Source organism: Balaenoptera musculus, chromosome 4 (assembly GCF_009873245.2).
Source record: "Balaenoptera musculus isolate JJ_BM4_2016_0621 chromosome 4, mBalMus1.pri.v3, whole genome shotgun sequence".
Lineage (NCBI taxonomy): Eukaryota > Metazoa > Chordata > Mammalia > Artiodactyla > Balaenopteridae > Balaenoptera > Balaenoptera musculus.
Genome location: NC_045788.1, coordinates 68,603,046 through 69,756,478, shown reverse-complemented (window position 1 = coordinate 69,756,478; position 1,153,433 = coordinate 68,603,046). Strand labels below are relative to the sequence as shown.

At 38.7% G+C, this 1,153,433-nt stretch overlaps 4 protein-coding genes, 1 long non-coding RNA gene and 1 pseudogene across 22 annotated transcripts; 5 read left to right on the top strand and 1 right to left on the bottom strand.

The window, feature by feature from the left end:
- Positions 1–102,407: 102,407 nt before the first annotated feature.
- Positions 102,408–124,459, bottom strand: PLAAT1 (phospholipase A and acyltransferase 1). Of its 14 annotated transcripts, none has more exons than XM_036851629.1 (8): positions 124,339–124,452; positions 123,841–124,047; positions 123,128–123,274; positions 117,577–117,678; positions 116,741–116,874; positions 116,110–116,248; positions 111,926–112,194; positions 102,408–102,655 (listed from the first exon to the last, which is right to left on the bottom strand). In XM_036851629.1, exons 3-8 carry the CDS (start codon positions 123,147–123,149, stop codon positions 102,554–102,556), a joined length of 768 nt encoding a protein of 255 aa, XP_036707524.1. In that variant the 5' UTR covers positions 123,150–123,274; positions 123,841–124,047; positions 124,339–124,452; the 3' UTR covers positions 102,408–102,553. The 14 variants fall into 14 exon arrangements, 13 of the variants coding, with proteins under 13 accessions (XP_036707524.1, XP_036707529.1, XP_036707523.1 ...); XR_005019782.1 differs by lacking the exon at positions 123,841–124,047 and adding an exon at positions 104,272–104,481 and having other exon boundaries at positions 102,569–102,655; positions 124,339–124,459; XM_036851634.1 differs by lacking the exon at positions 123,128–123,274.
- Positions 124,460–155,800: 31,341 nt separating this feature from the next.
- On the top strand, positions 155,801–156,488 carry LOC118893996 (stAR-related lipid transfer protein 6-like). Its single transcript, XM_036849668.1, is given in 2 exon segments — positions 155,801–155,886; positions 156,098–156,488. Coding segments are annotated over 2 exon segments (477 nt in total).
- Positions 156,489–306,582: 150,094 nt separating this feature from the next.
- Positions 306,583–321,930, top strand: LOC118893888. Its single transcript, XR_005019630.1, has 3 exons — positions 306,583–306,670; positions 319,241–319,409; positions 321,894–321,930. It is a non-coding gene; the product is annotated as an uncharacterized LOC118893888 (long non-coding RNA).
- A 33,684-nt stretch (positions 321,931–355,614) lies between these two features.
- Positions 355,615–466,551, top strand: MB21D2 (Mab-21 domain containing 2). 2 transcript variants are annotated; one of them, XM_036851723.1, is made up of 3 exons: positions 356,314–356,334; positions 436,340–436,465; positions 463,427–466,551. In XM_036851723.1, exon 3 carries the CDS (start codon positions 463,429–463,431, stop codon positions 464,689–464,691), a length of 1,263 nt encoding a protein of 420 aa, XP_036707618.1. In that variant the 5' UTR covers positions 356,314–356,334; positions 436,340–436,465; positions 463,427–463,428; the 3' UTR covers positions 464,692–466,551. The 2 variants fall into 2 exon arrangements, with proteins under 2 accessions (XP_036707617.1, XP_036707618.1); XM_036851722.1 differs by lacking the exon at positions 436,340–436,465 and having other exon boundaries at positions 355,615–356,334.
- A 59,902-nt stretch (positions 466,552–526,453) lies between these two features.
- On the top strand, positions 526,454–1,074,243 carry FGF12 (fibroblast growth factor 12). Of its 4 annotated transcripts, XM_036851670.1 has the most exons (7): positions 526,454–526,563; positions 526,714–526,856; positions 539,142–539,286; positions 871,066–871,176; positions 897,522–897,625; positions 1,053,098–1,053,296; positions 1,069,451–1,074,243. In XM_036851670.1, exons 4-7 carry the CDS (start codon positions 871,125–871,127, stop codon positions 1,069,567–1,069,569), a joined length of 474 nt encoding a protein of 157 aa, XP_036707565.1. In that variant the 5' UTR covers positions 526,454–526,563; positions 526,714–526,856; positions 539,142–539,286; positions 871,066–871,124; the 3' UTR covers positions 1,069,570–1,074,243. The 4 variants fall into 4 exon arrangements, with proteins under 4 accessions (XP_036707565.1, XP_036707564.1, XP_036707563.1 ...); XM_036851669.1 differs by lacking the exon at positions 539,142–539,286 and having other exon boundaries at positions 1,069,451–1,071,506; XM_036851668.1 differs by lacking the exons at positions 526,454–526,563; positions 526,714–526,856; positions 539,142–539,286 and adding an exon at positions 715,509–715,675.
- Positions 1,074,244–1,135,747: 61,504 nt separating this feature from the next.
- LOC118894762 lies at positions 1,135,748–1,140,569 on the top strand (annotated as a pseudogene).
- The last annotated feature ends 12,864 nt before the right edge of the window (positions 1,140,570–1,153,433 follow it).

Genomic DNA, 1,153,433 nt, shown 5'->3' with positions numbered 1-1,153,433 from the left:
GCATCACTAAACTTAACGGTCATTGTTTCCCCAGGTAGGTGATTGTGTTGAGGAGTAGTGGAAAGGAACTCTTAGCATTGTAATTACTTTGCAGAACACTTAAGGTGACATTATCTCATTTGAGCACAAGTACCCTGTAAGGCACATATTTCTAATTGTTTTGTAGAAGAGGAAATTGGGATTCCCTAGAGGTGAAATGATTTACCTAAGTTCACATAGTTGAAAACTAGCAGAGTGGTGACTCAAACTTACGTCTTAGCTTCTTAAGCCTGTGACCTTTTCAATATGTCTAAGGGTTACTTTCAACAACTGTTATTGAAATGTTAATCTACCACAGAGTTCTTTATTAGAAAATATTAATGACAATGACCATAGTGAAGATGAAAACTTTTCCAAAGAATTAAGACAAGAGATTTATTATAGCGTGATCTAAACTGGCATAAAATTCAGGAGATTCCATCTCTGAAAGTGCTATAGAAACTCATTAAAATCCTATCTTCTTGACATTATAGCCCTATGATCTGGACCCGGGATTTCAGAGTCTTAGAAAACACACACACACACACACACACGAAATAACAGCAGAAAGTAAAATAATGGTAGAGTAACAATGTCATTCATAATCAGGAGTCCTCTGGGTCTTCACACTAAATATCTAGTTTTTGAAATTTAAAAAACAATGCTGTGAAACTTCATTGTAGGAGGTGGAAACTAGAAATTAGCTTTAATTAAGCAAACCTATTGTTTTTGGCTAGTTATCTTCCCCTAAAACCACATCTCAAGCCTTTACTCAATTCATGACAAATATTAACTAGCCTATTATTAGAAATAGAAATATTTCAGCATGTTACTCTCAGGGTAAATACCTATAAGCTGTCCTTTGAGAGTTTTTCATGTCCACAAATAATCTCATAATTTATATTGCCCTACTGTTTTAGAAATCAGTACACTTGTGCACACTCTCAATCCTTCTTAATCATATTATAATAAAACAAATCTGAATCTGAATAAAGCAAGATATATAAGTATGGATCATATTGGTCATAATTTTATCATCTTCCTCCAGTAAATTCACATTAATAATTTTTTTAAAAAAACCTTATATCTAAAAGAAGTAAATCTGATCCAAAACATGAAGTATTTTATAAATCTGAGGTGACTCTTATGAGTATTTAGAACCAAATAAGTCTGTCCATTCCTTGCTCCTAATGTTTTAGTTCCATATGCCAAGGTAGCAAAATGAGTCCTTCCTTTTTTTTTTTTTAAATTATATCAGCTGACAGCTGTATGCAATCAATCTGATTCAACCAGCCAAAACTAGATTTCTTTCTCAACCAACCCCTGCATCTAAAGTTTGTGTGTCTTGGAACAGAATGCGTTTTTATGTGGGAAAAAAATAGAGTAAATCTTTTATTTACTCTCCAGGAGGTGTTTGGTTACCAGACCCAGAATCTACGCAGAGCTCTCTGCCTCATAACATTCGTGCTGACCTGTGGGGTCCTTCTCCTGTTATTCTACTGGAAGCCCCAGTGGAGGGTATGGGCCAACTGTATCCCATGCTCCTTGCAAGAAGCAGACACTATTTTGCTAAGGACAACGGTGCATGCTCTTCTGTGTTGCATCTATTGCACAGCCTGTGATGGCCAGCATTCCAGAGTGGATCCTCCTCTATTTAAGTTTCCCTGTCCACAAATAGGAGATGGCAAAACTATCTCTGCCGTCTATTTGCTATGTCTTATTTTGACTCAGGAATGAAGGGCATTTCCTCCACATCAGCCTGGAGAAATTTCTACCATGTCAGGCTAATTGTGAGAGCCCTTAGCCATTACATGAGCAGTGGCTGTCAGTGTTATAACTCTTAAAGACATAACATGGGAAGGATTTTTCAGTTTTTCAGAAATATGTATTTTGAGGAAATTATACATTTTAAACATCAAGATGTGATTTTAAGATAGCTGGAAACTATTTTCTAGATATAAAGTTTCTTGCAAAGTATATCTTTCTCTTTATTCCCTAGCACAGTGGTTCTCAAATTTTAGTGCAAATCAGAATTACTTGGAGGGATCTTTAAAACAGAGACTGCTGATTCAGAGTATCGGATCCAGTAGGTTTGGGGTGAGGCTGAGAACCTGCATTTCTAGCAAGTTCCAAGATAATGCTGATGCTCTTATCTGCAGCTCAAACTTTGGGAACCACTGGTCTAGCACTTGGTAGGTATTTGGTTGATTGAGTGCTTTATTGAACAACATTGGAGAATTAGTGGGCTGGATTGTCTTCTCTAGGATGAATTTCAAAGATATATGAGGAAGAAGGTAATTTGCCTCTACCTATCCACACTGAAGTTTCCTGTAAGCAAGAACCCAGAAGAACCCCTGGTGACTGACTACCACTCCTTCATAAACCAAGCCGTACTGAAGCCAGAATTAAAAGTAAGTGAATTTAAGAGTACAATGTTATGGCATGTTTTTGTTACAAGAAAATAATGTATTTATTGGATGAAAGTTCTGAAAATCACACTGCTGGGCTGGGAATTACAGCTACCTATCAAGGAAAGTGAGAGCTGCATGTAATAAACAACCCTCACCTCCCCTGATGGGCTTTACTTTGTGAATGAGAACTGTTCTATTACATTTGTAATTGCATTTTCAATGTATCCAAGTGCAGAAAATCAGGTATGTTTGGAACCACTTGGAGAAGAGGTTTCAGAAAGTTGGGTAAGCCCGAATTTTCCTCAGCATTCATCAGGATCTGAGGGAAGAACACTGATTTGTTAAGTACTGTGAACTGAAGTACAGTTCCTGTCCTGACCACACCATAGGTTGCTGGAAGATAGCAACACCTGCTACGACATCCATCATACGTTTGGACTGGGTCTGACCGGTGGAGAACAAGAGGTCAGGTGGGGTTTGTGGTACTCCTGGAGTAAACTCTGCCAGCAGAAATGGAGATACCACATCGCTTATGATCAGTGAATTGTTGGCATAATGTTTCATCAGCTTCATATAACCCCAGCTCATTTACTGGCATCAGAGAGATGTCCTAAATTATTCTCATCTTAGGCACACTTATTAAAAAGAAAAGACTGAAAGAACAGTACACGCAAATAACATTTGATCTTTTCTCTCAGGATTATAGAACAGTATTCTCTGTGTTGTCTTTTTTCTTTCCTCAAAAAATCTTGAGTCATTTCATAACCATCAGCATCTTAATCCTCCAAATCCTCTGAGAGACAGAAAGACAATATGATGATTGCATTTTACTATGGAGAACCAGCCCTGGAGAGAAGGATTTTGTTTGCTCAGTTAATTGTGTCATTCATCACTGTTATTTACAGAACCTAGAACAGTGCCTGATTCATGGTAGAAGCTCAATAGATATGTGTGGAAGGAATGAATAAGTAAATGTATTCATTGATCTGTGAACTAAACTCTAATATGCCAGGCGTTTTGCAAGGCACGAGGGATCTAAGGATAAATAAGACTTGGTCATCGTCTCAGAGACATTAACTGACTGGAAGGAAAGAGAGACAAAGAATAGTGGTACAATTATGAGAATGAGATCTATAGATGTCAATAGATTAGAAAATCATAGTACAATAGTAGCACAGGAAATTCTTAGGCTCCTCATTAACTCACAGTGACCTAGAGTCCCTGCTTCCCTCATCTGTAATTTGAAATGGCGAATCCTGGTGACTCTGAAAGTGAACCATTGCAAGCCTTCCCAGGAATCTTAATAATCACCTTCATTTCTTGCCCAGTTTTAGGGACAAGAAGAAGGCTCTGCCTGACCGTCTTCACAGTTAGTCAGAAACAAAAATTCTCAAGCTAAGAAGCAATCTGGTACTTAAAATACAGGTTCTTGGGTTCTCCTCCATAATTCTGATTTAGTAGGTAGAAGCTGGGGTAGTGGTAAGAAAAGAAACTGCATTTTTAGCAAGCACCTCCATAATTTGTATTCACACCAAGCCTGCGAGCTACTGATCTGTTATTGTTTTCAAGTTTTCCCTCTGTCTGAGCGCTCTGCAAAATGAACCAGGCATCTAGATTATGACAATATTACAAAGTGCCTTAGAGATGGTATCATTATATAAGATTTCAGATACAATGCTTAAAACACTGAAATACAAAAAGTTTTCAAAGTCATTAAAAACATATTGGTTTAATAGCATTAAGCACAGGACATTTAAAGGACTGATCTATTTAGGAAATCTAGTTGATAAATGTGGATATACTCTGCCTAGGAAACCGTTTCCACAGGAAAGATTTCCCATCTGTGTAGCTACCTCATGTTTGTCCTTATTTATCAAGTGCCAATCTTTAATAAACATCATACATAATTAAATTTAAATCTGGTCCACACAATAAAGAACTTGACAATCTAATAAGCAAGACACAGAATATAGTTTCCCAAATATGAAGACTAGAGGAGACAATCTACTTAGAAACATAGAGTCACATTTTATTTTGTGGGTTTTTCTCTTTGGAGAGTAAAGAAAGCAAGTAGAATATGGAACATTCTCCCCTTCCCCCACCAATTTTCCCTTTTATATTTTAGTGTAAGACTGAATGCTTTTTTCAAAAATTAATTGTGATTGATTGGTTGGTTGAATGATAGCTTATAAATTTCCTAAATGAATTCGAGCTTGCTTGCATGAAAAGCAAGGACCCAATAAAAGAAATAAAGGAAGAGGGATACACAAAAATCTCTGATCATGAAAAGCCACAAAATCTAATACAACATCCTCTTTCAGGCTTCATAGCAGCAAGGCAAAGAGAGAAAATGCACAGATGTTCATAGTTCTCACTTTCCGGTAGCAAAAAGCAAATCAAGACATCAGCTGTGATAATTTTACTCTGGAGAGAAATTGTCAGAGGGCATCAGGAAGAAAGCAGGAAAATTATTCCAGGAGGTTCCCTGCCCCTACCTTCATTCATTCAAGAACTGAACACAACTTGCCATCTTAGTGCCTGTCCCGGACAGGTCCATAGACACTTGGGGTAATTCTCTTACTGCAGGGACACAGGGTCCTATGGAAAATACACACCTACCTCATCCCTCATTCATCCAAGCTGTCTTCCTATTAGGACAGTTTTTAAGTTGAGTGACCCTTCATCTTTCCACTCAGCCCACCTTTATTTAGCTTATATACATTTGCCTCCTTTATTTAGCCTCCTGAAGGAGAACTTTCTGGCAGTAGGGATCCAGGCACGTCCTAATCAGGGGTTAGCTCCAGACCAATTGCCTTGTTGGGAACCCAGAACTCTGGAAGAAAAAAATTTTGATGGCTAAGGTTTGCTAATCTCTCTAATGGGAATACTCCAACCATGGCTGGTTTCAGTGTGACATTGCTGAATGTGCAGCTGTGAAAGTGGTACTCGTAATTGGCTTGGTGATTCTGCAGGACCAAACTTAATTCTCAACACTTGTCACACCACTGAGAAAAAAGGCATGCCTGTTAGTACCAGAGGAAAGAAATCTGAGTGACAGCAGCAAAAGAGGGTGGATTTGCCATCAATGCTTCAGCTCCAAGCTGGTGGAAGCTGTTCCAGGAGAAGAGAGAGAAAAAAGAAGCAAGAGGAAGGCAGGGGAGAGAGAAAGAGATTAGGGCTGCTACAAAACCCTTTTCTCTTACTCCTCAGGTCTTGTGGGAAGCAAAAGTCAGAAAAGAAATTGTGCCTATATACCATGATCTTTTCTCCTTGGAAAGCTCCATCCTTAGAATACAGCCCACATATAGATACTCACCCATCAGATCAGTTCAAGGAAGGTTTGGTTGGAGTAGAAGAGACAGGCTTTACTCATTCTTCTGGAATCCAATGAGATTGTCTCAAATCTTAGCATTCGGTTAGAAGTCAATAATTTATGTAAAAATATAACCCATGGTTCTATGGCTCTGAGTCCACTGAAAGTATAAAATCACTTAACTCTAAGGCCTTGTTTCAGAGCAAAACCTTATGGTAGCAAGAGTAAGCCTAAGTCCTGGGTCTCCCTGGAGATCCTGGGATTTCTCCATCCCCACCTCCCCCCCAGATGCCCTCCTGGTCCTCTACTTTCTGGATCTTCATGCCTGGGAATGCTCCAGGCACTTTCCCCAGAAAGCTGATGAGAAGCACCTCACTTAGCTCACATATAAGGCATGAAACCCTGCAAGAACTTGAGGTTATCTGAAAATGTGCTTTAGGAAATGAAAGAAATAGACAGGTCACAGATAAGAACTAATGTGAAAAAAGAAAATCACTTTTGTCATTTGTAAAACAGATCCTCTCTGTACAAATTATAAAGTATAGAAGCAGGTTCAAGTACTGCTAAAATAGGGATTTTTTCCCCTGAAAGCAGTTTCTCAAAACATGCCTATCTTGTTATTATTATTATTTTTTAATGGGAAGGCTCTAAGACCAACATACCTGTTATACTCTACAACCATACCCAAATCCCAGCAATTGGGTACCGTTTCTATGCATCTGTGAATTTCTTAGGTCTTCCTTCCTTTAGAAAGTGGGTATGTTAGGGGAGTGAGGGATTAGCTAGCAAAATCACCTGGGAACTTTTTTCAAACTCTAATAAACCTGCTCCCCAAAAATTCCACAGTTCATGGAAATGGGCCATGCCAGAATCCTCAGGCTTAGTATTAACTGTTTGGAAAACTACAGGCCTCCCTCCCTGCCAAGGACTCTATTGGTGGCTTATCAGAATGGAAGCCGAGGGGTCACATGCAGTTTGAAGATGCTCACCAGTGATTCTGACATGCTCCTCCTGCCTCTTTGAGGACCCCCAGCCTAGTCTTCACCATCTGGAGCCTAAAGGGCCTAGCAGAAAACATATTCTCAACAATTATTTGGTGAATAAATTGATAAATGGATGAATGAATGAACAAATAATCAAATTGAAAAGAGATAGAGACCATCGCCAAAGAAAATATTCCTAGTCATTCATGCTTGGTTTTTCAGAAATACCTTCCAGCAGGTTTACTAATATCTTATGGTTGCAAGAAACCTCAGTGCTCCTTCAAGCACAGCTCATAGCCAGTGCAGAAGTGCCCTTCGTAACTTCCCCTGTTAAGAAATTCTTCAATCTCTTTGGAGAGGGACCTTCTACGTCCGAAGCAATTATTCCCCTAATGAATGGTTCTGAATATTAGGCAAGTCTACTTAATTTCATTCTGACTATTTAGTTTTGTGAGGCCCCGTGGAATAATTCTAGGGCTTCTTTTTTCCCTGCCAGCTCGTCAGATTTTTAAAGTCAGGGCATGTCATCTCCTTTGTTCCTTGGAACTTTGCTCATGTGACCCAGCTTCAAACCTTATATTCCTTCCGGCTGCTCAGCCATTGGCCACTGTCTCTGAAAATTCTGCTTGGCTTGTGCTGAGATTGAGATGAGTACACAATTCCCTAAACATGCAATATTTTTTGGCAAGAGACAGTGGAATAGATGAAGCAGCAAGGGGCATACCTGTCTGTGGTTCAAACATGGCTGTCAACTGAAAAAAGAATGCACAACCTAAAAGTTGAGAATTATGTTTATTTGCCAGACATTCTGAGGACTTCAAGTCAGTGAGACAGGACTCTCAGATCTCTCTGAGGGAATGCTCCAAAGAGGCAAGAGGGGAGGGGAACCAGGATATATAGGAGTTTTTGCAATAAAGATCAGGTAGTCAGAACTTCAAAAGATTACTGTTAATTAAAGAAAACCAGATATCTCAAGTTAAGGAATATAGTGCTTTTCTATGCATGGGAAGATGCAAGAGTCTGGGCTCCCCAAAATCATTCCTTTGATATGCACCTCAGCTATCTGGGGCTAGTATCCTTTGTTTTCTCATTCTGAGTTTCCTCAGGGTGCACCACCAGGGGTGGGTGCAGCAGTTGACTGCTAGATGGCGGGCATCCTGTTTCTATCCTGAATTCCCTCAGGGCTCACCATCAGGGCTGCTGCTGTAATGTGACGGCTTAATGGCTGCAACATTCTTTGTTTACTGATATGGCAGGCAATAATTTTTATTCACATGGCCCAGATGTGCCCTAAAGAGGATCATCTTCAGGCCAGTATTAATCCACTGGATCTCTGTCCTCACAAGAGCTGAGCCCCTCTCTCTTAATAGTAACATCAGAAACCATCTCACCAGATAAAGAAAGACAAAGATCACTGGGCATTTGGCTTGCTCCTTTCTAAACGGACTTCTACAGCTTGTGTGCTGCTGTAGTTCTGTAAACTGTGTTTTCAGCCTTGTTAGGGGAGACAGTATTCTAGTCATGGGTCACAAAGATCCTCATTAAGTAATTCCAATATTTGGGGAACATTGTCTTAGTCAGACACTGTGCCCCTAGATGCTAGAAAAATAGAGTTGAGAAAGCTCCCTCCCTGCCATTAAATAAGCTCTAGGAAATTTGAGGAGAAAGACACATAACTATATGCTACAATTCAAAGAGGTATATGCTGGTACTAAGAAATGAAGGGTTGCTGGAGGAAAGACAAATATGTAATTGTGTCTACAGGAGGGGGGAGGCTTCAAACACAACTGCCACTTATTAAGAACTCATCATGTTCTAGGCATTTGTGTTAAATGCTTACTTATTTATATCATATGCTACTGATAGCAATTTTATTAGGTAGGTATTATCAAACACATTTTATAGGTAACAGAACCAAGGCTCACTCCTCATTCATCCATTCATTCATTTAACAAATCATTCTCCAGTGCATTCTGTGAATTAGGCCCTGCTTTAGACATTCAGAATATCCCAGTGCCCTCTAGAAGCTTACATTACAGTGGAGGATACAGTCTATTGTTTGCATGTTTATTAACATGTAAAAATTAAGGTGTAACTTCAGATTATCAAACACACTGTAAAGAAAAATGAAACAGGTTAAGGAGATAAGGAAAATCTGAGTTGGGAGATCAGGGTAGCTATTTTAAACAGAAATGTTAGGAAAGCCTCCAATAAGACCATACTATTTAAACAGAGGCCTGAATGAAACAAGGGCATGAGCCATGCAAAGATGAGGGGGAAACAGGTTCCAGGTAGAGGGAGCAACAAGTACAAAGTCTTAGCTGTACCCAGGTCTGCTGGATCTCAAATTTCTCAGCCACTGAAACCACAGAATGCATCTTGGTGGAGCTCAGGTTCTTTATGTCTTGGCCCAGAAAGAATTCAGTGAGAGGCAAAGTGATAGATAGGAGTGGCTTATTAGTATAGGACACATGTGAAGGATACAAGTGGGCAGGCAAGAGGGCTCTGCCCTGAGAACTTAGTGGGCTACATTTTTTATAATCAAAGGAAAAGTGGAGAGGGAGAAGAAGACTACCTTCTTCCTCATTCTTGAGTAGACATCAAGCTTCCATCATCAGCTCCTCCTCCGCGTCAGGTGGGGGGAGTCTTCTTGTCCCTACATCGTCAAACTGGGACTGTCATGGAGCTATTCAAATCAGTAGAAGGGGGGTACCATATGCTAAAATATGGTAAATTATCTCAGGTTTCAGTTTAATGAGGGTCTTCTACTTTAGAATGTCACCTTTCCCGTAAATTTTTTTATTAGTGTGCTCAGAAGAGCATGTCTTAGGGATCATTAACTTACTGACCTCAACCAGCAGGAGGCAGGCGTCATTGACTTGTTGTATAGTTTTGTTGTTAGCTTTTTTGTTAAGTAAGCCTGCTTTGTTTCATGAGTTAAGCAAGCCTTCTTTATTTCACGATGTTCAGATTGCTTTCTCGATTGATATTAACTTACAATGGTCTCCCAAAGTCCCCTAAAGTTCCCTCTCTATCTATAATCCCCTAGTGGGATTTCTAAACTAGCTTTTTGATTATCCTACTCTATTATCCAGACTCTATTATCAGATTTGGCTCTCAAAGGCTAAGTAGGCATTAACAAAGTGAAGGATGTGGGGAGGTTTTCCAAGGAGAGAGAGAGAGAGAGAAAATGAAGTTTAGGATTCCGAGAAGTTCTGACACTTGCCAACAACAGGTTATCTCAATGGATTCTGGAAAAGAACCCTAACCAGGAAAGTAGCTTGAGTTATGATCTCTTTCCAGTGTGAGGCTTAGGGACTTCTGAAGTCCGTAACGGAGTAGCACATGCTATTTGACCTCACTGCTTCCCAACATCTCTGAGCCATGGTGTTTTCACACATGAAGTCAGAAGACCTTGGTTTGAGTCCTTGCTGACCCTTGCAAACAATAATTGTATTTGGAATAGCATGGCTTAGAAGTCAGACAAACTTGGACTAAGCTCTCTGTCATAGACCAAAGGTCCCTCAAGCAGATTTTCACCATTGGTTTTTACTGAGGCAGAGTGTGAAGTGGAGTCATAGAGACCGTGGTAGGAAGCCTGGCTCTGCTTCTTTCTAGTTCTGAGACTCTGGAAAAGTTACTTAGTTTATCTGAACTTCAGCTTTCTTTATAATAAAAATGATAATATAAAATCTCACAGGGATGATGTGATGATTAAAGGGAAAAATGTATATAAAGGGTTAAATGGAGTTTTGACATTGTCATCTCTGCTTAAAAGTTATATTGTCATGATTAATATTAGATATGTGCACCTTTGTCGAAATACCCACACTGAATAGTTCTTCCCATTGGCAAAATGGGGATATCAGTTCTTTCCATTGTTTCTTTTTAATTTTTAATTTAATTTTTATTTTATATTGGAGTATAGTTGATTTACAATGTTGTGTTAGTTTCAGGTGAATAGCAAAGTGATTCAGTTATACATATACATATGTCCATTCTTTTTCAGATTCCTTTCCCATATAGGTTATTACAGGATATTGAGCAAAGTTCCCTGTGCTATAAAGTAAGTCCTTGTTGATTATCTATTTTGTGTATAGTAGTGCATATATGTTAATCCCAAACTCCTAATTTATCTCCCCTCCACCTTTCCCCTTTGGTAACCATAAGTTTGTTTTCAAAGTCTGTGAGTCTGTTTCTGTTTTGTAAATAAGTTCATTCATTACATCTTTTTAGATTCCACATATAAGTGATATCATATGTTATTTGTCTTTCTCTGTCTGACTTACTTCACTTAGTATGATTATCTCGAGGTCCATCCATGTTGCTGCAAATGGCATTATTTCATTCTTTTTTAATGGCTGAGTAATATTCCATTGTATACATGTACCACATCCTATGGACTATTGTGATGATCAAATGAGAGAATCTTTTGTAAGAACTTGGTAAATTATAAATTGCTATGCAAACACGAAGGTTTCTTTTTTTTAATTTTTATTTCATATTGGAGTATAGTTTATGTACAATGTTGTGTAAGTTTCAGGCATACAGCAAAGTGATTTAGTTATACATGTACATATATCTATTCTTTTTCAGATTCTTTTCCCATATAAGTTATTACAGAGTATTGAGTAGAGTTCCCTGTGCTATACAATAGATCCTCGCTGATTTTCTATTTTATATATAATACTGTGCATATGTTAATAGTGTGCATATGTTAATCCCAACCTCTTAATTTATCCCTCCTTGAGGGCTTCTTATTGTAATGTACGTACGTGTGGATTTACAAGGTGTTAGCCGTGAAGACCATATACCACCTTCCACTTCATTGGCTCATTCCTTCATGTATTCATTGAGTTCATATGCTAAGGACCTGTCCTAGGTGTTGGAGATACCAAGGTAAGATAGACATGATCTCCAACATCAAGGGCAGTCTAGAATGCCTGAGAATTCTAGGAATATCTTCATATCTGTGTCTTTTTAGCTGCTCTTAGAATAAAATCAAATTATTTTTTTAAAAAAACTCAAAATGCCTTTTTAATTTCATTTTGATTCTTGAGTTGTACTGTACTTAAGACATATTTTAACCAGAAAAACAACTTTGTCCATCACGTACTTTCATTTAAAAATATATTAGTATTTTGAGATTGGCACATTAATTTTTGATTGAAGACACAAAGTCCCTAAAGGGTAGAGAAGGGACTTCTGCTTAGTGTGGCCTGTACTCACTTATTAATATGAGCATGTAGATGTGACACTAACAGATGATCAATCTCCTACAGAGGATTAGTGTGCGGGCCAAATGCCATTGAGGTTGAAATCCAACCCACATGGAAGCTGCTTGTTAAACAGGTAACTGTTTTCATTTATTTTTGAAAATAAACTCCTGTTTTTTCCTTTCTTCTTTCTAGTACTCAGAGAAATCTTAAACAAATGGATACTTTGATGTAGACAAAAGTCTGTGTTTTGTGCAACTTTTTTTTGTTATTCCCACTGACTTTAGTTTATGCTTTTCCTGTCTATTGAGGTTTTCTTTTTTATTATTATTTCAGTAAATATATATTTTTTATACCAGGAATTCTAACAGGTCCTTTTCAATAACCACTTGTTTTAAATTCAAATCCCTTCCCAGTGTGAGGGACAGATTCCCGTTTCATACTCTCCTGTTTGTTCGTTTTGTTGTTTTCAGTGTTTTATGGTGGTTGTGATGGGTGGGGGGAGTGGGGAGGATTGTTATTATTTCTTGATCTCTTTGAGGATTTAAAAAAGTATTGTTTTGGTCTTTTTTGTACTGTTCTATCACTCTATTGTATCCATTTTCTTGAGAGTGACTTCTTCCTTGGTTGGTGTTTTTGTTTATTTGTTTTAGAATATTTTCTCTGTATGCTTCGAAGTTATTGCTTTCAGTAAGCTCAGCTTGGGTGGGACTTTCCCTTCTTCCATTTCTCTTCCTCTCTGTGCTCACTCTCCCTTTTTGGTGGTTCTTATTAGTCCCCATGTATCCCCAGTTCAGAACTAGGGCCTGTGTTGGAGGTTTGTGCTCTGTCCCTTGGGGATCTGTTAGATGCAGGCCCTGAGCTAGCTTGGGGCTTGGCCAAGTTCACAGCTGCACCACAAACTTGCCTCTCCTATTCCTCCCTCTGCTGGTGAACCCTTGCTGGTTGTGACTTTTCTCAGCCTCTGCTCTGGGGCAAGCCTGGTTTTGTCCCCTGCCACTTGTGGGACACTTATTCCTCGTAGTATTGAGCTCCTAGTCATTAATCTCCAGTTCTTGTATGAAAACCAACAGACGGATCAATCAGTCCCCACTCAGTGCTGTGTGTTTCTAGTCTATTTCTAATCCACAAAGATGGTCATTTTGGTTTTTAGCGTGGCCACTTTTTAAAATAAATTTCTTATTAGACTTTTTTTAGAGCAGTCTTAGGTTCACAGCAAAATTGATTGGAAGGTGCTGAGATTTCCCCCATACCCCATGCCTCCACATATGCACGATCTCTCTTACTATTAAAAAAGCAGGATGCTTTTTAAACTTCTTATTCAAGTACATTTTCAAATTACCAAAGATTCTTTCAAGTGTCAATTTAGTCTATTTTGAAAAGAGTGTTAATATTTTCTGGCACTTATTAATTAGGCCTTTAGTAGAAAAAAAAAGTAAAACTATGTCTTCACATTTGGTTTCAAAAGAATATTGAATAAGGGAACAAAATTAATTAGGATGGTGTTGTTTCTTCTACAAGAAGTATTTAACCAATTTTCTACTGAGTTTATACAAACTCGAAATCGTATTACCTCAAATGTGTAATATACAATTAAAGCATTTTATGCCAAACAGACAGAAGAGCTATAATTTGTAAGAAAACATGTTGCAATGGAAATAATAAAAACATTAAGGAACACAAGCTTCTTTAACGTACAAAATATATCCAAGGGTTTAAGAAACTTTTAAGATATATCTTATTAACTTATTACCCAGATGTCAGTTCATTTTTAGGACTAGGGTAGAAGTTTATTTAATATATTAGAGAATTATAGAAAGTAGAGGTAAGAAAAAGCGGCACTGGTTTTAGGTAATATTTCACCTAATTCATAATAATTATAAAGGGCACTTCACCAAGAAAAGAATCCTTGCTTTGCTCAGACGGACTGGACTCTTTATTCAAGCTGTGTGTAGGTCATGTGACCTTCTCTAGCTCCCTGGGGTTTGCCCTCTCTGCTATTATTATTAATAGTGAAGTCAGCAAGACCAAAATGGGGACAGTTGAGGGAATTTAAAAAGTTGAAGATATTATTAAGAGACCAAAAATACCTGCATGGATGACCATCTTTGGGGCTGGTGATAAATTCTGCCCATGATTTTCACTGCACCTTTGGGTAAGACACTTCCCTTCCCTGGGTAAGACTACCCTCTTTGTTCAAGGGAAGGTCCATGCTGACTTGACTGACTCTCAGAGGATCTTGCTAAGACCTGTGACATGAGAGTATGTTATTTTGTAAATGAATGACCTGGATAAAAGTGGAATCTTTAATTTTCATTGTACAACTTGACTACATCGGCAGCATGTGATTACATGAAAAAGAAACCTGCAATAAAAAGTTCAAGATTGAAGTTTGTTTTTAAAAGAGTCTGAATCATGTTTCTCCTCCATTGTGGGTACGTTTGTTTAAAAAGGTAAATTGTTAGATTTTGTTATTGGTCAAATATTTTTGAAAATTCAAAATAAATAAGAACGATCAATTTGTGGGCATGGCTCTGAGTGCTTAAAATAAATTTGCTTCTACTATATCACATTTTATGTGCTTGACATTGTCTCTACTGAAATTAATGGAGTTCTAAGTGAATTCTATTGTTGTATGCTGTAAAAATGGAAGAAAAACTTCTGTAAAGAAATGACATCATCTTGACTGCCACTATGGTCCATGCAAGTGACCCAGATGCTCTTTTCATACCTTCATAGGTTTTAAATCTATGCTACATGTTTCAAGCCTTTACCCTCACTTTGTGTCTCTCTCAAGGTTACATCGAATACTCAGTGGCCATCATCATCTGTTCTCTCCATTGTCTTAAGTGTGTACGATTTGCGACAGGTAAGAACAGAAATCATAGTTGGATTCCATTTACCTTCTGGCTGCACAAGAAGCCAAACCTATGGCCTTTCCACTGAGAGCAAAGAGTTGCTTTGTTAAACATAAGTCATAACAAAAGAAAAAGCAAGGGCTTACTAAATATGGGACCTCAGGAGGAGGGCTTCAGGAATACCAGGTAGATTTAAACATCTTTGCAAACTCTGATTATCAACTGATGGCTGCACTGAATACAATGTTTAGAAGGACTCTGAGGCTATGTCTGAGCATGGTGGGAAAGAAAACAGTGATGGATTAATGATGACAGCGTAGTACCTATCTGTCTCTCTTACCATCGCTGTTCATCTTATAGCCATTTAAAATCCTCCTTTTAAAGAAAATCAGTCTTATAAATGGTATAGCAACACATTCAGAAGTGGAATCTAGCTGAATATTACTTACCACAGCCCTTCTGAATCTCATTTTCCCACAGCATCTTTCTAGAAAATGTTCTACTACTTTGCTTAAGATGCATCAAGCTAAATTATGAGGCAACATCCAAAGGGTGTCTCACTGTGTTTGTTGTATATTTTTGAAAACTTGACTGTGAAATTGGCTTTTTAGACACAGGGAACAATGGTACTTGTATCCACCTGTCAACTCTATTGAACTGTTGAAATCACCTAGTTTTCTCAAACTTCATCCTTCATCTAGAGAAGAGGAAACTAAGATTTCCAGGGGAAACAAACAAGGGAGTTTGTTCAGGTCATAAGGTGAGTTTGTGACAGAGTCAGGGCTTCTGGCTCCTCATAAATGAAATTCTATTGCATGTGCAATATTTCCTTAGCAGAAAGCACTTTCCAAAGTAGCACGTAGCTGGGGAAGAAAGTCAAACCTACGTGTGAGGGGAGAGGTGAATTCTAGCTATCAGCAGAGTAAAGTCTGGGCCCATGTCAGTAAGGCAGATGTGGAGGCTTTTAAACAAGCCCAACTGAAAGAGAACTTTTATTTTTACTCTATTTCAGTCACTCAGCAAATATTAGATCTAAGATTGACTTTTTGTCTGGTTTTAGATGCTACAAATTTTGAGCTATGAAGTGTTTGATGAGAAATGAAAGAAAGGCAATATATATTTAAAGAGTTAGAAAACAGGACCTAAAAATGAAAAGTTAAATCAATGGAGACACTTTGAGCTAGAGAGTGAGGACTAGAAGGGCTTTGTTTTATTTATTTATTTGTTTTGGTTTTTTGGCTTTTTCTTTTTTTAAAAAAATGAGTGCCTAGTGCGTTTCTTCATGAACAAATTTAAATCACAAAGATATTAACAGTGATCAGTAACCTGCCTCTGATGGTGACAATTCCTTTCTGTCTGGCTGCCAAGTCAGGGGGCAGAGTGACTGTCCTTCTGGTGAATTCTGAGCATTTGAACAAAAGAAGGAAAATAAACACCAAGACAATAAAAGATCTGGCACTTTCTGCTCAGCTATAATAGGAAAGAAATTATAGTGTCCCAAACTTTTACCTTTGTCATTTGATAGAGGTATGTAATGTGAAGCCCCCAAATCAAATTTCTAGTTCCTGGGTTTTGAGAGATCTTTGTTTTAATAGAATAATTTGATACCTACGAGCCACTCGTATGCTTTCTGGCTGATGTCAAACGTCAGTGAATACAGGTCTTCTCCCATGTGCTTCCCTCTATTGGGAATACATAGACACACAATCAATCACCTGAGTATATCATCACAAACCATCTCAGGGTTCTGAGGAAAAATACAGAATGCTCTGAGGACTTTGGCAGGGAGATCTTATCTAGTCAAGTTAAAATCCGCCCCCCCACCACTACTCCTATTTGTGTTACTTGACACTATTTGTTACTTGACACTTTAATGGTCACCTTCCTTATCTGTAAGATATGTGTGTTTGTGTTCAATGTTATAGTCAAGAAAAGTAAATGAAACAATGCATCTGAATTACTTGTGTTCCTGGTACATAGTAGGAACTCATCAAATGTTACTTTTTGTTATTGTTATGGCTGTTGCTGTTTTTATTACTGCTCTTGGAGTGGGGAAAGTAGACTATGGAAAGATGGGAGGAGGCACAGAGATGGAAGGGAGGAGGGATAACCTGAACAAAGAAGTAGCACAGGAACATCCCAGGACAGGGCTTCTAATCACCACTGACTCATTTATTGTGTGGCTCTGGGAACTCTTTTCTCCTCCCTGGACTCACTTTCCTCAGCTGTAAATAGTGGAGGTTAAACTCTGTTTCTTTAGGTCCCACCTTTTTAGGGTTCTATCATTTTGCCAAGGCCACCAGTAAGGCATGAAAAAAGGGCTCTTGGAAACTTTAAAACACTAATAAGAAACTTTCTGGCCACTGGGAATGTGGGAGCACGTTTTGGAGACAGGAGTCAATTCCTACAGGACCCTATTAATTTTGGACTAACTAGCCGCATAGACTACTCAGTCAGGATGTGGACAAATAATAGAAACCTGTTTAAACTCCCTTAATCATAAAAGGGATATGGATTATAAATATGCACCAGTAGCTCACGAAACCCAAGAACATGAAGTACAGATGGGCTTTACTGGGGGGCTGGACCCAGGAACTTGGGTTACTCTTCCCAGCCTCGTATTCTCAGACAAGTATGGAACGAAATACACATATTCTGGGGCCAGCGCTCCACCCATACTCCTCTTCTCTGAAAACTGGGTGTACCCAGAGCCCAGAGCTGACAGCCCACAACTGGTTTGTTCCATGTGGCTTTCTCCTTCCACTGGCACAGCTAGTTGGAACAGGGGGCACCCGACCAGTGGAAGCCAATCCATCAACAGGCGTGACAGCAACGTATCTTTTTGCCTGAGATCCTGGAATAAAGGTTTGAAGCTGCTGGTCATACTCTGTTAGGAAAGTGATCTGAAAAATGACGTATAGCTAGGACCAGGGTGGCCACTCTTGATCCCTGTGTATGGACAAGCAAAGAAAAAAAAAACTTCTGCAGAGAAAGAGAGGAAAAGAGTGAACCAAATACACAGTGAGACACAGAGGTGAGCAATACACAGTATCCATCTGTATCTTTATGACAAATTTCAGTCTGTCTTTTAAAATTCCTTTACAATGCCCATGTCTTCACTTGGAACTCAGGTATACCTTTCTTTAAGGAAACCCCAAATAAATTTAGAAATTCCTGTGTAGGAGTAGGGGAAGTGTTGTAGAAAAAGTTAGGTTTGATTCTATAGGCCAGAGGGCAATGTTCCCGTAAGAAAATTACTTGAGATTCCCGAATTCCTAAACGCTTACCTATTAAATCAAAATATCCAGAGTATAAGAGGATTTGCACTTTTTAACAGTTTCATAACAGGTGATTGTTTTGCATTCTAAAGGCTTAATTAACACCTGTTGTTACAGAGGAACACACCAAAGGCAAATTCAAGCACCAAGATCCCAAATATATCTATTTATTTATTTATTAATGTCATCACCAGCTGAATGTATTTTTCACTCTTTTTACTCTATCAGATGCACAGAAGTACAAGTTTATATGGAGATTTATTTACGTATTTATTAATTTGTTTTATCCAAACAGAATTGTCCTATGTGTGTTAATCTGGAACTTGCATTTTTCACTTTATAATATATATAATGGCCATCTACCATTATAAACAAATAATTCTAAATCATGTTTAAAAATAATGGTGTGATATTCCATGGTATACCATAATTTATTCAAATATTCTCCTCTTTATGGAAAATAAGGGGTTTCTTCTCCAATTTTTGCCACCACAAATATGTTGAATTAAACATAACTACAATATAGGGTAGCCTTACATATTAGTGTTCGCATCTCTTTTTTCAGCAAAACAATCAAAACCAGGTTGCTGAATCAAAAGACATGTATGTTTTGGATATTAATAAATACTGTAATACTATTTTCCCCAAATGAAATAATTCACTCTCTTATCAGCAACATATGAGAATATTCATTTTTCCCAGATCCTTACCAGCATTAGGTGTTATAGCTTGACATTTAAAAATTTCAATCTAATACGTTTTTTTTTAATTGCATCTCATTGATGTTTTAATTTACACTTCCCTGATTACTAGTGAGATTAGACACACACTTTCCTTTGTCTACAAGAGATTTGTATTTTTATTTACTGTCTGTTTATATCCATCATATAGGTGAAAAATTTTATTTTTTAGTCTTTTTTCTCTTGACCTTGACTGTTGCTAGATTTATAAAATATGTCTAGTTAAATATGTTTCCTTTTCTTTATGGCTTCTGGGTTTCTTGTTTTGCTTATAAAGTTTTCCTCTTCCAAAACTGGATATTCTTTTTTTTCTATTTGTAACTTTCTTAATATTTATTTTAAAGTCCTTAATGGAATTTAAACATGCAGATTCTACACCTTAAAGAATCCCTGAATGCCTTTACTCAGAATAGTGACTGGCATGAGAATTTCAGACTTGATGGCAATATTGCAAAAGACTTCTTTGAAATGATGACACTAATTCCATTAGCAGTTAGCATTTGTTAATAAAAGCTTATCTGACCCAACCTGCAAGGCATCTTGTAACTCTATGCAGAATGGGCCAGTTTCCTGAAACTGTATCTTTGCAGTTTAAATCACAAGTCCTCAACAATTAATACCTGTTTAGCACTACAATTTGCAATGGACTCTGACATTTATAATGAATGTGCTTGTATGAGGCTTGGCAAACTGTGAAATGATACACATATGATATACCCTCCCATCACCGGAGAGGGAGGGACAGGGCAATCAGGGATGTAAAGCGACTTGCTCACACTCACCCAGGAACAGCAGCTGCAGACCTTAGTCCCAGGTTTCCTGACTCCAAGTCAAGTCGCTGTCCCATTGAGCAAAATCTCAAAGTAACCTGTGAGCTTCCTGTGGCAGTAAATGAGGTTTCAATAATTTTATAACAAAAAGCAGATTTGCAGAGGAGGGCTGGGAGGAAGGGAAGAAAGAGCATCTACTGCCATCTCCAAATCATGCTAAACAAATACCTGCTTTTGAGAATTGCAAGAGGGGAAGTGTTGGCAGAAGTGGGATAAGGCATCTTCATGCATCTACTCTAGCCTCAAATCATGTCGCACAGCGAGGTTAACCTTGCCTAAGCCAAGAAACACCCCGTTGCGGTGCAGTCCCTTTCTACCACGTTTGGTGCAGGCATGAGCGCAAACCTTGGCACTCAGTTGCATTTCCATTGAACTATACTGGCTCCACGGGCGGCTGCTGGCAGTAGCACGGAGAGTATCTGGCCTCATTCAGGACTGAGCTGGGCTCAAGAGACACCTGAGTTAATGCCCTCATTACTCATCTCTGGAGGAAATCCAGCCAGAGGAAACACAAGGACACACAGCAACAGATGCCAAATAATAACAATATGCAAATTAGCCTTGGAAACGGATCCTGGTCCCACCGAACAGGGACTGGAGAAACCAGAGGGGGCCTAATGAAAATCAGGCAGCAAGCTTCGAAATCATGGCAAGCATCACAGAGCTGGCTTTCTCCTGGCTGGTTGGTTGTCATAGAAACCTGTGTTTGTAGAGTTTCTGAGTACATTAGCTCAAAAGAGGATGCTTATATTATCCTACTGTAGTGTTGCTGGGAGAAGTAGAATAATTCAGTTCAATTAAATAAATATTTGCTGAGGATCTACTACGTGATACACCACAGGGGATACAGATAAATACATAGTCCCATCTTTGAACCTCCTGACTTGGAGGGGAGACCTGACAAGAAAACAGATAGCTCTAATGAAATGGGATCTATACACTAATACAGGTGGAAACACAGTGAACAGGACAATTAATTCTTCCTGGGGGTGTTAAGGACTTATGGAGAGGAGATGACATTTGAGCAGGGCTTTATGTGAAGGATTAGAAAGCGCTGGCTAGTAGAAAACAGGGGTAAACATCCTAGGGAATAGCTCGAGTGAAGGCACAGAAGCATGGCAGTTTATGCAGAATGCTAAGTCTGATAAACAAACCCAGCTTTATGCCATCATGAGTTTTGAGAATTACGGTCAAGCACTATTAACTCATACTTCACCACTTCCAAATGTGTTATCCTCTTAAGCTAAGTTGAAATTGTATGATATTGACTAAGAGAGTTTGCTAAGCAAGAAAATAACTTAAAGAAATTTGTAAGGAAGGATGTTTATCTTCTTAAAGGGCAAAAGCTGCTTTCAAGCACTTTCAGAGAACCTATTCATCAACAGAAAAGGCTTTAGAGTCAGATGAACCTGGTTTTATTTTGACTTTAATACTTAGTAAGTAAATGATTGTGGGCAAGTTACTTTAACATTTTCAAGCCCCTGTTTTTTTTGTTTTATTGTTTTTGTTTTGCTATATGTACTTTGGAGGTAATAGCATTTTCATCATAGAATTATCTTGAGGATTAAAAAAAATCAAGTCATACATTCTAAGTGCCTAAAATAGCACCTGGCACATGGTGACTGAATAAAATTCTAAACTGTTTAAAAATAATAATACTTTGAGTCATTTGTTATACTCTGGGTATCTCTTCTATGAAGCCTTGGGGGTTTTGGGTAAATCTCTGATATGCAAAATAAATCCTGTCATTTTAGAGCTTGAAGGGAAGTTGAGAATAATCCAATTCAATGTTGTCTGTTTACAAAGGAAACAGCTAATTTATAAGGTGAAATGCCTTATGTATGGGTATCTGGCTAGTTAGTGGGTAAGCCTGACCCACCGCACAGGAATCCTGACTGAATCCAGTGCTCTTGCTACCAAACCGCTTTCTCACTGTCACCCACCGTTAAAATGAATGCCCCAACAGGCGAGCCTCAAGAAGTCAAGTTAGGGCAATGAATATGTGCCCAGTATCACTTCTTCCACTCAACTGGTCCAAATGATTGAAGTTTAGCTTTTCATGCAAAACTGAAGTAAATTATAAACAGTTTTATATAAATATTAACACTGAACTCATTGTGTTCTCTCGAGAGGAAAGATGCCTAACTTTGTGGAATGCTTGTCCAAGCCTGATGAGATTTATAACATTAAACATCATCAACAAAACAGATAAAAATAATTTAACATCTAAAAAGAAGTTTTACATTTGAATTATGTTAAGCTGTGTCTAAACACTGTTGACAGTATTCAGACCTCTTCTACTTAGAGTTATATGAGTAACTGACATCCATACAGAGAGGGGAGGTGCCTTCCAGGGATGCCTCGGCTGGTCCAGCATTGTACTCCCTCTGGCTCGTGGCGCCCCTGACAGTCAGTTTAGAGAACTCTGTGGACCACATCCCTTCTCACCTCTGTTTTCCTCTCCCCTAAGTCATCCTAGCAGATGCTTCCTCCACTCCTCCAGGCTGTTTCCATTTCCTCTGCTTTGTCAGGGTCATATCTCAGTGAATTCCACCTCAAGTGAATTTTTCCAGCTGATGTACTCAGACAACTGTTTTGTTTTGTTTTTTAACAACAACTTTCTTATTAATCATCGACACTCACTGAGCTCTTACTATAGTAATGAGTACTATCCAAAGGGTTAAGTAAAATAAGCTAAGCCTTAAGTAACTTAAAACAACCGTATAAAATAGATACTGCTATTATCTCCACCTCTGGATGAGGAAAAGGGAGTTATACAGGCTAAATAACTCATAAGTAGTAGCACCAGGATTCCAAACGGAGCAGCATGACTCCAGCCTACAGAATTATCCAATGTGAAAACCCACCAGTTCATAAAGGAGGCGATGGCTGTTCCACTTACGATCAAAATACGACCTAAATATTCTCAGGCTCTTAAAATGGAAAGCCACTTACAGTTCATACTCAGCTTTGCTTTCTACAGACAGGGCAACAGAGGCACAGAGGACGGGAGTGGTCTCGTTGCTTTTCTTCGGTCTAATCATGCATCCTCAAGAAGGGAAGTCTCGGTTCCTTGGCTTGAGTCCATGTGGCAGCGACTGTACATCACCTTTCTTGGGATTGAAATAGCATTAAACTAATGAGCATATTTGCTGCTGTAAGTAGGGAGTTGAGTGAAGTAGGGGCTGAGGCGGGGGAGCAGGGGCATGGAAAGTAGACTTGAGTCTTTCCCCAGAGTCAGTTTGGCTGTGACAGTAGGTTCAGCATTTACTGTATTCAGATCAGGTGGTGTTCCAGATATGGAAATATTAGATATTTAAACACTGACTTTGAATCTGTAGCAATTAGTTAAGCTGCACAACCCTGTGGAGGATCACAACAAAGTCGAGGTTACAATCATGTAAAGGGCAAAAGTAAGTGATGGGTTCTGCCGTCGTCAGCATCCTGGTATTCAGAGTGGAGTCAGTCTCATTTGTTTTATTGGTCAAGGAGAAAAAGTTTTTTCTGATTAAACTGAGGACTGGGGCTAAGGTGAGGTAAACAAGGCATCATAGATGCAAACTTTAAGGAGGCAAGGTCATGAGAATGCTGGCCTGTACCTGCGGGATCCTGAGACTGAGCCCCTCGTTGAATTCTGTACCCTACGTACCTGGCATGCCTCACCCTGGTCCCAGCCCTGATTGAACCACTTCTGTCCAATATCTGATTTATTTCAAATTCCTTCTGTCCTCCATATTTCACTTACTGGAATGTTACTGGGTAAGCCTTCTTAAGGCTTTGTGATTTCCCCTACTAACAATTCCAAACAGACCTTGCATCATATATTTCAATCTGTTATCTGGAACCCAGGCCTGCATAAGGCTTATAGATGGCTGGCTGGACATTTGGCATTTGCTCTGAGTTAGCCTGGGCTGGGGTGGCCATGACTCTCAGCAAGGAGTAGCTGCACTCCTGGGCAGCAGAAGTTGTCTAGAGTGTTTACGTAGGCCCCAATCCAAGAACAGATTGTGCTACGGGGTGTGGGGGGAACGGGGAGGACAGTCAGAAACCCAACCACAGAGAGTAAGCAGCAGCCAAGGGGCATTCCTTCATTGACCAATGCCCTTGAGTGTCTTCGGTGGGCAGAGCGCTGTCTCAGGCACTAAGAGCAAGATGGGACTCTTGTTGCTGAGCAAATCCTTCGCCATGGCCCAGGTATCAATTCCCTAATCCTGGTTCTCTGGGAATCTGCAATTGAGTGGAAAGGGGCTGGAGCAGGCGAGCATGCAAGGGTAGTTCTTGGCCAACACGTTGATAAGAGTTCTCAGTTGTTTTTATTGTTAAGTATAAACAGGAAAAGTTCAGCTAGTCATGTAAACTTTGCCATTGTATAGGTTTGCAGGAGCTAGAATCCCGTCTCTTGATTCCCGGAGATATTCTTATTCTTCCCAGAAAACTTTCATTGCCATGCGATGCTGTTCTGATTGATGGAAGCTGTGTGGTGAATGAAGGTATGCTCACAGGTAGGCAGTTGTCATGAAGCTTCCTCTTTCCTTCCAGCAGCCAGGCCGGATGAGCAAAGCAGATCAGTGTACACTCACCTGCTTTATACCAATGCTAAGGTATTGAGAGATAGATGAGGAAGACACACCCAGACTATTCATGCAGATGGAAACCATATATGCAAACAGGAAATGTTTAAGAATATAGGAATCAAACCACAAGACACACGAAATTAGAAGAAAAGACTTAATACAACATGGGATCAATGAATTGCCTGATGAGTGGGATGAATAGGGTGCTCTGAGTTCAGAGGATTGTTGGAACATCATACTGTTTGATGCACAGTCTCTTCATAAATATAAGGATAATTTATACTCCTGTACAAACAAAACACAGCCTAAAACCATCACCTCACAAATGGCAGGAAATAGAGATTTTATCCAGCCCTGTACTCTGTAGATGGAAAACCAAGCTCCAGGTTTCAGTGGGAAGGAGATTGAGTTGAACATTACAGAAAGGCAGTAAAATAGTTCTGTTCTCTAGAATCATGTTTCCAGTTGATCTCACTGAGCAGAAAACTGGTTTTCTAGTTATGGTTTGAACTATTCTTGTCCTCATTTATACTTTGTACAGTCCATTTGAATTTGGGTAATTAGTAAGGCACTATTTATAAAATATTCTTTAGGCAAAAAAGAAAATACCCAGAGCATCTTAATGAAAGAAGAACAAACTATATGGCTCTACAAAAATAGAAAGTTTTGGCCTATTGTGCTTGCAGATTGTTGCATTTTTCTGTTTCCAAATGGTGTAAAGACAGGAAAAAAAAAACCCACACACGCACAAAACTTTTTTAACATCACCTAAACATAGAGAGGCATTCTCTATTCCTGAATTGTTCAACACGAGTAGATTTCACATGAAAAATGGGTCTGCTTAATTTAAAATTGAGACAGGAAAATGTAGTAAACATAAATATGTTCAGCATAATTACAAAATACCCCTTTAATGTGTTAAAATCTAACTGTCTTGTAATGGCAGTGATGAGGATTTGCATACCGATCATATCCTTCATCCAGAATGTTGCCACAATACCCTAAGTATAAGCCTCAAACCCGAGAAAACTGTGCTCTTCACTCAGAGGCAGCAACTGTCTCACATTCCCAGCAGGCTGCCAACCAAGAACAGCAGCCCTCACGGTGACACAGAGCATGGCAGTGAGAAAACAGGGGAGGACACACAGCAGGGTTTACTCCCCTGGGTTTACTGACTTGGGTGACCGTTCTTGCCCTGATTCTCATGAAAACTCAGAGTCTCAGAGAAGTAGGAACGGCAAAAATATCGCCTTTTAACAAATGTGCAAAGTTGACCTAAAATGACCTCAAATGGTCAGTGGCTTTTCTGAGGGTCTATTTCAGGAAAAGTAAAGTCACCAGCATTTATATATATGTAACCTAAGTACTGATCAAGTCAATTTTAGAAACAGACACATAAAATGGAAATACATCTATTTCTGTCTCTTTAACTTCTTGAAATAGATCTAAGTACCAGCACGCTCTGAACACTTTCTTACACATCCTGCCTAGATCCTCCCACTCACGTATGTATTTGTGGAAAGGATCCTGATTGAACAATCAAGTTAGGGTTAGATTCCTGAAACTACAACTGTATTTCTGGGCATGTGTCCACAAATGTGACTCAGGTAGTTCCCCATGTGCAAAAATAGTCCTTTGCATATACAGAAGTCTTTATTTATGTAGGAAGAATAGCGAATACTCCTAAAACCTCTATAGCAATTTATATTTTTATAAGCAACTTTTATACCTCACTTCATTGTAGCATAAAACAAATTAGACTAGGAACTATTATAATACCCCATTTACAGATAAGGAAACTGAGGTGAAAAGAGACCAGGGTTGCTCAGCTAGTGAGAAAAAAGTCAGAGTTGGAGGTGGCATTGGCTTTCAGGCATGAGGGACCACAGGCTTGAGGACGATGATTTGAGGGTGGGTTCAGCCACTGCCTTCCTGTTTTGTGCCTCATCACCTTTGCCTCTCTCCTGGTTATTCCCATTCATAGCACATACCCATTGTGGGAATTTTCCTCCTCATCTTCATAACCTCATCCTATTGTCATGAGCTCGGCTGTGCAAGAACCTTAACTTTATTCTACACTTCATTTTTATTTTGGCTCCAAATTTGGCCATCCTTGAAAGTATGCGGCGTGAAGTATCTGGTACAAGCATCCCCATCAATTAGCAGGACCTCCCAACTCTGGTCTGGCTACAGAAGTTGCATAAGGCACTGGGGAGGGGCATCTGGTCTGGGGCCCACTCCTCTTTCTGTTGCCTCACACCACGTGGACCTTGGGAAGCATCCGGGGCCTATCTACCTGGAAAAGGAGGCAGGCCCAGGTGAAGTTGCTGCCAGTTTCTACACACTTCTAGAATGTTTCCATATCCTAATTTCGGTCAGGCCCCTTCTCTCAGAGACACACGATATCTAAGTTTCCTTTAGATTTTCTTCCAACTCCCAGTCCAGGGTTTTGTTTGGTTTGGTTTGGTTTGGTTAGAAAAGTAATAAAGGAAAAGCATGGTGAACAGAAAAGCTTTGTTCTCACTCTCAGGTGGTCGCTAAAATCCATTATCAAATTTATGAATGACTTTTGAAACTCAAAATCTAGTCCTCTGTCTTTTATTTCTGCCTCTGGAGACAGTGATCCCCTTCAAGATTTAGCTCCTCACGGAGGGGTCAAGAGGCATAAGGGAATACCTTATTGCCTTACTGAGGGGCAATTTTCTCTTGGTAGCAGTAGCTAATTTTTCTTAGTTCTCATATGTATATGTACGAGGCACTTTGCTAGCATTTTACATACGCTATTTCATTCAAGCCACAACTCTATAAAGTGGGAGAATCTGAGGTCCAGAGAGGGTAATTTATTTGCCTAAGTTCACACAGCTTAAAAGTGGTGGAGCTGAGATTTGAATTCATTTGTTTATTCATTCATTCAGTCGACAAATGTTTATTAGCCCCTACTATGGAGCAGACGCTCTACTAGGTGTTGGGGATACAACTGTGAACAAGGCAGATTTCTGCCCACATGGAGCTGACACTCTAGTGGGAGAACAGAAAACATGAAAGTAGGTAAATTTCCAACAGCTATAAGTTCTATGAAGAAAATAAAACACCTAAACCCAGGCATATTGTCCCCAGAGCCTATGCTTGAAACTACTGCTCCTCATTCTCTTGGGGATAATTATGGGGGAGAGGGGTGGCATTCACTCTGCCACAATCCCTCCCCTCTCCCTCTACTCATTAGAATTAACGATCTATTTGAATAGTATGTACAGAAGTATGTAGTGATCTGAGTTGGACACACAGGAATTTCCTTAAGTGGTTATTTCACATTTATATCCTGTCAGACAAGCTTATAATCAGTGGATAGATCAGATCTTTCCCTCTCTTCCTTTTTCCCTTTCTTCCTCTCTCTCACTCACTTCTTTCTTTCATTTGTTCACTCATTCATCTGTTTTTTCAATAAAATTTCAGAAATGCCTGCTAGGTGCCAGCATTGGGTTTGTGTGTTGGAATCAACAAGACAAATAAGAAATGGTCCCTGCCCTCAAGTAGTTTACAATCTGGTGGTCCCAGAAGTATAAATTAACAAGGACATGACCTTTCAAAACACTGTCACCATGTAAAGGCATCTGGCTCACTGGGGACGAAGGAGAGAATCTCCATTTCACAGCAACCGGAATCTCTGGGTCTCGAACGCCAACTGAACAGTTGACGATGAGTGTCTTTCTTTCTGAAACACTCTCCAGCCTACTTAGCTCTCCAAACTTTTGTAGGCAAATCCATCCTTTCCTGAGATCCCAAGAAAGGCCAAGCACAAGACTCCTTATTAATATTTGAATAATATAAAAAAGATTTGAAAATCATCTCTGTGTAAAAATTCTTTGAGTGTCATCTCTGGAACATTATCTCCAAATGACTCTCTGATTGATCGAATACCTGCCTGCCCCCAATACCATCAGTTGTATGTGTGAAAGTATTCACTAATATTAGTCTACTCATATATCGTGGGTTAATATTCTGTGATCCAAAGGCAGAAAAACATTTGAAATTATCTATAAGTATCTGCCTTTTACAAAGGCTGATTTCAAAACAATGTGGCACAATGATTTGGAGATTTGTCAAAAAGTTCTATCCCTTTTACAAAGCCATTTAGAATGCAACTGATAAATCCACACAATGGATGGATATCAAAATTGTTCTAAAGAAAATGATTTAGGGCAAATGCTTGGCTAAAAGAATTTCCTGAAGAATGTTCGTGAACACTAATAAAAATATTATAGTTTCCTGTACCTTAGGACATAAAAACTGTATCAGGGTAGAAGACCAGTTTTGAAAAATCAATCACAGAAAAACCTGGATAATTGTTTTTACTAAATTCATCCATGCGTCCAGCAAAAAAAAAAATATGTATTTTGAACGTATTACATACCAGTAGGGAAAATGATGAATGTAAAAAGTTATATATGTCCAAGTCCTTACCCTCAGTTATTACCTAGAAGGAGAGATAAAACCTAAATTTGTACGACTATAATCAACATAACAGTATACTCAAATAGGAAATATGACATATTATCTTGCTAATTGAATATTTAGCAAAAATCTGATGAGAGTTTAAACTCTACTGCTTTTTAAATCTGCAAGCCAGGAAGTGTGATTAACATCTTTATTTTGTCTCTGAAACCTATCCTTTTTGAACTCTGAGGTGATATTCATTGTATCTGAAATATCCTGTTGTATATCCATTAGGGAAAGTAGAGGAATAATCCTGGCAAAGAATGGGAGTCATTAACAGGATATGCCAGTGGCCTAGTTTAGCCGAAGTCTGTGTAGAGTAATAACAGCCATGGATGTTCAGCCTGTCATGGCTCTGACCATCCAGCAGGAGAGTTTGAGCCTTATTAGTAATGGCAATGGGAAAGCTTAAGGATTTTTGAGAAAAGAATGAGATAATTAAAGGGGGCTTTGATAGGAGTCATCTGGAAATGGTTTGGAATGACTAAAGGGGTTGAGGGACTGGAGGGGAGAGAACACTTAGGAGGTGGGACATAATAGAAAATAGATATATTGGCCTCTGCCCCTGGTGCCTGGCACGGGGCTCCTGAAACCCTTGTCAATTCCTAAGTGATAAGAGGACTCGGAGCATCTTTTGTTCTAATGAAGCCACCGTTGGTGGGATCCTGGAGGCTCCTGGATGGGGGATGGTCACTAGAAAGGCCAAGCCGTGCCTAGAAGCTTGGAATTTTCAACCTCAACCTCTATGCTCTAGAGAGGGGAGAAGGGCTGGAAATGGAGTTGATAATTAACCATGGCTACATGAGGAAGCCTTCACAAAATCCCAGTAGTAGCAGGGGGTTCAAAGAGCTTCCAGGTGAGGGAACACATCCACATACCGGGAAGGTGATGCACCCCAACTCCAAGGGAACAGAAGCTCCTGCACTTGGAACTCTCCCAGACTTCGCCCTATGTGTCTCTTCACCTGTCTATTCATCTATGTCCTTTATCATATTCTTCAATAAACAGGTAAACGTAAGTAAGTATTTCCCTGAGTTCTGTGAGCCACTTTAGAAAATTAATTGAATCCCAGGAAGGGGTCATCGGAACCTCAGATTTATAGCTCATGTGTCAGAAGCACAGATGACAATCTGGATTTTGCAATTGACATCTGAATGGGGTGGGAACAGTCTTGTGGGACAGAGCCCTTAACCTGTGGGGTCTGATGCTATCTCCAGGTAAATGATGTCAAAATTGAATTGAATTGAGTTAAATTATAGGACAACCAGCCGATGTCACAGAATCGCTGATTGTAGAGAAACCCCCTCCCCACGCATCTGATGTCAGAAGTGTTGTGAGTGTGGTAGTGATATGAAAGGAAACAAGAAACACAGAAGGAAGGGTTGGAGATTCTTCCTAACTCAGGACGTCAAGGCAGACTGTGGTTGAGATGCTTACTTATAAAAAAGATTTATTAGTTCCATTGTAGCCTCAAATTATCCAGAGAGCTAAACAAATCACAGCTAATCCATTGTTAATGCAACCACCATGAGTCAGACAGTGACTGCCATTGAAGCCACTGGGACCTAGATGCAAGAGTCCAAGAACGACACTCACAGGAAGAAGCAGTAGGACTTGGAGAATCATTCCATGAAAAGGCAGATTATGAGAAGAGGAGGAATCAAAGATGGTTCTGAGATTATAAATCTGTGACTTAGCAAAAGGGTAGGACCATAAGGGAAATAGGGAACTCAGGAGGAAGTTTGGGGATAAAAATATTGATGTGGATTTTAGAAATGTTGAACTGGAGACACTAGTGGGATATCTATGTTGGGATGAACAGCCAACAACTGGGAAGCACAAAACAAGAGCCCAGGAGAGAGGAGAGATGGAGATAGGCATTACTGATATGTCTATTTCAGAGGGCTAATTAATGGAAGTAGAGCTGAGGTCATCCAGAAAGAGAAAAGAGAGGTTCTGTCTTGTTATATTAGTTTGTCTTTCACTGCAAGCTCCAAACAAAAGATCATGAAGAATATTTTTTTCTTCCAGTTTTATTGAGATATAATTAACATATAGCACTGTATAAACTTAAGGTGTACAGCATGATGACTTGACTTTCATACATTGTGAAATGATTACAAGTTCAGGGACCATCCATCATCTCATATGGATACAAAATTAAGGAAATAAAAAAATTTTCCTTGTGATGAGAACTCTTAGGATTTATTCTCATAACGACTTTCATATATAAAATATAGCAGTATTACTCATATTTATCATGTTGTACATTATATCCCTAGTACTTTTTATCTTATAACGAAGTTGGTACCTTTTGACGGTCTTCATCCACTTCTTTCTCCTTCCACCCCTGCGTGAAGAATATTGAGAATATTGTATAGATTTCATGAAGCCATCATTTCTCATCCATCTCTGTACTTCCAGGACTGATTTCCTCTACCTCCAAACTCAATGTCCCAAACATCCTCAACTATCTTTAGTACCCAGAACACACCATGCTCTTTCTTTCAGCTCTTCTAATAACACTTTTCTCTCCTCCTTAAACTGGCTGGGCATATTCACCCTTCAAGTTGTCATTTATCAATTGTAGAGGAAATCTTTCCTGGACCTTCAGATCACTTAGTACTGCTACCAAAATATTTACCGCATTGTACTTTAATTAATTATTTACTGCTATTTACTGGCCGGGCTCCCTGAGCTTTATGAGGGCAGAATTTCTGTCTGTCTTCCATTATTACATTCCCAGCACCTAGAGCAGTGCCTGGGTCAGAATAAGCACTTAAAATTAGTTGCTGAATCAATGGATGAATGCACAGATAAATGAGTGAATAAAAGGCAAATAATATTATTCCAAATAATAATAATAATAATAATGCTTTGTAGCTTCTTCATGGCCTAGAATAGTGCTGGGCTTAAAGAACACTTGGGGGAATTATTAAGTGGCAACACCTTTCTGTAAAATGGGCTGCTTTTTAAATAAAAACAACAAACCATACTGGCCAGGTGTGGAAAAGATAGGCAAATGTTACATAAATATTTGAAATATAATCAAGTATACCACTGCTTGCATCACCAGCATTCCTAAGAACAGTCATCTGACTCATGAGATAGAATTAACAACCAGATTAGCTGCGGTCTGTATCCTTTCTTGAAACTGGCAAGTGCCAGCTCGAAATTACTACCAGAGTTCACACAGAATCAACAAAATACAATCTTCTTTAGGAGAAAGTATACCTGTTACAAAGACACGATTGCCCCACACGGAGAACACCACAGCCTGGAAATCCCACAGTTTGGAACGCTATCGGAAACATGTCCTTTTCTGTGGAACAGAAGTTATCCAGGTCAAACCTTCTGGGCAGGGGCCAGTAAGAGCAGTCATTTTGCAAACAGGTTAGTAGATTCCACTTTTGTAAATTTGGTCCATGATTAGAGGTAGGGGTGCTGGATTAGGGAAATCTTGTTTAGGATTATGGAGTTTGCCACATCCTAGTTTCCAATCAAACCCTTATTAGTCTAAGTTGCTGCCATTTCCAACTGAACAGTTCGTTGTTAATACCCTTGTCTATGATGAAGCATATACAGGAATGAAGTACACTTCCTAAAAGGCAAAACTATGTTCTTGGTTTTATTGTGTGTCCATAGGCTTTTTCTCTTTTCCCTCTATACCTCCTCTAAGTGACTACCAAGAAAACAGTTTCAACCACTATCACTTGAGGACTTTCATTTTTCAGAGTTGCTTGCTGGGATGTTATTTCTAGGTTTTTGCTTGATACCTCCACCTTCATGTCCTCTAGATGCTTCAAAATCAAGGCATCTAAAAGGGAACTCATCCTCCTCTACTGCCTCTTTCTGTTGACATCATAACATCTGTCAAGTCTCTTCATATCATCTTTAACTCTTCATTTTCTCCCATACCAAATAGGGTACCACATCCTATAGATTCTGCAAATACTTCCTGCATCCTGTCTCCCTCTCCTTCATCCCCATGGCTGGTGTTTTATCCAGGCCATCATCATCTCCTGTCTAAACTATTCCTACAGAAATATTCATTTGACTGTTTGCCTTCAACTTTCACCTTAAATATTTTTTCTTTTATTTTGTTCAACCTTTCTCTAACCTATTCCTCAGTCTGTCATCAAGTCATACTTCTAAAACATAGTTTGAAGCAATTCATAAATACCATGCTCAAAACCTTTTCCAGACTACCAATATTAGTCCCACTCTTTCACATGACATTACGTGATCAATGCCTTCCATGATCTGGTCCTAGCTCTCTGTATTCACCACTGACCTGTGTTTCTGCCACCCGACACATTCACAGATCCAAAGCACATTTTGTGTTTAGTTTAGTCTATGATTCAATTGTACTACCTGATTTTTTTAAATTAAAAATATCAAGGTTTGAGTTTATTTTTTTTGCTCAAAGTAGTCAGTGGGCATGAGAACATCCCTCCAGCTGCTGCTTAAGCAGAAGCTAATGGGTGAAGATCACGGGAACCCCTGATCTGAGCTTGTAAAATGCTAAGGCAACAGGTTAGGGGAAACTCTGCTCCTTTCCTTCAAAGCCTGCAAAGCCATGTTTGAGGAGACCAGATGTTCATCAGGCAATGGGATTAAGGCATGTTTTATACTTAGAATACTGACTCATATCTGGAATATATAGTAGTCAATCTTTTTTGCCAATACTTTAGATGTTAATGAGTATCTACTAAGTGCTATGCACAGAGGGCTAAAGAAAAAAATTGTGAGATATTCCTTGCCCTTAAAGAAGATTATGGTCTTGTGCAAGGGACAGATGGATTTATAGCTAACAAAACACAGAGCAGTGAGAGATGTCATATGACCAAGTGTTACAGGGACTCCAAAGAGTGGGAGAAAGTATTTTGGGTGTGAAGTATGGGAGTAGAATTCTGGAAAAACTTATTCAAAGAGGTGGCATTTTGAGCCAAACCTGATAGGATGGGAAGGATTTAGCCAATCATATCAGAGAGCTGGAAAGACAGGCTAATTTGCGTCTATAAAACACAAAGGAAGGAACGCATAGGGGTCTTCTGGGACCAGTGTGCAGTTAAGAGATAAGCCTAGCAAGGCAAGAGTATATCAAATAAAAGGGGAACTTCAAATGCCATGCCTAGAAATTTGAACTTTATTCTAAAAAGTGCGGGGTCTGGAAGGTTTTTGAGCATAAGAATAACATGACCAGAGGCATATAAGGTTACTTGTCTTGTGCTTTACGTTTCTCTTAATTTTTTATTATTTTCAACACGTATTTTTGCTTTAAAGTCTTCTTCTCTCAGCAGCTCATGTTCTCTGGTCATTGCATTCGTCAGCTCCTCGGCCTTCTTTTCCTCAGCCCCATGTGTGAATGGGGGTGGGAGGATTACACTGTGTGAGCCACCGAAGCACTGACTCCCAGACCAAGAGAAATTGAGCAGGGCTAAGTGAACGCAATTTATTGTTCCTGGCAACTTGGAAGCACAATAAATGTAAATACACTGTTAGGTCATAGCAATGCTGTTTTAATTCCATATTCAAATGACACTATTAACCAATCCTTAATTCCATGCAAACCATTTTTTTGGTTTTAGGTGAAACTGTATTAAAGGACCTTACTCCACTTGTGATTATCTTCATGTAGCTTACAATACAGCTAAAGGGGACTTGGTGAGATCCATCCTCTACCCCTGGCATCTGAACTTCGAACTGTACAATGATGCCTTCAAGTTCATAGTGTTCCTGGCCTTCCTTGGAGTCATGGGTTTCTCCTATGCCTTTGGTGTATATATGTACCATGGAGTAAGTACTTGGGGTAAGCCTTTTTAATAGCATAGCTTTCTCAAGGAGCTTAACCTAACTCAAAAGGGTTTCCTCTAAGTCCCATCATTCTGAATCAATATCATCCAATAGAGCTTTTTAGGATGATGAAAATATTCTATATATCTACACTGTCCAACTTGGTAGTCCTTAACTACGTGTTCATTGAGCACTTGAAGTGTGCTTGGTGTAACTGAGGAAATGAATTTTCAGTTTTATTTCTTTTTAATTAATTTAAATTTAAATAGCCACATGTGATTAGTGGAAATTATGTTGAAAGGTGCAGCTATCAAAAGCTGCAAAGTTCACGGCTCCTTTCACCACTTGGATGGGAGAAAGAGGTTACTGCATGTGTGGCATTTGTGATATCCAAGACCAAATAGTTTCAGAGAAAATACATGTTTCTCAAGCCTGATAGGATGGGGAAGATTCAGTCAATCACATCAGAAAGCAGGAAGAACATACTAATTTGAGTGAGCAAAATGCAAAGGAAGAAAAAGCACACAGGGTTTCTGGAACCAGAAAGCAATTTAAAAATAAGTCTAGCAAGTAAGATTAGATCAGATTGCAGGGGATCTTGGATGCCATGCCTAGGAGTTTGGACTGTTTGAGAGTGTTGAAGTATGTGAGTGAGTACATCATCCAGGGAATACCAAACATACCATACAGTCAATGAGTTGCCCTGTGTTCTTGTTAGGTTCTGAGATGAAATTAAATGTCTACTTTTACAGAGCTGTGTACTGAATGGATCTCCACTTCCCTTTTTAAGCTTCACGATGTCTGGTTTCATTTGGATGTCTCTCTGAATAGTTGTAATGGCTGTAGAGGAAAGGGTTGTGATAAATGACCTCTGAGGTCCTTTCTGGTGCTGAGATTCTGATTTTGTTATGAGCCGTGCAGTCTTTTCTGTAAGATATGCTGGGATCTTAGCACTGTGGGCTTATAGGGGAGAATAAAACATTGTGAATAAAAGGATCCAAACACAGGTATGAAACTGGGGTTGGGTGGCCTCCTTACAATGCTCAGTGATGGCATAGAAATGTGTGTGTGTGTTGAGTGGGGGAGAGGCAAAAACAGTCACAAGAATATCTAAGCAATGTTCATGCTCAAACTTGAGCTCTGCACAGTCATTTCAATCTGAAATAAGCTCCCAGGGAGCATTTCTAGGGGAAGGGACGGCAGAGGAGGCCAGGGAACGTTGGCACCGGGAGAATGGAGCTTGGAAAGAGCGAGGCAGAATGTTGAAGCCGGTGGGGCTGGAATTTGAGGCAGTGTGCCAGTTTCATCTGGGGTGCAGGAGCACTGAGCAGGAAAACCAGCAAAAATCCCTCTCCTATGGACCAGGAAACCCCGGCAGTGGATTGGGTATGAAGGTTTCTTGGGCAGGACTCAACATCCAATACACACCAAAGCAGTGTACTCATTGCACACCCCATTTTCTTGTAGGTCAGAACCTGTGGACCTGTTGGCTGCCTCTATCTGCACTTGTTGGCTGCCTCTATCTGCACTGGCTCAGCATTAGGCAGGCATGAGACCTCAGGATTAAAACTCCTCTGTGGCTGGGACTGGGAATATCAGGGAATGATGGATTTTGCAATAAACTAGAATTGGCCCAAAGATGTATCTAGTAGCCATTGCTACTGAACTTGAATCTGTGTTTCCAATACTGAAAAGAGAACTTTATGGCTAAAATTACAGTAATGTCATGAAAACCTAGGCAAGGTTGTAGAGGGAAAGCCCTTAATCAACAGAGCATGGGAACATTAAGCAACCTGTGATTTGATCTTGACCGCGCCCTTCTTAGTCCTGTGAGCCTTGGTAAATTTGCCTGGAATCCTGACTCCACGAGACTTGGCTTGATAATATGACATACCAGTCACACATTTGTGCTCTCGAGTTGAATAGACTAGGGTCTACATCCTCACCATTTAACCAGCATGCGGCCTTGGGAAAGCTGTTTAATTTTTTAAGTCTCCGTTGCCTCTACCATTCAATGGAGGAAATAACAGTATTTACATCACAAGGTGGTTGTGAGGGGTAACTAAATAGTGTATGTACACAGTGCCTGTCCCAGCGTGTGTGTCCAGTGAGAACAAGCTATTTTTATTATTGGCTTCCCCAGAGCAGTTGATATACGCTGAGAAGTTGGCAGAGTCTTGGTCCTAGTTTTTAGCAGGTCGCCATGAATTCAGTGTGTGTGCTGAGCACCTCCTCTGTGTCAGAACTGTGCTAGGCTCTGCATCTGGAGATGAGTAAGATGAATGCCAAGATGACTTCAAAGATGAAGAAGGCACAGCTGCTGCGCCCGAGGAGTTTGTAGGCTAGTGGGGGAGGGAGATTCATAAGCCTACAGTCAAGCCATGTGTGAAATGTTACAACTCAGGACTAAGCCCCGTGCCCAGGAGTCCAGAGGGTGTGAGGACATCTGATGAGCAGAGAAGGGGTGGCACTGTGGTTGGAGGGAAGGCTCAGTGGAGAGAAGCAGGGTCAAGAAGGACAGTAAGACGTGGGGTGGTGATCCGGGGTCTCCTTTGTTTTGCAGTGGAAGACAATTTGTTGATTCCTCAGGCACAGCCAAGAGAACATTCAGTCCCACCAAGACAGCCAGCTCACAATGACTATTCTGAGCTTCTAGAACCCCAGTGGTGCAGCAGGAGATGGTGCCAGGAAGGGTTCTGGCCCTCTCTGCCAGGCCAACCTGTATGCCCTTCCCCTCCCCAGGTGTCTCCAAAAGATCCTGCAGCCATGGCCCTGCTCCTCCTCCCCGTGATGTCCCTCCTGTGTTGCCAGCCGCCCTCCCTGACCACAGGGATCGTGTATGCACAAAGGAGGCTGAAGATAAAGAAAATCTTCTGTATCTCCCCACAGAGAATCAATATGTGCAGGCAAATCAACCTCGTGCGCTTTGACAAAGCATGAGCTAAACTTTCCAGGTTGGAGGTTAAAGATCTCAAGACACAGCCGAGCTGGGAATTCTGTCTAGTCCAGCACCCTCGTGGGACAGATGGGAACACGGAGGCCATGAGGGTCACACGGGGAGCTAGTGTGAGATCACATTCTAGAAGCCCGCTTTCCTGAGTCCTGAGGAAGTGGTTTAGCCATCACATCATGAATCTCTTCCCTGTCAAATTGAATATTTTCATGCCTGTTTTGGGATTCAAAACCGTCTCCTACTGTAATAACTTTTCTGATTGACTATATCTTTTCAGGCAAAACTTATGAGGAACATTTCTGTTCCCTGAAGTTCTTTGTCCAGAGCTTCAGCGAGCATATTCCTTCCTCCTCCGCTGCTTCTTTTTAGGAAAGGGAGGGAGGGGACTGCCACCCGTGTTTACCCACTCCGGCCCCTCTTTTCTCCTTTGCTTCCCAGGGTATCAAGACTCAGGATGGGGGCGGGTTGCCTGTGCTTAGGGCCTGGAAAGGTGGCAGAAGGGGAGTATGTCCAGAGGAGGGGACAGCTGCTATGGGACGGGTCCCAGGACCCCTCTCCATGGCTCTCCCACGGGGGACCTGGCAGGGCTGTAGCGTCAGCTGCCTCAGCTCGGGTAGCCAGTTCACCCACTGGGTGCCTGGCCTGGTCCCTCCGTGTCTTTGGTTCATTTGTATGAGAATAATTGATAAAGGCCTTGCCACTTTTTCGTTAACCCTCATCGGCAGAGAGTGCCATTAATGAGATGAGCTCTTGAGAAGCTCATGTATAGCTGAGGAAGCGGGTAAAAGGGAAGCATGGACGATGAAAATGCAGTGAAATGCGTGCTGAGGAGAGGTGTGAGCCAAGCATTGGTGTGCAGTTACCTGCCACGGGTAGGCGGTCACCTCTGAGCTGTGGCTTTGGTTGTCAGACAGGATGGGCCCCATGGCGAGCAGCCCAGCATCACAGGGATGCCAGAGCTGCAGCAGGCGGGGGGCAGGACCCTGGGTGGCGAGAACGTGGCCGTGTTGTGGGGTTGCAGCTGGCGTCGAGGAGCCCAATCGCTCAGGGCATGATGTGCTAAGCTAAAGAGTGGGGCCTGGTGGTGGAGGAGAATGGGAGCCCTTCTCATTTTTTAGGAAGATGGTGATATCTCTATAGGCATGTTTTATTTATTCCATCTGGGGAATTGGTGAGAAAGGATGAAAGGGAGCTAGGACTGAGTCAGGAGGCTACCGTGGCACAATGGAAGAGATGGCTCCTTGTCCTAGAAAAAGGGTGGGAATAGACAGCAGAAGATAAGCTGGAGAGATGGTCCCCAGGTGGAAGCGGCATAGCTCTTACATTAGTTCAGTTCTGTTCTTTTCTAGTTTCCTTTGACAAAGAAGGTCCTGTAAGGTTAACTTAACAGTAGCTTCCTTTTAGATGCAGGGCCAAAGAACAGCCCCCGATAGGGATTCCTGTTACTCACCCAGCAGCCTCCCCAGTGTCTGAATATAGGAGGGAGATTTAGAAAATGCGTTCATTACATATCTCTTGCTAACACGAATTTTTTCAGAGGTGTTTCCTTCCCGTGGAAAGCTTTTCCCTCCACATCCTCATGTGCTCCTTTGCTAGGCTGTCTTAGGTATGCTGAACGGCAGATGTGGCCAAACTCCGTATGTCATGATGGCATCTTGTTGTGCAAAGGACTCTTTTTTTTTTTAATGATTTTTTTTTTAATTTAATTTATTTATTTATTTATTTTTGGCTGTGTTGGGTCTTCGTTTCTGTGCGAGGGCTTTCTCTAGTTGCAGCGAGCGGGGGCCACTCTTCATCGCGGTGCACGGGCCTCTCACTATCGCAGCCTCTCTTGTTGCGGAGCACAGGCTCCAGACGCGCAGGCTCAGTAGTTGTGGCTCACGGGCCTAGTCGCTCCGCGGCATATGGGATCCTCCCAGACCAGGGCTCGAACCCGTTTCCCCTGCATTGGCAGGCAGATTCTCAACCACTGCGCCACCAGGGAAGCCCACAAAGGACTCTTGATTGGGAATCGGCAAAATGAGAAACTAATCCTGAATTCGATACTAAGTTTCCATGTGACTTTTTAAGATAAGAAGGTTGAACTACAATGATCTCTGTTTCTTTCTTTCATTTCAACATGATGTTGAAATAAAGCCCTCCACAATTAATTGAATTTCCATCTAGTGTTATTTCAATTTAGAAGATATTCACCACTGGGCTTCTGAGTACAATTTGTTCCCGTATATTTCTAGTTTACGTTGGTTTGTTATAAGTTCTTTAAAACAAGCTCTCTCTTCCTTTTCTATTCAATTCAGCCCAAGCCTGGGCTAGTATTTATGCTAAGTTTTCTTTTTCTATCTCATTCCCTTTAGAACAGCAACTATAATTTAGGTTTTTTTTTCCATTTATGGCTAGTTTTATTATATAAGGGTCATTTTCACATAGAGAAATAACATGGTCCCATATCTGTTTTGCTGCAGTATCATCTCTGTTTTCATGTTCAAGATATTGATGTTTAAAACATAATCTAATCATCAGGAAAACATTTCAGTTCGAATTAAATTGCTAACTGTTTTTGAAATGGAGCAACTCAACAGCATTTGGAATCTAAACACACATGTTGGGGTCCTTATAAAATACAGGAGGGAAATGAAGCAGATAGTGTTTTATTTGGTTTTTTGTTTTGTTTTGTTTTGCGGTTTTTGTTCTTGAAGGAATAACTTCCACAAAGGCACGTTAGCTCTCCATGAAGTCCAAATGAATTAATGAAACAAATATTCCTCACCTCTTTAATCCAGAAGCCCAGTATGGACTTTGTCTCTCCACATGCTTTGCAGAATTCATTTAACATTTGTCATCTGGTGGAAGTCTCCAGGTGGGCTGGATTCCGGTTCTTTCTCTCCAACCTATGGGCCCCTAGACCCTGGGGCTGCTCATTTCACCCCTAGGCTGAGAATGTCTCTACCCTATCTACTCAGTTGTAAGAAGTGAAAGCATTGTAAGCACTTCACTATAAAGCATGATGCTAATGAGATATGCTGTAATGATAGAAGATACCATTTGATAGAAAACTAGAAACTTCAGTGTCTTATACTGAGATGACCTTCAAGAAAAATAGTGTAAGAGACCTGGGTGTCAGTGTTGAAGAGGATATTCCCTAGCGCTTAGCAGTGCTCCGCTTGGCCTTGACAGTGCTGAGGCAGCAGTAACCACTTCCTTACTCTGACTGGATGTTGAGCAGGCCTAATGCAATTGGCCTACTGCATAAAGACACCGGGGTTTGTAATTAATAACTGGCTGTGAAGCAATGAGCAAATTAAGAGTGCTGTGATACTAGTCAGTTCCATTTTGCTTTCTCTGTTACATTATCTGTCAAATAATTTCACATAGTACAGCAAATCAACTCTGTCAACCATTTTCTTCTTGATCTAACAGTAAAACCCATTCCTGGGCATTAATTAATATTTATTATTAGCACTTTACTTCTCTCTGTAGCCTTAAAGCCCTTTATCAACATTTCATTATCAATCTGGACAGTCACCATGTCACCCATATTTTTAGGAAGATAGCTGTGAACCAGATGGCAGACTGGGAACTAAATAGTCTTGCAAAGAAAGAAAAAAATTCCAAGCTCTGGTTTAGAAAGACAGCAGGTGCCAACTAAAAAGTCAAACTCAAGCTGGTTCTTGTTGGATTTCTATCCACTGAACCTCTCTCATTCAGCAACAGCGATGGTCACAACAATAAACAAACAAAAACAAACCCTTGCATTTTGTACTAATTAATGACTAGACTCACCTAATCCTCAACACGGTCTTTTGGGAATCATTTGTCACCTGCTGAATCTTTCTTTCAGGCGCTTTTCTCTGACTTAAAATTTGATGTTTAACAATAAGGGCTTGGCCAATATTTTACAATAAGTATAGATGGAGTATAACCTTTAAAAATTGTGAATTACTGTATTATATATATGTAACTTATAGAATATTTTACATCAACTATACTTCAATAAAAATAAAATATAAAAATATAAAATTTAATTTAAAAAGAATCTTTGAACAAATGGAAAATAAAATTTTTTAAATCTGTCTTGGAAGAAAAAAAGAAAGCTAATGGAAAACGGAGTATCACATTTACTATAGATAAACACAATAATGAAAAAAAATTTTTAATAAAATAAACATATTTAATGTTAAATAAAAGGGCTTAGGACAACTAAATATACTGTAATTTCTTAGGAGCTTGGGTTTTGTGTAAATCATGATACAATTAAAAGCTCTAAATCTGCTAAAACCCATTCTAATTATCTTGCAGACTGGCACTCTTACAGAAGATGAACTGGACCTCTGGGGGACTGTTCCTACTGCTGACAACTGGTAGGCCCTTTAGCAAAGACGGAGTGTGTGATTGGTGGGGCTACCCAGGTGACACTTCAATTCATCCTTCTTGTGTTGAGGGATGAATCTCACATAAAATATACATAACAATTGGCTGGTACCAGCTCCCCACTAGTCTAACGTGCTAAATTAAATGAGTTCTAAGTTCAGAATCAGATGGGGAAAGTAGGTCTTCAAACTCCACCTGAAAAATGGAATAGAATAAAGTGGATGATTAGGTAGTTGAATGAATAAAAGAAGAAAGCAAAGAGTGAAATCAGGACTATACTTAATTAAAAACTGCACAGACTTCCTGGGCAGCTTGTGAGGTAGGAAATCCAGAAAGGAAAAGCTCCATCTCCCCCCATCATGGAGTTCACACTCTAGTGGGATAAAAGTTGCAAATGCACCCACCTTCAATGTACTACACAGGCCAGGAAAAGAATTATGATTAAGGTACAGATAACAGGATACAGAAGAAGACATAATAAAGACTGCTTGATTAAAAAAAACAAAAAACAAAAATACACATTTCTGATTTTTATAATAACATAGTGGATAAAAGGTAGAGATTCATTTTGAAAATGAATGGATCAAGGAATACCACCTGGAGGAGACAGCATTTGAGATAGGTTTTGAAGGGGGAATGGCTAGAATTTTTACAGACATGGTTTAAAAACTGGCACTAGGGAGCTGAGAGGGCAATCACATAAACACTACCCTGGAACAGAGCTAGAGACAGGAGAGACTGCCCATCTTCACAGAGTGCCCCCGAGCTCCCTTTCTCGCAGGGCTGGGACCTGCCTTCTCAGTCAGAGTGGAGATGCCTCTGCTCTTAAGCTCTGGGTACCCCACCTGGGCCCCAAACTCTGGCTGAGGCTGTTGTTATTGAAGGAATCATGCAGGGGCTCTCCAGGATGGTGACGGGACTGGGTGCAGCACTGCCACAAGGGAAAAGCAGTCAGGCCGTGTGACGTTGCAGAAGATACCTGGGTTCTAGCCCTATTCATGTGTCTCTGCTTCTGGCTGCTCCGATGCCCAGGCCAGGCCTTTGTCCAGACAGGTAGGGCCTCTACTGGCCAGAGCAGTGAAAGGGGAAAGGGACGTTTGCAGTTTCCACCTCTTCTCTCCCTCCCTTGCCCCTGGTACTCTGAAACTTTGGGGGAAGTAGAAACCACTAGAAACAATTATTATTCAGCTCTAAGATGGGAGGAGAGAAGGTAAGGCAAGCCAGTCTGCTGTCAAATATAGGTGAAGGCCAAAGGGCCAATTAGTGAGAACTATTTGAGCCCATGCCTGCTTTTACTTGAAGAAGGAAGGAGCCAGCAGGCAGGCTTCCTTTCCATCCCTGCTACCGCATTGGCCTGGAGACTTCTTGCCTGTGTTGGGTGGCTTTGCAGTTCGCAGATGTCAGCTCTGAGCCTTCCCACAATGTGCCTTCTTGCAACACTGCCACCTTGTGGGCTGGCGGCAGGCAACCTGAAAAAAGCCCCTGTGATTATACCCAAGTACTCTACTCGGAATTTATCATACAGGGCATGGGGAGCTATTGAAGCTTTTGAGCATAGGGGTTAGGTATTGTTGAAGCTTATGTTAATAAGATTTTAAGGGGCAGGGTGTGCAAAATGATTTTGTTGAAGATCTTAACTTACTAATGATCTTCTCTACCAGTTTCCCAGTAAGTCCACAGCTTTGCTCGGGCAAGGCTCTGCCCTGGGGCCCACTGTGTGTGGCCATGGCAGCTGCCACTCTCTGATCCTTCTTGACAGGACCATCCATGGAGACCCACTGGACCTCAAAAATGTTTGAGGGCACAGCTTGAGTAAGGAGATTATTTCTTGGCTCTACTGAATGAGGAAAACCGAAGAAGAAATGCTTACCGGGAGTGCCAAGGCATTTCTAACTTTGGGTGAAACCCAGAGAAGATTCATAACATATGTGAATGAGGGCTGATCCTACCTGAATTTCCCAGTCCCTGCTCCAAGACTCTGTTAACTAGTACAACATGAAATAGGGTTCCATGATCAAATAAATTTGAGAACTGATGTTTAAACAAAGTTGATTTCTTTAGGATTTCTTTAATATACTGTGGTGCACTGTGAATATTCAAGAGGGAATATATACGCAGCATTTACTAAACCTATTTCACCCACAGAAAACCTTGACAGGCCAAAACATGGTACAAAACCTCTTGGAGAAACAGTCTAAAGCGGTACTGTTAATACAGTAGCCACTAGCCACGTTGGCTACTGAGCACATGAACTGCGGGTATACATCTAAGGAACTGGATTTTAAATTTTATTTATTTTAACTACTTTAAATTTAAATAGCCACAAGTGGCTGGTAGCTACTGTACTAGACAGTATAGGTCTCAAAACCAAAATGGAGGTCCTTCAATCCAATGGGTTCGGTTTCCTGAGGTGAGTGTAGATGACAGCTGAAGGTTATAAGACTCCCCTGGTGACTGTCATGACACAGTGGGACTGTCATGACACAGTGGGAAAACCTCTTGACCCCGCCACTCTCCAGCTGCAAGACCCCAAATCCAGAACAAGATTCTGAGTCCTTACCTCATCTGAGCATTTGGATAATAATGCCTCATTCAGGAGCATGTTGAGACTGTGAGCCTGAAGGGGCTGCATGCATTGTAAAGTGCCCAAACAATGGAGAGTATTCATCCATTCATTAGTTAGTTAATTAACTACATTGTTCTGCCCTCCAAAAAAAATGTTCTAAAGCTACTTACTGTGACACATAAAATACAGGACGGCATTTAAACAGAGTGTAAAGGAATGAAAACAAACGATTGTAGGGACATGGAGAACACCTCACAAAGAGGCTAATTCAAAGATTTATTGTAGGAAAATTGTAGCTTTCTAGAGGCCAAAAGTAATAAAGCGAAACCTGGTAAACAGGGAAATTTCTGATATCAGTAAATTAAAATGAGAGCCTTTGCTGTGGAGAAATGCTTGATATTGTCGACTGAAAAAAAATTCACAACCTAAAAGTTGAGAGTTATGTTTTATTTGGCAGACAAAACTGAGGACTCAAGCCCAGGACACAGCATCTCAGATAATTCTGACGGACTACAAGAGGCAAGTTGGGGGGAAGGGGGAGCCAGGATACATAGGAGTTTTTGCAACAAAGACGAGGTAGTCAAATCAAAAGATTACTGTTAATGAAAGGAAACCAGATATCTCAAGTTAAGGAATTTAGCACTTTTCTATATATGGGAAAATGCAAGAGTCTGGGCTCACTGAAATAATTCCTTTGATATGCACCTCAGCTCTCTGGGGCCAGCATCCTGTGTTTTCTCATCCTGAGTCTCCTCAGGGTGCACTGTCGGGGGTGCCTGCAGTGGCTGACTGCTAGATGGCAGGCATCCTATTTCTATCCCGAGTTCCCTGAGGGCTCACCATCTAGGCAGCTGTAATGTGATGGCTTGACGGCTCCAATGTCCTTTGTTTGCTGATATGGCAGGAAATATTTTTTATTCATAATATAAGGGCAAGACTAAAATCACTTTTCTGGATCTTAATGGAGAGGAATCAGTGTAATTTTTATAAGCAAGGTCCTCACCCTCATCATTGGTGCTGACACAGTGAGGAGTTGCACATGCTCATTATTGCTGTATGTGACTTTGATCCTGGTTCTAACAGTGCCCCCCTTCTCCAATGGAGGAGGCTTGATCTCTTTGTACAAATGACATACAAGTTGGGGTCTTATGTGAGGACATAAATCTATAGTATTAGCTCTGTAAATACTGTCTTTAAGACCACTTATATCCACCCAAAGCAAAGAAAGTGCAAATTGTTCATTGAGTTTAAAACTGGATGAGAAAGAGTCTCCAGTTAAATATCTTTTGGTAGTTCCTTTCACTAAACATAACAGGGAGGGAAAATGTCCTTATAGACTCTAAGAATATTAGCACTAGAAGGGATGTCAGGATATTTTTCAGAAGAAATTGAGATCTGCAGAAATGAAGTGATGTCCCCAAGGTTGAACAAGTAAGTGATGATAGAGCAGAAACCAGATGTTGTCTCCTATTTTCTGACTTGTGCTATTTATATATCTGACTGCCTTTACCATATTTTAGCTTAATATTGGTTTCTCAGATGGTATAACTTATACTGTTGTAACACCCAAAGAACACAAATTATTTTCAAATATGCTTTCTAATTTGCTAGCAGCTAACTTGTAACTCTCTCGCTAACCAATTAAGCTAGTAGCATAGATAAAGCATAAGAAATAGTATCATGTTTATCTCAAGACTCAACCCTCTGTCCTCTGAGAGCTAGTGTGCTCAGGTATATTGGAGAGTAAATCTCCCCTTAAACCCTCATCCATTTACAAGACATACCTTTTAGGAAGAGCCAATGGGCTGTAGTTAGCACTTCCTCCACCAATTACTACTTAATATGTAGTCACAATAATTCTGGCTTTTTGACATTTTACAGTAAGGTCCTTAATATAAATCAACACAACAGAAATTTGACAATGATGGTATTAAGATAATTGGCCTACAAGAGAAAATACATGAAAAAGGCTTTGAAAAGATTAAAGTGCTATGCAAATGAGAGATATTTCTTTCTTATTATTTTTCTCTAAGGAATCTTATGAATGTTTTCATTTTAAAACAGATAATGGAAGATTGCAATGTAGACTGCTGCAAATTTGGGATATCAGATTCCAACATAATAATAAAACCAGGACCAAAAGCCAGTAGGGTATGATTTGCTTTTTTTAAATTATATGAATATTCCCCCTTAAAACTGGTGAAATTCCCCTGACTTTTACATATTTTTATATTCCTATTATTTTGTCTTATCCTAACAGTATCCATGGTCAGTTTGCTCATTACTTCATTCCTGAAGTTATCCATTAATTTATTCAACAAACACTCATGATGTACCTATGTATGCTCCAGCCCTGTGCTAAGTGCTAAGGCATAAAGTGATTTCAAAACTAGACATACTGGGAGGGACCTTCAAGATGGTGGAGAAGTAAGACATGGAGATCACCTTCTTCCCCACAAATACATCAAAAATACATCTACATGTGGAACAACTCCTACAGAACAACTACTGAATGCTGGCAGAAGACCTCGGACTTCCCAAAAGGCAAGAAACTCCCCACATACCTGGGTAGGGCAAAAGAAAAAACAGAGACAAAAGAATAGGGATGGGAGCTGCATCTCTGGGAGGTAGCTGTGAAGGAAGAAAATTTTCCACACACTAGGAAGCCCCTTCACTGTCAGGGACAGGGGATGGCGGTGGGGAAGCTTCCGAGCCATGGAAGAGAGCGCAGTAACAGGGGTGCACAGGGCAAAGTGGAGAGATTCCCGCACAGAGGATTGGTGCCGACTAGCACTCACCAGCCCGAGAGGCTTGTCTGCTCACCCGCCGGGGTGGGTGGGGGCTGTGAGCTGAGTCTCGGGCTTCGGAGGTCAGATCCCAGGGAGAGGACTGGGGGTGGCTGCGTGAACACAGACTGAAAGGGGCTAGTGCACCACAGCTAGCTGGGAGGGAGTCCAGGAGAGTCTGAACCTGCCTAAGAGGCAAGAGACCATGGTTTCAGGGTACGCGAGGAGAGGGGATTCAGAGCACTGCCTAAACCAGCTCCAAAGAAGGGTGCGAGCCATGGCTATCAGCATGGGCACCAGAGACGGGAATGAAATGCTAAGGGTGCTGCTGCAGCCACCAAGAATCCTGTGTGCAAGTGCATGTCATTATCCACACACACCCTCCCCAACCCAGGAGGCTGTGCAGCCCGCCACTGCCAGGGTCCCGTGATCCAGGGACAACTTCCCAGGGAGAACACACGGCGCACCTCAGGCTGTTACAACATCATGCTGGCCTCTGCTGACACAGGCTCACCCCGCATTCCAATTATAACTACCGTACCCTTCCCTCCCCTCTGGCCTGAGTAAGCCAGAGCCCCCTAATCAGCCGCTGCTTTAACCCCATCCTGTCTGGGTGGGAACAGATGCCTGAGGGCAACCTACACACAGAGGCGGGGCCAAAAGCAAACTTGAACTCCAGGAGCTGTGTGGACAAAGAAGAGAAAGGGAAATCTCTCCAAGCAGCCTCAGGAGCAGCGGATTAAAACCCCACAATCAACTTGATGTACCCTGCATCTGTGGAATACCTGAATAGACAACGAATCATCCCAAAATTGAGGTGGTGGATTTTAGGAGCAGCTGTAGACTTGGGGTTTGCTGTCTGCAACTGACCTGTTTCTGATTTTTATGTTTATCTTAGTATAGTTTTTAGCACTTGTTATCATTGGTGGTTTTGTTTATTGGTTTGGTTGCTCTCTTCTTTTTTAAAATTATTATTACTTTTTAATTTTTTTATTTTAATAATTTTATTTTTTTAATTTATTATTATATTTTTCTTTCTTTTTTTCTCCTTTTTCTTCTGAGCCACGTGGCTGATAGGGTCTTGGTGCTCTGGCCTGGTGTCAGGGCTGGGCCTCTGAGGTGGGAGAGCCTAGTTCAGAATCTGGACCACCAGAGACATCCTGGCCCCACGTAATATCAATTGGCGAGAGCTCTCCCAGAGATCTCCATCTCAACACTAAGACCCAGCTCCACCCAACAGACAGCAACCTCCAGTGCTGAACGCCCCAGGCTAAACAACTAGCAAGACAGGAACACAACCCCACCCATTAGCAGAGAGGCTACCTAAAGTATTACTAAGTTCACAGATACCCCAAAACACACCACTGGACACGGTCCTGCCCACGAGAAAGACAAGATCCAGCCTCATCCACCAGAACACAGGCACCAGTCCCCTCCACCAGGAAGCCTACACAAGCCACTGAACCAACCTTACCACTGGGAGCACACACCAAAAACAATGGGAGCTACGAACCTGCAGCCTGTGAAAAGGAGACCCCAAACACAGTAAGCTAAGCAAAATGAGAAGACACAGAAATATGCAGCAAATGAAGGAGCAAGGTAAAAACCCACCAGACCAAACAAATGAAGAGGAAATAGGCAGTCTACCTGAAAAGATTTCAGAGAAATGATAGTAAAGCTGATCCAAAATCTTGGAAATAGAATGGAGAAGACACAAGAAACGTTTAACAAGGACCTAGAAGAAATAAAGAGCACACAAACAATGATGAACAACACAATAAATAAAATTAAAAATTCTCTAGAAGGAATCAATAGCAGAATAAATGAGGCAGAAGAACAGTTAAGTGACCTGGAAGATAAATAGTGGAAATAATTACCACACAGCAGAATAAAGAAAAAAGAATGAAAAGAATTGAGGACAGTCTCAGAGACCTCTGGGACAACATTAAACACACCAACATTCAAATTATAGGGATCCCAGAAGAAGAAGAGAAAAATAAAAGGGTCTGAAAAAATATTTGAAGAGATTATAGTTGAAAAGTTCCCTAACACGGGAAAGGAAATAGTCAGTCAAGTCCAGGAAGCGCAGAGAGTCCCATACAGGATAAATCCAAGGAGAAACACTCCAAGACACATATTAATCAAACTATCAAAAATTAGATACAAAGAAAAAATATTAAAAGCAGCAAGGGAAAAAAAAACAAATAACACACAAGAGAATCCCCATAAGGTTAACAGCTGATCTTTTAGCAGAAACTCTGCAAGCCAGAAGGGAGTGGCAGGACATATTTAGAGTGGTGAAAGGGAAAAGCCTACAACCAAGATTACTCTACCTAGCAAGGATCTCATTCAGATTTGATGGAGAAATTAAAACCATTACAGACAAGCAAAAGTTAAGAGAATTCAGCACCACGAAATGAGTTTTACAACAAATGCTAAAGGAACTTCTCTAGGCAGGAAACACAAGAGAAGGAAAAGACCTACAAAAACAAACTCAAAGCAATTAAGAAAATGGTAATAGGAACATACATATCGATAATTACCTTAAATGTAAATGGATTAAATGCTCCAACCAAAAGACATAGACTGGCTGAATGGATACAAAAACATGACTCCATATATATGCTGTCTACAAGAGACCCACTTCAGACCTAGGGACACATACACACTGAAAGTGAGGGGGTGGAAAAAGATATTCCATGCAAATGGAAATCAAAAGAAAGCTGGAATAGCAATTCTCATATCAGAAAAAAATAGACTTTAAAATAAAGACTATTACAAGAGACAGAGAAGGACACTACATAATGATCAAGGGATCAATCCAAGAAGAAGATATAACAATTGTAAATATTTATGCACCCAACATAGGAGCACCTCAATACATAAGGCAAATGTTAACAGCCATAAAAGGGGAAGTTGACAGTAACACAATAACAGTAGGGGACTTTAACAACCACTTTCAGCAATGGACAGATCATACAAAATGAAAATAAATAACACAAGCTTTAAATGACACATTAAACCAGATGGACTTGATATATACAGGACATTCCATCCAAAAACAACAGAATACACTTTCTTCTCAAGTGCTCATGGAACATTCTCCAGGGTGGATCATATCTTGGGTCACAAATCAAGCCTTGGTAAATTTAAGAAAATTGGAATCATACCAAGTACCTTTTCCAACCACAAAACTATGAGACTATTTATCAATTATAAGAAAAGAAAAACTGTAAAAAGTACAAACACATGGAGGCTAAACAGTATGCTACTAAATAACCAAGACATCTCTGAAGAAATCAAAGAGTAAATAAAAAAATACCTAGAAACAAATGACAATGAAAACACAATGATGCAAAACCTATGGGATGCAGCAAAAGCAGTTCTAAGAGGGAAGTTTACAGCAATACAATCCTATCTCAAGAAACAAGAAGCATCTCAAATAAACAACCTAACCTTGCACCTAAAGAAATTAGAGAAAGAAGAACCAAAAAACCCCAAAGTTAGCAGAAGGAAAGAAATCATAAAGATCAGATCAGAAATAAATGAAAAAGAAATGAAGGAAACAATAGCAAAGATCAATAAAACTAAAAGCTGGGGGCAGACACCAAAAACAATGGGAACTTGTTCTTTGAGAAGATAAACAAAATTGATAAACCATTAGCCAGACTCATCAAGTAAAAAAAGGAGAGGACAAATCAACAGAATTAGAAATGAAAAAGGAGAAGTAACAACTGACACTGCAGATATACAAAGGATCATGAGAGATTACTACAAGCAACTATATGCCAATAAAATGGACAACCTGGAAGAAATGGACAAATTCTTAAAAAACACAACCTTCTGAGGCTGAACCAGGAGGCAGGAAGAAATAGAAAATATAAACAGACCAATCACAAGCACTGAAATTGACACTGATTAAAAATCTTCCAACAAACAAAAGCCCAGGACCAGATGGCTTCACAGGTGAATTCTATCAAACATTTAGAGCAGAGCTAACACCTATCCTTCTCAAACTCTTCCAAAATATAGCAGAGGGAGGAACACTCCCAAACTCATTCTTTGAGGCCACCATCACCCTGATACCAAAACCAGACAAAGATACCACAAAAAAAGAAAACTACAGGCCAATATCACTGATGAACATAGATTCAAAAATCCTGAAGAAACTACTAGCAAACAGAATCCAACAGCACATTAAAAGGATCATACACTATGATCAAGTAGGGTTTATCCCAGGAATGCAAGAGTTCTTCAGTAAACACAAATCAATCAATGTGATAAACCATATTAACAAACTGAAGGAGAAAAACCATATGATAATCTCAATAGATGCAGAAAAATCTTTCAACAAAATTCAACACCCATTTATGACAAAAAACTCTCCAGAAAGTAGGCATACAGGGAAGCTACCTCAACATAATAAAGTCCGTAAATGACAAACACACAGCCAATATCATTCTCAATGGTGAAAAAAACTGAAACAATTTCCTCTAAGATCAGGAACAAGACAAGGTTGCCCACTCTCTCCATTATTATTCCACTTCGTTTTGGAACTGTTAGCCACAGCAATCAGAGAAGAAAAAGAAGTAAAAGGAATCCAAATTGGAAAAGAAGTAGTAAAACTCTCACTGTTTGCAGATGACATGATACTATACATAGAGAATCCAAAAGATGCTACCAGAAAACTACTAGAGCTAACAATGAATCTGGTAAAGTAGAAGGATACAAAATTAATGCACAGAAATCTCTTGCATTCCTATACACTAATGATGAAAAATCTGAAAGAGAAACTAAGGAAACACTCCCATTTACCATTGCAACAAAAAGGATAAAATACCTAAGAATAAACCTACCTAAGGAGACAAAAGACCTGTATGCAGAAAATTATAAGACACTGATGAAAGAAATTAAAGATGATACAAACAGATGGAGAGATATACCATGTTCTTGGATTGGAAGAATCCGCATTGTGAAAATGACTATACTACACAAAGCAATCTACAGATTCAATGCAATTCCTATCAAAATACCAATGGCATTTTTCACAGAACTAGAACAAAAAAATTCACAATTTGTGTGGAAACACAAAAGACCCCTAATAGCCAAAGCAATCTTGAGAAAGAAAAACGGAGCTGGAAGAATCAGGCTCCCGGACTTCAGACTATACTACAAAGCTACAGTAATCAAGACAGTATGGTACTGGCACAAAAACAGAAACATAGATCAATGGAACAGGATAGAAAGCCCAGAGATAAACCCACACACATATGGTCACCTTATCTTTGATATAGGAGGCAAGAATATACAATGGAGAAAAGACAGCCTCTTCAATAAGTGGTGCTGGGAAAACTGGACAGCTACATGTAAAAGAATGAAATTAGAACACTTCCTAATACCATACACAAAAATAAACTCAAAATGGATTAAAGACCTAATTGTAAGACCGGACACTATAAAACTCTTAGGGAAAACATAGGAAGAACACTCTTTGACATAAATCACAGCAAGATCCTTTTTGACCTACCTCCTAGAGAAATGGAAATAAAAACACAAATAAACAGATGAGACCTAATGAAACTTAAAAGCTTTTGTACAGCAAATGAAACCATAAACAAAACAAAAAGCCAACCCTCAGAATGTGAGAAAATATTTGCAAATGAAGCAACTGACAAAGGATTAATCTCCAAAATATACAAGCAGCTCATCCAGCTCAATATCAAAAAAACAAACGACCCAATCCAAAAATGGGCAGAAGACCTAAATAGACATTTCTCCAAAGAAGATATACAGATTGCCAACAAACACATGAAAGGATGCTCAACATCACTAATCATTAGAGAAAGGTAAGTCAAAACTACAAGGAGGTATCATCTCACACTGCTCAGAATGACTATCATCAAAAAATTGACAAACAATAAATGCTGGAGAGGGTTTGGAGAAAAGGGAACCCTCTTGCACTGTTGGTGGGAATGTAAATTGATACAGCCACTGTGGAGAACAGTATGGAGGTTCCTTAAAAAACTAAAACTAGAACTACCATATGACCCAGTAATCCCACTACTGGGCATATATCCTGAGAAAACCGTAATTCAAAAAATGTTCATTGCAGCACTGTTTACAATATCCAGGACATGGAAGCAACCTAAATGTCCATCGACAGATGAATGGATAAAGAAGATGTGGCACATATATACAATGGAATATTACTCAGCCATAAAAAGAAACGAAATTGAATTATTTGTAGTGAAGTGGATGGACACCGAGTCTGTCATACAGAGTGAAGTAAGTCAGAAAAAGAAAAACAAATGCCGTATGCTAACACATATATATGGAATCTAAAAAAAAAAAAGGTTCTGATGAACCTAGGGACAGGACAGGAATAAAGATGCAGCTGTAGAGAATGGACTTGAGGACACGGGGAGGGGGAAAGGGTAAGCTGGGACGAAATGAGAGACTGGCATGTACATATATACACTACCAAATATAAAATAGATAGCTAGTGGGAAGCAGCCGCATAGCACAGTGAGATCAGCTCAGTGCTTTGTGTCCACCTAGAGGGGTGGGATAGGGAGGGTGGGAGGGAGATGCAAGAGGGAGGGGATATGGGGATATATGCATACGTATAGCTGATTCACTTTGTTATACAGCAGAGACTAACACACCATTGTAAAGCAATTATACTCCAATAAAGAGGTTTAAAAAAAAAAAAGAAAGAAAGAAACTAGAAAAAGAGAAATACAACAAAAAGTAGCTAGACATGTTGGGCTCTGTGCTGGAAAAATATGTGGACTGATAGAAAAGTCAATATAGGTGCAAATAAATGCAATATAATATACTAAGTGCTATAATAAAGGCTGAAGAAAGGAGTCCAGAGGTGGGAGTAAATACTGTTTTTAGGAGAGAAGTACCACAGAGGTGGTGCCCTGTAAGCTTGGCCTGGAAGATGATTCAGATTCCTCCAGGCAGCCAAGGGGTAGGGCCTTGCAGACCAGACAACTTGAAGAGGGAATCGCCTTAGACGCAGCTAGAAAAATATCAACGTTGTGACAACGTACGACTTCATGATGTCCCTGGACTCACTGAAGAGTAAACCTTATATGCTGTTGTGCATCTGCTAAATCTCACATAATAGCTTCTTAAGGTCCCCCTCTTGGGGCCCTCAGAGTCCCTTGGAAGCCATCGCCATCTTGCAACAGTTTCCATTTTCCTGTAGCCTGCAGAGGATGTCTGTGGTTGTTCAGCTGGAGGGGAGGATCACTTTTGTGTCTATATGAAAGGTGCCCCGGAGAGGCTGGCTAGGTTCTGCAGATCTGAAACAGGTACTAACTGACACTTATCTCTTTCAGGAGGCAAAAATATTTTAAAACCTCAAACACACAGAGCAAACCAACCTAAATCAATGAATGTGGAGGTGGTTATTTTCTCGGTAGGTGGGAAGTGGGCCCAGTAGATCTGCTAAGGCAGAGGTGATAATTTCAAAGCAGAGAAGCAGAGAGTAAATATCAGCCAGAAAAGCCCAACCACAATGGGGCATCAGAGAGGGAGGTGTGAAGCAAGCCTCAGAAGCCAGAACAGGGAGCTACAGAGGGGTCAGAGGACCAGGGAGGGTGAGAATGAGGAGTGTTCAGAGGGCACCAAAGAGACAGGTCTGAACCCTAGATTAATTCTGCAGACAGGGATACTCTGTCACCTCCTGGGGGCTGGCACCACTTATGGGGTCTTAGACCAATGGGAGGAGAATATAAAAAAGATAAATCATTTAGGAAAAAAAAGTGATTAGAATAAATTAGATGGTATTAGAGCAAGGTAATTGATCATTTTCACAGCAATTTCATCTCTCAGGGCCAGATTTTGAGCTGATTTGTATTGTTTCTTAGTCTTATAAACATATGCACTCTCTAAGCTGCAGCCCAGCTTGGAAGAATATTGTTGCATTCAAATGAGTTCATTTGGATCAAACTGGCCTTTTTTTCTCCTGATTTTCATCTATATTCTCCTTACAATTGCTGATAGCCATCAACTTGTGCACAGAATTCTAAGATTTGGCAAATGATTACTTTAACTTCTCTCTCTACTTCGAGTCTTTTTTTAGAAGTCCCCCTTTTTTCTGACATTGATCTTCCTCATAGCTCCCATGAACTCCATCCTTCACAGACTGATGGTCTGTACTTGGCTGTTAATTTTTTTTTCAGGTGTCATTTGCCACCCCTTATTCATCTGGTAGCCCTTCCAATTCTTCTTATTGTTCTAAATTCTGATCCTTGACATATGCTAATATCATATTCATACAGTTGGCACTTTGAACGACCTCCAGAATCCTTTAGATATGTCTTCTTTCAAGAATCAGTAGTATACCTCCCTCGGGTCTGGATAGGTAGTGAGTGCAAATTGAGTTCCTTATATGAAGTAGAATTCAGTATTCTTAATTACATTCAGGAGATAAATTGTCCTCAGCAGAGGACAATCTGTAGATTTTTTCTTTCAAAGTTTCTCAGTTTTTAAAGTTTGTTTTTGAATTGTTTATGACAAAGGAGTAAAGAAATACCGTGGACAATTGAATAACAAATCATCTGCATCACTTATCTTTGATTTTGTGTTGCTGGTAGAGAGAACCTCAGTTATATACAATTATTAACCCCTCTGCACAAGATGTGGATATCCTCGGTTCCACATTACTATTTACAACCTAAGTCTATCTACTCTAATATAATCAGTAATCACCGTCCCTTCCTTACCCTGTGTCTATTTCCCCCATCTATAAAATGTGAGATTGGGTGATCTCTAAGGAGCCTTTCGCCATGACATTTTAATCTTCTAAATAGAATCACAAATATATGCGGTTCACAAATACATGAACGGCACTCTCAGGTTTAACATTCAAGGTGTTAGCTATTCTTGAGCAAGCATAAAGACCATAACACACAGGATTTTGTAATTTTTCAAGATACAAATTTTAATAATGAAGGTTAATGTCATGTGTGAAGACGAGGTTTATGTTGCTAGAAGTGGAGTGTAGCCACCACCCAGCTGTCACATACAAATTAAACTGTGATGTTCTCATTTAAAAGCCACCAGTGAGAGAGACATTATTATAAATATGACAAAATAAGAAAATGAGGATAAATGTCCTAGATTTCCAACTATCCCAGGTTTTCCCAGAGAGTATCAGGAGCCTATTTATCATGCTTCCTAGAGTATAGTTATTATTTTCAAACAGGGTAAAAGAATAGGGTTTTGATTTTTTTTTTTTAATTTTTATTTATTTTTATTTATGGCTGTGTTGGGTCTTCGTTTCTGTGCGAGGGCTTTCTCTAGTTATGGCAAGTGGGGGCCACTCTTCATCGCGGTGCGCGGGCCTCTCACCACCGCGGCCTCTCTTGTTGCGGAGCACAGGCTCCAGACGCGCAGGCTCAGCAATTGTGGCTCACGGGCCCAGTTGCTCCGCGGCATGTGGGATCTTCCCAGACCAGGGCTCGAACCCATGTCCCCTGCATTGGCAGGCAGACTCTCAACCACTGCACCACCAGGGAAGCCCTTTTTTTTTTTTTTTTAGAGTCAAATTTAGCAGAAATTTCCAATTAGGAAAATCAAAAACATATAAAACACCGACATCATAAAGGGGAAGTAGAAGAGTTTCCTGAGATGACTTAGGGGGGAAAAAAACAGGAGAAATACCTTATCAAGATTCACCCTTTCATGAGTTTAGCCAATTTCTATTGAGCTTGACTATGTATTGGATGCCCTTCAAGGCACTGAGGATTCAGAAGTGAGTAAAATCAAATCCTTGCCCTCACAAAACTTATATCCTCATTGGGGGAAATAATTAATAAAGTTAATCTATAAAATATTGTCAGGCAGTGATAAATGCCCTGAAAGAAGAAATAAAGCTGGTTAAAAGGATTTTAAAAATGACAGAGAGCACCGTATTACATGGGGAGATTAGGGAAGTCCTCTGAGGAGGTAACATTTGAACAGAGACCTGAGTAAAGTCAGGGAGCAGAGCATGCAAGTATCCAGGGGCAGAGCACTGCAGGCAATAGGAATAGTGGATGCAACAGGCCTTGACACAGGATTTTGCTAGAATGTTGTAGAATACCGAGATATCCAAGTGCCTGAAGCAGTGAACAAGGGAAGAGTCATAAAACAGAGACCCAAAGCAGAATACATTGGTGAGAAGATTTTGGAATCTTTCTTTTAGTTCTAGTTAATGAGAAAATATTAAACCAATTTATAATAGAAAGTCATGAAGTTAAATGATGAGAATTTAACAAATTCTGTATTAAGGTGGATTTTCTTTTATAATATTCTCTAAGATCACGAGGCAGGATTCATATCTGATTACCTGAGTATTCACCAACGTGCCTAGTATAGGATCTAAAATAAAGTAGTAATTTAGTAACTGGACTGTGGAATGAAGGATGTAGCTACTTACACTCTACTCCAGAGAGAAGTTTCCTCATTGTATTCTTATCCACGTTTGAATTATTTCTCATCAAGAAATTCAACTCTGATTTTTTTCTTAAAGAAGTTTACTGACCACGTGATCATTTCCCTCCCACGTCCTACTAACATGCTAGAAAAGAAATAGTTTCAAAGAAAACTAGAGAAGCAATAAGTGTAGATGAGAGATTTCTACATATTTCTGTAAGATGTAAAGTAAGTGGAGGAGTGGTATCTGAATCAGCAGGATAGAAGAAGCTACAGCTTATACCAAGCCAGAGAGAGAGAGAGATTGCAAGAGGAAAGTTGGTTCACCCTGTAGAACCCCAGAGAGAACGAGACTCTGATATGTCATGTACTGTGGAAGGTGGAGATGAGACTGAGGACAGTGAACATGGGGGATGAACTGACAGCAGGCACAGAGGTTGGTTCCCTAGGTCTCCCTATCCTTCCTCTTCCTCTCCCTGCAATCTTAACTCCACTCTGGACAGAAAAAGGAAAAAATGAGGGATCAAGAAAGAGCTCTTGGCCCCCAAATTTACTTTTTAAAAAACACCTGAGATTTATTTTATTTTAGAGGAGAGGTCCCACTACCTAATGTAACCCAGTTAGACTCCAAGCCTCCCATTTCAAATTCTGAAAACTCTTCAAATCCTTGGCTGATGTCATGTATTTACTGGATGTTACAGATGGAGGCTGAAATAAATGATTCCATATTCAACTATGACTATAGTATCCTGTATGCAGTACGTACTTAATAAATGTCTACTAAACTAAAATGCTTACAAGCTAAAAAAGTTTTAAAAATACATGACTAACAAAAAATTTTAAAAACCAAAAGAAGAGTTGGAAGATAAACACATTGTTTTAAAAAAATAGAGTTGAAAAACTGGAAGAAGCAGCTAAAAGATATAAAAGTAATTACCTCTGAGAAGGAGAAGGGGTGGGGTGCCGTGAAGACAGGGGCTATTGGTTTTCATTACTATAAACTTTTGGGTTCTTTTTGATTTTTTAAACCCGTGCATGTATTACATTGATAAAACTTAGAAATTTCAAAACGAAGAAATAAATCCTTGTTGAGATTATATGGATACACTTTATTTTTTATTTTTTTAATGCTATTCTTGTCTGCTTACATTCTTTTTATTTATGTATGTATGTATGTATGTATGTATGGCTGTGTTGGGTCTTCGTTTCTGTGCCAGGGCTTTCTCTAGTTGTGGCAAGTGGGGGCCACTCTTCATCGCGGTGCGCGGGCCTCTCACTATGGCGGCTTCTCTTGTTGCGGAGCACAGGCTCCAGACGCGCAGGCTCAGTAATTGTGGCTCACGGGCCCAGTTGCTCCGCGGCATGTGGGATCTTCCCAGACCAGGGCTCGAACCCGCGTCCCCTGCATTGGCAGGCAGATTCTCAACCACTGCGCCACCAGGGAAGCCCTATGGATACACTTTAATAGTGACTTTCTTCCAAATCCAAAGAGAGAAGGTGGAGTCAGAGTGAACACTGCTGGGACTTCTCATAATGGAGAATCACTTGAAAAAGGAAACAAAACCAGTCTTGAAGGAACTGAGCGAGGCCCGCATCAGGACTGCGATGATTACCGGTATGGATTTCAGGAAGCCTGTCAAATTACATGTATCCCAGGCATAAGCAAAAGACCATGTGAGCTGAGTGAGTTCATGTGACTGAGGCGGAGAAAACAAAACTTGGCTGTCAAGTTTGTTACCCTCTGCTCCAGTTACCTGGGAATATGTGTAGCTCCCCCGCCCAGCATGACCCTGAGCTTTGGAGGCAAGGACGGTAGCTCGTTCTCTTTGTCTAATGCCCTCTGTTCCTACTCAGGATCTGTGCAGGGCTAATAGGCTCACAGCAAATGTTGAAAGAAGAGAATCGGATTCTCATCAAGAACCCCAGTGAGACCTCTGTGTAAAGGGGGTGAGACCCTGCTGGACTGTCCTTCAGGGCGGTGGGGTAGGCATGGCCTGTGATGATCAAATCCAACATGGCCGGCCCTAAGTGCTTTTTTCCTTTACTTAATTGGAATCCAGATCCCAAGAATAGTTTTATGTTATCAGACGAGGCCCATATAACTTTCACCACTGACAGCTGTCAGTCTTCTGAGGATTAGTCGTAAAGCACTTAAATATTTATTTATTCACTTGTGCATGTTTTGGAAATATGCGACGTTCTGGGACATGATGCTGTTATGGGAGGGAAATGCAGACGTAGTGTTTGAGCATCCGTGACAGATAGGCCTGATAAACGGTTATGAAAAAAGCAGAAAGCGATAAATGCCCCCAAGAGCACCAACATTGTGGTACAGTCACTCAGAGGAGGGAGAGCTCAGTTCTGGATGCTGAGAGGTTTCTACACAAAGCAAGCCGACTTCCTTTGTCATCTAGGTGACAACCTTCAAACAGCCATTACTGTTGCAAAGAATTCTGAAATGATTCCTCGGGGGAGCCACGTGATCCTTGTTGAAGCCAATGAACCCGAAGAGTTTGTCCCTGCCTCCGTGACCTGGCAGCTGGTAGAGAACCAAGAGAGTGGGCCTGGAAAGAATGTGAGTGAATGTTACAAGGCTCCTGCATGGGCCAGGGCAGATGGAATACAGCCCTGACCCTGAGCAGCTCTCTCTTGGCATTAGAAGTCACCACAGTAATAATCCCTCCCATCTGCCCAGAGTTTTACTGTTTGAAAAGCTTTTAGCATTTCCGCCGGCACTTCTCAGTCTTGGCTTCACGTAGAAACTACCCAGAAGAGTTTTTAAGCTTCCAAAGCCAAGACTACGGATTCAGTCAGAATCTCTGGGCTGGGAACTGACATCAGTCCTTCCCCCGGTGATTCCAATGTGCAGATGTGGCTGAGAACCACTGATTTACATCCATGGTTCCCACTTGATCCTCAGTTACCCTACACAGTTGAGCCAACTATTCATTTTACAAATGGGAAAACTGAAGCCTAGAGAGGTAAGCTTGCCCAAAACACACACCGGTGAGCTGCAGAGGAGGAAATCAAAATTCTGTCTGTTTGATCACCCCCACCCCCAACCCATGGGCATTTAGACTGCACTATACCGGTGACATGATATGAACAGATATTGGGCTTCTCTAGGTAGCCAGCTTCCTGTGCACTTACCCCAGGACAGATCTTTCACGTGAAGAGAATGGGCTGCAACCTGACATTTCCTTACTAAATGTAGCACCTCAGCCTTTGTGTGAATTCAAAGAGATGGCCCTCTAGGTGATAAATTACAAAAAAGCTCCCTTCCTCCAGGCTGACCAGCCCTTCAGATTGTTCAGTGTCAAGTAGACCTTTGTGCAGTACACAAGCTGCACAGCCGTACAGAGTGGCCGTACCCCTACCCTGTGAAGAGGTGTGTTAACTTGGCTCAAATCCATTGTACGGACTGTGAAAGACGACAGCTCTGTCTCTGCTTTCAGCGGATTTCTGGTGCTGATTTCCTTGCGAGCCCACTTGCCTCAGCATCCATGCATGTTGCCTCAGCTGCACCAAGTGATGAAACTGGGATCCTCACTAATTTTTTTTCAAAGTGCTTAACATTATTTATTCAAGAAAAATTAGTTTGCTTGTACCTATATACATTTTTAACAAGAGATGGTATACTTTAAAAAATTTATTTTATTGAAGAATAGCTGATTTACAATGCTGTGTTAATTTCTGCTGTACAGCAAAGTGATTCAGTTATACATCTATATATTCTTTTTCATAGTCTTTTCCGTTATGGTTTATTACAGGATACTGAATATAGATCCTCACTACTTTTTAATAAAGAGTCCACTTATGAGCTTAATGCCTCTCCTGAAGGTTTGTCATTGCAGGGAGAAGTCGCATCATAGCCTCAGGCTTTCCTGCTCCTCTCTGCCTCCCTCCCACCCCACTTTCTCTCCCCGATTTCCAAGAAAAGCACAGGGAATCCAGTCCCTGCCTCAAGTGAACACTTTACAGCAAGTCTTTGGTTGGCGGTTTTACAATGGAGGTTGGAAGGGGAAGGGTGTATCATCTTGCCTCCCAGTCTAGTACATCAAAATGTTTTTTCTTCCAAGTACAATGCTTCCCCCAGTGAATTCCTCTAATGAAGAAAAGGTTCTCATCTTTTATACTATCTGAATTTAGAGTCTGACACAAATGTAAGACCCTCTGAAAAATGTTGCATCAACAGCCGTTACCAGCTATTGACATAATGAATGCATACACGGTCATCAGATGCTTTCTCTTGGAGCTGAGCCAGCTGGGGCTGGAACCTAGTGATAGGGCTACACTGACAGGTGAAAAACAGTACAGAGAGGGTTTCAGAAAAGGAGTAGCGCTGGTGCAGGGGTAACAGGATGTGGAAGAGGATCTGGGCACCGTGAGGGAAGAGGTTACCTGTGGGGTGGGGAGAGGTCAGGTTAGGCTCTGAAGAGTCTACCTATTGTACAGGGAAGAAATTGGGGCATGATTTTTGAATGAATGAATGGTAAGAGATCTTAGGAAACAAAAGGTTGCATGAGGAGGAGAAGGAAGAGAAGGGAGGAATGTTTCCTCTTCTTCCTTGGAATCACTCATTGGTTCCTTGGAATCACTCACTGGTACCTTGGAATGATTTCCTCAGTAGACTGACATCACACGTATTATCTCCCAGAATAGGATACAGAGCATCATGTTGCCAAAGTATTCTCTGCTCATATAATTTGCGGGGGGAGCATTTTGAGTATCTTCTTCATATGAGTCTAAGTTCTATGGGTAAATTCCATATTGTGTATTTGCTGGTCCTCACCCTGTTGTGTAACATGAATACACTTCCTTCCATAAAACGTAGGAAAGCAACAACATTCCTTAAGAACCAATGTAGAAATAATGCCCTTTTGAGTTTAGGAAACCTACATTAACGTTGGAAACAGTTCAGTGCCTGATAGAGAAAGAGGGAGCTGTTACCATTTCGCAGTGAGTGGGAAATCATACCAAGTGATATTTCAGCATTTCAGCAGCTTGCTTCCAAAAGGAAGTACTGGAGAAATGATGTGTTTTGTTTTGCTCCTCAAATTACTGAGATTAAAAAGGGTAAGAGAACAGTGAAGGGGATGATAAGCGAGGTTATCTCAGAGTTGGGAAATAAACACCCCCAGACAGGCACTGCTCCTTCAGGAGTTTCCCGCCCCCCCCTAAGCCTCCTGATCCTGCACATGCGCACGGGCCCCCTTTTCAGCGTTTGAGGCTGGTACTGCCCCCTCGCCCCGCCCCTGGGGCCATTCCAGCCCCTGCCTCCTTCCTCCCTCCTTCCCCAGCAGAGAGAACTTCCCAGCTAGTTCCAAAGACGCTGACTGTTTTTTTGTGTCCTGTTTCTCTCTGAAAGCCACCAAATCATGTCAGGGGCTGAACTCTATTCCCCTTCCTGCCTGGATTCTTAAATTACAGCAGAAGGAAACAAAGACTTCATGGTTTATTCTCAAAATCATTTGTTATCTTGTCGCTGTGTGTGTATTTTCAAATAGTGCCGTGCAGGGTTGTGCTGTCAGTGGGAAGGAGATAAGTGGAGAACGAGCCCAGGGCAGCAACCATCTGTTAGCAGTGTCTTGAAAGTCCTGTCGCCTTACCAGTCAAGGGCCATAGAATCTAGACCCCCAAGGCTTCTAGAAAGCTTTTAGTGCATTTCCTCATTGGAGAGACGGGAAAGCTGAGTCTCAGAGAGGTTGTCTCTTGCCTAAGGTTTGCACAATTTGGGGCAGAGCTAGGAATAGAACCTTGATTCTCAACTCCTGATCTATTGCTCTTTCCTCTGCTTAGTCGTCAGTTACGGAGACAGTGTTTATTAAAAAGAACTGTATTTCCTTAAGTGTTTTAATCTTATATGCTCTTCTGCTTTTTAGTTACTTTTTATTCATTAGAGCTTACCCCATCTTGGAAAAATGGCCTGGAACAAAGTAATAGACTTGTGATGGAAAACTGAAAGTGAAAGTTAAATATTAAAGTGTTAAATCCTCTTTTTTCCCTTTCCTGACATTTGGTCTGATGTCACACCACCCAATGCTATATTAAAACAGTGGCCAAGAGTAATTTTTCAGGACTGTTCTTTTATTTAAAAAGTGTTCATCTCTCTAATCTTATTGCAATCGTTGTTTTTCTCTTTAGATTCTGGTGAATGGAACCATTTTTGCAAGAATGTCCCCTGGGCAGAAATCTAGCCTCGTTGAAGAATTTCAGAAATTAAAGTAGTTGTTATTGCATGAAAAGAGAGTGTATTTGTTATTTATTGCTGTGTAACAAATTACCCCAAAATGTAGTGGCTTAGAATAACACCATTTATTAATTTTTTTTACATTGCTGTGGGTCAGGAATCCAGGTGTGCTTAGCTGAGTCTTCTGGTTCTAGGTCTCTCACAGGTGTAATGAGGTGTTGGCCAAGACTGCAGTCATCTTGGGAGGGAAGGATCTGCCACCAGCCTCACTCATGTGTTGTTGGCAGGATTCAGTTTCTTGTGGGTGGTTGGGCTAAAGAGTCTGTTTTTTACTGGCTGTTGGGCAGAAACCACCCTTGTTTCCTTGCCACGTGGGTCATTTCATAAGGAAGCTCACAGTGTGTCAGCTAGCTTCCATGAGAGTGAGCAAGCAAGAAGAGTCAGAGGGAGAGAGAAAGAGAGGGAGAGAGAGAGGTATGACCATTTTTTATATCTTCATCTTAGAAGTAACCTCTTATCCCGTCACTTTATTCCTTTCATTAGAAGGAAGTTGCTAGGTCCAGTCCACACTCAAGGGAGGGCATTAGACATCATGAATACCAGGAGGTGGGCCATTTTAGGAGCTGTCTACCCCTGAGAGCATTCCTTCTGTGGCCCATAGGGCATATCTTAGAGGAAGATCCCCTGCTTGGATATAGAGTATAGAAACAACAGGGGTTTGTACAGCTCAGAGTGGAAAAAAATGGAGAAATGTGTGAGTTATCACCTGGAATTATTTGAGGTTGGTCCATCAGAAGCTGTGTGAATAATTTCAGGTCCTCCAGGAAGGAGATGAAATGGCATTTTCACTGTTTTGGGTATAGAGGCCAAAGTCAGAAAAAGAAAAAGTCCTTTCTTATCTCCTTCAAAAATACAGATGACCAAGTCACATCAGAGTGAAATGGTTCTTCTTGAGACCAGACCTATGTATTACTTGCTGGGACTGTTACAATTTCTGGACTGCAGATTTCTGGAAAGTGAAAAGGAATGGAGAGTAGTGAAACTTAGATAATTGCTGATAAGTAGTAAGTAAAATCAAGAGACTGCCTTTGACTATTATTTTTTGTTGCCCAAGCATTCTTAGGGAAGTTTCCAAAACTGCTTATTAACTCCCATAATGCCTCGAGGCTGGGTTAGTAACCAGTGTCTAAAATGACTATTTTACTTACATGGTCATTATATGATATTGGCTGAAGAAAGTAATTTTACCCTTCTCAAATACCTGAGAAATGTTGCCAACTTAAATGCTTACTTTTGAAAAGCTGTATTCCCCTAAAGAAAAGTCAATTCAGGAGGATATACGCTGTCTCAGAATAAGCTATCCTCTCAATTTCCAGATCTTGATCTTCATTCAGAATTTATCCTTTATTCAGACAACACTAGAAGATGTAAGATTCCTCGTGTGATATAAAGACTAAATATGTACTTTACGCCTGAGGAAAGGAAGCCATTTTCAGCAAATGTGTATAGTCTTGATATGTACATGAACACAAACAAATGTTTATAGGGTGATTTTCATATATACTAGCCAAATAGTGGGTTATAACCCATATGAATCTGTTTACAGTGTGACCATTTTTGACCATAAAGATGGCCGTTTCTTATGTGTCAACTAATAATAAGGAAATTCTCTGAGAACTTCATTTTTCCCTGTATTGTGTTATTTCATGTGTTTTTGGCAAGTTACCACTGAGCCTTTAATAGTATTGTCATTAATCAATACCTCCGATGTATTATTTACTTATAATAGAAGACAGAGTGTGTCTTGCATCAGAAACTCCTTTTCTTTAGTAACAGCTTTAAAATTGACTCTTTATACTGTTGTGTTTGTACACCAAGCTGGTATAGGTGGGGGGCATGTTATCTCATTTTCACTCCAAGATGCATCAAGAATATGTGTATATATCTCTAGTTATATCTGTTAAACCATTTCCCAAATGTTTCTCTCCCTAGTGTCTACATGTTAAACTTTCAGCGGCAGTCAGCAACCAAAACACAGATGGACTAGGTTGTGATCTGTGCATTAGGGTGTGGAAAGTGCTGTGATTATGACAGCACACACTTCAGCTTGGTCTTGGTGGATATAATCCAACAGGACTTCTTTTGAATTGTGTGATCATCTTTGTGGACATCCTTGGCAGTATCACCATCATTTCCGTGTGATTGATTGATTGAAACAATTTAAATATACAAGGGCATTATCTCTCTGGGAATAGTTATCTCCAAGTCTTTTTCTTTCAGCCTGATTCCACATGTGTTCAGGAGACACACACACACACACACATACACACACATCGCGTGTGAGTTAGTTATGATGGAAATTACTCAAGTGAGGCATTAAACTTAATTAAAATAAAGCATTAATTTTTCTTATCCTTTCCCCTGCAGTTATTATGTAGGCATGTGTGGAGATGGAGCTAGTGACTGTGGGGTGAGTAGAAATTACTTCTTCTAATGCAGGGGGTTCACTGATATCCCTTTTAAGGACCCCACGTCTCCTGGGGTCTGACTCTTCACCCTTCTGCCAACAATCACATCACTTAATCATTCTGATGTTTATATTCACTTCTACCGGAGTGTGGGTTGGATGTGGTTTAGAGTAAAGTGAGATGAGTCACTTCAGCTGTTTTCTAGCAACTCCTAGAATAATAAAGACAAGGAAAGTGTACATAGGCTCCCATATTTCAGACCCAAAAGGGACTTTTCAAGACTAGCTGGTTTAAATCTCTCCTGTTATAAATAAGGAAATGAGACTCAGGGAGGTGAATTCTTTTTTTTTTTCCTGAAGTCACGCAGCTGGTAAAGGCTTAATGAAGGAAGAATTTGAAACTGATGGTAAAGCTTTGAATTATGTGTAAATTGTGTTTATCCCTGCCAGATTTCTACACCAGGGTTACTTTTTACAAGTTGGCTATACCCCAAAATTCTTACACTCAGCAAAATCATAGACCAAATTATTTGGTCATTACATACAATAGCAAACCTAAATTACAAGATTCTCAGCAGATTACTTCTCTAACACAATAGAAGGCAGTGCATATTTTATAATCTGAGTTTCGAAGATATGGTTGAAACAGTAGCTTACCTTGAAGATTGATGTACATAAGAAAATATTTTAGGAGCTAATTTGTGAAACAAGAAGTAAAGAGAATTGCTTTGTATTTCCAAAGTCTATTAGATACTTAGGGTCTAGGTTTTTGTTTTACTTCCTTCTTAAATATTTTCTCCAAAGTTCTGTGAAAAACATAATTAGAGATCTGTTATGAATATTTCTGCCTCATACTTCATGAGAAGAAGCTAGTTGTTAGTCTCCTCTTCCAAATCTAGAGTGAGTACCCATTCTCATTAATTATGTGGAATTTAGAACAAAACAAATAAACTGGATGTTATAAAGGACATAGTCTCTTCCTCCGAAGAGTTCATTATCTGATGGGGGAAAAAATCATGCATAAAACTAACCCTAACGTAAAGTAGATGGTCCTAAATTACTTCAGAGAGATATAAAATATTAAGGAAGAAAGGAGGAAGAAGGAAATATTCTAATATGAATTGAACATGAATTTCATGTATACTGGCCATAGTAACCAGGTACTTTGCACTTTCTACAGAGCTACAGAAATACGAAATCTCATTTTATGTTCATACAATTCTCATAGGATTAGGGGCTCACTGGCCTGCTCATTGGCTGCTCTCTGCTCTGGGCATTTTCTGGACAGTTTCCAGTCTTGATGAGAAATGAATTAACCCTTATATCAGTGAGACAACGTATATTCTGGAACGATTCTCTGATGTGTGCATCTGGTCCTTTCCTCCAGTGAAGATGCTGTATGCCCCAAACTTCGTCCCAGCAGTTAGCTGGTTGGCTGGATCAGGCAGCCGGCAGCCTAGGAAAAGGTAGGAATTAGTTTTTCCTATAGTTCATGAAGGTGGCCTGTTAAGTGTAAGAACTGTGATAGTAAAGGCCCTCACAAAGTTCCATCCAAATTCTGTCATCATTTTAATAGACTTCTTGAATGAGTCCTTCCACTTTTTTATCATGTCTACACCCCCTCAACCAATACACACACACACACACACACACACACACACACACACACACACACACCACTGGGTCATTGTTTACTTGGTGCCTCTTTAATTGGTGACTGCGTGGATCCAGCTGGAGGAGCAGCATAAACAGAGACCCAGGGGTGGAAGAGTGCAATGTTATCAACTCTATGATGTGAAGAGTAGCCTCGCGATGTTTGAAGAGTTAGAGCTTGGCCTGAGGAGTCGTGGGGGTAACATGGCTTTATCATCCCAGGCTTTGAAAATGGCTCATGCAGGCATTTTGCTGTCAGAACAGGAGGCATCTGTGGCCTCCCCTTTCACCTTGGAAACAGCCAACATCGAGTGTGCGTCTCATCTCATCAAGTAAGCCACCTATCCCCCTTCCATCCCCTGACCGACAGGCTCACTGTCTGGCTCTGGACAGAATTCAACTATAATTGAAAGTGATAAATGTCACAGCAGAGGCTTGGGTAAAGTGCTACTGAGTATCAGTTAAGGGGGCCATGAGTGCTGCTTGAGAATGCTGGTAAAAGCAACAAAAAGGTGACTTATGCTGAGCTTTAAAGGATACATGGCTGTGTCATGTGGACAGTTGAAAACTAGTTGCCCCCCCTTGGCAACCACAAGTCTGTTATCTATGTCTGTGAATCTGCTTCTGTTTCATAGATAAGTTCATTTGTGTTGTATTTTAGATTCCACATATAAGTGATATCATATGGCATTTTTCTTTCTGACTTACATCAGGTTTTATACTTTGTGCATCCATTTTTTCCCTCTGATTTTTCCTGTAATACTGTGGGGTAACTTCAGGCCATCGTCACGGCCGATGGTCTGGAGCACATCACAGAATCTTGAGGTTTACACAAAAAAAGACAACCATGAAGTTCTCAGCATGTCCCTTGGTGCATCTGAATGTGCAGCGGCCGTTGGGGTTGGGAATCACCTAAATGTGCTAGCCTCTGTGTGACTGCAAAGCAGCAAGACAGCTTGACCCCTCTCCCTGAGTACTGGGTGCCTGTACCTGTGTCCTTCCTGCCCTCAAACAGCATCACCTCCCCTACCTTCAAAGCAGCTTCCCTTGCTAACTCCCATGCTTCCTGCTTCCGAGGACCATTTGGTCCTTAGAGTCCATCTTTGAGGCTCAGAACCTCAGAGTGCTTTTAACTCTTTCCTCTTTTTCATCCCTGGCGAGCCAGGCATTATGTTATAGTGGTGTGTCTTTTGGAGAGTCTCTCCAAGCCTTACCCTTACTATCTCTATTGCCTGAACCTGGTTTGTGTCATGGTGACTACAAATCCGGAGTGCTCGGGACACTTGCCAGACTTCATGCTTCCCATCATCAACACAACCCATGCAGGTCTTTTAAAATATTGTGCTTGAAAATGTGGTGGATTAGGAATGAGACAGAGCCTTGAGCTGGAGGACTCACATTCCAGTAAAGGGTATAGATATAGGCAGATGTAATTGCATAACACAGAATCTTCTGCCTGATAAGTAAGAGGTGCTCAATAAATTAGCTTTAAATAAATGAACGTCCCAATAATACAGTCGTCGTTCCAGTAGTTCAGGATGATAACTCAAGCCAAAAGGGAAGATTTCAAAGGAAGGTTGCAATTTGAAGGATGGATAGGATGTATGGAAACGCGAAGGAGGTGGGAGGGAATTCCAGGTGGGGGAACGGAGAGCCATGTTCAGAAATGGGGTTTTCATTGGAGAGTACAGGGGCCTGATAGCCAAACTGGGCTGGAAGGCTTTTCAGATGGGATCTGTGGAGGGGAAGCTGGAGTGCCAGGTGTGGAGGCCTCGCATAAGGGGTTCAAACTCCAGGACGGTTGCACCAAGTGCCTACTTGATTCATCCAAAAGACAGTGGCACTTGAACTTTGGATGCCCTTTCTCATGCCCAGTGCATTTCTGGAGGCAATATACTGTTTTAAAATACAAGTCAGGATGTAAAATTTCTCTAGTGGCAGATGGCTTAGTAAGACTTCAGGGTTAGGCTGATTTTACCCTTGATACATGCCTAGTCCTGGGAAAACATCCTCTAGACGAGCAGTGAGGTACAGTTTTAGGTACATGGGTCCAGATCCACAGGTTTCCATTTTTATTCTTTGAAACATGATTGACTTGTTATAGTTCAAGGCCTTTAGGGCAAGGACTATGCCTTATTCATTTCTCTGTTGCTGTGCCTACCACGGTACCTCAGAGCATTTGATGAACGTTTGTGGAATGCATTAAGTAAATGAGTGAGCCACTTAAAATTCACAACCATTAGGAATAGCAGTCATTTTGGAGGCCCGTGCAAGGTGTGGAGGCCTCGCATAGGGGGGGTTCAAACATTCTTTATGCCTTACCATTCTAGATTTTTGCACTTTTTTGTTTTTTTAAATCCAGGTGTCAGTTCTCCTGGAAATGTACAACTGCAGGAAAAAAGGATGAAATCACAAAGTGCACGTCAGAAAATAATCCAGGCTTCACATGCTTGCCATTCTCAGCCGGTCTTCTGCTCCACCCTCTGTGCTGAAAACAAAAAGGCAGTACCTCGCAGCCTGGTAGAAAACATCCACCCAAAGCATCCTGGCTCATCTCCTGCCAGAACCTTCTCACCTTGTCCAAGGCAATGTGGTTGTTAGTTTGGCTCTTTGGGTTTTATTTCTCATGTCCCTGACCTGTTGACAAAGTTTGAGCAGCGGTGTCCATGTCACTGGAGACTGGAAACCAAGAGGATGTGGGCTGCCTCCCACGTGGATTCGCTTCTGCCTTGCTTGACCAGAGGAGGCTGCAGGAGGGCTTGTTTGCCAAGTTCCCCACTCCTCTTACTTTGGCCTGTCATAATCCACCACCAACCAGACCCAGTTAAAGGAATAACAGTTCAAGCAGAAGTTTTTAAAGAGGGTAATATTTACTTTTTTATTCTTATTTATTTATTTATTTATTTTTTGGCTGCGTTGGGTCTTCGTTGCTGCGTGTGGGCTTTCTCTAGTTGCAACGAGCGGGGGCTACTCTTTGTTGAGGTGCATAGGCTTCTCATTGCAGTGGCTTCTCTTGTTGTGGAGCACAGGCTCCAGGCGCCCGGGCTTCAGTAGTTGTGGCACATGGGCTCAGTAGTTGTGGCACATGGGCTCAGTAGTTGTGGCACACAGGCTTAGTTGCTCCGCGGAATGTGAGATCTTCCTGGACCAGGGATCGAACCCATGTTCCCTGCATTGGTAGGTGGATTCTTAACCACTGCGCCACCAGGGGAATCTGGTAATATTTGCTTTTTTCTTTTTTATTGAAGTACAGTTGACATACAATATTATGTTAGTTTCAGATGTACAACATAGTGATTTGACATTTATGTACATTATGAATTGATCACCATGATAAGTCTAGTAACCATCTGTCACCATACAAAGTTATTATAATATTATTGACTAGGGACTATTTACTGGCTAGCTGCAATTTTTACCATTGTCTTTATCTCTTTGGGTTCCCATACCAGCTCACATTATTACCCTGTGTTCTTCCTGGTGTATTGAAGCCAACAAACCCATTTCATCTCAAATATTGGCATCACATCTACTCTCCATATAATGTGAGAGCACCTGGCCCTTAGCTTTATGTCTCTAAGGGACTTTAAAACACACACAGGGAGCAAGTGTTGCTGGGATGGAATGAATCACAGGCGAGTCAGTACTTGACATTTTGCACCTTGTCACAATGTATTGTGTTTATAATGTACACGTTAATCTTCTTAATTCATTGCAAGCTTGTTGAAAATAAGGACTGTGCCTGATTCATTTATATCCGCCATGACTCTGAGCATAATGCTGGCACCTTATAAGCCTTAAATAAATGTGAACTTATGAATCAGTGGGTGAGGTAATGATTGAAGGAAAGAATGAGTGAGTGAATGAGTGGTTAAATGAATAACTGAGAGGATGAATCAGTGATTAAGTGAATGTATATCAGCAGGCTATTAAAATGAGCTCCTTTTAAAATATAAAAGAGACTGGGAGATGTGTGTCATATATAACCAGTTATTTTTATGTTTTCTTAAACAGAGAAGGCCTAGCTGCTCTTGTCTCATCCTTCGGGGTATTTAAATACTTGACCATGTACGGCATAATCCAGTTTATGCGTACATCACTGCTCTACTGGATATGAACTAAAATAATTTCTTCCCAGTTCTAATTGCATTTATATCCCTTGTATATTTGGGGGAGGCGGTGCAGCTCTTACACAGGATTTAATGTTTTATAAATAAATGACATTTCTCAAAATAGATGTCTACAAACTTGAGAACTTGATATAGCTGTGCATGAAACACAGAGCTAGAAATAAGTAGATGTGGCTCAGTTTCTAGGAGTGTTGTTTTTCTCTAGATAACCTGAGACACTTGACCTCCTCCAGCCTCTATTTCTTCACTTAGAGTATGGAGAGAGCCTCAGGGCAGCCTAAATATAACTCAGCAGGAAATGCATCAGTCTCCAACTATGGAATATTTTTGGCAGACTAAGAAGAGATAAAAAGAATGAGAAGTTGTTGAATTTGACTTTGAAGGACTCAAAAACTGGAAAAATTCCCATACCGGAGCTTTAGTTCTGAACTTGCCCAGAACGTACACATGTCATTAGTAAAGGATTAACAATTCTGTAAAAATGTTTTGAAAAGGCTTTTGAAATGAAATGATAAAAATAATCATCTAAGAATTAATTAGCTATATGGAAGAAATATGTGTAGGTTGAAAGTAATCTGCATCGGTTCAGTCATAACTTACTCTACAGTAAAATGATCCACCACGCTCAGGGAACACTGTGAGGAGGGAATTATTTTACTGCTTTCCTGAGACATTTGAGTGGTGAAAGCAGGGACCACAGGACTCCAGCCTCAGTGGGCTATTGATTGCAAGAAGCATACACAGAGGCTAAGGGCCAACCAGGTGGGTAGAAACAAGAAATGGATTGGGAGTCAGGAAACCTGGATTCAAGTTCTGCCTCTATCACTAAGAACAAATTAGATTTTGCCCTTGGCCGAGCCTTTATCTGCCTCCGGGAAGTCAGGCTGACTGATTTCCAAAGCCCTCGATAGTTCTCTGAAAACTGCTCCCAGAATAAAAAGTTAAGCTGTCTTTGAAAAGCCCTGTTCCATCTCACCCTGCTTATATATAATTTTACCATTCTGAGGGCAAAAGAATATGAGAAGGAAATGTAAAAAGACAGAGAAAGAATTGGAGGATGAGAGGGGCACTGAGAAACTATTCGCATTCTCTGAAAATAACGAAAGCAGAATTTCAGTTCCAAAGTCTCCATGGATAGAGTTGGAACCAGTCTACTCTGAAGCCATTCACTCTGATGGTCTAGACCTAAGTAAGAGTGTCCTCCAAGGACCTTCACCTGGAAACATCTTGGCCTTGAGTTCACTCTCCAAAGGGCCAGAAATATTTTCATCTGCATCAATGTGGTCTGTAATATGCATAGAACCAGATTATGATTTAGTGCTCAGTCAATAGCTATGAAGCAGAGAAACAGACTTGGCAGCAAAAGGTATTGCAAGGCAAGTTCCTGGAGAGTATCAAGCTGACTTTCATGTTTAAATACTTCAATTCCATAAATGTGAACTGAAAAGGAGTTCTATGTCTACACAAACCTTAGAAAAGCAGGTGGTATACCAGAATGGAGTCTGCAATGGGCTTACTTGGGGTGGGGAACTTGTTCAGTTTGTGAAAGTAAATGGACTCCAAGAGAACGATGTTGTGAACTCAATCCATGGATGAGGATGGAGAGAAAAACGTGTTGAATGATTTGAGGCCTTGACTTCAAATTTTAAGTATGAAGTTCCCAGAAGAACTTTCAGGCTTTAATATCTTATGTTGAGAGTTCAACTATCCAGGCTGAGTCTACAGCTGCCAGAATTACTATGGCCAATAAGGAGGGTGTTTCCCAACTGACTGACTCTCATTGCTAATATGGAATTAAGTTATACACTGGGAAAATAGTGATTTCGTTTTATTCTATCCAATGAGATGCTAAAGATGTTAGGTAAGTTCCTTTCTTCCTAAAGTGGGGAGAAAAGTAACAGCTGCTTCCTGACCACTTTCAGGAAGAGTGTTGGGAATGATAAAGACTATATGATGGCAGAAGCCTCACTTATGTTTACTTTTCTTTCCTTTTCAGCAAGTACAGCTCTTCGGGATTTACCAGTATCTCATGCCAGATGTTGCTACTACCTTGATGGTCTGTTTAACAAGTAAGCTCTTTAGCAAAGTAAACCATATTAGTTGTATTTATCCATGAAATTCTAGAACTATTCATACAAATAAGAGATTCTGACAATGACACATCTTAACTACCAAGACCTCCTTACCTGTGAATTTTTTGAAAGTGGTGTTGGCACTAAGTTGAGGCTTGAAGTCCTCAGACTTGGCTTTAATATGTCCTGATAGAAAATAGGTCTTAGCCTCACAATATTGTCAATGCATTCTCAGTTCTTTGTAGGTTTGTGTCTTGTACAAAGAAAAATGTACAAGAAATCCGGGAAGGGAAATCTTTGAAACCCAAAGGTCATTTTCCATTATTCAGCTATGCTTCACATTGACGTGAAACCAGACTTTTGCTAGGTCTTTGACGTTTGAGAACAAATGCTAGCGCTTTATTGTAGTGGAATTCTCTCAAAAGCAAGGTGTCGCTCACAGCAGCTATTTCTTATTTCCTTCCTTTGAGATGACACTGATAAAGTATTTCCTACCAAGGAGCTTAGAGCTTGATACTAACTCTTAGTAAGTGAGAAAGGTGACTGCCTCAACAGAGAGCAAAGAAAAAGAATGATATACTCATCTCCTTTTCCTTGTTCAACAAAGGAAGTGTTACGAAAAATAACAGATAAAACATGCAGCAATGCAGGATATTAACAACCTTGAGAATTTCATGTAGCATCTTAAAAACATGAAAGTGATATTGAGGTCATATATTATATTAACCCAATGACAAAATTTACCAGTGTCAGGGATGTAAGTAATATCAATTTTGATTCTTAGGGTTGAAATATCTATTTATAGCCCTCTAAAATATTTTCTATGTGTTATTAATATTCACGTGACTGGATCATTTTGAATCCTTGATATTGCTTCTAGAATGTTCTCTATTTTTTTAAGCAATTTGCATGATTTACTTGTGAAGATGGACAATGATGTTAAAAAGAAGAAAAGAATACCAGGATGTTCCAAGAGCTAAGCTAGCAGGCGGTAGTGTGAAAGTGAAGGCCATGGCCATCCTCTACAACTCCCTATCTCTGCGACCTTTAGGAAATTATTTACTAAATAAATAACTGACTCATATGAAAGGTCCTTATAAGGTTGTGAGGATCAGATAACAAACCGCATGTAAAGTGTATAGTACAGTGCATCACACCCTGTAAGCACTCATTACAAGATGAATGATATTGTGCTACACCCATCCTTTTTGTCTTTTTTTTTTGAGATGACTGACTAATTTGGTGAGCCCTTGAAAAGACTTAGGCTGTGTACAAGTAGACTGATTAGAAATTCAAAAACATGGGTGGTAGCCTTGCCACAGAATTGCCAGATGACCTTGACCAAGTTGTTTTGAGCTTTTGCACACTTAATTCCATGATACTGGTTATGAATTTGACTCCCAAGGTGATGGATATACTTTATGCTTTCCCATGGCAATAGCCTGCTGACTCTCATGCCAGTTGGTCATGCTGTGAAACTTACCCTCTCATCTCAGAGCGAGTTTGGTGGGAGAGTTGGGATGACTCAGGGCAGGACCACTGTTACCAGTGGGAGAGAAAAGTCTCAGAAGGGTGATAGATCAGAAGCATAGTGTTCTATTTGAATGACAGCACTTTATCAATTATTATTCAACAAATGTGTAGCTGGCTAAGTAAATGGTGAAGGTGAAAAAAAGAGGGTGGAAACTGCTATCTTTGTTTGTGTTTACCACCTGCCTTCAAACACTATTGCTTTCCCATCCCTGCAAGTTCAGTCATCCTACAGGCAGATCATTTCCTGGTCAATTCTAGGTATTCAAATGACATCATCTTTAGATATAAAAAGTCCAGGTATTATAAATTAACATTTCATGTTTTCATCCAATACAAAGTTTTCTTCTCCAGATGAAGCCTGACCTATGGCTTGGAGCAGGCAGTGGGAGAGAAGGCCATGGTCTCTATTTTCCTTTGTTTTCTACTTTCACCCCTGCTTCAGCGAATATAAGCGGCAGGAGCCCAGGACTTTTTGCTTAAGTGGGGGTACTCTAGTTCTCTCCTGTCAAGTGCCCTCTAACAGGGTAAGCATCTAAACTCAGGCCCTTTGCATGGGGCTCACTGGCGAGTTCTTGAGTTCTTCAGAGATTCCCGGTCCAGCGGTCTGGACTAGACCACTCCCTGATATGTGTGGTGCTCTCTCCTCTGACCCCTCAGGATTTCTTTCAGGATCTGCCTTCTAGTGGTACATATCACAAAGCCTTTTTCTTCTGCTGGGCCCTCTAGCCTCAGCTGAACAGCCCACTGGGCAGATTCCTTCCAAGACAGCTCTAGCCTGGCTAATTTCCATCCCTTCTACTTGACGTACCAGATAGTAGATGTGTAGCTTGTTCTCACTGCTGCCCCTTCTCTCTTCCCTTTGATATTACAGGAAGGGGAATGAGAGCCATTCTCCACCCTCGCCACTTCAGGTCTCTCCTGGAGTGGTTCTTATGACCTCCCTTCATTTGTGTTGTGATGCTGGGAAGAAAACCACAGTTCTTGCTTCTCCTAACAATTCCCGTTAAAGAATCTCTTGATCATCTCCATGGTTTACTCTTATATAGTCGGTACATAGGTAACTGGGGGAGGGGGGATGGCATGCTTACAGTTGAAGGACCAGTGTGGATCCCTCTTACTAAGTACTGTGGAGATACGGTAGTCATCTTTCTTTACATTAAATTGGCACTTACCTCTCACTGTCCTCAAATATGAGGCTCAGCAAAATTCCCCAGACAAGAGGAAAATCTCCATTCAACCTCCTCTTAGAAGTGTTCATCTCCTACTATGTGTTAGGCACATTAAGTACCTGGGCATTAAAAGGCTGATCACTGATGTATAGAGTTTAGTGGAGGATTCACATACATGAATGGATGAAATACAAGTCAAAAATAGCAAGTACCAGAAAACAGCAGATGCTTTTGGAGTTTGGAAAAAGGGGATATTGTTTCTGAGGATCTGCAGTTAAGAAGGAGATGGCAATGTAGAAAAGAGAGACACTGGGATGGCTTCATGGAAGAAATAGCATTTGCACCAAAATAGGAAGGGTGAAAAGATTTCAAATATCTTTTACCAAAAGAAGGGCATTTCAAGTAGAAGGAAGCAGCATGAGCAAGAGATAGTTGATAAATATAGGGGGTGAGTTTTCCAATTTGACCACACTGTAGGGTATGTGGAAAAAAACAGCAGGAGATAAAATTTGACAAAGTAGGTTGGGTCAGATCACAGAATCTTGACTGACAGGCTGAGAACTGTGGACATTTATCTGCAGACATTAAGAGTCATTGACGATTGGACGATCAATGTAAAATCACTCTCACCAAGGCATCTACATTTCCAGGTTCCCTGGTTAGGACTTTGACCTTAAGCCTGAATTAGTATGGGACAAAGAAAATGCCATAACATTAAGCTAAGTGAAATAAGCCAGAGAAAGACAAATACTGTCACTTATATGTGGAATCTAAAAAATATAACAAATTAGTGAATATAACAAAAAAGAAGCAGACTCAGCTAGAGAGAACAAACTAGTGGTTACCAGTGGGGAGGGTGGGGACGGGCACTAAAGGGGTCAGGGTACAAACTATTGGGTGTAAGATAGACTACAAGGATATATTGTACAGCATGGGGAATATAGCCAATATTTTGTAATGACTGTAAATGGAGTGTAACCTTTAAAAATTGCATTAAAATTTAAAAAAATTAATTTAAAAAACCATAATGAAATGAATCTACCTAGTACATTCCCTTGGAGAATGTTTTAAAAGAAACAATTCTATCACATTATTTATTTATTTACTTGTTTATCTATCCACACCCTGCCTTGTTCCCACAAGATTTTATTTTATTTAATTAATTTATTTTTTTAACATCTTTATTGGAGTATAATTGCTTTACAATGGTGTGCTAGTTTCTGCTTTATAACAAAGTGAATCAGCTATACATATACATATATCCCCATATCTCCTCCCTCTTGCATCTCCCTCCCACCCTCCCTATCCCACCTCTCTAGGTGGTCACAAAGCACCGAGCTGATCTCCCTGTGCTATGTGGCTGCTTCCCATTAGCTGTCTATTTTACATTTGGTAGTATTTATAAGTCCATGCCAGTCTCTCACTTCATCCCAGCTTACCCTTCCCCCTCCCCGTGTCCTCAAGTCCATTCTCTACGTCTGCATCTTTATTCCTGTCCTGCCCCTAGGTTCTTCAGAACCTTTTTTTTCTTTTTCTTTTTTAGATTCCATATATATGTGTTAGCATATGTTATCTGTTTTTCTCTTTCTAACTTACTTCACTCTGTATGGCAGATTCTAGGTCCATCCACCTCACTACAAACAACTCAATTTCATTTCTTTTTATGGCTGAGTACTATTCCATTGTATATATGTGCCAATCTTCTTTATCCATTCATCTGTCGATGGACACTTAGGTTGCTTCCATGTCCTGGCTATTGTAAATAGAGCTGCAATGAGCATTGTAGTACATGACTCTTTTTGAATTATGGTTTTCTCAGGGTATATGCCCAGTAGTGGGATTGCTGGGTGGTATGGTAGTTCTATTTTTAGTTTCTTAAGGAACCTCCATACTGTTCTCCATAGTGGCTGTATCAACTCACATTCCCACCAACAGTGCAAGAGGGTTCCCTTTTCTCCACATCCTCTCCAGCATTTATTGTTTGTAGATGGCCATTCTGACTGGTGTGACGTGATACCTCATTGTACTTTTGATTTGCATTTCTCTAATGATTAGTGATGTTGAGCATTCTTTCATGTGTTTGTTGGCAATCTGTATATCTTCTTTGGAGAAATGTCTATTTAGGTCTTCTGCCCATTTTTGGATTGGGTTGTTTGTTTTTTTGATATTGAGCTGCATGAGCTGCTTGTAAATTTTGGAGGTTAATCCTTTGTCAGTTGTTTCATTTGCAAATATTTTCTCCCATTCTGAGGGTTGTCTTTTCGTCTTGTTTATGGTTTCCTTTGCTGTGCAAAAGCTTTTAAGTTTCATTAGGCCCCATTTGTTTATTTTTGTTTTTATTTCCATTTCTCTAGGAGGTGGGTCAAAAAGGATCTTGCTGTGATTTATGTCATAGAGTGTCCTGTCTATGTTTTCCTCTAAGAGTTTGATAGTGTCTGGCCTTACATTTAGGTCTTTAATCCATTGTGAGTTTATTTTTGTATATAGTGTTAGGAAGTGTTCTAATTTCATTCTTTTACATGTAGCTGTCCAGTTTTCCCAGCACCACTTACTGAAGAGACTGTCTTTTCTCCATTGTATTTTCTTGTCTCCTATATCAAAAATAAGGTGACCATATGTGCGTGGGTTTATCTCTGGGCTTTCTATCCTGTTCCATTGATCTATATTTCTGTTTTTGTGCCAGTATCATACTGTCTTGATTACTGTAGCTTTATAGTATAGTCTGAAGTCAGGGAGCCTGATTCCTCCAGCTCCATTTTTCTTTCTCAAGATTGCTTTGTCTATTCGTGGTCTTTTGTGTTTCCATACAAATTGTGAAGTTTTTTGTTCTAGTTCTATGAAAAATGCCATTGGTAGTTTGATAGGGATTGCATTGAATCTGTAGATTGCTTTGGGTAGTATAGTCATTTTCACAATGTTGATTCTTCCAATCCAAGAACAGGGTATATCTCTCCATCTGTTTGTATCATCTTTAATTTCTTTCATCAGTGTCTTACAATTTTCTGCATACAGGTCTTTTGCCTCCTTAGGTAGGTTTATTCTTAGGTATTTTATTCTTTTTTTTGCAATGGTAACTGGGATTGTTTCCATAATTTCTCTTTCAGATTTTTCATCATTATTGTATAGGAATGCAAGAGATTTCTGTGCATTAATTTTGTATCCTGCTACTTTATCAAATTCATTGATTAGCTCTAGTAGTTTTCTGGTAGCATCTTTTGGATTCTCTGTGCATAGTATCGTGTCATCTGCAACAGTGACAACTTACTTCTTCTTTTCCGATTTGGATTCCTTTTATTTTTTTTTCTTCTCTGATTGCTGTGGCTAAAACTTCCAAAACTATGTTGAATAATAGTGGTGAGAGTGGACAGCCTTGTCTTGCTCCTGATCTTAGTGGAAATGGTTTCAGTTTTTCACCATTGAGAACAATGTTGGCTGTGGGTTTGTCATATATGGCCTTTATTATGTTGAGGTAAGTTCCCTCTATGCCTACTTTCTGGAGGGTTTTTATCGTAAATGGGTATTGAATTTTGTCAAAAGCTTTTTCTGCATCTATTGAGATTATCATATGGTTTTTCTCCTTCAATTTGTTAATATGGATTATCACATTGATTGATTTGTGTATCCACAAGATTTTAATGCAACATACAAAGGCCACTAATAAGACAAGATACAATATATGAAAGGAAAAATCTAGGACAAAAGCAAGATGAAGTCAGAAAAGTCAATTAAGAAAATGCATGTCTTGAAGTCCAATTTGACCTTCATAGGTTTAGAAGCCATTTTGAAAGGAACTTGTTGTATCTGCATCCCTGTTCTTTTCAGTAAGACCCACTCAAATTAGATGAAGAAAATTGAGGAAGGGACATGTTTAAGAATCTAATTCTCAAAAAAAATTCTGAGAACAGAAAGTTGAAAGCATCAAGGCTTGAGGAGGGCTAGAGTCCTCTTTCCTTATTTCCAAGAGACCATCTTCTGTCTTTCTTCTTCTTTCTGTCCTTCCTGTTTTCATCTGACTTCTACTCATTCACTTTGCAAATGACCCCAGATGGTGACTACTGTTGAGTTTCCATAACCTTTCTGCGTGTCTTCCTACAGCCAATTAGCTCAGCCTCTCAGTGTTATTTGCAAATCGTTTGGAAAGAAAATTTATCAACTTCTCTTGGGTAAGATGCCCAGTCGAGGCCAATCATTTCTATGAGTGAAGTCATGTAATTCAGCTCCATTTGGGCTAATCGCTCCAGCATATTGGAGGAGGCACAGTGTACAGAGAAGAAGGCTGTAGGAGGGATTGTATCTGTTATAGAAATAGCTCTCTTAAGTTCCATCAGTGCTTCAATGAGTCCTTTCTGGGTCTTGGTCCCCTTGGAGAATCTGATGGAAGATAGAGATCTTCTCACCTTAAAAATCTCCTGAGGCACAATCAAAATTTTGCATGTAGTTTAGATGAGTTCACAAGACTCCTGAAATTTGACTTACATGACTTGAAATGTCCATAACACAAGTAAGCCAACTATTTAGGAGAAACATACCTACATAATATCCAAATGATGACGAACAGTTAAAAACTATAGTTTGAGAATAGAATTTAAAAGCTGCTAAGTCCTCCCACACAGCAGGCTCTGTGCTAAGTTCAGTAAGGAACAGAAAGTGGAACGAGACAGGATTTCTTCCCTTAGGGAGCTCACAGTCTGCTGAATACATATGTAAACAAGTAGACTTAATGCCAGACATTCTGAACTATAGCAGCAATATGGGTAATGTGCTGAGGAAACTCTGAGGAGGTAATGATTAATTCTGAATAAAATATAACACTTCACAAGTTTTTATTCCTCTGCATGCAATCTGATAGATATCATCATTTTAAAGAAACCTAGACAATTTAGAAAAGTTCTTTTAGTTGCTGATAAACTGTTCTGCTGTCTGAGCTTGTATTCCAGGGCTCCTCATTTTATTCTTTTCAATTCATGAGCTCCAAACCACTGCAATCTGCTGTAGAGCAGAGAACATGGGGCTTTACAGTCAGACAGACTTGAGTTTACATCACCACCATGTCACTCACTAACTATGGGTCTTTAAGCAAGGGATTCTACTTCTCTGAACATCAGTTTCTTTACTGGTAAAGATAAATACCTATTTTGCATTGCTTCTTTAAGAAATAACGATAATGTTTATAAAACACTTAGCACAGCCTCTGGAACCTAGTAGGGACTCTAAAATGGTTGTCATTATTTTTATTTTTATTTATAGTCAAGTAAACAGATTCCCTGTCAGAAAGTATTAAACATCTCTATTAGGGAAAAAGTTAAAATAATCTTTATGTAAGCATTCTGTATCAATTGCCACAGTAATTGCCATAGTAATGCTGCATAACAAACCACTCGCAAAACTCAGTGGCTTACAATAGCCACTCATGGTTCTATAAGTTGACTACCGTTCAGTTGATCTAGGTGGGCTTACCTGAGCCGCTCTGCTTAGGCTGTAGAATAGTTGGTCTTGGTCCAGGCTTTGGGTTTAATTCAGGTTTGTTCTACATTTTTCTTTCTGGGGCTGGACTGAATGGACAAACCTGGGCATGCTATGAGTACAGATCAAAGAGAGCAGAGCCAGAGAGCAAGCCCAGCCATGCAAGTGTGCCTCCAAACTCTGCTAACATCTCTCTGGCCAGAGAAAATTACACAGTAAAAACCACAATTAAGGGGAGATAAAGTATACTTTGCCACAATGAGGCCAATAATTCAAACTTCCACAGTCCCTGTGTAAAAGAAAAGGCAGAAACTACAATGAACATCTGAGAAAGAGAAGACCAAAGAGGTAGAAGCCAGATGCCCAGAGGTGCAATTACACGTCTTTCCACTACCCAGAGCCTCTCTATGACCTCTGTGGCCACATTCTACCCTGGATACTGGACTGCAGAGAGGACTCCAAGCACGGCGGCCTCTGCTTTCTATGGCTGCAGAGGGGTCTCCTTGCACCCCTCCCCCAGCATTGACCACAGTCCGCATTGTGTACCTCTTCTCTGTGCCCATGCAATGACTTCTGACACCAACTACCTGGAGTTGGGCCAAACCTCACAGCTTAAGGGACAGCCTTCACAAGACTGCCTTCACTTTAGGCACCAGCTGTAAGTTTGGGGGTCCCCATGCCACTCACACTTCTGATGTGCTGGTCATAAATGTGGGCGTTCTTACTAGTCCCTCAGGTTCAATCATTCCCAGCAACAACTCACAGAACTCAGGAAAGTGCTCTCCATCTGATTACAGTTTTATTATAGCAAAAAGATATAAATCAGAACCAATCAAAGGGAGAGACATAAGGGCAAGGTCTGGGAGGACCTCAAACATGACTTTTCCATTGTCCTCTCCCTAGGGAGTCAGTCTGCCTTACTCTCCTGGCACGTGGATGTGTGACCATATGCAGAGTATTGCCAAACAGGGAAGCTCACCTGAGCTTTGGTGTCTGGAGTTTTTATTGAGGTTTCATCATAGAAACGTGATTGATTGAATCATTGGCCATGAGGTTGAACTCAATCTCCAGCTCTCTTCTTCTCTGAAGGCCCCAGCTCTCTAATCACACAGTTGGTATTTTTGGCATGGCCAGCTCACATCCTGAGCCATCTCATTAGCACAAACTCTCTTCAGGCCCACTATGAACAGAAGAGATACTCCTATCAATCAGGAAATTCCAAGGGTTTAGAGGATATATCCCAAGAAGTGGGGACAAAGGCCAGTCAAACTTTTCACTCCAAGGATCCACCTGAGACAAAGGCTAGCCACATTCTTTATTCCACACCCCATCTGTGTTTTCCACTGGACTTCAAGCTCTTTAAAAGCAGAGGAGATGTCCTTCTCAACTCTGCATAACTCACAGCCGCTAGCCCAGCACCCTCCTGGGAAACACTGATTAAATTGATAAAGGTAAAGCTTTAGACAGTCAGAGAGATTTAGGATAAATGAGTTGGAAGAGCCTTTGGAGACCATTTAGACATTCCAACACATTTGTTCTATGCATGAGAAAATGAAGAACCAAAGAGTGTTTGTGATGACCCCAGAACACGCATTGAGCAAACTAAAGACCTGTTTTAGAGTTTTATTATGTAAAACTGGACACTCACTCCCCGCCGCCCTGCCTTTACATGCATGAACACAGACCTAAGGATACATACCTCACTTTCTTACATCAAAGAAACCAGTCATAAGCTATGAAAAGGGGAGAAGTAACAGATGTAAAGAACTGAAACATTCCGACTTCCCCATGCTTCCTTCCTGCTCTGCCCTGAGAAGTACATTCCATTTTCATCAGTTTGTTAGCATATAAGGCTTCTGAGATGGATGTAATCATCTTTTTTTTTTTTTTTTTTTTTTTTTTTTTTTTTTTTTGTGGTTCTGTTTAATCCCTGCCCATTGCCAATCCCTTAAATGTTAAAAAATAAATCCTAGGACCAAAATATATTTTAACATCCCCATCTGGAGGGAAGCTATCTTTAAGTTCTTTTTCCTAACTAATTCTAATGTGCTCTAGCAGTCCTCCAATTACACACTTGTCCAGGAGGGAGCAGAACACACTTCTAGCATCTATCCTGGTACACTGAAGTGCTCAGAGAATGTTGGCTAAATGAATAATAGAGTGAGTGTTTTTTTTTTTTTTTTTTTTTTTAAATGATGACCAGACTCAGCTCTGATCTAGATGATCCCACAGGCATACTACAGTATAGAATTATAGGTGAGGAAAGCAATAAAGCCTTGAAACTGCAGTCTTTTTTTTTTTTTTTTTTAAGAAATTCACGTTCTTTTATTTATTTATTTATTTATTTATGACTGTGTTGAGTCTTCGTTTCTGTGTGAGGGCTTTCTCTAGTTGCGGCAAGTGGGGACCACTCTTCATCGCGGTGCGCGGGCCTCTCACCATCGCGGCCTCTCTTGTTGCAGAGCACAGGCTCCAGACGCGCAGGCTCAGTAATTGTGGCTCACGGGCCCAGTTGCTCCGTGGCATGTGGGATCTTCCCAGACCAGGGCTGGAACCCGTGTCCCCTGCATTGGCAGGCAGATTCTCAACCACTGCGCCACCAGGGAAGCCCGAGAGTGAGTGTTTTTAAACAAATTTCCCAGCATACGAAGTTTAGTCCAGTTAGATGCCTCCTTACTCTCTTCATCTTAACTCTCCACTTTTCCATCATCACTGAGAGACAACAGTACTGTTATCCGTGTGGAAAGTCATCTTTCTCTTTTACATACCATTCCTAGCCAGTCTGGTTGTGGAGAAAATATTTGCACTATGCAATATGGTACATGTATTAATTATAGAACTTTTGAACCCATTAATTTTCACTTCTGAAGGTGAAACCAAAGCATGGAAGAGGCAAAGGCTGGTAGCATTGGACGTGCAGCTAGGCAGTGAGCTTACCTAGATGTAAACCCTCAATTGATGTTTGCTGAGTCTGAACCCTAACACAAGACTCAGGGTAACATGCCTCTCAATCTTTTATTCTCAATAATGAAATTGTAACAAGGAAAAATGCATTTGTCTTTTCAGTGAGCTCAACTCATGCCTACCCAAAGCTGGCTCCATACCAACCAGCAGGACAGCTCCTTTCTCCCCCTTTGCTGTGGTCAGTCTTTTTAAACACCTGCTTCACCTGCATTGTGCAGGTCTGTGCATTTCTCTGTGTGAAGCAGCAGCCCTGGCATTGTGAGGTCTACAGATACAGGTCAAGTTTGGTTTCTTAGTTTTCCTTTCTGAAGGTGGTACAATGAATACCCAATGACGCTGTTCAACTTGGTTTGAATATATATTCTAAAATTTTAATTAACCAAAATTGTTTCCAGACTGCAAAACACCAGTGATGGGATAGAACACAGAACACAGTCAATGGGTTGAGTGCTGGAGTGAGCCATGTGGAGTGGGTGGGGAAAGATCTTCACATTGGCTGTTGATGTATAGATGTAACGGCTGGTTGACTGAATGAATGTATTCATTTGCTGGTGGTTTGGACATCATATAGACCAGGAGTCAGCAAACATTTCTTGTAGATGGCCAGGTAGTAAATATTTCGGGCCTTGTGGGCTCTGTGGTCTCTGTTGGAACTACTCAACTCTGCTGTTGTAGTGAAAAAGCAGTCAGAGACAACATGTAAACAAGTTAGTGTGACTGTGTTCCAATAAAACTTTATTGACAAAACCAGGTGGTGAGTCGGATTTGGCCAATGGGCTATAGTCAACCAACCCCTGATATACAAGAGAGATTTGCTTAAATTAGTTTCAGTTTTTCAAAGGAGTGTTAAAACGTTCATTTATGGTATCATTGTTCTGATTGAATCGAACAGTAGACTCAGGGCAAATCTCTTCACCTTCCAGGGCTTTAATTTCCTTAACTATAAATTAAGGGTAAGATGAGGTGAATTTAGATGTTCAAACATTTTTTTGACAAAGCCTGCCCGACTTCCAAAAGGAAAGGCAGAAAGAGCTGCTCTTTTTAAGGTAGGGCTTGTACAAACTGCCCCTCACTCCACTGTCATCCTGAGGGCATCAGAGCCCCAGGGATCGGTGAAGGACAGATTGAAAACTACAAAACGATGTCTAAGACTATCTTTTAGACCCCCAATTCAGCAATTCAAGTATTACTTAGAATATAGAATTCATTTTTGTTTCAAAACCAAATTTTTCCCCAAATTGGAGTGCACGTATTCAGAGAAGTAACCTTTTGATTGAATCTAGGAAACATGGTATAGCCAAAAGGGTGATGGATAGGTAGTCCTATCTCTGTCATTTACTAGCTATGTCATTCTAGCCTTCAACTTTTTTTATATATATAAATTTATTCATTTTATTTATTTATTTTTGGCTGCATTGGGTCTTCGTTGCTGTGCGCGGGCTTTCTCTAGCTGCGGTGAGTGGGGGCTACACTTCGTTGCAGTGCGCGGGCTTCTCATTGCAGTGGCTTCTCTTGTTGCAGAGCACAGGCTGTAGGCATGTGGTCTAAAGTAATTGTGGCTCATGGGCTCAGTAGTTGTGGCTCGAGGGCTCTAGAGCATAGGCTCAGTAGTTGGGGTGCACGGGCTTACTTGCTCCGTGGCATGTGGGATCTTCCCGGACCAGGGCTCGAACCCGTGTCCCCTGCATTGGCAGGGGGCTTCTTAACCACTGTGCCACCAGGGAAGCCCTAGTCTTCAACTTTTTTATCTGCCATGTAAGTATACTGGATTGGATATATTTTGGTGTTAAATTCAGTAATTCAGGCCTTCTAGTCTGTCTGTCCTCTTTGCGCAAGAAAGCTTTGTGACTGCTAATTGTTTCATTAATTTATTTATTCTACAGACATCTGAATATCTACTATATGCAAAGCACATTTTGGGAGCCTAGGGAGTCAAGGATAACATAACTTAAGTCTTGCATTTGAGTTCACAATTGAAAAATGAATTTTATCTATAAACAGTTATAATAGTAGTAAAAAATTTCAAGCTGAACAAGAAAGTTGATGAAAACAAGTTTATTTGTGGGCTTGATTATTGAAAAAAATGAATATTGCAAATGGATCAATCCAAACTGGGAAAGCCCATGTCTTAAAAAAAATATTTTTCTGAGCAAATATCATGTGGCATCACTGTGCTAGGTGCTAAGGATTTGTTATATAGTCGAGTAAAACAAACAAACAAAAGTAAAACCAAAAGAAACATTCCACATTCAAAGAACTCTCATCCCAGGGGTGGAAAATAAAAATATGTGAAGGAATAATTGCAAAACAATGAGCTAAATGCAGCACTAGAGAGAAGAATGGGGAGCACTCGTTATGTTCACCACTGAATGTAAAGATGTTTCAGATACAGTGATCTTAGAGGAAATAGGATGTCTGGACCCAGAGGTGTACAAATTGGGGAACAGGGAATATTCCCCTATGACTGGAATATAAGGGCATGGGAGGTCTAGCAAAAGATGTCTCAAATCGTTCCTTGAGACCAGAGTGTGAAGGTCTTCTGGGCCTGCCTGAGAAGTTTGAACTTAATTTATTAGCAAAATAGAAACACAGACACTCATAAGCAGGAGAATGTTCAGATCCTCAGGAAGAGGCTTTGCTTGTGTGAGGAGAGTGGATTAGAGTGGGCACATTCAAACTCAGGACCCATGTTAGGAGGCTTACATTAGTCCACTAAAGAAAACACACCACACACACACGCACACACACACACACAGAGTTCATATATTCCAAACTGAAAGGGATTCCATAGTAAATTGTCATCTAAGCCCTTTCAAGACAGATCATTTGCTCCAGATGGAATTCTGGACAAAGAACAATCTTGACTTCCTCTGCATTTTATTCATGATTTGTCATTGCAAGAGGTGAACAAAATATGTCCTGGTAGTTACTGGCTGGAAAAACTTGCAAGGTGAGGTCTCCTGGTTGTGATTAACTAATTTCTTCCTACCAGCTGGATAAAAATAGAATAAAAAGTTCCATAAATGCTGGTGATTCTTTTCTAGTAAGTGCTTTCTGGACAACCAGAGTAATTTCTCAACAAATGTGAGTTTGGAAAGAAACTGGACTGGAAATGCAACTCTGATTCCCAGTTCAGTTTTAAGTTTTGAGAGTACCACACTATGGCCCATCACCACCATCAACTGTATCACAACAGCATTTATCTTTTCTAAGGGAAAGCCATTTCGAAAACCCATCTATACAAACTGTAACTATGAAGTTTAATTTTTCTTTTCAAATATTTTTTTCTACTCTCCCACCATCCCTAGAGTTGCAACTCACTGGTGAAGTGATTGGCTGAGAAGGAAACAATTGCATTACTCTAAAATTGAGTACTGAACCATAATTGTCATAGGTGGTCGAGCCCATGGGCAGAAACCTGCTCATGTGCAGATAAGTATGTGCTATATTGAATGGTCACATGAGTCCTGTCCTAATTTGAGTCATCAAGAATTGTTTTAAGCACATACACATATGTCAATATATTTTGTAAAAGACTTTCTAACCAATTCAAATACAATTTGACCTCTTAGTAGTTTTATAACTTTAGGCAAGTCATTTTAATCATTCTGTGCATTTTTTTGATCATCAGTGACAATGAATGTATTTTCGTGTTATTAGTTTTTCTTCTTCTCTGAATGGTCTACATTTTTTATCCATTTTTTTTTCTGTTTGGTGGCTGTTACATTCTTATTTATTTGTGAGTTGTTTATTCCTTTGTGATTTTTTTCCACTGCCTTTATGCATAAAGAGCTTTTTTCTCATTACAAAATCAGATCATCACTCATTTAGTTTTTTAATTTATTGTAATGCTTTTTAAATCTAATGTTAATTTTGGCATATAGTTTGAGGTAGAGATCAAACTAGTTTATCCAACTAGTCACTAGTTCTCCCAGCAGATTTTATTATTTAATATTCCTTTTGGTCATTTATTCAACTGAATATAATGCCACCTTTATCATACTTATATACATGTATATTTATGGTTTGCTGATATATATAATTTATATGTTTTCATATTATATTTATGTTATATATTAATTTATATATAATTAATTTGTTTCTAGACTGTCTTTTATGTTTCATTGATAGGCCAGCCTATTCTTTAATCTACTATTATACTTTAGAAATTATAGTTTTATAATGACTTAATAAGTAATAAGATTGGTATACCATCATTACTCTTCATTTTTCAAAAATTTCTTACTTTTCTTTCTTCTTCATTCTTCCAAATAAACTATAGAATAAATTGGCAGGCTTTTAAAAAATCTCCTTTGGGATTTTAATACTAGGAGAAAAATGTATTTGTTTACACAATTTAGTATTCACATTTAAGAACATCTCATGTCTTTCTTTTATGTCTCTTAGTAAATATTTGTAGTTTCCTCCATTATAGATCCTGCACAGTTATTAAAAAAACTAATCCTATGCTTTTCGTATTTTTGTTTATATTGTGATTGACTTTTTCCCATGATATTTTCTAATCAGTAATCACAAATACATGTGAAAGGTATAGTGTTGTTTATTGTATTTATTTTTCTACTCCGAATCCTTTCTGAACTTTGCTGTAAATCCTTGATTTTTGAGTGTTCTAGAAAGATAATTACTATTATCTGCAATTAATAATGTTCCTTCTTTTCAATAGCTAAAATGCTTATTTATATTTTCTGTTTTGGTGTACAGTCCAGAACTTCCAAAGCAATGTCAAGTAATAGTGGAAATAGCAGATAGTCCTACTCCCTCATAAAAATACTTCTAGTAGTTTTCAATTGTAAATAGGATTTTGAATATTGGTTCAAGGTGAGCCACATCATGTAAAGAAAATAGCCTTCTATTTCCAGTAAATCAAGACTATGTTTTAAAATAAAAAATGGGAGATGTATTTCATCAAATGTCTTCCTATCACCTACTGGGATGATTATACTTGTCTTCTATTTTGACCTATTGCTGGAATGTGTTACATTAATTAACTTATTATTAAATCATCTTCATATTCTTGAGCAAACTCTACTTATTTGTGGTGGATTACATTTTTACTGAATTGAATTTTATTGGTTTTTAATATCTACATCTTATATGGGATTGATCTGAAGTTTTCTGTGTAGTGTCTTGTCAGGTTTGGGTATTAGACTTGAAAACTCTTGGACTTTTTCTTTCTTTTGGAAAATATTTTATAAGTAGGAATAGTCTACTCCTTGACCATTTGCAAGAACCCAGTAAAATCATCTGGTTCCAAATCTTTTCTTTGAAAGAGTTAATTTTTTGAGGATTGATTTAGGTTGTCCTCTTTGTAAACTGTTTTTCAAAATAAATTTATTTTTGCCCAGATAATTCCATTTCATCGAGATTATTTTGTCTTAGCATAGGGTTTGGGATGGTATTTTCTTACAATTTTTAATGACTTCTACAGCTCTTTTAACAGCTTCTCATCTTAATCATGTTTATGTGTTATGTTTATTTATTCTTACCAGAAATGTATTTTTACTGGTTTTCTTTAAATAATTTAAAGAATTATTTAATAATTCTGTATGCTTTCTATTTTCTAATTTGTTCATTTTTGCTTTTCTCATTTTTCCCCTCTTCTTACTTTCTCTGAAAAATTTTTTAACATTTGAATTGATTTTATAATCCATGTATTTTCTTTTATTTTTGCGATATTAGAAAAGCATTCAAGGCCAATAATTGTAGTTTGGGTTACTTCTTTACATTTTCTTATGTCTCTAATTATGACTTAATTTCCTCTTTGACCCACTAGTTTCAAGAATAGTGATTTTTAACTTTCAAGTGAGAAGGGATTTTGTTTTCATTCTTCTACTGCTCTTTTTTTCAACAGCTTCCAAATGGACTTGGTTTCCTTTTTGACCAAACAGATCTTTAGAATTTTGTTTTTAATTTGTATGTGGGGAGATTTTTCATTTAAATTTGGTTACTAATTTCTAGTTTTATTGTCATGATCAGAGAAAATCTAGCCTGTAATATTTCTGCTTTGGAGAATTTACACCAGTTTTGTACATCACGTGTCATAAACTCTAATTTCTAATTTTCGAAAAAAGTCATAGATATTACAGAAGTCAGTCTCATTGCTATTCTTAAATATGAAATGTAATTTACCATACAAAACCAGTTTTAGCAATTATATTATTCACATTCTCTCTGTTTTCATCCTCCCCGATTCTTTTTATATAAGCTGTTTTGTCAAAGATTTTGAGAGCATGCTAAGATCTTCTTTTAATTATAGTTTTTACAAATTTCTTCCTGAATTTCTTATAATTTTTCTTAATTTTGACATAGTATTTGATAATGCCCTTGGCTCTTGTAACAACAAATCAAGGTTCTGTTTTATATTTTCAAGTTAATCTCTTATAGCAATTTTTTTAATCATAGATATATTTTACGAGGATATAGTACATTGTCTAGTACTTTAATTTGAATAGTAGCTGCCAAGTCCTTCTACATAAATTGAGTTAATTGGAGCTGGATTAGTTACATCATAGTGACTTAAAGCTTGTGGGTAAATTCAAATCCCTATGTCAAACATAACTGATAATTTTAAATGAAAAAAGTTTTATAAACATATTTTAACAAACACAGTCTTATAATAAATCATATACTCTCAAGGTTACAAGTCAAAAGTCCTTGGAACTACTATTAAATATACAAGCAATTTTATTCTGATGTAACAGAAAAGTCTTTACCTTTCTTAACATCCTTTGACAGAAGATCAACTTTATGATGATGAGATGTAAGAAACGTATAGGTTTAATTTTTATGGAAACAGGTGTGAATATTCACTAACCTTCTTCTTATCTGAGAATAATCTGTAATGGCTTGCCCAGGGCTTGTCTTCCCAAATCACATGTGCAAACAGAGCCCATTCTTTCAACTTTCCTCATCAATAGCAATTAACCAAGGAGGGCAACATTCACTTCCGTTCTTTATTACATTTTCCAGTCAAAGCTGAATTAAAGAAGAGAGCCTTATCATTTTGTTTCTACACTGTTCATTTGTGCCCTAGCCTGGCCTGCTTTTCAGATCACTAGTCTGAGTACAGTGTGATGCGCACAGCAGTCAGCCCAGTTCCAGTGAGTACCAGGCCTTCATCAGGATGGACATTTGGGGCATCATGTTCTTCCCAGCATCTGGGTCCTTGGGACTTGGAAACAATGAAGTAAATGAAAAATCCACACAGCCATCTCCTGGGGGTATTCTCATCACCAAGCTGCTCAGATTGCTTTTTTTTTTTTTTAAAGAACCATTTTGGTTTTTTTGGTTTTGTATTTATTTATTTATTTATTTATTTTTGACTGTGTTGGGTCTTCGTTTCTGTGCGAGGGCTTTCTCGAGTTGTGGCAAGCAGGGGCCACTCTTCATCGCGGTGTGTGGGCCTCTCACTGTCATGGCCTCTCTTGTTGCAGAGCACAGGCTCCAGATGCACAGGCTCAGTAGTTGTGGCTCACGGGCCTAGTTGCTCTGCGGCATGTGGGATCTTCCCAGACCAGGGCTCGAACCCGTGTCCCCTGCATTGGCAGGCAGATTCTCAACCACTGCGCCACCAGGGAAGCCCTCAGATTGCTTTATTTTAGGAGATGCAGCTCCCTCTTTTCTTCTGTCTCACACCCCTCTCAAGCAAGCCTGGGTATTCTTCCAGGAGGTGCTACCTCTAGTTGTATATATAAAATGAGTCATGGATGAATATGAGGGTGGGTGTAGGTGGTGAGGGGGAAAACCGAACCCTTGTGGTTTCAAAAAGTAGGGTCTGCTGTAGAGGGACAGTTGCCTCTGATTTCTGGTTGGTATGGACCTCTATGGAGTTGGGAGCCAACAGACCACCAACACTGGAATAAATGAGGTAGAGAGAATATAAGAGAAAATCTTATTTGTTTGTTTATAAATTTTGAGTATTGTAAGAATCATTTATATCATATCAACACTGATTAAATGCTATTGTTTCGGCCTGAAGGTGCTCATCCCATCAAAGAGCATTTATAAGGCACCATCTACAAAGCACCTGAAAGTTCTGATGGACACAGGAGAGGATGGGTTTGGGGGATAAGAACAGGGATGTTGGTACAGTGCATCCTGAGAAGTTGAGCGCCCCAAAGTAAAGCAATGTGGGCAGGTTGGAGATAAAGAAGCCAGCAGATGTGCACGCTAGTTTCTCACTTCCTCTTTCAATTAGAGTCCCAGAAAAGCAGATACAAAGTCCCTTTCAGTTGGTTACAGCCTAGTGGATACATAAATGAAGACCATGTAAAGCAGAGTGATAGACACCATATGAAATAAAACTTGGTAAGGGAAGACTGGGGAGTCTTTAAAAGAAAGTGGTGTTGGAACTGGGCTTTTTAAGAAAAATTGGGGGTTTCCCTGGTGGTAGAGTGGTTTAGAATCCGCCTGCCAATGCAGGGGACACGGGTTCGAGCCCTGGTCCTGGAACATCCCACATGCAGCGGAGCAACTAAGCCTGTGCGCCACAACTACTGAGCCTGTGCTCTAGAGCCTGCGAGCCACAACTACTGAAGCCTGCATGCCTAGAGCCTGTGCTCCACAACAAGAGAAGCCACTGCAATGAGAAACCCGAGCATCGCAACGAAGAGTAGCCCCCGCTCGCCGCAGCTAGAGAAAGCCTATGCTCAGCAACGAAGACCCAACGCAGCCAAAAATAAATAAATAAATAAATAAATTTTTTTTTAAAAAAGAAAAATTGGAACTTGCCAAGACTGGAAGAATATCATCTACGCAGGGTATTTTATGAACCAAGGCACAGAAGTGTTGGGCCTCTGTGGAAGCAGCAGGTTTGTGGTTTAACTTTCCTGGCACACAGGGAAGGGCAACCAGAAATCAGTTTAGAAAGGCTGATTGGAACCAGATTGTGGAAGGCCTTGAATGTCAGTCATTCAAGACCCTTGGACTTTATTCTCTAGGCAATGAAGAAGGGTGAGGTGTCACCAAGAAGAATGACTATTTATTTATTCATGAACGACACTAGACCTGAGGTGATAAAGCATCAGGATCTCTCTAGTGACCATTTACATGGGCTGGTCACTGCAGGGTGTCCCAGCCCCAAGGACTCCTCAGTTGAGGTAACTCCTTTATGGAGTTTACTAGAATATGTTTAATTAACAGCTTCTAGGCTCAGCCTTTGAAGGAAAGATTTTTAAGATATCACCTTTGTCTTGCAAGCATTAGAACATATTTTAAAACATATGAGGATATATCAAAACATCTGAAGATGTATCTGGTATTTGCCCAACAGAGATAATTGATTCTGCAACGTGTGTGCCAAATTATAGGAAACATTCCTTTAACATCTAAAAATACTGTTTGCTGTTTCTTCAGATATATTCTCACTTCTGCTGGTATCTGCCTTGGGCCTCACAATTTCCATTCTGTTTTCCGATTTTCAAGATATATACCGTGGGATGGAGGCACGTGACATCCGTGACTCTCATGCACAGTGGGACATTTGCACTGTAATTTGCAAGTCAGTTACTCCGATATCCTCTCTGACCACTGAATGTTGTGAGGCTATTCTCATTTACTAGAAGAGCAAATAACATGTCTCCATCGCACACATGCTAGCCTCTGAGTGTTTTCATGTTATTAGGGTCATCAGTTGGGTTCATTTGTTCTGTTCATACCTGGAACACCATGTTTGGATATTTTATTCTTCCATGTTATACTAATACAATAATTAATCCTTCAAGTTTATTTTTTAAATCATATAGTAGAAATCCTTTATAATGTGATTGTGAAGTGAGAAAAAATAGACTTATAGGACAATCGTGTTCTGTCTGTAATACAGTGACTGTAAGGAATTTTAGTTCAGTGGGCATCATTGGATCCAGGGTGCATGTGTTAAAATTAAATTTATTAAGAAGTTATTGAGCCCATTTTTGGACCCAGCATTGTGAGAGAAATAAAAGAAAGAGAAAGATTGACTCTGGCCCTCTACCTCTTGTTTTGTTTCAAAGATGAGCCATACCCAAGTGAAACGATGGCATGGCCACCTGAGGCCGTCCATGCTTGAAGAGACTGTAAAATAGAAGTGGGAAGGACATAGGACGGAGGAGCTCTCCTTGCGGCAGGATCCTCCTGCCATAGGAGATTTCATGCAGGAGATGAAACTTGATCTGGGTCCAGAAGGATAGGCTAGATTTTGCTAAGTAGGAGGCGGGTATAGTCCCAGCCAGGACAACAGCCTAAGCACAAACAGAGAGGGCTGAATGACTCTCTTTTGTCATGGAAATGCAAAAGAATGGAGGGTGGCAGAGAGAAAAATCAAAAGCAAGCCTTGTTTCACAGAACACCTGGAAAATTAGCTAAGACTGAGGCAGCATGCTGCGGAACAGGCACGGATGGAGGTAGGCGGGCAGTGATGTTTTGACTCTATGCCGAGAACAATGGGAGTCCTTGAAGATATCAGGGCAGGTTTTTCAGCGGGGCACTTAAGACAGATTCGTTAGATGACAGCAGGAAGGCTGTATGTGAGAGCAGAGAGGCTGTGGAGAGAGAAGCACTTAGGACATGAAAACCCAGACCATTCAGTCATTTACAAAACATCAAGCTCCAGGGTGGGCTTGGCACTGGGGTTACAAAGAGTAAGATGTAGTCACCACTCTCAAGTAGCTCAGAAGCTAGGAGCGGAGAGCATCACAGAAGCAAATTCCAAAGCAGTGTGGCCAGTGTCTTCCAGGCTAACAGATGGAAAAGAGACCTCCCAGATCAGGGTGGTGGCAGCAGGAGGGAAAGGGCCAGTCTCTCCACTACCATCTGACCCACTGCTGAATCTTACAGCCTTCTCCAGACCACCCTTTTACCCAGGAAGCCTATTTCACAACCCTAAAAAAAGCTGTCTCCACTTAGGGGAAAAAATAACATAGTGTTACTTTGAAATAACCCCTATCAGAATAGGGATGAGAATCAAAGGGGAGCATTTAGACACTGCGGAAGGTCTGTGGCTTTAGCCCTAAATGCAGCCCACCCTCTTCACAGTCATCCTACGTATTCTATACCCTTTAGGGTCAGAAAGGGAGCTGCATAACTATTCTTTTGCTATGAAGCAGCCATGGAAAGTTGTAGCTCTCACACCTATTAAATAAGTGTATCTGGTGGTCAAGGTGTATCCGGTGGTCAAGGTGTATCCTCTAATCCTTAAAAGGAGGTGGGTTGGGCAGGTTCAACTTTCATCAAGCCATTAGATTTAGGGCCGGGAACATTGTTCAAAATTTTTTCACCTAGTTTCTATCAAAATAAACTGGAACTTCTGTCCCCCTTTTGTTTCTTTAATTCATATGTCAATTTTACTGAAAGAATGAACTCCAGTAGCTTTTGCTTTGGGAGAATCAGAAGTAATAATATTATTAGATGAACAATTTAATCTTCCCTCTATTAGAGAAGATAAAAATGAAGAGAGACACACAGGCTCCAAAGTGTCCAGTCTCATGTCTGCAACCCAGGGCACGTTTACTCCGTGTCTATTGTCAGGCAGTGGAGGGAACACAGGGCAAGAGACAGTGAGATCTGATTTGAATTCTGGCTCTGCCATTTATTTATTGGCGTTGATCCCTTAGGCAAGATACTGACCTTCTCATCTGTAAAGTGGAGAGAGTAATGCCAACCCTCCAAGCCTAGAGAGTTGTTACAAATACATAAATTAAATTAGATAATAGGTGTTCTTTTGAAGTGTAAGGTATGCAAAGTATAAAGGTAGTATTTCTATTTCAACAGTTCATCCTAACCATCACATCATGGAGGATTTCAATTTTCGTGGCAGCCTTCACCCAATTCTGTGTGGCCTTCTTTGTAGAGGTAAAGAAATCTCTGTGTGGTTCTTATTATTTTTCTGGGGAGATAAATAAAGGACTGACTCTCAACAGATGCTCATTTTTTAGAGCAATCACTTTTATCCCCCAAAGTGATACTGCACATGTTCTCTTTGGGGGAAATGAGAAATTCTTTGAAGGCTGCATAGAAATGCTCTCAGTATCTGTAGTGTAGAAAGCAAAACATCAAATTAACTAATTTTGTCTCACATGAAGGCACTGTATTGTACTTTCCTAGTATTTTTAATAATCTGGTAGAGACTAGAGCAGGTGACCTTCTAGCTCTAAAATTCAATGAGACCTTTTAGAGTGAAGAACTGTCTTCAGGAAGGCTTCCTTAATTAAGAGAGAAGGGAAGCCATTGTTCACTCTAGTCAATTCTTACCCTTTGAAGGTCTTCTCCTATAGCATTTCTCTTCTACTCAGTGTCACTAAATGACTTTACCTACTCAGTGAAAGGCTCAGGTACTATTTTTTAAGGGACAGTTAAAAAAAAGATTCATGTACTGAAGTTCCTTGGGAAAAGGCATCGACCAAATTAAGAAAAAATATGTTTATATACAAATATCCCATTGTACACAATGCAAATAAAATTTCTCACAGTCAAAGGAATTCCATTTTTGAGACTTCATTTTAAAAAACAACCTAAAAAGAGAGAAAAAACTTGTATGTATGAAGGTTTTCATCACAGTATTATCTACAGTGGTAAAATATTAAATTCAACGCAAGTGTTCAGAAATAGAGATGCTGTTTAAATAAATAGTAATACAGCAATTTGAAGAGATGTTATACCATCATTAAAAATGATTGTTGAGAAGATGGTAGCTACAAACTGTATATGACAGAGTCTAGTATAAACAAAAGTGGAATGCAAGATTTGACCAATTCTATTATTATAAATGCATAAAAGTTGTGTGTACTTGTAAACATCGAAAAAAGAGGACCCCCCCCAAAATGGAAAGCAAAACCCATTTGCTTTCTAGAGTTCATTCATTCATTCAACAAACCATTATTTGACACCTTCTTTGTGGCATGGGGCAGGTAGCAGTGATTTGTTTTCTTCTCTTGATTTTGAGTACATTATTTTGTTATCATTTCAGTCCGGCAGTAAAATAATTCTAAGTGAATCGCCAGCCAGGATTGAACTAGGAAATCTGTGGAAATGAAAGGCTGTAAGCTTTTGCAGATTTCTGTGAACACAAGCACGCTCTCGATTCTCAAGGGAAAGAACCCGGGGAGCTGCTAGGCTTTGTGGGGCTGCAGAGAGAAGGGGCCACAGAGCATCAGTAATAAGCACCTTTAGAGCAAGGCCTGGGAGAACAGGGGGTGGCAGTGGGCAACCTGGCGGCCAGGGGAAGTGGATGATGGTTTAATTGTTTTTTCCACCTGATTTTCCAGGATGCCATCCTTCAAAATCGAGAGCTCTGGCTATTGATCAAGACAAAATTTGGAATCCATTCTAAAAGTCAATATAAGAACTGGCAAAAAAAAACTGGCAGAAGACCCAACCTGGCCTTCCACAAACAGGACAGATTATTCAGGCGATGGCACAAATGGATTCTACATCAACCAAGGCTATGAAAGCTCTGAACAGATTCCAAAAGAAAAACTCGAATTGGGAGGCCAAACCACAGAACAACATTTTTGGACCAGATTGTAATCAGAATTGTTAACAGCATCCCTCTTTTACCCAGAAACTAGAACACTGTAGAGAGGTGATGATAGTCTACCCTTATCTTTTCTTTCTCCATCTGAAGATTCAAAGTGCACTTCTCAGTGTATTGAGCCTTGCAACAAAGGACCTTAAATATGCTTATTTTGACTGTATCCTCTACCATGGAGAAAAATAATGCATTTCCTAGAGTATCATTTTTTTCCTAACAAACTTTATTCACAATGCATAGCATTATCCTGATTAAAATGCACAACTTTTCACGGTAGTAAAATTAATAGTATGAACATCAATAGAAGAAAGAAAAATTGAAGGACAGTTTGATCTTTGAAAGTTTCACCAACATATTTTTACTTTCATCTATGGAAATAAAGGAATCTGAAAAAAAAAAGCTTCTCTCAATAAATTGTCACATGTTTACTTAACCTTATATACACTTGCAAAAAACATTTATGCATATATCTTTTCCCAAGGTCACAGAATTCCTCTTTTTGCTTCTTTATATGGTTTTAATAGAAAAACAAGAATTGAAATTTACTTCAGAAAATTCAGCTCTAACTGTGCTAAGTGTGGAAGTGGAGAATGATGGAGGTGTCTGATAATTGCCTATAATCTTGGCTTGGGCACAGCTAACATCTAAGCAAACTCCACCGAAGTTGGCATCTCCCAAAGTATATTGTTTTGGGGCCGGTGAGCTAGAAGGTCCAGAGTAGATCACAAAGGTAATGAAATAAACTATTAAAATGTACTTTTCACTCAAAGAAGCATGGCACCTTTATTTGCTTTTTATTACTGACAGAGGAAAATCTCAAGTTCTAACTCCAAAAGTTGGCCCAGACTCAGCATTGCTCATCTTAAAAGAAGCAATCCTAGGGAAGGGACCCATAATGTTTGTATCTACAGCATGACAATTCTCAGGATGCTAAACAACTTAAGTTCCATTTCATCTTTTCATAATCTAAATCAATTATCAGATGCACATTAAGGACCACAAGAACGGGTACATGCTTTACAAATATATTCTTCACTTTATTACCTTTAACATATATCAACCTCACTGTGACCTTGAGAGGATATTTATTCCAAGTGAACATTTTAAATTCCCTACTAGGCTTTCCTTGTAAGCATAAATCTAATTTTGCTAATTAAACAGATCTTTAATGGGTCATAGGCAATTAGTTAACCATTTCCATTCTAAGAGTGCCCATTACGTGCCTAATACTGTGATGCATGGATTCAATCACGTCTTTACAATTCTGAAATCTTTAGGATTGAAAAAATGTTTTCAAATTTCAGTAATTCATTGCTGTAAATAGTATTATATGCTTTTTACACAAACCAGCAGCATAAATGCAAATTCCTATTCAAACAAACATTTTATATTTATATTTTATTTTATTTTTAATCTTTTCTTGGATGCGCAGCTCTTGGAGAGTGACAATTTTTAAATGTGTCTAATTTAGCTTATGATTAAGAAATACATGTCAACCTAAAACACGGCAGCTCAGGTTCCTTGAGCTGAAATATCTGTATTTAGTAATTTGACCTTTAGAATGAGAAGATTCAATTGATACACTATGACATGTAGATAGCATAAAAAGATTTTTTTTAAAATCTTTTTTCAACAAATGTACAGCCTCCCCCCACTCAGTTTTTCAACAACCAATTAGGTATCGATAGGCGATGATCTTTATTTCACACATCTTTTTTGAAGGTGGGGACTGGACATGATAAAGTTGGACTCTACACTAGACCTCGTTAAAAATACACTCAGAGAAAGGTTAAGTAGTCTTGGGGAAAATGTTTGACGAAAGCACAATGAACATGGCCACATATCAAATGATCACCTATAGGAAAAACAAACCAGACAGCCTTAAGCGACCCATCACCAAGAGTGGCCACTTTTTGAGAAGACTGATGGCTAACTTTGTGAGCTTACCTCTAAGGCTGAAAACTGCTAGAGACTTGAACACTACCTGTGAAAAATGAATCCATGAATTTAATTTAAAAGCACACTTGTGACTTTTCAGTATTATTCAGTATTGCTAGGACTGCCTTCTGGAGTGGACATGTCCAGAGTTCTCTAGAAGGGTTTGACTTGAGGATCCTCAGGATGTCCTCTGTGTTGCCAATTCCATTCCCTCACCCATAGGCCAGTGTGGAAATTCCACCACACCCAAGTCTCCTGTTTAGGGCTAAGATTTGTCCTCTGTGCTTATCTTTATTAAAAAGTAAGCACACCCAGGGAAACAGAACACATTAAGCTGCTGCCAATCCCACCCTGATTAGACAATACTAGGAAAGAGCCTTTTTATTTCTTTTATAATTTTACTATTGAGAGTAGAACATAAAAGGAATACGAAACTGAATTTAGAATAAAAATGCAGGGATAATTTTGGATCATACTATCAGGTAGGAGACACACCTCCCAGAAGAACAGGGGAGGAAGAGAGTTTGGGGGTTTATCTGCAAACAGAAATGGTGCCATAAGAAAGGGAAGGGATTAGTCAGGGAACAGGAAGAGAGACAGGGTCTCTACTTGCCCTGATGGTAGCACATGACCCCTTCTGTTATCATTATTCTTAACCCTGCAATTAGACTGTAAAGTATTTCTGGCCTGGGAGTAAAATCTAAATCAGTTTAATAGGTCCAAGACTTTCACTGAGTCATCTGTTTAGTTACTTTATCTATCATATTCCTGGTTCCCTCATTCCACCCCCAACGCCCTAAATTTACTTAAACTTTTCCTTTATTTAATGCCATACTTTTAATGATGGCACAATAAGGATGTCATTAGCTGGCAGTGTTGTTTGTAGGGTAATGTTATAATATCTGATATAATCCTAGGGTATAGAGACCTGCATCCACTTCTCCCCACCTGCTGCCGATAAGAATTCCACTGGAAAGGTATTAAAAAGTAGTGTGTTTCATCCAACACATAATCAATAAAATGCAAGAGTAAAATCATGACACGACTTGACATAGTAAAAGCCTTAAAAAGTAACACAGGATATTGTTTTCTAAATACGGCACCTTAAACCTACATTTAATGATCTCTTGCTAAGGTTAAGAGGGTCAAACTCTTCAAATACTTCAAAATCCAAAGGGAATGATGGAGCTTTGTAGAAGTAACAGTCCACTCCAGCTTCTCACATATTCCTTACAAATAAGTCGCTTCCAGGGAAATCACTGGATCCAAAACACTGGAGCCAAGAGTTCCTGCTCCCATTCACCCCCTGCCCCCATCTACACAGGAGCAAGGAGATGGGTGTCCACCCTCAAATGGTTTATTAATCAAAAGTTCTTCAAGCTGCCTAACCAAATGCTGAATTTCCAAAATTCTTTCCTCACCAGAAAAGGAATATGAATTTTGATGTCAACCCCAAAATTTGGGGCTCTTAACATTTTTTTTTCAAAATCACATATAAAAGGTTCTTTATCCCTCTGGCAAATACAAAATAGTTACCCTCAGGGGAAAGGAAAACAATATTTATAGAAGATAAATGATGATGTGATATTAAGATCCTCTGCTGGCTCACTCAAAAGGCTACTGCTTCTTACTCAAGCTGCCACAGGAAATCTATGCTAGTAGGGAGAAAAATTTCCATGGCTCAATGATGAGATAATACCAGTAAGCAATTTATTAAAGAGCCTGCCATCCATCATTGGAATTTGGAACAATAATGATACATTGCAAATAAGTATTCATCCCAGGTTTTTTATTCCTCCTCACAAATTCCTTCAGCTCCAATCTCTTCAGTAAATTAATAGTATTTTGGTCTTAGTCTTTTTGGAAACAAGCCAAGGAAAGAGAAGGCACCAGCAGCAGCTGTCACAAACCCAATGGTACTTATTGCTCGGTTGGCCTATAAGGAAACAGGAAACAAACAAAAAACACATCTTATTCTAAAAGCATCTCAGTGTCCTAAACCCCAGCTTTAGCTTGTTTCCTAAACTGAAGACCCATTTTAATGTACAATGGATGAATTTAAAACTCAATGCAAAATTAAAATTCTGTATGCAGATGAAATAAATTTATAATTATTATAATTATGACAAAGATAGCGATACACATAGGTAGATATTCCTCATATTTTTATAGCTTCTGAGAGTTTAGAAACTCATTATGCCACAGTTCCTAATAATTGTCATGGTACCCCTGGGAGGTAGCATTACTCCTGTTTTGTAAAACTTGAGAAGTTAAAAGCGATTTGCCCGAGGGAGGTCGTACCACCAGGATGTTTAGATATAGTTCAGTCTTGAACCATGTGTTCTCCCCCTATGAAACCCCTACCCCCTAAACACATACTGATTTGGTTGATTCTATATCAAGGTGAATATTCTGTGTGTGTGTGTGTGTGTGTGTGTGTGTATTGGTTGAGGGGTGTAGACATGATAAGAAAGTGGGAGCACTCATTCAAGAAGTCTATTAAAAAGACGACGGCATTTGGATGGACCCGTGTGTGTGTGTGTGCGTGTTCCCTGACTTAATGTCTGTTAGGAAAATAATTCAGGGATGTGACTTGAGCTAAATACCTATAGGCTCTTATTTGGTAGATACACTTTCTATTTTGATAAACAAACTTCAAGAGAAGTCAATACTGATGTTAACTATCATGTCAAAAATTAATTTCTCATGTAGACAAATGAAAATAAACCACTCTCAAGCTCAACTGTCCATAAAGGAGCTCAGACATTTATATCTTTAAGGGTATTAATCATCGTCATGATGATGGAACTGATGAATATTCATGGTTTCATGGCACTCAACTAATATCGCCTTCCATCTGCAGTGCAATTTTATGACCCGAAGGTCACATTCAGATACTTCAGAGTCATCAGGTATTCTGAAAACAACAGTTATTCTCTGGGAGTTAAGAATCGGGCTTTCAAATAAAGCAAAACATTTTTCCTAAATTACTCTGGAGACCAGCCCCAATGCTGGAAAGCGTGACCCAGCTCACACTGGAGCATGCCCTCTCTCTAACCCACAGCCCTCCACCACGGAGCCTGCCACCCCCATATGCCACATAATGTTCCCTCGCTAACTGTGGGTTCCCTATGGGGAACAGGCAGCATAGGTTCTGGCCAGAACAGAAGCACAATGGCAAGAGTATTCACTTCATTACATCATCCTGTGGTCTGTAGGGACGAGGCCTATAATTATAACTCCCTGCTCTGTTACCATCCCCAGTTGCCAAGGAGAATGACACTGGCAAACAACTGAAAAATCCTATTTTAGTTTACAATTCTAATTTAATGTATTTGGTTGGTTGGTTATTTCTTTTATTTGTAATTTTTAAATAGTTGCTACCTAAGTTGCTTCCCAGGAGAGAGTCAGAATTCACTATAGCATAGAGCTACCCACATAGCCCATGGGGAGAAAAAAGGGGCTGGGAGATACAAGATACCAGACAAAATTCCAAAGAGGGGCAGAATCAATAATCAGACAGGGAGTAAGGATTATAAACCAAGCCCAAACCTCATGCAATTCCAGGCAGATGCTGAGATTCCAAGGAGGGCTGATACAGGAACATATGGCAGGCAATGCAAAAACAGGAAGGTGCAATTGGTGTCTTTAAACAGAGATATCAAATGGCAGCAGAGGACAGCCCTGGGAAAATGGCAGGATCCTGTGGGTGGGGTGGCCCCAGCTAGATGCAGTCCTAACTCACTGGGTATCTTTCAGCCACTAGAAACATAACATGTGAGAGAAATCCCATAAATCTAAGAGACCTGGGGAGGGGACAGACAACTTGATCCAAACTCAAAATCCCCTGAGATTGCACAGGCAAGATACAATTATAATAAAGCCACATCCAGCATGCAGTTTCCCAAATCCCAAACATTTATTTTTTTCAAGTTGCATTCTAAATGGAAAAATCACATGTAATTTGGACAATCCCTTAGAGTTATGTGTAATGGGATCCGACCTGCAAGATTATAAAATCCCAGGATTTTTGTGGTGAAACAGCATGACCAAGAGCTTTTACTTCATGGCTGATTTAGGATTATAAGATCACCAAATCCTATCCTGTACACTTCATCCTTTACAGGGCTTTCGGGGCGGGGGGGGGGGGGCATGGTAAACACCCCATTCTGAGGATCTACATATACATGCCCAGTGAAATGTTAGCTATAACTGAAGCAGCTGGGTCCAGACATCAGTGTAGCTGATGTCACAGATGACTGTAGGGGTTATCAAAATCCCTCTTCCTCCAAGACTCTAAGTCTGCAGTGCTATGCAAAGAAACACAGTCAGGGTGTACTGTCTGTCAGCTTGTCCAGGCCCATTCAAGGGTGCTGCTATCTTCCACAAAGATAGACACATTTTAATAACTTGTTTAGACTCGAACAGTGAGAAATGTTGATTTTAGGAATTTGTAAAAATAAGGAAAAGACAAGCCACAGGCTGGAAGAAAACATTGGTGAAAGGCATATTTGATAAAGGATTGTTTTCCAAAATATGCTAAGAACTCTTAAAACTCAACAATATGAAAACAAGCAAGCAACCCAATTAAAACTGGGCTAAAGATCTCAAGAGACACATCACTAAATGTGATATGCAGGTAGCAAATAATACATGAAAAGATGTCCAACATCATACATATTTAAGGAATTGCAAATTAAAACAATGGAGATACAACCATGTACCTATCAGAATGGCTAACCTCCAAAACGCTGACAGTGCCAAATGCTAAAGATGTGGAGCAACAGGAGCTCTTGTTCATTGCTGGTGGGAATTCAAAATGGTACAGCCACTTCGGAAGACAGCTGGGCAGTTTCTTACAAAACTAAACATACTCTTATCGTATGATCCAACAATCATAATACTTGGTGTTTATCCAAATGAGTCAAAAATTTACATCCACAAAAAACCTACAGGCAAATGTTTCCAGCAGCTTTTTTCATAATTACCAAACCTGGGAAGCAGCCAAGATGTCCTTCAGTAGGTGAGTGGAAAAATAAACTGTGGTGCATCCAGACAAGGGAATATTATTCAGCAATAAAAAGAAATGAGCAACCAAACCATGAAAAGACATGGAAGAATTTTAAGTGCATATTGCTTAGTATGGTTTCAACTATATGACATTCTGGGAAAGATAAACTACAGGGCAGTAAAAAAAAAAAAAAAAAAATCAGTGGTTGCCAGAGATTTAGAGAAACAGGGAATGATTAAGCAGAGTATACAGGATGTCATTACACAGTTGTCAAAACCAACAGAATTTACAACATAAAGAGTGAACCTAATGTTAATTATTTTAGGGGAAGAAAATTTTTTCCTTTACCCATAATAAGTTCTCAGCTGAGGCTCTGTAATAAGAGGAAAGCAAACAGAAGTTTATTAACATGTACATCTCATATACTCATGGGAGAAATTCAGGGAAGAGTAACTCAAAGAGAGAGAACAAACAAAACACAACGTTAGTAAAAGGAAAGGAATCATAAAGATCAGAGCAGAAATAAATGAAATAGAAACAAAGAAAACAAGAGCAAAGATCAATAAAACTAAAAGCTGGTTCTTTGCGAAGATAAACAAAATTGTAAACCTTTAGCCAGACTCATCAAGAAAAAGAGAAAGAGGACTCAAATCAATAAAATTAGAAATGAAAAAGAAGTTACAGTGGACACCACAGAAATAGAAAGCATCGTAAGAGACTACTACAAGCAACACTATGCTAATAAAATGGGCAACCTGGAAGAAATGGACAAACTCTTAGAAAGGTATAACCTTCCAAGACTGAACCAGGAAGAAATAGAAAAAATGAACAGACCAATCACAAGCAATGAAATTGAAACTGTGAGTGAAAATCTTCCAACAAACAAAAGTCCAGGACCAGATGGCTTCACAGGTGAATTCTATCAAACATTACGAGAAGAGCTAACACCCATCCTTCTCAAACTCTTCCAAAAAATTGCAGAGGAAGGAAACTCCCAAACTCATTCTACGAAGCCACCATTACCCTGATACCAAAACCATACAAAGATAATACAAAAAAAGAAAATTATAGACCAATATCACTGATGAATATAGATGCAAAACTCCCCAACAAAATACTAGCAAACAGAATCCAACAACACATTAAAAGGAGCATACACCATGATCAAGTGGGATTTATCCCAGGGATGCAAGGATTCTTCAATATACCCAAATCAATCAGTGTGATACACCATATTAACAAATTGAAGAATAAAAACCATATGATCATCTCAATAGATGAAGAAAAATCTTTCAACAAAATTCAACACCCATTTATGATAAAATCTCTCCAGTAAGTGGGCATAGAGGGAACCTACCTCAACATAATTAAGGCCATATACGACAAACCCACAGCAAACATCATTCTCAATGGTGAAAAACTGAAAGCATTTCCTCTAAGATCAGGAACAAGACAAGGATGTCCACTCTCACCACTATTATTCAACATAGTTTTGGAAGTCCTAGCCATGGCAATCAGAGAAGAAAAAGAAATAAAAAGAATACAAATTGGAAAAGAAGAAGTAAAATCATCACTGTTTGCAGATGACATGATACTATACATAGAGAATCCTAAAGATGCCACCAGAAAACTACTAGAGCTAATCAATGAATTTGGTAAAGTAGCAGGATACAAAATTAATGCACAGAAATCTCTTGCATTCCTATACACTAACAACAAAAGATCAGAAAGAGAAATTAAGGAAACAATCCCATTCACCATTGCAACAAAAAGAATAAAATAACTAGGAATAAACCTATCTAAGAAGGTAAAAGACCTGTACTCAGAAAACTATAAGACACTGATGAAAGAAATCAAAGATGACACAAACAGATGGAGAGATATACCATGTTCTTGGATTGGAAGAATCAGTATTGTGAAAATGACTATACTACCCAAAGCAATCTACAGATTCAATGCAATCCCTATCAAATTACCAATGGCATTTTTTACAGAACTGGAACAAAAAATCTTAAAATTTGTATGGAGACACAAAAGACCCCAAATAGCCAAAGCAATCTTGCAGGAAAAAAATGGAGCTGGAGGAATCAGACTCCCTTAATTCAGCCTACACTACAAAGCTACAGTAATCAAGACAATATGGTACTGGCACAAAAACAGAAATATAGATCAATGGAACAGGACAGAAAGCCCAGAGATAAACCCACGCACCTATGGTCAACTAATCTATGACAAAGAAGGCAAGGATATACAATGGAGAAAAGACAGCCTCTTCAATAAGTGGTGCTGGGAAAACTGGATAGCTACATGTAAAAGAATGAAATTAGAATACTCCCTAACACCATACACAAAAATAAACTCAAAATGGATTAAAGACCTAAATGTAAGACCAGACACTATAAAACTCTTACAGGAAAACCTAGGAAGAACACTCTTTGACATAAATCACAGCAAGATCTTTTTTGATCCACCTCCTAGAGAAATGGAAATAAAAACAAAAATAAACAAATGGGACCTAATGAAACTGCAAAGCTTTTGCACAGCAAAGGAAACCATAAACAGGATGAAAAGACAACCCTCAGAATGGGAGAAAATATTTGCAAACGAATCAACGGACAAAGGATTAATCTCCAAAATATATAAACAGTTCATGCAGCTCAATATTAAAAAAACAAACAACCCAATCAAAAATGGGCAGAAGATCTAAACAGACATCTCTCCAAAGAAGACATACAGATGGCGAAGAGGCACATGAAAAGCTGCTCAACATTACTGGTTATTAGAGACATGCAAATCAAAACTACAATGAGGTATTACCTCACACTGGTTAGAATGGGCATCATCAGAAAATCTACAAACAACAAATGCTGGAGAGGGTGTGGAGAAAAGGGAACCCTCTTGCACTGTTGGTGGGAATATAAATTGATACAGCTACTTTGGAGAACAGTATGCAGGTTCCCTAAAAAACTTAAAATAGAATTACCATATGACCCAGCAATCCCACTACTGGGCATATACCCAGAGGAAACCATAATTCAAAAAGACACATGCACCCCAGTGTTTATTGCAGCACTGTTTACAATAGCCAGGTCATGGAATCAACCTAAATGCCCACTGACAAACAAACGGATAAAGAAGATGTGGTACATATATACAGTGGAATATTACTCAGCCATAAAAAGGAACGAAATTGGGTCATTTGTAGAGACGTGGATGGACCTAGAGACTGTCATACAAAGTAAGTCAGAAAGAGAAAAACAAATATCATATATGAACACATATATGTGGAATCTAGAAAAATGGTACAGATTAACTGGTTTGCAATGCAGAAATAGAGACACAGATGTAGAGAACAAACGTATGGATGCCAAGCGGGGAAAGTAGCAGGGCGTGGTGGTGGTGGGATGAATTGGGAGATTGGGATTGACATATATACACTAATATGTATAAAATACATAACTAAGAACCTGCTGTATAAAAATAAATAAATAAAATAAGAAACAAAGAATTCAGGCTTATATAGCATCTTCAACAAAGAACAATAAATTTGTAGAGAAATGACAGGACAAAGGAAAGTGGTTCGCCTTCCAAGGGCAACAGTCTGTGGGAAGGTAAACATACAGGAAACTAATGGTAAACAGAGGCTTGTGAGTAGTTTGTTATGTAGATACCTCTAGTGCCCTCTCTAGGCTGATAAGGGCCTTACATTAACCACTGGTTGTCCCTGATGATTAACTTCTGTCCTTCCTGGTAGAGTGGGGAGGAGGAACACCTTTGAAAATTTATGTCCTGCTTTTAGGCAAATAGGGGGAGGGCAGAGAGCTTTTCTTGCATCTGCTTCTACTCAGTTGTCTCTCAATTGCTCAAAATAATCCTTATGCCAAAGTGACATATTTGGGGGTGGCATATTCTGGTTTCCTTCACTATGGACTCTGGTTGATAAGGATGTACCAATGTTGGTTCATCTTTTATAACAAATATACCACACTGCTGTAGGATGTTGACAGCAGGGAAGGATACATATATGTGTGTGGGAGGGGGCGTATGTGGGAACTCTCTATACTTTCAGCTCAATTTTGCTGTGAATTTAAAACTACTCTAAAAAGTAAAGTCCATTAATTTTTTTAAAAATACAGAAAAGTACAAAGAAGAAAAAGATGGGGCCACAATCCTTCCACCTTTCTAACCTTTTTATGTATTTATAGTTTTTTAAATTGGGGGAAATACACAGCCATTTCCCAAGGGTACTGTTCTATGCTCAAGACCCCTAAGCCTTAAAGGGACCCTGAAAAACAAATCTAATATTAGTTATTATTAGTACTAACACTATTAATTATTGATAGTAATAAAAATAACAATTCGAGTGCTGTAGTTTGTTAGATCAACAGAATTTTACTGAAGAGTGTCAACAAAGATCTATAAAATTGCTAAAATACTGAAATTAAAAGTAGTCTATGAAAGTACACTTTTTATTGGGATGAATAATATGTAACGGAGTATGCTAAGAGACTTTAAAAATCTCTTACAATCTATAAAACAACCTCGGTTTATAGATTAGGAAACTGATAAACAATGTGTCCAAAGTCATCCATCTATGAAGTGGTGAAGATGGGGCTCTAGCTCAGATCAGCAGAATTCCAAAGCTTAGCTGTGTCCTTAAGGCTGTCACTACACCATCTTCACCAGAACCTGCTAAAGAACAGTTCTATTAGTTGTTAAAAAAATGGTTACTTTTCCATGGGTCTTGATCTGGGTATGAAAGGTGGAAAGATGATAGATTACAAGTGAGAGTCAAAGCAAAAAGATGGCTCTAATTCCTTTTGATTTAGCCACATTAAAAAAAAATACTGATTGAGTGCAGTGGACAACTTTGTCATTAACAAACTTTATTTCTTAGCTATACCACTACTTTTCAATGCAAAGGTGAGCTGAGACTTGTGTGCGTGTCCTCTGTGTTTTGGCTCAGAAGCAATTTATTGCTACATGTGAATAGAACATTCATTATGGTAATGTACTTCCTAATAAAAATGAATTTCCAATTAAATTATTTCTTAATAAAAACAAATGTATCCTTTCATTATGTTCCATCTCCCATTTTCCCAAGCTTTCGTGAGCAGAATTGTAACTTCATTCCTCAGAATAGACATTTATATAACAGATCCACCATTTAAAGATACTGGAAGCCTTTATATATTCATTTTCTCACACCACTTTAATAAATCTTTAGGTTAAAACATCAATGATGGAATTGGATTGGTGGGAAGATAGGTAGGGAAAGGGCATGCTTTTAGTGAGGAATCTGACATACTACCGAATAGTGATGGTAAATAACAAAACTATAAGCTACTTCCTCTGGTGGGGGAAGTCCCCCACCAGGGACTTCCCTGGTGGCACAGTGGATAGGACTCCGAGCTCCCAATGCAGGGGCCCGGGTTCAATCCCTGGTCAGGGAACTAGATCCCACATGCATACCGCAGCTAAGAGTTCGCATGCCACAACTAAGGAGCCCTGGAGCCGCAACTAAGGAGCCTGCCTGCTGCAACTAAGACCCGGCGCAACCAAAAAAATAAATAAATAATTTTTTTTTAAAAAGTCAATTAATCCACTGAAAATCATCCAAAAGCTCAAATGAATCAAAGGATCTCCTTTGATGAATCAAAGGATTCATCAAAGGATCTCCTCAAAAGCACAACATTTCTTTGAAACTAGCATTGCAAGGAAACAGAAGAAATTTACAAAGCCACCAAGCTACGGCATCAGTTAGCCTCTTTCAGCTAATGGAAAAGAATCTCACTATTACCATCTATGTTTTCGGCAAATGAACTCCCTCTCAAAAATGTCAGCATTCTTTTCAGCATATTTTTTTCAGTATATAAAGTTACTGATTTAATTGCTGTATGGTGGGGTAATGGGAAAAAACTGATGGACAGAGGGCAATAAGAATGACAGAAAGCTGTGGTCTTGACTCTGCTTCAAGTCCCTTCTAACCCAAATTCATGATACGAATGTTCTAGTCTCAGTTTGGTCATGAAATTGCTGCATGACCTTGGGCAACTCGATTCCCTCCTTTGTCCTTCAGTGTTCTCATATTTTCTTGTTCTTTTCCATTTGTTTGAGGCCTGAAAATTTGATCATAGTCAGTAGCTATTATTTTCCCAATGTAAGAAACTTCCATTTCTCCTAGAGAAAACTCACCTGCTCTGAAACTCCTTCTCCATAGCGGAGCAAAGTCACAAAATGCTCACAGTTGTTGACAAATAAGTCATACTCCACCTCCTGTCCAGCAACAAACTCTGACCGTTGCATGACTTCTTCCACAGGGAGTGGTGGGTATGTTTCATCGTATTTATTGTTTATTCTGTATGTGTCATTTCCCACAACATCCTTCAAAAGCTGCATCTTCACCAAGGCCTTTCTGCTGAATACAGACTTGGCACTTGTAAACGATGCAGAAATGCCATCATCTATAAGGAGAATTCTGGTTAGCAAGATATAGCGACCCAGCCCAGTGAACTCCACTGCCATCCTAACTTATCCTCAAACCAGAAACCATTTAATCTTACTAACTGTAAACCCTCATTCTCTAATTTATCACTAACACTTATTCAATTACTATATGAATGAGAATATAAGAAAACTTTTTGAAAATCTGTATCTACCTATCTTTTTGAAAATTTATAGAACAAATTGGGTGTGAAAACTCTTATTGAGCAATTAAGTTCTCTATCAATTGGTATTATTATTAGGGATCTTGGCACATGTTTCTAACAAAGTACAGATAAGATCATTGCCCCCTTTTTCTATGACACAGTCTATTTTTCAGCACTTGAACCCTTCCAAACTAATACCATTGGGCTTAGCAGTAGTGCATTATGATTAGTACTCTTGTCCTGCATCTAAGCAGCACTCCTTACCCCCAGCTCTGTTTTTACACTTGCTCTTTTAATTAGGCTTCACTTTGAAATCTGCAGGGGACCCCAGTCTTCTGAGGGGTCAGTTGGGGTCAGGCTGGGGCCCTGCCTTTGTTTTGCTAGTTCCTTTAGCCAAGAAACTAAGTCCTAAAACTAAACCTAATGTAGTAGGCACTGTCCACACTATGTGGCCCCTAGCTGTGCCCTACCCACCTGTCACAATGCCCCATGCCCTACCACTCCATCTTACTGCCTCTATTAGTAAGCATTGGTCTAGACTGCCTGAAACCTCTGTATCCTGGCGTGCCGCGGTCGGCATCCGAGGCATCTGATTCCTTAGTGTTCAGCTTTAACACCAGGCCCTAGGCCCTCTCCATCTACCCAAGACTGCTATGCTTGGCCATTGTTCAAGTAAACCATGAGATGAAGGGTCTCTGTATAACCAGTGTTATGACACTTTTCCTTTCAGTAATGACTAAAAGCAAACTTCTTTTTCCACTCCTCTTTTTTTTCTCTCCTCCAAAATCTTTTTCACTGGAGCAGCATTTCCAGTTAATTATCTTACACGTTGAAAGTTCTTACACATTACAAGTTCATAGGACACATATATCCTAGTTAGAATTATTCAATTTTTTTTTTTTGACTAGTTTGATGCAATCAATTTACCGATGAGAAAATCAAAGCTTGGAGAGATAAACTGGCTTGTGGAACATCCCACAAGTAGTTAACAGAAACAGGAATTTAACTTCAGTCTACAGGATCAATCAAAGCTCAGTGCTTGAACCACATTAAGATGGAGCTTAAGATGGGAAAAAAGAAAACCGCACAAAAACCTCATATTATTTTCAAAATGTGAAAACTGCAGAGATAATGTAAAGAATTGCTTAGCGTTAATTATTAGACTCTACAGAATGAATGGCTCTGTATCGTAAATGTCATTTTATTTGCCATTTCCACTCCCAATATTCTAGAACAAGAAGCAAATAACTCAAAATCTTGCAAAAAATCACTTCATTAACAGTTCTCAGAAGCTCTCAAGATAGTAAGACTTAGGCCTATAAACACTTCTTTATAAAGGTATCTTGAGGAAAAAATATTCTAGGCTATTTGTTATTTGCATACATTTTTTCTTAATAATTTGTGCTCATTTCTAAACCTGTAGAAAATACAGAAAAATACAGCATAAACACATAAATAAATATAAACCACCTATTATCCTGCCACTCAGAAATAACTATTATTATTATTTTGATGTATTTGTACTGTCTTTTATTATCATTTGTATATGTGTGTGTATATGTTTGCATTAACATGTATGTGTGTATATATGATTTCTTTGCACACCAGGTACCATATTACACAATGCACTTTTAATCTGGAATTTTCCAATAGCTATCATACAAGATCATCTTTCATGCAATTAAAGATGTCCAGAAATGATTTTTAGCTGTTAAAGTATTATTGTTTTAGTCTACTGAGCACCCCATCTTACCACTGCTTCTTTCTTTCTGGAAAAGACTCTTTCTAGGCCAGTCATACTATCCTATTCCTGGACACAGTGATGGTTCAGTGATGGACATGGGACCCACACCAGACAATTAGAGTCATTCTCCATGATTTTTCTAACTGCAATGGGCAGGGAGTAACTCTCTCCTGTGGGTCACAAGCCTATAAGGATGAGAGCCTAAGGATGCTTATGGTCATCAGTTCAGCTTCTTAGACATAGCCTGGGATAATGAAGACAATATATAGAAAAAGAATGCAGATGTGGGATGGAGAATTTTGATAGTGTTCAAGCCCCTAGATCCGGGCATCCCTGAGGCCAGCACCATCTCTACTCTTTCTGTAGTTTCCTTCACTGAAGCAATGAATTTGCCTTTTTGTTTAAGTGAATTTGAATTTGATTTATGTTACTTGCAACTAAAAAATTCTGCCAAACACAGACACCTAATATCTTGTGGCTAAATCATAATTCACTTAACCATTCCCTTGCTGGCCATTGATCCATTCTGTTTTTTAAACCATTATAAATGAGATAGAAGTGAACATCCTCATATGCAAATATTAAGTAAGTATTTCTAAAAGTATTCCCCAAGAATAGATTCATAGATGTAAAATTACAGGGTCAGAGCATATGAACTCCTTTAAGACTCTTAGCACATATTGTTAAATTGTTTTTGCGAACAATTTTATCAACTTATATTTCTGTCAACAGTATCCTTGTGTTTATTTCATTATACCTTTATCAACAGATTATCATTTTTTTAAATTTTGCTAATGTGAGAGGCATAAAATCTGTCATTTTATTTTGTAATTCCTAGATGACTGAAAAGCTGAAACCTTTAAAAATGGGTATTGGGGGGCTTCCCTGGTGGCGCAGTGGTTGAGAATCTGCCTGCCAATGCAGGGGACACGGGTTCGAGCCCTGGTCTGGGAAGATCCCACATGCCGCGGAGCAACTGGGCCCATGAGCCACAACTACTGAGCCTGCGTGTCTGGAGCCTATGCTCCGTAACAAGAGAGGCCGCGATAGTGAGAGGCCCGCGCACCACGATGAAGAGTGGCCCCCACTTGCTGCAACTAGAGAAAGCCCTCGCACAGAAACGAAGACCCAACACAGCCAAAAATAAATATATAAATAAATAATAATTTTTTTTAAAAAATGGGTATTGGATTTTTGTCTTCTACAAACTGTTCACAATCTTTTACCCATTTGTTTGTTGGGATTTGGGTGTTCGCTGTTCGCTCAGCTTAAGGAACTCTTTCCCCAAATATCACATGCTGGGTTTCTTCACCTCTTTCAAGTCATGTCTCAAATGTTACTTTCTCATGAGATTTTCCTGACCAGCTAATTTAAAACTGCAGCAGCCACAACTCCCCAGCACTTCCTATCCTGCTTCTATGATTTTCTCCATTATCACTTATCTCTAATCTAACATTACTTTCTGTATTTTGTTCATGCTCCCTCTCTCAGGCTTGCTCTCTCCCTCTCTCACTCTCTCCCTCTCTCCCTCTCTCTCTGTCTCTGTCTCCCTCTCTCTCCACTAGAATGTAAGCTCCACTATGTAGGGACTGGCTTATGTATCCCTAGCATTTAGAATAGCCTTTGGCACATACTGGAAAATCTATAAATAGATGTTGAATGAATTTAAATAATCTATTTGTATTATATATAAAGACATTGTGACTCTTGTCATGTTTGTGGCAAATATTTTCCCCAGCTGAGTATTTACTTTTTAACTGTGTTTTTTTAATCCAGAGGTTTAAAATTTTAATGTTAATTGGCTTTTGTGATTTCTTTAATGCCACTTTATTCTTAGAAGGTCCTTCTGTAAACCTAGATCAGTTGGATTTATCTACTTTCTACATTTTATTTCTAGTCTGTTTTATTTTATGATTTTGTTCACGATTCCTTCTTGTAACAAGAAAACTAAAAAGCTCCCAGGAGCTTCTGGAAACAAACCTTACCTAGAGGTGCTATGTTGATAACATATCCGTCACCCAAGTACAGTGCCCAGTGTTGATAGCCAGGACGAAACACTTCAATCAAGTCACCTGGCTGAGGGTTGCCAGGATAGTTCAAACTAAAGCAATCATTAAACGCCATCTGCAACGACAGACACAAAGAAGATCTAGCTGATATGACTTGGCAAAAGAAAATCAGTTCAAGGCTTCTATAGAAACATGGCAATACAGAATTTCTTGGGATCGCATTCCTTATTAAATACTTAGATTCACACCACTGTCCTTTTCTTTCAATGATTCCTACACGGAATTATGTGTGCACACATGGACAAGTGGAGAAAGAATTTCTCTACTATTGCTTAATTTTCTATAGCAATGCTTCTCATACTGATTAACCCCAGGGCTCCTTTATTATAATAAGCATTTCATGATAATATCTGTTTTACTATATAAATGCTCAGTTCATGACTACACAAAAAATATAATAAAGCACTTAGCATGAAAAAGTCAGGATTCAGAAGCAGAAGATCAGAAGTCTTTCAGCCTTTCATATAGTGACTTAGTAAAATCAAAAAGAGGTTTGGGTGGACACTAACATTCTGTGCAAAAATATACTTTATCTTGCAAAACTTACTCTGTGCTTTAAGCGGACACAAGTTCCAGGCTCAGATGAGTGTCCAGTCAGATATTCAGGCATAGTGTAGGACACAGGACCTTTCTTCCTTGTGCTGAACTGTGCTGTGCAGACCCAGGGACACTGGACTCCACCTGAAACCATATACAAGTCCCTGTGTCCCTGTCCTTTGAAGAAAAAGGCTTTTGCTTTAATCTCCCAGGCTTCCCCTGAGTCTTAAAAGGCTGGCTCAAGAGTTAATGATTAGGAAAGGTGAAGAGGTAGAAAAAAAGAATAGCTGTTGGGTGGGGAAACTGGTAAAAATTTAGACTATAAATCAGCCAGATAGCGGAGTCACCGAACTTCCAGTCCCCTGAAATATATAGATAAATATCTGACACACATTCCTAAGTTGTTTTTACAGGAAGCAGAACCCCATCAGGTGAAAACTACTGACTTTAAGCACATAGACCCAGACTGGTTGAAACCAGAAGATTAACGATGCTTGAAACTTCACCTTGATGCCAACCAAGCCAAGAATTGAGCACAAGCTGATCACACATCCTGTGGCCCCTCCCTCACCTTGCCTTTAAAAACCCTTCCCTGAAAGCCATTGGGGAGTTCAGAACTTTTGAGCATAAGCTGCCCATTCTTCTTGCTTGGCACCCTGCAATAAATACTGTACTTTCCTTCACCACAACCCAGTGTCAGTAGGTTGGCTTTGTTGCATGTCAGGCAAGGGGACCCAAATCCAGGTTCGATAACACACCCTCTAAATATCAGTAAATGCCCTTTGTCATTATGACAACCACAAACACCCCCATAGATTTCCACCACTCCCCAACTGCCCCACTTACTGTCTGATTCCTCATTTCTGATTCCCAAAACAGTGCAAGGTGGTTGATGCAGAAGGGGGACAACTTGGAAGGTTGGGGAGTTCATCATATTGATGGGTATGTCTGAAAATTCAGAGTTTGGTGAATTTTTTTCCTTTTAAGTCAGTAGTTTTCAGAAAGAACATATAAGTCTCTGATGGTTGATTTTTATGGAACATTACATTTTCTATGTACAGCATCCAAGTAGAATGACTCAGCAAGAGGAAGTTATGTACATTCATTGATAATCAAAAGGAGATTTCATGCTACATCCACGTTGAATATCTAATTGACAACAGAGTATTCCTCTGCATCTCTCACTCTAATGTAGATACGCATACTCATTTACAAAATAAACCCAAGTGCCAGAAAGGGAAACTTCCAAATCATCTAAATTATAGTTATAATAGCATAGGCAAAGAGCTTGGGGATACAGACTATCATTTTCCTGGCACACTAAAAGTCTTTTTTACAACAATTAATATTGGGAGGGTGTTTTCCCAAGTATTTGTATGCCATCTGTTGAAAACTTCAATCATCATACTGTCACAGAAATGAGGCCAAATGCAAGCTGCCCATCTGTTGAAAAATAACTATTAAAACAACTTTACGGGGCTTCCCTGGTGGCGCAGTGGTTGAGAAGCTGCCTGCCCAATGCAGGGGACACGGGTTCGAGCCCTGGTCTGGGAAGATCCCACATGCCGTGGAGCAACTGGGCCCGTGAGCCACAACTACTGAGCCTGCGTGTCTGGAGCCTGTGCTCCACAACAAGAGAGGCCGCGATAGTGAGAGGCCCGTGCACCGCGATGAAGAGTGGCCCCCGCTCGCCACAACTAGAGAAAGCCCTCGCACAGAAACGAAGACCCAACACAGCCAAAAATAACTAAATACATAAATAAATAAATACATTTAAAAATAAAACTTTATGGAAACTATTAAGTCTAACCACCCTCTCAAATATGTTTGAGTCATATTAATATGGCAGTTCACAATTTGGTCACATGGTCACTAAAAGGAAAAATGGATACTATACTATGATATAAACAAACACATTTCCCATGAAAAGGAATCAGCAAGCACACACAGCTGCCTATTAGCATTCAGAGACCTAGCCAAGCTTACAATAATAACCACCATTTGAACAGAAAGTACTTTGTAGTGTAACGTTTTTTTCAAGTGCACTATTCAATTAACACTAATTCATTTTTTTAAAAATCTACCATGATTTGAGTTTATTATGTTATTATCCCATTTTACAGCTAAAAAGTGATAGTAGCAAATGCCAACCTTTTTAAAATACTCCCTGAAACACTTGTATTATAAAATACGGAGGGAAAAATAACTAGCCTAGGTGTGAGAGACATGAGCTCTTGTTTCAGGTCTTCTCCATGCTAGTTCTGTCACTTTGGGACTTAAATGTAAAATATAAAATTATAAAACATAGAGCGAAAAATACATAGGAGAAAATCCTCAGGATCTAGGGTAAACAAAGAGTTCTTAGACTTGACACCAAAAGTACTATTTGTAAAAGGAAAAACTGACGAATTGGATGTCCTCAAAATTTAAAACTTTTGCAGCATGAAAGACTCTATTAAAAGGACAAAAAGGCAAGCTACAGAGCAGGAGAAAATTTTTGAAAACTACATATCCGAGAAAGGACCAATATCAGGAACATACAAAGAACTCTCAAAACTTAACAATTAAGAAGCAAAGAATACAATTAGAACTTGAGCAAAAGACACAATGACACCTTTTATCAAAGAAGAGCCGCAGATGTCAAGCCATGTTAAACATCATTGGCCATTAGGGATATTTAAATTAAAACCATGATAGCACTACATACGTATCACAATAGCTAAATTAAAAAACTGTGACCAGAGAAAATGCTGGCAAGAATGTGGAGCCACTGGATCACTCATTCACCGCTGTTGATAATATAAAATGTTGCAGTCACTCAAAGCAGTCTGGAAATTCCTTTAAAAACTTAACTTGTAACTAAAACATGGTCCAGCAATTGCACTCCTAGGCATTTATCCCAGAGACGGAAGACATTAAGACTTATATTCGCACAAAAACCTGTACACGAATGTTTATAGCATAATAGCCCAAAACTGGAAACAACCCAGATGACCTTCCATGGGTGAACAGTAAACAATTTGTGGTACACCCATACCATGGAACACTACTCCTAAGGAATAAAAAAGAACAAACTATTAATAAATGCAACAACACAAGCAAGGATGAATCTCTAGAGAACTGTGCTGAGTGAAAAAAGCCAGTGACATGACATGTTATATATCTGATTCCATCTATACAACATTTTGACATGACCTAATTATAGAAACAGAGAACTAATAATGGTTGCCAGGGGTTAAGGAAGTGGTAAGAAGGAAGTGGGTGTGGCTATAAAAAGGCAACATATGGGGCTTCCCTGGTGGTGCAGTGGTTGAGAATCTGCCTGCCAATGCAGGGGACACGGGTTCGAGCCCTGGTCTGGGAAGATCCCACATGCCGCGGAGCAACTACGCCCGTGAGCCACAACTACTGAGCCTGCGCGTCTGGAGCCTGTGCTCCGCAACAAGAGAGGCTGCGATAGTGAGAGGCCCGCGCACCGCGATGAAGAGTGGCCCCCGCTCGCCGCAACTGGAGAAAGCCCTCGCACAGAAACGAAGACCCAACACAGCCAAAAATAAACATATATTTTTTTAAAAAAGGCCCCCCCCCCAAAAAAGGCAACATATGAAAGATGCTAGAGGTGGTGGAATGCTCTGCCTCTCCATGTGGTCCATGTCAATAACCTGTTTGTGACACTGCAGTGTGGTTTTGCAAGATGTTACCACTGGGGAAAACCCAGCAAAGGTAAAAGGGGTCTCTCTGTATTATTTCTTACAACTGCATGTGAATCTACAATTACCTCAAAATAAAAATCTTTAATAAAAAAAAAAAATCAATGTATATTTTTCCTACAGAGCATAGAAGAGGACCAATATGGGGAAGTTACAATGAGGCAGCTTTTAGCTGTATACATGGAAAATTTCTCTTTTGTTGAAAGTGATCCAACAATGGAATGGAGCACCTTGTACAGATATCAGTCTCTGTCACTGGGAATGTTTACACACAGTCACAGTTGATAAAAATAAGATTTCCATGGTGGGGGGGGGTAGCGCTGGTAAGGTGAGGAGGCCTTCCAAGGTCCCTTCCACCTCTAGTGTTCATCTCATTCTATTTCCCAGTAACTGTGCAATCCTCAAATCAACAGCACAAAGTAGATATAATTATTTCCCCCATTTTAAATATGAGGAACCTGATGTTCACAGCAGTTCAGGGATTCATCCAAAGTTACACAGTGGGAAAGGGCAGAACCCACATGTGGACTCAGATTAGCCTATGTCCAAGGTCAGGCTCCTCATCCGTAACTGCTTGTCCCCATGTGCACTATACCTCCTCCCTTGCTGACCTTTGTGCAGCCCTTCTTGCACGCTGTGAGACTGGGTAACAGTTGTGAGCTGATGATTACCTTTTTTACGGATGAGGAAACTGAGACTCAGATGAATTAAGTATCAGAACTAAAAGTCACACAGGTAGTAACTGACAGAACTAGAATTCAATCCCAGGTCTGTCTTCTTATTCCAGACTGCATGCTCCTTCCTTACTCCACTGATTAACATCACTAGCCAAAGGAATTGCTACTAAACAATATTTCACCTTTTCCGCCTTCTCAAATATTCATTAGATATGCAAAAGAATAATGTATATTTCATAAGACAACACAGGAAGTTTTTAAACATTCATATGTGGAACCAGTGAGTAATAGGAAGTGGAGCCTTGGGGAACCCCTGCTCTTCTGCAGAGGAGGTGTGAAGGTGAGAAGCTTCTAGAAGCATTTAGAAGGTTCCCAGACTCATACCTTAGGGAAATGGCTAAAACCTGTCTGCTTGGGTAATTTGATTTACATGGACATCTACCCATTCCATTCAAGTGCAAGTGTGTTATGTAGTGCTTCATGAACATGATAGTACAGAACCAATTAAAGATACATTTGTAAGTCCTCCACTGAAATCTCTGTGTGTCACCTTTAAGGTAAAAGTACTTTATTTTATTTTATTTTATTTTAAACGTGATAATCCATTTATTTATTTATTTATTTATTTATGGCTGTGTTGGGTCTTCGTTTCTGTGCGAGGGCTTTCTCTAGTTATGGCAAGTGGGGGCCACTCTTTATCGCAGTGCGCCGGCCTCTCACTATGGCGGCCTCTCTTGTTGCGGAGCACAAGCTCCAGATGCGCAGGCTCAGTAATCATGGCTCACGGGCCTAGTTGCTCCGCGGCATGTGGGATCTTCCCAGACCAGGGCTGGAACCCGTGTCCCCTGCATTGGCAGGCAGATTCTCAACCACTGCGCCACCAGGGAAGCCCCCAAAAGTACTTTATTTTAACAGTTCATCTGCACAGAATTGTTTGACTAGTTTTTAATAAAGAGTGTCTGCAATCTTTGTACAAGAAATTTCCTGTTTCATGCCAAAACAAGCTGCCTTGTTTATAGCTCCTTGTTGGTCCCCTGGGATGCATCAAAAGAAATAACGGCCCCCTGCACAGATAGGGACAGGCTGATTAACTGCTGCTTGTGTCCCTGGGGCCACCTGTATAACAAGAATACTAAGAGCACTTTTTCACAAACTACTCCCAAGGATGCTATTGGCAGTCTAAAACATGAGCACGGGCTACCCCCACAGTCCAACAGTCTCCCAATTCAATTTGGACCATTTTCCACTCAAGCTGCATTTTTTATCCATAGTCCTGCCACACTGAGATGGCTCCACGAAGCCCTGTGCTCCCAGAACGGCTAATTCACAGACCCTCAGAGCTGCCAGTATCCTTGTTCCGACATCCTCTCCCTACAGCTGAGGGTTCCAACTCCCAGCCAAATGAACCATCCTCAGCCATTGCCCCCTCATTCCTTGCTTGGAATCCCTCCATGGATCCCCCTGTCGACTCCGAATCTCGCTCCCTCTGTAATCTAATGTAATCCCTACATTCTAGGCAAACCAAACCATTATTCCTCACTCTCACCTGGAGTTATGTTGCTAATACCGAAACTTCTACCTGGAATGCGCTGCCCATTTCCAAATGACCCACTCTTAAGGATCCAGATCAGATGTCACCTCCTCCCCAAGGTCCACCTCCTCTCAGCCACAAGTGACGTCTCCTTCCGAGCTACCACTACTCCTTTATCTCTCTAACGCCCATTGCGTTTCCTACACCTGCGGGAGTTACTGCTGTCTGGGGAATTTTCTCTTCTGCTCCATGTGGAGGGCTGGTTCCTGTTTACCTCTACACCTGCAGTTTGCTGCAGAGTGCCTGTCACAAATAACTGCCCAGGGAATGTTTAATAAATGAAGGAACGAGGATCCCGAGCCCAGGGAGGACAGAGCGGCTGGGCTTTTCCAGCACATAAATTACATTAATAGTCCTGAATGCCAAAGTGATATCACCATTCATAGTTCCAAAACCTAATATATTATAATAATAAATACTTATATCATTATTCACACTCATTTCAGTGAGGACGGTGGATAGAAGGCCTTAGTAAGCAAGACGAGGTCCGGTCCTGGTTCTGCCACTTGATAGCTGTGTCACACGGGAAAGCGAGTCTCTCTTTCCCCATGGACTCTGTTCTCCCACTTGCAAAAAAAGAAAAAGGGGGGCGGGGGGGGGAGAAGGGACATGGGTTAAATGAGACGCTCTCTACCGGTCCTTGGGGCTCTCTCGTCTGAGAGTCGGCTCAGCAAGGCTGTCCGGGGTCCTAGAGGTCCTCCCTCCCCCTCCCCAGCAAACCTCACTCTGAAGCCTGGGCTGTTCCCCCCACCGGTGGCAGCGGTGAGGGTCCTGGGGTCGCGCCGGCCACGCCGCTGCTGCCCCTCCAGCTAGCGGCCGGGGGTCCACTCCGTCTGCGCCCGGGGGAGGGCACGGCGGCAGCAGCGTTACTACCGGTAACCAGGGCCGGCCTCCAGCGCCAACGCCACCCCGCCGCGCGGAGAGGCCCCGGCGCTCCGACGCTGCCGCGCACGCTCGCTGCTCCTGCCGCCCCGGCCGGCCTGCGCCACCGCCTGGGGACCCTCCGCCCGCCCGCCCGCCTCTGTCCCCTCCGCACCCCTGGGAGTACCGACACCACACCTGCTCTCCGCCCGCACAGACACACACACAAACCCAGCCGCCGCCGAAGCGCAGCCCCAGCGCGGTAACTAACCGAGGACACCCTGCCCCGCCACTGGGACGTTCCTGCATCAAACTTTCCCGGTACCAAGGGCTAGTCTAGGCGCGGCGGTTGTACCGTTAACTTGTCTTGTTGAGCCCAGAAATGTTTGCGAGCATGAATACACATTGCGTCCACTAGGAGCGCGCCCCTCCTCACTCTACACAAATTCCTCTGAGGCAGCAGAAAGGATCCTGGTCCCTATGCCCCAAGAAAGTATCTCAGTCTAAGCTAAGGTGGGAGGAGGGAGTGGCCTTAAAAAAACCTCCCTGCTTCCCACCACACATACCTACAAAATGTGTACCCGGGAGCCAGTTCCGGCGCCCAGGACTGTGGGGACACACGTGGACCCCACCCCCTTTGGACTCCTCCCTGTCAGCCCTCTGCAGCCTAAGATCAACTTCAGAAGTGGGAGGAGGGCGGAAAGGAGGAAGGAAGGGTGCCTAGGGCCCTAGACGTCCAGGCACCAGTTTCTCCCAATGGGAAATTTACCTGGCTCCGTCCGATGGGGCCTTCCTTAAAGACACGACTCCCTCGGGCAGCCCATTCCCCTCCCCACTTGCCCTGCCCTGTCCCTGACAAAGGTCTGGTTCTAGATAGAGGAGCAGAGCAAGTCTCTTATTCTGCGCAACTCGCGACTCAGGTGCGCACGTGACAGGGCAGGGCCTAACTGACTCTCTTTCGGGCCATGGGCCAGCAAAGTCCTCCAGGAATATAGCCATAAGAGTTTAAAAATAAAGCTGGGCATGAAGAGTATCCATTTTCTCCTTGCTAAAAAAGGGAGGCCAGGAATAACAAACCAGCTAAGTAAGGAAGGCCCGCAGACTGCTAAGTGAACTATTTGGAGCACAGCACAAGGACTTGCCTTCAAACAAGTCGTAACCTAGATTTTTACTCTGATATAAATGGACTCTCAGCTAAAAGGAAGGATTTTTTCCCTACTGATTCAAAGGCTGAAATAGCTCTCTAATTTTATGTTGTTTTGTCCCAGTGGGATAAGAACTACCTAAAGATGCAGCCGCCTTTATAAAGGAATCAGGTTCTGTGGTGAAGGTTAAGGGTGCATCTGCAGGGTCTGAAATTGGGGTCTGGCTTTGGCATCTTTGGAAACAAAGTACTAGAAAGACATTGAAAACATGTGGGATCTAGATATACTTATTGGTAAAGCAGAAACTCAAACACTTAAGAGGTTGTAGCTTTGTTTTTATGAGTTAATATTTTTCTTACATGTTCCCTCTTTAATGTATTTTTATTTATAAACTGAATCAGATATACCTTTCAATACTCTTTTAATGTCTCAAAGAGAGATCCATAAACATGCATTTGCTTTATGTTCCCCAGCTATTTCAATTGAGTCATCACTGAAGGCAGTGGTTCATGATTTTATACAGGAGAGTTATTGTGAGCATTTATAATGCCATCCTGCTTATGAGCTAAATTTATTATGTTTGCCAGGTTAATCTGTTTTCTCTAATCAGACACTTAATCATCCACTCTCCTCCCTGCATTATGGATTCATGAATCTGAACCGAGGAGGGTTGCTCAGTCAGGGCACAAGGATAAATTATCTTTTCATTTTGGGGGATATTTGTGATTAAATGCATCATGATAGAATCAAAATGAAATAAATCTTGTAATTTTACTTCTAGATCCCTGCCAGGTATAGATAAAATGCATTCAGTTAAGAGTAAATTCAGTTCGATGCCTGAATGGAATTAGTAGGGGAAACAGAGAAAGCTTTGTCGTTCAGGAGAACTCTGAGTTCTCCCTTCATTTCTACAGATTGGAGAGATAGTTAATCATTCCTTGGCAGTACTCTATGGATGACCAGTGCAGAATTAAAATTTCCATCCTGAAAGAATGAGAAATTAGCCTCGGGTAGTAATAGCCAAAGTTTGTCTGAATCTGGAGTTGTAGTCCTGGGATGTCGAGGGCTATACATGGTATGTGATGGGAGCAGATGTTATAAAACAACCAAATAACTAATTCCCATTACTTCGGCTTTTATATTAAGTGAAGCACCACGTGGATGACGCCCTCAGCTGCTGCCTAGTTAGGCTGAAAGGGTTGAATCATATTGAAATAACCGTAATGGAGATACTTTAGTCATGTTTCTTGTAAAATGATTAAAGTCCAGCAAAAGCCCAGTGTTAACAAGAGTCATTATTTGCCTTTTTAACATATGGAGACTAAAATCAATTGGCAATATGTGAAGTTAGTCCTCAAAAGAACTCTGTTTTGTTTCGGGTGGTTTTTTTTTTGTATTATTTTTTTTATTGAAGTGTAGTTGATTTGCAATGCTGTGCCAATCTCTGCTGAATAGCAAAGTGACTCAGTTATACACATAGAGACATTTTTTTTATATTCTTTTCCATTATGGTTTATCACAGGATACTGAATATAGTTCCCTGTGCTATACATTAAGACCTTGTTATTTACGCAAAAGAACTCTGTGGTTTTTTTTTTTCTGAACTCTGTTTTTTAATGCATATTTTACAATTAGCAAAGCACTTTCATATCCTTTGTCTCATTTGAGCCTCACGACAAACCCATGATTACTCAGGTCCTGGCAGCTACTCTGAGGCCTGAGCTGTGAAGCTCCACACTCAGGGTCTCCCAGGGAAGGGCCCAGATCAGGTCTCTTAGTCAAGAGCTCTTCCTCTACCCAGACTCCCTCTTTTATTAGACATTAAAAGCAAAGTCTTCCTTTTAGGTGAAAAAACCGCAAAAACAGAAGACCCTGCACAAATACAAGGTGAATGAGAAAGACTTCATGCAAAAATGGTCTTGTAAAGATCTCATGGCCTTAACTGAGATACTTGCTCAGATGATGCAGAGGTTTTTGGCTCCAGAGCATAAGTGGGAGTAGAGACAGTCAGTCATATAGTTCCAACCCTGCCCCCCAAAGTCAATGCTGTAAAAGTAAAAGCTTTTTTCTCTACTTGACTATCCAGGCAACATGTCTGCTCAGACTGGATTTTGGTACGAATTGCTCAAGCCTCTCTTTCAATGTGCTTTGTACATTCTTGGTCAATATGGTTGGAACTAGAAATCTGTTTCCCTACTGAGTCCTCATGTAGGGCACAACCAGGCTATGTGATATCTTTGTGACTGCTGCTTCCCGATGGTTATGTGCATTTGAAATTACTAAACTTGGTCAGTTAGGCTGAGCCAAGTGTCTGGGGCAGTCAAGGGGACTGAATAATTGGAGAAATGAGTGGAGAAAAGAATGATTTGATGGCGCCCAGGTCAGAGGCACAGAAAACAATCAGCCTGTGGCAAGGAAAGAAGGACAGGGGTATGCCTTCTATAGAAGAAGTTGCCTGTATTCTGCCAGGGAAAAAGGACAATGGAAGAGTCCTGAGAGTGACATAGGAGTCTTGGGTTCTAATCCCAGTTCTGCCACTTGCTAGCTGTGTGACACAGGGCATATTCCTTAAACCAGAGCCTCAGTTATACGTATATGAAATAGGAAAAGTAATGACATAGCCTGCCATGTTCACAGATTTACAAAAAGGTCTTTTAATTATACAAAAAAACTGAATATAAAAAGAGTGCATTCCAACAATGATTTGTTGATAGATGTGACACAAGGGTGTCCTTGAAACTGACACTTACATCTCACCCTGTTCAGGAAGAGAAATGGCTAAATATATACATAATATTCCTGTTCTTGCTTTCCTATTTGCTTCTTTCCATTTTAAATTTAGAGCAAACTGTCTTATTCATTAATTGTAACATTTACACAGTATAAATATCTGTCTCTTAAAAGTGATACTGACAACGTAGTTAAGCCTTTATTGTCTTTTATTAGTCTAATAAATAAAAGTCCATTAGTAAAAAGAGGCCACAAATGTAAATGATTTCAGGGACTTTGCCCTAAGGGGAAATCATACAATGCATTTGGGAAAACGTAATTCTGACTTGGTCCTCTATAAAATTCTAAATTTCTGCACAAAAATCTTAAAGCACAAGTGTTTACAGGACTCTTGGTGACAAGAAAAACGATAGTCAATGTGCTTTAACACTGAAATTCCCGTATCCATGGAAACCTCTGAAGTTCTGTAAGCACAGGCACACGGCCTATGTATCTATTGAAGGTCTGAGGCAGTGATCGGTGGGTTACTATGCTGCGAAAAGCTGACAGATTCCTGGGATCTGCTCTGCACAGTCATGGATGTTTTCTCGCTGCTAAGTGTAATTACAGAGAAATTCAGAAATCTCAGACATTATGGAGAAAAAAGATGTTTATATATTTACATTATGTATTTATGTTTATATTTACTTATATCTCTCAGAATACAGTAAATTAAATCAGATTTTAGTTCAGAAAAGGCTTCAGAAACCATCAGAGTTTCCCATTCCCCCATTTGTTGCTACATTAGAAACTCCCTAGATTTCCCATGTGTGCAGACCCAGATATTTCTTGAATGTTGGGAAAGGTCACAGTTTTTATCAAACTGATTATTCCTAGGACTTTAAATGTGTTCCTGGTTGGTGTTTCCTAATGTATAATTGTTTCAAAAACAAAAAGCACAATAATATTGGAAGGAAAGGATCATCTACAGATTTCTGCAGTGTTTATATAACCAGGGACCAATATACGAATAAAACAAGGAAGTAATACTATTCATATCATAGAGGCATATTTACACCATGCTCTATTTTTTAAAATATATATATCATCTCATTTAGTATATACATCAACTTAATGGATATTATCATCCCCATTTTCCCTTGAATTGCCAAGTCCTGGATTTTTCTCAAATATTGTTCTAGATTTTAATGATTTAGAAATGGTCTGAGTTTTGGTTGGGATACATTAAAACGGTAAAATTATTACTGAGTTTTTAAAAATACTTTGTGTTTTATACTTACAGAAGTTTTCTATTAAAAAAGCTTTTTTTCATATTTGGTTCTCTGAAGATATGTTGTTCAATATGGTAGCCATTAGCCACATGTGGCTCCTGAGCACTTGAAATGAGGCTTGTGTCACATGTTGAAATGATAATATCTGAATATATTCAGTTAAATAAAATATGACCTTAAATTTACTTGTTTTTACTTTTTTAATATGCTTACTAAAATATTTTAAATTATATATGAGGCTAGCATTAAATTTCTATTGGATAGCACTGCTCTAATGAAACTATCCAGAGCCTTCAAAAGGGGTTTATTTTTGATCATTTCCTGTATTATCAGGCTCACTGAGTCTTGGAATTGACTTGTCATACTTTTCACCAGAATAAGAAGATAAGCAGCAATGATTGCTTTCTTGCAAAAGAAGTCCTTTCAACCATACTTTTCTTTCTGGGTCAGGTTTCTTTCTTTTGCACCCTTGTGATTCTCCTTGGCAAAATCTCAGCAAGCAAATGGACCCTCTTCTCCTTTGTTGTTGCTTCCAGAGAGGCAATGAGGCCTTTGCATATACTGTTCCCTCTTCCTGGAGCACTCCTACCCACCCCCTCAAATATCTGCCTGACTTGCTCCCTCACTTTCTTTAGGTCTCTCAATTGTCACTTTATCAGATAGAATTTCCTTTATCCACCTGTATAAAATATCACCCCATCACTCCCCAGATCCCTTATCCTTCTTAATTGCTCACCATAACTCTTAACTCTAGCTGACATATATTTATTATTGGCTGTCTTTCCTCTTACTAAAATGTAAGCTCCCTGTAAGCAAGAACATTGTTTATTTTGTACAATATGAACCCCCAGCACTAGTACAGTGCCTGGTGCATAATAAACATTCAACAAACTGTTGTTGAGTGAATACTTCAGCAACTGAATGATATCAGTCCCTCTGTCAGTGTCTCTGCAATTCTCTTGGCCTTCTCCTTGCTGCAAGATGGCTGCAGCAGCTCCCACCATCATGTCCTCACACAACCACCTGCAGAAGTAGGAAGCAGTGGGGAGAGAGCCTTCTCCACCTGCACTGACTGCTCTTTTAACAGGGAGAAAAATACCTCTCCTAGAATCTTCCAGCAGATTTCCCTTCATATGTTATTGAGTAGAACTGGGTCAGGGCCTACTCCTATTCGCAAGAGAGGCTGAGAAAGTAAGTATTTGGCTTTTCTAGGCTTTAGGGACGGAAAGAGGCAAGGGAGAATAGTATGACTAATAAAACCACCATGCTGATAAAATGCTATGCTTACTATACCCCAGTTATATCACACAGCTGATTAGAGACTTGGTAAACCATGAGACCCAGAAGTACTCAACAGAGGGCTTTCACCCTGTAATGCCCCTGTTTCTTCCACCCTTCACATCTTGAAAATGTAGCCATTTACAGGACAGGAATAAGGATGCAGATGTAAAAATGGACTTGAGGACACAGGGAGGGGGAAGGGTAAACTGGGACGAAGTGAGAGAGTGGCATGGACTAATATATACACTACAAAATGTAAAAGAGATAGCTAGTGGGAAGCAGCCACATAGCACAGGGAGATCAGCTCGGTGCTTTGTGACCACCTAGAGGGGTGGGATAGGGAGGGTGGAAGGGAGATGCAAGAGGGAGGAGATATGGGGATATATGTATATGTATAGCTGATTCACTTTGTTATACAGCAGAAACTAACACACCATTGTAAAGCAATTATACTCCAATAAAGAGGCTAAAAAAAAGAGGGGCTTCCCTGGTGGCGCAGTGGTTGAGAATCTGCCTGCCAGTGCAGGGGACACAGGTTCGAGCCCTGGTCTGGGAAGATCCCACATGCCGCGGAGCAACTGGGCCCGTGAGCCACAATTACTGAGCCTGCGCTCCGCAACAAGAGAGGCCGTGATGGTGAGAGGCCCGCGCACCGCGATGAAGAGTGGCCCCCACTCGCCGCAACTAGAGAAAGCCCTCGCGCAGAAACGAAGACCCAACACAGCCATAAATAAAAATAAATAAATAAATTTTTTAAAAAACACAAAAAAACGTGCTCTTTAAAAAAAAAAAAAAAGAGTAAGGAGAGCTTTTTACGTTTGTTTGTTTTTTTAAAATAAATTTATTTATTTATTCATTTATTTTTGGCTGTGTTGGGTCTTCGTTGCTGCGCGCAGGCTTTCTCTAGTTGCTGCGAGGGGGACTACCCTTTTTTGCTGTGCATGGGCTTCTCATAGCGGTGGCTTCTCTAGTTGCGGAACACGGGCTCTAGAGCGCAGGCTCAGTAGTTGTGGCGCACGGGCTTAGTTGCTCCGCGGCATGTGGGATCTTCCTGGACCAGGGCTCGAGCCCGTGTCCCCTGCATTGGCAGACGGATTCTTAACCACTGCGCCACCAGGAAAGTCCCCTTTTTACGTTTTGTAATGACATTTAGGATGACGTGAGGCAGGCATTTTGAAATAAATGATATTTGAGTGCCTGGCCACTCAGATTTCTTTTTCAACAAAGCATGGATGAAAAACAGGTAAAATGGAATTGATAAAGAATCAGCACCTGCTGTGAAATCTTTTGTCATATGTGACATCTGGGATGAGGACACAGGCTTGTTGCCCCCCAGTTCACATATAGTACATCTTATCAAGTTGGCACGTTCTCCAGTCTATTAGAAAATGGCTTTAAGTTCTTTCTGTGGAATGATTAACAAAGAACAGAAAAAGAGATTGGACGTAAATGGTGAACACTTTGCTCTTGAGATAATTTGATTCTAGTCCTTGCTGGGTATGAACCCTTGACCAGGCTGTGCTCTGAGAGGTAAGAAGGACAGATTGCCTAGTGGTGTGTTCCAGCTCTGCCATGTATAGCAGCGTGATTGTGCAGATTACTTAATCTCTCTATTCCCCAATTATCCCATCTTTTATGAAAAACTCTTTTTTAGGTTAATGTGAGGATTAAACAAATTAATAAATAGTAAACACTTAGAATAATGCCTGGCAAATGCTATGTAAATGTTAGCCATTATTGTCATTGTTGCTACCCAAAGTAGACACGTGGTCAGCGTGTGGACACTTGGAAGAATATGGTAGAAATGGATCATTGACTAAGCAGATTTAAGGACATGGGGAAAACATAACTATTTTATTTCTCAGTAAAAAAGAATCACAAAAGAAATTATAGCATGATATTTATTTCCAAAGATATAAAAGACGTTGCCTTATGTAAAACGGGTCACAGATGCCCACATCTCTCTGGCTTGGACTATTCATAAAACTTGACTGCCTGAAAAATTATACATATACATATGTATATGTAAAATTAGGCATAAAACAGTGACTTCCAGTTACTGAACTGCCTGGATAATTTAGCCTGAAACCAGTCATTCAACCCAGGAAACTGAATCGCTGAAATCAAGTTTTTGGCTCAAGTGACGTTTTTTCTCTCTGTCCACACTTGTCTGATTGATTCCATTAGGACCACAGAACCAGTTGAACAGGTAGGTATCTTCTAGGCTACCTGGAATAGCCTCCTTCCCCCGTTTTTTCTTTCTTTAGCAGATAACTAATCTTAACTTTTCCCAGGGCTTCCTGAAGCTCAACTTCTTAATGTTAAACTTTGAATAGTGGTTCTCTGTGGCTTATGGCTAGAAGAAATGTCAAGAATCCTTGGGCTACTGATTCTCAGTATCTGTCTTATCCAGCTAATGCTGTCATCTTAGAGGCCAGAACCTGGAATTTTGCCCATAAACTACAGCGAGGTTATTTCCACAGCAAATTGACCTGCGATGGGCGGAGGGACACAGACATACTTGAAAGTGCGTTGTGTGAAGAATGGGGCTGCCGTAAAGTAGTCCCCCCATGTTTACCTGTGGGTCTCTGCAGTGCTGCCCCAGGACTCTTTAAACTCCTCTTTAATTACTCATGTTAAATGGTATTATGGTCTCTCATGAATATTCAGGTTGACCATTGGCGGTAACTCCTGAACTAGTTGGAAATAACACTAATATCTCCAGAATGCCTGTAAACTACTGGAAAAAAAAAAAAACATAAAAGAGTAGAAGCAAATTTAAGGGAAAGAAAATATAAAAAGAGCTCTGCTACCGAGGAAGCATCCATTGCTTTGCTGAGTTACTTTTTCCTGCCCCTCCCAGGAGCACTTATCCGTGTTTAACCTTCACGGGGCACCAGAATTGTTTCTAAGGCAGCTCTGATCATGTCACTCCCCTGATTAAACCCTTCTCTACCACCTGCGAGATAAAGTATAAATTCCTCAGCCATACACTTCCGCCTTGATGTCAGATCCCATTACACCTTTCAGACTTCATTTCTCACTTCTACCTTCCTCTCCCACCCTACCACCCCCAGTCCCTACACCATATGTTCTAGCCACAATGAACCACTTAAAATTCCCTGACCATGACAGATGTCATCTTGTCTCCACGTCCATTACGTCTTATGCCTCCTGTTTCAGTGATAAAAGCTCCTCATTTTTCAAGCACCAGTTCAAATGTTACTACTCCAAAAACGAAGCAGCCTTTCCCTCTTCTTTTCTCTCACTGTAATTTATTTATAACTTTCTAAAACAGTATTTGTCAGATGTGCTTTTCTCTCTTTCCTAGTCAATTTTGACCTCCTCAGAATCAAAACTATTGATAGTTTTGTAGTCTGTTATTCATATTTGTGCCCCTAATACCTAAATCAGGACTACAGATGTGTGTATGGTGGTCAATCTTAGCCGAACGAAAATATGAATGAGCTTGTCTTTGTTTTATTTTCTGTCTCCGTACAATCATCTGGCACTTCACCCCAGGGATTCATTTTGCTAATCACAAGTGCCAGTTCTCACTGCTCTGATAGCACATCCCAGCAAAACCTCAGATGTCAGTGAATGTAAGGTGACTCTAACTCCTCCAGGGTAAATGAAGGATGTTCTGTGGAAACTACTAACACAAAATTATAACCTGATAAAAACAGCTGCCCTGTCTCACCTGCTGTCATCTCTACTGTTCCAGAAACTGCTTGCAAATGTGTCTTTCTGACAACTCAGAAGCTGTTCAGCGGCCTCTACGCTGATTTGCTTTCTGGCGGGACTGAAAAGGTACCAGCTTGTAGTCAGAGGGCCTGAATTCTGGTCTTGGTTCTGCAGCTTGAAATCCGTATGACTTCATGTAGGACACTTAGAGCTGTGTCTCTGTTTCCTCATGTGCAAAACAAGGAAAATAATCCTTTCCCCAACCTTACTGACCTTGCTGGATTCTTATGATGTTCAGAGGATGTAAAGAATTAGAAATCACTTTACAAAATAGAAAACTCATTAGGGGGATGGTGGGTACTAATACAGTATTATTTATACTTTAGCCCTGGTGATTTGTTTTTCCACAGGGATTTTCTTCAGGAAGATCAAATTAAGTACAATGTCTAAAATACAGGAATTTCTACAGAAAGGTCAAACTAAATACAATGCTTGAGACATATTCTATCATCCAGGTAAAACACCAACCTCTACCACCAGCAACCCAGGATCTTTGCTAGGTAGTCCCCATTCAAAGTACATTAACCAGTTGTCACCATTGGTACCATTTATATGTGAGACCACATGTCCAGACTCAGTTTAGACACATGAGACTAGAAACCAAATGAAAGCCATGTCCTAGAAATATCTGTGCACCTAACAGAGAGGTGACTATCTAACCTGTACAGGCATTTCTGATTATATCCCTTGAGCAATGAAGTGGTTCTATATCATTAGACATACAACAGGACACAAAGTCTTATTCTGCTTAGAATAGGACTGTAAATCTATTTTGATTAGACTCATTAAAAGTCATGTGGGATAACTGATAAGGAAAGCTGCCGTAGAGAATAATAACAATCCCATCCTCTGGGATTGTCCTACATTCTCTTAACCCACAATCCTCTGAGGCAGATTGACAACTCTATTTCATATTTGAGGAAAATTAAGTCATATACCTAGAGAGTGTAGAGCGAGGGTTCAAACCCATCTCTGCCTGACTCTACAGCCTGGATGCTTTACTCTCAGTCAGGTCCTGGCCTATGTGAGGTCCACTAGCAGCTAGAATTTCCCTGAGGATTATTGAGAGTTATTTGGGTAAAAGTGTCAGGTGTTCATTTACTCTGTATGGTTTCTCTGTACAGTCAACTTCAATAAATTGAGGTGAGAAGAAGCACCTGGATGATTATTTATTTTTTAGATTGCTGTCCAGTGGCTAATTGCCTATCCAAAAACCTTTCTCTACTTCTTGTTCAGTAAGAACCCCACTTTTATTTGAACTGGCAATATGCCCATCTAAAATGTATAAATTCCCAGGCTCCTGTAATGCTGTGTGTGGCTATGCAACTATGTTCTGAGCAGTGAGATGGTGATGGAAGCATTACGATGGATTAATTTTGTGGTATTTCCAGAAAAGTTAGTTAATACAGCTGGGAGGTACACCCTTCTTTCATCCTGCTTCTTCCTTTCTGTTACATGAGCTACAGACATGGCTAGAGCTCCAGTAGTTGTGTTGGACCGTGAATGCCTTGAGGATGAAAGCCAGAGATAGAGAGAAAGAAGGACCTCGAGTATCTAATTATTTTTCGAGCATTCATGTCAATACTGAAGAGCCTATTCTACCTTCTTTTCTATTAGAAGAATAAATCCTGAGTGTTTCATGTTATTTTGGTTTTCGTTTTATATGCAACCAGGACTAATCCTAACTGATAAAGATTACTTGGAAACTTTCTGGATTTGTCTCTGTTCCATCGACATTGCACTCTAGGTTAGCACTCCAACTATAAAGAAATTGTGTAATTAATTCCATTCATTTTGCTTGGTTTTTAATACAACTCAAAAAAGGAACTTTTAAGTAGAAAAAAAAAAGCTGAATTTATTGATTAAAATGAAATCTGGAGGTTCACTTCTTTTTCCTAGCTCTAATTAAAATCAACTAGCCAAGAGCTATTCGATTTGAATCCAACAAAGAGGAACCGTCTTTCCTCTTCAGTGCTCCCCAAGACAGGCACACAGTAAGAGGTCTGTCCTTCCTTAAACTGTACTTCAAATATATTTTCTATACTATTGTGATAAATCTTCTAAGTCACCCACATTGAGCCTAGCTGTGTGAATTGATTACTGCAGGCCAAAAAGTCCAGCTGGAATTTGTCAGGGTCTAGGATAAACCACAAAATTTATAAAACCCAGGGCATTTCAGCACCCTGTGAAACGTACCCACTGAAAGTGCTCTGAGGAGAATGACTTCCGGTGTCACAGAGGTGACCCACTCCCCAGTGAAAACTTGTGAAAATTATATTTTAAAAAAGTAAAGCTCCTGGAAATGGCCCTAAGAGCAAACAGCAAATGAAGAAACATCTATTCAAGAATATCTATGAAAATTCAGTAAGAGAAGTGAGAGTCTGTGGTATTTGAACCACATTTAGGCAGATTGTTTCTTGCCACAAATTCCAATTCTGTTTTTAAATTATTAAATTATATTCACCTTTTGCTATTACATTTCCTCCCTTTGACTTGGATGCAAGAATCTTAGAGCTTAAGGAATGTAGAGTTCAAATGTAGCAAGCACCTCAACAAGTAAAATGTGTAGCGTCGTGAATACTTAAGTAACCAAAAACTAAGAACTCCCATCATCACCAGGACCACCATCATTATCACCTCCACCACTACCCAGGGTGCTTGACTTCTCATCTGTGCCCCTCTTCTGCCTGGTTTCTTTTGTACTTTAATCTGAATTTATTTTTAGTTACTCCTTGGTGTGTGTACGTGTGTGCACATCAATGTGCACGTGTGCCTGCATCTTTATACGTGTTTGTATGTGAATTGAAGATTCCTAAATCTCTTAAAGAAGTAGTTGTGTTAGAATCAATTTCATTGAGGAATACTACAGAAGCCTGTGATTAACTAAAAGTTATAATAGCTTTGCTAACAAACTCAAATGTGTTGTCACCCCTCCTAGCTGTAAAGTGTAATAGCTGTGAATGCCCACCTTTCTGCTCCTTTTATTGCCAGATGATTGTGTGAGGTGTCTCCATTAGGCCTTGGAGTGACATTCAGCTTCCTGTTAGAAGGAGAAAGTGGTCTCTCTCTTCATTAGAGATGTGATATTTAGGTGTTATGATTGTCCATTTTGGAATATAGCACCAATGAGGCTATTCATGGTCTACGTAAAATTTCAAATATACATATTTTTAAAAAGCCACTAGGTAAGGAAGGCCCAGAATTTCTCAGGACAAAGGATAAAGGGTAAAACTGTTTTGCTCTGTCTCACCTGATAATAATTCCCTCTTTCCCTCCTCTGATTCTCCAAAACAAATAAAATGAAACCTTAACTGAAGGTTCCTCTCAGAAAAGTTGAAACACGGTTTTGTTGTACTTGACTATCATTGAACCCCAACTCAGGCATCTGAATAATTATTTTCTATTTTTGTAACTCAATTAAGTGTTGACTAACTTCACATTGAATTAATCATTAAAGCAAAGCTCATTAAAATGCAGATATAAAATGTTTTGATTGCTTTTGAACAGTAGGAAAATTTTAATTTATTCATCTCAATATTCAAAAGGAAAGGTAGCGTGAAAATATGTATGAAGAAAGTCAAATGGCCTTAATGTGCCAAAACAAATACTTCTATTTTATAAATATTGGCATCTTTGACAAGGAGGTGAAGAGGAAAGCATTCCATTGTTAAGAGTGAAGGATGTTGTATTTTACTAAACTTAGTGTTCCAATGAGTAAGGTCTACTTCGGTGGAAATTGGTTATACAGAAGAATATTCCATTTGTTCTTGGGGGGGGGTAAAGGAGATGAGACTATGGTCATATTTGGGGAATGAAGTAAGTCAGCGAGAACTGGAGAATCTGAAAAAAAGACATCAAAGTATAGAGGATTGTACCAGGAACAGGAGTTTGGAGTAATGGATAATACGTGAGCCCCAGGAACCCTTTGCAGGGCTTTTTGAGGTTAATGGAGATTGTGCACAAGTTTTTTTCTTTTTGGAGGGGTGTGGGAGATAATTATAATAAATAATAGCAACAACATGAACTACAGCAACTAACACTGCATATTTAAAATGTAGCATATAATCTTCTAAGTTCTTTTCAAATATAATCAGCTATAATCTCACAGCAACTCTGTGAAGATGTATACCACCCTTTCATACATGAATAAACTGTGTACCTAGAGGTGCTGGGAGACAGTTCTCTATGGGTCTCTCATGTTTCTGTACATCTTGTGAGCAGAGGCGCTGGCTGCTTTTTTTTTTTTTTTCCCAGACTATCTATTCAAGGGTGCTTGTTAGAAAACAGGCTGGGAAAATAGAGATAAGGTCTCCCTCAGGTGCAAAGGGTGGGTTTGTTAATTGTCCAGTGTAATAAAGATAACATCTTTCAAGGCAAAGGTCAGGCAGACTTACTGCTCGTTATAAAATATTCAGGTTCCCTACTCTTGATGCTCCTCTCCTGTGGACACAATCCATGGCACGTGAAGTCATCTTTTGCCCTCTTCCCATCACCCTATAATAATTGGGGCTCGGAGAACCGGCACAAATGCTGGCACTTTGGCTACTGCTGTTGCCATGAGTAATGAAGTTCTTTGTCTCTGATTCACAAGTCTCATGTCTGCTGCCAGTATCCATGAAACTGTGGCAGGCCAACTTGTTAGCTTGCAAGTAGGGTAACATCTCAAACTCCTCAAAGTGCTGATAAGAAGTTGACAACTTGTCCAAGGCCACTCAGCTAAGAAGTTGTGGAGCCAGGAACTGGACCAGCCCGGCTAGTTCCACTCCCTAGAACATGCTTCCCCCCACCCCCCATGCTATATTAAAAGACTCCAAGTGGCCAAAAGACATGGAGATAATACTCAAATATGTGTTACATTATATAAAAGTTAATAAAATATATATGTATCCTTAATAAGTCAGTCCAGCTGTATTTGATATAGGCTGCCTCCACTCAAATTTAGAGTGAAAAAATGTATCCAAAAATCATTGGCATAATTTGACATCAGGCAGAAATGCTCTCCATCCTGTCCTAACCATTACAAACCTCCAATTCTCTACTTTTATCATTCTGCAGAGATGTAATTTAAAATACTGTATCATGCATGAAACCCCCCCTATTCCCTCAGTAAATACTAATGCTACATTTCTGTGAATTCAGGAGCATTTTACATCTCTCTCCAGAGTCAACACAGCAGAGTGATTAAAAGCATGGGCTCTGGAGCCAGACTGCCTCAATTCTAATCTTGGTCCTCCCACTTCTTGGCTATGTAACCATGGGCAATTATTTTAAGCTCATTGGGCCTCATTTTCCTTTCCTATAAAATGGAAATAATAATTTTGACAGCAACTCATCGGTACAGCTATGATAAAGCAAATGAATCTGTGTTACTACATCCCTATAGCTTAAGAAAAAAAACCCCACATATTTTCTATGAGGACACTTTGACTTTTTTTTATTGGCTTTGCAACCCACAACATAAAAGCCTTGTGTTACAAGATTTAATGAGTTTATCCATTTAAAGCATTCTGAATACTACCTGACACATCATTAAGCTCTTGATAAATATCTGCTATCATTATAGATCTCTTATGCCCCTTTTCAATTCTCCCTGACTTCATGGCTACTTATGTGTGTTATCTTGAGTGTCTCAGGCTTCTGCAGTCGGTAAGCGTAGTTCCATCTGTTCTACCAAATATCAATGACTCTGATCCTCTGCTTGATTGTTTTAGAAATGCAACAGGAAATCAGTTTCTTCTCAATTATCCTCAAGGTTGTTTTCATGTTTCCATAATCAAGTCCTGATTAGAAATCATCCCCTCAATCAGCCTGAGCTCCACAGTTCCACTGAGGTGTCACTTGGATTTGAAACTCTGCCCCCACCAATACCACTGCCATCACAGGAGACCCAGTGGAGCTGGGAAGCTGCTGCACCCAATGTTGGTGGATCAGGAACAGTGAGCACAGAGATCCCTGCTGTCACCCCGATAAAGTGAAAATGATAGCACACCTTCTGTGTGATACTTGGGTGGAGAAGAGATCTTTAGCAAGGTGGCTCGCATACTTCAAGTACTGCAGGCTTCGGGGCTAGAACAACTCTGTCCCCTGTGCGTGTGTGGAAGGCCAGCAAACTGGCAGAAGATGAGTTCTGCTCTTGCCACCACACAGACCCCAGGACCGACAGTCTCCTCTGGCTCTATTCCTGAGTCTGGTTCCCTGTGACACACTCCTTTTTCCTTTATGATACATTTTTTTTCCAGTGGTGCATTTTGTCTCGCTCTGCATATATGTCTGAACGTAAATGACAAATGGGGTTCAAGGTTTTTTCCAAAGAGATTACCAGCCTCTCTGTAAATCAGTGGGATATATAAAGATATTTTTGTAATTGTTGAAATTAAAAAGACTGACCATACCAAGTATTGCAAGGATGTGGAGCAACTGGAACTCTCATACATTGCTGGTGAGAATACAAAATGGTGCAGCCATTCAGGAAGACAGTTTGGCAGCTTCTTCAAAAGTTAAACATCCACTGACCATATGACCCAGCCATTCCATTCCCTACTATCTACTCAAGATAAATGAAGTCATATGTCTACATAAGTAAAGACTTGCACATGAATGTTCATATCTTTATTTGTAACAGTCGGAAAAGAGAAGCAACCCAAACTTCCAACAACAGATGAATGGATAAACATATTGTGGTATGTGTGTGTGTGTGTGTGTGTGTGTGTGTATATATATATATATATATATATTCATTGAATAAAATATGTTAATTTATATATAATATTTATTTATATTATAAATATTTAAATATTTATAGATGCTATTTAATTATCCTTAAATAAGTATTTATCAATTATGTATAAATATTTGTAATATATTTATTTTTATATATTTATACATTTATTACATTATACATATACAGTCAGTGGAATATTACTTAGCAATAAAAAGAAGCAAACTGTTGATACACATAACAGTGTAGATGGATCTCAAGATAGTAGATGGAGCTCAAGATAATTATGCTGATTGACAAAAGCCAAACAAAAGAGAGTTTGATGATTCCATTTACATAAATCATAGAGAGTGCACCTAATCTATAATGGCAGAGAGCAGTCCTTGTTTTCCTCGGGTCTGGGGAGTGGGGTCAGGGACGAGTGAGAGGAGGGGATTACGAAAGTCACTAGCAAATTACAGGGTTGTGAATATGTCATCATTTTGACTTAACTGTGGTGGTGTTTTCATGGATGTCTACATTTGTCAAAACGTATTAAATTGTTCCCTTTAAATATATGAGGTTTATTGTATGTCAATCATACCTCAGTAAAAGCTATTTTTAAAAATGGATATCCAGGGAGAATGTGCCAGCTAACATTTTTCTCCAGAAACATCTGAGTTCTCTCCACTCTTACAGAATCAAAATACCCTGTTCGAAATCCACTACTTAGTGTTTCTTAGGTGACCAGAAGCCAGCTCATTCAGGGCAGACATGGACTTACCTTTGGGTTCTCCATGAACCTTAGCACAGTATCTTGCCAACATCACAGGCACTAAATATATACATATGAAATGAGTAAAGAATGAATTAACTAATTAATTGAATAATCAGTTATCAACCTTAACTGTCTTCACACAACTATCATTTATATGCAGCTCTACAATTGCAAACTTCCATCTTTCCAGGATAAATTCGTTTTTTGGACAAGCCAATACTTCTCACTCCAGATTATCAGGCAGCAAATCTTTGTTTGAGGAAGATCTATGAGTATAAAGGATGCAATTCATAAAAGAACCCAAGGAACACTATTTCTTTCTCCTCAAATAGAGCATTGAGCTTGCCTCTTCAATGTCTTTTCAGCAGCGTTAAAATTTAGAATTGTAGTTGAATACTTACTAGATTCAGCTGACAAAGTGTCTATCAACATTCAGGAATCTCACTGTAAATGGAACAATACTTATAAATAAGAGGAAAGCTCTGAACCAGGAGACAAGAGCCTGGAGTTCTAATCCTGAGTCTGATTTTTACTAGCTGTTTGAACCTGGTTAAATTGCTTCACCATTCTTGGGCTTAATTTTTCAGTACTTAAAGCAAGGGGGTGAAGCAAAATCGCTCATGGAATTTTCCTATCCCAGCCTTCTGTGATTTTGTGATTTCCAGGAAGGATCTATTTAGCTTGGACCAGGGTTTAAATGAACTCTTTTGGGGAGGGAACAAAATGAGGTAGGCAGTTGACAGATTAAGTTGAGAAGGAAAGGGTTAAATTTGCAGAGAGTATTTACAAAACTCTTGCACATGGGTGGAGACATTAAGAGCCAGTTCTTTGCCACTGAACTTTCTACTTGGAGTATACCTCTCGTATCGTATCATATTATACCTCCTCCAGGAAAAATATATAGCTCTAGTTTTGTGTCCCACGTGGATAAATTGTGTAATGAAAAAAAAACATGGCGGTTTTGTTCTAAAGGAAGCATGAGCCACTCATTCTGCAACTTTTCCGTGCCTGTTTCATATCCAGGGACAACAGGCAAAGATTTGGCATAGTCTATGTTCAATCACTGTCAGAGACCAGAATTGCATTTTCTGCCCCTGCTTCTGCTTGGCAAGAGTCCTTTTTGTGCTGATGCCTAATGGGATGCAGTCTCCAGAAGAGTGATTGATTGCCAGGTGCAGGAGTGATTAAGCCAGTGCAACTGTGGGTCACCCCATCCCCACAGTGGAAGAAAAAAGCATGCATTTTCTATGAGAACACTGTAGCTTTCTTTGGCTTTGCAGCTCATGACATAAATACCCTGGAGTTGAAAAGAAATAATAATAACCTATGTATATACTGAGCAAACTGGGCTCCTTCATGAAAACAGAAAATGGGGAAAACAAGCTACTATCAGGACTTTGGGGCAATTTTTAATTGTAAGAGATTAAAGCATAATACTTATTTTAAAAGACTGAGTCACTAGTGGTGTCTTTCCTAGGCTGTGCTTATTTAGCCAAATAAATGTGATGCGTGTGTAACCCAGTCATATCTCAACCATTTGCTCTGTCTTAAAACGTATCTCTGTCTGGGGGAAAATATAAAAATAAAAAACAAATCCATCTCTGAAAGTGCTGAAAAATATTCAAGGTGTTTGCTGAAGACTTGAAGAAGAGAAAAAGGAGAATTGAATAAGTCAATATAGAGCATAACTTCCTAGTATCTTCTTTACCCATCTGTTCCCCAAAGTTTCACTTGTCTTCCTCCCAAAGTGAGACAGTCCAAAGTCCCATCTAATCCTCTCTAAGGCCAGAATCTATTGGAGATATGTGGTTCTTTCCACCTCTTCTGTTTATAGCACCTTGAGGTTGGGAATATGGAAAAGACAGGTTCCTGCCACCAGACCCCCTGGCCCACCATACAGGGACAGTCCTGGAGAGGGCACCCAAATGAAAGCTCCTTTTCGGGATAAGGAAGTAAGGCCAACTCAGGAGGCAGTGGGTCATGGCAAGGATGGGATACTGAGAGATGGGTCTTGTGAAGAATCTTATTCTATAGTGGAGAAAATTCTTAATAAACCTTGGACCTGGTTTCTGGGATGAACTCCCCAGTCTATTGTTTTCTACGGCCCCTAGCTCTACCTTCTGGGAAGTTGGAGGCTCAAAGATTTTTACAGTCAAGAGTTTTTAAGACCAAGCTTATAATTTTGTTTGTTTGTTTGTTTGTTTGTTTTAAGCAATGTGTTTTCCTCAAAAGCACTAGGCTTCTGATCTGTGTGTTGCCTGTCAATTCCATGTGCCGATGACCAATGACCATACCCAAAGTTCTTTCCTGGACTTAGTGCTCCAGCTGGCTGTATTTCTTTACTTCTTCACACCTATGTTGAATTCTCTCAACCTAATAGTTCCTTAAGCTGATCTAAAACAATAGGCTTTGGCAGGAACGAACCATCCTTAATCTGATCTGTGCTACAGGACTGAGTTTCTTCATTAAACTGGTAAGTTCTTCTAGACCTTCTCTGCTCAAAGCCCTTATATTTCTTCCAGTTTGGAATCCAGAGGCAGTGGGCTTTTCAGACCTAAATTTTTATATCCTTATCACCTTTTATTTCTACTTTCAAACCAGCCAATCCCTGTACAGGCTTATTTCTTCTTTATAATACCTTGCTAAATGCGCTAACACACGCAATGCACACGCAAATATTCTTGTTTTTCCTAATCTATCCCCCTAGAACTAAAGATTTAGAAGACACTTGTTCTGACTTCCAAGTTACTGAAGGTGACAATATTACCTAATATTTTGCCACTGTGTAACATGATATATCTGCTTCATCCTGAGCAGATGCTTGACCACTAAGCCAAATCTAAATATTTTAGGGTTTTGTTATAGCAAGGTCCCACATCCAGAATCAATTTCTGGTTGGTGTTGAAGAAATAATCCAATCCTGCCAACAAAAAAGAGCCTTCTATACCAATGTAGGAGAGAGCAAGAGAGGAACACAATTTATTATTGAGTGAACATTAGCAGATTTCCATGCACATAAGGTAGAAAAGTGACTACAAAGTCTGAGCAGAGTTTCACTCAAATTTATACAGTAAAATGGTGGAAAAAGCAATTAAAACTTTTTTATCTTCTTGAGAGACAAAGGGGACGAGGCTTGTGACAGTCTTTGTTCATCTCATGAGAGGCCCCTGAGCTAATTCCAAAGGTTATTTGGCTCATGGCCTTGGAGATACCTCTACATTGTAAAAGCTGTAGCCTGGGCTTAATTCCTAGGGAGATTTACATTTATTCCAGAGGTTAGATCAAAACCTCAGATTCATTACATCTCCAAAAAAATACTAAGAAAGGGGATAAAGGGGGAAATGGTCTCTTTGTCCTTTACAAATAGAGAAAATCATTTTCATTTATTCTTACATTAGTTAGGGTCATGATAATAAACAGATGTAATGTAAACAATGGCTCCAAAAGTATGTTTCTTGTTCACATAATAATCCAACGTAGATGTTCCTGGTCTGCAGTTCAGCTCTCCTCCATGCAGTCATTTGGGGACCCATGCTGACAGGGCATCTGCCATCTTCAACTTGTGATTTCTAAGATCACCCTGGGGGGTCGCCATCCCAGTTAGCCATAAAGGGAAAAGAGCACGGAGGAGGCATTCCTATTTCTTAAAAGCCTTAGCTTAGAAACGATGGCCATCACTTGTGCCCACATTCCACTGATTGAGTCATAGCCACACCTACCTGTAAAAGAGTCTGGAAAATGTGGTCAGACGCTGCCCACAAAAATTAATTGCCAGAGGAAATTAATTTTGTAAACAGCTAGTCACCTCTACTACAAGAGATTAGGCCAAGCGATCTGAAAGGCAGATTACAGGGCCTGTAGATAAATTAGCGAAAAGGCAGTGTTTTTTAAAAGTGCCCCCTTTTCTTATTACTAGTGCAGCCTCTCCACCCACCTGGTTCACTCCTCCTCGGGTTACAACCTGGCAACACCACAAGTAGCGCTACTGTAACTATCTCTTCCGCGCCAAGTTCCTCTGGCTCATTTAGAAGTGGGTCTCAGTCTGGATGAACTTGGTGCTGAGGGAGTCACTCACGGTTGCCCTGGCCTCCACCTGTTCTAAATGGTCTGAAGTCTGAGTTCCCAAGAGCTTAGATTCCCCTGGCCAAGCTTCTCTTTTCTTCAGTTACCAGCCTCAGCCCTGTCAAACATGTTATTATTTTGCCAGCCTTTTAGTAGGCTTGGAGATTTGAAAATTCCCGCTGCTTCTCTCCAGGCATTCATTCAATTCTAATGTAAGAGCATTGAGAGCAGGGGACTTGCTGGTCTCTGCACATCATAGACGCTTCTCAGTCACAGCTACTGAAGCATTCTTGTTTGGAGATATGAATGACCCCCAATCTCTTCCATCAGGTTCCCATAGCTTTCCCCTTTCTCACTTGTATTAACCAAGTATCTCTTTATTTTCTTTATTTTGATGCTTTGACATTTGAGGCCTTGCTGACTCTGAAGGGACCGCTGCTCCCAGGCTTAGCCAATTCCTAGAGGTAGTAAACAGCTCTCCTGGGAGGGTGCCTTTTTTTTTTTTTTTTTTAAACATCTTTATTGAAGTATAATTGCCTTACAATGGTGTGTTAGCTTCTGCTTTATAACAAAGTGAATCAGTTATACATATACAATATGTTCCCATTTCTCTTCCCTCTTGCATCTCCCTCCCTCCCACCCTCCCCATCCCACCCCTCTAGGTGGTCACAAAGCACCGAGCTGATCTCCCTGTGCTATGCGGCTGCTTCCCACTAGTTATCTATTTTACATTTGGTAGTGTATATATGTCCATGACACTCTCTTACCCTGTCACATCTCACCCCACCCCCTCCCCATATCCTCAAGTCCATTCTCCAGTAGGTCTGTGTCTTTATTCCCTTGCTAACACATATATACGGAATCTAAGGGAAAAAAAAAAAAAAGGCCATGGAGGGTGCCTTTTGAATGCAAACCAACCAACCCACATCTCCAACCACCTACTTTATCAACACTCACACTCCTGGCTGCTATCCATCTGCCCTGATCACCCCAGGTCCAGTGAATTAGTCAGGGTTTTCCAGAAACAGAACCAATGGTGTGTGTGCATGTGTGTGTGTGTGTGCGTGTGCGCGCGTGTGCATTTATGTATGGAGGGAGAGAGAGAGAGTTTATTTTAAGGAATTGGCTCTTAAAATCTGCAGGGCAGGCTGGCAGGCTGGAAATTCAGGGAAGAGTTGCAGTTTGAGTACAAAGACAGACTTCTAGCAGAATCACTTCTTGCTCAGCGGAGACCAGTCTTTGTTCTAGTCAGGCCTTCAACTGATTTGATGAAGTCCACACACATTATGGAGGGCAATCTGCTTTACTCAAAGTCCACTGATGTAAGTGTTAATCTCATCCAAAAAACACTGTCACAGAAACATTGGAATAATGTTTGACCAAATATCTGGGTACTATGGCTCAGCCAAGTTGATACATAAACCTAACTATCACAGCCAAGTAGCAGATAACTGGCGACAGCCCTTAAACCCTGGGGCCTGCTGAAATTATTCAAAATAGCCATTCTAAGCCTGCTTACCCTGATTCACCCATTCCATCCCACAAAAAAACACAATAAAGGCTCTTCCCCATGTTTTCCCTCTCTCCCTCTGCCTCTGATTGACCCTGGTGCTTCTCCATGTGGTCCCAGAGTGGCATGCTGTGCCTCCTGTTTCTGGGGATCTGTGAATATACCAAACTTCCTCCTCCATCACACTCACTTCCTTGTCTATGTGTCTCAGCATATATGATTAGAACAAACCCTGTGTACCCTTAAAACATCCCTAAATAAGGTACTCTTGGTATTTTTCCTTCAGTAGAAATTTTATTCCTGGAAAACCATCTCAGATTCTGGAATTTAAAACCCTCAGCATTCCTATCATAGGTTGAATGGCTTTCTCCTACAATGTGCTAGCTCTTGCCTCAGATCTTCATATTTTCAGGCTGGCAGCATAGTAGTTTCTGGTACCCCAAGTATAAGAGCAAATCCAACCACTGCGTGCTTCTCCTCGTCCAAGAAGAGTTACACTCTGAGGCCTAACCATACTCCTATTGAATCTTGAAGCTATGCTGAAGTCTCCATCCCCTCCACCTTTCAAATACAATCAAATCATTCTCCAGTGCCCTAGCTTTTCTGTAAGAAAGAGCTCTGTGGAGGTAGTATTCAGACTTTATCCTTATTGCTTCAAATCCAAAACTTATGGTTTTAATTACCAATGGGTTGGCAGGGCAATGTTGGTTGATACACTTGAACTGGCCAGTCTGCTCATAAGCCCTCCTAAGAAGACACATCAAACCTAATTAGATAACAATATCTTTTTCCAGTAAGGATCCTGAACTACTGTCCACTTTTTTTCAAGCTACTGCCTCCAATTCCAAATCTAGATGTTGATTCTGGTTCCCAGGTGGTGATATATTTGGACTTTATCATACTGAACTCAGCCTACTGACTGAAAATTATGCCTCCCTCCATCCTCTCCTTCTCAGGGGAGAGGCTCCCTCAGTCCAAACCCAGGGAGGCTCTGCACCTGTGGTCAACTTTAGGAATGACTCTGGGTACTAAATACTTGAAGAGCTCCTATTAAATAACCTCCACTTGTCTCCCTTCTCCCTTATATTATGGGTATCCATCCATCCTTCCATCCACTAATTCACTCACCCATTCAACATTTTTTTTTTTAATTTTATTTATTTATTTATTTATGGCAGTGTTGGGTCTTCGTTTCTGTGCGAGGGCTTTCTCTAGTTGCGGCAAGTGGGGGCTACTCTTCATCGCGGTGCGCGGGCCTCGCACTATCGCAGCCTCTCTTGTTGCGGAGCACAGGCTCCAGACGCGCAGGCTCAGTAGTTGTGGCTCAAGGGCCTAGATGCTCTGCGGCATGTGGGATCTTCCCAGACCAGGGCTCGAACCCGTGTTCCTTGCATTGGCAGGCAGATTCTCAACCACTGCACCTCCAGGGAAGCCCCCCCATTCAACATTTTTAAGAATTACTATACGCCAGAAGCTATGTTAGACTCTTGGACTAAGACAGGGTCTACATCATCAAGTCTACAATGTAGTGGTAGGGAACAACTTTTAGAAAAAGAAAAATAGCATAAAAGGTGGTACATGCTATAATAAGAAGTATGAACAGCTCGCTGTGGGAGGCCGCTGGTGACTAGCTGCTTTCCTGCCCACCTCCTTCATCCCTCTAACTCCTCTCTGACCCTCTGTGTTATCCTCTACCAATACAGTCGTCAACTCCTGAGCCTGCTGTTTGTATCACCACTGACATGCCTTCTTCTATTCACCCATCTTTTCTCTCTTTTCCTTGCCTGTGAAATGAGATCCCTCAAGAGACATATTAAAACGTGGTAGTCATCCCATGGGCAGGGCTTTAAAGCAGATTTCCAGTGGCTGAGTCTCAGTGTGGAAAATTTGTGTCAGGATAACGAGTTGTCTGTGTACAGATACTGTCTACTGTAGAAGAGCAGATGAAGTGAAATGCCTGCTGTAATTGCTCCCTTTGGGGAAATATATGGGAGACAGGGCAAAGTGATATTACTACTCAATTGGCCCAGCACCATGAATTTTAAAATGGTTATGTGAAAATACCAAAGAGGGATACATGGTACACTCCCACACACATACAAAAAGAGACTTGGACCAAACTGCTGGAAACTGTAATAAAAAGCAAGTACATTTGCCTACATCACTAGAGCCATATAATATGAATGATCAGGCATGTGTCAGAGTCCCTGGCCAAACCAGGCAGGGTCAGAGCCCTTCACCTTGGGATGCGCTAGTGTTTGGTGGCTGCCTGACCCTCCCTCACAGACATGGAGGCAAGTTGTCCAAGAGTGCTGATTAGAAATTCGTTCATTTATTAATGCATTTATTTATTCAGCAGTTATTCATGAAGTACTTACCATATGCCAAGTACTCTACTAGGCTGAAGATACAATCCTGAACCTGAAGGAGGTGATCTGTGCCCTCTTGGAGCTTATATTCTAGAAGCCACTAAGAATAGCTAGAAGCAGTCAAAGCTAGAGGGCAGTAGGACGTGATTGTAGTAGTTCTAATGTTTTAACTTTGATAAGCCAGGTACTAAGCAGTTTACTTGCATTCATTCATTTAATACTCCTCACCATCTTAAGTTTAAGGTTATTATCTTCACCTCTTTTATTTTTATTATATTTATTATCCTCATCTTACAGAAGAGGGAACAGAAGTTCAGAGGAATTCAGCAACTCGCCCCAGTTCGTATCGTTAGTAAGCAGCTGTCTTTGCCACAGTCTGTGCTTAGCCACTATGCCCTATGGGACTCCAAAACGAGAAAGCTGAACCAATGGGCTAGCGAGGGGACAGCACTCTGTTACTCATCCTCCTTGAGTTAGACTTCAAGTCTCCTTTTCCCGTCCTGGACTTTGACCCTCAGGGCTAACCTCCTGCTGCATTTCCACCCGTGAGCCCTGTCTCCTGTCTGCAGCACCCTCAGGTAAGGCGCTCCACCACTCTGGGGAAATGCATTGCCTCGGGGAGTGAAGCCCCAGGAACCACACCTTGCAACTCCAGGTCCATGGACAGGACAAGAACACAGAGCATCCCATGGTGTCCATATATAATACTCCTACAGATAGCTATACTAACAAAGTCTTGATCTTTGATTTTTCTTTTCTGCTATAATCTAAACCAATAAGGCAGTTGAAGATAATATAGAGCTGTATCAGGAAATCCTTTTTCACTTTGTGCTGAGCTTGGCTAATGGAGAAGTAACATAGCAACTGATTTTTTCTTTCTCTGCCTTTGTTAGCAACTAAAACTAGAATGACTTATTTTTTTCCTCCTGGCTTCATTTAGGGATTTAAAAACCTTTTGTTCTGGTTCTCTGCAGAATTCTATTGTATCTTAGGGGAGAACGTCTCCTTCCTGCTTTATAATCTTCTGCTATCTGTAGGAAGGAACACGGAATAAACTTCTAGAAGAAAATCCATCACCTCTGTCACTTGACAAGGACTGAAATGTGAGGTTTTGACAGATGACAAATTGATTGTGATTAGGGGAATTATTTAAGTCATGAAGGACAAACATGAAGGGTAAGGATTTTTCTGTTTACAGGCGTAAAGCTAAAATGAACCCACAAATTGCTCAACAGCCATATTTTCCAGTGTTTTTCAGAACAAATCTCTCCTACTCCAGGCATAGAGGGAATGCTTTCTAGAAGTGACATTCTTACCACTTTTTAGTTAATATAATATAGTATTATTCAACAAGATCCGGAGAATGTAAGAGCTAGAAAGAAACACTGAAATCCCCTAGTCCAAGGAACTCATTGACCTGTTGGGGAAACTGAGGTCTAGAGAGGAACGCTGCTTGGCAGACGTTAATGGAAGAATGAGATTGCACCCTGGGCCTTGAATCTCCCTCAGTCGATCGTGCTCGTGTCTGTTTCCTCTGCTGTTTCCATATAATTCCTAGACTTGTGGTAGGAATTCCTAGAGTTGCTCCCCAACCAGACCAGCTGTGCCCAGATCTTTGTGTGAGCTGTAAAAATACTTAAAATAATTTAATTATTAATGATAAAGAAGAGATCCAACAGCTGCTGCTGCTGCTGCTGAAGGTTCGTCATTCTCACATCTTTAGTGATACCTCGTTTATCAAACAGCACAATAAGACAATAACTTCACCAAATGAAAAATAACTGACATAAAGTATCTAAAAAAAAAGGCCTTTTTCTTTTAGAAAAAAAAATGTCAAAATGAAACCCATGTTTTCATAATGTAAAATTACACTTCTAATTTTAAAACTCTCCTTTTTTCATGATACATAAAATATTGAAAGGGCCCAACTGCAAACTTAACCATTGGGAATCTACGTATATGTACACATGTATCTCCATAGATTTCTTGAGGACTTCCTGGAATAATTTTGGCTGGAAGCGGATTAGAGAGAGGAAGAAGAAGCTAAGCTTATTTTCCATCTAAAAATTAATTTAGAAGATAGTTATAACCATACTTGCCTTTTAATTAGGTGTATAAATTTTTAATAAAATTAATAAATAGCAGCCACAGAGCAGCAGTACCCAAAAAGTGGTCCATTGCCTCGTACTCCCATAAGACAATCTGTTAAAAACAGATACTGTGGTCAAATGAATTTGAAAAATGCAAGTAATATAGTCCCTTGAAAATTTACAATCTATATTAGCTTTTTATGGCTCTGAGGTGTCCTGCTGTCAAGACAAATGCATTTTCCAAGCTATTTTAATACAGAGTCCTTTTAATTTTTCATGGAACACATTTTGGAAAATCATGCCCCAGATAATACTTTTTAAAAGATCAATAAGAAGTATTTTAAAAATTATGACTACATTGAAAACCGAGAAGTAAAAGCAAGCAAACTAGTCTTTGCTTCTGATACTGTCAGGTCTAGACTTGTGCTTTAAACAAACACAAAAGCAGACATAAAACATGAAGTAACTGTTTTCAGACATTGGATAACAGGCAGCTCAAGAATCTGACTCCTAAGAGAAGAAAAAGTCATTAAGTGAGCCCTTGATGGATGGATGGCCTTTAGCCTGGGGCACTGTCTGGGAAGGGGAGGGGAAGCCCAAGCAGTTTCACTGAGCTGACTGAAGAGCAGAGATCTGAGTAGGGATGCTGAGGCAGCTGGGACTTGTGGGCCAGGGTACCAGGAGCAGGGAGTCACACAGAGAAGGAACTCGAGAAATCCACCTATTGGTCCTCTTATCTTCGTCCAAATACAATTCTTACACACAGCGCAGCTCAGTGAGACTGGCAGAAAACAGCTATGGGGGTTCTGTGAGCTCACGGGTGGTTTTGGACTTCCCACAGAGCATGACCATCCCGAGTGAAGAGACTTGGTTGAACACTGCGGGCTTTCGCCCTGGGAGCCAGTGGGACCAGGCTCTCCACTAAGGGCTGCGCTAGACCCCATCTAACAAAGCTTAAAAACAAGCCTCCAAGGTATCCCGCTGATCTGGCGGTCAATTATTCCTGCCGTAAAAAAATTCAACACTCCTTCCTGGAAGAAAAACAACCAGACTCTTAAAAATGCAGCATTTCCAATGTCTAGCATATAATTTAAAAATTACTAGGTAGTTATCTTGAAAAAGCCAAAAAGATGTCGCCCATAACAGGGGGAAGTGAGTAGTAGTCAATAGGAACAGACCCAGAGATGACTTGAGCGGTTGAAATTAGCAAACAAATGCTTAAAACAACTCTTCTATTTAGGTTTATAGATTTCAAGGAAGATAGACATAATAAGTGAACAAATGGAAATAAACTGAAAACTCCCATTAAGTTTGCAAGTACATATGATTCCTTTCAACAGAGACTTTTTAAATCATCTAGTTATTAATTATCAATACTTTCTATAGTAAAGTTTTCAGTCTTATATTGAGATTCTGTACTTGAATTGTGCAGATTTTGAGGGTTTAAAAGAACCCCCAGAGCAGTTTAAAAAAATCCTATAAGCTGTGTCTGAAAAACACATAGAAATCATATCTAGACATATTAGAACTTGGCTGTTAATGGCAAGTTATAAATGATTCATTAGCTGGCTAACTATGGGGAGTCAAGAAGAATAGTTTCTTAGTGAGAAGCAATGAGAGAAAATATTTCAAAACTAAAATATGAAGCAAGAGCAAGTAGTTGATAAAGATGGTCCGCCATAGAAGAGTTTCATAAAATTTCATCTTCAGTCAAAGCCAGTTCTTCACATTCCAGGAGACATTGGCCTCCCCAGATTTGATCTTTCCAATTTGGCTGCTGGTAAGCATGGCAGAGCCCCAACTTTTGTAGACAAGCTTCTGTTGCAAATCTTATAAGATCCTCTAGATCTTGGGTCAGGAAGGTCAAACAGGTACTGCCAAATGAGGGGTGTGTGTGTGTGTGTGTGTGTGTGTGTGTATAAAGAGATGTTGTGTCCTATAGCCTGTAGATTGTCCTTGCAGGAATGAAGTTCTAGCTCTATTCCTGAACACAGTGCTATAACAAGGGCAGGGTGGGGGGACTGGGCAGAGCTGTGGTCCATCCTGAAAGGGGTGGTATATGATCACTGATACGGTTCACAATCACTAGCACATGGTAGTAATAAAAAAGTAGGTTGACTTTTTGTTGGTTTTAGTATTTTTAAAATTCTCTATAGGGATTATTTCCACTGCCCCGTCTCTCAAAACTTATCCCACTGCCTGAATAGTTTGCTTGTTACTTTCACAGGCCATCTTGTATTTAATCAGGCATTAAACAGTCAATTGGGATACTGCTCTTACACTCTTTGCTCTGCAGCAGACTTCATTAAAGGACTGAGTTTATCACCAGGGCTTTAATCTGTATTATATGGACCTATTTTTAATTGTCTTCAACAGATAAAACGTTCCCCTGCATAGATTCTAAGAATGATTTTATAGAGAATCTGGTAAATTTAATACTGTTCTATTTATATAGCAACACGTAAATCATTTAAAAATGTATTTCATTTAAATCTCTTAGTGCTTTTCTATCCTTATAGACACAGATGGATATTATTATTTTCATTTGACACATGTTGAAACTAAGGCCCAGAAAGTGATTGTCTAAAGTACCAAAGTTCCTTAATGACAGTGAGGGGACTAGACTCCAGCCTCCTATTACCCACCTCTTTTCTTTCTACTGAATTATATTACATCACTTATATGTCTATTCAAGTTAATTACCCCTTTTAATAAGAGACTATCAAGAAAAGTATTTTGGGGGATATATGTATAGCTGATTCACTTTGTTATGAAGCAGAAACTAACACACCATTGTAAAGCAATTATACTCCAATGAAGAGATTTTTTTTAAAAAAAAAGGATTTTGTAAATTTAGATTTTTATCTTTAACATTCCCATTTAACCAGTAGGAAAGCCAGAGCTCAGGGATGTTAACCAGCTTACAGGAGATAGATGGTTCATTGACAGGACAGGGAGTAGAATACAGGTCCTCTATTTTGTTCGTTGCACCACAGCCAACCTGGGCTCTGGGCTTTTGCAGGATCACTGGTTTCCATAAGTCCTAGGAAAGAGAATTTTACACCCAGGAATAACAGAGTCATAACAAACATTATATAAGATAATTAGGTCTCCTGGTGTCCTTCCTTTGCTGCTTTAAATATCTTAGATCAATGCCCTTAGTTAAATGCCCTAAGGCAGGGAGTTAAGCTCTATACCAAGACAAAGGTCTAACAACTAAGTCTGGGAGTGTGTCTTGTATGGATGAAAGACTGGCCCACCAAGAATGGCTCGCCTTGTGGCGGGAATGGAAAGGTAGGAGGAAGTGATCTGGAGGAAAGTCTGCTCTCCCTGGGCCAGAAGGATGGTGGGGACAGGAAGGTACACAGGGCACAAAGACAGTTGCGTGTAGTGGGCAGACCCAAGCGTCCTGACTTCTCAGCTGTGGGCTGCAGCCTGCAGAGAGGAGATGTATTAGTTAATCTCCGGTGAAGCCTGAGAGCAGAGCGAATATTGTCCATTCCCATTTCAGACTCTGGAAAGAGATCCCCTGGTGGGCTGAATTCCGCATACCGACCATGTCAAAATAAACTTGGCGATGCGTTGCACTCGGGCGCTGGGGGCTAGCAGGGCGAGGGGCGGGGGGCGAGGGGCGGGGGGCGGGGGGCAGGGGCAGGGGGTGGGGCGGGCCGTTAGGTCGCTCTCCCTGCTGGGAAGTGTAGTTTCTCCCTCCGGGCCTTTCTGGGGTGGGGAGGTTCTGGGCTACCTCCGCCTCGCTACCCCGCACGCCCTCCCCACCTCGGTCACGGCTCTGCGCGGCCGGTCTGCGCATGACAGGCTGAGGTTCCTTCGGCCAGTTTCCCGGGGCTTCGACAGGGGACGGGGCGGGGATGGGGACCTGGGGCACTGGCGGCTGCCGTTTCGGTCGCTGAGAGCCAGTCCTACAGCCCCAGTCCTTCCAACACGCTCGGCCTCCCCGCTTTCAGAGCACCCCCTCCCAGGATAAGACACCGACTCGGCCGGAGGGGCAGATCCCCCGACCACTTTTTTCCCTCCTCTTCAGCGCCTTCCCCTTCCCATCCCTGAGCCCGGCCTTCCTGGGTTTCCAGCCGGCCCCTCACCCTCAAAGCAGACGCGGGACTGGAGGAGGGATTTTGGCCAGGGATGGCACTTAACAAACTCCTTGGGGACCTTGATTCCCAGGGAAGAATGGCAGTGATGCAGTACGGATTGGGGACCCAGTCAGGCAGCCCAGAAAGAGGGAGATTATACAAACAGATGTAAAGACCCACTTAACAACATGTGTGAACCTGTCTACGAGGCTGGGACAGGATATGAGGTGCGAAGAATCCAGTTTCAACTTATCAGAAAAAGATGCCATCTCAATCTTGGTTTGTGTTTATTTTCCGCTGACCCTATGGGTGAAGATATCCTTGACCATTTCTCCATCTGAATATGTTCCAGCTCATCCGATGTTACATCACCAGCTTGAAAGGTATGGAGATCTCCACAAGGATTTGGAGAAGAGTCCTAATAGTTATTAAAATTCTGGACTAGATCTACTAGGAAATGTAGATGGACTATACGGCACTTGCCCAACAAACTGCTCAAGAAATTTTAGGTTACTATCAAGAAACATCAGTCTGGAAAGTGGTTAAGACTTCACTAATTTATTTGTGCATTTTTATTCCCCTTTGAGAAAAAGATAACTGTTTCCAACAAGGCTTCTAAAAAATTCCATGGAAATCTATATCGTGTTGAAGGAATAATTCCGGAATAAACATCTAAACTATCTGATTTCCTCTACAAACCTGAAAACAGAATTACATGGGACAAATCATTGAAAATGTACAACATGGTACAAAAAATTGATTCGGACACATTCATATGTCATACCATTACACAAAGTTTTGCCATGGGCTCAATATCCCTCCGAGACTTTATCGACTTAGTGTATTTGAAACACTATGAAAGGAATATGGACATTATCAGTTCTACTAGTGTGGATTTTCCAGCATATCCTCCATCTTCAAATTATATTCGTGGTTGTAACCATGCTTGTAGCTATATGTGTTCACCTCTGCCAGAGAACCCAGCGTATTCCAAACTAGTGATGTTTGTCCAGAAAGACATGAGAGGAAAATTGGCCCCATCAATAATTTAAGCAACCATGCCTTCCAATTTAGTAAGCTTCATCCTCAATGTAAAAGATGGAATAAAGGCAAACAAAATTCCATCAGGACGTGTATGGATGTCATCATAATGGGCAGTCATCACTCCTAAAGAAGAAATGAGGCCATTTAAAATCATGTGTGGCAGTTACTGCCTTTTACTTCTAAGTCAATATGCATAAATACTGTTACACTATTCTAAACAGTATTCTTTTTTTTTTTTTCTAAACAGTATTCTTGAACAAACTACTGAAGGTACTTTGTGAAAATAAGAGCTCATAGTTGTACAAGGGAAGCATTAAATATAGTTTTTAATCTCAAAAAAATAAATAAATAAATAAATAAATTTGGCAACACAATTAGATAGAGAAAGGCCATGATATTTAGTTTCCCTAAGCAGCTCTAAATCCTCATTTAGAATATACCACATTATTTCTATTTAAATACTAAGCACTTTTAGATGATCTGAAGAAGCCCATGAGGCCAGGGGCTCCTATAGATGTAGACCTGCGTTACGTCCTAGAAGGAAATCTCAAGAATGGCTGATTTTTTGAGGCAGATGACTTGTCCCAGGGCCATATAGCAAGGGGAGGGGAAACTCCACAGTAAAAATTGGACTGAACTGCTTGTTTCAGGGGGCCAGAGAGAGGGCATAGAGACTCAGAAGGGTGTAAAATGTGAGTAAGAGCTAAGATAAGGTAGAGGCAGGCAGGGAGCATCACTAGATTAACTAAGGCCAGAGAGAAATACCAGTTGATGGTAGATATTAGCTGCAATCAGTGACAAAGACATTGCCTCAGAAACCAGAGGAACCAGCAGATGGTACAAGGAAACCATGTGGATCTGCTGATTCTCCTGCCTTCCTCCATATCAAGATGTCACATAATCCCCTTTTCTCCACTCACACAAGCACCTCAAACTCCCAATCTTTTTTTTTTTTTTTAAACTGAGGTATAGCTGATTTGCAATATTATGTAAGATTTAGGTATACAGCATAATGATTCACAAGCAGATAATCTTAGAGAAACAGAAGCAAGGGAAAGGCAGGTAGTGTATTTTGCCTTAAAGTAGAACGTTATCTCTAGGAACTGTTTAAATCATTGCATCCGATTAGAATTTTTTTTTAATTTTGAAATTATCTCAAACTTAACAGAAGAGTTGCAAGTATCATACAAAAACTTTTCCCCCTCTGAACTATCTGAGAATATGTTGCTGACATCATACTTTTTTAACCCCCCCCCCACCAATACTTAATATGCCATATTTCCAAAAAACAAGAAAATTCTTCCCCATGACCACAGCACAACCATTAAAATCAGGAAATTCACATTGATAAATTGCCACCATTTCCTCCTCAAATTTCACCAATTGTCACAATAATGTCCTTTATCCTTTATAACAAAAGGATGCAGTTTGGAATCACACAATGCACGTCTCTTTAATTATTTCTATTTGAAACACTTTTGTGACCTTGAAGTTTTGAAGATTACTGCTTAGTTATTTGGTAGAATATCCCTCAATTTACGTTTCCTGATGTTTCCTCACAACTAGATCTAGGTTATTCATCTCTGGCAGGAATATCACAGGAGTGATGCTGTGTTCTTCTCATCGCGTATGATCTTCAATTTGTTCCATTACTGTTGATGTGCACTTTGATCACTTAGTTAGAGTCTGCCAGACTTATAAAGCTGATCCACTGTAAAGCTGATCTTTTCCCCTTTGTAATTAACAGGCATTTCAAGGTACCTTGAAATAATGTAAATATCCTCTTCTTCCTCACACTTTCAGTTTATTCATTTATTGACTCATAGTCAATGTGTACATAATGTGGCTTATAATCCTTTACTATCATTGCTTATTTCGATGCTCTGTGTCCTTCTGATGTGTCCCCATCATTCTTGGAGCACTTCCTTAGCTTTCTAGCACAACCAGATGCTCTAAGCTCTAACACCTACCCTGCTTGGACCCACCAATTTTTATTCCAGATCGAAATGGTCAGGAGAGGAAGAGAAGGAAAGGACAAGCTGGCAAGTTCCAAGTTCAAGCAGACAAGCTAATTTCTATCCTCATTAGCTCCCTATCCAACGTGTGGGATTTAAAAGGAGACAAAATCAACTGCTTACCCTCTGCTAATGTGAATGGGAGTGTGAAGAAATTTAAAACCTTGCTACCTGTATCTTATAAGGGAGACCTGTGTTCACAGCTCCCTAAGACTGTCAGTTCTTGGTTGGTTACTTATGTTACACCTTTTGTTCCTTCTTCTGTAGTGTTTAGCAACAGATCTTTGAAACAGAGCAGTAACATGAACCTGTTTTATGATCTTCAATAATGGAAGAACTGGTGACATGGTAATACTTTTCTAATGTCAGTTGGAGAGATGGCCACAAAAAGGAAGGTAGAACGGAGGAGTCACCGAAAAGGTAAACAAGCCCCAAACTCTGAAGTTTGTTTAGGGAAGAACAAATGATGGAGAAAACCAAGACTTGTCCAGAACCAAAAGGAGATCTGGGCTTAAGAAGCTTGAGAACCAGGGGACAGTGTAGCCTCCAATAGCAGCTTGTCACCACTTCTCCACTATTTCCTAGAGATTATGAGCCAGGGGGCAACACTTAGTACTTCTGTACTCTCAAAGGAGCTGCTTTTTAAAATGAAAATACACCCTAGGAATAATAAAATTTTAACAATATTTCTTCTCTAGAGAATGGCATTTTGAAAGATATTCATTATCTAAGTTTTTACGTTTCTGATATGTTGGAATTTTTACTATGTATTATTTTGTAATCAGAAAAATTGCAGACATGTAAGAAATAGAAAGAATAAAATAATGGATGAGGAACTAGGTAGTTTCATTAAAATATTGCATTCAGTTTTTTCCTTTTTTCTGAAGTATAATGTTGTACTTAGTAAAATGTGTAAATCTTAGGTGTAGAACTGGGGAATTTTTACATGTGTATACTTTCCAGCAACCACCATCCAGATCAAGATAGAGAACATTTCTATCACCTAAGAGAATTTCTTCCTACCTCTTCCCAGCCAATCCCCCAACCAAGGTCACCACCACTTTGACTTGTATCACATAGATTAGGGTCAGGAAGCAGCCTTCAGCTCTGACTTGACCACTAATGTATAGTGCCAACCTATACAAGTCCCTCTTCCTCTGTGTGTCCCAGGAAATAGACTAAATGACCTTTATGGATCCTTTCAGTTCTACTATTCCAGGAAAGAAATGATAAGTAACGTCTTTTCCCCCAAGGGTCCTTAGTAAATGAACAGTAAAAAGCATCTCCCAACTTCCAGACCTAACTCCATCTACTAAGCCAGAGGGCTTCTGTATAAATTAGTTCCTAAAGTTGAATCAAGTAGAGTTATTTAAAAGAGAAGGTGATATTGAATTCTGAAATATTAGATTAATGCTTCATTCTTTTTTTTTTTTTACTATTTACTATACATCGAACATCACTTTGGCAGGCAATCAGCTTAGCTCGGGAGACAATGATGGTCACAGCAGTTCCTGCTCCTTGGTCTAGTGAAGGAATGAAAGCACAGCCCAATCTCATTTAGTGTGGAATCTAAAAAAACTGAACTCACAGATACAGAGAATAGATTGGTTGCCAGAAGCTGGGGGTGGTGGTGGGCAAAAGGGGTGAAGGTGGTCAAAATTTCCAGTTATAAGATAAATGAATCCTGGGATTGTGTACAGCATTGTGGCTGTAATTAATAATACTGTATTGCATATTGAAAGTTGCTAAGAGAGGAGATTTTAAAAGTTCTTATCACAAGAAAAAAATTTTGTAACTATGGGAGGTGATGGATGTTAACTAGACTTACCATGGCAATCATTTCACAATATATACATATATCAAGTCATTATGTCGTACACCTTAAACAAATACAATATTATATGTCAATTATATCTCAATAAGACTCGAAGAAGGAAAAAAAAGAAACACAAGTCCAACTGACTGTAATGGAAGGAAGAATTTCTCAGGGCCTTAAGAGAGAAACCAAGTTCTAAGAAGGGAGAAAACTCACTTTCAGCTGGGAGATGAGAACAGGCTTTATGGAGGGGGTTGACCAGAAAGCTGGACCTTGAATGAAGAGCAGCAGTTGGATACACAGAAAGTTTGTTCCAAAAATGTCCTAATCTCACAGAATATGATAGGCTCCATTCTCCAGAGCATTCACAACGTATTCTTTTTTCAGCAAGATTAATGGTTTTGTGCTGAGGTCTTCATAGATTTTACCTGATTTATATCTGCAAATAAACAAGTCCTCATTAGGGAAACTATATTTGTGTAACAGATTGACATCAACAGATCCTTCATATGTCATATCAACAAATCAAGATTTATAGAGAAAATCATGTGTCCAGAGAGCCTTCAAATCAGTGATTCGACTCACAACCCTCTAGGCTATGTTCTGTCCACCTGGAGGGCTCTAAGGTTTTCTGGTTGGGCTGGACAGTAGATGGCTTTCACCAATGCCACAGGAGTCCCTCGTCTCCTGGAGGAAAATAGTTCATCATAAATGCTGTCTCTTCCTTGTATTGCTGGTGTGAGATCTTCCTTCATGATTGGACATTTGTGTTATTGACTCTGAAAGCACTGAGTGACCAGAGACCTCACTTCCTCACCAGTTTCCATGTCAAAAGCCATGTCCTGAGATCTTCATATTCAAGCTCACTTGGGGTACTCCTCTGTGTGAAAAAATCCCTTTATGAAGGCAATGAATCAGAAACCACATGGCTGAGCTCTCCAGGGAAGACTGGGAAAGGGCAAATCACAATGATTGATTTTCTTATATCTATTTATTCATTTTAAATAATATGGTTTAAAAATTATTAACTCTAGATTATCCACAATTCAAATTGCATTATCTGAAACTCTTTATTACTAGCAAAAGGAAATCATTTCCTTTTTAATAAACATGTACTGAGCTCTACTTATGTGCTAGGAGTTGATATTCTATGAAAATGCAAAAGACAGATCATAGTTTCTCATTATTACGTATCCGAATTCTTTGAACGGTTATCAAGCATGTTTTATGTCCAAGGCATTCTTCTTTTTTTTTTTTTTAAACTTTTTATTTTATATTGGAGTATAGCCGATTAACAATGTTATGATAGTTTCAGGTGCACAGCAAAGCGACTCAACCATACATATACATGTATCCATTCTCCCCCAGACTCCCCTCCCATCCAGGCTGCCAAATAACATTGAGCAGAGTTCCCTGTGCTATATAGTAGGTCCCCAAGGCACTTTTCTAGGTGCAAGGGAAAGAGATAGGTGAGCCAGAGACCCTCAGGTGTCATCTCTTACAATTCCCCCATTTTTTAGATGAAGAAATCATAGCTCAGAGAGGTTATTTAATTTTACCAAGGTCACATAGCTAGTAAGTTGCAAAGCCCAGAATGTTCTCTCCTAGATTAGTAGGTTTTTCCATTACCCAAAAAAAAAAAAAAAAAAAAAATTGCCTTTTTCATAGGAATAAAAGCAAACCTGACAGATGTTTTTCTGAAATGGGCTTATGGTTTGATAGACTAAGAACTGCTGACTAGGAAATCACATTATCTCTTCTCAAGAAAACAGTATGGATGACATTGGATTCACCCAGAACACAGAGTCAGTTTGCACAGGTTGGATGGGAGAGTCTCACTCACCCAGTTCAGTCCATTAGGAAAGAATACATATTGCTGAGAGCGGGACATTTTGCTATGGGGTTCAATTTGTAAGAATTTATTTATAACAAGTAAAAATGGAAAGAACCAGAATATGATTTGTTCCAAAAAGGGACAATTGCTACCCATTGTGTAGTGGCAATTGACCTAGGTCAGCTGCATAACTGGAACCAGAAATAGTTTGGAGCTAATCAGTACTTTTTTCCCTTCATTTTCTACCCCAGTCTCCATCAGTTGAAATGTGACTGCTGCTATCATCAGGTATATATAAAATACATAAGCAACAAGGATTTACTATATAGCATAGGGAACTATATTTACTATCTTATAATAACCTATAATGGAAAATAATCTGAAAAATATATACATATAATTGAATCACTTTGCTGTACACCTGAAACTAACACAATATTGTAAACCAATTATACTTCAACTGAAAAATTTAAAAAACACTAAAGCTCTCTCAAAGTTCATACTTGGTCTCTAGATATAAAATTCCCTTTTGCACCCAAGAACTTTCCTTAACACATAAGTGAAAGAACTGCTGATATTTATTGAGTGTTTACTACATTCTACGCATGTCCTAAATACTTCACAATATTTTAAATAATCCTCTCAAACAAACCTATGAAATGGGTATTTTTAGTATATCCATTTTACAAAGAGGAAACCAAGGAACAAAACCATGAAAATTTGTCCCAGGCCACACTGCTAGTAAGTGATAGAGCTGGGACTGGGATCCAAGCAGTCTTGCTTTATAGACAAATTCTTTTTTTTTTTTTGGAAGTCCAACTTTCCTCAGTCTTAAGAGGGAACCACAGGGAAAGGTGATCTTATATATTGTTATATCTGGATGTGATGTCATGTTTGGGATTTCTGTCATCTTGCTACTAGCTTTAGGGTGAAGCAATGTTCTCTTTAACATTATGAGCTGCCGAATAAACTATAGACAAATTGTTAATCATCAGTGGTAACTTAATATATGTGAAGAAATAAATGAAGATTTGGCCTTAAGGCTTGCAAGGGATGATCTGGATCAGGAGGTGGTGCACTGAAATATCACGTGGCCGGCAGAGCCAGAGGACAAGTGAAAGCCCTAGGCTAGGGAGTGCTGAGCAGCAAGCCATGGAAACTCACTTCTGCCAGCAAGTCCCACAGGCAAGCATGAATCAGGGTGAGGGTCAAGGCCTCAAGGCCCAAAGCTGTTTGGGCACTAGAAACAAAGCGAAGAAAGGAGTGAAGTTTATGCGTCTGCCCCATCCCGTCTAAGAGATCAGTCATCTCTCAGCATCGTACCTCCCTGCCTTTCCGTTTCTCAAAGGATGGGGTCACATCTGCAGGGGAGGCCTTGGCTGAGATGGGAAAATATTCCCTCTCTCCTTCCCACCCCACCCGATCAAGAGTGATTGAGTGAGCAGGCGGATTCCAGACAAATAATAGGAGGAGGGCTGGAGTGGCCAAGACTCGATTTCATTTACTAAAGGATGCAAGGTTTATAGGTGGACCACCTGGTTTAATGGCATCAGGTTAGGGAAAACACCGACACCAGAGTAAAATTTGTAATAACACACTTTACTTGGTGGATTAAACAATCACATGCTCAGAGTAAGTTTTGCAGTAACACATTTTACTCGGTGTATTAAACAGTTACACATTGTTTGTAGACTTTAGCTTGAAGAGTCTTTAAGCGATACAAAAATTTCTAAATGCACGTTTATTAAAATCAAGTATAAAGATCAGAATCAATAAAAAATAAATAAAATTATATTCTACTGAGCATAAACATCATTTATAATAAAAATTGGAAAAACAGCATTAAAGTTTTTCTGCTTAGTAGAATAAGATACAATTTCCACTTTCTGGATAATGTAATTGCAAGGTGGAAGGGAAATTTTTACATATGAGAACCCAGAGCCTCATCTGCCCCAGGCCACATAACCTCTCTCTCTCTCCCCCCTCCACTAAGATGTGTTCGGCCTCACAGGGTATACATTATGCAAATGAAGTAATGGATGAGAGGACAGGAAACTCAGAAAAGCTTTCTTGATTTATATTGGAAAGAGATAATATAAAATGGACTCCTTCCTTAAAAGATATCTTTGAACACCCCTGTATGCCCTTCCCCATCCCATTCCCATCCTACAAAGATAACCTACAAAGGTAAGGTCCATCTTAATAGTCTTACCGTATATGTATTTATTTCTAAAAATATATTGTTTAATTTGGATGTTTTGAACATTGGGTAAATGAAATCAGATTTTACGTGCTTTTCAGCAACATGCTTTGTACATTCCCTCTCAGTTCCTAAGGTACATCTGTGTAGCTGGAGTTCATTCATATTTGTTTTTCTATTGTGTAGGATTCTACTACAGGCCTCATGCACATTTTCTTTGTTCATTCTCCTTTTGGCTGATATTTGGTCGGTTTCAGTCTTTTGCTTTATATGTGATGCTTTCTGTGAACCACCTTGTACATGAATCTTGGTGCACACATATATGAATAACTTCCAAATATGTATCTGGGTCTAGCATTGCAGAATTGTGAAGGATGCATGTCTTCAGATGCACTCCACAATGTCATTTGCTTAATCAATTACTGAGAGAAATGAGCTAAAATCTCCCACAGTGACGATGAATTTTAAAATTCCTCTTTGAAGTTCTAGCAATTTTGGCTTTATAACCTTAAATCGAGAGAAGATTCCCTTCACATTTACTGTGAATTTGAGAATAATGACATGTTCGAGTTTATTTATATTGCTTTATTGTCTTATTTTTGCTTTTTCTGTGGACTTTCCCCCTCTTTTTTTGTCTTCTTTCTGATTTATTGAAATTATAGAGGATTTTTCATCCAAAATGTGATGCAATTATGCCTTTCCCTATAAGCAAATCCTTTTGTCAATAAGACCTTTTGGCAATTCCTTCCATTAAGAAGTGAAAGAGAATCTAGTGCCAGTTCTAAGTCAAGGCCAGGAGTCAGAAAACTACAACCCACTGGCCAAATCTGGCCTGCAGCCTATTTTTGTAATTAAAGACTTACTGGAACACAGCAAAGCTCATCCACTTACATATTGGCTATGAATGCTTTCTTGACAAAATGGCAGAGTTGAGTGGTCTAGTCCATAAAGCCTGAGATATTCATTGTGTGGATCTTTACAGAAAAAGTTTGCCAACCTCTGGTCTAGGCTTTCACTCATTCTGTTGGAACTTGTCTAGTTGCCAAGCAAAAAGAGCATACTAGTCTGCTGGAGGACAAGAAACCACATAGAGCAGAGATGAGGTGTCCTAGGTAAGATGGATTCAGACTAGGCAGCTCCCAGGGACCAAGCACCTGATGACATCACATAAGTGATTCCATTCAAGAACAGCTAAACTAGCCCAGATTAGCAGAACTGCCCAATTAATTCACAGGCTCATGAGCAATTACAAATGATTGTTGTCTTAAGGCACCAAGTTTTAGGCTAGTTTGTTACACAGCCAATACAGAAGGTTTGGTTTGGTTTTTTTACTCTCGTTTTATTTTTCCCTTTAGCAATTGGAAGTTATATGCTCTATTACCTTTTTTTAATTCTGTTAGTGCTCGCTATAAAAATTTTAATATGCAAAGTTTAATCATTATCTTTTCCTTCCTCGTAAACAATGCAAGAACCTCAGATGACTTTAACCCTGATCAGCTTCCTCCCAACTGATATACTATTATTGTACAGAAATTTGGTTCTACCTTATTTATTTAATTCTATAAGTTAGACATTATTACTATTAATTATTATCTTATACTGTTGATTTTTTGTTTAGATTTACTCATATATTTATCTATGTCTTTGCTGATTATTCCTTCTTATACCTCAAACCTTCCACCTTTTTGAATATCTTCTATTAAGAGTTGGTTATTGTCACATTCTCTTGGTGTTTTTAATCTGAAAATGTTTTATTTTACCCTCATTATTGGAAGATATTTTTATGAAGTGTACAATTTTGGAATGATAGTTATTTTCTCTCAATATCTTCAAGGCATTATTCCACTCTTTCCTGGCTTGCATTTTTATTTTTTCTTGAGAAGCCAACTGCCATTTTAATATTCATTCCTCTTGGAAAATCTGCCTTTTTTCTCCATATCAATAGGTAATCTGTCTTCTCCCTTCTTGTCTTTGTGTTCTGCTATGCTGAGTCTACTTGTGGATTTTTTATTTATAATCTTCAGAATTTGTTCAGTTTTCTGAAATGAGGACTGCTTTTTTAATGCATTTGAAACTCCTCACATGTTAACTCCCTTCTATTGCCTCAGTGCTCTTCTTTTGTACTTTAGTTAGAAGTATGCCAAGCCTTCTCACTGTCTTCCATGTCACTCACTATTGTATTTTCTGTTACTTTTCCTCTCTGAGAAGCATTTTGAATAATTTTTTCTATCTTTCAGTTTACTGATTCTTTCTTGTTTATATTAAACCTGCTTTAACATATATTAAATTTTTTTAATTTTTCATGTCCTCAAGAAGAGATTCCCATACCCATTAGAACTCGCTTCCCTTTCCTCTGTCCCCTAGACCCTTGCAATCATTTATTTACTTTCTTTCTCTACTGATTTGACTGTTCTGGACATTTCATATAAATGGAATCATATAACATATGGTCTTTTTGTCTGACTTCTTTCAGTTAGCATTATGTCTTCAAGATTAATCCCTGCTATAGCATGTATCAGTATTTCATTCCTTTTTATTGCTGAATAATATTCAGTTGTATGGATGGATCACATGTTGTTTATTTATTCGTCAGCTGATAGACCCTTGGATTGTTTCTACTTTGTAGGTATTATGAGTAAAATGGTTTTGATTGCTATGAACATTAATGTACAAGTTTTTGTTTGGATGTATGTTTTCAATTCTCTTGAGTATATACCTAGGAAGGAAGTTGTTGGATCATATGGTAACTCTATGTTTAACTTTTTTAAAACTCCCAGATTGTTTTTCACAGAGGCTAACCATTTTATGTTCCCTCAGCAGTATATGAGGGTTCCAATTTCTCCACATCCTTACCAACACTTGTTATTTTCCACTTTTTTTAAAAATTGTTTTCCTACTGTCATGAAGTGGTACTTCATTGTGGTTTTGCTTTGCATTTCCCTAATAATTAATGATGTTGAGCAACTTTGCATGTGCTTATTGGCTTATCTTCTCTGGAATAATGTCTATTTCAGTGCTTTGCCCATTTTTTAAAACTAGGTTGTTGTCTTTGTTGTTATATGATTTCTTTATATATTCTGGATACTAAACCCTTATCACACATATAATTTTCAAATATTTTCTTTTATTCTGTGGGTTTTTTCACTTTCTTGCTTGTGTGCTTTAATGAACAAAAGTTTTTAATTTTGATGAAATCTAATAATCTATTTTTCCTTTTGTGGCTGTGCTCCATTGAAACCACCAGATTATAATGTGCCTAAAAAACTGCATCCTTCATGTAATTTCTTCTTTTTTCTACCCAAAAGAGATTTATTAAATTATTTGAAAGAACTATTAGTTGCTCAAATAAGGAAGTCTTTAACTTTCAGAATATTCCTATAAATGAATCAAATGTGATAAAAGGTACAAAAGCACTATAAAAAGACAAAAAAGCACTGTAGGAGACCTTCAAGATGGCAGAGGAGTAAGACGTGGAGATCACCTTCCTCCCCACAAATACATCAGAAATACATCTACATGTGGAATAACTCCTACAGAACACCTGCTGAACACTGGCAGAAGACCTCAGACTTCCAAAAGGCAAGAACTCCCCACGTACCTGGCTTTGTGGCTGACAGGGTCTTGGTGCTCTGGCCGAGTGTCAGGCCTGTGCCTCTGAGGTGGGAGAGCTGAGTTTAGGACATTGGTCTACCAGAGACCTCCCAGCTCCATGTAATATCAAATGGCACAGATCCCAGAGATCTCCATCTCAATATTAAGACCCAGCTCCACTCAACAACCAGCAAGCTACAGTGCTGGACACCCTATGCCAAACAACTAGCAAGACAGGAACACAACCCCACCCATTAGCAGAGAGGCTGTCTAAAATCATAATAAGTTCACAGACACCCCAAACCACACCACCGGACGCGGTCCTGCTCACCAGAAAGTCAAGCTCCAGTCTCATCCACCAGAACACAGGCACCAACCCCGTCCACCAGGAAGCCTACACAACCCACTGACCCAACCTTACCCACTGGAGGCAGACACCAAAACCAACAGGAAATATAAACCTGCAGCCTGCGAAAAGGAGACCCCAAATGCAGTAAGTTAAGCAAAATGAGAAGACAGAGAAACACACAGCAGATGAAGAGCAAGGTAAAAACCCACCAGACCAAACAAATGAAGAGGAAATAGGCAGTCTACCTGAAAAAGAATTCAGAGCAATGATAGTAAAGATGATCCAAAATCTTAGAAGTAGATTGGAGAAAATAAAAGAAACTTTTAACAAAGACTTAGAAGAACTGAAGAGCAAACAAACAATGATGAACAAAACAATAAATGAAATTAAAAGTTCTCTAGAAGGAATTGATAGAACAACTGAGGCAGAAGAACGGATAAGTGACCTGGAAGATAAAATAGTGGAAATAACTACCGCAGAGCAGAATAAAGAAAAAATATGAAAAGAATTGAAGATAGTCTCAGAAACTTCTGGGACAACATTAAAGGCACCAACATTTGAATTATAGGGGTCCCAGAAGAAGAAGAGAAAAAAAAGGGATTGAGAAAATATTTGAAGAGATTAGAGTTGAAAACTTCCCTAATATGGGGAAGGAAATAGTCAATCAAGTCCAGGAAGCACAGAGAGTCCCATACAGGATAAATCCAAGGAGAAACGCACAAAGACACATATTAATCAAACTATCAAAAATTAAATACAAAGGAAAAATATTAAAAGCAGCAAAGGAAAAGCAACAAATAACATACAGGGGAATTCCCATAAGGTTAACAGCTGATCTTTCAGCAGAAACTCTGCAAGCCAGAAAGGAGTGGCAGGACATATTTAAAGTGATGAAAGGGAAAAACCTACAACCAAGATTACTCTACCCAGCAAGAATCCATTCAGATTCGATGGACAAATTAAAATCTTTACAGACAAGCAAAAGCTAAGAGAATTCAGGACCATCAAACCAGCTCTACAACAAATGCTAAAGGAACTTCTCTAGGCAACAAATATGAGAGAAGGAAAAGACCTACAATAATAAACACAAAACAATTCAGAAAATAGTAATAGGAACATACATATCGATAATTACCTTAAACATAAATGGATTAAATGCTCCCACCAAAAGATATACACTGCCTGAATGGATACAAAAACAAGACCTGTATATATGCTGTCTACAAGAGACCCACTTCAGACCTAGGGACACATACAGACTGAAAGTGAGGGGATGGAAAAAGATATTCCATGCAAATGGAAATCAAAAGAAAGCTGGAGTAGCAATTCTCACATCAGACAAAACAGACTTTAAAATAAAGACTATTACAAGAGACAAAGAAGGACACTACATAATGATCAAGGGATCAATCCTAGAGAAGATATAACAATTGTAAATATTGATGCACCCAACATAGGAACACCTCAATACATAAGGCAAATGCTAACACCATAAAAGGGGAAATCATCAGTAACACAATCATAGAAGGGGACTTTAACACTCCATTTTCACCAAGAGACAGATCATCCAAAATGAAAATAAATAAGGAAACACAAGCTTTAAATGACATACTAAACAAGGTGGACTTATTTGATAATTATAGGACATTCCATCCAAAAACAAGAGAATACACTTTCTTCTCTAGAGCTCGTGGAACATTCTCCAGGATAGATCATATCTTGTGTCAAATATCAAGCCTTGCTAAATTTTAGAAAATTGAAATTGTATCAAGTAACTTTTCCGACCACAATGCTATGAGACTAGATATCAATTACAGGAAAAAATCTGTAAAAAATACAAACACATGGAGGCTAAACAATACACTACTTAATAACCAAGAGATCACTGCAGAAATCATAGAGGAAATCAAAAAATACCTAGAAACAAATGACAATGAAAACACAATAACCCAAAACCTATGGGATGCAGGAAATGCAGTTCTAAGAGGGAAGTTTATAGCAATACAAGCCTACCTCAAGAAACAAGAAACACCTCAAATAAATAACCTAACCTTACACCTAAAGCAATTAGAGCAAGAAGAACAAAAAAAACCCAAGGTTAGCAGAAGGAAAGAAATCATAAAGATCAGATCAGAATAAATGAAAAAGAAATGAAGGAAATGTTAACAAAGATCAATAAAACTAAAAGCTGGTTCTTTGAGAAGATAAACAAAATTGATAAACCATTAGCCAGATGCATCAATAAAAAAAGGGAGAAGACTCAAATCAATAGAATTAGAAATGAAAAAGGAGAAGTAACAACTGACACTGCAGATATACAAAGGATCATGAGAGATTACTAAAAGCAACTATATGCCAATAAAATGGACAACCTGGATGAAATGGACAAATTCTTAGAAAAGCACAACCTTCTGAGGCTGAACAAGGAAGAAATAGAAAATATAAACAGACGAATCACAAGCACTGAAATTGAGACTGTGATTAAAAATCTTCCAACCAACAAAAGCCCAGGACCAGGTGGCTTCACAGGCGAATTCCATCAGACATCTAGAGAAGAGCTAACACTAACACCTATCCTTCTCAAACTCTTCCAAAATATAGCAGAGGGAAGAACACTTCCAAGCTCATTCTATGAGGCCACCATCACCCTGATACCAAAACCAGATAAAGATGTCACAAAGAAAGGAAACTATAGGCCAATATCACTGATGAACATAGATGCAAAAATCCTCAACAAAATACTAGCAAACAGAATCCAACAGCACATTAAAAGGATCATACACCATGATCAAGTGGGGTTTATCCCAGGAATGCAAGGATTCTTCAATATACGCAAATCAATCAATGTCATAAACCATATTAACAAGTTGAAGGAGAAAACCATATGATCATCTCAATAGATGCAGAAAAAGCTTTCGACAGAATTCAACACCCATTTATGATAAAAACCCTCCAGAAAGTAGGCATAGAGGGAACTTACCTCAACATAATAAAGGCCATATAGGACAAACCCACAGCCAACATCGTTCTCAATGGTGAAAAACTGAAGCCATTTCCTCTAAGATCAGGGACAAGACAAAGCTGTCCACTCTCACCGCTATTATTCAACATAGTTTTGGGAGTTTTAGCCACAGCAATCAGAGAATAAAAAGAAATAAAAGGAATCCAAATCGGAAAAGAAGAAGTAAAGCTGTCACTGTTTGCATATGACATGATATTATACATAGAGAATCCTAAAGATGCTACCAGAAAACTACTAGAGCTAATCAATGAATTTGGTAAAGCAGCAGGATATAAAATTAATGCACAGAAATCTCTTGCATTTCTATACACTAATGATGAAAAATCAGAAAGAGAAATTAAGGAAACACTCCCATTTACCACTGCAACAAAAAGAATAAAATACCTAGGAATAAACCTACCTAAGGAGACAAAAGATCTGTATGCAGAAAACTATAAGACACTGATGAAAGAAATTAAAGATGATACAAACAGGTGGAGAGATATACCATGTTCTTGGATTGGAAGAAACAACGTTGTGAAAATGACTATACTACCCAAAGCAATCTACAGATTCAATGCAATCCCTATCAAACTACCAATGGCATTTTTCACAGAACTAGAACAAAAAAATTCACAATTTGTATGGAAACACAAAAGACCGCGAATAGACAAAGCAATCTTGAGAAAGAAAAACGTAGCTGGAGGAATCAGGCTCCCTGACTTCAGACTATACTATAAAGCTACAGTAATCAAGACAGTATGGTACTGGCACAAAAACAGAAATATAGATCAATGGAACAGGATAGAAAGCCCAGAGATAAACCCATGCACATATGGTCACCTTATTTTTGATAAAGGAGCCAAGAATATACAATGGAGAAAAGCAGCCTCTTCAGTAAGTGGTGCTGGGAAAACTGGACAGCTACATGTAAAAGAATGAAATTAGAACACTTCCTAGCACCATATACAAAAATAAACTCATAATGGATTAAAGACCTAAATGTAAGCCCAGACACTATCAAACTCTTAGAGGAAAACATAGGCAGAACACTCTATGACATAAATCACAGCAAGATCCTTTTTGACCCACCTCCTAGAGAAATGGAAATAAAAACAAAAATAAACAAATGGGGCCTAATGAAACTTAAAAGCTTTTGCACAGCAAAGGAAACCATAAACAAGACGAAAAGACAACACTCAGAATGGGAGAAAATATTTGCAAACAAAGCAATGGACAAAGGATTAATCTTCAAAATATACAAGCAGCTCATGCAGTTTAATATCAAAAAAATCAACAACCCAATCCAAAAATGGGCAGAGGATCTAAAAAGACATTTCTCCAAAGAAGATATACAGATTGCCAACAAACACATGATAGGATGTTCAACATCACTAATCATTAGAGAAATGCAAATCAAAACTACAATGAGGTATCACCTCACAGGTCACAATGGCCATCATCAAAAGTCTACAATCAATGCTGGAGAGGGTGTGGGGAAAAGGGAACCCTCTTGCATTGTTGGTGGGAATGTAAATTGATACAGCCACTATGGAGAACAGTATGGAGGTTCCTTAGAAACCTAAAAATATAACTACCATATGACCCAGCATTCCCACTACTGGGCATATACCCTGAGAAAACCATAATTCAAAAAGAGTCATGTACCACAATGTTCATTGCAGCTCTATTTACAGTAACCAGGACATGGAAGCAACCTAAGTGTCCATCGACAGATGAATGGATAAAGAAGATGTGGCACATATATACAATGGAATATTACTCATCCATAAAAAGAAATGAAATTGAGTTATTTGTAGTGAGGTGGATGGACCTAGAGACTGTCATACAGAGTGAAGTAAGTCAGAAATAGAAAAAGAAATACTGTATGCTAACACATATATATGGAATGTAAAAAAAAAAAAAAGGTTCTGAAGAACCTAAGGGCAGGACAGGAATAAAGATGCAGACATGGAGAGTGGACTTGGGGACACGGCGGGTGAGGGTAAGGGTATGCTGGGACAAAGTGAGAGCGTGGCATGGAGTTATATATACTGCCAAATGCAAAGTGGATGGGTGGTGGGGAGCAGCCGCGTAGCACGGGGAGATTGGCTCAGTACTTTGTGACTGCCTGGAAGGGTGGGATGGGGAGGGTGGGGGGGAGACCCAGGAAGGAGGAGATGTGGGGATGTGTGTGTATGTATAGCTGATTCACTTTGTTGTGGGACAGAAACTAACACACCATTGTGGAGCAATTATACTCCAATAAAGATGTTATTAAAAAAGAAAAAAAGCACTGTAAAAATGAAAGGAATTATTTTCATTATCAAGGTACTAATATCGAAACTGATAACATTTAATAGCAAAATAAGCACTTGGCATTTGCTTTTCTTCTTTGAGGCAATTTTAAAAGCTAGAAAGTAATATTTTGAAGATTTTCTGTAATTATTGCAGCATTTCTAATTAACATCATTTCCTTTATATCTTGAGAGCTAATAAACTACAGTAGCATTCAGAGAAGTAAGAGCGTATTTTGTTTTTAACCCTTAGGAAACTATCAAGTTCACGTGCCATGAAAAGGCAGGGAAGAAGCTTCAGCATGTATTCGCAACTCAGAACTTGTGCTGTGAGAAAAGAAAAATAAAGCTGCCTAGGCCAAATAATTAAGAAATGACTCATGTTTGAAAAACTACCTGCCGCTGCATGTTGGTATGTAAGTTGTGCTCAATATTCTTTGGATGTGACATGGGGAAAATCCCCATTGTCCATATTAGCCTATACAGAAGTTTTGTTGAGAGCTCTCCCCAAGGAGTACTTCTGCACTTTGTCTTTGGCCTCATGCTTAGGGGTGATAAATGGATTAACACAGCAGTTTCTGATGGTATGATGGATGGAGTAGGATGATTGATTTTCTAAACACCCTTTCCTTACTTGATGGATGTTTGCATTGCCATCTCTTCCCTCGGGGGTCTTTGTGTGCACAATCTCTCTTCTGAAAGGAGTTTTCTCACGCTATTAGGACCAAGTGAATTTATGATGTCCTCTCATGCAAATTGTCTGCTATTCTGTAGGTAGAGTCTGCTCTGACAGTCTATGCAAAGTGATGTCAATTCTCTGATCAACAGCTTCCACTGTGTTAACATTTTAAACTATGAGACACAATTGAGCTCCAAAAAACAACACTTATTTTCTCCTAATTAGACCCAAGTGTAGCCAAAACTCATCATCCATCTAGAGAAGCATTTACCTTCTTAGACATTTAGCTGAATCCTATGGCACTCCTTTGTTACGACCAGGATCTCCACCAATAATCTTACTGGGTTCCATCATAAACATCAGCTGGGGCCAGAGTATAAATTTTGATTACACTAATCAGCATTCATTTCTCCTCCATGACCCCTCTTGTTTGAACCCTGAAGCATGTGGATCCCTTTGAAGGTTGAGAAAAAGATGTTAAGACTAATGAACAAAGACATCAAATTTGGGAGGAAGGGTTTTTTGAAAACAGCCAAGGATTTAGGTGTAAGGTGGAGAATTTGAAAATAGCTACCATCCAGCTGAACCAATTTTTTTTCTCACTTTTCCTCACCTTATTTATAAAAAAAAAAATCTCTTGTAGCAGAGAGCTGAGAAGAGGGTTAGGTATTTAAATAATTGAGGATTAAAAATAATGGGTAGGTGACACAGGGGTAAATACTCTTGAAATTTGGGGAATCCCAGAACCAGCTTCCAGCTGAGGGTTTTCAGAACAATTTCCTTCCTGGCAATAGTCCCTGCACACCTCAGCTTTGGGAGAGAAAATTAAGTGACAGAATAATGAAGATAGATAGGAGAGGCCTGAAGATAGCCCCTTCCTGATTTTGTTTTATTTTTTGGTAACTCACAAATTGTGAGAAAGAGATTCAAAATTTTCATGCCCATAAATGGAATATGGAAATTTACTGAAGGCGAGATCCATTACCTGCCCAAATTTTCCTTAAAAGAAGTGAGGAAACTTAGATTGAAAAGGGTGTGAACCTAGGGGCAAGATGGGAATAGAGATGCAGACCTACTAGAGAATGGACTTGAGGACACGGGGAGGGTGAAGGGTAAGCTGGGACGAAGTGAGAGAGTGGCATGGACATATATACACTACCAAATGTAAAATAGATAGCTAGTGGGAAGCAGCCACATAGCACAGGGAGATCAGCTCCGTGCTTTGTGACCACCTAGAGGGGTGGGTTAGGGAGGGTGGGAGGCAGGGAGATGTAAGAGGGAAGAGATATGGGGATATATGTATATGCATAGCTGATTCACTTTGTTATAAAGCAGAAACTAACACACCACTGTAAAGCAATTATACTCCAATAAAGATGTTAAAAAAAAAAAAAAGGGTGTGATGTTTCAGTCCCTGGCTGGAAACTGTGGAGCTGAAACCCTTTAAGTGTCACTCCTGGCACAGAGTCAAGGACGGCAGCCACATTCCCTTCTCGCCACAGCAGTCACCATGCAAGACCCAGACGACCGACAAAATATGTTAGTAGCAGACACCCTGGAGATGTTGCCAGGGACCACGAGCTTACCTTTACTACTCCTGCCCGTCCCCACAATGTGCATCTGCACAAGTCCAACACCATCCCTGAAGGAGGTGGAGAGGAGAGAAAAACTTGAATTGACAATAACTTAACCTAGACTGACTTGGAAATCTACAAGAGGGGTGGGATGGTTTGTCTGCTTTTCAATAGGTTGTACAATGCAAAGGGAGATCAAATTGAGCTGTAGAAGTAAAGTTCACCTTCCAAGGGGGGAAAGGGAGAGTAGGGTGAATTGGGAGATTGGGACTAACATATATATACTAATATTTATAAAATAGATAACTAATGAGAACCTGCTGTATAGCACAGGGAACTCTACTTCACTTTTCTGTACAGTAGAAACTAACACAACATTGTAATACCCCAATAATAAATAAATAAATAAATAAATAAAATAGGAAAAAAACTGTGAAATTTAAGATGCTAAAATTTATGTTCGGGGGCTTCCCTGGTGGCACAGTGGTTGAGAATCTGCCTGCTAATGCAGGGGACACGGGTTCGAGCCCTGGTCTGGGAAGATCCCACGTGCCGCGGAGCAACTAGGCCCGTGAGCCACAACTACTGAGCCTGCGCGTCTGGAGCCTGTGCTCCACAACAAGAGAGGCCGCGATAGTGAGAGGCCCGCGCACCGCGATGAAGAGTGGCCCCCGCTTGCCCCAACTAGAGAAAGCCCTCACACAGAAACGAAGACCCAACACAGCCAAAAATTAATTAATTAATTAATTAAAAATAATAATAATAAAAAAAATTTTTTTTTAAATTTATGTTCCTTTGGTTTCTAAGGAACATAACAAAGTCACCAAAATGAAATAAGTCAGTCAGCCCCTTTTAGAGAAAATGTGAATTTTCAGTATGTGGGATTAGAAGAGATGGCAAGAGAATTATTGAAAAGTTTATTAAAATGTTGGCCATTTTTAGAGAAATAACAGATTTGGAAAAAGGAAAAGACTGGATGAAAACCAAAGGGAACAGGACCTGCAACTGTTCATCACTGAAAAAGTAACATACTGTTAGATTTTTAAGAGCTGATTCTAAGAAAGCCAATTCCCATGAATTCCAGGACAATTTTAATTTTAATTGTAATCCAAATTAAGCCCAGATCTCAGTGGAAGAAAAAAAAAGAATGCTGGCTTTGAAATGAAGAAGAAATAAGGATGAGCTAGCAATGAACTGCGGGATCTTGAAATGCCCAAGTCTACAATTTGCCTAATTTATATTTTAAGTAACACGATTCTGTCACAACATAGTTTGTGTGCTTCAGTTGACTCACTAGCAATTTATGGAAAACGGCAGAAGGATATTCATGAACCCAGGCCAAGGCTATCTGCTGGAGGCACATTATTGGTGTTGAAGCTGAATCCAGCCTCTGTACCCTGACACTAAATTAATTCTCAGAGACAGAGTTTTGGGTGAAGTAGAAAAGAATAACTTTATTGCTTTGCCAGGCAAAGGGGGCCACAGCAGGCTAATGCCCACAGTGTGTCTGGACCTGGAGGGGCTAGTGAGAACTTTTATAGCAATGGTTCAAAGACAGTGTGATCAGCTTGTGGACATTCTTCTGACTGGTTGGTAGTGAGGTAAGTGGGGTCAACATCATCAGGCTTCTGGTTCCAACCAGTCTCGGGTCTAGTGCTTGTAGGCAGCACACAGTTAATTTCTCCCACCTGGTAGGGGTTTCAGTATCTGCAAAACATCTCAAAGATATTGTTATGTGTATCCCTTGATGGGGAACCAGGACCCTGCCCCAAGGCTGCACTATCATTTCTTCTGACTCTTTCTCCCCTTGTCTCCACATCCCCTCCCTTCCCTAATTAGCATCTGTTTGAACCTGCCCATTGGAACTCAGGGAAGATCATGCAGGCTGAATGAAGCCTATTTCCTGTAATCAAGCAATGGGGACACAGAAAGGCTTGTGTGCCCAGGAACCCCACAGGGTCCTGCCCTGTATCAGTGTAAGATAAGGAATTCTCAATTGCAAACAAATCTCTTCTGTTTAGATACTTCTCAAGGTCATGCTTTATTGAATATTATCATTTTACTTTCTGCACTCAGAAAATGTTAGTCTTCAAGCCTGTTTTCAGTGGGCTGTGAAGAGTAGAACAATAATTATTTGAAAATAATTTCAGCTCTGGATTTAATAACCAGAAACTCTATTTCTCAACATATACTAGAAGAGCAACTATAATTTAACAGCTTGTCTTTTTGAAAATCCTAATTCCAAAATTGAATGCAGCTGGTTGGTTTTTATTTTTGTTTTGAATATTCTTCTTTTATTCATATATTCCAATATCTTTTTTCTGAAGACTAAGGAGGGGAATAAAATAAAACAAACCCCAAAATGTTACCTCAAATGAACTTCAGTTTAGACATTTCTAGCAAGTTAACTCCATTTGGTACTAAAAAGTGAAATTTACAAAATATTGCAAGGAAATTTCAGCTTCTATTGCCTCTCTTTCATTAGAAGGTAAGAGCCAGTTCCTCAGCTACTATCTTACATCACAAGTTTGCTTTTCTGAGCGACAGATTAAAAGCCTCTGGCTTGGACACAAGTGGACATGTTTTTCACCACTGTGTGGAAACTATTGCAAAGTACTGAAGAAATGTTTTACACCTCAGTACTCTGAATAACACACTCCAAGTCAAAGTATGCTCAATATCCAAGGGAGCATGCCGGAAAACAATACTACTAAATTATCTCAATCACCCACCCTTTCAGATATATTTCCTGAGTGCTTGAAAAATTAAAATCACAAAGAATTTTTCAAAGAGGAAACATCTTTGTCTTTTACATTTGTTTTCAAGGCCTTAACATATGGTGAGGCTGCTAACTCGTGCTTTATTATTATAATCAGTAATAACAAATGGAAAATGAAGTCCAAAGAAAACTTACAACAGAATGAATCATCGGTAAATGAAAAGGCTTTCAGAGGTAACCGGACACACTGGCAACTGGAGCAGCTTAGCTGCTTCTGATTCTCACTTCCTGTCCCTTCTCCTTCCTTCTACCCCAGTCTCTGCTTTCACCTTCTCTTACTGAAACAAAAGCAGCTGCTCCTAACTGAACTTCCTGCTTCCAAGATCTCTCCTTCTAATCCATTTTATAGCTCATTTGTTTCCTCCAAACATACTTTTACCATTTTAATTTTTTTTAAATGGTTGAATTCGATTTAAAAAAAAAAAAACTTTTAGATTCCTTCATGGGACTGTCTCAAGCTAAACCTCATTTTAAATGAAGGCCCAGAAAGCTACGATTAAAGGGCCATCACCACAGTCAGCTAGTCCTTTCTCGAAGAAGTTACAATGGCCCCGTTAAGTATTCTATCTAGTGCTAAATTCTTCCTCTCATTCAAGTGTCTCTGCAGGCTCTCACCACTCACCCCCCCCCCATCTCTCGAACTTCATTTCTCATAATCTCAACTCCTATACCTGACATTCCTGCTTTCCTCCACTGTAATCCCCATCTAAACTTTCCCAAATACGATAAATAATAAATAATTGGTAGAAATATTTTACTACCACTATAGAATAATTTGATTCAACTTCATGCACTGCAGAATAATCCATTCTTTTTCTAAATTTCTTTTTTGAAATTTCAAGTGACAACAAATGTCTAAAAATCTTTATATTTCCCTTATTTTCAATGGAAACAATATACACTTATAATATCATAATTAAAACCCTCATATACTCTTTTTAGAGTCCAGGCAAATAATTTCTCACCAAAATTAAGACTATTAACTAGAAATACGTTGCACCTATTACCCTTTCTGTTCTAAAACAAAGGAACCGTGTATTTGCAAACTCCATGAGAATGAATCTGATTAATGTAATAAAGTTTATTTCAGTTGAACAAGCATTCAGTGTTTACTATGTGAAAATGGCTGTCCTGGCCAAATTGGAGAATACAAAGATGGCTAATGTACAGCTTCTGTCCTTTAAGAATATAAAATCAAATGGAAGAAAGAGATACAAACATGAATATTAGCTAATACATACACTGGAGGAAAAGAGAGATGAAAGAAAGATTTATTTTGGCTGAAGAGAGCACTTAACTATTCTTGGGGGAAGCAGGATTTGAGTTGGCCTTAAAGGATTTGCAGGATTTTATAAGGCGAGGTGATCCTGACAGAGGCAAATTTTAGTGTATTTCCCAGAATCACATCATATTGTAACTATTTAAGTGTCTTTCTCCTCTACCTCAATAATAGTTCTTCCAAGGATTGTCGACTGGAAAAAAAAATGCACAACCTGAAAGTTGAGAGTTATGTTTTATTCGGCAAACATTCTTAGGACTTCAAGCCCGGGAGACAGCCTCTCAGATAAACGCTGAGAAAAGGGTTCCATAGAGGAAGGGGGGGGGGGGAAGCCAGGAGATAGAGGAGTTTTTGAAACACCAGGTAGTCAGAACAAAAGGCTACTGTTAATAAAAGAAAACCATATATTAAGGAATTTAGTGCTTTTCTATGTGTGGGAAGATGCAAGAGTCTGGGCTCACTGAAATCATTCCTTTGATATGCACCTCAGCTATCTGGGGCTTGTATCCTGTGTTTTCTCATCCTGAGTTTCCTCAGGCTGCACCGGTGGTGGTGGTTGCAGTCTTATGGCTGCTAGATGGTGGGCATTCCTTGTTTCCATCCTGAACTCCCTCAAGTCTCACCACTGGTGTGGCTGCAATCGTTGATGACTGCGACATATTTTGTTTGCTGATACGGCAGGCAATATTTATTTCTCAGCATCATGGTTTACCTATTTTGCAACATTACAGCAATATTTTATATCTTATTAGTTTTTTAGCAAAGGCCATAGTACATTGTAAGTTCTCAGTAAATATTTGTTGAATTACTCAATTGATGGCTATTAAGTGCTTAAAATTTTTCGGTGCCATGAATCTGTACTCAGGAGCTGCTTAATGAAGTTTCAGTAAGGCTGTACCAAAAATCATGTTCAAAATATTAAAAATACAAAAAATTATATCTGCTATATCTGTGAAGGCTGATTCCCACCTTGTTCTCTGTATTTTAGTGGGAGTATGGTCACAGTTCTTATGAAAAATACTATACTGGGCACCAATTGTACAAAGCCAAGACTACCTAGAGTCCTGTAAGAATTAGACAATCTCTTTCCCAGGGCAAACCCATCTGGTTGAGACTTTTCTGCTCAGTGAAGAGTCTCATTCATGCTGCTTTGAGGGGTTGTGTGATGGAATGGAAAGTACTGTGTGAGCTTGTATCTCTTAGGAACCAGTGTGAGGTTAGGGTGGTATTTGTGATGCTCATGACAGCCCCAAATGAAGAACCACCCAAAACCCATTTTGTCATGACCACTTCTACCTATACAGTTTCCCAGAGAGGAAACTAGATTCAAAGAACATTAGCAGATGGGAAAAAAAATATTGCTTTCCTAACAGGTATGTGAGAGCTCCGTAACTCCCAATTCAGGGCCTTCTTGTAAGCTCTGCTAGAGTACTTGGGTCCTACTTTTTTTTTTTAATTTATCTTATTGAAGTATTGTTGATTTACAATGTTGTGTTAGTTTCTGGTATAACATGGGTTCTACTTTGAGATAAGAATGAGGTGTCTGATTCTTTACTTTCCCTTTAAATTCTGAGATCAGTATGTACTTTCAGGGAGAGAGATATGCAAGGCAAGCCCTGCCATAACTTACCACTCAGGTGCAGATTTCAAGAGGATGGAAAAGAAGAAAGAAACCTGGTTAGGTCTGTATCAAAGATGCAGACCCTGTTTATATCAGCAAAAGGAAGAGAGGGCAACAGTCAGAATTGCTAATCTTTAAGGTATATTGATAAATGTAGCCCAATGAATGTTCTAGATTCTGACCAATGGATCCACTCTTTCTCCCTCGAGGGAGCAAAGTTAACAAGGGTATGGGCATGGTAGGAGAAGACTAAGGTACCTATTCCCTCTATAGTACCTATTATGTTCATGTGCTTAAAAGCATTTTCAATTGTACTTGTCTCCCCTGATTTGCATTTTCATTCATTTATTCGGCAAATATTTATCAAGTGTGTTTATGTGCTAGGCACTCTGGCAGACACTGGACATGCAATGGTGAATAAGAATCAAGTTCCCTGACTTAATAGAATTTGTAGCCTAATGAGGAATAAAAAGAAACAAACAGGAGATTACAATCAAATCTAAAAGTGCTGTGATAGAGAAAGTACAGGATGGTATGGAAAAATTTGATGGTATGGGGATGGCCAGGAAAACTTCATAGTGGAAGTAGTACCCAAGCTGACAATTGAGGAACAAGTAGAAGATAGTCAGGTGTAGGGGACATCAGGTGTTTTTTTGTCTGATCAGCATCCCTTCCTCCAACTTTGGGTATAGCACCCTGATTTCCCTTTGGGTGACTACCTCTCCCCCAGATTTATTTCATGTGGTTTGGATAAGGCTGATATCAGCCCCATACTCCAGGAGTCAGAGCATAGTTCAGATCTGGTCCATCAGAGTATTTCATCTCTCTGGTCTTCATGCTTGGTTCAGTTGCTTGCATGTTACCTAAGTGAGGCCAGTGAGATTGACTCCAAGGGCACATGTTGAAAACCATTGGATGAAAGGCCCTCTGGTGCACTGGAATTGCCAAACTAGTAGATGTAAGGCTGGAGCTTTGCAAAGACGGGTACCACATCACATTTTTGTCTGAGGCAGAAAGCAGGAGAGGGAGCGAGACGTACGTAGACCACCTCCATCTGCCTTCTATCAAGAAAGAAAAAGCTTCCTCAGAACCCCCACTGAAGACTTTCTGTTGGTCTCATTGGCCAGAACCTGGTCATGTGGTCAACCCTGCTTGCAAGGGATGCTGGGAAAACAAGGAATAGGATTTTAACAATTGGCTGAGACCAATCATGGGCCAAGTGATGGGCAGATTGCTGTACTCTCCAAAGAACCAAACAAACAAACAAAAACAAACAAAAAACCTGAGTTCTATTAATAAGGATGGAGGGGAAAATGGATATTGAAAGGAAGTACCTGTAGTGACCACAGTGTATGAAGATATTTTTAAAATTCATGATCTATGTATTTATTCTCTAGGGCTGCCATAAATACCACAGACTGGGTGGCTTAAACAATAGAAATTTGTTTTCTCACAGTTCTGGAAACTGGAAGTCCAAAATCAAGGTGTTAGTAGGCTTAGTTTCTTCTGTAGTTTCCTCCTTGTTTGCAGATGGCTACCTTCTCGCTGTGTCCTCACATGATCTTTCCTCTGTGTGTCTCTTTGTGTGTCCAAATTTCTGCTTCTTATAAGGACACCAGTCAGATTGGATTAGGGCCCATCCACATGGCCTCATTTTAGTCTAATTATTTTTTAAAGACCTACCTCCAATTATAGTCACATTAATATAGTCACATTTTGAGGTACCGGGGGTTAGGGCTTCAACACAGGAATTTGGGGAGAACACAATTTAGCCCATAAAAGTCTATAACATTAATTTGGTCCTAGAAAGTTTATAAAATGTATTTCTATTAGCAGTGGGGCAGGCAGGGCAGGGGGGAGTTTCACCTCTTACTAGATCTTTAAAACGTTAAGAATTATTTTAAAAATCACTTTAAGTTTATAAAAGGAAAAGATATTCATTGTTGCAATGATTTGCACTGCTTTGATTAGTAGTGAAGGTGAACACTTTTCAGGTGCATTTTTCTCATATAATTTCATCTTTTATTTGCCAAATGCCTCTCAGTCTCACCCTGATTCCAGACGTGGCATTTCCAAGCAGATGACTCACTTAGTTGGCACTCAATGCCTGCTCTGCTCCTGTCCCTAGGACTTCTCCCAGTGTGGACTGGGGAACTCCACTCTGCAAGCAGGCCTACCTAGCTCAGAAGTGCTGGGGAATTAGCAGCCCTGGGACAACTTTCAACCAATGGGATATGGCAGACAGTGAGTAGATGCCTCTCCCTGACCATCCTTGGGGAGATGATTCTGAACATTCTTTCTACTGCCGAGCACATCCCAGTGGGACTGAACCTCAGTTCCCAATGGTGGTGGCCAACTCAACACACCAATGTATTGGCTTTTTCTCCTCCCGTATTTGAATCTGCTCAATTCCTTACTTCTGTTCCCTAGGTTCATCCCCACTCCCCCAAATAAATTACTTGTTTTCATGAATGTTTCGTATATCAAGGATATTAACCTTTTGGGACAATGTCAACAGAGTTGGTAAGGGAAAATATATCCTGTGAACTCTATGCCACACCAAGTTATATTTGAAATCAAGAGAAAATATTTTTGTATTTGCCTTAATACTTTAGAAATGCAGTGTTTAGCAGTATCCATTTCATATTAGTTTTACAGACAGAGCACCATTTTGACCTGTGTTGAGAACATGAGTGAAACAGTTTTTAAATGTATTTACTTCTTCCAATCCATCTGTTTTAGGTGGAGAGCAATTCTTACTCTTCTGCATGGTCCATTTCCTTTGAATTGCAGCTTTAATTTTGCCCAGATTCTGTGCTTTTACTGATTATTCCTCCATAGAGAAGAAGGTCTATGCTTTTCCAGAATTAGCTTATATCCCAGGAAGAGTAGAGGATGCATTCTGTCAAAATTGCTGGGTTCTTGCCCAAACCTTTAGGGTCCTTCAGCTTCAAATAATTCTGAGATTCCTGGAGGTATCATCTGATGTGACAGTCAGTCTTGAGGTGGGAAGTCCTCAGCCATTTTACACTGAATTCAAACAGAGCAGACCAAGAAGAAGGCCCTGATGAACAGCTTATAAATACAGATACTGAATATGATTCCTGTGGCAACAAGAAGGGCTTAATAACTGGAGATAAGACTGGAATAGAGACAGTGATGAGTACAAAGATGGATTTATTACCCCTACTTATAAGAGTCAAGGGAAGAATCTACATTTATCTTACCCTCCCAGATTATCTTTGTTTAAAACTCAGTCTAGTCAATATCATTTGAAAATAATTAGCAAACATCTGGTGTTCTATAACTATTCCCCTCCCCATGATATAGATTCTTCTCACTTGGCTGAGTGTCAGTGGGATTCCCCTGTAGTGACTGCTCCTTTCCAAGGAGGATTTCTGTAAGCAGAAAACCACGGTTGAACTGGGTGCTGTTTCTTATACAATGGGATGATCTATCTTGTTCACCTATAGCTCCAGTCATACAGTTGTGAGCTCATTACGCCATTTTAACTGATACTGATCATGATAATCACAAGTATGACTTTGCAAATGTGTTAAATTTTAAGGATGTAACAAGGAAGTAATAAATCTATTCATTTCATCATTTCTTTATCATAATTTTAACTCTCTTCCTTGATAAACACCTAGAAATTAGTGTTTTGAGCTGAGGCAGGAGGTATTGAATCATCTATGATATATGATATCAATATATATATATATATTCTTTTTCAGATTCTTTACCTTTATATATTATTACAAAATGTTGAGTATAGTTCCCTGTGCTATACAGTAGGTCATTGTTGGTTATCTATTTTATATACGGTAGCGTGTATTTGTTAATCCCAAACTCCTAATTTATCCCTCACCTCCCTTTCCCCTTTGGTAACCATAAGTTCGTTTTCTATGTCTGTGGGTCTATTTCTGTTTTGAATATAAATTCATTTGTATCATTTATTTTTAGATTCCACATATAGGTGATATTATATGATATTTGTTTTTCTCTGCCTGACTTACTTCACTTATGATAATCTCTAGGTCCATCCATGTTGCTGCAAATGGCATTATTTCATTCTTTTTAATGGCTGAGTAGTATTCCATTGTGTATATATACCACATCTTCTTTAAACATTCATCTGTCGATGGACATTTAAGTGGCTTCCATGTCTTGGTTATTGTAAATAGTGCTGCAGTGAACATTGGGGTGCATGTATCTTTTCGAAGTATGGTTTTCTCCAGATATATGCCTAGGATTGGGATTGCAGGATCATATGGCAACCACTGAACAATTTCTTATATCTGATTTTGCCTCAGGCTTCAGTCCTGAAGCTTGTTTCGGCTTCTTTTGCTCTGAGTTATGAATTCTTTCCTTGACTGCAGTTTGCATTTACTTATTTAGGTAAACACTTCAACCAGTTCAACACAGTCCCAAAGAGGCTCCACACAGGTGCAAGCCCTTAGGTCCATCATTCCTGCTAACTCACCTGCAGAAACAGGGAAGAAACCAGTCCAAGCGAGGCATGGTGGGGCTCCAGTCTTGAAGGGGAAACTTGAGAGAAAGGCAGTTTGAGAAAACTTGGTCTTTGAATGAAGTCTGGTCTTGTGGAAGCAATCAATGCTGAGAGATCATAGAGAAGATGAAAGGAGTTGAACTTGGGGTATGCAAGGACACCCTTAAATTGTTCCTGGGAATGGCAGATTCTGCCATAAAAGAGACAGGGCAAACAAGAAGCCCCCTAGTCCTATCTGTGATCCTACATCCTAGGTTAGAGGAAACTGACACATCCAAATTCATCAAAAGCAAGTCAGACCATATGACCCATCAATTCCACTTCTGGGTATACACCCCAAGAATTGAAAACAGGGACTCAAATAGATATTTCTACACCTATGTTCATAGCAGTATTATTCACAATTGTCAAAAAGTGAAAGCACCCAGTGTCTATCAACAGATGAATGAGTAAACAAAAGGAAGTATACATATAAAATGAAGTATTATTCAGTCTTAAGAAGGAAGGAAATTCTGACACATGCAGCAAGATGGGTGGACTTTGAAGATATTATTCTAAGTGAGATAAGCCTGTCACTAAAAAAAAACAAATGCTATATGATTCTACTTATATGAGGTACCCAGAGAAGTCAAATTCATAGAACAGAAATGTAGAATGGTGGTTGCCAGGAACTGCAGTGGGGTAAGGAGGGAAATAGGAAGCTCTTGTTTAACTGGTACAGAGTTTCAGTTGGGGAAGATTGAAAAAGTCCTGGAAATGGATGGTGGTGATGGTTGCACAGCACTGTGATTGTACTGAATGCCACTGAACCATACACTTAAAAAATGGTTAAAATCAGGCTTCCCTGGTGGCGCAGTGGTTGAGAGTCTGCCTGCCAATGCAGGGGACACGGGTTCGAGCCCTGGTCTGGGAAGATCCCACATATCGCGGAGCAGCTGGGCCCGTGAGCCACAATTACTGAGCCTGCGCGTCTGGAGCCTGTGCTCCGCAACAAGAGAGGCCGCGATAGTGAGAGGCCCGCGCACCGCAATGAAGAGTGGCCCCCGCTTGCCACAACTAGAGAAAGCCCTCGCACAGAAACGAAGACCCAACACAGCCATAAATAAATAAATAAATAAAAATTTAAAAAAAAAAAGAAACTTGCTTTTAAAAAAAATGGTTAAAATGGTAAATTTTATATTATGTAAGTTTTAACACAATTTTTTAAAAAAAGAAAAATAACTGAGTTGGGGCTGGGTGGGTGTGGGAGGAGTTGGTGACAGATGTTAACATCTGCCCTGTCTCCTAAGGGAAAGGGTCATTCCTGAAATGGAGGTCATTTTTTTTTTCTTATTTTCTTTTTTTTTTTTCTTAATTATTTTGTGTCCCTCATGACTTTTAAAGAGGGCTCTTTTTTTTTTAATTTATTTAATTTATTTATCTTTGGCTGCGTTGGGTCTTCATTGCTGTGTGCGGGCTTTCTCTAGTTGTGGTGAGTGGGGGCTACTCTTTGTTGTGGTGCACGGGCTTCTCATTGTGGTGGCTTCTCTTGTTGTGGAGCACAAACTCTAGGCATGCAGGCTTCAGTAGTTGTGGCACGTGGGCTCAGTAGTTGTGGCTCACGAGCTCTAGAGCACAGGCTCAGCAGTTGTGGCGCACGGGCTTAGTTGCTCCGCGGCATGTGGGATCTTCCCGGACCAGGGCTCGAACCCGTGTCCCCTGCCTTGGCAGGCAGATTCTTAACCACTGCGCCACCAGGGAAGCCCTGGAGGTCATTATTGAATCTAGCTGTGAGGGGTAAGAGAAGACAGAGGAAAGTTAGCAGGGTTCAGTTCTTCCTAAATATTGGGTCAAAAGTCCAGAAATAGGTGAATGGGTTCCACAAATATTCTGAAGTTGTTGCATTGATTAGCGAATCCTGTCTGATCTGTTCAAATGTCCACTAACATACTTACCACATACACACAGACAGACGTTACATGTGTGTTGCTCCTGGCATGCTCGTGTAATCCCATAGCTTACTAAACCATGGGAATTTGCACTCACTATGTCCTTGGCTCATTAACCTTGTCGTCAGGGATGCCCTACTGAAGGCCCTCAGGTATCACATGGATGAGTGAGTGGGCAGGTCAATGGGAGAAGCAGCACTAGAAGAAATCAAGAACTGCCAGGGCTGATGGAAGCTCACAGGATTGCACTTCAGAGCCTCCTTAAGCTTGTGTTCAGTGGTCTCCAGATAGGCACACAGCAACATAGAATTTTGGCCTCCAAATTTAGCCAATATCTTCTCTTCAGCTTTGGCTTCAGCCTCAGCCTTTAAGAAGCCAAATAGCTGAACACCCAGTTGTAGTGTCATTCCTGGCATCCCTGAAAGTATGTGTGATCAATGATCGTGAGATTACCTAAGTTACCCTTATGTCTAATCAATGTATCAACATCAGTAACAGAAATACGGCACATCACTTATATATATTATTACGTATTGTTAGAACTTTCACTTTCAAATATGGGTAAGCACGAGCCACAACTAAGGGGCTCACCTGCTGCAACTAAGGAGCCCACATGTTACAACTAAGGAGCTGGCAGGCCACAACTAAGGAGACTGCAAGCCACAACTAAGACCTGGCACAACCAAATAAGTAAATAAATACTTTTTTTAAAAAAATGGATAAGACAGTATGGTACTGGCACAAAAACAGAAACATAGATCAATGGAACAAGATAGAAAGCCCAGAGATTAACCCACGCACCTATGGTCAACTAATCTATGACAAAGGAGGCAAAGATATACAATGGAGAAAAGACAGTCTCTTCAATAAGTGGTGCTGGGAAAACTGGACAGCTACATGTAAAAGAATGAAATTAGAATACTCCCTAACACCATACACAAAAATAAACTCAAAATGGATTAGAGACCTAAATATAAGACTGGACACTATAAAACTCTTAGAGGAAAACATAGGAAGAACACTCTTTGACATAAATCACAGCAAGATCTTTTTTGATCCACCTCCTAGAGTAATGGAAATAAAAACAAAAATAAACAAATGGGACCTAATGAAACTTCAAAGCTTTTGCACAGCAAAGGAAACCATAAACAAGACGAAAAGACAACCCTCAGAATGGGAGAAAATATTTGCAAATGAATCAACGGACAAAGGATTAATCTCCAAAATATATAAACAGCTCATTCAGCTCAATATCAAAGAAACAAACACCCCAATCCAAAAATGGGCAGAAGACCTAAATAGACATTTCTCCAAAGAAGACATACAGATGGCCACGAAGCACATGAAAAGATGCTCAACATCACTAATTATTAGAGAAATGCAAATCAAAACTACAATGAGGTATCACCTCACTCCTGTTAGAATGGGCATCATCAGAAAATCTACAAACAACAAATGCTGGAGAGGGTGTGGAGAAAAGGGAACCCTCTTGCACTGTTGGTGGGAATGTAAATTGATACAGCCACTATGGAGAACAGTATGGAGGTTCCTTAAAAAACTAAAAATAGAATTACCATATGACCCAGCAATCCCACTACTGGGCATATACCCAGAGAAAACCGTAATTCAAAAAGACACATGCACCCGAATGTTCATTGCAGCACTATTTACAATAGCCAGGTCATGGAAGCAACCTAAATGCCCATCAACAGACGAATGGATAAAGAAGATGTGGTACATATATACAATGGAATATTACTCAGCCATAAAAAGGAACGAAATTGAGTCATTTGTTGAGGCATGGATGGATCTAGAGACTGTCATACAGAGTGAAGTAAGTCAGAAAGAGAAAAACAAATATCGTATATTAATGCATGTATGCGGAACCTAGAAAAATGGTACAGATGAGCCAGTTTGCAGGGCAGAAGTTGAGACACAAATGTAGAGAATGGTCATATGGACACCAAGGGGGGAAAACTGCGGTGAGGTGGGGATGGTGGTGTGCTGAATTGGGCAATTGGGATTGACATGTATACACTGATGTGTATAAAACTGATGCCTAATAAGAACCTGCAGTATAAAAAAACAAACAAAACAACTAATACTAAACTTTCATTGGGTTATTTGTATGGAAATATGTTAATATAAATGTTTCAGACATTACATGAAATTTCTAAAAATCTTATATTTGTATTTGTATGGAAATCTGTATGGAAATATGTTAATATAAATGTTTCAGACATTACATGAAATTTCTAAAAATCTTATATTTGTATTTGTATGGAAATATGTATGGAAATATGTTAATATAAATGTTTCAGACATTACATGAAATTTCTAAAAATCTTATATGTTCTGGTATAATGTTATAAGTAATAATCCTAGTTATTACTTTAAAATGTATATCTCAGAAATAACTAATTTTCTTGTCAACTGCATTATTATGAACTTTCATCAAATCTTTAACTGTGGTCATTCTTAAGTCTTTTGTCATTTACAGACAGTTCTGGGTGTACTCTGATGATTTTGCAAATATGTTCCTATAAAAGGGTTTCATCTTCAAGAAATTCATGGAAAAGACTCTGACAAGTACAGGTTTCTGGTAACTGACTGTACTGCTGAACTGAATGAATAAGCATTTTCAGAACTCTAATGAAAAACTGATGAACTCATAAAAGTGCTAACAAAAGATCAAGATGAAAAAAAAAATTAATTACATGGGACTGAGTGAACTGATGAGGATGAGTATAATTTTTGTGACTCTCTGTCTGAATTTAAAAAAAAAAAAAAAAAATCCCACACGGACTCAGAGGCAAAGAATATACAAATCAATTTTCACTGCAAAGTAAAGGAGCTGTTACAGTGGAGGATTACTGGACTGAATGTCAATATTATGACATAGTATGAGTGTGTTTCATGTTTGGTAATTGCAATCAGTGTTGCTTTTGTTGTGGTCATCCATGTACAATGCTTGGTGTCAGTCTATTTATGTCTTGTAAAAATAAAATACAGTGTGTGTGTGTGTGAATAAAAAAAAAAAAAAAAAGAAGAAAAAAAAAAAAAAAAAAAATGGATAACCGACAAGGACCTACAGTATAGCACAGGGAACTCTGCTCAATATTATGTAACAAACTAAATGGGAAAAGAATTTGAAAAAGAATAGATACATGTATATGTATAACTGAATCACTTTGCTGTACACCTGAAACTGTCACAATATTGTTAATCAACTATACTCGGATATAAAATAAAAAGTAAAAAAAAAAAAAACCTAGAAAAATAGAAAAAAAATATGGGTAAGCATTTTAAATGTAAGTAAGGCTACAATTTCCTTGTATGCTTTAGTTTTTGAGATTCTGTCAGTTGAAGTATAAATATATATTTATGAATTCAGAGTAAAATGCTACAATAATTAATGTTGATTGTGAACAGCACATTCATTTTATACTGAAAAATAATGAAAGATTTTTCAAATAGTTAAAAAGATAGAGAAATATTCAGTTTGTCAGCTTGCTTCAGTGAAACTGCATCATTATCAGTGACTAAATTATCAAGCACAGGAGTTGGAAGGAATCTTCACCTCAGTCATCGCTATCAGAAAGTATAGAAAATTGGACATCTTGGTTGCCATGTGGTAGAGCAGTTGCCTGTACTGGCAGATATAGTCCAAAAGATCTTGCTCTTCCACTCATTTCAGTTGGAAGCAAAGATCTGTTCACAGCCCAAAAGTGCGGTTCACTGACCACACATGTGATCCGAAAACTGACAGTGCTGAGAAATTATCGTCCCCATGGTTAGGTCAAACTCCTACATTTTGACAGCTGAAAATTTGAACAATTCAAATTTTTATAACATTTCAGATTTTCTTATTCTGAGATATTCATTCTGTGAAGATAAGTGTAACCAGCATATCCTGATTTGCCTGCAACTGAGGGTGTTCCTGGACACGGGACTTGATCAAATCAGGAGGGTCTGGGGCACACGGGAACGAGCTGGTCACCCCAATGATGGTGTTATATTCATCCTCAGCCTTGGATTTGACTTTACTTTGGCTTTAATATTTAGCCAAAAATCTGTATTTGGTGTATTTCTACCACTAAAATTTTGCAGTGTTTGGTCGACACACACACATACCAACTAATATGATGCTGACCACGTCTCAGCATAGGAGAAGCTAGGAGACCAGGTCTGGAGGGAAAGTAGAGGGCTAAGCAGTGACCCATCAGACTGGACGTGGGGTACCCAACTCCCAGCACCTCATGGACTGACCCCAAATCCCGGGGCCCCATGAATGTGCCCTGATACCATGCACTTCACCCATTTCAATACTCTCTACTCTCCTTATGATTCCTATCGTTGATTTTCCTACAGGACAAGGAATCTGCCTAGGTTTTTACTTCTTAGCCTGCATAGTACTCCAGTTTTTATTTGCCAGGCCCTATTCCTACCCTGAGTCCTTTAAATAAATATTTTTGTTAGTTGAAGACAAGTCAGTGCATTGCTTTGGAGTTTTCAAACATTGCCTAGATTAATGAGCCAGGACCAGTATTCTGCTTCCTTATTGAGCTGGAATACAGTGCAACAGGTCAGTAGGTGTGTTTCTGCCCCTGAAATGGCTTCTTAGATAAAAGATTATTTGGTTGAAACTCAACCTTCAATTTGTGAAGAAAAAAAGCTGGTCAAATGTCCCATAAGATGATAAGTCCGTATCTGCGGGATTTAAAAAGATTTCTTTTTCTAAAAAGGAAGAGGAAGATGTTGATGGGATTATGATAAATAACTAACATTTATTATGATAATGTTCTTAGTGCTTTGCTTGTATTAACCTACTTAATCCTCCCAGCAATTTAGTTAAGTACTGTTATTGTTAGATTGTATTGTATTGTTATTGTTAGATTATAACTAGTACTGTTATTGGTTAGGAAACTGAGACCACAGTCACAAAGCTAGGAATTGGTAGAGTCATGATTTGAACCCAGGTACCCAAGCTCCACTACACTCTGGTCTTTTTCATATTGGATAGAATATGGTCTTTAATTTTTCAATAGCACAATTTTATAGCTAGGTTGTGAAAGAATATTTTTTCAAATTGTAACTTTAAACTTAATTTTTCATTAGAAATGAATTTTACTCACCCAAGATATTCCAAATAAAAATTTCACATGACCATGGAATGATCTTGAAAAGTTTTATGAGATTCAGCAACCAGCTACTTATGATTTGAATCATGGTCAGTGTTCTCTTGGTGGTAAAAAAAACATATAACCCATCCTACATAGCAGGAGGGGAGGGGAGAGGGTTGGGTGTAGGAGAACAGGCAGGGAGGTAAGTGGAAACCAAAGAACCTGAGGCTATTTGCTGAGAACACTGTATCATCTAAGAGAAGAAAAAAAAATCATGATCATATTTTAAAATGACTCTGAACCCATATTATAATAATGACTCAAAACTCATCATCTGAATTTTAGGCACAAATTAGCGTTGTAAGTAGGCACCCTCAAAATCATCTGCCCATCACTCTAAACACAAAGATACTTAGTATAATACAAAAGACACAATGGTCTCTCTCCTTTCTGCTCTAATATTTGATGCTTCTAAATCAGACTACTTCACTGCTTGACTATATTCTCTACTGCCCCAAACAGCAAAAAGAGACAAGTATTCAAGGGGCTGTTTTCTATACTGGTTGGGGTAACATCTAGCCTACAAAATACCTAACCTATAAAATGCTATTATTGGTGATAAATAGATCAAGGTGACTTACCACTGTGAAAGTTAATAGTAATACCTCTGGCCGTATTAGAACTTGTTTGAGATATACAAAGCACTCTCATGGAATCATTCAAGGCTTGTAACAACCCTGAGAGTTAGGAGTTAGTATCTCCAGCTCATAAACAAAGAAAGGGAGAGATAGAAACACCAAGGGTCTCTTTAGAGTCACACAGTATTTTGATTACAACTTTGCACTATACATAGACTGATAATTAGACATGCACATTTAAAAAAAGAACAGATTCTTTCATACTTGTGATATTAGTGGAGGGCATCAAAAGAAATAACCAATGCTGTGGCATACAGCTAATTTCAAAAAAGGCAAAGCAGGATTGAAAAAAATCCTGTCATTAATTCCTGTTGCTAACACTCTTTATCCCTCATAAGCACATGAGTAAAAATCTCAAGGCTTTGGGAATGTATATCAGATGAGGTATGTTTTTATTCTGTCCCTCTCTCTCTCTCCCTCTCTAGCTATCTATATATATATATATATAATTTAATGTTAAGCTAGGCAGAACACCTACATACAGAGTTTTATATAAATGAATGGTGCCCATGTTCGACTCTATTAAAAATTGATGTGCTTTGTGCATGGAGGTGCTTCATGGAAATATTCATGCTAATGGAACTGATTCAACGAAAGCCATGTACTGTCAAGAGTGATATACATACTATTTATTAAAGAAAAAATTCCATTTGCTATAAATATAGAAAACAGCTATCCATTTTTCAATATGCCTAGATAACTATTGCCAGGGATGTCTCATTGTGTTGACTTCCATCTAGCACATATAATGCGTATTAAAATTGAAAATTCACAGAACAAATAAATATTTTCTGTCATGTTTACATTTGGAAGGTAAAGGTCTACCATTGGGTCGAGAAAGGAAGATTGATGTGGAAATAACATCACTAATAGAAACGGAAATTCCCCAACCTAACTCATTTTTCCCCTTTTATTCTGACACCAGACTGGAGTGACTTGTCAATGTTGCCAGACGTTGGAGCTCTGGCTGCACCTGTTATATTCACCGTTGGGTTAATGAGATACTTTAACTTCAATTGAAAATCACCAGAAACCAAATAAAAAGTAATCAAGAACAGAATTCAGCTTGTTTCTTTATATTTATGTGTTTATATTTTTCTTTATATGTGCTTCCTGTTTTTGTTTGCTTATTTATTTCTTTTCAATGTACTTATTCAAATTTCTTTAGTCTCATATATTTGAACAAAATGCTATTCAAAAATACTATTCTCGGGCTTCCCTGGTGGCGCAGTGGTTGAGAATCTGCCTGCCAATCCAGGGGACATGGGTTCGAGCCGTGGTCTGGGAAGATCCCACGTGCCGCGGAGCAGCTGGGCCCGTGAGCCACAATTACTGAGCCTGCGCGTCTGGAGCCTGTGCTCCGCAACAAGAGAGGCTGCGATAGTGAGAGGCCCGCGCACCGCGATGAAGAGTGGCCCCCGCTTGCCACAACTAGAGAAAGCCCTCACACAGAAGCGAAGACCCAACTCAGCCATAAATAAATAAATAAACAAATACTTTAAAAAAAAATACTATTCTCAGGTCCTGAGAAAAAGATAAAGTTATGTCAACATTAGCCACTACAAGATCACTTTGTTTACTATGACTAGAAACCTAAGAAATTCCAAAATATGTTATGGCATGAAAAATGAACCCATTACCTGTATGTCTGGGGTGGATTTCAGTCAGCTGGACATATGATTGTGAACTTCCCAGTAGTTCCCATGATTGATGCTAACTCACTAAATTGTAAAATCAAGGCTTTCATTTTTGTGTGTGTCAGAAATTACTGTAGCTGAGGGAAACATTTTTCCTTTGATTACTCATAACTATGACATGGCTCTTGGAGAAACTCAGACAACATTTTCAAGGGTATAAAAATCCATTACAGTCACAAAACCATGATATCTAAATTTTAACCCTGAAACTGATGCTCATAGTTTTTTTGTCTTTTTACAAAAATGCTTTTTCCTTTTTGGAGAAAAAAGACATCCATGAGTCATGCCACAATCACATCCACTGAGAAATAGATTATAAAGGTGGCATGTAAAAAAATGCATTATACTCATCATAATACTGGATTCTCTCTTCTCAGCCTTGGTGATTCACAGACACGCACAGATTATTCATCTCAGTACTGCCCACAAAACCTAGCATAATGCCTTGCACATAGTAGGTGCTTTATAAATATCTGATTATGTGTTGAATCCATAAGTTAACACTCTCCATCCTGCCAGTGTTCATAATGTTCTCCAGATAGACTTGGGTAAGAGTAACAGCTGCTTGTGAGAGACATTTATTCACATGAAGTTGCTTTTCTACTGTTACCCTTGACAATACAGGGAGTTGGAGTTTGTTGTCATATTTAGAACAATCTATGAGTTTAGAATTATAATGACAAGTAAGGTGTAGCCCAGGAAACATGAATGGTCATGGATCACAAAAAGAATGATAAATATTGACCTTAACTTAATAGATATAGAATTAGCCAGGGTTCTCCAGAGAAACGAAACCAACAGGGTGGAGAGAGAGAGAGAGAGAGAAATAAATTTATTACAGGGAATTGACTCACATGATTATAGATGCTGAGAAGCTCCAAGATCTGCACTCAGCATGCTGGAGACCCAAAAAGTTGATGGTGTAGTCCCAGCCTGCATCTGAAAGCCTGAGAACTAGGAGAGCCAATGGTGTAAGTTCTAGTCCAAAAGCATGCCAGTTTGAGACACAAGAAAAGAAAAAAAAGCTAAAGTTTCGGTTCAAGTTCAAAGTCAAGAAAAAGACCTATGTTCAAACTCAAGCAGTCCAGCAAAAGGAGGTCCTTCTTATGCATGGGAAGGTTGGGCTTTTGGTTCTCTTCATGCCTTCAACTGATTGGGTGGGGCCCACTTACAATACGGAGAGCAATCTGCTTCACTCAGTCTACCATTTCACATCTTAATCTCATCAAGAAATACCCTCATCAACATGCACAGAATGCTTGATCAAATATCTGGGCACGCTGTGGGCTGGTCAGGTGGACACAAAAAATTAACCATCACAGACACAAAGGATTCCATCATTCCATTCACCCATCACTCCATTTCATTGATAATTCTTCAACTTGACAAGCTTATGTCTAACTTTCAGCGAGGTCTTTACCTATATGTTTTCTCAGTATATATATACACACATATATTATATATATTCTATATATAATATATGTTATATATATTTATATTTAATTAATATTACTAAGAGATTAATTATCTCTCTCTTTCTAGAAAGAGAGAGAGAGAACAGCTGTAATTTTCAAGGTGCCATGGATGAGCTGTGAAGGATTGAAAAGTGTCTACGAAAGAATCATTGGCTACAAGGTAACATATCATCACTGGGGAGAAAAAACACATGCAGTAGAAAAAAATAGCTAATACAAAGTAGTCTGTTTTGTACTAGTACCACATCTCATGCTTTTGTTTTAGAGCACATTTTAGCTTGCAAATAATCTTTCTTTTTTCTTTAATTTTTGAATTTTATTTTATTTATTTTTTATACAGCAGATTCTTATTAGTTATCTATTTTATACATATTAGTGTATATATGTCAATCCCAATCTGCCAATTCATCCCACCACCACCACCACCACCCCCACCATTTTCCCCCCTTGGTGTCCATATGTTTGTTCTCTACATCTGTGTCTCTATTTCTGCCCTGCAAACCGGTTCATCTGTACGATTTTTCTAGGTTCTACATATATGTGTTAATATACGATATTTGTTTTTCTCTTTCTGACTTACTTCACTCTGTATGACAGTCTCTAGATCCGACACATCTCTACAAATGACCCAATTTCATTCCTTTTTATGGTTGAGTAATATTCCATTGTATATATGTGCCACATCTTTATCACTTCATCTGTCGATGGGCATTTAGGTTGCTTCCATGTCTTGGCTATTGTAAATAGTGCTGCAATGAATATTGGGGTGCATGTGTCTTTTTGAATTATGGTTTTCTCTGGGTATATGCCCAGTAGTGGCATTGCTGGGTCATATGGTAATTCTATTTTTAGTTTTTAAGGAACCTGCATACTATTCTCCATAGTAGCTGTATCAATTTACATTCCCACCAACAGTGCAAGAGGGTTCCCTTTTCTCCACACCCTCTCCAGCATTTGTTGTTTGTAGATTTTCTGATGATGCCATTCTAACGGGTGTGAGGTGATACCTCATTGTAGTTTTGATTTGCATGTCTCTAATAACCAGTGATGTTGAGCATTCTTTCATGTGCTTCTTGGCCATCTGTATGTCTTTTTTGGGGAAATGTGTATTTAGGTCTTCTGCCCATTTTTTGATTGGGTTGTTTGTTTTTTTTAATATTGAGCTGCAAGAGCTGTTTATATATTTTGGAGATTAATCCTTTGTCCGTTGATTCATTTGCAAATATTTTCTCCCATTCTGAGGGTTGCCTTTTCATCTTGTCTGTAGTTTCCTTTGCTTTGCAAAAGCTTTTATATTTCACTAGGTCCCAGTAGTTTATTTTTGTTTTTACTTCCATTACTCTAAGAGGTGAGTCAAAAAACATCTTGCTGTGATTTATGTCAAAGAGTGTTCTTCCTAGGTTTTCCTGTAGGAGTTCTATAGTGTCCAGTCTTACATTTAGGTCTCTAATCCATTTTGAGTTTATTTTTCTGTATGGTGTTAGGGAGTGTTTTAATTTCATTCTTTTACATGTAGCTGTCCAGTTTTCCCAGCACCACTTACTGAAGAGACTGTCTTTTCTCCATTGTATATCCTTGCTCTTTGTCATAGATTAGTTGACCATAGGTGCGTGGGTTTATCTCTGGGCTTTCTGTCCTGTTCCATTGATCTATATTTCTGTTTTTGTGCCAGTACCATATTGTCTTGATTACTGTAGCTTTGTAGTATAGTCTAAAGTCAGGGAGTCTGATTCCTCCAGCTCCGTTTTTTTCCCCCTCAAGATTGCTTTGGCTAATTGGGGTCTTTTGTGTCTCCATACAAATTTTAAGATTTTTTGTTCCAGTTCTGTAAGAAATGCCGCTGGTAATTTGATGGGAATTGCACTGAATCTGTAGATTGCTTTGGGTAGTATAGTCATTTTCACAATATTGATTCTTCCAATCCAAGAACATTGTATATCTCTCCATCTGTTTGTGTCATCTTTGATTTCTTTCATCAGTGTCTTATAGTTTTCTGAGTACAGGTCTTTTACCTCCTTAAGTAGGTTTATTCCCAGGTATTTTATTATTTTTGTTGCAATGGTGAATGGGATTGTTTCCTTAATTTCACTTTCTGATCTTTCGTTGTTAGTGTATAGGAATGCAAGAGATTTCTGTGCATTAATTTTGTATCCTGCTACTTTACTAAATTCAATGATTAGCTCTAGTAGTTTTCTGGTGGCATCTTGAGGATTCTCTATGTATAGTATCATGTCATCTGCAAACAGTGATGATTTTACTTCTTCTTTTCAAATTTGTATTCCTTTTACTTCTTTTTCTTCTCTGATTGCCATGGCTAGGACTTCCAAAACTATGTTGGATAATAGTGGCGAGAGTGGACATCCTTGTCTTGTTCCTGATCTTAGAGGAAATGCTTTCAGTTTTTCACCATTGAGAATGATGTTTGCTGTGGGTTTGTTGTATATGGACTTTATTATGTTGAACTAGGTTCCCTCTATGCCCACTTTCTGGAGAGTTTTTTATCATAAATGTGTAGAATTTTGTTGAAATCTTTTTCTGCATCTATTGAGATGATCATATGGTTTTTATTCTTCCATTTGTTAATATGGTGTATCACATTGACTGATTTGCATATATTGAAGAATCCTTGCATCTCTGGGATAAATCCCACTTGATCATGGTGTATGCTCCTTTTAATGTGTTGTTGGATTCTGTTTGCTAGTACTTTGTTGGGGATTTTTGCATCTATAATCATCAGTGATATTGGTCTGTAATTTTCTGTTTTTGTAATCTTTGTCTGGTTTTGGTATCAGGGTGATGGTAGCCTCATAGAATGAGTTTGGGAGTGTTCCTTCCTCTGCAATTTTTTGGAAGAGTTTGAGAAGGGTGGGTGTTAGCTCTTCTCTAAATGCTTGATAGAATTCACCTGTGAAGCCATCTGGTCCTGGACTTTTGTTTGTTGGAAGGTTTCATTAATCACAGTTTCAGTTTCATTACTTGTGATTGGTCTGTTCATTTTTTTTATTTCTTCCTGGTTCAGTCTTGTAAGGTTACAGCTTTCTAAGAATTTGTCCATTTCTTCCAGGTTGTCCATTTTATTGGCATAGAGTTGCTTGTAGTAGTCTCTTAGGATGCTTTGTATTTCTGTGGTGTCCATTGTAACTTCTTTTTCATTTCCAATTTTACTGATTTGAGTCCTCTCCCTATTTTTCTTGATGAATCTGGCTAAAGGTTTATCAATTTTGTTTATCTTCTCAAAGAACCAGCTTTTAGTTTTATTGACCTTTGCTATTGTTTTCTTTGTTTCTATTTCAATTATTTCTGCTCTGATCTTTATGATTTCTTTCCTTCTACTAGCTTTGGATTTTGTTTGTTCTTCTTTTTTTAGTTCCTTTAGGTGTAAGGTTAGATTGTTTGAGATTTTTCTTGTTTCTTGAGGTAAGGTTATATTGCTATAAACTTCCCTCTTAGAACTGCTTTTGCTGCATCTGATAGGTTGTTGATCATCATGTTTTCATTGTAATTTGTCTCTAGGTATTTTTTGATATCCTCTTTGATTTCTTCAGTGATCTCTTGGTTATTTAGTAACGTATTGTTTAGCCTCCATGTGTTTGTGTTTTTAACATTTTTTTCCCTGTAACTGATTTCTAATCTCATAGAGTTGTAGTTGGAAAAGTTGCTTGATATGATTTCAATTTTCTTAAATTTACCGAGGATTGATTTGTGACCCAATATGTGATGTATCCTGGAGAATGTTCCGTGTACACTTGAGAAGAAAGTGTAATCTGCTGTTTGGGGATGGAATGTCCTATAAATATCAATTAAGTCTATCTGGTCTATTGTGTCATTTAAATCTCCTGTTTCCTTATTTATTTTCATTTTGGATGATCTGTCCATTGGTGTAAGTGAGGTGTTAATGTCTGCCACTATTATTGTGTTACTGTCGATTTCCTCTTTTATGGCTGTTAGCAGTTGCCTTATGTACTGAGGTGCTCCTATGTTGGGTGCATATATATTTATAATTGTAATATCTTCTTCTTGGATTGATCCCTTGATCCTTATGTAGTGTCCTTCCTTGTCTCTTGTAACATTCTTTATTTTAAAGTCTATTTTATCTGATATGAGTATTGCTACTCCAGCTTTCTTTTGATTTCCATTTGCATGGAATATCTTTTTCCATCCCCTCACTTTCAGTCTGTATGTGTCCCTAGGTCTGAAGTGGGTCTCTTGTAGACAACATATATATGGGTCTTGTTTTTGTGTCCATTCAGCGAGCCTGTGTCTTTTGGTTGGATCATTTAATCCATTCACGTTTAACGTAATTATCGATATGTATGTTCCTATTATCATTTTCTTAATTGTTATGAGTTTGTTTTTGTAGGTCCTTTTCTTCTCTTGTGTTTCTTCCACAGAGAAGTTCCTTTAGCATTTGTTGTAGAGCTGGTTTGGTGGTGCTGAATTCTCTTAGCTTTTGCTTGTCTGTAAAGCTTCTGATTTCTCCATTGAAAATGAATGAGATCCTTGCTGGGTAGAGTAATCTTTGTTGTAGGTTCTTCCCTTTCATCACTTTAAATATGTCATGTCACTCCCTTCTGGCTTGTAGAGTTTCTGCTGAGAAATCAGCTGTTAACCTTATGGGAGTTCCCTTGTATGTTATTTGTTGTTTTTCCCTTGCTGCTTTCAATAATTTTTCTTTGTCTTTAATTTTTGCCAGTTTGATTACTATGTGTCTCAGTGTGTTTCTCCTTGGGTTTATCCTGTATGGGACTCGCTGTGCTTCCTGGACTTGGGTGGCTATTTCCTTTCCCATGTTAGGGAAGTTTTCATCTATAATCTCTTCAAATATTTTCTCAGGTCCTTTCTCTCTCTCTTCTCCTTCTGGGACCCCTATAATGCGACTGTTGTTGCGTTTAATGTTGTCCCAGCAGTCTCTTAGGCTGTCTTCATTTATTTTCATTCTTTTTTCTTTATTCTGTTCCATGGCAGTTAATTCCACCATTCTTTCTTCCAGGTCACTTATCCGTTTTTCTGCCTCAGTTATTCTGCTACTGATTCCTTCTAGTGTTTTTTTCATTTCAGTTATTGTATTATTCATCTCTGTTTGTTTGTTCTTTAATTCTTCCAGGTGTTTATTCTTTAAGTCTTCTAGGTCTTTGTTAAACATTTCTTGCATCTTCTCGATCTTTGCCTCCATTCTTTTACGAGGTCCTGGATCATCTTCACTGTCATTATTCTGAATTCTTTTTCTGGAATGTTGCCTATCTCCACTTCATTTACTTGTTTTTCTGGGGTTTTATCTTATTCCTTCATCTGGTACATAGTCCTCGGCCTTTTCATTTTGTCTATCTTTCTGTGAATGTGGTTTTCCTGCCACAGGCTGCAGAATTGTAGTTCTTCTTGCTTCTGCTGTCTGCCCTCTGGTGAATGAGGCTATTTAAGAGGCTTGTGCGAGCTTCCTGATGGGAGGGACTGGTGGTGGGTAGAGCTGGGTGTTGCTCTGGTGGGCAGAGCTCAGTAAAACTTTAATCCACTTGTCTGCTGATGTCTGGGGTTGGGTTCTTTCCCTGTTGGTTGTTTGGCCTGAGGCGACCCAGCACTGGAGCCTACCTGGCTCTTTGGTGGGGTTAATGGAGGACACTGGGAGGGTTCATGCCAAGGAATACTCCCCAGAACTTCTGCTACCAGTGTCCTTGTCCCCACAGTGAGTCACAGCCACCCTCTGCAGGAGACCCTCCAACACTAGCAGGTAGGTCTGGTTCAGTCTCCTATGGGGTCACTGCTCCTTCCCCTGGATCCCAACGTGCACACTACTTTGTGTGTGCCGTCCAGAAATGGAGTCTCTGTTTCCCCCAGTCCCGTCAAAATCCTGCAATCAAATCCCACTAGCCTTCAAAGTCTGAATCTCTAGGAATTCCTCCTCCCATTGCTGGACCCCCAGGTTGGGAAACCTGACGTGGGGCTCAGAACCTTCACTCCAGTGGGTGGACTTCTGTGGTATGTGTTCTCCAGTTTGTGAGTCCCCCACCTAGCAATTATGGGATTTAATTTTATTGTGATTGTGCCCCTCCTACCATCTCTCATTGCGGCTTCTCCTTTGTCTTTGGATGTGGGGTATCTTTTTTGGTGAGTTCCAGTGTCTTCCTGTCAATGATTGTTCAGCAGTTAGTTGTGATTCCAGTGCTCTCTCAGGAGGGAGTGAGCACACGTCCTTCTACTCCACCATCTTGAACCAACATCTCAATAATCTTAAATATATATTTAATATCTTTGTCAATTTATGAACTGTTGTGAAAACCTGAGCCACCTGAGAAATGTATAAATTTGAAGTAGCTTTATCATTCATTTTATTTATAAATATAATCCAAGTGCTGCTCAAAATATTCAGAATCCTCTAAAGAAAAGAACAAACAGCACTGAAAATTTCATCACTCAGAGTTAGTAACTATTAACATTTTTATATAACCTTCTGGTTTTTTCCATACAAATATAGATATAGATATAATGGAATTTCAATACATGCTATATTCTGACCTGCACTTACATTGTATTGCACTCAAAATACATTGAACAATTACAACATACTGTGAATATTTTTCTTGTGCTTAATTTTTTAACATTCATTGTTTCAAAAGTCAAATAGTATTACAAAGCTTGTAAAGAAAACCATTGCTTTCCTGAATACCTCCCCACACACTGATTCTCACTCTCCAGTAGAACCATTTTTTACATTTTTAGATATTTATTTTAGCACGTATCTCCATTTTTCTAAATCACAAAATTATAATGTCAGTTCTTGATTTTTCTGTTTTAACATGTTCATTTGCTACAAGATGAGAATTTTATTCTTTTGCTTTATAGGTCTTTTTTTTTAATTAATTAATTTATTTGGCCTTGCCACACAACATGTAGAATCTTAGTTCCCTAACCAGGGATCGAACCCACGTCCCCTGCAGTGGAAGCTCAGAGTCCTAACTACTGGACAGCCAGGGAAGTCCGAGAATTTTATTCTTTATACCCTTCTCCCTTTCTCTATCTCAGTCTCTCTCCCCAATATAGTTACAGGATCTTTCTTTTGGTTCAAACAACATCTTAAGCTGCTTCCCCTGAAAACTGTGCCTAAGGCAAAGTTTTCCATGCTAATGTTTTATTAGAGGTACAATCCCAAGATGCAAGAGTGAAGAGGTAGGGTTAAAAAGGAGGGAAGCAAATGTAAGGGGTGGTACACTCCTGAGCATCTCTAGCTTCATAAGAAACATGGCCAGTTGCTTGGTCATATATGAAGACTCCAGAATGAGAGATTAGAACCACTTAACCTCAGAACTGTCTGTCCTGGAGAAAGAAGGGTAAAGAATTTGTTAGCTCCTTCCCTTCTCCTGTTTTTCATGAGTCATCAGAATTTGTCCAATGGGGTGTTAACACTGCCAGGTTGTGTTACCAGCCCTTCCGTGGGGATATGCTGCTCAGCTGTCACCTTGGGAGAGGCTGACCTTAGGTGACAACCTGGTAGCCAGGACTCTCCACTGAGCAAGCAGCCAATGTAGGATGGTGACAGGAGATGAGGAACAAATCTGGAGCCATATAAACTGGGTCCCACAGAGTCAACATTCAGTGTTTATATTTTTAAGTATTCATAGTGGAGTAATACATTATTGTAGATTACATTTTCTTGTATAATTTAAAATTTTTTCCTTCTTTTTAAAATTTACTTACTTTCTTTTGGTTGTTTCTATTTACCTATCATTAACTTATTTCTAAACCCTGACAGAATTGTAAATCTCTGTTCAAGCATATCAGGTATTCTATCAGACATTTATTCTTCCACAGATATGCTACTGTGGAGCCCTTTGACCTCTTCCTCTATTCTCAACATGCTGCCCTCTAGACCTGTTTAGATCTGTTATTCCAGGATGTCCCTTTCCCATCATTTTGAAATTGTCCTTTGATTCTTCCATATGTGGCTCCCTGTTTCCTGAGTTTAGCATCTTCCAGTTTCATAGTTTATGTTCCAATTTTGCTGGAACGAATCTTCCGGTAGCATTGTGGAAAAGGTAATATCTTTGAGGTCTTACATGTCAGAAGACATCTTTATTCTTCTCTTCACACTTGATGAATGGTTTAGGTGTGCACACATTTTAGGTTCCCTCAGAATTTTGAAAGCATTGCTCCATTTTCGTTCACTCCCCAATTTGCTGTTGAGATGTCTAATGCCATTCTGATTCCTAAAGCTTTGATGAGAATCTCCCCCAACCACATATATAGATATAATATTCATTATTCTGGGAATTCAGCAGATCCCTTCAATCTGCAAACTTGTGTCCTTCACTTCTGGGAAATCTCATTGTATCATCTCTTTAATTTCCTCTTCTCCTTTTTACATTCTCTTTTTCTGAAGTTCATATCATTTGGACAATGGTCCCACTGATCTGATTTTCTAGATTTATTTATTTATTTTTCCTGATAGTAGCTTCATATTCTTTTCTTTAATTCAAGTATAGTTGATTTACTGATTTTCTAGATTTCTGATCTTTCCTCTCCCATGTTCTATTTCTTTCTTTTTGTTTTCCTTTCTGACAGATTTCTTCAACTTTATCTACCAATCCTCCATTGAATTGTTTTCCTGCTATCTATCAGTTTTTAGTTTTCTGAAGTCCTTTGTAATAGAACTTGTATGCTCTGTGTATTCTTTTCCTGGAGCCCCTTTTCTTTTCCTGAATGCAGCTCTCCTTCTCCACCTCCTTTGCTCCTCCTTTCAACCTCTGAACTTTTTCACTCTTTAAAACATTTAACTATTTGCTTTGTCTAAATGTTTTAATTGACTGTTTGAAACAGAAACCAGTCCTCTTTTCTTTTTCTATAGCCATATTCTCTCCTTATGTGATCGTACTTACTTCTATAACTTTAAATGCCATTGACATGCAGGTGACTCTAGCCTTTTATGATACATTATATAAAACAGCCCTCCTTGCTGACTGCTATCTGCCCCATCACTCTCTACTACTTTCCCTTTCTGTATTTTCTTCATTGTTCTCATTACTATCTAATATGATACTAGTATATTGTCTAAGCTATAATATAATATAGTATAGTATACATTATATAAACTCCTCAAGAGAATGGTCTTCGTCTGTTTTGTTAAATGTTAAAACTCTGGTACCCAGAAGAGTATTTGTCACCATGCTCCATAAATTTTTATTTTTTTTCATAAATATTTTTTTAATGAATAAATATCTGAGAATATGAAGTCAGCTTTTAAAATGTTTTCTTCTATTCTTTAAGCTATTTCTGTCTCCTCTGAGTTCCCCTTTTCTAAAGATTATTTACAGGTAAACAGAGGCTTTTATCTAGTACCTGGATATCCTTGGTGGTTCATAAAATAAGAAAAATCTAAAACACAGATGGAGAACAATCCGCATAGGAGGAGCTTATTGCATAGGAGGCTTCACTGTAGGGTGATCAGGCAGTTTCTAGCCATTTTTTTCGGGACCCCAAACATCAGTATTGGTGGTCTTTTCTGTTAGGCTAGTTCATTAAGCCACAGAACCAGTTTCCTTTTTCTTCCCTTTGTTGTTGTTGTTTTGGGATATAAACAGGGATGCTATTTAGCATGTATTAGCAATTTTTTAAACAATGACATACATACCAGAAACCCCAGACTCCTCATTTCACCATGACTTAGCAATTGCAGGTATAGCAATTGCAGGTATATCCACTAAGTCCACTAGGACCCTGCTCTAGCTCTACTGCCACCATCAGGGCCTTGATCAGTACTTACTGATTGCTAAATATTTTTCCTATGTAGAAACCACCTAACCACCATCTAAGAGCCAAAGCACAGAAGGGAATAGATGTTCAGAGTCACTGTGCCCACTTTCCCTAAGGCCCTTATTTTCAATGTAGACTCCTCACTCTTGTTCTTTATCGTACCTGGTGTCCCTTAGCACAGATATACAGAGCCCGTATCTTTCATCATCTCCAGAAAGTAAAACTCCAGTCTTCTCCCAAGGAATGATAAGGATCCTTGGAGTTCTAAATGTTCTTTATAAAGACTTGCAACCAATCTTGTTTTGTTAACGCAAATCTGTCCCTCTGTCTTCAAAGAGTCCCTGTACCTCTCATTCTTGAACTTTCTTAGAGTTCTGCAATGCAAAGAGACCAGGTTACTGTTTATTTACCTCACTCCTGCTGATTTAAGTTTCAGCTTTTTTGCCTTTCGAAGTCAAAAACTCATCCATGTGCCTTCTAGTTTCCCCAAATTTATCTATGATCATCTCCTTTCCAATTCTGTCTTTTAAGTTTATACTTTAACTTTTTTCTTTTCTCTTTTTTTTAAGTTGGGTCAGGAAAGAGTGGAGATAGTTGAGTGTGTTCAATTCACTACCTTAACTGTGAGTGATGAGTAAATTTCACCAATCAGATTGTAACTCAGCCATTTGTTGGTCATATGTATGGAAAATACTACATGGGAAACATCAAATCATCCTCTTTCAGGTGAAAAAAATTATTTGTACACCTACACACATGCTTATATTAATTTTAACTCCACAGAAGAAACAGATTTCTATGTCAAAATGCAGGTCGTTTTGCACAAGGAATTAGGGTCTCCCTTAGGGGTTTAATCATCAGTTTGATTCTAAATAGATCTCGTGGATTGAGCAAAGAGTGGCATATACTGAATGATTCTTTTGGGGGTTGTTTAAGAGCATGGAATGTCTGCTATTCTGAGCAAATTCTGGAATTTGTATTGAATTTGTTTATATTTGTACTATTTATTGCAAGACAGCTGCAGTTCAAAACAAAGGGATATCTATGTAATAGATATTTGTTGCGTACTTGGTATCTCATCAATTTTATCTGCTTGCTTGCTTTTTAATTTTTAATTTATTTTTAGCAATCAGAGATTTTTCTGGCTGATTGAGCTAAATATTGGGTTGGCCAAAAAGTTCGTTTGGGTTTTTCTGTACCATCTTTCAACCCAAAAGAAATGACCCAGAAACAAAAATAAATCTTACTGGGTTGGGAATTTGACTTATCTAGTTTTAGGAGCATGCTGATTACCCGGAAAAAGTCTTCCAATAAACTTTAAGAATGATATAAGAATAATTTTGAATATTGGAAATTTTTGAAAGAACTGAAAAAATTAAACAAACAAATAATAGTCTAAAACACAAGGCTGTGTCGCAGCTTGAAGATGATGTCATTTGAAAAATGTAGAGGTAGCATAGACAAAAACTGTCACATTTTTGGCTAGCCAGCATCTTAACACCTCCAACCCCATGATTGAGGGAGTTTCTTACCTTATGAATTTTGAAGGGAAGCAGAGCCAGATTTCTACTTTATAAGCCAACAAGACCATATAGTGATTTTCCCAGCCTCCTTTGCAACTAGAATATGAACACATAATCTAGGCTAGCTGATCATGTCCACCAATGTGGGAATTTGAATCAGGACCCAGTGTTGCAAAGAAGAAGGGCCTAGGGAGAATCCATTTCGTTGGCAGCAGTGGCAGGCTGGCCAGGGGCTGCACCCAGGATCCAGTGACCATAGTGAAGATGAGTTCCAGTGTCATCTGTGGCCGTCATGGCAACAGATTCCTCGATTAGTTCTTCCTTTTGTTCTGGCTTTGCTTCTCCAGGCTTCCTGATAACTACCCAATATACTTTTTATGAATTATTTTTCTGTGGAAATCAAACAGATTCACTTTCTCTTGCTTAAAACCGAAAACACTAATACTAAAACACTGTCTATGCTCTAACAACAACCCTTTAAACCACAAATACATTATTATTGGTGAAGATTGGAGTTCATCAAAAAGAATTGGAGTGGGGACTTCCCTGGTGTTCCAGTGGTAAAGAATCCACCTTACAATGCAGGGGATGCGGGTTCGATCCCTGGTCAGGGAACTAAGATCCCACATGCCACGAGGTAACTAAGTCCGCGTACCACAACTGTTGAGCCCACGTGTCAACTAGAGAGACCCTGTGCTACAAACTACAGAGCCCACATGCTCTGGAACCCGTGCCACAACTAGAGAAAGAAAAAAAAAAAAAAAACCCACACGCCACAACTGGAGAGAAGCCCCGTGCGCCGCACCAAAAGATCCTGCATACCTCAACGAAGATCCCGCGTTCTGCAACTAAGACCCGACACAGCCCAAAATAAATAAAATAAATAAATAATAAATAAATCTTTAAAGAAAAAAAGAATTGGAGTGAGCTATATTAGAAGCTGAACTTAGGGGACATTGGACATGTTGGCCTATGGTCCTCTTCTCTTTGATCTTCAATGTAAAACCCTCCATTTTTTTATGATGTTCAAATTCCCTTTGTTGTAGAGTATACTACTGCCTCCATTTAGGGGAAATAGTTAAAAGTGCCCTAGCAATTTTGTGATCCTGGAGCTTGCTGGACATTAGTGAAGCAATGTATCTTTGGCTCCAGTGTGGAGAAAGAAGGCAGATTCATCTCGAGTTTTTTCAGGGTGTGATACCAAATGTCCACAGAATGACTCACAGATCAAAATGAGACTCCCCAAAATAGCCGTCTTCAAATGGGCTGTCCATTAAGGTTGCATTTGCAGGCTTACGCTTTCTCCTTGCCTGTGTCCTCAGCTGCTTGTCATGTGATGTGGACTGTCGTAGTGGAGGGAGTGAAATGAATCAGAAAGGCTTATAGGGCTTCCCTGGTGGCGCAGTGGTTGAGAATCTGCCTGCCAATGCAGGGGAAACGGGTTCGAGCCCTGGTCTGGGAAGATCCCACATGCCGCGGAGCAGCTGGGCCCGTGAGCCACAATTACTGAGCCTGCGCGTCTGGAGCCTGTGCTCCGCAACAAGAGAGGCCGCGATAATGAGAGGCCCGCGCACCGCGATGAAGAGTGGCCCCCACTTGCCACAACTAGAGAAAGCCCTCGCACAGAAACGAAGACCCAACACAGCCATAAATAAATAAATAAACCCAAAGTTTAAAAAAAAAAAAAAACACGTAAAATCTTTAAAAGAAAAAAAAAAAGGCTTATAAACGATGTTACAATATGGACAGTGGCCTCTATAAATCTTTGTGAATGCTTTCTCCTTAGAGCTGTGCTTGAGATGCTGAACCGCCTGCTCCCATAATGCTCAGTGAGCACTGTGAGGTCAATAAAATTTCCTAAGATTATACAAGCGAGCCAGACACTGGTACCCAGGGAGTTGTCAGCTACTAAATGAGGTCCTTGAAGCTCAGGAAGAAAGGAGAGGAACCTTGGTTGTCAATGGTGCTAAAAACCAATGGAGTGATATATAAACATAAAGAAAACACCTGAATTTACAAGCAGCTCATGCAGCTCAATATCAAAAAGACAAACAACCCAATCCAAAAATGGCCAGAAGACCTAAATAGACATCTGTCCAAAGAAGATATACAGATTGCCAACAAACACATGAAAGGATGCTCAACATCACTAATCATTAGAGAAATGCAAATCAGAACTACAATGAGGTATCACCTCACACCAGTCAGAATGGCCATCATCAAAAATTCTACAAACAATAAATGCTGGAGAGGGTGTGGAGAAAAGAGCCACTATGGAGAACAGTATGGAGGCTCCTTAAAAAACTAAAAATAGAACTACCATACGACCCAGCAATCCACTGCTGGGCATATACCCTGAGAAAACCATAATTCAAAAAGAGTCTTGTACCACAATGTTCATTGCAGCTCTATTTACAATAGCCAGGACATGGAAGCAACCTAAGTGTCCATCGACAGATGAACAGGTAAAGAAGATGTGGCACATATATACAATGGAATATTACTCAGCCATAAAAAGAAACGAAATTGAGTTATTTATAGTGAGGTGGATGGACCTAGAGTCTGTCATACAGAGTGAAGTAAGTCAGAAAGAGAAAAACAGATACTGTATGCTAACACATATATACGGAATCTAAAAACAAAAAAAATGGTTCTGAAGAACCTAGGGGCAGGACAGGAATAAAGACACAGACATAAAGAATGGACTTGAGGACAAGGGGAGGGGGAAGGGTAAGCTGGGACGAAGTGAGAGAGTGGCATGGACATATATACACTACCAAATGTAAAACAGATAGCTAGTGGGAAGCAGCCGCATAGCACAGGGAGATCAGCTTGGTGCTTTGTGACCATCTAGAGGGGTGGGATAGGGAGGCTGGGAGGGAGACGCAAAAGGGAGGAGATATGGGGATATACGTATATGTATAGCTGATTCACTTTGTTCTAAAGCAGAAACTAACACACCATTGTAAAGCAATTATACTCCAATAAAGAGGTTAAAAAAAGAAAAGAAAAGAAAAGAAAACACTTGGCAAAGTCCACTGTAGGTTGTTGACATGACAAAACAATACTTAGAGTAATGTTATTAAATGTGGTTCACCGCCATCAACTTACTGTCCAATCGCTACATGTAATGAGAAGAATGTTGAGAGTCCTGGCTAAGCACACAGGCTTTGGAGTCAGGCTTCTGTCTCAATCCTGGCTTGCCTCCTACTAGCTGTCTGGCCTTGAATAAGTCACTGAATCTCTCTGAACCACAGTTTTCTCATCTACAAAAATTGTCCTTAAAAATAATCAATTCAGAGTATTTTGAAGGTTAATGAAAGAATATTTATAAGTCATCGTGCACATGCCATATACATAGTAAGCATACAATAAATTACAGCAATCACTGTTATGGTGGACAAGCTCAAGCTTGGGCCCTGTTCTGTAGCACCTACTGGGCTGGTCTCTGGCTCTCTCTGTGAGTCACCTACGGGGATGCGTCACTTCCTTCGTTTTGTGTTTTGGCAGTGACTTGCCTTTACTATTTGGCTCTATCCTCCATCACTGGTACACATGCTCCCTTCATTCTTAAACATGTTCAGTCCTGGATAGACAGTTTCCATTCCCACTTCAACTAGAATTTGTGTTGTAACAGTCTGCATTCTCAGAAAAAACAAACTAAAATGTGTTGCCCTGCCACTCTGCCATAGTGGCAGACCTTAACCTGTTTACTTTCTCCCAAATGCCACTCAGCCCACAGCAACTAAGCCAGGGAACCAGTAGAAGTCCATCCTGGATGGGTTTCAGGTACTTTCTCTCCACCAGCATGGAAGGCTACAAATTGCCCTCTTTGCTTCTGACCTATTAAACCAACCACTGGCTCAGGCATTACAAAACTTCTAGTTTCTAAGGTATACTGCAGATCAATTGTCTGGTTTATTCTCAACTGCTTTTGTTTGTTGTCACCTCCACCCACATCCAAACTTGGCATCTCTGGCTCCTTTGGATTTGTTCTCTCTAATCCTTATTTAATTCTGAGACTTCTCAACGTTGACTCCATCTTGGCTCACTCTTCTGGTCCCAGGCGTTTCTAGTAGGTAAAAAAAAAATCCCCTGTTCTAGTTTCACAGAAAACAATCCCTGTCTTAAGTCACTCTTTAGGTGGGCATGTGGCAGTAAAGAAGACCGTTCTAGGAATCAGCTTATGTGGATTCAAGTCGTATTTTTTGCACTTGCAGCTACGTGACCTTGGCCACATGGCTTAACCCACACGAGTCTCCACATTTCCTCTGAAAGCTGGTGTTGATATTGCTAAAACTGTAATGTGAGAATCAAGTGAGATACATAAACTGAAAAAGTGCTTTATAAACTCCAAGGGAATTGTTAACCATTCAACACTAAAATTAAAAAATGGCTTAAAAAAAGGGTCAGCAGGGAATAAGAGGAGTTATAATCTCCCTTTTCCAAATTAAAGATCCATTTTTCTTAATACATATTTCTTGAACTGGACCCTAATGCCAGAGCCTTAAGCAAATAGAAGTAACAATCGCTAGGCTCAGAAAAAGAATTTTTGCCGCTTTTGTTCTTCGCATTATTATGAGCTTTTTAGTTTCTAGGACTTAAAGAAATATTTATTAACATGAAAATTGTAAATTGCCTCTGAAAATTAGACTTTGGTTATTTCTGCATGTAAAACACATTTGTTATTTTAATTAAGAAAACGTGTTTATACATAAGTCTTTCTTTGGTCATATCCCTGATGACACAAAGCAGAGAGCTGTTCCCTTCATCTAGCTTGCGTAATGGGCAAGTGCAGTTTCCCGTGAAATGTGAGGTAGCTTGACCTTGGTAAAAAGTAATAGAGTGGATCACCTCATGCCAGGGAAAGTCACACCAGGACTGAATAAAAGAAAGAGTTTTCCATCTGCAAGCAGGGATGCTTGACAGGCACAGATCAACTTCTGTTCATTCAGGACAGTGTCTGACATCTGGTTTGTCATAGAAGGACCTCTGATCGCTTTCACAAATGCTCGGTTCCTTCCAGAACTAAAATGAGAGCCATTTTAATATTAACATCTGAGTACTCTATAAGACACTCTTCTTCTCAAAGCCTAAGGAAAGAATTGATTCAACTGAGAATCAAAATGTTTTCTAATTATCCTATTTGATAGGAAAACATAGAGCAATTAAGAGACTGATCCAGTTACACGGTACACACACTCCCACAAGTTACATAGCTAACTTGACATTTGCTGCTCAGTCCCAGAGCCTTTGTTCTCTCCAAAACCCTTTTACACATCTCTTCAGGCAATTTGATTTATCATAAATTGTACTGTTGCCAACATTTCCCTGAAGATTTGATTTTTTTCTTCCACTATGAAATTAACTCAGACATAACAAACACACGCTTGAGCCAGCGCTGCTCTGTTTATGTGTGTGTTGACTGAGGGTCTGTCACGCTGGGATGGCATCGTTATATACACTTGTGTGGCATCCCCTGTGTATCCTCAATCTGGACAATAGATGAGAGAGTGTGAGACACTTTGGCCACACATCATAGGGATGGCCAGTCATCTTTATTTCCCATGCCACCTCCATCAGTTGATGGTAGCTGCTGGAAAGTTATAGTGGGGATTTTGAGATTGGGTCCAGACTCAGTAGGAAAAAGTGTTGTGATACATAAGCAATGCCAGCTGAGGGCACAGGAAGGAAAAAAGCTGCACCTGTACCAGGTATGTACCTTTCCTGTGAGCACTCGGGACCTTGAGTGTTGCAAACTTATCTACCAAGAGGAGTACCATTATAATTCCTGTGTCAGAAGGTTCAGAGACAGAGGAGGACAGGATTTAAAATGTGGGATGTTTATATAGCACTTTGCCCTTTACAAAGGGTTTTCTTCACGTAGGGCCTTATTTAATTCCCCCAACAATCCCATGAGGCAGATATCAATTTTTTGTCCATTTTGCAGCAGAGGAATTAAAGCCCAAGAAGATGTAAAATGGTTAGCCTAAGGTCCTACATGAATCATAAATGGCAGACTCACTCCCCAAGCCCAGACTTTCTGATTCCAAGCCTTGGACTGGAAGATTGTGAATCCATCAAGCCCTAAGTTTTCTCTAGAGTCAAACGGTGGACCTGAAGGTTTGGATTGGATGTGTACCATCCCTGAGGAACCTCTGGACCTCAGCAGAGAAGTGCTGGGTAGACTCGGACCAAGTGTTTACACGCTCATCCTCTTCTTTCTTTTCAGACAGTCTTCGCTGTGAAAGCGTTAGAACAGCTGTCATTACACAGAGCTAGAAGAGGCAAGGAACTGTTGCTGATTAAACTATAATGTGCTTTACTTGAAATGGGTTATCCTGCTTCGTTGGTAAATTGATGTTCATCCGACTGCTCAGTCTCATTTTTGTAAGTAACGCTGATGCCTTCACCACCTCTTTTCTGCAGCATCAAAATGGGGTGGCTGTTTTGGAGAGAATTATCTTCTTCCTGAGGGCAAAATCCTACATTCCTTTCCTCGGATTCTTGCCAAAAGTTCTAATTAGGACATGTAAATATACTTATGTAAACAAAGGCATGGATCACAGAATTTTGATGCTTTGGGAAAGAATGTGGATAAAATAAACTCCCTCCATGATTTTGCACTAATGGCCCCCAAAAGTCTTGCTTTTTTGAAATTAAAAAAAAAAAGATTTTTAAGAAATTCCCCATTCCTATGTTGGAGAATGGATCATATGTTGGATCATATGTTGGAGAATGACAAAAACTTGCGTGAGCGACATATGTGTGCACAGTGATTTTGTCAACATTAGATCTAAGTCTCAAAACAATCTACGAGGTAGGTACCATTTTCCTCCTTTTACAGACGAGAAAACCAATGTACAGAGAGGCAAAGGAGTGACTTGCCCTACTCCAGACAACTGAAAAGCAGTCAATACAAAATGAAAATCTAGTATTCCTTATCCTCTGCTCTTTCCCTCTAGTACTCTCTCAACAGAAGTAAATGTTAACTTACATGTACATAGTGCTTCACAGTTTATGAATCCTTTTCATGAAAATATTTCAATTCAAACATTTATTGAATCTACTACTTTAACTCAAATATTTATTTTCATCTACTATGTGCTTGCCGGACATAATTCCAAGTACAAGCAATATGAGGTCCCTGCTCTATTAGTGTTTATATTATTGATTGGAGGGAGACAACAAATGAACAAGTAAGCAAACAAATCAGCAAAATAAATTCAAATGGTGATCATTGTTATCAAGAAAATGGAACAGAATAATGTGGTAGACCATGACCAGTTGATGGTAGGAACGGACTGTATACATGTGAAAATTTTAATAGCGTGGATGGAGGAAATGTCTTTGAAAAAGATGTCATACCAGCTGAGGCCTGGATGGCAAGGAACAAGCAGGGAATATCAAGGAGAAGATTACTGTAGCCCTGATGTGGGAGAGATACTGAGCAATAGAGAGAAGGTCCACATTGCAACTTAAGGAGTAAGGGGAGAGAAATAAAAGATATTGACCAGATACACAGGGGCTAGATCAAAAAGAGTCTTTCAGGCTACTGTGCTAGGATTATATTCTAATTGTTATGATAACTTTGCAGCTTTTAAGATATTTTGTTTCCCACAGTAATGAGTGAGGTGGTTGTTATCCTTGTTTTACAAATCAGAAAACTTGGAGATGTTTGCAGATTTGCCAAAAGATACTCAACTAATAAGCAGCGAGATTCCTGTCTTCAGCGTCCTGGTTTAGGCTTATTTCTTTATCTATTGAAGGTGGGGCTGGAAATAAACACACAAAGGAGGAAAACAGTACAGCAACAGGTGACTGTTACGCTTCCATGAGTATAATAGATGCGTTCCCTAGGACAGAATAGTAACTCCACTTATTCTGGGAAGTCCTACAACAATTTGGGTCCATCTGGAAGGAGATTTTAAATTTCTGGGGATCTTGGTTTAGGCTTAAGACAAATATTCTGCTGAATATTTAGCATTATTGAATTTCTCCTGAAGTCTAATTTGCTTGACAGATTGCTTTGGGAAAGTAGGCAGTGAATACCAATGACTAGGGGATGAGAGACTGTCACAGTCATCAAGCCACAGGCTTTGCTCCACTGCTCTCTCCACCTTAGCTTCCTATCCCATACTGCTGATTGGTGGATGCTAACCCACAAACGTATATGGCTAACGTGGAAATTGTCCTTCCAGCATATTCCAAAATCTAGCTCATTCATATATCACTCATATAATTATAGTCAAATTTTCTCTCTTCCTCACCCTCTCTAGGACGAATTTCATGGGATTAATTACTCATTCATTTGTGGAGTGTCTACTGGCAATGGACTGGGCCCACTGAAGTGTTGGGTATGTCAATATCACGGTCTGGGATTTTAAGGCTCTCACGGCCCAGTGGTCTCGTATTTCTTAGGTCTGCCACCCCTTGTGACTCCTTTAGTCTTTATTGTTCCCTTTAACATGATTCCATCTCTACAAAAGTATAGGAGATGAAACAGAATAGTATGATTTGTGTTCTGCCCCATCCCCCTAAGAATATTACTAGTTGCCATTCAGACTTTAAGATCCTCAGAGGCAACAAAGAGAGAAGATAGATATAGTCCCTTAATTGGCTCATTTCTGTACATTAAGGAATCACTGTGCTGTTTTCCTCCTTTGTGTGTTTATTTTCAGCTAACTGTCCCCACACCTTCACTTTTAAAAGTCTTTCCTCTGAAATTGATTTCCCTCCTCTTTCTCACCTACCTTGCTTCCTAGCACTCCTGTGGCTCTTGTCCAGAAGAGAGAGAGATCACCTTTGCTACTTAGAATTCCTCTCTTTTTTGCAATTAATTATGATTCATTGGTCTTTGATTGCTTAGCTTTGTCTCCTGAATTAGAAAGCCAAAGTCCTTGATCCCGCTCGAACAAAATTTATACTATGGGTATTTTTATTTCATTATGTGGTTTAAGAAAAGACTGGCAAGAAGCTCTTAAGAATGGCTAATATTCTAGCTGAATGGGAAAATCCTGTGAACAGCCAGGAATGATCGTGACTGTAACCTTTTCCATGCTTTTGTTGTTATGTTTTGCTAATATTCAGACTCAGAATGCTCTACGTGAAGGAGCCCTTAGAGATTATCTAAAAATGTCTTCATTTTATGCAGAGGAAACTGAGACATAAAGCAGAAATATCTTAACCACAGGAACTACTATAACTTTAAACTGTGGAGAAAAATAACTACTCCATATACACAAAAAGTTTTAAATAAAGAGATGCTTGTAAAAATATTCCTTGGGTTTGTCTTACCATACCAAGTCCTATCATTCATCTTCTCCAAACCATCCTTCCTCTTCCTAGGTTTGCCCTGTCCATGACAACAGGGAGGCTGCCCCATTTGCTCTCCACTTCCAGGCTGGGATGGCACCATCTCCAAACCCCAGCCTACTTGGCTAGAGCCCTGAGAATCTACTTAGCCCTTGCCATCCAAGGGGCCAGGACAGGACAAGGGAAAACCTCTGCCTCATCTTCTCAATCAATGTCACTCTCCTGCTTCAAAAATATCTTATTCCCTGGAATCATGAATCAATACCTGCCCCTCTGTTCCCATCTTGAGCAAAGCTTATCACCTGCAAATTGGACGTTATGGTTAACAAAACAAGTCCCAATTATACACAAGTTGTTACACTCAGGTTGTTATATTCAAGCTCCTGGCCAGGTCCTCTTTTCCTCAAGGTGCATCCCTAGGGCTATGTTTACCCCTTTCCCAGTCCCAACTCATTCTCCTCTCCCTTGGCCTTACTACTGAAGGCCTAATAAGCCATAGGCAGAGGTCATACAAGTTATAATGGTTAAGAAAGTATGTTTAACTTCTAGGTGGAGACCAGGACCCATCCTTGGCCAACTTTATTCTTGGTGATGCTTTCTATTCTGTTTTCCTCTGCACACTTCCTGCCTTGAGTGAGAAGACACATTAGACACTGGTATTTTAATATCTCTGTCAGGTGTTTGTTCTCTTCAAGAGAGATTGATATTGTAAGCCTTACTCTTATCCTTTAGTGCAGTGGTTCACAGCCCTCACTGTGCATTAGAATCATGTGGAAATCTTTCTACTGTTGCCTGGACCTCATCATGACTCATAAATCTGCATCTCCAGGGTGTGGAGCTGGACATTAGCTTTGATAAAACCTCCCCAGGAGACGCAGAATTTTAGCCAGGGTTGAGAACCACTGTCTGGTTTAATGTTGTTGTTTGAAGCATTGTGAATACTGAGTGGGTGACATTTCTTTGGGCAGGACTCTTCTCCTGGTGCCCTAAAACTATACCACATGAACTGCTACATATTCTGCCCATATTCTAAACAAGTTTTACTGAAAGTCTATAAGATTTAACATGAGTAACTTTTTGACTTCTTTCTCAGGAGTTTCAGAAAGGACAATCACGTCTGCAGTTGGTTTTTAGAAGGGAGCTTAAAGTATTCCACCACTTGGCCCTGGCTGAGGGAAAGGAAGGATTCGTAGGAGCTTGGAACAAACAGAAGTAGCAGAAGAAATCTCAAAGATGGGGCCAGACATCATGTCCAGAGAGAAGCAGGTCACAGATCCTGTTTGGTTCAAAGGCGTGAGGCAAGAACTAAGAGAAATTTAGCCCATGGGAAGAGGATAGGAATAAGGATAGGATAGGAAGAGGATAAGATAACATGGACATGACAGGAATACAGGGCATGATTGGTTCATTCAAGGACTCCATCTAAGTATGAGGAAGGAAACGAAGGGAACTGGGGCTCAGGAGCAAGATGGCAATGGGGGCCCATGACAACTGGTCTGGGTAGAGGATAGACTTTTATTTTAGGCTGCCAAGCTTTGGAGGAAATGAAAACCCAAGTACCCAAGAGACGAACAGGAGGAAGCATGGGAATTTTTCAGCAGTGGAGAGATTTCTACTTCAGAGAGCTACTGAACTGGCATGTTGAGATTAATTCCAAGTCCACCAATTCCTAGGAGAAAGGTAAGTGACACACTGATCTGCTGTTCCCAAGCTGGCCCCAGGAGAGGGGACAGAGTAGCCAGCAGAGAAGCCAAAGTTCATTATCAAGGCTGACATGATGTTAGGCTGAGGCAGAGCCTGACTTCAAGGATACCAGTGGCCAAGGAAGTTACTGAGCTCGCCACAGTATGCCAGGTGGGAGCTGCAGTCTTCCAATTTGGATATTATGTAAGAAATTGACAATGAAGACTAGAAAACTTGAGAATACATGGGGACAAATGTCTGGGTGACAGAGGGTTTAAAAATGCTTTGTTATTATGAATGAATAAAAACATTTTAGCATTTATATGGAATAGCCAGAATGTCACTGTGATGGAGGGTGAGTTGGTTCCCTGTCACTGGAGGTGTTTTTGTTAAAGCTGCAAGACTGAACACATGCTCTCCTTTGTGAGGCTCTATTAAGCAACTGCAGGATGTTCTACAACCAAACAAGGACAGAATACAAAGAAAGAAGAAAAAAAGACATAAGAATCAGGAGAAGAACAGAGGGAAGTCTTAGGATGACAGCGGGAACACACACTGTCCATATTGTAGTGAAAGGATGAAGAGTTCTGGAAAGATGGTCTTCAGGAGGAAGGAAGTAGGGGTGGGGGGCTCAATAGAATATAACAATGTCAGATCTGGTGGAATGTTTGAAAAATTTTAATGCATAGAGTCAGAATTTATATATTCACAATGATTTTTTTTTTGCTATAACCCATGATAAAACTGTTAGGAAGATGGGATTGGGAGGACCTAGAGGGTTTATAAGAGCACTAAATTCTCATCCCAAATTATAAAAAGCCAAGGGTTAATGTTTAAAATGGAGAAATAATAAATATGTAATATTAACATATTTACCAAAATAAAGATGATTACTGGAAGAAACTGCTGAAAGGGATAAGAGGAGTTCCTTTGGGGAGTGTGCAGCTGTGGGATAGGGGATTGTTATTTTTCATGAACTTTATATCAGTATTATTTCATTTTTGTTTTAACTGGGTACATGGATTACTTTGATATATACAAAATTTAATAAGAGTAATTTAAGATTTTTTTAAAAGTAAAAATAAAAGAAAAAAAAACAGAAGATACAGATAGACCTCTTGGTGATGGAGATGTTGAAGAGGAAATTTCAATGGTTAGCTGCACCAGAAAACAAGGGAGCTTTCTGTCCCTGAATGCCTGTGCTTCTAGGCTCTCTCTCCTTTTTCTTAACATAGTGAGTTTAGTTCAGCCCAGCACATGGGCTGGGAGGTTGGAGGTGTAGGTGGTCAACTTAAGTTGTGTGGGGAGCACAGAAGGTTGGAGTAAGAAAAAAATCCCAACCCAGTTCACCCAAATATTCATGCTGAAACCCAAGTCTGGGTGCCCAGGCAGTATGGAAGCCCAATCCCAGAATTGTGCATGTGGCTGGGAAGAGCTATGAGGAAATGCCCACGTGTGCTCAGGTCGTCTGACGATGGTCCAGCTCTAGCACTGTGAAGTTGATTTTGATGGCACATTTATAATTTAAGAGACCAGCCTTTGTTCTCAGAGCAGTGCCTTTGTGGGTTTGGCATCAGTATTTCCACAGAGACTTGAGTCTGATGATCTTAGCCATACACAGGCCAGTGGTCACCATGGCATTGCCAAGGAGTTAGGTACCTGGGCTTTACCTAACTCCTCGGATCAGACAAACCTACATTCAAGTCCCAGCTGTGTGGTGTCAGGCATTTTACCTAATCTCTGTAAACTTTGGTTTCCTCAACCATAAAATGATGATAACAATTATTTTTACCATGGAGATCCAGGCAGGGGGGAAATGAGGTAAGTCATGTCAAGTGTTGGGTACAGTGCTCCATGAAGGTTAGCACTAAGCACTAGCTTTCCTGTCAACCCCGTCCCTTGTTCCTCCCCATATCTCATCCAGTTAGATGGTCCTGATCAGACAGGGCACTCTTCCAGCTTTCTTGAATGGTACAGAGCACACTGCCTTTTTTCAATACATGCTCATTATTATGGTGACCAGTTAGATGATACGGCCTATAGTCTCCTTTCTGGCAATAAGACTCTCATGGAAAGAGCAGCAAAATCTATCTCCCTCCGCAGAAATGTGGTGCTGAGCCCTTCCATAACCCATCCTGAACACTGATACCCACACGGGGAATAGAAATGCTGGTTTCCCTGAGTACATTTAATATCATTTTATTCTCTTTGTAAATTAAGTATCTGCCCCTGTCCCAAGTTCTCCAGCTTTCTGGGGGCACTCTTTCTATTTATACTAAACTAGAGATGCTCAACCCCCATTCCATTTGCTCTGAAAGCCCAGGACATCACACCAATATTCTTGCTGTCAGGAGGGGTTTATGTTTCTCTCCATGTTCTTGGGATGCTTTCTCTTCTTCGTCTCTTCGGATTTCTCCTGCTAAATTCTCAGTTCTCAATTTTATCTCACTCCTGCAATTACCAACCCCTTTTTATACCACTTTGCCCTGGCTAGGTAACACCCTTCTTCTTTCATTCCCTTAAATCATCACAAATTCAAGCTATTGTGTATATCAAATTTGTACTGAAAATTTGAAGTCACCTAAGATTCTTATAGCAAACAAACTAGAGCAACTCAGAAAAGGCTTGACTATACTAAAATTATTTTTTACTCCTTCATTAAAACACTTTCTCTCTAGACAAGATATTCTAAAATGGTTGTTCATGGGCCAAACATGTTTCACAGACATATTTTGTTGGCCAGCACAGTAACTAAATACAGTTTTAATTAGTTTTCAACCTTTTAAAGTGAGGAGCTTTTTCCAGATTTCTGGTTTTTCTTGAAAATCTGGAAGATCTGATGGTGCCAGACCTCCACTTACCTGTGGCATCGACTCCCTGAGGAGAGCAGCAGCTACCCTTGCCCTGGCCTTGCCCTCTGCAGTACTGTGGTCCCTTCCTGCATCAGCTTCCCCAGCTGTATTACCTGCATGGCTTGTAAATTTCCCTCTACAATTTCCTTATCTTTGTTTCCAGGGGGCCAATGTCTTTCTCCAACAAAAACTCTAGCATTCCTGTCTTTTATCTTGCAGAACATTTTATTCTCTTTGAGGCAACCCTAGTCATCTAAACTAGCACTGCCACCCCATCCTCTCACAACTAAAGAGGCCTACTGAGATCCTCAAGATGTTTTCCTCGATAGAATATATCCGTCCTGATGTGAATTGTGCCACTCTTGTGGAGAGCAGAAAGCAGTTGTGGTCATTTGGTTTATGAGTTGCTCCCAAATCATATGGCTCATAAGTGGCAAAGCCAAGATTCAAACCAAGTCCTCCTGATTCCCAGCTCAGTACCTCCCCACCCCCACTAATCCACCTTGATGGAGTCCATAAACTGGGAGGGCTTTGTTATGGGAGGCAGATTTAGAGAAGAAGTGGAGAAGGAAGCAGCTCTGCCAGCTGGTGTTCATGGGCATTTATCAGCCTGTGAATCTTCTCCCCTTAGCAAGGAAGTAGGTGATCTGCTGTTCATTTCTAGAAAGTCTTTGGCTTTCTCTGGTGACTTTTTAAATCCAGAAAATTCAGGGTGCCGAGGAACCCCAGAGACCTCCTAGCACAACAACCCAATTTTAAAAATGAGAAAGTTGAGATCACTCATCCTTTTGAGCTGCTCAAATCTTCTTTTGAAGCAGAACATGCTCATTTTGCCTGTACCCAAACTGCTGGACAAGGTGCAGTAGGTATTTTGTCATAAATCTTTAAATAGACAGTGCTCAAGATGGATTTGAGTAATGGTAGAAAACACAGCAAAACAGCTTGGGTAACAATAACCATAAGATATGCTAGAAACCATTTTATTGTTTAGTGAACTGTAGAGAAAGCATTTATGCATCTCTTAAAGTGCTGTCAGGCATTAATTTATTAATCCTCAAAGTAGTGCAGAAATTTTATTCAGAAACACCTACTCTCTTAAGGCCACTGAAGGCCAAGAAAAAGAAAGAAATAGTATCACTGTGAACATCTAGATTTGAAAAATAACTAAGCAGTTTAGCAAAAGAGAGCATGGATGGTTTAACCTACATTGGTGTTAGAACAAGTGAGTGAAACAAAAGAAGATATCAAAGATCTAATCTCAGCCTGCACCCACCATGAGTTAGAGTAATTCTGAGCCAGAGCTCTTAAGGAGACTGAAGCAGAGCTTCTCACATTACCTGTGTTGGAGGACCAGTTGTCCAGCACCCCGACCTAGGGTTTTCAGATTCAGCAAATAAAAATACAGAGCATCAAATTAAAATTGGATTTTAGATAAACCTAAAATAATTTTAGTAGAAATAGCAGCAAAAATTCTCTACCAAAAAGAGCTTACAAATTTTTTTTGAATACAAAATAAAATTGTTTACCATGAAAGAAAGAATCAGCAGACATAACAAGACTTTAATATAATAGAAAAATGGGAAAGAAACTGTAAAATCATATGATTTAATTATTAAAGAGCTAAATGAAGGAACATAAACTATAATAAAATAATAGACTATTACAGAAAAATAGAGAGATTTGGAAGTAAAATAACTTCTAAAAAGAATAAAGGGTAATTGAATACTTAAAATTCATGAATGGTTGAAATAACAGATTAAACACAGCTGAAGAGATACATAAGTATACTCGAAGATGGATCTGAATAAATAGCCAAGTTGCAGCACAGTAAGATTTTTCAAAAGAGTAAAAATATGATAGCTGTAGAAAATAGAACTCACAAAAATGGAAACTTGAATGGTGGATAAATATAAGAAAAGATTATTGTCTTACTAGCAATCAGGAAGATATAATTAAAATAAAAATAGGGTAGCGTATGACACTTTGGAGAGTTAACATACTTGATAACATGAGATTTTAATGAGAATGTAGAGTAACAGGAACTTTAAACATGGTTGATTAGAATATAAACTGATACAACAACTTTAGAGAATAATTTGTCAACAACTTATATGCTTATACACTTACAGATTTATATTATCATTGGGCCATTCAACATCTAATAAATATTTTAGAGAAACTTTGACACATGAGGACAAGGATATTTGTTGCAATATGTTTGAAATAGTTTTTTAAAAAGTCAGTAACCTAGTTTTGAATCTATGAGAATAGGCTAAATCAATTGCAGCATATTTTACTCCAGTATCCATTTCCACTATTCAACAATTTCTTGTTTTCCATTTTCTAAGCACTTTGTAGGATTGTACTTCCTTATCTACTTGAAGTTTGGTATGGCTATATGACTTGCTTCTACCCAGTGAAAGAGAGTAGAAGTGATATTTGCCACTTCTAGGTAGGACATTTAAGGTCAGTGCAGAATTTCCTACTGTAAAAGACCATGGAAACATGCAACAAAATGAAGCCATACAAGAAACACAAGAGAAGGAAAACACCTACAATAACAAACCCAAAACATTTAAGAAAATGGGAATAGGAACATACATATCGATAATTACCTTGAATGTAAATGGATTAAATGCTCCCACCAAAAGACACAGGCTGGCTGAATGGATACAAAAACAAGACCCATATATATGCTGTCTACAAGAGACCCACTTCAGACCTAGAGACACATACAGACTGAAAGTGAGGGGATGGAAAAAGATATTCCATGCAAATGGAAATCAAAAGAAAGCTGGAGTAGTAATTCTCACATCAGACAAAACAGACTTTAAAATAAAGACTATTACAAGAGACAAAGAAGGACACTGTATAATGATCAAGGGAGCAATCCAAGAAGAAGATATAACAATTGTAAATATTTATGCACCCAACATAGGAGCACCTCAATACATAAGGCAAATACTAACAGCCATAAAAGGGGAAATCGACAGCAACACAATCATAGTAGGGGACTTTAACACCCCACTTTCACCAATGGACAGATCATCCAAAATGAAAATAAATAAGGAAACACAAGCTTTAAATGATACATTAAACAAGATGGACTTAATTGATATTTATAGGACATTCCACCCAAAAACGACAGAATACACATTTTTCTCAAGTGCTCATGGAACATTCTCCAGGATAGATCATATCTTGGGTCACAAATCAAGCCTTGGTAAATTTAAGAAAATTGAAATCGTATCAAGTATCTTTTCCGACCACAACGCTATGAGACTAGATATCAATTACAGGAAAAGATCTGTAAAAAATACAAACACATGGAGGCTACACAATACACTACTTAATAACGAAGTGATCACTGAAGAAATCAAAGGAGGAATCAAAAAATACCTAGAAACAAATGACAATGGAGATACGACGACCCAAAACCTATGGGACGCAGCAAAAGCAGTGCTAAGAGGGAAGTTTATAGCAATACAAGCCTACCTCAAGAAACAGGAAACATCTCGAATAAACAACCTAAACTTGCACCTAAAGCAATTAGAGAAAGAAGAACAAAAAAACCCCAAAGCCAGCAGAAGGAAAGAAATTATAAAGATCAGGTCAGAAATAAATGAAAAAGAAATGAAGGAAACAATAGCAAAAATCAATGAAACTAAAAGCTGGTTCTTTGAGAAGATAAACAAAATTGATAAACCATTAGCCAGACTCATCAAGAGAAAAAGGGAGAAGACTCAGATCAATAGAATTAGAAATGAAAAAGGAGAAGTAACCACTGACACTGCAGAAATACAAAAGATCATGAGAGATTACTACAAGCAACTCTATGCCAATAAAATGGACAACCTGGAAGAAATGGACAGATTCTTAGAAATGCACAAACTGCCGAGACTGAACCAGGAAGAAATAGAAAATATGAATAGACCAGTCACAAGCACTGAAATTGAAACTGTGATTAAAAACCTTCCAACAAACAAAAGCCCAGGACCAGATGGCTTCACAGGCGAATTCTATCAAACATTTAGAGAAGAGCTAACACCTATCCTTCTCAAACTCTTCCAAAATATTACAGAGGGAGGAGCACTCCCAAACTCATTCTACGAGGCCACCATCACCCTGATACCAAAACCAGACAAAGATGTCACAAAGAAAGAAAACTACAGGCCAATATCACTGATGAACATAGATGCAAAAATCCTCAACAAAATACTAGCAAACACAATCCAACAGCACATTAAAAGGATCATACAACATGATCAAGTGGGGTTTATCCCAGAAATGCAAAGATTCTTCAATATACGCAAATCAATCAATGTGATACACCATATTAACAAATTGAAGGAGAAAAACCATATGATCATCTCAATAGATGCAGAGAAAGCTTTTGACAAAATTCAACACCCATTTATGATAAAAGCCCTGCAGAAAGTAGGCATAGAGGGAACTTTCCTCAACATAATAAAGGCCATATATGACAAACCCACAGCCAACATTGTCCTCAATGGTGAAAAACTGAAACCATTTCAACTAAGATCAGGAACAAGACAAGGTTGCCCACTCTCACCACTATTATTCAACATAGTTTTGGAAGTGTTAGCCACAGCAATCAGAGAAGACAAAGAAATAAAAGGAATCCAAATCGGAAAAGAAGAAGTAAAGCTGTCACTATTTGCAGATGACATGATACTATACATAGAGAATCCTAAAGATGCTACCAGAAAACTCCTAGAGCTAATCAATGAATTTGGTAAAGTAGCAGGATACAAAATTAATGCACAGAAATCTCTTGCATTTCTATACACTAATGATGAAAAATCTGAAAGTGAAATTAAGAAAACACTCCCGTTTACCATTGCAACAAAAAGAATAAAATATCTAGGAATAAACCTACCTAAGGAGACAAAAGACCTGTATGCAGAAAATTATAAGACACTGATGAAAGAAATTAAAGATGATACAAATAGATGGAGAGATATACCATGTTCCTGGATTGGAAGAATCAACATTGTGAAAATGACTCTACTACCCAAAGCAATCTACAGATTCAATGCAATCCCTATCAAACTACTACTGGCATTTTTCACAGAACTAGAACAAAAAATTACACAATTTGTATGGAAACACAAAAGACCCCGAATAGCCAAAGCAATCTTGAGAACGAAAAATGGAGCTGAGGGAATCAGGCTCCCTGACTTCAGACTATATTACAAAGCTACAGTAATCAAGACAGTTTGGTACTGGCACAAAAACAGAAATATAGATCAATGGAACAGGATAGAAAGCCCAGAGATAAACCCACGCACATATGGTCACCTTATCTTTGATAAAGGAGGCAAGCATATACAGTGGAGAAAAGACAGCCTCTTCAATAAGTGGTGCTGGGAAAATTGGACAGATACATGTAAAAGTATGAAATTAGAACACTCCCTGACACCATGCACAAAAATAAACTCCAAATGGATTAAAGACCTAAGTGTAAGGCCAGACACTATCAAACTCTTAGAGGAAAACATAGGCAGAACACTCTATGACATACATCACAGCAAGATTCTTTTTGACCCAGCTCCCAGAGAAATGGAAATAAGAACACAAATAAACAAATGGGACCTAATGAAACTTAAAAGCTTTTGCAAAGCAAAGGAAACCATAAACAAGACCAAAAGACAACCCTCAGAATGGGAGAAAATATTTGCAAATGAAGCAACTGACAAAGGATTAATCTCCAAGATTTACAAGCAGCTCATGCAGCTCAATAACAAAAAAATGAACAACCCAATCCAAAAATGGGCAGAAGACCTAAATAGACATTTCTCCAAAGAAGATATACAGATTGCCAACAGACACATGAAAGAATGCTCAACATCATTAATCATTAGAGAAATGCAAATCAAAACTACAATGAGATATCATCTCACACCGATCAGAATGGCCATCATCAAAAAATCTAGAAACAATAAATGCTGGAGAGGGTGTGGAGGAAAGGGAACACTCTTGCACTGTTGGTGGGAATGTAAATTGATACAGCCACTATGGAGAACAGTATGGAGGTTCCTTAAAAAACTACAAATAGAACTACCATACGACCCAGCAATCCCACTACTGGGCATATACCCTGAGAAAACCATAGTTCAAAAAGAGTCATGTACCAAAATGTTCATTGCAGCTCTATTTACAATAGCCAGGACATGGAAGCAACCTAAATGTCCATAGACAGATGAATGCATAAAGAAGATGTGGCACATATATACAATGGAATATTACTCAGCCATAAAAAGAAATGAAATGGAGGTATTTGTAATGAGGTGGATGGAGTTAGAGTCTGTCATACAGAGTGAAGTAAGTCAGAAAGAGAAAAACAAATACAGTATGCTAACACATATATACGGAATCTAAGAAAAAAAGAAAAAAAAAAAGGCCATGAAGAACCTAGTGGCAAGACGGGAATAAAGACACAGACCTACTAGAGAATGGACTTGAGGATATGGGGAGGGGGTGGGGTGAGATGTGACAGGGTAAGAGAGTGTCATGGACATATATACACTACCAAATGTAAAATAGATAGCTAGTGGGAAGCAGCCGCATAGCACAGGGAGATCAGCTCGGTGCTTTGTGACCACCTAGAGGGGTGGGATGGGGAGGGTGGGAGGGAGGGAGATGCAAGAGGGAAGAGATATGGGAACATATTGTAGGTGTATAACTGATTCACTTTGTTATAAAGCAGAAGCTAACACACCATAGTAAGGCAATTATACTTCAATAAAGATGTTTAAAAAAAAAAAAAAGAAGCCATAATTAGCGCAGGTCCTTGAATGACTATGATGATGCACAAAGCCAACCTGTTGCTTGCTGTGGACAGACAGGTAGCATGATTGAGATGTAATATTTGTTGCTTATTTTTTCTCTAGGAGTATCTTTATTTCCCAAAGAGGAATCTGAGAAGCTAGGCAGAGATTCTGAAAGACTCTTAAGGCTGTGGGAACAATAACAGATGTTTAAGGACTACAAAGGATTGGGGCCCTGGATTTAGGTTGTAACCCTCATGGACCATATTCCTGGAAAACTGAAAATAGACCAGCCTTCACAGATGCTGAAGCCCAGTTTTAAAATAACCGAATTTCTGATGCAATTAAAGTGATTACTAGGGATTACCAGCTTTTCCAGCCATCCACAAAGCAATTGTAATACACTCTAAAAGAAGAGAACGTAGGCTTTAAATTATCTCTCCTAGTTTAAGTATGCAACTTCTGGCAGTCAATCAGTGATAAGCAGGCATAAAGGAGATAAGACAGTGTTACTTAAAAGCCAAAAGAGTCAATGGTCAGTAGCAACGGAGCCACAGGGAATCCAGAGACTGGGTTTATCAGACACAAACTTTATCAGAGACTGGGTTTATCTGACACAAACTTTAGAATTATTTGAATAACATGTTCAAGTACATGAGAAAAGACAGAAAAATTCAGCAGAGAATTGGAAACCTTAAAAAATTGAACATTCTGAAATTGAAAAATTGAATAGCAAATTAGAAAGAGCTGAAGATTCAATTAATTGTTATTAGATTAGAATAAAATATTCACACAGAAGCTCCAAGAGTCAAAAAAAAAAAAAAAAAGGAAAATGGAGAAATAAGTATAAGGAATATATGGTGCATCATTTCTTTTTTAAAAATCTAATAATATGTGATTTTAGAATCTCAGAAGAAAAGGAGCAAAAATGAGGCAAAGAAATTATTTGAAGAGACAGTGAATGAGAATTTTTCAAAATTGATAAAAACATCAAGCCATGAATTAAAAATCACTAAGAAACCCAATCAGGGTAAATATAATGTAAATTAAACATATATACATTACAGTAAAGATGAAAATTAAAGGGAAACTCCAAAATACTCAGAGGAAAAAGGAACCATCACCTTCAAGGAGATTATAAAACGACTAGTATTTGACTTCTCAATAGAAATAATGGAAGCCAGAAAACATGGAACTTTAGAGTGAAGACACCAGGTAAACACTGCCTTTACCAATTGATCAAAGCTAACATTATAACAGGGAAGAACAAATCTGACTCCATATTGGATCTGTGTCCTGTACTTTAACCTTTGTATTCTACTGCTTTTACTACAAGTTACTCACTAAAGGAATGTTGCCTTTAGCTTAAAGGATACATAATGGCCCATCTCCGGGAATCCTGCCTCCCATGCCTGAGCTTAAGGTAAAATACCTTCATTTAGCTCAAAGGAAACATCCTGACCAAGCCCACCTGTGAATGGCTGCAGGAAAGAAGAAATTAATGTATCCCCTCTGGAGTCTGGCTGGAACCAAGAAATATTTGCAACAACTTACCACCTTTTTTACTTTACCTCTTCACCTCCCCCTCTTTGCTCTATAAAAGAAATTAGCATCCAAACCCAGGCAAGATGGTTCTTTGGGACCTAGTCCACCATCTACTTGGTCTGCTGGTTTTCTGAATAAAGTCACTATCCCTTGCCCCAACAACTCATCTCTCAATTTATTGGCCCATCATGTGGCCAGCAGTAAGAGCTTGGACTCAGTAACAACATCACCAGTCTTGATATATTGTACTCCATTATTATGATGTAAGGAGAGGCACTTCACATCTTTGATAATCTTCCTAAAAACTCATAACCCTAGTGATCATGAAAAAAACATCAAACAAACCCAAATTAACAGGAATTTTATAAAATATTTACCCAGTACTCTTCAGAACTGCTAGGGTCATGAAAAACAAGGAAAACTGGGAAACTATCACAGACCAGAGGAGATAAACAGAGTACGATAATCAAATGCAATGTTGTATCATAGATTGGATCCTAGAGCAGATGAACTGCATTAGTAAAAAAAAAAAAAAACCTAATAAATCCAAATTTAAGTCTGGAGTTTAGTTCAGAGTAATGTACCAATATTAATTTCTCAATTTTGAATAATGTGTCATCGTAATGAAGATATAATACCAGTGAAGGGAATATAGAACTCTCTATACTATTTTTGAAACTTTCCTATAAATCTAAAGGTTTCCAAAAGAAAAAGAAAAACATAATGGGATACTGCTACCCACCAAGCTGAATGACTAAAATTAATGAGCCCTCAAATAATGTTATTTTAAGAGTAAATTTTTACAACTATCTTAAAAGACCATTTGGCACCATACTTTAACGTAGAAAATAAGCATAAATTTGAAAATACACATGCCATTTGATCCAGAAATTCTACCTCTAGGTGTATATTCAACAGAAAAGTGTGTACATGGACCTCAAAAAACATGTATGCTGACACAAGAGGGAAGAGATATGGGTATATATGTATATGGATAGCTGATTCACTTTGTTATAAAGCAGAAACTAACACACCATTGTAATGCAATTATACTCCAATAAAGATGTTTAAAAAAAAATGTATGCTAATGTTCATAGCACCTTTTTAAAAAACTTTTTAAAAATAATTTATGCTTTTATTTTTGAAAAGTCTTTTTCTTTCAGTTTTTTTGAGGTACAATTGACAAATAGGAATTATATATATCTAAGTTATGTGAATTGATGTTTTGATATATGTATACTTTGCAAAATGATTACCACAATCCAGCTAATTAACGTATCTATCACCTCACGTTACTATTTTCTTTCTTTTTTTTTTTTTTCTTTTCTCTTCAGGTCATATAAATCTTCACCTTTCCTTTTTTAACTTTATACCCATTGAACAACAACTCCCCATAACTCCCCCACCCATCGCCTTGGTAACCACGATTCTACTGTCTACTTCTATACTTTTGACTATTTAAATGCCTCACATAAGGAATCATCCAGTATTTGTCTTTCTGTGACTGACTGCACTTAGCATAAATGTCTTCTAGGTTCATCTCCTTGTTGCCATAGTAGCTTTATTTGTAATAGCTGGAAACAAAAACTGGAAACAAACCAAAGGCCCATTTACAACAGAGTGAATAAATACACTGTGGTAAATTCATTTCATGGAATATTATACTCAATAAATATAAATGAACTACAGTTATATGTAACAACAACATGAATAACTCTCCCACTTGACTTCTGAGTCAGAGAAGCTAGGCACAAATAAATACATACCATGTGATTCTGTTTATAGAAAGTTTAAAATGAGATTAATCTATAGAATTTAAAGTATGGATAGTGTGTCTGTGGGTTCTGTGAACTTGGGCAGGGAAGAAGTGTGATGTAAAAACCAAGGACTGGATTGAATTTATAGCATTCTTAGTTATGCCTCTTGCTCTTCAATGCCAATGAGTCATTGCTTCTTTCTCAAAATAAAGCAAAATCCTTTAGCTCAATCATAGACATATCTTAAGATGAAAACAAAATTAACAAATAAGATCATGGAACAAGCATCTAGTTTATTGGGCAATCAAATTTCAATCATATAGGATTTACCCCAGTTTCAAAAGTTAGAATTTCTTCATACAAGTCCACCTCACACTCATCAAGAATAATAGATATTTATATTCAAGGAAAACACTCTGGATATTTTGTTGTAGTTCCCCAGTAGCTGAGTATTACTAACGAGGCACAGGTGGGTGAGAATCCCTAATTAAGGGGATTAGGGGGTGGATTTAAGTTATACATTGTAATCCTGAGATGAGAAGTCACATTATTCCAAATCCTTCTCCAAAAGCATTGATACTAGCACACATAACACACAGCTGGCATTTCCCTTCATGAATCCCAGGAGCCATCTTCATTTGGCTCTTCATCCTATTGAGGCTTAATAATGAGGGAAATGACTCTTGTTTCTAATATTAAACAGGTAGCATTGAGAAAGAATCCCAGGTTGGTGTGAAGTGTCAACTGCTAGTTCTGAAAATTTTGTAAAATTGATTCATACAAAGTAGTTGCAATTACTTAATAAAAGTGCTATAAATAATGGATGTCCTTTTTTGGCTGTGCTCTGGAGATTAGATACAGAGACCAAGTTGTCCATGTAGAGGAGCTGATCTACGACAGAACACAAAGCCTGGCCTGGGTCCCAAAATCTAAAAAATGATGACCCAGACTTGGTTTGAGATTGTATTTGTGTCAATTAACTATGAACCAACAAGCAGAGCAATGAATAAAGATCAAATGTGAGTTCAAGTGAGTGGATGTGGCTTCCCGTTGCTTCCCTAGCTCTCCTGGAAGTTCAGTGGCCAACGTAACCAGTGCAGAACATGAAATCTGCTGGGAGAGAGGAGCTCAGAGACCTGGCTCTCTCCCTTTGAGTGGAGGGGGAACCACCTTAGCACTCAAGCCTGTCCAACAATGCATGAGGACATTTTTCTTCTGCTCAGGCCGGGGAAGGGCAGCACCAGCATGGAAGTATACCTCTTAACACATAAAGAAATTCTTGTCCTGCTATAGTTACATGTTTCCTATTGCATCGTTGGGGTTACTTACAACAGGACTAGCCATTGTCTCCCAAATACAGCCAAAGAGGGATTGCTTTGGAAGTCCCGTTGAGTCCAAAGGACAGCAGCAAGGACCTATCAGCTTATGCACATGATATTCTTGTTATAACAGGTTTCCTTTGGGTAGGAATTACTACTTGTCTAAGTGACACATGGTTGGGATTGTCACTTTTACCATTAAAGAACCCATTGGGAGAGAAAGTTAATGTTTATGAAAAGAGAAAGATGCAAATACTAAGAATAGGACTAAATCCTTAACTTCCAGGTGGGAATTATAAAAGGAGGCTGTCATCTTTATTAGGGATTCCCATAAGAACATTAAACAAGTGGACAGAAAGACGGACACTAATAGTCACCATAAAATTGCTATTATAAAGGAAGTATATAGAAAATGACTGGTTCTTATCATCACTGAAGGTCAAACTAGAGCAGGATTATTGACATTTGTAACTGGATTATTCTTTGTTGTGGAGGGCTGTCCTGTGCATTACAGGACGCTTAGCAGCATTCCTGGACACTACCATGTGATGCCACTAGTGACATCCTCTCATCATGACCATCAAAATGGTCTCCAACTATTGCCTGAGAATATTCTCAGAGTGGAGAACTCATAAAAACCACCAACCTAGTGGGTAGGTGGATGGAGTTGTTAAAATGGATGCAGGGAAGAGGAAGAAAAGAGAGGCTGGAGCAGAATCCCAGAGATGGCAAAACCCAGGCAAGATCACTTCCTGTTGGGAACCACTGAAGAAAGATCCAAGGGAATTAAGGAAGACTCTCTGAGAGCAATGATTAAATCTTTTTTAGATTTTAACAGATGTAACAGGGAAGAGCAAAATCTGGCTCCATGTTGGATCTGTTTCTTTTACTTTAACCTTTGCTTCCTGTTGCTTTTGTTACTATAATTACTAAAAGGATGTTGTCTATAGCTATAAGCATACATAATGGCCTCCCTCGGGGAACCCTGCCCCTCTGCCTGAATGTTAAACCAGAGTGCCGTTGTTCAGCTTGTAGGGAAACACCCTGACCCTGCCCACGTGTGAATGGTAGCAGGAAAGAAGAAATTAACACATCCCCTCCTCGAGGCTGGCCAAACCAGGAGATACATTGCAAGACTTATGGCTTTTTTACTTTACCCCCTCACCTCCTACCCCTCTCTGTTCTATAAAAGCAACTGGCATCCAGACCCTGATAAGATGGTACCCTAGGACACTAGTCGGCCATCTTCTCGAATGCCCAGCTTTCCGAATAAAGTCACTATTCCTTGCCTCAACACCTTGTCCCCGATTTATTGGCCTGTCATGCGGTGAGCAGAGCCAGCTTGGATTCAGTAACACAGAGAGTGGAAAATAAACATTTCTGACAATGAGTTACTTAGCCTCCAAGAAACCCCAGCCCCACCTAGAAAAAGGATGCTAAAAAATTAAAGTCCAACTTAGCCCTATCTAGGCGAAGGAGTAATGTTGTCAATGAATTAATTTTAATTTAGTTACAAATTGAAGAGCAAATTTGAAGAAGGTAATAACCTTAGAAATAAAGCCTCATTAGGGCTAATTATGATAAGGGTTTCCTTTTCGGAAGTGACCTTTTCAATGACAGGACACTTTGGATTAGCTAATTATATTTACTGTGGAATTTTCAAATGAAATGGAAACTGACTCTAAGATTTTGTGATTTACATAAAGAAAAGTGGCTAACAAACCAAGGTTAATCTGCCAAACTCATACAATATTTCTGTGCTATTATCTGTGAATGCTTCTTATGGAATTTGTTCACACTAGAAGTTGTATCATCAATTCAACTCAGATTAATCAGCATCCGATATAAGCCTGGGGGGATAAAGAGATGCTCAAGACAGTCTTCTTGGCCTCAATGAACTTGTTATCTGGTGATAGAGATAGAAATACTCTGAAATAAATTATATTAATTTCTTTCCCAAGGAAATTAATTTAATAAGTTACAAACAAGGAATAAAAATGACCTTGGAAATCCAAGGAAGGAAGCATTTAATTTCAGCTGACTGAGGTTGGGGGGTGGGACACAGGGAGTTAGAGAGTTGCGTGTTAATTAATATAGATTTGGAACTGAATCTTATAACTGGTAAGAGTTCAACAGTTACTGATGGATGGTGGGCACTAAATAATATTATAGGTGGAAGGAACAGAAGTGGCAAAAACTGAGAGGTCAGGAGGCATAGGCTCTGTTTGTGGAATGAAGAGTTAATCTTTTATGACTGGAGTGTGGAATGTGTGATCACACAGTCAGTGTTGCTAGAAAAATAGATCGGTTAGCTATGGAGAGGTTTGAATGCCAGGGTAAGGTGTATATGATAATGATTTAAAACTTCTGCCTTATTACTTTGGATATTTTAGTTTTATTTATTTTTTTAATATTTATTTATTTATTTTGGCTGTGCCAGGTCTTAGTTGCGGCATGCAGGATCTTTTCAGTTGTGGTATGCGGGTTCTTAGTTGCGGCACGCAAACACTTAGCTGCAGCATGTGGGATCTAGTTCCCTGACCAGGGATCAAACCCAGGCCCTCTGTATTGGGAGCACAGAGTCTTACCCTCTGGACCACCAGGGAAGTCCCTGGATATTTTAGTTTTAAATTATAGACTGCTCTCACTGCTTCCATCTCTAGACATATTGATTATTAATAAAGAGTATATTGTTACTAAATTAATGTTTTAATCTTTTCAAAAGCATAAATGCCCCTGAGATGACTTGACTGGTAGCAGTTCCAGAATTTATATCATAAGAAAATGGCTTGTCAGTCTTAGTCTTGTTGTTGAATTTGTATAGCAAACACACTATTTTCACTAAAATTATAAATCCATTTGGAGTGGCTTTGTGGAAGACAGTGGAGATTATAGAGGTACTAAATTTTCTGAAAATCTGATTTGGATACTACCATTATACTTGATTAATTAAGAGGTTAGTAGGTTAGGGATTAAAGAACAATGTGTTTGTTTATGCCCTATATCCAGGGATGAAGCAATACTTTAGGTAACAAAACTCAAAACATTTATTTTGTGTACACAGAGAATAGCAGAAAAGGGATCTTTGAATATTATAGTCCACCTTCTCCAAAATGTCCATTGGATAATAAGACAGAAAAAGCAAATACTTTATGGTATTAGATACTTTACATTAAATAAGTAAACATCCTTACGTTAGCCTCTAAACATTTTACCTTCCCCAGCAACTTTTGTCCTGTGGAGTTAAGAATCAAGGTTACAACGTAGTGTTGAGTTAATGTCAAAAAGAAACTCACAGTTTTGTCAGGAACTTTCCCACTGAGGAGCTCACCTCTGAAAGCCCTTCTGTCAAGAGAGTTTGATTTATCCCAAAATAGTCTGAATAATCACTCCTCTAAGAAAACAAAAATGCCTTTGTGAAAGGTGTCATAAAAATATAGTTATGTAGATTTCATTATCATTGCCCTTGCTCTATCTATTAATAGCATATTTCTGAGATGCTTCATGTACACAAAATCTAGACAGGAGGTTAGGGTCTACTTGAATAATTGAACCTTCTACTGAAGTGTGATTGAAATAGTGTTCTTTATTGAATGATATTGTGGGTCCCATATACACCAGTCTTTTAATCTAATCATGTGCATGTATTATATGCTGCCTTGTATATATATACATACATATATATATGTATATATATATATACATATATATATATATGTATATATATATATACATATATATATATAAAATGTCAGAATTTGTCACTGGGATCATGCAGTGTATATTCTTTTGTGCCAAGCTTCTTTGTTTCAGTATAATGTTTTTGAGATTTTTCTGTGCTGTGGAGTGTGTCAGTAGTTTATTCTTTATTATTGCTGAATAGTGTTCTATTGTATAACTGTACCACAATTTGTTTATTCATTCACCTGTTGATGAACATTTGGGTTGGTCCATGTTTTGCTTGTTATGAAAAAAGTGCTGTATACCTCTTGCATAGGTATTTTTGTGAACATAAATGGAATTACTGGATCATATGATAGGTATATGTGTAACTTTTAAAGAAATTGGCAAATTGTTTTCCAAGTGGCTGTATAACTTTACACTTTCACCAGTAATGTATGAATCTTCCAGTAGCTCTACATCCTCACCAATACTTGATGTATCAGACGTTTTATTTTAGCCATTCTAGAGAGTATGAAGAGGTATGTAATACTTATTTTAATGTACTTTTCCCATAATAATTAATGATGTTAATAATCTTTTCCATGTGTTTATTGGCCACTTATATATCTTCTTTTATAAGGTGTTTGTTCAAGTCTTTGACCCATTTTTATTGGGTTGCTTGTCTTTTTATGTTGAGTTCTTATATATTTTGCATATAAGTCCTTTGTCAGACATGTGCATTGCAAATAGTTTCTCCCAGACTATGGTTTGCCTTTTCATTTTCTTAATAATCATTTTTCATGATACATTTTTAATTTTGATAAAGTCTAATTTGTTTTCTTCTTTCCTTCCTCTCTGCCTCCCTCCCCCCTCCCCCCCCCATCCTTCTTCCTTTTTTTTTTTTTTTTTCACAACTTACAAAATGAATTGGTAAGCATTTTCTTCTTCTCTAGTTTCTGAAAGAGTTTGTATAAGGACTCTCTTCTTGTGTTATTCTACTTTCAGGGGTCAGATGCCTGAAAACAGTTCTTGCATATACTTTTTTCCAGTTTTATAATTGTTTGCAGCAGAAGGGCAAATGGCAAGGACATGATAGGTATTCAACACATGGCAGGAGTACAGAGGTTAAAAGAATGGATTTGGAGTCAAAAGACTTGACTTTGAAAACTAGTTACAGTTGCAACACTTAACCTACTGGGGTAAAATACTTAGCCTCTCTAAGCTCTAATTTCTCAATTATAAAATAGAAATGATAGTACTAGTCACTACCTCATAAGATTGGTTTGAGAATTCTATGAGAAAATACATACAAAGTACCTCCCGACATACCTAGCACATGGTAGATGCTCAATAAATATCACAAGTTGTATTACTATTCTCTTTCTTGTCCTCTTTCCTCCACCCACCCCCTGCCATCATCAGAGGTGACTTCCCATCACATACATCATTTTTTCCTTAAGATCTTCTGGCCTTGGATGGCCCCATCACTCCACTGATCGCTCACTCTGTTCTTCTCCAGCAGCCCACACACTAGTTCCAACTTGTACCAAATCATTTCCAAAAATGTCATTTTTTCTAAAAGTTTTAATTCCAAGTCTAACCTCTTTAATTACAACCTCATGTCTTTCCACCTCTCCCATTCTTCAATCCCAATTTCCCTGCTCTCCATATAGTTCTGCCAGGACCAGTTATAAAGAGTAGGATTTAGGATAGCAAGACTGTCGTTCAACGGACATAACTGCCACCAGCCTCATCATTTTTTTTTTTTAATTTATTTACTTAATTTAATTTTTTTTTTTTTTTGCTGCGTTTGATCTTTGTTGCTGTGCGCAGGCTTTCTCTAGTTGTGGCAAGTGGGTGCTACTCTTTGTTGGGGTGCGTGGGCTTCTCATTGTGGTGGCTTCTCTTGTTGCGGAGCACGGGCTGTAGGCGTGCGGGCTTCAGTAGTTGCAGCATGCTGACTTAGTAGTTGTGGCTCACAGGCTCTAGAGCACAGGTTCAGCAGTTGTGGCGCTTGGGCTTAGTTGCTCCGCAGAATGTGGGATCTTCCCGGACCAGGGCTCAAACCCGTGTCCCCTGCACTGGCAGGCAAATTCTTAACGACTGCGCAACCAGGGAAGTCCTTTTTTTTCCTTTTTTAAACCACTGTTTCCCTTTAGTCACTCAGCCTTAGCATAAGTCCTGCAGTCTGGTCAAACACATTTGATCAGTCATGGCCTAATCAAGACATCAGCATCTCTCAGTGGGTTTGAAATTCCTGTAGTCCACACAAAATTATCTAGTAGATTGGGGAATCATCATTCACTCCTACAAGTTTTACTCTTTGACGCTGTTAGTGCTCTCTTGGCAGGAGGAAGAATCTGAAATATTGAATGTAATCAGATCGTTTGGCCTCATGGCATTGATGGCAGGAATGTTGATGCTTTTTTTTCTTGGCAGCACATTAAAACCTGAGGGAGTATTTTGCCAGTGCCTCTATCCCAAGAATTTCTGATTTAATTGGATTGGGATGAGGCCTGACCATTAGTGTTTTTAAATGCTGCCCTGATGATTTTAATATTCAGCCAGAGTTGGGAACCACTGCAATAGAGGGGGAAAGCAGATTATTAGAACAGTTTCTCCTATCTAATCCCAATAACTCAATGATAGGAAACTTACTCTTCAGTGGTGTGCTAGAGCTGGCTTGCAGGGGCTCATGAAAGCTGATTGTTAAAATTTCACAAATTTTGCTAGCCAATTACTATCACGTTGATAGATTGAAAGTGGTCATGTAGGAGCATTTACACATTGGCAAATACTACATCACGGTTTTCCCCCTGATTCGGATATAATACCCCAAAGTGGAATTATTGGATGGATTAGAGCATAAACTTTTTTGCACATAAAATAGCCTTGGGATTTTGTTGAGTTAATTTCCCTTTAGTTAATTTCCCTTTCACCTTGAATCAGAAAATTATATGTAACTAAAAGCACTCTCCTTTTAATATTGTGTCTGATGAAAGTTTTTTTTCCTCTGGCTCACCATGAAATTTCTCTGCTTCCTCTTCTTTTAAACAGAAATGGCTGTCCAGGGTGAATAATTAACTTCATAAATAACTTCATAAACATGAATTGACAGTTAAGGAGAACACCCCACTTTCTATGCAAATCTATTTACTCTCATTTTCTCATTGGTCTAATAATTTACATCTATTGATCTGTTAGCTCTATTGATCTAATTTTCATGGCTCTCCAGACCTGCTGGCAATTCTTCCAGTACTACAACACAGGAGCTATTGTTTTCCATGGGTTTTATTGCAGATGTGTAAAAGAAAATAAAACTTATCCAAGGCAGACATGATAGCACAGAATATCAGAGAAGGAAATGGCCTTAGAGGTCATCTAACCCAAGTCCCTCATTTTGTAAATGGCCAGGTGGGCCCAGACAGTTTAGGTGACTTACCCATGGCCATACCTTCAATTCGTGGCAGAGCCAGAACTGTACATAATTCAGGTATCTTCACTTCTAAGCTATTTTACTTTTTTCTCTGCCCCTGAACATCAAAGTGTGGTCAGCCCACCAATAGCATTGACATAACCTGTAAGCTTGTTAAGCCCTACTCCAGACCTACTGAAGAAGAATCTGTATCTCAACAAAATTCTAAGGTTATGTGTATGCACATTAAAGTTTAAGAAGCACTAATCCAACCAATAATTCCATTTCTGGGTTTACACCCAAAAGGATTAAAAACAGGGTCTCAAAGAGAATTTGTGTACCTGTGTTCATAACAGCATTATTCACAATAGCCAAAAGGTGGAATCAAGACAAGTATCCACTGATGGATGAATGGATAAACAAAATGTGGTATAGACACACAATGAATATTATTCAGTCTTAAAAAGGAGGGAAATTCTGACACATGCTATAATATAGATGAAATTCGAGAACATTATGCTAAGTAATATAAGCCACTCACAAAAAGACAAACACTGTATGACTTATAGGAGGTACCTAGAGTCAAATTCATAGAGACAAAAAGTGGAACAGTGGTTTCCAGTGCCAGAGGGAGGGGGGATTGGAGAGTTGTGATTTGAAGGGTTCAGAGTTTCTGTTTTGCAAGATAAAAATGAGTTTTAGAGACTGGTTGTACAACAATGCAAATATACTTAACTCTACTGAACTGTACACTTAAAATGATTAAGAAGATACATTTCATGTTATGTATATTTTATCATAACAAAAAACAATCCTCATTATAAAAAAAAAAGCACTAATCCATACCAATTTGATTCTGGTTTTCTGTGAGGTTTGATTCAACAACTGAAGCTGATGTCAAACAGAGTTAAAACCAAGTCAGGAGACTATTGAAATGAGTTGAATAAAATGTTTTTCATTTATTTAAAATTTATTTTGATTAGGCTTTCTGCTGGCTCGGAATCCTCACAACAATCTTCAGGTGGCTATTTAATCCTTGTGTTGTTATTAGGGTGACCAACTTATCCTGGTTGGCCTGGGACTCCCACTTTCAGCACAAAATCCCCATGTCCTAGGAAACCCCTCTGTCCTGAGCAAATCAGGAGCATTGGCCGCTCTGTTTATTGATGCATCTTAAACGTGATGCAGCAGCTAAGCAGAGCCAAGATTCAAACTCAGATCTGACTGACAAAAGAACCAAAAGAACTCCAATTCAATGAATAAGAAAAAGAGAAGAGTGACCATAAAACCTTTCTGCTGATGTCTATGCATCATGATAAGATAATATCACTGTGATATATCTCACTATAGTTTGGGTTTAAATTTAAAAGAAATTTAATCTGTCATGTCAAACATTCTTAGCTGATTGGCTTCTCTGTCCCTATTAAAGATGTCATTATGACCATTAATATGCAGGATGCTAGTCATGGTAAGCAAAGACGAATTTCCGATTTGTGTGTTGCATTTAGAATGATGGTGAACTACAGCGAAGAAAAAACAGGTAATGACCCCAGGCATGGAGTATCATCAGGGCTGTAATTGGTATTTGTCCAAAGCCTTCTTAACAAAGGACTTTTAATCACTGTAAAAAAAAAAAAAAAATCATTGTAACTGGTAGTAATGTTCAAAATATAGCCTGACAACTGGATGGGCAAAAATATTTGGATTGCAGTCAGAGAATGACCTTATTTGATTTTCCCTACGTTTATTAGAGAGTGAGCAGGGATGGGCAGGGGGAGCAAGGAAGCCAGAGAACTGGGGTTCACCTGAGTCCTAATAATCCATTTAAGCTGAGAAATCTCAGACATTCACAGACTAACAATGCTATAAGATCATGCTATAAGATGATGCTATAAGAAAACTTTGCCACTGCCCCATACTGCTGTGTATATTTTCATTTCGTTTATTCACTGTGGTTAATAATAAAACCCTTAAGTCATGGGTAAAGGAAGGCAAGCTGGTGAGACTGTGTACTGCTCTGGTACCATCTCTGGATTAAGGTAGGTAGAGGATTGAGAGAAATCTCCAGGTAGTACCTGTGAAAAGACGACGATAGAATGCTAGCTCCCGTGAGCCTGTAGAAAGAGAAAATGTAGCTCTTAGAGAGAGCTGGCCTTGAACAAAACAAAGAAGCAGCTCGGAAGTCAATCCAAGGCATTCCCCTTGTAGGTCCACTGAAAAATTCTCTTATCCACTTAGAGATAAACCCTGTGGAAATGAGGGCAGCCAAGTGAATGAATGATAGAATAGAGCTACTCTCAAACTTTTTCTTCCACAGCACCCTTGACAAATGATGTTCACATGCTGGTAAACTCCTGTGACTGTTCCCAAGGCTTTTCCAAATTTTTGGTGTGATTTCTGGAAATTCACTCTTGCAAAATAGGATGCAAGTGAGTGACAGTAATGTTACATGAATATACATTGATGTCCCTCAAATTTATTATACGACAAAAAAGACAGCTAAGCTGCAAACCTTCATGCTTTAATTGTCAAGAATGACTTCTCTCACACAAAGATCTGTACACGTATGTTCATAGCATCATTATTCTCAGTAGCCAACAAGTGGAAACAACTCAAATGTCCATCAACTGATGAATGAATAAACAAAATGTGGAATATCCATGAATACTATTCAACAATTAAAAGGAAGAAAGTACCGTAAATGGATGAATCTCTAAAACATTAGGCTAGATGAAAGAAGCCAGACACAAAAGAATATATTCTATGATTTCATTTATATAAAATGTCAAGCAAAGACAAATTAAACACAGAAAGTAGATTAGTGGTTGCCCTGAGGCTAGGGGTACAAATGGGGAGGAACTGTAAATGGGCATGAGGTTTGTTCTCAGGCTGTTGGAAATGTTCTAAAATTAGATTTTGGTGATGGCTGTGCAACTCTGTAAATATACTAAAATACATTGAAGTGTATACTTAAAAACAGGAGAATTTTATGGTCTATAAATTATATCTCAATAAATTGCTTTTAAAGAGAAAAAAATTATTTGGAAAAAAAATGGCTCCTGACATTTCTCATCACCAGTAGAGACTGGCGTTGCATGTGTCTGCCAAAATCTCCTGCTTCCAAAGCTGCGCTCTGCCATCTCCTGACACTTAGTTCAGGATTTTTAAAAACATGTTCTGCATCTCATCCTTTGTTGATAGAAGTGTGGCACCATCCCCTGTGGCACATTATCACAGTTTTATAAATATAGTCAACCCCATTACATTTGCAGGATTGCTTGAGTCTAAATAATCTAGAGGCAGAGAAACCAGGAAGTATTGTGCTGGGCTTCATCTCAAGGACAAAATACAGGAAACACAATGTAAAATGTGCTGTCATGACTTTTACCTGCTTTGTCTCCTTGGGGCATTTTCCCCACTGGACAAAAAGATAATGATAATGCTTTCTGGACATTAGAGACTGTCTATATTAACAAATATTGCATATGTGTGAAAAGACAGTATAAAGGTGATATTTTCTATTGACACTTGATATAAATAATATTTTATTGCAAATTACTTGAAAACTCAGTTTTCATAAATCCTTATTACCATACATAGCTCTGAAAAAATGTGATAAACAGAGTATAGATTTATAGTTGCTTTTGCAGTGGTGCAATGCTATGAAACAAAGCTTAGCGTGTCTAAATGTGACTTAGGTCACATCTCTGATTACAAATTTTTTAAAAATCTAAAATGTAGAAGTTGAAAGGGCACTAAAATATCATCTAGCCAATCTCCCTAATTGAGGGAATGAAGGAATATGATAAGTAGTTTGTTCTGACTGTCACAGAAGAGTGAAGGCTATTCTGGACGTAGAGACCAGGTCTCCTGACTCACAATCATGAGCTCTTCCCATTATAACCGTAATTCCTAAAGTACGCACAAGAAGGTTGCACACTGGATTCGTAAGAATAACAGAGGGGCTTCCCTTCTGAAGATACCCCCTATTCAATTAGAAAGAATTAGGTAGAAGTGGCCAACTGTCATTCCATGGACTAAATCCAGCCCATAGACAAGTTTGCCTGACCAACATGGATTGTTTAAAATTTTAAATTAATCATCAAATTTTTAAAATTGTCAGATTTTATATATAAATTCAGATTTCCCACTTTTTTGGTTTGTCTTTAGAAAATGGGAACTTTGGCAACACTGGGCCAGCGGTCACTGGGGCTGAGTGGCGGTTGCCCCCTTTAGAAGGTGATTTCCCTTATCAGTGTGGTTTTTTTTTTTTTTCTCTAACACCTGATCTGCTTCTTCCATTTTAATTACCCAGACCCTTATAGACATTCGAGTTTGTGACCCTGAGTTAGGGGATCTGGGAATACTGACTCCTAAATTATATACATCAAGGTAGACCTTCGGAGACAGATGCATGGAGCTTAGAGGCTGGCTCAATTCTGAGTCCCTCTGGTTGGATATAATTTATGCAAAGTACAACTGTTGGGAATACACATCAGCATCAGATTTATTAAGGATATCCTGAAACTGACTTAGGACTTGGTGGGTTTGTTTCAGAGAGAGCCCTGGATGGACATCCTAGGACAGGATTGCTCTCAGCATCGTGGGGTCTGGAGTAAGAATGCAAATACACACCCATGTACCCGATGACTACATTTTTCAGAAGTTCCAAACTTAAGCTAACAGACTATTCAACAAAATGAGAATCTATATTCCACTGACAAATGTACCTATATGACATGAAGGCCAGTTTTAAACTTAAAATTCTCAGACACCTTGGAGTTCCAGACCAGAACAAGATAACACACGAGAGATAAGCTGCAAGACCACACAGCCGACCCCATCTCTTCCTCCATCCTCTATAATAAGGTCTTCTTGTACTTACGTATGAACATCCAGCCTTCATACCAACCTCTGCCCACCCCACTCCCCTCAAACAACATTTCCTGGCCACTCCCTGGGCCTAGGGAATCTTACACAGGTGGCTGGCAAGGATTGGTGAGCTATGGCCTGTGGGCCAAATCCAGCCCATAGCTTGTTTTTGTATGACCTATAAAGTCAGAATAGCTTTACATTTTTTAAAGGGTTGTAAAAAAAAAAAAAAATACAAAGAGGAATATGTGACAGAGACTCTAAATAGCCTGCAAAGCCCAAAATGTTTACTCTCTTGCCCTTTATAGAAAAGCTTTGCCTACCCATATTCTAAGGTCCGGGGAAGAGTTTCCTCTTAACTCTGATCTAAGAGCAGTGCCGCCCTAGGATAACCCAGGTATGTCTAAAACTCTCATAGAACCAATTCAAAGTCTACTTGCTTCCTCCAGGATCCTGCAATGACCCTGGAACCAGTGCTCTAATCCTCCAAATCAAAGAGAATTCGGATGGGGGTGGGGGTGTAGAGGCAATAGGCAAACTAGCATCTGTGGAACACCTATTTTGAGTGAGGCACTGTGCTAAGTTTTTTACATACATTATCTTACTCAACCCCCTCAGGCCATCTCCAGTCAAAAGTAGAAACCTAAGTCATGCAAACAAAACCGGTGAGTATGGAGACATGAAAAAGTCTTCTGTTTGTTTGTTGAAATTGGCATTATCATCAACAGCATTATTTTAGTTAAATTTGATGATGATGATGATGATGATGATGGAGAGGAGAATCAATCATTTCAAAAATAAGTAGAGTTTGAGTTAAGTGCAGAAATGACTCCTTTTTTTTCCTTTCCACAGCAAAAGGATTCGAGAGCTTAGCTGAAGCTCAGCAGTTGATAGTTGAATAGCCTAGAGACCACAGTGATTAAATTCCTCCTTTGCTTCTCCTCTGTGTCTCTCTAAGGAGGGAGACAGATGGTGTGTCAGGAGAAAGAAGATCATGTGGAGATGAATATCTCTGACCCTGGCTCAGAGGCAGCTTTATATGAGGCCTGTGGCCCAGATTGGAATCAAATACTTACATTAAAAGAGAAGGCATCGGGGAGTTGCCACATGATGAAGCCTGGCACCTCACCTCGCAACCTGCCTGAGGTACTGTGATCTGCTATTTCCTTACACACAGAAAGCAGCACTTTCCCAAAGGAAAATGAGTTCTTCCTTCTCACAGAAAGGCATCATTTCAGATCCCTGAACTGAGTTAAGAACAAAGGAACCTCAGAGAAAGTCACTCATAACCTTTGAGGTTTATCTGATTTTCTTATTCACAGCAATACAGATGGCTTTTTTTTTTTAATAAGCAAAGGCAAAAGCCTCACTGTAATTGAATGAATCAAAGGAGTAAGAGGTTGATTTTTACTGGCTTTCTTCAGTAAGAAATAGCTTTATCTATTGCTAATACAGAAATCCTTGGCTGTAATCTAGTAGAGAATTGGGTGAAAAATTCCAAAATCAGAAAAGCACAGAGAACAGTACAATAAATGCACATAAGCTCATCACCCAGACTAAGATTTTGTCATAGTTGTTTCAGATTTTTTTAAAACATAAAATCAGTTAAATACTACTTTTCAAGTTGAATTCCCCTTTCCACATTTCCCCAGAGTCCTGTTAAACCTGTTATCTGATAAATTACATTAGTAGAGTCTTAATGCTGAATTGCTGTTCCTTAGAATAAATCTTATGTGCTCAGATATATTTGTATATACATATATATTTGTGTAATACTGTATTACATTGTTTTATGATATAATTTATGATTTGTGCATTTATGTTCATTAGTAATATTGGAGTATAATTATAGCCTTTAAAAATGAGTTAGGTAACTGACCTCCTTTTTCTACTCTCTGAAACAGTTTGTATTTTAAAGGAATTATTTATTCCATTTAGGTATGGAGAAATTCACCTATATAACTGTCTGATGTTGATAAGATTAATTCAATTTTTAAGGTTTTCAGTCTGTTAGTTTTTAAACATCTTCTTTGCTCAGCTTTTAAATTTGTATCTTCACCACATTTAAATTTTTAAACTTATTGTCAAAGTTGCTCATGGTATTCTTTTGATGAATCTTAAAAATTCAGCTGTGTTTGTAACATTTTCTCTTTCATATTTCTTTTTGTATTTACTTGTGATTTCTAACCCTTTCTCAGTTTTTTCAGATAATGTTTGTTTTATTATTCAAATAATCAGCTTTTTACTTTTGATCATTTCTTTCTTTTTTATTCCTTATTTATGATTTCAACCTTTTCCTATATTCTTTGTTTGTTTTGATTTTTTTTCTTTTTTAGCTCCTTGAAACCTTATCCCATTTATTTTCATTATGCTTTTTAAATAAATGCAGCATCACACAATTTTTATATGTAATTCCTTTGTTTTGTTCAAAACTAAATATTTCACTTTTTAAATCACGATTACCTCTAACTTATGAGTTGTTAAGTGTTGCCTTGCTTTCAAATAACTTTATTGTTTAAAATGTTTCAATACTTCATTGTTTTTGGTAATTGATTGCACTCTGTATGATATCAATTCTTTGGAATCTGTTGGGAGTCCCATAGTGCCATCACAGAAGGTCAGTTTGGGAAAATGTCTTTTGTGTATGCTTGAAAATAATTTACGTCCTTTGTTTGATGCTAAGTTCTATATAGGCGCTAAATTAAGCTAATTAAATTCATTATTCATATTACTACAGTGCTACTATTTTTTGTCCATGAGCTATCAACTTATGAAAATGTATTAAAATCTCCCTCTGTGATTATATTAATGTAGTAAATTGCACTGATAGATTTTCTATTGTTAAACTACCCTTTCATTCCTGAAATAAATCCTGGTAGGCCACGATTTTTTAAAAATTCAATTTGCTAATGATTTAAGATTTTTTAATATGTTTATAAGAAAGATTAGCCTGTATATTTCCTTTATTCTAATATCTATGCAATAAAATGAGTTGGGAAATGTCCCATCTTTTTCAGTTCTCTGGAAGATATTGAGTAGGATTGTTATTATTTTTTTTCATAAATGCTTAGAAGATTTATCAAAGAAACCATTAGGACCAGTTGTTTTCTTTGTGGGAAGGTTTTAAAAAATGGATTCAGTTTCCTTGATAGGCATGAGAATTCAGATGTTCTCTTTCTTCTTGGGTCGTTTTGATAAGTTGTATCTTTCAATGAAATTATCAAATTGGCATAAAGTTCAAAATAATTTTACTATCTTTACTATCCTATTTTACTAATATCCATAGGATATATAGCCACATCCTCAGTTTTATTCCTAAAATAAGTAACCAGAGTTTTCTTTTTCTTGATCAGTCTTGCTAAGAGTTTATCATTTGCATTAGTCTTTTAAAGAAATTTTGGCTTTTTTTTCTATTTCATTGATTATTACCTTTATAATTTTCTTTCTTCTATTTTATTTGGGTATGATTTGCTATTCTTTTTCTAGCTTATTAAGTTAGAAAATTTATTTTCTCTTTAAAACATGAGTTATTTAAAAGTATATGACCTAATTTCCAAGTAATTGGGAAATATTTTTTGTTATTGATATATAGTTTAATTCTACTGTTGTCTAAAAATATGCTCTACTTAATTTTAATTCTTTGAAATTTGTTGAGACTTGCTTTATGGCACAACATATGGTCCTTTTTTGGTAAAAGTTTCATGTGCACCTGGAAAAATACTATGTATTCTTCACTTTATGGGTGTAGTTTCTACAAATGTCAATTTTGTCAAATTAAATAACCATGTTGGTCAAATCTTTTCTATTCTTACTATCATTATTTTTAAAAATCTGCTTGTTCTATTAGTTACTAAGAAAAATATGTTAAAAGCACTAACTATAATTGTATGGTTTTCCATTTCTCCCTCTAGTAATATCAATTTTTCTTTATATATTTTGAAGTTATTTTATTAGGTATATACAAATTTTTACTTTTTTCCTGCATTTCTTTGGGTAAAACTTTCAGTACAATGTTAAATGAAAGTGGTAATAACAGCATCCCTGTCATGTTCCATATCTCAAGGGGAAAGTTTTTAATATTTTACTATTAAATTTGATGTTTGCTATAGGCATTTTATAAAGTACTTTGTCAGTTAAGGAAGTTCACTTCTATTCCCAGTTTGCTAAGGCTTTTTTAAAATCATGAGTAGAAGATAAACTTTATCAAGTAATTTTCTTTATTTCATAAGATCACATAATTTTGTTTTTTTCTATTGATGTGGTAAATTATATTAATTGTTTTTTAATGTCATATCACCCTTAATACCTAGAATAAACTACTTGAGTATGATGTATATCTTTTTATATACTGCTTAATTTCATTTGCTAACATTTTCTTTAGGATTTCTCTCTATATTCTGTATTTTTGTTCTCAGGATTTTTGTCTATGGTCTGTACGTATTTTTTTCTTTCTGGTAATACTCTTGGCAGATTCTTGAATCAACACTATGCTGTCCCATAAAGAATTGAGAAGAATGCACCAGTTTTTAAATTTCTAAAAGAGTTTTGTGAGATTGTTTTTTCTTCTTTAAACATTTGGAAAAATTAAGCAATGAAGTCATTTGGATCTGGGACTTTTCTTTTGGGATAGGGCTTGAAAAAATGATTTAATTTATTTAATAGATATAGGAGTATTTAGGTATATTATTTTTCCCTTGATCAGATTTGACAAGTTGCATTTATCAAGAAATTTGTCTATTTCATCTAAATTGTCAAATATTGGCATAAAATTGTTTATAATAGTCTTTTATCATCTTTTAAAATATCTGTAGTATCTAAAGTGATATCCTTTTTCACATTTCTTCCATTGATAATTTTGTAAATTCTCTCATTTTTTATTGATCAGTTTTCTTAGTGGATTATTAATGGTATTAATCACTGCAAAGAATCAAATTTTGGAACAAATGATTTTCTCTACTATATGTATGTTTTCTCCTTTATTGATTTCTGCTCTTATCTTTATTACTTTTTTCTTCGACTTCCTTTGGGTTAAATTTGCTGTTTTGTTTTCAAGCATCTTAAAATAGAAGCTTAGAACATTGATTTTGAGGCTTTCTTTCAAATATATGCATTTAACCCTATAAGCATCCCTATTCCTATTAGCACTGCTTTAGATGTATTTTATACAATTTCTTACAACATGTCTTTGTTATCTTTCAGTTAAAAATATGTTCTTATTTCATTTTTATTTCCTCTTTATCCCACAAATTATTTTAAAATGTGCTATGTAATTTCCAAGTTGTTGGAGATTTCTTACTGTCTTTTTTGTGGTTGAATTATATTTTAATTCAACTGTGGTCAGAGAAACTATTTTGAATGATTTCAAACCTTTGAAATTTCTTGACGTTTACCTTATGACCTAGAATATAATCAATTTTAGTAAATGCCAAGTATACTTGAAAAGAATGAGTATGCTGTCATTGTTATGTGCAGTGTTCTCTATGTGTTCATTATGTTAGGTTTGTATTTATTTTCAAATCTTCTATACCCTTACTGAGTTTATCTTTGCTTGCTTGTTCCATCGTATGTTGAGAGAAATGTGTTAAAGTTTCCCTTTCTGATTATAAATTTATCTCAGTTTAATTCTGTCCATTATTACTTTGTATATTTTGAGGCTATAATATTAGATACTTGAAATTTTGAATTGCTATAACTTACTGGTGAATTTATCTCTTTATCATTATAAAATGTCTGTCATTGTCTATAGTAATGCTTTTGTCCATAAAACCTTCATCTGACATTAGTATTTTCACACCAGCTTTTTTGGTTAGTGTATACATGGTATATCTTTTTTCATTGTTTTACTTTGAATCTATCCATGTACTTGTATTAAAGTATGCATCATGTGAGTAGTATATTGTTGAGGTTTTCTTTATGAACTCTAACAATATTATCTTTTAATTGGAGTATTCAGTCCACTTACATTTAATGTAACTAATGCTTTTAATTAATGTATTTAATGAAATTAAATTTAATGAAATTAAATACATTAATGTAGTTAGGTTTAATTCCACAGTTACTCTTGGTTTTCTATTTGACTCATTTTATGTTCCTTTCTCTTTTTCTTGTAATTTTTTTTTTTAATTTATTTTATTTATGGCTGTGTTGGGTCTTCGTTTCTGCACGATGGCTCTCTCCAGCTGCGGCAAGCGGGGGCCACTCTTCATCGCGGTGCGCGGGCCTCCCGCCATCGCGGCCTCTCCCGTTGCGGAGCACAGGCTCCAGACGCGCAGGCTCAGCAATTGTGGCTCACGGGCCCAGCCGCTCCGCGGTATGTGGGATCCTCCCAGACCAGGGCTCAAACCCGTGTCCCCTGCATTGGCAGGCGGACTCCCAACCACTGCGCCACCAGGGAAGCCCCTTGTAATTTTTTTGATTAATCAAAATGTTTTATTATTTCATTATTTCTCCCAGTTAGTTGTTAGTTATATATTTCTTTTTTATTCTTTTAGTAGTTACCCTAGAGATTATTGCATACATCCTTAAATTATTATAATCGAATACAATTTATCACTTTTAACTACTTCTCCAGTATTGTTAGAACCTTAGAATATGTTAACTCATTCTTCCTGCTCTTGCCGTTTGCATTATTTTTTCATGAATTTTAATCCTACATATGTATTTTTAACCCTACAGAACATTACTATTTTTTGTAAAGTTAATATTCATTTGCCCACACATTTTCTCTTTTCATTATTCTTTTTTTCGTTCTGTAAATCTTCACTCTCACATTATTTCTTTTAGTGGAGACTGCTGGTGACAAATTATTTCTTTATTTTACTCTTAAATATATTTATCTTCCACTTTTGAAGAAAAAAATGTTGCTTAGTATAGAATTACAGGCTTCCAATTATTTTCTTTGGTTACTTTTAAACTGTCTTACCGTTGTCTTCTAGATGCCACTATTTCTGTTAAAGGGTCAGTTGCCAACATTTTTGTTGTTCCATTAAGGTATGTTTCTCTTTTCTATGCCACCCTTTAAAATCTTTTTTTTTTTAATTTGTTTTCAGCTGTTACACTATGATGTGTGTTGATGGGGATTTTTGCATTTTTGTTTTTGTTTTTTTAATCCTATTTGGAGTCTGTAGACTGTCTTTAGTCTGTGGATTGATGTCTTTCATCAACTTGGGAAAATTCTTGGCATTATCTATTATGTCCTCCAATATTATTTTGCTTCATTCTCTCTCCTTTCTTCCTGGGACAGCAATTACATGTACGTCCTATCTTTTGACTGTGTCTCACATTTTGCTTATGCTCTTTTCACTATTTTCCATTCTTTTTTTCCCCTCTATGTTTCAAACAAAGAAATTATTCATCCCTTCATTTATTTTATCTGTTTTTCCCTCTATTTTATTCTACATAATAGTGAATAATGAGGTCTTTGTCTCAATTCCAACATCTAGATAACCTATGGGTCTGCTGCTTCTCTTCCCACCCCAACCCTGAAACTTGACTTTGAGTTTTGGGTTTTATGGTCTTATGTCCTGGTATGCCTGCTTTATACTTTTTCTTCTAAGTGAGTTCTGGATATTATAAATAAAGAAAATACAAAATCTTTGCATCTTTGTATGATGCTATCTTTCTCCAGATAAGGTGGGCAGATACAATACAAACAAACAGATCATGATGATTCAATTCGGGCTTGAGATGTTTTCAGGTTATTTCAGGATTTTTGATGGTTTGTCTATTCATAGTCTGTATTTGTACCTAAGACATGACCCTTCTGTCTTCCCAACCAAAAGTCTTATATGTATTTCAGTTCCCCTTCTTCTTGGCAGGCCCTTAACTCCCACTTTTCTCTTTCTGTCTTAGTCAGCACAGGCTGCCATAAAAATACCGTAGACCAGGTGGCTTAAACAACAGAAGTTTATTTTCTCACTGTGTGGAGGCTGGACGTCTGAGATTAGTATGCCAGCATGGCTGGGTTGAAGTGAGGGCTTTTTCTTGCCTTACAGATACCTACCTTCCTGCTGCATCCTCACATGGCCTTTCCTTAATGCATAATGCAGAGAGCAAGAAGTCTTTCTCTCTCTTCCTCTTCTTAGGAGACCACTAATTCCATCATGAGGGCCCTGCTTTCCTGACTTAATCTAACCCTAATTACCTCCCAAAGACCTCATCTTCAAATACTATCACACTGGGGGTTAGGACTGTGAATACAAACTTTGGATGAGACACAAACATCAAGTCCATAGTAATCCCCAACCCAGTAAGACTTTCAGATGCTCTGTTAGCAATTTAGCCTCTGAGCAGCCGCTTTGTGTTTGGTTTCTCAGCCTCTTTCCTCACATATGTGCAGCTTAGGAATTATCAAATGCCTCAATGGAAAAGTATGTGCTGGGCTTACTTCTCCAAAGTTTGTTTTTCTTCATTATCATGACCCCTCACATCATGACTGCTTTGGTGGCTCCCTGGTGTTTTCAACATCTGTGTTGTGTATTTTATTCACTTTTACAGTTGTTTTCAGCAGGACTTTATTCTAATACAAGCTACTCCTTTTTACCTATAAGCAGTAGCACACTCTTTGTTTTCTGAATTGCATGGGTGAGAAAGAATAGACAAATGCAAGAAAGACAATTTTTCCATGAATAAGATTATGTAATTAGCAGAACTTGTGTTTTGCTAGGAATTCAGATGCAGATGGTGTTGATTCCTTTCTCATGCACTCTCTTTACTTCCAATATTTAAGTTAATTTCATTTGGGAACTATTTGATCAGTAAAATTTTACTTGCCCAAACTTACTGAACCAAACTTGGCCCCACTTGCTCAATGTGCAGCAAAGCCAATCTTCTGACACCAGGCTGTGGTAAAGCAAAATATAGCATTTATTGCAGGGCCAAGCAAGGAGAATGGGCAGCTCATGCTCAAAAGACCCAAACCCTCCAATGGTTTTCAGGGAAGGATTTTTAAAAGCAACATTACGGTGAGTGTTGTAGGGTGCCTGATCAACTCATGCACATTCTTCTGATTGGTTGGTGGTGATGTAACTGGGTGGTATTTTGGGAATTAAAATCATCAACCTCCTGGTTCCAACAGGTCTTCGGTCTATATGCTTGTGGTCAGTACGCAGTTAACTTCTTCCACCTGGTGGGGGTTTTAGTATCTGCAAAACAGCTCAGAGGATATGGCTCAGGATATTATCTGTAGCCCTTGAGGAAGAACTAAGGTCTTTGACTTCATTTTATGGCTAAACTATTATTATTTTGCCTTGCTTGACTGTTTTCCTTACTTTCTGCATTTTCTCCCTTCTCTGATTAAATTTGCTCTTTGGAACACAGGGAAAGCCTAGGAGGCTAAACTTTTTTACAAACAAGACATGGGGGGGACAGGTGTTTTACAAACAAGAGATATGTCCCTGGGAAGTATGTTTTACAAACAAGAGGAGTATGTCCCACAGGTTCCTGCTCAGTTTCAAAATTGTGTATTTTGAAATAACAAATTCAAATTGTATATTTGAATTTGTGTATTGAAATTGTATATTGTATATTTTGAAATAACAAATTTTGAAGTAACTAATTCTATTTTATTGAATGCCATATAGATTAAAAAGGGAGGTTGAAAAACAAGTTTAGACTAAAATGGCAAAGGATGTCTTTGATACACTCACCTCATTTAGCTATTATGAAGCAAGAGAAAAATTGGAAATAAATCAGCTGTGCATAGAAAAGCACAGATTTCAGAGTCTGGGACCTTATTGTACATTAGTATTACCGTGTTTCTGCAACACCAGGGTACTATGCTAAAAATAGATAGATGATAGATAGATAGATAGAGATATGAACTGAAGAATACAAAGAAGAATATTTCAAATTTCTACTCATTATCCCAAGAATGGAAATTTACTAAACTTTCAAGATACTCTATTAGCCAATTAATTAGCACATTAATTTAGTGTCAAACTACTCTCAGAATAATAGAGAGTTCCAAAATATATATCCAATCTATAAGTAATGGACCATGCTGTTTTATTACTGTTACATGTCAACTTCATGTGTTACTATGCTATTTCTCACTAGGCTTCAACAAATTACTGTCACCTCTACAGCATTAAGATAATTTCTTATTGATGATAAGTAGCAAGAGCAAAACTTCTTAGCACTTGACTAGTGCTTTACATAGATCAATCCTTACTTGGCAAGTATTATCTTGTTCTCCTTTAACAATTAGGAAAATGGAGACAAAGAAAGATTAACTCTGGAGAGGAGAATTAGCAAGACTAGCTTAAAGAAGACATTTGCCTGGATAATCATCCCACTCTTGGAAGTACTTCCTAGGCCAAAATTAAATTAAACCATCAAACCAAACCAACCACTGAAATAAATAAACAAACAAAATAACTCATCTTTAATGAGGCTTTACAGATCTTTTTTTAACACTTGACCAAGAAAGACTGGAAAAAATGTTATTTATGAGATGCAGACTATTTTCATTTTCCAAGGAATGGAGCCTTGAACTTCCAGGGAGATGATCTCCTTAGTTGTGGGGCGGGGGTATATGGAAAATCCACCACTAGACAGGACAAGTATCCATGCATTATTATTGGGAAGACTTTTCATGTGCAGTGTAGTAACCTTAATACTGATGCTTCAGATTGAGAAATTAAGGTTCTGGTTAGTATATAAACAAGATTAATTTTTTAGCAGATTTTTGTCATTCCAGATTATGTTAGTTTCCTTGATGCTCATATATTTTTCATGAATCCTGGCAGATGTGAATGCTGTTATTCAAACTGTTGTTCACAGGAGATTAGGATAAGATCTCTAAAAGATTGTCTTGGCCCGGTCTTACATCATACTGGAGAATAGTCTTGATATGAAATTTTATTATTGCTGAATCTTATTGAAAGGATGCAAGTCTTAGAGATGGTGTCATTCAAGATTGAATAACTTAGACTTTGAGGATTACCCTGATGCTGAATAAGCATGTGTGAGACATAGATTGATGAAAATTATAATAAATCATAGTTTTGTGTTAGAATCTTTCTTATGGCATCTTGACTTACAGTTATTTGTGTGCAGATCTCTTTACTTCCTCCCTCCCTCCCTTTCTTCCTTTCTCCCTCCCTTTTTTTCCCCTGCCTCCCTTCTTTCCTCTCTTCCTCATTTCCTTTCTTTTTCCCTCAAAACATCCCCTAGGAGCTGTACAAACTGTCTCAGGGTCGCCCAGGTTTGCTCCTCAGACCATTAACTCCTGGCACCTTTGGATCCTGCACAGGTGGGCATTATGGGCAGTGAGAGGCACACATGGGGACCTGAAGCAAAGCACTGTCAGCTTGCCCCTGCAGGAAGCTGGTCAAAGCCGGCACAGAACCACTGCAGCAATTGAAATGAGAGACTGGTGAGGCCAAGAGATTTTGAAGTCATGCGCAAGAGATGCTGATACAGATGGTTTTGAAGAGATGAACAGGAGCTACCAGGCAGACAAGTCATGGCAGGTTGGGGGACTCCAAGTAGAGAGACGAACACATGGAAAGAAACCAGCTCGTGAAACAATGGGTTGTATTCAGAGACCTATAAGCAGTTCTCTTTTGACAGAACATAAAATGTAAGAAGGTAATGACAAGAGGGCTATAAGGAAATCCTTATAGCCCTTAACAGTACTGAAAACTAGTCTGTTATTTGTTTAATTTTATGAATACTAGAATTTAATGTTTGTTTAATTTTATGGGGCATTTTATGTCCAGTAAAGGCAAACCAATGGCTGTCTCCTCCATCATAGTCCAGGGTATGATAGACATCTTGAATGAAGAAGGATGCAGGCCATCAAGGGCCTTGTATTCCATTTCAGGAATCTCCCAACACTCTGTGATACTGTAGGACACGTGTCATATCTGCCTCATTCTCCTCAGTGCCTAGTGCAGAGCTCTTCACTAGTAGATACCCAGAGACTGTTTACTGAAAGAATGCTGAATTACTTAATTACTGGATTACATTGATTTAATGGAAAGGTATGGAAAGCATATGTATGCTATGAGAGGCTGCTGCATTGTTAGAGAGATGTCAGGAAGCATGATTTGAATAATTTGAAGAAAAATTGAAGACGATTTTGACATCTAGCTATTTTCCAAACTACCTTGACTAGTCAAATCATTCATAACACTCAAACTAACTCATGCTATCAGATCTAGCCTCAGAGTTTCCTTTCTGGACTCTGGCATATGAACTTCCTAAGATATCAGAAAAAAATACTTGCTAATTTTTTCTTTTGTGTGTTTTTTTCTTTTATTTTATTTTTTCCTGAAGTATAGTTGACTTACGATATTATTTTAGTTTCAGGTATTCAATATAGTGATTCAATATTGAATAGTGATTCAATATTTTTATAGATTATATTCTATATAAAGTTATAAAATACTGGCTCTATTTTCTGTGCCATACATTAGAGGTGAAGGGGATTCAGAGGTACAAATACTTGCTATTATTTTACATATATATTTAAAAATCAACAGTTATCAAAGTGATAAGATGTTATGTAGCTTTTGAATGTAATTGCATTTAAAGACATTAACTGGTCATTGACATCTGCTTTTAGGTATAGTATCGTCAATATAAGCATAGAAGTGAATGTGTCTGAGTTCCAACAGACTAATGATTCTTGCGTCAAAACCACAGGCCTTCTCCAGGTGTGTACCTATAGCTGTGACATCTCTGACAAAGAGTCAAAGAAAATGTGAAGCCTAAATAATGTAAAGGATACCATTTCATGTGTTTTATTTTTTCTTTTCAAAGTGTTAACATTCAGAATGAATGGATCTAGCCCAGAAAAGACACAAAAGCAAAGGAAACCATAAACAAGGCAAAAAGACAACCCTCAGAATGTGAGAAAATATTTGTAAACAAAGCAACTGACAAAGAATTAATCTCCAAAATATACAAGCAGCTCATGCAGCTCAATATCAAAAAAAAACAAACAACCCAATCAAAAAATGGACAGAAGACCTAAATAGACATTTCTCCAAAGAAGATATACAGATTGCCAACAAACACATGAAAGGATGCTCAACCTCACTAATCATTAGAGAAATGCAAATCAAAACTACAATGAGGGGGCTTCCCTGGTGGCGCAGTGGTTGAGAATCTGCCTGCCAATGCAGGGGACACGGGTTCCAACCCTGGTCTGGGAAGATCCCACATGCCGCAGAGCAACTGGGCCCGTGAGTCACAATTACTGAGCCTGCGCGTCTGGAGCCTGTGCTCCACAACAAGAGAGGCCGCAATAGTGAGAGGCCCGTGCACCGTGATGAAGAGTGGCCCCCGCTTGCCACACCTAGAGGAAGCCCTCGCACAGAAACGAAGACCCAACACAGCCATAAATAAATAAATAAATAAAAATTTAAAAAAAAAAAAACTACAATGAGGTATCACCTCACACCAGTCAGAATGGCCATCATCAAAAAATCTACAAACAAAAAATGCTGGAGAGGGTGTGGAGAAAAGGGAACCCTCCTGCACTGTTGGTGAGAATGTAAATTGATACAGCCACTGTGGAGAACAGTATGGAAGTTCCTTAAAAAACTAAAAGTAGAACTTCCATACGACCCAGCAATCCCACTACTGGGCATATACCCTAAGAAAACCATAATTCAAAAAGAGTCATGTTCCACAATGGTCACTGCAGCACTATTTACAAGAGCCAGGACATGGAAGCAACCTAAGTGTCCATCGACAGATGAACAGATAAAGAAGATGTGACACATATATACAATGGAATATTAGCCATAAAAAGAAATGAAATTGAGTTATTTGTAATGAGGTGGATGGACCTAGAGTATGTCATACAGAGTGAAGTAAGTCAGAAAGAGACAAACAAGTACCATATGCTAACACATATATATGGAATCTAAAAAAAAAATGGTTCCAGAGAACCTAGGAGCAGGACAGGAATAAAGACACAGACGTAGAGAATGGACTTGAGGACACGGGGAGGGGGAAGGGTAAGCTGGAACAAAGTGAGAGAGTGTTATTGACATATATACACTACTACATGTAAAATAGATAGCTAGTGGGAAGTAGCCGCATAACACAGGGAGATCAGCTCGGTGCTTTGTGACCACCTAGAGGGGTGGGATAGGGAGGGTGGGAGGGAGATACAAGAGGGAGGGGATATGGGGATATATGTATACATATAGCTGATTCACTTTGTCATACAGCAGACACTAACACAACAATGTAAAGCAATTATACTCCAATAAAGATGTTAAAAAAAATAGTAAAAAAAAAAAAAAAGAGAGACACAAAATGTTGAGATGAAAATCTGTGAATGACTCCATGGAGGTGCTTGAGATTAGGCAGGGTTTTTACATGGTTAATTAAGCCCATCAGTTGTTCTCTGGAATATCTTCTCCTCCTCCTCCTCCTCCTTCTTCTTCTTCATAAAAGCTTAAAATTTATCATTTACACGAAGGCTTAATAATTTGAGTAAGGGTAAGACAGTCAACATCTGGCAGAAAATATGGAAAAATTCTTGCTAACTAAATTATGTACTAGGCAACAGGATCAAAATCTCTCATTTCTCTAGGAACTGAGACCTATAGAATTAAATCTGACTTACAGATAGGTTTTCTTTGATCTACACTTGTTTTTTACCCGCCTCCCACCAAAATAAAATCTGAAGCCATTTAAAACTAAAGATATTTCCCACAAATGTCTAGACTTGACGCCTCTCTTCTTCGATGACAATACAGGCCTTTATCTCCACGTGGCACCATAACCTGGACCTGCCGTGGGCTTGTCCCTTTAGAGGAGGCTCACTCCTCTCCATCATTTTCCACTGACCTACTTAGAAGCTTTTAGGTTTCTGGCCTGGCCTGGGTAGGCGTTTGATCTTCTGATTCCTGTACTAGGTTAATGCTAAGGGGTATTTTTACTCTTGTATCTCGAATCCCTGGAGTTGAATAATATACGTTGTACTTTTATCTGGCTAACATGGGTAGTTTTTCTTCAGTATGGTATTATCTGACAATATAAATATTATAATTTTTTTAACATGTTACAGCTTTAATTAGGGATTTACTCCAATCTAATGAAATTTGCTTGTAGCAGTTTAATGTTATCTTCTTAGTACACATTACAAATACCAAATTCTTTTAAAATATCTTTTCTTTTAACGTCAACTTTAACATGTGAGCAAAGAACCAGGAAAAGCCCCATTCAACAATTATATATATATATATATATATATATATATATATATATATATATATTCTCACATTAGTTTTTATTCTGAGTGGTTTCCAAATTATAATACCAACTCGAATTAGGATTAATTTTTGAAAGGTAAAATAGTTGACAATGAATCCTCTGTTATGTAATTGGAAATCTGATGCTCACTCATGACAAATGATTTGGCCTACTTTACTGAATATTTGTTTAGCAAATGCTGATCATATTTCAAAGTCTCTGCGCAAAGGGCAATTAGGGAATATAAAGGTGAATGAGACATGGTCTCTGCCCTCCAAATAACTTACATTCTGGTCAGGAATACAATAAATAAATAATTCAAGGCAGCTGGGCAAGGGGCATGCTAAAGGGCCCCCAGTGGAATAGCAGACTCAAGGTCGGAACTGGGGTAAAGTTGGGGGGAAGAGGGAAAGAAGCCAAGGTGCTGCTCCAGTCTTGTAACCCAGTGACCTGATGGGTGTTAGAGAGTCTGCCCAGGTTTGGGACAGGATTCCAGATCAAATGGATGCTGAATGCTGCCCCAAAAGGCCCTGGTTTCAGGCTCTGATCTTGTCAGTAAGATTTTTTTCTATCAGCTTAAATAGCTTCATAAAAATGCAACTTGAAAATGTTAAACGTTGGCCTCAAAAAAAATTAAAATACTAGGAAGAGAGATGAACTATAGTCTGCCTTTCCATTTGGAGCTGCTGTGACTTGTTTTTTTCATAAGGATTGGTGTGGGCAATCCAGGCAGGTGTGGGTTTGGTGGTGGCTGCAATATTTGCTAAGACGAAAGACAATAATCCTCTTAAACCAGGTCTTCACAGCACTGAAAAAATTGCCTGTTCTATAATGAGTTTACTCTGGAGGTAAAATCAGCCAGATTTACTGTTTGGTATCATAAATAAAAACAAAAAAACAGTAACTGTTGTGCTAAAAATTTCCCTTTTCAACTTTTGCAGATTCTTCTATCTGTATAATCTGGTGACATTAGGAAATCTCACTTTAAATGATTGAGACTCATTTCGTATCTCAGAGGAAGGAGATAGGAATTCAAAGAAGTAGGGAGTGTCACTGATAAATGTGGTAGAATATAAGCTTTAAATTACAGAGCTACTGTAAAATGTCATTTCTGATTATACATTATTAGTGTGTTCTCAGTAGAACCAGCTGGCCAAACACGGACAGGAAAAAAGTGGACAATATTATCTCACAGTGATAACTTATAATTGTCTTGTACTTTTGTTTAGTACATCTTTTTCCATCTGCTTACGTGCCTCTATTGGGCCTAGGTACTTGATTATTTGTCTTTTGCCCACAGAGCTTAGGTCAACTCTTTCTTTTTTCTTTTTTCTTTTTTTTAAAATTTATTTACTTTATTTATTTATTTTTGGCTGCGTTGGGTTTTCGTTGCTGCCCTCGGGCTTTCTCTAGTTGTGGCGAGCAGGGCTGCTCTTCTTTGCAGTGGGCGGGCTTCTCATTGCTGTGGCTTCTCTTGCTGCAGAGCATGGGCTCTAGGACTGTGGGTTTCAGTAGTTGTGACACATGGGCTCAATAGTTACGGCTTGAGGGCTCTAGAGCGCAGGCTCAAGAGTTGTGGTGCATGGGCTTAGTTGCTCCGCAGCACGTGGGATCTTCCCGGACCAGGGATCAAACCTGTGTCCCCTGCGTTGGCAGGCAGATTCTTAACCACTGTGCCGCCAGAGAAGTCCCTCTATTTTTCTTTCTTCCTTTTTTTCCCTTTTTTTGTCATTTTTGGTCTTTTCCTAACACAATCAGTGAACTATCCCATCCATATTTATTTAGCATAATTAAGGCAAAGCACTAGAATAGATATACAGGACACAGTGACAGCAAGACTCAGTCCCTGCCTGCAATATGTTTCTAGTGTGGGAAGGAAAGGAGAGAGGAGGAAGGAGGAAAAGTAATTCTTGCAGAACCTGTAACTTCCAAGCACTGTTATCTTAAGTAAACCTCACAGAAGTCGTTAAACTTACCTGCATTATTTATAAATGCGTTCACAGAGAGGTCAGGTTAGAAAATGATACGACCCCTCCCAAACAGCCCTTAATCTAGTAGCTTTGTTTATCCCTTTCTTATTGCACTGGTAGATTTCTGCCTTCTAATATATTTGTGTACATCTGTCGCAGTGACTATGAAATACATTTTCATAACTACAGTTCCTGGCCTAGGGTCTGGCTCATGCTTGGTGAAATATTTATTGAATTAGTTGAATTCAGAAGCTCTGATTTAATGTCTGCTCACCAAAGGGTTGGAGCACTTCCACAGAGGACACAAAACACCTTGCCATTAATCACTGAGCAATTTCCCAGGTCATCAGTTTTCCCCAAGAAAATACAAAAAGTGCAGGTTACTCTAGCTTCAGTTGCTGGTGGATGCTCTGAGTGTACGAGTGTACCTCCCTTTAGGAAAAGCTAATGTGGTAATGACTGGATGGAAAAGGCTTTTTAAAAATAGAAATTCTCCGAGTTGGATTTCTAGTGCATTATGAGTGGTCCACTAATTGTCCTGGCCGTATCCATTGTGTTAGGCGTGCGGGACAGCAGGATAAGACAGAGGAGGTTGATGTGTGAACCCATGTGTACTACGGCTACTTTCCTGGACACACAGCCTGGTCCCCGAGTATCAACACCGGCATTCTGACTTCCCCATGTCACCTAAGCTCAGGATTTTGACACACTCTGTTGACTAAGCACATCCTTACCACCATAAACTTAGGTGAAGTTGGCGTTGCCTCTCTGAAATCATGTGAAAAATGTATGCATGCTTACGCTTTGTTTGGGAATCATGTTGAACTCAGCGTCCACATAACCTCCTCCTGCTGTCTTTCCGAAAATCTCCAGGCTCCTCTCTGCTCCTTTTCTTCTTCTGGACCCTTCAGTTCGTGATGTCCCAGCCCACCCCGCAAAAAGGAGAAATGGTGCAGAAATGAAGCGGTTAAGATCGAGGTTATGTATCAGTTTTTGTGCTAACCAAGACATTCTTTCTCTGTATGTACGTGTGTGTGTGTGTTTTCCCTCTTGGTAGTCTCTCTCTTTCTTCATTTTCAAGGCTACCAAAGTAAGGCAGGCCTAGGATTACTCCCATTTCAGTGCTCCCTGTCCTACTGAGACTCTGGAGCTTCTACTAGGTCTGCCTAAGCAGCTTACCAAGGGCGGAGGTGAGAGTGAGCTGCCCCAGGTCCAGACAATAAAGGTGTGAATCATCTGTAGTGATAAAAGTAATAATAAGAACAACTTTAAACCTGTTTATTATCACCACACTCCAGCAATTCTAAACAATGTCTATAATCAAATATTCCTCCTGAGCTGGAAGGGGCAGACTGACTGTTCCCTGAGCGCAGCCCCTGATATACCTCTGGTCAGCCCGGCTCTGGAACTTAGAGAGAAAGTCCCTTCCTTGGCTTGCTTTTCTCACTTTTCCTCCTCATGGAGGAATGGTAAGCAGAGCGGATGTAAGGCAGCACAAAATGTGATCCTTTGACCACTGGTGGTCTCTAGTTATTTAGACCTATCAAGCTGGCAGTTTCAAAGGAAAAAGAGATGAAACAATATACTTTTCATATATTTGAAATAATTAGTTTTCCCAGGAATCATGTTACATCCTTCAAATTCCATTCCTAACCTCTACACAATGTGCTCTAATAGCAAAGTTGGTTGTTCCTCTCAATCAACAGTGTGCAGTGTTTTTAAAAAAACCTATTTCCCCTTGTTTGCATGTTATTGATTTTGATAAAATTAATGGTGTTAATTATTTCTATTTCTTTGAAAACGCTCAAAAGTGAGTCATTAAAGCATTAAAACAGTCATTTAAAAGGGAATGTAAATACACCTGTAGTGAACCTGAAGGTGTGATGATTTTACACGAGTATCCGGAAAAAGGAAAATCCACACAGGAAGTAAAGAGTGAATATTTGAAAATCAAATATAACTGGAGAAGTGGTCCATTTGCTCCCTGTCCCGTTTTGTTGTCTATGAAACTGTCATTTAGTGGCTTGAAGCGATGAGATTTCACATCATTCTAAAACGGAACAACAGCCTCTCTAGTATACCAATCACGGTTTCTTGGAATGAGCACAAAATAATGGTTTGGAATAACAAGCCAATTGACTGATTTTGTTACTAAAATTGGATATGAGATAATATTACTCATGCATCTAAACTACTCAGTCATCAAAATAAGTAATTTTCATTACATATAGCAAAAAATAGGTATAAGTCACTCTATTTCCAAGAAGTATGTAAAACCAGAGGCAAAGTCATCAACAATATTTTATTTGGAGAGAAAACAGAATGAGTTCTTGGCAAGCTGATCAAATAGTACTTTTCAGACATTATACATTGTCAATGGCATATGATGTGATGGAGCAATCAGCATCCCATGGGCGTGCTAGGAGATGCCAGGCTTTACAGTGAGATGAAAACATTTTTTTTTAATTAATTAATTTATTTATTTTATTTATGGCTGTGTTGGGTCTTCGTTTCTGTGCGAGGGCTTTCTCTAGTTGTGGCAAGCGGGGGCCACTCTTCATCGCGGTGCGCGGGCCTCTCACTATCGCGGCCTCTCCCGTTGCGGAGCACAGGCTCCAGACGCGCAGGCTCAGTAATTGTGGCGCACGGGCTTAGTTGCTCCGCGGCATGTGGGATCTTCCCAGACCAGGGCTCGAACCCGTGTGCCCTGCATTGCCAGGCAGATTCTCAACCACTGCGCCACCAGGGAAGCCCGAAAACATTTTTTTTGAGGAGAGTTTAGATCAGCTTTTGGTATATGTACTTTAAATAAGAAAAGTACCCAATAGCTTCTTATTCTGATTATCCCTAAAAACACACTCTGCGGAAGAGAGATTTCTTATTTAGATAACACCTGATTTGTGAGCCATGCGGTAGACTGGAAATGGCACAATGGGATCAGAACTGAAGAGGCACCAGCTGTGTAGCAGAAAAGAAGGGCTTGACCATAAGGATAAAAGAGAGTGCTCCTGGGTGCCCATCCAAACACTAGTTTATTCACAGAGAACAGGTGGCTGTCAGTAACATACCTCCTGATCTTGATTTCATGTTGAAAGAAAAAATGAAATCTATGACTGCAATTCAGCTGTAGACCTTGATTTTATGTCTTCAACCTGCTATTTAAAGAAATAGGCAGCAAGTATGAGACTCTCTCCATATATAAGTTTGCCAGTTGTTGAGGGGAAAGGTGCCTACAATGAGTGGTTGACTAAGGTATAAAACATTTTTTTCATGGCATTGTTAAAATTAGCAAAGACTATCTCTGCAATTTTAAGTGACTTGCCTGAAACATTATATACAATAGCCTAATACCTTGAATCTATTATCCTAGAGATAAAATATAATTTTTAATGTTTAGGAGAATATATCACATTTATTACAAAGACTGAATTATGATGAAGCCAGCTTTGCCGTCAGGGATTTGGGTCTTTCCCAGAATTGACGGTTTTTTCCTCCCAGCAAAAAAAAAATTAATGATATATAATTGAGCATCTTTTAAAAACACATCCAAATGCCATAGCAGAAGACTATAAATACATTAAGAATTAAAGCAAGTAATAATTAACACTGCTGTATATTATATACGTAAATTGTTGAGAGTCAATCCTAAGAGTTCTCATCACCAGGAAAAAATTTTTTCTTTCTTGAATGTCATATTTATATGAGATGATGGATGCTTACTAAATATACTGTGGTAGTTGTTTCATGATGTAAGCTAAATCATTATGCTGTACACTTTAAACTTATACAGCATTGTATGTCAATTACATGTCAATAAAACTGTAAGAAAAAAAAGAATTAAAGCAACTGGAGAATGGATCATTAATTTACTTCCTGCCATCTCCCAAGTTAAAACATCCAACCTTCCAGTCTGGGACATGATATTCCAAGTTAGTACATGACAGAATGTTGAAAGTAGCCTTCAATGAAATATCTCCCCATCTTGCTGGGCTCTTCACTGATTTCAATACCCATAATTATCTGACGGAGTCACCAAACACTTGCTCCCATTTCTAATGACCTATAATTGTAAATTAGGATTTTTTATTTTCATTTTGTAAAAAAATTAAGAATACAAACCAAGTAGATGTGAAACGTGACCAGCAGCTCAAGGTATATTTATCATAGAGCCAGGTGTCCATGTACTGATACTTTGGTGAAGGATAGAAAACTATATTGTCCATTATACTGATATGAAACAATTATTATGAACTTTTAGTTATTATACTTTATGTACTATTTACCTTATTGAAAAGATGCTTATAGAATGTTATGTATGCACCAATATCCATTAAAAGTTTGTTGATGCTAAGATGAAAAAGACACAGCTTCATTCTGCTTCAACTCTGGATAAACAAAATCAAGGAATTACACTGAGGTTTGGAATAAAACAGTCCTGGTAATAAAGCAGATAACTTTGACCTCTGCCTGCAGATCCCTGGGGAACCTCTACAGAGAATGGGAAAGATGGGAGTGGGGCTATAAGAGGTTAGGGTTCAAGGATCCTGGGTTTCTGGCCGTTTCCCCTCCTCCATCATAATTTATTAGGATAATTTTAAATTTTGTTCATAAATATCAGTATTTTTTGAAAAAATTGTTATCTAAGGGAAGCTTTTGTATCATTTATGCTAACTAAAAGTCTTTTCTACTCTCGTGTTTTAATATCTAATGTTATTGCTTATTGCAATTTAAATCATGACAATGCTTCCTACTCTCATTGTCTATTGAAAGTTGGAATTTCATAATCATGCAGTTAAATTCTCGCAATGATAATAATTGTTATGCAACTGTATATTTCTGGGCAGAACATTTTTATTGCATATGTCTTCATTCCAATAATGCAAGGGTAAGCATTTGTTTCCAATAGAGTTGCAAGCTGTTCTTAATGTAAACATCAGTATTCCATCAACCTTACAAATCCACAAGCAATAGCACTTCAGTAAGCATGAGCATTCTTATCTCTATTCCTACAGGGAATACATTTTCTCTCTGGTAATTTTGCATGTATTTTTAGGATTAATCATATGCTTCTCTCACATTGGAGTGACGAGGGGCATGCTCATTTATCATTAAGCATGCAGTCTGTCTTCTAACATTTAAAAAAAGAGAGGAGAAAAGGGAAAAAAAAAAGAAAAAGAAAAAGAAAAGACCCTGCTGTCCAACTTCACTTCTTACAAGAAGTTTTCTAGCATTTTGGACCAACCCATGAGGAACAATTTCATCTCTGTCCATGGTAGCACGTTCCAGGCTGTCCTCTTTTAGGTGACAGAACAAAGAGTAGAGAAGAAAGATATTATTTCTCCTGTCAAGTGACCAATCTAGTCCTTGGTCCTACCACTACTTTAGTATCTATAGTCAGCGTTAAGGTGTTAATTTCTAGAATAGGATGAGAATCAAAGGGATTGGCCAGGGCAGGTAGCAGCAGGTGTTAGAATAGAGCCACTTGCTTTCTTTTATTTTGTCTCTGTTTTAAACATTTGAGCCCAATGCTCTTGGGCTCTTTTGTGTGTGTGTGTGTGTGAGCCCAAGAGCTCAGCAAACCATGTTACTAACACTACCACTCCCTAATAGTAATTAATAATAATAAATATAATTTAATAAGAGCATACCATATGCAAACAGCTGTGCTAATTACTTTCATATATTACTTCATCTAAAACAGTGATAACCCCTATGAAGTAGGTGTTACTTCCTCTAATGTTCTGGTAAGGTCATCAAGGATGGAGTTAAATAGCTTGCCTGAGACATACAGCAACTAAGTGTGGAACTGTCATCCCAATATTGGTCTTTGAGATTTAAAAGCTTTAAGAAATGTAATGTGATAGACCAGTTTCCTAAGCCTTTATATTATTTGTTACACACACACACACACACACAATTTGTGAGTCCTTCAAGAAGAAAAGCTATATAATTTCCTTCAATCAACATTAACTAAATAAGTTATTTTATTAAGCTCTCTAGGGCATGCATATGTTGAGACATGGATCTTTTCCTCAAGCAACTCAGGATCTAGATGTAAAGATTATACAGATGCAAAAGTAATCATAACCCAGCAAAAAGTAGTAAGTATCACAAAAGAAGTGCAGATGAGGCTTGTTTGGTAGAGAATTAACTTGCAGCTAGGGAGATGAGAGAATTTTTATAATACTGACCAGATATAGCCTGATATAGAAATGTAAAAGTGGAGATACATATTGACAGGCAAACATGGATACCCCACACAACTGCACAGTTTAGAAGGTTCCCCCAGCCTCCATCATACACAGGGCTGGCAGATGCTGTGTGTCTTTGAGCAAATTATATTCTCTCTTTGATCTTTGTCCTTACCTATAAATTGAAGGGAATGGTCCATAGGACCAACACAAGGCCACATGCTATGGCTCTATATTCAGATGCTGAGTGGATTGGTTGCCAAAGGGAGAAGCAATCCAGGGGAGGGAGGAGAGATCTGTTATGTATTCTTGAACAACTATTGCAAAGGGAGGGCAAGGTGGACTTTGTAGAGCTGAGAGAATCTGGAAGCTCTCCAACAAGCCCAAAGAAAGGCCTGGTTCTGGGAAGAACCTGCCAATAGTCACAAAAGGATAATGTTTGATGTTCGTCTTGTCCTCACCCTTTGGGGAACTGTATTCTTGCCTTTCCTTTCACTTACATGGTTTACATGATAAAAGAAGTTACAAGGTAGCCTTTGAACTCAGGCTACTTCTTGGAGCTGGTTGGTTGGCTGCTTGGACTCAGATGACCTCCACCATTTCGATTTCTAGGGGGGATTGGGATGATACTAAAATTCAAGGAATATAAATGAAGCACCAAGCACAACACTGGTATGTAGTAGGTATCCAATGAATATCTACTGGAAATCAAGAAAGATGTGCTTGAAACAAGAGAAGGGCATTTTCCAAATGATCTATCACCTCTTTTTCTGGTGATAACAATTCAGAGATTTGAGACTTTCTCTCCCATCAGTCACCATTCTTTTTTTTTTTTTTTTTTTTTTTTCAGTCACCATTCTTTTCACATATTATTGGCAAAATTTACTCTATAATTTCCAAAGGGAACTATGCCATAAAAATAGACATTGAATCAATGGACAATTAAGCATCCATTAATAAAAATATGCAGACAATGTTCTTAGAAAAGTGCAAATGAAATAACATTAAGTGGAAAAGTCAAATAAGAGTTATTCTATACCCTCTATAATTACTATAATGGTTACACGTGGAAAGATTTAAAATAGGCCAAGGAATAATGTAAATGGTTAAGTAAAAAGAATTAAGATAGAATTCCTTATGAAACTGACAATATTAAATTCTTTTTCTAATGAAAATATTATTGTACTTTTTTTCTCATTGCTAAAAACCCAAACCATGCAGAGAATGTAAAAATCCCTGAATAATCTCACCCCCCAAAGGGGTAACCACTTTTAGCAGACAGCTGGAATGTGTTCAGATTTTTAATGCATATATAAGCTACTTAAACATATTTCTCCATGAAGGGAACCATATTCTGCATTCTGTTTTATATATTTTTTATTTTTAATATCAGTAGTTTTTTACGATAGTAAAACAATATAAGCTTATAACGTCTTCAAACAATAAAGGGGAAGTAATCAATTTTGATATAAATAATTCTAGAAGTGCAAACACAGATAAGGAGGTATAGTCTTTTCCTTAATTGGCATCAAGATTCCAATCAGGTGGAGCCCACAGTTCCTAAAGGCAGCAGCCTAGTAATAAGACTGTGTCCTCCAAGGTCGAGAGAGAGGGCAATAGAGGAATTCTGATGGGGTGGGGAAAGGGGAGTGAGACTTTAGCCCCATCTGTCATTTTGTGTCTGACCTGTCAAGACAAGGCTCCACGGACTTCTCCACAATGAGGAAGGAAGGAGAAGTTGCCTCTTTTGTTAATTAAATAGATGTGGAGCCCAGGGAGTTCATAAGTGAACCGCAAAGAGGTAACTGGTGAAAAGCTGCCACATATGTGCCAGTGGAACCCACAGGTTCAGTTTTGATTTTCTGAGTTTACCCCTACTTTCCAAGGAGACCTGCAATCCATATGCTCCGGGTCTCGAGTCTGTGTGCCTTCTCTCCCGAGGGATGTTTCTCAGCTAACAAAGGTTATTATTCATTATCCTCACATCGTTCTCGCTAATAGGACTGAGGTTTTCCTGAGGTCACATGGCAGACCTGCTCCATCTTTGAACCAGCAGGCTGGAAAAATGCCTTCTCCTTCTGTTTTGTAACTACGAGAGTAATGAAGTAACTTGAACTTATGCAGCTCAGCATATGACATTTCCTTGGAGAGCAGAATTGCGGGAACAGAGGCCTAGGAAGTTAGTCTTTAGGTAAGACAACCTCACTGAAGCCTCCATGACACACTAGAACTGCTATTTTTAACACAGGCCTTGTGGGTTTGGGGACCTATGAATGCTCACTAGTGTAAGCATTTGCATTTTTTTTTTTGAGGCAATAGTCTAATGCATGCATCAGACTCTTACAGTGATTTGTGATGCCCTAAAATGTACAACTCCAGCCCTTTTTTTAATAAATCCTAGACCTGCCATGCCAGACACTGTTGGTGCTCTGGCCACATTCCCTTGGATTCCTTCTACTGTTTCAGCACACTCTTCCCCTCAGTTCCATTGTGCTTTTGCTTCTGAAGAGTCCCACCTGTGACTCTTTTCAGACATACCTTGCTTACTCATGCAGAAAGCTGAATATCTATAGTTTACATCCCCCTGGGATGGCCCTTGGCCAATGCCAGGCTGGGGAAGAAGTATGAAAGCCAGCTCCCCTGCCCTCAGTGGGACAATCTGATATGTGTTACCCTCCAGTGTGCCTATGGAATCAGGCTGGGGTTGGACGTGGCCAGAAATTGCTTCGCTTCTTCAGCTTCCACGTCTGAATTCCCTCGCTACCTTGCTAGGTTCTCCTGGGATCACTGTCTTAATAACTCACTTACACACACTCCCGGTCTCAGGGTCTCCTTCTGGGGAACCCACCCTAAGACAGCTGCATACAGAATGCCAGCAGATGGGGGTCAACAGTCTCTTTGCCCCTGAATCTCTTAAAAATCACAGCCTGGAAGTGAGATAAGGTGTCACTGACAAGTTACAGCCATAGTAAGAGGCAAAGAAATACTATGGATAATCATAGCAATCACCTAGGGAACTTGTTTAAACCAGACCAACCTCCTGAATCAGAATCTTTGAGAACTGGGCCCAAGAATCCTAATATTAACAAATGCTCAAGGGATCTTATGAAGCCAGCCTGGACCTGGTGCAGGTAGAAGCATTTGGGAACCAATGGAAGAGATGATCTCTGTGGTCTGTTCCAGCTCTCAAAATTTGATTTACGAATTTAGTTCGGTGATTCTTATGTTAGTAATAATACAAATAGTCATAAATAAAATCTTTATGTCAGAATATGCCAGCCCAGATTTTAAAGGGGGCAGTGGGTCAGAGTATCACTAACAATGTAAAGATTATTTCTCTAACTCTACCCCTTTCTGCTATTGCAGATGCTCCATCCCCCTCTTTCCTGGTATTTTGGGTGTTCGCTGAGGCATACACTCATAAACATCCCATTTCAATTGCAGTGTTTTTCTGCTCTGCTTCTCAGGTTCCAGCTCCCATGTGCGCTCCTCTTCCCTGGAGTGACGCATGTGTCATCTCTGAAACCCAAGGATTCCTCTAAGAACTATCACGGAGCTACTGTTCCCACTACAGCTTGCTGATGGCAATTATACTACGTTGTGCCAGAAGTGCCACGCTGAGTCAAAGCCACTAAGCCTGCTGTGAGTGCTGCTGAAAAGGACCAGAGACATCACTAAATTCCAAGTAGGTCAAATGGCCTTCCTCTCGTCTGCTAATTCAGATCGATTGCGGTTGATAATTCTGAGGCTGCGCCAGAGTTGGGGGAAATGCCATGACCAATCAATGATGTCTGTTACGGGTACAAGAAGGAAAAATGATGGTCTGCCATGGATTTACCATCCAGTCCAAATCCCCTCTTTTATTTTTGACTGTTTGTTTTGTTTTACAGATGAGAACCCTGAAGCCCAGAGAAAGACTTACCCAAATTTCTACAAGTACGACAGAGACTCTGATTCTCCCAGGCAGAATTTTGGTTGGAGGCAGCTGGCCAGTGTCCAAAACTTGAGGCTTGTGGTATCCTTCTGTGTGTGTGTGTATGTGTGTGTGTGTGTGTCCCTTTAGGAACCCAGGTAATAATCCACATTACAATGCAATGCCTCAGTGCATAGTCTGTGTGGACTTTCCAGATATTTATCTGTCCTTTCAAAGTTAAAAAAAAATCTCTATAAGGATTTATCCAGCAGCATAATCCCAGAACAACTACTTACTGCATTTACTAACAGTTGCTATTTCCCCTTTGATAAGGGGACAGCTATAAAATAACACTTCCTTTGCAGAAAGTCTGTGCTGCTAGACAGATTAGGTAACTCAGGGGATTTGCAGCAGACGGTGGAGCCTTTAACCCCTGGGTCACTCTTTCATCTCTCATGCGGATTAGGCCTGACAGCTGTTCAGGAGCCTCTTTGGAAGGGAATGCCCAGCTGCTTGTCTTCAGACAATCAGCCCCAAGTAATGGAACTTTTTTGAAAGTCTTAAAATACATTTTGTCATTTCTTTTACTCCATTAGTCTGTCGTTCCACAAATCAACAGAGATCCACAATGTCTGCATGAAGTTCAGCGGGCACAGAGCAAGGAGGTCCTGACCGCTAAAGCAGGTACTCATGTCTGGCCCCAAAGCTCTGTCCACGGACCACATGCAAAAAGTTCACCACATATAATCCTGGGTCCATAGTAGGTGTTAGAAAAGCATCACTTCTTGAATTGAAGAAGAGGTTCCAAGAGAGCGTCTTTTTCCCCACTTCCCTGAGTGATGCCCCGTGCAGTTAGCTGCTCTACAACTTGTGGGTTCAAGTTGTTCAATGTCTTGATTGAGTTTGACTCACTCAGAAATAAGACAAAGAATTCACTTCAGAAAATATCAGTTTACATGGTGATTACTGTGATTGTTGACTTTATCATAGGAATGGAGACTTAAGTGGAAAAGAATATATCATAAATGGGATTTTTTTAATATTATGGACCTAGAGCAATAATTCACATCTTTTTATGTAAAGGACACTTCATATTCAGAAACCCCTCCACCCAGAGCTGTGGTCATGCTTTAGTATTCATGGAATAGCAAGATCTTTATATACTTACAGATCTCTGGAATCCGTGTCATAACTCTCAGTCTCCCCAGTTCTCCATCCACCTCCTCCAGACTTCTCACAGATCAGGAGGCTCTGAGCGGGAGGATTTGCACATGCGTGCGTTTCTACAGGTTACAGTCTCCGTTCAATAGCTGGTGGAGTCTCTGTTCCTACAATTATGCTTTATTTTCATAAATGTACAACAATCCTAAGAGTAGGGTGTAGAAAAAAAGCAAATCAGTGACAATTTTGCAACCCATAACTGTTCATTTATATTTATTTACAACCCAAATCTTTCCACAGGAGACTTAAGACAGCTCAGATAATCCCCGTGAAATACTTGCTCTCCGATATTGCTGCCGTTGTTATTATTATTATTCCTTCTACTTTTATAAGTATCATTAATAAATTGGGGATAATCATAGACTCTTAGACTCTTCTTTATTGAAGGAAGTATTTTGGAGAATTGTGGTATAATCGAGCAATCATTGGATTAATAGTAGAAGATCCATTCAGATTATTAGGCTGAGTATTTGGCCATGTGACTTAACCTCTCTAAGCCTCAATTCTGTCAACTATAAATTGAAAAATGTAATTCCTGTTGCTACCTCACAGTATAGTGGCAGAGCTCAAATATAATATGTTAATGTACACGAATGAGCCTGCAAGCTATTCAAGTATTTTTGTGTTACTTATAATACATCTTTCGGATTATAAAAATAATGGTAGTTTATTATGGAAAATCTCAAAGCTGTAATAATGTATGAGGTAAATTAATGCAACTCATAGTCTCACAATTCAGAAACATTGCCTGTTAAAATTTTGACATGTAAACATTCACATTATTTTTTCTCTGCATACATGTTTGTGTGTTTTAAAAATTGAAGTCATATTATAAACATGGTTTTATGATGTACTTTTTTCGCTTAAGATATTTTGGGTGTTATGGACTGAAATACGTTCCCTCAAAATTCAGATGTTGAAGCCCTAACCCACAACGTGACTATGCTTAGAGAAAGGCCCTTTAAAGAGGTGATTAAGGTTAAATGAGGTCATAAGGGTGGAGCTCTAATCCATGCATGATGGTATCTTTTATAAAAAGAGGAAGAGACACCAGGGATGCACACACAGAGAAAAGGCCACATGAGGACCCAGGGGGGAAGGCAGTTATATGCAAGCCAAGGCCAGAACTGTGAGAAATAAATATCTGTTGTTTTAGCCACTCAGTCTGTGGCATTCTGTATGGCAGCCCTAGCAAACTAATACACTGGGCATTTCCCGGTAAATATTCTTAAAGAATTTGATTTTTAATGGCTACAGATTCATTATTTTGATAACATTGTGTAATAAGTTTTCTATTTTGTAATATTTAGGTCATTCCCAATTTTTTGTTATCATAAAGAAATCTTCTGATATCTTTGTACTTTGGCAAATCATTTTTTAGATGCAAAATAGCCTCCAAAATGCTGTAGTATAAATTAATGGGAATAAACTATGGGAATTCTTTGTACTATTTTTACAACTTTTCTGAGTTAAAAGTTATTTTTAAATAAAAGTTAAGAAAAGAGAGAGGGGGAGACAGAGAGAGAGAGAGGGAGAGCACATAACAAGACTAGAATAGCTCTAAATATTTATACGAGTATTATCCTGCAGTCAATATTATTTAGGTACAAGACCAGACAAGCTTTCTTGGAGATCAATATTCTGATTGCAAATGCATCAATCAAACAGTGACCCTAACATAAATACTTTCTGTTAGCAGGAATTTGACAATTTGGTACAGAAGTAGGGGTGGGGGAGGGGAGAAGGATGCTCTACAAGAAAAATCTCTCTAAACGGTATCGCTCCTGCACAGAGAAGAGCAAATATAGGAGTGGAGGTAAGGTCCCTGTCTTTGGTGATCTCTTCTTTGATTTTATAAGCAATGACATGGGCACCTGTCTCCCTATGTCCCCCATATTATGAAAAGATTTACCCTGTCTCTGTAATCAGGGTGGTGTTTTCTGGAGTTGTGAAAATTCAATTAAAGTCAAATATTTACTAAGCACCTAACGTATGCAAAGTTTTGTTGGAAGTTACAGAAATTAATAAGGATGAGTTCCTACCCTCTAGGTGGACAAACTAGTGAGACAGAATAACAGAAAGGAAAACAAAGAGCTATCATAAAAACTGAAGGAAATAAGCCCACTGGTGGCTGGGAAAGTACTGAATAAACATTAAAGAGATCAGAGCATCAATTTTTCAACATCACTAATTTTTAGAGAAATGCAAATCGAAACAACATTCACACTGGTTAGGATGGCTATCACCAAAAGTCTACAAAAAACAAATGTTAGAGAGGGTGTGGAGAAAAGGGAACCCTCTTACACTGTGGGTAGGAATGTAGATTGGTGCAGACACTATGGAAAACAGTATGGAGATTCCTCAGAAAACTAAAAATAGACCTACCATATGATCCAGCAATCCCACTCTTGGGTATATATCCAGAAAAATATGAAAACACTATTTCAAAAAGATACATGCACCCCAATGTTCATAGCACCATTATTTACAATAGCCAAGACATTGAAGCAACCAAAGTGCCCATCAACAGATGATTGGATTAAGAAGACGTTGTATATATATACAATGGAATATTACTCAACCACAAAAAGAATGAAATTCTGCCATTTGCAGCAACATGGATGGACTTAGAGAATATTATGCTTAGTGAAATAGGTCAGACACAGAAAGACAAATACTGTATATCACTTACATGTGCAGTCTATAAAATAATGCAAATGAATGTGTATGTGAAACAGAAACAGATTCACAAATATAGAAAACAAACGTGTGGTTACCAAAGGGGAGAGGGAAGGGGAGGAGGGACAAATTAGGAGTATGGGATTAACAGCTACAAACTGCTATGTGTAAAATAGATAAGCAACAATGATATACTGTATAGCATAGGGGACTGTAGCCATTATCTTGTAATAACCTATAATGGAATATAATCTGAAAGAATACTGAATCACTCTACTGTACACCTAAAACTAATAAAATATTTTAAATAAATTATAATTCAATTTTTAAATTTTTAAAAAAGACATCAGAGCGTCATTAATGGAGGAGGTGTCATTGAAGGATACATAGGGTATTTTGCTAAGCTGAGTCAGAGGAAAATTTGCTAAAAATACGTAACATCTGAAAAGGAATGTCCAGGGTCAGATGAGATAGGGTGCATGGGGTGAATTGTGGGAGATGAACCCTGGTGTGGGAATCATATGGATTTGGGATTACTAGGAAGCCACCAAAAGTTTTTTATTCAGTTTGTATTTAAAGATTGCTGAAAAAACTGTAAGGGATAAAAAGAGTAGAAGAAAACATATCTTGCCTTGTTCAAGTGTGATAGAGGAGAAGGATTTGGTCCCTACTTCACTCCACCAAAACCCAGTTCAGGAGGATACTGGTGTACTGGGCAGAGCCAGAAAGTGAGAGTTATGTGCCCATCACATATTATAAGGCTGTGATATGAGATGATTAGACAAAAGAATCCACACGTTTCTGCTGAATGCTTGGCAGCTATGATTAATGTTTGTCAAGGCATGGAATAATAGTTCACTCTTCAATTGTGTTAACGTATAATGCATCTTCACTTGTTAGGTTTAATTCCTGTATCTGCCAAACACTCTGTGACTTTCTGAAAGTTACATACCCTCTCTGAACCTCGATTTTTTTTTCTCTGTCTAATATGGGTAATGGTACCTACCTCATAAAGATCTTGTAAGCATTAAACGAGTTAATGCATGTGAAAGTGTTTAACTGTAAAGCTAATACTATTGTTGTTGTAATAATTCTTCCTTTCTTTGTTCTTTTAGTGGAAACAACAGAAAAAATATTCTGTACTGTTTTACCAGAAGGTGGCAGTATGTTGTTTGCTAGGTATATCTTAACCCTAGGGGGGTATGTTTTTAGACACTTCTTCAGGCGACCGTGAAAAACTCCTGGGGAGGTATATGAGTTTGATTCTTCCTTTTTGTCTTATTTTGGTTTGTTTTAGACTTATAGTCTAAATATATAATATATAGAATATATATAGAACTAATATATAGAAAAATTACAAGAAGCAAATTCTTCTTAGATGCTCAATTAAGGAGAAAGCATTTGTTCCCTGGATCCACCCCTGCAGGGTATGTGACATTCCAGGCCTCACATTTGTTTGTGGCTTTTTTGAATGCCATCGTCACTGCCTGCTATTGGAAGCATGGACTTGTACTTTGGTTTTATGGATCTGATTAACACTTTTATCTGATTGCCTTGTTTCCTAACTGCTAATCCACATCAACATACGCAAACATGCGTCAACTGAACACTTTCTGGCTGCAGAAGTGATCTGCAGAACCTTTCGAAAGTGATCGTATCCTTCAAGATCTTACAGTCAGTCTTGTTGGGAAGACCAAGTATAAAAGGTCTCGAAAACAGTTACAAAATAGCATAGCAACATGAACAAAGGAAGGTGCTACCTGCTGAATATTAGAGGTCTTGCAAATGCAGAAATGGTCAGAGTGAGAAAGGTGATGACGCTTCTGGAAGAAACGTGGTCTACATATAATTTCAAATCAAAATTTCTTTGTGATGGTTCACAACCTATCCCACCCCACACATACCCCAAACAAACCCAACACACCCTGCACACCACCATTCCCCAAAATGCTCTATTTATATACATGATGTATATTCTTAGAATAATGTTTTCTTTTGATGTTGTTAAAATATATTATTTCTCATAATAATATAAGGCAATTGTATGGATATATTGAAAAACTAAGGCTTCAGAGAACAGAGAACATATGTTCAAATATCTCTGTAGTATGTCTAATAAAACAAAATAGCTTTGTGGCAAGTAGTTTTGTCGATAATGTAGAGATTTAATATATGTCAAACCTAGGAACAGCTTTAACCATCTTTTAAAAAAATTGCTTTCCAATTCTCAACTTGGATAACCAGTGTTCCCTAGCCTTAGATCTGCTTTCCATCCTGACAACAATGATAGTACAATATTGCTGGTGCTGTAAAGAAATCCAAATTGACTATGAAGTATAATTTGATTGATGCTTTTTTTATTAATCAAATGTTGGAACAGTGAAAGATTTTTTTAATTGTAGGAATTATTTACCATGTGGCATGCGGCACATAGTCTTGTGCCTATGAGTCTAAAGTTAACAGTACATTAGATTTGGTTTCATCAGGGAAAGACATGGACCTCATTCATAGTTCAATCTAGGAAATATCCAAGTCTATAAAATTTTTCCTGCAGTACATGAAATGTGTCATTACCACTGCCACTATTTTCATTTCCAAATTTGTTTAAAAATGTATCTGCTTTATGCCTAAGATCCAGTTTAAGTGGCCTGATATTGCAAAATAAGGAGCAAAGATTTATTTAGCCAGGCATTTCTCTTGATTGTGAGATTAAACAAATAAGTAAACCATATTGAAAGAGCTAGTTCTAGACCGCCTCAGACATTTGCTAATGCACAAATTGACTTGTAAAAGTAATTTCTCTTTCCTGAATCTCATTTTATCCATCTGTACATAAAGGAGATGGCATAGACTATCTCTGAGGTCCCTGCCAGCTCTGACCTTCTGTGATTTTGGGAGAAGTCAAGTTCTGGTACTTGACCTGGTTTCGGTATCTGGGCCCCTGCAAGGAGCAGTGAGAGCCTTTTCCATGCAATCCTTTTTTCTGTATGTATTTATATCAGCACCTGAATTAAGCTAGTTGACTGTTCATTGCTCAATAATGGGACCAAATATGAAGACTCCTTCCCCCTCCAGTTAGGAAGCACCATTCAGGCAGTGAAAACTCCATTTCCAAGCTGCCCAGATTCCCAACAAATGTGGAAAATAAGAATGCTCCCTCTGATGACGGATGTCACCAAGCTAAGGCAGTTATCACCCATGGGTCAGCAAAAAGAACATTTGCCCTAGAGTGATAGAGCTTCAATTTGAGACCTAGCTCTGGTCCTAACTTGGTGTTAGTTCTTGAACCTGAGCTTAGGTTTACACATATTTAAAATTTAAGAATAACACCTGGGCTTCCCTGGTGGCGCACTGGTTGAGAATCTGCCTGCCAATGCAGGGGACACGGGTTCGAGCCCTGGTCTGGGACGATCCCACATGCCGCGGAGCAACTGGGCCCGTGAGCCACAATTACTGAGTCTGCGCGTCTGGAGCCTGTGCTCTGCAACAAGAGAGGCCTCGATAGTGAGAGGCCCGCGCACCGCGATGAAGAGTGGCCCCCGCTTGCCACAGCTAGAGAAAGCCCTGGCGCAGAAACGAAGACCCAACACGGCCAAAAATAAATAAATAAATAAATAAATTTTTTAGAAAGTTTTTAAAAATAAAAATAAATAAAATAAAATAAATAAATAAAAAATTTAAAAAAGAATAACACCTAACTGCACTGGCTCCAGTGTTCCTCACTTAGGTGGCATAAGAGATGTGATTTTTTTATAAAGATGATTTATTCTGGTATAAAGATGATGATAAAGGTGATATTTATAAAATTCAACATTAATTGAGAATCCACAATGAGAAAGTGATATGGTTTTCAAGGATACTTCAGGTTGTTTGGGGGGAACAGGAATGTGGCAGGCCTGCAAAAGAGTAACATAAAAAATGTTACAACTGATAAGTCTATAGAAGGAGTACAAAATGGCATAAGCAGAGACAACATGCATGTAATTCACTGCATTAACAGAGAAAAGAAGCTAAAGCATAAGAAAATCTCAACAGACAAGAACCTAGTTCAGAGAAAAAAAAATGATAAAATTCAACAGCTATTCCTGATTAAAATCCATCGGAAAATACTTCAAAAAACTTCCAAAAAACTTCCCAAGCTAGAGGAAGACCATATGCCAGGAACCAAAGATAAATGTTATAATAACATTAGAAACATTCCCAGTTAAATACAAAACAAGTTACAGACACACACCACAGTCCACTCTTATTCAGCACCGTGCTAGAGATCTTACCCAATGGCATAAGACAAAATAAAGGGGCAAGCCAATGTATTAACTATGGAAAAGGAAAGTGAAAACAAAGTGTCATTATTTGCAGATAGTATGATCAGCTACCCAGAAAATTCATGAGAATCTACGTTTTAAATTATGAAGATTAAGAGTTCAGCAATGTGGCTATATAATTATCAATAGCTTTCCTAAACATCAGCAAAACCAATTAGAAAATATAAAATAAAAATTGCAATTACAACAACAACCAAAACTATAAATTTGCTAGAAATGCGAGGACTACATGATGTGTTAAAATGCATAAATAAAGACCTGAATAAATGGAGAGAAAATCAGTGTTTGTGGGAGGGAAGACTCATTGTCAATAAGCAGTTACAGGTGACAGTTAAAAGAACGAGGCAGTTAGTTCCACGCATGCTGACATGTAAAGATCTTCAAGACATTTTAAATGAAAAAAATGAAGTTGCAAAGTAATATTAAAGGAGAGTATCCATGTTAAAAAAAAAAAACATGTATTTTTATGTACACAAATACAAGTAAATGCTTAGCAAAAACTGATGTGGTTACCTCAGGGAAAGAGGCATAGGAAGGGATTCAGCTTTTTCTATTCCTAGAATTTTTTTTTAGCAATGTATATTTCTGTGTCACTTGCGAGAGGTATTAATACCAATGAGGAAAATAAGGGAAAAATGAGGGAGAGGAATTTCTTAGAGCAGCTCTTTGAAAGATGAGGAGGAAGTTTTCAACAGGTGGAGACAAGTAGCAAAGCATTCCAGAACGGAGGAAAAGCCACGAGGAAAGGTGTGGGAGCACACACACAAAAGAGCCAGAAGTTTTGCCAATTCCCAATTCATACTGCGCACATTTACAGTTTACAAAGCACATTTCACCCAGCGTCTCTTGTGAGTGGCACTCTAATGTAGAAAAACATCAGTTCTTCTATATTCAGTATCCTATGATAAACCATAATGAAAAAGAATATGAAAAAGAATATATACATGTATAAAGGAGTCACTTTGCTGCACAGCAGAAATTAACACAACGTTGTAAATCAACTATACTTCAATGAAATTTAAAAAAATAAGAAAAACATCAGCTCTGGATTTGGACCCCAACTTTGCCACTAGCTAGCTGTACGACCATGGGCAAGTTACCCAACCCCACTGAGTTTAAGTTTTCTCATCTTTAAAGTTGGGCTAATAAACGTACCTGACTTATAGTGACATCCTAACTAGAAAGCCAAAACAGAGAGGAAAACTTGAAGCATAGCTATGTCTTTTAGGGCATTCTACCTCTTTTAGGGCATTCTAACCTTTTCTAGTCTTCTCTGAAATTTTGGATAATTTCTTCATCCATATGAAAACATCATATTTTCCAATTTTCTATTGTGGAAATCATTATTGTTTTTAATATGAATAATATCTTTATTGGCCTCTTTCCTTTAGATGCCATGTGATGAAATGGCAATGGACTAGCTGTGTTTTAGAATCTGCACTAGACAAACATACACTGCATTGAGCAGGGCTGTTCCTCTAATGAAGAGGAAACTGGTCACAGAAAATACTATACAGAAGATTCCACAGCATTTCTTTTCTCTCTGACTGTTATAGATCGAGACCTTTCTCTCCTCCATGAAAGAAATGGTGAAAAGGATAAATTAGAGAATTTTTAAGGCAAGTCAGCTTCCAAAGAAAAAAAAAATCATTCCCAGATATGAAGGTAGACCTCCCCCAGCACAGCTGCAGGTGAGACAGAAGTCAGTCACCATGTTTAATATTTTAACAAGCATAAATAACATTATGACAAAATGTGATTCCATAAACCAGAGAGGCTGTACCTGTGAGTTTTTGCATGATTAGGCTTTGGGACAATGACGAAGAAAGGAGATAGAAATGCAGTCACAATTTGATTTTTATCATCTCAGAATTACAGGAAAGAAATGGGGAGCCAGTAGAGCATAAGAATTAGTGTTCAATCTCCCAAAGGAATTCTTTATGTTTGGAAAAAACCATACAGATTGTATACAATTAAGAAAGTACCTTCCATGAATTATGCATACTGTAATTGAATCTTCCAAAAGCCAAATGGGAGATTCACTGATCTATAAGAACACAGGTTAAGTTCTGAGTGAGCATCAGTTTACTTTTCCCATTGCTGTTCTTATATATTCTGCAACATCAACTCCTAGGTTCAGGAAAAAATTCAGTGTTCTCTACAGCTCCTTTTTAACTTTAAAATCTCCTCAAGGGCCTATCTAGCCATTATATAGATAAGTCGATTAATTTTCAAAGATGTTAGTTAAGAATATCAAATGAGGAGCTGAACGAGTTTACTTTTCTGCTCAAAATCCCCCAAATACATACATCAGGTTGTTCTCTTTGACACTAAACCTTATTGTTAAAAATTTCATCTCTTATGAAAAAAATAGCATATTATGCACTAGAGTAACAAAAGATCTGTATCTAATACTCTTAGTCAGTCCTTTCACACTCGTCCTGAAACTTTCTCTTTATTCCTCTGCCTCTGCTTTCACAAGCCCGGGAGGTTCTCCAATGGCCTCGAGTTGCTCAGAGGGTACCAGGTTCCAGGAGAGGCTGGAGAACTCTTTCAGCCTGTGTCTCATTAGCATCCCTGACTCCTAGCTTCATCCTGTCACAAGGCCCTCTGTGAGAATGCCAGGGCCAAAGCATGAAAGTCCCCCAGAGGCAACGGTTACATTATACATTACACTTAGTGACAAGCTAGTCATACCATCATCATCAAAAGCATTTTTGAGACGCTTTTGCCAGAGGCAGTATGTGATACAGAGTGCTTGCTGTATTGACCTGTGTTTCAATGGCTGGCTTGGGAAATTTTTCTGGAGCAGTAGAGTCCTTAAAGGAGTTGTAGAGTTAGTAGATTGTCACAGGTCTGGGTATCACCAAGTTGACTGGTGTGATCAGTTCTGAGTCCAGCCATAACGTGGAGTGGCTGGTGTTCGATCTGTCCAAATCCAGAACTAATATGATAGAGGTCAGGTTTGATCTTGTTGGAATCAGAGAAAAGTTCTACATAGACTCAGCCGTGCACAGTAACACTGGGTCCAGCTTGTCATTTACAGATGCCTCTTCTCGCTCACGATGGGGATAGCTGAGAGTGTACGAGTGGCTTCGTGGAGTCTCCCGTCACTCCTGAAGACAGAAGCAAACAAACTCACAGCATGCACTCTACCAATAATAAGAAAGGAATATCGGGCTTGGAGAGAAAAAACATGAGCTTGAGTTTAGGTTTCATACTGACCTGCATATATCATGGGCAAAACTATTAACCACAATGAATTTCAATTGCTTCAACTGTAAGATGAGAATAATGATAACTACCTACTTCGCAAGGTTATCAGAAAGCTCAAGCTAGGTAATCATTGTGAAAATGCTTCTCATCAGATATAAAAAATTATACACAAATATTTGGAATTATTTGTTATATTAACATCTCTATTACTGGTGCTGATCAGCACACTTAATTTGTCTAAGAACCACCTGGAAAGCTTGTTAAAAAGCAGATTCTAATTCAGCAGGTCTGAAATGGGACCCAAGAGTCAGTATTTCTTTTTTTTTTAAATATATATTTATTTATTTATTTTTTGGGTCTTCGTTGCTCCGTGCGGGCTTTCTCCAGTTGCGGCGAGCGGGGGCTACTCTTTGTTGCTGTGTGTGGGCTTCTCATTTTGGTGGCTTCTCTTGTTGTGGATCACGGGCTCTAGGCATGCGGGCTTCAGGAGTTGTGGTTGTGGCTCGTGGGCTCTAGAGCGCAGGCTCAGCAGTTGTGGCACACGGGCTTAGTTGCTCCGCGGCATGTGGGATCTTCCCAGAGCAGGAATCGAACCCGTGTCCCCTGCATTGGCAGGCGGATTCTTAACCACTGCACCACCAGGGAAGTCCTGTATTCTAATAAGCTCCCGGGTGATGCCAATACTGCTGGTCTGGGGACCATACTTGACATTGCAAGGACTCAGGACAACTTAGGACCCTTAAAAATGATGCAAGTCTAAAAAGCTTCCACATACTACTCTAGGAATAAGGATCTGAACATCTTAGGTTATTTATTCTGTTTTTGAACATAAAGGCGGTGTTTACTTGCACGGATTGCGTTGTGCTGAAGGGGCAGGAGTCTGACACATAACCTCAGTTGTGGACTGTTGGCTTGTATTACTATACCCATAATGCAATAAACGGATATTGATGAACAACTTCTATACATTTTTTTCCTGTTAGAGATTTTGCTTGGCCTAAATACTCAGCTACCCTTTAGAGAAAAATTCAATTTGGCAACTCGCTCTTGCAGTCCAAGAAATTATTTCCAGTAGAGAAGAGCTATGACTGGATGGCCTGAGATGGACCTTTCCATTACACGCGTCCACCAGGCCCAGCAGCCTCTCAGCAGCTGTGCTCACTGTGAAATTCATCTTTGTCACAAATAGCAAGTCACATGCCATGGAATATCACAATCTCATTATGGGATGTCATCTCACAGCACAAATACGTTATTTTCACCAGATTTACAGACAGTGCGACCCATGTCACCGCCAGCCTGTGATGCATGGGCTTTCTCTGGACGTATCTGGATGCATGATTTACACACGGCAGGACCCTGACGGACGTGGACTGCAGCCAGTCCCAGAAGTGCTCTGGAGAAGGTTCCTCCTTCACGGTCTCTTAAAAACAAAACCTAGTGGTTGGAAAATGTTGTGGCACTGACGTTAAAGGAAAGAAATAGGGAGCACCTCAAAAGTCGTGCTGTAACACTTTCCTTTGCTTCTCATGTATTAGAATTTAGACCTCACAACAAGGGGACTTGGTGGAATTCACATGAGACCCCACTGGATGGGCCAGCAAAGAAACATCTGGTACTAAATTCCATTCTATAGGAAAACTGTTATTTAACAAGGCATCGCATCTTACACGAGAAGAAGCCTGTGCTATAGCATTTTGGAATTTCTAAAGTGAGCAAGGAATCTTACCAAAGAAAAGACTTAAAGAATTACGTGTAATCTTTTACTTGTGGCTACTTTACCTATTTGGAAAGAGAGGACCAAATCTCGAAGATAAATGGAACAGTGTAAATCTCATGATGGAGAATTTCAGTAATAAATGCGTCTAACACCCCTCATATCTTCTATTCAGAGCTTTAATCTCTTCCCCACGTTATAGTTGGCTGAACTGTGCTTGAATACCTGGGGTCCTGGGCAGATCATCATCTCCAAAAATTTTTCTTTTTATTTCTGAAATACTTGGACTGTTAGAAAGTTCTTACACATTGTGAGTCTGTGTCTCCAATTCCCACCCGCCGGTCCTGGTACCAAGTCTGGGTGGCTCACAGAATAGGTTTACCTCATCATCTTCCCAGCCCTCACCTCTCAAGAGTCTGCCTTCCACCAATGAGAGCTCTAACAACTAATATCTCTAATGCTGTGTTGGTCCCTATGAAAAATTAATTTTATGAAGGAAGTAGCATCATGTTCCATTGAATTTTAATTTTTTTTCAAAGTCAGTTGCATGTGCTTATCAGAAAGAGAGACAGAGACAGTGACAGAGACCGCAACAGAGAGAGCAAAACAGAATACCAAGCAAAAAGGATTTACCATCCTAAATAAAGCTAGTGATTGTCTGCCGTTTGCCCCAGTGAGTGCACACCCCGGGATAATTTGAGAATCAATTTTCTCTGTTGGCTCAGTTCCCAGGTATCTCCTGCAGCAGAGGCAGCTTACCACAGTGAGCATGCTTTAATTATTTAAGATGACTTGTTTTGATATAACATGGCAGCTAAACATGAGCCAACTACTTCATCTGGCAAACTACTAATATTTGGCAGGCAAATAATAACTTTAAACTAAGTGTAATAGTTTTCTATTGCTGCTATAACAAATTACCATAAGCGTAATGACTTAACACAAATCTATTATTTTATAGTTCTAGAGGGTCAGGAGTCTGAATATGGGTCTTATGAGCTAAAATCCATGTGTCAGCAGGACTTCGTTCATTCTGGAGGCTGTAGGGGGGGAATCATTCCTTGCTTTTTCCAGCTTCTAGAGGCCGTCTGCAGTGCTTGGCTCACGGCCTCCTTTCAACAATGGTATCATTTCAGCCTCCACCTCCATGGTCACATCTCCTTCTCTGACTCTGCCTGTCCAGCCTCCCTCTTTTAAGGACTTTTGTGCTCACATTGGGCCTGACTGGAACATTCTAGACTCATCTCCTCATCTCAAAGTCCTTAACTTAATCACATCTGCAAAGTCCCTTCCATGTAAAATAACATATTCACAGGTTTTGAGGATTAGGATGTAGGTTTCTTTTGGGAGGTGAGGGACATTATTCAGCCTACTACACTAAGTTAAAGAAGAGGCAATTCTGCACTTTGTAATGTGTGTGCATTTCCTGACCTATAAAGATGGTGGGGTGAGGAAATCACAGGTGCCCCAGATTCTGATCTTAACATCTCTCCTCCCACTGCCTAACTGTGTGCATGGGGGTAACTCACTTTCAGAGCCAGGAGTAGAGTGAGATGAGGTACCTAGGGAGCACAGCGTTAGGTGGGATTCACACTCAAGTGCCAACCTGTACTTGCACAACCCTGAGAATAAGGGTCTCCTTCAAGCTCTCCGTGCCTTGTTTGACTCATCATAGGCCCTGCAACCCTTTGTCTACCTATGGGGCCTACAACCCTTTATCTATCTATGCCTTGGTTTCCTCACCTGTAAAATTGGAGTATAAAGTTAACAGTCATTACTCTTTTCTATCTCGCTTTCTTTGTTTTGCTTTGTCTCTTAAGAAACAATTGAACTAGTGGGCATGAAAGCACTTTGTCAACAGTAAAATGCTATGCATATACTTGTGACAGCTAAGGTTTTTTGAAAGCACAAGGGTAGAATAAGTGATACTTCTTACTTTTCACCCAATTAATGTAAAAGTTAACTCATGCAAGCAAAAAGAATTAACACATATGTTTACAAAGATAAATCAGGAATGTCCAAAAGGAACTACATCAATTTAGAACAATGGTTCTTCAACCTTGGCTGCACACTGGAATCACCCAGGGAGCTTTACAAAGTGCTGATGCCTGGGTCTCATCCCCAGTGACTCCCATTTAACTTGTGTGGGGTGCAGCCCAGGCACTAGGATTTTTAAAGCTCCGCAGCTGACTCTAATGGGCAGCCAAGGCTGAGAGGCTCTGGTTAATGATTTCTTTAGAAGCCTCAGAAATGTGTTTTGAATTGATTTAAATTTTATGGAGAATAGAGAACATACTTTTTCTGTTTGCAGAATGTATTCCATAGAATCAACGAGACAGGCAAAATTCACAAAATCATATTCTGATTCATACACAAAATTTTTCTGTTAATATATAGGAGGCATCTAAACATCAAAATGTGAGCAAATGCTTATTTTTAACAAGAAAAAGTATTGTGGATAAGTTAAAAAACAAACAAACAAACAAACAAAAAAACCCAGCCTTCCACAGTGTCTCCTTTAGAGATTAAATCCTGTCTAATAATCAGTTCTTGATCTTGGCCCAGGCAGTAGTTCTAGATTTTGGTGGCACTTTAGAACCAACTAAGGAGGTTTTAAAACCTTAATGCCCTAGCTGCTCATTGGATCAGTTAAGTTAGAATCTCTGAGAGTGAGACCCAGGTATCAGATTTCTTCAAAAAATTTCTCCACGTGACTCCCATATGCCAACAAAGCGAGAACTCCTAACCTAATTCACTTAAAATCAGAATCAGTATGACTAGCATTTATTGAGAACAGGCCATTTATTATCAGGAACTGCACAGAGCTTGCTCCCTACCCTCAAGAGGCACCCAGTCTACTGAAGGAGAAAAACATGGCAACACATGGTCATTAAAGGTAAGAACAGATGCAGTGAGAGCACTGAGGAAGGCAAGTATGCCATTGCTTCTTTGACAAGACAGGGGAAAGAGGAATCAAACAGACCACTATGAGGTTCAGCAACGGATTTTGTGAAGGTGAAATCTGAACTGGGGCCAAGGTGAGAAGGGCACTTCTAGGAGATGATGCGGCCTGTGCAGAGGATCAGAAACCCTAAGGAAAGTAATTGACCATATCATATAGGATTCCTAATTTTCTCAGAGTTAGCACAGAATTGTCTAAACAATGCCTTCTTCTTGAATAGAGAGCATTTTAGCACTCATCAAATTATTTAAACACAATTCTTGAAATACTTCTCAGCAATAAAAAGGACTCAACTACTGATAAACACACAGAAGGATAGATCTCAAGGGAATTATGTCAAGTGGAAAAAGTCAGTCTCAAAACACTCTATACCGTATGATACCATTTATATAACATGCTTGAAATGACAGAATTATAGAAATAGAGAACAGATTAGCAGTTTCCAGAGGTTAAAGATGGGCAGGAGGAGGAGGTGGGGTGGAGAGGAGAAAGGGGTGTGAATATAAAGGGGTAGAAAGATGGAGATCATTGTGGTGATGGATTAGTTCTGAATCTTGATTGCAGAAGTTATATATCAATCTCAAATGTGATAAAATGGCATAGAACTACACACTCACACGGTACCAATGTCAATGTTCTGGTTCTGATATTGTGCTCTAGTTATAAGATGGAATCATGGAGGAAACTGATGAAGGATGCACTGAACCTCTTCACACTATCTTTGCAACTTCTGGTGAATCTATAATTATTTCAAAATAAAAAGTTTTTTTTAATGAACTAAGAAACCAAAATAGATTGTTGCAAAAGAAACCCCATAATTCTAATGTTACTATGATTCAGAAAGCAGTGTAGGGCCTTGAAAAGAGAAACAAAACATGTCTTGGTTTTTCTTTTATTCCTTTTCTCTATTTCTCTGTCCCTCCTCTTTGTTTTCCTTTTTTTCTTCCTTCTGTTCTAATACTTTCTTTTCTTTTTTCCTACTGTCTTAATCTCTTTCCCAAAATTACATCTTGAAAACTACATTCTAAGATTATTCCAAACAATAGAAAGAAGAGAAACAATAACAAAGGGCCTAAATGATAGAGAAAAGTTACTGATGTTCCAATAAGTCTCAGTTGTTACTGGGCTACAAGCCCATTCTGAAAATTTAGTTTATAGTTTACACAGCAGGACACTCATATGCTGCTTTATTAATATGCTAACTTTGGGCTAAAGTAAGAACCAAATAACATCTCAATTACAATCACTTTAGCGTCTTTAATCTAATGGTGACCTATTAACAGCAAAGAACAAACTTTGGGGATGAGAATGAAATATGCAGCTTAAATTGTAGAGTTTAGAATATTTATATATTTATAAAGGTAATTATAGATTGATATTTAAAACTATGTTTTGCTTAAAATTTGTTCATATAACAAAAATAAAATGGTTTGTTATGGCAAGAATTCCTATACTAACCCCACTAATATATTGAATAAAGATAGGCACCTCTGTTGCGGGTAAGTTCTCTTGAGAAACTACCTATAAAGCAAAGCACATTTTTCTTTTGATTTCCATGTTAACAACAAAATATGTTTTTCTAGCAGTTCTTGCCAGTGGGAAGTGGGGTGATTAGAAGTTCCCCCGAGGATTGGAAGCGGGCTCAGGCCTCAGTCTGAACCCAAGCTCCAAGGTAAGGGGGCCCTGCTATTGACCTTAGACAGATGGTGAAACTCAGAAGTTTCGGCACCTTCTCCGTGAGATACCAGTGCTATCAGTAAATCATTCCTTGATCTTTAAATGTCATAGTTTATAGTTCTAAGTAAATAAGAAACATACACCTAAAATAATTCAAAGGGATAAGTGGCTTTTGTTCAAATAACAAAAAGGAAACAGAGCTTTTTCTTTTACAAAGGAAATCACATACTCCAGAAAGCCTAAAAATATGTTTTAACTGAAATGCATCTGAATATTCCTTAAGGAAAAAGAAGTAGCTAATTATACTAAGAAATTTAATGAGATTATCACGTACCTTAATGGTTCTGGAGTCACTGTAGACTTTTTTTTTAATTGTTAGAGAAATCCGTAACTTTGCTGACTTAAAGAAAATGGATAATGGCCCACTGGATTATTGGAAACCATTTTATTAAGTTCTTCCAACTCAAAGCGATCAAATGAAGTCAAGTCATGACAAATCTAGAAAAACAAGTTGTGAATTTAAAGAGGTACTGAGCCTCCCTGAAAGTGACATACAAAGCAGATGTGCCAAGAGCTACGTTCAAAAAATGAAACCGTGGACCAAGTTTCAAATGCTAGGATGCGTGGGCAGCCCTTCATGCCTGAGTCTCTTGCTGACAGCAGTTTAATGTGATGTGATGGGGAGCGAACCTCAGAAGACCCAGAGGATCAATTCTATCACTGGAGATCTTCTGTAACCTGGCGGGGACTTTCCTTCCAGCCTTTATCTTGTTATCTCCTGCCCAGCTCTCCTCACTCAATTACCCTGGATTCTCTCTGGTCCAGATCTCACCCAGTGCCCCCTGTTTTTTGTGCCTTTCCCATAGCAGGTAATACCTCTGCTGGAAAGGCTTCCTCACTCCCTCAGCATCCATTTGTTGAGTATCTGCTATGTGCCCAAAGCAGAGAAAAAGATAGATAGGGTCCTTGCCTTGGTAGAGTTTAACTGTAAGTGGGGTATACAGGTAATAAACAAGTAAACAAAAAAACAAGATAATTTTGGATTCTGATAAGAGCTGTGAAGGAAATCAACAGAGCAATGTGATAGAGAGTAGCTGGTGCAGAGAGGCAGGGTTTCAGGGAAGGCATCTCTGAAAAGATGACACTAAACCGAGAATTGAAGAATTAAAAGGAGCTTGCAGTGCAAAGAACACAAATAGAGCTTCCAGGCAGGAGGAGAGAAAATGTGATGGCTCTGTGGTGGGAGTGGAATTGGTAAATTTTGACAATTGAATTGAAACAAAATGGCCAAAATATAATAAGTGATTCCAAGTGAGGTCGAAGAAGTGGGATTGCATAGGGGTCATGTGGGATCTACAAGGCCGTGAGAAGGAGGTTATGTTTTATTTTTAGTAAGATGAAAAGTGGTTAAAGAATTTTAAACATAGGAATAATATGATCAAATTTATATTTTAAAAATATTACTTTGGCTGCAATATAGAGAAAACATTTGAATTGGGGGGGAAAAAATAAAAGCAGGAAGATCTGTTAGGAAATTAGTGCCATAGACCAGGGATCTGTTAGGAAATTAGTGCCATAGACCAGGTAAGAGAGGATGTTGCCTTGCACCAAGGTGGTGATGGTGAAGATTGAAGAAAGTGAATGGATTCTAATAATAGTTTGAAGGCAGAACCAACAACACTTACAGAGTGTTTGGTCATGAAAGACAAGGAAAAATAAGCAATACAGGATGCCCTTTGGTTTAGAGACTTACAAACTGAGATGACGGTGGCACCATCTAATGAAGTGGGGAAGACTGCGAAAGAGAAAGGGTTGCGGAGGAAATGGAATCATATTTTGGGCATTGAAATACCTGTGGAACACCCACATGTAAATGTCAAGGAGCAGTTTGATGACTGAATCATAAAGCAGAGAGTGAGTTCCAATCACCACTGGTGAAATCCCACCCATTCTGTTTTCTATCTACATTTAAATATTTGTACACTTGGAGCAAAAATTCCACTTCTGGGTGTCTCTCCTCCAGGAAATACTTACATAAATGTATAAAGAGGCATGTACTAGGATATTTATTGTAGCATTGTTTGTGATAGCAAAAACCGAGATCAACCTAAATATTCATAAAAAAAGGGAGTGCCTGATAAGCTACAGTATATCCATAACATAAAGTCTCTGACAGTAGTTGATAGAGAGTTCTAGTGTTGTGAAATGAGATCACAGTACTATACTTTTTAGTATAAAAAGAAGTCAAGGGACTTCCCTGGCAGTCCAGTGGTTAAGACTTCACCTTCCAATGTAGGGGGTGCGGGTTTGATCCCTGGTCAGGGAGCTAAGATCCCACATGCCTCGCAGCCAAAAAACCAAAACATACAACAGAAGAAATATTGTAACAAATTCAATAAAGACGTTAAAAATGGTTCACATCCAAAAAAATCTTTAATAAAACAGAAGTCAAGCTATAGAATTACATATAATATAATCTCATTTATGGGAAACAGTGGTATAGTACAAAGATGAATACATATGTAAACAAATCTATAAAAATAAACTTACATCTGGAGTGGAGAAGAGGGTGTGGGTGAGGAACAGGACTTGGGCTCTTTATTCTTCTCAAATATTGTTTGAATTTTTACCAAAAACTGTATAATGCATAATTTTAATATTTTAAATAATACTTAAGCCAGTAAGTCCTACCCACTGACTTCAAAAATAACAGAATCGGGGCTTCCCTGGTGGCGCAGTGGTTGAGAGCCTGCCTGCTAATGCGGGGCACACGGGTTCGAGCCCTGGTCTGGGAGGATCCCGCATGCCGCGGAGCAGCTGGGCCCGTGAGCCACAGCTACTGAGCCTGCGCGTCTGGAGCCTGTGCTCCGCAACAAGAGAGGCCGCGATGGTGAAGAGGCCCGCGCACCGCGATGATGAGTGGCCCCCACTTGCCACAACTAGAGAGAGCCCTCCCACAGAAACGAAGACCCAACACAGCCAAAAATAAATATAAAAATAAATAAAAAAATAAGACCCGGTGCAACCAAATAAATAAATAAATATTAAAAAATAAATAAATAAATAACAGAATCATACTCCCTTATTTTATAGAAGAGAGAAACAAGGACCAGAGAAGCTGAAGTATTTTATCAAAATTGCACAGCTGGTTGAGACTGAACTCAGGTTTCCTGATAGACTAGACTAGACTAGACTGCTTGGCTCTTACAGACATTAACTGTGTCTCAGTCAGCTCAGGCTGTCAGGCTGCTATAACAGAATACCGTAGAACAGGTGCCTTATAAACAACAGACATTTATTTCTCACAGTTCTGGAGTCTGGAAGTCCAATAGCAGGCTGCTAGCAATGTCAGTTTCTGTGGCGGCACATCTTCCCAGATGCAGACTGCCAATTTCTCATTCTATCCTCACACGGAGGAAAGAGGGTTAGGGAGTTCCCTGGGGTCTCTTTTATAAGGGCACTGATCCCATTCATGAAGGCTCTACTCTCATGACCTAATCAGCTCCCAAACACCCCACCTCCTAATACCATCACATTGGGGGTTAGGACTTCAACGTATGAATTTGAGGGGGACAAACGTTCATCCATCACAACATGTTAGTATATTTTGTTAGCACATGTGCAGGTTTCGTTTCATTTATTAAGCATATATCTAGCTGTAAGCTGTGGATTTTGAGGATAAGGTGTATGCAGGTATTCTATATACAAAGAATAGATGTATATTGCTCTCTAGCTATAGGAGTAAGAAAGGAGGGATCCAAGGAATTTAAAGTGAGCCAGAGAGTTCTTGAATAAGTAGGAATTCCACTAAGAACAGGAAGGGCTGATCAGAACCTGGGATGACACATAACACCAGGTAGAAAGAGAATCTAACAGTTTGGGGTAAACTGATGGACTAGCCTCATACCCTAAGGAAATAATTGACTCTAAAGACCCACTTCCCTCTCCATCACGTCCTGAGAGATGATGCCTCGCATGATAACTGCTCATTAAATGAGGACTTGAAGGTATAATGAAGCAAATAGTAAACTGAGGCAGAATTTTCTTGGGACCTTGCTGGGGCATAACCACCTGACACCTGTCTACCAAGAAGTGTTCCAAATCAGAAGAAAATCAGCATATGTTTTAGGGTTTATTGAACAAATGTCACTATAGAAATAAACATTCTGTTATTAGAAATTTGTATGCACTTAATGTAATTAAAATATTTTTATTGCAGTGAAAATAAATCTTACTGCCTGGATGGTTTTAAGTCTCAGAAATATATCAGCTCAACCACTGAGTCTTCCTTGCTGTCACCAGCAAGATATGCTTCCTCCTGCCTCAATTCCTAAAATGCATCCTTTGTATCACTCAAGCCACTTGCCACAAACAGCCGTCTATGGCAGCAGCTGTGAATACGTCCTCTCTCCCATTTCTGGTGTTGTTAGCTTCTGCAGCCCAGGAACCTTATCTTATTCACGGCTGTGTGCTTTGCAGCACCTATTATAGAGACTCGAAATTTATAGATAGCAAGGAAATGCAATTTTAAAATGTTTAAAAGCAAGCAGGTCGTAAACCGAAAGGCTTAGAGCTGATGGCAAATCATACCATATACTTATCCTCTCCATAACCATTTAACTACATATTTAAAAATCAATGGACAGCAAGGACAGTCTTGAAAAGGAGAAATTTCTAAAAAGCAGCCTTGGGCAGTTGAGAAAGGGAGAAAGAGGGAGGGACAGTGCCTCTTCATCCTATGTTATTTCATGTTTTTCACTATTTCTTAACCTTAATAACCCATATTTCTCCATCTCTTACATCTACAAGCGTGATATAGAAACCCACACCCCCTACCTACAAAGCTTATAGAAACCCACACCCCCTACCAAGTCCCTCCCCTCCCCATCACCATTCCCAAACGGGTATCTCACGTGAACCCATAAACATTCCTATCAACGTAGTCCCCTGCCCACAAAGCTCCTTGATTGTCACGTGGTACCTCCCTCTGCCACAGCTGCCTTAGTCCTCGGCCAAGGCTCCTAAGCCCTTTCTCTTAGGACTCCCAAAGCTGCATTTTCAAGCTACCAGATGCATAAAGAGATAACGGGGTCCTCATAGACGCTGATTTCTCCACTACATTACTTGGATTCAAAGAAAGGATGCTTATATTCATTGGTCTCCTGCAGAACTTCAGAAAAGCAGTTCCTTCAGCTTCTACCTGGAGGCCTAACGTTTCTCCTCATCCCTCCATCTGCTAGATGCCTGTGCAAACCTCTTCCTCATTTTCTTTCATAAGAAAGAATAATCCCTTATGAAAATTCATGCTTGGAGGACATGCTCTTACCTCAGCTATGCCCAGAAGCTCTTAAGACCTCTCCCTACATCAGCCATTCAGTGCTTCAGGTCTTGCCTTATCCTACGCTGATTGGCTAAAGAAGAAGCACAGAGTCTCAAAATCCTCCAAGAAGTCGTCCCAAATTAACCATACACTTCCTCCAGCTCTGATCCTAGGGGCTGAGAAACTTGCCCCTTCCAGTCCCTTCTCAGTGCTCACTTAGGCAATTCATCCAGCTCCATCCGCAGTTCAGGCTCAGCCATGTGGAGTGGGGCTTGAGGAGTGTGAGAGTATTGAGAGAACCCTGCGTGGCTGCAAACTCCACGGTCCCTCATTCATGTTTCAATTGTGCTGGGAAAGTAAATAACTCCCTAGTAATGCTCCATGTTCCTTGACAGGCTTTCTGACAGGCCTAGGAGTAATTTTCTCCCCCTAGGCCATATCTTAAACAGCCAACCTCAGCCTTTTCATAGGAGTTCAGGAATTCAAGAAATATCATGGGTTGCCCATGTTCATCTTCTTTCCCCAGCACAATTATTCACACTTTCTTAACGCTTTTCTACGTATCATCCTACTTAGGGGAACACATTTCAGTGGCAGGGAACTCATGACTTCTTCAGTCAATCCCTTTTGTTTTTGGAGAGCTTCAATAGTCGGAAAGTTCTTAAGAAGCATGAGTCCAAGGGACTTCCCTGGTGATCCCCTGGTTAAGACTCCATGCTTCCACTGAAGGGGACACGGTTTCAATCCCTGGTCAGGGAAATAAGACGCCGTGTGCTGCACGGCACAGTCAAAAAATAAAAATGAAAAAAATAAGCATGAGTCCAAAATCTGTCTTCCTACCTAGGTTCCAAAAGTTTACCTTAACTTATAAACTCTTAGCCTACTTTGTCACATAGTGAATACTAGATAAATAGTAAGTCTGACATGGGTATCATTCTGAAGTAGTTCACTAAAGTATATTAAGATCATGGATGTTGAAGGCAGGAAGACCTGAGGTGAAGTGTAACCTGGGGTAGATTATTCCCTATACCTCAATTTCTTCATCCATAAAATGTGGAAAATAATAGCTCTTACTTTACAGTGTTGAGAGGATTAAATGATATCATGCAAGCCATGCACTTAGTACAGCGGCAACAGTAAGCTCTCACAATATTTTCTTATTATTAATATTACCATCAATAATTTTTTTCTGGCAATCCTCTCTTTGATTGAAAAACTATCAGGCATATCCACTAAAATGAGATGGACAGAAATAATCTGTTGTGAGAATTAACAATAGAAAACCTCCAATTGTTGGCAGGGACTCTATCTTAGTCCAGCTCTTGATCTCTTGTGCATAACATAGTGCTTTTCTACATCCTTTGGGATCTTGGGCCTATTTCACTATTGCTTATGTAGATGGATATCACAACCTATCATTTCTACCAGTCAATGGTCATAGAGTTGGAAAGGTCTTGGTGACTAAGTCTCTCCTCTATAATTTACATATATTGAAGCTAAGACTTATAGAGAGGGAATAATATGACCAAGGCCATCTGGGTTTTTATTAGAACTAGAACCAAAAAATAACTTCTGACTCCCAAGTTAGGATTCCTTAAATATCAAGAAATATATAAATATTCAACATCTTTGGATTTCTGAGCTCTGTTCTGTGAGGGTGACTAGATGTGTAGCCTCCCTTTATTTCTGCTAGAGGCATTTAGAGAGATATTGGCTATCCTTTCCTCTCCCTTCCCCACCCCCCCAAGTTATTCCCATAGATTTTTCTACTGATCACCCTCTTAAATCATATTACTTAACTGAATTGGGCCTCTTTAAATGCAGGTGAAAGAAAACCAATGCAAACTAATGAAGGCAAAGGAAAATTATTAGGAAGATTGGTAAAAGACTTCCAGAACTGAAGGAAGTGTTGACTTTGAATTTATTTATTTATGGCTGCATTGGGTCTTCGTTGCTGTGCACGGGCTTTTCTCTAGTTGCGTCGAGCAGGGGCTGCTCTTCGTTGCGGTGCGCGGGCTTCTCACTGCGGTGGCTTCTCTTGTTGCGGAGCATGGGCTCTAGGTACGCGGGCTTCAGTAGTTGTGGCATGTGGGCTCAGTAGTTGTGACTCGTGGGCTCTAGAGCACAGGCTCTGTAGTTGTGGCACACGAGCTTAGCTGCTCCGCGGCATGTGGGATCTTCCTGGACAAGGGCTCAAACCCGTGTCCCCTGCATTGGCAGGCAGATTCTTAACCACTGCGCCACCAGGGAAGTCCCGGGAAGTCCCAGGAATTGTTGACTTTGGAAAGGAAAGAAACTTCTGGGGTTCCGACCTTTTGCCCAGAGTACTGCCATTAATGCAATGTGATTCCAACGACAGCCAGCCTCTGTCTTTTTTGTTCTTAGCTTTAAATGAGACATTGAAAAAGAGACATACAGACAGAGAGGGAATAGATGGGTCCAGCTTGGATCCAGTGTCTACCCATGGACCAGTTTGCTATTGTGAGAGTTGGAAGGTTACCCACATTGTGTAACTCCACTAGAGACCTCCTTCTCCTGGGCATGAGGGGCTCTAAATAAAAAGTATAGAATCATTGTGAGCAAAGCAGCTGCCCCAAGAAGTGTGTACTGCATTCCACTATGTGTTTCCCCAAGCAGATTGTGTGTTTCTATTAGTCAGGGACTCTGTCAGTTTCACCTTTATTCAGTATTTTCAAACACCTTCCTAGCCTGTGTGTAATAAGTATTCAATGAACATTCATGGAATTGAATGTATTAGATCTGCAGTTTTTCTTGATTCGGACATACCAGCCCAAGCTGAGAACACTATGGTCTCCAACTAACAAAAAAGAGGCCTCTGCGTGTTTTTGGTCCCTTGGAAAACATACATCATACCCAAGTACCCAACTAACGCCACCTGGCTCATACATAAGTAATACGTGCATCTTGGCTCTAAGAAAAACTGTCCTGATTGTGCTTCTCTCTCCAGCTTCCTGGAAGGATAGGGCACTTCTTCCTCAGGCTACTTACCTCCTGGAAACGTCTCTTCCTGACAGCCTGGCACTTGCCCACAGTTCTGTCTTCTGTGGTGGAAATGGAGCCCTGCTGTGCTCGGGTCATTAGGATTCTCATCTTCCCTCCTCATATGACAGACGTCGGAGGCCATGTTCTCTTCTCCTGAGAAAAAGTCCCAATTAAATACACTCATTAAAGCCCTGTGATTCTAGGCTTTCTTCAAATGCATAACAAAAATGAATCAATTTCTGCTGACCTGAAGCCTGGCCAGGGAGTGCTTGGCCCTGGCCGAGGTGTGGGCTGACTGCCAGAACCTTGTGGGATGTACCAGGCAGTTTTCACTGTCATATGCCAGACCTTCACTGCTGCCCCTCCAGCTGGTTATTAGATGCTGGCAGGCAACTGCATAAAGAACCCTGAACAGAATATCACAGTTTACCCAGAATCAAAAGATTGATAACAACTTAAGGTGAAATTGAGTGCAAATCTGCCCCTTCTAGCCCCTCACTGGCCACATCTACCATGCCTGGCAGTCTAAGTATAGGCTGTGATGCAGTGTGGTAGGGAGGAGGCATAAGACAGGAGGTCAGGGCCCCCAGCTGGCCCACAAACCCCGTCACTAACAAGTTGTATAATCTTTCAGCTTCAGGTGCCTCGTGTGAAAAGAAGATGTCGCTAAGACCTTGCAGTTCACAGGCTTCAACTTAAGGTATGGTCCCAACTGACTTTACTGCCATTGACACCACCACTAGTAGCTAATATATACAAAATATTTACTCTGTGTCAGACACTCTGTACTTAATTACTATGCATAAATTCATTTAATCCTTATAACAACCCTTTGAAGGAATTTAGTAATATTACTGTTCCTATTTTACAGATGAAGAAACTGAGATTTAAAGAGTGAAAATAACTTGGCCAAAGTTACATCAGCTAGTCAATGACAGAGCTCCAGAACTCATGTTCTTCATACCTAGGGTACCTCAATAACGTCTCAGGTACCAAAACCACCATGGTCATGCTTAGCTTCCTTTTGGCGTCCTCTGCCTCAAACACTTGGTTTCTCGTCCTAAGTACATGATTTCATCTCCTGCAAATTGGTTCACTATTTTTGGACTCACTGACCATTTCTGGGGACTTTATTCCATTTAAAAATCAGCCCATCTTTGCCTTCTAAAAACCACCAAGGTATAGCTAGTCTGTATTTGCTCTGATCTCTATAAATTCACCCATGTATAATTCTCATTGGCAGTGAATGTGTTGCCTCATTAAGTCATTACTTTTATTATTATCATTTATCTCTTGGTCATCTTTTGCTATTTATGTCGTATCTTACCAATCAGATTGAATATCTTGAAGATGAGGACATGGATCATACTTCTTTGATCTACTCTTAGCCCCTGGCACAATGCCTTGTGCCAGTCTTTAAATGTTAATTGGGTTTGCTGCAGCTTCTCTTCCAGCTTCAACTATACTCCTCATTAGGCGGTATCTGTATGGTTGTAGGAGCCCTCTTTGGAAACTATGGTAATAGAATTGTCAGCCAGAATCCTGGTGACTTTCATTGTGCAGGCAAGACTGGGAAAGGGCACCCTGACCTATGCTTATGCCAGCTGAGGTGTGTTACTTGTGCCAGAGCCTCACTATGTCCATATACCTCCGTGTGTCTGACGGGATCAGGGCAAGCATTTCTGGTGATGCCAGCCAAGAAAAAACAGCTGGCAAATGTAGAAAAGCTGGTACCAGGCACCTGGCCCACTTAGATCAGCTTTATGTGCCAGCTTCACATTTTGTATCAAGGCCTAAGTTGAGAGTAGGGAGTGACTATATCTTCTCTCCTCGCCAAAAGCTGGTCTGTGGGTGCCAGGTTCATAATGGTCATCTGTTGGGCTGTCTGTCCACAGCACCTGCAGCTAAAACAACCAAATCCAGAGGTTGCCAAGATCTTGGCACTCCCAGGGTATAATAACAATGCCAAGAGTTGAAGGGGTAATGAATGTCCAAATTATCTTGTCCCCTCCTCTTGGAGTTTCCAACACCCTAGTGCTGAAGGAAAGCTGAAAGTTTTTCCAGGTGCATTGTATTTTACAAACGTCATGTATTTCAGCAAACAGAAGAGATACAAAATGATTTGGCAAATTGTGAAGAGCTCAATAATTATCAGGAGGGATGAAGTCCTTTTACTCCTTCTACAATACTGAGTTATAAACAACTCCCAATGTACTTTGAATAGTCAGCTGTTCCCCAGTTTCATTGACAAGGCAGGATAAGTCAACTCTGGCAACAGCAAGAAGAGAAAATTCTAGCCAAAGTTTTTAAATTCCACTCCTTCTAAGACTGCTTTAAGGAGGTGGTGAGAAGGGAGGGCTCTGAACAGGGGAAATGATAACACAAGGAGTAAATATAAAAACATTTCTATTACTATTTAAGCCTCTGTAAAGATAATTGACATTTTAAAACAAAAATAATAACAATAAACTGTGTGACCTATAACATATGTAGAAATTAAATGTATGACAACAATAGCACAAAGGCCAAGAGGGGAGAAATGGAAGTGTACTCTTAAAAGTTTCTAATACCTGATGTGAAAGAGTATAATATCATTTGAAGATAGACTGGAAGAAGTTTAAGATAAATACCATAAACCCTAAAGAAGCCACTAAAATAAAACAAGAGTTATAGCTAATTTGGCAAAAAAACATAAAATAAAATGGAATCTTAAAAATAAAATACTCGGGCTTCCCTGGTGGCACAGTGGTTGAGAATCTGCCTGCCAATGCAGGGGACATGGGTTCGGGCCCTGGTCTGGGAAGATCCCACATGCCGCGGAGCAACTAGGCCCGTGAGCCACAACTACTGAGCCTGCGCATCTGGAGCCTGTGCTCCGCAACAAGAGAGGCCGCGATAGTGAGAGGCCTGCGCACCGCAATGAAGAGTGGCCCCCGCTTGCCACAACTAGAGAATGCCCTCGCACAGAAACGAAGACCCAACACAGCCAAAAATAAATATAAAAATAAATTAAAAAAATAAAATAAAATAAAATAAAATACTCATGTAACCCAAAAGAAGGCAGAAAAAGAAGAAAAGAGGAATAAAGAACAGATGGGAACAAATAGAAGTGAAATAGCAAGGTAGATTTAAGGTAGCAAGGTAGATTTAAACCCAATCATGTCAATAATCATATTAAATGTAAATGGTCTAAACACCCTAATTAAAAGGCAGAAATTGTCATACTGGATTTAAAAAGCAAGACCCAATCATATGCTGCCTACAAGGAACAAGTGTAAATATAAATACATTAAAAGTAAAATCATGGAAAAGATAAACCATGCTAATATTAAATGCAAAAAAAAAAAAAAAAAGAAGGAGTGGCTTGATTAATAGCAGACCAGGAAGATTTCAAAACAAAGAATATTACCAGGGATAAAGAGGATCATTTCCCAATGATAAAGAGACCAACCTTTAGAAGAGCTAAAAAACTGTAGAACTGGGCTTCCCTGGTGGCGCAGTGGTTGAGAATCTGCCTGCTAATGCAGCGGACGCGGGTTCGGGCCCTGGTCTGGGAGGATCCCACATGCCGCGGAGCAACTGGGTCCGTGAGCCACAGTTACTGAGCCTGTGTGTCTGGAGCCTGTGCTCCGCAACGGGAGAGGCCGCGATAATGAGAGGCCCACGCACCGCGATGAAGAGTGGCCCCCGCTTGCCGCAACTGGAGAAAGCCCTCGCACAGCAACGAGGACCCAACACACCCAAAAATAAATAAATTAATTAAAAAAATAAAAACAAAAAAAAAAACTGTAGAACTGAAAGAAGAAATAGACAAGCCCATAATTATAGTTTAATCATGGAAAGTGTGTTCTTTGCCCACACTGTAATTAAATTAAAAATCAATAACATAAAATTCTGGAAAGTCTCTAAGTATTAGGAAACTAAATAACATGCACCAAGTTCTTTCTTGCCTTAGTGCCCTTGAACGTATAGTTTCCTCTGTCTCAGATAATTTACCTTTCACATAACTGACCTTTTCTTCTGTTTCAGGTCACCTCCTCAGAGAAGGCTTCCTAGACCCTTATAAAAAAGGTCACGTCCCCACTTCATCCTACTGCACCTCCAGTTACTGTCTATTACATACCTTGATTTTTCCTTTCCTAAAAGTTCATCAGAATCTGTAATTATCATTTTTTTATTTGCTTACTTGCCTACTGTCTGTCTTTCTACAGCATATAAACTTTTTAAAAGTATATGAATATTAGATCAAAAATTTTTTTTAATTGTGGTAAAATATACGCAATACAAAAGTTACCACTTAACAGCATATAAACTTTTTGAGGGCAGGAACCTTATCAGATTTTTCTGCACCCCAGTGCCAAGTATAGTATGCGGCAGGTCCTAAGAACTCAAAATCTATTTGTTGAATTAATGAATAGAACATTAAAAGGAGGATAATTCCTACACCGCCTACTTCACAGAACTCTTATAAGAGAGAAAAACGATTCTGAAACACTACCCGCTTAAAAATAGAAAGGCATTGATGTTTTTATTATTTTCAGTGGGTTGCAGCTCAAAGTTCAATGCTGATTAGATAACGAGCACAGTTGAAATTGGGCTGGACGAATCAGGACAGCTTCCTCATAGGGGCAGAGTCTAAATCACTGCAAGGAATTGTACCTTGCCTGCCTGCACATGTCTGGATCTAACTTTGAGCTCTTTCCCCTCGTGGCTTCACAGGTAATAATTTCACTGCTATCTCTTATTAAGGATGTTCTTTCCCTTCCCCTCAGAAGAGCAGGCGGGGCTGGCATTTCTGACAGAGCAGCCAAGGAGCATAACTCTAGGCACACTGAGAGAATTCTAATGACTTTGTGTCTTTCCTCAAAGGGCTGGCAGTTTTCAGATCTTCTGTGCATTTAAGTAATAACAGCATTCAGTTATACATACATACATATTCTTTTTCAGATTCTTTTCCCTTATAGGTTATTACAAAATATTGAGTAGAGTTCTCTGTGCTATACAGTGGGCCCTTGTTGGTTATCTATTTTATATATAGTAGTGTGTATCTGTTAAACCCAAACTCCTAATTTATCCCTCCCCCGCCCCTTTCCCCTTCGGTAAACATAAGTTTGTTTTCTATGTCTGTGGGTCTATTTCTGTACACCTAAAACTAACACAACATTGTAAATTAACTATACTTCAATTAAAAAATTAATTAAATTTTAAATTTAAAAAAATTTTTAAATTAAAAAAAATAAATAATGACAGTATTGAGGACAAACTAGCAATGATCCTGCAGAAGGAGGAGCCCTCAGTGTTGCTGAGAATAAGGGATCTCGCTCACCGCCTTGCGTCCTTGAGGCTTGCCAGAGAAAACTGGCTTTCTCTTGAAACCTGAAGGCAAAACACCTTACCTAGGCAAATGCAACTTACGGAGATAGGAATATTGGGGGTGGGGTAGGAGGCTAAGTAAGAACCCTGGATTCGTAGGTGCAAAAGGCAGACTCAAACTGAAAAAAAAAAAAAAAAAGTAAACAAAATGATGTGCTAACCAAAGCACAGTTTGGATGGTAAGAAAAATCCTGAAAAGGGTGTCAGAGAGACATGGGTCCCACCTCTGGACCTCACTGTGTGATTCTATACAAGTTATTTCCCATTATAACTGGGTTTGGCCTTCTGAAAAAATGAGAACTTTTTTTGGATGAAACTTGGATGAAATCATCTCTCAGTTCCTCTCTGGTTCTGCTATTCTTATGAAACCCATATTCTCCCTGTGAAAATCACAGAGCAAGAGTCATAGAGAGCCTTTGACCACATTTGTTTAATCACCTTAACCACCTTGAGAACTTAAGACTTAGGACTCTTCCTGACCTTGTTTAATCCAGCTTTTCAATCAGGGTTCTTATTTGCAGAATTGGGGGTGGGGCATCACGTGACAGATTAAGTTAAAAAGGAGCTCATTGAAAAGCTAGTGAGCACAGAATCACGGGAAGCCTGAAGAAGCTGGAGGGGACGCCAGGCCTGGGGCCAGCCAGGGCTGCAGCCATCATGTAACCCATCTGGTGCCCTGAGGACCCTACACTCCTGCCATGAGCACTGGATGCCAAGTGGGCACCACCGTACCCTTCATGTTTGACATGGGAGATCACAGTGTCAGCCCTGGAAGCTCCAGCAGCTGCTGCCACCACCTGCTTCTGGATTGGACTCTTGGCCTCACCTGAACCAAGCCAAGTCACAAGCTCCCAACTGGGTCTTGGTGGCTGGGATAAATGGCCTTCGCTTCCATCATGTAACCTAGTTCTAGGCCCAGGAGAAATGGGAAAGTGAATATTTGGATTTTTCAACGTCTGCAGCGGAAGACAAGTTCCATCTCTCACCAAGATTTATGAGGTGGAAAATTCCACCACAGATGCGGGGGTTCAGATATGTTGCAGTCACAAAAAAAGATAAATATTTAAAACATCTGAAGTATTTATCAGTAGGAGAAGAATATGTCTCCATATAGTGCCCCATATCATTTAGAACTCCAACTTCTAAAATCTAGACCTGGAAAATAGACTACAAACCACTTCATCCAGCTCCTTTTGTTTTCCAGATGAGAAAGCAGGGCTTTAGACAGGGATGGTAACCAGCCCAAGTTCGCAGCTGGACCAGAACTCAGGTTTCCTATTTGGGGGCCAATTGTCTTTCCAGTAGATCAGGCTGCCTTCCAAGACAAAAACCAGAATCCCTTCTTTGTCAGATTAGATTCAATGCCAAATGTTCACAAAACATATTTATTTTTGCACCTTAGCTTGATTTGACTTATGGCAAAGATTTTGAGATTAAACAGATGTAGCCATGATTCCTCCCCCTCAAGTTTCAGATTCAAGTCGTATTTATTAACCACCTATCACAAGGGCAGACATTGAGCTGGTGTTTTCCTTAATGTTGCAGGAAGTTCAGGGATCTGTTTGGGCCTGAGGAACACCTGGTGATGGGAACTAGAGCACTGCAGAGCTTCTCTTGCAATCTGTCACCTCTGCTTCTCTCTAATCATCATTTTATTCTTTTCGATAGATACCTCTGCATCTGGTCCTCGTGGCTGAAAACAAGATCTGCAACAGCTGTGAAGAGTTATGTTACAGCCATAAAAAGGAACGAAATTGAGTCATTTGTTGAGACGTGGATGGATCTAGAGACTGTCATAGAGAGTGAAGTAAGTCAGAAAGAGAAAAACAAATACCGTATATTAACGCACGTATGTGGAACCTAGAAAAATGGTACAGATGAACCGGTTTGCAGGGCAGAAGTTGAGACACAGATGTAGAGAACAAACGTATGGACACCAAGGGGGGAAAACCGTGGTGGGGTGGGGATGGTGGTGTGCTGAATTGGGCGATTGGGATTGACATGTATACACTGATGTGTATAAAATTGATGACTGATTAAAAAAAAAAGTTGTATTAGTGTCTAAGGGCTTAGAATGCTCAGGAGACAGGTGAAGGGAAGTTAAATTCTGGATATTTGGTAATTTGAATACAAGATTCCCAGAAAAAAAAAAAGAGTTATGTTAAAGTGTCAGTAAATGGCCTGGCTCCCTTGGTCCCAGTACCATATTACCAAGGAAGAGACAATCGGCCCAGGATGTCCATCCCTACACCATCAACTGTAGCCAGGGGGTCAAAACCACATTGTACAACACAGCTGCTCCCAGAGTAACTAAAGGGACGTGGAGGACACTCCAGGAAAACCTGGGAAATGCTCAGACAAAATATTGACTTTGGGACATACATACAAATTAATTTAACACTCACAGTAGCCCCATTCATTCACTTATTCATTAAATATTTACTGAATCCTGCTGCTTTCTAGGTCTTATTTTAGATAAGAGGGGTACAGCAGTGAGCAAAATAAGCAAAGAAGACAGAAAAAAAGGACAAACAAGGAAATATACTATACATCAGACAGGGGTAAGTGCCACCTAAAAAATAAAACAGGGTAAGGAATAAAGATGGAGGTGGATGTATGTGCACACATACACTATTTTAGGAAGCATGGACAGAAAAGGTCTCATTTAGAAGAAGATATTTGAGTTGAATTTTGAAGGAAGAGAGAGCAAGTCATTAGGCTATGGGGTAAAAGCATTCCTGGCAGAAAAACAAGTGCAAAACCCTCAGGCTGAAACATGCCTTGTGTGGTCGAGAAATAGCCAAGAGGTTGAATTGGCTCTATCAGAGAGTGAGAGAAAGAGTGTCAGGAGGTGACGTCCATGAGGTGAGAGGGACCAGATGATGCATGGTCTTGGCACTTTAAGGACTTTGGCTTTTATTCTGAGTGAAATGGAAAGTCATTCAAAGGTCTGAAGACTAGAAGTAACAGAATCTTGCATATGTCTATTGTGCTGAGAGGGTGCTAGCAAAACAGCATGGTAGTGAGAAGGCAGTCAGATTTTGGATTTATTTTGAAGGTGGAACTGACAAGATGTGCTAATTGACTGGATATGAGAGATGAGAAAAAGAGGAGATTTAACGATAAGCAACTAGAAAGGGAGAGTTGCCATGTACTATGATGGACAAGACTAGAGGAGAAGCAGGTCAGTGAGGTGAAGGAAACTAAGAGTCCAGCTGGGGGCATGTTAAGCCTGAGATGCTGCTTAGACATCCAGGTGGACCTTGAGGGGGCAGTTGGCTGAACGAATATTGAGTTCATGTGGGAGGTTCTGCTAGAGATACAGATTTTGGAATTGTCAGTACAGAGATGGTACTTAAAGCCTTGAAACAGAATGATATCACCTTGAAAGTGAATATCAGTAGAGAAGAAATGAGGGCAGAGGAGTGATCCCCAGAGCAGTCCCCAGAGTAGGTCAAATCAGAGAGTGAAATGTGTATGAGATATTGAAATCAAGAGTTATGATTAGGAATAGGCATAAGTTAAATAATTTACCTCCGATCTGGTGAGTGGAGGAGCCAGTTTCCATTCCAGTCTATCTGATTGCAATGACTTGGCCATCATCCACCGTCTCCTGGTTGATGATGCTCATATCTTCTCTGCCTTCTGGCCTTCATTTTTCCTCCCATCACCGCTTTTCTCCTAACTTCCTCATCATAGAACACTTCCTACATTCATAACAGGAAGCTGAGGCTCAGAGAGGCTAAGAGACATCGTCTAAGATCAAAAAACAGCTAGAAAGCGGAATCGCTTGCTACACAAGAGGTAGGATGAGAAACATGCCAAAGAGCCGAATGCCCGAATCAAGACGAAAATGCCTCCTGTGAAGGAAATAATAGTGGTGAAGGATTCAGACAGGCGAGAGCAAGGTTTTATGGCAGCCCAGATGTCTCCGAGCCCCTTTTGGTTTCCTCTCATTTATTCACTGAATATTGTGTGATGAGGGGTTGGCAAGGGTGGGAAGCTTGAAAGATTTAATAACAGTTTTTTTAAAGGTCATTACAAAGTGCTTTACAATTGTTCATCTTTATCTTTTAATTCCTGATTTTGAGAAACAGGAAGAAAAATAAACAGGAAAAGTACATGAAAATCCCCGACAGGATCCCATGGAATAAAAATAGTGCTGACAGGAAACAAACATCTTAAAACTTTAAAGGGGACAGAGGACGATATGGATTGAGAAATCCTACAGGACTGATTACTTTTCATTGCTATAAAAGTAATCAGTTACTGTTAAATGGAACCGTGACCAACATTTTGGCAACGACTTATCACCTACTTGCACCCCTTTCTACCATGTTAGACATTTCTCCCCAAACTGCTATCTGCCGACACCTGTAAAGGAAAGAGAATCAGACTTGGCAGGGCCTCTGTTCTGGTGGCCAAGTTATACCACCATATCCTGGCCTAGTAAGCAAGTGTCTAAAAATAATAGCTAACATTTATTGAGAGTTGCTGTGTGTGCTAGGCTATGGATTTCACATGTAAGATTTGAAAGGGGTTAGAAAAATTGCCATACCTGAAAAGTTTCTGCTTCATTCAAATTATTTCTACTTTATCGATTCTAAGCCTTGATGAGCTTTTAGTGCCTCAAATGTGAATTAATTAATCAGATTACCCATAATTTATATGAACTTTTATAGGATGCTACTGTATACAGAGTGTCCAGATTATCACTGTGAACGCAGAGATGGGCAAGACAGAGCCCCCCAGGAACTGATAATCTGGTTAAATATTGCAGTTAGGATTTGTCAAACCTGTACTATATTGCTATCATGTGTTTCTTACTAAAAAGGACACTTGAATGGAAATCAGGAGACTGTATTCCTACTCCCTCTGCCATCGACTTAATCAACTGTGAAGACTACAGGTGAATTACTTCCCCTCTTTGGAACACAACTGCATCTCTTAAAAGGAATGCTTTGGCCCCTTGTCCCTATATTCTCCTCCAAAGCTGGCAATTTGTGAGTCTACTGTTATTTTATCTTTATTCATTCAACAAATATGTATTTAGCACCATGTGCCAGGCACTTCACAAGTATTAACCTACTTATTCCTCACAGCAATACTATTATGTACGTACTATTATTATCCCTAATCATATAGTTATATTAACCCTATAATAAAACTAGTATCCCCTTTTACAGATGATGAAACTGAGGCACGGAGTCATTTTAAAATACTTAAGGTATATTTTACTCTTAAGACACTTAGAATTTTTTACTTTTGCTTTGCTGAGGGATTTAAAAGAAATCTTTGAAATTTCATCCCAGGTACAATTAGGTTATCATTTTTGTTTCCTACTTGTAGAACAACTGCAGTTATCCAGCAGAGACCGTGGAGCAATGAGGAGTCTGTTTCACAGTCACAAACACACGGGAACAACCAGTGGGGAGCCCCTTTTTGTCCTTTCTGTCCTCTAGCACCTACACTCTCTCCTTCCCTCTCTGTAATGAAAGAAAGAATGTGGAAGTGCCTAATAGAAACCAGCTCATTTTACACTAAAAAAAAAAAAAAACACCCTTGCCTCTTTCCTTTTCTCTCTCCTTCCCTCCCTCCCTCCATCTTTCCTTCCTCTCTCCTGCTCAGCCTTTCAATCCCACCACTTCTATAGTGATGTTCTTTTCTGCCTTTCTAACCATTTCCTACACAAAAGTGATCGCTAATTTCCACCCTCAAACTATGTACCTGAACCACGTGATTCTAACTTCCTCTCTGCTTCTCCTCCCACCTACTTTCAAAGTCCGTTTATCTACTGTACTACTGCTGTGATCACCCTGCCACTGGATCCTCCACCACAGCCCTGAAATCTGATCCCCAGGGGTCCCCTTTCCTGCTACTATAGGCTCCCTCTCCCCACCTCCCTGTCCCAGCCATTCCATCTCTCTATGTTGCTTGTGTGCTTTGAAATTTTTATGTAAAAGGACCCTGTAAGCACCAGGCTTGATCTGATCTAAACCTTCTCAACCAATTTGACGGCACAGAGTAGAATTTTATCATTGTGGGTTCATTGATATATTACCAAATGATGGTCAAAAGACAGCAGTTTTAGACACAGCAGCATGTGCAAAGCAACAGTTTTTTACAAGTCACTTGATACTAAATAATATTTAAAGTACTGACATTTGCAACTTTTCAAAAATCAAAGAGGAGGCAAGATGATACTTACATGATTGTGACTCTCACTTGCATTATGACACCGTTCTTGAGCGGCAGGGATACATGACGCTGTACTGCTCTCTCCAGCATTGTAGACAACGTGGCTATGCCCAAGGGAGAGCCTCATTCAGGTGAACATCGTCTATCAAACGTGTCACAGTGGGTTTCAAACTACTGAGGAAGGGGAAGGAGCGTGGACTTCAAGTCAGAAGACTTGGGATTAGACCCAAGTCTAATCTTTTCATGTACATATAGTTTAACTTTGGGCAACTCACTGCTTCCATTTAAATCTTGGTTTTTTCATCTGTAAAATGAAGATTATGGTATATTAATCCCTGAGGTCCCTAATGCATTGAAGTTCTAAGATTGCATGATTCTATGCGTATTGTGAAAAATATCCAAGTATCAAATTTTGTCACATTGTGTTTAACAGCAATAATTTCTAAACTCCCTACTAAGGGACCCTCAGTGATGAGCGTCACTGTACTAGGCAGAGTCTGAGGATATGAAGAGAAATATAAAACATGGGTCCTGCCCTCCAGGTCTTTTGATCTATGTGTGGAGAGAAAGATTGATAAGGATAACTAGCATGAATAAGTGGGAAATAAAAGTATTCTAGCAACTGTAGTTAGACCTAATATTCAGAATCATAGTTGAGAACTGGAGTGATCATGATATTGGCTCTAAGCAGAACTTTACAGAGTGGGCAGATTTTCACTGGAGGACAAAAGAAAAGACTTGGGTGGAAGGAAGGCAAATAATGCATGTTTGAAAGGATGCGTGGAAAATATGTTTGGATAGTAAGAGTTGGACTATATTAAGAAGGGTTTAGAGAAAGCTAGGCCAAAAATTTCAGATTTGTTTCCATGAATGATTGGATGCCATTAAAGACTTTTTTGGGGCAGATAAGTAATATAATAAATGTACAAATCAAATAACAAGTAAAAATGACGAAAGATACACCTATCCTGGAAGTCTTAAATTTAGCAGTTTCCAGATGCAAGGGCTTGTTAGAAAATTTTAAATATAATAAAAGAAAGAAAGAAAAAAAGGAGTGAAAACCTCCTGCCTCTCCTTTTCTGGTTCTCTGATCTGAGATCCATAAGCTGGAGCATGGGGAGGGAAGTGATTGCTAAGGTGACCAGGTCCCAAGCCATATGGGGCATTGCATAGTCATTGCAACTCCTTGAGCTACCCTTGGAAATGAACAGGCAGCCCTGTCAGGCTGGTCAATCCACGGCCGAGCATCTGCTCCCAACGTTCACCCAAAAGAAGGCAGGACCTTCATGGGTGCCAGCCGACACTTCTGGGTGGTTTTAAAAGAGAAGTTTGATGCTGAAATCTCGTCAGGAGATGTGAAAAGATAAATGTGTCTCACTGAGCGTCAATCTCTTTGCTAAAACAAAATTAAGTTAAAATTTTAAACTAGGGCATCCGCGAAATTTTTCAGCAGAAATTTGTAGCCACAAGTGTTAGACCTGGAATTGCTCTTAGATGCCAACACTTTCATTTGTCAGATGGGGAAATCAGTCAAGTGGAGAAAGAAATTTTTCAAGGTCAAATTTTAATTAATGACCCACCTGGGATTAGACCCCAGTTTTCCCAGCTCCCAAGCAAAGTGTCTTTCCAGTTCATCAGATGGCCTGTCACATTGTTGCTTGTTGAATTAAAGAAGAAATTCCAGACAATCTTCGAGATCAGTGTGGCAGTTAGTAATAATGAAGGTGGGAGTGGGAGTGGGACCTCTGGTTCCTCGAAGTTCCCGTACCTGTAAGGTACTGTTTGTGAAAAAGACTCTCCAGTTCTGCCAGTTCACTACCTATTACTACGAGGTTGAGAAAGACCTTAGCTTTGCTGATTATTCCTTGACAAATCAACCTCGAGACCTCTGGATATTGTGATAAAACCATCCTATTTAAAATCCAATTTTCAAGTTATCCCTCCTTGCTCCCTATCCTCCTTTTACACTGCTTCTTTTCCCCATAGGACTTAGGACTTTATAACTTACTGTGTGACTTTGTATTAAGGTTTTTGCATATTGCCTGACTCCTCACACTAGAATATAAGGATCCCCCAAGGATCTTTGTCTGCTTGGTTCACAATGTATCCCAAGGACCTGGAGTGCTCAATAAATATTTTGAACGAGTGACTGAATAACAACTGGATCTACCACTTACTTTGAATAATTAGCATACTGTTAAGTAGTGGTTTCTTATCTGTAAAATGGACAGAATAATTCCCACCTAACCAGGGTGTTATGAGGATCAGTAGGAGAAATATCTTGCACAGTACTAGACCCAAGGCCTAACCCTTTGACTGCTGGTTCTCTTCCACGAGATGTTTGAAATCACGGTCACCCATCTCTCAGCCATCTTACTCCCTCACCAATTCAAACCACACCAGGTACTGTACATCTTTCTGCTAGATGCCTTTACATTCTTCCTGTGGCTTTAGACAGCAGGATGGGGCTTGGTGGCGTACTGGGTAGAGGCAGTACTGATACTGTGGGACCAGGGAGGAAGCACTGGCTTTAGAAACAGATCCAGTGTTGAGTCTTGCCTCTGCCACTTTTTAGCTATATGACTTGGAAAGTGATCTCACTTTTCTGAGCCCCAGTTTTCTCCTATGAAGAATGGGGATAATACTTCACAGCGTCAATGAGAATAGCAGAGCATATAATGTTTGTAAATTACCTCTATAATCATAGATGCTTCTGAAAAAAAAATAAATGCACCTATTAGCCCTGGAAAATAGATTGATTTATTAAAAAGTTGTCTTTCAGAAAGATGATATAAATCAGCATATCTGAATTCCTCTGTAATTGTGTGTTGACATATATCTCATCAGGGATTATGTATTAAGGAATTATAGAATTTTACAGCCAGGTTTCCTACTTACATTTCTCATTTTGCAAATAATGAGACATTGCAGAGAATGCTAGTATGAAAACCTCTATTTACTGAGGATTTTTTTTTTAATTGAAGCAATTCATAGATGTGAAAATCCTTATAGTTTTCAAGGCACTTTGTAGTTTACAAAACACTTTCATATCCATTGTCTCAACCAATCATCTTTGCAACCCTGTACATAAGTTAGAACTCTGATTTTATGCCTTCTGCACCATCCTCCCCATTTTACTCACTATATGTGCTTATACTCCAAACATACTGGACTTCTCCCCATTCTCAGATCATGATTTATACTTGGACTCTTTCTTGTTCCATACCTTTGCTCAAGCTGTTCCCTCTGATTGGAATGCCCTCTTTTTCCTAGTTCCCCAAATCTATTCTTTAAAGTACTATCCATTCATCAAGGCCTAACTTGAGCCCTTTCCCTTCCAAAATCCTCCCCAGTTCCTTTTAGCAAATGTCTACAGAGGACAGCTGTAGCTTCTGCCTTTCTTTCTTTCCTTCTTTCTTTCTTTCTTTTCTCCCTTCCTTCCTTCCTTCCTTCCTTCCTTTCTTTCTTTCTTTCTTTCTTTCTTTCTTTCTTTCTTTCTTTCTTTCTTTCTTTCTTTCTTTCTTTCTTTCTTTCTTCCCTTCCTTCCTTTCTTCTTATGGTATCAATAAACCTTTGCCGAATGGTTTTAGTGGGAAAATAAAATGCAATGCCCACTTTTCCCTCTCTATGCCCTCCTAAGCTCTACATCACCACTACACACAAGCACCAAATTTGGACATGTGGTCCAAGCCAAGCAAAAAGGCTCTCTGCTGAGAATGCAAATTTGAATCATAGGACAGAGAGCTGTTCAGTTGTGAGCTCTTGAGTCTTCTGTTAGTCCAGTAGTAGAATCTTAAAGATATTCCATTTCTGTCTTTCCAAGACCTTGTCATTATCAACTCTTCCTTCCATTCTGAGAACCATCCAGTTTCCCTCAAAAAATTTTCCATCTTATTGATTAAAGTTTCTGTTGTAAGTTACCAAGGAAATGGAACTGGTATATTTTCTCAGATATTTCTAGAGTTCTTTCTTGGTCACCCTATTCTAACCCTCCCTTTTCTGCTTTGGATATAAGTTGTTGAGACATGCTCCTGCCTCTCCCATTGAATTATATGCTCCTCACTAGGGTCTGTATCTCCTTCAGTTCTTACTACTGTCACTTACACACTTGAGTCCTCAAAAAGTGTCAATTGAATTGAAGTTGAGAAAACGTATATTTTCTTTAGATTGGAAACTGATTCAAATCCTCCTATATTACTTAGTTCCAAAAGAGAAAATTTCTCAAATGCTTGTGTTAATTGAATCTTAGGACTGGGAGAGACCAGTAAGTTTGATAGTTGTGATTTGATTATTTTAGTTTTTTTATTTTTAATAAAGTTTGCATTTCTTACTTTCTTTGACAAACATTTTATCATCATAGATAAGCAAGATAAGTTTTTGAAAAATTATATAGTACTTTACAGTATACAAAATGCTTTCACATACATTATTATATGTAATACTTACATCTAACTTCTTACCATGTCAGATGATGGAACGTCTTACGGGCATTATTTCACAGGTGTGAAAACTGATTATTCATAAAAGTTCACATACAAGGTCACATAGCCATTATGTTGTTGGGATATGTCCTATAACTTGGGTCTTACAAATCCAAAGCCAGTGCTTTTTCCAGAAGGACCATGTCCTTCTTCCCCTCCAGCTATCATGCATCACAATAATTACCATGCTTATTGTTTTAACAACTAATCACATCTTTTACAGATGTACAGTCTTCTTCGTTTGTTTCACAAGTAGCATAACTGTCTTCTCCCTACTTAAAAAATTAAAAGGAAAAAGACCTATGATTACAGCAGTCAGCAGAAAAGTATTCAGGTAAGAATACTCATTAAATTCAACTGACTCTTTTTTCCAAGTAAGTTGCTCAAGATTTAAGCCTTTGGGGAAGTGTAAAGTTAAGTTTTTCCAAGAACTGTAACGTATATTTCATACCTCACCTATTAGAATATTTTGAATATTACATCTTTCCCATTAATGTAGCAATATTAAAGAACTTAAGAATCCGTACTTTTTAATGTTTCAAAAAACCAGTAATTCAGTATATTATAAACTATACCCACAAATAGTTTTATAGAAATCTTATTATTTTATATTGTTCTGGATGAACTACCTTGGCTTTCACTAAGAAATATTTCCTCAAACACAGTCCTTAATGGAAAACTAACCAAGTTGATTAACTAAGTTTCTCATATATTGCTGGAGTCTAATATACATAGCTACGATTTGATTTTTATGTCCTTATCACCTCATCCATGTGAGGAATGAAGTACAAATAGATACCATTGGAATCATAATGGGCAAAGTGACAGTCATCCCACTCTGGGAGAATTACTCTTTCCCTCCTCCAGTGATCAAGGGCCAGACCAGAGGCAGGATTGGTATAGACAGGAGCAGGGAAGGAATAGAAGTTTTCAGTCCCTGGAAGAAGCGGGATAGACCAGAGAAAGTTGTGGAACTGGTAAAGGCACTACCAAGATTTTAACTTGCTTATAGGGTTTTCACTCTCACATACATTTAAAGATTGTTAAAATACATCTCAGCTGTGTGTGAGGGAAAATAAAGAGCAGGGCTAACAGCTTCAGATGGAGCCAAGAGTCTGGAGAACTGGATTCCCCAGAGATGTCTCTAGTCTTAATGGAGCCTGTCCAGCCTTTGCACCGGGGTAGAAAGCAGGATGCATTTAATGTTTTAATGGGATTTCTCTGTCTTTTCTGCTTTTCTTTTCAACTTTATTTCATTTCAAGCTTCAATTATCATCAGATGGCATTTCTTTGTATTTTTCTTGGATTCTCTGTTCTCTTGATATATAAAACCCCAGATGTAGCCAATATACATTTTTCAAACATTGCATTAAAACTTCATTATAACAGAAATAGATCCACAGACATAGAAAACAAACTTATGGTTACCAAAGGGGAAGGGGGGGGAGGGATAAATTAGGAGTTTGGGGTTAACATATACACACAACTGTATATAAAATAGATAACCAACAAGGACCTACTATATAGCACAGGGAACTATATTCAATATTTTGTGATAACCTATATGGGAAAAGAATCTGAAAAAGAATATATATATACATATATATATATATATATATATATATATATATATATATATATATGTCTGAATCACTTTGCTGTATACCTGAAACTAACACAACATTGTAAATCAACTATACTTCAATAAAAAAAGATAACATTTGACAACTAAAAAAAAAAATTATAAAATTTCATAAACTATGTCTCTCAATCTAATAAGTAAATCAATTTGTTAATTGGACTCGAAAATAATCCTTTATATGTAAAATAGATTAAGATAGAAAGTGCATTTAATATTTTTAAAATACGGGTATGCTGTTTTCTAATATATAAAATAGTAAATTTATCCTAAAGCATATCTGACATATGAAATGTAGGAAGGTAGAAAGGAAAGAAAGACAAGGGAAAAAAATCATATTTATTTAGTCTCTGATGTATGTGGTACATCTTTATTTTACAAATGGGGAACTGACCTGCCTTTTATAGGGTGGTTGAATGAAGCCAGCTAACAGATGCTCTCTTATCCAATCACTTTTTTAAATTTTTGATGTGGACCATTTTTAAAGTCTGTATTGAATTTGTTACAATATTGCTTCTGCTTTATGTTTTGGTTTTTTGGCCCTGAGACATGTGGGATCGTAGCTCCCCGACCAGGGATTGAACCTGTACCCCCTGCATTGGAAGGCGAAGTCTTAACCACTGGACCACTAGGGAAGTCCCCCAGTCACATTTTAATAGTTTGTTTGTTTTTTTATCAGAAAAATGCTCATGATCAGCCATGAAACAAGGGAGGGAAACTAACTCCAGGCCATTAATTCAGGAAATGACAACCAAAGGAAAGAAGCAAGTTTCTGGCACAGAACGGTGCAGCTTCTCACTCTGTCCCATTCCCACAAACCAAAAAAGACTGAGGAAGGATGCCAAGCCACAAATCCCTTCTGATTTGGAAGAAGCAGACTAAGAGGACGAGGATTCAGTCCTGGGAAAATTCATGGAAACATCTTGTAGAGTACTCCATATACCTCCCATCGCCAGGGGCTCAATCTCTGCACGGGATGTGCTACTAAGCCTCGCAGCCAATCAGAAAGCCCAACATGTGCTGAGTTCCGGTTGTGAGGTGCGGGTTCACAGGGTAGGGCATGCCCCTGACTGGGTGGAGGGGACCCCACACCCCAATTAGGAAGAAATGAGGTCAGGAAGGAGAGACTTTCTTCTTTTTGCCACTGCCTGTAGGTATCCAAAACAATGGATAGAACCTCTAATTGTATTAATAAATTAATAGAACCTATGAGTTCATTAATAAATTATCATGTGGAATCATTTACAAAAGAAGGATCCGAATGGGGTTTCTTGTGTGTTTGATCAACAAGAGTTGATCAACAAGGGCAGTTTGTCTCTGCCCCTCCAAGCCAAACTGCCCTTGTGTGAATGGATTGAGAAAGAAATTACCCACGGGTGTAGCTGAAGACCAGATGTAGGCAGAGGGGAGGCTAATCAGGACACCATAAATCTGTCTTGGTGCACTGCCCATACACCCACAGTTAATCTACCAAATGCTAACAATTCAATCAAAAGTATGGGAATGTCTACTGCCCTTCATCACCCAACTAATACAACGTATTATCAAAAGTTTTGATCTTTGCCTTTTTCGTAGGTGAAATTTTATATATCATTGTGCTTTTAAACTGTATATCCTTATATAAGTACTAGGAAAAAACATGGTGAACTTATAGAAAAGATAATTTTGAGATGGGAAAGTTCTTTTGAAGCATGAAATGAAACCCAGAATTATAAAAGAGTGACAAATTTAAGTACGTAAAAATTAAAATTTCTGAGTGTGGAAAAATAGCATTAAAAAGGTCAAAAACAAATGACAAAGGAAAAATATTAGCAAAACACATAAAATACAAAAGACTAATTTTATTAATTTAAAGAAAGACTACATAGAAAAATGGGGAGAAGGGAATAAAAACATCTCTGAGTGCGAACTCTGTTTCTCCTCCTTTAACAGTCAAATAATTTCACACCATTCTTGGAATGAAAGTCAGAATCTTTGTGTGGCTTACCATCCCATGAGTGATCTGGCTCCCCTCCAGCTCTCTAATTTCATTTCTTATCATTCTTCCCCTCACTTCCCTGTTCCAGATAGACTGGCCTTCTTCCAGTTTCTTGATTTCTTCAAGCGTTCTCTCCCCTTGGGACACACCCTCCTCCTTAAAAATTAAAAATAAAATAAAATCTTTACCTTCACAGACATTCAAATCTTACCTTAAATGACACTTCCTTAAAGAAGGCTTTTCTGAACATTGCAACCCCCCCATCTCAAACTGGATGAAGTTCCCTGTTATTTGGTCTCACATTTCCCTACCCTTTCCCTTCATTGTATTTATTGTCCACTATCATATATCTGTGCTGATTCGTGTATATCTCCTCCACTAGATGGTAAGTTCTCCAAGGAGTTGATCACTCTATGCCCAGGACTTAGCATACTGCCTGGCACAAAAAGCAGTTAAACAAATACTTGTTAAATTAATGCTTGTTTTAATGTTCTTACTCCTCAGATCAGATTGTTAAACATTCTCTACACAGTTCCTTTCAGTATTATTGCATTATCTCCCACAGTGATCGTCAAAGTATGGTGAATCAGCAGCATCAGCGTCACCTGGGAACTTGTTAGAAATGCACATTCTTGGACCCCTACTTAGACCTACTGAATCAGAAACTTTGGACTGGGGCGCAACAATCTGTGTCTTAATAAGCCCTCAGGTGATTCCAATATACCCCCAAGTTTGAGAATCACTGCTCTAGGGTGTCACCAGCTTCAGTAACCAACAAACTGAAATACCAAATGGCTTAATCTTTCTAAAAATTTATTTCTCACTTGTGTTACAGTCTAACATGGGTGGTCCACAAAGTCATTCAGGGACCTAGGCCAACAGAGCTCTGCCAGATTCAACATGTGGCTTCCAGGATTGCCCGGGACATTGTCTCCAACGGAGGCAGAAAGAAAGAGAGCATGGAGATGGTGCACCAGCTTCTTAAGCACCATGGCCTGGAGGAGGTGAGGTTACCCTTCCATTTACACTCCACTGGCCACAACCAGTCACGTGGCCCCATTTCAAGGTAAGGGGGGCTGGGAAATGTAGTCCTCTACTGGGCAGCTACTTTCAGCAACAGCTCTATACCATGGAGGAGAATACAAATGTCTGAAGGACAGTTGGCCATCTCCACCACAGTTATAGTATAAAGATGTCACTTTTAAAACTTACTTTTATATGACTAGAATTTTTGAAAGGCATATCAGTAACTCCCTGTCTCAGTGAAATCCTTGGAGGGCAGGCTCTAAGTCTCTCATTCTGGTTCTCATGGTGTGACTCACACATGCTAGTAAGAGCCAGGTCAGCCATTTCACCCACATGGTGGTATTTGCTCCATCTCACACGCGGTCCTGGCTATAGTTTCGGTTCCTGATGCACTTCTTGTCATCTGGCAACCTGGATTTTCCATAGCCACTCCCCCATTACATTATAGCCACCATCATGGCATAAAAGTAGGCTCCTCCAAGCCTCCAAATGTTCCCTTCCCCCAGGCGGAGGAAGAAAATGGCTCATGCTGGTCAAGAAGGAACAACAAGCAGGACACAGATTTCCTTCCTCTTCGCTCTTCTCATCCAACTCTCCAATCATAGGCCACCAAACAGAGATGCATTTGATATTTAGGTTTATTGTTTTGAATTTTTGTTTATTTATTTATTGTTTTGTTAAGTAATTTCCAAAGTTCTGACATACATGCCCAAAACACTAGTTTGAAAGATAATCTCAATGACCCATTCTTCTTACTTTTAACTGTTTTCCTCTTATCAAGCTAGTGTAACTGTCCTCTCAGAACAGACTTGTTCCCTCTCAGGTGTCTTAGCAGCAGCTGGCAGGGATGGGGAGGAGGGCAAGGGAAGGCCTGTTACCTACCTACCAGTGAGAACCAGACTTTGGTTCTGACCTGCTCAGTCTCTGTCTACCCCCATAAAGCTCATTAATCCCTCATTTTAAATTCTCCCATAGCGTATATATGTACACAAAACCAAATCCCTGTGGTGAGATATCCACATGCAAAAGAATAAAGTTGGAACCCCTACCTCACACCAAGTACAAAAATTAACTAAAAATGGATTGACAACCTACATATAAGAGCTAAACCCATAAACCTCTTAGAAGAAAACATAAGAGAAGATCTTCAGGACCTTGGATTTGGCAATGGATTCTTAGATATGACACCAAAAGCATCAAAAGAAAAAAATTTAAAACTGTAGTTCTTAAATTAAAAACTTTTTTGCATCAAAGGACATTGCCAAGACAATGAAGAGACACAGGACAGGATAAGATATTTACAAATCCTATATCTGATAAGGGTCTAGTATCCAGAATACATAAAGAATTCTTACAACTCAACAACAACAGGACAACCCAACAAAAAGATGGGCAAAGGATTTAAAAAGACATTTCTCAAAAGAAGATATACAAACAGTCAATAAGCACATGAAAATGTTTGCAACATTATTAGTCAAATGAATTGCAAATCAAAACCACAATGAGATGCCATTTCATACCCACTAAGATGACTATAATTTACAAAAACAACAACAACAACAACAGAAAATAACAAGTGTTGGTGAAGATGCAAAGAAATTGGAACCCTCATACACTGCAGGTGGGAATGTAAAATGGTGTAGCTGCTATAGCAAACAGTTTGACAGTTCCTCAAAAAGTAAATATAGAATTGCCTTATGATCCAGCAATTCCATTCCTAGGTATATATCCAAAAGAAGTGAAAACAGATGCTCAAACAAATACATGCATATTCATAGCAGTACTATTTACAATAGCTAAAAGGTGTAAACAACCCAAATGTCTAGCAACAGATAAATAGATAAACAGATTGTGGTATATACACCAATGGAATATTATTTAGCCATAAAAAGAAATGAAGCACACTGGAACATGCTACAATGTGAATGAACCTAAAAAACATTATGCTAAGTGGAAGAAGCAAGACACAAATGGTTACGTATTGTATGATTCTATTTATATGAAATATCCAGGGTAGGTAAATCCATAGAGACAAGAAACATATTGGTGGTTGCCAGGAGTTGGGACGAGGAGAGGATGGGGAGTAAGACCTCAGTGTGTACACAGTTTCATTTTGGGGTGATGGTCACACAACAATGTGAATGTACTAAATGCCAACGAATTGTTCCCTTTAAAATGGTTAATTTTATATTATATAAATTTCATCTCAATTAAAAATATATCTGGGGCCCTCATTCTTAAATCTCAACTACATTTTTATGAGGCCCTATTTAATCATTGGTTTATAAAAATTAACATTCAAACAAAAAAGCATGCCTCTTTTTAAACAAAATTGCTTGTTAGCTGGTGCTATGATCTGAGCTGTTGGAAATAAAAATTCTGGCCCTAAAGAGCTGTAAGAAATATTTTCAAACAAAAATAAATAAAAGTATATTAATAAATTTGGATTTTTTAAATCGCAGGTTAAAAAGTTTCCTTTCTTGGGACTTCCCTGGTGGCTTAGTGGTTAAGAATCCGGCTGCCAATGCAGGGGACATGGGTTCGAGCCCTGGTCCAGGAAGATCCCACGTGCTGAGGGGCAACTAAGCCCACGTGCCACAACTACTAAAGCCCGCGCGCCTAGAGCCTGTGCTCTGCAACAAGAGAAGACACCGTGATGAGAAGGCTGTGCAACGCAACGAAGAGTAGCCCCCGCTCGACGCGACTAGAGAAAGCCCATGCGCAGCAACAAAGATCCAACACAGCCAAAAATTTTTTAAAATTAAAGTTTCCTTTCTTCTTAATACATGCTGTAAAAATGTTTTAAAATAAACTTACAACTTATTACAAGATACTGAGATAAGCTGAGACCTTATCTTAACCGTAGACATAAATTATTACAAAACTATGAAAAACCAAGAAAAATCTATGACGACAGTTGATGCAGGGCTGTGTTTGGGTATCAGAGGTCTACTATGAGCACAGTGAGAGATCTGAATTAATAGAGGCCTTTTGGATGTCCTGGAAGTGTGTCTGGAGTATATCAAAGTCAAAGTCTGTGTTACTGGGAGCAGTTCTGCAATGACTGGGCCCCTGAGCAAAATAACTGACAAATCTGATGCTTACATTGTGGTAGGTAACAGCTAGTCCTCAGCTACACCTGGACTTGTGATTGATCAGACATAATGATACCCACTGACTTGAACTTGAAAGGATGAAGTTTACTGAAGATTGATATTTTTCCTCAAATCCTCACTGACTCTGTGGGGACGCAGTGTACTCGGCTTCATCAGAAGTGCTGATATATTATAACATTATCAGCAGCCATTTTGCAGGTCATCCTTGTATCCTCCATTTATTTCTGAGCTTAGACTGACAGAATCTTTTTCACGACCTTCATCCCTTACCACTTTCTTCTTCCCCTTTCTCCTTCTTCTCCCTCTAGTTCAACAGATAGTTTTGTTGCCAAGGGTTGAAGAAGGATGTGTTCTAGTTGGTACCCATTGTTCACAAAATCAGACCCGAGTAGGGAGTCAGGACAGATCTTAAAACAATATGGGAATTTTTTTTTTCCCACCAAGTTTAAGCTAACTTTTATCCGTCTATGATAATTGATGAAGATAATCTATGATAATGGATAAAAGAAAACCCAAAAGTTACCACTAGAATTTATCTTGGGTTCTCATTTTGATGCACTCTTTCCCAAATATTAAAAGGGATGAATTTTAGAGTTTTCCTCCTTGCAGCATCTGAGAAATATAAATGAGGTGTGAAATGAAAAGGGAGAAAGGTGAGAGAAAAAAAAATAGCTTCGGTCTAACCACAGGTAGAATAATCAACTTCTGAAAGATTCAGCATGAATATTTGTGAGCTCCTATCTTAAGCCAAGCAGTGACCTAGACCCCTGGAGTGGGTGGGAGAGGGGATGCTAAAATGAATAAAGATAAAGAAATCATGGTCACTACCTTCTAAGAGAATTTGAGCTGGGACTTAAAGTGCATGATTTTTGACAGTTGGCAAGGTAAAGCGTGGTACAGAAAAACAGTAGTAAGCATACAATACCTGGCATAATAGACTCTTAAAAATTTAAGTTTGACTCTGGCTCATTTAGAGGCTGAGTACCTAGTCTGTTTATAGTCTTTAGTCATCTTAGAATTTAAGCTTTTCTTTCACTGGGACAGATTTTCACCATTCCAGCTTTGCACATATTTTGGAAATTTTGTACGGTCTTAAGTACTTTGCTGATTACAGCTGAAACTGATTCTTCCAGGCAGAGTAATTCATTCCCTCTTCTGAGTTCCCACAGTGCTCTGTTCACACCTTTATGGAGCAGGGATTACACTGTATATTAATTATCTGTCTCCTTCACAAGAGTGAGAGCTCCTCATGGACTGTATTATATCATGTTGAGACAGGGAAACATAGCAGTTAGGCATCTGGGTGCTCAGCTCGTTCTGCCCAAATTCAAATCTCTGCGCCTTTTCCTACCTTGCTGTATAACCTTGGACAAGGTATTAGTTAACCTCTTTAGGTTTCAATTTCTTGCTGCAAATCAAAATGAACCTACCTCATGAGGATGTGTTGTGAGCATTAGATTAGATACATAAGGTACTTTCTACAGTGCTTGGCACACAGGGGGGCAATCAATAAATACAGGCTCTTATCCTGTAACCCACAGTTTCCTGTATGCAGTAAGTACTGAATAAAGTTCGTAGAAATTTGAAATGAATAAATTATTTTCCAAGAGCTGCCTAGATTGGGGAATAGTTTTTAGCCTATTTTTCCTGCCCAATTTCCTTCAGGTGAAAAGAGAAATCCCCTTTCAGACTCCATGTTGCTGGGGTGAATCACTCATTTCCCTTTGGCTTGGTGGGGAAGTGTCAGTCTCTGTTTCTTCCTCATCCTGCCCAGAAACTGCTGGACTCAGCTGAGAACTGAAGAAGAGAGCAATGTCAGAGGTACAGCTGAAATAAAAAACAAAAACAAAAGCGAAAACATCCGTGGCCTTTCAGTTCTCTGAGGGCTCCTTCTGATCATTCTCATGGAAGAACATACTGTGGTCTGGTAAAGAGGTTCCGGATCTCTGCAAGTAGTTTCGCCCACAAGAAAAGTTGTTTCTATACATCTCGATTTTGTGAATAAATGTAGGTCACCACCTGCTTCCGAGATGAGTTAATGCTCCTCTTCTGTGCTCCCTTCATACCTAAAGCACGGCCACTACTAACCTCGATTGAGCCCATACTACATGCTAAGTGCTGTTCTAAACACTTCACATGTATTCACTCATAAATCCACACACAAATCTGTGAGGTTGGCATTACCCCCATTTTACAGGTGAGGAGACTATGATACAGCAAGGTGAAGTAACTTGCTCCAAATGACACAGCAGTAAATGGCAGAGCTGGGACGTGAACTTAGGCTGCCAGAGTTTGATGCGCACGCACAGCATATGCAACTGCCTCCGCACCTGCTCTGTCACTTATTCCCCTGTTGTGTAGAAATCCTTCAATGGCAGGTTTCCTTATCTGCCTCTATAACCCATGTGAGCCTCTTGAGGGCACAGCCCATATCCCCACTGATTCCCCGGCTCCCGTCACAGTGCCTGATGCACAGTAGGTGTTCAGTACACACTGAGTAAATGAATGAACGATTAAGCACATTGAGGCAGCGTTTTAGGCAGAAGATAATTTGTTGGATTTGAGTAAAGGTTGGGAAGCAGAGGAATCATGCCTGCCTCGGGCTCCTGTAATATCCCTTCAGAAGAAGGTTGATATCCCTTCAGAAGAAGCCTTAACTCTTCCAGATCCAATGGCTCTGAGACGGTGAAACTGGAGCCCTCCTTTTCATACCCTCAGCAAAACATTTCATACAAATCAGTAGATAGGAATTATTTAACTGACCTTTCGCCACATTGGTTTCAGATCTCCATACGGAGCCTTCACTACAGGCTCGGAACAGTCCCTTGGCCTGTTCAGTGCCTCCCGGTTGGTTCCATTTCTCCATCTGCCATAGTAACTGAGATGCCAAACATCTGCCAAACTCTTTCAAGGGAAATAGTCCTCAGTGGCTGGAGATACAGTATGTCCAAGAATTTGGCTTCTGACAGTCTCTGAAGAAGGCTTCCTGCACAAGTCTTCCTTCCTTCTTTTTATCCCAAGAATTGAGCTCCTTTTCCTGCCTTTGGTGGCTTCTCTCCACAGATGTCTAAGGGCAGAACTGGGCCCTTCTACTAAGCTACCCAGCTGGCTACAGATTTCATTAAGAATTTGATGAGGATTCAAGATCCCAAGGTATCATGCTGAAGAATAAATCTTGACTTGTTGCCAGGAATCCAAATGTTTACAGCAGGCTTTTCGCGAACTGAAACCACATTTTCTCAACAACCTTCCTCATTTCCCTCTGGGAGATGGTGCCCCGCTCGGGTTGAAGTTTCATTTCTTTCCAAATTCCTATGACCATACAACTGTTAAACAGAACTCCTTTCCTCCAAACAACACGCACACACACACACACACACACACACACACACACACACCCCATCATCTGTTCCAAAAACAGCTGCATCCCGGCCTGACTCAAGTGATTTTGATACACATGTAAGTAAAGTGAAGAAGCCTGGCACAACAAACATCTTTGGGTAGCCATGGGAAACCTTTCTAACATTAACCTTCATAAAATTGAGTTCATTTAATGCAACATTCTCAGAAAGTATCTCAGTGTTATTTAATTTGTAAAGAAAAAAGACAAATTACCGATTCACCTAAAAAAATTTTTTTTACCCTTCTCCTCCATGGTTTACTGACAGTAAAAAATGAAAATGACCCTTTCCGTTCACCTGATATCATCAACCTCCTTTTGCTCATCAAGTATTTATTGACCCTCAATATGCAAAGCACAGGATACTATAGTGGTTCTTACCCATTGTTCTGAATAGCCAACTTAGAGATAAAACTAAAGATGAGTTCATATTAATAATGGATGATAACTAAAGTTCAGTGGAGAGGTGGTACCCTATCAGGAAAATCTAGAGAAACTCATGAGACCATCTATACCAGTGGTTTTTCTAAAAATTTCTTTAGCTTCAAAAACTCCTCACATAAAATTCTGTTTGGCAGTCTGCTACATCAAATAAAAGTCATTTCCTAATTGAGACAGCTGATGTCCAGAGAGGATTCAAGATTGGCCAGCACCTCCAAACCAGTTCATAGCATTCCATTAGGTCTAGTCGTCTTATCTGTAGTCATGAAAGGTTGTGCTTTCCTGTTGAATTGCAGGCTCCATTATTGCAATAGGCTGAGTCTTACAATGCTGTTAATAGACTCTGGAGACTTTAAACTCTGCATCCTGACTCCTGGATCTTGGCCTCCGTTGCCAATAAAATATCTAATTAGGTTGAGCACTATTCTTCTCAGAATTTAGCAAATGTATCTATGGTTCAGGAAATCTTCTGGATTTAGTGGAAAATATTTAGATCCTAAAGCATTTCAAATGAGACTGGAGTGGAATGGAGGTGAAAGAATGGATTGCTTAGATGGCAGTAGGAAAACTGGAATAGTAGTATTATATGAAGAAATATAAAACTGTATCCCTACCTTATACCATATTCAAACACGGGCTTCAGGTAGATTAAGGACCTAAATGCTAAAGATAAAACTATAAAGCTGCCAAAAGAATATGTAGGATATTTTTGTGAAAGGTAAAGAAAGTCTTCCAAAGGGACATCCCAAAGGACAAACCATAAAGCTAAAAGTTGATGAATTTGACTCCATCAAAATTAAGAATTTCAGCTCAGTAAAAGACACAATAGACTGAGGACAGACTGGAAGAATGTATTTGTGACATCTGTTAACAGTCAAGGGATGAATATCTAGACTATGTAAGGAACTCCTACAAATCAACAAAAAAAGAAACAGAAAAACAAATAGAAAAGTACTCAGAGGATATGAAACGGTAATTGGTAAAAACGAAAGACCTTAAGTAGGTCATTTAAGAATGAAAGGAAAAGATGTTAATAATCAGAAGAATGCAAACTATAGCAATGCAATTCCACTTTACACCCACCAAAATGGCAAAATAAGAAGGGAAGATACTAGCAAATGTTGACAAGGATTTGAGGAGATGGGAAAAATCAGGAATTGCTGGTTTTAGTGTAAAATGTATGGCCTTGTGGAAGGGAATCTGGCAATGCTTAGTCAAATTAAGAATGATGTATCCTATGACCCTATAATCCCACTAATGGGTGTACCTAGAGAATTTCTCCCATGAGTTCACTAAGGGATACATAAGAGGAGGTTAATTGTTGCGTTGCTTGCAGTATTGAAAATAGAAGTTACCTACAATCCACAGAGGAGAATAGATAATTAAAATGTAGTTAATACTCTGGAATAGTAGGCTATGGTCAGAGTTATTTAACCAAATAAATATATAACCACATAGCCCAAAAGCATAATGTTGAATGAAGATTTATAGCTCAAAATAATTAAGTAAAATACATACATAATACAGTATTTGCGTAGCTAAGAAAATAACAAATACAGTAGAATGAGCATCTAAGGGAGAGAAAGGACTAGAAATGACAGCTGTGAATGAAGGAGAAAATGTAAAAAATAAGAGAGAGCCTTTGCATGGACTAATGATGATAGATAGTATTCTATGAACCAGTGACTATAAATTAAGTAAATTCTGCAAAACTAGGGTTAAAGAATAGAAAAGAAAACAGGGAGGGCTGTTGTTGGAGAGTTGATGATAGAGCCCACTAGCCCATCCTGTGGGCAGGACACCTGTGTTCCCATCCTGACTCAGCCTGTCACTTGTAGGTCACACGTGCCCACGATGCTCTTCTCTAGAGTTCCGTTTTCCCCATGGATGGAATAAAGATACTAGGCTAGAATTTCTAAGATCTTTTCCAGCTTCGTGCTTCAAGTACTCTGTTCTTCCCTCCCCATCAGTAACCTCCATAATGTCATAAGCAACAATAAAACCATATCACCCATTTCAGAACATTTTTATTAACATTGAAAAATAATCTAACATGAGAAATGTCTTTGGCTGAAGGTGTGTTTTTATACTCCTGGCTGACAGAGTGACTTCATTTCTTTGAATGTGCGGGAGTTATCTCCTTAAAACAACAGTTTCCCTTTTCATGGATCAATGAACAAAGGAAGAAAGTAAAAATAATAATAATTTAAAAAAGACAAATAATATTCAGGAAGATTGGAGGTGTTATAGAACCAAAGAGTGATTTCTTAATAACCTGAGCTTGGCGGATGATGTTGGTGATACGACAGTGATACCAACAGTAATAATGACTATGAGAGCAACCTAGAAAATCATCAGTCCAGAAGAGTTTCGGCTTGTCTCTGGACACCTAGCCCATAGAAGCCACTAGCTGACTCTAGGTTCCTTTGGATCCTACTTTACTTTGAAACACACCCATGAGATGAGATTTGGAAAGTATTATAAAATGAAGGTCACTTTATAGAACTGTGGACTCCATTTGCAAAATAAAATAACAAAATGGAAAAATACAAACTATCAGAAAATCTATTCTGCATTGTGCTAGAAAAATCTTTTTGCCCTTTTAAGAGCTCATTAGAATGCAACAGTGTTCATTTCAACCAATTAATATTTTGGCTATGAATAGGAAAATATGTATGAACGGCCAGTCCAGTACAAACTAGAACATTTGCATAACATCAGCTCTTTCTTTGGTTGCATAATTAATCATTGCAGATTATCCATTTGTAAGCATAATTTTTCACTGTCAGGGGACATTATGTTTTACTTATTGAAACACTCTAAATCATAATTACAGCTATCATTTATTGAGCACCAACTAAGTTCCAGGTATTCTACATATATTAATTGTTATGCTTACCACAATATTATAAAGTGAATATTATTATACTTGTTTTTAGGATTAGGAAGCTGAAGTTCAGAGAGGGTGATTAACTTGTCCAAGATGATAAGTACTTCAGAGCTAAGTCTGACTGTCCACAAAGCTCATGTTCTTTTTACCATGCTGTGCAACATCCTCTAAAGATTTATTTTCTGAAAATTGAGACCCTATATTAACAGCTAATGTTTATTGTGTGCTCACTATAGGGCCACTGCACACACAACTTTATATGCATTGCCTCATTCAGTTCACCAAACACCCCTATGAAACGTGGATACTCATATATGTATTTGAGGTAATGAGAAAACTGGGGTTTAAAGAAAGTACCTGGTCCAATATAGCACACCCAGAAAGCAATGGAATCTGGATTCAAGGTCTCAGTATCAGTTCACATTTTTCTTAATTTAATTTTTTTAACTAACATATAATGAAACTGACCTTCTTGGTGCACAGTTTCATGAATTCCAACACATGCATAGATTCATATAACCACTACCACAGTCAATCAGTATACAGAACAGTTCCATTGCCCTGAAAAACTCCCTCATGTTCGCAGCCGTACCCTCTTTCCACGCAGACCTCTGCACTTACTGATTTGGTCTCTGTCACTATAGGCTTGTCTTTTTGAGATTGTGATATAAATGGAATCATGCATCCTAGAAACTTTCAAATGGGCATCTTTCACTCACTATAATGCTTTTGAGCTTTATCCATGTTGTTGCTTCCCTGTCTGTTTCTTTTTACTGCTGAGTAGTTTTCCATTGTATGTATATATTGCATTTGTTTATCCATTCTTCTGTTGCAAGAAATTTAGATTATGTTCAGTTTGAGGTGGTTATGAATAGAGTTGTTATAAACATTTATGAACAGGTTTTCGTGTGAACATAAGTTTTCATCTCCTTAGGGTAAACACCTAGGAGTGGGGTTGTTGAGTTACATGGTAAGCTTAATCTTATAAGAAACAGCCAAACTATTGTCCAGAATGGCTGCCTCATTTTTGCCTTCTCTCCAACAACGCAAGCGAGTTCCAGTTTTTCTACATCGTCATCAAGACTTGGTAGTGTTAGTTGTTTTTGTAAATTTAAAAAAATTTTTAGCCATTCTAATAGGTGTGCAATGGTAAGCTCATGGAGATTTCATTTTCATTTTCCTATTGCATCCCTTTATATGCTTATTTGTCATCCATATTTCCTCTCTAGCAAAGTGTTTGTTCAAGTTTTTTGCCCATTTTTAAAATTAAGTTGTTTGTTTTCTTACATTTGAGTTTTAAGAGTTCTTTACTAGTCTACATAAAAGTATTTTGTCAGGGATAAGATTTACAAATATTTTCGTTCATTCACTTGTCTTTCATTATCTTAATAGTGTCTTTCACAAAGTATGAGTTTTTTATTTTGATGAAGTCCAATTTATTTATGTATCGATTTTTTTTATGGATCATGCGTTTGGTGTCATGTTGACAAATGAACTCTCTGACTGAAGGGGCAGGGGCAGAGAGAAAGAGAGAGAGAGATTGGAAGATGCTACAGTGCTGGCTTTGAGGATGGAGTAAGGGGGTCACAAGCCAAGGAATCTTCTAGAAGCTGGAAAAGGCATGGAAACAGTTTCTTCCCTAGAGCTTCCAGAAGCACTGCAACCCTGCTGACACCTTGATTTCTGCCCAGTGAAACCCAGATTTCGACCTCCAGAAACGTAAGATAACACATTTGTGTTATTTTTAAGCACAATAAAAAGGACTCTACCTAACTCCAGGTCAAAAAAAATATCCTGACTTCTTCTAATGGTTTTATAGTTACATGTTTTATATTTAGCTCTACGATTCATTTTGAGTTTTCTTTTGTATAAGGTATGAGGTTTAGGTCAAAGTTCATGTTTCTGCTTATGGATGTGCAATTCTTCCATCATCGTTTGTGGAAAAGACCATTCTTTCTTCACTGAATTGCCTTTGGAACTTTGTCAAAATCAATTGGCCATATTTGTATGGGTGTTTCTGGGCTCTCTGTTCTGTTCCATTGATGAATGTGCCTGTCCTATCACCAGTCTATACCACACTGTCTGAATTCCTATAGTTTTATAGTAAGTCTTTCTTTAAATCTGGAGCTGTGTGTGATTCTTCAGCCAGTTCCTATTCTGAGCCAACAAACTGCAAGGCACAGGTGGATCAGCCTTGGTGCCCTCCTTTTCTTTGCCACCTGGAAGGTGTTAATAACATATTTTTTGGTGTACAAAGGGGTAGAAAAGCAATGTACCTGGCCTACTTTCCAGCTCAAGAGAGAGAAGAAAGGCTGTCATTTGCAGCTTTTCCTCTGCCTGAACCACCAGGAAATTCCTGCCAAACACACTTAGTACATATTATACATTCAGGCCATATATTTATCGAGTGCGCTGTGTTGGGCACCACTATAGGCTCTGAGGAAGAACAGGAGAACAGGACACACATGGTTCTCCCTCCTGTGAGGTTTATGCCAAATGGTAAAAGAATAACAACACGAGAACAACACTGGCTGGCTATTCTCCAAAGAACTGCAATTGGGCCATGCGTAAAAGAGTGACTCAGGTATCTTAGACCACATGGCAGGGGAATGCTTCTCTTGAGAGGTCTGAATGACAAGAGGAAATTGAATGGGTGAACATCGAGGGAAAGAGTATTCTGGGCTCTTAGTCTGAAGAGCCTTAGGTGAAGACAAGCTTGATGCATTTAAGAAACAAAAAAATGACTGGTAGAGCTAGGAGGGGGTGAGCCAGGGAGAGAGGTGTAAAATAAGGACGGAGAGGTAACAGGAGCAGGTTGAGGAAAGGCTTTGTAACTGAGACAAGAAGTTGGGTTTAACTCTAAGTGCCTTGGGAAACCATTAGAGAGTTTAAACCAAGATGGGTCATGTGACCAAAGACAGACCTGGGCTCCCAGACAAACAAATGGGGAAAGGGAGTAGAATGAGTGTCCCCAATCCCCATCCCCACAGAAACATGTTCCCTGCTCACATTAACCTGTTCTCTGTGCAAGGGTGATGTGAATGAGATTCTAAAGAAGCCAAGTTCAGGGCTTCAATCCTCATAATTTGCATATCACCATTTCCTAGCCTAGACTGCAAGGGGACTGAGAGGGGAGAAGTCAGTCTGCCGTTGAACTGATGACTTGCCGAGGAACCCACTACCGAGGAGACTGGTCCCTGAGTCGGGGACAGGAGCCTGCTGTGTCACAGCCCTATGAAAAGTAGAAACAGAGACCCCTGTTCGCGGGTAGTTGTTTCATCACAGCAACTGCCTCATGGTTTCCAATCTTCAGAAACAGTGAATTATAGGAAATTGGCTTGAAACTGCAGTATAAAAAAGAAAAGACCTGCATGGAAGGGTTTTCCAACTATGAGGAGTTATAAGCACTGGATTGAATTTCTGAGCAGAGGTGTTTGCAGAGTCTCCAAGAGACTGTGTCCATTCTGTTTATTTAAACTCCACTTTGGATAAATAACCACCTCTGGGGAAACATAAACATAGCACCTCTTCCGCATTATAGAGTCACAATTCCAACTCCATGTCATCCCTTCTACCATCAGGGGGTATATATAATTTTTATAGAGTTATAATCCATGTGATGCTTTCTTCCTAGTGTGGTTTTTTGCTTACCATTGTTTCACATACATTTTTCCATATAGCAGCACCATCTAAATATGTGCCATTTTACAGAGCTACACAGTGATGCAGTAGATAGAAATAGCTCATACTTACAAAGTAATTACTATAATGTCAGGCACGGTTCTAAGCACTTTACCTATTTGTACTCATTTAATGTTTCCTCCTTTTAACCCTCCAAGGTGGGTACCATCTATCTTAGCCTGACTTCAAAAGAAAGTAGAGCCTGAAGCCAAGGGTTCCATAGACTACTTTATTCAGGGTGCAATCCCAAGGAAGCAGGAGTGAGGGAAAAGTGAAATGAGGTAAGGAAGCGGGGAGAGTCCATTTGAAGGTGCGTTATCAAGCTGGTTACCATCGAGTGTGATCAATTGCTCCGTCTAACAAGACGGTCTTCCCATAAGACCATACTGCAAAAAGCTGCACAAATTGCATCTGAGATGGTCATACAGGGGGAGGAAGGAGGAACTGTTTATCCACCAGTTCCCATCTGTCCCATGAGACTTTTTATTGCCACACACTTTGGGGCTGGCACATGTCACACTTGAGTATCAGCAGGGAAGCCTTGGGGTAGGTGACAAGAGCCAGGCTTAATGCCTCTTGAGGCATTAAGGGCTTAAGGCTAGGTACTCTGAGGGCTTAAGGCTAGGTACTCTGTAGTTTGCCTGCACAAAGTCACGGAGTCAGTCAGAGCCTGCATAAACCTGGTGGGGCAGCAATGGTGGAATATATAAGGGATTCTCTTATTGCACTGGTTTGGCTGATGGAACACAGAGATTAAGTACCTGCCCTAAACCACTTAGCCAGTAACTGGTAGAGCCACGATTTGAACCCAGAAAGCCAGGCTCTTAACAATATGTTAAACTAGCTCTTTGATTTGGGGTGATCTGGGTTGTATTTAGCTTTTCGCTGAAATGCCTCAGAGCATAACAGAAGGATTCTTGGACAGAAATCTTAGATTCCAACCCTGGCTCAGAAACTTGGATAATCATTTCTCTATGGGTCTCCATTTGCTCACATGTTTTTGAAAGAGCTCAGACAGCATGATCTTAGAGGTCTCGAATTCTGAATCACACTTCTAAAAATCTTTGAACAAATAATGTTCATCTTTTAAAATTTACAAATCTTTAGGATGTAAGGATTACACTACTGGGTCACAGGTTAGGACCATTTTTATGACTCATGGTTTAAATTAGCAGATTGCCTTTGAAAAGAATCTTATCAATTTAACACATTTACTATATCTTCAGTGGATGAATGTGCCTCTTTCCTTGCCTGATCATCGAGATAAAATAAAATTATATATAAAATATTGAATTTTTGGTGACTCGATAGATGTGAAGTAGTGTCACTAGATTGCTTTGTTTTCTATTTCTTTAGTGACTAATTAAGCCAAACATGTCTCCAAGTGTTTTTCAGGTCATTTCCTCTTGTGTTAATTTACTTTTAGCCAGTCATTTCCCCTCTCTGGGGGATCAGCTTTAACATCTCTCAAATGAAAAGGTCGACTGAGATCTTTAAGGCTGCTTTGAGAATTAAGTGAGACAATAGCTACCAAAGTCCTACTTCAGTTCTCCAAATACATAAGGGAAGGCTTTTCCATCTTCAGTATTTGTACAAGTGTAGAAACCAGTAAGCATGTCCTTTGACCAGACTCTAAGACATGTCTTGGTCAACCAGATCTCTTCTTTCTGGGATGGTTCATATGTTAGTCCTTCCTAAAAGAAGGACAGATGAACTTAAATGACCAGCATGGTGTTTTTTTCCCCCAAATCCGAACAGTTTGTAATATTACTGTATGATGAGAACACATATCATATGCCTTTCCCAAGGTAGTGGTTATCTCCATTGGCTAGGACTTCTAGTTTTTCTCTAAGCCTAAAGCTTCTGAAACACTCGACACATTTGTTATGAACTTGTGGTGACCTACTTATTCTAAGTTTCATTCTTTCAGCAGCTGAGATTAAAATGGTCAAAGCAATGAAGTCATTGTCATTCTTTGGAGATTTAAAAGAAATAGGACAACACTCTCAGACACTAGGGGAGTTTGGGGCCTGGGGATTGGGAATCTGCGAGCAGATGACCATGTTTCTATTTTGGGACAGAATTAAAAGAAAAAAAAAAAAAAGCAGGGGCTGATTCTTGAAGAGCTCCAGCCTCCTTTTTCTAAGCCTCTTCCTCCACTCTGCCATGCTCCTCCTCTTCGCTTTTCTCTCCCGTGAAAATCTGTCTTCAGAACTAAGTTAGGAGGCAGGAGAGATGGATTCAAGCCCATTACTGCCACTTGATAGCACTGTGGATTTTAGTATATCCGTTCTCTCCACTGAGGGTCAGTTTCTTCATCTGTTCCCATGATTACAGTCTCTTTTTATTGATTATTCACGATCTCCCATCAATTAGTATGTAAGATTCTTGAGTTAGATGCAATACCTTGTTTATCTCTGTGCTACTGACAAAGGCCCACTATGGAATTTGTCATAGAAAGGTGCTCTCTCCTTTTTAGTACATTGAGTTTTTATAAATCTCTCCTTGACCCTGAGGGTGATCATCATCATTCGCTCTAAGGTTTACCAGGTGGATTAGTTTCCTAGAGCTGCTGTAACAAATTACCACACAGTTGATGGCTTAAAACAACAGAAATTTATTCTCTCATGGTTCTAGGGGCTAGAAGTCCAAACTCAAGGTGTCCACAGAGCATAGCTCTCTGAAAGCTCTAGGGAAGGATCATTCCTTGCCTCTTCCTAGCTACTGATGGTTGCCAATAATCCTTGGTGTTCCTTGGCATGAAACAACATCACTTTAATCTCTACCTACATTGTTACATGGCCTTCTTCCCTCTGTGTATCTGTCTTTTCATGTCTCCAAATCTCTCTTGTCCTTGTAAGGGCAACAGTCATTGGATTTAGGACCCCACCTAATCCAATATGACCTCATCTTAACTTAATTAGATCTGCAAAGGCCTTATTCCAAATAAGGTCACAATCATGGGTGCCAGGTGGATGTGAATTTTGGAGGAACACTATTCAACCCAGCACCTCAGGACATCTCTGTATCCTTACTCCTCCCATCCCATAGCTTTGGACCTTGTCTCCTGCCCTCATCATGAAGAATCCTTCCCCCAGAATGACCCCTCTTACTGGAGTCATGATGAGCATATTTGTTGTTCTCCTTGACAATCGGCTCTCCCTCCTTCGATCCGTTTCCACCGGAGCCTGCTGTCAGACTAACCTCATGAAAAGGACAGTTTGGTTGTCTTTGATTCCCAGCTCAAAACCTTTTTCATGGCCTCCATTACCTATAGCATAGAAGCTGCACTTCCTCGGAAAGACATTCACAGACTTTACCACCTGATGCCAACTCTCCTGTCCAGTCATAACATCACAACTCTCCCCCATGCACAACTCAGATTATCCTTTCGCTCTACCATCTGCCCTTTTCCTCCTCCATCATCATGTCTTTCTCTCCATCTAAAAGCCATTCTCTTGATCACAGGATGTATTATTCCCTTCACTCTTGACAATCTACCTCTTTTCCAAAGTCTACCAAGATCCCCACCCCCCACACCCAGGCAGAATATCACTTCTGCTCCAAACCCCCATAATATTTTGTACGTCAATTGACACTTTTCATCCTTACATTATCTGTGATCATGCTATTTCTCTTTTGATTAAAACATGAGCTCTTCAGAGCAGAGTTCCTTTCTCATTCCCCAAGTTTCTGGTTCTTAGGAGAAGATTGTACATTTTGAAGAGAAGAAGGAAAGATTCTAAAGTAATAATTTTCAGAAGGTGCTTTAGGGGGTGTGCAAATATTTAGTATTTCATTAATAGTCAAGCTGATAAAAAATGAAAATGCCATCTTTACTCCTAATTTCAAATTTTCATATTTATAAAGACAGCTCATTTCTTTATACCAAGCAAATGCTACACATTTGGATTTACCGTATAAATAGACATTAACACAATGTGCTTCTACTTTATAAGTCGGTTCTGGATAAGATTATTTTTGCATTTAAAAAATTATGGAAACCACTGTAGCCTTGGGGTCCTGTATTTCCCTTGGAAATTAAGCATTTGCATTTCCTCTTAGATGCTCTTAATCCCCAGAGCCATAATGATGCTTGAGATTTTTTAATCCTACGTGTGAGATTAAAGAAGAAGGATGCTCTAAGGCCAGAGAAGAAACGTCATGGACTTTGGAGTCACAAAGACCGTGACAACTTTGCCATTTAGTAACTGTGTGATTTGTGGGAAATTACTTAACATCCCCAAACCTGGTTTTTTTCCTGTTCACATAGAAATGAGCTCTGACTCATAGGGTTGTTGAGAGGATTAAATAATATACCTAAAATGAATAACATATGAGACACTCAATAAATGACATCTACCTTAATGACAAAGATTAGTTTTGGTGAGAGTTGTCTTTTGTTTGCTTGTTTGTTTTTTTGTTTCTTTTTTTTTCTTTGCCTGGCGAAATGCTGCCGTAATTCTAACATCAGCTAAGAGAGTGGATGAGAAGGGCCTCAACCTCTAAATTGCCCTAAGGGAGAGTTAGCTAATGAAAAGCCACAGGAGTGAATTATCTGCTGATTACACCCTTTTGCTGAGGTAAAAAATTACTTTTGTAGAGATATCCAGTTTGCTAATTATCTTTTAAAAATCAAATGAGAGCTCTTTCTAAAGTCCTGGTAGTGACCAAGAAAATGTATTAAAGGAGAAGTATCGAATTTTACCCAAGAATCAAGAAGAACTCATTCTGAAATAAAATAAGGACTTTAATACTTAATGTTTGGACTGGCTCTGGAATAGATAAAATATTTTCTTGATGTGGTCCCCTCCTGTAAGATTTGGGTGGAAAAATTTGACAGATGACTCTGGGAAATAGAAAAACCCACTTCCTGAATTAATTTGGATCTTTAAGAGGAAATCAGTGACTGATTTCTTCTCTTACTAGCTGGGTTTCAGATCATCTTTTTCTCCTTTCATGAGGCTGCCCTTCTCTATTCTTTTGTGGACATTGGTACCTGTGGATGTTGGAGCCAAGAGTCTGTGTAAGCATATGCTCTGCTCTTTCCTGTAAAGGTCTGCCTTCTTAGTCTCAGAGGCTCTTACCCACACAGCCAGCAACATCCATGTGCTTGTGGATGTACTTTCACTTTTATGACCAGAGTATCTGGGAGAAGTATTCATGCCCTTATAGGGTTTTTCAGGAAACCTCCCCCTGCTACATGTTTTTTTCTCATAGTAAGTCCTCAGACCCAGGATCTTTTTCATCTTCAATGCCTTAGACCTCAAAGAACTACTGTCTCTCCCTTTCTAAAGGTTCCCACCACTTCCCACTCTATCCCTTGGACAAGCCACCAGAGCTCTGATTTTAAATGTTTTACTACCAAAAAAGAATAGGGAACAGATATTAGCTAAGAAAAATTATTCAGGAAAGATGGAAAGTCTCTGGCATCTTGCAAAGTACGTGGAGCTAGTGTCCAGAGTTAGTGTTGATTTCTAACCCTTTGCTTTCTATCCTTTGCTTTCATTATTCCAATAAATCATGATCCAATTTCCACCCGCGGAAATTACTCTGCCACACTTACATTCACACACACACACACACACACACACACACACACACACAGAAGCAATCAGACAAAATAGATGTTCCTGGCTGCTATGAGTATACCTTTTGTGTCCAAAAACTCCAGATGGGGTGTCTCTAAATTTTCCTAGGAATGGTTGACACAGGGCACTCAGCGCTATGGAGGTGACAAGACTAAAATAACTAGGGGATCAGATTATTTAGAGGGACTTTATTCTGCTCATTCTTATACCCAGATCTCTTACCATCCTGCAAACCCCACCATCAGGTTTGATTTTGAATCAAGCCAGCCCCTCCCTGGTGGTTCTTAAGTTACCTAGCTTGGTGTCTCTGAGAAGTTTGCTGCTTTTCTCCCACCTTCAAACTGCCAGAGGGTACTCAAATCACCAGCTGAACACGACATACCTTCCTGGTCCACAAATTCTACTCAAAGATAAGGAACTTAAAATTCTATCTTTAGATGAAAATAAACACATGTATGTTGTAAATAGAAAGTAAAATTCTTATATTGGACTTTATGCAATTGCCAATATTCAGCCTTTTTTTTTTAAATTTATTTATTTATTTTTGGCTGTGTTGTGTCTTCGTTTCTGTGCGAGGGCTTTCTCTAGTTGTGGCAAGCGGGGGCAACTCTTCATCGCAGTGCGTGGGCCTCTCACTATCGCGGCCTCTCTTGTTGCAGAGCATGGGCTCCAGAAGCGCAGGCTCAGTAGTTGTGGCTCACGGGCCTAGTTGCTCCGCGGCATGTGGGATCTTCCCAGACCAGGGCTCGAACCCATGTCCCCTGCATTGGCAGGCAGATTCTCAACCACTGCGCCACCAGGGAAGCCCTATTCAACCATTTTTGACCTATAAAAATGGCAACTGCATATGGTTTAACCTAACACATTTTAAAGGTAACAAATGTTTTCTTTGGGCTTTATCCTCAGGTCCAGGGATAAAACTTCTCTTTCCATTGACATTAGGGATATTTCAAATAAAAGTTTGAAAAGCAGCATTTTGCACAGCATAATTTATTCAATGATTTTTGGAATATTTAAGGATGGTTAGAATAATTGGCTCTAACTCAGAAATGGCTAACTGTCAAACTAATCAGCACTGGATTCTGAGAGCACACGGGAAGTGATAGGTTTCACTTTTTGAATTCTCTGAGAAGCATCAGCTTCTTTAGAGTGCTTCCATCTCTCACCCCACACCAACATTTTCCTTTTCTCTTTCACGGGCCTTGTTCGTACAGATCTGTTCAGCTTCTCTCATTTTTTCCCCATTACCCAGAGCCTAAGAATTGATGAAACATAGACAAATCCACATCACATCCGATGTGTCTCCAGGTGAATCTCTCTCTACACTTTCTCCTGGGAGTGAGGCAAACATAGTATTTTCTTAAAGGACTGAGAGGAGAAGCTGTGTTGGAGAAAATAAAATGTCTTCATGAAATGTTGGTGGGGCAGACTGGAGGGTGTGCAGAAAACCTTCACTTATGATTCAAGTCTGCTTCTCATGCATTAAAGTTTTAGTCATGTGATCAGGAATCTCTTTCTCCCCTCTCAATTGCTCTCTTTTTTGTGTGTGTAGAATGTAAGTATTTAACTGAGTGAGATAACCCTTCTAGGTTTGGCATTCCAAGACTCTACAACCTAAGAGCATTCACACCTGTTAGTAAAGCTAAGAACAGTGTAAAAATATATCAGGTGGGCTCACCATCAACAGAGGACATCAGTTGTTGTCTTTAGGGTGGGGTCAACACATTATTTTTCATATTCTACTGCATATTTGCTTTATATGCCTAGGTTTCCAGCTGTTTTGCAAAGATTATTAATCCATAATATTCACTAAATGCAAAGGCAAGGAAGGTATTGAAAATGCTAATAAGAAGAGGCACATGATAATTATGTAAATGAGGTAGAGTATATTTAAAATTTTTAAGTGGCATAATTCACGAGACTGCAGAACATTTTCTGAAGACAAAGAGCTATTCACAAAGCAGGTGCAAGGATCTGTGTCTACCTGGGCAATCAGCAAGCATCATTAAGAGCAACTGAAAGTGACTGATGAACAAAATACCAGTTGAGCGTAGGACTCTAGTTTTAGTGGCAATGTGTTTATTCAGAACAGAGAAGGCCATGAGTTCATAAAAGAATTTAAAGGGGAAGCAGGGTAAACTTGCTGATGAGATCTGTTACAAGCTCTGAATAGTGTGTGGGCTGAAGGATCTCAGTGAAGAGGGAGGGAGTGTAGGCACAATAACTGCTGAAGGATTCCCCATACTTAGAGGGATTATCAAGGAAGGAGGTGGCCTGACTCAACAGATTTCCTGCATATGAGATAAATTGGTTATTTTTGGAAACAACGTTGGAGGAAAGGTAAGAAGAAGTGAATACTTGGCTTTAAATTTTGAAGATCACACTCATGATTGTATGTGGTAGAAATGAGGATGTGGAAGATAAGTTTAAACCTCTTCTGTATTTGTTAAGGTGAGTTGCTAATTCCTGTTGGTTTAACACAATAAAGGTATATTTCTCACTCATGTAAGAATTCAATGTGGGTGATGCTTGTGAGATGACATTTCAGGTGCAGAGAGCCAGAAACTCTGTTTCTCATGACTAAGCTCTCCTTTAGATCCTAGAAGCCTCTCCATTCACTTAACAGGGGCTCTGGAAAAGGCACACCCACCTCTTAACCATCCCACCCAGAAGAGACACACATCACTTCCCCACGCTTCCCATTGGCAAGAACTAACCAGATGCCTTCCACTCCAGACGCACAGGAGAAGGAGCAAGAAATATAATCCCAGGCTGGGCATCACTTCCTAGTGACAAACTTACACTATGAAGGAGTCTTTGGGGGTCAATTATCTAGCTTTGCTACACCTACTGATTCAGTTATGAACAAAAGTATTTACAACTAACTTTCAGAACCCAACCTATCTATGTATAGAGAAATAGGAAACTTCTGTGGTAGGTACTCAAAAATAGGAGCTATGACTCACAGCATTGAATACCTATAAAATGAATGAATAAAAGTAATTTTTAAAGGAACAAACTACAGTTTAAAGAAAAGAGAGGTGCTCTATTTTAGACTGTAAATGTCTTCAAGTCAAGCTTGGGTGATACCCGTGTGTGTGTGCGTGTGTGTGTGTGTGTATGTGGGCACAGTATCTCTTCCTTTGAGAAACTACTCCACCCTCATTCTGTAAATATCTTACTCACTTCTTGCAGTTGAAGGAGGTGGGGGAAGGACTGACCAGAGTCGCTTCCCTACCCCCGGGCTTGCACGTGACCCAGTCCTGGCCAATCAAGCAGCTTCATCCCTCTGGTCACAGTGAGTTTTCGGAGATGAGCATGTGACCTAAGCTGGGCCAATCAGAGCTCACTTTGGTGCCTTTTCTGCAGAGGCTCTTTCTCTAGGGCCATGATCTCTAAAACCCATGTAAGCCTGGCAAACATTTTAATATTACATGGAGATAGACTAAGAATGAAGCCAATCGAGAGAGCTGATGACATTATTTGAATGCCTGGACAACCAAGACCAAAGTCCATTACTTGAACTTCCTGTTATATGAGCCAATAAATTTCTCTACTTATACTTTTTCTTACTTTGCTTAATTTGATTTGAGTTATTTCTGATAGTAAAGCCTTCAAAATTAAAAATGTCCTAACTATGACACTTGGTTGGGATTTTTCATATCTTTTCATCATATTACTATTCTAAACCTTTAATGGCCTCATTAATTGCCCACGAAGCCAAATTAAATCTCCTCTGCTTCATTTTCAGAACCTTCCATAAAAAGTGTTCACCTTCCTAATCCAAGAACATAAACCTTAGAATGCCCAAGCACGTCTTTCTCATATTGATATCTGGTTTTGGTCAGGTGTTTTAACCTGTCTCAACCTCTAAAATTCCACTTGTTAGCACAGCTCCTGTGGAAATTATTACTGCTCTGACGTCAGGGACCAGGTCTCACAGACAATGGTAGTCAACATCGCCATCTACACCCTTACCGCTCGCAACAGTTCAATTCTTAGTGTGGTACAGAACCCATAAAACACTCAGCAAATACTTGTTGAACTACTTTTCTACAGTGATATTTATTTGGGATGCAGACATTAAAAGTTTGAACAGTCTACATTTTTTTTTTCTTTCTGAGAGGGAAATAACTATCTAAGTAGACAATTTGGGGAGTAAATTTACAGCTTGAAAAAGGTGCTGAATTGACTGAAGCCTTCTTGGAGGTTAGCATTAGGGTGACCTTTTTCTTTATTTCATTTTGAACACTGTTATAGGTCAGATAGCAATTCAGAGAGGGTTTCCCAGTAACTTATCTAAGCGGTCTTTTAAACATGAAAAAAGAAATCAAGTTCTTCACAGGTCAGCTATCCTGAAGCTGTTAAATGCCTGTTCTTCATTATTCTTGATGTGCCATATAGTATAGTGTATAGTATTTGTTGAATGAATAAATGATATCCTCCTTCCATTGGGTTTTTCCCCCCAAACCCAGATCTCATTAATTCCTGAAAAATATTAGAAAAGTGTAAAATTAAGCTGTAACAACAGTTCCTTACATCTTTAAGTATTTTTATAGTTTTTATTCACATCCTATCATTTTTACATGCCCTCTATAAAAACTTTGTAGCTAAGAGGGAAGAATAATATGCATTTTGCAGAGGAGGTAACTGAGGCTCAGAGGTCCTAAAGGTCATACAGCTGGCAAACAACAGACCCAAGGTATCAGGCCTCCCGAGGCAGCTGTATCACTTCCCACCCAGTACCCTATCCACTAGGTCATCACATGTTTTGGGAGGCAACCAGGAAGGCAGCCCAGTGTGGTGGTCAAGACCATAGAGCTTTACTGAAGTAGATACAGGTGAAAGTCCAGGTGTGCTGCTTACACAATGTGGCCTTGGATGAGTTACATGATCAATTCAAACCTCAGTTTTCTACCCTGACAAATAGGAATAATCCAATAACCTTTTATGGAGATCGTGAGGCTTGAATGACATGCTGTCTGAGACTCAACAAGAGCTTGGAAATCACTAGCTATTAAGGACAAAGTTGTTGGGGAAATAAAGAGTCACGCAGGTACAGAGAGTGGTTACCACAGGTCTGAAAACTGGACTTCAATCTCCATTTGGATGAAATCAACTAGTTATTGTGTCTATTTAAGGAACTGTAAAGGACTGGACCGCTACTGTGGGAAATGCTCCCTCCTGGAGAACATCAAGAAGAAGTTGCTGGCATTCACCCTCCCCCTTCCATGACTTTATCATTGAATATTTTCCCTCGGTGAATATGCAAGGGAACCCACCTGAACAAACTCAGAGTAAAGTCTCCCAAGGAGGGCAATGGCAGGATTAGAATCCCGGGGTGGAGGGGCTGGATCTCCGCTAACCCCATGCCACCTGAAACTCCTAAAGGAATTGCTTGCTAAAGCACTTGTTGCACTCTCCCCACGTGACAGCACTTCCTCCTTTAATGATCAGCTACACGGGCAGCTTTTCCCACCAAGCTTTCTGGTGTTCTCAAGTCCTGGAAGAAACAGATGCCTCCCCCAGCTGCCACACCCCCGCCCACCCCACAGATGGGAGCCTGACCCACCCAGAAGTGACTTTTGACTTTTCATACTCTTCTAGTTCCAATATCAAGCAAATGAGGCTTCTTATTTTCTACCTACCTCAGCCCTGCCTTTTGTACTTTTCTGAGGCCCTCTACCCTGATGATTGTCTTTGAGAATGTACACTCTTTTCAGGGGATACTCTTCTCTCTATCTGAAGGAATGTGACCTTATCCTGAGACCAGAGTGAAAAACAATAAGCTAAACCTTGTTACAGTAGGTTAATACCCACTCTTGAAGGAGAAATTTTATTTAATGAAGACCGTCAGTTAGTTCGGGTGATTACCATTTATCTTCACCAAGATGCTCCATGTCTATCTCTCCACACCAGCCCTTCTGAAATACACACAGGTACCTTCCTAGACACACAGCTAACCAGGTTATTCACGTGCTGTGGAGGGTTGAACTCTGCCCTCCAAAATGTAATCCAATAGTCTGTGTGGCTATGGTGTGCCTGTCCTACAGGATTGCTGTGGAGATTAGCAATAATATGATATCGTACACAATAAATCTAAAGCATTGTGTAAATTTAAAGTAATGGGATTCTGAATCTTTAGACACTTTCTGATTCTCCCCACCCTTGGAAATAATAGGACCTCGTCACAAGACAAATGTCCAGCTATCCACTGAGGAAGTTGAACTTTGATCCCCCTTGAGCGGTCCGCACATCTGTGAATATCCACTCCTTGGTGATGTCCATTTATCTAATACCTTTGATTAATAACCTCATTTCTCCCCAGCCTCCCTTTTACTAGCCTCTTTGATAGATTTAATTAAAGTAATGCACTTTATGGAGATATGAAACCAGACACTTGATGATGTCACTTCCTGGTTTGGGTCCTCAGCTTCCCTTTCATAAAGAGGAAAGTAGGAGGGGCACAGGGGGAAGATAGGTCTACTTTGCTTCTGTTCAATTCACCGTGATATGAAACTGAGTAAAGACTTGCTTGGCAAATGTCTCGAATCCTCTAATTCCTATAATTCTCTTAATTTTTTTAAATGTTATACTGTCTCAAAACCAGGCACATTGTTTTGAGTGCCATAAAACCATCAGTTTGGGGAACAAACCCATGGCTGGTGAGGTCATTAGTAGAAAACATGAATTCCTAGGTTAACAAAAAGATGACTGACTTTAATGCAGGGATGGGGGAGGCTGGTAGTGGAGTAAGGCACAGGCAATATCTATTTCATAGTGACTTGCTAGACCAACAGCTATTCCTTGAAATAAGGGAGGGGCTTGGGGCATGGAAACATGATGGCTGAAAGGAACTGTAACAAGTGGAATATAAAAAGCACACCACTGTGAAATAACTGGAGTCCTGGGTGTCCCTCTCTGTAGAATATTAGAAAAGAATATTAATTAATTAGTTAATATTAATTAATATTAGAATATTAATTAATTAATATTAGAATATTAATATTCTATTCTACTTGACTTTCTGGTGAACACGGTGGCTCCTATACGTATTTGCTTTCTGCATACCGTTCCCCTGACCATGGCAATTTAATTATAGCACAAACCAAGAAATAACCTCGACTGAGTGCTAAAAGCAGTAAGTTTTAATTTTATGATATATAAATCCCTGACCATCTTGTTCGGGGCATCGATCCCTATATGCTCATTGAAAGCTAGGACCTAATAAATTTCTTCCACTTATCAAAGAATAACATGACTTTTTCAAAGATAAGTAAATTGAAATAACAAAGATAAAGCATAGTCTCCTTTCTTAGGGATGGTAAAAATCATTTTTGAAGAGTCAACTGTAGCTTCTGAAAGAAAATGGCACTGACTTGTATGTGAAAGTTTTCTGTGTGACTTTGGAGGAGCCTCTTGATCTCTCTGTTTCATCTGCAAATGTTTTAATATCTTTGGAATAAGTACTTGAACAAGTACTGGGTAATCACTAGCTAAATAAAAGAGGTTTTGATGAATGCTCTATATTTCCAGCCCAACTGAACCACTCCATGTTTCTATATACATCACATATTTTCCTGACTCTACACTTTTGCTTTTGCCATTTCTTTCACTAGGAAGTCACCCTCCTGTTTTCCTTGTTCTAATTTTACCCATTCTCTAAGGACAAGGTCAACTGTCTTTTGTGTTTTCAGCTTTTCCCAACTTCTTTAACTAAAAGTACTGTTTCTTTTTGCAGACCCTCAAAGTTAGCACTTGTCCTTTACCTCTCTTATAGATGTATAGAGCTTCATATTTTTATGTAAATGGTTTATGCCCTTCCTTCAGAGGGCAGGGACTGTGCATGATGTATGTCAGAGCTTGGAATGTGATCAGCACTTAATAGATTTATAGGGTAGATGTGTGATGGTTAGTGTTATGTGGCAGGTTGGCTGGGCCATAGTACCGAATTCTTTTATCAAACACTAATCTAGCTGTTGCTGAGAAAGTATTTTGTAGAAGTGGTTAATATCTATAATCAGTTGACTTTAAGTAAAGATTACCCTCAATAATGTGGATGGGCCTTATAGAATTAGCTGAAAGGTCTTAAGGACAAAAATGAGGTTTTCTAGAAGAAATTCTGCCTCAAGACTGCAGGATCAACTTTTGCTTGAGCTTCCAGTCTGCCAGGCTGCCCTACAGATTTAGGACTTGCCTGCTGTACAGATTTTGAATTTGTTAGTCCTCACGATCGCATAAGCCAATTCCTTGAAATAAATCTCTTTATGTACATATACACTATTAGCTCCATTTCTCTAGAGAGCCCTGACTGATACAGATAAAGAGGTTACTTGCAGCACAATATATCCAGTTTATCATTTAAATTAAGTGACTTACCAAAATATCTCATCTAGATCCGTATAGACCGTTATTCTTCAAGTAACATTTTCTACTCAACCTGGAAAAAAAATTTAAGTGACTTCCATGAACTGTAAGCTCCAAGGGGACATGAATTTTTGCTTTGTTCAATGCTGTATTCCCAGTGCCTAGAACAGTGCCTGACACATAATAGAAGTTCAAGAAATACTTGCTGAAAGAATGAAGGAATAAAAAAGACAGCTTTATGGAAAATACCACTTTTGGCTATGTAGTAGGTTTCAACTTACCCTTACATACTTGGGCTCTTGTGCTGACATATATGGCAGAAAAAATCTCAGTCCTGCCATTTGGCGTGTTCCCATAGGCAAGTCACATGCATTCTTTGTATCAATGCATCATGTTTTTTATCTGAATGATTAGGATTTTGATCTGGTAGAATTCTCAACTCCCTCCTACCCTTCTTTAATACCTGTGATTTGCATACCTGGCTATAATATCGTTAATTTTGCATCTATTTTTGTTATCATACACATTTGAATATTATTTATTATGTGATGATTGCTATTTCTTTCATGGCTCATCATACTATCATCAATTACTACCTGAGATTTAGAAATTTGCTCTTCTCCAAAGTACCTAAAGAAAACTTCAGCCTACATTTCTGGGACAAGACTTCTTTTATATCTTGGTTATAAAGAAATAAAAAGTCTCCTTAAGGCTTTTTGCCAAAACCACAATTCCTCGTCTTCAAGTGCTTTATAAACCGGCTATAAAGACCCATATATACATTCATCCTGCACCTGAGCTTCAGAACATCAAACCTTTGCTTCTAATTTTAGGGTCAGAAAATTATTTTATAACTGTTTTGCAGCCTCTTGTAAATACTTCCTGGGGTACTTTCTTTGGGTACCTTTATTTCCTCTCATCTTGAAGGGAAAATTTCTAGAGTCTGAACATACCTGCTGAGCCCTGGCTGGTCCCTCAGAGCCCAGAGGCCATCTCTCTGTGCCCCAGAGCCAAGCTGCGGAGTGAGTTTCCACAGCAGGCTTTGCTCTATCCCGCCCCCCAGCAGAGAATAAGAGGCTATTAGCCAAGACATGCCAAGGAGGGGTTCTCCATGCACTTACAAATTCTCCTCTCTTGATTTCAGGTTAATTCTTTTAAAGCTAGGAACCTCAACAAAATTCTTAGGACGTCCAACTATGGAGTGTCCAACTGTGCAGGGAAAGACTGGGGAAACATAAACAAACAAAATGTGCTAGAAATTGTACTGAGCACAAGATTGCTTTGCTTGTCTTTTCCTGTCAGAGTCACAGTCTTAGAACGTCACACCTGGATGACACCTTATTCTATTCATTTGCACTTGAGGAAAAGGAGTTTCAGAGAAGAGGAGAGGATTTTCCTCTGATAATGGAACTAACGGCAAAATCCAGATTCACATCTGTCTCCTGACTTCTGGCGCTTTGCTTTTATCTGAATGTATTTATCCATAATGTGTATCTATATGGCTCCACCACCCCCCGCAAAAATTCCGAGGCACAATAAGGTGCGCATAACTCACATTCACAGGGTAGTTTAAATAGACATGATTCATCAGAAATTAAATAGAGAAAGGGGGCTGTGGGGTTTTTTCTGTTCTTTTTTATATTTCTTTCCTTTTTTTCCCTGTTTTCTTTTGTTTTTCCACTAGATGATGTAGAAGCACTGGATAATCATTTAAGAGGTTTGAGGGGGGTTTTTTTGTTTTTTTTTTTTTTTTTTTTTTTAAACTACTAACAGGGAAAGTAGAATGAGAAGACATGGTCCAGGAAGTGTATTTATGGTTGTGTGTGATAATGTTGTCAGAGCTGAAGGAGTGTCAGCATTTTCCTTAAATGCCCTCTCTCCAGGTTTTGCAACTTGGAATTTAAAATGAGCTTTGGACCACAGCTAAACATGCTGGGTCTCGGACAAGGGGAAACAACTCCTTCTGTTCATGTACTGTGCTGGGCATAGTTGAAGGAAAAAAAAGCCAAGGTTTTCAAATAAACTTGTTACAGTGTAGGGCTTAGAGAATCATTTTCTGACAAGCTTTAGAAAACAAAACAGGCATCATTACCATTCCCTGCTCAATTTTACAGGTCCGCTCAGAGAGCCAGCTTCTATCATTATACGAAGTGTGTAAATAAATGTGTTCAAGGAAATCCCTTTCTTTTCTTTTTTACTGAGAGCTTCTCTGAATGTGAATTTGGGTGTGGAATTTGTGTTTGATGTGTGGGACAGGTGTCTATACCAACAGAATTTCTTTGTAGGCAGTGGAATGAAATTGTCTGCTAGATTGGACAGTAGGAAAGCCAGAAACAACAAAATCCATGGATATTTTAAGCCGAGAAAAAGAAAGACACAATCCTTTATTTGGGAACTTATGTGAAAACTGATATAAAACACCTTGTGTTCAGAGTGCAGAATATAGTTCTGTTTTGAGGTGGATCCTTACAGGAAACTAGTTCTCAGCTATTGCATTAACTGAAAAAGTATCACAGTCTTAGGTTCTCAGAGCTGAAAGGCACCTCAGGGGTCAAAGCCTATGCTCCTTACCAACTCGGTAACCTCTTCTGGTGTAACCCTGACAGATGGGTACAGGGCTCTCTGAACACCACCCATGATGGGGAGTTTACTAATTCAGAAGGCAGCATATTCTGTGCAGAGCGGCTCACGTGGATAGAAAATGCTTCTGTATCCTGAGCTGGAGCCTGCATTTCTGTAACTGCCACCCATCTCTCCTGGTTCCATCCTCTGTAGCCACCCAAAAATAATATAAATTAATTTCCCCTGTGACACGCTTCATTTAATTGCTCACAGCAAGCCAAACTGAACATCTCCAGTCTTCACTGATAAGGTATTGTGCACCCTCCCCCCACCATCAGTACCTGACCCAGCACCCAAGGTACATACAAGACAGGATATGGATTGGCGTAGAGGACCCAGAGCCTGGCCTTTTGGCAAGTTCAAGGGCTAGATGGGGATGGTGCAGTGTCCAGGGATTGCCAAGAGGGGTCCCACAGTTTCCCCAGAGCAGTGGATGAGGTTAAGTCATTTGTAAAGAAATAGGATTTCTAGGGCAATTATTCCATTTGCTTTTTCTTGCCTGATGTGTGGAGGTCAAGGAGGCTTAAGTTTCCCCAAAAGAAGGACATATTGAATATTTAGACTTAATTTTTTGTAAGTTCTTTTGTCATAAAATTTATTCAACAAAGGGCCTTCACTCAGACTTTAAAAGACAGAGAAGAAAAGGTTTTGCTTGCCATGATGGAACTTGAGCTTTGGGAGCCGATTGTGTATGCGAAATGCTAGGTAAAGTGTAAAGCTCTCAAAAGCATAAGAGATGGTTGGTGTTTTTCTGGAGGCTCGGTGGTTGCTGATAACAGAGCCAGGGAGGTTTGATGGAAAGAACCTGGGTGGTAAATCAAAGACCTGAGTTTGGGGCCTGAGCCAGCCACATGGTTCATTCATTTACTTTCTCCTTTATCAAACTTGTATTGAACACTTACTGTGTGCCAGACACATTGGTGATCAAGAGAGACACAGTCTCTGCCCACATAGAACGTACACTTTTGTGAGGGAGACAGACAAGTTTTGAGGCAGCTACAACGAAGTGGTAGAGTCAAAGGCAATGAGTCTATAAGGAGCCTCCAGGACCTACACAGGTGTGGGGAGGGGGCAGAAGAGGTTCAGGAAAAGTCCTTTGCAGGAGATGTCGTCTAAATAGAGAGCTGACAGACAACAATTAGTCAGATGACTCCACAAACATCACCATCTCTCTGAGCCTCAGTTTCTTATCTCTAAAATTGGAATAATAATCACAATCCCGACCAACCTGCTTTATTCAGTAGGAGGTTGTGAGGATAAACAGATTTATGTGATAAGTGCTTTGAACCGGAAAGTGTTCCATCATTGGAAGGAAGACAATTGTTAATAATTGTTATCAGATATTGTTATCTCCCATCCTAGAGTCCATTTTCTTCTTTCCACAGGCACACATTTGGCTTCCTGGGGCACAGCAGGAGCAGAGAATAGAAGGACAGATTTGGGTGATTTATATGCAGTTTCTGCACAGCTAGACCACCCAGGCTCCCGGGGCTATTAGGGCACAGGGTTCAAGGAGAGGGTGAAACGAGCCCCTATGAACCATGTGAGTGTCAGAGGGGTGGGGCTTCACTCTGGGGTCACCTTGTTAGTACTGAATAGACTAAGTCATGACTTATCCACCCTGCTCTGGGGACCTCACTAACAATTCACTGGCCTAATCTCACAAGAGGTAAAATTAGCAACTTGCCCCAGACGGGGTCATGTGCACCTGAACAACTTTGTGAGATACCCAGGAAATTCAGCTCTAGTCCTGATTACTACCTATTAGTGGCAAAAAGCTGTAGCTAAGTAATTCCAAACGTCAGCAATTCCTGATATATCGAAATTTAAACTTTCAAGATCAATGAGTCCATTTTGCCCAAGGGCCACTCTCCTCTTGTTTTTATTACGATTCTGGTCCAATTTCCTAGCATTTTCCACACCCCCTCTGGTGGTCTGGAAACACAAGAAATAGTTACTAAATTTGAAGTTAGTATGAGAAATAGAACAGCACTGCCTCTACCATGTAGGCAAGCCTCCTCTCCTTTTCTGTGTCCCAGTTCTCCTATCTCAGAGTGAAGGCGGTGGATGGAATTTATCCCCCAAGTCCCTTTTGCTGTCAACATTCCATGTGTCTGTGGTGTTTGCCTCTCTTTTTCCTGCCTACATTTTCAAATCATAAGAAGCTCGGGCTACCTCCCCTGGTTAGACTTTTATTGAAAATGGAACTGCCCAAGGAGGCCAGATCTTGTAGCCTGGGCTGCTCTCAGAGCAGAGAATCTTTGTTTAAAATTAAATTTTGTTAATCCATCATGTGGGTGTGGAGCTTACTATTTTTAATGCATGGGCTGCACAGCCCAGTTATTCATGGCTGAGAGTTTGCCACAGAACTTGAGAGCCATATTTAAAAACAAACAACCCCAGAGAAGCAAGCAGTAGGCTTCTCTCACAAGCTCATACAATTTGGGTGCGGGAAAGTAAGGGGCCAAGTTCTGCCTCTAAGTGGGACAGCAGTTTGGAAAGGCAGTGAGTTTCTTTGGTCTGTTTGATGCCACACAAGCAAGTAAAGGAACGACCTACCTTAGTGCTTATTTAGATGGTACGCTCCATTGACCTTTCCTGAGTCATCTGTCAAAACTCTAGAAACCTGCACTTTTATTACAAGTCCGAGACACTCTTTAGTATCTTCTAATAATTTTCTCTTTCTCTTTCTCTTCACCTTCCTCTCCATTTCCCTTCCTTCTCTTAGGCCATATAACATACACAGGGAAAAATAAAAGGCACACAAATAGAAACATTTCATTCAACTTAAGCAGAAATACCTACATTTATAAGAACTCAAGTGATTGTCAGGAAACCATAGATAGCTTGCATTGAGATATTTAATTGTAGCAAAAATCAACTAAATGTTGACTTCCTGGACTTTGAGAGATGGTATTAATTTGTTCATTCATTCATTCATTCAAACACATTAATTAAGGTCATAAGATGAGCCAGGAAATGTATTAAATGTGGTGTTTACACAGGTGAAGAGACAGCACTCCCCCTTGAGGAGTTCACAGTCTACTAGGACTCGGAGGTTAAAAAGTCTCCCAAAAGGGGAGTCTCACTATGAGAACTGTCCTGTGACCGGTCATCGGCCCTGTTACTACATTAATTTGGAAGGATGTTAGATGGAAGCTGGCCATGTAAAGTGGTCCGGACCTTCTGAGAGCTTTCATTCTGCTATACAGCCTAATGAGGGGAGGCTACCCAGTCAGTGATGGGTTTTTCTTACAGCTTAAGTAATTCCAATTTGGTGGATGAACCAGTCTTTGGCAAAACAAGATACTTCAAAAGAGATCTTTTCTTTTGTTTCTGTGGATTGTGAAGGACATCCCAATCTTTTAAAACTAATTATTTTAAATTAGAAGAGTAATACAAACACATGTAAAGAATTGTAGAAAGGGAGTAATACAAAATAACCAGTCACTCATAGGTGATCACTGTTGAAAGTTTCTCTCTAACTCTTATTGTAGTTACCATTACAACTTCTACCTATTGATTTATCAACTTTGGGTAACATCTATTGACTCCTCACTATGGGATATGAAGTATTAAGTGCAATTGCAATATCCTTCATGTCCCATCTTCCACAACATTCTCAGTTTTTGTTAGTTATATTTAATTATTACAAAGAATATCTTTGTAATTTTAATACCTCTACTTCTTGATTTATTGAAATTAGACTTCTATTTATTTCCTGCTATGTTTTGTTTTCCTGTTTCCTGTTTTGTTTTATGATTATGATGTTTTCGGTATTTAGTTTGTAATTTGATTTAAAAAAATTTAAAACCAAAAAAAAAAAAAAAGTCTCCCAAAAGACCAATTCAGGAAATTCCGGTCTGATCCTCTTTCCCTATTTTGCTAATTGGACAAGGGATAGTTATATCATCTTATCAGAGTTGTATAAGAGCATATAAAAGGTATTTAGTTTACTATTTAGGACATTCTCCAAATATATAGACTCACTGAATGTCAATGATTCATAGAATTCGGATCTGGCTGATGGAAAGTAAACAAAATGTAGAAGAACAGAGAGACCATTTGTTGACTCCCTCATTCAAAACATCCAAAACCCAGGGCTGAGGCACAATAAGGCACAATTCCTGCTAACTACTTGCTTTATCTCTATGAATATAAGTATCACAAGGGAGAAGCATTGCCTCATTCACACTTTTGGAAATTAACAAAGAAAAAGTGTCTTGACTTTTTTGCCTGAATTCTTTCAAACTGTATTAGGTTGGAGGTTGTTGCTTGCATGGGTAAACTAGGATCATTCTGATCCATGAAATGACTGTGCCTCAGCCAGCTGTCTCACAGATGCCTACCATTGATCATGAGAGAAGCACTGACAGATGGGAGTGGATGGATTTGTGTTGGAGTTCCGACCACTTGCATAGCTTATCCCACTGCCCAGTTAATGGTAATACCCTCTCAGATGAGAAGTCAGGGCAGCATAGCAGACCTGCAAAAGCCAGAGTTTTAAGTAGCTCCCTCATCAGTGCACCAGCGTTCATGTGGACATGTATCCTCCCTCTTTAATATTGAGTAGGTAAGAAAGCTTGTTTCAAAGAGAAGGAAACCAAAAGCAAAAGAAATTAACTGGTTATGCCAAAGTTCTTCACTCACCACTTGGTTCAATAAACATTGAGTGCCTTCCTGCAGGGACAAATCTGAAGATGAGTAAGATGTAGTTCTTATCCTAGGGAAGCTCATAGTTTGAAACTTGCATTAACAATGATAAAGTAGGGCCAAAATTCATCAGAGGCATATGAAAGTTTCTGAAAGGGTGCAGTGGAGGTTCTAAGGAAGAAAATGTTGCCATCAGCTTGGGGGAGGGTCTTAGGGAAGGCTTTCGAAAAAGGCATGTTATGGAATTGGCTTTGGTATAAAGTTGGGAAGGGAGTAAAGAGGAGAAAAATCCAGGAGGATGTCAATACCCAGATCTGTGTTGTGTAAAAATCACCATGGCAACAATGTGGATAGGTTGGAAAGAGGAAAGAGTTAAGTTTATAACAACAACAATAGTAGCAGCTAACATTTAATTAGATGTTTATTATGTCAGGTATTGCACTTAGTGCTTGACCCACTTTATTTCATGTAATCCTTGAAACAACATATGAGACAGGAATTATCATCTCCATTTTATAGGGAAAGGCACCACAGAGCCTGGACGAACAAAAGAGTTTGTATTATTGGCCATGAGAACCCAGGTAAGAAAAAGCTTTTATCTCATATCAGGGACTGTGGGATACAGATGAGTTGGATTTTGGAGAATTAGGGAGGAAGATAACCTTTTTTTCTAAGAACAAATAGGCCTCCTTAGTGTCTGAGTCAAAAACCTCATAAACACTGAAAACACCTCTGAGATCCTATTCTGTCTAAAGGACCATGACTTAGTAGAATCTGCCTTGTCAAGTGAGTATGACTCCAGCTCAGGAACCATGTCCTTTGGCTTATCCCTGTCCCCTGAGATTCTGGCACTCCGCCTGGCAAACAGTGGGTGCTCAAATTGTATTTGCTGTATGAGAGAATTTTCACCTGTCATTCAACATTCATTGGAACCTGGGGCAATTCATTGTTCTTCCCCCTCCCCCACACCTACCCTTGAGTTTTCCTATTTTTATATTGGAGGGGGCTGAACCGCATTAAGTCATTGTATGTTAAGTTTAATAGGCTGTTATCCATGAAAAATTAATTACCTCGGGCAAAGGTTGGGATACTTTATTGGCTAATGGGCGTGTCTCTACGGGACGGGGTGGGTATTGTCTCTTTCTTTTTTTGATATGCTTAATCATATCATATTTGGCAATCTGTGCAGAAACGGCAGAAGATTGGTTTATATTCCTTAAGGCAGGTTCCTTCACCACCTAAAGGCTTTGGAGTTCTAGAGATGGAAACGCTCCCACAGGGATGCCCTCGCCCAGGACACCGCCCTTAAAATCAGACAGAGGAAGGCTCCCTTCATGAACGCGCTTGGCAAGCCCTGCCCCCAAAAGGGGTGGAGGTAGAGAAAGAATACGTCTACACCTCTCTCGTCTGCCCGAGTACAGATTGGCAAGTGGCATAGGCGCGCAGACCTCTGTCATTTATTTATTTTTCTTTCCTCTGGGTGCGCTGTCCCTTTAAATGGGGGACGCTGGTGCTGGCTCCGTAACACCGGAGCCGGCAGCTTGTTGATTTCAGAGCTGGTGAATTTCACATTGTTTCCACTTCACTTTCCTCGCCCGGGGGAGGCTCGGGTTGGCTCTACAACCGCTACCGCAGTTGCCAGCTAGGTCCAGGGGAGGGCAGAGACCTGCAGCATCTGGGCCGGCGTGGGGCCGCAGAGAAGGGTGTCGGGGCCACACACGCACTCTCGCTGCAGTCCAGATCCTTCTGAAGCCCGGACGCCCGGAGCGCACCGAGCCGGAACCGCCCGCCTAGACGCCCGCCCGCCAGCCCGCCCACGGGCCGGGGTCACAGCCAGGGAGCCGGCGAGGGGAGGAGGCCCAGGGGGGCTGGGTGGGGGGGCGGGGGTGGGTGCTGCCGCCGCCGCGGAGCTGCTACTCGGCGCGTTTTGTATGAAGATGGCGGCTCCCACCGCCAGCAAGGCAGCCTCCCTGGGCTGTAACAACAAGCCTGCGTTCCCGGAGCTGGATTTCAGGTCGGGAGCTCGGGTGGAGGAATTGAACAAACTCATCCAAGAATTCACGAAGCACGACCAGCGGGAATATGACGACCAGAGAGCACTGGAGATTCACACAGCCAAGGATTTCATCTTTTCCATGCTGGGTAAGGAGGAAAAAGAGGGAGGGATGTGTGTGTGTGTGTGTGTGTGTATGTGTGTGTGTGAGATGGGAAGCGGGGTGAAGAACCCATTCCCCCTTCTCGCGCGCTCTTTCCTTCTTGATTTTCTTCCCGGAGCCGGGTGCCTGGGGTATAACCTATCTCTGTTCCGCCTCTTCCCTTCTTTCTCCGCGGCAACCTGAGCTGCCTTCCTTCCCCTCCCTACTATACTTTGTGCCGGGTCCCTTTTCCACCCGAGTTCGCTGGCTCTTTTGTTAATTTCTCACCGACGGGGGGCTGGAGCGCAGGTGAAGTGTTCGTGGTGAAACGTCTCACTGTTTGGGGGAAGCCCCTGGAAGCCGCGCGGTCCAGGTGAGAACCGGCTGCGCCTTTCAATTAAGGGATTTGTCTCCAGAGACACGGACCTGCTCCTTCCCAACGCCGAGTCTCGGGTCATCGCCAGAGCTCGGGGCGCGGAGACAGCCTGGGGCTCTGGCTCGGCGCCCGAGCGACAAGTTGCTCTCTAGTCTCGCTTGCGGCGCGGCGCTGTCAAGCCGGGCCCCCGGTGGCCAAACTTGTTGGGTGTTCCCTGGTAACCCGCTCAAGTAGGCTGGGCGCAGGGAGTTCCTGCAACTTTGATTTGCAAATAGATTTCCCATTGAAGCGGTCGGAAGCATTTCCGGTGCTTCTCCGGGCTTCTCGCTGAGCTCGTAATTCCTAATTCCCAGCTCGAAGACGACCATGCTCAGAGCTCTGACCTCGAGGAGCGCCAGCCCCTTCCTCTTTGTGTGCTGTCTATGCACCGGCCGAGAGAGGTGTCCTGGGTTTCGAAACCCGGCGACGTCCGGGTTTAGAATAATGCCGCTCCTCCCACCCCCCAGCCTGGCACCTACAGGTCCTTAACAGATTGTTGAATGCTGTGTAAAGGAAAATAATTGAGTCAGGCCGGGGAGACCGAACCCCTCCCCAGGTGTCCTGTCGTTCGGATTAGTGCTGTGAGTGTCCGCTGCTGGGAGCCTCCCGCGTAGCTTGCGCTCCACCGGTGCAACTCTGGCTGCATGCAGTACGTGGCCTGGCGGTGAACACTCCGCAGAACTGAGACTCCAGTGTAACGCTGCCCTACCGCGTGTCTCTGTGCGCTCGACAAATACATTCTTAGGCAATTTTCCAGGTAGTGGGAAATTTAATTGAAAAAGGTCTTGGACCACAGAGGAAGACTGAGCTTTTGCCTTCCTCCTGCCGTCTACTTGGATTTCAGCCGGCTGTCTGCTGTCCTTGCTGGTTCTATCATCGGGTATTACCTCTCGGTTGGCTTCCTCCCCACAGCCCAGGTTGGGGGTAATACAAATTGAACGTGTGCCGGCGGTGGGTAGTAACGCTTTGGGAAGTTGGATGAAGCATGTTAAAACTTGGGGCTGGATTTTACTTTTTGCTCCACACTCCTCCCCAAGTGTATCCTAGGTTGTGTATGGGGTTGAAAAGCTCTCCGTTGAGAGATTCGACCATTCAGCTAATATTCAGATGAATTAAATGTGGTGTGTGTGTGTGTGTGTGTGTTTAAATAACTCCCTAACCTTGCGGTGGGAAGCTTACAAAGCTTTCACATCTGAAAACCAGCACAGTGATTGTCAGAAGGGTGGGGCTACACAGAGAAGGCTCAGGGCAGTTATTTAAGTTGCTTAATCATGGCCTTTCTCTTTGACGTATATAATGGAAGTCTGCCATTGTGTTGTTATAGCACCGGCCTCAATTCCGATGTCTCCTGCCCTAGGTCGTTCACTAGGAAAAGGTGCTGGGTCACCATCAGTCGGGATAGTCATGGAACAGAAAATGGGAGGCTGTGGGGAGGGGTAAGTTTAAGTGCCCAGCTCATGAGGAAATCCTGTGCTAACCCCACGGCTGATACACTGATTTCGCAAAGCCTTTACGAAGGGTGAATTATTGCAGGGTGCTTAATTTATTTTGTGTTTAATATCATGAGTGGCATGGTGTTGACAGGTAAACGAAATTCCCTTTTATTCCTTTTTACCCAGTTGATATTGCAAGAGAAGTCTTTCTTGCCCCCTGGGAATTTGATGTTTCCACCTGCGGGAGAGAAAAGTCAGGAGCATGTCGTTTAAGCCTCTTGCCCCTCTGGACACTGGAAGGCAGATGGCGAAATGAGCTTGCCTGTCTGTGTGTGGTGCTGCATTCATTTGTGAGTTGCCTGCTTTCCTTTAATGAGGTGCTGGCGGCTCTAGACAAGTGAAGGTTTGGCGACAGCAAGGGTCCCTGTGTGGATTTACTTTTCCTAAAGCGGATTTTCGCTTGGCTTGAAAAAACAAAATCTCTTTTTGTGCACTTTGTTTCACTTGCCGCAGTCCACAGTCTTTCACGAATATGCGAATGATGTGTCTTAATGACCCTCAGCTTGTTAAGGTGTTCACAGGGGTGGCGCCAGCCCCTTATTTCTGGGAGTTTTTGGGGGGCTGGGTGTGAGTCCTCTTGGCTTTGTTCTGCTTCTGTATGAGCGGCACCTGAGGATTGTCAGCAGCCTAAAAACATTATCCCCTCACGCAGAACGAAATGGCAGAGGAGTTTGGTGCAAACCTCTTTAAGGGAGCTGTGGATAACGCTACCTCTGTTTTTAGGCAGCTGGCAGGGGCCACCACTTTCTGTATGAGATTGTTAGCCTGGACTAAACGCCCCGCCCACCGGCTTCCCAGGTCCTTTTTGTTTTATCGAGATTGGAGGCAACTTTACGCAGAAGAGCAAAGTTGTGGTAGGCTATTGTCATAAACAATGACCTGTCAGCACCGGGAAACTCCACTGTCCTATCAAAGCAGGGGTCTGCATAGGCTGTGTATGAGCCTGCTACCAGTCACCCAGCTGTCCATGGTCTGTCCTGACCTCCTCTGCTTGTCCGGAGATTCTGATTCCTTCAGAGGCAGGTATTTGCGGGAGTCATCTAGACTCACTATTTATTTCTCTACACCTTGGTCTTTTAGGAGAATGATTGCTGTTATTATCTAGTTAATATGTGAGAGCCCAGATTGTGGGAGAGGCTGGCAGTGCATAATAAACACCGTTTATCAAAATTCAGGGAAATTGCCAGAGTTCATTAATATTTTAATAATAATTGGTATTTGCATAATGTCTCTGCCAGCTCTTTTGTTATCTTCATTCCCTGGTGAGGTCGAATGAAGACTGGTTGTGTGCCCATTGAACAGATGCAGAACAGGGGTTATGAAGAAGCTAGAAGAGCCAGGAAGAAATAAGTCGCTTCCCCTTCAGTCCAAATGGTTGGTACCATGGTGTGGCCATTAGAGTAGTTATCACTTACTGACTGCCTTCTCCGTGCCAGGAACTTCACACAACCTTAGGAGTGGTATTGCTTTCCCATTAACCAGATGAGGATATTGAAATTTACTAGGGTTAAGAATCATCCAGGGTCCCATGGCTAATAAATGGAAGAGATGTTGCCAAAACTCTCTTGGCCCGATTCTAAGTCTTTTGCTATCAAGAATTGATGTATTAAGTCCAGAGGAGGGGCTTTGTTTAAAAAAAAAATATTGTCTCTTCTTTCAGAAATTTGTTTCTGATTTCAGCTGTATTAGGGTAATCCAGTCAGCATTTGACATGAGTTCTGGAGCAGTCTGAGTTGGAGTATTTTATTCCGTAGAAAGATCATTTGTTTGAATTTCAGGTTAAGAAACTGATGGTCATTAGGATAAAATGTTAAAATCTATAGTTCCTGTCTCAGTCTGCCTCTTGCTGGCTAGGTGGTCTTAGTTTTTTCATCCAGTAAACACAGATAATAGTATTTTCATCTATTAAACATGGAATAATAGTAATGCACTGTTTCAGAATTATGTGTGTGAATATGAAGTTACTTTGTAAACTGAAAAGGAATGTATACATGATTTTATTATTTATTTAAAGAAATGGGCATTGTTAGAAAATCTAGTGAACTTACACTGGAATTTATTTCTGCAGCTTCCTATCAGAAAGACTATAGAGTATAATTAGAGGTGACCTAGGAGAATATAGGCTCTGGCTGGAGAGGGCATGATTAATTCCAACCCACATTGCCATTTGTTAAGTTCATACTGTATGCTGGCCCTTGTGCTAGCTACTTTGCATAAATATATTCATGTAATTTTCTTCCAGAAACTTTGTAAGGATAAATACCATCATGCCTGTTTTAGAGGTGAAGTAGGTGGTATTAATCCCCCTTTAAAGATGAAACACTGAGGCTCAAAGAGGTCAAGTACTTATGCCAAGATCATACGGAGTTTGAGTTTGAACCCAAGTATTCCTGACTCGAAAGCTCATGTTCCTTCCACTGTATGGGCAATCAGTTTCTATCGCTCTTGGGCCAGACAACCAAAAAGGCCCCACCCCGTGAGGAATGCTATACTCAGTACCCTGCTTAGCCTGCAGGAGCAGAGATGGTCTCTTTTGGCCTGTCTTTCTTACTTTCATGCGTTCAACAAATATTTACTGAATGTTATACTGTTTGCCAAGCAGTATGCAGGGTCCTAAGGATAAAATAATGAGCAAAAACTTTAATTCATATGGGCCTGTGGAGACCCCCTCCCTCTTCTGCTTTGCCCATCAACTTTAAGAGAATAGTTAGCTGACTCTTGTCTCCTTTCAGGCCCATGGTTGTGGTGTTTCTGAGTGCTGTCGGAACTACTGTATTTTTAGGTACTTTCTAGATCTACAGAGTAGGCCATTTTGAAGCCCTGTCTTTCGAGTGTTTGAATGTCACTTTTCCTTAATGAATCCATCCAGCTATCTTTACTGAGGGAATTTATTGTGAATCTTTGCTTTGTGGGTCTCCAAGTCTTGGTAGGTTCCTTAGTGTTGTAGTCACTAATGTGCTGTGGTATCTGTATAATGGATGTCATCTCTGAAGTCTGTTCCAGCTCTGAAAACATTATGCATCTGGGGCAGGGAAGTCCCTCTGAACATTTTTTTTTGCTTCTGGTTTGAGTTGGTTTCAATTCTCCCTCCAGGGTTCTGGGCGTTTGCTGCCCTTCATGACGGAAGAGCCCTGGAACCATTGATGATCCCTGGGCTTCCTATGATGCCTTGTTGGACCACCCATTGGATAATGCATTGCTTGTGATTAGACTGGGTCCCTTTTGTATTCACAGAAATAGTAGAGTCTCTCATGTCAAACTAGGAACTTGTCCTTGATCGTTAGCTCTTTAGATTCTCCTGGAGCTTTTTAACAATTTGGACTCTCTGGTCCCGTTTCAGACCTATTGAATCCGAATCCCTAGAGATCCCCAAACTGGCTGCTCAGCACTCTGACATTCTGTCCCGTGTTAGGCCTGATGTTGTTCACTTCCTGTCCAGTAGAGCTGCTTGTGCATACAATGAGCTGATCCCAGTTGACTTGTGAGACTAGAACCGGGCTGCCGTGTCTAATGAGCAGATGTGTCTGCTGGCTTCTGGTAAAGCTGGAGTCCTTCCCCCTGGGACGGAGACAGGGAGGCATAGTGACTGAGATGATTATTAGAATGTTTCCTCTGTGTCAGAGGTTGTAATAGGGTTTCACATCATTGGATCATTTCCCAAGGACACCATAACCCTTTGAAGTAAAGAAGTATGGAGAACTCTAGGATTAGAAAAATTCGGGAATTTATCCAAGTTTACTAGCGAGTAAGTGGTATAGCTGGGACTTAACCAAGGTCAGGCTGATGCAAAACCCTTGCTTTCAACAGTGATACTATTCTGCCTTCTAGAGGGGCAGGAGAACTGGGTTCTAGCCCCAACTCCTCCAGTTAACTTGCTCTGTGATTTTGGGCAAATCACTTAACAGACTCTGAGTCTCAGAGTCTGAATATGTAAGTTGGGGCAAATAATTATACCTACCTCCTGTGTTCAGATGCATTCAGTTCTGAAGATGAAGGTACAAAAGAAGGACATTTCTGAGTTCCAGTAAAGCTCTGTTTTGTGCTGTGTGGAATGTGTGTTACCCTAAGTCACCTAACCTTTTTTGGGCTTCTTTTTTGCCCACTTTCCAACTGTAGAAAATGCAAAGAAGAAAGTAAAATCACCTCCAAATTCTAATTACTGTTAATATTTGATGTACATTTTTTCTGGACGTCTATGTTTATAAAACACGCTTATACCCACTCATACTTACATGCATACAGTTTTACATACATAATCCTATTGGATATGTGGGGTTTTTTTTAGTAAATTTATCAATGTGCTGTCATCTACTACACTTTTGGAAAGGAGCTATAACCTGTGTTAAGATGTTTTCTTGCTTCTTTCATTCATCTTTTATTTCAAAAGAAGATACTGTTCTGGAACTTAGAGCACATTCTGTGGTTTAATGATTGGGGAATGAAGAACCTTCTTGTTGGTGACTTCTGAGGGTTTGGCCTGCCTTTCAATGCCATCTCCTATTTGTGTCTTTGCATGTTCTACATGGTCTCATAACATTACCCGAATTTCTCACTTTCTTCTTTTGCTTGGGCTGTTTTCTCTATCAGGATTTCTTAACCTGGGTCCATGGAAACAAAAACTTGGAATCTGTGAACTTGATTGGGGAAAAATTACCTCTTTATTTTTATTGACCGCTAACTGCAATATTGCATTTCCTTTCATTATAAAAGTAGGTAACAAACCATAGTAGTATTAGCAGTACCTATGTTTTTTGCTTTTGTTGCCAATAGAAATCACAGATATTTTCACTTCACATTACAGATATTACAGACGTCTCAAAAAGCCATTCACTGCTGCTTTGAAAGTATGGTAGATGTTAGACTTGCTGCTAGATTTTATTGACCGCATTAGTAAAGAATCACATATGGTACTCTATCACAAATTTGATTTTTAACTGCATTTTGTGTTTTAATACCAATTTTCTTTGAAGTCCTGTGTAATTTTATCATTCATTTAAATATACTTGTTTTTTTGCAGAGGTCGCTTGGCTTTTTCAGCCTGTCAAGACATCTGTGTCACAGAAGCAGTTAAGAGTCTCAGCATTCTGACATCTTATCTCTGCTTTGTTTTCTTCTCCCAGCTCAAATGCCGCTTGACTCGTGAAGCTTTCTTATATCTCTCCAAGGAGAAAAGAAGTTTCCCTTTCCTCTGTGTTCTCCTAACACCTGGTCCCCTTTCATAGCCCTTACCCCATCGTTCCCCACGCTGTAGGCTAAATAATCCCTGCTCATTTACCTTTGCAGCGCCCAGTGGGCTTACGTAAACAGTAGGTGCCAACAGAGTATTACGTGACTTGATGCATTTTAAAAGAGCCTTTCCGTGCACAGCTTCTTATTTCAGGCTCTATTTAAGGCATGAGCGCTTTCTGACATTGACTCTTTATGGTTGCTCCCCTCATTAAGCCATATTCCGTCATCTTCTCTGGAGTCAAGAAAATCTTGATCTGATCTCCTCATGTGGTCGGGGAGTTTTTTCCTAGATTCCAATAATAACATCCTTAAGACTTATCATAGGGCAGTTTAAGAAATGTCCCAATTAATTGCTGTAGCTTGTTGACCAAGAGCGGCAAACCATGACTTGTGGGAAATACCCCTTTCTTGTAGACCCTGACTTTTCTTCCCTGGGCATCCGGGGTACTTGGGCGAACCTCCTGCACTCCCACACTTGGGGCTTTAAAGGATGCATAGAAAGCATAAGTCATCTTTCTCATGAAGGTGTTCCTTGTGCTTATCAGTCGACCTCCCGGTGTTTGGACCCCTATTCTGGAATCCTAATTGCAGCAATTATTTATGATTATAAGCTAACTTGCCATCAATACTTGATCTTTGAGCAGTGCTTTATAGATTACAATACATATTAGCATCTGATACGGTGTGGTATTATTCTTTGGACCAGCCTTTGAGAAAGGAACTAGTAACCCCCATTTACAGATGGGAATACTGAGACTCTGGGAGGTGATATGACTTAGTTGGAGGTTATAGAGTAGGTTGTAGAACAGGACTCAACCCAGATCTCCGGTGTCTTCTGCTCCAGCACATAGCCTGCAAAGAGCTTGTGGCTTTTCTACCCCGATATCTTTCATGGTTGCTGGGGTGAGTCTATGTTCCCAGACCAGGCAAGGGTAGCAGCTTTCATACCTCTCTGGCTTTTCTATTCTCCACTGGGCCAAGGGTACACAGTGGGTAAGGCTGGCTGAGGGCGGCATGGCTCAGTACATACCCTGTAGGCATGCACTCTCCATGTCTGTTTGTTAGCCTCTCATATCTGAGGGCCTGTGACAGCATTCACAATGGACTTGGGTGACTACTTGCCAGCTGAGTGATCTCTTTAAGGGCAGTTCATAATTATGCCATTATGTGAGGCCCTGTCTCCAGGAAACAGCTATCTGTTTTTCGTCCACTTAAGTGCCTTTTCATGAATTCCCTCTGCACGAGATAAAGAGACAGATTACTAGGGACAGTGCTGCTATGAATAAAGCTGGAACGGGGAGCTGTTGTTCAGTTTGTTTATTTTTTATATTTTTTTTCCTCAACACAGGAAGACATGATTAATACTTGTGAGTTAAGTCAGTAGTGGGAGTTGGTGTAAGGCTTGTTGAGGTTTTTGTTTCTTCTAATGAGTATTTGAATATCTACAGTGTGCATAGAATTAAGCATTCATTCATTAATTCATAAAATACATTCAACGTATGTTGGAGTGCCTACCATGAACTAGTGTAATTACTATGGTGAAGTTACTGTATTGTAAGAGCACAGAGTGGTGAATTAGAGAAGCAAGGTCACTACCTCCATAGGACTTATGTTCTCTGGGGAATTCAACAAGATTTAAGCACATGAGTAAATAGGGATGTGCGCTTTAAAAAAAAAAAAGCACAGACCCTTATGATGGAAGGTCACTGGGTAGGATGGAGTGAAGAGTGATAGAGAAGGCCTCTCTGAAGCAGAGACATTTGAACTGGAAAGATAAGGACCTGGCCACCTGAAGACTGATGGAAGTGTTTTCAAGTAGGTAGAACAGCATGTGCAAAGGCCCTGGGGTAGGTCCATGTGAAAGCAGCTTTCAAGGCTGCTTAAATTATAGCAAGTCTGATTTGGTCTCTACAAGGAGGAATGGTCTATGTTTGGATTAGGCCCACGGTGGAAGGAATGGGCTGCCTGCCTTGGAATATAGCGAGTTTCCTGCAGGTGGAGGTTTTCCAAGTGGGGCCACCCTTTGGCTAGGCTCTTGTTGATAGCATTCAGGGACTGGAGGAGAGGGGGACAGTGTAGAAAGGTTGGGTTACAGGTCCTCAAAAGGCCCTTTGTAGCCATGTGATTCTCTGATTTCACCTCTGATAGCCCTAAGCTAACAACAGTGAATTCTGTATTAGATGGTTTATGCGTCAAACTGCAGTTTTCATGGGAAAATGATAAACCTGTATTTTTTCATCTGGACTTCCATAGTCTACAAAATACTTTCATAGGCATAATCTAGTTTTGACTTCTCACAACAACCATATAGAGTAGGTATTATTATTGGCTCTATTTTAACATAGGAAGAAACCCATGGTCAAGAGAAGTAACTCACTCAAGGTCACTGAATGGTTGAGGTGGAATCAAATTGAAATCCTTTGAAGTTCACCCCAAATTCTTTGTATTAGGCTGATTCTAGAAACCTCCCTTATCCCACGCCGCCTCAAGGTATGGAAGAAGGAGGATTTCTGGTCCAGAGAGAGGCACTGAGGATCGGTAGGAAGAACCAAGCCAATAGACTGCAGGTCTGCACGTGCCCGTTGTCGGTATGCAACTTGGAAGCACTTTTCTAGGCTGCTTCAAGATCACCCTTTTAGCAGCTGCAGCTGTCCCTAATAGCAGCTGCTTGTACGGATGGTGCTGTGATTAATAAAGAAATCTCAACTGTCTGTTCTCAACTGTGCCCTTGGTGTGCACAGCCTGCTTTAACACAGGCTGTGTTTCTGATCTGGAACAACAGAATCCTGCTGGCATATGGTGCCCCAGGGGCTCATAGCCCAGTTGTGAGAAGGGGCGGTCCCTCTAGATCCGAACCAGGGAGCCAAAGGCCCACCAGGGACTGGGTAGTAAGGAAAGTGCTTGCGGTGTGCCGCGTGGTAAATGCCAGCTGGTTCTTGATGTCAGAGTCAGGGATGCCGGGCAGTAGGGGACTGCACTGGTGAAGGAGATCACCTGTCACCTCCCTTGTAGGTCAAACTGTGGCTGCCAGTTTATCACCTCTGATTTGGAATCTGAGGCCCCAGAGAGGGGCCATAGTTCATCCACTACTGTACAGCTAGTTTGGGGGCAGAATCATGGTTAGAACCCAGGTTTCCCATCTACCTGCTGTGTGTGTTTGTGTGTGTTGGTGTTACTTCTAGCATGCCATTTCCAAATAAATTTTCCCTTTGAATGAAAAACTATCTGTGTAACTGAAAATAATAATAACCACACTCAAATAATGTCTACCATGTTCCAAGAATAGTTCTAAGTGCTTTATACTTTATGTACATTATCTAAATTAATCCTAGCAACAACCCTATGAGGAAGGTATTATTCTTATTTACTGATGAGCAATCCAAAGCACAGAGAGATTAAGCAATTTGCCCAGTCACAAAGCTAGTGGTAGACTGGCAGTTTGAACCCAGGAAACCTAGCTTCAGTCAGAAAATAGCAAATAACTATGGATCTTTTTTTACATCATTAGGAAAAAAAACCTTTCCTCCTGCAAAGTGGAAATCATTGATGGAATACTACAATTTTTTTAAAAATTTTATTTATTTATTTATTTTTGGCTGCATTGGGTCTTTGTTGCTGCACGTGGGCTTTCTCTAGTTGCAGAGAGTGGGGACTACTCTTCGTTGTGGTGTGTGGGCTTCTCATTGCAGTGGCTTCTCTTGTTGTGGAGCACGGGCTCTAGGCGCACGGGCTTCGGTAGTTGTGGCACGTGGGCTCAGTAGTTGTGGCTCGTGGGCTCTAGAGCGCAGGCTCAGTAGTTGTGGCGCACGGGCTTAGTTGCTCCGTGGCATGTGGGATCTTCCTGGACCAGGGATCGAACCCGTGTCCCCTGCATTGGCAGGCAGATTCTTAACCGCTGTGCCACCAGGGAAGTCCTGGAATACTACAATTTTAATGCTGTTAGGAAACTTGGAAGTTAGGTGGCCTGAGTTCCTCCCTCCTCCATTTTACAGAAGTGGAAACTGAGGCCCAGAAGGGAAAGGGGACTTGATCATCCTGAACACTGATTTTACTTTTGGGCAGAGTGGAGGTGAGTTAAATGTCTGGCAAGTGACTGCTTCCTGAGAAAGGTGTTTGCACCTAAGACTGTCCACTCAGTAGCATGTGCTCCCTGGGGAGCATCTGCCTGGGTTTAAAGTGAAGGGGAATCACCTTGAGAGGGCTGTGCTTCTAGATAGGGAACATTTCCCTGCTACAGAGCTGCCTTGTAGTTTGAAGTTTTTTCAAGCTATTAGGTGAAGAATGCGGAATAAATAACCTGGTAGGCACAGTGTATTTCTGGTGTGTCACGTTCGCTTTTTGTCTTTTGATTGTTCCTTGTCTTTCTCTCTGGTTCCCCCTGCCGCCCACCCCGTGACGTGTGTCCTTTTCTCACATCTCTGCTGTCTACACGGCTTTGAGTATCACAATGAATATTTTTGTCTCTGAACAGTCTGTATCTACAGTAAGGAAGGGAGCTGGCTGAGTAGACTGTGGGACGCTGGGTCCAGCCTATGTTTGGGAGGAGTTGAAGCTCCATGGGCTAGTAAGACGCCTGGCAATGGACCTTCCCTCTCTGCTGCTGGTCTGAGAGCTCAGAGCCTTAGGAGGATTTAGAGAGTTGTAATAGGATTCAAAGAATTATAGAGGAGTTAAGCTAGTGGGGATCTTCCTGAGATCAGTTCATCCACCTGGTCATGTCGCTGATGGGGAAATTTAACCCCACGGTGGACGGTCACTTGCTCAAGGTCAAGCTGGTGGTGGCGATGACAATGACTGTATTGGGAAACTCTTCCCTGCTGTTTATCAGGCATTGTTCCAAGTGCTTTGTAATCAGTAACCCATTTAATCCTCACAACAATACTGCGATGGGGGTGCTGCTACCATCCCCCTGCTTTACCTGTAAAGCAATTACAGCAGTTAAGTCACTTGCTCAAGCTGATGAGAGGCTGGATTCAAATCTAGGCAGTTGAGCTCTTAACCCCGTGTACCTTTCCATAACATGAGCGCCGTCACCATGCCAGGCCCTGTGCTCGTTGCTGGCATAAAACATGAGGTGATGCTGAACGTTGAGGGAGACGATGGAAGTGAGGGAATAGTGGGCAGAGTGGAGAAGAGGTTGGTTTGATTGTCCGGCGAGCCAGTTGCTAATATCATTCTTCCGGCTCCTGGTCCAGACTCTTTTCATTCTATCATTTGGCCTTTCTTGGCAGCCCTCAGGACAAACATTCTTTTGATGCTTGTGGTTTATGTTTATTGAAAGTCCTTTGTGTGAAATACCATCTTATCCATGCCGTCTCTTCATTTTGAAAGTAAGAAGGTGTGTCTCAGCTAATTGATTGATTTAAGGCTCTATAAAGGTCAGCTGGGCCCTTGATGCTAAGTAAATTAGGGCAAGTCTTATGAAGGTACAGGCTCTGCCCCCCCTCTTTCCCCCCATGTCATTCCAGATTTAGAACATTTAATTAGGACATAGTTAATGTAGTCTATCATTGTGGGGGGAATGGGAGCTCATCTTTTTTCAGTGAAAGGCAGATGCCAAACGTACTCTTAAGACAGTTACTGTGAAATCAAAATTTATAAATCGAATTGGGTTTTAAGTGAACTAAGGGATCTGACTCTTTAGTGCAGTAAGTGACTACTTTTGAAAAGGGAATAATTCTTTAAGTAAAAACTGGATCTAGTTGCCCTGCTTTGTAAGGGCAGATGTTTGTACGTTGACTTGACTTAAAACACTGAAGCACATTGGCTTCACGCTACAAAATCAGTCGTTGGGATGAAATCACTTCTTGAAAATCTGGTGCTCATGATGCAGAGGATTGGAACTGGAATCCTCAGAGAGGCCTCATCCCCAACCTACTTACTCATTTTTTCCTGGAATAAAATCTCAGGGGAATGGAGCATCCGGGATGGGCGAGCCCATCTGGACAGTGTAGAAACTCATGGGAGAGAATTTTATCATCTCTGGTTCTTGGGGAAGAGGATGGATGGGAAATGATCTTTCTGAGTATCTTTGTGTCATTCAGGACCAACCTACCTCTGTTCCCATCTCCTGGGTCCCATCCTCTCTACCGGCCCAGCCTTCTTCCCTGGGGATTATTTCTGCCCCTTTTATCTGCAGTTTCTCCTTCATTACTGATTCCTTCTTAAACACTCACACGTGCCTTCTCCATATTCCTTCAACAGAGATCTTTGAGAATTTCTGTGCAACAAGCCCTCTGTGAACAGTAGGAGTACAGTGGGGAACAAACCTTCATTTTGTTGGTTACAAGTCTTAGAAGGAGATGGACAGTGAAAAAAAATTGTAGGTTATGATTAATGCCCTGAAGGAAACACCAACCAGAACAGAACATGGTGCTGTGATTTGTCTTTCCTTCTCCAGCTTGACCTTGTTGACCATTCTCTCCTAAACTCTCTTCCCTTGGCTTCCATCCAGCATACTCTTGCTGGTTTTCTCCTTTTCCTCAATCTCCATGTAAGGGACAGATTTGTATTTCTTTGTCCAGCCCTTGGTGATCCTTCTGTCTTTTCTCCCCTCACACTTTCTCTGATCCTCTCGTAGTATCATTTTCCATCTCTCTTGCTGCCTTCCGAGTCTGTGCCCCAGCCCGGACTTGACTGCCTCTTGCACACGTCTACTTGGTTGACCCAAAGGTACCACGAATTGAGTGTCCAAAGTGAATCTGTCTGTGCTTCAAGCCTGGATCAGCCACACCACCTTTCACCAGAGTCATAAGACGGGAATTCGGGAATCATCCTGAGCCCCTCTCTCATCCTCCTACCCCGAAGCTGAAAGGAAACCGAGGCCTGTCCATTCTGCCTCATCCTTTAGGCTCTGTTTTCTTCTCTCCATTCCCACTGTCACCACCTTAGTTAGGGTCACTACTGTCAGTTTCCTGGGTTACTGCGATCATCTCCCTGGGTTTTCTGCTTCCAATCCCTTAAATCCATTCTCCACGCTGAGTCACCTTTTAAATAGGCCTAAGCCCTCAGGGACAACCCATCATTCTTCACAGTAAAGTTAAACTCTTTAGCGTATTTTACAGTCTTTGGAGACCCAGCTCCTGCTCACATCTCTGGCTTCACCTCCTGCCACCCCTTCAGTTTCACTGTATGTTTCTTATACACCTGCTTTGAGATAGGCGCTCTGTGAGGTACTGACACTGCAATCTCTCTTGAAGTAAAAGCCTAAACATTCTGAACAGGATTAGAAGGACTCAGTGCTCTGTTTCCTAAGGCCTTTTCAAGCCCCATCTCAAACCTCAGATGTCCTCACTCTCTTGGTTTCAGCCACACTGGCCTTTCAGTTCTTTGGAAATACCATATCCCCACCACTGAGGCCCTTTGCTGGAATGCCCCATCCCTCCTCCCACACACCCATGCAACCAATGCCTTAACTTCTGCTTCCCTAGATGATCTCAGCTCAATCCAAATGTCACTTCTCGAGGAGGCCTTTCAGGCTAGCCCAGGCCAGGTCACATTCTCCTAAACCTGCCTTCTACCTTCATAGGTGTCTTAGTTGCACTGATCCGTTATGAGTTTGCTGATGTCTGACGTTTCCCATTGTCATGAAGGCTCAATGATAGCTTATCTCAGACCTATTCTTGCTTGTCTTTTTCTACTTGCCTGAACCACAGTTGTTCAATAAACATTGCTAGTGTGGTTGGCTACTTTGCTTTTGTTCTTGAACTTGAACAGTTAGGTAGAACACAGTTCACAACAGGCATTGAGTTAGTCATTGTGTGCCGAGTTTTAAGGACATACCTTGGTGTGTTCAGGGGACTTCTCTTCCTAGACTCCCACCTCTCTGCAGCTTATAGCCATGGAATTATAAAAATGTACACTTTAGAAATTATCTAGTTCAGTCATTTCCAACCTTTTCTAAACATGAGGGTCTTTCTTTTTTCAATTAAAAAATGATGAGGATTGAAATGGTAGTGGTTATATTTTTACTGTCAGTTTATTGGAGAAAAATGAGTAGTTCTAGAAAGCTACTATAAATTTACCTAACCATGTGAATTTGAATTTTTTCATAATAGCATCTATATATACTTGAAAAATAGTAGTATGTAGGCTTGAGAGGTAGTGCTTGGTGGGCACGTGGATTTATAGCACCAATAACTCCATGCCCTTGTGGTCCCTTATTTAGGAACTAGCCACTTGGTCTCGCCCTTTATTATGCAAATTTACATCAGATTTAGAACTGGTTACCTGTGGGTTTGGTTTCCCCTATATGTGTTTGATTTGACCAACATGGTGTTTTTAAATATTTAGAGCAAACATTTAAAAGTTGGGAGATTTTTCACAAAACCAGATTTCCAGCTTGAAAAATGAGAAGGACTACCTTTATTTCCTGTATGGCCATAATCTCCTGGGACTGAATAGCAGCTGTGTCCTTTCGAGGCACCACACTTTCTCCAGTTTGTCACAGTCCTCACTCTATCTCTGTCGCTGTATAACAAGTTCATGGTAGAATGGCGACTAGAAACCCAGTGACTTCACCCGACGTGAGCGAGTGAGGCCATCTCCATCTCCACAGAGGCTTGTGGGCAGAGAGAGCCCTGGGCCCAGAGTCAGGAAACCTGAACCCTTGTCTCCTCGCTGTTACTGACTAGCTTGGTGACCTTGAACAAGCTACGTAACTTCTCTGAACCTCAGTTTTGTCATTTGTCATCTTGTAGTAAATACCTCTTAAGGCTCACAGAGTTGTTGGATCTCTGGACGGAAAGTTGTTTAGTCTAATGGAACATGTTTGTTATTAACTCCCTCATCTTCTCTTTCCTTGTCTTTTTTTTTTCCTCTCACTGTTATAGAGGAATCTACCATTTATTGTTGCACCTCGATGTTCATTTTAGAAATATGAGAAGGGAGCTATTGATTTCTCTCCCCAACCCTTTCTTATCCACATCATGTCTGGAGGCAGCTCTAATCCTTTCATCCCATGCTGTCTGCTCCTTCTGGGGGTCCCATGGCCATAAGCAAGCTCCTGCAGTGACTTCCAAGACACCCCAAAGTTGAACTCCAAATATCAAAGAATTGGAGCCCACTGATTTTGCTTGTGGAGATGCTCAGTAACTGGCCAGCTCTGTCATTGCTCACATCTATGAAATACTAACAGGATACCAGGCTAACATGGAGGATTTCGTTTTTAGTGGCAACATCCTTGTAGCCAGATTTGTGGAACAAACAAATTTCATTGTTTCAGAGGAACCATACTGGTTATTTTTGTCCTTCTGGATCTGGAAGGGAGAGTAGGCATCAGTACCACAAAAGAGGAAATAAATAGGAGTGTCAGCCTCGGAGATTACAAGAAGCAGGGTGGATCCTGGAAAACAAAAATGGGGACTTTGGAGTCAGGCAGACCTGAGTCTGTTACTGCATAGCTGTGTGACCTTGACTAGCTTGTGTGACCTTGAGCCAACTAGCCTTTTTGATGCTTTTCTTCATTCATAAAGCAGGGATAAAAGAATGTATTTCATCTTTTAATTTTATACTCAGTTTTAGTTTTTAAGGATGTTGAAGAGAATGCCAACTTCATTGGGTTGTTTTAAGGATGAAATTAGTGCATGTTTAATATGTTAAATGAGCAACACAGTACACGAAACTGCCCTTCTCTTCCAACTTTTGGCTGAAAATCCTTTTTTACTTCCTTTAAATAGGATTAATAGGTCAGCCTGTGAACAGGGAAGCAGAACATAAAGTTGCCTGAATAAAGGTCTAGTGTAATTCTTCGTGCAAACCTTTTGGTTTAACATTTTACGGAGCAGGTAGAGTGGAGCTCCTACTGATTTTTTTTTTTAAGTTTTGTAAATAAAAAGCTAGGTTTTCCAGGAAACTAAAAGAAATTTCTTCTGCCTTTATTAGTTTCCCAGACATTTCCAAAAGTGAGGATGCTTACTGTAGCCACCCTGTGAACCCAGCCCGAGGGGCCTTTGGAAGGGGAACAGAACACCTCTTGCTTGGCTGGATTAAAGTAATTGAAGTAGAGCTGAGCTTTTCAATCTGATGCTTATACGAATAATTTTCACTTAGAAGAGAGGGAGATAGTTTAGGGGAGACCTGACTTGGAGATGGTTGGGGTGTGTATTCAGCTGCGGGAGAATGTGAAACTCTCACTCAAAAGTCTGCATATGGAGTTTAAGGTTACACTAATCCTTTTGAGAATTTAGGGTGGTGCTGGAGATTGTGCACCTGCTGGTGAAATGAAGAAGGTGGGCACTGGACCGGAAGTAAAGGTATTAAGAAAAGACATCCCCACCTACACGTCCCTTGAGAAGTGAGGGCCATGGCGAGATTCCCTAGCAGGTTCCCCAGTCCCTCACCCACCCCCCCAGTTCTCTTCATTTCCTGCATCTGTAGGAAATCCCTGTGACCAGCTGGCTGTGTGGAGTGGGTTGATGAAATTGGAGTTGATCATGAGTTGGATACCAAGAAGAATCTGTTTTTTTTTTTTACTTGAAGTATACTTGATTTATGATGTTGTGTTAGTTTCAGGTGTACAGCAAAAGTGATTCAGTTATACATACATACATATATTTTTTTTTCAGACTCTTCTCCATTATAGGTTATTACAAGATACTGAATATAGTTCCCTGTGCTATACAGTAGATCCTTGTTGTTTATTTTATGTATATTAGCGTGTATCTGTTAATCCCAAACTCCTAATTTATTCCTCCCCGCCCCTTTCCCCTTTGATAACCATAAATTTGTTTTCTATGTCTGTGAGTCTGTTTTGTAAATAAGTTCATTTATATCGTTTTTTTTTTTTTTAGATTCTACATATAAGTGATATGATATTGCCTTTCTTCGTCTGACTTACTTCACTTAGTATGATAATCTCTAGGTCCATCCATGTTTCTGCAAGAGGCATTATTTTACTCTTTTTTAAGGCTGAGTAGTATTCCATTGTATGTATATACCACATCTTCTTTATCCATTCATCTGTCGATGGACGCTTAGGCTGCTTCCATGTCTTGGCTATTGTTAGTAGTGCTGCTATGGACATTGGGGTGCATGTATCTTTTCAAATTAGGGTTTTCATTTTTTCTGGATATATGCCCAGGAATGGGATTGCTGGGTCACATGGTAAGTCTATTTTTAGTTTTTTAAGGATACCAAGAAGAATCTTGAAGAGACTGAGAAGGGCTTGGGAATGTGCTCCGAGATTTCAGACAAAGAAGAGATTGCTTACCAATCCTTATCTTTCTTATTAGTCTTACCTTTTTGCATTGTGGTTGGATGAGAAGCCTAAGGGAGTCTTCCCCTTGAGGGAGAGCTGCCTCATGAAATGGGGGCATCTCTGGTCAGAATGCTTCCTCCTTTTGCTCAGGTGGGAGGTGGAGGGGTGGGGTGCTGGGGGGGAGGAGAAGAGGGCTTCTTAAAGAACGGAGAGGTGGAGCTTCATCTCCAGTTTGAGGAATAGAAGGGGAAACTCTAACAATGTTCTCAGGAAAAAAATTAGACTGTACATTATGGACCATGGGCAACAAGTTTATAAGATTCTGGCAGCTTTTAAATGTTCTTGGGTTTGGTGTTCTACTTACCTGTTGTCTCTCTGTTGTGATGAGAGGTTGAGATCTTCCAGGATGAAAAAGGTCATGTATTTGTCTTCAGGGAAGCCGGGTAGAGGGTTGGTCAGAAAGCTGGGTGGCACTATGCTGTACTCCACAATCAGCTGGGGAGAGAAGATCCTGGGCTGGGCTCTGAGAGATGGTCAGCGAAGCCTGCCTCAACAAGGCTAAGGATTGTTAAGGACGTTTCCCAAGCATTGCAGGGAATGGAGTATGGTTTTATATGACAGGCGTTGGATATCTCATTCTGTTACTGTATGTCTTCATCTTCAGCAAAGCACTTCCTCTCTCCAACCCTGACTTTCCCCAACTGTCAAATGAAGAAATTGGGTTGCCCTAGTCTGTGATGCTAGGATTCCATAAGTAGAATCATCTCTCTCTTAACTGATACCAAAACTTGCATCAAATAGCTCTACTTTTGAATCCTGGGATAGACATGGAGATTTGCTGCAGTGGTTGGTTTGGGGGCAGTTATTTATTTTTCGAGGGAGTGTCTGGAGGGCAGTTTCTGTTCTCATTTGAGGCAGTCCTGGTGTCATGTCACAGGACACACGGGGAAGCCCAGATCCCCTCCTGTGGCTCTCAGAAGAGTCACTCATAGATTCCAGGGGAGTTTGGCCCCTGTCAGGGTTTGTTCACTTGGCCCCTTCTGCTGTCAGTGGTACGAAAGCTCAGGGCTTTCTCCTGAGCAGCCTGTGTCGTTGCTATGGAAGGCCCCAAGGAGGCAGTTTACACTGAAGGTGACAGCCAAATCTTTTTTTTTTTTTTTTTTTTAATTTATTTATTTATTTATTTTTGGCTGTGTTGGGTCTTCGTTTCTGTGTGAGGGCTTTCTCCAGTTCTGGTGAGCGGGGGCCACTCTTCATCGCAGTGCGCGGGCCTCTCACTATCGCGGCCTCTGTTGTTGGGGAGAACAGGCTCCAGACGCGCAGGCTCAGTAGTTGTGGCTCACGGGCCTAGTCGCTCCGCGGCATGTGGGATCTTCCCAGACCAGGGCTCGAACCCATGTCCCCGGCATTGGCAGGCAGATTCTCAACCACTGCGCCACTAGGGAAGCCCCGACAGCCAAATCTTTTTGTGCAAAGTAAGTAGGACACCAAATGGGAAATTCATCTTAATCTTCTTTAAATACTTCCTGCTCATGTGCCAAGGTTCTAAGTAATACAATTTCAAAGGTTCAGAGGTGTCTAATATAATTTTCCCCCCTCTGTACATAATTCTGTGCCCATTGTGTAGCTCTATTAGAAGCATTAGGGTAATTATAGAGCAACTTTCTGCTTTTCAATTGCTGTAACATTAGCCCCGAGTCTGCCCGGACTGGCCGTATTAATAAGCAATGACTGCAAATTAAAAAGAATTCAACAGAATTTTCTGAGGCTTTCTCCCTCAGAATGTGCTACTACAGGCAGACAGTGTGGTCCATGGGGATGCATTTTGGGAGAGGAGTTCAGAGGCTCAGTTTCTAAATCTTCATCTGTAAAATGGAGACAGAAGTCTCTGAACTCCGAGTCACTGGTGGGTGTGAGGACCAGCGAGCCTGTTGGGTGTGAAGGTAGGTACTTTGGAAGCTCATGATGGATCATACACGTGATAAGCAGTGGGGGTTGTCTGAGCAACAAGGAGCTGCCACTTTCTCATGTGCTTCTTATGTGTGTATTTTGTGGAATAGAAATTTTATATTTCATATTTGGGCTAATAATTGTAATATTTGTTTGGCACGGAATAGTGTACAAAGTGCTTTTACCCCCAAACCCTGTGAGGTAAGTGGTTTTGTTTTTTCCCCTCCTACCAACCCAGCAATTAAGGCGTAGATGGGTTAAATAATATGCCTAAAATCAGATTAAACTATTGGAAAGTAATTTGTTAAAACTTCTGCCTTGTGTTCACAGCTTTTGGAGCTTTTCTTTTCTCATGTAGCGCATTTTTACTTTGGGAAGAGCTTCCCATCACCTCTGTAACAATAACAATAGCTGACATTTTCCCCATTTTACAGATGGGGAAGGTGAGGCACAGAGAGGTTAAGTAGCTTGCCAAAGGTAACACAGCTCATGTGGAAGACCAATTCGAGCTTTTTCTATACTATTACTACAACTACTAAAAACATTAACATTGACATTTCTTGTTAACTCCTGTCTTTGCCCCTCTCTCACAGTCAATTTGATTTTCAAAATCCCTCTTTTGCTTTTCTCTTACTGATTTGGAAACAGGAAAAGTCAGTGCTTTTCTGACTCTCCTATTAGATTTGTTATTCTAATCCAGATGTTATACGTCAGCTGTCTGCAGCCTGAATTTTGCTTGTAGACCTATTGTGTTTGGTCCTGATTGTATTAAAAACAAACACGCAGTTGAGTTAGATGACAGCATCTTCAGGCGACTGTTTAAAACAAATCTAGTAGCTAGTGGGAAGCAGCACAGGGAGGAGATCAGCTCGGTGCTTTGTGACCATGTAGAGGGGTGGGATAGGGAGGGTGGGAGGGAGACCCAAGAGAGGAGATATGGGGAGATATATGTATACATACAGCTGATTCACTTTGCTATAAAGCAGAAACTAACACACCATTGTAAAGCATTTATACTCCAATAAAGATGTTAAAAAAAAAAAAAAACAATATAAGGAGAATCCAGAATTCAAAGGTGTAAATTCAAGCATAGAGGTAAAATAAAGGGAGCGAATTGGATAAATTTATTGCTACTGCCTAAATGACCTGCCTTCTATTACCAAAGTCAAAGATTATGTAATAAATCTTTTGTGTAACTAAAAAAATAAATAAAACAAATCTAGATTTCTGGTTTCTCATGTAAAATTGTGGCAATATGGGATCTGCTTATCCACACACTACAAAGGGAGTAGCATCAAATTACTCTCCTTAGCCTGGAAATGATCTTCATTTTCTTCTCCCTATCTCCTTTCTCCATCCCCCACCTAACTACTAGACTGAGATCCCTAGGAGTATATACTTTATGTAAGAGAAAAAATAAGTAAATTTTGGCATAGAGATGAAATTCAGTAAGTGTATGTTGAGTTGAATTAAAGTGGGTGGCTTAAGAAATAGGCCTAGTTTGGTAACAGAACATTTGCTATTTGTGAGGTGACTTGTTCTTATGGTACTTTTTGCGCAGGTGGGCATATAGGGCTTAATCTGTTATGTAAGGGAATAAGGGCTCTATCCCTCTTCTTGAAGGTCTGTGACTCATCAAAAGGTGATATACTCAGACCTGTTTTTAATAAAAGTACTTGATTATACTGCCCAGTATTTTGGAAATATGAGGAAACTTTTCCTAAAAACAAACGGTAGAATTGATGAGTTAAATGAGATAACATATGTGAAAGCCCTTTCTATATTGTTGGGTATGAAGCCAATAAGGTATTGGAGATGTTTGGAGAGCATTATCCCCTTATTACCATTTCAAGCTCAAGATAGCCTTTGAAGTCTGCTCACTGCCACTTTGTCCCTGGCTCAACAAGCCACTTAACCTCTCTGAGCCATTTCCACAAATGTATGTAAATGTGGCTAATGCTATCTCCCTCCTGCCTTTGCCAGTGCCCGGCAAAGAGAAAGTGTTCAGTATAGATGCTGAATAAGTGAATGAATAAATAAATAAATATGGTGATTTTTGAGACCGTGCTAATGCACATAAAGCATCAAGCAGAGTGTCAGCGTATATTAGACAGCTTGCAGTTTTTAGTTTAGGTTGGTTTTTAAACTCTTCTCCTGCACGCAGGCTTGAAAATGATCTAAATTCTTGGATGAAGGGAGCTGAGGGCTGGCGGGTATGCTGGCAGGCAGGTGACAGGAACCACAGAGCCCCAGCTACGTGAGAGATATTGGATAGAGAGAAGCAAACTCATACCAGTGCCAGAGCTGCCCTTGATGCTCTGATCCGTGTCTTTTCCCATCCAGAGCATGCTGCAGGCAAATAATTAGGCACGGGCAAGATGAGTTCCGACGTATGGAAATCTGGACCTGGAGATGAAGACTGTTGGAAATAAAATGTCAGATCTGGAAGGGCCCTTCACAGTCATCAGGCTGAACACTTTCTTTTTATGAAAGCTGTGTAGAGATGTGGAAAGAACAAAGAGCAAGGACTTTGGAGTTGGACAGTCCTTGGTCTAAATTTCTGTTTTGCCTTTTCCTATCTAAATGTTAGCATGAGTCTTAACTTCCATGATCCTCATGGCAATTCACTGGATGTTTGTGAGGTTGAATTAAGTATAAAACATTCTTAGCCCAACGCCTGATGTGTAGTTGGTACCTAAGAAAAATGGCCACCATCCTTGTTATGGAAAAGAAATGGAAGCCCAGAGAGATAGGACTCATTGGTCAAAGGTACCAGCCATGCGGGGTGGAGCTGGTGCTGACACTTCCTGATGTGGGAGTGTGGTGGGAAAGGACAGGGTGAAGGGGAGGGGGGAGGAGACGTGGACTTACTATGACCAAGATTGAGTTGCCTCTTTTGGGGAGGGAGCTAAGACAGTAAGTTTAGTACCATCAAGGCAGGACCTTACTCGCCTGTTTGAAATAAAATGGCTCAGCCAATTAATTTGAGCAGGAAGCTTCCAGTGGAACTTTCTATGAGTCAGAAGATGATGTGTGTTTTTTAGTCTAAATAAATCTTTTGTTTCATCTTCCCCTGAGTGGTCTTTTTCTTTGAGATAAGCTGTTAAGAAATGATGAGAAAATGACCTCTAAAAGTACAACTTTGAGCATGTCACCATCATTTTTCCTCCACTGAAGACAGTCTTTGAATTTTTATTACTAATATGTTAAAATCTCCATTCTTCCTCTCGCCATTGCTCTGCCTGGATCTGATATTTCTGAGAGGCCTGCACATTCTATAACATAACCACCTGCCATGGGAGATGTGAGGGCGGCCGTTATGACTTCACGCCATGTTCTCATGTCATATATCGTTTTTGCTGAAATGCACTTGTTTCAGAGGTTTTTACAAGATAGCACAATCACTGAGCTTCATGGCTTTCAGAATTTATGATCCTGTGCCGTCAGGAAGAGGCATGGTTTGCCAACTGTTAACTTTATAGGTAAGGTTTTTTCTCTAATCATTTCTTACAAAACAGACTTTTTCAATACCTAGAAAATTATCTTGCAGGAAGCTCAGGTTGTTTTCCTCCTTCATGTATTATAAGTACCCGTATTTCAAGGCCCAGCCTGAAAACCATCTTAATGGAGACCTCCTTAATCCTCTTGTCAGAAGGATTCCCTCTGCCTCCTCTGAACAGAATTATAGGATGTGAGTGTGTGAGGGGGGAGTGAATAAATAATATTTTAATTTTTCTGCTGGTGACTTTCCACTCGTCTGTTTGTTGAAGGCGGGGACGGTGTGGGTTTCTTCCATACCCTTCCTGTGGCTGGTCCCTTCTCTGCCTGTGTGAATGGTGAGGGAGGGGCGTATTCTGAGTCCTTCCGCTAGACTTTGGATCGCTTGGATCTGGAGTTCAAAGGGCAGAGAGCTAGTGCCTTTTGTGCAACATCATTCCCTGCTGAGAAAAGCAAGAATGAACCTTTTAGGAAAAATATTTGCAAAGAGGCGAGGGATTTAGAAGCTTGTAATTAGATTGCAAAAGACAATGAGTGAAGACAAAGCATTTTAAGTGAAATAATTCATATAAACTGCTCAGTGCTTGCCTGGCACTTAGCAAGCTCTCAGGGAGCTGTGAGATCATATGGTAATGGCTTAATCACATATCATACTAGCTAAAGGAGGGAATCCTCCATTATAAATTATAATCCCTGCCCTCTGGGCATGCCTAGTCTAACAGATAATAGAATAGTCTCTGAGGACCAAAGACTTTGTCCTCAAGTTTACCTGATGACCATAAAACATTAGACAAACTAATTGGATTTTGTGGTAGGATTTTTACAGGTAGAAATTCTTTTCTTTTTTTGGTTCTTGAGAGATTGATGGTTGTTTAGGAACACGCAGTCTTAAATGGATTTTTGTTTCTTTTATCAGATGGAATTTACTAGAGTTTCTAAGATATTTTGCTCTTTTAACCTCACGGCTTGTTAATGATTCCCAAGTCTTGCCTGGGCCTCTGAGCTTTGACTTCTAGACACGTTTCTTTGGTTTAGTCATTACTTAATAGATTTAAAAGCAGAAACCTATCAGGGCAGGACTTTTTCATTGTTATTTAATGAGCTTAGGTGTACAGGACTGGCCCTGAAAAAAACAAACTTGATTCCTGGGATTCTTCTGTTTTTGTCCTGTCCGTTTTGGTGGTTACCACTGGATGAGTAGTGGTGCCTGGTGCTGGGGTGCAAAGGAGTGGGGAGACCTTTCTCCAGAACAGGGCAGTAGTGTTGGTGCCCTTCTACTCCCCAGAGAAGCAATCTAAACAAAGCTTTGCTGACTTCTCCCCTTGCAAACGCTTGCTGCCTATAAGCCTTGCTACTCCAGGTGTGACCCTTGGACCGGCAGCATCACCTGGGAACTTGTTAGAAATGCAGAATTTCAGGCCCTACCCTGGTCCTGCTGAACAGAAACCACATTTTAACAAGTTCTCAAGGTGAACCACATGCACATGCATTCAACTTTGAGAAGCACTGTCCATTCTAGAACTACAACAGGTGAAAAAGGTCTCAGAACCATTAACATCTGAAAAATATGCTGCTTTTTATTTCTACTTAAAAGCAAAACTGGTTAAGCAAGTTGTGGGGGGGTTGTGGTTGGGCTAAACCCTTATTTAAATTTTCTTATTTTGGAGAACTTCAAAGATATAAAAGCAGGGAGACTAGTAAAATGAATCCCCATTTACCTATCACCTAGCTTCAGTTGTTATCAACTCGGCTGATTTTGTTTCATCAGTAACCCCCATCCTACCCTGGATTATTTTAAAGCAAATCCCAGACATATAATTCTCCCCTAAGGATTTCTTTTTCCTTTTTCAAAATTGGTGGTAAAATATATAGAAAATAAAATTTACTAACTTAACCATTCACAGTTCAGTGGTGTTCAGTACTGCATTCATATTTCTGTGCAACCAATCTCGAGAACTCTTTCCATCTTGCAAAACTGAAACTTTGTAAACATTAAGCAACATCTTTTGCCTTTTTAACATAGCCACAGTACCATCACACCTCAAAAGATGTTCCATTAATTCCTTAATAACATCAAATACCCCAGCAGTGTTCAAATTTCCCAGAGTGTAGTTTAGCTTAAAGAAATCAAAGGCATTCAGTTTGGCATCTTCTCTGCATGAAGTTGGTGGCCTAGTTTGTTCAGTGAAGAATCTCGAGACAATGGTGAGAGTGGAGGTTTTTCTCCTTTCCCAGCCTGAAGCTAGGTAGGATTTTGTGTGAAGACTTTGTAATTTCTAATCTTATTCTATTTTCAGGTATCAAGAATTTTGCAGTAAAAAGAGCATGGGACTTTTGAATAAGAAGAATTAAGTCAGAGTCAATCACTGCTTCGTAGAACTGGGCAAAATATTTACCCTGTTATCATTTCAGGCACAAGATGACTATGAAAATCGAATTAAATTCTAATACCATATAGCAATAAGAATGTATGAACTAGAGTCATATTTTCAACATAGGACAATGTCAAAATCATAAAGTTTAGAAGAGAAAGTTGCAGAACGGTTTGTACAACAACACTGTTTATTTAATGTTCAACAAAAAACAATACTATGCATTGTTTATGAGTACACATGGAGTAAAAGCACATGAACACATGCTTGAGAATGACACCTGCACATTTCAGGGTAGGAATCAGCACTCTAAATGGAATGGAATAATCGTATCTGTGTTCTCTATTCAAAAATCTGAAGGAAATGTGTCAAAGTATCAAGATTTGCCTGATGGATACATGGGTATTCATGGTATTACCTCTGTTACGTACGTTTGGAAATATTGTAAAAGAAAGACTTTTAAAAAGCTGGTCAATTTATATACACATATTTTGTAAACTCACGTACTCAAAAATGTTCGTGTGATTTATTGATGCACCCAGCTCATCACAAAAAATTGGATGCTGTGGACAAAAATTAGGAAAATGATTTAACTGGTGGGGTTCAAGACAAAAAAAGTGAAAAGGGACCACTGTGAAGTGTGGGAAATTTGTCTTAAATTTCCGCTGGTCTTCTGTGCCCTGCCCACCTTGTCTACGTAGATTCTGGTGACGTTCCAAAGAGTTATAATGGTGGGCCAGGGCCATTTTGATTTTATTGTAATTTATAGCTCTGCTGCTTCTGAGGAAACTTTGAGGTGACAAAGTCCCAGCTCTGCCGTGGCCTTGAAAGCATTTTACACGCCCAGAACCTGCACATTGTTCTCACTTTCATCTGTTGCTGTCCCAGCCCTAGATAGCACTACTTCTGAGTCCTCTGAGACAGATGGTGTTTTTAAAGATCACTGAGAAAGGGGGCTTCTCGGAGGACTGTTTCATGTTTAATCACCTCTCCCTTCGGAATGGCCTTCCTCACATCTGGGTTTTCCTGCTGTGCGAGTGGAGACCACTGATCAGTGGTCTCATTATAATAATCCTTGCCCAGAGGATGTGATAAAGGTCACAAACTTGATATTTATTCATGAGCAGAGTATAGAACTGAAACTGATCATAGTGGATCTTCTTTCTGGCAAAAAGGAGGAGGATTTGGGCTTTTAAACCAAAATACGTTTGCTGGGGGTGGGAGCAGACACGTTAATTGAGCCACATTGACAAAAATGATAGAATATGTCTTCCCAAGAGTGTAAATACTGTGCTATTTCTGAGGTTGTCTAGCGGCAAGATCCCTTCGTTGTGGATGTTTTATTGTTAGTAATTAAATGGAGCTCACAACTGTAGTCACATTGGTATCTGAAGACAGCCCGAAGGTCTGCCTCTGGTCTAATGTAACCCTTGCTACTATGATTTTATTTGCCTCACAGAACCGATTTTTTCCTCTTAATCATATTTATTGCTCTTATCTCAACTCTCAAATATGTCTAATCTTCCAGAAACATATATAATTATCTTTTAAGGGTCTGAATCGTGCCAGACGTAGCAGAAGAATTGCTTCTCGGCTCTCGCGTGTCACTAAATCTTTCTGTACCAGGTTTTACCTCTTTGGAGTAGGAATGATACTCTGTCCTTTCCCATCTCGAAGTGATTCATGGATTTGTCCTCTTATTTAAGTATTCATCAGATGTTTTTTGAGCTCAGAAACGTTCATTTGTTCATTTATTTAATAATTATTGCATGTCAGTTTTGTGCCGAGAAGTAGGGTAGGCGCTAGAGACGTGTAACTGAATGAGGCAGATGATCCTTGCTCTCATGGACCTCAGAGGCTACTCCAATAACATCCTAAAAGGGAGGCAGGGAGTTCTTTTCAGGAATTAGAAGCAATGGGAATGATCTTTGTTGGCTCTCAGTCCCTTGAGGTCTCAGTGCTTACAAGGCTAGGATAAAGGGCAAATATCACAGAGAATGACAACCAGAGCTCAGTACATTTGGGGACAAGAGCAGATAACATTGATGCGACTTCTTTTTGTCCACATCACATTTATACCTTTCTAGTGATAAAATTCTGCAGGATCAAGGTTTTGTCATCTGACTCGGAGGGCTCCCACTGGCCCGTCCTGCCAAGTTTCTCCAGAGGCTTCCCTCTGTTTGCCTCCAGAGGTACAGATATGCTTATTAAGTTAACCAGTTTGTGACATAAACTTCAGCAATTTCTGTAGCAAAGACCTGCTGGAGAGCCTGCTTTTTCCCAGCAGGGTTTTGGTAACTGACAGCTCAGATTTCATGACCGTCAGTACAGTTTTCTTACAGCAAAGATATGCATTTATTTAGGGTATTTGGAGGGTTTGTCAGTTAAATTTAATTTTTCATTTCAAAAAATAGTGGGGTGGGGGAGTGGCTGATGTTTCTCTTAGAACCATAAAACACTGGCCTGAAAGGACCTGTAGAGATCTTCCAGCTTCCCCCTTCCCCAGCTAACAGGTGGGGAAACCAAGGTCCAGAGTGGCTGGAAATTAGCCTTTGTTCTCCTGGTGAGTCACTACCGGATCTAGGACTTTTCTCTAGTCTTGGGTTCCTTCGTCTATTATGGTGGTTCTCACTTGGATTTATGGGTGGGATATAGAAGTCCAGAAAGGATGCTTTTGTTTTGAGTTTGCATCTTTGTATCTGTTTACAAAGACAGATGCTTGTTACAGAAAATTCAATTAATACTGAAAGATATTAAGAAGAAAGCAAAAATCCTCTGAAATCCCAGCACCCAGAGATAATTATACTGAACATTTTGGAGATGTTCATATTGGGGAACATCCTTACAGGCAATCCTCTATATAATTTTATACATTTATATCTGTCTTAGTATACAGTTACAGATGTATATAACTCTATAATTTTCAGTAAATGGGAAGAGCAACATTTTCTTGCAATTATTTTTCCTTTAATCTGAAAAATGATTATCAACTTATTTTAAGTACAGATGGAAATAGTCTCCTATTGATTTGTATTTTACTCATATTAATATATCCCCAGTAATGTAAATTATATTCTTACTATTCTTAAATTTAATCATAAATATCAAGGCAGGTTATGTCTTTGAAGAGGTGGCTGTGAAGAGATGAGCCACTTAGGTCCCCTTTGAGGGAAGGGCTGGCTGACAGTTGCACAGAGCGTGGTCTGCAGACTGCCTTGTGCTAGCTGTCAGCTCTGTGAGGGTCCCCCTGGCTGGGCTGTGCAGAGAGCTGCTCACCCTAGGACATGTCTTCCTGGGGCCACCTGCATTGGGGTAATATCTGGTGACATCAGGTGATAAGGAAAGGAGTATGAAGGCTCCCCAGAAACCAGAACACCCCCTGATAGACTGAGGCTTTGGATGCTTTGCTGCCTCCTCTTCTGCCCAATCCTGCTTCCTCCTCCTCCCCTTACAAGGGTTGACCCCTAATTAACATCTTGAACCCCAAACTCCATCTCAGCTTCTGCTTCTGGAGAATCCAACTTGCAACTGTGGATATTGTCCTCGTAGTAATCATTGATGCAGCAGGAATGCCTACTGCAGCCCCTCCTGGGAGCCAGTGGAATCCTAGGGAGCTCAGGAATCTCCTCATCCTTTCCTCCTCTCCGAGTGAGCTCACCCTCTCACCCCTACTCAGAGGTTTGGCATTTGAAGAATTTGGCCTTGGGCAAGCTCACTGCTCTGTGGGTTTAAGGGAAAGCTTAAAGGCTTTCTTGCCATGAGGTATTCTCTGCAATAAAGATCTATTTTAATTGTTTATGACATTAGTCAGTTAAAGATTCATCTACTTTGGGGACTTCCCTGGCAGCCCAGTAGTTAGCACTCCCCCTTCCAATGCAGGGGGTGCGGGTTTGATCCCTGGTCGGGGAGCTAGGATCCCACATGCCTGGTGGCCAAAAAAAAAAAACACATAAAACAGAAGCAATATTGTAACAAATTCAATAAAGACTTTTTTAAAAAAAAAAAGATTCATCTGCTTTGGGAGAAATTTCTCTAGAACTGTTGAAAGCTCCTGCCTAAGAGTTGATTAAGAAGGGTTTGTTGTTGTTTTGGGGGTTTTTTTGCCTCCAGCAGATACCCCTTTGTTTAGCTCTCCCCCTTCTTCCAACCTGCTGCGCGGTGATCAGCTTCCTGTCTTGAGGTTTCCTATTTGCATAATCTCTCCGATCATTCTTTCATTTCCGGGAGAAATTAATAATCTCACTAAGCAGCTAGAAAGGGATACGGAGATGGAGGAAGCAGTGAATGCCGTTTCGAGGCCCGATGCGGGTCTGTTCCAGTCACTGCCTTTGCTCAAATGCTGTGTCTTCTTGGTTATTGTTGGGAGCATCCGTGGGCCCCGCCTCTCCATCTTCTTGAGGTCCCCTTGGAGACTTTAATTTCCAGGCTGTTTGTGCTGCCAGCCCTTGTGCTGGTGGCATCTGGCTTAAAAAGAGCCACATGTGCTCTGTGGTCCCTTGGAATCTCTCCTTTCTCTTTATTAAATACCCTTGGGGGCAGAGAGAGCCGTTCTTGATCTCTCCCCTCCTAACCCCCAAGATGCAGTTTTTTTGGTGCTTTTAATCTTCAGCCTTAGCCAGCAACTGCTGTGTGTATTTTGGAATCTGTGCATTTTAGGGAGATAAGGAATGCTTGCTGAAGGTTTGGTCATTGCTTCTTTACTACCTGTTCTGTCTCTTTTTTCCCCGGGGGTGGGGGGCTGGGGCGGTGTCCTTTCGTATTTTGCTGACACAGTGATCCTGTTCTTCAGCACAAAGTGCCCACCACGTGATCAGCATGCGTGTAGCTTGGGCTGAAGAGTGGAATTGGGATTCTCACAGTAAGGTCTGCAAGACACAGTTCATATAAATGCAGACATTCAAAAGCCTCACTTGCTTAACGGATGTTTTTTAAGGCTATCAAAAAGTTAGTTTTTCATGAAAGGGCAAACTAGACCAGAAGATGCTGCTGAATAAGTCTTTATTCTATAGAAGGTAATAGGCAAAAATCTGGTTTCAAAGAAGTTGTTAAGCTTTTTATTTCTTGTCCAGTTTTCTCTATAGGGGGAGAAAGGTCTATAAAGGCACTCACCTGTGTCCACCTTTTTAATAACTTAGTCCTGCCCCTGAATTTGCCTGGGGGAAGAGAACTTATAAGTAGATGATGCACCATAGCGTCAAAAAGCCTTTTGAAGTCTTTTAGTTCACATTCACCATTTTGGATGTTGAGAGATGGGAAAAAGGGGATGGTAACATTTGGTTGGGGGATAGACCCTACCTAATTCCAGGTTTTTTTCCTCCACCATCGTGCTGCCTGTCTGCGGTTTTATTCTTTTGCAACAGTTAGGTTTGTGTGAAAAGGACGTTATGATTTACTTGGGAACCCTGAATTCCCAACAACTGGTATCTTTGGTCCTTCCAAGTTCTGACAGCAAAAATGCCCATCAGAATTTTGACATGGAAACCCCTGGAGAGAAAGGTGTGTAAAACCTGTGCATCAGTCTGTAATACTTGCATATGAGTAACTTGGTGTCACTCAGTTTTCACTTACTCTTGTTAATAAAGATGCGTTGGCTAGGAGTTTGAGCAAGTATTTGAATAACTACAGATAAATGTTGTAAACTATGTATGTATAGTATGTAACTACAAATAAACAATGAATATGAGTAATTTCAGATGAACCGTGTGGACCATGGGAAGATCTCTGTATGAAGCCTTGTGGGAGGACGGTGAGGTAAACTCTACCTTTATTCTCACTGACGTGGATGGTCGGGGAAGCCTTTGCGGATGAGTTGATATTTGAGATGGGCAGAGCTTGGAGTAGAGAACTGGGAATGGCACTGAAGAAAGGTTCAGATACTGAAAAAGTACATAACATCACCTGTTTGGTGGAGGGTACCTAGTTTGAAATGGTTCTGAACACTCAGAATAGTTGTCAGACTTCCTTACTTTGAAAGCTTAATTTCAGATTTAAAAAAAAAAAATTATGACCTAGATAGTTATGAGTTACTTTAAAGATGAGCTTGGAATAATCTGGAATGATTTGAGGGTAATACAGCTTGAGCACAAAATAATAGATGTAGTAATCTCTGAGAATTCATTCCATCTCCTAAGTTAGAACTCTGAGAAAATGTTAAGTGTGCAGCCAAGGCTTTTATGGAATCTGTGGGGTCCTGGCTAACATGGTACAGGGTCTTAGACTTGCCTACAAATCAGTTGCTTTTCATCTCCTACTTCTTTCTCCCTCTTTCTCTTTCATGCATTCATCCATAATCATTTTTAATTACTGTGGGCAGACATAGTTCTTGATTCTGGAAATAAGTGATGAGAAAGCCTCTGCCCTCGAGTTTCACTCAGAAAACAGACTATTGTAATTCTGAATAATAAGCATAAGGTGCTACAAGAGCAGCATAGGGAGAACACCTAACCCAGATTTGGAGCCCTAAGGAAGTTTGTGGAGAAAGGTGGAGCCTTAGGGACCAGGAATAGGAAGTAGCCAGACCAACATGTAGGAAAAATGTGGAAAGGAAGACCGTTCTAACCAGAGGGCGTGTTGTGTTCAGAGGCCATGAGCCCAAGGAAAACATGGTCCCTGGGGGAGCCGCAAATAGCTTAGAATGACTGACAATGAAGGGACAGGAGGAAGGGGCCGGAAGTGAGGCTGGGAGTCAACAGGGGCTAGATAATGTAGAGCCTGTGAGCCGACCTCGAAATATAGGGCATTATCTTCAAGATATAGGGCAATTGAAGGGTTTTTTTTAGCAGGGGCGTGAACTGCTCTTTAGGAAGACCACCGTGGCTACCATGTTGATAACAGATTGAATAGACTAACTGAAGAAGACCGGTTAGATGTGTGTTGCAATGGTCCAGGAGAGGGATCACGAGAGCCTGAGCTGGAGTAGGAGCAGCAATTATGGTGAAAACAGGAGAGAGGGTCAAGAGACTGTTAGGGGACTTCCTGGTGGCTCAGTGGTTAAGAATCTGCCTGTCAATGCAGGGGACATGGGTTCGAGCCGTGGTCCAGTAATATCCCACATGCCGCGGAGCAACTAAGCCTGGGCGCCACAACTACTGAGCCCTCACTTTAGAGCCCGCGAGCCACAACTACTGAGCCTGCGTGCCACAACTACTGAAGTCTGCAAGCCTAGAGCCCGTGCTCCGCAACAAGAGAAGCCACCGCAATGAGAAGCCCGCGCACCACATCAACGAAGACCCCACGCAGCCAAAAATAAATAAAATAAGTAAAGAAATTTATAAAAAAAAAAAAAAAGGGAAGGTGAAACTGATCAGTTGAGGGGGTTTGATGTGGGTGGTAAAGGAGAGGCAGAAATCTAAAGTGATGGCCAGGTTGCTCTCTTGGGCACAAGAACACATGGTGGAGGCATTCACAGCAAATAAAGACAGCAAAGGGGAGCAAGGTTTTGTGTGAGATAGAGAGGTTGGCATTGATCCTATTGAGTTGGCAGTGCCTCGGGAATGTCCTAGTTATTGTATTGACATTCCACCTTTGCCATCAGGTGTCCTAACACTCCAGGTAGTGAGCGTAGAATGTCAGAAGTATAGGGACTTCCAAGTTTGGCATGGATCCTCTGATTTTCCACGTGAGGGAAGTGGAGTCCAGAGTGGTAGAACGACTTGCTGAGGGTCGGTCACACAGCTACTTACTGTTTGATCTGGGCCTAGTGTCTAAGTCTCCAGCATCTGTGTAGAAGTATTTCCACTCTGACTGTAGCATCTGAAAAATGTATAGAAGTAAATAAATGCATATAACCATGTAGTCCCTCGCTTGGGAAGAACTGCTGGCAGTAAAAATGTGGGCCATAAATCCATGTGGGGACTATGCCCTGTTTGCATCTCATTTGCTTCCATCTGCCTTGACTTAACATGATTATGGCAACTTTGTTAGGCAAGTGATTGCTTAACACAGTGGAAAGTCTTAGTTCCTCTTTAATGCTATGTGTGGAGGGAAAGTCAACTTTAATGTTTAATCATTTGGCTGTCTCTTGACAAAGTTTATTTTAGTATTCCATTTGTGTACCCATAAAATATATAAATGCATATTTTTTTACATTTCCCTTCTCATTCCAGATTTCAGTGACACAAAAATATTTTCTTTTTAAAGTATTATTGCTATATAAACACTGCGACTTTAATGAAAAATTAAAAATTAAAAATCCACCCACAGTCTTTCCATAATAACAACAACAAAAAATCAAGCTTTATGTTCTTTTACTTCTTTTCTCTCTACATCCATATGGTAATTCTAATTCATATTCAGTCTTCTGACTTTTTTCTTCCATCAGATATTTTACCATATTGTTCGTTTGTCCATCCATCCATTCATTCATTCATTCATTCATTCATCCATCTCTTTGGCAAGCATCTGAGTATCTTCTAAATGCCGGGTCCTCCACATGGTATTAGGGGATACAGCAGCAGCAGTCCTCGCGAAGCTGACATTTGGAGAATAGGGGAATGGTTGGTGGGTAACATATTAATAAGTAACAAAACCTAATAGAAAAAAAACTTACAATTGAGTTACTAAACATGGTGCAGGCTGTTGTTTTCATGTTGTAGATGTAACATAACTACTTTCTTGTTGTTCAACATGGTATCAGTCAGTGTCTCAGGAGGAAACGGGTGGCACACCCAAATTAGGGAAAACAGAGGAGCGGTTCCTAGAGGGAAATTTACAAAGGTGTGGTCAGCATGTAGGAAACCCCCAGGATGGTGCAGTACTCCAGGGCTGGGGACCATAAAGCACATGTTTGCCTGAAGGGGCCATAGGAGGAGACATTTTAAATGTAAACATTTAAAAAGCATCTTCCAGTATTGTGCCCAGTGCTGAAGAGAAGGGAGGGAATGTTCTAGGGGAGTCTTCTGCTTCCAGGGAGTGGAGCTCACAGAGCAGGACAGCAGATCAGAGAGCGGTAAGGAAGGGATAACAGGGGAGAGGCACTAAGAGGCTGCTTGGTTTCTTCAGCTGTGAAATTGGTTGAATGGTGGGCGTGGGGGGATGGGAAGAGAAGGGAGGGAAGACTGGGTTGACCTCAGTGGTTCCTTCAGGCAGAGCTTTTCAGATTGGGGCAATGGACGGGTTATAGATGAGGAGGGGGAATGGGCGTGGAGGCCTCCTGGGACTGGTGACTTCTGGTCCTGAAAGCCTCTTCCCCTTCACCCCGGTATCATACTCACTCTCTTCTGTGTGCTGTGACATGGTGAAGCTGGGAAATGTCCAGGGGCTCTTTGAGTTATTAAGTACTGTCATTCTAGAAATTCTCCCTGTGGTGTCTGAACTTACACCCTTGAGTGCTCGTAACCATTACTCAACTCTAATGGAATCATATCAATAGTTACTTCCTGTACAGTGGCTTTCCATTGTCAAGGTGGGGGGAGGCAGATGGTGCCAGGGAGAAGGGCTTCATTTTGGAGCAAAGCACATAAGCACTGCCCCCCACTCTTGGTGTATAGGACAGGGGTGGGGGGTTGCTTCCTTGGGATTTGTGTCTTCTACACTGGTGAATTTCATGCTTGGTGCTTTGCTGAGCATTGCCCGTTTGGGGATCTGCTGGGCTTGGGGAGCTAATCACTTAGGCTGAGCCTCAAGGAAAAGGCAATAGAGGTCAGGATCCAATGGCATGTTTAATAGCTGTGCCCGTGTGTGTGTGTGTGTGTGTGTGTGTGTGTACGCGCGCACGTACCTTTGTGTTTCTGAGAGGGAAACCTTGGCTGTGGCCTCTGTTTTCAAAGACATAGTGTGGGGTCTTTAATGTTACCAAGTTATTTATTCGTCCATTGTTTTGTTCTCTTTGGCTCTTCTGAAGGAGGGAGAGGGGTTTGTCCAGACATGAGCCTGAAAAGAACCTGGAAACTGATTCTGGGTCTTCATTTCAGCCATCCCTTGACCCACACTATGGGTGGTTCTTCCTTTTCCAAAGAACCTGGATACCTTCAATCTACAAATGGTTGTAACTTTCCGCACTAGGCGACTGTCAGCATGGGTGGCATGGGCAGAAGGTGGATTGTGTATAGAAGTGACTGACCCATGAGCATGCTCGCCTTCCATGTGAATTAAAGCTTTAGAATTGGAAATTCTTATTTGTATAATATCCATTGGTGGCCTCATAATAACCTCTGAAAGTTCTTTATCCACATCTTACAACTAAGAGATGTTCCTGGTAACTGAGTAGTGTCTGGTCGAGAAGTCGCATTGGATATTTGCTCTGGGGATGGAGATGACCAATTAGGCCACGTTGATTAGAAAGAGAGCAGTATGGAGTTATAGAAGGAGACCATTCTGTTCGGAAGTAATATATTTTAACCTAAACAAGGCATGTGATAAGAAGCTATCTCTGGACCTGCCTGTTTCAATGTGGGTTTTGTATTTTTAAATATGAGGGTAGCATGGTCAAAACACCCAACTGATCTAGGGCACTCACTCCTTGCCCTCACTGTGCTGTAAATGTTCTGGTTTATTTACCCATTTTACAGATAAGAAGCTGAGAGTCAGAGGATATCATTTCCCAGGGAGACTCAGTTGGGGGAATGGAGTTGAGGTTCAGATCCAGGTTTCCTGACTCACGTTGGGGAAATCCTCTCTGGGCACTTGAGAGTAAAGGGCAGCCCTGATTGCGTGGTTTGGGGATCATTGTGTGCCTGAGCAGTTCCAGGCCAAGATCATCAGATTTGGTTTTATCGATGTATTTCATGATGGTTGTTAATCGGCCTCCTCCAGAAAGTCATTCTGACAAATCTCAGGCCCTTGTTCCACTCGAGCATCATCCATCCAAGTACTATTGCTGTACAATTTATTTTCCTCTGGGAATTGCTTCGCATGCCTCTAATAGAACGTGCTGCAGCCGCCCTGTTTCTTGCCGTTCAGTTCCCTTTCCTTGCTCAGTTCGGCAGCTGTAGACAGTGCTGGTGGCTGCCCAGAGAGCCGTGGTCTTTTCCATTATTCATGATGTTAGTGGCAGGTCGCTTGCTTTGGCCTGTGCAGGCTGAAAGAGACTCACTGATGGCAGGGGGTGCAGCTACTGCTCTTTCCTGTGGAACTGGCCATCACCCCAAGTGCAAGCCGAGGTCTAGGGCTATTGGGGTGGGGTTTGCAGAGTGAAGCGTCTCATCTGGGTAATTGGCAGCCTTCACTCTCCTTTGGCACAGCCAGGAAACCCAACTGTGATTAGAGTCTGGGCAGTGTGAGCCACGTACTGTGTTGTGCTTGGGGTTTATTCTAGTGATGTGGGAAACAGGATTTGAGCATCAGACCTCCGCTGGAGCCGGCTTTCGGATTCTGGATCTCTTCCTTCACTGTGTCTGTCTCCTTCACCACCCAATCCAGCCACATTATTTTTCCTCCTCTTATCTCATTACTAAATACAGTACACTTATTTTAACAGCTAGTCTGTGGCCTGCTGAATCAGTTAGTGTTTTATTAGATGGACACATTTTCAGTTAGTAACATAGTCCCCAAACTCTCTGTTTCATTGCCTCTGTCATTTCCCACTGTGCTTTCTATGGTAGTTTGCTTAGCGAGCCACTAATACCAGTCTGCTGGGTTACCTTCAGTTTTTCATGATTATATGAGGTAGTGAATAGCATGGAAGAGTTGCCCTCACAGAATCCCAGGGATGTTCTTCCTAAGATTATTCTTTCCTAAGAAAGAAAGAATTCTTCCTTCCCTCAACATAGCTCAGTCCAATCTTTCATTTTAAAGACCAGAAAGCGAGGCCCTGATGTGTTTTAAAATGTTGCCTGTATGTCTCCCCCTACTTCGTCCACCTCCAAGGTGATGTCTTTCTCTGCTGCTGATGCCTGATTGGCTAGGAATGGAAGAAAGCAAGGGCCAGCAATACCCCTTTCTCCATTAACTGGCAGTTAGGAATTTCAGCAGCAGCAAAGTGTCAGAAAACTCAACACAAAGTTGCTTAAGCAAAATGTGAATTTATTGACATGCATCACTGACAAGTCCAGGGGTAGGTTTAGCTCTACCTGCCTCTTCTGTTTCAAGTTCATGGGGGAAACCTCTGCCTTATTTATGTCTCATTGGCTCTGAGTGAATCAGTTACCCACTCCTGAAGCAATCACCATGCTCAGAGGGATGACCAGGCTGATGGGCAGAGATAGGGGGTGGGATTACCCCTGGAGCAATGGAAGGTGAATCCCTTCCTTTTATGTGGACTGAGAGTGGGGAAGGGGTGGTTCCTCAAATGAAAATCTTGTTCTTGGGCTATGGGGAGGATGGACGCAGACAGTGATGGTTCACCATAAACATGCACCCAACCCTTTCACCTTCCGGATTTGGCTGCCCTAGCGAGGATGGAGTAAGAAGTGGAGGACCACCAGTCCTCCAGGATGCATAATGGTCACAGAATCAGAGTTGTTCGAGCTGGAAGGGCTTTTATAGGTCCCTGTTTCAGGTACTGATTGCTGCATGAAAAACTACCCTAAAACCTAGTAGCTTAAAGTAAGGACTTTTGTATGTGATGACCCTGTGAGACAGGAATTCAGACAGTGTACATAGGGGATGGCTCATAATTGCTCTATGATTTCTGTACCTCCGTTGCAAACTGGCCAGACACCTCTCTCCCTTGCTCCTTCCAACCTCTCCCCCACCTCTAGTCTTTCTTTGTGACTAGTTTGGCTTATGTCATAGCATGACAGCCTCCGTGTAAGTCAGACTTCTTGTGCGGAAGATGAAGGTTCCCAGAGAGAATGCTCCAAGAGGCTGAAAGTGGAAGCTGCTAGCTTCCTAAGGCCTGGGCCTGAGAGCCCGCAAAGCATTCTTCCATGGTATTCTGTTGATCAAGTGGTGGCAGAGTCAGCCTAGATTCCAGGGGAGCAGTCCTCTTCCATTCATAGATAAAATAAAAGCACCTGAAGCCCTAAAGGAAGCAGTGATTGACCTCATTTCTCAAGAGCCCTCTTTCCAGAAATAACATGGAAACAAACAACAACCAGGACCAAGTCCACACCCTCTCCAGCCAGAATGCCTGCCCTCACCACCTTTTGCTGCCTCTCCTTGTGCCATCTGTGAGCCATGGGGCCCAGAGCAGCGGAAGCCAGGGCATAGGGTTTCCTCTCTGCAAATAAGATGCTGACAAGATGCCGCTTGTTGGTCTGGGGAGCCACTTTGCATCAGCCTTAGGCCACTTGGCTCTGCTGGGACTCCTTCCTCAGCCAAGAGCCAGGAGCATGAGCCCGTGAGCCCATTTGAATTGTGCTGCAGAGGATTCCTTGTTGCGTTTTTCCTCCCTGCAGGGGTTGTGGGCGTCGGGTGTGAGGGACCGAGGGTTCCACAGCTTGGCTTATCTGAGCTGCCTTTTCCTCCTTTCACCCCAGCACTGCTCCCACTAATTAGTGAGGCACTGACATTCCCGTTTGAAAGTTAGTCACTTCGTAACCTAATATTTCAATAGTTTCTGGGTTTATTGTCTCCGTCCGACCCTGGCTTCACACCATCTTGTGTGTACGCGCTCGGGAGAGGAGATGAGGGGGAAGGGAAATGGGTTTCTCCAGTCCCTCTGTGTTCTCCCTTCTCTTCCGGGTGGAGGGAAAATGTACAACCTTTCCGCCCACAGGGTGAGACATCTATTTCTAGGTATGTGGGGCTGGAGGAGAAAGATGGTCAGAAAACATGGTTGTGCTTAGTATTTCAGCAACTTCCCAGGAAACCAGTGGACTCCTCTAAAGATGAGAACTATCTTCTCTCCTTCTGAATTATCTCATACCTAGTATGAGGACAGATTGTTTTTTTTATATCCTTATGTTTCATGCGATCACCCAAGTGCCTCAAAAGCAGGTGCTGCCTTCATGGAAATGCAAGACAATTAAGTTAGTTCAGAATTCATTTACAACCTGGGGCACCTGGAAAAGAATACATAACAATTCAGAATGATATGAGCATGTGTGTGTGTGTGCGTGTGTATATGTGCATGCGTGCATGTATGCGGAGATGCACTGTGTCTTTAACATTATAGATTAGGCAGAAATAAATCCCTGAAACACACATACTGGGCTACGGGATAGGATGAGGTAAGGAGATTAATTAAATGTAAACTTCATTTATTTCCTTGCATTAATTCCCTTTTTAATCAGAGAGACATCTTAAAACCAGAAGATGAGATCGAATTGATGTTCTTTTTGTTTTTTTAATCCTCATGAAGAGACAGCACCAGTAGTATTCTCAGTTCTTTCAGGAAGAATGTGATTCTGGTTTACACTTGTATGTTGCAGCTTTAGTCTGTATTTAAATTTTGCAGTTACTTTCTTAACTTGAGCATTTGGGAGAAAATCTGAGCCCTGGAAATGAACAATTAGCTTAATAGAGTGATACTTCAGGAAAAGTCCATGGGCACGAGGGTCAATGACTCTGTTCTCAGTTTCTGATGAGTTGATTTCCTCATTACCATTGGTATCAGCAACTTCAAGCAACCTCCCTTGCTTTTTAAAGGAGGCAGATATAGTCATATATTGGACACAGAAGTCACATATTGAACATAGGAGCATGGCAGGGGTGGCAGGTCAGGGAAGGGGTTAGAGGGGTCTGCTGGACCAGATCTGCTCCCTGAGCTCTGTCGCAGCTACATGCATCCCACATCTTCAATTCCTACTTTACCCTCAACTCGTTTCTTAAGACACCCACATTCAGAATGTGGAGATGTAGTTATTTTGATGGTATGCATGAAATCTCTCTCACTTATAAGATGGAGGAAAGCAGGACTTGCTCTTTTTGCCCTTCCAGTAGACTCTTCGTGTAAGTTGAGTAGTTTCCGTTTACTCCTGCTGAACCATTTTCCCAGTATACCATCCTAGGAGTCCTTTTACATGCTTCAAAGGACAAATACACAGAGCTATGAAGGCAGGAGCACCCTGGGGTCAGGAGACCGAGGTCTAACCTTGGGGGAGCCTCCAACCTGCAGTTCACCTAACCCCTGGGCTACCTCTTAACCTCATAGATGCTACTCGGCTCCCATGGTTGTTATAAGAATAAAACCCAGTGACACGTGAGAGTGCTCTGCAGGGGTGGGGAAGCTCTCTACACCAGAGGTTGTATAATTATGTTCTGAGAGGGCTCACAGCTGTCATGTGTGACACACTGACATCTTCTCATGCTCCTCCACTATTGAGAAGCAGCTGTTAGTTTCATTTCTGCTTCTCCCATCTCCATATGCCAGAGTGAGGAGAAATGAATGGATTCAAAATCTGGTGGGGGAAACCATCTGATGCGTCTGGCTTTTCATCCATGAGTATTTTAAGTGTTGACATCCCCATTAGAACTACAAGGTGGACATGTATATGTATGGCTGAGTCGCTTTGCTGTGCACCTGAAACTATCACAACATTGTTAATTGGCTATACTCCAATATAAAAGAAAAAGTTAAAAAAAATAAAACCCTGAAAAAGAGGGGGAAAAAAAAAAAAAAAAGAACTACAAGGTGGTATATAACCAGCCATGGGGGAAGGAATCTAGCACTCCAGTTACTCTAAAATGAAACAATAAACATGACATAGTGTTCTGGGTGTGAGGGGGGTAATTGAATAGGACTCTTAAAAATTGGAGTCAGGGTTGTCCAAGCACTTGTGAGGTTTCCCAGACTATTTCCTGTACAGGTTAAGATGCTTCCCCATAGCTCTTATTTTTTGTCCCTTCTTAGGCCCTAATCTACCCATATCTGGAGGAGTTAGTCCAAGGCCTTTGTACTGGGCTGTCATGTCTAGAAAGCACTTCCTTATCTGGTTCACCTGGAGGACACCTACTTTTTAAAGATCTAGTGCAGATGTAACCTTTGCAAAAAGTCTTCCCTGCCACCCACTGTCGCGGATGACATTCTACTCTTTTGCTTACCTCTGTGTTTATAAATGCCTCTGTTACAGCCCTATCACTGATGTAAAGGCATCTGTCAAGTTATGGTAGAAGGTGGATGGTGAGTTCTCTGAGGGCAGGAATCATGTCTCCTTTATCCTGTGTCCTCAGGGCTTAGCAGAATTTTTGTCCCGTGTTAAGCACTCAGTGAATGAGTTTTAAAAAAACCCAACTAAACCAGTTTCCTGCCATTCCTTCTGATTGAAAAATTAATGTTATTACTCCATCAAAATTCCCACTTGGAAAACAACTTTCAGTTCCTAAGACATAGATAGAATGTCACCAGGTTCAGGGATTGCTACGTTTATCAGTTCTGAAGGGCTTCAGTAACACATTGTCGCAAATTGGGTGGCTTCAAACCAATTTATTCCCTCACAGCTCTGGAGGCTAGAATTCTGACATCAAGGAGCTGGCAGGGCCGTGCTCCCTCTGAAGGCCCTAAGGAAAAATCTTTTCCTTGCCTCTTCCTAGTTTCTGGTGGTTGCTGGCCATCTAGCATTCCTTGTCTTGCAGCTGCATGATTTCAGTGTGTGCCTCCATCTTAACATGCCGTCTTCTCTGTGTGTGTCTGTGTCCAGCTTTCCCTCTGGTCATTGGATTTAGGGCTCATCCTAATTCATAAGGACCTCCTCTTCACTTGATTACATCTGCAATGACCCTATTTCCAAATAAGGGCACGCTCATAGATAAGGGAGTTGGGGGGTTAGGACCTGATCTTTTTTGCAGGACACAATTCATCCCAAATTGCACTTTGACCTCTTATGGAATCATGACTCCTTAACTCCTCAGCCTCTTTTCTCAATGGTTGTCCAGCCCCTGCTTCAGTGCCTCTAGCACTGGGGAGTGACTCTTCCAGAGGCAAATTTTCTGTATTTGGGTGGCAGCTTTTGGGGAATTTCTTTCTCTAATGGGGGCCCACTCTCCCTCCCGCCATCTCCATCATTCAGCAATCAGGGTGAACATGGAGTAATAAGCGTCCTCCTCTCGAGGGAGGAGGGAGGGCTTTCAGGCTTTGAAGATGGTGCTCCTGGCTTCCAAGGCTTCTCCTCTCTAAATCTTCCCAGTTTCTTCAAGTCTTCGTCCAGGTATAGTTTCATCACCAAGCTTCCTCCACACTAATGGAACTTCCTGTTTGTCAGTGCGTTGGGTGAAATGAAATGAGAATCTTCCAGGTGTAGTGTGGGCACAAATCCAAGCAGACACATCTACTTCCAGAGAATCCACTTCTGTTCATGCAGCTTCAGTCACACAGTCTTAGTGGTCAACACACCCCCTTGAAACATTTGAATTATTCTCGGTTGCATGTGTGCTGCTAAGCTCCGTTCTTCTCATTTAGCATTTTGCCCCCTAGAGCAGGGCCTGGCCCTAGTGTGATTATACTTTTCTCTGCTGCACTTGGCCTGTGGCCCCAGCCTATGAAAACAACTGTTATCACAGAGTTGTCTTTGCACGTTGGATGATAATGTCGGATGATAATAGACTGTGATGGGGGAGGGTGATAGGAGGGGCTGTCACTAGAAATGGGTCTCTGTTAGAGGTCATGGTACTGCTTCTCTGTCCCCAGACAGCTAATCAGAACAGAACCCAGATATGATCTGGGGCTTTAAGGAGCTTTTCACTGCTTCTCTGATTTGCTACTGAGGTGGAAAACACCTTTCATACCATTAGGTGGGAGGTCTCCTCCCATACTTGGGTGCTATTTGAATGCAAGTAGACTCTGGTGGCCTCAACCCTTTCTATTTGAATGAATTTACACAGATGAATAAATGAGTGCCTTAGATGGTCAGAACCAGAGGGGCTTGGAGACGATCACCTGAGGGCAGTATAGGGTTTGGATTAAGGACATAAGACTGGGAATCAGGCGGATTCGCAGTCCTGGCTCAGTTAGCAGATATTTGATCCTGTACAAAATGCTCATAAGACATTTGGTCCATAAAACATTTGGTCCATGCCAAAAGGTTTTTGATATTCGGTCATATTTGGTCCTGTCCAAAATGTCCACGGAGATGGAGACAGTTGATCCACACCCAAAGGTTCTTGATATTTGTTCCTGTCCGAAACCTTTTGGCATGGAACAAATATGCTCATGGACATTTTGGATAGGACCAGCTTTTTTTTTTTTTTTTTAATAACTATGTTTATTCTTTTTAAATTAAATTTATTTATTTATTTTATTTATTTATTTTTGGCTGCGTTGGGTCTTCGCTGCTGCGCGCGGGCTCTCTCCAGCTGCGGCGAGCGAGGGCCACTCCCCGTTGCAGTGCGCGGGCCTCTCACTGCTGTGGCCCCTCCTGTTGCAGAGCACGGGCTCTAGGCATGCGGACTTCAGTAGTTGTGGCACGTGGGCTCAGTAGTTGTGGCTCATGGGCTCTAGAGCGCAGGCTCAGTAGTTGTGGCACAGGAGCCCAGCTGCTCTGCGGCACGTGGGATCCTCCCGGACCAGGGCCCGAACCCGCGTCCCCCGCATTGGCAGGCGGACTCCCAACCACTGCGCCACCAAGGAAGCCCAGGACCAGCTTTTAAGGACCTTTTGGCGTGGACCTAATGTCTTATGGATGTTTTGGACAGGGCCAAATGTCCAGCGAGGTCCGGCTCTTCCTCTTGCCTGTGAGTTTTGGAAAAATTATTTTGTTAAATGGGGTTAATAATAGTATTAACTCAGAGGGTTGTTACAATTCAATGAACTAATAGTATCCATTTAATTCTCGGTAAGATGCAGTCAGGAAGGGAAGCTGAGGCCCAAGGAAGCCTAATGATTTGCCCAAGGTCACTTGGTGTGCGCTGCCCCAAAGCAGGAACGAAGTTTAACCTTTTGGTTTTTCGTTCAAGGCACCTTCCTCTAAACCACTCCAGTGCTTCAGAAATCATCAGCTTACGTTATTTATTTACCAATCTGCTTTTGTTTACAGAATAAAGAAAGAGAAATAAAATTGGTATTTAAAACCTTCCTCACTAGAACATCGATTGTATCCCTCTGAGTGTCTATGGATTTATTTCAGATGTGTTTAGATTACTTGTGGGAAATGGCTGCCTTCTGAGTCAGGGACATAAGTGAAAAAGTGGCCGTAGACGTTGGTAATGTCGCCTGCTTGTCCTGGGTGGCTCTGGCGGTGCTGGCCCCTGGGGCGGGCAGGCAGACAGGGCACAGAGGCTGTCTGTGCCCACTCAGCAACTGCCTGCATCCTGAGGCCATGTTCTCTCCATTTAATATGCAATGTGGACTATATTTTCTCTCAATTTCCTGTGAATTGGAGAGGTACATTGTGCCAGCTTTCCTAAATTGCCACAATCAATATTCTACTGCCTTTATTTTTCATGCATGCTAATGACTTTTCTCCTTTTCAGATTTACTTGTTTCCCAAATCAGTCTTTGCAGCGTTAAAAAATATATAAATAAAATAACTAGAAAAGAAAAAAAAAAAAAAGCCCTTTGCATCCCCGTGAGTTTCTGCCCAGTTTTGTGGCATGAACCTGAAATGGGGGTGGAAAACAATGCAGGAGAGACCCTGGCTGGCCTTTCTGGGCTGGCCAAGGCAGAGTGAAGGGCGGGGCAGCGCTTTGGCTCAGGGAAACACTTGGCCTCGTGAACAACAGCTTGAAAGCCTGTGCTACATTCAGTGGCTTCAAGCATCATTCTCTCCCCCTACCCTCCCCGCCTCCCCAGCTGAATTGCTTTTTAACAGGGTCTGTGTGAGACTGGGGCTACCAAAGTGGCCTCCTGAGATTGGGTGGTAGCCCTCCAGCTCTATTTATACAGAATTATGTGTATACACTGTCCCAGACATTTGGGGTTTCCTTGTACGGTATCTCTGCTTTAGTTTTCTTTAATCATCTTGCATTTAGGACAAGGAACCCCTCACTGGTGTGACACTGCTTCCTCCACCTGTAATGTCTACTGTGACACCTACTCATGTCAGCATCTGTTTTTTTGGGTTTTTTTTTTTTTTCCTGAATACCATCCATCATTTCAGGATGAGGGCAAATGATGTTTTCTTCATGAAGCCTCTGATTTCTGCGTTTATTCATTGTTTTCAGTAAACATTTCATTGGGTGTCTAATACACGCTTGGTGCTGTGGATGAAGCTCTGAGGAAAACGGACAGAGATCACTGCCCATGGCCCTTCCATCCTATGCAGGGGAGAGAGAGAAAAAATGTATGCATAGGGTGTCAGATGGTGGAGCAGAGATGGGGTTGTCCTTAGTCAAATGGTCCAGGAGAGAGGGCCTCACTGGGAAGGTGATACTTGAGTTGGGACATGAAGATGGAAATTCTGCCTTCTTCTCTGACTGACCTTCAGGCACTCTCTTAGCTCTGTTGTGGGCAAGGAATCCTTTTGGGGGGTGGAGGGAGGAGGAAGAAAGAAAGAAACACGAGAGAGCACGTGTATGCACACACTTGCCACACTGTCTAGCATTTTGTCTCATGGTGCTTAATAAGTGGCTTTGGAGTAAAGATTGATGGCCAGGCTTGTTTTACTGCTGTTCCCAGTGAGGTGAAGTGAGACCTATTCTGTATTGCTCAGTATTGTTCAGCGAGGGTCCATGGTCTTTGGTGGTGGTGCTGACATTGCTGTGTGAGCCCACTACCCAAGAGCCCCTTTCAAAAGCTTAGTTTTCTCAACCTTAAAATAATGGAGTTGAATAACTGACTTTTTAAGAGCTCTCCCAGATCCATAGTCCATCCATTTTGTGCTATGAAATCCTGGTTCAACTGTCATCCTGTGTAGGATCCTTTGCGGGTGAGTCCAGCTCACAAATTTCTCCCCTGCCTATGCTGTGGTCTGTGTCCTGGAAGTAGCATCTGCAGGTGTATCGTCTTCAGCCCTGTGTGTCCTGAGAGCGTGTCTTCTCCAGCTAGATTGTGAGTACTTACGAGATAGGTCCAGGAACATATCTTGTCCCATTTATAACCTGCAATAGATGATACTAAATTGAGGGTTAGCTGATTCATAACTTTATCCATTGATCTCCATTATTTATTGAGTGCCTGGAAAATCTGTCAGCCTCTGTGTTAGATCCTGGAAATACTCCTCCGTGAGTCCACTGGAAGTTCACAACATATGAGATGAATAATATTACTGTAAAGCACTTGATTGTTTTCACAGTGCTTTCACGTCTCTTTTACCCTCTTGGTCTTCAGACATCGCTCTGATCGAGGCAGGACTTATAATATGATGTTATATTTTGTGCCCTTTAATTACAGAAGTGTAATAATACGACTCGGAAAAAAATAGAAAGAGGGCAAGCAATTTAAAGGGTGCTGATGACTTGGAGTCCCACCAGGAGGCAGTGTCCTCAGGGGCAGGAGATGGCAGATGGAGACAGAAGTGTGCGCTCTCCTTTGGCCTCAGGTCCCATGTGCCCTCATGGTATATGCATTAAAACATGTTGACCCTACCATCTGGGTGAGTGTAGGATATCCAGGGCTGCTTTTTTTTTTCAGTTTTAATATTTTTTTATTATTTTTTTAGTTTTAATATTTTTTAAATTGAAGTATAGTTGATTTAAAATATTGTGTTAGTTTCTGCTATACAGCAAAGTGATTCAGTTATACATAATATATGTATATATTCTTTTTTAAATATTCTTTTCCATTACGGTTTATCATAGGATATTGAATATAGGTCTCTGTACTATACAGTAGGACCTTGTTATTTATCCATTCTGTATATAAAAGTTTGCATCTGCTAACTCCAACCTCCCACTCCATCCCTCCCCCAACCCCCTCTGACTTGGCAACCACCAGTCTGTTCTCTATGTCTGTGATTCTGTTTCTGTTTCATAGATAGGTTCATTTGTGTCATATTTTAGATTCCACATATAAGTGATATCATATGGCAGTTGTCTTTCTCTTTCTGACTTACTTCACATAGTATGATAATCTTTAGTTGCATCCATGTTGCTGGAAATGGTATTATTTCGTTCCTTTTTATGGCTGAGTAGTATTCCATTATATACACCACATCTTCGTTATCCATCTGTCGATGGGCATTTAGGTTGTTTCCACGTCTTGGCTATTGTGAATAGCGCTGCTGTGAACACAGGGGTGTATGTATCTTTTTCAGTTATAGTTTTGTCTGTATACGTGCAGGGCTGCTTTTAACATATTTGATTTTTGCCCATTGACTTAGGAACCGATATCCTGATGTGATGTATTCCTCCCGCCTTCTCCCACATCATAGGTGAGGAAACTGTCTCAGAGGGAGGACTTTCCCTCCTCTCTCTGCATGAGGGGCAGAGTGAGAATTGATCTCATGCCCTCCTAACTGCACCCGGGCTTTTTCCTCTTTAGCCACATTTCTGTAGTTCCTCAGCGATACTGGACATGTAGACTGGCAATGCCTATGGGAGGAAAGGAGCCCAGGAGCTGGGTAAGATGCACAGGCTGGATGGGTTCATCACAGAGTGGTTTTCCTTTGAGTCTTCAGCCAGCTCTGGGCTGCCTCGGGCTCCTCCTGGCCTGGGCTGGAGAGGCCTGTTCAGAAATCTGCGGCTGCTCCTCCTCTGGCGTCTAATGAATTCCAACTCACTTTGAATGCTCCCTCGGCTCAACTGCAGTTCTTTAAAGCCCGTCTTCCACGTGGAATTGGCAGGTTCATTTAATCGTTTGGGAGCCAGATAAAAACGCTTTGTTCTTTGTTCCTAGGTTATGCCATTTCAGAATATTTCTTCTCCCACAAGTTGCTGAGGCTGCTCAGTTTGGGCTTTCAATCGGTTCTCTCTGAGCAGATCTTTCAATTTATATTCCAAGGCCTGTTCTTTTTGATTACACGTTTTAGGATATCCGTTAGATTTCTTTATTTATTCATATTTCTTTTGGCCTTTCTCTTTTCTTCCTTTATATCTCTTCCATTGTGAAAAGTGTGCAGTCATGGTAGCTGTAACGAAATGCAAATACTTCTTTTTCCTGTTTGCCTGCTGTAGGATATTATTTTTTAATTTATTTTTGCTTAATTTTTTTTTCCTTATGTTTTAGGGTGGTGATAATAATAATGATGATGACGAATATGCCGATGATGTCTTCATTATTTTTAGATATCACGTAGGCAGCAGGTTATTAGTGGACAAGAGATTCAGGCTTCAGAAAATGTGCCAAGTGCAGTGCCAGGGGCAGGGGTAGAGCTGTGAAAAAGGTAAACTGGATCTCTTTCCTTGTGATGCTTAGGGCCTGGATTCCCTCATGTTTCCTCATTTCTCCTGTGAGATAGGCATTGCGATTCTCACTGAACCCGTGACGTAACTGAGACGCAGAGTGCTGAAGTGATCTGCACCAGCTCACAGTGTTAAAAAGTCTGGAAGCTGGGGGGAGGTTAAAGCCAAGTACGGAGGCTCCAGGGCTTGTGCTAAAGGAAGGTATCCCACATCTCACCTCCTCAAACCTGCCCTCTGATAAGACGTGGTGGGGGCAGCCCCACCTGAGTACAGTCAGAAGCTCTTCTGATTTCCTTTATTCTGAGCATAGTTCTCTGGCGTTTTTGTCTTGCTTTACAACTTCTCCAAAGCTCCATTTTCTATCCCTTAAATGGTAGGCGGTGGGGAAGGGGGAGGGCAAGAGGGAGAGGAGTTTAATGTTCAAGAGAATGAGTTCTGGAATCAACAGACCTTGCACAGAATCCTGGCACTGCTGCGTTTTGACTCTGATCTTAGAAGCTGGAACCCCAGTTTCCTTATTTGTAAAATGGAAATGATGGTACTTACCTGAGAGATCATTTGAGGATTTAATTAAAGCGTGCGCACACGCACACGCGCACACACACACACACCCAGAAACATAGTTGAAGCATTTAGTATAATGCCTGTCATTTAGCATAGTGCAAAATAAATGTCCGCAGACATCCTATTTCTGTTGGGGTCCCTTATTCATTGACATAGTCAGTGGGTATTTATTGAACGGCGCTCAGGTTGTAACCCCGATACTACTGTTGTAACCCCTGTGTTGGCCCATCATAGGTACTCAGTAAGGAATTGTAAATAAGACATGGTTACATTTGTGGTGAACTGAAACTTGGTGAGCATCAAATGATAAAAGTCACATGGCATTAAATGCTACCTTAGCGTGAAAAACCACTTGGCACAGAAGTGCCCTGCAGAGAAAGGAGTGTTGAGTTCTGACAGGGTCATGATGGAATAGAACGGCTGTGGAATGGTGTGGAGGTGAGGAGTCAAGAGGCCTTAAGTGGGAGAGGAGTGGATGTGGGTGTGATTGGTCTAAAGGTCAGGCTGAGGACTTCAGGCTTCACTCATGTATGCACACATGTGTTCATTCATTTGCTTATTTGTTCATTTATTTATAAATATTGGGGTATGGGAAGATGGATCAAAGAGCTATACAGTAAGATAAACCAGGTCAATGGCGATTCAGATAGTCTCAGGGGGAGGGAGATGTTGAGGGCTGGATTCAGGGTGATAATGGGAAAGAAAAGTAGCTGAGAGAAATCAGAGACGATGAGACGGAAGCACTTTTAAGAATCTGGATTTCTGAGTGCTCTGGAAAATAGAAACAGGCAAACCCAGAGAAATTTGGAAATGGAATAAGATTGCTACAGGCAGAGAAAATGTGCATCTTGATGAAAGTGACCTGGAGAGACTGTCCAGAGAGTCTATGGTGAGGAGTTAATTCTGAAAATTCTAAGGCACAGCTTGAAGATTTGCTGGATGACTGGGCTTCACCTGTTTCTTTATCCATCTTCTAATTATGTCGGCCATATTGACACATTTTCTTTGTTCTAATTGTTTTAAATTTCCTATATGTAGAGCCTTTGGAGTCTGGAAAATGCAAGAAAGAACATTTCTTTTTTCTCTCCATCATAAAATAAAAACACTATTTTCCTTTTCTTATTTGAGACTATAGTGCATTTCCCCTTCCTCTGTTTTTTTCCTCCTTAAAAAATTTCTGTGGGGAAAATGACCTCTAGAACGTGTGTATGGGGAGGGTGGCAAGGATGGTTCAGCTGAGTGCTAGAATATATTTAAGAATTCTTCACTGCCCGCCAGTTCCAGAAAAGAAACTGTTGCTTTGAAATACGTGCCAGTTTGTTTCCTGTGCATTCTGTCCTTACCACCCTCCTTTCCAGTTCATTTATTTTTGTAGTCATTACATTGATTAAAGGGAGGCAGTATAAATAGGTCTGCATATTGAAAATTGAGGCTGGGCATGCTGATGGAGGACTCTGATTATGACCCCAACTGAAAGGATGAGATAGGCTCCCCCTCTGCACCCCCCTTTTTAATCCTGAACTGATGCATCCAAGTTCTGTTGTTTGATCATTTCCCCTGTTGGCACAACCTGCTTTGACCCTCAGCCTCAGTGAATGAGTGTGTGCTGGCCTGACTCCAAATGCCTGGGAGACCAAACTTGGCCCAAGTTGGCCAATCATTCCTTGTAGCTGCTCAGTTGTTCTAGTCTTTGTTGACGTTTCCTAGAAAATTTTGGCTCCGCATTTGTCATTGGTTACTTAGTTTATCTGATGTTTAGTTTGTCTTGCTTTTTGTTGGGGAGTTTGAGGGATACAATGATAAGACTTGGGCATAGTTCTGGAGGCCATAGAGGAGGAAGAGGAGGGATAATGCCCTTTTTCTTTAAAGTGTGCAATTTGGTGGTTTTAGTCTACTTACAGCGTTGTACAGCGATCACCCCTCTCTAATTCGAGCACATTTTCATCACCTTGAAAAGAAAGCCCATATCCATGAGCAGTCATTTTCCTTTCTCTCCTCCATAGCAACCCCTGGCAACCACTAAATCTACTTTCTGAATATAGATTTGCCTATCCTAGACATTGCATATAAATGGTATCATATAACATGTGGCCTTTTGTGTCTGGCTTCTTTCATTTAGCAGGTTTTCAAGGTTCATCCATTTTGTAGCATGTATCAGAACTTCATTTCTTTTTATAGCCAAATAATATTCCATTGTGTAGATATACTCCATTTCGTTTATGGGAGTTTATGGGAGTATCTTGAGTATTTGCTTGGGGTGTTTCTATATTCACTGTTCCATGAGCTTTGCCTTCTTAAGTTCGTCTGTCCTCACACTTAACCTACGGTAGGTGCACTTGCAATCACCATTGTAAACCTACTAATTGGCACAGCTAGTAACTGGCAGAGCAGGCTTGTTTTAACTACAGTCTGTGCTCTTAACCCCCACCCGCATTACAAGTCAGAGGATATGAAGCATTTAAAAGTGATTATAAACATGGAAGAAGGTTGCAAAATTCTTAAACTGCTGTATGGGTCAGTAGTTCAGAGTCCGGGGTGGCTCGTGGTTTGAGGGTGGCTGATACAATGTGTGTTGTACTCTGAATCGTTCTTACATGCGCTTTGGATGATGGTGCACCGTGGATTTAGGTCAGCAAAAGTGATCCAGGCCAGTGGCTGACTCAGGCAATGGGCGGGGCTGAGCCTGAGGTTCCCAGACAGTCTGTGCACGTGGGTGGGGCTGGGGGCAGGCAGGGACAAGCAGCTCTTTCGGTGGCATGTAGAGGAGCACATGCAGGGCTGAGATTGGTGGCTGGCTCACCACACATGTGACGAGTGACGGAGTGAATGAGATACCACGCTGGGTGCCAGATTGGAGAGCCTTGAATTGAAACCTCGAATTGAAGAGTCCATAGAGTAGGGTGCCTTGGAAGGTGCTGAACCCTGCAGGGATGAGATGCTTGCTTTTTGGGCGGTGTACGTCTTGTCCAAGGCTGTCCATCTTTCGGTTACTCTGCTTGAGCTTTTGTCCAGTATCTGCCTGGGGTCCTTTCCAGGAGTCCTGTCCAGGTCCTTTCCTGTGGCACTGTAGAGTGAACGCCCTAGGAGATGGAATCTTCAGGCCTAGTCAGAGCCCCAGGGAGTCGTTCTGTCATAAAGCACTTCCGTCTCTGGCAGTTCAGTTATTCATTCAGCCAATATTTGAGGCCCTACTATGCATCAGGAAGTGTTCTAGGCACTTGAGGCATACATCATTGAACAAACTGGAGAAGGACTCCCACTCTCTTGGAACTTAAACATTCCAGCAGGGGAAAACAGACAATAAACAATTGACATGATAATAAATTATCATTTTTTGTTTGTTTGTTTTTTGTTTTTTGTTTTTTTTTAATTTATTTGTTATTTATTTATTATTTATTATTGGCTGTGTTGGGCCTTCGTTTCTGTGCGAGGGCTTTCTCTAGTTGCGGCAAGCGGGGGCCACTCTTCATCGCGATGCGCGGGCCTCTCACTATCGCGGCCTCTCTTGTTGTGGAGCACAGGCTCCAGACACGCAGGCTCAGTAATTGTGGCTCACGGGCCTAGCCGTTCCGCGGCATGTGGGATCCTCCCAGACCAGGGCTCGAACCCGTGTGCCCTGCATTGGCAGGCAGATTCTCAACCACTGCGCCACCAGGGAAGCCCCCATCATTTTGTTTTTTATTTATTTAAAATTTTTATTAAAAAGTTTTTTGGCTGTGTTGGGTCTTCGTTGCTACATGCAGGCTATCTAGTTGCGGCGAGCGGGGGCTACTCTTCGTTGCGGTGCACGGGCTTCTCATTGCAGTGGCTTCTCTTGTTGTGGAGCATGGGCTCTAGGTGCGCGGCCTTCAGTAGTTGCAGCACGTGGGCTCAGTAGTTGTGGCTCTCAGGCTTAGTTGCTCCGCGGCATGTGGGATCTTCCCAGACCAGGGATCAAACCTGTGTCCCTTGCATTGGCAGGTGGGTTCTTAACCACTGTGCCACCAGGGAAGTCCCATTTTGTTTTTTATTGAATACAGTAAGTGTCATGAAAAAAAAAGGAAAAGTAGAGCAGGGTAAAAGGCAATGGGAAGAGGTTGCAATTTTTTTTTTTTTTTTTTTTTTTGAGGTTGCAATTTTGAATAGAGTAAGATGGTGATATAAAGCAAAAACTTGCAGACGGTTAAAGATGAGCTGTGAGAACATTGGAGAAGAGTCTTCCAGCCAGGGCAGAATTCTAAAGATGGTCAAGGAACAGCAAGGGGGCAAGTGTAGCTGGTGTGAGCACAGCAGAGGAAAGTGGTGGGAAAGCAAGGCTTGTCACCCCTCTGGCCATTGGGAGGACTCCAGCCTTTCCTCTAAGTGGGATGGCATTTCAGCACTGAACAGGGGAGTGACACATTTGCACGTGTGCTTTAAAATGATCTCTCTGGCTGCAGCGTTGAGAATCTTATAATGGTATTGAATCTGTAATACGTTAAGTACACTTCTTTGTGTAGACAGATTAACTACTCAAGAAATAAAAAAATCATAACTGTGGTGGATCCAGAACTTGGGGAATTCTAGAGTTCTCTGTTAGGCTCCCAGGGGCCCTCTGAATACATTTGCTTTTCCTTGTCTGTGGTCAATCAGAGCCTCAAGGGGAAATAACACTTTATATAGCAGAAGCTTATCCAACGCCATGGTCATGGGGATGGGTTTTCCTGCTGCTGGCTGTATGTGACCAGGCTTTGGATTTTATTCTAGGAAGATTTGGCAATTAGTACTGAATCATTTGTATACCTTAAGTGTATACTTTAAGAAATAGAGATGTGTGTATACACACACACACACACACAGAGTACGTAGCTCCTGGATGCTAGTGCATTAAACTGTTGTAGGTTGGTTTATAACATTTTACAAGGTTTTCTTCAGGTTAGAAATATGAACTCAGAAGTATACTTTTAGTGTGCAAAATAGTGGGTCTGTCACAATCTCAACTTACTTTGTTTGGAGTAGGAAGTGGGTCAGGAATTACCTCCTATATGAATGGACAGCCTCTTGTGGCATAAATGTATAATAATATTAAAGTACTGATGTCACTTTTAAAAGTCTGGCTTGATGTTGGGCCTTCTCTGGGCCAGAATATTTTTGAAGACACCTCCAGTGTTTGAAATTCGTGTATAATTGTTGTATTCCCTTCTCCCCTCCCCGTTAGGGATTTGTGGGATAACTCTTTGGCAAAATGTCAATGCAAACGTTTGTAGAGGTGGGTGAATGAATGAGAAAGCAGAGCAGGCATTTAACTGGCAGGTTGAAAGGAAAATGTCAGTTTTTGTGGGTTAAGCAGTATCTTTGCAGCATATTTGCACTTGACTTCTTCCAGATTTGTCTACATGAAATAACCTCTGTGTTTTCATATAGGAAATATTTGCATAACTTTAAAATATGTGTGTAATGCTGGGTATGTGACCAGATGGACGAGCATTTCTTGGCTGAGACATGTAAACAAGCTGCCGCTAATGTTAATGTCACAGCTGTAGACATAAATATATTTTGGTTGCTTATATTTTATTTTTGAGAGTGTACAGTACTTTGAAACTAAGCCCAAATGGAGTTTCTATTTGAATCTGGTTGATGGAATTTTCATTTTTGTTTATCAATTTTGCCTGCTCTGATTCAGCTAGAGTATTTCAACCCCATGTTAAATGGATGCAACTGTTTACATTTTTCAGATAGTGTCCAAATAATCATTTCCATCTCTAGATTCCTGGAAGACAGTGCTCTGCAAACAGCTTTAGGGTGTTGTAGTCAGTGAAAAGTAAGTTGTCGACTAGGTTGATGGGGTACTGAGTTTGTAAAAAGTCTGAGCAGCTGATTTGCTGCTGTGTTGAATTGGGAATTGTTTGTCCTGCAAGAACTCTGATTTGGGGTGTTACGGTGTTCCATTGTTGTATAACCTGGGAATGAAGGAAAATGAAGTACCTACTATGTATCAAGAGACATCCTGTCATGTGCTATCTCATTTAATCCCAACTCTTCATGAAAATTGTTATTCTTTCTATTTCATAATGAGGAAAATTACCCTTTGAGAGACACCATTCCCAAGATGCCTAACTACTAGTTAGTGGCAGAGCCAAGATTTAGAATCAGTTTTAATCTACTCAAAAGCCCCTGTTCTTTTTACGGTCTTTGGTTGACTTCAGGGAGGGAGCAATCTGACATTTGTCAAGCATGTCCCAAAAGATTGGGTCTGACAGGTCTAATGTTTCTTAATCTCTGGATAATTAAATGGAGAACCTGTGCCTTTGCCTGATTGTGAGTTTATTTTCAACCCTTAATCAGCAAAGTAATATTGGGTCTCTGAGACCCCAATCATCTGGATCTTGTTTTGACAAATAATTGTGCGATTGTCTTGGGGACTAATAAAGCCTTAGGTTCCTTCCAACTCTATGACCCTGAGACCGTGAAGACTCAGGAATGGCTTCTCCCAGGGGATTCCCGGAGACTCTGTTTCCATGTGGTTAGTTTTCCCTGCATCTGGGCTCTGGTTGCTACCTCCAAATAAAGGGGTTCAGGGAACCCTGAAATCAGGTCATCTGGGAGAGCTTAAATTAACTGGCATTTAACAAAAATGTTTGCAGGAATCAAGGTCCCATGCACACAGCTGCCCATACCATAGTCTCACAGGCCATTGCCTGAGTTAGGGATGCTGTAATGTTCTTCCTGAGACTAGTAACGAATGAAGTGGTTGGAGTTGCTTTTTCCCTGGCTCTTAATTACATATGGAACAAAAAACCTTACTCAGTAAATTATGTCATTTGAAGAAAGCGCCAGTCACCCTATAATCCTTCTTTTACAATTCTTTAGGCTTCTCATCACTGAAGTCTGCAACTTCTGAGCTTCCCAAGGAAGTAGGACAATGAATACATGTGTTTCTTTTACTTTTGAATCCGATTTACTTAGCAGTCAAATCTTTGGTGAGTAGAAGATCACTCTTGTTAAGAGGCTGTTAATCACCCATTGTAAAAGTTCCAAGTGAGAACTAAAGGACCAGAGCTTTAATCTTGTCGCCCTCCCTCTGGAGGAAATGAGGGAAGACGTTGCCAACTGTCTGGCTGACGGATGGGAGGCTTGGAGGTAGACTTTCTCCTGCAGATCAAAGAGGGGCTCTTTACTTATTCAGGCTTCTCTTTTTTAAGGCAAAACATGGGCCGTGTGTGAATGGTGTCCTTGTGAAGGAAGAGGCTGGAATGGGGCCCTGGGGGTTAACGTGGGGAAGGGGTCATGCGCGGGGAAGGGTGTTGAAGCATTTCATCTCCCTCTGGGGTCCCCAGCCTGTCGGAACATGGGAGCTTTGTCACAGAGGCACTTAAACCTCCACCCTGTCTCCCTCAGGGGGTTTTGCTGGCTCCACTTGCCAGAGGAGAGAAATGACAGGGGAGAGATCTGCTGGGGAACAGAAGTGGGTGCTGCCATTTTGTTTACCTCATCACCTGTGTTTCTGGATTGCATGGGCGCTTTGGCATCATGTTAGCAGTGTGGTGTATCTGCCCATCAGTCTTTGAAAGGGCAGGAAAGGGCAAGGCGAGCAGCACCGCGGTGGGGAGAGGTGAATGGAGATTGCCAAAGGTTTTAGGGAAAAGTTGCTGATGTCTCTGAAGTAACCACATGATTGAGGGCATCCACTCACACCAAGGCAAGGAATATAGAGAGAGTTAATCACATGAGCACTAACTAGCCTTCCAGGGTAACAAAAATTGTCTAAACCCGTTCCTTCCAAGGGTAAAATAAACTTGAATGTCGATGGGCATTGTGTATCCAGGCCCGACCATCGCAGAGACTGGGACGAGGTAAAGTGTCTCCTGAGACTTGGCCGGTGGGGAGGACCCCATTCAGGTGGTTTCAGTGTAGGTTTCTGACCAAGGGAGGCACAATTAGAAGGAACACAACTGAGCAGACATCAAAACCTGGACGACAGCAGCATATTTCATAATCAGCAATGGAAAGTGGTCGCTCCAGAGCTGGGAGGGCAAGAGCTCTGGCCCAAAGCTGGCGGTTTGGGACTCAGTCTGCAAAGGGGGAGTCCATTTCAGGAGGCTGCTTGTCCGACTCTGCTAGGAGGGTAGCTCTGGCTGCCTACATCCTGGGCTGGGCACTGCGTGAGCACCTCTCTCCCTCAGGCTTCTTGACATGTGGACAAAGAAGAGGGCATTTATTTCTGTTTAACGGATGAGGAAACAAATGCTCAGGAAAGTGAAATAACCTGCAGGTTAGGCGGCTGGTAAGTCGCAGAGCCAGGATGGAAATACAGGTGTCCCCTTCCAACGTCTGGAGCTCTTTCTTCCCTGACCCAGCTATAGTTGTTTATATGTACGTACTGTACACGTGCCCTTTGGCAGATTTCACTGTTTCTCAAATAGAGAGATGCTTCTCTTTCTGTGACTTTATCAAGTCCAGTTTTCAGGAGCAAACGTCCCTACCTCCATTGCTTTTGAGCCGAGTAGGATGCTTGGCATCTCTTCCGTCCTGATACGGCATGGTGTTCGCAGAGCTGTCCCGAAGTGGTGATGACAGTCCTGTGCCATCACAGCAGGCGGAGAAGCACGGTTCCTGAAGCTGGGTGCTTAGCACCTTCACTCCCTGGAAGGCTAATCAGCATTCTGCTAGGACATGTCAGACACAGGAAGGAGCTTGCTTTCAGTCCTTGTCTTTTGTAGCTCCCCTGAAAGGACAGCCTTAGTGACAGACGATCTTCGTTTAGCAAGCTACAGATGGGGCTGATGGAGCCCCTTCTTGTCTGGGGTTGAATCGCGTTACTCCCTTTGTAAAAGCGTCCATGTCTCCCCATTGCCTGAGAGATAAAGTGCACATTTCTCTTGGAATTCCAAGCCTCCCTGTGCACCGTGGCCTCCCAGCCATCTCCTTCTCGGGCCTCCCTAGAGCCAGCCTTCCAACGTGCGCCATGGCCTTCCCAGCCATCTCCTTCTCGGGCCTCCCTAGAGCCAGCCTTCCAGCGTGCGCCATGGCCTTCCCAGCCATCTCCTTCTCGGGCCTCCCTAGAGCCAGCCTTCCAACGTGCGCCATGGCCTTCCCAGCCATCTCCTCGGGCCTCCCTAGAGCCAGCCTTCCAAAGTGCGCCATGGCCTCCCAGCCATCTCCTTCTCGGGCCTCCCTAGAGCCAGCCTTCCAGCGTGCGCCATGGCCTTCCCAGCCATCTCCTTCTCGGGCCTCCCTAGAGCCAGCCTTCCAACGTGCGCCGTGGCCTTCCCAGCCATCTCCTTCTCGGGCCTCCCTAGAGCCAGCCTTCCAGCGTGCGCCATGGCCTCCCAGCCATCTCCTTCTCGGGCCTCCCTAGAGCCAGCCTTCCAGCGTGCGCCGTGGCCTCCCAGCCATCTCCTTCTCGGGCCTCCCTAGAGCCAGCCTTCCAGCGTGCGCCGTGGCCTCCCAGCCATCTCCTTCTCGGGCCTCCCTAGAGCCAGCCTTCCAGCGTGCGCCGTGGCCTTCCCAGCCATCTCCTTCTCGGGCCTCCCTAGAGCCAGCCTTCCAGCGTGCGCCGTGGCCTCCCAGCATCTTCCTTCTCGGGCCTCCCTAGAGCCAGCCTTCCAGCGTGCGCCGTGGCCTCCCAGCCATCTCCTTCTCGGGCCTCCCTAGAGCCAGCCTTCCAGCGTGCGCCGTGGCCTTCCCAGCCATCTCCTTCTCGGGCCTCCCTAGAGCCAGCCTTCCAGCGTGCGCCGTGGCCTCCCAGCCATCTCCTTCTCGGGCCTCCCTAGAGCCAGCCTTCCAGCGTGCGCCGTGGCCTCCCAGCCATCTCCTTCTCGGGCCTCCCTAGAGCCAGCCTTCCAGCGTGCGCCGTGGCCTCCCAGCCATCTCCTTCTCGGGCCTCCCTAGAGCCAGCCTTCCAGCGTGCGCCGTGGCCTCCCAGCCATCTCCTTCTCGGGCCTCCCTAGAGCCAGCCTTCCAGCGTGCGCCGTGGCCTCCCAGCCATCTCCTTCTCGGGCCTCCCTAGAGCCAGCCTTCCAGCGTGCGCCGTGGCCTTCCCAGCATCTCCTTCTCGGGCCTCCCTAGAGCCAGCCTTCCAGCGTGCGCCGTGGCCTTCCCAGCCATCTCCTTCTCGGGCCTCCCTAGAGCCAGCCTTCCAGCGTGCGCCGTGGCCTTCCCAGCCATCTCCTTCTCGGGCCTCCCTAGAGCCAGCCTTCCAGCGTGCGCCGTGGCCTCCCAGCCATCTCCTTCTCGGGCCTCCCTAGAGCCAGCCTTCCAGCGTGCGCCGTGGCCTCCCAGCCATCTCCTTCTCGGGCCTCCCTAGAGCCAGCCTTCCAGCGTGCGCCGTGGCCTCCCAGCCATCTCCTTCTCGGGCCTCCCTAGAGCCAGCCTTCCAGCGTGCGCCGTGGCCTTCCCAGCCATCTCCTTCTCGGGCCTCCCTAGAGCCAGCCTTCCAGCGTGCGCCGTGGCCTTCCCAGCCATCTCCTTCTCGGGCCTCCCTAGAGCCAGCCTTCCAGCGTGCGCCGTGGCCTTCCCAGCCATCTCCTTCTCGGGCCTCCCTAGAGCCAGCCTTCCAGCGTGCGCCGTGGCCTCCCAGCCATCTCCTTCTCGGGCCTCCCTAGAGCCAGCCTTCCAGCGTGCGCCGTGGCCTCCCAGCCATCTCCTTCTCGGGCCTCCCTAGAGCCAGCCTTCCAGCGTGCGCCGTGGCCTCCCAGCCATCTCCTTCTCGGGCCTCCCTAGAGCCAGCCTTCCAGCGTGCGCCGTGGCCTTCCCAGCCATCTCCTTCTCGGGCCTCCCTAGAGCCAGCCTTCCAGCGTGCGCCGTGGCCTCCCAGCCATCTCCTTCTCGGGCCTCCCTAGAGCCAGCCTTCCAGCGTGCGCCGTGGCCTCCCAGCCATCTCCTTCTCGGGCCTCCCTAGAGCCAGCCTTCCAGCGTGCGCCGTGGCCTCCCAGCCATCTCCTTCTCGGGCCTCCCTAGAGCCAGCCTTCCAGCGTGCGCCGTGGCCTCCCAGCCATCTCCTTCTCGGGCCTCCCTAGAGCCAGCCTTCCAGCGTGCGCCGTGGCCTCCCAGCCATCTCCTTCTCGGGCCTCCCTAGAGCCAGCCTTCCAGCGTGCGCCGTGGCCTCCCAGCCATCTCCTTCTCGGGCCTCCCTAGAGCCAGCCTTCCAGCGTGCGCCGTGGCCTCCCAGCCATCTCCTTCTCGGGCCTCCCTAGAGCCAGCCTTCCAGCGTGCGCCGTGGCCTCCCAGCCATCTCCTTCTCGGGCCTCCCTAGAGCCAGCCTTCCAGCGTGCGCCGTGGCCTCCCAGCCATCTCCTTCTCGGGCCTCCCTAGAGCCAGCCTTCCACGTGCGCCGTGGCCTCCCAGCCATCTCCTTCTCGGGCCTCCCTAGAGCCAGCCTTCCAGCGTGCGCCGTGGCCTCCCAGCCATCTCCTTCTCGGGCCTCCCTAGAGCCAGCCTTCCAGCGTGCGCCGTGGCCTCCCAGCCATCTCCTTCTCGGGCCTCCCTAGAGCCAGCCTTCCAGCGTGCGCCGTGGCCTCCCAGCCATCTCCTTCTCGGGCCTCCCTAGAGCCAGCCTTCCAGCGTGCGCCGTGGCCTCCCAGCCATCTCCTTCTCGGGCCTCCCTAGAGCCAGCCTTCCAGCGTGCGCCGTGGCCTTCCCAGCCATCTCCTTCTCGGGCCTCCCTAGAGCCAGCCTTCCAGCGTGCGCCGTGGCCTTCCCAGCCATCTCCTTCTCGGGCCTCCCTAGAGCCAGCCTTCCAGCGTGCGCCGTGGCCTTCCCAGCCATCTCCTTCTCGGGCCTCCCTAGAGCCAGCCTTCCAGCGTGCGCCGTGGCCTTCCCAGCCATCTCCTTCTCGGGCCTCCCTAGAGCCAGCCTTCCAGCGTGCGCCGTGGCCTTCCCAGCCATCTCCTTCTCGGGCCTCCCTAGAGCCAGCCTTCCAGCGTGCGCCGTGGCCTCCCAGCCATCTCCTTCTCGGGCCTCCCTAGAGCCAGCCTTCCAGCGTGCGCCGTGGCCTCCCAGCCATCTCCTTCTCGGGCCTCCCTAGAGCCAGCCTTCCAGCGTGCGCCGTGGCCTCCCAGCCATCTCCTTCTCGGGCCTCCCTAGAGCCAGCCTTCCAGCGTGCGCCGTGGCCTCCCAGCCATCTCCTTCTCGGGCCTCCCTAGAGCCAGCCTTCCAGCGTGCGCCGTGGCCTCCCAGCCATCTCCTTCTCGGGCCTCCCTAGAGCCAGCCTTCCAGCGTGCGCCGTGGCCTTCCCAGCCATCTCCTTCTCGGGCCTCCCTAGAGCCAGCCTTCCAGCGTGCGCCGTGGCCTTCCCAGCCATCTCCTTCTCGGGCCTCCCTAGAGCCAGCCTTCCAGCGTGCGCCGTGGCCTCCCAGCCATCTCCTTCTCGGGCCTCCCTAGAGCCAGCCTTCCAGCGTGCGCCGTGGCCTCCCAGCCATCTCCTTCTCGGGCCTCCCTAGAGCCAGCCTTCCAACGTGCGCCGTGGCCTCCCAGCCATCTCCTTCTCGGGCCTCCCTAGAGCCAGCCTCCCAGCGTGCGCCGTGGCCTCCCAGCCATCTCCTTCTCGGGCCTCCCTAGAGCCAGCCTTCCAGCGTGCGCCGTGGCCTCCCAGCCATCTCCTTCTCGGGCCTCCCTAGAGCCAGCCTTCCAGCGTGCGCCGTGGCCTTCCCAGCCATCTCCTTCTCGGGCCTCCCTAGAGCCAGCCTTCCAGCGTGCGCCGTGGCCTCCCAGCCATCTCCTTCTCGGGCCTCCCTAGAGCCAGCCTTCCAGCGTGCGCCGTGCCTTCCCAGCCATCTCCTTCTCGGGCCTCCCTAGAGCCAGCCTTCCAGCGTGCGCCGTGGCCTTCCCAGCCATCTCCTTCTCGGGCCTCCCTAGAGCCAGCCTTCCAGCGTGCGCCGTGGCCTTCCCAGCCATCTCCTTCTCGGGCCTCCTAGAGCCAGCCTTCCAGCGTGCGCCGTGGCCTTCCCAGCCATCTCCTTCTCGGGCCTCCCTAGAGCCAGCCTTCCAGCGTGCGCCGTGGCCTTCCCAGCCATCTCCTTCTCGGGCCTCCCTAGAGCCAGCCTTCCAGCGTGCGCCGTGGCCTTCCCAGCCATCTCCTTCTCGGGCCTCCCTAGAGCCAGCCTTCCAGCGTGCGCCGTGGCCTTCCCAGCCATCTCCTTCTCGGGCCTCCCTAGAGCCAGCCTTCCAACGTGCGCCGTGGCCTCCCAGCCATCTCCTTCTCGGGCCTCCCTAGAGCCAGCCTTCCAACGTGCGCCGTGGCCCTCCCAGACTTTCTGAATGGCCTCTGCCACCATCTCCCCGTTAGGACCCTAGCTGCACTCTGAATGTCACCTTCTCCAGTAAGTCTGCTCTCCCCTCGCCCTTGATAGTCAGCCTTCGGTTAGTCAGCTGTGACCATCTTCTGCCTCCACGAAAGTGCCCCAATCCCTGCTTCCATTTGCTCACAGACTCATCTCTACCTCACAGGACCTGGCAGAGTGCTGGGTGTAGGGTAGATGCTCAAAGTGTGCTGAACTGAAGGATTCCGGTTTTGCTTCCGGGTGGAAGTGAATGTCAGAGCACAGTGCGTTCCCTGGAGGCTCAGAGAATCTGCCTTCATCTTATTCTTGCTGACCACCATGGGGGTGGAAGGAAGCGAGAAGAGTGCTGGGCTGGGGGTTAGAGAAACCAGGATGTAGTCCCAGTCGACTCTCTAGGCTGCACGACCTGGGCCAGTAGCTTTAAGTCTCGCTTAAGTCTCTCTCAGCCTCAGTTTCCCTAGCTGTCAAATGGGTGTGGGCCAGACGACCTCCCGCACATGGGCGCTAGCCTTGTAGGTCTGGGAAGGGATGGCCACGTGTGCTCTTCCCACCATGTGTGGCACGCTGCTGTCTCTCCTCCAGGCCCTTGGAGACTCTGTGAATCAAAGACAGTCAGCCAAAGGGTGGGGCCCCTTTGTCAGCCGTCCTGCTGTAATTTCACCAGAATGGCCCTCACCGCTCTCAACATTAGCAGCAACTTCGGCAGCCTCTGAGTAATTGGATAGTGTCACTTCCCAGAGAACCCCAGGGATCCCACAGTGTAAATGTTGTCTGACTCTCCATTGGCATTTTGGTGATTTTTCTCCTGTTGCATAGATGACTGGGCAAGATTGATAGTACTAATATTGTTTCTTAGGGCTTTCCTCCTCCGACCTATCGCTGGCGTGAAGGATTGTTTTTGAATTTTCTGAGTGTCACTTACACAGTGTCCTCTTTTATTAGTATTTGACATTATTAAGGATAACAGTGTAATTTGGAGTCCATTCTTGCAGTCGAGGTGATTTAAGAGGAAACAAAGCTTACACATTCACTCTAATTTTGTGTCTAAATCATCTCCGATATTTATGGCATTAATTTCGTAGTGCAATGTGTCGTTTGCCAGAACAGCATGTTATATGAATGACTGAAGGATGTGTCCCGTGGTAGTTGTGTCCTCAGGCATGTAACTGACTCTGCACACAGATTAAATGACCAAGTGGAGATTCAGACACCTCAGGCTCTGGCAGACGGCCATGCTCGACATGGTGGACCATGTTCATGATGTATCTCACATTCATTTCTTCTCTCCATTCTTACTTCAGCTGCACTCTAGATCAGCTCCTTATTTCCTCCCCTGGGGCATTACGGAAGACTCCTGCTTGACTTCCTTGCCTCTGGTTTTGTGTGGCTAATGCATCTTCTACTACATGCCCACCAGTGGGAACTCTCAGCCCTAGTTACTGCCTAGGCATCTCCTTACTCAAGGATCTGTACTCACCCTCCACGGTCTGAATTAGAAGTGGCAGATGCCCTGGCTGGCATCCTGTCTCTCTCCGCACCGCCCGTTGAACCTGTGTGATGCTTTCCTGCCTCTCTGCCTTGTTCACTCATGTCTGCAACACAGTGCTGCTCCCTCACCTGTCAAACTCATCCTTCTGTCCAAACTTACTTCTTTGACTAACAGCTCCCAACCTTCGGGGATTTCTTCCTCTTCCAAACCTTGCAACTTTTAGTGTAACCTACTGCGTTAGTGATTTATTGCGGTGTAACAGGTTCCTCCACAACTTAAAACAACAAACATCTGTTATCTCCCACAATTTCAGAGGGTCAAGCATCTGGGAGTGGCTTAGGTAGGTGCGTGGCTCTGGCTCAGGGTTTCTCAACCAGGGCTGTGGTCATTTGAAGGCTTGACTGAGGTTGGAGGATCCATTTCTAAGCTCAGTTATGAGGCTTTTGGCCAGAGACCTGAGTTCTTCTCCACTTGGTCCTCTCCAGAGGGCTGTGCGATGATATGACAGCTGGCTTTCCCAAAGTGAGTGATCAGAGAGAGAGAGAGAGAGAGAGAGGAACACCAACTTAGATGGAAGCTGAAATGCCTTTTTGTTACCTAATCTTGGAAGTGAAAACTATCACTTCTGTTGGTCACATTGACCCGCCTTGGTACATTGTGAGAGGTGACCACTCAAAGATGTGACTACCAGAAGGTGAGATCATCAGGGGCCACCCTGGAGGCTGGTTACTGTACCTGCCTTGTCTTTTGCATTCATATACTCTGTTTTTCCAGCTAGCCTGGGAACTGTGGAAGATCAGAAGCTGGTGTCATTCACTGTTGTGGCGTCATTACTTCATTCAAAGTACTTTTTCGTGGAGATGCTTATTTTGTCTTCACAATAAACTGTTGGCTTTAAAAAAAAAGCGGGGGGCGGGGGGAAGGAAATGCAAGAAACTAAGGCCCAGGGGGTTTAGCTATGTAAATCAAATCAATCAGCTACTATGAGGCAGAGCTTGTGAATTCAGCCCTAGGTCCTTCAGATCTAAAACCTGTTTTCTTTCCATTATACATGTGGTTTGCTGATCCTGATTTCTGTAAAATATTTTCTACAACCTGCTTCCTGTCTGTAAGCTCTGGTGAAAATTAAGAGACAACTCAGCAGCACCCAGTGATTGCAGGAAATATTTGTATGTAACAATCCCAAATTGTATATGAAAGTTTCTAAGAGGTTGTGCTAATCAACTGAAACCTGGTCTTCTAGGCCTTCATTTATTCAGCAATTGCTTCATCAAAGCCTCTGATATCTGGCTGTTCTACTGGACAAGGTCGCTTGACAGGCCCTTACCAGTGCCGTCTTTCAGCAGGATTTTTCTTACTTGGTCATCTGGGGAGATCCAGCCTGTCACCTCCCACCACAAGAAACTTCCTACCGCAAAACCTTGCTCATCTGTTTCAAACAACGAAGGCTTTTGAGAACAAACTCTAGATTTTTTAGGTTTGGTAGGATTGGGCTATAATTTAAATGGGAATAACTCCTGATCAATTGCCCCAGATACTGTGACTTAACTTCACAGGGAGGGTGGAGGGTTTGTGGGGAGGGAAGAAAAGCAAAAAAGCAAAAAGGAAAAGTCCTTGCTGTACCCTCAAGCACAAAGTTATGGTGGTTGAATTAAAAGAGCTTTGATTTTCTTTTTCATTTCGAACAAACTCTGTCCCCCTTAGTTGACTTTGAAACTGTGGGATGAGTATAAGCGTTTCTAATTTCAGCCCTTCTCCCTTTATTCTCTGCAAAAAGGGGAGCGCGGCAGGTGGCTTTCTAAAACTTGAACACCTCCAGTTTTTGTGTTCCCTCTCATGATCGCCTTTTATGTCTGCAGGGGACCTTTACACTTATTCTTGTAATGCTCCTTGAATTTTTGACTTATTAACTAAAGGTACGTTAAAAAAAATACTTTTGATTTAGGTATGTCCTCCAGGCCTCAGTGCTTGGAAGAGTTTTGAGTATTGTTTTTCAAGCTCTTCTTTTATCTCTGCGTGGGTATGCTTTTTGTTTTTTATTTTTTTCAAGGCCACGGGGTGGTTTAATATTACATGCCTTACCACAGTGATTTTCCCCCAAACGGTGGAATTTCTTGGATCTCTTTAAAGAGTCTGAAAACCGTGGGGAGGAAGAGAAAGAGATTTGAAAAAGAATTGGGAATGAGCTTTCTCAGATGCATTCCTACACCTCAGTGGTTATAAGTTTATTTTCTGTGTAGATTGACGTTTCCTTTGGCAGCCGTACTCTGAATCAGATTCTTCAGAGCTCCAAGGAAGTTCCCATTCTGATTACAGTAGAATTCTGTCTCACTATTTTGTTTTATTTTTGCATATAACAGGTTTAGATAAATAACACTTAAATATGTATATGTAGACATACCCACAAGCACAAAATATTTCCAGATGTGTCCATATTTATTTGCAGTTCTTCTCACTCTCGCCTTCAATATGAATGGGCATTTACAAATTCAGGGGCACAGTTGTAAGTCCTTGAGAGGCGTTACCTGATCAGGTAGCGTTAAGCAGTTTAGATACATTTTGCAGGGCCAGTGCAGACATAATTGCTAGGAACAGCACAGGTAGGACGTGTCCGCCAGAAAGAATTGAGAGCAGGGAGATGAGTGTCCCTGTGGGTGGGATTTCCTTAGAGAGTGCCAAGGGGCTGCTTTGCACCTAGAAGGAAGGTATACAGATCCAGAGAGGGCCTTGCAAAAGGAATTAAGGTGACCTGGGTATATTGGCCTCATCACCTTCTGGTGTGCATACCTTTGCTTATAATAAACATGCTAGTAATCATAATTATTAATATGTCTAGCACTTTGCTGTTTGTCCCGCACTGTCATGGATTTTATCTTCTTTGCCTTTGTAGAGTCTCTGCCCCTTCACCACTATTGAGTAATAAATAATTTTCATTTTGTAAAGAAAGAGGGTAGTAGCTCAGTGGCTAAGTGAGGTACAAAGCTAAAGCTGGGCAAGTCGGGTCTCACACCCAAGTCTTTTTGCCTTCTAATTTATTACATTTATGTGCCTCTGCCCCTAACCTAACAGACTGTTCGCTAGCTTGACTTCATAAAAGGAGAATAATGTATTGGGTACCCTGGTCCTTTCTTCTACCCCTGCTCCCAGATTCCATGAGGGCAGTGTCAAGACCAGAGATGCTTCTGTATTTCTAATTTCTATTCCATTCTCAGAGTATGACATATATTGGAAATTGTAGTGGTTTAAAATATGTCCACAAATTCTTTGATACTTCCTTTAAAAGATGAGGCCTCGGGACTTCCCTGGTGGCGCAGTGGTTAAGAATCTGCCTGCCAATGTGGGGGACACGGGTTCGAGCCCTGGCCCGGGAAGATCCCACATGCTGCGGAGCAGCTAAGCCCCTGCGCCACAACTGCTGAGCAACCCCCACTCGCCACAACTAGAGAAAGCCCGCACACAGCAACGAAGACCCAATGCAGCCAAAAATAAAAATAACTAAAAATAAATTTATTAAAAAAAAAAAAAGATGAGGCCTATTCTCCATGAATGTGAGTTGGACTTAGTGACTCATTTCTAATGAATAGAAAAAAGTGAAAGTGATAATGTGTAACTTCAGGGACTGGGTCATGAAAGGTACTGTGGCTTCCTCCTTTCTCTCTCTGTTGGATTACTTGCTCCTAGGGGAGGTATCTGCCATGTCATGAGGACACATAGGATGTCTTATGTAGAAGCCTAGGTGGGGAGGAACTAAGGCCTCTGCCAGCAGTCAGTGAGAAACTGAGGCCTCAGTTTGGAAGTGGATTATTTGGCCTCAGTCAAGCCTTCAGATGACTGCAGCCCCAGCCAGTGACTTAATGGCAACCTCGTGAAAACCGTTGAGCCAGAAATACCCAGCCCCACCACACCTGAATTCCCAACTTACAGAAACTGAAAGATAAGAAATGTTTGTTGTTACAAGTCACTAAGTTTTGGGATGTTCTGTTATCTAACAGTGGATAAGCTAATATAGAAATAGATGGATGGTACCTCAAAGAACTCCAGGATTATGATGTTTGTGATAGTTAATGATAATGACTCAATGATATAAACTATGATTTGTAGACACCAGCTACGTCTCAGTTGTTTTCTCTCAACTCTGAAAAGTGTAGAGCGGTTTTGAGTATTTCCCAAATTTTATACTCACCCAAGGATCACCTAAAAATACACAGTCCAGAGCCCCACCCTAGACCCGTGAAATAGCACAGCCTAAGGATGAGGTTTTGAAGTTTATATTTTTTAAAAAAACCAAACCCTTTTGAGATGATTCAGATGCAGACAGCCCTGAACATGTCCATTTAGGAACCAGTGAACTAGAACCTTTCCCTTTTTCCTTAAGCCAGTTTTGATAATCAAGGTTTGCTATGGATAATTTCATCTGAGTTCTCTTTCAGGGCCTCCGTCTTCTGTGGTGGGGGAACATGCAGCTAGGTCCCCCCTGGAGCCTCATCTCAGGCTTGGCATGGAGCCCATGTCAGCCCAGGGACCCGGGGACTGCCTGGTCAGGTCTTGTGTGTGACCAGGAGTGGAGAATGGAGATGGGTTCCAGTGCAAATGTTGAGTCTCATGCCTGGTATTAGTCTCAAAAACAGTCATGCTTATGTTTGAGTGTCTCTCCCTGTACACAGACTTCAGGAGGCCCCTTTGGGAAAGAATAGAGCACAAAGGAAAGTCAGTAACTAAGGTGAGCACTCCCTGGAGGAAAGTTGTTAGCCTTCTAGAGTAGAAGTCCTAATACCTCCTGGATGCTGACAGAGTTCTGGGTAAAACAGGGCATGTTTTAAACATGCGTTTTCAGTTCATTGAAATACCATAATTTATAATTGGTCACTCAAGCATATTATGACTGTACACTGGGTATGAGTTTTTTTTTTTTTTTTTTTAATATATTTATTTATTTATTTATTTTGGCTGTGTTGGGTCTTCGTTTCTGTGCGAGGGCTTTCTCCAGTTGCGGCGAGCGGGGGCCACTCTTCATCGCGGAGCGCGGGCCTCTCACTGTCGCGGCCTCTCCCATTGCAGAGCACAGGCTCCAGACGCGCAGGCTCAGTAGTTGTGGCTCACGGGCCTAGCCACTCCGCGGCATGTGGGATCTTCCCGGACCGGGACACGAACCCGTGTCCCCTGCACTGGCAGGCGGACTCCCAACCACTGCGCCACCAGGGAAGCCCTGGGTATGAGTTTTTTGATGCATATGTCTATGCCAAGTTTCAGTGTTTTATTGTATGACATGGATTGTTTTTAAGGAAAAAGTCCAGGCTGTTGAATATACCTATTTCCCTCTATAAGCTCTGTTCTAGTGTCTCTTCAGGCACTAAGTACCTGTGTGACCTTGGGAAAGTTACTGCTTTAGAACTGAAGTCTTTTCATTGGAGAAAGGAGAGATATAGACAAGAAGATCCAAGTTCTTATCTAAACAGGTGAATCAGTTCAGCATTGTATTAGTTGACAAGGGCTGCTGTAACAAAATACCACAGACTGGGTGGCTTAAACAACAGACATTTATTTTCTCACAGTTCTGGAGGCTGGAAGTCCAAGATCAAGTGGTCAGCAGATTTGGTTTCTCCTGAGACCCCTCTTCTTGGCTTCTCAATGTGTCCTCACATGGCCTTTCCTCTGGGTCTCTTTGTGTCCAGTCTCCTGTTCCTATAAGGACATCAGTCTGCTGGGATTCGGGTCAAAAAGAGTCACATTTGGAGGTACTGGGGGGTTAGAGCTTCAAAATATGAATTTGAGGGGAGCACACTTCAGCCCATAACAAGCATCCAGATTACCTTTGGGTGTTAGAGGTCCACTGTGAAGCAGTGGCCGGGGTTAGGTGCAGAGCACCCGTGGGCATCTATAGCAGAGGCAGAACAGACAGTAAACCCCCCTCTAGATATCTGGTCCTTTCTCTGCTTTCCCAGAAACAAGCTCTGAGATTTTCTCTCTGTGTTAGTAGGGTCAAAGTTAGAGTCACAGGATGCTAGTGATAACCGGGACCTTTGAGTAATGCCCTTTATTTAATAATAGAAGAAGCTGAGGTCCAGGGAAGAATGGTGCTATGTTTATAATTAGGTCTCTTGATTTATGCCCCAAGTCTATTCACTCAAAGCCAAATCAGAGCATATAACCACACTCTCTGACATCACTGTTGCCTCACTCCAACACCTCTGAGATACCCCAGCTTAGGAGAGGTAGGACATTTTTTTCAAGCTCCAAGGAGGGGAAGATGTAATGGTTTTTCATAGGGAATGTGCTAAGAACATTCCAAAAGTAGTGACATCTGTAATCAAAGCTTTTTGTCCAAGGGAGGGCTTTTCTCACCACTTTGTTCTTGGTCTTCCAAAGGAGGGCAGGTTTTTCACCATGAGTTGTAGGATCAAGGCTAGTAAACCTTCAAACTGACAAGAGTTTTGTTATATTTAAACAGGTGAAGAAGAGAGAGAAACAGAAGTGAGCCATTTACTTCTTTAGTTTAATTCCAGAGTTAGAACTGGAAACGATTTTTGATATCTAATGAAACTGTTTTAGACCCAACAGATTGTCAAAATATTCTAAGCAATTACATCAAATTGTCATATTTCTTTCTGGAATGACTTGGGGATCAGAGATGTGACCTGGCCCTTTCTCTGGGTTAAGTGGAAAAAAATTGCAAATATTGCTATATGCTTTTAATAAAGTTTTTAAAGATGCAGGGGCAAATTGAATTAGAATAATCCTCTCAAATATCCATACCTGTTGTAGAAAGCAGTTGTCTACATAATCCAGATATTTCAGTCTCTCCTGGGAAAGAAATTCTGTGAGCATCACACTGCTGGTCCCAGTTTGTCTTAATCTCATGCTAAAATAACTAGCATTTCATTGTGAACCCACTGAAAGAAGAAGGCTGCCCAGGTTTTTCCCAGATTCTGAAACAGGGACATCCGAGTTTAAGCATCAGTTACATGTTATCTGTAAAGTGAATTATCTGAACGCAAAAATAGAGATATCTTTTAATGTTGTACAGGAAGGGTGAGTTGCTTTGGTTGTATCTCTGCTATTCATGAGACAGAATATTTGTACGACTGACCCACTCCTTATTTTTGGAGAGTTTTTAAATGATTTATTCATTCAACAAATAATTAGTCGAGTGAGGCTTCCTGCACTAGGGATATAGCAGTGAGCGGCAGCAACAAATATATGTTTCTACTCTCAGGGAGTTTAGTGAGAAAGCTGGACCTTCATAAAATAGTTTCACTTTTTTTTTTTTTTTTAAAGTTACTTATTTTATTTATTTTTGGCTGCGTTGGGTCTTCGCTGCGCGCGGGCTTTCTCTAATTGCAGCGAGCAGGGGCTGCTCTTCATCGTGGTGTGCGGGCTTCTCATTGTGGTGGCTTCTCTTGCTGCAGCGCACAGGCTCTAAGCGCCTGGGCTTCAGTAGTTGCAGCACGTGGGCTCAGTAGTTGTGGCACACCGGCTTAGTTGCTCCCCGGCATGTGGGATCTTCCTGGACCAGGGCTCGAACCCGTGTCCCCTGCACCGGCAGGCGGATTCTTAACCACTGCGCCACCAGGGAAGCCCAGTAGTTTCACTTTTGAAAGTATAATTGCAGGCTGGGATACATTCTCACAGGAAAGAAGCATGATTCGAGGAGGTATGGGAGCAGATAATGAAGGAGCCTGCCCCAGGCTGGAAGGTTTCTCCCTGAGGACCTGACTCTGGGTTGAGAGATGATGGATGAGGGAGAGACTAACTAAATTGGAAGGTCCAAGAAGTGGTGGCAGAAGACAGGGGTCTGGCAAATAGGTCAAAGGTCGTGTAATAGGTCAAGTAAAGGAGAATCAGTGGGTTGGGAATGAGAAAATTTGGATTTTTGTCTGTCTTGTTTCCTTTTTTTGGTGTAACTCTGGGAAAGATGGGTTCTTTGGGCCTAATGTCCTTATTTGCATAATGACTGAATTTGAATCAGAGAATCTGAGGGACCTCAGAGTCCCTGAACTAGATTCTTTCATTCATACAAATTGACCAAGCACCTGATGTGTACCAGGTAATCTGATTGGTCCTGCAGTTCAAAGAGGAATTAACTGGGATCACTGACCTCAAGCAACTTGGTCCAGCAGCGGAGACAAATAGATAAGGCAATCCATTGTGTTGTCATGTTGTGAGTGTCATGGGAAGACAGATGAGAATGGGATTAACCCTGATGGGAGGAGAGGGGCAGTTGGGAAGACTTCACAGAGTAGAGGATCTTTGACCGAAAAAACAGGGTGAAGTCAGCTTGGATAGCCAGATGGTATGAGGAAATTCGTGGAGATTGGAAATATTCATTGGAACATCAATGAGTTAACACTACTCCATACTCTATATCGATAACTTAGTCAACGTCCTTTTGAGCCTCTACGTGCACCTCAGACTCCAAGGTTGATTATGAAAATCCTTGCCCTGAGTCTCCTTGCTCCATAAGGCTGGGGAAGAGTAGAAGCAATTTCCATGTTCTGTCTTGGTATCCCATCTGTCAGAAAATGCCCTTTACACAGCAGGGTTATAGTGACTTAATTATTGTTTGGGAGATATTTAGACATTCAGGTCAAGGATGAAATTCTGTTGCAAAACTGAAAGCACATGAGTAAGATGTTGGAAAATGAAGTGGAAGATTTTTTTGTGTGTTTTGTTCTTATAGGGAAAGATTTTAATGGCCTGACTCTGCTGCCATAGTTGGGTCAGATTGTCAGAAAATTATGTTATGCACCAGAGAAAACGAGAAGAGGCTTTTGAGGAGGTGCTCTAAAATTATTTTCTGTTTATTTGCATAAGTATTTGGCTTGAATAGGAAATCGACATTCCTTGCCAAGATGGGTTTAACATTCCTATGATGTTTTAAAAGCTGGCCAAGGGATTGGCACGAGAGGAGACAACCCACGTAACTCAGCGAAGAGTTGCTAGAAATTGCGTTGTGGTCATTTAGTCTAAACGTGATTAGAAACAGAACAAAACAAAACAGTATTCATTTTAAAATCTGTTTCTTGCCTACTTCCAAAAAGACGTGAGTATTAAGAAAAAACACATGACTATAACATGACCATTAAAATACACAACAAACTCAAAACCTCCCAAGAAGCTTTGTGCAGCAGCAACTATGTTTTTGACCAAAAATATTAATTATTTTTAATGTTACTATCATTTGGGGGGCATGGATTTTAGGTGAAAGATTCCTGGCAGTCTAAGCAAAAAAGGAAAATATGGTTGCTTAGCAACTCTTATTGACTGATAAAAAAGGAAACAGGTCACAAACTACTATGTATAAAATAAATAAGTGACAAGGATATATTGTACAGCGCAGGGAATATAGATAATATTTTATAATTATAAATGGAGTTTAACCTTTAAAAATTGTGAATCACTATGTTGTACACCTGAAACTTATATAATATTGTACGTCAGCTATACCTCAATTTTTAAAAAAGGAAACAGATCAGCCTATTAGGAGATACATTCTTTAATATATCTCCCCTAATATTATGCAGATTTTTATACTATAAGCATTGAATAGTATAATTTTCCATGACTTCAGTAAGTTTTCTAGTGATGGCAAATTCCTTTGTAAGACAGTTTTTTTTTTTTTTACATTGACCTTCAGTAAAATCTTATACCAGATCGAGGGCCTTTTTTATATGGGGACATAGCTAAGGCAATCCAGACTTATACTTTCCTATTATGTTTGATGCAAGGAAAAATATTAATAAGGGATGGATATTATATTGTTTTGATCAATGTTTTAAATCTTGTGTGTTCATAAGAACTGCCTGGGGCCCTTGGTAAAATATAGATTCCAACACTCACTCCAGATTTACTGAATCAAAGTCTCTAGCAAGGGGCCTGGGTGTATATTTAACAAATGCACTAAGTCATTTCTTATGCTCCAGCAAGTTTAGGGAGCACTGCCATAGATGGTTTTCCTTAACTATTTTCCCCTCTCAGTTGGGCTTTGTTGCAGTCATTTTGAGCATAAATTGTGATAGGAGCCCAAGGCAAGAGCATTAAAAGTGAAATGATGAAGCCCAGCAGAGCCAGTTTAATTAGCTGGTCTGGAACCATAGTGTCACTTCCCTTTCTCAAGCAGTGGTGCTTCAGAATGCTGCCCATCACTTCCCGCCTTCTCATCTGTTGTGCCATTGATCCTTTTACCATCTCCATGTGGCAGGCAGAACAAACATCATACTGTATTTCATCAATTTTAAGATGCACATCTTCCCACAATTTTACATCTCTAAAATTTGTATGCATTTGAGGACCTAAGATGTACTAATTTGATGACATCTTTTTTTCCTGTCTTAGTGATATATAAAGTAATGGTGCATCTGTATATTCAAAGGGGTTGAAGATTGGATGAACTGTGGTTGTTCCTTTTGTAGATGAGGCATCTGAGGCACTAAGAAGATGACGTGAGAGTGGAAAACCACTCCTAGTAGGGGGAGCCCAGTCTCAGACCCAGCTTTGTGTCCTTGTACTAGTCATTTGTCAATGAATAAGCAATACTGCAAAATTCAGTGGCTTAAAACAGCATTAAACATTGATTCGCTCACACGATCTCTTGGGATCAGGCATTTGGGAGTGGCTTAGTTGGGTGTTCCTGGCTTGGGGTCTCTCATGAAGTAGCAGGTAAGGCGTTGACTGGATCTGCAGTCACCTGAAAGCTTGGCTGGACCTGGAGGTTCCACCGACAAGCTGGCTTGTTCACGTGACTGGCAGTTGGTGCTGGGAGGCCCCAATTTATCCCCATGTGGGCCTCTCCACCAGGTCTTGAAAGAGCCCCCCACATAGTGATGGGCTTTCCACCCCGCTCCCCTCCCCACCCCACCCCACCCCAGCAAGTGATCCAAAGGACCAAGCCAGGAAAATGTTGCAGTGCCTGTTATGACCTTGCCCCGGAAGTCTCGTGCTCTCACTTCTACACATTCGATTTGCCACACAGACCAACCCTGACTCCGTGTTCGCGGGAACTACACAAGGGCATGAATATCAGGAAGTAAGGGTCTTTGGGGCTGGCTGTTTCCTTCGCTCCACATTGCCTTTCCAACATAGTTTTGTCTCGATCTGCTTGGCCATCTTATATGCTTAGGTCAGGCTCTCGGAAAACTCTCTGGGGTTTATATACCATTCTAGCACTCCTGAAACTTTAATGTGCCTACACATACTTGGGGTCCCCTGATTCAGTAGGTCTAGAGTCCGGCCTGAGATTCTGCATTCTAATGAACATTCTAATATAATGCCCTTGCTCCTGGTCCATGAACCACGCTCTTAGTAGGAAAGTGAGCTGAGCCAGGCAGGCCTCCAGTGGCCCTCTGCAGGGCTGCCCTGCAACCGGAACTCCTCTCTCCTCAAGGGGTACTTGCCCCCTCCTCTTATTTTGGCCGAGAGACTAATGGTTTGGGGGAAGGAACTAGGGAGACCAACCCACTTCACTAAGTTGGTTAAGGGAACGAGACGCATGAAGCCGATAAGAACCCAGGCATTACTAGGTAGACAGCTTGCTGCAGCTGTGAGCCTCTTCACAGTGAAGGTCAGGTTTCAGACAGCAACAGCTGGGTGCTCAAAACAGCAAGGCAATTAGCTTGCAGGGGGGTGGGGTGGGTGGGATGGAACACAAACAGTGCTTAAAATGAAACGTGTTGATGCATTATTCAGAGCTCAGATGCCCATCAGTGGAATCCCCATCCTCCTTTCTTGCCTCTCTCCTCTCTCCCTCTTTAACACACACGTGCGCACGCGCACACACATACACACACACACACATTAGCATTCAGGAAACCTTTAGACCTACAGTATATTTCCCTGAATAAAATGGAAGTTAGAGCTGCAGCAATCCCATAAATGCTGCCACACTTTAAGCTGCTTGGCTGAGATCTAGAATGCTGGCCCTGGCACTCTGCCTTTTTCCTTGCCCACGGCAAAACTTCTGTCCTGTGTCTTTCTACACATCAGTTAAAAGGAACACATTAGACTCTAAGCTCAACAAGAGAGGAACTCTTTCTTTTGTTCATTTCTGTCTCTCTCTCGCTGTATGTACATATTTAATACATACACGTATACACACGTGTATACATTATAAATAAGGAGAAGAATAAATACACCAACATAATACGTGGAGAGAGGGAACTCTTGAACCGTTTGAATCTCTCAGGAAAACATGGTGAGGTCTGTGCAGTGGAACACAGGGCACTCCGTTTTCACATTCTAGTTGTTGTTGGAGACTTTTGGAAGGGGGTCAAGTTTATCACCTACCATTTCTTTATCAGCCATGCCAGTCTATAACTGTAGAAGCTAAAAATTGCTATTTACCGGGCACTTACTGTGGGTTGAGCACACATAATTACATCATTTAATCTTCCGACAATCTGCGCGGAAGGTAATGATCACCTCCAGTTTGCAGAAGAGGAAATCAAGCCTGTGAGAGGTGAAAGTACTTACCTTACACAGCTAGTACGTGGTAGTTTTGCAGGCCATCCCAGACCGATTTCAGCCTAAAGCCAGTGTTTACTCTCCACTGTCACAGAACAAGATGTCCAGAGAAGGAAAAAAGAGAATGATAGCGCTATTGGAGCCGAAGGGCCCCCAACACTGAGTCAGTGCACTTACTTTGCATCTGTCGTTGGTGCTGTGAAGGCTACTGAGATGCATTTCAGGGGACCTCTGCTCTGGAAGAGTCGATATATTCATGGGACATTGATAGGAATCGCAGTCATTATCTGAGGCTACCCATTAAATAGCAACCAGTTCATATACATGGCTGGTGGGAACGCACAATGACACAGCCACTTTGGAAAACAGTGAGACACTTTATAAGAAAGTTAAACACACACCCCACACTTAACAAATGGCACAGCTATCATACAGCTAAGTATTTACCTAAGAGAAATGGAATTTATGTTAACACAGAGGCATACAGTTTTATTCATATTAGCAAAAAACTAGACACAATCCAACTGTGCATCACCTGGTGAGTAGATAAACAAAGTGCATCATATCCATACAGGGAAATACTGCTCAACAATAAGAAGAAGCCAGCTATTGATTTGATGAATTCAACAACATGAATGAATATTAAAAGTTCCATGCTAAGTAAAAGAAGCCAGCCATGAAAGGCTATATACTTTGTCACGTATGTGCCCTTCAGGAAATGGTAAAACTACAGGGATAGAAATCAGATCTGAGATTGCCTGGGGCTTGGAAAGGGGATTGACTGCAAAAGGGCATGAGGACATTTTGGGGGGTGATGGAAGTCTTCTGTGTCTCAATTGTGGCTATAGTTATCAAACTGTATACCTGTGTCAGACTCATCAAACTGTATCTGTCAAAGGGGTGAGTTTTATTGTAGATAAGTTATACCTCAATAGACTTGACTTTAAAAAATACATCAGTCGGTCCAAACCCACCATTTTCCAGATGGGGAAACAGGCCCCAGATGAGGGGAATGACTTGCTACAGTTGTGAGTTGGGAATACAGGTTTCTCGGCCCCAGTCCTGAGGCAGAAGCAAGCTGGAACCTTGGCCTCCTGTCTGGGTCCATGGCACATTCCAGGGAGGACTGGAGCACTGACCCTCAGCTCTGAATGCAGCTCCGTGGGTGGCTTTTTAAAAACTCACACTCCACTGTGCCGCTCATCAGGCTGTTGACCTGCAATTTGGCTAGAGGTCTCCTCATTAGAGAATAAAGTAAATTAGCATTCAGCCAGAACGAAAGCACATAAAGCTCCGATGATGAACTTCTGTGTACATATTCCATTGACTCTGTTGGGAAGAAAAGGCCTCAGTGTAGTACCATTAATTTATTCGGAAGAGTGCCTTGCAAGGCTTTGTCATCCAGTCTAGAAAGAAGAAAATATCCCAGAGATTCACACCAACATCTCATTGCAGAAAGCTGGTGAGATTTGGACTGAGCCAGACCTGGTTTTAGTTCCTAAATTTCTTACTTCCTCACTTCATGCCCTTGAGTAACCACTTCTCTTTCTGCAAAATAGTAATCCTAATACCTACCTCTTATAGTTTCTTCAAGGTTTAGGTAGGAGATTGGGAAATTAAGCACCTAGCTCGGCTATGATAGACTTCAGCGTGGCCAGCCGTGGGATTGTGCATGACACACATTAACTATCGTCCCGCCCATTGTGGAAATGATCAAGCCCAGGGTAAGTAATCTGTCAGCCATTGTACCACCTGGCCAGAACCACTGGGCTATGTGTAGACTTCAGTAAATGATTATGGATCTGAGTCAAGTCCTATTTATAAAATAATTGATTACAGTGTTTGGAAAGGAGTGGAATTCTGCTTCTTAATTTGAGAGAAAGCCTTACTTTAACTTTTTTGCTTTTTAAGAAAGAATGGGAAACCATTGAAAACAAAATTAGGGCCCTGAGTGAGTGCCAAACTTCCAGTTGAAGGGAGGGTATTTTTCCCACTCAGACTCCTCTATCTTTGCCCAGAAAAAAAATACCCCAACCACGCAAGAGACCTTGAGCTATTCAGGGCCCAGGGAGACTTCCCTCCCACCCCTCAGCAGGGCAGCTCTCTGGGGACGTTCTCTGTAATCACAAATCATTTTGCCTTCTAAGATTGAGTCTGGTTTAACACTAACGGAAATAGGGTCAACTAGGCTTAGGGTTGACTTTTCTTAAACTTAATTGTTTTTCCTCTTTTGCAATTGTAATAATATACCAAGTAAGTTTTTCATCTTCACTTGAAAATATGTCTCATTCTGTCACACAGCCAGATTTACGAAACACCAACTAGTTTTAATAACCCAAGACAACTGGCAAAATACCAACTGGCAAACTTACCAAAGACAGTAGAATTAGTTTCTTTCTTTTTTTTTTTTTTTAATTTTTATTTGAGTAGAGTTGATTTACACTGTTGTGTTTCAGGTGTGCAGCAAAGTGAATCAGTTATACACATACATGTATCCACTCTTTTTTAGATTCTTTTCCCATAGAGGTCATTACAGAGTATTGAGTAGAGTTCCCTGTGTTATACAGCAGGTTCTTATACGCTATGTCTGTTTAAATCTCTCCATTATATGCTTCATGTGTGTGGACTCAATTTTCCTTTCCTGACTACTGTCTTCCAGTATGAAGTGGTCAGTTACAGATTCTAGTGCATTCTCTGAAGCACAGTAACAACAATGGTTTAGGTGCCAGAGATTTCTCTGCTGCTCAGGGCAGAATTATCCTCTTAGGTAGTTAGGAGCCTGAGGACTAGAAAAACTGAAGTCAAGGCTAGTGGTCAAAGTGGGACGGTCTCCCAACACCAGCTCAGAGCTGTTTCCACTAGCCCACACCACATTCCCTTTGTGTAGGTTATTTAATAAATTCATTTCACAACCCATAGAGCACAGTAGGAAACAATGCAATTACTGAACCATAGGAACACAGCTGCCAACATCTTGTTGATTCAGAATTGTCCAAACACTTCCATGTGTGGGCGGGACTGATGCAATTTGCTGGTTCAACAGTTGACATTGATAAATTGAAGTTTCGTTTCCTCAGCCTTCTGTTGGAGGTGCTAATGAGCATGAAAAGCTGGAGAAACACAGGCGGGAGAGGAAGAGAGGATCTTGCCTGATCTACATACTAAGTAATTGAGCCTGGATGATGTAGACTTGACACTGCCAGGTAATAGATGGACACTTTTGAAGGCACTAATAGAAGCCAGATAAAATTAGCACTGTGAACATTTTAATTAAGTTCTGCTTGCAGATTGTGTGGGCTGGTATCTTCCTTCATTAGAGAGAATGTTTGCTTTTCCTAATATTCTTTCATATGTTTTCTGAAATATTCTTTTATAGTTCATGCAGCACTAAGCCAAGATTACTTGACTTCTGGAAAATGAGGAGGTTGGGCCAGATGATCTCTGAGGTCTTTTCTACGCGCCATGTTTTTACTTGCTTGGCGAGAGAATTTGTCTGAAATGAATTGCATTACCCACACACACATTCGTCCAGGCCTCTGTTCTCCCCATTCATTGTTTCCATTCATTCAATAAGCACTTGGATGCTTTCTCTGTGCCGGTTACTGTGCTAGGCGCTAGAAGTAAAGAAGGGAATAGGCCAGAAGGCCACCAGGCCCCTACACCCAGGAGATGACATTCTAATTGGGAGCTAGGTAAGTAAGTAGAGTGTATCAGGGATATGCCTGGGGCAACACATGGCAGCAACTAGGCAGAATCAACGAAGGCTGCTCAGAGGATGTAATATTTTAAGTTGCTCCTTGAAATAAGGTGGAGACTTGGGCGGGGGGGAAGAGTGTTTGGATGGACTTTCCTCTGTGTACCTCCCAGGACTTTTTGCCCTAAAGATCATTTGGCTCTCTGCGGGATGTCCTTCCAGTAGAAGTATTTCTGTTAATGCTTCGGCATAGGAGTCAATGATTACTTCCATGACTTTTATATTTTCTCAACCTCTTAATCTTAATTTTATTCAGAAAAAAATTGATTGGAATAAAATGGGTTGGCAAAAGTACTGAACTTTTGAAATGAACCTTTTACGTATACATATGTGAAGTCCAAACCAGCCATGAGTAATCTGTTTCCTGTCCTTTCAGCTCTCAGCCAGGAGAGTACACTTATCTTGGAGAGATGCATTTTGTTAAGCCGTGATCACAACCCAGTTAGGAATCCTCCAGCTACAAGTCATTTTAGAGATTATCAGATATTTATTGACTCAATGTTTTTAAAGCAAATTGGATTCATTTTTGTATGGCATTAGTCAAAATTAAATCTGTTCTAAACAGAATTTCTTTGCAGGTAATCCTGATTTTTAAAAAAATGTTAAATGTGTTTGGTTAAAGTTACCTATAAATAGAGAACTCAGGATATTCAGTGTGAAAATAATGTTTTAAAAAATGCCAATTTAACTTTGAACGAATACTATAGTAGCTTCTAAATGTGTCACAAACAACTTCTATCATATTATTATATTCTATCATAGCTGTTTGGTAGAAACCAGAGAAATCAAATGTTAACTGATTATTGGCATTAGTGCGATGGCCGGACTGTCCTGTAAAGGATTTAGGTTTGTATATTTATAGCCCATCTCAGCAACTCTGTGTGGTCATACTTGACTGTTATACCAGAGTGTCAGTGCTGATGCAAGAATTAGGAGACCTTGACCCACTCCAGGCTCTGACACTCACTAGCTTTGTGGGTTTTAAGTACTTGCAGCCCTGCTTTGGCGTTCTTGTCCGTAAGTGTTCTCATCCCTCCAATGAAGTGGTGAGACTAGATTCTCTAAGGACCCTGGCACTTTTGAGATGGATGAATGTGAGTGATGAATGCTTCCCTCCCATTTGCACGCAGAGAAGCAAAGCCATGAAACAGAAAATGATCCACTCGTGGCTGTGGGGAGCGTCACTGGCTCAATAAGAATAGGTCAGGCTCTCACCTTTTTTGGTCCTCTCCGTCCCTTTGGATCTCATGCTCCCTCCTAATCACCCTGATAACACTTACTTGATATTGGATTTTATGGTTCACGAAGCCCAGTGATTTGCATTTGCTCTTATGTTTGTGGGATAACTTCTAGGTGGATATTTAAAGGGCACGAGAGTAATAAAGTTAGTTGGCAAGATCTTGTTTTAATAGTGAATTCTATCCCACCATGCCTATCAAAATGGGTGTCTGAAATGAACTAATATTACTTTTTTTATTGAATCTTATTTCGAGGAGAAATGAATAATTAAAGAGTAAGAGTTACTCTCCAGGGTATCACAGGTTCTCCTCTTCAACCACATTTAGAAACAACTTCCTGTAGGAGTGAAGAATTGAAGCAGATTCCCCCACTCCCCATTGCCTTTGGATTGATTCTGTTAAGCTTGTTTGTGCTCGTGTAATTAGCTTCTGTATGACTTGCTGTGAATAATGTCTCTTGGTAGCCTCACATTTAGAAATATGGTGAATATATATTTGTTTGTTTGGAATCAGATCACATATTTCCATGTAAAAACACCCCAAATAATGCCTGGGTTCATCGGTGCCATTTTAACTCAGTCATCAGCTGAGCCCTAATACTTGTCTTCTTAGTGTGGGTTGGGGGTAGGAGTCCGTGTAGTAGGAAGGAAGAGCAGTTTTGAAACCGACACCTCATTTCCTTGGCCCGGCCTCTGGAGGCCTCCGTGTCTCTGACGTCTGTCCTCAGGGCCTTCCAGCACAAATCACAATCCACTGAATCAAATCTCCCATCCCAGCCAGGCAGGTGGTCTCCACTGTGGTGAGAATGCCTCACTTCGATTGAACACATTTATCCTAAGGAGTAAATGGTAATTAGCACCTTAACTTCCAAGAAGCGATTTCCATTTTCCCTTTTTAATTGTGAAAATGAACCTAATGGGTAGAATTTCAGGCAAGAGGAGAGGGAAAAGACAGAAAATCCAGGCCTGAAAATCTGTCTCCAGGTTCAATTCTCCCTAGATTTCCCAGCTTCTTTCATTTCTGGACCCCTAGTATTTGAAGGCTTTAGTCCCTTTGCCATCTCCATGGAGCTGTGAGAAGGAGCTTAAGAAAAGGGGGAAACGGGATGTGGCTAGTTGTTCCCACTGACCTGTGTGAGTTGTTTGTAAGTCAACTGTCTTCTTCTTTATATATATATATATTGGTGACACTGCTTGGCATGCAGGGATCCCAATTCCCTGACCAGGGATCAGACCCGTGTCCCCTGCCTGCAGTGGAAGAGCAGAGTCCTAACCACTGAGCCGCCAGGGAATTCCCAAGTTAATTGTCTTCTGAATCAGACACCTGGGTTCAAAGGTCAGATCCACAGACTTTGGGTAATTATTTAACCTAAGAATCTCCCTTTCTTCATACCGCTCAGAGGCAGCGTAAAGATGAACAGTAATACATTAAAAAATCCTTGGCTCAAAGTAGATGCTCAATAAACGGGCTATGTTATTAAGAGGCTAGGAGTGGTTGGATGATGGCATTAGCAATACCTGGAAGACAGCAGCATCAAGGAGAATTTTCAAATCAGTGACATGGACATTGTTATTTGAAGGAGGCATAATGTCAGACTCTTCTGTGTGTGTGTTTGAGATAGATTTCTGGGCATGGAAAACAGGTGGTGAGGCTGCAGTGTAGGTACCCCAGGGGTGGTACCTCCAGACGTGTGCAGGTGAGGCCAGCTGAGCTGCTCCCACGGGGAGGGGGAGGGGCCTTTGCAGTGAGAGCCCGGGGAGGGGGTGTGCGGGGGCCAGGATGCTGGGGAAGCTTTCAGACACAGGCTGAGCAGTCACCGAGGCGTGCGTGCTTTCATCTGCAATCACTTGTTGTCTGTCTGAGGCGAGAATCAATACCAGAAGGAGATGGTGACGAATCATTCATTGCCCAGAGACTGGCTGTAGATCCAGCGCCCGTTGTTTTCTTTCTAACCACTTTAAAGAAACTTCCCCGCACGTCCTTTCCCTGAAACGTGGAGCCTCACCGCTGGACGAGGAGAGGTCCTTGGAAGGATCTGAAACGACCTTTTGTGTTGTTAGGCATTATTCTCTTGGGGGGGAATTAAAGATAGATGTATTCTGTCCCATTCTGCTTCAGTTATATCAGCACTCATCATATTTCGCTTTCTTTTTTCACATCTGTTCCTTACTAGTCATGAAGTTTAGAGAAACAACCCATCCGAAAGGTCTGTATTTGCCTCTGCGTGTGTCTGTGGGGCATGTGCTTTACACCCATTGCACCCATTACACCCATTTGCTTGCTATAAACTCACTGTTAAAACATCTCCCCCTCCTTCCCTCAGCTCAGAAACACACTCTTTTCAGTCAGGAAGAATGTTAAAGAGCGTCTTGTCCAACCAGCTCTCTCGGCGGTAAGGAGCCCGCCTTCCTTAGGAAGCACCAGGATTGGCCCTGGGGGTCCTGCTCGGGTTCGGATCCACCTTCTCCCTAGGGCGTTAGCTGGAGGGTCTGCCCTCCAGGCTCCTGCACCTCTGCCAGCCCCCAACCTGCCTTGCAGTGTCTGGAAAGGGGTAGAGAGAGTCTACCCCTCTGAGGGGTAGCGAGTAAAGTGGGCATGAGCGAGTAAAGTGGGCATAAAGTGAAGTCTTTTTAGAGCTTTGGAATGATTAGAGCAGGGAATTTGGGGGACCTACCCCCCCAGTCCCACAACAACATTCTGTATAGAGTAGGTCTTTTGTAAGCAACTGATTTATTTTTCTGCTGAAGGCCAGCCTCAGGCAGAATTGGGAAATAGCCAGCTTGATAGGATGCAGTGATTTTCAACCCTTTTTATTCCTCCCTTTTAAAACTGTAGGACTCTTACTTCAGATAGAAGCATAAGAGGAAGTCCAATATGTAAAAGAGATAAAAGTGGTTCTAGCGGGGGCAGGAGGCCCAGGGGCTGCCCATCTGGCGCAGGCGCAGTCTCCCTGACCCTTCACACGCCCTCACCCTCCACTCGCTACAGGACCTGAGAGGAGCACTCGGCCCTTGGCACTCAGTTTGGAAGCCACCATAGCAGTGAGAAGCCCACTTGTGGGGCTCGGGCAACCCTGTGTGAGTCACCACAGCAAAACCCTTAACCACTGAGTCTGACTCTTTTCTTGTAAATTGAGGGTAGAATGTCAGACTGAAAGATTTTGCATATAAGTAGTGAGATATAACATATAATATACTTGGTTCGTAGCAGACACTCAGAAAACAACAGGGCTTGTGGGGAAAACAGGGTTAGGAGCAGATCACTCCAAACCTATTTGACCTTGTAACCAGGAAATTAACAAAAGCAGTAGCAGTACTGAACAAATAAAGACAGAATACTCTAATACAGGAGTTTACCGTTGAAAAAAGGTTGAAAGTGGCTTTATGAAAAGGGTTTTAGGGGGGACAAAAAGGGGGTAAAGTTGTTGAATTGTGGAGACAAAGATGAAATGCACTAAAGTCATACAAAAGCATTTCCATGACAGATCACATGCCAATTTGAGTCTCGAAGAATTTGAGCGTCATTCGTTCTGTGGATCGATGCATTCTGCTGTGTTTGAGCATGTTTTGTTTGGTGGCTATTCCTTGGTTGTACAAAATATTAACATTCTTGGAAAATTGCGTATGAACTAACACTACTTTTATTGTGCTGACATAATTTCGGTATTTGCAGTCCGAGCTAGTTCATGTTATAAGGACATATTCTGTATCAGGATGGACCGTTGCTAGATCTCAGTAGCCTAACCCCCAGGACTCAGGGGGACACGGGTGAGTCCGCAAAAAACTTATCTTGTGTGAGACTTGGGAATGAATTCAGATAGCTGTAATACAAGTCACCTCATAAATCTCATAAAATATCAGGTTAGTCAAAGAGATTGTACGAAGAAAGAAAGGAAATAACGTGTGAACGTGGGGGGTTAGGAGGCAGAAGCTTTTAGATGGAGTTGGCCGGATTTCAACAGGCAAGGATGGAGGGTCAAAAGGAGAGAATGAGTAAAGGCTTGGGAGCTGGAAAGCAAGGACATAGTTAGGGGACCAGTAGAGTTTGGGGGATCCACTTTGGGGCTGGAGCCACTGAGGAAGATAAGGGAGCAGTAAGACCCATGTTGAAATGGAAGTTGGCCTCAGAATGTGGGAGGCTTGTTTGTTTGTTTGTTTATTATTTATTTATTTATTTATTTATTTATTTATGGCTGTGCTGGGTCTTCGTTTCTGTGTGAGGGCTTTCTCTAGTTGCGGCAAGTGGGGGCCACTCTTCATCACGGTGCGTGGGCCTCTCATTATCGCGGCCTCTCTTGTTGCGTAGCACAGGCTCCAGACGCGCAGGCTCAGTAATTGTGGCTCACGGGCCTAGTTGCTCCGCGGCATGTGGGATCTTCCCAGACCAGGGCTCGAACCCGTGTCCCCTGCATTGGCAGGCAGATTCTCAACCACTGCGCCACCAGGGAAGCCCCCTTTTTTAAAAAAATTAATTATTTTTATCAGTATTTTTTGGCTGTGCCTCATGTCATGTGGTATCTTAGTTCCCTGACCAGGGATCGAACCCGTGCCCCCTGCAGTGAAAGGACCAAGTCTTAAGCACTGGACTGCCAGGGAAGTCCCCTGGGAGGCCTTGGCTACAGGGATGGTGGCCACCCTATAGGATTTGGAGCAGGTGAGTGATGTGATCAGATCCGACCTTGAAGGAGCTCCTTTTGGCAGCTTATGCTGGGTGGTGGTGAAGGGGAGTGGAGTCCAGTTAAGAGGGGTTGCAATTGTCCTTGTGAGAGACATGAGGGCTTAAGCTCAACTGTGACAGTGACATACGGTGGCAATAGGATGTATGGGGAGGGCATGACACAGCAGACATTTTAGAGACAGAATCTCAAGCATTTGTTAACTGAATGGATGGTGTAGGGCTCTGGTGATCTAATGATGACAAATGTACTGTTTCAGTAATGATAGCCAATACGGAGCTTGGTTTTGGAATGTTTGAGAGCTCAGGCTGAGGGCTGGCAGGGCTATGGCACACCTGGGTTCTGGGACTGGTCTACACTGAAGTGTGGGCCAAGGTTGTGGCCCTTAGGTTACTGCTGGGTGATCCATGCAGACAGAATAAAAGAACTTGCCCTCAGCGCTGGGAGGGGAGATGGTGTTCTCTAGATTGAGACCTGCCCGAGCCCCAGTCACTGCTCATGTTCTGATCCTAGGACCATAGCATTTTTACGTTTGAAAGACCTTAGGGATCATCTTTTCTCTAAACCTCTTGCTAGATGGAAAACTATGACCCATAAGGGTCAAGTGTGTGTCCAGGGTAAGTCAGAGGCAGAACCAGACTAGAACCCAGAACTGTCACTTTCCAGTCTTTTAAGGAAATCTTTTAAGTAATGGCTGTGTATTAGAGTTCTCCAAAGAAACAGAACCAGCAGGATATAAAAGGAGATTTATTATGAAGAATCGACTCATGCAATTATGGAGGCTGAGAATTCTCACTATCTGCCGACTGCAAGCTGGAGACCAGGAAAGTTGGTGCTGTAATTCAGTCTGAGTCTGAAGGCCTGGAATGAGGGGAGCCAGTGGTGTAAATCCCAGTCTGAGGATGGGAGGATGCGAGATGAGATGTGCCAGCTGAAGCAGTGAGGAAGGAAAAAGAGGGTGAATCCTTCCTCCCTGCACCTTTTTGTTGTATTCAGGCCCTTGACAGATCAGATGATGCCCACCCACATTGGGGAGGGCCATCTACCTTACTGAGTCTACCAGTTCAAATGCTAACCTCATCTGGAAACACCCTGCAGACACACCCCCAGATTTGCACATCCCCTAATGTAGTCAAGTTGGCATCTCAGATGAACTCTCATAGGCTGTTAGAATTGTTGATCCGTTACTTTGTTCCTCCAGAGTAGTTTCTAATTTATCAAAGTTTTAATTTACCCATTTCTTCTTTTGACCCTCATTTGATCTCATCAGTAGAGAGACATTGTTCCTCTTTCCAGGTAAGCAAATTGGGCATGACAGGTAATGAACCTTCCTCATCACACAGTGAATTCATGGAAGATCAGGATTAGAGCCTAGATTCCTTAAACTGATTCCATTTTCTTTCCTGTAGTTAGATTGTAAATTTTGTGACGGTGCTAAACCAGTTCTAACCAGCATCAGCATCAACCGGGAACTTGTTAGAAATGCACATTCCCAGGTCTTCCACCAGAACCACTGAATCAGCAGCTCTGGTGGCCAAGGCCCAACAATCTGTGTTTTAATAATTTCTCCAGATGATTATTCTGCATGCTCATTAGAGGACCACTGTAGTTACAAGACAGAATCTATTCAGTATCAAGGATTTCACTACATTTTGTTCATATACCAAATTCACAGAGAACAAAAAAGATGGTATTAAGCTAAAACTGACCATAAAAATCAGTACATCTGTCTTTTCCTGTTCGTCCCGTTTCCCTCTCTGCATCACTCCTACCAACCAGGTACTTTGTGCTGACTTTTCATTAAAAATGCTTTTCTGTCCCCTACAAAGATGGCAGAGTTGTCATGAGCTTTGATTCATTCAACCCACATTACTTGACAAACGTGGGGAAACTAAAATCAAAAGAAAAAACAAGAAGGGAGGGACGGAGATGATTGAACAGATAGGCAAATACTGGAACATTTCCTTAAAAAAAAAAAAAAATCACATGCCCAAACAGCAAGGTAAAAGCCAGTAATATTAACTGACCCAGAGAAGTGTGAACAGAATGCTATTTTAAAAAGAAAAGTACAATTTCTCAGCATCTGCAAAGTTCCGGAAATTGTATTGGGAGCTTTATGTAACTGTTTCAGGCAAGTCTCATAATAGCCTTGTGAAAGAGGTAGTATTATCCTTTTTTTTTTTTTTTAAATGGGGAAACTAAAGTTTCAAAAAGTTCAGTACACTTACCCAAACGTCACAAAGGTAATAAATCATGAAGCTAGGGTTCACATTCAAGCTTTTCTATATCCTAAAATTATGATCTCTCCATCACATCATCCACATTATCTCTTAGGGTATCCTCCTTTTCCATATGCCTTCTTTACCTTAAAGCTGTGGAAATTTATCAGTCAATGTATGACATCCATCCCACTATTTCAGAAGAATTGCTGCCAGCAGCACGCGGACACTGGGGGTTCACCGGTAAGAAACACCGTATCTGAAACCCAAATCCATTTCGGACTCACTTAGAAAGCATATCAGTAAAATCAGGTATGAATTTTAAAAATTTATATCCAACCTTCAGGCCTTTCTCCAGTCCTTTGGCTTGGAGCCTGTCCGAAACCTTAAAGAAAAAGGAAGGCACGACCTCTAGTGGAAACATGGAAAATGTCCTATGGTTTTGCTCGAGGGTTTCTCCCCAAACCACCCTTACCTCCTTTTAAAATGAATTTATGGAATTTTTCATCTGAAAGGTACTCTCATGACAAGACTTGGGTCAGTGCACAAATGTCATTTTTGTAACGACCTTAAAATGAGATTTCTACATCTCACAGTCACATCACACTTGGGTTTGAGTCCTTTAATGACCTCTCTCAAGCTGGCACTTTTTAAAAGAATGCTTGTCATTTAGTCTTTTTCCCGCTTCACTATAAAACCTAATCTCACTGGATTTTTGGAAGGGACACAGTATGCATATGGGTGTCTGTATTAAATCCACCGTGTCTAAATTCACCTCCCAGGCAGTTGATAGCTTTGGAGATTGTACACTTCTGTGTAAACGGTGTGATCTTTGATTTCAAGGACTGAGCTGTGAGTGTGCCCATGGCCACAGGTGTATGGCTGGGCTGCCAAGTCAGCCCCACAGTGGATACCCCCCGACCCACATACTGCTCCCGAGCTAGGGTGGTTCTTGGGCAAAGTACCCTTAAGGATTTCGGTTGATTCCACAGTTGCTTTGTCCAAGCTTAAGATTGAACAGAAGACAAAAATCAGCCACTGTCTGATGGGTAGAGGGAGTTAGAGGGGTTGAAAAAATAATTGGCAGGAATCTAACAAAAATATCTTCTTCATTCAAAGCAAACTGAATAACTTGGAGGTTGGAGATGTAAATGAGCTCCCCAGGTGTGAGGCATGAGAGATGTCTCGTCTTTCCTGAATCTCAATTACTGGCATGTTTCCCAAAGTCCCACCAATCTCTCCTGATTTGAAGGGTGGTTAATCTCAGCTCTTGAAGATTTTAGAGAATCACTGGTCCAGTGAACCCCTTCCTCTACCCAGACAGCTCTGCCTTTTCTTGAGTCCATGTAACAAAACTTTCTGCTTTGAAATTGAGGGAGGGAGCAGGCAGTCTCCATTTTTAAAAGCATTTAAAATTTTGCTAGTTTAAAACACATATGTCTCCTTAGAGATTATGCTTCAGTCCTTCTGGGGTGGGATGCGAGGACCCATATTTTCCCACTGTTTGGTTAGTGACCCCGGCATGGAGTGGAGAGAGCCCTTGCCTGAGGGTCAGGACTTTGCGTTTGCTTCTCAGTACCTGTGCCAGGTGCTGTGCTGTGTCACCCTTGCCCTTTGGGCCTTAGCAACATGTTCTGTCCCATGACAGTTGGAGTACAGAACTTTGGAATTCATTTCTGTCCCCAATAATCTATGATTCATTCCCATTCTTTGTGCAGGGTACACACAAGTTCAGTTTTATCCCCTGGAATCCAAGAGTTACCAAATTGGCAACTGATTCAAACAACATCCTTCAACAGTATAAAGCTTAAAAAAAAATAAAAAATCCAAACCCTTTTGTATCTTTCTTAGCCGCCATTGTAGTTTACAGTCTCTGGCTAGAATATTGATTTTCCCTTTTCATCCTCATACCACTGACTCTTGCTCTAGTTTTGGATGGTTGGAGGAAAAGTAGGCGAAAGAAGCCATTTTCAAAGTATCACTTGCAGTTGTCAGCGTGAAGAGACTCCCTTTTTGACTTTCTCTTCGGCTTATTTTTTTTTATTGTGCCAGCCTGGATTTAAAAACACTGCAACAATTTGACCCTCTTTCAAATGATCTACTCATGCTCTTAAACTGCAAATGTCAACCTCCTGCACAGAGCTTTTTGACTAGTTGTTTTTTAAGTCTGACTTCTTTTGATGTGAACATTTTCAAGCTCAAACAATAAAGTATGGTTTTATCCAGTCATTGAAAGTAATTATCAGGTAGACAGTTGTGGCTCAGAAGTAGATTCTGCTCTTTATTAGTGTGTCAGGCTGTCAGTACTTTTTTCCAGGTCTGTTTTCCTTGGAAATATTTATTTGATCCCCTCGTCCCTCCTTAAATTTTAGGTACGGGTGTAATTGTACTAATCTGAACTTTTGTATGGAATGTTCCAGCTTTATACAGTGGAAAAACTTTTAAGACTTGTTAACTGAGATTCTATTTTTTGAAGTAGCAGATTTTTAGGTTGTTACTACTTTCTTGTTTGGAAACTTGATTGAGGGTATTAGTACAATGAAATAACATTATTTTTTCAAATTAAATGAAGATGAAGACAATATAGACAAGGGGGTCATGGCTAATATAGGTGTTACAACAATATGTGGAAAATTAATTACTAATTTTAGGTATCTCATTATTTGAAACTTAAAGACGAATTATTTTCTAGGAATGATGTGTGTTTGTTTAGCAGGTGTAGTTAAGGAAAGAGGGGCATTTTGTCAGTAACCCAGTCAGTCTAGGCGTAACTCAGACCTCTAGGTTTATCATCCATAGATTGCCTCTGGCAGAGCAAGCTTTACATTTTCAGCCCTTTCTTTCTCCTGCTCACTCTGTAAGAAACAAATTGATAACCTGGTAAAGAACCCAGATAACACCCCCTTCCTTCTTTCAAAATAATTGTATGTGATTAGACTAGTTTTTAATCTTGTTCAGGCCAAAGAACTCTGTGGATATTTTGTACACTTATCTTGGCTAGTCACTTAGCTGTCAAGAGCCAGCTTCCATGCCTGTACAATGAGAACTCTAGTGTTCTTCACAGCATTATTGCTGGGAACAAATGAGGAAAGGATCTGGGAACTGCAAAGCATCACACAAAGTAAGGCAGTGTTTATTTGGATTATTTATTGATTGAAGCCAGGTTTAAAAAAATCGATTCCATCTTGGCTCCTGAAATCTTTGAGTGTGTTATTTGTAGTCAGAATGAAACAGCTTTGCAGAAAGAGCGGTGCCTTAAACCTCATACCGTCAAAAACTGTTTACTCTGCCTTCTGTCTCCCTTATTCCTGGCACCTGAAGCTTTATTCGTGGTTTTTTTGTTTTGTTTTCATCTCAGCTGCAACCGATGAGAGCTGAAACTGTACTTTGCAACAAGGTCTTCAATATACTCTTAAGAATCGTTTGCCAACCGTGTTGCCTGCCCAGTCAAAGCATCTTTCAGCCTGGGCTCCACCTAGATGGAGCACGTCAGCTCCCGAATAACCAGATTTCCTCTGGGAGACCAAAAGACAAGGTTTTGAGTCGCTGAGGGCAAATAGGCCCCGAAGTGGTGCTTTAATATAGTCTTATCAAGTCTTAGCCCTTTGCTAAGCCTGTTTCCCTAGAGCTTTCTTTGGAGGATTTTATGACTTCGGTTCCAAAAACTCTTAGTAAATGAATGGAGTGTGGGCGCCACCTCCTGGCAGTTATTGGGAATTGCTTTATAAGACGGAATCCGTTTATTTACCTGGTCTGTTCTTGGGCATCAAAGGAAAAATGCACTGTTATAATCTTTTTTAAAAATCAGGTATTAGACTATGATCTTAGCTCACACTGTAATTATATAGTAGCTTTTTAAAAATCTCTGGCTAAGGTTGTTGGCTGCAAATTGGTGCTTTGGAAAATGTCCTAGAGTTAAGTTATTCTCAGAGGACAAGAGGAGATGCCTTTAGGTAGTTACCATGTAGTTTATAGTCAGCATATTAACAGGCTCCTAGTTTCTCCCTTCCATCTCTTCTGAGTAAGTAATAGGAGTCCCTTGGTTGCAGATATAGTGGCTCTGGGATCTCTCATCATGTCAGGAAATAACAGTGTCAGACTGACATTGTCAATCCAAGTATATCACTGAAAATTTTCACCCTTGAAGATTCCGGTAAACTCTTGATGTGATAGCTCACTTGGGAGGTGATTGTGAGAAGCACGAGGGAGGGAGTAGAGCAGTTGAGACGGAGAAGGGAGAAAAACCGATTAAGGGACTGTTCATGAGCAGATTCATCTTTTGGGACCCTCTGGGAAGTTGCGTAGAACTCAGAATTGTCCCACCAGAGTCTGGGGAAGCGGGGCACTTGTCTGCTGATTCCTGCCCTCCCCTGCTGCTGGATTAAAGTAAGTTCTCCTGCATGAACTCCCCTGCACTTCCCAGTGGTGCCAGAGCAGAGATAACCCTCAGGCCAAGGAGCAGAATCATTGGCCTTAAGGAGGGAAGTTGCCATCTCACAGGAAACCGCCTACCAATGGCTGCAGGTACAGGGCATCAACAGCCTGTCCTACACGTACACACTCATATATTCACGCATATTAGGAAAAAGGTAAAATCAGTGACGTCAATAATAGTAATAATAAGTAATCATTTTAAATCTTCTTTAGATATGAAAATGGTGTTTACAGTTTTTAAAAAATAAATTTATTTATTTATTTATTTATTTATTTTTGGCTGTGTTGGGTCTTCGTTTCTGTGCCAGGGCTTTCTCCAGTTGCGGCGAGCGGGGGCCACTCTTCATCGCTGTGCGCGGGCCTCTCACTGTCGCGGCCTCTCTTGTCGCGGAGCACAGGCTCCAGACGCGCAGGCTCAGTAGTTGTGGTTCACGGGCCCAATTGCTCCGCGGCATGTGGGATCTTCCCGGACCAGGGCTTGAACCCGTGTCCCCTGCATTGGCAGGCAGACTCTCAACCACTGCGCCACCAGGGAAGCCCGTGGTTACAGTTTTAAAAGGTTTTGTCAGACAAATATCTTGATGTGTTTTATGGGTGAAATGGTATAATATCTGGGCTTTGCTTTAAAGAACTACAGCCAAAAATTTGTGAATAAATGAAACAAGAATGGCAAGCATAATTGTTGAAGCTGAGTAGTGGGTACGTGGTGATTCATTATACTATTATCTCTACATTTCTGTATGAACATTTCCAAAGTAAACTAATTTTAAGGCAGGACTTTTGCTAGCCAGTGAAGTTTTAAAATCCTTTAGCTGGGTCTTTATATAAATTGCAACCATTTTTGAGCTAATGTAGCAACTCTGAGTGTGTCGTGTAGACCACAGCTACACTACTCTACACTGTGGAGTCCCTTTTTAATCAACAGTGACATAGTTTCTCAGGCTGCTGAGTCACAAGGGGCATATCTCTTATTGAGACTCAGGATAACAGTTAGGTTGTTTAAGTTTGATTTGGGTTTGGGTTGCTTTTTTTTTTTTTTTTTTTTTTTTTTAGAGAAGGCACAGAATTCGTCATGTTTCGCTCCCCGTGGCTCAGTGTGCCTGAGCTGAGTTTTGCACAGAGGAAAAAAGTGACGGTGGTAGATACTGCTGTGTCCACAAATGAAAAAGATTTAGAACTCAGTAACAGCTTCTGGCTTTGTGGTTAGTATTTCCCTTGGTAATGATGTTCTCGGCCACTCTCTGTCCCCCCCAGTCTAGTAGTAAAAACTTAGGGGATAGGACTTTAAAATTTAGGCTTTGCTGTTGGATTAAAGTAAGCAAATTAAACTACGCATCTGAATATATAGGAACATTTTCAGAGTTTGTCTTGGGGGCCTGAAAGGATTCCAAGGATGCCCTTGGAATTAAAATACTTGTGGAATGCTCTTTCAGAATTGTCTGAGTTAAGTATGCAGCACACACACGTGCATGCACACATGGCCGTGTGTCACAGCACTAGATACTCACTTTTTTTTTTTTTTTTTAAGTCATTTGTAATCTTGTCTTTCCTATAATCCTTGACCCATTTTGCTTGTAATACTTCATTTCCCAGGGATGGCTAAAATGAGCTTTTAATCTGCTTTAAAAATCGTTTTACTCCAAAATAGAATTTGTTTTATTTTTGGACAGAGAAATAAGCTTCCACTAACTGTTTCTTACAGTGTTTCATGTGGCAATTTTAAAGGTCCACAGATATTAAATTATTTATCCTCTCAGGAGAGCCCATTTAATGCTGGAAAGCATCACTGGGATAGTGAAGAGAGTATGGAATGAACCTGAATTTTCATCCCATTTCAGTTTTTATGGCCATGAACAATTTACTCGACTGTTACTTATCTTGATTTCCTCATCCGTAAAATGGGGACAGGATGACCTACTTCGAAGTGCCAAGAGGATAGAAGGAAATGACGTAGGTGAGACATTCCGCCTATGCCTTAATGCATAGTAGAGCCAATCAATGTTTGTGCCCTTCTCAGAGAGCCCTTGACATGAGATGTACATACTTTGAAAGTGTGCTTTGTAAAGTCAGTCCTTCTTTTGTTCTGATGTGTGTTTTTGCTACTACTGTGATCTCTTCTTGTAAAATCGGCGGAGTTGGTTGGAGGATTGTGATAGCAGCTGGATTGCAGATTAGAAATGACAGAGTAAAACAGATGAGAGGGAAGAGCAGCCTCCTCCACTGGAACATAATAAATGCTCCCCTGGATTTCTTCCTGCACCTGTTATGGGGCCCACATTGCACGGCCGTCGGTGGCTACAGCAGTCTACGTGGTACCTTCAGCAGGAGGAGGCTTTGGTGACGGGCAGCCACCTTGAAGGACACCTATACTCAGACTCCATCGCATGTTAGTATTTTTAGTCGTCACCCTGCTGAAAATGCTGATTGGTCATCTCTTGGGACAGGAAATGTACTCCCTCCACAGGCAGCCTTGCTAGAAGATTCTACTAGATAGACGAGCCTTTCATTTACAGATTAGACTGATTTTTTTTTTTCCTCTGTATACACCTTCTACTTATTGGAATCCTAAAGTCCGTTTCTCCTTTATCAGGGTAACTCATCACATATTTGAAGATGGATCTCATGGTCTTCTTGAATTTTTCATTCTCCAGGCGAAACAATTTGCAGTCCTCCTCATCCTCTTCTATGTTTCGGCTAGGACCTTTATTCACTTCCTTCAGAGTTATTATCTCAGCTTATAATTATATGTTCATTAGTGTGTGCTTATTTGATTAGTGTGGGAGTTGTTCATGCTGCTTATCAAATATTTCTGGCTCTCTGCTTTCCCAGCATGAGGTAGAACTGCAGTTTCTTCCCTGGGGTTGGGTGGGACTAGTTTTGGCCAGTGATGTGTGAATGAAAATGACATATGTCCTTCCCAGGCCAAGGCATTTAGCTGCCAAAAAGAGATCCCCCAGGGCTTCCTTTTCCTCCAGTAGAGGGCCTGTGAGCTTCTAGATGAGGGGTACCGTAGCCACCTGGGTCCTGGATGAAGGAAAGAAGAGCCCTAGCCAGCAACCTCGTATGGTCACGTTGCCTGAATGAAAAATAAGACTTTGTTGTTTGAAGTCATTGAGGTTTTAGGTTTGTTACTCAGCATAATCACATCTCTCCTGATTGATACAAATGTAACTGGCTTTCTCACTCCACATAAGGACCATGCAGTGGGGACAGTGTGTTTCTTTTCACTGTTGTGTCTTCAGTATCTGGCATAGTACTGGCTCAGAGGAGGTGCTGATACTTATGGGTCACATGCATGAATAAATCAAACCCAAGTTTTGAATCCTACCACCATCCTTGCAATTTCCCAGACTTGGCCTCCTTCATTATTCCTCTTCTAAAATCTAGAGCCTCCCCCCCACCCATCAAACCCAGCTTTCCAGTTTCAGAGTAATTAAGCAGTTGGCATATACATCCCCAAATGAGAAAGGAATACAAACCAGACTCAGCTGGGTCACAGGCTGAAGGAGGGTACATTTGACTTAATGCTGATCATCTCCATTAGAAGCTTCTTGCTGCTTCTGAAGATCAGGAGAGAGGTAATCTGGTCATCACTGGTATATTTCTGTATCCTTAGGTAGCCTTATGATACTGTATTGGCACCACTCTTACTTTTCACTTGCTACTGTTTTTATCTTTCAGGAATGAGCCTTCTAAAATGATCACTCCTTTTCTTTTTTTTTTTCTTTTTTTTTTTTGAAGGATGGGTGTTAGCTCTTCTCTAAATGTTTGATAGAATTCACCTGTGAAGCCATCTGGTCCTGGACTTTTGTTTGTTGGAAGATTTTTAATCACAGTTTCAATTTCATTACTTGTGATTGGTCTGTTCGTATTTTCTGTTTCTTCCTGGTTCAGTCTTGGAAGGTTATACCTTTCTAAGAATTTGTCCATTTCTTCCAGGTTGTCCATTTTATTGGCATAAAGTTGCTTGTAGTAGTCTCTTAGGATGCTTTGTATTTCTGCGGTGTCTGTTGTAACTTCTCCTTTTTCATTTCTGATTTTATTGATTTGAGTCCTCTCCCTCTTTTTCTTGATGAGTCTGGCTAATGGCTTATCAATTTTGTTTATCTTCTCAAAGAACCAACTTTTAGTTTTATTGATCTTTGCTATTGTTTTCTTTGTTTCTATTTCATTTATTTCTGCTCTGATCTTTATGATTTCTTTCCTTCTGCTAACTTTGGGTTTTGTTTGTTCTTCTTTCTCTAGTTTCTTTAGGTGTAAGGTTAGATTGTTTACTTGAGATTTTTCTTGTTTCTTTAGGTAGGCTTGTATAGCTATAAACTTCCCTCTTAGAACTGCTTTTGCTGCATCCCATAGGTTTTGGGTCGTCGTGTTTTCATTGTCATTTGTCTCTAGGTATTTTTTGATTTCCTCTTTGATTTCTTCAGTGATCTCTTGGTTATTTAGTAACGTATTGTTTAGCCTCCATGTGTTTGTCTTTTTTACGTTTTTTTCCCTGTAATTCATTTCTAATCTCATAGCGTTGTGGTCAGAAAAGATGCTTGATATGATTTCAATTTTCTTAAATTTACTGAGGCTTGATTTGTGACCCAAGATGTGATCTATCCTGGAGAATGTTCCGTGCGCACTTGAGAAGAACGTGTAATCTGCTGTTTTTGGATGGAATGTCCTATATATATCAATTAAATCTATCTGGTCTATTGTGTCATTTAAAGCTTCTGTTTCCTTATTTATTTTCATTTTGGATGATCTGTCCATTGGTGTAAGTGAGGTGTTAAAGTCCCCCACTATTATTGTGTTACTGTCGATTTCCTCTTTTATAGCTGTTAGCAGTTGCCTTATGTATTGAGGTGCTCCTATGTTGGGTGCATATATATTTATAATTGTTATATCTTCTTCTTGGATTGATCCCTGGATCATTATGTAGTGTCCTTCCTTGTCTCTTGTAACATTCTTTATTTTAAACCTTCCTTGTCTCTTGTAACATTCTTTATTTTAAAGTCTATTTTATCTGATATGAGTATAGCTACTCCAGCTTTCTTTTGATTTCCATTTGCATGGAATATCTTTTTCCATCCCCTCACTTTCAGTCTGTATGTGTCCCTAGGTCTAAAGTGGGTCTCTTGTAGACAGCATATATATGGGTCTTGTTTTTGTATCCATTCAGCCAGTCTATGTCTTTTGGTTGGGGCATTTAATCCATTCACGTTTAAGGTAATTATCAATATGTATGTTCCTATGACCATTTTCTTAATTGTTTTGTAGGTCCTTTTCTTCTCTTGTGTTTCCCACTTAGAGAAGTTCCTTTAGCATTTGTTGTAGAGCTGGTTTGGTGGTGCTGAATTCTCTTAGCTTTTGCTTGTCTGTAAAGCTTTTGATTTCTCCATCAAATCTAAATGAAATCCTTGCCGGGTATAGTAATCTTGGTTGTAGGTTCTTCCCTTTCATCACTTTAAGTATATCATGCCACTCCCTTCTGGCTTGCAGAGTTTCTGCTGAGAAATCAGCTGTTAACCTTATGGGAGTTCCCTTGTATGTTATTTGTCGTTTTTCCCTTGCTGCTTTCAATAATTTTTCTTTGTCTTTAATTTTGCCACTTTGATTACTATGTGTCTTGGCGTGTTTCTCCTTGGGTTTATTCTGTATGGGACTCTCTGCGCTTCCTGGACTTGGGTGGCTATTTCCTTTCCCATGTTAGGGAAATTTTCGACTATAATCTCTTCAAATATTTTCTCTGGTCCTTTCTCTCTCTCTTCTCCTTCTGGGACCCCTATAATGCGAATGTTGTTGCGTTTAATGTTGTCCCAGAGGTCTCTTAGGCTGTCTTCATTTCTTTTCATTCTTTTTTCTTTAGTCTGTTCCGCAGCAGTGAATTCCACCATTCTGTCTTCCAGGTCACTTATCCGTTCTTCTGCCTCAGTTATTCTGCTATTGATTCCTTCTAGTGTGGTTTTCATTTCAGTTATTGTATTGGTCATTTCTGTTTGTTTGTTCTTTAATTCTTCTAGGTCTTTGTTAATCATTTCTTGCATCTTCTCAATCTTTGCCTCCATTCTTATTCCGAGGTCCTGGATCATCTTCACTATCATTATTCTGAATTCTTTTTCTGGAAGGTTGCCTATCTCCACTTCATTTAGTTGTTTTTCTGGGGTTTTTTCTTGTTCCTTCATCTGGTACATAGCCCTCTGCCTTTTCATCTTGTCTATCTTTCTGTAACTGTGGTTTTTGGTCCACGGGCTGCAGGATTGTAGTTTTTCTTGCTTCTGCTGTCTGCCCTCTGGTGGTTGAGGCTATCTAAGAGGCTCGATGGGAGGCTCTCGATCACTCCTTTTCTAAACTAACAACCTATCTTTCATGCCCTGTTGTAGCTATAGGTGGCTGCTAGGTGGGGCTAATGAGACACTCCTTTGAGTCTTGCCAATAAGTCTTGATTGGCAGAAACCATGAGTTTTTAAACTATGCTAAGAACTAAAAGGAGGAAAAGGGCAAGACTTATTGGATGGGAAAAATATTTTGCTAATGTGAGCACATGCCCAGAACCCTCTGTTTATTGACTGCCAAGTGAGTACCAGACCACACACTAAGTAATTTGGTGTGCATTTTCTTGTTTTATCCCCATGGCCACCCAGCAAACTTTTAATTGTTATTCCCCAATGTCATTTAAGGAAACCTAGGCCCACAATGTTTAATTAGGTTGGTCCTGGATGAATCGGACTTGAGTCCAGGTCTAACTCATGTTCATTCTGTTCAGAATAGCTTAGTAAACTTTGCCAAAGCCGACCAATTTTTAGAACTTGAGTGTTAATTTTTAAGAAAGAAAATAATGAAAGATTCGAGAGGCTTTTTTTTTTCCAACCTGACTTTTGGATGATTTTATAGAGATATGCTGATAGTATTTTCTATTACATTATATGGCAAATCTCATGATTCCCAGTTTGTGATCGATGATGTAGTCAAGTTGACTGAGCCAAATGATGCACCCAACCCACAGTTGCTGTCTAATCCCAAAGTCTGTATTAGCCCCTGCAGTAGTAAAACCTTGACTGCAGGAGCTCATAGACTATTGACTGTGAGAGCATCTTTCATTTACTGACGCTCTTTGCCAATTACTGTGCCAAATGCTTTATGTTGTTATCTCATTAAGGAGGGACAATAAGCCACGAATACATCCCACTATGATTATAGGTGTAGAAAGTGCTAGGGTAAGAATTCAGATCAAGGTCCTTCACAGGGGTGTATAGGTTGTTCATTTTGCAGGGCACTTGTTCTGAGGGAACACGAAAGGGCTGGAATCCAGCCCGCCTTCTACTGGCCAGGCTGTGCACCATGCTACCCAATGGCAGCCGCCAGAGGAGGCATCCCTGGGCTAGCTTCAGTCTGGGTGCGGCTGGAGGAGAGAATGCTCCATTCATTTCCCTTCATCTAACGTGTTCTGTAGGCCTTACACATGCTTAGAGACTTTAGATAGATTATCAACTCTGTGGAATAGGAGTTGTTTGGCCAAGCCAGTGTTATAGGTGGTGGAGAAAGGGAAGACTATATGGGGAAAATGAACTAAATATCTACAGTGTGCTTAGACATTTCGTATCAACCCTAGAAGTGTAGTTTTATGGTTTTATTTGTTCATTTTGAATAGATGAGGAATTGGAAGCTCAGAGAGGTTAAATAAGTTGTCAGGCTTACTTAAGTAGTAAATGACTAAACCAGGATTCAAACCCAAGCCTGTCTTGCTCTGACTCCAGTGTTCTTGCAGACATTATTAGTGTCAAGATGGGAAAAGATCAAGGAAGACTTCTTTGAGGAGGCATCTTTTGAATCAGTCCTATTACTATATATATTTGGTCAATAGGTTATTACCATACGTGAATTAATCAGGTCTCTAAAAAGTTTAAATAAAATTGCCTGCAGTTGTCTCAGAAGTTATGCCAAATAAAACAGACTCTTTGACTTATAAAACATACTATAAAATTGTTAATATTAATGATCACTCAGCAGATAATTGAAAAGCTAGGAAGCTCCCCTGGTGTCTTATTTCTGTATTTCCTGTGTCTTATAGTGTATTTATTTGGGAATAGGGGTAGCTTCTTGTAAGACAGATCAGGTGCATTCTTCCTTCTGATAAATGTTCATGATGGGGCATGTTCTGCTGACGGTCCAAGGTCACACGAAAGCTTTGACCAACAAAAGTGCAAAGCTGGCACTTTGCCTTGAGACCTCTGCTACTTTCCTTCCCAGCCATTCTACATTCATGTCAAGTCGGGTCATTGTCATAGGGAGAACCGTATGCATTTGCCACTCTGACCTTCACAACAAATGTGGGAATTAAAGGCAATGCTGTTAATCTGTTCCCAGGGCTGTGTGACCTTGAATGAGTTATTTCTCCTCTCTGAACTCAGTTTTTCACCTATAAAGTGAGGGACTTCATATAGATGATTTCTGGCTGTGAATAAAGAAAATGAAAAAACTTTCCCCAATTTGAAGTCATTAAAAATCTCATAGATTGGTGACTTTTTTAGAAGAAGATGGCCATGCCTACTTTTTAGAATGTTGTTCAGAATATCAAATAAGTTTGACAAAAATATTTGAAACATAGATTATAATATTTTTACAGGAAGTTTTTTTTTTTTTTTTTTTTTTTAAATAAATTTATTTATTTATTTATTTTTGGCTGTGTTGGTCTTCGTTTCTGTGTGAGGGCTTTCTCCAGTTGCGGCGAGCGGGGGCCACTCTTCATCGCGGTGCGCGGGCCTATCACTGTCGCGGCCTCTCTTGTTGCGGAGCACAGGCTCCAGACGCGCAAGCTCAGTAGTTGTGGCTCACGGGCTTAGTTGCTCCGCGGCATGTGGGATCTTCCCAGACCAGGGCTCGAACCCGTGTCCCCTGCATTGGCAGGCGGATTCTTAACCACTGCGCCACCAGGGAAGCCCTTACAGGAAGTTTTATATTGTTTATTAACAGCTAAGGAGACTGCTACCCTAAGGGAATGTATCAAAATCACAGAAGGACTTTGCAAAATCATCCCATTCTGTACCCTTCCTACTATTAAGGATCAGTGCCGTAAAGGCACTGTTACTGGTGTTTCACATGAATTGAGGTGAAAAGGGTAATACATTTTTATGAAACAATGAATATTATTGAGCTATTCAGGTCTTTTTTATCTACATAGAAATCTTTTTTATATACATAGTCAAAGATATATAGAGAGAGAAAATGTATTCTGTAGTTTTAATGACAAGATGTAAAAGTTTTATCTCTTTGATAGATCTTTATCTCTTCAACATAGTTAAGAATTCTTTCTTTTAAAGGAATCTATATAAGTACTAATTTCACTTATCTATTTACTAATTGAGTTCTCATAGATGTACTTGAGGGAAGCTGTGAAGATGGGAGAAGACAAATGATAGTTCAAATGATGAACTATCAAGAATGATAGTTCTTGTGCTCTGGTGTCAACCAGCTGGCATTATATGTTTGAGTGATGGGAATTCGTAATCTGAATTCAACAGAATGTGATAAAGTTTTGTTCACTAGAATACAAGGGAGTCCAGGACAGACTTCAGTTTTTCACTTGATATTCTAAAGGCAGTCAGCAAAGAACTAAGTGGATGATAGGGAACTCATTCCTTAAACTTGGGGCCCCAGAACCTAAAACAGTAGTTTTAAGGTCTTCATAAGCAGATACTACGAAATAAACTGAAATCAAGGAATCAATTACAGGAAGGGAGGCTGGGAGGCACTTTTGCTTTGTGTTTTTAAGAGCAAACATATGCCAGTGCTTCCCTGAAAAGAAGAGACCCACCCGGGGAATAAGCTACTTCTCCATCTCTCCTTTTCTCTGCTGCTAACAAGCTCAGTGGTGTGTGTTCAACCTTTCTTTTGTTCCCACTCACGGTTTCCGGTAATTTACTAATAGCTAAACAGCCAGAGGCACCTGATACCACAAAAATCTCCTGTAATTACACAAAAAACCTTGGATCAGTTCAGTGATGGCACTTGTTGGAACCAATGCCTACAGCCAAAGTGTACAGTATAATTTTTTTCCCCTCTCAGACCCTGCCTGTGTTTTAGTTGCCTGGCAACCCATCTGGGATGATAGCTAATGTCAGCTGATTTTTACTTAAACTTAGCCCAGGAAAGTTTTCAAGGAGGGCCTTCGAGTTTGTGTAGTTCTGGGGAAGGCTCCAATTTCTGCTACCTAATAATCTGTAAAACTGCAGACTAATGCGCTCAGGCAGGCTAAATGTAAATGTGGAGGTCTCAGGAGATCAGCTTCCGGAACAGTGTGGCCTTAGGGATTTTGTTTCTAACTCCTAGGAGCTTAGCAAATGAGCTTCAGCTATATTCTCACTACTACTCAAGTTCTGTCTGCCCTTTTTAAAGGAATAAGAAATGTCCAACATTATCCTAACCCCTGAATATTAGAATTTAGCCAAATACTTTATACGGCTCTTTTGAAAGAAGGGCCAACATTTTAGGTGCATAAACAGCAATTGGGAGGAAAGAGGAATATTCTAACAAGTGAAAATATGTTAAAACTTCTTTAATCCAGTAGAGGGCAGAAAGGAATTTTAGCTTTTTTCTCACCCGTAATTATCCGAACAAAACTGTGGCAATCCAAGGCAAAGTTCAGTGACACGTTTGTAAACAAGTTATCCCCAGCCCATTACTACACATGTTATTCTGGTTGTGTAGACAGGTTCTGGCTAGCGTGCTCAGAGCCAGTTGGATCCTGTCTAGGACAAAAAGATGTATATAATTTTGAGTTATTTATGCCTAAGAGGGGACAATAATGTAGTGTCCATATAACAATACTACTAATCAATTCAGATCTTATTTACTACTTACAACCCAGCATGTCATGGTTTTCCCCATGTATGTTTGGGGCGCTCCAGATGGTGGAATGAAACAATATATGAAATAATGAGTAAATTATTTCAAGATCAAATGTTTCCTTTTGAAAGTATCTGTACCTCCATGTGAGCCTGTAAAATAGTAAAAGTGATTTTCACCACCTACTCGGGATTCTGCAAGTTCCACCTTATCCTTTTAGAGCTACAGCCAAAACTTGTGATGGTAGTAGTTATTACTTTGTAAAGATGAGGTTAATACTGAAACATGATGACAACTGAGCAATGAATCTTTTTCTCGGTGTTACAATTTCCACACTGGTTGCTGTCTGGCTTTTAAAAACCACTTTTAAAAGGAAAATAAATTGTTCACTGCTGATTTGTAGTGAAGGCTGCTTGGGTTAGTCGGTAGTGTTTTAGATTGGGTTCCTCAGGAAGCAGCCCCTGAGATGGAGTGAGGATATTTACAAAGGAGCACCCTTGGGATCTGCACCTGTGCAGGGGAGGGGACGGAAGCAGGATCAGGCGGGGGGAGAAGTGTGGTGTCCTTCTCAGCGGGCCCCAGTGGGAACTCTGGATGCCGGGGACTTGTCAGAGTACCCTGAACTGGGGCTCTTCCACACCGATTGGTTACGGGATGTTTACCTCCTACCCTAACCCTAACCACAGCCCACGGTCTTGGTTGAGGTGGCTCTTTGCGGTCAGACCATCCTTAAGGGACAGCACTGACAGCCTCAGCAGCTGAGACAAGAAGTCTTTATTGAAGAGGGATCTGGGTGCCACATCACAGCGCAGGGAGTGTGAGAAACAGCACCACCTCCCCCCCCTCCAAAAAAATCAGGTACACGGAATTCTCTTTCTGATGAATTGTTGACTCTTTAATGCTGGATAACTTATTGATTGCTTTAAAAAGAAAGTGATCGTTCGCTATTTGTTGTTTGGAAAATAGGATTTTAAAGAATGAAAAAGCACATTTTTCTAAAAGAGTGTCAGATTCTGAAATATAGTGGTAGCATAGACATATATACCTGGTTTATTTATTTGCATTGGTATTGCCTTATGAATAAAAACTATGCTGATTAAAAGTAACTACAATGGGCTTCCCTGGTGGCGCAGTGGTTGAGAATCTGCCTGCCGATGCAGGGGACACGGGTTCGAGCCCTGGTCTGGGAAGATCCCACATGCCACGGAGCGACTAGGCCCGTGAGCCACAAGTACTGAGTCTGCGCGTCTGGAGCCTGTGCTCAGCAACAGGAGAGGCCGCGACAGTGAGAGGCCCACGCACCGCGATGAAGAGTGGCCCCCGCTCGCCGCAACTGGAGAAAGCCCTCGCACAGAAACGAAGACCCAACGCAGCCATAAATAAATAAATAAATAAAATTTTAAAAAAATTAAAAAAAAAAAAAGTAACTACAATGACTAATGGAATCATAGTTTGTGTCATTCTTTTCGATCTTTCAGGAAAAGTTGTTAAATAAGTCACGGAGTGATGCTGGTAGTTTGTCAGATAATGAAGCACAGGTAGATCCATAATAAAAAGACAGGAAGCAGGGAAGGTAAATTTGTATGTTGGTCCTGGAACAGTCATTTCCGTCTCGCCTTTATGTATTTCATATTTAAGCCTATTAATTTCATCTATTTTTCCTTTGTCATTCAGTCATAGCTTCAATTGTGTGCCTGCTGGGAGCAGACCCCTGTGGCTGCTTCATACATCTTTGAGACATGGTTCTCACTCTCAAAGAGCTCATAATATCATCCCTAAAAGTCACATTTGTCCTATCACCACTAATCTCATTAGAAAAGTATACAATTTGGGAAGATGTTAAGTTTATGGTACAGGAGATAAGTTTTCTAAAATAATGTTTTTTTCCTGAAAGGTCTGATATTTTCATTGGCAATAAATATTTCAGTTGTTTTTGTGAAGACAGTCTTAATCTGTTCAGTTTTTAAGAAAATGTCTATTACATACTGAAGTCTAAATACCCATAGTTTATATGTAATTCTTTAAATTAAAAATGGTGTTCCATGAAGAAAGCAGCTCATTTAGCCTCCAACTCAAACATGAGTGCTTTTGTTGAAGACAGAGTTTGTATTTCAGTATGCAGCGGAAGTGCTTTATGGTTACTTCCTATTTTGTCACATAAAAAGGAGGTTTGAAAGTTGGGATTCAACAAAATTAATCCAGTTTTCTTTTCGATTAAGGATTTTAAGTGAAACTGGATTATTACAAATTTTTAAATGCTAGTGCATGCCAATAAAAAAGAATCAAATGACTGTTAGTACGGTTGGTGCCACTGTCTTGACTAATGCTAAGGCACCAGCGATTTTGCCCTCCTTTACTTTTGTACCATTAAATGTCAGCTCAAGTGTCAACACAGTGAAAAAGGCAAATAATGTATTAGTATTATGAAAGGAGTCATGACCTCACTGTCCTCTGAAAGTGTCTTACTTTCAGTGTCCACAGCCCACATTGAGAATCATCGGAACAGAGGAAAGTTTAAGCAGGGGGAGGGTGTGGGGGAGGGAGACAGCTTTGGCAAGAGATGGAAGAGCCAGGCGTTATATGATGGCAGCAGGGATGGAGAACAGGGAAGGAACAAGAAATGTTGCAGCGGTTATATAGATAAGATTTGGCAGTAGAAAGGCAAGTAAGACTTGAAACTTACTAAGGTTTTTCAGCCTGGGTGACTGAGTGGATGGCGGTGCCATTAACCGAGGTGATGACTGGGGGAAGAGGAGCCCTGGTTTATGATTGAAAACGATACTGCTTTCACCATGAGAGAAGAATCTGCATAATTCTCCCATTTGGAAAAGGATGGATTCTAGCACTGATGAAAATGAACAATGTACTGTTGGCTGGGTCCGTGCAGCAGCCTAAGATCTGGTTTTGTACTGATAACGAATAGTGGCTCTTGGAAGCTCAGCACATTCTCGATTGATGCATAAGACTCTTGTATCTGTGCTTCCTGTAATAGTGTTTTCTCCTTCTGTTTCTAGGAATGGTGCAAAAGCTGGACCAAAAACTTCCAGTGGCCAATGAGTATCTATTGCTTTCTGGAGGAGTCCGGGAAGGCGTGGTAGACCTGGACTTAGATGAGCTTAATGTCTATGCCCGAGGGACCGACTATGATATGGACTTCACTCTTCTGGTGCCAGCCCTGAAGCTTCATGACCGTAATCAGCCTGTGACACTGGATATGCGCCATTCAGCCTTGTGCCACTCTTGGCTGAGCCTTCGGCTCTTTGACGAGGGGACGATCAGTAAGTGGAAAGACTGTTGCACCATCGTAGATCACATCAGTGGTGCCACCAACTACTTCTTCTCCCCAACCAAAGTGGCTGACTGGTTCTATGACTCCATCAGCATTGTCCTATCAGAGATACAGAAGAAACCCCAGCGAGGGATGCCAAAGGTGGAAAAGGTAGAAAAGAATGGGACCATCATCTCCATCATTCTGGGTGTGGGGAGCAGTCGCATGTTGTACGATATTGTCCCGGTGGTCTCTTTCAAGGGTTGGCCGGCGGTGGCCCAGAGCTGGCTCATGGAGAACCACTTTTGGGATGGGAAGATCACTGAGGAAGAAGTCATCAGTGGGTTTTACCTGGTGCCTGCTTGCTCCTACAAGGGAAAGAAGGACAACGAGTGGCGGCTGTCCTTTGCCAGGAGTGAGGTGCAGTTGAAGAAGTGCATCTCCAGCAGCCTCATGCAGGCCTACCAGGCCTGCAAAGCCATCATCATTAAACTCCTGTCCCGGCCCAAGGCTATCAGCCCCTATCACCTGCGGAGCATGATGCTCTGGGCCTGCGACAGACTTCCTGCCAACTATTTGGCCCAAGAAGACTATGCAGCCCACTTTTTGCTGGGCCTCATCGATGACCTGCAACACTGTCTGGTCAACAAGATGTGTCCCAATTACTTCATCCCGCAGTGCAACATGCTGGAGCACCTGTCCGAGGAGACGGTCATGCTCCACGCGCGGAAGCTCTCCTCCGTCCGCTCAGACCCGGCGGAGCACTTGCGCACCGCCATCGAGCACGTCAAGGCAGCCAACCGGCTGACACTGGAGCTCCAGAGACGAGGGAGCACCACTAGCATCCCCTCCCCGCAGTCCGACGGAGGGGACCCCAACCAGCCCGATGACCGTCTGGCCAAAAAACTGCAGCAACTAGTGACTGAGAACCCGGGGAAGTCGATCTCCGTCTTCATTAACCCTGATGATGTGACAAGGCCCCATTTCAGAATTGATGATAAATTTTTCTGAGCGTTTTTGCTGCCTTTTTTTGCCCTCGGGTTCTAAAACTCTCATAATAGGTAGTGTGGTTTGTGATGCCGTCTTTCCGTTTTTTACATATCCAGCCTAGATTGGATCTGTTAAGAACACATTTTAAGTTTCCTGGTTCTGCAGGATGGTGCAGGCTCTGAAACAGTATATTACTATTTCATATTCTGCCTCTGATTTTGTTGTTTACTTTTTGTAGTTATTACACATTGTTTTGGTGTTTGGTTTTGTTTCTGTTTTTTTAAGGAGAACTTGAGCCATAGATGAAAATACCCATGAATTCTCTCACTTTTTTCTGTTTCATACTTTGTGCTTTCATACTTTTGTTCATGGGAGTGAGGAAACAAATCTCTTTCTCATGCTTCAGGATTCTCTTATTTTTTTGTTTTCCTTTTTTTGTCTTTATTTTTTTTAATGAGCGTTCATCACCACAGGTATTTGAAAATCATCTGAACCTGGGAACTACCTGGTACGTTAGTTGGATTTATTTCTTTCGACCAGTGGCCAGGGTATTTTCTCCCTCTCTGCCAAACAACGTAGACTTTGAAAGTGATAATGCTACAGATTGTGTTTGGAGCAACTTCATTGAATGTAATTGTCCTTAAATCAGAACTTTGGATGGTTTGGAAGGGTGTCTTTGACAACTTTCCAGATAGAATTAAGTTTTCCAAATGGTAGTTTTAGTGTGTGTAATTATTTGAAGCCTTATTTAAATCCTATTAAAGAATATACCATTATAATTGTTATTTGCACTAATGAGATTTTTGCCATTGTCGGAGTTCCAATGCGTGTATTTCAATATAAATTGACATCCACTGTTGAAATGCTATCATTTCTTCATTTAGCCCATTTGTCTTAATCAATAGAATGATTCTTTGTTTAGTTCTTTAATTGTGGGGTCCTGTTTTGCCCTCCTTGATATTCCTGGTTCCTATCTTACTGAGAAATTTTTAAAGCTTTATATCTGCTAAGTGACTTTATCTGAAGCTGGGGAAAGTACATACTTGATAAAGTAGTTGTCTTTGTATGTACAGTTGATCCTTGAACAACACGGGTTTAAACTGCATGGGTTCACTTATACACGGATTTTTTCCACTAAATGTGTTAGTTGAATATATGGATTTGGACCCGTGAATAGAAGGTCAACTGTAAAGTTATATATGTATATTCAACCTCACAGGGGTCGGTGCCGCTGACCCCCGCATTATTCATGGGTCAACTGTATTTCTTTTGACATTATAGAGGTAGGCTTTTTTGTAAAGTCTCTTTGCTTCTACTGAGAGTTTTGAGGACAACTGGAAGGAAAAATTAATATCAGTCCCCAAATAGAAGATACCATGCCTGTTCAAAAGCAGGTTTTTCTATAGAGCAGGAACCAGGAGATAACTGTGGGTGGCAGCCATGGTGTAGAGGTGTCCTGTCTTCATGAATGAAATTACTTGCCAGGTTTAGGTGCTGCAAGGCATCGATCGGCTCCCTGTTTTGGTATGAACTCATGGCAAACTGTAGTGTTTGGGAGGTCAGGGGCCTGCCGATCTCTCAAAGGATGACCGTGATGTCTACTACTGGAAAGGTCAAGCAACATTTTGATTTTGATCTTGAATGTCCAGTCTCACGGGTTAGATTTTGGCCGATTGAAATTAGGCATATACGGTCTTGGTTTTTGCATGGGAATTATTGTAATGCTTATAAATGAAAATGAAATCATTCAACCATCTTAAGTCAAAACAAAAATAATAATAATAAAACAAACATACTGGCCTTGGAATCTTGTTGTTGTTTGTTAGTTTGTAATCTGGAAACTATTTTCTTATTAGTAATCCCAACAGTAATTTTCAGTAGATATAGCCCTGGGCTTGCTGTTGTCTTTCAGGCCAGATGTCTATGTAGCGAGCAACCAGTATTCATTCTTCCCTTTCTCCAGTTTTCCTACTAGTATCTACCTATCCTCCATATAATCTGTGTCCTTCTTGGGAAATGACTTCATCCCCAGCTTCAGACATGCACCCTGATTGGTGTAGGCCAATTAAAATAACCATTTTCCTGGCCACAATCATTAGTTAGGCATTGGGCATACAATGTCAGCTGCTCCATTCAGGGACATGCTCAGGATTCTAGCTTGGGACGCTGGGGCAGCAGCATGCACCCTGGATATGGAAGAGGAAGTACTTGGGTTTGCTATCAGTACCGTAGACCTAGGGCTGGTAAGTCAGACATTGTTGAAGGTGAGTAGAAATGAGATGTAGTCTGATACCTTTTCTTGTCTGAAACATAAGCAAATCATTGACCTGCTAACCCTCTGTCCTTCTGAAGCCCAGAAGATTGGTTAAAATAATGTTTCAAGTACAATATAAAATGCCTCAAGGCAGCAGTCATCATTTTAATGTTACTTACATATACTTCTTTGGGTTGTGGGAATTCATAAGCTATAACTCAACAGGATTCCGGTGCTCTGATGGGACATGTTTTTACATATTTCAAGAGTAGATTATTCTGGACTGTATGGCTTTCTCATCTGGAATGGAAGATCCAAAGATGCAAGTAAAGGTTGGTTTCAGAGTGGATGGAGCCAAACGGGACCAGACATTTTCAAAATAAGAATGTCCCTGAAATTACTGTGCAAAGTTATTTCACAGAAATTAAGAGGCAGGTATATGTGGCTAATTTAACTTCCAGGTGGAGATGTGAGCAAACAGGGAGGAGGCTTTGGGGGCTCGTTGAAGAGCCCCTAGTGACTTCTTCACCAACCCCTTATAAACATACACACACACACACACACACACACACACACACACTTGCTTTCACATCATGAATTGGAGGTTTCGTTAGGGTGTTTTGTTAACACTTCCTGGAAGGATTAAGCCCATTGGCTGGTCACAGCTAAGTGATTATTTTGGATCAGATCATTACCTTGCTGAGAACAATTTCCTGACTTGGAGTTCAGCCTTGGACAGTATGGCCGGGAAGGAAAAGGAAGGCTGTGCTTAGCAGCAGCTGCTGGGTCAGGGAGCTTCCTGCTGCGCCATACCTCAGCGGTGGTCTTTGGGGAAGGTACTGAACTCCATCCTTATAAGCTCTCTCCAGAACCTCTTCCTTTGAGTCACCCAAGGGACTGCTTGTGTGGCTATTCCACTTCCCATCTGGTCATTACTGGGGGTCAAGGAAAGACTCCCCATATTCTTATCTGCAGGTAAACCTTTTTACCATGAAATGGAGCACTAACTACTACCTATACTAAAGGAAGGGGATGGACATTATTTCCTGTTCCTGTTATTTTATTAATATCAGGTAAATATGTATATAGTTTTAAACTGATTGAATCGATGTAGTTAATGCTCCTCTCTGAGAAAAATAGCCGGTTTTGAAAATGTACCTCTTATGCTGTAATTTTCATTAGGTAAACAAAAAATGTATGATCTAAACCTTGTTTAGAATAAATATTCACCAATGGAGAATTATTTGCAATATGTCTGAAGCTCTCTAAAGTTCTACCTTCTGTTAATTAACTGGAAAAATCTTTTTTTCATTTTTTAAGAAAATATACATTATACATGGTAGAAATCAAGCTATAAAAATTTTAACTAATTCTTTTTCTTTCTCTATGCCCATTTTATAATGCTACCCTATTAGCAGTAAGTTCAAAAGCAGCATGTTTAATAAACTGGGGCATTTGCCATATGGCACTGAACTCATACTAATGTAGTGTGACCCTGGCTTTCTAAGTGTGGGCTGGCAGTTTTCAATCCGCACTTGGGTCCTGACATTCATCAAACTTCAGGGAGTCCATATGCCTGGGTCTGTGTGGTTTAGGGTAATGAAGAAATTTCAGAAAACTCAAATATTAATCTCCCATATAAAAGCATTGTTTTTCAAAGATCTTTAAAGACACATTTAGCCTTCATTTGGCATGGCAGCTGAGATGAAAATATTTGCATTTCTAGACCACATTCCCTCTCTTTTCAGGACGAATGGATTCTTAATGTGGCTTGGGAAGGGAAGGCACATTTTTCATCTGCCATCTTCTGTTCCACCAATTTATCACAGATGCTTAAGGGGGGGCTAAGTGTGGGTAGAAGCAAAACCTTGTTTCTTTGACTTTACATTCTTATCTGTAAAATGCAGAATTGAGGCTGTTCCTTGCCTTTCTGGCTTTCACAATCTAAGATTAATTACCTCTGTTTCCAAAATAATCTCAATTTCAGATTTATAAATCTATCTATTTACACACATAGAGTATTCATTTCTGCAGAATGTCATTTTAAAAAATCTTATTTATTGCACTGGCATATGTGGGGGGCCCAGCAAACATTTATTGAATACTTGCTGGTGCAGATCTTCTTGCTAGATGCTTTTACTCACGAACCTGTTTACGCCTCACAATAACTCTAAACATTTAAGGAAACCACAATTCAGACATTAGATAACTTGTTCAAAGTTTCAAAGACAAGTGGTAGGGCAGGGCCAACATTTGAAACCATTTGTCTGTTTCCAAAATTAAGAACTTTTTGCTATGCCACTCTGCCTCTGATATTAGTATCTATTCTTATTATTTAGATTAAATTCTGTGCATTTATACAGGATCTTCATTTAGTTAAAAGGTAAACCATAAATAAGAGAACCTGGGGTAAACTTTTCTTCAGAGATTTTCATCAGCAGAGCGGATGGATCATTTAGAGAAAGTTAATTTTCTGTCACTGACAGATCCTGGGAGAAGAGAGGTGACCATTGTGGGAAAGTTTCCGGTTGGGATAGGAAATGGACCAAATATGAAGTAGCAGTATCACCTATGAAGTATTCTTGCCAGGAGTGAGTTTATTCAAATTTTTGTTACACCTTCTACTTCATACAGAATTCAGAAACTAGACAAACAACTAGCACCACAAGGAAATAAACAAATCTAGGAGGCAGGTCATCTTGTAGACAACTGGTCTGGACTTTTCAACAATTAATACCAAGGTACAAAAAGAGAGTGGGGAGGAGGTGTTTTAGAGTTACATAATGAGCAAATGCTATCCATGATCCTTCAGAGGATACTGATTTGAACAAACCAGCTTTGTTAACCATTCCTAATGAGCATTTTTTTTTAATTTAATTTTTTTAATTTTTGGCTGTGTTGGGTCTTCGTTTCTGTGCGAGGGCTTTCTCCAGTTGCAGCGAGCGGGGGCCACTCTTCATCGCGATGCGCGGGCCTTTCACTATCGCGGCCTCTCTTGTTGCGGAGCACGGGCTCCAGACGCGCAAGCTCAGTGATTGTGGCTCACGGGCCCAGCTGCTCCGCGGCATGTGGGATCTTCCTGGACCAGGGCTCGAACCTGTGTCCCCTGCATTGGCAGGCAGACTCTCAACCACTGCGCCACCAGGGAAGCCCCAATTTGGGATTTTTGAGTATGGTATTGAAGAATTACTAATAAGTTTTGTCAGGTATGATAATGGTATTGTGATTATATAAGAAAATATCCTTATTTAAAGATGCATGCTGAAGTATTAGGGAGTGAAATATGTCTGTAACTTATGTTAAAATATTTCAACAAAAAATTAAAGCAAATACGGCAAAATGCTAAAGAAATTTATTTTAATCCCTGAGCTCAAAGGAATGGGCAGTAGGAGAACTACTACTATTAGCAAAACACTACTCATTTTTCAAGATGTAGGGAGAGAGGTATTGTCTTTGAAAGAAAAAAAATGTGCAGTTGGGAACTTAGTTACATTTAAAAATTAACTACGAATGATAGGTAACCAACAACTGTAATAGATCTTTCAGAGGCATTGATGTAAAAGTGAAATACATGTAAATAGAACAGGTTGTATTTTTAGAACTGTATTTTTTTAATTTAGGTTTTTTTGTAATGTGATGGTATTTTAAAAATTTTCTGGTCATTGGTTAAAACTTTGACTAAACCTCTATAAAATCTTACCATTTACATTTTATAAACCTATACATTTATTAGTTACATTCATAAATCTTTTCATAGAAATCACACTCTTAAACCAAGTTTTGTAAAACCAGCTATCAGTAAATTAAAGACATGATTTTAGTGATGACTTAAGGGCTGGCCCCAAGGGGCAAGATGGCATTTCTTGGTTATGACTGTCAAAGCTATCTTGAAATAAACAGGTTCGTTTGTGATCCTTGCTTCTTCCAGCCTCAACACAGGCTGTGCTTGGAAGACTGAAGCAAATATCTGTCATCATGAGCCAAGCTCTTCCTTATTTATGGGAATGAATAAATGCAAAGAAGCTTTCCATTTCATGTGATAATAAGAATTATTAAAAATAAAATAAAACACTTGGTTCACAACCAGGGCAACTTCCCGAGTGAAATCTGAAATTCGCCCCTGTACACAGAGGGCAAGAGGCTGAAGAAAGGGCCAGATGACTCCAGGTTGGTAGGTGGCAGACTTGATAAGCAAGAGAACTTATATTTGAGGGTAGGCTTGTCTTGGGTGGCTGCAGGAGGAGTAGATCTCCATACCTGCCCCCCAGAATCTTTAAGTTTCCATTGAGGCCTTCACAGGGTTCAGTCAGTATCCAGTCCAGATGGTCTCAGCAACACTTTACTCTCTCAAGGCTGCATCCTTGCTCCTAGTGTGGGAATGGTGGGCGGAGCATACATTACCTGGACGAGAGGAGGGGTGAAGAGCCTCCGACTGCCAGGGTCCAGCTCTTGGGTCAGCTGGAGGTTTCATCCTCTTGATGATCTCCTCCAGAAAACACACCAGATCTTCTGCGGTGATTGGCAGGTACTTTCTATAATGCTTATTGAAATTCACTGAATGACTGTCCTCTTCCCTTTTCTGGGTCTTGTTTGCTCTTGTCATTTATAAATTGAGGAGTGAGATCTGTGACCTCTAAGGACCCCTCCATGAAGAGTTGTTGGCTGTAGAGGGAGAATAAACACAAAGATAGGAGCTGGACCCGAGGGAAGATTAATTGATGACACTTTATGACAGGTAGATGGAATTTGCAGACCCCGGCGGGCACTCCAAATGAACTGAGGTGGATGGACATTTGGGGCAGTGCTCCGATAGGCTAGGTTAATGAGAAGACATCGCTTTTGCTTATCCCATCCTTCCCCTCCTCCCCTTCCCCCTCCCCTCCCCCTTGTTTTAAAAATTTCACTCCAGGGTGGCATCATTGTTCTGAAAGTTCCCCAAGGCCAGTCTCGTGCTCATAGGTACAAATTTCTCTGTGCCCTCCACACAGCTGTGTTTGTGACATTTTATAAAGCTATTGCTTACAAAAGGATTTTACTGGAAAGTTGAAACTGTTTTTGCTCTCAAGTTGCTAAATATAGCATTGACCCTGGCTAACTCACACATCAGTTTTGTTCGGCTTCTTTATACAAGAATTCTAAGAGGAAAAAAGCCGTTTGGGGGTTTGTGTGACATGAAGGTAGATTGTGTGTATAATCCACTTAAATGTGATCTCTGACTACTATGTGTTCACCTCGTGGTAGAAACCTTTGGGGCAATGTCTTCCATCATAATCCTGCGACTCTGACAAGATCACAGCATGACTCCAGCCTCATACTGACCTTCCAGTCATTTTGTGTTTTTCTATGCTGATAGTGTGGGAAAGAATCATAACAGAAGTATAGCAGAGAGCCCAGGAATGGTTTCCTTATCTTCACAGTAAAGGTCCTGGCCTACATCTCTGGCCTTTGGCATTGGCCGCTTCATTTTCCAAACGTTCGATGCCCAGACTCAATCCTCTTTCGATTGTTTTTAACACCAGCTACGTAGAACGTTGAAAGGTCCCAGGTCATTACATGAAATTCCCTGTGTTCTACCTCCCACTTTTAAATATCCTGCAGTCTTCTGATAAACACAGAACCTCATACTGCAACCTCTCCTTGTGAGATTCTCTTAGACATCCCTTTTCTACTTTCCTATTATTTGTTAGAGAATCACTACCTTCTAAGTATTCCCACCCGCCAGCCAAAAATATTTTGACAAGCTTTCTGAGGTATGTATTACAAAAATTATAGGTATTAGGGGGGGTTAAAAATAAATTTACAGGCTATGCTTTTTCAGACTACACATTCTCCTAATTCCAAAATCCCATTATGCAACAACACTCCCCCCCATTAAGAATCATTTCTTTACATAGAAGGGCAAGTGGGTGTTAAAGGACTTTAAAAAAATTTTTTCCTGTCTAAATTGATCTCACAGAAGTACCTGTCTCACTAGAAAGAAGGATTCATAATGAAACGTCTCTATAGCTAGTTGATCCACAGATTTTGTTCGTCTTGAATTTCCATGGTGGCGAGGGGCCTCATGGAGTTTTTAGGAGGTGAATGTGGTAGTGGGGGGAATCAGCCCTAGTTGCTCAGATATAAACACACACACATATATTAGCATAGTATAATATTAGGTTAGTTCAACATAATAGGAACCTTTGTTCTGCACCTGTCTTTCAGGGAGCTTAATGAATGAACACAGCTTCAGTTAGTGACCTACCACTATCTAGCCTTCTGACTTTATTCTAGTTACTTTCACTTTCTACTTCAGTTTTCCTGATTGTTATTTGAGTGTAATTTGAGTGGGTTGGTTCTCAATGTCCACCTTAGGGATGGACTGGCCGTTGGGCTCTGGATCCCTCACCTTGACTCAATGGAGCATCTCTATTTTTATCTGCCTTCCATGTTAGAATTTCCCATAGGAAGTTATTTGAAGAAAAGTTGCCACTGTCTTGAATATTAAAAAGCACATGATGCACTTATCTCTGAAGGTCCTTCTAGATTGTTGAAGGGTCAGTCGTTCTAGAAAGCAAGTGTTAAACAAATGTGTTGGGAAGAATGGATAATATTTCAATACTTCATTATCCATTTAACACTTACTGAGCACCTCAAAGAGGAGGGCCAGTTTCCAGCCTCATGAACGTATTAGTCTAGTGAAGTGGGGGTGAATGGGAGGGGAGAACATCAGCCCTAGATTCCAGATATAAAAAATAAGTCAGATGAAAATGTCATAATTTAGAAGATGAAAACAAATACTGAGAACTATTTTTATATATCTCAGCCCACACTGGCACAGAAAATTACAGTTTCTCAACCTTGGTACTATGGACATTTTGAGCCAGATAATTCTTTGTTGTGGACGGCTGCCCTGTGCATTGCAGGGTGCCTAACAGCATCCTTGGGTTCTATTCACTCTATGCCGATAGCATCCTGCACCTCCTAGTTGCCACAAACAAAAATGTCTTCAGGTAGTGCTAAGTGTCCCCTGGGGAGCAAAACTTCCTCTAGCTGAGAGCCACTGCAGGAAATAAGTCTACCTTACCTTTTATTTTCTGGGAGTAGAGACAATTTCAGGTTTATTTCTATGACTAGCCAAAAGTAAGTAAATACCTAGGAAATGTTAATTCAATTAAATTTGTAAGAGCAAAGTGTGGATGAGTCTTTCCATAGTCCTTCATTTATTACTTTTGTGTTTGCAACTAAAAATACCTGCTCAAGCAGTTATTCAACCAACATTTTCCAGTGTTTCAAGTATGCCAGCAGGGGCTGTGGATTGTACTCTAAGATGTAACTTTTTCCCTCAAGAAATGTACAGCGTATATGGGGAGATATTGATTGTGTAGGTGGATATATACTAAGCAAGAAAACATCAATACACAAAGGGTCAAATGAAAGACCAGATAATAGTTATTACAGGAGTTGAGCTTAGGGAGAAATCTTGGGCTGGGATGTTTAGGGAAGCCTTTGAAGGTTAAGAGGATTTATAAAATTCTGAGGATGGTTGGGAAAGTGTTGTAGAGGGAGAATTACTTGAGTTGTACGAGCTGTTTGTATATTTTGGAAATTACGCCCTTGTCAGTTAAAGCGGGAGGTATGGCGGGGCCACATATGGGAATAAAAGATAAGAAACACAGATAGTTCCATTCTTTCACACACTGAGGTCTGGAAAATACTCCTGGAACTGTAGTTTGAACTTGGGAAATATATCTGCTGCAAATTTGTGTGGAAATGGCATTTCATTTCTTGTTTTATCTTTGGCCAACATGGGAAGTGTATAAAGCAGTTTGAATGTACTTGAGATTCAAATATTAGTTGTCAATGAAATGACTTTAGTATTGAATAAGTTTCACACATTAGCACTGTTTTGCCCTGTTATTTTTGGTTGAATTCATTAAGAAACATTATCAAATTTGTAGTAACAGCTTATTTCCAAAGCCATTAAAAGTTTAACAATAGCCAATGAGGGCAGTTCTTATTCAAAAAAATTTCAATCTCAGCCCTGTGCCCATAAAAGTCACCAAAAAAGTTTACTAGTGTCAGGTTGTTAACGTTCTATATGGTTGGGTAATTAAAGCTATTCAACTATTTCTGAACAAAAATTATCAGAATTGCCAGTGATTAAGTCTATAAGAGCACATAAAGTTCACCGTTGATGCCACTGTGTTCATAACACACGATCGATTCAAATGTCATCCTCAAAGTCCCTGTTGATGAATCGTACAATGAACAATAAAGGGTTTAAACATTACATTTTTCACAAGTTTTGCAAATTTGTCAATCTAAGCTTTTGTTCTGCTCCACATGTATTTATGCCACCATCAGTTGTAATACATGTTGGCAGATTCCACACTTCAGGTTGTACAGAATTAGTGTTTTTCTTAACTTTGAAAATGTTCTCACCTGTAATTCTTCAGTCACATCAAACTCTGCATTGATTCCTCAAACAAACAACAACTCAGCAGTATTGATAAACCTATGAACACATCAAGAGCCAAGGAAAACCACTCAAAATCCTTTTCTTATTTTTGACTGTTGGCTTTGCTCCCAATGTCATTTTCTCTTCTGTTATGATTATCCCTCCCATGTTTTTTTTTAAAATTTTCTCTAACGTTGAAATTCCACATTAGAATAGGTTTTGGTTTGACCACTCTGAGAAATATTTACCAGTTCCCTGGAGTTTTACTTCAGCTTATATATTCAATACTTTTTTTTTTTAATTTTAGAAAACTTTCTTAAGATATAGTTTTAAATATTTATTTTTGTTTTGATTTTTCTTCTTCTGAGATTCATTAGTATCCATATTCCATTTCCCTGTTGGTCTTCCATATCTGTCATTGTCTTAAAATCTTTTTGTTTCTAATTTTTAAAATTTAATTTCTTAACCATTTTTCATTTTCTTTGCTCTGCTTTCTGTGTCTCTCTATTCTTATCTTCCTTCTAATTTACTCTTTTCTTTTTTTTGAAACAATGTCAAATTTACAGAAAATTTGAAAGTACAACACAAAGACATTTTCCCTTGAAACTTTTGAGAGTAAAATGTAGATATGATGCCCCATCACCACCAAATGCTTATGTGCATTTCCTACTAACAAGGAAATTTTTCCACATAACTACAACTGTCAAATTTAGAGAATTGACATTGATATATTGTTACTATTTAATATTCAGCCTCAATTCAAGTTGGACCAATATCTCTAGCAATGTCCTTTACAGCAAAGAGGATCCAGCTCAGATTCTTACATTGCATTTAATTGTCACATTTCTTTAGTCTTCTTAGCTATCTACAACCATTTCTCAGTCTTTTCTTAGTTTTTAGGGCCTTGATGCTTTTGAAGATTACAAGGTAGTTAATTTAGACAAGTCAGTTTAGACTTGTCAGTTTTTCCTACATGTTTATAATTCATTTTTGCATCATTGACTGTAAAAACAAACTCTGTGCTGTTGTGTATATATATATCTATATATCTATATATCTATATCTATATCTATATATATATATATCACGTGTTCTTTATCCATTCATCTGTTGATGGACACATAGGTTGCTTCCATGTCTTGGCTATTGTAAACAGTGTTACTATGAACATTGGGGTACATGTATCTTTTCAAATTAGAGTTTTCATCTTTTCCACATATATGCCCAGGAGTGGGATTGCTGTATCTTTTTTTTAGTTTTTTAAGGAACCTACCTACTGTTTTTCATAGTAGCTGCACAAGTTTACATTCCCACAGTGTAGGAGGGTTCCCTTTTCTCCACACCCTCTCCAGCATTTATTATTTGTAGATTTTTTGATGATAGCCATTCTGACTGGTGTGAGATGATACCTCATTTTGGTTTTGGTTTGCATTTCTCTAATAATTAGCGATGTTGAACATGTTTTCATGTGCCTGTTGGCCATCTGTATGTCTTCTTTGGAGAAAAGGCGTATTTAGGTCTTCTGCCAATTTTTTGATTTTTTTTTTCAATTGAGTTGTACGAGCTATTTGTATATTTTGGAAATTAAGCCCTTGTCAGTCGCATCATTTGCAAATATTTTCTCCCATTCCATATGTTGTCTTTTTGTTTTGTTTATGGTTTCCTTTGCTGTTACACTGAGTTCGCAATGCATCCCATTACATGGTATATTATTTAGATTTTCCTATTACTGGTAATGTTAACTTGGCTACTTGATTACAATGTTGTCTTCCAGGTTCCTCTACTAATTTTTTTCTCAAAAGTATTTTGTAAAGAGTTACTTTCAAACTATGTAAATATTCTATTCCTCAACATGTTATTACTTAGTTCATTTATTTAAATTAGGATGGACTTGTGGATTTTTAAGGTCTTATAATCCATTATTATCATTGTTTATTGTAATGTTCAAATTGTCCCAGATTTGGCTAGTGGGAATTCCTTAAAGATGGCTTCTGTGTCCTCTTGAATTGACCCTATTACTTCTTTATTTTCATGCACAACAAGATATTCCAGACTTATTTTGTACTTTCCCTGCCCTAGGCCTGGAATTATTCATTTTTCCAAGGAACTCTGGTTTCTTTTAGTAGAAAATGGTATTTAAAAACCAAGATCTGGGTTCTGAGTGTGGTAATTGCTACTGGTATGTCACTTCTCCCAGGCCCTCCCAGTGGGGACATGAAGCAAGAACCAAGAGATCTCTGGGAATAATTAAGAAAGAAAAAAAACCCCTCCTTTTAAACAATTTGGTTCAAAACTATTAGATGAAGCCAAACATGGTAGAGATTCACATGACGTATGTGTGTTTGTGTGTGTGTGGTGCATATTAGCTTGAAGAACTAATTTCTGAGATTCTCTATTTCTGATTTGTGCTTTTCTCTCAAAGGTGCAATAATTTTCTTAATGTGTTTTAGTTCATTTTGTAATCTCAGTTTTCATCTGCTTTGTCAGCCATTTTTCTGTGTTCTCATAGTCAGAATATTATGAGGTTCATTTTAATATTTTTTCTTATAATTTGTAATTTATGGGGTTAAATTGTATACTTTGTGTTACCCATGTTTAAATAAGGTGTTTTTCTGGGCTATTAGGAGTTTCCTGCTGAATGGGAAGGATGGAGTAGGATATATTTCCTAGCTGCTCTGTTACTACCATAGAAAACTTAAAATATGGCCTCTCTTTGTAGCCTTGTTGGATTCAGTAACATCGGATTCAAGAGCCAAGTTGGATTCAATAACATTTTCTGCCTCTAGCCCTGTGTGCTCCAGCTTCCACCCTACAGGCCTTGCTGCCAGGTTGGTGCTCTCCGCTTTAGACTGTGTTTTGCTGTTGCACTACTTTCTGGGATCTGCTTCCTCAGTGCCTTTTTTCTTTTAGTCTTTGTTGTCCTTGCTCTGCTCAGTTTGGTATGTTTACAATATTTTCTCTCAAGATAGAGCTTTGTCCTTCTGGAAAATAATTCTTGGTGGTTATTTCTGAGATTCTCAAAGGCCCAGACAGCCTTAGCACTTTTTCATCCATATGACTTTTGCTGCTGCTGCTGCTGTTGTTGTAGTTACCAAAACTTGGACCTCATGAAAGTCTTTCCCTTTTGCTGTTTATCAAGTCCATACTGGTTTTCCATCAGGATGGTGTTTCCCTTCTTGTGGATGAGCACTTATTGGTAATTTTTTAGTTTTGATATCTTTTAGGATACAGTAGTGAACTTCCACCACACAACAGTTATTTCATGCAGATCCTACTGCTATTGATGGTTTGGCCACAGGTGCTTTTGGGGGGATCTTGCTGAAAATGTTGTCCATGTCTTTTCCTCTCCTATACTGGTGGATGTATTTTCTTTCCAGGAAATTTTGGTAAAATTAAAAACTACACATGTGGTGCCAACCCACAGCAAGCGCCTTGGATTTTGAATGAGGTAAATTCTTCCTTGGCTAGTTATCTGCAACAGGAGGATAGTGTGGAAAACCCAGGAATTCTCTCTAACTCAGAATGAAGCTCATGTGAAACAGGGGCTGTGGTTATAAGGGGTTAAGTCCTGTTCATTTTGGCTGAGAAAGATTAGCAACTGCAGAGCTTCTTGCTCATCAAAATTCTTTCCAACCCTGGCACATGGTAGCAGATGTGGCATGTTGGAAGCTTCTTTTCTTCTGTCTCTTTCCTCATTTGTCCTTACTTCCTTTGCCTCTCTGTGATATTAAAGGGGATTCAACGAGGCTCTCAGATGCTGCTTCCTCATCTGCAAACAAAAGTTCGTTGATTTTGCCCTCTTTCATGTCCCTCATATTTTAGAATCAGCTGCTTCCACTTGCGCTCTGTAGTGAGCATGCTCCCTCCACATTCTCCCTTCCCTGGTCCAATTTTCACCATTCCTGGCAGGAATTCTTCAAATATATGTGACTAGGGGCATGGGTGTTTCCTAGTTTTATCTCAGAAAGGATTTTTTTTTCCCACTTCAATTGTTGCTTTCAATTGATTGCTTAAAAAAGTTAGCAAGGGGCTTCCCTGGTGGCGCAGTGGTTGAGAATCTGCCTGCTAATGCAGGGGACACGGGTTCAAGCCCTGGTCTGGGAAGATCCCACATGCCGCGGAGCAACTAGGCCCGTGAGCCACAACTACTGAGCCTGCGTGTCTGGAGCCTGTGCTCCGCAACAAGAGAGGCCGCTATAGTGAGAGGCCCGCGCACCGTGATGAGGAGTGGCCCCCGCTCACTGCAACTAGAGAAAGCCCTCGCACAGAAACGAAGACCCAACACAGCCAAAATAAATAAATAAATTAATTAAAAATAAATAAATAGCACCACAAAATTAAATTTATAAAAAAAAAGCAAAGATATCTTTACTACACCATTTTACAGCTCTTTAGCTGTTATTTATTGTCTTTTCATACACAGAAGTATTGAGTTTTTCTTTACCTAAAACCTACCAATGTTTTCATTTATGATTACTGAAGTTATTTTTAGAAAGGCCTTTAATTATTAAGAATGCTCATGTATATTTTCTTTTCGTGTTTTATTTTGTATATTTTTAGAGATTTAATTCCCTAATCCTACTGGAGTTTATTTTTGTATAAGGTTATTGTAAACGTTTAATTTACTTATTTTTTAAAATAAAATTTTTTATTTTTGGCTGAGTTGCATCTCTGTTGCTGTGCGCGGGCTTTCTCTAGTTGCAGCGAGTGGGGGCTACTCTTCGTTGCAGTGCGCGGGCTCTTCCTTGCAGTGGCTCCTTTTGTTGTAAGGCACGGGCTCTAGGTGCGCAGGCTTCAGTAGTTGTGGAGCATGGGCTTAGTTGCTCCTCTGCATGTGGGTTCTTCCTAGACCAGGGCTCGAACCCGTGTCCCCTGCATTGGCAGGTGGATTCTTAACCACTGTGCCACCAGGGAAGCCCTAAATTACTTATTTTTATGAATGGTTAGTCTGTTTACCTCCTAGCATTTGTTTATATCTGTCCTTTCCCCACTGTTACGTAATGCCACAAAATGTATTAAATTCTGATGTAGACTTTCTGGAGCTCAATGTGCTATTTAACCCAATCATCTGTCATTCTGTTTCTGTTTCAGATCCACAGTGTCTTAATTATTGTATCTTGAATATGTGGTTTATTATATGAAAGAGTAAGTCTATCTCTTTTTTTCCCCCCAAAATTTGTCCTAGCTATTCCAGCTATTTTTGAGGCATTTTGTTAAATTGATTAATTGATACTTTGCACCCTCGAAGTCCCTTTCAGAAATATGGAATTTATTTCCATTATGTCAGTATATCAGTAAAGTTTTCTGATTTTCTTCACAGATCCCATTCCTGCAAATGTGATTTCCACTCTTATTCCATTATGCAGTTTCTTAATAGTGACTACAGTAATAGAGACAAATTTAATATCAAGTTGAGACTGGACCTGTGAAATTCATTGGAAAGATTGCCATTAAAAGTCCATTTATAGTGTTTAAATATTAAGAATGGTCTATTCCTTGAATATTTAAAGAAATTCCATTAAAACCAGCTAGGACTGATGCCATGCTGTGGGAGGGCTACATTTGCATTTTTTTAAGTTTTTAATAGATTTAATGGCATAAGAGAGACAAAACCATCCACTTAATTCAGTCATTTAATAAACATCACATGCCAGGCATTGTGCAGTGTTGGGGATATTAAAGTAAGACATGTTTTTTGCTTCCTAGTTTCTCAAGAATTTATTTTAACTGAATAAAGTGGCAAATATTCAGATATTAAATAATGATTAAACTGGCAAAATAATCTGAGTTAAAGTTCTTTTGACAAGTCCTTCTTTTGAGGTTATCACTTCTTAAAGTAATTCTGGAAGGTTGACTGCTATAATCTTCAAATGAGTCATTGATTAGCTTTCTATCTGAGCTCCCACTATAACTTCTAGAGCAGCAGTTGTCAATCTTATCTCTATCCCAACCGGCACACCCAAGGGATATTATGCAATACTACTGATGCCAGTGATTCATTGGGTTAGTTTGAATTGTTTGAAGAAACCCCATGCTGATTTCCCACCACGCACTCCACACATGTGAAATCACCTTTTTAGAGCTTACAAAACTCACATGTGTTTATCCTTTTGTTACATATAAAATGAATTCACAATTATTTTTTCATTTCCTTCTCAGTACATTCTATGGGGTAGTTAGGGTAAAGATTATTTCCTTCATTTTTCAATTGACAAAACTGAGGCTTAAACAGAATGATTTTTCCTAGGCTACACAGCTAGTGAGAGATGGCTAAAAGGCATGTTGGAAGAGGTCATTAAAAGCAAGTAACCACTAGTTGACCAGCGAGCTTGACCCAGGTATTCGGAGGCTCCTTACTCCCTCCCCTGCCCTTGAAATATATGTCTACCCACCATTCCCACAGTGGGAGTCATTTTCAAGGACGCAGCCCTGAGGGAGTAATGTGGCGTTGAGACCATCTGGACTGAATACATGACAACCCTATTAAGACCTCTGTATAAACTTTTAAGATTCTGGTGGTCGGGGTAGAGATGTACTCATCTTGACAAGCCTCCTAAGTTAAAACTGCCACCCAGTCTGCTGTGGTCTTCCCCTTTCTCCTGTCTCTCCCTGCCTTCTTTGTATGGGGGCCACTCTGTGAACCAACAGGCATAGATCCAGACTCCTCACTGCAAATGTCTGTGAAGAAAGTAGTTTTTAACTTACATAGTTTCCACTACAGACAGTGATGACTGTTTGGATCTAAATTCTGTAGTGACTAAATTTCCTTTTGAATTATCTTGTAACTGGATAACTGGATAGTTCTTCCTCTGTGCCTGGCAACGGCCCCTACCCTTTCTTTTATTTGGCCACACCGCTTGGCATGCAGGATCTTAGTTCCCCGACCAGGGATTGAACCCATACCCGCTGCAGTGGAAGCACGTAGTCTTAACCACTGCACTGCCAAGGAAGTCCCAGCTTCTACCCTTCCTTTTTAACAAGGAGCTGAAAAGCTCCATTGTGTCAGCCTTCTAACTTGGCATGTGGGTCCTGACTATATTATAGGAGTTGCTTCTTCATGAAGACAACTTTTTTTTATCTTGCTAACCTTCCAGCTTTGTCCAATTTTATTGCAATTTGTTATCTGTAATTTTTTTTTCCTGAGAGAAAAACAGGCTGTGTAATGAGACTAGTAGGGAGATATAATTTTATTGAAATATAATTTTCTGTCCTGTTTTGTATTTCATAAAGAAGAACCTTAAAATTATTTCCTACCTTTGGGATTAGAGTCTTTAAGAGAGTGAAATAATATTTCCAAGAGTAAGCATGTAATTATACACAGATAATGAAAAAAGTTTTTTCACACCTTTTTTTGTGAAATGTAATATCGTTCAGAAAAAGGCATAAAATGTAAATACACAACTTAACTTTAACAAATTTTTAGAAAACTGAACACCCATTTAACCACCACCCAGATCAAGAAATAGAACATCGCCAGCCCCCTGGAAATCTACCTGTGCTTCTTCCCAATTACAACCCCCTTTTGCCCTAACAAATGTAACTTTGTTAAACTTTATAATAATCTCTTCTTTGTCTTTCTTTGTAGCCTTTCTGTATGCCGCTGCAGCTTTAGATGATGTAGTTTAGTTTGTGTTTTTGAATTTTGTATAAATGGAATCATTCTTTTGTGTCTGATTTCCTCCACTTACTTTTATGTTTGAGATTTGTCCATGTAATTTTAGGAAGTTGTAGTTTGTTAATTTCCAATGCTATCCGATATTCCATTACAGAAATACACCACTATTTATTTCACTATATATTGTTGGTGAATGTGAAACCATAGGTAATCATTAGTTAAATCATTATACCTGTAACCTGCCCTCGCTAATCAAAGTCGTTTTAATGGTTGCTACAAAAAAACTTGCAGGTCCTCCAAGCGGCAAGAACCCTAAACAAGATGTTCGCCGGAGCTGTTTTCCAGGAACCTGGAGTCAGATGAGTCTAGTTCCAGCTGAGCTGGTTAAGACTAGATAGGACCAACTAACATAACATTGTAAATAAAATATACTCCAATAAAAAAATTAATTAAAAAAAAAAGCTTGGATAGGACCATTGACCCTCCACCTGGGCATGCGCAAATGTCCTCCTGGCTTTTTGAGGCCTATAGCTTAGTTACGTCTGCGCAGAATGACTACTGTCGCACCTTTTCCCTATCACCTTTCCTCACACCCTCCACGCCCCCCACGCCCCTCACGCCCCTCACGCCCCCCACGCCCCCCACGCCCCTCACGCCCCCCACGCCCCTCACGCCCTCCACGCCCCACACGCTCCTCACGCTCCTCACGCCCCCCACGCCCCACACGCTCCTCACGCTCCTCATGCCCCCACGCCCCACACGCCCCTCACGCCCCTCACGCCCCTCACGCCCCCCACGCCCCACACGCCCCTCACGCCCCTCACGCCCCTCACGCCCCTCACGCCCCCCACGCCCCCCACGCCCCCCACGCTCCCCACGCCCCCCACGCTCCCCACGCCCCCCACGCCCCCCACGCTCCTCACGCCCCCCACGCCCCCCACGCCCCCCACGCCCCCCACGCCCGTCACGCCCGTCACGCCTCTGAGCACCCTGCTCCTTTATCCCATAAATCCCCGAGTTGCTCGCCTTCCTTTAAAGGATGTGGGTTTGAGGTTTGTCTAATTGCTTGGCTGCTTGGTGAATAAACCGTCTCTTTGCTGCAGACCTCGGCGTCTTCTTGGCTTGGCTGGCTGCGCATCAGGTAAAATGAACTTGTTTCGGTAACAAATATTTGACTTCCTTCTAACTTTTTAGTTATTATCAATAATACTGTTACAAACATTCTTAGCCATGTCTTTTCGTATTCATATGCACACCTTTTTTTTGCACATAAATCCTGGAATAGAATAGTTTTAAATATTTCAAATATCTTCTCCCACTCTGTGACTTGTGTTTTCATCCACTTAGTGGTATCTTTTGATAAGTAGTTCTTAATTTTATAGTAAAATAAAATTTATCAATCGTTTCATCCTGTTTAGAAATTTCTTTGACCTGATGGTCGAAGCCATTTTCCTATATTCTAAAGGGTTTATAGTTTTTCATTTCAAATTTATGTTTACAATCCACCTGGTAACATTAGGGTTGTTTCCAAATTTTGCCTGTTCTTAACAGCTTTTAATGATTAGGAATAAAACTCCTATGTATATTTTGTACATGTCTTTTTATTGAACATATGTACTTGTTCCTCTTGGATATATATACTGTATAGGAGTAGAATTTCTGAGTTAGATGATAGTAGATAATTCCAAACAGATGTCTAAAGTGTTGGCCAATTTATACCTCCACAGCAGTATATGAGATTTCCAGTTTTTTCACATCTTTGCCAGCACATGATATTGCCAAGGCTTTTTATTTGTGGTCATTTTGGTGGGTGTATACTGGTATCTCATTGCCATTCTAATTTGCATGTTCTAATATTAATGATGTTGAATAATTTGTCTTATGCTGATATCTTCTTTGGTAAACTGCCTGTTTTAAGTTATTTGCCCATTTTTGCCATTGTTTTGTTTTTTGGTTTTTCCTTATTAATATATGAATTCTGTATATATTTCAGAAACAAGTGCTTTACCATGTAAATGTTAACTTTTCTCACTACATATCTTTTTTTTTAATATAAATTTATTTATTTTTATTTTTGGCTGCTTTGGGTCTTCGTTGCTGTGCGTGGGCTTTCTCTGGTTGCGGCGAGCGGGGGCCACTCTTCATTGCGGTGCGCAGACTTCTCACCGCAGTGGCCTCTCTTATTGTGGAGCACAGGCTCCAGGGGTGCGGGCTTCAGTAGTTGTAACACGCGGGCCCAGGAGTTGTGGCTCGCGAGCTCTAGAGCGCAGGCTCAGTAGTTGTGGTGCACAGGCCTAGTTGCTCCGTGGCATGTGGGATCCTCCCAGGCCAGGACTCGAACCCATGTCCCCTGCACTGGCAGGCAGATTCCCAACCACTACGCCACCAGGGAAGCCCCTCACTATGTATCTTTTCACTCTCCTAATAATGTCTTTGATAAATAGAAGCTTAATTGTAACAAACTCCAATTTCTCTAGTTCTTTTCTTTTATGATTATTGTTATTTGTTTTCTGTTAAAAAAAATCTTTGCCTACCCCACATGTCATAGAGATATTCTCAATTGTTTCTTTTAGAAGTTTTGTTTCATCTTTGCCACTTAGATTTATAATGTATCTCAAATTAAAATTTACATGTGAGGTGGGGGTCAAGGTTTATTTTTTCCCTGTGACTATCCAACTGACCCAGTGCCATTCTATTAAAAGCTCATCCTATCTCCTGTGAATTGCAAAGATACCTTTGTTGAAAATCGAGTGACTATACAGACACACACATATTTCTGGATACTTTATTCTGTTTTATGGTTGATTTCTCTATCCTGTGGCCAGTGCTGTTACCTACCCTTTGTTCGGTTCTTTCTCTACCTGGTTATTGTTCTCATCAATAAGGCAAAATTACTTTTTGTAGCAGCAAACAGAAACCTTATTCATTGGCCAAGGAATGGAGAAGAGAGAGCTCATCCTCTGAAAGCACCTTCTCCCTGATTACAAGTGAGAACAAGCTTTTTATAGACAAGGGTTTAGGAGGTTATGGGGGGCAAGGGTGTATTGTCATCCTGATTAGTTGAAATGGGTGGCGATTTCCCAGAGTGCAGTTCTCACTTCTTTTCTGCCCTTGTATGGTCCTCTGGTATCTGGGTCAGAAGCAGGTCCAACAACCTTGGTGCAGGCGGTGGAGATCTTATTATTACAATGAACTGTAAAAATGTAAGGAACTGTAGAGCTGTAAGGAACTGTAGAGCAACCTTTGTCCCAGTTTTGAAGTTCAGCCAACTTATGCCAGTTTCTTGTGGTTAAGGCCTCTTGTTTCCTGTCATGTAAACACAGAAGATACAGTCAGCTTTGGTATTCTGCAGGTCTGCCCGGAGGGAGGTTTTTATTAGAAATGGGGAATGGCGTTTCTCACCTCTTTGCCTCAAGACAGGTGCACTTGTATACTACTATACAGAGAGAGTTTAGGTACGGATTAAGGACTCTGGGGTTCCCCCGGGTGACAGTGCCACACTGTGTGAATTACTGTGGCTTTAAAGTAAGTCCTGAAATCTGGAGATGTAAAACTTTTAAATTTGTTCTTCTTCAAAGCCTATTCTAGGTTTTATGCATTTCCATATAAATTTGAGAATCCTTTGTCAATTTTCACACACACACAAAGCTTGCTGGGATTGATTGGGATGGTGTTGAATCTACAAATTAATTTGTGGAGAAGGACACTTAATAATTTAGGGAGAAGTTACAATTTAAAATATTGCATCTTTCAATCTATAAATATGGTTTAACTCTGCATTTATAAGGTTGTCTTTAATTTCTCTCAATCATATTTGATAGTTTTAATTAGAGATCTTGTACATTTTATTAGATTTATTCCTAGATATTAGACTTTTTTGATGTTATTGTAAAAGGTATTGTTTTTTTAAATGTAATTGTCCAGTTATGATTTTCTTATTATGTTTTCAGTTAAATCTAATCCTTTGGACACCTGTAATATGATGTTACTTTGAGAAGATTGTGTCTTTTCTAATCTTTCCTAGCTTCAGTTCACTTTTGTTTCACAGTTTCACTGTTTCTTTGTTTACTTCCATTCTGGCTTTTTTAATTTCTGAATTGAAATGCCCTTTCATATCTGCAAATTCTTGTTTAATTGTTTTGAACTCAGAGCATTTAGGTACAGTTTTCTTTGTGATTGTTGTTTTGTGGACAGTTATCATTAGCTAATTATTTTCATTCTTAAATTCTGTTTTATTCTTGTAATCGCTTTTGCATGCAAAATTTTATTGGGGAGTACTCTCATTAAAAACACTTGTGGGAACCAACAAGGACTCTCAGTGCTGTACTTGGAGAGAAGTTAAAATGGACAATCACTTAGAATGTTTAGAGAACTCAGAGGAAATAAGCGTTTGAATGAATCATTGACCCAAATAAGAAAAGCTTCTATATTATTTTAAATGCATCAGGAACCCTAAAATGATTAGTAGGAAATACGAGTACAGTGGAACAAGCCTAGATCTTTGCTCCAGGAGCAAAATGGTGAATCATCCTTCTGGGGCCCATCTAAAATTAACATTCTTCAAGAATCCCTTCATAGCATTTACTGTAGGTATGTTTCACTTCATCAGAGAAGAGTATGCATAAACTGGTGTTAAAATACGCAATCTAGCCCGAAAAAAATTATTCCTTACAATTTTCTGTTTTTCTATAAAATGCCGCTTTTTGATATCACTATCCAAACAACTCCACTAAAAAAATAATGAAAATTAAAATGCTAATTGGCTATTGTCTCTAGTCTGTCCATAATAATATATCTGCTTGAAAGATCTATTTTTACACTTCTTCTTGAAATTAGTAATATCTGTGAATACCAAAAAAAAAATTATATTTCCTTATCTGGATAGTGGTTACAGAAGTGTCTTCACTTAAAAAAAAAATCGTGAATTTAAGTATGTTTTGTGTGTATGTTATACTTCAATAAAAAGTTTTTAAAAAACAAAAACAAAAACAAAACACTTGTGGGAACCAACAAGGACCTACTGTGTAGCACAGGGAACTCTACTCAATATTCTGTAATAACCTATATGGGAAAAGAATCTGAAAAAGAATGAATACATGAATATGTATAACTGAATCACTTTGCCGTACACCTGAAACCAACACGACATTGCAAGTCAACCATACTCCAATAAAATCAAAATTAAGAAAAAAAAAAACGAAAAACACTTGTGGGAGGAAAAGAAGGAAGCAGGTTTGGGCAGAAGGAGAAGATGGTGCAGTCGTAACAAGCCCTCAACCTACCCTTTAGGGAGCCCTGAAGTTGGGATGGCCCATTAGCGTTACCCCATTTGGAGTGAAGAGGTTATGCCTTGATTCCCCGTAACAACCAGTCACTGCATGCAGGCTTCCCTGGGAAGGGAGTATTACTCTAAGCTAGGCAGCTCTCTTTAGCCAACAACTTTCCCAGGAGCTGAAGGAATACAGTCCTTTGGTGCTGAAGGGGAATCTGAGTGATACAGCACCCCATCCCGACAGTAGCCTTCACCAAGATTGGCCCGCCAAATTCTGTTCACTTTTAAATGTCTTAGGTTTTCCTCCCCCAGCCTTGGCAAGTGTTTCTGTGAAGGAGGTGTATGAGGGTTTTCGTTCTTGCTGTGTTACTTACGTATGTTTCTTTCAAGTGTACTTTTGTGTCAGTTCAGTGACGTATAGTTTTATTAATAGATGATCTTTGTGGGGGGCAAGAGATGCATTATTATGACTTATGATTTTGTGATATTCTCATTTTAATTAAAAAACCTATAATCTTGGATTTGACCAATGATTTCAGAATGTCTTTACCTATATCTGTTTCTTCAGTGACTGCTACCTATACTAATTCAAAATTTAGATAACATCAAATTTAAGGGTAAAAAATTTTCTCAGTTCTAGACCTTTAAACACCACAAAAATCTATTCAACTTATTCCTTTGCAGGCTTTATTGTGAAGCTCTAGTAAAATGTAAATGTCTCCACTCTATCTATATTCAGTTCCTTGGTTGCTGTTCTTTCTGTGATGGTTATTGGAATGCATTTACTTAAAGCTTCTAGTCCCCTTTATGGTAATATAGAAAACATTTTGCATTTCTGTTCAGTGGTTACTTTCATTAGAGACTTTCAGAGCACTTTATTCACATTGAACGGTGGATAATTTTATTAGAAAGGATACCCAACAATTTAGATTCTTTCTACGTAACTTTATTGTGCTTTTTTCTTTTGGCTAATAGGAATAGAAGAAGAAACTGAAGTCTTAGGAAGGCTGAGAGACTGATCCTAGTGTTTTATCATTTATGCTTCTTCTGGGATCAAACATTTTGAAAGTGTTGAAGATAACCAGAAAGAAAATATCCAGATAGTGAGGAAGCCCAACTGACACCAATTTATCTCAATACCATCTTCAGAGTCTGAGATGCTAAGAGAATAGCTCCATATTATGGAAGACAGTTCCAACCCCGAGGCTTAATTACTATTCTATCTATTGCTTGCAACTGTTCACAGAGATAAACATTTTTTCTCATAGGTCCATCAATAGCTTGGATGCTTCCCTTCATGAAGTTCATTTCATCACCAGTAGAACAAAGCCTCTCTCTGATGGCCAAGGTCCCCTAGGGGCAGCAGAGTAGCAGGTGCCATCTACTTGGCAGTTACTGGAGGAGTCTGGGGGAGTCCTGGGACTGTGGGGAAGCCCCCGTCTGCGAGAAAGACCAGAAGACAAGAGCAGAAAAGTGTCAGGACGTCAGGATCAAGAAAATACATACAAGTGTGCTCTGGGGGCAGAACTGTAACTGAGCTAGAAATGAGAGCTGGGTTTGTGGCAGTTAAATAGAGAAGGTAATGTGTACATTTTCAGCCAGTGTTTCCTGAGTACTTGACCTGGGACAGGCCCTTAAGGAGTGTAATAAGGAGTTCTCTGCTCAGTGTGGTACTAAGACACAAGCAAGTAATTAAAGTACAATGCGTTAAGTGCCTCAAAGAAATGCAAAAGTGCTGTAGGATTTGAAGAAGGTGACTACGGGGGTGGTGGTGTGGCGGTGAGGAGGGGCTTCAAGAGTGGGTGACATTGATACCAAGTCTTAGAGAATAAGTAATAAGAGAACAGGGAGAGGTTAAAGTACGTACTGCACATCTGGGCAGTGGTGAGCCTTTGGTTGAGCTGCAACATAATGTCCTCATGAGGAAGTGGGAAGATGAGACGGTCAACTTTGCCATCTGTGCAACTGCCCTCGAAAGCATATCGTCTCTGTTAATATACTCTGAAGATAAGGTCCAGGAACCCCATTCATCAATATTTCATGGATCTTTGGGGTTCTTAAGAGAATGAAGACTAACTTGGTTTGTGGAAAGTTGGGAGGTTTTATTATTTGGTCAAAGCCTGAAAGCCCCAAGGAAAATAAGCACCTGTGAGCCCTTTCTCAGCTACAATGTTGCGAGCCTAGGACATGGGGGTGGGGAGGAGGGACTTTACCAACAAAGATAAAATAGGTCAACTCATCACACAACCTTTGTTCATTATTCCCCTTGCAGCTTCTCTTTGTGAGATCTAGACATCATGAAATTCTAGGGCTTAAGTATTAAAGAATTCAGGTTTTTAAGATGTCTTGACAGTTGGGTGCTTTCCCTCACTTAGTATTGATATATGACATCCAGAAAAATATAGGTCTTGAAAATCAACTAGTGGAGGGAATTCCCTCGCGGTCCAGTGGTTAGGACTCTGAGTTTTCACTGCCAAGGGCACAGGTTCGATTCCTGGTAGGGGAACTAAGATCCCACAAGCTGAGCAGTGTGGTTAAAAAAAAAAATCAACTAGTGGAGAGGTAACATATATCCTGTGAAAAGTGAGTGTGGGTAATCACTGGTTAGCTTGTTTGATGTTTGATGTGATGTGGGATGTGGTAGTACCATTGATTTGTCTGGAGTTAAGATTCCAGACTCCAAGTGCCTAAGTAAAGGCTCCCAGAATGTCTGCTCAATTCCATTTGCAACAATATTTAGACTAACATTAGTGCCTGGACAGAATAAGCACTTGGTCAGTAGTTGTCAAATAGATGGATGAAGTCATCAATCAATCAGCTGAACTGTATGAAAACAAAGATATTTGTGAGAGTTCCTAGTCCTGAATTTGCTGCTCTCTAGCTCTTGCCTAAGAAAATTCGAGAACATTGAAACCTGTGAAAGAAAGTCGTAGAGACATGCTAATTTTTCTCTGAAGCAGAGCTTCCCAACCAGCATACTGGGGATGGTTTAATGCATGAGCAGTGAGAAACTGATCAACTTACAGCTGATGAGGTTCTCCCACAGCTAAGGCCCTTATGCTAGTTCCTCAGGACATATACAGCCTCATCTGAGGGTCCTCAGAGGGTAGCATGATTGGAGAAGAATTTGAGGGTATGCCCCATGGTGCCCACAAACTCAAAGAATGAAAGTTGGCGTTCTCTGCTTGGTGACAAGAGACCGAGTGTCCAGGAGGTGCTCTTCCACCTAGATTTCTATCTCAGCTGCCAAGTACAGAGTGTGGCTGACCATTTTGGAAAAGAGATGTGCGATGATATAGGAGTTCCTGTTCCAGTTGACCAGAAAGCATTGCCGATGTAGCTCAAGGTGCAGCTGGTAAGGGTTGGCGGAGGGCTGACTGTGGGCTCCTGGTGACGCACTTTTCAAATCTGTCTTTACTAATAGGGGATACTTTTGTCACTTTTGTGGCCGATGTACCCTTTAAGTGGAGTCCGAACTGGCCCCAGGGGGACTGTTCTAACAATGCATGTACCATCTGCAAGTTAAAGCATTATCACTATTTTGAAATATTCGATATTGAAAATTTTTATTGCAGTCAAACCCCACTTAAAAGTCACATGAAAATTCACCATTGAATCTGTTAATAAAAGTTAAGGAAAAGTTGTTAGATTCTTTAAATGTTATTTCAAAAGTTTTAAATATTTAGATGGTTGTAAAAAAAAAAGTGGCTTTAAATTTTTTATCATTTACTTTTGCGAATGGTTTCTCATCACCGATGACTGGAGAATTTGAAAAGTTCACTAAGAAACTTTGTCAGGAATAGCCATTTCAAGTATAAAACCTGAATTAAAACTTACATTGACAAATTCGTTGACAAAATTTCAACTTTCTCTTCAAATTTTGGAAAATATTTTATTCATAAGTTTTATCAAATTTAATATTTCCCATAATATATGATTTTATTTATCTTATATATTAAAAAGAAAATCTAACAATTTTTTTTAACCAAACCCTCTAGAGAATCTCCAGAACAACTCAGTTTTCTTCAGTGTGCCATACAAATACTATCACTTACTGTGAGAACCAAGATGTGCACAGACACCCCTCCACGAACACACAAAAGGGAGAAAACATGATCTAAGTCTCTGAGACTGGTTAGGACACATTTCTTGACTTTTTTTTTTTTTTTTTTTGGTCCCCTTGAGAACTGCCTTTAGGTCTTATGATTTAATTCTTTATGCTTGGCTTATGTCAAAGATCAGAAAATTGCTGCATTTTTAGTGTTTTAGTTATTGCTTATCAAAATACCCAGATTGCATGTGATAGGAATCTTTTTGAATGTCTTTTTCTCCTAATGGACTGGTATGATCTGATGTGGATTTGTTTTATCATCCATTGAGAACTGAGCAACCTATTGGATTTCCTTTTTCCATGGCTTCCAGTACAGTAATTCCCAACTGCAGCAACAATTATTGTTAAGACATAATAGAACTATTGCAGTTTGATATTAAAATAGAATAAATTATGCAGACAAATAGGCAAGAGTTATAATCCCCTTTCATTGCAAAAAACTTGATGTTATCTGAAGATAAAAAGCTTAATCACCCAATTTTTTTTTCTTATAGATTAATCACCCAAATTGATCTACATAACAGATTTTCCTTTTATTTTCCTCTGTTTTTTTCCTCCCAACATTTGAAATAATATCTTTGCTGATGCCTACACATCATTCTTTTTAATTTTTTTAAGGTTGTCTTGCCTCCTCTCTTATTTATTTACTTTTCATTATACAGCAGGTTCTTATTAGTTATTTTATACATATTAGTGTACACATGTCCATCCCCATCTCCCAGTTCATCTCACCACGCCTCTCCCCCCCCCACCCCCTGCCCTGGCTTCCCGCCTTGGTATCCATTACCTTTGTTCTCTGTATCTGTGTCTCTGTTTCTGCCTTGCAAACCAGTTTATCTGTACCATTTTTCTAGATTCCACATATATGTGTTAATATATGATATTTGTTTTTCTCTTTCTGACTTACTTCACTCTGTATGACAGTCTCTAGGTCCATCCTCATCTCTACAAATGACCCAATTTTGTTCCTTTTTATGGCCGAGTAATATTCCATTGTATGTATGTATGTACCACATCTTCTTTATCCATTCATCTGTCGATGGGCATTTAGGTTGCTTCCATGACCTGGCTGTTGTAAATAGTGCTGCAAGGAACATTGGGGTGCATGTGTCTTTTTGAATTATGGTTTTCTCTGGGTATATGCCCAGTAGTGGGATTGCTGGATCCTATGGTAATTCTATTTTTAGTTTTTTAAGGAACCTCCATACTGTTCTCCATAGTGGCTGTATCAATTTACATTCCCACCAACAGTGCAAGAGTGTTCCCTTTTCTCCACACCCTCTCCAGCATTTGTTGTTTGTAGATTTTCTGATGATGCCCATTCTGACTGCTGGGAGGTGATACCTCATCGTAGTTTTGATTTACATTTCTCTAATAATTAGTGATGTTGAGCAGCTTATCATGTGCTTCTTGGCCATTGGTATATCTTCTTTGGAGAAACGTCTATTTAGGTCTTCTGCACATTTTTTGATTGGGTTGTTTGTTTTTTTTGATATTGAGCTGCACGAGCTGTTTATGTATTTTGGAGATTAATCCTTTGTCTATTGATTCGTTCGCAAATATTTTCTCCCATTCTGAGGGTTGTCTTTTTGTCTTGTTTATAGTTTCCTTTGCTGTGCAAAAGCTTTTAAGTTTCATTAGATCCCATTTGTTTGCTTTTGTTTTTATTTCCATTACTCTAGGAGGTGAGTCAAAAAAGATCTTGTTGTGATTTATGTCAGAGAGTGTTCTTCCTAGGTTTTCCTCTAAGAGTTTTATAGTTTCCGGTCTTACATTTAGATCTTTAATCCATTTTGAGTTTATTTTTGTGTATGGTGCTAGGGAGTGTTCTAATTTCATTCTTTTTCATGTAGCTGCCCAGTTTTCCCCTCATCACTTATTGAAGAGACTGTCTTTTCTCCATTGTATAACCTTGCCTCCTTTGTCATAGATTAGTTGACCATAGGTGCGTGGGTTTATCTCTGGGCTTTCTATCCTGTTCCATTGATCTATATTTCTGTTTTTGTGCAAGTACCATATTGCCTTGATTATTGTAGTTTTGTAGTATAGTCTGAAGTCAGGGAGTCTGATTCCTCCAGCTCCGTTTTTTCCCCTCAGGATTGCTTTGGCTCTGATATAATTCTTTTTTTTTTATTTAATTTATTTAAATTTATTTATTTTTGGCTGCATTGGGTTTTCATTGCTGTGCACGGGCTTTCTCTAGTTGCGGCAAGTGGGGGCTACTCTTTGTTGCAGTGCACGGGTTTCTCATTGCAGTGGCTTCTCTTGTTGCAGAGCACGTGCTCTAGGTGTGCGGGCTTCAGTAGTTGTGGCTCACGGGCTCTAGAGCACAGGCTCAGTAGTTGTGGTGCACAGGCTTAGTTGCTCTGTAGCATGTGGGATCCTCATGGACCAGGGCTTGGACCCGTGTCCCCTGCATTGGCAGGTGGATTCTTAACCACTGTGCCTCCAGGGAAGTCCCTGGCCCTGATATAATTCTTGATAACAATACATACCACTCCCTTGCCCTCAATGTATATAAAAGTCAGGCAACTTAGGATCTGTCCAGCCAAGCTGCTGATTATGACCTTTGAGGGCTGAAATATTGTAATCTCCTTTAGCATCATTTCTTCTCTAGGAAGGAATAAGATCAAGCCCTGGGAAGTAAAGACGTCAAAAGTCACGTCTCCTGCTGCACGTCAGAAAGCATTTTTAAATGATTTTATAAATGTGGGTCAAATTACGTATCTGAGATGTGCTAAAGGTATCATATCGTCACGTTGTTTCTTCCACAGTGCCTTTTATTATACGACCATCACAATATTTTCTAATACCTATGAACCAGCTTTGTCTTTTCTAGGTTGTTCTCAGAACCATTGGTTCTTCGTGTCTTTCCCCTTCTTCTAAATTGTGTCCAGTATATCTGTCCTTTTCTCTGTGTGGTATTTAGTAAAAGAGTTCTCAACTTTTGAGGAAGGATAGAAATCAGCAGGGGCTCTTATATAAGTATATTTTTTTTCAGGATTATATTTGTTTTAGATAAGTACACCACTGTTTCCTTCTGTTAATCTAAATTATTAGAAATAAACTGCATTTTATTTTATCTTTCACATGTATCTACCTGAGCTCTTCTGTCAGATTACATTCCCTTTGAGGACAGAACTTATATCTTTTAAAAATCTAGCAACCAATGTATCTAGTATATTTTGACTAAAACAGTAGTTGCCTCTCCCACTCAGCACTGTTTTGCCTAAAGAAACATTACTTTAAAGAAGTCTGGGCAGGTCAAGACTCACTGGTCTGGGAATCAGGAGAGCCCTGAATCCCCAAGTCTAACTCTGGTGCTAATTTGCTCTGATTTTTGGCAGAGTTTTCCATTTTCCAGTATTGTTTTCTTTAACTGTAAAATTCAAGGATTTGGGTTAGATGTTCTCTAAAATTTCTGTCATTTAGCAGTTCTGATGAAATTCTATAGTTCTGTGGAAATACATTATTATAGATCTTAAAATATATTTGAGTTAGCCTGGATTAAAATGAAATTTGAAGTCTGAGGCTGTACGTTATTTTTTTTCAAAGCAGGAAACTTGAGGGTCTGATAAGCTGTTGACACAAGTGCTTTTCAGAAGGGAAGATGGAGTAATTATTAGCTTATGCTTAAATAGACAAAGGAAAAGGTTGGTAAATGTTTACATATCATCATTTATCACAAAATTAAAGTAAATCTGTACTTACCTGTGTCTAGTCGTTAAAGAAAAACAACGGAGTCTATATCTCAATTTACTAAAAGGGAGAGAGAAACTTTCCTACAACATTAAAATTTTTAATGGTTCCAAAGGCAGTTGGCTTATACATTTGAGATTATATTTATTATAATTGTATTTGATAAAATTATTTGTAGAAAATTATGTTTCTTTAAAATCATGAACTGTTTATCAGGGAAGATTGTGCATGCTCAAAAACTCTGATAATTGACCTGCGATGACCTCACCAATTTTCCTTAATTCACTCAACCAGTACCAAAAGCATATTCTTAGAATGAGAACACACCTGAGGTGCTATTCCCAATAAATAGTCATCTTGCAAGTAAAATAAATGTCTCTAACAGATGAATTTTAAAACATAAGATAGAATATAGTTACAGTTGTTACTAAGGAATCTAATAATCATCTCAACTCGTTGTTGAAAATGGAATAAGCTTATGCTCTTCTTTTTATTAAAAGTTTCACATTTGATCTCGTATGATGTGGAGCATCTTTCCATATGCTTATTTGTCATTTGTATATCTTCTTTGGTGGTGTCTGTTAAGGTCTTTAGCCCATTTTTAGTCATTTTATTTGTTTCCTTATTGTTGAGTTTTAAAGTTCTTTGTATAGTTCAGATAACAGTCTTTATCAGATATGACTTTTGCAAATATGTTGTCCCAGTTCGTGGCTTTTCTCTTTATTCTCTTGACTGTCTTTCACAAAGCAGACAATTTTAATTTTAATGAAATCCAGCTCATCAATTCTTTCTTTCATGGATAATGCTTTTGGTGTCATACTTAAAAAGTCATCATCAAACTCAAGTCCATCTAGATTTTCTTCTATGTATTCATCTGGGATTGGTATAGTTTTGCGTTTAACATTTAGGTCTGTGATCCATTTTTTCTTTTAATAAATTTATTTATTTTATTTATTTGTGTTTGGCTGTGTTGGGTCTTTGTTGCTGCGTGCGGGCTTTCTCTAGTTGCGGCGAGTGGGGGCTACTCTTGTTGCAGAGCGCGGTCTCTAGGCACGCGGGCTTCAGTAGTTGTGGCTCGCGGGCTCTAGAGCACAGGCTCAGTAGTTGTGGTGCTTGGGCTTAGTTGCTCCACGGCATGTGGGATCTTCCCGGACCAGGGCTTGAACCCATGTCCCCTGCATTGGCAGGTGGATTCTTAACCGCTGTGCCACCAGGGAAGTCCCTGTCATCCACTTTGAGTTACTTTTTGTGAAGACTGTAATGTCTGTGTCTAGATTCATTTCTTGCATGTGGATGTCCAATTGTTCCAACACCATTTGTTGAAAGACTGTCTTTTCTCCATCGTATTGCTTTTACTCTTTTGTCAAAGATTAGTTGACTATATTTTTGTAGGTCTATTTCTGGACTGTCTATTCTGTGCCATTGATCTTTTTTTCTAATGCAAATTAAAACAACGAGATACCACTATACACCTATTAGAATGCCGAAAATCCAGAACACTGACCACACCAAAAGCTGGCAAAGATATGGAGCAACAGGAATTCTCATTCACTGCTGGGGGGAATGCAAAATGGTACCTCTGTTTTGTAAGATGGTTAGGTGGCTTCTTGAAAGACTAAACATACTCTTACCGTATTATCCAGCAATTACACTCTTGGTATTTACTCAAAGGCGCTTAAAACGTATATTCACACAAAACCTGCACATGGATGTTTGTAGTAGCTTTATTCGTAAATTTTTTATACCAAAATTTGGAAGCAACCAAGATGTCTTTCAGTAGGTGAATAGATAAATAAACTGTGGTACATCCAGATAATGGAATATTATTCAGTGTTAAAAAGAAATGCACTATCAAGCCATAAACAAACATGGAGGAAACTTAAATGCATATTACTAAGTGAAAGAAAGCAATCTGAAAGGGCTACATGCTATATAATTCCAGCTGTAAGACATTCCGGAAAAGGCAAAACTATGGCGATAGTAAAAACTATGGAGACAGTGGTTGCCAGGGTTTGGTGGGGAGGGAGGAATGAATAAGCAGAGCACAGGGGATTTTTATGGTAGTGTGGATACTATAATGGTGGATATGTGTTGTTTATACATTTATTCAAACCTGTAGAAGGTACAGTACTGAGAGTGAACCCTATTGTTAACTCTGGACTTTGGGTGAAAATAGTGTCTCTATGTAGATTCAGTAATTGTAACAAATGTACCACTGTGGTGGGGGAAGTTGATAATGGGGGAGGCTACATGTATGTGTTGAGGGGGGCAGGGAATATACGGATATCTCTGTACCTTTTTCTCAATTTTATTGTGAACTAAAAGCTATCCTAAAATTTTTAGAAAAAGAAATTCCACACCCAGAATATCTTTAATGAATTTATTGCATTTCCCAAAAAGTAAAAGAAATCTCATGTTTAGTTTATGGTAATTCAAAACAACTGTTAAAGATTCATGCAAGGGGGCTTCCCTGGTGGCGCAGTGGTTGAGAATCTGCCTGCCAATGCAGGGGACACGGGTTCAAGCCCTGGTCCGGGAAGATCCCACATGCCGCGGAGCAACTGGGCCCGTGAGCCACAATTACTGAGCCTGCGCGTCTGGAGCCTGTGCTCCGCAACAAGAGAGGCCGTGATAGTGAGAGGCCCGCGCACCGCGATGAAGAGTGGCCCCCGCTTGCCACAACTAGAGAAAGCCCTCGCACAGAAACGAAGACCCAACACAGCCATAAATAAAAATAAATAAATAAATTTAAATAGCACTTGGCAAAACAAAGAGAGGGAAGAAAAATATAGTTTAAAAAAAAAAGATTTCATGCAAACCTCCTTCCTCCTCACTCAGCTCCTGGAGAACAATATAGATATGACTCTTGGCACAAGGGAAGTAGTGCTGGTCTCCTCGTCCCCTCTTCACGCTATCTCGGATGCTGGTTGGTAGCTTCTCCGACCCCCGCAACTCAGGAGAAGGGTTAACTATTACTGGACAGCATGGATGCTCAGGTTCCAGGAACAGCATGTGCCCCCCTGTTGTTGTTGGCTGGTCTTTTAAGTCCAGCTGGGTAGTGGGTAAGAAGTTGAAAAAGTAAGAGAAAGCTTAGGTAAACTGTGAGGGAGTATGTGAAATATATAGTTAGTAATGACATTTTCTAGAATAATCATTTTGAAATACCAACCTTGTACTCTTGGAACCCAGAACTTGATTTTTGGAGTGGAAACCTAGGGATGGTCTCCTAAGGACTCCTTTCTGTAACCTCCCTTTCTCTCATCAACTTGCTTATTAAGAGAATCACTGCATTAATGCCGCATGACCCTAACCACTGACCCCAGTTGTTTGGCTCAGGAGTGGGCATACATAGCGCAAGCCTGGTCAGAGTCACTTCTCTCTGAGATTTTTTGATCTTCGGGCTAAGGGTAGGGTCAGTGTCTTTCTATGGGCTAAAAGGCTAGCATGTAAAATGTCATTGGTGTTGGCAGATGTGTTTCCTAAAGTGTGGGGAAGGGTGATCTATTGCAAGAGAATAATGAAGCCATTTTTAGAGAGAAGCAGTGGAGAGAGGGGGAGGGCATCCTGAGGAGTCTCATGTCCCTGACTCCAGGTGTGCCTGAAGCCAGTTATGGCTTTGCTGTTCAGTTATTTTATAAGATACTTATCTACTCTTCCAATACATTGCCATTTTGCTTCAACCTGCTGACATTTTGTCACTTATGCCAAATAGAATCTAACTAACACAGCTTCTTTTTATTGCCCTGTGTTCTGATTATCAGCAGTATCTAAGGGAACTAGACTGAAATTCCATGTTCCTAGAAAATTATATAAAATCCATGGTCTTTTCAGAATGGGCTTGAGTTTGAAGCTGAAAATTATGAAAACTGGTCTACCAGTAATTCTCTATTAGTAAGTTCATAATTTTGAATATCAAGTGAACTTGGAATAGTGGATATGAATTCTCAAGCATAAGAAGAAATATAGATATGGATGTGAGTATATGTTTCATATAGTTGCATATTCCTTTATGGGTGAGAAAAATGAAGAAAAAATACCTTAGAGGTGGAAGTTCTCTTAGAGGTCATCTAATGCGTTCTTCTCATCTTTTTCAGATGGGTAAACTGAGGTAAGAATGGGGAATTGATTTATAGTACTTAGTAATGTGACTGCATTTTTAAACTTCTAGATCAGTGTTCTCTATAGAATTATCTGTGGATAGAAGAATACAAACTTGCTGTATAACCTTTTCTTTCTTGATCTCAGTTTGTGTTTTATAAACTGAGTGGTTTATACCAGATAATCACTAAGATTCACTCTGGCTCCAATATTCTAGGATTCAATGACTTTATGATGTATAAAATCATTATACAATGTTTATAAAATGTCAGAGGACTTTGATTTTGTTTGAAAATCTGGATTGAAATTCTGCTCTAAAAGAGAAAGAAAAGACTGAGAGAGAAGAGAAGAGCTAGGCCAGAGGACAAAAAAATCCCAGGAGTGACACAAACTAAGATCAAAATTTAATTGATTTATTTGTTGGCAATTTACAAGTTGAATCTATATAGGCTTTTTAGGAATCATCTTGTGTTTTACATCTGGCTTACAAACAGATTTTGCCATTGACTTTTTTGCATTTAGTCTGAGCACAGTGTTTTTCATTTAAAAATACATCAGAATCAGGTTCAGGGAATAATTCAGTAGAGAACACTTACAGTTTCAGCCTTGAGGCTGAAATGTGTTATTTTAAAAGGCTTAGCTAAAATGATACTATTGAATTAGTCATATCTTAAAGCAACTTATAGGGAGGCTACTAACAATAATGTGTTTCTGGGTAATGTAGAAATTTCCATGATATCTTAAGAAAGACATTCGAACATACTCATTTCATTGAGAGACTTTGGTTTGAATCTAGGTTCTATCACTTATTATCTGTGTGTCCTTGGGCAAGTTACCCAACACTTTTCTAAGACTCAACTTCCTTTTGTAAATGGAGATACTACTTATACCTCATTCAAAGGATTGTTGTCTGTATTTATTTATATTTATTTTTTTGGCTGTGTTGGGTCTTTGTTTCTGTGCGAGGGCTTTCTCTAGCTGTGGCAAGCGGGGGCCACTCTTCATCGCGCGGTGCGCGGGCCTCTCACCATCGCGGCCTCTCTTGTTGCGGAGCACAAGCTCCAAACGCGCAGGCTCAGTAATTGTGGCTCACGGGCCTAGTTGCTCTACCGGCATGTGGGATCTTCCCAGACCAGGGCTCGAACCCGTGTCCCCTGCATTGGCAGGCAGATTCTCAACCGCTGCGCCACCAGGGAAGCCCGTTGTCTGTATTAAATGAGATAATGTGGGTAAAGAGCTTAGCATGGTGCTTGGCATGTGGTGGGTTTTTAGAACTGCTCCCAGAAGTAGGCTGTATTGAAGTATGACATTTAAACTGTAGATAACTTGGATAAAAGGGAAAATCGTCAAACAAGGTAGACTCTGTGTTTCTATTTGTATTCCCATAAATAAGTAACCTTATTAAATTAGGCACATGAGTCTTTAACAATTAATGGGAAGGTTTCAGTCCAAACGTATATTTAAGATCATTGAAAAATTGTACTTTATAGAGTTGTTCGTGGTTTCCAGTACTTATAAAAGTGTGTGTGTATAATTTTGAATTTTTTCTGTCCACCAAATAACCGTATAGTTATTTTCACTCTTTAGATGAAGAAGCTGATTTAGAGAGATGATGTTTACGTAGATAGTTGGGGTTGGTACTGGCACTTGGAATCAGATCTTCTGACTACCTCTGGCCCAGGGCTCTAATTAATGAATGTTTTTTAAGCATTTATTAGGAACAGAGCACCATGATGAGCACTAAGAGATATATTGGAGGGTGTGCCCGTTGTTTTGCTTACTCAGCATTGCTCCCTCCATCTGTCCTTTATAGGAACTTCTCGATTTTCTGAGAACTGTGGCTACCCATCAATCTCTAACCATAGGGTGACTGACAGCTTCCGTGTCAACCTCACCCCAGCCCTAGTAACCAGCCAAAGAAACCACCTGATACAAAAATGTGAGATTCAGAAATCCTTTAATAGACTCTGCGTCATAGTTACAGAAGAGAGAGAGAAAGAATGAATATGTGTATTAAGTATGTTGTGTGTGTTTATTTTAGGGAGAGTGGAACCTGATACCTTCCGGGCCAATTCAGATCATCTCCTTGAGAATTTCGACTTCTAGAAGAGAAAGTTATCTGGGTGTATATGGATTAAAAAAATGCGGCACTTTGGAAATGATGGCAGTTACATCCTGCCACTGAGGAGAGGAAGAAGCCTATCTGAGGTGAGATAGGAAAACCAAGTAGATATTCAGAAGCGAGTCAAGATGTGAGACAGAAAGAGTTCTAACTTTCTCGTTGTTCTCGAGCCCAACTGCATACTTTCTTGCTGTTTCATGATCCACTCCAGTGTCCTTACAATAAATCCTCCCTTTTTGGTTAAATTAGTTAGAATTATATTTTCGTTACATGCAGAAAAGGTTTAGAATTAATACCAACATCAGGATTAAAAACATGAGCTCTCTGCTCCTGTGAGTAAGAAACCAACATTAGTATTTCCCAGATGACTAATATTAGGCTAACTGCTTAGGAAGTACTGGAGAACCTTGTTAAAATGCAGATTCTAAGGCACACTTTACAAGTTCCAGTTCAGGATGTCTGCAATTTAGCCTGGAAATCTATATTTTTAACAAGATTTTCAAGTGATTCTGATCACAGCCAGAATGGGAAATCTCTGGAAGAAATACTTTTGTAAATGTTTGAGGGACATGGCAGTATAACTCAAAGATGGTGCAGGTCATGTCAATTATAATACATCAGCTATATTGCAGTTTGAGTACTGATTAGAGGGTAAAATTAAGCTTTTCCTCTTGTAGGGTTACTATCCCTTTAATGTGTTAGGGTAAGGAGAAGAGAAAAGGCAATGCAGTCAGACCTGGGGACAAAGGGTTTGGTAGAAAAGAGGGAAGAACTGAACATCAGAATGGAAGACCTTACTTAGGAAAGGAGGAAGAAGTGATGGGTGGGCAGAGGAAGTGGTCACTTGTCTGCCTGACTCTTAAGGGCAATAATCACAGCATTAGGCATCTCTGGCCAGAAGCAAGGGGAAAAGCAAAGCAGAACAGAAAACTCTTTGGGTGGAAGAAGTCATTTCCATGTCTTTGTGTCTCCTTCCTTGACCTGGCTTCTGCTGGGAACGTAGTTCATAGATGTAGAGGGTATTTCCCTGATGTTTGCTTCCTCACCTCATGGGCTTTTGCCAGGTGGGCATCTTGGGCATCATGGGCTTTTGCCAGATGGGCATCTTGGGTACTTCCTACCCGCAAATTGACCCTACTGTAATTTACATTTATCCTAGCATCTTCCAGAAATGCTGGTCATCAGCAATATATGGAGCAGCTCTAACCACAATCAAACTTACAAGGACACTCATGAGACATTTTTCATTTGAGCAACACAAACAACTCTATCGATCTTACTAACACCCTAGAGGTAAGTGTGAGAACAATCAAAGTGGTCTTGGGGTTGGAGTGAGGAGAAGGGATGCCATAATGATTCTTGAGTTGTTTGCTGACTTTACCAAAAAGCATTGCTGGAAAATGGAAACTGGGTGTGGTTAAATTCTCAGTAGTATCTTAGAATGTCATTGCAGGAAGGGAACTTAGAGATTATCCAGTCCACAACTCTCTGAGCCCCAGAGAAAGGAAGTGACCTGTCTAGATTCACACATCTAGTTGGTGGCAGAGCCAAGTCTAAAATTTTAGATCTTCTAACACCGAGTTCAGTGTTCAATAAATGCCCTACAGATAGTAAAGCCTTGTACTATGTACCCCAAACAAACTTACTATGAGTAAAACTCATGACTGTGTATAAGGCATAAGAAGATAGTCAGTATGAGAAGCAGAATTATAACAATGATTGTATTAGTTAATCTAGGCTGCCATAGCAAAATACCACAGTCTGGGTGGCTTAAACAACAGAAATTTATTCCTCACAGTTCTAGAGGCTGGGAAGTCCAAGATCAAGGTTCTAGTGAATCCAGGTCCTGGTGAGGACTTTCTTCCTGGCTGCTAGGCAGGCAGCCACCTTCCTGCTGTGTCCTAACATGGCTGGGGATGGGGTGGGGGCAGGGTGGAGAGAGGTGAGCACAAGTGAGTGAGCTCTGGTGTCTGTTCTAACAAGGACATTAATCCCATTGGGTTAGGGCCCTACCCCTTATAACCTCATCTCACCTAATTACCTCCTGATTGACCTTATCTCCATACAGTTGCATTGGGGGTTAGGGCTTCAACATACAAATTTTGGAGGGACGTAATTCAGTCTATAGCGGAATCATCTTCAGACTAGCCCTCAGCCTCTGTCTTTCTGTTTATCCCATGGCCACACTGATAATTTAGATGAAGGCAGGTACTTGCTCTCACTGCCACCAACAAAGATGCTGCTTTTGAAAGGAAAGAGGAGGCAAAATAATGACACCTTACCTTATGTCTATTTTATTTTCTGTGGTGTTTCCTTATGAAGAGAGAAAAGGTCCACAGGAAAAATCAACCCAGTACAAGACCACTAACACTGACTCTCTTAGAGAGACAGACAGAAACATCAATGTTGGTTGACTTGAACTGAGTAGTTGTACAAACTGAGAAATTGTGCAGATCCACATCCCTTATCTGCAATTCCAAAATCCAGAAAGCTCTGACATCTGATTGCTTTTCTGTAAATGTGCAGCAAACTCATTTTGTGGCAGACCCTGGCCTGTCATGATGCAAGGCTGTTTATAGTCCTTCCTTTGCCCACTTATTGAGAACATTCAAATATTTTGTCAAAGAAATAGTAAAGCATTTGATTATGGGATCCCTGCTGGGATATTTGTAGTATATAAAGAAAGGTACTGAACTGTCTTTCTAAAATCCAAATAAATATGAATTCTTGAAATACATGTGGCCCCAAAGGTTTTGGATAGGGAAATTAGAGTTTGTACTAAAGTGAATCTTCTTTTCCAAGGGCTGAAATTACATGGGATATCGTGGGGGGAGGGGGGAGGGAGAAGCAAGCTTAAGCAAAGATGATTGTTTGCCCAGAGCTCTCAGGAAATGAGCTTTTGCCAGCGTCATCAGAACAGGCATGGGTGAGAAGGTGACTAAGTTGTGTAGAATTGGCAGTCCTACATCTCCTTGACTCCAGTTACTGTGAGTGGGGTCATGGGATTCTTCAAATGAAATGTTTAGGTCAAAACACATGTTACCTGTATTGTGCAGGCTTCTGGGGAGGAGAGCCATGGTGATTTGAAGCAACAAAAGAATGTAGTCATTTCAGGAATTTTGGTGATGCTGTCTCATCTGGCAGGTTGACCTGCAGGGAGAAGCTGACTTTCTGCTGTTTCCTTCTTATTCATCTCTTCTTGTTGGAACTTTGCCAATCAGTTGATCTCTGTGCCTCCTTTTTAAATTTAAGTGTAGATGGTGTGAATAGCTTCCCTTACCATGTTCTGAATCAACACATAAAGTCTTTTCAAGTGATATTTTAAGTTCCACACAGGCGTTGTTTGGAAGGTTACTTGATAGCACAGCCATTGGTTCTAATACAGTGACCTCTGGGTTGGGGGTTGGGAGTCATGACTTTAGTTTCATCCTTGATATTTCCAGTGTGACCTTGAGCATGTCACTTCCCCTTTCTCTAGACTTGTTTCCTCATCTAGAAAACAAGAGGCTTGGAACTGATGATCTTTGAGGTCTCTTTTATGGTTCATACTGAACCTGTAAATAACAAGATGAGTAATGATAATTATAACAGGACCCCAGTTTGTTTAGCAATTTATAGCTTATAGACAACTTTCATATCCATTAAACCATTGGATACTTAAGACAAACCTGTTATATGCTGGGCAACTAGATATTATTATTCTCTTCTAAAGAAATTCAGAGAGAAGGGAAGTTACTTGACCAAGGTAACAGCAAACTAGTGTCTGTAAAGAAAGGACCAGACCAGGTCTTCTGACTACCTAACTGCCTAGCCTGTGTCCTTTCAACTCTGCCTCACTCCTTCGCTGGTTTCAGAGTTGCCTTGCTCAACAGCATCATGAAAGTGCACGCACACTTGTGTGTTCACAAGAAAGGAGCATTACTTATGGCCAGTTGTAGGCAGACAAATTACTTATACCTTGTTTTGGACTGCAAGAGTTGCTGGCGCCAGGCTCGGAACAGGGGCTTGGGTTGTTACAGGAGATGTGAAGCAGCGAGTGTGACAGGGCCAATGAAGTGCTTAACCCAAGCACACTGGGAGAAGCAGAAGGAGGCGAGAAAGCTCAGCATGGGATGAGGCACCATGGTCAAGTGCAGATAGCTGGAGGGTTCCCGGAGAAAACACACTTGTGACTTGCCTCATGTCCCAAAATTTTCTAAAGTCTAAGGTGTGGGCCTACGTTGAATAGTATTTTCTACCTTTCTTTTTCTTTTTTTAAAATTTTTATTGGAGTATAGTTAATTTACAATGTTGTGTTAGTTTCTGCTGTACAGCAAAGTCAGTCCATTATACACATATATATATCCACTCTTTTTTAGATTCTGTTCCCATATAGGTCATTACAGAGTATTGAGTAGAGTTCCCTGTGCTATACAGTAGGTCCTTATTAGTTATCTATTTTATATATAGTAGTGTGTATAAGTCCATCCCAGTCTCCCAATTTATCCCTCCCCCCCTTACCTCCTGGTAACCATAAGTTTGTTTTCTACATCTGTAACTCTATTTCTGTTTTGTAGATAAGTTCATTTGTACCCTTATTTTATATTCCACATATAAGCAATGTCATATGATATGTGTCTTTCGGGTGTTTGGGGAGAAAATAACCACGAAGTGTTTTAGCTTTTATTAGTCAAGACATTGGTTTTCCTTGTTAGTTGAGAAGGTATTGGCAGATGCAGTTTCAGAGATGTATGAGAGAAAAGGACAAAAAGAGGACAGTCAGATCTCTCTGGGCCTTGGTTTTTTCATCTGTAAATGAATCTGGCATTCAAGGCCCTCTGCCATCTGGCTCCACCCTTCTATAACACCACTTCTCTGTATACAGATGTCCTTTGGTATATTCAGGGGATTGGTTCCAGGACCCCCTGCGATACCAAAATCTGCTTATGCTCAAGTCCCTTATATAAAATGGTGCAATATTTGCATATAACCTGTGAACATCCTCCTGTATACTTTCAGTCATCCCTGGGTTACTTGTAATACCTAATACAATGTAAATACTATGTAAATAGTTGCCAGTGTGGCAAATTCGAATTTTGCTTTTGGAACTTTCTGGAATTTTAAAATCTTTTAGTTCTGTCATTGGTTGGATGTGGAACCTGTGGGTATGGTGGCCAACTGTACTGTACTCCAGGAATCCCAACTTCTCTCCCTTGCCCACGAGGCAACCCGACTCTTCTTTTGCTTCTCTAAGCCACTCTCTCCTTGATTTGTTCTCACTGTTGTAATTCTCCCTGTTTTTAATGCCATGAAGCTTTCCCTGAATGTCCTAACTGGAAGCTGGCACTCCTTCCTAACCTACCAGTCACTTGTTTGGCTTGCAGGTGCTGCTTGTCAATTTCCACCTTGTTTGTTTCATATCCTGTGCTGTTGCTCACCTGGGATCCTTGATGACAAACGTCACTGTGTCCTGTCCCCTCCCCAGCGCTGTGTATTTACTTCATAGTGACATAGGAACTTAATAAATACCTGAATGGATACATGAGATCTGAGGTCTCTTCTAACCCCAATTCTCTTATGATTTAAAAGCAACATAATATGTGTTCTGAAGCAAGGTTAACAAGAATCCATTTTATGAGTAGGACACTTTTTACAGTGTTATTGTTGAGACTTGTCCAGTCAAAAACTAAACTGCTTTGGCTGAATTATTCTTGTTTCTTTAAAAAGAAATCCATTCAAAGGTAGGTTCCATGTGGTAGAGGAAGTACTGCCTGGGGAAAGTTAATGTTGAGATCCTGTTTTGTTTCTTACTAGCGGTTGTGACAAATCATGTCTCCCTTCTGAGCCCAATTTCTTCAACCTGACAATGATGAGATCTGTTCTACAGGGTTGTTGGGAGGGGTTAATGTGATAATCATGTGAAAGTGCTTTGCAAACTGTAAAGAACTCCACATAAAAGGGGTTATTGTTATCATTATTATTATTTTAGAAGTCATTTCCATGGAATGTAAATGCAGTCTCTAGAGCTCCTTTGGGCCTCTGAGTGTGCAGACTGTATTTAGAAGTTTATATCATACCCAATATGGGGTTGAACAACAGCCAACTAATGCTAACAGCCCGGGGTCCTTATTTACAGAGTGCCTTTCCTCTGACCTCAAGAGCTGTTAAAAGCTGGATCCATCGTTCTGCAATCAATTTCCATTCAGTCATTCACTCAACGAATGTTTACTTTATGTGTCAGGAAGTATTTTTGATGGTGGGTGTGTTGCTGATATCGTTAATGTCCTGCTACATTAGGGGAAACTGCAGATCCGTAGAGGAAAGGGGACTTCTACAAGCCACACGCACAGACAGGATGCAGCTCAAGAGTTTAGGGGAGGTAGTGGCCAACACTGTGCTAAGAATAATCGTTTCAGGAACTGAAGCTGGGCACCTTTGGTTGGAGTCATATGTATTCATCTACAGCAAACTGTGCCTTTGCCTTATTTGCCCATAATAAGAAATGATGTCAGTGGCTGAAAGGCACATTGTGTGACCCAAGTCACAGGGGTTAGGATTCTGAATTGCTTTGGTCAGCTCAGTTTCAGACACTTTGTAGAGAAAAGGTTCAAAGTAGCTTATTGATGGAGAGAGTTGTGAGTCTGTCCCAGAGCTGACTCCTGCAGAGTCCCGCACCTGGCTGAGGCACATTGCACACCATTGCAATTTCACTTTTATCCTCCAGAGAGAACAGGCTCTTTCTTCCAAGTGGAGGGTTTTTAAGATGCTGGGATAAAAGCTCCCTTTTCATGTGTGGGTGACTCAGAGAGCAGGGAGTCAGCAAGATGTGGTCTTCCAGCCCAAGGTGCTACAAAGGAGCATGAGGCATGTTTCTCATTTTCAGCCTTGTAGGCTCTCAGAGACACTTCCTACCAAGGGTTCTGAGTGAGCTTCCACAGCTTTAGCCAGAAGAGGGAACTAACAGATCATTTGTACCATTTTCAATGGTATGATTGTTAACCGTGAATTGACACAGTTGCTGAGTGATTACGGACCTAGAGAAAGACACAGAGATGACAAGACCTCCTTCTGAAAGCTCACTATGGGGTGATTAAGAACATACAGAAATAATCAGAAGGGGCCACTTATTCAACAAATAGCTCTTGACAGAATTTGTTTACCTGGATCATAACTCTTCAAAGAGTAAAAAGAATTTGGTGGACCAGGGAAGTTTTTCTGTTTTGTTTTATTTGTAGAACATGGTATTTGGGATAGTTTTGTAGGTAACTGAGAAGAATTTGGGCAAAGAAAGATTGTTCAATTTGATATAAAGTTTCAGTTATGAAAGATGAATAACTTCTAGAGATCTACTGTACAACATAGTGTCTATAGTATATAAGGTGTAGTATAGTAACAATGTTATGTTCTGCGGCTAAACATTTGTTAAGAAGGTAGATCTCATGTTAAGTGTTCTTTCCATGTGTATGTGCACACACACAAAGACAAAACCACCACCACCACCGACAATGAAAATAAAGGGACACAGGGAATTCCCTGGTGGTCCAGTGGTTAGGAGTCCATGATTCAACTGCAGGGGGCCTGGGTTTGATTCCTGGTCGGGAACTAAGATTCTGTAAGCTGTGTGGCACAGCCAAAAAAAAAAAAATCAAGGGACACAAAGAAACTTTTGGCGGTAATGGATATGTTTATTACCTTGATTGTGGTGATGCTTTCAAGGGTGTATGCATAGGTCCAAACTCATCAAATAATATACATTAAATATGTGACTTTCTTTTTTTTGTATATCAATTATACCTCAATAAAGTTGTTAAAAAATTGAATAGGAAGGGTGCATTCCAGAGGTGAACAATGTCCTAGAGACAGGGGAATCAGAAGCCGTTCCTGGGTACCTAGAGTGGTCCTATTAGGACAGAGTGAAGGGTACAATAGGCAAGTGCTGTGGGAGAAGGTTCTTTTGGGTCACCTTGACAGCAAGCTTAACTTCTGCCTAACTGGATGCACAATACTGTGAAAGTGCAATTTGGAAGAATTCAATGATTGCCCATGTACAACCTAAATCTTTGGTCTGTAGTTACTATTTTACGATTCACCCAGCCTCTTGTGTGCTATAGATTGCTCTGCGCAACTGGAAATCTGGCTTCTTCTCAAATAATAAATGATATTGAAATTTCTGATAAATGAGGGCTCATAAAGATCTATCACAATGGCTTTTCTGACCACTACTTTGGTTGGGATTTGGTGTGAATACCACAGATACTTTGCTTGCTTTTGGCAAAATGGCTCTAGAAATTCAATAACCATAATAGGTCATTAGTTTTATTTTGATAAATAATATTTTGGCTTGGATGAGACAAAAAAAAAGAAACTTCTCCTACCTTCATTTTGACTGTATTCATTTGAATTACAGAATCACCTTTCTCCTTGGTTTAAATATAGGTAAATATATAGATATAGATTTTTGGAAGTAGTTTCTTGTTCTTAATTGTTAAGATTACAATAGATTGCAGTGTTGTCAGTGATTTAGCAATCGGTATATTTATCTGGTTTTCTAGTTTTTGTCAAACTAATGTATTCTCTTTAAGTATTTCTGTTTCAAATTCCTTAAGTTTATCAAATGAATACATATGAGTGTGTTGCTATAGCTTCACTCTTTCTGAAGTACCCAGAGGCCCAAACTAGTGATAGAGCGGTGTAGAATAGTGGATTGGACCTGGCCCCAGGATGCAGGTGGAGTGAATTCTACGGGGACTCTGCCACTTACCAGCTCTGTGATGTTGGGCAAATCACATACCTGCTGTGGGCCTTGATTTTTTTCCTTCAGGAAAATCCCCTTTCCTGCCTTCAACTAATATTTATTGGTGTCTGTTAAATGTGATGCACTGTGCTAGATATTGTATGTATGATTCTGTGGTGTTTTCCCTCTTAAAGCTTAAACTCTGAAAGGGGAGACCTAAGGTCACCGTGCAGTTTAAGGCATGGAGGAGGAATGTATGGGGTCCTATGAGAGCCCAGGGTGAGGAGCATTGAATTACACTGGAGGATATGAGGAAGCTTCCTGGAGGGGCTGTCGCTTCTGCTGAATTTTGAGTGAGCTAGAAAGAAAAGGGGGCCTGGAGTGTTCACAGGCAGGGAGGGCAGCACAGATGAATGCACAGAAGCAGGACACAGTATAATGCACTTGGGGGGAACAGCAGGAGGCACATGGTTGGAGAGAAGGATAAGCATGGGGAGAGTTGGAACATGAGCTGGAAGTGTAGTGGTGAAGGCTCTTTTAGGCTAAGCTGAGAATAAATAATAATAGTAATAGTATATAATAATAAAAGAAAAATCTGCTAATAATAACTACCTTTTGTTGGCAGAATTGAAAATAGAAGTTAAGTATATCTGTAGATTTTAAAGATTGGCAAAATTAGTATTGCAGAGTGCCTAGCTTTGTACCAAATAGTCATTTCATATACATGTCACACCATTTCACGAATGTAAACAAGTTCATTTAAATATTCACCAGAGTGCTTTGATAAACTAGTACAAATATTAGCATATTCTTGAGAATAATAAGAGTTCAACTACTCAGTAGTATTTATCCTACTTTAGTTCTGAGCATAGACATTCAGGGTATTTTTCACTTCTCGGCATAATTTTATGAGCATTCAAATTAGAACAATTTCTCATGTTTATTGTAGCAGTAACATTAAACACTAAACAGGAAAAGTGTAAAGTTAGAAGTTGCAGTGGGAGAGAAGTGCTGAAATCCAGTTCACCAGTGATTACTGATTTCAACCACCTGTGAGGTCTAGCCGCTCTAGCCAGCTTTAGTGACTTATCGCCTTGTGAGCCGTAGGAAAAATCATTCACAAACTTGAAGAATTGTAAGCATTGGAAATAATATATACAAAGCTCATAGGACTTGGAGTAAGTGGCTAATAAATTGTGCTGTCCCTTTTCAGGCCCTGTGCCAAGTGTCCTCTTCATCCCCTGGCCCGGGGAAGGGCAGATGGGAGAGGTGAGCCAGTGGGACTTCTGTGGGAGCAGACGCCCTGGGAGATGTAGCTGTGGAAGGGCTGCTGTCCTCAAGGTTGTTCTAGAACTCAGAGTTAAGGAAGAGAGGGAAAGCACAGCTGAAAGTATCATGCTGATTAGGGAGGTAAGGTAAATGCAATTCAGCTGCAAAGCTGGTGGTCAAAGAGAGAGAGAATCCCAGATCAAATTGCTGAGGGGGTGAGGTCAAAGGATGAAGATCTAAATTTGCATGTGGCCTAGATTTCTTTCATGCAGTCTCAACAACTTGGAAAATCAAGGCGGGACCCTCAAAGGAGCCGTGCAGGAAAGGGTAGGTCTGGAGGAAGACTCATGTGCGAGATTCAGTCTTTGCAATCAAAGAGCTAATTTGCTAGGACAAATAAACTTGAAAACAGTCAAGGGAGAGCATGCCCAAGGCTTTAGTAGAGGTAAATAAGTACCCAGGAAGGCACTTCCATGGAGGCAACTCCACTGATCCAACACTGTAACAACTACCTGAAATGGCCAAAGCCGTTAGAGCAGGAACTAAAATTGGCCCCTCAGATATGGTAATGGCCGTTTCCCTAATGGGAATCCTGGGAGTGTTAAGGTCTCTTTCTCAATTCAGCACCTTTTTCCTCTTTATCCCCTCACCACTGCAGGAGCATCAGACTATTTGCTTCACCTCAAATCCACCCTACACTCCCTCTCCACTTAAGAGTGTAATGCTGAAACTTCTGTTAGAAATGGCTTTCGCTTCTTCACTGGAAAGGTGTTTTCATCTTTCAAGGTTCCTTGCCCCTTCTCAGACTGGTAAAGAAATGCACTGTCTTTCTTGGGCTCCTATAGCACTAGTTCATCCAAATACTAGTGGTGGAAGATGTCTTATCTACCAAGTATATGTCTTTGAGTCATGTGCAAAGCCCAAAGATTTAAATTCTGGAAGTGACTGGTTGGATTTCTAACTCTACAGCTCACTTTCTGTGTATTTTGGGCAAATAATATACCTTCTTGGAGTCTCAGTTTCTTATCAGTGTTTTTATGGGGATTTAATAAGATAGTGGATACAAAGCACCCAGAATGATGTCAGACAAAAATTAAGATGTTAAAATTCAATGTATGGAATTCACAATATACATGAATATAAATATAAGCTAGTCAAGTACCTTATCTTGGGTTTTAGGGGCTTGAGAAAGTTGTTTGATTTCGTACATTATCACACTGTCCTTTTGAAAAATCCTCTGATGCTACACAAGAACAAGTCATTCTCTTCTCTTGATTTTACTAGTGATAAACTGGTGATATTTTAATCTTATTAGATATATAACCCACAAAGAAAGATGCTTAAGTTAATTTCATAAACTTAGATTTTTTTATGTTGATTTCTCTTCTGAATTCTGATTTTCAGTATATCAATAAGATGGATGAACTATTCCATTTTTTTTTTTTTTTCTTTTGGCTGCACTGCCTGGCTTGTGAAATCTTAGTTCCCTGACCAGGGATTGAACCTGGGCCCTTGGCAGTGAAAGCGCACAGTCCTAATGACTGGACCACCAGGGAATTCCTCCATTTCCTGTTCTTTTTCATTTCCTTTCAGCTTGATTGCATTCAGACTCCCGTGGTCCTCTGTTTAGAGCCTGGGTGACACCTGTTACGTGATGTCCATTCTTTAAAATAATTAAAAAACAAAACTAAAGTGTAACAAGGCACCATTCCATTAGCGATTCTCCCATCTCCATCTCTGCTGCCCAAAAATGTCTGCTTTCTGTACTTAAAAGACATTAATCTTTTGGCACTATTATCCAGAGCAAATAATGCTGGATGTAATAATAGCAAATGATTTGGCATGTGCATCAATGTGGAAATAGTGTTTACAAATGCACATTAATGTATTCTGCAAGAAAACATCATGTTTTAAAATGGGCTTCTTGAGCATACATATGTCAAATTGAGAAACACCACATCCATTATTAGAAAGGTAAAGTGGCTTTTTGTATTCAGGGAGGATTCTTTTTTTTTTTTTTAATTTTTATTTTATATTGGAGTCTAGTTGATTAACAATGTTGTGTTAGTGTCAGGTGTACAGCGAAGTGATTCAGTTATACATGTATCTATTCTTTTTCAAATTCTTTTCCCATTTAGGTTATTACAGAATATTGAACAGAGTTCCCTGTGCTATACAGTAGGTCCTTGTTGGTTATCCATTTTTTTTTTCTTTTTGGCCACACCATGCGGCCTGTGGAACTTCCCCCACCAGGGATCGAACCTGTACCCTCTGCAGTTGAAGTGCTGAGTCTTAACCACTGGACCACCTGGGAAGTCCTGGTGATCTGTTTTAAATATAGCAGTGTGTACATGTCAGTCCCAGACTCCCAATCTATCCCTCCCCACCACCCGTTCCCGCTGGTAGCCATAAGTTCGTTCTCTGAGAGTCTGTTTCTGTTTTGTAAAAAAGTTGATTTGTATTTTTTTTTTTTAGATTCCACATATAGGCAATATCATATGATATTTGTCTTTCTCTGTCTGACTTACTTCACTTAGTATGATAATCTCCAGGTTGTTGTTTCTTAATCAGAGCAAACTTTGAGAGATGTTCGTACAAGGATTTTTCCACATTTCAAATTATTTCTTACAATTGAAATTATTGAAATTACTGGGTGTGAACATGTTTTAGAGTTCTCGATACATATTTCCAAATTGTTCTCCAGAAAGGTTCTATTAATTTATAACCTCAACAGTATGTAGTAATGCTTACTTCAGCTCAGGTTTGGGCAGCACTGCATAGTAGTGTTTACAGTTTTTTTCTAATTTAATTGGCAGCAAATAGTTTCTCTGATTTTGTACATGCTTAAAGATACTTGTATTTTTTCTTTTTTATTGATATATGGTTGTTTTTTTTTAACATCTTTAGTGGAGTATAATTGCTTTACAATGTTGTTAGTTTCTGCTGTATAACAAAGTGAATCAGCTATATGTATACATATATCCCCATATCTCCTCCCTCTTGCACCTCCCTCCCTCTCCCCTTATCCCACCCCTCTAGGTGGTCACAAAGCACTGAGCTGATCTCCCTGTGCTATTCATCTGTTTCCCACTAGCTATCTGTTTTACATTTGGTAGTGTATATATGTCCATATGTACACTACCACTCTCTCACTTTGTCCCAGCTTACCCTTCCCCCTCCCCGTGTCTTCAAGTCCATTCTCTAGTAGGTCTGCGTCTTTATTCCCGTCTTGCCCCTAGGTTCTTCATGACCTTTTTTTTTTTTTTTTAGATTCCATATATATGTGTTAGCATACAGTATTTGTTTTTCTCTTTCTGACTTACTTCACTCTGTATGACAGACTCTAGGTCCATCCACCTCACTACAAATAACTTAATTTCATCTCTTTTTATGGCTGAGTAATAGTCCATTGTATATATGTGCCACATCTTCTTTATCCATTCATCTGTCGATGGACAGTTAAGTTGCTTCCATGTCCTGGCTATTGTAAATAGAGCTGCAGTGAACATTGTGGTACATGAATCTTTTTGAATTATGGTTTTCTTGGGGTATATGCCCAGTAGTGGGATTGCTGGGTCGTATGGTAGTTCTTTTCTTAGTTTTTTGAGGAACCTTCATACTGTTCTCCATAGTGGCTGTATCAATCTACATTCCCACCAACAGTGAAAGAGGGTTCCCTTTTCTCCACAGCCTCTCCAGCATTTATTGTTTGTAGAATTTTTAATGATGGCCATTGTGACTGGTGTGAGGTGATACCTCATTGTAGTTTTGATTTGCATTTCTCTAATGATTAGTGATGTTGAGCATCCTTTCATGTGTTTGTTGGCAAACTTTATATCTTTGGAGAAATGTCTGTTTAGGTCTAGTGCCCAATTTTTGATTGGGTTGTTTGTTTTTTTGATACTGAGCTGCATGAGCTGCCTGTATATTTTGGAGATTAATCCTTTGTCAGTTGCTTCGTTTGCAAATATTTTCTCCCATTCTGAGGGTTGTCTTTTCATCTTGTTTATGGTTTCCTTTGCTGTGCAAAAGCTTTTAAGTTTCATTAGGTCCCATTTGTTTATTTTTGTTCTTATTTTCATTTCTCTAGGAGGTGGGTCAAAAAGGATCTTCTGTGATTTATGTGATAGAGTGTTCTGCTTATGTTTTCCTCTAAGAGTTTTATAGTGTCTGGCCTTACATTTAGGTCTTTAATCCATTTTGAGTTTATTTTTGTGTATGGTGTTAGGGAGTGTTCTAATTTCATTCTTTTACATGTAGCTGTCCAGTTTTCCCAGCACCACTTATTGAAGAGACTGTCTTTTCTCCATTGTATATTCTTGCCTCCCTTATGAAAGATAAGGTGACCATATGTGCGTGGGTTTATCTCTGGGCTTTCTATCCTGTTCCATTGATCTATATTTCTGTTTTTGTGCCAGTACCATACTATCTTGACTACTGTAGCTTTGTAGTATAGTCTGAAGCCAGGGAACCTGATTCCTCCTGCTCCATTTTTCTTTCTCAAGATAACTTTGGCTCTTCGGGGTCTTTTGTGTTTCCATACAATTTGTGAAATTTTTTCTTCTAATTTTGTGAAAAATGCCATTGGTAGTTTGATAGAGATTGCATTGAATCTGTAGATTGCTTTGGGTGGTATGGTCATTTTCACAATGTTGATTCTTCCAATCCAAGAACATGGTATATCTCTCCATCTGTTTGTATCATCTTTAATTTCTTTCATCAGTGTCTTATAGTTTTCTGCATACAGGTCTTCTGTCTCCTTTGGTAGGTTTATTCCTAGGTATTTTATTCTTTTTGTTGCAGTGGTAAATGGGAGTGTTTCCTTAATTTCTCTTTCAGATTTTTTGTCACTAGTGTAGAGGAATGCAAGAGAATTCTGTGCATTAATTTTGTATCCTGCTACTTTACCAAATTCATTGATTAGTTCTAGTAGTTTTCTGGTAGCATCTTTAGGATTCTCTATGTATACTATCATGTCATTTGAAAACAGTGACCGTTTTACTTCTTTTCCGATTTGGATTCCTTTTATTTCTTTTTCTTCTCTGATTGCTGTGGCTAAAACTTCCAAAACTATGTTGAATAATAGTGGTGAGAGTGGGCAACCTTGTCTTGTTCCTGATCTTAGAGGAAATGGTTTCAGTTTTTCACCATTGAGAACGATGTTGGCTGTGGGTTTGTCATATATGGCCTTTATTATGTTGAGGTAGGTTCCCTCTGTGGCTACTTTCTGCAGAGTTTTTATCATAAATGGGTGTTGAATTTTGTCAAAAGCTTTTTCTGCATCTAGTGAGATGATTATATGGTTTTTATTCTTCAGTTTGTTAATATGGTGTATCACATTGATTGATTTGCGTATATTGAAGAATCCTTGCATTCCTGGGATAAATCCCACTTGATCATGGTGTATGATCCTTTTAATGTGTTGTTGGATTCTGTTTGCTAGTATTTTGTTGAGGATTTTTGCATCTGTGTTCATTAGTGATATTGGCCTTTAGTTTTCTTTTTGTGTGACATCTTTGGTTTTGGTATCAGGGTGATGGTGGCCTCATAGAATGTGTTTGGGAGTTTTCCTCCCTCTGCTATATTTTGGAAGAGTTTGAGAAGGGTAGGTGTTAGCTCTTCTCTAAATGTTGGGTAGAATTCACCTGTGAAGCCATCTGGCCCTGGGCTTTTGTTTGTGGGAAGATTTTTTTATCACAGTTTCAATTTCAGTGCTTGTGATGGTCTGTTCGTATTTTCTATATCTTCCTGGTTCAGTCTTGGAAGGTTGTGCTTTTCTAAGAATTTGTACATTTCTTCCATGTTGTCCATTTTATTGGCATATAGTTGTTTGTAGTAATCTCTCATGAGCCTTTGTATTTCAGCATGGCAGTTGTTACTTCTTTTTCATTTCTTATTCTATTGATTTGAGTCTTCTCCTTTTTTTTCTTGATGAGTCTGGCTAATGGTTTATCAGTTTTTGTTTATCTTCTCAAAGAACCAGCTTTTAGTTTTATTGATCTTTGCTATTGTTTCCTTTATTTCTTTTACGTTTATATCTGATCTGATCTTTATGATTTTTTTCCATCTGCTAACTTTGGGGTTTTTTTGTTCTTCTTTCTCTAATTGCTTTAGGTGTAAGGTTAGGTTGTTAATTTGAGATGTTTCTTGTTTCTTGAGGTAGGATTGTATTGCCATAAACTTCCCTCTTAGAACTGCTTTTGCTGCATCCCATAGGTTTTGGATCGTCATGTTTTCATTGTCATTTGTTTCTAGGTATTTTTTATTTCCTCTTTGATTTCTTCAGTGATCTCTTGGTTATTAAATAGTGTATTGATTAGCCTCTATGATTTGTATTTTTTACAGATTTTTTCCTGGAATTTATACCTAGTCTCACAGTGTTGTGGTCTGAAAAGATACTTGATACGATTTCGCTTTTCTTAAATTTACCATCACCTGATTTGTGACCCAAGATGTGATCTATCCTGGAGAATGTTCCATGCACACTTGAGAAGAAAGTGTAATCTGCTGTTTTTGGATGGAATGTCCTATAGATATCAATTAAATCTATCTGGTCTATTGTGTCATTTAAAGCTTCTGTTTCCTTATTTATTTTCATTTTGGATGATCTGTCCATTGGTGTAGGTGAGGTGTTAAAGTCCCCCACTATTATTGTGTTACTGTTGATTTCCTCTTTTATAGCTGTTAGTAGTTGCTTTATGTATTGAGGTGCTCCTATTTTGGGTACATATATATTTATAATTGTTATATCTTCTTCTTGGATTGATCCCTTGATCATTACGTAGTGTCCTTCCTTGTCTCTTGTAACATTCTTTATTTTAAAGTCTATTTTATCTGATATGAGTATTGCTACTCCAGCTTTCTTTTGATTTCCATTTGCATGGAATATCTTTTTCCATCTTCACACTTTCAGTCTGTATGTGTCGCTAGGTCTGAAGTGGGTGTCTTGTAGACAGCATATATATGGTTCTTGTTTTTGTATCCATTTAGCAAGCCTGTGTCTTTTGGTTGGAGCATTTAATCCATTCACTTTTAAGGTAATTATCGATATGTATGTTTCTATGACCGTTTTCTTAATTGTTTTGGGTTTGTTTTTGTAGGTCCTTTTCTTCTCTTGTGTTTCGCACTTAGAGAAGTTCCTTTAGCATTTGTTGTAGAGCTGGTTTGGTGGTGTTGAATTCTCTTAGCTTTTGCTTGTCTGTAAAGCTTTTGATTTCTCCATGGAATCTGAATGAGATCCTTGACAAGTAGAGTAATCTTGGTTGTAGATTTTTCCCTTTCATCACTTTAAGTACATCGTGCCACTCCCTTCTGGCTTGTAGAGTTTCTGCTGAGAAATCAGCTGTTAACCTTATGGGAGTTCCCTTGTATGTTATTTATCGTTTTCCCCTTGCTGCTTTCGATAATTTTTCTTTGTCTTTAATTTTTGCCAATTTGATTACTGTGTGTCTCGGTGTATTTCTCCTTGGGTTTATCCTGTATGGGACTCGCTGTGCTTCCTGGACTTGGGTGGCTATTTCCTTTCCCATGTTAGGGAAGTTTTCGACTATAATCTCTTCAAATATTTTCTTGGGTCCTTTCTCTCTCTCTTCTCCTTCTGGGACCCTTATAATGCGAATATTGTTGCATTTAATGTTGTCCCAGAGGTCTCTTAGGCTGTCTTCATTTCTTTTCATTCTTTTTTCTTTATTCTGTTCTGCAGCAGTGAATTCCACCATTCTGTCTTCCAGGTCACTTATCCATTCTTCTGCCTCAGTTATTCTGCTATTGATTCCTTCTAGTGTAGTTTTCATTTCAGTTATTGTATTGTTCATCTCTGTTTGTTCTTTAATTCTTCTATGTGTTTGTTAAACATTTCTTGCATCTTCTCGATCTTTGCCTCCGTTCTTTTTCCGAGGTCCTGGATCATCTTCACTATCATTATTCTGAATTCTTTTTCTGGATGATTGCCTATCTCCATTTCATTTAGTTGTTTTTCTGGGGTTTTATCTTGTTCCTTCATGTGGTACATAGCCCTCTGCCTTTTCATCTTGTCTATTTTTCTGTGATGTGGTTTTTGTTCCACAGGCTGCAGGATTGTAGTTCTTCTTGCTTCTGCTGTCTGCCCTCTGGTGGATGAGGCTATCTAAGAGGCTTATGCTAGCTTCCTGATGGGAGGGACTGGTGGTGGGTAGAACTGACTGTTGCTCTGGTGGGCAGAGCTCAGTAAAACTTTAATCTGCTTGACTGCTTATGGGTGGGGCTGGGTTCCCTTCCTGTTGGTTGTTTGGCCTGAGGCAACCCAACATTGGAGCCTACCCTGGCTCTTTGGTGGGGCTAATGGCAGACTCTGGGAGGGCTCATGCCAAGAAGTACTTCCCAGAACTTCTGCTGCCTGTGTCCTTGTCCCCATGGTGAGCCACAGCCACCCTCCCCGCCTCTGCAGGAGACTCTCCAACACTAGTAGGTAGGTCTGGTTCAGTCTCCTATGGGGTCACTGCTCCTTCCCCTGGATTCCAACGTGCACACTACTTTGTGTGTGCCCTCCAAGAGTGGAGTCTCTGTTTCCCCCAGTCCTGTCGAAATCCTGCAATCAAATCCCTGTAGCCTTCAAAGTCTGAATCTCTAGGAATTCCTCCTCCTATTGCTGGACCCCCAGGTTGGGAAGCCTGACGTGGGGCTCAGAACCTTCACTCCAGTGGGTGGACTTCTGTGGTATAAGTGTTCTCCAGTCTGTGAGTCACCCACCCAGCAGTTATGGGATTTGATTTTACTGTGATTGCGTCCTTCCTACCATCTCGCATTGTGGCTTCTCCTTTGTCTTTGGATGTTGGGTATCTTTTTTTGGTGAGTTCCAGTGTCTTCCTGTTGATGACTGTCCAGCAGCTAGTTGTGATTCTGGTGTTCTCACAAGAGGGAGTGAGAGCATGTCCTTCTACTCCGCCATCTTGGTTCAGGGCCTATCACTTGCCATTTTCTTCTTAGGGAGACTGTCGTTTTACCTTCACCCAAGGAAGAGAATGAAAACTTCCACACATAGTAGATAAGCAAGTTATGTTTGCCCTTTGAGGGACAGTTCCCAGTCTCTACAGCATTGTCATTCTTATATGTGGCTTTCTCACATTGACTCATCATCTCTTTGTCCTTCGAAATTTTTTTACTTTATTTATTTTACTTTATTTTTTTACTTTATTTACTTTTACTTTATTTTACTTTATTTACGAAAGTTATTTACTTTATTCTTCCTTCCTGTATAACTAATTTCTTCCAGCCTCCTAGACTCTTTGTGAAGGCATGGCCCTACTCTTAGCCTGCGTAAGAGATTCGTGAAACTGTGCCTTATTATTTATGGTCTTTGTCCAAGAGCAGACAGTGAGCACATTCATTAACTGCTTGTGATCATCTTTCTGCTCTTGCAGGTCACTTATGATCCTGTTTATGCCATTAGGATTGCTGACTGATGCCTCCCATTTGCCAAATGAACTGGCTTTGTGGCTGTGGATAAAGCTTTATTTCATCAAACTCTCATTTACTCATCAGATATTAAATAAAACCTTCTAAGTTCCACACACTGTTCTAGATGCTGGAGATACAATAGTGAACACATGGACATGGTTTTTGTCCTTGTGGAGCTCACACTTGGGTGACAGTTTAGAGTGATCCCCTCAATAGAGACTTTCAGCTGTTCCATCTTACAGTGAATATTCATTTGTAGTCATGAGTTGATCTTATTATCATCACCAAAATGAGTTCTAAATGGTCAACTGTAATTTAAAAAAATTTTTAAGGCAGATCTTCAATTATAAAAGATGAATAGTAGGAAAATAATTGGATGAAAAGAAAAGGTCACATATTCCTCCTAGTTTATATTCAGCACTTCCAGAAGAGCATAGTAAATATGTGGGGAAAAAATCTCTGTGGACTGGTAATTGATCTGACATATTAGCAAGGTTCTTTGAATTGTTAATTATAATTTAATAAGCTGATGTTAATTAATCCCAGTAATATATATTGTTTCTGTACATTCTAGTAGAGAATAGAAAAGCTAGAGATTCTGAATATGCCCACATAACCAATCAGTTACATGGGTTAACCAGAATTAGGCTGGCATGTCAGTGTTGGTGGTGCTAGTCTCATTCAATTTTGTAATATAAATTCTATGCCTGTATGATTTATTGTTCAAACTAGGGCAGTTTTTGATGGTGAAAGGAGGTACCCCGAGTACAAGGGATCTAGGCCCACCTAATTCTTGGCATGTTGAAATAGCAAATTACCAGGCTACTAGACTATTTTCCCTTTTCCAAATTCATCATCAAGCAAGTTCATCATAACCAGGTGAAATGATTTCTTATGAACACTTTTATGAAGAAATTCTGCCCTTAAATCCTCTCCCATTTGTGGGGTGAGTAGACCCTTTCCTTTTTTTAAAAAAATGGGGAAGACCTTGAAGGTTTCCAGCCTCTAATTCCTAAAACCTACAGGCTGGCTAACTGCCCAACTTTTGTGCTCCCACTCTACCTATGACAATCTCTATCTTATACCTTACCATGTATTTTAAAATCATTTATGTTTCTATCACCTTTAATAAGCTTTATGTTTCTCTAGGGCAGAGATTGTATTTTATTCATACTTGAACCTCTCTGTGTCTCTGATTGCTCATCTTTAAAATACAGATAACGGTACTAAAGTCACAAAGTTTTATGAAGATAAAATTAATTAAAACATTTGGAAACCTTATAATAGTGCCTGGCACATAGTAAGTTCTTAGTAGTGTCAGCTCAATATTATTATCCTCACTATTTGTTATCACAGTGCAAGTAGTCAATGTCATGTACACAAAACAGGTATACTAAATATTAATTCATCAAACATTTATTAGTGTTTTCTATATTCAAGTCAGTCTATACGAAGATGAATCAGGAGCCTAGTTTTAAGTAAGGATGGGGAACAGGAATGAGATATGTACATAAAGATAATACAAAATAGAAAGTAACAGGTGATGTAAGAGAGGTAAATATATAGCAACATTGCTCTTACTATTAGAGAATATTTTCAGACTGAAAGGATCAGGGAAGACTATAGGAGTGAGAAAGAATTTTAGCTGAATCTTGAGGAAAATATAAGATTTAGATACGTAGACATCTGTGTTAGTGGTGTAAGGAGTTGAAGATATTCCAAAAATGACTATGTAAGTAAAGGTACACAAAAGGAGAATCTTGAAGTCTGCTTAGGATAATGGCAAGTATTGTCTAGGGATTAAGCTTGGAGAAGACCTGAAAGGTAGTTTGGATCCAGATAATAGAAAGGTCTTGAATGTCACACCACAGATTTTGCATTAAATTTGATTTATTTTTCTATTTAATAAAGCATCTGGGTTTTAAAAATTATGAATAAAAATAATGAAAATTCATGAACTTGGAGGTTCTCCCTGTTCCCCTTCACTGTAGATAATGGGGAGGTGGTAGTATGAGAAATCATCTTGGAGTCCACGCCAGGACCCTTAGGTTGTGAGCCTGGTTCTGCTCCACTGTGTGACTCTTATCAAGTCAAGTGCCCTGCTTGCCTCTCCATTTGTAAAATAATAAATATTAAGGGTTTACATAGAGGACTCTAAAGGTAACTCCTTTTCTAAAACTTTTGAGAGGAAAAGAACATGTAATGGGTGCAGTGTTAGGAGCAGAAGTTATTTATCCCAATGATATAGGCTATTATTCTTCAGGGTCTTCTCTCACTCTTAGCCTACTTCCAGAAACTATCAAAATTTAAAGAAACACTGAGTTTTGTGATTCCCCCCCAATATATATTTTTAATTAATTAATTAATTTTTGGCTGCATTGGGTCTTTGTTGCTGCGTGCGGGCTTTCTCTAGTTGCGGTGAGCGGGGGCTACTCTTTGTTGCAGTGCATGGGCTTCTCATTGCGGTGGCTTCTCTTGTTGCAGAGCACGGGCTCTAGGCGCTCACGGGCTTCTGTAGTTGTGGCATATGGGCTCAGTAGTTGTGGCTCACAGGCTCTAGAGCGCAGGCTCAGTAGTTGTGGCACACGGGCTTAGTTGCTCCGCAGCACGTGGGATCTTCCCAGACCAGGGCTCGAACCCGTGTCCCCTGCATTGGCAGGCAGATTCTTAACCACTGCACCACCAGGGAAATCCTCCTCCAACTATTTACTTGTGCATGTGATAGGGGAGCCGAAAGGTTGGTAGACCCTAGGCTGTGGCCTCTGTAATCCCATTCTCAAGCGTTTTGATTTCCTCAGTGCTGAACGGAGGCAGGATTTGCTGAGCCACAGCAGTTGATCAACAGGAGTCCTCCACCGATAGATGCCCATGTCTGGCTGAGCCATAATGATTAATATTTGTAATCATAGCCCTAAGGCATTGGAGAAATCCCAAGATATCTTCTGACTCACCAGAGGAAGATGGTATTATAGTCTGCCTCAGGTTTCTTGTTGGGAGTACATTTTATTGTATTTCAATATTTTGAAAATTGGGATTAGACGTCTACTGTGGAGGGATCTTTGTGTAACCTGGGGTGTTTGATTAATTGGCACAGCTCTTCCATTAGCCATTCCAGATATTAGTTTTCTAGATTTGTTTTTATGCCTGAGAATAAGACTGTTTTTCTCAAGGAGAGACTGACTGTTCTCTCAGGACAATTTGTTCTATTAAAAAAAAAAGGGGCTTCCCTGGTGGTGCAGTGGTTGGGAGTCTGCCTGCTAGTGCAGGAGACACGGGTTCGAGCCCTGGTCTGGGAAGATCCCACATGCCGCAGGGCAGCTGGGCCCGTGAGCCACAATTACTGAGCCTGTGCGTCTGGAGCCTGTGCTCCGCGGCAGGAGAGGCCGCGATAGTGAGAGGCCCGCGCACCGCGATGAAGAGTGGCCTCCGCTTGCCACAGCTAGGGAGGGCCCTCGCACAGAGGCGAAGATCCAACCCAGCCATAAATAAGTTAATTAATTAAAAAAAAAAAAAAGAGTGCTTTCTTAAAAAAAAAAAAAGGTAGTAAATACACTCTTGCCCTATTAAATATGTTGCAGATAAACTAAGTATAGCGTGGGCTTTTAAAATGTTCTGATATGGGGGCTTCCCTGGTGGCGCAGTGGTTGAGAATCTGCCTGCTAATGCAGGGGACACGGGTTCGAGCCCTGGTCTGGGAAGATCCCACATGCCGCGGAGCAACTAGGCCCCGTGAGCCACAACTACTGAGCCTGCGCGTCTGGAGCCTGTGCCCCGCAACAAGAGAGGCCGCGATAGTGAGAGGTCCACGCACCGTGATGAAGAGTGGCCCCCGATCGCCCCAACTAGAGGAAAGCCCTCGCACAGAAACGAAGGCCCAACACAGCCAAAAATAAATAAATAAACAAATGTGGGGTTTTAAATGTTCTAATATGAAAAGAGTACTTTAAGGGATTTTTGGCTTTGAGACCTTCCCTAGAACCTTATACAAGAAAAACACTCTTCCTCTGCATCTTTATAAAAATGATTATTTATACAGCTTTAAAGCAGTTTTTATCAATAAAGGGCCTCCCCACCTGTGGGGACTCTGCTTCTTGGTAGACTGTTGGAAAGAAGCTAAAGCACCACAGAATGTCCTCGGTGTCTTTGTTCAGAGAACTTTAGAAGCCCTGGAGCCTGTTCATGGAACAGTTTTGAGGTGGAGGCCAAAGGGATCTCGGGGAGGTAAGAAAACTCAGTCGGAGTAGCAACGAAGTGGGAGAGTATTCATCTTTGGTAGCTCCAGGGCTACTCCCACTCTATCCCTGAGGAAAAAAGCAAAACAAATATGGGAATGCAAAGAGAAACGTAAAGTCAGTGGGGGAAGTGGGTAGAAGAGGAGGAAGCGTTCACCTGAAAAGTTACTGCAGCAACTAGGAAGAGAACCCCAAATTGTGACCATTAAATGGGATTTGTAAATACACTCCTCTTTTCTCCTTTCTGCTGAATAAAACCATACCCAGCTCGGAGACCCCAGTTTCCTCCAAGGCTTCAGTAATCCATCCTGGAAAATCGTATTGGATTGATAACACAATCCCAATCCAATCCATTTTCTAGTTTGCAAAGGAAAATCCGGTCCGGCGTTTAGTTTTAGCAGCGCTCCCTGTGACCGAAAGCTACAGCTCTTCAGCGGGGATAACTGAGGACCCTATTGGGGAGAGAAGCGAAGGGCGGGGGAGCGGGAGGCGGCCGAAAGGGACGCCCTGCGCATGCGTGCCAGCGCCCATGCAAATCTGCTGTACATCCAGAGAGCAAAGTGGGATGATCTGTCACTACACCTGCAGCACCACGTTCGGAGGACAGCTCCTGCTTGCAGCTTCCAGACCCAGGTAAAAAAAACAAACAAACTGAGCGGGCACCGTGCATGCATATCAATACCAGGTCTCAACCTATCCCCTGAAGAGGCAATCTGCTGCTGCTGCTAAGGGTCCTTTGGTGGCTGATTGCAGCTTCAAGGTTTAAGAAATCCCATCTTTCAGGAAGCCTGAGGGGAAGAAAGGAAGTACAGGCGAAATCATCACATTGGCTTCCTGGATTTGGTAATCTGAAGCGGGCCCACATCTTCCGGCCAACTTCCATTGAACTTCCCAGCACTCGAAAGGGACCGAAATGGAGAGCAAAGGTATGAGGCTGTCCCCATCGGGGGACTTCCCGCTGCATGTGCCTGTGGCCAGGGCAGCCCTCGGCGAGGGGACTGCAGTGCTTGGGGAGTGAGCATCATACTAGGTCGATAGGAGGAGATGCTATGTCCGTTGCAGCACCAGGGAAGTGTGGCAGGAAGGCGACTTCTTTTTAACTCCCACAGCTTGGAAGACAGTGTTTAATACTCCATCAGTTGCGTAGTGAAGTGTGATTTTTTTTCTTTTTTTCTTTCGTTTTAGGTAGGGGGGTGGGAAGAGTCTTTAGATGGTGGGGGAGGTGAGATGTGTTGATAAAACAGTTTGTTTTCTGTAGAATGGATGGGTTCAAATAAATATATTTCATTTGCTGTAGGATTGCTGACAGGCATGTTTGTATCTGATATCCAATAATGCATTGCTATAGAAAAAATGTTTGGATTTCTCCACCCCCACCCCACGAAGATGGTATTTCTGGGTGTGTATGACCACATCCTACTGCATTTTGAAAATATATCAGCAGAGAAATTGGGTCTATTTGGAACAGTGTGCGTTAGAACTGACCTCTAAGAAGAACAGTGCATCGGAGTACTGCTTGGCTCCAGGCATGATGCATATACTAGTTCTGGATATGTATATATTAATATTCTCCTCATAGCAAATCTGCATAATATACACATACTAACTGGTAAATGAACTGTAAAAATCAACTTCTGATGGCATATTTAACTCATAAACAAAATGACTATTAAAATTGTAAGATTGGATAGCCTTTGGGTTTAACTCCATCTATGCAGGTCTCCTCCTCCTCCTCTTTAAAACGCCCACCAGCTTGCAAGAGTCTTGAGTAATGTGGTCAGATATCCAGTAGGAATACTGGATGTATTTAATTGTGGTGAAATCAGAAGAAATGATGTCAACTTTTATGAAACTATATTCATTACCCAGAACTCGAGAAGCTATATTTGAAACAAGGTTTTATTTTTAAACCAAGAATGTCAGTCATTGTGGTAGTGTGCTCAGGATCAGGGAGTGGTGGTGGGTTACCTATTTCTGGGCTGATTAATAAAACTGAAGCGTCAAATGATAGCAGGTACCTGTTCAATAAAGTATCTAATTAGAGGAGTTAAGTATTTCAACCTAGGTAAGCGTTTTCAGTATGAAAATAACTGAGTCAACATGGATTCAGACAAGCTGGCGAATTTTAATTGAGATAATTTTATTCTGATGGTTCGCTGATGGGCATTTCCTTGATTAACAATGATGTACATATATGAGAGATCCCGTGTCAATAAACATACATGAGGCATATATTTATTAACTGTATTGTAGAATCCATTTTAAAATGAGAAGCCAAGTCTTAACTCATAGAGGTCTGTAATATTCCAGCTGATTAAGTATTTCTGGAACATGAGATTAAACAAAAGACAGAGTATCATTTTACTAAGAAGCATTTTTTTTTGTATTTAGAGGACACCTGCTGTTTGATTAAACTTGGTTATTTGGCAGAGGTTCTTGGTAACATTTTTGCCTCCAATTTATACACTAGTTCCTGGCCCATCATAAAAAGAGGATGTATCTCTTAGTAATAATTTTTTATTTCTCCTCGTTTCCCATAAAATACGCTACATGTTATGCAGAGTTCCAGGTGGTTTATATCTCATGCTGATAACAGTAGCATTCTAGCTGTTCTGCCAGTCTTGGGATTTTGGAAAGGAGAAAGAATCTCAGAAGTTTATCTGGGAAGAATCAGGCCAGAAGTTCTATAGAAATCCAGATAGCAGTGATACAGGCGTGAATCACAGCACTGACCCAAAGGCAATTAATAATTTTGCCCCAAACCAATACTGTGGTCATTTTGCAGAGGTACCATAATTGCTTCAGGCAAGAGACATGGTGAAAGCCCTTATACATGTTAGTTCTCAGACTTCCTTTGCAAAACTGAATTAGCCAGGTACTGATCATATGAAGAATGGCTAATTATTTACACATTGGTCTCACTTTCTGAGTTGATGCGAATGGCACAGCTGAAAATGGTAGCTAACTTGAAATTTTGTTATAGAAGAAAAAAATGTGTATTAAGAAGAATGTATCCGTATCCCATTTGAATTGGTGCATCTTAAGTACTTTATGCTGCCATGTACAAACGTCTTCCCTCAACAGATTCAAATTTAATTCCAGGAAGACATTTTCAAATGTAAGCATATATATTTTTTTCTACTAGAAACTCTTTCAATACTCAGAGTATTATTACATGATTCAGTTGAAAGTTCAAGAGTTCTCCATCCCAGAAAAAAGGCTAATGGCCCAGTTAGTCTTGACTCTTGTTGCCAGCATTTGACAACCTTCACATTACCTCCAGCATTTGAAAATCTTTCTTAGAGCGCTTGTCCAGAGTCTCCAGCAAGTTGAGCATCAGTTATTTACAAATAAGGTCAATTTTTTTTGCTTCCTTACTTATTGCTTTGCATCACTTCCTGTTATCAGGGTAAAGAGGAGAGGAAAATAAATCAATTGACCTAGCAATCAGTTTACGGTGTAATTTCAGTGATCCTTATGTACCATGGTAATTAATATTGCCTCAGAGGTTTGGGTTGGTGCACAGTCTGAACAGCTTTGACGGAATTTGTGCCTTGCAGTGGTTCACAAACTTTGATGCACGTTAGAATCATCTGGCATGCTTTTAGACCTCCTCATGCCTGGTCAAACCCTTTCTTAGTTATGTCAGAATGTTAGGGTAGGAGAGAGGCATAGGTGTTTTTTTTTGAAGATCTCAGGTGTAACTGTGTTCGGGAATAACTCATTTAGACTCTTGATAATCAAAATGTGGTTTGATTTAGAATTGCAGAACCTTGATCTTTACTCCAGGCTTGCTGTATCAGAATCTGATTTTTAACGAAATCCCCAGGTTATTTGTATGCACATTAGTTTGAGAAGCATTGATTTACAGTGAGGAAAGAACTTTCCCTCTCCAAATCTCTCGTTCTCTCTCTCTCTCTCTCCCGATCTTCTCTTTTTTTTTTTTTTTTCCCTCTCCTGTACCACATCTTATCTTTGTCCAGCTAGGTTCTCAGTCTTAGGCTGGTCTATTAGAAATACCTGTGGAGCTTTTGAAGCATAAAGATGCTTAGGCCACACCTCGACATTCTGGTTTAATGGGTTCTGGAGTAGAACCTGGGCATAGGTATTTTTAAAAAGCTCCCCAAGTGATGCAAATTGATAGTCAAAGTTAAACATTGGTCTAGGATCTCGCTACTCCAGGTGTAATCCATAGACAAGCAGTATTAACATCACCTGGAAACTTGTTAGAAATTCAGAATCTCAGGCCCTACTCCAGACATACTGAACCAAATCTGCATTTCAACAGCATCTGCTTGTCATTTGTATGCATACTAAAGTTTAAGAAGCACTGGTTTAGACCTTAGGGGACTGATTGTATCTACGAATGAACCACTCTGGGGACCTCAGTGTACAAGATTTGAAATTAACTAATCAATATGGAAGCTTCTGCATATGTGATCATGTTATAAGTTTTTGGTTGCTTTGGGAAAGAATGGAAATGAAATGCAGAAGAAATTGCTTGCCTCACGGTTATATCAGAAAATGGACTCATTTAAAATACCCTCTCTGTTCTTTCTCCAGCCGTTTAATTTCAACCCCTTGATTATCTTTTTTTAAAAATAAATTTATTTATTTATTTATTTATTTTTAAATTTTTGGCTGTGTTGGGTCATTGTTGCTGTGCGCGGGCTTTCTTTAGTTGCGGAGCACAGGCTCTAGGCGCGCAGGCTTCAGAAGTTGTGGCGCGTGGGCTCAGTAGTTGTGGCTTGCGGGCTCTAGAGCGCAGGCTCAGTAGTTGTGTGCACAGGCTTAGTTGCTCCGTGGCATGTGGGATCTTACCGGGCCAGGGCTCGAACCTGTGTCCCTGCATTGGCAGGCAGATTCTTAACCACTGCGCCACCAGGGAAGCCCCCCCTTGATTATCTTTAAATGCTTATTCTATAGGTTTATTTTGAGTTCCTTAAAATGTCCTGGTATTTACCCATGGTAGTGTGATATTAGACTGCTTAAATTGAGGCCCATCTTAGAGTGAATATAACATTACCTTCTTCTCATTGTCATGTGCCTCTGTTCAGTTCTTTTGAGTTCATTTGCCATCCCCCTTGCTGTGTAAGATCTTCCCTGACCTCCCTTACATCTAATTAATATTTACTAGTATACTTTATATGACCTAAAGTCCTTGTTTGTCCCTCACATACTGCATTTCTTACAATCAACATTATAATTTTTGTGTTCTTTATTTAAACAAACATTTATTGAGCATCTGCTATGTTCCCAATGTGCTTAGTTCTGAGAATGTAAAAGAAAACTGAGATGCAGTCTCTGATCTTAAACATCTCACTCTCAAATCTCCATTCATAGATAACTTTTTTTGTGGGCATAATATGAATCTCTAATATTCATGTAGCTACTCAGGTGCCTGCATCAGATAAAACAGTTTCATTTACATAGTAGGGACTCAGATTATATATGTTGAATTGGATAGCCTTCATTAGTTAATCATGCCATGTTCATGCATCCAGGAGATTGTAAATTGGGAGAGGTGAAAGAAGTTTGGCTACCAGAAACATCAGTTAGATTCCAGAACATAGAAGGCAGTAACATGACCTGCTTTCTTTATAGAGAACTACACATGTGTTCCCAGTGAAGATTCAACTGTGTTCTGAGTTTCACACCAGCATTAGAGGCAAGCCAGGGGCATGAACCAACGTAGGTAAGGTACAGAGTACTCATTTCTCTGAAATCAGAATGGTTCACCCTGCAGGAGGAGACAAAGGAAATGTCTATGCAGTACCTAGTTTATCAGAGCTGGGAAGTGATTTTTAGAAAAGCTACTTTGTGGTTAAAAAACAAACAACCAAATCTCCGAGACCATTGTAGGATAAGTAAAATATAACACGGTACAAAACATAACAGAATACACATTGGGCATAGGAGATCACTGTTCTTATCCCAGCTCTAATGGTGTAACATTGGACAAATCACTTTTCCTGTCTGAGTCTTAAAGATTCTTAAATATCAAAGGGAGTTCATTTCATTTAATTCAAAATATTTAATGAGTTGCCACATTATTCCAGGCACATTGTTAAATGTAGGGGATGGTGATATGAATAGTGCATTGGGTTGCCTTCCAGGAGCTTACAGTCTGGGGCTACATCGACAGGCTCAAGAGCTGCCGATTTCTAACATCATATGTCTCTTCTCCATTCATCTTTCAGACTTCTAGTAGGTTACCCAGGAGGCTAGAATCTAAAGTCATAGTGATTAATGACCTCTGCGGAGGCACTTAACATTCCACAACAATAATGCCTGCCTTTTGTTCCACTTTTGGTTTCTTTAAACAGAATTTTTGTGTGGGAGAACATTTGAACTCTTGCTAAGTACCTACTCTAAAAGCTGTTCCAACTGACTAGCTACCTGGCTAGTAACCTATTGTCTGAGTCAGGTGGTTATTATGAGGCTTGTTAGTATTAGTAATGAGTCTGGAGGTGGCCAGTTAGTTTTCTCCGTCATTCCCTTATCCCTGTTCTTTTATGCCTTTAAGCTTTTGACCCTATTAGGTGTGGTGTTTTGTGCTTACTGAATGACTAATAATTATGTTATACTGGATTTGTTAATATTGGGTTTCCTGATTTGTCACATTCATGAGACACTCTGTATTTTTTTAAAGGGCTTTTAATATATGTCATCGCCCTTAAAACCTTGTGATTAGATATTTTAACTTCATTTTGTAGATAACAAAACAGTGGCTGAGAAAGACGAAGTGACTTAGGCAATCCATCTTCTCTTTATTTCTCTGTAAAACAAGAATTATTGTGCCTACCTTAAGCCCCATACCCCCCTATATCATGATTATGAAATTAAACTCGTACCAATAAACCATTTAGAGTTTAGAATCATAGTCTTTCATTATTATTAGCTGTGTTTGTCTTTTCATTAGGATCTCATCCTAGAGAGGAGAAATTAATCCTTTGCCATTTTTGTAGTTTTAGCAGCAAGCATACTGCATACACACTCAACAAGTTATCTCCTTTGACTTCTGCAAAGGCTTTAATTTACCAAAAGGGATTTCATTTGTTCTTATTCTATGTATTTTTTTTTGCAGTAACTCCTCAAAAACGTGAATTTATCTCTATGTTGCTCAGATGTAGTTTCAAGGCAGTTATATAACACCTTGTGGGTTTGGGGATGGAGATGCATTGGGCCAAGCATTATACCTTGGTTGGGTTTAAAACATAGACTGTGTAAAATCTGGCCGCTAACAGGATTTTCAATCAGGGGTGCACATCTGAATCACGGGGCACCCCATGGTACATGGGACTTGGATCTTTAAGAAGCACCTCACATGATTAGGATGTGCACTCTCAATTAGGAATCAGTAGATAAGCTACAGGGTGATTAATATGAAACGTTAACAGGTACGTGTGTCCTTTGTCAGAAACACTACAGGACTCCTGCTGCCTGGACCTTGATTTTTATTATTGCCTTCTTTAGTGTTAAGAGAGCGAACATGTAGAAGAGATAAACTAATTCTTGTCCTACAGGCTTGGGTTAGAAAATAGACATGTAAATAGATGGTGTGTGTCTGAGACCAAGAAGACCCATGACTTCCCCCAATGTCTTCATCCTCTTTGGCATCCCTGCATGCAGAATATGGTGGATTTTGTTCCAGGATCGATATCTATAGTTCTAATTTTAGTTTGCTGTTCTCTCCAGTTACTTTTTGAAACAGTCTCTGTCTCCCTGTCTTTGGGAATGTGGGACTCCCACCCAGGGAGGCCATGGTATTTTGCTGCTGTGATGCACTGATGGTACGTTGGCAGGTATCCCAGGGGACACCTGTTGCCTCTCCACAGAGCTTTTCTTTTTCATTTTTTTAAGCATATACTCTGCCTGGCTTTTTACCTGAAACAAATCCCACCACCAGTGATTCAGAGAGCACAGATAATTGAAAGTGGGCTGTAAACACTGTAGAAGAAAAAAAAGGAATGGTAAGCTGCTATTCTGAGGTCAGGGTTTTGTTTCTCTACTAATTGTGGACTGGCCATTAGTCTGAGAAGCAGTCCAAAGGGACTAGACTGCAGGAAAAAATCTGGAAGCTTTCAGAGGCCATTCAGAAGGTAACTAAACACATGAAAGATTCCCTTAACTAGTAGGCAGGAGGAAGCAGCAAGCCAGTCTGCCAATAGCAGTCTCTCTCTCTACCCCATTCGTTCCTACAGATATCGCCCATGTGAAACAATCGGGTTTTTCTCAGTTCCTCAAATACTGATACCAAACATGTGGAGCAAACCTCATCCCAAGACAAATTGGAAATTCTTTTTTAACTTTTTGCAAACAAAAAATCTAGATGATTCTGACTTCAAAAAAACAATGTTGAGGTGCTTTTGCCCTTAGACTAGTCTCATTCACCTACTAAATTGGGTTTAGATGTTCTACGAATTAGAGAATTTCACAAGACTTATTACATGATCATTCTAATTGTTAAAAATCTGGAAAGTTTAAAATTAGATTATTTAAGCAGTTTTTCCAAAGGTACTTCTTTCATTTCAAGATATTTTTAACATTTCCAGCACTACTTAAAATTGAATTTGGTTTACTTTTTTTTCTCTTCCAGGATTTAAAAGAGAAATATTTGCTATATGTCAAGAGAAAGGTTGTCATGTAAATCATGCTTTATTTGCAAGCCTACAAATAATTCAAAATGAGATGACATGGACTTTGCATCAGCATAAAAAGCAAACTGATAATGCAAGTATAGCAATACCCTCAATAATACTGAGGTGAGGGAGACAACCAAAGCAATTTTAAAACAAGATGATTGGTTGATTTATTTAATAAGAATTATTTATTGAGTGCCTACTATGTGTTAGATTCTCTAAGGGTAAGGTTTTTAAACTGGAGTCAACATACTGGTGGGATTATGAGATTGTGTACTAGGGTGATTCGCTGAGGCATGGAAAACATGGTGCATGTTCTGATGAAATAAAACTAATATTAGACTAGATGCTAGAAAACCTGGGTTCTGGTTCTACTTCTGCTCGCACTATTCAGTGGAGGAACTTTGGGAAAAATCTTTATTCTCCTCTCTCGAGCTCAGTGTCCTAAGCCTTTTTTAAAAAAGAAATATATATAACTCTATTTGCCTATTGATTTCTACTTTCTTATTACAAAGAAACTGCCTTTTCAGCTTGTTTGCATTCTTCCTTTACTTGATCCTTTTTAGACTTGATGTCTACAGAAAATAAAACAGGGTGGTCCTAATTACCACATTAATTTTTAAGGCGCCCCTGTAGGTTTGAGCTAGCTTTTTCATGCTGTGTGTTGTGTGACTGAATTTGTTCGGTCTATAACTGGTTTGAGCAATTGAACTGGGTTGAGCAATTAACTTGGTTCCATGTGAGAAAGCACTAAGACTGGGGGAAAATGGCTACTTGGCCGGAGTTTGTAGATTGCATGATAGTGACCACATATAGACCCAGGCATGTCTCAACCAGTGGGTGGTTGCAGTGGCCTTGAGGAAAAAATCTTGACTTGAGAGTCTGGAGACTTGGATTTGAATCCTGATTTCTGCCCCAACTCCTTGTGTGAGTTTGAGCTGGTCACTTCCTTTCTCTGTCCATATTTCTTCTTCTATGAAACAAGGGTGGATCAGAGGCAAGTTTCTTTTCATCTTTGGGATTGTAAGAACCAGCATTTGTGAGGTGTTTATGTAGGGACTACAGTGATTATGTTTTGTTTAAGGATTTATGGTTGGTGCCTTGGTCTCTACTATTTCTTTAGTGAACTCAGTGGCATTTTTGCTCATCAGATTGTACATTATGTTTTTGTAATATTTTTTTTCCACTTATGTGTCTTTACAAATAAGATTAGTTTAGTTATACATCAGTCATATGTGAAGTTGATTTGGTGGGTATGGTTTTTTCCTCTCTCCCAACCCTAATCAGCACATATTCCCTAATAAAAATAAAAAAAAAGAATAATGCCAAGGAGTCCAAGTGCTGAGTGTTTTACTCACATTATAGAAAGAGATTTGATTTTCTTTTAGTTCTCAATCATTAGTAACATACTATTCAAAAATAATTGCACTCAGTCCTTCATTGTCTTCAATTTAAAAACCTTTTCTGTCTTCTGATGTTTGATTGGCTACTGATCATTTTGGATAGAAGAAGCCTTTTTTATTTCCAGATAAAAGTTATCTAAAGTCTAAGGGTTTCATGATTAATAAGATGAATTTCTTGATTGTGCAGAGAATAAAATTTAGTGATGGGATGGGTTATTTAACAGCCATTAACATGTTTATAAACATGAGTTATAATCAGAAATACTTGTGATATGATGGTAACTGTAAAAAGCAGTGATGTGGATATATGTACTGATTACAATAATGTGAAAGTTGTATGTCCGTGGACAAAGAATAATAGATGGTAGTGTGTAAAAAGAGGCAATATTTGGGTAATGATGATTGGATTGTGGATTGGACATTGAAAGGACATTTGAGGAGATAACAGTCTTTTGAAATTGTGCTTATATATATTTTTTACTATGTATAGGGCACTGTGCTTTACATATAGTGACTCTAATCCCCATAACAATTCAGTGAGGCAAGCGGTATTGTTATCCCTATTTTAGGGAGTAGAAAACCCCAGCATAGAGACGTTAAGTAATTTGACCAAGTCACATAGCTAGTACATAGCAGACAAGCTTCGGAGTCTGTGAGCTTAACTACAACTGAACATCTGAGGCATTACTTTGCTCTGGTCTGGTACTTCCTTTGCTGTAAACTAGGCCAGCTGTGTACACACACATATGATGTTTACAGTTTATTAGCCTTCAGAATGGTGATCTCTGCAGGCTCAGGCTCACTGAAACCGTGGGCCAATCAGAGCCAGACTTGGGGAAGCATGAGGAGTGTTCCTGCCTGCTGTCAGGTGGCTATGAGAGAGCACCCGCTGCTCATATGCCTGAGGTGGCTTCCAACCCCAGGGGCTTAAGTAAGCGTGGGGTTGCACCTTCCTTCTCTCACATCACCTGCAATAGCTGTCCTGCTCACCTGGGAAGCTCAGTGGTGTTGTAGAAAGATTGCAAGACTTGAAATCAGACACACAGCTAGCAACTTGTTAGTCCCTGTGACTTGGGCAAGATATCTCTCTGTGTCTTCGCTTCCTTATTTGTACAATGGCTCTTTCAAGATGAATGAGACAAATAATATATATTAATGTGTAATAATATATAATAAATATATAATATACAACAAATATAATAAATATATATTTTATATTTATATAATGAACCAAGAGTAAAATCAGTACTCAGTATTAACAGCTGCTGCTGTTGCGATTATCCTCTGACCCTTAGGCTTACTATTAATACTTCCTGTCTTCCTGTATGGGGCTGGATTCCTGCCTTAAACTCCTCACTATCACGTTAGCCTCTTGCATGGAGCCAGACGCAACTTTCAGTATCCTTCAGTCCATCTCATGTGGACATTCCTGACGCAAGGTGAGATTCCTACCTGACGCTGGCCGCTGCCACCATTCTTACTCTCATAGAGCCATTCTCTTTTCTTCCCCTGGTATCGCCCGCCCTCCCTACTTTGATACCAGCTGTGATTGGTCTAGAATCCATTCCTTCATACTTTTCTTTAGACTGCTGACCCTTGCTGCTTCGCTAGTTTTCCCTTCATTCTGTCTAGTTCTAGTTCACTCATTTTTTTCCCCTTAGGTTGGAACAAGCAGAATGCCATGCCACTGTGGTATATGGCTTAAAATGATAGTTTTTAAGACCTACTGGTCTAAGTCGTGCTAAAAAATTAAAGAATAGTGACAAAAATGAAAGAAATCCACTAATCTTTTTGATCAGAATTTTACTTATTCCCATTGTCTGGCCTAAGATGAAGTTGAGTTTCCTCAGAAGAGAGAACTTGGCCGTTGTGATAGGAATGTTGACATTGTTGCTTAGGTCCAGGTACCATTCCATTGTTCAGGGAAGAATAGTGAGAACAGCTTTCTGCCCAGTTGTACGTGGTCAGGGGTTTTCAACTGTAAGTATGGATTATAATAACTTGTAGGCTTGTTAAAACATATTTCTCGGTCTCCTGTAGTCTCTGACTCAGTGGGTCTGGGGTGGACCTGAGAGTTTACAGTTTCTAACAGGTTCCCAGGGGATGCTGATGCTGCTAGTTAGGGGATCACGCTTTGAGAACCCCTGGTGTAAACAATGTAGTCTATGATTCTCTTGTATTTGGGTATTGTATCTAGACATAAATGTACATTTGGCTGATCATTGATGAATATCAGAATAAGGGATCATGGGGTAGCATTCTCATGATAGAACTCCATAGCTTAAAAGAGTAAATAAGATCACATCTACAAAATCACCCCAGTATTAGCCATACCCACACACTGGTTAATTAGTACAAAGATGTTACTAATGGTGTTTACAAATAATACATGTTTTCATTTATAAAATGAATACATGTATTTATTTATCTGTGCCAGGAACATTGCTTATCATCAAGATTAGAAATGAAAAGAGACACAGTTTCTGACTTCACAGATTTGGTTTTGAAGATAGACACAAACAGAAGCCTAGGAAGAGCTGACAGTGGGGTATGCATGTGAAAATTTAGATTAAATTTAAAATTTACTCTTAATATCATATCTTCTATGTGGATTACTCTGCCTAGGTGTTATAGACCAGGAACCAATGAATAATACAAGATTTATACCCTCTGCTGTTACACCAGATACAGAACTATAATCTGTGGGAATACAGAGAAGGGAGTTGGCATTTGAGCTTGGTCTTGCAGAAGGGATGGAATTGAAACATTGGAAAAATATTCCAGGCTGATGCAATAGTATGAGCAAAGGTATAGCATCATTAATATACATGTAGCAACTAGGAAAGATTAAGTGATTGGTTAATTCATTAATCTGGCAAATATTTGATAAGCTGGGCACTGTTCTAGGTGCTGAATATAGTAGTGAGAAGACAAAGTCCCTGCCCCCATGAAGCAGGTAGGGTTAGGGACAGGATACAGTGAATGATGAATCCTGATGATGAAATGAAAGATTAGAAAAAAATTGTGGTGGCCTGTTACAAATTACATAATATAGATAATGATAACTTATACTTCAAAAATATTAATATCAATTGTCTTTTTTAAAAATTAGATTCCAGGGCTTTTAGAGTATAATTCCATTTGCAAAGCTTTAATTATTCCCTAGATTTTCAAGAAAATATCCATCGCACAAAGCAAGGTATACCTGTAAGCACAGTTCCACGGCCAGAGGAAATGCTGTGATCCAGTATTGCACTCTGTGACTTTTGCCAACCTCTGCTGCTGACATACTTCCCTTGCTTAAGGGAACAGTGAGTTTCATTTCTGTTCACTTTTGGCTCTCAATCCCCTGAAATTTTTGCGTTGAAACTTACAGATTGGTATTTTAGGGGGAAAATCCAAAAAATATTTTTGAAATGTGTCAGGCTCAAAAATTGCTCTTCAGTGATCTACAAGTTATTATCAACTCTCAGAATTACAATAACAGGACAAACACTATACAGGTACTAATATGCATGCATTTTGCAACTATGCTATATGAAGTTCTTCAAATTCTCCTTAAGTATATGAAGATTCATGTAAGATATATGTTCTTTTTCAACCTACCATCACTCTTTCAATGGTGTATTTTGATATTTTGGCTGTCTTTCTTTAGAGAAGATGAAGAAATTAGAGCAGTTTTTAACCCAGTTCTGGTTTTGATTTTTGTCTGTCTACTTCCTAGCAGAAGATATTGGGCAAGGTTCCTAATCTTCCTAACTCTAGATTTTCTCACTTATATGATAGAGATAATAATAGTATTTATTCTCAGAGTTGTTTTGAGGATTAAATGAGATAGTATATAGTATATGAAAGTGTTTGCCACACTGCCTGGCAAATAGTAAGCACTCAACAAAATGTAGCTATCATTAAGTATCTCAAAACTGCCTCATTATAACTTGTGGTACAAAATCATAGCCATGGCTTTTGCTGAGTCTGATGGATTCAGTTTGCTTAAAGGTTTAAATGAATTCCAAGCATAATACTTCCAGTCTGAGCCTTTAGTTGTAACTCAACATAGAGCTGTTTTGGATCAAAGTCTTAAAACTGTTTCAGGAAGACACTTCCTGCCAGACTGGACAGCCGTAATCAATGGTTGAAATCTAGAATACCACCTTGTATAGAGAAGGTCTCATCCTGGCTGGTGAAAGATGTATGAACAAGATTTTGAAAATGAAGGTCAGCAGATGATTTTTGTCAAATAACCATAAGGAGCGGTTAGACAGATGGCAAGGACAGCCTTGTCTTTTCTCTACACAACCTCTTTTGATCTCTACTCCCCATTGAATCATGCAGGTCTTAGTAAAGGTGTGAGGGTGCTGGGGAACACACTGCAGCCTCGGATGCTACTCATTCCTTCAGAAATGCTTCTAGAGCAAGAGAGGTGTAATGATGATCCCTCATGAATAACATTTGAGGTGATGTCTTCCTTTTCTTTTTTGTGCACTTGCCATTTTTGTCACATTTATGGAAAGTGTATTATCAAAGAAAGCACTTCCTTGTCCCTCCCTCCCACTTCCTTGTCCCCTCCCTCAAATTTTTTCCTCTCCAGAGACATCAGTCTCAATTCTTTTTGCTATTTACCTCTGTGTTCTAAATGACATTCTCTTCTTACCTCCTTTCAATTTCTCAGCTCTCTTTTTGATGTCCCGTTGTAGAAATGAAGTTTTCATCTCTCTCTCATCATCACACTCTCACAACAGGCATTCGTCCTGTCCTACCATCTTCCCAGGGCTGTTACATTATTGTTTTGGTTAGCTCAGTATTTATTAGTTACACTTTTATGACTATGTAAATGCTTTTCATGACTGTGATTACTCTTCCTTTCTCTTATGATTTTGTTTTTTTCTGTGGTTGATAGTTGTCTTGTTTTTTGTTTGTTCAGCTTTCTATACATACTTTTCACTATTTAACTCCAAGCCTCTGCCAGCTTTCTGAATTTCAGCTCCAGCCATTCTTATGCACAGATATCTTATCAAGTTCATCTTCTTGAAGTAATCTCTCTTGGAACCTTCTGACTTGGTTCTATATGTGCGCTTTTCCTTTTATGCCCTATGCACTGGTTTGATCCTGGAATCTCCCTTTCCATCACCCTGGAAAATCTCTGCAGGTCTCTTTGCTTGGTTCTCTTGTTTTCTTGTATCCTCTGTATTCTTCTTTCTTAATTCACTTCCTTATTTTGGTAGAATCAATTTTCCAGCAGCTTCCTGAAAAAAAGGATACACAGTTAAATTTTCTGGACCTTTGCATATCTGAAAATATATTCCTTCTTTCCTCATATTTGGACAATAACTTGGCTAGGTAGAAGATAATTTTCCTTCAGAATTTAAATAGCACCACTATAATGTCTTCTGCCTTCAGTTTTGTTGTTCTTGTCTGATGACATTCTGATTCATCATTTTTTGAATATGACTTATTTTTTTCTCTTTGAAAAACTTTTTTCCCAGAGTTCTGAAAATTTATGAAGATTTGCCTTCTTATGGTTTTATTTTCACCCATTATACTGGGTACTTAGTTGGCTTCTTTAATGTGGAAACTTATATTCTTTGCATCTAGAAAATTTTCCTTAATTTTTTTCTTGATGATTTCCTATTCTCTGTTTCTTTTTTGTTGTTACTGTTGTTTGGCTCCAGCTTTTTTGAAATCTTGTTACTTAGACACTGATATCCTGAAATTTTTTTTTTAATAGATTTTTTGACATGGACCATTTTTAAAGTCTTCATTGAATTTGTTACAATATTGCTTCTGTTTTATGTTTTGGTTTTTTGGCCCTGCTTCATTGAATTTGTTACAATATTGCTTCTGTTTTATGTTTTGGTTTTTTGGCCCCGAGGCATGTGGGATCTTAGCTCCCCCACCAGGGATCGAACCCAAACTCCCTGCATTGGAAGGTGAAGTTTTAACCACTGGACTGCCAGGGAAGTCCCTGATATCCTGAATTTTAAAACATTTTTATTATTAATATGTTTTATTTCCTGTTTTCACCTCCTTTGCATTTTTTCACCTGTTTTCTAGGTGATAGGCTCATTTTTATCTTCTACTCTTTCTGTTAGGTTTTATTTTTAATTTCTGATATCAGACTTTTAGTTTCCAAGATTCTTACTTGTTGTTTTTCTTTGAATGTTTGATTTTATATTATGCTATCTTTTATCACTGAGGCAATATTTCTAATACCTTGTTAGGAATATTAATAATATAGTTTTTAGAAGTTTTCATCTCCTTCCATAGCCTTTGTTTCCAGTTAGCTTTTATTTAATTACTTGTTTTGATTTCTGTCTTTCATGTTAGAGACTTTGTACAGATGTTTTTATATTTGTTGCCTGTTCATGTTTAAGAGTGGGCTAAAGAGGCGACTGGAAGCTCTGTACATGTGGGTGGGGCTTATTGGTAGTGATCTTAGTTATAGGGTCACCTTCGTGGGCTTTTCACTGTGGAACTCCTGATATCAGTATCTTTAGGTCTTGCTTCTTACTGTTTATAAGTTCCTCAGAGAAGACTCTTTCTCCTGCCTGTATGATAAAGACGTGGCTGCCACGATTCTGTGGGTCTCAGCGATCAGCATGTAAATTCACTTAATCTCTTAGTTTTCAATGTGGTACTTGGCCCACTGCACAGAGAGCCTCTCTTCTGTCCTCTACAAAGAACACATCTGCAGTCTTCTGCTGAGATTGGGGAGGGCAGTTGTCTAGATGTTCAACGTTTAGGAGAGGGTTTGAGGTTATAATACCTTCTTGAGAACAAACTGTCCACCAGTTCTGTGTATTTTCTCCTTTTCCCCTTTACCCTATTTCTAGACAAGCTTGGTGCTACCGCTGTCTAAACTTTTGAAGATTCTGCAGTCCAAGTTAGATTGCTTATTGTCTTTTCCCACTACTGACTTAGAATTCAGTTTTCTCAGGTCTGCTAAATCCTTTATATCTTCACCAGCTGGCTTCCTATTTCTAAAATTTGACAGTTGTCTTCTCTCCCTTTTGCTGCATCTTTATGGATTTAGCACACATACACACACACACCTTTATTGTACTTTTAATGGTGTTTCAGGTAGGAATGAAAGTAAAAGCCTGTGTTCAACTTTCCCATCTTTACTTAGAAGTCTTTACTTTCAAAAGATACTGAATAATCTTGTGGAAAGATAATCTCAGCTCAGAGGTCCTGGAGATAGCATTTTGTGGAATTCTCAGCAGTGTCCTGGCTGGTTTCCTCTGTTTATCCAGCATAGTTAGGGTGTCAGACATCAGGGTTATTAAAGTAGTCTTCCCATGAGGAAACACCATGTAAATACCTTAAAAGAGTTACAGTGTTAAGAGAACTACCAAGATCATGTCCAGACAATTTTTTTAAATTGCCCTGACATACTAATTTATTCATTCTTCCACTACTTGGGCATCCATTGGACGCGTACCCTTCGTCATGCATTGCTGGGCATTGGCAAACATTGAACAAGACACAGTTCTGACCTCGTGAACCTTCCACGCTAGCGTGGAAGACAGACAGCACTGCTCAAGATGCAATATGGTGAATGCCATAATGGAGATGTTAACAAGTGCTAGAGGCTCTATGGGATGGGAGTGATTAAGTCTGCCTTCAAATTCATGATGGGAAATGTGTCTTAGCTCTCACAGTTCAAGCAATAATTTCCCAGAAAAATCGCTTTGCCAATTCATAACTGGCAAAGTTACTAGCTTCCCAGCACTGTGATAGCGTCTTTATGGTCAGAAGAGATTTTAGAAGTCATTTTTATGTTTGTTATTTTACCTGGAAAAACTGAGGCCCAGGGAAAAAGGGGCTCAATCCTGGTAAAGTAAAGAATGAAAACCAGTTTCTTGAATCCCATAGTACTTTCTATCTATTAAATCATATTAAGTCCCCACCCTAAAGCCCACTTATCAATAAATATGATTAAAAATTTTAATCAGTGGCTCTGAGTCTCAGAGATCTGGAAGTACCAGTTTTGAAACCCCTGAGGATTTCTTTAAAAACAGTAATTCGAATGAAAGAGCTTTGCTTTGGACATAGGTACAGGACTTGAAACTTATGCAATGTCAGAAAGAGAAAATGGCTTAGAGTTCTCATTACTTATTTTGAAAGCAGGGCCAGTTCTTAAACTGGAAGAATAGGACTCTCTTTATTGCACAGGTTAATATTGATTGAATTTCAGTTCACCCAGCAAATTCAGGGGAGAGCTTCCCAAATGCAGCTTTGGTTTTACTATTTTACAATATATTTTTCAGATTTTCCCATGTTTGCATTGTCTTGAAAACACACAACAGATGTAAAAACGTAGAATTTAAACATTTTGGAGAGGCAGAGAATGTTGTCTTCAGTGAACATTTAAGAATGTAATGTGTTCTGTTAAATTTATGGTTTCATGACTTAATTAACTATTAGCAAATGGTATATTATGGGGAAGCTAGGAACTATAAATAACATATTATTCAATAGTCAGTTCTTCATCAGTAATAAAATACTAGCAATCATTACGTTATTCATTAAAAGCAAAACACAACTTGAAATCTCATAATATCTTCCCCAAGTACATTAACTTTTTATATCCACAAATAATGAGATTATAATTTTCTTACTAACGATTTTCTTGGTCCTTCTCTGCTGAGAAAAGTCTTTCTGTCCTCTGGCCCTTTGAACCCTCCTGCCATGTTGATTTCTTTCTTCACTATAGTACAAGGGTCCCCAGCCCCCCGGGCTGCGGACCGGTATGGCTCTGCGGCGTGTTAGGACCCGGACCTCACAGCAGGAGGTGAGCAGTAAGCAAGCAAAGTTTCATCTGCTGCTCCCCGTCGCTCCCCATCGCTCCCCATCGCTCGCATTACCGCCTGAACCCTCCTGTCCCCAACCCCCCCACCCCCCGCCCCCGTCCGTGGAAAAATTGTCTTCCATGAAAGTGGTCCCTGCTACCAAAAGGTTGGGGACCGCTGCTATAGTATACATGGTTCCTTGGTTGCATGTCAGGCTTGTCTTCTAGGCTATGAGCATCAAGAAGGCAAAGACTATGTCTTCTTTGTAATCCCAGTAACTTGGCCATATTAAGGGCATTTCAGTTAACAAAAGAAAGTTAATTGAGTGAATAAAATATAAGGTACTTGATGTATAATAATATTTACTTGTTTGGTTTTCGTAGCACTTTTTATTATATCCTTGGGTATAAAGTAGCTGAAGACTCGGGGTTGACACACATGTAGTACACAGCCTCCACTTCCCTTTCCTTCTTGTTTGAACAGCACTCAGATCTCACCCTGAGCTCAGATATAGCTCTCTAAATAATGGATCGTATTCACTGTGACTTAACTTCTTGTTGCCCATGGAAGAGAACTATTGATCTTCCTCCCTATGAAATCTGGCTAGGCGTGAAAACTTCCTCCTCCTCCTTGTTAGAAGCAGTTTCTCTCCTGTTTCTGAAAATGAGAAACAAAACAGTCTCTTCTGTGTTGTTCTCATCCTGTCCCATGGGGAGTGGCATGATCCTTCATCATCCTCTGTGCATGTGCCTTGTCCCCAGTCTCCTGGTCCTCTTCCCTCCCATCAGAGCCTGGATGCTCCACTCCCTGTCCACTCACGGGAAGACTGCTCTGCACGCCTCACATCTTAATTCTTGTCTTTAGATACATCTCTGACCCCAGCGACTCTGGGGAACAGACTGTACTGCTCAGGACCTTTGGTGAGTGCCAACAAAAAGACTGCTGTATCAGTGCAAAGGGGTGGCGTTTCCAGAGTCACGACTATCATAACTTTTGTTCTTCAAGAAACCCTGGGATTTCTACATTTTAGGGTTGGGAGATAGAGGTGTTTTAGTTCCCTCAGCTCAAAAGTGGGGGCTGAAATAAGCAGATAATGAAGACCCTTCTTGTCGTTGATGTCTAAATCAATTTGCTGGACCTGCATTTTGGTGGCTGTCCTGCTCTTTTTCTCAGTTCATCTATTACTTTTGCATAGTTTATGCATCTGGTTAAAGTTCTTTCAAAATCAGCCTTTCTACTTATAAACCCTTCACAAAGTTACTGGGGCAGGCCCCTTAGAATCTTGGCTTAACAGGATGCAAATGAGGGTTATGGTGGAAGAATTTTTTTCTTTGTATCTCTGAAAGAGAGGTTGCTGTGGATTTATGTACACAGGCTTAAATTCATGGTGAGAAAGTCTGGGTTCAAATTTGGCTCTGTGACCTTGGATATATCACTTTACCTTTCTAGGCCTTAGTTTATTGTAAATGGAGGTAAATTGTCTGCTCTCTGGGGTTTTGGGAAGGAATCAAGGAGAGAGTATATGGAAAGTGCTTTGTAAACTATATGGTACTATATAAAAGCAAGTTGTTATTAATAGAGGTCTGACTATTCCCAGTTGTTTCTGCTTGGTCAGTTAGTTCTGGATGAATATATCGGAGAGGACAGGCAGGAAGGAAACAGCACTGGGCTAGGAGTCGGGTGATCTGGAGTCTATCCTGATGCTGCTCAGCACTCACTCACTGACTTGATGTGACCTTGGCAAAGTCACTTTACCTCATGCGCTTCTGTTGCGTCATTGGTAATATGAGGTGGGCTAAAGAAATGATGATATAGAGATTCTCTTCCACTTAAAAAAAACTAATGTTTTTTGAGTCTAGCTGACAAGAGATTATTATTTATTTAAGGGTGTCATTATGTTTAGATTACTGAATCAGAAGTCTTACCAATTATGCGCCCAAATAATATATATATATATTTTTTGATTTTGTTTTTTTTTTTTTTATTTTATGTTTTATTTTTTTTTCTTGATGGAAATTTATGTTCTTCATACGAAAGTTTAAAGTTATAGGGAAAATTGCAGCATACACTTAAAGACAATCACTCCTGATATTGCTTCCGAATTCCTTCACATCCACGTAGCTTTGATTTCTTATAACGTGCATTTTTTCATTAACATTAGTCCAATCATACTCTATATATTTGATTTAAAAAAGTTTTATTTTTATACAATTTTTAAAGGTTACCTTCCATGTACAGTTATTACAAAATATTGGCTATATTCCTCGTGTTATACAGTACATCCTTGAGCCTAGTTTGTACCTCCCACTCCCCCACTCCTGATACTACCCCTCCCCCAAATAAGACATTTTGAATACATGATTTTAAGGAATTATTTTAAAGAAGACGCCAAGGCTTAATCCTTCAAACACTGAAAAGGAACTAATGGACTCTGCTATCCACTGAATTTTTCTATTTTCTCTGGGAGGAATGTGTATATTTAAAAAGGAGGCTAAGTACTAACAACAGATGAAATTCTGTATAAGAAATTATGGCTATGACACCTAAAGCACATTTTGTAATATATTCTCTAGTAACTTTAATTCTTTTTTTCGTCAAAAAATTATTGAGTATTTGTTACAAATCTCACACTATGCTAAGCCCTATAGATGCTCAAGTGAGTAAGATAATTCCTATTAGAAGGGATGGTTGATCTAGTGTAGAAAAGAGCATAGATTAAAAATTTATAAGAGAGGTGAAACAAAGTTCTAATAGTACAGGATAAGGAGAGATTAATTTTGCTGAGGAGATGGAAGGAAGGTAAAAAATATAGCATCTTTAAAATGCTTTATAGATTGTAAATGTTTTCCCATATACTATCCTGTTTAAATATAGCACAGACTCTGACAGGTATAGAGCAAGATACTGTCTTTTGGAAATCAGTTTGAAATCCCTGAAACCCCTGAGGCGCAAGCAATGTAGAGAAAATACCAATAAGACATACTGTTATTTTAAAAACTAAGGTGGGTGCCTATAATCAACTCGCAAATTTCTGAAAGTTTTGCCCAAGGTGACATGGACTATTTTTTATATTTGAGCCTGCATATCATCCTATTAACTATCCCTTTTTTAAATGAGAAGGCTATAAGAAATGCCCCAACTTACATAATGCGTTTAATTCCATGTATATTTTTAAGGTGAATTTATCTACTACTTATAGCACATTGGTTTATGATCACAAAGCTAGAAGAAACCTCAATTCAATTACCTAACTTGTTAGATAATGAATGCAATATGCCCTTTTTCCACACACACAAAAAAAAGTTATCTCACAGAAGAAGCGTCCTGCCCAAGTACAAAATCAAGACTATAATCGTGGTCTCCTGGACCAGGTTTTCACCACCACATCACAGCCCAGAGTCTGTTAAAGATTGCAGCAAGTATACGTTCATTTGATATTAAAGAGTCCTAAAGCGGCCTCCATCTCCTTTTTGCCGTTCACACAGTATTTTTCCATGAACGTCTTTTAAAATAATTAATGCTGTATCCAAAATTGTTAGAACTGTGCAATGCTGATATTTGAAGAAACGTGACTCTTGTGACACTAAATGCTTTTAATAATGTATCTACTTTAATATGGTAAGTGACTTCCACTCATAAAACAAAGAAATACGGTGCTGAGAAGTCATTGCTTCATCGCTGCCTCATTTTCAGTGACAAATCTTTTGAAAGAGGAAATGTATCTTTTTATTATGATGCTGCAGGGCTTTATTTAGTTTTTTTTCATTGCAAAATAAAATTCTAATTTTATCTGAGCACATTAAATATAGCAAATCTTAAATTTCAGTAACTGTGGCTACAATTTATTTAAAGACACATAATTTTCTGGGTATGTGAATGTGATCTTTGGTTATAGTCTATATTATTCAGATGTTTTTAAAGCTTTGTGTCCATTTTCAGACTCTGCAGTTTAGAAGAACCTAGTAAAAATAGAGTATGCCTGTAAAATGAGCACTTTAGTGATAGGCTAAGGAATTAAAGTTGCTTAACCTGAAGAAGGGGGAGAGCTCAGGAAATGAGCTAATTACCACCCTCAGGCTTCTAAGTGATTTTATGAGGAGCACTGTAGTTTCCCCTTCCAGCACAGAGAGGTTTTGGTCTTTGTTAGTGGTGACGGAGCATAGCAGGAATTCAGCAAGGAGGGACTCATGCTTTTAAGACAAGAATAGATGACCATCGGGGTTTTAAGTGATCTCTTCTTGTTTCTGAATAAAATGATCTCACAAGTTATTTTTAAGTTCTGTTGTTACCTTTGGGGCAGAGAGATTCAAACAAGTTTCTTTTGCAATGAAAATGATTAGGTACAATGAAATGACTGACTCAGAAGACCTGGGAATTGTCTCACCAACGCCTCATCCTACAGCCGAGGAACCAGAAGCTCAGAGAGAGCAGTGGAGAGAGACCTTGCAGGAAGGGCTATTGACGCTTTTCCATCCCTCTGCCCTGCTTCTTGAGTACCTGACTTCGTGAACTAATGTGCAGTGGATTTGATTGGTCACTACACAAAATTAAAGTAATGATTGGGGTGGAAGGTCAAGCTCAGTATAAACTGGGAAATGTACCTCTTTCCAAGTATTGCAGGTAATGGCTTATTCTGTTAGATCTGTGGCTTTCTGCCAGTGTGGCCAAGGACAAATAGATTTGTTGATTATAGATGATTAGCAGTTAGAAATTATGAAATTTTTGTGTTCTAGATCATTGTGCTCTTCTCTCAAGAGCTGGAAATAAATGTGTAGGAGTGGGTATCTTGCACCCCACCACAACTGAACAGTTACTACTTGGAATTTTTCATACCCAGCAGTAATGTTAGTGTCCCAGCAGGTGTTGCTTTCTGAGATACATGACTTACCACTGACTTACTCCTTTTCCGTGACTTCAAATTGTGTAGGAAAGGCAAGGGCAGAGAGGTCCAAACAGATTTCCTTGTTGTGGAAAACACTAAGTACAGCAAAATACTAGAGTTGGAAAAGGCATGGATGCTGTTTTGCCCAACCTCTCATCTGACAGATGTAAAACCTGAATCCAGAAAAAAAGATGTGGCTGGTATTTGGTGAGATTTGGAACCAGAAATGAGAAGAAAAAAGCATTTGAAAGCTACCTAGTGTGTTATGTGTCCTCCTTGGAAAATGGTGATGGCAGCTTTTTAAGGACTTAAGACAAAGTTATCATACACATGTTTAGACAGGATGAGGGAAGACATCTCATCACACATAATTCTCTTAACAGCATTAACGTAAAAGAGTTTTTCTGAAGGGGACAAAGGAGTTAATATTTAAAAAGGAGAAGAACAGTCTGATGAGCACTTGGAGAGGCTGAGGGGCCGTTGACAACTAGGTCTTCTCACCAGGGTTGTGTGGTTTCTCTTTGAAAAATAGGAGTGATCATCACCTTTTGGGAGAAGATAAAAAAAATAGTAAGCTCTCTGTTGCTATTTGATCATCTTTGGCAAGTATCTAACCCTTTCAAATCTCCAGAGAGCCAAAGGTCAATTATAGAGCTGGCAGGAATATCAGAATTCATCGTTCCTGCTCACTGTAGGAATCTAATCTATCTTTTGGATTAATATTTAAATTTTCATTAAATTTTTGTCTTTTCTCTTCTTGCTCTTGGTAGTAAGTAAGCTATATTGGACCCAAAATCTATGTTTGGCCACCTTTATAGCCTTCGAGCCTCAAGGATAGTGTCCTATACACAGTTAATACTCAGTAAATCTTTTTGTTGTTATTGCTGTGTATGAAACCCTGCTACTCTTACTTTTAGTATTATATCAGGTTGGTGTTTGGAAGAGACTTAAGAATCTGGTGTAATTCCTACATTTTACGGTAGAGACTGAGACTAGGAGAGGGGCCTATATGAATTTATATAGCTACATAGCCGCAGACCATAAACAGAATTTAGATATACCAGCTTTTTTTTTTTTTTTTGATCTCCCAGTCCGGAACAGTACAATTTTTTTTTTTTTCTGACATGTTTAATTTTATTAGGAAGAGATTTACAGAACTGGAGGAGAGGAGGTAAGGGACTTAATTCATGATCGAGTGCATAGAAAACTAGAAAACCAATCAACTGACCAACCAATAACAAAAAGCTAACACTAGGGAAACAAAAAGTTGTGCAAGAAAAGAAAAATGGAAATAGAAACCACAATATACCACATAACTCTGCTATGAATATTTACGTAGTCATAAAAAAGTGAACATAGAATGTTAATTTAACCAAAATTATGATACAGCTATATTGAGTATCAACTCAATATGGATGGGAAGTGTGCATCTGTGTGTAGTTGGGGTGGAGAAGGGTGCTGTGAAAACTGATTCCTTATATTTTATGGTAGAAAGTTAATAGGTAAAGCTTAAAATTGAAAGAAAAATTGCGGAACACTAAAGTTTTAAGTAAACAGTTTTGTTAGAAAAATTCATATAGTTGTGATGAGCAGCCACGTTGCCTGAAATTCAAGACTTTAGTAACCCCGTTATTAATTAATTAGGTAATTGATTAAAAGATTTATTTATTCATTCATTAATATTTCTTGGGACCTATTGTGTGCTAAGCACTGGTCTACACAAGAAAGTGAAGAAAACCAACAAAATTTTCTGACTTCATGGCGTTTGTCTTCTGTTGTGGAGGAGAAACAACCAAACAAGTAAAACATTTTATGTCAGATAGTATAACGTACCATGAAAAAATGAGCTGGAGAGGCGAGTAGGGAATTCTAGGAGGCAATGCAGGGGTTCATTTAGAATTTTGGGTAGGTGGGTCATGGAAGACCTCACTGAAGAGGTGACATTTGGGCAAGGACCTGGACTAGGTAAGGGATCAGGCAATGAGCAAGCAAGGACCCGCCCATTTGGGGGGAACAGCATTCCAGGTGGAGGGAACAGCCAGTGCAGATGCTCTGCAGTGGGAGTGTACCCGGCAGGTGTGCTGAGAGCAAGAAGGCTGTGAAGTCGGGAGAGAAAGTCGGAGGTGAGGTTTGGTGAGGACACTGTACATCTCTATCCTCCTGCCCCATTTCTCCTGCTGGTGGCTTCCATCACAGACACATCTCAGGTGTGCAAGAGGACACCCCTGGGACTAGCCAGCGCACACTTTCCCTAACGTTGGGTGCTTTCCACCATCACCAGCTTCTTCAGGCAACCAACACCTGAGTCTGCCGGGTTAACAGTGAGTGTTCTGGATTTCTGAGCTGGGGCTGGTAGTTGACCTGCTTGTGAATGCTGTTGTATACCAGAAATTTGGGACGGTATAGATAATTTCCCAGTAGAAAATGTGAACATCTCTTCTGATGTTGGACGAGCCTTGCCTTCCTGGTAGGAGAGACAGAAATGCAAGCCAGTTTGCAAGAGGTGGAATTCTCTCTATCCTGTTTCCGAAAGCAATGCAAGTCCAGTGGAGACCTCTGAAGAACAGCTGGAGAGCCAGACTGAGTTTCATTTTTAAAGGAGCTGTGTGTTTTTCCACAAGGTTCCTCAGAGCCCCCACAAGTAACCTTTGGGGATTCATTGCATTGCTAAATCACTGCATTAGCCTGCTGCCTTCTGGAAAAAGCTAATCCGACTGCTTCTGTCGGCAGGAGAAGTCAGCCCTTGGGCTGGAACCAACCACACTGAGGACAAACTGAGAGGTTGGGGAGATCCGGGAAGCCCTTAAAAACAGGTTCAGATCTTCAGGGTAGTGTGGGGTGCAAGCACCCCTAGGAAATGCTGTACTGAAGTAGACCCAGAGAAAGCATTTCTGTTATTACTGTTTCTGTTATTGTTAATCATAATAGCTTTATTCAATATACTGGTTTATAAAGCATTTTCCTAGCCTTTACCTCACTGTCTCCTCTGTAATTCTCTATAGCTTTGTTATCGAAATGATGTCTGCAAACCAGCAGCTCTGTGTTACCCAGGATCTTGTTAGAAATGCCCTATCCAGACCTTCTAGGCTAGAATTTGCATTTACTAAGACCCTAGTCCTTTAAAGTTTAAGAAGCTTTGCTATATGGTCCATAGAGCAGTCATTTCTCCCTATAACAGTAAGGAAGTGGAGGAGCAGCATGGTTGGGTGACTGAGGCAGGGTCACCCACTTTAGTAATAGTGAAGGGGAGGCCTCATACCCAGGCTTTGTGCCTCCTGGTCCAGCAGTCTCTGTGCTGCACTCGCTTCTTCCCTCTCCATGATCCTTGGTGGCTTACCTGCGATGTACTAGCTTCAAAGGAAAGGCAACCCTTTTTCTCTGAAGCTAGGCTATCGCCTTCTCTCATTCTCCCCATCAGCTGCCCTGGGCCCTCCCTCATCTGCTTGCTGGTTCTAGAAACGCAAACACCCTGAAAAGCTCTGCAGCGTTGCTCACAAGGAGCCAATAACGAGTGAGTCTGATAAGAACTGCTGGCGTTCGTCACTTGCACTAGGCTTCTCTACAAAACCTTTCCAGCTTCTTTGAAAGAGAGGGGTGCAAATTCAGAACAAGGCAACTGAGGGAATGCAGCTGGGACATGCTGATGGGTACGACTGGGTTTTTCCCCTCTTGCTCACGGTTATAGGATAGCAGATGACATCTGGTTCAGTACCACCGAAAAACACGTGTATGAAGCCCTCATGTCTGTAGAGAACTTCCCAGTCCACCATTCACCATAGCTTACTGCAGTCTTGAAAATAGTATTCCCGTTTTAAGGCTGCAAAACTATGCCTAGAAGTCACTTACATTACACGCAGAAAGTGAGTGCTTCATCCTTTGCTGACTAATGGACCCAACAGGTAGGCGAAACTGAGTCTATTAGTAAACAGCGCTTCATCTACAGGAATCATGCTTTGGGTGAGGAAAAGTTCTAACAGAATTTTAAAGATGTGACTCATAGATCCTGAGCTGTAATTCTCACAAAGTAACCGAAGCTCACTAACCACACACTGAATCTTCGTATTTTATTAATTAGTTCAGTGAAAAATTTTATATTTAGTGTGAACCTACTGTGCGCATGACGGTCACCATAGCATGTGGTAGGAAAGGCTCAGTAATGAATGAGATCCTCTCTAAGAGCCTGCAAGTTAATAGAATGTACATATGTGTATAGGACAAACTGTGATGGGTGACAAAGGGACACTCCTCCCTCCACCCTAAAAATGAAGGCTCAACCTAGGAGGTGACATTTGAGTTCTTTCATGACAGATGGGTAGGCTTTGGACCTTCAGAGTCTCCAGAGTACGGAACTTCTTGGGGGGTGGGGCAGTGTGTGCAGAGACACAGATGAAAATGCTAGGTTTGTATCTGGAGCAGCAGATGAACAATGCATTGACTATGACTTGTAACCTGTGAAGTCAGAGGCAAAAGAAATATGCTTTTACTTTCTTTCAATTAAATTGACCTAAATCTGGGTTTCTTTCTCTTTCCATGGTGGTAAATTTATTATTGGGCCCTATTCCCCTCCTAGCAGGTAGAGTCAGGTTGCTGCCTGGATCTTATGAGCCTCAGAGCATTTACAGTTATTGACCACTGTCCTGGAGTGTGTGCCATGCTTGGGACATGAGCGTCTTTGCTGCTACCAAGAACTGTTCTTTGCCTGGGGTTGGGCTCCCCATGCTGCCATCACTCCCCAGAACACTGCTGCTTGCCTCCACCCTGCTTCCCCTCAGCTCTCTGCTGGACAGGGTTTTAGTTCCAAGGGAAATTTTTACCCCCATCTAGATGTTCTTAAGAGATCCCTTTCATGGTCCCCTCAATGACTTCATTCTTTTCCAAGAGCTCTTGTCTTCAGATAGCTTCTATTTTCCTCACTGGAAAAATCCTTGAGTCGAGGAAGCACTACCTTAAGTGACCTACTTCAAGTAGCAAAGGCAAAGGAGAAGAACAAATGGGAGTCAATATTTTAATAAACAGCTGCGCCACCTTCAGAGTTCCTGGGCATGAGGTGGGCAAAGGGGAATGGTGGGTGCTTGCCCTGGGTGCTTTGTTGGGGGAGTGGGGAAGAGGGAGCAAGGGGCTTTCTTCCACTGACTTCTCCACTTTCCTGACTGAGAAGGGCCTACGTCTTGGTCTGAATCTCAACTTTCCAAAGCTTTTCATCATATATGAACTTGCCTCTATCTGTGCATGTTCAGAACAAGAGTTGGCTCTCCCTCCATTCTGAGCTGGTCAGCTTTTACCCTGGATCCCATTACCTTCTGTGACTTGTGCTGCATCAGCACCATACCCCCAAGTCTCTGGTATTTTCGTCCCCGTTCTCTACTGCCTTAGCTTATCAACCTGCTCAAGTCTATCCTACTTAGAAACACAGCAGCAGCAGCATGTGAAAAGTCCTCTTTACCTGCCATCTCTTTCTAGTTCCTTCCTTAACTCTCTCCTTTCTTCACAAAATCCCCGATCGTGTCTGAGAAACAGCCTGGGCAGCTCCAGTCTTGGAGAGACAGATGGGCTCTGCCAGTTACTGTAAATTCTCGGAAAATATACTATAAGCCTTTCGAAGTCTCAAGTTGGTAATTTCAAAAATGATAACAGTGAGGCCAGCCTCGAAGTGCTCTTGTCAGGATTCAGTAAAAATGTGGGTAAATTACTTAACACAGTCCTTGTATGTGATAGACACTAAAGATATGGCACTGTTATTATTATCCACGCATATTGTACCCTTGGCCGGAAAACCTACCCTTTCCCTCTCACATCTCTCCAGTTTACCTGGCTAATTTCTGCTTATCATTTAATGCTCTGTTGTGTGCTGGTATCTGCTCCCATCTTCTTCCTCCTCTCCCCCAGTCCAGTGTACTCCCACGATCCTCTCACGATACCTGAGAAGTCGTCTTAGGTTTGTGGAATCTCTGCCTCCCTCTCAGCACTCCTCTGGGAGCTCCTTGAGGACAGCAGCTGTGATGTAAATCTCTCATGTCTGCGTCCGCATTCAGGAGCTGAAATGTCAACACTCAAATGCTTATTGAATTTAATTTTATTTCACAGACATTTTCGTAGTGCTTATTATGTACCAGGCACTTTAGAGATATTAATTTGTTAATCTTCATAACAACACTATGAGGTGGGCACTGTTATCTTCATTCCATAGATAAGGAAACTGAGGCACAGGGCAGTTAACTTGCCCAAGACCACACAACAAGTAAGTAGGGGAGTTCAGATTGGAACCCGGGCCCAACCCTTCGCCCATGTCTGGGTTTAATACTGTCTGCCCTGGGGTAGTATTATATATGCCTTGTCTCTTTGAAGATTATCATGAAGACTATGCAAGATGTAAGTGAACTTTGTAAGTTGCAAAATGTTGACTAAATAAGGGAAGTGAGTTCTTTGATTCATGTTGAAAGTGCTATAAAAATGTATGTTATGACACTGACTAAAAAGAGATCAACGTGATCATAACACTGAATAGAAATCTGATTATTGTCAAAATGTCAAGATACTTTTTTTTACCCTGATTTTGAATTACTGAAAGACGAAACTACTTTTTATATTTTCTTTTCCATCAAAGGAAAGCAAAAAATGGAAAAGAGTTTAACATACGTCACCTCTGGAGTGTGGTCCCACAGTCTTTTTCCTGCAAGGATCAATTCTACTTGTGAGCAGCTGTTTAGAGCAGATGAACTTCTAAAATGGCCCTGGAGAGAAAAAAGCAAACAGGCAGCTGCTTGACCTTTTTCCGAATGAAAAAACAAACCCTGATCAGTTGGTCTTGATTGGCACGTGCAGAGTCGAGGAGTCTTTGATCAGTTTTTATACCAAATCACCCGTGATGATTACTCATTGCTCACTAACATTATACCACAGATCTTCCGGTGGATCTGATGTGTGTTACCATTTTAGCTTCAGAAACACAGCTGTGGACAGCAGGTGCTGGTGCCAGGCCAGTGGTGACCTATGGGGAGAAGCAAGAGAAAGTGTTTCTTAGTGTACAGATCACCTGGGTTGGGATTACCTGGAAGGGTTGAATCATGCAGGTATGTGGGACCCACCCTGGACCTACTGGTTCAGAATCTCTGGGAGAGGATTCCCAGCTGTTACATTGAGAGCAAGCACCTCCAGTGCAACTTGTAGAGCAATGCAATTTGAGTACGGTCGTCTTAGCTTGGGCTGCCTTAACAAAATTCCATAAGCTGGGTGGCTTCGAAAACAATAGACATTTATTTCTCACAGTTCTGGCGGCTGGGAAGTGTAAGATAAGGATGCCACAAGATCTGGTTCCCATGAAGCCCTGCTTCCTGGCTTGCAGACAGCCGCCACCTTCTCACTGTGTGCTCACGGGGTAAGAGCATGAAGAGAGGGAGAGAAGCAGAGGGAGAGAATGAATCTCTTTTTTTTCTTATAAGAACAGTAATCCCATTGTGAGGGCCCCACCCTCATAACCTCTTCTAAACCCAATTATCTCCCAAAGGTCCTACCTTCAAATACCATCATTTTGAGGGTTAGGGCTTCAACATATGAATTCTGGAAGGGACACAAACATTCAGACCATTCAACCATGGAGGTGGGACCATGGTCTTCTGCTGTGTCATGGAAGGTGGGAATAGATCTAGAATTTAATTTAACGTTTCCCAAAAGAATGACAGATTCTCATTTTTTTTCTGCTGGTTGTGATCAATTCGTTGATGTTTAGACCTTCACAGGAGCTTAGAGACTGAGTTTGCATTAGAACAAAAAGATATTCTTAAATCTGTTTTGGCTCAGTTGTGTCAGTGATTTCAATTCGGTTCCCTGTGCCTGTAGGAAGGAAAAAAAAGGAGTGAATTTTCTGGATGACCAACATTTGAATTGCTTGAGAATGATAAAAATAAGCCCCACAGAGTAGTGGTTAAAGAGATGACATATTAGGCAGGGCTGTAGTCACCACCTGAACGATGGCAGCTGCCCTCCAGAAATTTTTTTTCCAACTTTGTAACAACTGCTTAATATAGCAGGAAGGTGTTTCTTTTTTTAAGCCCTGTTAGGAGGTGCCGGTGCAGACGAGCGTGTCCTCTCTGAAATCTCGGAACGGTTTCTCGTGTCACTCGTCACACCAGCATAAGAACCATGGTTTTAAAGTGATGGCAGCGTCAAGTTTCTTGAAATCACCTAACACTCCAGCTGCCGCCACAGCGCACCACCTACTGTAAGCCAGGGAGCGCTTGTAGGTGTTTGGGGTCCAATCATTTGTCTAAGGACATGTGCAAACTATAACTATTGTCCAGTAGGTATATCATTTGCAATAGAGCAGTTCAATTCTGACACTCACCACCTCAGTTTAGGCCCTCTCTTTTGAGGATATCATCTACTCCCTGTCTTCAACCGCCTCCTATATTCCTATGACTCGTATGTCTCCAGGCCAGAACTTTCTCCTGAACTTCCGGGTCAAAGCACCTCAAGCTCTACTGGCCCAGACCGAGCTCTTTATTTTCTCCCCAGTCACTCCCCTTCCCGTTTTCTCAACTTGCCAAATGGCACCGCAGTCTCCCAGGTACTCACAGCAGAAACTTAAGAGTTATCCTCAGGACCCCCCTTTCCTCACCTAGTCGCACTCCCTGTACCCTTTCATCATCTCTCGTTTAGATGATGATGTCCCTCTAATTCTACTGTCTCAGTTCAGACACTCATCACCTCTTGTCTCCAGTGCTCGATGCCTCACTGGCCTCCCTTCTTCTGGCAGTGCCCCTTCTCCCCTCTACCATTTACAGTAAAGTGCAGATTCTGTGCTCTGTATTGTACTCAGCCACCTGGCTTGTAGTCGGGAACTGTACTGAGTGGACGCGCTGCTTACAAGTCATCCCTGAGCTACGTTGCTGAACATCAGAACAACTTGAGGACTTGGTCAGCTGAGTCCAGCACCAGGCCCTTATCAAATATCTTTATGTAAATAAATTACTTAGCCTAATTTAGGGCAGGTTCCAAATCTCCCCGTTCTGTAATTCTGGCAGCTCCTGAACCGGGGCTTAGTCGTAGTGTCACTTTTGTTTATTATTATGGGTCTGGCACCGAACTACCTGGTAAATAGTAGGTTCTTATGTTTTTTGCGGACTGACTGCAAGAAGGTGCTTTCTCATATACTTGAGAGCCGAGAGACCCTCAGAGCAAATTGAAAAGAATCCATTCATTTATAAATGTACACGCTGTAGTTAAAGGAGAAGAAACAAGTCACACTGTGAACCCGAGCTTGTCTGTCTGGGCTGTTCTGATGCCTCTCACGTCCCCGGCTGGGTTTCCTGCTGTGCAGTTGTCGGTCTTTTCTGTTGCTGAGTTTTCTGTCTGCACCAGAGCTCACCTCACTCTCTAACCTCTTTGGCTTTCACCATGTAATGACCCAAATAACCCCTGCAGTAGCTTCTTCATTTTAATAATTTCTTCATTTCATTTTCCTGCCATTACCTCCCAACCAAAGGCCACCACCTCCTGCTTTACCGCCTGAATGCTTTTGGGTGTAGCCCCTCAGACTCCTTTTATCTCATCAACCTGGGCCCTGGGCAAGAGTCTCCTGTCTCTTTCGCACCATCTCCTTTTTGCAGCAAGCATCACCCTTCCAGTCCTGTTTGGCACATGGCTATGGAGTGAGTCTTTAATTGCTCCCACTACCTCTAATTCTTTGGAAAGGTTTGAAGCAGTGACACTTCCAGATTTTGCTGAGGGTCGCACAGAATCCCTCACGTGCTTCTGCTTCTGCCTTTTAAAAACTGCTTTCTTAGCATTGAGGGAATACGATACGTGGGGTAAGCTATTTTTTCTAATAATAAAAGTAGCCCACAGTCTGGAAATCTTGTGCCAACCCAGGAGCAAAAGAAAAGGTTTGTTTTTGTTATTTCCATCTTTTAAACTGTGAGGTTTTACTAGCACACATTCACCTGGTGGCAGAGAGGATGGGAGAGAGAATTTTACGCTCCTCCATCTCAGGAAACATTACTCTCCCCTCTCCCTGCCACGTGGAACAACCTCCTGGGCTCCAAGTCTGAAGCCCCACTGCCAGTTCAGCTGGACTTCCGATATTGCACAGATATTTGGAGAAGCCACACACAGTAGCTGTAATGGTTTAGAAGCTTTAGAAAAAATAGTTGTTTGTTTTTAGGTCTGATCCTTGGGTGTGGTGGTAGTATTAGGGGTGAGAGCTAGGGCTTCCTCGTTTGAGAAGCTTTATCCAAATCTCTTTGTGATCTGAAGATGGAGCCGGACTGTTTATCTTCCGAGTCAAGCCCACATTCTCTGCTGATCTTCCCCGGCCCCACCGTGCACATCTCACGCCTCACGGCCTTACCCAGCCGCTCATGTTACCCGTACAAGTCTGACCTGCCATGCTTCCTTGATTTCCTCCCTACCCTTACTTTACCAGGATGCTGCTGCTTTATCTACTTCTTTCTGTTGTGTCTTAAATACTTACTGCTCTCCAAAGCTGGGATCTAGAGTAGTGCTGCTCAAAAGTGGTCCACCAGTCCTGCAGCATTAGCCTCACCAGGGAACTTATTCAGAGTACAGATCTCAGACCCCACCCCAGGCCTCCTGAATCAGAAACTCTAGGAAAGGGCCCAGCAGTCTGTGTTTTAGTGAGCCCTCCAGGGGTTTCTGAAGCATACTCGAGTTTGAGAACCACTGCTCTAGAATGAATTCCACGTCCTCCCTTTCCCCCAGTGGGCACTGTCAACGGTCCTATTATAGTAGATGTAAGTCAGGCTGCCTTTCAGGAAGGCCCTGGAATTCTGCATTATGCCATGGAACTGGCCCTGTTTTCATTTATGTCATAAATGGTTACGGAAAAAACCTTACTAAATGCCAGGGAATATGGTGGGCTTTGAGGAAATTTCAGGCATGACTCAGTCATGAATTTTGCACATATATGAACTGTGGGGAAAGGAGGGAGGTTTAAGATCTGCTACCAACTACAGGGCGGAAATTGGCAAATGGTCTAAGAGGAACTGAGAAAGGTAAATGAAAGGAGAGAATGTTTCTAGGTTAGGGCCCAGGGACACAGATGGGTTTGAGTCATTCAAGGATAATCATTAAATTCAGGGGATGAGAGGACAAGGCCGAGAGAGGAACAGTCCCTGACCTCGAAAAGCTCACAGCGGGGGTTGGGGGTAGGGTGGGTGAGGGAGACAGCTGCAGCAACCATCGCGGCTACCAGTATGAGAAGCAGTCTAGGTCAAAGTGGTGGTTAAAGCGTGAGCTCTGCAACCAGCTTGGCCTTACATTCTGCACCTGCCCTTTACTAGCTGTGTAGATTTGTGTAGCAATTTCCTTAACCATTCTGTCTCTGCCTCAGTTCCCTCCTCCATGAAGGGGAACAATAAAAGTATTTCCCTCACAAGCTTGTAAAGATTAGCACACAATAATTGATGAAAAGCTTTTGAAACAGCTAGCCTGACACGTAGTAAGGGCCTCTGTAGATGTTATTTATTTTGTCATTAACTATTGTGATGGCAACTTGTATAACACACCCATAAGTGGGTGTTCTATAGTTTAACTGTTCTGATGATATTTCACTCGTGGTGGAGTAGCTCTAGAAAGCATTTAGACAGTCAGCCCAGCTGGGCTCAGTGGAATTGCTTTGTATTGGTCAAGAATACAATGCCAGGACTTACTTGATCAGGAAATGATTCCAGTGTTTCCTCTTTTGGCTGATGGATTCTCAATCAATCTGTTGCGAACTTATAGGCTAGAATTGCCTAATTCAGAACATCCAATGCCAGGCAGCCCACTCATGGTACCACCTTTGCGTAAGATGGAAAACATGCTAGAAGCTATCTTTTGCATCACCCACAGGTCTCTGAGTGGGGCGGTGGGGCAGCTTGCACTGAAAAATAGAGAGAAGGGTCACATTTCATCCCTACTGGTGCCAAGGCATTCTGCTCAGGCATAGACCAAATGGCTTTTTTTTTCAATTTCCAAATTTAGAGTTTCTTATTCTTTGTAGTCATTGCATCTTCCTGTTAGAAGAAAAAGAAAAAAACAATATACTGAACTAGCTAGTAAAATGATTAGAAAATATTATTCATTGAAGCATTTGGGAATACAGCTTAAAGAGAAGGGAATTCTGTCTTTGTGTAGGTATAAATTGCCCCAGGCCAGTGCTTTGAGTGCATCACTGCATGTGGTAGAGTTTGCCTGCCACAGCCTCCAGAGCTTCTCTCTGGCCTAGCCTTCTGCAGAGGTGAGATGAGGAATGGAGAGGAGGGGCGAAGTCATCTCAGCCCTGAAGTTCACAAGATATAGATGCTGGGCTCAGGTTTGCCTACAGAACTAGGCTCAGTCAATTCCCAGTGTGGGAGCCGAGAGAGTTGTGTGCTGATTGTCTGGAGGGTTATAGTTTAAAAGGTAAGGAGGGAGTAGAGGCCATGTTTGGAATGCCATCTTTTGTATGTGTGTTGGGGTCATGGGCTATTCATCTGCAGAAAATCAAGCCATCTCTGTAATGTGTGTGTGCGCTAGGGAATACAGTCTGTCACTGCGGAACGAGCAAATCCAGGCTGCAGGCCAGGGGCTTATCAGACACTGCAGAAACACTGTGTGTCTACCCAAACATTGTATTAGTTTGCTAGGGCTGCTCTAACAAAACATAATAAACTGAGTGGCTTAATCAACAGAAATGTATTGTTTCACAGTTCTGGAGACCAGAAGTCCAAGATCAAGGTGTCGGCAGGGTTGGTTCCTTCTGAGGGCTGTGAAAGAAAATCTGTTCTATGCCTCCCCCGTAAGGTTCTGGTGGCCTGTTGGCAATCTTTGCTGTTCCTTGGTGGGTAGAGGCCTCATCCTATCTCTGCCTTCATCTTCACATGGTGTTCTCCCTGCACAAATCTGTCTCCAAATTTCCACCAATTATATTGGATTACGGCTCATCCTAATGACCTCATTTAACTTGACTACCTTTGTAAAGACCCTATCTACAAATATGGTTATATTTTAAGGTACTGGGGGTCAGGACTGCAGCATATGCATTTTGGGGAAACACAGTGCAACCCATACACTCACATATAATGAGTCAACTATGATTCAGTTCCATATACTATTACATGGAGAGAGCCATGGACCATGAAACAGGAAGCCTGAGGGGTGATGCCAGCTCTGCCTCCAATTCGCAGTTTACTCAGACACGTAGACTCTGGGCATCTTCCGCTTCTATAAGGAGAGGGTTTGGCGGCGTTCTCTTAGATTTCTTTTATCTCTGGTCTTCGAGGACTAGTTTGCACATCTCTCTCTGAAGTTCTCCCAACCTGTCGAGAAGTCTTATGTTGGTTTATAGCATCATACTTTGCCTTTTGGCTCCTGGTGATGTGAGCTGGGCCAGGGACTGCCCTAACAGAGAATTCCAAGCACTTATCACAACAGGGGAGGAAGAACTGGCTTATGCTTTTATTTGAACTGTCAGCCTTCTGGTTTGGTGAATGTTTGATGTGTTCCCAGCAGTGCCTTCCTCATCCTCTACATTCTCTGTATGAACAGGCTTTGTCAAAAGTGTAACCTCTCCAGTCTGGCATTACCTCAGATATGTCATTCTGAACAAGCCTGATCTCCTGAAATGATGTCCTGGGTTTAGGACCCTTTTGGAGTATGGCCAGCACTAGGTATCACCAAGTCTTCACAACCGATGCAAATAGTGAGCCACACTACACAGGCCTGAGTTGTTTCCACTGATCTGCTTAGCCATTTGTGAGTGTCTGTGAAGCACACCTGGGGAAGGTTGGATTTCAAGCATTTTAGTAACCTATTTTATAGGCACATATGACTTCTAGATTCTTAATTTGTTTCTTAATGTTTTGTATGTGTGTGTATGCTTTATCAGAGCATACATTGGCAAGTAGCATAAACTTCCTATCTGTGTATATTGGGCAAGATACTTCACCTCTCTGAGCATCAGATTCCTCATCTATAAAATCGGCATAAAAATCTCCATTCTTTCCCCTTCTAAGGATTGTGAAAATGGATTGGCTGAAATGATGGATAAACCAAAGATGAAGAGAAAGACCATCTGTCCCTGTTTATATCTGTTGTCTTGGGGTGGTAATTAATAGCATCTCCTTGTACTCTCAAAAATGTCTGTTTGCATAATGAATTATATGATCATCGTGTAAAATAATGAATGTGAAGATTCTTGGTTTTATCATTCATGTCACTAGATGATCTTAAATTCTGGCTCTTAAATAATCTCACTTAAAAAAATTTTTTTAGGGAGTCTGTTGACTTTTGCTCCAGTTTAGTGCTGAATTGTCCTCTGCTCAAGCCCCTCCATGAATATGCATGTACCCTTAGCTTAAAGTTTCTCCAGTTTTACTGTTCAGGGAGATACTGCTTTGGGAAAGATCCCCGGTGTTCTCCTTACTGGCTGCAAGTAATAAATCCTTCCCTCTAAAAAAAAAAAATCTTTTTTTAAAAAGTATTTTTCTCTTACTTACTTTGCAGGTCAGAATAATCTATTTAATATGAGCTCTACAGATCCAGACCCATTCATATTATTGATGTCAGGGGTCCTGGTGCACCCCAGATGGACCCTGCTGTTGCTTTGCCCCAGGACTGTCCCAGGCCCTGCCAGCACTCAGGCTGTCCACAGGCCTCAGTAACTCAACTGATTTCCCCCTACAGCTTACTGTACCCTTAGGATACAGGATGATACTAGTTTTCCTGGTTCACCCTTTTCTTTCTGCTCCGAAAGACACGTACTCAGGCCCTGTCCATTTTGAGGATAAAACCACTGAATACACTGGTAGACAGATGGTGATATAAAGACATGGGGAGGTTGCAGAGCTTAAGAAAGGATACAGTGTTCTTACAAAGTCCTTGGTGTATATTTCCCTACTCTCTTGCTATGACAGTAACTGCAAACCTCAGCGGGCTTCTATCCTCTGCATTTATGCCTAAGGCTGGACACACCACAGTTCTTTTTTCCTTAGACTCCATTTTCTCCTTTAAAAAAAGCATGCCCCCCTCAATGTCCTGTCTCTCAACCAATGCTGAATAACAGGTTATAACCTTAACTTGAAAGAGCATTTGCATCTCGGAGGATTTACAGGCTGGAGAATACTCATTTAATGAGGACTTTTATTCATCTAATTGCATATTTCTTATTACTATTATCATTAAAATTTTTGGCAGTGGAAAGCACAAAATCTACTGCACCTCCTTCCCCTTTGTACAGTTGAAGAAAAGGGAGGCTCAGAGATTAGTAACTATCCTTTAATCAGAGAGTAGCCTTATTCTAGGTCTTCAGGCTCAAGATTTCATCCTAACGTACTATTCACAGTCATTTATTAAATATTTATCATTTTTGTTTTTGTAAGATGTATTAGATATAAGTGTTTGCCAGTGAATAATGAAATTCTAGATGGATTGTATAGTTTCTAAGTGTGTATCACAAATGCTTAGCCTCTTCCTTCTGTGGATTATAGTGGCCAGATTTTGGCATCAACACTTTTGACCTTTATGGGGTTTTGATTACTTACAAAGCAACTGAGCAGAGTCTATGGCATGTGATAATTTGTCATGTAATAATTATGGCATGTAATCATTTGTCATGAGGACAGTAACTGACCCTTTGGTTGTTCTAGGGATTAAATGAGATAGGGCATGAAAAATCCTGAGCATCAATGTGAATTACTTGGGCTGCAAAGCTGGTAGGAGTGATTACTTAGAGAGCCTAGTCATAAAACACCCAGCACTGACATTTGAATGAGTTGGATTTAAGGATTGGGTGATTTGGAAAGGTCTCTGGACATACGTAGTCTTTATGAATGCAGGAGGTCTACTGTAATTCTGTGAACATAATAGCATTCTCTACATTCTTCTTGCTAACACACTAGGCCTCTTTGTGGTTACCCCCTTTCTGGGGCTCTTCTAGGTGACCTGCTGGTGTGACCGTGTTACCTGCAGAAAGTAAATCAGTGATGAGAACACCTCCCCATGCTCAGGAGTTTCAGGGAGGTGAATCACCCAGATTTACCCATTTCATGGACAAAAACTACCCTTCTAATTCTCATTTTCCTACCAAGGCCTGGTTCAAACATCCACTTCTCCTAGCCAGAGCCTTCAACTTGAAGCGGTCATTCCTCTAAACCACAGCAGCTGCACCTCTCATATGCATGCATGCCTCTTACTGCCTTTTGTGTTGTGCTCTAGCCCATGCCTGATTTTTTTCTGCATTTCCCAGCATGCCTTGAGCGGAATCTGACGCATAGTAAGAGCTCTTGAACTGGGCACTGAAATTGAGTTGAGCAAGGGAGGTAGGGTGAAGGAACTCAGGGGATCTGGGTCAGACCTCTACTCCTCGTGGAACATTTCCAACTCTTCTTTTTAGTGCCAAGAGTTCTAAACTTCATCTTTGTACCTGGGCTGCATATTTCTGTGGCCTTGATGGATTCCTTGGCAGCAACCTGGTGGCAGAGAAGCTCAGAAACGTTTGTGGAAATTTAAGCAAATTGATTAATAACGGAGGCAAAAAGAAACCTACACAGTCTTTTCCTCCCATGCTCTATTTCTTTTAAAGAAGCCTGTTTGTATTATCACTTCAACAGTTTGGTCAGTAACTGTGCCTTCTCACTGATCTGTCCTCTTGTGCTTGCAGTGGTAAAAGCTGTATGCATCTTTCCAGACTGCTTTGGCAATATGTATGCAGGAATCTGAGGTAGAGATGAGTGCATGGGTATCCACTTAGAGGTATGATTTTAATATGTGTTCACTGACTTGGAATTTTCAAGTTCGCTCATACCAAACTTGAAGAAAATAAGAGAACATTCTGACACTGTAGTGATTTTATTTTTTATTTTAACTTTTTGGCAACAGGAGAATCTTATTTTTCAAAACTTTTGTAGAAAGTCCAGAATTGTCCTCACAATAGTTGGGCTGGGAGGTGTGTGCTGGAGAGGTTGCCTCTCTTTCTCATAGGCTCCCACCCCATCCTAGGCCCTTCTCACAACTGTAGGGTTCTAGGAAACACAGAAAACTTCCTCATTATTTCCCATCATTATCATACTCATGCAGTTTATTATAAGTGACTGTTGGACTGGAAGTCAGGAATGATCGGTTCTAGTTCAGGCTTGACCATTAACCTGCTATAATATTAAGTCAGACTCTTTCCCTGGGTCTCAGTTTCTTTACTGGTGAGATCAAGGAATTTGTCTATATGAGCTCCTTGGTATCGTAACCTAAAGAGTGATAGTTTTACTTTATTTTATAATTAAAAGTTATTTATTCCTTTAAAACTAACTTAAAATCACATGATTTTAGCACTGGGTATGGGCTTGGTCAGCTTCAGATTTCTTACATGATCTTGGAATTTTATTTCTTTTTGTGGGCCAAGATGCTTTGCTGAATGCCTCCACTTCGCAATAGCCTTCAGCTTCTCACGTGACTAGAGGAGTGTCTCCAGTCCTCTAGTATGTATGTATGTATGTATGTATGTATGGGCTTTCCCATTCATCACCTCCTATGATCTTTATAGGAAGTGTGTGAGGTATCAGGGAGGGCATTTCATGTCCATTTTACAGTAGGGGAAAGGGTTAAAGTCACCCAACTGGCCCAAAGTCACACAGCTGGTGAGTAACGACGGTTATTTCCACCTAATCATTTGATGCTTTTCTACTGTATATTGGGTATTTTGACCTTTTAGGAAACTGATGGTTAGAGAACATAAACTAATCCATGGAATTTTCATCAAAGCCTCATGAACTTTTTGTCTTTAAAAACTGACTTCTATGGATCCTGTTTTCCTAATCCAGAAGAAATAACAGGTGGACCATGTAATCTCTAAAATGTCTCTTAACCGTTCACCAGGTCTCCTGTCACTCCTGCCTCCCCCGATTATCTACTCTACAACCAGGGAGATTTTTTTTCCAAGCACAAAAATAATCACATCACTCTCCTTTTGGGTTTTCCTACTGTCTTTCCCGGAGGCTCTGTAGGGTAATCTAAATTCCTCTACTTGGTGTATAAACCATTCATGGTCTGGCTTTTGCCTTCCTCAGCAGCCCCCCCTCCCCTTCCCATTTCCATGCCCTCCATTCATGTGCTCAGAACTGACCTTCACACCCATGATATTCCAGATTTCATGCTAGGATAAAGAAGAAAGGTGATAAATGAGATAGATCCAGGTGATGCCCTGTCTGAGATAACTATCTAAAATCTAACTGAGCCAAATGTCATGCCTTTGACACCGCTCAGCTCAGAGTACCCTCCCATTTCACCCCTCCTCCCTCTACCTGGCAAACATCTTCTCATCTTCAGAACTCAATCTCCATCGCCTCTATGATGCCTCAAGGAGAATTGAACTAAACTATCCTTTTGGCTCGCATTGTACTTTGTATAGATCTCCATGATAGCACCCATAACACTTTAACCATGTTCTTTGGTGTACTAGACTGGAGACACCTTGAAGGTAGGAGATTCAGTAAACATTTATGTAGTGCTTTAGCTGTTGTGAGTCAAAGTACTGCACAATCAATAAACCTCTGCCCGGAAATACAAGACCATTTACTGTACTTGCATTATTTTTAGAAAAGTTGATCTGCCTGTAGATATATGCCAATGTGTTATCCTTTGTGTTAGATCATATCCTAGATCACTTGCCATTTCAACAAAGTATGCTGAGCCTCTTGACAGATGCTGTTGGTTTGAGTTAACCTTCATAGAACTGCAGAAAGTGGCAGCTAACGGATGGGTGAACCCCAGAGCCTTATGTGTGCTACATCCATTTACACTTACATTAACCTTCCTATAGCAGACATATGAATGAGGAAGTAGCTAGATATGGGCCATGCTTTTTGCCCAATTTAGGTTATTTTAGGTCATCTACTATTATGTTATTTAAAAAATAAATGAACGTTTACATACAATTCCAGCATTTATTAGAAGTTCATGATTTATTTTTAGAATTTTTTAAATTACTGATTTTTTTTTAAATAGCAAACCAAAATACAAGAGAGGATGAAAATGCCAGTATAAAAAACTGAAAATTTAATTCTGACTATGATTCCTTCTAAACTATGGTTGTTAGTGCATATTATTCAATGAATCCATGCAGATCTGTCTACCTTCCATTTTCCAGAGTACAGCAGAAAACTTGATAGCAAATGAAGATATGATTGCTATTCAATGTTGAAACCCATGCTGTGGATTTTTGCATTTCCAATAGGTATTTTACTCTGAATTCAATCCCTACATACACCTTGTGCATTTAGTTGAGATAACCTTTTCTATTACTCTCCAGACACAGGCCCAAAGTCACCTCCTTTAAATGCCTTCCTGGTTAACCCCATCCATCTCTAAGTGCATCCACATCTCCTTAGCGCTTGGGGCACTTTCTGGAATTCTGTTCATTTCTGCTAGTTTGCATGTTTGATGTGTTTGCCTTCTGTCTTGTTTTCATGCTTAGTCAATCAATTTTTTCACGTTCCACCAGCGTGAGATCTATCATGCATCCGTCTGTCTGTCTGCCCTTATTCTCAAACTAAATTATGTCCTCCACTCCTCCCACCCCAGTTATTCTTTAAACTAATCAAGATTTATAACCTGATATTTAAATAGTGTGTATTTGATTTATTCTTAACTCCTCGCTAGACTGTGAGGTCCATGTGAGGAGGGTCCATGTCTCTTCTGTTCACAACTACTAGCCCAGTGCCAAGATAACATTTGTTAAATAATATTTATTAAATAAAGGTAATATAGAAAAGTTAGAAAATTCAAACGCACATAAAGAATAGAGGGAAAAATCATCTAATGGCTAGTAAGTTTCAAATAACCACTGAAACATTTTTATCACGTATACAAACTATATATATATATATATATATATATATATGTATGTATGTATGTATGTATATATACACACACACACACATATAAATGTTTATTTAAAAACCGGGATCATACACTATATACTATTTAAATTTTTATGCATGATATCATGACCTTTTATTATGTATGTCTCCATATGTTATTTACATTATTAAAAATATTGTTTTTAAAGATTATCCATATGTCATCAGTTCTCAAGCTATTTAGACTCAGGAGATCTACACACTTCAGAATTACTGAGGATAACAGTGAGCTTTTGTTTGAGTTGCTATCTATTGATATTTACCTTATTTGAAGTTAAAACTGAGAAATATGAAAACAGCAATTAATTCATGAAAAATAGGTAATAAAAATAAATGATTACATGTTAATTTAAGCCACATGTTTTTCTTAAAATAACTATATTTTTCAAAACAAAAATATTAGTATGAAAAATAGCATTGTTTTATATTTTTGCAAATCTCTTAATGTCTGGCTTAATGTATGACAGCTGGGTTCTCATATCTGCTTCTGCATTCAACCTGTGGCAAATACTCTTGTCAAAGTGTATTTAGAAAATCCAGCCTCATACAGATACATAGTTGGAAATGGAGGAGTATTTCAATAGTTGTTTCAAGTAATTGTGGATATTCTTTTCTAATACTATATCAGAACTCAAAAAGTTATTTTCTTATACTCTTTCACATTGGTTTGTCTTCTACTTTGAATGGATCTTTTACCCCCATGCATTATGTTTTACATTACCTAATGGCTACATTGATCATTTGGAAAATACTGGTTCACTGAGTTATGCAGATCTTCTAAATGTTGACATCGTTCATTATACAGTGTCATCCCATGTCATGAGCCTCTAGAAAACACATTATCATAAGAGATTGATAATGAAAAAGGCAAATAACACCTTAATGTTATTGCAGAAATAGTTTTGATTTTGTGGACCCCCAGAAAGATTCCATGGACGTCTGGCATTCTCTGGACCACATTTTAAGAATTGCAGCAATCTGTCAGTCACTCATGTCAGTGGTCAATTCTGGAGAATTCTCAGCGATTTTAAATTTTTTTTTTTTTAATTTAATTTAATTTTATTTATTTATTTATTTATTTATGGCTGTGTTGGGTCTTCGTTTCTGTGCGAGGGCTCTCTCCAGTCGCGGCAAGTGGGGGCCAATCTTCATCGCAGTGCGCGCGGGCCTCTCATTATCGCGGCCTCTCTTGTTGCGGAGCACAGGCTCCAGACGCGCAGGCTCAGTAATTGTGGCTCACGGGCCTAGTTGCTCCGTGGCATGTGGGATCTTCCCAGACCAGGGCTTGAACCCATGTCCCCTGCATTGGCAGGCAGATTCTCAACCACTGCGCCACCAGGGAAGCCCTCAGCGATTTTAACATTGCTTCTCTTCTATCAATTTGGGCAATACCTATTATACAAACTAGAGCATATTTATCGTTTTGCATTTTCTGTTATACTAATTCTAACTTCCATTTCACCAGTGCTAAATTCTACTCTAACTTGTATACTATTTAAGCTCATCTGCTGAGATTTTTAATTCATTTTAAAGATTTCATCTTTCTTTCTTATTTGCCAATTCTTGTTTCCTAACTGCCTGTTCTTATTTCATAAATGTCAGTTTTATATCATGATTATTAATTTTTTTAATCTCTGAAAGTCTTAATGCTACTTTTTAAAACTCTTAATCAGATTTATCTCTTTTCTCTATTTCATGTGTATGAAATATCCTGTTTGTTGGGTCAGATTATTTTATACCACATTGCTGGGCTTTTTCATGTGTTTTAAAATTCTTACTTGAGATATTTTCTTTCTGGGAATTTCTCTCCGATTTGAGGGAGTTTCTCTTGAGTTCTGTGGGGGAGTTTTGCATTTGGATCTGGTTTCTACAAAATGCACAGTTCCAAATCAGGTCTTATGATAGAAACTCAGTTTGAGTTTCCCCTTTGGGGATAGTACAGTTCTGGTCTTGCATCCTTATGCCACATAGACCCAGATCCCACTTTTACATAGGTATTTCTGCTTCTTCCCACAGAGTGGCCCTAGGAGAATGGGAAGACTTTTGCCATCATCTTTTGCAGGTGGGCAGTACAATCCCAGCTTCTGGATTCTTTGGGGAGCCCATCTCTGTCCCTCCTACCATGCACTAGTCATATTTGTTCCCCATTGCATGTTCCCATTAAGAATCCTGACCCAATGTTTGTATCTGTTCCCAGTGGCCTATAGAATGGTAGCTTTGTCTCTATTTACTACTGTGGGTTGCCTCTCTATTTCTGCCACGCAGAATTTTTCCATTCTTTTTTAAGAGTATTCTGTTTCGATTATACATAATTCATGCTGTCATTTCTTTTTGTTATTTTATCAGTTATTTCTGATTTCAGAGTGGAAGAGGGAATTTTTGGTATGAAATTAATTTGCCATCTTGACCCATTTATTGATTATAAGAATCTACCAACATTTATTAAAACAATTCCCATTCTTGGACATTTAGGTTGTTTCTAGTTTCTTCTTATTACAAGTATCACAACGATAAACACTTCTATAACTAAATATTTGCATGTATCCATTATTATATCCCTAGATTACATTTTCAGAAATAAAACTGATGATTTTTACCTTTTCATTATACATGTCTGATCATGCCCTTCTTCCAGATTTTCATGGGCTTTTTATTGCCTTCAGGATAAAGCCCTAACAACATGGTGTGGGGTTAAAATGCGTCAATATCTTACTCCTACTTACCTTTTTAGCCTCATATTCTACCACTCTCCTCCATTCACCACACTTGCAGTTCTGCAGATATACTATGCTCTTATTCATCTGTCTCTTTACCTGTGCTGTTTCCTCTATCAAGGATACTTTCTTCCCATCCCTTTGCACCGTGAAATTCTACTCATCCTTTAAAACACTGCTCGGGTGAGCCGTCTGTTGTGAAGTTCTCTGTGACCTTTCCAGAAAGCATTTCTCTCTTCTATGCTATTATAGTTCCGTTGTTATAGCATTTACTACAGTTTACGTGCTTGTCTCCACCACTAGGTTGGGAAATCCTCGAAAATTGTTGTTTGAACTCCAGCACTTAGCACGGTGCATGACACATAGACGGTACTCAATGTATAATTGATGAATCAATGTTATGTAACTTGGTGAGTAATATCATTGAATCACATAATTTTTTTGGCTTCTCTAACCACATAGTAAACTTATTTTGGGTCAGAACTCTATCATGATATTCTCTGTCTATCTGGTTTATCATAGTCTTTTCATCTCTCATCTACTAATGCAGTATCAATAATATTCTTAGCATGCTCTAAATATTTATTATTTGATTGACTGTTAGGCTATATTGCAGAATCAGTGAGGTTGAAAAAAATGTACTGAGGGTTTTGCTGCAGGTCATTACATGCCAGGCCATCAGGATGTTTGCACTCAATACCCACCTTGGACGAGCCTTTTTCCCTTTCTTAGTGTTCTCAGGTTAAACAAAGGCTTTGGACTTGAAGACCTCCAAGGCAGCTTCCAGCTCTACTAGTTTATCTTCTTACTCATAGTTACAGTCCTATGTCCAAAACATAGACTATGGCCCCTGTTCTATGAAAAATGAGTGAGCACCATGTTTCATAAAAGCTCTTGTTTGCGGTATATTTTTAGAGTGCCAGAAGGGGAGTCATAACACGTGTATTTGTGTTTCAACTTGCATCTGGAGAAATTACTTATGCAATTTCTGGGAAGAAAGCTTATAAACTCTTCTTGAAACATTCTGACTACAAATGAGCACATGTCTATATTTCTGGTGAATTTAGAAATGATAGCAAAAATGATAAACTCTGCTGCTTTCCAGAGTAAGTTCAGAGGGTGAAAATAAATTCTTAAGTTAAGCAAATCTGAATGAAACTGAGTAGAAAACAGATATAAAACTCAAGATAGTATCCTTAATTGGAATAGGAAGGTATTATAAACTGACAGAGCACCCTTTTCCTTCACATTTATTTTATTATCAAACTGAGAGATATTGCTTTGGGTTCATTTATTTCTAAAAGTCTCTATATCTTTCATTTCGCAGCTAGCTTATATTGGTTTTGTTGAAGATTATTTCTTAGTGGTTTTAAATGATGTATGAACTCAGCCCAAAACAAACAAACGTGCCCTTTGATATTCAGTTCAGTTTCACCATTACTGATTGTGTTTTCTCTGTGAAAGGGCTTCTCCCATAATTAATTGAACTGAGTACCTTGAACCAGAAATTGTGTTTGAGGTGCTGGTCCCACCCACATACTTGAGACTTTAGACAAACCATACACATTTACTGATTTCAGATTTATCATCATGGTCATAGCAACCTGTTCTCTCTTTTTTGGCTTATCTCTGGTTCGGTGTTCATTTCCTTCCCTGTTCCCATGATTGTTCCGTGAACCATGACTTTGATCAATGATTTTTTTCATACTTAGTCACTTTTGAAATCCTATAAAAAGGAATTGTGTTTAATTCATTTTTTTCACTCTTCCCCACCATTTTAGTTCTCACATACAACATGCATTCAGGAAATATTTTGGAACTGCTTGGATTTCATTGAAAAGCTCAAGCTTTCTGATTGGACTTGAAGACCTCCAAGGCAGCTTCCAGCTCTACTAGTTTATCTTCTTACTCACAATTACAATCCTATGTCCAGAACTTAGACTATGGCCGCTGTTCTATGAAATCATGATTATGATTATCCTTAAATCAACTATGGTCCTGATTTTCCTGGGTTTTCAGGACTAATGCATTAAAAATTTCACTGAATTCTGGGTGGGTTTTCTGGATAATTTGTTTTGCTTCTTTATGCTTTTCTTTGTATTCTAGTTCTTCTGTACTAGGTAGGTATTACTTAGCTGTACAATAACTAAATGTTATTAAAAATTTAGAAAGTAGACATCATTTAGATTTGTACTGGATTCTGTATTCCCTGCAGAAGAAATATTAATAATAATAGACAATCAAATTGATGTGAGGTTGGCTTTTTGGTGATTTTAAACATCTTTTTTTGTATAAATTAAGGAAGTAATGCCAGTGGTCGTGTTAATGCTGTGATCTAACTTAAAATCAGAATCTATGTGGTCCTAGGACAACTATGGGGAGTGGTTTTAACCACCTGGCAAGTCTGTTGCTCATTTAAAACAGGAACTGCTCACAGCGCTGCTCAGTTGCTACTACTTGTCTAATTCAAACAGGGATAATTTTATTGGGTTGTAAGATCTCTTCATCTCATTATTAAGATGTCTTTTTTAATATCTCATGATGGGTTTATTTGGTTGGCACAAAGTGAAATGCTGAAGTATGCTACAATGAGGATGAATTGGATTAACTTCAAATTCCATCCACTTCCTTTTCCACGTACCTTGAGAAAAGCTGAGGCAGATAGTGTATTGGAGAGCAGGTTAGTCTCCGGGTCAGTAGACACTGGATCTGCTCGTTCACTCATTAGTGGTAGGAATTAGAGCAACTCACGTGGCTTTTTTTGGCTCTCAGAAGCTTCCTATATAACACGGGAGAATTATTACCTACCAGTTTACCTAATAGGGTTCTATAAAGCAAGCAAAAATGCTAGGTTAATTGCAAAGCACAGAACAGATAGATATTGTTATGGTTATTGTAAGATCTATATGTACAGGCAAGAGTGAAATCCTTGGAAACACGCTGGAAGATTTTATTTTCTTTAGCATCTCTTCTGCCAAAAATGTTTATTGATTGCAGCTGGAAGGAAACCATCTGAGAGGGAAAATGATGCTGAATAGGAGTCAGAACCTGTTTAACATTCTGACAGCTGGAACGTGTTTCTTTATGTATCACAATAATAATTTAGCTTCTAAGTGACTTCTCTGACATGAGAACCCAGTAAATCAGGAAAGCCATAAATTGCTGAAAGGTTACCCTCAGGGAAATGACCAGGAAGGGGCAAGTGGGATCCGACCAGTGTGTTTGGCCAAGGGGACTTTACCGCCTAAGGCTTTATAGACCTTAAAGGAGGCCAGTTTTGTGGCATGTGAAAGATCAGAGAACTAGACGCCTACTAGCCTTGGACCTCATCTGTTGAGAGCCTACTATATGCTACACTCTGTGGTAGGTGCTTTGACCGAAGTATTACATTTGACCTTCAGAACAGCTCTTTTGGAAGAGTACCATTAATACATTTAGGAAAACTGACATTCCCTAAACTGCAATTATGCTCAAGTCTTCTAATTCTAAATCCAGTACTCTTTTCATTTTATAGACCCTACCCCCCCCCCACAAATAACTGTATCAGTAACTATGCATTTACAAAGTATTACCACAGAAATTACCTTACTTGATTGATACTTTCTCTGTCCCCAGCCTTTCCAAGGCATGCTTGTGTGTTGTTTCTTGCTGAGTTCTGGTGGCATGCCTGAAAAGAGTGCTACATGAGAACCAGAACTCTGGCCTGGCCTCCTTCACCAGTTAACTTTGTTACATCAAGCCCTGAAAGAGAAGAGGGTGGCCTCTAGTCTAGTTAGCTAGTAGAAGAGCCTGGAGTAGAAGTCAGGTTTCCTGAGAACCAGCTCTCCCAAGCATCTTCCGAGATAAAACACACTAAACAGACGAGTACAGTATTTGTGCATTTGTTGAGGTCATTATTTAATTAAAAGTTGTAATTATGATTTAATTACAGGGAGCAGATAAGACTTTGACTATAAAATGGGGTAGGGGAAAACGTTGGTAGAAAAAGGTTTACTGTAAAGGTTTGATCCTAATTTATAATGAAAATGATACTCGGTAACAAAGAGGAAGCAGCTGCTTCAAGTTTGCATTATTTGTAGAAGTTCCAGTTTAGGCATTGCATCTGTACAAAGTGGGCAGGATCTGGGCTCTCTTTAAGGGAGTCTGACCACACCTAGCACTCCTCTTTGTGCAGGGTACAGGTCAGCCTACTCCAAAAGGTGAAAGCCTGTAGAATGTCAGCCTGTCTCATAGAAAAGGAGTGTGCTGGAGACTTCCTCTGACCTAGGTTGCTTTCAGGTAGCCTGTGGGAAAGATCGTGTAGAGTGTTAATTAACGTGGTGGCTAATGTACTTAGTAAAATTATTGGAGGCTATTAATTTGGATTTTTCCGTGATTCACATTTATGAAAATGAATTTGTAATGAAAATGAATGACAGAAATAAGCTAATGAGGGTAATGCTTAGCCTACTCAGGCAAACCTGCCTTTCCAGCAAGACAAGGATCTCACCTCTGGAGGATGAAGGGCACATATTTTGGGGGATATTTTATTAAAAGTTAGTCATGATTCTCTTTTGAGATCAGTTGCTGTTACTCCAGGGAGGATGATCTTAGGCTACTTCCTTCTTTCTCTGATCTTTCCTTTCCTTTCCTTTCCTTACACCCTTCCTTCTGGACACACCCTGGTGAATGAAGTCTGTGGGAGATGGAGTGAGGAATGAGGGAAGCCCACTCAGACCCAGGCAGATGCTATAGGAGATCAATGAAAGGAAATTTTCCTTAGGGAGGGGGATGTGTAGAGGTGAGAAAACTTCTTGAAGTAGCATTTTTATGGCAGGCTTGCTGTTACTGCCCACATTTTTACAGCCTGTAAGTGATAAAGCCATGATTGAACTTTACGTGTTTGACCTGAAGGCAGAGAACCCAGGGAATCACCAGGGCTGGCTCTCATTGGTTTTGGGTAGCAGAAAGCTCACTCTCCAAATGCCAGTCATTATTTTCTTTGCCAGATTGGTTACATTTTGTCTGGAGCATGGTACTCTCACCCTCTGGTTGGTCTTCTACTCAGGAACTATTTCCTTTATTTCTTGCTTGTTACTTCTATTCCATTAGGTAAGACTTATTCTTTAAGGATAAAAAATATTTGTATAGATAGATCTATAGTCTTTGTTGTATTTATGATCTCCCCTTTCAAAATTTTTCATAGTTTCTGATTTGGGGGAGAATTTCTTCTTTATATCAATGACTTTTCTTTATAGTACCAATTTTGTTCTTTTCCCTTCCCAAAGTGGAATTAATTTGGCTTTTGCTGCTTTGCTTGGCCAGGTTCCTTAATAATTTCAGACTGAATATAAATTATTTTTTAATCTCATCATTCACCCCTTACCCTAACAAGTCCACTATTTCATGTATTTACTTGAAAGAACAAAGATATTTCCCAATTTTTCTTTTATTTTTCAAATGTTAAATATTTTTTTAAAACTGTGGCTTTCTCCTGCACCTTCAGAGCAGTTTTCCCTCATTCAGATATTGTAGCATGGGTCCCACTTGTGCTGTCCCCTCCTACCTTGCCATTTACTTCTCCTTGAGCATGGAGTTTTCCAAAAGCTAGACTTCTCTGTTTTCCCTTATTCACCAGTGATTTCCATGTGAATGTGATACATTCCATCTCTCAGGCATTAAGCTGGAGGCTTATTTGATGTGCAAAGACGTCCACTAATTTTTAGGAGATCAATTAGTAAGGCTCTGCTTTAATAAGAAAGTATTTTCTGCTTCTAATGCCTGTGTATTAATTAGGGTTCTCCAAAGAAAAGGAACCGGTAGGACATATTTTGGCTCACATGACTGTGGAGGCCCATAGGTCCCATGGTCTGCTGTTCACAAGCTGGAGAACCAAGAAAGCTGGTGGTTCGACTCAGTCGGAGTCCAAAGGCCCGAGAACCAGAAGTGCCGATACCCAACATCTGAGGGAAGGAGAAGAGCTCAAACAAAGAGCAAATTTGCTCTTCTTTTGTCTTTTTGTTCCATTCAGGCCCTCTAGAGGTTGGATGATACCCATCCGAATTGCTTAGTCTACCGATTCCAATGCTAATCTCTTTCAGAAACACTCTCACAGACACATCCAGAAATGATGTTTTACCAGCTATCCGGGTGTCCATTAGCCCCTTAAAGTTGACTCATAAAATTAACCATCACAGCCTGGTCCTTTTTCCCTGAGTGATCTGAAACACTTTTTAGTTTTTAGTTTTTGAGGAATAGAGTATACAACTGTCAAGACTCTTCCTGTCTTCTCTGGTGCCCACTACCAACTTTCCATTCCTTTCTTTCTCGGCCTTTCTGCCCCACTGGGCATTACAGTCTTCAAATTTTCATATCAGAGAACCCACTAATGCTGACAAATGTTAGGGGAGACAGACAATATCTTGGATAGCATAGGAAACTGTTTCCTTGCTGTATGCATGGAGAGGTGGGTGTCATATTTCTGATTTCTGCCTCTCTTGAGGTGGAGGCACACAGTGAGAGGCAGTGATGGCTTCTGCTGCTTGTCTGGCCCTGTGTGGACACCTAAGCTGGGGATGAGGGCCCATGCTCGTCCCATACAGATGAGTATGGATTTCTCCCAGATGCTGAAAAATTGTTGCTAGGTAATAGTTTCAGTTGCTATAGTGATGTCGTCACATTTTTTGGTTTTTATGTATTTTAATGGAACGTAGAGAAAAAAAAAAAGAAGTACCATAAGATGTATCAATACTTCATTTCTTAAGATGTCACACTAATGTTATCACCACAGACTTACCTTCGGTAGCCATTGTAAAAAATTAATAGACAGAAATTTCAGTTAAATAGAGTTAGGAGACCAGAAGGGGGAGATCTCATGCCCTGCAAGGATAGCAGAGCCCAACTGGAAGAAGACTCTTCTTTCCTGGCGAGGACTCAGCCAATGAAAAGCCATAGACTCATTGTTTACTCTAGCCCTCCCAGCTTCCTTTTCCTCTCTATAAAAGCCTCCTCCTTCACTTGCCACTGTGGGGCTCACACATGGCTTGCCATGGTTGCAGGCCCTCAATTGCAATTCTCTGCTGATCCCGAATAAACCCATCTTTGCTGGGGAAATATCTGGCTGGCAGTCTGTTTGTTTAAGGTCAACACAATAATTTCTTGGACTCTTTTTAGAAGAGAAGATATTTGTTCTTCAGCTCTTGTTTTTCTGTAAGTGGAAACCTAGCAACAGCAGCTGAACCTAAAAATCTTGTGATTTTCAAACCTGATTTGTCCTGTTCTGTGTTCTCCTCAAGGCACGTGGGAAAGCTGCTCAGCATGGCTACACCACCAGTGCCTGGAAAGACAGGACCAAATATGACTTGTCTTTGCATGCTAAGTACTTTACAAAGGACCTAGCATCTGACTTTCTATATGATTACTATAAAGCAAGTTACTATATGGTTACTGTAAAGCAAGTGCAGGGCCCTGTAAAGATTTCAAGGGAAAATGCAGCCAGCTTTTCAATGACTGTATCTTCAATCCCTAATTGTATATCTATTTTGATATGTAGCCAGTGAGGTTTTTTTTTATCATCTTAACTGCCATGGTAGTTTTATACAGACTCTTCCAACTGGAGAAATACATTATTTTCATTGAAAAGCTAAGTTATGTAAAACTATGATTTAAGAGAAAAGCAGAATATTTATTTCTTCTCAAGATAACACTTTATTTTCCAAATAAGCCAAATGTCCTGGTTTCTAGGGTAAAGATAATGCACTCTGAAATTTCATTTACTTGTTAGCGTGCTCCAAACTCTGCCTTGCTCTGCTCTCCGTGACGATCTTAGTGCAAAGGCTGCAGTTTGCTCAGCCTCACAAAGTCAGGGCAGAATGTAATAAAACTGCTGGTAGCAGCATTCAGGTACCCAAGGGAACATTCTCACGAAACAGCAGCAGCTGATCTTGAGTTGAAAGGGGCAAGTGACAAGCAGAAGCAATGCTGCGTTCTATGCCAGGTTCTGAATACCCAACCACCAGCAGTTTCAATACCAGCTTTCAGCCTGCCAAAGCATGGACCCAGTGTACCACCTATTGTTGACGTAAAGCTATACAGGAAATCTATTTAAATGTGATAGTTTTAAAACAATGGACTAATGGGTTATTTAGCAAATTTGTCATGGTTTCTTTTTTAAATTTGTATTTTATATTTATAGTTGATTAACAATATCATGTTAGTTTCAGGCATACAGCAAGATTTGTCATGGTTTCTTGCAATCTTCAAGAATCACTGATGGGTCTGACTGTATTTTGTCCTAGTTAAACCTCACAGCATCTCTGTGAGTGCACCATTTTGCATCTGCAATTGCAAAGTGCTGATAATAGTCCTTTCCATTCTCCAAAGGAACAATGGTGGAGTGAAAAAAAACACAAACAAACAAACAAACAAAAGAAATGGTCTTGTGGGCCTCATTGGAGAAACAGTTTCCTCCAGAGTAAAGCAGACTTTGAAACTTCATATTATCTTGTCACGTTTATTAGTTGTGAGAATTTATTAGTATTTTAATCTTGTTTTTTAAATTAAAAAATGGGGAGGTGCATGTTTAAAAACTAAAGACATTGTTTGGATATGTATAGGAAATGTGTTTCTATTGATAAATTTAAGCTTGTGTTAAAAGACGTGCTTAGTGTAGTATAAGCATGGCACAACATCCCATTATAATACAGCCAAATGCAGGGTTTTCTAAATTATGATGATTAAAATGTCCATTATTGTAACACCTCATGAGTCTAAAGCTTACAGATCCAGCAAACTCAGCTAGCTGGAACCCAGCCGCAAACCAGGAAATAAAGCCGAAAGGAATTTGGAAGAGATAAAGTTGATACCTTAAAGCTTACATTTTCTTCATCCCTCTTCCCTCTTCCCCATCTTCCTTCCCTGCCCAGCCCCTCCACCCCGCTCCCCCAGCCCCGCCCAATACACTGTTGGAGATTCTTTTAGGATCTAATTTTACATACAGTTCTAATAGACCTGGTGATCTCTGTTTATTCCATAGAAGACTAGAAGCATCTGAAAGTAGGCACAGCAGCTATAGTTAAAAGAGGCAGAGAAAGCAAAATGATAAAAATCAGACAGAAAAACTCTAAAAGCATTGGGACCATCTAGTGAAGAGACAGGAAGCTCTGTACATGCCAGTAGATCCAGCGGACATTGCAGTTCAGGACAGTGTGGATATCGCTCATAACCATCCTGACATATCAAGATTAAATTATGTCCAATATGGTATGCCTATGCCTAATAAAGAGTAGAAATGTATAGTTCATTTCAGGAAGCATTCTGTACAAGAAAGTTATTGTTTTATGAAATTTAAAGGGGGGAAAACCCCTCTCAAGTCACTAGAGAATGTAGGTATCCAGACAGAATTGCGACCACTTCATGATTGTACATTAAGCTTCCTGTAGTTGGATATTGATAAGTTCTGTGACCTTGGGCATGGGATTTCATCTGTCATAGCCTTCGAGTTCTCTTCTGTAAAATGATTATAATAGCATCTACTCTTCAGGAGCATTCTATGGATTCAACAGGATTTCTTTGTAAAGTTTTCTTCATTGTGCCTGCCAAATAATGTATATTTAATCATTGTGGCTCTTACTCATTTCCAGCCTTCTGTGAACAAGGAAATACATTGGAAACTGAGTAGTACCAAGAATTATCGACCGTATATCACATTTTTATGATCCTACACTGATAGGTGTTTTCTTGTTGAACACTTTGAAAAATATTACATGAACTAAAAGACTGTCAACTCTAGGGCTATTACGCCATACCCTTGAAGTAGCTGGCACTGTTACCGTATTCTGAGCAGGATGCTTTCCTGCTGGGGTGAGGGCTGTCCTGTGCATTGTAGGGTGGGTGGCTAGCAGCATCCGCAGCCTCTACCCACAGATGCCCGTAGTGCCTCCCGCCACCTCACTTGTAACAACTGGAAATGGCTCGAGACATTGCCAGATGTCCCTGCAGGGCGAAATCGCCTCAGTTGAGAACCACTGTGCTAGAGAAACAAATATGTAAATATCAAGTGTAGCGTTTTAAACAGTAGTGACAAGTTAATGCTGAGTATTTTAAAATTCTTGTTCCCTTTGTGCTGTGAGGCTTTGGTGACACGTATCTGCTTTACTGCAACTACCTCTATGTGTATCTTTTCCTCTTATAATTTAGGTGTTCTTTAGTGACAGTTACTTTAGAGAGTGAGAAAGGATTGGGGTGAAACAGTGTGTCCCGTGCAGTCTTTTGAAAATGAGGCTTCTCAGGTGAATTTCAATCACTGACTTCCTGGATGGCTTTAAATTAATCAACATACCTTTATTGAACATGTGCCAATTTTTTAAGTCCTATGCCAGATATTGCAAGAGAAGGAAAATTTTTTTTTCTGAACCACCTGGATAAATGAATTTCTTTTCTACTCCCATGTCTCTGGGGGCTAGTGATGCTAGCTCTTCCACTTCTCAACAACTTGCCTTTCCCTCTTGCTCTATTAGTCTTTCACTCTAAATTCCTCCTGCTTTAATTCACCTCTCCACCCTCCACTCCACCCTCACCTTATTGAATGATTATGCAGGGTTCCAGACACCATCATCTTTCTGGCATGACTCAGACTCCTGATTAAGGAGCCATTTCTGGAGCCTCATTTAGGGAAAAATCATCCGCTTCTTTTAGCCCACAGTAGTAGGGAACACTGGTTCATCTATTAATCAGTTGGTCTTTAATTCTAAAATTCAATCATAATCAAATACTTCTGGCTCTTTAACCTGTCCACATTTGGAGAGATTCATCAGTTATGATTAAATTGGTCAACTAGCAACAAAGAGCTGACGTTACAGTGACTTAAGAGAAATTTAATTCTGTTTAGTTTAACACAGAATTCAAGAGGTAGGCAGCCTAAGGCTGGTATGATGGGGTTATGACTTCATCAGTCTCTCAGTTTTCCTCTGTCCTTCTGCTCTGCCATTCCTATTGTATAGCTTCCATCCTCAAGGTCACCCCATGGTCAAAAGATGTCCATCTATTGCAGTTCCAATCATCACATCTGAGTTCCAGGCAGAAATATGGAGGAAAAGAGAAGGGCAAAGGAGGAACTGATAATGGAATACCTTCTTTTTTCTCTAAGTCCCTCTTAAATTAGGAGTTTGGGGTTAACATATATACATTACTATATATAAAATGGATAACCAACAAGGACCTAGTATATAGCACAGGGAACTATACTCCATATTTTGTAATAACCTATAAGGGAAAAGAATCTGAAAAAGAATATATATACACACACATATATGTATGTATATACATATATATATGTATAACTGATCATTTTACTGTACACCTGAAACTAACACTACTGTAAATCAATAAATAAATTTTTAAAAATTGTTTTGTTCAAATTTTAAATACTGTCTATGAGGAGGTAGCTGGGATATGTAGCTGGATGTATTACTGCTTCCAACAATATAAAGATAGTGTTAAAAAGGAGGAAATGAGAATAGTTATTGGTCAGGCACAGACATCTCTGCCACACGGAGACCTTTGAGATGAATGTGTATCATGGATGTTACATATGCCGTGCCTGAAATAGGACTTCAATAAGATGTTTCATATTCTATACAGCAAAGATTGCTTATTAGTACTGAGTTATTATTCCTAACGTGTTCCTCGTGCTCAAGAACAGAGTTGGAAGGACTCATTCTCATTGCCCCAGGGAGTGAGATGGAAAACTGTAACATTCTACTGAAAAGTGGAAGATGTGGTCAATCAGTCAATCCGGTTAAATATTTTTGTCAGATTTTCAGAAATGGCTGATTAGCTGTGGGTTTTGTTTTTTTCTCATATATGTATTGAATGCCCGCCTATGCATGGCAAGACACTATTATGGGACAGAGCTATTGTGAACCTTAAATGAAAATATCATATATGAAAGCATATAGAAATTTGAAATGCTATTGGGTTGCTGGTACTGATTTTATTATTCAGATCCAGATCAAATTTTAGCTGTTGTTGGCGACAAAAGGCAACAAAATACACTGTTTCTCCAAAAATATTCTAGCAGCAATGAATTATCTCAAAAAGACTTTTCTCTCCTGTGTGATACTGCACCAATGTATCATCCATTAATACTAATTAAGGAGGACCTAGGAAGCACAGCCAGATAACCTGTTGCTTACTCCTGGCCTCCTTACTTGCCTCTCAGACTTCTACAAGACACTAGGTTCCTTCATGCCTACCTCCAAGTCTAAAATTCATAAGTAACACACTCTATTCTTTATCCCTTTAGGCAATGGCAAAATCCTGAGGTCCTTCATATGTTCGTTATGCAACATGCAGTATTTGTGAAGTTTGGGTGGCACTATCACATTAAAAAGTCCAGAATGAGGAATGGTTACCGAAAGGAAAGAGTTATTTATTCTGGTTTAGTGAAAATTTGATCAATTGTCTTTTTCTTAATTAGAAATGAGTTGCATCAAGGTTTTCTTACGGGGCATACAGGAACTAGAATATTTTTCATAATACAGATCCACACTGTGTCCCCAGAAGGCTACAGAGCTCTGTAAGAGAAAAATAATTCTTTGGGAGTTACTGTCTAGGAGGGGATTATATCTGGTCGAGGGAAAAATAGTGGCATTTGAGCCCAGCTTTGACAGGTTTTGATGAGCAGAGAAAGTGAGCTTGGGTGAGCATTCCAGGAAGGAACTCCTAAGGTAGGGACCAGGAGAAGTCCTGGGGGTGATTGGGGAAAGTGAGAGCATTTTTTGTGCATTCCAAAGAAATAGACTAACTCCTTGAAAGCCAGAACTGCGACTTCTGCCCATCACCACATCCTAACCAGTGGTGATGACATAGAACTTGGTGATTAGTTATCAAATTGGATTGCAAACATTTCTAAGCCAAACTATAAGATTACAGAAAAAATGGGTGGGCCCAGCTTCTCCTCTAGAATTGTCATACTTGAATGTGACATGAGTGTTCCATAAAGAGTATTTCACAATTCCCATTTATGAGCCATTTGAAATATGATGTTATAGAATGGCTAACAGTAACTGCTGTTTCACAAAAGAAATTTAGCCCAGGGAGAGCAAAGCCATAGATGGCATCTACTCAAATCAGCAACAGATGTGTAAATCTCCCCTTGAAGAGCTCCGAACACCTCAGCATAAATGCCCAGTTCATTCCCAAATAGTCCATTTTACCTTTGGTCAGCAGACTTAAACACACACACACACACACACACACACACACACACACACACAGAGAATTAGTCTGTGGACTTCGGGGGGAGTCAGGTAATTTGGGGCTAGGATGGATGCCTTACAGTAAAAGGCAGGCATCCTAATAGGCAGAAGAAATCTTTTAAGGCAGTGGTTCTCAAACTTGAGCAGGCAACGGAATCACCTATAGGAGGGGTCCCCAACCCCCGGGCCGTGGCCCAATAGGAAGCAGGCTGCACAGCAGGAGGTGAGCGGCAGATGAGCGAGCGAAGCTTCACCTGCTGCTCCCCATTGCCCCCCAGCATTCACATTACTGCCTGAACCATCCTCCACACCCCCCCACAACCCCCGTGGAAAAGTTGTCTTCCATGAAACTGGTCCCTGGTGCCAAAAAGGCTGGGGACTGCTGACAAGTAGGACTTGTTAAAACACAGCGTGCTGGGCCCCACTCCCAGAGTTTTTGATTTGATAGGTTTGTGACCAGGGCCTGAGAATGTGCATTTCTCAGAGTTGTTGCCCAGTGATACCAATGCTACTATGGTGGACAACACACACTGAGAAGCATTCTTTAAGGATATTCTGAAGCCAAGAGCAAGTGAGCATCCTCTTGGGAAAAGCTTGGAGCATGAAAGCATAGGGAGGATATTTTAGTTTGCAGCGTCAGAGCTGGTCTGGCTTTCTCTGAACAGAGCTGGTGCCCACTCCATCTTCATCTTGCCAAAAGAACTGCCTCCCTAGGTGAGCCTTGCATTCTCGCCCATCTGAGCTGTCACTCATGCTGTTCTTTTCACATTGGCATGCCTTCCCTTCCTGTGTCCACCTGTGGAAATACTCACTCTTCAAGGTCTAGCCAGAGGCTGTCTGTTTCCCATAAAGAGAATGAATTGTTCAAACAATGTGCTCCCATAGCTTCTTGCTTATTTCCATCTTTTAGTGGCACGTATAACTTCTGCCCATGTCGTATAGTTAGTTTTATCCATTTCAATCTCTCCTTAAGTGTAAGGGCAGGGAGTCCTGGAGGTCAGGGTCTGAGAGGGGTTTGGTTTTCCCTGGCATCTCGCAGAGTGACTGGCACAGAGTGGGTGCCTCACAGATATTTCTTGACTGAATAAATAAATCTTTTAATCCCTTTTTCTCTCACTTAGCAGTGTCTTCTTCATGAATAGTGTTGACTGGAGGGAGGGGAGCATTGATATAGAATGAGACTGAAGAATGAGACTGAATTTGAAACCAAGAGACTGACAACAGAATCTTAGCTCCACATTTATTAGTTTCCTGACCTCAGTTCCATTATCTGTCTAATGCCAAGAATCCTAGCTATCAGAGATTTTTTGAGGATTAAATGAGATGCTGTACTTGAGTGCTTTGGCAAACTGTAAGTTCTATATAAATATAAGTATCATGTTAGTTGCGTAAAGTTTCTGTGTATGACAAAAGGATGTACATCTTCCAGAAAGGTCCCCAAAGTAACAGTGGTTTGAACACACTTGGTGCAGTAATAATGCTCTAGACTCAGTGTTTTATTGGTCCGTATTAAATCTGTGGCCTACAGGAAAAGTATCTGGCTGGGGAGGTTGTCTTCAAAGGCGAGGGAAAGGATGGGAGAGTTAAATTGAGAAACAGGTCTGTTGTTTGCCATTTACCAGTAACTATCACTCAACCTCCCTCATCATTTTTTATAATGTGAAGCAGTCCTGGGACTGATAACGACGTGAGAGCTGGAAGGCGCTCGGTGATGTCCTCTAGGCCCCTTATCTTACAGAGGAGAAACTGCAGTTCAGCAAGAAGTTATCTACCCAGGTTCACATGGTTGGTTGGTACCTAGTTCACCCCACCTGAAAATCCTGCCTGAAGGCTGCAACAAATGTCTATTAGTCTAAGAAGCTTAGTGTTCTGTGTTCCTCAGCCGCGGGACTGAGGTTTCTATCAATTTACTGACCTGAGTAATTTGGATGTTTTTTGTGTTGTGGGATTTTACCTGAATTTATACCTCAAGCTCCTGGTAGATGTCTGCTTCTATGACCATAAAGGACAGAGATGTACACATTTCAGGCGAAAATTTTTTAGGTATTTAGGTCGCCACAATCTTCTTGGCAACTTGAGACATTAGGAATAAAATAAGTTTAACTTAATATTGTATTCATTGTTTTAGGATTAAACGTTGACCAATGAGACCTGTTATTTACATTTATATCTATGTTGTTCATATTTTCTCAATAAAAATCAGGATATTACCTAACCAGTCTATGATAGGACAGAATATTTAAAGCCAGGATTGTTCCATTAGATGTATATTAATAAGTCACATATTATTTTATTTTAGATTTTAAAAAATCATTGCTCTTTAACCTATAACATTTCATTCTTTAGGTCATGAATACTTCAGCTTCATTAAGGAGCTTTTATGGAACATTTTCTGTGCTAATTGCTAATGATACAAAGTTGGATATATAGATCTTCTTCGGAAGAAACTTACAGACTGATGAGAAAATGTACTTAAATTATTACAGTGAAGTATAATAAATGCAATAATGGAATAAATAACAGAGGGTTGGCACAAAGGGGATGAGGTAAGTTGTTTAGATGGCTCACGGAAGCACTGCAGCCGGGAGCTGTCTTCCAGAGAGGGTAGGAGTTCATTTGAAGCAGGAACTAGGAGAAGGGATGGCAGATCCAGTACCAGAAATAGCAGGTGTAAAGGCATGAAGATGTGGAACAGCATGGCGTGTTCAGGTGAGTGTAATTCTGTTGATGTCTCCGGAATGAAGAATTTGTACAGGTAACTGGTTGAAACGGAGGATGAAAAGTGAGGTAGGGGTGAGTTCCTGGAAGGCCTTGTAAAGGTCATTAAAGAGTTTGAATTTTCAGGCAAAGAGGAGTTTTGAGTATGTGTAATTTGGGGGTCATGTGACATGGTCAGGTTTTACTTAAAGAAGGTGCTTTTCTCTCTTTGTTGCTTTCTGCATGACTCTCCATGTTCCTCTTTCTTGTGGTCTGTAAAAGGAGTACAAAGTGGTTTCCTACATAAGGTAGGCAAGAGAGGGAGGAAACAGGTTTATATGTTGCCAAGTTATCAAAGAAAAAGCATTTCCTTCAAAACCAATGATTTTCCCCCTAAAACTACTAGTAAGAAGATATAAGGAGTGGAATATACTACAGAATAACCTTAAACTGCATCTATATAAAAGACTATCATCCTATATGAAAAGAATTCACAAGTGAAAACCTTAAGATGAGATTTTAGTATAATTTTTTTAAAATAATTTATTTGGCTGCATTGGGTCTTCATTGCTGCGCACGGGCTTTCTCTAATTGCGGCGAGTGAAGGCTACTCTTCGTTGTGGTGCGTGGGCTTCTCATTGCAGTGGCTTCTCTTGTTCCAGGGCACGGGCTCTAGGCATGCGGGCTTCAGTAGTTGTGGCACGCAGGCTCAGTAGTTGTGGCGCATGGGCTTAGTTGCTCTGCGGCATGTGGGATCTTCCCGGACCAGGGCTCGAACCCGTGTCCCCTGCATTGGCAGGTGGATTCTTAACCACTATGCCAGCAGGGAAGTCCTAGTATAATTTTAATAACGCATAAAGCTCAGAATACTTACCACAACCCAAAATTAAAATAAGAAAACTAGATTGTCAAGGTGATCTATGAAATAAGAATTCAAACTGCTGTTAATTAAGCAGAACTTTTGCAGGGAAGTTAATCAGTCATGAGATCTCTTGCACTTTGGGAGGGCCAGTTCCCCCCTGCCCGTCCAGTACACATTATCATTTGAGTCACCCTGTTTGTTACAGTTGCTACTATTGTGCACAGTGGCTGAGGTTTGGGCTTTAGGATTAATCCTCTGCTAATGGGTGAGGGGTAAATGAGATCACTTGTGGGGTCACAGTAATGAATTTTCCACTGCCTGGGGACTATCAATTAAATCAGATGGTGGCCACTTAGTGTATTGATCTGAGAGCTGAGATAATTGCAAATTGGTAGAGCGACTCAAAGCCTTTTACTTGGACACCCTGGTGGTGCTGATTTTCAGTATGATGCACTGAACACTCAAGATTGAAACTCCCCTTCCTCCGCACTCAACATCTGTTCTATCCCCCAAAGATAATAACTTGAAATAATTTCAAGGGCGAGTTTATTGATCTACTTCAAAATCCATTTTGGAGATTAATCAACCCCACATCTGAGGAAATCCCTAACTGCCTTCTATCCCTGTACTGTAAATTTAGTTCATATTGGATTGTTACTCAATTGAAAGCCTTATCTCAAAGACAAATTATTCTGATTTCTGAAAGCATTATTTCTCCCCAGTGCTTCTTTCCTTTCTATTGCTCCCTTCTGATGGCATTTCTCGTTTTTTTATATTTCTCCTAAATTTTGGAGCAGAAAGCAGCATCACCAGTAAATGGCCTCAATCAAGGCAATTCTCATTTATTCAGGAGATGCTTATCTACTTGGAGAAGAAGAAAAAACCAACAAGGCTGGCAATTTGGTAGGTTTAAAAAAAAAAGTTTGTTTCTGACAAAAGAGAAAGCATCCACTGATGTGAGAATTTGAAATTACGAGAGATTAAAAAATTCTAAATATTCTTTGTCACTATAAGGATGGAGTTGAGACTTGACCATATAGTGGGAGGAGACACTCATCTCATGTATATATAGGTGTCTTAGTGCCTTGATTTTCTTTATAAAATAAAGCAATTACAAAATCAACAAAATCATATATTTTTCAAAATACATTATTTTCTAGGCCACTAGTGAGTTTTTATACCATAGACAATTTTCACTATACCATAAACTACTATTCACTTTCTATCTGATGTTTGTGTATATCTTTTAATCCTGTGATAATAAAACAGTACTAAGCATAACAATAGAATACTGTGTCATATCAGAAATGCACTGGACTTGAGGTTGAAAGACGTGAGTTGGCACACAACTGGATATGCCACTTTGTGCAGAAGTGTGAGTCTGCACAAAGTGACCTTCCCCTGTTAAGCCTTATTTTCCCCTTCTGTGAAGAGGAGCTCTTTCTGTTCTACTTATTTCACAAAGCAGATGTGAAGGTCAAATTTGTTAATAGATATGAAAATACTTTGAGACCTATAAAATACTGTTTTTATTCATAAATATTTTCAAGCTGCTGCTTCTTGAGCAGCTCCTCTACTTAGTTTGCTAGCTTGCTTATCTATTTACTTATTCATTTATGTGCATCTCATTTTCTAAGGAATTTGCTAATTAGATGCAATCTCCACCATATATATTCATGCATCTATTTTTCTCTAAATGAGCGTAATAAAAGTGTCAAGCCAAGTTCCGCATATTGATATGAATTCCAGGTAACCATTCTTTAATTATTGGCTGTCAAGGGAAAACTGAAAAACTGATAAGACTACTTGCTTCTCAATATTTCCTGAGTATTTGACATTAGGGGAACTCAACATGTTGGTAAGTCACTGCGTTTCTCACATTGGAAATATATTAAAATTTTAAATCTTGTCTGTTTTCAAAATGTTGGTTGAATTTAAATCCCTCTCCATTTTCTTGACCGAAATAAACTAGTAGGTTAGTACTGGAAGGATAAATTGTGTGTGAAACACATCTTCTGGTTCATTGATAAATATGTCATGTGGGATAGAATCCAAAGCCTCATTAAAGCCCCAGTGTATTATAGCTCTGCCTCGTTTTTAATCTATCATCCTTATCATTCAGCACAAGGGATAAGATTCCTTGATAGTACCTTTACAGGATAGTAAGTGGCAGTGTTTTATGAGACACATGGACTCTGTCTTTTTCACTTTATTTATGTGATGGATTACTGAAAGCTTTTCCAGCATCTGTCCAGGTAAAAAATTAATCTTATGGAACTGAACTTCCAAAGTCATTATTAAATATAGACATAACTTATTCAGCCACAGCTCATCAAAGATAATATCAGCTTCAAAAAATTAATTCTGGTAAAATCCTGTATAAACAATCTATCTAGATCTATCTATCTATGTGTTTGTCATCTCTTGAGACTGATAGAAGGCAGGAAGGTGTCCCGTATGATTTTTTTTAGTAACAGCTTTATTGGTATATAATTCACATACCATAAAGTTCACCCTTTTAAAGTGTACAATTCAGTGAGTTTTAGTATATTCATAGAGTTGTGCATCCATCACCACTATCAAATTCCAGAACATTTTCATCACTGTGGAAGAAAACCCTGCATCCATTAAGCAGTCACTCTCTGTTTTTCTTGGCAACCATTAATCTATTTTTTGTCTCTAAGGAATTTTCTGTTATGGACATTTCATATTGATGGAATCGTACAATATGTGGTCTTTTTGTGCCTGGCCTGTTTTCACCGATCAAAATGTCTTCAAGTTCACCTGTGTTGCAATACGTATTGGTATTTCTTTTTATGCATTCCATTATATGGATATACCAAATTTTGTTTGTGCATTCCATGAGATCTTTAGTCTCACCAAAGTACCTCATGAATCCCTCCTCCAAACTCCTAGAAGAGAACACTTCTTGTGGAAGAATTAGCTATGAATAATGACTCCTTTATTTATATTAATTGAGTGAGAGGGGCTCATTATTAGATACCATACTGTGTCAGAAGTTATAAAAATCTGTTTGTTTTGTAGGTTTTTCATCCCCTGCCCCCTTCAATTAAATGATGTTTTTCTATATCCCATGATTTGATTGATGATTGATTGATTGATAGTGTCTCAAACTACAGACCTTCCCTGGACGAATGAATAGGTCTGCCTGAACTCACCTCTTCCTATCTCTCTATCCTGGGCTCATGCATTATGTTCTAACCACATCAGCCTTCTTTCAGTATTTTGAATACAACTAACTCTGGCCTCAGGTCTTTACATATACTGTTCCCACTTGGAATGTTTTTCACTTACCTAGCCCTTTATCAGGCTGTAGTTCTCAGTTTAAATGCCTGATAGGTCAGAGAGTCCTTCCCTGACTATCCCCCTCCCTGACCCCAGTATAGATTACATGTCCCCTGTTATTCTTTATTATAGCACTCTCTACTTTTCCTCTATGGCACTTAACAGAATTTGTAATTGTGGATTTATTTGTGTTCTCTAAGATATAATTTCCATTAGAATGTTGGCTCCAAGAGGGCTAGACTTCTTTTTATAATCTGTTTTGTTAACTGCCATATCCCTGCCTTTTAAAATAGTTTCTGGGGCTTTTCTGGTGGCACAGTGGTTAAGGATCCACCTGCCAATGCAGGGGACATGAGTTTGATCCCTGGCCCAGGAAAATCCCACATGCCATGGAGCAGCTAAGCCCGTGGCCACAACTACTGAGCCTGCACTCTAGAGCCTGCGAGTCACAACTACTGAGCCCGTGTGCCACAACTATTGAAGCCCGTGCACCTAGAGCCCATGCTCTGCAACAAGAGAAGCCACCGCAATGAGAAGCCCACACACCGCAACAAAGAGTAGCCCCCACTCGCCTCAACTAGAGAAAGCCCGCACGCAGTAACGAAGATCCAATGCAGCCAAAAATACATAAATACATAAAAACAAATACATAAATCAGTCTAAAAAATAAAATAAAATAGTTTCTGGCAAAATAATAGGTGTTTAATAAACAACTGGCTTTAATTACCACTTGTGCCCTGATGATTGCGCATTTGGCATCTCTCTCCCAAACCAATGTGACACTCCATTCTAGTTTGGGTGGCCATCTTGACATCTCTGTCCAGATGTTCATCACATACACCAAAGTCAGCATTTCTGAAACGGGGCTCATGAGCTTTCCTCTCCAACTTCAGATCTACCTGCCCAGTTTCACAGCTTCTTATTATCTAAGTGGGAAACCTGAGCGTAACCTTAGATTCCTTTCTTTCTTTAGTCCTTCATATCTAATTGGACATAAGGTTCAGTTGATTCAGTCTCCTAAACATCCCTTTGATATGTTTTTTATTTCTACCACCGCTATCTTAGTTCAAGTTCTCATTTTCTCTCAGGTGAGCTGTTGTGATATCTTCCTAACTTTCTCTCTCTTTCTGGTCTTCTTTAATCCATAGTCCACACCACTGTGATCTTTCTCAATCTAAACTTTGGCCATGGTACTGTGCTTCAAAGCCTTCAGTGATGAGCCATTCCCTGCAGATGAGGTCCCAGCTCCACGGCTCAGCCTCTAAGGCCCCGCCTGCCTCTTTAGCTTCAGCAGGAACCGTTTTCTCATTTATTCCAATTATGGCAGACTTCTTCAGTCCCCCAAACATGCTATTTTTAAAAACCATGCATCTTTTCTCATAGGGTTCCCTCTGTCCACAAAGCCCTCTTTCTGTTGTCTGCTTTACGAACTTCTAGTCATTCTTTAAGATTCTGCTCAAATGTCCTATATTCCTCAATGATTTGGCTAACTGCCCTCTGAAGAGTTAGAGTTCCTTCCTCTGTGCTCAGTGACCCCACATACTTGGCTGAATGATAGCTTGCACCACACTGCTTTAATAACTGTGCTAGAATCTCTCCCTGATACTAGACACAAGTCCTTTAAGAGCAAAAACTGCCCTCTTGAAGGCTTGAGCTTTGGAAGTTGACAGACTTGGGTTCAAATCCTGATCCCTACTTGTGGTCCCAGACTTTGGATGAGCCATTTAACATTTTCAGTGAGCCCATGTGTGTAAAGTGCCTCATACATACCGAGGATACAGTAAGCATTTACCATTAACAGTAATTATTGATCATATTATTTTGAACAGTAGCAGAAGTAACTTGTCCTGGGGTAGAGCAGTGACTGACATACGCTAACAACATTTGTTGAATCACTGATTAAATAAAAATTGATTTTTGGTGAATCATGATTAAACTACAATACAATAAAATAGGAGTAAACATAAAATTATAAGGGAGTCCAGAAAGACAACTGTACAAATAGGAATGGAAGAGATATGACAGGAGTTTCATCTACCGTGGTTAGAGAGAGGACTGGGTGAAGACCAGATCCAAAAATCTTAGAGGATTTAAACAACACTCCATGATCTCTGAGGTATGTCCTGACTAAGCTGTGTCATGAAGTTATGGTTTCTTGAGGAATCTTCTAACACTGTACGTACATGGTATTAACAGGAGAAAAGCACCCAAACACATGTTTACTTTTCGACAGTAGATATCACTAACTAAAAAAGGATGTTAGGGGAGGCAGTATAATCAGTGGGGAAAGTATGGGCATAAGGTGCCAGAAAACCCGGGTTTTAGTTCTGATTAAGTCACTTTACCTCTTCAGACCTCTATATTTTATGTGTAAGACTAGAAGTTTGGCCTGGCAGGTCCCTTAGGTTCTTTTAGACTTAAAAGTTCTAGGGTTACTTGAGCTACTCAAGTTACTCTTAAGTAACTCAAGTGTCCCTGAGATCCCTGAACATGAAAACTCCTGAGCAATCACAACCCACTATGTGAGAGCTAATGGATGCTGTTTATTACAGTGTAGGAGCTCAAATATTTTTTCGTCTTCTATTATTTCACCAGAATTGAGACACCAAAACCCTTCTATTGTATAACAGTCTTTTCGGTTTAAAAAAATATGGTGTGGCAACAATGAAAAAATATTAATTATTCATAAGCCTATCATTCATATAAAACAGTGAAAATCGGAAGTATAGATGAATCAAAGTAAGTGCCATTGGAAGTGGCCACCAGTAGAGTGCATTAGGAATTCAGAGGAGCAGAGTCTTGAAGAGTGGGCAGGATATGAATATGAAAAGTAAGAGGAAAGAACTTTCATATTATATAGAAAGAACAAGGAGGCGAAAGCATAACGTGGTTGTATGGGGAGTGGGCCAAAGGATAGTGGGTATAGTTTGCATGAAGCGGAGCTAATGGGTGATAAGATTAAAAATGTAGGTTGAGGCCAGCTTGCAGGCAAATTGAATGTATATATAATTTTTGCTTTCAAACTCACATTGGGCAAAATCATCTTTGGTGGCAGTTTCCTCACTGATTAAGGCGATTGGACTAGATGATCTGTAGTAGTACATTCAGTCGTAATGTTTGTAATTTTATGATTCTCCAGCATTCCAGCATCAATAAATGCATTCCAGCTAGCTAGAGATTGTCTGTCTACCTGTCTATCAGCTATCTATCTATCTATCTACCTACCTATCTATTCTTGAGAATTCCCAACATTTTCAGAAGATTTGAAGAGTAAAGAATTGCCCTAATAATTTTAACTCTATTCTGAATTTTTAAAAAAATCACGATTGCCAACTATGTGCAGAAAACTCTTGTGCAACATTTCTAAAAAGAAACACATAATGATAGTGAATATATTGCAAGGCAATTTGCTGCTAGTAAGACAATGTAACTGATACCTGGTCTTTCTGTAAATCATTAGCATTTAGTAATAAAAAGAACTAAAAGGAAAAAAAAAAGAGTAACAATCAAGATGGATTAATCAGGACATTCCTTCAAGCCCCTCATCAGTTGCCTGCCAGGGCTGGCGTAGTGACAGAGAGCAGTGATGTCCTCCATCATTTTCTTTAAGCTACAAGTAAATGGCCCACTAAAACAGGCTTCATGGAAAGGGCTGCGCTGACCTTAGATTAACATTTAATTGGAAATTCTCTTTTCCTTGGGGACAATTGGAACCATATGAAATCTTTCCTCAGATAGAAAGAGGCAGTTCTTACTGGCAGGACATGCTGCAGCTTGGTTATCCTATATTAATTTGGAAATATAAAAACCTTATTCTCTGAATAAGTAATATATGCCTATGGTACAAATTTCAAACAAAAAGTTATAAGTACCCCTTAACTTTCTCTCCAGCCGAACAGGGCCAATCCTTCCAAGGTAGTCTTTCAGAGACAAGCATGCATAGGAAAGAATTAAAACTTGGGTTTTTATAATCTCACATTTATTATGTCTTTGGCTTTTCCAATCTGAGCTGTGACTATGTTTGCACCTTCAGATGGAGTGGTTCCTTCCCAGGAGCCTCTGGGTTCTGGGTCAGGGCAGGAATCTTTTGCTTAGTGTGCAGTGCTCTTAGGAAAGTCACGTGAATCCTCTGAGCCTCAGTTTCCCCATCTGTAAAGTAAAAATAGTAGTTCTTTCCATGGACACCTCATATGATTTTTGTGAGAGATTAATGGAATGATGGATGTGAAAATGTTTTAAACAGTAAAGAACCGTATAAAATATGGTTTGGGAAGGGGGTGGTGATTGCTGAGAAGTCAGGAAAAATTCTCAGATGTTTGATATCTTCGATGAAGCAGTTTGATAAACTCATGGATGTGTAAATAAAATAAAGATATAAATCAGAATTTGATTATCTCTAGTTTATAAACAAAAGATAATCTATTTGCAGACACAAATGTATAACATAGCTCTAAAATGTGTCATTTTTTTTCTCTGAACAAATCTGGGAATGTTTAATCCATTAAGTTGTAAAACTTTGTTAAGTTTATTGCTGGTACTGTATGTTTTCACATCCCTCAGTAAACTTGTTCTGTAAAGCCCTGGAGAGTGAATATTTGAGGCTCAGTGCATTACATGCTCTCTGCTGCTACTACTTAACTCTGTGATTATAGCGTGAAAACTGCTATAGACAAAGAACAAGCAGATGAGCATAGCTGTGTTTTAATGGAACTTTCTGAGTGCTGAAATTTGAATCTCATGATTTTCACTTATCACAAAATATTCTTTTATTTTTCAACTATTTGAAAAAGTGAAAACTACAAATATGGGCTGCAGGACAAAGTTGGCCTGTTGGCCATAGTTTGCCAACCACTAGTTCAGAACAGATTTGTTATCAAGAAAAATGAACTTTTACTAACCAAAATTTTGATTTACTTACTCAAGTGTTTAACATTTTCTATGCAGGACTGGCCTGACTGTGCCACCATTATACTCTGAGCCTCCTTCCTCCTCCTGTAAAACAAGGCAGATGCATTTACAGTCTCTTAGGAGCTTTCCTTCTCTCACATCTTGTGGATTAATGGTTCTGGATAACCTCCCTCTATTGGGGTCCGTCTATACTTATATGTGATGTATAAAATACACCTGTGAAAGCCCTTCTCCCAGCAAGCTTTTGGCTTCTAATATTTTATTTACTTATTTATTTATGGCTGTGTTGGGCCTTCGTTTCTGTGCAAGGGCTTTCTCTAGTTGTGGCAAGCGGGGACCACTCTTCATCGCGGTGCGCGGACCTCTCACTATCGCGGCCTCTCTTGTTGCGGAGCACAGGCTCCAGACACGCAGGCTCAGTAGTTGTGGCTCACGGGCTCAGTTGCTCCGCGGCATGTGGGATCTTCCCAGACCAGGGCTCGAACCCGCGTCCCCTGCATTGACAGGCAGACTCCCAACCACTGCGCCACCAGGGAAACCCGCTTCTAATATTTTAAACACGTTTATAACTACAGGTTGATTTCTGCATCTTGATGGGCTCAGTTTTTCTTGGTTCTCAAGTTTCTCTGTATTAATTGAGATGTTTTGGGTGTACATTAAATTCTTCAATGTTTCCTAGCTATCACTTGGGGTACTTCCATGTTATCACTGCATTGCCTAGTGAACCTGAAAACATTTTATTTCAGTGGGATTTTTCCTGTCCAATACTCCCATGAACATGGGCTATAATTCATACTAAATGAGCACGTCTATGAAATGGAACTAATACCTACCTTGTGGGCATGTGGTGAAATTTAGTTAGTGAATGCTTCCAAAGAAACTTCAAATCCATGGATAAAATGTATTATTCAACTGCTAAGAGCTGTTATTGTTTATTATTTCCTCTAGGTGTTTCTCAGTAGGTGTTTTGCCATTAGGATATAATGGCAGTAATTTTGAAACAAGTTGACATTTGAGTTTGTTTGCAGAGTGCATGTGTTTGCAGAGTGCATGAAGCTACAGGTCGCGTTTTAATACAGTCTTCCCTCCTCCTTCCCCCCAGAGTCATTAGGTGTACAGTCACTGCCACCCTCTCTTAGATGCTTATACAGTTTATTAGTATTTATTAGTAACACTGGCCATCAGAATGAAAAAGAATTGAGACAGGAGATAGATGGGCTCCAGGCTAGGCATTTACAACTGGCCTCCTGTTTATATTTCTTGGGGCGAGAAAAACAGGGGCTTCAGGCCGGACACTTACAACTGGCCTCCTCTTTGCATTTCCTGAGACAGGAGATAGGTGTGCTCCAGGTTAGATATTTACAACCGGCCTCCTGTTTGCACTTCGAAATAGGAATAACAACAGACACTGGGTAAGTAGCCAGGCTTTGTCTCCTGAGGACACTTGAAGATACAGTCATGGCAGGAACAGAGAGGGGCTAAACCCTGTTGGAGTAAAGGATCAAGAGGTCATATGTTTCTCATCCTTGGGGCAAGGGAGACACTGCACATGTGCAGAAAGGCTCCTTGGGGGTCAAAAAGGAGGGAGCACCACCTCATAATATGTGATGCCAAGGCCCCCTCATAGGCCTCTGGGCTGGAATCCATCTTGGAAAAAAGTTGCACACGCATGGTGAGGAGGGTCCTAGGGCAGGTCAGGTGTGGGAAAAGAAACCAGGTAATTGGCCAAAGGTAAACAAAGACCTGGAGGAAGAACTGCCCTATATAGATGACTTAACGGCCTCTTTCCTGTGCTCCTCCTCATTAGGGAGGACGCCCACACCCTTTCTCTCCAGGTGTGCATCTCTGCCTTGCTTCTGTCTTAACAAACTGTTTCTCTGTGTGCTCTCCCACTTGTTGTTGTGCTGTGTCTCTAATAGTAAACTTTGTGCCTGTTTTTACAGTTTTTGCCTCCTTGAGAAATGCATTTTTCAGTGGGGGCAAGAGCCAAGGGCACTCTGCTTCTAGCCTTTAGTCCCTGGTGGTCTGGTGGCTAGGGTTTTCATCCAGGTTACCTAGGTTCAATTCCTGGGCGGGGAACTAAGATCTTGCTTCACACCACTGCTCACTGCTGCCTCTTTGAGATCAGAATCAGTAGAAAATCTTTTTTCCAATTAGATCAGTGATTTAGTAACATATCTGTTTATGATTTTCTCAGTGCTAAACTAAGGCTGTGTCTAAAGGGAGAAAAAAGTTATATCCAGTAATTTACTAATAGTTGTAATTGATCTTTTATGTTGGTCAACATTATAGTTTGGATAAGAGCCTTTGGAGACAGACCCTATGTCCCTCTTCCATGATATGTAAATGAGCTGGGAAGATAGTGCAATTTTTAGATGTTGTGCCATTTAATGTCCACTTACAAAAATGTGAAAGCCAGTGGGCATGTTAAAATAGAAAGAACACTGGGCTGGAGACAAGCTGCCCCTTTAGAGACTCAGCTCTTCCCCTATTAGCAAGTTTCTTCTCTTTCTGGGTGTCAGGCTCCTTATTAAATTGGAATGTACCATTGGTTCTCAAACTGTGCCCCTTGGAGTTTAAGACTCAGACCAGATGCTTCAGGGTTTCTCCCAACAGTTAGGTATTTTCCAACAAACACTGATGATTTATAAGCCCAAAGACCCCATTTATTGCTTTTTCTTCTTTTGTATATTGATTCCTTTTAAATTTGCATCTGAAGGTTTTCATTGCCCCTTGGAATTTAAGACTCAGACTAGATACTTCAGGGTTTCTCCCAACAGTTAGGTATTTTCCAACAAACACTGGATTTATAAGCCCAAAGACCCCATTTACTGCTTTTTCTTATTATGTATATTAAGGTTCCTTTTAAATTTGCATCTGAAGTTTTTCATTGCTTGGGAGAAAATTTCAAAGACACTCGGAGATACAAAAGATCCCCTCCAGCTCTGGCATCCTATGATCCTGCATCTTAAATGAAGCTGAACAACGAGTGTGGGTGCGTGCATGTGCACGCATACACACGCAGCTATTAGTAACGGTCTTTGAAGATTTCAATCGTAGGCTCTGGGACCAAAGGCAACTTTAATTCTTGAGACTTAAGCACTATAAAATCTCTGTTAAATAAATAAAATATTCAATAAATAAATAAATAGCATTTGAAAGGTGTACACTCTGTGAAACTGCTACTGGAATGCTTGGCAAATTACTTGCCTTAAGTTTTCTCAATACCTTATCCCCTCTTGAGTATTTAGTGTAGTCAAATTTTCACTTCCAGGGTGTCTGGACTCCTTTAAAGTCCTGTAGGTGTGGCTCAGGTGGGAAAGAGCTGTAATATGCCTGCTGAAGTCCATACTGTCCTGGGGAGTGAGTGAAGGCACAGAGGAGAATGAAGCTTAATCATTTGTGCAATATTAGCACTTTCCATTTCACAAGGTAGAGGTTTTTAAATCCTAGTTCCAATGCCTATTTCTCTTTCCTCTATGGAAACCTCATAGTTCTGACCCACAAATAATTTCAGGAACAACTGTTAAGAGCTGAGCCTGCATCTTTCAATTGCTATACAGAATAAAATTGTAGACATATATACTGTGTGTGTGTGTGTGTGTGTGTACATATATATGTATATATATTTATATGCACACACACACACATATATATAATAAGGCAGAAATAATGTCTAATTGCCAGTGCAAACATGTTATTTAGTAAACAAAAAAATTTTTTAAAGTAAGTGCTCAGAAATGTATGTTGAACGGTGTTGATGTGATAACACTCAATCCTGGGTCCTCTAACTTGAAAAATGACTCCATCCTTAATATTTTGTGTGACACTTGAAGTTACCTATTTGAAAGCCAGGCTTCGCAAGGTGTAGTCATTGTCTGTCATTCGGGAAGATGTATTCACTGACCCTGTGACAGGGGCGTGACCCTGTCTGCTACTATTTGTAGGTCTTACATGTTGAGTTATTTGTACAATAAAGAGAATCCTTCACCTGACACGTTTCCCCCGTACAATGCCTATGGTGTACTCCATACACCCGAAGGATCTCAGAGAGGCAGCGGATGAAATGGAGAATCTGCCGCTGAGGATCCCTGCTCTGCTACTGCCTGGCTCGTGAACTTGGGCAAGGACGTGCCGTTCTCTGTGTACCTCTCAGTTTGTTCATATGTAAAATATGGAGGTTGTGCAAGAAAAAGTGTAAGGTCTCTCTTAGTTCTAAAATATCTATCATCAGGCACAGGGAAAATTCAAGCAGTTGGGTTTACTCAGTATTTATTTAATCACCAGCAATGATCATTATGAGTATTTACCTTGTGTTGAACACTGTGCTAAGAGCTTAGGAGCTTTACCTTTATTATCTCTTTTAAACTTAACCATAACTTGGAGCTACTATTGGGTTGACCAAAAATTTCGTTCAGGTTTTTCCATAATTACGTTAACTACAGAAAAACCCGAACGAACTTTTTGGCCAAACCAAAATACTATCCCCATTTAACAGAGGAGGAACAGAGGCTTAGAGCAGGTAGTTCTGTCTCTCTCTGAAAGAAAGACATGACTAGCAAGTAGCAGAGGTGAAATTTAAGCCTAGGCGGACTCCAGAGCCCCCCATGCAATGGCAATGCCATTTTGGCTCCAGTGGTTTGGGGGTACTATGTCAAAACCTGTCACATTGGCCAGAAAGACCAGTGTGACACAGTCCTGTCCTCCCACAGCCTACAATTGTATTTAGGCTGAAAGGACACAAGAGTGAAAGGGTTAAGAGAAATGCCAGGCAGCCCGTGCATTGGTGGCCAAAGGAGAGGTGCAGAGCATGGCTATTATGGGAGTCCTGAGAAGAGGGCAAGAGGAACTTGGCACCACTGAAGTGTCATTATGACACCAGCCAAAAGCATTGTCAGCATTTAGCAAGATTTCCATTGCCTTATCCAAAGGAATAGGAGCAGGAGAGAGAAGTCATAAAAAGAAGAATAAAAGAAACATCTCTTTATCAGCTGTTCTTTCAGTCATCCACAGTGGGGCTGTGATAATCAGGCTAAAGGTGGTTTGCCAGGTAATTCTGTGCAGCCCAGTTGGTCTTTGATTTCCTGCCACCTCCCTCCTCAGTACACTCTCACTGCCATTGCCCTTCTCCGCTCTCTGCCTTTCCAAACACCCTGGCCACCCTGAATATCCTAGTTTCCATTTGTGCTTTCAGTTGAGGATTCTACCACTGCAGAATTTTAGAACAGACCTCTCTGATAACATCTCTCTTCTTCTCCTGGATGCCTGAGTCATTAGGGTGCAGTTCCCTGAAGTCATGTCTGCTGATCAGCGTGGCTAAGTCACCTGATAGCAGAGAAGGACTCAGCAGGCAGAGCAGCCAATAGCTATGACTCTTTACCCCTCCCCACCCTGACTCTGACACACTCACATGCACCCACACTTGTTTGCAGGAGACCAGCCCCTACTATATCCCTGACTCGTGAAGGAGAGAAGAAGTGCCACCTTGGAAGAAATTTATGAACCCATTTGTTAAGGGTTAACTTGTGCGGATTTCAACGTCATGAAATGATGATGTTTCATTTTGGTTGGTGAAAATTGTGCAGTGCTGTCCAATAGAACTTTCTGCGTGACAGAAGTGTTTTCTGTATCTGCACCATCCAACACAGTAGCCACTGGCTGGGTGTGGCTGATTGAACACTTGGAATGTGGGACTTGAAGTGATACTGAAGAAATGAACTTCAAATTTTAAATTCAACTAATTTAAATTTAAGTAGCCATGGGTGGCTAGTGGCTACGATAGGGCAGCTATGTCAAAATATCCAAAAATTCAGAACTCACAATCTAGGAATATCTAGTCTACTAGTGGTAATATTAGTATGGTATCTTCGTAGTCATATAACATATGTTATAAAGTGATTTTCTGTACATAATTGTATTTGAGAATTAAGGTCCTAAGTATGTCATGGATTTAGATTTTATAAATATTTATTGGAGTATATATGTGCCATTTACCCTCCAGATCCCAGGCGTAGTCTCAGAATCGTCTTTAATGCATTGCTGTAGGTAGAGCAAAAAATGTCAATTGGTAGCATTTGTCAAGAGAGAAAAACCTGTTTGCTATCTCCAAGGTAGGGATACAACGTATAATGTACTATGATATAGACATCTTCAATTAAGAGTGATGACCAGATGATCTTTAAAGTCTTATCATGAGATTATATGATTCCATTGATTAAAAGAGAATCAGTTCTACGTCTTATCCACAGTTTCTCATGGAAGTTCAGCATCATCACTGTAGCCCTAAGGTAATGGCCCCCACATAAAAAAGAACAGAAAGAAAAAATGTGCCGCTGAGATGTTAAAGAATCAATTTATTGGCTGAAATGATGTCAAATAACGGATTGTTCTCTTTTGTTTCTGGCTTAGTGTATACACAACCTCAGGCCAAGTCACAATCATTATAAAAATTTATTAAGGTCAAGCACTGCTAGGTCCTGGTATACCTAGGGGATTCAATGCCAAGTTATTAAGGTTGGTAAAGTAGCGTTGCAAAATCAACAGGCCTCTACTAGGTTGTACTTAAGTAAAGTGGTAACGCTATATGACATATATACCATCAATTTTAACATCAAAATCTGTGGGGATTTTAATGATTTTGACAGAGATATTCTTAAACACAGCCAGGCTTGCCTGAGGGAAGAAGAGATAAGAGTCTGGAGGTACTTGAAAATAATTTAACATTCTGAACACTGAAACAGAGGTTTGGACAGAGTGAGTGATTTGGACAGATCCTAAAATCATGTTATAACTCTGATTATTTTAAATTGTAAGAATTTTCCAGTTATTTTGTGATTGTAGTAATAGGTCATGGTATTTTTATAACAATTCTCATTACTTATTAAGTATGAGCTTATACTTACAGTCATTTTTAATCTCTCACAATTGTATATACATAGACATTTACTCATTTATCAATGATTTATTGAACACCTTCCTGGTAGAGTGTACTGCTATATCCACTCTGCGAAGTAGATGTGAGCCTTCCTTTCTAAGAGTTTGGCATCTACTTTTGGAGCTAGGGGTGTGTGTGTGTGTGTGTGTGTGTATGTGCACGTGCATATATGTACATATGTTCATGTGTGTGCATGTTTGTGTATGCATACATGTATATGTGCAAGAACTTTATATACAAAAAGAGGAAGGAAGGAAGGAAATTATTATTTAAATTAGATTTTGGTTAATACCATCTTAAAGCAAAGAGGCAGTGCTTGGGAAATGAAGGCATAGAGAAATTTATATCTGGCATGGGCTTTTCGGAATGATTTTGGAGTTAAACAGGTTTTGAGCATGCAGATATGGACTGAGGGGAAAGACATTTCATTCCAGGAGAATAAATAAGGATATAAACCTGTGAAAAGGCAGAAGAGGAGAGGATGGGGCAGTTGGGTAACTCACCTTGTTTGAACATAAAGGTACACGAAGAGATGCTGAGATGCGAGAGCGATTATTGGGAGTGATGGTCAGGTGTGAATCGAGTATCATGAGCTTTCTGCTGTTGGCTGAAGGAAGCTGCTGTAGGCTTTGCAGGGGACTGCACAGGTATTTAATTCTGTGTTGATTATTGTCGTTGAGAACAAGTCGAATGAAGCAAGGTCTCTTTGCAGGGTGATACAGAATGACTCTAGTGCTACAGCTGCACATCCAGACTAGTGTGACCTGGGCAGCATAACCTAATGAAAAAAGTATGTGATTTGAATGTGGGCTCTATAGACCTTTGTTTGGGTTGCAGCTTCACAGCCTGTTAGCTGTATGATTTTGGGAAATCATTTAAACCTTCTGTCGTGGGTTGTATGGTGTCTCCCCAAAATTCATGTCTGTCCAGAAACTCAGAATGTGAGCTTACTTGGAAATAGGCTCTTTGTAGAGGTAATTAAGTTAAGATGAAGTCATCCTAGATTAGAGTTGGCCTTAAATCCAATGACTGGTGTCCTTATAAGAAGAGGAGAGGACAGAGAGGAAAACACCATGTGAAGACAAAGGCAGAGATTGGAGTGATACATCTGTGAGGCAAGGAACACCAAGGATTGCTGGCAACCACCAGAGGCTAGGAGAGAGGCACTGAACAGATTCTCCCTCAGAACCTCCAGAAGGAACCAACCATGGCAACACCTTGATTTCAGGCTTTGGGCCTCCAAAACTGTAAGAGAATACATTTCTGTTGTTTTAAGCCACCCAGTTTGTGGTACTTTGTTATGGCAGCCCTAGGAAACAAATACACTTTCAAACCTTAACTTCCTTCATTGTACAATCAGGGTGATGATGCTTACCTCTCAGAGTTCTGGTGTCAATGAACCAGAATAGAATTAAGAAGAGATTTGTCAACTGTAAAGTGCTCTACAAGTATTTGCAAATTTAAATACCAATTTTCTAGGGCTGTGAAATATCTCCAACAGTTGCCGAGCATTCACTACGTGTCCAGGAAAGCTTGAGGCACGTTATGCCTGCTATCTCACAGGAGAATTTTGCCTTCTTGCCATTTGAAACTTAATGGCAACAGAATTTTACAGATATGTACTTACTGGGGGAAAAATGAGTGTTCTGGCCAAAATGGAATGGTTAATGCATTTGTACTCTCTGGCTGTGTTTTTCATTTAGTCAGAATCATTTCTTTTTCCCCACAGATAAGCAGAATTGTTATGTGGTGGTTTAATGAGTAAAATACATACATCAGTTAAAATAAAACTCTAAGTGGGTGTTTGAATTTTGTGCTCAGCTTTTCAATTACTACTCACTTTTTCCTAGTAAAACACACCTTCTCATTCCTTTCTGATCTGGATTAGATGGTGGTAAAGGAACTCCATGTACCATCTAGTGAGCGTAATCTGCAGTTCCAGGAGAAAATGTATGTGTAAAGCTATTTAGCTCAGTTCTTTTTCAGATGATTTGGTACATTTTGGCTGATTTGTTTTCGTGGCTCTCCTGAGAGAACTATGAGTTGTGTTCTTTTGTAACACAGAAACTGAAATAGAACTGTTCAGTGATTTACCAAGTGAATAAAAGGAATAGGTGTTGCTGGTGGACTCCTGGAATTTTAAGATTCTACTTGCTGATGAGTTCCTGTCCCCAACTCCCGCTGACATGGGAAGACCCCAGGCAGTGCTCCCTCCGGTCCCTGACCACGTTGCAAATGTTCAAAGAATTCTTCTAGGTTTACATTCCATCATTTATTGAAAAATCTTTTGCTCCCTCTTGAGTCTCCTGGTTTCTGTTCCGTTGCCTTACATCTAGGAATACAGTGGTAAACATAATGGACTCTGCCCCCTGCCTTCATTGTGCTATGTCTAGTAGGGAATATAGGCAATTACAGAAGAGGGTGGGAAGTGACATGATATTTGTCAGAGCTCAAGATTAGCTAGACGAGGCCACTTACTTTCAGCAAGATGTGCAGAAATGAGTAGACTGAAAAATCCTGGTGCTAGACTTGTTGACTGGTGTGGTACAAGGGTTTGGGAAAATTATCCAGCTTTGGGTGCAGATAAGGGCTCAATCTGGTGAAAAAATGATGTTAGCAAGATTTTCAGTTTTAGTTAAGCAGTTGTCATGGGAAGCCAGGAGTGAGACATTGGATGAAGCAGCATTGTATCCCAATCGGGCGAAATGTAATGATAGGTGATCTGGGGTGGGCCAGTTTCAAACATCTGGCAGTTGTCATGAGAATAATAGGGCTTAGCCACTGGCCTGAGTTTTAAGAATAAGACTTTTCTCTATGAAAGGGGAACTGAAAAAAAATTAAGGTCAGCAAATGGACAGGGGATGTTGGAATTATGAGGCAGGTTAGCAGAAAAAGATCCCTGTTGTGAGAACAGGGGCAAAAAGAGTTGGCCATAGTTTGGGAAGCGGGGTTGGGGGGTGGATAAAGTAAGGAATGGACTGCTAACAAGAAGGACTTGATATTTATGAACTGCAGAATCAGGACTGGGGCCAGTTGAGTATATTGTTTCAAAATACTGAGACAAAATTTTGAAGGAAAATAAGGATTGGAAATTAGCCCACAGGTGTGAAACATAGCCCTAGCCTCAGCTGTGGGATGGATGAAGGATGAAGTTTAGAACCAGGCTGGGCCTCAGTTTCCTGATAAAAAAAAAAAAAAAAAAAAAAGTGGATTTTTTTGGTTAGGACCACGTGTCACAAAGGGTTAAGTGCACATAAAAGGTAACAGAGTTCTGGTTCAGTCTTTGTTAGTTATTGAATGCATGACCTTGACTTATTGGGGAAAAATTCTTTCTAGCCCTGAGTTCTCTGTCTACAAAATGAAAGTGTTGCTCTACATTAGTAGTTCCCCGATTCTAGGCCATGGGATGACACTGGGTTGCTAGTGAGAATCACCTGGAGAGCTTGTTCAAGGTACATGCTCCTAGATTCTACCCTCTAAGATTGTGCTTCAAACAGTCAGCGGTGGATCCCAGAAATCTGTGCCTGTAACAGTGCATCATGTGATCCTAAGAAAGGAACCTACAGAAGACTACGTAAGATTAGCCACTGGGTTTTTTTATTATTCTGTTTTTATTATTTTACCTCTCCATCATTTGCCTTTGTACCTCTTTGTGTTCATGGACTGGGGTGATGCTCAAAGATTCAATAAAGTAGTTCATTGGCACGTTATTTCCAAGTGACACTTGAAGTCTAGGAGCCAAGTGATGCAGGAAAGCTAGTTTTTAATCACCTTCTCAGCTCCAGCATCAACACAAACCATAGCAGGTCTAACATGAAATCTGGTCTCATCTGACCCTGAGCCCATTTTTGCAGAGGCAGCGTTTGGCTTTCTTGAAATTGTTGGTGTCCCTTTTCTATGCCACGAGGCATTTCTGAAACTTAATTAATAACATCTACCTAGAATTTCAAATTCTTTAGAGAAAAAGAGTCTTCATAAATAAAGTCGTCATGGAGGTTAGGTGATTTCTACTGCCAGGTGGATCAAAGGGGAGACTTTCTTGGAGTTCAACTTAGAGGAAGTAAATCAGCTTACTCTATGCAGTGGGTTATTGGGGGAAAATAATATATCCTAGGGCTCACATGTTACCAGGTTCTAAAGAAAGATAACTTCCTATTCAGTAAGATAATTAATTTTTTTTCTGTTAGAAGAATAATTTACAGACTCTTCTTAGGTTCTCAACCTTCATAATCAGCCATAAAAGTCTGATTTTATCCTAGATTCATAGAAAGTTAAAATTGAAAGGACAGTTTGGCATATTCTAGTTTATATATAGGGAAACTATATGCCAGAGAGGAAATGACTCACTCAGGATCAAAGAGAAAACTCGTGGCAGACAATCTCAATATCTGGTTCTTAGCTCTGTGTTCAATGGCCAATAAAAATATCCTCTACACCTACCAGGATGGCCAAAATAAAAAATAGTGACAATACCAAATGCTGGCAAAGATGTGAAAAAAACTGAATCATTCATACATTGCTGGTGGAAATAAAAATATTGCATAGTCACTCTGGAAGCCAGTCTGGCAGCTTTTTAAGACTAAACATTGAGCCATACACCTCGCAGTTGTACTCGTACATTTTATTCCAGAGAAATGAAAACTGTGTTCATATAAAAACCCGTACATGATTGCTCTTAGCGGTTTTATCTGTAATAGCCAAAAACTGGAAATAGCTCAGATGTCCCTTAACAGGTGAATGACTTAACCAACTGGGGTACATCCATACTGTGAAATACTACTCAGAAATAAAAGAGAGCAAACTATGGATACATGCAACAATCTGGGTGAATCTCCAGGGAATTAGGCTGAGTGAAAAAATTGTTTATATAACATTTTATTTATTTATTTATTTATGGCTGTGTTGGGTCTTCATTTCTGTGCAAGGGCTTTCTCTAGTTGCGGCAAGTGGGGGCCACTCTTCATCGCGGTGCGCGAGCCTCTCAGTATGGCGGCCTCTCTTGTTGCGGAGCAGAGGCTCCAGAGTGCAGGCTCAGTAATAGTGGCTCACGGGCCTAGTTGCTCCGCGGCATGTGGGATCTTCCCAGACCAGGGCTCGAACCCATGTCCCCTGCATTGGCAGGCAGATTCTCAACCACTGCGCCACCAGGGAAGCCCATATAACGCTTTAGAAGTGGAGACCAAATTGGTGATTTCTAGGGGTTAAAGATGGAGAGGTGGGGTGGGCAGAAGGGAGGTGGGTGTGGTTATAAAAAGGGCAACATGAGAGATTCTGGTGGTGATAAAACTATTGAGTATTTTGATTGTTGTGGGGGACACATGAACCTCTACGTGTTATAAAATTATATAGAAATAAATACGCACAAACAAGTACAACTCAGACTTAGGAGATCCGTGGGTTGCATAAGTATCAGTATTCTGGTTGTTATAAAATTTTGGAAAAAGTTACCGTTGGGGAATATTGGGTAAAGCGTTCATGGGAACCTTCTGTATTTTCTTACAACTGCATGTGAATTTACAGTCGCCTCACACAAGTTTAAGTTGAATAAATTAATAAGCAAGTTAAAATAAGCAAGTTAAAACTGTTAGTACTTTTTTCGTCAAAATGGACAAAAAGATCTTTTTGTTACTCCAGTGTTGATGATGATAGAGTAGACACTTTTCTATACTGTACTTCTGGGAGTATAAGTTGCTATACTTTTGAAAGTAACTTTACATGTTAATATCTTTTTACCCTATAATTTCACACCTATGAAATTGTCCTAGGAAAATATTCAGAAATATGAATTTATATTTATATATAAATATTACCACTATAGTGTATAGTATTGTGATAGCAATGAAACTAAAAATAGCTCATGTAGTAAACGTCTGTTTTACACCCTTCATTAAAATTGTATTTCCCCAAAATATGTAATTGGAAAAGAATGCCTGTCACATAATGTTAAGTAAAAAATATAAGTTAATATGTTGTTTTTTGTATCACAAACTCCATAGCTACATATATACCTGACTCCTGTACTTACTAGCTGTGTGATTCTGGGTAAATTGCTAATCCTCTCTGTGGACCTGTTATCTGTGCAGTGGGGATATAATAGTACCTATTCATTCTTTTTTTAAAAAAAAGACTAAAGCTCTTTTTTTTAAAAATTTTTATTGGATTATACCAGCACATAAATTTTAGTTGATATTAAATAGTAGTTTTGTCTGAGTAGTAGTAATACTACCCATCTTCACACTCTTCTGCATTTTAAAACTCTTCCGTAATGATCATGTGATACTTTCTATTTTTAAAATGTTATATACATATATATATTAAAAATGCTTAACTTGAACTTACTTATTCCAATCATGACTAATTTCTGTTGATGCTTAATTCACATCCAGAATGCCTACAACTAGTCCATTTCTGAGAGAGATTGACTTTGCAAACGTGTATCCAATTGAAACTTTCCTTAGAGATTCTTTGAACTGAGTAATTAATTTTTAAATTTTAACTATGATCAATTTTAGGGGTTATAGTTAAGGAATATGATTTGATCTTGAAGAGTAGAAATAAAGTGTTGAGAAATATTTACTATTCATTTTGGCAACAGATAATTAATTAACTTCTTGGGTAAGTAATCATTGATGCAAGCATGAAATAAATAACATGCTGGTTACTTGGAAAAGATTGATATATATATTGGTGAGTAGAATTGAGAACTCCAGTCATTTTACTGGGTCATGTTCTGAAGAATGTAATCATTTACTTATTCTCAGAGAATCTTAATTGGCCTTAAAAATGGCAGCCCTTGTAGCACCATAGAAAATTTTGCAAACCTGACTCATTGCAACCATGTCAGAGAAAAGGGTGATCCTGGGAAAGAAGACTCTACAGAATGCACGTAAAACAGTAGACTAGTTCATCTATCGAATCTAATCTAATTTATCTAATCTCATCCACCAAGCTATCCATCAATCTGTTAATCTATCTTTAACCCTTTTAACATAAGATCCTGTGAAAAATTGCAATTCATGACATTAGACTTCTAAAGCTTAGAAACATATAATATTTAATAATTATTTGTCCATTATTTACTCTCATTTTTTTTGTTCACTTTCCCTTTCTCTTTTCATATGATTATTTTCAATAATCTAGATTCCCACACATGTTAACATAGTGCTTGCAAAAATACAGCTTTTAAAAAGAATATGTTTTCAGAGAATAGAGATCTATATTCATTCAGGCTCCAAGAAAAAACATAGAATCTATATTCTTCTATGGAAAACATTAGTGATTGCCACTAATGTTTCTTATCACCTTTTAAGAAGATATTAAAAGAAACTGAATTTATTAGCTTCCCATTTTTATTTCTAATACAGACTTTTTTTAATTTCAAAGAAAATTCAAATGGTTTGTAAACTTTTGGAAATATGCTCAGTCTCACAGTAAGAAAAAGGCAAGTTAAAAATTAAAAATTAAACACTGATATACCATTTTTAAACTCTCAAGTTTGCAAAGATAAGAAAGTTGTATAACACACTCTATTGACTGAACTGCAGAGGAAACAGACCTCGTATAATGCTGGTGTGAGAATAAATTGATATAACCTTTATTGAGGGGAATTTGGCAATATCAGTTAAAATTACAAATATACATATCTTGATCCAGCAATTCTATTTCTAGGAATTTATCACAGATATACTTGGATGTGTGAAAGATGAATATATAAAATAATTCATCACAGCATCATCTATAAGGGCAAAAGATTGGATAAATAGTTAAATAAATGATAGCACATCCTTAAAATGGAATCCCATGTATCTGAAACACAAGAGAGCATTTTATTTGCTATATGGAATAACCTCTAAGCTATCCTGTTAAGTAGGCAAAATAAAGGTACAGGATTGTGAGTGTAGTCTTCAGCCTATTTGCTTTTTTTTAAATTTTTTTTTTTTTAAACATCTTTATTGAAGTATAATTGCCTTACAATGGTGTGTTAGCTTCTGCTTTATAACAAAGTTAATCAGTTATACATATACAATATGTTCCCATATCTCTTCCCTCTTGCATCTCCCTCCCTCCCACCCTCCCCATCCCACCCCTCTAGGTGGTCACAAAGCACCGAGCTGATCTCCCTGTGCTATGCGGCTGCTTCCCACTAGCTATCTATTTTACATTTGGTAGTGTATATATGTCCATGACACTCTCTCACCCTGTCACATCTCACCCCTCCCCCTCCCCATATCCTCAAGTCCATTCTCTAGTAGGTCTGTGTCTTTATTCCCGTCTTGCCACTAGGTTCTTCATGGCTTTTTTTTTCCTTAGATTCCGTATATATGTGTTAGCATACTGTATTTGTTTTTCTCTTTCTGACTTCACTCTGTATGACAGACTCTAACTCCATCCACCTCATTACAAATACCTCCATTTCATTTCTTTTTATGGCTGAGTAATATTCCATTGTATATATGTGCCACATCTTCTTTATCCATTCATCTGTCGATGGACATTTAGGTTGCTTCCATGTCCTGGCTATTGTAAATAGAGCTGCAATGAACATTTTGGTACATGACTCTTTTTGAACTATGGTTTTCTCAGGGTATATGCCCAGTAGTGGGATTGCTGGATCGTATGGTAGTTCTATTTGTAGTTTTTTAAGGAACCTCCATACTGTTCTCCATAGTGGCTGTATCAATTTACATTCCCACCAACAGTGCAAGAGAGTTCCTTTTCCTCCACACCCTCTCCAGCATTTATTGTTTCTAGATTTTTTGATGATGGCCATTCTGACCGGTGTGAGATGATATCTCATTGGAGTTTTGATTTGCATTTCTCTAATGATTAATGATGTTGAGCATTCTTTCATGTGTCTGTAGGCCATCTGTATATCTTCTTTGGAGAAATGTCTATTTAGGTCTTCTGCCCATTTTTGGATTGGGTTGTTCGTTTTTTTGTTATTGAGCTGCATGAGCTGCTTGTAAATCTTGGAGATTAATCCTTTGTCAGTTGCTTCATTTGCAAATATTTTCTCCCATTCTGAGGGTTGTCTTTTGGTCTTGTTTATGGTTTCCTTTGCTATGCAAAAGCTTTTAAGTTTCATTAGGTCCCATTTGTTTATTTGTGTTCTTATTTCCATTTCTCTGGGAGCTGGGTCAAAAAGAATCTTGCTGTGATGTATGTCATAGAGTGTTCTGCCTATATTTTCCTCTAAGAGTTTGATAGTGTCTGGTCTTACACTTAGGTCTTTAATCCATTTTGAGTTTATTTTTGTGCATGGTGTCAGGGAGTGTTCTAATTTCATACTTTTACATGTATCTGTCCAATTTTCCCAGCACCACTTATTGAAGAGGCTGTCTTTTCTCCACTGTATATGCTTGCCTCCTTTATCAAAGATAAGGTGACCATATGTGCGTGGGTTTATCTCTGGGCTTTCTATCCTGTTCCATTGATCAATATTTCTGTTTTTGTGCCAGTACCAAACTGTCTTGATTATTGTAGCTTTGTAATATAGTCTGAAGTCAGGGAGCCTGATTCCCCCGGCTCCATTTTTCTTTCTCAAGATTGCTTTGGCTATTCGGGGTCTTTTGTGTTTCCATACAAATGCCTATTTGCTTTTTACTAATAGATTCATAAAATATCTCTGAAGGAGTCCATTAACACATGACAAAATGGTTTTCCCATGGGGGGGTACTATTGGCTGGAGGACAGGGGAATGGAGACTTTTAAAAAGGTCTCTTGTTCCTTTTGAATTTCAAACTATGTGAATATATCACCTTATCATAAAATAAATTAACTTTATATAATGATAAATGTATACGTATATAATTTATAATCAATGGAACTGCCTAAAACCAGCTTTCTACTGTTACAGAGTTATTTTTTTTCCAGTACCCTCTTTAAAAAAGAAAGTGCCCTATAATTATTTTGTAGTGGGAAATGATTTTTTAAACTTCAAAGAGAAAAATTGAGATCTACTGTATTGAAATAAGTTTATTATTTCTGTTCATAAGTGGGAAAAATATAAATGCACCTAATAAATGAAGCCCTTCCTCTTCCTCCTCTTCCCCCTCCTCCTCCCTCTCCTCCTCTTCAAAAATTCCTATTCTGTACTTGTTCAGCTTTTCTGTAACATTGATGGGAGAGGGACAATTTTCAACATATACTCACCAAACTATGGGTACATAGATGGCCCATGTGAATTAATATTTGTAAATGAATATTTATATATTCATTTAAATTAGGTGGTTTCCATGCTCATACTAATAAGAGACAGGACTAAACTGTCTTTGTGCATATATCAGCCACATTTTAGTAGGAATTTTATTAATTCTTGATTTAGTTTAATATGAGAATTTGTTTTTGAAAATAGAGAGTATTCTACATTTGACAAGGGGATGTATGTCCTATATATATTTCTGTAAAGATCATCAGTGCATTCCACTAATTTTTTCTGTCAACTCTAGAGAAGGTATGGAAAAAAGGAGCTAAAACCGCTTAGCCTCAATGCCATTCTGATCCAACTGAAAACAGTGTCTTTTCATATTTAATTAGCCTTCTGTCTAGTGCTATGATAACCCAGTCTTAAAACTGATTATACACTCTTGAACATGCATTTTGAAGTCCATAAAATAATTACATTTGCAAACATGCCGTTTTGGCAGCTAGTCATGATTTTTCTCAACCTCCCATAATTGGCTGTTAAAGAGGGTCTGATGTACCCTGAAAAACCTCCAGAGCTAATGACAGTGGGGAGGGAGACAAGGTTATCAGACATCACTTCCCTTCTCTACTTTTCTTGCAGCTTCACATGCTCGGGCTGAGTCTGCTCCAGGAGTGACCCATTTATGTTCCACATACCTAACGAGGCCAGCATTCTACGCTGGGCAAATACAGGAAAGAACACAATGGAGGTCTGGCTTCCCACATTCATAAGGAGTCAGGCTTTCTCTCTGAAGCACCAGTGCAACTGGATAAAAAACAATACAAAACAGACACCAGTTCCCTTTGCACAAAACAAAAGGACAACAACAATTTTAGGGCCTAATGTTTCGAGGAACTTTGAAGGCATTAAGTTGACCTTGTGACATCATACCCAAATCAGTATTAGTAGCACCTGACACTGAATTCAGCTACCACGTATCAGAATGTAATTTGAGCAAACATTTTAATCCCCCCCCAATCAGAAATTTGATCCAGAGCTATTAACAAAAACCATATTGGACTTGTTGAAATTGTTTCTTTTGTCTCCTCAGTAAAAAAAGATAATACCTCCCTTGGTCCTCTCCTCGTCCATTTAGTACTTACTTGCCTTTTCCCTGTTAACAGTGCTTATTCTCATGTCTCTCCTCCCTGTTAGAATGTGAACAAGCTAGGTGCAAGGACTATGTTGTTTCTCTCTTTTTACTGTACAGCTCTAGCAGGGGACCTGGCACACAGTTGTTACACAGTCCATGTTCGTTTGATTGAACTGAATTATGAGTGACACTTTGATTATGCAGATGAAAACAGCTAGAGAGGAAAGGCGGGAGGGGTAAGCTAGGTATGAAATATAAATTGGTTGTATTTCTCATATATTACATATATATTGCAAGCATTGCAATCCAGAAGGACAGTTGGTCGCCCCTCTGTGTCTGTGAGAGGAGATGCTACTGACTTGCTCACCTGCCAGCCCCTTAGGTTGACGAGGCAGGCTGCCCAAAGAAACAGCGAAGCCTTGACCTCTTCCACCATGTGTGTGTGTCTGGGTCTTCACGTGGTAGAGAAGAGTGATAACCTGTTTATTTCTGGGTATGGGGTATTTCACAGTTTACAAAGTGCATCTATGCTTGTTCATTATCATGTTTGATTTTCAAAACAATATGGGTGTACTTTCTCTAGTTTATACTTAAGTAAACTGAGCTTCAGAGCAATTAAATGGCTTGCCCAGGTTCTCCTAGTTAGTGAGGGTTGCACTAACAAGACTGGCCCCTGGATCTGTTATTCCAGAGAAAGGGGAAGAATGGCTTTTCAGAATTACCTGGAGACCTTCAAACTCTACATATGTCCTCCCTTAGTGGTGAACCCTGCTCCCCTTTTTCCCTTGTCACTGTTTCCATGAGACTATGTTGCATCCCTTGGGTGTCTTAGGGTAGAGTGAGGATTGAAAACCTCTGACTCATATACACTAATATGTATAAAATAGATAACTAATAAGAACCTGCTGTATAAAAAAACAAAAACAAAAAAATACACCTCTGACTCAAACATTGGACTCCTAGTTCAGTGCTTTCTGCTCAGGGCACTTTCTACCAGATGACTTACCTGTTGTCTCATCTTCTAGGTAATAATCCTTAAGAATGGCTCCAGGTGAGGAGGAAAAGAGCACTCGACTAGGCTGCTCAGTTTCAATGTCCTTTTGCTTCCCTTTTCACTGGCCCATAGCCTTCCCATCTCTTGGTTGCTGTATTTTGCTCGGCGTCCTTGGGCTGAAGGAGGGCGTGCTGTGTGAAATGATTACATCTACATGACAGTTGGCACAAGGAAGCCATGCTGTGCATATTTATTTGTGCCCATGCCACTTGACAACAGTAAGATTTCGAATCTGGCTTGAATTTGTAAAGGAATTGGGAAGGAGGCATTTTTCTCAGTTGGCTACTCACCGACAACTGTAAATATCTGACTTTTCAATCCTAGTCAGCTACAACTTTCTTCATTTAAGTCTGGCAATATTTGACTTCTCTGCACAGAATAAATATTTGGCATGGAAGACCTGGACCTATTTTCCTTATTGCCCCAAAGAGAATTTGCCAGCGTGTCACTTCCACTATTGGCAGTGGAATACAGTGCTAAGCATCTTGCCAATCTTTCTAGATTTTTTGAGGTCCCTTCTGGTTCTGAGATCTGTGATTCTTAGGGCTGAAGGCAGGAGGTTTTGTGTGTGTGTGTCTGTGTGTGTGTGTGTGTTTCCCTTTTCTTTGTTTGTATTTGGTTTTCGCCCACGCTCTTCTATACTTATTTAACCTTGCTACTTCCCTAAATTTGAGACACAATTTCCCCACTAGTAAGAATATCTACATTGTGACAGGCACTATGTTCCATGAATTATCTAGATTATCTCTAATCTTTAAAATAGCTCTGCAGTGGGATAAATGTTATAATCAGTACCCAGTGGGAAGGTGAGGGACTCTATCCTATATTGTCTAAGACCACAGCTGCAGAACTTGAATTCCATCCCTGTTCTTGTCAGGTTTCAAAGCTTATACTCATTGTATGTAATACTTCATAGCTAAACCAAACAGAAACTTAATTTTAAAGAAGGTAACCATTTCCTTATAGCCTGTCTTATTCAACCTGCTGTCCACTGGGGAAAACTCTCGTCATTTTGAGGAAAAACTTCTCTGTGAAAACTAACTAGCTAAATGCCGGCAGGAAATGTGAGGGAAAAGTGCACATATCATTTTGGGAGTGGGTGAAAACAAAAGCAATGGTAGGATTACAGGCAGCAATGGATTAAAGAGAACGTGGGGTTTAAGACAGGGGATGTTTGAAATTTTCAAGTCACGTACAGTCATATTCCCTCAGTTTACCTGACCGGAAATATAAAATCAATATGTGAGAGTCAGATGGTGCCTGGTCCATTCCCCACCTTTACACATCGGGGCTGAGAGGGTGATGCCCCCAGAGCCCATATTGGTATGTATAGACCTAGAACCTGAGCCTCCTTATCTTGAGCCCAGTTCTCAGTTTTGTGGGCTACTGTGATGTGCTTTGGTCACCCACAAAATATAGGGAAGGAGAATCTCAGCTTTTTTGGCTTGTCTCAAAGGTGAATCCAGAGCCCACCTCATTGACATGGAGTTCAGAGCTGAGTAGGGGGCAATTTAGACATTTTGAACCTAAGAATATAACCTGGGAAAAATTCTGGGACTGAATGGACCTCGTAAATAAAATATAAGTGTGGGGGGTTGTGGACTGAATTTCGCAGTGAATGATACACTCCCTCAATCCCTTAGAATTTGAGTGACAATGTGGTCGGCCTCTCCTGTGGGCAGCTTGCCAGGCGAGGAGTTTGGGCAGCAGGTTGGAAGCATGCTGGCTGGCTTAGGCAGGGTGACATTTTTTCTACCGTACGGTTTTTATGCAGAACACACACCAAACAAATGATTCTCAGCAGGGAAGGATGCAGATTATTTCTTGTGCATTACATCCACTGGGGTAGATGAAATATGGATCCTGGAAACCTTTTTGGCAAACTCTTCAATTACTGCAAGGAGCACTTATTAGGAAGAAGAATGTGGGCTCTTTATCAGTCTGTTGAAACCTTGAAATGTTTTTTGATTTTGAGTGCACATGTGCACATGTGTGTGTGTTTGTGTGTGTGTGAACGTCGATTTAATCTTTTTGTACTGCATCATGAATATTTTTTCTAAATTCAAAGCCGGAAGAGATTTTCATGTCTCCTTCAACTAGGGGTATGGGGATGGGATGGGTAGAAATGGAGTGGTAAAGGGAACAGATGCCAAAGAGAGTTGATGTGTGGATATGAGCAGTCAGAAGAGGAGCCCCATTAAGCTCTTCTCACCCATCAACCATAAATGACCACAGAATAGCCAGGCCTGAAACAGTCAATAGGTTTTTCAATAGATTGTTTTTGTCCTCCCAACCCATCTCAACTCCTTTTCCCAGGAGTCACAGAGAAGCCCTTGCCTTGTCGAACTGGGCATTGATTATTCCGGGTTGCTAAACTCTGTTCCTCTGCTCCAGCTGAAAAATCACCCAACTGGAGATGGTTTTCTCATTTAGGATATGACAAAAGAAAGCATAGAGCTAAGAGATATTCCTAATTTCTTCTTCAGAATCATAAGCTTATGGTCAAGTAAGTTTGGAGTAGAGAAATTTGTCTCAAACTTCTCACATTATAGAAAAAAGTAAACAATCAAACTTAAAAGACTTACTGTAAGCAAGTGTCAGAATTGGGCTTAATAGTTGGATTCCAAAATATCATGCCTGGGCGGGAGGAGGTAGTTATCCTCAAATTATGCCATGCTCGGGGTTGCCAGTGCAACCTCTGATAAATGATAGATAAAGGCCATGACCTTGACAGCGAGTCCTCTAAGATGTCAGCAGGAAGTGCTCAGAGGAAACTGGGCTCAGAGGAGGTGCTCAGTGACTGGCGGGGATGCCAGTAAGGCCCTCATGTACTTCTCCAGCCTCAGCCTGCACCTCCCTGCATGCACACTAGTCAGGTCCCCCTTTCCCTGGTGGTCCTGCCTGGTACTTTCACTCCTCTCTGCTTTTGTACACGTTCTTTTCTCTGCCTGGAAACATCTGTTCCTTTTTTGAGGCCTGGCTCAAATGTCCCCTACTCTCTAAGGTCTCTTCCAGGTCCCTACCCTTGCAGGAAGGAAGGGGGATTAATTTCTCCTTCATCTGTGACTCAAGATTATATTTATAGCTCGATTTTCAGTAGTTAGCGTGTTACACTATTTTTTTTTTTTTTTTTTGACCGTACTGCTATGTATATGAACTCACTGAACAGGCAAAGCTAACCCAAGTTGTTGCCACTGATGAGTCACGACTGGCGGGAACTCCCTGGGACGGTGGGAATACAGCCCCTCCAGATGGGCGCCTGGGTCACACGAGAGGATGCATTTGTCAGAATTCACTGAACTGCACAACTAACATCTGTTCGTTTCATTGCATCAAACTATACCTTCATAATAAACAAAAATGCATCAATAACCAATGTGATGGGGGTGGCTACCACATTAAATCTAAACACTTTAGATACTGCCCCCCCCCCGGCGCCCCGATGGGCAGGCCAGAACACATACAGGCTCCAAGTCAGCCCAAACTACTCCCCACAAACGTTCCAAAGCCTAAGCGCCTGTTACTTTGTGCCACACTCCACAAAGAAGATGCTGGCCGACTTCCATCTACGGAAGGGGGCGGCCCGTGGACAGTGCCCGCCATCCAGAGGCTGGGTGAGTGGGTGGGGTCACGATGACCTCAGAAGGTGGCCTGCGAGGGTGCCCCCTCCTCAGACATCTGTGTCTGGGACAAAGTCAGAACAGAGCACGGTTCAGAAGGGACCCTGAGAGATGCTCAGGGCAGAGGTGGGGACCCAGAACCCCTAGGCTGGCCTGGTGGAGCACAGCTCCCTGCCCAGCAGCGATTGTGGCCGGAGGGCACTGAACCCTTCCAACACGGGGTGACACAAGGCCCTACGCCTCCGAGGCTGTCCTAACTGCAGAGCCTGACTCACCGCTGAGTGCTGAACAAAAAAATGTTAGGCATTAGCCACCTCCGTCACCTCCACAGTCGTCTCGCCACGTAGCTGGTTAAACACCCGAGGCCCACCAAGTCCCCACAGTTAGCATGTGCCACACAAAACCCTCCAACATCCCCAGACAGCCGGCCGCCAGGGTTGACCCCCGTGGCCGCACAGCACCGCCCTCAGACCTCCTCCAGACCAGGCGCAGGCCGGACAGAGGAACATGAAGACGGACAGACAGGTCAGGAGTTCCACGTGGCGGTGAAGCCAGGGGGGGCACTGCGCCCGCCCACCCCGAGCACTCCCAGCAGAGGGGACCCCAGTCACAGCCAGGTCCCCGTTCCTGAGCAGCTCTCACGCCACGTGGCCACCATCCCAAGAGCCGGTGGAAAATGCAGATCCCCAGATCCAGAGCAGCAGGGCTGGGGGCGCTGGGGATAGACTCGTCACCATGACCTTCAGCCACGGCCAAGCACTCTCGTGAGTTTCAGGTTTCTGGCAGCCCGCGTCCGCGCCGCCCGCGCCTACACTATTTTTTAAATTGGATATCTGTCTGTAACCTTGATCAGACCAGGTCTTCAAACCTAGTAGGGACTTTTATTAATTTGATGTCAATTTTTTAAACTGTTCTCCGCCAAAGAACAGATAATCTTACTTTTTTTTTTTTTTTAGTGTTTGTGAGACAGTCAAGCTTTTATCTGTAAAGGCAGAAGCAGCATTGGTTATTACTTTTCTCTTTCCCATCTGTGAATCTGATCTAAAAGTCTTAGCAGCTTTGAATGAGACTGAAACTAAGATTTTGAAGGCTTCAATTTCTGGGCCAGAGGGTTAGAGAGAATATTTTTGGCTCCACTTCTGGGGAGGAAAATATTCAAATTTATCATGAACATGCTGCCCTTCTTATACATTGCCTAAGTTTTCTCATCTTACTGTATATCATACTTTCTTTCTTTAATTTCTCTCTCTTTCTTTCTCTTTCCTTCTTCCATCTTCTCTCTCTCCCTCCCTCCCTCCCTTTTTTCCTTTTTTCCTTCTTAGGAATGGTAATTAATTTTGAAAATCTCTCTGTTTATTATCTTCCCTTACATCTAATGGTATTTATCGGCCAACAGTGGATAGAATCTAATCTAAGGTCACAAGACACACAGTGAGCTAAGAGATGTCCATGGGTTTGGAATCAAAAGCACTCTCTGCTTAACTTAGTTCACTTTTAGCATTTTCCCTTGAATTCCTCAACATGAGCTCTCTTCAAAAAACAACAACAACAACAACAACAAAAAACTCAAAACAGATTATAAGTGTTTTTTTATAGCCTTGGTGATTCCATTGTAGAATCAGAAAAGAGTACAATACGAATCTTGGCAATCATCTCAACGAGTCTTCTACAGTTCCCAAGATAAGAATTTACTTAGGTTCAATTTGAACACCTCTTCAGAAAGCGATTTATTATCTTCCAAGTTAGCATATCCCTTTGTTAGTCAGCTTTGATCTCCCTTACTATCATGGGTATACAGAAGGAGTCATATTTGTACATATATGTACAGTTGTACATAAGCAACCCAAATTTATTGTCCTTTCCCATCTGCATGCTCCTAAGATGCCTAGACTGACTAGTATTCTGGGAGTGTCTAGCTCCTATGTGGGGGGCAGTTCCAGAGCCTCCATAAACCACCATGTCAGCCTCAGACCCTGTTCTACCTGTTCTTCCTCTTCCACTCTGGATTCTCCTTGTCAGTTTCTTCTCATCACAAAATCACCAAAGTCTTACCTAGTGGTTGCTGGATCAGCACCATCAGCATCACTCATGAGCTTATTTTAAACACATAAGCTTGGGTCCCACCTCAGACCTATTGACTTGGATCAGCATTTTCATAAGATTCTCAGGTGAATCATACTTACATTTAAGTTTGAGAAGCATCGCTCTGTCTAGGTAGTGCCTTATGATGACTGTGGCCTTGCCCATTCTGCAAACGCTATTGTCAGAACTAGAAGAGGTGCTGCTGGCTGATTCCCAAGTCAGAATGACCAAGTAAAGGTGCGTTCTATACAGCAAGTAGGAGATTACCTCTCAAATTTTGTGACTCACTTTGTCACCCGAGAGGGGCTCATGCACCCATGTCCTGAGTCCCTCCTCCTCAGTGGAGCTTTTCACAAAAACTGCTCCTTCAGCCTCCCCCTCTCCCCCTGAGCTCCCTTCTCTGGAGGCAGTCCAGAAAAGTAATTACATTTTTGGGCATATGCCAACATATCCTTTTCAGTGATTTCTTTTCAGTCTCTCTCCAGGCTCCTAATATATCCCTTGCTCCTTCTCCTTTTGCCTAAAATCCAAAAAGCCTACCTAGAAATCAGTTCATGCCAGTAGACCCTTATGGACTCACGAATTCCCAAAAACACATCAGACACACACAAACACGTCTGAATTCGTTTTAGATTTAACTAGACCATCCCATATGCACTTGTATTGAACTGACACATACTTTACAAAATCTTCTCTATTTTCTAATTGTTGCCTTCTGGAGCCATGAAAAACATGCTTAAATCCCTCTTCCATATGACTGTCCTTTAGGTATTTGAAGAGCATTTTTATGCCTCTATCCCCCAAACCTTCTCATCATTTATAGCCTGAACAGTCCCCCTTTGCCTTTTTTCTCATGTTTCATTTTCAGTTACTTACCCTGAATTTAGCTTAACACTCCAAGAATGGATGATATAGACTGATCACAAAATAAACTGATCACCATAAGCAGGAGACAGTGGAAGGCAGAGGACATTCTCATAATAATTAGGGTTTCATATAGCATAGCAGAAGACTTCCACTAGCAATCAAGTTGGAAAATGATTGTTACTCTGTTACCTCTCACGTGTCAAGCAGATGAACTACTAATATTCCATTCTCAAAATATCAATGTCCATATTGTCTTTTTCTCCAGGTTATTCATATTCTAGATTTTAGTTTCTCAGCACGCATTCTAGGAACTCTTCAAGCAATAAAATTCTAGACGTCTATTCTTCAAAGGCTCTGTTGTATCCACGGCTATTCAAGTTATTAAACAGTAGAACCAATAAACTTAAGGATCATAATCTGATTTGAGAATTGTTAGGATTACTGAAGCTTTTATAAGTTGATGAGGTGTATATCTAGGTAAACAATAAACTGTCTTAGAATCATAGTCAAGAATCACTTATGATATTCTTTTGCTTATTAGATGGTAGATTTAATGCTTTAGAAATAACAAAAACAAACAAACAAACCCAAATAAGTCATCAGTAATTTTGAAATTTCCCTGAAGCTGAAACAATGTGGTACACTTTCTTTTCTTTACCAATGATTCAAATAATAAAATACAACCCAAGTTTATCCTTTTGGTAAAATTTGTTCCGTTGGCAGAGGTTACATATGACAGCTATACAATCTGGTATACAGTGTGACAAATGTACAGTATAGTAATTATCAATAGAATGCATTTAAGGTTATATGTGTTACATTTTAAATATAAAGTTTTTTCTAGATACAATTTTTTTTACTGAAGTGTAGTTGATTTACAATATTGTGTTTCAGGTGGACAGCATAGTGATTCAGTATCTTTGCAGATTATATTCCATTATAAATTATTGTAAGATAATGGGCCTAAATATAAAATTAATAACTATGATCAAGCTTTTAAAATTATAATTTATTATAATCACAAAGAAATTTAAATGATTCATAATCCTACTGCTCTCAAACACAATATTTTGGCATACTGTTTTCTAATCCTTTAAACAATGAAATATATGAACATATACATAAGTATGATTATTGATTATATACAATTTTCTATTCTGTTTTTATCAACTGTCATATATTGCTATGTTATCAATTATCCTTCATTTTAAATTATTGCTTAATATTCCAGCCCATGAATATATAATAATTTATTTTACCATTCTCTTATTGTTGGACATGTAGGTTTATTTTCAGTGTTTTTTCACTGAGATGAATATCTTTTTATGTAAATTTTGACCACGTCTGTGATTCCCTCATAATGGATTCTGTGAATTGGGATTGATAATTTAAAAATTATGGACATATCGAGTACATCTTTTGTTTTTTTTCACCTTTTATTTTATTTTATTTTTTTTAACATCTTTATTGGAGTATAATTGCTTTACATTGTTGTGTTAGTTTCTGCTGTATAACAAAGTGAATCAGCTATACGTATACTTATATCCCCATATCCCCTCCCTCTTGCGTCTGGGTACATCTTTTAAATGTATATGGTATTTAGTTTGTCAGTTAATTGAAATGGCATTAACACATGCCACTTGGGTGGAGTAGGTTTTGTGTGTGTGTGTGTGTATTTGTATGTGTGAGACAGAGAATTAGTTACATATTTTCAAAGAAAGAAAAAAATCATTTGTTAGTAAATGATTCAAGACCCTACCAGTTAACTAATCTGAAACACTCTAAAAATGTGAGATTTTTATAATGGGAAATCTTCGTTCTGTAATTACAGAAAAGGGAGAATTTCCAAACTTTTGTTTCCTAATAGAAAACACATACACACACACTCCCACACACACATTTAAGTGTGTAATTAGTGGTTTATTTTTGCACATTAGAAGTATTTGTAGTGAATAATCTCTTTTAAAATCTTTTTTTTTTTTAATTTTTTTATTTATTATTTATTTATTATTTTTATTTTTGGCTGTGTTGGGTCTTCGTTTCTGTGTGAGGACTTCCTCCAGTTGCGGCGAGTCGGGGCCACTCTTCATCGCGGTGCGCGGGCCTCTCACTATTGCGGCCTCTCTTGTTGCGGAGCAGAGGCTCCAGACACGCAGGCTCAGTAGTTGTGGCTCACGGGCCCAGTTACTCCACGGCATGTGGGATCTTCCCAGACTAGGGCTCGAACCCGTGTCCCCTGCATTGGCAGGCAGATTCTCAACCACTGCGCCACCAGGGAAGCCCCTCTTTTAAAATCTTTAAAGAAGGTTTATAATATTTTCCTCATGTCATAAAGCAAAAACACAGAAAAACTAAATTCCGTGAGAGCAGAGATGGCAGCTGTTTTAGTGAGTCTGTGTCTGAGCTCCCAGTAGAGCGCTTGGAACATGGAAGGTGCACAGTAGATATTTGAGCAGTATAGAGAATCTCCTTCCTGTGACTATTTGAGTGAAAAAATAGATCTAGCCAAGATAAGTTTATTTTCATAAAAAATTCTTAAGCGGACAGCAATGTAATGGAAGAAAAAAAAGGATCCAAAAGACCGATCTGAAGCTGAGGTCTCTTGAAGGCAGGAAGTACTCCTCTCTCAAGAGTTTGGGGTAGATGGAATCCAGGAATGTTCAGGAACTCACAGAAGACCTTTATCTCTTTCACTTTTCAAAGGCAAGTTACCTGAAACCCTGTTGACAGAAATCTCACTGTTCTTCCCTTGCCTTATTTCAGCATAGAGAATATTCAGTAACACTTTTAAAAGTGTTTTCTTTTCAAATTTAGTATTACCGGAAAAGATTAATGTTAGTTTAAAAGAATCTAAACACCTATAGCAACAAGGGGAAAACATATTTTGCTCTGTCAGTGTATTTGAGGTAGTGAGCAATTTTAAGGAATGGCACAGAAAAAGACTGTTTAGCTTAAACTGAATAGTGTCTCTCTTTCCTGAACAGCTCAAATCCTTTTCCAACCACCACTGAAGTTTTTTATAAGTTAAAAGGTGCTTGGGGGCTATAAACTTTTTTTTTTTTATCTTTTTGTCACTGGTTAAAAGCATCCTGAATACTAAAGACCCTGTTCTATTATCTCCAATTTAATCTAGATTTAGAAATATAAGGGCAGGTAAATAGAGGATTTATTCAGTAGATTCATTTAAAAGGGAGAGTTTAGAGGAAATAATTTTAGCTTTAACCACAGTGAACATTGACCCTTAGAGGAAAAAAAAATTCTTAAAATTCAGTTAAAGAAATTTTAAAAACATGGGGGAAATGATAATTTAGAAATAAAATGATCTGTAGTAGGAATACATGGAATGCCACATTGAATACTTCTCATCCCCATACTCCTGGGAGCTAGCCTGTTTGTGTGGGAGAGTTGAATGGTACTGTCTTTAGTGGGGAGCAATGGGGATGGAGAGCAACACTAGGATGCCAGGGGACCACATGTCACTATGACTTTGATCCAGTAAGTAACCCATCCATCATTCCAAGGTTGATCATTCTTGCTACTGAGAAATGAATTTACATTCCTTCATTTAATGGCTGTACTACAATTGTAAATTTATAAGTGATGTTTTGAGATCTTATGCCTAGTTACTGAGAAAAGTTTTCATTTTTAAGCCTGTGCACATTGTTGGAATTTTACTCATCAAAGATTCCATTTTGGATGTTCCCAATAATATAAGTATTGGTGGGAATGTGTCTTTAAGGTTTGCTTATCCAGTGCACTTGAGATCATTCATCTTCCACTTCCCTTAACTGGAAGGATGATTGGGGAAATTGTTCCATAGCTGATTTTTCTTTGAACGTGCCATAACTCTAGGCAAATATTTGTAAATATTTGGCAAATTGTATTGAACATCTACAGGTCAGAGAGCATTTGTTCCACTGAAGGGTCATTCCTTGGACCGTTTATCCATTGCACGTATTTGAAACCCAAACATGATCATTCAGTTAGATCCGGAGAAATGAAGTGGATCCCATATTGTTTAGCTGTTAGCTTTCAGTGTCATATTTGTGCAGCAAACACCTTCTCATCACACTGTTCTAGAAAAATAAAACAGGGCAAGGTACCTGTGGTGCACCTGTGAGGAGGCTGTCTTCATTATTACCTCTACCAGAAGAGCCATTAATATAAAAATGCTCATAAACAAAATGAGAAAGAGCTTGGGGAAAATCAATAAGGCACAAATTGCACAATAAAGTCACTAATCTCTTTCCTGATAAATTTTTAGCAGGGAAATTGTGCAAAGAAAGTCTTCAAGGAATAATTGTCTTCAACAAGCTTTCTACTGGTCAGCAAAAACTTTTTTGCTTTGAAATAAAAAACAAAAAAAGAAAGAAAACAAAACAAAAAAATCAGCAAAAGAGCGGTAAATGGAGTAACACATCTTCCCAGCAAGAAAACTGAGCAGGGCAAGGTCACCGTCTTGTGTTTTCAGTATTATTTATCTATCTCGAAGTCTGTGGTTCGAAAGCATTTTATCGGCATTAATTAGTTTCTTTCCTTCAAAAATCTGAGAACATTCAACTCTGAATAGTTAAGTCAATTTAAATCTCAAAGTAAAGTTTGGACATCAAGTAACATGTCTCTTGTAGGAGGGTTGTAAAGAAAACTAATTTCTGTTTATTTGGTTTCCATTAAAAATATCACAAATTATTGGCTTTGGCTCATCTTACTGTTTTCGGTTTTGAAATTAATATATGTTCACCTTAGAAGATTTAAGAAATGTATAATAAGTAAAAGGAGAAACTAACGCTCATAATCTTGTTCCATCGACATAACTTATGTGTCTTATTTTGTATCATATTATACATAGCTTTGCATCTTCCACTCAGAAATTTTTTCTTAGTATATGGTAAATGTTTTTTCCATGATATTTCTTTTTTTTTTTTTTAATTTTATTTTTATTATTTATGGCTGTGTTGGGTCTTCGTTTCTGTGCGAGGGCTTTCTCTAGTTGCGCAAGTGGGGACCACTCTTCTTCGCGGTGCGCGGGCCTCTCATTATCGCGGCTCTCTTGTTGTGGAGCACAGGCTCCAGATGCGCAGGCTCAGTAATTGTGGCTCACGGGCCCAGTTGCTCCGTGGCATGTGGGATCTTCCCAGATCAGGGCTCGAACCCGTGTCCCCTGCATTGGCAGGCAGATTCTCAACCACTGTGCCACCAGGGAAGCCCCTTCCATGATATTTCTAATTCCACAAAGTATTCCATCATATGGATCCATCTTAATTTATTTAATCAATCTCCTTTATTAATCATTTGTTTGTTTTTAATTAAGCATAAGAACAAATCCTAACTTGACAGAATAAAGCAAACCTTGACTTCTCTCTCTTCCAAGTGATGTAAAAGGCAGTCAAAGGAAACCTTATACAACCTCAGTAAATCAACAAATGCAAAAGTCTGGTCCAAAAATGTGAGGAACATACAAAGAGGAGAGGTAGGTAGGAGTATCCCAAGGGAAGGCTCATGGAAGGCAAACCAGAGCATACTTCCTCCAGTCACTTGAAGCATCTTTTAAAAACTGGAGCCATTAGTCTACTTCTCTGGCTGGTTTGTTTTCATGGCAAAGAACTGGCTTTGGTTGCAACTCTCCCTGGCTGAGATAAATGGATGTATATAGAGCTATGTGGTGGCATGAAGACCAAGCATGATTATAACCCCAGAGACACTGCATGGCTGTTTAACATGGGCCAAGCCTAAGAAAGGCTCTTCCTGCAATCTCTACCTCCTCTCCTTCCATTCCCTTGAATGGAGAGAGACTCCCTGGGCCACTGAATGTCCAAGAAGGGGGATGGTAATAAATCCCCAAATTTATTCAAACATGGGGTTATATTTTCCCCCAAAGCCAGCTGATCAAATACGCTCAGAGCCTGGATGAGCATCAGCCATTCAGCGCTTGAAGCAGCTACCTGTTTATGCAGATGTTAAGTTTATGCCTACTGTCCAGAATCGACACACCAGGCCTGTATAACAAATAGATAGAATTTGCAGAATTTTAGTTTATTTGACCTATCTATACACCAACCATTAAAAGTAGCCAAGGGGCAGAAGAGAGTAATAAACGCTCTGTCTAGAAGGAACACAGAACTTCTGAAGTAGCTGTAGATTCTTCCCTTAAGCTGGATGCCATTAGAGAGCTCAGCCTTTTTTAGTATCTTCTTTAAGCCTGTCTCACTAAGTTGGTTGAGTGACAGAATATGTGGAACTGACCATGCCATAATGGACTTCTTCTGCATTAAATCTTTCAGAGCTGGTAAATTTAGATGACCTAAAGAGCCATGTTATGTCTGTACCGCTTATCAAATTGGTATAAGAGTTAGAGACTTAAAACTGAGACCCGGATTTTCCCAGAAGGCTGCATTATTCAATCGTCAGCAAATTAGAGGTTCACAGTAAACTAGAAATAATGGAGTTATCTGCTTCTAGATGTGAGAGCATCTTCCCAGAAAGTCAGAAGGAATTTGCAACCTTTTCTGTTTGCTGGGTGGTCTGGGCCTTGCCCAGCATGAACTGTTTTATCTGGCTGAAAATGTGAGAAGATCCTGTCATAGGAGAGTAGGTTCTGTGCAAATCTAAAAGTCAGGCTCTGCATCTTGCTGATGGCTTCTCATAAGGGGATAAAGCATCAAATTTGGTACATATTCCTCTCCTTCTGGTAGATATTCTTCCACATAGCTAATGGAGCTATGGAGTCATGTTCTGATCCTGCTTCTACCACCTGCTAGGTATGTGACTTGGGCAAGCTACTTATTCCTCAGTGTCACAGTTTCCTCATCTGCAAAATGGGATGATAATGCATCTCCTTAGCAAGGTTGTTGTGAAGCTGAATTCAGTCTCTGGGACGGTGACTGGCTCAGAGTAAGAGCTCAGGGAATGTTAACTATTCTTATTTGCTGGTGTTAAAATGGAAAGGGCTGAAAAGAAAATTTCCACTGACAAAATGTTTATGCCTCTTTTTTAAGCTGTCAAAGTTCTATTGAAATAGATGGAGAGCTTAAATAAAATTAATGAAGCATGCACCAGAGTAACACGAATAATAATCAACACATTTTTAAAACAGTGGGTTGAAAATGAAGAAAATCCTTTACTCCAACAAAGAAACCAGGATATTTGGGGAGCACATGACGTGTCCGGCATAGGTAATAGCGATCACATCACATTTAACCTTCCTCACCCCAGTGTTGCTGTCGGCATTTTTTAAAGAAACAGAAGCTCTTGTTAGCGGTAGGATGAGGACTCAAGTCCAGCATCTCTCAAACCCCTCCTCTTCCACTAACTCCAAACGCCACCCCGTTCCTCCTTCCTTGCCCTCTCGTTCCAAGCCTCCATTTTCTTTCTGTGATGTTGAGAGACTCTCTCCTGGTGCTCCGCCCTTAGCGGAACTGCTCCTCTCATGCTGCCCCAAAGGACCCAGATACGGTCTCCCTGGACACAGGCGAGTTTCACAGGAATTGCTATGAGATGTGGCAGCTTCATATGCATCTTCCCCCCAACCTTAGCCAAATAGCAGGCTTCTTATGTCCAAGAATGGCTGACTAATGACTCATTTTGTGGTCCCACGATGAAAACATTACAAAAGTTAGGGAGAAGCAATCAGAAATAAAAGACAAATTGTGGCCAGGTATGTGTGTGTGTGTGTGTTGGCCTTGAAGCTGTGTCTTTGCTTTCTGACTATGTTCCAGAAATAAACATTTGTATTCACACGGTTTGCTCAGCCTGCTACTGCGATTGCTCTCAGATATAGCACACTGTTTTGAAGAGGAAGATTTATGTTCCTGACTTAGAGGGAAGTCAGAAGTTTGATGAAGGGAAGTTCTTGGTTGGAAGCCGTTTGGCAGCCTGAACTTGGAGTAGTGCAGACTTGGGTTCAGATCTTGGCTCTGGTATTTAATAACTGTATGACCTTGAACAGTTTATGTAACTTCTTAAGCCTCTTTTCCTTCTGTGTAAAAGGAGAATGACCATATTTTTGCTACAGGGCTCTCTGTGATGATCAGTGAGGTAATGAGCATCAAATACATGGCACATAGATCAGATAGTGCCAAGTGAATGACAGTTATTATTAATGTGCACTGATTTCTTTAGAAAAGCCAGATATTCATAATCAGCAGCATTTTGCCTGGGTTATACACATAGTGGAATCCTAGATTTTCTCCTCAGCAAGTACCTATTGAAATTTTGCCGTTTGGAAACTTATTTGCACACATACTGTGGCAGCAACTTGTGTACCCCTTAGAGTGGACACTTCTCATCAGCCTAATCAACTCCATGTCACACCTCTGAGAATATGTGCAACCTTCAATATGTCCACAGACACAACATGGGCTTAAAATTTGAGCGAAGAGGTAAGAGATGGGTTTGTATAATTGGCTCCTTCTCATCATTCAAGTTTTCCACAAACACCATCTCCTCAGAGGGAACTTCCCTGACCACAGTATCTCAAGACCCCTCACCACCCTACCCACCCCCCATCAGCTGCTCTCTGTCCCCTTGACTCCTCTCTCTTTTCTTTCTTTCTCTTTCTTTCTCTCTTTCTCTCTTTCTTTCTTTCTTTCTTTCTTTCTTTCTTCCTTTCTTTCACTTTCTTCCTTTCTTTCCTTTCTTTTCTTTCTTCCTTTCTTTCCTTCTCTTTCTTTCTTTCTTTCTATCTCTTTCTTTCTTTCCTTTCTTTTCTTTCTTTCTTTCTTTCTTTCTTTCTTTCTTTCTTTCTTTTCTTCCTTTCTTCCTTTCTTCTCTCTCTCTCTCTATCTCTCCCTCTCTCCCTCCCTCCCTCTCTCCCTTCCATTTTAAATAGACTTTATTTTTTACAGCAGTTTTAAGTTCACAGCAAAATTGAGCAGAAAGCATAGAGAGCTTCCCTTGTACCCCCTGCCCCCATGCATGCCTAACCTCCCCTGTTATCAGCATTCTGCACCAGAATGGCACTTTTTTTTAATGATTGATGAACCTACATTGACACATTATAATCACCCAAAGTCCATAGTGTACATTAGGGTTAACTCTTGGTGTTGTACATTCTGTGGGTTTGGCAAATATATAATGACATGTATCCACCATTATAGTATCATACAAAATATTTCTGCTGCCCTAAAATCCTCTGTGCTCCGCCTGTTCATTCCTCCCTCCTCTTAAACCCTGGCAACCTCTGATCTTCTTACTGTCTCTTTACTGATCTTTTTACTGCCATAGTTTTGATTTTTCCAGAAGGGCATCTAATTGGATGTTTCACTTTTAAAAAGCATTTATCACTATATTTATTTATATGTTTATTTATTGTTTTCTCCTCCCACTAGAATGTCAGCTATTTGGAAGCATGGCCATTTTATGACTTCTCAAATGAGGGGTCCTCAGTTCTAGACTATGCCTGGCTCAGAAAAGCCCTCAATAAATATGTATTAGTTTAGTAAATGAATAAATATTTCCCCCATAAAAATTACTCTCATCCTTCTGCTAAGGTTAGAAACTAGTAATTAGAGATACTTGCACAAATGGCAATAATAATATTGATTTTCGTCATTATCTCCCAGATGCCCGGCATGTACTATATATTTTAAGTGTATTATTTAATCCTCATAACAACCTTCTGAGGTAGATACTGTTTAACAGGTAATATGGGTAGTATATAGGTAGTCTAGCCATTTTACAGATAAGAAAATGAGGTTCAGAGAAGTTAACTTATCCAAGGTCTCAGAGTTAGTAAATGACAAAGTTAAGGCTCAAACTCAGGTCCATAGGATTCTAAAGTTGACATATTAAAAAGTAAGTTGGAATTTAGAGCTGGAGGAAACCTACTAGTTCATGCTACTTCTTGGATTTGGAACATGGTTGGCTAATCTAAGTGCCTTTACTCTGGTCCATTTAACTTTATAGAGCATATTCTCTTTGCTGTGCCGTATACTATAGGGCAGCACCTGGTTATTCTTAGAAATGCAGAGTCTCAGGTTCTACTCCAGACCTGATGACACAGAATCTGCATTTTGACAAAATCCCTGGGAGGTCTGTAGGCGAGAGATGTGTATGCTAGAGACACACTGTTCTGTAAGGATATCAAGATCCAAAACCCCCATGCCCCCAAGTAATGAATCAACCAGGATCTCAGCTTCAGAGCAGCTTGTACTTCAGAGGAGGAATAGTTATCAGTGTAAAATGCTTATCCATTCCCTAGCACTTGAAAAATACTTGGAATTATTATGAATTACCCAAGGAGCGAGTTATCTGCCAGGTGGAGAGCTCAACGTAGCTGAGTGTGAACAATCCAGCCTCTAGGGTCCCAAACAGTATAAAATATTCTCTTTCAATAATGCGCAGGAAATGCAGCTTGTTTTTCTCTCGCTGTGATTCAGTGGTGGTGTTTGTGTCTGGGGGACAGTGTAACGTCAGGCTTTTCTAAGTGCAGTTGGTTAGATTTCTGTAATACAATTTAGACCATAGTACATCTGCAATCATGCAGTAATGAGCATTGCCTGGGAAGGCCGATGTTTTACTACAAATCCCAGAAATGCTACTGCATTTCCACCAGGGAAGTAGTGGGTGGTCAGTTTTAGCACAACTGGAGGCTGTTATGTTCTTACAATAGGGGACAAAGTGTTGTCTGTTTTCTAGTATTTCTAGTATTTCCAAGCAAACTCAATCTTCATTACCCATTTTATCACTTGTGAGCTTATACACCAGGGAAAATGCACGTAGCTACCCCAGGTGTGCCATCTATCCCAGCATCGTATGCATCAAAATGCCATGTTGCTGTCCAGTTGCATCTCCCTGTTTCCTCTTAAGGTGTATTCGAGTCTGAGAATGAATTCAGCACTTTCATCAGTGCATTTGTTTTCTGCTTTGTGAGACACATAACCGGCAAGTCTAGTCAGGGCGCTGTGTGCAGAGGAAATATCCCTGTGTCTGGAATGCAGAGTGGCCAGTTTCTCAGATTTCTCATCTCTTTCTCCCTCCCTGCAGCCACTCTTTCCATTTGCTCCCAGTTCCGTGCAGACGACAATTATGTAGATTTCCTTTCATGCCGCTTATAAATTTCTGCGTGCAGGATGAATGCAATTCATCCAGTTTTCTCCCCTTTTCTCCTTTGTAATTCAAGCTGTTGCCTTGTTATTTTTCATTGATCACCGTACCATACCATCAAATGACTGTACAGTATGTTACACCTGACTTATCCATGTAAATCACCTGCAGTGGTGCTAATAGGTGCTAACAATTTCTTCATGTAACTATCAGTGGGGAATAGTATCAGCATTGCAATAATACGCCTGCATTTGCTTTTTCTGGAATATGCTGTGGTTTGATGCTTGAACAATTCAACAGAATTCTGACGATTAAGTGGGAATGAGCAATAGATATTCATCCAACGTCTTAATGTTTAAATCCTAGTTTATTTTACAGGCAAGGAAATTCATATTCACGGAGGTGAGATGATTTTTCAAGGTTTCACGGCTAGTCAGTGACAGAGGGGAGATTTCTTTGACTGCAACATCCATCCCCTTCCCACACATTCCCTTTCTATCTTCTCTCTCTGCAAAATTTTAAATTCCAGAAAGGTCAGCACACTCCTTTGCTATCTGAAGCTGGTTAATTGGGTGTGTGGAGTCTATTTTTTATCTTATTCCATGTGGCCACTGACAAACTGCTGTATGAAATAAATTTTTTTTAGTTAAATAGATATTTTCTGCTATTTGTGAGCAAAAGTTTTTCTTTATTGTGGGCCCAACTGTATTTTTAAGAAACTTTTAGTTTACCATAAGGCCTAATGGTATTATCAATCTGGTCATCACTGTGTGGCAGTGAACAAGCAAGACAAAAAAATCAAGTACCTAGCCCTGGGTGTCACCACACTTGTTGCTGTGCTTCCCAGGAAAGCCACGGGACCGCTGAGACTCAGCGTATTTTTGTGTAACATTGTGTAATACATATGCCCTATTTAACTCATTGGATTTTTGTAAGCATTGAAGGATACAATGACTACGAAAGGCTTTGGAAACCATCAGAATACATAGATATACACTGTATGTCAAAGCTGCACAGGCTTGAGTGGCTTGTCCCTATTTTTAGGGTATGATTTTGTAGAACTTTAGGTTATTTTCCAGAGACACATATATTTCTTTACAACAGAACTGCCTATATTATGGTATTTGAGGAAATCCAGTATCACCACCTGCTTTATTTAGACCCAGCCTAACTTCTTAAGTATATGCTGTTATGGGGTAAAACTAATCTACACTAAGGTTAAATAAACTTTATTGCTGCTAAACATTTAAGAATTACTTTGTCAAACCAAAAAGAAAAAAAGAAAGAAAGAAAGAAAGAATGAAAGATATACACTGTAAGTCATTAGGTATTTGCCAGGCTCATACTATGAGTTTATGTTAGGCACTGCCCTAGGGAGGCTACTAGGACTTTCTTGCCCTCAAAGAATTTAAAATGAAGACAAACAAAAAATGGAGTCGTTGACCTGAGCCTTGACTTTATAATAAATTTACAATAATTGATCTTTTCCTTCCTCAGTACCATCAACAGTTGATTCTCAAGTGTAGTAAATATGCGAAAAGCTGTCCGTTAGCTGATGTGTTATAATTCTCATTTTAAGAGTTTTTCAAGTGAAACTTACTTTAATGTGTCTTGTATTCAGCTTGCCAAATTGTTATCGTGGGACAATATCTTCTCACCCATCAAGGCCAAGGTCAAGTTCCACCAGTTACTACAGCAGTGATTTTCCAAGTGAGGTCCCTGCACCAGGAGCTTCAGCATCACCTGAGATCTTGAGAGAAATGCAAATTCTTGAGCCCCACCCCAGGCCTACTGAGTCTGAGCCTCTGGGGGTGGAGCTTGGTCCTCTGTGTTTTAACAAGCCCTCCTGGACATTCTGATGCGTGTTCAAGTGTAAAGGCCACTGCTCCAATAAAACCTCAAGGAACAAGTCAGAAGTTGTGAATAGGCTAACAGAGGCCAGGAAGGACATGCACATGAGGGAGGGGGCTGTGACTGAGATTATAAAGAGAGGGAGGAGGGGACTGAGTTGAACTGGAGAGCAGCCCCTGCTTAATGGGAGCAGCTGCTGATTATTTCAGCCATTGGTTGCCTCTTAGGAACATGAAGCAAGTTCAAATATAATTTTCCAAAAGATAAAAACATGAGTGTCTTACAAACATATAGTGAATGCCTGTCAAAGGTGAATCTAATTAATAAGAAATTAGCAAGATCATAAAGGTGATTCAAAGGAGAAAATGAGAGACTGGCATATTTATATAGTCAATAGAAGAAAGAATGTTTAAATAAGATTAATTTAGTTACAAAACCAGTTAATACCCTACCAAGTAATAAAACCGTTACCAACAGGATTATTTTTTCTATTGGACAAAACTAATTCACAACCAATCTTCTACAAGTGAGCATCTAACTTTAAAAAGTCTTGGCCCTAATCAATAGTAAATAGTAAATCAAACAATATTTCATCCCTAGAGTCTAGGGCCTAGGTTGCCGAGGGCTGAGACAATTGTATAAATCTTAAGAATTGTGTTAATCTTGTATAAATTTTAGACAATGCTCTATTAAGACTGAAAGAGCATGTAGAAATCTTTTTGAGTTATTTACAATGTTTGGATAATTTTTTCTTAACAAGTAAGACTAGCAGACCTTCCATTTTAAAAAGGAGACTGAGAATCAGGACTTACATGTGAAATTTTTCCAGTAACAAATATAGACTAGATAAAATGGGCTGGAGGACAGATGACTGTGGATTGCCACCTTGCAACCCAGGTATTAACCATTGTTGAATTTGAAAACTCCAAAAATATTCTATTCATCATTTGATGCCACTCATTCTGTTCATTTTCCCCACTGTTTCCAGTTAAGCACTCTGTGTTTCATTATTAAAGTCTGTTATCCAACTTTTAAAAGCAGAGCTAGCAGGGCAGTCTCTTGTTCAAATGTCCTTACTGGCTATTTCAGGCCTCAGCTCCCCTTGTGTTCTTCAGAAAATTTCAGCAGCTTTGCTTTGGTGTAGTCTGCTTTCTTTTATAATTTCAACCTGAGGTACAAGCTGCTTACCCTATCAATATTCAAGGAATTCAAGGTGAGATTGGGCATGAAAGAAGTGTCTAGGCAAAAGTAATACCAAAACCATTTAAATCCTTATTACAACATTCTTAGGTAGAGGGATGCGATTTGAGGATTTTCATAAAAGAGGATTTTTCTTCCTGCTTTTCCCCTTGTTGTTCCAGCGTCTTCTACCCACTGAGCCAATATCTTTTAAGCCTCAGAAGAAGGACATATACAACCCAGAGCAAAGAAATCAATGCTCAGCTTTGAGTTTCAAATTTGGCTTTTAAAAAGGGCACAAGAAGCAGAAACAGACTTGAAACTCAATGTAGCTTGCTTGTGGGATTTTTTTTCACATTCCAAAACACTGATTTTGCATATAAAGAGCCAAAGTTGGGTGGACTCTGAGTTTAGAATTCATTCATTTATTCACTCATCCTACAATTAGTTATGGAGCATCTACAATGTACCAGGCACGGGGTATGCAGTAGTGAACAAAACAGAGTGTTCTCATGGAGTTTACATTCTGATGGGTGTAGTTGGACAATAAGTACATCACAAGTAAACAATAAGTCAGGTGGTAGTAATTGCCACGGGGAAAAAAGGGCAGAGGGCAGAGAGAAAGAGACAAGGAGTGTCACAGAGGGTACGGTTTCCATTTTATACACAATTGTGAGGAAAGTCTCTCTGATGTGTGATAATTGATCAGACCTGAAGGCAGTGAGGGAAAAGCCATGCAGATCTCTGGGGTCTGAGGAAAGGGAACAGCCTAAGCAAAGGCACAAGTCGGGAGGTGGCTAGAGTATTGCCAGAGAGGAGGAGGGACGGGCAAGTTACAAAGGGTTTCATAGGTCAACGTCAGAACGTTGGACTTTACTCTGAGTGAAGGGGAAGCCAGTAGAGAGTACGTGTAGAATAGACAAATGATGATGCCAGTTATGTAACTTGCATTTTTAAGGGAGTCACTGTGGCTGCTTTTCTGAATATCGACTCTAGAGATCCAGGGGAGGAAACAGAGACGAGTGAATAGGCAATGACAGTGATACAAATGAAGGCTGATGGTGTCTCAGACCATCATGGCAGCAGTGGAGGATTGAGGAATTATCAGCTTCTGGTTGTATTTTAAATAGAACCGTAAAACACCGAAGGGGACAAGACTGTGACTAAAGTCAGAAGGAGTTCCGGAGTTGAGCTGACATGCAGTGTCTCCAGGAAATGCCCAGCACCCTTTCCCTTTTTGCTTCAGGTCAAGATCTGGAGATCAAGGGAAGTTGGGATCCTTGGATAAGTCTGAGGGGATTCTGGAGCAGAAGGTTTTATTTAGGCAACTATAAGCCTCATGGAAAAGTGCTGAGTTCTGCATGATGTCAGGATGTTAGAGGGGCTCCAGTGGGGTGAAGAGCCTGAGAAGATGGACAAGAGGACCACTTCTCGGATTCTTATGCACACTGCATGGTGAGCAACCAGAAATTTCCCATAACCCTGACAAGGAAACAATGGTAGGGGGAAAGAAAGCCAGCAGACCAAAAGAATCTGTGGCCAGGACCAGAAGAACACAGTGTGTAAATATTTGTTTACCAGGGTCCATGGCAGGGTTGGAGATGCTGGTTGCAGCAGACAAAGAAGGATTGGATTCTAATATCGAAGACCACGTGGTTCTAACGATGCCCTAGGGGATGCCAGCAAAGACAGGAGCAATTCACAAAAACAAAATCTCCTCTTCCAATGAAGAGAACTTACCCTAACTGAGTTTTATAAAAAGTGTGCACTCTCCAACAACACTAAGACAACACTGATTAAAAAACAAACAACTCTAGCGGAAATTCCTGTTTACTCTATCAGGGTTGAATCAAAGGAGGAGCAGATATAATTCTAGAGTCTTGAATCAAGGAAAGGTATTCAAGTATCCAGCATTATTTGCCCTATTAGAGACCTCTCCCCCCCCAATCTATTTTTATTGTTTACATACCCTGTGGGAAAGTAGAATGAGAAGAGTAGTCACATAATTGTTTTTGTAAATTTTTCTGGCTAAACCATTGTGATTAGGTACTGTGGCAAAAAAGTACTAATAGCTTCCAATTTTATTTGTGGTAGGAACAGTCTAGTCTCAGCTTTCCTTCTACCCACATCCATGCACCCATCCTCCTCCAAGGTCTTAAGTTCTCTATCCGTAAAATAAAGGGCTTGTGCAGAAAAATCTTTATAATTCCTTTAACTCTAAAGTTATTGGACTTTAAGTTATTGCAACTTAAACCTTTTTCAGCTGTTTCCTTTCCCATCACTTGCCCCTGCATCTGGCTCTGTGCCTTGCTCAAGGTAAAAAGCCTGATTGACTTGACCCTCGACTGAACCCCACTGGTGATGAGAATAAGGCAGATTAAGCTTGGGCCATGGCCAGCTTATTTCATAACCTTTTCCCCTCGGTGCCACCACCTTGCTACTTTCTAGTTTAGTCCCTTAGAAAATACAATAACAAATTTGGATTCTACTCATCTCTTCTGTTTTCCTTCACTCTTAGCTATTCTAAGGCATTAGAACTAGGAGCTGAACATGTCCTGGTGCTTAAGACCCCCTGATGGTAGCAAATTTAATCTTTTTTTTTTTTTTTTTTTTTTACTGTATGTGAAGGGACTCAAACCCATCATCCAAAGGGCTGGCTAGAAAGTTCCAATGCCCAGGATCACTCAGATAGGGGGCAGATAGGGCTCTCCTTAGAGAAAAGTGCTGCACTGGTCTGATCATGTCTATGAAGGACCCGGTTCTGCCTGGTCTCTATAGATGCCCTCTTCACTGATTTTCTCTCTCCAAATGAAGCAGAAAACTCAGGCTCACATTGAGTGTTTTCTAAAACGAGGTAGGAATGGATATGAATAGAAAATGCGGAGAGGAGACCCCATGGGACTAAGGAAGGCAAGGCATGTTGAAGAGATGCATACATGGGTTGGTGTTTTGTGAGAATGTGATAGGAAGAGGAGGGAGTTTGAGATGGAGAGAACTGTCAAAGCAAGTGCGTGGAAGGGGAAGGAGGAAGAGCAGGGACACATAGGGAACAGCAAGTAATTAAGTCACCAATTTGTCTGGAATCTGCAGTTCTTGTCAAGCCAGAACCATAAGTTGATGGTGCCATGTTTAGAAAAGTTTGAATTCTGAGGCCAAGAAATCTATTTTCACAAAGTCAATAATTCAAGAAAATGTGGCAAGGTTCATGTGATAATCTCCTGGATGTGTGGTACAGAAAGTAGTGGAACATGAATAATTGTGACCCAAATCTCCATCTTTGGCCTTCAAGCAAAAGGAAGTGACTTGTCTTAAAGATGAATGTGTAAATGATTTTTGACGAATTTCAAGCAGCACTTGACTTTTGTGGGCTTTTTGATTTGGAATGAATACATGCCTACATTATCCAGTTTTTTGTACTGCTGAAAAATGTTTTATTGCAGAAAAGAAAAACGCTCACATTTTAATAAACCTTTCTGAATTCTTGGCTGTCGCTGTTGACGTATTAACACAAATTTGGGTTAAGGATAAATTAATAAGAATTGTAAGGATTTAATTTCCTGAAAACTATATGCATTTTTGGAATGAATTTACTCATCTATAAAGTACCAACAGTGTGCAAACAGTTTAGGCTTAAAATTTTTTTTCATGATTTCAGACATTTCTCTTTAATATTCTTTCTCTCTACCTATTCTCTGTATATTCTGATTCAATACACCTCCCTGGTTCTGTACACATACTAGTTCCAGGACAAATCACTAGGATATCTAGACCTTAACACTCATTCTGTAATTTTGCATGAATTGGATATCTGTAGCTTTAGTTTTAGGGTGAGTACAGTGATAGCACAGAAAGAGCAAAGGCCTTGGAGATGGAAGAACCAGGGTCAGAATCCCCTCTCTACCACTTAATAGTCTAGTGGCCTTGGGCAATTTTTAAAAACTCTCCCATGATTATTTTTCTCATCTGTATAGTGATACAAACAATGCCAACCTTCAGCTTGTAAAGAAGAGCAATGTGAATTTCTCCCAAGTGCTGTAAGTCCCCTACATATGAACCTTCAAGTTGTGAAATTTCAAAGATGCGAACGTGTGTTTGCATGTCCAGTCACGTAAGTTAGTTCACGTGTCTGGTGTACATTGTCACACGCGTGCATCCTCTACAAGTGCTTGTGCTTTTGTGTACTTTACTGTACAGTACTGTATAGAGTACAGTAGTACAGTATCTTTATTTCAAGCTAGATCTGTAAGAGGATGACTTCATTGAACTCCTTGCTGTGCAACACGAGGAGCTTACCAATGAAGACCTGATGGAATTGGAGGCCCAGAGAAAGGACGAAGAGGGACAAGAGGAAGAAGAAGTAACTGAAGAACCGAAGAGATTCATGACACAGGAAATGGCAAGGGGATTTTCTTTATTTGAGGAGGCACAATTAGTTTTTGAGGCACAGGACTGGAATGTAGAAAGGTACACAAAGGTTATAGCAGCTGTTCAGAATGCAGTCTAGTGCTACCGTGTCATCTATGATGTGAAAAAAAGAGCTACTACCCAGATATCACTGGATATTTTTTAAAGAGGGTAAATAGACTTGAATCCAGCAAGGAACCAGAACCTGTGCCATCAACATCAGGCATGAGTGAAATTGCAGCTTGCACTCCATCTCCCACTGCTGATGATCCTTCAGCTCTACTATCTCCCACCTCCTCTCCCTCCTCCAGTCAGTAACTCTTCTTGCCTGTTCACTCCATGCCAGTCCCTGTATGCCAGCTGTTGTACTGTACTACTGTACTTTTCAAGGTACTGTACTGTAAGATTAAAAATGTTTTCTCTATTTTTTGTGTTTATGTATTATTTTTCTGAAAAGTATTATAAACCTATTACAGTACAGTACTATATAGCCGATTGTGTTAGTTGGGTACCTAGACTAAATTTGTTGGACATATGAACAAATTGGGGAACTCTTTGTATGTAGGGGACTTACTGTATATCTGTATAAGGCAGTACTGAACACTGACTATCTTTCCTCTACCCCTTCCTCACCCCTCTCCTTCTATAAGTACTATAAAATATAGTACTTGCTTTCTCAGTTCTTTTCCAAAAATCTTCCATTTTCACTGAAAACCACCATCTACTGTGTGACCTTGAAGTAATTTCTGTCCTCTGGGCATCGGTCACTCTGATTAAAGTAAGAGGACTAAAGGTGATTGCTAAGGGACCTTACTTCTATCACTATCATACATCGAGTTTGGGAATCTCACCTAATTCCTGGCTCAGCTTTTTCTCTGCTGTCCATCCCCTCCCACCAGCCAGGAATCCTATTGCATTCCAGTGTAACTTACATAATAGCTACTCTATATCAGACACACGAAGCCTGCTGATAAGACTTAAGCTTAGAAATAAGATAATAGAATTTGCTGAGAGCTACCTATGGGACAGTGTTTCTCCTCTTGTTAGCTAACTTTCTTTTTCATGATTTGCAAGTTTCTGAGAATTTTGTTTCTTCTGACAATTTAGCACAATCTCCTTGTATAAATGATTTGTTACCCACTCCTGTAGCAATTATATTAGTTTCTAATGGTAAACTCCTAGGACCACTATAACTGATTTGTATGTTTTAAACACAAAAACTGTAAGACTAACTACAGTCCTGCAGCCTGTGGAACAAAAACCACATTCACAGAAAGATAGACAAGGTGAAAAGGCAGAGGGCTATGTAACAGATGAAGGAACAAGATAAAACCCCAGAAAAACAACTAAATGAAGTGGAGATAGGCAACCTTCCAGAAAAAAAAATTCAGAATAATGATAGTGAAGATGATCCAGTACCTCAGAAAAAGAATGGAGGCAAAGATCGAGAAGATGCAAGAAATGTTTAACAAACACATAGAAGAATTAAAGAACAAACAAACAGAGATGAACAGTACAATAACTGAAATGAAAACTACACTAGAAGGAATCAATAGCAGAATAACTGAGACAGAAGAACGGATAAGTGACCTGGAAGACAGAATGGTGGAATTCACTGCTGCGGAACAGAATAAAGAAAAAAGAATGAAAATAAATGAAGACAGCCTAAGAGACCTCTGGGACAACATTAATTGCAACAACATTCACATTATAGGGGTCCCAGAAGGAGAAGAGAGAGAGAGAGGACCAGAGAAAATATTTGAAGAGATTATAGTCGAAAACTTCCCTAACATGGGAAAGGAAATAGCCACCCAAGTCCAGGAAGCACAGCGAGTCCCATACAGGATAAACCCAGGGAGAAACACGCCGAGACACATAGTAATCAAATTGGCAAAAATTAAAGACAAAGAAAAATTATTGAAAGCAGCAAGGGAAAAATGACAAATAACCTACAAGGGAACACCCATAAGGTTAACAGCTGATTTCTCAGCAGAAACTCTACAAGCCAGAAGGGAGTGGCACGATATATTTAAAGTGATGAAAGGGAAGAACCTATAACCAAGATTATTCTACCCGGCAAGGATCTCATTCAGATTCGATGGAGAAATCAAAAGCTTTACAGACAAGCAAAAGCTAAGAGAATTCAGCACCACCAAACCAGCTCTAAAACAAATGCTAAAGGAACTTCTCTAAGTGGGAAACACAAGAGAAGAAAAGGACCTACAAAAACAAACCCAAAACAATTAAGAAAATGGTCATAGGAACATACATATTGATAATTACCTTAAACCTGAATGGATTAAATGCTCCAACCAAAAGACACAGGCTTGCTGAATGGATACAAAAACAAGACCCATATATATGCTGTCTACAAGAGACCCACTTCAGACCTGGGGACACATACAGACTGAAAGTGAGGGGATGGAAAAAGATATTCCACGCAAATGGAAATCAAAAGAAAGCTGCAGTAGCAATACTCATATCAGATAAAATAGACTTTAAAATAAAGAACGTTACAAGAGACAAGGAAGGACACTACATAATGATCAAGGGATCAATCCAAGAAGAAGATATGACAATTATAAATATATATGCACCCAACATAGGAGCACCTCAATACATAAGGCAACTGCTAACAGCTGTAAAAGAGGAAATCGACAGTAACACAATAATAGTGGGGGACTTGAACACCTCACTTTCACCAATGGACAGATCATCCAAAATGAAAATAAATAAGGAACCAGAAGCTTTAAATGACACAATAGACCAGATAGAGTTAATTGAGATATATAGGACATTCTATCCAAAAACAGCAGATTACACTTTCTTCTCAAGTGCTCACGGAACATTCTCCAGGATACATCACATCTTGGGTCACACAAATCAAGCCTCAGTAAATTTCAGAAAATTGAAATCATATCAAGCGTCTTTTCTGACCACAATGCTATGAGATTAGAAATGAATTACAGGGAAAAAACCGTAAAAAACACAAACACATGGAGACTAAACAATATGTTACTAAATAACCAAGAGATCACTGAAGAAATCAAAGAGGAAATCAAAAAATACCTAGAGACAAATGACAATGAAAACACGATGATCCAAAACCTATGGGATGCAGCAAAAGCAGTTCTAAGAGGGAAGTTTATAGCTATACAAGCCTACCTCAAGAAACAAGAAAAATCTCAAACAGTCTAACCTTACACCTAAAGGAACTAGAGAAAGAAGAACAAAGAAAACCCAAAGTTAGCAGAAGGAAAGAAATCATAAAGACCAGAACAGAAATAAATGAAATAGAAACAAAGAAAACAGTAGCAAAGATCAACAAAACCAAAAGCTGGTTCTTTGAGAAGATAAACAAAATTGATAAACCATTAGCCAGACTCCTCAAGAAAAAGAGGGAGAGGACTCAAATCAATAAAATTAGAAATGAAAAAGGAGAAGTTACAACAGACACCCCAGAAGTACAAAGCATCCTAAGAGACTACTACAAGCAACTCTATGTCAATAAAATGGACAACCTGGAAGAAATGGACAAATTCTTAGAAAGGTATAACCTTCCAAAACTGAACCAGGAAGAAATAGAAAATATGAACAGACCAATCACAAGTAATGAAATTAAAACTGTGATTAAAAATCTTCCACCAAACAGAAGTCCAGGACCAGATGGCTTCACAGGTGAATTCTGTCAAACATTTAGAGAAGAGCTAACACCCATCCTTCTCAAACTCTTCCAAAAAATTGCAGAGGAAGGAACACTCCCAAACTCATTCTATGAGGTCACCATAACCCTGATACCAAAACTAGACAAAGGTACTGCAAAAAGGGAAAATTACAGACCAATATCCCTGATGAATATAGATGCAAAAATCCTCAACAAAATACTAGCAAACAGAGTCCAACAACACATTAAAAGGATCATACACCATGATCAAGTGGATTTATCCCAAGGATGCAAGGATTCTTCAGTATACTCAAATGAATCAATGTGATACACCATATTAACTAATTGAAGAATAAAAACCATATGATCATCTCAATAGATGCAGAAAAAGCTTTTGACAAAATTCAACACCCATTTATGATAAAAACTCTCCAGAAAGTGGGCATAGAGGGAACCTACCTCAACATAATAAAGGCCATATAAGGCAAACCCACATCAAACATCATTCTCCATGGTAAAAAACTCAAAGCATTTCCTCTAAGATCAGGAACAAGACAAGGATGTCCACTCTCACTACTGTTATTCAACAGAGTTTTGGAAGTCCTAGCCATGGTATTCAGAGAAGAAAAAGAAATAAAAGGAATACAAATTGGAAAAGAAGAAGTAAAACTGTCACTGTTTGCAGATGACATGATACTATACATAGAGAATCCTAAAGATGCCACCAGAGAACTACTAGAGCTAATCAATGAATTTGGTAAAGTTGCAGGATACAAAATTAACGCACAGAAATCTTTTGCATTCCTATACACTAATGATGAAAAATCTGAAAGAGAAATTAAGGAAACACTCCCATTTACCATTGCAACAAAAAGAATAAAATACCTAGGAATAAACCTACCTAAGGAGACAAAAGACCTGTATGCAGAAAACTATAAGACACTGATGCAAGAAATTGAAGATGATACCATCAGATGGAGAGATATACCATGTTCTTGGATTGGACGAATCAATATTGTGAAAATGACTATACTACCAAAGCAATCTACAGATTTAATGCAATCCCTATGAAATTACCAATGGCATCTTTTACAGAACTAGAACTAAAAATCTTAAATTTTGTACGGAGACACAAAAGACCCCAAACAGCCAAAGCAGTCTTGAGGGAAAAAAACGGAGTGGGAGGTCTCAGACTCCCTGACTTCAGACTAGACTACAAAGCTACAGTAATCAAGACAATATGATACTGGCACAAAAACAGAAACATAGATCAATGGAACAAGATAGAAAGCCCAGAGATAAACCCATGCACCTATGGTCAACTAATCTATGACAAAGGAGGCAAGGATATACAATGGAGAAAAGGCAGTCACTTCAATAAGTGGTGCTGGGAAAACTGGACAGCTACGTGTAAAAGAATGAAATTAGAACACTCCCTAACACCATACACAAAAATAAGCTCAAAATGGATTCGAGACCTAAATTAAGACCAGACACTATAAAACTCTTAGAGGAAAACATAGGAAGAACACTCTCTGACATAAATCACAGCAAGATCTTTTTTCATCTACCTCCTAGAGTAATGGAAATAAAAACAAAAATAAACAAATGGGGGCTTCCCTGGTGGCGCAGTGGTTAAGAATCTGCCTGCCAATGCAGGGGACACAGGTTCGAGCCCTGGTCTGGGAAGATCCCACATGCCACGGAGCAACTGGGCCCGTGAGCCACAACTACTGAGCCTGCGCGTCTGGAGCTTGTGCTCCACAACGAGAGGCCGCCACAGTGAGAGGCCTGCGCACCGCGATGAAGAGTGGCTCCCGCTCGCCACAACTAGAGAAAGCCCTCGCACAGAAACAAAGACCCAACACAGCCAATAAATAAATAAATAAATAGATAGATAAATAAATAAATAAAATAAAATAAAATAAACAAATGGGACCTAATGAAACTTAAAAGCTTTTGCACAGCAAAGGAAACCATAAACAAGACGAAAAGACAACCCTCAGATTGGGAGAAAATATCTGCAAATGAATCAGAGGACTAAGGATTAATCTCCAAAATATATAAACACCTCATGCAGCTTAGTATTAAAGAAACAAACAACCCAATCCAAAAATGGGCAGAAGACCTAAATAGACATTTCTCCAAAGAAGACATACAGATGGCCAAGAAGCATATGAAAAGCTGCTCAACATCACTAATTATTAGAGAAATGCCAATCAAAAGTACAATGAGGTATCACCTCACACCAGTTTGAATGGGCATCATCAGAAAATCTACAAACAACAAGTGCTGGAGAGAGTGTGGAGAAAAGGGAACCCTCTTGCACTGTTGGTGGGAATGTAAATTGATACCGCCACTATGGAGAACAGTATGGAGGTTCCTTAAAAAACTAAAAATAGAATTACCATATGATCCAGCAATCCCAGTGCTGGGCATATACCCTGAGAAAACCGTAATTCAAAAAGACACATGCACCCCAATGTTCATTGCAGCACTATTTACAATAGCCAGGTCATGGAAGCAGCCTAAATGCCCATTGACAGATGAATGGATAAAGAAGATGTGGTACATATATACAATGGAATATTACTCAGCCATAAAAAGGAACCAAATTGGGTCATTTGTTGAGAGGTGGATGGATCTAGAGACTGTCATACAGAGTGAAGTAAGTCAGAAGGAGAAAAATATCGTATATTAACGCATGATGTGAAATCTAGAAAAATGGTACAGATGAACCAGTTTGCAGGGCAGAAGTTGAGGCACAGATATAGAGAACAAATGTATGGACACCAAGGGGGGAAAGCCGCGGGGTGGAGGTGGGGATGGTGGTGTGATGAATTGGGCGATTGGGATTGACATGTATACACTCATGTTTATAAAATTGATGACTAATAGGAACCTGCTGTGTAAAAAATTAATAAAATAAAATTCAAAAGTTCAAAAAAAAAATCCAGTTGTGATTGTTAGTGGAGTTGACTGTGCTATCTCGTCACATCCTTAAGCTTCAGCTTCCTCTGTAAAATGGGGATGAAATACTTTCCTCACAGGCTTCTGTAATAAGGATTGAATGAGATTACATACTTAAAGTACCCACCAGGGACTTACCTGGGGTTTTGTGGTTAGGACTCCGCACTTCCACTGCAGGGGCCTGGGTTTGATCCCTGGTCAGGGAACTAAGATCCCGCATTATGCATGGTGCAGACAAAAAAATAAAAAATAAAAAAAAGTAATAAAGTACCCACCATGTTGTAAACTTTGAATATATCGTCTTTTCTCTGGTTGCACTGGACACATTTTATCCCATTGAACATATCACACTGCCTATAAAAACAAAAACAAAAACAAAAAACTATAAGACTAAGCTTTGAAAATAAGCTAACAAAATATGAAATTTTTGACCCTGACACCAGGTTGACACGGATGTCCAGGGACCTCTATTATTTCCAGGGACTCTATTTTAGTCTCAGATTAAAAGGGTATAAAAGATTCTCACATAAGATGTCAAGATGTGATCACAAATACGTACAACTGCTAATAAGGTAAAATGATAATATGTTTTATTCTTTTAATCTCTAGAACATTATGAATTACTTATTGACTTTCTGCATAAGGAATTCTAGGATGCTTAATTGTAGTGAAAAGAGCCCTAAACCCAAATTGGAAGACCTAGGAATTAATACTGTCTTCCACTTTCTAGCTGTGTAGACCGTGAGTGGGTTAACTTTCTGAACTCCAATACTTTCATGTGTAAAGTGGGAATAATAATCCCTGTATCCTCAGATATTTCATGGATTAAAAGAGGTGATATATGTAAAATAACACGCAAAGTCTAAAGCCCGAAAATTGGCATTATTATAAAGTAACTTTTATTTTTGTTCATAACATTGTTATTATTCATATCATTTTCACTTTTATTATGTAATACCATATGCTGGGTTCCTTAATATGTCACTGTTTTCAAAAGTGCTATAAAATTCAAGGAAATCATAGGTGCCCAAAAAAATTGATAGTAATCACTGATGCAATAACTAAATTAAATAGCCAAAAAGGAGAGTGAAGTTTATTTATTGTCTTTTTCAGCCATCTACTGTGAAAGTGGCACACAAGATTTTAGAATTGAAAATTCTTTCTCTTTCCTCACATTTGCAAGGGTATCTTGAGTGGATTTTGAGTATGAAATTATTTTTTCATTATTATACCTAAACATAGAGATGATATTTAGGTGGCACCCACCAATACTGCTGTCCTGAATGTTATAATATTGAAATACACCGTATTCTACTGTCCGAAGACTCTCTTATCACCACCACATTAAACTTTGCCAGGGCTGCCCATCTCTAAGCCTCCACAGTCCAGTTAAATCTTAGAACAGCTGAGGGACTCCAGGAACTAACTTGAGCACTAAAGGCATCTTTTCTGATTGATTGATGCCCCTGCAGTGCTGATGGGTAACCATTTTGAATACCACTCTTACCTAAGTTCTATGTTGAAGGTTGAGTGACTCCATTACTACCAGAAGGTAATCTCTGTTCATTGAGAGCAGTGCTGGATGGAGAGAATATTAACAGCACTTTCCCTTTGAATGCCTTGCTGGCACTAATTTTAAAGATTTAATGTGATTCTGAAGTTGATTTAAGACCTAGAGTTTTTAACTTAAGGTCTTCGAGTCTCCAAAATTTGGGCAAGATATTTTTTGGTGTGTGTATGTTTATAATATACATACATATATTTACATATACTGTGTATATATATATATACACACATACACACACACACATATATAATATGCACTAATATACACATTATTTTAAGGCGACTCCCCCAGAGGTCAGTGACTCCAAAAAGTTTAGGACTCATTGTGTTACACTCTTTCTGAAATAATAAGTTGTTAGATTTACAGAAGAGAGACATAGGGGGAAATGTGTACAAATCGAAACCATACTAACAGGAAGTACCCTTGCCAACATTTTAATAGAAAGCCCTTTAACAGGACCTGAATGATTTAAAAAAGAAGGGAAAATGAGTTTGGTCTAGTCTGCAGCTTGACATATACACATTTCCACCGGAAGCAGATGGCTGTCAATGGAGTCATCCAGACTTGCAAGTTTTTTTACTAAAGTTTCTCTACTAAGGTGAGGGGATGAAATGTACTCTAATACCTTCATCTGGAGGAAGATAGAGCCCTACTTAGTGACTTCCCACTCCCTCTCCAGTTCAGGTGAAGTTATATTCCAGCAGAGAATGTGTTAGAGGCAATCAAGCGCTTCCTGGTGATATTAAAGTCAACTTTCCAAGTACGATTTCTGAATGAATTAATAACAATAATAACAATAATGATGATTATGTCAGTAATGGCTAATTGTACAGCTACTATTTATTAAAGCTTTACTGTGTGCTGGGCACTGTGCTGAGTCTTTATTTACATTATTTTACTCAATCTTCATAACAACCACCGAGATGGATATTCCTTTGTCCTATATGTAGATGAGGAAATTGGGGTTCAGAAAAAATTAACTTGTATAAATTTACAAAGTTAGTAAGTAGCAGAGCCAGGGATCCAACGTAGGTAACTCTGTCTGCCTCAATACTCCAATTGACCCACGTAATGCTCTGGATCAATTTTAGGGGATGTTGCATATTATTTATCTGTTTGTAACCCATGCCTGTCTCATCTGAGTTATCCAACCAACATCCCCCCTCCCAAAAAAATCATCACTAGGGCATAGTAAGCAATGACTGCCCACCTCTTCACTTGACTTTTGTATGGTACCTTTTCACACATGTGTTCGACAGATTTTTATGTATAGTAATCATTATGATAATGGTTAGTTTTTCTTTTATGGGCTACTCCCCACTTTCCAATATCAAGCTCTTTTGATAATTTAGATCCAATATAATACATCTTCAAATATTATTACAGTTACTACTATATGCTCTCTTCACTAGTTCTTAGAGATATTGCTACATTTGAACTATATATATATATATTTTTTTTTTTCAACTAAATATAAGTAATCATGGGGTTTCGTCAGTGAACCTGAACATTCCATTTCTGCAAGTACAGCTAATGCCCTTCCCCATCTCCATATGAGGAAACTGACCATTGCCTGCAGTCTTCCACCTACAGTTATTATTTTGCTGGTTGTATGTTGGTGGCGGGGGTGTGTACAGGGAGCTTGGAGGGCAGAAAATGGCAGGCGACCTCTCCTCAGGAAGTGAGGAACTGAAGAGCCTCAGAATTCTACAGGCTCCATCTCCTTGGGTTAAGGTGGTGAGACAGGTACCAGAATCACTGCTACTGCCTGGAAATCCCAGCCAGTCATGGGCCTGGAACTTCTTGTGTCCTTAAGAGGAGCAAGAACATTGCCACCAGGTGGTGCCAAACCACAGCTGAGAGTTGGATTTGATGGTACACCTGAGACTGCCCCACCTCGACCCCTGGCCCAGCCTGAAAGAGGCAAGTTTTCATTATACATTGTAGAAAATGCAGGTATTTCAAGTTGGACAGACCTGGGTTGTATCCTTTTGCTCCCTGGGTTATCATGAAGTTAAAATGGCACAGTAAAGCCAGCGTAACAGGCAGGAAGCACAGCGCCCAGCGGTTTTAGGCACTTTATAAGTGTTATTTGGTTCTGACCTAGAAGGAACTGACTTGGCTTGCAATTTGTTCCTTAAATATTGAATTAACTTTTGCTATTGCCACTTTTGCTTCATTGAAAGCAGGGTGACCTTTTCTCACTTGGTGTTAAATCCAACAGAGTAAACCTGTTTCCAAAATGAGAATTATCTCTAAATAATGGAACCCACATTTTGTTTTTAACTGATCCACTGGCTTCAGCAAGGCACCCAGGTAGTGCCTGGCATAAACGTGAAAAATGGATGTCGTATGCCAGAGACATTTGGAGACGGGAATGCCGTTCTCTGGAGGAGCAGAGTTTTGCTGGAAGCTTTATAGGATTTGTCAATAGAAGAAAAGCAACACTGAGTAATAGCCCAAGAGAGACTTAGGACCTGAAGAGCTGGCTTAGCCAAGCAGAGGGACCTGAGAAAGGAAAGAATCTTAGAAGCAGATAACAAGACAGTGTGGGGGGGGGGGGGGGATAGTGCAGCAGGATAGGCTGGCACAACCAAGATGGGTAGGGGAGGAGTATCAGATTTTGTCTACAGATTTTGGTGATAAGGTCAGGGATGGAGGATGAATAAGTATAGGAAAGGTGGCTGAAATGTTGGTATGCTACTAGATAAAGCCAAACCACTATGTAAGGGTAACAGTAAGGCAACCCAAAGAGCCTCAAGCTCTGAACCCACAGATTGGAGTCTGCTGCTGGGCCCATAGATACCTCTGACTTGGGTTGAGCCCTCAGGTGGATCTTTAGTCCTCTTTGTGTCTCTGTTTCCCAAAGGGATCGCTAATGTACCTTCCAGATAAAAATTCTTACAATTACATCTTCATGGATGGGGAAAAAATGAGTGCAAATATTATTCTTTGTTTAGTGATTGGGACAGTTTCACATGAGATAGAAGAAAATTGGCATACAGTAAAGAAAAATGGGTACAGCTTTTCCATATATGCAAGTGCCCTCTAGAAATGACCAGTTATTTGATGGGTTAACGCAAGTTACAGAGAAACAGTAATTAGGAATGAAGTGTGTAGAATGTAGAATAGCTAATCTTCTAGTAATTTTTCAATTGTTCTACTCCTTCTAAAAAAGAATGTAGGAAATGTCAGAGGAGATATAGGCATGGGATAAAGCTCGTCTCAGATCCCTTAAAATGGGATTCAGAAACACCTTAATCATCCAACTGCATAATTCCATGATAAATCAGTTTGATGTTCCTATGTATTTCTAAAGAAGATTATGAGATCAGATTTTTTTTTTTTAAATCAGCAGAACCTTATTCTTCAGAGCAGTTCAGCAGGCTTTCTGAAGCTAGCCTGTATTTTCCCCAGGATTTTAGTTACCAGAGAAAAAGATAAAACAATGATTTCAGAAACAGGTTTTTTTAAGGCCTATAATACAAGCTAAACTTGAAATTCTGGATTAGGAGATAACATCTTTGTAAAAGATGTCTAGAGAGACAGGAATCCTAGTATTGCTGCCTCCTCTAGACCCGTGTCCCGGGGGGGTTCCCCCAGGGGAACAGTTCAGATGGTCTAGGCTGTGATGGGGCTGGCTCTGCAGTTGTAAGATGAAGTCAGAGGGTCCAAAAGTTAAGGGTTTTATTTTTCTTGATCCATTTTAGAAAGAGCCAGATTTGACGTTTGCAAACTCAAAACTGCTTTGGTCTGGTTCTGCTATTATCTGTGACTTAATATTCACATCTTAAATTTTAAAACTGTTCTTACTGCTTCCAAAGGGCTGAAAACTACCACTAGAAAAAACCAAACTGACTGTAATGGGAGTCTCACTCTCATTGCTAAAATTATTCTTTTAGACCAACAATATTTTCTCTACAAAGGAAACAGACCATATTGTGAAGATGCTTTGAAACGTATAAATATTTTCAGCAATAATATCATTAAACAGTCAGCTTGTGTCACCTTAGATCTTATGTACCTTGTACATTTTCCACACTAGACTAGGCCCTGTTAAGAATGTAATAGAACTGATGAGGATGAGTATAATTTTTGTGACTTTCTGTCTGAATTTAAAAAAAAAAAAAAATCCCACAAGGACTCAGAGGCAAAGAATATACAAATCAATTTTCACTGCAAAGTAAAGGAGCTGTTACAGTGGAGGATTACTGCACTGAATGTCAATATTATGACATAGTGTGAGTGTGTTTCATGTTTGGTAATTGCAATCATTGTTGCTTTTGTTGTGGTCATCCATGTACAATGCTTGGTGTCAGTCTATTTATGTCTTGTAAAAATAAAATACAGTGTGTGTGTGTGTGTGAATAAAAAAAAAAAAGGGAAAAAAAAAAAAAAAAGATATAAACTTGAAAAAAAAAAAAAAAAAAAAAAAAAAGAATGTAATAGAAGATGAGAGTAATGTTCACCAGGGACTTGGAGTGAAATTAAAGATGCATGTTATTTGAGGAAGTATATAGTCAGATGGCAAACAGAGTTTCACTTAACAGTATATAAAATAAAGATTGTCATTTGTCTCTAGGTATTTTTTGATTTCCTCTGATTTCTTCAGTGATCTCTTGGTTATTTAGTCACGTATTTGTTTAGCCTCCATGTGTTTGTATTTTTTACAGATTTTTTTCCTGTAATTGATATCTAGTCTCATAGCGTTGTGGTCAGAAAAAATGCTTGATATGATTTCAGTTGTCTTAAATTTACGGAGGCTTGATTTGTGACCCAAGATGTGATCTATCCTGGAGAATGTTCCGTGTGCACTTGAGAAGAAAGTGTAATCTGTTTTCGGATAGAATGTCCTATAAATATCAGTTAAACTCATCTGGTCTATTGCGTCATTTAAAGCTTGTATTTCCCTATTAATATTCTCTCTGGATGATCTGTCCATTGGTGTAAGTGAGGTGTTAAAGTCCCCCACTAGTACTGTGTTACTGTCGATTTCCTCTTTTATAGCTGTTAGCAGTTGCCTTACATATTGAAGTGCTCCTATGTTGGGTGCATATATGTTAATAACTGTTATATCTCCTTCTTGGATTGATCCCTTGATCATTATGTAGTGTCCTTCCTTGTCTCTTATAACATTCTTTATTTTCATGTCTATTTTATCTGATATGAGTATTGCTACTGCAGCTTTCTTTTGATTTCCATTTGCATGGAATATCTTTTTCCATCCCCTCACTTTCAGTCTGTATGTGTCCCTAGGTCTGAAGTGAATCTCTTGTAGACAGCATATATATGGGTCTTTTTTTTGTATCCATTTAGCAAGCCTGTGTCTTTTGGTTGGAGCATTTAATCCATTCAGGTTTAAGGTAATTATCAATATGTATATTCCTATTACCATTTTCTTAACTGTTTTGTGTTTGCTTTTGTAGGTCCTTTTCTTCTCTTGTGTTTCCCACTTAGAGAAGTTCCTTTAACATTTGTTTTAGAGCTGGTTTGGTGGTACTGAATTCTCTTAGCTTTTGCTTGTCTGTAAAGCTTTTGATTTCTCTGTCAAGTCTGAAATAGATTCTTGCCGGGTAGAGTAATCTTAGTTGTAGGTTCTTCCCTTTCATCACTTGAAGTATATTGTGCCACTGCCTTCTGGCTTGTAGACTTTCTGCTGAGAAATCACCTGTTAACCGTATGGGAGTTCCCTTGTATGTTATTTGTAGTTTTTCCATTGTTACTTTTAATAATTTTTCTTTGTCTTTAATTTTTGTCAGTTTGATTACTGTGTGTCTCGGTGTGTTTCTCCTTGGGTTTATCCTGCCTGGGACTCTCTGTGCTTCCTGAACTTGGGGGGCTATTTCCTTTCCCATGTTAAGGAAGTTTTTGACTATAATCTCTTCAGATATTTTCTGGGTCCTTTCTCTCTCTCTTCTACTTCTGGGACCCCTATAATGCGAATGTTGTTGCGTTTAATGTTGTCCCAGCAGTCTCTTAGGCTGTCTTCATTTCTTTTCATTCTTTTCTGTTTATTCTGTTCTGTGGCAGTGAATTCCACCATTCTGTCTTCCAGGTCACTTCTCTGTTCTTCTGCCTCAGTTATTCTGCTCTTGATTCCTTCTAGTGTAGTTTTCATTTCAGTTATTGTATCGTTCATCTCTGTTTGTTTGTTCTTTAATTCTTCTAGGTCTTTGTTAAACATTTCTTGCATCTTCTCAATCTTTACCTCCATTCTTTTTCCGAGGTCCTGGATCATCCTCACTCTCATTATTCTGAATTCTTTTTCTGGAAGGTTGCCTATCTCCACTTCATTCAGTTGTTTTTCTGGGGTTTTATGTTGTTCCTTCATCTGGTACATAGTCCTCTGCCTTTTCATTTTGTCTGTCTTTCTGTGAATGTGGTTTTTGTTCCACAGGCTGCAGGATTGTAGTTCTTCTTGCTTCTTCCCTTTGCCCTCTGGTGGATGAGGCTATCTAAGAGGCTTCTGCAAGCTTCCTGATAGGAGGGACTGATGGTGGGTAGAGCTGGGTGTTCCTCTGGTGGGCAGAACTCAGTAAAACTTTAATCTGCTTGACTGCTTATGGGTGGGGCTGGGTTCCCTTCCTGTTGGTTGTTTGGCCTGAGGCAACCCAACATTGGAGCCTGCCCTGGCTCTTTGGTGGGGCTAATGGCAGACTCTGGAGGGCTCACGCCAAGGAGTACTTCCCAGAACTTCTGCTGCCAGTGTCCTTGTCCCCATGGTGAGCCACAGCCACCCCCCGCCTCTGCAGGAGACCCTCTAACACTAGCATGTAGGTCTAGTTCAGTCTCCTATGAGGTCACTGCTCCTTCCCCCTGGGTCCTGTTGTGCACACTACTTTGTGTGTGCCCTCCAAGAGTGGAGTCTCTGTTTTCCCCAGTCCTGTTGAAGTCCTGCAATCAAATCCCGCTAGCTTTCAAAGCCTGATTCTCTGGGAATTCCTCCTCCCATTGCCGGACCCCCAGGTTGAAAAGCCTGATGTGGGACTCGGAACCTTCACTCCAGTGGGTGGACTTCTGTGGTATAAGTGTTCTCCAGTTTGTGAGTCACCTACCCAGCAGTTATGGGATTTGATTTTATTGTGATTGCGCCCTCCTACCATCTCATTGCGGCTTCTCCTTTGTCTTTGGATGTGGGGTATCTTTTTTGGTGAGTTCCAGTGTCTTCCTGTTGATGATTGTTCAGCAGTTAGTTGTGATTCTGGTGCTCTCGCAAGAGGGAGTGAGAGCATGTCCTTCTACTCTGCCATCTTGAACTAATGGAAGGCTTCATCCTTGTCTCGGGTCAGCTCATCCTCTTTCGAGCTTGATAAGCTGTGTATTAAGCTGGGAAATAGTAACCGAGGAATAAGAAATGACCATGATATTGATGGAAACCTTAACCTTAAGTAGGTAAACCTTATTTTTTTTCCTCTTTTATGGGCCAGTTGCTCTCATTTGTATCTATAGTATGCACTTTAGAAGGAGATAAAAAATGACGTAAAAATTTTTTATATTAATAGTCTAAGACATGCACTAGAAGCCTAAAAATAACTTTATAAAGATTCTAAATACACAGCCATAATTATTTTTAAAAGCTTAAAGCTATTATTAAAGCTATCATAATTTGAGTAATTCTGAAATAAAGTGGGAAAGCTTACTGCAAAGGTGAATTATGTTGAACTCAGTTTAGCATCTGCACAGTTGTTTTATATATGTATATAGCTCCTAATAGTCAGGGGTTCAGAGGACTCTATTTTACTGGACCTGGCATTATTTTATTTTCTCATAAATTCTGAACAAGTATAAATGTAGCAGAAATATTGTCAATGAGTAAAACATTGAGTCCAACAGAACACTTGAATACGCCAAAGAGAAAAAGGCTTTCACAGTTTTAGACATTTTCCTATCTGCTTATAATCTTTTACCTAATTCAGCATGATCGTATTTTAGAGTAAATGTGCTTATCACATTGATGGATTAAAAATTCACCATACCATTTAGATTCTGAAAGATGTGGGGAAATTTTGAATTGTAGTTTCTTTAGATGGATTAAGAAGCCATCATGCCTTTTGTATTCTGAAGGATGGAAAATGTTGAATACTTCTAAAATGTTTTCATTTATATTTTAATGAAGATCTTCAATGGCAATAACAGCATATACAACATTTATCTTTTTTCTACTTGCAAAAGAAAAATAGATCTTTATTGAAGAAATGTTTATGATTCAGAAAATAAGAAGTAAGACAATTTATTCTTTTTATAGATTTGTTTTTGAATATGAACTGTGTATGTTAGTACCGGAGATTTAAGCATGACATAGTGGAAGTCTTTGAGAAGTTAATTATCTTTTGGATAAGTGAACTAACAATTGAAATAAAGTGTGTAATAGTAGTATAATGGGCAAAGTGCAGGGTGCCAAGGTAGGATACAAGGAACACCTGATAAGGTGGAGCCCAGTGGGTTGGTAGTGATGTAAGTGGACGCTTGAAAGATGAGTATGAATTCTTTAAGTGAAAGGGTGGTGGGAGTTGATGTTTCAACTAGAGGGGACAGAACACATTTGAAGCCTTTAATGATAGAGAGCATGACAAAATTGAGGAATATTAGGGAGTCCAGTTGATCAGTTAACATTCTTCGTGGTTTTGCATATATAATTCCTGTCTCTTTTGAAAGATGTGTTGAAATACATTTTAACACACTTTGGATCATACACTTTTCTACCTACTTTATTCACTTAGTCATAAATTGTGTTTATTGGCCCACATCATTGCAATTCTCCTATATAATGTTAAATGGCAGCACAATTATCTGTGTAACTATAATCTTATAATTAACCAGTCCCCTCTCATTGAATATACTGTGTCTAAGTTTTCTTTATTATAAAAAGAGAATATTTTAATAGACATTTTATACATACTTCTGATTATTTCCGTAGTAGCAAGTGTAATGTGGATTTCAAATAACCCAATCCCCAATTTAACACTCACCAACAAGAATTAGTGTCCTTTAAGGCTCTTTATTGAACAGCATTTATTGAAAAACCTCACATGTGGGACACAGACACACTGTCCTCAGCAGACATGAACTGACTTGGAGCCATACTCTAAGGCCTGAGTATTTAAATATTATGACACATTCTCTTAGCAAAGCCTGTTCCATGGCTCAGCGGTCTCTAGCTGTATCCTAAAAAAATCCTGGAGTTGGACTTCAGGGAAAGCTTGAAGCAGTTTTAGTCTCTGATCACATTCTTTAAAATAAGCATTTCAGTAACATTTGCAAAATGCAGAAATCTTGACTCCATGACAAATTCCAGTAGTTTGCTCTAATACCTCGGATTGGTGGTCACCTCTGCAGCCAGGGACATGGCACATTGTTTAGAACTTGAAATGGTTCATTGCATAAGATCTTGTGTAAAGTACCTTCACACACAAAAAAGTAAGTTAAAGAAGCAAATAAAGAAGTCAGCTACAACACTGAATGTCTCAGATTTTAAAAAAAGAAAAAGAGAGAGCACTGAATTCAAAGTCAGAAGGCCCAGTGTTGGTCTTCCTCCCTCCTCACAATGTAAGTGCCTTGAGGTCAGGAAGCAGGATCTGTCATCTCTGTGTCCCTCTGTTGCCTATGAGTGCCCATCAAATGGCACTCAGTACAATCAGATTGATGAATGAATGAGTGAATATGGTTTACAGCAATGTGGACATAGTTCTTGTAAGCCTGCCAACCTAAGAGGGGCTATTAACATGGGGATAGAAGGGGTACCAAACCCAACAGTATTTCCACCCCTTTGTTCAGGGACATGTATGTACAATTTATTTTTTAATCTCTTAAACATAACTTGAGGGAATGAGCCTTTGAATAAATATAAGAGTTGTTTACACAATTTTATCTTTTGTGTGTGTGTATGTTTTAAGGGATGTTTTTCATTAGTGTTACTGCAACTAAGTCTTGTAATTTGAGAAGAGATAGAGCATCCTAATTTTCCTTCCTGGGTACAGGCTTAGTACCAGGCTGCAGAGAAGGCTTTTCCTAAATAGTAAAAATTTTCCTCAAAATGAGGTGGGTGGAGGGATAAATTGGGAGATTGGGCTTGACATATACACACTACTATGTATAAAATAGATAACCAACAAAGACCTACTATATAGCACAGGGAACTCTACTCAATACTCTATAATGGCCTATATGGGAAAAGAATCTAAAAAAAGAGTGGATATATGTATGTGTATAACTGAATCACTTTGCTATACATCTGAAACTAATACAACATGGTAAATCAACTATACTCCAATAAAATTTTTAAATAATGTCATAATATAATACAAATTTTAATAAAATTTAATTAAAAAAATGAAGACACATCTTAGATGGAAGTGACACTGCAACCCTGTCATTTTAAGATCATTGTCTATTAGAGAAAACCTTGATCATGAACCTCAGGTACTTGAAAGAGAACTAGTGAAAAATCATTAAAAGAAAAGTGAAAGGAAAAGAAATCATAGACCTACAGGAGTCTTAGAATAAAGATTTGGTGATAGACATTTTACAAACCAAGGCAGCGTGGGAGGTCTTCAATTTATATTTTTAAATGTGAGCAGATGGGCTGAGCATTCTTATAGAAAGTGGATGTGTGTGTCTGTGTGATGAAAGTGTAGTTCATGAAGGCTGTTCCTTTACAGGTGGGAATAATATGAGCTTACTCACTTTGCAGTGATAGGAGAGCTAAAATCGAATCCTCAAAATATTTCACATATGGTGACCCAGTTCTTCTTATTTTCTTATTAATTGTCTGGAGAGTTGTTCTTTCTGTACATTCGACGATTTGAGTGAAAAGGTAGTATTTTCAAAAGAAATTTGAATGTCAAGCATATAAAGATCAGACATGTCATAGTAGAACCATATTGTGGGGCTCTAATGGTACTGGATGTCATGGGAATTAGGAGGGGCAAAAAGTGAAGGCACACTTCCTGCTACAGATCTACTTTGAGAGGCAAAACTACCTTGGAATTAATCAAGGTCAATTAATAAGTGTGTTTCTCATGTGTGTGTAGATTACACATCACTGTTGTTGTTTGCCCTTGAAAGATGGTATAGGGTTAAGAATGCAGACTCTGGAGCCAGAAAACTTGAGTTCAAATCCTGGCTCTTCTGCTTCCTAGCTGTGTGACCTTGGGGAAATCACTTAATCTTCCTGTGCTTTGGTTCCCTCCCTAGGAAAATGAAGGGGTCAGGCAGGAGAATAATAGTACCTATTGACAGGGATGTTTGGGAGAATTAAATTATATATATATATATATAGAGAGAGAGAGAGAGAGGGAGAGAGAGAGAGAGTTTAGAGCAGTGCCTGGCACACTGTAATTGCTACATAAACATAGTGATTGCCTTTATTATTACTTACTTGTTATTATTCTGATATAATACCGGTAACTAGAGTCTGATTTTCTTTTTTAGACAAATGTACCAAAAAGATATTTTTGTTGTCATAGACCATGATCATTCTTCATATGGTGACTGCACAGTGTTGTTTTTTTCAAATATACTTCCTCCCCGCAACCCCCAATAACCCCTCTTACCAGACCTTACTATCTGCCTGCACCTTTCTTTGGAGCCAGATATATTTACCCACATTTACTGCTTTTCATGAAAAGAAAAAGAACACCTTTTTTAAAAAAGTTAAGACAAACTTTTAGGACTTTACCTAACAACCTCACATTAGTATTTTAAGATTTTTTTTGGATACATTCATGTTTATTCAACCTATAAATGGCAATTCAATTCAGGCACCTACTTGCCAGTACTGTGCATGTCACTGGGAGTTTAGAAAGATGAATAAAACAGTTGTTATTAGAGAGATTAAGATCCAGTGGGTTCAGACATTCACATATATGATAGATTATTTGATAAACTTCAATCACTTCACCCATATCCCCTTAGTCTTAATCTATCTCCATTTACAATTCCTAATTTTTAAATGAGTCCCTCTATGCCATATGGCAACATTTCCTCTTCCTTTGTTCTCTGTCCCAGCTTTTTTTAAAAACTCTGTTCCAGCTTCATCTCTTTGGCATTGCCAAAATACACACAGTCCTCCAGGTAAATCTGGCAGGATCAGGTTCCGCTTTGTTACACATACGCTTTGTGAGGATTTTGCTGCTGGAATTGAAATCAACCGGACAGTGGGCCAAATATTTAGGAAATCATGTGCAACAACTCTTAGAACTATTTGTTCCTTTAAAAAACTAATTCCTTTTCTTGTACTAAGAACAGCAATGTATGTCCGTAGCTCAAAAGTAAGAAAATATAAAATAGAATAAAGAGACAAAAAACATTTATAGTCTCAACACCAGAAAGATCATAGCTACCATTCATATTCTGGTATATTTCTTTCTCCTCCTCTGTCACCTAACAGATTTGGGACTAAATTGTTGTCCTTTCCTGCTTTTGAAACTTAATGTTACTAAAATGTGAGCACATTCCCCATGCCATGAACTATTCTTAAAGGCTCCATCTGATGTATTTTATTATGATTTACTTAATCACTCTCTTTTTATAAGCAGAGGCCATAGTACTCAGATAATACATTGACCTGGTTTCCCCTTCTTACCTTATAAAACATTACTCTTTGAGTCACACAGCACTTCCTTATCTCATGTTCTTTTCCCATCAGTCTCTCTTCTTAAACAGTTGAATGTTATGGAAAATGTACAAGGCTTAGGGTCAGCTATTCTAATGCTAGATTGTGTGGTACTCAGCAAGTCACCTCCTCTGACTTAGCTTCGGCTCCCTCATCTGCGACATGGGGTAACATTCCCTTCCTTGGTTACGGTGCAGTTGCTGTGCAGATGAAATGACATGGTGAATGTGAAATTGTTTTACAAATTATAAAACCAGGGATTCTTCTCTTCCTGTGCTTGACTTTTCTAACCCAAACCCAAAGACAACAGTGATTCTGTTGTTTCTTTTTTAGCAGAGAAGGCTGCATTAAGGTGCTGAGAAAGAGCATTATTCAACTACTTGACCTCCCAAAGGATTTATTAATGTTTAACCTCAACTCACCCCTTTCCCACAGTGACCTGATTTATCTGACTATTTAAAACTAAGGTTACTTGGATGGTGAAAGTACAATCTCAAATGTCCATTAGGGAGAGCAAATCTATTGATGAGAGAAAACCTTAGTTATTTCTTTCCAGTGACCTTCCTTATCCTTACCATAGAATAGAACCTTACAGTAGTGACAATAATATTAACATAATAATTACAATATATTAAGTACCTACAAAGTGACACCTAGGTGCTTCATATATCAGTTTAAATCTTAACAGTCCTGCAAGTTATATATTGGGGTGAAAAGTCTATCATGAGGCCAAAATCGCTTAGAAAATAAATCTAGAGAAGATCTTAACTATATCAGTCTTAATTAGAAAGAAAGTAGGCTTAAGAGGAGATACCAAAGGCAAATCTAATCACTAAGGGAACTAACAAAAGGAAATGGAAAACAAAGACAATTCTCCGGCATGGGCGCCCTCTAGTGGGAGGCAGAGAGCAAGAGACTTTGGATCCCTCCTCCATGTCTCTGCTCTAGCCCTTCTCCCACTGCGCTGTGGGTATTGGCTAAGGGAACGTCCTCCATCCCAAACCTGAGTGCACTAGCACAGAACCAATGCCTTGATCACTTTTTTATATTGAATTTTTAAAGTTCTGTTAAGGTATAATTGATATATTATAAATGGTGCACAACTAAAGTGTACAATTTGATAAGTTTTGACATGGAACCATCCCCACGATAAAATTAATGAATGTAACAATCACACTCCTTTTTCCCTTTGAACTCTTCCTTCATCTCTTTGCCTCTGGCCCACCTCTAGGCAATCACTATCTGCTTTCTGTCATTATTGCTTAGCTCGCCTTTTCTAAAATTTCATGGAAATGGGATCATACAGTAACTACTTTTTTTTGCATGTATGTAGCTTATTTCACTCAGTGTAATTATTTTCAAATTTTAAGCTTATGTCTTATGTATCAATAGTTAACTTTTTTATTGATCAGCTGCATTCCATTGTAGGAATATACCACAGTTTGTTTATCCATTCATCTGTCGATGGATGTGTAAGTTTTCCATTGTTGCGTTAACAGATTATCCCCAAAGTTAGTGGTTTAAAACAAGCATTCATTATCTAACAGTTTCTGTGAGCCAGAAATTTGGGAGTGGCTTAGCTGGGTCGTTTTGCCTCAGAGTTTCTCATGAGATTGCTGTGGATATTTTGACCGGGTCTGCCATCATCTGAAGGCTTTACCAGGGCTGGAGGATCCACTTCAAAAATGGCTTTTTTAATCTGCTGTTTCAAATACTGCGCCTTGCACTATTATGTATTCATTAAATGTGTGTTGTGGAGTAGGCTGAGCTCAGATTATGGACATCCTTAAATTTTAGGCTAAGCAAACTGAACATTTCCTCTGCTCTTCCTCCACATTAAGGTATGGCGAATCAGTGCAGGTGTTTGGATGGGAATGCTATAACAACCTATTTTATAGAAGTCTGGGTTCAATGACAGGAGTTGGCACATTTTTTGGTGGGGTAAGCCATAACAAAGTGGGCAGTGCTAGTCAGAAAAGTTCAGGATTTTATTTTCTTGGTCTTATCCTTGAAACAGAAGTTCCTGTGGAAGAGGATCAAAATCATAGATTTTCAAGAGGTATCTAACCACATTCTCTTTTTATTCTTGAATCTTAAAGACGTGCTAAGAGTGTGGGCTTCATTATTTATTAGCTTTACAGATCTGGTAATGATTGCTATGTGACACAGACAGGTAATATATTTCTCTCTGAGCTTTGTTTTCCCCATGTCCCAAATAAACCATATTGACTAGCTAACTTCTGCACTCCTTTTGAGTTTTAGGATTATGTATTAGGAGAAGTAGATAGAATTATGAATTGCAGAGGGATCACCAAAGTACAAGAGTCTCGTATATCTGGCTCCCATATGTGACCCCTTCCCAAAACAGAATGATGGAGACACTAGCGTTATGGCTTAATGGTAACGTTTAATCTGTATGCACAGACATTTTCCTCACTCCTTTGATCCTCCACTAGGGGGTCACCTTAGGCTGGAGAGGCTGGGAAAGGAAAGAAGTGGGTTAAACCTGTCATTGTACTTTTGCTCCTAACTCAAGTGAGGACCAAGTGTCATTTACTGAACCTGGAAGGGGAAGGACATGATCTGATAGCAATTAAATGTTGTGGACACACCAGCAGTGCTGATCATTTAAAACTCAGACCCATTAAAATATCTTCTTGCCCTGTGATTTTGTATATTTTGTAGATCACAGTTTTGTTGAGTTTTATTTTCTCTAGTGAGTATTATAAAGTAATAGATATTGTATTACTTAGGGTTCTCCAGAGAAACAGCACCAATAGATATATAATAAGTATATTATATATAATAAATGTTTATAAATAAATAAACTATGTATATATTTACATATAAAGACTTACTAGAAGGAATTGGCTCATGTAATTATGGAGGTTGACAAGTCCAAAATCTGCAGAGCTAATATCTCAGTTCAAGTACAAAGACTGGAAGCTGCTGTAGTACAAGAAAGAGCCAATGTTTCAGTTGGAAAGCTGTCTGACAGGAGAATTCTCTCTTACTGGGGGTGGGAGGGTAGGCCTTTTGCTCAACTCAGCCTTCAACTGATTGGATGAGGCCCACCCACACTATGAAGGGCAGTCTGCTTTCCTCAGTCTACCGATCAAAATGTTACTCTCATCCAAAAATATCCTTACAGAAACACCCAGAATAATGTTTGCCCAAATATCTGGGCACCTTGTGACCCAGTCAAGTTGACACATAAAGTTAACCATCACAGGTATACTGATTATGCTTTTCTTCTTTTAAACTACACAAAGCACCACCACTACCCCCCTTCCCAAAATTCTGCTTATGGCCAGTCAAAGAGTATGTTGCATAAGCACTTGAGAACGAGAACCCTTTCCTAAAGGAAAGGAGCATCTTCCCCAAATTACATTCCTACATGTGACCACTGAATGTAGAATAGAACTCTTTAGTATAGTCCTTTTGTTTATCACTTCAGACCTGGGCTGGTCCAAGCATCAAAAACACCTTTGTAAATGCTGTTTCTTTGTTCCTAGAGCTTCACATCGTCATCCTTACCTCTCTTTCTTCTTCTAAAATTTATTAAGTATCTATTTATTAAGTATGCTATGTAAGGTAATACAACTATAAAATGATCCCTGTTTTTTCTCTGTAGGCTTTAAAAATGTTCTATAAAGTGGCATTGTGATGTCAGTGAGTCCCCCTGGATTTTTAATTTTATGTAAAAAATTGGAATGATTTGTGTGAATCATTGTGATGAGCCATGGTGTGCTTTTACAGCTCTTACTAAGATAGTCTCGTAGAGAATTTCTAAAATAATCTGAGAGGTCAATTTGTAGCACTATGTTACTGTGTATTTAGATCAAAAGAGTGGTGTTCATTGGTGTAAAATTTTAGCAAAGAATCCTTGAGTTTCAGTACAGGAGTTGAAATACCATAAGCTGGTATAAAGTGCCGACTTTGTACTTACTTGGGTTTTGTTGGTCATTATAAAACTTGGTGCTCTTACATGATGCATTTTCCTCTATTATGCCCTTCTGATGAGTTTTAGTGGCTGTTCTCTCTCCTAAATCACCTGCAAGTTCATCAGCATCACTAAACAACAAAATGTACATAGAGCTTGCTTCTGTCTATGATCATGATGGATTTTTCCCGTTACAAGAGTTTCTCAAATGGGCCTATGGATGATCACCTGGGTACTCAAGGCAGAAAATCTAAGTGTTGAAGACCAAGAATCATTTAGAGAAGATTGTTAGTTTCATGATCTGGGAGAATGGAAGAAGGGAAAGAGCTCATATTCTGCAATTAAAAAATCTCTTTCAAGAAGAAAGGAAAATCAAGGGAGAAGGAAAATAGGAGTTGCGTTTATTAATAACTTCCATTCCGGATCTGGATTACTTTATGTGAGGGTTCTGAAGAATCCCGGTGTCCTAACTCATCCTCATTATTTTTATTCATTTGTTCCGTTAATTGTCCGTCATATTCTAGGCACTGTGGATAACTCAGAGATGTATAAGATTGTAAAGACCAGGACATTACAAGATAGTATAAAGAAAAATAGTACTAAGGACCACTGGGGCCCAGAGAGAGTTCGGAGCAGGGGAGATGACCCGTGGATGGAAGCGCTCCAGGAAGACCTCTGGAGGCGTGCGCATAGGACGGGGTAGCTTGACCATCCAGGTTGCTCCTGGGGCTCCTGCTGAGGAGGGTGGTGAGCTGGCCTTGGGTGAGGGTGAAGAAGCGACTTGCGTTGCTTTAGTGTTGAAGAACAAGTTCAGGATCCTGAAGAAGCTGAATTGCTGCCCTTGGGGAACAGCCCGGGAACAGGGAGCAGATTCAGAGGCAGAATCCGGATGTGACAGCTTTCCTTTAATGAGGCCCCAGAACCCTACCGAGTTGTCTATGCTGTAACACGGTGGATACTGAAAGCTCTCGCCTTCTTGACTGCGAAGCCCAGACCGGGCCGCGGGGACCCCGCGCGGGTCAGGTCCCGCCGCGTCTTTGCCTGTTGGTGGAGCGCCGCTTGGCTCGCGTGCTCGGATGCTCGGATGCTCGGCGCTCGGCTCTGGCAGCGATCCCGGAGCGGCATGAGTCAGTTTTGCGCTGAACCTCGGCATAATGAAGGAAGGTGCTATTTTGGTATAACAGGCATATGATCAGCTCTTTTTTTGGGCAGATCTCACAGGCCGCGATGTTTGCAGAAAGAGTGACTTTCCCGAATGCCTCTCTTTCTGCTAGAGCACAGAAAACAATTTCACGAAGTCATCCTTGCTTCTCCGGCGGAAAGGGTTTCGCATTTGACATTGACGGTCCATTAATTGTGTTAACAACACTAACAGCTTCAGAGCAGTTTAACGAAAGATGTTTATGTGTGGTCAATAAGCTACATTTTTTTTTCTCCCAACGGTAGAAATGAAAGCAGAGCCTAATCTGGAAGGTGTGGAGAGACTCTGAAACATCAGAAGGTTAGTGGAATCAGGGAACCCTAAATGACTAGAACTCCCCGGCTATCCTCCCTCCCCTTTCCATGATTAACCTCCTTTGCTTTCCTAGCCTTCCTTGGATGTCAAAAAGCGAGCCTCCAGCTTAGAACGATTATTAAGGGATGTGCTAGGATTACAACTAGTTTATTTTTCTTTCACATATTCTTACTGTTACAGTAAATATATATTCTTTTGGTAATAAGCCAAAACCAATAAAAATATTTCATAAAAAAATAAAAATGGTGTGTGTGTGTGTGTTCATTTCTAGGCTTGTGAAGTTTGGGGACCTTCATCCTACTGGATGTAGACAATATGGTGCCATGAATACAGTGGATCTTATTTCCAGATGGTGTACACTCTGGTGTGTTTTCTGTTTCATAAATTTAGCGAACCATGCTTAGGAAACTCTTTTGGACTCTGTCTTGAATTAAGTGGAGAGATCAAAGGTGACTCTAATGAAATCTCTACACTCAGGACCTTTTAAATCTCTGTATTCCAGACAGGTTGCTCCATCTTTCATTGTCTTCTTGTTTTTGTTTTTGTTTTCTCTCTCCCCTGGCAATTTCATCAATCATATGATTTGGACTATCACTTTTGCATGTTTTTCCCCCAAATACTGACCTATAACCAAAACCTTTTTTTGATAAATTTAAGATACATATGCCCAAGTGTCTGCTGGAACTCTCTACTTTAATTTCCACAAGAAACTCAAATTCAGCATGTTCAAATTTGAACCATTTACATCCTTCTCCCCATCAAAAACAAAAACAAGCACAACCAGCCTGATGCCTGCCTTAATCCCTGTCTTGGTAAATGGCACCTCTGTCCTCCTAGTTTCCCAAGCCAGGACCCTGCTTATCATGCCTGTCCCCCCTTCCTTTTTCATCATCTTGTATATCCACTTATTTATTAAAACCTCTCTACTCTGATTCTTTTTTTCTTTTTAAATAAATTTATTTATTTATTTTTGGCTGCGTTGGGTCTTTGTTGCCACGCGGGCACAGGCTTTCTCTAGTTTCAGCGAGCGGGGGCTACTCTTTGTTGCGGTGCATGGGCTTCTTATTGCGGTGGTTTCTCTTGTTGCAGAGCATGGGTTCTAGGTGCGTGGGCTTCAGTAGTTGTGGCACCCAGGCTCAGTAGTGTGGCTCACGGGCTCTAGAGTGCAGGCTCAGTAGCTGTGGCGCACGGGCTTAGTTGCTCCGCTGCATGTGGGATCTTCCCGGACCAGGACTTGAACCCATGTCCCCCGCATTGGCGGCGGATTCTTAGCCACTGCGCCACCAGGGAAGTCCTGTACTCTGATTCTTAGTGGCCCTTAGATCTGCTGCCCCCTCACAGTCCCCAGCGTAGGCACTGCTAAGTTCAGGGCCCTATCATTTCCCTTCTGAAAACTGTCATAACAGTTCCTGGGGACTCACATCTGCAGTCTGGTCCCTCCCCCATCACTGTTTTCAGACACATCTTTATAAAATGCAAATAGGATTTGTATTCTCCCCGTTACAGCTTTTCAATAACCTCCGCATTACCGGTGGGATGAAGTCTAAATCGTTTGCATGGCATATGCATTTCCCAGTAAAGAAAAGTCTGGGGTCTGGAATGAGACAGATCTGAGTACAAATGCTGGTTCTGCCAGCTGTGTGACCTTGGGTAACTTCTCTGTGTTTCTATCTCCCCATCTGTGAAATGAGAATAATGGTAGCCACCTGTGGTAAGCAGCTTCTGTTCCCCAGTACCTGCTTCTCTTCTAATTCTGGACATTACTTTTCTTTCTCTTCTGAAGTTAGGTGTGCCCAAGTCACCTGCAGAGCCTGAGAAAAGTAAGCAGAAGTGGTGTGTGTCACCTCTGTGTGGAGGCATTCAGTTCCCAGGACCGAATTCTCCAGCCCACTTTTTCCTTTGATGAATGTGAAAACACGTTTTGATATGAGAATTAAGGTGCTATGAGAATCAAGGAGACTGAATGCTGAGCCAGCACTTAGGAGACAGCTGCCCTGGAGAATGAACCAGATTCCAACAGATTATGTGTGGGTGAGAACTAAATATTCATTGGATGAAGCAACTGAGATTTAGGAGTTATTCCAGCACAGCTAAGCCTAAACAGACATTCTACCTGCAGCTATGAGAATTGTACCACGTATGAAGACATTTGGTGTGGTGTTTGGCGCTAAGCAAGTGTTCAGTGATGGTAGCAGTGATCACGATTATTTTTCCAGACAATATCCTTTTCCTTTTTTCCCTTTGGCATACTTTCTTCCAAAGGCACCTACCCGCTGGCCCTTTCACATCTTGGCATCTTTAGACATTGTGATTACTCTGTGTGCGCTATTTTCTACTATCTTACTTAGCTGATGAAATTTACTCCACACTCAAGAACCAACTTAAGTGCATCCCCCAGTGGGGGCTTTCCTCATCCCTGCATCCACCCACACCCCAGAGTCAGTCACTTGGGTTTTGATGCTCACATATACAGAGGATCTCTCCTTAGCACTTTTACCCTAGGCTGCAGGGATACCGTTGTGTGTCTGTCTGTCTCTCCTCTTGGGTTGTGGGGTTCCCGAGAGCAGGATCCCTCCTTGTCCATCTCTACAGTCTGAGAACCTAGAGCAGGATCTGCTACAAAGTAGATATTTAATCAAATGTAAAGATAAATGACCTCCCAAAGCTAACGAGGAAGTAAGATGTTCCACCATGAGGTAACAAGTGATTGGCATAGGTACAAATGCTCTTGTTTTTCTGAAGCCCACTGTTTTCTATTTCCTCTCAAACTCAGCATGCTTTTGACTTTGTGACCACTGGCTGGTCTAGCTTCCCTATTTTACAGACGAGGGCCCTGAGCCCAAGGAGAGGACACAGGTGGCACAGACTACAGAGCAGAAATCAGATGATGTTCCTCTGTAGCAACTAAACATGAGGAAGGGTCAGGGGGTCTATAATATATACGTTTGTGGGCTCCTCATGGGCGGGGGAAGTAAAGTCACAAGAGCATTGTAGTGGGTAGAATGGTGACCCTCCCCCAAAAGATATGCCTAAGTCCTAAACCCTGATACCTAAGAATGGGGCTTTATTTGGAAAAAGGCTCTTTGCAAATGTAATTAAAGATTTCCAGTTGACATCAGCCTGGATTATCTAGGTGGGCCCTAAGTCCAATGACAGGTGTCCTTATAAGCAACACAGAGAGGGAGGCACATAATGGAGAAGACCTTACAAGGATAGAGGCAGAGCTTGGAGGCCTGGAGCCACCAGAAGCTGAAGAGACAGGAGAATATTCTCCCCCAGAGCATCTGGAGGAAGCGCAGCCCTGCAGACACCTTGATTTTGGACTTACTGTTTTACGCCACCAAGTTTGTGGTAGTTTGTTATAGCAGCCCTAGGAAATTTATGTCACTATCATTTGGAGGATAAATATCTTTTCCCCTGGGTGTATTTCTTTCCAGTTTTGCTTTCTATAATTGTCTCTGAGAACAATTTTAGTGCTGTTATAAAAATAATGAAAGCCCTGTCACTTTCCTTCTTTTTTTCCTTTTTTTCCTCCAAATTCCTTACAGACCTCAGTCCCTTAAAGCATTCTCAGTTCTACTGAAAATCTTAGATTTTTTTTTCTTTCTGAAGCTGAGGGTACAGTATCCCCCTTCATGTTCTCTTTCCCCTGGAGCCCATCTTAATAGAAACAATGATAAATTTCTGAGCTTTGCCTCACCTCCGAACCTCTGAAATACCTCTAGTACCTGGGGTAAAGCTGCTCCTTATTCTCCAGAGAAGTCATGATCGTTGATTGACCTGTGGACTTCACCGAGTGACCCTGAGGATCAGATAAGAGACATTGTTGGTAGGAGTTTTGTAAACTGTGAGGTGCTATGTAGAGATAATGATTATAGAGCTGTTAAAGCTGTTGGTTAATATGCACCAAATACGTATACACAAAATTTATGAAATCTGAGAGTATTTAATAAAAAGCACCCTCTAGGACAGGAGTCCCCATCTGGTAGTGGCCCTCGGCCTGTTAGGAACCGGGCCGCACAGCGGGAGGTGAACAGAGGGTGAGCGAGCGAAGCTTCATCTGCTGTGCCCCATCGCTCGCATTACCGCCTGAACCATCCCCTCCGCGCCTCCGTCCGTGGAAAAATTGTCTTCCAGGAAACCGCTCCCTGGTGCCGAAAAGGTTGGGGACCGCTGCTCTAGGACACCTGCTCAGGCTGCTTTTATGCTATACTTTGCTGCCATCTTGTGGCCTTTCTGGTAATTGTCTGTGTCATTGGTTTTTAGGCTCAATACTTTTAGCCTTGGTTTTTTTCTAACTATAAACTTTTGAGATTTTTGTTAAAAAAAAAACAAAACAGTGATTTTTCTTTCAGAAGGAAGATGGAAAATACAGCTCTGAAATTGTGTAGTGTCTATCTGTGCTCTTATTTGACAGAATCTAGGAGGAATACGTTTGGAAATATCATTTGAAAAATTATGGCTGGTAAATCTGGAGATTGAAAGACTCAGACTGGTCAGAGAGACAACGGACAGTGTTGGGGAATTTAGAGGGATGAAAGCACTGGTCCCATCCTGTTGTTGCTATTCCAACATTTCCTGCATATAAAGTACTTGTTCAAGTATTCCTGGGTTCCCCACAGGCAGGCAGTCGTTAGCTCCTTTTATCCAGTATCTCTTTCATTTACTCCATGATCTCCAGCATCATGGCTATTGTGTATTTCTGGTCCTTTTTACTTCTTGTCTAGACCATTTCAATACCTGGTCTCCCTATCTCCACAATCTCTTCTTTTCCTTTTGTCTTGCACATAGTGCTAGATTACTTTTCATGAAGCACTGTAGAGGCAGTACAGAATAGTGAGTAAGACGAAGATGTGGAGCCAGACTGCTAGGTTTTGAATCCTGGCTCAAACCAGATACCTGGGGCAAGTTACTTAAATATTCCATATTTCAATTTCTTTATTTGTATAATGACAGTATTACTGGTACCTATTTCATATATTTGTGATAAAGATTAAATGAGTTAATCCACATCAAAATGCCGAGTATTTAGTTAGTGTTCAATTAGTATTTGCTATTATTAGTCCTCCCTACTAGAGTGTGAATTCCTTGAATGCAAGACTGCCTTTGATTTGTCTTTGCATCTTCAGATTCATAGGTCTTTTACATTTTCATCATTTGATAATTCTTTTGTTTATGCAAGTGAAGAAGCACTTGTCACATCTTGGAACTCCCATTACATCCTCAAAATGTGTCTAAGGCCATGCTATGATTTTTTTTTAATACAAAATGTTTACAAATGTTTTCAAACTTGCTATGTTTACAGTTAATAAGCAGTAACATTTATTGAAAATTTCATATTTAATAAGGTCTGTTCAAAACGTTTTCCATGGAAAACCTTATTTAATACTCACAACAGCTTGAGATTGGTGCTGTTATCAGCATTCCCATTTTTTTTTTGAATTTTTGAATTTTGTTTTATTTATTTTTTTATACAGCAGGTTCTTATTAGTCATCCATTTTATACACATCAGTGTATACATGTCAATCCCAATCTCCCAATTCATCACACCACCATCCCCACCCGCTGCTGCTTTCCCCCCTTGGTGTCCATACGTTTGTTCTCTACATCTGTGTCTCAATTTCTGCCCTGCAAACTGGTTCATCTGTACCATTTTTCTAGGTTCCACATATATGCGTTAATATGCAATATTTGTTTATCTCTTTCTGACTTACTTCAATCTGTATGACAGTCTCTAAATTCATCCACGTCTCTACAAATGACCCAATTTCGTTCCTTTTTATGGCTGAGTAATATTCCATTGTACATATGTACCACACCTTCTTTATCCATTCGTCTGTCGATGGGCATTTAGGTTGCTTCCATGACCTGGCTATTGTAAATAGTGCTGCAAGGAACATTGGGGTGCATGTGTCTTTTTGAATTATGGTTTTCTCTGGGTATATGCCCAGTAGTGGGATTGCTGGGTCATATGATAATTTTATTTTTAGTTTTTTAAGGAACCTCCATACTGTTCTCCATAGTGGCGGTATCAATTTATATTCCCACCGACAGTGCAAGAGGGTTCCCTTTTCTCCACTCTCTCTCCAGCATTTGTTGTTTGTAGATTTTCTGATGATGCCCATTCTAACTGTTGTAAGGCCATACCTCATTGTAGTTTTGATTTGCATTTCTCTAGTAATTAGTGATGTTGAGCAGCTTTCCATGTGCTTCTTGGCCATCTGTATGTCCTCTGGAGAAATAGACTATTTAGATCTTCTGCCCGTTTTTGGATTGGGTTGTTTGTTTTTTTAATACTGAGCTGCATGAGCTGTTTATATATTTTGAAGATTAATCCTTTGTCCATGAATTCATTTGCAAATATTTTTTCCCATTCTGAGGGTTGTCTTTTCATCTTGTTTGTAGTTTCTTTTGCTTTGCAAAAGCTCTTAAGTTTCACTAGGACCCATTTGTTTATTTTTGTTTTTATTTCCATTACTCTAGGAGGTGGATCAAAAAAGATCTTGCTGTGATTTATGTCAAAGAGTGTTCTTCCTATGTTTTCCTCTTAGAGTTTTATAGTGTCCGGTCTTAATTTAGGTTTCTAATCCATTTTGAGTTTATTTTTGTGTATGGTGTTAGGGAGTGTTCTAATTTCATTCTTTTACATGTAGCTGTCCAGTTTTCCCAGCACCACTTATTGAAGAGACTGTCTTTTCTCCATTGTATATCCTTGCCTCCTTTGTCATACATTAGTTGACCATAGGTGCGTGGGTTTATCTCTGGGCTTTCTATCCTGTTCCATTGATCTATATTTCTCTTTTTGTGCCAGTGCCATATTTTCTTGATTACTGTAGCTTTGTAGTAAAGTAGTGTAGTACTTTACTTTGTAGTATAGTCTGAAGTCAGGGAGTCTGATTCCTCCAGCTCCGTTTTTTTCCCTCAAGACCGCTTTGGCTATTCGGGGTCTTCTGTGTCTCCATACAAATTTTAAGATTTTTTATTCCAGTTCTGTAAAAAATGCCATTGGTAATTTGACAGGGATTGCATTGAATCTGTAGATTGCTTTGGGTAGTATAGTCATTTTCACAATATTGATTCTTCCAATCCAAGAACATGGTATATCTCTCCATCTGTCGGTATCATCTTCAATTTCTTTCATCAGTGCCTTATAGTTTCCTGCATACAGGTCTTTTGTCTCCCTAGGTAGGTTTATTCCTAGGTATTTTATTCTTTTTTTTGCAATGGTAATTGGAAGTGTTTCCTTAATTTCTCTTTCAGATATTTCATCATTAGTGTATAGGAATGCAAGAGATTTCTGTGCATTAATTTTGTATCCTGCAACTTTACCAAATTCATTGATTAGCTCTAGTAGTTCTCTGGTGGCATCTTTAGGATTCTCTATGTATAGTATCATGTCGTCTGCAAACAGTGACAATTTTACTTCTTTTTTTCCAATTTGTATTCCTTTTATTTCTTTTTCTTCTCTTGAGTACCATGGCTAGGACTTCCAAAACTATGTTGAATAATAGTGGCGAGAGTGGACATCCTTGTCTTGTTCCTGATCTTAGAGGAAATGCTTTCAGTTTTTCACCATTGAGAATGATGTTTGCTGTGGGTTTGTCATATATGGCTTTAATTATGTTGAGGTAGGTTCCCTCTATGCCCACTTTCTGGAAAGTTTTTATCATAAATGGGTGTTGAATTTTGTCGAAAGCTGCTTTTGCATCTACTGAGTTGATCATATAGTTTTTATTCTTCAATTTGTTAATATGGTGTATCACATTGATTCATTTGAGTATACTGAAGAATCCTTGCATCCTTGGGATAAATCCACTTGATCATGGTGTATGATCCTTTTAATGTGTTGTTGGATTCTGTTTGCTAGTGTTTTGTTGAGGATTTTTGCATCTGTATTCATCAGTGATATTGGTCTGTAATTTGCTTTTTTTGTAGTATCTTTTTCTGGTTTTGGTATCAGGGTGATGATGGCCTCATAGAATGAGTTTGGGAGAGTTTCTTCCTCTGCAATTTTTTGGAAGAGTTTGAGAAGGATGGGTGTTAGCTCTTCTCTAAATGTTTGATAGAATTCACCTGTGAAGCTATCTGGTCCTGGACTTTTGTTTGTGGGAAGAATTTTAATCCCAGTTTCAATTTCATTACTTGTGATTGGTCTGTTCATATTTTCTATTTCTTCCTGGTTCAGTCTTGGAAGGTTATACCTTTCTAAGAATTTGTCCATTTCTTCCAGGTTGTCCAATTTATTGGCATAGAGTTGCTTGTAGTAGTCTCTTAGGGTGCTTTGTATTTCTGCGGTGTCTGTTGTAACTTCTCCTTTTTCATTCCTAATTTTATTGATTTGAGTCCTCTCCCTCCTTTTCTTGATGAGTCTGGCTAATGGTTTATCAATTTTGTTTATCTTCTCAAAGAACCAGCTTTTAGTTTTATTGATCTTTGCTATTGTTTTCTTTGTTTCTATTTCATTTATTTCTGCTCTGATCTTTATGATTTCTTTCCTTCTGCTAACTTTGGGTTTTGTTTGTTCTTCTTTCTCTAGTTCCTTTAGGTGTAAGGTTAGATTGTTTGTTTGAGATTTTTCTTGTTTCTTGAGGTAGCCTTGTATTGCTATAGACTTCCCTCTTAGAACTGCTTTTGCTGCATCTCATAGGTTTTGGATCATCGTGTTTTCATTGTCATTTGTCTCTAGGTATTTTTTGATTTCCTCTTTGATTTCTTCAGTGATCTCTTGGTTATTTAGTAACATATTGTTTAGCCTCCAATGTGTTTGTGTTTTTTATGGTTTTTTCCCTGTAATTGATTTCTAATCTCATAGTGTTGTGGTCGTAAAAGATGCTTGATATGATTTCAATTTTCTGAAATTTACTGAGGCTTGATTTGTGACCCAAGATGTGATGTATCCTGGAGAATGTTCCATGAGCACTTGAGAAGAAAGTGTAATATGCTGTTTTTGGATGGAATGTCCTATAAATATCAATTAAATCTATCTGGTCTATTGTGTCATTTAAAGCTTCTGTTTCCTTATTTATTTTCATTTTGGATGATCTGTCCATTGGTGTAAGTGAGGTGTTAAAGTCCCCCACTATTATTGTGTTACTGTTGATTTCCTCTTTTATACCTGCTGGCAGTTGCCTTATGTATTGAGGTGCTCCTATGTTGGGTGCATATATATTTATAATTGTTATATCTTCTTCTTGGATTGATCCCTTGATTGTTATGTAGTGTCCTTCCCTTGTCTCTTGTAACATTCGTTATTTTAAAGTCTATTTTATCTGATATGAGTATTGCTACTCCAGCTTTCTTTTTTTTTTTTTAAAGATGACCCAGTTTTTTGTTGTTGTTGTTGTTGTTTTTTAATTTATTTATTTTTATTTTTGGCTGTGTTAGGTCTTTGTTTCTGTGCGAGGGCTTTCTCTAGTTGCGGCAAGTGGGGGCCGCTCTTCATCGCGGTGCGCGGGCCTCTCACTATTGTGGCCTCTCTTTTTGTGGAGCACAGGCTCCAGACGCGCAGGCTCAGCAGTTGTGGCTCACGGGCCCAGTTGCTCCGCAGCATGTGGGATCTTCCCAGCCCAGGGCTCGAACCTGTGTCCCCTGCATTGGCAGGCGGACTCTCAACCACTGCACCACCAAGGAAGCCCCAGCTTTCTTTTGATTTCCATTTGCATGGAGTATCTTTTTCCATCCCCTCACTTTCAGTCTGAACGTGTCCCTAGGTCTGAAGTGGGTCTCTTGTAGACAGCATATATATTGGTTTTGTTTTTGTATCCATTCAGCAAGCCTGTGTCTTTTGGTTGGAGCATTTAATCCATTCACGTTTAAGGTAATTATCGATATGTATGTTCCTATTACCGTTTTCTTAATTGTTTTGGGTTTGTTTTTGTAGGTCCTTTTCTTCTCTTGTGTTTCCCACTTAGAGAAGTTCCTTTAGCATTTGTCGTAGAGCTGGTTTGGTGGTGCTGAATTCTCTTAGCTTTTGCTTCTCTGTAAAGCTTTCGATTTCTCCATGGAATCTGAATGAGATCCTTGACAAGTAGAGTAATCTTGGTTGTAGGTTCTTCCCTTTCATCACTTTAAGTATATCATGCCACTCCCTTCTGGCTTGTAGCGTTTCTGCTGAGAAATCAGCTGTTAACCTTATGGGAGTTCCCTTGTATATTATTTGTCATTTTCCCCTTGCTGCTTTCAGTAATTTTTCTTTGTCTTTAATTTTTGCCAGTTTGATTACTATGTGTCTCGGTGTGTTTCTCCTTGGGTTTATCCTGTGTGGGACTCTCTGCACTTCCTGGACTTGGGTGGTTATTTCCTTTCCCATGTTAGGGAAGTTTTTGACTATAATCTCTGCAAATATTTTCTCTGGCCCTTTCTCTCTCTCTTCTCCTTCTGGGAGCCCTATAATGCGAACGTTGTTGTGTTTAATGTTGTCCCAGAGGTCTCTTAGTCTGTCTTTATTTCTTTTCATTCTTTTTTCTTTATTCTGTTCTGCAGCAGTAAATTCCACCATTCTGTCTTCCAGGTCACTTATCTGTTCTTCTGCCTCAGTTATTCTGCTAGTTATTTCTTCTAGTGTATTTTTCATTTCAGTTATTGTGTTGTTCATCTCTGTTTGTTTGTTCTTTAATTCTTCTAGGTCTTTGTTAAACATTTCTTGCATCTTCTCGATCTTTGCCTCCATTCTTTTTCTGAGTTCCTGGATCATCTTCACTATCATTATTCTGAATTCTTTTTCTGGAAGGTTGCCTATCTCCACTTCATTTAGTTGTTTTTCTGGGGTTTTATGTTGTTCCTTCATCTGGTATATAGCCCTCTGCCTTTTCATCATGTCTCTCTTTCTGTGAATGTGGTTTTTGTTCCACAGGCTGCGGGATTGTAGTTTGTCTTCAGCATTCCCATTTTATATAAAAGAAACAAAGATGTTGGGAAGTCCCACAGTGGGTAAGAGGATGAGACCAGTTTAGCGCCAATGCGGTTTGTCTCAAGTTCACATTCTTAAGTGACGTCTGTGCTATAAATACTTTCTTCTTTATTTTCTGGTTTCAATTCTGAGATGCTGTTTCTGAACATCAAAAGACAGAAAACATTTTAAAGATTCCGAACCCAGTGGAAAGCAGACTGCCAAGCTCACTGCCGTATCCCTGTTGCATCAGACCTTGACTTGCAGTAGCCTCTTCTGTGAACAGTGCTCTGTTTGATAATGAGCTGTGATCACTGGTTTTAGGTGCACTTGGGTTGTTGTAAGTGTGGAGATGGTCTGAAGGCCACAAGGGCCAAGTATTTTTAAGTTTGTTGCAGAAGGTAAAACGATGATTCTGTTCCAATAGTGTATTGTCTGACATACTGCAAACCACCTGCTGCTCCAAATGCTGGCCTGTGTTGGAAAGTCTTCCTGAGAAGACTGGGTCCCTGAAGTACAAAGTGGACCTGGCAATGCATTCCCTGAGGTAAGTAGAGCAGCCAGAGCTTCTGGATGTTCCAGGAAGAGCACACATGGTCTAGTTTTCAGACTTGGTCCCATTGTCCTGAGTCTTTACCCATGGGTACATATTTTTATGGTACACTCATTCCTGCACCCTATAAATAATTATTAAGGGTCCTCTAAATTCAAGTTACATTAAGGTGACATAGAGATTGTATCTTCTCCAGGTGTTCCCCAAGGGGAATCTCATCTATCTGATACACCTTAGTGCCCGTAATAGTTCTCTCATTTATTCATTCATTCCAAGTTTATTCAAAACTACATGTGTTCACCTACTCTACAGAAAATGCTGCCAGGTGCCATCAGGGATAGTAAGTATGTTAAAGGTATTTAAAAAGTAGATATAGGGCTTCCCTGGTGGTGCAGTGGTTGAGAATCCGCCTGCCGGTGCGGGGCACACGGGTTCGAGCCCTGGTCTGGAGGGATCCCACATGCCACGGAGCAACTGGGCCCGTGAGCCACAACTACTGAGTCTGCTCGTCTGGAGCCTGTGCTCCGCAACAAGAGAGGCCGCGATAGTGGGAGGCCTGGGCACCGCAATGAGGAGTGGCCCCCGCTTGCCGCGGCTGGAGAGAGCCCTCGCGCAGAAGCGGAGACCCAACACAGCCAAAAATAAATAAATAAATTTATTAAAAAAAAAAAGTAGATATAAATATAACCTAGAAATCATTTTATCTTTTGAGATGGAATTAAAACGGATAGAATTTTTATCCCCCGTTCCTTGCCTTCTTTCTGGTGATTTTCTAGGGGAGCTGTATTTCTCCTAGACGCCTCAAACTCTTTTTTTTTTCTTTAATATTTATTTATTTAGCTGTGTTGGGTCTTAGTTGTGACATGTGGGATCCAGCTCCCTGACCAGGGATCGAACCCAGGCCCCCCACGTTGGGAGTGGGGAGTCCCAGCCTCTGGACCACCAGGGAAGTCCCTACACCTCAAACTCTTAAGTCACTGCTTGTGCAGAATTAGTTCAATTTATGTATCATGCTTTTCCATCCATTCTTGCTAGTCATTGCTTACTACCTCGTTCCTTCACTTTATCCGAGTATCGACTGACATGATCTTGGACTTCCCAGCCTCCAGATCTCTGAGAAATAAATTTCTGTTTTTTATGAGCTACCTTATTTTCTTATAGAAGTTGGGGCTAAGATATACTCCATTCTCTCTTTTTTTTGTTCTCACATCTTCTCTTCTGTATTTCAGGACCACATTCTCAGTTGCTTTTGGAGATATGATCCTACTCCAAAAAAACTATCTTCTTAAAAAATCTTTTCTTCCTGTTAAATTAACTGATATTTTTCTCTGCTATATACAGAAAATTTGAGCTTCGAAAAAACACAGACCCACTAAATGCCAATCATCCATTAATAACAAAAACACATATCTTGTTATACACTTCCTCAAACTTGAGATGAATTAATTCTTTTAATCCTATAACAACTCTATGATATAGGTACTCTTATGATCCCTATTTTGTCAGATAAGAAAACTGAGGAATAGAGAGGTTAGGATTCCAAACTAGGCAGTGTGGCTCCAAAGTCTATGCTTTAACTCTTAAGGTATACTACCTATCACTGTATTTATCTATTGATAATAGCAGAGTTAAATATTGAACAATTATATAGTTTCTCTCTTTGTTTCAAAACACCAATGGTATATATTTGTTAATAAAGCACCACTCAGACCCTTTATTTGGATGTAATTGTGTTCACACATTTAAACTCGCCAAGTTGTAATCAAGATACCATCCTCAAACATTACCATTCTTCTTCTTTGGGTTTAGCTTGGTTTTTCCTCTTTTAAGAAGTAATCAAAATTGAACTTAACCTGGCTCTCTTCAGTCTCTGATATCAAACCATTGGCAGTAGCTAGAAGCAAGCCAGGAGGAAGATAGGATTGTGTGTGCAAAACCATTATTGTGTGGGCAAGTGCTGAATGTGTGAGTTGTGAGCTTGGGGGGATAAAGAGCCTGGTGAAACATCTAATCCTTGTCATACAGTCTTGAGGTGGGAGGGACCTTAAAGTTTGCATTGTCTAACCACTCATCAGATGCTTGAATTTTGTCTCTGATCATTTTTAGCTTATACCACCTCTTGATATATTCCTTTAATCTTGGATAGACCTAACTTTGTTATTTTGAACTGAAATCTCTTTAATTTTAACTTCAACCATGGGTCTCAGTTCTAAATCTCCTGGGATCACATAAACAAGTCCAATCTTCTTTTACATGGTGTATAAAGTATAAAGACCACTTACATGTCCAGTTTGGTCTTGAGTTTTCAAGCTCCTTTGAGGGTTTTTAAGACAAGACTTTGAGTCTCCTCATTACCCTGATAGTGTAATTTGAACTTCGTCCTAGGGAGAACACCGTGTCTATGACTAGGTCAGGCAAACAGTGCTGGTTTCAGTGTGGGAGCTCTATGTGAATGTCTGATGGAGAGTGTTTAAAATGAGAACTGAGCGAACAAGAGAGACAGTTGTTTGCAAGAAAAGGTTAGCGGATAGAACACAGTAAGCTAGTAAGCTTCTTAGAGGTAGGATTGATATCACCCCAAATTTATCGTTTTTGCCCCAATTTTTTTACTAGTTGGCATAATGAATAGTACACCTATTTGCTGATGACAGATACATTTTATTGAAAATAATATATAATTCAGTTATTTATCCCATGGTGACAAGACAGCCTATATAAATTTTGTTTGTTGTAAGAGTTTTGTCTGGTACAATTCTAGTTCGTTGTGGGTTTTTATTTTCGTAGATTTTTATAAAGTAAAAATGAATGCATCCTCTGTGTTTATTATAGTTTAAAGTGAAATTTAAAATCAGTAAAATACAGAAATCTTTAATATATAATTCGTGGAGATTTGACAATGTAACCAACACATCAATCAAGATATATAACATTTCCATCACTCCAGAGAATATCCTCATGTCCACTTCCAGTCAGTTACCATCCCCCCTAATATACAACCAGTCTTCCAATTTTAATCATCATAAATTAGTTTGACCGGATCTTGAATTTCATATAAATGGAATCATACAGTACATACTGTTTTGTATATGACTTCTTTCACTCCACATATTATTTTTGAGATTCACCCATGTTGTGTTTCAGTAGTTTATTCTTTTTTAATTGGTGAGTATTATTCTATTGTACACATATACCACAAATTATTTATCCATTTTAATTTTATTAGGCATTCGGATTATTTCCAGTTTTTGCTTATTTTGAATAAAGCTGATAGAAACACTCATGTACAAGTTTTTTATGCTATGTTTTCACTTCTTTTGTGTAAAAGAGTGGAAGTGTTGGGACACAGTGTAAGTGTATTTTTTTTTTAATCTTTTAAAACTTTTTTTTTTTTAATTAATTTATTTATTTATGGCTGTGTTGGGTCTTCGTTTCTGTGCGAGGGCTTTCTCTAGTTGCGGCAAGTGGGGGCCACTCTTCATCGCGGTGCGCGGGCCTCTCACTATCGTGGCCTCTCTTGTTGTGGAGCACAGGCTCCAGACGCGCAGGCTCAGTAATTGTGGCTCACGGGCCTAGTTGCTCCGCAGCATGTGGGATCTTCCCAGACCAGGGCTCGAACCCGTGTCCCCTGCATTGGCAGGCAGATTCTCAACCACTGCGCCACCAGGGAAGCCCTGTAAGTGTATTTTTGACTTTATAATGAACTGCCAACAACTTTCCAAACAATCTGATGCTATTGTAAGTGATTTTTAGAAATGTTATTTTCCAGTCATTTGTAACATAGTACCCTCCCAAAATACGAGAGTTCCAGTTGGTCCACCTCCTCACCAATTATAGTGTTCTCAGCCTTTTTAAAATGAAGTAGTATGGCATCATCATTTTAATTTGCATTTCTCTGATGACTAATGATGTTGCAAACCTTTTCATATGCTTATTGGTAATTTGTATATCTTCTTTTTTGAAATGACTGTTCAAATATTTTGCTTATTTTTAAATTTGTGTTTTGTCTTTCTCTTGTTGATTTTTAGAACATACGTATATATGTTGTAGAAATATATATATATATACACACATTTGGAGAGAGAGAGAGAGAGGACATTGATTATATGTAGGATTAATATCACCCCAAATTTCTCTTTTGTCCCCCTGTTTGTATACTGGTTGGTCATTGTATACTAGATCATTCCCCATTCTCCCTTCTTCCCCATCCCTGGCAACCACTAATCTTTCTGTTTCTGTAGATTTGCCTACTGGGCATGTCATATAACTGGAATCATATGATATCTGGCTTTTTACAACTGACTACTTTCACTGAGTGTAATATTTTCAAGGTTTGTCCATGATGTAGCATAGATCAATACTTCATTCCTTTTTGTGGCTGAATATTCCATAGAATGGATATACTACATTTCGTTTATCCATTCATTTTTTTAAACCTTTTATTTTATATTGGAGTATAGTTGATTAACAATGTTGTGTTAGTTTCAGGTGTACAGCAAAGTGATTCAGTTATACATACACATGTATCTATTCTTTTTCAAATTCTTTTCCCATTTAGGTTGTTACACAATACTGAAGAGTTCCCTGTGTTATACAGTACTTGTTGGTTATCCATTTAAAATATAGCAGTGTGTACATGTTAATCCCAAACTCCCTAACTATCCTTCCCCCGACCCTTCGCCCTGGTAACCATTATGTTTGATTTGCTAGAAATTTATTAATGATATTTTTGTACCAATGTCTATGAGGGTATTGATTTATATGTTCTTTTCATTAATAGCTTTGTCAGTTTGGGGGGAAGTTTTCTTTCCTCCTTCAATTTATGAAAGTTTATTTAAGATTAGTATTCTTCCTTCCTTAATGTTTGATATAGTTCAGCAGTAAAACCAACTGGGCCTGCAGCTTTCTTTTTGGGAAGGATTTTGTTTACAAATTAAAATTCTTTATCAGACATAGGGTTATACACATTTTCTTTTTCTGTCAATTTTAAATTTATACTTTTCAAGGAATTCATAATTTTACCTCATTTGAATATACTGGCATGAGGATGTTTATAACAATCTTTTTGCACATGTTACATGCATATGGGATTTGTGGTGGTGTTTTATCTACTTAGTTGTGGTAGGTAGGGTTTAACAATTTTAGTACTTTCTCCAAAAAAATTTTTGGCTTTGTTAATTTTCTATACTGTTTGTTTTATATTTCATTGTTTTGTGCTCTTTATTATTTCCTTTCTTTGATTTATTTGCATTTAATTTGCTCTACTTTTTGCACCTTCTTAAGGTTAAACCTTAGATTATTGATTTTAAAATGTTCTTCTTTTCTAACATGAGAATTTAAAGCTTATATTATTTATTTCTGAGACCTGCTTAAGCTGTATCACACAGATGTATAGTGCTTTATTTTCATTTATATTTTCAAATATTTTCTAATTTCCCTTGTGAGTTCTTCCTTTGCTTGGGTTATTTACAAATGTGCTATTAAATTTTTGGAAGACAGTTTGTCAGCTTTTACAAAACCAAACATACTCTTACCGAATGAATCACACTCCTTGATACTTACCCAAATAAATTGAAAACCTGTCAACACAAAAACCTGCACACAATGTTTATCATTTCTTGTAGTGTACTTTCTGCAAGCAACAAATTCTCTCAGTTTGCATTTATCAAAAATTATTTTATCCTCATTTTTGAAATATTGTTCCTATAAGATATAGAATTCTGAGTTGAAATTTTAAAAAAAATTTCAGCACTTTAAAGCTGTTGTTACAAGATTTTCTAGCCTCTATTCTTTTCTGATGAGAAGTCAGATCTTTCTTATTATTTTCCTGTATGTAATATTTTTATTACTCTATGGCTGCTTTTCAGATTTTCTTTTTATCAATGTTTTCAGCAGTTTGATTATAGCATACCTGGTTGAAGGTTTCTTTCTATTTATATGGCTTAGGGTTGGATATGTAGGTGTGGATATGTAGGATGACTTTTAAAACAAATTTGGAATTTTCACATTTTTTTTCTGCTCCCTTCTCTCTCTTTCTCTCTCTCTCTCTTCTTCTTTCTTCCTCTCTCTCTCCTTCCTCTCTGGGAACTTAACTTACACTTATTTGGATTACCTGAACTATCAAGGCTCTGTTCTTTTTAAATTCTGTCTTCAGAATTGATTAATTTCGATTCATATATCTTCAAGTGTATTGACCCTTTCTTTTGTTGTGTCCAGTCTGCTGTACATCTACCCAGTAAATGTATTCAAGTACAGTATTTTTCAGTTCTAGAATTAAAATGAAAAATAAATTCATGATCATATATGTAATAGCTGCTTTAAAGCCCTTGTCTTCTAACTTTAACCTCTTTGTCATCTTGAGATCTATTTATATTAACTTCTTTTACTTTTGATTGTGAGCTACATTTTTCCTACTTCTTTGTGTGTCTAGAATACTTATAAGTATGCCAGATTATTATGGATGGTATATTGTAAGGAACATAGAGTATATCGTTTTTCTTTGAAGAGTTTTGTTCTGGCAAGTAGTTAAACTACTGGTGGTATCTCTTGATTTTGTTACAATTGGTTTTATGCTTTATTTCAATATTGTTCTTAGTCTTTGGCGTGGCTCTTACTATAGGGCATGATCTTTACTCCTAGGCATGATCTTTCTGGCATCTCATTTCAATGTCCAAGTTGCTCAGCAAGGCTATTCCGCTCTGGATGGGTTAGAATTCGGACATCTCTGAGCATTGGTTAATGTCTTGTTACCTCCATGCAAATGAACACAGGACTTAGCACTGCAGCAGCTGCTCTATGAGGGCTTTACAGAGTCTTTACCTGCGTATGAGTAGTGCCTATTTTGGCCAAGGACCTGAGGGCAATCTCTTAGAGGTTTTCTTGCTTCCCTTACTCCATGCAGCTACCTCTCTCCAATACTCTGTCCCACAGATACAAGCTACTTCAGCAGCCCCAAACTCTGATTTATGCCTCCTTATCTCAGTGAAATTGACATTCTCCGTTTGGGGTCTGGCTTCCATGTTGCCTCTGGAAAATGGCCCCAGGTGAAAAGCTGGAATTAATGTTGAGCTTACCTCATAGTTTCCCTGTCTCTCAGGGATCATGGTTCTGTGCTGTGTTACCCAACACCTAGAAATAGCTTCCTAATAGATTTTGTTCAGTTTTATAGTTGTTTGTGTCAGGAAAGTAAGTCTGATGCTAGTTACTTTGCCATGGCTAGAAGCAGAAGTTCTGGAACTTTACCCATTATGTTTTTATTTAATATGACACGCACAATCCATTCGTGGCTGCTATGGCTCCTCACCTAGGTGACTCTAAATCTCACAGTTACATGAATTCAAGGGAGAGGAAGCTAAATTCAGTGGAGCAAAAATTTCCTTCTTTTTAAAGAATAAAAAAAAAGATGTTTATATTATTTAAAATATTTGAAATATTTTAATGTACTTTTAAAATTTCATTTTGTTAAATCTATTACAAAACCTTCATTGACTCTTATTTTTTCTTGAATTAACTCTGAACTTTTTAGCTATGTATCAGAAATCTTCCATCATGTAGCTCCAACCTATGTTTCCGCTCTTCCCTCCTATATTGTCTGACCTGATGCTCTAGGTTTGTGACTATTTGTTCTTTTAGAAACCCTTTCCGTTTCTTTATGGCCTAGCAAACGTGGCATACTACATCACTTATGATTCATTTCCTTATCTCTCTTTTCCAATGTTAATTTATTTCCCATATATGGCACTTTCACACATTCTGCTGAGAATAGCCATTATTCTATCATGAATGAAAAATGTCTATGGAAGTCTCCTTTTTGATTTTGAGCTCCTTTTCTACTTACCATAATGCCAGGAGCTTGTATATCATTACTTCTTCCTCTCTTCCACTTTTCATATACAGTTAATGACCACATTCTATCAATTACATGTCCTAAGCATCCAAACCTGTTCTCCCATTTGCCACAGGGTAGGCCTGACAGCTTCTTGTCAGAACAACTTGGTCTTCTTCACCTCCATACTGGTACCAGAGTAATCCTTTTGAAACACATATTTGATTACGGAAAACTCTGAATTAAAATCTTTCAATGGCTTTGCCATGATAAAAAGTTCAAGTTTCTTAGCCTGGTTAATTAGCTGGCATGATATTGTTTAAAGAAGTATAACCTAAAAGATCCACTTTAATGCCTATTGAGTAAAACAGAAGTAGGTTGTAGCAGGAAAGTAACAAAGATTCAGGAAAGGCTTCTTTGTTGACAACAAACCAAGTGAACATTTTTTTTCAAAGTTTTAAGAAAGCTGTATTTTAATGAGTTATTGCCATAGGAACATATTATAGATCACTTTTGGGAATTAGTGTGCCTTTCTGATTTTTTGGTTATTAGTGCCAGTTTAAAACAAAATACTGTTTGTTGTTATTGCTGAATAAAAATATCAGTACATGTGTTTGGAGGAATGTAACACTACAGCTCAGGAAATTCATGTCTGTCTTAAAACCTTTCTGCTTCTGGCACAGAATGGGGATGTTATTAAAGAACAGTACCATCAGAATTAATAATGAGGATCAGAATCTGGCTAATGCATACTTTGAGGAACTAATTGACCCTTATCCTAAGTATGGTAGATGAGTCATGGTAGTACCAAGAAAAGTATAGGTGATAGCCACATAGTTGCTAAGCAGGAGGCAATGAAGTGAAATCCTTTGAAAATGGTTTTAGAAATGAAAGGCTTGAAGTCTGCTCCAAGTTGGATCACTATGTTGCTAGTTGTTAATTTTCTTGAGTGATTCATTTCCCTTCTCTGAGCCTCAGTTTTTTCCACTTATACAGTGAAGGCATTGGATTGTATAATATCTTAAATCTATCAATTCTAATATTCTTTTGTGAAATTGAAATTTAAAAAATATTTCCACTTCATGCTTTATGTTGTAAACATGTATCAGTGCTTTAGGACTTAGGGCCTTGAAATTGCTTCATGTTATCCATTGTCACCAATCCAGTTGACAAGAACTCTTAAGTTCTCTTTCTATGCATGCATGCTCTTTCTGAGACCAGCCTCCCCCTCCTCTGCCTCAGTGTATCCTAAAACAAAACTGGAAATGTGTATAGTTTTGGATATCAGTCAAAATTACTCACTTAGAAGTATAGCTAAGGAAGCCATGACCAAATCCTGTAATAATTTAAGAGTTTCTTATTTCAGTTTATTTTTTTTTGACTTCACTTCTGGTTCTAGTCATGTATCTTCTGCAACTGCAAAGGCCTCCAGTAAATTTCCTAGCTGATGCTTGGAAAGTATTTTCAAAGGAATACAGCATTCTTTCTTGGTATGTGTTGAAGAAAAACGTGGCAGAGGTTATAGAGAAGAAAGTGATGACTGGGACTGCAGTGACTAAGAGATAACCCTGGCCAGTCCCATAGTCAGAATACTAGTTCAATGGATAAGTGCTGGTCTTGTGAACCTAGACCAAATATTTTGAAGAACTATAAGTTGGGGAGTGTTTCCTGTTGGTTTTGGAATCAGTTTTGTATTCTGCAAGTTGAAGAGAATTTAATATCATGTCCATGTGGCCAATTTTACTGCAACATAAGCTATAATTTGTATAAAAAACAAGGTCTGTCAGCTACAATATACCTTTGCAAATATTTTAACCAAGTATAAAGTATAATCATGATTAATTTGACACAATTTTCCCTAAATGAGTTGGCACAGTTAATGTGATAGAAAAGAGAACATGGTACATAAAAAAATAAAAGAAAAAGAAAAAGAAAAGAGAGAGACTGGGGTTTTGCCGAGGGAGCAGAGGTATTGTGAAGAAAACAGTAAACTTAGATGAGTTTCTCTATAGTGTAACCAGTCTTAGGAAGACTGATTCATGCTGACTAATGCACAAGAAACAACATGCTGTTAATAGATCAGTTGTCAGTGGGTGCATTTGCACTGGGAGAGAGACCTTACATGTTCCACTGCCATTGGAAATTGCCAGTCTGCTTTCTACAAAGGGTTTCATGTATAGTTCATAGAAAATTAAAATAGTAATGACATGCTCTCTTGGGATAGGTGTAATTATTACAGAGAGGGTTGGGTATTTCTAAGGAATACTTGCCGAGGCTGAACTAAAATCTGGGTGGTTTCTCTTACCTTACCCCAGTGCCTGAACGTCCTCATGGTTCTCAGGTATGGAGTGGACCACACCACTTATCTACTCATTTATTTATGAACAGATATTTATTGAGTATTTACTATGTGACAGATATGGTTCTGGTCTCTGGAAATATATTGACGAATAAGAGAAACAAAGTTCCTGCCCTCATAAGGCTTATATTCTAGGTGGAAGGAGAATAAGAATTGAATCAGGTAGCTACTGTCAAATCCTTACTCTCCAATTGTGGTTTTGGTATATTCTTTATCTGTCACAATATCCTTTTTTTTTTTTAAAGGCAGCAGTTTCCCATGACAATCATGTCGCAGATTTTAAAATTACAACCCATCTTAAATTTCTCCTTTGTGAATATATCTGAAATCGATCTTTCTACAGATGATCTTAAAAGGCTGAGATTGCTGTGGTATACACTTACAATGTTAACGATGATAACTTCAATTCATTTGGTTTCTGTTCTAAGCCTAGCATTGTGCTAGGCACCGTATATATAACATCTCATAGGCTCCTTACAATACTTTATAATAAGACATTCTTATCTATAGTTAAATGAAGCAACTGAGACTCAGAGAGGTTATATAAGTTGTCTTAAGATCACACAACAAAATGACAGGACCAGGACTTGAAGCCAAGTCAGCCAGACTCAAAAGTCAGGGTTTTTTTTTCCACTATACTATTCTGTTCATCATTTAGTAGGCAATGGCTACAGCTAGCTAATTTTATCCAACCTCAAGTTAGAGAAATTTTAAGTTTTTCTCTGGTTTCTTTGGGTAGAATCTGTTCAGGACACAGAGATCCCTATGCCTTGAGTCAGTCTGGTTGGATCACTTTTCTTGTCAAAATCTCTGAGACTTAATTTGTCTCAGAGAATGTAGCCATGTGGTTCAACTTCCTTTGCCCAAATCTTAAATATCCTCTAATGGTGACAGGAAGCTCACTAAGAGCAGAATAAGTAACTTCAACTGTGGGTGGATTGGAGGGAAAGAAAGATTTTCTTATATTGAGTTGAGAGTTGTCTCCTTAAAATACCAGCATCTTGCCCTGAGTTGGTTGGGGGACTGCCACACTGAACAATTACAGTATTTTGTATACAAAAGAGCTCTCTGGATATTTTATGGACAATTTTATTTTCTCCTGGGAATTACTTTCTCTAGCTGCTACAATTCCATTCTCTTTACCACATGTCACCGAATCACTCTCCTTTAGACAGGGGCCAGTAGGAGCTAAGGATAGCAATGGGACAGAATCCACAGCTTAGCTAGAAGGTAAACATTTCACAAAAGGTATGCACATGATTGTGAAGGGTTTTCTATGGGGAAGAAAGAGCAATAGTCATGCAGGAAAGATTTTTCTGAACATAATTTGCAGTTATTATCCAAAATTGCAGTTGAAAACTATGTCCTTTATGACCCTCACTGCCCTTTTGCTGTGGATGCACATGATAAATGCCTTCTGGAATTCAATGCCAGGGAAAATGTGTTTGTCATGATGAATTGGTATACTTGTCTCAGTAATTAGAGCTTATACATAAGCAATTGTGGGGACTAGAGTGCAGTGTTAGGTTGGTACCTACATGAGGGGGCATCTTGTAGTATTGATTCCTCAGCTGTAGTTGGCACTGCAGTCCTGTGTAATGCTACACTGCAGACTGCTGATCAGAACCCTGGTCACGTGTTCCTCATCATCGTGGGGTCCTCTCCACTAGGTGGGGACAGAGAGTGGGATTTCCTTCAGACGTGTCTCGATTGATCTAGTGTGAGTCTTCTGCTCACTGGTGGTTCAAGTTCTTCTCAAGCTACCTCATCTGCCTTTGCATCCAGTCCCCAGGAGAAGGAAAAGTCAAAGTCCAGACAAGGTAGTTGTGATGATGGTCCCAGAAGTAGATGCCTAGCTCTTACCTAGACATAATGACTCACAGACTGAAATGCATCACAGAGGTCAGCTAGTTTAATGCCCCCAAATGCCCCCCAATTTTGTGCCCAAGATCATACAACTGGTAAATGTTTGACAGCTGGAATGTAAGTCCAAGAATTCAGACTCCAGAACCAGTTTTCTTAAACACTATAGTATATTGCTTCATTTATAATACTTTAAAATGATAAAAGAAATGTGATATCCACACCATGCTTCCATGAAAAAAAAACCTGCAAAATTCAAACTTATCTGGAGAAAATTCCTACATTTTGGTATGTGTTCAGTGGCTCTTTTGGAGATATTTAATACTAAGATAGTTTATAGTACAATTCTCAGAAAAAAAGGTAACTTACATGAGTGAATTTTTCAGATAGCAAAGCTTATTCCTTTTATTTTTTTTAAAGGTTTTTTAAAAATTACTTTATTTACTTTTAACTGCGTTAGGTCTTCACTGCTGCATGTGGGCTTTCTCTAGTTGCAGCGAGTGGGGGCTACTCTTTGTTGCTGTGCATGGGCTTCTCATTGTGGTGGCTTCTCTTGTTGCGGAGCACAGGCTCTAGGCGTGCAGGATTCAGTAGTTGTGGCTCACGGGCTCTAGAGAGCAGGCTCAGTAGTTACGGTGCACAGGCTTAGTTGCTCCGCGGCATGTGGGATCTTCCCGGACCAGGGATCGAACCCGTGTCCCCTGCATTGGCCGGCGGATTCTTAACCACTGCGCCACCAGGGAAGTCTCAAAGCTTATTCCTTTTAGGATAAATTATCTTCTAAACATTTTTTAAAAGGCAAAAAACTTATCTCTATTTTTTTAAATGTAGTTTTTGAGTCTCATTTCTTTGGAGATTCTGAACGTATTTTACAACTTTGATTTCTCAGCATCATTATTATTAATAATTGTATTGCACTGTAAAAATACACAGTTCCACTCAGAGACTTGTTAAGGTGTCTGACACTATTTATTCCCAAATGGCCGTTATTTTGTGACTTTGGGGGATCTGATATTTATTGGTTTGGTAGTTTACTTTTTCTCCTTAAAATTATTATTTCTCACTTTTTAATAATCTGTCTCTTTCAGTTTTCTTTTTTCCCCTCTAGACCAGAAGGCAACAACCTTCTTCTTTTTTTTTCTGAATTTTGAATTTTATTTATTTATTTTTATACAGCAGGTTCTTATTAGTTATCTATTTTATATATATGAGTGTATATATGTAAATCCCAATCTCCCAATTCATCCCACCACCCCTGCCTCCCGCCGCTTTCCCCCCCTTGTTGTCCGTACTTTTGTCCTCTACATCTGTGTCTCTATTTCTGCCTTGCAAACCAGTTCATCTGTACCATTTTTCTAGATTCCACATATATGCGTTAACATATGATATTTGTTTTTCTCTTTCTGACTTACTTCACTCTGTATGACAGTCCATCCACATCTCTACAAATGACCCATTTTCACTCCTTTTTATGGCTGAGTAATATTCCATTGTATATATGTACCACGTCTTCTTTACCCATTTGTCTGTCGATGGGCATTTAGGTTGCTTCCATGACCTGGCTATTGTAAATAGTGCTGCAGTGAACATTGGGGTGCATGTGTCTTTTTGAATAATGGTTTTCTCTGGGTATATGCCCAGTAGTGGGGTTGCTGGGTCATATGGTAGTTCTATTTTTAGTTTTTTAAGGAACCTCCATACTGTTCTCCATAGTGGCTGTATCAATTTACATGCCCACCAACAGTGCAGGAGGGTTCCCTTTTCTCCACACCCTCTCCAGCACTGGCAACAACCTTCTTCAGTAAACAGCCAGGTAGTAAATATTTTAGGCTTTGTGGACCATACAGTCTCTGTCACAATCACTCAACTCTGCAGCTGTAGCATGCAACAGCCATAGAAAACACACAAATGAACAGACATGGCTGTGCTCCAATACAACTTTATTTAAAAAAATAAGCCATGAGCCATATTTTTGTCTGTTGAGTGTGGTGAGATAGCTATGTAGAGTTCTATGTAAAAAAGTAAATAGAATTATTTTTAAGAGTAAATAAATGTTGTAGCAGGACTTAATGTGTTCCTACAAATGAAGTATACAATATTTTGTGCCACAATTTTATGTCTGTGATTTGGGGTACTTAGATGTCTTTCCCTCCCTTTCTCTATTTTTTGTATCTTTTTTCAGGCTTAGGTCTATGTTGCAGATATTTGAGGTTATTGGATAAGTGAACTCCAGATACACTTGCTTCACGTGAAGGTGTGCGTGAGTTTGTTCATGTGTCTCAGGCATAGAGCTAAAGTCACTGGACCAGTGAAGAGCTAGATAAGATTGGTTTGATTCCCAGTCTATGAATTTTGGAGGGTTCAGTATCCCCCACCCACACCACCAAATTTATGCAGAATTTCAGGGTGAGATTGTGTTTTTATGGTCACCTCTGGCTCCAAATTGAAGTCTGCCAAATTATCTCAGTATAGAGATTGTTTGGCCATCCCTGTTGTGAAAATTTTTTTGGCCATATTCTACACCTCAGACCCCAGCCAGCTACTGTGTTTCTCACCTTTCCACAGTTCCTTCCAGATGACCTCGGAACTCCAAATTCTTCTTACTTTTTTATGCAGATTAATTCCAGTTTCTCTACCTCAGACTCCTCTCTGACCCCTCAGTATATTTTCTAGTCCAACAAATAACAAACCGTTATTTGTTTGCTCTGCCAAACAAAAAGGACCTCGTCTCCTTTAGTTGAACCATCCTCCAAAGCAGGGAATTAAAATTTTATGTAGAATTTTTCCCCTTATGGATGTTTAGAAGAATGATTGGATGGATAGGTAGATGACTGGCTAGACAGGTGTCATTTAGTATTATAAATCTGGACTAATATTCCATGTGAAGAGTAATACCAAATGTGGAAAACCCATATTTGGTTTCTTAATCTTGTGATCTGGGAGTTATTTAGGGTTATTCTTCAACCCTTGTAGTCAAAATACGTCCAATATGCTGTTTCGATTGTTACTTGCATTGTAGGGAGTATTTTATTCATTTCTTTTTTGTTTGCTTTTTAAATATCCCAATAATTATTTTATTACAAAAGGAGTCAAAATAGCATTTTCTATGACAGTCAGCTAAATTACAGAAATAAAATATAAAATCGTAAACAGCATAAGGTAAAAGTTAGGCTGGGACTCAAAGGAACTACATTGTACCCCCTCAAACTTAAAATAATAGGGCGCTATTTCTATTTGGAGATATGTTCTCTAATCTCCAATATTAGAAAAATAGCTATTCCATTCACCTAAATATTTAAAATAAGGATGGTTTATCTTTATCCATAATTATTATTATTCAGTCATATATTAATTCATTGAGCAACTTTCAATTGTCTGCAAAGAGTACTGAAAAGAATACAAAATAAGAAGATACATTTCTAATCCACTAAAGAGGATAAAACCTGCTTCAGGAAATAATCCAAATATGGTTAAATAATTGTAGAAGAATAAGAGTGCAACATATGAGAAAGTTAATTTTTTAACTTATATTTTCTGAGCACTACGCTAACCTAAAATTGGTATCTTTTGAAGTCTGCTCAGAGTGTTGAACTGGAATGAAAGCTAGTAACTATACTGCTTAAAATTTTTCTTAGCCTTTCTAGAAAATATTTGACCAGAAAGATCCTGAGTAATGTTAAAAAACCAAACAGAAACTGGTCATTTTGTAAAAATCCAGATTTATAAAGAGGAATGGAGATATGACATAGTACTTTGGCTTGCTTTGTCAATATTTTTGTGTTCTTTAGGCTTGCTTCATTCAATTTATTTATCCTTTTGAGGAAAATACACTGCCAGGAGTCACAGTACACAAAGGCAAAGCAGACACAGTGTTGTTCCTTAAGGAATTTCTAGCCTAGAGGGACAAAAAAACATGCAGACAACAGAAGAAGGACGATGCTTTTGACTTCAGGCTTTATGGAAGAGTTGACGTTTGGAGTGGCCCACGATGAAGTTGAATAAACTAGAAGAGATGCAGAGGACCTTCTTGGCTAAGGAAAGAAAATTAATAAAGGCTCAAAAGGTCAAAGGTCTATGTCCAAGTAAAGCACATGCAGGCTCACAATGCATCCTCTATAGTTTCTAAATCTAAGAAGCTCTGAAAATCATTGTTTTCTTCTTAAGATTGCAGCAAACTTATTTGGTGTCACAACATGACCTGAACTGACATGAGACTGTTTATAATTTTTATTTACTCCACTTATGAGAATCTTTGTAGTTTTTGCTGCAGAAATATCAGTGTCCTTGATTATAAGTGCTGCTCCAACATACAGAGATTTTGCTAATATTTTATATATTAACTGTATTACTTATAAAAAATACCACCTTGTGCCCCCCAAATCTGAATTATAATACACCCCAGCAGCAAGTATTTCAGATATGGGATTGTGGACCTGAAGTAATTATGGGTGGTGGGATATTGTAGAAACTGTGGTCAGAAAGCTAGAAAAAGATTGTGCCAGTCCTTGAATGCCAAGTTAAAGATGTTGGAAATTCTACGTTAAGCTGTAAAGAAACCATTATAAGCTTTTGAAGAAGTGAGTGAAATATTCAACAATGTTTTGTCAAAATTAGTTTGTATTCCTGAGCGCACACTATTTTAAATTTCTTTCCCTAAACAATCGCGAAACTGGGGATATTTTCCTTGAGTAAGATAATGATGTCAGATGAAATGCCTTTTGAAAATAGATATTTACATCCATCATTTGTTTCCTTGTGAAGGTGTGTGGGAGAAATAGGGTTAGAGAAAGCAATTTCAGATTGTGCTTGCAGCTTGCTAAGTGTCATGCCACATGAATAGGGCCCGGGTTTGATGTCCCCAAATGACTTTGCTTTGAAAATGCAAAAATTGCTTCTTAAAAGGAAAAAAAAACAAAAAAACTCCATCAGAAATAGTAATTTATTTATTTTTGTTCTTTTTCCCTTCAAACTAATTTATTCTAATTACGTTAAGAAAAGTAATTGAAAAATTAAGGGTGTGTGTGTGTGTGTGTGTGTGTATCTCACTCATAGTAAGTCTTTAAACTCTGTCATTGGAAACAGGCAGCAAAAGTTTGGGAATTAGAAAATTGACTCTGGAAATTACCCATCTCAGTTTTTTTTTTTCCTTAGGGTATCTGGATAGTTAGTTGGTCTCTCACTTTTCCCAAGCTTGTAATAATTGATCCTGGAACCCCAGGAATGAGTATATTTTATTTTCATGTTTAAAAATGTCATTTGAGGGGCTGGAAGCAGAGGTAGGCATATGTAATAAACTGTGAATTGGTATACTTTTCAAAAAGAGTATTTGGTAGCTGCCATAGGGATATTACTAAATTCACTTCCCACAGTGGTGTTTCAATCCCTGGAAGTCTGTACAGGGAATCAGGAAATTCCATCCAATCCATAGCTTATGCTTTTCCAGAAAATTTCTACATTTAACCTCAGAAGAACTGTAAATAATAATAGCACATTTACAAACATTTTATGGCTCTCACTAGAGTCCAAGGATGAAGCATGTACATGAGGCCATAAAAGAAGTATTTTTTGATGCTGTAACCTCAGGAGTATTTGATGTTCTTATACATTTAAAAAAAATTCTTATAAAAAAAAGATGCTGATATTTTTAAACAAATATTTATTTCTGATTTTACAAGTGTTCAATGTTAGTTGCAAAAAAATTAAAAATACAAAATGCAAGAATAGAAATCATTGACAATGTCTACTGAGTGTTTTAGTGTTCCGCAGGCACTGTGCCTCCGGCTTTACATACATTATCTCATACGAACCTTACCCTGTGATGCATTACTGTTCCCACTTTATATAAATAAAACTGATGGCTAGAAAGTTAAGTGACTTGTCCATAGTCATCATACAGGAAGTGGTAGAGCAGGAGTGAGCCCGGGAAGTCCGATTGCAGAATTCACACTCTGAACAGCTGTACTCTACTGCCTCTGCTCAATTGCCATTAACCACCAAACTAACCACCGGCAAATAGCCACTGTTACATTTTTGTGTGTATGCTCACAGACTTCTTTTATCCACATATATATATATATTTAAAACATAATTGAGATCTTAGTGCAGGCTGTTTTTTCTCCTTCAAGGTTGGTCTTTTTGATAGTTGCACCTATTGACTAATAAAATGGCTAAGGCATGATCTTGGTGCTTGCTAATCCAGAATGTAGCCCTGATGCTGAGTGTCTAGGTAATACCTTGGATTAAAAACAATGAATAAACAAACAAAAAACACTCTCCAAATAAGCGGGCATCATGCTAACACCTCCTCCTCAGCAGAAGCTACTTATATTCCTCATCACGAGGTGTCAGTGATGCATCAGGCATGTGGTAGAAAATGGAAGGGGGACTGATTTTACAAATTTTATCTTCATATTCTTTTCTTGCCAAATATAAGAATCCAAAACATTGTTAATAACCTTTAAGTTTTAGAATCCATCTTTAAGAAAGATACTTGCATTTACATATTATACATTTTAAATGCAGGAATGGCCAGTGGGTGATTTATACCATGTCCTGATTAAAAAAAACAAAAACCAAAAAAACTCTCTTAAAAATGTGCCAGTCCTTATTAATCAGATCAAAGATCTCGGAAAAAAAGGAGACAAGAAACTCTTATTTGTAGGGAGTCTATAAGTGCTAAACTCTGCATTAAACATTTCCTTTTCCTTTTTTTTCTCCCATATTTTGTTGCCACAGCAACTCGGCAAAGCAGGTCATTAGCCTCACTTTACAAATGAGAAAAATGAAGCTGAAAGAAGTTAATTTGTCCTTGAACACACACAGCTGGTAACACTGGGATTTGAACTGAGGAACATACAGCTCTGAAGTCTTAAATGTTTCCTATGATACAACCTTAGAGATCGACAATTATAATCTGTAGGACCTAGAGTGGCCTTCCTTCCAAATTGGAAAGACAACTAAAATGGAAAGAGAAAAGTGAAAAGAAATCACCACCTAAATTAACTTTGTAGTTGTATACCATCTTGCTGAGGCCCAATTATTTTTCTTACAGAATTTAAAAAAATTGAGATGTAATTTAGATATTATAAAATTCACTGCTTTAAAGTATACAGTTGAGTGGGTTTTTGTATATTCACAAGGCTGTGCGACCATCATCACTATCTAATTCCAGGACATTTATATCAAAAGAAAATTTATATCCATTAACAATCACTTCTTATAGAGTTTTGATGAAGCAAAAAACCTCAAAACCTTTCTTCTAAAACTCCAATTTTCTAAGATTCTTTCCTTAAACAAAAATGATTCTTAATTACTTATATACATGTAGGAAAAGTTATAAAAATAATGTCCCATAACAGATGATTGATTTTGTTGTTGTTGAATATATCTTTAAGTATGAAAAAGATAATTAATGGGAGAGTTTCCCCAAAGTTATCAATGTCAGAAAAATCCCCACCACTACCACTATCATCATTACCACCATTAACTGAGCACTTACTCTCTGACAGGCTGTATACTGACATATTCATTTTATTTTATTCTGACAACAATCCTATTAAGTAGTTATTAACACCCACTCCATTGCACAAATGAGAAAAACTGAAGGTTGGAGAAGTGACATCACCTATTAAAATGTCTGGGTTGAGAAGTAAACCCAGGTCCAGGACGATTTGAAAGCACGAGTCTTATCTACTGAGCTTTCCACCAAGTGAGAGGAAATGGATCCAAAGAGAACATAGATCTAAAATGAAAGTAATAATGAGTCCAAATGAAAAATTTACATAAGCCCAGATGCTGAAGAAGGTTATCTAGTGCTAGCTCTTGCAAGCATTATCCCAATGATTTACATACCCAAAGGATTGGGTACTTGTATAAAGCTATAGAAACCAGATCTTTCTGGTCTTTTCATTTTTCGTTATTTGATAATTAACCTATCAAACCAGAAAGGGAAACAAGTGTGCAGTCGGAAAGTATGAGACCTTTCAGACTGGTACTATAGAAACCTCTTCTCCTAGGTCTTGGTCTGTTGGTCTTCCAGGATGATTGTGCTAGACTAGTCAATGAAATGGTTCCAAATTCTGCTTTTCTCTTGGCTTGAGTTTCTTTTCTCTCCTATCAAGATCTCCTTTATTTTTATCATGCTTAAAACCATCTGGCAGGTGTGTAATTGATTTTCAGGAAAGATAGAATGCATGACACATGTTACTTTCATATATAATTGCCACATAAGTTTGTAATAAATTTGATTAAGGCCTTATCTGCAGGTGAACTATACGGTTAACTCAATCTTTGAAGAAACAGAATCATGTAACTAACCTGCAACTCTGGATGAAATTTTCAATTCAATTCAGCAGCTATTTATTGACCTTCCCTATGTTTTGAGCAGAGTCTGTGTATGGAGGAAGGTGGTAGTGGTGTTTCATAATGAATAAACTTCAGAATTACCATGAAAGGGAATAAATTTTCATGTGCAGGGTATGTGTGTGTGTGTGTGTGTGTGTGTGTGTGTGTGTGTTGAGTGTGTGTGTTAGAGGTGAGGAAATGTATATGAAACATATGCCCAACGAATTGTGATACAAGATATGATGTGCTAAATGTCTCAGCTTTTCCTGATTCCAACAACTAGATTAACCCCCGCCCCCTACTTTAGACATTACAGCACTGTGTATGCCTCTCCTTTTGTGCACCTATCACAGTTGCAATTGTTTGTATGATTATTTGGTTGAACTTTCAATAGTATTTTGGTTCCCTTGTAACTCTATCAGACATAAAGGCTATATAAATAATACAAATCAGAGATAACTGTGTAAATGTTCTATACTAAGAAATACACACAGGAGAGCCCCAGAGTGGGACATCTAACCTTGTTAGGGAAAGGTTCTTGATGGAGGTGACCCTGGAGTCAATTTTTGAAGAATGGGTATGTATTCACTGGGAGAAAGGAAGGAAGGAAGGAAAGGAGGAAAGATGGGCAAGGGGAAGAGCACGTGCAAAGATATACACATATGAAATAGCATGCCTCAAGGATATGAATGAAGTCAAGTTCATGTAGAGAGATGGAAGAAGGTAAATCATCAGTGGTCTTAAGACTGAGCTTAAATTGTTGACTTTATCTTCAATGCTATGAAAAGTTTCTGAACAGCAAAATCTTCCAGCAATTTGAGTTTTAGGGGTGGTTACGTTGCCAGTGTGAAGGGTGACTTGAAGATAGTTGGACTGTCTTTCATAAGTGTGTTATAATAAGACATGAAGTAATGAGGGCCTGAAAGAAGGAGGGCAGGAACAAAGAGGATGTGAGAGATGTTAAGGAAACAGTATCTATAATAGAGGTGATGTAGCAAGAGGAGTCTCTGATGGCTCACGGGTTTTTGAATCTGGAAACTGTATAGATGATGCAGTCATATGGAGCTCAACAGGTTTGAGGGGAAAGACATATATCCAGTCATAGATTTGTTGTTTTGGAAGGACTTGTCAAATATTTAAGTGGAACCTTCCGGGAAAGCTTGGAAATATGTAATTAAACCTATGGAGGGATCTGATTAGCAGACACAAATCCAGGAGTCATCAACAGCCTAAGAAATTTAACATGTAAGAAGATGCTCAAGAAAAGTAACGAGAGCAAAATGATTAGAGGCTGCAACTCTGGGAAACAGTAATACTTGTAGGAGATGAACAGAAAGACAACCATGAGGTTAAATAGGGAAGTAAAGGAAAAACCAAGAGGAAAATTGTGTCTTTGAAGACATGGAGGAAGGGTTTCATGAAATAGAGAGTGATCAATAATTTTAATTAAAAAAATTAATAAAAATAATAAAAAAATAAAAAAATTATTTAATAAAAATAATTTTAATACATATAATTACTGTGTTAGGTAGATTTCGGACAGAATGTGTCCCTTGAATCCTAGTTTATGTTGATTTTATAAGGAAAACTTCAGTGGGGTAGTGTGGGCAAAAGGCAGCATTTAAGAGGTTAAGGAAGAATAAAAAGTAGTAAAGTGGAGACAGTACATGTAGACTGCTTTTAAGGATATTTGTATGTTTATGGGAGGAAGGAAAGAAAGGATAGAAAGAGAATGCCCAGCTAGGAGAGAGGGTTGGAAAATTCTACATGAAGTTCTTGTCTGGTACATGGCAGTAGCATTCTTGGCCTTAAGCTGTGTTCTGCACAGGCACAAAGATATGCATATTTGTATATTTGTGAATGTATTTGTGTGTATAACACGTACCTTAAAGGAAGCTAAAATATTCATTTTCCAAAGTACCACATCTCCGTCAAACCTTCAGTATGACTCTAATCAATGGCTCCAGTTCGCACTTTATCTCTTCCTTCCCCTGCCCCAACCATAGATCCATAACCACTTATATTAGGACAGTTAAATTTCACCATTATGAGAGTTAACCCGAGCCAGAAGCTAAGACAGTCTCCCATGCCTGTTCTGAAAGTTGACACGAATAAAACCTCATCGCTTACTCTAAAAGCAATACTTATTTTATTGCTGTCCTGTCTTTAACTGAATGGCTGCCTCCTGCTTTTGGAAAGCAGACAATATGCAGGGAGAAAATTCAATTTCCTGGGAAGGGAAAAAATACCCTGAAATCATTTCTATGCATTTATAAGATAAAATAACTTTGATTCTAACATTATTCTTACCTTTTCAAAACCAGAAGCAGTTGGCATAGTATTTTGTAAAGAATATTGCCCTGGGAGGCAGTGTCCTGAGTTAAGAGTTGCAGCTCTGTCACTGGGAGCCAAGTGACTTTAGGGGAAATCACTCTTCCCTTTTTTGTCTTCTTTTCTGTTAAAGGATGGGGATAGATATCGCCTATCCTGGTTTGACTTATGTTAAAATTTTATTCCCTTAAATCCTGAATGAAGTCAGTCCACAAATAAATTTCCTTTTCCTGTCTTTCGGAAGACTTCTGTTCTTGACAAATGTCACTATATTAGAGTGTGTTTATCCATCCTTTACCTTCCTCCTAGGCAATAAGAATTGCTCCTCTCCTCTTTGCTCTCACAATCATTTTCACAGGTTTCTATCCTTATCAACCTTATTTGTATAGCTATAGATGAAAAGGTCTGCATTTATTCAAAACAACTTGTTGAAGTGCTATGAGAAGAGAATGGAAAATGTCCAATGGTAGCAGCAAATCCCGACGTATTATTTATTTGAAGATTGGGGTCTGGGGTGGGGAGGTTGGAGGACAGGCATAGATGTCTTATTTATTAACCTCACCTCAGCAGGTTTGATCAGAAAGTAATGTAAAAGTAACAGCAGTATACCATGCGTGTTTTTGAATCTGGTACAATAAGATATATCTATGGTGAACATAGGACAGAACTGGGGGTAAATATAAAGTCTGAATTCTGGTTGCTGGTTTTTTCAGAAGCAGGATTTATTCTTTAGTGGAGGCAGTACCAATTGAGTGTGGCTAGAAAGTAAGGTGGTAACATTTATTAAGCATTGGGCATTGAATATTTAAGTGAGAGATATCTCCTTCAGTTCACCTCAAGTTTCTTAATCTATATGAAGCTTTTTCTAACAGCTTACTTCCCACCCTCAAAGATAGAATGAACCACTCACTTCCTTGTGCCTTCACTAAAATCTGCAGTGCTACCAGTGTGGCAAAGCTGTGTTTTACTTCTGGTTTAAACACCTCTCTTCCTTTGCTAGCTTTTTAGGGCAAGAAGTTAGTTTTAGTTTCTAAATAATTGTGGGGAGGGTGCATAAATGAGTGAATGGGTTAAAAGATATCTTGAAACCTTACTCCCTTTTTCCAATGACACTGACCTTGTTTTGAACTCCTATCTCAATTTTTTAAAAATGTTAATTTAATATAGTTTAATTTAATTTCAATGCCATCTTCTTTACCTGTTCATTCATTGCTGGACTTTTAGGTTGTTTCCATATCCTGGATGTTGTAAATAATGCTGCCAATGAACATAGGGATGCATGTATCTTTTCAAATTAGTGTTTTCATGCTCTTTGGATAATTACCTAGAAGCGAGGTTTCACTTTTCTTTACATACTCTCCAACATTTGTTATTTCTCGTCTTTTCAAAGATAGCCATCCTAACAGGTGTGAGGTGATACCTCATTGTGGTTTTGACTTGCATTTCTCTAATAATTAGTGATGTTGAACATCTTTTCATGTGCCTTTTGGCCATTTGTACATCTTTGGAAAAATGTCTATTCAGCTCCTCTGCCCATTTTTAAATTGGGTTGTTTGTTTCTTTGTTGTTGAGTTGTATGAGCTCTATATAGTTTAGATATTAATCCTTTATTGGATATATGATTTGCAAATACCTTCTCCCATTTGGTAGGTTGCCTTTTCGTTTTGATTATAGTTTCCTTTGCTGTGCAAAGCTTTTCAGTTTGATATAATCCCATTTGTTTATTTCTGCTTTTGTTTCCATTGGCTTTGGAGTCAGATCCACAAAAACATCATTAAGGCCAATGCCAGTGAGGTTATCACCTGTGTTTTCTTCGAGGAATATTATGGTTTTATATTCAGGTCTTATATTCAAGTCTTCAATCCATTTTGAGTTAATTTTGGGGTATGGTATAAGATACTGGTCTAGTTTCATTCTATTGCATATGGCTCTCCAGTTTTCCCCATGTCATTTATTGAAGAGGCTGTCCTTTCTCCATTGTATGTTCTTTTCTCCTTTGTTGTAAATTAATTGTTCATGTACTTGTGGATTTATTTCAGAGCTCTCAATTCTATTCTGTTGATCTGTGTGTCTGTTTTTATGTACCATGCTGTTTTGATTACTATAGCTTTGTAGTATAGCTTGAAATCAGGGAGCGTGATACCTCCAGCTTTGTTCTTCTTTCTCAAGATTGTTTGGCTATTTTGGTTGTTTGTGGTTTCATACACATTTTAGAATTACTTTTTCTAGTTCTGTGAAATATGTCATTGGAATTTTGATAGGGATTTCATTGAATCTGTAGATTGTGTTGGGTAGTGTGGACATTGTAACAATATTAAATCTTCCAATCCATGAGCACAGAATAGCTTTCCATTTATTTGTATCATCTTCAATTTCTTTCATCAGTGTGTCTTATAGTTTCCAGTGCACAAATCTTTTACCTCCTTGGTTAAATTTATTCCTAGGTATTTTATTCTTTTTGATGATTGCAAATGAGATTGTTTTCTTAATTTCTGATTGTTTGTTATCAATGTATAGAAATGCCACAATATTTTGTATATGGATTTTATATTCTGCAACTTTACTGAATTCATTTATTAGTTCTAATACTCTTGGTGAAGTCCTTAGGGTTTTCTCTATATAGTATCATGTCGTTTGCAAATAATGGCAGTTTTACTTCTTCCCTTCCAGTTTGGATGTGTTTTATTTCTTTTTCTTGCCCAACTGCTGTGACTAGGGCTTCTGATACTATGTTAAATAAAAGTGGCAAGAATGGGCATCCTTGTCTTGTCCTGATCTTCGAGGAAAATCTTTCAGCTTTTTACTGTTGAGTATGATGTTAGCTGTGGGTTTGTCATATATGGCCTTCTTATGTTGAGGTACATGCCCTTTATACCCACTTTGTTGAGAGCTTTTATCATAAATGGATGATGAATTTTGTCAAGTGCTTTTTCTCCATCTATTGAAGTGACTGTATGATTTTTTTCTTCATTTCATGAATGTGATATATCACATTGGTTGACTTGTGGATGTTGAATCGTTCTTGCATCCCAAAAATAAATCCAGTTGATCATGATGTATGATCCTTTTAATGTATTGTTGGAATTCTGTTTGGTAATATTTCACTGAGGATTTTTGCTTCTATGTTCAAGAAGGATATTGGCCTTTAATTATTTTTTGTGTGTGGTGTCCTTGTCTGGTTTTGGTATCGGGATAATGATGGCTTTGTAAAATGTGTTTGGAAGACTTCTCTTATCTTCAATTTTTTTGGAAGAGTTTGAGAAGGATAGGTGTTAAATCTTCTTTGACTATTTTATAGAATTCACCAGTGAAGCCGTCTATCTGGTCCTGGGCTTTTGTTTGTTGGGAGATTTTTGATTACTCTTTTAATCCCTTGATTAGTAATCTGTTTGACTTTCTATTTCTTCATGATTCAATCTTAGAAGATTGTATGTTTCTAGGAATTTATCCATTTCTTCTTGGTTGTCCAATTTGTTGGTGTATAATGGTTAGTAGTAGTCCCTTATGATCCTTTGCATTTCTGTGGTATCAGTTGTAACTTCTCTTTCATTTCTGATTTTATTTATTTGAGCCTGATCTCTTTTTTTCTTGATTAGTCAAGCTAAAGCTTGTTGATTTTATCTTTTCAAAGAACCAGTTAGTTTCATTGACCTTTCTTCCTGCCTTCCTTTCTTCCTTTCCTTCTTTTTTGTCTCGAGTTCATTGACTTTCACTCTGATCTTTATTATTTCCCTACTTCTACTGATCTTGTGCTTTGTTTGTCCTCTTTTTCAAGTTACTCTAGGTGTAAAGTTAGATTGTATATTTGTGATTTTTCTTGTTTCTTGAGGTAGACCTGTATTGCTATGAACTTTCCTCTTAGAACTGCTTTTGCTGCATATGAAAGATTTGGGTATGTTTTATTTTTGTTTTCATTTGTCTCTAGGTACTTTTTGGCTTCTCCTTTGATTTCTTTGATGACCCATTGATTTCTGTGTAGCATGTTGTTTACTCTCCACATAATTGTGTTTTTTCCGTGTTATTGATTTCTAGTTTAATACCATTATGGTCCTAGAAGGTGCTTGATAGGATTTCAGTCTTCTTGAATTTATTGAGACTTGTTTCGTGACCTAATATGTGATCTATCCTGGAGAATGTTCCATGTGCACTTGAGAAGTATATGTATTCTGCTTCTTTTGGATGGAATGTTCTGTATATATCTATTAAGCTATCTGGCCTATTGTGTCATTTAAGTCCCATGTTTTCTTGTTGATTTTCTGTCTGGATAATCTATCCATTGATGAAAGCAGGCTGTTAAATTTCCTCACTATTATTGTATTGTTTTCAGTTTCTTCTTTTAATTCTATTAATGTTTGCTTTCTATATTTTGGTGCTCCTATAGTGGGTGCATCTATATTTATAAATGTTATATTTATAAATGTTATATTATCTTGTTGTATTGACCCCATATATCATTATGCAATGTCCTTCTTTGTCCTTTTTTGCAGTCTTTGTTCTAAAGTCTATTTTGTCTAATATGAGTATAGCTACTCCAGTTTTCTTTTCGTTTCCATTTGCATGGAATATCTCTTTCCACCCCTTCACTTTCAGTTTGTGTGTGCCCTTACTTCTATAGTGAGTCTCTTATAGGCAACATACAGATAGGTCTTGTTTATCCATTCAGCCACTGTCTGTCTTTTGATTGATGAATTAATCCATTAACATTTAAAGTAATTATTGATAAGGGTGTACTGATAGCCATTTTGTTAATTGTTTTCTGGCTGTTTTTGTAGTTCCTCTCTATTCCTTTCCTCTTCTCTTCCCTTGTGTTTTGGTGGTTTTCTTTAGTGTTATGTTGAGATTTCTTTCTCATTTTCTTTTGCGTATTTACTGTAAGTTTTTTCCTTGTTGTTACTGTTAGGCTCACATATAATATCCTTTGTAAACAGCAGTCTGTGTTAAGTTGGTAGCAACTTAAATTTGAACACATTTCAAAGCTTTATCTTTTTTTTTTTTTTTTAAAAGAAGGTAGTCTTTTTTTTTTTATTAATTAATTAATTTATTTTTTGGTGTGTTGGGTCTTCGTTTCTGTGCGAGGGCTTTCTCTGGTTGTGGCAAGCGCGGGCCACTCTTCATCGCGGTGCGCGGGCCTCTCACTGTCGCGGCCTCTCTTGATGCGAGGCACAGGCTCCAGACGCGCAGGCTCAGTAGTTGTGGCTCACGGGCTTAGTTGCTCCGCAGCATGTGGGATCTTCCCAGAACAGGGCTCGAACCCGTGTCCCCTGCATTGGCAGGCAGATTCTCAACCACTGCGCCACCAGGGAAGCCCTCAAAGCTTTATCTTTTAATTCACTGCCCTCACTCCCATTTTATACTTTTGATGACACATTTTGTATCTTTTTATTTTATGCAACCCTTAAATAATTTTTATATTTTTAGTTGATTCTACTACTTTTGTCTTTTAACCTTCATGCTTGTTTTATACATCACTGATCCACTATCTTTATTACAAATTTCCTTTTCCAGTGAGATTTTTATTTTCATATGTTTTCTTATTATTAATTAGCATAATTTCTTTTCAGATTAAAGAAGTTCCTTTATCATTTCTTATAGGGCTGCTTTAGTGGTGATGAACTCCTTTAGTTTTGCATATCTGGGAAACTCTTAATTCCTTCAATTCTGAATATTAATCTTTTGGGGTAGAGAATTCTTGGTTTGAAGTTTTTTTCCTTTCAGCACTTTGAATATGTTATACTGCTTCCTTCTGGCCTGTAAAGTTTCTGCTGAAAAATCTTCTGATAGCCTTATGGGGCTTCCCTTGTACATAACAAATTTTTCTCTTGCTGATTTTAAGGATTCTCTCTTTATTCTTAACTTTTACTCTTTTAATTATAATGTGTCTTGGTGTGTGTCTCTTTGGGTTCATCTTAATGAAACTCTCTGGGCTTCCTGGACCTAGCTTTCTGTTTCCTTCCCCAGATTAAGAAAGTTTTCAGCCATTATATCTTCAAATAAATTTTCTGGGCCTTTTAATCTCTCTTCTCCTTCTGGGACCCATATAATGTGAATGTTATTCTGCTTGATGATGTCACAAAGGTCCCTGAAGGTATTTTTACTTTTTTAAATTCTTTTTCATTTTGCTCTCTCTCTAGGTGAGTTCTATTGCTTTGTCTTCCAGCATGCTTATTTGTTCTTCTGCCTCATCCAGTCAGCTATTGGACCCACTAGTGTATTTTTCTGTTCAATTATAACTTCTGTTTGGTACTTTCTTATATTTTGTTGAAGTTCTCACTGTGTTTATCCAGTATTCTCCTGAGTTTGGTGGGCATTTTTATGACCATTACGTTGAATTCTCTCAGGTAGATTGCTTATCTTCATTTAGTTCTTTCTCTGAAGTTTTGTCTTATTCTTTCAATACAATAGGAACATATTCCTCTGTCTTCTCATTTTGCCTAGTTCTCTGTGCTTACCTCTTCCATGTATCAGGTAAGTCAGCTACCTCTCACATTCTTGAAGGTGTGGCCTTATGTAGGAGATGTCCTGTAGAGCTCAGAAGCACAATCCTGCCTGGCCACCAGAGTCAGATTCTCAAGGGGTGTCTCCTACATGAGCTGCATCAGCCCTCCTGTTCTGGCAGGGCCATGGCTGCTGCTGCAGTGCACTGGTGGGAGGGGCTGACCCAATCACCCAAGCTTTTGAAGGGAAATTTGGCAAGAGCTAACAAAACTACTTGTATACTTACTTTTTGACTCAGCATTCTCATTTCTAGAATCTATCCTGAAGATATACTTCCAGCAATATGAAAATAATACACAAGTTATTTATTGCCGTATTGTTTGCAATTGCAAAATATTGAAAATAACCTAAATGCCACTACGTAGCGGAGTGTGTGCTATTTTGTGCAAAAGAAACCTATGGAAGATAAACCAGAAATTAAAGAGACCAGTTACCTATAAGGGGTTGTTGGAAAAGGAGTGGAAAGAAGGGGAAATGGGAATAGGACAGGAGAATGAGAGTGTAAAACTTATTGGAGTATACTTTTTTGTAGCTTTGACTCTTAGAACCATACCAAAACATACCATGTTTTACATATTCAAATAATAATAAAGTAATTAAATAATTAAAATCAACCAATATGGAAGACAAACAATAACAAATGAACCTAACTGGATTACAAATGAATAACTAAACCACACGGAAGAGAATGGAGAAGAAAAGAAAAATCTATCAAAAACAAAATCGATAATAATATTTTGACTGTATAAGGCTAAAGACAAAAACAAATGTGCATCAATACTGTACTCTAGTAATAAATCTGTTTCTCACAAGAGTGTTGGTTAGGAATTCTGTAACTACTTTAAGTACATACTAGGATTGAATGAATAAGTGAATATACTGTAAATAATAAAATATTTTTCACTGTTGGAAAAAGAAGTTACAAATAAGGAAAGGGCAAAGACTAAAATGGAAATTGTGATGTTGGATTGGAATCATAGGTATTAACCATCTATAGCTATATCTATACTTATCATCTATAGTTATCTATCTATTATTTATTTATGTATGGATATATCTACACATAGATATTTCTACATATAGATATCTCTATCTATAGGGAGAAATATATATTTATCAACAGAAATAAATATGATGGATGTGTATGTGTGGGTTTGTATATATGCATATATTTCATAGCCTTCTCCACTGAGAGAACCTAGGATCAATGACACCCCAGTAACAATGGGCACACTAGAACCCCTATTTTAGTTCCTAAATACTATTTTCCAATAAAAAGTATTAGACTCATTGGAGAATTAGTTGATTCCAGAGCTGGGGCTGGAAAATAAAAGGCAAACTTGGAATATCATGTGATGCTAGAAAATTAAGGAACTGCTCATAAAAAGACACCAGAGCCAACCAAAAGGATCTCCTAAAGGCTAAAGTTGAAACAATTTGAACCACAAAATAAATAATGATAGTAGTGGATTATAATGCATAGAGTAAACATTCCTGAGGCCATACTGATATAAATAAATACTTGAATAAATAAATAAGTGGGGGAGAATGTACAGCTCTTGCAGAAGAATTCCCATTACAATAGAAATAATTAGGAAAATACAAAGTTACTATTAGGGAAACAGCACAATAATAATTACTGCAAGCAAGTTCCACCAATGGATGCTAACATCAGTGGATGAAAATTGAAGGAGAAACAGGATATTAGCATAGCCTCAGAGTTTCTTCCTCAAGATATTTATCAACCATAAATGAAAATAAAATATAACTTGACAGTATAGAAACCTAGCAGACACTACCTTAACCAAGTGATTGATGTTAATAACACTAGTTGACATCATGTAGCTCTTGATAAGATCCTACTGAAAAGGATACATCACTTCTGTGGCATTCTTGCTGAAAAGGAATAACTGTAGACTAATCATTAGAAAGCATCAGACAAGCCCAAATTGAAAGACATTCCACAAAATATTTGATCAATATTTATCAGAAGTTTCAAAGTCCTGAAAGACAAGAAGAGACTGGGAGACTGCCATACACTGAAGAAGACTAAGGACACACAACTAAGTGCAGAGTGGATCCTAGCTGGATCCTGGAACAGGAAAAGGGCATTAGGGGGGAAAAAAACTGGTAAAAATTCAATAAAGTTTGTAGTTTATTTGATAGCATGGTACCAGTATAAATTTTCTGGTTTTGATAACTGTACACTGGTTATGTGAGTTGTTAATAGTAAGAGAAGTTGGGTGAAGAGTATACATGAACTCTATTATTTTGCAACTTGTCTGTAAGTCTCAATTTATTTCAAAATAAAAAGTTTAGAGAAGAATAAATAGAAGAAGAACAACAAATAAAAAAAGAACAAGAGGAAGAAGATAACAACAACAAAAGAACCTCATGCATTGCTTTTTTGAAAATAGTTGAAAGTTATTTTAACTTATTTGGACCATATGTGTCATTAATAAGTAAGTTTGCTGCCAGTGACTGTTTTTGTCACATCTAATAAGATTGATTTTCTTGCTATCTTTGTCTGTTTAGGCTGCTATAACAAAAAGTACCTTAGATTAGGTGGCCTAAACAACAGACATTTGTTTCTCACAGTTCTAGAGTCTGGGAAGTCCAGGATCAAGGCACCAGCAGATCCAGTGTCTGGTGAGGGCTTGCTTCCTGGCTCATAGATGGCCATCTTCTCCCTGTGACTTCACATGGTGAAAGGGGAGAGAGAGCTCTCTGGGGTCTCTTTTATAAGGGCACCAATCCCATTCATGAGGGTGAAGCTTCCCAAAGATGCCACTTCCCAATACCTTAGGGGTTAGAATTTCAACATATGAATTTTAGGGAGATATAAATATTCAGTCTCTGATAGTTACCTATAAAAATTGGATTTGAGGGTATTTCTAAAGACATGAGATACAGACCTGGTTTTTATCCTGGCAGTCGGTGGACTAGCCATATAACATAGAACAAAGATACTGTGTTAGCTATCAGACTGGTTTTCATCTTTCAGTTTATATGTTGGTTTGGTTTCTTTGTGAAATAAAGTTGCTTTCCTTTTGATAGACATTTTGACATTAATATACTCATTAAAAGTTTTCGGGCCTGGCGGTACTATTGAGTATGCTATTACTGATTCAGTGTAGGCTTCCAAACAGATAAATAACATTGATTAATTGAAGAGCTGATGCCAAGAGTCAACAGATTCCTATGTTTAATATGAACAGAAATAAATTACCACTTAAAAATCTCAGAACTTCCTCATACAATTATTAATTTCTACAATCTGTGAGTAAATAACTCTTTATAAAATGAAAAATTTAGATACTAAGAATTTAAATAAGTTCACCTATCATTATGTACCAGATTTCCCCATCCCTCTCAGAAAGTGATAAACGATTTCATTTTGAAATTACACTGGCGAGTCACTTGCTAGAGTTGGTCCAAGGTCAATAAGAAAACAGAAAGAATATCTAACTTACGAAATTTTAATTAGAGACGGATAATTTAAAATTTGGTCATTATATATCTCCAATTTAAAATTTAAAAATATAATTGCCAGTAAAAATTTGATTTTGGCTTATGGAATAATACACAGAAAGCAGAAAATTTCCAAGTTTTGATTGAACTAAAATATGCTCCTTTCCTACCATCCGTTGTGCTCCTGGCTATTACTATTTGCTTGTTTTGTCTTGCTTTTGGATGTTATGGTACTTGTAAAAATGCAGTCTCCTTATGTTCTGCCCAAGATACTTAAGGAAGACTATATCTACATACCTGACTGTGAAGCTGGATGTCACCTTAGGAGTTGTTTTAACAAGCATGTACATGAAAGTCTGATAAGGGCAAAAATCTTTATTTTTTTAAAACTAAGTCTAAGTAATACAATTCCATTGATCAATTCCCCTTTATACCTACTTCAATCAAATATCCATAATTTATAGTAAGAAAGTATTTTGCATTTAAATGTTATGTACTCTCTTTGGTGTAATCTGAACTCATCTGAGAGTTCAATAACAACAAAAAAATCTATAAATGTGATCCCCCAGTTTTTTTTCCAAGTACTATGATGATCCACTTTCTTTGCGATGAATATACCTGGCCATAAGAATCGCTGTGACAGCTGCTTAAACAAGACAGCAGGACATTTAAGTATTAATTGTGACAGAGTTGGCTTTCCTGCCCTGTTTTCTAAGAGTTTATAGTTCTGTTAAGGAGACAGAACTATAATCAAATAAAAGAGCCACTATGTGAGACCATTAAGGTGCACCTAGAACCCAGGGCAGTTGATAAGAGCACCCTATCTTGTGTAGATAATTAAAATCTTCAAAGCTCTTTCACATATTTCACCTCATTGAACCCTTGCAACAGTCTTGCCAGGTAGGCAGAAAGGCTTGTTGTGGATATGAGAATTGATGCTCTAGAGGTCATGTGTGTTTTAAATCACACATTGATTTGCTTGCTCTGCCCAAGTTCCTTGATAGGGGGCCTCATCCTATTCCTTTGCTACGTTTCAAGGAATAGCTTTTCTCTCAAAGTACAAAACAGCTCTAGGCATTGGGTTCCAGAGCAGGAGAGCTCTACCGGAAAGCTCTCTGTCTCTGCTGCAGCAGGAAAGACTATTTTTAGATGTTTTCCTTTTGCTAATTATCTCCCTCTCCGTGGGGAATTTCTATGGGTAGAATCCCCAGATGAGCCAAGTTTCTCACTAATTCCCGCAGAGACCGGAAAGACAAAGGCCATGGCCCAGCTTGCCCTGGGGCCTCAGAACCTCTCCAGTGATGACAGTGTGGTGGCTTTAGCAAGTTCTTCAAGGACTGTGGAGCCCACAGAGCTTTGGTGATCACACTGAACAAGGGGACTAAGGGGCGACTGGAAGGAAGGTCTGCACATATCTTCTTGAGTCTTGGAACCACCCCAAATGACCTTGCCTGGAGCTCAGTTCTGAAAGGACTTAAGAGAATGTGGAGCCAGTGGTGGCTGAAGGCTCAGGAGGCCCTGCTGATGTTCTGGCTTTCTTCCATCATCTTTGAGAGGAATAAGGAAGGGACTTCTGAAAGAATATTTTTCCAGGCAACTTCAACCTTAAGCTTCAATCTCCAGGGAACCCCACAAGAACTGTGAAGGATTAGCCTATAGAAGAGAAAGAGGAAAGGGGTGATGAAAACCATTTTCACTCCTTTGCTGGGAAGAGCTAACCAGCTAGTGCTAGGTGGTCTGGGGACAATGGGTGGAAAGAAAGTAAAGTAAGATTTTGGTTCAATGTCAGGATAAATCTTCAAACAGGTTTTGTGCAGTGAACTACCTGGGGAGCCGGTGAATTCTGTCACCTGAACTGTTCAAGCAGAAATGTGGACACTGGAATGGATGCTGGCATTCATGGGAAGGTGGGAGTGATGGAAAACCCTACAGGTTGAGGACTAAGGAATAATAATTGCTAACACTATTATAGCACTTATTTTCTATCAAGTTTTTTTTTTAAACACTCAACAAGGGTCTAGAAGGTAGATGTTATTATTAACTCTCTCTTAGAGATAGGGAAACTGAGGCACAAAGAGGTTAAGTGATTTGTTCAAGGTCACACAGCTAGTAGGAATTTTCACTGTGGCTGCCTGTTGTTGGTGTCTGTGCTTTTAACCACTTGCTGTATTGCTGTGTCCTCTAAGGACCCTTCTTGCCCTGAAATTCCTGATAGGGTGGAGTCCGATCCCAATGCCAGCATTCTTTGTATGCATCACTCATAAGACTTCTTCCAAAAGGGCAATGATGGCCTCCGAGAAGGAAGGAAGGAAAGGAGAGGAGAGGAGAGGGGAAGGGAGAGGAGGGGAGAGGAAGGGAAGGGGAGGGAGGGAGGGAGGAAGAAAAGAAAAGAAAAAAAGAAACAGAGAAAGGCAAAGGATGATGGAAAAAAAAAAAAAAAAATCGAGACCTTTAGACCCAAAGGGAAGCTCCCTGGTCATCTTTGGGACCAGTTGGCAGAGACAGAGCCTAACAGAATATCGCGTCAAAGTTAAATACCGCTGTTGTTTTGAGAGTTCCCGCCTCATTTGTCTCTTCTTCTGTAACTCTGGCCGTCCCTTCTGGCCTGCCTTACTCCACCTGCACCTGCCTTCCCGTGGCACCTGTGCTAAGCTTTTCCAGGAGACTGGGAGGCACGGGGACAAACAAGCAGCTGCCAGTTCTCTATTCTGCACCCTCTTCCCCGCCCTGATTTACAGAGGGAGAAAGTGACGCCCAGGGTGGTATGTAACTTACCCAAGGTCACAGAGCCCGGATCAGAAAATCCAGGTGTCCAGACCCCCACCTCAGCGCCCGGCCCATGCCTAGAGACCCCTTCGCTCTCCGCGCTTGAACCCAAGAGCTTTCTTTATTTCACATCCCCGCCTCCCCAGCCCCACCCCCCAGTTCCCCGGAGTCGGTTCTGACGCTCGGCAGCCTCCAGGGTCCAGCCCTTCCTGCGGGCGCTTCCTTTCCGCCGGATTCCCACGCCGGAGTCGCCCTCAGCCCGCGCGCAGCCAGCGGGAGCGCTGCCTTCCGGCCCGGGAGTCCCTCTCCGCGCCCCGCAGCCACGCACGGCGGGGGCACAGAGGCGGGCGGGCGGCCAGGGCTCACCGCCCGACGCGGAGAATAGAAACTGAGGGGGTGTCCCGAGCCCCCAGGCCAGAAGGCCAGGGACCCCGGGGACCCCGCCCTCTTCCCTCCCTGCGCCTGCACCTGGAAAGGGGCAGCAACCCACGGTGACGTCCTCCGCGCAGCCGGTGCGCTCACCCTCCAGCCCGCAGCCCCGCCGCCTCCTTCGGGAAGTCCCAAAGTGTCACGGTCGAGCCCGCTGGGGTGTGGCCGCGCCTCCCGCTCCCCCAGGGGCTGCCGCCAGCCGGGCGGCCGTTCCTACTCCTCGCCCGGCCCCGGCCCCGCGTCCGCTGTGCTCCTGCCCCGGCCCCGGCCCCGGCCCCGCCAAGGTGCGAACCGCTCTCCGCCCGGGACGCAAGGACCATGGATTCGGGATCCGGCTTCCCAAGACAGGCCGCCTTTTGGTTGGACAATTAGCGGAGGTGGGCGGGGAGTTGACCATCCCCACACACGCGCTTCTCCATGAAGATTCTTGAGCTTTCTTTGAAGAAAGGAGTGCATATGCTGCAGTGTCTCTGTGGAAGGAGCCTGAGGTCCAGCAACAGCCTAAGTGGTGAGAAAATGTTCCTTCCTTAGCCCTAAACCTGCAGATGCCCACCCCCCTTCCCTCCTCCTCATCCCCTCTCTACCCCCACCCCCCCACCCTTAATCAGCGCTGTAAGTGATGGAAGGAAGGCGTTTCCTTACTGGGGCGAGATAATGGCCCCGCCGCCGGTTCTGTCTTTGGATTTTTTTTTTTTTTTCTCTCTTAAATCCCTGAAGTCATCCGTGTTTTATAGAACGCTTTCGCTGTCGCCTAGCGCCTGAGCTGGAACCCGCGGGTCTCTTTCCGAGGGGTGCTTACAGTGACCAGATTTCGCACTTCCTCGCGGCTGTCTCCTTGTGACCTGCGAGGGCGGCGTGCGACTTGGAGTTGCTCAGAGTCTTCTCTTGAGAAGTTGCTCGTGCGTTCGACAGGAGAGGGGACTTTTAAACAGGTGGCTGGCCAGGCAGGTATCTTTTATTTTCTTGCTTTGTCTGGAAAGTAGACATCTGGTCATCGTCAGTGAGTACGTTTTGCCCTGGAGATCAAGCAATTTCTGAACTGATGCTGAAATAGAAGAGTCCCAATTAGGCCTGGGTTTAACCAACTAGGTCCCTCAGGAAAAGCTCAGGGAGGGAAAGAAAGAAAATCAGACCCTTTTAATGACCTGCGATATTGAGAAAAACGATTAAAAATTTTAATAAAAAAAAAGTACAACCAAGTAAGTGTGATACTTTTCTGCTGAAGCCTTGCGGATGAGGCGAGCTGTTTCACCACACTTTCCATTGTCCATCTCTCTCTTTTTTAAAGTGTAAGTTCTCTTTAAAGTGGTTTTGTCCAGTAATCTTACAAGTGCTAATCCAGTTTTTGTGTCTTTGGGTTTCTGTTTACAAAATGGGGGTGGGGTGTGAGGAGAGAGGAAAGGCACCCTTATTACGTCTAAACAAATGTCTCTTTGTAAAATAATTTTTTGCTAAATAAATTCCAAATAACTTTAATGTTCAAAAATTTAACAATATTATGATAGGCTTCAGGTTTAAAACTTCATGTTATTCTGGGGGATCTGATTCATTTGGTTAAGTACCTATTTTCAGTCTGTGCGGGAGCTATGAAGATTATATTTGGAAAGATTAGAATATATATAGGTTTCATTCATCCTTTCTAAAACTTCGACTTTCTGCTTACTCACTACTCTAAATGAAAAATAAAACCATTGTAAAAGAACTAATTAGATAATTTAACTACATGTGAAATATGAGAATATACACTTTTGAAATGAAATCAGCAGTGAGATCTCATATTTCTACTTCTGTTCAATTCAGAAGATTATTTAGACATTATCTTTTGCCAGCATATTTGTAAGGGCTGAAATATATCAAATAACTATATTCTAAACTAACATGCTTGATGTTGAAGTTTTATGTTTTGAAAATACGTATTTCAGGAAGCCAGCAGAGATGTATGTTAATATTATTTGTTTTTCCTTGTCTACGTTAAGTAAAACATGAATAGATTATAACTTGGATATATGTTTCCTAGGTGTGAAAAATTTTAAAGTATGTATGGTGTGTGATAACGACCTCTTGTAAAAATAGTTAACATGTTAATTTACATACAGAGTCAGTCTCTCAAATAGTAACAGATCCAAACAGAAGTGGTAATATGTGTTAGGGAGAAGCATAGGTTGTTGCAAAGTCATGGGACTTAGAGTCAGAAGACCTAGCTATAAAGCAGTCTCAATAAAATTACTAACAATCTTTCAAACTCAGTATTTTCATCTGAAAAAAAAGTGGAAATAATGATAGCTCTAGCCTGTTCCCTATTTCTTACTGGATCCTAGATTTAACATGTGATCCTATGAAAACTGTTGCACTTTATATACGCATTGTTATTTAGTGGGGTGGTTGGTTATTTTAGGGAGCTATCACTCTAGGGGAATTCTTGTAAAATGGTGTAGTCACAAGTTGTGAAGATGAAGGTTCCTTTTGAGCGGGTTTTTATGTCATAAGCCTAATATTCTTCACTATTTCAGTAGTGCTTCAGTGGCTAAAACGAATAAGAATCATAAAATATACAAAATGATCATCACTTCCTTTTAGCTTTCATTTTCAAAAGGATTTTTGTTGTTTTATGTAACATTTTCAGTGTTAATGTCAGAAAATTCAAAAAGTTAGTTCTTACTATTAGTTCATTTGTCTTGCAGTACTTAACAAAAGCAATTTGCTAAGTGCCTACTATGTGCAAACGTGTAGGCATTACTACCGTTCACTCAGTATTTTGGGTTCTCCTCTTGGGCATATTGCAGGATGGCATTCTCGCATTCCCTTGAACTTACGTATGGCTATATGACTTGCATTAACAAACGAAACATGAGCAGAAGTGACATGCCTCACTTGCATGTGGAAGGTTTAATAGCCAGAGCACACTTCACCTTCTGCTGTGACCTTCTGATGATGTTCAAGGTAGTGGTTACTCCATCTGTCTGTGTCCCTGAGTATCTGTAGTAATAGGGCTTTACTATGTGACCCATGATGGGCATTTAGCACAAATGAGAAGTTAAAACTTCTTTTTGTTAAGTAACTTAGATTTTTAAGGTTATTTGTTATCTAGCCTATCCTGATTGATACAGTAAGGCAGTCCAGTTTAACATAATAAAATTTAATGGAAGATTATTGGGCTCTGTTTAAGGTTCTTTCTAGTCAAACACTTTAATTTCTCTATGATATCATCTGTAGTATATAATGAATTGATGTATTGGTTTCCTTTCCTAATCTTTGAATAATTAGCATACCAAAGTATGCATTTTTGTCATCAAGTAAGTTAGTGCCTGTCCTGAGACTAGTGGGTACATTGCTTCTTAAATGGTATTTATCATTGCCCCAAAGATACAATGAAGCTCCACTGATATTTGAGATTATTCTTTCAAAGTGGTAGTTTAACTGAAAGACCCTTAAGGACTCAGGTGCTCCTTTCTACTTACCCTGCAATGTAGAAACTACCTTTTGATGCCCCCAAGTTCCTGGAAAGAAAGAGCTAGCTATATTACCTGAAAAACAGTGCAAATGTGGCAACTCTCACCTCTGCTGCAGTTTTGCCAGACAAAAGAAAACGCAAATAAAATTGTTTTTCTCTCAGCTTATAAACTAAGAGCTGTGTGCCTGTGAAGAAAACCAGGGCAGTACTTTATGGTGAAGGGATTGGGCTGAATGCTCCATCTGGGTCATGGACCAGCAATCCCTTTGCCTGGCTCTGGGTTAAGTAAAGCAAGAGAGAGGAGGGAAGGCAGACTTTTCCAGAAGCCTAGGGTATGTGTGTCATGCCAAATAGCCCTCCACAGCTGGCACCCCTCCCTTCTTCCTGTCTTTATCCATCTTAGGATAGAAAGTTAAAGAAACATGTCTCTGGCTTCAGGGGTTGCCATTTTTCAATTTAGCAAACACTCTTTGTGGACCTATTGTTGCTAGGCTGTGTGTTAGGCACAGGAGGCCCAGCAGGGAGAGATATGGACAAGCAAGAGGTACCATACTAGGCAGGATATGATACATGCCAAAAGTGGAGTACCTGGGAGCCTCCATTTATTTCAGTTTAACAATCTCTTACCTGAGTTAATGGTCTATGGTAAGAATCATCTCAAAAAAGGAATAATTAATTCTGCCTGGAATTCGTGTTTATCTCCCTGAGCTTGAAAAAGCATTTAGGATTTCAAAAGGTAGTGCTGGGTGAGGCAGATGGGGGCTCTAATGAAAAGGAATAGTATCTCTGTATATTTTACCGGAAGAATGTGTTTGAATAAGACATGGATATAAAAAAGCAATGTTTTACAAAGAATTAGCCTACAACTCATTAAAGCCTACCCAGCATTGCTCATAATCAGATATCCTGCCTAGTTATCTGTTATACCTCTCCTCTGCCCCTCCTTCAACCTAAGTCCATTTGTTCACAGCCAGATATAACACATCAGCTTCTAAGAAAGGTGCAAGTTTTATTCTCTCGTATTGGAGTTAGAAAGAGACATCCAGGGAGTACTTTTAGATCTGTTCTCTCAATTTCCATGGAATATCTTGAAACAATGAAGCTTTCCTTTGTACAATTTAGTGTATGAAATTGCTACCTTTATGCTGTGTTATTTTCATTGCACAATGTTATGAATGCCATGTCCGAATATTATTCTAATGCCAGTAAGTGTTGCAGGGTATTTGCATTTCCTAGGGTGAATATCAGAAAGATACTGTGAATCTGCCAAGACAATCTCTCTTGCTGAAATGATCTTTCTTGTTTATACATAAGCTTCTAGTACCGTCCTACCCTCTCCACTCATTACTGTTTATAGAAACGATAGCATTGCAGTTGGTGTCACTGATTGCCCACGTTGCTGCTTCAATGAAGCCAGCTGGGATTCGATTGCATGGTCTTTAAATAAAACTTAGTGGCACAAAATGAATCTCTTTTTTTGAGGGGAGGGGGGTTGTTGCTAGCTGGATCATTCTCTAAGGCACTAATTATTTGCTTAACTTGGAGGAACTTGAGAATCAGTGAATCACCATGTTGGCTCAGTGTCTGACCTTGGCACTGAGGAACTTGTGGGTAGGTAGCGTAGATAAAGTCTTTATGAAGCCATTCTCAAAATGACAGTGATGAACCACTTACCCCCAGCCCATTTTAGCACTCTGTAAGTAGCTCATGGACTGGGGCTAGTGAATGTGCCTGTGGTTCCAGCTACCCAAAGACTGGAGCCAGATTAATTGAGAACAGGAATTCCAGGCAGTAATGTTCTGTGCCAGCCTGGTACAAGGGGATGGCCTGGAAATGGTGAGAAACAGAGTGAAAGATTGGTGGTGCATTTTCTTAAACTGCCACAGTATGGAGAGTAAAGAATATCTATCACTACTTTTGGCCTTTGGCTTCCAAACTTCACTACAAGTTAGGCAGGATAGCATTTTTCTTTATAGTTATGTAATACAGATTAGGGAGCCAAGCCTTATCCAGGTGAAGATTTATATGTCTATGTAAGTTTATTTTCTCCTGAAAACTTTTAGATTTATAAATGTATCTATATCTATTTAAAATATCTCTGTGCACTTATGCAGGTGTGTGTGTGTTTGTGTGCGTATCTCTGTGTCTTTGGTTAAATGCATTCAAAATTGTTAATGACAGTTGCCTTTAGGGAGTTTGATGGTAGAGACTTGCTTTCTGCTTTACATATGTCTATATTATTTGAATTTTAATGAAAATGTGTTCCCTTTTTAATTTAAAAAACTAGTGATATATATTTTAGATTATGCAGTTTTCTGCTCATAGCAGGAAACTTTGAAAATGTAAAATCTCTGTAGAATAAGAAGATCACTTACAAAACCATAACCTCAGTATAATCCCTTTTATTCTTGGTGTGTGAATTTTAAAGACAAAAGTTATCACAGGAAAGTTATATGCTTTGTTTCTTTTCCTGTGCGCTTAAACAATTTTTCTAAATATGGAAAGAGATACTCATCTTGAAATATTTGGAAAATACGTTTTTCTAAGAGGAATTACAAGAAGCTGTTAATAGTGCTTAGGAGAGAGAGATTTTTGGGACAGTGGAAAAGGAGGGTTCTTTCTAGCTTTGTGCATTTCTGCATTGTTTCTAATGATTTGTACATATTGACTTTATATAGTGTAAATCAGGATATAGCTGGGTGCGAAATTGTGAACCATTTGTATTTTTTTTTTTAAAACTCATATATATTAAAAAACACTAACGGATATGTCATTTTGCCAAAAATTCTTCTAAATATGACTTTAAATTATAGAATGACCTCACATATCTATGCTATAATTGTCATCTGCCTACTGTTAGATCACATCCATTTTTCTAAGCCTTTAAATTTTGTTTTAAAAAATTTTTGACGAATATCTTTGTGTAGCAATCTTTGTGTGTGGTGGGCTTAGGGGATGTAATCAGAGATAACTTTTCTTTCTCCTCCTTCCCTCTACCTTCTACCTTAATCTTGAGTTCAAAACAATTGAGAAAATAAAGTTGTGAAACAGATAGCTATTAATGTATCTGCTTTCTTACTGGATTGCTGGACTATCGGATTAGAGAATGGTCAAAATTGAACTTAACACCAAACTAAATCTTGATGTATGCAAACCACTAGAGGGAAGTTTGGATCTGCAGAGCAGGCCCACCTGCTAAGAAATCCGCCTTTACCCCTGCTGAACCCCAGTAGCAGAGCAGAGAGATTTACATTCCATATTTACCTCTAAAGACAGGTCTGGGACCAGAGCTATTTTTGCCTACCCAGAAGCTCAGAATGTGTCCAGCCTGTGAGTAGGCAGATCCACAGAGACAGAGAGAGACCACAGCAGGCTAAGCTTCACTGGCCCCATTTTTTCTCCCCAGTCTCACCAATCAGATAAGTTTTTCCTCTTCCTTGGAAAGGAGTGAGAAGGGTGGATGGAAGGGCACAGACTCTCTTACCATTTGTTGGAAAAGGCAGAAGAGCCTCTTTTGTGGACCAAAAGTAAATGAGGAAAGTGGGAGCAAAAATTTATTCTTACAGTGTGTAACTTTCGAAGGCATAACTATTTTTAAGGGTGTTGATATATCCATATATTCTCCAGTACCTTACACTTTTGACCACCATATAATACTTTCCTGGCTCTGTGTGACTGTGGGCTAGTTCCCTGTGTCTCATATGTAAAATGGGGCTGAACAACAGTTCTGAGTTTATAGGGTTGTTCTGAAGATTAAATGCATTAGTATCTGTAAGGTTCTTAGCCTGTGAAAGCCTGAGCACTTGGTATTTAGTACTTCCTGCTCTTCTTTTTCTTGCCTTTTATCCCTCCTGGTGTTATAAAATACCAAATGCATGCTGTTAGTGTGTGATTTATCCCATCTTAGTCTTTCTCTTAATTTAAGGTAAAAAAATGTTCACCATACTAAATCTTAGGATATATCTAAAATTTTGATCTGTATGCTTAACTTTCCTTTATTGTTTAAGACAGGCCTTTATTCTGGTAGAAAGCTATAGGAGTCTGTATCTAGCCAATTTCATTTGTGAAGATTCCAGTTTGTTTTCTTAAAACTAATAATTATCATAATCACAGCATTAAGGAAAATTCTGGATTTTATTTCATCCATAAAATACTGGATTTTATTTCATCCATAGAAAATGGAATTGCAGAGTAATTTGGCTCTAACAGGTAATTTGGATGATATTCTTTTTTTTTTTTTTCTTTTAGTTCCAATAACATTTTATTTAAGGACATGGAATTTGAATTTTATATAATTTTTAAATGACACACAATATTATTATTTTGATTTTTTTCAACTATTTAAAAATGTGAAAACTGTTTTTAGCTCATGGGCAGTACAAAAACAGGCATCAGGCTGGATTTCACTCACAGGCTGTTGTGTGCCGACCCCTGCCATTTCCATTACTCGTCACTATACTCGAAAGTCTGCATGCACCTACACCATTGGCAACACCAGGCATTACCAAACTTTCAAATCTCGCCAATTTGACAGGGGAAATTGTATCTTAGTTTGGCTTAGCTTTACTTTGCATATCTCTTTTTATAAGCGAAGTAAATGATCTTTTCTTATTGGGTGATATTCTTTTAGGTGACTTTTGATGACTGAATTTTTGGAATTAAACATAGTAGCACTAACCTTATTCTTAGGAGTTCATGTTGCTTGAGTTTTAACTCTCTGTTGTGTTGGTAGATTATTTAGAAGATCAAAACAGGAAGCAACCAAGAGTCACATTACATTTTAATACTGTAGAATCAGTGTGACTGAAAAAATTCCTGACCTCCTCAGGACTAAAGAAAATCATTTAAATTTATTTTCAAGTCCTGGCAGCTAGGCTCATTCAGTAGATTGCTGTTTTTCCATTCTTTGTTGTGTTTCTCTCACCTGGTAATTTCTAGGAAGTACTGAGGGGTATTGCCACGTTCCACAAACACGTCCTGGTGTTATTCAACATGTCTGCCAATATTCTTCACTCTGAAACACTGAGATGCGGGAGCTTTGTTACTCTCCTCTTTTCAATTTTAAAGAAAACCAGACTGTGGGTCTTCCGAATAATTGACTGAATACTTGAGGAAAGCAGAGGTGTATAGCAGCGCAGAGAATGGAAATCTAAAGACAGACATTAACTATCACTGCTCCTAAAGTCCATGGGTCATGTCCTTCTTTAGGAGAGCCTCCTGGTCATCTCTATGTAACTCCTAGGCTATCTCTGCATAATGGATATTCTTTGTTTCCCCCAGCATTTAGGAACTACTCCTCCAGGTTCCAGAGAAACAATAAGGTAATTCTCATTCCCCTTCCAAGGCTCATTGATTTTCTTATTGCGGGATGGCTGAGAGTGAAGCATCCATGTGCTTTAGGAGAAACACGCACTCACAGCACAAGACATGGTCTGGCCACTCCTGGTCCAGAAAAAGCAATCATGGTAGTTATCAGCACATTTCCAAATGTTTAGGTTATTCCATTTTAAATAGTACCAGATGAGGTGTACCAGATGTCAGCCCAGGTAGCCTTACACCTTTCTATCATCTATCTTTCAAAGTAGATTGCAAAGAGCATCAGTCCTGCATGATCTCATCTCACAAACTCTTGGGACAAACAAGACAGCTCTTCTAAGAATGAACAGTGATTTTCAAATAGGGCAGCCTAAATGCAGGGGAGAATTCTTTAACTCTGCATGAACTTGGGTCTGTTCAAAATATACCCAATTTAAATTACTGAAAAAAATACATAACATCTCAGATAGAAGCATCTGCTTCAATGGTTGGAGCAGTTTTACAGCGACAGAGACTAGGAAATTGACATATTTGTATGATTAGAAAGGCTCGACAAGGTAGTCTGTCTGAAAGCAAGGTAGTATGTTTCTATGACAAGGGGAAATTCTAATTTTTACCTTAGGGAATACAAATCACTAACATCCCCCTAAAGTGCTATCTATCCAGTTACAAGCATTTTAATGTTCAGCCTCACTTACTACCCTATTGCTTGAAGAGTTGAACATTTTTGGATTTTTAAACCAAAGATATTATGGAACATCACTTCATTTATATGTCTGTTCATGCAGCGTTTAATGAGACCCACACTATGTGCCAAGCAATGGGTCTGCATGAACCCTGTTCTAAAATAACTCATACTTAGATAAGGGAGATAATAACTGAGCACAACTTATCCTAATTAAGGTATCAATGATGTCTAGTGTCTAGGTATAGTGTGTCATTCTTAGTTATCATTGTCATTGTTCTAGAAGGGACTGCTATGTGTGTAGTAGAGATAAACTCTCCCCAATATTTTGTTAGGTTATCTTCTCTGATAATTACGGTTTGTTGCTGTGATTGTTTACATGTGCTCTGTTCAAGTTCTAGTTGAGTAGATTGATTGTTAATTTGTTTTCATCAAGCTGGAAATACTCTAGCTGTAGAGTTTACATCAGGCTAACTAGCACCGGATGGATCATCATTATGGTTTTGTTTTCCACGATGCAGTACTCTGGATTCTGTTATTTCAGCTGAAACTGGAATTGGGAGGGCACAAGAAGGAGAGGGAGATAAAATATATGTAGTCTGTTTTTAAGGTTAAAATACAGAAATGGCCAGAAGATTAATATAACTAACACTAATATACCTAAGACTCAAAATGAGCAAATTATTAACATTATGCGATGTGCATTTCAGATTTTCTTAAAATTAAGAAGTCAAACACGACCGATAAAATTAAAATCACTTAGAACTATCCCCAGCTCTATTCCAGAATCCCTTCCTCCTCAGGGGTAACAACTATAATGACTTTGGTGTGTGTCCCTCCCAACCATATGGGAGGTTCTGTAGAGCTGAAAATAGCCAGCTTCCTCAAAAGATGGAAGTACGTTTCTAAGGCCGACATTAAGACTGATCTTCTTAATTTACTATGTATCATATATGATACTGTTTTGAGTGCTTCTAAGATTTATAGATGAGGTCTTGAACTGTACTTATCTTTCTGCGTCTTATTTTTTCACTCAATGATGTGTTTTTGAAATTCATCCCTGTTAAGACAAATGTATCAGGTTCAGAAACATGAAGCTGGGTGTGAGGGAACCTATATTTGTAGCTGAAAGCATGGACCATGGAGCCAGGTTGCCTGGGTTTGACCTGACTCTAAGACTTACCAATTATGTGACCTTGGACAAGTTTCTTAACCCCTCAGGGCCTCACTTTTCTGATTTGTAAAATGGTAATAGCACCTACTTTATTGGGATGTGGTGTGGAGCAAAATGAATTAATATATTTGAATCTCTTGGAATACTTTCTGACACTTACTAAGCATAATATAAGTATTTATTATCTGTATGTTCATTTGAGAACGTGTATTGACTTATAGTAGGAGGAGCAACCTTGCTTGGCTAATATTCCCTGATTTTTTTACATCCAGCATCATGCTAGCTAGAAAAGAAACCTCTGTGTCCAGGCTTGGATTCCTGTCAGAGGCAATTAGGTATTGAGAATGAGAGGTCACCTAAGCTGGAGAGGTTAGTAAATCACTAAGAAACAGTCATCTTGGGGAGCTGCTATATTTAAAACGGATAACCAATAAAGACCTACTGTATAGCACAGGGAACTCTGCTCAATATTATGTAACAACCTAAATGGGAAAAGAATTTGAAAAAGAATAGATACATGTATATTTATAACTGAATTACTTTGCTGTACGCCTGAAACTAACATGACGTTGTTAATCAACTATACTCCAATATAAAATAAAAAGTTTAAAAATAAGAGAAACGATCATCTTTTGATTAAGGCTGTTGCACAGTGAACTGGCATCAAAGCAATTTGCAGCATCTGCCTTAGTATTTGGGTGTTTGGTTTGATTGTATCAAACAGATACAGCACTCAGGTGCTACAGAAACACCTGAGAATGGTCTGATGTTCAACCCTATTTCCCTTTGATTGTATGCTACACAGCCCCGCCCCTCTCTTGGGAATTGTAAATTGGTGTACTTTGTCAACCCACCTTTTGAATTGAGAGGAAGTGGTTCTTGGTTGAGCTGGAACTACAGTGAGTGCTTGAGACTGAAGCAAATCCCTCTAGAGATTCAAGAGGAAAAATGAAAGAACAGGTGGAGCTGAGACTGCCCAATGACTTCAGATCTGTGTCAGTCCTACTTTTCAAGCCACCTGGGCCTCCTTAGCAGGTTCTGTAAAGCTGAAAATAGCCAGCTTCCTCAAAAGATGGAAGTACGTTTCTAAGGCAGACATTAAGACTGATCTAAGGCTTTGTTCTGATTGATCTCTTCACCTCCTGAAGCTTTTTGGTATGACCAGGTTTCAGTGATTCTAATGAACCTTGTTGTCGTCCTCACACCACAGATATTAGGAAGCAAACATAATGCCTGTGTTGTAATCTTCTCACAAGGAGGGACCAATTATCATATTATGCATAGAGCATACGTGACTCAAAATGTAGAATTATAATATTTAGGTCCTAGCAACAATTTTAGGAATTGAATACACACTTTCATTTGACAGTTGAAGAAACAGTCCCAACAAACTTGAGACAGTTATTCAAAGCTCCATATCTGTGTGAAGTGGCTGGATCTTTGAATCCAGGACTTTTAACTCTTAGTATATAGAATTTGGACACTAATTTGCAATGTTTCTTTCATTCACTCATTTCATGAACTTAGGCAAGTTTTTTAACCTGTTTGAGCCTCAAAATCCTCATCTCTTGTGTAAGGTACATAAAATCATCCTTGCATCCATCAAAGCACTGTTTGAAATCTAATTGAAATAGTGTGCGTGCTAACTGACAAAATCTAAAAAGCATAATAGAGATATAACATTTATTATTACTAGTTTATTATATTGGATGCATTTATGACACAAGGCTATATTGGAGATAAAATAAAGCTCCATTTTATATTGTCTTGGAGAGGGAGTTAATGGCAGAAGCCAGTTTTATCAACATGAAATTTATAGCTTCTTTGGCATAAGAATTGTATCTTCCAGTACCTATCACATCTTGCTGTACATGAATTTTTCTGGTCTACCCTATTTTGATGCTGATTGAAAAGGATGCTCTTCCCATCAACGGTATGGAGCCTTTTCAGTCTGTGTTGTAAAGTGGGACAATATGATAGAGGTTAAGGCATTTTGTTGATTTAACCTTACTTTAAACTCTTTCACCAATGACTACTAACTAGGGTCTTGCAAAGGGTGTGGTAATATATTCCAATATCCAGAGTAACTTCTATTATTGAGGGCTTGTGTCACTTAGTTCTCAGTCAGTGGTGAGCAAATATACACTATATTAGAGTTTAATTCCTGGGATCTACAGGCACTTTTGTCTGTGAGGCAGAAAGAGTAAATGAGCTGCTTTTAGGTAATCACATTAATTGACAGCAGCTTCTAATAAAAATAACTTAGCATAGACAGGAGGAAATAGTAAAAGCTCATGTGATCACTAGCAATCAGACATATTCTAGACATAATTGGGTTCCTAGTATGTGCTTGGCATTGGGCATATAGAGATAAATCAACTCCTGCCTTAAGTAATTTGTAGTATGGCAAGGGAAAGAAGATATAAGCAAAAAACACATCTTCATGGGTAGGTGCTAGACTAAAGGTAGAAACAATTTATCTTGGAAACAGAGAGAGATGAGAGCAGTTCCTTCTGCTTGGTGATGGGTGTGTGTGTAGTCAGGGAGGCTTATCTGGGAAGGCTTCAGCGGAATATGCTGCCAGAGATGCATTTTAAAGAATAAATAGGCATCCACCTTGCATAGAAAATGATGAGGAAGGGCATTTTGGGTAAAGGGGAGAACATGCGCTGAGGCATAGGGCCAAGAAAGAGCATGTGTTTCGGGCTAAATTTGCTCATTCTTTCCTTCATTCTTTCACTCATTTATCAACGACCTACTTGCCAGGTACTGTTCTAATTGCTGAGGACTCAGTGGTGAGCAAAACAATCTCTATTTTAAGAGCTGACTTTCTGGTGCAGAAGTAAAACAATAAATAAATAAACAACTAACATGCATATAATAGAGTGTCAGGTGGTGGTAAGTGCTATAAAGAGAAGTAAACACATTAAGGGGTTAGAGAGAGAAAGGAAGATGTCTTTAGACACAGCAGTCTTTTCCGAGGGAATGGCTTTTAGGCAGAGACCAAAGGGATCAAGCGAGGGATCAAGCTTGCATTACTCAGGGAAAACTTGCTCTAGCTGGAAAGAGCAGCAAGTGCAAAGATCCTGAAGTAGGAACAGGCTTGACATATTCGAAGATGAGGGAGAAGGGCAGCGTGGCAAGAGCAAGATGAGATGAGGAAAAATGGTCGGAAAGGATATTGTTTATGGTACTGTAGACTGTGGCAAGTATTTTGGAATTTATTTTGAGAGTTATGCAAAGTCATGAAAGGGTTTTGAACAGGAGTGTGAAAAGCCATTTATATTTTAAATGGATCACTCTGGCTGCAGTATGATAGTAGACTGTATCAGGGAGACTGTTTAGGAAGCTATTACAGCATTTCTGGCGAGAGGCTTGGAAGAGAGTCAAAATGTGTTAGGTGGTGAGACGTGGTCTGAATTGGGATATATTTGGAGGTAGTTGATAAGGTTTGCTAATTGAGAGAAAGAGAGAAATCAAAGGTGACTCAAGTAATATGCCTGAGCATCTAGGTGAAGAGGGATGTCTTTCATTGAGTTAGGAAACAAAGAAGGGTAGAGTTGCTTTGGGGAGATAAACTCAAGTGTTCTGTTTTGAATATGTTCAAAGTGACATAGAATAAAAGATAAACATTGAATAGAGAGATAAAATTCTGGAATTTAGGGGAGTCCAGAGCTGGAGATATGAATGTATGATTAATCAGCATATAGATGGTGTTTAGAATCCCAGAACTGTGTTCAGTTACATAAAAAATTAGTGTTGGGACTTCCCTGGTGATGCAGTTGTTAAGAATACACCTGCCAGTGCAGGGGACATGGGTTCGAGCCCTGGTCTGGGAAGATCCCACATGCCGTGGAACAACTAAGCCCGTGAGCCACAACTACTGAGCCTGCGCTCTAGAGCCCGCAAGCCGCAACTACTGAGCCTGTGTGCCACAACTACTGAAGCCTGTGTGCCTAGAGCCCGTGCTCCACAACAAGAGGAGCCACTGCAATGAGAAGCCCACGCACTGCAGAGTAGTCCCCGCTTGCCACAACTAGAGAAAGCCTGTGTGCAGCAACGAAGACCCAACGCAGCCAAAAATAAATAAATTTATATATATAAAAAAAAAGAATTAGTGTTGATACGGAAAAGAAGAGATTTGAGGACTACGCCTGCAGTACTCCTGTACTTAGCCATTAGGAGCTAAATGCTACCAAAGAGACTCAGAAGGACTAGCCTAAGAAGTGGAGGAAATTCAGGAAAGTGTGATAATAGGAGTTAAGTGAAGAAAGTGGCAAGAAAGAATGACCAACTGGGTCACATTGCTGATGAGAGATCAGTATGGTGTAGATTGAGAATGGATCTTTAGATTGGGAAATGTGGAGGTCATCCCAAACCTTGGCGAGCGGTTTCAATGGAGAGGTGGGTGTGAAAGTCTGATCGGAATGGGCTCAAGAGACTAGAAGGTGAGAGAGTGGAGAGAATGAACATAAAAGAATCTGCATAGCACAGGGAGATCAGCTCGGTGCTTTGTGACCACCTAGAGGGGTGGGGTAGGGAGGGTGGGAGGGAGACGCAAGAGGGAAGAGATATGGGGACATATGTATATGTATAACTGATTCACTTTGTTATAAAGCAGAAACTAACACACCATTGTAAAGCAATTATACTCCAATAAAGATGTTAAAAAAAAAGGGCAATAAACCCTTACAGAAAAAAATAAATAAATAAAATCTTTGCCCTTTAAAAAAAAAAAAGAATCTAAGAATTTTACAGTGAAGTTGTGTGGAGAAATGAGGGAATGTGGGATCAAGGGGAACATTGTCTTTATGAAAATATTATGGCATATTTATTTATATGCTGTTGAGATGATTGACTAGGAAAAGGAAAGCAGCTGTAGGAGAGAGATTGGGAACATTATGAAGATTAATTGGCTTCCCATGATTAACACATTCCAGGCTTGGACCAGATACAACATAGCCGCATCAGACTCTTGTTAAAAAAAGCAGATTGCCTTGTCCTACACCACACCTCCCATGTGTTAGAAAGGTCCCATGTGCTTATATTTTGTAAAAGCTCCGGTGGTTCTAGTGTGGAGCTAGATTTGGGAAGTTTTGTTTTAGGCAACACAGTGTATTGCAGTGGTGGCAAGGGTCCATTCACTTGGGGTGGTAGAAGGTGGGGCTGTAAATTATGACTTTTTATAAATCTTTAATCTCTTAGCTTTGGCTTTTCTCGTTTTTGGATTTCCCCTCCTAAGAATGCTCTTAGCATGGAGCACTAGGGGCTGCTAATGGTTTTTTTGGAGCCCATGTGGTTTCTCTATGGTGATATTTAATGGAAGTATCTGGCTGTCACAGTCTGTGATTAAAATCACTCTGATTAAGATTTTAAGCAAATAGTTACCCATTGAAAAAGTGACAGTCATATGCTTTCCTCTTTTGGGGGATACACAAAGATATCCATTAGACTGCCAAATCTAGCACAAGCATGTTCAAGAAATTGGGTCAAAGGGGACCATTAAGATTTATACTTGATAAAATATTGAGTCTTAGAACTAAACTAGGTGCTCAGATGCTTGATTATTTAGGGAGAATAATACTGTGAAGTGAGATTAGATCTGAATCCAAAGGCCTGGGTTATATTTTTGGCTCTGTAATTTACAAACCATATGAATTTTGGGAAGTTTTGTGTGTTCATATGAAAATGAGTGTGCTAGCCTTTCCCTACTTCCATCTTAGAGTTATCAATACAAAGATCAAATGAGTGGAAAACATTTCATGACTATAAAGACTTACAACTGTATATGTGTGTGTGTGTATGTATATATATATATAGAGAGAGAGAGAGAGAGTATTTGTATGTAGTATATATATAGTTGATGTGAATTGTGAAAAACGGCTTTTATAAACATGATTTTACACTACATGACACAAGTATCTTGGAAAAGTGATCATTCACACCCCATCATCATTTGTGATGCAAAGTAAGGCTGATTAAAATGTATTTGTTTACATATATGTACATACACATATATACATGCATATGTAGGTGTATAGCTTTGTTCAGTATTATTTTTGTTCGTTTTCCTCAGAGATTAGGATGATTTTTGAATTATATTTATTGCATTGAATTATATTTTTGAATTACATTCGAATTTATAATTAGAAATGATATGTTAGCCTAAACCCCCAAATTCTTCCCACAGCAGTTTCAGATTTGGAGATAAGCCCTAGAGCTTCACTGGTGCCTGTCTCTGCACTACAACTGTATTTCAGTCCATGCCCCATAAATTTGGGAAAGAAATCACAAATGAGAGAGGGAATAGAATGATACAGCAGGTTGTACCATTGTACACCATGCTGGTTACAAGACACTTGAAGGTGGGAAGGAGAAGATTGTATTTGGTCTTGGGTAGCATGTTTTCCAAGGGATATTATTATACTAGAGTACACACAGGAGCTGATGACCAGGGTATGAATAGGGTTTGAAATCGTGACTTAAAAGGATCAGGTAAAGGCCATAAAGATGTTTAGTCTAGAGAAGAGAAGATCAAAGTAGACTATGATATTCTGGTGATTTCAAGGAAGTAGAGGTAGGTTTGTTGGATTGAGTTTGAAAGGAAGTGAATGCGGGTATAGAGAACACCCAATGAATACTTTGGCTGCTTATGACTTTCCAGTCACTCACTCTTATTGTACCAGCAGATGCTGTATGACTATTGAGATATTGCAGAGGGATTTGAACACCTAATACGAAGCAGAAATAGATGACCTATGGAGTCTCTTCTAGCTCCAGTACTTTGTGTCAAATCAAAGACTTTATGTGAGGAAGAGCTAGTACATTTTTGGAGCTCTCATGGAGGTTGGGGGAAGGTTACAGAGATGTCAATAATGGATGGTTGTGCTAAGCAGTAGAACAGATTTTGAATTTAGTTCCAAGATGCCTAGGAAAACAAAACTTGCCCCTTTGATTCTCAATCTTTAGGTAAATTCCTGAGTACATGTTGTTCTGTCATTCTATTCTGATCCAGGAGTCAGAACTGTGTCACTGTTGTGTAGCTTGGTCTCTACAAAATGACGGGAAAAATAAATGTTAGCTTCTGAATACTCTTCATATCTTCCTTAAATGGGATGAAATTCACTGTGAAATAAAGCTCTTTAACACATAGCTCTGAATAAGTGGATAAATTGAGTGGAAGAAGCAACAATTTAATTTATGGGCCACTTAGTTAACAATAAGTCCGTTTGTCATACTTAACAGCTAACTGTGTTCCTAATGCAGAGTTAATGTTTTGTGCTTTGACTCCTAGATTGATGTTGTTGGAAGGAACCTTAGAGACAATTTAGTCCTTTTACAGATGAGCAAGCTGAGGTTCTAGGAGGGAATGTGCTAAAAGGCACCCAGTCTCAGAAGTGAGACTGGGGCCCTGGACTCCTGCCATCCATTGTCTGGGGCAGGCTCTAACTCTCCACACTGCCATTTGTCTCCTAGATTTGTAATTCCCATCATCACATGTTGAGACGATTATTTTTCAGTTATACCGGAAGTAATTTTATCTTACAGCATCACTTTGTATCTCTACCATCCCAGATATGAATTAGAGTAGTCTTTTGGAACTGACCCAGAGGAGATAGAATCCTTAAAGTGACTTTTCTCACATCTAGTGATATGTCAGGAGCAAATATCAACTATCCCAGTAGCCCAAAACTCTAGAAATTCATGCATTTCCTGTGTAATTTCGCTATATCTGTGTGCTCCCTGTCGTTATTTTCCTTTAAATCAACACACTTAAGAAAATCAATTTAGCCTTTTCTTGGCAATTATATCTGTAAAATCACAAGTTTAATGTGCTGGGGTTTTTTTCTAATATAAAAATAATTATTTTAATATAATCATCTTATTTTAAAGGTTTCATCTGGATGTCACCTAAAATAATTTTTCATACCATGCTTTGGGGAATATTGAAAAAGTGAACTCTTTCAACAAACTCTCTGCTATGTAATGATGGATGATAGTCATTTCTTCCTCTCCACCCTCCCCATCCCACTACTGATGTCTCAGTAATTTAAGAGAAAGAACACCAAATCATACCCTCATTCACACACATATTTAAGATTTTTTCCCTTTCTCATGGAGAAGTAGGGTGGAAAGAATTAAGAAATAATTTGCTAGAAAAATGAATGAATCAGGTTACATTTCATACATTAGCTAATGATAGGGATCTCCTGACAAGAAGAGGTGATTAAGAAAGTGTGTGAAATAATTATTTCCTTCCTGCTGAACTATTGATCAGTTGTTTACAAATTCTCAATAGAGGTGGGAGATGTAAATAAAGACTTCTTAGAGTTTTTCTTCCTGTAGTGCCACCAAAAGGTCCACATAAACATAAATAAACACAGCATTGTGAATTCGGTTTTGAGAATTTGAGTTTGTGGTGTGGTTGCTTTTATGTGATAGATGACACTGTTTGGTTTCAGATGGTGCTTGGGACAGTCTGTCTCATAAACCTACTTTTTGTGATTGAGATCAGTTTACCAATGGAGACACCCATATTACTTGAAAGAGAGACTAAAGTCTTGATCCCATTTGAGCCAGAATTTTTCGTTCTAATGAATTAATGGTTTTCTAGAATACAGCTTTCCACCCAGTGTGCATAGTTTCTGTACTCCAGTCCTAAGGAGCCTTGTCATTTTACTCTAGTGTGGTACAATAATTGTACTTTTCTAGGTGTGCCATGTTCACGACATGAAAAAGGTTAGGAAATACTAGACAATGAAGAACAGTACATCTAGTTTGTATAGTGCTTTGGAGTTTAGAAAACACTTATGTGCATCAACTCTCTTGAGACACATAGTGTTTCTGTGGGGCAAACATTATTTTCCCCATATTTCAGGTGAGGAAACTGCAGTTTCGAGAGGTGAAGTTACTTGCATAAATCTCCACAACTTAAGCAAGTGGCAAGTGAAGATTTGCAAATGTAGTTGTTACATTTTTAATCCAACGAATCTTCCACTACACTGCAGCTGCCTTCAGAATTTCAAATTTTCATATTATTAGATTATATAAACTCAAAAACACAAACAAATGATCTTTGCTACATATATTTCATAAGAAGCTATTTTGAATTAAAACACCATTCAGAGATGTTTCCTGTCCTTTGCATTGAAGGATGGATGACACAGATGTGATCCTTGCCTTCAGGGAGATCACAGTCTTCTGGGGCTGGAGGGAGTTACATATACAAACACTTGAATACAAAGCAGTCTGGCATATGTATTATAAAGTAGGTAGAGACAAAATTCTATGGAGGAATAAGAGAGAAAGAAATTAAATTTAAATAAAGAGGAAACCAGAGAAAGGATTATGGGAGAAATGCAGCTATGTTAATGGTTATTTTTGCCATGGGTATACTTTTTTGTTTGTTTTTGGTTACTTATTTAAATGTTGCATATAGAGAAGTGCATAAATTACAAACATATAACTTGGTATAATTTCACAAAGTGAACACACCCATGTAATGATCATGGAGACTAGAAACCAAACATTACCTGCATCCCTGTAACTCTATCTTGTGCCTCCTTCAAGTCCCCAAAGGCAGCAGTTATCCTGCTCTGACACTATAGTTTAGTTTGCCTGTTTTAAAACTTCAAATGAAGTAATACAGTGTATGCTTTTTTAAAATTTCTGTATGCTTTGTTTAATGTTATGTTTGTGAGACATATACATTGTTGCTTGTAGCTGTAGTTCTAGTTTGTTCTTTTTTTTTTTTTCTTTTGCTGTAAATATACCACATATTTATTATCCATTCTACTGTTGGTGGTCATTTGGGTTGTTTCCAGTTTGTAGTCATTATGAACAGTGCTGCTATGAACAGTCTTGTATCTCTTTTTGTGGACGTATATATGCATTTCTGTTGGGAATAGTCCTAGGAGTGGATTTTCTGAGTCATGGAATATGCCTATACTAACATAGCTTTTGATGAGGAAAAATAAGGATGACAAAAGACTTCACTGACAGAGGCGGGCTCATTTAGAAAGACCCATGCCTGACGCGCTGCAGAGAGAATTCAGAGTGATGAGCAATTTAGGTGGCAGGAATATACCGTGTTTGAGAGCTATAGTGGAATGTAGATTTGGAGAGAGAGACAAGGAGAAAGGGGATATTTTTGAGAACCCCTGAACTATTTTACAGAAAGATAATTGTATCAGTTAGAAAGGCATTCAGCTGCAAGTCATTGAAAACTTCAGTAAGTGTCTTAATCAGATGGCTTGACTTTTCTCAAACACTAAGAAGTCTGGAAGTAGGCTGGCTTTCACTCAAAACTCAACAAAGGCTTTTAGGATCTAGGAGCTGTCTTTGCACTTTGGCATCCTTAGCATGTTGCCATTTATATTCTTACTTGCTCTTTATAGTCTTAAGGTAGTTGCTGTAGCTCCAGATATCAAGTCTAAATTCCAAGCAGAGGGTGACAGAATGATGCCAGCCACATCATTTCTCTTTCATCAAGGGAGTAAAAGTTTCCCAAACATCCCAGCAAAGACTTCCACCAATTAGTAAAAGTGGGTGACCCCTAGCTGAAAGTGAGGCTGGGAAATTGGGGCATAGTACAATATTAAGATTATCTTATATTGGTAACCATCCATTGCCTGAGACTAAGCATATTGTTGCCCTGAGAACACTGGAACTCTCTTAGCAAAGATGAAATGGATATTAAATAGGCAATTAAATGAGTCTTCCATTGCACTACTGGCCCCAGAGGGAAGAATGGGCTAGGGGATAAAGTTTTATGTAATATACCGTTTTTATTTTCACATGGGATAATTGGACATTTTATAGAGAAAATTAGTATATCATTCCATTTGATGATTTGAAATTCACCAGGGCTTTTTATTATTACTGTTGTTTTTGTTGTTATTATTATTGTCATTCTTGAGATGATGGAGTAAACATAATCAGTTAATATCTCTTAAAGTGATCTTGCCTTTGCAACTTTTCAGTTACATAAAGTGAATTTTTACCAGCTTTTCTAGAATAAAGTGAAACTAAAGAGCAAGCAAGCATTGTGAGCTGCTGCAATTACAGGCAGAGTGGTGTAAAGAGATTTCTGTGATGCATAAATTAAAACATCCCATCATAAGGCTTACAGGTCCAAAATAGCCCCAGTTTGGTCTTTCATGTGACTTTATTTCTATCTCTAACCTGCAGTTGTTGATTTGTGAAAAATTTGTCGTGAAATCAGTTGAGTTAGTGCACAGAAGGACAGAACATTGATTCAGATGTTGTTTCAAAAACTCGTATGTATTGCCCTAAAAAGAGAAAAATATTCATATGCGGTTCTTTTTGTTTTAAGCAAGTCTTAGAAATCAGGTCAGTCTATAAAATTGGTTTCCTGACAATTTATTTCCTACCAGCAACAAAATGAAGTGCTTATTCAATTAAGGTTCACAAAGCATACTTCTGTTTCTAGAGGTTGTTTGTTCATTATTTTGTTTGGTGACATGGTGGCATTATTAATTAAGCAAGGGCTAGAGTTTTCTGTATTGAGTGGAACCAAACAGAAAGAACAGAATCATAACTGTGTCATCTCCAATGTGATATTGATACAAGTAGAGCTAATGGACTGGGAGAATTTCATTTTACACTGAGTGTAATGAATATCTGCTCTGTCCAAGAAGTTTTGCTCACAGAGAGGAAGAAGAGAGAAGGAATGTGAATGTGGTTGGAAGGCACAATTCAGACCTCAGTTCAGCAATATTTGGGTAACTCTATTTTCATATGTGATTATTAGCAATGAGTGAAACGTTTCCATATTAGGAAATGTTCCCCAGATTGTTTCATAATTACAGTGTCCATTGGTCTGTTTCAAGATTATGTGTAGAACCAATAGAAGTGTTGCTTTTATCAAGAGGTAATTAATGGACAAATTTCATTATTCTTAGGGATGTTACAGATCCAGAATATAAATAGGCTTAGGAAAACAACATGTGAGCTAAAAGCTATAGCTCACAGTTAAGTAATTGGGGGTATTTGGGGAGGTAAGTGTTATAGACTATACTCTTAATAATACGGAGATTTTATCACAGAGTACAACCATGTTTTTCTATTTTATAACCTCATATGTCCAAAGCATAATACTAAGCTGAGTGTCTATAGAGCTTATTTACTTATTTATTTACTTTTTAATTCGGCCATGCCATGTGTATGTGGGATCCTAGTTCCCTGACCAGGTATCAAACCTGCATTGGAAGCATGGGGTCTTAACCACTGGACCGTCAGGGAAGTCCCAGGCTGAGTGCCTAATACCCTAACATTCGTTCACTAATTTAACAGAATATTTACTGAGAAGCTTACCATATGCCACTGTTATGGGTACTGAAGGTAGAGCAATGAACAAATTAAAATGTCTGACCTAATGCTTCTACATTTTTTAGAAGCATGTTTTATTCATGGAGTTTTTCATGGCAACAAAAGGGCTGTGCTTTCTAAGCAGGTGAAGTAAAAGGGATACAACTAGAAACAGGCTTCAGCTAATCTCAAACCAAGAGGTTGCACATGATATACAATAAGAATTATACTTTTATTGCTTTTAAATTTACAGTTAAATTCTAAGTAAAGTACTTTAAGCAGTCCTACAACACTTGATTGTACCTACACTACAACACACTTCCAAGGGCCCAGCAATGACTTGAAGGGTAGATGTAAACAGTGCAGTGTCCAAGTGTGAATGTTTTCAGAGAGAAGCATGGTCAAACAGGTGAGCTTGAGCCTTAGGGTAATGGCTTGCAGAGCTGAAGCTAAGGACTAGGCCATGGATGAATGCAAAGACAGGATAAGTTAGTATTTCATGTTTGCGTGTGGTCTTGGAAGGACAAATGGACAAAGAATCAGGGGTTGGTAAATGACCAAAGGTCAGGTCTTGTAAAAAGGTCAGGTTAGGTATGATCTATACCAGTTTTGAGTCAGCACTAGGGACAGCTCCCAAGGGCTGTGCCTGTTAGTTGCTGTAGTATCTAAGAGGATGTGACAAAATAAATCCATCTAGGTACATCTAGCAGGTGGGAAAAGTGAATGAAGTAGGCTAGTAGTTAGGCAATGGGGGAGAACTGTGACAAACAGGAAATGACAGAACTTTCCAAATGGAGAAATGGAGCAGCTGCTAATCAGCTCCATCCAGCCAACTGGTTTTAGGCAGGCATGCAGGCTACCTTTTACTGGATTTTCCAGAAATTAATAATAAATTGCAGAGTTGCAGAAAACTCAGATATTTTAGGTGACATCTCATAATTTTAATAACTTTGGCAACTCAAAATTAAAACAAAATGCACACTTGTAAACACTACTTTGGTCCCCACTTCTTTTAAGGCAGTTTTGGTCCCAAGTGAAGGAGGCTGCATCCTTGTCCAAGTGTGAGTCTGTGGTGTTCTGTCAATGGGATATCTAGCTATTTTACCCACTTCAGCCTGATATTTTAAAAATATAAATTAGGTCATGTTTTCCACTGCTTGTACTCCTCAGTGGCTTCCTATTACATACAGAATAAAATAAGAACTCCTAATATGGCTTTCCAGACTCTGAATGATGCTTTTTGCCTACCTCTGCCACCTCATCTTATCCCATTCTTCCCCAACTCACTGTTTTCCAGACACATTCTTCTTCTTTTACTTCCTAGAACATGCCAAACTTTTCCTACAGCAGAGTTTTATAAATTCTAATTCCCTCCTCGGGAATAATTCCCCTTGCTGCCTGTGTCCACTCTCTGTTTAGATGGCTCGTTCTTTCATCTAGAGATCATCTTAATATGTTCTCCAAGAGGCTGCCACTGATCATCTAATCTCAACTGGTCCTCCAAGTTACTCTGTTTATCATAGTACCCTCTTTATTCATACCATCCACTGAATGCAGTTTGAATTTTTAAAAACAACTTATTCATATGTTAATATCTGTCTCACTTACTTGATTTTAAGCTCCCTAACGATAGGAAACATGTCTGTCTTGATCACTGATAAAACTTCGATGTTTAACACACAGTAAGCATTCTATAAATGTGAATGAATAGATCATTGCATAAGAGGACTTGAAAGATTTGTATCTTTCATATGTTGATTTGGTGCTGAATTCTTTGGACCTAGATCTTCTAGAGCAATATTTCTCAAATTTAGGTAAGGTGCTCGCCTCCGTAATGAAAAACTGTATTAATGGCCATTCAGTGCAATTTATTTTTATTACATTAAATATATATATATAATATATAGAAAAATAAATATATATTTATAGTATATAATATAATAAAATATATTGTAAATAAATATATATGGGCATAAATGTCTTGTTTATAGCTCTTATAAAATTATGAAATTAATTTACAAATTAAGTTATAAACAAGTCTATACAAAAGTAGTTCAATTCAAATTAATACTATTCATTTAATGTTATATGTGATATTTTGATGACATAAAATTGCCTCAGTTCAGATGCAGTTTTATATTTAATGTTTCTGTGCTTTTATTTCAATAATTCTTAGGCAGATAATACCTGTTCACATAAGTATATTGAATAGAATTAGTAATTTCTTGCTTTTGTTTGTTAATTGAAAGTATTTGACCTTAACCAAATCTCTGCTTGCTAGAAACTCTAAAATGTTAAATTTAATTACATGTCACTCCAAAAGTGGTTTTTTTTCCACTTGAAGATAAAGGCACTATTACTGAAAACTACATTATGTTATGTGAACTAGTTGCTGGAATTGGGAAGAGAGAAATTTCTTATTGCATATTTGCTATTTATTCTTACTGTGAATGAGTTGTTGCAATGTGGTATGGTCAAAGCTGGGATTTCAGTAATACATCTGCCAGCAAAATAAAATGTCTTCTTACTGCTGAGACACAAGTACTTTTGAGTTTTCAAAAGTCAGATGATTACTCTACTTTTCTCTATTTAAACTAGCACAAACAATTTTTATTGGCTGCATGGTGATTTCATTTAACCTTTACTTTGAGTGAAACAGATCATAATCAAAACCAGAAACATTTGTTCCAAAATTTTGTGTCAATAATCAGTTATAAAGTCATCAAACAGATGCCCTGGAATATGTTTACCTGTAAATATATAGATACATATACATACATATACAAACACATAGATTTTTATATGTAGTGTATGTGGATATATATATGTTTGTGTGTATACATATAAAATTTTAAATTTAAATTCTCATGGACACCGCTTACCCTGCCCCTTACCTAATTTAAGAACAGTATACTAGAAGATCCAACTATGTTTCAACTCCCAAATACCTGGGCATTGACTATGGTAGGTGAGATTCTAGACCTGTCTTGAAACATGTGGGCTTAAAATAAAAATACAAATATTATGAAACTCTCTCTAGTAAATACATTGTTGTCTTTGAACTGAGGTTTGGTCTGGGGAAGGGCTAACATTTCTGGGGACACCATACAGACAGTTTTCTGGAATTGTGCTCCAGGAGATGCCATTCATGTAAATACAATATGAATAGCATCCCCTAGAGCTGTTTAAGGTGGACCTGTTCATTCAGCAGTGAGTGAGCACTTAACCATTTATCTGCCTCTGCAGCAACTGTCCTCCCCTTCCACCCAGAGAAACCTGCACTTTTCCCATTCTAGCTCTCACGGCCAACCATTTGCTTTGATATTAGTTTAAAAGAGAATCCCACCTCCCAGAGATATTTACATTCCAAAAATTAATTTTGTATATAATGAATATTTCACATTAGAGAGTAATGAAAGTGGAACAACAGGCTGTGTTTTGCTTTTTGTGGGGAGGTGTGACAGGTGGTCAGCATCACTTATACTTCTATCGTATGTGAACCTGGATTGAAGGGTCTGTGTGGTGTTTCAGATTCTATATTTATAGCAGGTTCTAGAGCAAGTTCTAGATCAATAAAAACAGACGTCTCTTTTTTTAGAGGAATGGAATGATCTCCTTGTATCTGATGGTTGGGTGTTCTTTTGTATGGAAATCAGAATCTTTGCACCTCAGTGATGATAATAGAGAGAGCTCCCTCAGGGGTACACTGGCTCTTACAGTATCAGTTCTCTCCTAGATGCCCTGCCTCTTTGATTCAACAAGATCAAGCTAGAGTTTGCTATCTCACCTACGTAACTGGGACACCTGTGGGTATTCTTCATTTATATTAGGGATATAATCAGTTCTTCAATTTTCTAGTCTCAAATTCTTGGATTTACCTTTAATACTTCACTTTATTTTCCTTTGTTATCAATAAATCACGTATCACTAAAACTTTTTTCTTTACAATGTGTATTATGCTACATGTGACTTCTTAAGGATGTAATGGCTCCCTCATATCTAGAGTAAAAAGGCCAAAGCCTTAAACTTTGGGTTTATTTATAGTTTGACCTTACAACAATTCTTATTTCCTGTTGCTATTTAGCATAGCCCATGTGACTGTTACAGGGTTGCTTCTTTGCCTTTGCCACATATGAGAAACTAATTTCTCCTCTAGGCTACTGCATATGTATGTGTGTTTATATATATATATATTTAAAAATAATTTTTTTTTCTTTTCTTTTTTTTTTTTTTTCCTATCTGGAATGCCTTTCAACTTCCTGCCAATTAACCCAAATACTATCCTTCTCTCAAGCTATGCCTTAGCCACACTTCTACTCGTTGGCAATTGACTCTGCAGTGATCACTCCGCAGTGTGAATTATTTTCGTCGTTTACATACGTAGCTTATAACATTAATTCATCCCTGTATTTTAAGAGTCATTTCTCCTTCTTTTATGTGTATGTTAATTGAACTGATATTAACTAAATACTTATTTGTGGACTGTTTCATTTTAGCATCTCAAGGAGATGGAACCACATGAGACATAATTCTGCCCATAGGGGGTTCGTAGTCTACTAAGGAAATAAGGTGAATCACCTGTAACCATTACGTAAAATTTTTTTGTTGTTGTTTCACTTTGTTTGCTTTAAGGACAAGCAAGTTACATATAAAGGGCAGTAGGAGTTTAGAGAATAAGGGATTACAATTAGTGATGGTATGTGAACCCCCATGAAGGAGGTGGCATTTGAACTGGGCTTTGAGACATGGGCAGATTTTATGTAGGCAGAAAGGGAGGATCCTTAGAGGAGGAATAACAAGAACAAAAGCATCTAAGTGGCTATATGCGAGGAAGGTGGAGAACAATGGGGTGCTTAGGAACGAAGGACTGCAGGTTCCTTGGCAATTAGAGCTTGTAAAGAGGAGTAGTAGGAAACGAGACAGGAAACATAAATTGCAGCCAGGTTGTAGACTGTACAAGATTATAAATCCTATTCTAAAGTAGTTATACCTTATTCTTTAGGCAATGGAAAGTTGAAAACTTTGAACATGGAAATGAGTCAGTCAGTGTATACCCTGCACATATTGTCTTTCCAACCAGGTTCGATGCTACTGATTTTGAGGAAATCATGTCATGTAAATAATAATTTATTAAGCTCTTTCACATTATCTCACATCATCTTATTGATAGCTTTTCTTTTTATTATTGAAGTGTAGTTGATTTACAAAGTTGTGTTAGCTTCTGGTATACAGCAAAGTGACTCAATTATATATGTATATAGATATATACGTATTCTTTTTCATATTCTTTTCCATTATGGTTTATTGCAAGATATTGAATATAGCTCCCTGTACTATACAGTAGGGCCTTGTTGTATATCTATTTTATGTATAGTAGTTTGTATCTGCTAATCCCAAACTCCTACTTTATCCCTCCCCCACCCCCTTTCCCCTTTGATAACCAAGTTTGTTTTACTTGTCTGTGAGTGTTTCTGTTTTGTAAATAAATTCATTTGTATCATATTTTAGATTCCACATATAAGTGATAGCATATGGTATTTATCTTTCTCTGTCTGACTTACTTCACTTACTATGATAATCTCTAGGTCTATCCATGTTGCTGCAAATGACATTGTTTCATTCTTTCTTATGTCTGAGTAGTATTCCATTGTGTGTGTGTGTGTGTGTGTGTGTGTGTACACACACAGACTATCTTCTTTATCCAACTATTGATAGTTTTTGAAAATTATGTCATTATCCTTTTCTTTTACTGCTGAGGGGAATAGTCTAAGAAAGCTTTAGTAATCTGCACAAGGTCACAAGGCTACAAGGAACAGTCAGGAATTTAACCATATATTAAGATTCATATTCCATGTTTTTCTTCTTTGCCATGGTACCTGTCCTCTTCTCAATTGAGACCAAAGAGATCTTCATTTAATAAAAAATTATATAGTATATAAATATGTTTGTATATGTATTTTTTCTCACATGCATTTTGTTTAGCTCCTTTCAGATGCTAAAGCACTAAGGATGCAATCTCTTCTATGATTGAGATTCAAGAGTCAAATTTGGAAACTCATAATGATCCCTATAGTGAGGCGCAGTGTCTTCACATCCTCAGCAGTGGTGAGGTTGGTATGTGATAATGACATAGTATTAAGCTCTTGGGCCCAGGAGACCCCATTAGTTGCAACTTCTAAAATCATCCTACCTTCTTCATCTGGCCTCTTTGCCTCTTCATATTTAAACAAATAAAAATATGCTCATCAGAGTTTAAGATTCATTTTCTTGACCTCTGATGAAGTACAGACTCTGAGAAGAATTGAGCATCACATATGGTATAGTGGTAGGTGGCTTAAATACCAAGGAGTTTATCTGGCTCATTTTACTAAAAAATCCAGAAGTAGACTAGACTTCAGCGTTGGTTGGTCGAGTGATATAACTCTCATCAAGAACTTGACTTCTCTTCATCTCTTGCTTAGCCGTCTACAGAGTTGATGCCTTTATTCTTAGGCTGATTCCATTGTGGTCATAGATAGGATGTTGCCTGAAGCAAACTGAGACTATATCCAGTTGGACTGTTTGTGTATAACTGAACAAAAATTTTAAAAAATCTCTGTGACTGGAGAATTGTTATTCATTAATTTGTATAGACTTAGTTTATCTTAAAGAAACAAAATGGGTAGGATTACCTTGACTGATATAGATTATTAGGATTTAGCCCTAAACCTGGGGGATAATGGTAAATCCTATCAAAACAAAAGTTTTGCTATCCAGTGGATACTGAAAAGAAAAACCAGTGTCTACTATACATCAGGATAAATTATATTTTGTAAACCATTCAAGCTACATATGCTTTTTCCCATTTCAAAGTTTTTTTTTTTTAAATTCATGTCAACATACCTTATATGAAATTTGTTTTGGAGACTGCTGATGAAGTCATTACTCAGCAAACCCTAGAGGCCTCTGAAGTGAAATTTCTGTTATATACTGTATTCTGAGTAAGACATGCAGTGAATGAAAAATTTCATCTATCAGCAATATAGTTATTTCATTTTTGGGAGGAGGTTAAATTCAGCATGTTGTTTTAGAAAAATAAATAAGCATATGGAGCATTAAACAGTGCTCCTCTTCCCTGCTTCCCTGATTAGATCTAACCAATTATAATGCCATCTCCTTTGATTTAATTTTAAGTGTATATTGGAGTAATTAATGTGTTAGCTCAACATGTAGACAAAGAAAATACTTTGATCAATCAATAGCAATTGGCAAATGTCAAAAGATAAACTGCTTTGGATTCCTTTCTAAATTTCAAAACGTACTGACCTTTTTTTTTTAAAAAAACATAGAGTACATACAGCGTGACTCTAGATGACTTTTGCTGTGTCCCATATTGCTAGTGATTGGGACTTTGGGCAGAAACTTTTTTTTTTTTTTTAATGGTAAAACATTAAAAGTTTTATTTTCATATCTAGAATAAGAATTAGATAGTAATGCCTACCATCTCCACTATTAATATTATTCTAGAAATAGCACATGAAATTTGACATGAGAAATGATAATTTAAGGGGTAAATATTGGTAAGGATGAGACAAACATTATTATTAATTGCTGCTTATATTATCGTATTCCTATCAAATCCAATATAATCAACTGAAAACTTTTCAAAATAATTAGTTAACATATAAGATGTCACTAGGAATAAAATAATCAGTTTTGGCTTTTCATCTGTTCTCTTTTTTTAAAAATTTTTTTTATTTTTGAATTTTATTTTATTTATTTTTTTATACAGCAGGTTCTTATTAGTCATCAATTTTATACACATCAGTGTATACGTGTCAATCCCAATCGCCCAATTTATCACACCACCAACGCCACCCCCCCGCGGCTTTCGCCTCTTGGTGTCCATACGTTTGTTCTCTACATCTGTGTCTCAATTTCTGGCCTGCAAACTGGTTCATCTGTACCATTTTTCTAGGTTCCACATATATGCGTTAATATACGATATTTGTTTTTCTCTTTCTGACTTACTTCACTCAGTATGACAGTCTCTAGATCCATCCACGTCTCAACAAATGACCCAATTTGGTTCCTTTTTATGGCTGAGTAATATTCCATTGTATATATGTACCACATCTTCTTTATCTGTTCGCCTCTCGATGGGCGTTTAGGTTGCTTTCATGACCTGGCTACTGTAAATAGTGCTGCAATGAACATTGGGGTGCATGTGTCTTTTTGAATTCTGGTTTTCTCTGTGTATATGCCCAGTAGTGGGACTGCTGGCTCATATGGGAATTCTATTTTTAGTTTTTTAGGGAACCTCTGTACTGTTCTCCATAGTGGCTGTATCAGTTTACATTCCCACCAACAGTGCAAGAGGGTTTCTTTTCTCCACACCTCTCCAGCATTTGTTGTTTGTAGATTTTCTGATGAAGCCCATTCAAACTGGTGTGAGGTGATACCTCATTGTAGTTTTGATTTACATTTCTCTAATAATTAGTGATGTTGAGCAGCTTTTCATGTGCTTCTTAGCCATCTATATGTCTTCTTTGGAGAAATGTCTATTTAGGTCTTCTGCCCATTTTTGGATTGGGTGGTTTGTTTTTGTAATATTCAGCTGCATGAGCTGTTTATATATTTTGGAGATTAATCCTTTGTCCGTTGATTCGTTTGTAAATATTTTCTCCCATTCTGAGGGTTGTCTTTTCGTCTTGTTTATGGTTTCCTTTGCTATGCAAAAGCTTTTAAGTTTCATTAGGTCCCATTTGTTTATTTTTGTTTTTATTTCCATTACTCTAGGAGGTGGATCAAAAAAGATCTTGCTGTGATTTATGTCAAAGAGTGTTCTTCCTATGTTTTCCTCTAAGAGTTTTATAGTGTCCGGTCTTAATTTAGGTCTCTAATCCATTTTGAGTTTATTTTTGTGTATGGTGTTAGGGAGTGTTCTAATTTCATTCTTTTACATGTAGCTGTCCACTTATCCCAGCACCACTTGTTGAAGAGACTGTCTTTTCTCCATTGTATATCCTTGCCTCCTTTGTCATAGATTAGTTGACCATAGGTGCGTGGGTTTACCTCTGGGCTTTCTATCCTGTTCCATTGATCTATATTTCTCTTTTTGTGCCAGTGCCATATTGTCTTGATTACTGTAGCTTTGTAGTATAGACTGAAGTCAGGGACTCTGATTCCTCCAGCTCCGTTTTTTTTTTTTTTTTTTTAACATCTTTATTGGAGTATAATTGCTTTACAATGGTGTGTTAGTTTCTGCTTTATAACAAAGTGAATCAGTTATACATATACATATGTTCCCATATCTCTTCCCTCTTGCGTCTCCCTCCCTCCCACCCTCCCTATCCCACCCCTCTAGGTGGTCACAAAGCACCGTCCAGCTCCGTTTCTTTCCCCCAACTGCTTTGGCTATTCGGTGTCTTTTGTGTCTCCATACAAATTTTAAGATTTCTTTTGTTCCAGTTCTGTAAAAAATGCCATTGGTAATTTGATAGGGATTGCATTGAATCTGTAGATTGCTTTGGGTAGTATAGTCATTTTCACAATATTGATTCTTCCAATCCAAGAACATGGTCTATCTCTCCATCTGTTGGTATCATCTTTAATTTCTTTCAACAGTGTCTTATAATTTTCTGCATACAGGTCTTTTGTCTCCCTAGGTAAGTTTATTCCGAGGTATTTTATTCTTTTTGTTGCAGTGGTAAATGGGAGTGTTTCCTTAATTTCTCTTTCAGATATTTCATCATTAGTGTATAGGAATGCAGGATATTTCTGTGCATTAATTTTATATCCTGCAACTTTACCAATTTCATTGATTAGCTCTAGTAGTTTTCTGGTGGCATCTTGAGGATTCTCTATGTATGGTATCATGTCATCTGCAAACAGTGATGATTTTACTTCTTCTTTTTCAATTTGTATTCCTTTTATTCCTTTTTCTTCTCTGATTGCTGTGGCTAGGACTTCCAAAACTATGTTGAATAATAGTGGTGAGAGTGGACATCCGTGTCTTGTTCCTGATCTTAGAGGAAATGCTTTCAGTTTTTCACCATTGAGAATGATGTTTGCTGTGGGCTTGTCATATATGGCCTTTATTATGTTGAGGTAGGTTCCCTCTATGCCCACTTTCTGGAGAGTTTTTATCAGAAATGGGTGTTGAATTTTGTCAAAAGCTTTTTCTGCATCTATTGAGATGATCATATGGTTTTTATTCTTCAATTTGTTAATATGGTGTATCACATTGATTGATTTGGGTATATTGAAGAATCCTTGCATCCCTGGGATAAATCCCACTTGATCATGGTGTATGATCCTTTTAATGTGTTGTTGGATTCTGTTTGCTAGTATTTTGTTGAGGATTTTTGCATCTATATTTATCAGTGAATTTGGTCTGTAATTTTCTTTTTTTGTAGTATCTTTGTCTGGTTTTGGTATCAGGGTGATGGTGGCCTCATAGAATGAGTTTGGGAGTGTTCCTTCCCTGCAATTTTTTGGAAGAGTTTGAGAAGGATGGGTGTTAGCTCTTCTCTAAATGTTTCATAGAATTCACCTGTGAAGCAGTCTGGTCCTGGACTTTTGTTTGTTGGAAGATTGTTAATCACAGTTTCAATTTCATTATCTGTGATTGGTCTGTTCATAGTTTCTATTTCTTCCTGGTTCAGTCTTGGAAGGTTATACCTTTCTAAGAATTTGTCCATTTCTTCCAGGTTGTCCATTTTATTGGCATAGAGTTGCTGGTAGTAGTCTCTTAGGATGCTTTCTATTTCTGCGGTGTCTGTTGTAACTTCTCCTTTTTCATTAATAATTTTATTGATTTGAGTCCTCTCTCTGTTTTTCTTGATGAGTCTTGCTAATGGTTTATCTTCTCAAAGAACCAACTTATAGTTTTATTGATCTTTGCTATTGTTTTCTTTGTTTCTATTTCATTTATTTCTGCTCTGATCTTTATGATTTCTTTCCTTCTGCTAACTTTGGGTTTTGTTTGTTCTTCTTTCTCTAGTTCATTTAGGTGTAAGGTTAGATTGTTTGTTTGAGATTTTTCTTGTTTCTTGAGGTAGGCTTGTATAGCTATAAACTTCCCTCTTAGAACTGCTTTTGCTGCATCCCGTAGGTTTTGGATCATCGTGTTTTCATTGTCATTTGTCTCTAGGTATTTTTTGATTTCCTCTTTGATTCCTTCAGTGATCTCTTGGTTATTTAGTAACATAGTGTTTAGCCTCCATGTGTTTGTGTTTTTTACGTTTTTTCCCCTGTAATTCATTTCTAATCTCATAGCATTGTGGTCATAAAAGATGCTTGATATGATTTCAATTTTCTTAAATTTCCCGAGGCTTGATTTGTGACCCAAGATGTGATCTATCCTGGAGAATGTTCCATGTGCACTTGAGAAGAAAATGTAATCTGCTATTTTTGGATGGAATGTCCTATAAGTATCAATTAAATCTGGTCTATTGTGTCATTTAAAGCTTCTGTTTCCTTATTTATTTTCATTTTGGATGATCTGTCCATTGGTGTAAGTGAGGTGCTAAAGTCCCCCACTATTTTTGTGTTACTGTCGATTTCCTCTTTTACAGCTGTTAGCAGTTGCCTTATGTATTGAGGTGCTCCTATGTTGGGTGCCTATATATTTATAATTGTTATATCTTCTTCTTGGCTTGATCCCTTGATCATTATGTAGTGTCCTTCCTTGTCTATTGTAATTCTTTATTTTAAAGTCTATCTTATCTGATATGAGTATTGCTACTGCAGCTTTCTTTTGATTTCCATTTGCATGGAATATCTTTTTCCATCCCCTCACATTCAGTCTGTGTGTGTCCCTAGGTCTGAAGTGGGTCTCTTGTAGACACCATATATATGGGTCTTGTTTTTGTATCCATTCAGCAAGCCTGTGTCTTTTGGTTGGAGCATTTAATCCATTCACATTTAAGGTAATTATCGATATGTATGTTTCTGTGACCATTTTCTTAATTGTTTTGGGTTTGTTTTTGTAGGTCCTTTTCTTCTCTTGTGTTTTCCACTTAGAGAAGTTCCTTTAGCATTTGTCATAGAGCTGGTTTGGTGGTGCTGAATTCTCTTAGATTTTGTTTGTCTGTAAAGCTTTTGATTTCTCCATGGAATCTGAATGAGATCCTTGCCAGGTAGAGTAATCTTGGTTGTAGGTTCTTCCCTTTCATCACTTTAAGTACATCATGCCACTCCCTTCTGGCTTGTAGAGTTTCTGCTGAGAAATCAGCTGTTAACCTTATGGGAGTTCCCTTGTATGTTATTTGTCATTTTTCCCTTGCTGCTTTCAATAATTTTTCTTTGTCTTTAATTTTTGCCGGTTTGATTACTACATGTCTTGGTGTGTTTCTCCTTGGGTTTATCCTGTATGGGGCTTGCTCCGCTTCCTGGACTTGGGTGGCTATTTCGTTTCCCATGTTAGGGAAGTTTTCGAGTATAATCTCTGCAAATATTTTCTCTGGACCTTTCTCTCTCTCTTCTCCTTCTGGGACCCCTATAATATGAATGTAGTTGCATTTACTGTTGTCCCAGAGGTCTCTTAGGCTGTCTTCATTTCTTTTCATTCTTTTTTCTTTATTCTGTTCTGCAGCAGTGAATTCCACCATTCTGTCTTCCAGGTCACTTATCCGTTCTTCTGCCTCAGGTATTCTGCTATTGATTCCTTCTAGTGTAGTGTTCATTTCAGTTATTGTATTGTTCATCTCTGTTTGTTTGTTCTTTAATTCTTCTAGGTCTTTGTTAAACATTTCTTGCATCTTCTGGACCTTTGCCTCCATTCTTTTTCCGAGGTCCTGGATCATCTTCACTATCATTATTCTGAATTCTTTTTCTGGAAGGTTGCCTATCTCCACTTCATTTAGTTGTTTTTCTGGGGTTTTATCTTGTTCCTTTATGTGGTACATAGCCCTCTGCCTTTTCATCTTGTCTGTCTTTCTGTGAATGTGGTTTTTGTTCCACAGGCTGCAGGATTGTAGTTCTTCTTGCTTCTGCCCTTTGCCCTCTGGTGGATGAGGCTATCTAAGAGGCTTGTGCAGATTTCCTAATGGGAAGGACTGGTGGTGGGTAGAGCTGACTGTTGCTCTGGTGGGCAGAGCTCAGTAAAACTCTAATCCACTTGACTGCTGATGGGTGGGGCTGGATTCCCTCCCCGTTGTTTGTTTGGCCTGAGGCCACCCAACACTGGAGACTACCTGGGCTCTTTGGTGGGGCTAATGGCAGACTTTGGGAGGGCTCTCACCAAGGAGTACTTCCCAGAACTTCTGCTGCCAGTGTCCTTGTCCCCACAGTGAGCCACAGCCACCCCCCGCCTCTTCAGGAGACCCTCCAACACTAGCAGGTAGGTCTCGTTCAGTCTCCCCTGGGGTCACTGCTCCTTCCCCTGGGTCCCGATGTGCACACTACTTTGTGTGTGCCCTCCAAGAGTGGAGTGTCTGTTTCCCCCAGTCCTGTCGAAGTCCTGCAGTCAAATCCCACTAGGCTTCAAAGTCTGATTCTCTAGGAATTCCTCCTCCTGTTGCCAGACCCCCAGTTTGGGAAGCCTGACGTGGGGCTGAGAACCTTCACTCCAGTGGGTGGACTTCTGTGGTATAAGTGTTTTCCAGTCTGTGAGTCACCCACCCAGCAGTTATGGGATTAGATTTTGCTGTGATTGCACCCCTCCTACCGTCTCACTGTGGCTTCTCCTTTGTCTTTGGATGTGGGGTACCTTTTTTGGTGAGTTCCAGTGTCTTCCTGTCAATGACTGTCCAGCAGCTACTTGTGATTCTGGTGTTCTCACAAGAGGGAGTGAGAGCATGTCCTTCTACTCCGCCATCTTGGTTCAGGCTCCCCGAAACTTTTTAAGTTGGTTCAGTTTAGGGAGAGTTGGAAGAGATCTCTTAATGTTTCCCCATTGTGAGATATTTACTTTCTGCATTTAGCAATTACTCCACTCAATTGGCAGCATTATTTTAAAAATATTTTGTTCTTTTATTGTTTCTATACATGGCAGCATTTTTTGCCTCAGGTTCCTCTTAGAAGAGAGGACTATCTTCTCTATTAACCAGCATATCCTTTTTCCCATTGGTGAGCACAGAAACCATATGTCTTTTCTACACTGAGTGACTGCCTAGGATTAGTTATGGACTCTCAAACTGACATTCAATACCTTAATTGTATCTGGAGTAGAAGGAAGGAATTTAATGTTGATATGTAAAGTTTGATCATACCAAGTGGAATGTTAGGATCCCATAGTATTGATTTTGTGGAAGAAAGAATGGATGTTACAGGCAAGGGTGAGCGAATGGTGAGGTTTTTTTGCGAAGTCCCATTATTATTTATTTTCTCTATTCTGTTTCTCCCATTATCAACATTTAGCACTGAGATTATTTCAGTTGGATCATCACTAGATTCTTTGATTCCCTTTCTTTATCCTCATTAGTTCTACTTGCTGGTGCCAACTGAATTTTCCCAGGGTACTGATGTGCTCTTTGCTGTTATCTTTTCACCGTCTGCATGACAACCCAGAAAATCCTTATCCCTTTTCCCAGTCCAAATTCTGTCTTTTAAACCCAGGCTGCCATGCCTGTGCTGCAAACCCTTCCCCAATACTCTAGGCTGTAAAAAATTCCTAAATTTATGTGCTGTAGTCTTTAGAGTCTTCATCACCCATACTTTTTATCCTTTAGCCTCCCCGTCTGGCTCTTTTTATAAGCATTGTACATCTTAATATTCTAGGGGAATGGGATGCAATTTAGATTTTACAATCCCCTGAACTGAATACACAGGAGGCACTCAATTTAAATGGATTGGATGAACCAGGCAGCATTATTATGAGAATGGAAAACACGATTTTGTTTAACCAGAGTAGGTTAATAGATTTATTCTATTTTCTCCCCATCTTACACACACCCAGCATTCAGGAGCAAGGAATATGTCTTTATTTGTTTTGGTTTATTAGTGAGAGACAGGAGAGTTTGTAGACTTTTTTTTTTCGTTTATTGTTTTGTTTTGTGAACAAGAAACTAGGAAATGCGTAAAATCTCCCAGGTTTTTTTGAGCTGGACAACTGAAATTAAGAAGTTGACTAACTTGGTGTTACTCAGACTCCATGTGACTTTACTGGTCACATATTGCAATAACATCTGACCTAGATAGAGGCTGGGACTTTGGGCAGGTGGTCATCTGCTCGGGGACCCATCCCACCGCTCTTTCTCTCAAGTTAGCTACTGCTGCCTGCTGGAAGGATGATGGTGCGGGACTCTATATGTAGACTGAACTGTGTGGTCTTCTGTGGCCTTGAAAGAGACTTGGAAGCAGAATAATTCCCTTTATTATGAGGAGAATAAGGCTGACCTAGGCATATTGCTTGTGCAAAAGGGAATTCGCTTCCTGTATCCAGCAAAAGAGGAACTGGAAGGGGAGCAGACTTGAGCTATAGATGAGAACAAATATCTGCATAACATTTGACAGTGCTTTTCAAACAGCATGCCTTCTTCAGGCTTCCGTGTTTGATCAATGTGTACAACTGGGGATTATTCTGTTTTATAATGTCTGTTCTGCGGAAGGATGGGCTGAGCAGGTTCAGAGCAGAGAAAATTTGTAGTAAGAATTCATACACATAGCAGAACACCAAGATCATGCCACTGAAATGTTGCATGCTTACTGGAGTAGGAGAAAGTGTATCTTTGGCATTTATGCAAGTCAGCGGTTATACTGATACAGTGACATAAATCTCAAAAGCAACTAAATAAATACTATGATATTATTGGAAAGGGTGTAATTTTTAGTTTTCTAATCTTCCTGTTTTATTTCAGCCAGTGTTCACCCTTTAATGACTTCAAGTATGCTGTCACACAATCTAGTATTTGAAAATTTTACCTCAATCACAGGAAGACTGAAAACCATTAATATACAATAAATATATATTTGTGAAGAGTGAAGAGAAAAATCTCTTTGAAAAGTTATACTCAGGGAACAGTAATGGATGTTGGAATTTATTAGACAAAAATCTGTGTATTTTTAAATACTTTACCTTTACACAGTACTTTAACATATGTTCTTTCATTTGAACCCCAAAAGATTACTGTGGGGTAGGGACATAGTAGTATAGTAGATGGTGTGGAGTCAGGCTAGGGTCTGGGTTTAAATTCTGATTTTATCACTTACTAGCTGCAAGATTACAGGTAAGTTACTTAACCTAAATTAACAAGAGTCAGTTTTCTCATTGGTAAAATGGAGATAACAGGAGTACCTACTTCTTGGGTTGTTGTGATAAGTAGGGGAGATAAAAATGGTACTTGGAAAGTGGTAAGTGTTCAATATATTTTCTTTGAGAGGTTGGATAGGGCAAAGATATTAGGTTGAAAAGGTCAAAAGACTTGCCCAAGATCAGAGAGTTGAAATGGGACTAGGTCTCAAGCCTACTGCCTTCCAAGGGTATTTTAATTTTATCAGTTATTGGCAGAACTAAATATAGAACTTTGGTCTGTACTTTTCACAAGCCAGTGTGCTTACCAGTGGCATAAAAGTGTAACGTATGGATACCCATGTGCAGAATCAGTGTCTCAGGAACTGAATCAAGTATCTAATTAAATGATGTAAAATAAAAATAAAGTATTTACAATCACTTAGCTCCTGATTAGGAAGCACTAAAGTTTCTGTTTATGGGAACTTTCTTTTCTGTTATGAACTTGAAAGATGTAATTGTTCAAACATCATATTAAACTATTAATATCAATATGTGGTTTCAAGTGAAGTTGATTCTTAACTATCCATGCTCAGTTGTCTACTATGAATAATTCTTAGTTAATTTTTCACACTAGGTCAAATCATATTGTGTAACTTTTTTTTTTTTTTAATAAATTTATTTATTTATTTATTTATTTATTTTTGGCTGTGTTGGGTCTTCGTTTATGTGCGAGGGCTTTCTTTAGTTGCGGCGAGCGGGGGCCACTCTTCATCCCCGTGCGCAGGCCTCTCACTATCGCGGCCTCTCTTGTTGCGGAGCACAGGCTCCAGACGCGCAGGCTCAGTAGTTGTGGCTCACGGGCCCAGTTGCTCCGTGGCACGTGGGATCCTCCCAGACCAGGGCTCGAACCCGTGTCCCCTGCATTGGCAGGCAGATTCTCAACCACTGCGCCACCAGTGAAGCCCTGTGTAACTTTTGAGCCAGTCTTGATTCTTCTCCATCCCTACCTTTACCTTCCATCTTAATAGCTGGTATACTTGTAGAGACTTGAAATACAATATAAATGAACCTGATGTTTAAAAATAAATATAATTATGTTACATAATCACTGGGAATAAAGTATCTTGTACACTGGTAGTAATTTCAGCTGTTCTATCATTGTTTCTTCTCACTCTTCATTGTCTGTTAATACAGATAATTAAAGTTGTCTTTACACCCTACTGCAATAGAATGTTCTTCATTATTTGGAAGACTTTGAGCCAGATATCTTCTGTTTGTGCTTCCAGATCCCCTTTCTACTCTCTTATCTCTGCTTTCTACCTGGAAGGCTGAGCGGTATAAATTCTTGAAGGGGTTCCTATGTACTCTGGCTGTCTGTTGGGTCTGTCCAATGGGGAGCCTTGGCAGGAGATGGAAGGGAGAGAGAGTGAGATCAGAGTGTTTGTTCTTGTGAAGCCACCTCTAGCTGTCTGGGGCAGAAGGTCACAACTCATTTCCGGGTAGCACTGGTTGCACAACTTTCTCTCCCTCTGGATTTGAGTAACTCCTCCCTCTTTTCCCTTCAAGCTAGTAGAGCTCTGCTGGGATAGCCCTGAGTTTCTACACTCTCCTTGTAGTTTCCCTACACTTTGCCCTCCCTTACGTAACTAGTCCTTTGTAAGTAAAGCCTCCTCAAATTATCCTAATTTAGGAGTGCCATATGGGATCCAGTCTGACACCCCTCAATCATTCAAAAGTGTTTATTGGACGTTTGCTCATAAATGGCTCCAATTTTGTTACTCCTTTACTCTGGACCCATTCAATATCTCGCTGTTGCTTTCAGGATCAAGATCATCCAAGCCCGTTTATAATTTGGCTATAATCAGTCTTTGCTTCTTTATCCTCACTAACTTCTTCCAGATGCCCTCTATTCTAACAAACCTAGACAGCCCAGTACCTCTCCAATCCTTAGTGAGTCACTTTGGGAAAGTCACTTTACCTTTCTGTTCTCAGATCCTAAATTTTAAGCTTCTTTTCCAGCACTTTCTCATGACGGTGGTACTTGTGGTGGTAATTCCACAAAAAGGGGCCATGGGAATTAATACCATCAAAATAGGAGCATATTGCAGATGGCTTTGAGGACTTTAGACTTAATGCTATTGATTCATTGGATATTTATTAAGTACTGCCTGTCTGTTGTTATAAAATGATGAGTAGTTCATCAGGGGTCATGGAGAGTGGTGATGAGAGTCGGGCTTTGAAGTCAAACAGTTATGGTTCATATCTGGATTCTACCACTTATTAGCTGAGGACCTCAGAGCTCCATTTTCTCATCTTTAAACAAAGAGAACATTTTCCTCACAGGCTGCGATGAGGAATAAATGAGATAGGCTCTGTGCCCAGCCTTTTAGATAAATGAATGTAGAAAAAAGGTATCAAAATTGTAGCTATCATTATTATTTTTCTATTTTCCTGCCCTTTAAAGTATAGAACCTCCAGTGTGAGCCCTGAAGTCAATATTTAGGTGACGCATGGAAGGTCTTTGTCCAGGTGAGTGACCTGGGGTCTGTCTCAACATTCAGTATTAGATGTCACCTCACCTTGAGCTTTAGGCTCTCATGGGGATCAAATAATTTTATTTCCCTGCTCTTTGATGATAGTTTGGGGAGTTCACAAGTTGTAACATTATTTTCTGGATTTCCTAGGCTATTTTTCAGCAGGATTTTATCTATAGCTATCTATTTGACTTTAATGATTTTAGGCTTGCAAGTAGTGAACTTCTGGAAGGATGTTTTATGGCTCTCCAATCAAGATCATATTTTAGATATATAGGGGCTGTGATCTGTCACTCCAAATGTCTCTGTCACAAGAACAGCTTCGGCAGTGATTTTTAATCTTTCCATTCCTTTGTCATTAAAAAATCATGAAGTGAGAATATTGTGTCTAGAAGAACTGGGCCTGTCCTAATGATACTGTAATCCATAATCACTTTATGGATTCTGGCTTCTTCCATTATTTTAACTTTACAACCTCCCATTAATGGGTAAAAACATCTTTGCATTTGTGCTTTACTCATATTTTCTGCATTCATTTCAGTGTTTCTGGGAATAATCTGATATTCCAGGTCCTCTACAGTTTGCAATCATGTTCTTTGTAATCCCTAATAAACTTTATCGACATCTACAAAGTTGCCTGTTTCTCGGTGCATCATTTAACTGATCAGGCTTTACAGATTAAGGGGAGAGGATCTTCTTTGGGTGTGGATGGAGGCTCTGGGAACGCCCAGGAACAACCCATCCTCAATCCTCACTAACTTTGAGCTAGAAGAGACCATTGATTTAGGGTTCTCTTGCATGCTCACAAGAGCATCATGTTTTACAACCAGAGTTCTTGGATTGGATCACTTTAATGTTTTGCTCTGTGTTTGTTTATAAAACCAGTGGTTTAAAACTACTTTAACTCGAGCTGTGTTTAGTAGCATTTCTTTAGTTACAGATGCAGAACCTCAATTTGAATTTACTTAAGTAAAGAGGGAATTTTTAGAAGGCTACTAGGATTGCTCACAGAAAGAAAGAGCTGCATGAATAAGGTTAGATATGGGATTTCACGGACTGGGCAAAGGACCTGAGAGCCGTTAGAACATTCTGTCGCTCCTACTATTCTCTCTCTCTCTCTATTGGTTCTCTCTCTCTCTTCATGCCATTTGGGCATGGCTGCATACCACTGCAGCTGTGAAACCAGAAAATAAAAGATGGGAGTTTTCTCCAACCACCTCAGTATATGAAAATGCAAGAAAGGTTATCATCTTGGCTCATATTCCTGCCCTTGTAACAATCACTGTGACAGAGAAAATGAGGTGTTATGATTGACTAAATGGGTCATATGCCTACTACTGTGGCCTGGGAAGCCAGTGTTCTGTGGTTGGAAACTTTATAAGAATCACTTGCCCCTAAAAACGGATGGTTGTTGCTACTAGAAGTAGGGGAAGAGATTCTGAACTGGGAAAAACAACAGATGTCCAAGGCACAAAGGGAAACTAATTTTTAAAGTTTTAATTTATACATCATTAAACAAAACCTGTTTTACCTTATTGTAGAGTTATAGTCATTCAAAAATATTTATTTAGTACTTTTTGGGGGCCAGATCATAAAAAGACATATGTTCCCTACTCTTAAATTAATAAAAAAAATGTATTAATCAGGTTTTCTTCCAGGTGCTGTGTAACAAACAACCACAGACTTACAAAAATAAATGTTTAATTCATACTTGCATTCTGTGATTTCTATAGGTCATGAGTTCTGGAGTCAGGATAGCGCTGTTCCATATATCTTTTCATTCTGGAACCCATGCTGAAAGTGTAAACCCCTATCTGAGACATGATATTCTCATGTGAAGGGCAAGAGCAAGAAAGCTTGAGTCAAACCATGCTTCATGTTGAAAAGTTCTGCTTAATCATAGCAAACGTCTGCTCACACAATTCTTTTGGCCAGCACATGTCACACAGCCAAGCCCAACATCAATGAGGTGGGAAAGTGGTCTTTTACCATAGAATGTATGACAAGTCACAAGACAGTGAGTAGAGAGGGAGCACATTGTGGAGGACACTACGACTACAGTTTACAAAGCAATATTGGGTTTCTACTCTTTTATTCATTTAGTATGTGTTTGAAAAAAACAAAATATTAGTAAATAATTAACAATTACCATTACTTTTTTTTTTTTTTTTGGCCATGCTGTGTGACATGCGGCATCCTGGTTCCCTGACCAGGGGCCAGGGATCAAACCCACGCCCCCTGCAGTGGAAGCACTGAGCCCAAACCACTGGACCACCGGGGAATTCCCCCATTACTTTTCTTTTGAATAGATGGAGATTAGATGGAGTGTAGTCAGCCTACCTATGTCACCTCTATTTAGTATCCTGGATTTCCCACCCATGTATGCAGGTTTTGACTACCAGTGTGTCTTTGGTTACTTTATAATAATCATCTACTCATGGTAAAGGATTTCAAGTAATGTCAGCTGGTCTAAAAAACTTGCTGGAAGTAGGTATGGGAATAAATCAGTAAAAGCATACATACATCAGTCTCAGCCATTCCTAAGGTTAAAAGTCAAACCTCAGTGGTTTGAAGGGTGAGGTGCGGTTGAGAATTTCTTTCTAATGCTAAGTTTTAGTTGGCCCCAAAACATACCCTGTGTCGTCTGTTTCCTCTGTTTAGTCAGACGTTTATTCATTTATTGAACATATAGTAAGAGTTAGGATTACAATGATGAGTAAAATCAGAGGTTCTGCACTCAAAGAAATCACAGTAAGTAGAGTGAAAAGCATGTAAATTACAGAAAAATTTTCGAGTACAGAAACAGCATTAAAGAGAAAATAACTAAATTGCTTTTGATCCTGGCATGAGATGGCAGACATGGAGATAGGGAGAGACTTCCCCAAATGAGTGATACTTGCACAGAATTGTGAACAATGAATAGGAAATATTTAGGAAGAAATTGAATTTATGCTTAGGAAGGACCAAGTAGTGGGAATAGCAGGCACGAACTTGAAATCATAGAGACATAGACTTTTTGTCTGTTTTTAATACCCTTGGGAGAAATCAAGGACATACAGTAAAAAAAGAGGAGGAGACAGGGCTGAGGAACCAAATAGAAGAGAGGAGGAGTTCGAGACAATGAGGTCAGTTCCCCGCCCCCACCCCAGAGCAAGGAGAGTGGTAATTATTTCCCCTCCCCTTCTCCTCTTTCTTCTTTGGAACAGCTGTATGTTCTTTAGATGTTTAGGTTATTGGCCTTTGGGGAGTTTCTGGGAGATTTTAAGTCTTCAGGCTTTTATTTTGGAGCCCCTTGAGCTGTGGGCCTTTGGAGATCTTTGGACTCTAGGAGATGGCAGAAAAAGCCAGGTAACAACATGGAATGACATCTGGCTTCCCTATGAAAGGGGAAGTGTTATCAAAGGAAAAATGAAAGTTTCATTCTAACTGTTGGCGCCTACACAAGAGTATATAGCAAGAGAGGGTGATGGGAAGGTCCATCTCAGTACAGGAAACAAGGGGGTGCAATATCTATAGAAGATTTAAAAACATTGATAAATCCAAATCAAAGTCCACATGCATTTTATTATCAGCATGTGCAGGCAATTTTCAATAGCATCGGCGATAGCATACTACTCCCCTAAAAAAATCTGCTGCAGTAGCTTACTGTTGGTTTTAAGAATATATACATAAGCTTGAAATTAGCACATTTAAAATTACTTATCCTTTAAAACACTGTATTCTACATGGCTATTAATTTGGAAACCTCTCAGTAATGCAGTCAGTCCTCGAAACGTGTAAACTCAGCTACACGTATTCATTTTGAGAGTAAATTAGTAATGGTTCAGAGTATTCCAGTTGGCTTTGGGTGCTGTGTGCATCGATGTATTCCTGGATCTAAAGAGTAGATTTGAAATAAACAATAGTAACACGGGATTTGATGAACAAAAACTGAAGTTACTCCAATTCTGTGACCTTGTAAAAAGTTTTTGTGTCTAAAATTTAAAACAGTGAAATAGAATACAAACCGTGGTATATATTTGTCCCTTTTAAAAAAAAGTGCATTAATGTAATTATTTTATTTTTTTATTGTTGTATTATTTTTTATTGTTACTGGCTTGATTATACATAGAGGCCAATAACATACATCTTTTATCACTTACAATTTTTTTTCTATTATTACTACTAAAAATAATTTTGTGGCCTATCAGAGGGAATTATTTAAAAAAATAATCTTCCCTGAGTGTCAAATGTACTAGTCACATCACTACCTGGCTCCTGAAGCTAGGAATAGCGGCAGGGACCCTGGGCAAGCTCTGTTCTAGGGATGGAAACTGTGCAAATGGGTGAAACCTTCTCTGTGGAGTATGTCTCTGCCACTTGAGCAAAGCATTTATGAAACACCCGATCCTTGCAGACACTCTTCCTAGAACTGACAATGTGATGGCGAGAGAATGTCAAGGGCCATCCATTCTAGCAGGGAGAGAGCGAAAAATAATCATGAAAGATAAAGGACTTTAAATAGGAGCACAAGCAAAATAAAACAGCTTGGGGATAGTAAGTGATGGGGGAGCGATAGTTTAGATGGGGAGTCAGGAAAGGTTTTGGGAGAAGTGCCATCTGATAGAAGCCCGCGACATGAGCACGTGGAGGAAGAGTGGTCCAGAGGGCGGGGCTGGCTGCAGCAAAGGTGCAAAGATAATAGTCTTCGTTTGTCCAAAAGACTGAGGAAAGACCACAGAGCCTGGAGTAACACGGGGAAAAGGAGTTCATTTTGTCTTGTGGAAGGAAACTGACCTTTTAGAGCCTAGAAGGATATTAGATGAACTCTCATAATGGTGAATATTCATGATAGTTATCAAACTCCACTGTGCTCATGATATATTTAATAGACCTAAGGTTGGACTTTCAAAGCATTGTAATGCATTTATACATTTCTCACATGTCATTTTGAGTTAGAGTCTCTTCAGTGCTGAGTTAAAAAAGAAATTGTTCCTACCCTTTAGCTTCTTGAGGCTTTGAATGACAATAAATTTAATATGACCAAAAAATTTATTTTCAAGTCAAATAATTTTATTATTGGCCTTTTGATTTTTTCACTGACTTCTTATCCATTGCCTATTTTTATATTTACCTGCAGTGAGGAAATCAGAATTAATTACACCCTTCAGTTCATTGCACATTATCATCTCGATTCAATGAAAATGTATCTCTCATTTTATTTTATCCTAAAGTACTTCTTCCCTTTATATCCAGTTTCTACTCCCATTCCCCTTCCCACCATGACATGCAAGATCCAATACATGATAAAAATATACATATATTTTTTTAACATGTATAATGTTTTATGTAGATATGTTATTTATTTCCTTCTGATTTTTCATTCAGCACTGTGGTCGGGGTCTATCCATGTTCCTCTTTGCCTAGTGTCTTGCACAGTAGCCCACTTTTTGTATCTGTTATATTTTCCTTTTCCAACCCAGTGATGGACACCTAGGTTGTTTTCAGTTCCAGCAACTACAAGCAATACTGCAGTGATCATTATTACACACGTTCTTTTATAGATCTGGGTGTGTGGCACAGAATGGATTCTCTGAGTCACAAGACATATACTTACTTAATTTCACTTAGCCTAGTTTCCATTTTATACAGTTCTACACAGTTTGTAAGCATACAACCCTTTGTCTTGGCTGAGCGGGTGATCTGTGGAGGCCAGGCTCTGTAGTTGGTTGTCCTCTGACAGCCAGGTCATCATCATTGCAGAAAAAAGTTAGAAATAAAGAGGAAGGCTAACATGCACCTATGGTGTTCTGTTGGATTTAGACGGATTGATAGGAACTCATAGTATTTACTGTACATACTTAGATGAAGAAGGATAGATGTGTAAATATGCATCTGTTAGTGTAGGTACACATATTTCCAAGATCTATTGACTAAGCGGTTCTAGAAACAAAGGCACCCCAGCTGCAATGAGCACACTTAGCACCCAGATCTTAGTTTCTAAACAATATTCTCCAGTGAAAGGAACCAAGATACCTTGGAGAAGTGTTTGGTTCCAGGGCCGGGGCACACAAGTTATAAGATGAGCCTGGCACATCTAATGACACTAAAACACATGGAAGTGTTCACAAAGGGATGACGGCTTGTCAGAAGAACTCAGGGGCCAAGCTGAAGGGGCTCTTAGTGGTCAACACTGGGACAATTTAAGCAAGAAAATAAATAATGATAGTATTAGATTTTAATCTATAGGATAAACTAAGTACCCATGAGTCCATACAGATATAAATAAATGATCAAATAAATAAATAAATAAATGGAGGAGAAGGGATTGCTCTTTCTTACAGAAGAATTCCAGTTAATAAGTGTAGAAGGAAAGAAGGAAATGGAAAAATCACTATTAGACAAACACCACAGTAGTAATGACTGCAGGTAAGGTGCCTGATGGATGCTGAAATCAGTGGGTGAATGTTCTAGGAGAAACAGGATATTTGGACAGTTTTAAAGTATCTTCCCCAAGATATTTATCAACTACAGATGGAAGGATTATAACTTTATGGTCGAGAAACCTAGATGTCACCTTAACCAAGCGATCAAAGTTAACATCACTGGTTATAAGACATTGATGTCACTAACTCCTTGATATGATGAGATGGACACACCATTATTTCTGTGGTTTTCTTTCCAAAAAATGCATAACCTTGATCTAATCATGTGAAAATAACAGATAAGCCTGAATTGTGGAACAGTCTACAAAATTACTGGTCAATATTAAATAGTGTCAAGATCATGAAAGACAAGGAAAGATTGAAGAACTGTTGCAGAATGGAGGAGATGAAGGAGAAATTGCAACTAAATGCAATTTGATAATAAATGCTGGAGAGGGTGTGGAGAAAAGGGAACCCTCTTGCACTGTTGGTGGAAATGTAAATTGATACAGCCACTATGGAGAACAGTATGCAGGTTCCTTAAAAAACTAAGAATAGCACTACCATAGGACCCGATAATTCCCCGCTGGGGCAAGTATCTGAAAAAAAAACCAAAAACACTAATTCAAAAAGATATGTGCACTCTCATGTTCATAGCAGCATTATTTACAGTAACCAAGATATGGAAGCACCCTAAGTGTCCAAGTGTCCATCAACAGATGAATGGATGGATATATATATATATATATATATATATATACACACACACACACACACACACACACACATACACACACACATTGGAATATTACTCAGCCATAAAAAAGAATGAAATATTGCCATTTGCAGCAACATGGATGGACCAGAGATTATCATACTGAGTGAAATAAGTCAGATAAAGACAAATATTATACGATGTCACTTGTATGTGGAACCTAAAACTGATACACACGATATTTATTTACAAAACAGAAACAGACTCACAGACATAGAAAACAAACTTATGGTTACCAAAGGGGAAAAGTGGGGGAGGGACAAATAAGGAATATGAACAGATACACACTACTATATATAAAATAGATAAGAAGCAAGGATTTAATTTTCACTGCAAAGTAAAGGAGCTGTTACAGTGGAGGATTACTGGACTGAATGTCAATATTATGACATAGTATGAGTGTGTTTCATGTTTGGTAATTGCAATCATTGTTGCTTTTGTTGTGGTCATCCATGTACAATGCTTGGTGTCAGTCTATGTCTTGTAAAAAAAAAAAAAAAAAAAAAAAGAAGCAAGGATTTATAGCACAGGGAACTATATTCAATATCTTGTAATAACATAAAAAAGAACCTGAAAATAATATATATGTATATGTAAAATATATATATGTATAACTGAATCACTTTGCTGTCCATCTGAAACTAACACAATATTGTAAATCAGTTATACTTCAATAAAAAAGTAAATGCAATTTGGGATCCTAAATAGGATTCTGGGATAGACAAAGGGCATTAGTGAATAAGGTCTGTAGTTCAGTGGATAATCTGGTACCAGTGTTAATTTGCTGGTTTTGGCAATTGGACCATGGATGTATAAGTCGTTAACATTAGGAGAAGCTGGATGAAGTGTAAATAGGGACTCTCTGTACTAATTTTCCAACTTTTTTATAAATCTAAAATTAGCTCAAAATAAAAAGGACTGTATATATATATATATATGTATATATGTGTATATATATATATATATATATATACACACACACACATACATACAGTCCTTGAACCACAGACAGACAGGAAATCTTGACCTCTGCACTCACAGACTCCAGGTCTCCTATATGTTTGTATAAAAGTGGCCGTTTGCATCTCTGTGTCAGGATATGCCCACTCTCCAAAAGGGGCCACTTGTACTTGGTGTCCCCAGTTGTCCCCAGTGAACCCCAAATCCAGTAGGCTGAAGCCACAGAACTTCTCTGTGAATCTCTTCCAATTTTCATTTTAAATGCATTTTTTGCGGAAGTTTTGCTATGTGTTAAGTCCAGGATATTGGCCTGGGTGTCAGGCAAGCTATTTTCTAGTTCGAGCTCTGCCATTACCCAGCAATGAAGCATTGGGCATGCGGATAGGATGCCTTCTTTTAGAAAAGTACATAATCATTAAAGACTTACTTAGCTTCTATTTCTATGAATTTACAGTCATCTTTCTACTTCTATGAATTTACAGTCATGTCGTCTGCTTTTAAATTAGAAAGAAACCTTCTCTGTGTAGCTGTGTTTCCTGACACAACGTGTGGGAGTCAGTTCACTGGTGAATGCTTCTTATTTAACAAAGGTACATAATTGCAACATAACCGTCTGTATTTTTTCCTTTTAGTACTGTGCTCTGGGTGTCGTATTCACCCACCATGCTTGCAATCTGGCTAAATTAATACTCTGCTGCCATCCTGTGGCTAATTCTGGGTACTGCAGCGCCAGGATCATAGACTTTTACAGGTGCAAGTTCCCTCAGAATACACCTACGTGAACCCCTTTATTAATAAGTAAATTGATTTCCAAAGACGGACAGTGACTTGCCCTGTGATACTCAGTGATCAGTGGCAGAACTAAAAGCAGAACCCAGGCCAGTGCAGTTGGAAATTAATTTGTCAGGCATATGTGACAGGGTGAAAAAGATTCTAAGACTTTGAAATATAAATAACTGAAAAAATTCTAAAACCTTTTTTGATCAGGTATGTATAGAATTGCCTTCTTTTTATTTATATTAACGTCTATTAAGACGTTACACATAGTTAGGCAAAAAACTGAAAAATGTGACTGCAAACAGTTACTGTCTGTTGTTTGTACAAGCTTCTAACAGAATAGGTATTTTAACCCTAAAAAGGCAGAACATAACTAACAAAGAATATATGGCAGTTCTTTTATGTAACATCTTAATTTGTCTCATTTCCCTGGGGGCTAATGCAACTTCTTTTTTGGTATAAATGCCCAGGTACAGACTATATACATTTGAGGGAACTACTGGCAAAGAAGGCAGTGGCCAGGTATTTGAAGAACTGGGCCTGATTTCCACTCCTTCACATTCTCTGAATGTGGAGTAAGGTAACCCTGATAAGCACACTGATTTCCTTCCTCTGGTCCTCCGTTTCCTCATCTATGATATTGTATACCTTCCTCACAGCAGTTTTGTGAAGATTAACTAGGAAAATTCAGATACAATTGGTTGTAAACTGTAAAGCACAATAAATATGCTTATTATTTGGTTGTAATCATGGACTGAATTGAGATGAGGCAGAAATTCATCAACGATTTGAAAGCCCTCAGGGACTGCTGTTCCTCTCCTGCTGAGGAAGGATGCTTTGGTCATAGTAAGTATGTTTGGTCTCACACTTTGTGGATGTACATGGTGTCTTGCGCTCTGGTGCTGGGCCCCTGTATATGAGTGAAGTGACTAATGCTTGATTTTGTCTCTGAGTGTGCATATGTGTATTCAAGTGCCTGTTTCAGGGATCCTCAAGACCACCCACACGTTCTGTTCTTTGCTAGAAAGGCACAGGGCTCAGCATATGGTTGTACCCACCACCAAAGTTTATTGCAGGGAAAGGACACAAGGTAGGATCAAAGGGGCAAAGACAGGAGGAGTCTGTAGAAATCCGTGCACAGGCTCTGGTGTGCTTTCTCTCCTCTGAGGGAACGAAAGTGTGCTACTTTCTCAAACAGAGAAAAACACGGTACCACGTTGCCATATTTCTGCCCAGAGAAGTCCATTCCAGACTCAGCACCCAGGGATTTTATTGTGGGACTGGTCACATAGGCCCCCTCTGCTGAGCAACTACCAAAATTCTAGACTCCCAGAAGGAAGTAGGTGTTCAACATAAATCGCATTATTTCTATGCACAGTGAACCACCTTTATCAGTTACAGAATAGAGGGAACCCTTCTAAAGCCAGGTTCCTGGATGCCAGCTGAAGGATCACCTTGCAAGCCAACCTTTCCAGAGACAGCAGTCTTGGGCATGTTTTATTAACATTTTTCTATATAGTGCCCCAAACTGAAACAGTCTAACCAAGATAGCTGTGACAGATTCTGAGTGCAGAGGGAGTCTTGGGTTTATTTTATCAGTATTGTCATAGAACCTCATGTATTCACATGATCTATATGTTAATTTTCAGCTGCTACCTGTATTGTTTGTATATTTGTATGATACATTTTAAAATTGGGGATTTTTGGAAGATATTTAAGTCTTTCACTGTTGCCATGCTGAGTACTTCTTTGAGAATCAGTTTTTCAGTGGACACACACATCAGAGAACTTCTGTAATGCCTCTTGACCAGCTAATTTGCATTTACCTTAACAGAAAGTTCTGCAATGTAAAAATTCTCCTATAGCCTTTAGTGAGTAACTGGGACTTTTTCTCTAGCTTTATTGAGATATAATTGACATAACATTGTGTAAGTTTAAGGTGTACAGTGTCTTGATTTGATATACTTTGTGTTGCAAATAATTGGCACCGTAGAGTTAGCTGACACCTCCATCCCATCACATAATTACCATTGCTTTTTTTGTGGTGAGAACATTTAAGATCTTAGCAACTTTCAAGTATATAATACAGTAGTATTAACTGTAATCACCATGCTGTACGGTAGAGCCCTAGAACTTTTTCATCTTCTAACTGGAAGTTGGTACTCTTTAACTGGGACTTAATCTGTTTGAATTTAAAGACCCAAAGGGAATTTACAGTAATATACACCCACGGAAATGTTATTACATTATGTTAAGTAAAAGTCGTAATACGCTATATTAACTCTAACATATGTGGTCTCTAGTAAGGAAGCCCATGATTAAAAATCGCTGGAGACTTGGCTTTTTCTCATTAACCTCAGAACTGTGAAAATGAGCTAGAAACTTTTTCTTTTTTGTTTGGCACTTAAGCTTTACTCTTTTAGCCCCTGGGCGTTTCTCTTCTTCGCATCTAGACCTTTGAGAGGTGTTTTCAGCGCCCACCTGTCTCCACTTCCACCCCTCTCCCTCTATCTTTAACACATGCAAACAGACTTGCACCACCCTGGTCCCAGTCCACTGGAGAGAGCTGCGATCCAGATGTAGAAAGCAGAGATTCTTTCTGCTAAAGGAAGCAAAGAACAGAACAGATGCATAGAAGCTGCTCTGGTTGAAGTGAGTTAAGGACCTAGAGCTCTACCCGCAGGCTCTTCTCCCTCTTCCATCATCCTTTCCAGGGATTCCTTATCATGCCTACAGCTTCTAGCAGCAGAGTCCACAAGCCCCCATCTAGGTTAGAGTCACCCACAATGTTGGCCCGAGAAGATGGCTCATGTTTGTTGGAAATCAGATGCACAACTGGTGATGTTAACTTACCTGAAAGACTAGGTAAACTTGAAGAGTTCATTCCCCAAAGGTTAAACAATAACCAGCCTTCTCAATTAATGGAAACAAGGTTTATTTTTCCACTATGGACAGTATTGATAATTCCAAAAGGAAGACAGCAACAGCAACAAAATCTGTCATCCAAAGGTGACGACTTTGAACAGTTTGGTCTATTCCTTTCTAGTCTTTTTGATGTTGTTCCCCCCTATACTCCTGGGACTTTATTAGTTACAGTTTTGTAGTTGGCCCCTTTTCATTTAACACAATAGCGCGAGCATGATTTCATGTCTTCACGAACTCCCCATATGCCTTGTTTTTCACACCCCTACAAGCTTTTCATAAGCCATTTTAATTGTGGGTTTTATAAAATATTTCTCTTATATGGTCGGCCATTTAAATTGTTTACATTTAAAAATCAATTAAAAGGATAATTAATATATATCATTATCATGTGCAACTTTATACATAAAGTTTTTAAAAAGTTTTTTTTTTCTTTACTTAAGGCTATTTCCCCTGTGAACTCCTAGATCAAAAGTTAGGGACTGTTGTATTTAATGCCCTCACAGTGAATTCTCCCATGAGAGAACCTTGGTAATGCCTTCTTGACTAGATAGATCCCTGTCATGACCTCTGTCAAGAGCAATTTATATTCCCATCATTTCATTGATATTAGGAATTCTTATTAATTATAATATTTGTCAATTATGTACTTTTTAATGTACATGCTTTTGGTTACTAGTGAGTTTTTAAAATAGATCTTTCCTATTTTAAAATGAAACAAAGCCATATTTTTTATTTAATTCATTCCCTTATTGTTCAATAATATTTTTTTATTTTAAACATTTCACACATGCATACACTTCTATTTAGGGTCAGATAGTTGGAAAGTGAATTCTGTTATAATCTCTGTTTTATGCACTGTTGGAATAAAACATAATATTTCTTTAAATTAAGAAATTGGAAACTACATGGTATAAAAATATTGGCTAGGATTTGGTAGATACCTGCTTGTAATTTTCTTTATAAATATAATATAATTTAGTCACTATTAATCCTTCACAGGAATTGTTTGTTTTTCTTTTACTTTAGGATATTTAAAAGAATTTGGGTATGTTCTGTAGTACTGATCATTTTTGATATCACAATGCCAGTATTTTCAGTTGTCAGTGTAAATTTGGCAAATGTGTTCCGGGAAAATTCTGTTTATGTTTTTTTATGATGTCAGGCCTGTGTTTTGTGAATTGGAAAGATGCATGTGGGTCATGCCTTTGGCATGTTTTCAACTCTTAAAAGGTGTCCCTGCTAGTGGAATTCAAACTGCATTTGTTATTTAAAAAATCACATGTTTTACAGAATATTACAAATATCCTATTGTTTATATGATTGCATTTTCCAGGTAGGCTTCAACCAGTGGAAAAAAATGTGTCCTTAATGGTGAATATTTTATCATACTGGTATCATTAAGCTCCTTGAGGCAGAGATCGTGGCTTACTGATTTTTAACTGCTCTACCCCCGGCCCATGTCACTTAGAACAGACTCTGAAACATACCAAGTGTTTAATAAACATAGTACTTCGGTTGAAAAGGAAAGATTAGTAGCAGCACTGTATGATTGGGGGTACATAGGAATTTAAATACTTGGCTTCTTATCTGGTTGGATTCAGGTGACTCTGGGAAATTCAACTCATCTCTCTGAGCCTCATAAACCTTGCCTTGATCACCTTAAAGTGCTCTTATAAGAAAGAAGTTATATAACAGATGGGAAATAAATTGCCAACTATAAAATATTTTCTAAATGCAAGGTGGATAATTTTTAGGGCAAGAAAAAAATAGTACTTTTCAAATGTTCAGGAGAGACAGAAAGACGTTCCCTCCCAGTTCCCTCTGCCTTTTATATTAGATTCAACAAACATTTTTGAGTATGGTGCTGGTCACGGATGGTGGGAGAAAGATTTCACAGACCTTGAAAGGCACAGTCCCTGAATTCAGAGAGCCCAGAATCCAGTGGGAGAGGACAGTGCTATTGCTATAAACACAGGGTTGGGGGAGCGTGGTAAAGTGGTAACTGTGGAGATTCAGAGGGGAGATGGAGGAGCCCCTGAGGTTGCTTGCTGGCTGCAGATAACGCGCTCTACTTTGCGTTCTAGGATCAGTGGGTTTATGTGACATTTGTTTGAGCGTGGACCCCCAAAGGCCTAGTACATGAGTCTTTTATTCCTCTATTTTTTTCACATTGAGTTTTTAGTGGTCATACTGGCCATGCTGCATATTTATGTGTCATTTGTTATTATAAATATATAACATATATAAAAATGTATGTTATATAAAATTCATAACACATATAAAATAGTGGAACGGTTTTAATCCAGAAAACTTCAATTTCTTCCAGTTGGTAGTCATATCATCTGCTTACAAACGCTTCTTCCCCCAAAGCAGCTTTCACAGATGCTATTTTGATGTGATGGCTTGGGGTTTTTGTATCATTGGCTATTTCTTATGGGTTTCAAATCCTTCTTTCCTACTTCTGTTGCTTGCTTCAAAGCAAAACTGTCGAAAAGTGTATACTCTAAGGATCTGTCATAAATTCATTGGAGGAATCTACAATTTCCTGCCGCAATCCCAGTCAACTTTTCTGAAAGCCTCCTGTCGCAGAGTGGGAGAAAGAAAACGCTGTAAACAGACCACAGGTGTTAAAAGGAGAGAACGTGATCTGTCTCCTGAGAGTGGCTTCTTTCTGCAAAGGCTTTCATGGTAACCATGCAGAAGTTGCCTCTTGGGAAAGGGAATTCTGACAGTGATGCAAGAACAGTAGGACACAGGGACCACGTTGAACCTGGGGAGAGGTGAGGATGGTTAGCAGAACAGGAAATGCAGAGTTTGTTACAGTCAAGCCTCCACTGCCTACACATATTTATTCTTAAACTGGTTTTCCTCCTAGCAGTCTGCCTGTTCAGAACTGCCCATCAGTTATATAGCCTAAGCAATATAATGTAGGTGTAAGCCTAAGGAAAAGCTCATGTCTGGTTTGGGTAACTGTGCTGCTGTTCCTCCAAATGCACGGGTCCTTGAAAGTTGCTAAGAGCAAGGGTTCAGTTCTCCTAGGAACTTGAAGAAACTCCAGTCCTTAAACAGTCTTTTGTGGTCGAGCATGGTTTGGATCTGACCAATATATTGAAGTTTTAATTTGTGATGTAAGTAAACATTACCTAGAAGACCTCAAGTATGACTCAAATCAACTTTTGCATTCTGTAGGCCTCCTTTTCACATACAGTTTATTTTACTTCTATGTCAGGAGGTAAAATCCTTCTCTGCTCTGGAGAAGGCTCTGGATTTTGTTGCCAGTCAGGTTGGCCCAGTAGGCCTGTGTGTTTTTCAGCAGACATTTTGAGCTTTACTGTTATTCATCTAGCTCAGTTCTGAGGCTTTGGATAAAGCTCAGACAGAGAATCCAGGCAGGTTTCTGAATTAAGAAAGGACTCTCTGTTCTTGCCCAGTTTGAAGATGAATAGGAGTAAATTTGTGTGATCCAGTGTTCGTGCAGTTAGTTCTTTTGGGAAAAGAAGAAATTCAAACAAGGAAGAAAAGATTGGAGCATGCTTTTTTTTTCTTTGCCTATATGACCAAAGATTTAATGTTTTCCTTTCTCATTACATCCCTAACAGTCATCGAAGTATTCCCAGTTCTCTCCAACACCCAAGGTAGAGTTGATTTCACCTTCCCTCTCACCCACCCACCTGTTCATTTTATATCTATTATCGCCATATTATAAATGCATTTGTGTCTCCTTCTCCTATAGGACTTGAAAGTGAGATTTGACCTAGTTCATCTTTGTAGCTTAAATGTCTAACACAGGCTTCCTTACATGGGAAGTGCTAAGTAAAGGTCTTTTGAATGTTAAAACACACACACACACACACACACACACACACAGACGGATTATCTTTAGGATTAGTAAGAATTTTTGAAAATACATAGTACAAATGTAAGCATCATGATATTTTAACCAATTCAGATTAAGGCACATACATTTTCAAAATTAATTAATTTTTCCTTTTGGAAACCATGCAATCATTCTAAAATTGGGTCTATTATTAGTCCATTTTAACATTTGAATCACAGCACATGGTGTGCCTAAGTGCAAGCCTCATGCAGAATGGTGCCTTTTTTAAAAACAAACAGGTTAAAAATGTGTCTGGTTCCCATGGGAACCAGGCCACAGACACAGGAGAGATTAAATAAGATTCATAGTTTTGTGATTGTTGCTTTTGAATAGCATTTTCCAAATCCTTTTATTTTGAATGTGGCATTCACAATCAGTAGGCGTGAAACAACTTTATCTGACCAACTTTTGTCTCCTAAGGGCTAGGCAGTTCCTTTGAAATGGAAAAGAATCAGAAACAGAAAACGGCAAATATCGTGGCCTTGCCATTTAGCATTTGCAGCAAGAACTGAGGCTTAATATTTAGATCTGATGGGAAGTTCATTAACTTAGTGAAACCAAGCAGCCACTCTCTCTCTCTCACTCTTCTCTCTCTCTCTGTCTCTCTCTCTCTTCCTCTCTGTCTCTCTCTCTCTATTTGAGAATTTCATTCTAAATGCCTACAAAATGCAAGGAATTGTGCTACAGAAATAAATAAGATGGAGCTCCTGCGTGCATGGATTTTATATCTATAATCTAGAGGAGAGTGACTAGCGTTCACATGTACAGGGACCATAGCTTCCCACAGTGCTATTTCTATCACTGGAAAATGGTTTAACCAAGTCCCCAGGATACTTAACCAAGCATCTATAGTGGCCATGACTTAGAGCTAAACACTGCAGGATACGGGACTTGCCTTCGGTCCTTGCCAGCGAAGAGATCAGAGCCTGGTATGAGAGACAGAAACATAGACTGACCTCTAATACAAACCAGACTCAGTGAGTGCCAACATGGGTTTAGGAAGAACAAACAGGTTACAAAGAGGGAGAGACTCTTTCTCACTAGGATGATCAGATTGGTGCCTGGCATGGAGTAAGTGCTCAGGAAATATTTGTTCCATAAATGAATTGTTGAAGAATATTTTTACTCAAATAAAAATATTTGTTAATCAAAGAAATATAAAAATAAAAGAGAGAGACCACTTTTATATAGCTAATTAGCCTTTTTTTTTTTAAAAAAAGAAAATGGTTAGAGCTGATGAAAATACCTAGAGCTGAGAGAGGAAGAGAGAGAGATAAAGATGATAGAAAGCGAGTGAGAGAGAGGAAGAGGGAGAGAAAGGAAGAGGAAGAGAGAGAGAGAGGCAGAGAGAGAGAGGAAGAGAGAGACAGAGGAAGAGAGAGACAGGAAGAGAGAGACAGAGGAAGAGAGAGAGACAGAGGAAGAGAGAGGGAGAGAGAGAGGGGAAGAGAGAGAGGAAAAGAGAGGGAGAGAGAGGAGAGAGAGAGGAAGAGAGAGAGAGAGGAAAAGAGAGGAAAAGAGGGAGAGAGAGAGAGGAAGGGGGGAGGGGGGAGAGAGGAAGAGAGAGAGGGGGAGAGAAGTCGAGTGGGTAAACTATAAGGAAAGATATACATAAAATGTTAAATGTTAACTCTAGTTATCTCTAGATGGGATTTAAGTGATTTCATTTATTTTTAAAATATATCCACTATATTTTTATATAATAAGCATGTATCACATTTATAATAAGAAAGATTTATCTTCTGAAAATATTTTTAATGCATTATTCAGAACTATCTACATGTAATGAGACTCTATCCACTAGCTCTGCTTGGAACCAGCCTTCTGGTTGAGATTTCCCTAAGTCTCAGCCAACCTTCTGCCTCCTAATTCCAAGTGTGCTCCGCAGTGTAATAAATTTGGTTTTCCAGATTATTTTATGCATAGCCCTGGAAAGCAGAAATGGATAACTGGATTGATCTACAGCATGATAATAATGCATCTTTAGTTTTAGAATGCAATTAAATGTCAAATATTCTATCTTATTAGAGATAGAATTTAGTTGTGAACCTGTAGTGTCTCTTTTATAATTGACTTTGCAGTTGATTGTCTGGTTATGTGCTAGACATCTTCTGAGTGTCAACTGACCCTTTCCCTACAGTGACATCTTCCCCTCCTCAGATCTGCAGGAATCAACCACCAGCACCATTTCTTCACTTTGGTGAAATCCTGGCTAATGTTTCATACCTTGCATTGCTTTCTAGACCTTTCCTCACCATATGAAAAGGGGTTGAACATGTAGTCTGGTAGACGTGGCTTTCATGCTTTGCTATGTTTCTGTCCTTACTGCCTCCCAAGGAAATTTTCCCACTTTTTCATGCAGAATTTCCAAAATGCAATATCCCTTTATATCCTAGTACCATTGAGCCTCATTTCTTTTTACGCATCCAAGGTAGACCTTTTATTTGTGAACTTTTGCTATTTCTTTTCCTTCTACCAGACATTCAGTTATTTTTCCTTCTTTTATGGATATCTCTCTTTTTGAGTGTGTAACCACTCCTAAACTACGTTTGTACCAGGCACTCTCCATGTTCATTTTATTCTGCTGATGAAACAGAAAAATCTCTGTATTTTTATGTGAGGACTATGGAATTAGAACATGCAAGCCTCTCTTGTTCAGAGAAATATGGATATGTACATGTTTATCTTTTTGGCAAATCTTGATTAGAAAGGAAATCATAGACCAAGAATATTACACACAGAGATCAAAATCTCCTTGGTCTTAAAGATGTATTACTTACACAGATGTCATACTGTTCTTTTAGAAAAATACTTTGAAATGATAAAGAAATGGAATTTAAACCTAAATTAGTTAAATTTGATCTAAACAAATGGACTTGGTTAACTGATTAATCAAGGCAAAGGTAAGTGAGTGTGAGATTGGGAGACTAATACTGGGGGCCGTTATGGTGGCAGAACTGAGGCGAAGATTCCTGATTTAAGTAGAAGCTTTCCCTCACTCCCAGACAAGCAGAAGTGGTCCCTGATAAGCAGCATCCTCTGACTCTTGACCGAAAAAAAAATTGCAAACTTCTCTGGAGGGAAGGAGCCACAATTATCCTTTTAAAATAATACCTTAAACAATTAAAGCACTTTTACTTCCTTTATTAAATTTGACTTCTTAAGAGACAGATCCTATAAAGAGATTAGAGTCAATCAAATTTGAGCTTTCAGTCAAATATTATCAAAGTCTTTAAAAAAAGCCATTCTTGTATACAGTGATGTGTATAAAATTGATGACTGATTAAAAAAAAAAGTGGTAAAAAAAAAAATAAATAAAATCTTAATCATTAATTAAAAAAAAAAAAGCCATTCTTAATCAGAGTTACCAGGTACAATAAATAATAGATTTAGACCCTCAAGAACCAAGAAGTTCATATATTAGAATTATCAGTTTCAGAATATTAAAGAGTTCTGTATAAAATATTTCAGAAATAAGATTTAAAAAAACATTTACATGAAGTAAGAAGGGATTTTCAAATGTGACAAAATTAGTTTCCAAAAAGAAACAAATACAACTTTTAAAAACGAAAAATTCAATTAAAATTAACTGAAGTTAATTTACAAGCATATCAGACACAGCTAATAAGAGAATATGTGAAATGGAAGCCATATATGAAGTGATTACCCAGATTATAATAATACAGAGAGACAAGAAGATAGAAAATATGAAAAGTTAAATGATATGGAGGACACAATACATATATAGATAAACACAGAGTCCCAGAAGGAAATGATAGAGATAATTGAGAAAACAATTGACTGAAAATTGTTTGGAATTGGTGAAGGACATCATAGATACACAGAGGAACATGTCCACTAGTGTCTTAGTTCATTTGGGCTGCTGTAACAAAGTACCATAGACTCAGTGGCTTACAAACAGCAGAAGGAGTCTCTTTTATAAGGGCACTAATCCCATTTGTGAGAGCTACCCCTCATGAACTAATCACATCCTAAAGACTCCATCTCCAAATACCAACACATTGGGGATTAGTTTTCAACACATGAATTTTGGGGGGACATAAACATTCAGTCTATAGCAACTAGGTAGGATAATAAAAAGAAATGTACCCCTATACATAATGCAATAATAGATTACCAAAGAAATTACAGTGAAATTAAAGGACCAAAGAAAAAGGGGTCTTAGGAGCAGCCAGAGAGAAAAGACTGATCAGCTGCAAAGGAACAATAATTAGGTAAGGAGAGGTTTCTCAAAAATGGAAGCTAGGAGACAGTAGACCAATACTGTCAAGGTTCTGAGAAAATCACTGCAAGGTTACCATATGTAGTCACAAAAGCTGTGCACTGAACAACTCCAGGGGGTGCCGCTCACACAGACTTGTTTGTATACTGCTCCCTGGAGTTGGCCGATGTGCAGTAGATAGAATTTAGGATCCAACAAAACTATCTTTCAAGAATGACCCCAAATATTTCAGGAAATAATGGAAGAAGCAATTTCAAACTCAGTTTATGAGGCCAACATAACCCTGTTACTAAAACCTGTCAAAACTATTATAATTAGTACAGACATAACATATCGCCATAAAAAAATTCTTAACAAGACATTGACAAATCAAATCCAGAAGTATATAAAAAGGATAATAAACCACAGCTAAGCGGAATTTATCTTTGGGAAACAAGGTTGGTTTATCATTTGAAACTCATCAATCAATGTAATTCACCATATTCACAGCATAAAGGTTTAAAAAACACATGATCATCTGAACACATACAGAGAAAACATTGACAAAATTGAACACCCATTCATGACAAGACAAAACAAAAAACCCTCTCATCAAGCTAGAAATATAAAGAGCTTTCTCAATTTGATAAAGAATATCTACAAAAAACTATAGTTTACTTCAAAATGAACAGTTAATTATTGAATGCTTGCCTGTTAGAATTGGGACTAAGTCAAGGATGTCCAGTTTCACTAGTTCTATTCATCCTGGCCAAAATAAAAAATGGAAATGAAAGGAAATGAAAAAAGTAATCTGTAATACTGAAAATATGCATATCCTATAATTATCTGTTTTACTTTGAGGCAAATGCTGTAGATAAAACTCTGGCACATCACTCAGATACATGTATGAAAATGTTTAGACAGCATTGCATAGCAAAAGTCTGTAAAACAACCCAATTTTTATCAACAATGTAATGGATAGAGAAATTTTAATAGATTTGCACAGTGAAATATTATAAAGCCATGAAATGAATAAATGAAGGCTATATGTTATTGCATGGATGAATCTTAGAAACAGATTGTTGAGTAAAAAAGCAAATTGCAGAAGATTAAATGCAATGTACAAAATACCTGTGATGCCATACCAGATCATGACACATTTGTGTGTGAGCAGTTTAATAACCTTTTTTTTTTTTAACATCTTTATTGGAGTATAATTGCTTTACAATGGTGTGTTAGTTTCTGCTTTATAACAAAGTGAATCAGCTCTACATATACATATATCCCCATATCTCTTCCCTCTTGCGTCTCCCTCCCTCCCACCCTCCCTGTCCCACCCCTGTAGGTGGTCACAAAGCACGGAGCTGATCTCCCTGAGCTATGCGGCTGCTTCCCACTAGCTATCTGTTTTACATCTGGTAGTTTATCTCCAGTCCAATAGATACCTAAGGACCTAATAATCATCACAAACATAAGTTTTTATGTGATAGTCCCCTGCTTAATAGTCATAGTGACACCAAATGAATTCCAAGTCCTGTAGGTTGGTTTCAATTATCATGGTTTGGCCTTGTCAGTCTTCAAAATTTCTCCTGTTGTCAAGCAATCACGTTTCACATTGTGCTGTCAAACTGGTAATTCCCGTAGTCCTTCCACTCCTTCAGCTCTTCCCCAGCCAAAGCCTGATGTTCTTGTCTTTAAGTCTTGTCTCTTGACACTTAGACAAGGGCACAATACAAAGAGGGTTGTTAGAAAGTCAAGAGATTTGGATTCTATTCCTGGTCATTCTCTGCACCTACTGTGTGACCATGGGAAATTATCTAAATATTTACCAGTGAGGACTGTCAGTGTGGAAACAATTGTGTTTGCAGTTTTGGCAATAAAACATAGCAATAAAGGAGTTCCTGTCCCTGAGTAATGTACAGCTCCCAGGGAGATGAAGGGAGATACATATGTGGTGACCATACAAAGCAGAGCACAGTACACATTATAAGAGAAGCACAGACCATTCTACAGGGCTTCCAGTGGTGACACCATCACATTTCATACTGTCAGTGGAGACTAGGAAAAGCTTTATGATTGAGGTGGTATTTGAAGTGGGAGTAGGAGAGTAGGAAATGTATTACAGGTAGAGGAAAGATCATACACAAAGATACCGAGCTGGGTTGAACATACATGACAAGCTGTAACCAAGGGTGAATGCTTTGGATAAGGGTTTTGGAGATTGAAGGAAATACAGGATCGACATAGACTTTGGTATTTTTGCTCTATTTGAAATTAAGACCATTGGATATAGATGCTAAATGATGTGTTCACTATCAGAAATTGAAATGGGACCATGGCCAGCCTGGTAACTCTAGATGCTTAATCCACTGAACTGTATTATATTGAGTTTTCTTTAGATTCTGGTCTTAGAAGCCAATTTTTCTTCATATGCTAAATAAATGAACCTTGACTACTATGAAGAATCATCTTTTTTATTCTATTTTGTTTTAGTTTGGTTTATTTGGGTGAGCCATAAAATGAGTACCTGATTACATTGTGTTCATTACAACTGTGCAGTAATTTCATCAAAAATTAAGATGCTAATCTACCTAGTGTCTTGTGTTGAGTTTTACCAGTGATTGGTGTTGAGTTTTACTTGGTGTCCTGTGTTCAGTTTTATTTGTGTTGAATACTGAGAGTGGCTTCCAGAATTCACTTTATGATTAAAACTGGATATAGTATCCGATTTTTTGCTCCATAATAGGGTCCTGCAAGTTTATCTCTGTGTAGTAGGTAGTCCCAATACGGCATATACTATGGTGCGATGCTTTTGTCTTTGAGTGTCTAAGAGAATGAGTTGGAAGGGGAGTGCTGTAAAGTGACACTGATGTTAATCATTTTAGAGAATTTCTTTCTTTCTTACTTAATATGCTTTTATTCATGGAAAGACTATTTTGGTGTAGTGGAAAAATCAAGAGATTTTGGAATTAGAAGATCTGGATTTTGGTCTTGGCTTTGTCTGGGCTGAAGTTGAATTTCTTCATCTTGTAAGATCGGGTATCAATTAGAATCCAATCAAGAGACAGAAACCACACAGTAATTTGAAAAGGGAAAGTTTAGTGTAAGACCTGTTAACTAAAACATGGATTGAAGTAACAGGGAATTGGCTAGCAAGAAGTAAAGAGAGTTCTATAGAAGTAGAAATAGCATGTGTAAGGAGAGGCTGCTATTCACAAGGCTAAGGAAGAGCCTTCCACCCCCGTCTTCCCCGGCAGAGATCCAGACCTCTTTGGAGAAGGCAAGGCATAGCTCATTGGATGATGGAAAAGTCACTGAAGTACCTCACCACTGGGACTTGTTTGAAACCTGCCTCCTGGGGTACTGGGAGAGCAATCCACAGGGAAGTGTTGAACCTGAAGACTTGCTGCGTAGTTGCCCAAGTCAGCGCTGGGGGAGGCTACTTGCTTCGGGGCACTGCTAGCCGCGAGACGCTGCAAGAACGAGGAGCTAGAGGAGCCCTTCTCTGTAGGAATGGGGCGTTGCAGTAACTGTACTCCACGGAAGTCTGATGCTGGAGAAAGCACAGGTTCTGCAGGAGCTGAGCACTGGCAGGTCCACAGAGAGAGACGGATTGCCAGGAGCCTGTTCACCTGCAAGATGATGCAAGGCCTGGGGTGCGTAGTATCCGTATTGGCAGATCCGTGCCAAGGTGGTCACTGGGCTGAGGCCAGTGCCACAAGCTCACTTAGAAGCCAGAAGGAAAACACACTGGAAGCCAGAAGGAAAACACCTTTCTCCAGCGCCCTCTACTGACAAAGCTTAATATTGTGCTTCCTGTAAAGAAATATAAAAGGGCTCAAGTCCATTACAGAGCAAATAATGAAGAATGGATTTAAACTGAGATATAATAAATTGATAACTTGCACAGATGAGGACCTATCCCCAAGGGTATCAAGGTGATTAAATTAGTATAGAATTTAAAAGCACTTCGTGAGCTCTCAAGCAGAATACAAAAATTCACTGTTACTACTATTATGATTTGCTGTAGTTAAACCTGATCCTGACATAAGTTTGCAGTGCCAGAGTGGGACTGGATAGATTGAAATCTGCAAATCTGCAGCATCCTGATTTTTAGGGAATTTATTTCAAGATTCTATTTGAGCAGTGTTGCACCTGAAATTAAATTTATTTGGGCCTCCTAAGCTAAAATGCACTGCATGTTGATGGCCATTAGTTGGTATAAAAAATAATATTTATTGAAATCTAATTATATGGCAGGCATTACAAATGCATTTAGTCTTGCTAATATTAGTATTATTAGCCCCATTTAAAAAATGAGGAGATGAGATAAAGTAATTTACCAAGACCGTACAAATAGGAGGAGTTGAACCAGAATTCATATCTAGGTTTTTCTTATTCCAGAATCTTTGCATCTAACTTAGAAACAAATCTCTCCTCAGGCCAGGATAGTTACCAAAGTGCTTTAACTTGGGTAAAATGTATATTTACCTTGGACTTTTAATGTCTGTTTGCCACTTACCATGCTGGTATGGTGCTTCATCCCCCCTTTTTAGGTGAATGTTTCCTTCTATATTTGGTGGCTCCTCAGTAACTCACGACTCTGGCACTAGAAGAAAAGAGCAGGTAAGCAGCCAGTGATTTCGAGTTGGTCCATCTAACTCTAACATCAGAAAGCGATTTATTCACAGGCTGCAGAATAACTGGATGAGGCATGTTCAGGAAAGAACAATCCTTCTTCCTCAACATAGGTAGATTGCTGCAGCCATTTCACTAAGGTGTGTTTTAGGCTAAACATATGACTAGATTTAAAATATAGTTAATAATAGGAATTTATATGTAATAGTTTCCACCTGGAAAAAAATCCATGTGTCCATCAACAGTGGAATGGATACATAAAGTGAAATACTCTAAAGAAGTGAAAATTAATAAAGCACTGCTACACACAATAGCATGGATGAATCTCTCAGACATAATACTGATCAAAAGAAGTCAGGTACAAAAGATTATAAATTGCAAAATAAAGTTCAAAAACAGGCAAAACTGATTTCTGGTGCTATAAGTCAGAATAATACTTTTGGAGGGTATTGCCCAGGAAGGCCATATGGGAGGCTTTTGGGTACTGTTAATATTTAAGTGCTTGATCTGAGTTGTAGTTATGTGGGAGTAGATATTTGTAAATTTCATAGAACAAAACCATTAAGATTTATGTACTTGACTGCATAATATTTCAATAAAATATTAAAATGGTTAAAAACCTAAGTTTTTAAAAATAGGAAAATAATAAGTAAAAGTAATAATAGTGATATGACTGAATGTCGGATAACCATTGAACGAAGCTTACTAAAGGTTTTTAAATGATAAAAAAAAATGCTTGGTTTACAGTGCTGAGTGGAAACAAAACAGAGTCGAAGTTTGGCTGCACTATATTATCCCCACTGTTTAAAACAAATGTCTGAAAAATTAGTAGGGAAAAAACCCATCAGATAGTAGTACTGTAGAAATGGGTGATTTTTCTTTTCTCTACCTCACTACATTTTTCAAATTTCCGGCAATAAATGCTTTTTATAATCAGCTGTAATAGTTATGGAAAAATATGAATATCTGGAGAGCCTCTTCATCTGTAAAGACCCCACTATTTTCCCATTACTTAGACAATAAGCAAAACGTAGTTATCTGAATGCTCAAGAACTCTGGAAAATGGCTCCAACCTGACCTTTTGGCCTGAAATTTCCCAACTGCTCCAAGCTTCTCAATGCTTTGCCACATTGGACTTTATAATTTTATTTATTGATTCAACAAATGATTTTAAAGCATCAATTATTTGCCAAGCACTCTAGGTATATAGCAACAGATAAGGATGACAATGATTGATGTTCTCTTACCTTTCGTTCCTTTTACCGGGGGAGAAAAAGCATAAGTAATTGTCCTAAAGATTAATTAAGCTGAAGATGGGAGAAATCCAGGGCACTACAAAAGTACATATAACAAGGAAACCACATCTGGTCTAAAGGAACAGGATTGTTGCTGGAAAAGCAGTTTTGTTTAAGCGAAGACTGTTAAGGTGAGTAGACGTTTGCCAGTTGTGAAAGGATCGGGCATGCTGATGGATAGTGGTGAGAACGATGGATTATGCATCACAGTGAGACTGAGGAATTGTTGAGGAGTCATGGGAGGAAGGATAGGAGACCATGAGTCAGAGCTGGGTTTTGAGGTGAAGATTTCAGAGGTGGTACAAGTCCACAGGTGATGTGGAAGTGGGCTGCTGGGTGGCGTGGAGGAAAAACTCATTCAAGGTGAGGATGCCAGTGACCTGAGAGCTGCTGTTGGATGGGTTTTAATGTGGATGCCTCACTGAGAAAGACAAGGGGGTGGGGTATAAAGGAAGGAACATCGTTGCTTGTTGGCTGCTGTTTGTGCTATTTCCTCTGCCTCAACTCCCTAGACTGTGCATAAGGCCACATAAAACATGACAGTCTATCACACCATCCCTGAATTACCCAATTTGATAGGTCCCCTCCTTCCTTTGATTCCATAGCATGGGATGGCTCATTGCATGAGCTGGTGTTCAATTAACATTTGCTGAATTCCATACTTCTGTGAGGCATCACTATTAGAAACAGATATGTTGAGCTCAATGAATTCTGTGTTTAACCTGGAACTCTTGTTATGCTCCAATAGTCCAGGCAAATTGATTTACCTATTCTGAAAGCAGTTTTGTCTAGAGAATAACCATCTGAGTTTTTCATTTTGCATACAGCAGCATAGTTTAGGAAAAAAGTTTCCAAGCATTTGTGCTAAGAAGACGAAACTATGGCTTTTTAAGTAGTCAGTGTTTGTACTTCTGTTCAGTGTCTGGCTATAGTCTCACTTATCTGTTGATAAACCTGTAACATCAAATGAGATGCCCGGATTCCAGACAGATGCTTCCAATGTCTGGAATCAACACAAATCATATCACTTGCCTGTCACAGAGAATGCCTCTTCTGTCATTATGGAGCAGTCTGTTTAATGACACAGCTGCTAGGCTGTGGAGCAGATGACTGCCTCCTTTATCGCTCAGAATCCCTGGGGTACTCTGCAAAGAGCCAAACAGCTGCAGCGTGATTGGTGTGTCTGGGTAACTCGGTACTCTTGGTGCCCGAGTAGGGATGTGTTTCACTGGGGGCAGTTGGTCTGCTGCTTTTCGGGTGGACGGGAGGTTGTTTTCTGTGCCGAGAGTTTTCTTGCTGGCTAATTATTTGAAGCCGGAAGACTCCTAGTGCAATTTCAAGCAGAGTTTGGCCCTGTGCAGAATGCTGCTGCGTGTTGTGTTGTGGGTCCCATTAAGAGATGAGTGAGAGCCCACACTTTCCAGGATGTCTCAGCAAAGAGACAGCTCTCTGATGAGCTAAAGTAGAAAGACTACTTATAACAGGTAGAAGGATGTGATTAGGCTGAAGGACTCAGAGCCAGAGGCACGTGTTTGAACTTTCTGGAATAAATTGGGAAAGCTTCCTGGACAAGGTGTTCCAAGAAGCTGAGCTGTGAAAAAGTATTGTAATAGTAATAGTCTATCACATAGGAACGAGGGCAGTTCTCTTCCTAAATTGCTTAATTTCTGGAGCCAACGCAGAGAGCATTGGGGTCTCTAACTGGAGTACCCAGAAAGGGGTGCTAACTTCAGATGCTCATTCCTGGGTTATAGCCCCAGAGATTCTGATTTCATTTATGTAGGGTAAGGCCCAAGAAACTGCACTTTAAGAAAACAGTATAGTTGATTTTAATGGAAATGGTCCATAAACCATACCTTTGATGATCACCGGTGTTAAATATGAGAAAATAACTGGTTTTTGTAAAATGGGTGGTAGTTCCAGGGAAAGAAGAGATACCCTCGGGGAAGATGTAACGGAAGAGTAGTAATTAGGGCTCTATTTTAAAGCATGGGTGGAATTTCCTGCTCAGATACTATGTACATTTTAATTTGAACGTAATCTGCATAGTTAGCGCTCCTTTTTCTTTGAATTTCTGACTGCTCCAAATCCTTTATTTAAAGAAGGGAAGCTAGAGTTGTCCTTCACCTTAAATTTTACCTGAGGACAGATTCATGGTTCAGATATTTCTGCTGCTACTCAGAGAATACCTCGGACAGAGAATTCATAAATTCCAGCTTCGCTTCAGTGACTGGAAAGTGTTCAAAGCATTTTAAAATCCAGTTCTCTTAAACGTGTTTTGAGAGCCAAACGGAAACTCCGTCTAGTTCTCAGAGTGAAGCGTGTTCCATCGAGCCCACGAGGTGGCGCTCTCCCACCATTCCTGGCCTCCATGAGGACAAGCTGGCCTGGGGAGGGTGTGTCTAAAAGCAGAGAACTGGGGAGATCCTGCCAGCATTATGAACAAGGCTTCCCAGAATTATTCTTAGAACATTAGGGATGACAGTATACTCTGCTCTTTGCCCACTTGCTCCAGTCTTGTCTAAATGCTGAAGGTCACATTATCCTGTTACAGAAACAATGTTAAGGTCAATTGGCTAAATAGAAAACACAAGTACAACCTCACACAAAGGGGAAAAAAGACAAAAGAAAAAAATAAGACAAAAAAAGAAATGAAATGAGGTCTGAGAGAGGAAAACATATACTCCTGTAATAAACACACTGCATGGGAAATATTGGGAGGTGAGAGGAGAGAAAAGTGGGGCAGATGGTGAATCGAGGTTCAAAGAAAGTGAACTCAAGTCTTTCTTGCCCTTTTCCCAAGGTCAGCTCTCAAGGTCAGCTTGGACAGCCCTGGAGGGAACGTGGGCCATGGCATGCTGGTCCAAGATGTAGGGCTTGGCTACAGAGCCCGGGGCAGCCAGATTGATAGTCATTTTTCTATTTCCTCCTCACAATCAGTTCGTTAAAGTTCATGCAAATGTCTATGATCCAGTGAAACTGTATTACTTTATAAACCTCTGCAAAGACTTCTGGACCTCCGGGATCTATGGTTCCTGAATTTGAAGGTAGATGTCTGAGTCCCTGGATGAGCCTGGTGCATGGCATTGTGCCAGTACTGCACCCTTAGTACCCATGCTTCTCAGCTATTTTGTTTGAACCCATTGCCACCTGCTCTGTGTGCTGCTCTCCAGATTCCCATAAGCTACAGAGCCTGGCACGTACACCATGGAGCAGCACTTGACCGTGAGAGGGAGTTTTCATCCAGACTTACCTTGTGTGAAGCAAATAAATGCCTTAAATATGAGAATGAAGGGTAAAGCAAAGTCTGCACTAAAATGTAAATTTTGTTGACCTGGAAATGATGTTTAAAACGATTTTTGTTTCCTAAGCTTATGAAGAATATGGAGATACCTTTTGAACTCTGGTCCTAAACAAATGTTATTTGAAATAGTAAGCCAAAATAAAATTATTCAGCTGCACTTCCTAAAGCAGAAGGCTGATTATGTCACACCTGCTTTTCAAAATCAACAGTCTGAAAGATAAAGTCAGATACTCAGCTAAATATTCAAAATTCTCCATCAGCCTTTCCAGCCCTATCTCTTACTACCCTCCTATAATATTTGAAGTTACTTATGGTTTTATAAAATGTACATATCTTATGCAGGGTTATCTACATTTTTTGAAGGTTTTTATATAAAAGAAACAAAGAGTATTCCATTTTGGCTATCACATTCCAGTGTTGACTCAAATCTGGATTTAGGAGCTATGGTGAGACCTGCACAGAGCAATGAAAACCTCATATAAGGTTATTCCTGAGTAACTATAATGTTTACACAAGTTACAAAGAGGATGGATATCATTGCAGATGTCTGAATTTCTCTGTAATAAGTTTTAACTAAAATCCAGTTTTCCCAAATAAAACTCAGCCTTTTGGTTATTAAGCTATCATTAGATAGGCCCCATTAGTAATAAGAATCATGTGGCTCTGTGTTTCTATTTGATAATAATAATGGATTCTTTTGTTAGGGCTCATCTCAATTACCTTGCAGCATTACTTTGGTACCATTATTTTGGCACCATTCAATGATACTGGAACTTTGATCTATATGATATACAATAGGTCAAAATGAAGCTTCCAAAATACAGGTATAAATAGTGTGATTAAGGTGAGGCAGCAGCAAAAGCAGTTTTGTTGTTTTTTTTTAATTGTCTTTCTCAAGGAAAAGTAAGTGGTACTGAGTTAATTGGACCTAGAGAATACAATTCTGGTACAACTATGGACCTTTAAACTACAAACAGGGGAATTCTGTAGTAGTTGGAGTTGCTAACCTGGAAGCCCAGGCCAACCTTTGGGAGGTAATTGGTATCTGCCTGTCCCTGCCCACACAAGGTTCTGGTGTTAGAATTGCTGAGGACTCACTGGTTGAACAGTCATGTCCCCTAAAGTAGAATTTCTCTTGCTGTCCCTTGCAAAAGGAGAAGAAAATACAAACTGGATCTAAGGGATGCATCTAAGTGCTGTCATTTCCCATTTGAAGAGGGCTTTTTACACTGGAAATGAACAATACTCTCAGTTTATTGTCCTTCTCTTCATTCTCAAAGGGATATCATTGAGTACAGAGCTTCTGTCTGTGGCTCCCTGGCTCTGGGGCTATGACAGGGTGTCGGAAAAGATGTGCAGCATCACATTTGAGGTTTCATGGGGAGGAAACCAAGGCACAGAGGAGAGGAGACTGACATAGAGAGTGAGTCAGTGGCTGAACTGGGATTGGATCCTGGTTTCCTGACCACCTAATTAATACCCTTTCTACTCACTACATCCTCCATTAGCGTCACTCATTCAGATATACATTGATTCACACCTTTATTGATTCAACATTTAATCAAGTAGGATAAGGAAAGCTGTTATGGCTTCTGTGATAAACGCTTATGCTTTAAGGTACAGGATCCCATTGAACTGAATCTTCAGAGATTAATAATTGAGGCAACTGAAGCCCAGGGAAGTGAAATAATTTGCCCACTTTTACGTGTCTAGCTAGTTAAGGGACAATACTGGCTTTAGAATTCAAGTTCCCAAATATAATTCTCATTTTATTATGCCATATAGCATTTTACCCTTAACAATGCTCAAAACAGTGTCAGAGATTGGGAAATGTATAGTATTTTTATATCTGGATTGAGGTACTTTATCCTAGAGCATTTTCTACAATGCCTTCAAAATGTGACATGTGGCTCCTACCATCAGTGAGCTCATGCTTAACTTGAGAGAGACGTTAGATACATTAAAATTTAAGTAAAACTGTAAGTCAGATGTCATTATCAAATTAGTGTATAATATTTAATGGGCTGGAGAACTGTTATCAGCCTCATGATGGATGCTTATAGTGACTGATGAGTTAGATTGTGTGGCTGGTGAGTAAGGCATCATTTGTTTCATTTTGTTGAACGATTAACATGTATTAGAAGAGTAAACAGAGTTGGATTTTCAAATGTGGCAGATGTTTGAAATCCTCTTACCATCTGCAAAAAAGAAGATTTAAAGAGATGCTGCCTATATATTTGAGCCCTCTTTTTAATTTATAAGTGATTCCCTCTTTCTTTTTAATTTATAGAGATCGTTTCATGTAAAAGACGCTTAAAAACTAGGATAGAGAAGAGGGTTAGTGAAGGAAAATCTTGAAGCTCAACACATCAGAATTCAAACTTGTGATATTATTCCTCACAATGTGTCTGTTGGCAATGTCATCATGTTCACTAAGTGGTACTCACACTATCCTGTTATTCCAGAAACCTAGAGATCACTCTTGACTCATTCTGTTGCTCCTACCCCATACTCCATCTGACTAATCATGAATTGCTCCACTGCCACCACTTTAATCTTGTTTCTTTCACATAGACTATTGCAAAATACTCCCGGCCAGTGCACCCTGGGACTAAATGCCCCCTCGAGTTGATATTTTCCCAGACTGCAGTCAGAGTGACTTTTCAAAATGCAATTTTTTTCATTTCATCTCACCAACTCTTTAAAATCTTTCAATAGATTTCTTATTGCTCTTATAACAAAGTCATTTTTCTTCCAACGGTCTGCAGAGACAACTTTTCCCAGTCCTTTAAAAAAATTATCTTATTCTTTATACTCTCACGCCACAGAGTCTTTCTACATACTGTTCCACCTACCTGAAAAAGTATTCACTTAGGTTCCTCCATTCTGAGCCCTTAGACTTCAGCTCAGCATTTCCTTCTCCAGTAAAGACTTTCCTGACTGCTTTTTCCTTGCACCATACTCTCACACAACCATGCACCTCTCTTTGCAGATGCAATTTTACCTTTAACTTGTGTGATTATTAGATTCCCATCTGTCTCTCCCACCACTAGATTCTGAGCTCAGTTGAGGCAAGAATCAGATCTGGTTTTGCTCACCATTGTATTCTCAAGCACAGCACAATGCTCAGCACATAGAAGGAAATTACTAAATATTTGTTGAATGAATGATCTAAGGAAAGTGGAATATTCTGATTCCAAGAAGGGAAGATTAAAGTGTGCCTTAAAGGGGATCTTCATTGGAAGCTGCATTCCACTGAGAAAAGTCTGAAGTTCTTTTCAGCTCTATTGAGAATGGGTAAAAGAGCTCTCCACTGTGTAGGACATAAAGAAATATTGGGCTGGATTACCGGTGGAGGCTCTAAAATCTATATAAAGAATATTGACAGTGGCAGAATGTGTGTTAACAGGAAAGAATAAAAGCTGGGTCAGAAGGGGCCATTGTAATAAGCAAAGTTATTATTTCAATAAAAAGCCTTCAGGCAATTTTACTTTCCTGCTTGTGTTCTAGACCTAAAGTCTGAATTTGATTGCCATTTATAAATATCCATAAGAATGTGATAAAGGCAGACAACCCCATGTTGGTTATACTGTGTCTTGTATGATTCTCAAAGACCCACTGCAAAGAACAATCACAATTGTGATTAGACCCACACACTTAGTGTTGCAGTGCAGGACAAAGTGGCTGAGGGTTGCCCACACTTTGTGACTCTCTTGTTTTAGATTCAGTCCTGTGGAGGTGCTTCTCTTAGGCCAACCTCCATTTCTCTGAAACCAGAAAGCTTTATAAAACCAGAGAGGGCTGCTGGCCCAAGGAGCTCTGAAATGTTACAGCACCTGCAGACTGATTTCCTTAGTAACACTGCAGATGTCACTGTGATGATGTATTGGTGAAGCATAAGCTTCTTTTGCTGCAATTCTGATAAATAGTCTGCCTTTGACATGAATGTTTTCCTCCTTAGTGATATCTGCCTGATTATAGCAGCAAATCTGTCTCTTCTCTGGGTACTTTACTCTGGTTTTTACCATTCTGAGGCTGGAGCAGAGGGAGAATTATTAACGAGTGATCTACTCTGATTGGCATCAGGAAATAAAAAGCCTGGAATCCCTGGTTCTGCTTCTTGACTGGTAAAAAGAGCCAAATCTGTTCTCCTGTTTTCCTGTGGATGGTTTCTTCTAGATTGGCTGTAAGTTTTCAGGAAGGCTTAAAATAAATCCTTTGTAGCAGTTTTTACCTTCCCAAATCAATTTAACAAATGATAAGTGCAAGCCTTAGGTTGCAGATATGCAGATGAACAAGTCATGTTTGTTGTCCTCAATGATTTTAACATTTGGAAGAGAGGTAAAATTAGAAGATCATGAACCATCTTTATACTGTTAGAGGAAGGAAGAAAGTACAAGGTTGAGGATCATATCCAGCTAGAATCAGAGATGCTTTTGTAGTACATTTGAGACTTTTTAAAGAATGGCAGGATCTCATCAATGGGTAAAAATGAATAAAATAGTATCTCCCAGTTTGAGGTGCCTAAGGTAGAATTTGGAGGATACATCCAGAAGGCCACTGGAAATGAGAGGCTTAATCCCAGGATAGTTGTAGGTGAGAAGAAGGCTGGATTCATCCCTATGGAAAAGTTTTTTTTAGTCAGTTGAGGTGATATGAGTGCCAAAGAAGAATAGAACTTAGAGAATACATTTATTCAGGGACAGGAGAAAGAAGGAAAGACAGGCAATGAACAAGGGAGTGGCAAAGAGGAGGAGGCAGTGCCTGAGGCTCAAGGAAGCTGGAGATTTTAAGTAGAGTGGTTATTCAGTGGTGTTTCCAGATTATGGGAGGGGGAAGAAATAAGTAAATTTGGAATTGGAGTTACCAGCAAATATTCTCTTGACTTATAAATTCCACTGGCTTTTCCTTAAAACTTCTGGCTAAAGGGCATTTCTTCTACCCAACTAGTTCTTCATACAAGTAGCATATTTCTCTTTTAATGAAAATAGTATTTCTATTTTCCTAATGATCTTGAAACTGGGATTGTCAGTGTTTTACTGAAATCCTTGTAGCTAAAAGCCTCTTTCTCGAGTCACTAGCCTCCTTAATGACTCCTATTTCCTCCTCCTTTATGACTCCTATTTCCTCTTTTTTTCCAGAGAGTTCTTCCTCCTCCCCTTTGCTATATAATTATGACCCTTTCTCCCAGCCTCTCTTGCTTCAAGGACCTTCTAATGAATCTAAGATGCACACTACAAAGATGCAATTCAGATTCCATCACTCTCATCCTTAAAAATCTTCATAGCCTCTCATCTTTAAAGAGAAAAGCCGAGCTCCTTGGCACAGCAAAAAGTGAGCACTAAAGGCATGTTTTTTGGATGAATATGTTATTAAATAATCTTTTTGTCCTTTAGCGCCTGCTCAGTTTGGGATGGGTCCCCATCTTTGTGTTCTCCAGCACCCAATGTAATGTTGGGAGATACAACACCTTGTATGTATTCAGCAATCAAAAAGTATGGGCTGCATTCTGGTCTTTGGAAAATGTCATCCTAAGCATAACTTTACCTAGAGGTTTGAACCCCCAGGGGAAGAAATCATTAATCAGGCGAGCTGCTCAGAAATAGACATGAGCTTAAAAGTATTTTGTAAGTGCAACTATTTTGGGAAAGTAACACCGTCTGATCTAATCCAGTGGCTCTCCTCTCCCACTGCACATCGGTACACCTGGGGAGCTCTTTAAACCTATCAGTATAGAGCCTTCCCCCGGACTAATTAGCTCAGTTCATGATCGTCCCTTCCAGCAGAGGTTCTCCAAGTGTGGGCCCCATATCAGCAACACCTGCATCCCCTGGAACTTGTTAGAAATGCAGACTCTTGACCCAGCCCCACACCTCCTGAGTCAGAAATCTGGGAGTGAGGCCCAGCAGTCTGTTTTCACAAGCCCTCCAGGTGATTCCGATGTGTATGAAGGTTTGAGAACCGCTGGTTTTCAGCACTAAACTCTGCCTCTCGCAAAAGAGGCAAAAGAAGGTAAAAGAAGGCAAAAGAAGATAAGTATTTCTCTCTGGCACCTCACTACAACAAAATGTATTATTTTGGGCCCAGAGGCTTCTACTCCATATCAGTTTATGTGGGATCACCATGTAGAATGAGACTGAGATTCTTGAAGATGGGGACCCTGACTACCTCATCCTGGGGCCATGTTCTTCTCTTGTCCTCAGAACCCCGGCACTTAGCACAGGACCTGGCATGAGGTAGGTGTTCAGTAAGGGCAAGAAGAAAACTCTGAGGATTACTTAGGCCAACTGAAAGAAGTAGATGCATTAGTCGTGATGTGTTTTCCTTAAATTGTGTTGTTTTAACAGTACTCTTTGAAATAGATATTCTTTAAATAATGTCAGAGAGTCAGAACTTCACAGCGAAGTTGTAGCAGTTTTTGCCTGGTCATCAAAGAAACATGTGGTCTTGCAGTATCCTGATGGAAGATTATACGTTTTCTGTTGACTAATTCTGGATGCTTTTCGTTGAGTGCTACTTTCACTTGGTTTAATTGGGAGCAGTACTTGTTGGAATTAATCGTTTGGTTTTCCAGAAGGAGCTCATAATAGAGGACTCCCTTCCAATCCCACCATATACACAACACCACCTTCTTTGGATGAAGACCGGCCTTTGGTGTGGTTGGTGGCGGTTCATTTTGCTTGCCCCATGATCTCTTCCGTTCCACATTATTGGACGGTATCCACTTTTCATCTCCTGTCACAATCTGTTTTAAAAATGGAACGTTTTCATTATGTTTAAGTAGAGAATCGCATGTGGAAATACGGTCAAGAAGGTTTTTTTCGCTTAACTGACGTGGAATCCAAACATCAAAGTGATGAACATAACCAGGCTGGTGCAGATGATTTTCAGTGCTTGATTTGGATATTTGGAGTATGTCGGCTATCTCCCACGTGGTATAATGTTGATTGTTCTCAACTAATGTCTTGATTTGATCGCTATCAACTTCAACTGGTGTACCCGACCATGGAGCATCGTCCAGCGAGAAATCTCCAGCACGAAACTTCGCAAACCACTTTTGACACCTTCAGTCACAGCACCATCTCCATACACTGCACAAATCTTTTTTTTGCATTTCGGTTGCATTTACCTTTCTTGAAATAATGAAGCATAACATGCTGAAAATGTTGTTTTGGGTCCATCTTCAATATTAAAATGGCTACACAAAAATTCACCAATTTTGATAAGGCTTTTTGTAAATGCACGCTGATATGAAGTTGTCACATACAATCTCAGAAAATTGTTTTGAATGAAGTTAAAGACAACTAAGTGCTACTAGAGCCATCTTACGGAAAAAACTGAACGAGCCTTTTGGCCAACCCAATATTTCAACAGCAAAAGCAATAGCTTATTTCACTTCTTTTTAGTAAGAGAATTTTTGATATGGAAAGACTGAAAGATGTAACGAGGTAAGCATCCTTCCTTTACAGATGAGGAAAGTAAGGCCCAAGAGACTCATCCACAGTCCCCTGGCTGAGTAATGCTGTTTGTTCCAGGCCCAGAACTTGGTCTCCAGTACTTTATCTATCAAACCAAAATGGTGCATTGACTTCCTGAAACTTGCAAGTAGAGGAGACCACTGAGCTTGGGGATTATTATAGTAAAAAGCCTTAGGAGTAGGGAGCCTGAAGGCCAGGGCTCTTTCAAAGACTTTTGCTAAGATTTCCTATTTCTTGTAAGTGGCTTTCAGTTTCAGAACAGAAATTCTCACTGTTTTTCCTTTAAAAATAATTAAAAATTCATACTTCATTGAGCATTCAGAGGAATCAAGTTAGTTTTTTCTTTTTTTTTAAAACTAGTATTATTCTAATAGAGAAAGAGATCTGAGATTAAGCCAGGATATTCCCACTACGTCATAGCCTTGAATGTTTTCTCTTCTGAAGCTTTCTATTGGTAGTTTAAAGATAAAAACATAGATCATAGAACATGGGAGCAGCTATATAATCCCTTATCCCATTGAGGAAACTGAGACCAAGAGAGGGGTAGGAGTTATCCAAGGTATCACAGATGGAGTCATTGTGAGAATGAGACAGAACCATACCTCCTAATCCTCTCTTCAGTGTTTTTTGAACCCTTGCCTGGCTCAGACGTCACCACTAAAACTTGCTCAGAGATCAAAAAGCAATTGGATGAAAAAGTACTGCTGACCCCACAAAATGGAAAGAGAAGCCATCGTGACTTAGTTTATCCTCTTACTTTTGATATCCTAATGATGGGAGTTCTAACTAGCCTACTGTGTTCTGGGGAGAAAGCCTTGAGATGGGCTTTCCAATCACTGCTGAGTCAAACTAGTTTTCAAGTAGCACTGAGTGCTTTTTTGGTCCCTAACATCAACTCTAAGACCCATTCTCTATTCCTATAAGCTATCACTATCACTGTAAGCAAGTAGAACAAATAAGAACTCAAAGTCAACTTACATTAAGATTGAATCACAGGACATTTGTTTTCTTTCCCCTCTGCCAGACTCACATACATGTATATATATGTACATGTACACACACACACACAGGTGTGCACACACATGTACAGTCATAAGCTTGCTCCTATGGCAGAATGGGTAGCATACTGGTAAAGACTGTGAAAGCTGGGTTTAGGCTGCTTGGGTTCAATTCCACCTACACCCTTTACTAGTTGTGAGACTTTGGGAAGTTATTTAACCTTTCCATGTCTTATTTTCCTCATTCCACAAAAAACTTGATTTGTCTCGCAGGTTTCAGTGTAAAACGGGTGTCCTTTACCTTCACTGATCAGAGGCTACTTAAGCTTCAGCTTCGTGGTTTCCTCACTTGTATAGACCCTTCCTAGGGGAGGGACGCTAGTAATGTGTTCAGATGTTCATATATTTTTTTGTAAATTTACAAAAGTAGGATATTTGACCACAGTTGTTTAAGGTTCCTAGTTTTTTTTCCTCCCAGCCACCTCTTTATCATTCTTCCCCTGCTGAAGGACAGGGGAGTTGTCACGGCCATTTTGGGGATCTGGCTAAGAGGAAGTTGAGTTGGGGTACATTTAATTTGGGTTCAGTAGGATTATTATAATTTTTGTTTACAGTCACCTCCAAGTAAATCATTGTCAGCCCTCCTCATGTTGAAATGGCCAGGAATACTCCAGTGGCCTGCTAGGCTGACTCAGCGGGGCGCATGACACCCAGATGCAGGGCCAGAGATCCTATTGTGCTATGAACTTACCTGACATGGAGGAGAAATATACAGAAATTAGTCTGTTGAAAATTCTTCCAAATTTTACAGCTCATATCTAGTAGAAATTCAGTTTGTTTTTAAATCAAATTTGACAGAAATCCTAAATATTTACAAGATATTAACAATAATGAGTGGTAGCTGAGTTAAACATTTCTTAATAATTAAAAACAAGTAAATCATCAAGTTAGAGGCAAGATTGAATCAGTTATTTTCTTTATAGAAAATATAGCAAGATTGTTATATAAAAACTATGAAAGCACATATGGGCAAAAATTAGGACGAATAAGTATTAAAGCTATGTCTGGATTTTGTGATGTTTATGTTATTTTTAATTTTTTAAAAGATGTGTAATTTGGTCTGATTTCTTTTCTTATTTTAAATAAACATTTACTTGATGAGTAATGTATTTGTAATTTTATATTTTCTTTAAAGAGGGTCCCCCAATTGCATAAGCTTCAGGTCATACAGAACTTGGCTGTATCCTTGCAATCGACTACTTGTGAGAGGCTGCGGAAGATACTTCCTGGGCCTTATCGTTTCCAACTATAAAATGAAGATAGGACAAGATTACTCCAAAGTATCTCTACGTATCCTTCTAGCTCTAAAGTTCTGTGATTCTGTCTTCTCAACATGATAACTGGTGTGCTAGTTATTTCCCTGGGAAATAACTAGTCTAAGAATGATGAATCAATACCCTTTCTAGGAATTTCCTGATAGAACACAAGGAGGGATTGATGACAGCTAGATTTTCGAGTGTTTGGTGATCTGAAGGGTGACATTCCAGGGACTTGCGTAGGTGATCAGACCATTACTAAAATGATTTGACATCCTTAGGAAGCTCACAAATCCTATGGACCACTCTGGCTTATTTTGTTTAGGGAAGGTATATTAGTTTTCTCACGCTGCATAACAAATTATCATAAATTTAATGGTTTAAAATAACATACGGTTACTTTGTTTCTGTGGGTCAGGAATCTTGGCATCACTTTGCTGGGTCCTCTGCTCAGGGTCTCATGAGGCTGTAGTCAGGGTGCCTGCGGTTCTCAGGTGGAACTCGAGGTTCTCTTCCAAGTTCATTCAGGTTGGCAGAATTCAGTTCTTTGTGGTTGTAGGACTGAGGCCCCCATTTTCTTGCTGGCTGTCAGCCACGACCATTCTCAGGTCCTACAGGCTGCCCTCAGGGCCTTACCATGTGGCCATTTCCATAGGCAGTTCACAGCATGGCAGTTTGCTTCTTCAAGACCCAACAGGAGAATGTTTTTTTCCTGCTAAGGAGGAGTCTTACATAACATAATTGAATCCAGGGAGTTACTATCCTATCATATTCACAGTCCCACTCATGCTCAAAGGGAATGGATTATATATTAGGGAATGGAAATCTTTGGGCCATTTTAGAATTCTGCATACCACAGAAGGGAAAGGCAGTATTTTTTTTTTTTTTTTGAGTACCAATCATGTACTACTTTATTTAAGTTCTTTTATTCATTTCTCAGAATAATTCTGAGAGGCGGGTATGATTATCCCATTTTCCATGATCAAGATACTAAGACTTGAGATATTAAATAATTTGCTCAGAATCAAAGAAGCGGAGTCTAGATTTGAATCTAGGTCCCTCTGACTTGATAGCTTGAAGTCTATGCAACATACCCCATGGCTTAGGGAATTGATTGCCTATCTGCACGGAAGGCCTGTAAAGAGAATGTAAATGCCATGAGAGCAGGGCTGCTCTGCCTTTTTCACAGCTAGAGCCCTGGTACCTAGGGCAGTGCTTGTCCCCAGGTGGTAATACAATGTTTGTTGAATCAATGAGTGAATAAAGTGTAAGAACTCGAGTTAAGGAGGTCAATGAGGAATCTATTGTAATAATGAAAATGTATTTATTTTCTTGTGGTGACATAGATCTTTGTGGGATCCTATTGTGGACTCTTAAGGATTAAGCTTTTCCCATGGCCATGTTTTACCTCTAACAAGCATACCTTCACTCTATGATATCCTGTAAAGATGGGAATCTTGAATCTCTTCTCATTAACACTATCGTTTGTCATCTTTTGATTAGAATGGACATTCTTAAAATTCCATGAAAAAAATCCATGAAAGAAATGCCAGTGTTCTAACTGAAATTTAAACAATTGATGTTGAGTAATTTACTCAATGATTTCACTTCTGTGGACCAAATGGAAGCCCCTCACGTACCATGCACTTTCATGCTTGTTTGTCCATAAGGTTCTCTTTGCATAGGATCCCCTTCTTCACTTCCACACTTTTGTCTGTTCATCCAAGTCTTATTTCTTCTTTAAAAATAACATGTATTGGGGAAAGGAGTTTCTATTTATAATTTAAAAACTTGTTCATTATAGAAAATGTAGAAAATAAAAATATTTAAAGAAGAAAATTGAAATCTTCCGTAAATATACCAAATAGAGATAAGCACTGTAGCTATTTACTGTTTGCACATCTATTCTTTGTGTACTTATATAAGATTATATTTCCTCTGTACACATCTGCATCATAATGGAGACACATATTGCCTATATGTAAATTCACTTTTAAATTCTCATATATAGATATATACGTGCAATATGAAATTTTAAATGAAATTGAGATCATATGTGTTGAGTTTTGCATTCCACATTTTCTCTTAATACTGTATTCTATTTCCTTATTTAATTTGATTTGATGATATGCTTTTCAAAGATTCTCCATGTTTGTGTATTTAACATACTTTTAAATTCTTCTACTTTTTACTTTTTTTCAGATATATAGGTTGTTACCTTTTCACAACGTCTCTTACATATTCCAAATTGTCTTCTAAAATGCTTGAAGCCCTCTTACCTCTTACCTACCATGCCTGCCTCACTACTTCTAGCTAATTCTGGTCTTGCTTTTTGAAAACATGAACTGAGAAAACTCATTTTAAGTTGTATTTTTTTAGAATGTGTCTTCTTCTTTAAGGCCTAGCTTTACTGACATCTCTTCTTCCATCTGAATTAAGATTCGCACAGAACTTTGAACAAGATCGTATTTGTTTCTGCTGTCCCATAGTACAATTATTTATTAAGTTCTGTGACCCTCAGCTACTTAAAGGCAGAGATCATCATTCATTTTTGTATCTCTATTGGCACTTAAGCGAGGGCCTAGAGCATAATTGTTGTCAGTAAGCATTGAACGTTGGTTGTTGAAATAAGTCCCTTGAAGAATGGGAACCGAGGGTGAGAGACCATCAACCCTCACCTGGGCAGACCTGGTCTGTAGAACTGCCCACGTGGGTGTTGCTGGAAGCCTGGATGAGGAGGTAGCTATGGGAATAGAAAGAAGGCAACAAGGAGACATTGTGGGTATAAATCAAGCAAAGTGTGCCTGTGTGCAGATGTGTGTGTGCTGTGGTTGGGGTGTGTGAAGGAGAGGTTATAGTCAAAGAGAAGGCCCAGGGGCTTCCCTGGTGGCACAGTGGTTAAGAATCTGCCTGCCAACGCAGGGGACACGGGTTCAGGCCCTGGTCCCGGAGGATCCCACATGCCATGGAGCAGCTAAGCCTGTGCCCCACAACTACTGAGCCTGTGCTCTAGAGCCCGTGAGCCACAACTACTGAGCCCATGTGCCACAACTACTGAAGCCCACGCGCCTAGAGCCTGTGCTCCGCAACAGGAGAGGCCACCGCAGTGAGAAGCCCGCACACCTCAACAAAGAGGGCCCCCCCCACCCCCGCTGCAACTGGAGAGGGCCTGTGTGCAGCAACGAAGACCCAATGCTGCCAAAAATAAATAGAATTAATTAACTTAAAAAAAGAAAAAAAGAGAAGGCCCAATGTTCCTGTTTAATGGCCAGGTGGAGGTTAATGCTGCTACCTGATAGGTGATGGGACAGGTTGACATAATGAGTTTAATGTTTCATCAGCATTTCTAGATAATAAAAAAGATTTGTTACATTTTATAGTAATACATATTGAAATACACACAAATAAGTAATTTATAGCCTTTAAGAAGTCAAAAATTTTTAAGTCATTTTTTAATGAGCAGAATTGAAATTGACCCAAACTCAGGGCTAATTTATTTAGAGGTGACAGAGATGTTAAAATCAAAAAAGGTATTGAAAACCAGGTGCATTCAGGTGGGAGAGGACAGACTGATTCTGTGAGGAATGGCTGAAGGAACTAAGGGTGTTTTGTTAACAGAGACAGGAAGAAACAGAAAGGATAACATTGCTGTCTGCAAAAATCTGAAAGGCTGCCCTGCGGAAGAGGTGCTAGACTAATTCTGGGTGCAACCAAATGGTGGAACCTGGGCCAAGAGAAATGCATTTTCTTTTAATATTAGAAGGACATTTTTATAGTCATAACTGACCACAGATGAAGGAGAGGTCTCAGGAAGCTGTGACAGTCCATCAGTGGAGATTTTCAAGAAAGGCTTGTCACTTGATGAGGAGTTAGACGACGTGCCCTTCCAACCCCAGGATTCTGTGATTTTATCAGAATTGTTTTCCTTTCAGCAGGTTTTGTATTTTGAACCGATTTGTCACTTTTTCGTGTCATTTTTGATTATAGGAAGTGGAATAATGGTGTAAAAACAGCCTCTTGGTTTTATAAGTTTTCCAGACACATTCGCAATAGAAATACAGGAATAAAGTGGTATCTATCTATCTATCTATTTTTTTTTAGTGGCATATATTTTTAAAATTCTCCACGCTTTTTTCCTTTAATACAGCTTTACCGTCAGAGAACCAAGCTATTTTGCTTCTCCCCTTTAGCTAAGATCTAATCAGCTCCTTTCTATTATGACTTCCAAGAAAATCAGCCTGATACAAACTTTAAATCAAAAGGTTTCACCTACTACTTACTGCTTGCAGGTACCACCAAAGTTTCTCTATTTAGACCCCAGCTCCCATGTAAGTAGAGAGCTTATTTCTGAGGTTCGTTGTGGGTGGTACAAGTGGTGTTTGCCTTTGTTAGAGTGATCCAAGTAATTTCTCCATTTGGATCCTGTTTGTGTTGGAGTTCTCAAGAAAACTCATGTCATCACTGTTCCTTCATTCCTTTGGCTTACAAGATTTCTTCAAAAAAATGAAATGTTTAGTGCTTGGGGGAAGTAGTTTGACTCCATTGTAGCTTGGGGCTGACAGGCAACCTCAGATATCTCTTGAAATAAAGAAGAATTCAGCGGAATTTAGAAATTGTTGATATTGAGCACAGACCCAACTGTTTGAAAAACTCAGGCTTCCAGAGATTCAGATATTAAGATAACAAATATGCCCCAATATACTGGTTATAGTATTGAAGGAGTTTCTTGATTCTGTATCAATTTGAATTTTGTCTTTCCTTACTTGGGCTAAGACTTCTCCAGGACTGCCCTCCCGATAATGTTTTCTATTAAAAAAATAGTAGTTACTGAAATGCTTTCCTTCTTTGTTCCTTTCATCCAGTACCTAATACATTACATTACATATAACAGGAGCTAAATAAATAAATCTAGCCAACTTCTTTATTACTTTGAGAAATATTTGTACGTTGTAAAGTAACTATTTGAAGAGTAGCAATCAAAAACTAAATGGTGGGGGGGGGGCGGTTAAAATTGGTGCAGGCATTTTGTTCCAAAGAAGGTCCAATTATTTTTTTTAAAATTTTCTGTTGTGATAAAAAACACATAATGTAATATTTACCTTCTTTACTGTTTTTAATTGTTCAATTCAGTAATGGTAAGTGCTTTCACATTGTTGAACAATGGAACTCCAGAACTTTTTCAGCTTGCAAAACGGAAACTCTACACCCACTTAGCAATGACTCCCTTTCCCCTTTCTCCCAGCTCCTGCAAACCACCATTCTGTTTTCTATGAATTTGACACCTCTAAGTGCCTCATATGAGAGGAATAATGCAGTTTTTAATCTTTTTTGTAATTAGCTTATTTCACTTGGTATAATGGCCTCAAAATTCATCCATGTTGTGGCATGTGTCAGAATTTCCTTCCTTTTTAAGGCTGAATAATATTCCATTGTATGTATGTACCACATATTGTTTATCCATTCATCCATGGACATTTGGGTTGCTTCCACCTTTTGGCTATAGTGAATAGTGCTGCTATGAACATGGGTGGGCAAAGGAAGGCCTGATTCTTAAAGTAATTATAATACCTCGCCGAAGGAGCTTATCTTAAAATTGTTTAAGGCTATTTAACAAAAATGGTATGTTGGCATCTGAGGTAATAACTTTATCACCATGGAAAACCCACTGTGTGTGGCTGTGAAGGAGGCATGTGGAACATCCTAGGTATATTGGTTTGTTTGTTTACTTGTTGCAAAGAATATCTTAAATGGCTTTCACCTAATTTTTTCCTTTTTTAAAAAAATTGAAGTATAGTTGATTTACAATATTGTGTTAATTTCAGGTACAGCAAAGTGATTCAGTTATAAATATACATATATATACATTTTTTCTGATTCTTTTCCATTATAGATTATTACAAGATATTGAATATAGTTCCCTGTGCTATAAGTAGGTCCTTGTTGTTTATCTTTTTTATATATAGTACTGTGTATCTGCTAATTCCAACCTCCTAATTTATCCCTCCTCTGCCCTTTCCCCTTTGATAACCATAAGTTTGTTTTTTTATGTCTATGCTTAATTTTTTTTTCTTGATAGTATTTTCTGGCACCACACACCATCACTTTTTTTTTTCAGAATGACATGAACAGATATCCTCTCAAATCTGTAAATATTCTTATTTACCTTAACTCACGTGTTAAAATCAACATACATCAAAATGTAGGCCAACCCACATCAAAAGTAATAGAGATTGTGTTTTAAACCAGCAAGCATCAACATGTGGCCAACGTTTCTTTTTTCTTATTTTCATGATATCCCTCTTAGAAGTACACCTGGCCTTTGGGGTAAAGTGCAGGCACATAGTTCTGGAGAAGGAGTAATAGATATAGAAGTTGGGGAGATTTGATAACTTTTTAAGTTATAGTTATTAATACCTCATTTTTATCTAAAAGAGACAGAGGAGGAGCACATGAAGGAGAGTTGGAGGAAGGAGAGGAGAAAAGAGGGGAGTTAAGAGAAGAAAGCATTGTTTCTTTCAATCCATTTCTCTTTCCAAGATACAGTATACTATAGAGGTGCAGCTCCTTCCCTGCTCTGACAATAGAATCTACTCTTTTAGTTATCCCTCACAAGCCTGTCTTTAAGAAGGTGTCACTGTTTTATGATTTAAAATGATTAGTCTGTGAGGGTTTCATTGGTAAGAGTCAGGTGTTGTAGGCTCCAAGAAGAGGTGAGCCTGATGCCAGCCTCTTCCCCCATCTCTTTCTGTGAACTTGGATATTTCAATTCAATATCAATTTGTGAAGTACTTTTTTTTAGGCATTGTGCTAGGAGTTTGGGGGTGGGTAAGATAAACATAGTTCTTACCCAAAAGGAACTCATGGTCTAGTTGGGAAAACCAGCATATATCAGTGTATAAATGAAAGTATATAAAAGTGATCCAGGAGGCTTGAAGGAGGATTAATAAACTGAGAGGATCAGGGAAGGTGTCAAAGAGGAGGTGACATCTGAGTTGGGACAAAGGAGTAATTCCAGGCAGAAGAGTTACCACCTGCAGAGTCATGGAGGTTTCAAGGCTTAAAAAATATTTGAGGGAACAGTCTCAGATTCTCTATCTAAAGTTAAGGTGCTAGAATAACTGATTCCTGAAATCCCTTCTAATTCTGCCTATGAGTCTGTAAAATATACAGGTCATGGCTAATAGGTTTTTCTCTCATGTTTTACTGTTTCCAAACTCTGACGTCATTACCAGGTTGGGGAAATGTGGGATTAAATCCAGATTTGGAGTTCCTTCTACCATCTCCTGAGGCACCGCTAAATTATGAGAACAAAAGAGAAGATTCACTGACAGGTTTTACATACTTTAGATGTTGATAACATCCCAAGTAGTGGTTTTTTTTTTTTTTTTCCTTCTTCTTTTTTTTATTTCTGATATTCTGAATATCTTACAATTTTAAAAGAGAGCTCTCTCTGAATTATTTGTTTGGCAACTCAGAAGTATAAAAATCAACATTATTATTGGAGTGGTTAACCTCTGTCATAGAAATTCATTCCTCTTATTTTCATACGTGTGAACTTGTTTTCTCCCCCATCAGTCCTTCCTCCACTGCTTCCTTCCTTCCAACACATATTTAATTAGAATGCCTGCTTCTAAGTGAGGAAGTTAGATTCCCTGGCTTCTAAGAAACATAGTCTAGCAGAGGAGCTAAGACATGACTAAGATACATATCCATAAAATGCAAGGCAGGAAGCTGCCTTTGCTATAAGAAAGCCGGAAAGCATCCTTGACATTCATAAGATGGCAGAGGGAGAAGTCCTGTTAAGAGTTTCCAAGAGAAGTTGCAGTTGTGAAGGATCCTGAAGGGGTTGAATAAGGAAAGCATTTTCCATCGGACCCAACTTTTTACAATATTAACATCCTTTTGTTCTCAGTTGGAAAAGCACAGTTGAGGTTCTAAGACATTCTTTGTGGCTGGTTATCTGAGTGCCTTGGGCCTGCATTCTGGTCAAAACAAATAGGATATATGTTCAGATGGCATCAGGTATAAAGAGAGGCCACATTTCCCATACCTGTTACTGTGCAGGTGGCTGCAGTAAGTGGGCTGTCTCTCTGCGTCTTGGAAATAACACGGAAGGGCTCTGCTACCTGCTGCTGAGTCTCTTAGTTATAATCATGCTCTGTCAAGACTGTACCAGTGAATGCACTTTAAGTGCTGCTCAGTATCTTCTTTGAAAAAAATGTTTTTTCTCATTGTGGTGCTTACACCTCCTCTCACAAACACATACTATTGGGACACTAAATGAAATGATGTGGGAACGACTATACCCTTATTCATGTTTCTTTCCCAAAGGAAGGAAATGTTCACTTTATTGATCAGAATTAACTTCAGATTGCCCTACATTTTGTTTCTTTTTCCATCCAGATAATGCAAATTATAGATTGAAAATCCTATGCTGATTTAAAATATTGCGTCTTTATGTTTACTGAGTACCTAGATTATATTAGATACTACCACATATATCATGCCAAAATGTTACACTTACTCTCACCTACTCTCATAGCTCTCTGCAGATGTTATTGAAAAGTCCCAGGTCATTGCATCATTATAAAAATAGCTACTATTTATTCAGCACCTACTATGTGGCATGAACCATGCTGAGTGACTACTTTATTTTCTCACTTATTCCTCAAAATAATCATATTAGCAAGTATTTTTATTCCCGTTTCCAAGGTGACTACCAAGCTAAAGGACAATAAAGCAGTAATTAACCTAAGGTTCTATAGCTATTTAGTTAAAGAATTAAAATCTAAAATCAGGATTCTGATAACAAGTCAAGCACTCTTCTCTTGAGACATTTGGCTCTTTTGAATCCAGGTATTTCTTACATAAACGTCTCTCTTTCAAACACAGCTAAAGAGAAAAGTTAAGAGTGTGTACTGTCTTTCCATCTCTTAATATAGTTACTGGGGTGTTACCATCTTTCTTTTATTTCCTACAATTCTGAAATAATTTGGGAAGTTAACAAGGAATATTACTATATGTGCTGAAATGGGGTCATCTCTAGGGTATAATGAAACATCTGTTTGAACAGCTACACAGATTTCTAAATTTGAAGCCTTTCTCAATTGTCTTAGTCCATTTGGGTTGCTTTAACAAAAATACTGTCGTTTATAACTGGGTAGCTTATCAACAACAGCAATTTGTTTCTCACAATTTTGGAGACTGGGAAGCCCAAGTTCAAGATGCCAGCACATTCTGTGCCTGGAGCCCACTTTCTGTTTTGCGCCATGGATGGTGCCTTCTGGCTATAACCTCACATGGCAGAAGGAAAGGGCTAGGAATCTCCCTGGGGTGTCTATTATAATCACCTCCCAAAGGCCCACCTCCAAGTATCATCACATTGGGCATTAGGTTTCAACATATGAATTTTGGGGTGTTCAAACATTCAGACTATAGCATCTATGGAGCTTCCTGCCTCATCTTTTATGTTATACCTTCATTTGTTTATTTTTAGATGAACAAAAAAGAGGATGCATTATTTTTTCCTAAGAAGATACTGTGAGGTTCATTACTGGACAGAGTATACCCCAGCCTCCTGCTGTGCTGTGTGGAAACTGATGGAGGCCATGTCTACAGTCCCTATCCCAGCTACCTTGTTAAAATCATAGACCATCAGAGCTAAAGCAGACCATGGAGGGTGCCAGTCTACCCCTTCCTTTTATAGATGAGGGGTCTGGGGTCCAGAAAGGGGAAGAAAGGCCCAGGGTCTTAGGATAAATTAATGGTAGAACTTAGTTAATGGCAGAAGCAGAACTAAACCCAGGTCTTTCACTACTAGTCCTGTGCTGTTTTCCATTGTGACCTTGAGAAAGCTTGTGGATATCTATACCTATTTTCTACTTAAGAAAACAGGCAAATGTGGCCACCTGGGATTTTTTCAATAACATTTGTAGAGAACTGTTGAGTTGGTGTAAGTGTAACACCTTGGAACTTGGTCTCTTGGAGCTTTGTCTCATGTGCTACTTATATCCATTTAAGGAAATTGTGGTAAAACACTTACATCCTCATATAATTTTAATGTATTGAATTTTAGTTTAATGTAATTAAATTTTAATGTAATGAGATGAATCTGATTACTACTAACTCTGTCGTACCACACTTACACAATCACTTTTATTAAAAGATGCCATAGTAGAGAACTTTATTGATTAAATTGTATAAAAATCATTAAAAAAAAACTTTCAATAGCTCTGTTGCTTTCAAGATGAGGCACTAATTCCATAGCAATACATTCTATTCCCTAGTGATGTCTGGTTCACTAGACATTTTTTTGGAAACTGATTTCTACCATGTGTCTCCATACATCTTATTTTCTGAACCCACTAAACTGTCAACACTCTTCAAATACTGTTCATTCATTTATTGTTTTGTTTGATCAGTTTAGTTTTATTAATCGTGCACATGAGATATAATAATGCACAAGACCCACAGGGTTCCTCTCCTGGAGGACTTCGTGGCCTGACAGAACCCAGCTGTCTGACATATCTGTGCTTTTCTTCTCCTCTCCTCTCCATTTAGGAGGCCTTCCCAGCCCCTTTTCTGGGAGGTCACGTCCTGCTTATTGTAGAGTGGGTGGCTCTCACGTCACTCCCTGATGAAACCTTGCAAGGTCTCTTCTAGCTGAGGACAGTAGTGTTCCCTCCTGAACATGTCAGCAGAGGCCACCCGTCATTAGCAGGTATTTTATTCTCACGGTTACCACATCAAATATCAGGTTCATGCACAAGATAGTAAAGTATTTTGAAGGAATAAACAATGATTTATTTTCTTTATGTTTCCTGGGTGCTAAGCAGTTTGGCATGTAGTAAGTGCCCAGTGACTGAGGAAAGGATAAAAGGTATGGCTAGATAAAAATGGAGATACAGATAAGTGTAGAAGGAAAGGAAAATAAATGCTTTGGTAGAAAACTGGGCAATAGCTCACATTTCATCCCTTCACCTGTCTCCTTACCTTAGCAATTAAAAAATTCTTACACACACACACACGCACACACTGGAGGTGAGTTGTTGCAGAGAACAAACACGGCCACGCTCCTCCCCTGGCACGTGATTCACATTACATATGTTCAAGACATAGTCAAATCCATTTCTGCAATAAATTTTCCCTAAGCTGTGGTTGTTTTTAAAGATGACTTGCAGGCTAATGACTTACTCCAGCAATGAGCTGCAAGTTTTGTGTTTAATCTTTGAAGCCAAAAAGCACAAGGGGCGATCTAATTAAAGAAATTACTTATGTGACTATCGTCTAATACATATATTAAAGACAGTGCCTGCCGTGAAATTACCTGGCAGAGAAGATCCCGAGGCAAGGTTAGTGTCCCGCCTTTCAGCTCACGTGTATTCTTGGCCTGCTGCGCCAGATGTTTTGCAAGCAGGACGACCTGGTGAAGAAAATTCTCATTAGCATCACAAAGAATCCTGTATTTTGGTGGTACTTGCATGGTTACAAAGAGAATTATGAGTCTTTTATCCTATGCAATAAACCAGTAAGAGAAATTCTTATGGTTCTAAAGAATCCTGTTTTATTGGAAAATAGACGTTGGATGAAGAGGATGAGGGGAAGTGGGCAGGGAGGCAAGACAGAAGAAATGCCTGCCATACATGCTAACTGGGAGGCATCTGGGGGGAAGTTTAATATTCTTTTTTTGTTTTTCTTCTAATAATCTGGCAGCTTTTTTGGTCACAACCTTTTTTTTTTTTTAATAGTAATCTTTTATTTATTTATTTATTTTTATATTTATTTTTTTTGGCTGTGTTGGGTCTTCGTTTCTGTGCAAGGGCTTTCTCTAGTTGTGGCATGCGGGGGCCACTCTTCATCGCAGTGCGCGGGCCTCTCACTATCGCGGCCTCTCTTGTTGCCGAGCACAGGCTCCAGACGCGCAGGCTCAGTAGTTGTGGCTCACGGGCCCAGCTGCTCCGCGGCATGTGGGATCTTCCCAGACCAGGGCTCGAACCCGTGTCCCCTGCATTAGCAGGCAGATTCTCAACCACTGCGCCACCAGGGAAGCCCTAATATTCTTTTTTTAACATTTATTTTATTGAAGTATAGTTGGTTTACAATGTTGTGTTAGTTTTCGATGTACAGCAAAGTGATTCAATTATACATATATATATATTCTTTTTCATAGTCTTTTCCATTATGATTTATTACAGGATATTGAATACAGGTCCCTGTGCTATACAGTAGGACCTTGTTGTTTATCCATTCTATATATAATAGTTTGCATCTACTAACCCCAAACTCCCAATCCATCCCTCCCCTATCCCCCTCCCTCTGAAAGCATTAGTATTCTTTAATGAAGATTTTATAATTTGTTTGATCTTACCGGAAACAGGTAAGTTTAAAAGTTCAAGGGTGAGGAAAAGATCCAAAGAAAGAAATAAAGAATTTCAAATTTAGAAAATCAGAGCTAATGCCATCATTTACCAGGAATGTTACCTTAACCCACTCCCTCAGCAGTCTGAGCTTCTGTTTATGCATATGTAAATCAGGCATATAATAATAAGAATAATAGTTATTAACTGGTGGCTGTGAGGATTGAATGGGAATAATGCTATTCACAGTAGTTTTTATTTTTTTTAAAACAAAGCCTAAGTTATGATCTTTAATTGAAAAATTAAACGTTATACCAGAGAGACCACTGATCTTAGATGGAGGAAGCCTGAGCTGTATTTTGGCTTCAGTCACCAATGACTATGTAATTTAAGGTATGTCCTTCTCAGTCTTCAATTTCAGAATCTTTAAAATGAGGGCAGTGGCTTGGTTGATTCTTAAGGTTCCTTCCATTCCAGTTCATGTGTTTGGTGGTTCTATATCTAAATTTTTGTAATAAAAGTCTACCACTTTTATTTTTCCAAATAAAAAATCCTAAGGAACAAATAGGTTAAGCTGTTTGCCCAGGCTCTCTCAATAAGCTAACAGCAGTTATGCATTTAAAATGCAAAACCCCAGAACTTGGTGACTTAATGCTGCGTTAAGTTGCTCTTTTAGATACATACTTATTACAGTGGCTCCCTAAGATTAAATACTCCGAAAAGAAAATGAAAGGTTGGCATTTTAGGGATACTGCCAGTACACTTCTCTTGAAATCTTACACGCATTTTACGAGCTTTAGGAGAATTGGTTAGCAAAGCCGTACACACTTTAGTTACACAGAGTATGCAACAGGGGGGCTCTCTGACAAAGAAGAAAATTAGTGAGACACACATTTAGGCCTGATTCTGCTTCAGAAGCAAAATTGATCTTGCTTGCAATTTTCAAAGAAGTAGAAGTGAGATGCTGTGCTATTACAGGGCTCAGTTAGGGTTATAAACCGTGGGGATGTCAGTATTGAAGATAACTTTTTGATGGTTGCAGGACAACAACGTGATACTGGATGGTTAGTGTTCTGTCAGACAGAGGCAGCCATACCCCAAATCCCGGTAAGGCATTCTGGGCAAGCTCAGAGCTGCTAGCACCCTCTCCTTGGTGAATGTCTGGGTTAAACAATAAGGAAAGATAGAGAGAAGAAGATTAGTTCAGTGGATCAGAGGAAAGTGTCAGACCTGGAAAGGGGCATTAGAACCAAAGTGATAGAATGGAGAGGACATCCGTTTGGAAGTCAACAGATTGAAGTCCTAGTTTCATTACTTTTTAGTTCTTATCCTGACTGATTGAATTTAATCCTCTGTCAATGTTTTGTTCTGTAATAGTGTAATAATAATGTCTATCATGCTTGTCCTACAGGATTTTTGTGAGGATTAAATGCTTGAGAACACTTAAATCATAAGGTGTGATATGACTTTTTTCTCAAGCGGTTCATGCAGTCTCCCAGTTCATACATATCTTCAGCTACTGAGAAGGAAAAAAGATGGGCCTGCTACCAGCCACTCTTAGATGAGAGCATCCTTCATATCAGGTTTTCCAACTCTGTGCAGCTACATGTAGGACAAAAGGAAGAGCTCCAACAACCATCACCAGCACACCACCATTCCTTCTTCCCCCATTGCCACCAACACCACATTGCGGGGAGGTGACTGATCTATTAGTAAGAGGCTGGATCCAGACTTCCTGTGTTCAAATCCTGGTCATTCCCTTTACTAACTTAGAATCTTAGCCAAGTTACTTAACTTCTTTGTTCCTCTCTTTCCTTGTTGATAATAATGATACCTACTTCATAGGGTTGTTGTGAGAATTAAGTCAGTTGATATATATAAAGCGCTTCCACCAATTCCTGGTAAATAATTAGCTCTCAAAAATATTTGTTTTGATTATTATTGCCTTTATCCAGAGTTACAGAGAAGTGCTGTGTGGTAAAAGATAACCAGTAAGGTTTAGTTCTAGGGACTGAAGGCATCTAGCTATGAGCCAGGGGGTGAAGGATAACTGATCACTCCTTTTACTCTAGTTAACTACCCTGAAGTTAAAAGGAAGATAAAAGGGAATATCCTAGTTTGTGTCATATATGTGGTATGATGTGGGTGAGTATATAGAGTCACAGGATTTTAGAGAGGGAGGAAACCTTGGCATTCATCTGGTTAATCTCATTTTAAGTATGAGAAAATGGAGACCTAGAGAGGAAGAATAATTTGTCCAAGGTTCCATATTGAGCAAATAGCATGAAAATGAGATTTCAGCTCAGGCTAGGAGTAGGCCTATTGGAAGAGACTGCTTCTGTTGACTCTCCTCACTATAGAATTATCTTTCTTTCATCTGCATTTTTACAAAACTGCTTCTTAACAGTCATCCGAGATTGCACACAGGAAAAAAAAACCCAGCAATAACAACCATCTCTGAAGTCCACCTATGATGGGAACAGCTTTATTTTACTTTGTGCCATCTTTGCAGTTAATAGACCACTTCATCGTTTCTTATTCCTCCTCCACCACCACTCACTCAGAGATAGAGGAACCCATTTTGAACCAAAATTGAGAGAATTTAGCAGCTTCAGAGAGTATCATGGGGATCAGAGTCATTTATTCTCATGACAGTCTTTGCTACAGCTACTAATGTCCTTTCTTTTTCGAGTAAGTGATCACATAGAACATATTTGGGTACTTTATATTCTATACATTTTTTTCTTGTTATATAGAATACCTAACTAAATGTCACTCCTGGTTTCAGGACCCTTCCAAAAGTAACCTTTCATTAGAGAACTTAAAACATACAGATCATCAGTTATTCTTTTAAAACTTTCTAATTTTATAGATGAGTAAACGGATGCCCCAAGGTTAAATGACCTTTCTGTGGTGATACAACTTTCTTCTCAAAAATGCCTCCTAGTGGGACACATGCTTACTCTCCAGTTTTGAAGATAATACTTTGTATACAGTAAATTAAAAATTGTCAAGCAGGAAGTGGGATGGTTGCCTTACCAAATTCCTAACTTCATGAATGTGACAACTGGGAATCCACCATCCAATATCTCGCCGTCTTCCTCACCATGCTTTGGGATATTTAGTTCCAAATCATTTTGTAAGAATTTTTCTCAGTTTATAATAAGTTTTCTCAAACTGGTTTTGAGTTTTCCAGAGTTGTGATTCTCCTTTTTCATTCTAAAAAGTGAAAGCAAAGATACTATATGTACCAAGATTTAAGCATTTCCTTCTTTCTACCATAAATTGAGTCTCCAGATTTCTCTATGATTACTCATGGTAGAAGTCGTTGATCTTGTAGCAGACAACTGCATCTTCAGGGCAAATAAGTATTTTCACACTCTCTGTGGTGGGCCTAACAGTTTACCTACAGAAGCCCATCTGTGCAGGGAACTCATAGAGTTGCTAACACTATTCTTTGCCCTCCTAATCCTTTTCCTTTGTTAAGCTCATTAACTTTTGGTTACTTTTAAGTCTCCTATCTCAATGTGGGATCTTTCCTACAGAGGAATCCAGAAGGGTCAATGACCATCCTCTGCAGAATTCACTGTGGTTTTGATTCACACCATAGGGGCTTCTTACACTGGCCTTTCCTGGGGTGCTTTCCTCACTTACATTTTCATAGGTTCATATGTTTTCTTTCCCTTAGTCTAGAATGCCACAACTCAGGGGAACAATATCATTTAACCTTTCAACTGTTTGTTAAGAAGTGACACCTTTGATCCGCTATGCGGCTGATCAGCTACGTGGCCTTTGCGACACATGTTCATGCCATATAAAAGAAGTCTTAGCCCTGTGCTTTCTTCACAGTTATGCTGATCTGCTTCCTTTGACTGTGTCCTTGAATCTGGAATCCATTCTACTGTCACTCTTTCCCAGTAGCAGTCAGTTTCACCATTCATTAATCATTACCTTTTCACTTTCTTAAAAAAGGTTTGCCAAGTATTGCCTTGGATGCAGCCTACAGTGATTTTGATTCATTGTTTACCCTAGCAATGCTGACTGTAACCATTTTATAGAATACCCATTTCAGCTCTTGGAACCCTCCTCCTGTGGTTTTGTCCCTGATCTTGACTTGAAAGTCTCTGGTGATGGGAAACTTACTTTCCCATTTTGGGAAGCAGTCTATCTGATGGTTGCTCTGCACTTCCTTGTATATAACTGCTTAATGGAATCCTAGTTTGCCTCTGGACACACAAGGTGCCTTTCTTTTTTTAATAAGAATGTTTCAGATGCTTGAAGATAGACATCAACTTTCCTCAGTTTCTCTTTCCCTGGCTCTAGTTATTAAACTGGTACTTCAAATGAGGTCATGATCACCAGAGAACGAGCAATGTGGATGCCTCTGACTTAGATTCTGAGTGGCCTTAACTCATGGGTTATCTTAACTTTTCTAACACTTTAAGAGTATAGATAGTCCCCTTATAAATTCATATTGTGGTTTCATCATCTAAAAAGTCACGAAGAAAGCTTTGGATTTGGTGTCAGCTAAACTAAATTTGAATTCTTGACCAGGCCCATACTTCAGACAATTAATTAACCTTTCTGACCTTTAGTTTTTTCATTGTACATGTGGATAACAGTATTGGCCTTATGTGGTTACCCTGAGGATTAAGTAAAAGAACGTGTATAGAGCCCAGTACTGTGCTTGGTGCATTGCAGGTGCCTGATAAGTCTTATTTTCCCTTCTCTTTTCTACCGTATCTTTCCTTTCCCTCAAATACTATTTTTTAAATTGAAGTATAGTTGATTTGCAATATTTTATTAGTTTCAGGTGTACAGCATAGTGATTCAGTATTTTTGCAGTTTATACTCCATTAAAAGTTAACAAGATAATGGCTATAATTCCCTGTGCTATCCAGGATATCCTTGGTGCTTATCTATTGTATACTTACTAGTTTGTGTCTCTTAATCCCATATCCTTAATGTGCCCCTCCCTATTTCCCTCTCCCCACTGATAAACACTAGTTTGTTTTCTATATTTGTGAGTTTGTTTCTGTTTTGCTGTATACATTCGTTGTTATTACACTTTAGATATGTGATACCACACAGTATTTGTTTTTCTCTGACTTATTTCACTCAACATAATATTCTCTAGGTCCATGCATGTTGCTCAGAATGGCAGAATTTCATTTTTTTATGGCTGAGTAATATTCTATTCTATATCTATCTATCTATCTATCTATCTATATATATCTATCTCACATCTTTTTTATCCAGTCATCTATTGATGGACACAAGATATGGTTGCTTCCATATCTTGCCTATTATAAGTAGACCTGCTATGAACATTGGGGTACATGTATCTTTTTGAATTAGTGTTTTCATTTTTTGTGGATATATACCCAGGTGTGAAATTGCTGGGTGGTATGGTAGTTCTATTTCTAGTTTTTTAAGGAACCTCAATACTGTTTTCCATAGTGGTTGTGCTAATTTACATTCCCATCAACAGTGTACATCCTCACCAACATTTATTTGTAGACTTTTTGATGATAGCCATTCTGAGAGGTGTGAGGTGATAGCTCTTTGTTTGATTTGCATTTCTCTAATAATTAGTGATGTTGAACATCCTTTTATGTTTCTGTTATTCATCTATATGTCTTCACTGGAAAAATGTCTACTCAGGTCTACTGCCCATATTTTTGGTTGGGTTTTTTTTTTTCTTTTTTTGATACTGAGTTGTATGAGCAATTTATATATTTTTAATATTAACTCCATGTCAGTTATATCATTTCCAAATATGTCCTCCCATTCTATTGGTTATCTTTTCATTTGGTTGATAATTTCCTTTGCTGTGCAAAAGCTTTTAAGTTTAATTAGGTCCCATTTGTTTATTTTTGCTTTTGTTTCTTTTGCCTTAGGAGACAGATCCAAAAATACATATAAATATTGCTAAAATTTATGTCAAGGTGTTCTGCCTATGTTCTCTTCTAGGGGTTTTATGGTTTCTGGTCCTACATTTAGGTCTTTAATCCACTTTGAGTTTATTTTTGTAAATGGTGTAAGAAAATGTCCTAATCTCATTGTTTTACTGTAGCTGTCCAGTTTTCCCAGCATCACTTATTGAAGAGACTGCTTTTTCTCCATTGTATATTCATGCCCCATTTGTCGTAGATTAATAGACCATAGGTACGTAGGTTTATTTCTGGGCTATTTGTTCCATTGATCTATGTGTTTGATTTTATGCCAGTACCATACTGTTTTAATTACTATAGCTTTGTAGTATAGTCTGAAGTCTGAGAGAGTGACACCTCCAGCTTTGTTCTTTTTTCTCAAGATTGCTTTTGCAATTCGGGATCTTTTGTGGTTCCATATGAATTTTAGGATTATTCTAGTTCTGTGAAAAATGTCATGGGTATTTTGATAGGGATTGCATTAAATCTGTAGATTGATTTGGGTAGTATGGTTGTTTTAACAATATTAATTCTTCCAATCCAAGAGCATGGGATATTGTTGAATTTCTTTGTATCATCTTCAATTTCCTTCATCAGTATTTTATAGCCTCCTTGGTTAAGTTTATTCCTTGGTATTTTATTCTTTTTAAAGTAATTAAAATCCTGTTTAATGTGATTTTAAACAGGATTGCTTTCTTACTTTTTCTTTCTGATAGTTCATTATTAGTGTATAGAGAAGCAACAAATTTCTGTGTATTAATCTTATATCCTGAGACTTTGCTGAATTCATTTATTAGTTCTAATAGTTTTGGGGTGAAGACTTTAAGGTTTTCTATATAAAGTGTCATGTTATCTGCAAATAGTGACAGTTTTACTTCTTCCTTTTCAATTTGTATATCTTTTATTTCTTTTTCTCATCTGATTGCTGTGGCTAGGACTTCCAATAATGTGTTAAACTGAAATGGTGAGAGTGGGCATCCTTGTCTTATTCCTGGATTTAGCAGGAAGGCTTTCAGCTTTTTATTTTTGAGTATGATGTTAGCTATGGATTTTTCTTAATGGCCTCTTTTATGTTGAGATATGTTCCCTCTAAACCCACTTTGGTGAGGGTTTTTATCAAATACTTTTAACCTATACTTCGAATGTAGAGGTTTCAGTTTATGTTTTTGAGTGATTTGAACTAAAAGGCCTGAACTAAAACCCAATGATTCCTTGACTGACATAAAAATTGGGGTTAATATAAGGCTTTACTGAAGGCCAGTGTGTAACAAAGGAGATTACAACACAGAGATAATTTGCAACTAACATCTAGATAACTTGATATGGTTCATTCTCTGGAGTCCACAGCTCTAGACTAGTGTCTTAGGAGTCTCTATGAGGTTGTTTTCCTATATAGTTTCTGGCCTGATTCTGTTTGGTAGAGGATTTCTTCCCTTGACGGTCAGGAAAACTTTAAGTGTGGATGGATTACTCAAAATCCAGGTACAAAAAAGAAGGGCATACCTTACTTCGTGAGTTAAATGCACCTTCCCAAGCCCATATCTTTTTTTTAATCTGATGCCTGAAACTATGACTTTCTACTCACTTTAGGGAATAACTCTTCCCCTTCTGAGAATGTTGTGGGTTTACACTAGGGTTTTATCAGCGTAGCATCATCAGAAAAAGGTAGCCCAACATCTGTGCTAGATGCCCAAAGGGGATAAGGGAAAACACATTCCCAGATTAAGACCATGTGTTTTCCTCTATATCAGACATTTGTTTCTTTCTTTTTTTTCATAGCCACTACTTAACTGATGCTACCAGAGACTAAAGGTGATACTACTATTAATAAAAGTATGCCTAAGGTTTTGCTTAAGGTAAAACTTGAGACTGTTCTTACTCATCCTGAGCATGTATTACTTTCAAGTCAAAATTAAATCAACACACATTTACAGAGCATCTACTATAGTCAAAGTGATGTACTAGATCCTCACAGGAACAAAAAATGTAAGTCATGATTCTCACTCCCAAATTCTATTTCTACTCTTATATATAGATCATATTTAGAATCTTTTTTATAATAAAATCCACTTATTTTTAACATAAAGTCAACATTCTTTCCCTGGCTTTTGTCCTCAGAAAATAATAAATGCTCTGGTTACTTATCTTTTAAAAGCCAGCTATGGCTATTTCCTTGTCTTTTTCCTTTTTTGGGATGAGAGGAAGAACTGTCAAAATGAAGAGAAAGGAATGGCCCTCTTCTCCATTGCTGTATTCTTAGCATACTCAACCAACTAGAGACAATTTTCTAGCTTACGTTTAAAGAGGTTTCTTTTCTATGGTTTCTAGTGATGACAATATGTATACGTTGTCTAGAATGGGATTATGACCTCATGAGATCCCATCTAGCTAATACTGCATGTTTAAAAACTAATATCTTGTCCAAAACATTACAAAAATATTATTTCTCCATCTTGCTCCAAATGCTGTTTAAATAAATATGCTTATGCAATCATCTTGTTCCTTTCTAGATATCTGAGCACTGAAATGCTTATTTACAACTATCTATCTATCTATCTTGGCTTTGACTGGGTAAACACACAACCATCTACACCAGTATCCTCTTGATTTCATGTTGCATATGCTGTATTAGTGGGCAAAATTAAGCACAGGGGAGTATAACTTTATGTGAAAATGATTGTTAAGTGAATAACTTAGAACTTTACTGAGTGCTTTCATTTACTACTCTGGAATTTTTGAACATTTTCTTGTCTCCACAGCATTCCAAAAGGAAGCTTGCCAAATATTTTTATTTTTTGTTTTGAGATATTTTGTTTAGCCTAACAATGTGAATTTAGAGGTTTGTAGATGAATGATGCTACTTTTCATACATCCATCTACTCATCTACCCATCCATTCATTCATTTATTCATTCACTCGTGCATACTGTTCCTTGTTTCAAAAACCAGTGTTATCTTTTCAATATATTATTTTAAGTAATCTAGGTCATTTTACAGGCAAATAAACTTAGGCTCACACAAAGTAACATTATGCAAAGAAAGATTATTCTAAATCACATATTCTTTCTACTTTATATTTTATTTTTAGAGAATTCTAAAAAGTTAGGACTAGAAAGGACCTTACTGGTCACCTTGTCCAAACTCCCATTTGATCCCCTGACAGTTTTCTCTAACCAGATTGTATATTTCAGTTATTTCCAATAAAATCTTATTAAATATCAAATAGGATCAGTGAGGTCTTTCACTACTTGTTATTTTCGTAGAGCCCAGTGCTATGTGCACACAGAGGACAAAATGTGAATTTATGACAATTTTAATAATATAATTTGAGTGTCAGTCATGTGCTGGGTGCTGTAAAAGACTGCTATTTCAACAAGATCCATCCCCTGAAAATTTGGAATCTAAAATTAGAAATGGAGCAACTAGGTCCATGGAGAAAGCAGCTCAGTACAGATGGGTGACAGCATGAATGTTAGGATTATCAAACGATTTTAAGGTCATTTTGATCATATTCTGAGACTTTAAAAATTGACTACTCATTTTATCTGATGTCTGTGCTCTCTTTTTTCATTATTATATTCCTTTTCTTCTCTGAATGTGAGTGTGTGTGTGTGTGTGTGAGAGAGAAAGAGAGACAGAGAGAGAGAGAGAGAGAGAGGGAGAGAGAGAGAAATTGAGAGAAGAGAGGGAAAGATCAGAACTGAAACTCTACACCTAAATATAGGGGTGGAGGTTGGTCAGGGCAGAAATCTAGGTACCATGTACCCTCTCAGGCTATCCAATTTTAATAGATGGATTGAATTTAGGCAGATTTTTGGGAGTATTGATGAAGCAAAATGATCAAGTTGGAAATGTGGAGGCTACCCTTGAATTAGTTTTGAGTTTGTTTGTTTGTTTGAGTTTGTTTCTTGATATAAGAATAAATGTTTCATTTTAAACTTAAAAAGATGGATGGATGAATTCATTAATTAATTCATTTAAGTATTTATTGAGCATCTGCTATATACTAAGTGATATTTTAGGCACTGGAGATAGGAAAGTAAATAAAACAGACAATCTTCCTCTCCTTATGGGTTTTACATTCTTACGAGGATCTTCAAGCTACATTACTCATCTAGAAGGAAGGGGTATCACTGAATCGGTGACACTGGAAATTAGAAAAGGGCTAAAATGATGGAGAATCACTTGGGGCAGTTTTTTAATATCCTCAATCCAGCTAGGAAGGAAAATAACCAAGTGCCAAACATGTGTTTTAAGCCAAACCAATGTACATTTTTTTAGGAATAGGAATGGAAAAAGTGTAACTTTATCCTCTTAACGGATTTGTCTAATTTCTGTTTTGATTTAGTGTCCCTGTAGTTTTCTCATGAAGCTCAACTTAAATTACTGAATTAAGGAGGAAAGTATTTGGAGGCCACAACCTCAGAACCAAAGAATACCCTCTTATGCCAAGGGTGAGAAAACCACTATCTTAGTTCCCTGGCCCAGAGAGATGTAAAAGCTGCAGAGGGAGGAGATTTGAAACACTTGAGTCCCCTGGTTCTTTCCAACATTGAAGGATCTCTTCAAGGTCATTTATAAGATGTGAAACCCTCCTAGGGGAGCACTAGAGGTCAGTGAATGAAAGGACACATAACATTCCCATTTTTTCTTTATGTGACCTTAATTGGGACATGAGAGACATTGAGGTCAGAAGACCTGGATTAAACTCATGTATCTTCAGTCATCTCTTGTGTGACCCTGGGAGATTACATCACTTACTGGAGTCTCAATTTATCTGTAAAATTGAGTTATTATTATCTCCTTAATTTTCCTCACAAGGTTGTTAAGAAACTCAGTGCGATAATACATGTGAAAATGATTTCTAAACAGTAAAAGACTATATCAATGCAAATGATAATTACACTCTTACTTTAAATTGTATTACATCAATATAATTATTCATGATATCATGTTTTTATTGACATACAGCATAGAGGATAAAAGAGGAGCTCTGGAAATAAATTAGTTACACTTGAACTCTACCAATTCTTAACTGGGTGACTGACTAAGCAATGTAACCTCTCTGTGCCCCAGTTTCTTCATTTATAAAATGAGGATAATGACAGACCATACCTCATAGGGTTGCTATAAGGATTCAGTGTGTCAATAATTGCAATGCAGTTAGAACCCTGCAGGGAGCTTAGCCCTGGCTCACATTATTTATAGCTTATGTTTCTTATTAAAACAGACATCCTCCAAAACATTGATAATTTCTCTACTTGGGCAATAAGGATACTACCCTTAATCTGTGTCATAAAGAAGAATTAAATATACTGTCTTTCTTATTTTGAGAGATGACCAAAACCAGACAAACATATAACATGTAGTAATTCAATTTTGAACTGTTGAATAAAGCACCATAAAGGAATTCACAAATTATTAGAAAGTAATTGTTTATGTTGCTGTTGTCAACCTGTTTTAACTGACAATCTGAAAGAGAAAAGGAAATGGAAGTAAAGCCATTGTATGGGATAATATTCATGGAGAAAAGGTCTTCTTCTGCCCGTCAAGCTTGCGGTGTCAGAGGCTGGTGAGCTCATATTCACCAAGGTTTGAGTCAGGGGCCTGATCTCAGAGCAGGATGATATATGAGAAGAGATGATTGCCCTCCGCAGCTGGTTGTTGACTGCCCTTGCCCACAGTCACCCTCTCACTCCACCTCCATCCTCCCCTCTGTGCAGGGTGCTCACCTGGTTCCTCATTTTAAGGATTGAGCCTGTTTTGCACGTTTCCTGATAGAAGCCAGAGATCTGGGTTCCTCAAATATGGAGACACTTTTTCTTTTTGGCTCCTTTGTGTTCCCAACAGACAAGGACATTGACACTATTCTGCTAATGAAAATTTTGTTTGCCATTACAATGTCAAGGTTAATCATTCATTTCAAGTAGATTTCCAGCCTTTGTTAAATACATTATGTCCAGGAGTGAATGATGGTGTGTATGAATCACAAGCTATGTTTTCCTGTTTTGGGAAGTCTGGATTTTATAGGAGGGACTTGATTTAAATGGATATTTTAATGACAGCGTGCTCATTCTAATACTTTACATTATGGTCACATCTTCTTTGAGCCTTGCAGCAGCTCAGTTAGATAGGTACTGCTCGTGTCATTATCACTGATGTATTTTACAGATGTGGTTTGGAGATTGAATAACTTGTCCGGTAGCATACAGCGAGTGGGTGATTAAGACAGGAGCCAAATAAGATCATGATGAGATGAACTATAAGCTTGTTGAGGGCAGGGAGAATGTAGAGGTGTAAAGAGTTTCCCTTGGTAACTGAAACAGGGCCTTGGATGCAATCTGTGCCCAATTCAAGGTTTCAAGTGAATGACTGCAGTGGTCCTAATAGTTTGGTTTAGGAGTTGAAAGACTTGGCCTATAAATAAGGGAAAAACTATTCAACATTCTGTATTTTTTCCCTTTAGAATACAGAGATGACTTAAAAATATGGAGATGATTAAGACCATGTTTTATTTGTTTGAAGGGAGGTCAGAAATATAAATATAATTATCCTTTCAATGTGTATCTGGCAACTTTCTCCAAGTAATTCAACTGCTTCCACCTATGCTGTCTTTAGAATTGTAAATGGAAATTCTCAAGTTGTTCAAAAATAGAGCAAAAAAGTCAAGGTATTGTTATCCCTGAGATATTGCCCTTCAAAATGACCTGATTATTTTAATTAAATCATCAGTAGGTTGATGTAATCTCATTCCTGAACCCCAAATGCAAAGATATTGGAAATGTCCTAGTAACCATGAAGGAAAACTTATGAGAATTAGTGGCCCAGGTAGGAAACTAATGAATTTCTTTTTTTTTTTTTCTTTTTTCGATGTGGACCATATTTTAAAGTCTTTATTGAATTTATTACAATATTGCCTCTGTTTTATTTTTTGGCTGCGAGACATGTGAGATCTTAGCTCCCTGACCAGGGATCAAACCCGCACCCCCTGCATTGGAAGGCGAAGTCTTAACCACTAGACCGCCAGGGAAGTCCCTGAATTTCTGAATATAAAAAAATTAACGAGGGTATTGCTTCTGATCTCAACAGCCATGTAAATAGGACCTAACTTCTCAGATTTCCCTGTATTTACCTCTTCTTCTCACTGGAGAACTGAAGTAAATGATGCTGATGATGAGTTAAAGGGCTCAACAGCTAAAAAGCACCCTGACAATAGCCACAGGAGTGCAAGGGAAGAAGTAAAGTTTTTGTTGTCTAACTGAATTGAAAACACCACATTCTCTTAGTAGCGATCTAAAGACATGGAATGTCACTTTCAGAAAGCTAGCATTTATTGTTTTCATTTTGTTCCTTAAATGCCTAACGATGCTGTCATGTCAAGACAAAGAAAACTTCAAACAGCAACTGTTACCTGCTTTTTCATCTCTTCCCCCATCACCCTCTTCTATCCTGTGCTGCTGCACTGGCTACCTTCTGCATCAAAACATCTTTCATGTCTCATAAACCTACAGGAAAAAAAAAATTAACACACTCAAAGATTAGAGAACACACATTCTCTTTCCAGGCCCTTTTTTTTTTGTGGGGTGGGGGCGGGCACAGACGGTAGTTCTAGTAAAGTGTGTTAAATTTTTGAGAGTCTATTTCTCCCTTCTAGGATTATGTGTTATCTAAAATGTATCTATTCTATATATCTCTCAAACTTTGACACCTGAAGAACTTGTCAAAAACTCAGAATTCCTGGGCTCTACTCACAGAGATTTCTGTTTTCACGTTCTGAGAAACCATCAGGAATCTACATTTAAAAAAAGCATCTCAGAAGAATATCATGCATTTTCTTAAAAAAATAAACACTGTCATCATCTCTTTTACTCATTTGGCATTTTCCACTTTTCAGAATGCTTGCACATACATATTCAGTTCTGTGAGGTAGATGGGAATGATTATTCCCATCTTGAGGATAAGAAAAAGACTCAGAGTTTAGCAGTGATTTTCTCAAGACCTCACTATACACCCCTCTGTCGCCCATTTCTCTGGATTCCTCACCTTAGCTGACCTTTTTCTTTTTGGGTGTTGAACTGCAAGAGGCAAGGAGCCCCCAAAGCCAGCCAGTACTATTTGTACCTGCCTTCCTCAAGAATAAGACAAGCCTCGTGGTAGCCAAGGAAGGAAAACACGTAATTTTATCTATGAAATGTGAACATTTCCCAGATGTTCCCAGAACATTTCCCGTATCATTGACAGTGATAACAACTGATTTTCAGTAATGTCCCTTACCACATCCAGATGCGGTTTTGAAAATGTATTTGGCTGGCTTCACTTTTGGAGAAGAGGTCTGTGTGTGGTCGCCTGTGTGCGTGTGTGTGTGTGTGTGTGTGTATCTTTTTGTTATGTACTGTTAGAATCCCAAGTTTACTGCCCTTATTCAGGCACACTGAACAGCTGCAGGGGATGTGGTGCTCCCCATTGACAGCTGGGATTCCCCCCTCTCAGGGCGCCTTGCCTATTTAATCCTCCTCCCAGCTGTAGCCTCATAAACCTGTCTGCCTGTGTTATGTCCAGCTGCAGCATGCAAGGTCCAGGCCCCCAGACGTGGTGGGGCCGTTTAACACAGTGCTTGCTCTAAACAGCCTCACAGGCCTCAATTCTTCTCCTTCTACTAGGCCCACAGGTTTGTGCCCACATCTAGAGAATTCCTGGGCCCTCTCCACAGCCCACATCCATTCTCAGTAGCTGCCAGGGCCTTCATGTTCCTTGCCCACTCTTAGGGTATTTCCAACATACGTGTTTCTGCTTGGAAATCATCCATTAAATCTTTTGGCGCTACCCTTGATGCTTAGCGAAATGTCTGTTAAGGGGAGGGACTAGGGATATTTGAAGACTGATTGAAGAGAGATACTAAGTATGACTAATAGCCACTTCCAGGCCTTAGCATGACTACTCCTTTATGTTTCCAAATTTTTTCATGCTGCATTTTAACTTGGGTGACATTATCTTCTCCGCTGAGTTTTCTGTTGCATCCAGCTGTCATCACAAGCACTCCTGGAGACCCGATTGCCCTCCGCAGCTGGTTGTTGACTGCCCTTGCCCACAGTCACCCTCTCACTCCACCTCCATCCTCCCCTCAGTGCAGGGTGCTCACCTGGTTCCTCATTTTAAGGATTGAGCCTGTTTTGCACGTTTCCTGATAGAAACCAGAGATCTGGGTTCCTCAAATATGGAGACACTTTTTCCTGTTCCAAAATGTGCTGAAGGTGGACCCAACAGGCCATTGTTACTTTCTCCAGTGTCCGCTGCCTTCCTTTCTAAAAAGAGAATTCTTTGTGCTTCAGCTTACTGGCGAGACGGCAGACTGCTTTGTCGGCGCCTCACCCCTAGCCCCTCTCTGTGTACCCGGGATCCTTTAACGGGCCGGTAGTGTTTTCTCCTGGGGGAGGGACGGTACAGAGCCGACCGAAGCTGCAGTTCCTTCGTTCTGCCTCTGAGAATTTCTCATACAAACCTCAATCACGTAGGATTGCGTAGAGAGGAGAAAAGGGGAACGGCAGAAGACGGAGAAGGGGGAGAGGGGTGACGGGAGGGAGGGGGAAGAGTCTGGGAACAGAGGGCGCGAGGGAGGGGAGGAGGACCCGAGCTCTCTGCGCTTCCTTGCGCTCCGGGAGCCTGGCCCCCAGGCTGGCCCCACCTGGGCGCTCCCAAGCTTTCAGCGGGTGGGCGAGCAGTGCCAAAGGTACACCGGCGGCCGCCCACGCTTCGTCCCACCCTCCGTCTCGGTGGCGGTCGTCCCTGCCTGGAGTTTCCTGGGGAGCTAGCGCTCCAACCCAGCGAGCCGGCTAGGCGGCGGCGGTGGCGTCCAGGAGCCGGTGCGGCTCGGCGCGCCTGGAGCCTCAGCCCCCGAATGGGACTCAGCCCTGAGCACCCCCTCTGGGGCCTGGGGAGGAGGCGGCGGGGGGCACCCCGCTAGCCCGCGGCTCCGAGCTGCCACCCGCGCAGCAAGTTGGCCGAGTTGGCGGCAGCCCGCACCTGCTTCCGGGCCCCGGCCCCAGAGTCTGCGTCGGGCCCCGAGGGCCCCAGTGGTACACTCGGCCGCCTCCCGCCCCCCAGACCCGGCGGCCTAGGGGGCCCCTCTTGCGCCCCGGGCGCCAGACCATGGTGGGCAGCTCCGAAGCGGAGCCGCAGCCGCCTCGAGCAGACGTCGCCCGCAGCCAGCCCCCGCCCCACCCGAGCCGCCGCGCGGCTGTTCGCAGCGCGCGGGTCCCTTCCTTCCTCGGCCGGGATGGGCCGCGCGGGACTGAGTGATCGGCCTCGCGTCCGGCGGGTAATCCCCATCTGATCTGATGCCTGTGAGCCGCCGACTGCCGGGCCGCGCAAGCCTGGGAGCCCTGGGCAGCGCGGCGATGACCTGATCCCGAGCTCGCTAGGGCGCCCCCTCCTTCCCTCGCTCCCTCTGAGCCTGTGCGGAGAGCGGCTCGGTGCGGCGGCCCCTGGAGGACCATGGCGGGGAGCTCCAGTTAAAGGCGTGTGGGCGCCGAGCTGGAGAGGAGACCTTCGGCATCGCTGCCTTTTGAGGGGGCTTATTTAAACTACTGAGTCATTCCAGATTTAGGATTCCCTAAATAATCACCAACTGTGCCCGTCTTGTGCCAGAAAGAAAGAGGAAAGAGAAAGAGCACCTGCTCTTGGGACCCCGCGTATCCGCGGCGCTCGCCTCTCGCGGGTTTCTCCCGGAGGGGTGCCTGGCCCTCGAGGATCTCCCTCCCTCCCTTCCTTCCTCTTTCCCCGTCCCTCCTTCCCTCCCCCCTCCCTCGCCTCCCGCGCCTCCCGCTCTCCTTGCAGCGCTGCTGGCGGGGAGTCGCGCTGGCCGCAGCTGGAAACAGCTGCCCCCGCCTGGCGCCCCTACCCCGACTCCGGCTAATCGCTCCCACTTCGCGCCTCTCGGAATTCCAGAACTCGGGCGGCGGGCCCCGGGAGAACCGCAGCCGGTGCGATGCATTCCGTAGACCTCACCCAGCCGGGACGGACCTCCTAATCTCCAGAACTGCGGGCCGCAGGGAGTTAAATTGCTGCCTTCCTCTCCTCTCTTGCGGTTGGTGGCTTGTTTTCTAAAGGAACGTTTTATTCACTTTTTAGTATTTTCTACCGGGGGCACGCTACCCGCCTCGGTCCAGACTGCTTTGTAAACGGGTTTTATATGTATGTATGTGTAGATATACTTTGGACACCTTACAACGCTTGCGCCTCTCCAACAGAGGCACGGCTTGTTGTTTTGGACATCCTTCTTCCCTTTCCACTTGGTACTCCGAACGCAGTGTGACCAAACTCCCCACTGCCCCTTGGACGCGGATCGCCTTGGGGTGCAAGTTTGGGGTGCAAGAGTCTAGTTAACAGGAAGGCCTGGGACGGCCCCGCCCCCGCCGCCAGCGGTTGGGGAAGTTTACATCTGGATTTTCACACATTTTGTCGCCACTGCCCAGACTCTGACTAAACGTTGTGGGCGCCGGGTTTTCGGTACTGCGGCCTTCTCAAATATTAGCACTGCCTCCCCGCGCCTGCCCTGTCCCTCCAGGCCGCCGAGGTCCTGCCCTCGCCCCGGCGGAGCGTGATCCCGAGGGCGCAGTGGAACCCGGGGCCTGGGGCCCGCGCTGAGCAGCTATGGCTGCAGCGATAGCCAGCTCCTTGATCCGGCAGAAGCGACAGGCGAGGGAGTCCAACAGCGACCGGGTGTCGGCCTCCAAGCGCCGTTCCAGCCCCAGCAAAGACGGGCGCTCCCTGTGCGAGAGGCACGTCCTCGGGGTATTCAGCAAAGTGCGCTTCTGCAGCGGCCGCAAGAGGCCAGTGAGGCGGAGACCAGGTCAGTAGAGGTACAGACGGTGGGCTCCCTAGAGGCTGACACCCCCCCTCCCCTTCTGAAAAGCACCTGGGGGCATCCATGGAAGAGAACCAGGATCCCCCTCTTCCATTCTGGCCCCCGTTCTCCAAAAATTTTCAGACATCTTTCAGTCGCCCTCTGTTAGTTAACAGCGTCTTGTCCCATATTCAGGAAAACACTTTATACCTTGATGAAACCACGGTTTGACTAGGGTGAGAGTTACATATATAGATGCTCCTGGTCCCATAGAGCTTGTAGAGTCCTTGAGGGCAGTGACCACCTCATTCTCCCTCTCTCTCTCTTTCTCATCTATCCCTTCATCCGTCCATCCATCCATCCATCCATCCATCCATCCATCCATCCATCCATCCAGTGTTTAATCTGCCTACTGAGGACCTAAATATAAATAAACCTTCCTCCCTATATCTCTCATAACACTTAGCACAATTCTTAACACATAACAGACACTTAGTAGACACCAGATGAACTTAAATTTACTGTCTTTTTCTAAATCTTTCTCTAGCAACACATCATGTCCAGTCTTTCTCACATTCTGATCAATTTCTCACCTCCCCATTTTTACCCATGCCCTTTCACTTCCTTTTACACAGACCTCCTTTTCCTATTCTCTTCCTCCCATTACTCTCATTGTTTCCAATGGCTCTGCTCATTAACTTTTCTGTCCTATTACTCCCATCCTTTGCACACTCACACTTACTTTTGGGACATTACGGGAACAACATAGTATCTGCAATTTGGTCACAGGGAGTGTAAAGAAAACTTTAGACTTATCAGAGATCTTCTAGGCCTGGCCTTTCTGAAGCTGATTCTCTTCTTTGGCCCTAAATTCAAATGGTTGTTCTTTGATGTGTCTCTGTTTACAAAGGGAAATTGGATACCTCAAAATTTCAGAGTGATTATTCCCATTTTAAGCCAGGCTACCTTGAGAGAATGAAAGCAGAATTTCCAAGGTCTGTGCTTCCATCAGACTTTATTGATCCTCTGGGTGTGGCCCACAGGGTCATTTGCAATCTGCAGATGATCTACCCTTACTGTGGACAACTGAAAGGAAATACTGTCTGGAGAGAAAGCTTGCTCTGTGATCAGTTGACTAGTTTAGGTTAGCATCTTTGCAACTCTGACTGTCATGTTCTCCTGGGTTCCAGGAATGAAGCATATGGGCTAGGGTCACTGGGTGAAGAAAACACTTGGAAAGTCTGGACAAGTGGGGCTCAGAATTAGTTTAGAAATTTGGGATTAAGCCTTATGAAAAAGCCGTCTCATCTCATTTTTCCATTGAGTTTTCATGACGTTATTCACTCCCTAGTGGTCTCATTTTCTTATTCCGTGATGTTGATGAAATAGTAAATTTCAGGAGTAAACAAAAATAATTATGATCTGAAGGCAGGAGCTAGTAAAGCCTATTATTTTATATTCAATTAATATGGCCTGTTCATTTTATACAGGGAAGATGTATGCAAAATACTAGAGTTATCTCTGCACAGTAAATAATTCATATTAGGGGGAAGTCAAATCCGTTGTATTGTTGTGCAAGGATCATATGGGGGCCATTTTCTCTCAGGGCTTATGTGGTCTGCAAGGGACTTCAAGGCTCTGAGTTCCTTGTGACTCTTATATCTCAGTCTCTGAATTATATTCTTGCACTCTAGTTGGGATAATAATGTTTGTGAATAGACCCTACTCAGCCTCCTCAGTTACAAACAAGGTCATCAAGATGATAGGTAGATTGTTTTTGTGAATGGATAAGATAAACTCGACTGATCTTTGTTGAAGTTGATTTGGAGATGAGTGATTTGCGTGGCTTAATTTTGCATAAGAAAATTGCTTCCTGTGACCTTTTCCTTAGCATCTTTATTAGAAAATAGAGACTTTGAGGGAATTGCTGAGTTTATTGTTTTTTTCAATGTTCATTTAATCTTTCCCTCTTTTTCATCTACTTAGTGTACATTTTGGCAAAGAGGATCATGACTGGTGTATTCCTTTAGCTTAAGTGTCACAGTAATAATCTGGCAGAGAGATGACAGGACCTGTTAAGACATGCCCAGTGCAAAGGCAGCACACATGTTTCTGTCCACTGTGGACTTCAGTTTGTTATGAAACTTAGCTTAGAAGAATGGGAGCGTAGGGTGCAGCAGAGCTTTTGGGGAAGATGATAGTGTCCTGTTACTGTTACTAACAAAGCCAAACAATTAATCTGTTGATTTGCTGTCAGTGACTATGATTCACGTAGTATGGGATGAGCCTATATAGAGAGATATAGCACCTTCCACATCTCAATTCCAGAGAAGATTCTTTAGCTGGATTGGGAGGAAGTTGCTAAACACCAAAAGGAAAAACTATCTGAGCAAATCTGTTTTACAAGCGCTTTGATGTTATGTTCACTTAATATTTGAGTTATCCTTGAACTCACTAGCCCTTCTAAGCCATATTCTGTGAACTACAAACTGAGTCACAAATGGTAAAGTGGAATAACTTGTCCTGATAAAGAATTTCCACTCTGAATTTCTGTCGAGACACAAGTTCCATGGACCAGACTTGCCAGGGGAGAGAGCCTGAAACAGTGAAGCTAAGCCAGGTATTGGATGGGAAAGGCCACGGTTGTATTTCTGATTTCAGGGCTGACACATTGAGTGTCTCTTAATCCTTGTCTTAGCTCACCAAGTTCTGATGCATATCATGTTGAAACCTCATAAACACAGAGGGAATACTGAAATTACACAGTAAAGGTCTCAGATTTCAAAATCATGATATTGCATTATGAAAATGTGAGAATTGACAGGGCAAGACCTCCCATCGCACAGTTCCAGGACCACAGGGCACCTCAGATGCTTTGTGAGTGCCCTCCCTGGAGCACAGTGATGGCTTACACTGGGATTGTGTAGCAAAATCCTTCCTAAGATATGAAATCCTTGAGCCATAGCAAGTTGGTGGTTTATACAAGATTGTACAGCTAGATTGTGGAAAGATTGGGGCTAGAACTTGATCCAGTTGATTCTTCTTGCCTGTGCACTTCACAACACAACACAGAAAAAAGTAGTATGATGAACTGGGTGTCCTCTGTCAAAGAATGGAAATAATTTTGTGCATTATTTATTTTTACCATTAAGGATTGTTATCATTATTATTTTGTAATTAGAACAGGAATACGGTCTCATAGAGGAGGTAACGGGTAGAAGGAGACATAGGCAATTGGGGTTCTAAAATGAACATCCTATGCAAACTATTATAAATAGGATGGATAAACAGCAAGGTCCTACTGTATAGCACAGGGAACTATATTCAATATCCTGTGATACTGAACAATGGAAAAGAATATGAAAAAATGTATAATATGTGTATAACTGAATCACTTTGCTGTACAGCAGAAATTAACACAACATTGTAAATCAACTCTACTTGAATAAAATAAATTAAAAAAAAATAAAGTGACCATCCTATAGCAGCCTGCATTATAAAAGTAAATCCAACAGTGAAGACATACAGACAGTGCAGGAATAGTTAGCCCCTTAGGCACTGTGTGGGCTTTAGCTCTTTGGAAATGAAATGTTGGAGACCTTGAACTGGCACGTTGGCTGAAGGCACTGAACCATAAAAAAGCCTTTAGAACATTTCTGTTTGTGGACTTTCTAATAAAGAAAGGAGCATTCCTATGGTCATCATTACTACCTGAGTAATTATTTATATGTGAAATACCTGTATGAGCCAGACCTGCTGGAATATTTGCTTAAATGTTGATACCACTTAATTTGTCATATCTAAACTATTAGCACATCCACGTGAATTACATGGCTTATTCATTTCCAATATTTGTTTTACTTTTGAATAGAAACATCTGTACAAATGATTGACTCCAGAATTATTTATGTTTTGACTCAGGAGTTGCTGCAGGTAATGGATAGCATTCACCGTTGGGAAGGGAAAGGTGTTTATAGAATCTTTGAATGTTGGAGCAGCCAGGAACCTTGGAGATCATTCGTATCACTCTTTGAGTTTTCAAATGAGAGCCTCTCTGGAAAGTACAGAGTAGTTAGATAAGCCTAAATCTATGTATTTTAAGTGATTTTGTGATTTTATTATTTTTCTATACAATTTAATTCCTTCCCTCAAACCAGAGCATTAAAAAAACAGAAGTAATCAGGAAAATTCCTCACCTAAAAAACATTAGATGTTTTTCATAACTTAAGTTTTTGGTTTTATATTACCTCCCTCTTAAAGAATGATGTAGTATATTTATACCGACTGGATAAAATAAATCCAAGAAGTGATTATAATTTTACTAAATTTTGTTGATTTTCATTTGCCATTTTTCTGAGTCCCTATTTCTGCTTGTTTCTGAGTCCTTGTTTCTGTTATAAAAATTGAGGTTACTCAAAATATTTTAGTATTTTTCTGACTTGTTTTGGTAGATGTATAGTATTTAATAGCATACTCATTCAAAATTTTACTATCAAATATATCCTTTGATGTTGATGAAGGAAGCATCACAGAAAATAGAAACTTCAAGAAGAAAACTGACAAAAAAAGGAGAAATGCTTAATCATGTAATTTATGGAATATAAATTAGATTTTTATAAATTGAAATAATTCTGGTCAATATATAGATTAAGAATACATTCACATGACAGGTGATACTTTACATTTATAGCCAGTAGTTTTATTGTATTTTCTCCTTTAAAAGTATGACTCATATCTGAACTACAAAATCAGCCTAATTAAATGATATTTGGCTTAATGTCTTGTTAAAAAAAACCCAGGCTTTTCTCTTTAGAAACCCATCCTAGGGTTTAAACTGATATTTTGTATGTGTTTTTTTAATCCTATTTTCTCTACAGCAGTGCATTCTCATCAACAAATTATGTTTCCATTGTAAGATCGCTTTAAAATAGCAGGTACTGTGATCTCTTGATTTCTTTCATCCCACAGAGATCTCATCAAGCCATAACTCAGGATTAAGTCTTTTAAGTTTTAATGAAGTTGATATTCTTGAACAGACTTAGAAAAACAATTTGCAGGAAATGAGGCAGTCTGTATTTGAGGAAGCAATAGGAATATTTTAGAAGATCTTTAGAAACTAAAGCTTTGTCTCATACAATTATATTTTAAAGAAAGTACTGGGCTTAACAGTCAAAAACTATTGCTTTTAGTCTTGTTGAGAGCATATTTTTACATAGATATTACAGTGTTGATTTGCTTTGAAAAATTTGTTAGTAGTAATTAGTCTTTTCTTGTCTCTTTCTTGAGTACTTTGTCATAATGTATATTCGCTATGACTTCTTTCTAGAATTATTATAGATTTTATGAGAACTCTCATAAACAGTCTCATTAGACATAGGAGACCAAGTTAATATACTACATTTTGGATTCTATTTGATGGCCTACCCATCAAGCTACAGAGCTTTACTTGTTGTCCGAAGAGAAATGCAGCACATCTAAAGGGCTCTGACAGACATAGAGACACAGACCTAGAGAATGACATACGGATACCGGGGCAGGGTGTTGGTGTGATGAATTGGGAGATTGGGATTGACATGTATACACTACTATGTATAAAATAGATAACTAATGAGAACCTACTGTAAAACACAGAGAACTCTACTCAGTGCTTTGCGGTGACCTAAATAGGAAGGAAATCCAAAAAAGATAGGATATATTGATATGAATACGTACAGCTGATTCACTTTGCTGTACAGCAGAAACTAACACAACATTGTACAGCAACTATACTTCAATAAAAATTAATTAAAAAGATAAAAAGTTAAAAAAAATAAAGGGGCTTCCCTGGTGGCGCAGTGGTTGAGAATCTGCCTGCTAATGAAGGTGACACGGGTTCGAGCCCTGGTCTGGGAAGATCCCACATGCCGTGGAGCGACTAGGCCCGTGAGCCACAACTACTGAGCCTGCGCGTCTGGAGCCTGTGCTCCGCAGCAAGAGAGGCCACGATAGTGAGAGGCTCGCGCACCGCGATGAAGAGTGGCCCCCGCTTGCCGCAACTAGAGAAAGCCCTCACACAGAAACGAAGACCCAACACAGCCAAAAATAAATAGATAAATAAATTAAAAATAAATAAATAAATAAATAAATAAATAAAGGGCTCTGATTCTGAGGCCACTTTCTAAGCATCTGTGGGAGGGAGGAGCCTTAGATGCAAAATGTCTCTAAATTAATCATATATAATAATAACTTTTAATGATAACTTCCTTGACTGTATAACTTCAGGATTTACAGAGTTTCTTCACAACTTCTGCCCCTTTTATTCTTCATAGCGATCCACTGACATAGTTAGCCCCATCTTTGCAATAAGAGAACTAAGCTTCAGAGTAGCAGACAGACTTGTTCAGGTTTATGGAGTCAGGAAGTGGCTAAACTGTTTCAGAAACCCCAGCCTGAACCCTGCGGATCATCTGTCTTTATCTCCCACCACCTCGAGCTAAGGAGCCTGAATCTGAAGAACTCAATGTGATTTGAAGCTGGGACACTCCAGTTGGGGGGAATCCGATGAAGAGTTCAAGGAAATGTGGAGGGTCATGTTACTTTGCTCTGGGGGTGATCTGGAGCCCCCAGGGAGGATCTCTAGTGAGGAGGAGGAGTGAAGTGGGAAGGCTGCTGGCGGTCTGCAGGCCGGTACTGCAGAAGCAGTCCTGTGGCTGTGTTGTCATGTGCTGTTCCCAGGCTCCTGGCTGGGATATCCCTCTCTGCATGCGGGAGCCTTGGAGATGTCAGGGGTGCCACCTGGGACACCTAAGGACCCACTGGGAGACTTGGGTCCAGAGGGGAAGACTTTCTTGACATAAACATAACAACTAAACATAAACAACTGCTTCAGATGTTTTCAGAAGTAAAGAGGTTAATAACAAGGTCAGGAGAGCCCTGTAGGATTTAGCCTTTACAAAAAAAAAATTTTTTTTAATTTAAAAATTTTTTTACAGTTACTGTTTAAGCGACTGTGTAGCAGAGTGATTAAGTTCATGGACGTTGGTGTGGGATCTGAATCCAAATTCTGGAGATATTATTTGTGAGAACATTAGGCAAGTTTCTTAATACTTTGAGCCTCAGTTTGCTGATTTGTAAAATGAAAATACTATCTCTAGCATTTGTTCAGGAAACGTCTCTCTGAGGAAGAATCATGTAAGCTGAGTTCTGAAGGGTGAGGCAGGCAGAAAAGGATAGAAGAATGTTCAAGGCAGAGGAGAATAGCTTGCATGAGACTGAGGTGAGAGGGAGTTTAGTGATTTTGAAGAAGTTGAAGTGTAACTGGAGTGACGGGAGGAAGGGGTCCAGGTGATGTTGGAAAGCTTGGCAGGGCTGAGTTGTGCAGGGCCTTGGAGACCCTCAGAGAGATTGCATATTTTAATCTAGGGTCCAAAGAGAGTCAGAAGTAGGTGGTGATATAATGTGACTTGCATATTTAAATGGACACTCTGGCTTTGGAGAGGAGAGTGGATTGTAGGGGAGCCAGAGTGGAAGCTAAGGAATCATAAGGAGGCCAGGGCAGCAGTCTGGGCCAGCAGTTCTCAAAGTGTGGTACGCAGGCCCTGGAAGCTCCTTGGAGACCTTTCAGTGAGTCCACAAGATTATAACTATTTTCATAATGATATTTCCTAATAATACTAATTATTCATCTTTTTTCACTCATTCTGTCCCAAGTGTCCAACGGAATTTTCCAGAGACTAGATGATATATCCACAATCATCTGAAAAGGCTATTAAAATTTTCCTCCCTTTTAAACCATGTATCCATGTAAGGCCAGGTTATCTTTAGACACTAAAGCCACAACATCTCACAAGAGATTAAATGCAGAGACAGATTTGAGAACCCAGCTGATTTGTGTTAAGGCAGACATTAAAGACATTGGAAAACACATAAACTACTTGTTCACTCATTTTGTTTGTTTTGGAAAATATAGTTAGGTTTCATTAAGACACCTATTTATATTAACAGTTGATGGGCTTATTATTTTTAATAAATATTTGAAAAAATTTGTCATAATTTCTAAACATGGTAAATATTGAAAGATATAGGCCACATAAACAAAAGCTCTTTGGGGTATTCAGTAATTTTTAGGACTGTAAAAGGGTCCTGAGAGCCAAAAGTTTGAGAACCACTAGTCTAGGTATAGATGATGTTGACACAGAACATTATGGCAGTGGTCATGGATGTGAAAAGAGTAGGTGCAGGTAGAATGACCTGAGCCTGATAATAGGCAGGTATGGGTCAAGAGAGCATAAGGTGCCTGGATGATTCCTGCCTAAACAATTCAATAGTGAGTGGTGCCTTTGCTGAGATGGAGGACAACTAGAGGAGAAGCAGGGTTGGTATGCGTCAGATAATACGTATCATTCCCAAACTACAAAACACTGTGGAATGCTAAGGTGAAAAATTGGGTAATGGTATTATTTATTGGTTAATAGTTTTACAATATGATGAAGATCCTAAATACCCCTCTGTGTAAGGCTATCTGCCTTACTCTTGAACTCTTTAGGGGACTTCTCCTCCATTGATTTATGGCTACTACCTTGCAAGGGTAATCCTATAAGCAAATGTATTTTAGGCAGAGAAAAATATTGAGGAAAGTAGAAAACCTTAATAGTTTTTCTAGTCCTTTAAAATCGAAACAAAATATTTCGTGTCTAACAAACTTATAAAGATACTTGACCTAGTTTAGTTGTGAATATATTCTGAATATGGCTTTTATATGTGTGGCACCTAGGTGGATTTCACACATGAGTTTGGGCCAAGTTCAGTGGTTTTTGCATAATTAAGTGCCTTTGACAAGACAAACTTTGTAATGTCCTCCTTATTTGTCCACCTGTTGTTAGTCATTTGATTAGTTTGCAGTGCTTATACACCCCCAGGCTCCCTGCTTCTAATCATACTTCTGTTAATGCCTCTTCACTGGAATTTAAGTGTGTACGGCCTTTTCTTAATGACTTTTCAGAGGTCATTAGAGAAACCCTAAGGTCTAAGACCAAACCTAGTTTCCTAGAAAAGAATGACATGGGACAATTGAATCAGTAGTCAAATCACGAAACGTTAGAGCTTAGATATTATACAGGCCAGTGGTTCTCAGCCTAGCTGAAAATGAAATCACCTGGGAGCTTTTATAATGTGCTAATGCCACACAACCAGAAAATCTGATTTCTTGTATCTACTCTGGGGCCCAGACATCAGTTATCGGTTTTGCTTGTTTGTTTGTTTTGAACCTTCAAGGAGATTCTGATGTGCAGCCAAGGTTGAGAACAACCAACCTGTTCAAGTCCCATCACTTCATACCTTGTGACCCTGAAACAAAGAATAATTATTTTATTCATTAATGCCTTTAGAATACATTTATGGGGCCTAGAGACTGTGCACACTAATTTTGATTATAATGATGGTCCCTTCCTTTTGCTTATTGTTGAGTCTTTCCAGTGTTTAATGGTGTCCAAAACCTGAGCCACATTATATGATATGTTTATGTGCCTCATCTTCCTGACCAGCATGTGAGCTCCTAAGGATGGGACCGTGACGTGTTCATTGCTAGATTCTCAGCACTAGCATCTTGCCTGTGTCACTGCAGTTCTTTGATCACTGTTAAATAAATGAGTAAATGACACACCGACTCCTTGAACCTTACCTTTACAGCAAGCCTCAAAGGAAAAGGGATTCTGAAGTTAGTATCTCCAGTTCTCACATAAGGATGCTGAGGTATAGCAAGGCTGGGGCTTCTCAAGTTCACGAGACTAGTGAGAAGTAAATTCTGGGTTTGAACTCAGGTTTGTTTTTCCTAGTCGACTTTTCTCTTCACTCTGCCAGCACTGGAAATGGGCCTCAGTGTTTTTCTTTGCAAAACAGTGGTAGTATATTAAAGGATATCTAAGAGCCTTTTTAGCTTGAAAAGTCATTAAATAGCTCCCCTCCACCCAGGAGGAACACTCATGACCATGACCCGTAACATGAAATACTCATCTGCTCCCTGCTTCCTACTTACACAGGAAATATTAAAACTATTTTCCTAGTGTGCTGTTTAGAACATTCCTAACTACATCCCATTGTTTAATTACCTGAAATGTGCTATTAAACATCTCTTTGCCTAAAATATCAGTCTTTATTTCTTTTGACTCCAATTTAGGCCTTAAAACATTAGGAATTAAATCCAGTGTACTGCAGCGTTTTAGACATTTTTTAAATCTAAGGTAAAAAGGGGGATTAAAACGAAGTGTGAATGAGATTCAGGAGAGAAAATCTGTAAGCTTGTATAAATTATTATAAAAAGAAAAAATAAAAATTTCTAGAAGATGTATTTTTTATTGTTACTGGTGACTTTAATGTTTTATTTTAATTTTGGGAATTCAAAAGATGACCCAGATCACCTTCACAGTGCCCTAGAATCAGATAATACTCCTCAAATAATTAAGAATGGGGGCAAAATTTAAATAAGTACCAAAAGTAGGGATCTGTAGTCAAATTGCCTGGGTAGAATAAGTGTCAGATTCTGTTTTCAGATAAATAGCTCTAGCTGAGCTGTCTACATATTATTATATTATCCATACCAAATGTAATATTATGTTGGGGAGAAGACTTTAAGACAGGATAGCCACCTAAAATCACCTAAAGAGGCTAGAAAAGAAAAGATTGGTCAGTGTCTGTAATTCATAAAAAAATGATGAAAAATAAGCAGAATCTCAAATTCCAAGGAAGCCCAAGTTTCTCATGATGGAGAGAGTTAAAGCAGTGTTATCGTCATGCTTTATTACTTCAGGGAGGACTGCAGAGGATTTTTGTAACCAGCGTGTAGCCATGAAGTTAAACATAAGTGGCAAATGAGGTGATGATTCTGAAGATCAGAATTCTAGAAAGGAAGTCACGTTGATAGAAACCCGAGTTTCCTCTGCAGTCTTCTTCTTGTGGGATACCGCTCTGAGAGACTGGAAATTTACTTTCCCTTCAGAATGGTGGAGAGGGTTCCTGTTTGCCTCCTTGCTGAACCTGTCTTCTGATAGGCCCCAGGGCTGTTCTCCTCTGTAGCCTTTGCTCAGGAAAGTATCAATGGTTGGCAGCATCTTGAAGTTCTGGTATCCTGAGAGGTCTGCCTCTCCTCCCTCTCCACCTACAGGTCATGAGAAAAGCAGCACGAAGAAGGAAATGCACTTTGAAATCATGCTTTTCCTAGTGTTTCCACAGAATTCCCTTCTTTGAGGTTTTGCTGGGCTGCATTTCTGGGTTACTATATGACTTCTTGAGTTTGAATTGCACTCATGATTCTGCTAATGGGACCACCATTTTGGTTGGAAACCTGAAGATGGAGGATCCTTGGCTCCCGTTACTTTCACCTAAAGCACAGTCCTGCCTGTTCTCTTTTTCATGTTATGCAACCACATTCAGTCTGAAGCTTTTGTCTCATGCTATTACACATCTGCGCTTGAGAATGAGTAACTGTGACATCAGCCTTGGGAGATCCACCTAGTGGGGTATGTGATTTAAAGTGTTTTTGGGTTTGCATTAGAAAACATCAGCACTCATTACAATCACCCACCTTATGGGGGAGGGAAGTGAGCCTCTGAAGGGGTAAATTAGGTCATAAAACTATGAAAGGCAGAGGAAACACAGAAACTAAGCCTATAAACATAAGCCTGTGCCTTACTGCTACACCATAGCTGTCTCCTGTGGGACATTGCCCATTGATGGTAGCAAGATTATCCATCTGCTTCTTTGTTTTGAGCAATTTAAATGTGGGTAGTTGCTTTTAAATATCTATAGTCAAGTTACATTGTCAGACACCTATTGAATAGCTGTTTTGTCATGTGCTTGGGAATGGGATATGGCAATAATGAGGGAGTACCTGTTCTTTTCCTGTAGGGCAATCTATAATTTTGTCAACTCTGGCCAAATTTGTATTACTGCGTTCCAAGATGTAGTTTTGCTGTGTTCTTCTGGACAGTTTCTCCTGTAATGTCTAAATTTCAAGAAAAATAATAATTTCTTAATTTTAAAAAATTCACTACAATTTGTCTTTCAAAAATACACGTGGGCTCAAGACCTGGCCGAGAGCATGCTGTTTGATTATATATGTTATCAACATGAATATGCTGCATAATCAAGGTTCTTTCTCTACCTCTCCTCCCACAGTGCTCTAGCCAACCCCAGCCTTGTTGCATACATAGAACATTTACAGCATCTGACCATTTCAGTTCCGTAATTTATAGTTGGTTTCCCCACAAGGCATGCTGATAATTTCCATACCTGTCTTTCCCTTACTCAGACATAGCCCCACATTTTCCCACCCTGCGGCAGTCCAGCCCAGCTCCCATCTCTTATGCCAGATCTTCTCAGATCCTTCCAGGTAGCATGAATCACTGCCTGCCCCTTCACTTGGCTTTATACCTGTATTGTCGTCTGCAGTTCAGTCTGTCTTGTCTTATAATTACTGCGTAAGTACCTGTCTCTGCCTTTGGAGTATGAGCTCCTGTAGGAAAAGGACACTATCATTTCAATGCTATCTCCATAGTAGGTGGTCAGAAATAACTCATCCAAATGAAATGAGTTCTATTGGTGACTAGTGTGCTCATGGCATCAGTGCTAGTCAGGTTTCAAGGGAATTTCTGCACAAATGTGAAAATGCTGAGCAAGAAAAGGAATTAGTATTTTAAGCTAATATTAATTTCCTTTTGTTCAATATTAAAATACAAAAATATCATTAATCCATTTTCATTCGGTGTATAGCTATTAGATAAATATTTAGCACTTACATCTTCCCTTCCTCCCAACCCACCTCTCAGTTGCCACCCTTGTTTCACTCAGTATATACTTTCTTCTTTCTCAGCAGGGTAACTACTTATAAAGGGGGAGTTTCTATGGAAATGCTAAAAAAGAGAGCATCTTTATATTAATTTATCTCTTTGCTCCAGAAATGGAGGGGAAGTGGGTGGCATAGCCAGTTTGGAAAGGGGCCCGTTTCTATCTTGACTGCCTTTGGTTTCTTAACATTGGGTTAATGAGAAATAACCTTTGCCATTGATTTCAAATTCAGGCATGCCTGGTCCTTACATTTACAGTTGAGACCAACAAGCCATTTTAGTGTTAAATAATCTTGAGGGAACATATTCACTCTGGTTTCACTTCCCTTTGTGAAGCTCTAAGTGATGAGGGAATACAGTATTGATTGGGTCTAATGAAAAAGCTTCTTTCTGTCAACTCTTTCTTACCTCATTGGCTTTTCTTCTTTTCTCTTCTTTTACTCTTAAAGCTATTGATAGCACATTAAGTAAGTCTTCTGTGTGTGCTGCAGTCCTCTGTATTTATTCTTTTGCTGGGTTTGAAACCCAACCTTTTTCTTAAGAAGATATGAATAAAAGAGGCCTTTGATTCAGTCTAAGGTAACAGTATCATAAAAATAGCATTGGACTTTTTGACCTTGGGGAAGCTTCTTTTTCTTCTCTTCAGCTTCGCTTCCTCATTTTCAGAATAAAGGGGTTGTATCAGATGGTTTCTGAGATCCCTTTCAGCTTTATCATTCTTTTTTTTTTTTTTAAATTTGATAATCTCCTCTTGAAATTACTTTGAAATTTTTTTTTTAATAAATTTATTTATTTTTAAATTTATTTTTATTTTTGGCTGTGTTGGGTCTTCATTTCTGTGCGAGGGCTTTCTCTAGTTGCGGCGAGCGGGGGCCACTCTTCATCGCGGTGCGCAGGCCTCTCACTGTTGCGGCCTCTCTTGTTGCGGAGCACAGGCTCCAGACGTGCAGGCTCAGTAGCTGTGGCTCACGGGCCTAGTTGCCCCGCGGCATGTGGGATCTTCCCAGACCAGGGCTCGAAGCCGTGTCCCCTGTATTGGCAGGCAGATTCTCAACCACTGCGCCACCAGGGAAGCCCAGCTTTATCATTCTTGAGGTGTATTTCTGGTGTTAATTCTTACAGGGGGTAGGTTGTTGGATTCCAAGATATCTGTATGTCAGATGTAAGAAAATAGCTTAATGATATGTTGGACATGAAATTCCAGAAGACTTGACATGTATATTAAGGGAATAGCAAAAAATTAATACCTATATTTTTGTTTAATTGCTCTCCTCCATATTCTTTATTTGTACTTAGATCCACTAATTTAATTGAGCACAAATTGACTGTATTTCTAAATTTTCTTTGTATTATTTTAGTTTTTGCATTTCACTGGGCATTCAAGATAGATTATTACATAGATTTGGGCTTCAGCACTGAAGGGATTTAATAAGATGGTGGAACTAGATTTTGTTCTAATGTAGATGACATTTATTTATTTACTAGTGCAGCCTCAAAGAGAAGATAAAAATAAAAAATGGACAGCAAAAGGGACTATGTGATACTGAGTGCAAGTTGAAGACTGATTTCTGAATAAGCTAATGTGAAACATCATATTCCATGACAGTTTTAAATAAGCAGTGGAAATGTGCCATTGGAATAAGAATGATAGTAGAGAGAAAAGTCATGCCTTAATTATCAAGCTTTTAGATTTCTCAGACTTTAAGACATACCTTTTTGATATATTTCTACCAAGACTTCATCAATTAAGGAAGAAACCAACATTTACTGAATATCAGACTTGACATACTCTTAGCAATCATCACATTTATATTATGGAGAGTTGGTGAAATTTAATTGTGCTCATTAGTGGTAAAAATATAAGATTTAGAAAAGAAGGGTGTAATTAAAATATTGCCTAAACTGAGATTTTTGCATTTCTGTGATTTTCATTTATGTATGTCACCCATCTCATCTGTTCTCATAGGTATTATTGGTATTTGACTTTTTTCTTCTTTAGTTTTTCCCAATTCTTTATCTATGCAGTATGGTTACAATATACATAGGGGAAATTCAGTTTTATCTTTTGAACCATTGATCATGTTATATTACGAAAAATAAGCTTGGCCTGTTCCTTGAATTGAAGTCTAATACAAGGTCACATTTAGGATTTATAGCACCTAAAATTGCATGACATATAGTAGGTGTGTTGATAAACCTGATTACCTGCCTCTGGATAAGCTCCTATTTATCAATATCGTTATAGAGGGTATTGCTTGGAATCAACATTATAATCCAGGTTTGGTCTGATAAACCCAGAGTAAAATACCCTCAGTCTAGATTAGAATTTCTGTGAGGGCTTTAGGAGGTCACTTTATCCCTCTGCACAGTAATATTTGGTTAACTGTTCTTGCAACTGCTGTTTATAATGTGCTTTGAGAAAAGAACTTTATAATTTCACAGTAGGGATTTTATTATTTTTTTGTGTTAACCAAACTCTTAGGATTTTCAAAAGTGGTTTTTGCCTGCATTCTAAATTAAGTCTCCAGTTGGTCTAGACCTCATCTGAATTGATTCAGGTACTTTCATGGGTAGTTCTCCCAACATGTAAGCTATATGCTCAAAGGCCTTATTGTGTCTAATTTTAAGAGTTCTGAGCATATCTTGTTCACAATTTCAATGTTACAGTCTGTGCACCAATGTAATGAAGAGATGCACATTTTATGAGTCCCAAGACAGTGGCTCTTTTGGGTCTCCTTGTGCTCATGCAAGCCCCATTCATCATTCAGACCCATTTCCCAGGTAAAATTCTCCATCTTCTCCTTTATGCACCCATTTCCTCTGTAGATACATTAGTCATAATACTCATAACACTTTCTTCAAATTGTTTTTATAGTTGTTGTTCTTCTGCTAGACTTTGAACCTGTTGACAGAGAGTCCATGAGACCAGCGTTATCTTGGTGAATATTAGTGTTTGCTGAACGATGTCCTTAATAGAGGTGTTCCTGATTTTTTTTTGTTGTTGTTGTTAGTTAGTTTTTTCTCCTTGGGTGAACTCACCTTTATTGACTTCACCTGTCTCCTGTATATTTCTTGACTCACAGGTTGACATCTGAGCTCCTCATCCAAATTTCCAGTAACATGCTGTTTACTTGCATGTGGTTCCACTGCTAACTCAAATGCAACCTTCTTCATCTTGAATTTAATTATTATCATCCCCCAGATCTCAGTCTGCTTTGTATCTTGAGTTTCCCATCTCAGTGAATGACATTCTTTATGATAGCTAGTATGCACTTAGCAAATATTGGCAGTTTCCTGACGCCAACCTTCTTGTCTGCCAAGTTGGGAACCCCTCTTATCTTTGACTCATCTCTCTTTATTGTCATATCCAATCACCAACCTCATTGATTTGATCTCTGCAAAGTTTTGTTGTTTTGTTTTTGTTTTTGTTTTTTTAACTTCATTTATTTGTCAGGCACTAACTGAGGACTTTCTGGGAACTGAGGAAAGTAAGATGAATCAGGTACAGTTACTAACATCAGGTAAACTGATAATCTTTGTTCCATATTATCTTTTCTCCATCCCTCTTGTCACTGCCACGATTTAGGGTTTTTTTTTTTTTTATAACCTGCAGTTCTAATGCATTTTGAAAGGTGGATCTTATACTTAATACACTTTTGAGAGAATACCTATTTATTAACCTGAATGTTGTGAAGTCTTAATCTCCCTTTTCCTGAATCCTTAATCAGTCTGAACAGAATTTTTAAAAAACATCCTTAATATCACATTACTTCCCCATAAAAACCTTTGTAAAATTTCCCAGTTGCTTACAAAAGCACCTTTAAATGGCCTGCACATTGCTATGATTTCCTGAGATCTTGTTGTCAATCTCTTTATCTTCCTCTTAGTGCATTTATCCACAGCCCCCGTACTTTGAGTGTGGCATTTGAGCCAGGCCAAGGAAGATTAGAAAGATTTCAATAGGAATAAATGTGGGTGATAAGCACATGAACAAAGGAATAGAGATGGGAAACCCTGTGGCTGCATTTCCGAGCAGTTACTGATACTCGAAAGTGCACAGCACTAAAGGCTCTCCCCCATCCCTCCATTTTGTTATTTTCCACTCAGCTTGCAATCTGAACAGTCAATTTGAATGTGTTCTGTGGAAGGAAAACTCATGGACATTTGAGTGTTTTTCATAAACTAAGGCAACCAAGTCAATGATTATGAGTCAGCCTATGAGAGCTCTTTCTTTATATACCTGGGTTACCCTAGCACCCACCTTGGTTTAGATTAAATATTTAAAATTGAAATGAGAACCTAAGAACATGATATTTAAGTATAGGTAGTTCGTTTTATTGCTCAGATATTATGGATGATGATTTTTATCAGACATATAATATTTATTTCATCATTTGTTCCTTGGGTTGAATTTTCTGCCGTCATGTAGTTAATTGTAGCTTGTACTTGACACCCCTGGTTTTTAGCCTGTCATAGAAATAATGCATTTTGAAAGGTGGAGCTTCTACTTAGTACACTTTTAAGAGAATGCCTATTTATTAACCTCTTGTGTCAAGTAAAGATTTAACATCGATTTTAGTTAGAATCAAAATAAAGTAGAATTGATCTAAAGCTTTGTTTTCTTTTTCTTTTCACTTTATGTAATCAATCTAAGAACTAGGAATGCTCAGTTGCCTTTTTAAAATCTAGAATTAAAAGAGAGGAAGTGCTCAAGCTGAAGGGATAACATTAAAATATATGTAAGTGGTTCCCAACCTTTCCCTTGAGGAAATGGTCAGTCCAGATGGTCCCAGATTTCAGGGGAAAACTGTGGACTAGATATTGTTAAATTAAGTCTTTTCATATTTGTTAGCCATTCAATCCTGTTTCATTATAACACTACCTTCTTTTATTTTTTTCTTGATTGGCTTTGTTTCCTTCTTATTTTTTGACTTTCTTTTTCAATAGTTGAGTACCACAGACATCAGTATCAGTAAATAAATGAAAAAAAATTGACACTGCTTTATATTTCCTAAGGTATGAGTAAAAGTTTTTACTTATTTTTTTCTTCTTTTTCATATGTTTAATTTTTTTAAAAAATTGAATTTTAAAAATATATCTTCCAAATGACTACTTATTTATAGTATTTCACAGTTGGCAACATATAGCAAGTTGCTTTCAAAAAGGTAAAATATATGAAAAACATAAAGTTTTGATGGCTTTGATTAAGAAACAAATGGTATTAATTTAAAAATTTTGTTTTTCCTTCTATACTCCCTTTATCTCCAGGTCATTCCATTTATCACTGTATTGAAATTATGTATTTGTAAGTCATATATCTCCTATAATATTATAGATTGAATTCTTTTTAGTATGTGATTTCTAATTGTAGCCCCACAAAATCTAGCACAATATCTGGCATATCATTATATTTCACTAGACAAAAACCAAACGAACAAAATATCTAATAATATATGTCAGTTTCTATAACTTCACATATTTTAAGTAAAATGCAGTATAACTCCTGAAGCCCTCCAGTATAACAATTCCTTTTCTGTAGTTGAGATTCCATGACGCTGATTTAGATTGTTTTGTCTTTGCTTATTTTCATAAACACTTATATTTTATGTATTTTTAATTACTTCAATTAAGAGTAGCTACAATCAAACTTTAAAGTTATTCCATTTCTGTTTTATTACTTATTGAAAATAAGGATCATAAATTAATGAAAGAATGAGGTAAGACATAAAATAAAATCTATTTTTAAAAATGTATCAAAGATTATTCAAGCAGAACTAGGCTTTCTGAATTAGTTTTATTAATAAGTCATTTTCCTTCTCCAAACCTGAAAAAAAACATACTTGGATGTCTAATCATCTAACAAAATGGTTAGATATACTTACAGTGCTTTAAAATTCGAAGCTTCTGAGTGACTCCTAACTGGTCTTACACTTGTCACTTCTCTTCTGTGAAATCACAAAAGGGCCAACTATGAGGTGTCATTCGAGTTCTTCCTCTGAGATTTCATCATAAAATATTCACCAGCTTCTCTGTAGGGCTTTCCCACAGGCAGGCACACCAGGACACGTTCCAATTCACTGATAATAATGGGATCTGATTTCGATCCTTGAATTTGCAGTGCAGGCACCTGCGTCTGCGACAGGAACACTCTGGACATTTCCCTACATTCTATCTCAAACACAGTGCAGATCCCTGCTAACATTTGCCCCTTTTTCATATTCATATCATTGTTATTCATGTTATTGTTACAGAATTCCGTGATGCCATGTAAGTAGCTACTACAACTGTCTGCAGTGTTTAGGGATAAGGGAGTACCAGGCAGGTAAGTGTCAACCTTATGGAAGACAATAAAGTGTAGAAAGGTACTCACCCTTTGCCTGGAACGTGGTTAAGTGTTCAATAGCTTTTAGTTTCTTTTTGCCCCTCAGCTTTTGACATTAATTCCAGTGTTCTTTCTATTACACAGGATTGTCTCTCCCGGTAGCCTGTTTGTTGGGTAGATCAGAAACAGTTTTATTTTTGCACCCACCCAGTTGGTCATTTCCAATTTGTGTTCTTTACATACTTCTTTGTTTCTGTTCATGCATTGCTGTGGATGTAGAAGGAAAAGAAGAAAAAAGAAAAATTAAATCACTTGAATAATGACAATATCAGAGCCTTCCTTTAACTTTCAAATTCATTTTTTTCTGCATTTCAGTGGATGATAGGACTTTATTTCTACAGTAAATTTAAGAAAATGAGAAAATAATTTTTGATAAGATTTAAATGTTGTTTTGGAGGGTGAGATGTATAAGTGTTGCATCCCTGAGTCATAAATCAGTCAGAACTTATGACAGATGAAATTTGTGTAGGGAAAAGATTAAATAATGAAATTGGATTCAAACAGTAATTGCCACAAACCATATTTAAGATATAGTCCCGAGGAAGGCTGCAGCTAGCATATTGTGTGTTTGTGTGTGTGTGTGCACGTGCGTGCACACGAGCACGCATAAGCATGTGTGTACTTAGACATTAACAAAGTGTGTGAGTACACAAACTATCAAAAAGAGTATCCAGAATCATGAGAAAGCCACATAGCAATATGTATTTAGGTCAGCTTGGAACCAAAGAATTAGCTCTGGAGAGAGGGAAACTGTGTTCGTCTTCAGACAATGCCACTAACTAGGTGTATGTCATTTATTCTCCATTTATTCAGACCATATTGAAAGCTTACCATGTACTAGTGATGGGCTAAGTAATAGTTAGTTACCTCACTTTTCTGAGCCCCAGTTACCTTCATGATAAAATAATATAGTACGAATACTAATGAATCTTCTAATTCTCAGAGAGAGGGCCTTTGTTCTGGACTCCATTCTGGCCTTCCTCCAGGAGCAAGGAGTCCAAAGGGCTAAAAGTTTATGTCCACCTAGAGCCCATGCTTCCTCATTCTGTACCACATTCCGGGGATCTGGAACCCTAGAAGGTCTGAGCTTTGAGATGAGTGGCATGTTCTCCCAGTGCTGCCCTGTTTGACAGAAGATTCTGCGGAGTCCAAAGAATTTAAGTTCAACCCTGGGCTGCTTCTGGGTCATTAGGAAGGTATAATTTTCAAATAGCAAAACCAAACGTTTTATTATTCAGCTAGTTAGCTTGATTTACAAATTTAAATATTAAACATATGGTATGTGGGTTACCATTTATTCTGTTGCCCTGGGTCCCACAAATATTAGGGGTGGAATTGAATAATACCTACCTTAAAAGTGTATTTCATGGAACAAATAGGAATATGTATGTATATGTACATATATAAAATTTCTACACAAATATGGAATATGTTATTAGTATGCCATAATATAAAAATAAATAGTAACAGAAGGAGCCCCGTGGTAATGAGATACTTGACACTTTACATACAACCCCAGTATGTAGTGCTCAGGATGTTGTAGGAACTCACTGCCACAGTCACAATGAAATTCATTAAACATGACAAGCCCTTTCATATCTGTGTCTTTGCACATGCTTCCTGAAAAGCCATTTCTTCTTCCTTCTTCTCTGAATCTGTCTATCTCTCTATCTATCTATCCATCAATCATCTATCATCTATCACCTGTTGCTACTCTGTACAGATGAGGACATTATAAAACAGAGAAGGTAAGTGACTTACCCAAAGTGAGAGTGACAGAGTTAGGAAGAGTCAAGTTCTCCTGACACTTAAATCAGTCCCTTTTTGCTCTCCTAGCCTGCCATAGGAATACACAGGTAGCGGGTCTTCCAGGTTTATCTGTGCAGATGGTGCTCTGAATGATATCCCTGGGAAACGGGTCATAACTCAGTAGATACTCAGTGTAGTTAAGAGAGTGTGTGTGTATATATATATATATATATATATATATATATACACACACACACACACACACACACACACACTCTATGAGATGTCAGGGAGTGTATATATATATATAATTTCCCCCCTGCCCGCCCCCCCCAGAATTTTCATGTATGTACTGGAAAACTTGAATGAGAATTACCTGCTATAAAGGGGAACCACCATATATGGGAGCTTTTGCATCTGAATAAGCAAATTGACATCTGTTCTCTCCTTCTTTCCTTCTGTTACAATGAAGTTGTTTTTTCTTCTAGCTGAGACCAATCTCTGTGTTTTAAATTGCATCCCCTTCCACCTTCATAGGAAGGATACTTTACCTTTAATTCCTCTCTCTCTTGTATTCTTGTTGCTTTCAATTCAGCAGGCTTAAATCTTTCTAAAACAGTCAAACAACCTTACCACAATCCCCAACCCTTTGTCAGGTCCTTAACTTTCTTCTTGTTCGTGTTCAAACTTAAAATCTTCTATTTATTGTCACCTTTTCTTCTTTCCTTCCTCACACCTCATATCTTTCTAATCTGGCTTCTGCCCTCAGTACTAAAACATACTCCTCTCGCCGTGGTTACTAATAACCTCCAGTTTACTAACTCTAGAGGGTATTTTCCAATCCTCCTTTACACGACCTCTTGGTAGCACCCAACACTGCTGGTCAGTCCCTCCTTATGAAATATTGTTTACTCCCATCTTTCTGGTTTCTACTTAGTCTCCTTAATTAGCTTATCCTTATTTATTCCATCTTTGGAGATTCTCAATGTTCAGTCCTGGATAGTAAACACTCACAATGTACTCTCAGTGCTTTACTTCTCAAAAGTCAACTATTGCCACATTTATATCCTCAGTAAAGACCTTTCTTCTGAGCTCTAAGTTTGTATGTCCAACTTCTACTTGGTGCCTCAAACTGAAAATACCCCAAACTGAATCTGAAGATTTACTCCCAAATCTATTCCTCTTTTAATGTTCCTCTTCTCAAAGAAAGGCACCAATATCCATATTGTTTAAATCAGAAGGCTTGGATTCATCCTTGACATGTTAAGCTAGGTCTGACCACCAAGATTTATCTGGGTTCAGAGACTGGTAAGAATGACTACTTTTAGGATTGCCTTTTCATCTCTTGGTTTATTTCATAGTGTATGAACAGTGCAAAGATGTGCACACAAGAACAAGGATACAAGTTACCATGCACAGTTTTCCATTGGCTCCCTGATATCTCATAGAGGCACTCCGAGCTCAGTGGTCAATGTATAGCTCACAAGGAGAGAGGGATCTTCAGTCAGTCAGAGCAGTATAAGCTCTGGGTTTTGTCTTTCATGCCTTGCTGCGAAGTATATGCTAATTTGGGGGGAATATTTCAGTTAAGGATTTACTCTATTTCTTATAAGAATATTCTGGAGGTGCCATGGTTCCATACTTCCACTTGCTATTTTTACTGCCCTCCCACACATCTTCTCTGCCCACATGCAATTAATAACTATGTCAAGACAATTTTATATCCTAAACTACCTTCTGTCTCCAAACACTCTAATCCAAGTCTGTCATCTCTTGATTGGTCTACTGTTGTTACTTCCTAACTTATCTCCCTGCCTAGCTTTCTATCTGTTCTTCCTCTTGCAGTCTTTACTGAGCCTTTAAAATATGGGTTAGATTATGTCATCTTTATTCTCCGAAGATTTCAATGTCTTTCCATTACTCCTTGTGAAAGTTAAAGTTTAAAATGTAGGCTTTCCTTCTACAGGGTAATTTTTATAATCCAAATTTTATAATTATAGTATTGGAATACTACAGTCGGGAAATAGTCCATATAAATTATTTAATTATGAATTATAAATGTTACATAATTATAATTTATTTGGGTTGATTACTTGCTCTAGGTTAGTGATAGCAAAGGAGGGAAAAACAATTCTATTGCTTGGACAAGCCAGTTGCTTTCTTTGAGTGATGTGTGCTTTGTTTTTTATAGCATTGCATTTTGTTATTGCTACAGGCAGTATTGAAAACCACAGTAATAATTGGTATGAAAAGGAAACCTATTATCCTTGGACAAAAGGTACATAAAATCAAAGACTAGATTTGTACAGTGATGTTTAGGTCTTTTAGCTATGTATTTGAAGTTCTGCCCCATTGACATAGATGGGAAACTGGTGGCCAGACTGGGTTATACATAGACCTCCATATCAGTGGTTTATTGATGGACAAGTACAATAAAAAGTGTACCCTAAACTGTCTTTTCTATGAGTCCCATATTTCTTCTTTTTTGATCCAGAGCTCCTCAGATGACTCTTGCTTTCACACTGCTTCTTCCAACATGGTCTATAGCATTCTGAATGATTGGGATGCGTCTTGGGCCATGTTTCATACTCCTAGTGTCTAAACAACTCACCAAAGTCTTTTTTCTTTGAACCTCTTCTCTTATACTGCTGCCCTTGTGTAGAATGTTATTAATTTCCACTTCCCACATTTTTTTCTCACCCACCTGCTCCATTAAGCTAATTCCTCCTTGTTCTTGAGGACTCATTCATCGTCAATGTTAAGTCCCGATGGAAGCCATTTTTGACTCCTGTCTTACTTTGTTCAGGCTGCTATAACAGAAATTCCATAAAATGGTTGGCTTAGAAACAGCAAACACTTACTTCTGACAGTTCTAGAGGCTAGGAAGTCCAAGATCACGGGGTCCATAGATTCAGTGTCTGGTGAGGGCCTGCTTCCTCACTGATGGTTACCTTCTCCCCGTAACCTCACATGGTTGAAGGGGCAAGGGATCTCTCTGGAGCCTCTTATCAGGGCACTAATCCCATTCATGGCAGAGCACTCATAACCTATTCACCTCCCAAAGGCCTTGCCTCCTACTATCATTACCTTGCAGGTTAAGATTTCAACATAGAAATTTTGGGAGACACAAACATTCAGCCACAGCAACTCCCTTGAGACTAGGTAAGTTCCATCCTCCATAGCAGCCAGGAGTCCTTCAAAGCACTTCTCATACTTGTAACTAATTCATTACAGACTTATTTAATTAAGTTCTCTCTTTCCTGTTACACGGTCAACTTCACGAGGGCTCTGACCTTAACTGTCTTGTTCACACTTGTATTTCTTGGCATAGTACCAAGGCCAGAGTGTTGGTAGAAGGAAAGACCAGTGTAAGAATGGAAGGAAAGAAGGCAGGCAGGCAGGCAGCAGGCTTACGATATAATTTTTGTCTTGTATCTTCCTTTGATATATATTTTTCAGAATATATATGGTGTTTGGTTTAACAAACCTCTACTTTGGAGGAATATGTCTGTTAAGATGAGCACAGAGCTGTGCTGTCCAATATGGTAGTCATTAACTCATGTGGCTTTTGAGCACTTGAAAGTGGCTAGTGCAAGTTGAGATGTGTTGTAATTGTAATATACACAGTGGATTTTGAAGACTTGGCATGAAGAAAAAAATGTAAACTATCTCATTAATACTTCTTATGTTGATTACATATTTTGGATATATTAGGTTAAATAAAAATATTGTTAAAATAATTTCAGCCATTTTTTCCTTTCTTAAATATGACTGCTAGAAAGTTAAAATTACCCATATGACTTGCATTATATCGTCTTTGGATAGCACTGACTTACAGAACACAGCATTCCTTCCCTTGCTACTAGACCCTGAGGGAGAGGGAAGCCATCCTGGTAATGAGGTAACTGCCTTGAACAGTGTGTGCTAAGACGTCTAAGGAGTCCTATTTAATCCTTAGTAGACAATTAGGGGCTGATTTCCCCAGGTTATATTTGCTGTCTCACTATCATAAATAGAATTTCTAGACAAGACACCATTTTTGAAATAGCATCGTTGTTACCTTCCCATAGTGTTTATAGTTTAGTTTATTTATTTTGTCTTGTGAATTTCTACTCTGATAACCACTATCTCTATATCCTCTTCTAGATTCTAGAATGTGGTTTGGAATGTTCTCACGTAAGCAAATGAAAGTTAATAAAGTTTCAGACTGTGAAATAGACTGAGAGTTTTCCCAGTGAGAGAGGATGTTGAAGTCAACCGTAAATTATCTCACAACCAATATTAAGTTCCAGAACTCTGAATTCCAAGAAGATGCCGGTCCATTAAGCAAACAGATGAAATATGCTTTGCTTAAAGGTTTATCTGCAGCACAGTCAATTGTAATTCTTAATAATGAGACAAGAAAGGGAAGCTTGGGCACCTGGAACTGAAACTACACATCACCCACTTAATTATTAGTGGATATTAATTATTATTGCTTAAAGTTGGAACTGATTTAGTGTTCTTACAGATTTCTGGCACAGCCTTTAATTTAAATCGTTATTAATTTCTGACTATTGTTTCCCCAAGCACTGTGCTATAAAAGATCATTGTTATACATCACTGTGATATATGAATCTATTCAAATCTTGGTACTTTGTGGTATCCAATAACTAAAACATAATAAAATCATAAGCCAAAAGCCTTATAATTTTCACCATTATTGTTTTAAAACCATAGAACAAAATATCTAAAAATGACCTTGACAATCCAACTCCTTTAATCTTACCTGAGAAAACTGAAGAATGAAGTGAATTGCCTAAGTGGCAGAGCAAGGATTAGAACTTAAACCTCTGACACCTAGCCCAGTGTTCTTTCTACTAACTTCTGTTAAGAGTATATTGGTGCCAACGTGTAGTGACTAGAAACTAGTATTGTTAAACTGGGTAAATAAGGCCTTAGGTATGTGAAATTTAAGAAAAATCCACAATTATTTATTTGTGTGTGTGTGTGTTTGTGTGTGTGTGATGAATGTGTTATGTGTGTAAAATGTTCCGTTCTAGGGAGTAGGCACTTTGTAAATTTCATTGCTTTGTTGAATATTCCCAAAAGAGCTAAAGTTTTTTAGTGTTCCTTATGTCCTTACTGCAGATATCAGAGTACAAAGGGACATTTTTGACATTTTGCCTAGGTTATCTCCAGAATGTATGTTATAATTTGTATTTATTAACATGTAATATGGATAGTCATATATGCATGTATTTATTACATAGTTGTATGAGAAACGTAGGTATGAATTACTGAAGCTAGATAAGAAGTGTTTCTGATTCTGCAGAGTGGGGGGAAGGATTAAAAATGCAAGAAAGAACAAATAAATATTATTTTCTTAAGTTAGAATGTGCACTTATGGGGCTTCCCTGGTGGCGCAGTGGTTGAGAATCTGCCTGCTAATGCGGGGGACACGGGTTTGAGCCCTGGTCTGGGAAGATCCCACATGCCACGGAGCGGCTGGGCCCGTGAGCCACAACTACTGAGCCTGAGCGTCTGGAGCCTGTGCCCCGCAACGGGAGGGGCCGCGATAGTGAAAGGCCCGCGCACCGCGATGAAGAGCGGTCCCCGCACCGCGACGAAGAGTGGCCCCCACTTGCCGCAACTAGAGAAAGCCCTCGCACGAACCGAAGACCCAGCACAGCCAAAAATAAATAAATAAAATTAACTAGCCTACTTTATAAAAAAAAAAAAAAAAAAAAAAAGAATGTGCACTTATGCCAGTCAGAGAATGTTCTTAGAGAACTATTTTGCTAAAATGTAAAAAATGAATGCTTTCTCTATTGCTTTTAGAAATCTTGAATTTAAGCTTACCAAAATTATGTTTATCGATAATACAAGAAAAGTCATCTTGCACTGGAGCTCTACTCCCTCACTTGTAAAATAAAGAAGGGGAATAAGAATTGTTTTCCCAACTGGGAGTTTGCAGTCCTCTAGGGAAAATGATATCTGTTTATATGTATTATTTTCCTTAAAACAATCAAATGTATGATTTAAAAAATTATTTTTCCTTTAAGATCTAAAGTTTGGGAACATATAATTAATAAGCTCCCCACTGTACTCCCATCTCCTTGCTTCGTTCCTGGCTCTGTTTGTTAGGCTCTCAATTACTGAATGAATATCTGTTTGACACACAGAGGGGATCAGATAGGTGTGCTTGTGACTTTAGTCCTTAAAGGTGTTTCTTGGTTTTCTCTTATTTGACTTCACAGTTCTAACTACAATGATTGTTTTGAAGATTACACAGTTTTACTGTTATCCCCATAATGTACCATTTGTTAAAGCTAGGAGGTGTAGAAAACATTGATGTTGAAATGATAAGACTTTGAGTATTATAATCTGAGCTGTTACAAAAGGACTCTGCTTCCCATTTAAAAATAAAGGGTTCTGCTGGAGAGAGTATAACAACAACAACAAAAATTAAAATGCATAGTTGAGCTGAAAACCAAAGAGGGGAACTCCTCAGCTGCCAGAAATGAAGTGGGTATTTATATGCATGGAGATGAGCAGGAACTGATTTCATGTGCTTCAAGGGGGATTATAGAAACAGACATGGCCATCAGTAGTTGGGCACTGGGTTTAGCCCTCATGCAGGCCGCAGGAGATGAGGCCTCAGGCCTGTATTAGGCAGACAGGGACCTGTAACAGAGACACCACTCTTTCTGAGAAATGGTGAGTTAGAAAAACTTTCCACCTGCCAAGGAAAACTGAAAGGAGCCTGATGCCCACCTAAGGTTGCCTGTAAGGAATTAGAAACTTTGACCTGGACCACTTCCTGGGTGTGGTCTGAAATCAAATCATAAAACTATTAACAATATCTCCCTGTTAAGCAGGAATTCCAGTCTGAGAAGTTAATATAAAAACTTACAGCAGTTGGAGAAATCCACAAAGTGTTATGGGAGACCATTGTCAACCCTTCTTGAAGGTTTCACAGTCCAAGTCAGCCCAAAACAACTCCCTTTGAAGAAAATCTTACTGTCAAATAATAGAAACCACACAGGTATAGAACACAACAAGTTGAAGAATTCATATCCCTAAATTCTAGATATTAGATCAATCTGAACTAAATTTTAAATTAAGAATATTTTAAACATTTAATAATTAAAAGAAGCAGAAACTATAAGCAGGAACAGAACAGTATGGGAAAAAAGTAGAGTAAAAATATAAAAATAATTATATAGTAATCGCAATGGTAGGAAAAAAAGTCTATACATGTGTTCAAAAGCAAGCTATACACAAAAGAAGAGAAAATGTTTGAGTTGGAAATGAAATCATAGAAATCACTCAGAATCAGAGAGGTGGAAAACATTGAATGAGAATTTAAGATATATGGGGTATACAAGGAGAAGTTCCAACATGCATGATATAGTAGTTCTGGAAAATAAGAAAGACAATGTTAGATCATCTAAAATTAAAAAGACTGAAACAGAATTTTTAGAACTGGAAAATTCATGTGACCTTATCCCATCAAGTTCTTAAAAAAATTCCCACTTGGAATTGTAGTAAAACCATATTACAATGAAGATAAAATACGTTAAAAGTGGCCAGAGAAAAAATACTTAACTACAAGTGATAGATAGGTAGACCTACTGCAGACTTATCAGCAATAATGGTTGCTAGAAGACAATAGGATATTATTTTCTGAATGCTGAGGGAAAATAAACATCATTTGATTCAGTATATCCATTCAACTATAACTCGAGAGAGAGAGAAATAAACAAATGGTATAAACTAAGAAATGTAACCATTTATAGATTCTCATTGGTTCACAAAGAGCAGGTTGAATCTAGAGGGAAGAAGGGGTGAGCAAAAAATATGGAAAACGTGTTGGTATACCAAATACATAATCATTGAAAAAGATCCTATGGCAAGCCTTTCATGGGCTTAAAAAGAAGCTAGAACTCTATTCAGTGATAGGAGTGGGAGGATTTCAGAGTTTGAAGGAGGTGCTTGCAGTATTTGGTAGGAGCTTGATAACAATTATACTTGGATTTTGCTAAATTACAAATTTATGTTAAATATGTAAGTGTAACCACTAAATTAATAGAAATAGAGTGTAATTTCCAAATCAAGATAAGGGGGAAAATCAGAGGGCAAATAAAGAAAACTAAATCAATCCAATTGAAAGAACATAAGGATAAGTAAAGAAGCAAAGAAAGGCATTGTAAATAGAAAACACAAACTAAGATGATAGAAATAAAACAACTAAATCAGAAATGACAATGAATGAAAAGTGATTATAGTCATCTATTAAAGATCAGATGAAAACTGAAAATTCAAACATACAATGTTTATATAATGTTTACAGAGATAATCAGATTGCTGAATGATATGTACAGCATGATACTTTTTATGTAAAAATGTACAATACACAAAATAGCACTACGTATTTTTAGGAGATACATAAAGAGGGAGTAAAGGAATAAACATATGAACAAGAAAACTACACATAAACCAAATTCAGAAATGTAGTTGGGTCTGGTCAGGAAAAGTAATGGAATGGAATTAAGGAGATGACTAGAATGTTTTAATTACGTAAAAAGATTGGAGGCAATTATGGAAAATGTTAGTATTTGTTAAATGTGGATGCTGAGTTCATGGATACTCAAGAGGCAGTAGAGAATGGTAGCTTGCACTGTGGGTTCTGGAGCCAGACTTCCTGAACTCAAATCCTGAAGTCCTTTTACTTAATGAATTGTGGGACCTTGGGCAATTACTTCACTTCTTTGTATCTAAATCTCATCATTGTAAAATGAGGAAAAGCAAACAAACAAAAAACAAACAAAAACCGTGTAGGGCTGTTGTAAAGGTTGAATGAGTAAGTGCTTTGCGTAGAAATTTCACAGTTCCTGGTTCATGGTAACACACTTGTTGAGGGCTATTGCTATCTCTATATTTTTCACAAGTTTGAAATATTTATTTCATGTTAAAAAGAGAATTCAAAGAAATGAAAGAGTTAATGAGTATGTAAAATTATAATAAATCTGCAAATTGTAATCAAGATAATCTATACCAAAACTTAAAGTCACTGATAAAAATTCTTATATGATGCATCAAAAAGTTTATAGAGCCTCAATGCAAAGTTAAAAGAGAAAATCTCATGAACATTCTATCTAATTTGGTTTCCCATTTATGACAATAAAGATGATCCACATGCAGAATGGGTTTTATGTGGATACTTGCAAAGAGCTTCACATTTATTCTCCTAACTTGTCATTTAGAAACAAAACAGAGAAATTCTAAAATTAAGCCATTTTTTTTATAGAACAAACTGCAGGATTTTGAAGCATCACATAAAAAATGAATTTTTTTTCTGTAAAAGAAAATGAATTTTTGGTTCTGTAACACATAGGTAAAATTTAATGTATGCTTTAATGTTTACTTGTTTTTCCAAACAAACATATGACAATTTAAAATTTTATTTGTTGACAAATCATGCCTTTTGTTACTAGAATGTGTCACATACCTATGGGAAACCATTGACAATTTTTAAAATAAGTGATGGGTATTAAAGTCAAGCTGACCTCCTCTGCAAAGTTTGGGGGAATCATTAGCTATGGATAGATCAATCCCTGTAGCGCTGAACCCTGAAGTATGCTTCTAGGCGTTGGCCAGGAGAGAGTCAGGCAGGCTTTTTTTTTTTTTTTGGAGATGGGTGTTTGGAATTAGAGTGGCCACCCTTGAGAGTATTGTGTTGATACCCTTGTCTGAAACCACAGGTTCATATCTTTGTCCAGGGAATTTTTCATCTATGCATTTGTAATGGCCCCTCATAATCAGTCACAGTGACAATTTCTTGTACCTCTGTTTCAGTTGCTTTCCAGTTGTCCCCAAGAGCCTCTAAATTGAATTTGAGGTATAGCATGCAATCCATATTTACATCACAAGTGTACCAACCACATTTGATAACTATTTCTACTTCTTTTTTGTGTATTGTTATATCAGGTAATAATTTAATTGCATTATTATAGCTTGTGTAATTATATTTTAAATGGAATTTTAACAATCTTTATTAATATACAGTGGTGAGAGATGTAATCTCTCTAAAATCTATTAAAAATACTTTCTCCATTTTCAGTTTTACTTCATTGCAAACAACTTGTATCTATTTCTACTTGTGAGTCCCTTAGGTTTCTGGGATCCTAAACTTCTAGCCACTGAATTGTTCCAAAGCTGTCATTTTATATATGAAACCTGAAGCCTAGAGAGAGGAAACCAGTACATTGAACAAATATGTGTTGGCTTCCTACGTTGTGTTAGTGGCACTATGCTAAATAAGTACTGGGCATATTGTGATGGCTAAAACTAACATGGCCTCACCCTCGTGGGTGCTGCAGTCTAGAGGAGGAAATAAATATTAAGGAAGTAAAGAAAAATAGATATCTAATTACAAATTGGGACATGTGTTATGAAGGGGGAAAACATAGTGTGTTGACAGAGAATCTGAATCTGAATCTGAAGGCAGATTTAGATGGGGAGCCTAGACAAGACCTCTGTGGAGTGACAGTTAAGCTAAAACTTGAATTTATCTTAGGACGAAATCAATCCAGGCAGAGGGAAATGCATGTGCAAAGATCCTTCGATCTGAAGAGAAAGGCGCGTGTGCCTAGCTAGAGCTTGGTGAGCCAGGGAGAGAGTAAATTGAGATGATGATGGAATGGTAAACAGGAGCCACATGGTGCAAAGCTCTCCAGGCCATGCTAAGGGGTTTGACATTTTATTGTAAATGAAATGGAAGCTATTAAAGGGTTTAAGCAGGAGAGTGACATGATCCAATTTATCTGTAAAATATTACCTCCACCGTAGTGTGGTTTGGAAGGGAAATAGGGTAAGAGTGTTAGTGAGTGTTGGAGGCATCTAGCTGGGAGCTGTGATGGCCTCAACCAAGGTGGTGACGGTGGGGATGGAGAGGAGCCAGCCGCTGGGAACAGACCCCTGGCGCATACTTCCCATTGCACCATCCTGCCTGGCCTGAGCTTGCAGCAGAGTCAAAGCTGACTGATGTGCTGTTGGAGCTCTAAACTGCTTGTTTGCAGAAAATATTATTACCTCTTCAACTCACTCTGGTTGACTCTGCAGATTTTTCTTGGTGGATGCTATAAAAAAGATGACAGAGAGAAGATCACATTTTACAACAATGGCATTTTACCTGCAGGTAATTTAGATTTGTGGTGTATGAGGGAATTCCCCAGGCTTGCCAATTTGGATGAAAAGATTTCCTCTGAGACACAGGACAGTTTTAGGACAGGTCCAACATCCTGCAGTTTCTCTGATGTCAGCGAACTGTCATGCCTGTGCTGTCCTGTTCATTTATTTCTGGTGCCAAAAGATGTGTCTATGAAAAAGAGGCCTTAAGACTAACTGAGAAGAGTTTTTTCTATGCCAAGTGAGGATGCTGTTATTACAGAAGACTATTTGGATGAATGGAGGTGTCTATACTTTCCCCCCATTTTTGTACCGGGAGGCCAAAAGCTTTAACTCCAGCTTAGTGTTTGCTGTTTGTTCTAGGTCCCTTGCTTCATAGGTTTCTACCATTTTTGTGGGCTGATCACCATAAAGGAAGAAGAGAGAAGTATCAGCATGTTAGATTTCTTCAAGAAGCAACTGATGATTAGCAGTGAGAAGGTATAGAGAGCAAAGGGTTCTGGCTTCAACACCTGGTTCTGGCATTTATTACCTCTGTGATTTAGAGCGAGTGACTTAACCTCTGTAAGCCTCAGTTTCCTAATCTATAAAAAAACGCCCAATGTCTGCCTTAAATTATTTCTGTGAGAATTTAAAGGGATAATCCACGTAAAGCACTTGGTATGTGGTAAATACTTGACAACTGTTATCTGTGAATAAAACTCAGGAGAATTTGCCCATCGCTACTGCTCCTAACCATGGGTCTTCCAAACCACATAAATTCTATCAGAAAGTTAATCTACCCCACAAGCAAGGCCACTTGCTGGTTATAGAACATGCTACAACGTGTATTCTTTAAAAAACAATTTAAAACAAATTTTTTATACAATTTTTAAAGGTTACTTTCTACTTACAGTTATTACAAAATATTAGCTCTATTCCCCGCGTTGTTCAATACCTCCTCGAGCCTATCTTACACACAGTAGTTTGTGCCTCCCACTCCCCACCCCTATATTGCCCCCCATCCCACTGGTACAATGTGTATTCTTAATTCCTTAGAACAGCCTTCAGAAGCAGGTCCTGGTCATTCAAACGTTTCACAAGAAGCAAAGTATACCTGTGTATAAAGAAATGAAATAGCTTTCTGGATACCACACAGCTCATTTGGGATAAAGCCAGGATACCTGTGAGAGGATGAAAAATGGTTTTCATTTAAAGGGGTGCAGCACAGAAGGATCATGATGTATTAAAGAGCCCTGACTCCAGGGATTGGAAGACATGCTTTCATGGGTTTCCCCTCTCTCTGGTGTTCTGCTTCTTCATCTGTAGAATTAGATCATCCTGAAGGGCTTTTCTGATTCTAAAATCTTCAGATTCTAGGATTATCTTCATGTGTGAAATATCTTGTGGTTTTCATCCTCCATAGCCCATTCATGAGTTGCCTGGAAGACAAGGTCCATTTCTTGGATGACAGTCTGAGAAAGACCAAGGGGCTGTGACTCAGTGAGGTTGACCAGAATCAAACTCCCCTTCATGAACGGAACTCCTTAGAAAGGCAAAGAAGTCATTTGGCTTCCTAGGAATGCTCACATTAAGCTTTTTCCACCCTCATTTTCCATGATATTCTACACTGACACAGGGCTTTCTTAGAAACCTAATGATCGATTTGGATTTAGGGAAGGAGAGGTCACACATTTTTCCAGAGCTGAAGGGACTCTGCACATCCTGTCATCTACCAGGTCCCACCAAGCATCAGTCCTCAGGCTGATGTCTTCTCTCCATCCTCATTGCCACTGCCTACCTAAGGCCTTATTATATGTCACAGCTTCCTACGTGGCTTCCACGACCACAGCACCACCCACTCTAAGTCATCCTTCTCTATTGTTCCCCAGTATGGCTTTCTAAAATACTGCCCTCATAATTAATCCCCGGGCTTAAAATCCTTCAGTTTCCCTATCGTCTGATGCAGTGGTACCTAATGCTTCTCTTCTCTGAAGTGAGTGGGGCAACACAAACTTTTGCCATGTGGATATTTTAATTTTTGTGTGTGTTTAGTATTGGTCCTTTTTAAACATTTGAACTTTCATTTATAATATATGCATAATATATGGTATTCATAAATTACCTACATGTAATTTATAAATAATAAATACACATACATGTGTTACCCAAATTCAGGTCTGACTGCTTGCTGCTCGAAAGCCAATACCTGAGAGGCAAGGTTGGTGGAAAGGAAAGTTTGCTTTTTTTTTTTTTAATCTTATTTGTAAGTTTGGATTTTCTTTTTTTTAAAAAAATTTTATTGGAGTATAGTTGATTTACAATGTTATGTTAGTTTCAGGTGTACAGCAAAGTGACTCAGTTATACATATACATATATCCGTTCTTTTTCAGATTCTTTCCCCATATAGGTTATTACAGAATACTGAGTGATATTCTGTGTTGTACATTAGGTCCTTGTTGGTTATCTATCTTATATATAGTAGTGTGTGTATGTTAATACCAAGCTCCTGATTTATCCCTCCCCCCAGTGTTTCCCTTTCGGTAACCATAAGTCTGTTTGGAAAGTTTGCTTTATTTCGGAGGCTGGCAACTGGGGGAGAGGGCAGGCTCATGTCCAAAGGCCAACTGCCCCCTGACAATCAGTAGGCAAGAGCTTTTAAAGGGGAGATTCAGGGGTGTATGGGCAGAGGGAGGGAGCTACATGTAGAAAAGACACAGCTCTGATAATCGTCTTGAAGTTAGTCATGTGGTGGTCTGATCAGTGTCATCTTGATTGTTTTAAGTTCAGTTCCAGGGTTGGTTTGAGTTCAGTCCCAGGTGCCTTCAGTTCCAGGGTCAGTTTTTTCCCATTTCTTTGAGGCCAGTTCTCAGAATTGTGGCAGCTTCTGTCATGGCTACAGTCTGGTCATCATGCAGTTAACTTGTTGCACCTGGTGGGAGTTTCAGTATCTACAAAACAGCTCACAGGATACGGCTCAGAGTACTATCCATAGCCCTTGAGGAGGAACTAAAAGTCCTTGACTTTATTTAATGACTAAGCTAATATTATTTGGTCTTGTTTGACTGCTTTTCCCTTGTTTCTGTATTTTCTCATTTCTCTGATTACATTTATTCTTTGACTAAAGTTTTTCTACAGACAAGGCAGAGGGCATGGGAGGGTGGGGTTCTGCCCTGGGAAGGCCTCAGAGTGTCCTGCTCCATTTCATACGGAGGCTGTAGATTTAATATTTTTTACAGATGGAGATGTATGCTCAAAAGAGTTTGGAGATCATTGGTTTAAAAGGTAAACTTTATTAGCTTTGCTTAAAGAACCTCAAGTGTCCTGGGACCATATTTCCCTTTTGCTGTCACCTCCAGCCGCTGCGTGCGCCCTCTTATTTCCCCACACCCTGGCCATGCCATGTGCTTGTCCCGTCTCTGGACATGCTCAGTTTGTGTGTCCCATGGCGCTGTCCCTCCTGCTCATGCTGCTCGAAGCACACCTGCCCTGCCTGTTCAAGGCCAAGTCTAAAATGTTGCTTCGTCTTTGAAGCCTTTCTTAACTGCTTCTTGTCCCAGAACTCACCATCCCAGGTAAAGTTAGCACCCGCGCTCTGTGATTCCATGGCATTTTGTTTGTTCCTCTAGGACAGCACTTTCCATGTTCACTGGGTATGGTTAGTTGTGTGTGCATCTCAGTGAGGAGGCCATGGGTGCCTTCAAGGCAGGAACTGCATCTTACTCACCTTTGTACCCAGCACCTAGTACATGTTGGAAGTCAGTAAATGGTAGTTGAGTTATTTTAAATTTTCATGAGCATCTTATAGAGAGGAAGCTGGGAGGGAGGGGGTTAATGGTATGAGGAATAAAATTGGCTCAGTACAGAAACCCCATCCTGATGGGCATTTCCCTGCCCTGCTTCTTCCGTCTTCCCCAGCTCAGACTGGTTTAGTGAAGAGGATATTCTGGAAAAGCGTGTCCTTCTTTCCATTTAGCTTTGAGGCAGCATGAAGGTTAAGGATTGCCCGTCTCAAGGTCACTTGATTCCCGCTGAGCAGGGCTTTGGAGACTGTTCAGTTTATGGCGGACGCCGCTGTGCTTGTCAACTGTGTTCAGTGTGGAGGGGCTGAGTTGAGACTGAAAATGGAAAGAAAGGCACTGAAGGCTGGAGGCATGATATTCAAAGGCTGTCAACATCTTTCTTACAAATGAGGAGCTCCTCTAAAAGTCACGGGTCACAGTGGAAAATCCCAGATATAACTTATCTCCTTTTTATCCACATACACATACCTCTCACCTGCCCGGTGCCTGGCACTGTGCTGGGACAGGGTCATGAATCATTCAAGGTCCTTGCCCTTGAGGAGTTGTACCTAGTTCAGCAGCAGAGACAGATCGTATGCAAACAGCTGTAACAGTGTAGGGAGTCCTCTCCTAGCCTGTCCCCAGGGAGCTGTGCAGAGGGAGTGATTAATTTAGCCTCAGGGTGTCAGGGAAGGCCCCGTGGAAGACAGCTGAACCTGCAAGACTGAGGAGGAGTAGTTCTGGGCAGAGAGAAGGCAGGGCATGGGATGTGCGTTTCAGGCAGAGGGAACTACATCGGCAAGGGTCTAGAGCAAGGGTTGGCCAGCTTTTTCTGGAAAGGGCCTGTTAGTAAATATTTCAGGCTTTTCAGGCTGTAGGGTCTCCATTGCAACTACTCATCTCTGTTGTCGTAGCACAGAAGTAGCCAGGGGCAAATGTGTGAATGAAGGCGCACAGGCTGTGTTCCAATAAAACTTTATTTACAGAATTGGCAGCGACAGGACTGTAGTTTGCCAACTCCTGGTCGAGAGGAGGATCTTCAGAGAGCCTCTCATCTGCTGGTTCCCAGGCTTTTCAAGCGTTAGGATTATTTTGCATCTGCTACTCCCTGTTTCCGGATGCTCTTAGCTATTACCCCACGGCTCTTCATCAGGTCTCGGTGAAGTCCACTTGTAACCACGCTGTTCACAACACATCCATCCCCTGGACCCTCCATCCTTTTTCATTGCTTTCATTTTCATCATGGCACCTATACAAAACCTCTTATGTATGAATTGTTTGTTTACTTCTTGTCTTTCCTGCTGGAATGTAAGCTTCAAGGCTTGTTCTCTGTTGTATTCAGTGCTGTGCTGGATCCTGGAGCCTGGGATGCTCATTTCTTCTGCTCCAGCTCTGCATCCAGTGAGGTCAAATGATAGTTTTAAATCAGCCACGGTGGGAAGATTTACCCTGTGGAAATCCCATGGAAATCAGGTTTGGGGCCTTTTTTTAAAAAGAGCTGTTTTATGAGCATATCACTGGTTCTCCCCTCTACCTAGAATACCCACCAGAAAGTCTGGTGCTCAGTAAATACTTGATTTTTTAATAAGACGTGCTACCAGTATCTGCTGATTGAGAAAATAGATCTCCGCTTATAGATACAGAATCCTCTTGCCATTATTAGTGCTTCACAGGGATTTCCATGGCCCTTAGATGGGTAACTGCTGAGGGCACCATCACCTTCACTTGACCTATGGGAAGACTGAGGGCTCATGACAGGTATGTGGTAATCTTTACCCCACAGAGCAGACAGATTCTGCTAGGCCATGATGTCACATCTCCGCCTTATTCGCTGCAGTCTCCCGAGTGAATGTGGGGTCTCAGGTCTGTGTCTCTTTTACTAAACAACAAGTATTTTTAATGAATTCCCCCAGTTTAGTGTGATTGTCATTTCTGCAGAGTGTTCAAAAGTCCAGATAAATTCTATCCTCTTTCACATGTCTTACTGTATCCATTTCTGATTTGTCTGGGGCGTTGATTAATGGTATGTAAATGTGCCCTAGTCTATACCCTTTAGCTGTGATTATCATAAATATATGTGTTTATGAACAGTCTCCTACCCTGACAATCTACTTTGAAATCTGCAGTGGTATGAAGCCCAGAAGCACTTGACAAGAATCAAAATTTAATAGCCTCTTCAATCTCAATTCCTTTAAGTGGGCAACATTAAACCTTGACACCAAGGGTCTGGTTTGTAAGCCCACAGAAACTGATTAAAAAGCCCCATCAAATTACTACACAATGCATGCTTAACTTTTACAAAGTACTCTCCATTTGCAGGATGCCTGCTAAACAGTCTTTTCAATTCCCTGTCCTAAGCACACACTAAGAAACAGAAACGTGAACTTGTATTTAACAGCCATCTGGCTTATCTCAAAGCTTTCCAGGACCTCAGGGCTAGAAAGGACCTTGCATTGCCATGCAGAATGCCTTAGCTTTCAGAGATATCTGTGTCCTTCATAGCTGTCCTGACCTGTAGTTTTTTCTGCTTCTCTCTGTTTGCTTCTGTCCAGTGATGGAGAACTCACTCTTTCCTTAGGCAGCCTGTTTTCTTTTCGAATACAGTTTACAGAAAGTTCATTTTTACCTGCCTCCCTGTAACATTCAGCCATCGGCCCTAGTTCTATGCCTGTGGAGCCACTCAGAACAAATTGGCCTCTTCTTACTTCCGTCTCCTCTTCTGTCTTCTTACTTCTGCTCTCAAGAAAGTGGGGACAGCTCTCACGTCCCCTGCATCCTCCTTTCTCCAGGCTTCATATCGACTGTTCATTCAGCCATTCTTCATACGACAGTCCTTTGTACCACCCTCTTTATTTGGCTCCTGTTCCTCTGGACATGTTCCAGTTTTGCCGGTGTCTTTCTTAAAGTGACTGAACAGTGCTGGAGAACAGCTGGGACCATAGAATGTTATGCTAGATCTGCCTCTTCACTTACTAGTTCTGTAACCTAGGGTAAGTGATGTAGCTTCTCTGAATCTCGATAATCTCACCTGACAAATGAGAAAAGTACCTTACACATTCAGTTGTTGTGAATACCAGATACAACTGTAGTGAAATCATTGGGGGAGTGCCTGCTACAAAGTAGATGGGTTCATAATACGGCCATTGTTATTATAATAAATACTATTAATTCTCTGGCTATAGCTCATAATAAAGTTTGGATCACTTACAGTTTTCATTTTAGATTGGAGTTTACATGGGGGCACTTTCTCTAAGTTTAGGTGCAAATGTTGAATAGGCTGGCCCTAGATAAACACAATGCAATTTTAGGATCTCATATATATATGCCTGTATATAAAATATGTCAATATTAAATATATATTTCTTGCACGGTTTCCTGTAACTCCTTTCCTTTGTCACTCCCACACTTCAATAACTGATGCACAACTAGGTGTTCCTCCCCCTCCTTCTCATCTCTTCTCTACCCTCTTGCCCCGAGTCCTGCAGCTTGCACAAGATACATACAGATTATGTCTTGGCTGCTCTTTGGGAAGGAAAGGACAATGTTCATTCAGTATATCAGCGACGAGTCTTTTCCTAACTCATCTGTGTGTTGGCTGGATGACCTTGGACAAGACATTTTCCCTCTGAGGCTCAGTTTTTCTTTTTTATCTTTCAACTTGATGAAGGAAGGTATTTTGATGAAGGAAGGTATTGGATTCTGAGTTCCTTTCCAATGCTAAAATTCATTCTATTTTCTACAATCTAGTATTCATTTTGAGACGTGTGATTAGGCTTCCTTGGCTCTGGCTGTGTTCTGGTTTCCAGCGTGTACCTAGGTAACTGTTCCATGGCACTACACTTTAAGGCAGCAGGAATGTCTAGATAATTCCTTCAGGTCTCAGCTTTTCTGAGTGGCTTTGAAGTCAAACCTTCTGTGGAAATTGCCACGTCATCCTGAAGGGAAGCAGAGCTGAACATGAATTCCTATGCTTTACCTTCTTTCTCACCAACCTCTTTGAAGGTAAAATTTCTTACTTTTGTGGCTCTAATTATTATTTTTAATAAACTTTTTATTTGAAAATGGTTTTACATTTACAGAAAAGTTAAGATAGTACAAAGAGTTCCCATGAAGCCTACACCCAGTTTCCCATATGAACATCTTACATTCGTTTGGTATGTTTGTGACAATTAGTGAATCAGTATTGATACCTTATGAATAACTAAAGTCCATACTTTATTCAGATGTCCTCAGCTTTTTACCTAATGTCCTTTTTCAGTTCCAGGGGCCCATCTAGGATACATTACATTTAGTTGTCTTATCTCCTTAGTCTCCTCTTGGCTGTGACATTTTCTCAGAATTTTTTTTGAATTTTTGACAGTTTCGAGGGGTACTAGTCAGTTGTTTTGTAGAATGTCCTATAGTTGAGATTTGTTTGATGTTTTTCTCATGATTAGACTGGGGTTATGGGTTTTGGGGAGGAAGATCACAGAGGTAAAGTGCCATTCTCATTACAGCATATCAAGGGTATCAAGGTATCAAGGCTATCAGCGTGATTTATGACTGTGGACCTTAACCTTGACCCCTGGCTGAGGTAGCATTTTTTTTGTCAGGTTTCTGCACTGTGAAGTTACTCTCCACCCCTCTACCCCTTTTTCATATTCTCTTAGGAAGTGTGTCACTATGTACAACCACTGCTAGTTCTTTTCACCTAACCGTCCAAGGTGGGTATTTCTGATGGCTGTTGTCTTTTCTTCCACCAGAATTCTCCTATTTTGATGACATCTCCTAGGGCTTTATCATCTAAATCCAGCCAGCGTTAAGGAAGAGAAAATGTGGAGGATAATGTTTGCTTTTAAAAGCCTTGGCCTGAAAATGACACACATCACTTCCACTTAACATTCCATATGACACTCATTCATCTGCCAAACCTAACTGCAAGGGAGGCTAGGACATATGGTCTAGCTGGGTGCCCAGGCAAAAGAGGAAATGGATTTTAGAGAAAATCTAGCAGTATTTGCTACACTACTTTAGAGTACAAAAGGGAACAAACTAAACCAATGTCTTATCATCTAGTAATATAGCCATTGCTTCATAAAAAAATGAAAAAATAATGGAAAAACATAATCTTAGAATCAAGGAGAGTCATATAAATTGAAAATAAAATTAGCTTAATAAAAAACTTACTCTGTTGACCACATTTTTCTTACTTCACTGTTTACCTGTGAACATTTGTTGAGAATAGGCACTCACCTGCGTGTCAGCATTTGCAAAACTCTGCTGTATATTATGCCTATACCAGATTCTGCATCACTCCCAAAGTCTGCCATGCTGTTTTTTCCTTCATCCATTGTTTTTCTGGAATGCCCTTCCTCTGGTTTCTTTGCCTATGAAAATGCTATTCACTCCTCAAGTGACAGGTGAGGTGCCTTCATCTAACTTCTAGACAGAATTAGTCCCTTGCTCCTTGTGACATCATGTCACTTTGCTTCCATTCATCATTTAACAGCTGTCTCACACTATGTGTATGTATGTTTCATGCATTAGACTGGGTGCTCCCTGAGGACAGCACAGGTTTTATTAATCTGTTAGATGCCTAAGCATGGTCTGAAAAATAAAAAGCATGTTTTGTTGAATGCACTCAGCATGCTAGATATCCCAAAAAGTGGTCTCATTTTTTTTAAACCCTTTTCTTTAAAATACAACAAAACATTTTCTTTTTTTTCCCCCAATTATAAAAGTGATCCTCCCTTACGATAGCCAAGCCTTCCTGGTGGAGGTGATCTTGAGCTGAGCCTGGAAAGGTTGATAGGATTTGATAGTAATAAAGGTATAGGCCTGTCGGGCAGGCTATACTGCTTTCCATGACACATCCTAGGTTCAGGGCATTTGTTTAATAGATGGTCAGGGCTCCTTTGAAACAGCTATAGTGTGAAACATTCACGTTCATAGATCATCACATAATTAAAACGCAGACTCTGAGCTTGCTCTGCCCTGCTCTTGGGTGGTGGGGCTTGGTGTACAGCCGTATGCTGATTATCTTGAACAGGAGTTACCAACCTGAATTCCCAGGGTCCCAACAGGGGGATAGCTTCACCATAGCAAAAGGAGTGTTTAATTACAGCTACAGAAAGAGGAGCATGAAAAAAACCCAAACAATCATTTTCAGGCTTTAATGATTCAGCTGCCATGCATCTCATTACCTATCAAAACATGACTTCTTAAAGTGACCTTATCAAGTTTATTAGAGGTAAAGTATGAATTATAAGACAGTTGTTCCTTTCCTTCCTTCTATCCTTTTCTATCCTCTACTCTTAATCTTTTGGTTACTTTAGTGACTTTACAAGTTCAATTAATATTTTACTAAAACATGAATCAGCAAAGTCTATTTGTAAAATACTTCCTTTGGTTTACTTACACTGTTTCCTCAATTTTCAGGGTTGAAAACTTAGACCTTAATTAGGATTTATATTTTTATGGGTTTTTTAATTTCATATTATCACATTTATTCATCTTAAATTCTAAATTATTATAGTTAACATAGAAATTATTTTTTCCCATTACACAGATAGGAAAACAGCCTCAGATACTAAGTGACTTGCTCAGGACCCCACAGCAGCTGTGGTTCAAAGCTGGGTCTCCTGATTGCACATCTAGAGCTGAACGTACCACATTAGCATCTGCCTGTCAACCAGTTAGCCTTGTGGCAGAGACTCACACATTCTTTTATTTCTCCTAACTATAAAAGTGACCCACACTTACGATAGCCAAATCTTCCTGAGGAGGTGATCTGGAACTAAGCCTGGGAAGGTTGGTAGGGCTTAATAGATGGTAGGGGTACAGGATATTTTTTTGCAGTGAGGTTAGCTAGCTACATGCTTCTCCTACATGTCCCTTGGGGGTCAGGGGCATGGAGACAACACATTGAGAATGAATCTCCATGCCTTGATTTCTGGCACTACGTAGAGGAGAAGATTCTCAAATCAAAGAGACTTTAAGTCAAAGGTGCTCAAATTATAAATACATTGAATTTATTTAACCACAGTAATAATACGTAGTTATCAATCAGAATGCCTAATTTCCAGTTTAGTTCTTTTTTTAATACCCTACTTCCTCATTACCAGTTTTTTGGGCAACTTTTCTACTTCTTAGGACTGCTTTGAAGAAGACATGTTTATATAGGCATTGCCTCAAACTCCCAAGTATGTGTGATCTAGTCATATGTGCAAAAGACATATGTCATAGGGAGCAGGTCCATTCCCAAAGATTTTATTGCATTGATCCTTATCTAGAACTCTTATCTAGACTCAAACATCAATAAATTTGTTTAGTTTAACACACAGTACTTAGCATGTTGCCTGCCCAAAAAAAGAGGTTCTGAGTAAATATTGGTTTAATAAATTGGTGAAGGAATGACACTGTCAGTTGAAATTCATTGATTGTCTTTTTGAGGATAACACATAACTACTTCACCAGTCATATGATTTCTATCCTTGCCTCAATTTTTATCACCAGAAGCAGCATTTTTCTTTTTCTACTAATTTTTATGAAATAGGGCTATAAATGTGCTAGAATAGTCTAATTTTTGCCCAAAACTGAAGTAGAGACAAAGATGGTGGTGATGTACCGGTCAGAATGGCCATCATCAAAAAATCTACAAACAATAAATGCTGGAGAGGGTGTGAAGAAAAGGGAACCCTCTTGCACTGTTGGTGGGAATGTAAATTGATACAGCCACTATGGAGAACAGTATGAAGGTTCCTTAAAAAACTAAAAATAGAACTACCATACGACCCAGCAATCCCACTACTGGGCATATACCCTGAGAAAACCATAATTCAAAAAGAGTCACGTACCACAATGTTCATTGCAGCACTATTTACAATAGCCAGGACATGGAAGCAACCTAAGTGTCCATCGACAGATGAATGGGTAAAGAAGATGTGGCACATATATACAATGGAATATTACTCAACCATAAAAAGAAACAAAATTGAGTTATTTGGAGTGAGGTGGATGGACCTAGGGTCTGTCATACAGAGTGAAGTAAGTCAGAAAGAGAAAAACAAATGCCATATGCTAACACATATATATGGAATCTGAAAAAAAAAAAAGGTTCTAAAGAACCTAGGGGCAGGACAGGAATAAAGATGCAGACGTAGAGAATGGACTTGAGGACACGGGGAGGGGGAAGGGTAAGCTGGGACGAAGTGAGAGAGTGGCATGGACATATATACACTACGAAATGTAAAATAGATAGCTAGTGGGAAGCAGCCACATAGCACAGGAAGATCAGCTCAGTGCTTTGTGACCACCTAGAGGGGTGGGATAGGGAAGATGGGAGGAAGACGCAAGAGGGAGGAGATATGGGGATATATGTGTATGTATGGTTGATTCACTTTGTTATACAGCAGAAACTAACACACTATTGTAGAACAATTATACTCCAATAAAGATGTTAAAAAAAAAAAGAAGAATGGTGGTAATGCTGTAGAAAATAGATTGTGGCTGGCAGCTAGTACCACAGTGAGAAAGCTTTAAATATTTATGTTAGCTGCTATACAAAAATTCAAATGTGGTATACAAAGATCAGTTTGATGGTATTTGTGTGTAGGGTGTTTTTAAAAGCTGAAGACCACTTCTGGTTTGAAATACAGAAATATGCATGGCTTGATTTTTTTGTGTGTGCTGGAAAAATGACTTTTGTAATATTGGGGCTCACTCGGATGAAGTATTTACTGAAGGTGAAATCTGTTTCCACATACTTTTCCAGTGACATCTCATGGCTATGGGGGTTTGGCTTTTTCCTGTGGTTCTCAACCAAGCCTGAATTTGATCAGAATTTCAAAGCCCAGGAAAGATAGATAGTTGTCATTCAGCAGAAATAGAAGTCTTCCAGGACCTGATTATGACTGCTGAAAGCTTAGCAATTACAGTGGCAGTTTGGTCTGAACCGTGATTCTGGAATGGGACCACAAACTTAGTGGCATCTTGCAGCCAGACACTAGATGCAGGAGGGAGAGACATAATTCATTTTTTAGCACACCTCTGTATTTTCTAATCATAATTAGCTTTTATTCATTTACATTTGGTTTACTGTTGCAGAGATTTATTGATCTGCCTCTAGAAAGAAAAAAAAGTACAGATATGTTACCAAAATGCCTTCCTTTCAAATAGTTATTTCAATATATAAACCACTGACATTTATGCATTTACTTCAGGAATGTTTTTGACAATTTGCAAGTGTGCATTAAAAAAAAATTTCAATAATCATTTCATTTTGTTCTGCAGAACCCCAGCTGAAAGGAATTGTGACAAGGTTATTCAGCCAGCAGGGATATTTCCTGCAGATGCACCCAGATGGTACCATTGACGGGACCAAGGACGAAAACAGTGACTACAGTAAGGCACATTAGCTTCTTGCAATCCAGTTACAATCAAATGTATGGCCCAGTGTATCTTAGACTTAAAGCATGGCCAGGCTACCTTTGGAACTATTCAACTACTAGTAAGCTGGTGTCTTTTCCTTTATCCTTTTTGCTATGATTCCCTATAGCTAGGAGACAGTAAGGGACAGAGATTATGTACTCAATAAGAAGGTAGGAGGCTTGAAGGAGTTCTGACCGGTCAGTGGACAAGAATTTCCTCTCATCCCACTGTTTGTAGTCAGGATGATGTTAAGTATTCATAGAAGCAAGGCAGACCTTCCAGCACAAAATGGTATTTTAATCCTGGAACCAAACAGTAAACATGTTATAGTAATTCTTAGAACATCATTTCTGGAAGACCAAAGTTACTTCTCAAGGTAAACATTGAATATATACATATGTATATTACACGTTATTTTATTTTGATTGAGGACAAAATTATTGATTTAAAAAGAAAAATATATTAAAATATTATGATAACAAGATAATAAAGACTGGTAGAACTGCAATTTTGTTTATAGTTTTTTGAGATAAAATGCAAACATTAATAGATTATTGATAATATCCCTGGAAATAATGTTTAACTAATTTAACTATATAGGTGACAAGTTTGATAACTAAACAAATCATCAAGGTCTGAGAGAGTATATTTGCATTTCAGAAGAATTTTGATTGCAAGCCTCAGAGCCAAGAATGATCACTTTCATCATATCTTTCAGTTTCTGAATAATCGTGTACAGATACCTGGGGGGAAATTCGTGTTGTTCTAAAATTATACAGGGCATCATATTGTTTCCCAAAGTTTGTCTGTATTCCCTGCTAGATCTTTAGTACTAGTCACATAGTAAATGCTCATTAAAGCTATATCCAATTGAGTTGTCTTCTGATGGAGGTGATTTTGTGGTTCGACTGACATTCTACCCAGTTGCATAAGATAATCTAAGAAGTCTGATATTTTATGGTGAACTATCTTTTAAATTAAAAATAAAGATCTCAGGAAAGAGCTACAATCCCTAGAGTGTGAAAATGCTCTTGTCCACCCCTTCTAAATTATTCTTTGTTCACTTAATGTTACACATTACAAAATATGAATTACAATAAAGAAAAGATCTTATTAAAAAGAATTTCATCCCATTTTCTGCCAAGTAGGTGATAAGCTTATTGTGGTTTGCACTGTTGGTTTATGTTTGTGGGAATGCATTCTTTAAATGATTTAAGGTTTAACTGAGTACAGAAGAATGAGGATGCTTTCCTCTCCATGTAGAATTTTCATTTATTACATCTGAACTTGAATTCAGATTTAGTGAAGCTACAAGTATAAGTGGAAAGAATCAAGGATGTGGCTTAGCTGTGTCACCCGTGCTATCTCTGGGGTATCCCTTGTTCTGGTTTCTTTTTCTATAAAATGATGTGGCTGTAGATGATAATATTAATATCCTTTGTCAGACAGAACCATCCACCCAACTTAAAAAAAAAATTGAAAAATTATAAATTGATGAAGATAGATTCAATCCTCAAGTGAGCCAAATAGCCACAGCCACAGGATACAGCTGTTACCTAGACAGCTGTCCTGTGGATCCGTGACGTTTATCACGGGGCAGTGGCAGAGAGGTGAGGGTGAAAGCGTGGGGTCAACCAACACAAATACCTTCCTTCAATGTTTTTAGAAAAATAATTGAAAGTGCTTTCTCTGCAGATGCTGGGTCAATGGCTAATATAGATCTACAACCAAATATAAATATACACACTTATACGCACATATACATAATATATATACGTATACATAGAGGCGTAATGGCATTACGAATAACACACATACTGAGGGTGCTACATTTTGTCAGAAACTTTTAGAAACTGTCTGAATTCACAACTTTAAAATATCTTATTTTTTATTAAGACAAACTACTGCATACATTTATTGATATGTTGGTATTAAAAGGAGTTTAAATATACAAAATAATAAGACTTAGATAAATTCATCTGGACACCCAACCCCTTGCTTAAAGTTTAGTTAAAAACATCAATACCTTTGAAACCCCTGTGTGCTCTTTCTGGTGGAGTCCTGCTTTTCCCTTCAGTACCAGACATAACAACTATCTTGAATTTGACATTTTTTATTTCTGTGCAGTTTTATAAATACATTTTTTTTCATATATATATAATGCATATACTTACATCAGTCATAACATCATTTTGCATGTTTTTAAACTTTTTATAAGAGGAACATTGCTATATATAACTTTTATGTATTTTTCTTCCCCAATATTATGGTTGTGAGATGCATATATGGTGATATATTTGCTTTATATTATTCATTTTCATTTTTGTAAAGTATCCCATTGCATGAACATACCCAAATATATTTATCCATTCTCTTTTTGGTGGATAATTATCATTTCTATTTTAAGGCAATTACAAATAGTGCTGCTAAAATATTTCTTGTAGATGTTGAAGAGGCCTTCGCTGACCATTCTTAATAAAACTAAACGTTTCACCTTGACCTATTCTGATACCCTAGTTTTTTTTTCTAGTCATAGCTCCTGTGATGACCTGATATGCATATTGTTGCAGTTTATTTGTTTATTTTTGATCTTCCTAGCAGGAGAATGTTTCATGAGTGAAGAGATTTTGTTTTGATCTTTAATGTATCTTTTTTTTTTTTTTCACATCTTTGTTGGAGTATAAATGCTTTACAATGTTGTGTTAGTTTCTGCTGTACAACAAAGTGAATCAGCTTTATGTATACATATATCCCCATATCTCCTCCCTCTTGTGTCTCCCTCCCACCCTCCCTATCCCACCCCTCTAGGTCATCACAGAGCCTCGAGTTGATCTCCTTGTGCTATGCAGCAGCTTCCCACTAGCCATCCATTGTACATTTGTGTCTTTAGAACCTAGAATGATCATTAGTACATAGTAAGCACTCAACAAAAATCGAAACGAATGAATGAATGTGTCCTTGTGCATGTGTAAAAGTTTCTCTTGATCATTGGCTAAATATTCTATCCACCTAAATATTTTTAACATTTGCTGTTGAAATAATGTTAGACTTCAGAAAAATTACAAAATAATACAGGAAATTCCTGTGTACTCTTCACCCAGCTTCCCCTAATGGGTACCACTTTATGTAACAACAGTACAATTATCAAAACCAGGAAATTAACCTTGGTACAATACTATTAATTGAGCTATAGACTTTATTCAGGTTTTGCCAGTTTTTTGACTAAAGTACTTTCTTCTGATCCCCCCACACATATTTTAATTAAAAATATCCAATGAAACAAATAATTTTTATTTTTACATTTTCTGAGTGTGGATTGAGATAAAAATATCAGAGAAGGATTTAAATTCTACTCATGTTTTTTAATAGAAAATTATAAACCTCTAAGTTGTTAAAATGCCTTTTCTTTCTCTACTTTGTGTGGGCAGGAGTAAAAGCATTTGATTGTTTGGAAAAAAAAAATCTTGTTACTATGAGCATCTGTCAGAAGTGTGCTGTTTGGTTCAGTAGACATCATTAGGTCCAACCAACCTTACCATAGTATCTTGGATTGAATTGATAGGACACCTGTTCTTTTGTTCTTGAAGAAAAGACTAATTACATGTAATTGAGTACAAAACCAAATGGGTTTGTCAGCAGCAACAGATACAAATCTCTGCAAGTGTAATGATACCAAAGATGTAAAACAGTGTTGGAACACTGACACAAAAAAGACAACTGCAGTTTGGAGAGTATTAATAGGAACATTTTACATAAAATTAGAAAGGTAATTATTCTGCTCCACCAGTTTCCATAGGAGAAGATACATTTGAAGAGGTCAAACATGCTGGGGTGAAAACAATTAAGATATTATAACCAAATGCATTGTTCCCTTTTTCTCTGAACAAAAATATTAACAGCCATTTCACTGTGGCATGAGCTGCCTGATAAATGAGTACAATGGTGAAACTGAAGATATTCAAGCAGGTGCTGTACTGTTACTTGTAGAGGGTTTATGAAAAAACCCCTTCAGTGTGGGAGGGGAAGAATGTGGTGGTAGTTGAGATAGTTTCAGAACTCAGTGACTTTTAAGGTCTCCTTCAGTCTTGAGATTCATTTAAAAATTATTTTGAATAGATAAGATAAGTATATGGTACAGAATTGTAAAGGCACGAAAAAAGATATACAGTTGAAGAAGAACAAAACAGTTCTTGACAGCCAAGAGCTGGCTCGGCGCTAGCAGCAGGCCGAATGTGAACAGGTTCATAGAACGCCAAATCAGGCAAGGCCACTGTGACCATGATGGATCAGGACAAAAACAAGACCACTCTGTAATCATATCTGAATGCAGACAAAAACAAGAAAGTTGTCCAAACTACAAAATGATCAAATATTGCTGTATCCTGGTTTATATGGGTGGGTGCTGCCTCATCACCAGGAACAGGATGTTGCTCTGTTCTTCTTGCCTTCTAGATAAGAATTATTAAGATAGCCAATTATAGAATTACACCTGCATCCAAAGAGCATTCCACTTGGAATAAATCTGCTTTCTTTGAGCCCCCTTAAAAATCACTTAACATGAGACCAAATCCTGGAAGTCCTTTCTTACACCTTACTAAGACACCCCAGTTCTGCCATGGTGTATATTTTTCCTCCTCGCTGAGAGTCAATGAACTCAACTTTGTTTAACCACAGATGTGTGGATGTGTTTCTTTGACTAGAAGACATTAACATAGTCAAAAGCAATTTTCTGTCCCTCCCCTCTCTGCCACCTGGCCACATTTCTTGGTATTCTTCCAGATGCAGTCTGTGCATTAACAACATACACAATATTATATATCTGTATATGTCTATATCTATCTATCTATCTATCTATCTAATCTTGTTCAGTACTTTTTCTTAACTTAAAATGTTGTATTTACAAGACTTTTCCATATTAGGACATATTTAAATGGGATATTTTATTTAACCTAGTTTCCTCTTGAAGGACATTTCAGTTCTTTCTAATATTTTGCTAATGCACACTATGCTATAAACAATATCCTTGTACAGAAGTCATTCTGCGTGTGTGCAACTATATTTAGAGGATGGATATTTAGAAGAGGAATTGTTGGGTCAAGGTTTTATGCTTTTATATTTTTGAAAGATAGCTATTTCCTCTCCATCATACAAATTTACACTTAGAGTGACTGTTTCCTTATTTTCTAGTCAACACAATGTGTTATCAGACTTTTGGTTCTTTGTTACCTAAAAACATAAACTTTAAGTTTTCTTATTATGAGTTAGGTTGAGCACTTGTTCATATAGTTTATGAGCCACCTGCACTTCTTTTCCTATAAAATGTCTGTTTATATTTGTTTCTATTAAGTGTCTGTTTTATCATTTGCAAGAAATCTATTTATATTTTAAAAATCAGCTCACTGTTATGTGAGTTTCAAATATCTTTACTCATTTTGTTGTTTGCCTCTGAATTTTTTTGCCATGCCTTATTTTATTTTAAATACACTTTTATGCCCTCAGCTTTTCTTTCCTATTTAGAAGTGTTGTACTCATTCCAAGATTATAAAAAAACCCTCCCATGTTTTAGTAAGGAATTGTTTCATTTTTATACTTCATATTTAATTAATCTAGAATTTTATTTCTTGACTTTTGATTCTAGACCTCTAATATTTTGTGTTCCTAACTACCAGTTACAAGTACAAATACAGTTTCTTCAGATTTTATGAATGTATTAAATTCTCCATGAGTTCAGCATTAAAAATATATATTTCAACAGGACCTGTATCTGAGTTTCAGAAATCCAATTGGAAATTTAAAAATTTAGTCATCCAGCTATGTTTTCCATACAATCCCAGACATACGATGTTTTGATACCACCAATCACAAGTATACAGACACAGCCAAAGCCAACAGAAGCTCTGTATTGCTAAACAATGAGCAAAAACATGATCCAAATGGTTAGTTGGAGAAAATCATTAAGGACATAAGGGATGCTGCAAAGAATTATAAAGATGCTCTGTCTTCCTAACAAGGGACCTTTGTTAGGTGAAAGAGATGACATGGAGTTCATCTCTTTCACCTACTTAGACATACACATTATAGTAGTCATGGGTGAGCGAGGGCTACGCCATATCCATTATAGGGATATTATTTTCTTCTAGTGTCTTCTATACTTTAAGAATATATCACAATTTGTATGCGTGAAGTCATACCTACAAGTTGGATGAAAAGAAAAAGAAATGCGTGCGTTATCCTGCTGATTTTCTTTAAGCAAGCTTATTTATATAATCTTGAGCAACACTTTGGTACATGTAATGTTGTTACTCTTACAGTGGCATGCCTTTTCAAGAGCAAAATTAATATTCAGCCTTAGCTTATGAATGCAGTTACCTCACTTGATTTTTTTTAAATAAAGAAAAAATATTGCCTTTTGACTTTCATAGCTAGAAGAAAAGTAATGGACACTTGTTAGAAATTTGTTTTTGTTGATTGTGTTTCAATTTTAAAGACTGTTCCTTCAAATGATATTTATGGAAAGCTTGAACAAGAACCAATTATTTCCTTGAATAGTTTGCCCATTCACATATGTTCATAAGGAAATAACTCCTCAGACTTTTTTTTTAACCTTGGCTTTGTTCCTTTTTATGTCTTATATTTCCTTTCGATCCTAAGATTTCTGCCCTCATGTACCCCTCTGTTTAGTAAAGTAAAACATGAGCCATTTGAAATTATCCTTTTTCCTAGTTGCTGTATGACTATTTATGGGCATATTGATAGGAAGTATACATATACATAGTGGTTAAGAATCTGATGGGAGCCACTTCACCAAGTGTATTCCTAGAAGAACTAAGGACTGAGATTATCTTTAGTCTATTCCTGGCTCTGTGAGGTGACCAGTGCTTTGGTCTTGGGCAAGTCACATAAATTTTGTCAGATTTATACAATCTCTGGTTTTATAAAATGAGAGGAACAGAGAATCTCTAAGCTTTTTATAGCCTTTTCTTTAATTCTCATATAGAAGTAAATGTATGCTCAGAAAAACTGATCGACAGATTCCATTTCCATAAATACCATTTGTTCTGAAAGGTATGTTACTGACAGGAAATCTTCAGTTGTAAAGCCCTATGTGATATTTTCAAGGTGTATATAAAGATCTGGAGAGTCATACATATAAGTGATAGAGCCAGAATCGAATGCAGGCTATCTAACTTGAGGTTCTTTGCCTTGGAGTTAGTTATTTAACCTCTTCACATCTTACTTCCCTCATTTGTTAAGTAGGGATAATAATAGTACTTAGATCAGAAGGTTGTTGTGTAGATTAAATGGGTGATTCATGAAAAATGCTTAAAATAATGCCGAAAACCTGGTTAAATGTTGTCGGTTGTTGTTGTTGTTATTCTCATCTGTTGGGGTAAGAGTCCTTGTTTGCAAGGAGCTTATAGACAGTGACCATTTTAACAGAAGTAGAATTCTTACTGGTGGTAGCTGTTGTTACGTGAAAGAATTTAAAAGTGCTTAAGCTAGAGGGTCTGGAGCAGTGCTCTAAGTTAGTGGTTCCTAAAATGTGCAGTCCCTGGACCACCAGTATCAGCATCATCTGAAAACTCGTTAGAAGAACACATTCTTGAGCCTCGCGCAAGACGTGCTGAATCAGATAGAACCTCAGGGCTGGGGCTTAGCAGTGTGTGTTTTGACAAGCCCTCCAGATGATTCTGATGCACTGCAGGAGGTATGAAGGGGCATGCTCCTCTGCACCCAGGATTTGGAGTGTTCACATTTGCTAATGAAGCAATCTCTGTCTTGGGACTGTCATACCTAGTTCTACGGGAACCTGATTCCTGATGTAATAGGGAAAGCATGGGTCTGTAGGTAGACTGAAAAGCATACTGAAATCCAGACTTTCTAGTATCTCAAACATGTGTGGAATCGGTTCCATTTTGATGTATTTCCTGGAGAGAGTCAGAGCTCAATTCTAGACGGGTTATGTGATCAAACACAGGTTTGGGGAATGATAAAAAAACCGTATATAATGATATAAGTCTATACCATATAGTTTTATGTCTTGGAGCTTTTACACATGCTAATTCCTTTTGATTGGAATGACTTCACCAATCTTACCACCTGATAAATCACTCTTACCCTTCAGAACCCTTCAAAGCTCTTATCTCCTTTGTCAGTGTGAAGCCTTCTCCAGCCATCCCCCTCAACTGCCACCCTCCCTCACACAAAACTCCACATTAATTACTCATTTCTCGCTACTGTGTTTGAACCTCGTGTGTATATTTATAGTTGCAGAAGTCACATTATACTGCAGTTCCTTATCTGCATTTGTGTAGATAAGGAATAATGTCCTTATTTGCCCTTCTGCCTAGGACAGCAATGGATATTTTCCAAGATCCCGTACTGGGGGGTATGCAGATATGTTTCATTTAGCTGGCACACTTCAGAAAAAAAATCAGTGTATTTAAGCAATGGATGTACCTGCTTTCTCCCACATTTTCCTCCCAACTGCCTGTGTCCTAAAGACTTTTGAGTTTGGGATACCTGTGGTTCTCCCTCAATGTTTATGAAATAAAAACAAAACAAAGCAAAAACAAACAAAAAACTTCAAAGGAAGAATATACACCACTTAAATGTCACCAATTATAAGACAAAGTAGCTTGGGCTGTGAGTCAGATAACCTGGTTTCTAGTCTAGGTCCTGTCCCTAATTAGCTGTGTGATCTTGTTTCAGTCATGTAAGCTCTCTGTTCCTTGGATTTCTACTCTGTAAAATGAGATTTTGGAAAAGATCATCTCCAATATTGCTGACAGATCTGAAACTTATAAAGCCTATAAACTGGCAATGATTTTTGTTTTTACCTTTGAAACTTCCCTTTTAAACACATTACAAAAAAAGGGCAAAATTGTGAGAACAGATAGTGCAATAATTTTTTGCATTGAATTTGAAAACAGTAGTACATTTACTCTACCTTCAAAATATATACAGAATTTGACCACTTCTGAATACCCCCATTGTCACTACCTAGTCCAAGCTATTCTCATCTTCGGACTATTACAATAGCTTCCTAACTAATCTTGTACTTGTGACTTTCCCCCTTCAGTCTAGTATCCACACAGCAGCCAGAGTGACCCAGTTAAAATAGGTCAGATAAACTGACTTATCTGCTCAGTCTCTTTCACTACACACCATTAAGGGTAAAAGCCAAATTCATCCCATGACCAATAAGGCTTTACATAATCCTGCCCATTACCTCCTGACTGTTCTCTCTCCTCCTTCTTTTGACAAGTCTCCTAGCCGTTCCTTTAACACGCCAATCATGCTCCTTCCTACCCCCATCTTCTAAAATGTTCTTCCTCCAACTATCTAAATAGCCCACTCCCTCATCTTCTTCATTCCCTCACTCAAAAGTGAAACCTGTTCTCATGGAGGACTTTTCTGATTAATCTATGTATATTTCAATCGCTGTCTTCAACATTTCACTCTCCCTTGGCAATTTGACTTATTTTTCACTCCACTTACCATTATGTAATATACTTATTTATTTATTTTATTTTTTAAAAAAATTTTATTTGTTTATTTGGTTGCACCGGGTCTTAGTTGCGGCAGGCGGGCTCCTTAGTTGCAGCTCGTGGGCTCCTTAGTTGTGGCATGGAAACTCTTAGTTGCAGCATGCATGTGGGATCTAGTTCCCTGACCAGGGAACGAACCTGGACCCCCTGCATTGGGAGAGCAGAGTCTTAACCACTGCGCCACCAGGGAAGTCCCCTTATTTATTTTATCATCTCCCACCTCCACTAAAATGTTCCCCACATATACCACACATTTAGCTCATTCATACTTGCTTATGTTATTTTTTCCAGTAATAATGTCATCCTCTAAAAATAAGATCAATTGCCTTTTGTCTTTGAGAACTTTTCCTGATGTTTTTAACTGGAAATCCTGCTTTTTCCTCTGCATACACAATATATCTCAAGGTATTTTTGCACGTTAATCTGTATTGATGTATCTACTCTCTTTAACTTATAAGTTTCTTGAGGCCATTGACCATGTCTGCTTATCTCTATGTTGGCGTGTAACAGGGCCTTAATAATGGATATGGATAGCTTAATTCATAGTAACAATAATCAGACTACCATTTAAATTTAAAAGCTTAATTAGAGTATAAGCTCCACAGGGCAGGGAGCTTTGTCTGCATTTTGTACTGTTATATCCCCAACACTTGGAATAGTGCCAGGCACCTACTAAGTTTTCAGTATTTGTTGAATAAATGAATAAAAGTGAGTTCTCAGAACAGCTGCAACAAAAATGAATACGATTTTGTCAAACAACACCTAGCTTGAAGGATTATTGCAAATTAAATCACATTTGCTTTTTTTTTCTTTTTGAGAATGACAGTTTAAGAGACTTTAAAGGATGGATAAGGAAGTCATTTTCCATTATGAAAATAGGAGGAAAATTGAGTATGCTTAGCCTGGAAACGTGAACTCCATAGCAATAATAGTAAAAGAAGACAGTTTTATATAGATCTTCAAAGTGTTATGCGAATATATATTTATGGTGATAATTACAGAGGCATCATTTTCTGAAAGTATGTAAATGGTACGTTTACCCAGAAGAGAGGGAGCCATTGCTTTTATTATTCAGCTAGGACCAACAGCTAAATTTAAGCTTATGTTGCAGGAAAAAGAAAATATACACTCAGGTGCTTTAAGGGTAAGAAAAAAGGGCAGCCAGGGGGTCTTGAAGTAGTGGAAAAGGGTATTAGAGTTGTGATGAATTAGAGATTATTAAAATCTCCCTGAAATTACCTGATTCTGAGGCTCTGGAAAGTGAGTTGATTTGCTCAAGACAGAGTAAGGAAAATTCAGTTCTACTATATCCATAACCTGTGTTCCTTTCTTTATATAAGTTATTGCTTGAGAGATTATACTGATTTACCTGCAACCTCAAACTTAATAGATTTTAATGAATGGAATTGGGATTTGTTATATGTGGCTGGTTCAATTAGGCATTCAGTCTCTGGCCTCCAACTAAACAAGGGATAAATTATAACTTTATTCACATGTGGACCAATATTTTCCGGAGCATACTACCTACCCTGAAGTACGAAATAACTGTATTTACAATGAGGGATTTGAAAAATAAAACAGTCACCTATGTGCCAAGCACTATTTCTTTTTATTTATTTATTTATTTGTGGCTGCGTTGGGTCTTCATTGCTGTGCGCGGGCTTCTCATTGCGGTGGCTTCTCTTATGGCCGAGCACGGGCTCTAGGCATGTGGGCTTCAGTAGTTGTGGCACACTGGCTCAGTAGTTGTGGCTCACCAACTCTAGAGCACAGGCTCAGTAGTTGTGGCACACGGGCTTAGTTGCTGCGCAGCATGTGGGATCTTCCCGGACCAGGGCTTGAACCTGTGTCCCCTGCGTTGGCAGATGGATTCTTAACCACTTAGCCACCAGGGAAGCCCCAAGCATTATTTCTTAATGTATGAGTTTGGGCCACATTAGATAATAATAGGTAATGTTTACTGAGTACTTGCTAAAGTGTCTAGTACAAGTATGAAAATTTTATAAATTTTACTTGTTTAAGTATTATAACCATCCTATAAAGGGGGTACTGTAATCATTCCTACTTTGAAGGTGAGTAAACTGAGGCATAGGAAGTTTGAATAATTAATCCATGGTCACACTGATATTAAAAGATAGACCCAGGATTTGAACTCAGTGAGTTTAGTTCCAGAGTTAATGCCTTTACCATTTTATCCTGAATACCTAATTTCTCTTTCCTCATTAATATTTCCTAGTGCATTAAAAATCATACCACTGCATTCTTCTCACAACACTTTAAAAAAGCATTACGAAGGGGATATGACTTACTTATAAAATATTATGGTGGTTTGCAGGCTAAACATTGAACTTGAGAGGATTTTTCTTCAATATGTTCAATGTATTTCAACTATAAATTAAAACTTTTTTTGAAATAGTAAACCATTATACAATAATTTTAAAGATCTTAAATAATCTGGTTGCCTTTTAAATATATCTGACTTGGGAAGTTTGAGGTGTGTAGGCTGTGTGTGTTTGTGTGTGTATATATATTTCCATGTATTATTCAGTAGCCTAGATAGAGTGGTACTGAGTAGGCATGCTGCCAGGATCTAGTGAGGTTGCACTTAGTACATCTGCTTTCCCTGACACAGACAGAATGTGGAGCACACACCCATGTCAAAATATGTCTGTATAACATTACTAAGCCCACTCCATAGTATTATAATTGAATTTTTAAAAATGTCCTAAAGAAAGCCTCTCTTTGCTTCCTCTTACTTAGATATTGGCAGAGACATCATTTTTATTGTTGCTTTTGTATGTTCCAGGGATCAGTCCTGATATGTGGGAAAGCAGTGTGGTGTTGTGGATAGCCCATAGGATTTTAGAGACAGACAGTTATGGATATTAATATGCATTTCTCCATTTAGCAGCTGCATAAACTTGGGCAATTTGCTTAGCACTTTGAAACCATAGCTTGTCATCTGCAAAATGGGAATTATATGTAAAGACTTCTAGTATATAATATCAAATTTACCCTCTTGAAAGGAAGTGCTTTGGAAAGTCTAGAGAGGAGAAATCTATGCTACCTGAAGTATGATCCAGAGTAATTTCAGGGAAAATGTAGGATTTGAGCAGAGCTTTGAGGAACTGTGTAACAGCCTTTTTGGAACCTCATCTGCAGTTTCACTGCTCATCTAGGTCCTGGACCCAGCCTTCCCATCTTTGGGAGAATTTGATCGAAGTCTAATTTAAATAGGATTAAACCCCACTGTACTTGGAATTACCCTCAGGGGTGGGGGCAGTGGAATGAATCCAATTACATATCTGTCCTCAGTCCTTGGTTTCTCCTGATAATCTGAGAAGGGAAAGTCCTATTAAGATGCAAGGGAAGACAGTCCACCTCCAACCTATATCCAAGTCCTCTAGAAAAATGACTCCAAAATTTTTGCACATCAGAATCACCTGGATACCTTTTAAAAAACTTGAGGCCCAGATCAATAAAGTCAGAATCTCTGAGGATGGAACCCAGGCCATCAGTATTCATTTAAAATCACACAGATGATTCCAAAGTGCAGTCAAGTGTAAGAGCAGTGATTTCTTCTAGAAAATTGCTTCTTATACTTTAGTCTGCATTAGAATCACCTGGAGGACTTGTTAAACTACTGATCTGGGGGCCTTAACCCCAGAATGTGTGATTCAGTAGGTCTGGAGGAAGGTCCAGAGTGTTTGTGTTTCTAACATGTTCACAAGACCACACTTTGAGAACCACTCTCTAGAACAGTACTTCTCAAACCTGAAGTGCATAGTGATCATCTAGGGATCTTGTTGAACCGCAAATTTTGATTAAGTGGGTCTTGGATGGGACCTGAGATTCTGCCTTTCTGATAAGCTGCAGGAGATGCCAATACTGGCCACACCTACCTTTGGTCTATGGACTGGTAAGATTTGCTATGCAATGGCATCACCTGGGAGCTTGTTAGAACCACTTCAGACCTATTGAATATGAAATTGCTTTTTAACAATGCTGCATGTTGGAATCATCTGAAGAGGTTAAAAAAATACCGGTACCTAGGTTTATTTCTGAAGACTTTTATTCAATTGGCCTGGGTATGGCCAGGGCATCAGAATTTTAAAAAAAGAAAAACAAACTCCTCCGTAGGTTGTAATATACAGCAAAAATCTTTGAGACAGAGTTACACAATAAGATATTTGTTTTAAATACAGAGCAAATCATTGCTGTCCTGGTATGGAATATTCCCTGATATTTTATTGTAAAAGGAGGCCCTCGAGATGGAGATGACAAATAAATGGCCCCTCCTGGGTCTCCAACAGATGTCAGTAAATTCTCACAACATTTCTTGTGGCCGAGCCTCAAACGACTTCTTAAGACATAGCTTCAGGCAGCTACAAAAAAATGACTGGAGTTTCATGGACGCCTGCCGTGCGCGTGCCTCATCTTCATTAACTCCAACATACTGAGGACCAACTGGGTTCTAGTTACCGGGTTACAAAGATGACTGCAGTACAATTTCTGCTTTCTAGCTGCTCCCAGGATAGTAGACGAGGTTGAACGTGTATGTAAAACAAAATTTAATAATGCAAGGTAGCACTGGTACTGCCAAGTGATTAGAAAAATCACCAGATTCCAGAGATGGGAGCAATCCCCAAAAGCCATAGTGCTCAGAGAAGGTGGATTTTAAACTGAATCTTGAAGAATAGGAACAAAATATGTAAGCTAAGATTAGGAGAACTGCATTTCAGATAAGGAGGCACAAAGTCACCTAGTGCAGAAAGTTCCTGCCATCTTGGGGAAAAATGAGCTAATTTGGATGAAGCAAAGAGATTACGTGGAAGTGTCAAAGGGACCATATTTTAGAGTGCCTTAACTGACACATGGGGGAGTTTAAAGTTTACATTTTAGGATGTGGGGGACCAATGAAAGTTACTGAACATTGCAATAGAGTAATAGGTGAAATGTGGTGGGATTATAGTAGTGATGGGCTAAAAGAGAGATTTTAAGGTAGAGAAGAGTAATGACAGAATCATCATCTTATTTTTCAAATTTTTTCCTCTATTTCTAAAAATATCTTAACACATTTATTTCTATAGATCCACTTAATATTTTTGGAATGAATATACATATACCACATATATATATATTCATTGCGATCAGTAAATATAACATTTGAGTGTCAATGACAATGTAAATTGAGTAGAATCATGAATGTTTCCTTTGTGGCTTTTTCACTGGCTTTCCACTCTTTAAATATATAATTGCTCATCAATATTACGTGCATAAATTTTCAAAAGTGCTTTCTTGTTTTGGTAATTAGTGATAATGAAATGTAAAGCTTTGGTTGAACATACCTAAACCATCTCAAGCAAGTTAACTTATATTGTCTGTGTGTAATTTTAACTAAGAACTAAAGGTTTTATATTTTCTGGGTGGGGCATTTCTGCTTGGCTGAAAAATTCTTTTAAGGCTTCCAAATTTATTTATTATAGTTTCATTTTTTTCTTACTTTCTTTACAACTATTTAGGTTGTGGTTACTAGAAGTTCTCTTATATTTCTTAAGAGCAACAATATTATATAGCCTTACAACCCTCAGCACCTAAGTATACCTTCCTTGGCTGACTTCATGACTCTGGCAAAACCACATTTTTGAGCTGAATTCAGTGCCCCCATATGTAAAGATGGAGGCAGAGTACACGTGTGGAGTTATTTTTTTCTATTTTAGACTTTCATCATCATGATGGCAGGTACCGTGCCTGTCTTTTACACCACTGCAGTGCCTGGAATACAGGTGATGAATTCATGAATAAACCTAATAGGCCATAGTGTCAGTTTTGGCAACATAGTGTTTGATGGAAGATTTGTAGAAGATACAAATCTAAAATCTTCAAAACATGCAGAGATTTCTTGGAGGATGTTTTTGCCCATTGATCTTACGGAGTGACACCTGTGCTGTTCACTGAATTCTTCAAGTGGAATGTGAGATGAGTCTTCTGTATAAGACAAATAGGCTGCAGCAGATGAGTGATGACAGGCATTTGCTTTCATTATCAACAGTGATATGCTTCATTTTTCACCTTAATGAAAAAAAGAATCACATTGAATTGACTTGTTAATTAGGCAAGTTTTTGAACATCTTTGAAGTAACACAGGAAAGGTTATACGATAATATCAGGATTAAAAGCCAGTGGCGGCATTTCTACCAAAGCTAAGGCAAATATTTCTACTAGCTCCTGTCAAAGAAAGGAATCATCATGTTGCTCATTTTCACTAAGTTGAAAATCCACAATGCTTGCTATCAGCCAATGCTTGGAAGAAAAAATTTAAGTCTCTAAGCCCCAAACTACTAATCAGTTCCATAAGTCAGTAAGTTCAGTGGGCAAAATAAGTCAGACAGTTGAATTATTGGACCAATTGTTTACAAAATAAGACACGCTGACTGAAAGCACTGAATCAACATAGGCTAAAGTATGTCAATTTTTACATTTTAGATGTAAATGTTAGAACTAGGGCTCGTAAACCAGAGCTGTGCCTTTTGGACTGAAGTTTAGTCCTCACCTTGGTCTTGTTTTCTTGACTTAAAGCTAAGGAAGTAGGGACAATTACATCCTTCCCTTAATTTCTGTAAGAAATGCTGTTTTTGAGGTTAAATTTGATGATCACAATTATTTTAGCTTCTACTGTGCAATGCACTCTGGATGAAAAAGAAACATAATTTCATACTTTTGAAGAATTCCTACTTTGCTGGGAGACTCAGGCAAAGACATAAATATGAAAAAGCAATGTGATAAGTGCTGTGTATGGAATACTGTGGAATTAGGATGAGTGAATAATTAATTTGTCTGAGTGAATACTCCATTGTACCATAATTTAAGTAACTGCTTTTGTGTTGGAGGATTTAAGAGCTCAGACTATCTCCTAGTTTGCTGACTATTCAATAATAGCATTTTCCTATTGAAAATGGGGAGGGGAGGAGAATTGACCTTATTAAATGATAAATAAATGCCAGAAATAAATATTAATTTCATAACTAACGGAAAACCAGTTGAGTGACCTACAAAAATTATCATAAATATTATAATTACATGTGTTATTGTAAGAGACTATAGGATTATAGGTGAAAATAACCTGGTACCAACTTAATTTTAGGTTAAGATTTTGTAGGATATGATATTACTTACACTCTAACAAAACATCTTTATTGAGAACATTTTGAAGTGTGGGAAATGGTATGAATTTTCAAGACAATCTGATATTGAGAATGCGCAGATTATAAACCCAAATATCTCTTTTCTATCTCAGTATCTTCCACTATAAATTTATTTGGGTTTTTAATGGGTCATAAAATGCATCTTTTTCTCTGCACATTCTGCAAATTCAACCCAGAATTTCAAAATACAAGTGTACTCTTTTATATCTGTACATTTTTACAAGCAATAAGAGTCTATCTTTAGAAGTTACTTGAGAGGATACTGGATTTACCTGTTGTAAAGAAGAATTTGCAATGAACTTTTCTCTCCCTCCCTCCCTATTTCTCTTCCTCTTCTCTTTCTTCTTTGCATCTTCTTTGGTTGTAACATTAAGTGCTTTCTGATGTGTTTTGGATTGTCACCTTTTTGTCACTGGGATAACTTGTGTGGATAATAGGCAGATCAAAATTAAGTTGAATAAGAACACAGCACTTTTATTTCACTTAGCAGACAGACAAATACTGTATGATATCACTTATGTGTGGAATGTAAAAAATAAACTAGTGAATATAACAACAACAAAAAAAGAAACAGACTCACAGATATAGAGAACAAACTAGTGGTTACTAGTGGGAAGATAGAAGGGGGGAGGGGCAAGATAGGGGTAGGGGATTAAGAGGTACAAACTACTAAGTATAAAATAAATCAGCTACAGGGAAGTATTGCACAATACAAGGAACGTAGCCAGTATTTTGTAGTAACTATAAATGGAATATAAACTTTAAAAATTGTGAATCACTATGTTGTATACCTATAACTTACATAATACTATACATCAACAAAAAAATGAAAAGTAAAGAAAAGGACCTAGCTCACAGAGTTGTTCCAAAAAAAAAAAAAAAAACATAGCATTTCTTACAAAGTACTTTTTTCTAGTCCAATATAATTTTATGAGATGTCCAGTATCTTGGTTGTAATAGATTCCCCAAAATCTTCCTTTCCTCTTCATTTTCTCAAAAAGATGCATCACCCTACACATGCACACACACACCAGCCCTATGCATCCTGTGCTCCTGCCCTCTCAAACTTTGTATCATGCAGGTTTTCTGGCTTTCCCTTTAGATTCCATATTTAAATACATTCCATATGTGGTAAATATTATCTTTGATTTTTTTCTTACATGCTTAAGTATGGAAATATGATCTAGAAAAGCTATGACTAAGCAAGCTTAAAGAGAAACCACTACTGAATCATTTATTTATTTGGCAATTATTGAATAGTAGCTTCTAAGACCAAGATGCTTCTAAGACCTCGTTGCTAGGCAATGAGGATAATAAAAGTTTCCTGTGCCATCAACTTGCCCACAGAATAGTGGGAGCCTCAGGGAGATTTACAGATGAAGGTGTATTCCTCAGGGACCATATCTGTTGAATATGTCACTGTTTTCCTAGCCTAAGCATGCCATGTGACCTATACTAAGTGCTCAGTAAATATTTATGGAAAGAATAAATGACTTTTGAATAGAGATATATTACAAGAAGTTGTATGAGAGTTCTGCTAAGGCCATGGAAACTTACTCCAAAGTTTTGGATAGCACTTTTCATTCCCTTCTTTTTTTACTTTGTACCCGCACTGCCCTCAAATTAGGGCTTTTTATATCCTGAAATAAAGCCAAATAGTCAATTTAGTTTATTTATTTATTTTTAAAAATTTATTTATTTATTTATTTTTGGCTGTGTTGTGTTTTCATTGCTGTGCACGGGCTTTCTCTAGTTGCAGTGAGCAGGGGCTACTTGGCTACTCTTCGTTGCGGTGCGCAGGCTTCTCATTGTGGTGGCCTCTCTTGTTGTGGAGCACAGGCTCTAGGCTCGTGGGCTTCAGTAGTTGTGGCATGTGGGCTCAGTAGTTGTAGCTCACAGGCTCTAGAGCGCAGCCTCAGTAGTTGTGGTACACGGGCTTAGTTGTTCCGCGGCATGTGGGATCCACCAGGACCAAGGATCGAACCAATGTCCCCTGCATTGGCAGGCAGACTCCCAACCACTGCACCACCAGGGAAGTCCCTAGTTTATTTTTAAAGTGACATTTTACATGTCAAAATGCCTACCATGATGCCTGAAAAAAAAAGTAGGCATTGAAGGAGTATAATCTCTTCAGTTTTTCCTTTCTTATTAGTTACTTTTCTTTCATTCTCTTCTTCCATTTAAATTTCAACCTGAGACTGACTTAAGTTTTGTAGGTCCTAAAACGTATACAATTTTGGGCATACCCTTTGAAAAAATAAAAAAAATATATATAACAGTGAAATGAAATTTAGGTACAAAAATGAGTAGAGTGAGAAAATAAATCATAAAAGATTAAATTTTAAAGAGCTGAAATCTATCACAAAGATTATAAAGTCCAGCGAAGTAATAAAATATTTTAATTAATTACTTCATGTGTACAAGTCTATACATTTCTTTCCCATTATTTTGTTTGTATAATCTTTGAACATCTTTTCATATTTTATAATACATTATCTGTAGAAAGATAATTCAGCCCTTCCTGTAGCATGAGTAATCAACATTGGCCTTTTATTATTATTATTTTTTAATTTATAAAAGTTTACTTAGCTTCACAGCTCATAATCATTTCATGTACCTATTGAGGATTGTTATCAAATTTGAGAAATTTTTGTTATAGATTTCAGGAAATTTCAAATCCACCACCCAGGTCCCCCAGTGAATAACTTGCTATTCATTTTATGTATTACTACAATAATGCTATGTACCCAGCAATCACATAGCCCCATTTGCATGTATCAGCAAGTATTTATGTCTCATGTGTCTGGGGTGGTTGGCTAAGCAACTCTACTGATCTTGTCTGGCTTACATATCTAGGGGTCAGCTATCAATCAATTAATCTAGAATGGTGTTGGATGGATTACCGAGGCCACTCTGTTGTTCTCTAGGTGTCTTACATCCTTTTCCTGGGACCTGCGGGTTAGTCTGTGCATGTTCTTCTCAATGCCGTGGCAGAGGAGAAAAGCATAAACAAGCCAACCTGAGCTCTTTTTCAAGACTCTGCTTGCATTGGCTGACATCCTATTGGCCAAAACAAGTCACATGGCTCAGCCCAGTATCAAGGGGTAGGGCAGAATATCCTTTCAGAGAATTGCAAATTTATATGGCAAAGCACAGATACAGGGAGAAGTGGAGAACTGGGTGTATCAATGCAATTCATCTACCATTTCCTTCATTACTTAAAAAAAAAAAAAAGCAGCCTTACTGAAGTATAATTGACCTACCAAAAATACCTGAATGTTTAATATATGCAATTTGATGAGTTTGGACATATGCATACACCCATGAAATCCCCTTTGCTTTTTTTTTTTTTTAATAGGAACACTTAACATGAGATCTACTGTCTTAACAAATTTTTAAGTGGACATTATAATATTAGTAACTGTAGGTACTATGTTTTACAACAGATCTCTAGAATTTATTCTTCTTGAATAACTGAAGCTTTATACCCATTTAACAACAATTATCCATTTCTTCCTCCCTCTAGCTCCTGACAACCACCATTCTACTGTCTGCTTTCATGAGTTTGATTATTTTATTTCCTCGTATAATGGGGATAACGCAGTACTTGTTTTTCTGGGACAGGCTTTTTTCACTTAGCAAAGTATCCTCCAGGTTCAGCCATGTTGTTACATATGACAGGATTTTTTTCTTTTTAAATGCTAACATTCCATTATAAGTATATACCATATTTTCTTTATCCACCCATCCATCCATGGACATTTAAGTTGTTGCCATATTTTGTCTATTGTGAATAATGCTGCAGTGAACATAAGAGGACAGATACAGTCTCGAGATCCTGATTTCAGTTCTTTGGGATATATGTCAGGAGTGGGTTTGCTAGATCATATGGTGGTTCTATATCTAATTTTTTGAGGAACCTCCATACTGTTTTCCATAATAGCTGCACCATTTTACATTCCTACCAATAGTGCACAAAGTTTCCAATTTATCTGCATCCTCATTAACATTTGTTATCTTTTTTTTTTAATAGTGGTCTTTCTAACAGGTATCAGGCGATAGCTCATTGTAGTTTTGATTTGCATTTCCCTGATGATTAGTGATGTTGAGCATTTTTCATGTACTTACTCATGATTTGTACATCATCTTTGGAGAAATGTCTATTCAAGTCTTTTGGCCCTTTTAAATTGGGTTATCTGTGGGTTTTGCTACTGAGTTGTATTTGTATATTTAGGATATTAACTCCTTATCAGATGTATGGTTTGCAGATATTTCCTCCCATTCTTTAGGTTACCTTTTCATTCTGTTGATTGTTTCCTTTGTTGTGCAGAAGCTTTAAGTTTGATGTAGTCCCACTTGTTTATTTTTGCTTGTGTTGCCTATGCTTCTGGTGTCATATCCAAGAAATCACTCCCAAGATCAATGTCAAGAAGGTTTTCTTCTATGTTTTTTTCCTACGAGTTTTACAGTTTCAGGTTTATGTTTAGATCTACAATCCATTTTGAGTTGATTTTTGAGTATGATGTAAAATAAGGGTCCAATTTCATTCTTTGGATTGTGGATATCCAGTTTTCCTAACACCATTTGTTGAATAAACTATCATTTCCCTTTATTACCTTTTTTCTTAACTTTTTCCATGTGATTCAGTGATTGAGTTTGTTACGGACCTCAACAGCACCAATTCCGTTGTTTCATTTTTAAATATGAGTCAGATTTATGTAAGATTTAGAATGAAATACTCGTTTTGGAAAGAACAAGATTGAGAAGATGCTTGAATGTCAGATTAGATGCTTGGATTCTTATTTGGCTTATAATTGTAGTCTTTATTCACCAAATGTTTACTGGGATCCTGAATCCTGAATATAAGCAGAATATGTACTACTATCCTGCTTATTCTCTCTCTTAATCTCTCTCTCTGTTTCTGTCTCTGTCTTTCTCTTTCTTCCTCCCCAGCTTTCTCTTTTTCTCCATGTTATACAAGTGTGGTTTAAGTGTGATCCTTATCTTGGAGAGTTTATAAACTAGTTGTGATTGGGAAAGAAAAAATATTTTTTAAGGAAAATTAAAAATTGTGATAAATACAGTATAAATCTAGGACTAGGGGAGCTGAGAAGTGAGAGAAAGCACTTGGTATTTGGTGTATCATTCAAGCATGGGAAGGGTTTCGGTATGAAGATACGGGGAGAGTGACATTGCAAGCAGAGGCAGTGAAGTGAGCAAAAACATGAAGTTAAAAGGTAGGAAGAAGAAGATCAAATTACTAGAGGCAGTAAATAAATATATTAGAGTGAGTAGTGCAATGGAGCAGAAATGTATGCTGTGACTATATGTACATAACCTTGAATATTGGGCTGAGATGTTTAAGTTTTTAATTTTCTTTTTATCTTAAAAAGCAACTTTTTCCTAGAAATAATGTTCCTAGAAATAATGTCTTTTCATGACCCTTATAATCAATAACATTTATTGAATATAAGATATGTACATAGAACTGGGGTAGACATTGCAGAGACTTACCCTCAAGAGTCCTTAAGGACGGCGACAGATGCATAAACAAATAATTATAATACCATGTTCCAAATACCACAACAGAGATATGCCCATGAAATAAATAATTATGGAAAAAGAAACAACTGTCTCTGAAGAATTTGGATAAGATTTATGGTTCAGTTAAATAGGGAAGATAGGCTTTCCAAAAGAATAATAAATCCAGTCTAGTTAAGATCAAGGGGGAAACTTAGAACATAGCAAAAAGCTCTGTGAAGCTGCTTATGGTGAATGGAATGAGTGACAGGTGATAAACTGGAAGTGTGGTTTACAGCTAGGTGCTAAAGGGCATTGAGGGTCAGAGTAAAGGCTTTGGATCTATCTTGTAGACAATGAGTATTCACTAGAGGTATCAAGCAGGGAACTGTGAGCAGGGAAGTGGCATGAGTAGATAGATGCAGGGGACTTGGAAGAATGGTGTGGCCCAGTTCCTATGAGTTAGGCCAGTGGCTTTGAGGATGGAGAGGAAGACTGGAGATTCAGGAGGAATTGTCACTGCGTAACAAAGGACTAGAGCCAGTGTGCTATGCGGAAGATAAATAATAGATAAGGGTAAGTCATTTGCCATTTTTCAAGATTTTAGGAGGCAGATGCAGACCCTCCCAAAGAGAATAGCTTTTAGCTTTTACCGCTAAAAACTCTCATTCCAAATCGTTTACTGATTTTGTTTTTAATGGACTTGCTAAATCTCCCAAAGCATACCATCTAAAAGCCATTATCACCTTAAGGTTTCTATAAAACTTTCACACGGTTTTCTTGTTTTTGTCCCTGCCTAGCTTTAGTAGTTTTCTCACTTTCCTCAGATAAGAAAAGCTTTATAGTTGCTTTTTTTACCCCTGTTTTAGCTAAATGAACCAATGTTCTCAGCATTTGTCCTGGGAAATCTTTATTTAGAAAGACTTTATGTACAATTTTGGATTTCATTACTCTTTTTCATAAGAATCATCGCCGAACTTGATATTTTCCAATGGTTACATTTATTTACAATATATAAGTACCTAACATGTTTGCACCTTACGTGTTAACTCTGCTTTCATCAGCAATTTCTGTCAGTTAGGATTAGGGCTGGCTCAGCGTTGCACAGACTAAAATAACAAGGACTTATTTTTCTCACATAAAAGCCAGACCTACTTAATTGGAAGCTAGACTGGTGCCATTGCTCCACAAAGTCCTCAGGGAAGACCCAACTCTTTCCAGCTCACCTGCCATCACTCGCTCAGGGGGAAGCCCTTGTTTTCATGCCCTGAGATCATCCAGCCAACCTCAACCTCATCCCCCTCCAAACAGCAGTAAGGCAAAGGGTAGGGAAGAGGGCAAAGGCCAGTTGTCTTTAAGGAAAGGGTCTTCAAGAGTACAGAGACCTTTCTGCCTACATTTGATTGGCCAGTACTGAGTCCATAGCCACAGTTAGCCGCAGGATATGCACAGAGATGTAGCTAAATTGTCTATTACTTTTTGAGAAGGTGAGAATGACTATTAGAGGAAATTAAACTTAAAAGGGAAGGAGGAGGAAATAGGATATTTGGGGCAGGTAACCACATTAGCGAGCCAGAAAACCTTTGGTCAGTTGCACTTCCACTTGGGTTACCTCTCTGAATCTGTTTACCCTTCTAAAAATTAGGATAATCATTCTGTCCTAAATTCTTCATAGTGTTTGTGGTTGAGGGTCAAATACAATGATGAATTTATCAACACTGAAAATTGTGTTGCACAAAGATAAAGTATTATTTTAAAAGTATTAAGCAATCTTCTGAATCAATAGATATTAGTCAGGTGTTATGTCAGTTTACATCAGACCCTTTGGTAACCTTATTTGACAAGCAGAAGAATCATATATTAATGACAAATAACTCATATAGAGAGAACACATCTCTGTTTATGAAACACTTTCAAGAACATGATAATGCATTTGATTCTTCTGTCAACTCTGTGCAGTAAGGATTATTATGCCCATTTTACAGACAGGAAAACTAAAGCAGAGAGGTTAAATGAGTGGCTCAAAGGCATGTAGCTTCTGAGTGGTGAGTTTAGAAACTACTTTGTCTACAAATCTCTCCCACTTTTTTGTACTCTGTGTTGCTGCTTTAATCTTTACATATGCCACACTTCTTGTTGCCCATTTGGTAAAGTCTAGATCTCTAAGACTAGAGTGACAAACTCTCAGTTATTTATCTCTGCTTTGTCTACATGGTGTTCTTTCCCATTCCTCCCCAACATGAATCAAATCCTTCAATCTGCCAGTCCCTTCCTATACACATACACTACCCTGCAGAACCACTTACTTCCTGCCCTACTATAATGTTTATGATCTTCGCCTACTCAACTTCTGTCCCTTCTTTAAGTGTCAACTTGGGTCTAATCTTCTGTGTGAGACATTTCTTGAACACTTCAGAACACAGATCTTCTATTTCCCTGAACTTCTGTAACATAGAGACTATATATAGAATGCATATATTACATTTAATTATAGATATACATTATACACTGTATCAGATTATTCCATATGTCTTAGCTCTCTCTGACAGTGGTAAGAATATTGGAGGAACAAAAACTAGTACAGATTCAACTTAAAGCAGCTATTAATTCTTAAGTGTCTGCTAAGATCTACTCTCAACTTTCATGACAGATGAGGGAAAAGGTTCAAAGAGGTAAAGAGATGGGTCTGATGTCAGATATCTAGGACTTGAATCCTGCTATACTAAACTTGTGGTCTTAGGCTTGATCCTTTACAACTACCAGTTGAACATGTGACTAAAAGCCAAATACTGTGTGGGTGTGTTTAGCTTACTATCCCACGTTGAGAGAAGCCCAGAAAAATAGCATTCCTGATTAATGGTAATCCCTGGGTTAATTTATCTATATATATCTTATATTCAAAACTGAGAAGATGACCAGAACGATGGGAATTTTATCAGTAGAAAAGATAGATAAGAACTTCTAACTAAGTCAGGATGTTAAAGTGAGCTACAGGGCTCTTCTCTTATGCACGCAGTCATAAATATTTAGTTCGTATTCATGTTGCCATCTATACAGCCTAGTTATATGATTGCCTTCCTCCTTTGTGTAATATAAATTCTTTCGGGATGAGGACCATGTTTTATGCTTATGCTCATTTTGTAATATTAATGTTAACTAAAACAGTGCCATATAGGAATATATAATTCATAGAAATACATTTTTGACAGAAAAATGGATTATCTTCTTATTTATCTTCTTTCTGGTATTTGAGTACTTTCTCCAAGTAGACAAGTAGACTGTTGAATATTTTCAGTGATGGACAACCCCAATATTTAAAGACTACAAGCATGTTTTCATTTTATCTTAGGATATTGAATTAAATTTATGAAGTTGATTTTTAATGGTTTGTGCATAATTATGCATATATATATATATATTTCCCAAGATATAAAATCTGTCTGTTAGAGCTTAAGCTATCTAGCAACCATTGATACATCTATTTATCTATATTTACATGTAAAAATTGAAATACGAAGAGAAATGTTCTCCTGGCACTAGCATAGTTAAGGATGAGCCAGTGGTTTTTGTGTTCATCTTGTGTGTTTAAGACAGTGTTCAGGACCACAAGGAAAAGAAGCTCTGGCATGTGTTATGAAGATCATATTTTATTATTACTTATGATTCCAAATATGTTTTCTTCTGTTGAGAATTTTTTGGTTCAACTTATATGTTTGTTAGAAAAAATCATCTTATACTGTTTGAGTATATGTTCATTTCACAGAGCAGAGATCCTGGACTCTCAGATCCATGTGGGGCCCTTGGAGTCCTTCTAACCTAATCCCTTTATCGCAGATGAGTTTATGTGATTTACCTGAAGTCACATAGTAATTAGTCACGGTGCAGAGACAAGAAGCCAGTTCTCCTCACTCTTAGAACTCCTCTCTCTCTCCTAATTTCAATTCATAGGTTTTAATCTTCAAAAAGAGTCATTTTAAGAAGCAAGATGATTTATTCAAAAGTTCACTGATCCTTTCCTCTCTCTTCCTTTTTTCCCCTCTAGCCCTCTTCAATCTAATCCCTGTGGGCCTGCGTGTGGTAGCCATCCAAGGGGTGAAGGCCAGCCTCTATGTGGCCATGAATGGTGAAGGCTATCTCTACAGCTCAGTAAGTACCTTGTTGTGTGTGCACGTGTGTATGTGTGTGTGTGTGCGCGCACATAAACTGGCATGGAGAGTAATGAAGTAACCGTTATTTTAGGGAAGAAAATCACAAGTTGAAGTCAATGTATATTTTCTGACTCAGTATATCAGGATTATTATGAAGATTTTATAATTTACAATGTTAAAGATCACGCTCTGTTGAGAAGGAGCTAGCAGCTCTCCATGTGATACGAATTCTCTTTTTCTGTCTTTCACTTCTAGAGGATAATCTTTTGAATTTTACCTTTCTGTTTAATTCAAGAGGTAAAACATTTTTTCCTTTCTCCTGTTACCTCTCCTTCAAGCACAGAGGATGGTTTAGGAAGCTAAATTCTTGAATTTGTCTGGGAGTCTTCTCTGGCTTGTTGTGGAGAAAAAAAACTTTCAGAATAGACTGTGTTTTTGTTTGTATTTAATAAAACTGTGTAGTACCTAATTTGTCAGATTCCTGGGATAACTGGCCACTTTAAAGACATGTGAATTGATGGAATGAGCTTTGGATTAGGGGCTGGGATATTTGAGTTTTATTTGCATTTCAACTACAATATTCCTTTGGGAAAGTGGCCTCCTCTCTTTGACTTAATTTCCAAACCTTTAAAATGAGGGTGTTGGACCCCATGTTGTCTAACATCTCTTTTGAATCTAAAACTAACAAAATTAGGTGGCACCAGTGGCTATATTATGAGCCCTGACGTATTTTAAAGTAGTTAAGGTCCCACTGTCAAGATAATAATTTATGCATTGAGAGAATGCAGCTGCACTGAATCTTCTGTATGTATATAATTCCTGCTCTGCCCTAAGGGAATTGCCTATTTGTAGTTCATGAAGAAATATTCTTGAAAATCATGGTTACAGATTTCCACCCTTGTTTTCTATGATCTCACTAAATAAGACAAGGTTATTCAGGAAGTTCACTTATGCCCACTAGATTCTCAATTAATTATTGAATAGCTTTTATTAAACTTTTTCCACAATCAATTAAATGAATCTCTGGTACCCTATGCTTGCTTACTAGTAGTACAGCTGTCATTCATATTAGAATTCTTAAAGTTGCCATTTTACTCTTGAACATATTCACATCTGAATATGCATTTATATATCAGATGTGTACATACACATTTTTTCAATGGTCTACTCAAAATAATACTTAAAGATAGATACATTTTTGGCCAAAACAATGGGCTTTCATTTTTAATGTGTCATAATTCTAACATTTCTTAATATCCAGTTATTGTGAATCTATATTTTAAATGTGAGAATTAAAATAAGAAAAGGACAGTTAACAGATGTTGTTTTGAATAATTCCAGTTGGTTAAACTTTTTTTTAAGAAGTTTTGAATGCAATACAAACTAAAATATTTAGGTGATCTTAGGATAGTATTGATTTAAGAATTTAATCAGTCATCAAGTAAACAGCTAAAGGTAGACTATATTTATATCTATATTTAGAAGGTTGTTATTCATTTTTATATTTATTTAAAAGGTCATAATTCTGGTTGTAATTCCACAAAAACAGTAGAGTTCAGATTTCTGAACCAGAGTTCGTTTCCAAAGGTCTGGGAAGAAGAAAAACACAGATTATCTGACAACAGTATTGTAGCAGGTGGCAGCTGTGTAGGAGCCCGTGTGTGTTTTGTGTGTGTGAGTGTGTGTGTGTGTGTGTGTGTGTGTTAAGGGGGCACAGGCAGGGAGGGGTCCCCATTGTTGGGTGCAATCCCAAAGTTCCTGGGAGAGGAGCCTGGGTATTCAGCATGACATAACTGAACTTCATATGTGGCAGCATTTTTAGAGGTACATTTTTTCCATTTTTCTTTCTCAGAACTAGACCTAAGATACAGGGAGCCCATAGGAGAGGTTTTAAGAAATTCTTGACTAGAGAATTTTACTGTAGGTACTTTTCTGTAAAGGATCTAACACCTTAGTAAAACCAATAATGATCTGTTGAGTTACCTGTTTTCAGCTTTCCTCTTTACTTAAATCAAATTTGCATCATACCAAGAATTGCAACTCTTTTCCCTGTATGGCACTGTGAGGCTACTGGAACAGTTTTTCTTAATTATAAGCTTGGCCTCACTGACATTGAGCGTCAGGCTCCCTACTTTTAAAATCACTCTCTTTCTGGACAGGACTAACAGTATGAAATTCTGGTTTTTAATTTTAAGCAGGTGCATAGGCCTGAAGATTTTGTTATAGGACTAAAGGGGGCCAGTATTGGGAGAGACAGACCTGAAAGAGAATTGGATATCAAGGCTTCATCACACTTGTTTTGCTGCTTGTCTGTGTGGCATGTCTCAGCGAGAGAGCACCAGTGTGGCCAGGAACCTCGTGGGGAGTTAAAAACAGGCTGTTACAGGCTTTCGTGATGTGCTTTTGGTATATGTTAAGGCTTGAAGTTATTTGAAAAGCAGTTTCCTACTTGATGTTAAACAGTGTAGCTGAGCACACCAATAAGGCCCATACCTGGAATTTATGGTGGGGGCAGGGGGACTGGTGGTGTGTGTCTGAAGGCAAACCCTAGAGGTCCTAAAGAAGCTAACATAGAATCCAAGAGAAATTCTCAAATGGTATCATTTATCTAGTGGCATTCACCTTGTCTGTATTCATATTTAAGCTAGGAATTAATTCCCCAGTTACTTCTGATTCCCCCTCACCCCACCCCCCCTTTACCAGGAGACAAAAGAGACAGTAGTAAAGACTGAGTGACTGTTAGGTAGCATAGAGCTAAAGTTTCTGGATCCATTCTGAAAATATTTTAATAGGTGAGTTTAATCCATAAGCACTTAATGAAATTGTTGATGCATCTAGATTTGTTTTTACCCTTGTAGTTTGCTTTTTATTTTGCTTCTATTTTCTTCTTCTTTATTTTCTCACATTACTGAAACATTTTCCTATTCTATCTTTATTCTTCTGCTAGTTCGTAAATGTAGGTTATAATTCTAGTCTTTTAATGATTTAGACTTTTTTAACAGACATACATATGTATATAATTTGCTAAATAATAAAACGTATTATTTATTTCTGTCCTTCTTCCAAACAGCTGATAGACCTTAGTATGTTTTCTTGCTTAGTAAACACCACCACCCTTCTCACCAATTGGATTATTTACACTTTAAAATTAAATATGCACAATTAGTTATTATTCTATACTAAAAGTTACATTTATCAATCTTTAAAATAATTTCTGTGCACACAGGTTTTGTTTTTGTGTGTATCAAATTCGGTCCCTCTGAGTTTACTTTTCTTCTAAACAAAATCTTCCACTGTTTTCTGTGTGTGCGTCTGTAGATGGTGAATTCCCTTCGTTCTGGTATCCGTGAAAATGCCTTCCTTTCACTTTCATTCTTGAATTACAGTTCAGATAGTTATACAGTTCTTAGTAGACCTATATTTCCCCCAGCACTTTGAAAATTATATTCTATTGGCTTCTGGCATGTACTGTTGACTGTGAGAAGTTTGCTGTCAGTTTAATATTCTCTCCTTTGTAGGTTATCTATATGGAAAATTTAAAGGACTTTTTCTCTTTATACTTTATGTTCTGCAAATTCACTATAATGTCTAGTTGTAAATCTAATTAAGTTATCTTGTTAGAAATTCAGAATGCACTTTCAATCCAAAGAATCAGACTTCTCTAATTCTGGAAAGTTTTAACTCTTCCCATTTACATTTTATTTCTCTGTTATACTTGCCAGTCTCTTGTGCTGATAATATTTAAATCACTTTCACTAGAAACTTGCAAATTTATCTGCTCTAGAAATGATGCCATCTGTTTTGTGATTTCAGTCACTATGCTTTAAATTTTTGGATGTTTAATGGTTTCCATTCCATATCTACCTGATCTTGATTGACTTCTTCCTGTTTTTACTATCTGGCTCTTTTTACAGAAAGTTATTAACTCATTTATCTCTCTGAGCTTTCTTATAATACTTGTTATGGTTTTCCATAAAGTCAGTTTCTTTTGTAATGAATTCATGTTTCAATCGTTGATTTTGTTGGCTGTCATTTTTAGAATTAGACTGAGGTTATATTAGAATTTAGAATTAGTTCTGCATGTGTTTGTAATTTTGGTCTGTAGGCCCATTTCTCTCTTTCTTTCTTCATGATCTTCTTCTTTTGAAGTCTGCCCTCAATTTCTAGCAAATTTTTGGTTGCTGCTATCCAGCCTCCGGTGGTCCTAGTTTAGAATAAGATTTTAAGAGTCATTTCAAGGCTGCATCCTAGGGTAACATTGGGGTTAGGAAAGGGGGCCTGGGCAAGGGTATGGCTTGGTCTTGTTTCTCTCATTGTGAGTCTATGTCTATCATTGCATCTTGCTTAAAATACTAGCAGCATTTTTAAAAATACAGTTGATATACAATATTATGTTAGTTTCTTGCAATCTACAGAGTGATTTGAAATTCACATACATTAGAAATAATCACCATGGTAAGTCTAGTAATAATTTGTCTCTATACAGTTATTACAATACTATTGAGCATAGTCCTTATGCTACATATTACATCTCTGTGTCTTATTATTTTATAATTAAAAGTTTGTACCTCTTAATCCCCTACATCCCCCCTGCCATCTGGCAACCACTGGTTTGTTCTCTGTATCTATGAGTCGGTTTTCATTTTGTTTTGATTGTTTTGTTTTTTATATTCCACAAATAAGTGAGATCATATATTGGGTTGGCCCAAAAGTTCATTCGGTTTTTCCATAACATCTTATAGAAAAACCCAGATGAACTTTTTGGTCAACCCAATAGCATTTGTCTTTCTCTGTCTGACTTATTTCACTTAGTGTAATACTGTCTAGACCCAACTATGTTGTTGGAAATTGAAAGATTTCTTTTTCTTTTAAATGTTCTATTGTATATGTATACCACATCTTTTTTATACATTCATCTGTTGATGGACACTTAGGTTGTTTCCATATCTTGGCTATTATAAATAATGCTTCAGTGAACGTTGGAGTGCATATATCTTTTCGAATCAGTGTTTTTGTTTCCTTTGGGTAAATACCAAGAAGTGAAATTGCTGGATCACATGTTTTATTTTTCATTTTTTAAGGAACCTCCATACTGTTTTTTTATAGTGGCTGTACCAATTTACAGTCCCACCAGCAGTGCATGAGTGTTCCCTTTTCACCACATCCTCATCAACATTTGTTATTTGTTGACTTTTTGATGATAGCTATTCTGATAGGTGAGAGGTTGATTTGATCTCATTGTGGTGTTGATTTGCATTTCTCTGATGATTAGTGATGATGAGCAAGTAGCAGCATTTTTTATTTTAGCCTTTTAAGAGTTGGAGCAGGAAAATTATACCAGTCCCTCGTGTGAGCAGGTAGCCTGGCTCTGGTCCTTTATTTTACACAGAGGGCTTTTATTCCCATTGACCTGACCAGAGTGGAACTTGGGGTCACACCACCCCCTTCAGGACATGAAGCCCAGTAGGCCTGCAGCTGCCACTTGCTCAGTGCTTTGTATTTCCATTCTATAGGGATGATTAGCTTGCTTTGATCCTGGTTATGTCATTTACACCTTACATTGCCAAATTCAATGTCATGAAACTTTTCTTTATTTTCTTCTAGGGCTTTTATGTTTTTAGGTCTTACATTTCAGGTTTTAATCCCTTTTGAATTAAATTTTGTGTATGATATAAGCAAATACCAGTATAGATGAGGTAGGTCAAGAAAAGGAAATTCTAGTTCAATCTTCATTAAAAAAAAGTTTTTTTGATATATTGTTGACTTACAATGTTGTATTAGTTTCAGGTGTACAGCAAAGTGATTCAGTTATACATAAATATATATATGTATATATATTTTCTTTTCAGATTCTTATAGGCTATTATAAGATATTGAATATAGTTCCCTGTGCTATACAGTAGGTCCTGTTGTTTATCTATTTCAGTGTTCACTTGTAAAATCAACATTTCTTATCCTATTTGCTGCTGCAGTTAAGGATGTGTCACTCCATACTGTTACAACATAATATCAAAAGCATAATTCTTTGACATGCCTTTAGAATTCCGTGCCTAAATCTGATGCTTCAGTGAGAGCAGACAATGTCGAGATTGCAATAATACTGACTTTATATTGAAAAACTGAGTCAGGAGTTATTGAGAAACATAGAAAAAGGGTCTCTGAGAAAGAAGAAAAGAGAAGGCCAATATTGAAAGTTATTGGAAGAAGACTGCTTTATACCCACAAAATGACGATAGGATAAGATATTTTTTATTTTCTCCTCTAATTTCTTTTCTTCCCCACTATCATAGATGTCCAAAATTTCTCATCACTAAGGATGAAATACGAATTTTCTCATTTTCTGCAGCCAAAAATAACTTCCACATTTTGCACTTTGGTAGGACATTTATCTGTATATTTCCTTTCTTTCTTTTGTTGGAATTATTTGTTTTCATGCCCTATCTATATAATTAGATGCAAGTTCCTTAAAGTTAGTAATCATATCTAATATAGATTAATATATACCATAACACTGAAAACTGCAATTCCTATGTAAAGATATCTGTTAAAATTTTGTTGATCAGTTGATGGATGCATTTCATGCAGTTTAATTTTGACAATAATTCATTGGCCATCTGGTCTTAATGGTTGTTGTAATAATTTTCCTGATTGTAACTTTATACACTTTCCAGTTCTGTTAACTGGCTCAACTTTGAATAGGCTATGACTATTCTATGGAAACATGGAAGATTTGCTAAAGGAATCTTATTGTGCATGCTTCTCTGTGTTGAAGCTAATGTTGTATTGTAATTTTAAGAGCTGATGTTGTCGTGTTTTCCTTTCTGTACTAAATATTGATTATAAAAGAAAAAAAAGCAAAAATTGGCTAGGATATCTTCTTGGGAAGCCACTTGGTCATTACAATTCATCTCTCACTGGAAGGGTTCTGTTCCATAATGAAAATAAATGGCAGTTTTTTAAAACACACATATCTAGAATAGAGGTACAAAATAGTTACTCACTCTGGAATTTGAGTTTCTCCATCAACTGACTTCCTCATGGAATGTTCCAAAATTTGAGGCATATGCAAAAATATTTCTTGGGTAATGGTATCTCTGAAAAGTCTCTAATATTGAAGGAGAGCAAGAGGGAGGGAAGGAGGGAGGGAGGAAGAGAGAGAGAAACACCTTAGCCATTAATGCCAGATGAATCACAGAGTTTTGAAGTTACTGGTGCCTGAATAGAGGGAAGTCAAAAGCCAAATTAGAGGCTTGTTCAGCAATTAGATTGTTAAATATTCAGTTAGGGTCATTTGCATAATTTTTCCTTCCATATAATTGTGGTTTTCTTGAATTTTATAACATTTCTTTTTCATCTTAGGTTGACTTTTGGCTATAGCACCTAGAAAATAATTGCTTATTTTGCCTACTTTTTTTTTTCCCTCATGTATATATATTTATTAACTGAACTGTGTTGTTTTTAATCAACTAGAAAATATATATATGTGGAATCCTGTTAGCCCAAGAATCTGGCTGTGTTGCTTGCAAATATGTGACGTGAATTTTTGTTTCTGTTGTTGGAATTAGGTTGCCTTTCTTTAGAAAGAATCAACAGGTCATTAGTTACACGTTCAGTAAGGACTAAATGATGGTAAGCATCCATTTTTACCTTATGATGTTTTCAGTAGTAAGTGGTGTTGGTTTTATTCCAAGAAATTATAACTTCTGGAAAATATTAATACTTTAGCTCCTGGGCTAGCCTTAATTGTAAAAATTAACTAATAAGAACCTGCTATATAAAAAATAAATAAAATAAAATATACTGAAAAAAAATTAGCATATGTGTTTCCAGTAGCATTTTTCATTGAAAAGTAAAAATAGGATTAAGCTTCTAAGAGCAGTACTGATGAGGACCTTTGGTTGAATCATTTGAAAATGATACTACATTTTATATTTTTTATTTCTACCTTGCCATGAGGCACATTAGGCCAACATGTAGTCATATATCCAAAATTTATCAATTGTATTTCTTAGGTCATTAGTGAATCAGGCAGTATTAAGCAGTATTTTAAGAATGAAAGCTTTAGAAATAAAACTGGGTTTGAATCACAGCTCTGTAACTTACTTCCTTGTGTCATTGGGGAAATTTGTTAACCTTCTAGACTCAGTTTCCTTATATATAAATTGGAGATAATTATGAAAATACCAGTTTTGTAGGATTATAGCAAGAATTAAATGAGACAATGCATGTAAAACCCTAGTACTGTGCCTAGTACACAGTCAATGCTCCATGTCAGCCATATGTAGTAGTAGTAGTAATAGTAAAATAGTATAGTAGTAGTAGTAGTAGTAGTAGTAGTAGTAGATATATTAAATAAGATGCTCAGTGTATCCTAAATCAGTTTCTTACCATCAGTTCATGAAGTTCACATAGGGTAATTCTACCCAAATTTTCAGTGGTGATTCCTGGTTTGCCTAATCCAATATCTTTAGCCATCCTGGCCATGGGAGGTTGGTTGCAGAGTATCTCCCATTAACTAGAGCCAATTAGCTTCAGGCCCAAGACTTGACTTTATCTGTTGAAGGAGAGTTGCCTTTTTTTTTTTAAACTGAATTTAGAGCTGAGAGGATCAAGGACTACAGCCATCTTAAAAACACAAGGAGAAATCATATCTTAGAATGATTCCAACATTCAGAGGACAGAAAGTCTCAAGGTGGAAAGATGGAGAAACCAGTCCTTGTTCACATCCTTTGACGCTGTACATGAAGACATACCTGAAGCCAGCCCTACCTCTGAATTTTCAGTCTTAGGAGCCCATAATTACCCTTCTGTATGAACCAGTTTGGGCTGTATTTTTTTTTAACCTGCTAAACTGATAAAGAAGTGAACCTGTTCTCAGAGTGTTAAGACTTTCCAAGAAAGCTAAAGCTCCATTTGTTCCATGTTGTCTACGTCATTTCTGGTGAAGAATTTCCCAGTGGCCTCCTTCTGAAGAGTTATGACTTTACTATTGCTGTGTGGGCCAGCCTGATTCCCAAAAGAGATTATCTGTTCTAATTCATTCTGCCTTCCCTTGCCTGTTCCCCTCCAATGCCTGTTCCCCTCCAAAACCAATGTAAGAATTAGTCATTTTCATATGTAAGTGTTTCTTGGGTTTGTAACAGACAAATCATCGAAAGATAGGAATCAACTTTCCTTTCCTCCTGCGCCCCAGCATGAGCCAGTTTTTCAACTTTTGGGGACTTCTTCAAAATATCTCTTTATATAACTCCCTTGGAGGGAAATATATTGCATAAAATAAGTGTGTAAGCCATGACTTTCATAGACTTCAGGGAGGGAAAAAGAGAAGAAATTATGAGTGCTAAATGCAGAGGGAAAATCAGTAGGTTTTCAGGTGAGATTTGAATGAAATAGAGATGCGGTGAAGCAGAGAAACAGAAGCAATTCATTTTTATGACCAAGTCTGCAGATAAGTTCACGCTTTGAATAGATAGCACTGAGGAAAAGAATATGAAAAAACAAAACAAAACAAAACAAAACATTGTGAGAGGTGGCCAAATTAGAACAACTGTCAGAGAAGGACAGATTGCAAAGTGCTACATTTTGAGGAAATTTCAAGCCGACAGCCTCCTGCATTTATGGTGTACCTAAAGTTTGTTTCTGCACCACTGAATTTTAAAATCTAGTAGTTAAATTGGGGAAATGGTTTAGCTACATAGAAGTGTATATGTCAAAAGTGACATATATTTCAGCTATCTCCAAATGGAAAGAAAGACATTTATTTTGAGTCCACTGAAAACGTCAGTCTCCCATGGGGTACCTATATGTCATGGTTCATCCAGAAGAGTTCCAATTTATGCCTGATGTCTTAGTGTAATTATTGACACTACCTGTTTGACCCTCAGAAGTGTCCTGGATTAGGGTTTGGGCAATAATTATACAGTCATGTTACACATGATCCTACATATGACTCAGTGGGTGATCTGAGGTGTCAGTATATGCACAAAATCTTACTGAATAATTTGAAAATTTCCTGTTCTGATTTACTCCCCAAGACCAAATCTTAATGATAAATTTCTTAAGTTCACTTTCCTGTATCACCCAGTGATTGAGTTTGGCTGTGAGTAAAAAAGACACCCATAACAATGATTTAAAGGGATCAAAGGTTTAAGTTTTCTCACATAACCTGAAGTCTGGAGATAGATAGTTACTGGTACTGGTTCATTGACTGGCTAAACAACCCTTGGCTAAAGGGCCAAAGTTTTTACATTTATTTGGCCTTTTCTTCGTGGTACAAGATAGCTCCTACCTCCCCAACTAACATGTATACATTCTGGGAAGTAAAAAAGGGGCACAGAGAAAGAGATGGTGCCTTTATCAGGAAAGAACACTTTCCCAGAAGTTTCAGCAATGTCCGTAGTGATGTCCAGTGATGACCATAGAACTGTGTCACATGATCACCCCTAGGTGGAAAGAGTGTGGGGAAATGTCTCAATTTTTTTAAAAAAAAATTTGAGCTACATATTGCCATATTCATCAAAACCAGGGTTCTGTTAATATGGAGGGGAAAATGGATATTAGGTAGACACTTGACAACTGTCCCACTTCTCCAGGCTGAGAATATAAATGTAGATAATGTAAAACTTTAGCACAAGAGAAAGTCAAAGAGACAGAGAGCAACTGAACAGATTGAAGAATAGATATGCATGTGTAGTTTCTTCATTAGGTAATGCAAAATCTTTTGAATCACTATAAATATTGGTTGAAAAATTTATGAATCTCTACTAGGAAGCTAAATATTGAACTCTAGAGACTAACGGGAAGAGATCTTACCCGTAATTTTATTCAGGTCCAAATAGATTAGAATTTCCCTGGGATTTGGTGACAGAAGCTTTCTGCTTGTTGAGTTTTCATGATGGATCGCTGGATATTTCCTCTGAAATTTCTCTCTATAGCTAGGGCAAAGATGAATAAGCACTGCTACTTCAACTTCCATTCTTCTAGTTCACTGGATGGGTAAAAGTTCTCTCTGTAGGGAACTTTGAGAAGTCGTGAGGGAACTGAAAGTCACCATGGAGTGAGATATAGCATATTGACTTGTAAGGGTATGCTTGCCTGTGGTTTCAATACAGCTATTCCTGAAACTCCAGGGATCAGCAACTTTTCCATGCTCCCATTTAACCAATAATTTACCTATTTATTTAGTGTAGATAGTGTGGCACACATTGTCTTATGCACTGAAAATGAAATGAAAAACACTTCCACTGTAGTGGGAGAACAGGACAACACATAAATAAATATGGGAATTTACTGTTTAGGATTGGTGTTTATAAAAGAAAAAATATATTTCAGTAATAGAGAATAATAGAGAAAACTAATTTAGACAGGATTGCCATGAAAATTTCTTTAAGGAAATGATATTCACGCTAAAACCTAAAGGATGAAACAAAAGACCAAACCAGAGGAAGTGTACTAGCAGAGGCAGAAATAAGGGCAAAACATTCATAGGAGTAAAATGTTTATAAATCTTACTGTTTCTCACACATTCTATCATAATTCTTGCACCTGAAGTGCTAATTCTAATATCTGTTCATTTTCATTTGCTCGTCTATTTGATTTAAAATATTTTTACATATCGTGTGCTGAGTACCATTTTGGGTGCTCCAAGCATGAGAGAGGAAAAGGACAAACACTGCACTTTCATACCATAATAAAAGAATGAAATTGTTAAAGGTTATAAAGGAAGGAAGCAGGGTTATAGAAACATAATACATTTATGTCTTGGCATATTTTTTTAATTTTTAAATTTACATTAATTCTCATCATGAATTTCTTTCTGTTATTTGTGCTGTCCTTGTATTTTGACTCTTTTTACATTGAATCCAGGAATAAGTTGTATGTTTTTTAAAAATTTGTATGCTGTTTATTGAATTCTTTCTTTATTATTAATATTCCTAAGGGATTTCCAGGAACTTTCTCAGTAATTTCAATGAAAAGACTTCACTGGCATTATCTTAAAACCTTGAAATCTGATTAGTAGCATGTTGCCAAAAATATTTATGTTTTAAAAGGTCCACACCACATATAAAAAGTAACTTAAAATGGATCATAAACTTAAGTGTAAGAGCTAAAACTATAAAACACTTAGAAGAAAGCATAAGGCTAAATCTTCATGACCTTAGGTTAAACGGTAGTTTTAGAGATATGAAACCAAAAGCACAAGCAACAAAAGAAAAAATTTCATCTTAATTAAAACATTTGTGCTTCCAAGGACACAATCAAGAAAATGAAAAAGACAACCCAGAGAAGGGGAGAAAAGTTAGCAAGTCATTTATCTGGTAAGGAATGTGTATCTAGAATATATAAATAACTCGTACAACTAAAAATAAAAAGACAAAAGTGTACAAAGGATTTGAATAGACATATTTCCAAAGAAGATATACAAATAGTTAATAGCCACATGAAAAGATGTTCAACACCATTAGCCATCAAGGAAATGCAAATCAAAAACCACAAGGACTCACCACTTCACACCCACTAGGTTGGCTTTATTTAAAAAGATAATAACAAGTATAGGTGAGGATGTGGAGAAGTTGGAACCCTTACATACTGCTAACAGGAATCTAAAATGCCATAGCCACTTTGGAAGATAGTCTGCAAAAGGTAAAAGATAGAGTTACCGTATGACCCAGCAATTTCACTACTAGGTATATATCCAAAAGAAATGGAAACGTAGGTCCACACAAAAACTTTTCTATATTAATATTCATAGCGGCATTATTTAAAATAGCCAAAAGTGGAAATAACCCAAATGTCCATCAACTAACGAATGGATAAGGTGTGGCACATTTATTCAATATAATATTTTTTAGCAATAAAAGAGAGTGCTGAGGCATGCTACAACATGTATGAATCGTGACAACAGTATGTTAAATGAAAAAAACCAGTCACAAAAGACAACATATGGTATAATTCCGTTTATATGAAATGTCCAGAATAGACAGCTCCATAGAGACAGGAAGTTGATTAATGATTGTGCTGTGATAAATGGGAACAGCGGTGGGAGTTTGCTTTTTGGGGTAATGAAAATATCCTAGAGTTGATTGTGGTGATGGTTGTACAGCTCTGTCAATATACTAAAAACCATTGAATTATACACTTTGAATGGGTAAACTGTATGGTATGTGAATTATATCTTAATAGTGCTGTTATTAAAAAGTTAATTCTATTTAAAATATCAATTTAATCATGGTTTAATGGAGATTAAAAAGTAAATAACATCATTTTCCCCTAATGGATTCTATACACATTAATTGAATTGTATTTTTTGTTTGTTTAAAGTAACACAAAGGTGTGAATTTCCTCACAACTGGAGGGACGTGACAGAACTTTAATACTCTGGTGCAAAAAGTGGAAAAAGGAGTGCGAGCAGAGTAGAATTTGTTTTTATTGTGAAGATGTGTCCTACAACTGTAAACACCATTGATTTTGACCACAAAATACTAGCTATGAGAGAAGACTTTTTATAATAAGACTAATATTTGCTGTGACATTTTAATTTACTTACTGAGCTTGGACCTTTAAATTATTACTGTCAGGGCTCTAAAAATTTATACCTATCTGTTCATGTGGTGGTACTTTTGGAGGTATATGTTTAAATCACAGAATATATATTTTTTTCTCTCTTTGGCTCAATTTAAAAATGTTTTGTGAGGAAATCTTGAATATTTTGTACCTTAAAATTGCATCTTGGAATATACAAGCAGCTCATGCAACTCAATATCCAAAAAACAAACAACCCCATCCAAAAATGGGCAGAAGACCTAAATAGACATTTCTCCAAAGAAGATATACAGATTGCCAACAAACAAATGAAAGAATGCTCAACATCACTAATCATTAGAGAAATGCAAATTAAAACTACAATGAGGTATCACCTCACACCAGTCAGAATGGCCATCATCAAAATATCTACAAACAATAAATGCTGGAGAGGGTGTGGAGAAAAGGGAACCCTCTTGTGCTGTTGGTGGGAATGTAAATTGATACAGCCACTATGGAGAACAGTATGGAGGTTCCTTAAAAACTAAAAATAGAACTACCATATGACCCAGCAATTCCACTACTGAGCATATACCCTGAGAAAACCATAATTCAAAAAGAGTCATGTACCACAATGTTCATTGCAGCTCTATTTACAATAGTCAGGACATGGAAGCAACCTAAGTGTCCATTGACAGATGAATGGATAAAGAAGATGTGGCACATATATACAATGGAATATTATTCAGCCATAAAAAGAAATGAAATTGAGTTATTTGGAGTGAGGTGGATGGACCTAGAGTCTGTCATACAGAGTGAAGTAAGTCAGAAAGAGAAAAACAAATACCATATGCTAACACATATATATGGAATCTGAAAAAAAAAAAAAGGTTCTAAAGAACCTAGGGGCAGGACAGGAATAAAGATGCAGACGTAGAGAATGGACCTGAGGACACGGGGAGGGGGAAGGGTAAGCTGGGACGAAGTGAGGGAGTGGCATGGACATATATACACTACCAAATGTAAAATAGATAGCTAGTGGGAAGCAGCCGCATAGCACAGGGAGATCAGCTCGGTGCTTTGTGACCACCTAGAGGGGTGGGATAGGGAGGGAGGGAGGGAGATGTAAGTGGGAGGAGATATGGGGATATATGTATATGTGTAGCTGATTCACTTTGTTACAAAGCAGAAAGTAACACACCATTGTAAAGCAATTATACTCCAATAAAGATGTTAAAAAAAAAGAAAGAAATATGTGCCATGCTAACGCTAATCAAAAAAAAAATATTTTATTGAAGTATATTTGATTTACAGTGTTGTGTTAATTTCTGCTGTACAGCAGAATAATTCAGTTATACATATATATACATTCTTTTTCATATTCTTTTCCATTATGGTTTATCACAGGAAGGTTTAGTTTTTTGTTTTGGGGGTTTTTTTTTGGCATGCGGCATCTTAGTTCCCTGACCAGGGATCGAACCTGTGACCCCTGCAGTGGAAAAGCAGAGTCTTAACCAGTGGACTGCCAAGGAAGTCCCAAAGGTTTAGTATTTTTAAAAGCCTTATTTAGCTTGAACTTTCCTTTGATATTTTGAGTTGTCTGTTTTGCCGTTAGATCTGCCAGTGTCACTTACCCTCCAACTTGGTTTAACGTTATATTAGTTTTGAGTGCTCGGGTGATATGTGACGTACTATATGATTGGGACGGTTGCAAACTGGTTTCTGGGTTTTTTTCTCAGAGTTTACTTGTATGCCTTTCTAATGCCTGATTTTTAATATAGGTATTGTCAAAGTGTGGTTTTTATTCTTGAAAAATGTTAAGGTATCCGCTAATTCATTATCCCAAGAGTAATTTGGCATTATTATAATAATGTGAAATATACATAGGTATGGAGTATTGAGTAGTAGATTATTATAATAAGGATACCTTTCTTAAGACTTTTTAACTGTGTTTCCTGGTTCTCATTCTCAAATCCATACTTACAAACAGGCTATGTTTTTGGTGCCTTATTATTTACAAAATGAAGAGACACAGGCAGAGTCCTCGCTAAGATGTATTATGTGAGAATGGAAAATGGAGTTGTATAGCCCTTAAGTCTCAAGTGAAAAATGCAGAGGGAAGTAATTGGCCACATTCCAAACTCTTTGAGAGACTGTTCCAGTAGTCCAAAATGGAAAATGAAGTTTCCAAAAAAAATTCCCCAAAGACACGTGATTCATCTTGTGTGGCAATAAATATAACTCTTTGAACACTGTTATTTATTTGGCTAGTTCACTGGAGTCCAAATGTACCTAACTCTGCAGATCAGCTTCTCAGAAACTCTTAAAGCCCATCCCAAATGCTTCCCCTGAAAATCAGCTGTTTGTTGTTGTTGCTGTTATTTTAATTATCTTTGTAGTATCGAAAGATCGTCCGAATCTACCAGTTCTATCTCTGCTGTCTAGCCCTGTGCCCACTCTGGCTTTATTTTTATGGGCCCTCAGTGATCATAGAGGTCAGCTAGACTAAATCAGTGGCTCCTTTCCTAATATTCACAAAAACTAGAACCCGATTATTGCTGAAACATCTCTAAGAGTGAGGGCTTTATCACCTGAATCGTACACTGGAGATGACTGTTAGGAAGCATCTTCTTTTTACTGTGCCATTTTTGGTTCTAGTCCTGCAATGTGGAGTCACAGAGAATGTGTTGATTGCTTAGTAGCGCTTGACACATGGTGAGTGTTCTAAAGCTGTTGACTGGTGTGATGGTCAAATGAGTTTTTCTACCTCTATGTCCATTTTATCTCCATCTCAATCATTATCCATATATCTATCTATGTATCTGTGTATCTATCTATTTATTTATCTTCCATTACTTAGAATGATGACTGACACCCAGTAAGGGCTTTAAAAGTGTTTGCAAAAATTATTATTTCTTTCTCACGTGACGTTTTCAACTATTTGTTGAACACAATTAAATATTATAGGAAGTGAGCATGGTTTTCATGAGAACATTAACCAGTTCCATTTCTTTCACAAGAAAGTTAATAAATACTATCTATTAAATAAATTAACGAGCAATAGAATCATTAATTTTGTAAATTGAAGGAAAGCTATAAATAATTTGGTTCAATTCCTCCTTTTTTTCAGATTAGAAAATAGAAATTTAGACTGAACTGTTTTTCATCCCTTTATTATTCAGAGCTCACTCTTTTGTTTGTACTATATATCTCTCCTAAAGTGTGATATTCTAATCTGTACAAGTGATATTTTATTAGTTTCTGCCCTGGTTTAGCCCTTGCTGAATACTAGTTGACTCTCTGGGACCAGCAAGAAACCATTCATGGTCAGGAAGTATTGGTCAGCAATACAGGGCTGGGGGAATTAAAATTCATTCACTTGCCTCTTAGAAATATCTGTTTAAGAAATTCTTTGATATTGATTTACTTTCAAGCATTGATTACTTTTCTCCCTGAAGGTAACAGTTTTATGATCATTCTACTGGTCTCTAACAATGGCTTACCTGATTTACTGATACATAAAAAGCCTACAGAAATGTATTTTTTCACTGACTTTATACTTGCCCAGTAACAGCATTGGTCTTTTTTTTTTTTTTTTAATAAATTTATTTATTTTATTTATTTATTTTTGGCTGAGTTGGGTCTTCGTTGCTGCGCGCAGGCTTTCTCTAGTTGCGGTGAGCAGGGGCTACTCTTCGTTGCGGTGCGCGAGCTTCTCATTGCGGTGGCTTCTCTTGTTGCGGAGCGCTGGCTCTAGGTGCACGGGCTCCAGTAGTTGTGGCACGTGGGCTCAGTAGTTGTGGCTGTGGGCTCTAGAGCGCAGGCTCAGTAGTTGTGGCACGCGGGCTTAGTTGCTCCGCGGCATGTGGGATCTTCCCAGACCAGGGATCGAACCCGTGTCCCCTGCATTGGCAGGCGGATTCTCAACCACTGCGCCACCAGGGAAGCCCAGCATTGGTCTTTATTATGTTTCAATGGGTGGCTTGAATTAGATCCATAATAAGCTGAATTCACACTAAGTACAGCTGTAATGTAGGGGAACCAAGATGGTATTCCTGGCAGCGTTCTCATTATATGTGCTTTACTTCCATTTGGTAGTCATTTCTGTAAGTCCCAAGGAAATTTCCTGCTATGAAAGGTTTTCTCCTACTGACATTGGCTAAAGAGACATTAGACCCTTATTAGATGTGTGTTTTGACTTTGCTAATTCTTTTCCCCTTAGCCAGCCCCAGCCTTCTTTCAATAGAGTTTGCTTTGCTTCCCATTACATTACATTCCAAACAGATCCCTACTTTGTATTCTCACTTGTTCCACTTATCACCAAAGCCTTCTGATAGCTCAATCTATATCTACTTTTTCCTCCATTTATCTACCACAGCCCCTTTTCTAGAATGTCTCATTTTATGCTTACATAGAGGATATTTCTTTGGCCAGATTTTTGGTGGTCAACATGATGCCTCTCAGAAAAATATGCCCTTTCTCCCTCATTGGAGTGTCAGAACTTCCAACTCTTCTCCGTTGGGGGTTGAGGCATATTTCTATACGAACCTGATAGAGGTTATGGGAATCAATAGGTTAATAAGGCTTCTATAATGGATCAATCTGTGCAGGAGTTTCCAACTTACTTTTCTTCTTCCATATGATAGAGACCATATAAACAAAAACATTCATCCAGAAAATGTTTCTGCCTGTGCATTTTTGTGTGCATTGTTTTTATTTATATTCAAGCAACTTTCATGTTTGTAGTGTGATTAGATCCACATAAAAACTCCAGAGAGGTTGATCAGACCAGTGTAATTATCACTATATTATAAATATGGAAAATTACTCAAAGGTGATAGGGATCATTAATACCAGTGTCCAATCTAAGATTTTCCTATTTCATACCTAAGCCTCCTTTCCCTTCCTTACTTGAAAAATGAATATTCCTTTGCTTGCAGTAGTAAAGGATTTCTATTTAAGAATGTTAACTTCTTTGTTTATTTTCCATTTGAGACAGAATATTGGTTATGGTGTGTCTGGAAGGGTAAAGACTGCTTTGAAGATGTGAGAACTGGAAATAGAGAGTTTGGCTGGGAAGTGGAGAGGGAGGCAGTCAGAGAAAGGGCATCTCAACCTGTATTTCTGAGAAGGAAAAGAAAAAACAAAAGAATCATCTCTCTGCTTAAAATTTCTTTTATATTTAGCCTTTTAAGTTTGTATGAGAATTAAGTGTGTTAAATTTCCTTTTTTTTTTTTTTTTTTTTGGTATCTTGTAGTGGTGCCTACCATCCTAAGCATCAAGATATGGTATGCAAGAGTGCCAACAGGACACAGTATTATACTCTTGTGCAAGATGATTCAGGGATTCTATTTAAAGTAGTTGAGCATCTTTGAGACTCTGCTTAATGTGTTTATATGCTTCTTGTTTTCTTTCTTCCATTTCCATCTTTCCATTCTCCTTTTTCCTCTCCCTCCACCCTTCCCTCCTTTTCTCCTTTTCTCTGTCTCTGTTTATCTCTCTCCATCCCTCCAACCCTTCCTTCTTTCTTTTTTTTTTTTTTGGTATAATCTTTATTTAACAGACATTCATTAAACATGTGCTATATACAAAGTGAGCTAAATGCTTTAGATGCCTGTAATACAAAGAAGGATATAGAACTTATGCTTTCAAAGGAGTTTATAGGCTGTCAGAGGAGGTGGTAATACAAAAATCAAGACATTCGGGGTGGAATCTGCCCAAGTTCTGAGTACAGAATAAGCAATATTGTAGATATTCTAAGTGCAATACTGAGGTCATGGAATGGAGAGGATATTTTAAAATCTTGGCCTGAAAATATATTTCATATCAGTAAGTCCTAGTGATTTGCATCCAGGAAAATAGTGGCCACTGTGACCTGTTCTAAATCATATTAAAGATTCTATTGTCATATCACATAAAGTAGGTATATGTGATAATATATATCACATCTTTTAATATTAGAAATTACTATGTACAAATGGAGTTGAATGAGAAATTGACTACTCTAGGTCCCTTAATTAAGATCTCCTGTCGCCTCCTTCCTATGCAGGAGAGCAAACTGTTAGTAAGATAAATAACAGATACTCTATTTTGTAAGACCTATGAGCAACTGGGTGCTTGCCACGGTTGCTTACTCAAACTTGCAGAGACTATCCCGCATTTGTATTTATGTGTGGAGAGGGAAAGTGATAATTTCAGGTAATAATGGAGAGGTCACATGAGGAGGGGACAGTGAAAGCAAAGTCATTGTTTAATGCCCAGTAGGAAATGTAGAAAGCTTGGGGATAAACCTCTTGTGGGCACAAATGTGTCAAAAAGCTGTGGAGGGTTTATACTGTGCAAGATCCCTTAGATATGTGTGTGTTGGTTCTACAGCCCATTGCTTTGGGACCATTGAGTAGGAATAATAGCTCTATCCAATTTAACAACCCCTCAAGTTCTCACAGTATTAAATGAAAATGATGATAATAATTATGTTAGTAATCATATTTGAATGCTTACTACATGTTTGGACTCTATAAATTTATTCATTCAATCTTCACGGTGACTCCCTAAATTATGTCCTAGCATTATCTTCCTTGGACAGGTGAGGAAATAAAGTTGAAGTTATTTACCCAAGATTACCCATATGGGAGATGAAGCTATTAACTATATTAAATACTGAGTCTCTAATAATAAAAAAAAGTCACAATATTTATTTACATGTGGTGCTTGGTAGTTTCAAAGAGCTTTGACATCCACTATGAGGTATATTAGGTCAGGTTATTTATCCCTTTTTAAGAGATAAGGCATTTAACTTCAGGTCTATTTACTCCAAAACCTAAGCAGAATCCACTGCACTCTGAAGTCTATTCATAATTTAAACCTACATAGATGTGTCTAATTGTAGGCAAATTTCCAATCAGATTGGCTAAAATCTAATAGTTTCTTATGCTTGGGAATGTACATTTTAGTCTCTTAGTAATTATCTTATGCATTATACAATCTTCACTGGAGTTACCAGATAAATGAGATGTCATTGCACTTAACAGCAAGGATCACTGCTGCTAGCTTTCGATTGGTTTCATCTGTTGCTGGGAGGAGTTGCCATCTCTCAGCAGCTGCCAGCCAGGCAGGCATTTCTGATGGAGCTGAGCCCAGGTTGACAGTAGCTAGAAAAGGAACGTGTCCTAACCTGGCAAGGACATCCTTCAAGTCAGTGTTTTTGTCCACCAGGCTGACAGAATCCCCAATTTTTATGCATTTCTTTGCTTTTCATGAAACCCATTTTTGTCCTTTCTTCTTTCTTTTCTTTGCTTAAATTTGTTTAGTTGCTGACAGACCATATTCATGCACTGTACAAAAGAATAAGTAAATTCCAATTAGCATCTGAAATGCAGAAGAACTTGGTTCCAGCTCTAGTGGGAGAATGATATATTGTTTGATTAAAAGAAGGAAGAGCCATTTCTTCTAAATAAGGGTACACATCATTTTCCTGGCAATTACAAAAGGGAGCTTTAAACGCTCTCTTTAGGATTTTGATGAAAGAATGAGAATTGCTCTATTTGGATGGCTTCCCCTGTTTAAAATCCTGTTTATCTACAAGGTGACTGAAATAGATGCTGGGGAAAGAAAAGCATTAAGTTTGTTCTTCCCCTTCTTGCCTTTACATATCATGAGCTGTCTGCCTGGAATGTTCTACACCCTGTTTATTAACTCTTCTTCACCCCTTAAGGTCAGGCTCCAATGCAAGACCGGTGGCGAAACTTTCCACATGCACCTCTATTCACTCCCTTCTTTGTGTCCTCAAAATGCTTCAGTTATATTCCTGTTTTGGGACTTCCCATAGCAAACTGTCCTTTTTTTTTTTTTAATGTGAACTATAGTTTTCATTTCTTTATTTACATGTGGTATTTTCATTTTGCCAACTGTCTTTATAGTCACTCTTTTCTTCTTGGCCATTTCCATTACTAAGTTCTTGTATGTCTAAAGGTTCAAGGACCACATTTTATGCACTTTTGAATTCTTAGCACCTAGTACTGTGTCTGGACCTAGTAGACACCGGTCCCTAACCTCCCAGTACCAACCCCAAGGTGTTTAGTAAATCAACAAGTGCACACTATAGTGCAATATTCTCCTCACTCTTCAAACAGCTCCATTCAGGAGTCTCAGAAGCCAGGCTTATGAGAACTAAAAACATATTTATATCTTTGACCCCTGAAATATATTAATTGCCTCCAATCATACCCCCGTGTGGAGGGATTTGAGTGTTCTCTAATTACAGAGTCTGGGAAATGGAGCACTGTCTGTCTAAAGTGGAAGGGATGTCAGAGTGTCAGTGGGCCCACATGCTCTTTGACCGATGTAGAAAAGAAGGCCTGTAGGGGAGATGCCATCTGCCCAAGGCCACCACCCAGAAGGCTGGCGGCTGACCTGTGCTTCAATACCCTAGTGAGCATTCTATTAGGTTGTTACATGCACTTGGCATGTAACACTGAAGGCAGCTTTGTGATTCTGACAGTAGGATCAATATAATATCATGGCACGTTGGAAAGCACCTTAGTCTTGGAGCTGGAAGAGTTGAGTTCAAATACTGATTCAGTGCTTTGTGCCTTGACCACTGAGCCAAGGATTCTATTTAAAACTTTATGGGACATTCTAGTCATTCTCGTTGTCTAGAGTCTCCCCTACTCTCCTCAGATTGTAAACTCATCAGGGAATGTTTAATTTAATAAGGATTTATTGAGCATTTACAGTGTGTCAGCACTGTTAAGACCTCATAATAAGACTATACCATATCTTGCGTAATACCTAAACCAAAATTAAACATACAATGTGGACTTGAGGAATTATTGTACATTTATTACATGTTTCCATATAAGTAATAGTGGTGCCGGACACCTTTCAGCCTTATGTTCAAGAGAGGAGTGAATTCCCTCATTTTTTATGCAATATACATTAGGAAGGAAAAAGGTCAGGGATATTTAAAATATATGAAAGAATAAGCTCTATCCTCAAGAACTATAGAAGCATACATTTACAACCAGCCAATTTATATGGTAATCACAAGCCATTCTCACCCAGAATTTCTCAGAGACATGAATCCAGTTTGAATTTACAGGGTGTAGTCAAAAGTGATACTGTGTTAACTATAAATTTCCTCATATTGATGGGAGTAGGAAAGCTGTTCCTACATCTTGGGCTTTCCTTAGTCCGAAGTAATCTTCTTCAATTTCTTCTGCCTGTCCAAAACCCAAGAAAAAACTACCTCATTTGTGAAGCGTTGTTTTGAATCCTCACCAAATAGAAGTATATGTTCCTTCTTTCATGCTCCCATCCCTCTATTGTGGTCCTTAATCATCTTCATTTTTCATTTATCTGTGTGTCTGGTTAATTATAAACTCCCTGAGATCAAGGGACAGGTTTTTTTCTTTATCTTGCTAAATCATCTAATTCAGTACCTTGCAAATAGCAGTGCTAAATAATTGAGAAATGAATGAATGAATAAATGAGTGAATAAAGTCGAAAGAATATTAGTGATTTATTCAATAACAATTTCTGGAATGACTACTAAGCTTTGGTGTGCCATGCACTGTATTCAATCTTGGGTGTACATACCATGGTGAACTTTTATCTGCTGCCTGGCATTGATGGGCTAAGTTATAATAACATCCTCTCAGTATTAAACAATATATATCTAAAAAGCAGGGACGCTACCATTTTGAGAATGTATGAAAAATCTGCAGCTCTTAAAAATTTAACAGTCTTTGAAATATAGAAGTGAACTTTTGAGAAATACAGTGGGCATAAAGAAAACAGTGTGACTCTGCTATCAGAGCCTAAAAAATATTAGATATATGAATTATATCAAAACAGGACTGCTGATTTGGGGGATGGTAGAGATTCTATTTTGGTCTCAAAACGGCTCCTTTATGGGCTTATCCAAACTATTTCTTACTTGAAATCCTCTGTTTTATAATCTATTTTTCCTTCCCCCCCTCTCCACAAATGAGTATTCTGAGGATTAATTATTGTAAAGTACTTTGCAAATGAAAGGTCTATATAAATTCTAAGTGGTGTTGTTATACTGTGGGTGATGTGCCAGTGAAATATTGACAAAAGCCCCTGTTTGCTAAAGCCTGCATTGCTGTATTAAACTCCTGCTGTAGAACAGTACCTCTGGGGAGCCTCATACTTTCTTTTCTTTAGATACATGAGTTGGCAATTAAAAGTAATTATATTGCAGCACTGCTTGTGATGCCAGTCAAGAAATCCGCATTGAACAACGTGGGATGTTGTCTTTGAGTTTCAGTTACCAAAGAGTACACTTTTCTCTTCCCTCTTCAAACAAAGTATTGCATGTCAACCAGTCTAGCAATTCAAAATAATGTTTTCTTTTTTCTTTAAACAGTTTTAGCTTTTAACATATCTTCAGAAAACTGAATGAAAGAGGTTAGGCTATCTCATTCTGGGGCATTCTGCTGACTACCAGGATTTTATTCTGTTTGTAAACCTGTGTGTAAGCCTGGGTTTGGGCTAAAGGTGTTCAGGAATAATGATATCAGTGCAAATGAGATAAGAGGATTAGACTGTACCACTCCAATACTCCATCATGTTCTCTTCTGAAATGTAAGGTTGGGACTTTAAAGATCTTTTGATTTCAAATTTGAAAGTATCAAATTTGGATAAAATTTCTTAAGGGATTGTAAAAGTTTCCTACAAAAATATAGATTACTTGTGTGTGCTAGCTTTGTGAAGAACAATTATTTCATCCATTATGAAGGCATAACAATGTTCTTTATAAAAAAACTAAATAATCTATGAAACTAAAAAAGATAAATATTAATCTGTTTTGAGATTTTCCTTATTAAATCATGACAAGTTTTGAAGATTTGGTTTAAAAATAGAATGAAATATTTGTATTGCAGTGTTTTTATAAACCAGACCTGTATTGGATATATTGGAATGGCTGTCAAATATGGGAATGTTTGTGATAAAAATAGTCTCTGTATAAACTCTTGATTCTGACAGTCTTTCAGGGATGAAATGATTTGATTTGATATGAGATTGACTATTATTTAAAGAGCAAGTCTAAATTTGCCTTGAAAAATATTCCATCAAAACAGCCATTCTGGGTTGTTATATTTTGCTGTAGTTTTCTGTTAAAACACTTTATTAGTGTCTAATCAGTAATGTCCCTGATGTGATTATATTCGGCTTCTCTAGTTGAACAGAAAATCAGGGGAGAAATATAGACCTTAATCTGATCCATTCATATTTGGATATTCTGTCTTCGAATTCTTCTTAAGTTTAACATATTTTCTTTTTCTGAGGTCTTATCTGTTCTACAAGAGAGATGGCATCTAAAGTCCGTACAGTCATAAGGCAGTGATTACAGTTGGGTGAGGCCTGGAGATGTCTGGTATACAATTGATGCCAAAAGGTTTTCAAAGGTCATGATGATCTAGTAACATAAATGTTGATAAAAGTTTCACCTTGTTTTGTAGTGGACAGATAAGTGAACCAGGAGTGAGGAAATCTGATTTCTAGTTCCAGGACTGCCACTGCTCCAGGCCAAAGAGTGCCATGCATGGCCAGAAGACTCCAGGCAGGCTTCTCTTGGATAGGCCATCTTGTAAGCCAGAGAGAGTGAGTGAGACCTGGCAAGACAGCACAGGAACATGGCAGGGTTTATGCCACCCTTCTCTGGATAACTCTGAAATGCAAAGCCCCATCATTTTGCGTCACTAGGCACAATATACTTACATACTCATAGACCTCTAGTCTTTGTTGGGGTCTGCTAAATCCCATTGGTATTATTTGAAGACAGAGTCCTATGGGCAACATTTTGAGGGTCTATGTCCCAAGAAACCAAAGCCTCTTCATAACTTCCTTATTCTGTATGCCCAAAGGAACCCTCTTAGTTGTAAATAGTATGTATTTAAGGAGAGAGATTATATTTTATCTAGCAGTAGTTACCCAATCTGATTAAGATTCCTTTGACCTTATTCACTTGGAATATTACTGTTGCTTATCTTATTCTTTTATTTAATATTTACATACGTTTACCTATTCAGCTAATACTCTCTCTAAACTAAAATACGTTGGAAAACCAGGAAGAAAACAAAAAAGAAAAAAGAAAGAAGGAAAAAAAAGAAAAACCCAACAACAGCAGAAAACATCCTAAACATTCAAAAGAGAAATTACTGTGTCTTTGTATGAAATCTTTTATACTTTACTTATAAGTGAATAAATTATTATGTTTCCATATGATCTGATATCTATAATTCTTCCAACCTAGATTGTTTTGTTTCTTTGTCTAGGGAGATAGGAAGCTACACAGAAAGAGGAAAGAGTGACAGCCGTAACAGGTAGTGAGAGCTAGAAAAAGCAACCCTGAATGGAAAGAAAAGGCAGGGGACTGTTTAGAACATATTAGAAAAATTTCCACAGAAGAACGAGACTCTGAAAGGTACCAAAAAACCCCTCCAAATCCTTAATTAATCATAAATAGCAATCCAGCATATGACACTCTGAGAATTCCAGTTTCCTGAGGTTTTACTCAGCTGAATTTGGCACTTCTTTTTGGTACAGGAGATCTCAAACTGGTAACAGATCAAAGTAGTAGAATCACCCCTTAAATCAAATTGGCATTGAGGATGTGGGGATGCAGCAATGGAAGAATGTGTTAAGTTTTACTTTAGAAAAGCCTTTTAAATTAGGTTAGAATTTAGCAGTGGAGAGAGGACTGGAAATCCCCAGACACTTACACTTCATTTTCTCTTCTGTTCAAAAATTGTAACAAGTAATGTTTCATATAATTTTCTTTTATTTCCCGAGAGAAAAGGTTTTTCCTCTTCCACACACTGCCTTTATTTTTCCTTCAGAAGACAGCACAAGGGCACAGAATTAGATTAACCAGAGAAGACTTTGGCTTAAATAAAATCTTTCCCCCCACTTTTAGCTCTCCTTTTCATCTGTTGGTGGAGGAAATCTAAATGAAATTTTGAGAGATTTCTGATCAAAATCACTTCATAAGAAGTCACTTGTTCAAATAGCGTGTGTGTGTATGTATCTGTATACACATATGTATGTACACACATACACACACATACACATATATATGTTTTTAGATAGACGGAGAGAGACAGTCAAAGAGAAAGAGATTGAAATTGTATAGCTCTTTAAAATATTTTTCCATATTTATTTAAGGTATTTAAGGCAATTGTATAGATGTTTGAATAAATGAATATTTTTTCCTTTAATATTCCTGCATTATTAATTTCCTTTACAAAAATTGGAAAAGAAGGATGCTGACTTGGTGGAACATATTGTTTTATGTCTGTAGCTGTATGATGCCAGACGGGTCTGTGAACACTGAAAAAAAAACTGCTTTGTATTCTTGATACTCTGCGCAACACAAAGCTACTACACATTTGAAAAGAAAACGCATGGCTTGGCTATAGCTACTTGGGTCAATATGTGAACAAAGTAAGCCCTTAGAAAGTGGCTTCTATCATGCTGAACAAATTTCTGATTCTGAGCAATGATAGTGAGTGGTTTTAAACAGTGTGGGTGTAACTAAAATTTGGCGTGAATTTTAGCCATTTTTGTATTTTGATTGGGTGCCACTGCACATATTTTGAGCTTTGACTGTGAAATCGTTATCCATTGCCTTCCTATTTCCACTTAAATGGTATTTTGAATTGGTTTAAGACACATGGTTCCAATGCTAATTTGATACAAATATTGTCAACTATAGTACACTTTGCTTTTACGAGGACTTTGGGAAAATACTTTCTTTTTTTCCTTTTAATTAAGATTCACAATCTGTTCCTCCATGAGTTTATTGTTAGAGGTTACATCATTTTAGTATTTTGTCTTAAAACTTGGAAAGAATGTATTTCTATGGCTAATTTATTTTTATGTACTTATTTTCCCTTATTTCCATAGGCTTCTCACAATTATACCTATTAATATATACCTTTTGATCTGTATTAGTAAACCAATATTTCCTGAAGTATTTATTTGAAGAAAAAGTCAGATTTGTTGGGAAATATCCTGGAACACTCCTCTGGCTATAGTGCTAATTAAAAGAATAGTAATGCCCATAAGAATTCCAAACTCTCATGTCCATAGAATAATTGATAAATTGAGAGTTTAATATATTCAGATATTTTTAATATCCCCAAATTCTACTAGTCAATGGGTATTAAGTCACCAGATGACCATAGAAAAAGTCATTTATTCTATACGAATAATGTACAGTCATGAACTGGGGAGATGATAATTTAATGCTATTTAATAAACAAGGGCTAATGACAGGGTACCTGTAGGTTAGTTGATAGATAAATAGATACACATGTATATACATATTAGATACACATGTATATACATATTAGATACACATGTATATACATATATGTATAGATATGTATAGATGTATGTGGATGTGTTTATGTATGTGTGCATATATATATATATATATATATATTTAGTTATTTATTAATATTTATTTATTTAGGTCAATCACAACTTTATAGCTTACAAGAGCAGAACTGATTCTAAGCCCCTCAGATTACTAAAAAGGGCACAGTCTGTACATAACTAGGTGAGGGCATTTTTATCTTTGGACAAAGGGGCACTTCACTAAAATACAGCATAAGAACCTGTCCTGTATAGCAAGTGGAATTTTCCAGCTTATCATAGGAAAAAATATGTACCATGATGTCACGATGTGGTGGAGATTTGAGAGGTCAGGTCCTGACCCTGCTACTTACTAGCAGCTCAGCTTGAGCAAATCGGTTCTCCTCTGGGAGTATCTGCTTCCTATGCTATAAAATAGGAATTCTAATCTTTGCCGTGCCACCTCCTTGGGTTGTTGTGAGGCTCAGTGAGGTGATGACTCTGAGGACTCTGGAAGCCCTAAGTGCTACCCGTAGGTAATGGTGATATGGTTATTGATTGCTCTAGTGCTCAGTAAGTTATAGGGTGTGGCACAAAATAAAGGGTCCTTATAATTTTTTCAGGCCACTCAGAACTGAGGTCAGAACCCTCAGCCACAAAATGCCTATTCTGCCCCAGAGTCTTGCACATTATCAAGAAATACCCTTTCGTAAGATTTGTAACTCTTCTAAGGGACCCCATGATGAATGTAGTATGAGCCCCACTGTATCACATTAACCTTGTGATGCCAGATGTTGGGCATCAGCAGCAGAAGCAGTGGGAAGATTCACAGGTCAGGCTTCTATATCGTTCCACAAATCTGTATGACCTTTGACTCCTTCTATGTGTTATGTAGACTATAAATCTTAATGCAAAATTTAAAAAAATTAGGGCACATTATTTAGCTTGAATATGTATACTTTTTTCATGGGGGTAGTATTACCCCCATGGGGGTGCAAAAATGAGAATGGGGGTAGTATTTTGCACCCCCATGGGGGTGCAAAAATGAGAAATCATTTGAGATATTTGGTGATATTCTGAAATGACATTCTTTTTTAAATTGCCAGTTATAGATTGGTGAAATCTTTTAGCAAATGAGAAGTGCCATTCTAATAACTGTAGCTACTAATTATTGAATGCTTGATACATGCCATACAGTATGTTAGGTGTTTTATATACAGTATGTTATTGAATCATTAGCACATTTTGGTGCTGTAAATAATGTTATTAGCTCCAGATGAGTATTAATAGATGAGAACCTGAATTTCTGAAGAGAAAAGATATTTATCTAGGTTGCATGGCTAATACATGGTATGCTGCAGAGCTGGGCTTTTCTGGCTTCAAAACACTTGCCCTTGATCCCATTGCACCTTTGAGTTGTCCTCTATAAACACATGTAACAACCGCAACTTCCCTTTCATTCACTATTTTATGAAAAACTCTTACCCGTTTATCTAAAGCCATTGTGATGTGTTAGTCAAACATATAGATATGATTAGTAGGAAGTTCAGTGCAGCCAAAGGTCTTGGAATGAGATATTTGAAGACCTGGGTCCAAGTCCAAGCTCCCAAACATGCAGAGTCATCTTGCAAATGTCAGTTGATCTCTTTGAGTTTCAGTTTTCTCATTCATAAAGGGAAGATGATAAAAACCTATTCTGTGGGGGTTATTGGAAGGTTGAATGAGGCACGGTCAGTTGTGTTATAAAATAAGTTACTGTAATTCGATCTGATATATCTTTTTAATCCCTACTGGGTATATCTACTTACTTTCCTGGTGAAGAGGGAACTGCTATGTGTTGAACATCTAATATGCGCCAGGTGCTTTATTTACACTAATTAATATTAATTACAAACTTAGGAATTAGATACCATTGCCCCAATTTTATAGTGAGTAAACAGAGGTTTTAAAGTGGCTAACTCTCTCACATAATGCAAAAAATAAGCGGTAGAGTCCACAGTCCCACTCTGGACTCAGGTCTCTCCTTCTGTAGGCTGGAGCCAGCTCTCTGCATAGCCAGCAAGATCCCAGTCTGTTCCTGACATGTGTTGACGTTAGTGTTCTTTGTTTTTATCTGTTTGAATCCTCTTCTTGTTTGTTTTGTTCTGTTTTGTTTTGTTTTTGTTTTTTTCCCCCCCTCCGTATCTTGCAATGACTGCTCCTTCTTGGTATTCTTGTTACCTGTCTTTTTGGCACAAAAGCCGAGAGTGCTATCTTGTCTCTCCCAATCACCAGTCACATTGCCTATATTGTTTTTCTTTTGTAGCACTTGTCACTGTCTGAAATCATTTATATGTTTGTCTAAGTACTGACTGACTCCTCTAGTAGAATATAAACTCTTGGAGACCAAGACCTTGTCTGTCTTATTTGTTCCTATGTCCCAGCATTTAGAGTGAGTCTGGCACACAATAGGTGCACCAGCAATAATTGTTAAATGAATGAATGACGTTCAGCTGTCTCTTAAAGTCTATTTTCAATGCAGGCTGAGGCTAAGCAAATCATATAAAATGTAACCTTCGGTTTATTGAATGATTATCAGTGTTTTTCCTGAAAAAATGTCCTTATTTCCTGAAAAAATGTATTGGTGCTAATAGGCTTGAGTATTGGTGAATAATTTGAATCTTAGCTGAGACAGCAAGGGCACTCTGACATAAGGTCTCCTTTAACATCACAATTGGTGGTTCTTGGTGTGATATAAAGCTAAGCATACAAGACATGGTACACGGGAAAGCTCATGAGGAATTTTTGAAGACATTTAAAATGCAAAGAGAGCGCTTAATCTTGAGTATATACAGTTTGCATTCAATCTTTAAAGTGCAGTTCCAAATAGAAAAGTGAATTTTAAAAAATGGTCCATGTGCCTTGGTAACCAGCATGAACTAGTTTTGAGACAGACTCATCATCTGAAGATTTTGTCTACTTCATTATTGACAACTCATTACTAAAAGTGTTGGTTTCATATCTACCTGCTAAAGTGTGTCTATCATAGCCAGAATCCTAATTATGAAAACTTTATAGTTTGATGATTCAAGAAATGGCTGTGGATGAGATTTCAGCCTTTTTGTTGAAAATGCAGAATCATCAGTTAAGATAAATATCATTTGGTTTCTGAACATATATTTAATCTGGATATCATCTATAACAAAAGATTATACTATAACTTAAAGATTTTTTAAAAATTTAATCATTGGTATAAGTCTAATTCTTAAAGGAAGATTCACAAATCCCTTGGAGAATAGATTCTCTGTTTTGTGTTCCTCTTAAATGACACCTAGATGGTTTATGTAATTGTGCTTTGGCTTTGATAATATTTCTTGATAACTAGGCATAATCTGCATTAATTGCTATAAATTGCTCTGGTTCCTTGCTGTGAATATTTTTCTTCTGTTGGGTAATTGTATTTTGTGAATGATGATGGGTCACACAGAGTAGTATTGCAATTCACAAACTTATTTTTCAAGACCTGCATTTTGCTTGAAAACTTGTCACTTCTACCTAAAGTTATTTCTATAATAAACACCCCCCAATCCTGAAGCAGTTTTGGCAAAATCTTCATCCTAAAGATCTTTCTTTAACTTATTTTGGGGGATGATAATGCCTTTTTAAACAGTGATGGGTAATAACTACTTTTTTCTTGGTAGCTGGAGTCATCAAGGAAAGTTACTCCACCAGGGAACCCTAGTCTGAGTTAAGGAAGTATCTTTGATCTGTGCTCCTTTAAGATGTTGACATCTATCATAGCACTCACCACTTTGTTTTGAAAACAATATCATGTGTCTCTTTCCACTAATAGATAGTGAGTTTCTCAAAAGCAAGATAACCAAACGTCATGTCAACCTTTGTAAACTCAGGTTCTAGCATAGTTCTTGGCACATTGTAAGTATTAAATGTATAGCTGTTGAACTTGAAATCTAGCTGAATACTTTGCTCTTTTCAGTGACAATCTCAGTGGCATTTCTGGTCTTGCATTTATTTGTTCCTCCACTCAGTGACACCAGTCTTTTTGGGCTTAGTGGTTTTACTGCCTCGGCTAGCTTTTCCCATGTCATCTCTTCTCACTTGTATTAGCTTTCAGAGCCTTTTTCATAGTTGCTGCTTCTAATCTTCTTTGATACAACAGACCAGATAACTAAGCACATTAAAACAATAAGCTAAATTTTACAGACTGTTAACTTCTGAACGACTTCTGAACAAAACTCTATGCTTAGCATCGTGTTAAGCATCACGGTGGTACCAAAAAAAAAAAAAAAAACAAGACACGGTTCCTCCCCAATTTATTTGGGAAGGCAATATATAAAAAGAGAACGCAACTGGAGAAGGAGATAATATATATTTCGTACCGAATTGTTCAGTGCAGATGAGGGTGAAGGAAATAAGACTAAGGGAATTAGGGTATCAGGGAAGGTTTAAATTATGGTGACAAGGTATATGATTAGATCTTAACCTTGGAAGTTAAGCAAAGAGAAACATATGGGGTGATTGGCAGTATGGAAGTTATTTGGAGGAAAAAGTCTAGTATAGCCAAATAATAGACTTTTCTTATTTTTAGACCCAGAAGTCTCTAATTTCTTCTGGGTCATTCAGGGAATTCCATTTATATTTGACCATTAATTTTCTATTTTAGTGTCATTTTTTTATTTGTAGATTGCCTCTATTTAGAATTGGATAGAATATAAATTCTAAAGAAAATATTTTGAAAGTTTAGTATAGATGATAATGTTTTGTACAACAGAACTGACTCACATATCATAAGGTTTACATCTTTGCAATAAGCAGTAACACTTCTATACATTACAGGTGTGTATTAGGGCTCAGAAGCAAATGTATATGCCTTGGAGTTCCTTATAAGTAGCTAGCACCCTCTCCTGCTCTTGCAGAACAATTGTATTGTTTGATCACTTGCTAATAAAATGAAGACAATTTGACAAAAATAATAAATTTCAGGAGCACAGTCAAAACAAAAATAAAAATTATCCTAAGTTTTTAAAATACAAATTATTACAATTAATAAAATGAGTTCTTTCTTCATTTGGCTTTAAGCATATGCTCATCCCATCCTCTCATATGTGCCTTTTTGAGGACTGTTCAAAAATTCCATGACCTCTGTATGTATTAGTATGCCCACCCAACTAAAACAACCAAAACTCTGGTCATGATTTCAGAAATCAATCAATTCAGCCAGACTGTAGATCACTCTGAGTAACTGAAAAAAGAAGAACAGATTTCTTGGGTGTTTTAAATTCTCTGTAATTCAGTAACACCAGAGTGCTCAGCACTAGTAACTGTGAATGGAAACTCTTCCAAACCCTTCCAATCTACCATTGATGCATATTTGACTTGGAGGGTTTTATGATTTGGCAAGAACCTTAAGGAGGCTAACATATTGGGGAAAAAAAAATAATTCTAATAATTCCATCGCAAAATTCACTTCTCTCTGATGGGTGCCAGGAATACATGTGATGGAAGATATAGCCAGACATCTGACGGCATACTATTTGGAGTACTGGGATTAATCCTTTTTCTCTTCAGCTTCTTTAAGTTTATACTGTACCAAAAGCATCTCACTTCAAGACTTGGTTAAATTATCACCTCCTTTTTGAAATCTTCACTTGCGTTAGCAGAATTAATGGCTTCCCCTCTCTAAGTCAGACATTCTGTGCTTATATCAGGAACTAGGATACATTTTGGTTTAATCAAATATATATCCACCTCTCCTAGGCTGATCTCCTCAGGGACAGGCACCAGGTTGTGTTCATTTCTATATCTCTAACACATACTAGATACTCAGACATTTGTTGTCAGAGTGAATGAGCACACTTAGTTATTACTTGGCTTGATGGTCTCTGGTTATTTCCACTAAAAACACTATAACCTTGAAATAGTCTAGAATCTGACTTAAATACTCTCACAACAGGATATAATTGCAGAGAGGTGGTATTTCATTTGCTTCATGCAAGAAGTTTTAATTACTAAGGGTATCCATAAAAATAATTATGCTGGTCTGACCTAAAAGCTGGTTCACAGCATGAACACCAAAAATAAAAGTATAATCATGTTCTAGTACATTTCAGTTTTTATTATAGGGGGTAGGAAATGAAGCAAGAGCTTCAGAATTTAAAAGAATTACAGTTTATAATGAGAAAACAACAGTAACAAAACTATATTCATATGATAGATTCTTAGAGAAATGCTTATTTATTTACATAAGCCATTTAAACAAAAAAGGAACAAATTACATCTAATGATATTTCATTTACTCATATTGCTTATTCCCTATAATAAGTTGATATACTTTATAACTCATTGATCTAGAAACTAGTTCTTGACATTAAGAGATTTGTTTGGGATTATAGTGAAAAGAGCACTAGATTTGGAGGCAGGAAGCTTGAATTTCAGTACTGGCTTGTCCCATTATGTATTATATAGTTATGGCCAATTCCTCTATTTCTTTGAGGCTTAGAAACCTCATCTGTAAAATGGAAATAATTCCAGTCTCATAGCAATTAATTGCTTACCTACCACTAAGGGCCATGGGGACTAAATGAGATGACATATTGTTTTTCACATCCTGAGACCAGTGTATAATTCAAGGCTTAAACAGCTCCTTCTTTGCCAGGTCATACAAATCCCACATACTGGAACAGATGGTTATATGTATATACTATAATCTATCTTTGAATATAGGTTACGTCTCTACTCACACATTGGCGGAGCCTAACTGGGGTAGCCCTCAGGCAGTGCATCCAGCTTGTTGAGTCTTAATTCCAGTAACATATATAATCCAGTGTCACCACCAATCTGATGGGAACTCAGAGCTCTCTGCATACCCAGGACCAATGAGTCAAAGGTCTAGCTTCCCCAGTAGTTTTCTAAGTGGCTTCAGGTGCTCAATTTAAGACTTCCAGCCCAATGATTCTATGACTCTGTGAAAACCAATATATTACAATAGAGTCTGTCCAAAGTCTTGAATGTTTTCTGACTTATTGGCAACTTGAGATTTGGAGTTTTGTTCTTTTTACTCCCTCACTGTATTGATCTGCCATGATAGTCATGACAAATATTACTCCCTCCCCATGGAATAGTAGACAAAAGGCAGTTCTGCAGTGTGACCTGATTCTCAAAAATCCAAATAGGTCAATACATTTTGTTCTTCCCTTTTTTTAACCTCCTTCCCACCCCTACAGCTAGCTAGAGACTCATATCATTGGGAAGCCAAATAGCAAAGCTAATGCTATTCTTTAAACAATTTATTTGGAAATTTCTGTTGTAAAGATTATTTGAAGGACAGGATAGGGAGCAACTAATTGAAGAATATTTCAGCAAAGATCTCAAAGTGTTTGAATAACAAGATGTCCATTTAGCAATATTAATTGATCATCCATGATGAGCAAGGTGCCACGTGGTCATCAAGATATCAACAAAGGTAAGTGGCAAGTACTTCATAGTTCTCGCCATCAAGAACTTTCCAGTTTAGAAAGGATGTTGAAGTGCCGGGTCTCGATTACTGATGCCTCTTTTCCAGGTTCTGACCAGTAGAAAATTAAGGACCACAGTGCAAATGAGGACCAAATTATCAGTTTTATTTTTAGTGGTGGCAAGTGCCTAGTAGTTGGAAAAGCTGCAAAGCAGAATTCAGTGTTGGCCTGAAACAAAAGTGTGGAGTTACTTCTGGGTCTCTGAATATAGACCTTAGAACTAGAGCCTACCTGTGAGCAGAGCTATGTCAGTAAAGTGGTCCCAAGGGCTCTTACCCACTCAGCTACACGGAGGTTCTCTGGCAGAGCAGGAAGGAAAGAAAGAATGGCTGGCCCCTTTTTGTGCCTCAGATGGAAAACCCAGACTCTGTTTCAGTGGTGTTGACCACTTGGGGATAGGAAGGGAAGGAGGAGCCTTGGTCTCCATGAAGCAGGCAGTGAAATAGATTTGTGCTTTTTCGCCCTTTCAACATAAAGGGCAGAAATTAAGCTCTATATATCTCTGCACTTTCCCTCCACAATCCTATCTCATTTAGTACCCTACATAAGATAAATCTTCAATAGTCATTAACTTTTGAGTAATACCTTCTGTCAGTTAGAAATTAGGAGGACTTTTATCCTTACAATTTGAATTTTTATTTGTTTAAATATGTTATTAATTCATATAATTAGTCTAATTATATGAAAGGTAAATATATTTCATTCTCATGCTCAGCAAAATAACTTATTTCTGACAATAATTTAACATTTTAGAACTTCCACACTGGATACTATATAGTTTATGATACACTTTTCTGTATAGCCTAATCCTAAATTTAGAAGCATTAGTTCCTATTTTGGCACTTTTGTTCTCTAGTATCTCCGTCTTCTAAGATATGTAGAATAATCATAAGGGGAGAGAATTTGCTGGGAAAAATCATCATGTGATTGAAAGGTCACCTGTTTGGCAATCATGAACCTTGCTCTATTCCCAATTTAGCTTCTAATTTATACTGGAACTTTGGGAAGTCCTTTTATTCTTATTCAACTAATACTTGTGGAATACTCATTTTATATCAGTCACTGTTCTAGACTTGAGATACTGTAGTGAGAAAAATGTACAAATATTTCTGCTTTTATGGGGCATAAATTCTAGTTTCCCCTTTTGGCCTTTGGTATATTTCCCTATAAAAAAGAAACTCCCTACTTGATAAAATGAGAGGATAGGATCTGAAAATCTCTCAGGATCCTTCCATGTTTAACATGCCAGAATATGATTCTGATATATATATATATATAATTCTGTGGCAGTTTAGGACTAGAAGCTATGGTTGCAAAATGGGAAATATTGTGCTTTTCCAAGATAACGATTTAGTTGCATGTATACCTTGGTAACCATATGGACAAGTATCTTCCTGTCACCACCAGCAAGGAAGCCAGTCCCCAGATAGGGACCTTTGTCTCATGTCCAAGCTAGGCAAGCTTTGGTTCAGAGCTTTCAATCTGGTTTCTTATTGATTTGCTAAAATCGAAAATGATTCCAATCTTCTAAGGGAGGAACCACTAAAAATGGCAAGATGACTGATGTTAACCTACATTAATGAGGCAGCAAAGTTTGGGATCATCTGCAAACTCTTTTTACCCTTATTAGGAAATTTAATGAATACTGGGCAACAATAATCAATCTTCAGAATCTCATAAGTGTATGTTACTAATTTGCATTATTCTCTGGAACCCTCTTACTAACTTTCTGTGGCCTTTACATGAGAAATAAGACTGAACCACAGGGTTCCAAGCTCAAAAAATATTATCTCAGTGACAATCTGACCTAGCTGATGCTGAAAGGAAGTATCAGGTGAGTCAAAGCCAGACCTGAGAGAGAATAACCATGGAATTAATAAACAAGGAAATTATTTACTCATGTTTAATTTGAAGTACACCATAGTTTATAGTCACTGCCCACAGTATCTAACTATATCATAGATAATGTTGTAAATAATATAATATAAACATAATATAATGTGATAAGTGATATAATCATCCTGTGTACCTAGTGGTATGAGAACATATAGTTTAGTTGTGAATAAATCTCCCTAATGAAGATGTCAGTGTAGAAATTAACACATGAACTGATTAATGAGAAATGAAGAGGCTCTTACTCTTCTATGAAAAAGAGGAAGGACTTTCCAGGCAGAAGGAATAGCACATATCAATGAAAAAAAAAATACAAAAGTGGTACGGGATGACCAACAAAAAGTAAACTGCTGACTTCTGATTTCTGGTTCTACATGTAGAAGAGAGCTTAGAAGTCATTGCTCCCATCCTCTCAATAAGAAAAAAGGTTGAACAAATTGAACATCAACAACTCTTCTTAGCTCTGTCAGAGAATTGAGGTCACAGGACCAACCACCAGCTGAAAACTGGAAAGACAGGAAAATAGAGTCAGATCTTACTGGGAGCAGAAGCTACAGCTGGATCTTTGTAAGAATACTTGAAGAGTAATTGATTAATTGCTGGAGACTGAGCATGGGCTAGCTTGAGAGATAGAAACCCCTGGCGGGGCTTCCCTGGTGGCGCAGTGGTTGAGAATCTGCCTGCCAATGCAGGGGACATGGGTTTGAGCCCTGGTCTGGGAAGATCCCACATGCCACGGAGTAACGGGCCCCGCCCGTGAGCCACAATTACTGAGCCTGCGCGTCTGGAGCCTGTGCTCCGCAACAAGAGAGGCCACGATAGTGAGAGGCCTGTGCACCGCGACGAAGAGTGGCCCCCGCTTGCCGCAACTAGAGAAAGCCCTCGCACAGAAACGAAGACCCAACACAGCCAAAAATAAATGAATTAATTTTAAAAAAATAATCTGTTAAAAAAAAAAAAACTCCTGGGGACCCAGCTTTGTGCAGGGGCGGAGGCTCAAATTTCATGAGTTTTAGCGTCAGGAGCCCCACCAGGTTCTCAGGGTGAAGATTACAGAAAAAAGCCCCCATGCATATAGCAGGGGAGGGGAAAGTAATCATTTTTAAATGAGCATTTGTTCTTATTGACAAAGGACTGACCTCAAGGAAAACTATTTTACCAGAGCCTAACCAAGAGGGAGGGAAAGGCCCAACTCGTTTCCTCTAGCCTTTCCAAGTCACACAAAGGTACAGCGGGAAGAAGCTGAGAAGCACTTGTGAAGGTTACAGCCCAGGGGCACAGACCCACTAAAAGACTGAGAGATAATCATAGGAATAAAATGTTTTTCTACCCCACCCCCCACTCCATCTTACCACTCACTACTATATCTACAGGGCTTCTGTGGTATTACAACTGTAAAGAGCTAAAAGCTCATACTCTTATTTAAGAAGGAGCCTCTGGGGAAAACCAAAGACACCCGTAGAGACAAAAACAAGAACAATAGAGGCAGTTTTATCCTCTGATACAGATATAGCAAACAGTGAAAACAGTCTGACTCCTAGCCAAATAAATATAAAACCTCACACTAAAGTCCTGCTGCTTTTACCTGCTATGACAAAAATTACAAGGCATACTGAAAGTCAAAAAATGCAGTTAGAAGAGACAAATCAACAGACTCAGATATGGCAGAGCTTTTGGAATTATTAGGCTAGAATTTTAACATAAATATTAGGACTCTACTGTGAAAAGTGGACAGCATGTAAGAACAGCTGGGTAATGTAAGCAGAAAATCTAAGAAAAAAACTTAAGAGGAAACGCTAGAAATCAAAAACACTGACAGAAATGAAGACTGCCTTTGATGAGCTCAGTAACAAACTGGACATGGCCAAGGAAGGAATCAAGGAACTTGACTATATGTTAAAAGAAATTCCTCAAACTGAAAATTAAAGAGAAAAAAAACCAGAATAGACTATCCAAGAACTGTGGGAAAATTACAAAAGGTGTAACATATGTGTAAGGGGAATGCCAGAAGTGGAAAATATAAAGAATGAAACAGAAGAAATATGTGAAGCAATAATGTATGAGAATTTCCCAAAATTAATGACAGGCACCAAACCACAGATCCAGAAGTTCAGAGAACACCAAGCAAGAAAATGCTAAAAAGTCTACACTAAGACATATCGTATTCAAACTGCAGAAAATCAAAGAAAAAGAGACTTTCTTGAAAGAATCTAGAGGGGGATGGATGAACACCTTATCTATAGAGTAACAAGTAAAATAATTACATCAGAGTTATCTTCAGAAAACATATAAGCAAGAAGAGAGTGGAGTAAGATATTTAAAGTGTTTAAAGAAAAAAAAAAGCTACCAACTTGGAATTCTGTATCCAGCAAAATTATCTTTCAAAATTGAAGGAGAAATAGAGATTTTCTCAAACAAAAATTGAGGAAATTTATTGCCAGTAGACCTGCCTTAAAATAAATTTTTCAGGGAGAAGGAAAAGAAAGGTCAGAAACTGGTATCTACATAAATAAAGGAAGAGTGTTAGAGAAGGAATAAATGAAGGTAAAATAAAATCTTTTATTTTTCCTATTTTTAATTTATCTTTTCAAGTTAGTAATAGCAACAATGTATTTCATGATTATATTAGCTTATGGATAAATGAAATGAATGACAGCAATATTATAAAGGGATGGAAGGGCAGAATTGGTAATATTACAAGGTACTTGCATTACTTGTGAAGCAATATAGTGTTGTTTGAGAGTGGACTTGGATAGTTGTATATTGCAAACTCTAGGGCAACTTCTAAAATTTTTTTTAGAAAGAAATATAATTGTTACGCTAAGAGAGGAGAGAAAATGCATTGCTATGGAGCTTATATATTTGACAAAACAAATTGACCCAGAGCTACTTGGAAGCCACAGTTAAAACAAGGATATAGTAATTCACATGTTTATTGTTTTCTTTTCTTTTTCTTTTTTTTTTACTATGACCAGTATTTTTCAAGCATACTTAAATAGGCAGATTTCTTTGTTTCACTGTGTTTTCATAAATAACTCTTTAAAATTTGTTTAAATTGAAATATAATTGATTTATAATGTTTCAGGTATACAGCAAAGTGATTCAGTTACATATATATATGTATATATATATATATTCTTTTTCAGATTCTTTTCCATTATAGGTTATTACAAGATACTGAATATAGTTCCCTGTGCTATACAGAGGTCCTTGTTGTTTATCTTTTCTACATATAATAATGTGTATCTGTTAACTCCAAATTCCCAATTTCTCTCTCCCCCACCCGCTTTCCCCCTTTGGTAACCATAAGTTTGTTTTCTACGGCTTTGAGTCTATTTCTGTTTTGTAAATAAGTTCATTTGTATCATTTGTTTAGATTACACATATAAGTGATATTATAATGCTATTTGCAGCAAAATGGATGGACCTAGAAATTATCATACTAAGTGAAGTAAGTCATACAGATAAAGACAAATATCATACATATTTATTGTTTAATTTGGGAGCATAGCAAATGTAGCTCTTTTTAAAGGAATTTTTCAAACAGCATCCCACAGGGGGAGTATTGAGGGATGGCACACAACAGAAAAGAATCCACAACAAAAAAATAACTCTATTAGTATAAATTATTTTTTACTCTTTATAACAGTGAATGGGGATATATTTCATACTTAAGAGTCTAGTACTTTTGCACTTTTCTCTTTCTCCTCTAGGTAGAGTTTATTCATTCATTCATTTTTTTCAAAAAATATGTGTTGAACACCTACTATGTCCCAGATATTTATCTAGGTATTAGGAATAAATCTGAGAATAAATGGAGCTTACACTCTAGTGAATTAATTGGATAATTATTTATAAACATTTAGCAGTGATAGGTCCAAGAATAAGTGTTGAAAATATAACTCCATAATAATTTAAAATACACATTTTACTCATTAAGTCTTTATGAAAAGTTTCATATATCACTTTTTAATGTTCTTAAAGCAGAGACAGTAAATGAATAAGTAGAAGTTTGCTCTGTCTGTCATGCCATTGAGATGAGTTTAGGTTGTTTTTGCTTCTAATGTGTCCTATTATTGGAGATTTATGGGAACAGCTCTGTATAAGTCTCCAAGTAGACAGTCATTCCCATACGAGCCTCTGCAGTGTCACAGGAGGCCATTACAGAAAGTGTGGGGACTGGAAACTTCGAAGTCTTTCCACCCCAGTATTGCATAAGGACTGCAGGGAGTAGATTTGGAAGGGCTGAAGCCACATATTCCTTATGCTTTAGGTGAGCCCTGGGTGTATTTCACCCAGAGAACTACCCCTAATCCCTCTACTCCAGTCTTATGAGATCTCCGAAACCTGTTTTCCCCATGTGTTGCTAATTGCCCAAGCTGAGGTCACAGTGCTACCTATGAAAGGCATGGGGATCTCTGTGAAGTCATTACATGGCTGCCATGTTTGATTGAGGGAATCTCAGATGTTACAAAATGACAATTTATTGCCAGGCCACAATATCTCCACACCACGTGTAGTGGGTTGAATAGTGTCCCCAAAATTCACATGGACCTTGAACCTCAGAATGTGACCTTATTTGGAAATAGACTCTTGGCAGAGCTGACTAGTTAAGAATCTCAAGATGCTATCATACTTGATTTACAGTGGGCCCTAAATCCACTATCTGGTGTCCTTTGAAGAAAAAGAAAGGATGCAGAGATACATAGGGAATTAGGCCACAAAAAGATAGGCAGAGAATGGAGTGTGAGGCTATGAGCTCAGGAACGCCAAGGATTGTTGGGAATCCCCCCGATTAGCAACAGGCAAGAAAGAATTCTTCCCTAAAACCTTTGGAAGGAACATGGCCTTTCTGATATATTGATTTCAGATTTCTAGCCTCCAGCACTATGAAGGAATGAATTTCTGTTGTTTTAAGTCACCCAGTTTGTAGTAGTTTGTTATGGTAGCCCTAGGAAACTAATACACCCACACACACTGAATGAGAGAAACTAGAAAATACAAGGAAAATATGCAACTGAGACCTCATAAATCAGTGTGGTAAATAAAAAGTTGAAAAAAAAAAAACTTCTCTTGAAAGCAGGATCTTTCCAAATCCTTTTGGAATGAAACAGAATCCAAGAAATAAATAAAACTTCACAAAAGGAATGTATTTTTATACTTTTAGGACAAGCCTTGAGGGGGGCAGTGGTGGTAGGATGAATTGGGAGATTGGGATTGACGTATACACACTAATATGTATAAAATAGATAACTAATAAGAACCTGCTGTATAAAAAAATAAAATAAAATAAAATTCCAAAAAAAAAAAGACAAACCTTAGGTGAAATTCATCTGATGTATTACTTCTAAGCATAAAACATTTTGACTAAAAATTAGAATATTTCAGCATATATTATTATCTGTACCCTTTTGTTGTTGGTTTTATTCTGTACCTATCAGTGGTCTGGGTCATATTCTAGCTCATCTGCTCACTAACTGATTAACCTTGAGCAAGTTACTCTTTCTGCTTCAGTTTCCTCATATGTCAGATGGGTTGATAATAGTTCCTGATTATAGGATTGTTGTGAGGATTAAATAAATCAATAAACAAAAAGCATTCAGAGCAGTATGTGGCATATAGGAAGTTCCTAAAGCATGCTGGATATTATAAATTTCTGCTCAGCTACTTAAGATTTGTTTTGGAGACATAGTAGCATCGTAACTATTGACCTTAAAATAAGGAAAGACTTACAAGACAGGAAATGAAATTCTGAACAGTAATATTCTCTAATCACGGATACTATCATTAAAACATATGGAGAGAAATTAAAATATTGAATTATTTTCTAATCTTATAACTAGCAAGTAAAAAAGCTAAACACCATGTTTCCAATTTTAAACTCTGACTTGTTGAATTTCATATTTAATGCTAAGCTACGACAAGGAAGTAAATGGGTTATCTGCTCCATTAACTAAAATTTGTTCAGAAAAAAAAAAAAAACCTCATTACATTTGCAAAGTAGAATTCACAAAACAAACTGCCAAAACAGCTGTGCAGTTCTAAAAATAATAATAATGAATCTAAGTATAACCCCATCACACTCTCTTAAAAAATTACATTTAGGCTTCTTCAATCTTTGAAGTTGTTTTACATTTTCATCTAGTTGACATGTTATAAAAAATATTTTTTTGATTGCATGTTATGTTAACATTTTTCAAAGGAAGATCTCTTAGGTAAATGTAAATTTCAGAAGTGTCTCATCAGCCACATCAGTCAGACGTTGAACTAAACTGTTTACATAGTTTAATATGCATATACCTGTCCACCACACACATATTCTTTCAGAGATGAAAATCAAATCCACAACTGGAAGGAACCCCTGGAGACTCCCCAGTCCACTCCCCTAATTTAATAGATGTGGAAACTCAAACCCAGAGAAGGGAAATTATTTACCGCACACCACACAGCAGAGTAGTGACAGACCTGGTGTGGTCCCTTCTTTCCTTTTTGTCTTTTGCATTACTCTTTATGATACAGTTGAGTCCTTACTAATTGATAAAGGGGAAAGCCCATTCAGAATCGCTGGTTCAGATTAGACTTTGCTGCGTCTTCTCTAGGTCACGTGCCCAATGTTTAGAACTGTGGGCTCTGGAGCCAGACTGGTTGTGTTTGATTATCAGCCTATCAGTTGCTGGCTGTGGATTTTTATAATTCTGGACCTCTGTTTTTCTCACCTATAAAATGAGGTATATCATAATGACTATCTCACAGTGTTGATTTGAGAACTAAATGAGTTAATTATATAAAATACTTAGAAGAGTGTACAGCATGTGGTCATTCAGTTAAAGTGGGCTATTAATAGCCTTACAGACTCTCCCTTAGACTCAGTTTTCTCAGCTATAAAATGAGAGGCACATTTACCTCACAGAGTTCCTGCCAGGATTAAATTAAATTCTCTATCGGAATGTATATGATGCATAATAGAAATATATGTGAACTCATACATTAAACAGGCATGATTTATAAGATGAAATCAAAATAGACTTTGATTTCCTTCACTGTCCTTTAAAAATGTATACACTGGGGAGGTTTTTCCCTATATGCCTGGATCACACCGATCACTTTTCTTTAAGCTGTAGAACACTTATTCATTTAATAAATTTACATTGCCCAGTCCAATATAATATAAGCACTTCTTTATTCAGAGGTTACTCCTTCCCCACTCTTACCCTGAGTCAGGCCCTAACTGGGCCATGAGTGCAGGAGGCTACCTAACTTTGCACTCACCTCCATGGCCCGTACTGTAACCATTATGATCATCCCTTCAGGGCTCCTTAGAGAATGGAAAGGGAGGAGCAGGAAGGGAGGCAGAGAGTTCTTACTTAATTGGCACTGCCACAAGAATGTATCGGAGGGTGACTTCTACTCTACTGTGATTTTTCATGGATTTTTAAAGAGACTTTCCCTACTGGGCTTTCCAACTGCAGTTCCCTCGGGTCAGTGATGGTTTCTAATCTTCAAACCACCCCTCTCCTTTCAGCTCCTGGTTTTTCAGTTTCCACTCTATATAGACTTTTTTGTGTTGGAGACACATTACCCTCCCATCCTATCCTCTTGGATTGGAATTAGAATGACTCTAGGCTGGCTCTTTCTACCATGTGGTCCACACCTGGTGTATGAGGCACATTCAGTTTCCTTTGCCTTGACCAACTTTGGGAATGCAGCTCAGTCAAAATATAAACACTCATTGAGATCCTCTCCCTTTTTCCCTAACTTTCCCAGGGCTTGATGCATTTTGACATTGGTCTACTGTGGTCCCCAATGTGATGGGAAGAAAATCAAGGTCTCTGAATAGTCCTACCGAAGACCTTTCTCTAGGTCTGAGAATAAGAAATTATTAAGCCCTATCCCATCCTCAAACTTTCTGTATCTTCCTTGTGGAATTTAGAGCAGTATAACCAATTTTCACATTACCTATTTTTAAATTTCCATATTTTTTACCATCATACTTTGGAATTCATATCTATCATATCCAGATGCCTTAATTAAAATTTGCAGTTTAAAAAATTTATGTTATCTAACGATGCCTATTCAATCAACATCTGTTAACAAATTGATAATTTTCGGTTTTCCAAGAACTGGTTATGGTGACTGGAATACAGTGCATAGATAAGCTGAAGTGTTTATCACAGCATCAGACTAATAAGGTGGAAATGTGTGTGTATGGGGTGGGTTGGGGAAGAACTGTGATGGCCAGATCGCCATTAAAAGGCTGGGCAGCAGGCCTACTGCTCTGAACACACGCAAGGAGGGAAGAAGTTTAAATACTCATGGAAACAACAGTAAGTACTGCAGCACAGTCATAGCTTCTGTAAGCAACATTCTTGGTTACTCAGTTAGAATCAGTAAAAGGTTTTCTTCTCTTGAATAAAAAGAATGTATTAATAGATTTTAGGTGCTCTCATCACAAATAAACACAAATGGTAACTATGTCAGGAGATAATATGTTAATTAGCTTGACTATAGTAATCCTTTTACTATGTACATGTACATCAAAACATCATGTTGTATAACTTAAATAGATACAATTTTTATTTTTTAAAAATTTCAAATGAAGACCCCAAAGAGGATTGGCCAAATAGGTGCCCCCACTGCAGGCCAAACATCATTCTTTGTTCACTTTTGGAAACCATCTTTATCTTCTGTTGGTTTTGCAGTCACAGTTATGTCTGTGGATGGAGGTATCTAGAGTGCTTTCTTATTAAGCCAATGAAAAGTAGTAGATGGTTTCTGAGTACCCCTCAAATTTGGCTTTCCCTGCCAGTTTATGCCTTTTTCCCTATGGCCCAGGTTTATCTGTTACATCTGGATAAACCTGAGGCAACACTTTCACTTAGAAACAATCTATTCTCTGATACGAAAGCAGTGAACCATTGTATCAATGGAACGAGAGCATTAAAATAAGGATCACTTTCCCATAAGGCGTTTTGGTTTTCTGTGAGTTTGTGAGAAAAATAGAAAAATTTAAAAATATGTAACAACCAGAACAAAATTTAATGGATCCACATCCTGAAACCGTGTCAGACTCCATTAAGAATATTGTGATTTGCTTTGGATGGCAGTTTAAACAGGATTGTTACTTGGCACTAGATTTCTAGACTTCATCTCATTGTGTGTGGGCCTGAGGTCCATTTATTTTCCCCTCACCTTTCCTCTGAGAGGTGTGCTATTGTCAGGGGAGGGAGACTTTCTGTGCTTATATAAGGACCACAGTCCCTAGAGTTACCAGAGCTGGTGAATCAGTTCTCCTGTCAGTGGGCATTTGGGTGGTTTTGAGGTTTTTGATTTTGAACACTACATATGTGAGCCTCTTTGAAATCCATTCTTAATGAATTGCTTTTAACTTTTATCATCTAGAAAAGTAAGTAACTGTTGTTGCATCTCTCCTAAGTAGGTGCTGGGTTTATATACAGTGATTTGTTGTGTACAAGAAGCTCTTGACAATAAAATTTCTATTAGTTTCAGATTCCAGGGAAACAGGGATTCCAATCCAACCCAACAGGGTCACAGTAAGGAGACATCTTTTGCTAGGACGTTGGGATGTGGAATTACCTGGAAAATATGATCAAGCCAATTTCATGATCTATAACTTTTAGTGATTTCCCAGAGAACAAGAAATAGCCTGACATTCGTATCTTTCCACATTTTGTCCCTAAAGTACATTTCTAATTGTTCTTCTCACCCTAAGCTTTACTTAAATTTTACTTAAGGGTATCTGACCGTATATCTGACCATTGAGCAAACTCTGCATTCTTTTTCTATTGCATTTTCCTGTGTTGTTTCTATCAATCTGTCAAGATCCCAGAAAGCATCTCCTTTAGAAGCCTTTTCCAGTTCCTACAGGCAGATATATTCCAACTTTCTCTTTTAGATATCTATACGATAATGCCTGCACCCTATGAAAATTCTGGTGTCAGGTACTGAACAAAGGAAATAAGATACTAATCATCTTTCCTCTAAAACAGTAATACTCAGCTTCATCGCCATGTTATTCAACAGATGGATTTTCACTTTTTAAGGATGTATGTTCCCATTAAGAATAATCAAAGGATCGTTCCCTGGGCCATTCAAGCGTCTTTTAAAAAAATATCTCAACTGTGGACTTAGTACTGATGGCCCTGTTGGAAAAAAGAATGTGAAGCCTTCTATGGTGACTAATATAAGGGAACAAAGTTTATTTGGAAATGGCCTGTTTTAAGCAGCTTTATTTCTTTAGGGTCACACTGTGTCCCCGGTATATCCCTAATTGGAAGTCAGTCATGCCAATTTGAGCAAATGCTTATATTTACTTAAAGTATTTACGTATTATTGGCCTTGACTTCAGAAAAGCCAGACAATTAGATTACCAGTTGTTAGTGGAAGACAGCTCTTTTTCTGTCTCTTTTCCATCCTCAGTCTCTCTTTCCCCTGCCCCCGCTTTGTTTGTCTGTCTCTGTCTCTGTCTCTGTCTCTCATCAGAGCGAGTTCTTAAACACTCTCTTAGCTACCAACAATTTTTTTTATGGTTTGCCACCAGGGTAAGCATTTTCCGATTTTTATTGCTAAATAGCTTCTCTGAAGTGAGTTAATAGCTACACTGAAAAATTGTGAAGTATATAAACAGTTGGCAAATATGAAGTATTTTATGAGTTTTACCAAGTCATTTATTTTTGGTATAGTTTACTGTACACATTTTATTTACATATAAAATTGTCACTGAATTCCTCACTCTATTTTGGTAAGGGTGCTTACTGGAATAATATGTTATTGTTGTATTGAGGAATTTGTACCCTGTTCTGCCTAGATAGGTAAAATTGTATGGGGATGATTTATCTGATAATTTCTTTATCTCTATGGATATAGGAAATTATCCTCATTAACTTCATTTTCTCCTATCTTTTCCAGACTTACCTTCAAAAATAGAGAAGTATTTATATGATGTCACAAAAGGTAATTAGGATGTGTTAACCTTGAGGCATCTATTTTAGGTTTCATGTTTGTAACAATCTTCCTCAGCCTGTATAATTATCTGGCTAATGGTGATCAATCAATATGATGCTGACGACAGGTATTTTTCAATGTTTCCAGTTTTACTTTTTTTAATCACTTACTTGACATCCTGAAGACTCAAATCCTTGAATCAAGCTGCTGAGCGGGAAGGGCATAGGCAGGAAGCACACAAACCAATCTCCCAGCTTGCTGTCTCAAGGCTGTACTCAGAGATTGAATCCCTTCATCTATTATTTTTGCCAGCTATTTTTTAAAGAAAAAGTTTTATAGAAGTGGAAGTAAATTTTTCAAAGTCTGACAGACTGTCAGAAGCACATTCATTCATTTAACATTTGCTGGGGACTGGCCATGTGCAAAGTCTTGAGAAAGAATACTCACCGCCTTGAGTATTTGTGTTTGCCGTCCAGACACTACATGGACCACGAACAACCAGTAATGGGAGGAGATGCAGCTTAACTCCAGGAGCTTAAATCTGAGTGCAGTATGAGCTACCGATGAGGTTCAACTCGAAGTGGAGTCCAGCATGCCGAATGGACTCTCTGAGAGCCTCCAAATTCCTCTGTGTTGAGAACCACCTTTAGCCCAAGGGAAGCCTGGTGTTTTTTGTTTATTCGTTTGTTTGTTTTTAATCAGTAAGTATTTTGTGAAGTTTTCTTCTTACTCCTTGTGTCATAGAGTTCTGTACATATTTGCCCTGTTCCACTGGCGCTCTTTAACGTCAGGAATGGCAGCGTCTCTCAACCGTGGCCATGTCTCTAAACTTAGAGTGCCTAGTGCAAATGTTTGCATGGATTTTCCCCATTAACTCATTTAGAAAACAGTGTGAGTGGTTCAGTACCTTTGTTAGAAGAGGAGATTGATATTCTTATGAAAAAAGTAAATCCCTTCAGAAAGATTCAGAGAGAATTCTTCTTTGCTGTGCACAAAAGTGATAAAATTAGCTTGCTCTTCTATCTGTGGGAAACATGGCCCTGTAAACTTTACCCACTCTTTTCCTACCCTGAATCCAATCTAAAGAAACTGGTTCTTAAAATTTATTCATCAGTGCTTTCTGCTCATCTAAGAGGGTTTTGAAAAAGAGAGGGTAACTGAGATAGATGCTATTTTTCTCCTAAAATACACTGGACAGGAGTTTGTAAGGTAGGGTATGAAAGTAATGCCTTGTCAAGTTCAGGAAATCACAAGTCAGAGGACGTCAAACCAGGAAGGGACCTTCCAGTTTTATCCATGAATGTGTTTGCAATGGCTGTGTTTAGTTGGACTCTTTTGGGCACTCCTAGTGATGGAGAACTCTCTCTCTTTCAGTATGCAGTTTCTCTGACACACAGGAAAAAAATCAAGCAACTTAGGGCTTTGTGACAAATACACCATAAATATCTAGCCTCATCTGTATGTAATTTCTTCTTTATCTTACTCAAATAGGGAAAGATCACTTAAGCCAGTAGCAAGCATATCATATACAAATAGAGTCCCCTTTTCCATCATTGAGGATTTATATACAGTTAGTGGAGTGGTTTGTAATTTTCTGATAATTAAATTCAAGTTTCTATGTCTGTAATCATGCGGCAATATTTCATAGATTACATTGTGACATAGCAAATGCACAGACTCAGATTATGGATACACATAACCTCCCTGCTGCCCTTTTCCTGTCTGAAAGGGGTACAAAGGTAGGCTTGAGAAGAAATGAGCCCTTTGTGAAGCTTAGATACCACAAAAAAAAGCAAGCTATTGAAAATTCCTGGAGTAAATTGTGTTTGTATGAAACTTTTTGTTCTTGTTGTTTTTGTTTATTTTTTTCCATTTTGGATTTGTCCTGGGTGATTATTTCATTTTCAGATGTATCCAAGGAACTTGGGCCATTAACTTTTTTTTATGCAGTACTTCGAGTTTTCCAGGACTTGCCAGCATTTTTATTAGTCATTCCTAATAACATCACTGAAAGGAAAGTCAGTATTCTTCTCTCTCCTCTTTCCGGTATTCTCTTTTCTTTCCGGTCCACCTGGAAAACCCTAGACCAGGAGAAGAGAAATGAGTAGGGCCAGGTCAGATTCCAGACCAGAATCATTCTCAGAGGAGCAATTTTTAAAAGCCAATTTAGGGACTTCCCTGGTGGTCCAGTGGTTAAGACTCCAGTGCTGGGGGCACGGGTTTGATCCCTGGTCGGGGAACTAAAATCCCGCATGCCTCACGGTGCGGCCAAAAAAAAAATAAAGCCAATTTAAGGGGTCGGAGTAAACGAAGTAGTGGTCCATAGCCTGGAAAACTGACTCCTTGGGTCATTCTTTCCACAGTCCCTCAAAACTGATGTCCCTGGCTTCTATGTCTCCTCCTTGGGACACACTGAAATTCTTTCTGACTCCTGCGTTAAATTAATTTCACGTTTGTTTCTGGTACATCCAAAACCTGATAAATGAGAGTGGGTTGATCTAATTTAGGGATGGGGGTTGGGAACGACTTCCCCAGAGTAGCAATCTTTGAGTAGATACCTGAGGAAAAAGTTAGGAGTAACTGAGATGGATGTTAGAGGTGCCATTAGCAGAGAGAGGGAAGACAGAGGATGGTGATAGAGAAATCTAGGTCAAGGAGGTAGATGGGGAATGGCAAGTTAGGTTTTATAGGCTGAATTTCAAATATGGGTGGGATACTCTAATGGAAATTTTAATTCAGCACCTCAGGGCCAAATCAGGCTTTTCCAGCCATGCTATTGGAACTTCCAGCAAATGGATTGAGAATCCGTCACAATATATCTGGTTAATAAAGTGATTATAACATTGAACAATGCAGGTATTGATGTAGGCTCGGGAAATGGTTAATGAGTGAATGATACAGACCACAGGATAAAAGAATTGGAAGAGAATTTGAACCTCTAAATTCATATAAAGCCAGCAGATCTTCGGAGATCAGCAAATACATTGAAATGAAGAAGGCCCTGTAGTTTCAAACATGAGGCTCATTCTTCCTTGGTATTTCAGAAAGACTCATAGATCTCTTACTCATAAAATGGCCATCATGTTTTGTGCCCAAAGTTAATGACTTTTAGATGACACTTGGAGAGAGATTTGTGGCGATGTCTAATTGATTGATCATGGTCCAGTTTTCTAAAGAACCATCTCCATGGCATGGAATGAGTCAGCCTGCCAATAATGCAGCTGAGAAACTCAGAATGGCAAGAAAAACCTATTAATCAATTCAATTTGAATTGAATTTGAGGTGATTTTAGTGGAATTCTACCATCTTGTCAACACCAATTGTCTCTCCCCATTATTCTTCCCATTAAATTAGTGGGTATTTTTCTTTTTTTTTTTTTTTTTTTTAATTTTCATCCTAGCATTGTCCTGTCTATAATCTGGAAAAATATGCAGGTTAGATATGTATGGAAACATATTTGTCATTTTAGTTTATCTTTGCTGAAAGTATGAAAGATGTATAAAGTGTAATACATATGGATTCTCATGAGCTTTTTGGATTTGACTCATCCAGAATTGATTTATCGACTCGTGTAATGCACTCACTTTATTTCTCTTCCAGGACCCTTCAGGAGTCCTGCTGTGATTCATAATTTAGATTGAGGGATTTGTTTTCCTTTTTTTTCTTTAGCTCATTTTGTCCAATGATAGAAACGAAAAATGAGGATTTTATTAGATGTTGACATAATTAGATAACATGAGCAGAGAATTTCATGAAAAGTCTAGTTCTTTGCTCATGAATTTATTTAACAGTTGCCAATTTAGATGCAGGAAATTAAGTGCCCTATTACATGCAGCCTGAGGCTCCTTGGAGGGAAGAAAAATGCTTTCCCTTTTCAGTGAGCTGTGGGAAATTGTTCCAAGACCATCAGGAAAAGCTTTATTTCTGTGAGAAAGAGCTCTGTGGTCATCAGAGCAGAAGAGCCTTGAATTTTACATTGTGAAAGCTTTATACTGAACACCAGGTCTTAACTCCATTGACCTTTGGACATGGGAGGGTATGGAGCACAGAACTGGAATTGTAACCCCATGAAAGTTATTCTCTTTTAGTAATACTGCAGTGTTACCAATATTTAATGTTCTACCTAAATGAATGAAACACCTAGCCACTAACCTGAGCAAATGTTGTTTCTCTTTGTCGCATAGGACTCAGTAACAATGTTCAAATTCTTTGACTCATCTATTCAACTCATAGAAATTTATCTTAATAAAATAATTTCAAACAAGAAAAATAAAGCCATATACCTGAAGATATTCTTTTCAGTATTAGCTATAATAGTGAAAGATGGAAGCAATTTATCCAATGGTATAGAAATTATTAAATAAATTCAGCTATACACAGGTAAAGAAACATTCTGTAGCCATTAAATGTTATTAGGTAGACTATGTAACTATAGAAAATTATTTCCATTCTAATGTTAGATAGAGGAAATGGATAACTAATCATAATAAGTATAGCTAATTAGGCTTATTAGTTTATGTAAGCATATATAATATAGCTTATTAAGTCCTTTCCATGTGCCAAGCACTACTTAAGCATTGTACATTTATACAATCTTCACAATAATTCTATGAGATAGGTACTATTATTATCCCCATATTATACACATGAAGAAACTGAGCAAGGTTGCAGAACTAGTAACTGCTGGGTCTGGGATTCAAAGCCAGATAATCTGTCTCTAGAGGTCACACTTAACCATCATTCTATATAAGATCATCAAACAAATGGGTATATTCACATTGATTAAACCTAGTAACACTCTGAGTGCATGGAAAAAGCTGGAAGAGAATATACAGAAATAAAATTAGTTAACATTGTTGAAATTTGGAAGAGATACATTTTTTAAATTTCCTTTAGGGGAAGGCTGGGGTGGGATGAATTGGGAAATTGGGATCGACATATATACACTATTGATACTATGTGTAAAATAGATAGCTAATGAGAACCTACTGTATAGCTCAGGGAACTCTACTCAGTGCTCCGTGGTGACCTAAATGGAAAGGAAATCCAAAAAAGAGGGAATATATATATACGTATAGCTGATTCACTTTGCTGTACAGTAGAAACTAGCACAACATTGTAAAGCTACTATACTCCAATAAAAATTAATTATAAAAAATAAATAATTAAATAATTAAAAATAAAATTTCCTTTAATGTTCTAATATATGGCTTTTACTATTTAAAAATATGACTTAGTAATGTATAACATTTGAGTACAAAGTTCAAACTTTATTAAAATAGGTCTTTCACATATTACAAAAGAGAGACAATCTCCATCCCATTTAGCTACTTATCCCATTTGAAAACCTACTTCCAGAAGTCTGATATTAGGTTTAGTGTTTGGTAAAAGGCACCAGAGAGCCCCAGATAGTGAGAGAGTAGATGCTTGAAGAATGAGGCTTTCACGGAAAATTGCAAGTAGCAAGATTTGCTAATATGTAGGTCAGAGAACGGTAGACTGGGTAATCCATTCATAATGCAAAAGTGGCAAGGGTAATAAGTGTAACTGGCACAGGAAAAGTTAAGTTAAACATTAGGAACAACTTCTGAGCTTTAATAGTATTGTGTTGGGTTGGGTATTCATGTTTTTTGTTTTTTAATTATAATCATTTTTTTAACATCTTTATTGGAGTATAATTGCTTCACAATTTTTGTGTTAGTTTCTGCTGTATAACAAAGTGAATCAGCTATATGTATACATATATCCCCATATCCCCTCCCTCTTGTGTCTCCCTCCCACCCTCCCTATCCCACCCCTCTAGGTGGTCACAAAGTACCGAGCTGATCTCCCTGTGGGATGCAGCTGCTTCCCACTAGCTAGCTCTTTTACATTTGGTAGTGTATATATGTCAATGCTACTCTCTCACTTCGTCCCAGCTTACCCTTCCCCCTCCCCATGTCCTCAAGTCCATTCTCTATGTCTGCATCTTTATTCCTGTCCTGCCCCTAGGTTCATCAGAACCAATTTTTAAAAATTTTTTTTAGATTCCATGTATATGTGTTAGCATACGGTATTTGTTTTTCTTTCTGACTTCACTCTGTATGACACACTCTAGGTCCATCCATCTCACTCCAAATAACTCAATTTCATTTCTTTTTATGGCTGAATAATATTCCATTGTATATATGTGCCACATCTTCTCTATCCATTCACTGTCGATGGACACCTAGGTTGCTTCCATGTCCTGGCTATTGTAAATAGTGCTACAATGAACATTGTGGTACATGATTCTTTTTGAATTATGGTTTTCTCAGGGTATATTCCCAGTAGTGGGATTGCTGGGTCATATGGTAGTTTTTTAGTTTTTTAAGTTTTTTAGTTTTTTTTTTAGTTTTTTAAGGAACCTCCATACTGTTCTCCATAGTGGCTATGTCAATTTGCATTCCCACTAACAGTGCAAGAGGGTTCCCTTTTCTCCACACCCTCTCCAACATTGATTATTGTTTGTAGATTTTTTGATGATGGCCTTTCTGACCAGTGTGAGGTGATACCTCATTGTAGTTTTAACTTGCATTTCTCTAATGATTAGTGATGTTGAGCATCCTTTCATTTGTTTGTTGGCAATCTGTATATCTTCTTTGGAGAAATGTCTATTTAGGTCTTCTGCCCATTTTTGGATTGGGTTGTTTGCTTTTTTGATACTGAGCTGCATGAGCTGCTTGTATATTTTGGAGATTAATCCTTTGTCAGTTGCTTCATTTGCAAATATTTTCTCCCATTCTGAGGGTTGTCTTCTCATCTTGTTTGTGTTTTCCTTTGCTTGGCAAAAGCTTTTAAGTTTCATTAGCTCCCATTTCTATTTTTTTTTTAATTTCCATTTCTCTAGGAGGTGGGTCAAAAAGGATCTTGCTGTGATTTATGTCAAAGAGTGTTCTTCCTATGTTTTCTTCTAAGAGTCTTATAGTGTCTGGCCTTACATTTAGGTCTTTAATCCATTTTGAGTTTATTTTTGTGTATGGTGTTAGGGAGTGTTCTAATTTCATTCTTTTACATGTAGCCATCCAGTTTTCCCAGCACCACTTATTGAAGAGGCTGTCTTTTCTCCATTGTATATTCTTGCCTTCTTTATCAAAGATAAGGTGACCAACTCAAAATGGATTAGAGACCTAAATGTAAGACCAGACACTATAAAACTCTTAGAGGAAAACATAGGAAGAACACTCTTTGACATAAATCACAGCAAGATCTTTTTTGATCCACCTCCTAGAGTAATGGAAATAAAAACAAAAATAAACAAGGGAGGCCTAATGAAACTTAAAAGCTTTTGCAAAGCAAAGGAAACTACAAACAAGACAAAAAGACAACCCTCAGAATGGGAGAAAATATTTGCAAACAAATCAATGGACAAAGGATTAATCTCCAAAATATATAAACAGCTCATGCAGCTCAATATTAAAAAAAAAAAAACCCAATCCAAAAATGGGCAGAAGATCTAAATAGACATTTCTCCAAAGAAGCCATACAGATGGCCAAGAAGCACATGAAAAGCTGCTCAACATCACTAATTATTAGAGAAATGCAAATCAAAACTACAATGAGTTATCACCTCACACCAGTTAGAATGGGCATCATCAGAACATCTACAAACAACAAATACTGGAGAGGGTGTGAAGAAAAGGGAAGCCTCTTGCACTGTTGGTGGGAATGTAAATTGATACAGCCACTATGGAGAACAGTATGGAGGTTCCTTAAAAAACTGAAAATAAAATTATCATATGATCCAGCAATCCCACTACTGGGCATATACCCAGAGAAAACCATAATTCAAAAAGAGTCATGCACCCCAATGTTCATTGCAGCACTATTTACAATAGCCAGGTCATGGAAGCAACTTAAGTGTACATTGACAGATGAATGGATAAAGAAGATGTGGTACATATATACAATGGAATATTACTCAGCCGTAAAAAGGAACGAAATTGGATCATTTGTAGAGATGTGGATGGATCTAGAGACTGTCATACAGAATGAAGTAAGTCAGAAAGGGAAAAACAAATATTGTATATTAATGCATATATGTGGAACCTAGAAAAATGGTACAGATGAACTGGTTTGCAGGACAGAAATAGAGACACATATGTAGAGAACATACGTATGGACACCAAGGGGGGAAGGTGGTGGGGGTGGTGGTGGTGGTGGGATGAATTGGGAGATTGGGATTGACATATATACACCAATATGTATAAAATGGGTAACTAATAAGAACCTGCTATATAAAAAAATAAATAAAATAAATTCAAAAAAAAAAAGTTAACAAAAAAGAAAAAAAACAAAAAAAGATAAGGTGACCATATGTGCATGGGTTTATCTCTGGGCTTTCTATCCTCTTCCATTGATCTATATTTCTGTTTTTGTGCCAGTACCATACTGTCTTGATTACTGTAGCTTTGTAGTTTAGTCTGAGGGTATTCATGTTTTAAAATAAAAGCTTTTATCTGAAAACCTATAGCTACCCATCCGTTGGAGGAGCAGAATTGCTCATAGAGAGAAGGAAAGAATATTTACAGATGATGGCAGGAGGTGAAGCCCTTCATGAAATATAGACTATATGATTGAGAAGGAGAAACATGTGATTCCTGTTAAATTTATTAAAGGTGCATTGTGGGAAATTTGTGATTTTTGGTGCAAAATTATCTATAATGGTATTTTAATGAGTTTGAATAATGTAAAATTTATATTTTACGATTAAAAATAGTTTTGTAAATATTTTTTAATTTGGAATATATGAATGGTTTAGATTGATACATAACTCCCTGAAATTTTACAGCAAGTTTAAATATGTGCAAATGTGCAGTTTCGGCGAGGTGGGGGGGAGAGGGTTCCTGTGGGTTTTATTAAATATTCTTAAATGTCTACAAGCTAAATTTACTACTATAGCATCTACATTGATATGTTATAGGAAAAGAGAAGGCTGGACAGTAGTCCTAGATAGGTAGATAGATAAACAGATGATAGATAAATAGATGACATAGATCACAGATAGATAAATAGATAGATAGATAGACAGGTAGATAGATAGTCTATTGCATAATAGTTTCAGAATCTTGTTGACTCCTTCTAATGTGAATCTTCGAAATACATTGTTGGAAACTCTTAGTTGGAATGAAAGTAGGTAATACAAACATTTAAAAGCCTCTAATTTATGGTCATTGAAGAGCATAATGCATAGAAATTTTACACTGGGGCTTCAACTCTACCTTGCCCCTTGTGTTTGGCATAAAACTGGCTCAGATCTTTGGGATGATGTTTAGGGTTTTCCTGTGGCTACCATGCAGCAATGTGGTCAGACTTAGCTATCTGAGGTGCATAAATCAGCAGAGTAACCTGTGATGCCTTCTCAGACAAAGTCACCTCTTCAAGGACCAAGGCTCAATTAAATTTCCTTTGCATTTTGGTGACATCTGTGCTTTTCATTGTTGGGAAATCTGTTGTCATTGTTTAGAAAGCTATCTTTCAGGTTTCACATAATCAAAACCTACAGGTAGCAAAAATTTAAATAAGCATGAGACATAGGTCTGATTCCTCAAGGCACTGGCCTCTTGAAGCAAATAACCAATGAGAAGAGACTTAATCCTCTTTTAAAATCAGTTTTTTTTCTTTTAACTTTATTAACAGCTTTATTGAGATATAATGCACATTTGTTGCTTTTCCCCTGAGTTTCTTTTCCCTTTTATTAGCTGTAAAAAAGTGTGTGTATGTGTGTGTGTGTCCATATGTGCGTGTGCATCTGTATGTGTTTGTGTGTGGTATTTAAAAATAGAGCAAATTGCCTTTTAAGAAGAACAGTTAATAAAACACTTGGGTTGTAATATAGGAGGGAGTAAGATTAATTGTGTGCAGCAGAAAAAAGTGGAATGTTTTCAAAGTTTCTAATTGACATATTAATTTTATTGGTTACCTTTTTTTCTTCTTAATTCTTGCACTAACTCTGACAATTGCTATTGCCCTGACATTTTATAATTTAGACAATAAGGCTTAGAGTGGAATTGATGTCTTTGTAAGGAATATATAGCAAGATTATATACTTGACAGAGTCTAATATTTCATGTTGGTTGGCAACAGCCTTTCCCTGCATTCCTGTAAGACTCCCAGCTTATATGTTGTCTATTATTGGGGAGGACAGTAAACCAATTTAGACACCTCCACATGCTTGTCCACTTGTGAATTATTTCAGTTTTTCATTTGTGCAACCAATATTAATCGACTGTCTCCTCTATGTAATGACTTATCTATGCGTGATGTTATGGGAGTTACAGAACTAATAAGAAATAATGCCTGCTTTTAAGGAGGGACTTACAAATAACCAAAGTACAGGGAAGATTGTGGATCATACTATAATAGACTGGTAAGCAGAATGCTATGGGAACACAGAGGGAGCAACTTAAATTGAGAGATCATAGAAGACTACATGTAAAGGAAGCATTTTATCATGACTTTGAAAGACAGATAGGATTTTGATAGGTAGAGAAGGGTAAAGGGTGCTAGGACTTCCAACTTGACAAAAACACTGATTTACTGAGTGCTTTCTGTGTGCAAGACACTGGGCTAAATGGATTTTTTTCCTATGAGCCAAGTTCTTTTCTTGTCCCAGCAATACAGAGAAAGAAATGGAAGCCTTTAGAGGTTCATTTTGCTTTCAGGCCAAAAGGGAGTGCAGGCAGCAGAACCACTGCCATATTTGCTAAGCTGAAAGATCATAATTTTCTTCTTCATCATCATGTCTAGCACAGTGGTTGGCAAACTTTTTCTTAAAGGGCCAGATAATAAATACCTTAGACTTTTCACATTTACACAGTCTCTGTCACACTTACTCACCTCTGCCATTGTAACTCGAAAAGCAACTATAGACCATACATAAATGAACTGACACGGTTGTGTTCCAATAACACTATTTATGGACACTGAAAATGGAATTTTATGTAATTTTCACATCTCATGAAATATTCTTTTTTTGATTTTGCATAACCTTTAAAAGTGTTAAAGCCATTCTTTGTTCATGGCTCTACAGCATCAGGTGGTGGGTTGGGTTTGTCCTGCAGGACATAGTTTGCTGACCCCTGATGGCTCATAACAGGAGCTTAATAAATACTTATCATGGAAAATAATTAATGGAAGATGAAACACCCTGCTCCTGGGTGCATCACACAGCTCCTGGGTCCTCCATTTGACTCCTAGTCTCCATAAACGACACTGCCAGCAATTCTGGACTCTGCAACTTGAGTGGCCAATGGCCCTGTACTCCAACGCTGAGGCATATAATTTTGGTCACTACTACATTTTATACAGATGCATCTGTTGAAAAATAACAGGTCAAGAAATCAGCTGAGATGAGGCTTTGATTCTGTTATTGAACCAAGAAATATGTCCAGGCCTGCTCTCGAAGTGAGCAAAGATATGCTCTACCTTAAGTCATCTTGTTTGTCCATCTTAAAAGAGCAAGAGCTTTTTTGTGTTATCTCCTTTAAGAACTATTGAGTTATCTTTGGTGGTCTCCTTTTGATTGAAAAATATGAAAAAAATGCCCTGAAGTTGGATGTAAGTCTGATGATATTCCTAGAGAGCACTGATGAAATCCCATATACTTGAATATACTTAGCAAGATCCAGTACACCTGAATATCTTTGAAGCAGACCAGTACTCTTATAGAGACAAAGACAAAGCTGTTGGCATCAGAAAGTGGATCCCAGGGACATTTTAAGTTTTATTAGACATTTTGCTGTAAGTTCCTCAGATTGGACTTCTGGAATTCTATCCTTGTTGGTCTAAAAGTAGAGTCTTAATAACCGCTAGTATATTAGAGCTTTTCATATAAGATGTCTGATGTCAAAGGCTCTATAATTATGAAGATTCCACTTAATATAGTGTAAAGAATTGCCTTGGCAACTTATCTATCCTCCTTTTTCATCATATTCTACCTGTGGAAAGTGGAGTAATAATAGCTGCTTCTTTGGGTTGATACATGGATTAAATGAGATAACAAATCATTTGAATTATTTTAATTACCCTCTTTTAAGAATTTTTGTTTTGCTTTTTATCCATGACAATTAAAAATAGAATTCAAGTATTCCAGTTCCCTGCTATGTTTATTGTGAATACAAGTTTTTCCTTTTAGTTCCTTTTGGATTTCACACTGAATGTGAACCAATCACTTCCTATCTTTGTTCTGACAACACTTGTCAAAAAATATGATGTACCCAGACAACTGTATTCTATGGCTTTTAAGAAAAAGCATCCTTGAAAAACATTTTATTGATGGGGTGAATGAACACAAACTATTAGATCAGTTTAGTTACTGTGTGCTAGAAGAACATTTATTTATTCTTCAGATTTCTGATTATGGTATATAGTTATGATGATTTATGAAAACAAACCTGAATATCTTATGCCAAATTCTTAGCAAAAGCGTAACTCACAATGAGATATTAGTTTACATGATGGAAGGATTGATTCCTTTGATTTTCCCCAAGAGAAAAGAGTGTTTCAGTCTTTAAAGATGAAATATAACACAGTGTTAGCTCCTCTTTAGTCTCAGTAAGGAGAGTTTGCTGTAATTCTACAGAGCTGTGCTCTGAAGCCCATTTCCACTGTGCATATTGATGCTTATAGCTTAAGATGGTTTTGTATCAAAGAAGGATAGGAATAGTATGCTTTGTTAGATGGCAGAAGAGTTACAGAGGACATCTTTAGACTCATATGTTTCTCCATTAGACCCTAAAATCAATAGACTGCTGAGCAAGATCTTACTTGAATTTTTATATATCATATCATTTATATATGAATTTGTATATATCAGGAATTTATTTCTTCTGATTTGAATTTTAAAACTCAATTTGTTTTTCTTCAATTCAGAGAATTCCACGGCAGAGACAATATATTGTTTAAATCAGTGCTTCTTAACTTGGTTGTATCTGAGAATTCCATAGACAGTTACAAGTAAAAAGAAAGGTCATCCCTGTACTCATATGCATATTTAATTGGTTTGCAGTGTGGCCCAGACATAGATTTTCTTTTTTCTCTTTATCCTTTTTTTTTTTTTTTTTTTTTTTTTTAAAGCAACACCAGAATACTTTAACATGTAGTTTTGGTTAAAATACAGTGATATAAATCAGCACTTCTCAAATTTTAATGTTCATCTAAGCCACTTAGGGGTCTTGTAAAAAGTCAAACTGACCCTTCTGTAGGTCTGGGGTGGGACATTGATGGGGCCAACGTTGCTGATCTAAGCATCACATTTTCAATAAGAAAGATCTAAATTAAGGTCTGAATTTGTTAGGAAACTTTTTATCTATGAATGCCTTGACTAAATTACTGTCTATGATGTAATTATCTTTGGCTTCATTAGATACTCAAAATGATCTCATACTTTACCTGTCAAAAAATTACCACTCTTACGGTCACATTGCTTAATTCAATCCTACATTTATTGAACACCTATTACATGCTCTCTCTTTTGCCAGGCTTGCAGGGAATGTACAGAGTAGAAAAATACAAATCTTACCCTTAAGTAGCTCAAAGAGGAGTGAAGGGCTGATGCTAATGACCATAATTTAAAGTGCAAAGCATTACAAGAGGAGTAAAATGTTTGACTTTTTGCTTAACTTTGAGATGTTATGCCTTTTGGGTTGAGACACTTTCCAGGTTTTGAAAATTCTTGAAGTCTAAAGTCCGTTTTTTTCTTTCTTTTCTGTAAAGGATATACGTGTGTATAGGGTGGGGGATGTAGGTCTTAGGAATTTTAATCTAGTTTGTTGATGGGTGTGTCTAGAGTACCTAGAACAGTGCTTGACTAAAACCTCTTGAAAAATGTGAGTGGAATGAATGGTTGCCACCTAGTATTTCAGAGCAGTGACTTTTGAAGCAGGCAGTGTGACGGATGCCATAGTAAAGGTAAAGAACCCTAACATACCATGTCACACCCGGGACAGTTTCTTTATGGGAAAGTAGAGAAGGAATGGAAGAAGGATATGGGCAGAACAACTGTTATAGATCAGGCATTTCAAGACCATACAGAAGAATAGATAACACTTTGCCCATTTTATATATCAGGTTCATGTCATCAAGTCCCTGAAGTTCAGTGGAAACAATGATTAAGAGGATAGTTTAAGTACTTCCAGACTGGGTGTTTGGAACACTTAGTCTTCTGTTGGAAACTTTGAGCCTACAGATGAGTAGAAAATCATGGGATTTTTGTGGAAATTTTATAAATTTCTCTTGGTCATTGATGAGAAAGTTCTCTAAATATATTACAAGATCTTTTCTTCCAATGTATTACCTTATTTAAACATAACCAGCTATTTCTCTGTTTCAGTTTTTGACATGGTCAAAAGCAAGTGGTATTACTCTCTAATGTACTTTTAGGATTTAATGAGGTTAATAAATTATAATAAACAAGACTTTGATTATTCCTCAGAAAATAAATGTCATTTTATGTTATTTTATAGTATCTGATTATAGACTCTAATTATATAAAATTATCTAAGTATCTCCAGCCAGATCTAAATACTTTTGTGAAAACTTTTTGTAATAGTATAACTTTTAGTGCTTAAGACATGTTCAATTGAAGTCATTGTGTTGATCACTTATTTTTGTCTTCAAAAAATAGTTTTTGAATCTCTTTCAAGAAATTAACAAAGTGATTAGCAGCTCACTTGCCAAGGGAATTAAGAGCAAAGTTTATGCCTCCCACTGCTGGCTTACTTGTACAAAACAAATGTCAGAGGCAGCACGTGGGGAACTGGTAATGGTTTAATTTGCATGTATGGAGTCGGCACAAAATTAATAGCAGTCTGTCACCAAGGTTTGTTAGCTAATTGCTGGGTTTTAATGTTAAGCAAATGAGTGTGAATTTTAACAACACTGTTTAAGAGCCTCTTTGGGAGCCTGTTCTTTCTATTCCTCTTGGCATGCCTTAGGTTTCAAGCTGTTTTCTGAATATGTTTTCTAATTCTTCAGATATTAAGGTGGCAACCTAGGTTGTCTTTGGCATTCGACTCCCTCCCTAATAAAATCAGCTAGTCACCTTCTCAGAAAAACAGGCCATAAGGCAGAATTTCCAGGGCCGCTGCTACTGTTTTCTTTTTTACACATCTGTTTTTCTGTAAAGGACAAATAATTCAGATTTTCCCACAGGCTGGAGGAGAAATGACTTACTGAGTTTTCTATAATATGACTCTACATAAAATTACTGTAGGTAGGGAGAATTCATTTTACTAATTTAAAGCCTAATCTATTTGTAAGGAGTGTGTTAAAAACATGTCTTATGATGTAAACAAAAGAGATTTTTTTCTTTCTCCCACTGCCCCCTTTACATTCTATTCAGTGAGGAATAATTTTAATCTATTCCTAGATGTAACCTCCAGCAGGTCCATGGCATCTCTACAGCCCTACAGACACGCTAAGTCAAAAACAGCGTAGGTCAGTAATTAGAATATAGTCCAAGGGATTAACCCACACTTTGAACTCAATTTATCAACAGTTAAACCCTTCCTTCTTAGAGTCTCTTACTATCGCTTACTATCTAGCCGCTATATTAGCTCCACCGGGGTCAAGGTGTTTTGGGGAGGGGAGGGGAGCTGTAAACATACAGTACAGGTCTCGTTTGTCTCAGCTTCGTAAACCCTGGGCCTTGGCAGATGTTAAAAGTTGAGGTCTTTGAATAGACCAGGCTAATATAAAAGCTGTCTTTTTCTTTCATGACTGCTTTCATGAGATCGTTAAGTATTCCCTGACAGATGCTCTCCCCTGCCGTTCCCTTAAATGGCATCTCTATTGCAGGTGGTTCCTTTGTAGATCTTCCCTCAGCTCCTGTGTACCCTGTGATGCAAGTTCAACCTCTTTGTGGTGAAAAGCCTCTCTCCTTGCACTCCAGTTTAGCCTATACAAGGTGACTCCTCCCCTCCCCTCCCCTCCCCTTCCCTTCTCTTCTCTTCCCTTCCCTTCTCTTCCTTTCCCTTCCCTTCCCTTCCCTTTCTCTTCTCTTCTTTCTCTCTGTCTCTCTCTTTGGCACAGCTTAGATCTTAGTAAAATTTAACTTTCTTAGATGTGAGTCAGTCCCCAGTCCTCTGTGTCTTTCCACTGCTGAGAAGTAGCACTCCTCAACCCTTCCTCTATATGGGTGGGGAAAAGAGGACTTACAGCACAGCAGCAGCTTTCTCTGGAAAAACCTGATAACCAGTTTTCTCCAAAATCCTACTTCTGACCCTCGGACCTCTGTTTAAATCTTGTTGTACCTAAGGGGGTCCAAGAGTAATAGAATATGTTCCCTTTCATAACCTATGTAAATTCTGCATATGGAGATTTGTGTAATACACAGAATGCATTCTGACAGCCACTGTGTGTGTTTCTCAATTAAATCTGAGGCAGGAAGAATCCCAGTCAAATATGTTACATATTTAAACAAGTTGAGAATGGAGAGAATTCCATTTATTGTGGTTTCTTAACCATTGACTTGGCACTAATAATTAGACATAAAGACTTTTGTGGGAGATCAAAGATGTATAAAACATGGTTGTCTTCATGGGCACACAACCTAATTGGGAAATCCAGATATGTTCACTATAGAGGAATTTGCCTCTGATAGTATTGATCAAACTACCCTGATAAGGCATCTTGTAGTTTGGCAATGCATTTGGTTTGGTACTTGCCAAAGGAAAAGGCTAACTTGGTATGCATGGGAACATCTTGGCATGATGATTTGGATTTGGCAATTGGTTATTGATCATTAGCATGAAGATATTTCAAGAAATGAAAGATTAGGGTGGGGAAGGAAAAAAAATCAAAGAGTAAATTAACCTGGAATAGGTTACTGGTTGTATAATAAACTTAGGCTAAGTCTATATATTTTACTGCAATGTCTGTCTGAGGAAGAAAAAAATTCACAATGAAGACAGTTAAGCATTAGAGACAAAACTAAGGGAGTATCACACACAATCTCTCCTACAAGATGGGCTAATGATTAAGAATTCTAGCATTGAACCCAAAGTCCTAGGTTTGAATCCCTGGCTTGATCGTGAAATCCAACACCTCGGTTATTTTCATTGCTTTATCATATGCTTAGACAAGCTTTCTCTTTAACCATTACCTAAAGTTAAATTGTTTTCATTACTTTGTGACAAAGGAAGATCCATATATTTCTTATATCCTATATGGAAAGAAAGAATATTTATTGTGTTTTTCCTTTGCGGAAATATTTTTAAGCTACTCTCAATTTACAGATTTCCTTAGAGAAGAAAGTATAAACCATCCCTCCTCCATTTATAAATATTTCCTTGAATTTTTTTTTACCTCTCATCCATAGAATGTGCGTATTCATATGTCGTATGTCAGGAACTTACTGCATTTTACCCATGCACTTAGAATTTCCTTGTTCCAATCTGATTACTCGTGGTTTTGTAATAACATGATTGTGTTTACCTCACTCAATTCTTTTTTTTTTCCTCTTTCTATTCTATGGATATGTTGGCAACTGCATTTTACATATAAAAAGTAAGTTGCTTTAAAGCCATTCAGCCATAGCCTCAACATCTATTTTCACTACAGTTCTTATTCATCACCCAAAACGATAAAAAAAAATACAATGCAATTGTTAGCTTATTATGCAATATTTTCATTATAAAGATTTCCCCTTTTCAATTTCTTCTCTGATGCTAGGCCAATATTTTTCTCTTCTGATTCTGTTTGGCAGTCATATTAATCAAGCTCAAGTCCATGACCTTGACTAAATAGAGGAATTGCCCTTGGGTGTAATGAATTGACACAAGAAAAGCCAGTCTGGTTGGATCTTAAATGCAACAAAGTAATTTGCTTGGAATCTTGAGAGAATGATTTTGTATCCTTTATTAGAATGTATTCAGCCGAGTAACTGCAGTTACATAAGTAATACTGATGGCATTGCTGATGAGGGGGGTAAATATGCATGCAAACACACATATACATACACACACATTACACATACATATGATAAAATCTGATTCGTAAGTGACGTGGACATTTCTTGGGTCATCAAGTGTTGATGACAGCATACAATATTCAATTAATTTAGAGATATGAGATTTTCTTAGTTTTTCTTGTTCACTGCTCTTTTTCTCCTTATTTGGAACAAGGATTTATTTCATATATCTTTGCTAGAGTAACTTCCAGCCAGCAATGTGCCAGTTTCTGCTATTTTACTCTTGAGCTATACAAATGTTTTAATACTTTCTTTAAAGGTATATAACAAATACGTCAAAATAATTTGAATCTTCATATGGATTACAACTAAATAATTAGAGCAAAAGACTAAGAGTTAGAGAAAAAGACTAAGGTTGTCAATATTTATGTTTTCCAGACCTTTTTTTTTTTTTTTAAATGAATCAACTCCAAACTGCTTATGGTTTAAATGCATTTCCACTATAAACATTAATGATTATTAAATCAATGATGCTAACTGCCATTTTTACTTTTTTCATTATATTTATGATCATGTATTTTTTCTCATGTAAAATTCCCTGGTTCCAAAAAATACGTTTTCACACAGTTAATCTATAGTGTGTCTGTTCTTTTTGCTTTTATTTTACCACTGTTTTACAAATACGGAAGCTTCATTGGTCCTAAATCACAAGATAACTTAAAGATTAGAATTCAGGAGTTCAATTTTTAAACATTTATTACAGTGACAAGCCCTCTTAGAAGTCAAGACCAAGTTTAAAAATAGAACATTTACCATAGCTTTGAATTAGCCCATCTTATTTTGTGTAAAGTGTAACTTTGTAGTTCTTATTATGAAATGTGGAAAAAGCTAGTGTTTACTGTGACTACTAAGACACTGTTCTAAGGAAGACTGCTTACAAGGTAGTATATTCTTGCTTAATTGTGAAAAAATTCCCTAGTCAGGTGAGTAGAACATTTGGTTAACCCAACCAACCGGCAAAATCAGCACCAACAATTTCTACATGATATAGATGAACTACATGTAATTATCATTGCGCCAAAGGTGGAAGCCAAAATGGGTCTGATGCAAAGAATATGGAGAAAGCCGTTTACTGAGAAGAAAACTTTAAAAATCAAAACACTAGGATAACATGGGATAAGGATTTAAACAAAATTACTCAAAACTCAAATTAGTATGCATCATTTTTAAAGTAAAGAAACATGAATATGTATGCATATCCTAGTTTCTTTACAAAATATATATTAACAAGTCTGTCAGCTATAGGTTTGTGTGTGTGTATGTGAGTAAATGCAATGTGAAATTTGAATAGAGAGTAGAAATCAGTGAGGATAAATTACTGCAAAAATATCAAAGGCTTTCTCCTCCTTACATATAATCTCTCTTTAAAAGAAAAAAACGAACAATGTATATTTGGTTAGATTGTTGAAAGTTTCAATTATTTAACTCTTATAAAATTACCTAAATTTATAAATCAAAAGCTGAAAACCAAAGGAAAGACTCAGTCGCATGGAAAGTAAGACTCTGCCTCACTGTAGTTATTTGGATACCATTATGATAGAAGACAGTACAAGGACCAGCTAACTGGGTTCACTATTCTCTGGCCTGAACTTGAGTATTTATGACAATGAATTCATCATCTGGCATAGCACAACCAGACAAGCCATAACAGTGACATGCAATTTCTCTCTCAACCAGAACTCCAGTCAGAAAGGTCTATAAATCTCATTAAATGGGCTGTTTTACCTCCTTGTAGAATAACAAACTAGTCTGCCAGGTGGATGTACTCATTAGATGCCCTATAACCTTAGGAAGAACATTAATGGCCACTAGAGAGGTTCCATAGGTTTAATACACACCTCTCTAGGAAAAAATATATGTGCTTGGGTGTGTTTAGATTAAATGTAACAGATTTCTCTCTTTATGTTAAAAACTATCTGGGAGTCAGAAATGAGAAATAATATAACATTGTCCTTGGCAAATAAAATTTTTAATGATTGCTTTTAAACAACTAAATTAGGTTTGCCTTTGATGATTCATCAGATGTTGCAATAAAAAAAAAAAAAAAACAGAAATAATGGTGGGAAGTCAAGTTGTGCCTATATTTGATATGTAAGACAGAATCTCACTTGAATCCAAGTGTTTTTTTAATCACATTAAATGTGAGTTTAATTCATTGTAAAAATTTATGCTACGATATACACATCAACATTATGACTTTAGTGCATTGATAATTCCAGCTTTCCTGGGTACCATAATCATTTTTCCCCCTATAAATCAACTTACTCAGAAAGCACCTAATATAGTAAAATTCAGAAACATTTTCTCTCCTCTGATCCTAATTTTAATATGTATACCTCACTCCTAGACCTATTTATTGGCTTTTTCTGGAAATATTGTAAGTGGAAAAGTTCACAGTATTCATAATAATTTTAATTTTTTAATTACTTTAACAGTAACAGCAACCCTCTATTGAAGTCACACACATGTGCCCAGCAGGTTGATAAATGCTCTATTTGAAGTATTTCTGTTAATCCTTACTATAACCTGGTATGGAAGTTTATTAACTTCCATTTCTCAGATGAGGAAACCAAGGCATCTCCAGATAAAGAATTTTTTCTAAGGTCTTACAGTTGGTAAGTGGTGGAATCAAAATTCATTCCCTTCTCAGTGTGCCTCCTGAGTTTAAGTTGTTCTTACACTTCACATTAATACTTCTCTTCTGTCCTAGGCTGTGGCCTGATATACATTACAGTAGAATGTTAGCAAAAATTGTGTAATGTTACTTAATATTCCAAATATTAGGTATATTGTTGAAACCAAGTCATAAGAAATTATTCAATCGAAACCAAATCATTAGAAAGTATTCACTTGTTTACTTGTTATAACTTCTTTTGACTGAATTGTTAAACTTTTCATAGTGCAAACTGTTAGAGAAGTTTTAGTCCATATTTAAATGTAAACATTTAATATCTTCCAACTCAATCTTTTAATGTTTACACAGTTAGCTCAAGATTCTTGGCTTTTGCCTGTGGTGGAATCAGATAGTTTGAGTTCAAAGGTAAATTACAGATTATTGCTAGTCCAGTATCACATTTAATGCAGTTATCCTCTGTACGTTTCCTAAATACCTTCTGTGATTATCTTAAGTGATCAGTTTATCAAATATCCTATACTGTCTGTCACTGTGCTGAAAATAGCAGTAACACACGCATGTAATTGAATACCTGTTACTTCTTTTACGAAAATGCATTGTAATACTAAGGTGATACTAGATATAGCTGTTTTAAACAGTTGTAAATGAATAACAAATATGTTGAGAGTAATACATGATTCTTTCCCTTTATAAAGTGAATAATTTTCATAGCTGAAGTCCTTCTTTGAGAAAAATTTCCTGCATTTTTTATGCTGGGAATCTCAAGAAAACTTTAAACTTTCTCTGGATTAATATGAAATGGCAGGGTTCAATATATAGTTTAAATAACACCATCTTCTCTTCCAAACTCAGGCTTTAGCCACACTCAACCTTTTTTTTAGTTATTTTTATTAATTCCTGTATTGACTCTAGTTTGTGTTTCTGGACACATCTTACAGAAAATCAGTAGAACATCCTAATTTCCTCAAAGTCTTGGTTTCTTACCTTTGGCTAAAGCTAAATTAAGTAATTCCTTTTCCTTTCCATCTTTCCACCCTTCTTTCTTCCTTTATTTCCTCCCCCATTGCCACATTTTTATTAAACTGAAGTAATACATATTGCTCTTGCCAGGATTCATGATTTGTCAATATTGTCTTATTTCCTCTTTCCCTTTTGTTCCATATGATTAGTTCCATGTCTGGGAGCAAAGTCCAGGATCAACAAAATGGTCTATCTGCTCTAAAAATATTAACCTCTTTTGGAGGTTAAGAGTAGGTGATCGAGCACTTTTGTAAAGTATACAATTGGGAGGAAGGTGTTAGTTTCCAAGAGCTCTGGGAATTCAGACCATATCTTTTTATCCAGAGTCAGGTTATATTTCTCCTTCAGGGCAAAAGTTAGGAGATCAGATGATTTTTTGATATATTTTACATGCCATTGGTCAGAAATTATCTGAGTTTATTGATCAATTCATAAATACATTTTCAAGGGAATGGATTTTATACTACTAAAGTATTTACTAAATAACTAACTTGTCAATAGGATTTAGTTCCTTTTTTTTTGCTTTCCTTGGCATTAAGAACAAATCAGTTCCTTGAGGGTATAATGAGAGCAATGTTAGAAAGGCAATAATATGAAAATCACACTTGATGTAATGCTTTTTATTATCATTAATCTTTCTTGTGTTCTTTTTCTTTTCAATTTCATTGAGATATGTGTCTCATGTGAATTAAGTAGTAGTTTTCAGAATATTTCTCTTGACTATCCACTCACAATTTTTTACCATGGCAGACATTGATCAAATTAAGATGATCATTGTATTACTTAGAGACAAGTAATTATTTCTGAAATTGGCAGTAAAAAGCACCTGAACAGAGCCATTGATTCTAGTTAGAGGCAACCAACCTAGGTACATATATTTTTATTGCCCCTGTCGCTCTAGGGTTGGAAATACCATATTCTTTCTTAAGAGCCTATGTGTTTCATCATCCTATTGATGAAGAGTTTCTTCCTTGGCTCCATTTAAAATATCTCTGATTTGCTTATTTTTGGATATAGCGAATATTTGGTTATAATTCCCATTATAAAATGTATAATTTCATGATTTTGAAGATAGACTTATCTTTTTAACTGTTTTCTCCGTAGATTAAACTTGATCTCTCTTAAGCATAACTTCATGGGGACAATGTGTTGTTGTTAAATTGTCTTTATTTTTTCCATTTAGAAGACAACATATATGTCATAGGTTGATATTTGTGGTGGTGAACAAATTATATTTAAGAAACTCCTCCAAGGGGAGATAAGTCTAAGATGTAATTACTGATTACAGTGGTAAATAATTCTTTTTTTTTTAACTCATGAAGACAGTAATCCAAAACATTTAGTGATGACCTAATGTGTGTCTGCTCTTGTGCCAGATATAGAGAATATAAAAATGAACCACGGGGGCTTCCCTGGTGGCGCAGTGGTTGAGAGTCTGCCTGCTAATGCAGGGGACACGGGTTCGAGCCCTGGTCTGGGAAGATCCCACATGCCGCGGAGCGGCTAGGCCCGTGAGCCACAGCTACTGAGCCTGCGCGTCTGGAGCCTGTGCTCTGCAACAAGAGAGGCCGCGATAGTGAGAGGCCCGCGCACCGCGATGAAGAGTGGCCCCCGCTTGCCACAACTAGAGAAAGCCCTCGCACAGAAACGAAGACCCAACACAGCCATAAATAAATAAATTAATTAAATTAAATTAAAAAAAAAAAAAATGAACCACGGTGGTCTCTGGCTTTACGTAACTCCCAGTCTTTGTTAAAAGGAATCAAGAAAAATAATTAAATGTGTTATTGCTATCTTGTTCACCAGGGTATTACCAGTTCTTATATGAATACCTAGGACAGACTAGGTCCTAAATAGTTATATATGCTTTATATTTGCTCAAATCTTAAGTGTAAAACTCCTGTGTAAAGACCACTCAGATATATGGAACCTATCCATCACTCCAGAAGTTTTCCTAGTGCCCCTTCACAAACTCCCCACCAAAAATTAACTACCATTCTGACTGTTATCACAAAAATTACTCTTGCTTGTTCTTGAACTTCATATGAATAGGATCATACTATATGTGCTCATTTGTATCTCTCTTTTTTCATTCAAATTGTTTCTGAGATTCATCATGTTTTGTGTTTTTATTTTTTAATTTGTTTTAAGATTTTATTTTTTTAAAGCACCTTAAGATTTACAGTAAAATTGAAAGGAAGGTACGGAGATTTCCCATATAAATCAGTTTGTTTATCTCTAGTTAATTCATTTTATTACTATGTAGTATTCCTTTGTATGAATATATCACAATATGTTTATCCATTCTCCTGATGATGGACATTTGGGTTACTTCCAGTTTGGGGATATTGTGAGTAAAGCTGCTATGCACATTCTTGTCATGGTTTCTTGGTGGGCGTGTATAGTCATTTGTCTTTGGAATTTGCATAGGAATAGAATTTCTGGGTCATTGGTTGGTATATGTTTAGTTTTAGTAGATAGTGTCAAATATAATTGCAAAGTTGTTGAATGAGTTGATACTCCTACATTACAGTCAAATTTAGGGATGTAATAGTACAATAGATTTAAAGGCAATATACAACATGATTATTAAGAAACACAACTTATTCTCCAGCAGAATCAGGGTAGACAGTACCAGACAGTATAATCAATGACAGTATTTGCATGGAGCACTCACTGCTCTAAGAAAGAGGGAGAAAAAAGGTAAGAGAGTAGATTTCAGGTGCTCTCATCACACAGAAAACTATGTGACTATATATGTTAATTAGTTTGACTGTAGTTATCATTTCACTATATATATTTATGTCAAATCATCATGTTGTATACTTTAAATACATACAATTTTTTAAGGGTGAGTAGCTCTTTCTAGGAGAATCTTGTGCTAAGTTGTATGAATTGTATGTTCCTGGAATATTTATTTGGTCAGCAGCAAATGTGTGCTGTGGAGAGACAAAAGAGTTTCCTGAGAGAAGGACAAAATATGTCAATTTTTATTCCAATAGCTTTACATTATTAACTCATATTCAGCTTAGGACCTTTAATTTCCTTTACTGAAAGCCCACTATCATAAGCAATAACACGTTTTCACCTAGAAGAAGTAACATCTCCTGCTTTTGCTCTTTCTGGATACCAGTATCTTGAGACCAGTAATTAAGTATGGTACACTTGATTTCTGCATCTAAGAGAGTTCTTTCTCTACAGAAGTACCTATGGTGTTTGGCTCTTGTGGATTTTATTTTCTATGTTTGATTTTAAATGAACAAGCATCTAAGTTTTATCATTCTTTCGTAGCCCACCATAAATTTTAAAACCTTCAAAATATATTTATTTGTTCCATAATTTATTGAATTGTTTACAGCATAAAGAAAACATCCATTTTACACTGTGGTTAAGTTCTCTAGGAAAAGAAGGTTGTAGATATAATCCCCTATTCTTTTTGATACAATTTCTAAAAAGCAATTTTCAGAATATATTATTATTATCATTGAATTAATGTTAGCAAAGTCAGAACATTATTCTCATTAATTAGGTGTATAAAGTATGATCAGAATTTTGAGGCAGAAAATAGACTTTATAATTTAACATATAATACTTTAATATTATTTATTTATCAAAAATCACTTGTGCATTATTTTCTCTTGAGGATATTCTCTGGTGACCAAGTATGAAGGTGCTCTATTTTGTTGTTGTTGTTTTTTTGTCCTAACTGTAACTTATATCAAAACCATCAAAATCATGACATTTTTTTTTCTGTGTGCCTATTTAACAAGCTAATGTTAAATGTTATAATACAGCCCACAATCAAAAGTATATTCCTAGGAAATTTTACCCCTGCCCAAATGTGGCATATTCAAGGCCACAGAATCAAATTTAAAAGGTTATCAGAACAAAAAAAATAGAAAGGCACATTTTGGCATACCCTAAAAAGTTAGGGTATGTGTCAGATTTAATATAAGTCCAGATTTAATATAAATGTTATTTGACTTCTCAGTGTTTCAGATTATCCACATGAGTGCACACTTCAAGTACTAAGAATAATGAAAAATTGAGTATATATATGAATCAATAATAATATTGATTTAAAAATACATTTTTAAATATTAGAGCAATGACCTCCATGTCTAAAACATTCTCCTGTTCTGGCTAGACTCCAACCTTTCGTTGACTGGATGCTTTCTGTATTACAGCAAAGGTGATGATGCCATTTAATGGCTTCTAATGCAAACTACTTGAAAGGAGCCCAGGATTGCTTTTGGTCAGTGTCACGTACAAATGGATAGAATGTGAGTTATAATGATTGCCTCATTTTTCAGATAGCACTGAGAAGGTCACCCCATATACCTGTCCTGTCTTTGTAATAATAGTGCCATTAGAAAAAGAGAGAAGTTTGTTCTTTCCATTCTGAAGATACTATGTGTGGGATTAGTCTCAACTCATCAAAAGAATCAGAGCAAATAATGCCTTTTCAAGCACCACATAAAATAATCTATGTTCCCTAGCAAGGAAAGCTGGAGTTTTCAGGAAGTCATTCAGGAGAACCAGATTCTATGTGTTGAAAAAACAAATTTCCTCTGTTCCAAAGGTCTCTATATTGCATATCTAAAGATAATATTCCCGACCTTACCCACTGTTCATGAAGTGTAGAGAAATCCATTTACTGCATTACTATATTTTAAATATTCTGGAAGGGCTGAGTCAGGAAACTGTACCACAGATTTGGCTCACAGCAATTATTTGAGCAAACAGTCTTTTCTCACATATGTTTATCGAGTTTATTGAGTACCTGCTGCATACACTGTTGTATGTAAGGATAATTAGGCAAGTTTTAAAAACAGACTGCTTGATTCACACCAGAGTTTTCTATGATAGTATTTTATTAGTTCAGCTGGCAATTAATGAACATTCACTTTGTGAAGACTCTGCTAAGGACGATGAAGGTTATTTCACATACCCTCTCTCAAGGAGCTTATGATTATAATTATAATAATACAGTGTACTGCATTTATACAGACTTTACAATAAAAAAGTGCCACCACATTCATTATTTAATAATTAGAACAGTTCCATTTTAGTCATGGTGGACTGATTTATCGTGAGTTGTGCATTTGATAACCAAGTCTCATGTTGAGTACAGAACGGCTGCTAAAACTAAAGTATTGAAAATTCTTGGCTAACCAATGAATAATCACCAATTGTAATGGCAGGTAAAAAGTGGCACTAGTAAACATGATTCACCAACTAGGTAGGACTTGATGATAGTCCAATTTATTTACATTAGGCAATAATACTGTGCCCTCTAAAAAATTGCTATCTGAAGGTTTTATAATTACTATTAGCCCAGAAGACTATCAGAGAAAATTAAAGGGAAACTATTGGATAATTTTAAAAGCTTAATTATCTGAAATACTTAAGATAGCTTAAAGCCACGTTCCAGAGAATGTGATAAGTATATTCAGTGTTAATACTTGTGCAACACGAACAGTGATACTTCCTATATTCAGATAACTTGAAGATGTCAGGCTAGGTGAAAGCAGTTGCATGGAGAACATGAAAACTTCCATATTGAGCCACGTCTATACATCTTAAAATAGCTTCAAAGAACACATTTGAGAATTGTCAAGGTTGCTCTCCATGACAGCGTTTCAAGTTCAGTGTATATCTTAAACATATCTAGGTTTTTAAAGGCTCTTTATTAATTTCCCATTTGTGATTTTTATTTCAACCCCTTTTGAACCTGTATATCATACCTAATAGTTGGGTGAAATTTTTCCTCTAGGAAACTGATGTTGATAATTCGGCTACATTGATGCCAGATAGTAGTATGCAACAGAAAAAAAATGCTCAGCCATTTATCCCTCTCAGAATTTTCATGACTGATCATAGAATATAAAAAGAGACAGTCTAGAAGGGTCAAATAATTAAATGCATTAGGCAATGTATGGGTCTTAATAAATGATATCTTTAGGTATTAATGTATCATCTGTTTTACCCATGTAGCAGAAATTCTGCTTTCAGAAGCTAATAAACCTTTTCCATTTTTCAACATCCTTCATTATTCATAAGGTCCTATTTAGGACCAAAATCCACTCACTCATTCGGTCTTAATTTCTCCACTAAGCCACACACAAGTTGTTGACTCTCTCTTCCCTAGGTCCTTTCCAGATTTAACATCTTCAGTTTTTTATACATTCCTCATTAAATATGGTAGAATCCATAAACATGTAATAGAAGCATTAATTAAAGTCTTCACCCTGAATTGTTTTGATCCTGCTACTGATTCCTAGGTGTGGATTTCAGAAAGCAGATGTAGAGAATGGACTTGAGGACACGGGGAGGGGGAAGGGTAAGCTGGAACGAAGTGAGAGAGTGGCATGGACTTATTATATATACAAACAAATGTAAAATAGCTAGTGGAAAGCAGCCGCATAGCGAATTATACTCCAATAAAGATGTTAAAAAAAAAAAAAAAGGAGTTAAAAAAAAAAAGAAAGCTGTCAGCAAAATATGTGCCATAATACAGACCCATATCGCTGGTATTCTCTCCTTATGCTGTTTTGACAGAGTGAAAGTTGGCTGACCTTTAAATAGTATTTTATGCATGCTTGTGAGGTGAGCAAAGTCGATTGAGCCAAATCTGATTGCATGCATGGATAACTACAAAATACAGTAACCTTTAAGCTCATAGCCTCTGAATGAATGTTTTTGTAGCCAGGTAGAAAGACAAAATTACCTACCAATTTAATACTTTATAATGAAGAAACAGTTATTCAGCGCTGAAGTCTTTTGGCGATGCCAAATTAGTAAATCTGCTTGTTGAGGATTTGGGATTAGACTGAAAACGTGCCTACTGGTTTGGGCAAGCAGCTCTTGTCAGCGTGTCTCAGCACACTCTCACCTCACCAAGCTTTTATCCTCAACGTTCTGTTTTGTTTCTTGAAAGCTGCTTTAGGTTTTCTTATCACTTTAACATTTATATCAACTAGAACCAAGCCCTATATGGAAAATCCTGTCATGATATCTGAGAAATGAGTTCTTAAAATCTTTACTCAAGGAGAGTATGTCTCCATCTACAAAATATTCAGACTTTCAGAACTCCATGGGAAGCACTACAGGATTCAGTATAATTTGTATTTACAATTATTATGCTTGCTGGTGAGTCCCTAAAGATCCACAATAGAAAGAATTTGCTTCTTTTATATATTTGCTCTAAACTATGTAGTTGTATTTGCTCCATTCATGTTAAAGATGAATTATTTCCCTTGTACAGTTTTTAGTGGTTATTGATGTCACCTGTAGTGACAGTGATTCTTTTGTTTTCCTTTTAATACTTTGGTAAACTCATGATGGTAATTATTATTCTATGAAGATAAATGATGATATTTATATTTTTAATTCTGAGTATTTACCTTGGATTGGAGCATGCTTTTTGAAGAACCGTCTTAAAACTAAAGCTATAATTTCTGGTAGATGTTTTAAAACTGTGTTTATGTTCTGAAGGTATTAAATAACATGAACTTTTCTAATGAGATGAGATTCATTAGAAAATTCTAGACTGGGAGTTCCAGAGACTTGGATATGAATTCTCCCAAAGTACCTAATGTTTTGGTTTTGGTGGCTATTGCCACAATCACTATACTTTCCTAAGCCAATTTATTGGAAGTTGGTGAATAAAGTGGATATGAAGTGGAAATCGCCAACTGTGAAGTCAAAACTTCATTGGTCACACTAATCACATTTTTTACTATTATATGTATTAAGTCTTTTCGTGTTTAAGCACCTTGAAGCAAGGGGCTGGCTGTCACTCTAACTTCAGGGGGTCTGGGAGAGGTAGAGTGTTCTCCAGTTTGTGAAACCCTTTCTACAGCTTCAGTAATTGTTATTGACTCCCTCTTTCAGCCTCCCACTATACTTTTGTTCATGACTACTATTCTAACACAGATCAAATTGCATAAATTCTACCATTTCCTGTTCTCCCTGTATGATTACCATGTGAATTCCTTAAGAGCAGGGACCATGTCTTTGCATCTTTCTGTTTCAGGACCTTTCATCCTACCTGGCATGTAATTTATACCCAATAAATGTTTGATGAATAAATAGTAAGTTGTGCTTGATCAAGTGTGTAACTACTGCCTGCTTAAAAATTGGGGGGGATTCACACTTAGTGGAAAGGGGCATCACATAAGAGTCTTGGAATTAGAGTCTTCAAAAAGGGAAAGTGTTGATTCGTTTGAGAGATAGTGTCCTGTGTATGTGGAGAAAATAACCATTTGGTTCAGGGAAAACTCAGACTTGTGGTGGTCTGGATAAATAGAGTAAAACGGTTGGATTTATCTGGAAACATGAATTTTTTTTTTTTTGAGCTTACAAATACATTTTATCGAGTTGGTGAATTCACAAATACAGAATCTGAGAATAATGACACCCGAGTGTGTCCAATGACATAGCAATTTCTCCTGATCCAAGAGAAATAAAAGCATATGCCCATTAAAAAACACTTATGTACATGTTTCCAGCAACTTTTTTTTTTTTTATAAAAGCTGAAAATTTGAACAACCCAATCTTTGAAATATTCATCCACATGTGAGTGGGTGAACAAACTGTGATATACTCATATAATGGAAAAACACTTGGCAATAAAAGGAACAGGCTTGGATGCATGTGGTGACTGAAATGAATCACAAAACAGTGTAGTGAGCTAAAGAAATTAAACACAAATGAATACACATGTATGGTTTGATTTACATGGAGCTCTTGAACAAGTAAAAGGAACCTATGGCAATTAACACCAGATCAGATGGGCTAGTGATTAGAGGAAACGGATTACAAGGGGGAAGTGACAAGTTGGGAGGTGACACATATTCTATATCTTTTTTTTTTTAACATCTTTATTGGAGTATAATTGCTTTACAATGGTGTGTTAGTTTCTGCTTTATAACAAAGTGAATCAGTTATACATATGTTCCCATATCTCTTCCCTCTTGCATCTCCTTCCCTCCCACCCTCCCTATCCCACCTCTCTAGGTGGTCACAAAGCACTGAGCTGATCTCCCTGTGCTATGCGGTTGCTTCCCCCTAGCTATCTATTTTACACTTGGTAGTGTATATATGTCCATGCCACTCTCTCACTTTGTCACATCTTACCCTTCCCCCTCCCCATATCCTCAAGTCCATTCTCTAGTAGGTCTGTGTCTTTATTCCCGTCTTGCCACTAGGTTCTTCATGACCTTTTTTTTTCCCCTTAGATTCCATATATATGTGTTAGCATACTGTATTTGTTTTTCTCTTTCTGACTTACTTCACTCTGTATGACAGACTCTAACTCCATCCACCTCACTACAAATAACTCCATTTCGTTTCTTTTTATGGCTGAGTAATATTCCATTGTATATATGTGCCACATCTTCTTTATCCATTCATTTGATGATGGACACTTAGGTTGCTTCCATGTCCTGGCTATTGTAAATAGAGCTGCAATGAACATTTTGCTACATGACTCTTTTTGAATTATAGTTTTCTCAGGGTATATGCCCAGTAGTGGGATTGCTGGGTCGTATGGTAGTTCTATTTTTAGTTTTTTAAGGAACCTCCATACTGTTCTCCATAGTGGCTGTATCAATTTACATTCCCACCAACAGTGCAAGAGTGTTCCCTTTTCTCCACACCCTCTCCAGCATTTATTGTTTCTAGATTTTTTTGATGATGGCCATTCTGACCGGTGTGAGATGATATCTCATTGTAGTTTTGATTTGCATTTATCTAATGATTAGTGATGTTGAGCATCCTTTCATGTGTTTGTTGGCCATCTGTATATCTTCTTTGGGGAAATGTCTATTTAGGTCTTCTGCCCATTTTTGGATTGGGTTGTTTGTTTTTTTGTTATTGAGCTGCATGAGCTGCTTGTAAATCTTGGAGATTAATCCTTTGTCAGTTGCTTCATTTGCAAATATTTTCTCCCATTCTGAGGGTTGTCTTTTGGTCTTGTTTATGGTTCCCTTTGCTGTGCAAAAGCTTTTAAGTTTCATTAGGTCCCATTTCTTTATTTTTGTTTTTATTTCCATTTCTCTAGGAGGTGGGTCAAAAAGGATCTTGCTGTGATTTATGTCATAGAGTTCTGCCTATGTTTTCCTCTAAGAGTTTTAGAGTGTCTGGCCTTACATTTAGGTCTTTCATCCATTTTGAGTTTATTTTTGTGTATGGTGTTAGGGAGTGTTCTAACTTCATTCTTTTACATATAGCTGTCCAGTTTTCCCAGCACCACTTATTGAAGAGGCTGTCTTTTCTCCATTGTATATTCTTGCCTCCTTTATCAAAGATAAGGTGACCATATGTGCATGGATATATCTCTGGGCTTTCTATCCTGTTCCATTGATCTATATTTCTGTTTTTGTGCCAGTACCATACTGTCTTGAATACGGTAGCTTTGTAGTATAGTCTGAAGTCTGGGAGCCTGATTCCTCCAGCTCCATTTTTCTTTCTCAAGATTGCTTTGGCTATTCAAGGCCTTTTGTGTTTCCATACAAATTGTGAATTTTTTTGTTCTAGTTCTGTAAAAAATGCCATTGGTAGTTTGATAGGGATTGCACTGAATCTGTAGATTGCTTTGGGTAGTATAGTCATTTTCACAATGTTGATTCTTCCAATCCAAGAACATGGTATATGTCTCCATCTGTTTGTATCATCTTTAATTTCTTTCATCAGTGTCTTATAGCTTTCTGCATACAGATCTTTTGTCTCCTTAGGCAGGTTTATTCCTAGGTATTTTATTTTTTTTTGTTGCAATGGTAAATGAGAGTGTTCCTTAATTTCTCTTTCAAATTTTTCATCATTAGTGTATAGAAATGCAAGAGATTTCTGTGCATTGATTTTGTATCCTGCTACTTTACCAAATTCATTGATTAGCTCTAGTAATTTTCTGGTAGCATCTTTAGGATTCTCTATGTATAGTATCATGTCATCTACAAACAGTGACAGCTTTACTTCTTCTTTTCCAGTTTGGATTCCTTTTATTTCTTCTTCTTCTCTGATTGCTGTGACTAAAACTTCCAAAACTATGTTGAATAATAGTGGTGAGAGTAGACAACCTTGTCTTGTTCCTGATCTTAGAGGAAATGGTTTCAGTTTTTCACTATTGAGAACAATGTTGGCTGTGGGTTTGTCCTATATGGCCTTTATTATGTTGAGGTAAGTTCCCTCTATGCCTACTTTCTGGAGGGTTTTTATCATAAATCGTTGTTGAATTTTGTCGAAAGCTTTTTCTGTATCTATTGAGATGATCATATGGTTTTTCTCCTTCAGTCTGTTAATGTGGTGTATTGCATTGATTGATTTGTGCACATTAAGGAATCCTTGCAATCCTGGGATAAACCCCACTTGATCATGGTGTATGATCCTTTTAATGTGCTCTTGGATTCTGTTTGCTATTATTTTTTGTTGAGGATTTTTCATCTATGTTCATCAGTGATATTGGCCTGTAGTTTTCTTTCTTTGTGACATCTTTGTCTGGTTTTGGTATCAGGGTGATGGTGCCCTCATAGAATGAGTTTGGGAGTGTTCCTCCACTGCTATATTTTGGAAGAGTTTGAGAAGGTTAGGTGTTAACTCTTCTCTAAATGTTTGATAGAATTCGCCTGTGAAGCCAACTGGTCCTGGGCTTTCGTTTGTTGGAAGATTTTTAATCACTGTCTCAATTTCAGCGCTTGTGATTGGTCTGTTTATATTTTCTATTTCTTCCTGTTTCAGTTTTGGAAGGTTGTGCTTTTAAGAATTTGTCCATTCTTTCCAGGTTGTCCATTTTATTGGCATGTAGTTGCTTGTAGTAATCTCTCATGATCCTTTATATTTCTGCAGTGTCAGTTGTTACTTCTCCTTTTTCATTTCTAATTCTATTGATTTGAGTCTTCTCCCTTTTTTTCTTGATGAGTCTGGCTAATGGTTTATCAATTTTGTTTATCTTCTCAAAGAACCAGCTTTTAGTTTTATTGATTTTTGCTATTTGGAAACATGAATTTTAATTTAAAAAATTATGAATCATCTGGGCTTGGATTCTGGATTTTAAAATCAGCATTTGTTTTGACTTCATTTGATCTTATTGTGCATATCTTCTTTCACATTTATCAAACCAAACTTTTGCCAGTACTTTAAAATGACTTATTCCCTTTTGAAGAGGCAATACGTTCATTTAACCCAAAACCATAAGATATAAAACAGTATTCACTCAAAATCTTCATTCCACCTGTCTCGAGCCACTCTTTCCTATGGGCTACCAATGTTATCATTTTCTTATGTGTAAGTCAGAGGGTTTTTTTTTTTTTTCATATGTAAGCAGATGTGCCTATTTACTCCATATTGTTAAAAAGATAGACACTCTTCACACTGTCACTCCATTTTGCTCTTTCCACTTAATTTTATTTCTTGGTGATTATTCTGTATCAGTATACAGGAAGTTTCTGTACTTTTTAAGTCATGTGGTATTGCATCATAGACTTTGCCTTATGTGGTTTATCAATCTTATTTTGGAGAAGGTTTTCTTCATTTTTTTTGCAATATAAACAATAATGTCTTCATTAAATATAAGTATTTGTGCACATTTTAAAGTATATCTGTAAATTCCTGGAAGTGAAATGGAAAGCAGAACATTTGTGTTTGCTAGATATTGCCAAATTGACCCCCATGGGTGTAGTACAGATTTATACTCCCTAAAGCAATATATGACACTGTCAACTTTTCTACAGCTTCACTAACACAGTGAACAATGTAACTTTTAAAATTTGATGGGTGAAAAAATGTTATTCATTGTAGTGCTAATTTTTACTTCACTTAGGACATTTGGCTTCTAGTATACTGTATGAGAATGGCTAAGAGCTGCTTAATTTTAATATTTTGGGTCACCTCTCTTTGCCCTTTTTTTATTTAGATCTTGGCCTTTTACTTTTTGGTTTAAATGAACTCTGTATATATTAGGAAAATCAGCCCTTGAAAATGCTTTTTACTTTTCTTTTTAACTTTTGACTTAGTTTATGGTGTCTTTTGTAATACAAAAGTGCTTGCATTTTCATGAATACCAAGTATTTGACAGATTCAACAACATAAAGAAGTTAACATTTTATTAATCTTTTATAGCTTCCGAAATATATAAAAATCACACTGAGAATGCCTTCCTTACTCCAATGTCATTTAAGTTCATTAAAAATGCCTAAAGTAAATCTGTGGTTTAAAATGTTATACTTAAATCTGGTGTATTTGGAATTTATCCTGAGAAAAGTTTTTTCCAAAGAGCTGCCCAAATATTTCAACACAATTTCGTAAATAATTTATCTTTTCTCCATTAATATTAAATGATGCCTTAGAAACACATTTTTACTTGTTTGGATTTCTGTACTTCTACCACTGTCTCATTGTTTTGTCTATTTGAGTCCCAGTACCACACTGATTTAATTGTTGTAGCTTTCCATTATTTTTTTAATATCATAAGTTTATCTTTTCCTTCTCCCCTCCCAAATTAATCTTCTTTTTCATGATTGTCCTAGCTATTCCTTCTGACTTATTTTTCTATATGAATTATAGAATCAGTTTTTCAATTTTCTCAAATTTTCTGTTGTTTTTTTCTTGTTATTTTATGAAAATTTATTATCAATAAATTTTCACTATATATTTTGTGTCTTTTTCGCATGATCTCTTATAATGGAGGTTATTGGTGTACATAAAGGATAATGATTTCTGTAGGTTAATTTTATACTGAGCTGATTTATAAATTCTCTCATTGTTTTCAGTAGTTGCTTGGTAACCCCCCCTTTCTTTTTTTTAAGTTATCACCTGCAAAACATCATCTAAGTAAAAATACTAATTTTTTCTCCTTAATATTTTTTCTAAGATTTTTTTCCTCTTATCCAGTTATATGGCCAAGTGTATGTAGGAGAATGGAACAATGTTTAAATAAGAGGGGTCAAATAATTATTTTAGATGGTTAGAGTTTGACAACTTTCTGTCTTTCTTCTTTGGTAATCCATGTATTAGATTTTCTATTTCTGTTAATTTGATTGTTCTATAATATTATCAGTTTTATCCATGTTTCATATTCATGTGCAGAGTTTAATAAAATGGTCTCTTTTTTAGTCTTTTATTTTCTCTAACCAATTATTCCTTCCTTATCATTTGTTATATTAAACATTTGAGCTTTTTCTCTTTATTTTTGATTGGGCTGGTTTAGTGGTTTCAGTTGGGGCAATTTTGACAACCCCCAGCCCAAGGGAACAATTGGCAATGTCCATAGACAGTTTGGGTTGCTAGAAAGAGGTGAGGGGAGTGGCTGCTGGCATCTAGTAGGTAGAGGCCAGGGATGCTGCTCAACATAATGCACAGAACAGCACCTAACAAAGAATTATTTTCCCTGAGTGCCAAGGTGCCAAGAAATCCTGGCAGCTAAAAGTGTAGTCATGTATTTATATAATTTTATTTTTCAAAGATCCTGCTTTTGTATGTATTTACTATTCCTACCATTTCCTTTCTAATTCATTAGCTTTCGTTTTGATTATTCTAATAGTCTTCCTTCTGCTTTTGTTAATCTTTTACCTAATTTCCAAATATGGATGCTTAATCCATTTATCTTCCTTACTTGTTTCCTTATGTAAATATTTAATGTGGTGACTTATTTCTTTGAGCAATGTCTCAGCTATGTCCCATAGACTCTGATGTAGTGTATTTTCACTATGGTTTTGAGATACAGTGTAATTTGGGTATTGATCTCTTTTTTGACTGAAGATAACGTAAGAGTACTTTAAAATGTCAGATATTGTTTTCCAGTTTCATTATTAATTTCTAGTTCTATCAATATGTGATCAGAGACTGTTGCCTTTGCTCTTTCTCCTGTTTTGATTTTATCCATGGTTTGTCTGTAACCATAGCAAATAAATTTTTATGAATGTTCTATGGCCACTAGTAAAAAAAGGTCTGTTTTGCGTTTTTATTTTGGTCTGCCTTAATTATTATGTGTTGAAGTTTATGAATGTTGCTATTCTCTTATTTGGTGCCTATATAATCTTAGCTCTTTAATCTACATAGTTTCGTTAAACATCTATTTTATCACTTATAATCACAGTTCTTTGCCTTCTTTAAGAACATCTTTTTTGCCTTGAATTCAACCTTGACCATTATTATAATAATGACTTTTGTTCTCCTTTTGTTTGCATTTGCTTGGTATATTTTTTGCCATTCTTCTATCTCAAATTTACTGACACTCTTTGTTTTAGGTGCTTTTCTTCTGTATAGTACAGAGTGGGTTTTGCTGCTTACTGCCACTTGAAAGTATTTTTCTTTAATATGTGAGTTTAGCCTATATACATTTTATGCCTTAAAGATTTGGTTTTCATGTGAATCAAGAGCCAGACACTGTGACAGGTGCTAGGGATACAACAGTGAGCAAAAGAGACCACCCTGCCCTCTTGTTGCTGTTATTAGGGAATACATATTTAATATCAATTGTATATTCATGTTATGCTTTTCTCTCTTTAAAGCTTTTTGTGCTCTGTTTTTGCTTACTGTGGGGTGTGTGTGGGTATGTATGTATTGCTTCTGACAATTGGAAAGTTGGTATTCTTGACATAGTAAAACTTTTATGTTCTAAATTCTCTCAATTCTCTATTTCTTTAAACAGTATTTGATTCTCCTCTATAACCAGTGATGGAATTAGTATTTTTCCTCTTCTTCATATCTCCCCATCCTCCACTCCTCCACCTGATTTCAGTTAATTACATAATCTTTCTTAGTGTTTTACTTTGAGCTATTAAATACTTATATCCCATTACTTACTTTGAAGAATTAAAAATATCTTTTAACCCTGGTTTTGAGTTGAGAAAATTACCATACTAATTCACTCTCCCACCCATGGTCAGGGTATGTAACATTTACATTCTCTCCTGTCACCTTAATCCTTGCATATGTTTAAATCTTTGTTCCGCAAATAAGTAGATTCAACTCTCTGTACTTATCCTTTTACATAGTCTTTCCAAAAATATCTCTTTGGATGAAATTCTTCCTCAAGAAGGACTCATGGGAACACTATCTCCGAATTATTTAAATGTTAAAAACTGTTTTTTGTTACTGTTTGTACTTGAACAATACTGTGGCTGGATATTAAATACTTAGGTTATTTTTTTCTTCCCATGAAGATTTTTGTGGGCATTGCTCCACTGCTTTCTAGAATTGAATGTTGTTCTAGAGATCTCTAAGGTCAACTTTATTTTTCCCTTCTTATAATTGACTTGTTCCTATTTCCTGACATCTCCAAAGGATCCTTTAGATTAGTTGCTTTAAAGGGATATACCTTAAAAAATAAAAGACCTGTTCTTTTTGTGACCAAGAGCATAATGATAATATCATAAAATGAGAAATTATAAGTAATAATTAAAAACAGAGATAAGGAGCCCTGAGAAATTGGAGGTAGAATTTTTTTCAGACAAAATATTGGGCTAAGTTTTTCATAAGACTTAAGCTGTACCTTGAAGGATTAGGACATGGGAAACTGGGAGGGAACAGGATTCTGGTTGATGGAAATGGAAAATTGTGTGATATAGTCATTGTGCACTAGGCCATCTATTTTACTAGATTCCAAGAACCTTGAAGTCAGCAAATACTTCTGATAGGTCTTTTTATCCCTTGCAACTCCTAGCAAAATCTTTTGCATATAATAGGAGCTAAGTTCGCATTTATTGTTGCATATAATCCTCCTTATTTGTAGCAGGTAAACATATTTAAATTGGTTTTCAGAATAAGAAACAATTTTATCATCAGAAAATCATCTTAATTCAGTGAAAAGTCGGGATTCCTAAGTAGATGTGGGATATTAGGGAAAATCAGGCTAATCATCGTACCCTTATACTAACATTGATTTCACTTACTTTTCTGAATGACAATTATTTTCACTGCTGGGCTAGAAAAATCTGAAGAGCTTTCCAATATATGGTAATTAGATATAGGATTCATCACTCACTGTGCTTCTATTGAATAACAAACATGGAAAAATCAAGCATGAATGCACCTGTTTCCCCCTATTTCCTCTGAGCTTTCAGCACTCTAATGGATTTCCATAAGGGTAGGGATTTAACTTGCACAAGGTCTATGAAAAATTTATAAGACAAATTTCCTTGTTGAGTTCTGTTCTACCAACAAGGCCAGATCTTGAACTTCCATGAACAGACTTTATTATTTCTGAGATCTCCACCCCTGCTCACTTATTGTCAAACACAACTCCCTCGCCTTTTATTTTACCCACTCCCACTAAGCCCTCAGATATTCACTGGGGTTTTCCAACCTTAAACTCGCTTGTGATTTTAGTTCCATGGTCAGCAGGATTAACAGTCTGTCACACACTTGGAGAGCCCTTGCTAGAATCAGCTTCACATAATTAACAGTTTTGTCACAATTTGGCATTAAAGAACAGGCTGAGTTGCAGTAACTTCTCCCATCATCAATCTCTTCACTAAAATTCAGTGTAGGAGTTCAGGGATTAGTCCTTAGTTCCTTAGTTGGACAAACAAATTTATTGAAATCAGTACTTCTAAGACAGTCAATGCAAACAAAATAAATCCATTAGCATGTTTATTTTCTTACCATTAATCTTGAATAGTGTTATAATGTATGAGTGCTATCATTTGTATATAAGCCAAATAGAGAATGGAAAAGAGCTAGCATTTTATTCATCACACACATATTTATTAGGCTCAATAGATATTTTTAGTCATGCATACTTTTGGATGCTCTATGTATGAAAGACATATGAAAGACAAATTTCTTTTGCAAGTACAAAGACTGGGAAAAGTTCTGCGGTAAGCGAGCTCTTAGGGATTGGAACTTTGATCTGCGTGACGCTAAAACCTCTGCTCTTTCCAGGACTCTGGGCTTCCTTCCCAGCTGAGTATTGTTTGTAGGCAATTTACTTCCCATCAGACTTGGGAGAATTAGATTAGCATAGGCTTGACTTGGCATGAGTCACAATAAGCACCGTCCAAAGACTGCCTTTGATAGTGTTTTTCAGAAGGATTACATGTGGGGTGACCAGAGGAATTCACTGAGTTCGAATAAACGTTGGAACTGTCAGGAAACTTTGGAGCTGCTGTAGGATAATAGAAAGAGCAAGATACTTGTAACAAAAGGACCTTGGATTCATTCCCAGCTCTACTCCCTTCAAGGAGGTAACTCACTTCATTCCCTGAGCCTCCATTTACAGTGCTGTCTAGTGGCAGGGTTTTTATGCACATCAAATAAGATAATTGAATTATTTCCATTTAATGAATCTTCTTTTTTTTTTTTTTTCCAGTCCTGCCATCTTATGCTTCAGGTAACAAAACTAAGGTCTGGAGAAAAAAAGATCACTGCACCCCTGGAGATAGAGATCATTAGAGAAACAACTAGGGCTAATAGATTAATAGCTGAACTCATGCTCCATCCACTATCTTCATTGTTAGCGTGAAGGAACAGCCATACATCTTAAAGTCTGGATTTCAAAGATCTGCCCTTGTGAATGGAAAGTAACAGCAACAACAAAAAAGATGTATTTGATTTACTACTGAGTTCTAGAGATATTTTATGAGTATTTGTTGAGAATTAGTTACGTTTGAGGCATTGAGCAATGAAGTGCATTGAGAAGTCCATCAGAGGAATTAGCTCTGTATCATAAGCAGTAGGCAGTGCTGAGTTTGGTCTCTGTTTCCTGCTGGTCAGTCATTCTTATTGCATGAGCTGATTCATCTAGGCTTGCTATACGATTGTTTTCTAGTTTTACATACACCTCCTTTCACTGTAACAGCCCTACTTTAAATACACGAATATACAAATTTAAAGTGTTTATTTGGAGCTCTACACAGCACCTCATAACTCGTGACATCTTCTCTCAGTGCTATTGATGCTCTGTGACTCTTGATTTTTAAATATTAGCTTAGTAAAAAGGGGACCTGTAACCTGTCCAAATAGTCATTTTCAGATTTTCTATGCATTTCAAGGTTTATTCAGCATGACTTAAAGCTACATCAATAATATATCAACAGCAGTTAAAATAAAGAGAATTCAGAGTTGGGTCAGAGATAATTGCCAAGGCCTGATAAAATGGTGTAGGTTTTTCTTTCACAGGTAAAATTAATCAAGGCTTTTTATTCCAGGTGAACTTTAATTTTTTCACATTTAATCAAATTTAGCAATGTCTAGAGACTATAAATCTAAACTATTTGATTCAGGTGCTTAAAGATTAAAAAGGTAAATGATTTTCTTAAGTAGGTCATCCTTAAAGCGTTCAGTTTTATTAAAGCTTTCATTTCTCATTTTGAAATTTGGAGACCATATCTACTATCTTTATTTTTCAACTCTATTTCCACAACCTGAGAGGTCATCTTTCCTGATATGCTGCATTAATCTCTACTTGTCATTCGTTGCATTTCAGGGCTTCCTCTTGTCCATTTTAAAATTATACGTTGAGGCTTTTACCCGTATGAATGTAAAAAAATAAAGACGTAAAAAGGAAGAATGCTTTTTATTCCATCTGAAATTTCAGATCAATCTGACATAGGATCTCATCAAAATTAACTATGGGAGTTCAAGAATATTAAATAATAACCTTTTTTTTTTTCTATTCTGAGAATCTCCAAGTGCACTGGAATTATTGTTACTGAGAGTTTCTTACTATTAGCTCTGCATCAAAGACATATTTTCTCTCTAATTCTTGCCAGGCTATAATATTATCATTATTTCTCAAGGTGTATTTTGCATATTTGATATGCAATGAACTAAGTATTTGAAGGCAATCCCTGCCCTCCAATAATATGAAGTCTAAAATATGTCAGAGTGATACAAAAAACATAAATCAAAAAAACCCCCTATAAATGAACATACTCTTGATTTGTAGAGGATGCTTAACTAGAATATGAAGGTTAACAGCAAATATGTGTCTGTGTAAGTGGCCATGGATTCACCTAAGTTTCACATCACATAAGTGGGATAGGCACACATTCCTAGAATTGGACAATGAGCTTGTTAAAATGTATATTCTGATTAAGTAAGTCTGGAATGGGGTCTGGGATTCTTCAGTTCAGTTCCTAGGGATGTTCATACTGCTGCACTGTTTATGTAGCAAGGTATTAGATAATAAGCTACGCCATGTGCACAGCACTTTAAAGTTTACAACATTCTTTCTCACATAATGTATCATGTAATTTTTACAATTACATAGAGCATGTAAAAGGAGATGTATTTGTTTTACAGATGAGAGAACTAACGTGAATGTGACTTTTTTCAAGCTTTTCCAGCGTGTGAACTGCTAGTCAGTAAATATTGTGCAAGAACTCTATTCTTCAGACTTCCTGAACAGATATCTTTCATTTATATAATGTTCTAAAGCTCTATGAGAATAATATGCCTTAGTTTATATACCTTGATCATTCAAATTGTTTATAGCAGCAATTTTTTTGTGTTTTATAGGATTTTATATTAACCTCATTTTATGCTATTAAAATTGATTTTCTCAGTCTGCAGGATGTTATTAATTTTCAAATTGTTGCATTGTATTATTTAGTAGTAAGTGATATTTGGCCTCTGACCTGGTAACACTATTCTAAAAACAATTTTAGAGTGTCTAAGAAATCAAAATCTGTAATTATCAGGACATACAGGATTGTCTAATAAGCAGTTAGGAGGTGGTAGAAAAACATTGGAGCCAAACATCTGCATATGAATTTTAGCTCTCCCATGTCCTGTGTGAATGAGGTCAGTCAGTTACAAAAACAAATATGAAGGATCCCCTACCCACAATTGGAAGAAGATATCGTTTTTCTTTTTCTCACCGATTCTTATTCTAGATAGTAAATAAACATTATACCAATACAGCTTGGTAAGGTAGAAAGACATTTTAGGGTTCAAATCTTAATCTTCCATCAATTAATTATGTGTGCTTAACCCTCCAATGCTCAGTTATTGGTAATTTCATTAATTTAGATTCATAAAATTTATTGTGGTTCAACTGAGTGCCCAATGCTAGACCCCTTACGCTTGGTACAGGGATGTCCTTCCTCTCAGAGAGCTCCTAGTGGTGGGGTGGGGAATCTCACAATACCATAAGCTCTAGGTAGCCCGAAAGTTTTTGATCCACTATAACGAGGACTATGCTAGCTATGTAACTCAGAAAATTATTGCGAGAATTGAATAGGTTAACCTAATAAACATGATTGAGATCTGTTACTGGAAACTTACAGCCTCTCATAATGCCTGGTTTCCCATCTTTCCTTTCTCTCAAACAAAGAATTAGACAGTTGTACTAAATAATTATTTAAATAATGTAACCAATGCTAGAATGTAAATCTGTGGAGCAAGTGATCTTTTTTAATATAAATCTTGATTGTTCTAGTGCCTTAAGCAAACATGGATTGTAGATTCCCTTGGAGTACGACTTTCGATTCTTAGTATAATTTTTTTTCCTAAAATAGTGACGCTGATTTTGTTTTTATCTTTATTACTACAAAAAGGTATCATTTCCTGTTCTGAAGAAAAAAATACCTGAGGGCATCGTGATTGTGATAAAGTTCTCATTACTTTTTGAGGATTTTGCCTGTGTTTCCTGTGCTAAGGTGATGAGCCTTGACAGGTTGACTTGGCAGCCTTGCTAAGTAGATAGAATACAGTTGTGGTGAGAGCAGAGTTAGTTACATTAAAACTATTTAAATTTCTACTTACTGTTAATGTCTGTAATGCAGTTGGCATGACTAAGAGTATACATGCTTAGCAGAATGACCGTGTCAGGACTTAGATAGGATTTTTACCTTGGTAGTGAGTGATATATGCTTGATGTCATCTCTAATCATTTTTTTTTAAATTTATTATAAACAAAAAGACATTTTAAAGATTTTTTTTTGATGTGGACCATTTTTTTAAGAAGTTTTTATTGCACTTGTTACAATATTGTTTCTGTTTTCTGTTTTGGTTTTTTGGCCGCGAGGCATGAGGGATCTTGGCTCCCCGACCAGGGATCGAAGCCGCACCCCCTGCATTGGAAGGTGAAGTCTTAACCACTGGACCGCCAGGGGAGTCCCCCAAAAGACATTTTAAAGTAATATGTGCTCTTGTAGAAAATATAGACAAGTAGAAAATAGAAACTAAAAGTTTGTTCACTTAAAAAAATATTCCTCTTGCTCCAGCTATTTACAATTCTCTTTAAATTCTTCTCAATTTTAATTTTTTGCTGAAGTTGAATCCATTTTAAGTACCAGTTGAAAGGAATGACGATGTATCATGGACTTCAAGAATTAGGTGACCTCTATTTGTCAATGATGGATAGTTCTGAATGAGTCTCCATTCCTAGACTTTGCTTTGATTTTCAGTCAATTCTTCCTTCAATTTCATATGCCTGTTAGTTACCTCCTGTTCACTTACTGTGGTGTGGTAGACTTTTTTTTTTTTACAAAAACTCAATGGGATTTTAGCTTTACCATGTAGAAGGGAACATTTTCTCTTTGGTTACGCATAGCTTTTAATATTCCAATAATCAGATGAAGGGGAATGAGGAAGCAATCAATATACATTTCAGATACTGATTCTGCTTACTCACCTACTTCCGCAGACAGAGGAAATGGCACTGACATCCTCATAAGAACAGAGGAAAGGATATTGCCTAAGCTAAGGACATAGGCACAGGATATGGGATTAAGTTTCTAAATGTGAATAAGAACAAAAGTTATGCTTCCTGGGTTTTACTTCTCTTTCTAAAATTGCTGCTAAAATAGTGATTATACCGATTGCAGCATGAGAAAACAGGATAGTTGTAAGACTGTATAAGATCTGCTTATTCATGCCTTTATTGCATATGCATGTGTCTATGCATGTGGTTTTTGTGTGCAGTGTGCAGTGTGCATAGGCGTGTATTTATTTATTTATGGCTGCACTAACGGCATTTTATGATATTTTTTGCCATGGACGGAATCCTGCTTTATTTCTATTTTAAGGATTTCCACACGTTCATGTTTGAAATAAAGATGGTGCCATATAAAAATTGAGGCATATTGTGTTTTTGAAAAAAAAAGTTTGCTCTTTTACTCAGCATTCAAGTATAGAGTATGACATTGTGTGACACATTATGGTAACTGCACATGAAACAAAGATATACAAAATATGCTTTCAACCAGGGGAAAACACGTGCTAGTACTTGGGAAGAACAATGGTTCACTTAGGCAGGGGAATAGGACACATGAAGAGGGGCTATAGAAAAATGAGTCTCACATGCCAAGGTGGGAAGTTTAGAGTTTTCATTGAGACAGTCAGGAGCCATTGGAACCTTTTATTCTGAGATAAATTCATATAACAAATATTCACCCTTTTAAAGTGTACAATGCAATGAATTTTAGCATATTCACAAGGTTGTACAACCATCACCACTATCTACTCCAGATCATTTTTATCTCTCCCCCCAAAAAACCCATACCCATTAACAGTCACTCCCCATTCCATTGTCTCCCAGCCCCTGGCAACTGCTAATTTACTTTCCGTTTCTATGGATTTGCCTATTCTGGACATTTCATATAAATGAATCACACGATATTAGGCCTTTTGTGTCTGGCTTCTTTCACTTAGCATAATGTTCTCAAGGTTCATCCATGTTGTAGCATGTGTCAGTATTTCATTCCTTTCCATGGCTGAATAATATTCCATTGTCTGCATGTACCACATTGTATTTATCCATTAATCAGTTGATGGACATTTTATCTGCTTCCACTTTTTGGCTGTTATTAATAATGCTGTTATAAACATTTGTGCACAAGTTTGTGCATGAACGTATGTTTTCAATTCTCTCAGGTATAGACGTAGGACTGGGATTGCTACTCATATGGTTACAACATTTTTAACTGTAGGAATTACCAAACTGGTTTCCAAAGCAGCTATACCACTTTATATTTTTACCAGCAATGTACCAGGGTTTCAATTTTTTCACATCCCCATTGGAGGATGCGTACATTGATGTTTTGAGGTAGAAGGGTCATCTACAAAAGTTTCAAGGTTTAAGGTAAATTCAGTTTGGGACATACTGACTTGCTGAAAGGATATCCAAAGGGAGATGTTCAGTGATTCACTATGTATTTGTAATGCGAAATTTCAGCCTTGAGATTGTGGCTAGGCTTCATTTCTTCATTTTCTCTAACATGTATTTGTGCAAGTGTGATCTGTGGTAATGGCTGGGCAAGTGCTAATAAGAAATAAAAAGTCCTGGGGCATCTTCCAGACATAGGAAATCAGAATTTTCTAGGTGGGATTAAGAATTTGTATTTTAACAAGTCCTTCAGCTGATTCATTTACAGACTAGAGTTTAAAAAATGCTCTAACCTACTAGCATTAGAAGGGGTCATTGCAAGAACATCACTGACAGGTCTTACCCTGATTACTCTGGTGATTATGTGCATTTGAGAACTGATATTCAGGTTCAAGTTTTACCAACATCATGCCAGACACTCCACATTTTTTCTTTCATTTCATTCTAACACTTTTTTTATTATAAAAATGAGATATTTAGACTTGGAAGGTCAAGCACACAGAATGAAAAGATGGCCGAATTGAGATTTGAACCCTAAAATGTCTTTTCATTTTACCAAGTCACGTTAGTATAATTTTTATTCACTGTGTATAACAAGGGTTGCTGAGAAAAAGGAAAGAAAAATAACTTCTTTTAGTTGTGGGCAGGGGGCCCTTCTTGTTTGTTTTTAACTGACTAGTGTAGAAGTGTAAACTGGAAAGAAATGGAATTCTACATCATTACCATCATGATCACCACCATCATCACCCAGAAGCACTTTTCAAGCTCCTTTTTGCTGAGCTATGTTGTGCACTGTACCTTGCAAATATAGAAATGCGGTATCAGTTTGCCTGGTAGTAATAATGGACTTGGTAATTGGATTTCAGAAAATACTGCAGCAACTCTCAGGGTATCTTACAAAATCCTAACCCTGAGGCAGTCTCTCAGTGGTAGATTTAGGATTAGGCAGGAGCCAAGGTGACATTGATTTTGTTGCTAACCAAGCTGCTGTGGGTTTGCAGAATCACAACAACCTACTCTGTATATATTTTATTTTTTTTCATTTTATGGGCTATGGGGAAGTGTCTTCTTGACACAATTTATTAGAGTAGACAGAAAAATTTGGAAAAATTATTTTTGTCACTTTGTAATAGTGAATAATGTTAACAGCATTATATTATTTTAGTATTAAATGTAAATAATATAGTATACTACTTTTTACATTTTTTTCAATTAGGGTATACATTTTTAGCTCCTTGAGCACACTGATTATCCTGGTTCAGTTTTATATTCCTCAATACATTTTGCATGTAATAGATAATTAAGGCAACCATATACTTTATCATTCAAACCTGGATAATTTTCAAGTAAAAGGGCTCCATTAAGAATCTTGCCAGGATTTCAGGCAAAAACCAAGATTATACTCAGCAAGCTATATGTATGGTCACCCTAAATTAATGAATGCTTAAAAGACATACAAATTATTTATCACCTCATCTGAGGAACCTCAGGGTCAGAGCTCATGAAATGCATCATAGCTGATATTAGAAACCATTGCTCATGATCCATGATTATGTTCTTTACTTCTATATTTTAACAGCAACTCAGTAGCAGAAATAGAAGGCAACTAAAGAATAATGTGAAAAAGAAAACCCAGATAGAACAAAATCTGTGTGCTAATATTTACTTGTTAACTATTTTTTTTTTTTACCATTCCCAAAATAGAATTTTTAAAAATGGATCTGCTTCAGTAAGAGGGCTTTGTGTTGTTTTTAAGTGTAGTCACTGTAAGTTTCCTAGGTAACCTGTAATATTCAGTGTTCAGGCGCCTTTGATAAGTAAAATGTGTTGAAGGTACAGAACTGTAAGAAACTGGTTTTATCTTAGATGATTCCAAGATTCCTTTAATGTGATTTTACTTGATCTGAAAATATTAATGATCTTGATTCACTCTGCTAAGCTACCCACCTCTAGTCTAGGGGAAAGTATGGCCAGAGGTGTAGTGCAGAATATATAGGGAGGAAATAAAGATGGTCTATCTAACTGAAAGGGAAGGAAATAGAATGTGTGAAGGAGATTCTCAACTGCATCATAATGCAGATATCAAGTTTTAATTCAATATTTATTTTTCTGAACTCTAATGCCTAGTTCTTTTGCAGGGAAGATAAATGAAACTGTGTTGTGTTTCAGCCTGTGTTTAAAAAGAGCTAGAATGAGCAGTCTTTTTGGTGACAGTAGTAGCCAAACTGGTGGATTGAATACATTTTCCATTTTCCAACCTGTTGTATCAGGGTGAATTGAAATGTACCAGCCAATGTAATCATAAAAACACATTTGAATTTTTGCCTGTGTCATGTACTATGAAAGTATCATGTATTGATATAGCCTTTTTATCTTTTAGCATCGAGAAAAGAAAAGACATATTTTCACCATTCAGTTGGTATCTGCTAATCTATCCCCCCAGGGAACTCCACACTAGAGTAATGTAAAATCGGATATGCAAGAACAAATACAAACTATTCTTTCCCATTGGGTTCCCAGATGCCAACCTGTTAGTACTGAAATAAGAAATCTGTAATCCAAGAATAATCATGTCCAAGGAGTTTATAAAATTCTTCACAGTAAATGCAAGGATATCTGATATGCAAACTGATTCTCCTCTGGACATTCTCATGAGCTGTTCTCAGCCAAAGAACCTCATCCGAGTCTCTCCAGTAGAGTTGGTTATCATGAATATTATGTCTCAAGGGGCTTTTTTGATCATAAGAGACCAAGAAACCTGCCTTTCATTGGTTTTCCTTCACTTACCCAGTTAGTACTAAGTTCTTCCCACGTTCACGTCCCATTCAATATAACTCCATCGAGTATTCCAGTCCCATCTCCCACGTTCTTTCTCAATTTACTTATATTCTCTCCCAGTTTACGGCTAGTGCCTGAATATACATCACACTTGGCATTTCTCTCTCTTTTTGTTCCTGTGGTTTCGTCTTCTTACCATGCCTTTTCTGATCAAAATTGAGTTTGAATTATAAGGCATCTCAAATGCATATCTTTTTCTTTTAGCAAAGGTTTTCTCTTGTTTTGTTTTGTTTGTGTGTGTGTTTTGTTCTGTTGTTTTATTTCTTCAAATCCTTACACCATTTAACTTTATGGTATTCAAATTACAATAGTTCTTTTATAATTGTTTATCCTATCTTACACTGCTAGTCATCACTGGAAACTAGGAATTCATCTCAAATATCTTAGTAATATTTTTTTCTATATTTTGTAGATCAATAAATGCTTGTTGACCCAAATTGCATTTTACTTTTAGATTTCTAAGTGTTGAACTGTTTTTCTTTCTATATATTATCCATGCACATTGGTCTCCCAGTTTGCTCCATGTTTAAATTGTCCTGAATCACTTCATCTAAAATTTAGTTATTTGAAGGACTATTTATGTTGTTCTGAAGACCCAGGCACTTGGTTCTTATGCTCTTGGTATCTCTTTCACCCTCTCACACCACTGGTGTTTGAGATGTGTCACAGTCTAAAGATACCAAATACCTCCCTGGGCTGTCACGATGCCCACAGACATACCAGAATCTCTCATTTGAGTAAGGCCCATGGCACATGAAACAAGCCCCATTAAACTTTAATTACTATTAGGAAAGCATAACATTTAAACCTAGTTATCATTTTCCCGTTGGCTGACCTCTGGAACATGGAAAATATTTAGAAGAAAAAGAAGCACTAATCATGTGAGAATAGGGGAGTTAGTGTTGGGAGTGGAGCTTTATCAAAGAAAAAATATCACCCTACCCAAATAAAGAGGGAATCCAGAGAACTGCATGTTCATGATAGAATCCAAGTAGCACCAAATGTAGACAAACTGCCAGGTTTGACTAAGACCCAGTCTTATTCCATTACCAATACTTGTCCTTTCATATCATTTTCTCATAGAATCATGTAAGTGCGTTCATTTGCTCCTTTGTCTTTCACATGCTTGGGTCAAGATCTTTTAAGGTGCTTGCAGTTGACACATGCTCAGAAGACTTTATTATGTCTCATTTCACCTGATAGAGTGATGATAGAGGAACCACCTGGAAGATGGAAAAGAGAGGTTTCCCAAATTTTCCTTTTCAGTAAACTATTGGAATGTTGAACATCATGTTTCCAATTGTCTTTTAATCTTTTTTTTTTTTAATTAATTTATTTATGGCTGTGTTGGGTCTTCGTTTCTGTACTAGGGCTTTCTCTAGTTGTGGCAAGCGGGGGCCACTCTTCATCGCGGTGCGCGGGCCTCTCACTATCGCGGCCTCTCTTGTTGCGGAGCACAGGCTCCAGATGCGGAGGCTCAGTAATTGTGGCTCACGGGCCCAGTTGCTCCGCAGCATGTGGGATCTTCCCAGACCAGGGCTCGAACCCGTGTCCCCTGCATTGGCAGGCAGATTCTCAACCACTGCACCACCAGGGAAGCCCTTTTGTCTTTTAATCTTTTAATGGAACTTTTTGAAAACATTTTGGTCTGTAGATTTTTAAGATATTGTTTATTTAATGAACCGATATACTTACCAATCATCTAGAGCTTAGCACAGCTCTTTGTTCATAGAAGACAATTATTAATTTTTTGTTAACTGAGTAGATAAATGCTAGTTCCTGATTGACTATGAGACAGTTATAATGTGAGAAGAATTTGGAGTAGGTGATAACAGAAGATGAAATCTGAACAATCCAGGTGGAAAGAAAGCATAAGGTAAAACACAAAGTTAAAAATAAGTACGGAGTAGGAAAGTTTAGGGGATAGTAAATCATTTAGAGTTTAAGGTTCAAAGAGAAGTGGAATGGTGAGAGAAAGGTATGGGAACATAGGCAAGAACCAGGTCATGGAAGGTCTTTGATGCTGGACAGAGTAGATGGAACTTATTCAATGGTGAGTCACTGAAGAGTTCTGAGCTGAGGGAGTTTATGACCTGACTTGCACTTTAGGAAGATTAAACTGTCAGCGTTATATGTGATGGATTGGAGTGAGTAGGTACTAGAGGCAGGGAAGCTCGTTGGGAAACAGTTTCAATACTGAAGATAAGAAGTAATGAGAGTCTGAACTGGAAAGCAGCAGTGGGACTGTAAAGAAAGAATGACTGAGTAATATTGAGAAGGTAGCATCAGCACCGGCAAGGAAAATGATGCCTGAAGCTCGGTTGGTATCATTTTATCATAATCAGAAAGAGGAAATTTACATTTATCTGTCATAAATAGAAACATTAAGATTAGGAAAGTGGAAGTGAGCTCAATTAGGGTTTTTCAAATGCTAACTAATGCACTAGGTAGGTCACTTAATTGAGTGGGAACAAGCTACAATAACCAACAGAGATACGTGGGGGTCTATGGTATAGTGCAGTGGTTCTAAAACTAGAGGGTGCACCACAATCACCAGCAAGACTTGTTAAAACAGAGTTTAAAGTTGGAAGAGAAGTGAAATAGGATGAGAAAGTGGTAGGAAGATGAATAGCAACCACGTCAGGAGGGTCTTTGATGCTGGACAGAGTAGAGTCTTCCCCACTCCCAGAGTTTCCTGTGAAAAGAAGATTGTGTAGGGCCACATGTGGTCTGATAATCTGTATTTCTAACAGATTCCAAGGTGATGTTGTTGTTGCTGGTCAACCACTTTGAGAGCCTCTACTACTCTGTGCCCCAGCTAAGTGTACTGTAAGGCACATGAGAATCACCTGAGGAGGCTTAAGAGCGTCCCAGTATCTGGGCTCATGCCACATCTATTAAACAATTCAGGATGGCTTCTTTTTTTTAAGTTCTTTCCTCATGTGATCCCAATGGGTAGCCAGACTAAAAACCATGAGTCATATCTTCTGATATTTAAGAAGTTAAAAAATTTGTATGTTATGTAAATTTCTCTAATTTTTATAACATTGCATTGTCCAAATAAAACAAATATGTGCACTTCCAAGTTTACCAAACCAGTTGCATGATTAGGTGTGACATCTGGCTTAGGTACACAATAGACAGCTGAAATACAGGACCAGGACCTGGAAGGTAAGTTTGGATTGTGACCATAGATTTGAGTACATGAGTATGACTTTATAAATGTGAAACACATCCAGCAGGAAACCAGAAAGTTTTATATTGTCCAAATAAAATGATTATTTAAAAAATCTTTCCTACCTTTGCCCATTTTTAGTCAAAGTACCTTGTATAAGCAGCCAATAACTACATCATCCACATTAACTGACCCAAAAGATGCTATTATCTCTTCTTGATGTATTCCGCACATATCACATATACTCTCCCACAAGACAAACTCACATCTAGTGATTTCCATTTATCTGTATAAATTTCACTTTTTAAGTCTATTAATGCAGTAAGTTTTCCTAACATAGAATATTGGCCAGAACTCATTAATATGTCACAAGTTGTATATTACTGGCAGAAGTAATCAGACCTTGATCCTTTTAAAGTAAGATTGGAGAAAGAATTAGACACAGTGTGTATGTTTACAAAACTTTATAGCAAAGCCTATTAGAAAAATATCTTCCAATTTGACTTTACATCTTTTCCTTAAAAAAATACTGACTTAATTATATGTTATTCGTAAAAGCATTTTAAAAATGATGGTAAAAAGATTTGATAGTCATTGAGAAATGTCCCCAGATGTCATTAGCTCCACATGCTTTCTTTGATTTCTCGGTTTTGTCACAAGTAGAGAGCATTTACCCACAGTACAAACTCCTGTGCCCACTTCTCCCCCTGGATTAGCTCCTTTCCTTTGATTTGATATTGATGGCCAGCTGGTACCAAGTAAAAAGAGTGACAATTAAAAATGAACTTGTGTTGAGTTTTGAAAAAGTTAATTCTTGAGTCTAGAAATAATGACAAATAACAAACACCAAAACATTGGCAGACACTCATGTAGTGTACTTACTATGTCGGGCACTGTTTTATGTGCATTACAAATATTAACTCGTTTTATCCCCAGAATAAGCCTATAAGGGATGAGGAAACTGAGGCCAGGAGTAGTGATTTTCTCAGTGTCAGGAAGCTGGGTGGGAATTGGAACCCAAGTCTATCTGATTTAAAGCAAATTTTCTTAACCATTGTCCTACTATATTATTAATGTATAGCAAGTACCACTCAGTAAAGTCTTGACACACAGACTGTAAAATAAAACAAACACAATTAGAAACATCAAATTATCTGCTTCAATAGATTCATCTTGTCATACCCATAATATTCAATTATTAAAACATTTATCACCCAATGTAGTCAAAGGAAATATTACTGTGAAATGAAGTGATGGGTTGGATGCCAGAGTTTACGTCCACATCAGCCATGGCTATACACTTTCTGTAGTAGATTTAACAAATACCGTATTTCTCTGGGCCTCAGTTTTCTCATCTCAAAATGATGGTGTTGAAGGTTCTTTTAGGCTCCCAAATCTTACGAATTAAACTTTATTTCTAAGGTAAAATTTAAATAGGACAAGAGCATTATTGGGGAACTGTTTTCTACCCTAACTGCTATTTCCTGAGAAAAGTTGTTGATGATTTCTTTTAATATGAAAGTTTTCACAGAAGTTTCTGATTGTCTGGCATTTTAAAGCTATTATTTATTATGTGGTTTGAAGACATTTGTATTTTAAGGAAGAACAAGGCTTTTTTATAAATATATGTAAATCATATAGTATATACTGCATTTTATAGAACAATGTGTAAATGCATTTTTACTTTCCATGCAAGAGGGATCCTGTTTTGCATTATCAGACTAAGAGTTAGGAAAACAATATTTCTCTTATTGTTATATACAATGGACAGTAAAACAGTGTGGGCCAGGTTTGACAAGGAATAACCTCCATTACCTGAGTATGTAGATAACACATAGCTTGAAGTGACACTGTCCAATTTACAAGATGTTCAGGTTAACAGTAATTTGGGAATATTTCTTTGTGCCGGAAAAGAAAGGAAATAATCACCTGGAGGAATGTCAATGGGAGGAGATCAACTACAGATTTTATGCAGAAAAATATTAGGGTTATTGTGTCACAGGATATAAAAATACACTGCAGTGTCTTTGTGACCATGGCCTGGAAATTGGTTTCAAGGAGGAAAGTAAATTTTCTTAAACTTACTGTGGACTTTGAGCTCTCTGTGGGCTCTATTCATAGGGTCTAGCATGGTGCCTTGTACACAGTAGAAAGTCAAGTGCAAGTACCACGAATGAATGAATCATGACCACATTTAACATTCTAATACTGATAGTAAGAAAGTGGGATGCATACAGAGGAGGCCAGTAGGAAGGAGTCAATTTAAGTCCCGTGAGGAAAGACTAAAAAACCTGAGAGTGTTAGATGAAATTTTTAGGGAAACTAGAAAGCTGTTTTTGTGTAGTCAAAGAGTTATATCAAAGAGTTGGATTTGTTTTATATGACTTTAAGGAATAAAACAAGAAAAAATTGGCAGAATCTCCTCGGTAGGGGGAAAAGATTTTGAAGGAAATAAGGGAGGGCAATCTAAGCCATCCAAAGATGGCCTTCAGCTGTGAAAGAGCCTTGTAATTGGAGATCTGTTATGAGAGAATAGATTCAAATCAATAAGAGTGTTGTGAAGTAGGTCCTGGCATTAAATATTCTTCGATTTATTTTGGTTTTTTGGGCTTTGTGGTGCATAGGACTATGAGTCAGGGACTTAAATTTAAGGCCCAGTGCTATGGGTAATGAATAGTGAATAAAATCTTAATTGAGGAAACTTAACTATTCTGATGAAATATTGCCATGTGAAGTCCATCAATTGTAACGCTAACTTGCACAGTGGCAGGGTGAGGACGAGACAGGTTTCTTACATTCCTGGAAGATGAGTATTAAGCATCCCTCTCCTTTCTCTTCATCATTGGCTCAGGAAAACAGACTCTGAAATGGAGATTAGTGGGCTGTGATCTTGGATAAGGCAACTCTCTTCAGTGGATTTTGGGGGAACTGAGAACATGTGAAATTTCTGCCAGCAGCAAAGAATAAGTTCTTCATTCCTAACAGGCACCTGGGTTGCAGGTGAAGATATCCAGAGAAATTGCTCTCATATAACTCAATTCTAATTGGCAGATATTATTCTTTGCAGAATAAAAGATCCTAACGTCATTCCTTTCCAACCATTCTTACCTGGTCACAACTATCCTCACCATTTAGCTTTGTCCTAACATTGATATTTAAGACAACTGTTTGGCCATTTGACCCAACATCAAGCTGGATAATCTAATGATGCTTATGATTGACATTTTTTAATAAGTTTTAACAAGTCAGTCACCAACTCCCTTCCTCTATGTTGGTTTTCACTCTCATGTAAGTTGCTTAATGATAACAACTATTTGGAACGCAGGGAAATGTGAATGAGCTGGAAGGCAGTCTGTAGTTAGAGCTCCTCTTCCTACTGTTGTTACAAGTGTGTGGACTGCATGAAGACAGTGGCTCTGTGCAGTCACTTCCCCTCATTCCAGATCTTCCTTTAATAAACATATTTGACAGCACCATCACCTCTCCCCAAAACAGCATTTGCAAATACAAGAAGCCTAACACACCAAGATTCGTGGAAGAAAGTTATTGTGCTTGCTCAGAGATTCACTATTACCTTTCATTATTAATTATAGCTTTGATTCTGGGTTCTCACACTTACTAAATACGAAATATTGGGTAAACGTTTTGCCCTCTCTGATCCTTAATTTTCTCATCAGCAAAATGAAGATAACATTGATCTCACATGGTTATTGTGAAGAATAAACAAAAGAGAATTAGTAAATGCTGTGATGCAGGATGTGCAATCATGTAGGTGCTTGATTACTGTTGCAGCTCCCATCTCCATCGAAGAAAGTGCATCCTGTGGACTGAGAAATGGCCTAATTAAGCGTTTGACAGTCTTGTAGCATTCATCGTAATATTTGTGAATTACACTGACACATAGGGAGGAAGGTAACTGTTTAAGGAAATACGCCACTCCGTTTCCTTGACTTGGGTTTGTTTTGCCCTTGCTCCCCAGGAAGTCCTCCAATCCTGGGCTCAGTTCTTGGAGACCAGGCTGAGCTCACTCACAGTCACATGACCACAGCCTCCATGATAATCAGTGGAACTGGAAGCTCCCTTGGAATAAATGGACCATGAACATCCAATTTATTGAGAGGCACCCCAGTCACGTTAAATAGGGGACAGTTTAGTTGCGTCACATGGTCTCCGGGTCGATTTGAGCTGTGTTCTGTCTATCTGTTGGGCCACAGAGAGACATGGTTCTTGTCATATTTGATAAATCAACTCTTGGGACTGTAAGATCCCTAATAGGTACTGTAAGTTCCTTAGATGAAGAGGTTAAAATGTAGTAAAATGAGAGCTAGACTGGACCTAAGACCTGGTCTTGCCCCTTCCAAGCTGGATGATCTTGGGTAAATCACAACTTACTGAAAACTGTTTTATCATCACAAAAGCGGCATCATAATACTTACCTTCAAAATGGCTTTGCAAATGAAATGAGATGGATACTTACACATGAAGAAATAAAATGAAATGAGCCTTTGTAAAATACAAGACCTTAATAATTCCTGCCAGAAGATATTCTTATTGGTTGTAGAGTTCCAAACACATAGAAGCTGTTCTTTTTTCAAAGGGTGATTCCTCTCCTGATTTATGCAGAGCTTTTCACTGACTACAAATGCAGTTTCCAAAAAAGAGTGGGAGGCACACTTATTGCTCTGGCTCATTGGGAAAGTTGTGCTTTGAAGGAAGAAGGGAGAGTGACAGCATTTGGCATTTCCTTGCTAGAAGGGTAAGAACATTCTCTGTGGAACCCTCTTCTACAGAATTTTTGACATTGATTAAGGATTGTCACAGCATATGCTGGCAAGCTACACTGGAGGAAGAACATGGGATAAAAACTGTTGGTATCATAGCATTTCCAGGACTGGCACACAGCACACAGCTCTGATAAGCTCAGTTGCCACAGAAGACAAGTCATTGGTTTCTATATTTCTCTTTATGTTATATATCTTTGATGCTAACCATTTTATTCCCACCAAAACTCAAGGACCAGCTTTTGAAATCATTAATAAAAATTGCCAAGTTACCTTCTCATCTTTTTCTTTCCTTCCTTTTTTTCTTAAACTCTGCATTTCTGTGACTTTTTGAGTTGAAGAAAATATGAAAGGAGAGATGAACAATCTAAATATGAAAGGAGAGATGAACAATCTCCAGGATGCCACAAAAGGAGGCACATTATTTATGACTTTTAAATGACAAATCTTGAAACGGCTTTGAGTCCAGGCAGGATAAAAGGTTGGTATTAAATGTGACCTTTGATTTTAATGGTCTCGAATGGAAACCTTCATTTTATGCTGTGCAAATTGCACTGTAAATTATTGGCCCAGTTCACTGCATTTTCAAGCAGTGAGGGAAAGGGGGTGAGCAGACAGCAGCAAAAAAACGATTTCTTGTCACCTACAGTCTTCAAAATAACAAGTTGTTTGAACTTAACCATTTTCCTCCCCACACCATTTTTACATAACACAGTTAAGTACATTTTTTCCTGAAAGCAACTGGCTGAGCTGAATCAGACTTTGACATTTATGGCACATTTCTTCCCCACTCCAGTCCTCAGTTTCCACATCTGTAAAAGGACAATCTACCTGATCAGTATCTTTGTTTCCAACTCCAAATCTTAGGATTGTATAACCTTCCTGTTCTTATTGGCTAGGAAAGAAAAACTGTTAATCATGACAACAACCCAGCAGCTTGCAAGCAAACAGGTGATGCCAAGAGCATCCACTTGCTTGAGATCTCAGTGTTTAAAGGTACGCCCTGCTGTGCAAGTCTACATAAATGGCAGCGTTGCAACGTGAAGAGGATGCATTTACAAAATAAAGTTAGGCAAAACAGAAGTTAAATTGCAAATACATGTTGCTCAAGTTACACAATGGACTATTTGGGGGAACACTGTAGGCTGTTTAATGTTCCTGTGTCTAACGTGGGAGACTTCACTTTGCAACAAGAGTCTAAACTTTTGTGTTTTCCTATTTCTTTTGAAATGTGCAATTATGTAGGGTTTATTATGTTCTTTGGAAAGAAAAAAGATTTTGTGTTGTGATTTTTTAAGCACTTAGAAATTATCGTGCAGTGGATCTTATACTTTTTTTAGCATTTCTTTTCAAAGTAGGTTTTGTGGCATCACTAACTCAGCTGTCAACTGATTTGCCATGACCAGAATTGATCTTTTGCCCCAGAGGCACTCAATCCACTGTCTTCTCCTTTTCACTTAATGGTTACTCTACACTTCCAATTGCTTAAAAAACCAACCAACCAACCAACCAACCACAATTAGAGTCCTGAATTCATCCTTAGTTCCTCTTTTTCATCCCCCACATATATTCTGTTAGGAAACTCTCATAGCTTTATTATTTTCAACTATAAGCATAATCTGAGGAATTCTCACTTTGTTTACAGTTTCCAATCTAATCCACACCATTAGCACTTCTCCTCTGGAGTACTGTAGTAGCCTACTCACTGGTCTTCCGGCTTCTTCCACCGCCTCCTTGGACCCTAATCCAAACAGCGGCCTGAGTGTCCTTTCAAAATACATGGGGCATCATTGCATATCTCAGCTTTAAACCCTGCAGTGTCTCCTCTTTCCACTGAAAGGCATCTTTGCAATGGTCTTGGGGAATCTGATCCCTTGCTATGTTTCTGACCTCATCTCTTTGTTGCTCTCTTCTTTGCTGATTTCTCTCCAGCTATGCTGGGCATCATCTCCAGGCTCATCTACCTTAATGAATCTATCAACCTATTAAAATTATAGCACCCCCCCAACATATCCCAACACTTTCCCCCCATTTATATTTTTTAATTAATATTGTATTTTAGTAGCACTTCTTTCCTCAAATATAATATTTATTACGTGTATGGTCTTCTTACCACTTTCTGCCAAAATATAAATTCCATGAGGACAGAGATTTGTATCTCTTTTCTTTGTTATACCCCAATATGTAGAACAGTACTTGGTTCAGAAATAATAACTAGTAATTATGTGGTTAGTTCTTTGATATATATACCAAGGCAAAGCAGAAGTACTGCAATTGTCATCTATGTTCAATTTCATAAAGTCCTGGGTGGCCGTACAACTGTTTATTCTTCCATCTGTTTTTTGAGTCTATAGTGTTGACTTTTCCAGAATTTTATTAACATGAAAACATACAAAGTAATTCCCTCCTTAGAGCTCTTTCCGAAGCTCCTTGTATTACCAGGTCTTTCCATTCTGATATGTGGGGAATTGAACTACTCCCAGCTCTGTGTGAGTTCCAAAAATTATTTCTAGTGGTTCTTTCCTTAGACTTGGGTAGTTTCCTCTCCCACATGTTCAGGTCAGTACCCATCCAAATACTTAAGGGGCTATGCAGAAATTAAGTTTTCTTCCTGGAGTTATAGACAGTTGGCTCCCTGAACTCCAATTTCTGTTTCCTCAACTCAGTGAGTTTGTGGGCTGTCCAGGTTCTAGACACTTTCTGTGCTGCTGTCTAGAAACTTCTTCCTGGAGCAATGGTAATGTTCACTACGTTTGTTTCTCTTCTTTCAAGGATCACAGCTGTTCACTGCATGTTTTCCAATGTCTGAAAACCATTGTCTGGTTTTTGGTTGTTTAAGGTGGGAAGATAAGTCTAATCACTGTTACTCCAACATGACCAAAACAGAAACCCAGTGGAAAACTCCTGAAGGCAAATCTTGTTTATTTCCTCTAAACAGAAGAGCATATAAGTCAACCAGGTAATTAATGGCATAAAACAGTGTGACTAATTTTCATGTTTCATGTAGAATCTGCAAGTTATCAGAGGAAAAGCAATAAATTATGAATCAAAGGGGTTGATTCATACTCCATCAATCCTGAACTCCATTCAAAACTCCATCAATTGCAATTGTTTGACCTTGGGCAGGTTACTCTTGAGTTTTAATTCCATCATCTGTTTACATGGGGAAAAGAAATCCTGCTGCTTTATCACAGATTACATCAAGGATTAAATGTGGTCATGGATAGAAAAATTCCTATCTCTAAAATCCTGTCCTCATATGAGGGTATATTCTTATTCTCATCATCATTATCTGTCAAACTAGAAAACTCAGAATGATAGAACATTTCTCCTTAATTCATTTTATGCTCTCTTATCCTGATAACTTATGTAGACAAGAATATGTTCTATTTTGATACGATGTGTGTCAGTTAGGATTAATTTTCACTGTACTATAACAATAGAAATTTATAATACTATTAGTTAAAGCAAGACAGAAGTTATAAAATGGTCTGTAGGGATACAGTCATAGCTGGCATAGGATTTTCAGAGGACACTGGAGACCCAGGTTTCTATTTTTTCTGCTTTTCCATCCTCAGTGACAGCTTTCATTACCTCTTGATTCAAGATGGCTGCTGAAATTCTAGCCATTACATCTACATTCCACGATGGCAGAAGGAAGAAGCAGAGAATAACAAAATGTTTTCCTCCAAGCCAAATGAGCTAATTTTAATCAGCTTTTCTGAGAGTCCCATAACATATTTTTGTTCATATCCTATTAGCCCTGATTTAGAGAGATGGCCATATATAGATATAAGGAAGGTTTATCAAGGAAGCCTATAGTATACCTATTTAAAATATGTATTTTGTTACCAGAGAGGAAAATAAGAATGAACGTTGAGAGGCAACTTTCAGTTTGCTACATAATTTTTCTTTAGCAACAAGGGATCCTCTGAATTAGTTCAAGGTAAGGTACTACATAAGACATACTATATATTTATACTTTATGTGTGCACAGTGAGACACTCATAGGCAAATTGCTAAGTTAGGATAGTTCAAAGAATATTCTGAAGGCATTCCTCAAAGAGATTTCTCAACAATGTTTTGAACTATTGTGGTTGAAATTTGTAGGGTACATTCTATGGAATATCATGACACACATTGACCTCATCTTAAGAAACAGCTGTTTCTATAAATTATGTCTGAACATTTTTGTAAATCAAATTCGTTTTCCCACTAATACACGATAACTTCAAAAGTTTCATTTTCATTCCATGATGATTTTTAATAACTCTGGAAACTATATCTTTAAGATTTTCTTGACTTTCTCCACCTTTATCAGTAGTTAATGAGCTGTAAAGGGATGTCTAAATGCACTAAAACTTTTTCTATTTAAAGGAATTCTGGAATCATGAAGTAAATCCTCTTGCGAAGCAAGATATGTTTTGCAGTAGTTACCCTGTAATTTATCTGGCTGTAAGTGGGATTTTCCTATGTTTAGCTTTGTGAGTGTGGTTTGCACTGGGTATCCTGCAGGCACCTCAACTAGCAGTGTGTCTAAAGTGGTGGCAGGAAGCCCAGTTAGGAGACTATTGCTGTAAGTCTTGACACCAGTTTCTGACCACTCTAATTCATCAGCTACTCTGATGCCAGAGAAATAATTCCTAAAAAACAAATCCACTCATTTCACTGCCCTGCTAAAAACCTCTATTGGATCCCCGTTGCCTGTTGGATAAACGCCAAGCCCTTTAGCAGAGCGTTGATGGTCCTTGACATTTTGGCCCCAACTGCTTTTCCAGTAACATCTCCTGCCATTCCCTCCACGTGTCATATGCTCCAGCCACACTTCACTTCTCCCCACTCTCCAAATATATCGAACATTCGTACTTCTCTGCATTTGCTTTTGATGATGCCTGGATTGCTCTGTGTCCAACACCTTTTCTACTTGAACAAGTTCTCTTTCTGCAAGACTCAGCTCAAATATTTCCATTCCATCTCCACAAAGAAAGTCAATCATCTGTCTCTTTATTTTCATAGCAATCTGCTCATATCTGAGAGTATTAGTTACATTTCATTGTAATTATTGTTATATCTCTGTCTCCGTGACCAGACTTTAAGTTTAGGAGCTGTGACATAATAAATCTTTCTATGTCAAATGTGGGTAACATTTAGATGTATACTTAATCCCAGATACTATATACTTTACAAATAATATATCATTAAATCCTTTCAGTACAATTATAAAGTATTATTTCCATTTCACTGATGAATAAACAGATGTTTATGTTCTGACCATATCACCAATAAAGTTTATAGCCTGGATTTAAACCCACGTCTGTTGCCAAAGCCTAGGTATTTTTTCTTAATATAGCATTCTCTATCTTCAGAACTTAGCACTGTGATTGATGTCTGAAGAAAGGTGTCCCTTGTTATTATGGTACCTGGGTAAATGGCTACAGCCTGACTTTACAGATTATTAAAAGGCAGTATGTTTACCTGGTTGGGGCATGGCCCTTCATAATTCTAGTTCCAAGAAAGTGTGATTAATTTCTAATTAAAGCTGAGATGCCCAATAAACACTGTTTACAGCTATTTAAATTTAAATATTAGATGATATTAAATAAAACTAAAAATTTAGTTGCTCAGTCATAATAACCACATTTCATGTACTCAGCAGTTGCAAGTGGCTTGTGGATTCAGTATTGGACAGTGTAGAAATTGACCATTTCCATCATTACAGAAAGTTCTACTGGAGACCATTGCATGGTGAGATTCTTATTATATGATAAGGAAAATGGAATTTTCCTCCATCTGTGTGCTCACATCTGCTAGTGTGAGGCTGAAAGAGGAACAAGGATTGACATGGGCTAGATGGATACCTTTTCAAGATTTTTTTGCAACTTAATGTTTGGCCTTTGTTTGGCACCTCAACTAATTGAAAAGTGAAAATTCCCATCTATCAGCAGTTGATAATTTGGATCAAGCAATTGTAAATAATAAATTTGTCAAATTTCCTTTATTTAATCTTTGGTGAATTGTTCAAGTCAACTGACTGACATGACTAATTCTTTTCAGCCACATGAAGTCCTGACCTTTCTTTACTAGAAGTAAAATCAGGTATTCAGGGAGGGCTCAGAAACTCCTAAGATTGAAACCATAGTTAAGAACATAAGTTAAGAAATAAGAACTCATTTATTAGACATGCTTAAGCTATTTCACATGCAACATGTATCCATGTTCTTAGGCATATAGACATTAGGTATTTACAGAAAAGTTCAACTTGGTCTTCCAAGTCTTAATTTTGTTAACACTTTTCAGTAAAGCTGTGTGTAAATGAATGAAAATGAAGTTGTACCTCATTAGTCAATGTCACATAATCTAGTTACTTTTCACTAGAGAAGATCTTATTTAGAAATATAATTAAGCTTGGCCAAGGTGAAAACAGGTTATAGGACAAATGCATATAAAGTAACAACTTATTAGGAACGAAAATTCCCAGTTAGTCCTACTAGTCATCTAGACTAGAAAAAGACATTATTTTTATCTAGTGCCCATGTACACACACACACACAAATATGCATAGGTAAACTTTTTGAAAACATTTTTTTGAAAATGTGACATTTATTAAATTGAAGTATAGTTAATTTACAATGTTGTGTTAGTTTCAAGTGTACAGCAAAGTAATTTAGTTATATGAATTAGTTATATATATATATATATATATATTCTTTCTCAGATTCTTTTCCATTATAGGTTGTTACAAGATATTGAGTATAGTTCCCTGTGCTAAGCAACAGGTCCTTGTTGTTTACCTGTTTTATAGATAGTAGTGTGTATATGTTAATCCCAAACTTCTAATTTATCCCCCCGAACAAAAACATTTTTTTAAAAAGATCCAAACAACTGTCCTAACTAATCTTTTATTCCCTAATACATGGACCAATTTAAAAAATAAAATAAACATGTCTGAATCAATGAAATATTTTAGCATTGTTTTGTCACCATCGAGCAAATTGTCATTCTCGTTTTCTTTCATTGACAGAGGAAACACTAAAAATATAGAAGGGATGAGGGGGATGAATTGGGAGATTGGGATTGACACATATACACTAATATGTATAAAACAGATAACTAATGAGAACCTGCTGTATAGCACAGGGAACTCCACTTCGCTGTACAGTAGAAACTAACACAACATTGTAAAACGACTATATCCCAATTAAAAATTTTTAAAAAAATAAAAATATAGAAGGTAAAGATAAAATAATTGTAAAGTTTTTATTTTTTGTCTTTATCAATTCCACACAGATAACTGCTCACTGTTCTATAGCACTATGTAAGTTCCCATTACATAGGCAGAGTAATGCACTTCCCATTACTCCATTCCAACAATGTGGTCTTTCTGCTACACTCTAGATATGAGACAAAATTAAATGTTTTCTAGATTTTTCCTTCCAATTGGAGAAGCAAGTTGTCAACAACAAAAATAAAATCCTGTCCCCCATTTTAATATTTTTCTCAAAGTTGTATGAAAACAGCAGCATATTAAGTGTATTAATAAAAATAGCATCTTTGCCCACATTAATTAGTGAGAGCAGGCACATAGCAAATCTGTGTCTAAGACCAAACAGAAAATTTTTTCCAACTTTAAAGACTTTATTTTTTATAACAGTTTTAGGTTCACAGAAAAATGAGGAAGATAAGGAAATTTCTGATATACACCCTCTACCACCCATGGGATAACCTCCCTCATTATCAGTATCTTCCCTACCAGAATGGTATATTTGTTTCAGCTGATGAACCTATACTGATACATCATAATCACCCAAAGGACATAGTTTATATTACATTTCACTGTTGGTATGGTATGTTCTATGGATTGGGACAAATGTATAATGGCACGTATCATCAATCATTATAGTATCATACAAAGTATTTTCACTGTATGCCCTAAAAATCCTCTGTGCTCTGCCTGTTCATTCCTTCCCATTCCCAATCTTTGGCAACCACTGATCTTTTTACTTTCTCCTTAGTTTTGCCTTTTCCAGAAAGTCATATACTTGGAGCCATGCAGTATGTAGCCTTTTAAGATTGGCTTCTTTCACTTTGTACTATGTATTTAAGGCTCCTTCATGTCTTTTTATGGTTTGATAGCGCATTTCTTCTTAGTGTTGAGTAATATTTCATTGTGTGGATGTACCACAGTTTATCTATTCACCTACTGATGGTTGTTTCCAAGTTTTGGTAATTTTGAATAAAGCTGCTATAAATATCCATGTGCAGGTTTTTGTGTGGACATAAGTTTTCACCTCTTTTGAGTAAATACCAAGGAGCACAATTGCTGGGCTGTATAGTAAGAGTATGTTTAGTTTTGTAAGAAACCACCAAACTGTCTTCCAAAGTTGCTATACCATTTTGATTCCCACCAGAAATGTATGAGAATTCCTGTTGCTACATCCTTCTCAGGATTTGCTATTGTCAGTGTTCCTAATTTTGGCAATTCTAGTAGGTATAAAATGCTATCTCATTGTTGTTTTATTTTGCATTTTCCTGATGATGTATGATGTGGAGCATCTTTTATATGCTTATTTGCCATCTGTATATCTTCTTTGGTGAGGTGTCTATTAAGGTCTTTGGCCCATTTTTTAATCAGTTGTTGAGTTTTAAGAGTTCTTTGTGTATTTTGGATAGCAATCCTTTATCAGATGTGTCTTTTGCAAATATTTTTTCCCATTCTATGGCTTGTCTTTTCATTTTCTTAACATTGTCTTTCACAGAGCAGACATTTTTAATCTTAATGAAGTCCAACTTATCCATTATTCTTTTCATGGATTGTGCCTTTGTTTTTGTATCTAAAAGTCATTGCTATAACCAAGGTCATTTAGATTTTCTCCTGTGTTACCATCTAGAGTTTTATGATTTTGTGTTTTATATTTAGATCTGTGATCCATTTTGAGTTAATTTTTGTGAAGGATATAAGGTCTGTGTCTTGACTCAGTTTTTTGCATGTGGATATCTACTTGTTCCAGCACAGTTTTTTGAAAAGACTATCTTTGCTCCTTTTCTAAAGATCAGTTGACTATATCTATGGGGGTATATTTATGAACTTTATTCTGTTCCATTGACCTAGTTTTCAATTCTTTCACTAGTATCACAGTGCCTTCATTACTACAGCTTTATAGTAAGTCTTGAAGTTGGGTAGAACCAGTTCTCCAGGTTTGTTCCTCTCCTTCAATATTGTATTGGCTATTCTGTGTCTTTTGCCTCTTTGTATGAACTTTCTAATCAGTTTGTCAATATTCACAAAATACCTTGCTGGCATTTTGATTGGGATTGCATTGAATCTATAGATCAATTTGGGAAGAACTGACATCTTGACAGCATTGAGTCTTCCTCTCCATAACATGGAGCATCTCTCCATTTATTTAGTTCATCTTTGATTTTATTCATCAGAGTTTGGTAGTTTTTCTCAAATAAATCTTGACCATATTTTGTTATATTCATACTTAAATATTTCTTTTTTTTGGTTGCCAATGTAAATAACATTGTGTTTTCAATTTGAAATTCCATTCATCACTGGTATATATATATATATGAAAGCAATAGATTTTTGTATATTAACCTTATATTCTGTAACCTTGTTATAATTGCTTATTAGTTCCAAGAGGGTTTTATCATTTCTTTTGGATTTTCTACATAGATGATGACTGTCATCTGAGAACAAAGACATTTTTATTTCTTCCTTCCCAATCTGTATACCTTTTATTTTCTTATCTTGTCTTATTTCATTAGCTAGTATTTCCAGTAGGATGTTGAAAAGAAGTGGTGAGAAGGGACATACTTACCCTGTTCCTGATTTTAGTGGAAAGTGTTGAGTTTCTCACTGTTAAGTAAGATGTTAGCTATAGGGTTTTTGTAGATATTCTTTATTCAACACAGAAATATTAAGATTTAAAATTTTTGGACAATTACATGTAGCTTCAAACATTTGGATATTTGCTATCATGTAGACAGAGCACCATGACTTTCCAAAGCCTGATATCAAAACTCTATTTACCTTTCCTCTAATACTTTCATTACAGCCACAAGGCCAGTCTCTGTTCTTGGGAACTATGCCATCTTCTCAATCTCTGTGCGCTTTCTCTTGCTGTTTCCTCCACCTTGCATCCTTTCTAAATATAATCTGATCTTCTTGTGTATCTTACTTTTCTTTCAAGAGCCCAGCTCAAATGCCTCTTCCACTTGTGACATTCTTATATAGTTCCAAACTGCAATGAATTCACCTCTTCTAAATTGCTGCATATTTATCATTTTATTAGTGTCTACAGTTTACTAGACATTATTTTATTCATTTTGGGGGATGCGGAGCTAATTAAGACATGGCCTGTGATTTTATGGCTTATGGTACTTCTAAAAATGTATTATATATGCTTAAAGTCATGTGGAATTTTTTAGAATTTATTTTTTGAGGGTGTAAAATAAAGGAGAATTGAATGTTCAATCCGATTGTCATATCATTTGTTGAGTAAGGATTTAAAGAGAATCATGTTATATGACTTTAAGATGTAGACATTTCAGACTTCCAAAATCATATGAATTCGTTAATTATAAAACCCTAATAGGAATAGTTTTGTGAAGTTGTATATTTAAATTTCCTCTAATTTTACTATTATGTATTAAAAACTCAAGTGCCAGCTACAGAGGAATTTCAGCAATAAAGCTCTTTATGTGTAGGAAGTAACTTTGATACCTCTACTTGTATCGTCTGAATGAAATAAATGCAAAATTTTGACAGCATAAAGGATTCAAAACCAATTAGTTATTGACATTAAAGGAATGTCCATATGTAAGAGGTTATTAGGAATAGAACTTGTAAAAGAATATATATTTTAATAACTATTTATTCTCAGTAAATAGAAGAATGTTGTTCCCTAGAGGTTCTAAGTGTATATTCCATATCTGAAACTCAATGTGTATGAACATGAGACTGTTATTAACAAAGTCATTAATTACAGTCCTGCTTGTTCTTCTGTTGTGAAGGGTATTCACTCATTTACTTCCTGACTGACAGGCAGTAATGACTCCAATAAGCTAATGAGACATCAAGTTAAATAAATATGATTTTAAGTCAGTAAAAGTGTAAACATGATTTTAATGAGTTTCTATGCTAATAGTTTCCCTACTTATGGATCAATGTTGATGGTATACAAAAAGGGATGAATATAAGATTGGGTTCCATGTCCAGCTCTATGCTTTTTCAGATTTGTGGCAGAGTTGAGCTATATCAGCTCTCTCAGCCTTAGTCTTTGAGCTTACCCCATGGAGTTATGGTGAGGTTCAAGTGAAATAACAGACATTGACATTTTTTTTAAAAAGGCAAGTTTTATTTAAATGCATAAATAAAATTTATAAATCTATGAAGTAGGTATAATTTGATGACACATTTTTAAAGTTTTGATTTTGCCCCTTTTCACCATATCTCCATTTTAGCTGTTTTCCATTTCCATTCACCCATTCATGCAATGGATATTTATGGTCCATCTGTAACATGTCAAACCCTATGATAAACTCTGCTTAGCTCCTTGAATCCTATGCCCCTTCATTTCATTGTCTAAGGGTCCAACTGTTAACTAGCTAAATTGGTAAACATATATCCAATGGCCTTCTCTAGATGATCTTTCACAATTAGCAGACAGCGTGTGGGGCTTTCTAGGGCTGTGGAACTTTTTATGAAAACGTTGTATGTTTTTATTAGCTTCTTCACCTCACTGTCAAAAGTAAGATATTTTTACCATCCATTAAAATACTCAGGTAGCTTAACCACTTATTTTATCCATGCAAAAGCTAGTAGGAGTCTATTATTGATCCGATCAGTAATGTAACACAGAGCCTCTCTTTGACATCAAGAAACTTAAGGAGCACAGGCCTATCAAGATACAACTAAATTCATGGTGCTGAGAAGAATCTCAATATAATCTGTGCCTCCATTCCCTATCCCATTTTAATGGCCGAGAGAGGGGGATTATGTTTTTTTCAGGATCACATAGCATATTACCAAGAGAGTTAGATCCACCTCACCAAACACTTGTTGATGCTGTAATCTACATTTGTAAGCCTTTGATGATTGCTGCAATGTGAATATACTACAAGAGTTAGTGTACACACAAGGGGAAAATGATTTGAGAATTTATTTGGCCTCCTATGTTGAAGTTTTGTTCTTAGTGTCTAACGTATGTATCTCCTGGGTCTAGTATTTTTCCAGATTAAACCGGAGAGGAAAAAAAAAATAGTACATAGCAGTGTTTTTCATTTCTGCTTGACTAGTATTCTCATTTTCATTGTGACTTTAATATCTTTATGTTCTAACAACACATGAGGAATTTCCATTGCGTTCTTGATTGGTCTCTTTAGCACTGCTGTTTTCTAGAGTCAGGAAACAAACCTTTCATCTCTAGGAAATTGACTTGATAATTCCTCAGTCAGTACATATATACAATTGGCCTTTGACAGATGAATCATTCTGGTCATCAACCGAGAAAATACCCTTCATTCCATCAGGATTGTGATGGTTTTATTCCTGAGCTTTCCTGGCCTAAGAGTACATGATACAAGTACTTCATTTTCACTATTTTGTGAGAGGGAGGGAAAGGGAGCAGTTAGAGCTCACAAACAGCTAAACTATCTTTTTTCTTCACCTTTTCAAATCGACAAAGAATGTTGTTTATGTTGTCTTTTAACAGCCACTTACAAGATTTAGCTTTTCCCATATGGTCAAATATTTCTTCTTTATTCCTAAACTTTATGCCCTGACTCTCAAAGGAGTCGCCACTTAGGTGGGCTTTCTATTTTCCGTGGCATGCTTCTGAAGAAAGGCAGCGTCTATATCTGACCTCCACCTGTCTGCTGGCTTCAGAAAGCTACTTGGTATTTTTAGACAGTACTACTTTTTTTTACCCTAACCCCCCTGCTCCCCCAAACCCTGCAAAAAAGAACAGTAAGAAATGTCAAATATAGAAGACATTTGATCTGATCTGATCTGATCTATGAAATGTAGAAATGCTACATTTCTACATGAAATGCTAGCCTTGGGTGATACATTACGGTGGATGAATAGAACAAGGCTGGCTGCACTCACTACTCAGTTTTCTTTTCCAGCCTTGTTAGCATTTCATTTTGGCTCATAGTTTCCTATACCTGGAACAGATCTTAAAGATTATCTTGTTCCTTTTAGTCTCCTTCCCCATTTTACAGATGAAGCAAGTGAGGCCAAGAGAGGTGGCATAGCATCTTGATTTCAGGTAGCATTGTTATTGACTTCAGCTGTTTCCCATTTGTTCATGTGTCTTGCACATACTTTCCTTGATATTGTGCTGGGACAAGCTTCATTAGTTTACAACTTAAGTGGACTCTAATTTTTCTAAAAAGCGCATATATAAAATTTTCCAGAATGGAAAGTTTATGTAAGTTGGAAATAGTCTGTTAATGAGCTGTTGCCTGGTAATAAAGAAATTACCTTAAAAGGTAATAAATTTGTGCCTTGTGCCACTGAAAGTGTCCAAAGACGGGTTGAGTAAAACAGTATGAAACTTCTCTTTGAGAATGCGCACTAGCATGTGAATCGTATTTACCTCTTTATTGTAAATAATTAGGCCTTCCCCAAAACATTTCTAAGTTGTTTACATATGTCTGGGCAGTTGAGTGAAGATGTTAGTTATTATAAGCTTCAGGAATTTGGGGAACATCAGATTTAAAGAGCTGATTTTTTTGAATTTTTATTATGTCACTGATATCCATTTCGACTGTTTTCCTTTTCAATATCCTTAGCACTCCATTTTGAATTCATAGGCTATTGTACCTAGAACAGCTATTAGAGATTATCTTGTCTCCTCCTCTCTCACCCCATTTTACAGATGATGTAAACAAAGTTACAAGAGGTAGTGTAAAATCTGAACATTTACAAATTTAGTAAACATTATTACTGATTTTTGTTTTTTTCACTCACTTTCTCAGTGGTTTCCACCCTCAATCTAATGTGCAGTTTCATTTGTACTTAGGTTATAGGATAAATAATAAATATTAAGTAAATAAAGTAATGAAAAAACTATATTGTCAGTTTTAAAGGCCATTAATTCCCTAATGGCCATCAGTGAACATTTCACTTCTAATTAGGTTCTTGAAAACACTGTGGTCTTAAAAAAGTTGAATATCCTTTCCTTATCTTATTTATGTGATTAATTTGCTTAGCATATCTTCTTATCATAATGCAAAATGCTCAGCTCTTTGTCTTTGGAATTGCTGCATTTTTCTGAATTATCTCTGGCTTCTTCTTTCTATTCAAACTTTGTAACAAAGCCATGGGATGAAGAAATCTGTTGACAGCAAATATGTAGATATTATCAGAGCTAAAATTAAAAGGGAAAAAAGTAGCTTTGTAGGTTGGCATTCAGAAGTCCCTGAAGGAATTCGTAAAGAAGATAATCTCCCTTCACCATACTGTCCTGATTGGACAGTAATGAAAACTGTAGCTTTCCATCCACTGTTTTCTAATTCAAGGACTAGTAAGACCCTTATGATCTCTATGGTGCTTACCTGAGAGTATTCTATAAAAACTTGGCAAGAAAGGAAATAGAACAAAGAAATACTGCTCTCAAATTATGATACATCCAAAGTTAAATTTCATATAATTCAGACTTTGTTTCATCCCCAATATGAAAAATTACAGCATATTAAAAATTTTTAAAGATTAGTAAAGGAAGACAAGTGACAAATATTGAAAATTGGTTGCCTAATCCTGGGGTTCATAGTAACTGTCCAGAGTGTTTTATGTAGGTGCTGAGAAGAGCACAGAATTAAAAAACAAAAATGTCATTAAAAATGCATTGTTCTTTCATAACAGGACTTTCTGGAATGATTTATAGAAAATTATGTATGGACTTTCAAAGTAAAGAATGTGCTCGGCCAATTCATAGCAAGCAGTAAGAATAGTAGTTCATTATTGTCATTTTTGATAATTAGTTCCAATAGAAATATTTTTACAGAGTTACCTTTCCTTAGATTTCTAGTAATTGAAACCCATATTATATGATCTCTAATCTTAAGTAGAGTCCATTCAGTACATACTGATTTTTTTTCCCTAAGGCTTAGCCCACTGTCATATTAAGTTATTATTTTCTATAGCTAGTGCTTACTTTATTTATTGCAAAAACAGACACTTGTCTTTGCAAATATGGCCTCTGAAAAATTAATCTATAATTTTATTCTGTATCCTAGTTTGTGTTGAAGAAAGAGTGCTTAAGACTGTCAAATTGTCACAGAAAACTAAATGGACTCAAAAGGGGGGAACGAATGCTATAAAATGCTGTCAAATCTACTTGATGGTTCACATTTAGAGTGTTATTCTTGAAGGAAAGTAAGAAAAATGAAGCCTAGAATATTTTAGTTATTAATTCCATCTATATTTGACATGCTTAACAGGGAAACTTGCTGCTAAACACTTTCATGTATGAATGGGATTTTTTTTTTCTCCTGGCCAATTAAAAAATTCTGCTGTACCATTGAGTATTCTCACCTAATAAGCTCCAATTATTGGCTAAATAAGAAAGGTGACATTTCATCTCTCAATGGTTTATAAAGATCTCTCATTTTCAGGGTTCTATATCTCATTCTGTTCTAACACATCCATTCAAAATCTGTGCCTAAGGCATTATAAAACATGGTATTCATCCCGACCTTTAACCAAAAAGAAATCTCAATTTTATTTTTAGGTACAATCTTTGAAATAGCCTTTTGCTGTCTTTTAAAATTCATTGACCCTGATTTTTCTCTTTGATCATTTAAATGGTATCTACTTTAGTTGAAATAAAGTCTTTATGAAAAGTTAAACTTAAGGCCAATCATAAATTAAATGTAAAAGAAGAATTTGTTTTCTTTCTGCTTCAAAATGAGGGTTCAAAGTGCCTTTTTGGAATAGATAAGCAATTGGTGGACCCTGCTGGCCATATGTGGGAGAGCCAATATCCATCTTAGTTCCGGCTCCAAGGTAACCTCAATGGTAGAGAGAGTACACCTAGTAAGGATGCTTATCCCCATTAAACTCTTAGCTACCTGAGGACAGAGTCAATCATTATCACTTGTTTACCCCAACCCTTGGCAAAGGATCTGACCCAAAGCAAGAATACTAAATGTCCTTGGTATATGATTTAATTAAATAACCTTGAAAACTAATATTGGTTGCACCAGGATTATTTTAATTTCTTATTGGTGAGAAATCTGAAAATATGTTATATAAAATAATCAAGTTCCTTACTAAAAGGCATACATATTGTTTTTTAGACTACCTCAGATTATAGTTCAATGCGAAGTGAATGGGAACTTGATGAGGTTTCAAGCATAGTACTGAATTTTAGACTGTTAAGAAAGGTGCATTTCTATGATTGTCTTCTCAGGAAAAAAATGACACACACTCCAGATATACCTATATGATATTCATGCACGGGAAGAGAAAAATTTTACCAATTATTTAATATTTTATTTTTAGGATGCCAAACATCTAAATATATGAAAATAAGCCCATATGGAACTACCCTGGTGTTTATAGCTGTGAAGGAAAATTTTATCCAGAGTAATATGAATAGGTAACTCTAAGGTATTATCAGTATCAACTAGAGCATGCTTTCATTTTACAAGAGGAGAAATGAGTGTCTCCAAGGTTCCATAGCTCCCCCTCAGCCTGATTCACTACTTTAGGTTATCACTTGTCCCTCTAGACACGTGCATTTACTATCCTTGCACTAGACAAGAATATATTAATCTCTGTGCCAGTGAGCTGAAAAGCCTCAGCACACTTTTAATTGCTTTGACCATTTGGGCAGACCACAAGGTAAACCTAATGAGCTAAATCTGTATCCATTTTACAAATTTCTGACCTATTTGTTTTTGTTTTTTTTTTTTCAGGATGCTCATCTTAGTGTTTCTTTATTATTATTATTTTTTAACATCTTTATTGGAGTATAATTGCTTTACAGTGGTGTGTTAGTTTCTGCTTTATAACAAAGTGAATCAGCTATACATATACATATGTTCCCATATCTCTTCCCTCTTGCGTCTCCCTCCCTCCCACCCCTCTGGGTGGTCACAAAGCACCAAGCTGATCTCCCTGTGCTATGCGGCTGCTTCCCACTAGCTATCTATTTTACGTTTGGTAGTGTATATATTTGAATGGATTTCTGCTTCATACAGATCAGCTTCATGAAGTAATAGAAAACTATACCTTTATTAAAATATGCCTCCATTTTAAAATTCTCAAGCTTATTTTCAACAGTTATGTCAGGAGAAGCACAAATCCAGTGCTATTTAAGTTGTGAGGAGCAGAGATGTTGTTCTAGTTAGAAAGATGCCGCTTGTCTTTTTTCCACATACTACACACACCTGCTGGCTCAGTGTGTACCATTTGGTAGGAAAGGAACTTGAGAAGGACCAACATCTTTTACTCACAGCCAAACTCGGGCACATGAGGGTGACCAGCAACAATTACTTTGCATGTCAGGCTAATGGCGCTCCTGGGAGTCACAGTGATGGTACATATACAAATTATAATATTTGGAATCAACATGTCTTTTAAAAAGGGGGAGGACACAGGCCATTTCCCAACATTTGAACATGTTTCAGTATGGATTGGGAGCTCATCCCAAGATAAGTGGAGTCATGATATTAGACCTGGTTGTGTTGAAAATGACAGATGACACAGGATGAGATCATGAGATATAGCTTTAATTGTTACCCAGTCTTAACCAAGGTAACTTTTACTACCAGTTTTTAAGAGAAGAGGTGTGTTTGGTAAGAGAGAGTCAAATAAAAGAATGATAACACTAGGCTGTTGAGGAAGAAACTGATTATGGGAACCTACGTAAAAGAAAAAGAAACTTAAATCATTGTTGAGGAATCGGTCCTTTATTGCCTCAAAAAGAAAATGAGCACCCTTACATACAGACCAGTGTCTGTGTCCAAGATAGCGGACAGTGTCAGTAGAGGATCAAGGTATAAAAATTGAAGTCATTCCTTTTCACTTCAGATTAGCTTATATCTAAAATAGACATCCACTTCTTGGAGCCATATTTTAATAAAACATTGGCAATCCTGAACATACCTAATACAAGGCAAACAAGACCATAAGGTAAGTCAAACCATATCTTGCAGAATGGTCAAAATATTGAGAAGATTTAAGAACACATGTGGCACTTATGATACCTTTTCTGGTCTCTGAAAAATGTGAGTCATGGGAACTCAGATCATCAAGACCAAACTTCTGATTTACCTGGAGCAGATCATGTCCTGCTCTATGTACCCCTTACCTCTCAATGAGATAATTATAGCAACCAAATCTAATACAACTCCTCTCACTGTGTAGGTGCTAAAAGTATTCTTGACATTGCTATTTAAATGATTATTGTGTTGTCATTAATTCCATTTTTATTGGCAGTTCCATGATACAAAATGCTTCCTATTTAAAATGGCAAACATCTCAATGCAGTATGTACACAATGATATATTATGTAGACACGGATGTATTTTGTGGATAAAAAATAGCTGCAGGTGTTTATAAACACCTATTGAACTTTCACTTAGTACCACAATATAAAATTAAAGATGCTTCTTTCATTTTCAAAATGAACCTCCAGGAAATAATTTCCCCATTCAGGGCCTTATTTCTTTGTAAAATCAAATGGTCTCCCCTTTAAGTTTTAAAACATTGTGATTCTGTGATTCCATGAAAAACAAATGCGTAATGTAAATGTGTGGGGGGGGGAAATCATTGCTAGTAACATTAAAAATGTCTTTTGAGTGAGAAGAACTTTGTTGTTGCTTGCTTTATTTTTTAAATATATTTTTAAGTTTGTTCTGAGAAAGTATGTGTGTATAAGTGTGAGAGACAATGAGAGTGAGATAGTGAGAAATAAGAGAATTTCTCTTTATGTTGGAAAGCTCAAAATCAGTAGTTCCCTTTTGGTCAGTTTGTAAGAAAATCACAGAACCAGTAATCAATCATCTGATTCTCTCTCCAGTAAATGAAAGTTTGAGGACCAAGACTTCAAGCTCTAACCAGGCTAGCTCTTCATTTAGCATGTAAGATTTTGTATTAAATGAGGTTGAAGTGTGATTTCTACAGAGTTTGTCCTTAAAATTTATGCTAGAACACCAGAGATTACCAATACTGTCTACTCAGTGTGCTTAAAGGCACACAATGTTATCCCATGTCCATGTGACAAACATAGAATATGAAGAATCCAGAAACTTTTGCAACACCACTTTCTTATTTTCTACAGAAGCTTTCTCCTATCTTGTTTGTGTGTTTCTCTTTATCCCTGTTATTTGTTTAGGGCTTCATTATTTTACATGTGCAAATACTAGTATACTTCTCCATATTAATGTCAGAAGAATCATCAATGCCGGAAGTACTGATGAAGAAAAGATAGACCTCCAGAAAAAATTACTGGGGGGTCACTACAAGAATCCTGTCTAATTTCACTAGATCTATTGTTGCTTTCTCATGGGCTCACTCTTATGAAAGCCTAAAGAAATGGACAGAAATAATGAAATCTTTTTGAAGAGGTCATCTTTCCTCAGAATAGTGGGCATAAATGATAATCCTTTGTGCATATATGATGCATTTTAATTTACAAGACCTTTTCATTAATATCATCACATTTGTATTCTGATGCTTTTCATGGGTTCTGGGGCCAGTATTGACCTACTGAAATTTTGGAAGAGCATTTCAAAGAGAGAGTTGGAATTAAAATTTGTAAGAATCTAATCATCAGTATAAAGTTGGTCATATGAAAGCATGTTATAGCTCTGTTAAAGAATTAGTTAAATTTTTCTTCTAAAATGTGATTGCTTCAGAAAATTTTCAGTGAACAAATCACTTGCCCTTTAAAATAGTTTTTATATCTATGGGAATTTTTGAAACATAAAACATCCTGCCATATGCAACTTGTAAATGGCATTTTGTTTGTTTGCTTGTTACTGAGGAGATACTATTTGTAGAATAATTATAAAGCTTTGACCACTGTGTTTGATGCTGGAGAAGTGATAGCGATAAAAAAGCAAAGTCTGTGCAACATAATCTCAAAATAAAATTCTTAATCTTTCTCAGGACTTCCTTAAAAAACCAAAATGTTCCTTGTCATAAACTATCTACCCCACCCTAGGTGTTCCCAAGCTTTTCTTCAACCTGCCCTCACCAACAGAAAATAGAAAACTCCTCCTTGACCTTCTATGCTTCACACAGCCTTCCTTTCCTTGCCTCCTTGCTCCTGACTCTCAAACACAAAAGGCTTTAAGACATCTTTCTCAAAGGAAAGAGAAATGACAGAGACCAAGTAGCCAAATGAGAATCTTCTTTGGAGGATGTGTTAGTTTGCTAGGGCTGCCATAACAAAATACCACAAGCTGGTTTAAACAATGGAAATGTATTTTGTCACAGCTTTGGATGCTGGAAGTCCAAGATCAAGGGGCCCGCAGGTTTGGTTTCCTCTGAGACCACTTTGCTTGGCTTTCAGGTGAGCACCCTCTTGCTGCCTCTTCCCACGGTTGTCCCTCTGTGCATATGCGCCCCAGGTGTCTCTCTGTGTATCTTCATCTCTTTTTATAAGAACATCAGTCAGATTGGATTAGGGCCACAACCTAACCGGCTCATTTCAACTTAATTACCTTTTTGAAGGCCGTATCTCCAAAGGTAGTCACATTCTTATGCACTGAGAGTTCCCTAACTCAACATATGAATTTTGAGGGTACACAATTCAGCCCAAAACAGAGGACAGAGGGAGAAGAGAAGCTGGTTAGATGTACGCTTTTAAATTCAATTCATACATGAATGTATCTAATGAACAGCTAATTCCTGCTTGGACGAGTCAAGTTTGTCTCATTCTGAAACTGAAAAATATGCCTTTGTCACAGAGAAGAATGTTATTCCTAAAGAGAGTGTCTAGTTAACATTGACTTTCTCTGTTGGATTCCTCCAGGTATGGGAAATAAAATAAGAAAGAAGAGAGGAATCAAGGGGAATTGAAAAGCCCCTTTTAGATAACTCTATCAGGACAGATTTCATGAAATAGGCTGATGCTCAGAAAGGCTACAAGCTGTTGACTCGTGTGAAAATGCTGAAGTGTTTTTTGTTTTTGTTTTTTTGACACAAATACACCAGAATCCCAGGGAAATCGACTCTAAATCCATGATAACAAACCCAAGTGCCCAGAGCCCAAGGTGGAGAGAGGGGCACCTAGGTAATTTAACTCCAATAATTCTTAGGTATGGCAATGAAGACTCAATGTAGCCTGAACTTCAGGCTTTTCATGAGAAGTTAAAAATCATGTTTCTGGGCTTCCCTGGTGGCGCAGTGGTTAAGAGTCTGCCTGCCAATGCAGGGGACACGGGTTCGAGCCCTGGTCCGGGAAGATCCTACATGCTGCGGAGCAGCTAAGCCCATGCACCACAACTACTGAAGCCCGCACGCCTAGAGCCCATGCTCTGCAACAAGAAAAGCCACCGCAGTGAGAAGCCTGCTCACCGTAATGAAGAGTAGCCCCTGCTCGCCGCAACTAGAGAAAGGCCGCTCACAGCAACGAAGACCCAACACAGCCATAAATAAACACATTTATTTTTAAAAAATCGTATTTCTATGTGAAATTTTATGAATTTGAAAAAAAAAACTTTTGGAATTAAACATATCCTTGGCTCATAGCTGCATGGTTACCCACATTTTCCCTCAAGCCACAATGAACCATATGGCTCTGTTCATCTTCTAACAAACATGTAAAATAAGTATGATCATTCAAGTTTTACATATGAGAAAGCCGAGGCTTATAGAAATTAAGGAGCCTGCTGGCTTTTACCCAAGTAATAAACGGCAGAGGCAGCAGGGAAACCTTGCATATGATACCAAAGCCCTGAGTTTTCCTTTGTTTCATTCTACCTCTCTCTGTTTTAATCCAAGTGTCATGCCACACAATTAATTCTTTATAAAAGCTTATTTTTGAAGTGTATTTCTTAGAACTGTCCAATACAGTTTTTGAAAGAAAAATGAACAGAAATGAAATAGGAATCATGAGACCCGTAACTCTCTCTTTCTCAGTCTAACCAAAGCCTGTTCCCACTAAGCCACCACCACTCCACCTAGTGGCAGCATTGGAGGTCAAGTACCATCTGGAAAACAACTTAAAACTGAAAGAAAAGCGTGAGTGTAGTTTCAGTCTGTAATCCCACACTAACCTTTCGAAAGGCCATCAGAGTCTTCTCCTAAATGCGTTAGGTTGTGTGGAGCATGGAAGTTCTATGCTTCGAATTCATGCCATTTTAATATCTTTTAGGGCAAGCTATCTCACTAGTGACTCTTTGGACTCTAGATTTCATTTATAGGATCATATGATTATTGGAATATTGGAATATTATAAGTTGATTATTGGGTATACAAAATATTTTCTTTCCTTCCCTTTACCCCTCATTGTCTTTCTGCTAAGTTCCTATGCATTCTTCAAGGGTCAAATACAGCTTCTTCCAGGAAACTCTTCTTGACCCAGATCCTTACTCAAGAGGAGATTTAATTACTCAATCTTATGCTTCACAGTATTGTAAAGGGGTATCTATTAATCTCTATATCATTAACTGATTAGAACACAGACAGAATTTAAATGTTAGCTGAAAGAGTACATGAATTATATAATTATTTCAGTGGCTACCCAGGCATTAAATACCAAATGTGCTGTTTAGTCAACCTCACATTAACCTCCCTTTTCTCTACCAACCTTGGATGATTTACATATGAAATATACATTGAACTTGAGAATACAGGCAAACATATGCTTGTAGTTTTATTGACCTGTTTATGAGAAATTATAAAAAAAGATATACTGTATAAATTTTTGCTCAAAGACTGTATAACATGTCAGAAACTAAAACTTGTCGAGTCTAGCATAATATCTGCTTCACATATTGTTCTCCTCTCCCACACATTAGTTTTAAATACAGCTTTTCAAAAGATGAATGCTAGAAATTTGCATGCTGATTCTATTAGAGAAAATGGTCAGATTCTATTCAGAATGAATACAAGCTAAATTGGTAAGATGCTGTGATACTTGGCCACTTGGCTTCAAGTTAGGACAGCATCAGTGTTGAGGTTGGCTTTCAATGCTGGGTCTTTCCCTTTTATAAAAAGGTTTAGGAAAACTCCAAGTTTCCTTTCAGCTCCATCTCTAATAATCCAGACTTCTACTAAGGAGAAAAAATATTTAAATTGCCAAACTGCAAAATATCTGAAAAGAGCAAAGACTATGTTTGAGCATTGGGCACACTTTAGGGGAAACCAAAGTCAAATACTAACTGCTCATCAATAATTAAACCCCAAACTTTGAGACTAAAGTTGTAGGCAGGTAAAAAGAATTTGAGATTAATGACTCAAATTAGACAATGGATTTTCAATTGCTTTTTAATCTGTCAACCCATTTTTTTTTCCCATAAGAGCAGGCAAAAAAAAAAAAAAGCAAGACCAAATTATTTTCCTTTCAGATAAAGTAGCATTCCACAAAATAAAATTTAAGAGAAATTGAATTGAGGGTTTTTGTAGTCAGTGACCTGAACATAAAATTTTGTTATTTGATAGTTCCTAAAAATGGCTTTAATAGAATGAATTAGTGTGAAAAAAGAAGTATAGCTTTCTTACTATTCAGGTTAGTATTTGCAGAACCATACATATAGGAAAATTTATGTATAGTTCACTAAGTGTTAAATAGCATTTTATGACTGACTAATATTCCATTGTATAAATACACCACATCTTCTTTATCCATTCATCTGTCAATGGACATTTAGGGTGCTTCCATGTCTTGGCTATTGTAAATAATGCTGCAGTGAACAATGGGATGCATGTATCTTTTCTAATTATGGTTTTCTCCAGATATATGCCCAGGAGTGGGATTGCAGGATTATATGGTAGCTCTGTTTCTAGTTTTTTAAGGAACCTCCGTACTGTTCTCCATAGTGGCTGTACCACTTTACATTCCTACCAGTAGTATTGGAGGGTTCCTTTTTCTCCACACCCTCTCCAGTACTTATTATTTGTAGACTTTTTGATGATGGCCATTCTGACTGGTGTGAAGTGATACCTCATAGTAGTTTTGATTTGCATTTCTCTAATAATTAGCGATGTTAAGCATATTTTCATGTGCCTGTTGGCCATCTATATGTCTTCTTTGGAGAAATGCCTATTAGATCTTCTGCCCATTTTTTGATTGGGTTGTTTGGGTTTTTTTAAAAATATATATTAAGATGTATGAGCTCTTTGTATATTTTGGAAATTAATCCCTTGTTGGTCACATCATTTGCAAATATTTTCTCCCATTCTGTAGGTTTGTCTTCTCATTTTGTTTATTGGTTTCCTTTCCTGTGCAAGAGCTTCTAAGTTTAATTAGGTCCCAATTGTTTATTATTGTTGTTATTTCCATTACTCTAGGAGACAAATCCAACAAGATATTGCTGCAATTTAGGTCAAAGAGTGACATGCCTACATATTCCTCTAGGAGTTTTATAGTGTCTGGCCTTACATTTAGGTCTTTAATCTATTTTGAATTTATTTTTATGTGTGGTGTTAGAGAATGTTCTAATTTCACTCTTTTACATGTAGCTGTCCAGTTTTCCCAGCACTGTCTTTTCTCCATTGTATATTCTTACCTTCTTTGTCATAGGTTAATTGACCATAGGTGCGTGGGTTTATTTCTGAGCTTTCTATCCTGTCCATTGATCTATATGTCTGTTTTTTTTGTGCCAGTACCATACTGTTTTGCTTACTGTAGCTTTGTAAGTAGTCTGAAGTCAGGGAGTCTGATTCCTCCAGCTCCATTTTTCTTTCTCAAGATTGCGTTGATCTATTTGGGGTCTTTTGTGTTTCCATACAAATGATATTACTCAGCCACAAAAAAGAATAAAATAATGCCATTTGCAGCAACATTGATGGACATAGAGATTATCATACTATGTGTAGTAAGCCAGACAGAGAAAGATAAATATCATATGATATCGCTTATATGTGGAATCTAAAAAATAATGATACAAATGAACTTATATACAAAACAGAAATAGACCCACAGACATAAAAAACAAAATTATTGTTACCAAAGGGGGAGGGGGGGAGGGATAAATTAGGAGTTTGGGATTAACATATACACACTACTATATGTAAAATAGGTAACCAACAAGGAACTATACTTGATATTTTGTAATAACCTATAAGGGAAAATAATCTGAAAAAATAGATATATATGTATGTGTAACTGAATCACTTTGCTGTACACCTGAAACTAACACAACATTGTAAATCAACTATATTTCAATTTTTAAAAATGAATTTAAAAAAATAAAAACAGAAAATTATGTAATATTTTACACAACGTAGTGGAGGTATGTAGACATGAACTGGACAGGAACTGTGACATTTGAGAGTACGTTAAAAGAATGGGTTTATTTAACATCAAAAAAGAAGCATTAGGATTCTATATATATTCCTCAAGGCCCAGTATACCACTTGTTTGCTTTGCTTAATATATATTAATGGGTTTTTATCAAGTTAAAATATATTTGAATTTTAACATAATTGGTTCTCAATTCAAGAAAGGATTAGTATCTCTTATAGACACCCTACATGAAATCTTTCTTTTGTAAGCTAACATAGAATGTGAAAAGGTTGCTGTTTCATACCTGTGCTTATTCTGTCATATTATAGGCTCCCTGAGAATGTATACTCCTGTTTATTTTTTTAAAACATGTTTCTCTCTTTTTCAGATATTTATGAAAGGATAAATGGTATTTTCTTTTAGGCAATTGAGCTGTTGATTGTTAGCTGTAACTTTTAAGTTTTAGATGTAAAGCAAAGAAATAAATTTAAAAATACAAATGGTTGGATTTTGAATTTTGTTTGTATGCTGATTCAAAGGAAGCTTAGCTCTGGAAGGTATCAGTACTAAGTTTGATGAACCATCGCAAAGGCTATTTCATCAAACTATTTCAGACATTTGGAAGAGGCTATATTCATTCATTCATTCTTTCATTCATTCACAGACATTTATAGAGAAGCTACCAGGTGCAGGCACTGCTAAAATTCGAGGAGAAGTGAGAGATACCTTGATCACAAATAAGTTATACTTAGTAAGGTCATATTTGCAAATATATATATATATATATATATATAAAACATGAAATAAAAAGTGAACATTATGTTGAAAGCCACAGATACATTGCTGTTGTTGGGATCAGAAGAGGATGAGATGATTTTCAGATGACAAGATGAGATGATTTTGTGAAGGGAGTTGAATTTATATTAGGTCTTTAAGAATAATTGAGATTTGGTTTTGCAGATATAGGTGGGAGGACTTGCCACATGTAAAAGCACAGTAGAAACAACAAGTGAAATATTGTGATGGAATCTGGGGGAGATGAAAAGGTATATAACAAATGACCTATGAAGATAGATGCATGCATATGAGGTGATTTAGCAATCTGATGGTAAAGAACATGAATTATCCACATATGTCTGAATCCTTTCTTTTTATGGATATGTAACCAAAAACGATACAAATGGGAAGACAGGTAAATAAACGTTCATGTTTGCAGAACCATTTCCTTGGCCTACCATTTTTGTTGGGTCTAAGAAGATGCTTTGATTAAGTGACTTGTCACCTTTTAGTGTGCAAAAGAAAATTATTCTAGGATTAGGTCATGTGTCCTGAATTACATATGAATCAAATTAAAAATTTGCATTAATAGGACCATTGGGTAGTTAGGATGGTTATTAACTTTCAGAGCTGAATGGGCCTGCCCCTGTTCTTTCACCCAGTGTTGTCTTTGTACACAAATGCCAATTCCACTTGGAAGAATATAATCTCTTTTCTATTCACGATCCCTATTCAATCCATCAGTCAAGCTTACTCTGCTTTTATCCTGTTTACATAAAAATGGTCACCTCTTTTTGCCTTCTGCCTCCTGTTTTGCCAATGCCTGTCTTATGAAATCATAGGAGCAAAATACTCACTACCTACAATCAAAATATCTAAAAACAGAGTGTGCTCAATGTAACAGGTAAACAAAATGATATTAACTATTATAGTAACTGAAGCACATTGATCAAAGTCATTTGATTACTGGAAAATATGCACATTTATAAGTAAAAGCCTATTTTACCTGGTCATTCTGATCAATGAAAAGGCATAAATCATAACCAGAGCATCATGGCATAAGGAGGGAAGATCCCCAAACTGGAGACTGTATTCCTATCCTGACCCTCATATTACCTGGCAGCATGATCTTGATTATGTGATTTCCTTCCCATTAGAGACCTTGATTTCTTAGTCTGTAAAATGGAGAGTCAGACTATATATTTACAAGCTGTGAATTTCAAGGATTCTGTTAATCATAAGAACAGAACTTACGAACTTCCTTTGTTTTATGAAGCCAAAAATATATGCGTGTCATCTCTTTGTATGAATGATAATATATTTGAAACATGATAGAGGTAAATTATATTCAATAACCTAGGACTTTAGAAAAGAAAAGCAAAAAGCAAACCAAGGCCTCTGTCTTCATTCCTATTTAGTGGTGAATATGTTTACTTTGAATTATCCTTCTGAGGAGTCATTATCACAGCAAGAAGCATTGCAGCAAAGATGTTTTTTTAATAAAACACAACTCTAGTGTTTTAGTTCTATCGGAACTGTTTGTCTAGCAGATTACTCTTTAAGCTGTTGAAATGAAAGTGGCTGGTGTGATGGTGCATGCAGGCTTGATTGAGACTGAGCAGAACACATCTGTGACAGGTGGTTGTAGAGCACTGCTAGGGATACAATATCAGGTCTCGATCTACTCACACCTGCTGGGTACCTGCATGATACCAGGATTCTTTTGTTTTGCCTCATGTTTTTAATCTTACATTTTTTTTCCAGATTAATAAAAGGATTTGTAGTGTCTGCTATGCCTCACAGCAACATCACAGCAATCCCACATCACAGGTGCTCTGTAGTCATGGTGCATTCCAGCCTATATTTCTCATTCATTGACCATTACAGTAGTTCCTCACTGAGAAATGTTTCAGTCACTGAGCATTGTAATCACTGCCAAGAAGATGTTTAAATGAAAGTGTAATTTAAACCCAATGAGCAAGTAACACAAGCAAATTCTGGGGTTGTTTCTCCTCAATGACAGTGGGAATAGTTATAGAGCATCCCTACAATGACACATTACCCCCAAGAAAAGCCCTTTACTGCATATATTCAGAGGCAAAGTGTCATCATCCTCTGGAAAGCCCACAATGTTATGTCAGCTTTGATTAGAAATTTAGGTAGTATTGGAGGAGAAATTTTGGGTCCTCTGGATGTTGGAATTGATCCAAGTCATAGAAAGGCTGAAAACAATAAAGCAAGTAGAGCCCAAATAAGGGTGAGGTTTTTTAAAATATATATATTCCTTGTACTGAGGCCCAAGGTTATTTTGGTGGTCTAATCACCAGGACATGAAAGATGTGATAGGTAACCAGGTTTATTCTCATTCCCTCCTTAACTCAACTAGTCCATTTTGGGTTATTTATTTAATGGGGATTTCATTGATCTTCTTCTTTTGGTAACTTTTCACAGGAAGTACCATTCTTTTATATGGGATCAGATGATCTTACAGTATATCCTTGTAGTCATGAGGCTTTTGCTTGTTGTGTGAGCCTGGGTAAGTCAATTCCCATTTCAGACTCTAAGTTTTCTCAGATTAAAAATAGAACTATTTTAGCAGCTGTACCTTTTAAAATTTAATTTTGTTATTTTTATACAAATTTTAAAGGTTGCTTTCCATTTATAGTATTACAAAACATTGGCTATGTTCCCTGTGTTGTACAATACATCCTTGAGCCTATCTTATACCTTATAGTTTGTACCTCCCACTCCCCCACCCCTATATTGCCCCCCATCCCACTGGTAGCCATTAGTTTGTTCTCTATATCTGTGAATCTGCTTCTCTTTTGTTTTATTCACTAGTTTGTTGTATTTTTTAGATTCTACATATAAGTGATATTATACAGCATTTGTCTTCCTCTGACTTATTTCACTTAGCATAATGCCTTCTAAGTCCACCCATGTTGCTGCAAATGGCAAAATTTCATATGTGTATATAAACCACATCTTTATCCATTCATCTGTTGATGGACACTTAGGTTGCTCTCATATCTTGACTATTGTAAATAATGCTTCTATGAACATTGGGGTGCATGTATCCTTTCAAATTAGTATTTTGGGGTTTTTTTAGGATAATATACCCAGGAGTGGAATTGCTGGGTCATATGGTAGTTCTATTCTTAGTTTTTTGAGAAACTGCCATACTGTTTTCCACAGTGGCTGCAGCAATTTACATTCCCACCAACAGTTTACGAGGCTTCCCTTTTCTACACATCCTCACCGACATTTGTTACCTGTGTTCTTTTTGATGATAGCCATTCTGAAAGCTGTGAGGTGATATTAGTTGTGGTTTTGATTTGCATTTCCCTGATGATTAGCAGTGTTGAATATCTTTTCATGTTTCTGTTGGCCATCTGCATTTCCCCTTTGGAAAAATGTCTATTTAGTTCTTCTGACCATTTTTCAATTGAGTTGTTTGTTTTTAGGACGTTGAGTTGTATGAGCTGTTTATATATGTTGTATATTAATCCCTTAATGGTCATTTCATTTTCAAATATTTTCTCCCATTCAGTAGATTGTCCTTTTATTTTGTTGATGGTTTCCTTTGCTGTGCAAAAGCTTTTAAGTTTAAGTAGGTCCCATTTGTTTATTTTTGTTTTTGTTTCCTTTACTGTAGGAGACAGATCCAAAAAAATATTGCTGCAATTTATGTCAAAGAGTGTCCTGCCTATGTTTTCCTCTAGGAGTTTTATAATATCTGGTCTTACATTTAGCTCTTTAATCCATTTTGCGTTTATTTTTGTACATGGTGTTAGAGAATGTACTCCAAAAACTATAAGATACTGAAGAAAGAAATTGAAGATGGCATAAACAGATGGAAAGATATACCATGTTCTTGAATTGGAAGAATCAGTATTGTTAAAATGACCATACTACCCAAGGCAATCTAAGAGTCAGTGCAATCTCTATCAAAATACCAATGGCATTTTTCACAGAACTAGAACAAATAATTTTAAAATTTGTATGGAAACACAAAAGACCTGAAATAGCCAAAATGATCTTGAGAAGGAAGAACACAGCTAGAGGAATCAGGCTCCCTGACTTCAGACTATACCACAAAGCTACGGTAATCAAAACAGTATGGTACTGGCACAGAAACAGACACATAGATCAATGAAACAGGATAGAGAGCCCAGGAATAAACCCATGTCCTGTGGTCAATTAATCTATGACAAAGGAGGAAAGAATGTACAATGGGGAAAAGACAGTCTCTTCAATAAGTGGTGCTGGGAATATTGGACAGCTATATATAAAAGAATGACAGCAGCTGCACTCTTTATTAGAGGTCTGAGAGCCACATTTTGCTAGTACATTAATTTCACTTAACCAACAGTTTTCTCTCCCTTAATTTAACTTACTGTTTGAAGCAGTAACACAAGCATAGAGAAGAGTAAGTATTTCTTACAGCTCTATTCTCCAATCACCCAAATCCCTTCCCAGGAGGCAAACAGTATTGTGAGCTTCTTGTATATCCTTCAAAAGACTTTCTAAACATAATACAAGCAAATACCTATTTGTGCGTTTGTACCTATTGAACACAAATGGTAGAATGTACAAATATATATGCGTTTGCATTGTGAGTGTTTGTGTATTTAATACAAATGGTAGTATGTACAAACACACACATTTATAGATTGCTTCTTTTATTGAACAATGCATCTTGGAGATCTTTCTAAAGCAATACATAATTAGCTGCTTTATTGTCTTTAGCACCTGTATAACATTACATTGTATGGACATTCCAGAATTTATCTAACCAATCCCCTATTGAAGAACATTTATGTTTTTAAAGTATTTTGATGTTACAAACATCTTTACCATGACTATAATCTTGAACATACTCCATTTTGCACATGTGCTACTATATCTTCAGGTCATATTCCCAGAAGAGGGTCAACGGGTAAGTATGTGCATTGTAATATGAGAGTTTATTCCCATTTCCTAATAGTATACCTTTGGCTACATCCCACAAACTTTGATATTTTGTGTTTCATTATTATTCAGTTAGAACTATTTTTAATATCCTTTGTGATTTCTTCCGTGGCCCATGGGTTCTATATAAGTGTGTTTAATTCCAAACATTCAAGAATTTTTAAGATGTTTAATTTTATTAATTTCTAATTTAATTTTGTTGTTGTCAGTGATCATACCCTGTAAGGTATCAGTCTTTTGTCTTTTTATAAGGGCCAACATTTGTTTTAGCGAATGTTCTATATGCACTCAAAAAATATTCATTCTGCTGTTGTTTGGAATCGTGTTCTACAATATTGATTAGGCCAAGTAGTTTGATAGTGCTCAGATTTTATATATCTTTACTGAGTTTTGCTATATCTTCTAACAGTTGTTGAGAGAGGAGTATTAAAATCTCTAACTATGATTGTGAAATTATTTGTTGTCTCCTTTACTTCTGTTGCTTTTCACTTCATAAATTTTGAGATCTTATTATTAGGCACATACATAAGTAGGGTTATTATGTCTGTATCCTGATGCCCTGACCCTTGATTATTATGAAATGTTCCTTTTACCTCTGATAATACTCCTGGTCTTGAAACACCCTTTGTCTGATATTAATATAGCCATATCTATGCTTACTGTTGACTTGGGTGTATGTACTCCACACTTTTACTTTCAACCTCTATGAGACTTAGGGGTATCAAACGTTTACTTTCAACCCCTATGAGACTTAGGGGTATCACTTCTAGACAAGATATTGTTGAGTATTGCATTTTTGATCAGGCAGGCAGGCTCTGCCTTTTAGTTGGAGTGGTTGCTCTTTTTGAAATAAATGTGGTGATTGCTATGGTTGGGTTCAAACTACCACCTTGCTGTTTGTTTTCTATTTATCTCATCTGACTTTTATTTTCCATTTTTCTTCTTATTTCTTTTTGTTTAATTAATGATTTTTATATTTCGTTTTTATTCCTGTGTTGCCTTCTTAGTTCTTTTGTATTATATTTATAGCTCTTGCTCTAGAGAGTATAGCAGGGATTCTTCTTTATGATAGTCTACTTAGAATTCATATTAAACACCTCACATAAAATAGAAAAACCTTAAAATAATATATTTAAATTAAACACCTTTCTGCAATGTCATGTATATGTTTTTACATTATAACCCTCTCAGTGCAATGTTATTATTTTTGCTTTAAAAATTAAAAGAAGAAAAAGTATGTCCTTTTATATTTATCAGCATGTTTATGATTGCCAGTAGTATTTATCCTTTCCTATATAACCTAGTTTTCATCTGGTATAATTTCCCTTCAGTCCAAATAACATCTTTCAGCATTTATTATAATGCAAGTCTGCTAGAAATGAATTCACTCATTTTGTTTATCTGAAAATATTTTTTACTTCTGCTGGGTATAGAATTATGAATTCAATCTCTTTTTTATTTTAGCATTTTAATGACATCCCTCCATTGTTTTCTATCTACCATTGTTTGCCTGTGTTTCATGTGTCTTTGTTCCTTCTCTATTTCATTTAATTTTTTCTTTATTTTTCAGAAGTTTGGTTATAATGTGCCTGAGCATAGTTTTGGTGTATTTCTCCTGCCTGGATTTTGCTAAGCTTCTTTGATGTGGATCAGAAGAAATTTTTATTTTTACCATATTTGATAACTTTTAACCATTACTTATTTTTTTCTACTTTATTCTATTTATTTTTCTTCCACATACGTTAGATAGTTTGATATTGTTGGTGGTTACTGAATCTGTTTTATGTGTTTGCAGGGGGATAGGGGCGTTAAATATTTATCTGTCTATTTTAGCCTGGATAATTTCAGTTAATCTGTCTTCAGGTTCATTAATGCTTTCATTTGCCAGTTTCTAGTCTGTCAATAAGTACAGACTTATTAGAGGAAAACATAGGAAGACACATAATATCCAGTATTTTTTCCTTATTTTTCTTTTCACTTCAAGAAATGTCATTTCTTTCTTTTTATCATTTCCAATTTTTTGCTGATATTTCTTATTTGTTTACTCATTATGTCCATTTTCTTTAAGTCTATAACATATTAATAGGAGCTGTTTTAAAATCCTTGTCTGTTAATACTAACATCTGTGTCATCGTGTGGTCCTTACTGCTGACTGCTTAATTGGTTGATTATGGATTACACTGCCTTGCTTGTATCTATGTTTTGTAATTTTTTATTGTAGGTTAGATATTTGTATAATATGAGTGCTTCCTTTTTTTTTGAATTTTATTTTATTTAGTTTTTTATACAGCAGGTTCTTATTAGTTATCCATTTTATACATATTAGTGTATATATGTCAGTGCCAATCTCCCAATTCATCACACCACCACCACCCCCCCCTGCCGCTTTCCCCCCTTGGTGTCCATACATTTGTTCTCTACATCTGTGTCTCACTTTCTTCCCTGCAAACCGGTTCATCTGTACAATTTTTCTATGTTCCACATATATGCGTTAATATACAATATTTGTTTTTCTCTTTCTGACTTACTTCACTGTATGACAGTCACTAGATCCATCCACGTCTCAACAAATGACCCAATTTCATTCCTTATTATGGCTGAGTAATTTTCCATTGTATATATGTGCCACGTTTTCTTTATCCATTCGTCTATCGATGGGCATTTAGGTTGCTTCCATGACCTGCCTATTGTAAATAGTGCTGCAATGAACATTGGGGTGCATGTGTCTTTTTGAATAATGGTTTGCTCTGGGTATATGCCCAGTAGTGAGATTGCTAGGTCATATGGTAGTTCTATTTTTAGTTTTTTAAGGAACCTCCATACTGTTCTCCATAGTGGCTGTATCAATTTACATTCCCACCAACAGTGCAAGAGGCTTCCCTTTTCTTCACACCCTCTCCAGTATTTGTTGTTTGTAGATGTTCTGATGATGCCCATTCTAACTGGTGTGAGGTGATAACTCATTGTAGTTTTGATTTGCATTTCTCTAATAATTAGTGATGTTGAGCAGCTTTTCATGTGCTTCTTGGCCATCTGTATGGCTTCTTTGGAGAAATGTCTATTTAGATCTTCTGCCCATTTTTGGATTGGGTTTTTTTTTTTTTAATATTGAGCTGCATGAGCTGTTTATATATTTTGGAGATTAATCCTTTGTCCATTGATTTGTTTGCAAATATTTTCTCCCATTCTGAGGGTTGTCTTTTTGTCTTGTTTGTAGTTTCCTTTGCTTTGCAAAAGCTTTTAAGTTTCATTAGGCCTCCCTTGTTTATTTTTGTTTTTATTTCCATTACTCTAGGAGGTGGATCAAAAAAGATCTTGCTGTGATTTATGTCAAAGAGTGTTCTTCCTATGTTTTTCTCTAAGAGTGTTATAGTGTCCAGTCTTACATTTAGGTCACGAATCCATTTTGAGTTTATTTTTGTGTATGGTGTTAGGGAGTGTTCTAATTTCATTCTTTTACATGTAGCTGTCCAGTTTTCCCAGCACCACTTATTGAAGAGGCTGTCTTTTCTCCATTGTATATCCTTGCCTCCTTTATCAAAAATAAGGTGACCATATGTGTGTGGGTATATCTCTGGGCTTTCTATCCTGTTCCATTGATCTATATTTCTGTTTTTGGGCCAGTACCATACTGTCTTGATTACTGTAGCTTTGTAGTGTAGTCTGAAGTCAGGGAGTCTGGTTCCTCCAGCTCCGTTTTTTTCCCTCAAGACCGCTTTGACTGTTCGAGGTCTTTGATGTCTCCATACAAATTTAAAAATTTTTTGTTCTAGTTCTGTAAAAAATACCATTGGTAATTTGATAGGGATTGCATGGAATCTGTAGATTGCTTTGGGTAGTATAGTCATTTTCACAATATTGATTCTTCCAATCCAAGAACATGGTATATCTCTCCATCTGTTTGTATCATCTTTAATTTCTTTCATCAGTGTCTTATACTTTTCTGCATACAGGTCTTTTGTTGCCCTAGGTAGGTTTATTCCTAGGTATTTTATTCTTTTTGTTGCAGTGGTGAATAGGAGTGTTTACTTAATTTCTCCTTCAGATTTTTCATCATTAGTGTATAGGAATGCAAGAGATTTCTGTGCATTAATTTTGCATACTGAAACTTTACCAAATTCATTGATGAGCTCTGGTAGTTTTCTGGTGGCATCTTTAGGATTTTCTATGTATAGTATCATGTCATCTGCAAACAATGACAGTTTTACTTCTTCTTTTCCAATTTGTATTCCTTTTATTTCTTTTTCTTCTCTGATTGCCGTGGCTAGGACTTCCAAAACTATATTGAATAATAGTGGTGAGAGTGGACATCCGTGTCTTGTTCCTGATCTTAGAGGAAATGCTTTCAGTTTTTCACCATTTAGAATGATGTTTGCTGTGAGTTTTTTGTATATGGCCTTTATTATGTTGAGGTAGTTTCCCTCTATGCCCACTCTCTGGAGATTTTTTATCATAAATGGGTGTTGAATTTTGTCAAAAACTATTCTTTATTTATTGAGATGATCATATGGTTTTTATTCTTCAATTTGTTAATATGGTGTACCACATTGATTGATTTGCGTATATTGAAGAATCCTTGCATCCCTGGGATAAATTCCACTTGATCATGGTGTACGATCCTTTTAATGTGCTCTTGGATTCTGTTTGCTATTATTTGTTGAGGATTTTTCATCTATGTTCATCAGTGATATTGGCCTGTAGTTTTCTTTCTTTGTGACATCTTTGTCTGGTTTTGGTATCAGGGTGATGGTGGCCTCATAGAATGAGTTTGGGAGTTTTCCTTCCTCTGCAATTTTTTGGAAGAGTTTGAGAAGGATGGGTGTTAGCTCTTCTCTAAATGTTCATAGAATTCACCTGTGAAGCCATCTGGTCCTGGACTTTTGTTTGTTGGAAAATTTTTAATCCCAGTTTCAATTTCATTACTTGTGATTGGTCTGTTCATATTTTCTATTTCTTCCTGGTTCAGTCTTGGAAGGTTATACCTTTCTAAGAATTTGTCCATTTCTTCCAGGTTGTCCATTTTATTGGCATAGAGTTGCTTGTAGTAGTCTCTTAGGATGCTTTGTATTTCTGCAGTGTCTGTTGTAACTTCCCCTTTTTCTTTCTAATTTTATTGATTTGAGTCCTCTCCCTCTTTTTCTTGATGGGTCTGGCTAATGCTTTATCAATTTTGTTTATCTTCACAAAGAACCAGCTCTTAGTTTTACTGATCTTTGCTGTTGTTTTCTTTGTTTCTATTTCATTGTTTTCTGCTCTGATCTTTATGATTTTTTTCCTTCTGCTAACTTTGGGTTTTGTTTGTTCCTCTTTCTCTCATTCCTGTAGGTGTAGGGTTAGATTGTTTATTTGAGATTTTTCTTGTTTCTTGAGGTAGGCTTGTATAGCTGTAAACTTCCCTCTTAGAACTGCTTTTGCTGCATACCATAGGTTTTGGATCATAATGTTTCATTGCCATTTGTCTCTAGGTATTTTTTGATTTCCTCTTTGATTTCTTCTGTGATCTCTTGGTTATTTAGTAACGTATTGTTTAGCTTCCATATGTTTGTGTTTTTTAATGGTTTTTTCCCCTGTAATTGATATCTAATCTCATAGTGTTGTGGTCAGAAAAGATGCTTGATATGATTTCAGTTTTCTTAAATTTACTGAGGCGTGATTTGTGACCCAAGATGTGATCTATCCTGGAGAATGTTCAGTGTGCACTTGAGAAGAAAGTGTAATCTGCTGTTTTTGGATGGAATGTCCTATAAATATCAATTAAGTCTCTCTGGTCTATTGTTTCATTTAAAGCTTGTGTTTCCTTATTAATTTTCTGTTTGGATGATCTGTCCATTGTTGTAAGAGAGGTGTTCAAGTCCCCCACTATTATTGTCTTACTGTCAGTTTCCTCTTTTATATCTGTTAGCAGTTGCCTTATGTATTGGGGTGCTCCTATGTTGGGTGCATATATATTTATAATTGTTATATCTTCTTCTTGGATTGATCCCTTGATCATTATGTAGTGTCCTTCCTTGTCTCTTGTAACATTCTTTATTTTAGTCTGTTTTATCTGATACGAGTGTTGTTACTCCAGCTTCCTTTTGATTTCCATTTGCATGGAATATCTTTTTCCATCCCCTCACTTTCAGTCTGTATGTGTCCCTAGGTCTGAGGTGGGTCTCTTGTAGACAACATATATATGGGTCTTGTTTTTGTGTCCATTCAGCAAGACTGTGTCTTTTGGTTGGAGCATTTAATCCATTCACGTTTAAGGTAATTATCAATATGTATGTTCCTCTTACCATTTTCTTAATTGTTATGGGTTTGTTTTTGTAGGTCCTTTTCTCCACTTGTGTTTCCCACTTAGAGAAGTTCCTTTAGCATTTGTTGTAGAGCTGTCTTGGTGGTGCTGAATTCTCTTAGCTTTTGCTTGTCTGTAAAGCTTTTGATTTCTCCATGGAATCTGACTGAGATCCTTGCCGGGTAGAGTAATCTTAGTTGTAGGTTCTTCCCTTTCATGACTTTAAATACATCGTGCCACTCCCTTTTGGCTTGTAGAGTTTCTGCTGAGAAATCAGCTGGTAAACTTATGGGAGTTCCCTTGTATGTTATTTGTCATTTTCCCTTGTTGCTTTCAATAATTTTTCTTTGTCTTTATTTTTGGTCAATTTGATTACTATGTGTCTTGGCATGTTTTTCCTTGGGATTATCCCGCCTGGGACTCTGTGCGCTTCCTGGACTTGGGTGGCTATTTCTCTTCCCATGTTAGGGAAGTTTTCGACTATAATCTCTTCAAATATTTTCTCGGGTCCTTTCTGTCTCTCTTCTCCTTCTGGGACCCCTATAATGCAAATGTTGTTGCGTTTAATGTTGTCCCAGAGGTCTCTTAAGCTGTCTTCATTTCTTTTCATTCTTTTTTCTTTATTCTGTTCCGTGGCAGTGAATTCCACCGTCTGTCTTCCAGGTCACTTATCCGTTCTTCTGCCTCAGCTATTCTGCTATTGATTCCTTCTAGTGTAGTTTTCATTTCAGTTATTGTATTGTTCATCTCTGTTTGTTTGGTCTTTAATTCTTCTAGGTGTTTGTTCTTTAGTTCTTCCTGGTCTTTGTTAAACATTTCTTGCATCTTCTCGATCTTTGCCTCCATTCTTTTTCCGAGGTCTTGGATCATCTTCACTATCATTATTCTGAATTCTTTTTCTGGAAGGTTCCCTATCTCCACTTCATTTAGTTGTTTTTCTGGGGTTTTATCCTGTTCCTTCATCTGGTACATATCCCTCTGCCTTTTCATCTTTTCTATCTTTCTGTGAATGTGGTTTTTGTTCCCCAGGCTGCAGGATTGTAGTTCTTCTTGCTTCTGCTGTCTGCCCTCTGGTGGATGAGGCTATCTAAGAGGCTTGTGCAAATTTCCTGATGAGAGGGACTGGTGGTCGGTAGAGCTGACTGTTGCTCTGGTGGGCAGAGCTCAGTAAAACTTTAATCTGCTTGTCTGCTGTTAGGTGGGGCTGGGTTCCCTCCCGTTGGTTGTTTGGCCTGAGGCAACCCAACACTGGAGCCTACCTGGGCTGTTTGGTGCGGCTAGTGGTGGACTCTGGGAGGGCTCATGCCAAGGAGTACTTCCCAGAACTTCTGCTGCCAGTGTCCTTGTCCCCACAGTAAGACATAGCCAGCCCCCGCCTCTGCAGGAGACCCTCCTACACTAGCAGGTAGGTCTGGTTCAGTCTCCTGTGGGGTCACTGCTCCTTCCCCTGGGTCCCAATGAGCACAGTACTTTGTGTGTGCCCTCCAAAAGTGGAGTCTCTGTTTCCCCCAGTCCTGTCGAAGTCCTGCAATCAAATCCTGCTAGCCTTCAAAGTCTGATTCTCTACTAGGAATTCCTCCTCCCATTGCCGGACCTCCAGGTTGGGAAGCCTGACGTGGGGCTCAGAAACTTCACTCCAGTGGGTGGACTTCTGTGGTATAAATGTTCTCCAGTTTGTGAGTCACCCACCCAGCAGTTATGGGATTTGATTTCATTGTGATTGCGCCCCTCCTACCGTCTCATTGTGGCTTCTCCTTTGTCTTTGGATTTACGGTATCTTTTCTGGTGAGTTCCAGTGTCTTCCTGTCAATGATTGTTCAGCAGTTAGTTGTGATTCTGTTGCTCTCGCCAGAGGGAGTGAGAGCACGTCCTTCTACTCTGCCATCTTGAACCAATCTCGAGTGTGTGCTTTCTTTCCTGACATATAAATTAAAAAGTAATAGATCCTCTTGATCCTGTGTGTGTGTGTGTTTAGGTTTTGACTATTTTGCTTCTGTCTTTAGTCTGAGATCGGGGGGAGACCTTATTTAGAGATTTACAGTGTGATCCTAAAATGGCTTTTTGAGGTCTCCAACGAATGTCCAATGTGTTTATTGAGGTCTTTCCTTTCTGGCTTGTCTAGAAGTTCATCATATCCCGGCCCTGCCCAGCTATGGTATGTCCATTCAGTTATCAATCTTTCAGTAGTTGTTCTATGCTAGGCTTGAGGAATCTCATTCTGAGCACATGCAGTCTATCCATTAGCCCAAGACCCTCAGGAAATTCCCATGCAGACTCCTGCTCCCAATTCCACCAGCTTCCTTTTCTCTGGCACCTTGCTCCACAAATCCAAGTCCCCTTAGCAATCCCAACCTCCAGTTTCTGACACCACAGCTCCAAAAAACCCAGAGTGCTATACCTCAGTTTCACCTTTCCATTTCAGGGTTGAACAGTGCCCACTGAAGAAAGCCAGGATTGTAAATCAACTATACTTCAATAAAAGAAATTTTTAAAAGAAGAAAAAAAGAAAAGAAAGTCAAGATTAATATGGTGCTTACCCCATGCATTTTCCTTCTTTCAAAGATCAAAACCCTACAATTCCAGTTGACAAGTGCTTGGAAACTACTGTCTTATATAGTTTGTCCAGTTTTATAATTATTTATAATAGGAGGTTAAGTTTGATACTGATTATTCTGACTTCATGGAAGTTGACAGATGAAATTTTAAAACTTAGGAAATTTCATGTTTTAAGAATGTATTTCTATCATTAGTTGATCATTTTTGGGGCCGTTAGAGTATTCAGAATGATTTTCCAAAAGGTATAATAATGTTTAAATTGAAATAAGGGAATTTGAAAACATTCCCACTTTCATCCTTATCCCCAGAAAAGAAGACAGAGGCTGAGGCACACATCCTCTCACATAAAGTGTTAGGGGTATTCAACATACTTGCCTTGATTTTCAAACTCAATCATAGGGGGGCATTTGGTTACATACTATGTACATGCTCACTTCATAAGAATTAGTGGTGTTTTTAATTGGAGAATTGCACTGTTCCCCCAATATCTGCTCTCTGTCCCTAGAACATTCAGACTTCTGGAAATAATTTTTGTGATAACAGTGAATTGCAATATGATATATGCCCTCATCCACTGGTCTTCTTCTAATTCCCACTCCTCACCTTACTTCTATACTTGCAGGCTTCTGGCTAAAGGATAAGTCAAATGGCTTTGTGGTATTACGCCTCATTAGAAGGTAATATCATCACATCACTTATTTTAAATTGATGTCAAAATCATCCTCTACTAGAAAAAGAGAAATGGTCAGATTTATCTGTGTGCTCTGTAAATAGATGACCAAATTGAGCCTTAAGCAAAATAGCCTTGATTAGCCTGTTACAGGGAAGAGAAACTCAGGACACATGATTTGGAGTCCATAAGGAAAGTGACTTTTCTCAACCTACTGCTCAGGTGAACCCATTTTCATTTGTGATATCAGATATCATCTGAAAATTGTAACGAGAAAGTAAGTAATATGCCAGACACTGTGTTTAGCATACTACATTGTCTTGTTTAATAATCCAAACCTTATAGTGAAGGTATGATTAGTGTTAACTTACCGGTGAAGAAACTGAGCTTTAGGGAAATTAAGTAACTTGTCCAAGTTTAAAAATTAGGGAGATGAATATTTTTGTCTATCTGCCTCCAAAATTATGTTTCCAATACACTACAGTTTTCATGATTTTATGATGATATGTTTACCTGGTTGCCTTGTAAGTTTTTGCAAAGAAAGCATTAACAAAGAACCTTTAGTTTTAGAGAAATTAGCTCAGGAGTTTTCCAGTAAAAAATATCTCAAAAGTATATAAAGATTCCCATATCTACAGTTTTTTAAGTTATAAAATTAGACTTATTCTAGTCAAAGCAACCAAGTTTTTAAAAAATGTTTCATTGAGATAATGTATTTCAGCATTTTCTTTGCCTCTTGTCAGGATGGGAAACAATAGTTCTCTTGCTTGATTTAATATCATTATGTCTGACAACACAGTTAACAAAGCAACTGCTAATATTCCAAAGATTTTCAAGTTCTGTGCATCTAAAAGTCACTAATGAGGTTAGTGAACCAGAAGCTTCACAGCCAAATATCCAAAGGTTAAGACCAAAGGAACTGTGTATCTCTGGAGTTGTTGGATGTAAATCGTGTTGCAAGAATCATCAAGTATTTAATTCCATCCTTATGCACAACCCAATAAACAAGGTTTACAGCAAACAGGGAAGATGCATTTGTACATTAAAAAGAGTTTAGATTTTGGTTTCCAACTGGAAAGGAAAAAATCAAAACAAGGGGGTTCTTTGTACTAGCATATGTTTGAAAAATCCGTAATTTTTACATTTCGTAGGGAGAATCATTAGTCATAATTACTTATATAATAACAAAGTTTATTTTCTCTGATTACCTTTTCTTTTACATTTTACACTTTGTTTTCTTTTTTTTTTTTCTAATTTATTTATTTTTATTATTTTATGGCTGTGTCGGATCTTCGTTTCTGTGCGAGGGCTTTCTCCAGTTGTGGCAAGTGGGGGCCACTCTTCATCGTGGTGCGCGGGCCTCTCATTATCGCGGCCTCTCCTGTTGCGGAGCACAGGCTCCAGACGCGCAGGCTCAGTAATTGTGGCTCACGGGCCCAGCCGCTCCGCGGCATATGGGATCCTCCCAGACCAGGGCTCGAACCCGTGTCCCCTTCACTGGCAGGCAGATTCTCAACCACTGCGCCACCAGGGAAGCCCACATTTTGTTTTCTTAATAATAATATATCACTACTATTTCTCTTTGGTAGTTAAACACTGTTTTTGAAATAACAATATTTTATCATGACTGCTTAATTTCAAGAAATTATTTAACCGTTTAATATGAATGATAAAGCTATAGAAGGTTTAAGTCGAAGTGACGTTTTAGATTTCCTGGTTCAACAAACAGCTCTCTTTTACATTTAGGGGAACAGGGAGCCTAAGAAGGAAACTGATAATCCCAATTTGAACACGAATTAGAGATATACAAGAATAAAAATCCAGGTCTCATGATGTCTTTTCACCAAATTATTTTGTTGGAGTAGACATTTTTTTAATTCCAAGAACTGTTGAGAATTCGAGGGGAATATAACAATTATAGTAGTTACCTTCATAAAGCTTAGACAGGTAGTGTTAGATTATGAAAAATGAGAAAACAAGGTAAAGAATTAGAAAGTGACTGGAGGAGGTGCTAAATTATGTAAGGTAATCAGGGGAGGTCTCTGAGATAGTCACGCTTGAGCAGTGACTTGAAAGAAATGAGGGATCAAGCCATGTTAATATGCTATTGAAGAGGTTTCCAGGAACAAAGAATATCAATTGTGTAGGACTTGAGATGGTTTATGCTTGTTATTTTTGGGAAACAGCAAGGAGACCAGTGGCTGCAGTGTGATGAGTATTCATTCATTCACTGCACATTCATCCCATGGATTATTATAGCCAGAGCAGTGAGAGGGGAAATGGGGATCCACAAAGAACTGGATGAAGATGAATCATAATTATGGTACCATTTAATTTTATTAATCATACAGGATTATAAAAGTTGTGGATTCCTACTTGAGTTAGAAAGCATACGTTTTACACATAAAGCTAGAAGGAGCAAAAGTGGTTGTGACTGAATCACATAACATTCTTTACTTCTCAAAAAATGTATTCCAAGCAATTGTCACTCTAAAATGTAGAAACTTTTCAAGTTATGATGTCAAAGTCTTCTATGGAAAAGAATTAATCTCAAATAATTGTATAGGTCTTAAAAGAACTTGCACATAGGTTATGTAATTTGATCTCTATAGCCCCATGAGTCTGTAGTACAATAGAGGAAGTTGAGGTTCAATGAGGTTAACTGATTTACCAAAGGTCGCTTTGACAGTTTGGAAAATTATTAATGGATAATAAACCAGAAATGTAGAGACTCCAAATCGTTTTCCAGAAAATAATTTATTGTGTATTTCTTCATGTGTTGTGGGCAATTCTTTTTTTCTATTCTGTTCATTTTATGTTTTGATATTATTATTATTATTATAGGAAAATACAAATGGTTAGTTTTAAATTATGCAGTTTTATAAGCACTATTTATAAATAAAACATATAACCATGTGCATTATATAATGGACTGCAATAAAAAATGACAAGTAGAATAAATGAGTTGGAGAAAGGATGGAAAATATTTTTTGTGAATAAATTATTTGATCCAAAAGTGTTATATTTTCATCATGAACAATATTTGTCTGCAACCTATGAATGAATGATTGTTATTGGTATAAAATTTTCATGCATTATATGTTAGCTAATTACATGGGAAAAACTTGATTTTAAAAGAAGGACAATGATTTTGAGAAGTAATATTTATCATTTTACTTAACCTTCACCACATGCTTTGACTCTTCTACTATGGATTTTTTAGTGACAAATATAACATACATAAATAAGTGCACAAACTGTATAGAACTCAATGAATTTTCATAAAGTGAACACACATGTGTAGCTAGCTACCAGATCAAGAAATACATCATTGCCAGCACCCAAGAGTCCTCCCCTTGCTTCATCTTACTAATTACCCTCCCTGAACAAAGTTATTGCTCTCCTGAGTTCTACAGTAGATTAGTTTTACCTGCTTTTGAGCTTTATATAATTGAAATAATATAGCATGTAGCTGTATTTATTGTTTGGTTTATTTTTTTCCACATAATGTTGGTGAGAATCATCCATATTATTGCTTATAGTTGTAGTTTGTTTATTCTCACTGCTAAATAGATAGCCTGATAGGTTTCATTGGGTATAAATCCAGAAGTAGAATTGTTGAATTATAAGATATACTTATATTTATCAATACTGCCAAACAGCTTTTCAGAGTGGTTTTACCAATTTGTTCTACCATCATTTACATATGAGAGGTCCAGTTGCTCCACATCCTTTCCAACACTTGGCATTATCTATTATCTCATTTTAGCTATACTTGAATGTAACCCGTGATGGATTTTTCCAGCTTTATTGAGGTAGAGTTGGCAATTAAAAATTGTACAGCTTGATGATTTGATGTACATATACACTGTGAAATACTCATCACAATCAAACTAATTAACATATCCATAGTTACATTTTTCTTTCTTTTTTTGGTTTTTTTTTTTTTTGTGGTGAGACACTATCTTATGATCCAGGAATCCCACTTAGGAATATATCCAAAAAAATGAAATCAAGATCTTGAAGAAATGTCTGCATTCCAATGTTTATTTCAGCATTATTCACAATAGCCAAGATATGGAAACAACCTAAGCACCAGTGAACAGATGATTAAAAAAACATGATATACATATATCTATATACAGATATATATAATTCAATCTTAAAAAGAAGGAAATCCTGCCATTTGCTACAACATGGCAGGTATTAGACAAAGTGAAATAAATCAGATGCAGAAAGACAAATATGTGGAATTTAGATATTTGGAATCTAAAACAGGCAAACTCATAGAAACAGAGAGTAGAGTGATAGTTACCTGGGGGGAGGGAGAAATGGAGAGATGTTGGTTAAGGGGTACAAAGTTTTAGTTATGCAAGATGAATTAGTTTTGGAGAGCTAATGTACAAGAATGTGACTATAGTTAACAGTATTATATTGTATACTTGAAATTTGCTAGAAGAGCAGATCTTAAATGCCTTCACCAAATTTTTAAATGTGAAAATTATTGCCCCTACTTTATAGATGATAAAACAAAGATATATCAAAATTAAATAGCACATCCAAAATTATGCAGCTAAATAAACAGAATCAATCCTGTCACTCAGCTCTATCTTATCACGTAGTCTTTGCTGTTTCCTTAAAATATTTTTATTATTTACTTCAAGAAGAATAAATTGAGTGCTAAATATGCTGGACTTCCTAATAAGCACTGATGAGGAACATGTCTTTGTGAGCAAAAGCTTGCAGTGTATAGGACAGGAGCAAGAAAAACCATCATGACACAAGGCAAAGTGCATTAAATACACTTTGGGGAAAAAAAAGTAAATACCATGAGAAGCTAAAGGAGGGAAAATTCACAATAACCTGCAGTAACTGAGAAAAACATTTGCCATTATTTTATTGGATAGAGAATTAGAGAGGACAGTTGAACAAAGTACAATTTGAGGGTTAAGAGGTGTGAGCATGTCGAGGAATTAGTATGTGATGAAAACACTGTTGGCAGTGATAGTCAACCATGAAGGAAATATAACATTTTATCCATACAGCCATCAAATTCCCTAAATTTCTGTCTCCTTATTCCTCATGATACTTATATCTAAAGGAGAATGCCATTCAAATAGGGGTGGGATGGGCCAAGACTGGCACAGTTAGAGGCTGGCTAAGAAGGAAGTGTCTCATCTTGTGCAGTGGCGGAGCCTGAGACTGATGGGAGAATCCAGAACCTGAGTAGGTTATCAGTGGTCTAAGTGCAGAGAGAAGAACAGGAAGAAATATGGGAGAGGGATCAAGGTAGAGTGTGAAGCTATGAAGTTGGGGATCAGCGAGAAGAATTCTGGAGAGAGTAGATTAAAATCAGATGGATGGGGAGAGATTGAAAAGGGTCCTGAGTGCTGGTCTTGAGCTTAAGTGGTGTTCCATTATTCACTCATCATCTGGAATGAAATGAGTGGGTGATCCAACTTTCCAAGACAAGGCTAGGATGAATAGGCATTTGGAATGTGAGAAGAATTGGTCATATAATGACTTGTACAATGCTAGAACAACAACAACAAGTTGTGCAAATGCTGCTACAAATGTGAGTGCTCAAAATTAATTTCAAAACACTATCAAAGGTCATATTCATATTCTGCTGAAATGAAGGTCAGTTTAAGTTGAACAAATTAAAGATTTGGAAAGATTTTAGAGTAATAAATGTGAAAAATAAACCTAGCATTTCACATACTTACACACATGATGTGCATGTGAGTGTGTTTCTGTTTCATCAACAAACGTTTATTCTATAAGCCTTGCTATGTACCTACATGGAACTGAGCACTCAAGATTATAGATATAAGTAAATACTATTCGTTAGATGCAACATGACTACTAGTTAGTTTTACAAAAGGGAAAAGAACCCTCCTTATACTAGTTATTTACTCTGCTTTCATTATATGTCCTGGATTGAAATAGTCTAGGGTTTTGTCACCTTGGCTCAAAACCTGCCTATCTCCATTACACTTTAGAATTATTATCATTCTGAACATAATTTTTATAACCTCAGAACCTCTTCTGAGTATATGTGATTGCCCAAGTCTTTGCCAAAGATTTTTTAAATGTATGTGTATATGTTGTTTTAGCTATAGTAGGAACAATCTATGTAGGATAAAGCTTAACTTATGGCATAGGGTCCTGGATGCTGGAGCAGATATAATCATCTATGACAAAAACACAGAATTAAATGTCTAGTTACATGATTGATTGTATTTTTCTTGCTATAAGAAAAAACTTAATAATAATGCATTGGAGTTCTTGTAAAAATTCTATAAGCTTACAACATGCTTTCATATCCAACCTCTTATTTTCCTTAAAATAACTTAATTTGCAGTTGAAAATATGAAATTCAAAGAAGTTTAACCACTTACCTAAAGTTACACAGCTAATATGTATGGATCCAGAAACAAAACCCTGATTTTCCTACTCCAAGTAGAGGACTCTTGATTTCTCATTACACAAATAGAGTGATAATAGCAAGTATATTGTAAATTCTTTGATGCCCAACTTTATATTGAAATTGTGAACATATTGTAAAGGTTGCACTTAGAATGATTGTCCAAGCTGGCTCAGTGTTCTTAAGGTTTTCCTCCCTATTTCTAGGAAGTTGGCTGTGCCCCACAAAAGTGCCTGCACTAAGCTTTTGCCATTTTTTTCCTCCTGAAATGTTTTTCCCTGGCCGGGTATTATCAATTGCCTAATTTCTGAATTCTGACTCTGCATAGTCCCTTTAAAATATTAAATGGGATATTTCACTTGACTTTTTATATCTGATTATCACCTGGATACTATATCTGGGCTCCCCATTCACCAACTCAGAATTTCAAGGCTCAATCCTTACCTAATGCTGTTCCTGGCTCACGCTCCTGGGACTTCAGTCCCTGCCCAATTTTCTGGACTTTCGCTCTTCTAGGAGCAGACTTTAAACAACTGTGAAACTAAATGGAAACCTAGGAGTTCACTATTTATTAAATAAAAATATTTTCATATGTATAAAAGGCAGCATAGTAATTATACCTGGTGGGCATGGTTGTGATGATGGCTTGCCTCCAATCAACAGCTTGGTACCAAAAGAAGGCTTGGTTAAGTAGTAAGGAAGCATTGCGTGGCATTGGAAAAAGTACTGAACCAGCAGCCAGGGGCCAGGGTTCTAGCCCAGGGTCTGGATCTGCCTCTAATATACTATGACTCACAAAACAATTATTTAACTATCATGGGCTTCTGTTACTTTGTTAAATAAGGGCAGTAAGCAGCTTTCTATCTACAAATTTTCATATTTCTGTAAGGTATACTTATAAGTAAATAGGTATTACACGTATGATAAGATGTATTTATACACACAATTCCTTGCCCCATATATTTCTCCCACCTTCTATTATGAGGTCTGAAGTCTTATATGTAGAATTTATTCATTGAACTTTGAAGAGTCCCTTAGCATCTAGAGTTCATTAATATTGAGCTAGACCTAGAAACAAAAGCTTTGAGATTATTTGGATTAGTTTGTTTTAAAAAATATAACTAATAAAATCTGTGCTAAATTTTTAGCTTTTTCTAGGTCTTTTTAACCTAATCCTAGAAGGAAACCAGAACTTTTAGATTATCTTATAAATTTAATCAGAATCACTTTGATTCCTATACTTGGCAATGGTTAAACTCTGTCCTAATAATATTGAGACAAGGTCATAGGAGAGCCCATTGTTCAGCACACAGGACCATAATTTAGGATTTTTGTGTTGCCAGACAAGGAATATGCAGTAGTTTCATTTTCCCCCTTACTTTCTCTAGTTACTTCATTTATCTGATTCTTCATTTTTTATTGAGAAATAATTCATATACCATAAAATTCATGTTTTTATACTATATGCTTCAATGGTTTTGTTCATATAGTTGTGCAATCTAATCCCAGGACACTTTCGTCTCTCCAAAAAAGCCATCACTTCCCATTTACCCATCTCCTCAGCCCTTGGCAACCACTAATCTATGTTTTGTCTCTGGATTTGCCTATTCTGGATATTTCATATACATTGGATCATGCAACATGTGACCTTTTGTATCTGGCTGCTTCCACTTAGCATAATGTTTTTGAGGTTCATCTGTGTTGTCACATGAATCAGTACTCCATCCTTTTTAATAGCTAAATAATATCTCATTGTATGGATATATCACATTTGTTCATCCATTCGTCCATTGATAGATGTTTGAATTGTTTCCACATTATGAATAATACTGCTATGAATATTTGTGTACAAGTTCACACGTGGAGATATATTTTCATTTCTCATATGTATGTACCTAGAAGTAGAATTGCTAGATCATATGGTAACTGTATGTTTAACCTTTTGTGGAATTGCCAAACTATGTCCCACAGCTGCTGCATTATTTACATTTTTACCAGCTAGGTATGAGGATTGTAGTTTCTCTAAACCCTCAGCAACACCTTTTATTGTCCATCTTTTTTGATAAGGTCATCATAGCAGATGTGAAATGGTACCACATAGTCAATTGTTTCTCTGGTTCTTAAGCCACTAAGTTTACTTAAAACTGAGAGTATTCTGTGACATCATATTTTTATTATCAATAAAATTATTATTATTGAAATATTATTATTATTACTATTATTATTATTTTAATGGGTGCAACCGCCTTTCCATCTCCCGTCCCATATTTTTTTAGTCTCATTTTTTTTGGATCTATAACTTTTGAACCATTTAAAATCAACAGAGTCCTTTCGGCAGTGTCTTTATCCTTGAAGACCTTCATCCGTCCCCACAGATGCATCACCGTAGCTCCCTAGAAGTGAAGCCAGGGGATTAGTGTGCAAGAATCACCTCCAAGGACATGGTTTCAACAGCTTTAGTTCCACATATTCCTCAATAACTTAACCCCAGGTGTAACTGCATTAAATCACTGGGGCCTTTCATTGAAAGTGTTACAAGGAAGAGATTCTTCTAGCACTTAGTGAAGACGGCAATGACTATTGTGAATATGTTTGACATGTAGGATTCTTATTTACTTGTAGCTGACAAGATGCTATTACATTTGTTTTTCTTCTGCTTTTCTTTGAAGGGGAGGAATTTCTTCTTTCCATGAAACACATTTTGTTCATTTGACATGTTAGGATTTGATTTTATTATATTGATTATAAAATCTCATTGTAAGTCACTGAACAAGACTCAGGCAGAAAAGGTGAACTTGAGAGTCAGTGATTGTGAAGCAATAAATGTGAATTCTGGCACTGATGCAGTAATTTTGCTGTTGTTGTTTAACTTTGTATTAATCATATAACCTTTTGGTTGTCTCACTTATCAAATGGTGAAGGTGAGTTAGAGGACTTTTAAGGTTCCTTCTTGAACTAAAACTCTGATATGTTTCACTGGAGATCATACAGTATAGTAGTAAAATTTTTCTACTACTTTTTCCTGATATTTTTACCTGAAATTTTGATTACTAAGTAAAAAAAAAATGTTTCAAAGAAATTAACAGGAAAGTTACTGACGTTAAGCAAAGAGGTAGTATACTAGTGATTTTATGGAACAAGATTTGAGTATTTCATAGATTTGTGAACATATAGGGTAGTCCCTTCAAAAACGTCTGCTGAGCCTGTGTGTGCTGTGATTGTGTTATATTTTGATTCCCACGGTTACATTTTACATGTTAAAGGGCCACAAAAATGCATAATGGCTATTCTCTTAAATTTTCAAAACATTATACTGAGATCAGAGCTTGGACATGGGCACAGTCTTGAGTGATATTAACCAAAGAAATGATTCAAGTCTGACAGTTGTGTTCTGTGGAGTAAGGTTGTTTAGAAAGGAAATCTCGTTTCTTGATTTTGTATGATAAATCTTTAAACCAAATGCTAATAGAAATTACATGCAAGTATTTCTCATTTTTTCTTAACAGAGGACCTATGTTTCAGGCTCATTGGATTTAAATATTTGCTGATTCATTATTAAATCCTTTCTCTCTTTTGTATCTTCCTTTTTTTATTTTTTTTTTCTGCAGGATGTTTTCACTCCAGAATGCAAATTTAAGGAATCTGTGTTTGAAAACTACTATGTGATCTATTCTTCCACACTGTACCGTCAGCAAGAATCAGGCCGAGCATGGTTTCTGGGACTCAATAAGGAAGGTCAAATTATGAAGGGGAACAGAGTGAAGAAAACCAAGCCCTCATCACATTTTGTACCAAAACCTATTGAAGGTACAAGACAAGCTTCTTTTCTTTAGACCCTGACCTGTGTGTTGATGCCAGTTCCGCTCCTTGACCTTTCACTCAGTAGATTGTCATGCAACAGATCAGAACAAAGATTCAGAAAACACAATAGTACCTCTTCCTATCAAAAAATAAAATTCCATTAAAAATACTTGACACTTAGAAAACACTGCTTGAATATAGAGGCTAGCAAGTTCTTGAAAGTGGAAAAATAGTGGTAGCGACCATTTGGAATGTAATTTCCTTTTTTATTGAACACAATAATTTAATTTCTCAGGCTACACTCTTGAAAAAACCAATAATACTATTATAATGCTTTAAAGTTTTCACAAGTCTTTTAGAAATATGTTTATATCCTAATTGCTACATCTTTGTGAACAAATCTCATAATATAATGTATTAATTTTTATTTGTATTTTTTAAGGAAAGAAAATAATATTCTATTTACTGTGCTAATAAATATTACAGTTTTAAAATTTTATCCCTCTCAACTGAGCCTGTAACTTCTCCTCCCTTGATCAGTTAATATAGTGTTCATTTATTTCAATTGATCAATGGAATAAATAATTTTATGCTGAAGAAACCCATTTTTGGCAACTTGTTCCCTAAGCAGGATGAGAATCTCCCATTGAGGTGACCACATTTACTGTATTCAGTCAAGCTTTTTAATACAGGCTAAGAAAGCAGCAGTGGAGTGGACATTTACCAACATAACACTCTTCTCTAAAAGTCACATTATAATCACTTAAGACATTAGTTCAGCTTCCTCGTCCAAAGAAATGAGAAAATTGAGGCAGTGCATTGCTATTCTGTGATTTAGCCAGGCTTACTGTCTCCTAAATATCTATAAGGTATGGTCAAGTCCACCAGTGTAGGGACACAGTGCCTGCTGCAGATTACCTATGACTGTAACAGTCAGCAAACATCTGTTAAATCAATACTATGTTCAAAGCACTGGGGGGAAATGTGACATTCAAAGCTCCTAGTCTTTCTCAAGCCTCCCCTCACACCCTGTGCTTTTAACCACACAAAACAGAACTTTCTTCTGTTCTGCATTTTTACTACTTGTAATACATTTTTACTATTTTGAGATTTATGTAGGTTTTTTTTTTGCCCTTCTGTCCTCAAAATTTCCATTCATGTGTCTGGAGAATGCCTGTCAGTCCTTGTAAAGAATTAATTCAAGAGTTAGTACTTCTATGACGGCCTCCCTGACTTTCTTCAAGTAGAATTAAATATTCTGTCACCTTATTATTGTATCTTGTTCTCTCTTCTAGAAATTATCACATTGTATTAAATTCACCTATTTACCACTCCGTCTCTTCTTATCCATAATTAGATCACTTGTTAAATGACAGAATGTTTTATTTTTCTCATATCTCCTTGTATCTTGTACAATACGTGACATATCATAGAGAGATATTCAATAATCATTGTCAACTGAATAAGTGAACAAGCGAATGAACAAATGAAGACATAGGTAAGTATAAAGACAAAGAAGAACTATATTCTCCAGGAAACTTTATAATATCCTTGGAGATATGAAGTATGTTTACTAATGGCAGTAGTATAATGTAAAAAGTGATGGACTAAATGTTGCCGGAAATGATATTGGGATTTATAGAAAGAGCCAGCACTTCCACCAAAAGGAAGATATTGGAAAGTTGATACTGAAACATACCTTCAGGGCTAGGTCAGGTTCAGAACATTTGAGATGAGAGGTGGGGATTAGGTAGACAAAAACACTCCAGGTGCAGAGTGAGTAAACTATTAAAACTATTGCACCATTTTTATTTGTGCATTTAAGTTGATTTTTTTGTTGTTGTAATAAAAGTAGTGCATGCTCATTAACAATGTTTGGAAAATTCAGGAGAGTATAAAGGAAAAGTAAAAAATCCATGTGTTTTGTTTATTCCTTTTATGAATAATGCATTTCATACTAAATCCCTCCCCCCCACCCCCAAAAAGAAGAAACACCTGTAACCTACCCTCCTGATCATGACTTCTGTCTGCATTTTGGCTAATCAAGCTTCTTCTTGGGTCTGTATGATCATGTACATATTTCTAAGAGAAATGTGTACAATTACCGTGTTCCGAGTTTGAGAGCTGCCTTAATTCTTCATATTTGCTGCATTTCAGTACAAATGTGGGAAAAGAAAACCAGACATTCCCAGTTGTATATGTTAGAATTAGGTTTGGTTATGTACAACACAAAACCCATGTTAAGAGCAGCTTAATCATACAAAGTTTTATTGTCTCACCAACCAAATCTAGAAACCTGCTGTCCAGGGCTGGTTCTGCGGCTCTGCAATTGTTAGCGACCTTGGCTATGTCCAGCTTTGAGTGCCACTCTCGTTTTGTTTTTGTTTTTCAAATAGCTCTGCCTTTTTCCCAGTCCTGATGGCGATATCATTTTGAATGTCAGGATTCCCAAAATTAAGCTCCGTCAGTGTGAGGACCTTTAAGTCATGCACAGGTTGCATGATAATAATAACCCACCAGCCTCTTTCCCTTCACCCTCCATCCTGTGTTTAGAACGTAGGCGGTGTTAATAAGGGGTTGCAAGGGCATCTATTCAGACAGATGGATGGACTTGATATTTAAACCCATTACCACGTACATTGCACATCAAACTTTACTTACCCTCCCCTGGAATTTAAGACAACAGTGCAGGCTTCACCATTCCCAGTTTTGTCCTTTCAGAGCATTGTTCACACCACAGGTAAGTAACTCCCCCAGATTTAATTGTCTGGATGGTGACCTCCCCCTTTAGCTTCAGATACATGAACCAAATACACTCTGACAAAGAACAAGAAACAATCTCTGCCTTTTCTCCTCCCTCCTCCTTCAAGGAGTTCATTGCTCAGCTCTTGCAAGTGGTTGGATATTCAGAATCGAGTTCCTTCCCCCTGAAAAGAATGTGTGCTCTTTCCAAGATTTAAGCTTCAAGAACTTAATCCTGGAGTGAGAAATACATTTCCAAAGTGAAATTAGTAAATATCAATTGCGAGCCATTGCTACAGAAATATTAAACTTGGACTAAAGGAACACTTAACCAGTTTCTACCAATTTATTTTCTAGTGGGAAGATAAGACTAACACAACATGCACATATACTCACACACCTTTAGGACAGTTACAGATTACCCTTTCTGTCTGTTAGAACTGTTGCTTTAAGCTAATAGAACCTAATTGAAGACCCAGCAGTATATAATGTAGATCATTGGTTCCCAAACATCAGTATCAAAACCATCTGGAGTGGTTTTAAAAGCTACCAATTCTCAGATCGAATCTCCAAAGGATTCTGATTTTATCGTCCAAGTTATTTTGATGGCAACCAGGTTTGAGACTCAGTGTTCTAAACTGAATTTGGTGTTTCAACGCTCATTTTGATCCAGTCTGGCCGTAGGCCATTATTTAAATGTATTCAAATTAGTATGATCTATATATTGGACTAAGGCTAATCTAATATAGAGTAAATTGTCACTCTGACACCATGGAATTAAATATATTAAACACATTAATATATTTAATTACCTTTCCTACTGCTATTAGGATGGTTGTACTTTAGTGCTGGGTTAAATTACTATACAGAGTTAGGGGAGATAATACCAACTATTGTACCACATTGATCACTAAGAAAGAGTAACTTGATAGTAATCAATTAGTCAAGGATAAACAAATGTCTAATTCTTCTAATAAAAATTTTACCAATGATTTGCTAAGTAATTTTGTGAAAATAATTTTTTACTTCAACCTGGCTAATCTCTGGAGATGCAGTTGATTATAAATTCCATCTATTTCACAGGAATAATATGAAGATTGGTGTTGTAAGAAAGTTGGATCTCTCAAATCTGTCAGATCAATGCAAAGAGCCTTTTTCATTTTCCCTTGGAAATTGGACATTGTGTTACTGTGTTATGTACTAGAGAAAGGCTGTGAGGCGTGGTATTGAATAAAGTATTAGAGACAATGAAAATTGAATTTGGAGGGGAAATAATAATCTCTTCAAAACCTATGTACTAAAACACCAAAGAAGTGAATAAATCACGAGTCTTGATTTTGTAAAACTCCTATCAGGAAGATACTAATGGCAAATTATTTTGATGTTTTTATTTCAGTTAACTTGAAAGAGAACTAGACGGTTTGTTTTCCAAAATCCTCTTTTGGACCCAACCATACTAAAAGACAAAAACAGAAAGATGGAGTAAAAACATACTTTTGATGCTCTTGAATGTTTCTATTACAGAAAAGATAATAGCAGCATCTCTCTCTCCACCTTTTGAGTTTGGGATCTCTGCCAGCCTGTGACACCTTCTTTCCCCAAACCAGTTAACTCATTCAAAGCACCTTTTTCCTGGCTTTGAATTTAGTCTCTAATAAAGCCCTCCTACCTCTCCCTGACATATTCTTCTTCTATATCTATCTCTTGCACACGAATACTGCTTCTGATCTCTTTCTAAATGAAGATATAGATCTTTTCGTTCACAATGTCTCTTAACTCTTTATAGTAAATATTTACGGCATACTGGGTGCATCCTTTTGACAATACATTTCATCTGAACCAGCACATAAGGTTCTGCTACAGTTCCAAAAGGGATTCTATGTGACATTAATTAAGGTGTGAAATTGCTTCCTGTTAATTTCCCACACCCTTCCATGATCTGCTATTAAGACAATTAAATTTCTTTAATGGTCCATTAACTAACAGAGCAATCTAACCTTTCCACTTGGAAATTACAGCAGGCCAAGGAAAATTTGATTAAGTTGGTAGTAATAAAAATATTAGTCATATTTCATTCTTCTTTGATGGAAACTGATAGAGCATGAAGTTTCTTTTTTTTGTTTTGTTTTGTTTTATTTTTTATTTTTATTTTTTTCAATTGACAAGGAAATTTAGTTATTTCTGAGATATACATTTTAAAGTAATAACTAGAATTATGACTTATAACATTATACCAGAACATATAAGATTTTTAGAAATTTCATGTAATGTCTGAAACATTTATATTGACATATGTCCATACAAATAACCCAAAGAAAGTTTAGTATTAGTTATTTTTGTTTGTTTGTTTGTTTTTATACTGCAGGTTCTTATTAGTCATCAATTTTATACACATCAGTATATGCATGTCAATCCCAATCGCCCAATTCATCACACCACCATCCCCACCCACCGCGGTTTTCCCCCCTTGGTGTCCGTACGTTTGTTCTCTACATCTGTGTCTCAACTAGCATGAAGGTTCTTTATAAAGTGTCATTTATGAGTTTTATTAGAAACTGTAGTTATCTTGCCTCCATTTGGAAAACAGAATCTGTCAGCAACAACTACAATTGCCCTCCACTCAAGTTTTCCAGCTCTCCATTCCAGAGTAATGTTGACACTTAAAGATTTACACCTAGTTCTTCCATAACTATCAGAATTTTCAATTTTTAAATGATTTACAAGAATCCAGCAGTAATATAAAAGTAATCATTAGTAGCAGTTGTACTACTTTACATTTGGATGATTTGTTGTTATTTTCAACATTCTTCCTTAACAGGAGTATCATTTGATAGTCACTGACATTTGGAAGGATGCAGATTAAAATTTCCAGTTTTAAACATGAGGAAACTGAGTTTAAGAGAGGTTACATAACTCACCCAGGTCCATTCAGCTAGAAAGAAGCAAAACTAAGACAAGAACTGTTACCGTTACCAAATACTGCTAGAGCGTCCAGCAAGCTGGTGAATGAGAATGACCATTGGGATTGGAACATACGTTCAATAGTGACTTGACAGGAGTGATTTCAGTGAGGTAGTGGGGACTAAGTCTAATTGGAGTAGATTCAAGTTATAACAGGAGGTAAAGAAAAGAAGAAAGTAATATTAAATGACACTTCTGAGGAGTCCTGTTATAAAAGGGAGGTAGAGAAATGGGGCACAAGGTGGAGAGAAACGTGGTGGTTGCATGTGAGGTTTATTTGTTTAAAACTGTTACAACGTATTTATAGACTGATGGGAGAGAAGTGAAAATTGGTATTATAGGAGAGAGGGTCACTGAATAACACTGACCAGGGGGGATGGGATCAAGGACACACATGGCAAGGGGAGGGCTAGATTTAAATAGAAACAGGAAGAGTTCAAGCATTTTAACAAGCAGGGAGCCAGAACATGTATGAGCAGATGTGTGAGGCTTGGTAACTTTTGTGGTGGAAATATGAAAACTTTCTCTTCTGCATTTCTTTTCTAAGGGAAATACAAAGCATGGTAGTTTATTGATGAAAAGGAAGGAAGGGAGGGAAGAAAGGAGGGAAGGATAAAGGGAGAGGGAGAAAAAGAGAAGAAAAGACAAGAAGAGAAAAGAAAAGAAGGCAAGCCTATTATCTGAGTCTGAGGAGGGTCTGAGGCAGTTTTCAAAGTTTGAGGAGGGAAAAGAAGTATGGAATAGTCACTTGGGAAGAATGAGAGAGGAAATTGGGTATAAAAATGTAGTAGGACTCTACAAAGTGCTGAGCACCCCAGAGGTTTGGGGTCAAGACTTTGACTGAGGCCAAGCAATTAAGTGTTGTTTTTCTCCAAACTCTTTAAACTATTTGACTATAACCTTAGGGCAGGAGCCCTGCAGCTAATCACACATGAATTTGAATGCAGATTTTGCCTGTGTCAGTGCACTGCTTTGAACAAACTACCCTTTTTGCTCTTCAGTTTCCTTAACGGTGAAACAGGTCAATTAAAGTATCCACCTTTTAGGGTCATTTAAAATAAACTTACTGTATATAAATTGCAGATGTTTAGTAAGTGCTCAGTTAATATTAGCCATGATTAAGAGGACAGTGGCTACTTAGAAGGAGAATACCCCGGGATGGTACCTGAAACCTGGTTTATTATTGTTGTTTGATTTATAAATAACAGCAACCCCTAAGATGTCACTTTTTCATACTTTTAAGAAAGGCATTATTTTAGTTTAAGTTTTCCAAGAGAAATTTATGATAACTAACATAAAACTGATTGTTGAACAGTAAAAGTTGCAAACAGGGAATCTGAGTTATTATAATGGCAAGGGACGCCTGCCTATTCTGATAACTGCATTTGCAGCAGAGGTACCAGTGAAAGAACATAATAGAAAAACATTAAGTGGAAAGCCTGCCCTGGAAAGACCCATAGCTAATCTTACAAAGAGAGGATGGATTTATTCTTAATAAGACTTCAAAGCCCAGTGATATGTATTTGGTCCTTTTCTTTTCTAATGGCACAATCTTGCATTTAAAAGTAAAGCAAAAAATAAGTTGAGCAAATACCATATATTATTACAAGGTTGGTAGCTTATGGTCTTGTTATGACCAAGTGTAGCATTTTATTTGATAACAGGACTGCAGGGCTTTCTACAGAAAAATGGACCACTGCATCTCAGCCAGCTGTGAAAATGACAGCCTTCACTACGCCAAGTCACTAAGTGACTAGGGTCCATCATACGAGTGTGTTCCGTTCACAATAAAGGGGTGAGCTGGGGATTCCTAGCAGATGCTATGTCTTAAGGTAATACATAACGTTGGCTATGTTATTAGAAATCCGCGCTTGTCCTTGTGTCTGCAAATGAGGAAGAATATTCTCTCATGAAATCTCTACCTCATTCTTATTCTGAAAGCTGGGATAAATCCCTCTGCTTCAATATACTATAAATCAAGAAAAGTCAAAACATGAATAAAAAGAAACATTCAGAAGAAAAAGAAGAGAAGGAAGAAGAGGAGGAGGGGGGGAAGGGGAAGAAGAGGAAGAAATTGAAACATATATCAGAATAGAGGAAAAATAGAAAACTGATTTGAAGAAAGAGATCTAAAGAGCCATACAGCAATACTTCCCTTTTCAGAGCATTCTCTCCTTTTTACCATTTATCCAAAACTATTATGATACCACATATGTTAGAAGAAGAAGAATATTTATCTCAAAAACATTCTGTGGGCTGAAAAAAAGAGCAAGTATATTTTTTCATACTTTAAAGAGGAAAGAGGGCAAAAAATATGATCAGGACAACCCAGAAGAGCCAAATGAAAGAGATGTAACGTTGTGAATCATGCAAGTATTGCATTATCAGGACACTGAACATTCTTGAAATTTGGATATTGAAACTTTGTTGGAAAGATAGTATAAAATTAAATCAGAAAGAAACACAGTTAGAAACTAGTTCCATACCAACAGCTGGCCATTAAATCATGCCCACTGAAAATAAAGCCTGTATCACAAGTGGAGCCCGCAAGGTCCTGAATGAGAAATAGGTAGTTATATCCCAAGTTCCCCTCACTCGATTGGTTTCCAGTTGTTAAATCTGCAGTGGCACTGAATCTGAGTTTCTGTGAAACAGGTCTGGGGAGCTGGGAGGACAAGAACGAGAGGGAGTTGGAGTTTTTGTTTGTTTTTTTCACTTTATTCTCAATTTGGAAATTACTCCTCATCAAAATAACTAGAATATCAAACTTTGCTCTCATAGCTATAGTGCCCCAGAATGCATAAAACAGAGCACTTGGGAAGAAAATATTCAAGGATTTTTTAAAACTTCTAAAGCATTGACTAAAAACTCTATTTTCTAATGAAATAATAGCTTATAGTAAAAGAAAGTGATAGAAAAGCCCCTTCTTAAGTACCATTTTAGTCCTTTGAACTACTGCAAACCAAGAGACTAGGGTTCTTTGCAATTACTAAAAAGGAACTTATTAATGGGAAGAAAAAAAACTTAATCTTGTATGGGACAGTAATAATTTGAGAAGCACAATTTAGGAGCTGTAGAATTTATATAATTGTTGAAGATCAGAACCTCGACAGTTCCCTGGAAATGTTTCTTAAAGGTTTCTCAGAATTGCTTAGTAGTATATGATTGGAAATTAATACCAGAACTCCAAATTCTAGTACTGGTAGCTGTAAAAATATTGCAATTAATTTTTACTGTACAGTATACAGGAGTCTCATATGTGGGATTAGTAATTCTTGATTTATCATTTGTTGTTTGTTTAGTTGTCTTAAGTGCTAAGCTAAATTACGCTTCCCCCAAAACAAAAGGATAACCATTCTCAACATGTTAGTTAACTTAACAAAGAGAGCCCCACTTTTCAATTGCAGTCAGAGTCATGGTATTTGAAATGTGTTAGATGTTGAGAACAGTCATCCCTCAGTATTTGCAGGGGATTCATTCCAGGAATCCCTGTGGATACTAAAATCTGCAGATGCTCAAGTCCCTTATATAAAATGGCATAGTATTTGCATATAACCTACACATCCTCCTGTATACTTTAAATCATCTCTAAATTATTTATAATACCTAATACAATGTAAATGCTATGTAAATAGTTGCCAGAGCAGGGCAAATTCAAGTTTTGCTTTTTGGAACTTTCTGGAATTTTTTAATTGAATATTTTCCAATCTGCAGTTGGTTGACTCTGAGGATGTAGAACGCACAGATACAGAAAGCCAACTGTATAGGAGATAAGCAGCTGGTCTCAAACATCATGGCACCCAGCTAGGTTTGTTCCTAAGAAATTAAGACGGTGTTTGCAAGGCATCAGAACAACTCATAAAAGTTTGAAACGCTGCCAACCATTTCTTATGTAATCTATGCAGTAAGATTCAGTTTGATTTTTCTTGACTACCCTGACTGGCTGTATGAATGTCATGTAAACATATTTAGACATTTTTCTAGATAAAGAGATTGAATAAATAGATTTTTCCCTATATACTCATATACTTGATGGACATATTATTAACTGTTCATTCACTAACAAATCAAGGCTGATATGTATCAGGATCATGGCTTAAATCCTCTGGCCTGGATTCAGGAGGTCTGATTCAAGCTGGCCCTGTCACTCTCATCCCTCGCCACCTCTCAGTTTTACCCCATCCTTCAACTGGTCACTGTTTCTCTTATACAACCTGCGCTTCATCCCTTCATTCTTATTTAGTAGCTCATCCATTTCTCTAAATCCTCTGCATCCTTCAAGGCTAAATCAACATCAAAGAACTATTTTATATACTCATTTCCATTAAACTCTGCTATGGCCCTTTCTACCCTGTGATTTGTGTGAATGCCTGTGCTCTCTTTCTTAGCCTTGAGCTCCTTGAGGGCAGGAATCAAGAGAGCATTTCTTGCAGTTGCCACAGAATCTAGCAGAGCGCCTTGTACAAAGTAATTTGTACCTGTTCATAAAATAAATGAACAAATTAATGCTGAAACAAATTCATCTCTGGATATTAGTCAGCAAAAGAGTAACTGGAATTTGAGGAAAGAAAGAAATGAAAAGACAGTAATAGAATCAAAATGATACAATATTATTAATAGTTAAGCCAAGTTAAAAGGGCCAATAAATGTTTTGTGAACCAGTTCATTCCATCAAAGAAATCTAAGATACTCTGTCTCTCATAAGTTTGCCTATGGAGGTCAGGTCCAATCAGTTCAGGAAGTTTCCTCAACTCCCCTCCCCATCATATAGTAATTTATAGCTTTGACTCTAATCAAGACACTTCTTTTCCAGAGAACAGCAAACTTCTAAGACAGCGCTGTGTAATAGAAATATAATACAAGCTACATATGTAATTTAAACTTTTCTGGTAATCATATTTAAAAAATAAAAACAAACATATGAAATAAATTTTAATAATGTATTCAACCCAGTATATTCAAACTGTCATTTCAATATGTAATCAATATGAAGCATTATTACTGAGATATTTAATTTTTGTGTGGTCTTTAAAATTCAGTATTTATTTTGTACTTCTAGCACATCTGAATTAGGACTAGCCACATTTTAAGTGCTCAGTGATCACATATGGCAAAATGGATACTGTATTAGGTAGCACAGTCCTAGGATGTTCTCATCAGATTTTCCTATCCTCTCACCAACCCTGTACCCTCAGTATATCTCAATTCTCTCTTTCGCAGTACAGTCCTAGGACTAATATTGTTGACTATTGGGGAATTTTTGGCTCTTCCCATGAAAATAAGACATCTCTGGCTTTAATAGTCACTTCTTTGTTTACAGCTTACACTCAGGGTGTTTGTTTCTGTGTGTGTGATTTTTTAAAAATTATGTATAATTGTTAATTATGTTGTATAAAATATACACAACATAAAATTTACCATTTTAACCAATTTAACAGTACATTTCTCAGTCCATCCACATCTCTAAAAGGACCCAATTTTGTTCCTATTTATGGCTGAGTAATATTCCATTGTATATATGTATCACATCTTCTTTATCCATTCATCTGTTGACGGACATATAGGTTGTTTCTATGTCCTGGCTATTGTAAATAATGCTGCAATGCTGGACCTAGAGTCTGTCATACAGAGTGAAGTAAGTCAGAAAGAGAAAAACAAATATTTATATTAAGACATATATGTGGAATCTAGAAAAATGGTACAGGTGAACATATTTGCAGGGCAGGAATAGAGACGCAAGCATAGAGAACGTATGTGTGGACACAGTAGGGGAAGGGGAGAGTGGGATAAATTGGGAGATTAGGTTTGACATTAATACACTACCATGTGTAAAATAGATAGCTAGTAGGGGAAGGGGAGAGTGGGATAAATTGGGAGATTAGGTTTGACATTAATACACTACCGTGTGTAAAATAGATAGCTAATGGGAACCTGCGGTATAGCACAGGGAGCTCAGCTCGGTCCTCTGTGATGACCTAGATGGGTGGGTTGGGGGGGAGGTCCAAGAGGAAGAGGATATATGTATACTTATAGCTGATTCACTTCATTGTACAGCAGAAACTAACACAACATTGTAAAGCAATTATACTCCAATAAAAAAATAAAGAACTGCGATCTAAAAAACAGAAACTCTTGAGAATGTAGACAAAAGGCCAGAGGAGACAGAAAATATCACAGAGTTCAAGACATACAGAAGAAGGAGTGAGAAGATCTAATACTTATCTAATTGGAATCCCAAAGGGAGAAACAATTATACTCCAATTAAAAAAAAAAAAAAAAGAGTACATTTCAGTGCCATTAAGCACATTCCTGTATTGTGCAGCCATCACCACCATCCATCCCCAAAACTTTTACATCTTCCCCAACTGAAACGCTGCACCCATTAAGTATTTACTCCCATCCTCCCTTCCCTCAGTGTCCCGCAACCACCATTCTACTTTCTGTCTCTATTAATTACTACTCTAGGTATCTCACATAAATGGAATCATAAAATATTTGTCCTTTTGTGCCTAGCTTATTTCACAAAGCCTTAGTTCCTCAAGGTTCATCCATGCTTGTGTCAGGACTTTCTTCTTTTTTAAGGTTGAACAATATTTCGTTGTATGTATATAACACATTTTGTGTATCTGTTCATTTGTTCAGCCAACCAAATGTGCCTCCACCTTTTGGCTATTGTAAGTAATGCTGCCTTGAACACGGGTGTACAAATACCTGTTCACGTCCCTGCTTTTATTTCTCTTGGGTGTATATCCAGAGGTGGAATTTCTGGATCATATGGTAATTCTATGCTTGATTTTTTGAGGAACTCACCATATTGTTTTTCACAGTGGCTGTCCATTTTAAATTCCTGCCAGCAATGTACAGTGGTTGCAGTTTCTCCACCTACTTGCCAACACTTGTTATTTAATTATTTATTTTATAATAGGCATCCCGAATTTGTTTTCATTACCATTTTTGGATGACATTAGTAATATTTGGTAGAGGTGAAGCCAACTTGGATCTACATTAATATACAGAAATAACTTAAACGTTGGTATACGACAGTCATCTATACCGTTTATTTGATGAATTGTTTTTCTGCTTTTATTAAAAACTTTTGACTAGGACCTCGAAATCCTATACTCCCATCCGGCTCTGCTACTACTCACCATCTGACTTAAGGGAAGTTGCTTAGTTTCTTTTATGTTTAAAAAACGGGGATAAGAATTTCTCACCTACTTTATTCACCTGGTTATTGTAATTATCAAATGAGTTGGTCAGTTTACAATGGCTTTGAATTTCCATTTGGGCAGGTTTGGGCACTCCCCAGCAGCATCCAGGAAAATCTTCACAATCAAATGCCAGCGCGGGTTCTATGCTACAATCTAGTCTCTCTGTGATCATTCAGTGCCTGGGAAGAAGTCCAAGTCCCAGTTAGGGTTAAATGTAAAATTCTGTCTGTTGGTACAATTCATTAAAAGACAATTTGCCTATAAAAAATAAATAAATAAAATGGCTTTGAAAATTCTGAAATAGATTTATTGATGGGATTAAAGGTTTATTTAAGAGGTTATGATTGTGGTTATTGTGTACATCACAGTGATTTGGGTTTACGTTTTGAGCTTATAATGCACTTTATAGAACACTTATGCCTTCTTGTTTTCTTCTTGTATTTTGTGTCATCATTTTATTATGTACCATTCAGACAGAATAGCACAGTTATGGAGTGTTAATACAACTATCAAAGGAGGTTACACTCCTGAAGAGAAGTGTTTTGTCCTTTCTTTCTTTGCTTTCTAATTGGATCATGGTCTCTTAATTACATTTTAATTCTAAAACTTGATTGAGTTTCATACCCCTTGATTTGTCAGCTTCTTAAGTTAGGTAGTATTACTGGCATCTGAGAGTCTGTAAATAACAATGAAAATTAAAGCCCAAGAAATTAAATTGAATCTATTGGTTTAATTACTCTTAATTTTCCAGCTACGATATATAATAAGATATATTTTTCAAAACCTGGAATTTTATTACTCCATTTAATGGAAATATTGGAAAATTAGTGATTGAGTTGTCCTAGAAGAAGAGCAAGTTGCACATTTTGCTATGACACTAGTGAGTTTTGTTCTTTTTGAAATACTGAAAAATTTTAGATGCCAGTTTGGAAAACTCTACAGGGACTTGATACTAGGATGGTCAGCAGGGTTAAGTTATTAGAAAAGCTATCTACAATGATAATTATAATGGCAACATTCTGTGTTGTCATAGCTTAAGTATTTTATGTGTAAGTGAGAAATAGCCCAAAAAAAAGATAAAAGTTAAAAACAAATGTCTTGAGTAGACTCTATGATACAAGGAAACAAAAAAGAAATTGCAACTGTAAGAAATTCAGATACAAAAACTATAAACTATATTATTTAATGGAAATTAAAGAGTAATATTCTTCAAGTGCCTGTAAGTTGAAGTTTAAGAAATTCGCGTGTCAAAATCTATTGTGTGTATTTTTAAATATTTTTTTTCATTCTTTGAGACTGATTTAGCAGTCGGTAGTCAGGTCTGGGGATTTTCACAGCTGATTAGATGACAGAGTAGGGAAAAACTGCTTTATGGCATCATATGAATAACTTTCCAACTGAATCACTTCATTACTTCTGAGTTCCCCTGTGCACTAACCAGTTATAAATACATGGCTATATTTTGCACATATAAACATATTTTTTAATTTGGGGGATTTTAATACTTGTGTATAACAGAAATATAGGTAACAGACATTAGGCATGAGGAATTTCAAGATTTCAATAGAATCTTAAGGATCTTCTGTCTTTTGTAAAAGAAAGGTAGAAGCTTGAATTACCTACTGGCACCATCTGAAAATTACAGGATCAATTCTTTCTAGTTTCCTCTGTATACTTTGCTAGTGAGGCCAAAGGCAGTTAGTCCTTTGAGGATATTGGAGGGACCATTCAGTGCAATAACTGAAATATTTTAAAATCTCATTTAAAAATATATATGTATAATAATTGTGCACAATGTACTTAACAAACATGCTTTATATATATATATTTTGTACTGGCCACAGTGTGGTTAAGGTTTTGCCAGCATCAGCATCACCTGGGCACTTATTAAAAATGCAGAATCTCAAGCCCACTATAGACCTTCTGAATCAGAGTCTTCATTTTAACAATACCCCTAGGTGATTGAGATACACATGGACATTTAAGAAGCCCTACTACTGAGATGTTGGAAGAGACCTATCTCTTCATCACTGAACTAGTCTGAGGAGAAGCTTACTTGTATCTTAACTCTCTTAATCTAGTTCTGGATTTAGAATATACCTTCAACCAAAACAATTTATCAGTATGTTCTCTGAAATCTTTTATTCAAAATGTTCATGAAGAGATCAGCTCATTCATTCTTCTTATACATCTTTGGATGCTTACTGTGTGTCCATTAGACAGAGCTAGAAAGTGTCTAAGGATGTAGACCAGGCAGTGTGGCTCCCAGATTGGTGCTCTTAACCACTATGCGACATCTATTTATTCATGGCCATGCTCGGGTCTCCAGTTCCAGGGCAAAGCCCATCGGCGGAAGCAATTTGATTGGAAATAACATTCAGATTACCAAGGTATTGTAGTGATTGTTCAATAGATGGGAGTACGCAATTATTTGTTCCTAAGTCAAGGATAAAAATACCTCCTGCTATTTAAGTAAATATTTCATATGCTCATATACAGTCACATTTGTCTCACAACAGTAAAATGAATCTCTTTTAATGGACTCAATACGCTAATAGATCCTATCTTATCTTTGTGAATTGAAAAACATTTTTCTTTCTATGCAATAATCTAGCAAGAGCCACGATAATTCACAGATGACTGAGCTTTAGAGCCAGACAAAACAATAGAGGTAAAAGGAAGTGTTTATATAGATGTGAACTGAAATCTCACGGTTGCATGATCACATTTCCTATTGATGAATAACTATCGATGAATACCCTGAAAGTTGGCAATAAATATTTCAGTTTGATAAAACAATGTCATATTTCTCGCAGTAGGGTAAAGATTAGGATCATGTAAATAAGAATTTTTTCCCTACCCGAACAAGATTGCAGGCTAAAGGCTAAAAAACAAAATATCTCTTTCTACCCTTTAAATATTATACTCCCAATGTCTCCTCTAACTCTAGATGAAAATCCTATTATATAGGTTAGTAGACAGTAAAAACTTAAGCCTTATCTATACAGGAACAGAAACTACACATGTGTCTGCCGTTCGGGAAGACTTAAAATGTTGTGACTGATAGAACTAGAAGAGAATTATGTGTATCCATTAAATGTTTTAAGTTAAAACTCGTTTTCACAATAGGAGGAAGAGCTAGTGATGAGAGTGAACAATATTATAAAGTCAAAATTGAGCTGTTTATTGAGGCCAAATTTATGTCCACTATTGTAACGAGTAATTAATGTGATTTTTGCCTTCCAGTGTGTATGTACAGAGAGCCATCGCTACATGAGATTGGAGAAAAACAGGGGCGTTCGAGGAAAAGTTCCGGAACACCAACCATGAATGGAGGCAAAGTTGTGAATCAAGATTCAACATAGCTGAGAACTCTCCCCTTCATCCCTCTCTCATCCCTTCCTTTTCTCCTCTTGCCCTTTACCCATTTCCTTCCAATAAGTCCACCCAAGGAGAGGAAAATAAAATGGCAACCCAAGACCCAGTGGCTAAGATTCTGCACTCAAAATCTTCCTTTGTGTAGGATAAGAAAATCGAACCAAAGCTTGTCTGTTGCAATGTGGTAGAAAAATGCACATGCACAAAGATTAGCACACCTAAAAGCAGAGGAAAAAATAAATCAAGACTCCACAAGCATTCAAATAAACTGTGTTGTTATTAATAGAGGGCTAATTGTAATGAAGACATAACTATCATAAAGATGAAATAAAATTATTATCTTAAGAAAAGAGTTTTGGAAAATTGAACTTACAAATCAATGTAATACCCTAAATACCTTAAACTCTGGATAATTCTCTGGTGTGTGTTTTGTTTTGAATTTGTATTTTCTTTGGACATCTGGAATTGACACATTATTACATTCTGTTTCCAGGATTTTTTTTTACCATGATATTGAACATGTATGAATTATAGATTCTTCTATTGCCTATAAGGTATATAGCCAGAAATCATTTAACATCAAGAAAAGTTTAAAATTTTATTCTTGAAATCGATATTTAAGATTGTTTCATGCAAAGGTTAGCCTTATGTTGAACTTAATGCTATTAGCTGATTTCATTCCTTCCTAAAAAGAGTTTCAGATTCTACTAGGACAATATCATATTTTTTTCAAAGGTATTAATTCAGGGGCTCATTTTTTTCTTTAGCCATTTAGAAAAAATTTCATGTTTTAAGGCTGATGCAACTTTTAGGAATTCTTTGTCATTGCCATGCCCAGGCAGTGATAAATAAGTTATGTGCTCATACCATTTTGGTCTGAATTTTTACTTTGTGGACACCTTTGAGGGTATAGGTGCATGTCTAGCTGTCTTAGAGAGTTTTATACCATCTCTTGCAGCAGGAAAGAAGGAAGAGGGGTTTTACATAAGGAAATAAATCCTAAGAAATTGGTGAAAGCAAATTGTATTTGTCTTTGTACCTTACCAGAGTTTTCTGTATGTAGCATTTTCTAAACTTCACCAAGGAATTGGGAGGCATGGCTGTGAAATTCCTAACTTACTATCTTATGAAGCCAGTGAATCGTTTGTTACTATATATCCTCATTTATAAATCTAGTTGAAAATCAGTCTGTCTCCTAGAACATAGAAGGAAACTTGTAATGTGCTGAATTTTCAAGGGACATAGAGAAATAATACGGAATTAACAGCCATGGCTCCAACAGACAGGGTTGTGTGAGCGGCTTAAAGTAGTCCCCCCCCCCCAAAAAAAAACAACACCTCGGTGTAAGACTAGGCAAATACATATTTAGGAATACTAAAGTGTTAGAAAAATGTTAGGGAAGAATTGAATGTTATACAATTGCCTTGGAAAAAAATAGATCTACTTAGTCCTACAAATCAGGAATGGTGTAGAGACATCCAAATCAAAACAAAACTAAAGAGAATGTTAAAAAATATATGCAGATTTATGGATATCAATGAGAAGACTTAGCATGTTACTTCTCCTATAGCTCTACCGTCCAGCATGTATTGTTCCAAATACTCCCTAAAATATATCCACTTTGCAGAAACTCTAGGCCCTCACTTCAATGACCTTGCCGTTGGTTGCTGTATTCTTTCAAAGTCACTGTGGTTTCCCTCAGTCTACACAATCATTATTCTTCAATAGTGGCCCGTGTCCTTCACCAAGTATTCTATTTCTGTTATCAGGAGGTTAGCAGGAAATGAAATGGAGGAATTTGTCTAACTGGTTGCAAAGAATAAAAGTTATGCATCTAGGCAAGGATTTTGAACACACATTTGCAAGAGATATTTGTTTAACCAAAATACTTGGAAAGTAACAAATATAGACATTTAAATTAAAGGAAAAAAGGAATGTTACTCTTCTAGGAAAAGAATGCCCTTGTCAAAAGAAATACAGAAATACAAATCTGGTTGTATTTCTCCTTGTCACTCTTGATTCAACTTGATTATAAATGCACCTGTCACTTCCAGGACCAAACAAATCCCAAGCACAAAGCCTTATTTTCTTTGAAAAAATAAAAAAGAGGCTTCTACAAAATGGGTCACAGGCTCATTTAGCATAAAATGATTTTTGCTTTTCGGTCATATACACATACACACATAAACATAGGCATCACAAGCTCACAAGTAACACAATTGACAGTTTCTCAAAATGTTATCAATTATACTGATGATTTCATGACAGAATATATCTTATCTAATTAAATATTATGGAAAATATGGTAGAGAAGTGAATTTCCAGCAAAATTCTTCCCTTTTTTTTCAATGGCTGTTCATTCTTTAGCATCTAGACTCCTATCTGTCTCCTTCGTGATAACACTGAAGAAATAGTTCTAGCTACCCAATTGGTATATTGTTTTTCTCCATATCATTTAAGCAAATGTTCACCACAATAAAATGTTTTGGAAACTTACTGTCAGGGAATAAATTGGAAACCTCGTATTTTTTTACACATTAACCTGACAAAAACTATGGTTTAGAGCACAAGGTGAACATTTGCCTAACTGCTGCTTACTTTTCAAGTACATAAAACCTTTCATAGAAAAAGTCAGTATTCACTGTCTAGGTTTTTAAAATATTACCAAATATACACATATAATTATCCTATTTCCTCCAAAAATATGAGTCAGTTTAAATAGTTTGTTTTTCAGGTTTTTTTTTTAGGTTTACTCCAAGTAAAATAATTCTTAACTTTGATTTTCATCATTCCAATTTCTGGGTCTCAATTCACCCATCACTTATTCTCCTATAAGTAAAATAAACCTGTTTTTCTTAAATTCATTGGGAGAGTCTCAGGAAAATTATGACTTTTAGTAAAGCTTTGTAATTGGCTATGTAAATATAAGGTAAAATATGTTTATTCTAAGAGTCCTTATTTTAACATGTTTCAAAATCAGTGGGCTTAAGAATGAAAACAAAACTGAGAATCTCACAAAATAATTTTCTGGTCAATATACCTGACTCGATGTTTAAGCTAGAAGTCAGAGGTATAGAAACAAAATGGTGCTGAAGTTCCATTTGCTAATTCAGAGATTTTGTGCTTCAGGAAACTGGAGGACAGCAAGCCAACCTATTCTTGATCACAGTGATAGTTTGGGTTTTGAATTTTACATATGAATTTCATAGCACATTTTTAGTCATTATGGATCAGCACAATAAAAAGACATCAGTTTGTTGCAAATGATGATGCTTTATGGGCCTCATTCTAATCCGGATAGCTTTGAAAAGAATTGTTCTGTTTAAGAAAATGACAGTGCCATTAATAGGTATTGTATATAGGTTGGTGGTCCTGTGGTGCCACTAGTAAGACATGAGGGTATTAAGACAAAAGTAAAGTATGAAGACTGTCTTTTTGTGTACTGAAAAGTTTGAAGGTCCTAATTTGGGACCACTAATTCCCTGGCGGAGAAGCATGACTACATCAACAGTAATTGTTTTAAAACATGGACCCAGATATAGCAAATCTACTATTGCGCCTTTATGGCTTTGTCTATAAGGCTGTGCTCTGAGAAGGTTTTCCATGATGTTGCTCAACTTCATCTGCACCAGGTGAAACACATTCAAGCGTACAAATCCCCTGCTCATTTTAATATCATAAAAGGCTGAGATTATTTCTCTGTCGTAAAATTGTAAATAGCATTTTTTAAAATCAGAGTCACATTTAAAACTGGATTGTTCTACAAATAAATATGTGTATATATACATATGCTTCTGAAATAGGATATATTATATAGGGTTTTTATTTGATTTGTGGTCTTTAGTCCTAGGTAATCAAAGATTAAGAGATTTGAAGGCAAAACTTTATATATAAATGTATATTTCTAATGATAGTATAAATTGCCACTTTATAATAAAAAAAGAAACAGGTGGGAACAATAATCAAAACACATGCTCCTTCAGAATGCCAGCGATTCTGAATCCCCTCTTTGATGCAGAGGTGGCTATTTTTTATTTCTAAAAAGGTATGTTAAAGAGCTGTACTTCCTGATACAGATTCCCTGATAAGTCATGTCAGATTGAAAATTTATAGTTGAGGGCAAGAAAAAAAATGCTAAATGCAGATATTTTTCAGGATTTTTTTCTGGAACCCAAGTTAAAAATTCAATATTTAAAATCTAAATTAAGTGAAAATAGCTAATGTTCAGGGATGATATATTGAGCTTCAGTAACAAACAGAAGCAAAAATATATTTAACACTATGATAATAACATTAAAATAATGTCATAGTAGAAATTGCATCATTAGATGTTTTATTAGTTGGACAGAATTAGTTGATGTTTCTTTGTCTTTGCTCCAAACACAACCTAAAGACAGTGGCATTAATTTTACTTTTGTTCAAAAGTCCAAAATACACTCCCACGAATAGAACTGGTTTTAGCTCCATTACAAGGTTAAATGTTACAATCTTAAGAAATTATTGAGACTGAATTGTTTAATAAACGCATTGTGTGAGAAACTGAACAAATTAATGTTTTGTTTTTACATTAAAGCACAGATTATTCAAATCACTGTTTTTTTGAGATCAGATTTGTAAAATGTTTATACATCACAAACTTCCTAAGGCAAAAAGCGATTAAAATCTTGAGATGCTCATGCATGCAGAGAAAATACTTGAACTTTTTTTTTAACATTAAATTTCTTTGGGAGTCTCTTTCCTTTTTAAAATGTATTCAACCTATAATGTGTCAATGAAAAAGTGCTGTGCCTCATAAAAAGAAGATCAAAACCGGATTTATGGATGGGGAATGAGTCAAAATTTTTATTGAACACTGAGGTCAAAAGTAAAAATTACTTCCTAATTATGAAGCTACTTGTGGTAAACCTAATAACTTGCTTTTTGAGAATTAAGAACTAGAGGACATTCATTTGTTCATAATTTACTAACTAGTCACTTCCTTGAGTTTAAGGATCATAAACTAAATTATGGTCTCGAAAAAATCCAAGAAGGCTAGACACATAAATAACGTAATATCCAAAGGTAAGTGCTACCATAGGTGTGTTACTAAGATTTAATATACAACTGATGATGCAACAATCAATCCTAGATGAAAGACAGGGATTGAAAAGCAGATAGATCTTTACTGAGTAATGAAAAGACAACAAAGGGCCCCTCCAGTAGAGGAAATAATTTGAAGAAAAGTTGTAGAGACACGAAAAATACTATTGATCCTTACCTGGGAAATACTTGTGAATGAAACAAGGAATGAGTGTTCAGAGGAGGAGGTGGGGGGAAAAAACTGAGTTGAGATTAATAAAAAGTAAACGTTATTCAAAATTTTGTCACGGCACTGCTTGGATGGGTTTGAGCCTCTGTATCTGTTAGGATGCTTCTGTTTGCTCATATCAGAATCCCCCAAACCAAACCAGCCCTTCATCTAGAAGTTCCCAGGAACATCACCATGGAGACTTAATTTGTCTGTAGTTCTCTCAGCTCTACCCACTCCATGTTTAATAACTTCCCTCTTGGAGTTCGGAATTCTTTTACAAGTTGCAAAATGTCACATATTTATATCATCTAGTCTCTCCTACAACTCCCCAGAAAACATCTCCTCAAATCTCCTTGGCCCAGTTTGGGTCAGGTGTCCATACGACGAACCACTGTGGCCAGGAATTTGAGATGTGTTGACTGGTTTAAATCAACCAGGGCCTTTTCTTAGACTTCTAGGTTGGATGTGCTTCCCCAAAGATACAGGTCTGCATAGATGAGAAGTGACTATTTGAGTGAAATTCAGAGTCTATTTAGCAAGAGGAAATGGAAATGCATGCTGAGTAGCAAAAAACGCCAACTTCCCATTATCTGTTAATGAATGTATTTCCTATCACAGCTCATTGGATATTCTAAAAACTGGCAGAGAAATGCAAATACTGATAAATTAAAGCTATAGCCATAAACCATGGAGGACAGACAAAAGCACTGAAGCTTCAATTCCCGAAGCATTATTAGATGTCTGCTATGCAAAAGGCACTGTGTGGGTCACTGAGGAAGATATAAAGAGCTGCAATTTTAAAGAAAAATGGTGCGCTGGATAATAACTCAATACACCTGGTAGGTCCAATGCTTTTAAATGACTGTCAGAGGACTGGAAAAAGCAGCTTGGCTATTCTAAACCAGAGGTCTATGTCATATCTACTTTTTGGTACCTAGGATTAGGCCATTACAAAATTCATCTCAAAATAGCTTTCAATAGTCAGTCCAGGTCCTAAATTCAGGGCTATTTGGTACTTCAGAATCACCTGGGATAGCCATTCATAGCATTGTTGAATTTTCGCTACAGATTATAGTGTATGTTTGAACACTTTGAATGATGGTTAAATATATTAATCTCTCAAGCAGCCTATTCCATTTGGGAGCAGTACTGGTGGTGTAAAGTTCTTTCTTATATGAAGTAATTTGTTCTGTAGCATCTACCATTGTGTTAAATTTCACTCTCCAGGGCTATTCAATGTCAATTTAATCCTCCACCTACAAGAAAGCCCTACAGATATTTGAAGATCATTGTATTTCTTTATCATTCTTCAAGTATTTTCTACTCATGTGAAAGATTTTCAGAGATTTAAAATATTTTGTTTCTGTACCATTCTGTTTTATTCAGAACAAATTTTATTAATTTGTAATGCATAATCCAACATGGTATTCCTTATATAATCTAACTGGTCAAGACATTCCCTCATTCTTGATATTGCAACAATAGTACATTAAGATTGTATTCGTTTTTTGATGACCTCATCAAAAAAATGTTAACATTCCAGTTCATTTCTATCAAAACACCTAAATATTTTGTTCACCTTTTCATCTTTATGACTTAAATTGAGATGGAGGTTTGTTAATAGACTAAGAATAATTCTAATCTAGTCAAGTCTTTGAGAAGCATAAACTCCAAATATACAAGCTCAGCATTGTCCAGATATACTACAGAATTTCCATTCAATGATTAAGCATGGATCCTCTACTTAATTTTGTGTGATTATACCTAACTTTGTGTGATCAGGTCAGTCAGTTTTCAGGAATTAACCACTTCATCTTCTCACCTCACCTGGGGCAAGGTTTTAGAGCTGATCATTCTGATGGAAAATCTTATCTTGGGAAATATGTGCTGTTATAGAAGATACATGGTTTGGCTCTATTTTAAATTCTCTCTCCTCTTTTTAGTCTCCATTAATTTCATTATCAATCTCTCCAATAATTACATTAATTAGACTTACCAGAATCAGTTTCTCATTGATCTCATTATGTTATTCTGAAAGTTTAAATCTTTACTTATTTGTTTCAATAATAATTTCCAGATCTCTTCGAATTTCTATTTAAAGTTTTCTTCTCTAAGTCAACTTGCAGTGTTCTGGTGCACACTCTAAAAACTTTCTAAGCTGATAAATCTCTGAAACTTTAAGAACCTAAGAGTGCTTTTTGTTTGCCTTTTCCTAGGAAGGACAATTGGGTGTGCATCAAATCTTTGGTTTATCTTCTTCTGTAAAATTCTCCTGATTTTCCATCAACATCCAGCTTTGTTTTTTGCAGAGGAGATAATATACTCTATTTGAAAGTAACATGAATTCTCTGAGCATGAGCTTTCACAATTATTTTTCTTGGGAATTTAAAATATTATTGGTATTGTTATTTTTCTAACACTTTTTGACAAGCTTATCTAGAAGATAATATATCTTAATCACTATGCTATGTCTCTTACAATTATACTCATGTATTATCCTTGCCATTCCATTGCAATTTGTTGTCCTCAAAAATATGTCCCTGACCCAGAGAAGCACACAGAGACATACACAAGAACACAGTAAGAGGAGGTCTTTAATGTATGAATTACACGTCAGCCAGTCGATGCTTTGGCTTGTCTCTATCAACCACATTTTTATCCCTTGCATCATCATTTTCCTCCTTCTATCCATTTCCAGATTATCTTACCACTTGGATGACTGCCTTAACTCTGAACTAGTTTACTTTTTTAAAAAATTAAATAACTGATATAACCCCCTAGGACAGTATTTGCCACATAGTAAGTCTTTAATCAATTTATTATTATTATTATTATTATTATTAGCTACATGGCATGCAGGATCTTAGTTCCCTACCAGGGATCGAACCCGTGCCCCCTGCAGTGGAAGCATGGAGTCTTAACCACTGGATGACCAGGGAGGTCCCATAGTTTACATTTTTTTCACTAAGTTTTTGAGTACTTATTTTTTTTGGTCAGGTAACCCTGGAATGCACTATCGCAGATTCTGCTGGCTCAGCATATCTGGTTAAATAGGAGAACGGCCAACACAATACCCTTGTTTAATGGTCTTCCTGAGGTACAACCCACTCACTATTATCAGATAGCCTGCACTGGCACATCTCAGCATACATGCAAACTAAGCGTGAAATTATGGACTAGAATGATCTTGACCTGCTTGACTAACCTGCTCTCGAACTTAAAGGCTTGAACTATTTCTGACCTGGCTGGAAAAGAAAAAGACTGTTGTCTGTTAGAATACAGACAATGCAATTGTCTGTGGACTTGCAGGTGGCTATACACTTCTCTGATGCACAATATGTAGTTATCCGGAACTTGGTTCTACAAGCAGGAACTCCAGTGGTTAGTTCTACCCTCTTCCTGCCTCCCCAACCATTGTCTCTACAACTAGACCTAAGTTCTGGTCAAATGTGTGTATCTGGCTTCCAGGTGAAGGAGTCCAACAATTAAATCATCAATCAGACCATAGAAAGTGATTTAACTTTCAGGACTTTTCCATTTATTTAAAGGAATGAAGGGACCTATTCAGTTTCTATTGTAAGACCTCTTCAGTGGTTCTTTAATCCTGGTTGCGTATTAGAATTATCTAGGCTCACCACCCCTCAAAATCCAATTGCAATTGGTTTGGTGAGAAGACAGGTGATTCTCATCTGTAGGGGTTGCGAACCACTCTACTCAATAAACTCCTAAACAAAAATAACTAATACTTATTAAGTGCCATTCAAGGCTGGATGAATCTGGATTTCTAGACAACTTGTAAGTTGTAAATATCTATGAGGGTTATGAGCAGGAGACATCCTTTCTGATGAGGCTTAGACAATTTGAAATGCAGATGCTACTAGATGCCAAGCCACTGCTATGTCCCTGCCATATTCTGGCACTGCCTAATCTCCCGGAGATAGGGTTGTGATATATTTAGAGATTTCTTGATAAGGAACTTGGCCTTATATTAAATACTTGTCTATATATCTGGAGTTGATTCAAAGACAATTAGTTCTGTCTGAGTCCAGAGAGATGCTTGTTTAAACAGCCCCATTTAATGGGTGTTCACTTTCTACACAAGATACTTGGATCTAGGTGAGGTCAGTAAGTGTGGCTGCTGTCTTGAAATAGTAGCCCCAAGGACGTCAAGGACATCCATAAAATATCTGGACCTTTATAGAAAATTGGCTTTACTTGCCTCTCCAATGCCATTTTATTTACCGCAAACGTCTTAAGACAGGCTTCGCCATTACTTGGAAAGAAGTTCACTTTTCTCTGAGAGTGCAGTCCTAGCTATGAGATATCTCTTAGTGTTCTACTCTGTCTTCTCTGGATCAGACCATCAATTCCCAGGACAGAATTAAGTTATAATAGCTTTTTGCATGCTTTCACTCAGAGCACTCTGTCCCCTGAAAAAAAAATTGTCACCCCTGATATTTTTTTCTCTGCCCAGCACTACACTCTAGAAACCAAGTAAGAGGTAACATGTGACTCTTCCTATACTACATGTACACTGACTGACCCTGACACAAGAAAAAAAGTTCTCTGTATCTGTTCCAGAAAGCTAAGTAATTCAGTGGTGTTTGTTTCTGTGTGTTACTATGTTGCTCATCTACCCTGCATTTCACTTGTCCTTGCCCTTATCTTTTCCATCAGAAACACAGCTTGTCTGATTCCTCCATCTCTGTTTTTCTTTCTCAAGATTGCTTTGGTTATTTGGGGTCTTTTCAAAATATACTACAAAGCTACAGTAATCAAGACAGTATGGTACTGGCACAAAAACAGAAATATAGATCAATGGTACAGGATAGAAAGCCCAGAGATAGACCCACACACCTATGGTCACTTAATTTATGACAAAGGAGACAAGAACACACAATAGAGGAAAGACAGCCTTTTCAATAAATGGTGCTGGGAAAACTGGACAGCTACATGTAAAAGAATGAAATTAGAACACTCCCTAACACCATACACAAAAATAAACTCCAGATGGATTAAAGACCTAAATGTAAGACCAGACACTATAAAACTCTTAGAGGAAAACATAGGAGGAACACTCTTTGACATAAATCACAGCAAGATCTTTTTTGACCCACCTCCTAGAGTAATGGAAATAAAAACAAAAATAAACAAAACGTAAAAGCTTTTGCACAGCAAAGGAAACTATAAACAAGGCAAAAAGACAACCCTCAGAATGGGAGAAAATATTTGCAAACAAAGCAACGGACAAAGGATTAATCTCCAAAATATACAAACAGCTCATGGAGCTCAATATCAAAAAAACAAAAAACCCAACCAAAAAATGGGCAGAAGACATAAATAGACATCTCTTCAAGGAGGACATACAGATGGCCAAGGGGCACATGAAAGGATGTTCAACATTACTAATTATTAGAGAAATGTAAATTAAAACTACAATGAGGTATCACTTCACACCGGTCAGAATGGCTATCATCAAAAAATCTATAAATAATAAATGCTAGAGAGGTAGTGGAGAAAAGGGAACCCTCTTGAACTTTTGGTGGAAATGTAAATTGATACATCCACTGTGGAGAACAATATGGATGTTCTTTAAAAAACTAAAAGTAGAACTACCATATGGCCCAGCAATCCCACTACTGGGCATATACCCTGAGAAAACCATAATTCAAAAAGAGTCATGTACCACAATGTTCATTGCAGCTCTATTTACAATAGCCAGGACATGGAAGCAACTTAAGTGTCCATCAACAGAGGAATGGATAAAGATGTGGTACATATAAACAATGGAATATTACTCAGCCATAAAAAAGAACAAAAATAATGCCATTTGCAGCAACATGGACGGAATTAGAGATTGTCATACTGAGTGAAGTAAGTCAGACAGAGAAATACAAATATCATATGATATCACTTATATGTAGAATCTAAAAAAAAAGGTACAAAAGAACTTATTTACAAAACAGAAGTAGAGTCATGGATGTAGAAAACAAACTTATGGTTACCAGGGGATAAGGGGGGGAGGGATAAACTGGGAGATTGGGACTGACATCCTAAATGCCCCCTGACAGATGAATGGATAAAAAAGATGTAATACATATATACAATGGAATATTACTCAGTCATATAAAGGAACAAAACTGGATCATTTATAGAGATGTAGATGGACCTAGAGTCTGTCATACAGAGTGAAGTAAGTCAGAAAGAGAAAAACAAATACCGTATATTAACGCATATATGTGAAATCTAGAAAAATTGTACAGATGAACCTATTTCTAGAGCAGGAATAGAGACGCAGACATAGAAAATGGACATGTCGACACAGGGATTAAGGGGAGGGTGGGACGAATTTGGAGATTAGGATTGACATATATACACTACCATGCATAAAATAGATAGCTAGTGGGAACCTGCTATAAAGCACGGGAAGCTCAGCTCTGTGCTCTATGATGACCTAGATGGGTGGGATAGGGAGTGAGTTGGGAGGGAGGTCCAAGAGGGAGGGGATATATATATACATATAGCTGATTCACTTCATTGTACAGCAGAAACTAACATAACATTGTAAAGCAATTATACTCCAATAAAAAAATTAAAAGAAAGAAACACAGCTTGTTAAGGCTCATAAGCCCCCTTGACTTTGCCCCAGTGATGAGAAAGGGAGAGTTAGAAATTCACATCAGGTTGTCCTGAGTTCTAGTACTGAGAACCTGCTGAATGCTAGGAGTGCACATCAAAAGAATATACCTGGGAACCAGCTCACTTTCTCTGCCCGTGCCAGAGCGCCAGCCAACTTTTTTCAGGAAAAGCCTGGGGAAACTTGGTCCTTTATTTTCAACAGAAGGAGACTGGAAATTGGGTCAGACCTAGTATGATCACTATAAAGCTTAATGCCAGTTCATCCATCTTGGACTCTCTCCTAGTATGGTGATTGGTTTTTCCAGTGGATCTCCAAGTAACAAACTCCCCTGGCTCAGGCTCAGGCTCAGGACCCCCATTCCAGTGAGCTCTGAATTTAGTGCTGACAGGATACAGCCTAGTTGTCTCCATTCTCCCTCGCTCTCTCTTTTAATCTCAGCTGTATCCTAGAGGGCTGGAATACAGTATTTGGTAAAGTAGTAGGTGATGATACCTAGAAAGTTAGAAAAACTCTCATCTAAATCTGATTGTTGTAGGATCTTGAACAAGTTAATTCCCCTCTATATCTGTTTCCTCACTGTAAAATGGAGATAGTTTGCAGAGCAGGGATTAACTTGATTGTTTAATATTTCTTATCTATCCTGAAAATCTGTGTCTTTTGTAAGTATGTTTTGACCGTTTGAATTTAATGTAATTATTGATATGTTTGGATTTCGGTTTACTATTTTATTATTTGCTTTCTGTTTGTTTCCTCTGTTTTGCATTTTGGTTTTCCCTTTTCTGACTTCTTTTGGACTCTTTGGTGGTTTCTCTAAGGATTACAATATAAATATTTTAACTTATTACAGTTTATTTGCAATTAATATTTTACCACTTTGCATGGAATGTAGAAACCTTACCACTATAGAGATTCCTTTAGCCTCTCCCTTTATATTATGGTTTTCTACATATACCAAAATCCCTATCAGACAACGTTATAATTTCTGCTTACAACTCGCAAACATATTTTAAAGAATGCAAGAATAGAATAATCATTTTGGGTACATTTACCCAAATGTTTGCCATTTTGTTGTTCTTTCTTCATTTCTAAGGTTCTGGATTTCCTTCTGATATTATTTTCCTTCAGTCTAAAGAACTTCCTTTAACAATGTATTTAGAGCAGGTCTGCTGGCAATGGATTCCCTAGTTTTCCTTCATCTGAAAGCGTTTTTTATTTCATCTGTACTCCTGAAGCATATGTTCATTGGATATAGCATTTTGGGTTGACAGTTCTTTTCTTTAAAGCTGTAATGTCACTACTTTCTGGCCTCTATGGTTGTTCTCCTATTGAGAATGCATCATTTTTCTCTGGGTGTTTTTAGGAATTTTTTTCTTTCTCTTTAATTTTTAACAGTTTGATTATGATGTGTCTGGAAGTGGATTTGTTTGTGTTTATCCTATTTGGAATTCACTGAGCTTCTTGAATCTGTAGGTATAGTTCTTTTGTCAAATTTGGGACATTTTCAGCCATTATTTCTTCAAATACTTTTCCTGCGCTACACTTTTTCTCTTCTCCTTCTGAGGCTCCAATGACATAAATGCTGGATCTTTTTGTTATGATCCCACAGATCTCTAAGGCTCTTTTTACTTTTCCAATCTTTTTTTTTCTCTCTCTCTCTCTGATGTTCAGATTGAATCACTTTTATTGGGTTATCCTCAAGCTCATTGATTATTTCCTCTGTCACCTCTATTCTGCTACTGAGCTGGCCAATGGAGGTTTTGTTTTTGTTTATGGTTACTCTGTTTATAAGTTTAAAATTTCCATTTGGTTCTTGTTTATATCTTCTATTTATTTGGCACAATTTCTATTTTTCCTTTTGTTTCAAGAATCAGATAATTCCAACATCTTTGTCATCTCACCAATGGTATTTTGATTGTCTTTTCCCATGCAAGTTGAGATTTTCCTGGTAGTTCATATGCCAAGTAGTTTTTAAATTGTATCTTGTACGTTTTGAATATTATATCATATATGAGACTCTGGGTCTACTTTCAATCCTATGGAGAATACTGACATTTCTATTTTTATAGGTAGTCAAACTGATTAGATTTAGACCTTAAGTTTCAACCAGCTTCCTGAATTCTTGGTTCCAATACCAGTAAACCTTTCAAAACATTCACATGCTATTTGGATCTGCCCAGTGTATATGCCACTTACTGGCCAGTCTTGGACATGAACAGTGATGTATCTGTTCAGTTCTCAAAGTCTTTTGTATGCTAAATAGTATCAGATCCATGTGTGCACAGTTTGGGAATGAGTCCAATGCTTATAAACAATTATTTGGGATTGATTTCCTGAGTTCCTTCCTCTCCATAGCCTCTCCATACTTTCTGGCTCTTTGGGACTCTAATATTTCATCCTTCATTTAGAAAGTTGGGATTTTAGTTATCTTGCTCTGCAGTGCACTTCTGAAGTATGCCCACCTCTCCAGTTAAACAATGGAAGGACACACAAGACAAAAAACAACAATGGTTGGTCCCACTTTCTTGGAACTACAGCTCCTCTGCTGAAGGTAGAGGAAGACTCTCCCACTCAGAGCTTTGGGTTCTGTGGGCTCCCTTTATACCACATGATTGTTTAGGAACTGGGCCTTGGTAGAACAGAAAAAAGAGAGAAGACTTCAACAGAGTGTTTCCATATTCTCTCTAAAAATGTGCATTCACTTTCCTGCTCCTTGAGCCAGTACTATAGGGCTTCTCCTGAGCTCTCTCTGTCCATTCCTTTGTGCCCACTGCAGTGTTGGTTGGGGGACATTGGAGAAAAAAAATGGTAAAGTCACCACTGATTCATCAGTAAATCAGAGACATCTTTTCCAATTTACCTACTATTTTTCAGAGTCCTCAAAGAGCTGTTCTATGCATCCTGTCCAGGTTTTATTCAATACAAAACACAAAGTGACTGGTACTTAACTTCATTATATCTAGACTGGGCCTCTGATATTCTTAAAAACTCCAAAAATTTAATGATGCTTATTTATATGTGAATTATCCTATCTCATCAGTTTACTGAAAGTCTTCCCCTTTCCCCTCAAAGTCCATGCACCAAATAAAAGTGTAAAATCCAGGAGAAATGAAAATCAAAGATTAAATATTTCAATACTCTACCAATCCTGTATGATTTGAAGAAGAATGAAATGTCCCCATCCAACCCAGTTGCTACCTGAATATAAAATGTGATATTGTATGACTTTCAAAATATGATTTTTGAAATAATATTTTTAAAAGTAAGAAGATAGCTAATTTCAGCCTTTCTGTTTAGCCCACTGATTCAGGTTTAGTAATTTGGGGGAAAAATGGTTTTTAATTCAACATTTTTAAAGATCATCATGGGGCCCTCCTACAAGCCTTTGGAGGCTTAGTGCTTCGGAAGAAATATAAAAGCTGACCACCTATAGAAAATGCATAGAGTCAAACATCTGGCCACCTTTTCTCCAGCAAAATATACAGTGTGGCTTAGAGTAAGTGGGCCCTGAGGGGTACATCTGCAGTGATTGCCATTCACAGTACATTTCTTCTGTAAATCAATAACCTTCATTATACTTGATTATGTCAGAGCCATAGTGACTAAGGATGACTCAAAAATATTGGAAAAAATATTACTTCCCTGATATCTACATAGTAATTACAAAATACAAAATGCCAGTAAAAACACATATGCACTATATCATTATTGACAGATCCTCTAAAGAAAATATTAATTTATTAATCAAGGCTCAGTTCCCATATTGAGCTCATATGAGACAGTTTTTAAAAGTTAGTAAAGTTTTCTGGACTCTAAGCGTTCATCTGGTTTTCAAGAAAAACATAGTGTAGGTAAATAATATGATTTCTCTCAGAGAGAAGCATGTTACATTTGTACCTTTAGATGTAATTTGATTATTCAACTTTTACACTATTTTATTTCTTTGTGTAGCAATCTCTTCTATTGGACTATGAGATCTCTGAAAGCCAGAATGAAGTTTGTTCAGCTATTTGGCACAAAGCAGAATTTAATAAATGTTCTTCAAATGCGCAAAAGATCAATCATAAAATTTCAGTAAGAAGTAATGGGTTTTTTTTAGCTGGCCATATCAAAGAAAAAAATCCGGACAAGATATTTTTTTAAAGAACACTCATGAAAAATTCACTTTCTGCAAAACAATCCTTGCCATTTAACTACAGTATGTGGCAGCACTGTACTATTGCTAGCTTTTTTTCCTCCTTTATTCAAAATTACTTTATGGGTGGAAAAATTTAAACCAGTATTCTAAGTGGTGTGTGGGAGTCTTCTCTGAGCACATATCTTATTGATATATAATAGGCTATGTGCATATATTTTAACTCCCACATAATCTTCTAACTGCTCTCCTAAAGTCTGTGCAGCATATAATCTAGTTAGATGGTTTCTGCCTGGGATTCTGGTTGAAATCATCTTAGGGATAAATGTAACCTTCTGTAGTGTTCAGATTTGATATAAAGAAAATCCCCCCTTTCGGTCAGCAAAATTTTCACTCTATATGAATCATCAGCATTCTATGGTTACCCAGGAAGCAAATGATTTAGAGCAGCATTGACAATAGATAAATAATGAGACCTGCATATGTAATTTTAAATTTTCTAGTAGCTACAATATAAAGATAAAAAGAAAATGATGAAATTAATTTTTATAATACAATATACATAACCCAATATATCTAAAACATTATAATCTCAACATAGAATCAATATAAGAATTATTAATAAGATATTTACATTTTTTTATGCTACGGCTTCACAATCTGGTGTGTATTTTATACTTACAGCACATCTCAATTCAGACCAGCTGGGAGGGTGGGATGAATTGGGAGATTGAGATTGACATATATACACTACTAGGTATAAAATAGATAACTAATGAGTACTTACTGTATAGCACAGGGAACTCTACTCAATGCTCTGTGGTGACCTAAATGGGAAGGATATCCAAAAAAGAGGGAATATATGTATATATATAGCTGATTCACTTTTCTGTACAACAGAAGCTAACAGAATATTGTAAAGCAATAAAAATTAAAATTAATAAAAATTAATAAAAGAATTCAGGCCAGCTACATTGCAAGTGTCAGTAGCCACATGTCACTAGTGGTTATCTTATTAGAACTAACATTTAGAAGAAGCAGAATGAAAGGGTGAGAAGAGATCATTGAAATTCTCACCCTGCCTCTTATCTTGTATTTGAATATTTCCATACTATCTATAGACAATTTTCTCTAATCCAAAATGCTTTTCAAGTCCTGCAGTTTCCTACATGGTCAGGCACCACCTTCCTGTTTCTCTGACCCTCCTGTTGATGCCATTGTCTCTTTTTTTACTCATCTCTTTCCATTACTGGATCCCAGCTTGAGGAATGTGGGATGCTTCCCAGTGTTTGTTGCACTCACTGATTTCTCTATGCAAAATATGTTTTATTTTTACCATTCTCAACTCAATAATTATCTCTTTTCTCCACTTTTTGTCCCTACTTTTTTGACTAACCAGTTACTTTCAGGTCTCTAATTAATTTTATCTTTCTCAGGCAAGACTTCCCCAAATCTCCAAGAGCTCTCTGAGAGCAAGGATGGCCCAAAATACTAACTGACGAGTTCATAGCACTTACTATGGAGGGTCCCCTTCTAGTGAAGAAACATATATATATTAGGTGATACAATCAAAAAACTAAATACATAGTTGGTGCTCGATCAGTACTGCTTGAATGAATGCATAACTGATTAAATGAATGAAGAATGGAAAGATCAGAAAGAGAAAGTGACTTGCTAAAGCTCTCATAGTCAATAAAGGGTAGACCCTGGTCAACTGAGCTCACACAATTTATATATTTAAAGAGATTACATCTAAAAGGAGATGCAGTCACTGCAGTGTGGACAGTAAAGTTACAAATACACATTTATTCTGGAACTTTTGGTCATGGTAAGTTTCTCATGTCTAAAGACATCATGAAGTATAAACTGCTGATAGGAGTGTAGATTGGTGTAGATATTCTGGAAAACAATGTGTCAGTACCTAGACCATACCTATGATCTAGTCAAGCCAACTTTAGGTATGTATCTCAAATTCTAATACAGGTTCATAAGGAGAAAGGGTGTCCATCCCAGTGTTGTTTGTGTTGGCAAAGAATAGAAAAGCTTGGTAAGTGGACACAGCAACCATGTCTTCTACCTCCTAACAAATATTGCCTAAGTCTTCCCCAGCATTCCTCCTCCTTAACTCAACTCCCATTACTGCATCATCAATTTTTGTCCAGTGTTTAATACTACTTTGTTAGATGCTCTGGACATAATCATTCAATGAACAAACTCAAATAGCCACTATCCTAGATGATAGACATATAACGATTGCTGGATATAGTTCCCAAATTCTGGAAAATCCCATTCTAGTGGAGAGTATATAACAAGTGATTTCATCATAAACTAAGATTTATAGGCTTGTTTAAATGATATTCTGATACAGTTATTTAATCATAAGCCATTTTGACTATAAAGTTAAGTTTTCATTTACTGACGTTCAATTCATAGCCAGAGATCAAATATCAAGGAGTTAAGAACAGGTGACAATTACCACAGACTCTTAAAATTAGTGCCATTTGTATACAATGTTGTCAAGATGGAGGGGGAAAACATTAAGACACTACCCCACCATTACTGAGAAAAATATCTAATAAAAGTTAAGAACGTACCTAAAATTAATGAAAATATATGACAAAGATGAAAAAAGTAACATACGTGTGCCACTAATAATCTGATGTGTTGATCCAAGATAGGCAGTTCTATTTTTAGTTTTTTAAGGATCCTCCATACTGTTCTCCATAGTGGCTGTATCAATTTACATTCCCACCAACAGTGCAAGAGGGTTCCCTTTTCTCCACACCCTCTCCAGCATTTATTGTTTGTAGGGAGATGCAAGAGGGAAGATATATGGGGATACATGTATATGTATAGCTGATTTGCTTTGTTATAAAGCAGAAACTAACACACCATTGTAAAGCAATTATACTCCAATAAAGACGTTAAAATAAAAAAATAAAATGCTTAGAAAAATAATAAATAAATAAATAAAATAGACAGGCATTTTGTTTGGATTAGACAGGATTAGTAACTGTTTCAGGGAGAAGTGGCATTTGAATCACAAAGGCAGAATTGATAAGAAAACATCAGGGCCAACATGCACAATAGCCCAGAGGCCAGAATGTATATGGTATCCATGAAAAATAGTAGAGAGAGAGTTTACTGGGACTAGGAGAAGATGTGTGAAGGACAGTATTGAGCCTGGAGAGATAAGCTAGAGACAGATCTTGCAAGGACATTAATGAGAGATGGATAACAAAGATCCATGATAGATTTAAAACAGATGATGATAGATTTAATAACAGTAACAAGGACATAGGGATGTTGCTTAATTTATAACTGATTGACACACCTCATCATAGAATTGATTAAAAAAAGATGCTGGAAATCATGATTGTGTAAACCACACTTAATCATTATGTTATACAGCATTTTGATACTGACTAAAGCCTCCTCTAGGTAATATTACATAGTTGATGTTTGTTGCCATACCTTTTATTCCCTTTTCATGGGAAGAAAGAATGATTAGTGTCCTTCTTGTGTGTCAGTCAAGCTGCTTGAAGTTTCCCTTTTGTAACACCCTTCCTGTGCTCACTGTTCTTGAGATCTCTTGCTCAGTTTCCTCATTCAAACTGTCCATTTAGGTGTTTTTCTATTCAGGGCCCTGAGGACTGGCTTAAAGAGTATTTTAATTTATCTAAGTTAAGATAGGAGAGAATAAAAATGGCTCAGTATGTGGTATTAATCCAGATGAATTGACATTGCCACTCACTGCTCTTGGATAAGTTTCATCTTGCAATTCTGGCTATTTTAGGGGCCATTTGTTTCCAGTTTCCATGGTGAAAATTCAGAAATCTGCTCTCTGGTGAAAACTGAGCCTTGGTTATGGATAAATTGAACTATAAGATAGGATTAGTCCAAAAGTGACAAACTGAGAAAGTCAACATATTATATGATTCAAACAATTGTTTTTCTATAACCATGGTGAGTTACTTAATATGGATTCTTGTTATACCGATATAAATGTGAGATCTTGGAATCAATCTTCCTCTCTGATTACTAAATATTGTCATTTATACTAAGTGTTTAGTTAAAATTTCTCCAGAGTTTAGAAAGTAGATTCCTTCCAAAATATTTTAGAATCAGAATCTCTCCAGAACATACATTTATTTCACTTGATGACTTTGATACACTAGTGCTTCAAAGAAATTTGGACTCAAAAAGCTTGTGGTTTGTTTGTTTTTTTCTGAGTCAACCTGGCAAAGCTAGAACTACATTTTCTAGGATTCATTTCCTATATGCTTCCAAGTCAGAGTTGACCAAGATCAAAATTTCACAAGATGTGGAAGGCAGAAGTGAAGCAGGAGTCACTTGGCTCTGAAGGTCATTGTGGTTAGATAGACCTTGAGGTGCTGGTGGGTGTCAGTGTGTCCTTCACTGACTCAGGCTTTATATAATTTCTTTCTGACTGCTGGCACTGATGACCAATTTCAACCCTAGACTCACCACAAGATACAGAGGCAACATCATTTCATAGCCTTTCCCATCAGCTCCCTGTAGTGGTCACACACCAACAGACAGGTTTGACTGGCTTCCCAGATTCCCATGCAAGCCCTAATATTTCCATCATTGCCAGTGCTTCAGGAGGGCTGCTTACTAAATTTATTCTGATCCTACAACTTCTTCATCCTAAACCTAATTCCTAGCTTATCCCACAGTTGGGTAACATCCAACTTCTCTAATAAAACCTTTATTCCATAGTACTCTTAGTGTTTCTACTTCCTAGATTGAACTCTATCTGATACATTACTTAAGACTCACTTCATTCTAGCTTTTAGTAAAGAAAAGGCAATAGTTTTTTCCTGAGAACTTTCCTTTTAAACGAATGGAGTCTCTCTTTGACTCATGATCTTTTTGACAGTTTTGGCTTAGAAGAAATTTATTCAGTTCCATGAAAACTTACTTCATCTATGCAGTGTAGGAAAAAAGAAAGAATATTACACACATATCCTATGAAATGTCCTGGAAATTTTCTTCACTAACTAGCTTTGAAATAAAAAAGTAGAGGGACTTCCCTGGCAGTCCAGTGGTTAAGACTTCGCCTTCCAATGCAGGGAGTGCGGGTTCGGTCCCTGGTCGGGGAGCTAAGATCCCACATGCCTCGCGGCCAACAAAACCAAAACATAAAACAGAAGCAGTATAGTAACAAATTCAATAAAGACTTAAAAAAAAAAAAGTAGACATTCATATATATCAAGTGCTTAGAAGCAGTCTTTAGTCCTCAAAACAATTTTCCAGCTCATATACAAATCTGTTTATTAAAGGGGATATGCATACATAATGTGTGTATAATTTAAATGCATATCTAAAGAGGATAATTTAGAAACTAACTTTAACATAATTTTAAAAGTTAATTTCCTCTAGTGAATTACATGTTTAGCCAAATGGAAGGGCTGATGGGATGACAGCTTTATGAATAGAGTATGTTACACATGTGTAGGACTGGTCTTCATCTTGATATAAAATTTGACCTAAAATAGTTATGATTTGTGAGTTAAGAGAATAACATAAAAGTGAAAATCCACAAAATAAAGAAGGCAGGAAGGCAAGGATGCAGATTGGTACTTTATTTTCACCATTTGTGTCATTTCAGTGGAATATGAGAATTATAATAATACCACCACTACTAATAATAATATCTATCACATGGATAAAATGATCCAGAGGTGAAGAAAGTGTAAGGAAATGGTAAAATTCTATACAAATGACCATCATGATTATGATGATTTCCCCTTTCCTTTTTTCTCTCTTTTTCTTTCTCATACTCATAGGGGTTTCTTGCTGATATGAGCTAGCCTGATAAGATAATCTATAAAACTGCCAGTGGGACTTGCTCTGTTCCCAGGCAACGGATGCTTATTTTAAATATGGTCTTTCAGAAGCCATGATTCATCACTGCTGTCTAAGTCTGAAGTGACATTTAACAATGGAGACCTGTGGGAGCTCAATCTTCCAGTGGCCTAATCAAGTCAATTCAGCAAATAGTAACTAAACACCTACATTGTAATTTCACATTCATTCACTCTGGGGAAGTGTGAGCCATGCCCTCTGCTCAGAACAGACATATAAGTCTTCCTCTCATGGAGTTCCCAGCACTGAAGGGATGACAACTATACTAAAAATTATTTTAATACATAATAGAGTATATATAAAGTGCTATAATAAAAGATATAAACTAGGTGTTAGAAAAGGAGGTGATAACTGAAAAAAAGAAACCAGCATTCCAGACAAGAAATGGCACAAGGCTATGAAAATGCAAGATATGGTCAAGGTTTCTGGAAGTGTTGTCTGGTGTTGTTTGATAGTGAATATCCTAGAACCATCTATTACAATGGCAGTTTCCAAACTTCAGTGATTTAATGATATTCACACCTTTGCTCCATCCAAACATTTGGCCAAATATTCCAAAATACCATTATTTGCTTTTCATTTAATTAACTCTACATTAATTTTTATTTTTTAGTTAACATTGTTCTAACCATTTGAGCTTGATATACTAGTGATACTTTTTCCTAAGAGACCACAGGTGGCCGATTGGATGAATTTATTAATGGTTGCCCACTGAAATGCAGGTGTATTGTAGTGGAAGAACCAATAAACTGTTCTCTAGTTTTGGCTCTGTCACTAGTCAGTATGTATCCATAATAAATGCTCTATCTCAGCAAATTTCAGTACCAGAATGAGTCCAATAATACCTCCTTGCCTTCTTTACATGTTCCAATGAAGTAATGATGTGGAAATGGTTTCGGAATTTCTTTCACTCTTGTATCCACAATAGTCCATTACGGATAAAACAATCAAAGTGTGAGTTTTAGAAAACATAAACCAAATTATATTACTTTCCTGCTGAAAAGTTTCAATAATTTCCCATCTCGGGTTAAAATCTGAATAGCTTATTAGGACTATAGGCGGAGCCCTTGCACATAGTGCAGCCCCTATTTGTTTAGCCGTGTATTGCTAGCACCTAACGCATTTCTTAGTGCATACTATATGCTAATAAGTATGTAATGAGTATATGAATGCATGATAGAATAAATAAGTAAATGAATGAGTTGCCTCTGACTTCCTAGCTAATTAGTGGTGGAGTCAGGGCTGGAAGATAGGTGTGTTGATTCCAAGCCCCTTTATTTCCGTTGTCCCCAAATTGTTCTCACTCGTGAAATTCTCTTCTGTGACCACCATGGGACCTATAGAAAAAGCATTAATTTTTGAGGTGTTTGCCTAAAGTGAAATGTGTGGTCTTTGGCTAAGGATCAAGTTACAACACAGATTTGACCATGCACTAGGGCTTGCAATAGCAGCTTTTTGGCTTTGTGTGTTTACCAGCTGATCTATGTAGTTCACAGAAGCTGTTCACATATTTTCATTTCATAATGTAGCAATGTGCATTTATCTGCTTCTTATTCATACATTTTGTGAGACACCTCCATTTCAAATTTATTTTGACAAAGTGTGATACCATTCCAGCATTTTATAAATGATAAAGAGTAAAGTGGAAGAGGCATTGACATCATCATGTAAAGATTAAATAATTCTGATTTTGAGCAATGAATATTGATTGCTTTTTTAAGATGTGTTTGAAGATTCCTTGTCATTGAGCAAAACATTTATCAAGGGTCTCTTGAAATCCATTCAAGTGCAAAGAGAAGGGTAAAGAAACTGTGGTAAACAGATGACTATTTTGCTTGGTAAGTTGTTTAGAAATGCAATTTTCTTGCTGTGGGAATAATGGATACCTCTGAGAAAAACTATAATCAGCTATTGCAAAATTGTAGCATAGCTTTGTGTTAGCCTGTAATATGCAGAAAAAGGATTGTTGAAATGGGGAAAAAAAAGTCAATCCCTTGTCTGATGAATTTCTGCCATGCCAACTCTCAAACTCAGATATGTCCCAATTCATAATTAAAAGCAAATTAAGGAATTCATAAAACTGTTCATTGCAAACCCATGCTATTATATTATAGCTATTTTCCCAATGTCTTTCTTTTTTCCTCCAGTTGACTCTCTAGTCATGGAAAAGTTTTTTTTTTTCTACTTTCATAAGAGTCTTACTGCTGTCCCTACATTTTTGTACAAACTATTGTCTCTCTATATTAGGGAAAGTGCAAGGCAATTGGAACTTATTTTAGTTACCTCTCCTTTTCATTATGTTTTATACATATTTTAATATATCCATTAAGCTTTTTCCCCCCTATCTTGAGAAGAAAAACCTGCCTCTACTTTGGGATTTTTTTTTCCCCATTATTTTTAAATTTCCCTTGTATTGTATTCTCTCCTGATCCCTAAGACTATTGAAATGTTTGTGTTCTTAACAGTATTAAACAAACAAATGCACAACAAACCCTCATGCCTTATAGATTCTCACACTATTACAGCATCTTTATTTTCACTAGTAAACAACTTGGAGAGACATTGAAATCTTCCTGTCTCCAAGACCTCAGCTCACACTCAGGCCACCTCCTCTCTTGTACCCTGCCTTCAGCATTTGTTATGGTAGATACCTAGAATTGATTTTGGAAGTCAGATAATATGATTTGTTTCAGTCTGTCTGTATTCTTCCAAGACACTCTTGCCAGGTGATTGGCAATTACTACTAAACTTGCTCTTGCCAAACACACTAATGTACAGTTAATTAATTTTTTTTTGTTTTTTTCAAACTTTGTTTTCAAAATTCCTTGTAATGTTTATCAGTTGACTGTTCTACAATTTTCAATTTTTAAACGTTCCATTTCCTTTGGTTTCCATGACCCCTCCTTGTGTTGTTTCTTTTCCTACCCATTCAATAATTATTTTTTCTTCTCCACTCACTCCTCTTACCCCTCCTGCACATGGAAAATATGGACATTTTCCAAGAATATGCCTATGGTCTCCATCTTTTTTTTCTTTTCATTTTCCTAATGATCTTACCTACTTCTATCTTATCAGTCACCACCATATTCATGAATCACTCCATCTGATGGTGACAACTTTCAATTCAACTTCTTAGATATTTTCACATGAAGTTTCTGAAAATACTCTGCCCAAAATGGTAGCCACTAGCCACATATGGCTGTTGAACATTTGAAAGGAGCCTAATCTCAATTGAGATGTGAAAAAATTGTAAGATACACATTGTTTTTAAAGACATAGTACAAATTCTAGGGTAAAATATCTAATAACTTTTTGTACTGATTACACATTGAAATAACAATACTTTGGATATATTGAGATACACGAAATATGTTGTGAAAATTAATGTTACCTGCTTCTTTTTACTTTTTAAATTGTGGCTACTGGACTATATAAAATTAATATGGGATCACATTATATTTTATTTGGACAATGCTGTTGGATATAATGCAAATTATTTTCTACATTTCCTCTCAAATTAGTGCCTTCATCTGATTTTTTATTTTGGATGGAAAAGCAACTCTTTTCTTGGCCCCTGGGTTTTAGTCCTGGCTTTTTTTGACATTTTTGTCTCACAGCTTTTCTCCATCACCTACTTTCATTCCAGTTTGGTCTCCATTTAATCAATGATTAAGCCTTATACGTTTTTTCTTTAAACGTATCCTGTCTCCACCTTTATTTTTGTTTCTATTCTCACTCATCTGTTCTAGACAGTTTCAGTAAATAAAATCTCTCAGCATTAGGCTCCTGTGAAAGGAAAATAGAAATGGAGTTGGTATGGCTAAGAGAACGCTCTAAAATGGTCTAAAATGGAGCTGGGAGATCCTTAAGGAAGTGTGACTTATGCACACTCATCTCAACCTGGATGGAATTTGAACTTTTGACTACTTATTGTCCTAATGAAGTCATCCAGAACATCTACCAAAACTCAAGATACTTATTGGACCCTTACCCTAAAATAACTGGTGATTCCTTAAGGACAAATATTTCTTGATTTGCATCAGAGTCAATCACAATTCTCATCAGGAAACTTTTAATAACCTCCTGGCTTTTGTCTTTATGAGTCCTTGACTCTTTCTCTTTCCCAGAACACTTTGTCAGTTTTATCTGAAGCTGTGTCTCTGCAATTGCAATTCTTAAAACCCCAAATCAACTCTCTTCTTATATGCAGCCTCCTGCATTGTTTTTTGCTTGACACTTCTTGTGCCTTCCAACTAGCCTATATATCATCCCAAATAAACCTCACTAAACATAACCTTCCTCTACTCAAAAAATGTTAATGGTTTCTTATTATTTAGTGAGTAAAGTTCAACCCTTTTAATCAATGTTCAAAAGTAGCAATCTTTACAATTTTACCTTTGCTCCAGATAGTTGCTTTTCCTTCCATTTGCTTTCAGTTATCTTCAGTCTTTGTAGGTTTCCAAGTAATAGCACATCTATCTATCTTTTCTTCTACATTTATTAAAGCCAATCTAATATTCAAATTCTATTTTAAATGCTATTTTTCTTATAATTTTCCCACAAATAATAACTCCGAAGTCTGAATTTTGATGGCACTTTATCTTTTATGGCATTTCCCACTTTTTAACTTGTTTGGAGTTTTCCCATTCATTATTCACTTTCAACTTAAGAGGTTCTTTAAGAGCAGGAATCATAGCTTAATTATGTTTATACCCATCCCCAAGTGGCTATCATGGTGCCTACCATGACAGGTGCTCAAAATTATTTATTGTATAAATAAACATGTAAATGAATTAATGAGTAATGATATAATAATGCTTTCTAAAATTAAGGATTTCTTTTGGAAATTTTCTTCCCTATACCAGTAATGACCGAAGTTTTAAATTATTGCCTTATATGTTTTTCTCCCAACTTAATATGCAAATCATTGACTTTAGCAAAACAAGTATTTCATTTGCTGGTGAAAATGCTTAAGATGACAAAAAAGGGGCATATTAAGAATCGAATGAAGCTACTACATCTGTATCTTTTTAACACCATCTGTCTCCCTAGTTGTTAGATGAATCCAAAACCCATCCAAGTTTTGCTGGTCTGCAGCAGTAAAATGTTTCAATGGCAATTTCAGACAGATTGAGCATATTTCAACTAGACAATTTAGTTGTAAGAGCATTGTCTTGGTGGATAACCCTCCAGGGATTATAATGAATACAGCTTAATTGGTTTATTAAGTAAAATTTACAAAAGCCAGGAACCTTAGTTTGAAAAACTTTTAGCCAACAGTTTTGCATATGATAAAAGTGACAAACACTTCTATTGTAGAAGGGTTGGTAAGTAATTGTACAAGTTAGATGACTCTTCTAGCTAAGAAGCAGCACCTATAAACACAAGTACATTTTTAAATAATTAAGAAACAATAAATATGTACCTAGCACTGAAGCTGAAAATTAAACCTCAGTGTGGTACCTTGTCAGGAGACTCTGGTCTGAGAACCAGAATTCCCAGATTCTAGACCTAAAATTATAAAATATAATTAAATTTCTTATTTATTACACAGTCCATAATCATAAATAGCAAATAAGCTTTCATATTTGTATATATTAGTAGGTATACAAAATAAGATCTGGAGTTTAATCTTTACATAATTATGCCTGTATTCACACAATTTAATATTTAAGAATATCTGGAGTTAGTTGTAAATATATATGTTCTTAATGTGTATTTGTTAAAATCAGATATGTAATGCTGCATGATGGCATGGATGCATCACAAAATGCAGAAGTCACTTCCGGTTGGAAAGAGAATTTTATATCATACTTCTAAATTTTTCATTTAACAGCTAGGGAAAGAGAGGGTCAGAAAGGACAAGAAAATCCACTATGGAGATAGTTCTCCAAAGTCAGACATCTAGATAGTCGGCTACGCTGGTTTCAAAATCCATGTAATCAGCTTCCCAGTTGGCTACTTAGGTGACTTTTACAAGTAACTAGCAAACTCAGGTTTCCAAGACTGTGACACAGTGAAGAAAAATCAATAGAGCCTCTAAAGGTGAAATAGTGATTTGGGAAACTAAAGAAAAATGCAGAGAAATACAGTCTAGAATTTCCTGACTCCAAAAATTTACACTCAATTTAACAGGAAATTAACCATGATTTCCAGAAAAATCCTTTTCATCTCACTAGATAACAATAGTCATCACTAGGACCAGATATCTTTTTTAACTTAGAGCTTTATTCTAGAATAAAGGAAATATAATGTAGCTAATGTCACCGTGAGGGTAAAAAGCAAATTAAATTCAAATCAATATGTATTCTAATATCCTACTATGCTTAAAACATTATTCTAAGCAATTTGGGGAAAATAGATATGAAAATAATATCTAATATCTGCATTAATATTCTACTTTATAAAATCCCTTGTTATGGGTTGAATTCTGTCCCCCAAAGGAAGTGTTGACATCTTAAACCCTAGTACTTGTGAATGTATCCTTATTTGGAAATAAGGTCTTTGCAGATGTAATCAACTTAAAATGAAGTCATTAGGGTGGGCCCGAATTCAATATGTTGGGTGTCCTTATAAGAAGAGGAAAATGCCACATGAAGACATATACACATAAGGAGAATGCCAGGTGACCACAGGCAGAGACTGGAGTGAGGGAGCTGCAAGCCAAGAAATGCCAAAAATCTATGGCCACAACTAGAAGCTAGGAAAAAGCAAGGAAGGATTCTGCCCAGAGTCTCAGATGGCCCTGCTGACACCTTGATTTTTGGACATCTAGCCCCCAGAACTCTGAAAGAATGAACTTTTGTTGTTTTAAGCCACCCAGATTTTGGTGTTTTGTTATGGCAGTCCTAGAATACTGATACTTTCTTTTTCAAATTTTATATACATATTAGTTACAATTAGACATTCAACTGTCAAATTTTAAATCATTTAGGGCCTACCCTAATTTGAGCTTAGATTTCCAAAGATCGTGGTAGGGTATTCCAGAAAAAGGAACTGGCATGAGGAGCCTCATAGGGACAAGGATGAAAGGCTCACATGGACATAGTTTGGAGTCTGGTTGGTTTTGGCACTGTTCCTAGTGGGAATTGTGGAAAGTGAACAGGGTACTGTCAAAATTAAGTACAGCTCTTTCAAAAATGAACACCAAAGCAGAAAACAAATGGGCTGCTTGTTTCCAATTATTTCATTCATCTCCACAGTCCTACGGAGAGATGTAGGATGTGCCCATGTTTTATTACCACATTTCTAAAGAGGAAAATAAAAATCATACAATTCAGGCCACTTACAGCAATGAAAATCTTATTTTTCCCACCTCATTAGATCTTAAGAACATTGGAGAGTAGGTGGGAGAAACAGGGAAACAAATTAATTATATTGATGGTGTACAGCTCTACAATCACACGAATCTCTGGATTTATAACGAACTGTGGGCAACTCCTGACAGCAGCAAATGTAGGCCATAAAACTTTGTGTACCTGAAGCTTACCTCCTATTCTTTCTTCTTGGTAACTCAATTGAAATGTAATTGGAGAATAATCATTGTGGCTTCTAAGGAGAAAATAGGTCAGAGTCATGACAAAGGCAGTGGTCTGTGTATTACCAAACCTTTAATGATAAGATTCTATGTTTACACTTGGTTTCTGGGAAGTATTTTAATGTTATCACCTTGATCCTTTTTAAATAATAACAATAAGGACTCACACTGACGTGTGTTTTCCATGTTCTGGGAACTAAAAGCTTTACATGAATTAAATTTTAACAACCATCCTCTGAAGCTTTGCAGATGACGAAACAAACGTAGGATGGTGAAGTAACATACCCAGACTCACACACCCTAGAAGAGGCCAACCACGTTTCCCTAGCAATCATGCACTAAAGAGCATGTACTGATCCACTATTCTCTTCTGCCTCTGAGAGCTGGATGTTGCATATGCTAAATATTAACATCTTAGTTACATTGTCTGACATCTCTTTTTTTCAAGCCAAATATCCTTTTCACATATAGACAGTGTCATCTGCAAAAAGCACAGGATAATGAGACTGTGAGCCATTTCCTCTTAAGCTTTATCCTTTTCTCCATAAACTATAGATGATATCTCCCTGCCTGTTCTGTGAGTCTTCCTCCGTATTTGAGTCATTAAATGCACACAGCTGTAGCTCTTACCATCTTAACATGACACATCATCCTTCACCACAATGTAAACTCCTTCATATCATGTCTAGCAGGATCATGTCAGGTTTACTGCCAATGCTCCCAGAGTGCCAGGTAGAGTGATTTGTTTTTAGTATATATACTCTTAAATAATGCTGTATCAGCTAAAGAAGCAAAAAAAGAATCAATCATTAGTGCATGAAGAGTTACTCAGATTACCATGTGTAGAATATTTCTGATTGGGAAAGAATACTTCTCTCCATCTTTATGCTTGTAAATCCCATCATCAGTAAGAAAGACCTTATATTATCTGTCATGACAATGTCACACAGATGTAAGTAGATCAAACTCTAAACTGATGTATAAATAAATATGAGATGGTGTCACCAACGTTTTGCCACTATCTTCTGCTGTTTACTTAGTACTTCTATATATTTTACGTATTTTCCAACTTCATTCTTTCTTCCAAGCCAAATGTTAAACAGATTTCACACAGTAACATTTTCCCCTGCTTTATTTACTTTCTTATTCTGATTCAAATGTGAATATGTTAACAAATGACATTTTCTAAGTATTAGATTTTTTTATTACCCCAAAGAAGTGATCATTTGAAAGTGTATATATATCTCTACATCTTTTTCCTCTGTTTCATCCTTGGAATTAAAATACACATTCTCTTGAACTGCAGGAGGTGTTAGCATAGAGGGAATAAATTGTTCCAGCAAAAGAAAGAGGTGGTTTAGCACAGCTGGTCTGCCTGAGTGTCAGTTATCATCTAGGACATCATTGAGCTAACGTTTCTCCCACTATTTCTTCAAAACAGTACCTTAAAGCTGTAGACAGAGAACATCTACATCTTTTGGTTCACTCACTAATTAAAATAAGGGTATCTCTACCTCATTAAAAAAATGCAATTTTTTTCCAAAATTTTTAATATCATGTTCATGAAGGAGAAAAAATTGTAAGTAAAAAATTAGGCAATATTTTTTTCCCCAACCTTCCTAACTCAGCCTGGAAGTTGATTCCTTTTCCATCTTTTCCTTTCCAGAGCTTTAGTGCTCTAGGCAAGAAAAGAAATGTCGGGAAGTCCACTAATGATAATTCTCATGGTGTGCTTATGAAAAGTGTTTGAGAAAATGAGGTTCGTCCTAAAGGTCTTGTAAATAATTGTCAGGCTTTCTTTCTCTAGTTCTGTGCACATATTGTATTCTGCTAGTGAGATAAAATTGCTTTTTCTCCCTACTCTAAAGGCATTTACTGTGGGATTTATGTCCTCATGAGCTCCTAGAACCGCCACATTAGAAAGGTACCTGGAGACTCCTGAAGACTTTAACTGAGGTGGAGTAACAAGAAATTCTTGCAAGAGATGCACAGAAGAGGCCCCTTGCATCAGGGAGAGGACTTGGAGCACAGCAGGTAAAATCAGCTCTCACTGTGGTAGTCTTTTGGTGATATTGCTCAGAAGTTCAGCTTTGCTTATGTCATTTGAGGACAGAAAAAAAGCCCTAAATATTATACCTTTTTTTAAAAAAATAAATTTATTTATTTTATTTATTTATTTTTGGCTGCATTGGGTCTTCATTGCTGCTCACGGGCATTCTCTAGTTGAGGCGAGCGGGGGCTACTCTTCATTGCGGTGGCTTCTCTTGATGCAGAGCATGGGCTCTAGGCACGTGGGCTTTAGTAGTTGTGGCACATAGGCTCAGTAGTTGTGGCTCGCAGATCTAGAGCATAGGCTCAGTAGTTGTGGCGCACAGGCTTAGTTGCTCCACGGCATGTGGGATCTTCCCGGACCAGGGCTCGAACCTGTGTTGCCTGTATTGGCAGGTAGATTCTCAGCCACTTTTCCACCAAGGAAGTCCAGTATTATACCTTTTGTAATTACTGTAGGTAAAGTTCTAAATCTACTAAATATTTGGTGTACCATGGAGGCTCTGCTGCTATGGGGAGTTCAGTATAGAGGAGGGAATCTGTTGAAAGTGTTTGAAGGAATTCAACAAAGTGGACAATCATTTTTATACGAAGTCAGCACGGGCTTTTATTCTTTAACAACCAAATGCCTGCTAGTATTAGGCTAACCCAACATTGCAACAACTCATATTTAGATGAAAAATTCCTATCTGTAAAGGTCTGACACTGTCAACTGAACTCTTACTGGCCATTTACTTTGTGTGAGGTCTCATGCTAAGCAATTTGGGGAAACAGAGGTAAGTAAGACAAGTCATGCCCCCAAGAAGCTATTATCTGTTTGGTTCGGTGGCCTCTTTGCCAAAGCACCCTGTCTTCTGAAACATTCCTTGCTGTGACTTCCCAAGTTTAAGTGTAATGTGTTTTTGTTTTTGTTTAGACTTTCACAATGATCTTTGAAATAATTAGAATTACCAGTTATTGTAACTAGATACCAAAAAGCTTGAGCTTAATATGCCATAAACAATTTTTTATGTATAAATATATTTCTCTATATTAATTTTGCACATTTACAGGACAATCACCAGTGCTTTGGATGTTGACCCTATGGTACTGAGAAATCTTATAGTAGCTTCTAATGGAGAAAACTATGCAAAGTAAGTTCAAAATCATAAGGAAAAGTATTTCTATTTGAAAAATAGGCAAACTGGATCGACATATACAGTTATTTTCAAGTAATCAGAGTACTTCATTAGACTAAATATTCAATTCTTAAGATATGCCTGAGGGCAGCTTAATATTTTTGTGTACCTATATATGTATATATTTGCATTTTCCCGAATAGTCCATCTTGGGTAATTTCTTCAGCATGGATTCTGTTCAGATAACTGAAATGAAGATTTTGGTTTTCTTTTCCATTTTTCTGATGTCTAAAATTCCAGCACTCAAGCCTGAGAGAAGAGATGTGACAGTTGCTTCGCTTAATTACAGATGCTGATCATGTAGCCTATTTTTTCTGTCTGTCTCCTAGTCCTCTTCATAAACTGGCAGATAATATCATAATTATTCAAACCGTTCTGGTACTGCACATACCACCTGATAAAGACTAGCACACTATGCTTCAGCAGTTCCATAATCATTTATTATCAAGATTGCAGATTCCCAGGAAAATCATGTTTTAACTAAGTTTACTTTGAGGATTCAGTAGGGAGGAGAGGAAGAGATAGAACAAGGCAAATTACATTTTTTACAACTCTGGTGCTTTCCATTACCCAAGTAATAGTGAGGAAGTTATTGCATGAGGAAGGAATATAGTGTTTAAACCTTTTTAGTGAAAACATACACAATTAAGTCTGAAGTCTACTTATGGCTGAATAAAGGCAAATGGCTTTTACCAGCTAAAGTCTTCATGAGGCTAAAAAATGGTGTGTACAATGTAATGTAATGAAACACATGTACTAGTATTAATATAACAAAGTAAGTTTGATCCCATTAATATTCATGAATGTTAAACTTGGTTTTAACATTGTTATGGGAAGAACACGATGTCTTCTACTTGTGTATTCAGCCATGATCAGAGTAGATCACCAAATGAGTTTGCTCTCAGGAGATTTCAAAATCAATCCCCCCCATCCCCACCCAGGAAGCACTGATAACTTGGTAAATGTAGTTAAATATCTGAATATTTTTGTAGAACATAACATTGCTGAGATGTTTCTTAGAGCAGAACTGTTAGTGAGATGCAGGTGGAAGAGCCCTGGACCTGGGCATAAATGCTCTGGGTTCAAGTTTTGGATCCCTTAGTTAATAATTGCAACATTAGCCAAGAATTAATTTCTGTGAATATTAGACTCATTTCCTTGAACACAGGGATATTAACTTGGTCTTACAATGCTACAGTAATTCACTAGATCAAAATCACTTTGCAAACTGAAATTCATTGCATGGTTGCACATTATTATAGCACATAAATAGTTTGTGTGTATATGTTGATAAAGAAAAATGGCACTGGGTACTTGTTAAAATGGCAAGGAAGACTTTATTCGAGACCATTGCAGTAGGGGTCAAGGTTATTGCAGTATGGGAGAGAGACTGAATTTAATTCCACTGAAACAAAAGGCAAGAGGATTTTTTTTTTAACATCTTTATTGGAGTATAATTGCTTTACAATGGTGTGTTAGTTTCTGGTTTATAACAAAGTGAATCAGCTATACATATACATATATCCCCATACCTCTTCCCTCTGGCAAGAGGATTTTTAAATGCTCCGGTGTGTTAATGGAAAAGTACTGGAGGACTTCAGGGGAGAGATTGGTCACTGTGATTAGGTTATCTGTTTTTGCTAACTGACACTTATTGAAGTTAGGTTTCTATCTTCACCACAGAGACTGGGAGACAGAGGTGCTATCTTTCTTGAAGATTATATCTAAAAGGGAAGAGACCAGAAGAAGATTTACATCTCAAAGAGGCAGAGAAATAAATTACAATGGTAAGTTTTTCTAAAGTAAACACTGTAAGAAAAGGGACCTATAGTCAGGAAGAACCCTGCCTAAAGTTTAGTTAAACTGAGGGGACCTTTAAGGATGCCTTGGTCAATGGGTGTCAAAATCTTATAATTCCACAGGCAAAACCAAACAGCTAAATCATATCAGCAGTCACAGATCTACCTTTTTTTCTTTGTTTCTGTTCACGGCTGACCGACATTCAGCCATCATCAGTTATATAGTGAAATTTATTTTTTTAGTGTTGAAGTTGTAAATGCATAATCAATGACAGGGAAAAAGCTTAATAAAATAACAAAATGACTAGAACTTTTGCAGTGAGCTGTTTCTTCTGAGATATATTGACGTTTGTATCCTGACGAACTTATGTGGTGATAAATATATGCAGGTTCTATCCTTTGATACAGCTAAATAAAGTAAAAGAAGTACACAGTATTGACAAATTCACTCAGACATTGCTGCCAGGAATGGACTGTTACCCATGTAGAGTCACATGCCTCTGAACAGCCGAAATTTTCTTGGGTCCTTGTTCTTTGGTTCTGTTGGAAGAAGTATTTGACCTTCCTTATCCTTTTTTCAATGGCCTTGCATTTTGAGCACATGACTGAACTCAGAGTTGTTAAATAGCACTTGTTTAAACAAGGATGGGGGCGGGGGCTGTTCTCTGAAGATGTTAAAACGTTGACAATATTTTCAGAAATAGCCAACATGTGAATTTCTGAAACAAAAAAATCCTACTGAGAATTTGATTGAATTTACATTTAATCTATAGATAAATTTGGGGAGAATTACCATCTTAACAATATTAGGTGTTCCAATCTGTGTATATGATATATTCCCTATTTATTTAGGTCCTTAATCTCTCTGAGTGATGTGTATAGTTTTAGCACACATGCTGACACACTATTTTGTTAAATTTATTTTTGATCATTTCATGTTTTTGATGTTATGGCATTGTTTTCTTAATTGAAATTTATACAAATACAGTTGAATTTTGTTTATTGGCCTTGTATACTATGACTTTACTAAACTCACTTATGTGTTCTAACAGATTTTTTGGAGATCCCTTATGATACTCAACAAAGAAAAGCATGATATTTTTGGACAAAGAAGATGTTATTTTCAATATGTTTGCCTCCAGTTCTTTTTCTTGATTTATTGCTAATACTTGAATAGAATTGGTGAGAGTCCTGATCTTAGGAAGGAGTCATTTGGTTTTTACCACTATCATGATACTAGTTTGTATTTTTTTTTTAGAAGCTCTTTATCAGACTGTGACAGCTCGCTTTTATTTCTTCTTTGTTGGGAATTTTTATGAAGAAGGAATGTTGATTTTGCCCATGTTCTTTCTGAATTTATTGATATGACCACATGGCTTTCTATTTCAGTATGTTACTAATTTACTATCTGCTTGTTCTTAAAGTTTTCTGAAAGAGGAGTGTTGAAATCTCCAAACTTAATTTTAATTTATCCATTTCTTTTTTAAATTCAATTTTTCTTCATGAAATCTGAAGTTCTTGATGCATACATATTAATATTTAGGGTTTTATGTCTTCTTAATGAATTGACTTGTTATGAAATGACATCTTTATCATTTTTGTTCTGAAGTATATACTATCTGATATTAGCATAGCAATTGCAGTTTTCTTTTGATTAGTGTTTGAAAGCCACATCTATATTCTCCTACTACTTTTTATCTATCTATCTACCTATGTATCATCTACCTATCTATCTTTATAAAAGAGTGTTTATAGAGTTAAACACAGTTAAAAGAGTGTTTTTCTTAAAGAAGAATATAGTTGGGTATTGTTGTTTTATCAGTTTCAACAACTTCCAACTACTAATTGGAATCAACATGTTTTATACTTAATGTAATTATCAATCATAAAAGGAAATTAAACATAAATAAGCTGTCTTTTATACTTACCCACATATGTACCAGGATCTGCTTTACTTTGAGTAAATCACAATTTTTACCTATTATCATCTTTCCTCTGAGAACTTCCTTTAATATTTCTCCTAGAACAAGATTGTTTGTAATGAATGATCTCAGCTTATTTTTTCTGAAAATATCTTTACTCCAACTTCATTAAAAAAATTTTTTTTAACCATACTTTAAAGTCCAGTATCTCTGACTTGCATAGGTTTTTATAAATTTGTTATAAAACCGATCTTTTTCTTTCTGGACTTGAATCATTTTTCTCTAGCTGCTTTAAATATTTTCTCTTTAAACCTGGTTTTAGCAATTTGATTAAGATATTCTTTGGTTTGGGCTTCCTTATTTATATTTTCTTGCAGCAGGGGTTTTGCTCTTTTTGGATCTGTGAGTTTATAATTTTCGTCAAATTTGGAAAATTTTGGCCATTATATCTCTGAATATTTTTCTCTTCTTTCAACTTTGAATCTTCTGACATCAATTTACAGGTATTTTAGACCATTTGATGCTTTCCCATAGGTCATTGAGTTTCTGTTCTTTTTTTCCCAGTCTTTTCTTTCGGTGTTTCATTTTGCATAGTTTCTATTTCTTCTGCAGGGTCTAATTTGCTTTTAATCTCATTCAGTGTTTTCTTTTTCAGACACAATTTTTTTCATTTCTGTAAGTTTTATTTGGTTTCTCTTATATTTTACATTTCTCTCATCATCTTCATGTTTTTCTTTACATCCTTAAGCACATAGAGTATTTTTATAATAGCACTTTAATGGGCATTTCTGCTAATTCCCTCATCTCTGTTATTTTGGGGTCTATTTCTAATGATTGACTTTTCTTCTTGTAATGGGTCACATTTTTCTACTTCATCATATGTTAACTGTTTTTATTTTTGATGATGTACACTATTAATTTGAAACTTTTGCTCTCTGGCATTTGTTATATTTCTTTAAAAAATGTTAAACCTTTCTGAGAGTTAGTTAAGTTATAATACTTGTGTATTAATTTGATCATTTTGAAGTTTTCTTCTAAGTATTTCAAGTTGGGTCTAGAGTAACCTTTAATCTAAGGCCACTTTAGCTCAACTTTTAAGGCATGACTTTTCTGGGTCATTACTGAATGCTCCCTATATTCCACAGGTATACGCACCATGGCTAGAGGGAAGATTGAAGATTCCCTCCTCTATGTGAGCTCCTGAATTGTTCTTTGAGCTCTTCAGCCATTGTTCTTTCTTCAAAAGTTGTTTTTATCCAACCTCATTCAATTTTGCCCTATGCAGGCATCGATTGATACTCACCGAAAGACTCAACAGATGCAAATTTCTGGGTCTCTTTCTCTATGTAGTTCCCTCCTCTCAGGTAATCTGCCTTAATATTTTAACTGTTTTGACCTCCCTGAACTCTGAACCTGGTCGGTTCTCCTTGTACTCCATGCCAGGAAATAGCTTCCGGCACATGACTTAGATAGTTGTTTCTTTTTAAATAGGGGCCGCAGGCAAGTACTGACTGTTTTTCAATGTTTGAAAACAGTTGTCCCCTATACTTTTTCCAGTTTCAAAAAGCCCAATTTCCTGTTAAATCACTCACCTTTCCTCAGGATGAATACCATCCTAGAAATTGTATAACAAGCCTTTTTTTTGACCTATCATTAACAATACAATTGGAATGTTTTTAGAAATTCTACCATGGCATGACCTTTTCCATGAGGTCTCCTATCATTGAGTAGAAAAAGAAATAGTTCAAACTGACTCAACATTCCCTTCAAATAGAAAATATATTTTAAGATACTGATAAATTATAGTGATTTTTTTAAAGACTTTTTTTTGATGTGGACTATTTTTAAAGTCTTTATTGAATTTGTTACAATATTACTTCTGTTTTATGTTTTGGTTTTTTGGCCCCGAGGCATGGGGGATCTTAGCTCCCCGACCAGGGATTGAACCCACATAGCCTGCGTTGGAAGGTGAAGTCTCAACCACTGGACCATCAAGGAAGTCCCTATAGTAATATTTATTATGGTCTTTAGAAGTGCTGTGTTTCTTTGGAGTCAGAAAGTTTTGTCTTTGAATCTTACTTTCTAGTCCTACCTATGACTTTAGAAAAATAACTTAACTTTCTGAAGCTCAATCTCCTATCCATAAATATATTATACCATTTACTTCAAAGGGTTTTGAAAGGACTAAATGGTCTTATATTAAGTGCTCAATAAATGTTCATTTTTTTCCCCTTCTCTTATGCATGTGACAGACCTAAGTTGTTTTGTTATTGTTGTTATTAATTTACAAAACCAGTGACAGTATGTGTGTCATGGCATGAAACATACTAAAAATAACTTTCTCATAGTGTAAATTAGTACACTCGTTAAGATCAACTTGATAATACTGTAAAAAGTTAATGATGATGATAGTCTAAGCTTCTGTAATCTTATTTTCATCTTAGTTAAATATTGCAGAGATGCTTAAGGAGAAATGCGTAAAGAGGTTCCTTACAACACTGTCTGAATAGAAAAAAATAAAAACAACCACACAGTATCTCAATATCAATAGGGATTTGGAAAAAAAGATTAGATTTATTCATATAGTGGAGACCTATACCTAGTTTAAATTAAACTACATTTGAACATATCAAAAACTTCATAAATAAACTTTTAAGTAAAATTCAAGCTGTAAAAAAGATGTCTTTTAAAGAACAAATATGTAAAATGTTAAACTAACAAAGCTCTACTATATATTGTTTATGACTACATGCATAAGAAGCAAGAGTCTAAAACATATAAAAGAATGATAAATTGATACCTTGAGATAAATTGATACCTTTGGAGAAGAAGGGAAAAAGAAGAGATGGAAAGGAAATACTTTGGCTATGTCCATTTTGTATTATTTATAAGAGGAAAGCATTCTGAAGCAGATATGGTAAAATTCTACCTATGAAACCACTGATGTGAGTTCTTGTGTGCCTATCATTGTAGATATTTCCTGAAATGCACAATAAGTAAAAGTCCTCCTGCCCATTGTCTATCTTTTATTCCTGGACTTGGAGAAAATTATCACACATTTTAATTCACATTTTTTAACATCTTTATTGGAGTATAATTGCTTTACAATGGTGTGTTAGTTTCTGCTGTATCACAAAGTGAATCAAATATACATCCATCCCCATATCCCTTCCTGCTTGCATCTCCGTACAACCCTCCCTATCCCACCCTTCTCGGTGGTCACAAAGCACCTAGCTGATCTCCCTGCGCTATGTGGCTCCTTCCCACTAGCTATCTATTTTACATTTGGTAGTGTATACATGTCCATGCCACTCTTAGTCCCAGCTTACCCTTCCCCCTCCCCGTGTCTTCAAGTCCATTCTCTACCTCTGCGTCTTTATTCCTGTCCTGCCCCTAGGTTCTTCAAAACCATTTTTTTTTTTTTAGATTCCATATATATGTCTTATCATAAGGTATTTGTTTTTCACTTTCTGACTTACTTCACTCTGTATGACTGACTCTAGGTCCATCCACATCATTACAAATAACTCAATTTTGTTTCTTTTTATGGCTGAGTAATATTCCATTGTATATATGTGCTACATCTTCTTTATCCATTCATCTGTCGATGGACACTTAGGTTGCTTCCAAGTCCTGGCTATTGTAAATAGTGCTGCAATGAACATTGTGGTACATGACTCTTTTTGAATTATGGTTTTCTCCAGGTATATGCCCAGGAGTGGGATTGCTGGATCATATGGTAGCTCTATTTTTAGTTTTTTAAGGAACCTCCATACTGTTCCCCATAGTGGCTGTATCAATTTACACTCCCACCAACAGTGTAAGAGGGTTCCCTTTTCTCCACACCCTCTCCAGCCTTGATTGTAGACTTTTTGATGATGGCCATTCTGACCTGTGTGAGGTGATACCTCATTGTAGTTTTGATTTGCATTTCTCTAATGATTAGTCATGTTGAGCATCCTTTCATGTGTTTGTTGGCAATCTGTATATCTTCTTTGGAGAAATGTCTGTTTAGGCCTTCTGCCCATTTTTGGATTGGGCTGTTTGTTTTTTTGATATTGAGCTGCATGAGCTCCTTGTATATTTTGGAGATTAATCCTTTGTCAATTTTTTCATTTGCAAATATTTTCTCCCATTCGGAGGGCTGTCTTTTCGCCTTGTTATGGTTTCCGTTGCTTGGCAAAAGCTTTTAAGTTTCATTAGGCCCCCTTTATTTATTTTTGTTTTTATTTCCATTTCTCTGGGAGATGGGTCAAAAAGGGTCTTGCTGTGATTTATGTCATAGAGTGTTCTGCCTATGTTTTCCTCTAAGAGTTCTATAGTGTCTGGCCTTACATTTAGGTCTTTAATCCATTTTGAGTTTATTTTTGTGTATGGTGTTAGGGAGAGTTCTAATTTCATTCTTTTACATGTAGCTGTCCAGTTTTCCCAACACCATTTATTGAAGAGGTTGTCTTTTCTCCATTGTATATTCTTCCCTCCTTTATCAAAGGTAAGGTGACCATATGTGCATGGGTTTATCTCTGGGTTTTCTATCCTGTTCCACTGATCTATTTTTCTGTTTTTGTGCCAGTACCACACTGTCTTGATTACTGTAGCTTTGTAGTATAGTCTGAAGTCAGGGCACCTGATTCCTTCAGCTCCATTTTTCTTTCTCAAGACTGTTTTGGTTATTTGGTGTCTTTTGTGTTTCCATACAAATTGTGAAATTTTTTGTTCTAGTTCTGTGAAAAATGCCATTGGTACTTTGATAGGAATTTCATTGAATCTGTAGATTGCTTTGGTTATTATAATCTTTTTCACAATGTTGATTCTTCCAATCCAAGGACATGGTATATCTCTCCATCTGTTTGTATCATCTTTAATTTCTTTCATCAGTGTCTTATAATTTTCTGCATACAGGTCTTTTGTCTCCTTAGATAGCTTTATTCCTAGGTATTTTATTCTTTTTGTTGCAGTGGTAAATGAGAGTATTTCCTTAATTTCTCTTTCAGATTTTTCATCATTAGTGTATAGGAATGCAAGAGATTTCTGTGCATTAATTTTGTATCCTGCTACTTTACCCAATTCATTGATTAGCTCTAGTAGTTTTCCGGTAATATCTTTAGTATTCTCTATGTATAAGTATCATGTCATCTGCAAAAGGTGACAGCTTTCCTTCTTCTTTTCCAATTTGGATTCCTTTTATTTCTTTTTCTTCTCTGATTGCTGTGACTAAAACTTCCAAAACCATGCTGAATAATAGGTGAGAGTGGACAACCTCGTCTTGTCCCTGATCTTAGAGGAAATGGTTTCAGTTTTTCACCATCGAGAACGATGTTGGCTGTGGGTTTGTCCTACATGGCCTTTATTATGTTGAGGTAAGTTCCCTCTATGTCTACTCTCTGGAGGGTTCTTACCATAAATGGGTGTTGAATTTTGTCGAAAGCTTTTCCTGCTTCTATTGAGATGACCATATGTTTTTTATTCTTCAATTTATTAATATGGTGTATCACATTGATTGAATTGCGCATATTGAAGAATCCTTGCATTCCTGGGATAAACCCCACTTGATCATGGTGTGTGATCCTTTTAATGTGCTGTTGGATTCTGTTTGCTAGTATTTTACTGAGGATTTTTGCATCTATGTTCATCAGTGATATTGGCCTGTAGTTTTCTTTTTTTGTGACATCTCTTTTCTGGTTTTGGTATCATGGAGATAGTGGCCTCGTAGAATGAGTTTGGGAGTGTTCCTCCCTCTGCTATATTTTGGAAGAGTTTGAGAAGGATAGGTGTTAGCTCTTCTCTAAATGTTTGATTGAGTTTGCCTCTGAAGCCATCTGGTCCTGAGCTTTTGTTTGGTGGAAGATTTTTAATCACAGTCTCAATTTCAGTGCTTGTGACTGGTCTGTTTATATGTTCTATTTCTTCCTGGTTTAGTCTCGGAAGGTTGTGCTTTTCTAAGTATATGTCCATTTCTTCCAGGTAGTCCATTTTATTGGCATAGAGTTGCTTGTTGTAATCTCTCATGATCCTTTGTATTTCTGCAGTGTCAGTTGTTACTTCTCCTTTTTCATTTCTAACTCTATTGATTTGAGCCTTCTCCCTTTTTATCTTGATCAGTCTGGCTAATGGTTTATAAATTTTGTTTATCTTCTCAGAGAACCAGATTTTAGTTTTATTGATCTTTGCTATTGTTTCCTTCATTTCTTTTCCATTTATTTCTAATCTGATCTTTATGATTTCTTTCCTTCTGCTAACTTTGAGGTTTTTTGTGCTTCTTTCTCTAATTGCTTTAGGTGTAAGTTTAGGTTGTTTATTTGACATGTTTCTTGTTTCTTGAGGTATGATTGTATTGCCATAAACTTCCCTCTTAGAACTGCTTTTGTTGCATCCCATAGGTTTTGGGTCATTGTGTTTTAATTATCTTTTGTTTATAGGTATTTTTTGATTTCTTCTTTGATTTCTTCAGTGATCTCTTGGTAATTTAGTAGTGTATTGTTTAGCCTCCATGTGTTTGTATTTTTTTACAGTTTTTTTTTACTGTAATTGATATCTAGTCTTATAGCGTTGTGGTCAGAAAAGATACTTGATACAATTTCAATTTTTGTAAATTTACCAAGGCTTGATTTGTGACCCAAGATATGATCTATCCTAGAGAATGTTCAATGAGCACTTGAGAAGAAAGTGTATTTTGTTGTTTTTGGATGGAATGTCCTATAAATATCAATTAAGTCCATCTTGTCTAATGTTTCATTTAACGCTTGTGTTTCCTTATTTATTTTCATTTTGGATGATCTGTCCATTGGTGAAAGTGGGGTGTTAAAGTCCTCTACTATTATTGTGTTACTGTCAATTTCCCCTCTTATGGCTGTTAGCATTTGCCTCTTGTATTGAGTTGCTCCTATGTTGGGTGCATAAATTTTTACAATTGTGATATCTTCTTCTTGGATTGATCCCTAGATCATTATGTAGTGTCCTTTTTGTCTCTTGTAATAGTCTTTATTTTAAAGTCTATTCTGTCTGATATGAGAATTGCTACTCCAACTTTCTTTCGATTTCCATTTGCATGGAATATCTTTTTCCATCCCCTCTCAGTCTGTATGTTTCCCTAGGTCTGTAGTGGGTCTGTTGTAGGCAGCATATATACGGGTCTTGTTTTTGTATCCATTCAGCCGGTCTATGTCTTTTGGTTGGAGCATTTAATCCATTTACATTTAAAGTAGTTATCGATATGTATGTTCCATCTACCATTTTCTTAATTGTTTTAGGTTTGTTATTGTAGATCTTTTCCTTTTCTTGTGTTTGCTGCCTAGAGAAGTTCCTTTATCATTTGTTGTAAAGCTGGTTTGGTGGTGCTGAATTCTCTTAGCTTTTGCTTGTCTGTAAAATTTTAATTTCTCTGTGGAATCTGAATGAGATCCTTGCTGGGTAGAGTAAAGTTGGTTGTAGATTTTTCCCTTTCATCACTTTAAAAATGTCCTGCCACACCCTCTGGCTTGCAGAATTTCTGCTGAAAAATCAACTGTTAACCTTATGGGGATTCCCTTGTATGTTATTTGTTTCTTTTCCTTTGCTGCTTTCAATATTTTTTCTCTGAATTTATTTTTTGATAGTTTGATTAATATGTGTCTTGGCATGTTTCTTCTTGGATTTGTCCTGTATGGGACTCTCTGTGCTTCCTGGACTTGATTGACTATTTCCTGTCCCATATTAGGGAAGTTTTCAATGATAATCTCTTCAAATATTTTCTCAGTCCCTTTGTTTTTCTCTTCTTCTGGGACCCCTATAATTCGAATGTTGGTGTATTTAGTGTTTTCCCAGAGGTCTCTGAGACTGTCCTCAATTCTTTTCATTCTTTTTTCTTTATTCTGCTCTGCCCTAGTTATTTCCACTATTTTATCTTCCAGGTCACTTAGCCGTTCTTCTACTGATTCTTTCTAGAGAATTTTAAATTTCATTTATTGTGTTGTTCATCATTGTTTGTTTGCTCTTTAGTTCTTCTAGGTCCTTCTTAAATGTTTCTTCTATTTTCTCCATTCTATTTTCAAGATTTTGGATCATCTTTACTACCTTTATTCTGAATTCTTTTTCAGGTATACTGCCTATTTCCTCTGCATTTGTTTGGTCTGGTGGGTTTTTACCTTGCTCCTTCATCTGCTGTGTATTTCTCTGTCTTCTCATTTTGCTTAACTTATTGTGTCTGGGGTCTCCTTTTCACAGGTTGTGGGTTCATAGTTCCTGTTGTTTTTGGTGTCAGAGGCAGCCTCTCTGCTAATGGGTGAGACTGTGTTCCTGTCTTGCTCGTTGTTTGGCATTGGGTGTCCAACACTGTAGCTTGCTGGTCATTGTGTGGAGCTGGGTCTTAACATTGAGATGGAGACATCTGGAAGAGCTCTCACTGATTGATATTATGAGGGGTTGGGAGGTTTCTGGTGGACCAATGTCCTGAACTCGGCTCTCCCTTCTCAGAAGCTCAGGCCTGACACCTAGTTGGAGCACCAAGACCCTGTCAGTCACACAGCTGGGTCATCCTGGAGAAGATGGACTGAAGCCAGGAGAAAGCTAGAGGATGGGAGACATGTCAGAAGCCTTGTCTGATGAAATCAGGCAAGGGATTGTGACATTCTGTACCCAGGCTCTACTCACAAAGGGGAAAGTAGTGCCTCAGGAAGTCGAACATGTGCTTCCCTTAATTCACTTTTGTTGTCCAGATGACCATGGCCATGTGTAGGAAATAACATCATCTTGATTTTACCCTCAAGAAATCAGGGTGATATAAACCTATAAACCTAGAAAATATATATAATAGAAACTATTTCATTCAGGTATTCTTTTTTTGCTTTTAAATCACATTCAATATCATTCATTTCAAATTCACTATTCTTCAAATTATATTTTTCAGTAATTAACTAGACAGTTTTCATTGGAGCTAAAAGAAAAACAACTGTGTTATTCTAGTGAAATGAAAACCAGAAAAACAAATGAATAAAATGAAAAACATGAGAAAAATATATTTGTTTTATTGTATTTCAAAATAACCTCCATTCCCTTTCCATATATTTAGTGTTCATTATGCAGAAATTTGTATTTAATTATAAACTCACTCTTTGTCTCTATGATAACCTATAGCCCCATTTAATCTCTAATAGCCTTTTTTTATACTGGTACATTACTCAGAATCTTGTCTTTTAAAAAAAATTTTTTTTACAGAAGAGTACCAAATTTTTGTTTTTTTTTAACAGAAGAATACCAAGAGTAGCAAGTTCTTTGGAAAGTAACTTGCTTAAGGTCATACAGACTTAGTGTTCATCAGAAGAAGAATTCAGTAGATGTAAACTAGTACATTTAGAATGGATAAACAACAAGGTCCTACTATATAGCACAGGGAACTATATCTAATCTCCTGGGATAAACCATAATGGAAAAGAATATTAAAAAAAGAATATATATATATGTGTGTGTGTGTGTGTGTGTGTGTGTAAAACAGTCACTTTGCTGTACAGCAGAGATTGGCACAATATTGTAAATCAACTGTACTTCAATTTAAAAAAAATGAAGAGGAATTCAGGTCTGATATTTATTTTTAGCCTTCTCTCCGTCCTATCTTGCTGATTCACACTGGAGATGATTAAGAACAATGTTTTAATTGAGTAGTTCTGGGTGAACGTATCTGTTATGGACTGAATGTTTTGGTCACCTCGGAAATTTATATATGTATGTTGAAACCCTAAAACCCAATGGGATAGTATTAGGAGGTGGGACTTTTGGGAGGTAATTGGGTTTAGACAAGGTCATGAGGGTGGAACCCTTATGATGAGACTAGGGTCCTTATACGAAGAAAAAGAGGCTAGAGCTCCCTCTCTCTGCCATGTGAAGAAACAACTAGAAATCAGGAAGAGGGCCTCCACCAAGAACCAGATTATGCTGACATCCTGATTTGGACTTCCAGCCTCCAGAACTGAAACAGAAATGTTTGTTGTTTAAGCTTCCCTGTCTATGATATGTTTGTTATATCAGCCTGAACTAAGACAATATCTCATAGTGATTAAGGAGTGATGGTGGTATAAAGACATGGAACAAACTAGAGGAGGTTAGTCACTTGAAAACATTTATTATAAAAGAAAAACTGGAACTTAGATTGGTAGCTAGATCAAGTGATGTGTGTGCATGTGCTTGTGTGTGTGTCTGTGTGTGCACACAGCCCCATTTTATCTTCTAATAGGTACTAGAAAGATACCCATTAGAAGACAATGGGTATTTAGGGAAAAAAAGGGAATTCTTTATAGATCTTATGACAGAGGGTAACAGGTCAGTGAAGGAGAAGAAGGGTGATAGTTGCTTGAGAAACTACATTGAGGGTAAGGATCTGAAAGGAGTTGGACATAAAGTAGAAGGTACATATAGAAGCACAAACTTATCTGAAGCTGGAGGACAACTGACGCTTCTAAGAAGCCATTAATTTCAACTCTACTTCTTAACAGCATCTCATACATTTATGGATCAGACCAACAAAACATTTCTTACAGTCTCATGTTGGTGGGTCCTTTTCCAAGGCATTAGAAATTGAGGTAAATAAGCAAAAGGGCTCACTGCTGTGATTCATTCCATAGAAATCCACAAACTTATTGGTCAAGACTAACCACACTAACCTGCATGCATAGTTAAAACAGAATCAGTAAGGTGACCTAATCCTTTAAAACATTGATGATGTTTTCTCTTGCAATATACAAATACAAGATCATACAGCCTACTGTCCTTTAAGGATTCCATAATTCCAGGCAGGCAGGAGCTGAAAAAATTCAAAAGACAAAGAAAAGAACTTTCCTTTCTAGCAAAAAATTCATTTAGATATATCAGAGGAACCTCAGATTTATTATATTAAAATTGAATTTATTGACTTTCAGTTTCAGCTCTGACATGTAAAGAACTTAGAAGTCATCATTCCCATCATTACACTAAGAAAAAGCTGAAAAAACCCCTGAAAACCAATGATTTTTCTAGTACCCATTAGAAAACTGAGACAAACCTTCACCCTTAAATCTGAAGAACACAAGACAATCCAGAGGGTAATAGCCAAGATTTACTTGCATGGAGTACAAGCTACTGGAACCATTAGCTGGTAGGAACACCTAAGTGCTAATTTTGACTGCTGGAGATTGAGTGTGGACTAACATGAGAATGAGAACTTCCTTGGGACAGTCTTAGTGAGGGACACACATTCATGGGCCTTATATCTAGGAACCCATGAGATTCTTAAGGTGAATTCCTCTGGCAAGCAAAAGATAAGAATAATTATTATAGAATAAGTCCAGAGCATTTTTCATAACAAGTAACTAGCTTCCAGGGGTAAAGATTTTACCAGAACCTTAATCCACCTGGGGCAAGGACTTTCTTCCTACTCCAGCCCCCTCTAATCTTCTTGTATCATCTAAGGGGAGAAAACCTGTGTTACTGGATTGAGATTTGTGATTGCCACAGTCCCAAGAACAGGCCCATTAGAATTTAAACCTAAAATCATACAACACTTCCCCTATCTCACACCTTACCACCACCAAAAAGGGCTCCAGTATAACAGCAGTGAATTAGAACTGAAAGAGTTTCAAGATTCAGATTCCTTCTGAGGAGTACAAAGGGAAGCCCAATGTCAAGAGGGAGACAAAAACAAGGACAACAGATGAATTTGAAATCTCTGACACTTAACAGCTTCAGCAAACATTAAACACAGCCCAACTCCTAGGCAGAGTAACATAAACTCTAACACTAAAGCCTATTTATCTATTACCTCCAACACCACATGACTCGCTTTCTGCAACATATTGCAAGTCATGCTGAAATGCAGGGAAAAACAGCCTGAAGAGATAAAGCAATCATTAAAACCACATTCAGATATAAGAAAGAGGTTGGAATTATCAGACAGAGAATGTAAGATCACTATGATTAATATGTTAAGAACTGTAATGATAATGGTAGACAACATATTGGAACAGATGGGTAATGTAAGCAGAGATTTGGGAACCTTAATAAAGAACCAGAAGGAAATGCTAGGAATCAAAAATACTGACAGAAATGAAGAATGCCTTTGATGTGCTCATCAGTAGACTTGAAATAGCTGAGGAAGGAACCAATGAGCCTGAGGATATGTCAGTACAAACTTGCCAAAATGAAATACAAAGAGAAAAAGGAATGAAAACAAAAAAACCCCCCAAATACAGAATATTCAAGAACAATGGGAGAGTTTCAAAAGGTGTAACATATGTACAATTTGAATAATAGAAAAAAATAAAAGAATGGAGCAGAAAAATATTTGAAATAATAATGGCTGAGAACGTTCCAAAATAAATGGCTGACACCAAACTGATGTTCCAGGAGGCTCAGAGAACAGTGAGCAAAATAAATGTGGAAAAAAACCCCCCAAAACCATGACATCTAGGCAAATCACATTCAAATCGAAGAAAAGAAAAGAGATAATCTTAAAAGAAGCCAGAGTAGTGGGGGAACACCTTACTTACAGAGAAACAAGGAAAAGAATTGTAATGGACTTCTCATCAATAATAAAAAGAAATGAATTAAAAAGCCAAGAAAAGACAGAGAGGAATGTAAATGCATGTCACTAAATGTAAGAAGTCCATCTAAAAAGACTACAAACTGCATAATTAAAATTATACTTCATTTGGAAAAAGCAGTATAGAGATGGTAAAAAGATCAGTGATTGCCAGGGGGTTGGGGGGAAGTGAGGAGTATTGAACAGGTGGAGAACAAAGTACTTCTTAGGGTGGTAAATCTATTCTAATGATACTGTAATGGTTGATACATGACACTAGGCATTTGTCCAAAACCATAGAATTTACATGCAGTGTTCCTTAAAATATGCAAATATAAAAAAAATATTTAGGAGGTTAGGGGAACCCAGGATGTAATGCAGAATGTGACAAAACAATCTACCTGTATTAAAAATGTATGAATCAACCTCACTGAAAAGTATGAGGGGTAGGGGAAGTGTTGACCTAAATAACTTTGGAAATGAGTGGAGTCTGTAAGACTAAAGGCAAAAGAAACTGAACATAAACTGTACTCTAGTTGATAAAGTTGTTTCCATTGGGGACATGGGTTACCAATCTGGAAATGGCTATACATTACACTGGAAATGAACAATTAAGTGAAAGGATGATAGATGCTGAGAGCCAGATTTTTCACTATTGGAGTGGAGGGTACAGATAAGAAGAAGCTAGAATGATCCATGTGGTAATCAGTTGGAGTCAGAAACATCAGTATAAGCTCATGTTTAACCTAATGTAGGCACAGATGATTAAACATAGAAATATTTGCAGATATACATATACACAAGGTTAGATTACACACATACAGCTCCTTGCCATGTCAGCTAACTTAAAAGAAATTATCCCCTCCAGTAGCAATGAGCACACTTAGTGCCTTGTGATTTCTAATACCATTATCCAATGAAAGGGCTCCTTAGAGCAATGACTGATTCTAAGGTTGGGGAAGGAAATATACAAGAGGGCCCTGGAGCATCTTGTAGTGCCAGATAATAAGGAAGTGCTCAAAAACGAAACAAAACAAACAAAACAAAACAATGATAGCGATATGCTGAAAGGACACAGGAACCAACTGAAAGCACTTCCAACGGCCAAATCTGGAACAGTTTGAGAAACAAAATAAATAAAAGTAGTACTAGATTACAAACCAAAGTAAAAGATTAATATTTGTGAGTTTATACTGATATAAATAAATGATTGAATAAAAATAAATAAATGGCAGAGGAAAGACAAATCTGTCTTGCAGAAGAAGTCCAAATAATTTATGTAGAAACTCTGCCTTTAAGGGAATGGAACCCAACTCTCCACACCATAAGTCTCGCCTGCACAAAAATTACCGTGTGGGGTGGGAGGTAGTAACATTAGAATGGTGAAAGCTGACAAACACTACCTCATCCACATGGTCAAGTGGGTTACTTGATTGCAATGATAAACATGCTGATAAGATGTACTCTTGATAATATACTATAACTGGTGCTTTTCTTTAGTGATCTTCCTTTCAAAATTCCATAACTAACCCCAATCTAATCAGAAGAAAAACATCCCACAAATCCCAATTGAGAGACGTTCTACAAAACCACAGATCACAGTACAGGTATCCCCCGCTTTTTGAAATTTTGCTTTACACCCCTTTGTTTTTAAGAAAGACCTACATTAGTACCTGTTTTTGCTAACAAAAAGAAATCCGAAGAGAATTTTCACTTTTACGATGAAAGGCGAAAAGCAAAAATAGCGTTCAGTGTTTGTTTTGCAGCCAGCAGAAAGAGTGGCACGGCCAAGATCCTTCCCCAGGAACTACACTTAGCATCTCAGCATTAAGCAGACATAGCTTTGAATTGTGTCTGTGAGCTTCTGTGCTTTATCTCGATTTATTTTGTGCATCTGTTAGTAAGGGAATTAACCAAGGGCGATTGCTTCCCCGCTTTACACCATTTCAGCTTACAAAGTTTCATAGAAACGTCCACTTTTGGATAGCGGGGGAAACCTGTATCAAAACTTCAAAACTGTCAGGTCCTCGAAAACAAGGAAAGACTGCCACAGCCAAGAGGAGCCTAAGGAGACTTGACAACTAATTATAACCTTGTGTTTCACATGGAATTCTGGAACAGAGAACAGATATTAGGATAAAAACTAAGAAAATCTGAATAAAGTATGGATTTTAGTTACCTATAAATTATCAGTGTTTGTTAAGTAATTCTAACCAATATGCCATATTAATGTAAGGTATTAATAATACGGGAAACTGGGTGTGGGTACAAAGGAACTTTGTAGTATCTTCACAATTTTTCTTTATGTCCAAAACTCTCCTAAGATTAAAAATTCATTAAAGAAAATAAACTTAGCAACTGTTGCAAAATATCATCCATCCAAGCGTTCAACTGGAAGTTGAGCAGTCACTCTCCCAACTTCCATCTTCCTCAAGGATACATGCATCAAGTTTTAATTCTACTTCAATTTCTCTCTTTTTTTTTCTCTCCATCTGTCATGTTTGCTCCAACTCTCATCATCTTATCAGGTCTTCCTGGACTATTTAATTTAAAAATCCTCCTAACTAGCATCATTTTCACCTATCTCAAATTAAGAAATTAATGGATTAGAAAAGAATGCAACATAAACAACTCTTTTAAAGTTAGGGATATTGATTTAATAAGTTTGGTGGTCCTGAGGTCATTTGGGGGGGAAAAAAAAGGTGTGATAATTAAGAAGAAAATATTAACTCAACTGCTTACTTCCTGCTTTGGTTTTGTTGTTACACTTAAGCTGCTTATCTTTCTAATGATTTCCTAGAAATATTATTTCTCAAAATTCTTTGCCAAAATGTAATTTACATGATTATCTTACAATGTCTTATGAGATCTTGCTTTGTAGTTAGGGCCTTTAGGTGATTGGCTTTACCTGCTTATGGCCTTGGAGCTCTAGGCACTGACAAATAAGCAATGTAGAATATTTATAGTATTGTATATTTGACAGTCTGTTGAACTGTTAGGAGTTAGTATTTAAGTTATTTAAGTTGTCCTTGTTTCCTGAAGCTAGAATGAATTCTTGATGAAGTAGCAAGCCACAGAATGATTTGTTTTACTATGTATTTTTCATGAATGCCCAAAGGTAATCTAGATGGTCTATGATTGCTTTTTTGTGGGCTTTGACATGAGAGAAATAAATATACATGATTGCAAATTATCCAAGGCAGACTTTTTAAAATTGCAAGCTATGGTATTTAAATTTGGCCTTTAATCTTCTTTCACCTTTGTATTAGACTTCCACAGTTACAGTGCAATCCTATAACAAAATATGATTCACCCCATAAATATTCATTTTCATTAATCTTTGGGGGGAGCACAGTTAATGCATAAAGTAAAGGCAAGCTACACTGGCTATGTTAACTATTCATATACACAAAACCACACCTGTTCTCCAGGTAACATGCTCATTGATCCTTCTAGGGTTAAAAGATTTTGTTTCACGTTGTGAAGCTTGGTGCTTTCAGTCAGTCAGAAGGTTTGACAAGGGAGCCTGAGGGGATAGCAAGGAAATATTTGATTTTGAGGCTAAGACTTTTTTATCTGGAAGGGAGTTAAAATAGCTTCTATTAGGAACTGCACTAGTCGACTTCAAAACTACAGGGCTCAAAAAGCAGCCTTTGATTTCTCTTATCTCCCTGTAAGGCATGTTTATCAGAAAAGATTAGGAGCAGAGTTAATGCTTCCAGCAGGACCGCTGTCCCAGAAGCTTTCATTAACCAGCTTCCACAATCTTTCACTGTTGTGAAAAAATTGGTAATCTGCTTTGTATTTCTCAATCTACCTGGCATTTGTGAACATACTTTGGAGACTAAATCAAAAAATGGAGCCTTAAACAGGAAACATACACTTAAAAAAATATATATATGTATATATTCTTTAAATAAATTCCAAGGAAAAAGAAGTGAAGAACTAAGATGTCCATATATAATAAAATGGAAGGGGGCGGATTGGGTGGAGGAAGGTGTACCTTCCTGGAAAGAAATAATAAATTATTTTGGTAAAAAAAAGGAATGGAAAATAAGTTCCAACAAATGGAAAAATGGAGGTAAATTAAGAAAGTGTTCAGAGAAAAATTAGTGTGAAGGAAAAGAAAGAGAACAAACCATACATATGAGTAGCAATGAAAAGTGGAAAGAAAAGAACCAGTTATCCAGTAGTTATTGGCACTCTCAGAAGGAAGGGAACCAAAGGTAGTGACATCCTCAGAACCTGAAAGGCTAGGAGAACAGACTGTGCTTCTCCTTACCACCCCACCCCCTACCTCTGCTGTCAGCGCTTAACTCTGGAAGTCTTTCTGCTGCCCCAAGTGCCATGTCTTTCTAGTTTGGCATGTCCATGACTAGTTGTGTTGAAATAACTTTCTAGACCCCAGTTGGAGCCATTCATGCCCAGGATGCTGAGTCATCAAACTAAAACTTTGATAACTTTCCTGTCTCTGTAAATGGTCCACCTGACCAGAAATGCAGTATATCCCCATCAGCCAATCCCCAAATGCCAAGCCAATTCTGGGTCTTTCACACCAGACAAAGATGACTATGTGACCCCAGCCAAGCAGATATTTTTCTATTTGTCTCTTCCTTGTTCCTTATTCTTCATCCTATACCAGCTTCTTATCTTGTGCCCAATTTTGCAGTTCTTGGAAAGGAGACCATCTGCTTCACGAGGTTAACGTTTATTTGCATTACCTAAATTGTCTTCTTTGATCATTTTTTTAAGTTAGGCCATCCAGCCATACTATGCACTTGTCTCGACATCCATGCTAACCAGTGTGTTGATATAAATGGTTTTCAAAAAATAGTGATTTTTAAGCCGTGGGGAAGCAAAGCAGTGGAGAAGGGACAGGAGGGAAGAAGAGAGGTCAGGTCACCATTGGGCAACGTCCAATCAGGGTGCAGACCAGGGCAGGGTCAGGGGCAGGTTGCTGGGCAATCAATCCTTGCATTCCCTTCCTTTTTTTCCTTAAGAAGTTCGGATGGTAAGCATCATGTTTTTATTTTTATTTTTTATTTTATGTATGTATGTATGTATTTATTTTGTTTTATACTATTTTGTTTGAACTCTTGATTCTCAAGGCAGGACTCACAGAACAGTCACCAAGGAAAATCACATGCAAAACTGCAGTCAAAGTAATTACTGATGGAAGAACCCACAGAATCCACAGAGGAGAAAGCGGTACCAGCTAAGAGGCAGGAGTCAAAGGACATCATGTGGAACCAACAGCAGCACATATAGCACCTTAGAAAGAATTAGGAAACCATGCCCCTTCCCCAAGATACATTTATAAATCTACTACCTCTGAACAATGAACTTTGAACTCTAGGTTCAGATGTCTCCCCAGGATTATGCAACTTACAAACAAACACAGAAGTCCTTAGAGATGGGAAAAGATGCAGTGAGTTAGCACCTGAGGACAAAGGGGGAGAAGTGGGTCTTTGCTGTGTGACTGTGGAAAATCACATCACCTCTCTGAGCTCAATATTTCTTTCTCAAATTGAAATAATAATAATAATAGCTGCCAAGCCTGGCTTGTGGTGATGATCAAAAGAGAGAAATATGAGACCACCTTTACAAAGCTATGGGCTGTTATCTGAGCCTGTGTTCCCTGCCAGATTCACACATGCAAAACTCAGAGGCAATTACAAGTCACTGCCAAGTAAAGTCTTTGAACTTGATTTCCTTAATCAAAACTTTGAATACCATAGAAAAGATGACTGAACGCTCAGAGGTGGGGGTGTTAAATCCCAAAGGTTTCAAAAATGTCACCTTTTTGAAGCTTCATGTTTTTATATTATTATTGTAATTAACAGCAGCCAGGCAAATGTTTCTTCCCTTTCTCCTTTACTTCTCCAAAGTAGCACAGTTCTCTTCTAAATTCAAGGGTCAGTTTAGCAGGCTTTAAAAAATTCACGAACCCCCTTCTACACTTTCAGTCTGCTACAACCTACTAAACACAGGACAATAGTCAAAAAGAGCATTTTACACATGGGCAGGAAGCTAGGTCAGAAGTCAGAATGGCCTTTCCTTTCTTCTCAGTTGGACCTTTATGAAGGGAAGTTACAGCTATGGAGCCATGATTTCAGCAGGGGCTGTCATTAGTGGCAGACCAAACAGGCAGGTGCCACAGTTTGCCACCAACTTCCAGGTTTCTGTTGCAGCTGCCAGGAAGTGGAGGGGATGGTGGAGAGGTCTGACTCACTGGAGCAAACCAGGGAGAGTGAGAGGCTGAAAGGCACCTCTCTGCTGGGAAGAGACACGCTGCAGCTGGGCCCATCAAACAGCTCCTTGGAGTCCCTGCAGCACAACAAGAGAATATTGGAAGGATTGGTCAGGCCAGGTTTTTCAGAAACTAGATGCAGTTTTCAACCATAAGATAATCTCAATAGATGCAGAAAAAGCTTTTGTCAAAATTCAACACCTATTTATGATAAAAACTCTCCAGAAAGTAGGCATAGAGGGAACTTACATCAACATAATAAAGGCCATATATGACAAACCCACAGCCAACATCGTTCTCAATGGTGAAAAATTGAAACCATTTCCTCTAAGATCAGGAACAAGACACGGTTGTCCACTCTCACCACTATTATTCAACATAGTTTTGGAATTTTTAGCCACAGCAATCAGAGAAGAAAAAGAAATAAAAGGAATCCAAAACGGAAAAGAAGAAATAAAGCTGTCACTGTTTGCAGATGATATGATACTATACATAGAGAATCCTAAAGATGCTACCAGAAAACTACTAGAGCTAATCAATGAATTGGGTAAAGTAGCAGGATACAAAATTAATGCACAGAAATCTCTTGCATTCCTATACAATAATGATGAAAATCTGAAAGAGAAATTAAGGAAACACTCCTATTTACCATTGCAAAAAAAAATAATAAAATACCTAGGACTAAACCTACCTAAGGAACAAAAGACCTGTATGCAGAAAACTATAAGACACTGATGAAAGAAATTAAAGACGATACAAACAGATGGAGAGATATACCATGTTCCTGGATTGGAAGAATCAACATTGTGAAAATGACTGTATTACCCGAAGCAATCTACAGATTCAATGCAATCCCTATCAAACTACCAATGGCATTTTCCACAAAACTAGAACAAAAATTTCACAATTTGTAGGTAAATACAAAGACTGTGAATAGCCAAAGCAATCTTGAGAAAGAAAAACAGAGCTGGAAGAATCAGGCTCCCTGACTTCAGACTATACTGCAAAGCTACAGTAATCAAGACAGTACAGGGGGTGGTGGTGATGTGATGAACTGGGAGATTGGGATTGACATATATACACTAATATGTATAAAATGGATAACTAATAAGAATCTGCTGTATAAAAAAATAAATAAAATAAAATTTAAAAATTCAAAAAATATAAGAATAAATAAATAAAATAAAATATATCCACACACACAAAAAAAGACAGTACGGTACTGGCACAAAAACAGAAATATAGATCAATGGAACAGGATAGAAAGCCCAGAGATAAACCCACACACATATGGTTACCTTATCTTTCAAAAAGGAGGCAAGAATATACAAAGGAGAAAAGACAACCTCTTCAATAAGTGGTGCTGGGAAATCTGGACAGCTACATGTAAAAGAATGAAATTAGAACACTTCCTAACACCATACACAAAAATAAACCCAAAATGGATTAAAGACCTAAATGTAAGGCCAGACACTATAAAACTCTTAGAGGAAAACATAGGCAGAACCCTCTATGACATAAATCACAGCAAGATCCTTTTTGACCCACCTCCTAGAGAAATGGAAATAAAAATAAAAATAAACAAATGGGACCTAATGAAACTTAAAAGCTTTTGAACAGCAAAGGAAACCATAAACAAGACAAAAAGACAACCCTCAGAATGGGAGAAAATATTTGCAAATGAAGCAACAGACAAAGGATTAATCTTCAAAATATACAAGCAGCTCATGCAGTTTAATATCAAAAAAACAAACAACCCAATCAAAAAATGGGCAGAAGATCTAAAAAGACATTTCTCTAAAGAAGATATACAGATTGCCAACAAACACATGATAGGATGCTCAACATCACTAATCATTTGAGAAATGCAAATCAAAACTACAATGAGGTATCACCTCACAGGTCACAATGGCCATCATCAAAAGTCTACAATCAATGCTGGAGAGGGTGTGGGGAAAAGGGAACCCTCTTGCATTGTTAGTGGGAATGTAAATTGATACAGCCACCATGGAGAACAGTATGGAGGTTCCTTAAAAACTAAAAAAAGAAATACCATATGACTCAGCAATCCCACTACTGGGCAAACACCCTGAGAAAACTATAATTCAAAAAGAGTCATGTACCACAATGTTCATTGCAGCACAATTTACAATAGCCAGGATATGGAAGCAACATAAGTGTCCACTGACAGATGAATGGATAAAGAAGATGTGTCACATATATACAATGAAATATTACTCAGACATAAAAGAAACGAAATTGAGTTATTTGGAGTGAGGTGGATGGACCTAGAGTCTGTCATACAGAGTGAAGTAAGTCAGAAAGAGAAAAACAAATACCATATGCTAACACATATATATGGAAAGTAAAAAAAAGAAATAGTTCTGATGCACCTAGGGGCAGGATAGGAATAAAGACACAGACGTAGAGAATGCACTTGAGGACACTGGGAGGGGGAAGGTTAAGCTGGGAGAAGTTAGAGAGTAGCACTGACGTATATACACTACCAAATGTAAAATTGATAGCTAGTGGGAAGCAGCTGCATCACATGGGGAGATCAGCTCGGTGCTTTGTGACTACCCAGAGGGGTGGGATAGGGTAGGTGTGAGGGAGACACAAGAGGGAGGCGATATGGGGATATATGTATACATATAGCTGATTCACTTTGTTATACAAAAGAAAATATCACAACATTGTAAAGCAATTATACTCCAATAAAAATGTTAAGAAAACCAAAAAAAAAAAAAAAGAATGAGGAGTTTCCATCTTTACATCTGCTGCCATGACATGTACTCTCTCCCCTCTAAGACTCACCTATATAGTGGGACTAATAATACTCATATATAATACCATTACAAATAATAAACGGAATAAAATAGTCCATATGCCTAACACAAATCCTAGTGCATTTTGTAGCTCAAAGATTGTGAGCTCTCTCTCTCTCTCTCTTCAATCATTCCTCTGAGTTAATCCATCCTAAGATCTTTACCAGCATGTTAGTTACCTTCGTCTTTTTGGTTTGTGTCTTTAGATAATACACCATTTTCATCATCAAGGAATACTCACTCGAGGCGGAGTCAAGATGGCTGCGTGGGAAGACGTGGAGTTAGCGTGTCCCCACAACTAGGGCGCCTGCTGGTGGCTGGTGGGGGACTCTGACGTCTAAGGAGACAGAAGGAACCCCAAAGTGAACTGGTAGGACATAGGGGGACCGAAGGCATAGGAAAAGTGAAGGCCAGACAGGATCAGTGCCCCTGAGGCTGGGAAGATCAGGAGAGGCAGGTGAGAGGGACTCTTTGCGAAGAGCCGGAGAGGAGCGGAGGGCAATTGCCTGGTCCACTTGGGTTGGGGAGCCTGCTGAGCTCCCAAGCCAGTACCCCCCTTCCAAAGCCCTATCCAGGCCACATGGGTCCTGGGGACATAAGAGGGAGGCCGGTGAGATCAGGAGAGGCAGGCAGCAGGAGCCATCCAGGAGGAGCAGGAGAGGAGCAGAGGGCGATTGCCCCACCCACTTGGGCACGGGGAGCCTGCTGAGCTCCCAGGCTGATCCCCTGCTCTCTAAGGCCCCCTCCAGGCTGTGTGGGTTCTTGGGGGCATAGGAGGGAGGCTGGGGAGATCAGGAGAGGCAGGCAGGAGGGACCCTCCCAGACCAGAGGAGCAGGAAAGGAGAGGAGGGCGTCTGCCCCACCCACTCGAGCCCAGGAAGCCTGCTGGGCTCCCAGGTGAGGTCCCCTGCCCTCTGAGACAAGGGGTTGGGGGTAGACCTGGGCCCCTTCTGTTCCTTGAGCCTAAGCCTAACCCCCCACAGCTCCCAGGGCTTTTTCCAGCCCTGTGGGTCCTGAGCATTGGCCCCACTCACCACACAAAACTCACCCTTGCTTAGGCCCCGCCCTCCACAGCCAAGGCCTTCCCTCACCTTTAATTTTTTTCTTTTCCCTCCTCCTTTTTTTTTTACTATTGTGGTACTGATATACCTTCCGGTTGTTGATTCATCTGTATTTTTATTTTTACATCTTTCTAACATATATGATAGTTTCCTAGTCTAATTTTATTTTTTACTTTGTTATTGTTTGTTTGTTTTTTTTTTTTGCTGCCCCAGGGGATCTTGGTTCTTGAGACCAGAGTTGGGCCAAAGTTCCTGCGGTGGGAGCTCTGAGTCAGAACCACTGAACTAACAGAGAACCTCAGACCCAAGGGAATATTCATCAGAGTGAGGTCTCATGGAGTTCCTCATCTCAGTACGAAGACCCAGCTCTACCCAATAGCCTACAAACTCCAGCGTTGGAAGCCTCAGGCTAAAAAACCTGGAACACAAGACAGGAACACAATCCCATTCATAAAAAAAAAAAAAAAATGAGAAGGCAAAAAAATATGTTATAGATGAAGGAGCAAGGTAAAAACCTACAAGACCAAATAAATGAAGAGGAAATAGGCAACCTACCTGAAAAACAATTCAGAGTAATTATAGTAAAGATGATGAAGAATCTAGGAAATAAAATGGAAGCACAGACTGAGAAAATACAAGAAATGTTTAACAAAGATCTAGAACTAAAGAACAAACAAACAGAGATGAACAGCACAATAACTGAAATGAAAAATACACTGAAAGGAATCAATAACAGAATAACTGAGGCAGAAGAATGAATAAGTGAGCTGGAAGACAAAATGGCGTAAATAACTGCCAAGGAGCAGAATAAAGGGAAAAGAATGAAAAGAACTGAAGACAATCTCAAGACCTCTGGGACAACACTAAATGCACCAGCATTTGAATTATAGGGGTCTCAGAAGAAGAGAAAAAGAAAAGGTCTGAGAAAATATTTGAAGAGATTATAGTTGAAAACTTCCCTAACATGGGAAAGGAAATTGTCAGTCAAGTCCAAGAAGCACAGAGAGTCCCATACAGGATAAACCCTAGGAAAAACACACCAAGACACATATTAACCAAACTAAGAAAAATTAAATTCAAAGAAAAAATATTAAAAGCAGCAAGGGAAAAACAAAAAAATAACATACAAAGAAATCCTCATAAGGTTAACAGTTGATTTTTCAGCAGAAACTCTGCAGGCCAGGAGAGAGTGGCAGGATATACTTAAAGTGAGGAAAGAGAAAAACCTACAACCGAGATTACTCTACCCAGCAAGGATCTCATTCAGATTCAATAGAGAAGTCAAAAGCTTTTCAGACAAGCAGAAGCTAAGAGAATTCAGCACCACAAAACCAGCTCTACAACAAATGCTAAAGAAATTTCTCCAAGGCGGAAACGCAAGAGAAGAAAAAGACCCACAAAAACAAACTCAAAACAATTAAGAAAATAGTAATAGGAACATATATATTGATAATAACCTTGAATGTAAATGGGCTAAATGCCCCAACCAAAAGACACAGACTGGCTGAATGGATACAAAAACAAGACCCATATATATGCTGTCTACAAGAGACCCACTTTAGACTGAGGGACACATACAGACTGAGAGTGAGGGGGTGGAAAAAGATATTGCATGGAAATAGAAATCGAAAGAAAGCTGGAGTAGCAATACTCGTATCAGATAAAATAGACTTTAAAATAAAGACTGTTACAAGAGATAAGGAGGGACACTACATAATGATCAAAGGATCAATCCAAGAAGAAGATATAACACTTACAAATGTTTATGCAACCAACATAGGAGCACCACGATACATATAGCAAATGCTAACAACCATGAAAGGAGAAATAGACAGTAACACAATAATAGTAGGGGACTTTAGCACCCTACTTTCACCAATGGACAGATCATCCAAACAGAAAATAAATAAGGAAACAGAAGCTTTAAATGACACAATAGACCAGATAGATCTAACTGATATTTATAGAACATTCCACCCAAAAGTGGCCAAATACACTTTCTTCTCAAGTGCACAAGGAACATTCCCCAGCATAGATCACATCTTGGGTCACAAATCAAGCCTTGGAAAATTTAAGAAAATTGAAATCATATCAAGCATCTTTTCTGACTACAACACTATGAGATTGGAAATCAGTTATAGGAAAAAACTGTAAAAAACACAAATACATGGAGGCTAAACAGTGTGCTACTAAATAACCAAGAGATCACTGAAGAAATCAAAGAAGAAATAAAAAAATACATAGAAACAAATGACAACAAAAACACGACAACCCCAAACATATGGGATGCAGCAAAAGCAGTTCTAAGAGGGAAGTTTATAGCAATTCAATCTCACCTCAAGAAACAAGAAAAATCTCAAATAAACAATCTAACCTTACACTTAAAACAACTAGAGAAAGAAGAACAAAGAAAACCCAAAGTCAGTAGAAGGAAAGAAATCATAAAGATCAGAGCAGAAATAAACAAAATAGAAACAAAGAAAACAATAGCAAATATCAATAAAACTAAAAGCTGCTTCTTTGAGAAGATAAACAAAATGAACAAACCCTTAGCCAGACTCATCAAGAAAAAAAGAGAGAAGATGCAAATCAATAAAATTAGAAACGAAACAGGAGAAATCACAACTGAAACTGCAGAAATACAAAGGATTATAAGAGACTACTACAAACAACTATATACCAATAACATGGACAACCATGAATAAATGGACAAATTCTTGGAAAGGTACAATTTCCAAGACTGAACCAGGAAGAATTAGAAAATATAAACAGACCTATCAGAAGTAATGAAATTGAAACAGTAATTAAAAATCTTCCAACAAACTAAAGTCCAGGACCAGAGAGCTTCACAGGAGAATTCTATCAAACATTTAGAGAAGAGCTAACACCCAACCTTCTCAAACTCTTCCAAAAAACTGCAGAGAGAAACACTCCCAAATTCATTCTAAAAAGCCACCATCACCCTGATATGAAAACCAGAGCAAAGATATCACAAAAAAAGAAAATTATAGACCAATATCACTGATGAACATAGATGCAAAAATCCTGAACAAAATACTAGCAAACAGAATGCAACAGCACATTAAAAGGATCATACACCATGATCAAGTGGAATTTATCCCAGGGATGCAAGGATTCTTCCATATATGCAAATCAATCAATGTGATACACCACATTAACAAATTAAGGAATGAAAACCATATGATCATGTGAGTAAATGCAGAAAAAGCTTTTGACAAAATTCAACACCCATTTATGATAAAAACTCTCCAGAAAATGGGCATAGAGGGAAGCTACCTCAACATAATAAAGGCCATATATGACAAACCCTCAGACAACATCATTCTCAATGGTGTAAAACTGAAAGAATTTCCACTAAGATCAGGAACAAGACAAGGTTGTCCACCCTCACCACTCTTATTCAACATAGTTTTGGAAGTCCTAACCCCAGCAATCAGAGAAGAAAAAGAAATAAAAGTAATCCAGATTGGAAAAGAAGAAGTAAAACTGTCACTGTTTGCAGATGACATGATACTATACATAGAAAATCCTAAAGATGCCACCAGAAAACTACTAGAACTAATCAATAAATTTGGTAAGGTTGCAGGATACAAAATTAATGCACAGAAATCTCTGGCATTCTTATACACCAATAACGAAAAATCAGAAAGAGAAATTAAGGAAACACTCCCATTTACCATTGCAACAAAAAGAATAAAATTCCTAGGAAGAAACCTGCCTAAGGAGCTGAAAGATTGTACTTAGAAAACTATAAAACACTGATGAAAGAAGTCAAAGATGACATAAACAGATGGAGAAATATACCATGTTCTTGGACTGGAAGAATCAGTATTGTGAAAATGACTATAGTACCCAAAGCAATCTATAGATTCACTGCAATCCCTATCAAACTACCAATGGCATTCTTCACAGAATCAGAACAAAAAAATCTTACAATTTGTATGGAAACACAAGAGACCCCGAATAGCCAAAGCTACCTTGAGAAAGAAAAACGGAGTTGGAGGAATCAGGCTCCCGACTTCATTCTATATCACAAAGCTACAGTAATCAAGACAGTATGGTACTGGCACAAAAACAGAAATATAGATCAATGGTACAGGACAGAATGCCCAGAGATAAACCCACGCACACATGGGCACCTAAGTTATGACAAAGGAGGCAAGAACATACAATGGAGAAAAGATAGTCTCTTCAACAAGTGGTGCTGGGAAAACTGGACAGCTACATGTAAAAGAATGAAATTAGAACACTACCTAACACCATCCACAAAAATAAACTCCAAATGGATTAAAGACTTAAATGTAAGACCAGACACTCTAAAACTCTTAGAGGAAAACATAGGAAAATCACTCTTTGACATAAACCACAGCAAGATCCTTTTTGACCCACCACCTAGAGAAATGGAAATAAAAACAAAAATAAACAAATGGGACCTAATGAAACTTAAAAGCTTTTGCACAGCAAAGGAAACCATAAACAAGACGAAAAGACAACCCTCAGAATGGGAGAAAATATTTCCAAATGAAACAACAGACAAAGGATTAATCTCCAAAACATACAAACAGTTCGTGGAGCTCAATATGAAATAAACAAACAATCCAGTTAAAAAAATGGGAGGAAGACCTAAATAGACATTTCACCAAGGAAGACATACAGATGGCCAAAAGGCACAAGAAAAGATGCTCAAAGTCACTAATTATTAGAGATATGCAAATCAAAACTACAATGAGGTATCACCTCACACTGGTCAGAATGGCCATTATCAAAAAATCTAGAAACAATAAATGCTGGAAAGGGTGTGGTGAAAAGGGAACCCTCCTGCACTGTTGGTGGGAATGTAAATTGATGCAGCCACTATGGAAAACATTATGGAGGTTCTTTAAAAAGCTAAAAACTGAACTACCATACGACCCAGCGATCCCACTACTGGGCATATACCCTGAGAAAACCGTAATTCAAAAAGAGTCATGTACCACAATGTTCATTGCAGCTCTATTTACAATAGCCAGGACATGGAAGCAACCTAAGTGTCCATTGACAGATGAATGGATAAAGAAGATGTGGCACATATATACAATGGAATATCACTCAGCGATAAAAAGAAACGAAACTGAGTTATTTGTAGTGAGGTGGATGGACCTAGAGTCTGTCATACAGAGTGAAGTAAGCCAGAAAGAGAAAAACAACTACCGTATGCTAATGCATACATATGGAATCAAAAAAAAAAAATGGTACTGATGAACCTAGTTGCAGGGCAGGAATAAAGAGGTGGACATAGAGAACTTGAGGACATGGGGTGGGAGGGCAAAGCTGGGGCAAAGTGAGAGTAGCATCAACATATACACACTACTGGATGTAAAATAGTTGGCTGGCTGGAAGCACCGGCATAGCCCAGGGAGATCAGCTTTGCGATGACCTAGAGGGGTAGGATAGGGAGTATGGGAGGGAGGCTCAAGAGGGAGGGGATATGGGGACATGTGTATGAATATGGGTGATTTGCTTTGTTGTGCAACAGAAACGAACACAGTATTGTGAAGCAATTATACTCCAATAAAGACGTATTAAAAAAAAAAAAGGAATACTTACTCTTGAAGATGTAATCACGTGTTACAAACTCATATGAGCTATAACAGCTGGGAAATAAAATGTCTCTAATGCAAGGGAATATGGAATGATTTATACTGTGTATATTAAAACTATATTTGTTTTATCTGGCTGAGTTTTGCCATTAGAACCTGTGAGTTCAGTCTGAATTTCTGCATTCTCATTGGAAATAACCCATTTTTAAATACTGGTTCCTTTCTTTAAACCAAAACATCTCTACGTGGTGACCTTGGCAAGCGTACAAAGTGTTTATTATATTGATTTGGGACTTGGGGAGGTAGGTAGAAAGATTCTGAATTTATTTTATGTGTTTCTAATTTACACTTCTATATGATTGTACATGAGGTCCTTGGGTGACTGAATCAATATAAAAGCCAAGGACTGACCCTGAACTTTTCTTCTCATCACTTTTGTCCTCGATTCCCCAAGTGACAGTTAATTTAAATGGAGACATTTCAGTAGCTGGATTCTAGGGTCAAGTAGGTAGGAATAGAATGGAGTCAAGGTATTGACTTTGAATGGGCAGTTTTCTAATAACTTAGGAGTCCAAAAGTGAAGCGGGTTGTCTAAAAATGTCCACTTACAGGAATGGTTGAAAGAGTTGCTGGTTGTACATATGCTAAGTTTGGGGTCTTGGTAGTTCCAAACTCAGACAGCTATTAGGATTATTTTACTTCTTTGAATCAAGTCTTCATGTGCTGTCTGGTAATGTACCCCCGCCAGCTGGATGACCTGTAAGGAACTGTTCCAGGGCAGAAGTCCTCACACTTAAAGTGCCTAAGAATCACTTAGAAGGTACAATTTTCTCTGTGTCTTTTAAATTTATTTCTCTTGATTATAAAATTAACACATAAATCTGCTTTTGAGAGAGGCAAAAAAGTATAAAGGAACAGAGAAATACTTTATATGAAATTAACCAGGCATAGCTATTATTTTGTCACATTTTCTTTCTACAATATCATCAGTAATCCTGCTAAAACCAACACAAATGGGATTATATATTTTATATATTATGAAATTTCTAGCAAATATAAATAACCATTTATTCTGCTTATTAATTTTTTACCCTTTATATTATCATTTTCACTTTCTCTTTATTCTTTTACCCTTTTAGAGCAGTGTTTTTAACCTTGACTGCAATTAGAATCAACAGGGCAGTTTTACTGAAAATACTGATGCCCAAGCCTAAGGCCCAGGTCAGATACAACACGATCTGGAAAAACTATGGGCATTAAAAAAAAAAGTCTTGGGAGTAACAACTTTGTGCGCACCTCCGGGCTCAGCGTGGCACAGATTCATTGCCTCCGAACATCCATCTGTCCATTTGGTCATCCAGCTGGAAAGGGCTCCAGCCACCCGAGGGCAGCCGCCAACCAGGGCCCCGCGACCAGGAGAGCCGAAAGCGCTGCTGACCCTCGCGGGCCCGGGCAAGGGACACCACCATGCAGATGTGCGCCGGGGCCTGGGGGTTGCGTCTGGGTTGCGGAGTCCGAGGCGGCCGCCGCCTGGCTGGGGGCACGGGGCCCCGGTTGAGCTCCGCGGGGCCGCTACAGCAGTAGCAGCGGGGATAGCGGTGCGGCTGGGCTCGCGCCTCCTGCAGCGCCTCCTGCCCAGACACGACGACTTTGCTCGGAGGCATATCGACCCCGGGGACAAAGACCAGAGGAGATGTTATTGGCCCTGGGGTGGGCGAGAGTAGATGAACTGATCGAAAAGAACATCCCTGCCAGCATCCGCTTGAAAAGACCCTTGAAAATGGATGAGCCTGTCTGTGGAAATGATATCCTTACAACTCTGCATGCTATTTCCAGCAAGAACCAGATCTGGAGATTGTATATTGGCATGGGCTATTATAACTGCTCAGTGCTACAATTTTGTCTAACTTAACTGGAGAACTCAAGGTGGATCACCCAGTATACTCAGTACCAGCCAGAGGTGTCTCAGAGGAGAGAGGACAGTTTACTCAACTACCAGACCATGGTGTGTGACATCACAGGTATGGGCATAGTTAAGGCATCCTGCTGGATGAGGCCACCGTGGGTGCAGAGGCAATGCAGCTCTGCCACAGACACAACAAGAGGAGGAAGTTTTTTGTTGACCCCCGTTGCCATCTACAGACAATAGCTGTCGTCCAGACTCAAGCCAAGTATGCTGGAGTCCTCATTGAACTGAAGTTACCCCATGAAATGGACTTCAGCGGAAAAGATGTCAGTGGAGTGCTGTTCTAGTACTTGGACACTGAGGGGAAAGTGGAAGACTTCACAGAACTTGTGGAGAGTGCCCATCAGGCCGGGAACTTGGCCTGCTGCACTGCTGACCTTTTAGCTCTGTGTAGCCTGAGGCCTCCTGGAGTATTGGGGGAAGACATTGCCCTGGGCAGCTCACAGAGATTAGAGTGTCACTAGGCTATAGCAGACCACATGCCTTTTTAGCTGTCAGAGAAAACTTGGTGAGGATGATACCTGGAAGAATGGTGGGAGTAACAAGAGATGCCAGCGGAAAAGAAGTGTATCCTCTTGCTCTTCAAACCAGGGAGCAACACATCCAGAAAGACAAGGCTATCAGCAACATCTGTGCAGCTCAGGCTCTCTCGGCGAATATGGCTACAATGTGCGCAATCTACCATGGGTCCCGTGGGCTGGAACATATTGCTAGGAGGGTACATAATGCCACGTTGATTTTGTCTGAACATCTCAAGTGAGCAGGGCACCAACTCCAGCACGACTTGTTCTTTGACACTTTGAAGATTCAGTGTGACTGCTCAGTGAATGAGGTTTTGGGCAGGGCTGCTCAGTGGCAAATAAATATTTAGCTCATTGAGGATGGCACATCTGGTATTTCTCTTAATGAAACAGTCAATGAAAAAGATCTGGACGACTTGTTGTGGATCTTTGGCTGTGAGTCGTCTGCAGAGCTGGTTGCTGAAAGCATGGGTGAGGAGCGGAGAGTTATCCTAGGGTGTGCCTTCAAGAGAACTAGCCCATTCCTCACACATCAAGTGTTCCACAGTTATCACTCAGAAACAAATATTGTCTGATATATGAAGAGATTGGAAAACAAAGACCTTTACCTTGTTCATAGCATGATTCCCCTGGGGTCCTGTACCATGAAGCTCAACAGTTCATCAGAACTCGTGCCTATCACATGGAAAGAATTTGCAAACATCCACCCCTTTGTGCCTCTGGATCAAGATCCAAGGGACCAGCAACTCATCTGAGAACTTGAGAAGGATTTGTGTGAACTCACCGGCTGTGACCGAATCTCTTTCCAGCCTAACAGCAGAGCCCAGGGGGAATATGCCGGGCTGGTCACTATCCGAGCCTACTTAGATGGGAAAGGAGAGAGACACATTCCAAAATCCGCACATGGGACCAATTCTGCAAGTGCCCACATGGCAGGCATGAAGATTCAGCCTGTGGAAGTAAATAAATATGGAAATATCGATGCAGCTCACTTCAAGGCTATGGTAGATAAACACAAGGAGAACCTGGCAGCAATCATGATAACATATTCATCCACCAGTGGAGTGTTTGAAGAGACCGTCAGAGATGTGTGTGAACTGATCCACCAACATGGAGGACAGATCTACCTGGACAGGGCAAATATGACCATTCATGTGGAATCTGTTGTCCTGGAGACTTTGGGTCTGATGTCTCACACGTAAATCTTCACAAGACTTTCTGCATTCCCCCTGGAGGAGGCAGCCCTGGCATGGGGCCCATCGGAGTGAAGAAGCATTTTCTCCCTTTTCTGCCTAATCATCCCATCATTGCAGCAAAGCCAAGTGAAGATGCCCAGCCTTTGGGTACTGTCAGCGCAGCCCCGTGGGGCTCCAGTTCCATCTTGCCCATTTCATGGGATTATATTAAGATGATGGGAGGCAAGGGCCTTAAACAGGCCACAGAAATTGCTATAATAAATGCCAACTACATAGCCAAGAGATTAGAAAAACACTACAGAGTCCTTTTCCAGTGTGCAAGAGGTTACGTGGCTCATGAATTTATTTTGGATATAAGACCCTTCAAAAAGTCTGCAAATATGGAGGCCGTGGATGTGGCCAAGAGGCTTTAGGATTATGGATTTCATGCCCCTGCCATGTCCTGGCCAGTGGCAGGCACTCTCATGATTGAGGCCACTGAGTCAGAAGACAAGGCAGAGTTGGATAGATTCTGTGACGCCAGGATCAGCATTCGGCAGGAAATCGCCGACATCGAGGAAGGCCGCATCAACCCCAGGGTCAATCCACTGAGGAGGTCTCCACACTCCTTGTCCTGTTTCATGTCCTCCCACTGGGATCGACGACATTCCAGAGAGGTGGCAGCATTCCCACCCCCCTTGATGAAACCAGAGAACAAATTCTGGCCAATCATCACCTGGATTGATGATGTCTGTGGAGATCAGCACATGGTTTGTACCTGTCCACCCATGGTTGTTTATGAGTTCCCATTTTCTTTTTTTTCTTTTTTTTAATAAACAACGGAAATTTATTTCTTACAGTTCTGAAGGCTGGAAGTCCAAGATCAGGGTGCTGACATGGTGATGTGAGAGCCCACTTCCAGTTTGCAGACTTCTAATTGTACCCTCACATGGCCAAGAGGGGAGGGATCTCTCTGTAGCCTCTTTTGTAAGGGCATTAATCCCATTTATGAGGGTTTCACCCTCGTGACCTAGTCACCTCCCAAGGGCCCCATCTCCTAATACAATCATCTTAGGGGTTAGGATTTCCACTTTTGGATTTTGAGGGGCACGAACATTCAGACCATAGCAGTGACCAAATGAAATAAAGCTAGAAAGGATTTATAGTGATTACCTCTAGGGAGTTCAGTGAAAATCATGTATGTTTTTCCAGTGGGATAGGAGAGAGGATACGTATACTTCTCATTTGTAGTTCATTTCATCTTGTAGTTTGATTTTTTTTTAACCATGTACATGTTGTTCTACTTTGATAGTTTAAATTAAGTGGTTGGGAAAAAAGCACTTTAGTGTAACTGCCTCCTCCCATTACAAACCCTGAGACCCACAATTCCTAACTGCAACCCTTTTTTTTCCCTCCTTAAAGGAAGATTTAAGTTCTTCAGCAACAGGCTAAGAACTAACACCTTAATAAATGAGTTACAAGGTATTAGGTGAAACCAACTGAAATTTTGACCAATGAAGATAGAAGTTTCATATCATTCAAATTAATATATGCTTTTTTCACTGAAAAAGTGCAAGTGAAGCCAGAACTGTAATTATAGCCTGTTATGCACCATACATTTAGTTTTTTATATTGATTTTCTACTTAATTTAATTAAAAAATTGTTTTAAACCCCACAGAGCTCTGTCAAAAACACAAAACTATTTTCAATTATAGAAAGGGCTAAGCCATCAGTCTCCAGAGAATTTTGGTTTACTTCTTCTAAAAATTAATTTTTATTGGAGTATGGTTGCTTTGTTTACTTTTGTTTGATATGTCTCTTACAAAGCAACCTGCTAATTTAACTCAAAGTTGAAACTAAGAAGATGTCACATGAAGCCATCTATTAAATATTCAGGCCCCTTGTACATGTAATATGCTGAAGTAATACATCCTGCAATTTTTCTATTTATTTCTTTCATGAAGAACTCTAACCAAAGAGGGGCCAGGAAGAATTTCCTTATACAAGGGCAAAGTAGACTTAAGAACAATGTCTTATACTTAATCATTGTTTTTCAGCAAACCTTGAAAGTATCTGAATCTCAAAAGTTAGCCCTAGGCCTTTTTTTTTTTTTTTAAATAAAACTCAATGCTCCTCCCAAATTTGAGGTATTTGATTCCTAATTGAGAATCCTTCTTGAGTATTTTCATCCTATACCTGACAGTTTATTCCTGATTGTTACTATGAAGGACTAAAAGCTGTAGAGGATGTGTAGTTTCAAATTATAGTTCTTGATATTATCGTAGGGTAAGCATGTTGCTCATAGACACCTAGATCTCTAGGGAAGGGACTCTTAAGATCAGCTGGTCTGTTCACAAATGAGGAAACTGAGGCCTAAAGAGACTGAGAAATTTAGTCTACACAGAAAGTTAATGCTATACATAAAGTGGCAAGAGTGTTCAGCTCCTGGTGAGAACTTCTTTCTGTCACACTGTGCTGTTTCCTTAACTCAGAAATTCACCATCAAAAATATCCAGGTTTTTTTTTTTAATGAAACTAGTTAAAAGTGGACTTTTGTAAACCTAGAAAATCATGATTCTCCAGATATGAGTTGCCATTTTCTGAACAGAAGAGGGCCTCTTCTTAGTCTTCTCTCCTTAAGTTCAAGGGACTGATCTGATGTGCTTTGGAGTGTCATTTTCCACCACAGACTCAAATAGGGGTTTTTTATACTGTGTATATTTTTGTAATCTCTCTCAAGGTAAATGTAAATACAACTAACAGAGTGAGTGGCAGCTCATCGTTGGAAGATTGGTTTGCGTTGGTGCCTCTGCTTTCACATGTAGCAGTTGATGTTCAAGTTGCCTTGATTGGGACCATTTAGCTTTTGCATAGAAAATTCGGGGTGTGATAGTAACTTTAACGTCAATGTAGCAGGTTTGCAGACATTACAGAGGCTATACTGGAGATCTGATAGACATATTTTTATTCCAAATAAGTCTTTGTGGACTGTGCCACCTGTGGGAAATCCCAGGGCAAATGTTTACATTTTGTATACACTGAAGAAATCTTTTTCCTCCTACTAATTTGCCTAATCCATAATAGCATTTCTGAGTGTTTTCCTTTTTCCATGTGTATAGTTTTTTAAATCTGCAATTAATAATATTCTAAGAAAGCATTGCAACTTGAAAAAAAGTCTTCTTATTTTGAAATAATTTTAGTCTTATAGAAGAGTTACAAAAATAGCACAAGGAGTCCCTATTACCTTTTACCCAGCTTTGCCTAATGTAACGTCTTACATAATCATGGTACCATTATCAAAACTAAGAAATCAACATTGTATAAATACCACTTAAATGACAGACTTTGTTTGGACTTCACCAGTTTTTTCCACTAATATGTCTTTTTCTGTTCCAAAACCTAATCCAGGATCCCACGTGGCATTTAGTAATGTCTTTCATTAGTCTTCTCCAATCTGTGACGCTTCCTCAGTCTTTCCTTAGCTTTCATGACTTTAGTTTGAAGAGCTCTGGTCAGGTTTTATGGAGAATGTTCCTCAATTTGGGGTTATCTGATATTATCGCAAGATTAGATGGCATGGACAAAAATACCACAGAGGTAATGTACCCTTCACAGTGTATCAATATATTTTATTACTGGTTATATGAACATTGATAACTTGGTTAAGGTGGTGTCCGCCAGTTTTGAGCACTGTAAATTGCTATTCCTTCTCTATAGTTCATAAATATTTAGGGTAAGATACACTGAGACTATACAACTAGATCATGTTTCTCTTTAAACTTTAAACTAATTTTAGTATTCCATGGGTCTTGCCTGTAGCAATTGTTACTGTGATATTCTAATGGTGATTTTCTATTTCTCTCTTCTTTCTATATTAATGGGAATGCTTTTGTAAAGAAGGGATTCAATACTCCGTCTCCCTCTTGTATGTATTTAATTATTTGTTTGTATCAGCATGGAATCATGAATATTTATTTTATTCTTCATGTTATAATCCAATAGTTATTTTTTAACATCTTTATTGGAGTATAATTGCTTTACAATGGTGTGTTAGTTTCTGCTTTATAACAAAGTGAATCAGCTATACATATACATATATCCCCATATCCCCTCCCTCTTGCATCTCCCTCCCACCGTCCCTATCACACCCCTCTGGGTGGTCACAAAGCACCGAGCTGATCTCCCTGTGCTATGCAGCTGCTTCCCACTAGCTATCTATTTTACATTTGGTAGTGTATATATGTCCATGTCATTCTCTCACTTTGTCCCATCTTACCCTTCCCCCTCCCCGTGTCCTCAAGTCCATTCCCTACATGTGTGTCTTTATTCCTGTCCTGCTCCTAGGTTCTTCAAAACCAATTTTTTTTTTTATATTCCATATATATGTGTTAGCATATGGTATTTGTTTTTCTCTTTCTGACTTACTTCACTCTGTATGACAGACTCTAGGTCCATCCACCTCACTACAAAATAACTCAATTTTGTTTCTTTTTATGGCCGAGTAATATTCTATTGTATATATATGCCATGTCTTCTTTATCCATTCAGCTGCCGCTGGACACTTAGGTTGCTTCCATGTCCTGGCTATTGTAAATAGAGCTGCAATGAACATTGTGGTACTTGACTCTTTTAGAATTATGATTTTCTCAGGTTATATGCCTAGTAGTGGGATTGCTAGGTCGTATGGTAGTTCTATTTTTAGATTTTAAGGAACCTCCATAGTGTTCTCCATAGTGGCTGCATCAATTTACATTCCCACCAACAGTTCAAGAGGGTTCCCTTTTCTCCACACCCTGTCCAGCATTTATTGTTTGTAGAATTTTTGATGATGGCCATTCTGACTGGTGTGAGGTGAAACCTCATTGTAGTTTTGATTTGCATTTCTCTAATAATTAGTGATGTTGAGCATCCTATCATGTGTTTATTGACAATCTGTATATCTTCTTTGGAGAAATGTCTATTTAGGTCTTCTGCCCATTTTTGGTTTGGGTTGTTTGTTTTTTGGATATTGAGCTGCATGAGCTCCTTGTATATTTTGGGGATTAATCCTTTGTCAGTAGTTTCATTTGCAAATATTTTCTCCCATTCTGAGGGCTGTCTTTTCATCTTGTTTATGGTTTCCTTTGCTGTGCAAAAGCTTTTAAGTTTCATTAGGTCCCATTTGTTTATTATTTTATTTTTTATTTTAGAGTGTTCTGCCAAGGATTTTCTCTAAGAGTTTTATAGTGTCTGGCCCTACATTTAGGTCTTTAATCCATTTTGAGTTTATTTTTCTGTATGGTGTTAGGGAGTGTTCTAATTTCATTCTTTTACATGTAGCTGTCCAGTTTTCCCAGCACCACTTATTGAAGAGGCTGTCTTTTCTCCATTGTATATTCTTGCTTCCTTTATCAAAAATAAGGTGACCATATGTACGTGGGTTTATCTCTGGGCTTTCTATCCTTTTCCATTGATCTATATTTCTGTATTTGTGCAAATACCATACTGTCTTGATTACTGTAGCTTTGTAGTATAGTCTGAAGTCAGGAAGTCTGATTCCTCCAGCTCCATTTTTCTTTCTCAGGATTGCTTTGGCTATTCGGGGTCTTTTGTGTTTCCATTCAAATTGTGAAATTTTTTGTTCTAGTTATGGGAAAAATGTCATTGGTATTTTGATAGGAATTGCATTGAATCTGTAGATTACTTTGGGTAGTATATGCATTTTCACAATGTTGATTCTTCCAATCCAAGAACATGCTATATGTCTCCATCTGTTTGTATCATCTTTAATTTCTTTCATCAGTGTCTTATAGTTTTCTGCATACACGTCTTTTGTCTCCTTAGGTAGGTTTATTCCTAGGTATTTTATTCTTTTCGTTGCAGTGGTAAATGGGAGTGTTTCCTTAATTTCTCTTTCAGATTTTTCATCATTAGTGTATAGGAATGCAAGAGATTTGTGTGCATTAATTTTGTATCCTGCTACTTTACCCAATTCATTGATTAGCTCTAATAGTTTTCTGGTAGCATCTTTAGGACTCTTTATGTATAGTATCATGTCATCTGCAAACAGTGACAGCTTTACTTCTTCTTTTCCGATTTGGATTCCTTTTATTTCTTTTTCTTCTCTGATTGCTGTGGCTAAAACTTCCAAAACTATGTTGAATAATAGTGGTGAGAGTGGGTAACCTTGTCTTGTTCCTGATCTTAGTGTCTCAAATGCTCATGGAACATTCTCCATGGTAGATCATATCTTGGGTCACAAATAAATCCTTGATAAATTTAAGAAAATTGAAATCATATCAAGTATCTTTTCCAACCAAAATGCTATGAGACTACATATCAATTACAGGAAAAAATCTGTAAAAAATACAAGCACATGGAGGCTAAACAATACACTACTTAATAACCAAGAGATTACTGACAAAATCAAAGAGTAAATCAAAAAATACCTAGAAACAAATGACAATGAAAACACGATGACCTGAAACCTATAGGATGCAGCAAAAGCAGTTCTAAGAGGGAAGTTTATAGCAATACAATCCTACCATAGGAACAAGAAACATCTCAATTACCAACCTAACCTTACACCTAAAGCAATTAGAGAGAGAAGAACAAAAAAAACCCCAGAGTTAGCAGAAGGAAAGAAATCATAAAGATCAGATCAGAAATAAATGAAAAAGAAACGAAGGAAACAATAGCAAAGATCAATAAAACTAAAAGCTGTTTCTTTGAGGAGATAAACAAAGTTTTCTTTTTTCTTTTGTCCTACCCAGGTACGTGGGGAGTTTCCTGTCTTTTGAGAAGTCTGAAGTCTTCTGCCAGCGTTTGGTAGGTGTTCTGTAGGAGTTGTTCCACATGTAGATGTATTTCTGATGTATCTGTGGGGAGGAAGGTGATCTCCATGTCTTACTCCTCTGCCATCTTGAAGGTCTCTCCCCCAGTAGTTATTTATAGGGATGATCAAATTGCTCCAGAGTTGATGATTGTCAACTCTTTTAGGTTGGGTCCACCATACTTTTCAAATGGCGCCATCATTCATTCATCCATTTATTCTTTCGTTTATTCATGTATTTATTTATCCTGGCATCATATGATACTTCCAGCTTATACCACAGCCCTGGAATGAAGCACTTCTCCAAGGAGCTCTGGTTCCGTTTATTGGAGAATGGTATTAAGAAACAAAGATGTGTGCTAGGTGTTATTGCTAATGGATGTCACTGCTTCTAGGTCCCTTCGGAGGACAGAGCTAGAAAAAATATATATATTATATATATATATATATATATATATATAGACACATACACACATATATATATTTGATCTTAAAACATGAATATACATAGGTATATTTATATATATTTCATATCTGTAACAATATGCGTATATAATTAAAGAACCAAAAAGCAAAACATAAGTTCATACAGGTATCTCCAACTCCAACCAGCACCACAGGTTTTGTTTCAGCATTCTCCTTTTATTTCTGTCCTCTTACTTCCCCTTTATTTTACCTTCTTTATCTTAGGGTAAGAAAATTGGCTCTCATTATGTCATATATTTATCTGTTCAACTTTAGCACAAATAAAAAGCAGTTTCAGAATTGATAATCAGTACTCCTGTTGGAAATAAATTTATCAGCTAGATCACAGTGTTTGTGTAGAGCTCTTTTTATTCAGAACTTTTGCTCAGCTTTTTTTAAGAGTGTTTGTCTTCTTAGAGTTCTTAATGTATTCTGGATAAAGATTCTTTATTAGATATGTGCTTTGTAAAAACTTTTTTCATCTGTGTCTATCTTTTCGTTCTCTTAACAGTCTTTACTGTACAATTGTTTTTAATTTTGAAAGTCCCATTTATTATTATTTCTATTATTATCATTGTTTTTCTGTTGTTATTTATGGATTATGTTTTGGCATTGTATCTAAAAAGAAAAAAATGTGCCAAACCAAATTCATGCAGATTTTTCTCCTATGTTTTATTCTAGAAGTTAGAAGATTTATCGTCTTACATTTTACATTTATATTTATGATCCATTTTAAGTTAATTTTTATAAAAGGTGTGAAGAATACATCAACATTGATTTTTAAAAAAATTTTGCATATATAGAACACTTCCTAACACCATACAGAAAAATAAATTCAAAATGGATTAAAGACCTAAATGTAAGGCCAGACACTACAACACTCTTAAAGGAAAACATAGGCAGAACACTCTTTGATGTAAATCGCACCAAGAGCTTTTTTGATCCACTTCCTAGAGTAATGAAAATAAAAACAAAAATAAACAAATGGGATCTAATTAAACTTAAAAGCTTTGGCACAGCAAAGGAAACCGTAAACAAAACAAAAAGACAACCTGCAGAATGGGAGAAAATATTTGCAAACTAAACAACTGACAAAAGATTAATCTCCAAAATATACAAACAGCTCATGCAGTTTAATATCAAAAAAAACCCCAGATAACCCAATCAAAATATGGGTTGAAGATATAAATAGACATTTCTCCAAAGAAGACATACAGATGGCCAAAAAGCACATGAAAAGATGCTCAACATCACTAATTATTAGAGAAATGCAAATCAAAACTACAATGAGGTATCACCTCACACTGTTCAGAATGGCCATCATCAAAAAATCTACAAACAATAAATGCTGGAGAGGGTGTGGAGAAAAGGGAACTCTCCTACGCTGTTGGTGGGAATGTAAATTGGTGCAGCCACTATGGAGAACAGTATGGAGCTTCCTTAAAAAACTAAAAATAGAACTACCATATGACCCAGCAATCCCACTCCTGGGCATATACCTGGAGAAAACCATAATTCAAAAAGATACATGCACCCCAGTGTTCACTGCAGCACTATTTACGATAGCCAGCACATGGAAGCAACCTAAATGTCCATCAACAGAGGAATGGATAAAGAAGATGTGGCACATATATACAATGGAATATTACTCAGCCATAAAAAGAAACGAAACTGAGTTATTTGTAGTGAGGTAGATGGACCTAGAGTCTGTCATACATAGTGAAGTAAGTCAGAGAAAGACAAATATCATACAATATCATTTATATGTGGAATCAAAATAAAGTTTACAGAGGAACTTATTTACACATCAGAAGTAGAGTCATGGATGTAGAAAACAAACTTATGGTTACCAGGGGATAAGGGGGGGGAGGGATAAATTGGGAGATTGGGACTGACATATACACACTTCTATATATAAAATAGATAACTAATAAGAACCTGCTCTATAGCACAGGGAACTCTGCTCAATACTCTGTAATGGCCTATATGGGAAAAGAATCTAAAAAAAAAAAAAAAAGAAAGAGTGGATGTGTGTGTGTGTGTGTGTGTGTATAAAACTAATTCACTTTGCTGTACACCTGAAACTAACACAACATTGTAAATCAACTATACTCCAATAAAAATTAAAAAGAAATTTTTTTTTTTTGCACATGGGTATCTTTTGAGTTCTGTCAGTTTTTACTTCATGCATTTTGGATCTCTGTTGTTGGATACTTTCACTTTTGGTATTATTATATCTCCTTAGGGAATTGACCCTTTAGTCTTAAATTATGTCCCTGTTTAACTCTGACAATGTGCTTTATTCAAAAGTCTAATTTGTCTCTTACTAATATAGCCACCGTAATTTTTTTCTTGCTTAATATTAACATGGGAGATCTTTCTCCATACCTTCACTTTGAACATATGTCTCTGTATTAAATTGATTTTCTTGTATACAGTACCTAGGTTGATGTTGTGTTTTTATTCAATCTGATAATCACTGAATTTTAACTGGAGTGTTTAGATGATTTCTACTTAATGTTATTATTAATATGATTGAATTAAAATCAACTTCTTGTTAGTCAATGTGTTTCATCTATTCTTTATTTCTCTTTTCCTCTTTTTGTACCTTCTCTTGGATTAGTTGAGCACACTTTTTGTTCCATTTTATCTTTTCTATTGGCTTATTGTATATTGGCTTATTGTCCTAAGGGTTACTATATATATTTAATTAATCAGAGTCTATCTTCAAATAATATTATTCTGCTTCACGTTTTATAAGTAATACATTTTCTTTATGTCTCCCATTCTTTGTGCTATTGTGTTTATGCCTTTTATTTTTACATATGCTACAAACACAAAATAGATTGTTGCAATTTTTGCTTTCAACATTCATTTATATTTTAAAATAATTTAAAAAAATTGTATGTTACCTTCATTTACTAATTTTTAGTTTTCTTTATCTCTATGTAGATCCAAGATTCTGTCCATATCCTATTTTTTCTGCCTCAATAAATTCCTTTTTCATATCTTATAGATTATGTCTTTTAGCCATACATTACCAGAGTGTTTTTTTTTCTGAAGAATTTCTTCTTTATTCTTGTAAGATAATTTTGCTTAATGTGAAATTCTAGTTTGACTTTTATTTTTTCCTTCAGCACTTTAAAGGTAGCACTCCATTGTTTTCTGAAAAAAGATGTTTGCTGTCATTCTAATATTTGTTCCTCTTTGTGTGATGTATCTCTTTTTTTCTGTCTACCTTCCCAATTTCTCTGTTTTTTGTTTTCAGTCATTCACAAACAATATGCTAGGGGTGTGTGTGTGTGTGTGTGTGTGTGTGTGTGTGTGTGTGTGTGTGTGTGTTTGGTGTTCCCATTCCCAGTTCGCTGCACCTCACAGGGGATCCATCTCTAGCAAGTTATGTGCTACTTGATATGTACAAACCTGCCAGGGGGTGGAGGGCATTCTCTGTCATGATTAAGCCTCATCCTTAGCCAGGCGCCATGTCCCTGGTACTTGTATATGTGATCTTTTCAGTGTTCCTGCCCCTTTCCCTGTGTAGTTCTGAGCCCAGCATGCATTTAATCCTCATTACAGCCCTGTGTGTTCATTGTAATAGCTGTGAGTAATTTCTTCTTGGGAGAAATCCCCATTCTATGTAGTACTGATGAGATAAAGGGCTCTAAAATTATATCTGTAAAGTTCCAGGCACATAGTAGGTATTCGGCAAATGAAGGTACTTTTCCTCTTGTCTCAGTTTAAGGTGTTGGGAGCTGATGGGATATTTTCAAGAGGGAATGGGTATGTGGGCAAGGAACAGATTTTCCTCTATGCTACTATTGTTTTTGGCCTAGGTGGACCATGGAGTTCTTTGCTTTGTAATTCAGTAATTACTTATTTACAGACTCAGCAACTGGCAAGGTCAGTTTCACCTTCCTTGAGACAAAGTGTCCTGTTAGAAAGCCTATTGAGCTCTAGCTGTTTGGCTAATGTGGTTTCTGGGGTTTGTGGGAATCCTATCACATTTGTAAGATTATTCACATTCCCTTTGCATTTAGGTACACAGCTAGCAGAATTCACAGGCATATTCCATAAACATTTACTCCAAAGAGTGAGATAAGGTTTGTTTTTCCAAATAAATGGCTTTCTTTTTCTTCTTTCTTTCTTCTTTCTCTCTCTCCCTTTCTTCCTTTCTTTCTTTCAAGTGACTTGTCACAGGCAGATTTTTAAGAAAGTAACATTTCAAATAATGGCATCATCAATGTCCATTTCTATATTCTATAGGATTCTTTTAATGTATAGAATATATATAAAATGCTTTTAGTATATATTTGAGAGTTTTCCTCTCCGTTGATCAAGTTGATTCCCCCAGTCTGATAAACATTGAAGATTAATAGAAATGAATGTAATTACCTAACTAGAAAACAAAGGATTCCCATGTAGCCAGTTAATTCTTATCTGACCTTTTCGAATAATTTTATTCTATTTATTACTCGAAGAGTGGATACTGTTGATTGAGACCTAGATTTAGAGCTGCAGGGCATTAAAAAAACTAGAGAGATGGATGCAAGATGAATCATACACATTCTTGTATTAATTTTTGACATTGCATAAGAAACTCTTCTTTTGAAACTGGTATGTTTACTTCAAAATACTGAAGTGCAACGCGTGGTGATGTGGGCCCGGTGATTAGAGTACTCAGACAGCCTGTATGCCTCCATCACCCATAACATGCTCCTTTATCCTTTGGCATGGCTGCTTCAAGGTCTTCCTGGAGCAAGAGGATCCATCCCTTTTTGTCTGACTTCTCTTTGACTTCCCTGCTCTACTTTTGCTTTTTTATTAGGAGATTTTGTCTCTTACCCTTCATAGAAATAAGCTTTTTTTGTGGATGCTTTGATTTTCTTGAGTACATCAATCACTAACAGCTCCTTATAGTAGAGCCATTCTCTTCATCTGTATTGGTTGCTGTCTACAGTCTACGGATATGCACACATTTTCTCTGTATTTTACACACCGTACTCCACGTGCCCTTCCCTGCCACACCTCGCACACCAGCATATTGCCTTTTGTATGTTTTCCCCTAGTCACATCATATTAAGTGTAACTGACATCTGCTTCCTCACTACTTACCTACTTTTCTTAAGCTTAAATTTTTAAAGTTAATCATGTGTTCAAAGAACAATTCTACCAGACTCGTTAAGACAAATAATAACCCCTACACCCTTATTCCCCATTTCCCCATTTCCAGAGACAATCACTTTCAGTTAACTTTTTTTAAGTGCACTTTCACTCTCTGGATATCTTAATAGCTCTAAGTACCCTGGTTGTATCACTATTTGATAATTTTTTTTCAGATTCGAGCACTATTTTTTGGCTCCCACTATGATAGATGAGAACTTAGCTTTCTCCCCACTCCAAATTTAAATTTGGTTAGATCAATATTCAGTCTTGGAAATTTTTATGGAATGATTTCAATGTCATTTTGCTCTACTGTCTCCATCGTTTGAACTGCCTTTTTGAGTTATCTTCAACCTTATCTTACAAAGGTTCTACTGAGTTTTATATTTTTCTTCTCATATTTAATTTTTGTAGGATATCATTTGTTTTCAAAATAGTTTTTTTCATAATATCCTAGAGTTTGATGAATGCAATATAATGTCTGATTTCTTTGAAAATATCAATGACAATTTAAAAATTTTCTCTTCTCTGCATTGTCTCAGCTTTTTCCAAGTTGTTTTGTTCAATCTATTGCTTTGGACTTCTTCTGTGTTAGAGATTTTCTTAGATATCAGCCATCCTGGTTGTCTCTTCCTATTCTAGAATGTTGTGAACTAAAATCCTGACTAGCAACTCTATGCATGTGGAAGGGTCTTAATTGACTGGTGGTTTCACTGCAACATGATTAAGCTAAATCATTTGTTAGGGAATATCTGATGTCCAAATATTTAGGCTTTTCTTCTTTGGGAGTCAGACTCCATCAGAGGACCCTTCCCATCCTCCTGAGTGTTCATTATGCTAACCACAGTGGGCTCCAGACCCACTTCTAGGACCTTTGAAGATTCACAGGGGCTATAGCTACCTAGAAGCAATAACTTCCCAGAGACATTTCCATGAGCTTCCGCTTTGCTGTCCCACTCCATTCTTGGACACGCTTGGCTTATTTATTGACTGCGTGGTGAGTTCTCTGATTTTCCCATTCCTCCCACAGCTCTGTGAAGTCTAATTACTATAGCACACACCCAATCACATAATACTAATAGTCACTCTGCCTCCCTGTCTGAACCCTGACTGATAGACCCTCAGCCTTGTCCTCTTCAGTGGAGAGAACTGCCATCTTCTGCTCAGAGGGGTGCTAAAATAGAAGGGGCAAATGTAAGCTATTTTAGAAACAGTTGGATTCCTAGATGGAACTCATGTGACTTGAGAGGGGATTACCACCATCACCCCCAAACACACACATCCCGCTTCATTTCACCACCACTCTTCAGCACCAAGGTTATCTAGTGCTATTGATTCCACCAGATGATTCCTGGATATTCCCACTGCAGCCTTAGGATTTGGCTTTCTCAGTGCTGCTAAGTCAGTTGTCTTCATTCCATATGCTTTGTAACATCTACAGTTTGTTACTGATGTCTCTGCTCTTACTCTCCCCATCTGTGTAGATTTATTCCTTAAACATTACTTGATATTCGGTGCAGCCACTGTGGAAAATAGTAGGGAGATTTCCCCAAAAACTAAAAATAGAACTACCATTTGACCCAGCAATCCCACGCCTGGGTATATACTTATAAAGAAACCAAAATTTGAAAAGATACATGCACCCCAACATTCACAGCAGCATTTACAATTGCCAAGGTATGGAAGCAACCTAAGTCCATCAACAGATGAATGGATAAAGATGTGAGATATATATATATATATACACAATGGAATACTACTCAGCCATACAAATGAATGAATTTTTGCCATTTGCAACAACATCAATGGACCTGGAGGGCATTATGCTAGGTGAAATAAGTCAGACAGAGAAAGACAAATACTGCATGATATTACTTATATGTGGAATCTAAAAAACACAACAAACTAGTGAATATAACAAAAGGGAAGCAGACTCACAGATATAGAGAACAAACTAGTGGTTATCAGTGGGGAGAGGGACAGGGGGAGGGGAAATATAGGGGTAAAGGAGTGAGAGGTATAAACTATCATGTAAAAACTAAGCTACAAAGATATATTGTACAACATGGGGAATATAGCCAATATTTTATAATAACTATAAATGGAATATAACCCTTAAAAATTGTGAATCACTATATTGTACAGCTGTAACATATATAATATTGTACATAAATTATGTCAATAAAAATAAAAATAAAAAATTGGTATTTCAATGGGAGTTTGGTTTTAGTGGGGATCCAGGAGAGAGTGAATAAGATACATGTGTTCAATCCACCATCTTTACTGAAACACCCTCATTCATTTCTTTAAACTTTGTAAGCTGGTTACTGGCTCTCAACTCTACTATTGCTCCTTCCTTATGAACAACCTAGATGTCAAATCAAAAGTCCTCTTTTCCAGTCCTTGTTGCCCTTATTTTTTCAACAGTATTTGACACTACTGACTCTCCTGCTCATATATTTCCTCTTCTCTGTCCCTCCTTCTCTTCCTCTGTCCCTCTTGTTTGCCCTTCTTTCTTTTGCTACTATTTTTGCCACTACCACCATTTATGAAGCATCAATTTTATGCAAGATTTTTAGTTAGGCATTACCCTTCAGAGGATGCAGGAAACGGAAACCAAAAAGTTGGAGAGTAGAAGAACACTTTAAATTATTCTGTGCCTTCATTGATAACATGTGAAGCATTCCTCCCACTCAGGGAGGAAATGACAGTTTGTAAACTACCTCGTGCTACTTGGGTCTAAAGCAGACAGCAAATCAGTCTGCATGAATGCTTCCTTCTAAGGGGGCCTGGCTGTCCATTATTTCAGGGTTTCTAATACTCTGCAGAGCATCTGGTTAATAGCACGTGGGCCTTGGTTCTGCTAGGCTAAATACCGAACAGGAAAATCCAGTGAGGATGTGGACAAAGGTTCTTTTTCGTTGCACCGGAGACAAATGTTCAGTCTGAGGGAGGAGATGGCCTTCTGTTTTTGTCACAAATCCTGAACTGAAGGACAAAAGAAGCCACAGTCGTTGAGTGAGTAACCACCACTATTGTCACTGTGTGGCACTC

What these genes read in the sequence shown, in the direction of transcription:
- PLAAT1 (XM_036851629.1), bottom strand. Translation starts at nt 123,149, where the DNA reads ATGAGTGTGAATAATGATATAA. An exon ending in GTGTCCGCTTAAAGCACAGA is followed by an intron (nt 116,249 to 116,740) that starts GTAAGTTTTGCA and finishes CTGTCGTTGCAG; the next exon opens with ATGGCGTTTAATGATTGCTT. An exon ending in TATCAACATAGCACCTCTAG is followed by an intron (nt 112,195 to 116,109) that starts GTAAGGTTTGTT and finishes TTCTCCTTATAG; the next exon opens with ATGATGGCATTTCTGCATCG.
- MB21D2 (XM_036851722.1), top strand. Translation starts at nt 356,124, where the DNA reads ATGAAGATGGCGGCTCCCACCGCCAGCAAGGCAGCCTCCCTGGGCTGT. An exon ending in TTTCATCTTTTCCATGCTGG is followed by an intron (nt 356,335 to 463,426) that starts GTAAGGAGGAAA and finishes TTCTGTTTCTAG; the next exon opens with GAATGGTGCAAAAGCTGGAC.
- FGF12 (XM_036851667.1), top strand. Translation starts at nt 825,720, where the DNA reads ATGGCTGCAGCGATAGCCAGCTCCTTGATCCGGCAGAAGCGACAGGCG. An exon ending in AAGGCTATCTCTACAGCTCA is followed by an intron (nt 897,626 to 1,053,097) that starts GTAAGTACCTTG and finishes TTTTTTCTGCAG; the next exon opens with GATGTTTTCACTCCAGAATG. An exon ending in TGTACCAAAACCTATTGAAG is followed by an intron (nt 1,053,297 to 1,069,450) that starts GTACAAGACAAG and finishes TTTGCCTTCCAG; the next exon opens with TGTGTATGTACAGAGAGCCA.